General features: G+C 41.5%; 6 protein-coding genes and 2 long non-coding RNA genes across 19 annotated transcripts; 5 read left to right on the top strand and 3 right to left on the bottom strand.

Moving 5' to 3' along the window:
• Positions 1-39,128: 39,128 nt before the first annotated feature.
• Positions 39,129-346,163, bottom strand: LOC140105034 (uncharacterized). 2 transcript variants are annotated; one of them, XM_072128886.1, is made up of 6 exons: positions 345,904-346,163; positions 329,618-329,736; positions 323,384-323,431; positions 104,464-104,666; positions 104,251-104,368; positions 42,036-42,161 (listed from the first exon to the last, which is right to left on the bottom strand). In XM_072128886.1, the coding sequence occupies exons 1-5, from the start codon at positions 345,968-345,970 to the stop codon at positions 104,260-104,262; spliced, it is 546 nt and encodes a 181-aa protein (XP_071984987.1). In that variant the 5' UTR covers positions 345,971-346,163; the 3' UTR covers positions 42,036-42,161; positions 104,251-104,259. The 2 variants fall into 2 exon arrangements, with proteins under 2 accessions (XP_071984986.1, XP_071984987.1); XM_072128885.1 differs by lacking the exon at positions 104,251-104,368 and having other exon boundaries at positions 39,129-42,161; positions 345,904-346,159.
• Positions 346,163-651,748, top strand: LOC140105037 (uncharacterized). Of its 3 annotated transcripts, XR_011850482.1 has the most exons (5): positions 346,163-346,416; positions 365,845-365,924; positions 367,442-367,481; positions 518,576-518,681; positions 558,419-558,672. It is a non-coding gene; the product is annotated as an uncharacterized lncRNA (long non-coding RNA). The 3 variants fall into 3 exon arrangements; XR_011850481.1 differs by lacking the exons at positions 365,845-365,924; positions 558,419-558,672 and adding an exon at positions 651,695-651,748; XR_011850480.1 differs by lacking the exon at positions 365,845-365,924.
• Positions 651,749-704,571: 52,823 nt separating this feature from the next.
• Positions 704,572-776,633, top strand: LOC140103945 (uncharacterized). Its single transcript, XR_011850214.1, has 3 exons — positions 704,572-704,667; positions 730,533-730,589; positions 776,526-776,633. It is a non-coding gene; the product is annotated as an uncharacterized lncRNA (long non-coding RNA).
• A 125,672-nt stretch (positions 776,634-902,305) lies between these two features.
• On the top strand, positions 902,306-977,017 carry PKN2 (protein kinase N2). Its single transcript, XM_072128988.1, has 22 exons — positions 902,306-902,732; positions 946,258-946,546; positions 948,762-948,916; positions 949,759-949,879; positions 950,909-951,054; positions 955,517-955,730; positions 957,866-958,051; positions 960,877-960,986; positions 962,543-962,686; positions 962,769-962,844; positions 962,932-963,106; positions 964,703-964,835; positions 965,501-965,637; positions 965,720-965,795; positions 965,883-965,974; positions 966,711-966,887; positions 967,847-967,909; positions 969,155-969,231; positions 969,662-969,804; positions 972,117-972,224; positions 972,651-972,731; positions 973,037-977,017. Exons 1-22 carry the CDS (start codon positions 902,688-902,690, stop codon positions 973,238-973,240), a joined length of 2,952 nt encoding a protein of 983 aa, XP_071985089.1. The 5' UTR covers positions 902,306-902,687; the 3' UTR covers positions 973,241-977,017.
• A 4,286-nt stretch (positions 977,018-981,303) lies between these two features.
• Positions 981,304-994,565, bottom strand: GTF2B (general transcription factor IIB). The gene is made up of 7 exons (XM_072128884.1): positions 994,390-994,565; positions 986,624-986,724; positions 984,968-985,101; positions 984,558-984,704; positions 984,342-984,471; positions 983,173-983,454; positions 981,304-981,629 (listed from the first exon to the last, which is right to left on the bottom strand). The coding sequence occupies exons 1-7, from the start codon at positions 994,404-994,406 to the stop codon at positions 981,496-981,498; spliced, it is 945 nt and encodes a 314-aa protein (XP_071984985.1). The 5' UTR covers positions 994,407-994,565; the 3' UTR covers positions 981,304-981,495.
• Positions 994,566-996,691: 2,126 nt separating this feature from the next.
• Positions 996,692-1,026,794, bottom strand: KYAT3 (kynurenine aminotransferase 3). 7 transcript variants are annotated; one of them, XM_072127103.1, is made up of 15 exons: positions 1,026,647-1,026,794; positions 1,026,105-1,026,158; positions 1,016,134-1,016,234; positions 1,013,183-1,013,241; positions 1,010,490-1,010,634; positions 1,009,087-1,009,236; positions 1,007,599-1,007,685; positions 1,007,203-1,007,328; positions 1,006,880-1,007,000; positions 1,006,130-1,006,206; positions 1,005,520-1,005,609; positions 1,004,123-1,004,309; positions 999,934-1,000,007; positions 999,345-999,431; positions 996,692-997,021 (listed from the first exon to the last, which is right to left on the bottom strand). In XM_072127103.1, exons 3-15 carry the CDS (start codon positions 1,016,230-1,016,232, stop codon positions 996,968-996,970), a joined length of 1,356 nt encoding a protein of 451 aa, XP_071983204.1. In that variant the 5' UTR covers positions 1,016,233-1,016,234; positions 1,026,105-1,026,158; positions 1,026,647-1,026,794; the 3' UTR covers positions 996,692-996,967. The 7 variants fall into 7 exon arrangements, with proteins under 7 accessions (XP_071983204.1, XP_071983206.1, XP_071983207.1 ...); XM_072127105.1 differs by having other exon boundaries at positions 1,026,636-1,026,778; XM_072127106.1 differs by lacking the exon at positions 1,026,647-1,026,794 and adding an exon at positions 1,026,530-1,026,548.
• A 110-nt stretch (positions 1,026,795-1,026,904) lies between these two features.
• On the top strand, positions 1,026,905-1,054,702 carry LRRC8B (leucine rich repeat containing 8 VRAC subunit B). 3 transcript variants are annotated; one of them, XM_072127100.1, is made up of 4 exons: positions 1,026,905-1,027,023; positions 1,042,967-1,043,084; positions 1,045,255-1,047,374; positions 1,049,288-1,054,702. In XM_072127100.1, exons 3-4 carry the CDS (start codon positions 1,045,269-1,045,271, stop codon positions 1,049,549-1,049,551), a joined length of 2,370 nt encoding a protein of 789 aa, XP_071983201.1. In that variant the 5' UTR covers positions 1,026,905-1,027,023; positions 1,042,967-1,043,084; positions 1,045,255-1,045,268; the 3' UTR covers positions 1,049,552-1,054,702. The 3 variants fall into 3 exon arrangements, with proteins under 3 accessions (XP_071983201.1, XP_071983203.1, XP_071983202.1); XM_072127102.1 differs by lacking the exon at positions 1,026,905-1,027,023 and adding an exon at positions 1,028,866-1,028,947; XM_072127101.1 differs by lacking the exon at positions 1,026,905-1,027,023 and adding an exon at positions 1,033,720-1,033,966.
• A 29,326-nt stretch (positions 1,054,703-1,084,028) lies between these two features.
• LRRC8C (leucine rich repeat containing 8 VRAC subunit C) lies at positions 1,084,029-1,117,724 on the top strand. Its single transcript, XM_072126764.1, has 3 exons — positions 1,084,029-1,084,165; positions 1,108,751-1,108,892; positions 1,114,915-1,117,724. The coding sequence occupies exons 2-3, from the start codon at positions 1,108,755-1,108,757 to the stop codon at positions 1,117,180-1,117,182; spliced, it is 2,406 nt and encodes an 801-aa protein (XP_071982865.1). The 5' UTR covers positions 1,084,029-1,084,165; positions 1,108,751-1,108,754; the 3' UTR covers positions 1,117,183-1,117,724.
• The last annotated feature ends 20,492 nt before the right edge of the window (positions 1,117,725-1,138,216 follow it).

Below are 1,138,216 nucleotides of genomic sequence, written 5' to 3' on the forward strand. Positions count from 1 at the left end.
AGCACAATATACTGATAGCGGTTATCAGCCGCTACTCGCCACATTCTTCGGTCTCATCCTTTTTCCTTGCATTTTAGTCACCGTCTCCACTGAATCAACCACTTTACTCATATGTGACCTTAATTACCTTAGTGATGACACTTACACTTCATTATTTATGAACTTGTCTTAGTAGCCTTATGCTTAGAACCCACAATGCACAGCTTCTAGCGTCTGAATGGAGGTTTCATTACTGCAGGATTATACTGGCTTTTTTATACTGTCATTTATTTTTATTAAATCCAAAAATGCACGTTCCACCTCATACAGCCTCTACTGCTCACATTCCAACTACTTTACATATAAAGATCACCACTGACGTATTGTATAGGGACTACACACACATACAATTACGGTAGATTAATCTACAACGGTATGAAGAGGTTTTAAGATATCAACATACCATATCCTTTAGTAAAGAGGATATGTTGAACCCCGAGAAATATTTTCCCTCTGTGTATGTAGGCAGGTGTGAGTAGGAATAGCATTGCCCACACTAAGAATGCATTGATACATGGGATGGGGGTAGGTCTAGGCAATTGGTGGCACTGTGCTAAGTAGACTGGTAAACCCAGCCCAGATATATCATTAAAGGGGTTTTCCCACAAAGAAAATTCTCAAATCTCAATCCCCTCAGGATGTTTACACAATAAAGATCATTTTAACCCTTTATTTTACAATTTTATATACTGTTTTTTCTGTTTTAGCTCCTATCACTCCCTAGGCTGGTCAGTGCAAAATTCCAGGGTGTGGGCTGGGACTCTCTAAGCAGACACATTATGATCCATTTAGTTCTGTGAGCAGACAGTGTGGTTAGGTTATCAGGGTACAAGGTTTATATACACTTTCATTTAGCTTCTGAAAATTGTATCTGAATCATAGAAAGAGAGATGATACAGATCAGAGATTAGATGATGAGATTCATGAGATGCCTACTACACACTTTCATCTTTGCTACATATCTGTTCTCACAGATGTGTGCCTGCCTCCCCTTTCCCCTGATATTTTATCTGCCTGCATTTTGCAGCTTCTCTCTCCTCACGATGTGCTGTTTGCTGGCAGGACTGCAGGGGGCGGAGCTAGAGTGGAGGGAGCTGAGAGAGAGACTCAGCACCACGGCTGTGACACAGAAATCCAAGACGCTAAGGCTAAATTCACACACACGTGTGCCCTCGATACCGTATCATGGTGGGCACACATCGGTGCCAGGGAGAAGAGGAGGAGATGACAGCCACTCACCCCCGCCATACAGCGCAGTGCGCCCATTGCCGGCCGTTTATACATCCCCCAGCGGCTGTGTGAATGAGGCCTAAGTCAGATGTTACAAGGCTGTGTCTAGGGACAACTGAAATTGAGAATGTGTTATTTTGTTATCCTGAGTATATTTAAGAAACTTGTCTTCGTGGGAATACCCCTTTAAGTGAATTCTTAGCTGTATTGCTTACAGGCTTCATTCTCCGATATCACATCCAGGTACTGGTGACCTTCAAGGGGTTGTCTTTCAGAAAATAATTCATATTGTTTGATAAGTTTTACAATTTTACAATATGCTTTCTGTATCAATTCCTCACTGTTTTCTAGATCTCTGCTTGCGGTCATTCTATAGGAAGTTGCCTTTTTTACTTCCTGTAGATATAAACCGGTCCCTGGTCATGTGATGTCACAAAGGTGAACGGTCTATCATATCTCACAGCTTTGATTACTCTCTATGATACTAACAAACTGTGCACCTACCTTTGGAATTTAAGGGACGTTTATATGGAACTCAGAAACGGGTTATTTTATATTATGTATTTTATATAAGTGACAGCAGCAGGATGAGGAGTTTGTACCGGTAATGAACGGGTGGGGAAGTGAGGAGTCAAATAAATAAACCTATAAATATAGAAAACATTATTAGCAAAGAAATATATTTCTGGGCAGATTGAGGATCTTAGGTTTCTCAGTAAAACTAAAATTCTTTGTTAAGACGACTTTTCCGTTTCCCTAAAGCCTATCCAAAAACCCAAAGCAGTAAAAAGAAAAAGTGCAAATGAAACCGATATTCAAATATTTGCTTTTCTGTTTTCCTCATTTTCCTCCTTTTTATTGGTTTTCACTAGAACATTGGATTCTCATGGTGACAAATCGCGGGCGTATGTAATTTCCCTGTGAACACCAGTGACAATTAAAACTATTTAAAGCCATTTGTCATTGTGGCTTTGTCTCAATGACAAAGCTAACAGTGTGAGCATAACATAGCATAATGGAAATATACCTTAAAAGCATTGCTGGGATGTTGAATTGCTTCTACGCTATTTTATATTATTGTTACATACTGGACTAACTAGTTGTGCTACCTTACATGACTATCCCATGAGATACCATCTGTGAAATATAAAAACAGGTGATTAGTTTCATATTTCTCAGCTTGTGTACCCTGCTGTTAAGTTAGAGAAAGCATGTCATTAGAAAATGAAAATCAAAGACGCAATATATAGAAGACGTTATTACTGACATTTCATGATCTGTTTGTAAAGATGAGTGAAACTAATAAATTGCTCACAGAACAACGGTGGGTGGAAGCAAAGCTTAAAGGACCTCTACATCTACTGGAGAACGAGCTCAGACATACATTTGCACATCACACATGACTTCAGTTCAGAGCTACTTGAATTTACACAAAGGAAAATACATAATTAATAATTATATTATCTAATATTATCACAATTATCATCTTATAGAGGCCCTTTCATCACCTTCACCATCTGTAGTTCTCTACATCCTATCATCTGAGCAATCAGTGCTATTTTTTTCATATTAGAATATGCTGATTAGATCAACAGTCAGGTGGGCGTTCCTGCAACGAAGTAGACAGGATGGCACCACCCACTTGGCAGTACACAGTTAAATTAGCATATGGAGCACTAAAGCTAATTGCATTACTCAGGAATGGTGGAGGTAAGTAAACGAGTTCCAACTATGATGGAGTCTTGCAAATACCATTTAAAGAGGACCGTTCACCACCTCACACATGTGAAGATTATCATACCAACCTGTAGGGGCTGCTACACAGATTCAGGCACACTTGGAATTTTCCTTCTAGCCCCCGCGGTAGCAGAGATTTAATTCCCAATTTATGACCATTACAATCTGTGTTTGGTCAGAGAGGAGGAGCTGGGGCTGGAGATGGAGGCGTGTGTTTTGCTAATCTTCTCTCATGGTGTGGCACGCAATGTCAGAGAAGCGATTATTAATATTGATCTGTGAGTTTTTTCTATGTTCATCTAGTGGTTGTGTTCACACACATTCCGCTAATATACTGTTGACATTATGTTTACGATGTTTCGACAGTTTTGCTTGTGGTTGCATTTATGCGGTGTTTGCGCCAGTAGCGATTAACCGGCATTTGCGGCAGTAATGATTACACGGCGTTTGCCCGAGTAACGATCACGTGACGTTACGATTACGCGCCATTTTCGGCAGTTACAAGATTAGCATAAGACACGCCTCCAGCTCCTGCCCCAGCTCCTCCTCTCTGACCAAACACAGATTGTAATGGTTAGATCTCGTGACTAATAACTCTGCAACCGTGAGGGCTAGAAAGAAAATTCAAAGTACCCGTGAATCTATGTAGCAGCCCCTACAGAATGATAGTATGATAATCTCCATATAAGTGAAGTAGCGAAAAGTCCTCTTTAATAAGCAAGCAAAAAGTTACAGATGATAAAACAATTCCCAAACTATTGAAAACCTAAAAGGTTCTTTGTACTATGTTTAGCCAGTGGTTAAATAGATATAAGTTGAGAGACCTCCATTGTTGATCCTTTTATTGGTTAAAGGAAACCTACCACCACGGATCTACCTATTAAGGTAGATCCGGGGGCAGGTTCATCTAATTTATTGGATAGCCCTTGTTAGGGCTAATCCTTTAGTCCCCAAAATTTTTTATAATTTTAATTGCCCTAATATGCAAATTACTAAAGAGGCTACTCGGCATTGAGCAGCCGGAGCTGAGGCTACTCCATGCCCCAGTAGCCTCTTGCAATCCGCCTACAAATCCATTATCAGTGTGCAGTTATGAGGAGCTGTGGGTACTCTTCTGCAAAGTCGGGTTCTGCACATGCACAGAGCATAGGCCGGCTGCTGCACGGTCTTGTCTCCGAAGCCGAAGCTACTCGGCATACACAGAACCCAGCTCCACAGACGAGTAGTTGATCTATGATGATGGATTGGGGACTAAAGGATTAGCCATAACAAGGGCTATTCTACTATAGATTAGATGAACCCACCACTGGATCTAACTTAACAGGTAGATCCGTGGTGGTAGGTTTCCTTTATGATGACACTAATGATGCCAATTGCAAGTTTTCAAGACTACTCTTCATCTGACAGTGGCCCTCATTTATCAAAACTTGTACAGTTTGTACTGTGTGCAGTTTGCCTGTGAAGTGTGCAGAGTGCGACAACTGCAAAACTGCCTGTCCCCGACCACGAGATCACCTGCCGACTTTGTACCTCGATGTTGGCTGTCACTGCGGACAAGTCGCACCTGTGGAACAACCTGGTGGTACCATGCCGCAGCAAGACTATCCTGCTTTGCAGGGGGCTCTGGTGAAGACTGGGTGACACCTAGATTCTGGTCCCAGGTGTTGTCTTGTGTCATTGTCCTTGGTGGTCCAGGGGGTTCATTGACCCCAAGCCTTTACAGCAAAGGGGAGCTGTAATTGGTTGTCATGGGCAACTAAGAACATACTTACTTTTAGACAGCTTGATAAATCTGCCCCATACTGTATTTGTTATGTCTTAGGGAATTAACAAATCCTCTCCTTCCTTCAAAACTGTGTCCTAATGTATTACACCTGGCTTTGGCAGGAACACCCACTGCTGTTCTATCTGTAAAATGAGAAATGAAACACTTACACCAACACCCTTGTCTTACCCTGCTTCCTCAGAGACATGAGGGAGATAGTTTATAGCTTCAGAAACCATATGAATCTTCATCTCCCGAACAGTTTTCTGGCCTCTTCATCCTGCATGACACTTTAGACTTGTCAGGAATTAAAACAATCGGGGAGTTGGGCAAGAAGAGGGCAGGCCTGGGAGTAAACACTCGGAAAACTGGAGGAGACTACAGTAGAAAACTCTGCCAGTTCCGATATGCACTACAGGTCAGAACTGGTGGAGTTTGCACCCATATTCACTAAGAGGCTAAAGCATTTTAGTTAATACTGGCAGAGGACTACCAGAGGGGAAAATTATAAATGCCAGTCTTAATGATTCCCACCCATGGTATCTGAAAATGCACTGATTGATTATATGATTTTACAGAAATTGTTTCCAATATTGTTACTTTTACCGTGTTTAATATCATAATTTCTTGTACTTTCCATTCAAAAGAAGTTCTGCTTATTGTTCTCTCCACTTATTCCATTCACATTAATGGAAAATAACAGGTGGGGTACAGACCAGTCATTGGGGCAGATTCTTTTATAATCCAGCCATCTTACTCTACATCTTACTATTTTTTGGAGTCAGTAAGACTCACAACAGTTTTTGAAACTGGCATGTGGCCGATCTCAATGCTATAACTGAATGGATCAGTGCTCAGAACTTATCATTTTAAAGGACTACACAACTTAACCATTTAAAAGTAGAGCATGTCCTTGTCAGACTGTTTTTCACTGAGCACTCATAGACTATAGTTGCAATTCAGACTGGTACTATTCAGCTGTGAAAAAACGTCCATCAGTCTGTTATTCTAGGCCTTTTTTGCCTTTGTGTGCAGGTAGTTTCATTTTGTCATGCAAGATGTTAATGTCTGGAGTGGATTTGTACTTATAGTCACAAAAGGGCATATTTATCAGGGCCACTGCACCATGTCAGTGGCGTAGAAGCCCTTAAATAATGGCGAATGCTAGCCTTTTGCTAGCACTTGCATTTATTTACCCCAATCCGCCACCTTCACACCAGTGGGACGTGAAGGGGGGAGTTACACCTGCGCACTTGCTGCAGCCGGTGACTTTTCACATGTGGCAGGGCAGAGCCTGGCATAGAAATAAATGCTGCACAGGACCCTTCCCGTCCAGGCCATAGCCTCTTGATGTATCGCACTGTGAAAATGCAGTGTGGGGGGGCCATCATACGTTGGCACATGAGTGCCAGAGTATGATAAATATCCCCCAAAGTCTCCACTAAGTTTTTCCTGCGCCACTGAAATAAATTGACTGAAGGGAAAAGTGTAGGCGATGGAGTTTTTTGAGGGATTTTGACAACAAGGCAAATGATGTAACAGCAATTGTGGGGACATAAGTCTGAAGTTTTCGGTCAAAAAACCCTTTTTCAAAAACAATGACTTTTTTTCAGTATCCAAGTATATTGTACTATAGTTTGTGTTGTGTATATTCTTGTGTTGCATAGAGGTTTGTTGGTTGATTGAATAATTGCAAATAGTCGCCCTTGCTTTGCCCGACCAACCAACAAAGTCATTTATTTTTGTCCATCTCTAGAATCGCTGCAGCAAACATTGTCTTCATAAATCCAGGAAGACATTAACAACCTATTAAAAAAGATCAATTGTATTAGTGAAGTTATCTAATCCTCCTCATTTAGGTCGTGTGCGTTACAGGAATGAATTATAGCGGTTTGTAACATCAAACAGATTTTCCTTTAATTTGTTGCCTTTGGTTACTCATGGAAAGCGTTCTTGGTACCAGCCAGGGGTTTCAGTAGGAGTAGACACAATCCAAGCTAATTTCCATCTTATCTGTTCATCTGCTGAGGAATGTCCATTTGTTGGTTGAAATAATTGCACATTAAGTATGTAGGGTGCGGCTATTTAAAATGTGGATAATGAGGGAAAGAGTCACTGTGCTCCGGGGCAAAGCTTCAGGCATGTTTTTCTATTAATAACATTATTTATTCATTAAAGATTAACATGTTGCAGCCAGATGGACTCATAACATGTCGACTGCAGTTACTGTTAGTTCAACTATTTAATCAAAATACATTAGAATCTGTGCAAAGGTAAGTAAACACTGCATATTTCATAATTATTTTAATTATCATAGTTATTTGTATTAATAATTAATAAATCAGACAGTAAAACTGTTTAGCCATTTTATAGGCCTACAATGTCTACAAACAAGAGACGATTCCTGGAATAGTTTCCTTCATTTTATAAGAGAATTCTCTAATTAAAATGGAACCTTTAAGGGAAACTCCAACAAAGCTGTTTAGTCCCTGGTTTGTTAGATGTATGCATGATGTAAATTTTAGTGTAGCAGATCTCATTTTTATTGAATACTAAATTTGTTATTTGCTTTCTTCTGGTCCTCAGCTGCGTCATGTGACTGTTGATAAGACTCAAATGACTCGCAGCCTCATGTGTAAACAGGAAGTCAGTTTCTCTTTCTTTGATACATAGGATATACTAGTTGTTGCTCTCGCCATTGCTCGGGATAGTAAATACATTCTCTTAGCTATAACAAAATAGAATGGCTTAACAAAAAAGTCTGTCACTGACTTTCTCTGTCAGTCTCTGCCATTGACTGTCTCTGTCACAGAGTCTCTGTCATTGACTGTCTCTGTCACTGAGAGTCTGTCACAGACTGTCTGTCAGTCTCACAGTCTGTCACAGACTGTCTCTGTTTCTTTCTCTATCTCTATCCATATTACCTCACACATAAGCTATCTAATACTCATTGCCTATAGTAACCAATCAAAGCTCAAAACTTATATCAATGACCTGTGGCAAAAAAGCAACCCATCATGGCTCAGCTTCTAACTGCCACAGCAGCAGCAGACAATGGCTCCTGTATATGGTGGTTAATAAGTGGATTTTGAAAAGCATGGGGATACAATTTTGGCTCAAAAATGAGTCTATGATGTTCCCTGAGTGACAGAGAGCAACCGTGCAGATTCCTATAGGGGACATACACACACATAGATACACACACAGCTTTATATATTAGCTAACCCAGGAAAGTGGCAAAGGGGCTCACGGCTCCAGGGAATGACCTCCGGTGAAGGGGAGAGGAAAGAAACAAAACATAGGGAGGGCTCTCCTAGTTAAATACAGCAAGACATATGAAAAATGCAGGTGGACTTTCACCTTAATGCATTCAAATTAGTGTTATTTTCGGCAGGCGGTCCTAGAACTTCACTCCCTCCGTACTCCAGGTAAGCAGGTAGGAGAATTGTCGGGAGACAATGCTGATTTTATTTGTTACATAAACGGATATTGTGGTCAGCACTTGTCAGGAATTCACATTACCTGGTGTATATTAAAACATTGGGTTCTTTATTTCAAAATGGACAACGCATTTCGGTCCTGTACCTAGACCTTTTTCAAGCAATATGCATGTATACTGCCAGACGAAGGCAATGTATATTGCCTGACAACGGTCCAGGTACTGGACCGAAACGCGTTGCCCAATGTTTTTAATATACACCAGGTAATGTGAATTCCTGAAAGGTGCCAACCTCAGTATCTGTTTATGTATCGAATCAAATCAGCCTCGTCTTCCTTTGATAAATAGAGAAATTGACTTCCTGTCCACACATAAGAGTCTAGTCATGACACAGCTGGGGTCTAGAAGAAAACAGATAACTGTCAAATAAAAAAAATAATACCTCCATTACAATTTGTGAGGGGTGTATTTATATCTCCCTGAACCCAAGAACAAGTTGAAATTCCTTAGATGTGAATTTTTCTTGATCGACAAGCCCATTGACATAGCTGGTAGCATAACATAAGGAAGTCTGGTTAATGGCAGCATTCACTGTTGTGCCTTGCATTAGTAGAACCTATGATAGTGACCCTATTCATTTAAGTTTGTGAAGAATACAATAACTATTCCTGATGAAACATTTTACCATATGAGTACCCTGAGGGCAAACAATACATTTAAATATAGGTTAGAAGTTTAGATTTAGCGATACCGTAATGAAATGAGCAGAAGCAAGTGGCCATCTAACTTTCATCGTGGTACCTCCATTCTTCCCACCAACAGCAGATGAAAGAAGATTTGGGAAGACAGGTTGCTAATATGTCTTGGTGCCTTCTCTCAGCATTTCCATTGCAATATAATTGTGTGTTTTAACTTACCTGGATTTCTGACAGAGTCCTGTGCTGAGTCCCATGGTTTGCTTTGGATGCATTTGAAAAAAACCTGTGACTTGTCTTTTCTGCTCACTTACTCTTCAGCTCTCAAGAAAGTTGGGACCTGAGGAGTGAGCATCACAGACATGCTTAATGCATCCAAACCAAAACAAACCCTGGGACTCAGCACAGGATTCTGTCAGAAAAATGAACTTTTGCAATGCAGGTGTTCTTCTGCAATGGACTTCTGCAACCTGTCTTTAGTGAAAATGAGGTCCTTGATGACCGGTTTCCTTTAAGCTAGTACAAGTGCAATATAAAAATGACTCCTTCCCAAAAATAGGAGTATTCCATAAATGACTTGGTAAAAAAGAAGTATAAAATTGAATTGTTTGAAAATCAACTCCTTAAGGACGCAGCCTGTTTGTAGGTTAGGAGAAATTTGAAAAAAAAATGCCAATTTTCAAAGTTTTGAATGTTCTACTTTTTAGACAAAAAGTCACATCACAAAGTTTTTTGCGCAGAAACCCTTTGCCGATCTTCTTTTTATTTCCATAATCTGTTTTACGTTTCCATTTTTTTTACTGTTCTGAGAAGGTTTCAAGTTTTAGTAGCAACTTTTCTTGAAATTTGAAAAATGCTACATTTTGGTGACCAATTCAGTTTTGAAGTACAGAGGCTTTCGTACTATATACCCCCACGATTGACACAATTTTATGAACCTAACATTTCAACCTATTCATATCAGCATTTGAGAAGTCTGTTAAACCTTTCAATATTTTTCCGGAAGCAAACGAAAATGGATTGGAAATTTCGAAATTTCAATTTTTGAATACGATTTTTCTCATTTAGCCCTAAAATAGACACAATCAGAAGGAAGTTGTGGCAAATGTACATCCCAAAATGTTTGCCCTGCTTCTTCCGAGTACGGCCGAGTACCAGACATGTGGATGTCAATTGCTGTTTCGTCACACAGCGATGTCCAGAACAGAGTTTGTACTATTGCGTTTTTGGAAAGCCAATTTCAAATTCAAAGAATTTATCTAGGGCTGTAGTGAGCATTTTAACCCCCAAAATGCTGGTCAAAATCTAATGCAAAGTAAATGGTGCAGAGTTAAAACGTTTTTATATAAAAAATGTCTTTTTAGTGCCTAATATATTGTGCCCAGCCCATGCCACTTTAGACAAACACCCCAAAAATCATTCTGCTAATTGTCCCAAGTACGGCAAGTACGGCCAAAATTATACCATTTTGGAAACTGGACCCCTCAAAGAATTCATCTGGAGTTGTGGTGAGCATTTTAACCCCCAAGATGCTGGCCAAAATCTAATGCAAAGTAAACGGTGCAGAGTTAAAAACGTGTTTTTATCACAAAAGTGTCATTTTAGTGCCTAATATATTGTGCCCAACCCATGTCACTTTAGACAAACACCCCAAAATTTATTCTGAGGATTCTCCTGAGTATGGCAATACCATACATGTTCCAATAAATGACAGGCTGGGAATACAGCAGGGCTGAGAACGGAAAGAATTCAATTTTGATTTTTCAGCTCTGTTTTCACACACTTGGATTTCGAGTGCCATGTCAGGTTTGCAGGGCCCATGAGGTACCAGTGCAATAAAAAACCCCAAGAAATTATAACATTTTGCAAACAAGACCCCTCACAGAATTCATCTGGGGTAATGGTGAATCTGCGGGTTATTATGGGTATGGCAATACCCCATGTGTGGTAATAGTCTACAGGCTGGGGACACTGCAGGGCTGAGAAGGGACAAGCAAAATTTCGCTTTTGGAGCATCATTTTCACTAGACTGATGTTGGGATGAACCTGAGGTACAAGTGCAATAGTAGTGACCCCATTTTAGGAATGGGCACCCCCTCAAAGTATTGTTCTAGGGTTGTATGAGCATTTTAACCCCTGAGGTGCTAGTTTTCTCAAATGTGTCATTGTAGTGACAAACAAAATCAGCCCAACTCATGCCACTATGGTTGTGGGGGATATATCGGATGCTGAGCGTGAACAGGTTAAACTGAGATGAGTCAGGGTAATTTTTATTAATAATATGTATGATGATAAGCATTTTAATTTGATTAACCACAAAACCTAGATGTGGGAGTGTGGCTCAAGGATGTCTTACACAAAAATAATGTAGGTAGAGAACTTGTCATGTATGATGACTCTGCATTAAAGTCCTTGGGAGAAGACATAGCTTCTCTAGGTTAAGGTTGTTATTCCGCCATCAATCTGACTTTTAAAGCATATGCAGAAGATTTCCCATTAGAACAAACACTTCCACCTGTCAGGGCTCAGGGTCAGTGGACCCTCTGGACCACCACGAAAGATGGTACTAGAAGACATCTGGGTTCGGAATCTAAGTGGCAACTAGTCTTCACCAGAGGCCGACACAAAGCGGAATGGGCTTGTTGTGGTGGGGTGCCAAGGATACAGTACCGAATCATAGTCCAGGCTCAGGGTCAGAAGCAGGCTGGTAGTTAGGGCACGCAGCAGAGATGCAGAGTCTAAGCCCAAGTCCAGTGTCAGCAACAGGAGATCACGTAGGAGAGAATGGGAATACAGGAACACGGAAACAGGAACGCAGGAACAGGAATGCAGGAACACAGAAATATCACAGGAATTATTATTATCAGTAGAACTCCTTTCTTATTCTCCGTGGTTACGTTCATACACTGTGCTTAATTTATATACTGTATAGGAACACAATTCACGCACAGTGGGGAGTTTCTCTAAGGATGTGTTTGCAATCTAAATGCACCAATACTTTCCCTCTACCTCACCTCCCCCCTGTAAAAATATGTAAATTTGATGATGCACTCTCATTTAATGTTCATCTGCTTGCTAATTATTATAATATTCATTTGCATGTTAATCATTATAAATTTCATTCGAAAGTTAAAACTTATACTTGAATAATATCAAAACATAATTTCCCCCTTTTTGAGCACTTCACAACTTATTTGCAATTCCTTCCCCATACTATGATTCTCCAAACAACCCCCCGTGCTGTCTTATGACGCTTGTTGCATTAAGTCTCCCAGACAACGCGTTGCCTAGCTTCAGCCGTCAACTTCCGGTTTGCTCCTCCCACACTTCCGCCAACCTAGCACTTATACGCGCGACATACACTCAGCCCGCGTGTTATGTGTGTTGGCACTCTAACACTGAATGGACCCAGAGCTCAACCACTGTAAGTCATTACAATTTATTTATTTATTTATATTTCTAAAGGCTTCATAATGGTCTCAATCACTACTATGACTATCAATATCACACCGAAACAGCTATGTGCCACTAATACTTATTATGTAAACTGAAACATTTTTTTGAATAGTGCTTCATTAATTCTTACTGTCTGATTGAAACTATGCCTACGAGTTTTTTCTTCGATTATGAATCGCATGTTGGTTTTTTATGAATTATTACCCTGTATGGTCCTTTTTATCTATCTATTTAAAATTGGTCTATGAACTATTCATTTTCACAATTATATTTACTATTATAATCATATAATTACGACTAACCCCCAGTCACATGATAAGTTCCCTTGTTGCTATTATTACTATTATTATTTTATTTTTGATATTTTATATACTATATTTTATATAAATACATGTTATTTTATATATATATTTATATCTATCTACTTTTATGTATTCATTGAATGTTCTTTTAATATTGCATAGAACCCTTTTCCATATTCCGCCCGAAATGCGTTTACAGCTATTTGGAATAAATAAATCTAAAACCTACCAGAAGACTCTCTCCACAATAGCGCCATGCCAACTTTCTTCTTGGTTTTCTAACCCCACTCTGTGCATGACAATACCGGTTTAGCCTATTTGACGGGCTTACACCGGCAAGCTGATGGGCAGCTGTTGAAGTAAACTTATGCGTGATTTAAGCGCGTCAAGGTGAGCGTAATACCTGGGGGGGGGGGGGAGCGTTATCATACCCACTTCCCCAAACGTTTCCTCTTGATGTTTCTTGATATTCTCTCCAACCCCACAATAATACACGAGGCGCTGTCCTCTTGTTCTGCCTTCTTCTTTTTTTGTCTTCTCAGTATTTGTTTGTAATGATAGCAGTGGATAATTGGATAGATTGCTCCTGGGTCCAGTGCTATCCTCTTCCAGTAAGGTGCTGGGTGATACGGGCTGAGGCGCTTGCTTGATGACTCCGATAGCGGGCATAAGCATTGAGAGTGCCTAGGGCAGCATCAACACTAAATTCGGCCACGCTGGCAAGTACCCTCAGATCTATGTTAGCAGTAATCAACCCCCACATCAGGAGGAAAGGCAGGATTGTCAAATAAAGGGAGACCAGTCTACGGGAGAGTGTGTTGTTGGTTAACTGTTCATCCCACAGGGAAAGGCATTGGTGACTAGTGTAGAGAAGTGTACCAGTATTGCCTCACTTGAGGGACAACCCAGGGAGAGATCTAAGGGCTAGTGTACAGATCATAGTCTTAATGCATAATCACTGCTTGGTGAATAAGCATTTTAACCATTAAACCTCCCTAGACAGGATAGCTGCCCAGAGGTACCTTCAAAATTCCAGGAGACTTTTGCCACCTGATTATTTGGGGCAGTGAGTGTAGTAGCTGGACCAAAAAATTGAAGCATACTAAGGAGAGAGCTGTCAACTTTCTATTTATGGGCAGCACGGGGGCTCAGTGGTTAGCACTACAGCTTTGCAGCGGTGGGGGCCAGTGTTCAAGTCCCATGCAGGTTAACAACTCAAAAGATTTTTTATGTTTTCTCTGTGTTTGCATGAGTTTTCTCCGGGTCCTCCGGTTTCCTCCCACACTCCAAAAATATTTATTGATTAGATTGTGAGCCCCATGGGGACAGTGACTGATTTGGCAAGTGCTGTGTAATCTATGTGTGATATATAAATAAAGGAATTATTTTTATTTCTTTTCAACTGTAGAGAACTGCTCATCTATTGTGTTGCTTGGTCCCACCATACTGATATTGAGCGTCATTTTAGAGAAAAACACTTATTCCCTATTCTCAAGATCTGAAAATATGATTGCCTGGAGTAATAGCAGCTAAACACACAGCAATCTTGAGAATGGGGTCCCACAATTTCCCCTGACGTTCTCCCCAGGAATGCTTGACCAAAACTCCATTAACTTCTATGGGGTTGATGAAGATTGCTATCCCTGCGATCACCAGGCGGTCCCCTACTTAAGGACACCCGACTTACAGACAACCCATAGTTACAGACAGACCCCTCTGACCTCTGGTGAAGCTTTCTGAATGCTTTACTATTATCCTAGATTGCAATAATCAGCTGTAAGGTGTCTGTAATGAAGCTTTATTGATAATCCTTGGTCACATTACAGCAAAAAATATTTAAACTCCAATTGTCACTGGGGCCAAAATTTTTTTTCTGGATCTACAATTATAAAATATACAGTTTCGACTTACATACAAATTCACCTTAAGAACAAACCTCCGGACTCTATCTTGTACGTAACTCAGGGACTGCCTGTAGTAACTAAAGTACAGGTTAGGCATATTTACCAGTGTGATGTTCACATGTAGTTCCCTGTTCTCATGATCCCTGTTGGTTCTATGTATAGGAACAATCTACAATAATCCTTTTTATTAAGATTAAGATCTGGGGAGTTTCTGCATTCCCTAATGTGGAGGTGTACAAATTATTCACTGACAGCAGATATTGGGGAAAGAATGGGAAGACATTTTTAAATGTCAACGCTTCTGCTTTCATTCAGAAAAGTTGAGATGCCACCAGAGTTTACTCCCTTATTGAGAACACATGCCAGACCAAATCCACCGTGTATGTATATAGGGAATTGAGAGGGAAGCTTGGAAAGTGTATGGTCAATTTTGGATTTACGCTCTGTGGCCAATCTCCACTTCCCTGGTTAAAAAAATATGGATACTTATAAATGGACCAACATCTATTGAGTTAAAGAATTTGCTAACAGTGTAAAATGCATTGAATAAAAGCAGACAGCCCTTATAAGGACACAGACTACAGACTTTTAATTGGGCGCTATCTTCAGAATTTGGGTGTCATCTGTGAGAACGTGATTTAGACCATGAACATACTCGAGAAGTTTACAACTTATAATCAATGAAGGCTATGCCAGAAATTACAGAGAATCCCCTCAGGCTAATTATTTTCTATCCCCCTTCATTTGTTTTCATTATAGAAAAACTAATAAGATAGACAGAGTTGAACTTGTTGAATGACCGGACAAAGCAGTGTTAAAATCTCAACAGCTCTAATTACCAGCTGAGCAGTGTAAAAACTATGAATAAATGTCAAGCTAGGAGATAAGCTCTTATCTTAATCTAATGACTCTGCAGACTTAATTTGTCAGGCCAGCCTAGCTGATGAAAAACAGGTTTGTATTCTCCGGCTTTCGCAGCAACAAGCCTCCAGATCCTTGAAATAGAATTGTAATATCATCAGTGTCATCCTGCAAAAATCTTGCAAGTACGCCAAAGAAAATTCTTATTGCCCTGAGAGAATGAAGTAGTTTCTCCCTGTTGCTCCAATCATCTTGACAAAATAGATATTATATTTTCAGATGTGAATCTATAGGTGATACTTTTCTGTGTTCCCTCAGCATTATAAGGTTACAGCCAAGGTAAAATATTGATGGAAAATGAGTTTATTCAGTGAAAAATATCTTTTTAAAGGGATGTCCTTCCATATAATTTTCTAAGATTTCAATCTGATGTGTCAGAAGACAAATTTATAGCAGTCTCAGTGGAACCCTTGTCTAGAATACGTAAGGCCATGTTGTGTTTTTTAGTAGACTTTGTTAAACCTTCATGCATTGCTTGAAATCAGTTTGGGTTATAAACAAGTCAACGGTTTTAATGAACATATGAACTAGCTTGACCAAGGAATGGCAAAAATATGGCAGCAGGTGCTATATAGATCATCTCATCAAAAATAGTAAAGGGCGGACTCATTAAAATTGGTGTTCAGGACTTCAGGAGTGGGAATATATAGACAGACATCAGACTTGCTGATAAGGTTCCATAACTTTAATAACTTGTACATCAAAATGCACATCATTAAAGATTTATGAAGAAGGATCATGGGCTGAGCCCTCTTCATACATAGTGGGTGTTGCCTGCAAATGCTGCAACCACTCGCTTCTCACACCCTCGAACGGTGCTGTATGAGACTACAGGGCCGGTCATTAGCAGCTATAGATCCATAGAAAATTCTCCATATGTTGCAATTTTGTAGTATTTGTAATACCACCCTTAAAAAGTGTCAACTGCCTGCTTATTGGGTCCACCCTAAATGGTGCCCAATACCTGGTGACGTTACCTTCCTAAGCTAAGTGTGAACATGTGACAAGACAAAAAATGACATTTAGGGGATGTCAACAATACAATTAGAGTACAGAATTGAATAGACAGTAGAGTAGTTGAGGATGTAGCAAATATTCAGACACCAGGAGGAGCAAGAAAAACTGATAGATAGCAAGGTATAACACAGCTTTGCAGATTGTTTGACCAGCAAGGGAGAATAGCTGCACACAGATCTTAAATCAAAGTTTACCAGGTGAAGAAGGCAGAAATCTTTCCAGCAGTCCAGACTGCAGAGTGAAAAGCAATAGAATTAAGCACGTTCTCAGCTGAACAGCAGACAATCGAGACACAGATGTAAGAGTATTGCAGTATATGGCAGGAACGATCAGACTCACAAGGGTTAAAGTACCCTTAGGGGTTTTAAAGGGAACCTGTCATCAGGAGACCCATTTTTAGCACTCCCCCAGTCCCCACAGAGCATAGTACATACACTGCCAAAGTGTTTTTGTATAAAAAAAAATAGGTTTTACAGAAAAAAAGATATGTTATATTGTAACTTTCATTAGAATCTGCTGTGTGACTAGGCAGTTGCCAATGGGGAGGGAATGGAAAGGAGCAGACCCCCCCTACCTTTAGTGACCTTTTCAAATATATGAATAACTCCCAACACTCGGGATTGGCTGTAGAGGAGCAGGGGGCGTTGCTAAGACAAGTGATGGGTGTTTTCATATATTTGAAAAGGTCACATGGAGAATCAATTTCCCAAAGGTGGGGGGGGTCTGCTCCTTTCCAGCCCCTCCCATTTGGCAACTGCCTAGTCACACAGCAGATGCTAATGAAAGGTACAATACAACATATCTTTTTTCTGTAAAACCAATTTTTAATACAAAAACACTTTGGCAGCGTATGTACTATGCTCTGTGGGGACTGGGGGAGTGCTAAAAATGGGTCTCCTGGTGACAGGTTCCCTTTAAAAGTTGTAAAAAAAAATCATATAATTTAAATGACCTTCTATGCCTAGAACTGCTATAAAAATAAAACAAATAAAATCATAAAAGTGGCATTGCCACGTCCCAAAAGTCCTAAAACAGCTATTCCCAGCGTGGAACCCTGAATGGAAGATAGCGCCTAAATGTCTAAAATTTTACTTTAACGCCATTTTGCAACACAATTCAAAATATATAAAATTAATAAAAATGTAAAATTAAATAAAAAGTAATCAAAAGGTCAAACAGTACCCCAAATTGTAGCAATAAAAATGCTATCATATCCCACAAAAAATGATGCCTTACACAGGTCCGTACGCCAGAGTATAAAAAAAGTTAATGGTGTCAAAATGAAAAAAAAAATTATTTTGTGCAAAAAGTTTTATTTTTAAAAAAATCTATTAAAACATAATAAAGTCCATGTAAATTTGGTTTTTCTGCAATGGTACCAACTCAAGGAATAGTAGAGGTGTCATTTGGGGCATACCGTAAATGCTGTATGAGAATGACGTTCACAAGAAAATGGTGCAAATATGTTTTATTCTACAATTTCATCCCATTTGGAATTTTTCCCAGCTTCCCAGGGAATATGAAATGCTGTCACTAGTAAGTAAACTTTGTTAGAAAGAAAAAAAGCTCTACTACATCTCTGCAAATGTAAAAATAAAAAAGTTATGGATTAGTAGATGCAAAATATAAGAAACTACAATTTATCTATTATATGTTCCCTTTGTGCTCCACAACTGGTTTTGGCTTCAAGTAATGCACTTGAAAACCCAAACGTGGAAACCTCATTGAGGCCCACAGCTGCTCGCTTCTGGATTTTTGGCTTGCATCTGGCTAGTAGATCTAGATGGGTTCATAGACGCTTTAGCCATTAAGTGGTCATCTTAGATCACATGACATTACTTCAGTTTTCTGAGAACTTTATTTCCTTTGTTATTGAAGCTGGTCCTATGAGCCGTCTAGCAGTTCCGACTGGACATAGGCCTCAAAACTTGAAGTACGGGAGCCAAGCAGGAACAGATTCCTGAAAAGTAATTGTAAGCAACTAAAAAACAGGACTTCATTTCAGATTTGCCATAGAACATTCTTTTTAGATGCACTCAGTGGGTACGGAGAGTATTCATACCCCTTTAAATTGTCCACTCTTTGTTTCATTGTAGCCAATTGGTATACTCTCCACCAAATATTGACAAAAAAAAGAATGTATTGTAGATATTTTTACGAAAACTGAAATATCAAATGGTTATAAGTATTCAGACCCATTGCTGTGAAAATCATATTTGACTCACATGCTGTCCTTTTCCTTCTGATCCTCCTTGATATGGTTCTACTCTTTCATTGAAGCCCAGATGTGTTTAATTAAACTGATTGGACTTGATAGGAAAGGCACATACCTGTGTTCACAGTGCATGATCAATTATGAGGTCTAAGGAACTGCTGAAGGAGCTCATAGACAGAATTGTGGAAAGGCACAGGTCTAGCCAATGTTACAAATGAGGTTCTGTAGCACTCAAGGTTCCTAAGACCACAGTGGCCTCCATAATACTTGGAAAAAGTGTGGGATTCCCACGACTATTCCTTCACCTCATCATCCAGCCAAACTAAGCTGGAGAAGAGCCTTGGTGAAAGAAGCCAAGATCACTGTGAATGAGCTCCAGAGATGCAGTTGGAAGATGGGAGAAAGTTCCACACATCTTTTTTTCACTTGTACACTGGCACTTATTTATGGTTTCACCATGGTTATATAATCACCATGGTTTTCAGGTTTATTGATGCCTCACACTCAGGTGGATGCATATAGGTGCACCTTGGATTTTTTATGGTCGTTTATATCATCGTATAATAATAATATACTTACCTTGTGCATTTGATCATCTACTACAGATTCTAGCACTTTTTCCCGATTGTGCAGTTCATCCTATCCCCAACTAGCAGCGACCGAGGACAAGGGACCCTGTCAACTCAAAATTCTACCTGGTCCATACACCCTGTCGAAGACTCTTTACAGACGTGTGATATATCAACTTTACGCTAATGGAAGGAATTGTGAGATATGCCCAAGAATCTCCATCCACTTAGGAAGGACTTCAGAATCACCACTATGGAATCGGTCTGGGCCACAAGACTCTATCTGTGTATCAGAATGCTTTTTTGCCAGGTTTATGTATATTTTTTTGGAGCCTCGAGCTTGTCCCCTAACTCCCACTTTTTGAATGTGACTCATTCCCCAGGACTTAAATTAATGGAAACCTGTCCCCCCCTATATTCTGCACTAATTGCATTAGTCATGCTAGAATCGGATGTGGTTGCGACTGCTTTCACACTCTCCGATTTATGAAATAGTCTAATTTTCGAAAAATAATTGGTTTTGGTGCCATTGCTCCCCACTTCTTGCCCCAATCAGTGTTCGTACATATGCAGAAACCTTTACAATGGCTTTATAAAATATTGTTTTTTTGTCTCTCCTTTGGTCCCACTCTATATGCCCCTCCCCCTACCTTTAGTTTATGTTGAGGTATTTTAGTAGATTCGAATTATATATATTTTAGGTTGTGTATAGCATGATGATATAATCATCTGGTATAATCATGATGAACGTTGCACATGGATTTGGTTTGATTATAAATTAATATATAATGGTTTTTAGGAACTTTTTGGCACTTGGCACTTTAGGTGAATGTAGAGCTGTATATGGAGGGGGAGTGATCTGTAAGATCTTGGCAACACTTTATATGTTCATGTGGAAACCTTAATTTGTAACCCTCTAATTATAATTTGCGACATTTGCACATGCATTATTGTACTTACTCGGCGAGCATGCATGCTAATCTTAAATATCTTGTACCTTCTGTGATCAGTCTTGGCTGCAGCCAGACCGTAACAGTGTTTATACAGTATAGCCGCGATGTGTTGCGGTTTTTACTGAACACCTTACCGCTGCCCGTACAGTATGCGCCGCAACTGATCAAGAGGCGCGGTAGCTCCTCCGGTAGCTTATCATGTGACGCAGTAGCTCGTGCGGCCTCAGATTGAGAGGCGCGGCTACGATTTTCGGCCATGTGACTTACCTGGTGATCCGGATCACTCGCGCATGCGCATTGTTACAAGAAATATGCCGGCCTTTAGAGATGATTGGAGGTGGGACCTTCTATGTTGAGGGGATCACTTGATTCGTGAACACTGATTGGGGCGGGGAGCTTGGTGCCTTTAAAGACAAGACCTTGCATTACTTGTTCATTCACCCCTGAGGAAGTCACCCCGAGGTGACGATACGCGTGGGGTTCTCTCCCTCCCCGGCGTCCCGTCCAGACACTTGACCCAGCCTCACTGGTTCTCTGAGGATCACACCAAGGGTATTGTATGAATAGGGTAGTCTATTAGCACTTGTTCAGGATTATGATCTTTTTGTACTTTTTCCCTCCCTCACACCTTTGAATGTTATGTATTTATGGTCTTGGGCGGTGTCAGCCGGGGAGTACTGGGTCATATTACTGACCCATGAGAGTTTGACACACGGTTCTCGTGTGTGTTTTTAAATGTTTTTATACTCTTTGTGTCTTGTACTTTTTTGTTGACTTAATAAAGCAAACTTTTCATTATCCTATCCAATATACGCATCCACCTTTTTTCTTCTTGGTTATTTACATGTTGTGCTGGGATGCGTGGATACCCTTTTATACGATTTATTCACATTGGCAGTGCCTGTCCGTTGTTTTAGTTTTATCCAGAAAGTTCCACAAAGTCAACTATAACTGCAGCACTCTAGCAGTCAGGGCTTTATGGCAGAGTGTGCCAATAGAAGCCTCTCCTCTGTGCAAGACATATGACATCCTGCATGCAGTTTTCAGAAGAAAACCTGGGCTATGAGAAATAAGATTCTCTGGTCTGACGAGATGAAGACTTTTTGGTGTTAATCCTAAATGGTATTTGTGGAGAAAACCAGGAACTTCTTATCACCAGCCAAATACAATCCCAAAAGTGAAACATGGTGGTGGCAGCATCATGCTATGGAGGTGCTTTCCATCTGCAAGGACAGGATGACTGGTTTCAATATAAGAAAAAGATGAATGCGATCAAGTACAGAGATATCCTGGTTGAAAACCTCTTCCAGAGTTCTCTGGACTGCAGAATGGGCCCATGCTCCTATATGTGCCCCCGGACCCCGGCACTGTGCTTACCTCTCCGCGTTTCCACACTGGCTCTGGCGGTCTTGCCGTGAGTCCCCGCGAACACTGGCTTCCAGAGATTTGAAGGGCCAGTGTACCGATAATTGGCGCTGGCTGTATGTGAATTCTGATAAATTCTTAGCCCCTTCCTGTCTTCCCTGCTGGATCATCCTGCTTTGTGCCTTAGAGAAAGCTTTGTCCCATGCCCAGTGCTGTTTTTGTGATATCCCATTGTGACCTCGATTCCATTCCTGACTACGCTCCTCCACTGCTTGCCACAATTCTGTGACCATTCCTGACTGGCCCAGCCAGAGCCCTGACCTAAACCTAATTAAGAATCTCCGGAAAGACTTAAAATTGCTGTCTACCAAAATTCAGCATCCAATCTGAGGTATCTGGAGATGCTTGTTGCATCTTTCCCAAGAAGACTCGTGGCTGTACTAGCTCAAAAGCTGTTTCTTCTCAAGACTGAGCAAATAGTCTGAATCCTTATGTCCATGTGATATTTAATTTTTTCTTGTTTAAAAAATTAGCAAAAAATATCTACATTTCTGTTTTTTTCCATTAAGATGAGGTGTAAAGTGTACATTAATGAGCAAAAGAAGATCTTACCAATTGGCTGCAATGAAACAAAGAGGGTAAAATTTTGTGGGGTTGATACAGCCACTGTATCTTCATATAAATTCACTTTCTTAAATGCAGAGCAAAGTTTTAACTGTATAATGGAGTGTATGTGTACAAGTCTACACAGATATAAAGATATCCCTCATAAGATATGGAACATTTGAAAACATTTGACACCAACATCATTCAAATAAGTGACAATATTATATATTACTAGAATCTGCCTTGGCGACAGTATTGATAAATCTCCCAACGTTACGTGGAGCTACATTAGTTGTACATAATTAGTTGCCCACTAACCTTGCATTCATAGACATGTAAAACACATTGATGTCTTTTAACCATTTTTCTGGTTTGTATTGAATTTCCTCAGATTTACATCAATATTAAATCAGACACACTAGGGGGAATTTATTATCATGACATTTTTTTGAAGTCTGTTTCACCAGAGACTACTTTGACTTAATGATTTTCCAACATTATGGACTGTTTTATATATTTAGAGCATCTTAAGTCTATTTCAAGAGGTTACTCCAAATCTCACGGCAACACTTTACTGATATGAATGTATGAAAATTTTTGTGACTTTTAAAAATTTCACAGCAGTTAAATTTGGCTTAACATACAAATCACAACCTTTCCCACTACCTAACCATCAGCCAACCAACCATCTAAAGTGTACTGGGACGTTTTAACTCTCCCTTAGTGAAAGAAGTTGAGGAAGATAAGGATTGAGCTGTTGAGTTTTTTTATTTTAATAATTGTATAACACCATTGACCCCTTATTACATCACTACTGACAATAGATGATGTCACAGCTTATCTCCTCTTCCCCCGTACAATGACCTCTATATAGATAACACTGACCCATCATTACATCACTACTGACAATAGATGATGTCACAGCTTATCACTTCCCCTCCCTGTACAATGACTTCTATATAGATAACACTGACCCATCATTACATCACTACTGACAATAGATGATGTCACAGCTTATCTCCTCTTCCCCCTCCCTGTACAATGACCTCTACATAGATAATACTGACCCTTCATTACATCACTACTGACAATAGATGGTGTCACAGCTTATCTCCTCCCCCTCCCTGTACAATGACCTCTATATAGATAACACTGACCCATCATTACATCACTACTGACAATAGATGATGTCACATCTTATCTCCACGCCTCCTTGTACAATGACCTCTATATAGATAACACTGACCCATCATTACATCACTACTGACAATAAATGATGTCACAGATTATCTCATCCCCCTCCCTGTACAATGAGCTCTATATAGATAACACTGACCCATCATTACATCACTTCTGACAATAGATGATTTCACAGCTTATGTCATCCCCCTCCCTGTACAATGACCTCTATATAGATAACAATGAACCATCATTACATCACTACTGACAATAGATGATGTCACAGCTTATCTCCTCTTCCCCCGTACAATGACCTCTATATAGATAACACTGACCCATCATTACATCACTACTGACAACAGATGATGTCACAGATTATCTCATCCCCCTCCCTGTACAATGAGCTCTATATATATAACACTGACCCATCATTACATCACTACTGACAATAGATGTCACAGCTTATCTCTTCCCCTCCCTGTACAATGACCTCTATATAGATAACACTGACACATCATTACATCACTACTGACAATAGATGATGTCACAGCTTATCTCCTCCCCCTCCCTGTACAATGACCTCTATATAGATAACACTGACCCATCATTACATCACTACTGACAATAGATGATGTCACAGCTTATCTCCTCCCCCTCCCTGTACAATTACCTCTATATAGATAACACTGACCCATCATTACATCACTACTGACAATAGATGATGTCACAGCTTATCTCTTCCCCTCCCTGTACAATGACCTATATATAGATAACACTGACACATCATTACATCACTACTGACAATAGATGATGTCACAGCTTATCTCTTCCCCTCCCTGTACAATGACCTATATATAGATAACACTGACACATCATTACATCACTACTGACAATAGATGATGTCACAGCTTATCTCCTCTTCCCCTGTACAATGACCTCTATAAAGATACCACTGACCCATCATTACATCACTACTGACAATAGGTGATGTCACAGCTTATCACTTCCCCTCCCTGTACAATGACCTCTATATAGATAACACTGACCCATCATTACATCACTACTGACAATAGATGATGTCACAGCTTATCTCCTCCTCCAACCTGTACAATGACCTCTATATAGATAACACTGACCCATCATTACATCACTACTGACAACAGATGATGTCACAGCTTTACTCCTCTCCCTCCCTGTACAATGACCTCTATATAGATAACACTGACCCATCATTACATCACTACTGACAATAGATGACGTCACAGCTTATCTCCTCCCCCTCCTCCCTGTACAATGACCTCTATATAGATAACATTCACCCATCATTACATCACTACTGACAATAGATGATGTCACAGCTTATCTATGCCTTGTCTTGCACTGAACATGCATATAAAACCACTTTGTTGACCTCAGTGAGTCTGCTCTAGACCATTGCTGCCTAACACTGTAAGGTATATCATTAAATGCCCTTAACAATACTCAGGTTAGATGGCAGCCCCAATAATCATAGACAGGAAATTAAAAAAATATATATTTTGTACAATCTGGTAATAACGAGTCAAACATAATTGGTGATACATTCCCTTTAAGTTAGATCTACATATAAATTGCTTCATAGCAAGAATAACAATAGCCTGAAAGAATATCCAGTATCAGCATCTCCTGTAGCCACAGCCCATGTGTCAGTGGCTAATATACTGTAGTATATTATCCCAACCATATGGAAATACATTGCACTATAGGTTTGTGTGAATAGGAGCCATGCTGGGGATATGAACGATAATATCCACCTTCCCTGGCAATATGTGGCTAATGTTCTGCTTCCAGTGCTCCACATTACAGTAATTAATGCAACACATAATGGGTTAAATGAGCATAAAACTATTATTTGTACATTAAACTTCATATCATCATATATTCATGATCTGTTTTGTTAGATCAGCAACAGGAGCGGAGTCTCGAGCACTCACTATAGTTGGGAAGCCTTCCATAATATACATCCACATCTGCTGCTGAATTATCAGTTTGCTTCAAAAACCTTTAAATGATTAAAAAGGTTGTTTGTCCACAATATTAAAAATACCTTGTAATTAACATTGCATTTTAGAAATTGGAAAATTTCCCAGAAGCCCATTCTTTGCCTCCTTTCTGTTTCATTGCATTTGGTGGTAATAATACCCCAGCCCGTATGAAAAAAATCATCAACAACAAAACCTGATGGTAATGAAAATATGTAATTAATATCAGCAGTACAAAGTATGTGCATGGATGGGAGGGGGGATGTGTGGAAGGAATTACTGCTGTAGACCAAACAGTAAGTGAGAAAACATAATGGCTTTTAAATAGCTGGTGGCAGTGAGTTGTATGGGGAAAACACTACTTAACATTGCCTGGCAGACAAATGTGTCTTGTCCAAGTGGGTTTTATGAAAATAGCATCTTCTGTGTTTGTGTTATATCCCAGACATAGAAAATGAACTGAACAACAATGTAAAGTGTCTGCCTCCTTTTAGGCCATGTGTATCTTACAAAGTGGTATCTCTCCTTCCTTATCACCTCCAACCCTTTTAGTGAAAGTCAAGAACCATGTCTTGAGCATCTCTTGGCACTGGAGAACTGTAGATGCACGCATTGGAAACAATGGATGGAGAAACCAATGTAGACATTGCTGTAATGCTCTTAAAGGTTTCTTGATTCTCCAAAATTCTATTCCAGTGTCCATTGTGACTTTGCCATGAACATGAATGTTTGGGCACGGATTGCATGTTTATTCCAATGTATAAAAAGTTGTTTCTGCAGTTATAGCCCATATAAAACTGTAGATGGTGTTAGGCAGTAGCCATTGAAAGCTGTTTTACTTCTTTGTTTACGATCGTGAAATATAAACTTTTGCTATTGGACTCTCATTTATCTTGAAGCTCGCCATACACTGAGCTGATTCACTATCCTCTCTGCTCTGAGTGACAACTACCTTTTACACCTTTCACTCAGAGCATATGGAAGGGTCTATGGAGCATAGAGGACTTCAGGGTGAAAGAAGATTATCATTGCACTTGCAACCATGGATTGGCAGTTAAATTTATCAAAATATAATTCCAATAACAACATAAATCAAGGCATTATTATCTATGTGGCCAATTGTGGGGTCAAAACTGCTGTTTGTCAATAATAGGCAAATCTTCTATGGGAACAAAAGAATACTGAGCTGCAACCTTCTTCATCCCTATTTTGACCTACCATCAGCATGTCTGGCCGACATGAATCTAATGTGTATTGCTTGTATTTATGTCAAGGCTCCTACTCCTGATATAATATAGGCGGTTTGGGCGGTAGCACAAGCCTTCTAGAGGGCCCATGGTCATCCAAACCAGCCAAACCTAAGAGGTACCTTCAACCATAAATCTTCATACATCTGTTCCAGTTCTCCATACACATGTACACAAGAGTCATTCCGGACCTTTGTAGGTCCTCCAAAGGTTCTGAGATCGCAGATTGGAGAATGTGTCCCTTTGGCCTTCTTTCATTCTCCAAGAAGTGAATTCCAGACTTGTAGGGGCTAAAATATTCATACTGCCCATGGCAGTCTTAATTCGCCCCTGCCTGGCATCACTGATGCAACCGATTGCCGTAGGGGGTTACATGATCTCTGACACTTCTTTTAATGCTGGGAGAACAGGGAACATGGAGCAAGTAAAGAATTTCAATTTTTTTATTCCCAACTTTCTTAAGTTCAAATTCACATTTAATGGACATCTGAATGCTGAAGAGGGAACCTGCACCCAGATTCTTCTCTGTATCAACATCATCAACAGAGTGTGTGATCTTCTCTAGTCTAATTGCTGCCTGGGTCAGAGAGATGAGTGCTACACTCTACTCACCCATGGATGATTGGTGCCTAAACATTACAATACAGAAAGGAGACATCTCAAAGCTTTGGGGAAAAACTAAATATATCCAAATGTATTTTCCCAAATGAAATAATAGCAGCACATTACAATGTGAAAAACAGACTGTAACTTGTATTAGGAAGAGGACATAATAACGTAACATCCCATATGTTGCTTAGCGGCATCAGGCTCAGATTAGGCTCCATCCCCTCTGTTAGGCAAAAGGTGTATAGAGGACTGTGCAGCTGAAATCTGCTCATCTCCCATACAATGTAGCCATTTGGAGTCCCAGATGTAGGAAATTAACTAATCCAAGCTCATACACTCATGAAAATACCCATCTGGCATATAGAAACAGCAGGCATTAAAGCACACAAATACAACCTCACATTTGTTATGGAGTTTCATAAACAGACATTTTAGCAGTCGGCATGTCAGGACCTTGAAGACATTGAGTGACGGTGAATGGGATCGTACAATGCTTGCAACAACAGATAGGGCTGGATTAGGTTAGAAGTAATTAGATCACCCTGTCTCTCCAGCCGATCCATTTTACCCAACTAGAGATATTTGTCTCTTCTGCATGTTTTTAATATGCTTGTTATTAGTTCACTATGGCTACGTTAAGTGCATTTCAGGGTCATCACCCAAGGTTAATTAGTTGTGGTTGAGTTACAGTCCCGCACGTTTAGATGGGAACAGTCTCCAACTTCCGTCTGAGAGAAATAGTCTATATAGGAAATGGACAGGAGAGATACCCATCTAAACGTTAATTCTATTAATCCCTCGATGCCTCAAAATACCACCCATACTGAGAATTTGGCAGCCGAGGGGTTGAAAACATTTATTTGATTTTTTTCCCAGCTGCAAAACAAACAAAGAGCTCCTTGTGTTGTGTCTAGTCTCAAGCAGGCACTTCTAGTCGCCTTTACCTTCCCAGAGAACATAAAATAATAATAAAACACAGCAACAACAATATAATACATTGATCACAAAGCTAAATAGATCTGCGCATCTCACGCTTAACAACCTGGTGATGTGAAGATATTGGACGTGGTTATGTGCTTGTATGACAGTGGAACTCCTGAAGGACTTGTTTGTAGATTTATGCCCCGCTCACAATGAAAAGTGTTACAGAAAATCAATTATATCAAGCTGTAAAGCTTATTTATAAATGACGTTTATGGCGAAACTTAAGAACTCTTATAAAAATGACTTTTAAGACATGAGAAGAGTTTGCCTACAGTTTAGGTTTTACAGTTATTTAGCGGTTGGCAATTATCGAGCATTGTTGTGCTGAGCAGGTGCGAAGGAGGAAAATTAGAATAAAGCTTCATCTTCATTAAGCGGAAACATCAGATTGTGTTCTTGACTCCAAAACCACACGTGATAATATACGGCTAGGTAGTGATGAAGCTTTATGCTGCATGGGTAACGCTATGTGTATATGTAGCCTTATGAAGCATCGGAAGAACTTGGCATAGAAAAGTAACAATTGTATTTATAGACGTACGTGTCTTCTGTACAGATGCTCGGTTATGAATAATTCAATGCCAATTATGTAAAATGACGATCTAGAATATGCGCAGGATCATTGGAAGGATTCTTGATGCTACTTGCTGAGGTTTTTACAGAATTCTTTAAGTGGACATAATCTTCTTGTCTGGTAGATTAGAGGGGTTCAGACTGAGGGGTGGGAGTCACAGAAACTAGAAATGGTCTCATGGTTTGGAAAATTAAGGATATATGAGCACGTATTCTATGCATATTATTCAGTTAAAAGCAGAAGTTTACCTACACTATATAAAAACACATACACATGTTTCTCTCACCATCTGACATGAAATAAACCTTTGCCATTTTAGGTCAATTAGAATTAAAATTATTTATATTTGCCAAATGCCAGAATAAAGAGAGAATTTCAATAATTTTTTTACATTCTGCCAAGTCAAACATTTACATACTTTTCATTGCTATTTGATACCGTTGACCATTGCCCTTAACCTGTATGACTTGGGTCAAATGCTTTGGATATCCTTCTACAAGCTTATCACAATAGTTGGTAATTTGGGCCCATTCCTCCCGACAGAACTGGTGTAACTGAGCCATGTTTGTAGCAGCTTTGCTCGCACATCCCTTTTCAGCATTGCCAATAAATCTTCAATAGGATTAGGACTTTGTTATCCTTAAGCCACTTTGTAACCAGTTTGGCAGTAGCTTTCGGTCATTGTCCATTTGGAAGACACATTTGCTCCCAAGCTTTAACTTCCTGGTTGATGTCTTGAGATAATAATAATAATAGTAATAATAATAATTATTTATTTATATAGCGCACACAGATTATGCAGCGCTGCACAGAACTTGCCAAATCAGCCCCTGTCCCCAATGCGGCTCACAATCTAATCAACCTACCAGTATGTTTTGGAGTGTCGGAGGAAATCAGAGAATCCGGAGAAAACCCGTAGAGAAGTAAAGAACATACAAACTCTTTGCAGATGTTGATCCTGGGACTGGAACCCAGGTCCCCAGATGTTGCTTCAGAATTGCTACTCTTTCCACATGATGCATCTATTTTGTGAGCTGCACAACATGAGGCTGCCCTCCCCTGTGTATCACAGTTGCAGGACATTTCTCCAAAAATGAAGATCTCATAATTTCGGCATTTGGCAAATATAAATAATTTTGGTAATCCTAATTTACCTAAAATGGGAAAGGTTGATTCTGATTTCATGTCAGATGGCGAGAAAACATGAATATGTGTCTTTTTATATAGTGTATATACACTTCTGGTTTCAGCTGTGAAAATATACTCTGCATTCCAATATTATGTGTAGTAGGGCCTAGGCCATCATGAAGTCCAAAGATGGACCTTTCTCAGATACACATTGCCATATAGTAGTAAGATATAACATTAAGGTAGTCAGGTTCTGATTCTGGCATTAGTACTTGCCCAATTCCAAATATTTTCTCCCATAAGGGGATTTTTCATGAATATAGAAAGCCCCCCAGTGGGACAGGGGTCAGAGTGAGAAGAAAAAAATAACACAAACTTACCATGGTTTCCACATTTCAGATCAAAGACCAGAATTTCCACAGATGAAATGAAAGGGCCACCCATTTGTTGGAGCAGGTCTTGTAACCCACCAGGAATTTCAGCTTGTACCAGTAACATAACATTGGTGAACCAAAGTATGTGTTCATTTTTTCTCCGTATGTGAAGTAGTAAGATAACCACATAAATAAACCCAAGCATACTTATACGCGTGGCCTCTGAAAAAATAATTAATTCTTCTTTTCAACTGATCATTTTTTGTGAAAAAGGGCTCTTGAAAATAAGATAAAAATTAGCCTCAGGGGCTCCTCTTAAAAAAAGCTCTTTCGGAAGTCACTGGTTCTCTGCCAGGGGAAGGGAGGATGCTGGCAAATGTACCAAATTAAGCAGTGAATAAATAGCAGCCGGTAGAGCCAGAAGGCTCTGTGCTGTACGCAGGAGCCCCTGAGTCCATTTTCACAAAAGATAAGCAATTGAAATGTAGAATTAATTAAGGTAAATACGATTGTATTGATACTAATCTTATGTGGTTGACTTCCTTTATGTTATATAGAATTGTTTCCCCTAAATCCCTTCCTCATGCAATCCCTTCCTTGGTTGAACTTGATTAGGGCAGCTCAGTGGCTTGGTGGTTAGCATTACAGCCTTGCAGAGCTGGGGACCTGGGGTCAAGTCCCAGGGTCATCATCTGCAAAAAGTTTGTATGTTCTCTCTGTGTTTGCGTGGGTTTCCTCGGGTTTCCTCCCACACTCCAAAACATACTGGTAGGTTGATTAGATTGTGAGCCCAATTGGGAACAGGGACTGATTTGGCAAACTCTGTGCAGCGCTGCATAATCTGTGTGCAATATATAAAGGAATTATTATCATTATTATGGACATGTATCTTTTTTCAACCGTATAAACTGTAAAACTATAACTACAACCATGTGACCCTTCAAGGAGTTGGGACAAAATAGGGATATAATTTGTAAGCCTTTGGTTTCTTTTACGGATTCGCAAAAACAGATAACATACAGACAATTTTTGCGGACATAAGGCTCTAAAACTGATTACAAACGGAACAGCCTTCAACTGAAGAAGTGTTTGTATAAATTTAACCTTATTCACAAATCACTGAGAACGATGGATTGTAAAGCTGGGAACTATTTTTGTACAGGGTTAATATAGATGAGAGTTTGGTAATGAAGCCTGGGCAGTGGCTTGTTATGGGATCCTACCGTTTGCAATTAGTCCCCTGTTTCGCAGCAATATTCGCCATAATCTTGCCCATCTGGGTTGTATTCCTTTGCCTTATTACACACAGGATATAAATACAACTTTTTTTATGCAACACTGTTCATTTAATAAACTGCTTCAATTAAGGCTTATAAAAAGGTTCACAATGACCCCTGCATATTCATCTAAGCAAGATAAAACATCAGGTAGCTGCAATTGTGCTCCGTAAAACGATTCTGGCACTAGAGGCTACACAATATTTAGAGGCAATTAAGCATTATATTTGTGAGCATATTTAGCTTTTATTGCTGTTATACAAGGCATCAGAAGAAAATCTCTATACATCTGGATAATAATAACTCTTAAAGCCGGCGCTGAACCAAGATGCTTGTAATTTACCTGTCTGCGGTGTGGGATTTTGCCTCTTTCCAACGTGTCACAAAGAATGCTGTAGGGAATTATGATATACAAAGACTATTCAAGCCTACATCATTTATAACTTATCCATAGACCTTGACCCTAGTCATCCCAGGTATATAATTCATTTTTATGTGCAACTTGTTCATTTGGTCTTGTAGACATTGGCGGGCCCATACAAGGCAGGGATGTTTTTTTGCCAGTCTTGATACTCTCTTGCCCCAGTGCAGGATGTGCCTAATTTATGGTAAAGGAAATCCACCACCAGGATCAAGGATTGTAAACCCAGCACACTTACATTTTTGTGAGTCTCCCCTCTGGCAGGATATGTGCTTTCTTTAGATTTTTATTCCCTAGTTTTTTAAACATTATGCAAATGATCCAGAGAGGCTCTGACTCAATAGATGTTAATGGAACTTGGAGCCCCTGAGGCTCATTTGCATAGTATTAAAGCCCTTTTTTTTAAGCAAAAACAAGAGAAATCTTAAAGAAGAGCAGATCCTGTCAGACTGGACACACACCAACATGTAAGTGTGCTTGGTTTACAATCCTTCATTCCGATGGTAGTTCTTTAAGGCTTAGGGCTCATTTCCATAAAAGTAATTTTTTTTTTACAGACAGGGCATGGCATCACTAAATGCAATACTTTTAAATAGATCAGTGCCAGATGTCTGTTTTTTCTCTAACAACCATGTGTCCATTCCGTTAAGGAATAGAGAATGTCCTAGTGTGAACCATTTTCATCAAGATAAGCGTACAATAGAAGTCAGTGAGTAAGTGGAAAAAAAAGGGTGGTACTTGGATGCCACCCAAGTGCCATAAGTAAAAAACAGATGGTTGCTAGGATATTCTTTTGCAATTTATCCATTTTTTAAAAGGCCTGAGAAAAACAGTTGCCAAATGGATACAACTCGGTCAATAAAAACTGTCTAAGAATTGGCCTAGTTGTGGGCATTTAGCCTTTGACATACATTACCAACAATTGCCTCACCAATAAAAGAGTCATAACCATACATTTTTTGGACCCATTATTTTTATTCTGGTAGTACTCAATCATAAGCCCGCACAACCATTAGCCATTATAGAAGTAAAGTAGAAAAAGTAGTGGCACTCACCAATGAAGATGAAATCAAGAAAACCTTTGTTGAATCCACGTGGCAGTGCAGAGAGGACGCCAAAAACAACAGACAATGGGCCGTTTTATGCAGCTATGCTCTTTCTCAAGCCGCTGAGAAAGCACATAGCTGCGCAAAACAGCCCCATTACTGTAGCTGTATTTCTGTATTTGGCGTCCTCTCCACACTGCCACGTGGATTCAATAAAGGTTGTTTTTTTTTTACTTCATCTTCTTGGGTGAGTGCCACTACTTTTTCTACTTTATCTCTATATGGACTTTTGCTCTGAGGTTGAGCACCAACATGGATGATGTAGACTCATCTGTGCCATTTAGGTGAGCCTCGCTACATTGTCTTGCAGTTCCCATACGGTTACTTTTCCTACGATGACTTTTAAAACCATTCATCATAACTTAGGCACGTGGTCTCACATCATACTCTTACATACCCTCACCACATTGAATTTTTTGAAAGTGGCGAGGGTGGTGAAAATTCTCCAAAGGTTTGCGCCTATTTCTACCCAAAATAGACATGATACATGCTCCCCATTACAGGAACACTCCGATCAAAGCTAGATCATGGGATTACACCTTGTGCAGGGCGGAGCATGACTCATTTTCATTGTATTCCTAGAATATAGAGTCCTGCTCCTCCCATCAGGTTCTGCACAAGGTGTAATTCAATGAATCAGCAGTCACTGTAGTGTTCCTTTAATTGAAGTTGGACCATTGTTGATATTGTGGCCCTTAACACATTCATTGAAACCTAGCATCTGGTTTCCCTATTCCAGCAATCCCTGGGATCCAAATAGATAAATGTAAAAATATCTCTTTGAATGAAAAACCTCTGAGGGGGCCGCACTTGTTTTTTCCTTTTATTTTCTATTTTTAGTGATTGGCTTGGGACTGGAAAGCAGCAGAGAACAACAGAGACACTGCTTGAACAAGAATACCCTCCAGAGGGGTAATCATATGTTTTTATCCTAATTTTCAAACAGGTAAAGTGCCTTCAGAAGTCAAGGAAATAGGAATTAATAACAATTCCATTGAAGTAATAATTAGATTTTCTGTTACTTTAATAGCACCATCATCCTCCAATACATTGTACGGAGATTAACATACCCAAATCAAAGTAATATACTAATAGGGGCAATCTACAGTACAACAATGTACGATAAAGAGGGAAGAATACCGTGAATTCTTGCTCATTCTCATGTTCTTGACCATACTCAACTTTGGTTTTTTAGCATTGTGCACCCAAAGGGGCCAATCTGTAATTCCACATGACTAATGTAAGGCACACTTACTCACAGATTCCAACTCAATCAGAGCGACATCTACACAGAGTGTGTAAATTCCCTAAGGTTTAGTTCCATTTCTTGTAAATATTCCAATTTCCACCCACATATGAAATTACTGTCTTAGGTTAATGGATGTCCTACAACTACTGGCCATGGTGTAGGTGTATCTGCCAGAGATAAATAAGTCCCATTGGGACCAGCAAGTGATGTGAGTGACTATTTTTGTGAACTGCCCTGCAGAATTTATTGAACTGAATTAATAATACATAATACATAAATAGGAGCAATAAATCTAAGGAGAAAAACATAGGTCAGTTCTTTCAGCATGGCGTTATCAGAAGAGGCCACCCTCCTAGAAGGTAGTTCATCACATTATTCCTGGAGAGCATGCATCTGCCCAATGTACCACTGTATTGTAGTGTGGATGTATCTACTGCAGATTATCCTGACTGGTGTGGCCCAGGAACACTTGGCAAAGTTTAAGCAAATTTCAAGTTACCTTTATATTTCCAATTATCATTGCAAATTAAGTTACCTTTACAGGCCAGAAATATCCTCTACATTTTTGTCAATGCTTTATACTGCTGCAAGAGCAGGAGGAGCTGAGCCAATTGTGCCTGATAGTGTCTGATCTGCAGGCAGCATGTTATAGAGCAGGAGGAGCTAAGCAGATTGTACGAAGTGCCTGATCTGCAGGCAGCATGTTATAGAGCAGGAGGAGCTGAGCAGATTGTACAAAGTGCCTGATCTGCAGGCAGCATGTTATAGAGCAGGAGGAGCTGAGCAGATTGTACAAAGTGCCTGATCTGCAGGCTGCATGCTAGAGAGCAGGAGAGGCTGAGCAGATTGTACATAGTGCCTGATCTGCAGGCAGCATGTTATAGAGCAGGTGGCACTGAGCAGATTGTACATAGTGTCCTATCGGCAAGTAGCATATGATAGAGCAGATTGTACATAATGTCCTAACTGCAAGCAGCATATTATAGAGCAGGAGGAGCTGGACAATTGTCCGTAGAGCCTGATCTGGAGGAAGCATATTATAGAGCAGGAGGAGCTGAGACAATTGTACATAGATCCTGATCTGCAGGCAGCATATTATAGAGCAAGAGGAGCTGAGCAGATTATACATAATGTCCTATCTGCACGCAGCATGTTATAGAGCAGATTGTACATAATGTTCTTTCTGCAGGCAGCACGTTATAAAGCAGGAGGAGGTGGGAAGATTATTCACAGTGTCCTATCTGAAGCTAGCTTGATGTAGCTGAGTAGTAGATCTTACATCATGTCGTCTCTGTGGTCAGCTTGTTATAGAGCAGGAGCAGCTGAGTTTTATACAACTTTGGGGAATGATTTTGTGGTGGTCTATTTCCATATGCAGCATTGTACAGCCATTCCAAAACAGTGGTTAACTTATAATCTTTAAAGGGCACCTACCACCACAAATCTACCTATAAAGGTAGATTGGGTGGTAGGTGGATCAATGGGACGTGAGGATAGCCCTTTTAAGGGCTAATCCTCACGTCCCTGCACTTTTTTGATAACTTTAATTTGATATTTATTCAAATTTACTTATGCGGCTACCGGGGCGTGGAGTAGCCGCATATGAGATTACACGAGGAGGCTACTCCACGCCCCGGTAGCCTCTTTACCCCTCCTACTCACCCATCTTCGCGCCCTCGTCCGGCGATCCTGCCGTCTGCGCATGCGCAGAAGAGCAGGCCCGCGCCTGCGCGGTCAAAACTCCAAAACAGGCGCGGGCCTGCTCTTCTGCGCTGCGCGCCGAAGATGGGTTAGTAGGAGGGGTAAAGTGGCTACCGGGGCGTGGAGTAGCCGCCTCGTGTAATCTCATATGCGGCTACTCCACGCCCCGGTAGCCGCATAAGTAAATTTGAATAAATATCAAATTAAAGTTATCAAAAAAGTGCAGGGACGTGAGGATTAGCCCTTAAAAGGGCTATCCTCACGTCCAATTGATCCACCTACCACCCAATCTACCTTTATAGGTAGATTTGTGGTGGTAGGTTCCCTTTAATAACACTTTAATTAAGACCACCCACTGGACTCCTAAGTATAAAGAGAGCAGGGAATTAAACCAAGTAGTTTTATTTTAGTGCATTTCCAAAAATAGTGTATATCAATCTGCTCAACTCTTCCTCCTTTCTAATATGCCTTCTGCAAATCAAAATTTATATTCAATGTGAAGGTTACTTATAAAGTTGATGGCTAGAAAACCAAGAAAAGGGGCAGGGGAGGTGAATATGGGGCAGTAAAGTCTGACCTTCTGTATTCACTAATAAACAAACCCCTCATCACTAATCTCCCTCCTTTATCAGTCGAATTGACCAAATTATTTACACATCGACTACAAAAGGCCAATAGGAAATAATAGACGTTAAAACTTCCAGATAAAGACAAAATATAGGGCATGTTCTTTCTAGTTAAAACTTTGAGAATTATTTGTCTGGTGAACTCCAGGAAGTCATTTTCTCACACCATGCGTTTGTTTAACCAACTGAAATTGGTTGTAAGCATTTAATACGGCTTTTTCTCCTTGCCTTGATTTTAATGCTGTCATGCAGGGTGAAACCAACGAGATTTCCTAGTAATTCACCCTGGAGGTTCTACAATAAATGAGGGGAAAAAAAAGAGGAAAATAAACTGAGCATTTCTTTTATACTGGGGGAACAGGCAATAAAAAGCAACTTTATTAAAAAGCATTACTATTTCCTTACAACATTTTACTAGCCAGGGCAGAACATTGCTCTGGGTGACTATTTTAACAGCCATTATTGAAAACTCTGTGCAGTGGGTGTGGAAGGCCAAGCCTAGGTCACCTGAGTCAGACGGAGGATTCGGTGGGTGGTAGGGGGAAGGACTCATCAGCCAAAGGCCTTTAACAAATTTAATTCAGGAAACCATGAACACCATCCGAGCAATTTCAGGGAATCAAACAGCATTAATCTCGAACAGCGATTACAATAAAAAGGGATTTGTCTTCCTCTGACTGCGTTACGGGCGGCACTTACTGGTCAGACACGTAATGGAATAGATACAGTGATTCAGATGACAACCTTTAGATTGATTGGAAAGCGATGGTGTCATACTTTGTGAATAGGAGACACTTCTAGGGTGAATAAATTCAGGCTTAGAGGGGGGATTAAGGAAATGGGCTAGTGATTGGGAAAATTAAACCCACGTTTTTATCCATTTATCGTATAGCTTGATAGGATAGCAAGGCATAAAAACGGTTCATAAAAGTGAGTTGTCATTATTGGATTTTTGCAATTTTCTTGGGTATACAGGAAAATAACTTTTCAGCTGAATGCACTGAAATGCAACTAAACGTGGTCTATAAAAGGGCTTATGGTCTTGGTGTTTGGTGGCCAGTATGTATGAAAGTAGAATCAAATGAAGGCAACCAAACATACTGGAGGGGTAGGTGTAGGGTTTGTCCATGTCCAGTGACCAGTACCAGACAGCTGCTGCTGCTACGGCTTGTTCCAACAAATTCATTTATCAATAAAACCATTATTATAGTTATCATGGAAACCAGAGTGCATATTTCATTTTCCCCAGCAGGTTATAAAGCTTAAGCTCCGATTGGTTGCCATGATCAACTAGAACAATTTTGCTCAGACATTTCTGATAAATCTCCCCCAACTGTGCGTCTGCAGGATTTACCAGCCAAAATGCAGATGCAGTGAATGTCTGTTTCTGCAGACACACGAGAGAGAGTTTGTCGGAACAGACTTGCTTGTGTATAAATGACCTAAGGCAAATAAAATGATGGGAAATATCAACACTGAGATCAATGCCTGTGGCCTCTACGTCTAGTGGAGAGTCGGTTCTACCATCACCGTAGACCGGGATTCTTTACTGTATGAGCTGAGACACTGTGGAATTCTGTCGCAGGAGGTTAGGATTAGGCAGTTAAGGCTTATACTTTGTACATGTTTAAGAGGGGCCTGGATGCCTTTCAGGACAGCAAGCCTGTCATATTATGGGAACAAATATTTTTCTTAATGTGCTGTTGATCCGCACTCAAATGTTTTATGCCTTTCTCTGGATCATCATTATAGGATTATAGGTTGGACTTTAGTCTATTAGACTCGGGTCTATTATCTCCTATGATAAAATGGTGTGGATTTAGTTGCAGAAAATGTCCTCTTCTGTTACGTGGAAAGCAGCAGTCTCAAGTAGTAAGAAAACAGTACCCAACATCTAGGAAGATGTACTTGTGCCTTTAGTTTGCACAAGCCTGCACACAATTCTTTGCACAAGAAATTTTCAGCATTGTGCCCGATATCTGAAAATTCTCGATGTGGACTTATGGAAATTTAGCAGTTTTGGTGTAAATCGTGGTTAAAATGTGACATATAAAGTCCAGTCCGATTGGGTGTAGGAATAATTTTAGAAAGGGTGTGAAAAGAGTTTGACTATTTTGTGACTTTTTAATAAAAAGTCACAAAACCCCCACAGCTGCCTGATATATCAACCTCAAAGATGAATCAAACAAGTTCTGAAACCCCGAAAAACCACGAAGAGATACGTCCAAATGTCCCAACTCAAATGATAAATGACTCATTTTCTAAATCACACCTTTAAAAGACCGTAACATAACCACACAAAACTCTTAGCCATCATGATGTCCTTCTTGTGCTTGTTGTTGTCTTCTGTAGGGTCTAGCCTATACAAATAAGGATATTTCGAAAGTCTTTATAAACCGTAAGAAAAAAAACACGCCCCTTTTCAATTTTATAATATTTATTTTAATTTTTAAATACATAAATGAATAAAAAATAAACAAAACTTTATACATTTATTAAAAAATATCCAGTATGATACATACTTCTACATACATTTCTCACTGTTGAACTTCCAAAAATGCATTTACAAGAGATACATTTATTTACCATCAAGAATGGTTCACAAATATACACCTTTAATCTGTATGTGCAAACTTTTAGCAAAACGTCAAAAAAATACTAATTAAAAGTAGTTCCCTAAAAACAAACCTTTTAATAAATGCTTATTTGAAATGTATTACATTTACATATGCAAAAATATATGCAAAAATATGCCATCTCTGATAATTATAGTTTCAAACCAGTAGCTGTGTTGCTTAAAATGTTACTGTGCACTGGATTTAATATTCCTTGTTAAAATTAATGACTTGCAATGGAAATCATGTATAACTATACAGCATAAAAAGGCAAGAAATACTACATAAACACAGCAAATCTTCAACTTGGAAAAGAGATTTCATCAACTTTATACAATAGTAAAGGGTGGCCATAGACCAAATGGATAAATGTTAAAGTAATATAATTTAGTCTAACACCCTCCATTCACTGGTTCTCTCAATTGCAGCTTCCATTTGGCTGTTGTGGATACTGGTGATGCCCATGATTGGGTACTGAAGCAGCCGTGACACACAGAGGTCACTGAGGCAAGTGATTGCTGCAGCAGTCACATCCCTGAACGGCATGTCACATGACAGCAAAAGAACAGCGGCAGCAGCAGGAGCCACCAGCACCATGACTGAGGGGTTGGGTGAAGGTCTTTGTGTAGTAGTTGGACATCCCTTCAAAACTTTAAAAACAACAATTATGTTCACCTATTACAAATTTTTGGCCCAACAACCCGGGCCTTCTCAATTGGCTAGCCATTATATGCAATAATTACCTTGTAGGAATGATGCAAGTATATGTTTACATAAAAGCAATACAAGATACAAGAACCCGGAGAATGGGATACATAAAGATCAAAGAACAGTCTAGATGGAAGAGTCATAGCAGTGTGCTTCCTATTTGGCTAGTGTGTATTAGAGTGAATTAGATTTTAGGTAAAATTCTGATCAGTTAAGATAACATTGTTCAGGTCTCTGAACTCACCCAGGAGATTCCCAAAATAATGGAGTAGTTCCACTGGAAACTTGAAGGAAATCTACTAGCAGGATTGTAATTCAAGTACAGTTACATGGTGTGTGTGCCTCATCTGGCAGGATCTCTTCTTCTTTGAATTTCTTATGCCCTTGTCTTCCAGAAAAAAAAGGATTTAAAAATTATGCAAATGAGCCTGAGGGGCTCCATACATAGAGTCCAGAGCCCCTTAGGTTCATCTCCATAATTTCAAAGCCTATTTTTTCTTAAAAACAAATAAGCAGCTAAATGAAGAGTGGATCCTATCAGAGGGGGACATCCCACCAAGTAAGCGCCCTTAGTTTACCACCCATCATGCTCGTAGATTCCAAACAATTTCCATTTTCCAACTTATCTCTGTAAACTAAAAGATTGTGCCCAAATATGGATCTGTGACCACCAGTGCCCATCACTGACATCCATAGTGACCTCATTGGTGGTGACAGGTCATCACTTTAGCCAGTAATTGACTACAGTGGTCACCTATCAGTGTCAGGACATCATCACGGTGGGCCGTTTTACAGAAACAGATGAAGGAGCACAGTGTTGGAATGCTTGTGGCTAGAGACAAATTTAACTTTTATTAGATTGCCTTAGATATTATATTTTTACATGGCTGATCAACCCTTTGAAAATCTCTGTCATACAAGCGAGATGTGCGTGTAGTGTCTGTGCACGGAGACCCTATGGCTCTAATGTGCAGCCATATGCACTCCAAATATTACCTTATGGTGTCTCAGTATGGCACAGTATAAGGACTATATTCTCTACGAGAATCAATCCTGCTGAAACGTCTCTGTAATAGAAGTCTCTGTATAGAAGTAGTGTTCATTATGACTTCTATAAGGGGACTATTACATCTCGGCACAACTTGTATATGGATCCCCCTGTGCATGAGGCCTAATGGCTGTGCTGTTTTAAATGCAATTATCTGATATAAAAGTGTTCTACAAATACATTAAATAAAGTGGATGTTTATAAAATATTAATAAAAAGCAGCCAAAATTGATAGAGAAATAGCATGTCATGGAAATGTAATTGAATCCGTGTGCTTAGGAGGAGGGTCTTTCCACCAGGTTCCTAATAACACATTAGCACAGTGTCCCTGGGATTAGTACATTTTATAATGTTCCCTTCCTATATTTTGTCGTCTGTTTGTACTCCAGCATATGGATGGTAAATACATGTTTGAAGTCCTGTAGATTGTTATTTGGCATTTTTTTTTTAGTATACAAACACAATCACATTGCATTTCAGGGCAGTCAAATGGATATTGTGCTAACACCCACTCAGAACGTACATGGTGAGCACAAACCCATTAGCGACGGTAGATTTGAATGAGGTCCAGTTTACTGCTTAACGTGAAATTGAGGTAAATCCAATGATTTCATTTTTAATAATGTAAATGTAATTTGTTCAGTCTATATTGACACAAAAGGAAATATTTGGATGGTGAGCAGTTTTGGGGATTTCTACATATAATTATTTTAAGCTACTCAGCCTTGTGTGTGTCCTATTAATACGAAGCCAAACTGCCAGCAGGGGAGAGCTGCATCCAGTCCAGAAGCTAAATGACTCACTGAAAATCAATCTGTTTTCCCCTCTGCCTCTGGGTTTTCTTTGGGTTCTGTCCTGACTTTCCTCCAGTCATAGCGAGAGCTTAAGGCTTAGGGCGTCTTTTGGTATGACTGCCGTCTGTCTTTCTGACTCTATTCTGTTCACCACAGGCATTGAGGAATTGTGAGCCACCGGACTCTGGTATCCGGGCCTTAGACGTTCCTCCATGGATCTAGCCTTGATGGAATAAGATGACATCTTGGCTTTGCTGTATTGTTCTGAGCAGTAACAAAGAAGACACCTGGGTAAATGCAATGTAGAAACAAATATCATTAAAATGGCTATTAAAAAGGCATAAGCTGCTGGTAATGACAAGGCATAATGATAAATTAATGAGCATCTTTCATTTACAGACTTTTTAGATCAGTAACAGTCAACTTTCTCGGATTAGGGAAATTACAGGTTCTCCCAAATGCTACATGCCCAATTTACAGTAAAATCTTACAAGATATATCCCAAAATGTTAGAACCCACATTCTAGTTCTAACACTCAAATCATAAGCATCATCATATAGAGGGTTTTAGAATGTTGACCTCTACAATGGAAATAGATTGATGGAGCCAACACTACAGGACTGCCATCAATCTGCTGATTCTTGAAGCTTCCGGCTCACAGCTGGAAGTCTTATTTCATTCTCCATATTATCTGATCTTGGAAACAAACTCAGTTCCTATTTACTTGCATGGGAGTTGAGTTGCAGACTCCAGCTATGTCTATTACAAAGCTCAACTATTCGTAGGGGTCCCACCAATGAGATTGATGAATTATTCAATGAGGGTAAAGCTCTTAAAAGTGGATCTAACATTAATATTTACTGGTTTTCCAACATCGGATTCTGATCACCAATGCCCAATTAAGGGACCATTCAACCATTTAGCGTCAATGGCAGTGTATAACTTTCCCCTATAATAAACATGGAAAAGAAAACATCAGTTCTGACACCAGGCTTGCTAGGGAAGAGATTAAAATAAAATTTTTAAATATGTTTATAAAAATCCTTCTCATGAAGACACCCTAGACACAAGACCTTAATTACCGAATGGCAAATACAGCCCTCTGTGTATAGAGGAGTTGGAAGGCCCTTGATAAATCTTTATCTAAATATAAATCTTCATAGTTGATATTTTTTTATCCTAAGCAAAGTTCCATGTGCCTATGACAATGGCAGCAAGATTCATTCATCACTTAGTGAGACAGAATAATTGCAACAATTTAGAGTCCATTGTATGTAAATCAGTTTAACAATATGCTAAGGTTTGGGGAAGTTTTCACCTAAGGCAGTGGCATGACAAAATATGCATTTCATCTACTTTGTCAAACTCGGAGCGGTCACCACTACAGCCTAAGTGACCCCAAGGTGACCACAGTCTATGCACTACCACTCGATTCCTATGGCTCACGATAAAGTGCTACTTATCTTGTGCACATTTTGCCAAAAAAATAATACAGGCAAAGAGAATATACAGTTATATTATGTAGGTCCCAGAAATTAAGCCAAATGTCTCCTACAGTAAATGTTAATGTCCCAATAGAAGTGTGCCCTCTTAACTGTAGCAAGACATAGGAAGGCAGGAATATAGAACTCATAACATAGTAACATATGATACGACCTTATGGTCTCTCGCTCCAAATAAAAACACTAATACCACCAGCTAAACATTGTAGACGCCCAAGTATGGTCTTCCAGATTCTCAAGGAGGAGGATACAGAAATATATAGTACCTCCTCTATCTCTGGTCTATTGTTTTCTTTCATAACTTTCAAAAGTATGAAACTTGTGGTAAAGAAGTGAATATGGAAAGAAAAGGTTGATGTACAGGGTGTAACAAAAAGGTTGGATCAGTGGAATATCTCAAAAAATATTGAGGCAAAAACCCCCTAAAATATATCAAATCGATATCAAACTTGGTGGGGTGGGGGCAACTTTAAAATCTTAATAGGGAACCCACATTTTTTATTGCAGATTCGGATTCCCTGGTAAAAATTATATTATTTTGACCTAGGTCTTTCAATTTTGGTGACAGATGGCGCTATAATTGCCAAAAATCTAAAATGTGTAGAAAAACAGAAAAAATGGGATATTTGGATAAATGGACAACAGATCAAATAACTGAAAATATTTTTTCTAAAATGTATCCAATACTGCAATATTTTTTCTAAAAGTTATCCAATTTTACCAAATTCGAGCACTTAATCTAGAGCATTTGGTATTTGAAGATGAGAATTTTTTTCTCATTGCCTATGAAGTTTTCAGAGGGGAGAAGACTTGATAATATTGACCCTGGTCCTGTATTATAATACAGCACCCGAAGAGAACAGAAAACTACCATGTTCACCTTGTTCATCCTGAATGTGGTTTTCACATAAAATATTAGATCATCCCCCTTCACCCCTAAGGGGGGGGGGGGTGATAATACAGAGTCAACATTAATATTATTGGATACATTTTTAAGAAATTTGTCACCCATATATTTTTGTTTTTTTGATCTGATATGTATTTCTCGAGATATACCAATTTAAGGCCATTTTAATTACAGGGTATCTGTCAATGAAAATGACTTTAATTGTAGAATAAATCAATGTAATTTTTTTCTGGGGAATCAGAATTCAAATGTCAAATCCCATTTTAGACTGCAATTAAGACCCCCAGGGGGGTGGGAGCTTGGGGGCGGAGTTTTGGACCATTGGATAGATTTTTGAAAAATATTTTTAGTTTTTCAATTTGATTAATTCACAATATATTCCACCAACCTGTCTTTTTTGTTAAACCCTACTTGATGGGTCTTTTTTCAACCATATGTAACCCTATATAGAAAGTCGCACATTCTTCAGGTGGACAGTTACATTTCCAGTCCTCAAAAATACTGAGCTGAATGAGGTCTTAAAAACATAAAATAGTCTGCCACATTTCCAAGGCTCACTAGATGTTGAAGGTACAAAACATGATCCTTTGAAGATTCCTTTAAGAGAACCTGTCATCAGGTTTTCCCCATTAAACCTAAGGAAAAGGAGAATGAGGAAACAGAAGTGTTACAGACTCCATTGGTGTAAGCAGGAGACACCATTGTTTTGTTCCTACAGTTATTTAAGGCCATCAAGGTAGCTCAGATGGTGGGATGGTCAGTTAGCATTTGCTACCATTTCCCCTCGACCCAGGGAAGGCAATCTAGGGGAGTACTGGAGAAGCTTTGTTCTACAGCAAATAGTAGTACTGCGTGACGTTGGGAAGTGCTTCTCCTCCCGCACTTTTGGGGAAATGGAGAGTCTTCCTTTTAATTCTTAGTGGCTTATTGGGCCAGACGAAGACCGAAATCATCCTTTGTACTGAAATGAAGAAGTTAGAGGGGATCCTTATGGGCAGGGCCTGGAAGGGGTAGAGAAGACAGGGGAAAATTTTTTATTTTAATAACCCCCATCCAATCAAACCATGAAAAGATGCCCCCTGACCATCTCTAGAGATCAGTCTTAAGAGTCAGCAGTAGAGGGGTAAAGTTCAATCGGAACGTCTGGTTCAGATCTGACGGGAGTTGAATATCTAGGCACTTAATTGAAGCAGAGACCCAATTAAAGGCAACCCCCCCCCCACCCCCCACCCTAGTGAGAGTCTTGCTGAGCCGGGGAGATGTTTAATGGCAATGCTTCCAACTTTTGCATGCTATTTTAAAGTTTGATAGTTTCCCATAGGCGTCTAGTTCCACTAAGAGGTTTTGGATGGAGATCTATGGTCTGGAAAGGAAGAACAGCAAATCATCTTTACTCAGAGTGAGGGCAAAAATTAGAGGGGACAATGGGCACCCCTGTCGTGTCCCATTTTTGATTGTGAAGGGATCTGAATACAGTCCATTCACCTTAACTGATGCCATTGGGTTAGAGTACAATGCTCCAATCTATGGCATCGTGTGTAGCCCCAGGCCCAGATGCCTCAAGGTACCTATCAGAAACAGCCAGCCACCCTGTCAAAAGCACATGCATAATTTATTAGCAGACTGGCTGATGCAGGCCTGAGCGCCTCTGTCTCATTAGCATATGTTATATAGTATTTTTTGCGGTAAAACGTATGTTCCAGAAGATAACAAAAACGGTTCACCTAAGGTAACAAGCATTACATTGATGACAGTAAATCTGGTGGTAGATGCCCTTTTATTGATGATTGGTGGTAGATGCTTTTGTTTAATTGAAAAATAAATAAATTAACCCTTCTACAGAGACCTCTATTTGTAAAAGCATTCCTACTCCGCAGTATTTTTTTTCACACCAGCCTAAAACTTTTGCACAGTACTGTGCATCCACATTAAAATAATGATTAAGGCAATATCATACAACAATCAATCACACTAAAGTGGTAACAGGCTTGAGCCATTAGCAAAAATTTCTAATGGTCTATTTCAGAAAATTGTGATGCGCTGCACTTAACCATGAGATTCCTTAGAGAAAAAAACCTGTTTAACTGATAAAGTATTCAGTGCTTATGACATTGGCAGGAAGGTGTTTTAAGCATGTCAATGGATTACATGTTGAAACTAGCATTCGGGTGAAAAGGAAATCCATTAGTGTTTCAGTTGGCAAAGGAACATTTATTGTTACATTATTGCAATCAGATAATGCTTGTGTTTCATTTAATGTTAGCGGAACAGGTTGCAACCTGAGTCAATACTGTTAATATGACAAACATTCTTGGTTTGGTTAAGTGCTTTTCTTTTCTCCTAAAATATTATACAGGGAATACACAAGGAACACACACTAATATCATAAAAAGCTTCACAAAAGCTATAGTTGATTTACTTTCCATTATGTAGTTTGAAGGAGGATTTATAACTTAACTTAGTTCTGTGAATTTAAAGAGAAAAAAATGGAGCGCTTTTTATTTTCAACATCAAATGACGGCATTGGCCATGGTCAACTGTGCCAAAATTTAATGATCAATGACCAGTAGCAGTTCGTAATATGGGTGGTTTGGGCATTAGCCCTGGGCCCATGGCCAAACCACCCACCAAATTTTATACTACGAATGACCTTCCCCCCTGAAATACTTGTACATCTGTTCCTGCTTTCAAAATACATGTAGACAAGAGAGTCATTTCAAGCTCTTTGAAGGTTCTCCAATTGCCCTGACACCACAGATTGAAGTAGGCAGAAGGGACACATCCTCAGTTCTCCAAGAAGCTCGGCTCTAGTATCATATGCAGAAAGTGAATTTCAGACTTTTAGAGGCTATGATATTTATACAGCCCAGGGCCCATGGCGGTCTTTATCTGCCCCTGTTAATAACACTGAAATCATTTATGCATAAATATAATATGATGTACACAGATTGTTTTTCCATGACAGTGTGAACCTGTTTCAAGGAAGATTCTAACAATCAAGAATTGCCCTTACCTCTGTCTTTCCTGTGGGCCCTGGTTATCACCTTAGAACAAGGAGACCATACACCAGCTTAATGTGCCGCTGGGATAAGCACCACCCACTCTGCATTGTAAATAGATTGTGGTCTGTGGAGGTTTTGGTGAATACTCACTAGAAACCATGATATACGCTAGACCAACCAACAGAATGGGCACTAGTGCGCTCTTTGCAACTGTACCATCACCTATAGATTATGGCCAGGACATTGCATAGATGACAGTAATAAGTAAGCACACACATGCTAAACACAGGGTCCTTGGGTCAAATCCCAAGCAACATCTCAATCCATCTGGCGCTCAAGGTCTGCTGCAAATAAAAACCTGATTCAGCCAGGACCTGACCTTTATTGGAGCTCCTATTTAAAGGTTCTTCAACAACCCTAGAACATGCCATCCCTACACGTGACATGGCTCCCACATCCTTGCTGATTCCACCAGCATTGCAATTGGCAGATTGAAGGCCAGCATTAGGCTAATGTGGCCCACAGGGAAAATGAGCATGCCAGCCTTGGTTAGAAATCTACTTAATTCATGCCAAAATATCTGTGTCCAGAGGAGGAAAAGGAAAGAGGAGCAGAAGAACAAAGGTAGAAATGGGAAAAGGAGGAAAAGAAATGACAAGGATGGAGAAAGGAAGAAAAAGATTTAAAGAAAAAGGGGGAAAATAAAAATGGGGCATTGACATCTAATTTTCTTCGGGTATACTTTGTTATTTGACCAGTACAGCTTTTGTGTTAAGAGAACCTATGAAAAGAATATGGATAATCCCCCTTTATTGAAATTGGCAACCTCTTGATTCAGATCATACGAGTAGTGGGACATGAAGAAAATAGTGTGTACAGTATAAGGGTTTGTGATGTGAAGTTTATACCCTTGCAATAATGTCTTTGATTACATTAATAGTATTCACGGAGAAACACCTTAACGCAGCAAATGGCTTTACTAAACACATAGCAAAGTGAATAATTGATAGATATGCTAGGTTTAATGTAAGGTACATCATATCTTGTTTGCATCAGTGTAGACAGCTGGCTTCTAAATGAAATGACATGGAAAGCACTTGTCTGAGTATAGAATCTGAGCCAAGAACCAAACCTTTTAGTTTGTCCAATGTTGGATGCAACCACAGGACCATGTCCCTTTATAAAACACCTTTTAAATTAGCTTTCCTTAAAGGGAACCTGTCACCAGAGGGTCATATTTCACTGGGTACAGGTTCCCATACACACTAATGTGGATTGCAGACATGATTTTATAATAGTCTTCAGTTGTTCGCTTGATAAGTCAAAAACCATGGTCAGGTGTGACACTAGTTTTTGGAAGGAAGCAGCCATGTTTTTTTAACTTTCAGAAAACCCATTTAAGGGAGTGTTTCCGAGCAAATGTAGCAGTTGAGCCAACAGCTAGGAAAATATTGAAAGTTTTTCAGAATGGGATAAGAAGAACCACACCTATTTTAGCTACCTTCTAAGGCAGTTCCCTTGACATCAAGCATGACCTACAAGAGGCCTTATGACATGATGCCAAACCAGTATATCTATTCCAGAACTCCCAACAGACTCCCAACTATAGACAGCACTGTTTTGACCTAATTGGGTGTCCTTAGTACAGCGTAGGGAACTGGTTCGGCTGAGTGCGAGTCTCGTGACTAGGGTTGGGAATTAAGGCCACCGTGTAGGCGTGTGGAGTCTTATAGCCACGGATGCTCCACCTGGGCGATTCTGGAAAAATATGCAAAGATTTCCAGGATGGGATAAGGAAAACTACGCCTCTTTTAGCTAACTTTGCAGCTACCCTTGACATCATGCATGACCAAGAGGCCTTATGACATGATTCGGGATTAACAACAGCTATTCCTTTTAAGAGATTGATTGTCCAATCCCCAAATATGTATAGACTATATCATATTGGTCAGGGTCAATACCTAGCACTGCCTGCTGTCACAACCCTCAGATTGCTTCTGCATCCATCCAGCATGTGTAAGAGCTGCTGATTGCCAATGCATTAGTACTTCTAGGCAGTTGAATGGGCACAGAGCCTGAAGCAAGTCTGCACGACCACCACACAATGGAGTGACCCATCTGCTCTCAACCCAATGTGAAAGAGCACAGCTATCCATGGAGGTGGAAAACCGAGCATTAATCTCATATTAATGACCTATCCTATCAATATCCATAAACATGCTAAGGAGGAAAAACTAATTTAAAATTCAGAAAGCCAAAGAATCCCTTTCCTCCACACTTATCTCAGAAGGACCCTTTACATAAGGCTACATTCAGACCACATTTTCTTCAGTGTATATGCCAGGAAACCTCCAGGAAAGAATATTTCCATAAAATGTTTCATTTGATAATTTGCCTGAACAGTGTGGGTACATTGAACTGGTATCTGGACCTTAAATCTAGTAGCTCCCATAGACAGGGAGCTACATAAAGACAGGAGGTGCTAGCCTTTCTCATTCACAATAAAGTATCATTCTACCAGATTTGTATTTGGACTGTATGTTATTTTATAGAAATGCAATGCCAGTTTCAACATACTTACATTATTTCTGTTCACTATGTTACTCAAGAAATTCTCAGTTTAATCCGTATGATAATGGGGCAGTTAGTAAACCCAGTGCACCCTCAGAACTGCTATAGCCATCTAAATCACTTCTCATATCCCAGTTTTACCCCATGCATATCACAAGACAGATATCCTGCTTATCTGATGAAATATTGGTCCAGACAGGAATAGCTGTGCTAAGAACATGACCTTGGAGCACCAACTGCCTCATTAGCATATGGATTAAAGTGGGGATTTCTCATAAAAAGCATAATGGATAGAAATAATAAAGTTGGAAAACACAGTACAATTTCTCTACAACATACTGACAACAGATTATGATGTTGGCGGAGGTCGTAGACTCCTTCTAAAATCCCTTTAATGAAATGTGTGCACATGTAGATTGTCAATAATCAGGATTCTGATTTGATCCATAGACCTGTAAACCAAAATGAATTCCGTTCCCATGGTTGCCTTTAGAAACGGCTGCTTTTCCAGTTAGACAGTCATACACCTGTTCAAGTACCACTCTCCAGCTTTGTTTCCCACACAGTGTGTCATGTCAGTGACAAACCACTTAATAATAGAATAAATAACTTTTACTTAAAAACTGTCACACACACAGTAGCGCTCAATGAAGCTGTGGTTTATAAAACTTTTAAGAGCTGCAGACACTAAAGACTCTATTGTGATTCAGCAAAAGTCTTTATAATGTATTGTTACTTAATGGAACACTTATCCTTTATCCAATGTCGGACTTTTATTTCTTGGCAACAAAAGTAGAAGCTTACCATGTTAAATACTTATATGTATTTATTATAGCATTAGACTTCTATTTAATAAAGCTGTTAAAAAAAAGCATTTTAACAATGAAATTAAACCCATAAAGGAAATGGGTCTCAGACATAATCTGGAATTGTTCTTCCTCTAATATTCAGATTGCCGGGAACATCATTATTGAAGAGGAAATAAGTTAAAACATGAATAGTGTAGAGTTCAATAGGAAATCTGAAAGTAAACCAAAAGCGGATTTCATTTTGCATATTAGAGTGTGAGTTGTAATGTCTTATAAATTGGCTCGTTGTCAGAAATAATTCGACATTTATAAAGAACAATGGTTTTTATGGAACACTCCATTCTCTGTACCGTATCAGGGTAGTTTCACATTGGCATTGGTGCTGCGCTTCTGTTGCGTTTTCTTTGAGGTTGTCTCAGAAGGTGTAACTTTGCTTTGAAAACCTGGTTACTTAGCCTCATCAGAAAAAAAAAAGGCTACAAGGCTTCAGTTTTTTTGTGGACCCATAGACTTCTATTGCCTTCCGTGATTTTCATCCATGAAAAGAAATAGGATGTGTTTAATAATTTTTCCCATGAACAACGGAGCAGTGAAAAAATAAGCCAATTTGAAAATCTCAAATCAAATGAATGGCTTTGTGAGGCCTCCGTGGGAAATCACTGAACCACGAATGTGAAAACCGACGCCAATGTGAAAGAGCCCTAAAGGTAAGAAAAGTTCTACCAGCGTCGGACTGACCCACTGGAGGATCCATTAGAGAGTAATGATGCACAACATTCCAGAAAACAATGACCATTTTTAGGGCCAACCTCCTGCTATGCTGTTCCCATTGGATGATACATATATGACATATTACTATTGGTTATTTTACCTGCATTTCAACCACATGTTCTGCATAAATGAAAGATGATCCCTTATTTCCCCAAACGGACCCATGAAATATCAATCCGCACTGGGTTCCCTAGTTTTAATATCTTTTGATCCATGTTACATTCATGTAAGACAATAGAAAGGCTCTGGGGGGATGTACGAGAGCTCCAAGGTGTGTATTTATGACTTGTTCACAGGATAAGTAATCGATATCAGATTGGTGGAGTCTTACATTAAGGGCCCCCACTGATCAACTGATTTTCCCAGTCTCTGGCAGCATAACAATAATAATGGAAGCCCAGCTTCATTCTTTGTGTAATGGTATCTGCCTCTGGTACTACATGGTAACAATGAACCTGAATAACTATCTAGTATGGCCCAAGTTCATAAGAACAGAAACTGTTTATAGAGCAGCTCTCCATTGGTGCTCATAGAAATAGAGCTCTGTATTGCATAAACATACCTCCAACTACTACAATTCTATAAATTATTGCTACACAGACATTTTACACCTTTTTATGCTCCTTTTTTAAATTAATTTTCCCCACCGCCCTTTCTTTTAGGCTCAACCTAAGTGAAATTACACCACCACTTTGACCTATTCACCATCTCAGTGGTCATCTTGACCATCTCAGTGGTTGAATCCCTACTTGAAAACATGAAGTACAGGCAGGGTTACTTACAAGATAGGTACTTTAGGTTTGTGCTTAATTTGAATGTAAGTCGGAACTATATATTTTATAATTGTTGCTCCAGGCAAAATATTTTTTGTCACAACAATTGGATTTTCTAAATTCTACATTCCAGTAGGGGTGTAAAACAGCCGCTACAGGGTCCGCCACTCTTAGGTGCCCACACTACTCCCCTGTGAGCCCACAGCCTTCGGTGTCATGGGCTGCGCTCATGTACGCACGCCCGCCCACCTGCTGCCTCAAAACAGACAAGGAAGGGATTTATGGGAAACAATTCTATATAATATGACCATCAATGTTATGTAGGTGTAAAAAGGCATCTAATATGAAGGTTGAATAAGACGCCTTAAGTCCTATAGAAATGATTAGTTCAGTGGTCATGGTAGTCTGATCAATGTTAAACAATGGAGAGAAATAGTTTGTGATGTTTAAATTGTGCACATCCAGGCCAATGAATAAATAGAAATTGTGTATATCATCAACACAGGGAAACTGGCCCAGTTAAAACCAAATTAAAAAGCTAAAAAGCTGATGATCTTCTGCTGATGGTAGTCTTATAAATGGGGCTACTAGTGTTGACCAGAATCTTCTTTTCTAGAACTGTGGATGATGGTTTGATATAGGAAAACCCCTTGAATGTTAGTGGATCCCCTAAAATTGATGGCTTCCTCTGGTGCTTTCCAAATTCTTATCAGATATCGGGTTACAGAATCTTACAGCAGCTTTTTTCTTCTCCTCCAAGTCTGAAGTATGAACAGAAGGTCCAGCTCATGTATAGTGTTCATTACTTAAATATCACACTCAACCACCATCCACAAATGAAGGATTCAGCAGATAAACCTGGTGCAATGCTTTGTGCTTCATAATTGCACAGAAACTTACAACCATTTTAAGAGAATCTCTCACCTGTAAACCAGTTTAACCACTTCTGAGAAGGATGAAAGGCACAAGAACAATGGGGGAGCTGAATAAAGGTGGTACAAGTGTGTTTATTAAGGTCATGAAAGGAAGTTGTAAATGGTTGTGCCAAGTGAAACGAGCGGCTTCTAATTTCATCCCCTCCCCCAGTATAAACTCATTGTGTTATTTCTTGTAGGAATTATTACATGGGATTAATGTAGACTTAGTGGATTTTAAGCATTTTCATATATATGAATTAAAAGGACAATTACCATCAGATTTACTCATTGACTTCAAAAGGATCAGCATGTAAATTTGCACAAATTCAATGGCCCTGTTTTTCTGATGTAATGGAATGACTGGATACTTCTAAAAAACCCCAGTTTTTTTTAGCCTGGTCCCGCCCACCGATCTGGCGACAGCCGGTGACGACGGGAACGTTGGGTGGAACCGGGCTAAAATGAAGAGTGCAGCAGTGAACATATCTATCTTGTCAGATGGCAGAGGCAAGAAGCGTTCCAGTGACGGGGTAAAAGGTCCAGCATGTAAGTTTTGGTTAGTCTAGCAACAGTAAATATTATATTATAAAATATAATATTATTTACAATTTACTCATGGAAAATGAATGTAACTCAAACACTACAAGCTTCTGAATAGAAATGATACAGAAAAGTATTTAGACCCCTATCCAGGAAATCTATAGAAGATATGTTGTGCAATAGAACATACTAAACTCTTTGAAATCAATAGCGATTGGGTCCCCTTGGCGGCCAGCTCTTATCTTGGAATGCATTTCACATTATTTTGGAGAATTTCTGTGGAAATGTATGCCAATTCAGCTGAATGAACAATTGTGAAATCAGGCACCGATGTTGGATGGGAAACACTAGTTCAAATCATCATTCTTATTCATCTCATAGGTGTTTGACAGGCAAAGGAAGCATAGTCTGATGGAGGAGCTGTTTGGGTAATGAGGATGGTGAAGACAAACATCTGTAGACCTGTTTCAGAAGTAGAGCTAATAATACCTTAAAAAGAACTGAGGATCTCCACGTGAGCTACTGCAAATACAATATATTATTTATCTACAAGATTGGCGACCAGTGCTTCATTGGCATTTATCTAATCACTGAGGAAACTCTTATCTTACGGGACACAATTTTCCCCTTTGGATATGCCATAAATTTCTGATATCTGAGGTATTGATCCAGTGTTTTTAGGCGATACACATATATGAGGATTTTGGGGATGGAGTATTTACGTGGCAGTATCAAACTTGGCCGGTGGTTTTTGAGATTAAGGGCCCTTCAGAAGCCTTGGGTCTTGGTCACTACCCAAATTGCCCATATTATAATCCACTTGTGTACCAAACTACCTACTTGCAGCAGAGTCATTTTCTTTAATTCCTATAGAAGCGAATGTAAGTTATATAAAAAGCAGGGGCGTAACTTGAGGGGGGGCAGAAGGTGTGATTGTAACCAGGCCAAGAGGCTTTGGGGGCCCATAAGGTCTCACTTTCCCATATGATAAGATTAGTACTATAAACCAAACATTATAGTCGGGGCCCTGGCACAAACTTTGCACTGGGGCCCATCAGCTTCAAGTTACGCCACTGATAAAAAGCATAATCCGTGAGATGCAGTTTTTACGCCTTTCACTGTGCATGGTAAATGATACCTCTTCTCTATTCTCTGTGTTTGTACATTCACAGACATACCAAATTTATAGAGACATTGCTTAGGATCCCGACTGCCATACCAACTGGTTGGCGACCTCTAATGACGTTATGGGGACGTCAACCAGATCCGAGATGGTGGCAACCACATTGTGTTTACATTTAATTGCAGTCATCAAATGGCAAAGATGGCACCACTCAAGGAGATCACACCTGCAGTCTGTGTTGGCAACCCATATATATGACACCAGAGTGTTTGATGGCACCACTTAGAGAATACCCATAATCGGTCCAAGAACAATTGCGCATGTTAGCCACATAATACTCAGCCTGTCAGCCCTCAACATATTTCCTTAACTAACATATGACATACAATCATATTATATTACATTAAAGGGTTTGGCCATTTTACCTAATATTTTCTGTAATGTGTGTGCAAGTGTGGGGGGCTCTTTGCTCAGTATTGAGTAGAAGCACCTTTTGAGCTAGTACAGCCATGAGTCTTCTACGGAATTATGCGAAACATCTTCACACCTGGATTTGGGGATCCTTGGCCATTCTTCCTTGAAGATCCTCTCCATTTCCCCAAGGTTGCATGGTGGAAATTGGTGGAAGCCATTTTCAGGTCTCTCCAGAGATGCTCAATTGGGTTTAGGTCTAGCTGGGCCAGTCAAGAATGGTCACATAGTTGTTCTGAAGTCACTGTTTTGTTATTTTAACTATGTGCTTAGGGTCATTTTCTTGTTGGAAGGTAAACCTTTGGCCCAGTCCAAGGTCCAGAGCTCTGGGAGAGGTTTTCATCCAGGTTATTCCTGTCCTTGGCAAGATTCATCTTTCCTTCAATTGCCACCAGTCATTCTGTCCCTGTCCCCAAAGCATGATGCAGCCACTACCATGTGTTGGGATTGTATATGGCAGGTGAGGAGCAGTGCCTAGTTTTCTCCACATATTCTGCTTAAAATGAACACCAAAAAGTTCAATCTTTGTCTCATCAGATCAGAGAATCTTATTTCTTAGCCTGGGAGTCCTTCACATGTTTTTTTAATTTGCAATCTGTGTGACCGATCATTCAACTGCTAACTGAACAAAGCAGAACTTTTAGGTTCAACAACTGTAGGCTTATACAGCAAGTTGCACTCACATGCACAAGCAGGACCTCATGTACCAACGATAGATGCCCCCCCCCCCCCAAAAGAAAATCATGTGTACTTTGTGGCTCGCAAAGAGTACACGTTTGTGTGCATGCTGCCTAAGACCTCATAAGGCATGCTTTTTAGTCATGTGTTAGCGGTTTCAGCAAATAGAAGGTAAGGGGACCATATGCTATGTTCTCATGTATAACTACAGTGATAGCAGCCCCAGCATCTGGGGTATTGGATATGTATTTGGTATGTATATGCTGTATGTGTGTGTATTTATGTGATGTGTATGCACATATTTAATGCATATGGTTCGGTCTGTAGGTCTGTAGGTCTGTAGGTCTGTATGTCTGTATGTCTGTATGTCTGTATGTCTGTATGTCTGTATGTCTGTATGTCTGTATGTCTGTATGTCTGTATGTCTGTATGTCTGTATGTCTGTATGTCTGTATGTCTGTATGTCTGTATGTCTATTAGGTGTGTATATGCTATGTGCGTTTATAGCTCACATGTGTACAAATAGTTTTTTTTTTTTTTAAAGGGGGGGCATTTTAAAGTCTGCTATGGGGCCCAGGGTCTCCTAGTTATGCCCCTGACCCGTGTACTTGGCTGTGGTATTCCATAGGGCACAAGAAAGCGATCATGTTCCCCTGTTTGCGGCCCTCAAAGAACACACGTTTGTATCCGTGTGGCCCAACTCAAACTCTAGGAGTACCCCTCGTCTTAGAGGAGACATAGGTTACATTATGTTCCGTAAATAGTCCAGGTATATTAAGGGACATCTGTCAAAAATGAGTAGTTCCACATATCTGAGGATCTCTCACACTTCATCACTTGAGGTATGCACAATGAGAAAAAGAAAATCAATTTACGACATCTCTTAATAAATAGTTGTAAAGATTATAAGGTCAGATTTTCTTTTTACAATGTTTATGCCATACAAATACCTTTAGCCTTAGTGCATGGGCCTGAAAGAATTCAAATTAAATAGCTATCAGTATATTACCCCGAAGCAAAGACCTGACACAAGTGGAGAAGAAATGCTTGCTCCAAATAGAAGAGAGTCCATAAGCTAAAGGCTACACTTAGGTATAATAAATCAAGCAGAACAGAACATTAGATGTTGTTTTTGTCAACTCTAACAGTCGTCTACACAGCCACAAGCTGTTGACTGTCTCAAAAAATGACTGAACTTTAGCTTAGGCTATCAGTACAGTCAAACAAGCCTCACCTAACTTGTTGGCTGACATTATTTGCTCACCTGAATTTCCAAGCTACTTACTGCGAAAACAGTAATACCAGCCATCATAAGAGTATAGTTTGTGTTTTGTTCAGAAATTTCCATTATCCTTAGTGATGAGAGATTGAGAACAGAAACACCAGAAATAAATTGTTATTTTTAGATCTTCTGATCTTCTATTTAGATGTTAAGTACAGTGCTGTACACTTTAGATATCAATTTGTGCATAGTTTGAGTTTTGCCATTAGAAACAGTGTATGGAACTTGAATATTTCTTTAATCCATTCCACTATGTTACAACTCACACCGTTCATGAATGATGCAACTGTAAGAACTGTTACAAGCGATAAGTCATACACACAGTGGGGGAGCAGGGTTTATACGCATGTTTTCTTGCATATGAGCTCTGAAATAAGGACAATTACTAGTAATTGTGGTTATTCCCCCCTTCTACCATCTCCATGCCAGGTTGTTGTGGAGGGGCGTGAAGGAGGCAAGGCTGGTGGAGGCGTGGGCCAATGTGGGGTGTTCCTGCATCCCAGTACTGAAAGTTTGCAGGTTATAGCGAACTCTACACCAGGGGGTGGGGCCAACATCTTACACAGAGCACCTGCATGATGGATATCTCCGTATATATGTCGACCAAGCCAGTGGCTGACTATATATCTTGTAAGGTATCCATCAAAAGCAGATGCAGGAAAAATTGGAACAGGGAATTGATGGTTTCAACATTGTTTATGTTTATTGTCCATGAAGGTTAAACCACTGCCTGTCTACTGATTGGCCATAGCAGACTAGTGACCCAGAGAATGAAAGTGTAACAATACCACCTCCCTAACATAAGCCTAATTCTTTGTGTTTGACATTTACTGACTTCATACAGTACCAGAAACAAGCTGAGGAGGGGAAGGGGGGCTTTCTATTGCCTTTTAGTTCTTTCGTTTAAAGTCCTTTGAAAGACCTTCAAAAGTCCTCGAGAGGCTCATGTATGTGTGGAGAGCTGACACAAGTGTATGAGAAGTGCAAGACTATAGGTCATATTATCTTTATTACCTCTACAGGACAGTGTCAAACCTGGTGGGTGTTTTGAGTGGCCATGAACCCACCTTGAAACCTTGGGGTGCAGACTGCTTCCCAAACTTCCTGTATTATAATGAGCTACTGCTGATATATCTTATTGGGAAAAAAAACACTTCCATTTATCTACATCATAAAATGATCCTTCACTTCTATTGCACTGGCAATTTTAAAAGACAAGATATATTATCAGCTCACTGAGGGATCTGGTTACACACTATGCATAGAAGTGTATTTGTAGGGTGGATGGTTTTAATAAGAAGCACACTGATAAAGACAGGCTTCTGTATAGTCTGGGTAGACGTGCTGCTCAAGGTTCAAATGTGGTTCAACATGTGTCCCATTGTAAGCAGCAAAACTAAGTCTATGACTATACATTGTACTATCTGTAGTATGGCAGTATATGATAGGATCTATCAGGCAATCTAGGATTAAAGTACCCTAGGAAGTCTGAAAAATGGTAAAAAAAAAAAAAAATTATACAGGCGGTCCCCTACTTAAGAACACTCGACTTGCATACAACCCCTAGTTACAAACGGACCTCTGGATATTGGTAATTTATTGTACTTAAGTCCTAGGCTACAATAATCAGCTATAACAGTTATCACAGGTGTCTGTAATGAAGCTTTATAGTTAATCCTGGTTCTTATGACAACCCAACATTTTTAAAATCCAATTGTTACAGAGACCAAAAAAAGTTCTGGCTGGGATTACAGTGATAAAACATACAGTTCCGACTTACATACAAATTCAACTTAAGAACAAACCTACAGACCCTATCTTGTATGTAACCCGGGGACTGCCTGTAATAAAAAAAACCTAAAATTTCAAATCACCCCCCTTTCCCTAAAATCATAAACACATTCGGTATCGACGCATCCGAAAATGCCCGATCAAAATATGATAACGGTTTTTCAATGCGTTTAACCCCGTAACGAAAAATAGCGCCCAAAGTCGAAAATGGCACTTTTTTGCCATTTTGAAAAATATAAAAAAAATTCTATAAAAAGTGATCAAAATGTTGTACAGTCCTAAAAATGATATCATTGAAAATATTATAAAATTTCTCAAAAAATGACACCACCCACAGCTCCGTACACCAAAGTATAAAAAAAAGTTATTAGCGCCAGAAGTTGGCAAAATAAAAAAAATAATTTTTGTACAGGAGGTTTTAATTTTTGTAAATCTTTCCAACCAGAGATTTTTCTGGTTGGAAAGGTACTGCACCTTTTTTCCTAAATGTGGAGTGGATGAACGTAGAGGCGGAGAATTAATCAATTTTGTACTAACTTTTTAACCTGTATCCTCCTTGCGCCGTTTTTTTTCCATTCTATTTTGCTAGTAAGGGAAAACTGAATATCGTTCTTCAATTTTTGTAAATGTATGAAAACATTATAAAACCTATAAAAATTTGGTATCCCCTTAATCGTACCGACCCAAAGAATAAAGTAGACATGTCATTTGGGGTGCTCAGTGAAAGACGTAATATCCAAGCCCTCAAGAAAATGGCGCAAATGCGTTTTTTCACCATTTTCACTGCATTTGGAATTATTTTCCCGCTTCCGAGAACATGGCATGGAATATTTAATACCATCACTATGAAGTGCAATTTTTTACACAGAAAACAAGCTGTCATGCAGCTCTTTACGTGTAAGAATAAAAAAAAGTTATAGATTTTTGAACGTGGGGAGTGAAAAATGGACATGAAAAAACAGGAAAGGGCCCGGTCCTTAACCGGTTAAAAAGGAGCATAGAGAAAAACTAAATACATACATACATACATACATGACTGGAAACCTTGCTACTTATGTGCATACATACTATTTTATTCTGTAAAGTTTCCTGAAATGATAGGTATGTTTTAAAAAATTGTACCTAGCTCCTAGAGTTTTTGCATGAAATCAGAGCAATAGATTAATGTTCACATGTGTTTTTTTCCTTGTTACACAAGCCATTATATTTCTTCTGCAGTACAACAGCTACATTGGCACATACTGTACAACCAGTTGAAAAACTCAGCAGTCCTAAAGCTTTTAAGAAAAATCACAAATCAATACTGAACCTCAACAGAACAAAAAGAGCTTTTCATAACAAAATCCATACACTCTTAGCTTTTTCCTTGATACCATCATCTTCATAAACTCCTTTTCCCTTGTTTTCCTTGACTTTTTTGCCTTTTTTGGGTTTCCAAAAAAGAAAAATAATCAATGATGACTTATGGCTACAAATAGCTTTACAATTGTCCTGCATTTAAACCCTAATCAATTAAATGCCCACCTACTCAATGTGAGCTTCATTTTTTTGGTAACTACTCTCTTTTCTCAAGCTGCTTACACATTAGATAAACAATTGTGACATCTTCAGTTGACCATCATCAACATACATGTCAACAGTCATACTTTAGGGTACATGGCAGACTATCATGTGGCAAGACTAATCTACCATTTAATTTTTTGGTTGTTGTAACCTCAAACTGGATGCGTATAGTGTGTTGCCAGTGGCAGCGTAAAACCCATGGCAGCATCATTATCTGTCTGCAAAAGGCTGCTTAGAAGGCATTAATTCTCCTCAGGGTTTTGTGTGCACGAACTGTGGCTGGCATGCTGCGGTTTTGGGATGGATTGAACTGCACCTAGCTCCTTTGCAGTCAAGCCGTGTCCAGCAAGGGTTACTAAAGTGATGGACAGCCAATCCAGTCAGTTGCTGGGGGCAGCGTACAGGAACTTTTTTATATACCTGTCCTGTGACGGCAGCTTCCAGATAACACAAGTTTTCCCTCTCAACTTGTAGGGTCTCTCAGGGTCTGTTAGCGGGTTCCTTATAATGGATTCGCCCTTTTCAAGGTAGTTTATCTGCTGTAGGCAGGGACCTCATCCACAGGGGCATTACAGGGTTAGTTCGCCACCACTTACCTAGTCTGACAGCATGTGCCAAGTCAGGTTGTGGTTGCACGGTTTACTGGACAGGTATTGGTTACTTTACGCAAGTCCCTCCATTCCTAATTAAATCAATCATATGCTAAAATCTCTGTTCAGTTCTGTGTTTTAATCAAGACCGAAAAATTCTTACAGGGGTGCCAGCTTAGAGGGAAGGTTGGTGTGAGGCATAGCAGCTAGGTTTCTACTTGTAAGCTCAGATAAATGTGCAACTCAAAAATAACAGAGGAAAAAGATACTGGAAGATGAATACAAGTTTCTTCATGTACACAGAGATACCTGAAAATGAATACAAGTTTCTTCATGTACACAGGGCTATTTCAGTAGCTGGACTACTAGTAGCTTGTTGAATTACTAGCTTTGTAATATCATCATGAATGAAGAGATTATTAAAATTCGTAGTAAAACCAAGGGCCATACACTGATCATCCTGTGATTGTGGAACATGAAGTGCAATGTTACAGAGTGACCACACAGCCTGGGACCTACCTTTATATATTAGATCGATATGAAGCAGAGCCGTTACTGTAATCGTTACATTGTTGGCTTTGCATTGTTGGTGTCAGTGGGATATCAATATGCGTGGAGTTATGCCCCCAGCAGTGTGGGCAGTTTGTGACAAGTGTGTTTTAGCCTACAATTCCTAGAAGGTACCCTGGTTATTAAATGATCCCTAAATCATTGGCAAAGCTGTACCCAGGAACACAGATTGTGAGTCCCTAGTTCTGCAATCAAAAGACAATAAACTATCTCAGCAATTCCACTCAGGGACATATATGATCCCTTCAGGTATCAGACTGGGGGTCTCTTATTGTGGTTTTCTTCACTTTGGATAGTTTAACCTCTTGTCCCTTTAGACCCCATGAGGTTGTTAATAAGACCACATAACAGCCCCCATAGAGGTCTATGGCACGTGGTCACAGTGCCCCTCGGCTTTCATTTGAAAGGAGAGTGGTGAGGAGCTACAGCCCAGGTGAACATACATCCATGTGCACGAAGCCTTGAAGGGGTTGTCCACTTTAAGCGCATTCCAGCAAATGATTTACATTGTGTGTGTAATGAACAGTTATACAATTTTCCAATATACTTTCTGTACAAATTTTTCATGGTTTTCTCAATCTCTACATATTGTTTTCTTGCTTTAATGCAATAGGAAGCTTAATCATTCACTTCCTGTTGATAAACAACCGTCCATGGTCTTGCGATGTCACACAGGTGCACGGCTCCTTATAACACAGAACTCAGATTATTCTCTGTGATATAATAAGCCATGCAGCTGTATAACATCACATCACCATGGACCGGTGTTTATCTACAATAAGTGAACAATGAAGCTTCCTGTTGCATGACAGCAAGAAGACAGCAAGCAGAGATCTAGAAAACTGAATAATTGATACAGAAAGTATATTGGAAAATTGAACAACTTTAAGTACATCAAAGCAAATGCTTAATATTGTTAGTGTAACAAAGTGAACAACCCCTTTAAACAGTTTTTTTTTCTCTTAGGGCAACTGCACAAGGTGCAGAATTATATATCGTGCAGAATTCAGTTTAGCTGTTCTGGGTTCAGAAATCTGTTAGGCACATGGGACATGTTGGCAAGAAGAAACTTGCCCATGTGCAATTGACCACATATGGAAACAAGCCAAGTTTTTCATCTTTTGACACCAAGGAGAAGACTTTAAGCAATGTAGTGGGGAGATCAATGGATCCTCAGAGCACAGTACAACAGTGCGGCATGGGAAGGTTTTTTTTATAAGGCTGTAAACAAAATTATAATTGTTTAAAGCCAGAGTCCTGCTTGGGTGATTTTTTAAACAAGCGAATTCATCCATAACATTGCTATTTTTTGTGTGAGAGCTTCATTAAATGTTGGTATAAAGTTCAGACTATTTCATGGTGAATTTATAGACTACAGTGTAATTCTTCAACATGAGAAGCTGCACAGAGATTATATTACAGTAGTACTGCTTGCAATAACAAGTAATAGCATTTTTAATAAGACCCCTGGAAACCTATACAATACTGAAAATTCTCACCTATTTTATATTAAAAATGCTGGAATTTCAAGATTGTATGGTTATTATGTAGACATAGCTTCAGTAAAAGTCTTATTTGCTTGCTTCTTCTAGTTATGTAAAAATGGGTTAACCCCTTAAGGACGCAGCCTGTTTGCAGGTTAAGGCTCGCAACTTTTTTTTGAAATTTGACCTGCGTCTCTTTATATGGTTATAACTTTTGAACACTGTTACTTATCAAAGCGATTCTGATATTGTTTTTTCCCCACATGTTGTACTTCATTTTAGTGGTAAATTTTGGCTGATACGTTTTGCGTTTATTTACAAAAAAAAGAAAAAAGTGATGAATTTTTAGAAAAATTTGCCATTTTCGAAATTCAAAATCACCGCGTTTTCAGGCAGATAGATTTACCACCTAAATAACTTGCAGAATAACATTTCCCATTTGTCTACTTAACATTTTCATAATTTTTGAAATGTTTGGATAATTTATTTTGACGTCACGCGGCCTACAAATCGAATAGCGATTTTCCGTATTTTCGGAATTGACTATTTTGGGGATAAATACTGTTTGAAATCAAATTTTACATATTTAGCAACAAAACCACCTATATAACCAACCCATTTTCAAATCTGCACCCCTCAAACTATCAGAAACAGCATTTACAAAGATTGTTAACCCCTTGAGATCTTCATAGTAATTGAATCAAAATGGCGGTGAAATTTAGAATGGTCAAATTTTGTCGGTTATACGTTCATCTAGCCCTAAAATTTACACATTTCCAAAAGATAAAAAGAGAAAACTCACCATAAAATTTGTTCTACAATTTCTCCTGAGTGCAGCGACCCCCCACATGTGGACATTACTTGTGTTATGGGGGCACAGCAAGGCGCAGAAGGGAAGGAGCACCCTGCAGCTGCCAGGATTTTAGTTTCCTCGTTGCCCCCTTTTGAAGGCTATAACATTTTCGCTTTTCCGTTATTTGGGCCATGTGACGGCATTTTTTTTGCGGGACGAGATGCTTTTTCCAGTGTTACCATTTTGGGGTTGGTATCACCTATTGTTGAAAATTTTGGAACTTTTTTTGAGGTCATGAGTAGAAAAGCATCAATTCTGTACTGGATTTTTTTACTTTTTTTTTTTTTGTGTTCACCGTATAGCCTAATAATCCTGTTATCTTTATTCTATGGGTCGATACGATTACGGGGATACCAGACATGAATATTTTTTCTTATGTTTTACTAAATTTGCCAAATAAAACCCTAATGTGGGGAAAAATCTATCATTTTTGCATCGCCGTCTTCCAAGTGGCATAACATTGTTACGTTTTTGGCTACAGAGCTGGTTGATGGCTTGTTTTTTGCGGGACATGTTGTTCTTTGCAACAATATCATTCTGGAGTACATATGTTTTGTTGATCACTTTTTATTGCATTTTTAGTGGGATATAATAGGTAAAAATCATAATTTTTGGCGGGTTTTTAACGTTTTTTTTTTACGGCGTTCATCATATGGGTTCAATAGTTATTTAGTTTTATTCTATGGATTGTTACGGACGCGATGATACTATATATGTGGGGTTTGTGTTATGATTTAGACTTTTTTGAGTGTTATATGTCTCTTTATATATTTTGGGGCTTATGGGCATTTTTAGTGATTTATAAAGTAATTTTTTATTGAAAAACATTTTTTTTACATTTTTTTACATGATCCACCATGGGATATGAACAAGCAATCATCTGATTGCTTGTTCTTGATAATACTCTGCAATACTAATGTATTGCAGGGTATTATCAGTGCCAGCCTATGCAGATGCATAGGCTGACACTTTGCCTTTAAGATGACGTCACAGACGCCATCTTAAAGGTAAACCCTCCAGGCTTCTCTGGGGTCCCGATCGGACCCCAGAGGTGCCAAAACAGCAATCGGCCCCCCCGAAAACGGTGCGGGGGGGCCGATTGTGATGTAAAGACCCCCAGAAGGCATGTTAAATGCCGCGGTCGCGTTGACCGCGGCATTTAACGGGTTAAACACCCGCGATCGGAGCCCACTCCGACCGCGGGTGTTAGCCGGGGATGTCAACGGTAGATTACCGTTGAAATCCCGCGGCTAACGATGCCGGTTCGGCTGCTATACAGCGCTGAACCGGCATCGTCTCTGCGCAGTAGCTGTACTGCGCTGAGCGCTATTCGCGGGACTCAGCGCAGTACAGCTACGGCGCAGAGCGCTAAGGGGTTAAACTAGAGCATCCATTTACTATACTATTTATATTATATTTTATACTACACAGACAGTCCCCGGGTTACGTACAGCATAGGCTCTTAAGGTTTGTTCTTAAAGCGCAACCATAAATTTATGTGCCAAAAAATAGATTTAGCACAGCTGGAGATTCCAGCTATACCTATATCATGCTTCTGGCTTCTTCCTATCCTGAGATATAGAGCTAATAGATATATGAGGCACATATATATCACACACAGTGAAATCTCTCCAGAAGACCATCTCTCTGAGAAGACTCCCTCCCTGAAGGACTGTTTTTTTATTCAATCACTGATAAAAATGACAAAAAAAAAAATATATGGAAACTGCTAAATGTTAATTTTTAAGAAATCTACGGTTTTATCAGGTTTTTATCAGGTTTTATAATGGCAATTTGCATAAACTCCAGAATGTTATAAAGAGTGATCAGCTTAACAGCAATTAATTGCAAAGTCAATATTTGCCTAGAAAATTAACTTTTTCCCCCCAAAACACATTTCAACTTCATTACAGGCCTGCCTTAAAAGGAGCAGCTAACATGGTTTCAGTGATTGGATCATTAACACAGGTGTGGGTATTGAGGGCAGGGCTGGAGATCAATCTGTCATGATTAAGTAATAATCACACCACTGGGCACTTTAAAAGGAGGCTGGTGCTTGGCATCATTGTTTCTCTTCTGTAAACCATGGTTATCTATAAAGAAACATGTGCAGTCATCATTGCACTGCACAAAACTGGCTAAATAGGGAAGAGTATCGCAGCTAGAAAGATTACACCTCAGTCAACAATCTATCGCATCAAGGAATTCAAGGAGAGAGGTTCCATTGTTGCCAAAAAGGCTCCAGGGCGCCCAAGAAGGACCAGCAAGCGCTAGGAAAGTCTCTTAATAGTGTTTAAGATTCGGGATTGGGCTACCAGCAGTGCAGAGCTTCCTCAGGAATGGCGGCAGGCAGGCGTGAGTGCATCTGCATGCACTGTGAGATGGAGACTCTTGGAGCAAAAGCCTGGTGTCAAGCAGGGCAGAAAAGAAGCCACTTCTCTCCAGGAAAAACATCAGGGACAGATTTATTCTGCAAAAGGTACAGGGAGTGGACAGCTGAGGACTGGGGTAAAGTCATTTTCTCTGATGAATTCCCTTTCCGATTGTTTGTAACATCTGGAAAACAGTTTGTTTGGAGAAGACAAGGTGAGCGATACCACCAGTCTTGTCTCATGCCGACTGTAATGCATCCTGCAACCATTCATGTGTGGGGCGGCTTCTCAGCCAAGGGAATAGTCTCTCTCTACCAGAATGTTCTCCAACTTCTCCCAACCGTCCAAGAGCAGTTTAGTGATCAACAATGCCTTTTCCAGCATGATGGAGCACCTTATCATAACGCAAAGGTGATAACTAGATGGTTTCGGGAACAAAACAGAGATTTTGGGTCCATGGCCTGGAAACTCCCCAGATCTTAATCCCATTGAGAATTTGTGGTCAATTATCAAGAGACGGGTGGAAAAACAAAAAACAACAAATTGTGACAAAATGCAAGCATTGATTGTGCAAGAATGGACGGCTATCAGTCAGGATTTGGTCCAGAAGTTGAATGAGAGGAGAATTGCAGAGGTCCTGAAGAAGGGTCAACACTGCAAATATTGACTTGCTGCATTAACTCATTGTAACTGTCAATAAAAGCTTTTGTTACTCATAATATGATTGCACTTGTATTTCTGTATGTGATAAAACATCTCATAAAAACCAGAGGGTAACAGATCATGTGAAAATATAATATTTGTGTCATTCTCATTATGGCCATGATCAGGGCCGCATCTGCCATGAGGCGAGATGAAAATCTCGCCTCAGGCGGCAGAATGCGGGTCCCTGTAAAGGGCGGCGAAATTTGCCGCTCTAAAGTGGGCGATTAGGGCGTCCATTAACGCCCGAATCGCCCACCAGCTAAATAAATCGCGCCTGTCTCTTTAAGACACAGGCGCGATTTATATGCGGAGCGACGCAGCGCCTTTCCTGGCAGCTGCGCGCTCCGTCCTAAGCAGTGACACAGGCGTCATGACGTCATGCGCCTGTGTCACTGTGCGGAGCCGCGGCACACAGGAAGACCGGAGTGAAGGCCGCGTGAAGACCGGAGCCGCGCCGAGGGAGCAGCTGCCTGCAGGTGAGTATGATTTTATTATTTTTCATGTACTTTAATTAAATGTGGGGAGGTTTCATGTTATACTGGGAGGGGGGGGGGGTACTATATAGGGCTAGAAAACGTTTAATACTGGGGGAGGGGGGGGGACGCTATAGATATATTTGGGGCCATACTTATCTTATACTAGTGGGGGGGGATGCTATATGTATTATTTGGGGCCATAATTATCTTATACTAGGGGGGGGGGATGCTATATGTATTATTTGGGGCCATAATTATCTTATACTAGGGGGGGGGATGCTATATGTATTATTTGGGGCCATAATTATCTTATACTAGGGGGGGGGATGCTATATGTATTATTTGGGGCAATAATTATCTTATACTGGGGGGGGAATGCTATATGTATTATTTGGGGCCATAATTATCTTATACTAGGGGGGGGATGCTATATGTATTATTTGGGGCCATAATTATCTTATACTAGGGGGTGGGATGCTATATGTATTATTTGGGGCCATAATTATTTTATACTAGGGGGGGGGGGATCCTATATATATTATTTGGGGCCATAATTATTTTATACTAGAGGGGGGATGCTATATATATTATTTGGGGCCATAATTATTTTATACTAGGGGGGGATGCTATATATATTATTTGGGGCCATAATTATTTTATACTAGGGGGAGGGGATGCTATATTTTATTTGGGGATTTGGGGCTATAATTATTTTATACTGGGGGGATGCTATATATATTATTTGGGGCCATAATTATTTTATGTTAAGGGGGGGGATGCTATATGTATTATTTGGGGCCATAATTATTTTATACTAGGGGGGGGGATGCTATATGTATTATTTGGGGCCATAATTATTTTATACTAGGGGGAGGGGATGCTATATATATTATTTGGGGCCATAATTATTTTATACTAGGGGGGGGATGCTATATTTTATTTGGGGATTTGGGGCTATAATTATTTTATACTGGGGGGATGCTATATATATTATATGGGGCCATAATTATTTTATACTGGGGGGAATGCTATATATTATATATCACTAAGCTGGGGGGCTGTATATGGGATACAGTATATTACTAAGCTGGGGGAATGTATATGGGATACAGTATATTACTAAGCTGGGGCTGTATGTGGGATACAGTATATTACTAAGCTGGGGGCTGTATATGGGGTACAGTATATTACTAAGCTGGGGCTGTATATGGGATTCAGTATATTACTAAGCTGGGGGCTGTATATGGGATACAGTGTATTACTAAGCTGGGGCTGTATATGGGATTCAGTATATTACTAAGCTGGGGGGCTGTATATGGGGTACAGTATATTACTAAGCTGGGGCTGTATATGGAGTACAGTATATCACTAAGCTGGGGGATGTATATGGGGTACAGTATATTACTAAGCTGGAGGGCCTGTATATGGGATACAGTATATTACTAAGCTGGGGGCTGTATATGGGATACAGTATATTACTAAGCTGGGGGCTGTATATGGGATACAGTATATTACTAAGCTGGGGGGCTGTATATGGGGTACAGTATATTACTAAGCTGGGGGGATGTATATGGGATACAGTATATTACTAAGCTGGGGCTGTATATGGGGTACAGTATATTACTAAGCTGGGGGGCTGTATATGGGGTACAGTATATCACTAAGCTGGGGCTGTATATGGAGTACAGTATATCACTAAGCTGGGGGCTGTATATGGGGTACAGTATATTACTAAGCTGGGGGGCTGTATATGGGGTACAGTATATTACTAAGCTGGGGGGATGTATATGGGATACAGTATATTACTAAGCTGGGGGGCTGTATATGGGGTACAGTATATTACTAAGCTGGGGGGCTGTATATGGGGTACAGTATATTACTAAGCTGGGGGTTGTATATGCGATACTGTATATTACTAAGCTGGGGGGCTGTATATGGGATACAGTATATTACTAAGCTGGGGGGCTGTATATGGGATACAGTATATTACGAAGCTGGGGGCTGTATATGGGATACAGTATATTACTAAGCTGGGAGGGCTGTATATGGGATACAGTATATTACTAAGCTGAGAGGCTGTATATGGGGTACAGTATATTACTAAGCTGGGGGGCTGTATATGGGGTACAGTATATTACTAAGCTGGGGCTGTATATGGAGTACAGTATATCACTAAGCTGGGGGCTGTATATGGGGTACAGTATATTACTAAGCTGGGGGGCTGTATATGGGGTACAGTATATTACTAAGCTGGGGGTTGTATATGCGATACTGTATATTACTAAGCTGGGGGGCTGTATATGGGATACAGTATATTACTAAGCTGGGAGGGGACTGTATATGGGGTACAGTATATTACTAAGCTGGGGGGCTGTATATGGGGTACAGTATATTACTAAGCTGGGGGGATGTATATGGGATACAGTATATTACTAAGCTGGGGGGCTGTATATGGGGTACAGTATATTGCTAAGCTGGGAGGGGACTGTATATGGGGTACAGTATATTACTAAGCTGGGGGGATGTATATGGGGTACAGTATATTACTAAGCTGGGGGGCTGTATATGGGATACAGTATATTACTAAGCTGGGGGCTGTATATGGGGTACAGTATATTACTAAGCTGGGGGGATGTATATGGGATACAGTATATTACTAAGCTGGGGAGCTGTATATGGGATACAGTATATTACTAAGCTGGGGAGCTGTATATGGGATACAGTATATTACTAAGCTGGGGGGATGTATATGGGATACAGTATATTACTAAGCTGGGAGGCTGTATATGGGGTACAGTATATTACTAAGCTGGGAGGGTGTATATGGGGTACAGTATATTACTAAGCTGGGAGGCTGTATATGGGGTACAGTATATTACTAAGCTGGGAGGCTGTATATGGGGTACAGTATATTACTAAGCTGGGGGGATGTATATGGGGTACAGTATATTACTAAGCTGGGGGCTGTATATGGGATACAGTATATTACTAAGCTGGGGGTCTGTATATGGGATACAGTATATTACTAAGCTGGGGGGATGTATATGGGATACAGTATATTACTAAGCTGGGGGCTGTATATGGGGTGCAGTATATCACTAAGCTGGGGGCTGTATATGGGATACAGTATATTACTTAGTTGCAGGGGCTGTATATGGGATACAGTATATTACTAAGCTGCAGGGCTGTATATAGGCTACAGTATATTACTAAGCTGGGGGGCTGTATATGAGATACAGTATATTACTAAGCTGGGAGGGGGATGTATATGGGATACAGTATATTACTAAGCTGGGGGGCTGTATATGGGATACAGTATATTACTAAGCTGGGGGGCTGTATACGGGATACAGTATATTACTAAGCTGGGGGGCTATATATGGGATACAGTATATTACTAAGCTGGGGGGCTGTATATGGGATACAGTATATTACTAAGCTGGGGGGCTGTATATGGGATACAGTATATTACTAAGCTGGGGGGATGTATATGGGATACAGTATATTACTAAGCTGGGGAGATGTATATGGGATACAGTATATTACTAAGCTGGGGGGATGTATATGGGATACAGTATATTACTAAGCTGGGGGGCTGTATATGTGGGGCAAGATTTTATTTAAGCTGTAGGGGATCTGTATATGGGAGCTGTATATAATTTAATTGGGTGGTAAATAACGAGGCCTTTAAATATATGAGAGCAGGGATATTGAAGGGATGTGTTATATGTGGGGAGAGTGCGGTCAGTTGTGTTGTGAGGGGTATATATTATTTAGGAGCACAGTGTTGTTTTCCAGGAGACTTTATACTGTAAGTGACTGTGGTATTTTTAGGGACGCCGGGTGGAGATGCTGCACGGAGCTGAAGACATCCGGCCGTGAATTCAGCAGTGATACGTCATGGATTGGAGAACCCAGAATAAAGTCCTCCTGATGGAAGAGATTGTCATCTATAAGGTACTAGATGCCACTAATTACTTCCAGAACCTGTAGCCAGTCACACAGTGTCAGGGAGCTGTCTGTAGGGTTGTTAATTGTTAGTAAAGTTTAAGGATTTACTTAACAGGGAGCGGGGGGGGGGGGGGGGCAGCATTTTAATATTCGCCTCAGGCAGCAAATATGCTAGAATCGGCCCTGGCCATGATTGTATATACACTGTGCTGTGTGCAGGATCGGTTTCATTAGAATTGAAGGGGAGCCTGAGGTCTGTCTAATGGTGCATTCACACTTTCATACATACACAATTCTACAATATCAAAACTTTCAAAACACAAACAGCCCTGCTGCATATCATTCCTGGTATGTAATTGGAAGACCTGAAGCATGAGATCACTCAGGGTCCGAGAGTTTTTTTTACATGCTGCCAGTATGGATATTCTGATCAGGAGCATGCACATCTGCTAGTAACCCCTCCCAACATCCACATCCACCCACCCTCTTCTCCATCTAGATACGGATTCCCATTGCAATCAACTAACCAAAGGCAACCAGAAGGACAAGGTAAAATCCCTGCTAGCAGGCAAACAGCTGCAGATAGCTAATGAGTGTAAATTGGAGAATTGCTTATTTTAGCTTAGTGCAGAGCTAGGCAAAAGTTTACCGTGGTTGTTTGAGTTGAATTTGAATGCGGAAACTTCAGACCCTGTCCCTGTGACAATAGGATTTTACCATTTTGATATTCTTTTCTAAACATCCAAGTGCATGTGATATATTTTGTAGAATGTCAGTCAACATCAAGGGCACTGAATCTGGTGTTGTTGGACATTGAACAATTGCTGATAATTTCACTAGTCTATGACATCAGGGGACTCAAAGTCTCATTTGGCCTCTTAAATCCTTCCCCTATTTTCAATATGGATAAAAAAATATATTTTTCTATGATGGGTTATGATTTTATCATGTATTTAAATTTTGAGATGTGAATTTCACTTTCATATGAACATTTGCTTCGCATTATTAAATGTTGATATTATTTCATTATAAATTGCGATAGAAGTGGCCAAACCAAATGGACACACCTGGAAAAGTATATACAAGACTCTTGGCATATGAAGCCTTTTAAATAAAAGAATCTGTTCTTTATGGATATAAGACAACATGGGTTTACTAAAAAAAAAAAATCCTACTAAACTCAAGGGTCCTGTTAAAATAAGGGACACAACACAAAATGTTTGACATTTATACTTAATAGGTTAGAACAGTTTGATACAAACGTTCCAAAAAAAATTCTGGGATTTTATTAATTCAGAAGTGAATTGTTATTGTTCCCAGGAATTTATTCCATTTTCTGCAGCTGTTCTTCTCAGAGGCCAGAGTCATATTTTTCAAGAGAGCTCAAAATTCAGTCACATGACAACAAAGCGATAACACATTGTAGAATTTTTATCTCTGCCGCTACATTGGTTTTTTAGTGTGGGGACATTAGATTGTAATTCGGAGAAATTATTTGCAGTTAAAACCAAAAGCATTTTGAAAATAATTAGATCCATTTTCAGAATATTACATGTCACTGGAGAATATTGTTTAGGCATTTTTCATTTTTCAAGAGAAGAAAAGGTTTATAAATCCGTGCTATTAATTTTACTAAAATTACTTGGCTATGATTTGTCTGAGAAGAGTTTCAAAATAATGTGTGAAGGCCCTATCCTTGCCGGTATTGTTACTGCGTGACCCATCAGGCCCAAAGACTCTCATTTTCATAAAAATAGATTGTAGTTTCAACAGTAAAGAAGATTACTTTGAAAAAGGCACAAAAGCCTCAGGAGGATATAGGAATAATATAAATATCTGATTATAAGAATCTAAAATGGGAGGGCGGAGGTGTCAAGAACTACCGTATTCCTGTCTGCAAAGTCCATTCCCAATTTTGCTTGGGCCCACAAAGACACAAGAACATTCCACACTATCTGGACCAAGAATAGCATTTCAATGCTCCCTTATAAAAAGTGGGATGGGGACAGCCAGTGCCACCAAACACGGCAAAAGGGTTACATTTTCTCAAATATAGCCATTTTGTCTATGCTACGTTTGGCAATGAAAACGAGAGATATCTTTCAACTTAAATTGGCATTGTGTATGTAAGTGGCTAAAAGGATATACTGGAAATACTTTAATGAGTCACCTCTAAAGGGTGCCATGTAGGTGTGAGGAGACTTATAGCCATTGACGCTCCACAGGGAAATTCTGGGAAAATATGCAAATAAGTTTTCCAGGATGGGAAAAGTATATACTGGTTTGGTTTTAATCCCTCATCATGTCATTAGGCTTCCTAAAAGTCATGCTTGATGTTAAGTGTGCTGCCTTTCAATGTAGCAAAAAAGGCGGGTTTTCCTTTTCCCATCCGGGAAAACTTATTTGCATATCACCTCTAAAAGCTCATCCTCAACAGTCACCTATGAAGGGGTAGGATGAACTAGAAAGTTAAGAGATCAATGAGCAAAGCCAATGCCGACCAAGTATAGTGCATGGAACCTAAAAAGTTGCAACAGAAAATAGTAGCTGGCACTCAACAGAGTAAACAAAATATTTCAGTGTAATTTCCTGGAGGAGATTAAAAAAAAAAAATCCAATGGTCTTTATTCAAGCATATACATTAATATCAATTTTGAAACATACATTAGTATTTTCATGAATACAGCAATTACAGTGTACCTAGCCAAAAGCTGTACCTCATCACCGCCACTACACTATCCTGACACCTACCTCACCCTTTCCAATCCCCCTGAATTCACTTGCATCCACCTTCTGAGGAATTCCTCCGTCCATAGTCCTGGGCAATCCAGCCATTAACGCCATTGGTTATTAAACTTACGCTTTAGGTAAACTCCTAGTCCTATTCAAAGTGTTGGAAGAGATTAAAAAGAAGGTAGATGTGCCATGAGGGCTGTGTGGCTGAAGCATAAATGGGAGAGCAGCACTGACCGACCTTCACCTGTGCTTACTTATTTGCACTTCAGTCTCATCACTGGAAATCCAACGAAATGTTTTGTATGCTTTAATTTCGATTGCTCACAAATTAATATGACAAAATAAAAGGAAATTCAGTTTCAACTTATTTTGAGTGCCAAGTATTTGGATATATGAGGGGTGGTTCCCCAACTTTCAACAAGATTCTGAGAAAGGAGTGATGTGTATTTAACCACTGTTCCTAGAAAATAATAGGGAATCTGACCTTTAGATAGCAAGGAGATGTTCTAGTATCAAGTATGTCCTATGGAAGGTTTTCAGGGATGTCTCAAATATAATGACCTGCCAACTACTGTACCTTTACTAATGTTTACACAGCCATTACATTATTTCGACACTGCTGGAAGTCCTCTCGCAACAATATAAAGGGAAGTTAAATGATCTGGTCTAAAGATTAAGAGAAAAACAGAGTAAAAGAGTATAAAATATGGCAGATGCATTTATAATGTCTTATTTATAAGCTTGGCACTAGAAGTAACATTTATGTAAGCTCTTCCGGGAAGGGTCCTCACTCCTATCGTTCCATTTGACTGTTTGTGCTCTATAATGTTTTATTTTATTTGTATATGTCCCCTATGATTTGTAAAAGCACAATAAAATGTGATGGTGCTATATTATAATGACTATTATAATTATCTGATTATTATTATTAATTATTTCTATTTTACTTCTTATATTATTACTATAGTTGCTCCTGCTCCACGTTTCGTTCAGCACATTTTTAGCATTTAGTTTGACTTAATTTTACATTGTACAAGGCCAAGATATGCCATTTTTCCCCCTCTTATGGCACCTTGCTGAGAGGGCATGGAGGGGCCATGCAGCAGATATTCTGAAGACGCTGGATCCCCTAAGAATATCCGGCATGATGTGTAGGAAGGTTTCAAGTGATGGCGATGCATAAATCCTCCTGCTCCCATGTGCTCAAATATGTTTGGGATTAAAAAGAGATGTCTGACATTCTATACCAAACTAATATTGGTAATAGAGGAGACTTTTGTCCCTTTTAGTGCTTCCCAACATTGTAATGACGACATCTTTAATATTTAATTAATATTTAACTATTTCTATCATCTTTAAGATTGTGGACAACCAATTGCTCCACCTTTTAGTAATACTAAAAACAATGCTGCCTGTCAACAAAACGGAAAGAAAGAACAAACAGATTTTGTTGCCCACAAACCTGTTCCATCAATATGACATCTACAGTGGACAATCAGGACCAATCTCCATTGTGAAGTCTAAATACATGTCAAGCCCGATTAAAAATAAAATAAAAAAAAGAATTTGAAGAGAGAAAAAACCTTTAATGATGCCACAAAGTTGAATAAATCAATATATCTTATAAAACAAAAAGGTTTAGACAGTTCTAAGTTTCCGATAGGACAAGGAGGTTAATAGCACATTCTTTGAGAGCCTCACATAGTTCACCACCTATAAAACACATAATTCAGAAACAATGTGGACAAAAAAAAGCTCACTATGCACGTTTCATAGCATTCTTGAATACAGAATAGACGTACAATTGTACATTTCCCCACACTCTTGGAGACAAGTGTAACATTTCCAAGTAAAAAAAAATGAATTTCTATGCATATTATAGTACAAATCTGATCTACATTTCTGCAAAATGACTGCTTTAAATGTCACAGGCATGAAGCTAACTATTAAAAAAATCCCGATCATAAAAAACAGGTGTTTATCTTTCATGATTAATGATTGGCTTCAAATAATATGGTGGAGGCAAAGTAAGAATACAGTACACAATGAACATTTTAAAAAGGCCAGAGCTAGAAAACAATTTGTTGGAACGTCATTTTTTTTCTCGACTAAATCTGTACCAAATTGCAAAGGTCAAATAAGATTTGGGTGTTTTTAAATGCTGACTGGAAGCAGTTTTTTAAAGGTTAAGATGTCATGTAGCTTCAGAGTTACGGCAATAGGAAGTGGTTGTGGAGTGCTGGCTGACCTCAGGCATCTTCTTGACACAGACGTTTTGTGACGTTGGACGAGAGGCTTAAATATATATAAATCGGGTAAATCCAATTTAAAAATCTATTTTTGACTCTATTGATCATTTACATTTAAGCTCAATCGGCCCAATGTAAAGGGAAGGAGATTAATATGATTCCCGCAGGTGGAATTTATGATTCTTTTACAAACCTTTACATGTATATATAGGATAATGTATATAAATGTGTCCTGGCACAGGTCCAAAGAACTCTCATTTGTGGATCATAGATCATTGTAGATATTCCAATAGTAATTAACTTTTCTCTCATTCGTTGAGAATGGAATATCTGTGTATTTTTAACCCCTTGACTTTTTTTTTCTTTACAAGATACATGGGGGCTTGTTTTCTGCAGGACATATTGTACTTCCTAGCGGCACCAAATACAGTAGGATTAGTGTTCCAGCATTTTCTTATGAGATGTTTTAAGGCTTTCACTGTAATGTCCCTGTTATTCTTTGAGGCTTTATGATCACAGAGATACCAAATCTTTCTTGGTTTTGAATTTTTTTTTCTGTAAAAGCGGTCACTACATGGGAAAATATCTTTTATTTCAATAGATTGAGATTAATGCTCTGGAATTTCACATTTTATATAGCCCGGGGAAGATTGATTTAGATTTATATCTATATAATAAAATAACAATTAACTCATTTATAATATTTTTTATATTTTTTAATTTTTTTAACCAAAAGCCCAAGTAATGTTGGTGTGAAACAGCAGAGATCCACTCTATGAGCCCTCTCCATATAGACACACTGACATAGGAGTATTTCACATGTGAAGGAGCAAAAGGGACTCTCAGCATCCCAGTTACACATAAATTCATCATACGGTCAAGTATCAGAAGCATGCCTTTATTGAGAAAATCCATGCCTTGAAAGAGGTCCACTGCTCTCTCCCAGTTTTAAGGCCTGGGTCCTCTCACTTAGCTTCATTTGACAGTGCACTGTTACCCTACATAAATTGGGCAAGAAATGGTGCACTACAATGCTCATTTTTAATTATTTTCTGCATTCTGACGCAGGACACTTTTCCTAAAAAGCCAAATTTTTAGATTAGCTGACAGATTCAACATTTAATCAGATACCAGACAATTTTTGGGGGGGTTTATTTTTCCTTGAATTATTATTCTAGTTTTTACTTGGGCATTTGTTCTCATTGTGCATGATGTGGCCAAAAACCACTGTATTTCAATGGATGCTGTTAAATTTTCATGTGGTTTTAATCCACTTCAAAATAAACACAATTTATGGCATGTTGTGGGGCAGCTATCTTATCAATTGTGGACTTGTTTGGGCTGAAACACATGGCCTATATGGACCAAGACCATGTGATGGTCTGATTTCCAGTACTGTGCACAAGACTCCCAGCATCATAAGAAGATATAATGCAAAGAATCCCCGATTTCCCATAGACCAAAAGCGCCACATAGTAATCATGTTTTATTGTTTGGTGCGGTCGCCCAGAGGTTTTGCGGTGGCTCTTTGCACCATACACAACTATGAGTGCTTGGAGTGGAGTGTTTTAGCCCTAAAAAAGGATTCTAACAAGAAGAAAACAATCCTCCTGCTTCCCTCTACATTTTTAATGGTAGAGCGCTTTAAAACATGATTGAACCTACTCAGGATTGCACTTCAAAAGTTGTTTGTCTACCTGGAAAACTGCACCTACGTGTTTAATAACTTTTTGCAATCAGATTACAAATCAAATTTAATTTATTTCATAATGCAAATGCCTCGGAGCAATGACCTTTCTCCTTTACAAGGAAGTATGTTTAATTAGTTTGTTATATTATATTTGGCATGATATATTCCATTGTACTGCGCTGATGAGTAGGTTGGCGTTTGCAACTCTCCACATTCCCTGTACACACACCTGGCATCTCCGGCTTTGTACCGCACGCTCTGCACACACAAAGAAAAATAAAATCTGTATTGGAGCAAGACTTGCCATATGAAACAGCTTTTCTGAAAACAGCTGCACCCCAGATCTTAATTAAATAATACTCATAGCACATTGTTTAAATGAGCAAACACATTGTCCTTCTGTTCTGGAATTGAAATGGAATTATGGTTCTTTACATTTTGTAATTAACAGGTCAAATGATGGGTGCACTTTGGAGAATGATTTTGACTTTAATTTGCACCTGTGGTTTCTTATTGAAAATGTGACAAGAAATAAAATTTGTTTTTGACATAAAACCAAAGTATTTGTTTATTATTCTAAACCAGTCTGAGAAATGGTAAAAGGATTGTCACCAGGCAAAGCTGTTTAAGGCCAAATGCATACAATGCGGGTTGGCTACAGAATACACAAAATAACTCTGCTCCCATTACAGTGTGGCAATATTGGCACTTTGTACATCGTTTCCGCGCTTGATCTTTGCGTTGCAAAGGTTCGATTACACTCCCAGAAGCCACAGAAATAAATTGACGAAATAGTAGGTAGGGTTTTTAGGGGTTTGTAGGATTATAGTGGTGGCTTCCATAGAATATTAATGTGACCAGAGTACTCTGTTAAAGGGAACCCCTTTCCAGGAATAGGATTTGTAGCTGGTGACTCATTTTGGTAGTTTATAATAGTTTATTTTACATTAACAGGCTCCCTCCCGCACCAGGTGGAGTCCAAGGGGAGGGGGCGGCTGCATCCTGGGTCACGTTCCTCTTCTCCACACTCCTGCAGCTTTTTTCCCCCTTCCTGTCATGTGCAGAGAAAAGGATGTGGTTTGTGTGAGAAGGACACTCGCTCAACCAATGTTTATTTACAATTTCCAGGTCACACAGCAAATCTGGACAGGAACAGGACATGCTCTATAATTTTCGATGAGGTACAGTGCAGGGACTGTGCACAATAGACATCATAAACCAGCTGCCGCTTGTGTGGCTAGCTCACCCCCCCCCCCGAATACGGTCATGTGCATAAGGAGGTATGGTCATACAGAAGCCTTTTGTCAAGTGTCACCTGATGAAGGCTTCTGTACAAAGTGGAAAAAGTTCAGATTGCTCACTGGTGCAAGTTGCCTTTTGTAACCAAGAGTAGATATTTATAGGCAGGGGGACAATTCGACCTGCACACACTGGACTATTAAATCGCTGGATTCAGGAATGCACCTTAAGACCCTGGAGCCACTATCTGGGACAGAAGACATACGTACATGGACAACTAGCTTGAGAGACAGTAGTACAACAGCATCTGTGCCCTCAAAAACAGGCAACACGGCAGTGGCCACCAACTATCACCATTGCAATAGAAAGGCACTTTACCTTTCATGATCTTTAATCACTCGATTAGAATATACTATCATTTTTATAGAGGAACATGCAACTTTATTGCACCATGATGATAATAAATTTTATGTTCACATATTTAAAAACAGCTGTCTTATAAAAGGCGTTATAAAAAATATAACAAAAGAAGTATACAGATTTCTATTGAGTGTAACTGATTGTCTTTGTAACAGACACAACCAACGATGACGATTGTTACAAATAATCACCGAATCAGGCAAAAATAGCATGTGCTAGATAAAAAGAAATACTAAACAAATCTAAGCAAAACAGAACTCAAATTTCTATCAGCTTAATGGAATGTTTATATCAAATTCTCAACTAAATATGAATAGCTACAGGGAGAATGCTCATGTTAGGTAATATGTGTGAAGAACAGATCAAAGAGTAAGTAATTTTCCATAAACAACTTGCAGAGCCAGAAGTAAACTCTTTGATTTTAATGGAGCCTGGTGAACTTTACCATTAGTTTAGTTCATAAAATAGAAACTATGGGAATCGAGAATCCTTTTACAGTTTATGGAAGACGTGAGCAAATCTTTAAATTCCAAATGCCACATCAGATTCAATGGGCTATTTAATCAATCAATTAGCAACAACCAACACTTTCGTCATCAAATACAACAGAGTTGATAGAGTTTAGGGCGGCTTTAATTTACTGATCTCTATTTATGATAAAGTTGTTTTGCATGAAATGGAACATCTATACCTTTTAAAAAGTAGAAAAAAAAGTAGTAACATGGGAAAATATGGGATGGAAGAAGAGTGATAGTATGTAGAATTTACATGAGGTGAGAAATTCCGCAAGCAACTACTTAAATTTTATTTTAAGATTTTACACTATACTAGTCCCATTCATACAGCAAGGAAGGTAATGATGACCTTGAAAGTTCATATGGATGCCTTAAAGTCTGTGATCATCAAATTTATAACAGCCATGCCTGCCATGGCATGAGCCAAAATACAGTAATGTAGGGACTGCGGATGGTCATACATGGCAAGGACAAGAACTTTGCTATACTATTATGTGAATAACCAATGGCACATGAACAAAATGAATTTTATTGGGCTCAAGCACATGGCGGTGGTTTCCGGTCTGTTAGCCAATTGTCTAAACTTCAAAACGCATATCAAGTCCCCCCTCAGTTGATGGTTTGGACAGTCTTTACTGCTGCCATCGGTACATGAGTGGACCTCACCTGCCAGTAACACATAGGCCACAAACAGTAGACCAAGAATCCATTGTTTGCACCCCAAGAAAGAACAGATTTGTGTGTAGGCAGGCTGAATATGGAAGGTTTAGCAATGCTTTAGCCAGTTGTCTTACAACAAAACAGACCAGTATCGAGGATTGGATTGCCGAGTTCTTGAGACAAACTTCTTTCGCATATTCCTCACTTTAATAGAATTTGTTATTATTTAATAAAAATATTTTAAATATATCAAAAATCTAAATAAGAAAGATAAAGTTATCACCACCTCTTACAGAGCTTACACATGTGTGGGGAATTTCCCGAGACTCCAAGTAAATGTATGAAAAATGGCGGAGCTATCCAGCACTTCTGGAAGGTTAAAATCAGTAGTTTATGATAACTTTTGGGAACAACTCCATCAAGCACAGATGAACAATAAATGCATTGCCGCTTTCATGGCTTTAGTCCTGACTAAATGATCAATCCCCCACAGGACTAAAGCTGTTGAGGCTGAAACACATTGATGGTTCATCGTTGTTTAATATATGTTTACTAGTTATAATAAATTACCGATTTTAAACTTCCTGAAGTAGTGGTGGATTTCTGCCTTTTTTCACCAGGTATAACCTGTGTTTTATGCTGCTGGAAGGATTAAAATAGATCTTTATAACACAGCGCTAAATGAGACACCAAATGGCAGCATACATAGTGGGTCATTATCTTGTTCTACTTATAATTGGGACTTTTTTGAAAATTACAAAAAATTGGCCGCCTATTCACCCACCCAGAAAATTTTACCATGACAGTTTAGAAGCAATATGCCAGATATATCATCATAATCCAGATGTGGACAGAAGTTTTTATTTTTTTTTTTTGTGCAAATAACCTCCACTTCAAAATAGGCATAAGAAAAAGATTACCGGGCATCGCAGAAGAAGTTTTGTGCAACAGATTAAGACTGCCTTGGGCTGTATGAATATTATTGCCCCTATAAGTGTTAAATTCACTTCACTACCACATATGGTACTAGAGTCAGCTTCTTGGGGAATGGAGGAGGTGTCCCTGCTTTCAATCTGTAGTTTCAGGAGCTCTGGAGGACCTTCATGTGTATCGAGAGCAGTAGAAGTATTTCATGGTTGAAGGGCCTTCTGGGTATAAAATTTGGTGGGGCGGATTGGGTGGCCATAGGTCCCCCAGAAATCTTGTGCCCTGGACTACTGCCCAAACCACCTGTGTTTTATTCCACTATGGGTGCAGCCTCCATGCACACCACTCTCCCATGTAGGTGAGTTCTTGTTTAAATTGAAAAAAAAAAAAAATCAAATAAAGCCAAAATGTAAAAAAAAAAAGTTCTTATTTAATCACAGCAAAAATGTATTTAAAAAATATACATTGCGGTGAGATGAAGGGTCTGTTATACTTCAAATAAGCCCTATTGCCGCGACTTGAGACTACTTTTATATGTTCAGAATGTAAAGTATACCTTAGGAAAGAAAAGATCTCGTTTTAATTAAAAACAGAAGGAATGAAAAAATAAAATGAAAGTGCATCTTATAATCGGGAAGTGATCCTTAGTTTAATCTTTCCAGGGAAGAGGGAACACTGGTCTTTTATCAACAGACAAGATATTCCACTTTGTTTAATTTTTAAAAAGGTAAAAAGGAAAAAAATTAAACCTGTTCATCACGTCGTGACATCCAGATCCACTTTGTACACATTTCAGGCCTGTTGTTCGGCTCAGAAAACAGCTGCAGGTGCCGGCTAATTATATCACCATTTTCACAAACAACAACTGGCTTATTGAATTTGCTGCATTTGGTATGCATCCTCCAATAATAGCAAACTACTTTCATTACACATTTAGCAGACTTTCCAGCATTCAAACCACTCAATTAATACATTATTTACAAGTTAGGGGATATTAAAAACAGATTCTTAATTTACTAATGATTAAGCAGACCCCAGGCTTTATTTCCAATTTGTGCTTTTATTGGAAACGGAAGTCGGAACAAGGTGATAAAAATGTCACATATTCCATGGGCCTCCTGTTTCTGATGAGGACTTTACGTAGTCATTAGTTTCGGCTTCAGCGTCGGACCTGTTGCAGACCGGAGGGGAGCACAAGGTGGATAGAGAGTGGGGAGCCGAACAATTAATGTTGTGAGTTTAATTGAAATTAAATAAAGAGCCTGCTGGGAAGTAGCACTGGGCGCACATGTGTATGGTGTACTGCAGGTTATTTTCAGCTGCGGTTCTCCGCAGGTAGGTATGGCAAGACATTAGAGAAAATTGAAGGTTATTAAAATTTCAGCGGTGCTTCATTAATTTAAGTAGATAGTGTATTTTAAGTACATTTGTAAAGTGCACCTTTTTCCAGGGAGCTCTGTAGCTTTTTGTGTGTGGGATGCACTATAATAGAAAAAAAATATACATAATATACACAGGCAAATACAAAAACAACACACGTCTACCATCTGCTGTTTGTGTGGGAGTAAACGGCCCACTATATACATATAACATTAAAGATTTAACTTCTTATTAGGACCTGATTGCATATAAAGCTCATTACATTAAGTAGGTCTCGTCGGCTGCGCTCGGAGTTGCCACCTTTTGAACCGCTAAACATTTTACGCTGAATGTATTTGAACTAACAAGACAGACTTGTCGCTGATGCTTTGTGTGAAGTGTAATGCTCAAATGCAGGCACAGTGTTGGGGATGTAGTGAGTGCACAATCCATCCATTTTACTTTTCATTACTTTAGCTAAAGGTGGCAATCTAATGAAATAAAGAAAAGGAAATTAACTTTTTCATGATGCTCTTTTTTCCTGTTTTATTGGTGCCGAGAAAGGTTTAGAACTCATGCAAACTACACTTTTAGGATCCTTGATGTATAGATCTGCAAAACGGTGCCAATTGAGGTCTACAGTTTACCTCTGTTTTTACAAATTATGCAAATTATGAAAGATGGCATTCTGAAACACGTTCAGCATTAAAGGGGTATATTACCCTTGGTCACTGAACAGTACCCATCACGGCAATACATAGGGTACTTCCATACCCATTATACAAACCTGGACGTAAAACTTACTAGGGATTATATCCACAGTTAAATTCTTATACAAGACATATTACAAATTACAATTACCATACACATACACTCACCGGCCACTTTGTTAGGTACACCTGTCCAACTGCTCGTTAACACTTAATTTCTAATCAGCCAATCATTTAGGCATGTAGACATGGTCAAGACAATCTCCTGCAGTTCAAACCGAGCATCAGTATGGGGAAGAAAGGTGATTTGAGTGCCTTTGAACGTGGCTGGTCTGAGTATTTCAGAAACTGCTGATCTACTGGGATTTTCACGCACAACCATCTCTAGGGTTTACAGAGAATGGTCCGAGAAAGAAAAAACATCCAGTGAGCGGCAGTTCTGTGGGCGGAAATGCATTGTTGATGCCAGAGGTAAGAGGGGAATGGGCAGACTGGTTCGAGCTGATAGAAAGGCAACAGTGACTCAAATCGCCACCTGTTACAACCAAGGTAGGCAGAAGAGCATCTCTGAACGCACAGTACATCGAACTTTGAGGCAGATGGGCTACAGCAGCAGAAGACCACACCGGGTGCCACTCCTTTCAGCTAAGAACAGGGAACTGAGGCTACAATTTGCACAAGCTCATCGAAATTGGACAGTAGAAGATTGGAAAAACGTTGTCTGGTCTGATGAGTCTCGATTTCTGCTGTGACATTCGGATGGTAGGGTCAGAATTTGGCGTCAACAACTTGAAAGCATGGATCCATCCTGCCTTGTATCAACGGTTCAGGCTGGTGGTGGTGGTGGTGTCATGGTGTGGGGAATATTTTCTTGGCACTCTTTGGGCCCCTTGGTACCAATTGAGTTGCAACGCCACAGCCTACCTGAGTATTGTTGCTGACCATGTCCATCCCTTTATGACCACAATGTACCCAACATCTGATGGCTACTTTCAGCAGGATAATGCGCCATGTCATAAAGCTGGAATCATCTCAGACTGGTTTCTTGAACATGACAATGAGTTCATTGTACTCAAATGGCCTCCACAGTCACCAGATCTCAATCCAATAGAGCATCTTTGGGATGTGGTGGAACGGGAGATTCACATCATAGATGTGCAGCCGACAAATCTGCGGCAACTGTGTGATGCCATCATGTCAATATGGACCAAAATCTGAGGAATGCTTCCAGCACCTTGTTGAATCTATGCCACGAAGAATTGAGGCAGTTCTGAAGGGGGTCCAACCCGTTATTAGCATGGTGTACCTAATAAAGTGGCCGGTGAGTGTACATTACAACTAGGTCCCCATCCTATTCATCTATACAATTGCTTGCCTCTTCTCAGGTTCGAACATACCAACAGGTGACCGTGTTGATCCATTGGTAAGCCCCCTGAGGGGGGTCCTTGTATGAGAAGTATATAGTAGAGTACTTTTAGAGGCAAGAGCTAAGCAGCAGGTATAGGGCAAGGCTCCCAGCATTATTGCAGTCTAAGGCCCCTTCTACACATGCATCACACTCGCAATGCATGCTGCCTGGATCTCCTGGCCCAAACACTGCAAACCGGGACTGAACTCATCATGTGAGTTCAGTTTCGGTTTGCAGCGTTCGGGCCGGGAGATCCGGGCAGCATGCGCTGTGAGTGTGATGTGAGTTCATCGCATCATACTAGCAAGTGTGGAACGGGCCTAAGGCTACATGCACATGTTGGCTATGCTCTAGCAGTTTCAGTGGCTAGCACATGGCCCCATTTAATTCAATAGGCTGATAAATGTTGGCATGGGTTTCTATGACTCCACATAAGAGCAGACTCCATAAGCAGCAGATAAGAGTAGGTCTGGCTAGGCAATCTATTTCTATTGTCATTGGCACATGAGTGGACCTTGTGCTCATGACACACGGTCAGCAAACAAGAAGGCTCCATTGTTTGTTGCCCTCAATTGCAGGTTAGCCTAAGGCAAGAGATAGGAGGCAAGCTAGCACTGAAAGGAATGTTCAGCAACAATTTATACCGTTTCACTACATAAACTTAATTTTACACACTTTCCAATAATAAAGTTGTGGATCTGGGATCCTCATTCATCTCATACATCCTTGTGCCCAAAAGTTATTTCATAATATTCTGCATTGCTTTTGCAGAAATTGCATAATAAAACCACATCACAAAATTGTCGCTTTACTCCCCGATGGCAAATGCCCTGACACGGCATTCTTCAGGAAAGAGTCTAGTTTGTCTTGCAAGCCAATTTTCAAGGCAGATATTCTGCAGCGGATCTGGCAATGGCACAGAACAGCCAAAACAGTCCAGTTCATGCTGTGGCTTTGAGCCACAATTTTTACACAGCAGAGTTGGAATGTATACACATGGTTCCCTACTAAGAACACCCGACTTACAGACGACCCCTAGTTACAAACTCTGGATTTAGGCAATTTTCTGTACTTTAGCAATAGGTTACAACAAACAGCTATAACAGTTATTAAAGCTGACTGTAATTAAGATTTATTGTTAATCCTGGTTCTTATGACAACCCAACATTTTTAAATCCAATAGTCCTAGAGGCCAAAACATTTTTTGCCTGGGGTTACAATTATAAAGTATACAGTTCCGACTTACATACAAATTCAACTTAAGAACAAACCTACAGAACCCATCTTGTACGTAGCCCGGGGACTGCCTGTACTTTGTCCATGTGCTGTCCCATTTACAAGAATGTTTTTTGTGAACTGAACTTAATCTTAAGCAATTTATAAATAAGTGAGCTGTTCTGGTTTCACAAAGCTAAAAAATTAGTACAGTACTGCTATGGCAACCTGGGAGCCTAGCCCATTGACCCAACCCATAATGACTAATAATGCAAGGAGATACGTTAGCATGACCGTTATAAGTCCAGGAAATATAGTTCCATATTAATAGAGTTTCTTGGAGCAAACAAGGCAGTATGACCTATAGACCTAGAAGACTTCTTATGCATCAATGCGCCCTTTCTAAAAAGTAATGGTACCACCAATTTTCATAAATAGGGTAAGCATGTAAGCCACCGGTTTGTACGCTGATCATCATTGCTCAATGTAACATGTAGCCGTTAAGATTAATCAGATGTTTACTAGGTTAGTCTTGTACTTTATAGGCACAATATCAAGGATTCAGAATATATGGATCACTAACAGAACCGTGCTTATGGTTCCAGTATTTAGAAATCCAGATCCTTATTTTGATGCCATCTAAACAGTTCAGACTTGCTGCACCAGGAGAAAACTTTTTTTTTTTTTAAATCATATTTTCTGATGTGTTCTGCAATGTATATTATTCATCAGACAACTATGGCTCTGCATTGTAAATCAGTCACATGGAACGGCGTTAGGTTTCATTATTGTTCTTTGAGGCTGTAAAATTTCATAAATTTCACAGACTACATAGGTAGACAGCACAAACTGATTGGCTTGTCAAGTTCTGTACAGGTTCCTGCCTTTCATTGAGAACTCAATACAAAAGGATTTTAAAGAGTTAACACTACATAAACCATAAAGAATTGTTTTTGTGGAGTTTCTTTACAAAAGTAGAACAATTTTTACCCTTTCACGTCTAGATGTAGGACTAAACCAGGGAAATAACCAAGAGACTTGGATCATATGTCTTTAAAAAGTCTTCACCTGGTTGGTTTACGTTAATGTACCCCTCCATATCGCGATCCCCGATCCAGAATGTCCAACGATCATGCATTGTGCCGCAATTCACGCAGATCATGCGCCCGATTTCCTGCATGTGTCGCCTCCCCGCTCAGGTCTGCCATAGTTCAGCTTCTTCCCGGTGTATGTAAGTGCATTGTCTTAGGACCCAATTTTTAAGTTAAATTCCATGGTTTGTCTGAATCCGTTGGTTCATCCGACGGCCCGTCCTCCCATTTGTCGCATGAAAGCCAGCGCCGATGCGCCAAAATCTGATTACGTGCAACACAAACCCGTTTTATTGTGGCGCAAATCGGAAACGTCGGAATACCGGTAATTACTCACCGGTAATTGTGTTTCCTTGAACCACGACAGCACCCAACCAGAGAGAGGGATCCGCCTCCAGGGACAGGAAACCCAGACTTCAAATTGTGCGGTACGCCCCATCTCCTTCAGTGGATTACAGAGACTGTATGGGACTTAATGTTCTTGATTAATTCTGACCACCGTATCATTCAGTATCACTTTCAATGAGAGAATCTCACACCTCTGTGACACACACATAACGCTGAACACCCAAGTGTGAAAAGAATTTACAAGGGAGGGAATACCCAGGGTGCTGTCGTGGTTCAAGGAAGCACAATTACCGGTGAGTAATTACCGGTTTCCCCCTCTCACCACGACAGCACCCAACCAGAGAGAATAACATAGATGAAATCTTTAGGGAGGGATAACCGAAGAAAGAACTCTTCGCCCAAAGGAAAGTTCCTGTGCACCTACTACATTTAGCCTATAGTGCCTGTAGAAAGTGTGCGGAGAAGACCAGGTGGCAGCCTGACAAATCTGATTAACTGACACCTCCCTAAATTCTGCCCATGAGGAAGAGACTGCTCTAGTGGAATGGGCTTTTAGACCTTCTGGTATCGGCTGACTAGCTGCTACATAGGCGGAGCTAATGGCTTGCCTAATCCATCTAGCTATAACTACCGCTGAGGCCTTTTGCCCCCTATTCTTGCCACCAAAAAGAACAAAAAGACTATCAGATTTTCTCCAATCTCTAGTCCTATCCAAATAAAGCTCAATGGCCCTTTTAACATCTAATTTGTTAAACTCCCTTTCCCTATCCGTAGAAGGGTTACTACAGAAGGATGGGAGCCTGATCTCCTGGGATCTATGGAATCTAGAGACTACCTTAGGTAAAAAGGCCGGGTCTGTCATCAGAACTACCCTGTCATCCAAGATCTTGAGAAAAGGCGCTCTACAAGATAGAGACGATATCTCTCCAACCCTACGGGCTGAAGTGATTGCTACCAAAAATACAACTTTAATCGTCAACCATTTTAGTGAACAAGACTCCAGGGGCTCAAAGGGGTCTTTTATCAGATAATTTAATACCAGAGTGAGGTCCCAGGGGGGCACCGTACATCTCCTAAATGGGGTCATACGAGATGCCGCCTTTATGAACCGAGATATCCAGGGATGAGAGGCTAAAGGGGACTCAAACAGGGAGCTAAGGGCAGAAATCTGAACTTTAAGGGTGGCAGGTTTTAGGCCCTTATCTAATCCTGCTTGCAGGAAATCTAATATCTTAGCTATATTTGGATGAGCTAAGTCTATTTTATCTGGAGAACAAAAATCTGAGAATACTCTCCAGACCCTGAAATAGATCTTAGAGGTAACTACCTTTCTACTCCTCTGCAGGGTTGTAATTACCTTGTCCGAGAGGCCTTTTTCCCTCAAGATGCGCCTCTCAAATTCCAGGCCGTCAGATGGAGGTTCGCAATCTGCGGGTGGAATACTGGGCCCTGGGAGAGGAGATCGTGACTCTCTGGGAGGATCCAAGGGTCTGATATCGATAGATCTCTCAGTACTGAGAACCATGCCCTCCTGGGCCAGAAGGGGGCTATAAGAATAACTCTGGCCTGGTCTTGCCGTATTTTCTTCAGAACCCTTGTGGGACTTCAGACTAGCCTATGCATTTCCACCCCTGTCTATTCTCCCTTGATTGAGAAGGCATCCAGACTTAAGGATCGGTCTCTCGGGTCTAGGGAGCAAAAGAGCCTGACCTGTCTGTTCTTTCTTGTGGCAAATAAATCTACCTCTGGTTGACCCCAGAGTCTGGTTATCTTGGAGAACACCCTCCGATTCAGGGACCACTCTCCTTGACGTAAGAGATGACGGCTTAGGAAGTCTGCCTGCAGATTGTCCTTGCCCCTTATATGTACTGCCGATATTGATCTTAGATTGGCTTCCGCTAACTCTAGAATCTGATCCGAGAGGCTCATTAAGGACCCGCTTCTGGTACCTCCCTGGCGGTTCACGAACGCCACTGCTGTGACATTGTCCGAGGCAATCTTCAGGTCTGTCCCCCGAATCATCGGCAGAGCTTGTCTGATTGCCTGCAGGATGGCTTCTAGTTCTCTGTAATTTGAGGACTTCTTCCTGGATTCCTCGTTCCATGACCCCTGGAATAGGAGGCCCCTGACCTGGGCTCCCCAACCCGTAGAGCTCACATCCGTAATCATGGATAGGGGGTTCTCCTCTCTCCAAGGCCTGCCTGCCTGGAGGTTCTCTGCTCTTAGCCACCATCTCAGGGAATCCAGGATCTGTTGGGGAAGAGTAATCCTCTGGTCCAAGGAGGACTGGTCCCCCCTCCAGTTCTCCAACATGAAGAGCTGTAAGGGTCTTGCGTGATACATCGCCCAAGGTACCCCTGGAATTGCAGCTGTGAAGAGACCCAGAGTCCTCATAATGTCCCTTATGGTAGGGGATGGTTGTCTGTACAGTTTTTCCACCGAGGCTACTATCTTCACCACCTTGCCCTGAGGAAGGAAAGATTTCTGCTGAGTGGAATCTAATGTGATGCCGAGAAATACCTTTGATCTGGCCGGAGTAAGGGAGGACTTCTTCAGATTTACCATCCAGCCCAGGCGATGTAGAATCTTCATTACCACCCTTATCAAAATCTGTAATTTCTCTGCCGAACCTGCGATCAGCAGGAAGTCGTCTAGATATGGCACAAAGGTGCCCTGATATTTTCGTATGTAGGCTCCCACTTCCGATATTAGTTTTGTGAAAACTCTCGGTGCTATCGCCACTCCAAAGGGTAGAGCTCTGAATTGGAGATGCTCTATCTTGCCGTCCATCATCACTGCCACTCTCAGGAATCTCTGACTGTCCGGATGAATAGGGACGTGGTAATATGCATCCGCTAAGTCTATGGAAGCCATAAAACAGTCCTGAAAGAGCAGGTTTACGGTTGACCTTATCGATTCCATCTTGAATTTTTCCACTTGTAGGTAGCAGTTTAGTGGTTTTAAATTTATAATGGTCCGGAATGTGCCGTCCGGTTTTTTTATAAGGAACAGGGTTGAATAAAATCCTGTCCCTCGATCTTGCAGTGGCACCCGCCGAAGCACCTCCTTTCCCAGTAAGGATCTTACTTCGGTCTCCAGAGCCTGTTTCTCTGCTCTTCCGGCCACTGAGGTTATCTTGAAACGCTGTGGGGGAGGGGATAGAAAAGGTAATTTTAGGCCATCTTGTATGATCCCCAAAATCCACTTGCTCCCTGTAATCTTGCTCCACTCCTCCTTGAACAGGGAGAGCCTTCCCCCCACAGGACTCCTGGCGTCATTGCTGACCGGGACGTTTACTGGAATCCTGAGGCCGGGAAAACATGAATCCCTTAGACTTCCTAGAGGATCGCCACCTCTTTCTTGTCTCCGGATCTCTGAGGAGATCTAAATCGCCTTTAGGGGCGAAAAAACTTCCTCTCTTGAGGCCTTTTACTAGGAAAACCTCTCTTCCTGTCTGCTGCCTTCTCCAAGATGTTGTCTAGTGCAGACCCAAATAAGAATTCCCCCTCACAGGGTATACTACACAGATGACTCTTAGATGGAAGGTCTCCTGTCCAGTTCTTCAGCCATAAGGCCCATCTGGCAGAATTAGATAAGGCCACCGATCTAGCTGATAACCTTAAGGCGTCCACCGAAGCATCGGCTAAGAAAGCAGAGGCTTTCTGTGCAGTGGTAACTTCAGAAATAAGATGTGACCTGGACGCCCCGGTCTTAATCTTTTCCTCCAGCCGGGAAAGCCAAACAAAAAGAGACCTAGACACGCATGTAGCCACGACATTGGGCTTGAATGCGCCTGCTGCTGCTTCCCAGGAGCGCCTCAGGAAACCATCTGCTTTTTTATCCATAGGATTACCCCTGAATCCTCCACTGGAAGCGCACTCTTCCTAGAGACTTTAGAAACGGCAACATCTACTTTAGGTGCCTTGTCCCAAATCTCTGTCTCCTTCTCTGGAAAGGGATACTTCCTCTTCATTGCTTTAGGAATGAAAACCTTTCTGTCCGACTTGCGCCATTCTGCCTGGATAAGGGAGGAAATATTGTCATGGATGGGAAAAACCTTTCTCTTCCTTTCTCCTAGACCCTGGAACATAACATCTGTTACAGAGCGTTCCTCCTTTTCATCCTCCAATTCCATAGTTGATCTTACTAATTTAACCAGGTGATCAATATCTTCTATAGGAAACAGGGGTCTGCCTGACTTGTCTTCCTCCTCTGACTCCGATGACTCCCCCGAACTAGGGCTAGCATCTTCAAATTGCCTGGAAGTGCCCGGGGAATTTTCTGACCTGAGAGATCGCCTTATTTCCTGCACAGAACTACGCACCTCCTGCTGGATTAGCATACGCATGGATTCAAACAAGGTCGACTGATCTTGTGCTAACAGGCGCTGAACACACTGGTCACAGTTAGGTTTTAAATAAGAGTCAGGCAGATTATCTCCACAGATTCTACATGCACGATGCTTAGACTTTACAGTGGCTTTCCCCTTACGAGATTCTTCCCTCTAAAACAAGAATCACATAAGACATCATCAGAACCAGTTTAAAGGCATGGTAAGGCCACACTCACCAATCAGCGGACCATCCCCCTACTCAAACTTTACCGTAGCGGTGTCCACCGACTCTCTACCACCTTCATTAGAACTCATCTTATCAGTGGTGAGGGTATAGCTCCTTCCATCCACGACTGGAGCAACTCCTGTGGCTGGCTGTGGGTGCTAGAAACAACACACAGGACTCCTGTGTGGGAACTCCTTTTAAAACTCCCGCCTCTGACGTCACACTCCACGTGGACGCTGAGCGGCGCGCCACTTCCGGTCCCTACCGGAAGTGGAGTCGGCGCCATTTTCTCGAAGACCACTGCGGTGGGGGAGGAACCTGCGCTCAGCCGCCCTCCTACACGCGCCTCCCTCCAGGATCGGAGGCGCGCCGGAGCCCGTCTGCACCCACAGACTGCGCTGCACCTCGCAGCATTCACACGCGCACCCCGCCGAGTGAGCACCCTCCGGTAAGCCTCGGCGGGGGATCTTGTGCAGCCACCTGGGGGTACCTGGGACTCCCATTCCCCCCTTACCGCGACTCCTTGAGCCTCACCGAGACTCACTGGATCCCCCGTCAGGGACAGGAAACCACTGAAGGAGATGGGGCGTACCGTACAATTTGAAGTCTGGGTTTCCTGTCCCTGGAGGCGGATCCCTCTCTCTGGTTGGGTGCTGTCGTGGTGAGAGGGGGAAATCCAACTTTTGTGCAGTCCGCGTACCCTTAGTAAATCACATTCCCTTTTCTGGAGTTCAGCTACACACAATTTTTTTTAACTTATTTTTCATACATTACAGATGGGTGACCTTGTCCAGATTTTCACTGGATCCTAGTAACTTTTAATACTTTATTGTAAGAGGCATAAACTTGAAGAACCAGGTCAATATGTGTTGCTATATACAATATTTACTATACAAACATTCTACAATTTTAATTAAGTCATGGTGTTGGCATTTGGATGTAAACATTTGGGTGGGGCAACTGTACAGAAATTATATTAAAGAATATAAACTCTATAGGCATGTACTGTATAATAAATCCTTTATTCATATAGTGCACACAGATTATGCAGCGCTACACAGAGTTTTTGCCAAATCAGTACCTGTCCTCAATGGGGCTCACAATCTAATCAACCTACCAGTATGTTTTGGAGTGTGGGAGGAAACCCACGCAAACACAGATAGAACATGCAAACTCTTTGCAGATGTTGACCCTGTATGTAGAGATATGGAAGTTTCTTTGTAAAATAATAGTAACATACAATAAGCTAAAGAGCCATGTGCAAGGAAGAGCCATAGCCAGGGGCTGAAGGGTGTATTGTGATATTATGCTACAGCTGAGTTTTACAAGGTTCAGTAGTAGTGGAGATGTGTAATAAGAGGTTTTACAGCAACTGAGTGTTTTATGTTGTTTTGCAGCATCTAAAGTATGGATTATGATATTCTGTAGCAGGTGTGGGGTGTAATAACATGTTCTACACAGCTGAGTTGTGTGTTATGAGGTTCTGCAGCAGCTGTGGTGTCTATTATGATGTTCTATCGTAGCCGAGGTCTGTATTATGATGTTCTTTGGTAGCCGAGGTCTGTATTATGATATTCTGTAGTAGGTGCGGGGTGTAGTAATAATGTTCTACACAGCCGAGTTGTGTGTTATGAGGTTCTGCAGCAGCTGAGTAGTGTATTAAGAGGTTCTGCAGCAGCTGAGGTGTGCATTATGTTCTAAGCTGCTGAAGAGTGTATAAATGATATTCTGTACTTTAACACTTTTTATTAAACTTTTTATATGTTGCAAAATGGTGGGAAAGTGTGGTTGTGGACACTTGGGCGGTATTTTCCCTCATGAGGTTCAACACTGGGAATAACCGTTATTATATTTTGACAGATCAGGACTTTTTGGGAGTGGCAATGCCTAACAATATGAGTTTATTTGTTTATTTTGAAATCAGTTATATGAAAACTTATGGTAACCTTTGGTTGTCAGATTGATCCTACCATATGTGGAAAAATTACTATAGATATTTAAAATTGTGCCACTGGAACACTGTTACAAATCTGCAGCAATAACAGGTCCTTGCTGTCAGGGCAACTGATCATCCTTTCTTGATGACCTCACAGGCAGGGACGAACAAAGCCAATATGACCATGCCCATGCATCGCCAGACACATGGTCAGTCTAGCACCAATTGCGGGTGTTATTTGTGGGGGTTTGCTGCATAACAGCTTGTGAGCTCTCTTCATACTCTCGTAACAGACATGTGACATGCTAGTATGTTACACCGCCCGCCCCCCGCACAATAAAAATGCTCATCTGTATTTAATTAATGGATAGTAGTAATGGCTATGGTCAGATTTAGGGTTGAGGGGAGTTCCATTCGGAATTTTGCCCTTGGGGCCCAGTGAACTCAAGTTACACCACTGTGTATAATGGGTGAGAACATACATCATTGAGTGGTGTTACTCCTCCTCTTTTTTTACTCCACACCTGGTTTGGACATAGGATGCGTTCAGATGTTCAGTTTTTCAGATGCAGTTTCCGAAGGGCTCTTTCACACAAACACTTGCAGCCAGTGTGAACGTGCCATATGGTGGCCCAATCCCATAGGCTGCACATAGTGTAGAGGACAGGAGTCCCTGCATCATATAGGAATATAATGCAAGGATGTTCCATTTAAGTTATATAAACTGTGTTCCATCCTATACAATGCATTTATATAGTGGGTTAAAATGCTAATTAATAAAATGCTTAAATTCGAAAAACATTGGCTACAGTGACTGAGAGCCTAATCATTCCACTGTTGTATTGTATGGTGAACCATCTGCCTTTAACACAGGCTGGAATTATTCTCCAAATGTGACAAATGTTTTCCTTTTAATGTTTGATAATTTAAAAGACACGTGGGAATAGAAGAGCTTTGCTTCACCAACTTCTCACATTTTGCAATATAATTTATTTTTAAAAAAAAACACAAGAGGTACAACATGCAAATCTAACGTTATTATATCTGAACATGTTGAGCCAACAATACTTCACACTAAACAGATTTTTGCTCCACCCAAATTGTTAAAGAAAACTCAAGAGCCCATAACTGTTCTCTGAAAGCCTGTATAGTGAAGATTAGTTCTGGAGAATGAAAGGCAGCTTTTAAAGGGGTTATCTGGGATCTGAAAAACAGGACTGCTTTCTTCTACACTCTGCGCTACACTTGGCCTTGGATGGGGATGGTAGTGCAGCTCAGACGTACAGAAGTGAATGCAGCCAAGGTGCGTTGCCATACAGTACCCATGTTCAGGTGTGGCGCTGTAAAGGGAAGAAAGCAGCCAAGTAACGCAAGCAAAGAATGTGCTAGTAAACCTTGGAAGCTAGAAATGTAAGCAATGGGGAAAAAGTCAAACCTGGAAGCAACAAAGGTCATATAAAGGGTAGAAAAACCATAGTCGTCTGGGTTAACATTCAATACACAAGCTAAAACGTGATGGACCACTTTTGTGTCAACCCTAAATAAATAGCTTTGGGCATGTGGTGTATTATGTTGCTATGTGCTGTGTTAATCCTATACCTCAAGATTTTTTTGGAAAAAATACTTTGTTATGCATGTATCACATCATTGCAGTGAATAATTTGCATGTTATCCACATTAACTATACCATATATATTTGTGTATAAGCCAAGTTTTTCAGCACAAAATTCGCTTATACACAGTAACTTGGCTTATACTTGAGTCTATAAAATAAAATGAACACTGTAATCACCTTTCCAATGCCCCCCGCAGGTCCTCTTCTTGCTTTGGATGCTCTGATGCCTCATCAGCTCCCCGTGTGATGCCAGAGGTGCACAAACAATGACATCGGCAAGCAGAAGACATCATTGTGTGTGCCGGTCGTGCACGGGGACCTGAAGAGGAGTCAAAGGACCCCAAGAGGCACCAAGGCATCCAGAGCAAGAAGAGGACCTGCGGGGGGCGTTGGAAAGGTGAATATAGTACATTAAAGAGAACCCGTCATGCAAAATAACCCCCCTAAACTAAATATATTTTCATAAACTGCCATTAGAGAGCATTGCCTCTATCCCTTCATTGTCCCTCTACATGCCTGTAAACCTAAGCAATGAGGTCCTAAAGCTGTATGCAAATGACCTGTGAAGTGTCCAATGAAGCATTAGCATATTCAAGCTGTCCACTCTATTCATGAGTGGGAGGCACAGCCACACCCCCAGTGCATGACTGACAGCCTGTGTAATGGTGTGAGGCTGTATAATGATGTGCTTCCTGGTGCTGGTGGCCACGCCCCCTGCAGCCTGTGTGTGCATGTGTGTGTGTTTAGGAGAGATACAGCAGCTCCAGGCAGCCATGTTACAGCAGAACATGTCAGGTACTTGTGTAGCTGATGTCTGTGTCTCTCACCTGTATATTAGGAGGATGCAGCATGTCAGCAGATTACATACACACACTAGCCATGCTTTACTATACATTACACACAGACATGAGCAGGGGGAGGAGAGGGGAAGGGTAACAGGGGTGACATCACTGCCTCTGACCATGTGACCAGCCTCTTTTACATAATAAAGAATAGATGATTTTACAATGAATAATGTATGAAATAACTAGATAAAGGCTGGGATGGGATCCTTGTGAGCTGCTCCAACAGGTAGTAGTGACAGGACTAGTGACACAGACCTGATGACAGGTGTCCTTTAAAAGCTTGGCATACTCCGGGCAGGGCCTTCCAGGCTATATACTGGTGGGCTGGCTGGCTATATACTGGTGCGGGTAGGGGCTAGCAGGCTATATACTGGAGCAGGTAGGGGCTAGCAGGCCATATACTGGAGCAGGTAGGGGCTAGCAGGCCATATACTGGAGGGGGTAGGGACTAGAAGGTTATATATTAAAGGGGTGGGGGCTGGTCAGCTGTATACTGGGTGATGGCGGTGACCAATGTATTTCCCACCCTAGGCTTATACTCAAGTCAATAGGCTTTCCAAGTATTTTGTGTTAAAATTAGGTACCTCGGCCTATACTTTAGTGTTTACCCATAGATTCGATTTTTTAAATTGTGCATTGTCATGTCACACTGTCTAAACTTCTTGTATTTTTTATACTGTGTTTTTAAATGGGTATTTTTTATGCCTTTGGTTATGGTATTTACTGAAATTATTGAGCAGTTACCTATTGAGGGTTTGGATTTATAGGAGATAGAGATAGATATTATATATTATATATATATATATATATATATATATATATATATATATATATATATATATATATATATATATATATATATCTCTATCTATCTATCTATCTATCTATCTCTCTATGTTTCAGGCATAGCCCTGTTGTTGTATATATTAATATATACTTTAGTGGGACTATTATATTGGTTTTTAGGTTTATTATCCACATTAAATATCAAAGGGTTTGGGTTACCACAGAGTTGGACACAACATTGGAGCAATCTATGTAGCTGCACAAGGGCAGTGTAGACAAGAGAATCCCATTTTGCCAAGGTTTGACTCCCTAAACTTGTCATATCTTGATGCTTTGAAGGCCTGTATACAATAACATCTATGCTCAACCTTTATGTTGGTGCAATAAGAAAAAAAAAAAGCAACACAGAACACAATAAAACAAATCCACGGTGTTGAGTGGCTGACACAATAACAGGCTTTCATTAAATAGATCCATCAGGAAGTTTCAGACTAATTAATTTTGTGTTTATTCAGCTTTGGAAACCTCCCTCGTACGGTTTCATTTACCATGTAGCTGCTTTGCACAAGTGAATTACTTGTATAGTGACTCAAAGGCATTTAACAATGTCTTTGATATTTTAAGTACTAACTTGGAGGGATGTTTAATTTCTTCCTCATAATGAAAGAAGCTAGAAAAAAAACCTGCTGAAACATTTGCCTTTTTTTCCTGCGTGAAAATCAACAAAGAACAAGAGGGGGAATACTGAGCCTTTACTTGGCATAATGGCACAAACTCACAAAGACGTGCACAGCTCAATGCCAGGCAATCACAGGACAATAGCATTTATGGGTTTTAGTTTAATGGAGAACTAATCCAGAAAATGTGCACTCCCCTGAGCTCTCTAGTCAAGGACCCCGTTTAATTCTTCTGTGCATCTTTTCTCACATTTTAGGAAAAAATATTTTTACACTACTAGGGATTCTGTTTCACATAGAATAATTTTGATTCTAATTCAAAAGTGTGCAGATTGCTATGAATGGACTGTTATAACTCCGTTTGGTATCCTAGATATAAAACGTAAAAGCCAAGTCCCACTATTGGATTCTCTGGTACTTTAGTGGTCCATTTCAACCCTACACGGGTGTAACTTTAACTTAAGTGTGGTTTCACCCTCTGCTCTCCTTAAGAAGCCTTAGGGGCCCAAACGGTGTCCCTTTCCCATAGTAGTACTATAGAGCAGCACTCCTATAAGTATTGGGTGTGCTTCAGATTTCTAATTGTGGTCCAGAAGGATCAAGTTACCCCCACCAACCGATAGTAATGCCAAAGTAAGCACAATTTATATAAAGCGTTGTTACCTTCGCAGGATTGGTTTCTGACTATCTGTCGATAATGAGGTACATATTTCAATTTTGTGGCGCTAAGCGGATAATATTTCTGTCCCAGGCACCACAAATGTGTGCAGCAGTGGGAGAATTTGCTGAGCAAGAGCCACAACAATGGCCACTGTATTAGCCAAAGGACAGAGCCAACTTCCACTGAATTATCAGCACCCAAACTTCCACAAGTGGAGAGCCGTGACTAGGCAGAATTCCAAGTGCAGGTTTTTATTCTGGATCCCAGAAATGGACAGCACTCACAACCTACGCTCACCTAATGCTCGTGGATACAAGTAAAATCTTTCAGGTAGAAAAAAGTCCTGGCCCTCCAAGGTAGGTATGCAGCGTTTTATTATGAATTCATCATGAAAAAATAGCATCCATCCATCATCGGACACAGGGCCGCATATGCCATGAGGCGAGATGAAAATCTTGCCTCAGGCGACAGAATGCGGGTCCCTATAAAGGGCGGCGATATTTGCCGCTCTAAAGTGGGCGATTCGGCTGTCCATTAACACCCGAATCGCCCACCAGCTAAATAAATCGCGCCTGTCTCTTTAAGACACGATTTATATGCGGAGCGATTTATATGCGGGTTTCCCGGCTGCTGCGTCGCTCCGTTCTAAGCAGTGACACAGGCATCATGACGTCACGCCGCCTGTGTCACTGTGCGGAGCCGCGGCTCACAGAAGAGCCGCGTGAAGACCGGAGCCGCGCGCCGAGAGAGCAGCTGCCTGCAGGAGAGTATGTATTTTAGTATTTTTCATGTAATTTCATTAATTTTATGAGGCTAAAAAGGGGGAGTAAGGAGGCGTTGTGTTATACTGGGAGGGGGGGTACTGTATGTATTATATGGGACAAGAAAACGTTTAATACTGGGGGGGGGGGGGGCGCTATATATATCATATGGGGCCATAATTTTTTTTATACTGGGGTGGGGGTATGATGGAATGCTATGTAATTTAAGTGGGGCCATAATTATTTTATACTGGGGGGTGCTATATATATTATTTGGGGCTATAATTATTTTAAACTGGGGGGGATTCAGTATATATTATATGGGGCCATAAGCATTTTATACTGGGGGGGTGCTGTATATATTATATATCACTAAGCTGGGGGGGATGTATATGGGATATAGTATATTACTAAGCTGGGGGGGGATGTATATCGGGTACAGTATATTACTAAGTTGGGGGGCTGTATATCGGGTACAGTATATTACTTAGTTGCAGGGGCTGTATATGGGATACAGTATATTACTAAGCTGGGGGGCTGTATATGGGATACAGTATATTACTAAGCTGGGGGGCTGTATATGGGATACAGTATATTACTAAGCTGGGGGGCTGTATATGGGATACAGTATATTACTAAGCTGGGAGGCTGTATATGGGATACACTATATTACTAAGCTGGGAGGCTGTATATGGGATACACTATATTACTAAGCTGGGAGGCTGTATATGGGATACACTATATTACTAAGCTGGGAGGCTGTATATGGGATACAGTATATTACTAAGCTGGGAGGCTGTATATGGGATACAGTATATAACTAAGCTGGGAGGGGACTGTATATGTGGGGCAAGATTTTATTTAAGCTGTAGGGGATCTGTATATGGGAGCTGTATATAATTTAATTGGGGGTGAATAACAAGGCCTTTAAATATATGAGAGGAGGGCTAAATAAAAATAAATTATATATATATATATATATATATATATATATATATATATATTTATATTCATTACATTAGGGGGTGCTATATATTTGATCAGGGGAGCACTGTATGTATATTCATCTAACATAATAACAGGGTGGGATATATTAGTTATAGGATACAGATTACTTTGCATCATGTAAACCAAATGTTGGGGGGGGGGGGGTTTGTATTAATAAATTGGGGGTGTTGTATATTTATTGGTGCTTAGCATGCTATAATTCCAGTAGAATATTTATATATAAAGAAGGGATGTTTTCTATGTGGGGAGAGTGTGAGATCAGTTGTGTTGTGAGGGGTATATATTATTTATGAGCGCAGTGTTGTTATCCAGGAGACTTTATACCGTAAGTGACTGTGGTATTTTTAGGGACGCCGGGTGGAGATGCTGCAGGGAGCTGAAGATATCCGGCCGTGAATTCACCTGTGATACTTCATGGATTGGAGAACCCGGAATAAAGTCCTCCTGATGGAAGAGATTGTCATCTATAAGGTACTAGATGTCACTAATGACTCCCAGAACCTGTAGTCAGTCACACAATGTCAGTGCGCTGTCTGAAGGGTTGTTAATTGTTAGTAAAGTTTAAGGATTTACTTAACAGGCAGCGGCGGGGGGCGGGGGGTTCGGTGCAGCATTTTAATATTCGCCTCAGGCAGCAAATATGCTAGAATCGGCCCTGATCGGACATTTTCAGCTCCCCTGAGCCTTTTTCAACTGCTAATATATTTGTTACAAACTTACAGTTCTATAAAAACGCTCAAGTCTTCACTTCTAGTTGCTTGTTTATGGCTTCCGGTTGATGGGAGGATGATATGATAAAAGGGAAGTCGTCAACATGTGGCCAAAAGTGAAGACATGAGAGTATTATATAACCAACTTTGTTAGAAATTTAGTGGCAGGTTTCTATTCTGCTAGACCGATTTTTATGTAGTCACCACTGTCCAGTGCCAAAAAAACAAAAAAACAAACACATTCATTGGGGCTTATTTACCAAGGGTCACGGATCGCATTTTCATCGGACTGTTCACGGTTTTCGGGATTTGCGGAGCTTTGACAGGTATTTTATATGGGTTTGCACTGGGATTGTGTCGTACCCGATCGATTTTGGCGCAGCTACACCGGCTTTCATGCAACAGAATTCGAGGGGCATGCCCTCGGACTATCCGACTGATTCGGACTGAACACAGGATTTAACGATGAAATTGTGTCACAAGACAATGCACTTACATGCACCAGGAAGAAGAAGGTAAACTCTGTTGGACCTGAGTGGGGAAGTGACACATGCAGGATATCGGGCGCATGAACTATGGCCCTTTTCAGAGAAGAGTCAGTGGAGGCAGGATCTAATAACTGCATATTTTGTCATAGAAAAGAATATGGCAGTTTTTTTATTCTATGCCATAAGGTATTTAATGCTCATGTTTAGAAACATGAAGAAAATCAGTTGCGGCTTTCTATCACCACAGAGCAATAGCATGGTCCTTAAGATCTTTGTATAAAAATTGTATGCCTGCAATATGTATTCATACTTTATTCATACTGTATTTTCATTATGCTAGAAAAGTCTATCTTATACAAATATTACATGATGCTGAAGTACTTTGGCGGACTCTAACAGAGTGCCTCTGGGCTCTGGCTTCCCCGCTTTACCAACGCCCCTGCTGCACTTCAACTCCGATAGCGCCTTCTACAATGCTTCCCCCATTTAGCAATGTTAATGGGTGTTCTTTAAACATTTTGCCCATGCATACAAGGGATTGTACTCCAATACCCATCATCTCTCCAGTGCTCCTGTGCAGGGCTGGCACCACTACACCCGGAAGCATCCTCAGGTGCAATGGGTATAGTAGAACTTGGCTCTGAACAGGTGAACTGGAGAGACTTGGGCATCAGCAAAGATCTTGTACCAAAATCAAGTAGAGTTGTCATTGCCTGCGACAAAGCCAGGAGCATTCTCCTATTCCAGCTTGCTTTTTTCCCTCTGAAATGCTCATTTTCACATGCAGGTAGCCTTGACACTGTCTGCAAGAAATGGACCCCTGGTCTGTTTGTAGCCTATGCCATCAGCTTGTGAGGTCCACTCAAGTGCCAGAAGAGGACTGCCCAAGCCACAAACATGGGCATAAATAGGACATTCTCTCAGTTTTGTGACATGGAATTTGGCTCATACATGTGGTCACAGCTATCTATGGTGTGCTAGCCATTGAATCAATGGTTACTACATTCAAAAACAGTGGCATGTACAGGGGCTTTATGCTTATAAGCTCCAGCACTACCAGAAGGGGGACAAATCAAGACCATGAGGTGTGGGTGCTAGGCTGTACTGCCTCACATCACCGGGCCGAGTCTAGCATTAGAGGGTCCCAAGAAATTGGTTTACTTGGGACCCTCTAAATGCCAACTTTTACTGTAGTAATGAAATGTAAAATTTTATATAGACCGGCAGCATTAAAGATGTCTTTCTAAGGACAGCATTTTTTATACACTGAAACCTGGCTTTAAATTGTAGATATCTACTAATTACAGAACTAAGTATAAGAGTAAATCCTGTCCAAAAACCTCTAAAAGTTTGTGTGTTGGCAGGGTTATTCTGTGTGGGAAGGTATACAGAACTCCTTTACATCTCAAAGTCAATCTCTTACAATAAACGACTTTAGCTGCCTAATTACGTTTTTTTTTTTTAGATCAAGAAATCAACAACGATCTACTCTCCAGGGTCAGGCTGGCACAACACCAGAAAATTCTCTGCTGGGCCCAAGTTCTGGCGCAATACTGAACTCCAATTTGAGTTGTCTCCTGCTTCAGCTCTGGAGGCCGGGAGGGTCTCTTTTCTAACTGTTAATCAAGAGTGGGACTCCAGTATAATTTTATCCGATAGGACCCGGATGCCCGTCCGACTTTGCTTCCGTTTATTACCGTTTATAGCAAGACACTTGTGTTATGAATGAATTCTCATCTATCCATTGCTTTGTCTAGAATTTCTCATTACTAGAGGAAAAGAAGGTGCACAGTTTCTCTGAACACCTTTATATTTGGCTGAATAGAATATGCTTGGGTCCTAACGGTTACCAAAAAGCAAATGTACATATATGCAGAAATATCAAGGAATGTAAGTATCGTAATTTTCCATTTCTTTTAGGGGTAAGAGTAATTTTCATTGGAGCTCACACAACTTCCAGTTCCAACCATTTTGTCTAGTCATACAGTACATAAGAATCCTTTCTAAGATTCAATGGGGGAGATTTATCAGGAGTGTCGGAGGTAAAACTGTTCTACTTGCCTATGGCTCTCAGATGTACTTTTGTTGAGAGCGGAATTCTTCTAGTTGTTCAGGGCAACCAGGTACTTCTGACAAAATCTCCCCCAAGTTTTGTCCATATTGGAACTGTAAACCCAACCTAAAACCACATAAAAAATTTGTCTAATGGTCGAAGGAGTCCGATGTCCTTAAGAGAACATAATAAATATGAGCGATAGTTGTGCATGTACTTACTTGAGTAGTAGGGTTTCTGCTATAATGCCAGCACACACGGCCACTACTTTAAACACCTGAGTCGGAGCTGGATCAGTCAGTGTTTTCATGTATTGGACAGAGATCGGTGTAGCTATGATGGCCACCATTATCAAAAGACCGACGAGTAGATTTTTCCATTGACATACAAGTTTCTTCCACACACTCCCCTCCTGAAGTTGATACTGAAATGTAAGAAAAATATTGAAATATGAATAAAATAATAGATAAGAGGAGATCTTGCATTCATTCTTTGTCCCACATAACAGTGATTATTCCTGATGATTGTCACATATTATTATTATTATTATCATTATCATCATCATCAATAACATCTTTATGTAGCATCATCACACTTTATAACTCAGTGGTAGCACTTTATAATCCAGTGTTCGGGAGAAGCAGACTGTCCGATATCCCAGATGAAGTCAAATATTTTAGCAGATGTATATAGCACTATGAGATGAATCTGTTATGTCTTTCTCAGAAATTGGTGCCAGTTTATACATAATTTGAACAAACACATTAAAAATATTATATATATATATATATATATATATATATATATATATATATATATATTACACACACACATATACATACACACACACAATATCTACAAATCATTTATTGTATTTATTATTTATAAACCACTCACAATAAGGTAACATGAACATGACCATATGTGCAATACAAGTTGCATAACAGGGAAAAGAGATCACCGGTTTCCGTCCTGTTTTAGCTAGGTAGACATTGGCAGGAGAGTGTGTCCTCCCCTGCCCAACTCCATAGGAAATCGGGGCATGAATAGGATCTCCTCTATCATCTGCCACACTCAGCTCACTCATGATACAGTGAACCAATATGCATGCATCAAGCCCTATTGCACTGGGACTGGGTCCAATAGATCATATTGGGAGCCATCAATTAACTATTGGTTTTGCGGTTAGCTCAAAATATATAGGGACAACAATTCCATTAGAGCACAGAAATCTATCAAACCCTAAAAACCCTTTCCTAAAGATTGGATAAACACAAGGGTCCCAGTTACCAGAGGGATACTACCACAAGCCCCGCCTCCCCCCCCCCCCCCCCCCAACTACAACGTGCCACCTAGAGATGGGCGAATTTGTTGAAATCCGATTCGACTTTCGAAAAAATTTGATTCGACCCAACAGACTTTTGACAGTGTGTTAGCACAAAACCTTACTTTGTTGGGTTTCCTAAAAAAACGCCTCACATTCAAATATTTAAACATCACTCATGGGTGCCCACTTTAAGAAAAATGTACTCTGTATACAACTTGAAAAGTGCAAAAAAGATGTCATAGTAACTCTGAGTTGGGATTTGTAGTAAAAAAAAATCATGCAGATGAATGAATATCATTAAAAAGACAGTGGGGATAATTTATTTTTAGGACATTTGAAAGTGTCTTTTTGGTTATTACAAGGTTGATAAATCAGGCAGCGGAGTCTGGGAGGGTTTTTCAACTTTTTATTAAAAAGTTGCACAAAATTTACAAGCTCTTCTGCAACTAAAGTTTTCTTTCCCCCTGAGGAAATGAAGCTTAAGATAAATGACTCCTTATCTTTACATGTGTCTATGACTCCACTAAACCTAGAAAAGTGGCCAAACTGATCTGGCTACACCCACAGTGATTGCAGGATTTTCTGCCTATTCCTAAAATAGAACCTTTTCTGGTTTACTGACAATATATGTATTACCATAAAATATAAAAACACAGACAAGCTTTTAATTATTTATTTCCTATCTTTTTGTGGAGCTAACATATTCTATATTCAGCAGTTTACACAGTTGGACTTATTTACTAACGGTCCCGCGGCCGCATTTACGTCTGGTTTTCTGACTTTTCGGGGATTGCGCCGCCTGGACAGGGATTGAGAGGGCATTGTGTCGCATACGATTGGATTTTGGCACAATCACACTCGATTTCATGCGACACAAATCGGTGGGGGGGTGGGGGGGCAGGCCGCCGAACGATTCGGACAAACCATAGGATTTCACTTTAAAACTGTGCCGCGATTCACTTACATTGAGCATGTGTCGCTTCCCCACTCAGGTCCGCTGAGTGGGGAAGCGACACATGCTCAATGTAAGTGAATCGCGGCACAGTGCATTCTCGTCGGACACACTGGATCAGGGAGTGCGCAGGACCGGGGGTAAGTAAATGTGCCCCAGTGTATTCACTCAGGTAAATGGTTTATTACTCACAATATAAAAGGTCTACTTTTAACAATTTATTGGAGAACTTGCACAAGAAGTCTATTCGGAAATGCAAAGAGTTCCTGTGCCTCCATTTCAGAAGGCACTTCAAGCAGCAAGAACCATTGCTACCTTCAGAGTCTGAGACACTTAGGGCTCATGGTATGACAACAAAGAAGCAACATGCAATAAATTTTAATGGATGGTGCCACTGAACCATGAAATAGTAGAGGATGACCAATAGTTCATGAGTAGAGATGAGCGAACATGCTCGTCCGAGCTTGATGCTCGTTCGAGCATTAGCGTACTCGAAACTGCTCGTTGCTCGGACGAATACTTCGCCCGCTCGAGAAAATGGCAGCTCCTGCCGTTTTGCTTTTTGGCGGCCAGAAACAGAGCCAATCACAAGCCAGGAGACTCTGCACTCCACCCAGCATGACGTGGTACCCTTACACGTCGATAGCAGTGGTTGGCTGGCCAGATCAGGTGACCCTGGGATAGACTAGCCGCTGCCCGCGCTGCTCGGATCATTCTGTGTCTGGATGCCGCTAGGGAGAGAGCTGCTGCTGGTCAGGGAAAGCGTTAGGGTGTTCTATTAGCTTACTGTTAGGCAGGAGTGATTCTCCAAGAACCCAACAGCCCTTCTTAGGGCTACAATAACGTTCTACTTTTTTTTTTTTTTTATTTGCATCTAGTACCATTTTGTGAGGAATTAGCAGGGGGACTTGCTACCGTTGTGTTTAGCTCTTAGTGGCACACATATCCACCTCAAACACCAAAGTGGGAAAATTTAGTAGGGGTTGGATTTCAATTAGGCACAGTCTGCCATTTTTCCTTTTTTATTTTACGTTTATTTTGTTTAATAACTCAGTGTCATCTCATCTGGCATAGTAGTGTGCTTTCATACTTGGCTAGAAAATAGCCATAGGAGAATCCAAACGGCTTACGCCTACAGTAGCGTTATATATTTGATTTCTGGTTGATCTGCTGGTGGCTGTACTTGCTGCAGTGCATCTACTAGCCAATTGTGAGCAATTTGTAGTGAGACTTGCGACCGCTGTGTTTTGCGCTTAGTGACGCACATATCCATTGCAAAGACCGAAGTGGGAAAATTTAGTAGGGGTTGGATTTCAATTAGGCACAGTCTGCCATTTGTCCTTTTTTATTTTACGTGTATTTTGTTTAATAACTCAGTGTCATCTCATCTGGCATAGTAGTGTGCTTTCATACTTGGCTAGAAAATAGCCATAGCAATAGGATAGCATTGTTTGGTTTTAAAAACTCAAAAAAAAAAAAAAAAACACAAAAAAAAGTAAAAAAAAAATTAAAGCTATAACTCTCATTTTAAAAATGTTTAACCCGAGGGCTAGGGGTAGAGGACGAGGGCGGGGACGTGGGCGTCCAACTACTGCAGGGGTCAGAGGCCGTGGTCCTGGCCGGGGTGAGACACCACCTGCTTATGAGGGAGCAGGGGAACGCCGCAGAGCTACACTCCCTAGGTTCATGTCTGAAGTTACTGGGACTCGTGGTAGAGCACTGTTGAGGCCAGAACAGTGCGAACAGGTGATGTCGTGGATTGCTGACAATGCTTCGAGCAATTTGTCCACCAGTCAGTCTTCCACGCAGTCCACCCATGTCACCGAAATCGGCACTCCTCCAGCTCCTGCACCTCAGCCTCCTCCCCCCCAGTCTGCCCCCTCCCAGGAAAATTTGGCATTTGAACCGGCATACTCTGAGGAACTGTTTTCTGGACCCTTCCCACAGTCACAAACCACTTGTCCGGTTGCTGCTGAGCAATTTTCCGATGCCCAGGTTTTCCACCAGTCACAGTCTGTGGGTGATGATGACCTTCTTGACGTAGTGGAAGTGTGTAAAGAGGTGTCCGACGATGAGGAGACACGGTTGTCAGACAGTGGGGAAGTTGTTGTCAGGGCAGGAAGTCCGAGGGGGGAGCAGACTGAGGGATCGGAGGATGATGAGGTGACAGACCCAAGCTGGGTTGAGAGGCCGGGTGAACACAGTGCTTCTGAGACGGAGGAGAGTCCTCGACCAGAACAGGTTGGAAGAGGCAGTGGTGGGGCCAGACGGAGAGGCAGGGCCAGAGCTGGTGCATCAGCGCCAAATGTGTCAACTAGTGAAGCTCCCGTGGCGAGGGCTCTTGCGGCGAGGGCTAGATCTTCAGAAGTCTGGAGGTTCTTTAAGGAAACACCGGATGACCGACGGACTGTGGTGTGCAACATTTGCCAAACCAGGCTCAGCAGGGGTTCCACCACTACTAGCTTAACTACCACCAGTATGCGCAGGCATATGAATGCTAAACACCCCACTCAGTGGCAACAAGCCCGTTCACCTCCGGCCGTGCACACCACTGCTCCTTCCCCTGTGTCAGCTGATAGTCAGCCCCCTGCCCAGGACCCTGCCACAAAAACCCCATCGTCGCCTCCACGATCCTCCACAGCATCCACCAGCGTTCAGCTCTCCATACCCCAGACGCTGGAGCGGAAACGCAAATATAGTGCAACCCACCCGCACGCCCAAGCCCTTAATGTGCACATCTCCAGATTGCTTAGCCTGGAGATGCTGCCCTATAGGCTAGTAGAGACCGAGGCCTTTCGCAACCTCATGGCGGCGGCCGCCCCTCGGTATTCGGTCCCCAGCCGCCACTACTTTTCCCGATGTGCCGTCCCAGCCCTGCACCAGCACGTGTCAGACAACATCACCCGTGCCCTGACCAACGCCGTTTCTGACAAGGTCCACCTGACCACGGACACGTGGACGAGTGCTGCCAGGCAGGGCCACTATATATCGCTGACGGCACATTGGGTTAACTTGGTGGAGGCTGGGACCGAGTCTGACCCTGGGGCTGGTCATATACTGCCGACGCCGAGGATTGCGGGGCCTACCTCGGTCCAGGTGTTTCAGGCCTACTATGCCTGCTCCTCCTCCCACCCCTCCTCCACCTCCTCCTCCGAACTACCATCCGTGGGCACGGCGCCATCAGTCGGTAGCTCTAGGCACAGCAGCAGTGCCGTTGCTAAGCGACAGCAGGCGGTGCTCAAACTGCTGAGCCTAGGCGATAAAAGGCACACCGCCCAAGAGCTATTACAGGGCATCACGGCGCAGACTGATCTGTGGCTGGCACCGCTGAACCTGAAGCCAGGCATGGTTGTGTGTGACAACGGCCGTAACCTGGTGGCGGCTCTGCAACTCGGCAGACTGACACATGTGCCATGCCTGGCCCATGTGTTAAATCTGATAGTTCAGCGTTTCCTCAAGACGTACCCCAATCTGTCAGATTTGCTCACGAAGGTGCGCCGCATCTGTGCGCATTTCAGGAAGTCCAGCACAGATGCTGCCACTCTCAGGGCAGCGCAGCGCCGCCTCCAACTGCCCGCTCACCGACTGTTGTGCGACGTGCCCACGAGGTGGAATTCAACACTGACCATGTTATCCAGAGTTTACCAGCAGCGCCGAGCCATTGTAGACTGCCAGATGTCAACTTCCACCAGAACTGGTAGTCAGGTCAGTCAGCTTCCTCAAGTCTACAATGAGGAGTGGACGTGGATGTCTGATATCTGTCAGGTGCTGAGTAACTTTGAGGAGTCAACACAGATGGTCAGTGGCGATGCCGCCATCATCAGCCTCACCATCCCGCTGCTTGGCCTGTTGAAAAACTCTCTGATCAGCATGAAGTCGGAAGCTTTGCGCTCGTCACAAGCGACGGGGGAAGAAGATTCCCTTGTTGATAGCCAAAGCACCCTTAGGTCTGTTTCTCAGCGCATATCGGAGGAGGTGGAGGTGGAGGAGGATGAGGAGGAAGAGGAGGAGAATGTTGGCGAGACACAAGAGGGGACCATTGTTGAGTCCTTCACTGTTCAGCGTGTATGGGCAGAAGAAGAGGAGTTGGAGGAGTTGGAGGAGGAGGAAATGGACAGTCAGGCCAGTGAGGGGAGTGATTTCTTACGCGTTGGTACTCTGGCGCATATGGCAGATTTCATGCTAGGCTGCCTATCCCGTGACCCTCGCGTTCAAAGAATTTATTCCAGCACCGATTACTGGGTGTTCACTCTCCTGGACCCACGGTACAAGCAAAATCTTTCCACTCTCATCCCTGCAGAGGAAAGGAGTGTGAGAATGCATGAATACCAGCAGGCCCTGGTTCACAAGCTGAAACAGTATTTCCCTTCTGACAGCGCTAGCGGCAGAGTGCGTAGTTCTGTGGGACAAGTAGCGAGGGAGAGTAGGCGAGCAGGCAGCTTGTCCAGCACTGGCAAGGGTACGCTTTACAAGGCTTTTGCCAGCTTTATGTCACCCCAGCAAGACACTGTCACCTGTCCCCAGTCTCGGCAGAGTAGGGCTGATCTTTACAGAAAGATGGTGAGGGAGTACGTAGCTGACCATACCATCGTCCTAAATGATCACACAGCTCCCCACAACTACTGGGTTTCAAAGCTGGACATGTGGCACGAACTGGCGCTGTACGCCTTGGAGGTTCTTGCCTGCCCTGCCGCTAGCGTCTTGTCCGAGCGGGTTTTCAGTGCAGCTGGTGGCATCATCACCGATAAGCGTACACGCCTGTCGACTGACAGCGCTGACAGGCTGACGCTTATTAAGATGAATAAAGCCTGGATTTCTCATAATTTCCAATCTCCACCAGGTGAAGGAAGCTCAACCTGAATAATTGATCCACTCCTCCTCCTCCTCATTTTCCTCCTTCTCCTCCTCTTTGTACAGTAAAGCAGAGGAAACTGGCTATTTTTTGACAGGGCCCACTGGCTCTAGCTATAGTACTTTATGCATTTAATTTTTCTGGAGGGCCACCGACCCGGTCCTCTGTTTTAAACAATTTTTGGGAGTGCCACATACAGGCACTCAATCTATTCAATTTTTCTGGAGGGCCACCTACCTGCTCCTCTGGTTTGAAAACTTTTTGGGACTGCCACATACAGGCACTCAATCGATTCCATTTTTCTGGAGGGCCACCTACCTGCTCCTCTGGTTTGAAAACTTTTTGGGACTGCCACATACAGGCACTATCCAAATTAAATTGTCTCCATAGCAGCCTCCACACGTTGTCTCCATTGCTACCTCCAAAAGTCGTCCATATAGCTGCCTCCATACATCGTCCCTTTATCAAACGAGGTGTGTCAGGCAGAAATTTGGGTTGTTTTCATGGATTCCACATCAAAGTTGTTAACTTTGTCGCCACCCAGCTGTGTTATCCACAAAATATACTAATAAACTTTTATCATTTACCAATATTATTTCAGCGCTTCTTGCGCATCTGTTTACATTCCCCTCACCCGCCATATCCCAAACTTATAAGAACGCTACTACACTTGATCTTATACAAAAGGTTCTTAGAAGTGCTGTTTGGGGAGTAGCCTAGAGACAGGGGCTTGGATTGGCGAAAGCTCGCCTGGCTGCGGAGCGCCAGCTCCATCCCAAGATCCAACTAACATAGTTTTAACTGCAGCACCTTTAATCTACTACTAGTTCACTGCCTCCATACATGGTCCCCTTATCAAACGAGCTGTGTCAGGCAGAATTTTGGGTTGTTTTCATGGCTTCCATGTTAACTTTGTCGCCACCCTGCTGTGTAATCCACAAAATATACTGGCAAACTTTTATCATGTACCGATATTATTTGAGCGCTTCTTGCTCACCTCCTTTGGTTCCTCTCTGCCACCCATTGGTTTGAAGCCTGAGTCCATTTAGGGTATGTCGCCATGACACTCTCTAGCCTGCCGCTGCTGCCTCTGCATGCCGTCCCCTATAGTGTCAGGGTCAATTATTGGATGTTTTAGATGCTATCTAGCTTCATTCTGTCACTCTGTCATGGCCATGCTGTTGCCCATAATTTTGGCATAATGGTGCGATTATGCAGCCTCAGAGGCATCCATGCATGCTGCCCCTGCTGTTTCCTGTCCATTTCCGTGGTGTTTCCATCCTTTTCTGAGGTTCCCAGGTGTTTGGCCAAGCTTCCCTGTGCAGAGCCTTGGTCCCCTTGAAAAATGCTCGAGTCTCCCATTGACTTCAATGGGGTTCGTTATTCGAGACGAGCACTCGAGCATCGGGAAAAGTTCGTCTCGAATAACGAGTACCCGAGCATTTTAGTGCTCGCTCATCTCTATTCATGAGGATCTATGAAGAACATATGCCACAAGAAAGGGGTTGGTAATTGGTAACCCGTAGCCTCCTCCCTTCTAAAATTAGCTTTCAACATTATGCTAATGAGTCAGAAGGGCACTGGTGTGCAGGACCAGTGCCCCTCTATGCTGTAGCTTCACAGGCTGTTACACTGTGCAGGAGAACACCTCATATTTGCCCATACTACCTCTACCTGCTGTAATCCTGTAGCAGCAGGGAGTTTTATCACACATCAGGAGTGTTATATCCGGATTATACAGAAACAAAGATTTATCACAAGATCTTGTCATTTATAAACATTGACTGAACATTGACTATCACACTTGAACGGGCAGGAACTGAGGGAGGGATATAGTATTAATCTGTATCAGGCTGAGCCATCTGCTGTGAGATAGGAGGGTGTGGCTGAGCTGCAGGACTTGCTAGAGGTTGTAGCTAAGGATTGTTTATGAGGGGAGAGAGAAGTTGAGTGTCTGAATTTTAGACAGATTTTAGTGATAAAGGAGCAGGAGAGCTCTGCAGTGTATAGTTATCCATGCAACCCACCTGGCACAAAGTTTTGGAAATATTTAAAAGATCCCCTTTGTTAAAACGATTTAGTCTCTATTCAAGTACAATAGGGAGTATAGAATAAAAGGATTTATGCAGGTAGTGTGTATAATTTCCATTTGTCAGAAAAAGAAAAAAAAAAAAAGTATAATAAAAGGAGGGTACATCCAGTAAGACGGTAGTGGTTAGTGATCATCATCATCCATCATCATCCATCATCATCATCCATCATCATCCTCCATCATCATCCATCATCATTATTCATCATCCATCATCATTATTCATCATCCATCATCATTATTCATCATCCATCATCATTATTCATCATCCATCATCATTATTCATCATCCATCATCATTATTCATCATCCATCATCATTATCCATCATCCATCATCATTATCCATCATCCATCATCATTATCCATCATCCATCATCATTATCCATCATCCATCATCATTATCCATCATCCATCATCATTATCCATCATCCATCATCCATCATCCATCCATCATCCATCATCCATCCATCATCCATCCATCATCCATCATCCATCATCCATCATCCATCATCCATCATCCATCCATCATCCATCCATCATCCATCCATCATCCATCCATCATCCATCCATCATCCATCCATCATCCATCCATCATCCATCCATCATCCATCCATCATCCATCCATCATCCATCCATCATCCATCCATCATCCATCCATCATCCATCCATCATCCATCCATCATCCATCATCCATCCATCCATCCATCATCCATCATCCATCCATCATCCATCATCCATCCATCATCCATCATCCATCCATCATCATCATCAATTGTGTGCAGATCTGAAATCTAACACTTCTAATTCAACAAGATAGTGTCGGCTTCAATTCAGTGCCAAAATAACGAGTAGAGATGTAATTACAAAGGGCCGATTCTCAAGGAATATAAAGGACTGATAAACAGGTAACTCAATAGATGGCCTAACAGAATGTGTTATGTTGTAAAAAGTAAAACTTTTTTTTTTTTTTTAGAGTTTAAGCAAACTCTGTTGGTGTCCAAGCAGAAGGACTCAACCACTAACCTTGGAGGGTAAATTTGTCATATACCCAATTAACTTGCCCCTTTATTCCTATGAGTCAGTAGCATTCTAACGTATAAACCATACATGCAACTTTCCATAGCTTCTTCTATCCATGTACATTTCCCAATTCACAGCACGTGACCAACTCTACAGGTTGCAATGGGTGGCTGGCACAGTGAAGGTGGGTTCTCATGTTGCCTCCCAAAAAATGAATACATTGTAGCATCTTCCAAAGTAGAGCATTATTAGCTCCTCTGACCCAACACTGGATAAAATTTAAAAAGGTCTTATTCACCAAGAAATTATTGACCAATCACAATACAAAATAGGTAGAATGGGACCTCGGGTTCTAGACTTCTTGCAAATTCTTGGAAGAATTCATTTCATGCGTCTTTAGTCCTGTTAACTCTCAATGCCCAAGGTTTCACACTGAGGTCATCGCACTACCTGCCTCTTTCACTAGCCACTGGCAGAAGAGGAGATCATGGGATTGGCCATTCCCAGGAGGGAAATTTTTTTCTGGTCAAAGTCCTGGTTGCCCAGATGTGTTCAGTAGTACATTTATTGCCTTTATATACACTGCTGGTATAGATTTGTGTGTGCTATGCTTACTGCTGGTATGTATTTTTGTGTAGGTTTGGGGATAACAGTGCGGTTTTAGTCAAAATTTTTTAACATCAGTGTTGATTTCAACATTAGAGGCATGGAATCCATCAGTTTCCAGCTGTTTTTAATGGGAAGGCAACAATATTCTTGTTGTGAACACTGGAACCCAAAAGAAACAATGCTGATGCAAACAGAGCCAAAAGACATTCCATAGAAGAGATAAATTACTCCATACAGGTCATCTGGATAAATGGAAACACTATCACACCCCTTCAATAACTTTTAATTGTCAAAATAAAAATCGGAAAAATAAATTAGAAGACGCCTCTCTCGATTAATTTTCCAATATGTGAATCAGCAAATGCAAATTGACACAACCCTAAACATAATCCACTGATCAAGGACTAGTCAATATTTATTACAGTTTAATGAATCACTATCTGCTCTGATAACATGGTCAGCACTGGAACACAAAAGGGAATGTTTGGGTCAGTTACAGCCAGTGGGTCATGAATAGAATCTTCCTTAATTTGTGCCTCGTTTTTGACATGTATCATTTCCATCAATAATGCACACTTATGAAATAAAAGACTAGCAGTCTCCAGCAGTGGATGCATATCATGGCTCATTTACTCATTTTATTGCTCGCGCTGTGCTGCCTTGCCTTTGCCGAGTGCTCTTCAACATCCAACAGAACTTGCTTAGCTTTTGTTTTGATGCATGACACAAAAATGAATGTCCGTCTCACATGAATTCAATTAGACAGAGAAGCTACATTCTCGCTACCAGTTACAATTAAGTGAAATGCAGACTCCCCCAGGGACTGGAAGACTGGCTGTAGTCTAGTCAGAGCAGACTCTCAACCTATCATGAGAAACCCACTACCAAACCGTAGGCTGAAAGCAGGATACGCATTTCCAATAAAATCCTACAGTTCAATACATAGATGATTATGAGCGTCGATGAACGCTAACAACTCTAGTCTTTTAGGTTTATTTTTTTTACTAAACCCATTACAGGGCATTGGATATTATTCATGACCTGATGACCGGCCAGTTGTACTACATCTGGCTGGGTCCTCATTTGTTTTTTAATGTGGCATGACCAAAATATTGTAATGGTTATTCTATGCCAGGATACCCGCAAAGTGGCATTGTAATACTAATTTGATAAAATCTAGAAAATGTACTGATGGGCAGCATTTCAAAAGGTTTGCAGATGGTGCCAGTAGCTCTATTTATTTGATAAAGCCATGCAGAAAGAGAGCAAGAGACAGAAAAGCCTGGGGGCCGATACATGGCACAAACTGAAAACATTAATTCATATACAGTTCTCCCAACACTTTCCCAGCACGGAGAAACATCAGAACACAACTACAACCATCCAAAATCATATTAACCACCCAGTCAAAATAGCCAGAGCAACCCATCTGTTCAGAAATACTGCTAAATTCTCTTTAAACTGTTATATTGGAAAAGGCTCTAATGCCATGATTTCTTCATTACGCTAATGCTCTACTAATGCTTGGCAGCCTCCTAAGGTCATTATTTTTTAAAACACCAATTCAGATACCTGTATCCACAAGTCCATGAAGGGGTTGTGTAAGAGGCCAATGGACAAAACTTGCTTCATTTATTAATTTATATAACATGAATAGATTTCAGTAGAAGAGAAAAAGCATTGAAGACTTTGCAATTTTCGGGCTGCAAAAGATAGGTCGTGTGCCGTTGCTTGCGGGTTGTAGGACAGTGGGCTCCAAGTATCTAATGAAAATGACTGGCCACCCAGAAAGTCCACACAGGCATAAGACCTGATCTATAATTTGTGGTGTGGTGGCATGCACCGCATCATAAACATGCTGAATAAAAAAAGTCAATGTGTGCCGTGAGCTTGCCACCACTTGTGCCAATGCAAAGACTCTGACATCTGCAATTTCCTTTTCATTCTATACCACGCCTTAAAGTCGCTTTCCAATATTGAGATGTGATTATGATTTAAGAGGCCAAAAAAAAAAAAAAAAAAAAAGACACCTCAACCACACACAGCTTTGTACATTATTTAGAGATCAGACCACCCTACTACAGAACCCTAATGACAATGACAGCCTTTTCTAAGGACAAGTCATTTATACAGTTATGTAGCCCAAGTGGTTTAAGCTCTCACTACTGTGACTAGAACCCCAAAGCTACTAATGTTACTAATGCAACTAATGCTACAGTGGTCAGTAATGGTTGGATCCCACCCTAGATGAAGAGTAGCGGGTCAACATGGAGGTAGGGTGTGCAGGAACACTAGTCACTAGAGGGAAGCATGCAGTTGATGGTGCTCTAGGATATTTAACCCTATAACACCCTACACTACAAAATATAGCCCTATTTGGACCCCCACAAAACTCTACCCTTACAAGGGCAGTACCAGATACTATCCCTGTTCAGGAGATCGGTATACCCTATACTGTATGACTGTATGAGTTGCACGTTGGAACACAAGTGGAATGCATCTGCCGCAAAACAGGAAGTAGACTGTAGAGCCAGTCATATACCGGAAGTAACGCCAAGCAGTTACTTGCTGGGATCATCAGATCCAAATCAATTCCCATAAGGAGGATTTACACCCTTGATGCTTTGGACTGGTCGGTTAACAAGGGGAAAAAGCTTGGGAGAGAATAAAGACCATTATTAGCATCGGGGTGCAATAAGAGTTCTGTGGAAAGCCCCGAATTTATATTTGAAATTCAGACTGCAGGTTTACTGTTCCTTGATGTTATAATAAAATAAGGGTTTGACAGGAACCATGGAAACCATTGTTTACAGGAAACCCACAGCAACCAATGTGTTATTGAAAAGGCAGAGTGGACATCCTACAGCACTTTAGAAGGGTATACCATGGGTCAATATTTGCTTCCCAGATATATTTACTCTATTAAAAATTAGTTCAGGATACAGGCAGGTTAGCCTTTTGCTTGAAATCTCTGCCTGAGATCCCCTAACTACATTCTTTGATCAGCATGTCAAAATGTACAGAGACAAAATCGTAGAGATCCCCTTGTCCCAAAGGAACATTTAACTGAAAACAGGGAACCTTTGCGGATCATTACTACCTTTAATTTGGGCGTACAAGAGGTTCAGAACATCTTAAACACTGGGATATATTGATATATATATATGGATATAAAATGGATCCAGATATAAAAGAGGTAACAGGCCGAAGAGCACTGATGACCTACAGGAGAGGGAATCTGATCAAAGATACTAGTCCATAGTCATTTCTCTTCCTCTCCCGTCCGTACTACAAGGGATGTTTTAGATATAGTGATTGCATGGCATGTCCTACATTGACAGTAGGCAAATGCTTTACATAACAGAGTGGTAGGTCTCAAGGAATGATTTACCGGCAAGACCTCCTCCTGAGTTACGTCAAAGAATTGGGTGTCCACCTGGGGGACATAGACCATAATAGGAACACCCTGGTAAAATATCATTACTCACCATGAAGGGGATATAACTGCCATTATATTCATGGGGATTGATTTGGTTATGCCAAATGCTAGAGGGGGCCACTGGTATAGGGCCATTCTACAGAGAGAGGCACAATGGATTTTTGAATGACATGCTGCCACCCCATTTGGTCTCAATAACAATATTTTCTACAGTTGCTTTGTGCAATTTGTAAGATTCTGATTTCAGCTGCACACTGTTTAGGAATGGAGGGTTCAGGTGCTCTGGAGAGGGTCCCAACCCCGTATCGTATAGAAATTATGGAACTCCAGTCACACTGTTAAGTAATCTTTGAATTTATTTTTACACAAACTCCAATTGTGACGTTTCGGTCTGTATTAGACCTTCATCAGACTCTGTGGGTACAATAGGTGCATATTATAGTGGGTACAAAGTTTCAAAATATACAAATATATACATATATACAAAATTGTTTGGAAAACACTTCTGATATTCTCAGCACATGTGTGTAAGCATAATACTTATATTGTGGAATAACATCATCATGACAATATCATAACAAATACATGATCACCAAAATTTTTTTAAACAAGGTAGTATAGTCGTGCGGAAGGTAGATAGACATCGGCTTGCCATGGAAGGGACTACTTGGTGAGAAGCGGAAACATGTAATGGGGATCTCCAATCACAGGGTACATATATTAAATCTGGTCAGGATGACATGATCTGAAAAAAGAAAAACAGCTTACCAGTTTGTCTTATAGAAATGGGGATCAAGGTGGTGGCATATAGCCCTGGAGCACCGAGAAGCAGGAATTGCGGTCGTGGCCGCTCTGGGAAAGAGGTGCTGTGTGTCTCATGGTGCCGGCATCTTAAGAAAGCCTCCGTGGAGGAGGTGGGAGGGAACTTCCGGTTTCGGGCCGGAGTACTTCCGGTTGCCGACCGGAAGTCATGGTGTGTGCGTTCCATTGTTGGAACGCATGTGCGCGCATGCGCACAAGGGATTCGGGTCGTAATAGGCGAGGATCGGGAAGAGGAGACATCGCGGTCGCGATTTGAAGAATGGGTAAGTATCTAGGGATATAGGTGCAGTATATGTTTAGTTGATGCAGAAAAGGGGCTGGTTTGATCAACATACAGAGGAAGACAGTTAAACGACTTAGAGACTGATGACAGAGGGGTATTGGCTGTCGGAGCAGATTAGAATTAGAGAAAATAAAGTCAGATATATAGATTATAGGATGAATGAAAAGGGGAAAAGGAAAATTAAGGCATGGGGAAAAAAGGGGGGGAGAGTAGCACACGGGGGATAGGGTTGTTACCCATCCTCGGACGTGCTGCGCAGGTAGTCCCATCTTCCTTGTCTTATCGTCTCTGTGGGAAATAAGTTGGTACGATGTTATATCAATAGCATGTGTATTCAACAAAAACTCTGTATGCTATAGTCCCGGTTGAGTCCATCTGGTTGCAGAGTTTGTAATGTGTGAATCCAATAGGATTCACGCTTTTTTAGGAGGGCAACTCGATCCCCTCCTCTCCTTGGTGTCTCAATCCGATCGATAATCTGAAATGTGAGTTGGTTAATTGAGTGTCTGGCCTCTGAGAAATGAGCTGGGATGGGAAGCAATATGTTGTTCAAACGGATAGTGGATTTGTGTTTGGATATCCTGTCACGTATCTTTTGTGTTGTCTCTCCTATATAGCCAAGGCCGCATGGGCACTTGATGAGGTAGATGCAGTAGTCTGTGTCACAGGTATAGTATCCTCTTATCGGGTAGCGTTTGCCTGACAGTGGGTGCGTGAATGAATCACCTCTGTGCACGTTGGTACATTGGGCGCAGTGTCGGCATGGGAAAGTGCCTTTTTTGGGGGTTTGTAGAAAAGTTTGTCGGGGTACTTTGGTTATTGTGCCCAAGTCAGCCTTAACAAGTTTATCTCTTAGATTGTGGGGTCTCTTAAAGCATGGTAAGAATGGGTGTTGAAATTCAACTATGGATGGATGCCCTTTGTTGAGGATGGACCAGTGTTTTCTGATGGATTGGTGGATTTTATATGCACTGGGGTGGTATGAATGTACAAAGGGAATACGTGGTGGTTTATTTTGTTGCGGGCGTGGTTGTCGGGTTCTATGGATGTCTAGGGTGTTTGTGGGATAACCTCTGTTGGTAAACCTGGTTTCCATCTCTTTAAGGCGTGTATCGACTAGTTCCGGTTTGCTGACTATGCGTTCAACTCTGCTAAATTGGGAAAAGGGTAGTGAGGTTTTGGTGGATTTTGGATGATAGCTGGTAAAGTGTAGCAGGTTATTGCGATCGGTGGGTTTAGTGTATATGTCAGTCCAGAGTGTGCCATCGCTGTTTTTGTTGACCAATGTGTCCAGGAATTGTATCTTATTGGGATCGTAGTGGATGGTAAATTGTAGTTCGGGTCGGATCGAGTTGAGGTGGTGTAGGAACTCTAAGAGTGAAATTTCAGTGCCCTCCCATACACAGAATATGTCGTCTATATAACGTTTCCAAATATGGCAATGTTCTGAAAATATGTGGTTGGGATAGATGTAGGATTCCTCGAAGTCTGACATATATGTATTGGCGTAGGGGGGGGCTACGTTTGAGCCCATGGCGGTACCCTGTCTCTGTATGTAAAAGGTGTCTTGAAACATAAAGTAATTTTCGGTAAGTACTAATTGTAAAAGGTCCATGATGAAGTCTATTTCAGATTGTTGGTATTTATGTAGAGTGAGTAGTCTCTGTACAGCTGCTATGCCTCGTGAGTCGTGAGGGGGACTACGAGTCCCCCTCAGACCGACCTTTTTCAAAGATAATAAGGAATTCTGCTCAAAATTTGAACAGATCCTGAACAAGTGCTCCCTTGATTTAATGACCCTCACCGTTGAATTTCTACACAAGGAGATTGCTAATCTCCAAGAAAAAGTTTCCAGCATAGAAACTCAACTTCAGACAACAGTTCCTACTGAAGAATTTTCATCCTTACAGACCAAACTAAAGACATCCCTTGACACATTCAAGAAAGAACAGGAAACCAAGAAGCGCCAGAAGTTCTTCAGAGACGCAGACGATTACCTTAACGACAGGGTCTATAAATGGCAGGACAACTTTCAGTCATACAACTCTCGTCGACGAAGATACAGATCACCCGCCACCTCTTCAGCTTCGAGCATGGAAGGGGAATACCAAGACCAGTCAACTTTTTCTTTTTTAGGTACAAACCGGGGACGCCCACCAAGAGGAAGACGAGGAGGAGCAAGAGACATCACCCGAGATCAACCCCCAACGATGGCAACTCGATCCCAGGTAGGGACCCATCACTTCCAATTGACCAAATCCCAGATAGGAACACCTCCTTGGTAGTCAACATTTCATCCACATCCCTAAGTCCAGCAGAACTCCTCCTACTTCAGAAAGGTCTGTCTTTCTGCCCCTCCTACAGATATGACACCTTCAATCTTGACATGGACCTCCAAAAATTCTATCGAAACATAAGACTCAAAGCACACTTCTCAGAGCCATCACCAATTGACACTCCCGCTACCTCCGCCAACCCAACATGTCCCATAAACATACGGAACCTAGGTCTCAGGAACAAAAGCACATTTATGCCCCCCAAGAACTCACATGCAGTTGAAACCTTCATATCACTCATCCAAAAGGACGTCACTAACTTCAGACGCAACATCAATAACAAACAGATACACGCACCACAAAATCTCTCAAGCAGCGATAGAACCGCCCTCTCTAATCTCATGTCTAACAAAAATATCATAATTAAACCCGCTGATAAAGGGGGTGCCATAGTGATACAAGACAAAGACAAATACATTAACGAAATATTGTCTCAATTAAATGATACTACCATTTACAACAAGCTAGACAGGAACCCTACCAGCAGAATTGTTACCGAAATACAAAGAGTCTTAGACAAATACACCAATCTGGGCATCATTAACTGGGACACACGTAGATTCCTTACCAAAACTAACCCAATTATCCCAGTTATATACACATTGCCCAAGATCCACAAGAACCTTAACAATCCTCCTGGTCGCCCCATTGTTGCATCCACTGATTCGGTCCTCTCACCACTATCCATTCTATTAGAAAAAATCCTCACCCCACTGGTAAAAACCACCAAGTCCTTTCTTCTAGATACATCAGAATTCCTCCAACTCATCAGAGACATTCACAGACTACATCCTGATACCATCCTTGCCACGTTTGACGTCAATAGCCTTTACACATCCATCAGACATGACTTAGGCATAGCAGCTGTACAGAGACTACTCACTCTACATAAATACCAACAATCTGAAATAGACTTCATCATGGACCTTTTACAATTAGTACTTACCGAAAATTACTTTATGTTTCAAGACACCTTTTACATACAGAGACAGGGTACCGCCATGGGCTCAAACGTAGCCCCCCCCTACGCCAATACATATATGTCAGACTTCGAGGAATCCTACATCTATCCCAACCACATATTTTCAGAACATTGCCATATTTGGAAACGTTATATAGACGACATATTCTGTGTATGGGAGGGCACTGAAATTTCACTCTTAGAGTTCCTACACCACCTCAACTCGATCCGACCCGAACTACAATTTACCATCCACTACGATCCCAATAAGATACAATTCCTGGACACATTGGTCAACAAAAACAGCGATGGCACACTCTGGACTGACATATACACTAAACCCACCGATCGCAATAACCTGCTACACTTTACCAGCTATCATCCAAAATCCACCAAAACCTCACTACCCTTTTCCCAATTTAGCAGAGTTGAACGCATAGTCAGCAAACCGGAACTAGTCGATACACGCCTTAAAGAGATGGAAACCAGGTTTACCAACAGAGGTTATCCCACAAACACCCTAGACATCCATAGAACCCGACAACCACGCCCGCAACAAAATAAACCACCACGTATTCCCTTTGTACATTCATACCACCCCAGTGCATATAAAATCCACCAATCCATCAGAAAACACTGGTCCATCCTCAACAAAGGGCATCCATCCATAGTTGAATTTCAACACCCATTCTTACCATGCTTTAAGAGACCCCACAATCTAAGAGATAAACTTGTTAAGGCTGACTTGGGCACAATAACCAAAGTACCCCGACAAACTTTTCTACAAACCCCCAAAAAAGGCACTTTCCCATGCCGACACTGCGCCCAATGTACCAACGTGCACAGAGGTGATTCATTCACGCACCCACTGTCAGGCAAACGCTACCCGATAAGAGGATACTATACCTGTGACACAGACTACTGCATCTACCTCATCAAGTGCCCATGCGGCCTTGGCTATATAGGAGAGACAACACAAAAGATACGTGACAGGATATCCAAACACAAATCCACTATCCGTTTGAACAACATATTGCTTCCCATCCCAGCTCATTTCTCAGAGGCCAGACACTTAATTAACCAACTCACATTTCAGATTATCGATCGGATTGAGACACCAAGGAGAGGAGGGGATCGAGTTGCCCTCCTAAAAAAGCGTGAATCCTATTGGATTCACACATTACAAACTCTGCAACCAGATGGACTCAACCGGGACTATAGCATACAGAGTTTTTGTTGAATACACATGCTATTGATATAACATCGTACCAACTTATTTCCCACAGAGACGATAAGACAAGGAAGATGGGACTACCTGCGCAGCACGTCCGAGGATGGGTAACAACCCTATCCCCCGTGTGCTACTCTCCCCCCCTTTTTTCCCCATGCCTTAATTTTCCTTTTCCCCTTTTCATTCATCCTATAATCTATATATCTGACTTTATTTTCTCTAATTCTAATCTGCTCCGACAGCCAATACCCCTCTGTCATCAGTCTCTAAGTCGTTTAACTGTCTTCCTCTGTATGTTGATCAAACCAGCCCCTTTTCTGCATCAACTAAACATATACTGCACCTATATCCCTAGATACTTACCCATTCTTCAAATCACGACCGCGATGTCTCCTCTTCCCGATCCTCGCCTATTACGACCCGAATCCCTTGTGCGCATGCGCGCACATGCGTTCCAACAATGGAACGCACACACCATGACTTCCGGTCGGCAACCGGAAGTACTCCGGCCCGAAACCGGAAGTTCCCTCCCACCTCCTCCACGGAGGCTTTCTTAAGATGCCGGCACCATGAGACACACAGCACCTCTTTCCCAGAGCGGCCACGACCGCAATTCCTGCTTCTCGGTGCTCCAGGGCTATATGCCACCACCTTGATCCCCATTTCTATAAGACAAACTGGTAAGCTGTTTTTCTTTTTTCAGATCATGTCATCCTGACCAGATTTAATATATGTACCCTGTGATTGGAGATCCCCATTACATGTTTCCGCTTCTCACCAAGTAGTCCCTTCCATGGCAAGCCGATGTCTATCTACCTTCCGCACGACTATACTACCTTGTTTAAAAAAATTTTGGTGATCATGTATTTGTTATGATATTGTCATGATGATGTTATTCCACAATATAAGTATTATGCTTACACACATGTGCTGAGAATATCAGAAGTGTTTTCCAAACAATTTTGTATATATGTATATATTTGTATATTTTGAAACTTTGTACCCACTATAATATGCACCTATTGTACCCACAGAGTCTGCTTTGTGCAATTTGGCCTAGTTTTTGTTTTTAATTTTAATTTGATGTTCTTGGCATAAGGTATATTGTGCAGCGTACAAGGCTCAAGCCTCTACATCAGACAGTTCCTTGAGAGAGGTTCACAAGCTTGTACATTAGTGTGAGTGGGGCTTGAATCAAACTTTATATAGCATCATCATTACTTTGGAACCAATGTGACTATGATTGTAATTTAGCACTGGGGCATTCCACAGACCTCTTATTGCACCCAATGCAAATAACAGTCTTTATATACTCACTCTTAACCTACTATAAGGTATACTACTATACCTACACCTACTATCAGTTTATTTACACCCAAGCCATTTCCCTCGTTATAATGCCAGTGAGCACAATTTAGCAATTTAGATGCAATCGGTGCCTTTGCCAGTTTCATATAAGGAGTTAGCGCCAGCAAGCGGTACAAACCCGAACTTTGCAGGTTCTGGTTCGCTTATCACTAGTGGGAATTTTGTCTGCATTTTCTAATTGTGGGAAGTTGCTATTTTAACATTTGTATAGAAATTTTATAGGAACAAGGTATAACAAGGTTACACCTTGACCAATGAGTTTCTAGCTGTGCCCTAAAAATGTATTACATTTGAGTGCTTATTTTGATACCAAGGTTTTGAAACCCTTTCAGAACAGGACCATGGTTTAAAGGACACATTTTCTTCAACACAAAACTAGAATTCCTAATGGCACCATGCAATATTCTGTAAAATGTGCTGGAATAATAAAGTTGCTGCATATACAGATATTGTTCTATGTCATTTAAGGCAAAAGTTTGAGTACAGTATTTTACAAAGACTAAACATACAAACTTTTCTTCACTTTATAACTTTTTTTCACATTGTTCCTGCCATCCGGGCCATCAACTTCTCTGAGACAATCACTTTATACATTTTAGACACAGGGATACCTTATGTGTTTATGATTCTTTTGATTTCCTTATGTGTGTTTTTGGGAAAGGAGGGGATTTAAATTTTTATTATTGATTTATTTAATTAAATTACATCAATCCTTCTCTAGAGTCTGAACATGAGGATAACAGATTGCCTATACCATAAACTGCAACTCAACATTCGCGACCCAAACACGTCCAGCAAATTAATGAAAGGGTTTTAAAAAATTGAATCATTAAGCTGCCCTTAAGGATAGGTCATAAAACAGTAAAATTCTGTAAAACCGCTTTACCACACCCTACATGAGAAAAAAAAAAAAAAACCTACAGGCGGTCACCTACTTAAGAACACCCTACTTACAGACGGCCCCTGGTTACAAATGAAACTTTTATAACAGTTACTAAAGGTGTCTGCAAATAAGCTTTTTTGTTAATCCTGGTTCTTATGACAATCCAACATTTTAAAAAACCAATTGTCACAGAGACCAAAAAAAAATTTGTCTTGACTTACAATTATAAAATATACAGTTCCGACTTGCATACTAATTCAACTTAAGAACAAATCTACACGACCAATCTTGTACGTAACCAGAGGACCGCCTGTATCTGAATGTATTTATTGAGTAATGTGTTTGATAGCATTGCCACCTTTCTCCAATTAAATCTAGTCTTTGAAAAGCTCATGCTAGATATAGCAAAACCCCTACGTGGTTTCACTATCTTTTTAATGAGTGGCCAGAATTCATCCACAAAGGCACTCTGTTAATTTGGGGACAGCTATTCATTAATTATCCTCCATGTGGCAGGTGCCATTGAGAAATCTGCAGTGTTTAAAGTTGCATCAAACCTTAGTAAATTGCTTTCTGATAACTAGATGCATCTATCTTCATTATAAAGCTCCTCCTGTCGGAGCTTGCCTGGCTCTCTAGAATAAAAGCAATGTCACTTGGAACTGAAGAATTTAACTTTTAGCCAAACCAGTACTTGCACTTTCACTTCCTTTTTCTTCCTTGAGTAGTTCAATTTATTTTACCTTAATGACATCTTATTACTCAACATGGAGATAGAAAGAAACACTAGCTCCTCTGTAGGAACTTCAAACACTGACAAAGACAGTCATTTTCCCCCAACTGCCTATACATTTTTTATATTTTATGCCTATTATATTCTCTTCTCTTATATTCTGTTAATGTGGAGGAAGAAAAAGTGTCATCTATTAATGGAATTTTAAGAGTTTAATTAAAATGTAATGTGGCATGAGCCCTTATTGTTTAAGGGTCATCTCATGCTTCCAGAGTTTACAAAATGTCCGAAATCTAGTTTATATTTCTAGTGAACTACCTGAATTTCTTAATAGTTACAAAATGGCTCTCTACAAGGCTCCCAGGACCAAACTGCATATAGAACAAAGCCGCTAGACAATATAAAGCTATAGACGCTTGTATTGACAATCATACTGTTGAACTGTCCATCAGATCCCATAGCTAAAAGCTGACAGTAATGTAATAATGTTAAAATACAAAATCACTAGTCAGACCACACATTAAAATATTGCATTAAATTTTAGGCTTCAATATATACAAGGAGGACATGGCTGACAGAGTGGATGTTGGGAAAAGCGACCAAACTAATGAGGGTAACATTTGGATTAGAATATTTTTTATAGTTTAGAAAAAACAAGGAATGTTTTTTTTGTGCTTAAAATATTGTCAAACTATTTGTCAAACTAATGTTTTTTTCTCTTCACCGGGGTATGTGAACTGTTGATCAGGGGCATTTGGAGGTTTTTTTGTTGTCATTCTGATTTTACTTTTGATAAAATGCACGGAAGTTGGCACAAATAGGTTTGAATGGCTACAAAAGGCTTTGTAACATCCTTACCTATGGCCGGTTTGCTTGTAATCAGTGTGTGCATACAAACTGAATGAGTTTCTAGGATCCAGACAGACTATGGCATCTTTCACCCAGCTACTAGGCATTTGGCACATTTGTCTAGTCATGCCGCAAAGTATCTTGCCTACAATACTCTAAACAGCAGAGAGGCAAGACTCAAAACTTTTGTAACAAGGTCATTTGGAGTGTGGGGCCAAAAAAATTTTGGCCACAACCATAAATGCTACATTTGGAGAGTTGTCAACATGGCCTATGAAAGGTACACCATTCCTACTGTAAAGCACAGAGGTGGATCACTGGAGATGTGTGAGCTACAAAGGCACAGGAAACTTGGTCAGAGTTGAAGGAAAGATGAATTCAGCAGGTTATCAGCAAATACTAAAGGTAAAATTTGCACTCATCAGCCAGGAAGCTGCACATGGTACGTACTTGGACATTCCAACATGACAATGATTAAAAACACAGGTCCAAGTCAACCTGTCATTGGATACTGGAATGGTCATCTCAGTCTCCTGACCTCAATATCATTAAGCTAGCTCAAGGGGTATGTAAACTTGAGCACAATTGTATATGAATGAACAGTACAGACAGTCCCCGGGTTACGTACAAGATAGGGTACGGAGGTTTGTTCTTAAGTTGAATTTGTATGCAAGTCAAAACTGTATATTTTATAATTGTAGATCCAGACAAAAATTTTTTGGCCCCAGCAACAATTGGTGTTTAACCCCTTAACGCTCTGCGCCGTAGCTCTACGGCGCAGAGGTATAAGGGATGTATGAAGAGGGCTCACGGGCTGAGTCCTCTTCATACAAAGGTGGGGGTTTTTGCATAATGCATAAAACCCCCACCGCTAATAACCGCGGTCGGTGCTAGCACCGATCGCGGCTATTAACCCCCCCGTTGCCGCCGGCAAAGTCGCCGGCGGCATTTAAAAGACGGCGGGGCGCGGGCGCCACCATCTTTTTTTTGATCGCCACACCCCCGAACGTCATCGGGGGGCGGCGATCGGTTGCCATGGTAGCCTCGTGTCTTCTTTTGACACGAGGCTATCTGGCAGCTGCAGATTCGTTACAATGAGCCAGTGGCTCATTGTAATGAATGTGCTGCAAAAATGCCATATATTGCAATACAGAAGTATTGCAGTATATGGTAGGAGCGATCTGACCATCTAGGGTTAATGTACCCTAGATGGTCTAAAAGATAGTGAAAAAAAAAAAGAAAAAAAAAAAGTTTAAAAAATAAAAAAAATTAATAAAATATTAAAAATTCAAATCACCCCCCTTTCCCTAGAACTGATATAAAACATAATAAACAGTAAAAATCAAACATATTAGGTATCGCCGCGTCCCAAAATGCCCGATCTATCAAAATATAAAAACGGTTACGGCCGGCGGTGACCTCCGAGGCGGGAAATGGCGCCCAAATGTCCGAAATGCGACTTTTACACCTTTTTACATAACATAAAAAATGAAATAAAAAATGATCAAAATGCTGCACAGACCTCAAAATGGTAGCAATGAAAATGTCGCTTCATTTCGCAAAAAATTACCCCTCACACATTTCCGTGCGCCAAAGTATGAAAAAGTTATTAGCGTCAGAAGATGGCAAAAAATTTTTTTTCTTTTTTGTACACATTCGTTTAATTTTTGAAAATGTATTAAAACACAATAAAACCTATATAAATTTGGTATCACCGCGATCGCACCGAACCAAAGAATAAAGTAGGCGTGTTATTTGGAGCGAAGAGTGAAAGTCGTAAAAACTGAGCCCACAAGAACGTGACGCACGTGCAGTTTTTTTTCAATTTTTCCACATTTGGAATTTTTTTTCAGCTTCGCAGTACACGGCATGTTAAAATAAATAACATTACGGGAAAGTAAAATTTGTTACGCACAAAATAAGCCCTCACACAGGTCTGTACACGGAAAAATGAAAAAGTTAAGGATTTTTGAAGTTGGAGAGCGAGAAATGAGCCGAAAAACCCTCCGTCTTTAAGGGGTTAAACATTTTTTGCTGTAATGGGACCAAAGATTATCAATAAAGCTTCATTACAGACACCTTACAGCTGATTATTGCAGCCTGGGACTGTAGTAACATCCAGAGAGCTTCATCAGAGGTCACAGGGGTCTGTCTGTAACTATGGGTCATCTGTAAGTCGGGTGTCCTTAAGTAGGGGACCGCCTGTACATGGAAGTTTCAAATAGTCATTCTTTGCCTAAGCTCTTTTGAGGAAAGAGTATCCATTAACAGGGATTCTATGTTTCTTTAAGAGGGTTATAGACCTTGAGAGTTATTCTAGTTGCCATATTTGGAGTCAGGAAGGATTTTTTTCCCACTATGGAACCAATGGATATGAATAGAGATGAGCGAACACTAAAATGCTCGGGTACTCGTTATTCGAGACGAACTTTTCCCGATGCTCGAGTGCTCGTCTCGAATAACGAACCCCATTGAAGTCAATGGGAGACTCGAGCATTTTTCAAGGGGACCAAGGCTCTGCACAGGGAAGCTTGGCCAAACACCTGGGAACCTCAGAAAAGGATGGAAACACCACGGAAATGGACAGGAAACAGCAGGGGCAGCATGCATGGATGCCTCTGAGGCTGCTTAAACGCACCATTATGCCAAAATTATGGGCAACAGCATGGCCATGACAGAGTGACAGAATGAAGCTAGATAGTATCTAAAACATGCAATAATTGACCCTGACACTATAGGGGACGGCATGCAGAGGCAGCGGCAGCAGGCTAGAGAGTGTCATGGCGACATACCCTAAATGGACTCAGGCTTCAAACCAATGGGTGGCAGAGAGGAACCAAAGGAGGTGAGCAAGAAGTGCTCAAATAATATCGGTACATGATAAAAGTTTGCCAGTATATTTTGTGGATTACACAGCAGGGTGGCGACAAAGTTAACATGGAAGCCATGAAAACAACCCAAAATTCTGCCTGACACAGCTCGTTTGATAAGGGGACCATGTATGGAGGCAGTGAACTAGTAGTAGATTAAAGGTGCTGCAGTTAAAACTATGTTAGTTGGATCTTGGCATGGAGCTGGCGCTCCGCTGCCAGACGAGCTTTCGCCAATCCAAGCCCCTGTCTCTAGGCTACTCCCCAAACAGCACTTTTGTATAAGATCAAGTGTAGTAGCGTTCTTATAAGTTTAGGATATGGCGGGTGAGGGGAATGTAAACAGATGCGCAAGAAGCGCATGATGCGCATGGAGCTGGCGCTCCGCTGCCAGGCGAGCTTTCGCAAATCCAAGCCCCTGTCTCTAGGCTACTCCCCAAACAGCACTTTTGTATAAGATCAAGTGTAGTAGCGTTCTTATAAGTTTAGGATATGGCGGGTGAGGGGAATGTAAACAGATGCGCAAGAAGCGCTGAAATAATATCCCTAAATGGTAAAAGTTTGCAAGTATATTTTGTGGATTACACAGCAGGGTGGCGACAAAGTTAACAACTTTGATGTGGAATGCCCTGTAATAGCTCTTGGGCGGTGTGCCTTTTATCGCCTAGGCTCAGCAGTTTCAGCACCGCCTGCTGTCGCTTAGCGACGGCACTGCTGCTGTGCCTAGAGCTACCGACTGATGGCGCCATGCCCACGGATGGTAATTCGGAGGAGGAGGAGGTGGAGGAGGGTTGGGAGGAGGTATAGTAGGCCTTTGAGACCTGGACCGAGGTAGGCCCCGCAATTCTCTGCGTCGGCAGTATATGACCAGCCCCAGGGTCAGACTCGGTCCCAGCCTGCACCAAGTTAAGTGTAGTAGCGTTCTTATAAGTTTGGGATATGGCGGGTTAGGGGAATGTAAACAGATGCGCAAGAAGCGCATGATGCGCATGGAGCTGGCGTTCCGCTGCCAGGCGAGCTTTCGCCAATCCAAGCCCCTGTCTCTAGGCTACTCCCCAAACAGCACTTCTAAGAACCTTTTGTATAAGATCAAGTGTAGTAGCGTTCTTATAAGTTTAGGATATGCCGGGTGAGGGGAATGTAAACAGATGCGCAAGAAGCGCTGAAATAATATCCCTAAATGGTAAAAGTTTGCCAGTATATTTTGTGGATAACACAGCAGGGTGGCGACAAAGTTAACAACTTTGATGTGGAATCCATGAAAACAACCCAAATTTCTGCCTGACACACCTCGTTTGATAAAGGGACGATGTATGGAGGCAGCTATATGGACGACTTTTGGAGGTAGCAATGGAGACAACGTGTGGAGGCTGCTATGGAGACAATTTAATTTGGATAGTGCCTGTATGTGGCAGTCCCAAACATTTTTCAAACCAGAGGAGCAGGTAGGTGGCCCTCCAGTAAAATGGAATAGATTGAGTGCCTGTATGTGGCAGTCCCAAAAATTCTTCAAACCAGAGGAGCAGGTAGGTGGCCCTCCAGTAAAATGGAATAGATTGAGTGCCTGTATGTGGCAGTCCCAAAAATTGTTCAAACCAGAGGAGCAGGTAGGTGGCCCTCCAGTAAAATGGAATAGATTGAGTGCCTGTATGTGGCAGTCCCAAAAATTCTTCAAACCAGAGGAGCAGGTAGGTGGCCCTCCAGTAAAATGGAATAGATTGAGTGCCTGTATGTGGCAGTCCCAAAAATTCTTCAAACCAGAGGACCGGGTAGGTGGCCCTCCAGAAAAATGGAATAGATTGAGTGCCTGTATGTGGCACTCACAAAAATTGTTTCAAACAGAGGACCGGGTAGGTGGCCCTCCAGAAAAATTAAATGCATGAAGTATAGCAAGAGCCAGTGGGCCCTGTCAAAAAATAGCCATTTTCCTCTGCTTTACTGTACAAAGAGGAGGAGAAGGAGGAAAATGAGGAGGAGGAGGAGGAGTGGATCAATTATTCAGGTTGAGCTTCCTTCACCTGGTGGAGATTGGAAATTCTGAGAAATCCAGCCTTTATTCATTTTAATAAGCGTCAGCCTGTCAGCGCTGTCAGTCGACAGGCGTGTACGCTTATCGGTGATGATGCCACCAGCTGCACTGAAAACCCGCTCGGACAAGACGCTAGCGGCAGGGCAGGCAAGAACCTCAAAGGCGTACAGCGCCAGTTCGTGCCACATGTCCAGCTTTGAAACCCAGTAGTTGTAGGGAGCTGTGTGATCATTTAGGACGATGGTATGGTCAGCTACGTACTCCCTCACCATCTTTCTGTAAAGATCAGCCCTACTCTGCCGAGACTGGGGACAGGTGACAGTGTCTTGCTGGGGTGACATAAAGCTGGCAAAAGCCTTGTAAAGCGTACCCTTGCCAGTGCTGGACAAGCTGCCTGCTCGCCTACTCTCCCTCGCTACTTGTCCCGCAGAACTACGCACTCTGCCGCTAGCGCTGTCAGAAGGGAAATACTGTTTCAGCTTGTGCACCAGGGCCTGCTGGTATTCATGCATTCTCACACTCCTTTCCTCTGCAGGGATGAGAGTGGCAAGATTTTGCTTGTACCGTGGGTCCAGGAGAGTGAACACCCAGTAATCGGTGCTGGAATAAATTCTTTGAACGCGAGGGTCACGGGATAGGCAGCCTAGCATGAAATCTGCCATATGCGCCAGAGTACCAACGCGTAAGAATTCACTCCCCTCACTGGCCTGACTGTCCATTTCCTCCTCCTCCAACTCCTCCAACTCCTCTTCTTCTGCCCATACACGCTGAACAGTGAAGGACTCAACAATGGTCCCCTCTTGTGTCTCGCCAACATTCTCCTCCTCTTCCTCCTCATCCTCCTCCACCTCCACCTCCTCCGATATGCGCTGAGAAACAGACCTCAGGGTGCTTTGGCTATCAACAAGGGAATATTCTTCCCCCGTCTCTTGTGACGAGCGCAAAGCTTCCGACTTCATGCTGACCAGAGAGTTTTTCAACAGGCCAAGCAGCGGGATGGTGAGGCTGATGATGGCGGCATCGCCACTGACCATCTGTGTTGACTCCTCAAAGTTACTCAGCACCTGACAGATATCAGACATCCACGTCCACTCCTCATTGTAGACTTGAGGAAGCTGACTGACCTGACTACCAGTTCTGGTGGAAGTTGACATCTGGCAGTCTACAATCGCTCTGCGCTGCTGGTAAACTCTGGATAACATGGTCAGTGTTGAATTCCACCTCGTGGGCACGTCGCACAACAGTCGGTGAGCGGGCAGTTGGAGGCGGCGCTGCGCTGCCCTGAGAGTGGCAGCATCTGGGCTGGACTTCCTGAAATGCGCACAGATGCGGCGCACCTTCGTGAGCAAATCAGACAGATTGGGGTATGTCTTGAGGAAACGCTGCACTATCAGATTTAACACATGGGCCAGGCATGGCACATGTGTCAGTCTGCCGAGTTGCAGAGCCGCCACCAGGTTACGGCCGTTGTCACACACAACCATTCCCGGCTTGAGGTTCAGCGGTGCCAGCCACAGATCAGTCTGCGCCGTGATGCCCTGTAATAGCTCTTGGGCGGTGTGCCTTTTGTCGCCTAGGCTCAGCAGTTTGAGCACCGCCTGCTGTCGCTTAGCGACGGCACTGCTGCTGTGCCTAGAGCTACCGACTGATGGCGCCGTGCCCACGGATGGTAGTTCGGAGGAGGAGGTGGAGGAGGGGTGGGAGGAGGAGGAGGCATAGTAGGCCTGAAACACCTGGACCGAGGTAGGCCCCGCAATCCTCGGCGTCGGCAGTATATGAGCAGCCCCAGGGTCAGTCTCGGTCCCAGCCTCCACCAAGTTAACCCAATGTGCCGTCAGCGATATATAGTGGCCCTGCCCGGCAGCACTCGTCCACGTGTCCGTGGTCAGGTGGACCTTGTCAGAAACGGCGTTGGTCAGGGCACGGATGATGTTGTCTGACACGTGCTGGTGCAGGGCTGGGACGGCACATCGGGAAAAGTAGTGGCGGCTGGGGACCGAATACCGAGGGGCGGCCGCCGCCATGAGGTTGCGAAAGGCCTCGGTCTCTACTAGCCTATAGGGCAGCATCTCCAGGCTAAGCAATCTGGAGATGTGCACATTAAGGGCTTGGGCGTGCGGGTGGGTTGCACTATATTTGCGTTTCCGCTCCAGCGTCTGGGGTATGGAGAGCTGAACGCTGGTGGATGCTGTGGAGGATCGTGGAGGCGACGATGGGGTTTTTGGGCCAGGGTCCTGGGCAGGGGGCTGACTAGCAGCTGACACAGGGGAAGGAGCAGTGGTGTGCACGGCCGGAGGTGAACGGGCTTGTTGCCACTGAGTGGGGTGCTTAGCATTCATATGCCTGCGCATACTGGTGGTAGTTAAGCTAGTAGTGGTGGAACCCCTGCTGAGCCTGCTTTGGCAAATGTTGCACACCACAGTCCGTCGGTCATCCGGTGTTTCCTTAAAGAACCTCCACACTTCTGAAGATCTAGCCCTCGCCGCAAGAGCCCTCACCACGGGAGCTTCACTAGTTGACAGTGGCGCTGATGCACCAGCTCTGGCCCTGCCTCTCCGTCTGGCCCCACCACTGCCTCTTCCAACCTGTTCAGGTCGAGGACTCTCCTCCGTCTCAGAAGCACTGTGTTCACCCGGCCTCTCAACCCAGCTTGGGTCTGTCACCTCATCATCCTCCGATCCCTCAGTCTGCTCCCCCCTCGGACTTCCTGCCCTGACAACAACTTCCCCACTGTCTGACAACCGTGTCTCCTCATCGTCGGACACCTCTTTACACACTTCCACTACGTCAAGAAGGTCATCATCACCCACAGACTGTGACTGGTGGAAAACCTGGGCATCGGAAAATTGCTCAGCAGCAACCGGACAAGTGGTTTGTGACTGTGGGAAGGGTCCAGAAAACAGTTCCTCAGAGTATGCCGGTTCAAATGGCAAATTTTCCTGGGAGGGGGCAGACTGGGGGGGAGGAGGCTGAGGTGCAGGAGCTGGAGGAGTGGGGATTTCGGTGACATGGGTGGACTGCGTGGAAGACTGACTGGTGGTGGACAAATTGCTCGAAGCATTGTCAGCAATCCACGACATCACCTGTTCGCACTGTTCTGGCCTCAACAGTGCTCTACCACGAGTCCCAGTAACTTCAGACATGAACCTAGGGAGTGTAGCTCTGCGGCGTTCCCCTGCTCCCTCATCAGCAGGTGGTGTCTCACCCCGCCCAGGACCACGGCCTCTGACCCCTGCAGTAGTTGGACGCCCACGTCCCCGCCCTCGTCCTCTACCCCTAGCCCTGGGGTTAAACATTTTTAAAATGAGAGTTATAACTTTTTTTTTTTTTTTACTTTTTTTTGTTTTTTTTTGTGTTTTTTTGTGATTTTTGTTTTTTTTTGTGTTTTTTGGTTTTTTTTGAGTTTTTAGAACCAAACAATCCTATCCTATTGCTATGGCTATTTTCTAGCCAAGTATCAAAGGAAGCACACTACTATGCCAGATGAGATGACACTGAGTTAGTGCCTAATAGAAATCCAACCCCTACTGAATTTTCCCACTTCAGCCTTTGCTATGGATATGTGCGCCACTAAGCGCAGAACACAGCGGTCGCAAGTCTCACTACAAATTGCTCAGAATTGGCAAGTACATGCACTGCAGAAACTACAGCCACCAGCAGATCAACCAGAAATCAAATATATAGAACGCTACTGTAGGCTTCAAGAAGCTATTTGTATTCTCCTATGGCTATTTTCTAGCCAAGTATCAAAGGAAGCACACTACTATGCCAGATGAGATGACACTGAGTTAGTGCCTAATAGAAATCCAACCCCTACTGAATTTTGCCACTTCAGCCTTTGCTATGGATATGTGCGCCACTAAGCGCAGAACACAGCGGTCGCAAGTCTCACTACAAATTGCTCAGAATTGGCAAGTACATGCACTGCAGAAACTAAAGCCACCAGCAGATCAACCAGAAATCAAATATATAGAACGCTACTGTAGGCTTCAAGAAGCTGTTTGTATTCTCCTATGGCTATTTTCTAGCCAAGTATCAAAGGAAGCACACTACTATGCCAGATGAGATGACACTGAGTTATTGCCTAATAGAAATCCAACCCCTACTGAATTTTCCCACTTCGGTCTTTGCTATGGATATGTGTGCCACTAAGAGCTAAACACAACGGTAGCAAGTCCCCCTGCTAATTCCTCACAAAATGGTAAAAGATGCAAATTAAAATAAAAAAAGTAGAACGTTATTGTAGCCCTAAGAAGGGCTGTTGGGTTCTTTGAGAATCACTCCTGCCTAACAGTAAGCTAATAGAACACCCTAACGCTTTCCCTGACCAGCAGCAGCTCTCTCCCTAGCGGCATCCAGAGACAGAATGATCCGAGCAGCGCGGCCAGCGGCTAGTCTATCCCAGGGTCACCTGATCTGGCCAGCCAACCACTGCTATCGACGTGTAAGGGTACCACGTCATGCTGGGTGGAGTGCAGAGTCTCCTGGCTTGTGATTGGCTCTGTTTCTGGCCGCCAAAAAGCAAAACGGCGGGAGCTGCCATTTTCTCGAGCGGGCGAAGTATTCGTCCGAGTAACGAGCAGTTTCGAGTACCCTAATGCTCGACCGAGCATCAAGCTCGGACGAGCATGTTCGCTCATCTCTAGATATGAACCTTCTGGTATTTGGGTATTTATAAATATATTTTATAATTGTAGATCCAGACAAATTTGTCTCTTTGACAGTTGGATTTTAAAAATGTTGGGTTGTATCAGAACCAGAATTAAACAATAAAGCTTCATTACATACACTTTATATAACAGTTGGAGCTGTTTATTGTAGCCAAAGTACAGTAAATTACCAAAATCCAGGGGTCCGTTTGTAACTAGGGATTGTCTGTAAATCGGGTGTTCTTAAGTAGGCGACCATCTGAATCTTATTTTATATCATTCAAAAAATAAATTGTAATTTTTTCTTTTTGCTTTGACAACTTATTTCAAACATGTCATATTCTTATATGATCTTAATGGTATAAATTTTACAATTATTTTTTCTAACATAACAAGTGGTCTATTTTCTAATTACACCAATTCATATTTTTGTGCCACATTTTTGGATATTTGCCTTTTTCTCAACTAGATCAAATTGTCTAAAATCAGAACAAAATGGGGATAGGTTGACTTGAAATTCCACAAGCTACTACAATGGTGAATGCCTCAAGAGCAACATCAAAAGCAAAAAGTAAAAATTTACAAGCAGCACCTACAGGTGGCATACCCTAAACCAGGCAAGCCTTTCCAACACAGTCATTTAACTCATTAGGGTGCTGGCAGGTATATCCTGCTGTATTCATGAGCCATGGTTCAATTTTAGGCATCAGCGGTTATGATTGGTAAATCTAATGGTGTTTAAAAAGTAAGTTAACACATTCTGATGCACAGTAGGAGAGAAAATATATTAGGGGAACTGTTCATTGAAATGAGAGCCCGAGGGGGGCTGTCAAGACAACTTTCCACCAATGAATTTGCAAACTTGTGTGCTGCAATACAAGCTTTAAAGGTTGAAAAACTTTCACTGTATTGTGACTTGAGGAAGATGAAGATTCTCATTCCTCACAAGAAGTCACCCATGAAAAGAGTACAAGACAATTTCACGTAAAAGAAAAAAAATATCTTGACGTGACCAAAGAGGATTCTGCTTCTCCTGACATGTACAAAGAATTTGTAATATCTCATGTAAATGTAAGATATTTCTGGCCTTTTATGTCAAGCAGTCTGCAGTGGCCAGTTACACAAATCCGATTATAGGTTCTAACAACTGTGTGGTTAAGAGCATAAATTATGTAGACACTTCTAGACCTGTATCAGTTGCTTGTTAATAATGTTAATGAGGGACAGGCTGACTGGGGAAAAGGCCTGAGAGTAATCTATAGATTCAGATAAGTGATTAGCAGCCTTAAAACTACACACCACATACAGCACTAGAGATTTGGTAAGGTTATGTATACTATACTTATACATTTTGTTAGGTCTAATTCTTCCATTATTAAAGCTTCTTTATGAAGCACATTTCTCCAATTTATAATATTTAGGTGCTAAATCATTTATATATTTTATTTAGAAACTGCCCATATATAGAGTCTCTGTATTCTTTCACTGATGTTTAGTCGTGATCACATAGCTACAGTGGCATAACTACAGGGGTCGCAGCCCCTATGTGGCCTGCAGTGTCAGGGGGACCTAGCATCTAGGGTATTGGGTTTGTATATGCTGTATGGCTGCATATGGTATTGTAGGTTTGTGTATATGTGATATGTATGTGCTTCATGGTATTGTTTGTGTGTACTGTATGTATGGGTATGTTGTGTGCATATATGGTGTGTATATTCTGTATCTGTATGTATATGTGTATAAGGGGAAAGTGGGGCCCAATTAAAAAGTGTTCTATTTTTTTTTCTTTCTTGGCCAGCAGAGAGAATGGATAAGGTAGGGGGTTTGGGGGGGTGGATTTTAATATGTACTGTGTGTTTTGGTATTTGCACCGTGACCATGATGCACTGGAATTTTATGTATTTTTTTATTTAAATATTTCAATAAAGTATTTATAGAATAAAAAAAAAAAAAAAGTGTTCCATGACCCTGGCTCTTCTAGTTATGCCCCTGCATGGTTAACCAAAGGAGCATTGGAGGGGATTCATCAGGGCTAGTATTGACATACAAGCCCAAATAAAGTATCAAAACCTAGCGCACAGCAAAGATTTATAATTATTTCCCCCCCTTACACAACCTCCATGTCAAGTGGGCATGGAGTGGCATTGAGTGGGGCATGCTGGGTCATTACTTGCACAAGTTAAAGCACAATTCTACACCAGACAATGGACATATCAAGAGGTCGGTGCAAGTGTTTGATAAATCTCCTCTATTATTTTAGTCAGTGTTTTCCACAGATCCATGTGCAAGTCATAATGTCTGGCCTGCAAAAGTCAGAGTAGGTCCTATTACTGCCTATGTTTATGTTCACATAGAGGTCTATTGATGCCACATGGTAGGCACACAATCTTGTGACCCTTCAACGGGATGGCACCAACTGGTGATCTCATTAACCGGTCTTTCAGATGACACAGACTTTATTTGTGGACATATGGCTCTTGGTGACACCCATACTTTTGCATGAGGACAAAAACTTGTAGTTTTGGTAACTTATAATATTATAAAAGAAAGGCAACCGGGTCTTATTTTTAACTTGTTCAATAAGTTATTCATATAAGAGATTGCATAAAGTTCCATGGTCTCACAGCCATTAATTCAAAGACATGACAGCGGTAACTTCTTTAGTACAGAAGTAGAGGTTACAAAAGATTAGAATGTTGTATATCAATAACCATTATCTTATATCATTTCTGGTAGAAATGTATATACAATCACAAATTAGGACAGTCCATTGTACGAAGTCGAAAATGAACAAGAATTAAAATAAACTATGTTTTATAGTTTTTTGGAAACACAATCCACTTAGCTTCTCTTGCATTGTAATGTGATTCCTTCAGCATGCTCTTTTTGATAGGTTTAGCTTGATCATGTGTAATGATATTGCCTTCAACATGACTATAAACTATTAAAAAGTATAGTACATAAAAATGAGAAGAGGCAGATTTGCCATTGTTTGTTATGAGAGACTTTCAATATTCATCTAGTTATATGTAAAGTGTAGCTCAAAGGGGTCATAACAAGGATGATGGTTGCCCCTAATCCATCGCATGCACCTTGTCACTCCATTCAACACTATGGGGGCATCATAAATTACTGAGCACATTGCTTGGCTGTCGCTGGTACGATCATTCATTGTCAATGAGAATGTGGGAGTCAACCTGTTAAGGAGGTCGCACTGGTTTCGGACGCCATCTTGACTACTGTCTGCCATCTTGGATACAGCGGCCATGTTCCCTGACCATTGTCAAGTTAATGTCATGATTCAAACTTCATTTTATGTAACCTGTTTGCTCGCCTGTCAGCTAATACCCTTTGCCATTTAACGAGAAGCCAGTCTGTCCTCGATGCATGATATTATGATTCTGGAGCCCACTTATCTTATTCTTCTCAACAAATTAGTATAAACAATATCTGTGTACAAGGTCTCTGAGAACTGAGCACAATTAATTATTTTTTTTTTCCCCAGAATGTGCTGATGACCAATAACTTTACAGTATACTTCAATTCACACCTACTCTTCTGTCTGTGATATTATGCATTTTGAGATATTAAACGGGAGAAGATCTTTACATACACTAAGAGATTGACGTGTCTTAGTTTTGTGTTGAAGTTCCTGGTACCAGGACAATTATGAAATGGTTAATTAGGACTCACCTTACAAAAGTCAAGAGGGCTGTTGGGGCCCTGTATAAAAATCCCTATCACAACCGCTCCCAAAATATTGACTCAACTTTCTTGCTTAGTACAAGACCCCCTGTCTCATGATCATGGATAGGTGATAATAATACTTTATATTTTGATTATTTTTTATAATCCCTTTGAAAAGAATTTGAGACAAATTATACAACTGGTATTGTAACTCAACAAATGCAAGCAAAAACCTGGAAATGCCCCACCAGAGGTCCCATTCTGAGTAGAGATAATTTGCTGGACAACGCTTTTAGAGGTTCTCCTGATAATCATAAAATGGAACAGTACATGTTTGGGAAAACTGGGTCTGGTGGATTGTACCTACAATGTTACACAGGTCTCCTTTGAGCACGATTGGGGATATCAGAGTTGGATCCTATGGATATTGAATTAGTGGTGTGATAATAAAACCCTTTTTAAAAATTTGCCCTATAAAGGGTTAATATGATTCGAAAACAAATCAATCAACAAAACAATACAATGCACAGTTCAGCTGAAAACCTATGCGGTAATGAGCACATCTCTTGAGGTAAGTACTCTTTGCAGTAAGCAGGTCTCTATTAAGAGGGCCCAGCACTTTGGAATTTGTCATTGTAACATTGTGACAAAGGTTGCAATAATAGAGGTCAAATATAAAAGGTTTTTTTTCGGAGCAAAAACATAAATACTTTGGTTTTTATCTGAAGTGCCAATTGTATTATTATCTTGGTTCAAAATTGCTAATTATGTAACATACTTTACTGAATGCCATGTGGAAAATCGTACTGTACCAGGTCAAGGAAAGATTTAACAAGGTTAAACACTTTACAAAAAAAATATTAAAGAAAACGACAAATGAGATGAGATCGAGATGAAAGGAAGATCAATAAATGCCTTTTACCCTGGTGGCTGTTGTGCATTTTTTACATTTTTTTCTTCTACATTTAATCTATTCAGTTAGGTGGTAAATTTACAGATAAGAATCCAGTCTCTCAACAAACTTTTTATTTACTGATTATTCTTTTGGCAAACTGTTTTATAGAGAAAGGAAATATTCATGCCAGAGGGAAAGTAGAGCCAAGCCTCTTATTACATGTACCACTTTTCATGTATACCATGATGAAATCATATATTCTTTATCCAGTTTACGATGAATAATACCTTGTATTGTCGAAGCTATGGGCTCTTTACCAGTTAGAGATGAGGGAATTGATTTGGGCTGGAATCAAATCTGTCTAAACCAGAAGGTTGTGAAAGTCGTGACAGACTTATTGGAACAATTTAAAGCATGGTCCGGTGCCTCGTCCTGGTCACAGCAGAATATCTGCAGGCTCTCAAACAGTAACAAGGCCAGGCCAGAAAAGCTACAGTTCTCAGGGAGCTAGTAGTGTAGATTTGTACTGTGTTAGCCATGGAGAGCAGAAGAAGAGGGAAGAAATCAGGCGATACCTTTTTGAGGCTACACTGAGTATATTTGATGGTGAGCTTTTGAGAATACTAGTTCTCTTCGTCAGACATGATGTTATGCATGAAACATATAGGTTTTTAATGTTTTTATTGCCATCCTGTTGTAAATAAGATGTCCCGGTTTTTATCAATCTGTTTTAGAGTAATATCCTCGGATTATTACTGCCTAGTGTGTATACAATGCTGTGAATTTTCTGTTTCATGCATAACATGTCTGACGAAGAGAACTAGTATTCTCGAAAGCTCACCATCAAATATACTCAGTTAGCCTAAAAAAGGTATCACCTGATTTCTTCACTCTTCTTCTGTTCTCAGGGAGCTTCAGCCAGTAGGTGCACTTCATGGACTCGATACCAAAGAGTAGCCAACCCCTATAGCCATGTAAGATCTCCAGGAGTGTGGCTACTTTCCCAGAGCCTACCAGTCTTCACAAAACGTCTACCACAACCAGAAGAAGGTGCCAGGCCACGTCTTAAAGGGCTCCAGGAGGTCTGCCATAGCTTCCACAACTTCCCAGTCTTGTCACAAAGCCCTAACATTAACCCATTTTTCCATTAAAGGATCCTGAACATAGACTTTGTAAAAGAAATGGGTTAAGTTTGAGGTGTAATTCCCCAGTCACAAATAATAGGCTCTCAAAAAGTAGCTGCTCTCCTGGAACCCCAACGTGGCCTGGAGGAGGAAGGGGGGGGGGCAGGTTCTCCCATTCCCAATCCCCCAGGAAGAGCTCTGCTTGGTTAAGCTACCTCGGATCCCCAGCTCTGGTTCTTCAACACAGGGTTGACCCAGGAACCCTGGTCCCACTACTTTTAGAGAGCCTTGCAATACAAGTACAATTTTTACTATGACTAGGACAAAGTGCCAGGAAAGTGCTCCAGGAGGTTTGTCAGGTCTTCTACGACCTGATGGCTTTGGTACATTGTTTCCATGAAGCAGGAAAGTTGCATTTGTGATAAATCAAATTTTTCATGAAATTTGGATCAAATTCCACCAAGCATTATGTTAATATTTAATTTATTTACAGAGCACCATTGGTTGGGATGAGGTTTGGGCTGCTGTATTTCAACATGACATTCTTCTTTCTTCTCCCATAGTGACCACATACAAACCCAGCTGAGTGTATATTGTAGTGAGGGGGGTTTACAGGTTACTATCCATTTGCAATGGATAACTGAATTAGCTCATTTAAAACTCCAGGAACCAGCAATGTAATCTTTAGATTGTGGCAGGTTCAAATAACCTGTGCTATGCGGATTTAAAAAATGCTTTGTCATCAAATGTCACAATCATTTCAGTACTTTATAAAATAGTATCAATTACGTTCCAGCAGTGTGTGGAGTGTCCTGGGGAGGGGTAGCTTGTGTGTGCCTGTGTCTCCTCATGCATTCTTTCTCTACTCCACACCATCCCATGCACAGGAAGTGGGGAGGGAGCTGCATGAGTGTGGAGGAGAGGAGACTGACATAGGCACATACAGCCTGCAGATGCCTCTCCCCCGGGACTCACAACATGCTGCTGGCGGGGAGCCGGGTAACATGAATTAAACTTTTACAAACTACTACAGACAAAGGCGTTTTTTAAAATCTGCATAGCAGAGGCAATGGGAACCTGTCACCACATGTTCACTTTAACTGACATATTAATCAGGATTGAGCATTATTATTTCCATTTGGTTCCAGTAAAGTTAGAGTTGTAATCAGAAAAGGCTAGTACAGAAATAATAAGTAAAGGATTATGAGTGAAAGGGCATGGAAATAAGAATTGACATCTTCCAGGAAAAGTCCAGCCTCCTTGATAAAATATGTGTTCATTTGTTTTATTCGAAGTAATATTTGTTGGATTAATAACAATTGTGAGATGTTTTTAAAGAAAGTCCTTCACATAACTTCATTGCATAGTCACAGAAGACATAACATCATTTAGACACAACTCGCATGATTTAACGTGGGAATTATACTTTATAAACATCTATGGCAGATGGCAGGAAAGCCAAATACATAATTTTACATGTATATGCATTTATAGAATAAACCAATTTCCAAAATCAAAAAAGATGAATAAAGAAAACATACATGGTACATACTTGGCTCATCGGAATGATGAAAGTGCATTTAAATAGATCTGAAATACCCAAAAAATCACTTTAACATCAAAGGGTGATGTGTCATTTGTCAAAGCTATTGTTTATCAGAGCAGGACTTGAAAACTGAGAATTGTTCAATTGAAGTTTGATTAAAACAGAACTGTTTGTGAAAGCATTGGGAAAAAATACCATTTGAAGGACAAGTTGTGCTTTTTGGATAAATATGTGGATTTATTTTTATACATGAAAGTGGTAGTGTAGAATTAACAGCAGCTGTGTATATAGTTTGGTACACACACATGTACATTATAGGACAGGCTTGGCTTCACATATAATGTACAGACAAGGGTAGACATTGACTACCAACTAGAAAGGAGTTTGCAAACCTTCAGGTAAATACCACGTTTTTGGCTTTTTATTAATTGGTTTGGATTAAAAAGGAACCTGTCATCAGGAGCCCTTTTTCTAGCTCCCCTATGTTCCCATAGAAAATAGTGTACATATTGCCAAAGTTTTTATAGCAAAATTGGCTTTTTACAAAAAGAATAAATAAAGAAATAAAAAGTTAGATAAAAGTAAACCCTACATACAGAAAGGTAGTGTCCCTAGTCCCATGTGAGTGGAAATGGAGGAGTAGTTTTCCACCTCACCCTCGGGAAACTGCTCCGTCATGCATCAATTTAAAATACTTCAAAATGTCCCCCATATCGCCCCCCCCCCCCCCCCCATCTCCTCACTGGACACTCCCATAGGACTAGGGACACAGCTCTGCCTACAGGAGAGTGAACTTTGATCTAACTTAAGCTTTTTTGGTAAAAGAGAGTTTTAGTATAAAAACTCTGTATGGGGCCTGATGACAAGTTTCCTTTAAAGGGATATTCCGGGAATAGGAACATCAGATACAAAAATCTGTGATGCTACAAGTAAATGAATATAACAAAACTCAATGTCATTAGTTTCCAAATGGAGGTTAAATCGTTTGATTTTATGATTCACAAAATTTTTTGCCTCTCTAAAGTATGCGGAGGTGGCCGTCACTTAAAACTACAAATCCCAAGATCCTTTAGTTCTCAGTAACTCCTCCTTATGATCTGCTTCCAGTGATGATGTAACAGACTGTCCTGCTCTGTTACCATAGTAATGATGTGTAATTGGCATCCCTGCACATCACTACAACACTGGCCATACTGGATGCACTGCAACCAACCAACTACAGCCAAATGTAGTGGTGATCATATGCAGGCTCGGACTGACCTGCCGGGATACCGGTCAAAGCCCCGGTGGGCCCTTATCATGAGTCACCATCTCCTGTCTGTGTCTGGGAGCAGGCACTTTCAGCTGAGGCTGGAGGAGGGGGGTGGCAGGGGGGATGACGTCCTGTGGGAGAGACAGGTTCTCTGCTCTTCCCACAGCAGCGCTGGGGCAGTGAGTAAGATATTTCCTCCTCCCTGCACTGAGCATCTCAGCCCCTGAGTCACTGCAGGAGAACATGGCTCTTGAGCAGCCCAGGCAGATGCAGGACTTGTGATGTGGACATGTGACCGGCGGCAATCTTCTATCCTGTGTTTGCTCCGCGCGGACTGACTGATTAAAGGGCCAGTAGCATTTTAATTCTTCATTACAGTCTACGTCAGCAGCATTTTTCTGCTTCGGGGAGAACAATTTTAAATAACAATGAATTACATATTGGCTTATATATTAAGGACCCATTTGTAAATTAATTATGCAGATTCCTGGAATACCCCTTTAAAGCTCGGCTAGCCTACAAGGGGGGAGGAAAATGGAAGGGGCTTGAATAATTTAGATTCCGACAGAGCCAGGAGGCGCTCGGCTAGCCGAGCAGTGAGCGCATCTGAAGGAGTCCCCCATCACCCCGTAGGTAATGAGCATCTGTTTGGGGACAGTGTCTTATAGGTGCTGTTTTACCTCTGGGACCTGCAACTAGACCTAGAATTCTGTCCATGTTCAAACGAAAGAATTAGTTGACCTTAAAAATGGTTATTCTGTAGAATAAATTTAAATATCCAATGGAAGCCATCACCAAAATTTTACCCCATTAATCAACTAGCCCCCTCTGGTAGGGTATGAAATGTCCTTTCTAGAATTCCCTATTATAAATGAAATCTCATCCATTTATATATAAACTAAATCACTTTCACATTCATTTGAAAATGAACTGAGAAGAGTTATATTTTGCCTACGATGAGTCAAGTTTCAAAGCTGCATGGCAAGCTTCACTTCAGACTCTGAAGAACATGCATTTTGTATCATATTAAGGATAAGAATCTCATCTTTCAGGTGGCATCAGTTTTATGAATTTGCGAGAATAGGACATTTTTATCTCCAGCCTAATGTGATCCAAAATATGAGACTCTTTCCTAAAATTAGCTAAAAATTTGCTGGATTCATGTTAAAAGATACCATAGAACCTCTGACGTGACACATGATCGGAAAATGACCGAGCACTTATGTAATTGCTTATACAAGCAGTCCCCAGGTTACGGACAAGATAAGTTCTTTAGGTTTGTTTTTAAGTTGAACTTGTGGAACTAGTATAAAAAAAATGAATTTTCTAAATTTTGTGCTGACATGGGACCAAGGATTATCAATAAAACTTCATTACAGGCACCTTACAAATAATCATTGCATACTGGGACTAGAATAAAGCATCCAGGGAGCTTCACCAGAGGTCAGAGTGGGCAGAAAGGCCCATATAACTAGGGGTCTGTGAGTTGGGTGTCCTTTAGTCAGTGTTCAATCCTTTATTAGCAGCATATAAAAATGGACAGGGCATGGTGGACAGAAGACTAATGAGTTTCGACCATTAAGGTCTTAATCTTGGTCAAGATTAAGACTTTAAAGGTCGAACTGTGTCAGTCTTCTGTCCATCACGCCCTGTCCATCTTTTTTAATGCTACTAATAAAGGATTAAACATTTTAAAGTACAAGCCATTCCAGGAGTTTTCCTTGCCTTTTTTTTTTCTTCTTCTTCTCTGGCAAAACCTAATTCATACAAGAAATGTGGTTGGCGTTTGTATCAGCTGATGGCCACTAAAGAAGAGAGCATGTCACATGTGGATGTCGGTAATCTAGACTAATATGCAGCTATTGAGGTCATTTTCCCACTGTAATGAACAGCATTGAAAAAAATGATGCAATTGTTGATTGACAGATGGCAAGAATCATATGGACCTATTCAATGTACTTATTTATACTGCCAATCCTTGTTTGTGCTGGAGACCGATAGAAGGCTGGCTCGTATCCTCCAGCCTAATAAAAAAAAAGCCACAGGTAATTCAGTCGAAGATTAAGGATCTTTATAAAGACTTCTTCCAATTTCTCATAGCTTCATTTGCATGTTGGCCAGAAAGATCATTTTCCCTGAGATAAATTAAAATATCATTGGTTTTGGTTTTCTGTGGCCCCATTGTATGCAGTCAAAGTGCAGTGACAGTGATAATCTGAGATCAAAAGATGAAATGTTTATTTAATACCAATGAGCAGACAATGAGCTACTGATGTCAGCAAATTAGGGAAATTTTATTCTGCAATCTATTATATGCAAAATATCCATATCTTTCGGACCAACGGAAGACTGCTGATAAGTTTATTTACACACTTTAAAAGGTCTGCCAGTCTCAATTTATCAGTTGCTTTGGTGTGACAATTTATTCAGTGTTCTCGCTTACAAGCAAGGAGCTACATAGAAAGCATGATTGGTGATAACTCTTCTACTTCAATATGGTAGAACAGAGATAACGCCGTGCCCAAAAGCTCTATAGATGCCTTTTGTCTCTTTTGTCTATTTTCATTACTCTATCAGAATCTTCATTTAATGTAATCCAAAAAAAAGCAAGGTAATTGCTTCACTTATCAGTTATCATCAAACTCACATATTTATCATGTCAAAATTATTTATGTGGATAGCCAAACTCATTTTGCCTCACTTAGAAACCTTAACATTTGAATTTTTTTTTTTTTTTTGCCAGTTACAGTATGATAGATTCAGATTATAATGGTATACACAGTTTATGGCTAATAATGGTTCTTAGAAATTATTTAGTAAATAAAGGAAATTACCCTACAAAGTGTACAGCACATGTTAAGTTGCGATAAGAGATAAACAAATCATCCTAAAATCAAACTTAATAAACGCGGGCCAATGTTTTTGAAAAACTTGGTAAAGCTTGTAAAGGCCCCAGTTTTTTGTCTGACTTTGCTCATTCTTTTAAGTGCAAACTGCTTGTACGGGTATTTATAAAGTGTACACAACACATTTGTGTTGAAGCTGCACTATACAACAACAAATTTTCACAGTTAAAACTGCATTGCAAATCAGCTATCAAGTTTTAGGTGTAGTTTTGTAATTTTACCAGGTGAAAAACATTTGTGGGACTCGTTTCCCCTTAAACATCATATTTACTCAGTTTATGTCTTTCACCTGATAAATTAATAAAACTGCACCGTAAGAGCAGAGCAGGGGGTGCCATATTCATTAAGAACCTGTGCCACAATTCATGAATCTAGTACACCCTGCACACTTCACATGCAAACAGCACCTGCACCATTTTTTATAAATGTGGGCAATAAAGTTTATTGAGGTTGAGGTTGTTCTAATTGTCCTGTAAATTGATGTATAGACTCCTCTAAAACACTTTTTTACATGAAAAAGTCTTCCCTCCCTTTATTTCCCCCTTATTTGCCCCAATCCCAAAGACCTGAGATGAATGACAGCAGCTAGCCACCAGGGGTGGAATAACACTGCCACGGACCCTGGGTTGTATGAATATTATAGTCTCTATACATACATAATTAGCTTCCAATATATGGTACAGTACTAGAATCAAGCTTCTTGAGGAATTGAGGAGGCATCCCTTCAGCCTGCAGTTTCAGGAAATGGCTCTTGTAATCCATCCTATTTAACATAGGCAATATTGAATTGAAATTATAATAGAAATTGATCATACCAAAAAAAAAAAAAAAGTTGGAATTCTGCAATAATAATAAGCAACGACACTTTAAATGCAGTAGACTTTAAACTCAGGCTACAACAGGTCATGGTAGGGTGAGCACACCTAGTACACCCACACTCTTCGCACCTTGACCTGGCCAGGTGGCTGCACCGCAAAAGATAGGGAGTGTCCTGTCTACCAGACTGTGGCTGCAGCAGCTCAGCTTGAACGCACGGTTGTGTGCATGTAGCCTCAAAGTGTACTATAATAATAATAAATTGTACTCTCTGGTAACAGTTTTCCAGAACTCCTTTCTAAGAATAAAGCTGAATCAATTTTAAAGAAGTTTGTGGATCCAAAACCAGGGGGGCAGAATGACTTAAGGCGACCTGCACCATAGTACGTCAGGCTTACATCGGCGTTGTGGAGAGGAGCATGGGATGTGTGGCACCGTACTGCTCCTGTACAGGGCCGTGAGCCCATAGAAGTGTATGGGAGACTTATATACGCCATATATACGTCGACCGTATATATATACGTCGACCGTATATATATGTCCCCCATACATTCCTTTGAATGTAACCTAACTTTTCTCATGGTTTCTCTGGTTTGCAACAATCTGGCATCTGTTTTTCACAGACCCTCAAACAACGGTTTTTGTACATCAGAACAATTTTTCACAGATCCCTCAATCCTTTTGCAGATGCAAGACTCATGTTCAGAAATGACAAAAGATAATGATGGCACATAAACACCCCCAAACAACCACACGTAATACATGTGGCAGGTTAGAGGAAATGCACATCCTTAAAAGAAAAAACACAGAATAGTTATTATAGAGTTCACACCTTGAATTCAATTAAACGAAAGGAGTACCCAATAAACACTTAAATTAGTGAGAAGAAAAAATGGTATTGATCCCAACCTAATCAAAACAAAATTAGACTTTTCTGGTGACAAAGTAATTAATTGTTTAGTTAATTACTATAATTAAATCTCCTGTATTTATCTTTGTAATCTTCAACGGCCAAGAATCTCCACCTTGAATTTCCTGTTGAGTAATGTTGAGCATTACACATGCAAAAGAAAATAAATAAAAAAGTTGAGAAATCATTCCTCCATTTCTTTTACATATGCTATAGGGCGTTTCTAGAAGAGACAATTTTTCATGAAAATCCATCTGTAAAAAGTAATATAGAAAAGATGAATTATGTTGGGAAATAAGCCTCTGAATTTGCTCATCAATTACCCGGCGCACACTTTCTATGACTGTTTAAAAGAGACAAGACAACAATTTTACAAGTTATTTTTTGAATTATGGTCTGACTTCTGAAAGATCATTAGTAGCATAGGGCATTAGATTAGTAGAGTCTTATACGCTGAACTGACCACTTGCCTGACATTCAACTATGGAGAATATTGTAAAGGCCACAATTCTAGACCTCTTATATAAAAAAGGTACACAGGAAAAAAAAAAAAAAAAGATAAATCCATTATTAATCATTTCATCTGTACAGTGGGATGTTAAGGCCATTTACTATAAATTAGGAATTACCTATGAAAATTTCTCCTTACATAGACTTTTGAAGGCTTGTGGAGACTTATAAACATTGATGCTCCACTAGAAGATACTGGGAAATATGCAGATAAGTTTTCCAGGATGGGACAAAAAAAAAAAAAAAAACACAACTCTTTTTGCTACCTTGAAAGGCACTGTGTATATGGCTTCTATACAGCTTCACTGTAACAGCAATGCAGAGGTAGGGGGTTAAAGTGATTATTGAAGGATAACTATGGGAGCCTCTTGGGGACTCCTGGCTTTCATGGCAGCCAAACAACGACCACCCCAGAAAACAGAATTGGTGGGTTGCTGGTCAGGACCAATATAGCATATAGTAAATACGCCACGACTGTCTGCACTGCTTATAAGGTTAGCAATGCAATCATATTCCGAGGATCCATCTAGTGGGCCCACTTCATACAGCATCAACAATTACTTTATTAAATGATTCTACCAGCTGTTTGTTATAGAGTCTGTGGTCTCCCAGCTAACTCTAACACCTCTCCAATCCATCTTAATCTCTGCTAATCCATATCTCGCCTCTCCACTGGTTACCCATTGCATAGCAAATTCAATTTAATACACTAACCATGACCTACAAAGCCGTCCACAACCTGTCCCCTCCATATTTCTCTGAACTCTTCAGCCAATACCACCCCTCACATAATCTCTGTACCTCACATGACCGTCAGCTTTACTCTATTACCATCCGCTCTTCTCAGAACCCCATCCAGGACTTCTCCCGTTCATCTCCCATACGCTCTTCCAAAATGTGCCAGACTCTCCGCCACTTTCCAAACCTTCAAACGTAACCTGAAAACCCACCTGTTCAAGATCGCCTACAATCCACAGTAACGTGTTCCCTCAACTCAAGTCTCCATCTTCCCTCCCATATAGATTGTGGGCCCTAACAGGCAGCGTCCTCTTTACACTTGTCTCCTGATCACTGTAATTTTGTACTTGCATGTCTTGATGTAATGTATGTGAACTTCTTACTGATCGTACAGCACAATGGAATCAATGGTGCTCTATAAATAAATAATAATAAAGTTAGAAACATTTTGTGAGTAGACATTCACACAGCAGTAGTTCATCAGTATTTTGCATCAGTGTTTGACAATATACAGAGCTCTATTTTACATTTTCTCTATATAGATCCCACCTCTGGTTTTGGCTTAGAGGTGACTTCTAGTTTTGGCTTACAAATACTGATGCAAAATACTGCAGTGCGGAAGTGGTCCAATGATGGCTTCAGACAGGAGTATTAAGTCTATAAAATCTGGTCATCTATGATATTGTCAAAATTTGCCCGGTGTAGGTTTGGTCCAGTAAGACCCAATTCGTGTGAGTAATGGGTTTAAGAATCTGGGACTCTGGGTAAAGTTCAGACCAGGGAATACTCCTGACATGTGGTTAGTGTTTTATGAACAGAATAAGCACATCAGAATCTGGCATTCCCTACAAATTCATTGTAGTCCATGCTTTTACTATCCTGAGGACCTCATTGGTCAGGAAGTCAGAGCTCTCCTTACAGAGACTTTGCCAATTAAGACCGCTTTGCAGACATGTGGCGACTAGAGATGAGCGAACATACTCGTCCGAGCTTGATGCTCGATCGAGCATTAGCGTACTCGTAACTGCTCGTTGCTCGGACGAGTATTTCGCCCGCTCGAGAAAATGGCAGCTCCCGCCGTTTTGCTAGTACCATATTGTGAGGAATTAGCAGGGGGACTTGCTACCGTTGTGTTTAGCTCTTAGTGACACACATATCCACCTCAAACACCAAAGTGGGAAAATTTATTAGGGGTTTGAGTAGAATTAGGCACAGTCTGCCAGTTTCTTTTTATTTTACGTTTATTTTTTTCATAACTCAGCGTCATCTCATCTGGCATAGTAGTGTGCTGTTATACTTGGCTAGAAAATAGCCATAGGAGAATACAAACGTCTTAATTACGCCTACAGTAGCGTTATATATATTTGATTTCTGGTTGATCTGCTGGTGGCTGTACTTGCTGCAGTGCATTTACTATCAAATTGGGAGCAATTTGGAGTCAGACTTGCGACCACTGTGTTTTAGTGACGCACATATCCATCGCAAAGACCGAAGTGGGAAAATTTATTAGGGCCCGGGGTTGTATTTCAACTAGGCACAGTCTGCCATTTCCTTTTTTATTTTACGTTTATTTTTTTCATAACTCAGCGTCATCTCATCTGGCATAGTAGTGTGCTGTAATACTTGGCTAGAAAATAGCCATAGGAGAATACAAACGTCTTAATTACGCCTACAGTAGCGTTATATATATTTGATTTCTGGTTGATCTGCTGGTGGCTGTACTTGCTGCAGTGCATCTACTATCAAATTGGGAGCAATTTGGAGTCAGACTTGCGACCACTGTGTTTTAGTGACGCACATATCCATCGCAAAGACCGAAGTGGGAAAATTTATTAGGGCCCGGGGTTGTATTTCAACTAGGCACAGTCTGCCATTTCCTTTTTTATTTTACGTTTATTTTTTTCATAACTCAGCGTCATCTCATCTGGCATAGTAGTGTGCTGTAATACTTGGCTAGAAAATAGCCATAGGAGAATACAAACGTCTTAATTACGCCTACAGTAGCGTTATATATATTTGATTTCTGGTTGATCTGCTGGTGGCTGTACTTGCTGCAGTGCATCTACTATCAAATTGGGAGCAATTTGGAGTCAGACTTGCGACCACTGTGTTTTAGTGACGCACATATCCATCGCAAAGACCGAAGTGGGAAAATTTATTAGGGCCCGGGGTTGTATTTCAATTAGGCACAGTCTGCCAGTTTCTTTTTATTTTACGTTTATTTTTTTCATAACTCAGCGTCATCTCATCTGGCATAGTAGTGTGCTGTAATACTTGGCTAGAAAATAGCCATAGGAGAATACAAACGTCTTAATTACGCCTACAGTAGCGTTATATATATTTGATTTCTGGTTGATCTGCTGGTGGCTGTACTTGCTGCAGTGCATCTACTATCAAATTGGGAGCAATTTGGAGTCAGACTTGCGACCACTGTGTTTTAGTGACGCACATATCCATCGCAAAGACCGAAGTGGGAAAATTTATTAGGGCCCGGGGTTGTATTTCAACTAGGCACAGTCTGCCATTTCCTTTTTTATTTTACGTTTATTTTTTTCATAACTCAGCGTCATCTCATCTGGCATAGTAGTGTGCTGTAATACTTGGCTAGAAAATAGCCATAGGAGAATACAAACGTCTTAATTACGCCTACAGTAGCGTTATATATATTTGATTTCTGGTTGATCTGCTGGTGGCTGTACTTGCTGCAGTGCATCTACTATCAAATTGGGAGCAATTTGGAGTCAGACTTGCGACCACTGTGTTTTAGTGACGCACATATCCATCGCAAAGACCGAAGTGGGAAAATTTATTAGGGCCCGGGGTTGTATTTCAACTAGGCACAGTCTGCCATTTCCTTTTTTATTTTACGTTTATTTTTTTCATAACTCAGCGTCATCTCATCTGGCATAGTAGTGTGCTGTAATACTTGGCTAGAAAATAGCCATAGGAGAATACAAACGTCTTAATTACGCCTACAGTAGCGTTATATATATTTGATTTCTGGTTGATCTGCTGGTGGCTGTACTTGCTGCAGTGCATCTACTATCAAATTGGGAGCAATTTGGAGTCAGACTTGCGACCACTGTGTTTTAGTGACGCACATATCCATCGCAAAGACCGAAGTGGGAAAATTTATTAGGGCCCGGGGTTGTATTTCAACTAGGCACAGTCTGCCATTTCCTTTTTTATTTTACGTTTATTTTTTTCATAACTCAGCGTCATCTCATCTGGCATAGTAGTGTGCTGTAATACTTGGCTAGAAAATAGCCATAGCAATAGGATAGCATCGTTTGGTTTTAAAAACTAAAAAACAAAAAAAACAAAAAAAAAAAAAAGTTAAAAAAAAAATACAAGTTATAACTCTCATTTTCAAAATGTTTAACCCGAGGGCTAGGGGTAGAGGACGAGGGCGGGGACGTGGGCGTCCAACTACTGCAGGGGTCAGAGGCCGTGGTCCTGGGCGGGGTGAGACACCACCTGCTTATGAGGGAGCAGGGGAACGCTGCAGAGCTACACTCCCTAGGTTCATGTCTGAAGTTACTGGGACTCGTGGTAGAGCACTGTTGAGGCCAGAACAGTGCGAACAGGTGATGTCGTGGATTGCCGACAATGCTTCGAGCAATTCGTCCACCAGTCAGTCTTCCACGCAGTCCACCCATGTCACCGAAATCGGCACTCCTCCAGCTCCTGCACCTCAGCCTCCTCCCCCCCAGTCTGCCCCCTCCCAGCAAAATTTGCCATTTGAACCGGCATACTCTGAGGAACTGTTTTCTGGACCCTTCCCACAGTCACAAACCACTTGTCCGGTTGCTGATGAGCAATTTTCTGATGCCCAGGTTTTCCACCAGTCGCAGTCTGTGGGTGATGATGACCTTGTTGACGTAGTGGAAGAAGTGTGTAAAGAGGTGTCCGACGATGAGGAGACACGGTTGTCAGACAGTGGGGAAGTTGTTGTCAGGGCAGGAAGTCCGAGGGGGGAGCAGACTGAGGGATCGGAGGATGATGAGGTGACAGACCCAAGCTGGGTTGAGAGGCCGGGTGAACACAGTGCTTCTGAGACGGAGGAGAGTCCTCGACCAGAACAGGTTGGAAGAGGCAGTGGTGGGGCCAGACGGAGAGGCAGGGCCAGAGCTGGTGCATCAGCGCCAAATGTGTCAACTAGTGAAGCTCCCGTGGCGAGGGCTCCTGCGGCGAGGGCTAGATTTTCAGAAGTCTGGAGGTTCTTTAAGGAAACACCGGATGACCGACGGACTGTGGTGTGCCACATTTGCCAAACCAGGATCAGCAGGGGTTCCACCACTACTAGCTTAACTACCACCAGTATGCGCAGGCATATGAATGCTAAACACCCCACTCAGTGGCAACAAGCGCGTTCACCTCCGGCCGTGCACACCACTGCTCCTTCCCCTGTGTCAGCTGATAGTCAGCCCCCTGCCCAGGACCCTGCCACAAAAACCCCATCGTCACCTCCACGATCCTCCACAGCATCCACCAGCGTTCAGCTCTCCATACCCCAGACGCTGGAGCGGAAACGCAAATATAGTGCAACCCACCCGCACGCCCAAGCCCTTAATGTGCACATTTCCAGATTGCTAAGCCTGGAGATGCTGCCCTATAGGCTAGTAGAGACCGAGGCCTTTCGCAGCCTCATGGCGGCGGCCGCCCCTCGGTATTCGGTCCCCAGCCGCCACTACTTTTCCCGATGTGCCGTCCCAGCCCTGCACCAGCACGTGTCAGACAACATAATCCGTGCCCTGACCAACGCCGTTTCTGACAAGGTCCACCTGACCACGGACACGTGGACGAGTGCTGCCGGGCAGGGCCACTATATATCTCTGACGGCACATTGGGTTAACTTGGTGGAGGCTGGGACCGAGTGTGACCCTGCGGCTGGTCATATACTGCCGACGCCGAGGATTGCGGGGCCTACCTCGGTCCAGGTGTTTGAGGCCTACTATGCCTCCTCCTCCTCCCACCCCTCCTCCACCTCCTCCTCCGAACGACCATCCGTGGGCATGGCGCCATCAGTCGGTAGCTCTAGGCACAGCAGCAGTGCCGTCGCTAAGCGACAGCAGGCGGTGCTCAAACTGCTGAGCCTAGGCGATAAAAGGCACACCGCCCAAGAACTATTACAGGGCATCACGGCGCAGACTGATCTGTGGCTGGCACCGCTGAACCTGAAGCCAGGCATGGTTGTGTGTGACAACGGCCGTAACCTGGTGGCGGCTCTGCAACTCGGCAGACTGACACATGTGCCATGCCTGGCCCATGTGTTAAATCTGATAGTTCAGCGTTTCCTCAAGACATACCCCAATCTGTCTGATTTGCTCACGAAGGTGCGCCGCATCTGTGCGCATTTCAGGAAGTCCAGCACAGATGCTGCCACTCTCAGGGCAGCGCAGCGCCGCCTCCAACTGCCCGCTCACCGACTGTTGTGCGACGTGCCCACGAGGTGGAATTCAACACTGACCATGTTATCCAGAGTTTACCAGCAGCGCCGAGCGATTGTAGACTGCCAGATGTCAACTTCCACCAGAACTGGTAGTCAGGTCAGTCAGCTTCCTCAAGTCTACAATGAGGAGTGGACGTGGATGTCTGATATCTGTCAGGTGCTGAGTAACTTTGAGGAGTCAACACAGATGGTCAGTGGCGATGCCGCCATCATCAGCCTCACCATCCCGCTGCTTGGCCTGTTGAAAAACTCTCTGGTCAGCATGAAGTCGGAAGCTTTGCGCTCCTCACAAGAGACAGGGGAAGAAGATTCCCTTGTTGATAGCCAAAGCACCCTTAGGTCTGTTTCTCAGCGCATATCGGAGGAGGTGGAGGAGGATGAGGAGGAAGAGGAGGAGAATGTTGGCGAGACACAAGAGGGGACCATTGTTGAGTCCTACACTGTTGAGCGTGTATGGGCAGAAGAAGAGGAGTTGGAGGAGTTGGAGGAGGAGGAAATGGACAGTCAGGCCAGTGAGGGGAGTGAATTCTTACGCGTTGGTACTCTGGCGCATATGGCAGATTTCATGCTAGGCTGCCTATCCCGTGACCCTCGCGTTCAAAGAATTTATTCCAGCACCGATTACTGGGTGTTCACTCTCCTGGACCCACGGTACAAGCAAAATCTTGCCACTCTCATCCCTGCAGAGGAAAGGAGTGTGAGAATGCATGAATACCAGCAGGCCCTGGTGCACAAGCTGAAACAGTATTTCCCTTCTGACAGCGCTAGCGGCAGAGTGCGTAGTTCTGCAGGACAAGTAGCGAGGGAGAGTAGGCGAGCAGGCAGCTTGTCCAGCACTGGCAAGGGTACGCTTTACAAGGCTTTTGCCAGCTTTATGTCACCCCAGCAAGACACTGTCACCTGTCCCCAGTCTCGGCAGAGTAGGGCTGATCTTTACAGAAAGATGGTGAGGGAGTACGTAGCTGACCATACCATCGTCCTAAATGATCACACAGCTCCCTACAACTACTGGGTTTCAAAGCTGGACATGTGGCACGAACTGGCGCTCTACGCCTTGGAGGTTCTTGCCTGCCCTGCCGCTAGCGTCTTGTCAGAGCGGGTTTTCAGTGCAGCTGGTGGCATCATCACCGATAAGCGTACACGCCTGTCGACTGACAGCGCTGACAGGCTGACGCTTATCAAGATGAATAAAGCATGGATTTCTCCTAATTTCAAATCTCCAGCAGGTGAAGGAAGCTCAACCTGAATAATTTATCCACTCCTCCTCCTCCTCATTTTCCTCCTTCTCCTCCTCTTTCTACAGTAAAGCAGAGGAAACTGGCTGTTTTTTGACAGGGCCCACTGGCTCTAGGTATAGTACTTTATGCATTTAATTTTTCTGGAGGGCCACCGACACGGTCCTCTGTTTTAAACAATTTTTGGGAGTGCCACATACAGGCACTCAATCTATTCAATTTTTCTGGAGGGCCACCTTTCCGGTCCTCTGTTTTAAACAATTTTTTGGGACTGCCACATACAGGCACTCAATCTATTCCATTTTTCTGGAGGGCCACCTACCTGCTCCTCTGGTTTAAAAACTTTTTTGGACTGCCACATACAGGCACTCAATCTATTCCATTTTTCTGGAGGGCCACCTACCTGCTCCTCTGGTTTAAAAACTTTTTTGGACTGCCACATACAGGCACTCAATCTATTCCATTTTTCTGGAGGGCCACCTACCTGCTCCTCTGGTTTGAAAACTTTTTTGGACTGCCACATACAGGCACTCAATCTATTCCATTTTTCTGGAGGGCCACCTACCTGCTCCTCTGGTTTGAAAAATTTTTTGGACTGCCACATACAGGCACTCAATCTATTCCATTTTTCTGGAGGGCCACCTACCTGCTCCTCTGGTTTGAAAAATTTTTTGGACTGCCACATACAGGCACTCAATCTATTCCATTTTTCTGGAGGGCCACCTACCTGCTCCTCTGGTTTGAAAAATTTTTTGGACTGCCACATACAGGCACTATCCAAATTGAATTGTCTCCATAGCAGCCTCCACACGTTGTCTCCATTGCTACCTCCAAAAGTCGTCCATATAGCTGCCTCCATACATCGTCCCTTTATCAAACGAGGTTTGTCAGGCCGAAATTTGGGTTGTTTTCATGGATTCCACATCAAAGTTGTTAACTTTGTCGCCACCCTGCTGTGTTATCCACAAAATACACTGGCAAACTTTTACCATTTACGGATATTATTTCAGCGCTTCTTGCGCATCTGTTTACATTCCCCTCACCCGCCATATCCTAAACTTATAAGAACGCTACTACACTTGATCTTATACAAAAGGTTCTTAGAAGTGCTGTTTGGGGAGTAGCCTAGAGACAGGGGCTTGGATTGGCGAAAGCTCGCCTAGCAGCGGAGCGCCAACTCCATGCGCATCATGCGCTTCTTGCGCATCTGTTTACATTCCCCTCACCCGCCATATTCCAAACTTATAAGAACGCTACTACACTTAACTTGGTGCAGGCTGGGACCGAGTCTGACCCTGGGGCTGGTCATATACTGCCGACGCAGAGGATTGCGGGGCCTACCTCGGTCCAGGTCTCAAAGGCCTACTATACCTCCAAATCCTCCCACCCCTCCTCCACCTCCTCCTCCTCCGAATTACCATCCGTGGGCATGGCGCCATCAGTCGGTAGCTCTAGGCACAGCAGCAGTGCCGTTGCTAAGCGACAGCAGGCGGTGCTCAAACTGCTGAGCCTAGGTGATAAAAGGCACACCGCCCAAGAGCTATTGCAGGGCATTCCACATCAAACTTGTTAACTTTGTCGCCACCCTGCTGTGTAAGCCACAAAATATACTGGAAAACTTTTTTCATTTACGGATATTATTTCAGCGCTTCTTGCGCAGATGTTTACATTCCCCTCACCCGCCATATCCCAAACTTATAAGAACGCTACTACACTTGATCTTATCCGAAAGGTTCTTAGAAGTGCTGTTTGGGGAGTAGCCTAGAGACAGGGGCTTGGATTGGCGAAAGCTCGCCTGGCAGCGGAGCGCCAGCTCCATGCCAAGAACCAACTAACATAGTTTTAACTGCAGTACCTTTAATCTACTACTAGTTCACTGCCTCCATACATCGTCCCCTTATCAAACGAGCTGTGTCAGGCAGAATTTTGGATTGTTTTCATGGCTTCCATGTTAACTTTGTCGCCACCCTGCTGTGTAATCCACAAAATATACTGGCAAACTTTTATCATGTACCAATATTATTTGAGCGCTTCTTGCTCACCTTCTTTGGTTCCTCTCTGCTACCCATTGGTTTGAAGCCTGAGTCCATTTAGGGTATGTCGCCATGCCACTCTCTAGCCTTCCGCTGCTGCCGCTGCCTCTGCATGCCGTCCCCTATAGTGTCAGGGTCAATTATTGGATGTTTTAGATGCTATCTAGCTTCATTCTGTCACTCTGTCATGGCCATGCTGTTGCCCATAATTTTGGCATAATGGTGCGATTAAGCAGCCTCAGAGGCATCCATGCATGCTGCCCCTGCTGTTTCCTGTCCATTTCCGTGGTGTTTCCATCCTTTTCTGAGGTTCCCAGGTGTTTGGCCAAGCTTCCCTGTGCAGAGCCTTGGTCCCCTTGAAAAATGCTCGAGTCTCCCATTGACTTCAATGGGGCTCGTTACTCGAAACGAGCACTCGAGCATCGGGAAAAGTTCGTCTCGAATAACGAGTACCCGAGCATTTTAGTGCTCGCTCATCTCTAGTGGCGACTTATAGCCATTGATGCTCTACTGGTTGATTCTCAGAAATATGTAAATATGTTTTCCAAGAAGGGATAAGGAAAACGTTGCCTATTTTGGCTATTTGTAAGGCAGCCCCCTTAACATCAAGCATGACTTTTTCTAAACCAGTTCCCTGCACTCTACTGAATGGAAAAGAGTTGGGAATCTGTTCTTTTTGTAGCAGATATACTGGCTTCACTTTTAAGAAGCTTTATGACAGGAGATGGGATAAAAGTTATGCTTGATGTTAAGGGATCTGCCTTACAAATTCGCCAAAAGAGACAATGGGGCACATTTACTTACCAGGTCCAGTCGCGATCCAGCGGCATGTTCTCCAACGCAGATTCGGGTCTGCCGGGATTCACTAAGGTCCGTGCGCCCGTTATCCACTAGGTGTCGCTGCTGCGCCGAGGTCCGCTGGAGTTCATCTTCCGTATGCATGTGAGTGCTGATCTTGTGACACAAATTCTTTTTTAAATTCTGAATCCGTCGGGTTGTCCGACGGCCACGCCCCCCAATTTCTGTCACGTGAAAGCCAGCGCCGATGCGCCAAAATCCGATCACGTGCACCAAAATCCCAGGGGAATTTGGCGCAAATTGGAAATAGTCGGGAAACCAGACATAAGTGCGCAATTCGGAACCTGAGCCCCAATGTTTTTCTTATCCCATCCTAGAAAACAGGTTTGCAAATCTCCTAGAACCTCATTGGGTAGACTTCACTATTGACAGCCTTCTATGTATAACCACACACACTGCTCCTCTCCTGATTATTAGACAACTGAGCTGCAATACTGGCACAAACAATGGTCAAAAGAGGAGCCATTTCTCTACCTGCATAGTTGGTACATATGTTCCTTACCTTATGCTGCTGCTCTACATCTTCTATATCCTATTTATGGCTATTGCACTTGACAAGGACAAAGTTGACCGCAATATTACGCAACTGTGGAACTTTTACATTAAAATTCACAATTTTGACCTTCTGAAAGGAGTGCTTGGGCTTCTTTTCTTTATGCATATATTGAAGTTGGTACTTTATCCATACAGCACCCAGACCTGTGCAACACCAGCACAAACCACGGTCATGTGTGGAGCTGTTTTAGGAAGGACGTATTTCAACCACTAAACATCCCTTTTAACGATTGGAAAACTGGAAAACATGTCTGGAAGAACATGGGCGGTATTTTTCTCGGTTTCATTCTACAGAACAGTAAATTATTTCCTATGGCTAATCAAACACCACTTTTTTTTAGTTTTGAGAGAATAATATATCATCACTTTAAGTGCTAAGAATTTACCTAATTAAAATAAATGTTCTCTTGTTCAAACTCTGCTAAAGAAGATCAATTGAATTGTGAACAAGAACTTAATTAATATTTGTTGTGCTTCTAAAGAGGACCGCTATTATATATTGTCATGGCAACCCCTAGTAGGCCTTCACCTACCTGTTGGAAAATAGAAACAGTATAGTTGGTAACCACACCAGGCCTCTTTCTGGCCTTCAGGGAATTTGTACTAATTAGAATTAGTTGTCCTTCTACAGTCCGGCTTCTGACACAAATTGCATTCTGTTCCACATGATTTCACAGACAAAATAGCCTGTGCAAGGTTTGAAATGAATCAAGGCAATATGAAACATTTTATATAATTGGTCTGTACGTTAACATCTCAACTTATTCCTTCCCGCTTGTTTCCGAACCTTAAAATAATAGTTGTTCTTGTTATTTACCCACTTCATGAGAATTTTTTTTATTATTATTTTAATAGAAAAACGGGTGTTCTAGTGCCATTTAATCCTTTGACACAACTGCTTCAGGAACAAAATGGTGACCTTTGAAAATGATAGCTCTGAATGGACCCTGTGGTGAAATGAAACATACAAGTGGCTCTGAATGAAGACAAATCCTTAGAAAAACACAAAACAATAAGAGCTTTATTTCACATTTCTAGGGCCATAAAGAGATTTCTTCTCTAACATGCCATTACTGTAAAGATATTGTTTGACATTTTGGTTTCCATTCTAATTTACACACACCTCAATTTTTTAAATATTTTACTGACAGTCCACAGTTAAACTAATATATATTTAACATTCTATAATAACATACATACATACAAGAAACTAGTTTAGATTAAGCAAGGAAGGTGGGAAAATTTATCACTAAACAACCATGCCTTTAACTTTTATACCCATCTATAAGGGAATCTAACATTGGGGTAACTTTGTGAGCAGTGTCCCATGTCCATGTAGCTCTAAGCATTATTGATGAAGTCATATAGAAGATTATGAAGGGAAAAAGGACTATACATAAGTCACATGGGATTCAAGGCACCAGGGCCATTGCCCTGCACCCTAGTGCGCCATTTCTCTCACTTCAGACGTTCTTCACTTTTCTAATGCTCCCTATACCCAACAAACTCCCCCCAGTTTTAACCCCTTAATGACCAGGCCCTTTTTCGCTTTTGAGTTTTCATTTTTCCTGCATAACATGTGTATCATTTTTACGGTTCATTTATATTTCTATCAGTTCTAGGGAAAGGGGGTGATTTGAATTTTTTTTCATTAAATTCTTTTAACTTTTATTTATTCATTTTAACTATATTTCAGGCCCCCTAGGGCAATTTAACCCTAGGTTGTCTGATTGATCCTACCCTATACTGCCACACTACAGTATGGAAGTAAATGGGGATTTTAGACATCTATTACAATGTTCAAATCGTACATTGTAATAGAAAGCTTAAAACATGACAGCCTTGGGTCCTTGTGTGACCAGAGTCTGTCATAGCATAGCGATGATGTCACAGGGAGCAACGTTCTGAGCCAAGATGGTGACACCCTCACATCATCAGCCTGTTAATGCTGCCAGCAGCTTTTCCGCTGGCGATCAAAGGGCTAGCCAATCGCGGGTGTTAGCGACAGGTGTTTGCTCCATTGTGTAACAAACACCTGCTGAGTATGAAAAGGGCTCAGCCCGTGTACCCGCTTCATACTCCCCCCTCTGCTAGTGAACATACAGTAACGTCCAATTGCGTTAAGGGGTTCAATTTCAGTTCCAGTTCCCCCTTTCCTGAATTTAGTACCATATTTGTGCTGAACACTCATAATGCGAATGCGCAGAACTACAGTATATCACAGTCACAAGTCTTTTGCGTTCATGTTGTACAGGCACCAAACTGTGTTTACTGTGTGAATTCTATGTATGTGATGAACTTTCAGCAGCCAGCACATAACTAGTAAAAATACTAAAAGTGCAACTACTTATTTCAGGAAAGGGATGCCAAATGTGGATTCATTAAATCCAGTATAGGGGAAAACGAGATGGAATCCAGTACATAAATCCAGTTCTCGCTGATGGTTGGAGCAGCAGGCTGAGGGAACAAGATAACTGTACTTTGATCTCTAGCACTCACATAGAGTGGGTGAAGTTCGTATTTGCTCCCAGACTGATTTTGCAAGTTTTCCCCAACTACAGAGAATGGAGAGGAATCTAATTTTTATTGTAGAAAACTATCCCAGCATTGTAATAGGGGCTGGGAAGGGGGACAGTTGGGCAGAAGTAGTCAAAGAAGAGGTGCCGTGCGCCTGTAAACAAGGGCACAGTAGTGATGGACGTCAGCAGGGGAGACTGATCATTAGTTACAATAGGACTGATCATTAGTTACAATAGGATCCCCCTTCCCCAGATCTTGGGTGTGCCATTCTTGTGATTGCTGGGGATCCCTGAAGTTACACCCACGCCACATCAAACTTATTAACCTTCTAAACTAGTGACAACTCCTTTAAGAGGACATTTCATTACCTCCGTCAACCATTGTATCCTCTGAAAGCATAGGTGTCACCACAAAATCACCCATTTTGTAACCAAGTCTTAATGTTAATTTTTTTTTTTTTTAGGAATTTTTTATGCTTCTTTTCACTTCTGTTGGGGCTTTATATACACAGAAGTTACTTCAAGTACATCACAGACAAGACAGAACTAAAATAGAAGATAAAACCCCTTAAGAAAACCCATTTGGTGCCTCCACTACCGACAATAGATGATATCTACACTTCCTATATGCAAGGAGAAAGTCTAGAAAGCCATAGCAGTGGGGGTACCCAATGCCTTTTAAATAACACAACAGGAACAAAATCTCCCATTAAAACTATATGAGAACAACTTCACCTGTCTTATAAATGGCCTGGCACTGCTGACCTGAAAGTAGGAGATGAATGTATAGACATTGATTTCTCAGGAACAACTATTAAAGGGTCTAGAGTTGCAGCTGGTAAACTCATAGGAAGGTCCTAGTGAATTACTTTTACATCCCCAAATCTTGGGCCACCAATTTCCCCCATGACTGTAACATGTCCAAAACTGAAACATGAAAGTCTACCTTTAGGCAAAATCACATGAAACCAGAATCCTGGGTCACAAGTACGGGAAACTCCCATATACTATAGAATTGCCAGTAAACAAGTAGAACAGCAATGAATACGCATTTGCAAAACAAAAGTACAGACCTCTGAAAAGAAATGGTTCAACAAATTGAAAAGCAGAGGGATGTCCATCACCATTTAAAATACTATACAACATTGTATTGATTAAAGGGGTTGTCCAAATGTGTGCATTTTTCCAAAAACCGCTCCACACCTGACCATGGGTAGTGTGTGGTATTGCAACTAAACTACATTTAATTCATTTCAATACAGTGGAGATTCAATATCAGCACAAACTATGGCTGGGTGTGGTCCTATTTTTGCAAGAAAGCAGCTACATTTTGCAACTTCCAGACCACTCCTTTAAGTCACATACCCTATAATTAGTTTGTTCATCCATAAAATCTAACTGATGAATGTATGGTCAGAGCAGAGCATCTGGGCTATTAACATTGGCTACACGACTGGTCATGACACTTTTTGGAGCACGATATCACTTACTTTTAAAGGAAATTTTTGATTGGTTGTTTGGTGGGGATTGGATATCCCACACACACACACACACACACACACTTCAGGTTGCCTCCAGCATCAGGAGAATAGCTCTGTTCCATGTAGTGGCCAGGTTGAGTAACTGCAGCTCAGTGAACACAGCTCAATCACATCACAGAACAAAGCCGTTCTTTTGCTTCTACTCTCTGCATTACTTCTAGAGCAGGATCCATCAATGGTGCCGAATACCAGACCCTCAACACTCTTATAATGATGAGTGGGTCATCAATATGCCAAAAACTCCTTTAAGACGACCATAAGTGAAATGAAATGTGTAAACCTGGGATTACTACTATCGTTTTAAGGCCACACAGCCTTACGTTTTGAAGCATTGGGACAATTAAATTCCCCAAGTGACTAATGTATGATGGGGCATCATTTTGTCAAAAGACAAATTATAGCAGCTCATATTGTCAGTGTAAGATAACGCCGCTATAACTATTAATAGAGCGTTCAAAGCTAGAAAATATCAGCTTCATTTTTTTCATGGCTATGAAGGTTAAAGGGGGAAGTGTCAATCCCTTAATTGATTTTTAACTTTTTTTTTCCGACCATTACATAGCTATATACGAAGACAAAAGGAAAAAAAAGTCAATTAAGTTCATTTCTTCACTTTCCCATCTTATTCTGTTCACCTAGAGAGCAAACTGAAACAATCAGTGATGTCTTTTCCAACATTATACACCTATCCTGAACCCAAAAATGACATTTTTGTCTTAGAAACGTGTTCATTAATTCTGTATTGTCGTCGGTAGCAAGGTCTGAAAGCTAGGGCATTTTAAAAAAACAGAAAATGACTGAAAGCTTAGGATAAAGGTTCACCTTCTCATTATCAACATATGCTATTAAAAGCAGCCTCCGTTTTACCATTTTTGCTACTTAGAAAATAAAATGAAGCAACACTAGATTTCTTACGTCAAGTACATTTTACTGGTAAAAAAAAAAAAAAACACCTCTTGAACCACAGAAAAAGGGAGTGCTATTTAACATTAATTTTAGTTAAAAACCATTTAGTTAACACCTTAAAAGGGAACCTGTCATTACATTTTCAAAAAAAAAAAAAAAAAAAAAAAAAAAAAAAAAAGATAGTTCCCAACGAGCCCTATGAACGGACCTCCTTTTAGCTAAAAAATGTTTACATTACATCCCCATAAATCAACTTGATCTTATATTACCTGGCACCAGAGGGGGGGGGGGGGGGTTCTGCTCGGCCTCTACCATCTACTCCTCTCCATGTCCCATGTCTCTTCTAAGCATTAAACCCTTCATATCATGTGACCAGGGTGATCTATGGTCCTCTTAAATCTGCAATGTCTAATTCCATGTATGTAAATGATCACTACACTCAATGGAGGCATGCCGTGATTTTATGAGTCCATGGAGTCATGGAGGAGTAAAAGTTGATGGAGGCATGCTGTGATTTCAGTGCAGTAACCACATATACAGGGCCACATTGGACTCACATCAGGTGATTTGTAAATAGGTTTACAACCTGGTTCCTTTTCAAGGCTGCAATGTAAAAATAATAATTCGTGGATAAGCACAATGCTAGTTTTTTTAATGAAGTATTTATTTGGGGTGGGTTAATTTCAACTGCAGTTTTTCTTTAAGGACAAAGTCTATTTTGGCTTTTAGAAAAGAGCACATTTTTGTGGGAGTAAAAGAACTACTGGTGGAGTTCAATCCAACATTGAGAGCTCAATGGCAGCACGAGGAGGAAGAAGTCGACAGCGTAGCAGGAGAACCATATTGGTGTATAGACAGAATAACATACCAGCAACGATTTTCGTGATCTTCCTCCCAAATGCCACAAGGATTGGGAGAACCATATCGGGAGGGAGAGTAAGCATGGCCAATGTGGAACACCATGTTCAATTCTCCTCAATCTCCACCACCATACATAATACCTGTAGGCACACTTACTCACATGGCGGAAGATTATCTGTCCACACATCTCCTGTTACTGAAGGATGCGTCCTCCCCTTTCATATACAATGTGGGAAAATAGGAGGAATGTCTACAGATTCCGCTCTAATACATGCAGCAAGTCTGAGCATGCATTCAGCACCGCCTGGAGTCTCATTACCGACAAAAGGATCCGCCTGTCTGCAGCCAACGTGGACGTCCTCACATCATTAAGATGAACTAGGCATGGTTCCCACAGGACTTTGCTGTGCCAGCACTTAAGTGTCTCAAATCACCCCAACCGGTTCCATTTACCACTCTGAAAATAACTGCATTTGAACCCCCAAAACACCTTTAGTCCCACAATTTTTCAACCATCTACCCCTTACTGTCTTCATTTTACGGCATTTATGGGTGTTAAAATACAGGTCCCCATTTAATGCAATTGGGTTCATGTTCAACTTCAGCATCATGTCTGGGCACTGAACCAAATTTTTTTCACAATGTTTGGATGAACTCGACAAACCCGCTAATCACACCTTATTATATGTACTGATGTTGAACTGATGTAAAAGCCACCACTTTCAGTAATGTACATTTAAAAAAAAATCAATAATAATGATTGATACACTAGACCACTGGAATTTGGTCACCCAAATCCAATCTTTGGTCAGTACCCCTCAACTATATTAGAAAATATCAGTACTATCAATGGTACCTGCTATGACTCCCAAGGGAATCCATTTATTTTTTTGAAACATTAAATTAAACATGAAATTATTAACAATATGTTTTAAAATAAAAAAAAAAAAAACATTTTCTAAGCAGGTTTTTGTAGCATGTCCACTGTAAATTCTAAAAAAAATAGAAAATGAAATAGTTTTTCTTCTTAACATATTTTAGTGTCCCCCTAGATTGTTAGCTCTGGTGAGCAGAGCCCTCATTCCTATTGTTCCATCAGAGCATGCTATTACTTGTGCAAGGTCTTTTGTCTCTATATGTCCCCCATGATCTAGGACAGTGATGGCAAACCTTTTAGATGCTGAGTGCCCAAACTACAACTAACACCCACATATTTTTCGCAAAGTGCCGTTTCGACAATTGAAACAGTAACTTATTATTCCCTGCTCTGTTACATGTTAAATTGTATAGGCACCTGAGGACAACAATACAGTAGAAAGAAGAGAAGAAGTTTGGATTATGATTGTAGCTTCCTTCTAGGGTCCTGGGCAGTCTGGGACTGCAAGAGGCCTTGAGTCCTGTCTTGTGAACCCTGCCCTGGGGTGATGGTGCAGGTGCCCAGAGAGAGGTCTCTGAGTGCCACCTTGGGCACCCGTGCCATAGGTTCGCCACCACTGATCTAGGATGTATATTTATAGATTAATATATGTTGGTGCTTTATAAAGATCGAAGGATTAATGCCAACAAAATGACCAGAGATGTCAATGTTGTCTTGAGTTTCCTTTTTTTTTAAAAAAAAAAAAAAAAAAAAATTTGTATAATATATGAAGATTCATGTTGTATGCCATTAAAATGTTTTGTACTGCTTCAAATGTAATCCATTAACATTTCCTAAAGCCATCGTTAGAAATGGCCCCAAGTGGAAAGCCAACAGAACAGTAGCCAAGTACAGGCGGTCCCCTACTGAAGAACACCTGACTTACATACGACCCCTAGTTACAAACGGACCTCTGGATATTGGTAATTTACTGTACTTTAGCACTAGGCTACAATAATCAGCTATAACAGTTATCACTGGTGTCTACAATGAAGCTTTATTGTTAATCCTGGTTCTTATGACAATCCAACATTTTTAAAATCCAATTGTCACAGAGACAAAAAAAAAATTGGCAGGGGGTTACAATGATAAAGTATAGAGTTCAGACTTACATACAAATTCAACTTAAGAACAAACCTACAGACCCCATCTTGTATGTAACCAGGGGACTGCCTGTATATGTTAAATATACCATCTACTACATGGTGACATGGCGTCCGGCTCATACAAAATGACAGCCTACACCCAAAGTTATTGTCAAGAAATCTCTAGATTAATTGTTTCACCTCCTCCTCCAAGAACTATTCTACCATCAGATAAGAAAACAAATTATCATTCCTTTTGGGCTTCAGTTTATGCCAAGTTGAAGAAAAACAGTGTTTTCAAATACAGACAGACAATCTGGTATATTGAAGTATGACCATTATTTTTTATTTTACACATTTTTGGTCCAACGACAGTTCTGAGTAATTGATTCCCATAATGAGCCATGGTTCGTTAGTCAATTTAATTTATAATTGAATTGGATGGATGTAACTTTGTGTAAAATGTCTCTGAAGAATCTGTTTTGCTCATCTGTTCAAGATTTAAAAGTGAAGAAAGAAATTTGATTTAAAAGATGAAATAATTTCAAAAAATGAAAAAAAAAGGTTTATAGCATATGAAATGGCTTAAAAAAAATGACTGCAACTTGCACACAAATATAGAAAGATGGACTGGTGGAAAAATTGCTTTGCGGGATTAAGATCCCCACCATAATGTAACAAGACTAAAAATTGTGGTGCCAAGGACAAAGTAGATTTGCACAAGAGAAAAAAAAAAAACTCTAGTAAACATTTCTTTTTCTGTAGATCACAAATACAATGGGGGGAATCTATTAAGACTGGAGTATTGAACAGCAACTTTTTCCCCAGCGGCACTGTGTGTGCCATTTTCAGCAAGAAGTGCACTCCACTGAAGGAATGAAATCCCTGACAGTTTTTTTTTACTGCAGTCCAGCCCTCTCCCTGAAAATGGGCATGGTGGGGAAAGTGGTATTCAGATTGGAAATCAGATGACAAGGCATGATAACAGTACCCCATTGACATTTAATTTATGAAAACCATGACTAGGCTGCTGTAGGTACATTTAGAGCCAGCCCAAGATTCTTTCAAAGTTTTCATGCACCCAAACACACCTTCCACAACTGCGCTAGCTGTTTTTGCGGCTTGCTCATGAATTTCTAAGGGCTTAAACGCACAGTTGTGATTTCCTCCGGTCTCTGTATGAGCTTGGTGCCCCTGAAAACCTCAGAGCAGGTCATATTTGTAGCTCTGCACTCTCATAAAATATATGGGAATGTGAAAAACAGATGCAACACAATTGATCAGTTTTAGGTAACACAATCATGTGCTAATCCAAGATTGGGACAAGATACTGATATCATTTGCCTACTTTCTGTTTTTTGTGCAAACACAAAACGGGTGACATACGGCTCAGAACATTAAACATCAGAAGGGAGCGGCTGCATTTAGAAGAAATAAAAACGGTGTTAAAATATTCAAATGAGCCCAAGTTGCTGTGCAGAGTACCTCAGTGCTTGTCCGTCTTAATTTATTTACTACTCTCGTCTTGCCTCCCACCTTTACTCCATGCAGAGAGTCGATGACGGCATCTGACTCTCTGCACACGGGATACAATGTTCCTTTACAGTCAGCTGATTAGAACTGCGGCTGTGCAAACAACATTGCATATGCAAAATTTGCAGAAAGCCAGGTGACTGCACGGAGTGTGGGTGGACCGACGTGGAGGGCAAGAGGTAAGCAGTGGATAAATTAAAAGACTGACAAGCTTGGAGGTGCCCTGCAGTGCTCATTTGAATATTTTAAAAACTTTTTTTCATCTAAATGCAGCTGTTCCTATCTATACTGATACCACATTACTGCACAGAGGGAAGGGATGGGGAGGGGAGTAATCGCCTACCATCAAGGAATCTGATGAACATGTCCTTTAAGACGCACTGACTGCAAAAATGGACAAGAGTTCAGCCGTTTACTGGAATAGTAAAAAAAAAACCCTAGTGTGCAGGTAATCAAAGCCAATATACTTTTATATAATTTTGTAGGGTTATTAGGGAAAAAATAAAAATAACAGTAACCAACACCAGCAACTTTTCAATGTATTGCTTAATTTAGCAGATACCTTATTATTATGCCTAATTTCTCTCTCTCCCTTTACTATATAGCAATGGCCATTTAAATGTTAAAAAAAGGCATGACAAGGAATATCGCAGCCTTTTAGTTAGGTAAAGTACACTTATATTTATAGACAAACCTGATGACAGAAGGCACAGCTATCATAGTTTGCGATCCTATATAAGTTAAGTGTCTAGGAAATCATTTGGTTCAGTCAAGAATAATGAATGAGGCTAGCTTCTGACTAGCATGGTAATGACTGGCTATTAGTAGAGACAGAAAGCTATATATCCATTCTAGGGATGTGAAGTTTAAATGACATTTAGGAGAGATAGTTTACGCCACTTTGCATATGTTTTTCAATGTAAAAGGCTTACATTTTTCAAGAATCATGGCAAAGCCATCAGCTAAGCCAGCATCTGCGTTTGATGGTTTACATTGGCTAATAAATAGGTTAAAGAGAAGAACCCGGAGTGAAACACACTTGTCAGTTATTGCACTACAAGGGGTTTTTTATCATAAAACAAGCTAGGCCAATGGATAGGGCCCAATTTGCTGATCAGCGGTGGCCTCAGTGAGATCAGGGGTACATCAAAACCCTTTTCGTTCCACGAGATGAGTGGAGCAGCAAGTCGCACATGGCAGAGTTGCCCAGTTCATCTTTATGGAGCTGCAGAGATTGGCCAGCGCTGTACTTGGCAATCTTCACTAGTTCCACAGAGTTGGGCCGTTTGAAATTGCTCTCAGGACTAGGATTCTTATCGGGTCTACAAAGAATCTTCCCCACATACAAGACCAGTGAGAGAAGACCGATAATATAGATGGAGGACGCTTACAGATTTTACATTGGGGTTGAGCAGATTTAAAAAATAAAGCTCCGTGTGGCATACCATTTTCAGAAGTGTTAAATATTGGTTTAGAAACACTACTTAAAGTGGTATTCCGACAAATACTAAGTTTCCTAAATATACTCAGGATAACAAAATAACACATTCTCCAATTCACAGTTTTAAACAAAAATACAGCTTACAGATATAATTCCAACCTCTCTATCAGTCTTGGTGTACACAATTTCAGTTGCCCCTGGTTTTCGACCCTGTATCTTAGTTAGGGTCAGGGAAGCCATCTTGCTTTTCTGTCCGGTGGTGCATGAGCTGACATTCTCTGCTCCCTGCCTCTAGCGCCCTCCCCCCTGCATTCCAAGATGAGCTTACAGACACTGACTTCCTGCCGGCAAACACATCACATTGTAAGGTGAGAAAAGCTGCAAGCTACGGTCAGGTAAGTTCTTTATCCAGGGAGTGGGAGAGAGGCACATCAGATCTCATAGTGTGAGAACAGATATTACACAGTTAGCTATGCAATATATGGATCTCATCTCTCTTTCTATGTGTCAGATACTAATACAATGTTCAGAACGTAAATAAAAGTGCATATAAACCTTGTACATGATAATCTAACCACATTGTCAGCTCACAGAACTAGATGGATCATGAAGTGTCTGCTTAGAGAGTCCTGTCCATACTCTGGAATCTTACACTGACTATCACTGAGTGATAGGAGCTAAAACTGCAATAAAACTAAAATAATAAAATAAAAAATAAAATTGTAAAGTCAGGGGTTAAAAATGGTCTTTATTGTGTAAACAGCAGGCAACAATTTATGGAAATATATTGTCCAGACAAAAAAATATTGTTTGTCAACAATTGTCTAGAAATGGTTCTACATCGATCGCATTTTTACTTTCACATTTGTAATTACTAGATCCCTATCCATAAGTGATGGCCATGAGATGGGATGGAATAATAATATATATTTAAATCTAAACCCTAAAGCGGCATCAATCATCTCAACATAAAACAGAACGTGCAATGAGGGCAAATTTAAGGTTTAGATAAGAGATGTCACCGTAACTTATGTTCTCAGGCAGTGGTATCTGTTGTGATCAATCACTTTGTAGCCATCAAAAGTTACATAGTCACTGACGACTTGAAATTCCTTTCAAAGAGAAAAAGTCCTAGCCAGTATTTTTTTTTAAATGTTGGAAATACGAGTACCGCAAATGTTACATTAATCAAGCATCAAAAAGGAACAGACAGAATTGTCAGACAATTGGGTTTAAAAAAAAAAGGTAAACCGGAGAAAGTATACAAAAACTGTTATTTTGTAAGAAAAATCAAATGTTTTATTGGGTCCTCTTTGAGCTTGGTGTTCATCAGGAATCTTTGGAAGCCACATTATAAAGCATTTTGAAGGGAACCGGTCACCTGGTTATAGACCCCAAGTAAATTTCGTGTCCATATGCTGCTGGGGTTTGCTGAACTCGAGAACCAGTAGAAAATTATGGAGTAAAGGGAGTTCCAAACCTGGTTCGAACAGTGGCGTAACTAGGAAAGACAGGGCCCCATATAGAACTTCTGTATGGGGCCCCACATACGCTTTAAAAAAAGTATAGATATAGTGTATGCACACCATATACACAAACATATAATACTATATACACACATGCATCATATACACAGGCATACAGCTTGTACATATCACAAATACACACACAGCAAATTCATATACAATAACCCAGATGCCAGGGAACCTTGACACTGTGGGCCCCATAGCATCTACTATGGCTCCTACCCCTGCAGTTACACCCCTGAGTCTAAACTAGACTATAACCTACTTCCCTGACACATCTTACATTCCCTGATTACATCTTGCATTCCCAATCTTTTATTCTATGACTCCACTGTACCTCCACTCCCATATATTATGGCACCCTTGTGCCCTCCAATGAACCTTCAGTCTACAGAAGTGTGCACAACCCCTTTTCTATGTTCCTGTACATTATAACACTCCTTTGCGCCTACTCCTAAAGCCTTTCTGGGAAACCTTGCCTTAGTTTTTGATGCGTTCAATCTGTGGCAGTAATCTGGTCAAGTATAACATGACTAAAGAACTTCGGGAAATTATGCTCCTGAGGATGCCCCTACTTAAAATGGACACCCTAGACACAAGCCCTTAAGTGCCTAATGGCAAATATGGCCCTGATGTCAATGTGCCAAGTTCACGATAATCACATCAGCGAGTGAAAGTAAAGGAATGAGTGTGTCAAAATATCAACTTCCTACTGGCTTTGTGTCTCCTTTGTTGGCTCACAGTGTGGTTTACATTTAGATTACTGCCCAGGTCACAAGAAAACATTTACAGATTTATGAAAACTGGGCTTTAGTCCAAAGCATTCTGTAAGTGCTGCAATTTTGCAGTTCTAGTGAAGCAACAGCTAGATATTATTTTCTATAGGAAACATCGGCTTCTTTCATTGTATCAAGTTAACATAAGCGTCCCAAGTTGTTCAGAAGAAGAAAATAAACTATGCAAATTTTTACACCAAGTCACTTACCCATCAGAATATATGGAAGCTTACTTCTATGACAGCATGTATAAATCTACATCAATTTTGACCCGGCTAGGATATAAAAGCATCTTAACAATTTACATTAAGACGCATAAACTCACATTTTACAACATTTTACAAAAAACCTCCTATTGCCATTCCCGGCAAATTATCTCCATTATGGTCTACACTGTTTATTTGTAAATATCTGTGGAAAGACGCAGGATTGATTTCCGAGAGCTTGGCAAATGCAAATACAACCAATTTGTGACAAATTGGAAGAATTCCTCTCCCTGCTCTTTCAGTGTAATGAAGAATGCTCATTTCTACTTAAAAATGCTGCCGAGAATTATGGCTAGAGACAGCAGTTGAAAAGTGGCCATAAAAAAAGATTTTTTTTATTAGTGGGGAAAATGGTAATGTAAATAAGAACTTGAAGGCATCTTAGGATGTTTGTACGACATCCTTAGAAGACATTTTCTCTATGTGGTTTAAAATGCATATAAAATAGTAAAAAAAAAGAAAATGGTGTGTAAAAACAAATAAAATGTAATTACTGTATTCTGATGTGACACTGGTAATGCCTTGCTGTTAGGGCAGGTGGGCTGTTCGGCACTTTTCAGCACACCATAAAAATAGTGACACTTCCTACTCCTCCCCAAACTAATAAGGTGGTCCTTAATTGTTGTAAGAAGAAGAACTTACAAAGAAAGAGCTGGCCCTGGGGGTATACGTGACACATTTGGCCACACAGTGTGATTTAACCCTACATAGTTTGGGAGAAGTTGTGACCCAATATATCGACTGTCTAATAGAAGATATAACTGTAGCTATATCAATGTGACTCATATTATAGGTAGGAAAGTACATACAGTAAGTGAGCACATCTGAATAAGGAGAGCTGCATACAATTTGGAGAAGAAGCATAAAAAAAGAGCAGAGAATCCACACACATTAGTGCATAATTTCCCATGCTGGAGGCTTGAAAATTTAAATCTGAATAACTGTATTGCATTAAACGAAATCCAGATTATATTCACTGAATAAAAAAATTAGGGCTGTGAATCAGATTTTTACAATTCACATTTACTCCTTGATCATGCAGTGAATTTACAGCATGAAAATCAAAAAAAAAAAAAAAAAACACTCCACTTCTCACACGCATTGCATGTAGCTGACCTAAATGCAGGAATGCTTGTAAGTTTATTACTGTTCTGCAGTTATCCTTCCGTTGCTTAATATTGTTTTGTAATGATTGTTATTTATAATTCAATTACGGTATTATGCAACATTTAATTATGAAAATTATCTTTTGTATTTTTATTTTTAGTATTTTGATTAGTTGGGTATATTGTAATTTACAAATAAAATGATATTTTTAATACAGGCTGTCCCCTACTTAAGAACACTCGACTTACATACGGACCACTGGATATTGGTAATTTATTGTACTTTAGTCCTAGGCAACAATGATCAGCTGTAACAGTTATCAAATGTGTCTGTAATGAAGCTTTATTATTAATACTGATTCTTATGACAACCCAACATTTTTAAAATCCAATTGTCACAGAGACCAAAAAAGTTCTGCCTGGGATTACAATGATAAAATATACAGTTCCGACTTGAGCTAGATGGACCTCTCAATAATTAAATACTGTATTTAAAAATAAAGTAAAATATTTAATCCTAATTCTCACAATGTTAGCCACTTTTGTACACAAATAGGGAATAGGAAATTGAAATATTAATAGTAAATAGAATTACATATGATAAAGTTGACATTTTGGTTGGGTAGAGAAACTCTGGCTAGCACCAACACATCCTATTGCATTGTTATGGGTCCCGCCGGTATTCCTACTTTGAATCTTAACACCTATGGACTTTAGAAGAGATATTTGGCATAAATGTCGGATCCATTTTAATTTGGCATGACACAGCCTCACAGAGACTTTGTTTAGCTTCTGGAAACCGCAAAATGTTTTACAGATTAAGGATCTGGCTCATCCTACATCTAAAGCCCCTTCCACACTGGCGTTTTTCACGCGTGAATTCTGCGCGTGCATTTGACGCGCAGAACTTGCATTGCACTCTGTCCCATTGTATTCAATGGGTCTTTCTTCATTAGCGTTGGTTTTCACGCGCGTGCTTGCGTTCGTTTTCACGCGCGTCAAAATCGCAGCATGATCTACTTTTGTTTTTCACGCCCCATTCAAGTCTATGGAGATGCATCAAGAACGCATTGCACTCGCAATCATTGCAAGTGCAATGCGAGTGCAATGCGTTTTAAACGTAAGGGTTGCTAGGTGACCAGAATAACAGTATTTCCCCTGCTCGCGATCGAGCATTTAATTAAAAAAACACAATGAAGAACAGTGAAGAATAGAATAAAACCAGTGAACACAGTGAAAACAGTGACCACAGGATCATTTAAGAGAAAAACACAGTGCAGAACACAGTGCAGAATAGATTACAGATGTTCGGCACATCTGCTTACTTGTCGGGAGATACGCGCGGAACGGTGCGTCCAAAATAGCATGTGAAGAACAATATATATGTGTGAAGAACACATTGCAGATGTATTTAAACATCTGCAATGTGTTCTTCACACACATATATATTGTTCTTCACATGCTATTTTGGGCGCACCGTTCCGCGCATACCTCCCGACAAGTAAGCAGATGTGCCGAACATCTGTAATCTATTCTGTACTGTGTTCTGCACTGTGTTTTTCTCTTAAATGATCCTGTGTTCACTGTGTTCAATGTTTTTATTCTATTCTTCACTGTTCTTCACATCTGCTAACTTGTCGGGAGATAATATACACGGGGAACAGTGAAGAATAGATCGCAGATGTTTGCAACTTATCAGAAGACATTATTTTTCAATTAAATAACACATTTTAATCCCAAACCATGGTCCCTTTGAAAAATGCTCGAGTCTCCCATTGAATCGCGTGTGAAAAACACGCCGAAAACGCAAAAAAACGCTAACAACACGCGCGTGAAAAACGCAAAAACGCTAATTACTCCAAGGAAAAATCGAACAAAAACGCAGCCAAAAACGTCAGTTTTTCACGCATTGCACCCTGACGTGAAATGCAACGCTAGTGTGGAAGGGGCCTAAGAGTCTTCGTACTTCAGCATCTGAACACTTTGCACCAGCTGCCACTACTTATCTCCAAATATATCAATGTCCGTCAGCCCTCCGGACATTCCAACTCTCAGACTATTGGGGAGATTTATCATCAGTCTCTCAGAGCAGAACTGTTCTAGTTGCCCATGGTAACTAATCAGAGCTCAGCTTACATTTTCCTACAGCTGTTTATAAAAGTAAAGCTGAGCTCTCATTGGTTTCCATGGGCAACTAGAACAGTTTTACCTCAGAAACCTATGATAAATCTATGATATCTATGATATCTGAGTGATATTATCACTGAGAATTTATAAGCTTTAGAGGTTTAACCTCTAAGGGTCTCATCTAAGATCTATATGGACTTCTGATGTCAAAATGGGAGAGTTTGCTGGGGAAAAGTATTCTTATGTCCATTTGAAAGACACATATGGAACAGGGCCCCCAAAGGATTGCTGTCCGTATTAAAGAGAATCCATATAAAATTTTGATGCACTGGTATCATACTTCTGAGTTACTGCACAGCCTAAACCCTAGTGTTTCCAATGTCTGCTGAAAGTATGATACCACAGCTGCATCTCTGTATCATATTTTCCAGGAAGATGGGAGCCTTTTCAGGATCGTATTTGACCATGCTTAAAACATCTATAGATAAGGAGCCAGTGGGACTACCACCACTGGGAAAAACATGATCTAAATTGTAAATTCATATTTTACGTGCAGTAATGACCCTGATTTTCTTGTCCTGGAAGCAATCTGTCCCCCTTCACCCCGAGACCTATATTTGCGTATTCAACATATGCGTATGATGGAATATATGACAGCCTCTTTCCACAAAATACAGATCAGTTTATTAAAGTATGTTCTCCCAATAGTAGACAGTCTACCTTATTCTTAAATTTTTTTTTCTATTTTCCCTGGTTTTACAGACCTTTCTATTAATGTCACTTAGATCAGTGAGATGTACAATTTGTATTGTGTTCTTGCTTCATTGATTCTTGACAAGTATTTTTTTTCTGAAAATGACAATATTCTTCTGCTATCCATAGGCTTAAATTTGTTATAACCATTATATATCTTCCTTAAGGGTCCTACGCGACCCGTTTTCCGTTATCTGGGCTGCATGCTCTTTACGGTCTTACTAGCATTGTTTTTGAAAAAAAAAAACACTAAAAATTTAAGTTGAAATAAAAAATTTGCTCAAAGTAGTAACAAGGACTTCACTGTATCCAATATATTAATATTCATTTGATGGTTTGCCGCTAAAGAAAAACATCACCCAATATTACTGTCTAAGCTCTGTAGATAAGAAGGATGTTACAGGTAGCAATGATTTCTAAAGGGAAACTATAGTTTGAAAATCTAAGCGAAAAAGTAATAAAAGAGGCTGCTCTCCATTATCATGGCTGTCAAAGCTCAACAAGTTTGTCGTTCACAATAAACAAAATTGCCACCTTGTAGCAAGAAATAGAGAGGGCTCATATACTTTTGACGTGTAGCATTTCCATTCGAGGCATTCAACTCATACCAGGCTCTGCAGGAATATATCTATTAGCCTAACCTGCAGTTAGCCCATCAAGTATACAATATCAAACCTTTTAGGATGAAAAGACCAATCAGAATTATATGATCTTTTGTCTACAAAATATGATATAGTTCAAACAGGACGGAGTATTATTCATACAAATTATAGGTACCAGCTCAGAAATAAAAGTCTCTTTCCTAGAAGAAGGATCGCAAGTCACAATGTAGTCTTTAATACCAAAGCTATTGTACTAATAATAAGCAAGTTTCTACATTTCTGCATGGGAAATATTCTAATTAAATTGAAAAATGTTTTTTGGCTGCACTAAAAGGAAGCCTTATAGTAGGTCATCTTTAAGTGAACTGGTCAAGATGACCCACAAACCTCTGACCCATGATAGTGACAGGATTACGATGATATCCTACTATATTCTGCCAGGTTTAACATTAAAGGCTTTTGAACACTACTTTAAGATGACTTGAAAGGAGTCACAAAGGTGGAGAAGAGTCAAAATGACTTGTCTACTCCTTGCTTGAGTAATGTTCCATAAGCAGCTGCTACCTACCTTGTGATGATGTATCTAGCCTATAGTGCGATGCTGTACAAGCCAGCATAGGCGAGCCAGTTCTGCATCACTAACTTTCTCTAGGTTGGTTTTATACATTTTTTTAATGGAATATCCACAGGATCACTGGGTAATGCATGCATCCTTTCATCTACAAAAACAAAATCTGTTCAAATCACTATGCAAACTATGGACTTTGTGTAAAGGCAAATTTCCTACAGGATAACCTATTAGGATATAAAAAGTGATCGGAATGGAAAATCCTGGTTTATGTAAGCCAATAGAAAAGGCATTAGCTCTTTACGATATGGTCTATGGGCAAAGCACCTATCTTGATCAAAGGTATTACATGTCATATTGTTGCATTCTACATATCTGTGGGATAATGAAAAGAGTTGAGTGCTGTAGCTAGCTTCTTTAGTATAGAGTGAATGGGTGCAGGTGTGGAACACACAGGAATGGTGGGTAGCTTAGGACCCCTATTTTAGAAATTAGCAAGGGTCACCCATATTTTTCATGGAATAAACCCTCGAATTTGGCTAAAATTACAGACATAATGCAGCTTGACATTTTTGAAATATGAAGAGGTAAGCAAACCAAATGATCGGGTTCAGCGTTGGGTTTCGGCTGCATGACCTGGGCAGGTTGCCGGATTTGCACAGGAACAGCCAATCCGGCAAACTGAAAACTTAGCAACTAGCCATGGCTAGGATTGGCCAGGGGTATGAATTTGATGTTTGGCCACCAACCTGGCAATATGTTCGGATCAGACAGCTGAACCCAGACATCACCTAACCATCGGGTCTGCTCATCTCCAATTATGAATTTAGGCAGTCTACCAAGTGAAAAACTTGTAAAGATCGACCTCTGAAAGCCTTAATTCACTATACATTAACCCAAGGCAGCAATAGTCAATTGTAAGAGTTATCAGAAGTCTGACCATTGGATTTTGAAATTAACAAATAAAGTTTACTGCAAAGAGTAAAAAAAATAGCTAAAATACACTTACAAAATATACCTGTTCAAACTTGCATTCAACCATGAAAAAAAACAAATAATTTGTTCTCCGTGGCTAGATTTGAAAACTCATGTGCAGGTACCCTTATTTCTTAAAATTTTCCATTACAATTTATTTTTTTTACATTTTTATCCATTTTATTATTTTATTAATTAGTCCCATGTGGGGCCATGAACTTTCAGTCATTTGATTTCTTGTATAATACAGGTAGTCCACATGTTATGTACAATTTAGGTTCTATTGGTTTGTTCTTAAATTAAATTTGTATGCAATTCAGAACTGGACTATTTTGTATAACTCCAGTCGAAATATTATTTTCATTCCAGCGACAAAAGGATTGTCAATTTTGGGTTGTATGGGGAACAATGGGGATCAATAAAGCTTCATTGCTGACACCTTTCATAACTCTTATGATGCCCATTGCTGTCCGGAGCCAAAGATCATAAAATTACCAGAATCCAGAGGCCTTCATCAGAGATGTCCTTTTGTAACTAGGGGTCTACTGTAAGTTGAGCATTTTTTTAGGTTTGGGACTGCCAGTATACTGCACTATTCATGTTCTCATTACTCTGTGTCCTTATAGCCCCCGGCTGTCTTGCTAAAAAAGCGGATACCCTGCCTTTTCACTCAGAATCTAAGGAGTTACCCAATGCCTTTACTCTACCACTTGCTGAATGTAGTGTGCAGAGCAGCAGGGGATTTCCAGATATATCATTCTCTACCTTCTCATGTCTTTTTTGGTTGTGGGATAATAAATAGATTAAGAAAAGGTGGCACGGTGACAAGAATCGGTTAACAAAAATATTTTTCCGCTCTTATAAAGTTCTACTCTATGACCTATTGCTAAACATGTACAATCATCTATAAACCCAACCAATTAATTACTGCAAACCACTCACACATGAAACACGGGGACAGCATGGACATGGAGATATACTCAACTACACATTAACAATATTGCAAACAACAAATGTAATGTATTACTCCAACGTGTGCACTGTAGCACCAGTGATAATCTCCTGTAAGGTTAACTCTTTGGAAACCACAGGGATGACATCCGAGCATGTATATAGAACCTATGGTAATCAAGCTGTCATCTTCCATTATGCCCTAGCACCCAGCTGCCGGCTAGTGCTGACAGATTATGCTCCTGTCTCCACTGACAGCAAGGGCCTTAAATTAAATGTAAATTAGTGTCAAGGGTATAGACTGAATTACTACCTAATTTACTGTACTAGGATAACAAAGTATTTTACAGGTCTGCCTAAAAAAAAGTAGGCTTGATGCTGGAGATTAACAGCTACATGTTTATTTGCTTGGAGAGTTTAGGCTGTGTAGACCTGTCTCATTACTCCAAGCAAAATTATTGGCAGAACAGATTCCCTGCTAGTTATGGGACCCCAGACACTTAGTGCAAGGCTTCCTTAAGGTGCGATGTTGAAAGCATATCATTCAGGGCAAATGAAAACAACATTACCTTAGAAAATGGGGAAGCAGCATTCCTGGAAGCACGCTTAACAGATGTAAACATTCATACAGCCAGATAAAGAAAAAAACACAACCTGGATTATTCTGTCACGTCAAGAAATATTTCTTCCCACGTTTCGGGCTTTAATTTTCTATTTTTTTTTTTTTTTTTTTAGAAAAGGTGAAAAAAAAAATATGCAAAAATGCAATTTGGCTTATTCAAAAGTTTAAATATACAGACGGTTTCTACTGCAGCGATTTCTGCTGAAGTTTTCATAGAGGTAATTCATTTTAGGGAATACACTGAATAACATCATTAATGAGGACTGAAAGAACATCAAAATTTATCAGATTTCTATAGGTTGAATAAACTCCTACAGACTAATTGGGCATTAAAAAGACCTATTTTTTAACTACATTTTTAAGGTAAATTTAAATAGTTTTTTTTTTTTTTAAGAGTATATTTTTATTTAAATCACCAATTTACAAAGCTGAACAAATCCTACTATTTCAGTAACTTCATTTACATCAGAAAGACAGGATTACTATAGATATCATCAATACATCTGGTGATAATAGATGATGTCACAGCTTTATTTACATCTCGTATTAGTGATGCCTCGTATTTGTACAATGACCTATCATCACTACTGACAATAGATGTCAAAATTTATCTCCTCCTCCTTCCTGTACAATGACCTCTATATAAATAACACGGACCCATCACTACATCTTTACTGACAATAGATGATGTCACAGCTTATCTCCTCCCCCTCCCTGTACAATGACCTCTATATAGATAATACTGACCCATCATTACATCACTACTGACAATAGATGATGTCACAGCTTATCTTCTCCTCCCTGTATTATTACCTGTATATTGAAAACACTGACCCATCATTACATCACTACTGACAATAGATGATGTCACAGCTTTACTCCTCCCCCTCCCTGTACAATGACCTCTATATAGATATCTATGACCCATTATTACATCACTACTTACTAGGATCATTTCACCCCTTATCTTCAACCTCTCCCTATATAATGACCTTTTTATAGATAACACCAATGACCCATCGTTACATAAAGGGGGCAGACCCCATTACAAGTCTGCTGCCCACAGTACTTGGATCCTACCTACAATTCTGCAATTAAAAGTTACTCCCCGGTTTGGCATACCATCACAGTGACCATTTAGCAGTAAGTGATGATAGGGAACTTCAGAGCACCACACCTTACCTCCAGGATGTCCAAATATGCATGCAGTATAATAACCAATAAAAACTAACAAAGAATCTCTGCACAGTGAAAGAACAACAATATACAGCCCCCATAACAAACCATACAATTATCTACGGCCTGTGGAGCTAGAAGGCAAGTAAGCTTTTCATACCTGTAAATTGTATATAACACCTCAAGAGTTAACAGAGTCTCCTGAGCCGTTCAATGTTACACTTCACTGATTCTTCTCTTCTACCCCTGTTCCTGACATGTTTACAACCCCATGGGATACTGATGACACCAATAGTCTAAATACAGCCTTGTTCATGGGTAATGATTGTGATGGGTGATCTGTAATCCCAATGAAAAGATGAATGCACACCCTGCCGCACCTGTGTACTTGTTACTGTTCTCCGGGGAGGACTTAAACTGTTCCTGTCATTTTCATCTTCAGAAAATAAGCTTCATTTTTAAAACACTGAATGAATATCATTTGCCGGCCCTTACACATTGGATCATTCTGTGCATTGCTATATATCGATATCATACACATGTATATACATGTTTAGCTTACTGCCCAACTTTTAAAAAGGAGGGAGGAATTATTTTCATTTTTTTTTTAAATAAAACATCTCATAGAGACCACTCATACTGGTGAAATGACAAGTCTTTTTGACCTTCTGTAATAATAATAATAACAACTTATTATTTATATAGCACCATCAAATTCTGTAGCACTTTACAGATTCTGGGAACATATATAAATAAAATAAGACATTGCAGAGTAAGAACAGACCTGTACCTAATGTGCCTTTTATCATATTATGCACACATAAAACCTATCTGTAACCCCTATTCTGCTTAATGTTCAATACATTGTGGCCAATAAATAGTTGGTTGCCTTCCTCCATTTTTCACCAAAAATTAGGCCTTTGCTAAATATAAGCCCCAGAATGATTATTCAGCCTTTATTGTGTAGGGCTGTAACTAGAGCTCATTTTTGGGATGTTGAGTTTATACCTTCTGAATTATGGGATCTAGGAGTCACAGTTCTGGTGTCATTTTAAAAAGGAGATTCTCCGCTTTAAGATCTCCTGTTATGTTGCACCTAGATGTCAGGAGTATGATTTTCATATAGAGCTCCCATTGCTTACGGTAATTTTGAATGTTGATATCTCAATCATTCTGCAATTATAAAAAGGAGAATTGCCAGTTTAAAATGGCACCAGCACTGCATTATTAGGTTTTAGAAGATTTTGTTGTTTGAAGTGTGCCCCCCCCTACAGGATGTCAGCAGAAGGCAGCAAGTAGGAGTAGTAGTAAGAGGAAGGAGCTGACAGGCATAAGGAGGAGCTGGCAAAAGTATTATAAGACCCCATTGTAAAAGCAACGTAATGTATTGGGGTTCTGTATGCGAGTCCACTTTCGCCTTGCTCTTTGTTATGGACCTAAATAAGCTTCCTGTGGCCTTCTTTAGCCCCCTTTAGGGGGTAATGCCCTCCTTACTATAATTTATAACATTGTCTGAAGTAACAAAGGGAGTGGATTATTTAAAATTCCTACTCCAAAAAAAAGTATGACATATATACACTAGAAATACATTGTTCTCCAAAAAGTGATCTTAATGATTAAATGTAATCTTCATTGATCAACATTGGAAGGTTTTATTGTAAGGGCTACACCTTGCCCCTGGAACACTGTTTTATAAAATAACCAAAGCAGAAAGCAACATAAAACCTTTATCATAACTGGAGAAGAGCAATTACTGTAGCACACAGAAAGAAACTAAACTTTCTACATTTTCTGAAGGTCCCACCAGTCACCAATCAGTAGAAGGTGCACAGGTCTTTGCTGTGAATTACTTCAGCACATCTGCAGCCCCAGGACATCACTAGCCTATCACACGGCTCTGGTGGGATTTTGGTCCATTCTTCTTTCACAGTTCTGAGACTGTTGTGGGTTTCTTGGTCATAACTTTTTCACCAACTATTTGTAAGACTTTTTCTATTTGGTTTAGAGCAGGACTCGGGGCCAGCGCTTTTATTGTTTTAATGTTTTCTGTTTCAAGGAGCTGCTTTAGCAGTTTTGTGACAGGGGCCATTGTCCTGTGAAAAATTGGCTGATTGAGTTTTGAACACAAGGAAGGTACCAGATACCCCTGTATATACACTCTACTGTGTGTGCAGGATCTGATAACCGTTCATTAGAACTGATGGGGAGCCGGAGCTCTGGCGTTATTTGTGAACTTTCATACATTCACATTTCTATTATATTAAAATTTCAAAGATATTATACTTTACAGTTGTAATTTACAGGCCAAGAAAGGTACTGGACGGCTTCTATGGGGCCTTGGCCGGGGAGCACGGTATTGCCTTCAGGGCAAGTAAAACCTTATCCTGAACAATTACCAATACTTGCGTATAAATATTATACTAATATATATATATATTAGTATGTGTGTGTGTGACCCTGATCACAAGTTGTTGCCTTTCTCTATAGACTACTACAGAAGAATAATCACTCTGTATCACTAAGACATTGTATCAAATGCTACAAATACTGTGAAGTATGATACTTTATCATTGTTAATGAAACTTGGGGAACAGTATTATATTTACCCTTCTATGCAGTATACTAGCACAGCAAAATACTCAAAATAGACAATACATACAGTAAGCTACATATTATATATGACTGTTACTCATAACAGTGAATTGCCTTGCTGTATAAAGGCAGCACAATTTGTTATATAGGCATTTCCTCCGGTCAGCTTTGCTCTTTTTTGGGAGTCTCAGGTTTCAAGTTTCAACTAATTAAAAAGAAAAGCAGAGCCATGTAAAGGTTATTTTCATTATATTTCCAGCATTCACACCATCTTATTAAAGTTAACACTGGTTTATGACAACAGTTATAGGAACAGGAAAGTCTCCTTATAGCTATTAAAAGGCTACAGCAGGATCAGAGGTGGGAGCTTGGCATCTCATGTAAACTGTGATACGGCATACAATATATACCACAGATGTATCATTACATGACCCCAGTTCATATCACACCTGGGATGTCATAAGCCATTGAAGACACCAGTATAGCAGTCAAAACATGTAGGGAAGGGGGAACGGAATATTCACTAGTTCTAGGTTGATACATTTTTACAAAAACACACATTTTTCATGTGCTGTAACTCACTCAGTAGATAGAAACTACTACTAGTGACCCGTGTATTGGGAGTCACTTACTCTGAACCAGTACTGTCATTATCTCTTAAAGATGGTACGATTCACTGTTGTGTTAAACTGCTAGTCTAATCTTGTTAGATACAATGGGGCAGATTTACTTACTGTCAGGATCCCCGATCCGGAATTTATGACAAGGATGAAGTCTGCCACGATTCACTACGAGCGTGCGCCCGATATCCTGCATGTGTTGATCAAGTCCGCCGGAGTTCACCTTCTTCTTTCTGGTGTATGTAAGTGCTCCCCTCCCCAATTTGTATTGCGTGAAAGCGAGTGCGACACAAACCGATCGCATTTTCGCGGCTTTAGTAAATAAGCCCCAATGGGTCTCTGCAGTAGACCAATTTATTAAGCATCTCATGGATAGATGTAAACTAATTGTTTTTAGATCCACCCTAACATGTTTTGACTGCTCAGTGCATCTTTAGGGGTAACCAAGGACCTGGAGGTGCCTCTACTGTAGAGACCCATTATATCCAACAAGATTAGCCCACCATCTCAGCACAATATAGTAAAGTGCCTAGTACCAGCTTAAAGAGATAGTGACATTAATATATAGTCTACTTGTGATGTCGTTTGGAACCAGACACCACACCTTTAAAGTCTTTAAAGGCCTCCATTGATCAGACAGGATTCTCGTATATGCTCAAAGGAACAGAGACCTGGGGAATTTGAAGGACAGAGTCAACCAACACATTAAATCCCTTATGTTCCACAAAGTTTTGTCCTCCTGTCCTCGAACTGCTGCCACCCTGCTGACTCACGGCCAAAGTAGTGACTTGCTGCCTGTTCCACTGATTTGACACGTATTTCTTGCTCACAACTTTAGCAACAAAGAAAACTATTGAAATTTGCATTATACGGATGCCTCAAAACGGACACCCTGGGAGAGGTGCAGAAATCACTACAGAAGCTGTGTGGATCCGACACCGATTTCTACCTATTCACTGCTATTTGGGGTATACAGATGCCCCTAGATCCACACCCTGGGAGAGGAGCAGAAATCACTACAGCACAGAACAGTAAAAGCAGCTAGATGCTACAGATAGCACATGCAGTGTGAAATGCCAAGATTGCAAATGGCTGACTGTTTTTATAGGACTGTGTGACATCACATAAGCCTTCCGGTCGCTGATTGGCTTACAGGTCTGCAGCTGTCATCAAGGGTGTTCCTTTCTCCTTCCCAGAGTTCTGTGCCCCATGTAACACATTTTGCTCCCACCCATTTAGCTAAAAATTAGGAAAAAAAAACGAATCAAATTTTGTATTCGTATTGACTTAAACTTTGTTCAAATCGCTTCACCCACCTCTATTTGAAACACGTTGCAAATGTGTCAGGAACAAAAAAAGAATCAGTAGCAACATGTGTTTTGCCATATTAAAAAAAAAAAAAACATGTTATCTGATGGAGGCATTTAGGTCCCATATTGTGGCCTCTCATCTCCTCCTCATGGTGTGGGCCTCCATCATCTCCACTTTATATTGTGCCCACTACTTCTCCTTTCCTTTTTTTTTTAACTGACGCAGAGGTAAAGAGGCAGAGATATGATGGCGCTGACGCAGAGGTAAAGAGGCAGAGATATGATGGCGCTGACGCAGAGCTAAAGAGGCAGAGATATGATGGCGCTCACAATCATCATCTTACACAACTTTATCTGCATCCAGAGGACACAGATAGAGCTGAAGTTACACCTTAATAGGGAACAAGGGTAGGTGTCAAAATCACCTATGAACATGTCCATAGCAGATCTGATCCTCTAGTTACAGGGAGTATATAGCCAACATCTATTTAGTTTACAGCTTATAAATTTAACAGATTTAGTACTTTGGTAACTTTAAAATGTAAACCCAGATAATCAAGCCCATCTGCATTAGGAACTGGATTTGGCATTGTTTATTATGTTGGATGGCTAAGTTAATAAAAACGGGTGGAAAATTAAATGAGTATTATGATAAATAGGTTATGGATTAACCCCTTAATGTGTATCCTAGTCTATTTTTTTAACTAATCATGTATCTCTGTAGAGGTTATAAAGACAGTTTCCACTGACTTTGCAGGAGTCTTGCAGACTGGTCAAGATTATTATATGCTAAAGACTTCTCAGCAGTTTCACCATTTTCGGGTTTTTAGTAATTCATCTTGCTGGTTGGCCCTCACAGTGCGGATTTAAGCCAGGATGGAAACCTTCACCTCATTTACATTTCCGCTTTCATTGAGGTTTGGCATTGAGGAGCATAGTCATGCTGTGCATTTTATACTTTCTCCAGGACAAGACAAATGGTTTCTGTAAACGCTATACTTCACTCTTCTACACATACCATTAACTTTCAGTTAGTGCCTGGTTTGTTAGTTAACGTTTTCTCATTTCTGTTCTCTAATAACTCCTACAGCTTAAATGTAATTAATCCTTCCAGCCCATGGCCCAATTACAAATAAAATGAATAGCAAAATGAATAGACAGATTCCTGCAGGGTTCTTTAAGTGCGGATAGACAATACCGAACATTACAATTTTCAGACACTCTTTAGCGCTCCTCTGTTGGAGACGTTCATATCCTATTTCTATGGTCGAGATGAAACATAAAAGAAATACAATAAACATTAATACATTCCAATTCAACTCTGGGTTTCATTATGTTTGCTTCCAAATCAGCTGCTTATTTCCCAGAAGCTACAGATATGACAAAGCTGAATTTGTCTTTCACCCCTTGGATTCTGCATAGTTTGTGCTTTGTGAAGTTAAGATAATGGAATACGTAACCTCGTGTAATGAATGATATTACAATGGATAGTGTCAAACGACAAACAGTCTTAGCTCTTCAACATTGTGAAAGCCTGAATCAAATAAAAAAAAATAATAATAATAATTATATGTTGCATAATATAATTATATATAATATTATATATATAGTTCTGATTTCCTATTAGCAATTATATATAGCAGTGCATAACCATCAGTTCTGGTCATGATCCCATTATTCTTTAAACCTAAAGTATATTTGTGGTTGTAAGAGGAATAATTGTGTTATTTTATTGGCGACTATTATCCATCAGTACATAGACAAAAAACTGTCCCACTGTTTTTCCGACTTTGCACCGAAAAGAACGTTTTAATTGCTTGCACATGTATTTAATGAAGTGTCTGCAACAGTTTTGTGTCGCTGCTGCACTGTGTCCGACAAGACAGGAAAAAATGTGTACCTAAAGTGGCGTGTTATCGCTTAGTCGGAGTTTGCGTCACATTACTGACATTTTGTCTGTGCCACAACTCTGCAGCATTGAAAAGTGCACCAAGAAAAAAAAAAAAAGCAGTGCAGGGGGCCCTAGATTCATGAAGACCGTGTACCAGTTTTGATTAATCTGCCGCACTCTGCACCTCCACAGGAAAACTGCACATAGACTAGACTGCACTAGTTTTGATAAATGTGGGTCAGTATTACTAGATTAAAGTTCTTGGGCTCAGTTTACAGCTATGTTTATATACTATTGTCCAATTTCTATATTCCCAATCATCACTTATGTACAACTTAACCTGTGATCTGGGTTACTTTTCTATTGACTTAAATAGAAAGTATTTTCTAAATACTTCATCCTGAAATGATTTTATATCTGTCCTGCCCACGTTGAACTTTAACCTGCTCCATGACTGAGCTTTAAGTTCTCCTGCCCTCAACTTGTTCCTCCCAATTCTCTGCTTAGTCCTGTCATCTTTTGACCCCTTTGTGTCAGTTGCTATCTACACTTTGCAACAAGGTCATGAGGTCTCTACCTCTTGTTGTAGTTAGACCCCCCGATATAGGTAGGTTCAGGAATGAAAACCTCTCAGCTTTGGGCAATTTCAAGGGTGTCAAATGGTTATGTGACCCACTGTATCAAATTTTGCCAACATGCCCTTGCATTACCTATATATTTGCATAGATGAAACCTTAGACCTTCACCAAGCTCAACTACTACTCAATTAATTTGCAAAATAACTACAAATTGGAAAATGTAAATTTTACAAAGAAATATTCTTAGGCACGGTATAAATTATGTACTGATCCTCTCAGCCCATAATCCAATGACTTAAAGTATAAAAACTTTTGCCCAACTGTGCCCTAAGAAAAAATAAGCAATTCTATAATTTACTATAATTAGCTATCTGCAGCAGTTTAGCAGCTAGCAGAGGTTTTACCTTTCCCCCAGGCTAATCTCCATGCTTTCTGGTTGCTATGGGACTCATCACATGCTCCAGATTGGCCAATTACAAAGATGCTGTCCTGTTCTGGCTTTATTGCCCTGAGCTGATGTCACAACCAGGAATATCTGAATCTAAAGTTACAAAAAGAAAGTCCAAGCAGCACAAACCTTCAGAGACAGAGGTCGTCTGAACTTAATCTCAGACAGTTCCAATTACGTAACAAAAGTACATTCATTCCTGACATTGAAATGCCACATATTGAGGCTTTTGCTTCTGCTGTTCAAATGGATATAGTAACACTACGTGACACCACCAAAGACATGCCACTGAGTCACCCAAATTTAACCAGTGGTGAGGTCTCTGCTATGTGTGAGCTGGCCCGTGACGGCGACATCACCGTCAAATCGGCTGATAAGGGCGGTGCTGTCGTCGTCATGGATACCAGCTCGTATGTAGCGGAGATCAACCGACAACTGGCTGACTCCAAAGTATACCAAAAAATTTCATGTGATCCCAAATTCTCTCTCATAAGGAAACTCAGATCCATTTTAGATGAAGCATTAGCACATCAGATTATTGATGATGATATGCATAGATTTCTGCTTATTGAAAACCCTGTCACACCGGTGTTATATACATTACCAAAAATTCATAAAGATCTATTACATCCACCGGGTAGACCAATTGTCTCCGGCACCAATTCTATTTTCTCTAATATTGCAACTTTTTTGGACAGGGCACTCAATGACCTATCAACCTCAGGCGCTTCATTCATACGAGACACCACTGATTTTATCAATAAGCTGAATAATGTTGATATTACTTCTTTTGATAACATCCTACTTGTTTCCTTTGATGTGGTATCTCTATATACTTCTATTGATCATCAGAGAGGTTTGAATGCAGTTGACAAATTATTGAAGACTAAGATGTTTACCCCTAACGCGCAAGATTTTGTTCTCAGATTGTTGGAATTTGTCCTTACTAACAATTATTTTCTCTTTGGAGATGATTTTTTTGTACAACGCATGGGGGTTGCCATGGGTGCCAACATGGCACCCACCTATGCGAACATTGTAATGAGGGTACTGGAGGAAGATGTCGTCTATGCCTCCCCACTTTTTCGGTTTTGCCTAAGGTGGTGGAGGTACATAGACGACGTCTTCCTCCTGTGGACAGGCACTAAACAACAACTAGAATTGTTTCATGATTTTGTGAACACCATTGATGAGTCAATTAAATTCACGGTAGTTTCCTCTGAAACGCAACTACAGTTCTTGGATGTTACAGTATCCATCAGTAATAACACACTCGAGACTGATATATTCACGAAGCCAACGGACAGGAATACTCTGGTCCGCTACGAGAGTAGCCATCCCCGCAAAACTATCAACTCGTTGCCCTATAGTCAATTGTTAAGAGTAATAAGAATTACCAGTGAACCACAAAAACTTCAGACAAACTTACAGACAATGACTGACAAATTCAGGAAACGAGGTTACCCTAAGCACATCATTGAGATGAACCTACATAAAGCAAACACCAAGAATAGGGGGGAGCTACTTTCTACAAATAGCACACAAAAACGACAAGACAGAATACCTTTTGTCACCACCTATAATGCCCAGAGCCATAACATCGCTAGAATAATCAACAAACATTGGTCTAAACTAACAGGTTGCAATAAAATTGCGCCTGAATTCCAAGTTCCACCATTAATGTCCTACAGGAATGCTCAAAAGGTCAAGGATAGAATAGTTAGAGCAGACATTGGTCCACGCAGAAGCAGCATACAACCAGGCATACTGGGCAAACTCAAGAAGGGTTGTTTTCCATGTTGCAAGTGTATTAATTGCAAATATATGACTAAAGGTTCCTTTTTCGAACATAAAGGCAAACGTTATGACATTAAACATTACCTGACATGTGATAGCTCTTTTGTGATCTATATTTTAAGTTGCCCATGTGGGCTATTATATGTGGGAGAAACGACACTTGAATTTAAGACGCGCCTCAACCAACACAGATACACGATACGATCCAACCGCAAAGATCTCCCGGTACCGAAACACTTTTCAGAAGCTGGACATCTAGAGAAACATCTCAGTTTCCGTCTCATTGATCACGTGCCACTTCCTAGACGTGGTGGTGATAGAGTAGCTATTCTAAAAAAGCGTGAGTTACATTGGATCTATACCCTTGACACACTGAGACCACAGGGTCTCAATGTGGATTTTAAACTTTGGTCCCTATGATCCTGTTGATCCAGCTGTAGTTCCTTTTCTATAGTCCATCATCAGAGTAGCAATGAGTAACTTTCTGTGATATAACAATTTTGACATTATATGTCTTTTTTTTCTTCTTTTAGAATATGAGCCTATCCCAGATGTCTCCTCGTGGAAGCCTCCCTACACAACTCCTAAAACATTCTTTTGTTATTTGGTGCTTCAAGAGCGCAAATCGATGCGCCGTTTATGCAATTGTCAAGTGCTATGGTAAACGTATTTCCATCCATTTCCCTATATTTTGTACATTGTTGTTCTTTCATAGGTTACGGTTGGTGTGTCTAGCCAGGGACCACACTGTCTTTTATACAAGTACAGTCAAAAACCTAGGGGATTGATGATGCCGTCTGCCCCGTTTATTATTAGGGGTATATTCAGCAAGGTCGTCCCTTATATTTGCGAGTTATACAATCGTTGGTGAATCAATATCAACGTGCATCCAACATGGTTGTTATCACAGCCAATTGGTCCTGATTTATGGCTGACACATCGTGGACTTTTCCTTTATGTAAATTGCATGAATATTGCATTCCAGAATCATCTATGTTTTATCTGATAATTTTTCATTTTTAGTTTCCATAGCACCAGACGTTCTTGCTGGGGCATAATACACATGCGCAGAACCAGGCGCATAGTGTGCGTTCCACCGTGCGACATATTTTTTATGCGCACAATTTGGCGCTCAGCTTGCGTTCCATGGAGCATTTTTCTTCCTTTTTTCTTCCTTTTTTCAAAAAAATTTTTTTTCTTTTTTTCAAAAAAATTTTTTTCTACATGTATCGGAGAACATTGTTGCTGATCAGGGAAGGTCGACACGTGGAAACAACTGGGAAGCATTGCTGTCAACACAGAAGCACTTGAGCACCTTTACACAGACAAGACCAATGGCTGGACTAATCTGTGTCACTAATAAAGCTGTTTGTTATATATAACACAATTTTAACGTCTATCACATACATATACATGTATTTTACATTGTGCACTATGTTTAATGTTCACGATATGTAATTTGACTATGTAATAAGCATTATATCACAGTTATACAAAAATGGTGGGAGTATCCCAATTTGTCATGTGATCACCTGTTGTATTTAAATATGGCCACCATTTCACTGTTTGAATGGCTTGAGAAAGGCTCTTGCAGAGCCGAAACGTCGCTGTCACAGTTGCTCACTATGGAATAAAGACACTTTTTTACTTTTATCTACAACGGAGTGCTGCCCGCTTTCTTTATACTGAATCTAAAGTTAAATATACCAGATATATCTCAGGATAGGAAGAAGACAGAAATATGATATAGGCATCATTAGGAGAAGGTCATTAGGAGAGGGTTTGAGTAGTTAACTGTACAGTTATGCTTTAAGATCTTGGACAACAGGGACATGGAGAAGCAGAAGCCAATTCAGTGGTCCACCAAATTTTGGAATACATTCATTTATAAAAGCAAGGATGGTAGAAACCAAAACAGAAGAATGATGAATTTTGGACATGTACATAGTAGGGCAAATTAGAAAATTCGAGGCAAGTGTGTAAACTTTAGCTTATATAATGTCTTCCTAATTACAGGACAATTGTAAAAGCATGTTTAATTTTAGACACTCTACTCCATACTATTGTAGCCCTCCACATTTATGAGGTCTCACCTCTTTTCCACAATATTAACCTATGGCAAAAATAAACGCTTATGAGATTAAAACAACTCTCAATGGAGAATAGCCATGACGCCTCCAATACCTTATAAGTTCCCCATACATTGACAGGTACTTCACCACAAACTCTAGCATCAAACCTCCGATTCATCTACAGTAGTGGATTATAATATAATATAGGTGGTTTGGGTGGGGCCTATTGCCAACAAAACCACCCACCAAATTTTATACCGAATAGGACCTTCACCCATGAAACCCTTTTCATCTGTTCCTGCTCTCAATACACATAAAGGTCCTGAAACCACAGGTTGAAAGCAGGCAGAAGGGACACAACCTCCATTCCTCACAAAGCTGATTCTAGTAGCATATGTAGGAAGTGAATACCAGAATTGCAGGGGCTATAATATTCATAAAGCCCAGGGCCCATGGTTGTCTTAACACACCATTGTTCATCTCCTCACATATTTCCAGCATGTTCATATAGTGACTAGGGGTCATCTGTAAGTCTGTTTCCTTAAGTTGGGTACCGCCTTGTATGCATATGGGTGCAAAGAAAGGTCAGAGCAAAATGCACATGTGTGGGCCCCAAACATTGCTATCATAATGTGACAAGATGGTAGAGAAAATGGTTTCTAGGGACATAGTTGATATTGAGACTGACAGGGAGCCCAAACCACCTCTTACTAGCTATGCTTCTAAATGGATCTATAAGGTCTCATTGTAAAATAATACCTTGCAGTAATATGGTACCGTAGTATGGTAGCTAACTACCGTTTCACTGCAGAGAGGTGGCTTGCATTCATCTGTGCTCCGGCCTTGTTGCATGCATCTGCTGCTCACCAGGCTCTGCTAGGTAGTTCCCTGGCTATCCTAGGCCGTGGTATCGTCATATCTAGGGACGATTCTGAATTTGAGGCATTCATCCATATTCCCACAGATGGTAGCTTTGCCCAATTGGCTCCTTAGCCAAACAATTGCTAGCCAACTATAAAATAACTAAATTTTTCATAAATATTTTTTTAGTTGCATAAAAGGTGTACATGTACCACTCAATTGCCACCCTCATGGCCTCCATTGGTTAAATGAAACCTTATGGATAGGCCTAGTATGCAAATTGAGAGCATCTGAGCATACAGTATTCTCTGCATTATGTTGCCAGATTATTTTTGGTTGTAAACACACAAACTTTATCGCCTACATAACACACAAAAAATATTAAAGAGATTTATGTGTACGTCCTTATTTTTTGCATAAATTGTAACAAAAGAAAGAAAAGCGCAAAAAACAAAAAACCGGTAATTACTCACCGGTAATTGTGTTTCCTTGAACCACGACAGCACCCAACCAGAGAGAGGGATCCGCCTCCAGGGACAGGAAACCCAGACTTCAAATTCTGCGGTACGCCCCACCTCCTTCAGTGGATTACAGAGACTGTATGGGACTTAATGTTCTCGATTAATTCTGACCACCGTGTCATTCAGTATCACTTTCAATGAGAGTATCTCACACCTCTGTGACACACACATAACACTGAACACCCAAGTGTGAAAAAGAATTTACAAGGGAGGGAATACCCAGGGTGCTGTCGTGGTTCAAGGAAACACAATTACCGGTGAGTAATTACCGGTTTCCCCCTCTCACCACGACAGCACCCAACCAGAGAGAATAACATAGATGAAATCCTTAGGGAGGGATAACCGAAGAAAGAACCCTTCGCCCAAAGGAAAGTTCCTGTGCACCTGCTACATTCAGCCTATAGTGCCTATAGAAAGTATGTGGAGAAGACCAGGTGGCAGCCTGACAAATCTGATTAACCGACACCTCTCTAAATTCTGCCCATGAGGAAGAAACTGCTCTAGTGGAATGGGCTTTTAGACCTTCTGGTATCGGCTGACCGGCTGCTACATAAGCGGAGCTAATGGCTTGCCTAATCCATCTAGCTATGACTACCGCTGAGGCCTTCTGCCCCCTATTCTTGCCACCAAAAAGAACAAAAAGACTATCAGATTTTCTCCAATCTTTAGTCCTATCCAAATATAGCTCAATGGCCCTTTTAACATCTAATTTGTTAAACTCCCTTTCCCTATCCGTAGAAGGGTTGCTACAGAAGGATGGGAGCCTGATCTCCTGGGATCTATGGAATCTAGAGACTACCTTTGGTAAAAAGGCCGGGTCTGTCACCAGAACTACCCTGTCATCCAAGATCTTGAGAAAAGGCGCTCTACATGATAGAGAAGATATCTCTCCAACCCTACGGGCTGAAGTGATTGCTACCAAAAATACAACTTTAATGGTCAACCACTTTAGTGAACAAGATTCCAGGGGCTCAAAGGGATCTCTTATCAGATAATTTAATACCAGAGTGAGGTCCCAGGGGGGCACCGTACATCTCCTAAAGGGGGTCATACGAGATGCCGCCTTTATGAACCGAGATATCCAGGGATGAGAGGCTAAAGGGGACTCAAACAGGGAGCTAAGGGCAGAGATCTGAACCTTAAGGGTGGCAGGTTTTAGGCCCTTATCTAATCCTGCTTGCAGGAAATCTAATATCTTAGCTATATTTGGATGAGCTAAGTCTATCTTATCTGGAGAACAAAAATCTGAGAATACTCTCCAGACCCTAAAATAGATCCTAGAGGTAACTACCTTTCTGCTCTTCTGCAGGGTTGTAATTACCTTGTCCGAGAGGCCTTTTTCCCTCAAGATGCGCCTCTCAAATTCCAGGCCGTCAGATGGAGGTTCGCAATCTGCGGGTGGAATACTGGGCCCTGGGAGAGGAGATCGTGACTCTCTGGGAGGATCCAAGGGTCTGATATCGATAGATCTCTCAGTACCGAGAACCATGCCCTCCTGGGCCAGAAGGGGGCTATAAGAATAACTCTGGCCTGGTCTTGTCGTATCTTCTTCAGAACCCTCGGGAGAATAGACAGGGGTGGAAATGCATAGGCTAGGCTGAAGTTCCACTTGATTGAGAAGGCATCCAAACTTAAGGATTGGTCTCTCGGGTCTAGGGAGCAGAAGAGCCTGACCTGTCTGTTCTTTCTTGTGGCGAATAAATCCACCTCTGGTTGACCCCAGAGTCTGGTTATCTTGGAGAACACCCTCCGATTCAGGGACCACTCTCCCTGACGTAAGAGATGACGGCTTAGGAAGTCTGCCTGCAGATTGTCCTTGCCCCTTATGTGTACCGCCGATATTGATCTTAGATTGGCTTCCGCCAGGTCTAGAATTTGATGCGAGAGGTTCATTAAGGACCCGCTTCGGGTACCCCCCTGGCGATTCACGAACGCCACTGCTGTGACATTGTCCGAGGCAACCTTCAGGTCTGACCCCCGAATCATCGGCAGAGCCCGTCTGATTGCCTGCAGGATGGCTTCTAGTTCTCTGTAATTTGAGGACTTTTTTCTGGATTCCTCGTTCCATGCGCCCTGGAACAAGAGTCCCTTGACCTGAGCTCCCCAACCCGTAGAGCTCGCATCCGTAATCATGGATAGGGGATTCTCCTCTCTCCAAGGCCTGCCTGCCTGGAGGTTCTCTTCTCTTAGCCACCACCTCAGGGAATCCAGGATCTGTTGGGGAAGTGTAATCCTCTGGTCCAAGGAGGACTGGTCCCCCCTCCAGTTTCCCAACATGAAGAGCTGCAAGGGCCTTGCGTGATACATCGCCCAGAGCACCGCTGGAATTGCCGCTGTAAAGAGACCTAGAGTCCTCATAATGTCCCTTATGGTAGGGGATGGCTGTCTGTACAGCTTCTCCACTGAGGCTACAATCTTCACCACCTTGTCCTGAGGAAGGAAAGATTTCTGCTGAGTGGAATCTAATGTGATGCCGAGAAATATCTTTGATCTGGCCGGAGTAAGGGAGGACTTCTTCAAATTTATCATCCAGCCCAGGCGATGTAGGATCTTCATCACCATCCTTATGAAGGTCTGTAACTTCTCTGCTGAACCCGCGATCAACAGGAAGTCGTCTAGATATGGCACAAAGGTGCCCTGATATCTTCGTATGTAGGCTCCCACTTCTGATATTAGTTTTGTGAAAACTCTCGGTGCTATCGCCACTCCAAAGGGTAGAGCCCTGAATTGGAGGTGCTCTATCTTGCCCTCCATCATCACCGCCACTCTCAGGAATCTCTGACTGTCCGGATGAATAGGGACGTGGTAATATGCATCCGCTAAGTCTATGGAGGCCATAAAACAATCCTGAAAGAGCAGGTTCACGGTTGACTTTATCGATTCCATCTTGAATTTTTCCACCTGTAGGTAGCAGTTTAGTGGTCTTAAATTTATAATGGTCCGGAATGTGCCATCCGGTTTCTTTATAAGGAACAGGGTTGAATAAAATCCTGTCCCTCGATCCTGCAGTGGCACCCGCCGTAGCACCTCCTTTCTCAGTAAGGATCTTACTTCGGTCTCCAGAGCCTGTCTTTCTGCTCTTCCGGCCACTGAGGTTATCTTGAAACGCTGTGGGGGAGGGGATAGAAAAGGTAATTTTAGGCCATCTTGTATGATCCCCAAAATCCACTTGCTCCCTGAAATCTTGCTCCACTCCTCCTTGAACAGGGAGAGCCTTCCCCCCACAGGACCCCTGGCGTCATTGCTGACCGGGACGTTTACTGGAATCCTGAGGCCGGGAAAACATGAATCCCTTAGACCTCCTAGAGGGTCGCCACCCCTCTTTCTTGTCTCCGGATCTCTGAGGAGATCTAAATCGCCTTGAGGGGCGAAAAAACTTCCTCTCTTGAGGCCTTGTACTAGGAAAACCTCTCTTCCTGTCAGCTGCCTTTTCCAAGATGTTGTCTAGTGCAGATCCAAACAAGAATTCCCCCTCACAGGGAATACTACACAGATGACTTTTAGATGGAAGGTCACCTGTCCAGTTTTTCAGCCATAAGGCCCTTCTGGCAGAATTAGATAAGGCTACCGATCTTGCTGATAACCTTAAGGCGTCCACCGAGGCATCGGCTAAGAAGGCAGAGGCTTTTTGTGCAGTGGTAACCTCCGAGATAAGATGTGACCTGGATGCACCAGCCTTAATCTTCTCCTCCAGCTGAGAAAGCCAAACAAAAAGAGACCTAGATACACAAGTAGCCGCGACGTTAGGTTTGAATGCGCCTGCTGCTGCCTCCCAGGAACGCCTTAAGAAGCCATCCGCCTTTTTATCCATAGGGTCTTTAAGCACACCTGAATCCTCAACTGGAAGCGCACTCTTTCTAGACACTTTAGAAACGGCAACATCTACCTTCGGCGCCTTGTCCCAAATCTCTGTCTCCTTCTCAGGAAAGGGGTACTTCCGCTTCATAGCTCTGGGGATAAAAACCTTTTTGTCCGCCTTGCGCCATTCTGCCTGGATAAGGGAGGAAATATTCTCATGGATAGGAAAAACCTTTCTCTTCTTTTCTCCTAGACCCTGAAACATAACGTCTGTTACAGAGCGTTCTTCCTTTTCATCTTCTAACTCCATAGTTGATCTTACTAATTTCACCAGATGATCAATATCCTCTATAGGAAACAGTGGTCTGCCTGACCTGTCCTCCTCTTCTGACTCAGATGATTCTCCCGAACTAGGGCCAGAATCTTCAAGCTGCCTGGAAGTGCCTGGGGAATTCTCTGACCTGAGGGATCTCCTTATTTCTTGCACAGAACTACGTACTTCCTGCTGGATTAGCATACGCATGGATTCAAACAAGGTCGACTGCTCTTGTGCTAACAGGCGCTGAACACACTGGTCACAGTTAGGTTTTAAATAAGCGTCAGGCAGATTATCTCCACAGATTCTACATGCATGATGCTTAGACTTTACAGTGGCTTTCCCCTTACGAGATTCTTCCTTCTAAAATAAGAATCACATAAGACATCATCAGAACCAGTTTAAAGGCATGGTAAGGCCACACTCACCAATCAGCGGACTATCCCCCTACTCAAACTTTACCGTAGCGGTGTCCACCGACTCTCTACCACCTTCATTAGAACTCATCTTATTCAGTGGTGAGGATACAGCTCCTGTTTCATCCACGACTGGAGCAACTCCTGTGGCTGGCTGTGGGTGCTAGAAACAACACACAGGACTCCTGTGTGGGATCTCCTTTTTAAAATTCCCGCCTCTGACGTCATCTCCCATGTGGCGCTGGGCGGCGCGTCACTTCCGGTCGCCACCGGAAGTGGAGTCGGCGCCATTTTGGAGAAGACCACCGCGGGGAGGAAGAAGCCAGCGCTCAGCCGCCCTTCCACTCACATGCCTCCACTCCGGATCGGAGGCGTGCCGGAGTCCGCCCGCACCCACAGACTGCGCTGCACCTCGCAGCATTCACCTCTCCACCGCCGCCGAGTAACCACCCTCCGGTAAGTCTCGGCGGGGGACCTGTGCAGCCACCTGGGGGTACCTGGGACTCCCATTCCCCCCTTTACCGCGACTCCTGAGCCTCACCGAGACTCACTGGATCCCCCGTCAGGGACAGGAAACCACTGAAGGAGGTGGGGCGTACCGCAGAATTTGAAGTCTGGGTTTCCTGTCCCTGGAGGCGGATCCCTCTCTCTGGTTGGGTGCTGTCGTGGTGAGAGGGGGAAAATACTATTGTCTTGTAAACAGCAAACCTACATTATCACATGAAATATTCAGATGCCATTATAGATACGTTAATACTATTCAAGTAACAGCTGACCTATTTACACCTCCACAAAAAAGTAAAATCTGGAGGAATGGAGGATAATTTAGGAATGCAATTCCCATTAAACTATGCAAGTATGCATGAACTGTAAAGAGTGGATTTTGTACATTTGTGCTTAGCCCTCAGCAGTTAGCAGGTGTGAATCAGTCAATTGTACAATTCATTTGTCTACCTAATTGCACTGAAGATAGGCTTTTACGTTGCCTATAACATCACACTAATGAGTATGCCTTTTTTCCCTTCACTCGATCCAACTAATTTATTCCCGTTAACTTCCTTTGCAGAGCTGTTCTTCTCACTTAACCGGTGACAACACCCCTAGTAAGTAGCACTGCACGGTTTAGTCTCAACTAGATTATTTCTTTTCATGAAAAAAAAAAAAAAGGTTGTAATTGTTTGCCGGTCCCTTCCCAACAGTCATTAAAAACCTTTGGCTTGCATATTGAATAACAGCAATTTCCTGAATCCGACGGCCTGTTCCCTGTGAAGGGAGGGGAGAATGCTAATAATTTGGCTAGCTGAATTATCTTCCTCATTCAGTGCTGTGTGCCATTCTTTTGCAGCAGAAATTGCAGTTAGGTGGTGAAACTGGTTCTCTCGTAGGCCCCCTACCTCCACCCTGAGTGAAAACAATAAGAAACAAGCCAACCATTGCCTGCTACTGTGATTACAACATCCTTAAAAGTGATTATATGGCTGCTGTAATCAAATGCAATGAAAGCTGCCTGTTAGAGCTTCAATAATTACTCATTTCTGCTAACAGCTTGCTTTCTACGTAGCTCTCTGGGACGGGGAGGGGGAGGTAAGGGGGGGCATTATCTTTTCCAATGAAGGAATCAGTTAAAGTTTGTGCTGGTAATAATGAGGTTTGTTGTTGGTTAAAAGAAAAGGGGCTTTAAATGTTGTAGACCCAGCTATTTCTTCCTCCTTTATTGTGCATGTAATAGAGTAAAGGTTCATCTAGGGTTCACATTGATACAAAACAACATTATAGGCTGAGGTGAAACTTCTAGGCCTCAGTATATGTTCCACCATCAGCGACAAATAGGATCTTATACCGTATATTATCCATACACTAAACATTCATTTTTATATTGAGAGTCTAATCTGGGATATAGTTTTGTAATGTGCATTGTATAATTTTGATGTTATCTCCTATTTAGTTTTCCCTTCATGGAATAGGTGATCACCAGATTAGGTCTGAGCAGTGGAGAATGGTGTGAGGGTAATGGTGGATACAAGTCCCTGTAACTTGAGGCTACACGATCGCTGCATTATAGGTAGATTTCACATAGGGGTTCGGGAGCTTCAGTTCAAAATGGGAGCACAGGCCCTTGGGCAGAACTTGAAGTCATACAATGAACCATTCAAAGACTATGGGACTGATGGAAATAGTCTAACACTGCAGTTATCTACCTCAGGCCTATGGACCTTTAATATTAAGGTAGTCCACTTCTGACTTTTTTTTTACATTGGGGGGGGGGGGGGGCAACATGTCATACTGTACAATGAGTGGGGTATGGCGTTTGTCAGCTATCCTACAGTAATCTACAGGGGCATAATTTGAGGGGGTGCAGAGGGTGCGGTCACAACCGGGCCCAAGAGGCTTTGGGGGCCCATAAGGTCTCACTTTCCCATATGATAAGATTAGTACTTTAAATCATACATTATAGTCAGGGCCCTGGCACAGTCTTTGCACTGGGGCCCATCAGCTTCAAGTTACGCCACTGGAAATCTACACAAATTTCTAACTACTAGAATTGTGCGGGGAAAACCTGAACAAAGTATGGATTGTCATGAGGAAAATTTCCGTTAAAATATGAACGAATAACCTCCAATGTTGACAAGTATTGAGGGGAGAAGGAAGACTACTTAGCAGTAGTGATGATGGGGGTTACTAGCATCAGTATCTCTTAATACTTGGGCAGTTAAAGGGGCACAGCATAACAACTTCACAAATAGTACAAAAGTCAGTGCACTCAAGACCTGCTGAGCAGCACCCCATGACTGTATTGATGGTCTCCACCTTACCATGAAAAGCTTCACCTGCACCCTGGGAGCGTAATCAGCTGCCAAGTGCTCTGTCAGCAGTAATAAACACCATGAAATAATTTCATTAATCAGATATCGCAGTACCGCTGTCAAATGTGTAAAATTAATGATATACAGAACTACCAGATGTAACCCTCACAACCATCTGAATGCGTTCTATATATGTACACCGCATACTAGAAGACCTTCGCTCTCCTGAAAAAGGGAGTGCCTCGGAGAGCATTTTCCTGTCACTCTAGGCCTTTTCCCTTTCACGGTCTGTTAAATTTAGATGTTTGCTTGCTAGAAATTATTAAAATCTACTGTTAAATAACTCGGTGTGAGTACTAACGAGCCTTACTAGTTCCGCATCACTGGCTGCAGTGTTAGAGGTGCATGTACAGTATGACATGAAGCTGCTTGGGAAAATGCGCTCCTATACAAATTGAATGTCCTGGTGGTATTTTCATGAATCTCTTTGTGAAAGACATGCCCCTACAGGTTTTATTCCGGGAAAGAGAATTTTTTTTTGTTCCACCTCATACAGGCCCCCACTATATGACTGAGGCGTGTATGGAGGGGCATATACTCTTTCATACACAACACATTTCAAAAGGTTTTATTGTAAAAATGTCTTTGTAATATGCTGGCATTTCTGACAACAAATTATTTGTGTCACTGTATGAAATCAGGAAAGTCAAGGCACAATGTGAGTCATTATGTAAAACACATTCCCCATAGGATGAGTTTATTTTCAGTCCTTTTTTACCCCTTAACATACATCTCTATGCCAGGCTCATCGACAAGTCAAAAGATCTGGGGCATTGGCCCCAGACCCAGATGTGTCCAGCTGTCTGAACACGACTAAGAAAAGAGAGGTTAGAATAATTGATATTGGGGGGCAGTGGCCCAGGATATTTATTCCTGAGCGCGGAGTTAGACCAACCTCTTTGGACTGCTCCGCGCTGAAGAGATAACCAACCACCCTCCATAAGATTTTTGTATTCACCTTTTGTGCCCCCTTTTTTGTAATTCTAATTGTGGGTTATTGTTTTATGCTCTGTTTTTTTAAATGCTATGTTGTCGTAGTCACAGCTTGGCCTGTGGTGGAATCTTGACCCTCTCGGCTTTTAGTCCAAATCACCTGATTGACCAACTAGGGCATGCCCCCATGGAGGCGGGGCCTGGCATGCAAGGTGAAATTTAAGGAAAGGGTCTAGGTTCCTCACAGGTCTAGTATATTATATATATTGTTAGCAATAAAGCGGTGGCCGACCCCTAGCTTTTCTTCCAAACAAAGTCATGTGTTGGTTTAAGGGACGGGTGTGTTTAGAGTTTTGGGGTTTAAATCATTAGTACAGCCAGTCCCCTCCTCCTGGTCCCTCAGTACTTCCTCCCTCCATCTGTCTGCCAGGCTGTAGCACAGCCCTCCGGTCCCCATACCAAGCACCGTGACACTAGCGTGCCTATGCCGCAACCGCCAGCCACTCCGACATTCCGGGCCCTGGCTGTCTCCAGGCCAAATGAAAAGGCAAGGCCCCGGTGGGGGATGTTGCATGGGTCTATTATTGGGTGGTAACTACAAAGTGTAGTGCCATACCATTTATACCAATTGCAGACATTAGAAAGTCTGGGACCCACATTCACAACTACTATACAGTGCAGGAATCATAAAGAGGGCATTTTACAGTGTAGGGCCTACAATGATGGGTTTACAACTTGTTATACTAGGAAGCATTATTTGCATGGTTCTTGTGTAATAGGCCACTGGACGGGTCCCATAAGAACTTTGCACACTGGTAACGCCCCCAAGATGTAGGTAAAGTATGGCCAACCTAACGTTGCACTCAGTGGGTACCTCCTTAAATTGCTTTTAAATAACTAATTCATTGCCTTTAAGGTTGTATGTTTTTGTATGCTTTTCATGTGTATGCCACCTACTGACTGCAGAGGGCAATGCCGTCTGTCACAAGGTCCCTGCTTGGATGTCTGAACTCTCTAGCCACATGAAGCCGTATATAAACTTCACCTGTAGGGAATAGAGAGAGATCAGAAAGGAATTGCAGATCTTACTTAGATTGATTCTGAGAGTCCTTGTTACAGGACCCATCCCCTGCAGACTTCAGGCCTCCTGCAGCTCTGATCCCCAGGATTGCTGCCAAAGCTACTGAAACTGGGCTGTGAGCATATTTGCCAGACATTATCCAGACAGATTGGACTCGGCCAGTTGCCTTTGCTTTGTTCATATTCTTGAATAAAATGAACTGTCTATATGCCCCTAAGATCACAGGCCTCCACTCTACCATCTTCCGGGGAACCCCAACACACACACTTCCACCTACTGTGGCTTCTCCCTCACCTTGCAACCTGCCTGCCAGATCTGCCCAGCTTGGATGAGGCTAGTTCCACTTGGACCAGGCAACCTTGACCAAGTCAGTGCTAGGCCACAGTAAAGCCAGCCCCTCAGGTACCACTGGAATTCGGCTACCACCAAGCCATTAGGTCAGGTCCCGGGGGGGGGGGGGGGCAATGTGGCACTTGTATTTCAGTACTCTGTATAGCACTATTGCAATATATGGGTGTAGTGTGTTCGGGGTAGCAGAGGGATAGCACTGTTAGGGAATCAAGATGAAGGGGACAATAGGAATGTGAAGAAAATAAGATGTCTGGTGGCATGCGCAGGAGCAAACTGAGAATTCCATACATATAACTCCCATGTCTTTTACTCCTTAAGTTTCTTTAAGTCCCACTCTCCTCTTATCACTCTATGCCCTCTCCTCTATGCTGCCCAATCTGCAAATCTAGGCATCAGCGGGGGAAAAGTTCCAGGAGCAGGATCCATCAGCTCCCGGCTCCTATGTTATCATAGCCATTTGGGTGGAGCTAAAAGCTATTGAGGGATATAAGAACAGCTGTCAGGAGCTGTATACATCAGTATAATTTATCTCCATTCAAAGAGTTCACCCTTCAACTGGCCAGAACAAAAACAACTATAGAACAATGTGCACAAATTTTAAACACCATCTCAGGTAAAAACTTTGTGTGAAATGTCAAAAAGGTTTCCTCTTGCGCATCACAATGGCCTTATTAACATGTCAAGCAATTCCTACTTCACAACCATTTCCACAACAATAACAGAAGGCAAAAGTTGATATTGGATGATAAAAAAAAAAAAAAGCACTGACATGTGTAAAAGAGGACTGAATACACATTTTGTTGTTGTTCCGTTTGAGTAAATTGCTCTGATTTAGGAAACATTTGCCAAATTCCTGTTTTTTGAGCAGCAGACCTTTCTGTGCTCTGTGTCTTTTGTATACACCAGACAAAAACCACAAAAGACATTCCCAGCTAACTAAACATCTTATTTAATTGCAAACTTGTCAAACACGAGGACTTCAAATACAGTGTGGAAGACCTCCACTAAGCTCCACTGCAGTTTGCCTGAAGTTATGGAGCTGTAGCTGTTTGCAAATCTCTCTGGTTTCATACAAACCTCATTTGTGTACAAAATAATAAAAGAAAGGCAAAAAAAATATTTTAAAAATCCAGAACTATATGTGAATTCACAGCTGTTTCACAAGTGTTCATTGATAATGACCTCTCTGGGGTACGCCCGGCAGTTTGCCTCAATTTACTTGCTCGTTTTCCTACTTGATAATAATGCCTTATGGCTCCTCCTCCTTTTCATCATGACAGCTTGGGAACATCTTTGTGAGGTTCAACACAAGATGTTTCGAGCCGATGGCCATGTTTTCTAATAGCTGGCAGGGTTTGCCTTTTTTGTGTGCGACGTGCTAAAAGTTGAACCACATGGTGAGCAACAGACGCCTCAGAAAGCCTTATCACAATGCGATGAAAAACAACAACAGGCCGAAGCTAAATAAGTGCAGGTTGCCTCGAATACAATTTGTTTGGCCAAGTTGGAAGGCATTACTGCGCCTAAATGAACAAGCATGTTGCTGATGAAGAATGCTATAATCCATGTAGACATGTTTTGCCTTTATAGAAGCTGATCTATATTATACGGAGCTTCTTGAAATGAACACCACATGGCTCAGCGTTTAGAAGTTGCAGGCTCTGAATATAATAAAAGGCCATTAGCCCCTTATCAATTAAACCTATTGAAATATATACAGTTATGAAAAAGTCCATAATATTGAATTTTTTGTCTAGGCATCGGGGAAGAAAAGTTTATCAGGTCCACCAAAGCTTGACTAGGCTTGAATAGAATTGTGTGGCAGAGCTTTCTGATCCATCAGGGGCAGGGCTTATATCTGGTTAGGAATAGTGTTGAATGTACCTTAACCTCAAACACTCCAAGATGTGTGCGTGCGGGCATCAGCATGCCTCCATTGCTGGGCAACGCCATACTGGAAAATGATAGTTGCTCCCTGATGATTTTGAGAGCAACAATCCTTGCAAACATGGCAGCATGCAAACTATACATTGATTTAAATGCTGCCAGTGCCATTTAAAGAGTTAACATCAGTAATCGATGCCAGCATCATTTGCAGGTGTGGGGTTTTGAGTCTGGGATCGGCACCTGGACCTAAACAGAATTTTAAAGTTATGTCCGGTCTTCACTAGCTAGTCCGATGTGTAGGAAAGACTACATTAACATAGCATTTGAGCCCTCCATTGTACAAATATGGGTCCAGTACTAACTTATGTGAATGCAGCCTTACTTACACATTGCATTTTAGGGGGGCTTGGATGCATCTCACTGTATGTTTATAACACGTTGTTGCTCTCTGCACTCCTCTTGAATTGCAGGAGGGCTCATCATGAGCAGGCACCAATTGGCTGCTGCCAATAATCATATGCATGAGCAAACGTTCAGCAGATGCAAGGGATGGATCCAATACTGTTGCACCCATCTCACATCGGCTACTATGGCCTTTGTTGAGCATATACAGCAGGAGGGAGGAGGATGGAAAGACATAGCTTAATGCTTTTTTCCATCCATGTTTAATGCAGGATACGGTTTATATTGTTATATATACACACAAAAAAAAAAAAGTATGCAAGATGGCTACTGTTGCTTCCTGCTATATACTATACTGCCATATGGGGGCTATTACACAAGGGGTGAAGGGGAACCAGCCGTTAAATCAAGTGTTAAGCTTAGGGGTGTTCTATCCCAGGTATAGATAGTCCAAACTAAAACATGAAAGTAAAAGTCACATGCGAAACGACCGTTGCTTGTTACCGCTGCATCACTCCCTTCCCCTGAAAAGGTTTGGAATGTTACAATAAAAGCAATCCCGTGAAGCCGGATTCTTTCACGTTAACGTTCATAGTTTACTGTGTATATTGCACAGACAGAGGCAAAAATTATACCTCCGCCTGCCAGTATACATCAGTGAATACACTCAGCCTGGAGCTTTCCTTGTTATATACACTGAACAAATCCATAAACCTAACTAGGAAGCTTCAGGTTACCAGCGTGCCGCCATATTGTGCGCTGGTTAGAAATCTTACTATGAAGAGTATTACCACAAAATAAAAAGTGTAGGTGAATGCACACTCTTCTCATATATCCATATAAGCCAATGGAGTGCCCTCATAAATACTTATTTTTATGGGATTATTATCTACTTTCTACTAATAATATGTTTAATATTGTTTTGAATGCTGTGTTTTGCATGTTCCATCAGTAGGTTATTACATCTTTTCGGAGTTTTAAAACATTTATAACTTGAAAAGGTACTTTCTGAGAAGCCTTGTACCCTGATAATCTAACCACATTGTCACCCCACAATACTAGATTGATCATAATGTGTCTGCTTAGAGAGGCCCCGCCCACGCCCTGAGATTTTGCACTGAGCCACATAGAGAGTGATAGGAGCTAAAACAGCAATAAAACTGACTAAAATTGTAAAGTAAAGGGTTAAAATGATATTTATTGTGTTATCACCACTAGGGGATTGAAATGTGAGAATTTTCTTTAGTCTGAAAACCCCCTTTAAAACCCAAATGCTTGGGGATGAAATCATTCTTTTACCCCCCATTTCTATCAAGGATAAGTCAGGACAACCCCATGCACAGTTATCAGTTGGTATTCCAGAAATTTTGTGGTATTAGCCCTCATTATTCTAATGTGTATTGCTACCTTAACATAACACTGTACTACACATCACTTGGAGTCTTACATATGGACATACGTCAGTGAGCTAGCAACTTTAGGGACAAAATAATAATACCACACCTCCCCATCTACAAGATGCAGCCTAGCAAATGAGCTGGTCTAAGCTATACTTGAGAAGAAATTTCAGGAAAGCTCCTGGCAATCCCCAAATGTTTTATTAAACTCCAATAATTCAGCTGGATGCATTTCAACCAGTCCCAGGCTTTGCAACTCTCCAGTTAAAAAATGCATCTAGCAATGATATGTGAATTCCAAGAGCTTGAAGATTTATTGGAAATTTATACGAGGGATTCCTTGTCTTTTCCACATACACCACAAACATGGAGCACTTTGAAGGGATATATACGTATAATTCTTCTGAACTACAACTTCTGGGAACAATTGGCTTTTTGACTAGACAGAAGAAGATGGTGACGATGGTTAGTTGCAGAATGAGGATTGAAGCCACAGTTGTGTAGGCAGAGTTTTGCTGACAGACAATCAGATTCACTATAATATGGACCAGGAACTGGCAAAAATGTATCCAACAAATTATCACTTGCTCATAGGTAGCACAGAATTCCATTTCTAGCTAAGAATATATGTTTCTTAATAATTCTGATGCATCTCAAGTTAGCAGAAGAAAGATCTGTTAAACCCACATTTATTTCAAACCCAAGTAGTAGATATGTCAATCGGTTCTGGAGAAGGGTTCCAACAGTGTCTGATGTTTAGGTTAGGCATTGCATTTTAGCCCTCCATTGTACAGATATGGGTCCAGCAGTGACTGATGTGAACGTAACCTTACCTACACATTGCATTTTAGGAGGGCTCGGGTGTATCTCACTGTATGCTTATGAAATGGGATACATCATGCTGTTCTTCTCCCCACCACTCTGGAATAAGAGGAGTGCTCATTAGCAGGCAGAGATTGGCTGCTGCCAATATTCAGGGAATGGCCCCAGTGATGCAAGTGTCCTTATAGAAACCACTAATATGGATCACTGAGACCTCCTAGAGAATATGCACAGCAGAAGTAAGGGATAGATTCACTACTGTTCCACCCACATAGGCTATTATGGCCTTTGGGCAGAACAGTGGCTCAGTGGCTTGCAGTGGCTTGCAGTAAAGCTTTGCAGTGATGGGTTCCTGGGTTCAAGTCCAATCCAGGTCAACATCTGCAAAGAGTTTGTATGTTCTATCCATGTTTGTGTGGGTTTCCTTCGCGTCCTCCGGTTTGCGCCCACACTCCGAAACATACTGGGGGGGTTGATTAGATTATGAGCCCCATGGGGACAGTGCTCTGTGCAGATGGGTGGGTATACGTTCGCTGTGATGGAGAGAAGGAGGGTTGACCCCTCCCCTCTCCACAGCGCTGTAACATGGGGAAAAGATGGGACAGGTCCTATCTTTTCCCTGTGTATGAAGCGGTATGGTGCCACACCATAATGCTACGTGCGGCCATTGCCGGCCTATAGGGGATGTATTTAGGGCAGAAAACTTGCGGCCATATATACATCCCCCAATGGTCATGTGAATGCAGCCTTAAGCCAAGAACGGAGCAACTCGAATCACTGTACAGCTGCTCTAGGCTTCTGAAAAGTTATCCAATTTTTTTTTTATTTTTATAGCTGCCTTTTATTATTTAATAGTTTAAACTTTATATTTTACACTTTAAAATGCTCAACCACATGAAATGCAGATGGGTAACAAAAAAAAATATATTTATATCTGTTTATTAACAGATTTTAATAAAGGCTTCAATTTAACTAAAGCTTGGATTCTCACGGGTTAAATTTCTTAAAGCTTTCCTTTATTGTTCTCGAAATAATGAAAAACCCACAGAAATAATTATAAGGTCTCAGAGAGCATGATGAAACCATATTAAAATTGGTCTAATACGACTGTGGCCCCATCAGAAATTTGAAGTTCCCTACACGACACAGGAGATAATTATGGTGATGTGGGAGTAGACAACATTATGCGTAAATTTGGAATTAAAGCAGACTCCCTTTTCAATTACTTTTTGCACAGACTTCTGTGCTCAATACGTTTCTGCCCCTATAGTATATCAATATCACCTTACCACCATCCGATCACAGCTTTCAAATTCCCCTCGTCTCTGGTTGGAGTATAATTGACATTGGCAGGCAGATGGCAATGTTAGAAACAGAGGCTTTTCCTAAGAGAGGACCATAAAATGTTATGGGAATTGGGTATTAATCTTGAGATTTCCATAGGGTAAAAAAGGAATTGTAGCCTTTTTGTTATGCACCTGTAATCTCTCCCTTGGGTTAAAGCAAGGTTCTATTGTGAACTACTAACAAATAATCTCTTACACCGTGACGGCAATCACCATAGAACCTGGATGGTGCACAGCAATCCTAGGAAATGTCGCCGTGAAACATATGGAGCTCTACTACAATTTGTTCATACAGGATTTCAAAAGTTCTTCAAAAAAAAAAAAAAGTCAGGCTTTTAAACTTTGTAATGTAACATAAAACATTTTACTCAAGTGTTAGAGCAATTTATTTCAGTCTAAACAAAAGAAATATGCTTGGCTTTAATTCAAAACATTTTTAAAAGCACATTAGCGTTCCTAACAATCTGCTGCTATTGAATCAGTCACTAGACTCGCTGACTTCTCCATATTTATTCTAGGCTTTAGTGCTGATGGCCCACAAAAAGGTAGATGTATCTGGGGGTTAGAAGTCTTTATGAAGATTTCTAGATTTGCTTTTCACCTTTTTAATGTGTATGATTCTTATACTGTATTTGTCCGGGAGTTCAAGGAAAACATATGAAATTATCATATTCACAGCTGTTTTATCTAATGGTCAATTTTGTTAATTGAATATAAAATAGTGGTAACTACCTTATGTAGAATAAAATCAGGGGTTTTTCCCCCTCTCACCACGACAGCACCCAACCAGAGAGAGGGATCCGCCTCCAGGGACAGGAAACCCAGACTTCAAATTCTGCGGTACGCCCCACCTCCTTCAGTGGTTTCCTGTCCCTGACGGGGGATCCAGTGAGTCTCGGTGAGGCTCAGGAGTCGCGGTGAAAGGGGGGAATGGGAGTCCCAGGTACCCCCAGGTGGCTGCACAGGTCCCCCGCCGAGACTTACCGGAGGGTGGTTACTCGGCGGCGGTGGAGAGGTGAATGCTGCGAGGTGCAGCGCAGTCTGTGGGTGCGGGCGGACTCCGGCACGCCTCCGATCCGGAGTGGAGGCGTGTGAGTGGAAGGGCGGCTGAGCGCTGGCTTCTTCCTCCCCGCGGTGGTCTTCTCCAAAATGGCGCCGACTCCACTTCCGGTGGCGACCGGAAGTGACGCGCCGCCCAGCGCCACATGGGAGATGACGTCAGAGGCGGGAATTTTAAAAAGGAGATCCCACACAGGAGTCCTGTGTGTTGTTTCTAGCACCCACAGCCAGCCACAGGAGTTGCTCCAGTCGTGGATGAAACAGGAGCTGTATCCTCACCACTGAATAAGATGAGTTCTAATGAAGGTGGTAGAGAGTCGGTGGACACCGCTACGGTAAAGTTTGAGTAGGGGGATAGTCCGCTGATTGGTGAGTGTGGCCTTACCATGCCTTTAAACTGGTTCTGATGATGTCTTATGTGATTCTTATTTTAGAGGGAAGAATCTCGTAAGGGGAAAGCCACTGTAAAGTCTAAGCATCATGCATGTAGAATCTGTGGAGATAATCTGCCTGACGCTTATTTAAAACCTAACTGTGACCAGTGTGTTCAGCGCCTGTTAGCACAAGAGCAGTCGACCTTGTTTGAATCCATGCGTATGCTAATCCAGCAGGAAGTACGTAGTTCTGTGCAAGAAATAAGGAGATCCCTCAGGTCAGAGAATTCCCCAGGCACTTCCAGGCAGCTTGAAGATTCTGGCCCTAGTTCGGGAGAATCATCTGAGTCAGAAGAGGAGGACAGGTCAGGCAGACCACTGTTTCCTATAGAGGATATTGATCATCTGGTGAAATTAGTAAGATCAACTATGGAGTTAGAAGATGAGAAGGAAGAACGCTCTGTAACAGACGTTATGTTCCAGGGTCTAGGAGAAAAGAAGAGAAAGGTTTTTCCTATCCATGAGAATATTTCCTCCCTTATCCAGGCAGAATGGCGCAAGGCGGACAAAAAGGTTTTTATCCCCAGAGCTATGAAGCGGAAGTACCCCTTTCCTGAGAAGGAGACAGAGATTTGGGACAAGGCGCCGAAGGTAGATGTGGCCGTTTCTAAAGTGTCTAGAAAGAGTGCGCTTCCAGTTGAGGATTCAGGTGTGCTTAAAGACCCTATGGATAAAAAGGCGGATGGCTTCTTAAGGCGTTCCTGGGAGGCAGCAGCAGGCGCATTCAAACCTAACGTCGCGGCTACTTGTGTATCTAGGTCTCTTTTTGTTTGGCTTTCCCAGCTGGAGGAGAAGATTAAGGCTGGTGCATCCAGGTCACATCTTATCTCGGAGGTTACCACTGCACAAAAAGCCTCTGCCTTCTTAGCCGATGCCTCGGTGGACGCCTTAAGGTTATCAGCAAGATCGGTAGCCTTATCTAATTCTGCCAGAAGGGCCTTATGGCTGAAAAACTGGACAGGTGACCTTCCATCTAAAAGTCATCTGTGTAGTATTCCCTGTGAGGGGGAATTCTTGTTTGGATCTGCACTAGACAACATCTTGGAAAAGGCAGCTGACAGGAAGAGAGGTTTTCCTAGTACAAGGCCTCAAGAGAGGAAGTTTTTTCGCCCCTCAAGGCGATTTAGATCTCCTCAGAGATCCGGAGACAAGAAAGAGGGGTGGCGACCCTCTAGGAGGTCTAAGGGATTCATGTTTTCCCGGCCTCAGGATTCCAGTAAACGTCCCGGTCAGCAATGACGCCAGGGGTCCTGTGGGGGGAAGGCTCTCCCTGTTCAAGGAGGAGTGGAGCAAGATTTCAGGGAGCAAGTGGATTTTGGGGATCATACAAGATGGCCTAAAATTACCTTTTCTATCCCCTCCCCCACAGCGTTTCAAGATAACCTCAGTGGCCGGAAGAGCAGAAAGACAGGCTCTGGAGACCGAAGTAAGATCCTTACTGAGAAAGGAGGTGCTACGGCGGGTGCCACTGCAGGATCGAGGGACAGGATTTTATTCAACCCTGTTCCTTATAAAGAAACCGGATGGCACATTCCGGACCATTATAAATTTAAGACCACTAAACTGCTACCTACAGGTGGAAAAATTCAAGATGGAATCGATAAAGTCAACCGTAAACCTGCTCTTTCAGGATTGTTTTATGGCCTCCATAGACTTAGCGGATGCATATTACCACGTCCCTATTCATCCGGACAGTCAGAGATTCCTGAGAGTGGCGGTGATGATGGAGGGCAAGATAGAGCACCTCCAATTCAGGGCTCTACCCTTTGGAGTGGCGATAGCACCGAGAGTTTTCACAAAACTAATATCAGAAGTGGGAGCCTACATACGAAGATATCAGGGCACTTTTGTGCCATATCTAGACGACTTCCTGTTGATCGCGGGTTCAGCAGAGAAGTTACAGACCTTCATAAGGATGGTGATGAAGATCCTACATCGCCTGGGCTGGATGATAAATTTGAAGAAGTCCTCCCTTACTCCGGCCAGATCAAAGATATTTCTCGGCATCACATTAGATTCCACTCAGCAGAAATCTTTCCTTCCTCAGGACAAGGTGGTGAAGATTGTAGCCTCAGTGGAGAAGCTGTACAGACAGCCATCCCCTACCATAAGGGACATTATGAGGACTCTAGGTCTCTTTACAGCGGCAATTCCAGCGGTGCTCTGGGCGATGTATCACGCAAGGCCCTTGCAGCTCTTCATGTTGGAAAACTGGAGGGGGGACCAGTCCTCCTTGGACCAGAGGATTACACTTCCCCAACAGATCCTGGATTCCCTGAGGTGGTGGCTAAGAGAAGAGAACCTCCAGGCAGGCAGGCCTTGGAGAGAGGAGAATCCCCTATCCATGATTACGGATGCGAGCTCTACGGGTTGGGGAGCTCAGGTCAAGGGACTCTTGTTCCAGGGCGCATGGAACGAGGAATCCAGAAAAAAGTCCTCAAATTACAGAGAACTAGAAGCCATCCTGCAGGCAATCAGACGGGCTCTGCCGATGATTCGGGGGTCAGACCTGAAGGTTGCCTCGGACAATGTCACAGCAGTGGCGTTCGTGAATCGCCAGGGGGGTACCCGAAGCGGGTCCTTAATGAACCTCTCGCATCAAATTCTAGACCTGGCGGAAGCCAATCTAAGATCAATATCGGTGGTACACATAAGGGGCAAGGACAATCTGCAGGCAGACTTCCTAAGCCGTCATCTCTTACGTCAGGGAGAGTGGTCCCTGAATCGAAGGGTGTTCTCCAAGATAACCAGACTCTGGGGTCAACCAGAGGTGGATTTATTCGCCACAAGAAAGAACAGACAGACCAGGCTCTTCTGCTCCCTAGACCCGAGAGACCAATCCTTAAGTTTGGATGCCTTCTCAATCAAGTGGAACTTCAGCCTAGCCTATGCATTTCCACCCCTGTCTATTCTCCCGAGGGTTCTGAAGAAGATACGACAAGACCAGGCCAGAGTTATTCTTATAGCCCCCTTCTGGCCCAGGAGGGCATGGTTCTCGGTACTGAGAGATCTATCGATATCAGACCCTTGGATCCTCCCAGAGAGTCACGATCTCCTCTCCCAGGGCCCAGTATTCCACCCGCAGATTGCGAACCTCCATCTGACGGCCTGGAATTTGAGAGGCGCATCTTGAGGGAAAAAGGCCTCTCGGACAAGGTAATTACAACCCTGCAGAAGAGCAGAAAGGTAGTTACCTCTAGGATCTATTTTAGGGTCTGGAGAGTATTCTCAGATTTTTGTTCTCCAGATAAGATAGACTTAGCTCATCCAAATATAGCTAAGATATTAGATTTCCTGCAAGCAGGATTAGATAAGGGCCTAAAACCTGCCACCCTTAAAGTTCAGATCTCTGCCCTTAGCTCCCTGTTTGAGTCCCCTTTAGCCTCTCATCCCTGGATATCTCGGTTCATAAAGGCGGCATCTCGTATGACCCCCTTTAGGAGATGTACGGTGCCCCCCTGGGACCTCACTCTGGTATTAAATTATCTGATAAGAGATCCCTTTGAGCCCCTGGAATCTTGTTCACTAAAGTGGTTGACCATTAAAGTTGTATTTTTGGTAGCAATCACTTCAGCCCGTAGGGTTGGAGAGATATCTTCTCTATCATGTAGAGCGCCTTTTCTCAAGATCTTGGATGACAGGGTAGTTCTGGTGACAGACCCGGCCTTTTTACCAAAGGTAGTCTCTAGATTCCATAGATCCCAGGAGATCAGGCTCCCATCCTTCTGTAGCAACCCTTCTACGGATAGGGAAAGGGAGTTTAACAAATTAGATGTTAAAAGGGCCATTGAGCTATATTTGGATAGGACTAAAGATTGGAGAAAATCTGATAGTCTTTTTGTTCTTTTTGGTGGCAAGAATAGGGGGCAGAAGGCCTCAGCGGTAGTCATAGCTAGATGGATTAGGCAAGCCATTAGCTCCGCTTATGTAGCAGCCGGTCAGCCGATACCAGAAGGTCTAAAAGCCCATTCCACTAGAGCAGTTTCTTCCTCTTGGGCAGAATTTAGAGAGGTGTCGGTTAATCAGATTTGTCAGGCTGCCACCTGGTCTTCTCCACATACTTTCTATAGGCACTATAGGCTAAATGTAGCAGGTGCACAGGAACTTTCCTTTGGGCGAAGGGTTCTTTCTTCGGTTATCCCTCCCTAAGGATTTCATCTATGTTATTCTCTCTGGTTGGGTGCTGTCGTGGTGAGAGGGGGAAACCGGTAATTACTCACCGGTAATTGTGTTTCCTTGAACCACGACAGCACCCTGGGTATTCCCTCCCTTGTAAATTCTTTTTCACACTTGGGTGTTCAGTGTTATGTGTGTGTCACAGAGGTGTGAGATACTCTCATTGAAAGTGATACTGAATGACACGGTGGTCAGAATTAATCGAGAACATTAAGTCCCATACAGTCTCTGTAATCCACTGAAGGAGGTGGGGCGTACCGCAGAATTTGAAGTCTGGGTTTCCTGTCCCTGGAGGCGGATCCCTCTCTCTGGTTGGGTGCTGTCGTGGTTCAAGGAAACACAATTACCGGTGAGTAATTACCGGTTTTTTGCTAGTCTCCTAAAATCACATATCTTAGACCATTTTATCAAATCTATTTCTGGTCATCCAATATGGGACATCATGGGACATTGAAAGTTTAAGTGAGTGTTCCCCAACCACAGCTCCACATTACAATGTCAGGTCAGGGATCATTTAGTCTCGGGAAGCTGGAGGAGGATGAAGCAGGAGTCGCAGCTTATTGATGGTGTGCTGGTGCCATGAAAGGTGTGGAGCATAAGATTCGCCACAAGACACGTCCATACCACCTGTATCTTATTTTCATATGATTTTTTTCAATTCTTTTTGCATGTTTTTAATTTTTTGGGACCTTTTATTTTTGCGGCTACGCTACGGTCTTAAGAAGGTAGCCAGTGGGTGTGTCTGTTGCAATGTTCCTAAATCTATATTTCCTAGACAGGTTTTTTTAGAGCAAGTTAGAGAAATCAAAAGACTTCCAAAAGCAGGAGACAAAGATGTGTCACATGTGTCAACGTCAAATCTATAAATATGCATAGCACTGCTAAAGTATCCCAACTTCAGTCAACTTTGAAAAGTTGCAAAAGAAAACAAAGTGATTTGTGTGTCCCTTAGAGTCAGTGGCCACTCCTGCAGTGGGATGTGAGTAGAAACACTGCCCCTGCACCCCCCCCCCCTTTCACCTAGGGGCCAGAGTGCAAGAGGGGCCAGAGCGCAAGAAAGGACAAACACAAAAAACAAAGACAGAAAGGCAAACATAGAAAAAGAGGAAGAGATTGATTTATTGGATGTTTTGCATCTTAAAATAAAGGTTGAGTCCATGACAATGAATCTTGCATTTAACCAGTGTCTCAGCACAGCCTGCACAAATAGATAGCGTGTCACAAGATATCTCTTTTACAATTAGTTTTATCCTAAGGATTTAGTCATTCTGGTTATCTTTCTAATTATTTCTTGGTAAGCGTTCACTGAGCAAAAGGTCAAGTGGGACACATCTAAAAGTTACCTCTCTGCAGACTGGAAGTTGGAAGCACCCTTACTGGATATGTTATCAGAGGGATTTGTGGAGCCTGTCTACTAGGATACACACAAGATGAGCAATTACATCTGCTATCACTATTTTGTTAACACTATACTTTAGATACCAGGAGACTAGAGATGAGCGAACACTAAAATGCTCGGGTACTCGTTATTCGAGACGAACTTTTCCCGATGCTCGAGTGCTCGTCTCGAATAACGAACCCCATTGAAGTCAATGGGAGACTCGAGCATTTTTCAAGGGGACCAAGGCTCTGCACAGGGAAGCTTGGCCAAACACCTGGGAACCTCAGAAAAGGATGGAAACACCACGGAAATGGACAGGAAACAGCAGGGGCAGCATGCATGGATGCCTCTGAGGCTGCCTAATCGCACCATTATGCCAAAATTATGGGCAACAGCATGGCCATGACAGAGTGACAGAATGAAGCTAGATAGCATCTAAAACATCCAATAATTGACCCTGACACTATAGGGGACGGCATGCAGAGGCAGCGGCAGCAGGCTAGAGAGTGTCATGGCGACATACCCTAAATGGACTCAGGCTTCAAACCAATGGGTGGCAGAGAGGAACCAAAGGAGGTGAGCAAGAAGCGCTCAAATAATATCGGTACATGATAAAAGTTTGCCAGTATATTTTGTGGATTACACAGCAGGGTGGCGACAAAGTTAACATGGAAGCCATGAAAACAACCCAAAATTCTGCCTGACACAGCTCGTTTGATAAGGGGACCATGTATGGAGGCAGTGAACTAGTAGTAGATTAAAGGTGCTGCAGTTAAAACTATGTTAGTTGGATCTTGGCATGGAGCTGGCGCTCCGCTGCCAGGCGAGCTTTCGCCAATCCAAGCCCCTGTCTATAGGCTACTCCCCAAACAGCACTTCTAAGAACCTTTTGTATAAGATCAAGTGTAGTAGCGTTCTTATAAGTTTAGGATATGGCGGGTGAGGGGAATGTAAACAGATGCGCAAGAAGCGCTGAAATAATATCCCTAAATGGTAAAAGTTTGCAAGTATATTTTGTGGATTACACAGCAGGGTGGCGACAAAGTTAACAACTTTGATGTGGAATGCCCTGTAATAGCTCTTGGGCGGTGTGCCTTTTATCGCCTAGGCTCAGCAGTTTCAGCACCGCCTGCTGTCGCTTAGCGACGGCACTGCTGCTGTGCCTAGAGCTACCGACTGATGGCGCCATGCCCACGGATGGTAATTCGGAGGAGGAGGAGGTGGAGGAGGGGTGGGAGGAGGTATAGTAGGCCTTTGAGACCTGGACCGAGGTAGGCCCCGCAATTCTCTGCGTCGGCAGTATATGACCAGCCCCAGGGTCAGACTCGGTCCCAGCCTGCACCAAGTTAAGTGTAGTAGCGTTCTTATAAGTTTGGGATATGGCGGGTGAGGGGAATGTAAACAGATGCGCAAGAAGCGCATGATGCGCATGGAGCTGGCGTTCCGCTGCCAGGCGAGCTTTCGCCAATCCAAGCCCCTGTCTCTAGGCTACTCCCCAAACAGCACTTCTAAGAACCTTTTGTATAAGATCAAGTGTAGTAGCGTTCTTATAAGTTTAGGATATGCCGGGTGAGGGGAATGTAAACAGATGCGCAAGAAGCGCTGAAATAATATCCCTAAATGGTAAAAGTTTGCCAGTATATTTTGTGGATAACACAGCAGGGTGGCGACAAAGTTAACAACTTTGATGTGGAATCCATGAAAACAACCCAAATTTCTGCCTGACACACCTCGTTTGATAAAGGGACGATGTATGGAGGCAGCTATATGGACGACTTTTGGAGGTAGCAATGGAGACAACGTGTGGAGGCTGCTATGGAGACAATTTAATTTGGATAGTGCCTGTATGTGGCAGTCCCAAACATTTTTCAAACCAGAGGAGCAGGTAGGTGGCCCTCCAGTAAAATGGGATAGATTGAGTGCCTGTATGTGGCAGTCCCAAAAATGTTTCAAACCAGAGGAGCAGGTAGGTGGCCCTCCAGTAAAATGGAATAGATTGAGTGCCTGTATGTGGCAGTCCCAAAAATTCTTCAAACCAGAGGAGCAGGTAGGTGGCCCTGCAGTAAAATGGAATAGATTGAGTGCCTGTATGTGGCAGTCCCAAAAATGTTTCAAACCAGAGGAGCAGGTAGGTGGCCCTCCAGTAAAATGGAATAGATTGAGTGCCTGTATGTGGCAGTCCCAAAAATTGTTCAAACCAGAGGAGCAGGTAGGTGGCCCTGCAGTAAAATGGAATAGATTGAGTGCCTGTATGTGGCAGTCCCAAAAATGTTTCAAACCAGAGGAGCAGGTAGGTGGCCCTCCAGTAAAATGGAATAGATTGAGTGCCTGTATGTGGCAGTCCCAAAAATTGTTCAAACCAGAGGAGCAGGTAGGTGGCCCTGCAGTAAAATGGAATAGATTGAGTGCCTGTATGTGGCAGTCCCAAAAATTGTTCAAACCAGAGGAGCAGGTAGGTGGCCCTGCAGTAAAATGGAATAGATTGAGTGCCTGTATGTGGCAGTCCCAAAAATGTTTCAAACCAGAGGAGCAGGTAGGTGGCCCTCCAGTAAAATGGAATAGATTGAGTGCCTGTATGTGGCAGTCCCAAAAATTGTTCAAACCAGAGGAGCAGGTAGGTGGCCCTGCAGTAAAATGGAATAGATTGAGTGCCTGTATGTGGCAGTCCCAAAAATGTTTCAAACCAGAGGAGCAGGTAGGTGGCCCTCCAGTAAAATGGGATAGATTGAGTGCCTGTATGTGGCAGTCCCAAAAATGTTTCAAACCAGAGGAGCAGGTAGGTGGCCCTCCAGTAAAATGGAATAGATTGAGTGCCTGTATGTGGCAGTCCCAAAAATTCTTCAAACCAGAGGAGCAGGTAGGTGGCCCTCCAGTAAAATGGAATAGATTGAGTGCCTGTATGTGGCAGTCCCAAAAATTGTTCAAACCAGAGGAGCAGGTAGGTGGCCCTGCAGTAAAATGGAATAGATTGAGTGCCTGTATGTGGCAGTCCCAAAAATTGTTCAAACCAGAGGAGCAGGTAGGTGGCCCTGCAGTAAAATGGAATAGATTGAGTGCCTGTATGTGGCAGTCCCAAAAATGTTTCAAACCAGAGGAGCAGGTAGGTGGCCCTCCAGTAAAATGGAATAGATTGAGTGCCTGTATGTGGCAGTCCCAAAAATTGTTCAAACCAGAGGAGCAGGTAGGTGGCCCTGCAGTAAAATGGAATAGATTGAGTGCCTGTATGTGGCAGTCCCAAAAACTGTTCAAACCAGAGGAGCAGGTAGGTGGCCCTGCAGTAAAATGGAATAGATTGAGTGCCTGTATGTGGCAGTCCCAAAAATGTTTCAAACCAGAGGAGCAGGTAGGTGGCCCTCCAGTAAAATGGAATAGATTGAGTGCCTGTATGTGGCAGTCCCAAAAATTTTTTAAAACAGAGGACCGGGTAGGTGGCCCTCCAGAAAAATGGAATAGATTGAGTGCCTGTATGTGGCACTCACAAAAATTGTTTCAAACAGAGGACCGGGTAGGTGGCCCTCCAGAAAAATTAAATGCATGAAGTACTATAGCAAGAGCCAGTGGGCCCTGTCAAAAAATAGCCATTTTCCTCTGCTTTACTGTACAAAGAGGAGGAGAAGGAGGAAAATGAGGAGGAGGAGGAGGAGTGGATCAATTATTCAGGTTGAGCTTCCTTCACCTGGTGGAGATTGGAAATTCTGAGAAATCCAGCCTTTATTCATTTTAATAAGCGTCAGCCTGTCAGCGCTGTCAGTCGACAGGCGTGTACGCTTATCGGTGATGATGCCACCAGCTGCACTGAAAACCCGCTCGGACAAGACGCTAGCGGCAGGGCAGGCAAGAACCTCCAAGGCGTACAGCGCCAGTTCGTGCCACATGTCCAGCTTTGAAACCCAGTAGTTGTAGGGAGCTGTGTGATCATTTAGGACGATGGTATGGTCAGCTACGTACTCCCTCACCATCTTTCTGTAAAGATCAGCCCTACTCTGCCGAGACTGGGGACAGGTGACAGTGTCTTGCTGGGGTGACATAAAGCTGGCAAAAGCCTTGTAAAGCGTACCCTTGCCAGTGCTGGACAAGCTGCCTGCTCGCCTACTCTCCCTCGCTACTTGTCCCGCAGAACTACGCACTCTGCCGCTAGCGCTGTCAGAAGGGAAATACTGTTTCAGCTTGTGCACCAGGGCCTGCTGGTATTCATGCATTCTCACACTCCTTTCCTCTCCAGGGATGAGAGTGGGAAGATTTTGCTTGTACCGTGGGTCCAGGAGAGTGAACACCCAGTAATTGGTGCTGGAATAAATTCTTTGAACGCGAGGGTCACGGGATAGGCAGCCTAGCATGAAATCTGCCATATGCGCCAGAGTACCAACGCGTAAGAATTCACTCCCCTCACTGGCCTGACTGTCCATTTCCTCCTCCTCCAACTCCTCCAACTCCTCTTCTTCTGCCCATACACGCTCAACAGTGAAGGACTCAACAATGGTCCCCTCTTGTGTCTCGCCAACATTCTCCTCCTCTTCCTCCTCATCCTCCTCCACCTCCACCTCCTCCGATATGCGCTGAGAAACAGACCTCAGGGTGCTTTGGCTATCAACAAGGGAATATTCTTCCCCCGTCTCTTGTGACGAGTGCAAAGCTTCCGACTTCATGCTGACCAGAGAGTTTTTCAACAGGCCAAGCAGCGGGATGGTGAGGCTGATGATGGCGGCATCGCCACTGACCATCTGTGTTGACTCCTCAAAGTTACTCAGCACCTGACAGATATCAGACATCCACTCCTCATTGTAGACTTGAGGAAGCTGACTGACCTGACTACCAGTTCTGGTGGAAGGTGACATCTGGCAGTCTACAATCGCTCTGCGCTGCTGGTAAACTCTGGATAACATGGTCAGTGTTGAATTCCACCTCGTGGGCACGTCGCACAACAGTCGGTGAGCGGGCAGTTGGAGGCGGCGCTGCGCTGCCCTGAGAGTGGCAGCATCTGGGCTGGACTTCCTGAAATGCGCACAGATGCGGCGCACCTTCGTGAGCAAATCTGACAGATTGGGGTATGTCTTGAGGAAACGCTGCACTATCAGATTTAACACATGGGCCAGGCATGGCACATGTGTCAGTCTGCCGAGTTGCAGAGCCGCCACCAGGTTACGGCCGTTGTCACACACAACCATTCCCGGCTTGAGGTTCAGCGGTGCCAGCCACAGATCAGTCTGCGCCGTGATGCCCTGTAATAGCTCTTGGGCGGTGTGCCTTTTGTCGCCTAGGCTCAGCAGTTTGAGCACCGCCTGCTGTCGCTTAGCGACGGCACTGCTGCTGTGCCTAGAGCTACCGACTGATGGCGCCGTGCCCACGGATGGTAGTTCGGAGGAGGAGGTGGAGGAGGGGTGGGAGGAGGAGGAGGCATAGTAGGCCTGAAACACCTGGACCGAGGTAGGCCCCGCAATCCTCGGCGTCGGCAGTATATGAGCAGCCCCAGGGTCAGACTCGGTCCCAGCCTCCACCAAGTTAACCCAATGTGCCGTCAGTATATATAGTGGCCCTGCCCGGCAGCACTCGTCCACGTGTCCGTGGTCAGGTGGACCTTGTCAGAAACGGCGTTGGTCAGGGCACGGATGATGTTGTCTGACACGTGCTGGTGCAGGGCTGGGACGGCACATCGGGAAAAGTAGTGGCGGCTGGGGACCGAATACCGAGGGGCGGCCGCCGCCATGAGGTTGCGAAAGGCCTCGGTCTCTACTAGCCTATAGGGCAGCATCTCCAGGCTAAGCAATCTGGAGATGTGCACATTAAGGGCTTGGGCGTGCGGGTGGGTTGCACTATATTTGCGTTTCCGCTCCAGCGTCTGGGGTATGGAGAGCTGAACGCTGGTGGATGCTGTGGAGGATCGTGGAGGCGACGATGGGGTTTTTGTGCCAGGGTCCTGGGCAGGGGGCTGACTAGCAGCTGACACAGGGGAAGGAGCAGTGGTGTGCACGGCCGGAGGTGAACGGGCTTGTTGCCACTGAGTGGGGTGCTTAGCATTCATATGCCTGCGCATACTGGTGGTAGTTAAGCTAGTAGTGGTGGAACCCCTGCTGAGCCTGGTTTGGCAAATGTTGCACACCACAGTCCGTCGGTCATCCGGTGTTTCCTTAAAGAACCTCCACACTTCTGAAGATCTAGCCCTCGCCGCAAGAGCCCTCACCACGGGAGCTTCACTAGTTGACAGTGGCGCTGATGCACCAGCTCTGGCCCTGCCTCTCCGTCTGGCCCCACCACTGCCTCTTCCAACCTGTTCAGGTCGAGGACTCTCCTCCGTCTCAGAAGCACTGTGTTCACCCGGCCTCTCAACCCAGCTTGGGTCTGTCACCTCATCATCCTCCGATCCCTCAGTCTGCTCCCCCCTCGGACTTCCTGCCCTGACAACAACTTCCCCACTGTCTGACAACCGTGTCTCCTCATCGTCGGACACCTCTTTACACACTTCCACTACGTCAAGAAGGTCATCATCACCCACAGACTGTGACTGGTGGAAAACCTGGGCATCGGAAAATTGCTCAGCAGCAACCGGACAAGTGGTTTGTGACTGTGGGAAGGGTCCAGAAAACAGTTCCTCAGAGTATGCCGGTTCAAATGCCAAATTTTCCTGGGAGGGGGCAGACTGGGGGAGGAGGCTGAGGTGCAGGAGCTGGAGGAGTGGGGATTTCGGTGACATGGGTGGACTGCGTGGAAGACTGACTGGTGGTGGACAAATTGCTCGAAGCATTGCCAGCAATCCACGACATCACCTGTTCGCACTGTTCTGGCCTCAACAGTGCTCTACCACGAGTCCCAGTAACTTCAGACATGAACCTAGGGAGTGTAGCTCTGCGGCGTTCCCCTGCTCCCTCATCAGCAGGTGGTGTCTCACCCCGCCCAGGACCACGGCCTCTGACCCCTGCAGTAGTTGGACGCCCACGTCCCCGCCCTCGTCCTCTACCCCTAGCCCTCGGGTTAAACATTTTTAAAATGAGAGTTATAACTTTTTTTTTTTTTTTACTTCTTTTTGTTTTTTTTTGTGTTTTTTTGTGTTTTTTGTTTTTTTTTGAGTTTTTAAAACCAAACAATCCTATCCTATTGCTATGGCTATTTTCTAGCCAAGTATCAAAGGAAGCACACTACTATGCCAGATGAGATGACACTGAGTTATTGCCTAATAGAAATCCAACCCCTACTGAATTTTGCCACTTCGGCCTTTGCTATGGATATGTGCGCCACTAAGCGCAGAACACAGCGGTCGCAAGTCTCACTACAAATTGCTCAGAATTGGCAAGTACATGCACTGCAGAAACTACAGCCACCAGCAGATCAACCAGAAATCAAATATATAGAACGCTACTGTAGGCTTCAAGAAGCTGTTTGTATTCTCCTATGGCTATTTTCTAGCCAAGTATCAAAGGAAGCACACTACTATGCCAGATGAGATGACACTGAGTTATTGCCTAATAGAAATCCAACCCCTACTGAATTTTCCCACTTCGGTCTTTGCTATGGATATGTGTGCCACTAAGAGCTAAACACAACGGTAGCAAGTCCCCCTGCTAATTCCTCACAAAATGGTAAAAGATGCAAATTAAAATAAAAAAAGTAGAACGTTATTGTAGCCCTAAGAAGGGCTGTTGGGTTCTTTGAGAATCACTCCTGCCTAACAGTAAGCTAATAGAACACCCTAACGCTTTCCCTGACCAGCAGCAGCTCTCTCCCTAGCGGCATCCAGAGACAGAATGATCCGAGCAGCGCGGCCAGCGGCTAGTCTATCCCAGGGTCACCTGATCTGGCCAGCCAACCACTGCTATCGACGTGTAAGGGTACCACGTCATGCTGGGTGGAGTGCAGAGTCTCCTGGCTTGTGATTGGCTCTGTTTCTGGCCGCCAAAAAGCAAAACGGCGGGAGCTGCCATTTTCTCGAGCGGGCGAAGTATTCGTCCGAGTAACGAGCAGTTTCGAGTACCCTAATGCTCGACCGAGCATCAAGCTCGGACGAGCATGTTCGCTCATCTCTACAGGAGACATGAAAGTTTTATTATATGGCTTTCCGAATGCATCTATAAAGGGAACACAGGAAACAACTTTCCATTTTTATCGTATTACTGGGGATCTTCCATCCTTATATGTGTTGGCATTGTCGTTTAGGTCATGGTCATTAACATTTCTACTTTTACCATTTTTTCCAGGTTTGTATCATATTTCATATATTAATTGTCCAACCTGGTGTCAGATTTTTATTAAATTAGAAATCCGGAAAAGAGCACTATATCTACACACACTCCCTCATATACATTGTATCCTACAATGCAGCTTTCCTATGGATTACAGCTTTGGAAAACAACTAAAACATTTCTGGCATACCAAACCGAAACCGACACCACGCAGATTTCAACCTGTGCATTGCAAAGTCCAAACTAAAAATCTGCAACACAGACATTCTGGAGTTTACCCAAGCAATATGTTCCTTTGATTTAATAAAACTCAATATTATGCAAATGTAAAATTGTCATGGGTTGGCCATCAAGGAATTTATTGTAATACCCTATGTCGATCATATCTTGTGTATTCCTGCTCCGTGAGGCAAAATCTCTAGATAGTCTTTTTTAATGGAAGCTGTGTCCATACTGGTATGTTGTAGTCCCAACCTATATCACTCCCATTAATCAGGGTTTTCTTTGGCAGGCAGGCATTTACATTTTTAAAACTTTAATTTTATATCTGAGAAGAGGTTTGGTTTTTTCCTTTTGTAGGTTATAGGAACACCAGGTTGATAGGTTTCCTTCAAGTACAACATTGTAGATTGTCTAAAAAGAGCAAGTCAAAAGTAATTCTCAATAATGCAAAAGTTGGTTTCAACTAAAAATGGAATATAATGAACTTGAATACCATAAAACCCAAATTTATATTCTAGTCACCACACCCTCACATATTACCTAAGCAAATGGCAAACATAATACATAAAAAGGTATTTTTTACAATACAAATTATTTTTACAATGGCTCGTGTCTACTTTCACATGTTTTTCCACTTGAAATTATTAAGAGCTGGATTTATTTTTGCCCCGTCAATTATTTAATAACCTTTTCTCTACAGATCCAACAGAACTACTGGCACAGCACAAAGGTGACCAAACCCTGCTGAGGAGTAACATTCCCCTGGAAAGGCAGTCCAAGTTCCATTACCATCTCAAATACAGAATATGTGGTTTATTAACATTTAAGAGTTATATTTTTGAATGCACTAACAAGGTCAGCATTGCATCTGGTTTCGAAAATTCTTCTTGGCAGATTCAAGAGTTCACGCCTTAAAGCCTTTTCATAACACCCAAGGGAGAAGCGTTTGAACAAACTACCTTTTGTATTCCGAAAGTTAACGTTTTAAATTAATGCTTCTTCCCAAATTATGGAGTCAGCAGCACACTGCCCTTTCTAGTCCATTACATTTAACTAGAATTTGAAAATAATTAACATAACATTCTTCAGTGTGGACTTTGCATAACAAAGATGCAAAATGATAAAAATTAGCTTTGTGACACGTGAGGTCCTCACAGATTTATCCTGAAGTCTTCAAACACAAAAAAATATTACAAAAGAAAAGGCAATTAAAATCAATATCAGATAGTAAAGGGGGGGGGGGGGGGTCTAACTTCTGGCACTCCAGCCAATCAGCTGGGTCTGCAGTTTTAATTCCAGTAAATAGAATAAGTCTACATCACTGTCCTGCCACAACGAAAGGCTATTGGCTAATGTCTATAGTCGGTTTCTGAATCCCATAATGAACACAGTGCAGAGAACGGGACTCCAAACAAGTGATACATGATACAAAGACTCACCAGCACCAAGCTTGATTAGTCTAGTGGTAGTGTTCCTCAGAGAAGTGGTGACTCCTTGCATCGTTTATCACTAGAAGGTTTAAAATCCAATCCTTGACATGGTGTTTAGTCTGGGCACAGTTCATGGACTTGCCACAGGTGTGTTTTTTTTAGGCCCAAATAGAACTTTAATAAACTTAAGCTACTTCAAACGACTAACCAATTGGAAGGTCAAAAATTGGACTCCGATCCATCGGGCTTATCCTTAAAACCAGCAATAATATCTTGATCCCATTAAACCCTTGTAAATTAATAAAAGGTCCTCATTAAGCAATGTTTTTCTCAAATATATTCTGCAGCGACAGGTTTTGTTGGTGTGGAAGAAACTAGATCTTGATGCGGAAGGCAAAAGACAAAAACAGAATGCTAGTTAAAAATGTGCAGACTACTCTACACCAGGCAGAGATTCTTTAAATAGCTCCATAAATTGGGAATCAATGGTGTATAAAGTAGAAGTTATAAGACTGCATTTGTTTTCTTTTGATGCGTAGGGGGAAAAAAAAAAAAAAAAGTACAGAAAATAATACTCCTTTTTAATACTTTATTTTAGTCTTGCGATAAGCTACAGAAATTGAGGTTTTTCTATGCCTTCCCTATTCCTCATGCCTTGTATTAAATGTATATCTCTATTCATTTTACAGACCAATAATATAGAACCTAGAGGCATGTATGAACTCCCACAAGACCTCCATATTCCTCCAATGTTTCATAGGAATGCTCACTACTTTTCCCAATGCATCATTTTGGTATTCAGAGCATGTCCCATAACTTGTAAGGTAGAATATACCATCCTATGAAGTCACTCAAGGTACTCTGCTGGAACTGTACACAAAAATCAGTACACATGACTAGTGATGAGTAGAGGTGTTAAAACTCGTTAGGTGTTAGAAATCGTTTGGTACAAAATCTGTGGCTGCATACCACCCTTTTAGGGAGGGTCAGTGACTGCTGAGGAGATCATCGGGGGAATGAGAATCCGCCTCAAAATGGCTACCAGAACCATTCATGGCCATTAATGGCAGGGAGTTTGAGCCAAATCAGACGCAAACTTCTAATAAATTTCAGCATCAGGTCTTGAGGATTTAAACCTGCAAAATTCAGTGCAAACTTTACGGTTCAGGTCTGCTCAACAATGCACATGACTTTTCCCTGTTTAGAAGGATTAAGCCTTCAAAAGGAGAGCTAGATAATCTACATCCACTTTATAAAATATTTTTATAAAAAATTCTCATAGGAGAACTCGTGAGAATTCATTGACTGAACAAGCCAGTGCAAAACAAATGTGTTCACGACTGGCAGTATAGCATTGAGTGGGTCAAACAATGGGGATTTCTGGCCCTGGTTGACATCGGATGTTATTGTAATATGAAAATTATAGTGTCAGTATTTGCATACCGGGCATAAATTTTGGATGCACAGTAAGATTTGAAGTCCTTAAATTTTAATACTGTCTAGTAGGCCCTTCAAGGAGTAATTTTAAGATTTATGTGAAGTTTTGTTTTGTTATTTGATAAAATGAACTGTTTCATGTTCAGCTTAAAGTTCAGAACCTAAAAGTTCTATTCAGGTTTGAACGCTCATTCCCACTGTAACATATGTGATTAGTTACGACCACCGTTTTACCTAGGTTTGTTGCTCCCGATGAGCAACAAACCTTGAGTTGGTGCGCAAAACCGTGAGAAAATGGTGACGAGGCATTTAAAGAGTTAACACCCGTGATTGGTGCCAGTGAATGGTGGAGGGGGGGGGGGGGTGTCGATGAAGAAGAGCCGAACCTGAACTTCTGGCACTATTCTGCGGAAACTGGCATTGCAGTTTTGGTCTGCTCAACAATAGTTATTAGGAATGATGGCTTACTGTAACAAAACCTTGTAGGTTTATGGTCTGGGTGGTTCACTTTAAGCCATATCTTACATCAAGGATGTTCCAAATGTAAATTATTAACTTTTACATAAAATTCACAATTTGTAAGAAATCAGTTTGAATAATTTACCTTTTGTGCACTCATTTATTGGTGCAGAATTGCATAGTTTTTCCTTAAACATAATCAGAGTCTATTACAGTTCTTTTCTGTTTATGTAGACTTTTTGTATGATGCAGCTGGCTCAGAATCTGGTCTCGATCATCTAATTTTAATGCAGCATATGATAAATGAAACCAATGAAGACACCACCTATGGGAAGGGAGGACAGTCCACATAGGGCTCGACACCTCCTGTCTGAACACTTGTCTGAATGTGAGCTCAATTCTCAAGAGATAAGACAAACATGACTTCATTTCCTAGAAATTCATAATACAATTGTAAATTGTATAAAAGTACTTTTTAGCGTGATTATCATCATCATAATGTCAATGACTAAACACAGAAAAATGCTGTAAACATGACATATCTTTTCAATTAGTTATCATATTCTTGTTATTTTTTTTGGATGAACACCTTATCCTAGCCCTTAACTACATGTATGCACCTCAAGGAATTTATCAAGAGGTGTAAGTGAGCATTTTGCCCCAAAGGTGCTTACGAAGACAAGATCCTTAAATATACGCAGGATAACAATATGATACACATTCTCAAATTCCATATTATTAACAAAAATATTGTATTTCTCAGATATAATTCCAACCTGTCTCGATCAGTCCTGGTGTATGCAATCTTGGTTGCTCTTGGATCTGACCGCAAGTGTTTTATATTCTATTGTCGGACATGGCATATTCTTCTCATGAATAGGTTCTCCGGTCTGTTTCTCCTCTGTGCCACCAGCCCCATCCCCTCCATTACAAGACCAGCTCACACACAGACACTTCCTGTCGCCAAGCTGCATCATGCAGAGACATGCTCTATAGGCTATAGAGTGCCTATAGGAGGGGCACCCTGTCAGGGTACAGGTTTATCTACACCTTTATTTAGCTTCTGAACATTCTACTAGTATCTGACATGTAGAAAAAGATTAGGCAGATCATAGATTAGATGAGATGCATATAACGCACAAACACACACAGTCAGCTCTGCTAAATCTAAACTATAACACACAATCACACAGCATCTCACAGCACTAGAGGGATCATAAAGTGTCTGCTTAGAGCATCCCTGCCCACACACTGATTGTTTTATTGCTGTTTTAGCTCCTACCCAAAGTAAAATGGTAAAGTAAGGGGGTTAAAATTATCTTTGTTGTGCAAACATCACTAGGGGATTCAAAACTTTCTTTTATGGGCAAACCCCTTTAAGTTGTCAGTTATGATAACCAAAGGATGGCTTATTTTTTGCAGGCTTACCATATTTTTGGGACCAGGGGATGCACTTTTTAGCAATAGAAAGTCTTGTTTAAAAGTTCTTGCGTCTTACAGTGCAAAATCAGGATCCATCACAGTCAGACCCTTCGAACAGCTGTCCTAAAGATTGGGATAAAATGCTCAACATTATCACAGAGAGCAGAGCCCCTTTACTGCTCTCATTCTCCATGCCTCCTCCATGCATCATGAACAAAGGTTAAGGATCTTCGTGATGCAAGAAGCATCACTCAACAGATCACAAAATACCTTCTCAATGCTACCTCTCTCAACAATAAAATAATAGCAGTCTGCTGCGAGTGGCTGATCAATGTAGGGATGGGTAGGATAGGCTAACCAATGGAGGATAGGCTAACCAATGGATAAAGATATTATGTACTAGATATCACAAGAACTTTGCTCCTTCATTTTTAATGGAAAGATTTGAAGCCATTAACATATTTGAAATGTTAAAAGGACATCCACGACCAAATTACCGGTGGCAGACTGTCCTCTTGTGCATGTTCGTTACCTCTAGGAGATGATGGCACAAACTCCAGATAAATTCAGATTTCCCATATTGCAGACAAAAGGACTAAAAAGATGTAAATTAGCCTGAGGCCCTCAGGCTCATGTCACCAGAGTGCCTCAAGGCTCCACCACGCCATAATTATGTACACCCCCTGGCCGTTTAGTATTTACCCCTCAATCTCGTGCAGCTGCACTAGTAACCTGCAAAATATGCAAGGAAAAAGTTCTCACACATGCGTCATCACCAGCTTTCTGAGGATAGCGGACAGATTGAGGAGTTAAAGGGGTTATCCGGCTGTTAAAAATTACTGAGGGCCGGGCTGGGCTAGTTAAACATAAACATGTACTTACCTCCTCCGGCGCTGCCGATGTCCCGCGCCGTGGTCCGTTTGATCCATGCCCCTATTTGTTTACAGGGGCACAGAAGCCGCGCACATGAAACTTCCGGTCCATGATGTGGCCGGCTCCTCCCATCCGTCCCCATCTCTCAGCGTTATAAGCACTGGGAGATGGTGTCGGATGGGAGCTTCCGGCCGGAAGCTCCCCGTGCGCCCATGTATACAAACCGCCACACAGAGCAGACTGACCGCTGTGCAGGACATCGGCAGCACCGGACGAGGTAAGTACATGTTTATTATGTTTAATTAGCCCACCCCAGCCCTTAGTATTTTTTAACATCCGGATAACCCCTTTAAGGAGGCGTGTTGCATACACAATTATGGAGAGGCAGAGCCATAAAGCCAATTTACATATTTTTTTAAAGTCCTTTTCTCTACAGTACGGGAGCACTGAATTAACTGGAAATGGAGCTATGTGAAGTGGACAATGAAGCTTCCTATTGGACAGCAAGCAGAGATCTACAAAACTGAGGAATTAAAACAAACTATGTTGGAATTATTATTTGCTGAAAGCAGACAACCCCTTTAAGACTGCAAGGAGGAGGGAGGTCAGCATCTTGCTTCTTTGCAGTTTCCCCAACTGACTGTTTTCTTCTGGTCTTTGAATGGACTGGAAGAACTGACTCCATCTGACCCCCAATGTCTGAGGCCAGATGCCATTGAAAGGGTTGTATTCTAGATAAAATCAGTCAGGGCGGGTTATCCCAGCATATTAGTAATCACTGCAATGTAGACATCTGCAGTATAGGTCTGGCAACCAATTTCTAAGGTGGATACACTAACTTGGATTAAGAATTCACCAATATAGTCATATGGCATTTCAGTCCCTGCAAATCACTAATAAAGCTTGTACTCTCCCAACTTCCAGCATGAGCTCCTGTGATGCATTTCTATCATGTCTCAGGTAGCATGACAAATGAATCCGTTTGCTCCACCTAGTCAATTAATTTTACAATTACTCCCAAAGCCGATTCATACAGAGACGTCTATTGAGAGAAAGCCAATTCAGAGGACTGTAATATTTCTCATTTCTACCTGTTTGTTCATTGTCGCAGGACCCAGCATTCTAACAAAAAATTATTTGATGGAATGTTGAGACCACTAGATTACCGTTCATGTGTCTTCAAAATCAAAGGGTCAAGTGGTACTTTGCAGCCCTGCAAGATCAGGAAAATGTGTCATTGCAGCAGACAGCTGGGTGCCTATGCTGCGGTAATGCTGCAGGTATATGCTCTTCTTTAATAAGCACTGACCTTGGGTTCTTCTACCCCCCTGATAATAGTTTCCAGTAGAAGTGGACAAGCTTCAAATAGATTGGAATGGTCTCCTGTTTTCATTCAGATGTGTACAAATTACCCCTACATGCCCTTTTTTTCTGGAAACGGTAAGGTCTGAAAGAAACTCTTGTTATATTGTTGCCACTTAGGTTTCACCGAGCCGGCATTATCTGCTCACAGCTTTTAATGACTTCCTGCTGAGAGAGGCTCTGTAGAAGTCTTGGCAGCCAGGCTAAGAATAGCATTAAATGCAAGGTTATCTAGGCATTACACTCACTGTAACATGCAATTAACTCTCCTCTTCCATTTTCATTACACAATTATTCATTAATGTCAATTTAATTTTATGCATTGTTCTACATGACCGAAGGCTGATTATGGGCCTTTTCACTCCAATATCCCAAGTTAACTGGTGCCAGCCTCACTCAGGGCTGCCTAATTGCAATTTAGCCCAGACAATTCCTCCCATTTGTGCCCTCTGGTAATAGAACAGATCTTGGCCAGGTAAAAAAAAATTAAAATAAAAGTCAAAGTAGGAAAAAGCTCAGCAAGATCATTTTGTGATTTAAAAAGGCGAATATGAAAATGTACCCTGAGCGCTCGCTGCTGGTTTTATAAATTGTCCTCCTTATCCCACAGGGATTTGATGAATTATGTAATACCATTACGGCATATCCCAAATATCCTACACAGTATTGTCGGAGTTAATTTGTGTGACAATACTCAGCACACTTCTAACATGATATGCAATGTTGGCATGGTTCCCACAGCCGTCCCAGTCTATGCACACTTCCTATCGGAATTACTTTATAACTTATTTAATAAAATTTATGGAGCTGCAGACGTGGTAACTGGGTTAAAAACGGAAACACAGTCCCCTATGATAGATGAACGATCACCAAACCTGTAAAAAATGCTAATGCTAGTACAATCATCTGGTTATCCGAAATATGAGTAATCTGAGTTTTATTTTACACTTTAGGCTCTGTTCACACTAAAGTCAGAAAAAGCGTGCAAGTTTGAACTTCTGGGATATTTTTTTTTGTGGAAAACACATATACCCATATAGTTAATCCGCACAAAAATGCTGTAAATTGAGAAAAAAAAAAAAAATGATGGGCTGAGAGTGTACGGCTAATAATTTACACATCAAAAATATGTTACACCTGTTTAACTTTGACCAACAGAGGTCCACATTAGACCAGTCAGGTTTGTGTCCTTTTTAGTTATAAGGGGATACATTTTGGTTAGTGTGAGACACAACAAACAGAACATGATGGACGTGTATAGCATGTACGTTGAGGGCTCTCCTTGAATATGCAGAGACCAAAAACATGGAAAATAGCCAAAGATTCAGTTTGTTCTGGCCAAGCAATTTAAAGTAGAAGAGAAAATCTTTGGCACCCTCCTGGGGCTCCAAATGCACATGTTCCATCAGCCATATCCTTGCTCTAGAAATCTCCCTTGCCACCCTTTTCATTTTTGAGTTTCCATTTTTTGTTCAGTTTATCTAAAAATCTATAACTTTGTAAGGGCAGTATAGAATTGTCTATGCAGTGTACTGGAAAACAAGTTTTTGCACAATTTTCTTGTGCGTCTTATTTTAACAGCTTTCACTCTATACACCAAATGACACCTTCCATTTATTTTTTTTCAGTCGGTGAAAATACAGGAATACCAAATTTATATAGGTTTAAAAGAAACTAAAACCTTTTTGTATGAAAAAAAAATTCTTTAATTCTGACGCTATTATTCTTTTTCATAATTTGGCACATGGAACTATGCAAGGTCAGGTTTTTGCAGGATGTGATGCCGATCACTTTTTATTTAAATTTTTATAAGTTGCAAAATGACAAAAGAAGGATTTCAGACTTTCGAGCGCTATTTTCCCCTTTACAGGGTTCAAAGCCGGGAATAACCGATTTTATATGTTGATAGATCATAACTTTTGGGAAGCAGCGATTATAAAAATTATAAACATGTTGGGTATTTATTTTTATATCAGTTCTAGGGAAAGAGGGGGAACTTATTTTCTTTAACTTTTTAAAAAAATGTTTCACTTTTTTTAGACCCCTAGGGTACTTTAACCCGTCCGTCCATATACTGCCAGACAACCGAATAGCAGTACAGTATATGGCATTTTTGCACATGGTCTGCTACAACGTGCCACCAGCAAATTTTAACCTAAATGACAATGTCTGATTCTGACACAGACTCCAGGCTGTCATGGTGATGGATCACTCCTCATTGATTATGTTGTGGGGAGAATTAATCTCAGTGTTAAGGGTGGGTGTTTGCTGCACTATGCACCAGACACCCGGTCTGTATAGAGAGGCCTCATGGTCTGACGGTCTGTGGAGGTCGACATACTTTTACGTCAGTTTGCGGCAAGAGTTTAGAAAAAATTTCTTTGATTCTAGGTCTATTAGAATATAAAGGTCTTTTTAAAAAGGCATAAATAAAACTTAACTTTTACTCGATAACTATCAAAATCTCAACTTTAGTAAATATTTAGAAAAAGCAAGAAACAAAAAATGGTTGCACTGAACAAACAACTGAACAACTGTTTCCAAATGCATGGGTGGACCAACTAATCCAAGGTACAGGTAGCTTACAAACTGCATTGTAAAAATAAATAGTTGGATTTTACCCACTAATAATATATCAGGAGCTGCAAAGAAGAGTCCGTTGGGTGGAGCAAAGGTGCAGTTTAAAACCAGAATCTGTTACCCTATTAAACTCTAATGGATAAACTAGACCCCAGATAACGAGCCCTCAATAGCTCCCAACCTTGCAAAAGAAGTCCCTTAGCATCTGGATATCCCTGGTAAGCCCCTAAAGTGCATCCCGATGCATTTCCAGAGCTGACATAAAGCAGCTATTTTCTTTGGGGGATACCCATGTAGTCTGCTGCTTCAGGTGAAGTTCTAAGTAGCTTGTATTGCAATTGTATCTTGTCTATGTCTATTAAAGTTAGTGGTGGAAGTGAAAATTGCAGGTATATTTATATATTTCTATATATATTTTTAACCCTATTTTTAGCAACCCTGGATTTCTAGACTCTTGGGAATTTATGCTAATTCTTACAAAGACTTGAATGTCGAGAAGCATCAGATATATAATTAATAATAAATGACCATATATTTCAGACTAAGACTTCCCTTACTATAAGAAACACCCCAGACTTAGTCACCCAAAAAAAGGAAAAATATTTTTGACACCATTCCAAATTAGTCCCATATTTAACGACCTCATAGCCCTGCTACATCCATTTTTTCACAGGAATACATTCAGCACTGCCACACACACACAGATCAACTTCTACATAACCAACCCAAACCTCTTCTCTGGACCCATCTCCTGGCAGCATAAAAGGGGTGAAGAACCTTGCAGTTATACAGGAAGCATCTGATCAGTCGCATGCTTCTGACATCACTCTAGGTCCTGCAATGATACTTATGTCTGAACAAGCATAGAGAGGGGGGAGTAGTGCACATGTTCTGCTCCCTCAGAGATCTTATCAGCATCTCACCCAATCTCCAAGACAGCGGTCAGGAGGGTCTGGCAGTACTGGAACCTCCTGACCTTCGGACTTTTACATGCATGCAATTTTTGGAAGATTTATTTTCTTGCTAAAAAGTAAGTCTTATAGTCTGGAAAATACTGTGTCTGTAGTCTTTCTCCCAAGTTTATATGATGTATTTGTTGACTAGAGATGAGCGAGCACTAAAATGCTCGGGTACTCATTATTCGAGACAAACTTTTCCCGATGCTCGAGTGCTCGTCTCGAATAACGAGCCCCATTGAAGTCAATGGGAGACTCGAGCATTTTTCAAGGGGACCAAGGATCTGCACAGGGAAGCTTGGCCAAGCTCCTGGGAACCTCAGAAAATGATGTAAACACCACGGAAATGGACAGGAAACAGCAGGGGCAGCATGCATGGATGCCTGTGAGGCTGCTTAGTCGCACCATTATGCCAAAATTATGGGCAACAGCATGGCAATGACAGAGTGACCAAATGAGGCTAGATAGCATCTAAAACATCCAATAATTGACCCTGACACTATAGGGGACGGCACGCAGAGGCAGCGGCAGCAGTGGCAGGCTAGAGAGTGTCATGGCGACATACCCTAAATGGACTCAGGCTTCAAACCAATGGGTGGCAGAGAGGAACCAAAGGAGGTGAGCAAGAAGCGCTGAAATGATTTCCTATGTGAACAAAAGGTTGACGGTATATTTAGTCGATAACACAGCATGGTGTCGACATAGTGACCAAGTTCCATGACACAGCTCTTTTGATAAGGGGACGACATGTGGAGGCAGCCATGGAGACGACTTCCATGATTAAGAGCGACAGTATGGGGCATTCATATTGCGCTGCTATGATTGCAACTTCAGGTCTCCAGCATGGCGGCGACAGATGGGCCGAGTTCCACTATGTATCTGGTGAAACACCTGAAAATTCTGCCTGACACAGCTCGTTTGATAAGGGGACGATGTATGGAGGCAGTGAACTAGTAGTAGATTAAAGGTGCTGCAGTTAAAACTATGTTAGTTGGATCTTGAGATGGAGCTGGCGCTCTGCTGCCAGGCAAGCTTTCGCCAATCCAAGCCCCTGTCTCTAGGCTACTCCCCAAACAGCACTTCTAAGAACCTTTTGTATAAGATCAAGTGTAGTAGCGTTCTTATAAGTTTGGGATATGGCGGGTGAGGGGAATGTAAACAGATGCGCAAGAAGCGCATGATGCGCATGGAGCTGGCGTTCCGCTGCCAGGCGAGCTTTCGCCAATCCAAGCCCCTGTCTCTAGGCTACTCCCCAAACAGCACTTCTAAGAACCTTTTGTATAAGATCAAGTGTAGTAGCGTTCTTATAAGTTTGGGATATGGCGGGTGAGGGGAATGTAAACAGATGCGCAAAAAGCGCTGAAATAATATCGGTAAATGATAAAAGTTTGCCAGTATAGTTTGCCAGTATATTTTGTGGATTACACAGCAGGGTGGCGACAAAGTTAACAAGTTTGATGTGGAAGCCATGAAAACAACCCAAAATTCTGCCTGACACAGTTCGTTTGATAAGGAGACCATGTATGGAGGCAGCTATATGGACGACTTTTGGAGCTTCTATGGCGATGACGTGTGGAGGTAGCAATGGAGACAACGTGTGGAGCCAGCTAAAAAGACGACATGTGGAGGCTGCTATGGAGACAATTTAATTTGGATAGTGCCTGTATGTGGCAGTCCAAAAAAAGTTTTCAAACCAGAGGAGCAGGTAGGTGGTCCTCCAGAAAAATTAAATACATAGAGTACTATAGCTAGAGCCAGTTGGCCCTGGTAAAAAATAGCCAGTTTCCTCTGCTTTAGTGTACAAAGAGGAGGAGAATGAGGACAATGAGGAGGAGTGCATACATTATTCAGGTTGAGCTTCTTTCACCTGGTAGAGAATGAAAATCCGGAGAAATCCAGGCTTTATTCATCTTGATAAGCGTCAGCCTGTCAGTCGACAGGCGAGTACGCTTATCGGTGATGATGCCACCAGCTGCACTGAAAACCCGCTCGGACAAGACGCTAGCGGCAGGGCAGGCAAGAACCTCCAAGGCGTACAGCGCCAATTCGTGCCACATGTCCAGCTTTGAAACCCAGTAGTTGTAGGGAGCTGTGTGATCATTTAGGACGATGGTATGGTCAGCTACGTACTCCCTCACCATCTTTCTGTAAAGATCAGCCCTACTCTGCCGAGACTGGGGACAGGTGACAGTGTCTTGCTGGGGTGACCTAAAACTGGCAAAGGCCTTGTAAAGCGTACCCCTGCCAGTGCTGGACAAGCTGCCTGCTCGCCTACTCTCCCTCGCTACTTGTCCCGCAGAACTACGCACTCTGCCGCTAGCGCTGATGGTGAGGCTGATGATGGCGGCATCGCCACTGACCATCTGTGTTGACTCCTCAAAGTTACTCAGCACCTGACAGATATCAGACATCCACGTCCACTCCTCATTGTAGACTTGAGGAAGCTGACTGACCTGACTACCAGTTCTGGTGGAAGTTGACATCTGGCAGTCTACAATCGCTCTGCGCTGCTGGTAAACTCTGGATAACATGGTTAATGTTGAATTCCACCTCGTGGGCATGTCGCACAACAGTTGGTGAGCGGGCAGTTGGAGGCGGCGCTGCGCTGCCCTGAGAGTGACAGCATCTGTGCTGGACTTCCTGAAATGCGCACAGATGCGGCGCACCTTCGTGAGCAAATCAGACAGATTGGGGTATGTCTTGAGGAAACGCTGAACTATCAGATTTAACACATGGGCCAGGCATGGCACATGTGTCAGTCTGCCGAGTTGCAGAGCCGCCACCAAGTTACGGCCGTTGTCACACACAACCATGCCTGGCTTCAGGTTCAGCGGTGCCAGCCACAGATCAGTCTGCGCCGTGATGCCCTGTAATAACTCTTGGGCGGTGTGCCTTTTATCGCCTAGGCTCAGCAGTTTGAGCACCGCCTGCTGTCGCTTAGCGATGGCACTGCTGCTGTGCCTAGAGCTACTGACTGATGGCGCCATGCCCACGGATGGTAATTCGGAGGAGGAGGTGGAGGAGGAGGCATAGTAGGCCTTTGAGACCTGGACCGAGGTAGGCCCTGCAATCCTCGGCGTCAGCAGTATATGACCAGCCCCAGGGGCAGACTCGGTCCCAGCTTCCACCAAGTTAACCCAATGTGCCGTCAGCGATATATAGTGGCCCTGCCCGGCAGCACTCGTCCACGTGTCTGTGGTCAGGTGGACCTTATCAGAAACGGCGTTGGTCAGGGCACGGATGATGTTCTCTGACACGTGCTTGTGCAGGGCTGGGACGGCACATCGGGAAAAGTAGTGTAGAATACCGAGGGGCGGCCGCCGCCATGAGGTTTCGAAAGGCCTCGGTCTCTACCAGCCTATAGGGCAGCATCTCCAGGCTAAGCAACTTGGAGATGTGGACGTTAAGGGCTTGGGCGTGTGGGTGGGTTGCTCTATACCTCCTTTTGCGCTCCAGCGTCTGGGGTATGGAGAGCTGAACGCTGGTGGATGCTGTGGAGGATCGTGGAGGTGAAGATGGGGTTTTCGCACGGGAGGTGTTTGGGCCGGGGTCCTGGGCAGGGGGCTGACTAGCAGATGACACAGGGGAAGGAGCAGTGGTGTGCCCGGCCGGAGGTGAACGGGCTTGGTGCCATTGAGTGGGGTGTTTAGCATTCATATGCCTGCGCATACTGGTGGTAGTTAAGCTAGTAGTGGTGGAACCCCTGCTGATCCTGGTTTGGCACAGGTTGCACACCACAGTCTGTCGGTCATCCGGTGTTTCTTTAAAGAACCTCCAGACTTCTGAAAATCTAGCCCTCGCCACGGGAGCTTGACTACGGGCAACATTTGGCGCTGATGCACCAGCTCTGGCCCTGCCTCTCCGTCTGGCCCCACCACTGCCTCTTCCAACCTGTTCTGCTATAGGACTCGCCTCCGTCTCAGAAGCACTGTGTTCACGCGGCCTATCAACCCAGCTTGGGTCTGTCACCTCACCATCCTCCGATCCCTCAGTCTGCTCCCCCCTCGGACTTCCTGCCCTGACAATAACTTCACCTCTATCTGACAATCGTGTCTCCTCATCGTCCGACACCTCTTTACACACTTCTTCCACTACGTCAATAATGTCTTCATCACCCACAGACTGCAACCGGGGGAAAACCTGGGCATCGGAAAATAGCTCAGCAGCAGCCGGACAAGTGGTTTGTGACTGTGGGAAGGGTCCAGAAAACTGTTCCTCATAGTATGCTGGTACAAATGCCAAATTTTGGTGGGAGGGGGCAGACTGGGAGGAAGGAGGCTGAGGTGGAGGAGCTGGAGGAGTGCCGATTTCGGTGACATGGGTGGACAGTGCGACATCACCTCTTCACACTGTTCTGGCCTCAACAGTGCTCTACCACGAGTCCCAGTAACTTGAGACATGATGAACCTAGGGAGTGTAGCTCTGCGGCGTTCCCCTGCTCCCCCATCAGCAGGTGGTGTCTCAACCCGCCCAGGACCACGGCCTCTGACCCCTGCAGTAGTTGGACGCCTACGTCCACGCCCTCGTCCTCTACCCCTAGCCCTCGGGTTAAACATTTTCCAAATTAAAGTGTAAACTTTTAATTTTTTTTTTTTTTGTGTTTTTTTTTTTTATTTTTTTTTTAACAAAACGATGCTATCCTATTGCTATGGCTAGTTTCTAACCTACACTGACAGCACACAACTGGATTTTGTGCTGTGCTTGATGACTTTGAGCTATAAAATGAAATAAAGGTAAAAAAAAAAAATAAATCAGCAGACTCTGCCTAATTGTAATCAAACCCCTAATAAATTGTCCCACTTTGGTGTTTGAGGTGGATATGCGTGTCACTAAGAGCTAAACACAACGGTAGCTAGTCCCCCTGCAAATTCCTCACAATATGGTACTAGCTGCACTACTAGCCCAGCCCAGCCACAAGCAAATAAAAAAAAAAATGTATAATGTTATTGTAGCCCTAAGAAGGGCTGTTGGGTTCTTGTAGAATCACTTCTGCCTAACACTATTCTAATAGAACACCCTAACGCTTTCCCTGACCAGCAGCAGCTCTCTCCCTAGCGGCATCCAGACACAGAATGATCCGAGCAGCGCGGCCAGCGGCTAGTCTATCCCAGGGTCACCTGATCTGGCCAGCCAACCACTGCTATCGACGTGTAAGGGTACCACGTCATGCTGGGTGGAGTGCAGAGTCTCCTGGCTTGTGATTGGCTCTGTTTCTGGCCGCCAAAAAGCAAAACGGCGGGAGCTGCCATTTTCTCGAGCGGGCGAAGTATTCGTCCGAGCAACGAGCAGTTTCGAGTACGCTAATGCTCGAACGAGCATCAAGCTTGGACGAGTATGTTCGCTCATCTCTATTGTTGACTTATTTTAATGTCAACACTTTTGTGCACAATGTGTCATTTTCAAATATTACCTTTTCCCAGAAAGTCATGCCTCCGGGTTGTAGATTTTAGTTTCTAAAAGAACCACAAAACAATGAGTTGGAATGTGATGGGCTGACCCGGATAGAGAGTCTACTTTTCTTTTGTACGACTTTGCAGATACCAGAAAAAAAAAAAAGGAAACCTTAGAAAAGAAAGTATTGTCATTGGGACATAAAAGCAGAGACAGCTTTTGGTTTCCCAACCTGTTTAATGAATATTCCTGGGCATCAGACGCTCTTAATCATTCCCCATAGACTGTACACAGCAGCCCAGACTATTGACAAGTCTTCTTGAATGTGAGAGGTCTCAGACACGTTTCACACAAGAGCATTTGTAAATGTGCATAATATGGCCATTTTATGGATCACATTACATTGTAAGTTAGCAGGTTTTTTTTATCAGGACTGCAGATATTCATATACCAGATCTAGGTCTTTAATAGGAGAATAGAACTTATGTTTTAATGGAAACTAAATGACCGACACAGATTTCATAGCTTCAGGATTTATTGGTTTTCAAAATGAGTAGCTATTACGACAATAGGAAAGTTTGAACCCGATCATCACCAGTTTTTTGTTTGCGTTTATATGCAGCATTCATTGTTGTGGTACAGACATTCTTATTCACAGAGCTAAGCTTAATTAAAGTCGGTCAGGTGATTATTAGCACCTACAAATGGGAACATTATCACAAAAAAAAATAATTCCATTAAAGCATACCTCATCTTTCAACAAAGTTTGCAAAAATTAGTACCCTACAGGTGTACAATGTAATACATTGTAAGCTCCGTTTCTGGATAATATGTGGAAGGCCAGGCGCCAGCACCCGGCATACCAGGGCAAGTGCCAAGACTCAGAGCTGCAGGTTGGGCCCACTTTTGGGTAAATTTCAGTAGCCTGGTAGTGCCGGGTGTTGGATCCGTAAAGCAGAGCTCCATGCACTGCAGGAAGCCGGCACAAAGCCATGTGCGGCTGCTGGCAAGAGGAGAAAGATTGCAGAGCAAAAACTCGACCTCTGAATGAGGGAAGAGGGGGGCTGTATATAAAGAATCTATGGGGGATGAAGAGGCTGTATATAAGAATCCATGGCACTATGTGAGTTCACTGCAAAGGGGCCCAAGTGAGGCTCTAATCTCCATTTTACTTCCTCTAACTTAGATATCTACTGTCTGCATTTGAAACTTGCAATTGTCTTTGAACTGTCGGCTGTAGACTTCACTTACGTGACTTATTACTCTATCATCCCTCACAGAGCTTCTTTGTAATCTGACAATTCAGTGAGTTTATGTCTTTCTAGTTAGCAAGACAGAATTCAGCAAAGATTTGAAAGGCAATGGGGAGGATAAGAAAAGCCAAAGTATGTGGCGGAAGTAGCGACTGGTGGAAGAAGCTGGATACAAGGTTTCGATATATTTATTCATTATAGCAAAGCTCAAGACATTACAAGTCAAATAGTGGCAGGGGTTAATGTGGCTCTTCCAGGCAGGAATTCTGGAAAAAAACTTCATGATGGGGCAGGGCAGGGGTGCCAGAAAAAAAAAAAAAATAGTGTACTTGCCCTGCTACAGCAACTAGTTCTTAAGCACTTCATCGCCTCTCCACGATTATAGAAACTGCTTCAGCCACTTGGTGGTCTTCTTGGACCATTGAATGTCACAAGTGCCGTCCTGTAACTAATTATATAAAAGGTGTTTAAAGAGTCCATCAAGTCTGCAGTGCCTACCAATGTTGTACATCTAACCATCGTGGATAACAGGTTGGTAGGAGTTACTGGTCCTAAATCCTTACGACGGGTTCACATTAATCCTAAATTGGGGGGGGGTTAAAATTTTAAAACAATTGTTTTTTTTTTTTTATATCTTATTTGTTTTATTTTCTATTTTCTTAAAGCAAAATGCCAAACCTGTGCGCTAGTTATACACTAACAATGTAGAAGCTGCTTAGTTTGAGCAGAATTATTTCTCTTCAGTTAAAGCCAGGGGTGAAAGCCCATTAAAAACATTTAGGAAATAACTAGGCATCCTGCCTTAATGAGTTACTATTTTCATTTCAAAGGAGGGTCTGTGCTTGGTTCTCGACACACACCTGGTAACAGAAACACGAGTCAGGCACAGGCTTTTATATACTGTCCAATGCCCGGGGCCGAGTACAAACTCTTCTTTTCAAGTATGGATTCACAAACTAATAGCCATGTTTTCACGTAAATGAGCTCAGCAAATATATTCAGGTCTGGTACAGTGTACACACATTGCATGAGCTAGATTTAAGCGACATTTAGGGTTTAGTCTTTAATTTATATGATTCTAATAGTTTACGGCTTTCTAAAGTCTTCTTGATTCATGCTCTATTTGCTTTCCCTCTATGAGGTTTATGGCCATGGGACCTAATTTGCTGGTTTCATTATGTATGTTAGACAAAATCTGTATTGCTAACAGGGCTCATTTTGAGTCTGAAAACTTTATGCATCAAATTAGGTCACTGCTGTAAAACAAATGGTCACTCAGGAGACTGGAGTAGTCAAATTAAAAACAAAAAAAAAATTATTTCATATACATGCTTGTGGATGTTAACCATTTTATATGATTGTAATAAATTGGGAATTCGAAGTTTTGGAGGCTAATACACATGTGGCATACATAACAAGCATACACTAGTTTAATTTGTATGTACAGGAAGACACAGTCTACACTAAAATACATTAGTAGTATATAACTAAAACCTTATTAAGAACAATTGATATGCCTTTCTTCAAGGAGATATTTCAGGTTACTAAAGGTGTAAATACATACCATAATATACCTCCAAGATTGGATTGATGTTGTCATAATAGAATTGTATTAAAGTATCTCTAAAACACTGGCACTACACAAATCTATCATGGATCATCTAAAGTAAACATATCAACATGCGTTCTTTTTATGGATCATCTATATATCAACATGGGTTCTTTTAGGAATTTAACCTCTTTCTGACCGGGCCTTAAGACATTAATGACCGGGGCATTCTTGGCAAATTCTCATATTTATTGGTCGAACTTAGATTTTTTTTTTTTTGTGCAATACCTTTTTGAGACATTTATTTTGTGGCACATGGGTATAGTTAAACTATAATTTAAAAAAATTAAAAAAATATATAAAAAAGGACCCAAAATTTTCATTTTTGGGGGGTTTAAATTTACAAAAAATGTAAATGTTTTTGCAATTCATAGTATATTTTTTCAGTTTCCAATTTAACTAAAAATGACCATAATAAATTCGTCCCTTAATGTGTGACGGTTAGAGATGAGCGAACATGCTCGTCCGAGCTTGATGCTCGTTCGAGCATTAGCGTACTCGAAACTGCTCGTTGCTCGGACGAATACTTCGCCCGCTCGAGAAAATGGCAGCTCCCGCCGTTTTGCTTTTTGGCGGCCAGAAACAGAGCCAATCACAAGCCAGGAGACTCTGCACTCCACCCAGCATGACGTGGTACCCTTACACGTCGATAGCAGTGGTTGGCTGGCCAGATCAGGTGACCCTGGGATAGACTAGCCGCTGCCCACGCTGCTCGGATCATTCTGTGTCTGGATGCCGCTAGGGAGAGAGCTGCTGCTGGTCAGGGAAACGTTAGGGTGTTCTATTAGCTTACTGTTAGGCAGGAGTGATTCTCCAAGAACCCAACAGCCCTTCTTAGGGCTACAATAACGTTCTACTTTTTTTTTTTTTATTTGCATCTAGTACCATTTTGTGAGGAATTAGCAGGGGGACTTGCTACCGTTGTGTTTAGCTCTTAGTGGCACACATATCCACCTCAAACACCAAAGTGGGAAAATTTAGTAGGGGTTGGATTTCAATTAGGCACAGTCTGCCATTTTTCCTTTTTTATTTTACGTTTATTTTGTTTAATAACTCAGTGTCATCTCATCTGGCATAGTAGTGTGCTTTCATACTTGGCTAGAAAATAGCCATAGGAGAATCCAAACGGCTTACGCCTACAGTAGCGTTATATATTTGATTTCTGGTTGATCTGCTGGTGGCTGTACTTGCTGCAGTGCATCTACTAGCCAATTGTGAGCAATTTGTAGTGAGACTTGCGACCGCTGTGTTTTGCGCTTAGTGACGCACATATCCATTGCAAAGACCGAAGTGGGAAAATTTAGTAGGGGTTGGATTTCAATTAGGCACAGTCTGCCATTTGTCCTTTTTTATTTTACGTTTATTTTGTTTAATAACTCAGCGTCATCTCATCTGGCATAGTAGTGTGCTTTCATACTTGGCTAGAAAATAGCCATAGGAGAATCCAAACGGCTTACGCCTACAGTAGCGTTATATATTTGATTTCTGGTTGATCTGCTGGTGGCTGTACTTGCTGCAGTGCATCTACTAGCCAATTGTGAGCAATTTGTAGTGAGACTTGCGACCGCTGTGTTTTGCGCTTAGTGACGCACATATCCATTGCAAAGACCGAAGTGGGAAAATTTAGTAGGGGTTGGATTTCAATTAGGCACAGTCTGCCATTTGTCCTTTTTTATTTTACGTTTATTTTGTTTAATAACTCAGTGTCATCTCATCTGGCATAGTAGTGTGCTTTCATACTTGGCTAGAAAATAGCCATAGCAATAGGATAGCATTGTTTGGTTTTAAAAACTCAAACACAAAAAAAAGTAAAAAAAAAATTAAAGCTATAACTCTCATTTTAAAAATGTTTAACCCGAGGGCTAGGGGTAGAGGACGAGGGCGGGGACGTGGGCGTCCAACTACTGCAGGGGTCAGAGGCCGTGGTCCTGGCCGGGGTGAGACACCACCTGCTTATGAGGGAGCAGGGGAACGCCGCAGAGCTACACTCCCTAGGTTCATGTCTGAAGTTACTGGGACTCGTGGTAGAGCACTGTTGAGGCCAGAACAGTGCGAACAGGTGATGTCGTGGATTGCTGACAATTAGAGATGAGCGAACATGCTCGTCCGAGCTTGATGCTCGGTCGAGCATTAGGGTACTCGAAACTGCTCGTTGCTCGGACGAATACTTTGCCCGCTCGAGAAAATGGCAGCTCCCGCCGTTTTGCTTTTTGGCGGCCAGAAACAGAGCCAATCACAAGCCAGGAGACTCTGCACTCCACCCAGCATGACGTGGTACCCTTACACGTCGATAGCAGTGGTTGGCTGGCCAGATCAGGTGACCCTGGGATAGACTAGCCGCTGGCCGCGCTGCTCGGATCATTCTGTCTCTGGATGCCGCTAGGGAGAGAGCTGCTGCTGGTCAGGGAAAGCGTTAGGGTGTTCTATTAGCTTACTGTTAGGCAGGAGTGATTCTCAAAGAACCCAACAGCCCTTCTTAGGGCTACAATAACGTTCTACTTTTTTTATTTTAATTTGCATCTTTTACCATTTTGTGAGGAATTAGCAGGGGGACTTGCTACCGTTGTGTTTAGCTCTTAGTGGCACACATATCCATAGCAAAGGCTGAAGTGGCAAAATTCAGTAGGGGTTGGATTTCTATTAGGCAATAACTCAGTGTCATCTCATCTGGCATAGTAGTGTGCTTCCTTTGATACTTGGCTAGAAAATAGCCATAGGAGAATACAAATAGCTTCTTGAAGCCTACAGTAGCGTTCTATATATTTGATTTCTGGTTGATCTGCTGGTGGCTGTAGTTTCTGCAGTGCATGTACTTGCCAATTCTGAGCAATTTGTAGTGAGACTTGCGACCGCTGTGTTCTGCGCTTAGTGGCGCACATATCCATAGCAAAGGCTGAAGTGGCAAAATTCAGTAGGGGTTGGATTTCTATTAGGCAATAACTCAGTGTCATCTCATCTGGCATAGTAGTGTGCTTCCTTTGATACTTGGCTAGAAAATAGCCATAGCAATAGGATAGGATTGTTTGGTTCTAAAAACTCAAAAAAAAACAAAAAACACAAAAAAAAACAAAAAACACAAAAAAACACACAAAAAAAAAAAAAAAAGTAAAAAAAAAAAAAAAGTTATAACTCTCATTTTAAAAATGTTTAACCCCAGGGCTAGGGGTAGAGGACGAGGGCGGGGACGTGGGCGTCCAACTACTGCAGGGGTCAGAGGCCGTGGTCCTGGGCGGGGTGAGACACCACCTGCTGATGAGGGAGCAGGGGAACGCCGCAGAGCTACACTCCCTAGGTTCATGTCTGAAGTTACTGGGACTCGTGGTAGAGCACTGTTGAGGCCAGAACAGTGCGAACAGGTGATGTCGTGGATTGCTGACAATGCTTCGAGCAATTTGTCCACCACCAGTCAGTCTTCCACGCAGTCCACCCATGTCACCGAAATCCCCACTCCTCCAGCTCCTGCACCTCAGCCTCCTCCCCCCCAGTCTGCCCCCTCCCAGGAAAATTTGGCATTTGAACCGGCATACTCTGAGGAACTGTTTTCTGGACCCTTCCCACAGTCACAAACCACTTGTCCGGTTGCTGCTGAGCAATTTTCCGATGCCCAGGTTTTCCACCAGTCACAGTCTGTGGGTGATGATGACCTTCTTGACGTAGTGGAAGTGTGTAAAGAGGTGTCCGACGATGAGGAGACACGGTTGTCAGACAGTGGGGAAGTTGTTGTCAGGGCAGGAAGTCCGAGGGGGGAGCAGACTGAGGGATCGGAGGATGATGAGGTGACAGACCCAAGCTGGGTTGAGAGGCCGGGTGAACACAGTGCTTCTGAGACGGAGGAGAGTCCTCGACCTGAACAGGTTGGAAGAGGCAGTGGTGGGGCCAGACGGAGAGGCAGGGCCAGAGCTGGTGCATCAGCGCCACTGTCAACTAGTGAAGCTCCCGTGGTGAGGGCTCTTGCGGCGAGGGCTAGATCTTCAGAAGTGTGGAGGTTCTTTAAGGAAACACCGGATGACCGACGGACTGTGGTGTGCAACATTTGCCAAACCAGGCTCAGCAGGGGTTCCACCACTACTAGCTTAACTACCACCAGTATGCGCAGGCATATGAATGCTAAGCACCCCACTCAGTGGCAACAAGCCCGTTCACCTCCGGCCGTGCACACCACTGCTCCTTCCCCTGTGTCAGCTGCTAGTCAGCCCCCTGCCCAGGACCCTGGCACAAAAACCCCATCGTCGCCTCCACGATCCTCCACAGCATCCACCAGCGTTCAGCTCTCCATACCCCAGACGCTGGAGCGGAAACGCAAATATAGTGCAACCCACCCGCACGCCCAAGCCCTTAATGTGCACATCTCCAGATTGCTTAGCCTGGAGATGCTGCCCTATAGGCTAGTAGAGACCGAGGCCTTTCGCAACCTCATGGCGGCGGCCGCCCCTCGGTATTCGGTCCCCAGCCGCCACTACTTTTCCCGATGTGCCGTCCCAGCCCTGCACCAGCAAGTGTCAGACAACATCACCCGTGCCCTGACCAACGCCGTTTCTGACAAGGTCCACCTGACCACGGACACGTGGACGAGTGCTGCCGGGCAGGGCCACTATATATCGCTGACGGCACATTGGGTTAACTTGGTGGAGGCTGGGACCGAGTCTGACCCTGGGGCTGGTCATATACTGCCGACGCCGAGGATTGCGGGGCCTACCTCGGTCCAGGTGTTTCAGGCCTACTATGCCTCCTCCTCCTCCCACCCCTCCTCCACCTCCTCCTCCGAACTACCATCCGTGGGCACGGCGCCATCAGTCGGTAGCTCTAGGCACAGCAGCAGTGCCGTTGCTAAGCGACAGCAGGCGGTGCTCAAACTGCTGAGCCTAGGCGATAAAAGGCACACCGCCCAAGAGCTATTACAGGGCATCACGGCGCAGACTGATCTGTGGCTGGCACCGCTGAACCTGAAGCCAGGCATGGTTGTGTGTGACAACGGCCGTAACCTGGTGGCGGCTCTGCAACTCGGCAGACTGACACATGTGCCATGCCTGGCCCATGTGTTAAATCTGATAGTTCAGCGTTTCCTCAAGACATACCCCAATCTGTCTGATTTGCTCACGAAGGTGCGCCGCATCTGTGCGCATTTCAGGAAGTCCAGCACAGATGCTGCCACTCTCAGGGCAGCGCAGCGCCGCCTCCAACTGCTCGCTCACCGACTGTTGTGCGACGTGCCCACGAGGTGGAATTCAACACTGACCATGTTATCCAGAGTTTACCAGCAGCGCCGAGCCATTGTAGACTGCCAGATGTCAACTTCCACCAGAACTGGTAGTCAGGTCAGTCAGCTTCCTCAAGTCTACAATGAGGAGTGGACGTGGATGTCTGATATCTGTCAGGTGCTGAGTAACTTTGAGGAGTCAACACAGATGGTCAGTGGCGATGCCGCCATCATCAGCCTCACCATCCCGCTGCTTGGCCTGTTGAAAAACTCTCTGATCAGCATGAAGTCGGAAGCTTTGCGCTCGTCACAAGAGACGGGGGAAGAAGATTCCCTTGTTGATAGCCAAAGCACACTTAGGTCTGTTTCTCAGCGCATATCGGAGGAGGTGGAGGTGGAGGAGGATGAGGAGGAAGAGGAGGAGAATGTTGGCGAGACACAAGAGGGGACCATTGTTGAGTCCTTCACTGTTCAGCGTGTATGGGCAGAAGAAGAGGAGTTGGAGGAGTTGGAGGAGGAGGAAATGGACAGTCAGGCCAGTGAGGGGAGTGAATTCTTACGCGTTGGTACTCTGGCCCATATGGCAGATTTCATGCTAGGCTGCCTATCCCGTGACCCTCGCGTTCAAAGAATTTATTCCAGCACCGATTACTGGGTGTTCACTCTCCTGGACCCACGGTACAAGCAAAATCTTTCCACTCTCATCCCTGCAGAGGAAAGGAGTGTGAGAATGCATGAATACCAGCAGGCCCTGGTTCACAAGCTGAAACAGTATTTCCCTTCTGACAGCGCTAGCGGCAGAGTGCGTAGTTCTGCGGGACAAGTAGCGAGGGAGAGTAGGCGAGCAGGCAGCTTGTCCAGCACTGGCAAGGGTACGCTTTACAAGGCTTTTGCCAGCTTTATGTCACCCCAGCAAGACACTGTCACCTGTCCCCAGTCTCGGCAGAGTAGGGCTGATCTTTACAGAAAGATGGTGAGGGAGTACGTAGCTGACCATACCATCGTCCTAAATGATCACACAGCTCCCTACAACTACTGGGTTTCAAAGCTGGACATGTGGCACGAACTGGCGCTGTACGCCTTGGAGGTTCTTGCCTGCCCTGCCGCTAGCGTCTTGTCCGAGCGGGTTTTCAGTGCAGCTGGTGGCATCATCACCGATAAGCGTACACGCCTGTCGACTGACAGCGCTGACGCTTATTAAGATGAATAAAGCCTGGATTTCTCATAATTTCCAATCTCCACCAGGTGAAGGAAGCTCAACCTGAATAATTGATCCACTCCTCCTCCTCCTCCTCATTTTCCTCCTTCTCCTCCTCTTTGTACAGTAAAGCAGAGGAAACTGGCTATTTTTTGACAGGGCCCACTGGCTCTAGCTATAGTACTTTATGCATTTAATTTTTCTGGAGGGCCACCTACCCGGTCCTCTGTTTTAAACAATTTTTGGGAGTGCCACATACAGGCACACAATCTATTAAATTTTTCTGGAGGGCCACCTACCTGCTCCTCTGGTTTGAAAACTTTTTGGGACTGCCACATACAGGCACTCAATCTATTCTATTTTTCTGGAGGGCCACCTACCTGCTCCTCTGGTTTGAAAACTTTTTGGGACTGCCACATACAGGCACTCAATCTATTCTATTTTTCTGGAGGGCCACCTACCTGCTCCTCTGGTTTGAAAACTTTTTGGGACTGCCACATACAGGCACTCAATCTATTCTATTTTTCTGGAGGGCCACCTACCTGCTCCTCTGGTTTGAAAACTTTTTGGAACTGCCACATACAGGCACTCAATCTATTCTATTTTTCTGGAGGGCCACCTACCTGCTCCTCTGGTTTGAAAAATTTTTGGGACTGCCACATACAGGCACTATCCAAATTAAATTGTCTCCATAGCAGCCTCCACACGTTGTCTCCATTGCTACCTCCAAAAGTCGTCCATATAGCTGCCTCCATACATCGTCCCTTTATCAAACGAGGTGTGTCAGGCAGAAATTTGGGTTGTTTTCATGGATTCCACATCAAAGTTGTTAACTTTGTCGCCACCCAGCTGTGTTATCCACAAAATATACTAATAAACTGTTATCATTTACAAATATTATTTCAGCGCTTCTTGCGTATCTGTTTACATTCCCCTCACCCGCCATATCCCAAACTTATAAGAACGCTACTACACTTGATCTTATACAAAAGGTTCTTAGAAGTGCTGTTTGGGGAGTAGCCTAGAGACAGGGGCTTGGATTGGCGAAAGCTCGCCTGGCTGCGGAGCGCCAGCTCCATCCCAAGATCCAACTAACATAGTTTTAACTGCAGCACCTTTAATCTACTACTAGTTCACTGCCTCCATAATAATAATAATAATCTTTATTTATATAGCGCCATCATATTCCGTAGCGCTTTACAAATCATAGGAAACAAATACAAATGTAATGTAACAGAGCACAACATTTGTATGGAACAACAGGAGTGAGGTCCCTGCTCGCCAGAGCTTACGGTTTATGAAGATGATGGGGTAACACGAGGTAAAAGAATATTTAATGGTCAAGCCATTCTTCTTAGGGAATAGAACAAAATATAATAAATGGAATTGCTGTCGCTTGAACCACTCAGCCGTCATCTTATATACCAGGTCCAGGGTGAATGGGACTGTAGAGAAGTCTGGTGCCTGTTGGTTGCTGGATAACAGATGGGAGGACGACACAGGACGGGTTAGTAGAAGAGTTAAAACTTCATGCAGTTAATGAGTGTTATAGGCTTGCCTAAAGAAATGGGTTTTAAGAGCACGTTTGAAACTTTGGAGGTTAGGTATTAGTCTGATAGTCCAGGGCAGAGCATTCCATAGAATTGGTGCAGCTCTAGAGAAGTCTTGGAGACGCGAGTGGGAGGTCCGCACTAGGGTAGAGGTTAATCTAAGATCACTGGCGGATCTAAGAGCACGGGTTGGGCGATAGACTGAGATAGGAGAGGAGAGGTAGGGGGGTGCAGCATTATACAGAGCTTTATGGATGAGGGTTATTATTTTAAACTATTCGAAAGGAGACTGGCAGCCAGTGCAGCTACTGGCATGAACTGTAAGCATACATGGTCCCCTTATCAAACGAGCTGTGTCAGGCAGAATTTTGGGTTGTTTTCATGGCTTCCACAACAAACTTGTTAACTTTGTCGCCACCCTGCTGTGTAATCCACAAAAAATACTGGCAAACTTTTATCATTTACCGATATTATTTCAGCGCTTCTTGCGCATCTGTTTACATTCCCCTCACCCGCCATATCCTAAACTTATAAGAACGCTACTACACTTGATCTTATACAAAAGTGCTGTTTGGGGAGTAGCCTAGAGACAGGGGCTTGGATTGGCGAAAGTTCGCCTGGCAGCGGAGCGCCAGCTCCATGCCAAGATCCAACTAACATAGTTTTAACTGCAGCACCTTTAATCTACTACTAGTTCACTGCCTCCATACATGGTCCCCTTATCAAACGAGCTGTGTCAGGCAGAATTTTGGGTTGTTTTCATGGCTTCCATGTTAACTTTGTCGCCACCCTGCTGTGTAATCCACAAAATATACTGGCAAACTTTTATCATGTACCGATATTATTTGAGCGCTTCTTGCTCACCTCCTTTGGTTCCTCTCTGCCACCCATTGGTTTGAAGCCTGAGTCCATTTAGGGTATGTCGCCATGACACTCTCTAGCCTGCCGCTGCTGCCTCTGCATGCCGTCCCCTATAGTGTCAGGGTCAATTATTGGATGTTTTAGATGCTATCTAGCTTCATTCTGTCACTCTGTCATGGCCATGCTGTTGCCCATAATTTTGGCATAATGGTGCGATTATGCAGCCTCAGAGGCATCCATGCATGCTGCCCCTGCTGTTTCCTGTCCATTTCCGTGGTGTTTCCATCCTTTTCTGAGGTTCCCAGGTGTTTGGCCAAGCTTCCCTGTGCAGAGCCTTGGTCCCCTTGAAAAATGCTCGAGTCTCCCATTGACTTCAATGGGGTTCGTTATTCGACACGAGCACTCGAGCATCGGGAAAAGTTCGTCTCGAATAACGAGTACCCGAGCATTTTAGTGCTCGCTCATCTCTAGTGACGGTATATATATGTCACAGGCAAAAGGGGCGACTATGACAAATTTTTCTTTGTTCTAGCAGGGAAGGTTTTTTTAATATTTAACCAGGAAATACTAATGTTTATTTTTTAAAACCTATCAATATTTTGTGTGTTTTACTATAATGTTCTAAAAGACCATTGTAGGACTTTTCCACTGTTTTTTTTTTCCTCACCTTCTAGTTTTCACCTGTAACTGGGTCATCTATAAGAGCCCCAGGTACAGAGCTAAAGGACCCCCTGTGTAGAGAATGCAAATAAGTTTTCCAAGGTGTTAAATGGAAAACAATACCTCCTTTTGCTACCTTGAAAGGCAGCCCCCTTAACAGCCAAACCAGTTCCCTACACTGTACTGAGGGGACCCAACCAGGTTGAAACAGTGCTGTCTACAGTTGGGAGTCTGTTCCTTATGGAATAGATATACTGGTTTGGCTTAATCCCACACCATGTTTTTAGACTTCTTGTAGGTCATACTTGGTGTTAAGGGGCTGCCTTTCAAGGTAGCAAAAGGAGGTATTGTTTTCCATTTAACACCTTGAAAAACTTATTTGCATTCTTCACAGAATTCCCTAGTGGAACATCTATGGCTTTAAGTCTCCACACGCCTTTAAGGTGGCCTTAACTGGCAATCTCTCCTTAAGGAGAACACCTACTGTCCGACCACTGTGTAGAGGGCAGAGCAGATCTGATTAATCCTTGCAGACCTGCTCTTTACATGAGCACCTGGCCTGTAGTGCCGGCAGCAGTTCCAGTTCCTGCATTCACTGCATAGTGCAGATTCAGTAATAAACCACTTTTGCCTTCTGCAGTATTAGCGCAGGAGCAGAAGAAACTGCAGCAATGTGTTCCGTCAGTGTGCGGTTGAGATAAAGTTAAAGGGGTTGTCTACTTTCAGCAAATAATTGATATTGTTTGTATAATGAAAAGTTATTCAATTCTCCAATATACTTTCTGTATCAATTACTCAGGGTTTTCTATATATCTGCTTGATGCCCTGCTATGGAAAGCTTCTAGTTTTACTTCCATTTGCAACGTCCTTGCCAATGCTCATGGCAGAGGAATTGCGAATAAGCCCTTTTTCCTATACAATGCATATAGAGGTAATTGAGCAGCTGGAGATTCTGCCCCATATCCCCTCTATAGAAATAAAAGGCTTCATTTGCATGCATTCAGTTATGTCCTCACCAAATACTAGACCATTTCTCCTCATCAGGTTTACTGCCTGGTGTATAAACTTGAAAATACAAAGTAACACGAACTTCTCCTGGAAGTCAGGAGGTATACAGTTACAGCATAGGCACTTAAGTCAATTATTCTGTGTGGTTTTGTGTGTTAAGAATAGGAAATTATCCTTTTAAAAGTAGCACTACCAGAAGATTAGATAAGTATGTAAGCAAGTAGCACTTTTGTTGTCCATTAGGAAAATGACACAGTGAACCTTGAAATTTACAGGGGAGAGGAGACATTACTCTAACACACAGTAATGCTATGCCTGATAGAAAAGGTGACCCAACAACAACTCTTCATACAAAGTGACAAAAAAAAAAAAAAAAAAAGTTCTATGGAATGCACTTTTTTTTTTTATACATTATATTTTTTGAAATGACTACGCCCTAGATTCATGAAATGGGCATTTCAGCAAATAAGGTTGACCTTTAGCGCTAGGAGCTGCTATCTCACATGCAACAGTGTTACACTGCTAGATTTATCAGAATCCTCCAATAAAGCTAGCAGACACTGTTGCGAAGTACAACAGGAATTCCGGACCACTCTCAAAGCGGTCCGGCGTATTCATGAGGGGGCAGGACTAGGAAGCGGTGACTGCCGCATGAAGCTCAGCAGTCATCGCCGGCCTATGGAGTGGGTGGGGCAGTCCGAGGCACGGCCTCTTCCCCAGACCACCCCACCCACTCCATAGGCCGGCGGTGACTGAGCTTTGAGCAAAGTCCGCCATTCCTGTTGTACTACGCAGCAGTGTCTGCTAGCTTTATCGTAGGGTTCCGATAAAACTAGCACAGTAACACTGCTGCATCTGAGATAGCACTAGGAGATGCTTATTTTAGTAAGCAGCTCCTAGTGCTCTTTTTGGGAGACCGGTCCTCTTTAAGCTTACTGAGAACTTCTGTCCCTACCTACTTGCACAGCTTGCACCAAACCACAGGCCACAACTGGATGACAGTCCCTACTCCAAGTATGAGCACATAAAAAAGATAACAAACAGGCAGGCACAAGTGTAGCAAAAATCTGAAAGTCAGGTCAAAGCCAAGATGGTTGCGAGGGCCACAACTGTGAGATAAGGTTTAGTTCATTAAGCAAGGTTCATCATACAAAGAAAGGAACAAAACATAGAAAGTAGTATTACAAGTAACAAGAGCCTAGCATTAGCTAGAAAAGTGAGTATATGTTGAGTTGCTGTACTCCAACCCCACTGCTTAATGGTTTGTCTGTCCATCACTCAAACACACATTTAGCTTAGCAACAATTGCAATGCTTTCAGGGGTGATCCAGCCAAAAATGGATGAAAACAGTACATGTTCTGACAACCACCTTCTGTGATGCTCATTGTGAAATTGCCCACTGCATGTAAATGGAGAGTCTCACCCAGCGGCATTATTGAGCCAAACTGTCATCCAATCAGCTACAAAGCCACATCTATTTCAGTAGCAACCAATGATGGTTTAGAAAGTGCATCTATTACCATTTATCATCTCTAAAATCGTTTACACAATACAAGACAGTCGGGGACTTCACATATTTGTTGTAAAATATATGAAGTGAAGGTTGAAGTGTCTAAACCCAAAACCTTGCATGGCACCTCAATTCTCCTAGTGTGGAGCTTAGAAGGAGTAGGTATGACCGTCCCCGGTTATTCTTATAGTAAAACAATACTTATTGCAGAGCCTTTCGCCTTTCCAGGAAGCTGGTGGCAAGGATTAAAGGGGTATTCCGGGAATATGAACGTCTGACACAAAAACCCATGATGATATAAATAAATTAATACAACAATACTCAATGTCATTAGTCACAAAACGGAGCTTAAATAATTTGATTTTATGATTTACAAAATTTATGGCCTCTCTAAAGTAGGTGGAGTTATCACTAAAATGGCCGCCACTGGAAACCACAGGTTCCATGATCCTTTAGTTCTCAGTAACTCCTCCTCCCTCTTATGCTCTGCTCCCAGTCATGATCTAACAGGTTTTCTTGCTCTGTTACCATAGTAATGATGTGTAACTGCCATCACCACAACACTGGCCATACTGGATGCACTGCAACCAACCGACTACAGCCAAACGTAGTGCTGATCACATGACCTGCCAGGCAGGTGCAGGACATGTGATGTGGACATGTGACCAGCAGCCATCTTCTGTCCTGCAACGGACCGTGCAGAGGAAATTAACGGACTGATTAAAGGGCCAGTAGCATTTTAATTCTTCATTACAGTCTATGTCACCAGTATTTTCTGCTAAGGGGAGCTAAATTTTAAATAACAACTAATTACACATTAGCTTATATTTTGAGGGCCCACTTGTATATGAATTATGCCGATTCCTGGAAAACCCCTCTAAAGAGGAGTGCTTGGAAATTAAGACAACTATTAAATGACTTGGACGACTAAACTTGTATACAGTTCATTTTACTCAATCCTCTTATCTCTCTTATGTATGTCACTGTATAAATGCACTGATATTTTTGTCAGGGCCTTTACCCATCTCCATAAAACACATCCAAAATCTCATTCTCCGCATGAATTCTAAAGTAATCTGACTGCAGAGCATGTGTAATCTCTTAATACAGCACATTCAGATTGATTGATGTGTCATTAATTCTTTAATTGGCAACAGGTGCAGCTGATTGTTGGATTTTTTTTAGCTAAAATTTCTGAAATTAAAACAGAAGGCTAAGTTAAATTAATAAACCATTGTATTCTAAACTATTGTGGCTGTGAACAAAATTAGCTCTTTCGAGGTTATTGCTTTACTAAGCACATGCGAATCTGCTATTTAATTGAAGAAAACCTTTAGAACTTTACTACTTAGAAAAATATACAGGCGGTCCCTGGGTTACGTACAGGATTGGTTCTGTATGTTTGTTCTTAAGTTGAATTTGTAATAAAGTGGGAACTGTATATTTTATAATTGTAACACCAGACAGAATATTTTTGGTCTCTGTGACAATTGGATTTTAAAAATTGTTGGAATGTTATAAGAACCAGAATTAACAATTAATCTTAATTACAGACACCAGTGATAACTGTTACAGCAGATCATTGTAGCCTGGGACTAAAGTATTGTAAATTACCAACATCCAGAGCACCGTTTGTAACTAGGGGTCTTCTGTAAGACCCCATGGTATTGGACCAACAGATGGGTCTGTTTCCATGGATTGAATATATTCATCTGAAGATGGCCTTACTGTCTCAGATACTATGTGCATGGGGGCAATATAAAATAACAGTAGTAGCTTGGGCTTTACATTATAAACAGGGGTAAAGGGTAATCGTCTATAAGAGTGGGGGCACAAGGGGTTTATTCCATAGTTATGGAGGTTAAGGAAAGGCTAAGGTTATGGGAGGTAAACACAAGATTCACAAAATGTGAAGATTCACGTCAAATTATAAAGCTTGGACACTGGATGATCATCTTAAAGGAAACAAATCAGAAATCGGTCTAATAAAGCACTACCAGTGTGCCGCTAAACGGCTGAGCAGATTCTAACATATTTGTTTCATGGACTGGTGTGGTGGCATAATCCAGAAAATCAACTATGAAGTGAAATGTTACTTTGTTTTATGAAGTCAAGGAGGCTGAGAGTTAAACATTAAAGTCAAGCTCTCCCCGATTTAGAATGCCCCTTCACTGTAACTGAGGGTCTTGCATTCAAGGACAATATTGATCAGATGTCCTGAAGTCTGGCGCAGGATGCAAATCATAGGTGAAGGTGTTCTGAGGCAGGGAGAGCTTGACTCCAGTGTTGGGCTCTCCTCCTCCTCGACTTTAAAATGAGATGTTAATTGGCTGTATAAAGTTGATTTTCTGGATGATGCCACCACACTGGGCCATGAAACAAACATGATCTAGAAGCTGTTCAGCTGCTTGAAACATAATGGTAGTGGTTTTTTAGGCCCATTTCTGAAGACCTGTTCCCTTTAATGAATGTATAATCATTAGGAGGATTAGCATAAAGCCATAGGGGCAAATTTCTCAAGCTGTCTGAAAGTCAGAATATTCCTAGTTGCCCATGGCAACCAATCACAGCTTAGCTTTCATTTTACCAGTGGTCATGAATATTTTAAAGGGGAGCTGTGATTGGTTGATATGGGCAACTAGAAATATTCTGACTTCGACAGCTTGATAAATCTGCCCCAAAAGAGTTTGAATGGGAGATTTATCAACAGTCTCTTATAGCAGAACTGTTCTAGTTGCCCATGGCAACCAATTAGAGCTCCACTTTCATTTTCCTGCAGCTATTTATAAAATGAAAGCTGAGCTCTGATTGTTCTAGTTGCCCATGGAAACCAGTTTTACATCAGAAACTTGATGATAAATAATCCCCTTAGTCTATTTAAATAAGCCTTTAAGTCTGGGCATATTAAGGTCTGCTGATGCCAAAAATTGGCTCAATGATCACATGCATCGTGAAATTAAAGTCATCACTTTAGGAACTAGAGCAGCCTACATATAGATTTGTTACATTTACCAATAAGCTCTTGTCTACCCAATTTTAAAAGAATATGGTGTTATTATTCAGGAGTATTGTAGACTGTATAACACCTGTACATATCACAGATTATACAATGTCACCAGTCGGGGGGTACCAGAGGTCTGCTCTTAAACTAAGAAAGTAGATGGTAACTCCAATTTGTCCATTTAACAATTATTTTCCTAGAAACATATCAAAGGAACAGCTATAGGAGATTATAAATATAAAAAAAATTGTTCCAGGGAATTTCAATAATTTACAGATATATCAGGAAAGCACAAATGAATGACTTCTATTATGGTATAGACTAGTCACTTCCAGGATATTTGAACCAACCAATGAGTGAACAATGTAATTTAATGGGTTGAACATACTGGAGTTATGTCTTGTCTCAGTCTAAATATGTAACGTGTAAGACACAGCTTTTTGGATTTTCTAAATGTCAAAGTTCAGACTTAAAAGAACATCTCAAAATATGCTTCATACCTTCAATTACAAAATAAAATGGTCTCAGGCAAATATCAAATTAGGTAAAATTTTCTTGCACTTCACTAAATTTAGAGGTTGGCATTCATCAAATATAATTAGACATCAGAAATACACCCATGCTACAATATAATGAAATTATCGCATTCAGAATCCTATTCAAGTGGATCTGAAAATGAAAATCAGCTGGTGTTTCTTTACCTGAATGTACAAATGTACAATTAACAGCTTTAGGGATTCTTCACGTTTGTTTCTTTTACACTTTTTTTTTAATTAAAAAAGAGAAAAAAATAAATGTTTTCAACGGACTGTTTTCAGTAGCTGATATAAAGGGAACCTGCCAGCGGAACTTGACCTAATAAACCACTACCAGTATGTTGTCAAGCAGCTGAACACCTTTGAGATCATGTTTCTTCCATGATCCAGTATAGTGGCCTCATCCAGAAAATCAACTTTGTACAACCATTTCACATGTCACTTCAAAGTCAAGAAGGAGAGTTTAAGTCTTAAATCAAGCTCTCCCAGCCTCAGAACACCCCTTCACTATAACTAATGGTACTACATCCAGAGACATCACTAACCCGATCTCCTGAAGTCCAGTGCATGATTTCAATCACAGTGTAGGAGGCATTCTGAGGTGGAAAAATCTTAACTTCAGGACTAAACACTCTACCTCCATGACTTTATGCAACCATTTTACATCTCACTTCAAAAATTATTTTTTGGATGGTGCCACCACACTGGGCCATAAAAGAAACATGATCTCAAAGCTGTTAAACTGACCTCAAACTGGTATAGGTTTATTAGGTCTCTTTCTGATGACCAGTTCCCTTGTTCCCAGAGTTGGCCTGGCACCCATGGACCTCAAATCAATAACAATGCGATCACTTTCTATTGGGCAAGGACTTTGTATCTAGGCACAGAATCTGAATCGCCTAAGAAAATGCATCACTAAAACCATGCACTTGATATCTGGGGATATGTTGGCGTGAAATTAAAGTTATCACTTTAGGAACTAGAGCAGCCTCCATATAGATGTGTTCCATTTACCAATAAGCTCTTATAAAACTTTACCACAAGGGACACGGTGAATCATCATAGGTCTGCTTCAAACGAGCAAGTTTGTTCATTTATTTATCCATTGTCAATGTGGAAGGATGAATGCTGAGAAACTGAATTCAGCAATTCAGTGGAGTTCAGGACGGTCATTCAGGCAAGCACAAACAGCTATTTTGCCTTACATTTAGCCAAAAATAGTCTGTGGAGGCTTTAGACATACAAGTTCATAGACTTTCCCAGGGTACAAACTAGATGTAGAGCCTAGATGTGGCTTAAAAAAGGAGCAACCACAATCTCTTGTGATAGCTACGATGAAGTAAAAGTATCTACCACAGTGAAAGTAAAAAGTTATGAGATTACGAGAATGATGGCCACAGATTTTTTTTTTTTTTTTAAAAAGATGAGGAAAACAAAACTACTTTTTTATAACAAATTTTAGAACAGAATTTTAAAAGTCAACATGTTTGGTTATATTCATCTCTTCAGATGTCCACTTAAAGTGTGCAGATGACAGCTCCACGTTAAAAGCATTTATAAAAGTGATCTACTGGCGGCTCCCCCCCACTTAGAAATATGTGTTTGTCAGCAGTAGTCAAGTATTTCTACAAAACTACTTGACTTGTTATTTAAAAAGTGTAAATGTCTCTGAAAATAACATCAAATTAAAAACAGGTCAAAAGACAAGTGTACACCAAAATGTAGAAATCTCTGTCAGATTTATGGTTTTTTTTTCTCATTTGCCTCTGAAAGTGGCGCTTTGATTGTCCATTAGAGAGTTGTTTACATTACTCCAAAAGCTCCATTTAGTTTTCTTGACAAGGAGGAATAAGTGACTGGCTGTGATGGATAGAGGCACCTGTCCTAATGGCTGCTCACACTGTGCCCACTAGTGCACGTTACATTGATAAATTGACAACAGTTGGGACATGCTCTGCTAGCAGCAAGAATGAGGCTAGTAGGACAAACACAGGCGGTTAGGCAGTCTGTTTTAATATTCCTTGGAAAGGTATATGAGTTTCTAATCTCACGACAGAACATCTGCAATCAGAAATTAACATTCAGGCACAATTTTCTTTGTTAACTAGAACAATTTGTTTATTACCGGCCATCCCATTCGCCAAAGCTTCTGTCCCAGTGTTCATATGTACTGGAACAGCTTCTGGTCATATTTCTTCGGTCGTAATTAGGTATATATAGCAATAATCTGCTCGTTTTTTGTTTTTTTTTTCACTTTGCCTTTCCAACTATCACATTTTCATTTTTTTTCTCTCTAGGGTTGTTAGAATGAAATTCCCGGCTCTCTGTTCTAGATGAATTAACACTGGAATGCAAGATCAAGATTTATGATGAATGCGCCAATTATACTAATTGTGAGTTTTAAACAAGATCTTAACTTCATCAGTTCTGCCTTGCTTTGATCTGATAAAAGATGTGTGTTGAGATTTGATTTCCAATAACTCATCTGCTCCCTCCCACTTTCCCCATTACTAATTTATTGCAATTTTTATAATTAACGTCTTCGACACTGATATCTTAGATGAAGAAAAGGACAGAGCAGCATGATCAGATTTGAGATCTAATGGTGAAGAGGTTTCCCTTTAACGTGTAAAATGAGATTATGAAAAAAAGATCTAGTCTATCTCTTTGATAGTCCATTGCATTTAATTATGTCACAGGTATGGGGCAGTAGCATTATGTCAAAACGGCAAGATTATGAAGATGCAGATCAAAGAGGAGGACATTTAAATTCATTTACACAGCAAGGTCTTCTGGGAAATGGAAACGTTGTTTGAACACATGCTTTGAACACATTTAATGTTCTACCATCAATACTTAAAGTGAAGGTCAACCATTGGCGCCATCGTATATTAAGAATTTGCAATTTACAAGCACAAACATTGAAGTTCTCAGTTAATAGTAGGGCATGTACAACAATTAACCATATAACCAGGCATAAGATAAAAAGTATAATTCAAAGAAGGTATACTTTATAAAAATATCTGGTCCTTAGAAGATCTGAAAATACGGTGACTTCAATTTCAGACCTTTGCATCATTATTTAAAGTCATGTGTCAAAACAAAATGAAAAGCTCAAGAACACATTGGGCGGAATTTATTAAGCATGGCACTTTTGAACTGGCTCTGGCCTTTTAGTGGCTCCAGACATAATCTCCGCCAGGTTGGATCTGTTTGGACAAAGAAACTTGACCAGGTGGAGATTTCAGCTATAACCAAGGGAGACTATAATAAATATGGTAAGACAGGGCTTTTCATTTTTTCAAATTTTTTCCAATTTGGAAGCAAGGTCACTGAGTTCCTTTGGCAATTTTTTGTCTTTTGATTAAAAAAAAGATCTCCAAAACTTTACTTGTACCATCCATATGTCCTGGTATCACGTCACAAGATTTTATCAGGACTAGGCTAGAGACATTCATTAATTGCTAGAAGAAAAAAGGTTGATCCTCTTAGTAGTATGGGTGATGGCTGGGCCTATAGAAAGTGTATGGCTCAGTTCTCCTCAGAGCAGTACACAGACGCTTTCCCTCTTTGCTGTGGGTCTGTGTGCCAAGGCCACATCATCCATTAAATCAAAAAGTCAGACTTAACTGGGTCAGTGTGCTGTATCAAAAAAAGATAGTTTAAAGAGAAATGTCAAAGACTTGTTTGATCACTCAGTGTTCCAATATATGATGGTTACAGTTGGTCTACAGTAATGCTTTCGCCAAACAAAGTTTCCTCAACCTAGTCAAACTCAACAAAACTGATAATAATTAGCATCAACCACAACCAAAGCAAATGAAGCAACAATTAACTACCAAAACAGAAATATTCAGTGAACCGCTACAGCTCTGAAGAAGTACATCCCAGAGACTGAAGATTTATTTAAAAGGTCAAAAGCCTTATCCCAGTGACCATTAAAAAATAATCTTCTTTAAAACCTTAAGAATATGGATCTGCTGCTTGACAACCCCATCCATCGGTGATTAAGTTAGCTCCACTACAATGGAATATGTTGTGGGTTCAAAGTTCAATAAAATATATACTGAAAGGGGAATGAAAAGCATTTTTTACTCTATCCCTGGACAGTCGATATGCTCTAGGTACACTCACAGATCTTTAAAAGCCAATTTACACAAGTGTTGGTGTCTTGACCCTACACCTAGACCAGGCAGCAAGCCATCTATCGCAGCTGAACGAGACAAGAGATGGACATCTGAACATTTTCTTCATTAATCATTTGCCTAAACCTCTCAAGACCACAATACAATGGCTAAATAGGGGACCATCCCTGGATCATCTGTAAATGGATTTCTAAAGACCTAGGCAGATGGCCAACTTATTGGTCTCTAATCAAGCTTTAAGCATAGGATTGCATTACTTTAAAATGTCCTTTGGCTGCAAGGATACAATGATACAGACAGTCAATTAGACAAAAGGTCCAGTATTGGCGATTTCTTTTTAGAAAAGAATAAATTTCAGCAAGCCCCTAGACTATGCAGTAGTATATAGCGTCTATTCTGCCATTTTACATCCACTAAATGATTCAATTCCAAGGCCAATATCCTAACATACTAACTAACAGAACACAAGTTACTGCCTAGTCAGGAGCTGAAAAATAAAATAATAAGGTTATGTGCACTCATACTTATATGGGACCGCAAGCTAGTCTCTAATTGTTGCTAGATTACAGCCCTGGTAGATATTAGATAGTGAGCATGGGCTCAGTACAGTGAGCACACTATCTCAACACCATGACAAAGCTGGCACACTTTCCCCATGGCTTCCTGATATATTTTCTGAGCGAAAAGACAACCTAAGGCAAAGCTAAGATCCAACACTTTACCTCTGATACAGGGCTTGCTGAAAATCTAAGATAGTCAGATTGGTGGAGGGAGAAAACCGCATCCTTAACCAATTGGTCACAGTCTGGTGAGCGGAGATCAGTGGGAAAGGGAGGAGCTGGATCACATAGGTGGGGGCCAAGAGCTGAGCAGTCTGCAGCACAGACAAACATGTTTTTTTTTAAATGCATACAAACCAAATCCCAACCCCTAGGACTAAACAGACTCTGTCAGGGTGCAAAGTTAGTTATAACACACAATTATACTGTAATGCAAATGCTTAGAGAAAGCATAAAGGCAGATGTGCAATGCAGCTGTAATGGACTTTTGTATCCAGTCTTTAGTGAAAATGAGGTCCCTGGTGACAGGTTCCCTTAGAAGACTGGTGAACTATACACCAGCCCCAATACAGGGGAATAACTTCCAAGAATCCGAATATTTGCTTTAAAAAGGTCCAATGGAGAGAGAAAACAGAGCTGAAGGTTTGAACATTAAAGTAGTTATGAAAAATATTAAAAGTACTGGGGGTCAAGATTGGAAGATGTGCCTAGAATTAGTACAGCATTAAAGTGAACCTGTCAGCAGAAATTCACCTAATGAATCACTACCATAATATTGTCAGCTTTAAACCCCCTAACATCATGTTTCTTTCATGTCCCGCCGTGGCATTACATAGGCAGAGAGCTCAGCTTTGCAGTCAAGCATAAGCCACCTTAGAATACCATCTGTACTGTAATTGACTCTCCTGCACCTAAGGATCAATGCGGAGCTCTCCAACCCCAGTTTACAGACTTTATAAAACCACTTTACATCACACTTTAAAGTTGATTTTCTGGATGATCTGGAACAAAAGTCAATTTCTGCTGACAGGTTTCCTTTAAGTTCACATTTTTGTCAGGATTTAAATGAAGCAGATAAAAAAAACTGAAAAAAGCCATAAAATGATGATGTCGGTAGTACCCAAAAAAAGACTACAATTGGGTCCTGTGCATTTCTGTTGCAGATACTTATATTTGCAGCAAAAAAAAAAAATTATAATTCATGCAGTTTTTATTTATTTGGGACTTGAGAAATTGGTGACAGAGGTTTCTCTAGCACAGATATGAAACTAGCCATAGATAGGTAAACAGCTTTGTACTCTACTATATATAGGTGTTCAATCACGCAAGAGGATATTATGAGCAAATGCAGAGATTCTTTCTACAGATCATTAGCGGTCTTCGTTTTAGTGTCATTTTATGGAAAGAGTTTATTTCTATTAATACCCTTTTCATTTATAGTTAGGAGAAAAAAACTTCTAGAGAATCTACCATTTAAATCAAGTATGGTGAAACATGGACACTTACTCATAGATCCAGTCACCGTGATTGTGGTAATCTACTTATATTTATTATTACGTGGACCCCTTCCTGCTAAAATCAACTTTTAAAATTATAAGCCCGAAAGGCTCCTGGGGGTGTTGGCCTGTAAATCTTCAGCACAAAGGGCCTTTGATGTTACACTGTGCAAGGAGCAGCCCAACCACCTCCCCCCGCCCCCCCCCCCCTTTGACGGTCCACCTTGCTAATCAATATATATTTTTCTACAAATCTTGAAAAGTGCACCCAGAAGGCTCAAGAGTCTTTGTTTTAGCCAGAATGAGGTTTTGTTCATGGAATAAACAATTTTTCAGCATCGCTCCCCTTTAAATGCACATCTTTTCAAAAACACGTTAAATATTAAAACTCATCTTCGGCATAGAAGAAAAGCATATATTTCCATTTAATAACACATCAACCTGGAGCCAAATCGCTTAAACAAAAATAAATAAAAAAAATAAAATAAAGTGAAAAAACATTAAAAAACAGGAATTGCTGGATGGTTATGTTCCGAGGGCAGTGATAAATATATACACTGATCTCTTTCTGGCTGGGAGGGGGTGGATTAAAATCACTTGTGTGAAATCAAACTCACACAATGGAGTATATTGACATTATTTATGCATTTAATTCCTTTATATGGAGAAAAGCTACTATGAGGTAACATCTAATTTGCACTTGCTGAGCAATCTGATCTTCAAAGGGCAATAATTTTACAAATGCAGTATAATGTTTAGACTTGTCTTATCATAAACACAGAGCATACTGTGTGCGGACAGTCAGCCTGACTTATGGTTCCTTGACTCAGCCTGCGCAAGATAACCAAGAGTAATGGTTTTTGATAATCACGCCGCAATATTAATATAACATGAACCACAAAAGGCTTTTGTGATGTAGGTTTAGTTAAGCTTGCAAACCTCATTGAAATATAAAACTCGCTATTGTTTGCAAGAGATCTCTAAAAATTTCATAAACAACTCTATAGATTATTGTCTTGAAAGACAATTTGGAATTTCCAAGGAACAGAAAGGGCATAGAAACTTCAATTTTAAGCCATGGATGTTACAGAAAGAAAGAAAATAACACACACACACACACACACACACACACACACACACACACACCTTACTGACTTTTGATATTAGTCACTATAGTGGTAGGAGTTATTTATCACTTTAGATCTGCAGAATATCATCCATATACTTGTTTCAGTTATTTTATGTTTGTTATGTTTTTATATTTTCTTTTATGGTTTGTTTCGAAGGTGCCCTACAACACTGAAACATCAATGATTATGTAATTCACCAGCCTATGTACCCATGGTGAGGTTTGTAACCTCTAGTACTCTAGAGAATGTGTGGCCTGGTTGACCAGGATGTGCATCTGTGGTCAGGGTAGATAACACGAGTTTTGAAGTAGAATAAGTAGTTGCCAGTGTTCGTGCAAGCCCAAAAGCATCCCAATGGCTACTTACATCTAGGTGTGTTGTATAGCTAAAGCACCACACTTCTGATCAAAAAGGGAGATATTCGGAAGGTAGTAAAGCCAGCGTCAGTAGTGTAACATTAGTTGGATTTAGTATAAGCTAATCAGATGGTGCACCAGTGTATGATATTAACCTTGCCCACGTCAGATAAATCCATAAACTCCAGCCTCCTGATATCTGGCAGACAGCTTTGCAGGTCATGCCCGGTGTAGAATTGTACTACAGCTTGGGCCAGGTACTCCACTCCACCGCTAAGCATGGTCTTCTCTTGACAGAGGGGGAGTTAGGGACTAAATAGTCACAATTCCTGGTCGTGCAACTATTTCAGGGCTTGTGCCAGTTTTCTGGTGTTCAAGTTCTGATCGTTTCAAAATTGCATGGGGGAATTTAACAGTTCTTCTTACAGAGTTTGCTACAAAAAAAAAAAAAAAAAAAAAAAAAAAGGGTCACCTTTTAACCATGTAGACTCTTACAGCCCCTCTGCTAGGGGATTCTAGGAAATTCTCCCACGTCATGCCATATTGATAGTCATGTTTGATGTTAAGGGAGCTGCCTTACAAGGTAGCAAGAAGAGTCAATGTTTTCATTGTCGTTTTCCATAGCGCTTTAGGGAGAGTTGATAAGAATTGAGAAGTACATTAAAGGGGTTGGCCACTTTACCACACATTTTTTGTAATGTATGTAAGCATGGGAGGCAAGATATTAGGCAATTTACAAATATACACATCTATTAAAAATTCTGCACCATTTTCTTGATATGTAAAAGTGAAGCCTCCTATCTTTTACCTCATCAGCCAGACATTTCTCTCCATAAAATGGCCGCAGATGGAGGGTCATGTGATCTCTAACGGGCGATTGTTCATGGACGGATATGATCACGTGACCCTCCATCTGAAGCCATTTTGTGGGCACGAATGTCTTGCTGATGATGTAAAAGACAGGAGGCCTCACTTAAATATCAAGAAAGCGGTACAGAACTTTTAATAGATGTAAATTGATAAATCACCTAAATATCCTGCCCCCCGCACTTACACACACAATGGTTTACATAAGGTAAAGTGGCCAACCCCTTTAAGCAGCAATACTCAATATCAAGCTTCAGCTACAAAAACAAGTTATATGTATCAGAAAGAGACAACTTTCATGATACTGATGTAATATGGTACACAATTTCTTCTTTCCAAATACTGCACAAAAAAAGCAGGTGATGTTCATGGATAAAAGGCAATATTGACTCCCCTATAGTGTTCCTCACCAAAGTAGTCAAACCATAAAATTCATTAGTCCTACATGTACTGATGTAGTACTACATCAGTATTTAGAAATGGAAACCGTTTGAGGATCTACATCCCAATAGGTCCTTAAGGGCCATTGGTTAAGATCTCAAATATAAGATGACAAAACATTTATATTTTCATATATGTACACATTCCTACATTGAAACTGAAATACATATTGCCAGTAACAGTTGTTGGAAGTAAACTTTATACTTTGACACCTGCCCGAGGTCAAATTATGGAATATTATAGGCTTGTGCAGAAAATAAATACAACCTCGGCACAAATCCGCAAATTCAGGAAGCGTGGCTCAATATAAAAACCTTCTTTATTTGAAAATCGTGCATAAAAAGCAAATCATAGGCATAGGTATCCAAGAGAGCAGCCCACAGACCTACAGGTTTCAGCTCTTAAGCCTTATTCACGGTCGGAAAGACCGGTATTATAGACTGGTGGTTGTATCCCAAATATACAGAAGATTACATAAAAAGAAAAGGCCAATTATTCTAAAAACAGATGATATCAGAGGTTTAACTACAGTGGTAGTAGCCATAGCAGCTGCTATGGGGACCGCAGTGTCAGGGGGCCCCAGCATCTGACCTGGCACACTAAAGAATGGTGAATGTGCACATGGTACAGCATATTGGGGGTCATTTACTAAGGGCCCGATTCGCGTTTTCCCGACGTGTTACCCGAATATTTCCGATTTGCGCCGGTTGTACCTGAATTGCCCCGGGATTTTGGCGCACGCGATGGGATTGTGGCGCATCGGCGCTGGCATGCACGCGACGGAAATCGGGAGGCGTGGCCGAACGAAAACCCGCCGCATTTAAGAAAAAAAAATGTGTCGCGAAAATTACACTTACCTTCACCAGGTATAGGGCGGTGAATTTCAGGGCATTCCAGCGCACCTCCGGGGAACTTCAGCGCAGCAGCGCCACCTGGTGGTCGGCGGAGGAACTACCTTAGTGAATCCCGGCCGGACCCGAATCCACCGCAGAGAACGCGCCGCTGGATCGCGAACGGACCGGGTAAGTAAATCTGCCCCATGATGTTTACAACATGTGAAATATTCCGCACTACATTGCTGAGTCGGGAACTCTGGTAACAAATGTCAGGAGATGGGACAGGGCTAGTAATCTCTAATCTCAAGATCTCAAGATAATCCTTAATAGGTTTGCTAGTCACTGTTCTGTATCCATCACTACATTGTTCTAAACATCCAGGGGGAGATTTATCAGAAGTGTCTGAGAGCAGGGCTGTTTTACTCGCCAATGGCAACCAATCAGGGTTCAGCTTTAGAGATGAGCGAGCACTAAAATGCTCGGGTACTCGTTATTCGAGACGAACTTTTCCCGATGCTCGAGTGCTCGTCTCGAATAACGAACCCCATTGAAGTCAATGGGAGACTCGAGCATTTTTCAAGGGGACCAAGGCTCTGCACAGGGAAGCTTGGCCAAACACCTGGGAACCTCAGAAAAGGATGGAAACACCACGGAAATGGACAGGAAACAGCAGGGGCAGCATGCATGGATGCCTCTGAGGCTGCATAATCGCACCATTATGCCAAAATTATGGGCAACAGCATGGCCATGACAGAGTGACAGAATGAAGCTAGATAGCATCTAAAACATCCAATAATTGACCCTGACACTATAGGGGACGGCATGCAGAGGCAGCAGCGGCAGGCTAGAGAGTCATGGCGACATACCCTAAATGGACTCAGGCTTCAAACCAATGGGTGGCAGAGAGGAACCAAAGGAGGTGAGCAAGAAGCGCTCAAATAATATCGGTACATGATAAAAGTTTGCCAGTATATTTTGTGGATTACACAGCAGGGTGGCGACAAAGTTAACATGGAAGCCATGAAAACAACCCAAAATTCTGCCTGACACAGCTCGTTTGATAAGGGGACCATGTATGGAGGCAGTGAACTAGTAGTAGATTAAAGCTGCTGCAGTTAAAACTATGTTAGTTGGATCTTGGCATGGAGCTGGCGCTCCGCTGCCAGGCGAGCTTTCGCCAATCCAAGCCCCTGTCTCTAGGCTACTCCCCAAACAGCACTTCTAAGAACCTTTTGTATAAGATCAAGTGTAGTAGCGTTCTTATAAGTTTAGGATATGGCGGGTGAGGGGAATGTAAACAGATGCGCAAGAAGCGCTGAAATAATATCGGTAAATGATAAAAGTTTGCCAGTATTTTTTGTGGATTACACAGCAGGGTGGCGACAAAGTTAACAAGTTTGTTGTGGAAGCCATGAAAACAACCCAAAATTCTGCCTGACACAGCTCGTTTGATAAGGGGACCATGTATGCTTACAGTTCATGCCAGTCGCTGCACTGGCTGCCAGTCTCCTTTCGAATAGTTTAAAATAATAACCCTCATCCATAAAGCTCTGTATAATGCTGCACCCCCCTACCTCTCCTCTCTTATCTCAGTCTATCGCCCAACCCGTGCTCTTAGATCCGCCAGTGATCTTAGATTAACCTCTACCCTAGTGCGGACCTCCCACTCGCGTCTCCAAGACTTCTCTAGAGCTGCACCAATTCTATGGAATGCTCTGCCCCGGACTATCAGACTAATACCTAACCTCCAAAGTTTCAAACGTGCTCTTAAAACCCATTTCTTTAGGCAAGCCTATAACACTCATTAACTGCATGAAGTTTTAACTCTTCTACTAACCCGTCCTGTGTCGTCCTCCCATCTGTTATCCAGCAACCAACAGGCACCAGACTTCTCTACAGTCCCATTCACCCTGGACCTGGTATATAAGATGACGGCTGAGTGGTTCAAGCGACAGCAATTCCATTTATTATATTTTGTTCTATTCCCTAAGAAGAATGGCTTGACCATTAAATATTCTTTTACCTCGTGTTACCCCATCATCTTCATAAACCGTAAGCTCTGGCGAGCAGGGACCTCACTCCTGTTGTTCCATACAAATGTTGTGCTCTGTTACATTACATTTGTATTTGTTTCCTATGATTTGTAAAGCGCTACGGAATATGATGGCGCTATATAAATAAAGATTATTATTATTATTATGGAGGCAGTGAACTAGTAGTAGATTAAAGGTGCTGCAGTTAAAACCATGTTAGTTGGATCTTGGGATGGAGCTGGCGCTCCGCAGCCAGGCGAGCTTTCGCCAATCCAAGCCCCTGTCTCTAGGCTACTCCCCAAACAGCACTTCTAAGAACCTTTTGTATAAGATCAAGTGTAGTAGCGTTCTTATAAGTTTGGGATATGGCGGGTGAGGGGAATGTAAACAGATGCGCAAGAAGCGCTGAAATAATATTGGTAAATGATAAAAGTTTATTAGTATATTTTGTGGATAACACAGCTGGGTGGCGACAAAGTTAACAACTTTGATGTGGAATCCATGAAAACAACCCAAATTTCTGCCTGACACACCTCGTTTGATAAAGGGACGATGTATGGAGGCAGCTATATGGACGACTTTTGGAGGTAGCAATGGAGACAACGTGTGGAGGCTGCTATGGAGACAATTTAATTTGGATAGTGCCTGTATGTGGCAGTCCCAAAAATTTTTCAAACCAGAGGAGCAGGTAGGTGGCCCTCCAGAAAAATAGAATAGATTGAGTGCCTGTATGTGGCACTCCCAAAAATTGTTTAAAACAGAGGACCGGGTCGGTGGCCCTCCAGAAAAATTAAATGCATAAAGTACTATAGCTAGAGCCAGTGGGCCCTGTCAAAAAATAGCCAGTTTCCTCTGCTTTACTGTACAAAGAGGAGGAGAAGGAGGAAAATGAGGAGGAGGAGGAGTGGATCAATTATTCAGGTTGAGCTTCCTTCACCTGGTGGAGATTGGAAATTATGAGAAATCCAGGCTTTATTCATCTTAATAAGCGTCAGCCTGTCAGCGCTGTCAGTCGACAGGCGTGTATGCTTATCGGTGATGATGCCACCAGCTGCACTGAAAACCCGCTCGGACTAGACGCTAGCGGCAGGGCAGGCAAGAACCTCCAAGGCGTACAGCGCCAGTTCGTGCCACATGTCCAGCTTTGAAACCCAGTAGTTGTAGGGAGCTGTGTGATCATTTAGGACGATGGTATGGTCAGCTACGTACTCCCTCACCATCTTTCTGTAAAGATCAGCCCTACTCTGCCGAGACTGGGGACAGGTGACAGTGTATTGCTGGGGTGACATAAAGCTGGCAAAAGCCTTGTAAAGCGTACCCTTGCCAGTGCTGGACAAGCTGCCTGCTCACCTACTCTCCCTCGCTACTTGTCCCGCAGAACTACGCACTCTGCCGCTAGCGCTGTCAGAAGGGAAATACTGTTTCAGCTTGTGAACCAGGGCCTGCTGGTATTCATGCATTCTCACACTCCTTTCCTCTGCAGGGATGAGAGTGGAAAGATTTTGCTTGTACCGTGGGTCCAGGAGAGTGAACACCCAGTAATTGGTGCTGGAATAAATTCTTTGAACGCGAGGGTCACGGGATAGGCAGCCTAGCATGAAATCTGCCATATGCACCAGAGTACCAACGCGTAAGAATTCACTCCCCTCACTGGCCTGACTGTCCATTTCCTCCTCTTCCAACTCCTCTTCTTCTGCCCATACACGCTGAACAGTGAAGGACTCAACAATGGTCCCCTCTTGTGTCTCGCCAACATTCTCCTCCTCTTCCTCCTCATCCTCCTCCACCTCCTCCGATATGCGCTGAGAAACAGACCTAAGGGTGCTTTGGCTATCAACAAGGGAATCTTCTTCCCCCGTCTCTTGTGACGAGCGCAAAGCTTCCGACTTCATGCTGATCAGAGAGTTTTTCAACAGGCCAAGCAGCGGGATGGTGAGGCTGATGATGGCGGCATCGCCACTGACCATCTGTGTTGACTCCTCAAAGTTACTCAGCACCTGACAGATATCAGACATCCACGTCCACTCCTCATTGTAGACTTGAGGAAGCTGACTGACCTGACTACCAGTTCTGGTGGAAGTTGACATCTGGCAGTCTACAATGGCTCGGCGCTGCTGGTAAACTCTGGATAACATGGTCAGTGTTGAATTCCACCTCGTGGGCACGTCGCACAACAGTCGGTGAGTGGGCAGTTGGAGGCGGCGCTGCGCTGCCCTGAGAGTGGCAGCATCTGTGCTGGACTTCCTGAAATGCGCACAGATGCGGCGCACCTTCGTGAGCAAATCTGACAGATTGGGGTATGTCTTGAGGAAACGCTGAACTATCAGATTTAACACATGGGCCAGGCATGGCACATGTGTCAGTCTGCCGAGTTGCAGAGCCGCCACCAGGTTACGGCCGTTGTCACACACAACCATGCCTGGCTTCAGGTTCAGCGGTGCCAGCCACAGATCAGTCTGCGCCGTGATACCCTGTAATAGCTCTTGGGCGGTGTGCCTTTTATCGCCTAGGCTCAGCAGTTTGAGCACCGCCTGCTGTCGCTTAGCAACGGCACTGCTGCTGTGCCTAGAGCTACCGACTGATGGCGCCGTGCCCACGGATGGTAGTTCGGAGGAGGAGGTGGAGGAGGGGTGGGAGGAGGAGGAGGCATAGTAGGCCTGAAACACCTGGACCGAGGTAGGCCCCGCAATCCTCGGCGTCGGCAGTATATGACCAGCCCCAGGGTCAGTCTCGGTCCCAGCCTCCACCAAGTTAACCCAATGTGCCGTCAGCGATATATAGTGGCCCTGCCCGGCAGCACTCGTCCACGTGTCCGTGGTCAGGTGGACCTTGTCAGAAACGGCGTTGGTCAGGGCACGGGTGATGTTGTCTGACACGTGCTGGTGCAGGGCTGGGACGGCACATCGGGAAAAGTAGTGGCGGCTGGGGACCGAATACCGAGGGGCGGCCGCCGCCATGAGGTTGCGAAAGGCCTCGGTCTCTACTAGCCTATAGGGCAGCATCTCCAGGCTAAGCAATCTGGAGATGTGCACATTAAGGGCTTGGGCGTGCGGGTGGGTTGCACTATATTTGCGATTCCGCTCCAGCGTCTGGGGTATGGAGAGCTGAACGCTGGTGGATGCTGTGGAGGATCGTGGAGGCGACGATGGGGTTTTTGTGGCAGGGTCCTGGGCAGGGGGCTGACTATCAGCTGACACAGGGGAAGGAGCAGTGGTGTGCACGGCCGGAGGTGAACGGGCTTGTTGCCACTGAGTGGGGTGTTTAGCATTCATATGCCTGCGCATACTGGTGGTAGTTAAGCTAGTAGTGGTGGAACCCCTGCTGAGCCTGGTTTGGCAAATGTTGCACACCACAGTCCGTCGGTCATCCGGTGTTTCCTTAAAGAACCTCCAGACTTCTGAAGATCTAGCCCTCGCCACGGGAGCTTCACTAGTTGACACATTTGGCGCTGATGCACCAGCTCTGGCCCTGCCTCTCCGTCTGGCCCCACCACTGCCTCTTCCAACCTGTTCTGGTCGAGGACTCTCCTCCGTCTCAGAAGCACTGTGTTCACCCGGCCTCTCAACCCAGCTTGGGTCTGTCACCTCATCATCCTCCGATCCCTCAGTCTGCTCCCCCCTCGGACTTCCTGCCCTGACAACAACTTCCCCACTGTCTGACAACCGTGTCTCCTCATCGTCGGACACCTCTTTACACACTTCCACTACGTCAAGAAGGTCATCATCACCCACAGACTGTGACTGGTGGAAAACCTGGGCATCGGAAAATTGCTCAGCAGCAACCGGACAAGTGGTTTGTGACTGTGGGAAGGGTCCAGAAAACAGTTCCTCAGAGTATGCCGGTTCAAATGCCAAATTTTCCTGGGAGGGGGCAGACTGGGGGGGAGGAGGCTGAGGTGCAGGAGCTGGAGGAGTGGCGATTTCGGTGACATGGGTGGACTGCGTGGAAGACTGACTGGTGGACAAATTGCTCGAAGCATTGTCAGCAATCCACGACATCACCTGTTCGCACTGTTCTGGCCTCAACAGTGCTCTACCACGAGTCCCAGTAACTTCAGACATGAACCTAGGGAGTGTAGCTCTGCGGCGTTCCCCTGCTCCCTCATAAGCAGGTGGTGTCTCACCCCGGCCAGGACCACGGCCTCTGACCCCTGCAGTAGTTGGACGCCCACGTCCCCGCCCTCGTCCTCTACCCCTAGCCCTCGGGTTAAACATTTTTAAAATGAGAGTTATAGCTTTAATTTTTTTTTTACTTTTTTTTGTGTTTTTGAGTTTTTAAAACCAAACAATGCTATCCTATTGCTATGGCTATTTTCTAGCCAAGTATGAAAGCACACTACTATGCCAGATGAGATGACACCGAGTTATTAAACAAAATAAACGTAAAATAAAAAAGGACAAATGGCAGACTGTGCCTAATTGAAATCCAACCCCTACTAAATTTTCCCACTTCGGTCTTTGCAATGGATATGTGCGTCACTAAGCGCAAAACACAGCGGTCGCAAGTCTCACTACAAATTGCTCACAATTGGCTAGTAGATGCACTGCAGCAAGTACAGCCACCAGCAGATCAACCAGAAATCAAATATATAACGCTACTGTAGGCGTAAGCCGTTTGGATTCTCCTATGGCTATTTTCTAGCCAAGTATGAAAGCACACTACTATGCCAGATGAGATGACGCTGAGTTATTAAACAAAATAAACGTAAAATAAAAAAGGAAAAATGGCAGACTGTGCCTAATTGAAATCCAACCCCTACTAAATTTTCCCACTTTGGTGTTTGAGGTGGATATGTGTGCCACTAAGAGCTAAACACAACGGTAGCAAGTCCCCCTGCTAATTCCTCACAAAATGGTACTAGATGCAAATAAAAAAAAAAAAAGTAGAACGTTATTGTAGCCCTAAGAAGGGCTGTTGGGTTCTTGGAGAATCACTCCTGCCTAACAGTAAGCTAATAGAACACCCTAACGCTTTCCCTGACCAGCAGCAGCTCTCTCCCTAGCGGCATCCAGACACAGAATGATCCGAGCAGCGCGGGCAGCGGCTAGTCTATCCCAGGGTCACCTGATCTGGCCAGCCAACCACTGCTATCGACGTGTAAGGGTACCACGTCATGCTGGGTGGAGTGCAGAGTCTCCTGGCTTGTGATTGGCTCTGTTTCTGGCCGCCAAAAAGCAAAACGGCGGGAGCTGCCATTTTCTCGAGCGGGCGAAGTATTCGTCCGAGCAACGAGCAGTTTCGAGTACGCTAATGCTCGAACGAGCATCAAGCTCGGACGAGCATGTTCGCTCATCTCTATTCAGCTTTCATTTTACCACACAGTCTTTTCTAAAATTAAAGCTGAACTCAGATTATTTTCCATGGCCAACGAAAACAGTTTTACCTCAGATCTGATAAATCTCCCCTTAGAGTCGGTTTTACCTATGGAATAGTTGTGACGCAGCCCACCTGTGACACTCCTCCAGGTGAGCTGCCCACAGAACAATAGCGGCGCACAGATGGCTGGCCTGTGACTCCTTAACCGTAAAGTCATGCCTGGGAGGCAGAGAGAACACTTGTGAATACAGTTCGGGAACAACGTACAAATTAATTTCCGCTTCGAACAAGAAAATTATTTTCCTGAGCAAAACTAATGCACTTTTTTTCATATTGACCTTTATGAAAAAAAAAATAAAAATCTGTGACAAACTGCCGAAAATTTAAATTTTTCTCCCCACATTTCAGGAGATAGTTCTGCACTAATTGCCTTTGACAGCAAGAACACGATAAAACTAATTAGAAAGGAAATATTTAAAGTATTCAGATTTCCCACACTGACCGCACACTTGTAAACGCATTTCTATTATTTTCTGCCGCCTGCTATAGTCATTAGCTCAGCTGCTGGGCTCCGGTTTTGTAGAAACATTGTCATTTCATAACAGAAAGGATCTTTCACGTGGTCGTTCAATATACAGACTCACATTGATCAAAGACCATTTGTAAAATACTGCAAATTGTGTGGTACTGTGGTTCTGTAAACTGCAAAAAAAAAAAAAAAAAAAAGTCTTGTCCAGCAAAATGATTACACAAGGACTTTAAAGAAGACTTGTCACCAAGCACAAAAGGTTTAATCACAAACCATATCGTATGCCTGTCTACCCATCCAAAAGATATTGCCACCAGATGTTGTGCATTTGCCCATGCATCTCTTTATTGTATTCAACACAGAAAGACTCCAGAGGAAAAAAAAAAAGATCACTGCCCACTTGACTAGCAAGAGGTAATTTAGTGTCACTACACTAAGACCCATCCCCCTTCCCCCCCAGGTCCACCAACAGTACCATTTTATGCAATATTTACATCCCTTTGAGGGTTTTTTTTAGCATATTTCTAGGTTGAAACATGAACAATCAGCTTTAATTCTTTTGAACAATGCAATCTGGCCTGCCCTCCCGCCCCCCACAGTAAGGCCCAATCCCGCAGTAAGGCGCGCACGCCCACCACCCACAGTCAAGCAGCTCATGCACCTATCCCCCGTCATGCACCTATCCCCAATAGCCTGAATGCGGCCATATCCTTATTGTATAAATTAACATGCTACATCATGCCCACCATTGCACTTCTACCACACTTGCTGCCTCTTCCAGTAGCCCCTGCTGAGGAAGTTACTGCTGAAGTGCCATCTTATACTTGCAGTGACTGCCGCTTTGCACAGCTGCAGTGACTAACATCTACCAAATATAAAGCAGAATGTGTGCATGTATGTGAATGTATGTCCGCTAAAGGAATCTGCACCGTCACCAAATTACAATCACCAAATTTTGCACAGCCGCTCCCTGTGACTCAGGAAACGTCAGAGTTTTGAGCCGAATTATTTAAAATACATCCATTAACCAATATATTCAGGAGCCAATGTCTGCTGCTGTGGCAGTTAAAAGATGAGCTGTTATTGGTTGCCATTTTGCCACAGGTCTTTAATAGGAGCTCTGATTGGTTACTATAGATGATAAGTATAAGACAGCTTATGTGTGAGGCAATATGGTTATAGGGTTACAGAGATAGGGGGAGATTTATCTGAAGTGTCTAGAGGTATAAACTGTTCCAGTTGTGCATGGACACCAATCAGAACTCGGCTTTAATTTTATAAACTTATATAAACTTTATAAAATGAAACTCGAGCTCCGATTTTTTGCCATGTGTAACTAGAACAGTTCTGCTCAGACAAAGTGACAGTAGAGACAAAGACAGAGACAGTCAGAGACTGCCAGGAGCTACAGCTAGTATTTTATAAAATCCAGCTTTGCCTTACCATCAATTAACTAAAAGGTTTTTTTTTTTTTTTTTTTTTTTTTAAGATCTCAATTTGGCATCTCCAAATCACTGTTAAAAAGGGCATTCACTTTTATACCTTTTGTTGCTTCAAATAGCTACCAACTCCATCCCTTTAAGCGAGTGAACTCCATGTGGACTTTCAAAGATTGGAATAAGCCTCATCTGATCCTCACTTGAATATCAGAAGGTCAATATTTCCAACCTTTTTACCTCCCAAATCATCTGTTTGAGTATAGTGGACAGTGAAATGAGAACAGTCATGTCTCCCCTATACACAAAGTTTCATTAAATATTTTAAGGTTGGCCATTTCTACCCTTAGTTTGCCACCTTTAGAGTGAATCACAAAGGGAAGCCTTTCAGTTTCTGCAACTCCCATAGACATCATTGTCTTTAGTATAAAGACCATTTGTGTTGAACCATCAATCACATCTACACTCAGTTTATGAAGAGTATAGATACTGTGCACACACAAACAACCCATTGTAGATCAACAAATAGCAGAATCTGCTTGTCACGGTGCAAGGAGGGAAGGAGTTAATATTAATATTTCTGTCTATAGTATTTATAGTAGCAATTGGCTTTTGCAGCTATATTTTAGGAAAATTGTAGAAATCAAAACCCACACTCTACTTGTAATTTTAATTTAGAGATGAACGCATAAACACATTTATGTTATCTGTAGTTATGAGAAGCACTTGCAAGGGAAATTACACTTCGCTTTGTTGGAATGCATGATTATCAAGTACCATATACAAAATTACACCAAATAACTGCAAATCTTTTCACCTGTGAATTACTCCCCGCAGGCACTTTATAAGGACGCCGTATCAAATGAAAGGGCGTAAGAGGCGCAACTAATTATATTAAAGCAAATCTCATTTGTGACCTTCCTGTAGAGCAGCCAGGTAAATCATTTCTACCCTTAATATTTTTATCTTCTAATTTAGAAATGACTAGTGTGATACAATAAGTTAATCAGTTCTGGGAAGTCTTATCCTTCTTACTCAGCTGGAAGATTTTTCAGCTTTCATATAAAAAAAACCCACAACAGCAGTTATCTTGTATAGGTTTAAAAAAGAAGTTATGCCATATAAACCCATGATCCATGTCTTAGCTTGTGGCAACATGCATTCCGTTATGTACTCTTATAGAGTTTCGATGTTCCAGCCTGACCCAGTGCAAACAAACAATGCATAAAATCAAGCACAGGATTGAGCAATATCCAGAGACACACACAACCATGTCAGGGAATTTAAGGATAGTTCTGGACACAACATGGAGCATGATCGCAAGGGTAGAGAATGGGACTATATAAAAAATAAATAATAGCTTGGACTTCCACCCCTTATAGCACATTTTAGATCAAATTGAAAACCTACCAGAAATTTAGATCTTGCCTAACCCAATATCTAAATGGGCTATAGTTTCCACAAACATCAAGAGTGGAAGACATTCACAAGAGCAGAGCCATCTCTAAGCACCACAAGCATTTTCCCATTAATGGCATGGTTATGTAAAAAAGGGATGTCCAAAATACTTTTATACAGGTGTCAAAGCCAGCAGACATGAGTCAGGAAAGCCAATTTGGATATCAGAAAAATGTCTGCAATTAAGGTACAGGGCCTCAGTCCAGGTGATATGGGGAGGACTTTTAAACCTTTATCAGGATGGTAAAATGGCTTCTTTAAGTTATAAACAGTGGTGTAACCTGAAAATGCCTGGTCCCTGTGCAAAATGTGTGCCAGGCTCCCCAATTATAGTGTATGGCTTCTAGTACTATTCTAATATATAGGTAAGGTACACTATATGTGCCCCCTTGGCATCTTGGGCCCAGTTGCGACCACATCCCATACACCTCCTCAAGTTACACACTGGTTATAAACACAGTGCAACATAGGTTAAATAGATCTTGTTTTAGTAGCTTATCTAACTGCTCATAGTTTGCTATTAGTAGCTAAAAGCATTATTAGGTATGGAAGAACACATTCAGGGGTGATGGTCAAGTGTCCACATTGTTTTGTAGGTTAGGTGTATATTATATTAATTACCCTTGGTGTGTTGTACATCAGTAATTTCCAGTTCACCTACTTCTTAGCTAGATACCAAAGTCAAACTCAATTATTTAAACCTTTTTTTATATTGTATTTATAGAACTTCCTGTAGTTGCTACTCTGCATTAGATTTAGAATTACCGCTATAAACTGGTTTGGCCTTGCAAACAATCTCCGTAGCAAAGGTTTCCAATTAGAGTAATTTTGTAGCACAGACTTGTTGTATTTTTGCCTTCAACATGAACTGCAGACCAATTTTCATCTGTTGTTTAAATGTTCCAACCTATGTTCCTGAAATACTTTAACTTTGATTGGACTACAGAGAAATGAGCAAGCTGTTGTGACATGTTCGTTTATAGTTTAGCAAGATGGCTGCCTGCCAAAATACAGACTCTTGTCTAAATTGTATGCTATGTATGTCCTAAAAAAAAGTTTCACTAAGTGCATGTAATGGATTGTAAATGTGATTAGAAGAGAGGACTTGCTTCACCCAAGTGTTTATATTGCATTCATGTGGAGAAAAGTCCCAAATCTATTGTGACAATGGAAATAGAGAGAGATTCCAGGTGGGAATTCAGAACTTTATTAAATTTTGTATAGAGCCATAGCAATCATCTGGAAATTAGACCTAAAATTATGACCAAATTTCGGCCAATTAACAAAGCCTAATTGAAAATTAAAATCAGAATAAGGGTAGTTTCTTATAGGAATGAAGTAGGGCTAATTATAGTATCCAGAAAAGCCAGCCGCTTTTTTCTTCTACATAGTTGTAGAGTAAGCCATCTTGTACTATTACAGGAGTAGCAGTAGTTTTTTTGTTGATATTATATAAAAGGCATAGGGGGTTATTTATCATGCGTCAGCATATAATAGCTCTGTCGTTGTTATGGCGCAGCTTGTTTGTACACCATGGCCCTCAACCACTTGAGTGGCATCTTAAATCGTAGGGGGAAATAGGTTTATCAACAGGACCCAATTCATTCATTCACCCAAGATGGCAACCTCTTATCAACCTGAAGTAGTAAAGAAGTTCTATGGGATTCACACAATTCATTTTTCTGAACAATGCACACAAAAAATTAACTTTAAGTGTTGTTGCACTTCAGCTGGGAAAACACTTGTAGTTTCCCAACCCAATGGTTGCGTTACAGAATGTTCATTAATGTTACATTAATTTGATTCAAATTTGTAAAACAATTAAAATGATGCTCCATACGGAAAATGTGGGAATTTCAACAATTGAACAATTGGGAAAGAGAATTCAGAATGGAAAACGCAAAAAGGACGATAATGATGTAAGAATTATTTGCACACTACATACTTGCATACTACACATATGGTGATATGACTTGAATTCAACTAAAGCCATTTTCAATTAAAGTCAATTCAGGGGAGATTTACTATGCATTTAAATTTTCCCACCCCCTGGCAGTTTGCTTTTCCATTCTGCATGTCGCTTTGGGCACGTCCGGGAGTGGACCATAGCAGAAATATTCACCAAGTCAGAATTTGTTTAAATAGGTCCGACCTGGCTGATATTGCCCATCAGATGTACTAAAAGGTCGGAGCCTCTTAACTTTTGATGGCTGGGGGGGCTAAATTTAAGACGGTTGTGTAATACACCAGTCTTAATACATTCCCCCTTTATGTCCAATTAAGGAGTGGAAACCAGCCTTTCACATTGGCGTTTATGTTCAGCTTCATTAGCTCATCTGTTGCTTTTTGTCTCTGTGGGGTCTCCATTTTTCTTCTGGTTTTGTCTTCATGATACATCTGCTTTGTCCACAAAAAAAAAAAAAAAAAAAAAAAAAAAAAAAATACACCTTAGCCTCGTCAGAAAAAAAAAATTTCACCTTTTTTGTGGACCCACAGATTTCTATTGCCTTCCATGATCCACTTCTGTATAAAAATGGACATGTTTCATAATTTAGTCCGCAGACAACGACTCACGACAAAACCAACACCAATGTGAAAGAACCATTCGAAGGTAAGAACTTGGATTATCCGCCAACTCTGACAAGACCACCTTATATTCATGGGGCCATTGGGTCTCATTATTTTCCACCAAGTCTGGTAATTTTATTACCAGGAGTATGCACTGCATAGAAGTGAACACACACATACACTCTGCTGTTAGGTAATGGAGGCAGGGATTGCAAAGAGGATTTCATCTTAAGAGAAATTAAACACAATGAACACATATGTACTCCAACATATATACAGACACACGCGCGCGCGCGCACACACACACACACACACACATTGCCCCTTCCTCCTAGCAAGTCTAACTGAGGAAAAACACATCTACACAAAACACCTTTGTCCAATTCCTCTAGAATTGGTCAGTTTGACCCACATACATCATAATATAGATTGGTAGTTTTAATATTTCACATGTACACAACATAGAAAACTTTGTAAATATTCTTTAACGTTTTAAATGTTACTCTAGAGCTAGAATAAAAGTACTGAAAAACGGTAATGTATTATACCACATGTTACCCCAAGAGCCAGCTAAAAACTGAATTTTTACTTCCATTAAACAATCTTAGAAGTCATCTCAAGTTCGAGGCAATTTACAAAAAGAATAGAAGAGATCGGCAAACAAATCAGAAGCCTCTGTGGGCAAATTCATTCTAGCCTTAGAGGGCATGGATCTTACAGGGAAACAGAATGCAAGCTCTCAATGTATGTTTTAACTGATGATCCAAGTATTAAAATATGGAGTGATTTGTGAAGGTCTTAAACAGAGATAAGTGTATGTACTACACTTAGCTATGCACAGCTGATGGTCTCTCTAGACTATGGCTAACTGTCTTGAAACTATGTTTATTTAAACAGTAAGTACTACCAAGTGGCTGGCTAAGAGCACAATGCTTGTGTAATAGCGGTCTTGCCAAAGTAAATGAAAAACACAGTGATGATAAGCGACATATCTCCAACAACGTAGCCCCAGTGTCGTGTCATTAGCACAATTATGTCAGCACAGTCAATCAGCACACTGTTTTGACTTAAAAGCCCGAGCCCGAATGCCTGCTTTTAAAGTTGGAGGGCGATTCATTGAATTTTAAACAGTGATATAAGTGTAGACTTAAAGGGCTTTTAGGACAACACAATTATACATCTACCGAGTGCCTTATTTCTTAAGGACTACATGTAAAACAGGATTTTTTTTTTAGAATTAATTTCAAACATTTTATATAAAACATTGAGTTACATTGTTAGGCATTTCTATTTCTGCACCCAAATCCATGGGTACTGACACATCTAGTTTCTTCATGCGGACCTCTGTTTAGAAACGGAAGTTGGGGGAAAAAAATGCCATAAAAAAGTAAAGAACGTCTTCTGGAAGTATATTATTTGGGATCAAAGAAAGGAAGATCAGAAGGTAAATTCTCCACAAATGTAAGTATTAATTACTGAAATTTGGTTGAGCTGCTGTACCAGATACTGTACATAATGAATACAGCAACATTAGCCTATGTCAGCATTCCAGCAATAATTATGGTTACATGGCTTTACAAAAGAGTGTGCTCCCATAATCACATTTTGGTACTTTTCTTAAAAGCTATAAAGTGACAGATAACCAAGTTGGAAATTAAGTGGTGTCCTCTTGGGGGGCTGGAAATTAGTTTCTCACTTCCTTTATTTATGCATACCAAGTGTCACGATATCTAGTTTGTATATTCCGCCTAAAGAAGACCTGCCTCTTATCCGAACAAGTATCCAAATATACACAATAGTTGTGTACAAAATAGAACAGCTTGCTAACAATAGAACAAAATATCCACAGGCTACCCTATAGATAAGACACCCACAAAATCTTCGCTAGTCATATATAACTTATCACACACACACGTTTAGGGATGCATACAACAGGGTTGGACTGGCCCACCAGCAGTAATTCAGTGGCCTCCATCCTTCAAGAAAGAAATGGTCTTGAAGCCTGTAATTGTTATTGTGCTTGATGCGGCCTGAAACGGCCACTCGAGTACTATTACTGTAGCTGGAGTGTGAAACAATGGAAGACAAAACCAGCACACATTGCACTTTGAACCAGGATGCATGGAAACGTGATGAAGTCAACACACGGCCATGCACTTTTTCTTGTACGGCAGCAGCAAGAAGACTCATATAGCATGAGACCAGTATATTAAATAATGCACGGGGGAGGGGACAGTATATGAAATATATGAGATCAGTATATAAAAAATTCATGTGGGTGGCAGATTGTAACATGCAGGGGGCCCTATATTGAAAGTATAAGAGAGGTGCAGAGTGAAAAACCTGGTCACAAGCTTCATAGCTTCTAAACCAACAAACATACCTTTTTTGTGCGGTTAACTGTTTTTTTAGCCAGGTCTTTATTTTTTCAGATAAAAAGGCAACACTCACAATTGGGGTTCAGGGAAGAGCAGTTAAGCAGGCAGCCACCCTCAAGGCTGTCTTTTTAGGTAACCCTCATGTCTTTCCCACCATGGAGGCGATTCAGTCGCTGCCCCTGATCTTTGGTGCCTCTCAGTCAGCATTTTTAAATAGTGCAAATGCGCAGCGCATATGTAGGTAGAAACCGCTTGCAAGTGACTTCAGCAGCACATACCTAGTAGCCAGCCGCGCTGCCACCTGCACGTCATCAAAGCAGATTGGTCGGCTAGCATCAGGTCCATCAAGCTCCTGCTTGTTTCTTCCTCCAGATATGCGCAGGGCAGGAGGGTAGAGGACACTGAGCATGTGTGCAAAATGACCAAGGGAGGATGGGGAGGCAATGAAGGCAGTGATCAGTTCCACAAAGGGAATGAGGCAGGGGTTACCTAAGAAGGCAGCCTTGAGGGTGGCTGCCTGCTAGACTGCCGATCCCTGAACTCCACCCCCCTGACTGGTGGCTATCAAAGGATATAACTATTTTTTCCAGATAAAGGCAACGCTAGCAATTTCTAAAGACATGGCTAGAAAACAGGTAACGGCACGTACATGTTTGCTGGTTTAGAAGCAATGAGGCTGATGACAGGTTGACTTTAAGAAGGGTGCCCCGAGATACCAGGACCCCTATGTAAAAACCCAGAGCCAGGCACTAGTGAAGAGGAAAGGAGAATGGGATCATTTCATTTTTGATATCCCAGCCCATTCACCAGTGCCTAAAAATTCCCAGATTCTGGATTCTCATGATATGTAGCAATAGGTAGTCCCTAAAAGTCTATTTTACTGGTGGGCCCAAGGCACTTGAGATGAGCGAACATACTCGTCATTCGAGCATTAGCGTACTCGCAACTGCTCGTTGCTCGGACGAATATTTCGCCAGCTCGAGAAAATGGCATCTCCCGCAGTTTTGATTTTTGGCGGCCAGAAACAGAGCCAATCACAAGCCAGGAGACTCTGCAGTACACCCAGCATCACGTGGTACACTTACATGTTGATAGCAGTGGTTGGCTGGCCTCATCAGGTGACCCTGGAATTTACTAGCCACTGCCCGCGCTGCTCAGGTCATTCTCTGTCTGGATGCCGTTAGGGATAGAGCTGCTGCTGGTCAGGGATAGCGTTAGGGTGTTCTATTAGATTAATGTTAGGCAGGAGTGATTCTACAAGAACCCAACAGCCCTCGTTAGGGCTACAATAGCGTTATTTTAGTTTTGTTTGCTTGTGGCTGGGTTTGCTGGCACTAGTAGTGCAGCTACTACCATATTGTGACGAATTTGCAGAGAGACTTGCGAACATTATTTTTGGCTCTTCGTGACACACATATCCATTTCAAACAGCTAAGTGGGACAATTTATTGGGGGTTTGATTGAATTAGGCACAGTCTGCCGATTTTTTTTCAAAAGTGAAAGTTACAGCACAAACTCCTTTTTTGTGGTCTCAGTGGTGCAAAAGCAATTTCATCTAGCTTAGTCTGCCTGCTACTGTTTAGCAAGCTAGTCTCCAGAAATCCCAATCCACATGCTCTCTGCCGGTGAAGCGTACTGTACGTCACGCGTGTGGCATAATCTAATACGTTTTTTTGTTCACATTAGTGTCATGGCCATGCTGTTGCCCATAATTTTGGCATAATGGTGCGATTAAGCAGCCTCAGAGGCATCCATGCATGCTGCCCCTGCTGTTTCCTGTCCATTTCCGTGGTGTTTCCATCATTTTCTGAGGTTCCCAGGTTTTTGGCCAAGCTTCCCTGTGCAGAGACTTGGTCCCCTTGAAAAATGCTTCAACTCGAATAACGAGCACTCAAGCATTTTAGTGCTCGCTCATCTCTACAAGGCACCCATCCAACAACATGCAAAAACCCCACTGCTATGCTCCCTAACCTTGCATCTCCATCTTGTGAACATTCATGGACCTCTTTCCACTTGTTTCAGATATTTGTATTTTGCATTTTATCTTGTCGTTACGTATGTGAACCCTTCACTGAATGCACAGCACCATGGCAATAAGGGTGCTCTATAATACTAGATAGGGTATTTTTGTATCCAGAAGTGTCATGCTTTTTTTCTCCCTGAAATGTGTTCCACTTACCAAAACCTTTTGTTCTTTGAAATAGGCAGCTGCTAAAGGAGATTTTTCATCACTTTTCTCCCCTCTTCGCATTCAGAATATACATACGTGCTTGGAGAAGGTCAAGTATGCATGAGTATAGGTTAAAATAGGAAGTCAGGAGAGATAGTGGATGGTCTAAATGAGCAAACCTCTAAAAGTCTATGGCTTGCCTTTGGGGTCATCTCACTTATTGTTCCTAGCAACCCGACGATGAACGCTTTGAATCTACTAGCTATGTCACCTGTAATTGGTAGAATGCCAACTTTTGGTCCGAGTGGCGCTAATAAGCCCATAGATTGGATTGTAATTGCAGATATGTAGACATACATTTGTGAAATATGGTTTCAAAGAAAGTAGGATTCATTTATGGATGAGATTTAAAGGAAAAAAAAAAAAAAATCATCTTTGTCTTTAATGTTGCAACTATATACCATTGCTATCAACTACTGGAACGTGTAAATACATTTCTTTGATTTACTACAAACTGGTATATAATGCACTAGGAGTAAGAAACACCTGTCCTATATGTTCTGAGGCATTCCAGACTCGTACATGATGACAAGCCATTACTAATTTCAATGTACACTTCTACGCTCCAGGGGGTTAACTTCCCATAATTTACGGCTCTGTAATCAAATACAAAACTAATAAGTAAAATATGCTTCTCTTAATAAATTTCCAGCACCTGGACAAGCATTTGACAAAGAAAGGGTGAATTCTGACACAGCCATTACACCAATGCTCATTCAACAGAAGGAGGATTCTTTTGTTTCGGAGAACATTTTAATATTGTAACAGAGTTGATGTTATCACTAGTGAAATTATTCTTCATGAATTAAAGTTCTCTAGTATATTGGGCGGCAATGAAAACTCTAGCCTTAAATTGTCCACCCCATCAGCACATTTACCAAATTTATCCAAAATGGTAGTACACCGCTCGGTTTTACCAGGGTTAGACCAAGAGTTAGACCAAGTCGAACCTGGTCTAAAATTCAAATGAATTCTCTAACAAAGACGACTAACAACCTCAACCTTTTGGCTCTATGCCCAAAGCAGTATGTGTATCATCATAGTATATAAGGCTGGAAGGAGACGCAAGTCCATCAAGTCCAACCTTTAAGAATTAAATAAATGTTTTATCCCCATAACCCGTGATATTTTTTCTCTCCAGAAACGCATCCAGGCCTCTCTTGAACATGTACATAGAGTCCGCCATAACAACCTCCTGCGGCAGAGAGTTCCATAGTCTCACTGCTCTTACAGTAAAGAACCTTTGTCTATGTTGATGGTAGAATCGCCTCTCCTCTAAGCGTAGAGGATGCCCCCTTGTCCTGGTCACAGGCCGAGGTATAAAAAGATCTTTGGAGAGATCCTTGTACTGTCCGTTCAGGTATTTGTACATTGTAATGAGGTCTCCCCTCAGTCGTCTTTTTTCTAAACTGAATAATCCCAAATTTTTTAATCTGTCAGTGTATTCTAGTTCCCCCATTCCCCTAATAATCCTGGTTGCTCTCCTCTGCACCCGTTCCAGCTCTACTATATCTTTTTTATACACTGGTGCCCAAAACTGTACACAATATTCCATGTGTGGTCTGACCAGGGATTTGTATAAGGGCAAAACTATGTCTTTATCATGAGAATCTATTCCTCTCTTGATACATCCCATTATTTTATTTGCTTTAGCAGCAGCCGCCTGGCTCTGGTCACTAAAATTAAGTTTACCATCCACCAATACCCCCAAGTCCTTTTCAGCTTCAGTTTTACTAAGTAATTGACCGTTTAGAACATAATTATACTTTTTGTTTCCATGGCCCAAGTGCATAACTTTACATTTATCTACATTAAACCTCATCAACCATTTCTCTGCCCATCCCTCAAGCTTCCACAAATCCCTCTGTAATGCTAAACTATCGACCTCAGTATTTATTACTTTACACAGCTTAGTATCATCTGCAAATATTGAAACTTGACTGTGTAAACCCACTACAAGGTCATTAATAAAAATATTAAAAAGAAGTGGCCCCAATACTGACCCCTGTGGCACTCCACTGGTAACATCAACCCAATCTGAGAATGTGCCATTAATGACCACCCTCTGTTTTCTATCACTAAGCCAATTACTTACCCAGATACACAGATTTTCTCCTATTCCCAGCAGTCTCATTTTATATACCAACCTTTTATGTGGCACGGTGTCAAATGCCTTTGAAAAGTCCAGATATACAACATCCACAGCGTCCCCCAGATCCAGTCTTGAACTTACCTCCTCGTAGAAACCAATCAGATTAGTCTGACAGGACCGATCTCTCATAAACCCATGCTGACGCTGGGTTATAAGGTTGTGCACAGTGAGATACTCCAGGATAGCATCTCTAATAAACCCCTCAAATATTTTCCCCACCACAGCAGTTAGACTCACAGGTCTGTAGTTTCCAGGATCGCTATTTGATCCTTTTTTGTATATTGGTACCACATTTGCTATGCGCCAGTCCTGTGGAACATAACCAGTCCTCAGTGGGTCACAAATAGATAAAAATCAATTGAAAATGATTTTTACAAGCCTGATGGATAAGATTTAGAAAATCTTGCCCATCAGGTTTTGTCATTTGGAAATATATTTTGTGGGTGTTGGTGCAGCAGAGGGCATTTTCTCCCTTTTTTAATTCTTATTGAAGCTCCAGGGATATATCAAATATACACACATCACAAGACTGGACCCTCAAAAACTTTAAAATTATTAACCTGCAAACACAAAATATAAAAAAAAAATACACTTGCCAAAAATAATCTTTCAATAAATTTTAATATAGTAAAACAAATGAAAACACTTTCTACATCTAGGCAAAAGTAAAGACTTGAAATGTTTTTGTGGGAGAAAATAAAACATGAAGATATAGCTTTAGTAAGAAACAAAGACTGAGCTGTCTATATATATTAAAATGTCTTGCCATCCACGCAATCCTTTCTCTGAAGTAGATTAAAATCATAAAAGCTAATGAAGATTACTCTGTAATACACATCTCTTGGTTACCAGTTGGGACTTGAAGTGACAACATCACAGAAACACCCTGCAGGCCTTTATTTAAATAGCTGCGTATAAAACAATGTCCTCTTGTCAGTCATCACTAATTCAGAAGAAGACAAAATATAAATCTGTCCAAAGGCCGTCATAGTACTTAACTTGGCACATCGCTTGGAAAATTAGGAATGCAAGTTTATTACAAATCAGGCTTAACCCGTTTGGAGTTGAAGGAAGCTGCAAATATTTGCAATGTAATGATTTGCACTCCTTTCAATGAGCTGTGGAGTTTTTCCCCTCTTAACGTCTAGCAAAAGATATTACGATTTTTGCTTATGGCAACCATGTCTAATGTGGATTGGTATTTTCATTATAACACACCCCACAGCATTTCCCGGTAACATCTCAGGTTTCTAAATTGGACAATAAATTTCAACACTTTCTGACACAATACAAAGTATAACAGCTGACATTTTACTACTAAATCTTAGCATGCCTTAACATACTTCTGGTCAAAGAGGAATTATAAAACAGAAAGCAAACTGACACTGTACGAGTGAATAAGCAGGTTATGAAAGGACTCGAGACCCGTAGTCTCATGCGCCATTCCAAGTAAAGGAGACAATTAACGTAATTTATGGCAACTTCATTAAAAGAAACATTATTGTCCAATTATTTTTTTTAAGAATCAGATTAACACCATAAGGTCATTTCATTAATGAATCAAAAGTAAAGTCAGTTACATTAAAAATAAATACAAAATTTCACCAGGAAAGCCCATTCTGCAAGGCTGCCTGGAAGTAGTAATATAGCAATGGAATATTACTACAGTTACTAGAGTGACATGATGAGAGTTTATGGTAGTCTCTGTGTGCTAGGGCCTATACAGGAGAAGTCAAAATCTACAAGCTCCAACCTCTGCCCAGCAGATGGATAGATTTTAATAGAATAAAGATCTCTACTACATATTGGAAGACTGAAGTTCCTTTCCTTTGATAGTGCCATTTCTGCAGTGTTTGCTTTTGCCTCATACTACTTATAAACAGAGGCACAGCTCCTGCCACAGTGGGAGTGCTTTGGGAAGCTGTGGACTTGCTAGCCAGTACGCCATACATGTGAAGGGAACTAGAGTACAGCACTCATTCAAATTGAGTTGGAGCTGTGCGGTGGTTATTCAACATGACCGCAAGCCATCAGCTTCTGGTTAATTCCTACATACAAGTTGCAGAGAATGGTGGAGTCCATGGATCAATGGAGCATTCAGCAGTACTTTTTTTTCTGTGAAGGGAGTTTAGGCCTACATCTCTAATAATTCATGACAATTATCAATTTCCAGTTGAGTTCAACGTGACTTTCAATCGAAATATAGTGCCTCAAGTCCATGAAGTATTATCATTCACCTGCTATTTACAGGTATTGATTTATACTGAACACTTTACTGAGTGACAACAAAGATGGTGTTCGAGCAAACTCACCCAAAAAAATTAACCGAGCAGTCAGGGATACACATAGCGATAAAGCAGCCCTCTACTTCCCAGTGATTTTATAAGTGTGGATAAGTGACATGTCACTTATTACCCTACATTATTGTGTGAAAAATCAATGTTTTGACATGAAAGGGTTGAGCTCAGCCTGCTGATACAGCAAATTTGCAGCATTATACATTTTAGAAATGGCTCTCTGCTGGGGTAAATACAGCAGCCATTTTGCAATGTATGAAGTTCCGCTAAAAGTCAACATCAAGCAGAGGCGTCAGATCTGTTCTAAAGCCTAAGCCATCCTGGTTGCAAAGTATTTGCAATTGTTTTATCATAAAGGGCATTTAATTTTTTTGGGTGAAAACAAAAAAAGAAAAAAAAAAAAAAAACAACAACACAACATCTGGTCAGTGGAACCCAACTATCCAACTATCCAATAATTGTCATTGAAAATGTGGACTTCTGAAACAATCTTAAAAGGTCTGAAAATGGATAGATTAAGAGAAAAAGTGTTCCATTGTACAACATTGCTTACCACAGGGAGTTCTTTCTGAAAGGTTACTTTATCACAATGTTTGTAAAATACTCAGTTATGATTGATTATTAGACAGATTAACAAGATGAATTTATACTTGTCAGATGGTATAAATAACAAAGACAACAGAAAAATGAAATCAAATATTTTTATAACTTATGAAAAATGGAACACCCTGGGTGAGAGACTTGACGGCTGCACACTGGAGGCACTTTATCAGACAAACAGATTTTGCAAATTGTGACATAAATGGTTAGTTTTCTTATCAAAATGACAACAACTTAGGACCAATTTTTCTTTAAAGGCTTATAAAAACGGATAAAATGACCTCTAAACAAAATTATCTTTTCAAAGAAAACTGGCCTACAATAAATCATTTTTAAGGGTGAAAAAATGTATACATTTAAAACAACACGATACACATGAAAATTAAATTATAAAAATGAAAGAAAGCTATAATTAATAATCCTCTGTTTGAAGGCTTCAGATACCTTTAGATTTTTATTTTTTTTTAAACATGTCTTTCTCGAATTATGATATAAAGGACTTACTCATATTTCTAGAGGTCCAATTAATGGCTACCCACTGATCACTTGCTTGAAGACCCTTTGGCTCCTTGGTCTTTGCAGTTCAGTCCAGTCCATAATGGTCATTGATCGCATGGCTATGCTGCAAATTAGTCCCATTCAAATAAATGGATTGACCATCACCCAAAGTATAACCATAATACAATGTAGGATATCGTGCCTGGTAGACAGGAAAGAGGTGGTAGCATCCCATGTCACCAAGGCTACCATCGTCCTATACTCTCTTAAAATGGAATATATATGGTTTATTCTGATGTGCCACCTTTATTTGCTTTACTGTTGAGAACAGTGTAGGACTTTTGACCCCACTACAATATTCTACAGTCATGGCCATAAGTTTTGAGAATGATACAAAATGTTGATTTTTCTAAAGTCTACTGCATCAGGTTTTATAATAGCAATTTGCATATACTCCAGAATGTTATAAAGAGTGATCAGCTTAACAGCAATTAATTGCAAAGTCAATATTTGCCTAGAAAATGACCTTTTCCCCCAAAAAACACATTTCAACTTCATAGCAGACCTGCCTTAAAAGGAGCAGCTAACATCGTTTCAGTGATTGCTCCAGTAACACAAGTGTGGGTGTTGATGAGGACAGGGCTGGAGATCAATCTGTCATGATTAAGAATCACACCCCTGGACACTTTAAAATGAGGCTGGTGCTTGGCATCATCGTCTCTCTTCTGTTAACCATGGTTATCTCTAAAGAAACAAATGCAATCATCATTGCACCACACAAACCTGGCCGAACAGGGAAGAATATCACAGCTAGAAAGATTGCACCTCAGTCAACAATCTATCGCATCATCAATGAATTCAAGGAGAGAGGTTCCATTGTTGCCAAAAAGGCTACAGGGTGCCCAAGAAGGACCAGCAAGCGCCAGGACCGCCAGCAGTGCAGAGCTTGCTCAGGAATGGCAGCAGGCAGCTGTGAGTGTATCTGCATGCACTGTGAGGCAGAGACTCTTGGAGCAAGGCCTGGTGTCAAGGAGGGGAGCAAAGAAGCCACTTCTCTCCAGAAAAAACATCAGGGACAGACTGATATTCTGCAAAAGGTACAGGGAGTGGACTGCTGAGTACTGGGGTAAAGTCATTTTTTTCTGACGAATCCCCTTTCCAATTGTTTGGAACATCTGGAAAACAGCTTGTTCGGAGAAGACAAGGTGAGCGATACCACCAGTCTTGTCTCATGCCAACTGTAAAGCATCCTGCAACCATTCATGTGTGGGGTTGCTTCTCATCCAAGGGAATCGGCTCTCACAGTCTTGCCTAAAAACACATCCATGAATAAAGAATGGTACCAGGATGTTCTCCAAGAGCAACTTCACCCAACCGTCCAAGAGCAGTTTGGTGATAACAATGCCTTTTCCAGCATGATGGAGCACCTTGCCATGAAGCAAAGGTGATAACTAAATGGCTCAGAGAACAAAACAGAGATTTTGGGCCCATGGCCTGGAACCTCCCAGATCTTAATCCCATTGAGAACTTGTGGTCAATTATCATGCATTAACTCATTCTAACTGTCATTAAAAGCTTTTGTTACTCATAATATGATTGCACTTGTATTTCTGTATGTGATAAAAATATCTGACAAACACACATAAAAACCAGAGGGCAACAGATCATGTGAAAATATAATATTGCCATGACTGTAGTTGCAGAGCACCAGGAAAGGAGGAGAACTTATACAGTGCCTGTGAAGAAGCAGTAGTAGTATGATCCGGGAAATTTCTACTGTTGAGATCTGCGTTTGACTCTTAACTCTTTTATAGGAGCACTCAGGGAAGATGAAGACCCATACTGTAGCAGTATGCTTAAAATAACTAACTTTATTCCAACAAATGTAACATTACCAAAAAAAATTAGTACCAAACTTAAAAGCTAGGTGGTTTGTGCCAAAGTTGAGTACATAGCTTGGAAGTTCCTCAATTTCTTAAAAGGGCATCAACTACCAGGATGAAGGACTGGATGAAAATGAACCTGAGGGGCTCCAGGCTTCATATGAGTTAATGGAGCCTGGTGCCTCTCAGGCTCATTGGCATACAGTCCATCTTGGTGGTAGATGACCTTTAAAAGGCACAAAGATTGGAGATTTTAACCATTGAACTGTATACCACTGTACTCTGGGATATGTAGGGGACAGATAATAGGGTTGCAATTTGAAAATTTTAAGAGAAACTCATATATTTCTTCCCTGGTTAGTGGGTCTATTCCATACAAATGACATGTTGGGCATAATATATTATGGTCCTTTTCTGAGGACACAATCTTCCAATTTATATATTTCAATATGTCCAATATTTTATATATACAAGTTCAAAAAGCCATGATTCTGGCCGTAATATTTTTCAGAAGACAAATAGAAACTTACCAGCACAATAGAAGTAATAATTGCATACAATAATGCATGAAAAAAAATTGTGTGTGCAACCTGGGCACAATTTTCTATACGTTTTAACTTGCCTTTATCATAGCATTAAAAAAAAAACAAAAAAACCACAACTCTAACCTTAAATTTACCTTTTGGACGCATCTACCAATGACTCATTTAGGGTCGTGCCCTAGTTTAACCTGCAGCAATAATTACTCTCTGCCTTTTAGACAGACTGGCTATTAATCACACATGCCTTTGGGATTTTTGTGTTAAAATATTCAGTAATTGCTTCATAACTGGGAAAAAAACCCTCAGTGACATTGATTACCTGCTACTGCCATCTTCAGAAAAGCCAATATTATCCAAAATAGATAGCTCTGATCCTCATAAGAGCATTTATTTACATTAGAGACAATTGTGTATTTTTGGACTCCATTGTTTCTAAAATGGAACCTTTTCGGTACCCATCAAGATCATATATAAAAATATATATGCTTTAAAGTGCATGGTAAGGCAATTTTAGAAAGAGTGATCTTCTGTGCATCGTTTCTTCCGATACTGATCTCTAAATTCATATATGACTCCACTAGGGGAGTTTATGAGCTTCTAGTCTAATCTGGAAAATGAAGACAAACCTTTTATTTCATAAAGTTTTAAAGGGAACCTACCACCACGAATCTACCTATAAAAGGTAGATCGGGTGGTAGGTGGATGTATGGGACGTGAGGATAGCCCTTTTTAGAGCTAATCCTCACGTCCCTGCTAGCGTAGTATAAACTTTATTGCCCTAATATGTTAATTTAATTAAGCGGCTACCGGGGCGTGGAGTAGCCGGACACGAGGCTACACGGCGCGGCTACTCCACGCCCCAGTAGCTGCTTTCCCCCGCCTACCCTGTGATCTTCGGCGCGCCCTGGTCCGAGAAGCCGGAGTTCTGCGCATGCGCAGTAACTCCGGCCTCGTTCCCGAGATCGTGCATCTTGACGGGAGTTACTGCGCATGCGCAGAACTCCGGCTTCTCGGACGAGGGCGCGCAGCTGCCAGGAGCTGCGCGCCGAAGATCACAGGGTAGGCGGGGGAAAGCAGCTACTGGGGCGTGGAGTAGCCGCGCCGTGTAGCCTCGTGTCCGGCTACTCCACGCCCCGGTAGCCGCTTAATTAAATTAACATATTAGGGCAATAAAGTTTATACTACGCTAGCGGGGACGTGAGGATTAGCTCTAAAAAGGGCTATCCTCACGTCCCATACATCCACCTACCACCCGATCTACCTTTATAGGTAGATTTGTGGTGGTAGGTGCCCTTTAAGCAAAGCATTTCCTTCCCTAACCTCATAGCAGTAGGAGTTGGTGTGGTCACAATTGTGAAAAGGCTCCTTCTTTGTCAGGCCCGTGGATGTACATTTTGGTGCTCAAGCTAAAGACACAGCCTGCTGGAATCTGGCCTATTGCCTACAAGCGAGTTTGATGCGTCCAATTTGCATCATATTCTTGTAGGGATCAGTTCTGGTTGCTGACATTCCGGGCTGGACGTTCCAGCAAACACATGAGAGTTGGATGCATCAAATTCACTCGTGGGCAATAGGCCTATACTTTTAACTACCACTAAAGCACTGCAAAGGAGGACGCTATGGGTGGGTTATGGCAGCTGGTAGCTCTGTGAAAGTTTCCAGATTGTGGTCTAAAATTACTGTTGTAGCAGGGCTAACTAGTAAGACTGATATTTTTATACTTTAGTAGGGCACTTTTGTGTACATGATCCAGTGATGGCAGCAGCAAACTACAAGGGAGAAGGAAGAATAGTTTTAAAAATTATAAAGAATTCAACCTCCCCCCACCCCCCAAGAAAAAAAGAAAAGTTATTGAAAAGTTAGTTAATGATTGAAGAGAACACATATAAAAAGTATTTATCCCGTTTTGTAATAGAAAGAAAATAGAATTAAAACCCCCAAACATTGTTGCTTAGAGCCAACTAAAGAAAATAAAAGTGATCCAAGTACAGCCACTAAAATCTACATCAATAAAACACTACAGCTTGCAGCAGCAGATACAGAAGTGAAAATTGAAAGGTAAAATAAATCAAAATTTCCTAAAGATACTACATAAATGTGTTACTGGTCTGATTGCACTGACATAACTTATATCACCAAGTTATAATATAGGCGCCCAGTCCTCCTAAGGGGCCCATGGCCACACAGACCAACCACCAGATTTAATACCGAAACTTTCACACATGAGCATGTGTTCATGCCCTCAATGCACATGTACAAAAGAGCCATTTCAGTACCTTTAAAAGGCAGAAGGGAGGCATCTTCCATTCCCCAAAAAGCTTAATTCTAGTACCATAATTTCAGACTTTTATGGGCTATGGTGTCTATACAGCCCAGGGTCTTCACTAACCAACAGTGAACATCAAAACCAAAACTCAGTAAAACAAAAAAAGATTTTGGGTTGTGTGCCCCCGATCTTTTAAAGTTATAGTATGAGACTGCTGGTGATGCATAAAGGAGTCACCCAAGAGACAGCTCTATATATGAATCTATATATGCAGTATGTAGGTTGGTAGGGTCCTTAATTTGAACTTTTGCGTCAGTGTCCATGAGGCTGTAGCTATGCCTCTGACTTTACTGAAACAATAGAAAAAAAAAAAAGTTCCTTTTTTTAATGCCAGAGATTTACAAACCCCATGATAACACAATTCAAATATTTGAGCTGCTTTGATAACTTTCATTATTCCCCGCAGGGCTGTATCTATGCAAATGCAGCAATTACAGGGAGAAAAAAAAAAAAAAAAAAAAAAAAAAAATCAATTCTCACCTACAACCCTGCATCTTGTCACTACACTTGTTTATATTGACATCCTCATGGCCCAGCGTCCCTTATATCTTGTCTCCATTGTCAAGTGACCTGCAAGACCTATCTTGCTATATGGAGTCAGTGGGGAAACTGAAACCTGGGACAGAATAAATATAGAAGTATATCTGGGGTAACTGTTCCATGTGCATTTCCAATTCATCTTTATCAGGACAACATTTTTTTCTCCAGGCATTAAATATATTTTTCATTGATGAAAAAAAAAAAATAAAAAAAAATAAATAAAATAATAATAATAATAATAATAATAATAATAATAATAATAATAATAATAATAATAATAATAATAATAATAATAATAATAATAATAATAATAATAATAATAATAATAATAGATATGCGAATATGTGGGTTTCATCTTTTTTTTTTCCTACTTAATGGTGGAGCATCACAAAATATCAATTTAAAAGTAAAAAATAAAGAGGGACTGGCCATCTACACCTCAGTTGATAAACTGATTGTAGCAGCCACAGCACTGCATATCTATGTATCTGTGTCATGACTAAACTGTACGAAAGTGGGTCGGCTAGGCTAGACAAGGATTGAGAAAGGGCCGTCCGACCCGAAGGATACATTATTTTATCATTTTACCTTTGCAGTTTTTTATAACTACCTTATATACTCGAGTATAAGCCTAGTTTGGGTTTTTCAGCACATTTTTTGTGCTGAAAAACTAGGCTTATACTCGAGTATATAAGGTAGTTATAAAAACTGCAAACTCGGCTTATACTCGAGTCAAAAAAATGAATACCCCTGCATATCTTCTGTGCGATCTGTCCGCCAGTTGTGGCAGGCTATATACACTGGGGCAGGGTCTGGCAGGCTATATACACTGGGGCAGGGTCTGGCAGGCTATATACACTGGGGCAGGGTCTGGCAGGCTATATACACTGGGGCAGGGTCTGGCAGGCTATATACACTGGGGCAGGGTCTGGCAGGCTATATACACTGGGGCAGGGTCTGGCAGGCTATATACACTGGGGCAGGCTGGCTATATACTGGGGAGGCTGTGACCAATGCATTTCCCACCCTCGGCTTATACTTGAGTCAATAGGCTTTCCCTGTATTTTGTGTTAAAATTAGGGGCCTCGGCTTATACTCGAGTTTATACGGTATTTCTTATTAATAAATGCATATTTAACTATTTTAGAGTTTAGTCAGTGATCACTGTCGCTGATACTCCCTACCGGTGGTCAGCGCCTGTATAGTCTACCCGACCCACTTTTGTACACGGTATACTGCCGATTCCCCTCCTTGGAATTAGCGTTCTCTGTTTTTTGGCTAGAGGATCAGCAGACCGTGACTGTGTTGGATTCTCCACTACCCTGCAATAGGGTTTGATGCATTCTAGCCAAGGTGGCTGATGGTGAGCACCCCATTGGGGATTGTTTAACCTTTTAGCCTTTATCTTATGTCACTACCTGAGGCACTGCCCTCCGCTGTTGTTTTTTGTCTTCATGACTAAACCCATCAATCAACTGATCAGTAGGGATGCAGGCAGGTAGAGCTCAAGAAGTTTAGGGTGCATTCACACAAACGTATTAAAGTGGCTGTATATACGGGTGGAATACAACCCCATTCATTTCATAGGGTAATTTGGACATCCATTTACGCGGCCGTATTGCCCACCATTCCGTACTGTACCATAAGTTAGCCCTATAAAAATTATAGAGCACGTCCTGTTTAGAAGTCAAATGGGAACATATTAAATATGGGCTAAATATTAGCCATATATATGTGCAGTATCCAGAACCATTGGGGGGGGGGGTCATTCCGTCAACAAGCCATCCATCATTTATGAGCCCACGTATTTTATACTGATATGGCGACATACAGTCCTAGATTTATATTTTACAAAATTTTAATAAAGGGTATGATTTAAAAAAAAAAAAAAAAAAAAAAAAAAAAAGGAATTAAAATGTTCATATAGGAGTAAGGACTTGCTAGTTGGTCAGAAGTACAGAAATTAATTACTGTACTATTTGTCACTAGTACTTGTATATTGGGAACATGAAGTAAGATCTGAAAGTACAAAGACAACTACAGCAAATTTCTCAAAAATTTGATTCAAAGCTGTTCGCCAAAATAATTTGATGTGGGTCCAAATTAAGTTGGTCCACACTGGGAGTTTGTGTTAGTCCTATCTGGCCTTCAGGAGCATGTTCTGGCTAAGCATTTAACTTGGTCTTAGTTTTGGCAGAATTTCTTCCTTGACCGGGTCGATCTTAAATAGAAGCTGCCACGCTGTATTCAGCTCTCCTCAGGGTAATGAGGGACCAGAAATGAAGCTCCCAGGTCCTGGTTCCCACAAGCCAAGACTCCAGGTGGGTGGCAGTTTTTTGAAAGCCTCTCAAACTTCTCATTTTTCCAGAGCACTGACTTGGCATAATGCGGCAAGTTTGGGGAAGTCCTATCTGACCATGGAGAGCCCTTTCCAGCATGGCAAGGCACCTTGTCCCAGTAATTCCAGAGTTTTTACCAAAACTGGAAGGCTCTCAGAAAAAGTAGCTGTCCTCCAGAAACCCTGACCTGGCCTGGACCCACCTGCTCCCAGACTTTCAGAAAGAGTCCTGTCTTTTGAACTGAAGTTCTGGTTCACCTCTGGGAGGACTCACTCCCACAGTCAGAGTCAAGGCTCCAGGCGGATGACTGCTTTTTGAGAGACTCTGGGTCTTGGCAGAAATTCTGAAGGGACAAGGATGAAGCACTAGGCCAGTTCCAGAACTTTAAACAGAAATTGACAGTTTTTCATGAAATTTGGATCAAGTTCGTCCACTACAAATTTATTCATCTCTAGTAACTATTTTTATAGTTTATTATAAAGTATGCTTTTCGGGCCAAGATTGACTTATTTTGGGGTTAGGAGAAGACATTATAATTGATAGGACTAGGGCATAATAGTATTGGTGGAACCATTAAGATACTTGCAACTACCAACATCCTCTACCAGCTGGTTGTTGTAGTCTCAAAAGGAAAAACATGACAATTATTTCTGCTTCTGATAAAGCATATCTGGAGAAATCAAAGTGAATAGTGGGTAAGATATTACGCTTAATGACAAAAGCTATAAAGAACAGACAGGATTTAGGAAGGAGAGCAGCACTTTCAAAAGAGAACCTGTAAAATGTTCATTAGCAGGAAATTAACTGGCAGGGAACACTTAGATTATGAACTTTCTTAAAGCCATAAATATAAAGGGCAATTTAATGCCGCTATGAGAATTTGAAATCTTCTTAGTACACGCAGTTTATCTCTTGTGTTTGGTGATAAAAGCATGTCTTAAGACAAGGCATGAAGGAAAAGTCACTTTCCCTACCAGGGGGGCAGTGAATTAAAGTACACTTAGCAGCACTTCCAACAGTTCTGACAAGAATTCAGTCAGTTAAGAACTAGTTAAGTAGTTCTTTTCTTTTAATACCATTTTAGTCAATGTCTTATCAGGAGTTACACAAATAGAGGCACAGAGTGGCCAAGGTGCAGATTTTAATTGAAATTACAGATCCAAAACTGCTTATTAAAAGGGGCATCCAACAACATGCAAGCATACTGTAAAGTTTTAAATTGGAGGGGGGCACTAAATGACCGCACCAGGCCCGGCGTTAGCACCCAGCTGACCCGGGCAAGGTTCGCAGCTAATTGCAGAGGTGGGCGCAGAGGCAGTGGGACAGGCCCTCCCGTCCCTTTACCTCCCCTGACTGCTGCTGAAGATACTTAGCAGCCCCGCCCACCTCGCATGCTACCGTCCCACCCTGCGCTCCCCAACCCACCCTGCGCTCCCCAACCCGCGCGCCTTCTGTCTGACCCGACCGAGCACCTCACATACAGCCCGTCCTGCCACCTCATGCCCGACCCGGCAGAGCACCTCGCATACAGCCCGTCCTGCTGCCTCATGCCCGACCCGGCAGAGCACCTCGTGTCAGGCCCGGCCTGCCACCTCATGCCAGACCCGGCCTGCCACCTCATGCCAGACCCGGCAGAGCGCCTTGCTTCCGACCTGGCCTGCGCGCCTGATTTCCGACCCGACCGCCCTCTCCTAAGCGGTCCACTTCACCTGCCACCAAGTCCTGACGAGTGACATCCAGCTGGGGTGAGTAGATTTCTACATATGTAAATGCATGTATAGGTGTGTGTATATATGCTGTATATCTGTGCAGATGGGCGTGTATATATGCTGTATATCTGTGCGGATGTGCTGTATATATTGGATGTGTGTATATATGCTGTATATCTGTGCGGATGTGCTGTATATATTGGATGTGTGTATATATGCTGTATATACTGGATGTGTGTGTATATATGCTGTATATCTGTGTGTATGTGTTGTATATACTGGATGTGTGTATATGTGTTGTACAGCTGTGCGTATGTGTTTTGGTATTTTAAATTTCAGTTTTTTTTAATGTCGCTACATAAGTTCATTGTTAAGGGGCCCACTGAGGCTCTATCGCCCAGGGGCCCACTGAAACCTGGAGCCGGCCCTGGACCGCACCCCCGTTTTTCTTTTAAAGTGGTTTCAGGTACCCACTGTAGTTACTAGTTAGCCTTTCCTAGCACCATAGAAAACCGTAGGAGAGGCTATGAATTAGTTGGGTAACCTCTCATCTCAGGAGGTTGAATGCAGCAGGTAATGGAGCAAAAGTGGAGTGGAAATCAGTAACTATTGATGGTTGGACCCGAATCACAATATTTTTCTGTGACAAATATTGCAGGTTTGGATCCCTGGACACTAAACTTCAGCACCAATCACAGGTGTTAGCCACCATATAATTGACGTCACAAGGAACAACAAGATCCAGGGCAAAATGTAGGTGCATTCCTGTGGCTTGTAAAGTTTAACACTAGAGATGAGCGAACACACTCGTCCGAGCTTGATGCTCGTTCGAGCATTAGCGTACTCGTAACTGCTCGTTGCTCGGACGAATACTTCGCCAGCTCGAGAAAATGGCATCTCCCGCCGTTTTGCTTTTTGGCGGCCAGAAACAGAGCCAATCACAAGCCAGGAGACTCTGCACTCCACCCAGCATGACGTGGTACCCTTACACGTCGATAGCAGTGGTTGACTGGCTTGATCAGGTGACCCTGGAATAGACTAGCCACTGCCCGCGCTGCTCGCATCATTCTCTGTCTGGATGCCGTTAGGGAGAGAGTTGCTGCTGCTGTAGGGATAGCGTTAGGGTGTTATATTAGCTTACTGTTAGGCAGGAGTGAGTCTACAAGAACCCAACAGCCCTTGTTAGGGCTAAAATAGCGTTATATATATATATTTTTTTTGTTTGCTTGTGGCTGGGCTTGCTGGCACTAGTAGTGCAGCTAGTACCATACTGTGAGGAATTTGCAGGGAGACTTGCTACCGTTGTGTTTAGCTCTAAGTGACACACATATCCATCTCAAACACCTAAGTGAGACAATTTATTAGGGGTTTGATTGAATTAGGCACAGTTTGCCTTTTCTTTTTTTTCAAAACTAAAAGTCATCAGGCACAGCACAAAATCTTGTTGTGTGCTGTCAGTGTAGGTTAGAAACTAGCCATAGCAACAGGATAGCATTGTTTTCTTAAAAAAAACTAAAAAAATTTACAGTTTACACTTTAATTTTGAAAATGTTGAACACGAGGGTGTTTGGGTATAGAGGACGAGGGCGTGGGCGTCCCACTACAGCAGGGGTCAGAGACCGTGGTCCTTGGCGGGGTGAGACACCACCTGCTGATGAGGGAGCAGGGGAACGCCGCAGAGCTACACTCCCTAGGTTCATCATGTCTCAAGTTACTGAGACCCATGGTAGAGCACTGTTGAGGCCAGGACAGTGCGAAGAGGTGATGTCGTGGATTGCGGACAATGCTTCTAGCCATTTGTCCACCAGTCAGTCTTCCACGCAGTCCACCCATGTCACCGAAATCGGCACTCCTCCAGCTCCTCCACCTCAGCCTCCTTCCCCCCAGTCTGCCCCCTCCCAGGAAAATTTGGAATTTGAACCGGCATACTCTGGGAAGAGTCCAGAAAACAGTTCCTCAGAGTCACAAACCACTTGTCCGGTTGCTGCTGAGCTCTTTTCCGATGCCCAGGTTTTCCACCAGTCGCAGTCTGTGGGTGATGATGACATTATTGACGTAGTGGAAGAAGTGTGTAAAGAGGTGTCGGACGATGAGGAGACACGGTTGTCAGACAGTGGTGAAGTTGTTGTCAGGGCAGGAAGTCCGAGGGGGGAGCAGACTGAGGGATCGGAGGATGATGAGGTGACAGACCCAAGCTGGGTTGATAGGCCGGGTGAACACAGTGCTTCTGAGACGGAGGAGAGTCCTCGACGAGAACAGGATGGAAGAGGCAGTGGTGGGGCCAGACGGAGGCAGGGCCAGAGCTGGTGCATCAGCGCCAAATGTTTCACGTAGTGTAGCTCCCGTGGCGAGGGCTAGATTTTCAGAAGTCTGGAGGTTCTTTAAAGAAACACCGGATGACCGACGGACTGTGGTGTGCAACCTGTGCCACACCAGGATCAGCAGGGGTTCCACCACTACCAGCTTAACCACCACCAGTATGAGAGGCAGGCATATGAATGCTAAACACCCCACTCAATGGCACCAAGGCCGTTCACCTCTGGCCGGGCACACCGCTGCTCCTTCCCCTGTGTCATCTGCTGCCTCTGCTAGTCAGCCCCCTGCCCAGGACCCCGGCCCAAACACATCCAGTGCGAAAACCACACCTTTGCCACCACGATCCTCCACAGCATCCACCAATGTCTCCATGCACATCGTTCAGCTCTCCATACCCCAGATGCTGGAGTGCAAGAGGAAATACAGTGCAACCCATCCACACGCCAAAGCCATCAATGTCCACATCTCCAAACTACTTAGGCTGGAGAGGCTGCCCTATAGGCTGGTAGAGACCGAGGCCTTTCGCAACCTCATGGTGGCGGCTGCCCCTCAGTATTCGGTCCCCAGCCGCCACTACTTTTCCCAATGTGCCATCCAAGCCCTGCACCAGCACGTGTCAGACAACATCATCCGTGCCCTGACCAACGCCATTTCTGACAAGGTCCACCTCACCACGGGCACGTGGACGAGTGCTGCCGGGCAGGGCCACTATATATCGCTGACGGCACATTGGGTTAACTTGGTGGAGGCTGGGACCGAGTCTGACCCTGGGGCTGGTCATATACTGCCGACGCCGAGGATTGCGGGGCCTACCTCTGTCCAGGTCTCTCAGGCCTACTAACGCCTCCTCCTCCTCCCACCCCTCCTCCACCTCCTCCTTCGAATTACCATCTGTAGGCATGACGCCATCAGTCGGTAGCTCTAGGCAAAGCGACAGCAGGCGGTGCTAAAACTGCTGAGCCTAGGCGATAAAAGGCACACTGCCCAAGAGCTATTACAGGGCATCACGGCGCAGGCTGATGTGTGGCTGGCACCGCTGAACCTGAAGCAAGGCATGGTTGTGTGTGACAACGGCCGTAACTTGGTGGCGGCTCTGCAACTTGGCCGACTGACACATGTGCCATGCCTGGCCCAGGTGTTAAATCTGATAGTTCAGCGGTTCCTCAAGACATACCCCAATCTGTCTGATTTGCTCACGAAGGTGCGCCACATCTGTGTGCATTTCAGGAAGTCCAGCACAGATGCTGCCACTCAGGGCAGCGCAGCGCCACCTCCAACTGCCCGCTCACCGACTGTTGTGCGAAGTGCCCAAGAGGTGGAATTCAACACTAACCAGGTTATCCAGAGTTTACCAGCAGCGCACAGTGACTGTAGACTGTCAGATGTCAGAACTGGTAGTCAGGTCAGTCAGCTTCCTCAAGTCTACAATGAGGAGTGGACGTGGATGTCTGATATCTGTCAGGTACTGAGTAACTTTGAGGAGTCAACACAGATGGTCAGTGGCGATGCCGCCTCATCAGCCTCACCATCCCACTGCTTGGCCTGTTGAAAAACTCTCAGCATGAAGTCAGAAGCTTTGCGCTCGTCACAAAAGAGGGGGGGGGGAGAAGATTCCCTTGTTGATAGCCAAAGCACCCTTAGGTCTGTTTCTCAGCGCATATCGGAGAAGGTGGAGGAGGATGAAGGGGAAGAGGAGGAGAATGTTGGCGAGACAGAAGAGGGGAGCATTGTTCAGTCCTTCACTGTTCAGTGTGTATGGGCAGAAAAAGAGGAGTTGGAGGAGGAGGAAATGAACAGTCAGGCCAGTGAGGGGAGTGAATTGTTGCGCGTTGGGACTCTGGCGCATATTTCAGATTTCATGCTAGGCTGCCTATCCCGTGACCCTCGCGTTCAAAGAATTTATTCCAGCACCGATTACTGGGTATTCACTCTCCTGGACCCACGGTACAAGCTAAATATTTCCACTCTCATCCCTGGAGAGGAAAGGAGTGCGAGAATGCATGAATACCAGCAGGCCCTGGTGCACAAGCTGAAACAGTATTTCCCTTCTGACAGTGCTAGCGGCAGAGGGCGTACTTCTGCGGGACAAATAGCGAGGGAGAGTAGGCGAGCAGGCAGCTTGTCCAGTACTGGCAGGGGTACGCTTTACAAGGCCTTTGCCAGTTTTATGTCACCCCAGCAAAGCACTGTCACCTGTCCCCAGTCTCGGCAGATTAGGGCTGATATTTACAGAAAGATGGTGAGGAAGTACGTAGCTGACCATTCCATCGTCCTAAATGATCACACAGCTCCCTACAACTACTGGGTTTCAAAGCTGGACATGTGGCACGAACTGGCGCTGTACGCCTTGGAGGTTCTTGCCTGCCCTGCCGCTAGCGTCTTGTCCGAGCGGGTTTTCAGTGCAGCTGGTGGCATCATCACCGATAAGCGTACACGCCTGTCGACACAGCGCTGACAGGCTGACGCTTATCAAGATGAATAAAGCCTGGATTTCTCCGGATTTCCATTCTCCACCAGGTGAAAGAAGCTCAACCTGAATAATGTATGCACTCCTCCTCCTCCTCCTCCTCTTTGTACACGAAAGCAGAGGAAACTGGCTATTTTTTTGCCAGGGCCAACTCGCTCTAGCTATAGTACTCTATGTATTTAATTTTTTTGGAGGGCCACATACAGGCACTATCCAAATTTAATTGTCTCCATAGCACCCTCCACACGTAGTCTTTATAGCTGCCTCCACACATCTCCATAGCCGCCTCCCAAAGTCATCCATATAGCTGGGTTGTTTTCATGGCTTCCACATCAAACTTGTTAACTTTTTCGCCACCCTGCTGTGTTATCCACAAAATATACTGGCAAACTTTTATCATTTACCGATATTATTTCAGCGCTTCTTGTGCATCTGTTTACATTCCCCTCACCCGGCATAACCCAATCTTATAAGAACACTACTACACTTGATCGTATACAAAAGGTTCTTAGAAGTGCTGTTTGGGGAGTAGCCTAGAGACAGGGGCTTGGATTGGTGAAAGCTTGCCTGGCAGCGGAGCGCCAGCTCCATCTCAAGATCCAACTAACATAGTTTTAACTGCAGCACCTTTAATCTACTACTAGTTCACTGCCTCCATACATCGTCCCCTTATCAAACGAGCTGTGTCAGGCTCATTTTTTGGGTGTTTCACCAGATATGTTATGGAACTTGGTCACCATATCGCCACCATGCTGTGTTATCGACTAAATATACTATCAACCTTTTGTTCATATAGGAAATCATTTCAGTGCTGCTTACTCACCTCCTTTGGTTCCTCTCTGCCACCCATTGGTTTGAAGCCCCAGTCCATTTAGGGTATGTCGCCATGACTCTCTAGCCTGCCACTGCTGCCTTTGCATGCCGTCTTCTCTAGTGTCAGGGTCAATTATAGGATGTTTTAGATGCTATCTAGCCTCATTCGGTCACTCTGTCATGGCCATGCTGTTGCCCATAATTTTGGCATAATGGTGCGATTAAGCAGCCTCACAGGCATCCATGCATGATGCACCTGCTGTTTCCTGTCCATTTCCATGGTGTTTCCATCATTTTCCGAGGTTTCCAGGTCTTTGGCCAAGCTTCCCTGTGCAGACCCTTGGTCCCCTTGAAAAATGCTCGAGTCTCCCATTGACTTTAATGGGGTTCGTTATTCGAGTCGAGCACTCGGGAAAAGTTTGTCTCGAATAACGAGCACCCGAGCATTTTAGTGCTCGCTCATCTCTATTTAACACCCATAATCCATAATATGTATCAGCAACAGGTGTTCATTCCATGATCATGGGTGTTAATGAATGGACCCAATTGAAATGCTGCAGTGGGTTTGCTGGTGGCATTTAAAGGGTTAATACCCATGATCGGGACAAGAAACCGCCAGGGTCTTCTCATTACTAGTTGACCAATTCTGTTTCTACTTGCAAGACAGAAGATGCCGGCCCACTGGCTGATTACATGTATTAGCTTGGAGTTACTCCTGTGGGTGTTATATAAATGTTTTCTTGGCATTTAAGAAAAAAGGAGGATTTATGATCATGGAACGTGAAAAGTGACCACACTGCCAGGGACGGAACTCCTTGTACACTACAGACCAAAAGTTTGGACACAACTTCTTATTCAAAGAGTTTTCTGTATTTTCATGACTATAAAAATTGTAAATTCACACTGAAGGCATTGAAACTATGAATTAAGACTGGAATTATATAGTTAAAGTGTGAAACAACTGAAAATACGTCTTATATTCTAGGTTCTTCAAAGTAGCCCCTTTTGCTTTGAACACTCTTGGCATGCTCTTGATGAGCTTCAAGAGGTAGTCACCAGAAAAGGTTTTCACGTCACAAGTGCCCTGTCATGGGTAATAAATGGGATCAATGGGTAATAAATGAATGTTGTGCAGAAGTCAGGTGGATATACAGCTGACAGCCCTACTGAATAGATTGTTAGAATTTGTATTATGGCTAGAAGAAAAAAAACAGCTAAGAAAAACAAGTGGCCATCATTACTTTAAGAAATTAAGGTCAGTAGTCCAAAAAAAATAAAAAGGGGAAAAAACTTTGAAAGTGACCCCCAAGTGCAGTTGCAAAAACCATCAATTGCTACAAAGGAACTCGCTCACATGAGGAATGCCACAGGAAAGGAAGACCAAAAGTCACCTGTTTTGGAGGATAATTTCCTCCGAGTCACCAGCCTCAGAATTCGCAGGTTAACAGCAGCTCAGAGCCACACAGAGTTCTAGCAGCAGGCACATCTCTACAACAACTGTCAAGAGAAGACTGTGTGCAGCAGCCTTCATGGAAAAATAGCTGCACCTTGAAGTGGGATGCTATTACATCCGGTGTGTGGTTAGTTGAACCATCATTTATTGTTCAACAGGACAATGACCCCAAACAAACCTCCAGGCTGTGTAAGCTATTTGACCAAGAAGGAGAGTGATGGGGTGCCAAACCAGATCACCTAGCCTCCACAGTCACCAGACCTGAACCCAATCGAGATGGTTTGGGGCGAGCTGGACCACAGAGTGAAGGCAAAAGAGCCAACAAATGCTAAGCATTCTCTGGGAACTCCAAGTTGCAAGACCATTCCAGGTGACTACCTCTTGAGGATCATCAGAAATCAAATCAAAAAGCTGGCTACTTTGAGGAACCTAGAATATAAGGTATATTTTCAGTTGTTTCACACTTATGTGCAATTATATACTTAACAAGTGTTTATTCATAGTTTTAAAGTCTTCAATGTGAATCTACAATTTTTATAGTCATGAAAATACAGAAAACTCATTGAATGAGAAGGAGTGTCCAAACTTTTGGTTTGTAATGTTTCATACAGATATATGATGCAGGAAGTTCCTGCTTCTCTGATATACAGCAGGGCTGAAACTAATCATAATCCAGCATGATACAAAGGGGCACTCAGCATTGGCGGTGCATGCAAAGTTTGTAAATAAACAATTTAAAGCACTCAGGTTATCCCTTTTAAATTAATTTGATTTATTGTCATATGTTCATGATTTTTAGACAGCATGGTAATCAAATATAGTGTAGTACAGTATTTTATATTAAATGTAAGAAAGTGAGAGGTGTCATTTGGGAGAAGCGCCATCTGTCCTACAGGCAGATAAAAGGTACTGATAAAATCCCTGGATATGACTGCAGTAACCCAAGGGTTAATGCAGACATGTGGTAAGCAGGAGTAGTCAGTTTGATCTATGTTGGCATAGCTAGCATAGACACCTTTGTAATGTCCGTACTGGGCCTGCTTAGTTTGGAGTAGGGGTAGGCTGGTAGGGATTCCTACTCCATCTGGGCTTCGGTCCTGGGTTTCTGAATAGCCCACAGATGCGGGTCACAGACCTCGTTAGAGACGGATTTAGACTGCAGACCAGAAGCAGGAGGTGAGGCACTACCTGAAGATCAGAAGGCTGGTCTGAGTTCACACAGCAAAGGTAACCGAGTGCCTCCTGATATTCTCCTGGCCCAGAGGCAGGCAGTGCCCAGATGGGCAGGGTTTTATTTTGTATGTACCCAAGCCAAGACTGGATTTGTGTTTTGGACAAAGTAGTGTGAATAGAACACATGATTTGGAATTTAACTCTGCATGTGTCCCTTCTTCCTGCACTACTACAAGATGTCTACCAGAGCAATTGAACACTTTGTATATAGCATTGCATCAATTTATAAAGCAATGAACATTTTGCGGATGTCTAGCCCACCTTTAAATTCTTTCCTATTATAACATGTGACTGAACTTTTTTCATACTGCAGAACTATATGAACACTTTAGAAAGTGCTCCAATTGGGACTGAACAGAGCACCGTGGCTAATCCACTCAATCACAGCACTAGGCCTGAGTAATAAGAGTTGCTTTATGACAGAGGAGTTTGGAGTTTCATGCGGATGTCCTTTGCATCATGCTTTGGTATTTAACCTCCACTTCTTTCCCACATACAGGAATCTTTACCATGCTGCCAGGAACCCCTTGGTTACTACCTCCAGTCATCTCAGTTTAACTTAGGGGTTGCTCCCTTTAAGCACATTTTAACATATAATGGATATTGTTTGCATAATGAAGAGTTATAAACTTTCACAATATTCTTTCTCTATCAATTCTTTACAGTTTTTCTAAATCTCTGCTTGCTGTCATGCAACAGGAAGCTGCATTCTTCGTGTAGATTAACACCGGCCCATTGTCATGTGATGTCATACAGGTACACTTCTCACTATAATACACAGCTCTGATTACTCTCTGTGATATAACAAGATGTGAACCTGTGTGACATCACATGACCATGGATCATGGTTTATCTACAGGAAGTAAAGAATGAAGCTTCATGTTGCATGATAGCAAGCAGATAAAAACCATAAGTAATTGACACAGAAAGTATAGACATTTGTATAACTTTTCATAAACAATTATTTGCTGGAATGTGCTTAAAGTGGACAACACCTTTAAGTGTATGGAGACAATGATGCTCGCCACTGAAGGGACAATATCAAGTGCAAAGTCTATAACCATGCGGAGGACAGGGTAGTTACTTCAAAACAATCATTTTAGTAGAGGTCAGAACATGAGGAATATATTTCTATATAGTTATACAAAATAGTGTCAAACGAGCAAGCAAACCAAGCTGTACAACACACAGCTGCAAATGTACTAGTGTTTGGATCCACTTAAAGAAAAGAAGCCAAGATTATTATTATAATAAGCAAAGACACACAGACACACACACACACACACACACACACACCCCGTGAACTGTTTTTCATTAGCAACAACATTTTTTTGAGGATTTATTTAAATGAACTAAATATCTGTTGCAGATACCATATGCTCACCAAAGGACCACACAAAACCAAGTTCCATTCGTATTTTCTAGCTAGATTTCCAATTGTTGATCAAAGCCAAACCTTAACAAGATGGACAAGATGGCGGTATTAAAAGTAGAGCAGAGTAAATCACTAACCACCAAAGTGTGAACCTACTTTTGTATAGGATCTTGTTTGTCCCATCTGGCATCAGACATTGAGTGTGTAGTTACACCTTTCCACATGTACTGTACATGGGTTAATAAATAGGATCAGTCTTCCATACGCACTTTAAAAGGCTTTGACAGCAGTGGCCCTATAAGAGATGTGGTTTCTATTCCCCATATACGATATTAAAAGAAAAAACAAATTGCTGTTGTGCAGCTAATCTAAAACAAGTGTCCTCTGTTAATTATGAGAATTCTAGTAACTTTGAAAAGTTTTTCTTTCTCATAATTATGTAGTTTTCACATTTAAGCCTTCTGTTATATACAATGATGCATAAACTCCTAGCTGAGTCACAGAGCAAACAGATGGGATGGTGTGCATCATTTCAATGTTTTTAATAAGGTTACTGAAAGATTACACTACAAATTCATATAATAGAGGCTTTCAGGGCCGGGAGAATATGCCTGTTAGTTTTCTGTTTATAAGTACAGCAGACACTTCATGTTGCCAGAAAATATTCAGCTTTTATAATAAATACAAAAATGTAGAAATACATTTCTAAATGGAACTATGAAAACAGACATTGTGCACCAGTAGATGCGGAATGTGCTGAGCGTAGGGACACTGAGCATCTGTTATAGATATGATAGGTGCACTCTTGACTCTCCCAGAAAACTGTATATATATTGGGTCACCCTCCATTCTGCCATCCAGGTCTCTGTAGATCTTAAGATAGAGACAGTACTGTGAATGCTCAACTTCCCCAAAATGTTTGTAGTAAACTTAAAACATAGTATATAACATCTTATGAAATAGAAGTATTGAATAAAATATGGTATAACAACGTTAGGCCATGTTCACACCTGTACCATTATACATTTCATCGTTAATAGCAGAGAAAAAAAAAAAAAAGGCAGCTGCCAACATCTTTTTTCCACCTTGCCGAAGGTAAATTGACGTCTATAGGGAAAGTAGGTGAACAAATGGCCTTCTGTTCACCTTTTATTTTTAGTTTGTTAAACTCTAAAAAACAGACGGCAAAACTGAAAGACTAGACACAAGAGTAATATCTGATGGAGAATGCGGAGGTGTAGGCTGCTGTGATTTCATGTGATCAGATAAATACATTAAGTAGATGTTGCAGATGTAACGGGACCTTACATGACATCATCCTGGCCATATGACTAAGTGCCCAATGATATAAAAGAGCTCTGTCGATGTTCCATACAACAGCATATCATAGTACTGAGACCTGTCAGGAGCTTAGGAGGCAGGGCAATGCAGTAACCACTGAATATGCATGGCCACAGACTCACATCAGGGGAGTTGCATCTAAGTTTACAAACTGATTTTTTAAGTAATGAAAAGGAACCATATATGGATAAGGGCAATGATAGGTTCTCTTTAACTTACCAAACCTGCCAATATAAGCGGGACTTCTAATTGTGGGGCTTCACACAGAAAATTGCCACAATGGGAATGTTCCTTAAGATTCAAACATTTGACCTTTTGTCCATCGTGCTGAACACAGAGCTGAAGGTGCAGAAACCAATAGCTGTGATTGCATGTTGAATTTGTGGATAACTTTTGAAATCACAAAGGATATTGACAATATGGTGGCTTTCAAGATGGTGTTCATGTTCCAGCCATTGAATTAATTACTTGTTTGGATATTTTATTTTCTTCATGAAATAAAGGGTGTTGTGATGAACAATGGAGATCTACATGCCAGTTTGTCTTGTTCATCAAGCCACCCATATCCCTTACTTCCCTCAGCCTCCGCTTGATAAGCCTAATTGAGCTAGCAAGGGTACTCACCATCACTCCAGGAGGGGTAGCTTTGAAAGATTACTGCAGCCACATCGACTCCATGCATCTCTCCAGGAGACAAATGAGCCATAAAACTTTTGGACCAATATTTTGGTTATGGAGTTATGGTCCATTATAGCCCAAGGGGAACTACATTTTTGGATTGTTATTGTCAGGGGGTCACAGTGCCCCAATTCCCAAGGCTCTAGCACCCTTGGGTCCAGAGATATACATATATCAGGATGGGACCATAGCAAATGGGTCAGGTTTGGAATCAATGTGATCCAGGGATTCACCCGAATCCAATGATACTAGATCCCTGACCCTATGACTTCTCCAAGGTTCTGGACTTAATACCAGGAAGAAGGAACTTTTGAGCCCTCCTGGAGGTGTGCAGAGGCATGTCTGCACCTAATATAATCAGAACATCCCTGATGCTTTTGTCTGGGAAACCATTTACCATCAAATGCAGAGGAAAGATCTTAAGGTGTGGACTATCAGGTTCCATTAGGCCCACACAAGGTACCGTATATACTCGTGTACAAGTCGAATTTTTCAGCACAAAAAAATGTGCTGAAAAACGTCCCCTCGGCTTACAAGAGCCTATTAGGGGAAAAAAAATTACCCACTTAAAAAAAATAAACTTAAACGCGTCCATGCCGGAAGAAAGAAGAGGAGCTGCGGAGAAGAAAGAAGATGGGACGCGCTGACATCGGTAAGCCGCGCCGACATCGGGGAGCTGCGCGGACATCAGAGGGTGAGTATTTAAGTTTATTTTTTTAAGGGCCGTGGGGGCAGGCTGCTGTATACTACTAGGGGCTGCTGTATACTACTAGGGGCTTGCTGTATTCCCACCCTCGGCTTATACTCAAGTCAGTAGTTTTTCTCAGTTTTTGGTGGTAAAATTAGGGGTCGCGGCTTATACTCCAGTATATACGGTAACTGACATACAGATTGCTGATAATTAGTTCTACCTGTGTATTTGTACTCTGCTTAACACACACACTTAAATAATTACATTATATATCTATTGTGTGTACTTGTTGTCTAGGGTGTCCTTAAGGCAATCAAAAATAAAATTTAAATTGTGTTGCTCTTTTATCTCGATCCACAAACCAACGTCAGTGTCTCGATTATATACATGCTAATGGGCTGGTTCCTCACCTTATATAATCCCGTTACAAACTGGGCTTATATTAAAGGAGAACTGGTGGCAGTTTAATTGGGTTGATAAGGCTCTGTTTCACTGAGGCAAGTGAAAGGGGTCTTCTAGCCATTTATGGGTGCAATTTATTGTTGTGCCATGTCTGGCAGATGTGCGGACAATTTTAAATCACTTCCTGTGCCTCTCAGAACCTGTGCATTCTGAGAGTGTCTAAAAAAAAGGATAACTTAGTGACCTTGCATACCATTCAGGGGTCCCGAAATGTCAGTTTCCTTCAAAGCCATCCTCGGACTCTTTATATGTCATTTAACTTACTCAGTATATGCATATATTGGGGCACATTTAGTTAGAAATTTGGAAAATGCACCAAGTGTGCCATTTTCCGCGTAGAATGCTGCGTCCGACGATTCACCAAGATCACACGGCAGAAATCATGAATCTGTCACTTCCCTGCACTGGCCCGACAGAGTTTTCATTTTTGTGGTGTACCTTTAACATACGGCGTGACACAATTTCCAAATGAAATATGGCACTTGGTCCGAATCAGTCGGACCAACCGACTAAACGCCCCCAATTTGTGTCGCATGGAAGAAAGCGCAGCTGCGCCACAATAGGGTTGCATGACACAATAGCAGTGCAGACATTTCTTAAATATCTGTGCAAGCTATTTCAGCCTAGAACAACTTGAACAGTCCAGCAAAAGCATGGGGCAAAGCCCTTAGTAAATAGTCCCCATTAAATCCAACTAAACTTCAATTACATAATAACATGCTGTTGGTCTTGTGACGGCTATCCTTAAAGGTTTTGGCCACTTTACCTCATTTATTTTGTAGTGTGTGTAAGTGTGGGGGACAGGATGTTAAGTAATGTACCAATATACATATATAAATCGTTCTGCTCCACTTGATATGTAAAGTGAAGCCTCCTGTCTTAACACTTACCATATATACTTGTGTATAAGCAGAGTTTTTCAGCACAAAATATGTGCTGAAAAACATCCCCTCTGCTTATACACGAGTCACAGGTCACTTAAAAAAATACTTTAAAAAAAAATAAACTTATATACTCATCCTCCGGTGGCTCCGATGTGCAGCGCTGCTCCCCCCATGTCCGCGCGGGTCCTCTTCTGGCTTCGGCGCCAGTCTTCTAACTTCTGTACATTGCGCTGGGCGCCGCCATTGCTCTCTCCCGTGCGGCGCCTAGTATGACGTCAGCAGCCCGGGAGAGAGCAATGGTGGCGCCCAGCGCGATGTACAGAAGATAGAAGACGGGCGCGGAAGCCAGAAGAGGACCCGCGCTGACATCGGGGGAGCAGCGCTGCACATCGGGGCCCCCGGAGGGAGAGTATATAAGTTTATTGTTTTTTTAATGCTGGACTGTGCTGTATACTACTGGGGGCTGGCTGGGCTGTGCTGTATACTACTGGGGGCAGGCTGGGGTGGCTGTATACTACTGGCGGCAGGCTGTATACTATAGGGGGCTGGGGGGTCTGTGACCAATCCATTTCCCACCCTCGGCTTATATATAGTCAATAGGTTTTCCCAGTTTTTGGTGGTAAAATTAGGGGTCTCGGCTTATACTGGGGTATATACGGTAATTCCTGTGGAGGGTCATGTGATCTCCAAATGTTCTTGAGCAAGTGCCCTGCCAGGACCTAATGACCATATTCATGAATATAAGATTAAAAGTCTTGGCAAGGACACACCAAGATGACATCATCAAAAACCATGCAGGTAATATAGAGAAAAACAGCACTTTCATCCAAATTCCTACCACTCAATTGTTAGCTTACTTTGAGCCAATCTTTCACATCTAAAACATTTAGTAAAAATGGTCACTGTTTACACAACATAGTGAGCATCAATTTACAAACCATGATTTCCAACCATGGGAGTTGGAACACATAGAACAGGTGCAAATCTTACTATTATACCTTACTTGTGTATAAGTGCTGAAAGACTTGAAGCTCTTCTGTGTGCTTGGCCACACCTGGTTAGGGCTCACAATAACTGAAGGAAAGAACTAAAGACATGGCACATATGTAGTCCAAGCACACCTACATGCAGTTTAAGGTTTTTAATAGGATACACGGCCAATATTCATGTTAACGATTTTTTGGCTGGTGTAGCAGCTTTTATCAAACACACAGGGCGACAAGGTAATGTGTAAATTCTGTATAGTGGCGCCTAGGAATGGTGTGGCAGTACTCCCGGGATATTGACAGAGATGTGAATATGACTTAAACAAAGTTCCTTGTCTAGTGATTGGGGGGGGGGGGGGGAATCCAAAGTTCGAAACAAAGCTGAACCCATAGGAACCAGTTTTTTTATGCAAATTGAGCCAATGTTATACAAGGAAAAAACAAGCACCAAGCCATGGAATTACATGCGAAATAACTACAAGCTGCAGCTTTAAATTAATTTAGCAGATACACTCATTTTGTGATGGACAAAAATAAAAAAAAAGTTTGCCTTCTTTGGAAATCCACCATGGTAACCTTTAGCTAGAAAATACATTTGACCTTTATAAAGCAAATGTCTTCTATGGGGGCAGGTTGTAAAGACACAAACCCCCTCAAGGAGAGTATCATTTAAGGCAGAGCTGCCAATAATGTGTTGGTTAGAAGAAACAAAAGATATAAAACTTTAAAACTCATTAACAAAGAGTTTACAAACAAGAGCGAAAAAACCCATCAGACCCATAAACTTCTATTTTTAAGATCATGCTGTATCAAGTTTAGCATTTCCAGTAGAAAATTTATATACTGTAACTTAAAGAGAGACAAGAGGATTGAAAAAACTAAATTGCTATTTTTATTATAATGTGCCCTTTTGGGGCTACGCAATAAACTTCACATCACTGACACTAATTATTTTGGCATCTTATTGGAAGTCAAGATTGAAAAAAGTAAAAGCAGAACTCCAAGAGCAAAGCAAGTTCTTGGCAGAGTTTTCTCTCCCTGCATAGTAGAGTTTATTTACAGCTAAATTAAAAGCTTGATGTCAGATCTGGGTCCTTCAGAACAAAATCTTAATAATTAACTGGCAAAACTGAACATGATCGTTTCTGACACACCTACACTGGTAATTATTGCTTTCAGGCCATTTGCTAATGAAATTAATGTATTCATTGCCCTAACACATTAACATGACTCTTCCACAGTGTCCCACATTTCATGAAAAATAAATAAAAACTACAGAAAAAAAAATGGCAATAAGTTACCTTATGATGGAAAAGAAATGTACAACATTAATGAGAAAGAATAATTTGCCTTGAGAAGACTAAATGGGTTAGTATTTATATATTGTGTGATATTGCTATGACACTTATTGTTTTAATTGGCTGTAATATATTACCGCTTCCATATTCCTTATGGCAGAATGTGGCATTTATAGAAAGCAATTAATAGAAAACTAAAGAGCAACTGCAAAGCATGTAGAAGTATTAGCTTGCCATCTAAAATCATTGGGTGCCAGTTATCTGGATCATATTTACATTGCCCATTCTCTTCTTCCAATTCTACAAATGATGAGTACACCATGAAAGGTGTGCACCTCTTCGGAAATCAGAAATTTTTGAAATTATTGCAGAAATGATTAGAGCGGCATAGAGTAAAATATGAAACTTACTTCCTTAAAAAGGGGGTTTTCCACAGGATAGTTGCTTATCGGTAGGGGTCTCTTTGATGAGACCGCCACAGATCACGAGAACAGGACATCTGATGTACCTCTGTCCGACCCCTTGTCACTCCCTGAGAGGAGCAGAGTAGATGGCGGTGCAGACCATGAATAAGGTTTTAGCCGAAAAGCGTAGGTAGTTTCCGGTTTTTCATTATCGAATGTAATATCATAATATGCGTATGGGAGAAGAAGATTTCATTGCACCCTCCTTGGCTGCATTTCGTGCTGGTATTTTTCTTCTATTGTGTGTGCCTCCGGACTTTATTGTGGATCAACGTGCACCTACAGTAAACTGCGGTGTGAGCTGGACTTTTTCTGTTTTTATTCAAGCGGTCGCACATGTCCGTTCTGCTCTATTCATCACTATGGAGCATACAGTGATGGCCAAGTGTGGTACAACCACCATCAGCTCATGGGAAAACCCCTTTACGGAAGCTTCTTGACTTGGTTATACCATTACCCACTCCTGATTTCAGTTTACAAACTCACAAAACACTGGATAACTGAACATAAATAAAGCTGAAATGTAATCTAAATGCTCAAAGTCCCATGAAGCCAGCACTCAACATCTGACTTGCACCATAGAGAAGCAACAACTCCTTCTCTGGTGTCTTTGGAAACTGAAGTGGTTTTTCCTTGCCTCATACCACTGTGTAATGCACACTATAAACTATATGCAATTCATAATGTAAAATAATCGGAATACGTGATTATTATTGAAACAGAAGGGATTACTGGAAAATTCTGTATAATAAAGGTCCAGCAACTTAACACAATTTATGATCCTATAATAGATTAGCCCATCCTGAACAGAATTTCACATCACGGATTAAAAAAACTGGACGCTTTCTACCATAAAAACTTCTACCACTTGAAGGCTCAAATCTCACTAATCTGCTGTCCACTACCAGTTGTCATAGAATGTCAAAATAAAATATATTAACTAGGTGGGTTGAACCCTGGACACAAGCACCGCTCCCAGCAGCAACTTCGCCGGCAGTCATCCGTGCTTGGGCGTCAGGACCTCTGGGCTGGTTGAGAGGTTTTAACTATTATAGAAGTCTTCTCTGCATTGTGCTCAGCTCTTTACATCTAATTCCAAGGAAATTTATAATGCCTCATCCACCAGTTTTCTGGCTACCAAAGCTGTTGTGAGGCATTTACAATCCCATTCATGTGTATATATATATATACACACACACACACACACACACACACAAACAATACACACATACTGGGAAGTGATGGGGACTTTTCCACCTGAGTAGTGTTTGTTGTAATCTTATCCATAGATGGTGAACTGTGGGAACCCTGAATGAGATCTTATAATAGAGATGCAAGATGTTACATTTTTGAAGTTATCTGTAACCCAAAGAATTTTCCCAAAGGCTGTAGTTGCAGAGTTTTCATCTCCCCACATGTGCCATTCCCCCTTTTAAGGAGGTGCCTTCCACATCAAACTATGGAGGTTTTGGGAATACCAATTTATTTAATTTTTGAGCAAGTTTGGCTGGCAAAAACTGTACTCCATATCAGCACCTTGTATTCATTTATTCATCTTCTGTGCATGGAGAATTGATGTAACCAATACTAATTATTATACACCATTTGTTATGGTTGGTTTCTCACATTTGAACTATTATAAAGTTGTGTACATGTGATAAACTCTCCCAACATTGACATATGGGAGATTTGTTTACTGTACTTGGTATAACTAAGAGACAGGAAAACCAGGACCAGTAGCCGGGCGATCCATTACTGCACTGATAAATGCTGCCAATCCAACAACAGCCAGATCTCCCATTATAAGCCACCAGAGGTTAAATATATCACATTGCCCTATGCAAGCAGGAGGTAGAACCTCAGTAAACATATACAAAGTCTTAGAAAACAGGATCTTTCTGCTTACCTTAGCCGTGCATGCACTACATTGTTGTCGATTTTCATTACCGGATCCCTGTTAAAGAAAACATCTTGTTAAGATATAAAATTATTTTTTCTAGGGAGAGGAAGAATACAAAAATATCCATTTTTCTGGCAGTGCAGGAGAAGCAGCTCGCCAGAGAAATAATGAGAAATGAATGTTTTATTATTTCAAAATCTGGTTCACATTTGACAGTTGGCACCTTTATTACATTTTTTTTGCATTTTTCTAAAATTGGTCTAGAACTCGTCCTTGAGTACACATGGCTATGTATTCATAACTGACCAATATTAACAAGAGGTCATGAGTGAATAGATCTAATGCTACAATAAGTTCTCGTCTGCGGCATGGAACAAAATTATGTGTTTAAAATCTTAAGGTAAATGCAGGTGAATAATACACAGTATTAGAAAAGCACACTGAACAGCTTGTGGATCAACAGAATAAGAATGGTAGGAACAAAAGTAAAGTTACCTCAGCTATGAAAAAATAGATGCATTCTCTTGTTTTTCACAGGAGGTACTCTACTTTTAAAAAGATTGGTCACACAGTCCTTTAAAATAAAGTGTGCCATTAATTTTTTGAATGGACAAATTTTCATGGTTACATTCGTATTATAACTTATGTTATGGAGATTCCTCCAAATAAAGTGTGCTTTAAAAGTGTGATAGCTTTATTATAAAGTACCTTCTTGCATTAGAAAGCTATAAGCAGTGACCCAAAATGATGTGTGAGCACATACAAAGACCAGCTGATCATCAGGTTTAAGCACAGCCATTCATGGCATATCAGGCCAGAAACCAACTCTGGTAGCGTACACTTAGATCAATATGTTGATTTTTGTCTCGGGATAAAAAGAGCAGCCCAAGTTAAATTGACACACACCTTTTAGATATACAACTACTGACGGTACAACAAGTTACAGGTTTCCTCCAGAAGAATGTTTGGCATAAAACACAAAACAAAGACCCAGATGTGACCTGAGATTTTTACCCTTTTTCGGACACTCCCTGCCTTCCAATGATGAAGATGCTTGGCTCTTTCTGAACCACAGTCAGATACAAATGTCTCAGCTTAAAGTCATAGAGCAGCAGTGTCACTGGACCCGACTGATCCCTTAGCACATTTGGAAACCAAACAAGCTTCCATTGGGAGTCCTGCATCTCCCCATTCTAGGGTTGGGAATATATGCGGATGTACCGTAACTTCTTTATGAAATCACATCTAGGAGAATTCCTTTGCAGCAGAACTTTGTGCTTTAGAAAAACAAAAAACATCCAACTAGTCAGCCAATGGTAAGAAGAAGTAGAAGACTAAAATACTAAATACAATACTATAAACTTGAATTTTCACTTATTGCAGAACAATAACATTTTAAACTTGTACTATTCTTAACCATTAAAATAGGCACCTCAGAAAATCCCTTTAACACTAGTAACTAGTAGGTTAGTAACTAGAGATGAGCGAGTATACTCGTCCGAGCTTGATGCTCGTTCGAGTATTAAGGTACTCGAAACGGCTCGTTGCTCGGACGAGTATTTCCCCTGCTCGAGATCGAGCATGTAATTAAAAAAACACAGTGAAGAACAATGAAGAATAGAATAAAAACAGTGAACACAGTGAACACAGGATCATTTAAGTGAAAAACACAGTGAAGAATAGATTACAGATGTTCGGCACATCTGCTTACTTGTCGGAAGATACGCGCGGAACGGCAGCAGGGAGACATCGGGCAGCACGGGGGAGACATCGGGCAGCACGGGGGAGACATCAGTGGAAGAAGAGGAGCGGATCCCGGGACAGCGTATCACCCCGACAAGTAAGCAGATGTGCCGAACATCTGTAATCTATTCTTCACTGTGTTTTTCACTGCGTTTTTCACTTAAATGATCCTGTGTTCACTGTTTTTATTCTATTCTTCACTGTTCTTCACATCTGATAACTTGTCGGGAGATAATATACGCGCGGAACAGTGAAGAATAGATTGCAGATGTTTGCATACATCTGCTAACTTATCAGAAGACTTTTTCAATTAAATAACACATTTTATTCCTGAACCATGGTCCCTTTGAAAAATGCTCGGGTATCCCATTGACTTCAATGGGGCTCGTTATTCGAGACGAGCACTCGAGCATCTGGAAAAGTTTGTCTCGAATAACGAGCACCCGAGCATTTTAGTGCTCGCTCATCTCTATTAGTAACCCTACATATAAAGAGAAACAATTTGTCCCTCGGTCCTTCACGAAGACAATAAACTGGGACCGTATTTCGCAGCACTACCTCGGACTTCTCAGACACTCAGTATCTGTGTCCAGTCCATAGTGTTGACTCAGTTTTGTGAAACATGGATCCTCCACATCTACTAGTTCAGGATGTGTGAAATGTAGTGGCATAGCAGCCACAAGGACAAATCTAGGTGTAGCACAGTATTTAGGGATTTGCACCACCCAGTGTAGGGTGTACAAGTAGGGCAAGAAGTTAACACAGAGATCAAGCGGAGGATAAGCTAATGCCCATAGTAACATTGGGAGAGCCTAACTCAAGTAAAACCACAGGGGCACAGTTAGGGTACCAGCACCAGTTCGAGAACTGTTCAGGTATAGTAGAGCCCCAAAGAATAACAGCCATTTGTTAGGGCACAACAGTCTACAACATACTGGAGAGAAGGTCCAATTCGAAAATCATAAAACTACACAATGCCACTACACTGCATTTTGTGATGGACCACTTTATCTTTATCAACACAAATAGAAAACCCCAACCCATAAAGAAGCAGTAGTTTCCTTCTGAAAAATCTCTTTGGTTAAAGGAAACCAAAACATACTATTTTCCAGTTCATAAATACAAAATGTGTCTTTCATTTCAGTTAATTTAAAAAGCGCTGTATTGTAACTGTTCCCTGGTGGCATTTGAAGAGCACTTGCCCAGAAACATTATTGAATTTCATTGCTAGTTATGTACACAAAATGTGGTTAGACCAAAATGGAAGAAAAATAGCAAAGACAAAAAAAAAAAAAAAAAATTGTGACACTTGACAAATTTAAAGCTTTCAGATATCATCATTCATTCTTCAAATAGGCACATATTGTACATTTACAATAGACCAAAATGTCCAGAATCTTAACCACAAGGAAACTGGCAATAATTATTTTCTTCCAAAGAGGCACACACAGAAAAATATTCATGTGTCAATGAGGCTCAAACAGATTACGATAAGGACGGGGAAAGTATACCATCCTCTTACACCCTACATCTTGTGTTCTAGGCATTTCTTAAGATCTTTAAGGATTTAAGAGTTTTTTCCGCCTTCCGAAAAGTTACAACTTTATATTTTATTTTACAGCACAGCATGGAGGGCTTCTTTTTTGTTGTACAAATTGTACTTCCTAGTGGTACCAGTTAATATTCCACCTCACTCAGCGCCATTCACTTGAATGGGATGAGATAAGGCAACCGTACAATTTATGGGTAAGTTTTTGAGACTGTAGAATCCACACAGTACTCATCCAAAATTGAGGGTACATGTGCAAGAACTGCAGCCTTTTTCCAGCATCTCTCTAACTTGGCTGACAGTGGTCCAGATTGCAGATTTAGGGAATTTTATTAATGGTATGGATTTTTATATGGAAGTTTTGAACATGTGTCATAGGATCACCCTTTCAATCAGAATTGGTTTGAGAAAAGCAAAAATTGATAACAATGCTTTCAAAAATGTGACTTTCAGGCTTCACATTTCACAATCTACGTTAGCTTTAAAAATGTGAGATTACCATTATTTTCTCAAGAAAAGAAAGATCATAGATGGAGGACTCTCCAAACTACATCATGTGGGTACCAGGACAGTTGGAAGAATATGAAATGAAGTCTGTCCATCCAATTCAAAGTGAAGAGGTTGGATCATCACAAAGTCCAGTTCTGGCGCAAGAAACCAAGCTAGGTTGTATGCTTCCTAAATTGTCAGATCCCAGACATCTATGCAAGCACCGCGCGATGGCCATTACTGAAGTCTGGAATGATGCGCCCCCCCAAAAAAAAATTAAAAATAAAAGGGTGGATGAGCCTCAACTTCAAAATTGTTGCATCACCTTAAGTTTGCAAAAAAAGTACAAAAAGCAGAAAATAGAAGATTTTGGTGATTTGAGGCGATGAGACAAAATGTCAAGAGGGGGCTCTGAAAGAATCAAGGGAAAAGGGAGGTTATGGATTGAGTAATTTAAGGAACTTGCATAAGATGCATGCGCTTATCCTATATGATGATTAGTCTAGTAGACACGGGGGGTCCTGCCAGCACCCAGTCTCCTAGGGCATGCACGGCGTCTTCAGGAGATTTAAAGGGCCAGCACACCGCTGAATGGTGCACTGGTTAAACACTTCCCCTTTAAAAGTCCAGCGCCTTCCTTCCTGCTTTGCCGGATCTTTGTGCCTCTCAACCTCAGCGAAAGCTCCATAGCGGTTACCCTGCATTCCAGTGCTACCCGATTCCTTGTGCCTGGACCTGACCACGAGATTGTCTGCCGTTTCTGTACCTCGACCTTGGCCGCCACTGCAGACAAGTCATGCCTGTGGAACGACCTGGTGGTACCACGCCGCAGCTAGTCCAGCCCGCTTTGCAGTGGTTTCTGGTGAAAACCAGGTACCACTTAGACTCTGGTCCCAGGTAGTGGCTTGTGTCTATTTTTTTTTTTTTTTTTTGCACCTATGGACTTCCATGATCAGCATCCAGCCGATGTGAAAACAATGACGTTGCGAGGCGTCTGTGGAAATCACTGAACCACGGATGTGAAAAACAACGCCAGAGCCCTGATAAATTAGATTGCAGGACTTCATGGGCGCTATGGCACATCTGTGGGAGTTTGGTTGATAAGTTTATTTTTAACATTTAAATCTTTTTTTAATAAGAGTTTCCATTGATGCATGAAGTTAGAAAGCCAACTTAACACAAATAAAATTTCATGAACTTCTTGCAATGTACTAGAAAAAAAATATTTTTTTTTAAGTGAATACACAAGTGCAGAATCTTCTGTGAAAGGACATAAAGAGGTCCTACAAAGGATTTACTTGTGAGAGGAAGATGTAAATCATTTTTATTAATGGTTTGGGTTTCTAACATTCACTAAAAATAACTTGTGAACATTTTTCATATAATGTAAAAGCAGCAAACCATTAAAATGCCCAATTTACAGGTTTAATAAAGTTTAACCTATAAAACGTATTGGTTTATCCAATGTTTGTTATTTTACCTCAAACAAATTGATTTCTAGTATGAAGGAGAACTATAATTTGATATGGGGTCCAAAGACCAAGACTCAACTTCATTAATCAGTCCTGTGACTTTGTCCGTGTAGAGCAGACACAGATGGAGACTGGTTACATGCAGGGTCGGCGCCAGCACTGGGCATACCTGGGCAAGTGCCAAGGCCCATAGCTGATAGTGAAACCTGGAGCCGACCGACCCTGGTTACATGTCCACATCACATGTTCTGCACCGGGATGGGCAGCCCACCTCAGCCCACTTTAGAAAGCCCAACATTTTGTGAATCATAAAAGTAAACTATTAAATCTCTGTTTTGTGATTAATGACACTAAGTTTTGTTGTATTCATTTATTTTTTTATTTTCTTATGGGTTTTTGTATCAGACCATCATATTCCTGGAATACCCCTTTAATTAAAGCTTTTAATATTTTTTGGTAGAAATCAATGAATCTGTAGACTCGGTACAATTCTTCATAAAATGTTTGATAAAGGAAAAAAAAGGCATTTTGCACCGGATGACCATTTCAAAATGGCAGATGTCATTCAACGAAATTGGAGCATTTTATGAAGAAAATGAATGAATGAATGAATGAATGAATGAATGTAATGTAATGTAATGTAATGTAATGTAATGTATGTAATGTATGTATGTATATGAGTACTTTATGTGCACAATATGGCTCATTTAGTAGCATTTAGTAGCCATTTAATTATTGCAATATTTGGCAGGACCCAGCAGGACCCATTGATGAGAATTTTATGACATATCATAAAACACCTTTATTGGCAAAACCCCATCAAGATCTGGGGATCAATTAACTCATACATTGTGTTTATAGTTTAACCATTATGAGGGCTTGTGAATTTAAGAGATATTTGTAAAATCTGTATCTTGTAAACCCATAAAAATAGACTTCTAGAGCATTTATCCATCTGTAGCCCAATGACATGAACCAACAGCTCACCTTCTGTATCCATGTCAGCAAGCACTGGTGGTGTCCAGCCAAGTCTGTGCAATCGCAAAAGTGAAGCAGCTGCTCTTGGCCTTTCTTCGCAGTTTCCCGACATATAAAACATTCTCCCTCTGTTAAAAAAATGAAATAGGAGAAAGCTCAACTTCATCTGTTTCTTACTAAAGAGTAACCATTAGATTCTTATTAAATTAATAAGTTATCTCCCCCTTTATGTGTTATCTGCCCATGTAGAATACTGGAGCAATTTGCGTTTGAAATACCAAGCGCCACCTTTATTGAAGTTTTCAGACAAATTTCACCTCATCCGGTCTAGCCTGTGCGCCAGAAAATTCAATACTGTGGCACAGCAAACAAGACCAACTATTAGGAGGTGCAGAGCAAGACTCACCAGTCTTATACTGCACTAGATTAATCATCAACACAAAAAAAAAGAAAAAACTTAAATACCAGAATAAAAATGGACCTTTTACCAGTTTTGAATTTCAAATTTGTGATTTTTTTTTCTGTGTAGTTGGAACAATATAGTGGATCAAATGCACCCAAAAATGATAAAAACAAAAAAACTATGACAAGTTAACCATACAGTGGCTTATTGAGTAGGCACATGGTTGTTGTTTTAAAGAATTGACTCCGCCACTCTTTCCATGGCCCAGACTCATCACAAGTACCCCAAGCTGTATTCCTGTGTGGGATCTCTTTGCTGAGCACAGCACAGAATCTCCCTTATGCTCTGGGTAAGAGCAGTAACATGCTTTTGGTTAAATGCTACTGCAGAGGGGAACAAGGGGAGAAGTTTGTATGCAAAGATCTAAGAAAATAGAAGTGACAACATGTTTACAGTGCTACAAGTCCAGCTACAACTCTGTAATGTAAACCCTTCTTTCACAGGCCTAATGTGACTAATGCATGCAAAAGGTATGATTCATAGTATCATAGTATATAAGGCCGGAAGGAGACTCAAGTCCATCAAGTCCAACCTTCAAGAATTAAATAAATGTTTTATCCCCATAACCCGTGATATTTTTTCTCTCCAGAAAGTCATCCAGGCCTCTCTTGAACATGTACATAGAGTCGGCCATAACAACCTCCTGCGGCAGAGAGTTCCATAGTCTCACTGCTCTTACAGTAAAGAACCTTTGTCTATGGTGATGGTAGAATCGCCTCTCCTCTAGGCGTAGAGGATGCCCCCTTGTCCTGGTCACAGGCCTAGGTATAAAAAGATCTTTGGAGAGATCCTTGTACTGTCCGTTCAGGTATTTGTACATTGTAATGAGGTCTCCCCTCAGTCGTCTTTTTTCTAAACTGAATAATCCCAAATTTTGTAATCTGTCATTGTATTCTAATCCCCCCATTCCCCTAATAATCCTGGTTGCTCTCCTCTGCACCCGTTCCAGCTCTACTATATCCTTTTTATACACTGGTGCCCAAAACTGTACACAATATTCCATGTGTGGTCTGACCAGGGATTTGTATAAGGGCAGAACTATGTCTTTATCATGAGAATCAAATCCTCTCTTGATACATCCCATTATTTTATTTGCTTTAGCAGCAGCCGCCTGGCTCTGGTCACTAAAATTAAGTTTACCATCCACCAATACGCCCAAGTCCTTTTCAGCTTCAGTTTTACTAAGTAATTGACCGTTTAGAACATAATTATACTTTTTGTTTCCATGGCCCAAGTGCATAACTTTACATTTATCTACATTAAACCTCATCAACCATTTTTCTGCCCATCCCTCAAGCTTCCACAAATCCCTCTGTAATGCTAGACTATCGACCTCAGTATTTATTACTTTACACAGCTTAGTATCATCTGCAAATATTGAAACTTGACTGTGTAAACCCACTACAAGGTCATTAATAAAAATATTAAAAAGAAGTGGCCCCAATACTGACCCCTGTGGCACTCCACTGGTAACATCAACCCAATCTGAGAATGTGCCATTAATGACCACCCTCTGTTTTCTATCACTAAGCCAATTACTTACCCAGATACACAGATTTTCTCCTATTCCCAGCAGTCTCATTTTATATACCAACCTTTTATGTGGCACAGTGTCAAATGCCTTTGAAAAGTCCAGATATACAACATCCACAGCGTCCCCCAGATCCAGTCTTGAACTTACCTCCTCGTAGAAACCAATCAGATTAGTCTGACAGGACCGATCTCTCATAAACCCATGCTGACGCTGGGTTATAAGGTTGTGCACAGTGAGATACTCCAGGATAGCATCTCTAATAAACCCCTCAAATATTTTCCCCACCACAGCAGTTAGACTTACGGGTCTGTAGTTTCCAGGATCGCTATTTGATCCTTTTTTGTATATTGGTACCACATTTGCTATGCGCCATTCCTGTGGAACATAACCAGTCCTCAGTGAATCTTCAAATATTAAAAATAACGGTCTGTCTATCACCGTACATAATTCATGCAGAACCCGGGGGTGTATGCCATCTGGCCCAGGTGATTTATCTATCTTAGTGGTTGCGAGGCGGCGCCGTAACTCTTCCTGGGTTAAACTGTTGACATTATAAAAAGAATTTACATTATTCCTCATTGTGTCTTCCACCAGGGGATTTTCCTGGGTAAAGACAGTTGAGAAGGCGACATTCAGTAGATTGGCCCTTTCCTCATCTCCTTCCACCATGACCCCCATGTTATTTCTAAGGGGACCCACACTCTCTGTTTTTAGTTTCTTATCATTTATATACTTGAAAAATAATTTGGGATTATTTTTGCTCTCCCTGGCAATATTTCTCTCAGTCTCTATTTTTGCGTCCTTTATCTGCTTTTTACAGGATTTATTTTTCTCTCTATAATCCTGTAATGCCTCATCACTACCTTCACGTTTTAGCACCTTAAACGCTTTATCTTTCTCGCTTATTGCTTTCCTTACAAGACTAGTTAGCCACATAGGCTTTTTCTTGTTCCTTTTATGCTTTTTCCCATAAGGTATGTGTTTCTCACAGGACTTTTTCAGAATATATGAGAAAAAGTCCCATTTTTGAGGGGGGCTTTTGTCTTTGAGAGCATTATCCCAGTCTATGCCTTTAAGGTCTTCCCTTAGTTGATGAAAATTTGCCCTCCTGAAGTTTAGAGTGTTGGTTGCCCCTTCACTAACGTGCTTAGTAAAGCGTAATACAAAATCAATGATATTATGATCACTATTCCCCAGGTTCCCCCCAACCTGTAGTTTTGATACCCTATCAGGTCTGTTGGTAAGGATAAGGTCCAGCAGTGCCCCCCCTCTTGTTGGCTCCAGGACTAGTTGCGACAGGTAATTGTCTTTTGTTGTTGACAAGAACCTGCTACCTTTGAAGGACCTGCAGGTTTCTGCCCCCCAGTCAATATCTGGGTAATTGAAGTCCCCCATGATAAGTACTTCACCATGCTTTGAAGCCGCATCCATTTCACTTATCAGCATTTCCTCTGCTGCCTCCATTATATTTGGAGCCTTATAACAAACCCCTAGTAATATTTTATTTTTATTTTTCCCTCCTCTTATCTCCACCCACAGGGACTCCACATTTGCGTTACTGATGTCATCTCGCAAGACGGGCTTGAGGCAAGAATTCACATATAAAATCACCCCTCCCCCTTTTTTATTTATACGATCCTTTCTAAAAAGACTATAACCATCTATAGCAACAGCCCAGTCATAGCTACTGTTCAGCCATGTCTCGCTGATACCCACTATATCATATTTCCGTTCCAACATCAAGAGTTCCAGTTCCTCCATTTTGTTTGTGAGGCTTCTGGCATTTGTGTACATACACTTTATATGGTTTTCCCTGTCCGTATTCCTTTTGTCCTTATTCCCCAATCTCATTCCAGCCCCCCTTCCTCCCCCTTGGACTATGACTCTTCCCAGCTCTCTATGTACACTGTCTATTTGCCCTGCACAAGTGTAGTTGCCCTCCCCCCAGGTCTCTAGTTTAAACACTCCTCCAACCTTCTAGCCATTTTTTCCCCTAAAACAGCGGCCCCCTCCTCATTGAGGTGCAGCCCATCCCTACTGTAGAGCCTGTAGCCGACAGAAAAGTCAGCCCAGTTCTCCATGAACCCAAACCCCTCCTTCCTACACCAACTTTTGAGCCACTTATTTACCTCCTTGATCTCCCGCTGCCTTTCTGGTGTGGCACGTGGTACAGGCAGTATTTCTGAGAAAATTACCTTTGAGGTCCTTGCCCTGAGCTTATGGCCTAAATCTCTGAAATCATTTTTAAGGACCTTCCACCTACCTTCACGACCAAAGTCTAGGGTTAATCGCCCGTGCGGCAGTAAGCACAAAACCAACCAGTGGGAATTTAGCTTTAGCAATGGGCAGGAGAAGAACAGAGAGCAAGAAAGTGGACTGAGTTTTCAACCTAGAGATTGGCGAGATCCTTGATGAGCAAGATAACCTGTTGCCCAAAAGGGATGTAACCAAGAGGCACCCCCACCAAACATAGGTCATGGAGCTACCTGGAGCCCTTTATCTCCAGCAAACATCTGGTGAGTTGGGGGAAGAGAAGATGCAACAGATGCACAAGCGAGTCAGGATCTTAAAGTTAGTTTCTTGCACTTTAGCCGAGATTGAGCGCTTATAACAAAAACAAAAGACCTGGGACCAATCTTTCTCACCAAGAGCAACTGCCAGATCCCTTTCCTGACTTTGTAAATAGGTTCGCTTGAACCAAGCAAAAGAGCAGAAAGCACGGAAATGGCACGTGTAGGAAGGCGAGCGCTGATACAGAGGTTTTCAAACAGGAGCAGGGCCCTATGTAAGTGGAGCTTGGTTTTGTTCAGTGTGTACAAGTGGGTAAGCAGAGCATGTTCCCAAGCAGAGTTTGCCTTGGGTGTCACCCCTCAAACGCTGCAGTGTACATTTTAATACCGTTGGCCTCTATGAAAAAGTGAAAAATGTCAACCAGCCATTAGTCCAAAGGGGCTTAAAAATATCTGGCAGAGCATCTAGGAGGGAACTCTGGGTTGTTTGTCACTGGTGTCATAGGGCTGTCATGTTGGGTCAGTAAAGTGCTACAAAAGAATGTACAGGTCTTCAAAACCTGACCTGACACTAGCTGGAGTTTTACAATCTGATGGTTACTGTGTAAGTGCAGAGGAGACCAGGGGAGGGACTCAAGAGAACATGGAGCCAGACTCACCCTAAGTCCCACCCAGAGCTTCCCCCAGCATTATGAAGCCAGACCAATATTCTGGCCAGGGATGCGGCTATATAATAGCCTTCAAAGTCTGGAAGCCCGAGAAATGGTCTAGAAGAGATACAGAAGACGAGGCAGGACAGTCATCTTGATACAAGTAGCTTGCCCTAGCCAGGACAACTCCTTACGCTACCAAGCTAAAAGTTCATTTTCAGAGAAGTCAAAGGGCAAATAGATCTACCACAAGCGTGTCCTCCAAGGCTGCCAGGATGTTTGTGCAAAGATCCAAGATACTTTAGAGACTCATCTTTCAAAGTAAAAGGGAAAACGCAGTTTCAGAAATCTTACTAGACAAGGGTATAGGCCTACATTCAAAGCAACGATCTTGCCAATGTTTACTTTATAATTGCTAAAATAAATTGGAGTCTCCATCAATGCTGACAGGCATAAAAGAGGGTCTAATGTAGAGTAAAACATCATCAAAAGCTGAGGTCAGTATTAGCTTGTATGACAGCCAACAGGTGTTCAGGACATGCTCTATATCTTATGACTTACTCACGGTACATTGGATAATACGGCCAGTAAAATGGATGACCATATTGGCAATTGAAATTAATGTGGACATATGCTACCCATATGAAAAAAACAGTATGGTATGGGTAGAATACGATCATTTTCTTCATGTGAAAGAGGCCTTAGATTCATGTGGTTTTCTTTAGAGCAGTTATCTTTTGTATATACATCTATGATGTACATGAGCTTAATAACATATCACACATACATACATACCCACACAACTTATATGGGGCTTATTTATCAGGGCTTCTACACCAAAACACTGGAATAAAAGCCCTAAAATAATCACAAATTCTAGCGTATTGCGGCACACTTGCTGCAACCAACATGTGAAAAGTTGGCGGCTTTGTATGCCAGACAGGACCTAGCTTCAAAATAGAACATGGTGCAGGCACAGAGATGCAGTGGTGCCAACATAATTAACCAACAAAAAGTATATACATACGCACAGTTTGTACACATGCATATGGCAGAAGTGCGGGAGACCCAGGCTAAGTAAAATTAGTAAAACTCCTCTCTGGCTGGACCCTGTGATGAAGTTGCGCTGGAACGCATGAGCAATTTAGATTTGCTCATGGTAAGGGCATCACAGGCCCCTGGACTTTGAAGGTAGTGGCTGTAATGGCTATAGTTATGCCCCTGAAGGCAGCACAGTATGATGCAAATAGCACCAGGACTGATATAGTACACAACCAGTCTTACTACTATGTGCATTCTAAATAACTAGCTCACACTACCAGTCTATTAGAACATGCAGGTCTTCAGAGTGACCTAAAAAAAGGCAATTATTTCAGATTTCTACTGGTCTCAGCAGCCTTCTCAACCTACTCAAGTGCCCTGAAAATTCTCTCCCTAGCTCTGTCTCCTCTCCGAAATGGTGCCGAGACATGTGACCCTTGCAGAAGGGTCACATGTCCTGCCTAGCCAATCTCAGCCACGCCAATAAAGGACATTGTTGTGGATGTTAGGGCTTCTCATCAGCCAATCAACTAGCTCACTGTGTTTTCTGAACATAGTTGTGGGTGCCAAGATGGCCACATTTGGTACTTTGCAATTCAGGTCCAATCCACACTAGAAATAAGGGATTAAAAAACTGACATGAGTTGTGTCCCAGGGTGAGTCTATCAGCAAGATATCATCTAATTCACTATGCACATGAGGTCAGCAATGGATCACCTGTATAGCACCAGAATTTAGCAGCCACTGCACCATTATTTTTATAAATGTGTGTAATAAAAATTGGTGAGAAAACTGGTACTTATTGAAAGAGAGGGGGTTTGAGTGTAGCATACAGTTTTCACCTCTTGCCAACATAATTGTTATGGCCTACTTTCTACCCAATAATTGGTGCCAGAATAGTGGCACAATCCATTAAGAAATCTGGTGTAAACCACTTATCTAAACACTTTTCAGAACTGAAAAAAAAAAAAAAAAAAAAAAAAAAAGGAAGAAGAAGAAAATAACTAAAATACACAATATTTGCTACAAATTAGCCTGTAACTCTCACCTAAGGTTTTGACAAATTACTGCCTTTTTTAGTATAAGCAGTGAAGTTATGTCTTATACAATATGCCATTACAGTAAATGCTGCAATTTAATACAAATATTATATAGACTTTATATCTTAGACGGTATACATACATAGATTTTGGATATGACCTGCAGTATATATTGTAAAAAGGTGTGAAACCAGCAAAATGAAACACCTATGTAAAGCTCCACAATCAACCTCACAAATTCGGGGCTGAGATTTCTAAAACTAGCAACCACTGGAATGGCAGAAACACCAAGTTGTAATCCAAAAACACATTTGGAATTGGTACGGTCTTAAATCAGCTTCACAAATTGTATTCCTGGGGGTAAACATAAACATAAAGAGTCATTCATTTATATTGTGCACATTACATGTAAAAATATCTTAATGTATCAAAACCCAGACTCAGAGTGTAAACGTCTTCTGATTTATTCATCTTGTCAGTAAGGAAATCGACTATGTGCTATTATAGAAAGCATTTTACTTTCTTTATGCATAAAAAGACATTTTATAATGTAAATGTAGCCGACAGCCGATGCTGAAATCTTGATGCAGATCTGAATTTGTCCTCAAGGTCACAAAATTGGATCATTGTTGTATATGTCGAGAACAATTTAATCTGGACATTTTTCCTTTTAATACATATTGTCTTTTCCATTAGCTTTCACCATTTTTATTTTTAGGTCCCCCCCCCCCTTCATGATGAGTGAAGTCATAATCTCCTATATTCTTACAGCGGCAATATAGGTTTACATAAGCCAGAGCAGGTTTTAAAATGTGCCATTAAGAAAACTTACAAAAAAGGAGTTCAATCCTCAAATGCATGAAAGCTGAACTCATCGGGGGGGGGGGGGGGGGGCAATTTATCATTAGGCATCTCCTTACGACAGTTTATGTTTGTCTTTGAATCTCAGCTGCAGTCATATTTATTAAAGTGGCTTTGGCCCTTGATAAATCTGTTTGCAGTATTTTTAGGTGTGTGGGTTGTTTGGGACCATCAAAAGTGGCAAAATAAACCAGGGTGGGCACTAGTGTAAATTTGCGCCAAATCAGAAATCATGAATTCATTCATATTGTGACTACTAGTCTATGCATATAATGGATTGGTGGGTAGCAGAGTCCATGTCAAAGTAACTTTGCACTGACATATGTTTATTTGGTGCAATGGAAAGCCATAAAAGAGCACCAATAGCATCTTTAAATCAGTGGTCCCCAATCTTTTTGTATCCGGGGACTGGCTGTACCCAAAATTTTTATTCCAGGGACCAGATCTGGTGACCCACCTTCCCACTGTTCCTGGGTAAAAAGCAAAAAAATAAATAAATAAAAATTGGAGGGCCCTGTCACTGCGAGAACAAGGCTTAAACAGTACAGAAAAGAACTGGCTCAACAAGGTTATCCGAAGAACCCAGAGCACTATTGGGTAGATGTTGCATCCCATAGAGGAAGTCTGGCAAATTATAAGCCTTTGTAAATTTGGCCCCATTGCGAAAAATGCCATCACCCCTTACACGACACACTAATGCAGCAACATAAGTCATTGCTACCATCAGGGGTGTTGCCATACCATGAGGTTCCACTACTCCTTCATCGCAAAGGCAATAAAACCATTTAACAATACAGTGGTGAAAGAGAAGGACTAAGTCACACCCTCAGCCCCCCCAAAAACAAATTAAAGTAGTAATTGTAATGCTATTTGTGTTTATTATGTGAATCACTGTTCATGCCTTGCCTAATGTAATAATGCACAAAACTATTTCCCAATGGGATTAAAAAGTTTTATTCTATTCAATATTCCGGCAGCATTTAAACAGTTATTACCGGCAATGTTACTGGTGGGGATAGATTTTTCAAGGTTGGGTGCAGCCAATGCAAAGTTGCACAGGTCCACTCATCAATAGTTTAACCCATTCCCGCACTTTGATGTAACTGTACATCATGAGGTGCGGGTAGTTACTTCACCATGACGTACAGCCAAGTCATAGCGACCGCTAGGGGCTAAGGAGCTCCCACTGATTGCTGGTTCAAGTACAATACACTGCACTGTAATACTAATGTATTTTAGTGCGGTGTAAATGTTCTGAGCATGCAGAAGCACGCACAGATAGTTTACAGTTAGACACAGAAGGAAATTGGCTGCTGAAGGCATCGGGCATGCGTCTCGGGTTCCTCCAGTTTCGAACTAGAAAACACAAGTCTTTTGCTGTGCCATATTTATCACGGTGATGAAAAATTCTGGTGCAGTTTATGTCTAAAGTAGTAACCAACAGCCTTAGTTTTCCTTTGTCTAAGCTGTGGACCAGAATTTTGTTGGCGCATGAACGATTTTTCACAGACCACACCTCTTTCTCAAGAAGCAAACACTCCTCAGTCAAGTTGGAAAAATGGCAAAAAAGTCTAAAAGCCTTGATAAATGTTGTGCTGATAAATCCCCCATATTGTGTTCTTAGTCCTAAGTTGTGTGCATGTATCCATTTTGACCAGAAACTGCATTATTGCCCATAACATATTAAAGGACACCTGTCATCAGGTCTGTGTCACTTGTCCTGTCACTACTACCTGTTGGAGCAGCTCACAAGGATCCCATCCCAGCCTTTATCTAGTTATTTCATACATTAATCATTATAAAATCATCTATTTTTTATCATGTAAATGAGGCTGGTCACATGGTCAGAGGCAGTGATGTCACCCCTGTTACCCCTCCCCTCTCCTCCCCCTGCTCATGTCTGTGTGTAATGTATAGTAAATCATGGCTAGTGTGTGTATGTCATCTGCTGACATGCTGCATCCTCCTAATACACAGAGACACAGACATCAGCTACACATGAATCTGACATGTTCTGCTGTAACATGGCTGCCTGGAGCTGCTGTATCTCTCCAAACACACACACATGCAGACACAGGCTGCAGGGGGCGTGGCCACCAGCAAGCACATCATTATACAGCCTCACATCATTATACAGGCTGTCAGTCATGCACTGGGGGTGTGGCTGTGCCTCCCACTCATGAATAGAGTGGACAGCTTGAATATGCTAATGCTTCATTGGACATTTCACAGGTCATTTGCATACAGCTTTAGGACCTCATTGCTTAGGTTTACAGGCATGTAGAGGGACAATGAAGGGATAGAGGCAATGCTCTCTAATGGCAGTTTATGAAAATATATTTAGTTTAGGGGGGTTATTTTGCATGACGGGTTCTCTTTAAATGTTCCTTGTGAATATATGTGCAGGAAGAATGCCTACATTTGTAAATATCCTGCATGTTCCACAGATTCTCCCATCTGAACGAGCCATCATAAATTCTCAGCCATCACTGAGCAGAAGTCTCATAACCAGAGAAAAAAGGAGATCCCTTTTCTCAATATATATGTACACACACACACACACACACACACACACACACACACACACTTTTCCTACAATAAAAGTCATAGGGCACATGTATCTCAGTTTTGGCTTTGCCCCCTGGGTTCTTTTAATTTTCTGCTAGTTAGGAATTTTGCCTTTTTAATATATCCCAGTTCAGTGAATTTGCGACTTTTTCCCACAAAGATTTGCAAACAGTTCTCAGCCATTTCAAAAACTTATTTGCTCCAAATTTGACTATTTTGTGACTTACACATCTGTAATAGAGTACTAACTCAGAGAATACTTCAATAAACTAGACCATGGTGAACACATGCACCACAAGATGTAGCAAAAACAAAAAGAAAATGTGCCTTATGAAGCTCCAAATGTTGTGGGAAAAGCATCATTACACTACAATGTGCAATCAACTTTACACATATACATTAAACACTACCACATTCATTTACACTGTTGACACACATTATACCAGTAAAACATTGCCAGGTATTTGGATGAGGTTTTTCCCTTTAATCTGGATAAAGCATACGACCATTACTTGCTAAATACAAGAACAAGTCACTCCAAATAAATATATATTAGAAAGCCAAAAACAGAGGGGTACAGTGACCAAAATATAACTTATTACTCTGATTACACCACCATATACACACACACACACACACACGTGACTAGGACTGACACATTAGGGATGGTCATGGAATTGCCCTTGTGAGGGCAGGAGCTTATTTTGGGACAAATTAACAACCAAGTGTACTGATAGTGTGCCCCAGCCTGAACTGTGCATGAACTCTCGGTAAGGACAGTGTTTTATTACATTACCAGCTGGAGGTGACCTATCAGAAATGGCAATATATCCAACTGAGGATTTTAAGTAAGGGTTAGGCTAAAGATAAACCTATCTGACTGGATAACAAGCCAGTTGGATAACAGTAGTCACTTGTGTGTGTATGGTGTAGTTTTTAATTTCTTAACTGTAATTACCACAGGAGAGGGCAGAGAAAAGGCAAGAATGATAAGTCTTCTCCAGGGATCAGACTTCTGGGGACAGCCAATGTACATGTCATCAGCAGTGGACTATATGGGAAAGCCGAAAAGTGAAGCAGCCACCTGAACCACTTACAGAACTACCATGGCCTCTTACGGAACAACTGATTTATGGTACAGGTCTGGGGTAGAATAAACAGAGCAGGCCACTTTGTGAGCAGCCCATCAGGAATATGCCCCACTGGGCAGACTGGCAGCCGAGGCATGGAAATAATACCATTTGTTGAAATTTTACACCCCAATTAATATGTATTCATCATTTGGGGAACATGTGCATATGCACTAAAGAGCACCCTGCATTTTTCTTAAGATCTACTGTTTTCAGTCCGTGCTTTCCTCTTGGATAAAGTGAATATCCTTGGAAGAAAGCCAGCATAAGCTCTTTAGAACTCATACACTGCCAGAATCCTAAAGTTACACAAGTGTTAAAAGCAAATATTGGAGTCAGAGGAGTCCTCTATCTCGGCTTTGCATTTGTAGCTTTTACATTTATGAAAAAAAGGCTTTTAAATGAACTGTATCTGATGTGCTTAAAACAAGGGTAGAGGAGATAAAAGGAATCTGAGAAGGTAAAACCCTCCTTATATACTGAAGATTTATGTCAATTAATTCACTGCTTACAAATTCAGGTAATTTTAACATCTGGAAAGGACTTACTGTAAGCACTAACTGAATAACCCATTAGAACATTTGGAGATAGATTTGTCTTAAATTACTTTATTGGATTTTGCATTAGTATTTTTGTTACATGTTGGCTGCATTTAAATATGTGTTAAAAATCTAAGTGCTTATATTAAAGAACAAACTTTTGCCAAAAAAGAAATGGTTGGAATTTGACAGAAATATTGCATGAAGATTGAAGATTTAGAAGTGCTAAGATATTTGCCAAGCATTAAACAGAGGAAACACATGAGTGAAGAGGAAGAATCTATAATTTAGTAAAGACTATTACATCAAAGTATACCAAATTGTATCATACACTAATAAAACATTTGTTAACAATGGCAAATACGAATATTTAGTTTCTCCCCTTTATTCGTGTTCAGGCACTGAAATTTCATCAGATCAAATATGAAATCTAGCAAAATCGAACCTACGCCAAATAGAGCCTTTTCCTACAAGATCTTCTATTCTTATTTGTGCAAATGTGAAATCTACCATCACAATTCAGCATGGATAAACAAGGATAGATAGATAAAGGTACTGTGACTGTGGCAATTTTCTTTGCAATCCATGGCCTCCTTCCTTCTAACATCAACTTTTAGGCCGCGGCCACACGTACCGCTAGACGTCCGTTCATAACGCGACGCTAGCGCATAGGGAAGGTCCTCGGCCCGAACGCACATGAGTTTTCAGAGAAACGCATGCGATCGGCTTAACAATCGCATGAGTTTCCCTGGAAATGCATGTGCGTTTGGGCCGAGGACCTACCCCTGTGCGCTAGCGTCGCGTTATGACGGACGCCTAGCGGTACGTGTGACCGCGGCCTTATAGTTATTCTAATGGGTGAAGGGCATTTGCACAGCCCCTCAGTGCTGTAGCTTCACAGGCTGTTACAATGAGTAGAGCAGGTCTCCCCTCCCCCTGCACTCCCTACTACTAGACTACACAAACAAAGAGGTGGTGAGAGCCAGTGAAATGGGCATGACATGTTCTGCTCATTGTAACAGCCTGTGAATTGGTAGCACTTAGAGGCTCTGGTTACAACCCCAGAGCCATTCAGGCCTGTTAGCATATTTTTACAAGGTGATTTGAGCAGGAAGGATCCCTACATACAGCTATGGATTGATTCAACAGTATGGGCTCATACACAATGCTGTGGTTTTCATAGTGTGTGATCCCACCGCCCTGGTCTCGGTTTGACTATGGTTTTCCAGTCTCATTTGAAAGTCTTGCCGGCAAAAATGAAAAGGAACCCTCAGTGAGTCTTTATGGCAAGACGCCCTTATAATATTAATAAATTTATATAGTCTACACAGATTACGTAGCGCTGCACAGAGCTTGCCAGATCAGTTCCTGTCCCCAAAGGGGCTCACAATCTAGTCAACCTGCCACTATGTTTTGGAGAGTGGGAGGAAACCAGAGAACATAGAAACTCTTTGTAGATGTTGACCCTGGGACTTGAACCCAGGACCCCAGCACTGCAAGGCTGTAATGCTAATCACTAAGCCACCGTGCTGCCCTTAAAGTGTTATAGTTCCATTCTATAGTGTACAATCGCTATCGCCAGTGATGTTGCGAAGGACTCACATGCTCAAGCAAAATTTGAATGGTTCCACCTACAGAAAGTCAGTTTATACCTCTAAGGCCCTTTGGTAATTGAGCTGATTTATTGTAACAAACTTGCTCTGGGCATGTGTGGGATTTACCAGCAAGCACTTTACATTCGGCCGGTAACACGGATGAAGTTTGCGCAAATAAACTTGTACATGGACAAGGGGCCTAATCTACATCATATGACCCACCCATAAAGCTCTAACTGCCAGGTACAGGTTTGAACTTCTCTGAGGGTGAAGACACACATGGCGTTTTTGGGCCGTTTTTACTAAGTGCGTTTTCAGATCGTTAAAAACGCATGCGTTTTTGTCCGTTTTTCATTGCGCAATTTCGGAAAAAACGCATGCGTTTTTAACGATCTGAAAACGCACTTAGTAAAAAGCGTGTGGCACTAGCCTAAGGCCGGCGCCACACGTGGCGCTTTTGTCTGCGCTTGCAAACGCAGACAAAGTCGCGCCCACCGCGGTGGGCCACGGCCCGATCGCATCGGCGTTTCTATGGAAACGCCTGCGATCGGGAACGAGCCGCCGGTGTTTTGCGTTAATTTAACACGAAACACTGGCGTCTCGTTCCCGATCGCAGGCGTTTCCATAGAAACGCCGATGCGATCGGGCCGAGGCCCGCCCCGGTGGGCGCGACTTTGTCTGCGTTTGCAAGCGCAGACAAAAGCGCCACGTGTGGCGCCGGCCTAAGGGCACTGTCCCACGCTGCGTTTTGGCTGCGTTTGCAAACCAAACTGCACTCACTGGGGCGGGCCGAGGCCCTATCGCATCAGCCTTTCTATGGAAATGCCTGCGATCTGGAACAAGCTGCCTGTGTTTTGCATTAAAGTAAAGCATAGACGTGATCCCAGGCCCTTTCATTGCATTTCTAAACGTATTACAAGAGCTGTACGTGACACTTCCTATTAGCGACTGGCATTAACCATTTAATAACCATATCCCCAGGAAGCCTCAAATATTATGCTCTTTAAAAAAAATATTCCAAATGTCTCAAGTGCCAATTTTGAACCATCCATAAAAATTTAAAAACTCATATCAATGAAAAAAAAAAAATGTAACAGTTACATACCTGAAAGCTTTAATAATTTGGTCTAACTCTTTTTTTAAGGTATCAAAACTAATACCTGTGAACACATATGGGATCGGCCCGAGTCCCGCCCCCTGTGCGCTAGCGCCGCGTTATGAACGTGACGCTAGCGGAACATGTGAACGCACCCTTACAGTAGCTTCCTGTCGACATCACAGCAAGCTATAATCCCTGGAGAAAATGCAGCCTCGGTCTGATAATAACTTCATTTCCAATTAAGTGATATATTTTAAAGGACGCGTTCACACAATGCATTTAGTTTTATATTTTTTTTTTATCCCTTTTAAAAGCATGTGTTTGCGGCCCTCCTGTCTCCATGTTGTGTTTTTTTTTAAAAAAAGCACACAAACCGCGATTAAAAAGTTCCAACTTCAATGCATTTTTCAAGGGTGCAGAAGGCAATTGCTTTCATCCAATTAGGATTATAAAATGCAGTAGCAAACGGGTCTTTTGCTGTGCCAAAAATGCAACGCATCATGTGAACACAGCCTCAGGGCCAATTCACACGATGCGTTGAGTTTTTGACACAATCCACTGGCTTTAACCTTGATTACATGCTAAGGTTACATTGGGTTTTAGCAGATGCAGTGGAAATGCAATGTAATCTTAGCATGTAATCAAGGCTGAAGCAAGTGGAATGCGTCAAAAACGCAACACATTGTTGCGTTTTGACCTGCGTTTTCATTGCGTTTGAAGCGCATATACAACAGCTGAGGAGGGGTGATTTGCCTAATGACATCACTGTTAACATTTCCGTTTACAAAACGCATCGTAAATGCGATGTTAACGCATGCGTTAACAACGCGTTTACAAACATAAACGGTAATGTAATTAGGCAAATCACCGCTCATCAGCTGTTGTATATGCGTTTCAAACGCAATGAAAACGCGACCAAAACGCAACGTGTGAACGCGCCCTCAGGCTGCGTCTTCACATTCAGTTTTCCAGATGCAGTTTTCAAAGCCAAAAGCAGGTGTGGATGAGAATGGGTGAGCACCTACCAGTGAGAGAAGCTCCTCCTCCTTTTTTCACTCCACTCCTGGTTTGGACATCGAAAACTGCATCTGTAAAAACTAAAAGTGGGAATGCACCCTCAATGTGCAGATTTCTCACCAACATTTATGCTGCATTTAGATTTGGATCGATGTAAACTAGAGACTTATTGAACAATGAAGAAGGCCTCTAAGTAAAAGCAGCAATATCCAAAGGAAAATGAAAGTTATCACTTGGATAACGTTTACCTGTAAATTCTATGGGAGCAGCATCCAAGTTGGCGGTCACCACAATAGAAACAGAATCAATGTCCATTTCCCTTTGGGAGAACTTAGATTTCTCTAGAAACTTCCTCAGAAGGCACAAGCAAGGTTTGCCTCAGTGTTTGTGTCTGACAGGAGTTGTGTTTCAGACATAAATTCCCCTCAGCTCTGTATATTACGCTCCATACATCCTGAGGATTCAGTGCTTTGTCTTGTCACTGTCTTCTTGCTTTCCTATCAGCTGATCTTTGTTATGAAGGAAGTTTAAATAATTGTCATTACTCAGCCCAATCATAGGGAGGGGCCGAGCAGCTGAACGAAAGTGAAAGAAAAAGAAGAGAAGACTCCTTCCACTTGTAAACATGGCTGAAGTCAGAACAAGTGAGCCCTGACCCACAATTACTACTGATATCTTCAGAAAGAATATCTGTGGACAGCACATTTCTTGCAGTGGGACATGTTGTGTGATGCTGTAGATTTGGCGCAAATTGCTAAAAGGTAGACGTAGCATTACTATACGCCAGATGAAGATTAGCAGTAATAACTGTACCTTGTTTTACTACCTCTTTCCTGCAGTGTCTTCCATGGTATAGGCAGGGGTTTCTTGCAGTTCTGTTGTGTTTCGAAATGCAAGAAAATCCCCTTTTACAAATGTAATTTTTTTTCCCCACACAGATTTTACAGGCGAAACAGACATATCAAAAATGCTGTCACAAACTCATCAAAATTATATTATTATTTTTTTAAGCGTGTTATTTTTTTGTATTAAAAGTTAAGCAAATCTGCAAAAATACTCCACAGTGTGAACGCAGGTTTGAATGGTTTACAAGGGTGATATTACCTGACTTGTACATGACGTTCAATGTGGCTCTGGGTGACATGGTTGGATATTTACTCTGTCATCTCTAGATGACCCCCACAGGGGGTGGGGCTTGGGCCAATTGCATATGTGTTTCCCGGGAAACGCATGCGATTGATAACCCGATCTCATGCATTTCTCTGAAAACGCATATGCGATCACCACGATCTCAAACACGTGTTAACATCATGTTTACATTGCAGTTTGTAAATGCAAATGTTAACAGTAGTGTAATTAGGCAAATCACCTCTCCTCAGCTGTTGTATTGTGTTTCAAAACGCAATGAAAACGCAACCAAAAAGCACCGTGTAACCGTGTCCTCAGGACGCGTTCACACGTTGCGTTTTGACCTGCGTTTTCATTGCGTTTGAAACGCATATACAACAGCTGAGGAGAGGTGATTTGCCTAATTACATCACTGTTAACATTTCCGTTTACAAAACGCATCGTAAACGTGATGTTAACACATGCGTTAACAACACATTAACGCATGCGTTTTGTTAACACATGCGTTAACATTGCATTTACAAACGTAAACGGTAATGTAATTAGGCAAATCACCTCTCATCAGTTGTTGTATATGCGTTTCAAACGCAATGAACACGCAACATGTGAACGCGCCCTGAGGGCGCGTTCACACGTTGCGTTTTGACCTGCGTTTTCATTGCGTTTGAAACGCATATACAACAGCTGAGGAGAGGTGATTTGCCTAATTTCATCACTGTTAACGCATGCGTTAACAAAACGCATCGTAAACGCGATGTTAACGCATGCGTTAACAACGTGTTAACGCATGCGTTTTGTTAACGCATGCGTTAACATTGCGTTTACAAACGTAAACGGTAATGTAATTAGGCAAATTACCTCACATCAGCTGTTGTATATGCGTTCCAAACGCAATGAAAACGCAACCAAAACGCAACGTGTGAACGCGCCCTCAGGCTGGTGACACGTGTGATTTTACTTTTGTGTCTTTCTAATGTTTGCTTGCGTTTGTGTTTTGAAAAACGCAATGCTTGATGCGCCTTAATTGGTGGCAGTGTCTCATGGAATGTGTAAAAACATGGTGATCTTTTCCCTGCTGTTTTTGCATGTAATTACATGCGATTTGAAAGACTACAAACGCATGCGTTTTCAAAAATGCACCTTAAAAAACGCCAAGTTAACAGACTTAGCAGTCCGTCAAAAAACGCATGCGTTAAAAAACGCATGCTTTTTTTGAAAACGCATCCGTTTTTGACAGCTTTTGACTGCTTGAAAACAGGGCAAAAGCGCGTTCAAACATTCCACTAGTGCATAGGGGCCGTGGCTCGGGCCGATTGCATATGCGTTTTCTGGGAAACAGATGCGATTGATAACCCGATCGCATGCGTTTCTCTGGAACCGCATATGCGATCAGCCCGAGCCCCGCCCCTTGTGCCCTAGCATGTGCCGAGGGTGCTGTCAAACGCATGAAAATCATGCGAACGGTAACAAGAGGAACTGGTTACCGATCGCATGTATTTCCATAGAAACACATATGAAATCAGAGTGTGGTACGCCCCGGTGTGTTAAAATGTGAATTTGGTGTCAACATTACATTAACATTTGCATTGTTTCAGTGGAAACACATCTGCAAGAAACTTTTTTTCCAGTTGCAACATTTTTTGCAAACAGAAATCACTGGTACATAAACCATTGTGTACAACACTTCCCTGTCACCTTTCCCAAATAGCTAAGCATTAGCGGGGTTGTCCAGGATGAAATAACAAAATGAAAAATGCTTGGTGCCTTATGAAAGCGGGGGTCAAAGCTGCCCATAGGTTGAGTGTGGTATTGAAACAGTGTTCTATCCACATCAAAAGAGCCCATGTGCACTACCAAACACAACCAATGGACAGAGGTGGCGCTGTCATTTGAAAGAAAGAATGCGGCTTATTTACTTAGGGTCGCAGATCGCAATTTAGTTAGACTGGTTCATAGTTTTCGGGATTTGAGACAGAAATCTGGGGGGCATGCCGTCAGATGATTCGACGGATTCGGACTGAGCGTGGGATTTAACTTTCAATTTGTGTCGCAAGACAATGCACCAGGGAGAAGAAGGTGAACTCTGTCGGACCTGAGCGGGGAAGCGACACATGCAGGATATCAGGCACACAATCTTAATAAATCGAGCCAGGGTGCATGATCGTCGGAACAATGCACTCTGGATGAACAGGTTAGGGTGGTGGGACACCGTGCCGTTTTGGGTGCGTTTGCAAACGCAGTCCAAACCGCACCCACCGGGGCGGCCCAGAAACGCCTGCGATCGCGAACGAGCCGCCGGTGTTTTGCATTGAATTAAAAACACCGGCGGCTCTTTCCCGATCGCAGTCGTTACCATAAAAACGGCAAAGTGGCCTGCCCTGGTGGGTGCGGTTTGGTCTGCGTTTGCAAACACAGCCAAAACGGCACATGTGCCACTGTGTTTTTTTTTAAAATAAAACCAGAGAATTCCTTTAGGGCACAGTCACACGCAGTGCTAGCGCATTGAGTACGGAGCTAGCACAGGGGGCCGCGCGAAGCATCGGGGCCACCGGAGGGTGAGTATATAAGTTTTTTGGGTTTTTTTGTATAAGCTGAGGTGAGGTTTTTCAGCACATCTTTTGGGCTGAAAAACTCGGCTTATACACGTATATGCGGTATGTGAATCCTTGCCAGAAATAAATTTTCACATGCTCCATAATTTGCTAGGTTATAGTAAGGAAATTTGATTGCAATTCCATGTGTGCAGGAATAATTTTTGGATTATTGTAAAATTTTTGATGCTACAATAAGCAAGTTTGTTCTAAGAGGTTTGGATGTGCGGACCTTCCACAGATTTTGTGCTGCAATTGAGGGTGGCCCTCTGAGGGTGGGTTCACACGTTGCATTTAAATTGCATTTTGAAATGTGTTACTACAGCCGAGGAGAAGTGTTTTGCCTAATTACATAACTGTTAACATTTATATTTACAAATCGCAACCTTTAACACAATGTGAACATGCGTTAACAATATGTTAACAAAATGTGTATGTTAAAACATTGTAACACATCACGTTTTGAAAACGCAAATGTTAACAGTAATGTAGTAATGCATATCGCCTATCCTCAGCTGTTATAATGCATTTCATAACGCAATGTAAAAACAACCAAAAGGCTGAGTGTGAATGCGGCCTGACGGTGCTCTCATTCATGTGAGCGAGCCTTTACAATTTTCAGTAATCATTAATTTTTGGCCAATTCTTGCAATGCCAACGTAACCCTAGGACGGAGTATGATAAGATACTATTTATGGATGGGATTTGAACTAATACCATCTATAATTCTACAGCAATACCTGTACACTAATGTCTCCATTGTTTTCACACATACTGTATCTCCTTCCTCTTTACACATCTGGTGTCCCCATATCCCTGTATACTTAAATGTATACTTCCTCGCACACTCAATGCCGCCCTTCACTGTGTCCCCTCTTTTTCACATAGCTTCACCCCCTTGTCTTCTGTATTCTCTCTCACACAGTATTGGCCATTTTTTGGCCCATGTGTCAACAGTATTTCCCGGTGTTTCCACCATATGGCCGCAAAAGCAGGCGTATGTCACCTGTATGTTATCCGTATTTGCATATCCACAAAAAAACAACCTACCGCAAATACGAATGACACGGTGATAAAACACCATGGTAGCCCCATAAGTTTCTATGGAAGAGCAGAGCCCCAAACACAGTCAAGAGTAGGAATTTTTCTGACTTTTTTTTCCTCAGAGGCACTAGGCTAAGACACGGGGCTAAATTAGCGTTTGTGTGCATGAGGCCTTACAGACGGTACCCAATGTCCCTTTCCTGTTCATACAGGCTGCACCCAATAGCCCCCTCTTCATCTAACCTGATCCCTGTGTCCTCTTCTTTCTTTAGTCTGTGCCACCATCTTTCTAAAAAACACTACCCCTAATCTTTCTCCTCCTCACAAATTGCTCCTCCCCCTCTTCATTCTCTTGATACATGTATATTAAATTAACTGCTGAACCTACAAGAACAAGAATGTTGTGTGTGATCACATGATTGCAAGTCCAGTAGATCCAATATTAAATTGTGTCTACGTATAGATGCTCTTCCCCCTGTCTTGAAAGACCTTGGTTGATGTCATACCAGCTCATTCTGCCACTGATAGAGGCTATTTGATGCAAAAACTGCTCCTTTCCTTCTGCCCTGGCAGATGCCTACCTAAACTTTTGAGCCTCTTAAACTTTCTTCTATAGTTTGACTTTAGTTTCTCCTGGTCTTATACTGCTGCATACAGTTTACTGTGGATTGCTTGGATTTTTAGCGTAGATTTATCCAAATTCCTTTGTATAGATACAATTTTCTAGTACGTCTGATGTTCTAGTCTCGGACAGAATACAGACATATTAGTCTATATGCTAATTCATTACATTTTTCGCGAGGCACTGGGTGCATGACATAAGAAGGATTGCACTGAATACTTGTTTGTTGTGCATGTAATGTCTTACAGTTGGGCCATTACTAAATCTGGTCCCTAGAATTTCTGCCCAAGGAGTCTACCCCCTTACCTTCCCCAAATTACCCTAATTCAGGTAATGAGGCCCCTTTTGCATAGTAAATCGCTTAGCTAGGCTGCATGGTACAACACTATCTACTATCAATTAGGAGCTGAATATCGCAACAGCCAGCCAATCTACGGCCCTGCTTGCCCTCCAATGGAAAACATTTTACCCTTTTTTTTTTTTTTTCCTGCTTTTGTAAGCTTTCCAAAAAAGGAGCAGGGCTAGTCACATGCCCCGGGGAGAAACCTTGTCTCCAACCACCATCTCATCCTTCCTTCCTTCTTGTTACTTGTTGCTGACCCAGGCTACCATAACACCTGCAGCCGCCATACAGGCAGCCACCTCGGTACGTGCCCTGAAATAAAATGCAATTCCTGGTGCACAAAAATTGTGAATATTACCCCTGGGGAAAGAGGGCAGAATTCCATACCAGGTCCTGGATAAATTAGGAGGTATCAGCCACCTGATATATCCATAGCAGCAGAGGAGCGCCAGCGTCTGATATATATTTCCCCCATGTATCAGAATTCGCCATCCCCAAATCATTAGAGCGGAACTGTCTTTTTATTATTATTTTATACCTAACACCTCATTACAGCAATTAGTGAAGACAGATTTGCTGTTCAATTAATTAGACTATGTCCAGTGCTAGTACCAAACCATTACCAATAAGAAACTGGATAGTTCCACAAAGCATAATGGGAAACTCCATGTATATGTTTTATTTGCAGAATATAGCAATTGAGCATTAAAACTAATTTATTTAGTATCCACAACAGTATTTCTGATCTAAAAGTGGAAGATTTTTTGTAATTCTCAAATTTCATCTGTACAATTAAAGGAAGTTACAATACTTCCTGCCCACAAACTGCCATGATTTGCTTAAAAGATTTCACATTATCATCACTATTTATTATATGTGAACAGGGCCCTCACTCCTATTGTTCCATATGACTGTTTGTTTATTTTAAGAGAGTCGGCCGACAGCTCAAGTATTCTTGCTCTGGATGGAATTGGACAGATATGTGGAAATTAAGCAGCTTTTCTGTAAACCGCTAGTTGTTACAGTGAATACGGAAAGTATTCAGACCACTTAAAATGTTTCACTCTTTGCTTTATTGCAGCCAATTTTGTAAGATCAAAAAAAGTTCAATCTGTACACCCCATCAGAAAAAATACAGACATTCTTGCTAATTTATTAAACAAAAAAAACCTGGAATATCACATGGTGATTCAGCACCTTTGCTCAGTCTTGAGTAGAAGCAGCTTTGGAGCTAGTACAGCCATGAGTCTTCTTGGGAATGATGCTACAAGATTTTCACACCTAGATTTGGGGATCCTCTGCCATTCTTCCTTGCAGATCCTCTCCAGTTTCCTCAGGTTGGGTGGTGAACATTGGTGGAAGCCATTTTCAGGTCTCTCCAGAGATGCGAAATTGGGTTTAGGTCAGGGCTCTGGCTGGGCCAGTCAGGAATGGTCACAGAGTTGTTATTGCTATGTTATTTTAGTTGTGTGCTTAGGGTCATTGTCTTGTTGGAAGGGGAACCTTCATTCCAGTCTGAGGTCCAGAGCTATCTGGAAGAGGTTGTCATCCAGGATATCTCTGTACTTTACCCCATTCATCTTTCCGTCAATTGCAACCGAATGTTCTGTCCCTTCCGCCCCCACTATAGCATAATTCTGCCACCCAAGCTCAGGTTGATTTTAAAACATTTGTGTAGGTTCTGAGATGTGGAGGTGCATTATAGCTACTAATATGACTCCATATCGCTTGTAGCTGTATCAGAGGTCCATAAACAGAAATAATGCATCAAGAGGGTTAAATATAAAAATTATTTAGGAAAGTTTAAACGGGTAAGTGGCTGATCCTAAATAGGTCAAGTATATTATACTTTCCTTAGATCCACTAGGAGGCTCTAGGAGCTGCAGGTCACATGATTTTGACAACCAACTAGGCAGGGACTTCTTTTTAAGTCTGCCCCAAGTACAACCCCAGCCCCTTTCTACCAGCACATAATGATGGCACAGCCCATCCATTTGCTGGAAGCCAGCAGGATATTCTGCAAATTCTGCTGGCAAGTGCCCACAGCTCCCAGACGGTTCCAGCGGCATCAAGGAAGGTTTTACAAAGTACGTATAATATTGGTGACTGTATTGGGGTCACCCACTTACCCCATAGACTTTGCCAAAGGCAGCCAACCCCTTTATACTGTTATCAGGATGGTCATTTGTACGTTATGATAGGTTCCAATAGCCTCTGCCATGCTGATATTAAAAATGCATTTGTCAGCATTCTGACTACAGCCAATTATTTGGCTGGTTGAGAGATCCATGCACAGTAGCTCTAGAATCGGTGCTGACAGGACTATTCGCATGTGTATCAACAATGGTTCTGTAGCTACTGCACCTGCGCAGAGCAGTGGACAGTGGGGGCAGTGTGAAGAGCACACCATGAATATGTAGGTAGGGAGGGATCGCAGAGGCTACTGGGGTGTGGAGTAGCCTTTGCTCCCACTGCCCGGAGAAGCTACTCCATGCCTCAGTACCCTTTCCGATATATTTACATATTGGATAGATAAAGTTTAGAAAACATAATAGGGTTAGATAAAGATAGATTAGGGATTAGATTAATAGGAACCTATCATCAGGTTTCCTTTTAATAATTTGATAATATCTTTAAAGGAAAAATTCAATCTAATTATTTTTTTTTTTAAATTCTTCTAAACTGGAGAAGTTCAAACATGATAATATCTCACCCTAAGGAGTGCTGGGATTTGCATTCAAATGTGGTATAATAATGTCTTCTGCTGCCAAAGAGTGAGCCGCATATTATCATAAGCAACTAGGAAAAACTTGGGTACATTACATCCATGATCATAATAAATTATTCAGAATTTCGTCAGTGTAGGGTGCATATTGTATAGAAAAAAAATAGAAAGTAGAATTTTATTATACAGTACTGCAATATTTGCTTAATTGGAATCTTATAGAGGGTGTTATCAGAGGCATAGCTAATGGGGATGCAAGTGAGTGGTGGCTTAGGGGCCCTGGACTTTAAGGGGCCCACTGAGGAGCCGAGTGCTCTGTCCCTCCTAAGGAAAAAGATAGCGTTGTATGCAGGGAGAAGTGGAGTCCTGCTCTAGACTCTATGGTAATACATTGGTGGCGCTCCAACACACAAGCATTACTATTTACCTTTCCGACCTGTGATATTACCTGTTGGCAGGTCCTGTTTGTGCACCGCACATGTGTGAGGTAAGTATGTGTTTTCTGTGTGTGTATGTCCGCCTGTTAGTATATACAGAAACAGCAAACACACAACTCTACAACAACTACCCTACACTACACTTTGGCTCAGCAGTACTACACAGTACTTCTATCCTGTATGCATGGATACAGTACAGCATATTTGGGCTCAGTACTTCTACTCCCATCCTGTGCAACTTCTCCCACCGGGGCCTAGCCTTTTCTCGGTGGCCTGAAGGCAGCCGGTGGCCAGAATACCAGAGTTGCTGGCTGGGCACGGTGTGGTCACGGTGCATGGTATGGGGACCGAAGGGCTCACCTACAGCCTGGCAGGTCTCCAGCAGGTGGTGTGTGCAAGAAACATGGAGGGAGAGGCTGATGCAGTGGTTACTCCCTGTGGCAACCCCTGAGGTGTCTGTAGGATGAATCCCTGGGTGATGGATGGGAAAGCCCATGGTGGTAAACAGCCTGGATCCAGGGATCAGACGGAGGCAACATTGTGCAAATCAACCTATAGTTCTTTATTTAACAGCAGGCAACGGCCAAACGATTAACAGCAGATTCTTAAGCTGGAAGAGTCCTGGAGAGCCGGTTGACAGGAAGGTAACACACAACCTGGTAGTAGGTTCAGGCTGGGCTGGTACAGATGGAACTGATGTATAGGCACAGAACAGTACTACTACCCCTAACCTGTAAATATGGGCAAAGCTCAGTACTTCTACCCCTATTCTATATATATGGGCACAGCTCAGTACTAGTAAAACCCTTCTGTAGCACAGTGATAATGAGGACATCTTGCCTAAGAGGCACCAGGTAGAAACTTTGCTGGTTCTACCTCCTCCTGCCTTTCTGTTGTGTTTTTGTTAAGAACTGTCAATTAAGATAGTTCATAAAACTAGTAACGCTCAGGTAGTCACAGCCATTCGTCTGCTTCTCCGGCTCTGTAGCGACCATTGGTGGTCCTGGCGTCTGTACTGCTGCATGAATGTGCCTTAATGTTGGTATGCCTCTGATGATGTAGAAACGCGTAAGGCATGGAAACATGTAGATGGGCAATTCATTGGCTTGCTTTAACCCTTAGCAGCCAGATATAAGACCTGGATGCTATTCAGACATACTTAGTGCTGAGGTTGGCATACTCTAGTCCAGTGTGTGATCCCAGAACCCTTGGTGGCTCTCAGCACCTAATCACAACAGAGGCTAAAGGATAGTCACACTGGTGAGCCTGAGTCCAGTAAAGATACGGCTATTTAGTAGCCCGAGGTTTTAATAACATTGATACAATAAAGTTTTTTGTTTTTAAACCTTCTATTCAGGCAGTACAGTAGTAGTGCAGGATACTGATACACCACAGATACACACTGCACAAGATAAATCATCCTGGATGATCTTCCAGGTGCACTATAAGACTGTGGAGTTGGACTTTGGACCAGCTATTAGGCTTCTTTCACACTAATGAACAAACAGCCACGCGCTGGAGAGCGGAGGAGTGAGCAGCGTGCGAGATGGTCATACTTCTAGGAAATATGGAACAAGCTTTAACTTTTTCTTGTGTATGATATGGTGGGCAATACATCCATTCAAATGCATTCAAATGGATGTATTGTCTATTGAAATGCATGTGGCTCTATGCTACTTGTACCGAACTGGTATGATACAGATTGCAAACAAACAGAGAAAAATGTTTGTGTGAAACTGGCCTAAGTTGAAGTATTTCCCCCTCTGTATCACTGATCAGATCCCCTAGGGTTCAAGTACCCTAGGGAAGTCTAAAATATATTATGGACATCTTGGACACCTTTGTAAAAGAGAAAAAAAAACACAAACTACCTGTAGTAAAACAAGATGCACTTAGTTGTATTTTGCACTGAGGTGTTCTTATTTATTGCCAAATAAGTGTTTCGTAATTGTAGCCTCTTTTACATTTACAGCTTTGGCTGTGGGGTGTTCCCTAACACTGGTCACATGTTACTTTCTCCGGCACCAAATCTCTTTTACCTGGAGCTGTGACCAGACCTGTGATGGGAGTACTACTGGTTCTTTTTTTTTTTCCTTCCAGAAAACGTTTATTTGCACTTGGAATCATAGAGCAAGACAATTAAAATGACATATGTCATACAATAACATACAGTGACAATGTAATATATACAATATAAATGTACAAATTATTACATTTCCCCCAACATGAAAAACTCTCCCCCCCCCACAGCCCTCCCCCATAGGTCTGAACTACTCTCTTAATTAACATATTTATGTATTCTCACATACCCAATCTGCAAAGATTGAAAGAACATAGTCCTGCTAACTCCTTAATTCCTCTGTCAATTGTTGATATGGCTTAAGCACTTCATCTGTACAATTGGTATAGGTATCCAATTCCCTGCCTTCTACAGCTTTGCATATTCTCCAGCATGTATACCTCTCCCAAATACGGGTTGTCCCACAAGGGTGTAAACTTAGTCCAAGGGCCCACTTCCAGCAAATGTTTATACGTGTCCCATATCTTTTGCATGAGTTTAAAAGTCCAACAATTACGCACTCCTCCGGCCAAACATCCTACTTCTAATGCTGCTATGGGTTCCTGAGTCCCCAAAAAATGACGTATCCCCCGTCAGGTCCCATCCTCCAAAGTGTTGGCATTGAGCAGCCAAGTAATAAACCCAAGCATTAGGAAGTGCCAAATCCCTCTCTTCCACACTAAATCTCTAAAAATGCTGTGAAACCTACAGAACCAGTATTGAGGGATCCATACTGGGGCATTGTGTAGGGCATATAATAGCTGAGGTATCAAGACCATTTCACTAAATTAGCACAACCTAACGCAGACAGAGGCAATTTATTCCAAACCCCTATACATGCCTGCATCTCTTGTAAGAGGGGCAGCAGATTCAGCTCAATGAAGTCTTTAACTGTTCGAGTAATGTGCAACCCAATATATGTGAATTTATCCACCACTGGAACTTCTCCTCCCTGTACTTGTGAATGATCAATAGAAGTTAGGGGCATCACCCCATATTTCGCCCAGTTGATACGCAGTCCTGAATAGTCCCCAAACCTGGAGAAAATGTTCTCTACCATCGGTATTGACTGTCTTGCATCTGAGAGAAACAACAACACTTCATCCGCATATAATGCTATGCGTTCCCTCCATTACATTGAAATATGTTTATATCCCGTTGTTGTCGCACCATACAAGTTAACGGCTTTATTGCAAGTGCGAATAGCAATGGTAAGAGTAGGCACCCCTGCCTTGTGCCCCGCTGCAAATAGAACTTATCTGACCACTTCCCATTCACTTTAAGCCTGGCTGATGGTGTCACATTCATCAACTGCACCCATTTAATAAAATTAGGGCCAAACCCAAGCTTCTTAAGCACAGCCCCATTCTACGCAATCAAAAGCTTTTGCAGTGACTAATGAGACCACTGACAATTTCTCCCGATCTGTTGATGCATCTTGGAGGTTAAGATATAATCTTATTAGATTAAGGGCTGTGGATATAGATGGGGTGAACCCAGACTGGTCACTGTTTACTAGGGAACCTACCACTGAGCTCAGCCTAGTCACCAATCCACTAGTACTTTTTTGATGGTTGCCCTGGCTCTTTTTTGTCTTTTACTTATATATATATATATATATATTTTTTTTTATATTGGCTTAGACAGCTTGATGGTGTGTTTTAGCTTTGGCACATGAGGTGTTAATGTCTGGAAAAGTTGTACCCAAGTTCTACGATTTTTCTGTGCATTTTTTTGCAACATATTGAAAAGTAACACTTCTGCTGCATCTGGATTTACAAGATGAAAGAAAAGTTGCCTGAAGTGAAAATCGGAGTGAATTGGCAAAGTCACCAATGTGGTGAAAATCGGCAAATGTGACCATTTTGAACATTTTGAAGACCGAAAACTGTTGACTTCAACAATAAGTGATACCTCATTGTTGGGGGTTTATCTAAACACTCTTTTTGCTTATGACAACTGAATCCTGTTGACAGCAGACAAAGCAAGATCGCTACCCAAATAATCAAGGACAAAATGTACAAAAACCATACAAATCTAAACATAATAAAAACATTAGCATTTTTTTTTAGAATCTCTTTTAAAGAGTCTGAAAAGCTTTATTGTATTCTAGCATTGTACTCAAGCTTTCTTTTCTATATTATTTAGGTAGTACCACCCATACCACGAGTTAAATATTCTCAATGCAATTTCTATTTTGTTGACAAGTAATGTAACATGTATTACAAGTGACATAAGAGGAGGCATGTAGAATGTGCCATTTTATGTCCTGGAATGAGCACCTCCCTAGGGTTTTTCATTAGCATCTATTTAATGCCAGTACTAGTCGTATGAAAAGTCAACTTCCTCATTCCAATGTTACGTTTGCCATTGACCTTAAGCATTTTGTAATACGTACATAACCTATACTTTCTTGCCTCTCAGCGCCTCTTGCATTTAGTTTGGGAAAATTTCAAATTAAAAACTGTAACTGTGAAATTGCTGTCATCTGCCAAAATAATTTTAAGATTCTAGAGAACACTGTTATCTAATTAAGCAATGCAACTTGACAAAACAGTCACCACTCTCCATTACCTGAGGCACATCCAAAATGGCCACTGCAAAGTAGGAGATGCTAAAATGTCAGCTACACAATGATAACCCTAAAATTAAAAATATTTTTCCAACTAATTCAGTGTTTTAATTGATACTTGGTGCCTCTTTATTTTATGCCAACCGTTGTGCCTCAAAAATGTCATAAATTTGAATGTACAATTTTTTTCACTGGTTTCAGAAGCCAGAAGAAATGCATAGTGAGGATGAGGCCTTGAGTTGCCCTTTACATCTCTTGTTGCAGATTATTATTATTAACCCTCTAGGAGATAAATTTCTAATTAACCCAGAGATGCCAGAGATATTGTATGAAAATGGACAACACTTACATCTGATGGCAATAAAAGTATTTTTCAAAATCGACAGAAACCATTAAAAATGTGAGGAACTTGTTTTTTTTATTTTTTTATTTATGGAACGGGTTTATTCCAGGATTGAGGTGAAGGTATTGTTTAAAGGGGTATTCCCATGAAGACAAGTTTCTTATGTACTCAGGATAACAAAATAACACATTGGGGCACATTTACTTTACCGTCCTGTTGACGCCACCGATCTGGAATGTCCGACGAGGTTTCGGAGCTGCCACTAAGATCATGCATCCAATTTCCTGCATGTGACGCTTCCCCCGCTGAGGTCTGCCGGAGTTCACCACCTTCTTCCCGGTGTGAGTACTGATCTTGTGACACAATTTGGTTTTTAAATTCCGCGGTTTGTCCGAATCAGTCGGGTTGTCTGATTTCCATGCCCCCCGATTTGTGTCACATGCAAGCTGACGACACAATCCGAGCACGTGTGCCAAAAACCCAGGGCAATTCAGCCAAAACAGAAAAATTTGCAAAACCCAACGGAAATTCGGCCGCAGGACCCTTAGTAAATGTGCCTCATTTTCTAATTCAATGTTAACAAAAATATAAAATATGAGTCCAACCTGTCTCTATCACTCCTGCTGTACACTATTTCAGTTGCACCTAGACACAATTGTGTCCGCCACCTTGGATTCATGTGTGTACAAACTACACACAGCTAAGTTGTTTGTCTGGGGAGACACAGGAGGAAGCCAGGCACAGAATACCTAGTGCGTTGTGGAATTGCAGAGATGTAGTAGGAGAGCTGACGGTGTGTAATAGGCATCTATTGGATCTCATCATCTCTGATCTATCTCATCTCTTTCATGTAGCTTCTGAACATTGTACTAGTATCCGACACATAGAGAGTGTATGTAAACTACATTGTCACCCACAGAATTTAGATGGATTATAATGTGTCTGCTTAGAGAGGCCCTGCCCACACCCTGGAACTCTGTAATGACCAGCCTAGGCAGTAATAGGAGCTTAAACAGCAATGAAACTGAGTAACATTGTGAAGTAAAGGATTAAAAATGATCTTTATTGTGTTAACATCACTAGGGTATTGCTATTTGAGAATTTTCTTTTATGGGAAAACTCCTTTAAACATTACAATAGTTAAAATGTTTACATTCTCTGGTGCCCTTTTGGAGAGATTTCAGTTTTCATACTTTCCACAACAGCAGACATGATGTGGAACGAGCAAATTATCATGGCTTGTATGCCACCCTCATGTACCTGTGTGAAGAAGATTTCCTATAATGTAGCCTTGGTGTAAACAAGATAGCTGTCTTTGGAGACAACCACCTCTGTGCTCAGAGGTGGCTATGCATGAGCATTCGATGCAACTGACCACCTGATTTCAGTGTTTAACATATGACAGCTGTGGGACATGCAGTAACTCCTGGTCATTTCATATGAGAAAACAATTGGTTTCGTAACAGCAATCTCTCCAGCAGTGGTGGTATCCAAGGACAATAATCTCTTTTCTAAGGAACCATATGTCTACATTTATGAGAAATTGTCTTCACACAAGTACATAATAAAATTTGTTATTAAATAAAAACAAAAGGATGAACTTGACTTCAGCTCTGCACTTTTGGACTACATGACTTTATTCAGCTAATTTACGTTTCAAGTCAGAGTTGACTTTCTGGATAGCACCACCAAGCTAGGCCATAAAAGAAGCATTTTACGAAAGCTGGTAATCCGCCTGGCAATCAGTGGTTTATTTTCATTGACAGGTTCACCTTTAAAAAAAAAATCAGCTTTTCTATAGATTCTCATAGTACAGTAGTGGACTTCCTATAAAAACAACCATATTGTAGCGTGCCCTAGTGATAGAAAAACATTTGTATCCCCCAAAAAGTTTTGCAGTTCAGCTAAAAATCTGTAGATATATAGTTAATAATTGTATGTCCTTATACATTTTATCCTAACATTCTATATAGTTAGCAGAAAACACTTTTTTGAATATTATATAATTTATGTCTCAAAATGTTGTACCCCGCAATCCTAAAATATACCATTATAAGGCATTAGCATCATAAAATAACACTACGGAAGAGGAACTGGGCTCTGTATTTATCATCCAGAAAATGAAATGGTGATTAAAAAGCATGTATTAGCTTAAATAGTGCATTATATTCATCGTGACCATAAAAGCCTTCTATTTATGTTAAAACCTTGAAATCTCCAGGCCAATGTTATTTCCTCTATTTTTTTTAATAAATTGTTGCAAGTAGAAATTTATATAAATACAAACATTAGGAGGAGATTTGTACAGTGACATTGAGAAAAGCGGTGCGAAAGTAATTGTTTTCCTGTTGCTTGCCCCTGCGTCGTACTGTGACTGTAGCATAATTGTATAACACATTGCTGACCTGGCACAGGAGGGCACATCTCAAACCCATTATGTAGGGTAGAACATCAGCCATTTAAGAGTTTAACTGATAAGTGGTACATCAGGCAGGGTTCCTAGTATTTCTAGTCCAGGAACATGAGGACTGGAAAGAGACTTAAGAATATCTGTGTCATTGGAAACGCAGAATCACAAATTCCATTAGTAGTAAAACAATACTAATTGCAATTATAATAATACAATTAATAGCACCATTTTAATATAGATAGTGTCTGGATGTTATATGGGTTGGAAATATGGCACTCACACCTGTACTTTACTTCTATTTGACAGTCATGTCCGCAGGCTTCTGGAAGGTCTGACATTGATGTAGATAGAGCTGCTTTTATTAATGGTAGCACCGTAGGCATATTTCTTGCCTCTGATATAATGGGTGTGATTCATTATGCCTTCTCCACCATTTTTCTGGTAGGGAATATCCCCCTCCCCGCCAGTTTTTGGCGCTCTCAACACACTTCCCACTATGGGCCTAGTGGGGCAGGGGGTAAACTATATACCTCTGCTGGAAAACCAACAGATATCATAGCAAAAGATATGCCAGTTCCGATCTGGTCTAGAGGTCAGAATTGGTGGAGTTTGTGCCTCTTAGTGAATACGATCGCAACTTTAAGACTGGGGTACAAAATTTGAGTCTTAATGAATTTCCCCCAATGCTTGGGTTTTTTCCATCCCAGATTCCTGTTGATTCTTAAAAAAATGTGATATTAATATTCTGAAGTTATTTTGTTTTTGTTCTAAATGTCCATAACACCACTGCTAAATAATACAGATGAGCATGGAGGAAACAGAACTTTAGCTATTCTGAGCCCGCAGAACTTTTAAAAGAGGTATTCTAAATATCTTTTAAAAAAAAGTATGGTCTCAGGGATTCTGGCCTCTCTTGCTCTTGATGGGATGATGACTAATAATGTGTGGACCTGAACAATGAGGTACGAAACATTGCATGTTTGGGTCCCCTCAACCTGAACATGACCTTCAGTTAGAAGTTTAGGTTGGGGTTTGGTTGTGCTCACCCCTTTAGCTGTTAATGGACATGACAAATGCTGTGAACAATGTGCTGGGACATTTATGCTGGCAGCGCTGTCGCCATTTTGGGGAGCAATCTGTAACGACTTCATGGGGAGCAATGACTGTTAACATCATGCGAGCAGTGCTGACATTAATGAGGGGTTCTGGATCCAAACAGATTTTTCAAGTTCAGTGTCAGGTCTGCTAGGGAAATTGCTGGGACTTCTGGTTGTGCCAGCAGCGTTCTCCGAACCCCAGCGCGTATCCGCGCAAACTCCACCTCTCGTCCCGGGCAGCGGCTGCGAAGATCTCGCGCTGTCTAGGAGTTGTGTTCGGAACTGCTGGGACTTGTGCTACCTATGCTTGGTGCCTGGTTGTTCTGCACCATGAGGGGTTAATTCCCAGAAGCTGTCCAGCTCCTATCAGGTTCTGGAGGTGGAGTTCTGGCTGCATAAATTGCAGCTTCACTAGTCACCTGTGCCAGTGTTTGAAATCCCTTCTCCACTCGCTCAGCATTAGGTTTGACTTGCTCTGTATTTGTATCTGTATCGTTGTGATCTCGGCTCGTTTTTTGACATTGACTCTTTGCCTACTGATTTTGCTATTGACGTACCCTCTCGTTGTGAATCCGGCTAGTTTACTATTCTTTTGTGTTTTATGTTTGTCAGTCTGTTTGTGTTTCCCTTCCACACTTATCAGTGTATTTCGAGTCTTTAAGTAGCCGCCCCACGGTTTAGCGTGGGGGGGCTATAGGAAGGGACAGAGGTTGGGGCAAGCTCAGGGCACACTATCCCCTGTCTTTTGTGTTACCCAATCCTAACATTCAGATTCTCGAACTCGGCTGAACTTTAACGTGTTTAGTCACCGCGGGTGATGACACATCCTTCATTTATGTGACTTCTATTTCAGCTAATGGCCCCAGTGGTCAGGTTCTGTCTTTTTTACAGGTGACACTAAGGCTAGTGATAAGCTTGTGACACAAAATGTCGACAAGTGAATATGGTGATGCTCTCATTGGGGTATTATGAGAACATACTGTAATAACTAGTTATGTCAGATAGGTACTTGCTTGCTTATCTCCTTGAACTCCTTATGGTATTTATGAAAAACATTTGGGTTCTGCTGGATGTGCTAGACTGGAAACATATTATGAAAGAACACAGATGTACGCTATATGACCAAAGATATACAATTTTATTGATAATGCAAAAAAGAGCACAGCAAGAACAAACAGCAATAAAAACCATTAAAAAGTGTGCAAAGCACACAAATTCACCCCTGAGGAAGCTAGGCGACTAGCGATACGCGTGGGGTCTTCTCCCCAGCTCTTCCCCTCCCCCCACCGCATTCCATCACAGGACTTTGCCATCTTAACAGGTAAAACCGAGCGTGGACCCTGGGCTTGCGCCCACCACACTTTTTTCTAGTATTTTGGACTTTTTTCCCTCAGACTTTGTATATTTGTACACCTAGTCTAACCGCACCTTGGTTTTGGGACATAGCAAGGTTTTCCAACTGATTTATTATCTTACATTGTCTCACACTTGTGCAGAGGAAGGGGTTCTCTGCAGGCAGGGGGAGCTGGTGGTGTGCAGAGCAACCAGCACTATCATATGCACTACCACATTTTAATGGTTTTTATTGCTGTTTGTTCTTGTTGTGCTCTTTTTTGCATTATCAATAAAATTGTATATCTTTGGTCATATAGCGTACATCTGTGTTCTTTCATAATTTGAGTAGTTTTTGGTATAGCTTTAGCCGTCATTATATACTCTAGTGGTGCCAATCCCATTCTCTAAGTTCTCTAGACTGGAAACAGGACTCTTGAGGATTCAAAGTGATCTATCTTTACTGGCAGTATTGATAAAGTGTCGCCAAAATGGCATTGGGAGGGGTACTACAGTGAACAATGATCTTAATCTGGTATAGTTAATAAAAACAATATATTTGAGGCCCCTTTCATACAAACATATGATTTCTCCAGCCCTGTATTTCATTGCTGTATGAAGCCATATATATGTGATGTTTTTCATTCATATGTGCATGTATGCCACTGTATCCGCATAAAATACGGAGGGCTGGTCGATGGGTGGCTGACCATAGGCTGGCTGGTAGAATGCACCTCCCGGTGGTTTTCGTCTCCCTGTTTACCGCACATATAGACAGCAGCATACGGTGTACAACCATACGCAGCACATGTGCAACCTGTATTTAAATATTCCCGTAGACTTCTATAGGGCATACGGAATGGAAATAATGGAGAACATAGGACAGTGGTACATTAAATGGATGGCCATAGTGCCCATTGAAATGAATCTGGCCATATGATACAGTACAGGTAGCATACGGCCCTTTTCATTCGTTCCTGTGAAAGAGGCCTAAGAATGGCTGCAGATAAATATACAAGTGGGTGAAACTAGTAACAGATAAAAATCAATGCGTAATAAGTGACAACTGGTGAAATAATGATAGTCATGTGTGAGTGATAACATGCATTGAGTTATCTATTTTGGTTTGTGAGCTCGGAATACTATTCGCTGTTATAAGATTTTTGCATAACAGATAGTGTCAAATGAGAATGAGATCCCTAATCTTTATTGAAAGAACAGCTCCCATCCCAACCACTGCTGCTTGCTTGCTACACATTAAAACTGATGCTGTAGCAGGGTGGCAGTGGTCGTGATGGGAGCACTGCCGTGATGGACAGTCCAGCAGGAGAACGGGAACACCAGAGGAGGTGTGTATAAGGTTTTTTCTTTATTTGTATAGCTCCTCCCCCCTAAGCCTTATATACATTTGGTTTAAAATAAGTGGAATGATTATAAAAGCTCTCAGAAATATTTTACTATTTTTTGCAATGGACTTCGATTTCAGACACCTACAGAGGTCAATGAGGGCCACAAAACACAGCTCTGGTGGAATTTCCCCCAAGGCATCACTTCAGAACAGATTAGGTAAGTAGAATGTATTTGGGTGGAAACAATTAGTGAGGATAATTAGAAAAAAACTATAAGAATTTAATTCCGGCTGGTAAATACACAGCTTGCAGAGGGTAAGTTGCTCTCATAGGACTGTTACTAACATTATAGAGCATCCATATATCTGTCTATGACAGAATTATGTCGTCATTTGTACAAAAAAAAAAACTGCCCCACATTTATAAAGGGTATCATAGTATCATAGTTTATATGGTTGAAAAAAGACACTTGTCCATCAAGTTCAACCAAGGAAGGGGATTGCATGAGGAAGGGATTTAGGGGAAATGATTCTATATAACTTAACCATCAATGTTATTTAGGTGTAAAAAGGAATCTAGACCCTTCTTGAAGCTCTCTGCTGTCCCTGCTGTGACCAGCGCCTGAGGCAGGCTATTCCACAGATTGAAAGTTCTCATAGTAAAAAAGCCTTGTCGCCTCCGGTGATTAAACTCATTAAATTGATTTCTCCCAACGGAGACAGTGCCCCCTCATCTTTTGATTTGATTTAATCTGACACAATTTACCACCATATTTTTTGTATGGACCATTCATATATTTATATAAATTAATCATGTCCCCTCATAGTCGTCTCTTTTCCAGACTAAATAAATCTAGTTGTTTTAATCTTTCCTCATAACTGAGACCCTCCATACCCCTTATCATTTTTGTGGCTCTACGTTGAACCCTCTCCAGCTCCAGGGCATCCTTTTTATGGACCGGTGCCCAGAACTGGACAGCATATTCCAGGGTTTTAGACTATTTTCTGGCTCTCCTACGAAAAGCATGTGACCTGTGAAAAGGGGGGCGTGATAATGCACCAGAAAGGTCTGTGCTCCAAGAATACTGCTGAACCAACAGAATTTTTCCCAATTTCTTGCATAGCGTAACCCAACTAGTATGATGTGCAGAGTACCACTAGACAGTCTTATGCTGCACCAGATCATCATCATTCAGCATCAGACACTTATATGAATCTGGTGCAGAATAATACTGTTTGGTCTAACTCTGCGTTGTCTGACCTTAGGACACTTTTCATAAATCTGCCCCATTATTTTCTTCAACCATTGGTGTTAATACTTTTCATTACACAAACAATATCAATTATTTTTTGAAAGTGGACAACCCCATTAAGGTAATGACTCTATAGTCTGACCCACATATTGCTACATGTGCATGTGCTGACTTACGTGTTTATCTGCAGTATTGACACAAATTATGTCATATATCCCTTTGAATCCTGATGACTCTTGTCTCCAGTCTTGCTCGGCCAGCAGAACACTTCCAAGACCAATGATCGGCTGAGGAGTCATGTGCAAAATGGATGTCTTGTTACCACTTCTAGTCTAATCTGGACCAGACGCATTCTGATCCAGACCACGAAGCTCTAGAATGAGAAGGTTTTTTTAGCAGTTGAGGCCTAAATTGACAGATTTGTGTCTTTTTTTTTTGTCCTACATCAAGAGCTTGAATTTGTGTTTTCTCCTTTTCCTTAGGTTAATTTGCACATTTTGAAGGATGACCCTGGACTTGAGAGTAAGTATATGCCTATCACGGCTAAGCCCTTCAAATGTCCTTAGAGTATCTGTGCCTGCAACAATTACACTAGACCCATTAATGTGTTTAGCTGGCTTTAATGCACTTTGTAGAGTAGAAACCACTGTCAAGGCGCTCTCCGATGGCTGCCAGATGAACCAGATTAAATGATATTTGGCTTCTCTTGCTTTGGGATATCTACTCTTACTCTTAGCTGAAAGGCTAGATCTCTAACCCCACAAGATTAAATTGTCACTGCATATTGAAATGATTCAAATTTAGGAATCATTTCCAAAGCCTCAAAGTGGTGTTGCTGAATTAAGTAAGTACATCAAATGCATTCCTGGCCTATTAAAAATTAATGTTTTAACCAAAATGCAATTTACTTGTACTGCTATTGTAGACAGGTCTTTGCCTTTGATGAAAGGGATGTTTTAAGGGACAAAATGTTGAAGTGCAGCTCCAAGCCTGGTGTCGTAAGAGACTTCTACAAATCACATTATGTCAAGTACTGACTATCTAGTGTAAAGGCAAATGTCTAATGTGTGAATGGAAGTGTTATTGGCTCTTCAAATACATTTTCCTTCACTGCTATATATTTCCATGTGGTATAAATAATGTCACTTTAATGGCACTTTAGATTGCCCTGTTGCACCTACTCTGCTACTTTGCTATAGTTTACAATACACTTATAAATATCTTTCAGTTCCTTTAGCACAGGGGTGCACAGCCCGCGGCCTGCAGAGTCTCAGCTTGTAGCTCCTGCCCTGTCTGCAGCTCACAGTGCATCATCAGGGCTGCAATTTTATAACGTTTTTGCCGCGATTTGTTAAAAATACAATAAAATATGTGTGTAATAAGAACACAGTGCTGCAGGACCTACCCTGCACAGCTGGGCAGCTCAAAGACCTGTGATGATGTCCTCCTTTATGCAGCAGCCAGGGAACTGCTGACAGTAAGGACAGGCAACTAGACCTTGGGACAGGGGGTACAAACTGAGTGCAAGGGGGGGGGGGCTAACTGGGGGCAGGAGGGGGCTAGCTGGTGGCAAAGGTGGGGTGCTAGACCTGGGGCAGGAGAGGGGACTAGACCTGGCGGGACTTGTTTTGTGAGACCTGGAGGAGTTTACTGTGTGAGAAGAGGGTAGCAGACATTGAGGGGGGCTTCCTGAGTGAGAAGAGAGACAAGGCCTGGTGGGGGCTGTCTTATAGTAGTTATATTCCTGTACATAGGGAGCAGTATTATAGTAGTTATATTCTTGCACATAGAGGGGCAGTATTATAGTAGTTATATTCTTGTACATAGGGGGCAGTATTGTAGTAGTTATATTCTTGCACATAGGGGGCAGTATTATAGTAGTTATATTCTTGCACATAGGGGGCAGTATTATAGTAGTTATATTCTTGCACATAGGAGGCAGTATTATAGTAGTTATATTCTTGTACATAGGGGGCAGTATTATAGTAGTTATATTCTTGCACATAGGAGGCAGTATTATAGTAGTTATATTCTTGTACATAGGGAGCAGTATCATAGTAGTTATATTCTTGTACATAAGGGGCTCTACTATAATAGTTATATTCTTGTACAAAGGGGGCTGTATTATAGTAGTTTTATTCTTGTACATAGGGAGATAGTATTATAGTAGTTATATTCTTTTCACCTCCGGCAGCAAATAGGAAAGAATCGTCCCTGTGCTGTGAATTTTCTGTTCATGCATAACATAATGGGGCACATTTACTTACCCGGTCCAGTCGCGATCCAGCGGCGCGTTCTCTGCACTGGATTCGGGTCCGGCCGGGATTTAATAAGGTAGTTCCTCCGCCGTCCACCAGGTGGCGCTGCTGCGCTGAAAAGCATTTTAACGCGCCGGAATTCACAGAGGCCATCTGAGTGAAGGTAAGCGGGTCCCGAGCGACACATTTTCGGTTCTTAAATGCGGCGGTTTTTCCGAATACGTCGGTGTGAGGAACCTGCAGGTATTGTCTTGGTCATCAAGCCCCCCCCCCATCCCCCAGCCTCAGTAAATTTACCTAAATGAGCCAGTTTGTTGACAAAACCAGCATGTGGCCAGGCTTCAAAGACCTATACAGACAAACCGACTCCAGGCATCACCCCCACTCGTCAAACAAAGAGCCATTAAAACTTTTGAATCACCAGGTTGAATAGAGACCGTTATGAAGTTATGGTCCATCTCACCAGAACACCAAATACATTTTTGGATTGGTTATTCTCCGTACATCATAACAACCCATTGTTCATTGCTCTAGGATACTCAGATCCCGAGATATCAATATCTCTGGATAGGACCATAGAAAATGGGTCAGGTTTGGTATCAATGCGATCCTAGGATTCACCCGGATCCAATGATACCAGAACCATGACCCTAGGACTTCCCCTGGGGTAGCTGTGGCTTCTCCAGGGCTCTGGATGTAATATCAGGTAGGAGTGACCATTGACCACACCTTTAGGGTGGACAGAGGTGTGTCCACACCTGATATAATCGGGCACCATTGAAGGGGCCAGTGGTCTTTTGCCCTGGGGGAAACTAACATCAACTAAGCGCAGGGAGGATCTAAAAGTGTGGACTATCCATCCCCATTAGGCCACACACAAAGGTAACTAACTAACTAACCAACTGCTTAGACTTGTGGTGCTACCCTTGTAATTTGTACTCTGTTTACTGTATATATCTATTGTGTGTACTGTATTGTCTAGTGTGCCCTTAAGGCAATTAAATATAAAATCTAATCTGTGTTGCTCTTTTATCTCGATCACGAATCTTACGTCCGGGTTTCTCGCTTTTATCCATGCTACCGGGTTGGTTCCTCACCCTATATAATCCCGTTACGGACCGGGCTTATATTAAAGGAGAACTGGTGGCAGCATAAGGCTGATAATATTCTGTCTCACTGCGGCTAGTGAGAGGGATCTTATAGCCATTCAGGGATTTGATTTAGGGTTGTGCCATATCCGGAAGTTGTGTGGACAACTTTAAATCACTTCCTGCGCCTCTCAGAACCCGTGCGTTCTGGGAGTGTCTGTAAAAGGATAACTGAGTGACCTTACGTACCCTTCAGGGGTCCGGAACGTTGCGGTTTCCTTCACATTGGTGGCAAGCGGTGGGATAATCGAGATAATAGTGTTTGATTGTGTAATCCATACTCTCAAATACTAAAGATTGCCAACAGCAGCGTTTGTGTTGGGATCTTAAGACCAATTCAGCACTAGACACAAGCAGAGTGCAATTACAGTAAGGTGTGAGGTACATCAAGTTGCAGTTCTTTGTTAGTTACCAACAGCTGTGATAATGGCCGGTAGGAACAAAGGCAGGAAGAATGCTGCCAGTGCTGTGGACATTACAGAGGACGATGCAGTACCGCAGTTGGACCAGGAGGAGGTGGGGGGCGCTATTGTTCAAGGCGAGGGGGAGCTCTGCCCAGACTCCCCAAGGAGCCAGTCGCCAGTGGTCAGTCCCACATTGGACCGCCCACTGCCCGCCCACCCACATGGTCTGATGGGCTCGGCGGCCATCTTTCAAGCTGCCTTGTCCAGTTTACAGGCGGGGAACCATGCTGCGTACGAGACCCTCATGGCTGCTGCAGAGCGGCGAGAGCGAATGGAAGCAGAGGCGGCAGAGCGACGAGAGCAAGCCCAAGCTGCAGAAAGGCAACGGGAGCGTGAACACCAGCTGCAGATGCTCCAGCTACAACAGTCTGCTTCTGCTAGTCCAGTGTTGCCGGAGAACCATGTCCCAAAGCTGCGGACTGAGGACTTTCCCCTGCTGGATAAGGGTACTGACTTGGACACTTTTTTGCTGGCTTTTGAAAAAACTTGCCAACAGTACCATGTGCCTGTGGACCAATGGGTTCGGTACCTTACCCCTCGTCTCAGAGGGAAGGCCCTTGAGATATTTGGCTATTTGTCCAGTGAGACCACCCTGACCTATGATGATATCAAGCAGGCTCTGGTCCGTCAGTACAACCTGACCCCTGAGACTTACCGGAAGAAGCTCCGGAGTTTGCAGCGGGGGTCTGCTGACAGCTGGACTGATCACATGAGGGCTCTTCTCCGAGCAGTGGACCAGTGGACCTCAGGACTGGGACTTACCACCTTCCAGCAGCTGAAGCAGCTAATCGCCATCGAGCAGTTTTTGTGGAATTGCCCGGAGGAATTACAGCAGCACCTTCGTGACCGGAAACCCAAAGATGCTTTGGAAACAGCTGGCCTGGCAGATGAATACAGCAACAACCGGACGCTGGAGACCAGGAGACCTGCTGGCTGGAGAGGGGGTAAGACGAACACCATCCCTCTTACCCCTGCCCCTGCACCCAAGGGGGCACCTGCCCATGCTCCCCTCTTCACATCAGTGGGCGAAAACCATCTGTGTCATTTCTGCAGACAACCAGGACACTTCAAGGCCATGTGTCCACAGCGCCAGAGAGGCCCAGGACCGTCCCTGACACCATCTCCTGTTTTGTTTGTGGGTGGGGGTGGTGGGAGGTCCCCTGATAATTTGCAGCCCGTCACCATAGGCCAGGCTAGGGCCATGGGACTGAGAGACACTGGTGCTGGGTTGACCCTCGTACGGCCTGAACTGGTGTCCCCACAGGATTTGATACCTGGGAAAACACTCACGGTTTCTGGAATTGGAGGAACAGAACCAGCACTGCCCATTGCCAAGGTGTATTTGGACTGGGGTGCGGGGAGGGGCATGAGGGAGGTGGGCGTGTCACCTGACCTTCCTGTGAGTGTTCTGCTGGGAACAGACTTGGGCCGACTAGTGTCACAGTATGTGACCCCAGAATCATCAGGGACTGATCGCTCAGACAGCAATATGCAGCCGGCCGCTGTAACTGTTATTGAGATTGATTGTTATGACTCTGATGTTGATATTGTCAATGATAATACTGATGTGTGTGACCTACCTACTGCCAGGAATGTGGGGGTGGGTAGGGTCATGGGTCCCACTTTGCCCTTGGGGGAGGGGACCATCCAAGCAGAGGGTCAGGCTACTATGGGGAGTGGCCTGTCATTCTCTGGATACCTGTTGTCCTCTGACACTCCTAGAGTAGGGAGAGACAGGGGGCTAACAGCTGCGGGGAAAAAGCTTGCAGGGGAGGACGGGAAAATACCGGGACTAGTGAAGTGCCCAGGTAAGGACTCTGTGCAGAGCTTATCCCCAACCGGACTGTCTCAGGACCGGGCCTGTCCGTCTGCCTTGGCGACTGGGTCAGAGGTGGAGAGGAAGTGGACGCTACCTGCGGTCACAGCAACCATTGCTGCTGGGACATGCGGTTGTAGCGTTGTAGCCCCTCGGGGGCTCGCAGACTTCCTCCCTTCTGATCAAGTGGCTGCCAGGTCAGATGGAGGCCAGGAGACAGATCCGGGGGAACTGGCAGAAGACGTGGGGGTTTCTTCTACTCTCACCACGTCGAGTCAGTGGTCTCAGGAAGGAGGGCCTGTCAGCGAGGACGGGAAAGTGCCGGGAGAGGTAGGTCTTCACGGCAAAGACTCGCTACAAGGCCCATCCCCAACCGGACTGTCTCAGGACAGGGCCCATCCGTCTGCCCTGGCGACTGGGTCAGAGGTGGAGAGGAAGCGGACGCTACCTGCGGTCACAGCGACCATTGCCGCTGGGACACGCAGTCGGAGCCTTGTAGCCCCTCAGGGGCTCGCCGACTTCCTCCCTTCTGATCAAGTGGCTGCCAGGTCAGATGGAGGCCAGGAGACAGATCCTGGGAAGCTGGCAGAAGATGTGGGGGTTTCTTCTACTCTCCCCACATCGAGTCAGTGGTCTCAGGAAGGAGGGCCTGTCAGCGAGGACGGGAAAGTGCCGGTAGAGGTAGGTATTCACGGCAAGGACTCGCTACATGGCCCATCCCCAACTGAACTGTCTCAGGACAGGGCCCACCTGTCTGCCCTGGCGACTGGGTCAGAGGCAGTGAGGAATCGGACGCTACCTGCGGTCACAGCGACCATCGCCGCTGGGCCGCGCAGCTGGAGCGTTGAAGCCCCTCGGGGGCTCGCCGACTTCCTCCCTTCTGATCAAGTGGCTGCCAGGTCAGATGGAGGCCAGGAGACAGATCCGGAGGAACTGGCAGAAGGCGTGGGGGTTTCTTCTACTCTCACCACGTCGAGTCAGTGGTCTCAGGAGGGAGGGCCTGTCAGCGAGGACGGGAAAGTGCCGGTAGAGGTAGGTCTTCACGGCAAGGACTCGCTACATGTCCCATCCCCAACTGGAATGTCACAGCACCAGGTCAGTCTGTCTGCCTTGGAGACTGGGTTGGAAGCTGAGAGGAAGCAGACACTACCTGCGGTCACGGCGACCATCGCCGCGGTGACGTGCAGGCGTAGCGTCGAGGCCCTTTGGGGGTCCACTGCCTTCCTCCCTTCCGACCAATTGGCTGCCAAGTCAGACAGAGGCCAGGAGAACGATCCTGGGAAGCCAGCAGAAGATGGGGCAGTTGCACCAATTCTTGCCACGTCCAGCCAGGAGTTTACGGTAGCGTTAGACACTGACGCTTGCCTGAAAATTAAGGAGAAGCAGGTGGTAGAGTCTCCCTTGGACTCCGACCCCAAGCGGGCCTGGGACCAAGGGCGACTGTACCAGAGGACAATTCAGCAGGGTACACCAGAGGTATGGCCCAGTGACCCACATGCAATGGTACCCTGTCCAGTTTGGGCAGAGGAACCCATTGCGGATGTAGAGGCTTGCCAGCAGCTCCGGACGGACCAAAGGTCCCAGCTGTGGGCAACCCTTCACCCCTTCCGGGAGTTGCTCAGCAACCAACCTGGGAGGAACCCGTTGGCAGTCCATCACATGGACCCCGGGGACCAAACCCCATCCCAGTTTTCAGCATACCGGGTCCCTCCTGAGGTGCAACAGCGCCACAGCTGGGTGACTGACGTGATGCTGAAGCTGGGTATCTCTCAGGCATAGAGAGGTAGTGAGTGGGCGCATGGGGAAACACAAAGGTATTACCCCTTAGCGCCCTCTATAGGAGGGAGTTGTGAGGAACCTGCAGGTATTGTCTTGGTCATCAAGCCCCCCCCCATCCCCCAGCCTCAGTAAATTTACCTAAATGAGCCAGTTTGTTGACAAAACCAGCATGTGGCCAGGCTTCAAAGACCTATACAGACAAACCGACTCCAGGCATCACCCCCACTCGTCAAACAAAGAGCCATTAAAACTTTTGAATCACCAGGTTGAATAGAGACCGTTATGAAGTTATGGTCCATCTCACCAGAACACCAAATACATTTTTGGATTGGTTATTCTCCGTACATCATAACAACCCATTGTTCATTGCTCTAGGATACTCAGATCCCGAGATATCAATATCTCTGGATAGGACCATAGAAAATGGGTCAGGTTTGGTATCAATGCGATCCTAGGATTCACCCGGATCCAATGATACCAGAACCATGACCCTAGGACTTCCCCTGGGGTAGCTGTGGCTTCTCCAGGGCTCTGGATGTAATATCAGGTAGGAGTGACCATTGACCACACCTTTAGGGTGGACAGAGGTGTGTCCACACCTGATATAATCGGGCACCATTGAAGGGGCCAGTGGTCTTTTGCCCTGGGGGAAACTAACATCAACTAAGCGCAGGGAGGATCTAAAAGTGTGGACTATCCATCCCCATTAGGCCACACACAAAGGTAACTAACTAACTAACCAACTGCTTAGACTTGTGGTGCTACCCTTGTAATTTGTACTCTGTTTACTGTATATATCTATTGTGTGTACTGTATTGTCTAGTGTGCCCTTAAGGCAATTAAATATAAAATCTAATCTGTGTTGCTCTTTTATCTCGATCACGAATCTTACGTCCGGGTTTCTCGCTTTTATCCATGCTACCGGGTTGGTTCCTCACCCTATATAATCCCGTTACGGACCGGGCTTATATTAAAGGAGAACTGGTGGCAGCATAAGGCTGATAATATTCTGTCTCACTGCGGCTAGTGAGAGGGATCTTATAGCCATTCAGGGATTTGATTTAGGGTTGTGCCATATCCGGAAGTTGTGTGGACAACTTTAAATCACTTCCTGCGCCTCTCAGAACCCGTGCGTTCTGGGAGTGTCTGTAAAAGGATAACTGAGTGACCTTACGTACCCTTCAGGGGTCCGGAACGTTGCGGTTTCCTTCACAGTCGGGTTTTCGTTCGGCCACCCCCCCCGATTTCCGTCGCGCGCATGTCGGCGCCGATGCGCCACAATCCGATCGCGTGCGCCAAAATCCCGGGGCAATTCAGGTACAATCGGCGCAAATCGGAAATATTCGGGTAACACGTCGGGAAAACGCGAATCGGGCCCTTAGTAAATGACCCCCAATGTCTGACGAAGAGAACTAGTATTCTCAAAAGCTCACCGTCAAATATGCTCAGTTAACCTCAAAAAGGTATCGCCTGATTTCTTCACTCTTCTTCAGCAGATAAGTATGAATACCTGGCTGGCTGCTGGTAGGGCACAGTACTGGGTCTAGAAGACCCCCTGCGTGCAGCCAGTTATTCATAGTTACCAGCTGCATGGGTTCATGCAATTTCCACCATTATTATTGTCTTGTTTGTGCGCTGTATTAAAGTCTGCTCTTGGTTCTATGTTACTTTTTATACATATCAGTATTACTCACTAGTGCTTTCTAGGGAAAATTTGGGCTGTGCTGTGGTTTTTGGAGTATCTCGGATTTTGGTTAATAGTGCGGCCCCCTGAAGGGTAGCGGTATGACAATGCGGCCCTCAGTTAAAAAAACGTTGTACACCCCTATTTTAGCATGTAGTTTCTCTGACTGTAGACTGTTGTGATTATACAAGGAATTAGATTTGCATTATATGTTGACATACTAAAACATTTTTTTCTTGCAAACCATAAACTATGAAGAAAATTTTAGCCAAGCTTGAGTCTCCTCTGAAAGGAAGAAATACTTTTTCCTTTTGGGGAAATCTAAACTTTTTTTCCACCAATAAAGCAATTACAGCTCCTTATGAGCCTGTGGCTTAGGGGCCCAAATCAACCTTTTTTTTTTAGCTAGAGGTGAGTCTGATGAGGCACATTGGACTCGCATTAGGAGATTATGCGCCGGCGCCTAATCTCGCTATGAGGGAAGTGAAATGTGGACCGCATCCCGGCTTCATTGTGCATGTGCCATACCTTCGACACTTGCGCAGTGAAGCCAGGGTGTAATGCTCCACTTGCCAGAATTTACGGTCACCGAGGGACCGAAGCAACTATAAAGTAATTTTTTTTTGTAACCCCAATGCTTAAGAATTGTACAGGGTGATTTGGGACACTAAACAACCAGTGACTAACCACTGGGTGGTTTAATGTCCCAAATCGCCCTGACATGTTCCCTTTAACCAGGCGATTTACCTTTTTTTGTGTTTCCATTTTTCACTCCCCGTATTTAAAAATTCATAACTTTTTATTTTTCTGTTTTTCTGAGCTTGTTTTATGTGTAACAAATAGTACTTCCTAGTGACAGCATTTCATTTTCCATGGCGGTTAATGGGAAGATAGAAAAAAATTCAGAATTCAATAAACTTGTAAAAAAAAAAACATTTGAATCATTTCCTGGAGACACCGTTTTTACAGCTTTCACTGTTTACTCCAAATGACACCTCTACTTTATTCCTTGGGTTAGTAATATTGTGGAAATACCAAATTTAGAAGGTTTAATTTTGTTTTTATAGGTTTTTTTTTTTTTAAACCTTTTGTTATAACAAAATTACTTCATTTTGCCCTATTCTAAAGCCAATAACTTTGTCATAGTTTGGTGTACAGATCTATTTAAGGTGTCATTCTTTTGTGGGACATGTTTTTATTTCTACCATTCTGGGGAGTGTACAACTTTTTGATCACTTTTTATTTTTAAAAAAAATGCGTTGTAAAATGCTGAAATGCTTGAGTGTTATTTCTGTTATGGGGTTCACCGCCGGGAATGTGGCAATGCCGAACACGTTTATGATTTTTTAATGATTTTATGCATTTTATACTACATGGTGGTACGTTGTATGCATTTTATACTACATGGGGGAGGGATGCTGTATGTATTTTATACTACATGGCGGTATGCTGTATCTATCTTATTCTACATGGCGGCATGCTGTATGCATTTTATACTACATCGCAGCACGCTATATGAATTTTATACTGCATGGTGGCACACTGTATGTATTTAATACTACATGGTGGTATGCTGTATGCATTTGATACTACATGGCGGAACGCTGTATGCATTTTGTATTGCTTTATTTTCACACCAAACCAATATGATGGATCTGGTCCTTGGGGGGGGGGGGGGATCGTCTCTCTATGGCTCGCCTCAGGCAGCAGACAAGCTTGGTATACCCCTGAGTGCAGCTGCAACACATTTGTGGTGCAGACACTTCTTAAATACCTTTTCAAGCAGTTTGCACCTAAAAGACATAGTCCAACAGAAAACTGGCACAAGGGCCCCAATATGTTAGGGTAAAGGGGAGGTGTTAACCCTTTGGGTGCTGCTGTTTGTAAATAACACATTGACACTGATAAGAAAATACGATATACGTAAGTTACTCTGCACTAAACTAAAACTTGAACTGTGAAGGGCTTTACAAAACCCCCAGCTTTGTTACATTAGGACATATATAATAAACTAATTATATTGTTATCCACTGTACCTGCTCATTCACTCCCTAAACAGCAGCTTCTGGCAATTCTCCTGACCAGGCCCAGCCTTTTCTGCTCTTGCTGGGCTGAGCCTGTGCTGCTTGTGGATTTCTCCTCAACCTGGCCCGGACCAGTGCAGGAGACAGCTCTTCCATATTGCAAAGCCCCGATATCTACTTTTACCCAGGTTCCTGCTCCTGAGATATTTTGAGACAGTTTGATAGAGGAGCTTTTCTTTCTGCAGAGGAGGAGATCAGCTCTAAATGAAGTAACACTGTATGGAACGGCCTAACCACTATGGTGCAATATATTGCCAGTACGCCCCTGGTGATGCTCCCAGTAGCCCTTGCAGTAAATTTACATTTTATGAAAGATCAATTTTGGGGACTAAGGAAGCCATACAGGGAATTCTGAAAACACAACTTCAGGTTATACTTATCTGGGAAATCTGCTATTAGATCTACTCTGATAGTTATCTGCCAGAAAATACACTCACCGGCCACTTTATTAGGTACACCTGTCCAACTGCTCGTTAACACTTTTCTAATTTCTAATCAGCCAATCACATGGCGGCAACTCGAGCTGATAGAAAGGCAACAGTGACTCAAATCGCCACCCATTACAACCAAGGTAGGCAGTGTGTGTGAGCTTGTCTTGGAAAGCAGGGTGGTGGCAGAGGCAGGAAGCAGAGAATATCTCATGCAGCATCAGACAGAAAAGCAAGATGGCATCCCCGACCCCATATCAGAAGATACAGGGTCCACCAGGACTGATAGAAACAGGTTGGAATTACATCTGTGAAATGCTGTTAATAACAGTGAATTAGAGTATGTGTTATTTTGTTATTCTGAGTATATTTAAGAAACTTGTCTTTGTAAAAACACCCGTTTAAAGGTTGTACTTGATGGACTTGCTTCTTTTTACAGCCTTATATACTATGATACTCTGATTTTATGGGCTGGACACTGACTTTCAAGCTAGCTACTATGCTGTGGGACTATGACAGTTCTATCATGAATGTTTAATGCAAATGGTTTTGCAATTGTGTTAAAATGTGTTGACTGGTATTGACACCTCTGTAGTCTTTTTTGCTAAATTCAAGTTTCAGTTCACAACTGTCAGGCTCCAGGGGTAGGGGACCCACCGGACCACCGCGGACAATTACGTAAGCCTACTCCTGAGACCGGAATCTAAGTGGTACCCGATTTTCACCAGGGCCTGCCGCAAGGTTCGTTGGACTTGCTGTGGTGTAGTTCCACCAGGTCGCACCAGGTGCGACTTTGTCCGTGGTGGCAGCCAAGGCGAAGTATAAAGACGTTGAGCAGAATCGTAGTCAGGGACAGGCAGGAAGTGAGGATGGGCATTACGGGATCAGAGTCTGGGACTTATCAATATGTAGTGGAGGAGCATAGTCAGGAACGGAACTGGGGTCACAACGGAAAATCACAACAACAGCACAGGGCATGGAACAAAGCTTTCTCTAGGGCATCTGGCATGAAGATCCGTCAGGGGATACAGGGGCTGGAATTTAAACGGAACAGGTGGACGGCCAGCACTAGTTATCGGCCAGACCCAGAGCAGGATCGAGGAGAGGTGAGTGAGGCAGCGGGGGTACTGGGGAGCATGGAGGGGCATGGGTGCGCCTGCGACCAGGCACATGGGTCGCAGGAGCACCTGTGACAACAACTCCTTTAAGTCTTTATTTATTTTGCATCTGTTATTATGAGCCAAAAGCAGATGTGGTCAAACACAAAAAACAGGTAAATATCTTTCAATTATCACTTGCCTATTTGTGATGTGATATGATGTGATGTGATCTTGGCTTAACTTAACCATGGAGCTAACTTGAGGTGTTCCTCACAGATCTCACATAATATATGGGCTCTTACCATAAATCCTACAAACTTAATGTGCATGACTGATTCAATCTCCAGCCTTACATTCACTTATTGAAGCCTGTGAGTATAATGGAAGGCCCACACAAAGCAATTACCTCTTCTTAATGAGAAAAAACAATTATGACACAGTGCAACAGTGTTTCATCATAAGAAGTTTACACAGTCAAACCAATAAGAATATCCGATATAAGATGACTAAATCTGCTTTAATCAGCTGGGGATTCTAATGGGGCTGTTTTTATTCTAACTGTGAGCTCAAACTGACTCAGGTTTTCAATTAAAATGTAATCTCAAAAGAAAATTCCCCAATGGCCAATCTCTATGAAGAAATAAGAGTGAACGTAATAAAATGCTTGCATCAGCTGTAGGCAGGATCTTCATCTGCTTGTATGGCCCAGAGAATTTACTTCTACAGTTGATGGCTATTACTAGCCTTATTCAATACTAGATTTACATCTCTAGAGCCTATAGACATGCCAAATATCCACAACCCAGGCGCAGGTGGCACGATTTTTACACATTCCTGTCTCTTATAACTAAACTGTAAGTGCAGGATATTCTAAAACCACATGGGCCACCTCCGTTGGCATGGCTTCCATATGGAATTTCCTAACAATATCTTGCAACGGTAAATTGGCCACACCAGCTGATTTATCGCCAATCTAGAATTTATGGGACCAGTTGGCCTGGCAGTGTTCGTTAACTATGAGTTTAACAGGTCTAGCTACAAATACTGTGAACAAATGCATAACAGGTCCCCCTACAAAACCTGTATGCTACCAAGTCCAACCATACTCAACAATCTCTATTTCTCAGTACTTGGCCTGGTGGGTGGAGACTAGCTGTTATGGACACCTGTCAGGTCAATAAAACAATCTAGCTGCACACACTAAAGGAAGCAGCTCCCTAGCCCTCCCCCAGTTATTGCATTGATAAATTTCTAGCTTTATCAGAGCACAAGAAAAAGCTATGAAACCCTGAGGTAAGTAGTAGTCTATTTGACAGACCTAGCTTCTGATGGTCCGTCGCATTCATGAGGGAGCAGTCCAGGCACCCCCCCCCCCCTACCTCTTCAGCTTTTCTGATGGGCCGCCACTCCCACAGCAGATACCAGCAGTGACTATCAGGCTTAATGCTGCAGTCAGACCCCCCCTCAGACCACCCCCTCAGACCACCCCCTCATGAATACGCCGGGCTGTCGGAAGCCAGGTCTGTCAATTGGACCGTTACGTACCTCGGCGTTTCTTGGCTTTTCCGTATGCTCCTATAAATCAAGAAATTTAACAATGCCTTTTCTTTCTGACACACTCATAAGCAGCAGTAGCACCATGTAGGACATTACAGAGACGCAATGAGCAGTATTACTAAGTGAAAATAATAGTAGCAGGTCTGTATCTGTTTCTTTCTCACTCTGCCCTTACTCCCTCCTCATCCTCCATGGATTAGCTATATTAGTCTTTGGAGAGGGATGCAGCAGACATTTTTAAATGAGTGCTGAATTAAAAGGGGTAAACCAATTTTTGGAAAAAAAGAACACACGCCTATATATTATACAATGATTTATTGTTACTAGCCTAAATTAATAAATCTAATCTCCAGGTTCTTTGTTACATTTTCAAATAAATCTGCTAACCACTTCAAGGAGACCTTGTACTAATGGGTCCTTATATTAATAGGTGCTATATCACATGGTCTCTACCAGTATGTGAATCCGCCAAACAGCCACACAAAATCTTATCTCCTATAGCTATTAGCCCCACAAGCAGGGCATCATAACAACAAATGTGTTAACCGGTCTTAAATGCTCACCATTCCATATAGTCTCTGAAAACTGGCCCTTGATCATTCAGATATATTGACAATAGATTAATGAACAACCTGTTGATAAGTGCAGGTACTTTTTTTTAACGGGTTAGACACGTGATAACACGTGAAAGAGGCATTTTTCCTGATACAATATTTCTTATTTCCCCTTGTACTATTGACTTATGCAAAGTTTATTTAATAGCTAGCCACCTAAGTAACAGATATAACTTGTTCAAGAGTTCCAGAGTCCAGACTAAGCTCCAGAGATTGTTTCCTGTCTTCCCTGGAATTCTGCACCTGAGAGCTGTACCGGATCTCCTTTATCTACTGTAGTGTGTGTACCTGGCTTAAAGCTCCTCACAAGCCATATACACCAGGAATGCCCCAGAGAGAACCTTGTAAACACGCCAGCTCTGATGGGCGTGGAAGAAGCCCAAAACCAGCAAATTGTCACAGTGACATCCATTATGCAGGCACTAATCTCCCAGGAGTAACAACTGCCCCCAAATATTATCATTCCCTGGTGTGGTATGCTGCAAAGTCATTGTCAGACACCATTAGTAGCAACTATTTCATATTTTTCTTTCATGTAGAAACCTGTTTTAATGCCACTAGGGCTCATTGAGAGTCCTATTTTCCACAGGCCAATATGGATTGACACCTCTTCCTGTACAAAGACTGTTAATCATAAAAGTCAAAATGCCACTTATTTAAACAAAGGTCTGCTACCTAACATTGTCTTCAGCCAGAAAGTAAGAGTTCTCCTTACGGAGACAGCCAATTAAGGATGCCGTATAATCATGTGGACTCTTATAGCCATGGATGCTCCACTAGGGGATTCTGGAAAGGAAAACAACTTCTCTTTGAGCTTTAGCTACCTTGTAAGGCAGCTCCCTTGAGAACTCTTACTTCCCGACCCTAGCCACAAGCCTCTCACTAGCCACAAACCAGTTCTCTGTGCTGTACTGAAGAGACCCAACCAGATGGAAACAGTGCTCAGTCTATACTGGTTTGGTTTTAATCTAGCATTACGTCATAAGGCTTCCTGAAGATTATGCATGATGTCAAGGAAGCAGCATTACAAGATAGCTAAAAGAGGTGTGGTTTTCCTTATCCCATCCTGGAAAACGTTGCATATTTTCCCAGAATCCCCTAGTGGAGCGTTCTTGGCTATAAGACTCCACACACCTAAACAGCGGCCTCAATTGGCAGTCTCCGTAAGGAGAACTTTTACTTCCCGACCCTAGTCACAAGCCTCTCACTCAGCCAAACCAGTTCCCTACGCTGTACTGAGGAGACCCAACCAGGTTGAAACAGTGCTGTCTACAGTTGGGAGTATTTTCCTTCTGGTATAGATATACTGGGTTGGTTTTATTCCTTCATCATGTCATAAGGCTTCCTGAAGGTCATGCTTGATGTCAAGGGAGCTGCATTACAAGGTAGCAAAAAGAGGCATGGTTTTCCTTATCACATCCTGGAAAACTTTTCATATTTTCTTTTCCCATTGCCTTCAGCTTTGTATGCTAAAATAACTGGCAGAGGTTATTACTCTGCTTTCGCAAGAAAAAAAAAAAAAAAACTACCCAGGAAGCCAGGAAGGATATCCAAGTAGACATTTTCAATAGGTAATCAGGGTCCCAGGTAAGAACTTAATTTCTGATCGTCAGAAATATTCCTTTCTGGGAATATTTCATAAGTCTTATATATTTATTGCATATAATATAGATACTGAATGGTTTTTTTATTGTTATGAAATTAAAAATGTAACACTCCTCATAATGAAACATACTCGTAAGAATCCCAGAATTACAAGCTTGCTTTAATGCGACATTGCTCAGTACTTACTTGTTCCCACTATACTGCAATTTTCCTCATATCCAAATCTCTCATATTCTGTTCGTTTTATCCTGTGTCATTATTTTGCAGGTAAAATCTACTTACAAAGTCAGAGGCTTTATAATCATCCTGCCTTCCATTTATATAATCATCTGCATTTATACTTTCTGCAAACAGCTGCCGCGCATTAGTGTCACTATTACAGATAGAGTTGAAAAACTTTCTGTTAAAGCACAGGCCTTATAAATTGCTGAAAATCAAATATTCCACTTTCTGTGCACCAAAATATGTCATGTTAAATTGAACCTGCGCGGCTCGCGCCGTCATATCTGCATGCAGGGATTTTTATGTGTGTGGTTTTTTTTTTTTAATCTTCTTCCAATGTCAACGGCAACATCTTCCTTCATCTCTTAATTTTTAAACATCACAGAATCCGGGTTTGTAGACGACATTGTTTGCTTATTGTGCTTTGGCGCAAAGAACAACAAATGATTCCGATGGAAAAGACCTCTTCAAAAGGAATCCTGTATCTGCATGTGATTCTGACAGAGGGGAGCCCAATTTTGCTTGTTTGTTTCTACATTATTTAAAGCCTGTAGAAATATTTTGCATCAATCTCGATTGTCTACCTTGTTTCCCCAGGATTAAAACGACTTCTTTCTTGTGCTGTTTGGAACACAGAAGAGACAGCGTTGGCACTCTGCTCCTAGTGATATAACCTTGTTAGTGCTTCCTATAAGTGCATGTAACCACTCAGCATGACATTCTTTTCCATTTCCCTTTATGAATAATTTTGTTATACCTCATCCATTTTCAAGTGCTCTTTATTACAACATGCTCCTACTACACTTATTAGAGCTCCCATCAGAGAATTTGTATCCTTGTTATCCATAATAGTGCCATGTACTGCCCTCTTTTGACTGTAAACCTGGCACGGATCAAAGAACGTTATTAGTTTATAACCTTTCTATTCTGCCTCGATGCCAAGAACTTTGCTACTTGAAATGCCACCTATGTCATAAACAGATCTCCAAGAAAAGAAATTTGTATGAAATAATGCTCAGCATATTAATGCCTTGGTGAGTTTTTCTCTCGCCTGGCAAACTAGAAATAATATATTTCGTTCAGTCAATAACATTATTGTTCTCAGTTATATTGTTATTTTGGTTATATCATAATGAAGGAATAATTATGAAAATTATTTTGCTTTGTTCTTTCTCTGTGTAAAGAGAAGCTGAACAAAACTTAGACTGAGTCCATTTCCAAAAAAAGTGCTGGAATTGGTCTGCTCTGATCTAACACATGTGAAGAGTTCTCTGTGTTGTCTTTTATCAATACCATGATGCATCAGCACAGCATCTCAGTACTAGCAGCTAGAGCCAGCTCGATTTCTGCCTGCTGGGGGACAATGTAATTATCAATCTCGCTCTATTGTACTAAAGAAACTAAGAGACTGTAAGTATACAGTCAGCAAGTTTTGGGTCCAGTTCACACTAGTGTGGAGCTTCTTATTATGCCCACTAACAATGCCAAGGGCTCTTGGTCTTCAAAGGTCTTGATTTGGATCTTCAGTACATGTGTATTGTGAACAGGAACAGATGTAGAAGGATTTTCATGGGCAAAGGTCCTTTTCAGTATAAAATTTTGGGGGTGTTCTGGGTGGTCATGGGCTATTACTGCTATAAACTGCATTTTAATCCTCTAATACACGTCACTCAACTAAAAAGAAAGATCCACAGAACTTTACAATACAAGAACTAACTAACTAAATAAGTTTATACTGGCTGGAATATAATATTACACACATAGTAGCCATTTTCAAGTCTCTCCGAATTGGGTGTAGGTCTGGGTTCTGGCTGGACCAGTCACGAATGGTCACAGAGTTGTTCTGAAGCCACTACTTTGTTATTTTAGCTGTGTGCTTACGGTCATTGTCTTGTTGGAAGATGAACATTCGGCCCAGTCTGAGGTCCAGAGCTCTCTGGAAGAGGTTTTAATCCAGGATATCTCTGTACTTTGCCGCATTCATCTTTGCTTCAGTTGCAACCAGTCATTCTGTCCCTGCCCCCACTGCATGATGCTGCCTATACCATGTGTCACTGTTGGGATTGTATTTGGCAGGTGATTAGCAGTGCCTGGTTTTCTCCACACATACCACATACAATTTACACCAAAGAGTTTAGTCTGCGTCTCATCAGACCACAGATTCTTATTTCTCATAGATTGGGAGTTTTCATGTGTTTTCATTTTTTGCAAACTGCATGCGGCTTTCATATGTCTCGCACTGAGGAGAAGTTTCTGTCGGCACACTCTGCCATAAAGCCATGACTAGTGGAGGGCTGAAAGGATAGTTTACTTTGTGGAACTTTCTCCCATCACTCTACTGCATATCTGGATCTCAGCCATAGTCATCTTGGGGTTCTTCTCTACCTTTCTCACCAATGCTCTTTTCTTCTCAGTTTGGCTGCATAGTCGAGGAAGAGTTGTTTCATTTAAGGATTATGGGGGCCACTGTGGTCATGAGTGTTGAGTGAAACCTTGAGTGTTGCAGAAATTGATCTGCGACCTTGGCCAGATTTGTGCCTTGCCACAATTCTGACTCTGAGCTCATTGGGATTCATAGACCTAATGATTCTCATGTGCTCTCACATGCACTGTGAGCTGTGAGGTCTTAGTTAGAAAGGTGTGTGCCCAGTCTGTTTATTTCAGCACAGCTGGACTCCGATGAAGAGGAACCATCTCATGGAGCTTCAGAAGGAAAGAGACAACATGTGATTTAAATATGAGTGTCACAGTAAAGGGTCTGAATACTTATGACCATGTGATATTTCAGTTTTTCTTGTGCAGAGTGTACACTGATGAGATAAAAAATTGGATTGCACCAATTGGCTTCAATGAAACAAAGAGTTTAAAAAAAAAATTAAAGGGGTCTGAATACTTTCCATACCTTTTGTGTGTATACAGAAAGAATCAAAAAATTGCTGCAGTGTTTGTTTAAATCCTATCCATATTAAAAATTCCCATGAATCAGCTTCCAGCAAATTCCCAGTAGCTGAGGCTAATCTGCAGCAGATGAAACTGTAAATCTGCAGCAAAAATCAGATTTCCCCCAAAATAGACACTGAATTTTTCCAGGATTGGTGATACATTACGTCCTAGTCAATGGTTGTTTACATTTTCTCATGTAAAAAGATGTGAAAAACTGTCTTAAGCGATTTACACCGGATCACGGCATTGATCAGCTGTTCGGCACTACCTAAATAGAACATAAGGAACCAGAATCAGTTTGCTTAGTGTCCCTGTAGGGATCGGAAGACAACCCTATAGGAATTGTTCCCATTCACTCCCATTCAAGGCTTCAGGATTGCCAGTTGTCAACCCACCCCCCCAAATTATTGATCGACTATCCAGTATTTATTTCTGGAAAACTGCTGATTGATTTACAGCTTTTTCCATTGTGAGTCGTTATGCAGGAGATATGTCTCATGGACAGGTTTTATCTAGGAGGTCAGGTAGCATATGATCAGCATATTACATAAAAATACAGAATTTTTATGTAATACAGATGGTAAAATCTATATATTCTGGAGCCGAGTGTCTCTTCTTTGTCCTCATTTTTTGTCCGGGACTGGCCTAGTAGAGTACTAGAGGTCTTTTGGGCTAGACCTTATAGATCTTACTGGTGACATGTTCTGCATGGTCAACGATAATAACAATGATTATGATATAACTAATATAAAATTATCATGTATAGATTGCATACATAATTTGACTCTTACAGTCATTCCCTTTGGTATGATCCAAGAGGCTAGACTGGTTTTGGACATGGAAAAACCTGCTGGGTCTTCTGATACTTAAACTTTACATGAGCTAGTTGTAATAGATCAGTAGGCTAACTGTAGAGGTCACAACGGTCAAGGTGGTGCACATTAGCCTCCGTGTAACAGTTTTATATGATGATGACCCAAGGACTTGGATGCCCCCATGGCCCAGTGCAGTTTGCTTGCACTGAACCAGTTATACTTTTAAATATTTGAAAAGTGAGTTAAACTAGCAGATTTTGAACCTGTCGAGTAAAAATGTGAAATCCTTATGACAGGTTCTCTTTAAAAGTGAAAACTGATAATTGTCACAACTAATAGGAGGCATATATTTTTTTTAACAGCCTCATAATCTTCATGATACAAACATACCAAAGTGATATGTAAAATGCTAAGAAGGCACAATTTATATTGAAACTCTCTTTTTATATGCAGCAAAGCTATGCATTTATCTCTTGCTGTGAGAAATCATGTTTCATTAAGTTCTTGATCTCTCGGGTCTTATGGCTAATGAGGGAATGTGTAGGCTACATAAGTCAAGAACAAGAAGATACAGCAAATTATTTTGTTTCATGCTGAAAGCATTTCATAAGGCGTTTCTGATCAGCAGAAATAAATTACTGAAATCTTTAGTATTTTCTACTTCTGAGTATAACATTCTATTGTTGTGCCCCATTCTGTCAATATTAGAAAATGATGTTAAGAAAAAAATCTTTAAAAATTTTTGTCCTTGATTTGACTCTACTTAAATATTTGGATTTGTTGATGTCAAATTTACCATTAATATAAAATTATAAATTGCCAGACCCTTATAATTGCTTATCCTTAGGTGGGGTTTGACATTGGTGAGGTCTGACTCCTTGCACCACGATGATCAAAAGGGGAAAGCGGTGGTACCTCCTCAATGTGCATCCATGTCATGTACCTGCTGTCATACTACATCTTTTATTTAAGGGAATTGTACAGAACTGTATATAGTACAAGGAACAACTTCTACAGAGTTTTTGGAGCCACGCCTTGAGCTTTTATTTTATTACTCTGTGAATTCATATATCTGTGTAGTCTATATTTAGCCTTTTATGTGAGATAAAAGCATTCAGTGGCATTTATTTCCCAATTAGTGACAACATATATGGTAATGAACATGCTGTGAGGGCAGGGCTGTGAAATATGTAAGCCAAACTACTGACTCCAACTCTGAGCTCCTCTACTTAGTATGCACATAAATCACATGGTCATCTCAACTAATAGACTACAAGATATGGCACAAGCCACACCAACAAGCTACATGCAGCCTGTCAAGCCATTAGTTGCGGTCCACACCCTGCTTACAGTCAGAGTCCAAAGAAGACTTCCACAACTGATGGAAGCATTTATTGGTGCGGAAAGCCGGGTAGGGGTGAGTACAGCTGCAAAGTTTTCACTCCTCCTGGGTCCTCTCCTGTTATCCACTCTAAGGGCCCATGCTTGCGACATATAGACGTCCCCAAATTTATGGCCGCATATATGTTCCCCATAGTCTCACCATACCGTGCTGTGGCTGCATAAAAGATAGAGCCTGCGCTATCTTTTGGCCGTAAGCATGGTGTGCATCCCAATTCTCTATGGAGAATGGAGAGGCGAGCAGGGCTCACTTCTCCTCCTCTCCCTCGCGTCCTATGCGTGCCTGCCCGACTGTAGAAGTGTGGGCACACGTTCCTGTGCATGCACCCTTAGTCCTGACTCCTGATTCTGGTTGTATGCGCCGGTTTCGGAAGCCAAAGCAGAGCAGCCCCAGGAGCAGAAGAGGACATTTCAGCTGTACTGTAATGCTCCCAGAAGCTGCAATGTGGTGCAGGGAGTAGAAGGAAAGGAGAGAAAGAGGGTTTATTCATTTTATTATGTTCTCTGGGGGTCTCCAATATTATTTTCCAATAATATAATATTATTAGTGCTTTACTCCACAAGCGGTACCTACTGCTATTCTCTTTACCCAGTGCCAGATTGCTACACGCAAACCCTCTTTTCCTGTACCTCCTTACAATCTGAGTCTGATGAAAGTCAATTGTCTGACAGTAACGTCACAACTTTGGATGTTTGCTTGAAATAAAATAAACTTAATTTGCAACACAAGTGTGACTGGAGTTTACAAAATTCTTTATGCCTTAAGGAATTGTGACCCTCTCCAGAGCACCTGTGCAACTCACTCCTTATAGTGTGCAGCAGAAATCCTTTCTTTACGCCAATATTATTATTGTCTGCTCTTTAGTCTTTAGTATTATTTTCAGCTTTAGGGGTCTGAAGTATTATTTGTCTGATCTGCAAGTCTCCAGTATTATTATTGTCTACTCTAGGAGTCTCTCCATTATTATCTTGGACTGCTCTGGGGTCTCCAGTATTATTTATCTGTTTTGAATGCAGTATTTGGTTGCTGGGGTGGTATTTATTGCTGTACTGTGGTGTTTTATAGCTTCTGGGGTGCCATTATGTGCTGCACTGTAATTGTTGCTGTATCTAGGATGCTGGTTACAGATGTGGCGCCTTAAAGTTGAGCTGTATTACAGTATGACCCTTGGACCAATAAATGTAGTACACCCCTGGCCTGAATCCTTATAATAGGAGTAGAACAGATATTTAAAGGAAATGACATAATTTTTACAAATTATTATATGTTTAAGGAGTTGGAGACATTCCATTTTATCACAACTCGGACACCAAAATTGTCAATGACTCTGACTCCACGACTCCAATTCCACAGCCCTGAGTGAGGGTATACAGTATCACGAGACCTATGTCAACAAACTGGTTTGACCTAGTGATTCCATAGTTTTCACTTTTCTAACCCCATACAGGGATCTGAACATTAATTGTGTGTTGCCATTTCTTTGAGTAAACATGGTGTTGGTAAGGATCTGTGGGTGGTGTAGTGTCCCAGATCGCCCTGATGGGTCCTCTTTAATCTTTGTATGGAAATCAATTACATGCCCCAGTCGGCTTCGAAATTGCATGCCCCAGTCGGCTACAATTGATTTCCTCACCGATTTGTTGGTGTTACTGGTTGGTGAGTGGACAAATTTAACGGGTCAACCTCTGTGATCGTTGCAAGCATATGGGTCATCTCATCCCTACCAAAGGAAGTAAATAACAAAGCTTCCTCTTTAATGTTGTCAAACAGATCTAGAAAACTGTTAAAAATTGATACAGATAGTACATAGGAAAATTGTACAATGTTTCACTATGCTTCTAAGCAATTTTTTTTTTTTGTTATAATTGTACTGTATGCTTAATAAAATTTTATTTATGTGGATATGCCACTTTTACTCTCTGCAATTTTAGGGAAAATATTTCACCTTGTTACAGGCAGTACATCTATAGGGCAAAGTTTTGACCATACAAGTTTTTTTTTTTTTTTTTTTTTATAGCCAAGGCAAAAGCCCAAATACTAACCAGTTTAACCAGAATTTATGTCCCCCCCCCCCCTAAGTTACACCAATATGAAAAGAGACTCTAGCTTGGGTCCCCAATACTAGGTCCCAACTGGTAAAGAATTGTGCTTCAAACCTGTCAAGGAAACCTGTCACATTTTTCTCAAATCCAACTAGTGGCAGGTTCCCTTAGAGCCATATTTACTTACTTACACATCTCTTTTAACTAAAGATTGTTATCCTTAGATCCCCATAAATTCAAGTTTACAACATTGCCTTGCCCAGGGATATATTGGGCGAGTAAGGGGGTGGGGAGAGCAGCCTCCTTGGCCTAAATCCAGCAGCCCCTCCCCATGCCTTCTCATCATTCAACTAGTAATATCATGTGACCAGGATGACATCATCACCAGTCATCACCAGCAACCAGTCATTTTGTCCCTGCATGATGCTGCTGGGATTGTTTTTGACAGTTATGAGCAGTGCCAGGTTTTATCCTGGCTTTCTGCAGGCTTTCATATGTCTTGCACTGCGGAGAGGCTTCTGTCGGCACACTCTGCCATAAACCATGACTGGTGGAGGGCTGCAATGATGGGTGACTTTGTGGAACTTTCTCCCATCTCCCTAGTGCATCTCTGGAGATCTTGGGGTTCTTATTTAACTTTCTCTCCATGGCTCTTCTTCGGCTTAATTTGGATGGATGGACAGGTCAAGGAAGAGTTGTGGTCATCCCAAACTTTTTCCATTTAGGAATTATGAAGGCCACTGTGCTCTTAGGGATCTTGAGTGCTGAAGAAAGTCTTTTGTAATCTTGACCAAATATGTGCTTTGACACAATTCTGCATCTGAGCTTCATTGGCCGTTCCTTAGACCTCATGATTCTCATGTGTTTTGATATGCACTGTGAGCTGTTACATCTTATATAGAGCGGTGTGTGTCTTTCCTAATCAAGTCCGATCAGTTTAATTAAACACAGCTGGACTACTTTAAAGAGTTGAACCAATTCAAGTAGGAGCAGAAGGAAAAGGACATTATGTAAGTTAAATATGACTGTGAGGGCAAAAGATTTAAATATTTATGACCATGCAATTTTTTTCTTTTTTTTCTTTAATAAATTAGCAAAAATATCTACATTTTTGTTTTTTGTGTCAAGATGGGGTGCAGAGTATACAATAATAACCTTTTTTGATCTTGCTGATTGGCTGCAATGAAACAAAGAGTGGAAAATTAAATACTGTTTGTATTCACTGAATCCTATTACAGCATGCCTCTGTGGATTAATACTCCTCCATGCAGGCATGCTGTGATTTCATGTAATAAGATACATACATGGGGTACAGTTTGCTAATTTTAGGAAGCTAAAGGACCTTAGATTATGTCACCCTGGTCACATGACATTACTACCTGAATGCTGAGAAGGCATGGTGAGGAGCTACAACCCATTTTACTCACTCTATATATCCCTGGATAATATGCAAGATTATAAATTTAATTATATGGGGATCTGAAGGAAAAAATATTTTTAGCTACAAGAAGGGTTCTATGGGTGCCGGTTACTAGCTGTATTTGTAAAAAATGTGGTGACCGGTTCACTTTTACTTGCTCCCGGATCTGAGGAAAGACATCCCGATCCCACTCAACGCCTCGAGGCAAGTACAAACCAAAGTTTTATTTGCTGACCAACTACGGTTGGTGTCTATAGACACATATAATAAATAATAAGGGTTGGCATTCACTGACCAATGCCATATAATAGCTCTTCAACTCTTTTAATGGGCCTATAAAATACATTATTAGTGCTGTAATTTTATTTCTTAATAATTTAATTAAAAGAATAAGGACAATATTTTTCAAATTAGCAAATAATGGTAATAAAACCTCCTCTAAAGACTGTAAACCCTTGTCATAATCTGAAGGAAGAGTTCCAAATGTACAATACCTATTTTTCAAGCCATAGCTGCTACAATCCTTTTACGTTGGAGGAGCAATTTACATTATAATGCAAGCTCTTTAATTCAGGTCATTCATTTCCTTTACTATTGTTGAAAGGTACTGAGAATATCGCACATTGAATTGATTTAGGAACATGGTACAAAGCTTAATCATATGTTGTAATGTATAAAATGCAATCATATTTCACTTTTAAGTACATTATAGGTCTAGTAATGAATGCTCACATTTGATTTGGTGCCATGGTTTATATTGGGAAAATGTACTGGTTCTATATGTGTGTGTTTTGTATTGGTGTTATAGCTTTGTGTATGAATGTAGCAATGCTACAGTAAGATTGTAATTTAGCTGACCCTAATGGTTCAGTATCATAGATGATCTATATAGTGCCATATGGTCTTCCATACATCATTATGGACCTAGATGGGTTGTTTCTTGGTACAATAGCTCCAAATCTGGCATCTGGGAGACCTTGCATAACTCCACATGCAACATATGTCTTTGATGGAGTAAATTTGGGAGAGCCCCTTGCTGAGAAGGACCTGGGTGACTAGAAGATCATAGATTAACAGCATGCAATGATAATCGGCAGCCTCTAAAGCCATCTTGTCATGTATCAAAAGTGGTATGGATTCTCCGGATAGGGATGTAATATTACCACTGTACAAGGCATTGGCTCTGCCTCATCTGGAACATGCCGTCCAGTTCTGGGCACCAGTCCATAAAAAGGATGCCCTGGAGCTGGAGAGGGTTCAACGAAGAGCCACAAGTATGATAAGCCGAATGGAGGGTCTCAGTTATGAGGAAAGATTAAAACAACTAGATTTATTTAGTTTGGAAAAGAGACGACTACGAGGGGACATGATTAATTTTTTATAAATATGTGAATGGTACATACAAAAAATATGCTGGAAAGTTGTTTCAGGTTAAATCAAGGTATAATATCTAGAGCTGACGGGACTGAACTGTCAATCTGTGGAATAGCCTGCCTCAAGCGCTGGTCACAGCAGGGACAGCAGAGAGCTTTAAGAAGGCTCTAGATGCCTTTTTTACACATAAATAAGATTCACAGTTATGTTATACAGAATTGTTTCCCCTAAATCCCTTCCCTAGTTGAACTTGATAGGAATGTTCTTCTAAACATATGAAGTTGTAGGCATTGAGAAATCTATTTTACTTGGTGAAGATAAATAATTGGAAGTTGGAGTTGGCTCTGAATGCTCTGCTGTAACCATGTTGCACTATTACAGCTAATCTGCCATTCATTCAAATATGAGCTGAGCTGCAATACAACCACTGAGCCACTACACAGTGTATGGAGCCATCGGCTTCAACTCTTTATAATATCTTATAGCATCACAAGTATCACATTTAGTTGAGGATGGAATAAACGGGATAGATTGGTCCATAGCCACTACACTAAACCTCCCCAACCCACCACATGGCTCAATAGGGAAATTAAAGGCTGTTTCTGTTTTAGTAGTTGTGTAGCTTGTAGAGTGTTTACGAGCGCTAAGACTTTCACAAATTGTGTATGTTGTCCCAGTGACACTATCTGTAGATTCATTAATTGTCACTCAAAAGGGGTTACCAGGCCCTTTGCATATGCGGTAAGCAATATTTGGGCAAGACATTCCTGGAATTTTGCCACAGCATCGGTGATCATCTGCCCGACATACGGAAACGATATGACAAGCCGCTTGCTAGACATATCTCTGAAGAACATGATGGCATTGCCAGTGGCCTGAGGTTTATAGGTGTTGACTTGATTGACCCCCCAGTCCGACGAGGCGACTAAGATCGTCTGTTGTTGTAAAAGGAGGCATAGTGGATCCACTGCCTAAAAATGGTGGCTCCACTGGGTTTTCTTGAACAACGTAGCTATGCATGTTTTATTTGATCCCCAAGGCTCGGTTATCTCAATGCACAAAATTTGCTTGCATGTTCTACTTGATCCTCCTGGCTCTTATGCGGCCATCAGACTTTGAATATTAGCCATATAATGAGATTTTAGGTAATCAATACACCAGATTATTTTTGGGGGCAATATTGCCCTTTTCAAACCCACCGGAGGGCTTAATATGGCTCTATATTTTGGCCCCTCCCTCTTGGCTCTGTTTCCGCCCCTTTCCCGGGCTTTGGACTCCCCTCCCTGTTGGGTGTGGTTGCCTTTTGCCTGGCCAATGCCTTGACTTGCTATGCACTGCTATTTTGCAAATCCTGTCATTCCAGGCTGGGAAGCTCTCGGGCATCTGCACATGCGCACATGGATGCCATTTTGTTGTAACCTATCTAGTCTCTGAATCCATGACTTCTGTGGGAGGCAGGCACATTAGGCAGAGGTGACTCCACTGCTGTCACTTTTTGTATAGTGGTAAAAGTTTTTCTTTGGAAATATTTTGTTGATTGGATCTCGATGGCATGAGCTTGATATTTGTCCATTTGTTTGTTTAATAGGTCACTAACTATACCCCTGATGATCCTGTGCTGACAAGTGAAACTTGGCATGTAGGGTTCTCTTATCATTATCTTATACTCTTAATAATCCCTTAATAATCTCTTAATAATCCTCTGATCATATCGCCATCACTGTCTCTGTGCTTGGTTTAATCTAGGGACAGTGCACCCGGGATAGGGACAGGTTCCAGTCGGGGAGGCAGCCAGTTAGGGCTGCAGCTCCAGGGTGAAAATATTAGGGCAACCTAGGTCCCTACCACATACTTGGGGTTTGATTAGGTTTTGCCCATTACTATTTTGTTGTCCTCTCGACATCTGACTATCCTGTCCTACACATCTTATCATCTTTTTCTATTTTCCAAAATTCATTCTTCATTCTGCCAGTGAAAATCCTACATACTTGTCCTCAATAGTCCTTTGGACACCTACCTACTACTTGGGACAGATCTCTACAAACAAGGTATGTGGATCCATGGGCAGTTTATCTGTGCGGCAATAATCTGTTTGTGCTGATTGCCAGTCGTACATATATATTGTATATATTACATTGTGAACATTAGACAAAACAGCACATACTTATAATTGAAAAAAAAAATAGTTAATCTTAAAAAAAAAAATCTATCTTGCTTTTTATACAGCATAGTAACAAAGTTTTGCTAAGTTTAAGTCTGAAGTGAAAAAACTCATCTTTCATTTTTTACATCACTTCTCTAAAACAATAATGAAGAAACTTCTCAGTGAAGAGATTACACTCATCTGCAACATATAAAGGGCAGATCCATAAATAACACAGGCTGACTCTTTTCTCAATGTCCGAGATGAGGAGAACAGATTGTATCATGAACTACTCTCCCTTTGACTAATTAAATAGCAGTCTCACTTACCATAAAGCATATTCTTAATAAAACAAGTATGGAAAGTGACTCTTCTGGATGAATTATGCTCCAGTAAGTGCCATAAAGCCCATTGTGTTGCTTATTTTAGAAGAGGGTCTGATCCAATCAGACAATCAAGGAATTTCTCTGGGATTATTGTAGATTAGAAAACCAAGAAAAGAAAAAGAATTCCGGTAGACATATTTGTGACTATATATACAAATGCATGTGGGAGAAGGAAGAAAAAAAAACTGTTCCTAAAGGAGTTGTACCAAATTTATAATTTCTCACATCCGCAGAGAATAAGTGTCGGATTGGTTATGAAGTTGATAAATACTTGGTTTCTCTTTGCCAGTTCCATAGAGAAGAAATAATCGGCCTTTTTGCACACAACATTTTTAATAAAAAGTGGCACTTGTTTTCATCACAGCATTTAAGAAGAAAAGAATCTGAATATTGCGAAGAAATACATTTCTTTGATACTCGATAAGAAAACATGTGACCAAATGCTCATTTGCAAATTAACACATGCAGGATTATCTACATTCAAGCTATGGATTTTCTCAAGCAGTGAGAAAGGCACTGCTTCGGAACGTTGACTAGAAAGAAATATGAGGGCGGTTCAATAAATACCTGTGTTTGACGACAGAGGGTGTTCTTGAGGGAAGTTGCTGTTATCATCATGTGCTGCCATCTATCAAATGACGGCAAAACAAATTGCAGACTGATTGATAGGTTAGGTTGGATTTGGCAGCCATTTAGAGCAAGACGTGTTTTGTGATTTTTGCTAAGATGGAAAAAGAGCAGTATCGTTCGGTAATTCGCTTTTTGTTTTTGGATAGGAAAAAATGCGAGGAGATAAAAGCAAAATTGGATGCTGTTTATGGGGACACTTCACCATCTAATACCTCAGTTAGATATTGGTTCGACGAATTTAAACATGGGTGAACATCCGTTTTTGATGAGTAGCGACCAGGACACCCAGCAGACGTGGTTACCGAGGAAATTATTTAAAAAGTCCAGGACATGATACTCGCTGATCAATGTACGAAAGTGCGTGAAGTAGCAGAGGCCGTAGGTGTGTGAGCCGGAATTACAAATAATATTTTACTTGATAATTGGCAATGAAATAATTGACGGCCCGATGTGTGCCACGATTGCTCAAGGTGGACAACAAGTGGATGTGGCTGTTAACTTCGAAGCAGTGTTTGGAGCAATTTAAGAAAGATCCAAAGGAGTTTTTGCATCGAGTTGTTACCGTTGATGAAACCTGGATTCATCATTACAAACCAGAAACTAAGCAACAAACAAAACAACGGATTTCTCCCAGTGAATCTGTCCCATCAGCCAGATGGGTCATGGCAACGATTTTTTGGGATACAAACTGCGTAATCCTCGTGGATGTTTTAGAAAAAGGAAAAATGATCACTGGACAATACTACAGTGAGTTATTGGACTGCTTAGACAAAAAATTGAAGGATACGCGGCCGCATTTGACGAAAAAGAAAGTGCTGTTTTACCATGATAATGCACCAGCACATTCATCCGGAGTTGTCACCGCCAAACTGCATGAATTGCGTTATGACTGACCCGATCTGGCTCCCTGCAACTTTTTCTTGTTCCCTAACATGAAGAAATGGCTCACGGAGAAAAAAGTTGCTTAAACAAGGAAGTCATCGCCGAGACAGAGGCGTATTTTGGAGAGTTCGACAAATCCTATTTTTTGGAGGGGTTAAAAAAATGGCAAGAACGTTGGGAGAAGTGTATCTTTCTAAAAGGGGACTATGTTGAAAAATATAGTGGATTGTTTCTCCAAGATAGACGATTTCATCTCCTTGTCTGGCTTACCATCTGCCTCTCGCCTTGCCAAATGATTTACTTCTCACTTTTGGAGAGTTCTATGTAACCTGCTAGACATGGAACTAAATTTTTACCCTGCCTATCATCCTTGGTCTAATGCAGGGGTAGGGAACCTATGGCTCGGGAGCCAGATATGGCTCTCAGGCAGATCTTTAGGATGATCACTGGACACAGGCAGCGATGTTACCACTGCCTACGACCTTTGTACGACCCAGGCGCCATCGCCACCATCGTCTAAGCCTGGGTCAAAGAGAAGATTGTGGGAGCGATGAGGAGCTGGCTGCAGAGAGCGCTGGTAAATGAATATTAATTTATTTATTTTTTTTTTGATACCCATCTACTTGGGAGTATGTGCTGGGGCTACCTATCTACCGGGAGACATGTGGTGGGTGTCAGGGTTTGGAGTAGTGAACCCCCTGGACCACTGCGGACAATAATGTAAGCAGACACCTGGTAATCTAAGTGGCACCCGGTCTTCACCAGAGCCCGCCGCAAAGCAGCATGGTCTTGCTGCAGCGTGGTACCACCAGGTCGTTCCACAGGCGCAACTTGTCCACCGTGGAAACCAAGGTCGAGGTACAGGAGCACTAAGCAGTCTCGTGGTCAGGAACAGGCAGATGGTCAAGGCAGGCAGCAATGATGTGAGGTCAGGGGCGGAACAAGAGATCAGGGCTGGCAGTCAAGGAGCAGAATCGGGAATGGGTCCGGGGTCACAACGGGAGGTCAACATTTGGGAAGGAAACATTGTGGAAAGGTTCCTCATAGACATGCAGCACTAAGATCCGGCGGGGAAATCTGTGAGCCGCCGGTCTTTATAGGAACCTGGGAAGTGGGCAGCGCCAATCAGTGGTGCACTGGCCCTTTAAATTTGCAAGGCAGCCGGGACGGGAACCAGAAAGTGGTGAGTTGACTGAGCTCAGAAAGGGGCGCCACCACGGAGAGGGGCACGGGTGTGCCTGCTAGACTACTTCTCTATTGGGGGCATGTGCATTTGGTACGGCTCTTTTACGGAATAACATTTTAAAATATGTGGCGTTCATGGCTCTCTCAGCCAAAAAGGTTCCTGACCCCTGGTCTAATGGACAGTTTGAGCCAATGAATAATGTTGTGGAAAAATACCTGAGACACTCAGCTCATTAGGGTGACTGGGTACATCGTCTTGCTTGGCCTAAGTTCTCCTTCAATGAAGTTAATCCTTTGTTCCTCCCCACCATCTCCTCATTGTCAAAATAGACAACAACCATGTAACCTGGTACCAACATATTTTCGCTAAAAGGAATCTGTAAATAAGAAACAAATGTTTCTTTTAAGTTACCAGCAGGAAACATTGTCTACAGAAACTTAATTTAAATATGGCAAGATACCAATTCTACTCTGATAAAAGCTTCCAACTGTATGAAGAGCAGTGCTGGCGTCAACCTCCTCTGGCTTTTTCTAGTTGTCCTCCAGAAACATATCCTTGTGCAAACCACTGGTCTTCAATCGGTACTTCAGGACTTCTGTTTCTGCCCCTGAAGAGAGGTCCTGGAGCTTGCAAAAAATATCCATCCACAAATGCTCCATCCTGATCTTGGATCATAGACACAGCTGATGTGTTCCCCAAAAAGCATTGCACACCTTTGGTGATAAAAGACATCCATACCCATTAGGAGGTGTGTTGTTTGTCTTTGATCGTAGGAAAGGTGTGTTGACTTGCTGTGTTTTGGATTCCCTGTGTATTGGATTCCCTTTGTGTGACCTTTCTTGCTCTGTTAAAGGTCCCAGTTTGACCTTACTCTGATCTATATTTGCCTGCTCTGACCTCTGGTTTTCTGGACTTTGCAGCCTGTCTCTGACCTTTGGACTTGTCAGTTGGATTTACCTGGATTAGCGCCTGCCCTGAAATTCGAACTGTCCACTTAGGCTGTCCACGGTGCACCAATGTTGCCTGACCCAGATAGGCCAGCTACCAACCACACCTAGAAAGAGAAGTCCAGATTCCTGTATAGGGGTGAAAAAGTAAAAACTTGAGTGTTCCTAGGACCCTAGTGGTAGCCCAAAGTCAAATGGGCTGGATAGCACAGTCGATCCTCAACCAGCTGTTAGTGTGGATAGTAGGATAGTGTGATGTCTCGTGACAGCATACAGTAATGGCTTCCAGCATCAGACACCCAAATCTGGTTACCATATCATGATGCCTGGCTGCCCAGCTCAGATATTTCTGCATATTTCCATCACCTGTTGTGATGTCACAAGCATAATGGACAGCACCTGCTTTTCCTATGATAATCAAGTTACCATGGTAAAAAGGTAGTTTTTTTCTGTTCCTGGGGTTTTAGTCACATGCCAACCATTAATCACCAATTATAGCTGTAATTCATATATGTAAATGGATAAAAAGCTTGGATTCATGACAGGAAAATTATTTTAGCTACTTAAATATTTTCCAGTCTAATTATTTTGTTTTTGAGTTAGATTATATATAGTTTGCTCCATTCTATGGTATGGGGGCTAGTAGAGTTATGTTTTTTTAGCATGGAAACTTTATTTCTTTTTGCTGAATAAAACCCTGCTTTACTGACCCAAAACTTTATTTGTATCAATGTGGACTCACAATGCAATGGTACAAATAATTCTTTCCATAACTGACTGGCCCAATATAAACATGTATTATTTAAATTTTACTCCCAAATGCTGTCATGTAATATAATAGAGAGTACTTACCTCTATAACTCCATGCCATCCAATGCTTCATATCTATGACTTCTTTAATCAATCAAGGTCCAAGCAGTCATGTGCCATAAACAGGCTTCATTCAGTCACTTATTTGGTAAAACTATCAGCCATGTTGGACGTGTAGTTCTGGATTCCCGGGAAAACATTTAGGAGTTTTAAAATTCTAAAAATATCTCACTTGGACATAGCCGTCATCTTTCCTACTGGTTTGAGAGATATTAAGATTGGAGATCTTGGAGATCAGGTTGTTCAAATTTCAGGTTTTGTCACAAAATCCGGAAAATTGGTAACTGGATTTTAACACCCAAATATGTCTGTAAAATGGGGGTACTGAGCTGAAAAATGATGGTAATGACAGGACAGTTGTCTTGCTCACAATGGGCTTCTGAAAGTACTTGAAATAATAGGATAACATTTTTTTTTTAAAAAAAAGGAATTTGTGCATGAAATAGGCAAAACTTTAGTTTTCTCTCCGTGATTTGGAGTATGGATTGCTTAACAGGGGTGTGGACAGGCTTGGTGTTAGTGCTGCTGGTGGTGGCATCACATCCTCCCTTTGTGGTGTGACAGGCTGGGCCAACTGAAGCAGCATGGGAAGCTTTAGGATTTTCCAGGCATTTTTAGCATCTCAGCCAATACAAGTTCCTGGTCATACATGAGGTGCTCAGATTGTTAAAGCTTTGGCCATGCTTTATGGACTGGTGGCACAGTGTGCAAATCCCATGTGTTCTGTCTTCTGCATTATGTGAGAAAAATGTCAGACACCGTGTAGGATAGTCTTTCTTTCCTGGGTATGAGCAATAGGAGTTAATGACGTTGCACCTTGACCATCTTTTGCTTGTTCTGCCAACTGCTTGTAGCTTCCTGGTCACCACCTCTTCCTCTGTTGTATCACTGCCTTCCACCCATGTTGGGTCTAGGACATCATTACACGTCACTGTGTTTACCACAAGACTTCACCACTGCCTTCCTTCTCTGCCTGCGCATCATAGAAAGGTATAATGATATTTATGATTTATAGTTGAATACTGTACAGAGACAGGACATTCAAGATCTTGCTGGATGATGCAGTAAATGTTAATATTTCAGTCTGGACTTTCCTAGTATTGCTGTATAATCCTCTATAATAAGTAAGAATATTCCTGCACTATAGAAGCCTTTGAGTAGTCTAATGCAGACCTGTCCATAATAACAGAAGCCTCCTACCTGTATCTAAGTGCCCTGTAAAGGGCAACTGCTGGTTTTACAAAAGTCTCACTTATCTGACTGACCCTATGACAACAAGCAACCTCTGCCTAGCTGTCCCTTCAGTGTAATAGCATCTGGAAAGTAACCCTGCTCTTATACTGCAAAGTCACATGTCCAGCCCGACCAATCATAGACATGCCTACAAAGGACATGTCGGTAGTTTTCTAAGGGGCTGTAAGCTGCTTGATTGGCTTCTTCTGCTTCTTTTAGCTTCTTTTTGGCTTCAATAAAGCAGCTTGTCACTTTTTGTCTGAACCTAGACTTGGATCGTGAACATCAGCACTTGTTTGGTCTCCAGGTTTGTGGGTGCCGAATCTGCCAAGTTCAGTACGGATTGTGTGGTTTGGGTTCGCTCATCACTAGTTAAGATGAATATCATGAGACTAGCTTTGACTTTTCGTACAAGTCAATCGATTATACTCTGTTGGGTCACCTGTAGCTTAGATAAGATAGGGTTGAGGGTAGAGCATACAGGTTCTATATGATATCCTATGGCACATTTTCCCATAGATGTAGAAGCTAGGCCTACAGATCCTGGTCATTTATAGGTTGTCAAATCTGGCATTGCAGTTGGTTCCATAGATTCTTTATAAACTATAAATCTGGCAACCGGTTGTTCAAGGAATCCAGTGAAGACATTCCAGGGGATAATTCCATTGATAACTGCCTACAATATCCTGTTCCTGTATCAAGTGGTATTGCAGAGAATTTCTGTTTGCCATATACTATCTGACTGCTCACTTCTTCCATTTCTGGCAATCTGGAACTAGTCTTCTGAATCCAGGACGACAAAATTGTCTGTAACGGAACATAATTCCTATGTGATTTTTTTTTTTTTTTTTTTTTGCAGCGGTAGCAATTCACTCCACACTATTCCACAAACATTGAAAGAGTTTCAGAACTAAAGCTCTTGAGTCTTTGATGTTGACACAGCACTATTTTATTTAATAGATCAATGGCAAAATAATAATTACATAGACATATGACCATAGATCTATTACTTGTTTAGTACCGTTGCTTTCTACAGAAGGAAAAGTTTTAATGGGTACGACTTCAGTTTCTAACCTCTAAATCTTCCAGAACCTGTCAGCAACATTAGAAATCAAGCTAAAAATATTACAAGCGCTCACAGGCCCGCTCTTACACATTATACCAAGCCACAGTTTTACAAAATGTTATTTAAAGTGAGATCATATTATCTGAGAAGGTTTTGTTCAAACACAAAGTAATGTAAAAAAGAAAAAACATTCCGTTTGTAAAGATAACTGGATATGGAATGTGAACAGGTTTTTAAGCCTCTATTGTGTACAGTCATTATCCTTGGGGCACCATTTTGAAGATTTTAAGACATTTATGTGCCCTGCGAGATGAAAAGGAAACTGCACTGCCAAGTTCAAGGAAAATATGCTGACAATGAACAGGTGTTTACATCTCTAACATGCTATGTGTCTATTCAAACAAAGTTTTGTATGATCCCGGCTTTAAATAACAGCTGCCTGTCCACAGAGCGAGCGCTAAAAACACTAATGTGGGATAAATCAACAAGCAAGTTTTGAGATTTCTCTTTAAAGTGGTCTTTTGGCTTGTTAGGGCTCATTCAGATCGGCATTGTGTATATGTTTCCGAATAATGGAAGGTTCAAGAGACGGGATATGGCTCAGACATTGGGATTATTGTCTCTGATGTTCATCATCAGCGTTCTTAAAACATAAATCTGAAGGGTTTATAATAGAAACCAAGAGTTGTTGGGGTTCTATCATCTGGAAGATTATTTTATACAAAAATTAAAAAATGCTATCAAATAAATTAAAATATACATAATTTACCAGTATCCACCCAGTAAGTTACCCTGTTGTCACTGGTATCTGCATTCTTGCCATGAAATTGTCTTGCTTAGGTCACTAGGATGGACTTTATTAGAGCCGGCTCATTCTCGTTACTGGCTCTAGTATTAAATGGGGAAATATAACTGTCCATTAGTGACCAGGATCAGCTCTTCTTTCAGCTTCTTATGCCCTTGTTCTCCAGAATAGATTCCAAGTTACACAGTATCCTCCTCTCAGCTACCACTTGCACCATTGTAAGAGCACCCCCCGGGGGAGAGCTGGCTTTCCTAATCAGTTTATCCACTCTGCTCCTATCCCTATTAGGACACCCAACAAGAAGCATGGAGCCCCTGTACACCTAAACATTTCTGATTTCCAGCAAGGCAAACTGAGTACAATATTTGGGTTCTTCATCATTTTTAATTAAAAAAAAAAAAAGTGTGATTATGTCCTTTTGAATGCATCAGAAGGCATCATTGGGGATCTTGCATTGTGTCTGCAATTGTTATGGGACATTCTGGGTTACACCACTGATTTATCCGTTTTTCAATCACTTTTACGGAACAATAATGCCTTCCATCAGTTTTGAATTTGGTTGCGCTGCCGGATATATGATGTAGCACCTTCCAAAATGGAGCACCTTGTGGAAATCAAACTGTTCTTACATCAATGTCAAAATGTTATTTAAAAATAGTTGTAGGTGTGATCGCTATATAAAGAAAAGCATCAATCACAGGGAAGTAAACATGTCACTGCTTCTGGTTCACTTTGGTTCTAGATGGGAATTCACCATTAAACTAATGCATAGACATAACTACTTGTTGTCATGGGTACTAAAATCGCCCTTCACAAGAGGAAAAGAACCATATAAAGCTGCCAGAGTAATAAATCGACTTCAGCAAATTGAAAGTGTTTGTGAATTGTGTGAAGTGATGATGAAGAGCCTTTAGGAACCACAACGAATACATTTCAGCACAGTATAAAACAGTAGCCAGGAAATCCACGTGTAACGGGCACATACTGAAGTGTCTGCAGTCTGTATGAGCTACTCACAAGCAGCCTCCAATGTGTGGATCACTTTCCATCGCAACAAGCGGACGTCTTCCCGGACAAATGGAAATAAATAAATGTACATCTTACGTCCAAAGAGAGCATAAACTAATTATAGTAATGCACTTAGTTATGGAGATTTGGAAAATGTATAAATCAAGTGTGTTTAAATAGAAGAGTGAGATTTTCTCCTACTTCAGGAAATCCATTACACTTAGTAAACACTAGGAGAATTCCATTAAATCGGCTGTGAAAGTTAAAACAACAGATCAAATATCCTTGAAACTACACAAATTATAGAAGCTTTTTTCTATGTGTTGGTCGTAGCCAGAAAATACAAATGATCCTGGTTCGCCTACATTCTCGAGGCCTAAAACTGCTTGTGATTTTAGGGAATTCTTTTTCGGATTGCTTATTGTTTTTGTCACAGGACCCTGTTACATTAACAGAGAAATAATCACAAATGGACAATACTAGAAAAGTTCATTCTCCATAACTGCCCTCTTGCTATAATCATTTTTTCTAAGCCAATCCCATTATTGAACCCTACAGAAAATATAATTAAAGATCTATAATTCAGTTCCTTTTTTATTTTTAACATATTTTTTATTTGTTTTAACAATTTACAAGTGAGAGGCAAATATACAAAGAGAGAGAGAAAAAAATAAAGGCCTTATATAGTATTGTACTATTTTCACCTATGGTGTATCAGTAGCCTGTATGGTATGCAAATATACATTACAAAGATTACAAAGATACAAATATACATTACAAAGATTGGATTGGTAAAGAAGGGTAATTAGTACAACAAATAACATAACATTATTCCACAGAATGTAACCTCAATAATATTTTGGGAGATTTGCAGGTGGGGGGGGGGGATGCAATAATTTATATTTGTAGTATAGAGAGGATGCAGGATATATATATTTTAGATTCTCAGGAGCGAGGGGGGCAGAAGTTTCAAGCTTGCAAGGTGCATGCATTGTTATAGTAGTGCACTAGGTCAATATCTCCTGATGGGTTCCCTTCAATAGGACAAATAAGGCCCCTGCAGGTTGATCACACCCTCTGCTCCACTTTAATTATATTCCTGGCCTTCACTTTCAGTGATATGTTGATAACCTGTTAGAGTAAAATAGGTATAACAGCAGCATCTGAAAACCATGTAAGTTTATGCCCACGCATGCCCCCCATATGTCCACAATTGCCCCCCATAACAAGGATTAGATGAGAATGTGCTGGAAGGTTTGAAGTACAGCAGGGGGTGTTGCTATTGTTGTGGGGCTGGATCCCTAATGTCAGGGTTCGGGGTCAGTGGACCCCCCTGGACCACCGTGGGAGATGGTACTAGCCGACACCTGGGACTGGAATCTAAGTGGCACCTGGTCTTCACCAGAGCCCCCCCCCAAAGCGGGTTGGTCTTACTGCGGCGAGGTGCCACCAGGTGGTTCCACAGGTGAAACTTGCCCGTGGTGGCAGCCGAGGTTGTGGTACAGAATAGGAATCCAGGCTCGAGGTCAGGAACAGGCACAAAGTCAGGGCAGGCGGCTGAGATGCAGAGGTCAGCGGTCTGGTCTGGGAACAGCAATGGGAGATCAAGGCAGGCAGGTACAGGAACGCAGGGAACAACACAAGGGAGCTTTCTTTTAGGCAATAGAGCTCCTGGGAACACCCGGCCTTTAAGGAAACCAGTGAGTGCCAGCCCCCATCAGCGGTGGGCTGGCCCTTTAAATCCTAGAGTGCCAGGGCACGCATGCCCTAGGGAGCTGGGACGAGTGCGCAGACAAGACCGAATGGTAGCAGAAGCGTGAGTTTGACGCCAGGTCGGGGGTAGCGCCACAACGCAGAGGGGCATGGGTGTGCCTGCGATCTGAGACATGGAATGCAGGGGGCACCGTGACACTCGAAGTGCTATACTATCTCCCCCTAAAGCACTTCAGCCTCATTCTCATATTTATAAAACTAACATTCAGCATCGAAGGAGCAGCTGAAAATTAGTCCTACGTAATATAGCTATGAAAACTCCATCCACTGAAAATAAGGTAAATCATGAATTTAGCAGTTTCTGTCTTGCGGACAGATCTGTTTTGGGGGCTTCGTTGGGAGTCTCCATAGTAAAATCTGTTTAATATTTCAGGCAAAAAAGTCTTAAGCACAAGCATTTTTGACCGGCAAAATGACGAATGACATTAATAACATGGATATTCTCTCCCAATCTGCTGTGCTCTGTATTATAATGAATCAGGGTTAATGTTTTTTTCCTGTTCTTAAAACAGGACTGGAAATATGGAAAACCAACATAGATGAGGCCTGGCCCTTTCACAATACAATACATTCTGGTCATATGTTTCCCCCTCAGTTTCCCTTTTAATTAACTTGCAATTAATGAAATAATTGATGTTAACAGACCAGGTCTAGACCAGAGAATAGCAGATCCCCGCTGACAGGAAAGGTTGACATTTGTCAACATATTAATTTAATGTTACAGTTTTAAGCGCCTTCTACTAGAAGAATATTAAATATATGAATCTGCTTTTAGTCTACATATATTCCAATATAGTATTTGTTAATTGGCCCAGATAATGCACAGCTAAAAAGTTTAATCAGCCAGATGTACATACCATACATGGCTGAGTAAAATTTTGTTTTTTGGAATAATTTCTGATGCACTCAATTTCATGGATATGAAGAAAAACATGGCTATTTTTTAAATTTTGTCTCTACGGATAGGTTTTAAGTGGGTTTAATTGTGGGCCTGAAACAATGAAAATGTAGTTTACTCTATAGGCAGCATGTTATAGAGCAGGATGACCTAAGTAATTAGTGCATAGAGCAAAATAAGCTGAGAAGATTGTACATAATGGGGCTCATTTACTTACCCGGTCCAGTCAGTGCATTGTCCTATGATTGTCTGCCGCGATTCACTAAAATCATGTGCCGGAGTGCACCTTCTTCTTCCTGGTGCATATATGTGCATTGACTTGCGATACAATTTGAAAGTTAAATCCCAGGCTCAGTCCAAATCAGTTGGATCGTCCGATGGCAAGCCCCCCATGTGTCACATGGAAGCCAGCGCAGCCGCGCCAAAAAACAATAGTGTGCGACACAATTCAAGCGCAGACACCAATTAAATATCTGTCAAAGCTGTGTAAATCCCCCAAAAAATGGCAAACATTCTGACAAAAGTGAGTAGCGCGATCCTTGGTAAATGAGCCCTAATGTCCGAAAAGCAGGAATTGTATAATTTCCTATTTGCAGGCAGCATTTTATAAAGCAGGAGGTGCACATAGGAAACTGCTTGCTTAGCTCCTCCTGGTCCATAACATGCTGTCTATAGATACCGCACTTTGTACCATCTGCTCTGCTTCTTCTGCTCTATAATATCCAACCTGCAAACACAATGTAAGTCCTGCTTAACTTCTCCTGCTCTATAAGATGCTGCAGGCAGATTGTACATAATGGGGCACATTTACTTACCCGTCCCGTAGGTGTGTTGTCCGTCGAGGATTTGGAGCTGCCACGATTCACTAAGATTGTGCGTCCAATTTCCTGCATGTGTTGCTTCCCCGCTCAGGTCCGCTGGAGTTCACCATCTTCTTCCCAGTGCATGTAAGTTTGCGACACAAGCTTGCGACACAATTTTGAATGCTAAATCCCCCGCTTAATCTGAATCAGTTGGGTTGTCCGACGACCACGCCCCCGATTTGTGTAGCATGAAAGTCGGCGCAATTGCATCAAAATCTGATTGCATGCGCCAAAAACCCCAGTTTAATGCGGCGTAAAGCGGAAAAGGTTGGGAAACCCGACGAAAATGCTGTGTACAATGTACAATTTGCCCAGCTCATCCTGCTCTATAAAATTCTTCCAGCAGTTAGGACTCTGTCGCAGGTTGCACTTTCGTCAGACTAAGCACCTTTTCATGGCTTTGACAGGTATTTAACAAGTGTCTGCGCTGGAATCCATGCGACACAAATTGGGGGCCGTGCCAACAGACAATCCAACTGATTCGGACTGAGCGCGGGATTTAACTTTCAAATTGTTTAGCAAAACAATGCACTCACATGCACCAGGAAGAAGAAGGTGAACTCTGTCGGACCTGAGCGGGGAAGCGACACATGCAGGATATCGGGCGCACGATCGTAGTGAATCACGGTACACTGCATTATTGTTGGACAATGCACTTTCGGTGAACTCCACGGACCGGGTAAGTAAATGAGCCCTTCTATGTTAAATCTTCTCAGCTTCTCCTGCTCTATAACATGCGGTCTGCAGATATAACTCTATGTTGTGTTTCAAAGAGATCAAACTTTAACATAATTTTGTATTGAACATTTATTTAAACAATTACCGTATATTCTCTAGTATAAGCCGACCCGAGTATAAGCCGAGACCCCTAATTTTACCATCAAAAACTGGGAAAAACTACTGACTCGAGTATAAGCCGAGGGTGGGAAATGCATTGGTCAACCCCCCCCCCCAGTATATAGCCAGCAAGCCCCCAGTAGTATAAAGTCAGCCAGCTCCCAGTAGTATACAGCCTGACAGCTCCCAGTAGTATACAGCCTGACAGCCCCCAGTAGTATACAGCCACCAGCCCCCAGTAGTATACAGCCAGCCAGCCCCCATGTAGTATACAGCATCCCCTAGTGGTATGCTGCCTTCCCCCATGTAGTATACAGCATCCCCTAGTAGTATACAGCCTGCCCCCATGTAGTATATAGCATCCCCTAGTAGTATACAGCCTGCCCCCATGTAGTATACAGCAGCCCCTAGTAGTATACTGCCTGCCCCCATGTAGTATACAGCAGCCCCTAGTAGTATACAACCTGCCCCCATGTAGTATACAGCAGCCCCTAGTAGTATACAGCCTGCCCCCATGTAGTATACAGCAGCCCCTAGTAGTATGCAGCCTGCCCCCACAGCTCTTTAAAAAAATAAACTTCTATACTCACCCTCTGATGTCGGCGCGGCTCCCCGATGTCAGCGTGTTTCGTCTTCTTTCTTCTCCGCGGCTCCTCTTCTTTATTCTTGCTTCTTTCATGTATGCGGCCTCTGCTGACGTCATAGTATGCGCGGCCAGGAAGAAAACATGGACGCATCCATGACAGAAGCAAGAAGAAAGAAGAGGAGCCACGGAGAAGAAAGAAGACGGGACGCGCTGACATCGGGGACATCGTGGACATTGGGGAACCGCGCCGACATCGGAGGGTGAGTATATACGTTTTTTTTTTTTTTTAAAGTGGGAAATTTTTTTTTAATAGACTCGTGTATAAGCCGAGGGGATGTTTTTCAGCACATTTTTTGTGCTGAAAAACTCGGCTTATACACGAGTATATACAGGGTAACTATTTTTATGTTTTCCCCATATAAATTGATGATCTTGTGTCGGTGATATTAGTATATTTCATACAGTATCGTTGTATATTTGACGTTGTGCAGCTATACACATATAAGAGCAGCTTGAAGCATATACTAAAGTCATTTTTTTTTTCAGGCAAAAATATATAGTGAGAATATTTAGCCTATTTATCATGGAACATGTCTGGAGCATAAAGTTAATATAGTCCCAGTAGATTATGCACTTTTATCAATCATACTTTACCTGTTTAGCTGTTTTTACGCTTATTATATAGTGCTAGATAAATATACTTTTATGAAGCTCTGCTTACTACATTACGCTTACACTTGTATTAATTATTTATGAAGAACATAAAAGATTACAGTTTTGATGAGGGTTGTTATTTATAGCTGCTCAGGATGTTCATCCTAACTCTTCCAGGGGGAAAAAAAGACCTCTTCAATCTCAAATCTAGAGGTCTGCAAAGAGTTGCAGATCCTCCTGCTGGGAACCAAGCAAGTGGACAGTGTGGGATCTGCTTAACTTCTAAATATTGGTGGCATTTGCTTAGTAAATCTGACCAAATGAAACAGACTATTCCCGGAGGAAATATTACTTTTTAGAAAATTAAAGGGAACTTGTCACCGCTGATTGAAAAAATTCAGTTGCGGGCAAGTTCACATAGAGCCCTTATAGCATAAGGGAAAGCTTTCTTCAGGTAATAAAATCTCTGCTCCGAAAAGAGCAAAATTGAACATTTATTCTCTGCCTGGCGGATACATACATGTGAATCCTGCGGCTTGCTCACACCTCCTTGCTCTACGTCATCCGGCTGTCGGCTGAATTATAACACAAATGCCTACAGTGCATGCGCGGCTCTACTACTTAGCTTCCTGCTTCCGTGCATGCGCCATAGGCATATGTGTTATAATTCATCCGACAGCCGGATGACGTGGGGCAAGGAGGTATGAGCAAGCCGCGGGACTCGCATGTATGTAGACACTCTAGACTCTCTGCCTGGTTAATAAATGTTAATTTTTCCCTTTTTGGAGCAGCGATTTTATTACCTGAAGAATGCTTTCCCTTATGCTAGAAGGGCTCTATGGGAACCTGCCCACAACTGAATTTTTTCAAACAGCGGTGACAGGTTCCCTTTAAGCTTAAAATGTGCTGAGAGCAAGCGCCACATATATCAAGCATGCGGATGAAGACAGTTCTGTTGTGGAGCTAATACTTGGGAACAGTTTAACACTTGCTTTGTTACCTGTAGGTGTCTCTGTCTTTCTACTCATATTATCCATCACTCATTTCCCTGTCACTACATAGTGCTGTCTTCCAATGAAACACTCATAACCTGTGCGGAAAGAAATGATCTATTGGCCTAGGCTCGCAGATGAAGACTTCCTCATGACTCAAACCGCAAGGCTCCAACTTGATACGGGACCAATTACAATGCCATTATCCTTAACTATTTCTTGGCCCGGATCACAACTTTCTGCAGTAACGTAAAATCTAAGCAGTGGAAATATCCATATTCCACAGTGATTATAGATAAAAAGTTACCAAAACATGATATACTGTGTATGAAGCGTCTTACCGAAATATAGAAGTATTATCATATACAGCATTTTCTAGTGAATTTCATTTAATCCAGGAGCAGGAGAGTAAATTTAAAACATTGTAAATAACTTTCAAGTATTTTATTTTGCCGATTCAGAGCAACAGTTTCTTTTCCTCCATTCACATCTAAAGCTAAAGGCTTTTTAGACAAAATTACATTAAAAATCATGTTAAAGGGAACCTATCATCAGGAACTCTTTTTCTGGCTCCCCCATGTTCCCATAGAGAATAGTGTGCAAATTGCCCAAGAGTTTTTAAAATAAATCTGTTTTCCATAAAAAGAAACGTTAGATGAAATGTTACCTTTCTATCTGCAGAGCAATGTCCCGTGGGAGTGACCAATGAGAAGAGGTTTCCCCCCCCCACCCTCGGGAAACCGCTCCCTCATGTGTCTATTTCAAATAGGAGGGAGATGGGGGTGTTTTCTAAATTTTAAATTAATGCATGACGGAGCAATTTCCCAAGGATGAGGGGGAAAACGCTTAACACTAGCCACTCCCATGGGACACTGCTCTGCAGAGAGAAAGGTACACTTTCATTTGTTTCTTTTTACCGTAAATAGACAGTTTTATTATAATAACTCTTTGGCAAGTTGCACACTATTCTCAATGGGGACATGGGGGAGCCAGAAACATACCTCCAGATGACAGGTTGCCTTTAATTTGCTTTATTGTATAGTCAATCAATATAGAGACAAAAGTTTTAAAGTTCATATATATGACATTATTATGATATGTTGCAGCATGGAAACTGTTTCTTTTTTGCCAAATATTACAGTGAATCAGTGAAGTATTATATTAATACAGTGTAAAGGTATAATTTAGGTATTGTATATCTGTGCTCACCACTGTGTCACCTACCGTACCCAACTTGTTGTTGTCACCATTTCTCAGGATGCTCCTCAGCTTCTTTTGGCTTGCTTCCACCTGTTGACTCTAGGTCATAGGCACACGTCAGTTCTTGATGTTTATAGGGTCAATGTGATCACATCTAAACTGTCCCCTAACAATCACACCAGGAGGTGCCTGAGCATTGAGATTCCTCCTGTCAAAGGTGTGCTTAACGCTCGGTGCTTGACCAAAGCTCCACCCTTTTTACTTTGCAATCTTATCCATATGTGCCTGTTCCGACCTCTGACTTGTACCTAGGACTTTGCCAGCAGCTAAAATAAAGCTTGTTTTGTGATTCTGCTGGGTTTTCCTTGGCTTTGATACATGGACTGTGTTTGACTATGCTACCTGGTTCCTGGTGCTTTGCACCCATGGTTCCCTGGCCCATATGGTCAGTTAGTATCCACACTGGGAGCACCACTAGTGAAATCTCCTCCAGAGGGAAGCTCAGATTTTTTTTTGGTCAGATTACTTTGGTGGAAGGTGAAAAATGGAAAGGTTAAACTGGCTTGGATAGCATGGTGGATCCAAAACCCGCAGTTGTTATAGTATGACAGTGTGATTTGATCTTCATTGTTTTCTATAGCATTGTATAAATGCTAATATAAGATTGTTTGTAGCACCATTTAGTTCAACACCCCATACATGACAGATGTCAGCTGTTTTACCAATTAGGTGCCGCAGACCTATACAGCAACACATGGATTCACCTTTTTGGCTGATGATTGGAAACCTCCGCTTAACTTCATCAGAGGATGGTGAACAATTGCCTTGAGAGCCTGTAAGAAGTTCCTATCCTTTCATTCTGCAGTCTCTATTACAGTCTGCCTGAGACAGACTGTAATGGAGAATCAGTATAGTAACAATAAACTACAATATAGTTTTCCTAAAATTATAAACATCTTAGATAACCTTGCATCTAAAAAATGTCCACTCTATCAACTATCAACTAAAAACAATTATAACATGCTGTGAATGCTATAACATAAAATATAAATAAAATTTCCAAATGTACAAGTTGTACAGTTGTCAAAATGGTATCCAACAAAATATAATTTCATATCATCAAAAATCACACCTTGCCCAGTGTCATACACAAAATAAGTTACAGGTGTCACAATTGGGAGACACAAGACTTTTGTTGTTTTTTTTAAGTCTTTGAACTTTTGGGTATATAAATTAGGGTTATGAATGGGATCTTACTGACCTAAAGAAAAAAGAGGGTCTGTGAACTGGAATGCACAGTGAAATCTGGAAAAACTAAACCAATAACAAAATAGTGCAACTGCATTTTTTTGCCAGGTCCACCCCATTTGGAATTTTTCCTTTTTTCCAGTAGTCGGCATAGAATATTAAATGGTGCCACTAGAAAGTACAATTTGTCTTGCAGATAACAGGGGGTGTGAAAAACGTAAAAAAAAACTGGTCTTGAAGGGTTTAGAGTGACCGTTTCAATGAGCAATAAAGAAGATGAGCCAAGATATTTAAGAATATCAATTTACAGGTAGTGAGCAGCAAAATTTGTGTGGCTTTGAATTCATATTTTTACAAATTTATAAACCAAAACGGAGTCCACCACTCTGGGGTGACCTCCATCACCTTTCTGAAAGTGATTGAAGTGTATTACTGAGAAGTATTTCAGATGATTTGCAATCTCAGAATAATTTGCAGAATCATATTTTTTGGAAGTAACTTTTAATAAGTCGATATCCCATAACTCCATTTAAAATTCCAAAGACTTCCAATTTACAGATAAAACCCAGATTATAGAAATGGACAGTATAGATTAAGCCGGGACTTTGTGCTATCTTGTGACAGGTTGGTGATTAATTTAGATGAGTTTGGCTTGGGATACTAAAGTTAATTTCGAAGTACTCAATCTGCAGGAGCAATGTCATCTGTCTCGGAGTCCGTCTATACAGTAATTACTTTCTAGCACTGACATATTATTGTTATCAGGCAATTCATTGAATAGTATATTGATTGTAATACTAGACAAAGGGAGGAAATGGTTAGAGTATAGTGTGAATATCTAAGGGAGATTGACCATCAGTTAGATGTTGTAGATATCTAAGTAGGGATTGACTTTTGCTTAGATATTCTCGATAAGGCCACTAAATGCACCTATGTACAGAATATTTCATGCTATTAATCTGTGAATTATAGTTAAACTAAAGTCTCGTTGATGGATGCAGTCGCCTTAAAAACTACCATAGTTCTGTGTTTCTGCTGATAGAACAAAGCCAATGCAACCAAGATAAATGACCATTCCTGTCTACTCTTCAATATACATTGTTTTTCCCAATATTGACACTTCTTACTTTACTTTTCTTTTGTGAAGTTCTTCCAGAACTCACCCACGAGAAGGACCCAATTAGCGCTAATACTTAACTCTGGTACGTAAAGCACAGCTTCTTATATCTGCATCTATATATTGACATTACTACTAACACAATACTGTAGAGGAACAGAATGCAGATTACAACCTATCAGTTCATTAACAACAAATTGTAGATGGAAACTTTCATAGTTAAGGTGAACAGTTTACCTAAACTTTCATATCCTGGAGCAGCCTGAACTTATGCCTTTCTTGGAGTATTGTGTACTGCCAATGGAAGGAAAATTGTCTATCAATAGAGTGGTCAGCATAAAATGGCTAAGATCAGCAATAGTAAAGCAGTGATACAAGGAAGTCTTCCTTTTCATTGTGAACATTATTGTCTAGACTGAAATAATATGGAAACATTATGTTACCTTAACAATTGAGTGTTTTATAGTGACTAGTAAATATAAAAATGTCCTACTCTTTATGACAGGCAGTTTGCATGTACTGCTAAACAAACTGATTCAAATAATCAACTTCTTCTCTATCCACATGCACAAGGCACAGCTACCAGCTCCATCAAACCTTGAAGCTCAGCCACACTCATCTCATCTCTCAGTAAACGGATGCAGTAGAATGAGAATAAATGGACACAGACACAAAACCAAAATAGGTTTTTTAAAACAAAGCCTCTCCAAACATATCACACAGGTACATGGAGGCGACTTTAGCTGCATAAGAGTTACCCCGATCGAGGAAATATCAGAAAAAGTCCCCGATCGAATCAAAATGCTCAATCGAAGAGAGTCATATTGGATATACAAACTTGAGACCTTAAGCCCACACGGACTCAACAAAGTTATTGAATCCATCTAAGATCTTCAACACACTCCCCCCCCCCCTCCCCTCCTTTCAGCTCCCCATCCTTAATAATCATTTTTTCCACCAGGAGATACGTGATCATTGTGCGTATCTATTTACTGAGTTGACTAACATCCGTTGACTATCTGTGGCTTGCCTTTGTAAAAGATCAAGACCCATCCTTTCTAGTTTAAGTTCAAATTAACTATCTCTAGATGTGTCACAATCCCACATACCCTTCCTTGATACATCACTTGTCCGAGTCCTGTTCCGGGCCGACTTTTGCTTCTTCTAAAATTGTCCTCTGCCGCTTTCCGTAGTCCCTGTTTCCATAGCACCCACACTCAGCCGTTACCACATAGATCCATGTGTTTCCTTGTTGTTCCATTGTTCCTACACCGATGCTTTTTTTTATAATGTATTGGCTTTCAAACCTTGTTTTTAAACTCTATTTATTATACCTTGCGAAGTAAGCTATGTATATATGCTACAGATTCGCACAGATAAATGTACCTTTTATCAACAGAACAAAAGGGTCCCGTACATGAACGGAAAAACCCCAAACTTTGACCCCCGGTAAGTCACGTGACCACGATCACTTCCGGGTCGTTCTCCCTAACAGGGCAAGATATAAGACCGTTTGATGTCACCCCACACCATGCCTGATGAAAGCCCCAGATCGGGGCTGAAACGCGTCGCATTTTATTTCATTTTATTTTATTACGTTTGTATACTTTTATTTTATCACCTACTTTTAAAGTAGAAATAAAAAAGAGATTCCTTCAAGCCCTGGAACTCTGTGTTTGCTGATTGCACCAAGCGCCTTCCTAAATGTCTCTTCGGGCTCTCTTCTCATCTCTCAGTAAACGGCTCAGTTGTGCCCACTCCCATCGAACATAAGACGGCTCAGTGTAATACAGCTTTATCCTGCTGCCTAACTCCCTCAGCTATGACCCTACCATCTCACAGCACACAGCTTAGTACTACACAGCAAGTTCTCCTGCTCCCTACCTGAGCCCTGCCCCCCTTGCTCTCCATATGTAACACTCACTCACTGCTCAGTCTATTGTTTCCCATGTGTAGCAGTGTCAATAGATAAGGAGATCACAAGAAATAAAAAAGTCTTTTTTCAGCTCACCAGACATCAGAGAGGCCGATTGGGGATCAGACGCACTGAGTAAGGAAGTCGGGCCGCTCCGAGACAATAATGCAAAAAATGTGGAAAGAAACTCCAGAGAAGATTCAAAAAATATAGAAAAAATATATAAGGAGAGTTTATGCTATGTAGCATGGAGATGGGAGTAGAATGGAGTATGAATGGAGACTGGAGAGGGGAGTAGATAAGGAGATGTACTGGGTTAGGTTCAATACAACAGATGGCAGATAACTGATTTTGATTAGTACAGGGGAACATCCCACAGTCAAACTAACAAATAACCATATGAAAAATGTTTTTGACCAAATTTATAAGTAGATCCAACATTTTGCCTGCCTTTTATCTTTCTCCTTTTTTCTGAACACTTGTATAGCACACTTTCTTCTACTATGCTCACTCATTCTCTCACATTAATATTGCTTGAGAACTACCTATTTCTTTCTTTATAACCTCTCCATAATTGTCTGTTTTGTTCCTTAAAGGGACTGGCCACCTTCAGCAAATAATTCATATGGTTTGTGTTAGGAAAAGTCATACAATTGTCCAATATTCTTTCTGTATCAATTCCTCACCATTTCAAGATCTCTGCTTGTTGTCCTGCTATCGAAAGCTTCTATGTTTACTTTCGGTGGATTGAAATATGCCCATGGTCTTGTGATGGACACGCAGGTGCACGGCTCATTATATCACATGACTGTAATTTCTCTCTGTGATAATAACGACTCGTGCACCTGTGTGACATCACATGACCATAGATGGATTTCTATCCACAAGTAATCATAGATGCTTTCCATAGAAAGACCGCAAGCAGAGATTTAGAAAACTATGTGGAATTGATAGAGTAAATATATTGAAAAATTGTATAATTTTTCCTTACACTTTCAATATCAATTATTTGCTGAAAGGGGACAACACCTTTTAATAACCAAGCCAAATTCCCAAATTGTTTTGTTTAGTCTTCATTGATTATATTTTTTTTACAATTTTTATTTTTGTACAATTAAAAAACATGCTTTCCATTGATTTCCCTGGTTATGTGCACTCTTGGGTGTCTACCACTGTCCTTTATGTCAGGCTAAGATGAAGAACTTTGAAACTTGGCTGAGTTTCTTGTTCCAGTCTGTGCCAGTCTGTCTGGTGAAGCTGTAGACAGCACACTTATAAAGTTAGGCCTCGACCACCCCAACATACTTCTCCCCAACAAACTTGATCTGAGTTGAGATATTGCAAGCCAGGAGCAAAAATCTCAGAATGCAAAAAAAAAAAAAAAAATCAAACAAGAAACAAATGGATAAAAAATAATCGTAATGTACTATTATTATCCTTTTGTTTCCGTGGAACAGTTTTTATGACTATATCCAAGCAGCGTTAGTGACAACTTTATAGAACCAATGTTTCTATTCTTCATGTTTTCATTTTATTTGGTAAATTATAAGTCATTCTCATTTCCACCATATTTCTTGTTGAAGTAATTGACAAGATAAAAGATTCAAAGTCTCGCAAATTTATTTTATGCCTGTTGAAAATAAGCATTGATGTATAAATCATACTTGCCATATGTAGCTGTCCTGAATCATTAGGATCTGGCATCTTCATTTCCCATGGTGAAAGCTGCACAAGTTTGCAGCCAGATCAATGGATTAAAAATAATAAAAAGAAAGTGATAAAAAAAAAGGACAGTCTTGTAGAAAATGGAATTTGCACGTCTGCATGTATTGCAATTTCCTAGCAGTCAGATGCACCACTATGGGACAGATGTGCTACATGTTGTAATGTGTCTTCATAGAAACACAATCATTTGTTTTCATATTCCTGTACATAGAAAAACTATACATTTTTACATGAAGAGTATCAGATAGATTTCAACCCAATTGCTATGGATAGCCTATGCTGTATTTTGGTTATACATATAACTAATACTTTTTAACTGAACCCACTTACCTTATTAAAAATGCCAGGCAACTCTATTAAATGTGTATTTCAGGACTTTGTTTTAATTATCTATTCCCAAGAATTTGGTGCTAGTAAGGTGCTGAAATGGCTAACCAGTGCACCATGTAGGAGCAGTGGATTGGTGAGGTGTATATAATGTACATACTCAAGTAGAAGTCGACCGGAGTATAAGCTAAAGCCCCTAATTTTGCCACAAATAACTGAAAAACTTATTGACTCAAGTATAAACCTAGGGTGGGAAATGCATTAGTCACAGCCTCCCCAAGTAATGTAATGCCTAGTAGCCTCCCTGGTAATGAAATGCCCAACAGCCTCACCCAGCAATGTAATGGCCAGCAGCCTTCCCCAGTTAAGAAATGCCCTGCAGCAGACCCCCAAGTAATTAAATGCCCAAAGCAGCCCCCCTAAATAATGAAATCTCCTGCAACCCCCCCAAGAAATACCCTGCAGCCTGCCCCTCCCTACTGATGATATTACCTGCAGCCAGCCCCCTCTACTTATGAATGCCTTGCAGCCAGCCCCCATATTGCTGAAATACCCTGTAGTCAGCTCCCTATTGATGAAATGCCCTGCAACCTTTGAGTGTCTAAAAAATAAACTTACATACTCACCTTCCGGCGCTCCCCAATGCTGTGCACGGCTACTCTTCCTTCTTCTCTTCATGTGTAATAAAGCAGGCAGAGATGTGTCTATGCACACTCACTGCCGGCGCACCACCGCACCATAGTATGTGCATGGATGCATTTCTGCCAGCTTTGTTACACATGAAGAGAAGAAGGAAGAGGAGCCAGGAAAAGCATTGAGGAGCACCAGAAGGTGAGTATGTAAGTTTATTACTTTATTACTTCATTACTTTTTATACACTCGTGTCTAAGCCAAGGTGGGATTTTTCTGCACATTTTTTGTGATGAGAAACTCACCTTATACACAAGTATATATTGTATGTAGGAACCTACACTAGTCTAATAATGATGGTCTACCTTGTAGAGCAGGGGTGTCAAACTAATTTTCCCTTGGGGGCCACATCAGCCTCGTGGTTGCCGTAAAGGGGCTGAATGTAATTTTATTACTGTATAAATGTACCTACTTGAACTACTAGTTACATTTATACAGCATAACAATTACAATCTGACTTTTGAGGGCAACCACAAAGTTAAGCTTATTGTTAAATAACAAGAGACACAGGCCCGACCAGTATGTTCCCCAATACAGTGGCCAATAGTTAGAGGGCCCCAACAGCAGCAGCCAATAGTCCAAGTACCCCCAAGCAGCAAGGGTGCTGTCACAGCAACAACCAAAGTGCCCCCTACAGCAGCTTCTGCCCCTCCACTAATGTATGTCCTGCTGTGAAAAAAATTCAAACACATTTACCTACTTTTCCCCTCTGCCCCAAAGTGACAGCATTCTTTGTCCTAACTCCTGTGTGTGGTGGCCGAATGCACCAGCTCTGAAGTCCGCATCATCACATCTGCCAGATTCAGGGCCGACGCAAACAAAGGATTGAAGAAGAAGACAACTGTACCTTGGGGGAGCATCGAAAGGTGAGTATCTCTCCCCTATGCTGTGCTCCCAATTGGTGCAGCATGGGGGGAGGGAGCCAGAGTCTAGTGGTCCTTCTGGCAATGGAAATTATATAAAGAATTTAGCGTTTCCTTCCAGCTCCATCCTGTGTGTAACAGGGACTACAGCTCAGTTCCCATTTTAGTAAATCTTTCTGCTACTTTATTATGTGTATAGGATCTGGTGCCAATAGAGTGCTGGAACAGATGATCCCTGTGATCTCAGTTAATCTGATTGGTTCAGGGTATGGGTGTAGCAACTTACTCCAATCTGATACACATGGCCTGTCCTGTGATGGATAGCTTTTCAGAGACTGTTGATTGGTGCAACTAAGGACTGTTTCACATTATTCCATGATCAGTCCGTAATCACAGCCATGATGGGTGCAGTACCATGGACTTATCACTATGATGGGGTTGGAAGTCTGTGCATTATTTTGATATATGATGCACAAAGTTCTTTTTCCCGATATGCAGCAGAGCAAACCGTCGGGGGCAATATGTTTGACATCATTCCATGAATCATATCATGATAGTTGTAAATCACTGACTAGGACCCCACCCCACTGGTTAAAATAAGCATTTAAATAGGTAAAAGTTGTACTACCGTAAATCTTCTTCAATAGCGCAGTCAATTCTATATTATTAGATAGATACATAGATATTAGTTAGCATTAATATGTTTTATTTTGATATAGGTAATATAAAAATAATAAAAATTATGATAGCTTTAGTTATTTAATGTACAGATATTTAAAGAATGAACTTCCTATGCATCTTTCAATATCATGCTGAGAGCATTTTGCCCCTAGTGGAAAAAATTGAAGCAATAGATTTCCTTTGATGATATTACAAAGTAATGTGTGCATATAGATAATGGAGAATATCTATAAAATTATAGGATTTATGTTGAATAGATAAAATACAGTAGTCATGGTGAATTACTTATGTAAGTAGTTTTCAGCAGACCACTTAAAATTCAAATTATAAGGTGAAATTTGAAAAACAATTTGAAAAATATGTTTGGGTCCCAAATCTCAGAAACAACTGTATTCCCTGCCAAGACTTTGTATTTCAGTAGCATTTAAATTAATGAAGTGTGAACAGATATCGGGAGTGACAATCCACCCCCAGCACCCATTGAGGGCTTTACTGGCAAAGAGGGGGTTGGAGCCAAACTTGGACCTGAACAACTAATGAGGTTCACGAAACGAATGATCAGCTGTAAGGTGTCTGTAATGAAGCTGTATTGATATTCCTTGGTACCATTACAGCACAAAATTTTGAAGCTACAATTGTCACTGGGGCAAAAAGAAAATTTTGTCTGGGTCTATAATTATAAAATATACAGTTCCGACTTACATACAAATTTAACTTAAGAACAAACCTATGGAACCTATCTTGTATGTACCCCAGGAACTGCCTGTAGATGGCTGATGCTCCAGTTAGTTTGGACAAAGTACCCCAGTTTTCTTGTTTGGAGAGCCTCCATTTGGACTTTTAGCAGTCATGTACTTAGCATCTTTTGTGGATGACAAGTATCCATCCTTGCATTGACCATGATGTATCATAGCATGTAATCAAATTAATTAAAGGATTTAGGTAAATATAAATAATAATAATTCATAATGGTAGATAAACATACAGAATGACACGCAGCGGTCTCGTAAGCCTTGGGTGACAGCTGTCCACTACTCTTTCTTAATATTTTGTGTACTTCTATTTACAATGATATCTACTACGGGTTTATATTCAGTAAGAAATTGTGTTCATCTCTGTAGCACACACCGTAGCCATAGACATCAGTAGTAATATGGTATAAAGATGTCCATATTGATAAGTCACCGGAAACAATCAGTCCTCCTGGATCACATCTGGGCGGTCCAATATACGGTACATAATATATTTTGCTCGTTTGCTATGCGCCTTATGGGAGCAGGTTCAAAAGTCTTATTTTTGGCCATTCAGTTTTCATTCATTTCGTTTCTCATGAACACTTTGAAGTGTAGATTTTCGCTATGAATTATTCTTTTTTGTGTACTCTGCTGGGATGTAAAATAATTTTTTTTAAAGGAAACTACATGCAAATCGTGTTCTCTTTTGACCATCTAAAAATGTATAAAGCAAACATGTATACTGTGATAAACATTCATATACTCTTCATAACTTTGATACCCATATATGAAACCATTGATCTCACTTAGAGAAGATATTTTCTTTAAAAGAATTCCAAATGTATTCATTGTAGGACTTTGAAGGTTTTGTTTCATTTTCTTCCACACATTTGGATATTTGGCACAGTAGAATTTATAGAAATGAAACCTTTGACAAGTTAATATGTGACCTGGTTGTATGGTTTAATTTAATAACAGATAAAATATCAGTTGCTGAACCTAAAAGATTAGTAAAATTTATAACCGGGCACTGTCAACTGTCTACTTACAGTTTTGAAATGCTGGATGCCCTATGCTATCCGTCTGGGGATGGGGGGGGGGTTGTATTTAGACCTCTATATCATGACCTTGTTTGTTATAGGTTATTGTTTACCTTCCATATACTACTGAATCTTTCTGGATTATCCTCTTGCCTATAGTTTGGCATTATCTAGGCTCTACTAGGCTGTCTCTGGCTCATAAACTGATTATTTCTATGCTTGTAGTTTGAGTTTATCTGTGATCTTTTTGACCTTCCTGGCATAGTGTCCTCTTCTACCAGTCCTGGGTTTTTCTGTCCTGGTCAGACATCTTTAGTTTCAGAGGCTTTCTGTGTTCCTTACAGCTAGCACCAACCATTTTTGTGATTGGCAATGTCAAACGCCAAAGAGTAGCCATAGACTCTGTGAAACGGATTTGTTGTTGAACCTGTCACATATTTTTCACAAATACAGCCAGGTCCCCATATTAATTGAATGCAAAATTAATGTTTTCTTACTTCACATCAGAGGGGGCATTTCCTGCATAGCGGACCCACCCATCTACCCCTCCCCATGTCCTGTGCCTTCTTACCATTCAATACTTAATATCAAGTGACCAGAGTTATGTCATCTAAGGTCCTTTACACAGTAACATTAACAACTACCTCATCTATGTATCTGATCATGTAAAATGAAAGAATGCATTCATGTATTTTTACTCCTCCCCATGCCTCCATGGAGGCATGCTGCAATTTACAGTCATCAGATACATACCTAATGTAGATGTTAATGTTACTATGTAAAGCAAATGTCATTGGGTAAAGGTTGTTAGAATACATCATCCTGGTCATATGACATGAATTGCTCAGTGATGTAACAGAGCTCTCTCTCAATGTTCCAGCAAGGTTGCTAATAAGTAAACAGAGCTATATATGTCTGTAATTGAATATTGGGTGATAGTACCTAAGGACTAGTTCCATTAAGCAGCATTTCCTAGCAGTCAGATCTGTCAATCGGGAAGAAGGCAGGGCAATGTTTTTGCAGGACTCCATTAATATCATTGGACTCACCTCAAGTGAGTTGCATATAAGTTTACAGACTGACTTTTGAACATTGTAGCCATGTAATATTATATTTGTATATGTCCCCTATGATTTGTAAATCACTACGGATTTGGAAGGTGCTATATAAATAAAGATTAATATTATTATTTAGAGATAAGGGCAATGCTTTTGAATCATAGTTTTTTTAATGAAGTATTCATTTTGGGTGGCTTAATTTAAATGACAGGTTCCCTTTAAATTACAATGCCACCAAATATAACATGTTGATTATTTGACATAGTAATATTTATGAAATGAAAACAGTTTGATTTACATGGGTGTTATAACTAGTGATCAGTCATTTTACGTGTTCCATTATAAAGGTTTTCCTAAAACAAGAAAGGTTTTATAGATCTACCTATTTCATTATAGATCTATCTATTTCTGAGACTAAACCAATCAATTACAATGATCTAAATGTGGTTGTTTTGGAAGCAAACACGTGGCCGAATAACTCCTTCAGATGAGTGGGACAGTCAGAGACATTTCTTCAGAAATCAGATATGTTTAAACGCACCAATGATCACCGTTTACAGTACCCTCAATAATCAAGCATTAACATTTTTTCCCCACTGATCAAGCAGGCGATTGATATCTTGGCTCCGATGGCTATCCATAGGCCTTTCTTTCTTGCCAGTGATGTACAGTACATAGCACCTCCATTAAAAAGAAGGCTGCAACAATGGAGATGTCCGTTTACTGACCTGGCCGATTTCACTTGACCATTGGTTACATTTGTAATATGCACTACATAAATTTGCAAAAACATAGTATTTTAACTAAAACATCTAATATCTGAAACATTTGACCTTTTATGATCAAATGTTTAGTAAAGCTTTTAGCTTTTGAAGAATGCAGCCAAATATGATTAAGATATCCAGAATCTGAGCCATCTGTCAAATATGTGTTTTATCCATCTTCATTTTTGACAGGTTCCTAAGATCGGATTTTGCCCTGAGCCAGCATTCTTAATAGAGCTGTAGCCATTTGTAATCCGCTTCTTCCGACAAGAATCCTAAATAAAAAGTAGATGATGAAAGAAAGGGGTAATTGTTTCTTAATTACTTGGATGACACAAGGTCTTCTATTCGCTGTGCATTGTGTCAGCCCTATTAAAATAAAGTAAATTACTTTCATTCTTTGTTTTAATGAAAAGTCTTTTTACATAAATTTTTTTTGGTAAGTCTTGACCTATCTTTTTCTATTAGAAGCAATCTGCCATTTCCAGAGTACAATAGAATATAAAATGTAGTGAAATTAAAATATAGACAAAATACAAAGCAAGTTTAGGAATGAAACTCAAGAGAACCAGGACTCAAGCCAAACTGATATGTGGGTAAAGAATTTACAATAATATATACCAAGCAGCAGAACTTTAATGACCACTCAATGGTTATTTCATCAGGTACCCCTACTCATTATTCCAAAACCCAAGCAAGCAATCTGGAGAAAAAAAACTTTCAAATCCAAAAAAGACAATTGGCTTGATCATTGACAAAGGTGGTTTGAGTATCTAATGAACTTCAGGATGCCAACTATACAGCACTGGCACTATTACTTGGAAACACTATGGAAATCCATACAACAGCATAGTTAAGAAAACCAAAGTGGCACTGTGTAGTTTATTTTGCAGACAAAACCATGGCAATTTTGTTTTGCACAATGTCTCCTTTGCGCTGATACCACTAATTAAAGTCTCTGAAATCACCACACAGGGATATGAATATTAAAGGACGTCTCTTGCCAATGGTCTTCGAACAAACAGAAAGAAGTGCAGGACACAACCATTAACCATCTTAAAGAAAAGTGTGACAAAGATATTTATATTCATACACAAAAGGGGCAATGTGAATATAAGTGGATGAGTAGATGGCCATGAATGGACAATAGTCAAATTAAAAGGTAAAAGGTTTACATTTCCTCCTTCCTTTTTGACCTTCTAGGGATAAGCAAATCCCATTGTGATCACTGAATGGGCTGAATATAATAGTTTTTCCTAGAGAGCTGTGATGATTTGTGGGTTATGATGCACCCACCCACCCCGGCTCAAACCACCTTGGCTACAAGAGAAAGTAATTAGCACCTTGTCCCCTGGCCAATAGTTTCCTCCCCCCCCCCCCCCCCGCTATGTGTCCTCTGTCCCATGATTAGCAAATGTTAATAGGTGCAGTCTTTCCATCACCAAATGCCATGCATGTAATTGATATCTGTAAAATGTCTGATTAGGAGCATGTTGTGGTGTATAGTGTCAGTTATTCTGAGGAGTGTGGTTTCCCTGACCGAATTGGGTGTTGGGGCTAGGAGAGTAAAATGTAGTGTAAAAACACCATCTTGGAGGCTCTCTGGTGCAAACACACCCCATAATGTAACTGGAGAGTGGAAGGTTCATCACAAGAGCTTTGAGGTAACTCTGATTTTGTAAATATCTTTTTAACTGAAGTTTTAACAGTCAGGAGTCTTTAGTTTAACTGGGAATGAAACTGTAAAAATGAAAGAATGCTTTCTATAACTTGTATTATCTTTTATCAGCTTTCTTAAGCTTGACATCTGGAAACTCAACACCAACAGTAGTTTATTTACCGCTGTCTACTTTCCCAGTTGAAGTTAAACCGCTAACACCCATGATTGGTGCCCACACCAATTATAGGTGTTACTGGTTGGGGTCTGGGTTCGGTATCTAAACCAGAACAGGATTTTATACACTGTGCAAGACAAAGACCATGGATGGAGAGTGGTTGTGTGTCTGTGGCCTGTTGTTATTTGCAAGCTCACATGACACTGAATACAATGTAAGTTTCAAGTGAGGTTTCTGATACAGTTTAGACATGTATACTCAATATATCTGTTATCTATCCACCTCTCACCAATGCTCTGTAGGCAATCACCCCAATATGAGCCACGGCTGGGATGGATGGGATGTACAAAATTATACAGAAGGTGAAAAGTGAGTTCTTGAAGTTGATGTATTGGCAGCAGGAAATGTAGGCAAGAATAAACAACTCGGTCCATGTCAGTACCTGTCCAGCAACCGTGCAACCACAACCAGGATTGGCACTAGCTGTCAGACTAGGTAGGTGTTGGCAAACTCACCCTGTGATGTCCCTGCGGGCTAAGGCCCTGCCTAGAGCAGATAAACCACTAGTGAACCCACTATCAGGAACCTAACTGATGGACCCTGAGCGACCCTACAAGATGACAGGAAAGCCTACTTCGTCTGGCAGCTGCTGAATGGTGGATCGGACAGGTAACCAGAATACAGATATAGGTCAGTGTTCACACCGGTAACAGAAACCAACACAAGACAGTCAGGAAGGTGGGGTCACACTAGGAGATGAACGATACTGAGGGACAAACAACAGATACAGACAGACAAGCACAGACAAGGTACAGATTCGTATAGCAAGTAGAATGGTCAGTAGGCAAAGCAGAAGTCAATGCACAGAATAGCAAGAAACGCAATGGCAAGAGCACTAGATACACAGACTGCAATAACCAGCACCAAATTAAGGACTGGGCAGAATACAAGGCAGTAATGGACATTCATAGTCAATCACAGGAGGCTCTGGGTGTGGTTTTCCAGCAAGAAGCTTGAAACCTGATCCCATCAGAACAATTTGCGAGTTCTGACACTCTGGCAATAAAAAGGGCTAAATTGTGATGGTTGGACAACTTGCTAAGACATTGGGGCAGATTTACGTACACGGTCCTGTCGCGATCCCGCGGTGTGTTGTCCAACGAGGTCTGGTCTGCCGCGATTCCCTAAGATCGTGTGCCCGAGTTCCTGCATCCGTCGCTTCTGCGTCGATGTTAGCCAGAGTTCACCTGCTTCTTCCCACATTTCCAAATGTTAAATCCCGCGCATAGTCCGAATACATCGGGTTGTCCGATGCCCACCCCACCATTTCTGTCACGTGCAAGCTGGCGCCAATGCACCAAAATCCGATCGCATGCGCCAAAATCCCAGGGCAATTCGGTGCAAAATGGAAATCATCGGGAAACCCGGCGAAAATGCGCTCTGCGGACCCCTAGTAAATGAGCCCCAATATCCAAAAAAAGTTGGTGATCTACGTGTCTCCATAGTTCAGTCATATACAATGTGCTATAATGCATCACAGTTTACCATGTTTCAGGGCTGCATGGCTCTGTATTACACAAAATTAGCAAAGTGTTGTCAATTTTACAATCAAAGTATATGATCACTCTTATTTGTAGAAAACATCAGTCAAGGTAATATTTGATCACAATCCCTCATCTGTTTCCTTTGTCTCATTGACTTTAATAGAGTGTGGCCTTCTCTTAAGGACACTGAATACAATGTGAGTTTTAAGTGAGGTTATTGCTTTAGCATGGACATCTATCATAGGATATTCTTGACTTTTTGCAGTAAAAAAAGTTTTTTGAGAGTTTTTTTTAGTAGTTTTTATAACATTGAACCACTGCTAGTATAACGAGTGTAAAGCCAAATTTATGATTTTATAAAAATAATTGCAACAAAATCGCAAGGTCATGCGCCTCCTGGTGGATGTTCTCCTGCAATTATTTTACCCCTCTCGTGATTATTTTGCGAAGAGATTTAGTAAAGGGCCAACAGAGATAAGGGATATACAGGCGGTCCCCTACTTAAGAACACCCGACTTACAGACGACCCCTAGTTACAAACGGACCTCTGGATTTTGGTAATTTAGTGTACTTTAATCCTAGGCTACAATAAACAGCTAAAACAGTTATAAATGATGTCTGCAATGAAGCTTTAGTGTTACTCCTGGTTCTTATGACAACCCAACATTTTTAAAATACAATTGTGGCAAAGACCCAAAAAATTTTGGCTGGGTTGTTTACAGTTAAAGTATACAGTTCCGGCTTACATACAAATTCAACTTAAGAACAAACCTACAGACCCTATCTTGTATGTAACCCAGGGACTGCCTGTATATTGACGGACTGTGGAGCTCCAAAGGCAGATATAGAACTAATTGCAAGGAGCTGCCTAATGATAAACAACCCCTCTATAATCTGTCTGTCCATGTGTATGCCTTTCTGTCTGTCTTTCATTCTGTCTGCCTGTCTGTCTGCCCTCTCCTTGTCTGGCTGTCTGTCTGTCTGTCTGCCTGTCTGTCTGTCTGGCTGCCTGTCTGGCTGCCTGTCTTTCTGTCTTTCTTTCTATCTGTCTTCCTTTCCATCTTTCTTTCTGTCTGTCTGTTCATCTATCAACCATCTGTGTATCTTTTTCCTTGTTTATAAGACATTTCAAATTTTAAAATACAAAAACGTTCCTTGCTCCTTCTCAATAATCAGAAATATAAAAAAAATCAACAATGAAACAAAAGACGTGCAAAACTGACCATAGGAGCTTACAGTCTGAAGACAAACCTTCAGGGCTTAGTATCCCCACACTATATTATGTCATTGTGTTACAATAAAGCTCAATGTCATATTATCTATACATGAAAGGAATCTACCATTGAGATTTCTAAGCAAAAAATAAAATATTGCCCACTAAGACTTTAAAGAAAAAAAAAAATCAAGTATTTTTCATTCCTGCTTTTATCTCTATCGAGGGTAATTGTAAGCAATTGCATTTTAAGAAATGACTTTAAATGAAGGGGGGGGGGCTTCATTAAAAGCAGACAGTTTCTGTAACCTTTTAGCAGAACTTGTTATCTGATGACGTGAATTAACGTTCTCTCAAATGACTAATAATCATATCAAGGTTGCCATGTCAGCTTGTAGATTTGAATAAGAGGGTCTGAAAACATTTGCATGCCTCAATGTGCCGGTGCTTAGAAGCTAATGCTATAGCGCTGTCATAAAGCACCGCAAAGACATGACTTAATGTAATCTGTCATGTCATATGCTAATCTTCAGCCATTACTTGAGTGCTGTAAGTAAGTAGAAAGCATTTGGGAAAATCCTTTTCAATTTCTCTGAGTACCACTTCTGCTGTTGGTCAGCTCAAATGGGTTTTGTGCATTTAATGCAGAGCTCAAGTCAAGTTGGCTTAGGTCACACTTAATTAACTATCACATTGATGGGTTTTGTTGGTACAGCTTTATGGAAAATGTGTATTCCTGATTTCACCCAACTGCTAAATATTTCATGTGCTTCAGGATAAAAAGAAGCCTTACTGATTCATAGAAGCCAAAACCATGGCCGGAGGAAAAAAAAAAATCAGTTTTCGATATGCTTTTTTCTATGCATTAATGACCCTGATGCTTTTGTCATCTGTATGAACCTAAAAGTAGACACAATTAATTTCTCACATATAAGCACCGGTATAATAATGAGAACGACTGAAACTAATTGCATTGTAGGGGGTGTAGCAGAGAGGTTATTCACTCAACTGTGATAATGGTGATTGGGGCACATTACTGCAGAATGTACTATTGACTTAATTAATCTCGACTGATAATAACAAATTAATAATTAACCCCTGCATTCGGCATCATGAGGAAGCATTAACATCAGTTTAGCCATGGGAGAATGTGGAGCAATTATTTAGAATGAAAGTGGCTTAGGCCGGTAGGTGGTATGCAGCACATTCATCTCATTTAGACCTTCTTTGTTAAGCTATTTAGTAATTGTGCGTTTCTATCTCATTGTACAAAAAGATAAAAATATATATTTTTTCAAATGACAAATAAATGGGATAGCGACACATTGAACCTGCATCGGAATTCGAGAGTTGGAATGAGAATACATATACACATGGAACATAATAGATTTGTCACATAATATAATAATAATAGTTATAATTAGTTCATAATAAGCCAGATTGTTCCATAAGTCTGAATAATCTAAAAATATGCAACAGACACTAGAATAAACAAGTACATACTGTATTATGACCAGATTGCAGAACAAAAAAATCCATCATGACATGAAAAACATAAAGCTCAACTGGTAACCAACATCATCTCGTTAATGTCTTGTTTATTTTTTACCAATATTTCTTGTTTTTAACTCTTTGCCACATGATTGTATACAATACCTTGCGTTAAGACACCATGGCACACGTACATAATGAATATCATATAAACACAGAAGTCCTGCCTGTGTAATGAACTCTGAGCTCCTACTGTAGGGACCAAGACCAGATATGTAGGGACCAAGACAATCCTGGCTATATACCCTCACCATTCCATGATTTATAACATCCAGGGTGTCTTGGCCCTTTGATAGAAGGATGTGCCTTTCTCTGTCAGGTCACTGGTTCTCAATAGTGGATTATAATATAGGGGGTTTAGGTGGCTACCCAGACCCAATGGTCATCCACCATTTTAATACTGCACTGGAGAGATAAGTAAGGAAAGGACCTCCAGTCTTGCAACCCTTTTATATGTGTGCTAACACCTGACACTTGTGTATACTGAAGCTCTTTCAGGACCTGCAACATGTTCCGAAGGTTCATGAACTGTAACACTAAAAGCTAACATAATTTTCAGTGAAGCTAAGATACCCAGTTCAGGCAATAATAAAAAAGAAAAAAGGAAAATCTAGCTCTTTGTAGGCAGTAAGTGTCGAAAATAAGACAGGTGGGCCGCACAATACTCAAACACCTCTAGGTCTATGAACATCTTAATTTCATTATTGCTGAAAATGTTTGGGTGCAATTTTATCATTTTTGACTGGTTATCGTAACAATAAGAACCTGAGTGGACGTTCTTCAGCGATTCATATTTTGTGTCCATAACCAGGGCCGGCAGTAGCGGGTGGCAAACTGGGCATTTGCTCAGGGCCCTCTGTCCTAACGGGTTCTCTTGCATGTGGACTTTTGTGGGCAGAGAAGGTATTGCTCCTTTAATTCCCCTTGGTTGAATACCCGGGTGAAGATGCTTATCATCTATCTGTCTAGTTATCTATCTCCTATAATTTGTCTATTTCCTATCTATATATCTAACCATTTATCCATCTAGCTTTCTGTCTATCTATCTATCTATCTATCTATCTATCTATCCATCTATCTAGACAAAGGAAAAAGAGGCAGCATGCCGGATTGTAGTGAAAAAATACCTTACTGGATTTATTCCATGTGAAAGAGCAACGTTTCGGCTCCAAACAGTGAGCCTATCTATCTATCTATCTATCTATCTATCTATCTATCTATCTATCTATCTATCTATCTATCTATCTATCGATCTTCTATCTTCTACTATATCTATATCTATCGATATATAATTAACTTTATATTTATGCCTCTTTAAATCTATGATCTATCTATTAATCTATATAATCTTTCATAATTATCTTCTATGAACAATCCACATATCATCTGTCTATGTCCTATAACCTGTTCCTACAGCCCCATATTACAGATACTTACCTTATTACTGTTTGTAAACTACAAAGCGTGATTACTGTGCATGGGTAAAGGAGCCTCTTACTGACTGTAACTGTTCATAAAATAGTTTTATTTTGGGCCCCCATTTTTAGTTTTGCCCAGTGCCTCACTTTGTCTAAGACTGTCCTCCCCCCCCCCCCCAAAAAAAAAGAAACCTTTAAACTTGAATAGCCCTTGTACTGGTCAGAATAACTAGATTTCAGAGTGATGCTTAATTACAAGATGAATAGTTATAATAAAAATAACAGAACCTAAAAATCCAAAAGGCCAGAAATTCTGTAACAGACACAGGCAATTAGAGAGTGTATCTGTATTCAGGGAGTGCAAGGTTCTGGCATGAGATTGTCCTAGTTCCATTAGAGCGTATCTAGACAATAATGGACCTCGACAACAATAGAGAAGTAAGGATGAAGGTGCACATAAATCCTAAATTTTTAAACTAGCTGATCATATTTAATAGAACATGTGCATCCTAACTTTCAGTACATTTAATATGTTTGAGCCCAGAACAAAAATGACCTTTTATTTCCAAGGCTCCCAGGAATATATTATATATTACCTGGGATTTTGGATGTATATTATTGGTGGCACTCTGTTGCAATGGCTAGATTCAGAAATATTCTTCATTGATGCAATGTTCATGTTCAAATGCAACTGTGCCGTCTAGCTGGTTAGACAGAGGGATCCATAGGGGGGGCGTGGCCTGATGCCGGACTGAGGAGACGTGCGCCGCGGAGCTCCCGGGACCCGACACCCCATCTCCCTCCTAAGGCAGCCATCCCTCACCTATACTTGTCCCCTTCAGCTCCGGGGTGCCCCACAAGCTTGCCGCTGTCCTCCGGTCCCGATTTGGAGGCGGCTACGGACTCTGCGCCGCTCCTCCGTACCTCGCCGCGGCCGACCACGTGACCCGCGCGGCGGTCCGTTCTTAGCCGCCCGGTGCTGCTGCACCGACCGCCGGGGAGATTCTCCTGCCTCTGGCTGCCTGGACGCCGCTCCCACCGCCGAGGGCACTGAGGCAGCGCTCCAGCCAGCCCTTCATCCTGCTGGAGGCGCCATCCTGCGGACTCCCCTGCGCTGCCTGAGGCCTAGGCGCGCAGGGTTAACCCTGACACTGCTGGACTGATCCAGGACCAGGTAGGGAAGAAATTCCCCTGCTGCTGCCCACCTCTGCCCTGGGGACCCCAAGCTATACAGCCCAGCACTGAGTCCTCCATACTCTCAGTGATCCCCTGCCCGGGTTCTGTTTTATATTAACCCTTGCAGTGCCGCTGCAATACTCCACGTGGGTTTGGACTGTATCTCTGCTAACTACTGGACACTAGGCTCCTTGATTGTTTATCACTGGCCCCCCCTGCCCAGACGCCATGGGTAACCGGAGGAGGACGGCTAAAATGCTCAAAACAGCGTCCGGGGTGTCTGCGCCTCCATCGGATGATGAATCCGTCCATGAAGATCCTCCATTCCAGTCCCTGGAACCCCTGGATGCGCAGGATTGCTCCACATCCCAAGCCGTTCTAGCACAGATTCAGTCGAACGCTGCCAAAAAGTTAGGGAGATTCTCCCGCACACAACCCTGCTCTCCTCAGGGGTCCCCAAACTCCTCTCCCTCCCTCTTTGAAGGCTCCCAGAGCCCGCCGCAGCTTGTAAGCTATGAGGAGGGTGCTGATCTGCCTGACGCGGCTACGGAGTTGGATCGGAAATTTGCAGAGGTGCTGGCGGCCATTAACGGATGCCAATCCAAACTGGTTACCAAGGTGGATGAGCTGCGACAGGACTTTGTTCTTTTAAGACACGATGTCCACAAAGCTAAAGAGCGAATTACTGAAACTGAACGCAGAATATCTGAGGTGGAGGACGTCCAGAGGCCTATGCCGACACAGATCAGAGAGCTTCAGCGCCAAATGTCTGCATCCATCGACAGAGCTGATGACCTCGAAAACCGCCTGAGACGGAACAACGTCAGAGTGGTCGGCCTCCCCGAAAAAGTGGAGGGGTCTGACCCTGTATCCTTTTTTGAAAATTGGCTCAAAAATATGCTTCCTGCAGATACCTTCTCCCCGTTCTTCACAGTAGAAAGGGCCCATCGTGTGCCATCCCGCCCTGGCCCTCCAGGGGGCAATCCAAGACCCTTCCTGGCCCGGCTGCTGCACTTTAGGGACAGGGACTCTATCCTCAGGGCTGTCCGTACCAAGGGAGAAATTCTCTATGCCAACAGCAGAGTGTCCTTCTACCCTGATTTCTCTGCATCCGTCAGGAAACAGCGAGCACAATTCACCGAGGTCCGTGCCCGTCTCCGTGACAAGGGGTATAAATACTCCATGATGTACCCTTCCAAGCTCCGAATTGTGGATGGTCAGAAGACTCGATTCTTCACTTGCCCAACCGAAGCACTTCACTGGGCTGATGCAGCTCCACGGGCTCCAGCTGCAAGGCCCGCACCTCCTGAGTGACTGGACTCACATATCCTTTTATTTGATGTGCTATGACAATGCTGGACTTAGTCCTGAATAGTTATCCAGGGGTCCCAAATCACTGTTACAGTTTTCTAATATTTGCTTATACTTTACGTGCCTCACAAATGTACCCTGTGATTGATTTGCGCTTTCTTCTTGGTCATCTTGACCAGTGCGCCATTTATGGCACTCCATTCTCTCCCCACCTCCCCCCCTCCCCGCCTCCCCCTACCATTACCTCCTTGCGTCTTCCTTCTTCCCCCCCCCCTCCCCTATTTCCTCTTGGTTCTCTCTAAATATGGCTGCCTAATAACCTCCTGATCATCTATTCATTAAGGGTTGAAGGTCCCGGGACAAATGGTGTAGGTTTGTCTTGAGTTAGGGACCACTGTTCTAATATTTGACTGTTATTGGGTCTAGGTCTACACTACTGCTGTTAGGGTGTTAGACAGGGGGTTTGTATTCTTGGGATTGTTAGTTCAGTTCTGTTATATTTGTTATGCTCACTGTTGTCTGTCTGTCTATGTCTTTGTGGTATGAAAGGTTGAATGCTTGGTTGCTCATGTCTCCTTCCCCACACCCCTTTCCCTTCCGCTAATATGTCTTCACTTAAGGTAATGAGCTGGAACGTGAGGGGACTTAACTCCAAATTCAAGAGGGCCCTGATGTTAGATGTCATTAAGCGTCAGGCCCCCCATATTGTATGTATCCAAGAGACACACCTTACGGGTCAGAAGATCCTCTCCCTGAAGCGGGCCTGGGTGGCTAGAGGTTACCATTCCTCCTACTCTGTATACGCTAGGGGAGTATCCATACTCATATCCAAAGCGCTTCCCATAGAGGTCATACAGGTAGCACCGGATCACTTTGGCCGTTATGTGATCATACATTGTGCCTTGTGGGGCTTTACCTTTACTATTGCGTCTATTTATGTCCCCCCTCCCTTTGATCCAGCTGTATTGCACCTAATATCCAGTAAGCTGGCTGCTATGCCTCCAAGTCCGATACTCTGTATTGGTGACTTCAATGCAGTCCCTAACCCCTCCTTGGATCGTACAAGTGGTCTTGACACAGGCTCGGCCCGTCTGAACGAGTGGCTCACCTCTCTAGACCTCGCCGATGTCTGGCGTAGTAAACACCCTCAAGAGAGAGAATATTCATTCTATTCCTCTGTTCATAAGAGCTTCTCTCGGATTGACCTGGCCTTTGTCTCCCCTGATATGATGCAGCACGTTGACCAGGTATCCTATTGCCCGCGCAGTGCGTCAGATCACTCCGCCTTGCTCATCAGTTTCCTTATAGGCCCCCCCAGCGACTCCCGCTTATGGCGCCTGCACCCGGCTTGGCTCCTATCCCCAGCGGTCCAGAGTACTGTTAGGGCAGCGCACAGCGAGTTCTGGGATGTACACTCAACCCATCCTGATCCTCTTCTAGTCTGGGACTCGTACAAGTCCTCGGTGCGGGGGGCATTCATGTCGGGGGTAGCTGGCCATAGGAAGTCCTTAAATGCCCAGGAGGAAAGGCTGACGGCTGTACTGGTGACTGCAGAAAAGGATTATCTAGAGAAACCTACTCCGGGGAATAAAAAGACTTGGGCTCAGGCGCAGAGGAACCATCTAGCTGTAGTGAAGGAGCGCACCAGCAAACGCCTGCTAGCCAGGGAAGCGTCCATCTTTGAATTTGGAGATAAAAACGGGAAGCTGCTTGCGTATTTATCGCGGGCTGAACGCCCCTGTGCTTCCGTTCCCTCTATTATTGATGGTAACGGAGCATTGATCACAGAACCCCGGGCCATTAACATGGTATTTCATGAATACTATTCATCTCTTTACAGCTCCAGATTGTCCGCCTCTTCCGTTGAGATCTCCGGATTCCTTGACAGTCTTCCACTTTGGAGGCTCACACAGGCACAGTCATCGGAGCTTGATGCTCCGCTCTCGGCAGAGGAGGTGGAACTGGCCATCCAATCGTTGCCCCCCGGTAAGACACCTGGACTTGATGGGCTGGGAGGTGAGTGGTATAGGGATAACTGTGAGACTCTGGTCCCCCTTCTCCTCAGCCTGTACTCCGATGCGCTTGATAGCGGTTCCCTCCCTGACTCCATGCGAGAGGCCCTTATTGTAGTTCTTCCTAAGCCTGGCAAGGATCCCCTGCTTCCTGACTCATACCGCCCAATTTCCCTCCTAAATTCAGATGTTAAAATACTAGCAAAAATTCTGGCAACAAGGCTTAACAAAGTAATACTATCATTGGTTCACCCGGACCAGACAGGCTTTATGCCTGGGAGGGGAACTGACATAAATATACAAAGACTACACCTGAACATTGCAGAGGCAGAGCGGTCTCCAGACCCTGGGTTTATATTATCCTTAGACAATTGTAAGGCATTTGATTCTGTGGAGTGGCCTTATTTGTGGACCCTTTTGCCTAGAATGGGTTTTGGCCCTCGATTTACAGCATTGGTTAAGCTACTGTATAACGATCCCAAGGCTAGGGTGCGGACTAATCTTAACATCTCACCTACTCTCCCTATGGCTAGGGGCACTAGACAGGGTTGCCCACTATCTCCCCTCCTCTTCGCACTTGCCATTGAGCCCCTTGCTGTGGCGATCCGCCACTCTGAGGGCATTAAGGGCATAACTAGAGGTACTATTATTGAAAAGGTATCTCTCTATGCTGATGATACACTTGTATACCTTGGGGATGTGGGCCCCTCTCTGGAATCCCTTCTGTCCCTGATAGAACGTTATGGGGGGTTCTCAGGCCTTCGGGTTAACTGGGACAAATCGGCCCTCTTTCCCTTATCTGATGTAGGGGTACACTCCCTCCCCGTCCCAGTCCGGGTGGTGTCCACCTTTAAATATCTGGGAGTCCAGGTGTCACGCAAGGTCCAGGCATTTACGGAGTTAAACATTACACCCCTGATAGCTGCAACGGAATCGCGCCTAAAAGCCTGGTCCACTCTCCCCTTGTCTTTGTACGGGCGTATTAATATATTTAAAATGATTTTTCTTCCAAAATTTCTATATCTTTTCCATGCCTGCCCTATACTACTTCCTAAGAGTCTGTTTAAACGCTTGGACGGCATTCTCAGGTCCTTCTACTGGCAGAGTAGTGCTCCGCGATTCAGTCTAGCGCTGCTTCAGGCTCCCAAGTCTAGGGGTGGACTGGCTGCCCCGGATCTGTACCTTTATTACCTGGCTTCCCAGCTAGTATATGCCCAGTGGTGGATAGATATAGACATGGGTAATGCAGCTACTGCACTGGCTGGTGCCCTGGTAGGTTCCTACGAGGCCCTTACAAACCTGCTGTACAGGTATAAGTCCCCATCTGATACCCCACTTCCCCTACGTACGGTAGCGGTGTGCTGGCGTAGGGCACAATCCCTGGTAGAACCGAGCTGCTCTCCCCCTCTCTCGCCTAGGACTCCATTGTGGCTCAATCCGTGGCTCTCTCACTTCCTCTCCCTCCCAGGCTGGACAATGTGGGGGGCGGCGGGGGTGAAATTTGTAGTTCAGCTCTTATCCCCGGAAGCAGAATTACTCAGCTTTAACGAGATAAGGGAGAGACATACGGTACCCAATACGGCTAGCTTCCATTACACGCAACTGCGACACGCATTCAAAGCCCAATTCGGCTCCTTCAGCCTGACAGTGAAATTCTCCAAACTAGAGACTCTGATGAGTACCCCGGACCTCCCTAAGCCACTCACTCAGTGCTATGCTCTCCTACAAGAGCAAAAGTCCAGACCGTTTGATAGAGCCTGTGAACGCTGGAGACAGGATATCCCTGACCTGTCAGATGATGACTGGAGGGAGGTCGAACTGTCCTACTTCACATCTGTAGTGAGTGCGAGGGACTTCCTGATCCAATCTAAATTCCTCCATCGAGTATATTTCACCCCTGCTAGACTATTCCGTATGGGAGCAATGCCCAACGACCTTTGCTTTCGCTGTCAGGCTGAAGTCGGATCCTTCCTGCACTGTGTCTGGTCCTGCCCTAGGGTTCATGCCTTCTGGTCCGAAGTGCTGGAGTTCCTTAATCTACACTTTGATTTCCCACGCTTACTGTCTCCCTCTGTGTGTCTCCTCGGCATCATAAACGAAGTTGTCAATGGCCACTATGACAAAATTTTCTTTAGGTTTGTCTTATATTACGCCCGAAAAGTGGTGGTGATGACCTGGAAGGACCAGGAGCCCCCTCCATTAAAAAGATGGATACTACTCATTAATAGTGTCATTCCCCACTACCGGTCTCTGTATACCAACAGGAAGTGTCCCCAGAAGTTTGATCGCATCTGGTCCAGATGGTGCGCGACTCCCCATACAGCCTTATAATCACATGTGATTTATACTCCTCTCCATGATGAAGGAGACTGAGCGTGCTGGTATGTGTGTGTGTGTGTGACTGATTGTCTATGTGTCAATAGTTATTTGTGTTGTATCAAGATGTCTGGCTGCAGTATCTGCTGTTATCTACTATGTAATATCCCTCAGGTAGTTTTGAAACGCAGTAAGAACCTGACTGTTACCATGGCTGTTGTATAATAATCCTGTATTGGGGGGAAGGAAATATGTGACAGACAATCTTGTTTTCTGGTTTTGTTTATTATGTTCAAAAAAAAATTCAAAAAACTGCAAAAATAAATACTTTTAAAAAAAAAGACAGAGGGATCCATCAAACACCCCCTTGACGATCTGTCTATGCAAGATTGTACAAACCACCCGCACAGAAAAGATCTACTTTACTGTAGAACCTCTGTGTTTTCTTTTATTTACATTTATTTAAGCGAACCTGTCATCAGGATCACACTTTTTGCGCCCAATGACAGGTTCCCATAGTCTGTTTGATATTAAAGGTAATCTACCATGAAAATCCATCATGATAAATCAGGGACATTTACTTATAGATCCAGACACTGTGACTGTGGTAATATACTTATATTTGTTATCCATGGCCTCCTTCCTTCTAAAATCAACTTTTAAAATTATGGTAATGAGCCAGAAGGGCTACCATACCCAAGACTGGTGTTAGGGAGTGGCAAGCAGAGCATTTGCCCAGGGCCCCCTATCCTAAAGGCCCCCCCCCCCGAATGTGGTCTTTTGTGGGCATATGATGTATCGCTCCTTTAATACCCCTTGGTTGAATGCCCAGGTGAAAATGATTATCTATCTCCTGTCTATATATCTATCTTCTGTGTTGTTATTTATCTCCTATAATTTGTCTCTTTCCTATTTACATATGTCTATGTAGCATTTTGTCTATCTATATATCTTATATCAACTTATCTATCTCCTATCTATTCATCTATTAACCAATCTTCTTTCATATCTATAGATTATCTACTGTATCTATCTCTCATATCATCTATATATAATCTACTTTATATTTATGCATCTATAAATCTATCATCTACCTATAAAATTAAATCATCTATTGTATTTATTTTCTATCATGAATCTATCTGTCTCATATAACATTCCCCTACAGCCCCATATTACAGATACTTACTGTACTCTGTGTAGCTACAAAGTGTTATTATTGTACAGGGCTAAAGCAGCCTCTTACTGACTGTGACTGTGCTCATAAAATACTTTTATTTTGAGATCCCACTTTTAGTTTTGCCCAGGGTCCAACTGGCCCTGACCCCAGTCAGTCTATGATTTAGCTTAATAGACTGTTACACTGTCTGAACCTTCCCCTGCTTCCTCAGCAGTGAGAGGAAGCAGTGAGAAACAGCATAACAGCCTGTAAAGCCAAATCACAGAGAGGCTAGGATAGTCCTTCTGGCTCATTAGCATCATTTTAAAAGTTGATTTTAGAATAAGGGAGGCCATGGATAACAAATTTAAGAAGATTTCTACAGTGAGGGTGCCTGGATCTATGAGTAAATGTCCCTGGTTTATCATGATGGATTTTGATGGTAGATTTCCTTTCATTCACAATCTATTTTTCTAATCAACATTACTATTTCTGCTAGTTTTTAAAAGTTTTTAAAAGCATCAAGTTAGCAGAACAGATGGGAGATATATCGATGATAATGATGACACGGGAACTCGGACGCCCCCATGACAATAATTTAAAGTTTAAAAGCAGACCTAAAATTTCACTTTACAGGAGATCAAGCATGGATAAACCAGAGATACTTACTTATATATCCAGGCACTGTGACTGTGGTAATCTTCTTCTTCTCCTTCTAAAATAAACTTTAAAAATTATGCTATTGAGCCCGAAAGGCTACTGGTGGCTCAAAGAATCCCTCAATGCTGTAGCTTCACAGGGTATTATACTGTCTCAACCTGCCTCTCTGCTCCTGCTCGACACCACCCCTCTCTCTGCCTCATGTAATCTCACTGCAGCACTGGCAATTTCAGCACAAAGTGGAAGGCGGAGGTTCTCCTTGTACACTGTAACAGCCTGTGAATCTGTAATATAGAGAAGCTTTGGAAACTGCCCCAGTAGAGCTTCAGGCTCATTAGGATCATTTTAAAAGTTAGTTTTAGAAGGAAGGCGGACATGAACAACAAATATAAGAATATTACCACAGCCACAGTGCCTGGATCTACGAGTAAGTGTCCCTGATTTATCATGTTAGATTTTGATGGTAGATTTCCTTTAAATGTTTAAGAAGTTGAACTGCTTTCTGAAACTCAACAATTTTTGCTGCAGTTTTCAAACATTAAAGATAAGGGGGAAATAAGTGCAGTAACTTTCTATTATTAAAATCTCGGGGAAGTAATGTAGAAAGGTAGAAATATTTGCTGTCAGCGCTGTTTCTTATGGAAACATCAAGTCAAAATATTGTAAAACATTGGACTTGAAAATATATAATCAGGGCTTTGGAGACTGCAAAATTATTTAAAAAGCTGCATTTTACATTACTAACTGAATCTGGTATCAATCTACCATGGCGAAAAACTGCCTGTTCTAAAGTATGAAAATATTAAAAATGAACCAAACATTAAATTCCATCTGGCTACAAAAGACATTTCCTTGAACTCTTGTTTATTACTTTTCTCTTCAACCGACCCTTAATAACTATTATTGACAAGCTTAATATTTCTTTTTCCTGCGCTGCGGAGATCCAAGTCCAGTTATTGTAACTTCAATATACAACGGAATGTTTGTTCTAAGGATATTAAAATATAAATATGGTGGAAAATCAAATCAAGAAGCAAACCAGATTAATGTGACATCCTGAATCGGGACATATTGATGGCTAACGCAATGCAATTTTACGTCAGTTATGTTACTTTGCAGCACTAATCTCTTTATGCAATTTGCTGCCAAATTATGTTAGATTTTGAGAAATGTTATGAGTGGTCATAAACCTTTTCTTTTTTGGCTAATTCTATCAGAGCAGATGAATGTATACTGGCATCATGTGGAGCAATACATTGAGCTCCTATTTTCCCTCTTCATGGGCTATATACACATATTTTTTGCATTACTGTGACCCCATCAGTATGGCAGTCAGATCCTGAGACCTCCACCAAACTGAGTAGAATGAGCTAATCTTTGAATATGTTACATTCTAAGTCTATTTGTCGGAAACATTCCACTTTTTGTTTGTTAAGTGGGAAATCCTTCTATGATATGCTCTTGAGTCAAAATTCCTTGAAGGTATATTACTTGAAGAGAGTTAAATCAAAAACTTAATTTCATGCATGAATTTACAAATTGGTTTAAAAGTCTGCCAATTGGGCCATATTTATCAATATGGCTGTAAGAAGCCGAAAACAATGGGGCAGATTTACTTACCCGGTCCCACCCCGATTCCACTAAGATCGTGTGTCCGAGTTCCTTCCTGTGACGCTGTTGCGCCGAGGTCCGCCAGAGTTCACCTGCTTCTTCCTGGTGCATGTGAGTGCTGATCTTGTGACACAAAACCTTTTTTAAATTCCACGGTTTGTCCGAATCCGTCGGGTTGTCCGATGGCCACACCCACCGATTTCTGTTGCGTGCAAGCCGGCGCCGATGCCCAAAAATCCAATCGTGTGCACCAAAATCCCAGGGCAATTTGGCTCAAAATGGAAATATTTGGGAAATATTTGGCTTTAAGCTAATCTCAAGATGTCAAGTGTACCTGTCAGTTTTCATCCTATGACCACTGTACAGGATTCTAGACTTTCCTTTAACATTTACGCAAGGTCGTTACCATCACAAAGTATTTCAAGTGTAGTCAACAACTGGCCCTAGTAACTCAGAGCATAGTTTTATAAAGAACTAAGTGTCAGGAGGAGAAAAGCCAAAAACATTCTGGGGTCGGGCAAGTATGCAATTAATTACAATCCAATGTACATGCTAGAAGTTAAAGGGGTTTTCCCACAAACTAAAGTTAGGCCCTATCCAAAGTGCTGAGACTCCCACAGATTGCAAAAACATTGGACCCCTCATCACTCCTAAGACGCCCGTACTTGACTGTTCTGCTCTATGGAGCTGGCGAAAATTGCTTACTGATCTCCTTCAGCTCCATAGATATTTATGGACTAGAACGGTCATGCACGGCCGCCTGCTCCATTAGTCTTAGGAGGGACAAGATGTTCTACAGACCCCTCATTTTAGTGATCTGTGGGGGTCTCAGCACTGAGACCCCCACTAATCAGCAAGTTAGGCCCTATTCCATGGATAGGGCCTAACTTTAGTTTATAGGAAAACCCCCTTTAAGACAAACCAATACAGATCAGGGCCAGTGCGTAAGCATGGCCTCCTCCCGGCATTCAGCTTCTTCACACTCCCCTTGCTGTACATGCTTCACTGTCTGCTTCATTATGTTTGCAGTCTACTTTGATCAAGTCACAGGAGACTCAGTGGAGTTGGAGTCCTGCACATGTGCTAAGATTTGAAGAAAAGAGGTGGAAAGAGAAGAGATGAAGGCCGTGACAAACGAAACTATGTATACCCAATTGTGACGTCAGTAGGGAAATTAGCATATGAAACAAAATAGCTGTTTCTATTCAGAATGTGCCATGATTGGATGAGCACCATGGCACCTGGTAGTCAGCAAAAGGATGAGCAGCAGAACGGGCGTGGAGGTCACTTTCCATGGATGTTACAATGGCACACTAGCGCTTCACTCCTACGGTGGTCCGCCGCCATCCCAATCCCCCTATGCTCCAAATACTGCTATAGATAACCCTTTACAGTGTATCAAGAGCAAACGGTGTCAGAAGATCTGAAATAACCCGAAACATCACTTATTTGTTTGCTGTGACATTCGCAAATAAAAAAGTAGCCTATATTTATCAGTGTGAGCGGGTCTACGTTTTAAAATGTCACACTAACAAATTTGCTGCAATTTAGGTTATTCTTCTGTTTTATGCCACTCCAGATCTTGTGTAAATACGCATACATTTTCAGCTTATCTACTTTATTATTGTGGTGCAATTTGCAAAATTTGCTCTGTATTTTTGCACGTAATTATTTTTATTTTTATTGTATTTTTTCACTTAATTATTATAGATAGCGTTTTTATTAGTGAAAATGAAAGCAATGTTGACATTTTTGTTTATTATGTTCAAACTTTTTTTGACAGAATGAAAACTTTTGGCTTTTTTTTAATTACAAGATCGTATAATGTTTTTTAGATATTAAATACTGTGAAATGTAACATGCTCTGAGAGTCATTGCTTATAAAAACAAAAAATAGACTCCGCCTATGGTAGATGCGAAAGATAGTAAATTGTGAAAACAGAATAATATGAATAGTCTCCAAGGGTATACTAATTGGTGACAAACGTGTGAATAATGTGACAGAGGAAAGCAATGTCGGAGTCCTTCTTCGATCTGGTCAGGACTCTTGATCATCATTCCTGTCATGGAGCTGTCACTCTCTGCTTTATCCTCCGTAATTAGACCCTGACTCTGAAGTGATCCTGAATCGTCATTAGTATATTATTATTATTTTCACAGAAGACGGGCTAAAGAAATGTTTTACTATAATTATTGATAGCACATCAAAACTCATTGCTTTGCCTTTTCAATCTTCTTAACTAAATACCCTTCAGATGCGGATATTACCCAGGACCGTTAGAATCACTCCAGGTCAAGTGTTGAACAGAAATTTTCATTACTGAAGTCTTGTAAACTACACGTTAAGGAGTTAATAATGCCTATTCTTAAGATGAAAACAAGACTGTGAATACTGAATGGGGAAACTGGTTGGGAAGGCCTAAATGTACCGGTAGCCTCATCACAAGATCCAATACTGAATGCTATAACATTATGTCTATCATTTTAAAGTGAGGCTGTATAATCCATTCTTCATTGCTAATTTTGTTCTCCTCTTTTGTATTGTTTTATATCCATTTTAACAGTAGCAAAAGCCATAAGAAGAATTACCACCACACAGTGCGCATTAAGCTGAAATTTAGCAGCAAAAATCCACAGTGTATGGCTAGATGCAAATGTACTTTGTTATGTGTATTTTAACCCCTTGCCACAAACCGATGCAAACCCTTGCCTCTCCTTTCAGACTCGGTGTTTGCTCCACATTGCAGCAAACATTCAACGTTAACGCCTGTGATCGGTGCAGGCACCGATCATGGGTGTTAACTGTTTACAAGATGCCGGTAAAGCGTGACATCAGAGAGGAGCGATGATCACTTGCCTTGACAGCTTGGAGTTTGTATGAGACTCTACGCATTATCATTTCTGGAGATCTGTTACTTAGTGCCACCAGCATATTGCAACATATCATGTGCAAAAATGCCATATACTGCTAGTATGACAGTATATGATGGGATAACTCTGAGTCCCCAGGCTCAAAGTACCATAGGGTCTAAAAATATTTTCAAAAATTAAAAAAAAAACCACAAAAAAACTAAGAGTTGAAATCCTCCCCCTTTCCATAGAACTGATTGTAATATCATAAACGTGTTAGGTATAACCACAACCCAAAAGTTCCAATCCATCAATATATAAAAACATCTATTCCCGGCAGTGAACCCCAGAAATAACCTAGGAAAATAGCACCAAATTGTCTGAAACGCCACTTTTTTTGTGATTTTGCATCTCATGAAAATTGAACTATGAAGCGATCAAAAAGTCATACAGTCCCTCAAAAGGTATCAATGTAAATGTCATCATGTCCTGCAAAAAATTACATAGCTCAGAGCTCTATATAACAAAGTTGGAAAAAGTTATTAGTATCAAAATATGACAAAATGAAGCCTTTTTCTTTCGTACAAAAGATGCCTCTGTTTGTTTACCAAGGCAAGCAATGCCATTAGATTAACTGTGGCAGTGGAATAATAGGTGTTCCTGCATCTGTAAAAAAACAGTGGCACAGTACAGACGGACGGTAGTACAGGATAGCGGGAATGATGGAGAAGGTAAGCATACATTTGTTTATTTTTACAGCTCCACCCCCCTCCAGCCAGATATATTTTTTGTTCAGGGTTGCACAAACCCCTTACGAAATACCTCTACTGGTGAGTTGGGTTACACTTTGCATGAAATTCCAGAAATAAAGTCCAGCAAGCCACGTCTTTTCTTCCATAAAGAACACAATCATAATAAAATATTACCATCCATATCTTAAAGGGTTTTGCACAACTTTCAATCCCTTAGTAATGTTTACACTATAAAGATTCATTTGTAATCCCTTACTTTACAATATTACTCAGCATTTTTACTGTTTTAGCTCCTATTACTCAGTGATGGCTAGTGTAACATCCCAGAGTGTGGACGGGGACTCTCTAATCAGATACTTCATGATTCCTCTGTGCTATGATATTTTGTGAGCTGACAATGTGCTTAGATTATCACACGCAGAGAGAGATGAGATAGATCAGAGATAAGAGATGATGAGATGTATATTACACACAATAACAGTCAGTCAGCGCTGCTACATCTCTGCTCTATCAAATCAGATGTTATGTGCCTCCCACCCCTTCCCTGGATAGAAAACTTATCTGCCTGTAGCTTGTAGCTTTTCTCTCGCTGCTGCTGATGTTTTAAGGCAGGAAGTCAGTATGTATCATTGTGAGCTCCATCCTGGAATGCAGGGGGAGGGGCTGCCGCAGAGAATAAAGAAGAGTTCAACTCCACAGTGTCAGGCAAGATGGCTGCCAACCCTAAATTCAGACACTACAGGGTCAGAAACCAGGGAGAACTGAAATTGTGTACACCAGGACTGATAGAGACAGGTTGGACTAATACCTGTGAAATGCTGTATTTTTGTTAATAATAGTGAATTAGAGAATATGTTATTTTGTTATTTTGAGTACATTGAAGAAACTTGTCTTTGTGGGAATACCCCTTTAAATGCCATTGGGTAAGGAATGTCCTTCTATTCACCTTCATTTTTTAGAAACAGGTGTTATCTGGGCCTTACCTGTATGTCAAGTACATGGAAGCGATGTTATAGAGACAACAAAGGTTTCCGCTGTGGCTAAATAGACAGCAGGTCATCTATAAATTTAATAAATATACCTAAGCAAGATCTGGGAAGATGTAGAGCATAATCGGACTAAAAAGATATTTTTTGTTTTTCTTTTAGCTCAAAACTTTACTATAGTAAGTTACATATTGAATATCCAGGATACAAAATTTTAATAAGTCATGAGGGTTAAGTTGCTTAACAGTTTCCATCTGTTTTAACAAAAACAGTGAGAAGAATTTATGATACATTCTCTGGGACAGTATAAAAATAATCAAAGCATGTTTATAAAAGGATGTTTTGTAGTAGCAGACAGGGAACAAACGTGTAACAAAGGCAGAATCACACTTTCATTTTGTCTAAAAACATATACAATTTCTATTTCCTAGCTATATGTCAGCCTAACAATGCAAAATGCTAACATACATAAAGATAATAAATTTACACATCACATCTGAGTCCCTGAAACATTCAATAAAAATTAAACATGATGGAATATGATCACAAAAAGCTTCAAATGGTATAAATAATGATTGAAAGCCTTTTTATTTTGAAGTGTATACTCTTACTCTAAGTGCTCCAGCAGACTGTCTAGAAAATTCAATTGTTTCATTTGAGGAAAAAAAAAGTTTGAGGCCCAAAATAATATGAAATCTTAATGTCTCAATAGAAGCATGCGGTATTACATTTCTTACTGGGCGCCAAATGCCAAAAAAATCTAATTTAACTAAAGCACTTCCTAATATTGTCTAGAAAAGGAAAGCAAATAAAAAATGATACAAATTTCCATCACCGTTTTCCGTTGCAGCACAGTGACAGAAAGCAAGTAAATATTGACCATGTAGTGTCATCAAAACAAAATCACCCATCAAGTCGAAATAATTCTCCTTTTTGCAGAATATTATTGATACCAACTCGAATAGAGGTTTAAAGCACAACCAAATATGACACATAATAGTCTGGATAATTCGATTCAATCTATATAGAAAAAAAGAGAAAAATATAATAATGTTATAAACTTGTTAAGAAATGCTAAAAATGTATAGTGAATCATTTAAATAATTAAAAACATCACTTAGGGCACCTGTAGATGGATAGTACAGTAGATGTTCTATAGTCAGAAATTGTGTCTAATATTTCCAGTGGGTTTTTTTGCTTCCTGCGATTTGGCAGGATCTTCTGATTGTGGGGATCGCAACGTAACCAGGTCCTCTTTTAGCTCAAGTGCTCCACTGCTCTCCATCACACAGACCGCCAGCATGCGGCCTGTGGAATAAAGGAAATGTGATGCAGACAACATAAGATGACGCTCCTGCCTACACTGGGTCTGCAGAGACCTATGACCTGGCATCTGATCTGGTGAAGGCAGACGCACCATCAATTGCCACCTGTGATTGAGATGAGAGGCATAAATAAGCCAAGTATTCAATTTCTTTTCCCTTAATCTATGTCAGCCCTGTTACTATTGGGGACCAGGATCATGGACTTATGGCTACGGTGGGGATAGATGTGATTAATACTTCTATGGGGGGTAATGTGAATAACAGGTACTGTGGGAGGGGGCAATATGAATAATATCTACTGTATGGGCACTATGATGTAGCTACTTTGGGGGTGCAATGTGGTTTGACCACTGTGGGAAGGCACTGTGACTTGGCGACTGTGAGAGGGTGCTCTTACTTGGATACTGTAGGGGGGATTTTGATTTGGCTATTGTAGAAGGAACATTGACTGTTTTCTGCTTTGGGGGAACAAAAACTATATTGCTGGAAATAAGCTCCATTGAGGAGCTCAAACGTTTCACCTTTACTTTGGGTGAATAAATGGTTTTGCTTCTGCAAAATTTCTTTCTGAGTTTATGTACTTACCTGTGAGTCAGGTTTGCTGAGGCATGCAACCTAATCGGGTTATAAACCCTACACCGCTGTGCTACTCCAACATTTTTAAGACTATACTGGACACTGTGGGGCTCCTGTTAAAATATTAGTTACTGTCTGAACCCTGTGAACATATTGCTGCTGCTGAGGCACTGTACATACACTCACCGGCCACTTTATTAGGTACACCATGCTAGTAACGGGTTGGACCCCCTTTTGCCTTCAGAACTGCCTCAATCCTTCGTGGCATAGATTCAACAAGGTGCTGGAAGCATTCCTCAGAGATTTTGGTCCATATTGACATGATGGCATCACACAGTTGCCACAGATTTGTCGGCTGCACATCCATGATGCGAATCTCCCGTTCCACCACATCCCAAAGATGCTCTATAGGATTGAGATCTGGTGACTGCGGAGGCCATTTGAGTACAGTGAACTCATTGTCATGTTCAAGAAACCAGTCTGAGATGATTCCAGCTTTATGACATGGTGCATTATCCTGCTGAAAGTAGCCATCAGGGGTAGGGGGAATTGTGGTCATAAAGGGATGGACATGGTCAGCAACAATACTCAGGTAGGTTGTGGCGTTGCAACGATGCACAATTGGTACCAAGGGGCCCAAAGAGTGCCAAGAAAATATTCCCCACACCATGACACCACCACCACCAGCCTGAACCGTTGATACAAGGCAGGATGGATCCATGCTTTCATGTTGTTGACTTCAAATTCTGACCTTACCATCCGAATGTCGCAGCAGAAATCGAGACTCGTCAGACCAGGCAACATTTTTCCAATCTTCTACTGTCCAATTTCGATGAGCTTGTGCAAATTGTAGCCTCAGTTTCCTGTTCTTAGCTGAAAGGAGTGGCACCCGGTGTGGACTTCTGCTGCTGTAGCCCATCTGCCTCAAAGTTTGACGTACTGTGTGTTCAGAGATGCTCTTCTGCCTACCTTGGTTGTAACGGGTGGCGATTTGAGTCACTGTTGCCTTCCTATCAGCTCAAACCAATCTGCCCATTCTCCTCTGACGTCTGGCATCAACAAAGCATTTCCTTCCACAGAACTGCCGCTCACTGGATGTTTTTTCTTTTTCGGACCATTCTCTGTAAACCCTAGAGATGGTTGTGCGTGAAAATCCCAGTAGATCAGCAGTTTCTGAAATACTTAGACCAGCCCTTCTGGCACCAACAACCATGCCACGTTCAAAGGCACTCAAATCACCTTTCTTCCCCATACTGATGCTCGGTATGAACTGCAGGAGATTGTCTTGACCATGTCTACATGCCTAAATGCACTGAGTTGCCGCCATGTGATTGGCTGATTAGAAATTAAGTGTTAACGAGCAGTTGGACAGGTGTACCTAATAAAGTGGCCGGTGTATAATGGCTACTGTGGGGGCACTGTAATCATATTAGTTACTGTAACTACGTTGCATACTGGGAGGCCCATGTTACTATATTGGCTATTTTTGGGGCATCATTCCTATAATGGCTACTGCTAGTAGAACTGCATAAAGTTTCTGTTATTAAGTCATTGGTCGGAGGCCAAGTTGGCATATTACCACGCCTGACATGGATTTTATATGGAAGTTTCGAAATTATTTTTTATATACTCCTGCAAATTCTTTTATAGTTGGACTTTTTCCTATTTTTGTATTTTGATTGCTCATAATCGAGGTTGTCCATGCTCAAGTCTTGGTTTGGAGCCCTATGATTCAGTGTCTAGGTAAGTGGATCTATATTTTTTTTGCATACAAATTCAACTTAAGAACAAACCTTCTAAACCTATCCTGGATGTAACACGGGGACTGCCTGTACTCCAGAATTGTGTCAGAATTTAGAGGTTGAGTCTGACATTCCGGGGTGAATTGGTGTACACAATTTCAGTTGCCCCTAGACACAACCCTGAACCTTCTGACTTTAGGGTCGGGCTGGCATCTTGGATTTGTGTGTGACAGCCATGATTGCTGAGATTTCTGTGTCCCTCTGCTGTGAGCCTGTAGCCACGCCCCTTGCACAGAGCTTACAGACAAATACACTGATCACTTCCTCCCAGTACATTGTGAGGAGAGAGAAACTACAAACTACAACGAGGTAAGAGATCCTGGGTGAAGGAGGCAGGCACATATCTGTGAGGACACAGATGTAGCAAAGCTAAAAGTGTACCAGTGTAAAAGTCTGTCAGCCTGTGTCTGTCATGCCTGGGTCTGTCAGCCTCTGTGTATTCTCATGAATCCCTGATCTGTCTCATCTCTCTTTCTATGTGTCAGTGTGTTAGTACAATGTCAGGAGCCAGATGAAGTGTATATACACATTTGTACTCTGATATCCTAACCACATTGTCACCCCACAGAACTAGATAAATCATAATGTGTCTGCTTAAAAAGTACCTGCCCACACCCTGGGATTTTGCCTAGAGCAGCCTAGGGAGTGATAGGAGCTAAAACAGCAATAGCACTGAGTAAAATTGTAAAGTAAAGGGTTCAAATGATCTTCATTTTCTTTTGTGGAAAACCCATTTAAGGAAGAGAATAATCTAAGATCACTGACAGGCAAAGAGCACGGGTTGGGCAATAGAAATGTGCAGCATTGTGTATGCTTTGTGGATGTGGGCGATTGTTTTAAACTGTATTCACCATGGTGGTTATGCAATTATGAAATGGACTTCTTCATATCAGGAATTTTGAGTGCAATCTTATAAATATGTTTGTAATTATCAATGACATTTTTTGTTTTGAAAGTCTTTTGGCATCTAAACAAGTGTTCTATTTTATTTTACCCCCCTTTTTCACTCATATTTAATGCAATCTCTTACCATTATGCAGCAATCTACAGGTCACATCCATCTCATAGAACCAAAGTTTCAGATTTTCAGCTCAGAAATGTTTGATCTCTACTCAGGCGATTATTTACAAATCAAAACACTTAAATCACAAAAGAAATATAAACATATCTAATGTATTGTTCAAGGCTGAGTTGCAGAATTATTCCCTCTGTATAGATGGTTCTGAATAGTGGTTCACAGAGGGTCACATGAAACGAAATAATAAATACTTTTTTTTCAAAGAAAGAACACAATGTCCCTCACTCTGTGCCACATTGTAATGGAGAGAAACAAATACAAAGTAAAACTGATGTCATTTTGGCCACATATACCACATCCATTAAAGGACCAAAGGTGAACTGAATAACTGATGCAAGGACCTGAAAATGTCCTACTGTTTATATGCAGGTTGTTATTTGTACAACTAATCTATACAGCCATTTCTGAGAATGTTACAACGATTGGGATTTTTAGGTAATATCAGTATTTCCCTAAAAATGCAAAGGTACTATTCAAGACCCATGCTACAGAGACGAGTCTCACACAGATCCACTTTAAACATCAATCAACTTGTCTTTACTGGATCAGTTTAGTAGAGTTTCGTGTTACAAACTTAATGCGGGTAATTCTCTAATTTTGAGGATGTACAGATAACATAGTGGAGCAAATCAAATCAAAATATCTGCATCAATGGGCTTCAGAATCCATTCCAATCCATTGGGCATCTTGCTTTCCCGACAAAAAAGCTCTTTTGAACTCAACTATACTCCTGTCCTTACAAGATCTCCTATACTCCTGTCCTTACAAGATCTTACAAGATCTATGCCAAAGCCCATATTTCATGGGTAGGCAGGGTAGCTGCAATAAAAATAACTTCTTTGGAAATGTCCCCATCCCGGTAACAAATAGTTTCCTCCAGAAATCTGGTGAAAAACTGGTGAATAAATATGTCTGTCTCAAAGGCAGGCCTCGGGTAGCCACTAACATTTTATATAGTTCATAGCTGGAAGGAATCTTGGCTCTACCTTGATTAAGCACTTACTATAGTGCAGCTATATTAGAACAGGGAAAACAGTGGTTTTTACAGTTACAAATCTGGATACGAATAGAAAATTAAGCCTTTGGGCAAGACCGGTGGCAGTGCAATTTTGGGTAATAACCTTTGGTCTCCAAATTAGCACCCCAACTGCTTACAATACAAGTGGGTTTAAACAAGTGGCAATGTTACTCCACTGATAACCCACTTTAATATTTAAAGCTGAGGGACTTTCCATGCAAATGAATTTGTCATTTTGTTAAAGATTTAGATCTAAATTATTGGATGTCTGTGGGTATTTCCCCTACTTTAGAGATTTGGCATAAGGATCATCCATTGGCATTTTCAGAGATTTGCTCAAGATACTCGATGCTCAAACATGGCTAAGACATGATGCTTGTATGATTTTTTTGGCATCAATCAAATAAAAAATTAAGACTGCTCCCTAATCATGAACATAACATTAGGGATGAGTAACATCAGTTCTGTCCCATTCTTTATCTTGTAACCAGACCATGAACTTGAATAGGACGGTAGCTGCAGTTCCAAATTAGTCACTGCACAGGGAATGCTGCTGGTCTTCAGCTCCATTCATCTTGTTATTCCATTATCAGATAGTGCAGGAGTCCTAAGTATCAAAAATATTGCAAATATTGTAGTATGTCTAACCAAACTTTCCATAAGTCAGCAACTCCAGACACCTCTCCTTCTGTTATAAACTGGGATTTTATCCAATATATATTTTTTTTTAATTTTTCAAACCTTTTCATACCTTTCTAGAACATTTTCTGAACATTCTCCTATTTACTTAAAGGGCTTCCCCTAAATATCTAAATGTTCCTATTTGTTTATGTTATCAACCCAATGAATGAGCTAATTAAAACAATCATAATTTACAATTAAAAACAAAGACAGTCACATTTTCAAAGACTTTCACTATCTTTTCTTAATCTTTTCCCAGACTCAGAATATGCATTTTTAGATTAAAGCTTTAAAGTTGCTAATTATGTTCTCAGAATTAACAATTATTTCTCTACCCTTTTACTACCTTCTTCTGGCAACAAAAATGTCAGCACTGATTTAATTTTTTGTTATTATAGGATTAAAAGAAGTTTTGAAAATGCAATTAAATGTGCCCTATAGCTATAGTAACTTTCCTTGCTAGATCCCAATTTCTTTGCTAACACAACAGTATAAAATGAAATTATATACACTTTCTGGAGCAAGTTTTATAATCAGTCGTTACATCTGTGTTCTTAAAAACAAGCTATGGTTAGTAATCAGAATAATGTTATTTCAATATCAATGCAGGATTATAGTTAGAACTTATGGAACCTTCAACTGAAAAGGTAAATGATTATGGGGTCAATTGTGTTTTCTATTTATGTTTTGTGCATTTTGGATAAAGCACATATGGTTAATGAGATTGAGTAAATTGCTAAAACTTTAAGATTTAATGTGTTAGAACTTCAAGGTTAGAATTTTCGGTTTTGAAAGAAAAAGTAGTTAAATGTATATTGTGTATAATTTACCTTTAGGCGTAATTTTGCTTGAAAAATCCAAGCAATAGTCTATAATTCCCATGGAGACAGATGTGTATTTTACCAAACTCCTTGTACTTTGTAGTGTTGATGAAAACAACAAATATTTTTCTTAAAGGGAACCTGTCATCATGAGCGCTTTTTCTGGCTCTCCCATGTCTCCAAAGAGTTTTTTTTATAGTTAAACTTGCTTTCCCCAAAGTAAAGATAAGTTAAATCAAAGTTTTCCTTTCTTTATGCAGAGCAGTGCTCCTAGATCATTGGGAGATGCCAGGTCCCCAACCCCTCCCCCCATCCTCGGGAAATCACTCTGTCATGCATCAAATTCAAAAACCCTCCCATGTCCCCTATATCCCCCCTGTCGCTTGCCCCCTAAGGACATCATACATGTCTGCCCCACATCTCACTGGCCACTCCCATGGGACAAGCGACACATATTTGCATAAAAAAGTAAACTTTGATCGAATTTTTTTTTTTTTTCAGAAAAAGCCAAAATGTGTACACTATTCTCTATAAGGACAAGCCAGAAAAAAGGCTCCTGATGACAGGTTCCCTTTAAATATCTACAGTTCATACTGTTTCTTAAAATTCACTTGCTCTTTGCACCCTGTTGATTACTATTATGACCACTCTCCTTGTGACTAATATAAGGTTGAATTCTATGGTCACTATGGGGATTCTGTTTCAAATCTACTGCTGTAAATCTCTTGGGTACCTTGATACGGATTAAGCATAAACATTTGAAGAGGTAGTATCGCAGTACCATGAATCACTATGTAAAATGGTGTGCCGCAAAATGAATTATTGCGGCACAACATAATTAATGTCCCCATAGTTTTGCATACAAATCACTGGTAAGACCACACATGAAATATTGTGCACATATTTTGGTATCAGTGTATAAAAAATACAGAATAGGCCCAGTGGAGAGCAACCAAGATTATAAGGGGAATGGGGGGACTAGAATATATTTAATGTGATATCATGCTTACATATACATTTGGAACCAAACCAAGGAAATGTATACATCCAGTATGCAAACCAATTCTTCAGCACAGATATAGTACAAGGACCAAAATTACTACAAAGGTACTAGAAGAGAGCCACACTTACTACATAAATACAGGACCAGGTCTACTACATAGATATGGTACCTAGAATCCACATTACTATATAGATAGGGTACCAGAACCAATATTATTACATAGATAAGTTACCAGAAGCAAGCCTACTACAAAGACACATAACCAGAAGCAGGATTACTACATCGATAAAATCCCAAAACCTATATTACTGCATAGATACAGTACAAGAACCAAGATTGCAACACAGAAATGGTTCCAAAACCAAGCTTACTACAAAGACTTATGACCAGAACAAAGATTAATATGGTACCAAAACCATGCTTACTACATAAATATAGTACCAGAACCAACCTTACTACAAATACGTTATACCAGAACCAAAACTACTGCAGAGATACAATACAAGAACCAATATTTATACATAGATAAGTTGCCAAAATCAAGCTTGCTACAAAGACACATTACTAAAACCAAGATTACTACATAGATACATTATCAAGCTTACTACATGCTGATACATTATCAGAACCAAGCTTAATATGTGTACAATACCAAAATCAGGATTACTATATATATACAATATCAGAACCAAGCTTACTGCATAACGTACAAGAATAAAGCTTACATTCCTCATTTGCTGGTGGCCAGAATGTGACCACTGTGTCAGAAGTAATCAAAAACCAGGGACCAACTTGGGACCCTTGCACCATTTTTTTAATCCTATATCTTGGGCTTGACTTTGGACCTGCATCTTTTCAAATTTTATCCATTATGACTTTTTTTTAATTAAAACTCCATATTCAATTATTAGAAAAAAAATCAATAAAATGCAACCAATGTGACATCAATAGGTGGCATGTACGGTATTTTGGTTCTCTCTTGGCTGATATGTTTTATTTGTAAAATATATAATTTTTGTTGAAACTACTGTATATACTCATGTATACTTGACTTATATGCGAATCAATTAAAAATAATGATCTCACATACTCACCCTCCGGCGCCCCTATGCTTGTGGCTCCTGATCCACGTTGCGACTCCTGGCGGCTCCTCTTTGGTCTTCTCTCTACTCGATTAGCCGGCAGAGATGCTTCCTTGAGATCTGCCGGCTGGCGCACATTCTCATCAGGAGCTGCAACGAGCATCGGCGGCCAGAGGGTGAGTTTGTAAGTTGGCTGTATACTACATGGGGCTGGCTGCATACTACATGGGGGCTCGCTGGCTGCACACTACTTGGGGCTGGCTGGCTGTATACTACTTGGGGCTGGCTGGCTGTATACTACAAGGGGCTGTCTGGCTATATACTACTGGGGGCTGTCTGGCTATATAATACAGGTGGCTTGCTTCCTATATACTACAGGGGGCTGGCTGGCTATATACTGGGAGACTGTGACCTATGTATTTCTCACCCTCAGCTTATACCAGAGTCAATAGGTTTTCCCAGTTTTTGGTGGTAAAATTAGAGGTCTCGGCTTATATTCGGGTCCACTTATACTCGAGCATATTAATATCTCCTACTACAATAATGAAAACAGAATAATTTGTATTTAGTCTACTTTAGATGCTGTCAAATTCCAAAATATTTTTAATTTGTTTCCCTAATATTCTTTGACGAGCAATTTATTCTACTCTAAATAGGAGTTTCAAATTTTATATTTACGAAAATGAACTTGCAGAGTATTATATATATATTGTGACTATATATAATATTGTGACTGTAATTATGCAACTATGTGCACAGCCCTCTTTTAATTAAAAAAATGAAAAGCAGATCTTGTTTGCCAGTTAGATGTAATCTTTGCAGCCATGTCTTCTAATATTGTATTAACATAAAAATTACCACTTTAAATCAAGATTATTATGCGTGTAAACAGAAATTAAAAATAGTATATGCCAAAAATGTGTAAAATAGAATATTGTGTTCTACTATTTGTTTCTGTGTTTCTGTCTTAACCTTACATGGATTGGTTGAGGGTAAATTGAAAAGGTTTCACACACTTTTTCAAAGTGATTGAGTGGTTATTTTTTAGGGCACTTATGAAGGGAATCATTTTCCCTGAAGGCTCCTCATGTCAGATGTCAGAGAATCTAAGCAATTAAACCCATCTTCTATAGACAAGCCACCCACTGTGTCACTGAAAAATATGTAATAAACATTGAGGGGTAGAAAGAAAAATCCTACAATCTACATAAAACACATTTGTTACTTTCAGGTGTATTATTTTGTTTTATTTTGTTCTAAATGTTTTTTTTTTTTTTTTTTTTTTTTTTGGGGGGGGGGGGGGTAATCGCTAACGTCCGCCGGTGTAATTGCTTGGCTTGCGACACAATTTTAAAAGTTAAATCCTGTTAAAACTTTGTTTTCATTTTTGATATTTTTTTTTTATTCATGTTAATACTGTTTGGCTCTGTATTCCATAAATTTGGGCATGTCACATATATGTTTTATGGTATTTAGATTCTATTTAGGTGAAGTTATTGAGAGAAAATGCAGTTTTTTTAGGCTCATTTCTAATGCATTTGTTATTATTTTATTCTCTATTGTTATGTTTTGTACTTAAAAGTTAAAAATAGGCCTATGGGAATTTTATTTACATTTTTTTTTATATTTAACTCCACTGTCATAGTGACAACGGCTACTATTTGGGCTGTGCTAGGTCTAGTCAGATCTAGCAGACTCTTGGAACAGGCATCCCAGCGAATAGGGATGAATAGAGGCAACAGATCTGCAGATCTATTCTTTGCACAATACTGTAGGAGAGAAAAGACAGAATCAGTAAATAGCACCTCTGTCTTCCCTATAGGGTCCCCTGCAGCTGCCGGTAGCGGTGGTACCCAAAATTCGGCTGCCAGATTGCTCAGGAAACCTTTTAAAGACATGTCTCGAGTTGCATTCAGACCACCAAACATTCAGACCACCATTCAGACCACCAGCGCTCCCTTGGATTATTGGAGATTGGAAAATATTTCCCCCGGTATTTCTCTTTGGAAAACTTTTTTATAATGTTTATTCTACGGAGGAAGTATAGAAGTACATAACGTAGCCTGTCTGAAGAATAATACATTTAATGTTGCTCTTTATACTCACAAACATATGCATATCTAGAAGTTGCATATGCATATCTAGAAGTTCCACGAGGACGCCAATATTCCGTGCCCGTGCCCTAGGAAAATCAAGTTGGATTGGATTTTTCATGGAGATACTTTACAAATCTGACCAAAGCTTTTCTTAAGCAATGAAATTCTTGTTTAAACTTTTATATTATTCTGTGTAAGGACTTGTAGATCGGTCCTGGAGTGTGTGTAGCTCTTATAATCCAATTACTGCAATAACATTTGAGAAGGTTTTTACTTTTATAAATCTGATTCAGTATTAGAGTGTCTAGGATATGTCACTTTTTTAGAACCCCTAGGTTACAAGAACCTTAGGGGGTCTGATGATCCAAGCCACAATGTTAGCAAATATGTTCTGCCACCATTTTAATGTCATGGCTGGTTTGTTATGCATCATTTAGATGGTTTACTCCTGAAATCGATGCCTACCCGTGAGCCCTCTCATCACCCCCTTAACAACACCATGATGGAATAGTATGCCATGGGTCATTGGGGCGACTAAGGAGTCTTTAAAAACTGGATTTCAAGACTTAAAATATTAAAAGTCACATACAATACACTAACCCAAGAAGTCTCAAATAATTTATCGATAGGAGGAGGGTAAACAATATAGTATCAGAGCATACAGTATATGTCACTTGATCCAGTATAAATGCTCTGATATTATATTGTTTCCCCCCTCTTATCAATTGCTAAGTTCTATTTAAAACTTTATTTTCATTTATTTAATTATTTATTTATTTACATGCAGGTTATCTGCCGGTTGTGTTACTTGTCTTTTTTGGTCTGAAGAAGGTTTTTATAACCGAAACTCGTTACCTAGACATAAAAATTTTATCATTGTTTTTTAATATTATGCTATCCCTGTTTATTACTTTATCTTAATAAGACAATTTTGTTCATTGAATCATCCTATTTTGGAGTAATTTTAGCTACTTACCATTATTGTAGATACCAATTGGCTTATTAGCACCCCACATTAGCTTCTCCACCCTTTTTTCCTCATTTCACTCACTGACAAAATACATCATCAGATGCAGGTCTGGAATCTGCAGCAACATTAGCATTGCTGCAGTTTCTTCTGCTCCAGTGCTAATCGCGAGAGCAGGACTAGATCTCTCTCTGTAAGAGACAGTCAGAGACACTAGGAAAAAGGTAGAAGCAGTTTATTACAGCTTCTGCCCTCTCCTATTTTTTTTTTCTTTGCAGTGAATAGCAGAGTCAGCTCTATGGACAAGGCGGTCATATGATCGCCAGGTCTACAGGGGTTAATCAGAGCTTCTTGGTCTGATCAGACTCAGTACAGCTCTGTTTAGACATCAGCCCCAGTTACAGTAGAAAAAAGTTGTAAGTGAAAAAAAATGAAACTGTGCCCTTGGGGTCTTTTATGACCTCATGGGGGATATATAAAGTAAAAACACAAAATAGTAATAAATAATTAGAAATACACATTAATACCCCCCCCCTGCAGATTGTTTGAGGTATTAACTAGAGATGAGCGAACATGCTCGTCCGAGCTTGATGCTCGGTCGAGCATTAGGGTACTCGAAACTGCTCGTTACTCGGACGAATACTTCGCCCGCTCGAGAAAATGGCAGCTCCCGCCGTTTTGCTTTTTGGCGGCCAGAAACAGAGCCAATCACAAGCCAGGAGACTCTGCACTCCACCCAGCATGACGTGGTACCCTTACACGTCGATAGCAGTGGTTGGCTGGCCAGATCAGGTGACCCTGGGATAGACTAGCCGCTGGCCGCGCTGCTCGGATCATTCTGTCTCTGGATGCCGCTAGGGAGAGAGCTGCTGCTGCTCAGGGAAAGCGTTAGGGTGTTCTATTAGCTTACTGTTAGGCAGGAGTGATTCTCAAAGAACCCAACAGCCCTTCTTAGGGCTACAATAACGTTCTACTTTTTTTATTTTAATTTGCATCTTTTACCATTTTGTGAGGAATTAGCAGGGGGACTTGCTACCGTTGTGTTTAGCTCTTAGTGGCACACATATCCATAGCAAAGACCGAAGTGGGAAAATTCAGTAGGGGTTGGATTTCTATTAGGCAATAACTCAGTGTCATCTCATCTGGCATAGTACTGTGCTTCCTTTGATACTTGGCTAGAAAATAGCCATAGGAGAATACAAACAGCTTCTTGAAGCCTACAGTAGCGTTCTATATATTTGATTTCTGGTTGATCTGCTGGTGGCTGTAGTTTCTGCAGTGCATGTACTTGCCAATTCTGAGCAATTTGTAGTGAGACTTGCGACCGCTGTGTTCTGCGCTTAGTGGCGCACATATCCATAGCAAAGGCTGAAGTGGCAAAATTCAGTAGGGGTTGGATTTCTATTAGGCAATAACTCAGTGTCATCTCATCTGGCATAGTACTGTGCTTCCTTTGATACTTGGCTAGAAAATAGCCATAGGAGAATACAAACAGCTTCTTGATCTTGAAGCCTACAGTAGCGTTCTATATATTTGATTTCTGGTTGATCTGCTGGTGGCTGTAGTTTCTGCAGTGCATGTACTTGCCAATTCTGAGCAATTTGTAGTGGGACTTGCGACCGCTGTGTTCTGCGCTTAGTGGCGCACATATCCATAGCAAAGGCCGAAGTGGCAAAATTCAGTAGGGGTTGGATTTCTATTAGGCAATAACTCAGTGTCATCTCATCCGGCATAGTACTGTGCTTCCTTTGATACTTGGCTAGAAAATAGCCATAGGAGAATACAAACAGCTTCTTGAAGCCTACAGTAGCGTTCTATATATTTGATTTCTGGTTGATCTGCTGGTGGCTGTAGTTTCTGCAGTGCATGTACTTGCCAATTCTGAGCAATTTGTAGTGAGACTTGCGACCGCTGTGTTCTGCGCTTAGTGACGCACATATCCATAGCAAAGGCCGAAGTGGCAAAATTCAGTAGGGGTTGGATTTCTATTAGGCAATAACTCAGTGTCATCTCATCCGGCATAGTACTGTGCTTCCTTTGATACTTGGCTAGAAAATAGCCATAGGAGAATACAAACAGCTTCTTGAAGCCTACAGTAGCGTTCTATATATTTGATTTCTGGTTGATCTGCTGGTGGCTGTAGTTTCTGCAGTGCATGTACTTGCCAATTCTGAGCAATTTGTAGTGAGACTTGCGACCGCTGTGTTCTGCGCTTAGTGGCGCACATATCCATAGCAAAGGCTGAAGTGGCAAAATTCAGTAGGGGTTGGATTTCTATTAGGCAATAACTCAGTGTCATCTCATCCGGCATAGTACTGTGCTTCCTTTGATACTTGGCTAGAAAATAGCCATAGGAGAATACAAACAGCTTCTTGATCTTGAAGCCTACAGTAGCGTTCTATATATTTGATTTCTGGTTGATCTGCTGGTGGCTGTAGTTTCTGCAGTGCATGTACTTGCCAATTCTGAGCAATTTGTAGTGGGACTTGCGACCGCTGTGTTCTGCACTTAGTGGCGCACATATCCATAGCAAAGGCCGAAGTGGCAAAATTCAGTAGGGGTTGGATTTCTATTAGGCAATAACTCAGTGTCATCTCATCCGGCATAGTACTGTGCTTCCTTTGATACTTGGCTAGAAAATAGCCATAGGAGAATACAAACAGCTTCTTGATCTTGAAGCCTACAGTAGCGTTCTATATATTTGATTTCTGGTTGATCTGCTGGTGGCTGTAGTTTCTGCAGTGCATGTACTTGCCAATTCTGAGCAATTTGTAGTGGGACTTGCGACCGCTGTGTTCTGCGCTTAGTGGCGCACATATCCATAGCAAAGGCCGAAGTGGCAAAATTCAGTAGGGGTTGGATTTCTATTAGGCAATAACTCAGTGTCATCTCATCTGGCATAGTACTGTGCTTCCTTTGATACTTGGCTAGAAAATAGCCATAGCAATAGGATAGCATTGTTTGGTTTTAAAAACTCAAAAAAAAAAAAAAAACACAAAAAAAAAAAAAAAAACACAAAAAAAAAAAAAAAAAAGTAAAAAAAAAAATAAAGTTATAACTCTCATTTTAAAAATGTTTAACCCGAGGGCTAGGGGTAGAGGACGAGGGCGGGGACGTGGGCGTCCAACTACTGCAGGGGTCAGAGGCCGTGGTCCTGGGCGGGGTGAGACACCACCTGCTGATGAGGGAGCAGGGGAACGCCGCAGAGCTACACTCCCTAGGTTCATGTCTGAAGTTACTGGGACTCGTGGTAGAGCACTGTTGAGGCCAGAACAGTCCGAACAGGTGATGTCGTGGATTGCTGACAATGCTTCGAGCAATTTGTCCACCACCAGTCAGTCTTCCACGCAGTCCACCCATGTCACCGAAATCGCCACTCCTCCAGCTCCTGCACCTCAGCCTCCTCCCCCCCAGTCTGCCCCCTCCCAGGAAAATTTGGCATTTGAACCGGCATACTCTGAGGAACTGTTTTCTGGACCCTTCCCACAGTCACAAACCACTTGTCCGGTTGCTGCTGAGCAATTTTCCGATGCCCAGGTTTTCCACCAGTCACAGTCTGTGGGTGATGATGACCTTCTTGACGTAGTGGAAGTGTGTAAAGAGGTGTCCGACGATGAGGAGACACGGTTGTCAGACAGTGGGGAAGTTGTTGTCAGGGCAGGAAGTCCGAGGGGGGAGCAGACTGAGGGATCGGAGGATGATGAGGTGACAGACCCAAGCTGGGTTGAGAGGCCGGGTGAACACAGTGCTTCTGAGACGGAGGAGAGTCCTTGACCTGAACAGGTTGGAAGAGGCAGTGGTGGGGCCAGACGGAGAGGCAGGGCCAGAGCTGGTGCATCAGCGCCACTGTCAACTAGTGAAGCTCCCGTGGTGAGGGCTCTTGCGGCGAGGGCTAGATCTTCAGAAGTGTGGAGGTTCTTTAAGGAAACACCGGATGACCGACGGACTGTGGTGTGCAACATTTGCCAAACCAGGCTCAGCAGGGGTTCCACCACTACTAGCTTAACTACCACCAGTATGCGCAGGCATATGAATGCTAAGCACCCCACTCAGTGGCAACAAGCCCGTTCACCTCCGGCCGTGCACACCACTGCTCCTTCCCCTGTGTCAGCTGCTAGTCAGCCCCCTGCCCAGGACCCTGGCACAAAAACCCCATCGTCGCCTCCACGATCCTCCACAGCATCCACCAGCGTTCAGCTCTCCATACCCCAGACGCTGGAGCGGAAACGCAAATATAGTGCAACCCACCCGCACGCCCAAGCCCTTAATGTGCACATCTCCAGATTGCTTAGCCTGGAGATGCTGCCCTATAGGCTAGTAGAGACCGAGGCCTTTCGCAACCTCATGGCGGCGGCCGCCCCTCGGTATTCGGTCCCCAGCCGCCACTACTTTTCCCGATGTGCCGTCCCAGCCCTGCACCAGCACGTGTCAGACAACATCATCCGTGCCCTGACCAACGCCGTTTCTGACAAGGTCCACCTGACCACGGACACGTGGACGAGTGCTGCCGGGCAGGGCCACTATATATCGCTGACGGCACATTGGGTTAACTTGGTGGAGGCTGGGACCGAGTCTGACCCTGGGGCTGCTCATATACTGCCGACGCCGAGGATTGCGGGGCCTACCTCGGTCCAGGTGTTTCAGGCCTACTATGCCTCCTCCTCCTCCCACCCCTCCTCCACCTCCTCCTCCGAACTACCATCCGTGGGCACGGCGCCATCAGTCGGTAGCTCTAGGCACAGCAGCAGTGCCGTCGCTAAGCGACAGCAGGCGGTGCTCAAACTGCTGAGCCTAGGCGACAAAAGGCACACCGCCCAAGAGCTATTACAGGGCATCACGGCGCAGACTGATCTGTGGCTGGCACCGCTGAACCTCAAGCCGGGAATGGTTGTGTGTGACAACGGCCGTAACCTGGTGGCGGCTCTGCAACTCGGCAGACTGACACATGTGCCATGCCTGGCCCATGTGTTAAATCTTAATTTCCTCAAGACATACCCCAATCTGTCTGATTTGCTCACGAAGGTGCGCCGCATCTGTGCGCATTTCAGGAAGTCCAGCCCAGATGCTGCCACTCTCAGGGCAGCGCAGCGCCGCCTCCAACTGCCCGCTCACCGACTGTTGTGCGACGTGCCCACGAGGTGGAATTCAACACTGACCATGTTATCCAGAGTTTACCAGCAGCGCAGAGCGATTGTAGACTGCCAGATGTCAACTTCCACCAGAACTGGTAGTCAGGTCAGTCAGCTTCCTCAAGTCTACAATGAGGAGTGGACGTGGATGTCTGATATCTGTCAGGTGCTGAGTAACTTTGAGGAGTCAACACAGATGGTCAGTGGCGATGCCGCCATCATCAGCCTCACCATCCCGCTGCTTGGCCTGTTGAAAAACTCTCTGGTCAGCATGAAGTCGGAAGCTTTGCGCTCGTCACAAGAGACGGGGGAAGAATATTCCCTTGTTGATAGCCAAAGCACCCTGAGGTCTGTTTCTCAGCGCATATCGGAGGAGGTGGAGGTGGAGGAGGATGAGGAGGAAGAGGAGGAGAATGTTGGCGAGACACAAGAGGGGACCATTGTTGAGTCCTTCACTGTTCAGCGTGTATGGGCAGAAGAAGAGGAGTTGGAGGAGTTGGAGGAGGAGGAAATGGACAGTCAGGCCAGTGAGGGGAGTGAATTCTTACGCGTTGGTACTCTGGCGCATATGGCAGATTTCATGCTAGGCTGCCTATCCCGTGACCCTCGCGTTCAAAGAATTTATTCCAGCACCGATTACTGGGTGTTCACTCTCCTGGACCCACGGTACAAGCAAAATCTTCCCACTCTCATCCCTGGAGAGGAAAGGAGTGTGAGAATGCATGAATACCAGCAGGCCCTGGTGCACAAGCTGAAACAGTATTTCCCTTCTGACAGCGCTAGCGGCAGAGTGCGTAGTTCTGCGGGACAAGTAGCGAGGGAGAGTAGGCGAGCAGGCAGCTTGTCCAGCACTGGCAAGGGTACGCTTTACAAGGCTTTTGCCAGCTTTATGTCACCCCAGCAAGACACTGTCACCTGTCCCCAGTCTCGGCAGAGTAGGGCTGATCTTTACAGAAAGATGGTGAGGGAGTACGTAGCTGACCATACCATCGTCCTAAATGATCACACAGCTCCCTACAACTACTGGGTTTCAAAGCTGGACATGTGGCACGAACTGGCGCTGTACGCCTTGGAGGTTCTTGCCTGCCCTGCCGCTAGCGTCTTGTCCGAGCGGGTTTTCAGTGCAGCTGGTGGCATCATCACCAGGCTGGATAAAGGCTGGATTTCTCAGAATTTCCAATCTCCACCAGGTGAAGGAAGCTCAACCTGAATAATTGATCCACTCCTCCTCCTCCTCCTCATTTTCCTCCTTCTCCTCCTCTTTGTACAGTAAAGTAGAGGAAAATGGCTATTTTTTGACAGGGCCCACTGGCTCTTGCTATAGTACTTCATGCATTTAATTTTTCTGGAGGGCCACCTACCCGGTCCTCTGTTTGAAACAATTTTTGTGAGTGCCACATACAGGCACTCAATCTATTCCATTTTTCTGGAGGGCCACCTACCCGGTCCTCTGTTTTAAAAAATTTTTGGGACTGCCACATACAGGCACTCAATCTATTCCATTTTACTGCAGGGCCACCTACCTGCTCCTTTGGTTTGAACAATTTTTGGGACTGCCACATACAGGCACTCAATCTATTCCATTTTACTGGAGGGCCACCTACCTGCTCCTCTGGTTTGAAACATTTTTGGGACTGCCACATACAGGCACTCAATCTATTCCATTTTACTGCAGGGCCACCTACCTGCTCCTCTGGTTTGAACAATTTTTGGGACTGCCACATACAGGCACTCAATCTATTCCATTTTACTGCAGGGCCACCTACCTGCTCCTCTGGTTTGAACAATTTTTGGGACTGCCACATACAGGCACTCAATCTATTCCATTTTACTGCAGGGCCACCTACCTGCTCCTCTGGTTTGAACAATTTTTGGGACTGCCACATACAGGCACTCAATCTATTCCATTTTACTGGAGGGCCACCTACCTGCTCCTCTGGTTTGAAACATTTTTGGGACTGCCACATACAGGCACTCAATCTATCCCATTTTACTGGAGGGCCACCTACCTGCTCCTCTGGTTTGAAAAATGTTTGGGACTGCCACATACAGGCACTATCCAAATTAAATTGTCTCCATAGCAGCCTCCACACGTTGTCTCCATTGCTACCTCCAAAAGTCGTCCATATAGCTGCCTCCATACATCGTCCCTTTATCAAACGAGGTGTGTCAGGCAGAAATTTGGGTTGTTTTCATGGATTCCACATTCCACATCAAAGTTGTCGCCACCCTGCTGTGTAATCCCCAAAATATACTGGCAAACTTTTACCATTTAGGGATATTATTTCAGCGCTTCTTGCGCATCTGTTTACATTCCCCTCACCCGGCATATCCTAAACTTATAAGAACGCTACTACACTTGATCTTATACAAAAGGTTCTTAGAAGTGCTGTTTGGGGAGTAGCCTAGAGACAGGGGCTTGGATTGGCGAAAGCTCGCCTGGCAGCGGAACGCCAGCTCCATGCGCATCATGCGCTTCTTGCGCATCTGTTTACATTCCCCTCACCCGCCATATCCCAAACTTATAAGAACGCTACTACACTTAACTTGGTGCAGGCTGGGACCGAGTCTGACCCTGGGGCTGGTCATATACTGCCGACGCAGAGAATTGCGGGGCCTACCTCGGTCCAGGTCTCAAAGGCCTACTATACCTCCTCCCACCCCTCCTCCACCTCCTCCTCCTCCGAATTACCATCCGTGGGCATGGCGCCATCAGTCGGTAGCTCTAGGCACAGCAGCAGTGCCGTCGCTAAGCGACAGCAGGCGGTGCTGAAACTGCTGAGCCTAGGCGATAAAAGGCACACCGCCCAAGAGCTATTACAGGGCATTCCACATCAAAGTTGTTAACTTTGTCGCCACCCTGCTGTGTAATCCCCAAAATATACTTGCAAACTTTTACCATTTAGGGATATTATTTCAGCGCTTCTTGCGCATCTGTTTACATTCCCCTCACCCGGCATATCCTAAACTTATAAGAACGCTACTACACTTGATCTTATACAAAAGGTTCTTAGAAGTGCTGTTTGGGGAGTAGCCTAGAGACAGGGGCTTGGATTGGCGAAAGCTCGCCTGGCAGCGGAGCGCCAGCTCCATGCCAAGATCCAACTAACATAGTTTTAACTGCAGCACCTTTAATCTACTACTAGTTCACTGCCTCCATACATGGTCCCCTTATCAAACGAGCTGTGTCAGGCAGAATTTTGGGTTGTTTTCATGGCTTCCATGTTAACTTTGTCGCCACCCTGCTGTGTAATCCACAAAATATACTGGCAAACTTTTATCATGTACCGATATTATTTGAGCGCTTCTTGCTCACCTCCTTTGGTTCCTCTCTGCCACCCATTGGTTTGAAGCCTGAGTCCATTTAGGGTATGTCGCCATGCCACTCTCTAGCCTGCTGCCGCTGCCTCTGCATGCCGTCCCCTATAGTGTCAGGGTCAATTATTGGATGTTTTAGATGCTATCTAGCTTCATTCTGTCACTCTGTCATGGCCATGCTGTTGCCCATAATTTTGGCATAATGGTGCGATTATGCAGCCTCAGAGGCATCCATGCATGCTGCCCCTGCTGTTTCCTGTCCATTTCCGTGGTGTTTCCATCCTTTTCTGAGGTTCCCAGGTGTTTGGCCAAGCTTCCCTGTGCAGAGCCTTGGTCCCCTTGAAAAATGCTCGAGTCTCCCATTGACTTCAATGGGGTTCGTTATTCGAGACGAGCACTCGAGCATCGGGAAAAGTTCGTCTCGAATAACGAGTACCCGAGCATTTTAGTGTTCGCTCATCTCTAGTATTAACCCTACACATTTGTGTAAACAATTACTGTATGTTGTTAGTAGTTACATGACAAAAACATGTAATGTTATAAACCAGGTCTGCAGCTCTTGAAGGGGTTTGGGATGGGTCTTTCATCTGAAGAGCTTTCTGCTCTCTGCAATGCACTACTCCACAGAGTAGGATCTGCATCAGGGTTTTGGTTGGATTCATTACAGTTTATCATGGGCAAAACCGATTATGTATTCTATTAAACTAAGGGTAATAATTATTATAATTTGCATTAAAAAATCATGTCAACCATTTCCATGAAGATCATACTATATAGTAACGTGTCACTAACACATATTTTGATTATATTATGGTCTGTCTCTTAGTTTTATGCAATAATATTCCATTTTTATTAGCTATGAGACATTATAGTTCATTACTTTATTAAGTGAATATTCTAATGGTATAAGATAGGAAAAAAGTTGCTGAAACCAACTTCTTTGCCACTCACATGTATTACATTAGATGATTCAATATTGGCTTTCAGCCCAGAACATTACAAAATTGTGGAAAAAAAAGAATACAAAAATGATTTGTCTTCATTTTGACAAATGTATGTTTTATAGAATATATTGAGTTAAAAATCTTCTATGAATGTTATACATTTTGTAAGCATTTTCTGCAAATCACTTTGCCATACCTGCATTTCAGTTTATCTAATTGTCTATTTATATGTTCAAGTGTAAGAGAGAAAAGTATCATATTCTTGCCAAAAAAGCTGAGAATAACATGAACCATCGCCTTTGTCCTCCTTTAGCTTTATTTCAAAGTGATACTTTTATAGAGTTATTTTTGTCAATTTTATGTATTACATAGATGAGAAAACTTGGTACACAATAAGTAAAGGAGCAAACAATGCAATATTTCAGGCCATACTAGAACTTGTCTTCCCTGGATAGACAATAGAGCTTTAAGAGAACTTGGTAAACTATAAGTGGTAAAAACATAGAGAAAGCTTTGCATGGTAGCGTTAAAACTAAATTTCAGGACATAGACCTGCATACGATTATGATTAGATGGTAGTATTGTTCCCAATATACGGAACGTGAGCATTTGCACATTACTCCACTACCAGTAAGGTTGGATTTTTATGTTTTAAATAACTTGCAGGACATAGAACTTCATTCACTACTCCAATATGGTTGGATGCAGTTTTGTACCTTCAGTGTGTGCATGCTCCTGCAGTTTAGAATTAGGAATCTGATGGTTTTTCTTGATTGCTACCATTCGTCTAGGACTCAGACTTCCTTAAACCTTTCTGCATTTGATTGTGATTTCTTCCTGCTATCTTTATACTATATTTGGGAACTTCTGCCTATGTCATCTGTTGCAGAGACTACTCAAGGGGTAGAGATCTTATGATTCCTTGGTAGAAGGTCTATTTCTCTTTGTGGGTTGAAGGCAACAATGTGCTTCAGTAGATTGCAAAAGGTTCCCCCAGGTTCCTTAGTATTCTCTAATGATGATTTAGTGGATCTCTTGTTATATCACAACCCTTCTAGGGAGCAGGTCCCTGTTGGACCAATGAAGGCCTCAGGAATGGTCTACACACAAGGCACTGGAGATCACTGATGAAGGCCTGTGATTGGGTTAAGGTTGACCTGTCATCAGACGGCACATGACTACACAAAAAAAACCACCCAATCTGCAATGGAAAATACCAAGGACCTGCAGGAGTATGAATATAGAGAAGGCTATCTTTTTATGTAAATCCATTGCTGCTTCAATGCTTGAGTATTAAAACTGATACTTTAGATATTATATAATAATTTACAGCATATTAATGTTACTTTAAAGGTATTACCAATAACCAGTGATCCCTATGCCTAAAAAAATATATAGGGATCCAGGTAGTTGCAAAAATGTAATACTGTGTTTGTAAAGCTCTCATGGTATGCATTTAATACAGAGGTAACTAAGGGCTGATTGTAAGTCTGTACTTAATCCTTATATTGTGATTCACTGTCTTGCTCCTTTGCTATTGAAGTTCAAGCTCATAAAATCCAGACCATTGCAATGGTTTATCTCTAAATCAAGCCCTTGCTCGACCAGCTTTAATACTATCCATTCTAAATGCAAACAGCATATAAGAAATATTCATGCTGATGTTAAGTCTACAACTACCACTAAGACTCTGAGTTGAGCTCTACCTGGGAGTCGCAGATAAAAGCCAAATGTATGTTGATATAATGTGCATGTTGTAAAGCCATGTTACTTTGCTTCAATCCATTGGTATTGCTCATTTTGCTTGTTTTACTATTAAGCCGTGTATAATAAAGCCATGTATCCCATTTCCTTACTGATCTATGAAGTTATCGCTGGCTTTACTTTCAGAAGATGAATCTTTAAGCGTCATCAGTTTTGAAGGATTATTTCAAAAATTCTTTAAAATCTTTCCAGTGTGAGAGACTCTTTATTAAAACTGAAAATGTATTTCTGTGATATAAGAAGATAGATGATGACTTACCGTATGTACTTGAGTATAAGCCGACCCGAGTATAAGCCGAGTCCCCTAATTTTACCACAAAATACTGGCAAAAACCTATTGACTCGAGTATAAGCCGAGGGTGGGAAATGCATTGGTCACAGCCTCCCCAGTATATAGCCAGCCAGCCCCTGCCCCAGTGTATATAGCCAGCCAGCCCCTGCCCCAGTGTATATAGCCTGCCAGCCCCTGCCCCAGTGTATATAGCCTGCCAGCCCCTGCCCCAGTGTATATAGCCTGCCAGCCCCTGCCCCAGTGTATATAGCCTGCCAGCCCCTGCCCCAGTGTATATAGCCTGCCAGACCCTGCCCCAGTGTATATAGCCTGCCAGACCCTGCCCCAGTGTATATAGCCTGCCAGACCCTGCCCCAGTGTATATAGCCTGCCAGACCCTGCCCCAGTGTATATAGCCTGCCAGACCCTGCCCCAGTGTTTTTAGCCTGCCGCCCTGCCGGACAGATCGCACAGAAGATATACAGGGGTCGCCAGAAAGGTGAGTTTAGATATATTTATTTTTTTGACTCGAGTATAAGCCGAGTTTGGGTTTTTCAGCACATTTTTTGTGCTGAAAAACTAGGCTTATACTCGAGTATATAAGGTATTATTGTATAATAATAAGTAGTAAAAGTAATAGCAATAGCTTCTTTGTGTATGTTTTGCTCTTCCTTCTGCAGCAGGCTGTGAAAGCACTGATAGAAGAAAACTTACTCTTTCCATACCTTAAACTTATTTCCCTTGCTGATTCACCTCTCTCTGGAGAGTATCCAGAGACTTTCTGTAAAACGTAAAGTCATTAAACACTTTATCTGGGTCCTTTATCTCACAGCTGTCGTTGGATACAGGAAAGAAAGCTGATTCACACAAACTACTTAAATAAAGAACAAAAAAGTAAAATTAATTTGAAAAAGAAGAGCACAAGAACTTATTTCTTTAAAAAAGTATATAACATGTAACATCTTTGTCAGAGTCTTCCTGAGTTTGTACAGTCAGGCTGCAGAGATGCTGAATTATTTTAGTTTAGTTTAGTCAGCAGTCTGAACAGTGCTCTACTGGCAGGGCTGATGAGTGAATCTACCACACCTGGCTCTTTGCGAGCTTTGCTCTGGTCCAGCACAATAGTATGTGAAGAACAATATGTGTGAAGAACACATTGCAGATGTTTCCCACCATGCCCTCGCTTACCTCTCCTGGCTTCTGTCTGTGCTCCGGCTCCCGGCATGTAGGCCGCACGCTCCTTCCCTGCAGTCATGCGCTCCCGCCACTACGGGGCACACGCGCAGACTTCTCAAGCCTTAAAGGGCCAGCGTCCTCCTGATTGGCTCCTGCTAATCCGGCTTGCCCTTATAATCCGGCACCTCCCTTCACTCCTGGCCGGATCTTCTCCTAGGATCTTCTATGGTTTCCATACCAGGCTTCCCTAAGCCGTTCCTGTGGAAGAGAAAGCCCAATAGCATTTCCAGGCACTTTCCTGTGTTCTTGTGTGTCTCCAGCGTTTCCATACCCTCCTGGTGTGTCCTGTCTTCCAGCGTTTCCAGACACCTCCGTGTCTCCTGTCTCCAGCGTTCCCATATGCTCCTGGTGTTCCTTTCTCCAGCGTTACCAGGGTACCTCCGTGTGCTCCTGCCATCCGGTCTCAAGTCTTCAGTCTGCCTCCGTGCTTCCTGCTGTGCCTCCCAGGGTTCCAGTCCAGCGGTGTCTGCAGTCTGTGCCAGCGTTACCAGTGTTCCTCTGTGTTGCTGCTGACATCCCAGGCTTGGACTGTTTCCTGCACATCCTTGTACCTTGGCTGCCACCGTGGGCCTCATACCATCACCCGCGGTGGTCCAGAGGGTCCACTGGTCCACAGACTCCTCCCTCCGGACTCTTCCCATAGAGACTTTTAGTTCCATTGTCTGTGTGACCCGTTACACCAGGCACTAAGCCAAAAGGTCAGAGACAGGCAGCCAACCAACAGAAACCACAAAACAAGCCAGATGTCAGAACAGGCAGATACTGATCAGAGTCAGGTCAAACCAAAGTCTTCAATAGAGCAAAATATGGGTGCACAGAGCAGAAACTGAGTCAGGAGACAGGGATTCAAACAAAGGAAATCCAATACACAGCAGAACAGCACATCATAACTTGGATTAGAGAATCACATAGCTCAGACACCTCCCAGACACAGACACGGTTAGACTCTAGATGTGGTAGTTCCAAAACCAGAAATTTCCCCAGTATCATCTAGTATCCTAGTATCCATCTATTATCAGTATCCTAGGTAGATAAAGTGTTTGAGAATCGTTAAAATTCTCTAAAACACCAAATTTTCATGAAAATCTTGTTTTGTTAATCTTTCACAATTATTTTCTGCCCAACCCCTTCCCTATGCTCTAGTATAAATGTTAGCAGTACTACCATTGTACAAGATGTGACTGAAGCAAATCAGACAAAATTTGGATTCCTATAGTTGCCTGAAAAATGCCAGATTAATAATAATAATAATTCTTTATTTATATAGCGCACACAGATTACACAAAGCCTTCAAATTGGTCCCTGTCCCCATGGGGCTCACAATCTAAACAACCTAACAGTATGTTTTTGGAGTGTAGGAGGAAACCAGAGTACCCGGGGGAAACCCACGCAAACACGGAGAGAACATACAAACTCTTTGCAGATGTTGACCTGGGTGGGATTCGAACCCAGGACTCCAGTACTGCAAGGCAGAAGTGCTACTCACTCAGCCACCGTGCTGCCCCATTTCTACCAAATCTATGAACCAACCTATAGATTTCTTAACCCCTTACCGACACAGTAGTATGTCACGCATCGGCTGCGGGTGAATGGAGAGGGCTGAACAAACTTTCAGTTGTATACCATATGCAGAGATCTTTGCTGACACATAAGCACTTTTGAGACTCTATGAACTCTGCAGAAGTAGTACATATGATCTTAAAGTTTTGCTTGTATCTCCATCTTATTTATTATCTCTTTTTTCATTCTTGCGTGTAAGAAGTATCTGTGCATTTTTCATTCTGATGGAAATATGGGATGGATACACATTTACACATAAAGTATAATAATCGAATTCTAGCAAGTATCCAAAATCGGGGTATAAGGTTTTATCAAGGTAATAGTGGGTCCCTCCAGATAACACTCTCTATTATGCCTATTATGTCTCTAAGTGCTGGAGATGTTGTTTATAAGGATGACCCATGTTCCCAATTTTTTGAAAAGTTGAAAACTTCCATTTTGCCAAAAAAAAAGTGGTATTTTTTCCACTCAACTACAGGTAACCAAATATATTAATAAAAGGTGGCAGATTTGTAAGACTATTTAACACTGGGGACTGTAGCAGATTCCAGAGAAAGTGTTGCATGTGTGTAAAAAAACTGTTTATGTTGAACATAAAAACCTATCCAATCACAGCTTTCACTTTTTGAGAGCTAAGATAAGTGTATGATTTTTGTTTCAACAGCTTTGACTCTCACCAAACACCTAGATCTCCAAGGTTTTCTACTAGATATACCTGGATTCTCTTTAACACTTTCAAAGAAATCAAAGAAGATCACTATATTTAGGTGTAGACTTAGAACCTTGTTATTGTGAGCACAGGAGGTACCAGTAGTTGAAACCCAAATGATTTTCTATTCTATGAATATAAGGTCTGTAAAGTAACAAAAGAATTCACTGGTCAATAAAAATAAACATATTTTTCATTTACATGGATCCAAGGGGTTGTTCGGTTTCGATCAATCTTTTACTATGGGCTGAAAATCTTAAAAAATGTAATACTTGCTATGGTCTATGTCTCCTGTCTAGAAAAGGCAACTCTATATTACACATGATGCTGTCGTGATAAGAGGCCCAGGGGTGATGTTGGGCACAGTAATACAGGCCTAGTGTGTGCTGTCAATGTGACCCCCAACACGGAACATGTGACATCAACGCTGAAACGGAGGTACAGACCAAGCAAAGTATAGTTCTTTATTATTTTTAGATCACCTGGGGCCCTTAGTATAAAAACAAATATACAACTCCTTTTAGTGCTTGCTGATTTAAAGGTAGGGTTCCTGTAATATCTCTATCATCATCATCCTCTGTCTAAGGAAAGTACAGTAGCTGAGGAAGTGATAATCAATAGATAACCTGCTGTGATTGACAGCTTCACATTCTACTCACATTACTCTCTTGCTCTCTGTATTTTCCAGATCTCTGTGTTCTGGCCCAATCAGGGCTCAGAGATCACGTAAGAGTTCTTCCCACCCTTGACAAGATATGTCCAGACTACTGTCTTGTGATTTTATACTGCATTTACCCTTTATGTTGTAGCTTGGCTTTGGAAATTATTCTTATTTGTTGATTGTCTTTTCTTCATATGCGTGTTCTGCGATTTGGTGTAAGAAGGAATTAGGGTATGATGTTAAGGTTTTCCAAGCAATACTATAACGATAATATAGGAATCCTTAGTGGGCTAAGGATTTGGGGCCAATGTCTTTGTTTTTTCCCAGAGTGTGCATTATAATTCTAGTGTAGGTTGTATAGAAACAAAAGGGATAGTCCTTATTTATGCAAATGATTGGTGTAATTGGGGGGGGAAAAATAACATTAGTTTTCCTAAATAAAGAACCTTGATTTGTTATTATACAAACAAAAATTGGACATGGGCCAATTAATTTATGCTATTTTCAGAAATTGAAGTAAGTATTAGAGTATTCTGCATGGCATCATTGGTGGTGAGAACATTCAGTGATTGTGGTTACATATGCAAGAAAATGACAATTATACAAGCAGCTGCAATGTGCAATAAAAGATTATTAGAAGAATAAATGTTTAAGTAGCTAAGAAAGGACTGGGTATTGTAAATTCTGCTGGAGCATTATTTCTAGTAGCCCAAAATGAACAAATGATACTATCCCAATCATCAGCGCTGGAGAAATAACAAATCATAAGCATTAACCAAGATACTTTCTCATTGTATTACCTAATAGTCCTACTAAATTGGTCCAGGATTAAAACATAAAAGGGTCACTGAGAACTAAAAAATATGTTTATCTGGTATGTAATACCAAGAGTGGAAGGCCTAAGGGGCTCTGGGATCAATTAACAGCTAGAGCCCCTCAGACTCATTTGAATAATTCTTTCTTTTGTAAAAACAAGGCCATATGAAGCTAAAAGTAAAGCAAATCCTGCCAGAGGGGCACACACCAGCATGTAAGTGTGCTTGGTTTACAATCCTTCATCCTGTCGGTAGATTTCCTTTAAGTGACAATTACAGACTACTTCCTGTTATAGCTGCCCCTATATCCTGTTGGCAGCTGTAATGTAAAAACATGACACCTGACCCATTTCACTTACTGCACATTACTGGCAGCCTGACATTTGATTCCCTTTTGTGGCGCAAGTGTGCGGGCTTCCATGCGACAAAAATTAGGGGGCATACCATCGCATAGTCCGGCTGATTCCGACTGAGTGCGGGATTTAACTTTAAAATTGTGTCGCAAGCCCAAGCACTTACATACACCGGTAAGAAGAAGGTGAACTCTGTCAGACCTGAGCGGTGAAGCGACACATTGATGATATCGGGCGCACAATCTATAATCGCCACAGGGTGCATTATAGTCGGACAATGCACTTTCTGTGAACTCCAGTGACCATGTAGTAACTGTGCCCCATTATCTAAAATCTCTAAATGACATGCCAGCAAATGATTAATATGAAGAGAAAATATTTCCAGTGAAATCCTGCTGTAGATTTTAACGATACATATAAATTTTCAACATTGGCAAATTATATTGAAAAAAAAATCTGTTCCCTTCGCATTAGTTAAGGAAATAAATATGAAGTAATTATAAAATATGTACGTTACGCAAAGCGTTTGTGTGATTTTTAAATACCTGTTATGGATGTGAAGATAATAGCATGTGTGATTATTATATCATTAGTGTTTATTGCTCACTTTATGGCTGTGTTGTATTTATTCATTTAATATCACCGTGAAGGATTTTACACTACAGAGCAGAATGGCTTTACACCGCAGTCGCACTGTGATCGGTAAATTGAACCTGTGTTGCTACGGGGCTTAATGCAGAATCATTGACAGCGAAAGATTGTAGAAAGAATTTAACTTTTTGTTACCGTTGATTCGTTTGCCATCCAATCAAGAAAAGCAATGTCCATGGCACTAAAATGGCCTCCAGCCCTCGGATGTTCTCTACTTATATCAGGGTTAAACATCTATGTGTAGATGTGACAGCACACCTTATAAAAGATATTATTGAGTAGTATAGACTTTCTGTAATAACCAAACAGTAAAGAATATAGCTTTTTTAAAGGTCTTCCCATGGCGGATCTCATGACTCAAAGATGAGACTTGTGCTGCAAGCTAAGTAATAAAATGTAGTGGATACTCTAGGCTAGCTTGTGACAAATCATATCACACTATTATTAAAGAAGGAACTGGAGACCCAGGACTATTATTGATTCTTGACAGAATTTCTTATAAATAAAGAATTGCAATCAGTTCCAGGACTTTTGAAGGTCCAGGTAGAATTGTACTTACTGTTGGGAAGACGGAAAAATAGCAACATTGTATTATAGGAAAGGTGAGAACTGAGATAAAGCTGCATATTCGGTGTCACGTAGGTCAATGTGAACAATCAACAAGTAAGATATAAAAATATAAGGGCCCTGGAAAGGTGCAGATACAGATTACTATTTAAAATGGGCAAAGCTGTTTCCTGGCTTCAAGCTATTTGTGCTGTGAGCACGTTAGGAGAATGAATCTGTGACCCTTTAGAGCTCTAAGGACACACCTCCATTAGTGTCCGTATTCCAGCATCGAAGAGGCTGGTACAGTCAACTAAAATGACAGCGTGATAAATATAAAACCACTATCATCACCCAGACTTGAATGTAAAAGCACTTAGTTTTATCCTAAGTAACTCACGGAAAGTTAGGTTTCAAGAACCGACGCATCATCCATCAGTACTTTACCTTCTGTTGACAAAGTAATTGTACGATATCTAAAATGGAGGTTCAATATGAACTGACATTTTTGAAAGGAGGAATTGTGTGCTGCACTTACTCATTAAATGTATTTTTCACCCTGGATGTTTTGCTGGGATTTTTTCGCTATTTTTTATTGCACATATGAATAACTTTATCTAGCGTTCCCTTGACATATTGACTCTGCATAGAATCGCACCTGTATTCATTAATATGGAAAATGTATCATTTTACACTTGAAAACCATTTTGTACAATTATATGTTCCCTAGGAGAATTATGTTTAGATCAAACAAGGGTAAAAGGTTTCGTCAAATAAAAGATAGTAATGCTCGGAAGACACAGATAATTACTGTTATATCGTGTACTGGATGAAGTTGAAGTTTCGAGACTGCAACTTTTAAAAGTAAAAATAAAAATCTTAGATTTCTTAGACACAAGCATGTTGAATGGGATCAATACTTGCTTCACAGAAGCAAACAAAGTAAGTGAATATGTGTATATATACGTGTTATTATAACAAGGCAACGAAGAAGTCGTCATCGCAACACTTTGAACACAACTTTCATGATTGACAATGTTTTGACTTTATTTTATTATTTTTATTCCACTTTATTTTTATTTTCAACAACTCCCACAACCACCCATGGCACATACAATTTCTATTTTCTTTAGCCTTCCCAGCATACGAAAGCCTCCGGGGTGAGATAAATTAATTAAAGCCAAAATCCCGTTGTGAGTTTGGTTGGATGTTATGATTTTATTTGAGTTATCATGGCAAGTTTCCAAGTTCACTCACCGCTGGGGAATGCAGTGTAGCAGAAAAAAAGCATAAAATTATCCATACAGAAAAAAGAAATAAAAAAGAAATCCCCACCCTGTGTATTTTGAGGATAATTTGTGGGTGCTTAAAGCTTGTGTATTGTAAAGCTTAGCAGGTGTTTAAAATTTCTTCCGAATATAGAAGAAACCCCAAGTATGTTATTATTATTTGTAGATGTCTACTGAATATTTTCAGGTTTAACAGTTACTTAGACAATAGCCGTTACAGCAGTTAACCTGTCCTACGTGTTCCTAAACAGCTACTTGCTAAATCCTTTGCTGTACATATACTTTTATAGCTGATCTTAAAGGTGATTGTACACATTAGTCAAATGTCTCATGAACTTCATTAGGTCCAGTTGTCCATTTTATGTGTATAAAGGTGTTCCATATGTTTTTTTTATGACACATATTGTGGGAATAAGAGTCAATTGAGTAGAATTTCAGCATACCTGAAATGAAATGTTCTACTAGAGACTTTTGGATACATGAACAACCAATCTGGGGGTGTGTTACACAGGTCAATAGGCATGCAGGAGTGCTTTACCAATATGCTTCAAGCAGAGTCAGACTGGCCCATCGGTGAATTCACTGGTGGGCCCCTGTCCCCTTGAGGAATGTCAGGGGCCTCTGTCCATACCCACAGGAGGCCCCTGCAAGTGGTTTTAATAGTTCTTGATGCGACTGGAACAAGCCGTTTGAGTAATATGAGTGCAGCTGACTCGTACTATAACATTGGCATGTTTAAGACACCAATGTCATTGACCCTGCAAGTGTGACACAGCCGGGAGCCACCCCTTGCTCACATCGCGCTCTGACCCTGCAAGCGCAGCTGCGTTATGACTTGATCACAAGGCCATGCATCCATTTCCTGCCTGGCTAAGCAGCAAGAGGAGGACGGGGTAGGACAAACAAATGTGGGGCCCAGAGTTTACAATTATTGAGGAGGGGGCTCAGTGTGTACAGTTAATGAGGAGGGGTCCCAGTATGTACAGTAAATGAGGAGGGAACCCAGTGTGTACAGTTAATGAGGAGGAGGGGCAGTTTGTACAGTTCATGAGGTGGAGGTCCAGTATATACAGTTAATGAGGAGGGGGCTCAGTGTGTACAGTTAATGAGAAAGGGGCCCAGTGTGTACAGTTAATGAGGAGGGGGTCCAGTGTGTACAGTTCATGAGGTGGAGGTCCAGTATATACAGCTAATGAGGTAGGGGCCAGTTTGTAAAGTTAATGAGGAGGGGGCTAGGTGTGTACAGTTAATGTGGAGGGGCCCAGTGGGTACAGTTATTGGGGAGGGTGCCCATGGTGCACAGATAATGAGTAGGGGGCTCAGTGTGTACAGTTAATGAGGAAGGGGCCCAGTGTGTACAGTTAATGTGGAGGAGCCCAGTGGGTACAGTTATTGGGGAGGGGGCCCATGTGCACAGATAATGAATAGGGGGCTCAGTGTGTACAGTTAATGAGGAAGGGGCCCAGTGTGTACAGTTAATGTGGAGGAGCCCAGTGGGTACAGTTATTGGGGAGGGGGCCCATGTGCACAGATAATGAGTAGGGGGCTCAGTGTGTACAGTTAATGAGGAGGATGCCTAGTGTGTACAGTTAATGAGGAGGGGGCCTAATGTGTACAGTTAATGAGGAGGTAGCCCAGTGCCTAGATTGGAAAATCGAAAAATTGAAAAATCAAAAGGGATGTCACAGTATATAAAATGTTTGAAGGCAGTATACAGAAATAAATCAATTTTAAAGGGAACCAGTCAACAGGGAGTATGGCACACAATGGCACTCGGCATATGTTACATGCCTGAAACATCAGGAAATCCGGACAGTATTGAACATTAAAAAATGCAGGGCAGTTTGAAGGTAGAGACGTCAATCACAATGGAGGGGTGAGCTGAGCTTGACTTTTGGCAACTCCTGCCTCCCTATGTGAAGCTCCTTATGGATTAAAAGAATTTTTTTCCGCACTAGAACAGCACTCAGCAAGAGGTTATAAGGAAACTGTTTGCTTTATATGATACAATCAAAAAATATCACAATGTGTAAATATATATTTTAAAGAGTGTTTTATAAATATTAATAATTTTAAGGGGATTATATGTATAATAATGTATAATAAGTGTTTTGTATAAAATAGTTGATTAGGTGGCACTGTAAATAAAGAATAAGAATGGGCATTAAAAAATAGGTACAGTGATTTATTAAAGGGGCCATATATAAAACAATTCAAAGTGGAACCGTATATTTTGTAATTATTGGGCACCACATTTAATTTTTTTAGAGGTACAGAATTATCTATTCAGGGATTGTAATATAGTAATGCATTAGGGGTCAAAAATTTATTTTTGATGTAAGCAGGGTGCACAGAGTGGTTTTGTTAGGGGGGTACATTGGGGAGGGGGAAGCCAATTTGGACTAGTGGAGGAAATTTATGTTATCCAGGTGACAATTTACTGTAAGTAACACTGATATTTTTAGGGACTCAGTGTGGGGAATGTGCTGCTGGGAGCTGAGGACATCTGCCAAAAAATTCTGTAGACGGATTTTACGATGATTCTGGCCGTGAAGGAGAAGACATGTCACTTGTGAGGTACTAGATCCTAGGTCTTCCTGTGTCATATCAGTATTGTATTCACTGAGTAACCTTCTAGTGTGAGACAGCTCTCAGCTTATGTACTGTCATATCCTGAGGGTCAGTGAGCCAAGTGTGACTTGACTATGTGGTGCAGGGACCCCAGGGTGTGGGGTTTTTGACACCAGTTCTTATAAAGGTTTTAATTATTTCCTTATTGGTAGGTAAGTGTGGAGTGCTAACACTTACATCCCTAACCACAGCCCAGCCACCAGCATAAATCCTGGGAAGCCAGAGGTAACTCTTAAACCATTCCTAACATTAAGTATCTGACATAATGACCCCTATAAACAAACTAAGAGGTATGCACTTGCAGAGAGGGGAGGAGAAAGGGATAACTTTATTCTTTATTTCATTGCTTCCCCTGCTAGCGTCTATAAATTCCCTGATTCAAGAATACTTCTATTTAGCAGTAGGTGGGCTCCAAAATCAATTTCTCTGGTGGGCCACAGGTACTCCAGTCCAACACTGGATTCAATGGTAGACTTTGGGCATTTGTCCTTATTCCTTGCATGACAATCTTGGCTCATCCTGCATACATTCTGCTATTTATTTCTGGTTATTATGATATTGGCCTGTAATTTTGACTGTTCTTTTGCCTCTCAATTGTACCTCACAATCATCTAGGTTTTGTTATGAGCTGATTTCTGTCTACTTTATTGTCTGTGCATCTATCTAGTGTAGGAACCACCACCCAGTTGTTGCTTGTACCTTATCATAAGGCCTGCAAGGATAAGGATAGAGGTTGTGGGAGAGTTCTGGGTCCACTCTTCAGCCCCCATCCAGCAAAGCATAAAAATTTATACGGAGGGGATTGGGAAGTTGTTTGCGTAGGTTGATAGTTATCAATAGTTTTTGATCAACATAAGTTTTGAATTGTATACTGTAGATTGTATGCCGTTTGTATGTCATGTGTTTTGTTTTGAGCCACAAAACTTAAGGAAGCCCATTCCATTTAGAGGTAAGGAGCAGTGAGTGGCAATTGTGGATGATGGGTGTAGACGGTAGAAAGGACTTCACAAATTTAAAATGAATCATATAATATTTAGAAACTATTTTAAATGTAATACATGTTTTAAGAGTTTTGCAGAAGGGAAAAAAAATATACAAATTAAATAAGACATAACAGATTAAAAGCTTAGTAATATAAAACAATAGGAATGAGAAACCTGCTCACAGCAGCTTAACCTCTAACTGACACGTAACGTAGTTGTACGACACGCATCGTCTGCAGATGATTGGAAAGGGCTCATTGGCTAAGCCTCTCCATAGCCAGTGAGTGTTCACTGCATATTGCAGCAAACACCTAACATGGTGTTAAGCCATTGATCGTCATGTTAGATAAGATCGTCGCTCCCCGTGACATAAAGGTGGAGCTGCGGGCTGTTGCTATGGCAGCCTCGGGTCACACAAAGCCCCGAGGATGTCTCTGTTTACACCATGTATTACTATGTGCGATTTTTTTACATTGTAATTAAGGATGTATAAAATCCCCATATACTGCCATACTGTAGAAATGGCAGTATATTGTAGGATAAATCAGTCAACCTAGGGTTAATGTATCCTGGGTTGCCTGAAAAATAGTAAAAAAAAAAATTTTAAGTTATAAAATTAAATTAAAAAAGTAAAAATTCAAATCATTCCCTTTCCTAATACAAATAAACAGTAAAAATCATAAACATGTTAGGTATCGCCGCATCCCAAAATGTCCAATCTACCAAAATATAATTAGATAATTAATACTGGCATTAAACCCTGTAACGCAAAATAGCGCCTAAAGTTGAAATTGCCACCATTTTGCAATATATAAAAAATTTGATAAAAAGTGATCAAAGTGCTGTACATTCCTCAAAATGGTAGCATTGAAAAAGTCATCAAAAGTTGCAAGAATTTTTTTGAGCAGGAGGTTTCTATTTTTGTAAATATATGAAAACATATACAAAACCTTTATAAATTTGGTAGCCCCATGATCATATTGACTCAAACAATAAAGTAAATATGCCATTTGTGGCACTCACTTAAAGCAGTAAAATCGAAGCCCACTAGAAAACAGTGCAAATGTATTTTTTCACCAATTTCACTACATTCCGAATTTTTTCCCACTTCCCAGTACACGGCATGGAATATTAAATGTGGTCACTATGAAGTGCAATTTGTTATGCAGAAAACAAGCCCTCATACAGCTCTTTTCAAGGAAAAATAAAATAGCTATGGATTTTTGAAGGTGGGAGTGAAAAATCAAAAAAAGAAGTTTGTAATTTGTGTGTGCTCACCCTTCCAAAGGGACGTCTAGGTACATGGCCGTGCTGGATGAAATTTCCGCTTGGTCCGGGTCCAAGGTACAAGACAGTAAGGAAAATGAAAAAATAAAAAAGTTGTATCCGCACTGGCAACTGTTAAAAGTTAAGGAGTTTTTCCAATTTTATTAGCATCTAATTTAAAAGTGACATCACAAAAAAAGAAAAAAGAGAAGGAAAGGTCTGGTAACGCGTTTCGGACAAAGAAAGTCCTTAATCATACCCATTGACACAGAACTCCAGAGTGCTTTAAATAATGGAGGAGGACGCCACCGGAAGCCAGGAGGTGGGTGTGTCTCCTGGCTTCCGGTGGCGTCCTCCTCCATTATTTAAAGCACTCTGGAGTTCTGTGTCAATGGGTATGATTAAGGACTTTCTTTGTCCGAAACGCGTTACCAGACCTTTCCTTCTCTTTTTTCTTTTTTTGGGAGTGAAAAATGCAAAAACCAAAAGGGTGACAAAACAGGTATAAGCCCTTGTATAATGGTCCAGCCAAGTGGACCAAGTGATTTACAGAATCAAATATTAATGGGAAGAGAAGCCTGTAGCTCGGTATTTACTAGATAAAATGACGGGAGGAGTACACAGGATGGAGTAGTAAAATGAGAGCTGATGTTTCATGCAGTTAGGGAATGTGAAAGGCTTATCTAAAGAGATGGATTTTAAGAGCAAGTTTGAAGTTTTGGATGTTTGGGTATTAGTTGAATGTCCAGGGTAGGGCATTCAAGAGAATCTGTGCAGCTTCGGTGATGTCCTGGAGACGTTAGTGGGAGGTTTGTATTAAAGAAAAAAATCTAAGATCACAGGCAGCTCAACGAGCACGGGTTGGGTAATAGACCGAGAGAGAGGATAAGTGGAGGGGAGCCGTACTGTGCAGAGCTTTGTGGATCAGCGTTGAGGCAACCAGTGTAGTAATTGGCATAAACTGGAGGTATCTGTGCAGCATTTGGGCTGAAAGATAAGCCTGGCTGCTGCATTAAGCATAGACTGTAGAGAAGAGCGTTTGGCGACTACTAGGTAGTTACAATAGTCTTAACGAGAGTGAATCATAGTGACAATCATTTTTTTCAATTATAAGAGATCGGCAGATTCTTTTGAGATGCATGTGGCAAAAATGTGAAAGTGCAGCACAAATGGAGACAGAAATGGATAGATCAGGCATGGGTCGATTAGTCCAGCCTTTGGGTACATTCACACAGCGGTACGGGCGGGCATGTCACTGTGCCCTGGAGAGGAGGAGGGGTGACCCCTTCCCTTTCCATAGAGAACAGCGTTGTCAGAACACACACTTGGGGAAAGATAGAGCATGCTCTATTTTTTTCTGTGTGTACGACGCAAAATGGTGCCACGCGTGTGGCACCATACAGCTACCAGGCCCCTGTTGCTGTCTACGGGGATGTATATGTGGCCATACCTCCAGACGGGCATGTGAATGTACCCTTACAAAGTTTAAGTTTCAAAAATTGAGAAGACATGGTGTAAGAGACAGCAGAGAGACAATCACTGGTGTTATGCAAAAAGGCAGGGGTGATGTTGTCTGCTGATGATTTGTCCAACAGGCGCAGTGTAGAGGGAAAAGAGAAGTGAGCCCTGGGGAACCCCAACAGTAAGAGGACACACAAGTTATCCAGAAAAGGAGAAACTGAAAGTGTAGTCAGAGAGATGGGAATAGAACCAAGAGTGTCCTTGGCCTTGCCAAGACCTACATTGGACTTTTATATATTTACATAGAGAGATATATATGTATTTATGCATGAAATTTTTTTTAAATCATTGAAAATTAATAAAATTGCAGTTAATTTTTTCTTTATGCTTTCTCTATGCATGGTTGAATTTTTTTTATTTTGTTAAAAATATATATTTAAATATATTTATTTTTTTTGGTAGTTAGAGGCCTTGAGTACAGTGTACCATAATCTTTGATGAACTATGTTACCAAAAAGAAAAACAAATCAAAGAAAAGCAGACTCTGGACCGACAGGAGATTAACAATTACACCTGGTGAGCTCTTTGTTGTCCATGTTTGATTTACAAAAAACAGCAGAGAACTGCCCCAGAGACAACTGGCACACATTACAAAAAGAGCGCACACATGAAATCAAATCCTCTTATTCCTCTGCCAAAATAATTGTCTGTATTTGTATTAAGGACTTTAAACTCATTGAAGAAATGTAATTGTATACGGCAATATCAGAATGACTGAAATTTCCTGCTGTATATTTGCACAGTTGTCTCCCAGCTATTCCAGTTTTGCATGGGTCCTGTCTGTATGACAGCACAGAATACATGCCTTTGGCTGGGATCTTTTTTATACATGTTATTTATTAGGGCTATAGGCGTTAGGAGGAAACATCCTAGTACAGATGAACAAGCTGATAGGACTTCACCGCTAGTAATTTGAGTATGTGGGATAAATTAATATGTTATACTATTATTATTTATGTTTTTGCTTATAGCTACATACGTGATGGCAGAATATAGGTGCTAGAGGGTTTCTGGAAATGCTGGAATAATTGGTCTTTTCTCTTATTTACTCATAGAAAATACATGAGAAAATATTGAAACCCCCTAAACTAAATATATTTTCATAAACTGCCATTAGAAAGCATTGCCTGTATCTCTTCATAGTGCCTCTACATGGCTGTAAACTTAAGCAATGAGGTCCTAAAGCTGTATGCAAATGACCAGTGAGATGTCCAATGAGTCATTATCATATTCAAGCTGTCAAGCTTATTCATAAGTGGGAGGCACAGCCACACCCCCAGTGCTTGACTGACAGCTTGTATAATGGTGTGAGGTATAATGGTGTAATGGCTCCTTTATGTGCTTCCTGGTGCTGGTGCCCCCTGCAGCCTGTGTGAGTATGAGATATTCCTGTACACATGACTGACAGCCTGTATAATGATGCGAGGTATAAAGGTGTAATGGCTCCTCCATGTGCTTCCTGGTGCTGGTGGCCATGCCCCCTGTAGCCTGTGTGTGTGTATAGGAGAGATACAACAGCTCCAGGCAGCCATGTTATAGCAGAACATGTTAGGTACTTGTGTAGCTGATGTCTGTGTCTCACAAATGTGTATAAGAGGGAGAGCATGTCAGCAGGTAAAGCAAAGACACTAGCAATGCTTTACTATTCATTGCACACAGACATTACCAGGGGGGAAGAGAGGGGAGGGGGAGCAGGGGTGACATCACTGCCTCTGACCATGTGACCAGCCTCATTTACATAATAACGATTTTATAATGATTAATTTATGAATTGACTAGAAAAAGGCTAAGATGGAATCCTTGTGAGCTGCTCCAACAAGTAGTGGTGACAGCATTAGCTGAAGAGACTTGATGACAGGTGTCCTTTAGGGAATACATTGTGGGGAATTTGATTTGGTAGTAGTTTCTGTCCTATTTCTAGGCTAAGGGGTGACTGGAATCGGTGAAAATTTACTCCAATTCAGTTCAGTATTGTAAAAACTAGTCTACGCAAATGAATTTGACTGAATAATGAATTTAGGGCAAGCAGGGTCTATTATAAAGTGACTTTGCAATGTCCTATGTTCATTTGGCACAATGTAAAGTCGCAAAACAGCATTTGTACCACAGCTGTCCCAAAATTACTCCAAGCATAGACAAAAAAAACAATAATAAATTCACCCATTAAGTTATTCAAAAAGTATATATTCTCCGACAATTGCGATTGTGTAATGCTACTGATAGAAGACATACAGCCAAGGGGAAAAGTAAGGGAGGACACAGATTGTGAGCCCTAATAGTTAACCCACCCAGCTGTCCCTACCTACTTGCCAAAGTGAGACAAAAACAGGACAAAACATAACATAGTAGTAAGATTGTATGAAAATATGTGAAAGCAAAAAGGACTAGAACAGGTAAATAATCAAATGGAAGAGAGTCAGTGAGAAAAGATGAGAAAAACTTATAGTGTAACTTAGAGAGTAACTTATAGCAAGCACTAGGAAAAGGGACGTCGGATTCCCGGTCAAGGCATGATTGGGATCAGCCCTCGTGACCAAAACCCAAAAGGAAACAGACCAACAGGGGAAGAATGTGAATGGAGAACGCCAACTGTTCATCACAACCAGCTTAACTGTCTACAGCCCAGAACAAAATTAGCAGGACACAGACTGGTGAAGTGTAATTCAATTAATGCAGCCAGGAGTGAAATACAGGCAGTCCCCGGGTTACGTAAAAGATAGGGTCCATAGGTTTGTTCTTAAGTTGAATTTGTATGCAAGTCGAAACTGTATATTTTATAATTGTAACTACAGACATTTTTTTTTTTTTTTGCCACAGTGTCAATTGGAGTTTCAATATTTTTGCTTTAATGGGTCCAAGGATTATCAATAAAGCTTCATTACAGACACCTGCAGTCTGGGACTATAGTAAAGCATCCAGAAAGCTTCACCAGAGGTCATAGGGGGCAGAGGGGTTAGTCTTTTACTAGGGGTCGTCTGTAAGTCGGGTGTCCTTAAATAGGTGACTGCCTGTACTGCAGTATTCAGCCTAGTGCAAGACATAGGGGCTTATTCACTAATGGTCCGCAGATCGCATTTCCGGCAGACTTCCTGATGTTTTCGGTATTTATGCCACTGGGACAGTTATTTAAGAGGGGGTTGTGTTGCACGCGATCGGATTTTGGCGCAGCTGAAACAGAGATCGGGGGGTGGGCCATTGGATGATCCGACTTATTCGGACTGAGCATGGGATTTAACTTTAAAATTGTGTCGCAAGGCCAAGCACTTACATACACCGTGAAGAAGATGTTGAACTCCATAGGACCTAAGTGGGGAAGCGACTCCTGCAGGATATCGAGCGCACGATCTTGGTGAATCGCGGGAGAGTGCATTATTGTCAAAACGATGCACTTTGGGTGAACTCCTCGGACAGGTAAGTAAATGTAAAATAAGTACAAAATCATCTGCAGTACTTTATGGACGGCACTGAAGCCCAAAAGGGCACCAATGTTTTATATTGTCAAGGACTTTTGAATTGAAAACTGTCCAATTCAATGTAACATTGCAACATGCAAACCCATGACAGGCTGTAAACCTCATCACAACCACAAGGAGGCCACACAAAGACATATACACTGTAGCATTGAAACCAAGCATAGACAGGGCAATGCAAAATAATGTTTAATTATACATATTTTATATATTACCAAGAGGAAACATAAGTTATGACACATCTTAATATTTTATTATGAAGTATACATCTATAGCTATACACCCTCTATTGTATTTATTTCCTTGTCTATTTACTTACTTGCAAACATCTGAACTTGAGCTTGAGAAGAGAATACAATAACCCTGTCAGTGTAATAGGTGTAACACGTATAATGACTTTAAGCCCTTCTGTGTCACGGCATGTGAAAGTCTTTAATTAGTTCTATTGTTCCCTGGAGTCAGGCAATCAGGTGACTGCACACAAGCAGAATAGAAGGGCAGGAATGGAGAAGGGGGTGACACACAATAAGAGCCAAATTAACCAGCTACAAATCCTGGTCACAGCGCACAAAGGAAAGGCTCTGTAGAAGACAATTGGAAATGCTGTCACAGCCTGGTCTGAATGCATCAGCCTACAGTGTTAGGATTGATGACAGGCAGTCAGGCATGGACACCTATTAGCATTGCTGTTTAGATATTACTACACAAGGCACCTTAATTTAAAGAAAACCTTTACATTTCATCAAAGTCTTCGAATGATACCTTAAAATGTACTTCTATCCATGAACATTTATTTTCATTGTTTTAATATATGTGTAAATTCACATAATTTAAATAGTTTTCTCAACCCCTGCTTCTTCTTCTATAGAGATAAACCATTATGGCTTTAATAAAAAATTGAAATGTTGCAAATTCCTGGTGCAAAATGTACTTGTGATTTGAGACATATTTGGAGTTTGCACCCACTGTGGACATTGATCCATTTATCGCTGTGCCACTCAACACCTTTTTGTATTCGGATCTGCATTTGGGTCATGTGGCCCAAATGTCTACATTCTACCTACAGCTTCCAATGCCATATTCAAACAGTCTACTTGTACTTACTTCCTCTGCTTCAGATCACTACATAAAGTGTCTTCCTCTCCCTGACATATGTTAAATCTTGTGTGGAGTGAGTTCTCGAGTCAATCTCCTTCCCCCCATTGGAAGCTATACTCAACATAGTCTTCGGGAACTTTTTTGAGGCAGCCTACTTTACATTCTGGCAGATGTGGTAGCTGCAGTCTTCTGGAGGTTCCCTAGTCAGCCTACTTTGCCTTCTGGCAGCTTTAGTAAATAAAGTCCTTAACTGGATTAATAGTCAGTCAAGTAACTGTCCGTGTGCTATTAGGATACATACATAGCCCTATCACTCTGCGTGCTAACACATTTTCTTTGCTATCCAAGCTCTTTTTAGTGATGCATCTTCAAGTATGTTTGTCAACCTAAACTAGGAGTTGAAAAAGCATAGTGATTAACAGTGTTTTTTTGACGTGCTCTTACTTTTGCAATTTACAATAATTCCAAAGCACTAAAGGTGCGAATACACAGTGTGGCTATGATGCGGAAGGAATTGTGACAATTATTCATAACAAAACTATTATTTAGTAATGGTTCATGCTAACAGTACATTAAACAGTCACTAAATAATAATTTTGTTTACATTTATCCTCACAATTGATGTGGCCGGTTGCATCACGACTTCAGCACGGCAGCATCTTGGCTACACCATCTATTCGCACCCTAACTTGTGAGTTGGATTTAGCGAATAATCCAAGCCTCTATTCATTGAACCTTCATCATGTCCTGGATATTGGAATATAATTCCATCTAGCCCTTTCAAACATGGCAAGTGAGAAAAGTTTCTAACTCATTTCATAAATCTTTAGCATTTTTTTGTATTCCCCCTCCCTAAGCTTTGGGATATATTATTGCACTAATCCGTCTTTTTTAAAAGATGCTTCCGAAAAAGAAATATTAATATTCACATTGGTGCCTGATATATGGCAGATTCATACCAAATGTCAAATGTACAAACCAATGAGAAGGTTAGGTCATTTCTACTTGTGAGTAAAGCCTTAGGCTTCATGCACATGACGAAGATAACTTTTGGTATTTATAAACAGACATTTTTTTAGTGCAGAGTGGTTGTCCTAGTGGCATATATTTTCAATATGATCTAAGAATGATGAATAAAAAACATGATTATATGATGTTATGCAGATATTAGAAGTCCTAAACCACCATGGGACACAAGCGCATACTTATTTTCTTTTTTTACTATGGCAGTTTTGTAGTTTCAGAACTGCAGATTGCAGGGGGTACATACTCCCTGACATGACATACAGGCGGTCCCCTACTTAAGAACACCCGACTTACAGATGACCCCTAGTTACAAAGTGACCTCTGAATGTTGGTAATTTACTGTACCTTATCCTTAGGATACAATGAAGAGCTATAAATAGCTATAGCTATAAATCACAGGTGTCTGCAATGGCGCTTAATAGTTAATCCTGGTTCTTATGACAACACAACATTTTTAAAATCTAATTGTCACAGAGACCATTGGATGGGGTTACAATGATAAAATATACAGTTTTGACTTACATAAAAATTCAACTTAAGAACGAATCTACAGAACTTAACTTGTACGTAACCCGGGGACTGTCTGTATTTCCTTTTTTCACTGTACTTGTTATCTTTTAGATAAACATTTTTAATTGCCCATAATGAAGATTCAGTTTGCTGTCCTCTACCATATATCTAAAGACCCTGGACAAGGCAGATTGGGCAGTTGGCACCATACCTAACATCTAATACCTGATTCTCCTTGTAGCTTAGTCTTATCTCTAAGTATCTTTAGTTTTCATTTACTTGGTTGAGTTTATTAATTTAAGCCATGAAAGGTTTTGTTTTATAAGAAAAAAGTTAAACACTGCAAAATGCTCTCGAGACAAAGGAGTGGAAAATTGCAATGCAATTTAAAAGTATCGACCATGACAATTTTGCAAATGAGGAAATCACAAGTTATAGGTTGTCAAACTATCTGTAATCTGCAAGAAAAGGTTTCCTCAGCTCCTTCACACTGTACTGTACTTGATAGATTGTCATTGCAACAGGAAAGAAATCCCCTTGTTTTATTTTAATAAAAGGTTCTCTATAATATAATCTCAAGTAACTTCCAATGTGTAACCAATCTCCAGGATCTTAGAATGTGCGCAGCTTAAGACCTTTTGTTCTAAAAAAAATGGCAAGACCTAAAAGGAATAAATATGACCTTGACTAATAAGATAACTGTCAGACTGAAATCTTTTAATATTAAGTTATTCAACATTGTTCTGTGTCTGCCAAGAGATTATCTATGCATGCATTTAATTTGTGTATTTGACTCGATGCTTCAGAACACGTTATCTTCCTTAGGGTGTGACTTTGGCTTGAAGCAACTTGTTGAATTTGGCAGCTACTCGGGTGAGTATGAATTAAAGGGAACCTGTCAACAGTTTTTATACACCCAAAGGATCAGCACCTGCACATAGACTATGAAATAACCTTTCTAGCATTCAATCTTTTATGTAAGTTATTGCCTATTTGCCTGTTTTACATCAGTTTCTACCTTACTTTTAGAGGCTGGAGTGGGAGCCCCAACTTTAAGTTTAATAGCAGCTGCTCATGAGGACAGAACATCCCTACTTCTTTCTGTAACTACCATATTTGTGGTTATATGACATACAGCACCACAGGTCATGTGAAAGATGAGATTTTCCTCTTTAATATAATACCTTGGCTGCTATAGGGCTTGCATTTGAAATATATGGTATTTTTGTTTCCATAAAAGGGGGCTTTAAGGGGGAAGGAAAGTGATTGAGCCTCTGAAGTGAATGCTCCAAACTCTTAAGAGACAATCTACACTGCTGTGACTGATATTAACTATTCCCCCCTTATATTCAGTATTATGATGGGGGGAGGGCGGTCACTAAATATTGATCCCTTTAGGACGCAGCCAGATTAAAGCTTATAATATCCGATTACTGATGGTAGACTGTAATCACACACAAGCTCGTTACCTCTAAGGGTTGCAAGCACCACTTTTCCTTATTTTCAGCAGATCAGTATTGCAAAAAAAATTATAAATATTTATAAAAATATGTAAATTAGCCTGACATGGTCAAGTGCCGTCTCCTGAGCACTTCATGGCTCCGCTGTCCAGGAAAATATTCATGCCCCACCTACCTCTCGTTCCCTCTCACTCTTTGTAGACTGCCGGCAGGTTAGTACTGTGGCTACACAAGGAAAGACTTCTCTTGCATACGTAAGATTTTCTGACCACCAGCTAACGTCACCAGCTGTCTGCAAAGGGTGGGATATAATGAGGGGTAAATATAGAGTAGGTGGGGGCGTAAACATTGCGATGCTGGATGGCGGAGCCATGAGGCTCATTTACGTATTTTTATAAACTTAATTTCTAGGAAATAATGATCTGCAGAAAATAAGGAAAAGTGGCACCAGCAACCCCTAGAGGTAACAAGTGTGCATGTGAGAACACGCTTCCATCAATAAACTGATGTAGAAGTCTTTTAAGGCTCAGCCCTTTTTTTATGTATTCTCACATGCGTTGCTTTATATGGTTATAAGGATGTTACCTGGATTGCACACCCACAGGAGGGTGTGGCTCAGGTGTCTTGTGCCCTTTATTTTAGAATAAATTATAGGTCTTAACATTTAGTATTATTCATGATTAAGGACGCAGCAAGTGTCTGAAATGCGTTGGTCTCTATTTCGATTACTTTTGTTATGAATAAAGCAAACAAGTTTTAACCAAATGCCACGTTTTGATGGATTACAGCTGGAATTTGTTTGTATATGTCTGAACTGGTATTGGCTCTATATGTACTATTACGACGTGGTGTGCTATTAGCTCCAAAGTGGTGCGCCAAGTCAATGATCTTGTTTATTATTCAAATTATACATAAAATGCATATGTTATTGTTAGGCATGAGACAGGAAAAACCCTTTGGGGTGTGACAGGTGCTGAGTAGATAGAATAGATGCACTTACCTTGCTTCTTACGGGGTGACCCCCTAGCTTATCAAGCACCTCCAGTTTGGCCAGAAATATTGGCCAGTGTGACGGTTAAGATCACCAACTAGGTTTAGGTGGCCTCTGTCGTCACATGATGGAAATATGTGAAATTAAAAGGTGACAAGACTGTTTTTCCTGGTGACAAATTCTAATTCAATGTTTAGGTCCTCCCTAGATATATGTGTTATGTTATTCAGAAAGAGTGCTGATCTGGCTGTGCCCTATCAACATTTGTGATGCAAATTTGGCCATATACACAAAATGGCTGCCAGAAAAACACTCAGCTGTAGTATTCTTGCCGAAAAATTAGGCATGGTGAAATCAAACACATTGGCGCCATCATTCTCACACATTTTCTGCTTGCAGACATTTTCAGGTATCAATATAAATATATCTCTCAGCAGGTGCACTATTTACAATGTTAGGCAGAAATGTGGCAGTAATAAGTATTAATAGAGATATCAAGATACATATTATTTAGGTATTTTCAATATATACAGTACAGACACACCTTCTCACCTTTTCCGTATTTTCCTGACTATAAAAATTCTTGATGGTACCAGCATGGTTACCACAGAATTTGCACTTGGACCATCATTTATTTTTCAACAGGACAATGACCCCAATCACACCTCCAGGCTGTGTAAGGGCTATTTGACCAAGAAGGAGAGTGATGGGGTGCTATGCCGGATGACCTGACCTCTACAGTCACCAGACCTGAACCCAATTGAGATGGTTTGGGGTGAGCTGGACTGTAAAGTGAAGGCAAAGGGGTCAACAAGTGCTAAGTATCTCTGGGAACTCCTTCAAGACTGTTGGGAGACCATTTCAGGTTACTAACTCTTGAAGCTCATGAAGAGAATGCCAAGAGTTTGTAAAGCAGTAATCAAAGCAAAAAGTGGCTTCTTTGAAGAACCTAGAATATAAGATATATTTTCAGTTGTTTCACAGTTTTTTAAGTATATAATTCCACATGTGTTAATTGTTAGTTTTGATGCCTTCAGTGTGAATCTACAATTTTTATAGTCATGAAAATACAGGAAACTCTTTGAATGAGAAAGTGTCCAAACTTTTGGTCTGTACTGTACTTTCTAGAAATACTTCTGTCCAGCAAATTTTGAGATTTCTACCCATGTGACTGTTCAACCAATCATTAGCCTCAGTATTCTCATTCATATTTATCTTACATAACTGGTAAGGCCAGTGACATGGGTGGACAAAATGTAAGCAGCTCCATAGAAGTAAACAGCTACCAGCCCAAACTACTTTAGTGGTAGAAGAGTAGCATAGTGGTACATTTCACTCTTTAAACAATATTTTTTCAAGACTTAGAGCATAACTACTCAAATGTTACATTTTTGCACTGACATTCTTTTTGCACACTGGAAACCTCAGGAAAAACTGGGTTTTCTATAAACATGTCACACATTTCTGGTAGTTAAATATTTCTATCAAAACATAAGTGATTGACAGAATCTAAGTATGTACCTATACAATGTCACATCTGTCACATCCCATTTAAATATTTTTTTTCTAAATCTCAGTAAGCATAGTTAAACAGAATGTATAATACATGTGTCATATGTGCATGCACATATACGTTCCTAATCACCATCTCTTCGTCGTAAATATATTTAGCATAAATAAATATATTCTTATTTGTATGATTACTTCTAATAATAAAATAAAGCAACGGTATCCAAAACCTCTAATAAAGATGGAATAATACCAGTATTTATACCCGATGCTTCCGTCTATTCCCATAAGTTCACTGCACTCATTAGAATCCCTAATATAAATACATTGATTAATTAATATACATCAACGCAACTGAATTTAAATGCAAATAGAGATAAATTGCAAACGGAATCTAATTCTTTCTGTTGAATAATATTTTGTTCCAAAGTTCCCCGGAATGCCATTAAAAGACAATAGCAGCAGAGGGGTTAAGCATGATTGTAATCAGATTGCAGTATGCATGATCATGTGGTTAATAGTACATTTTCCATGATTAACTGTCCCTGTTTGTTACAAGCTCCTATTAACATTAACGCTCTCTGTGTTGGCTGTGGAGACACACCACGGACCAGTGGAAGATTAATGAATGCAGGTTCGCATGCTGATTAGAATGTGGCAGTTTAATAAACTCTTCTTCCATTAAATTATTTAATGCATTCATACTCATGCAGACTTTTCTGTGGTCAGCTTGACCACCTATGTGTTAATATTGGGAATTGGAATGCAGAGGATAGAATAGATCTAGCGGTATATGAGGTAATTAGCTCTTGTGCCTGATAAATGGGGCAATGCCTATGTGTATACATGTTTTAGAACATCACAAACGCTTTCTTCATTATCCAGAATATTCTTTGAAATAAAATAGACCTTTTTTTTAATCTCTCCCTCTATCTGGTTTCAGGCATCCACTGGCTGAACATTCCCTGCAAATGTTAGAGGTTACCATAAAAAAATGAGATGTAATGTTTAAAGGAGATTATGGACATTCTTCCAATGTGGATGCATCCTAATAACAAATATTTTAGTCTCCGGGGTGATCAAATTATTGGAAAAAAAAAGAAAAAAGTGCAGCGGCAGAACACAAATTAGAGATATGCCAGGATTTTACAACGTTCCTCCGGATCTATTTGCCAGAGATTTATTCTGTATTATAACTCGTGAAAGGTGAGTTAATTACAGAGCAGAAGTGAGAGGAGGCGAGTGGGATGAAGTAAACGCAGGGATCTTGATAATTGAGGAATGGAGGTGTTTGTTAATCCACACATTCTTATTGTGCATTTTAGACAAACGCACTTAAATTATCAGGTGGAGCCTCGTAATTAATTGCAGGAGATTGTCCTATTCTCTTCTATGTGAAATAGATAATGAAATTCATTAACAGCCTTTCCCTGAGCCTGATTTACATTCATGTTTTGCATCAATATCTAGCAATCTTTTTAGGGGGGAGGGGGGTTGAAAAGGGTGTCTTGCCAAAAAAGTAATCAGTATAATATAGTAGTAGAAAGGGCTGTACAACCATGAAACTGTGTATTTGTTTCCTCAATATAATTGTGAGATCCCAAAGGTTTATTATAATATAAGATATTATATTCCTGACTGACATCTACTGTAGGTGTTCACATGCTCCTTGCAAATGTGCTATACAATATAACATAATATATGTTATAGATTGCCATACACAGTGCTATTCGAGACATTCAAGTTTATATGCACTGAAAAATACCAGATATGTTTGGCAATATATTTTAAAAAGTCTTAGGCTACCTGAAAAAAAATGTTGCAAAAAATCGTCCATGAATGGTTTTTCACAACCAATGGGAATCATCCGTTTAGGTGATAAGTGATAAAACTACTGCAGCCACTTTCAATTTGATACAAATATGATTTGCATGTAGCTTTATTCTCATTTCCAAGTTCTAAGGTGGGCATATGTAAAGAATTTGCATGCCTTTTACAAAGGGTTGTATGGGTTGAGATGCAACATTGTAGAACAGAATTTTGTGAAATTGGTGCACATTGTCCCATCTTAACTCACAACCCCCTTTTTTGAAAATCCATTTTTCATGTAGCCATTTTCTGGGACCTAGCTAGCCAACTAAAAAAAGTTTGGATCAAGTTAATCTGCCCCAATATTCTATTTCTTGTAGAAGGAACATGTAGAAGGAATATGTAAAAGTATGTACATGGTTTCTAGTAGGAAAGGATTGCTTGAATAACTTCTCATTCCATGTCCTGTACCTGTTTCTTATAGTTTCAGGAAAGAAAATGATACAACAAACTGTAAAAATAAGATGATAAAATTGATGTAATATTTTAAATAAAATATAATAGAAAAATGATAATAGAAAAAAGTTTTTATATTCTATTAATGTTAACTGTTCAATGTATCTCTTATATGCAGAAGACTAGGACTCCTTATGCTCCTAATAAAGCATCATGAGGTCAGCATATGATAATTTATTTTGCCTCAGAATATGGTCCCATTCCCTCATCAATTTCTTCTTCAGTATGTTATCCGTGATTTCCACATAAAACATATTGAACCTTTATTATCTATGCGGCCATTAACATGTAATTATCACATGTAATTATTTTTCCATGTACCCACAGCCCTCTGAAAACAAGTTGAAGCATGCTCTATGTTTTTTTACAATTGTCGACCACAGACATCAAAAGTCAATGGATCCAAAAAAACTGACAGTACCTGGATGTTATCTGTCCATTTTAAAAGAAAGGAAATACGGCACCATATAAATTTGCGTCTTTATTCACATAGGAGCAAGGTAAATGGGAGGTGCGATAGGCCGTTTCATGTGGTATGCGCTTCCTTAAGCCTGTGACATCATGAATAAGGCGGAGTTCCATCTAATGTGTGTTTTGGCAGTATCACCATGGGGATTATAAACAAAACTAGTGTGCATACTTCATGATAAAAACATAGCAATACAAGATCAATTTAAACATATTAGTTAACAAAGACAGATCTTCAAAAGTGCATCTGTATGACATCACTATGGGGATTGTTTTTTCAGACTATGCTGGGGAATCTCGTGTTTTGCCATCAAAATTTAGTAAACCCTCAGTTTTCTCTTTGTGGTCCTGAAAAAGAAAACAAGATCAAAAGATGCCATAAAGATATTTAAGAAAATGTATGCAGATAGAATAATGACACAAAATGAACTAAAAATAGGATACACTTTTTTATGGATGTGCAACAAACATGCCCGTACTGTATGAATGAGTCCTTTAAAAGTCAAAACCAGAGGTGCACAAGAAAAAACCTGGATGAGTAAGAAGTGCTCTTATGGCAACTCCTATTTTAACTTTTGTTCAGAAGAGTCAGTATATAGGGACTCTCACCTGATTAAAGTATGTTCTTTTATGGACCTCCCCTTGGCGGCTTCTGGTGGAATCCCTTTTACTTCTGAAATTGTGAAGAGTCTGTGAAGGTAGTGTCAGATCCACTGGAAGGAACACAGTGTTCATTGGTCCTTCCACCCTCCGTGCTGACAATGCTAGCGGTCTTCCCCAAGTTTCTGCACATCTCCGCACTAGCTCCACCTCCTGTCTTCAGCGAGTTATCCCTGCTGCACGCTAGGGGCAGCGGGCATCCAGGACATGTGCGCTTTAGGGAATTTGATGCTGTCTGTCTTCTGAATCAGCCTGGGTTCCTGCTCCTATGGGATTCTGGGGGTGGATCTCAGGCTGCATGAATTGGATATGGTCCTTCCACTTGTGCCAGTGTTTGTCCTTTTGGAACTCACAGTCTAGCTGGATTCCTGGTCTCCTGTTCTCCCCTAGCGTTGTTGCTTTCTCCCCGGTATTGTATTTTGCCAGTTAGTTTACTAATCCTTGACTAGCGTTTTTGACTTTGACTTACTCTCTAGTGGTGACCCAGCAGTTATGCTCACTCTTCTATGTTCTTTGTCTGTTCGTCTTCAGTTCTCTTTTCTTGCACTTTTTTTATTTTCTTTACTGTCTTGAATCCCGTTTGTGTCATTATTGTTTGTCCTGTTTTTTCCCTCTGCCTGAATACTGTCCTAATCCTTACACTTCAATTTTCTGTCCGCACCACCTCATAGCGGCTGACAGACCTATTTGGGATCCTCTTACCTCCAAGGGCCTTGCAGGGTAGATTAGAGGTTCCTGCAGCAGAGGCTCCCTACCTTCAAGGGGGTTTCTGCCTTGTTACGGTGTAGTCTGTAGATCAGCGCAAGGTAAGTCCGCCCAACCTCTCCATTCTGTCAGCCTGAACCACGTTCTTTTTTGTGAACAGTATTCCCAGTCGTGAGTTATACTAACAGGTACCATGCTCTTCAAGGAGTCAACAGTCCATCATTGATTAAAATATATGAATGTTTTAATCTTATGAATGCACAAAGCCATGAGTTCTAGGGAGGTCAACCAACTTCTTCCGGCCCACCCTTAGTAAGTACAACCTATAGAGATAAAGTATATATGCTTCTTTTAAATGTTTGGGGCTCATTAATGGTTTTGGCTTAGAAATACTGATGTAAAGCAGATGGAACAAATAGTGACCATATAAAAGTAGTCTTAGTCTTTTATGTAAAACCATTATGAGTCGATAAAGAATGAAGCAAAAATTCTGTATATATCAAATAGATTTGCAAAGACTAGATTACCCTCAAAACAATCTATTTAATAGAATATACTATGGAGATTAAAATTGGAGAACAAAGTATGATCGGTTGCTTTTTTAAGAAATATTGTAATCTCCATTGATCAACAAACAATTTTTTGTAAGGGGTACAACATGCCATTAGAACAGTGTTTTACCAAACGACCCAAGGATATTAACATAAAACCTTTATTTTGCTAAATATGTGATCATAATTAGAGAACAGAGATGACTGTAGCACAGAGAAAGATTAACATTACATTTTCTGAAGGTTCCACCAGTCACCAATCAGTAAGGAGTGCATAGGCCTTTGCTTTGACTCCAGCACATTTGTGGCCACAGGACATCACTAGTCTCTTGAACTGCTCTGGTGGGATTTTGGTCAAATCTTCTGTGGTCAAATCTTTCTGTGACTATAGTGGGTTTCTCTGCCATTACTTTGTCACAAAGGATTTTGCAGAGGTTTTCTTTTGGGGCTAGCTCAGTACTCTGGGCTAGCTATTTAATTGTTTCAATGTTTTCCATTTCAAGGAACTGCTTTTCCCATTTTGCTGTGTTATGAAGGACATAGTCCTGCATGAAAATTGTTGGCTGATTGACTGAAGAATTCAAGTATTGCTGAAGATAGTACTGATACACAAATGCATTTACTCTGCCATGTAGCAGCATGAGAATCAATGCATGAGAGGCATTAAACATTCTCTAAACCATGACTCTTCCTCCAACACCTTGCACTAATTTATTTAAACATTTTGAGTTCACTTTGGTTCTTTCCCAAGTTTGTCAACAGACATACTGGGGGTCATTTACTAAGGGCCCGATTCGTGTTTTCCCGACTTGTTACCCGAATATTTCAGATTTGCGCCGATTTCCCCTGAATTGCCCTGGGATTTTGGCGCACGCGATCGGATTGTGGCGCATCGGCGAAAAAGTGTTGCGAAGCTTGCACTTACCTTCACCAGGAATAGGCCGGTGTGCTTGAGTTCGGAGGAACTACCTTAGTGAATCCCGGCCGGACACGAATCCACCGCAGAGAACGCGCCGCTGGATCGCGGATGGACCGGGTAAGTAAATCTGCCCCAATGTTTCCCGTCACATATAATTAAATTAAACTTGTTTTCATCACTAAAATGAACTGTGGACCACTTCTTCTGTGTACACACAAGTGTCCTCTGTTAAGGTGAGTCTAACTTTCTGCTAATAAGAGCTCTGCTCACTGCAAAACACCATTTTTGCAAAGTCAGGGAAAACTTTAAAGAAAAGCTGCCAGGTGAATAGGTTTTGTCAGATAATTAAGAAAATTAGCACCGGTTGCCAGATTACCAGCAATAACTTGCATGTATCTAGAAGTGTTCTATAACGTTGATCGGTGTTCTTTTACAATTATCTCATTTACATTTTTATTCTGCGCTTTAGAATATATATAATGTATGAAATGAGTTTAAAATACTGCAATTTTACTGATGGTAGGTATTTTCCTAATGTGTGGCCACATTTAGGAAATTCTCTAATTTGGATCTCCTATGTTTACACAGAGGGTAGAAGCGAAACAGTATCATTGCCAATAGTTTGTAGTCTGCTACTTCAAAAGTAAAAAAAAAATGATCTTCTAATAAAATCCCAGCATGTTGAAAATATATAAAATATAGCACAAAGACATTATTTTCATCTCTTGCTATTCCATTCTGGAGACGAAGACTTGACAGGAAATATTTCTTTTTTCCTTTGGTATCCTTCTTGGATTTTAGGATAAAAAATACACACATATTTGCATTTCATATATAAAGTACCTACTGAGTGATTGGGCAAATAGACAAAATGATACATAAATGTACCTAAATACATCTCTCTGATTCATAACAGAGTTTGATTAATTTTTTTGTTGTGTCTTAGGTTCTGACGTGTCACTGAAAATTCCATGACCAATAACTTCACCCTCCTGAATTTCAGCCTCTAACAGTAATTATACAGCAATGAAAAAGTGCTAAACTTGAGATAGCAAGACTCTGCAGATCAATCTTTTTCAATTGAATCTGAACTTGTTTACATAAACCATAATTCAAGTTTTTAAAAATGTCACCGGGAAGAAACTGATTTATTCTTGTCATCTCCTTAAAAAAGTTTGCACAAAATGTAATTTTAAATAGTGTCTAAATACATAAAGATTGCATAGCATGTCACAGTGCAGCGGGGGGAAAAACACATATTAAATCTCCAAAATTATATTTTATTGTAAATCAAATTGTAATGCAATCCAATTAAACCCTTATCCTATTTGAGTTCCTATTTAAATATAGCTGATTTATTCACTGCATTATGCCAGTTTACCTTCTAAAAATGAAGATACAATTTACCTGCAGATGCCATCTGCGATGTATTATGTAAAGATGCTATTTTTCCCCCCAAGAATCATTACTTTCACCAAAATTTGCATGTTGTTTATATCAATGGAGAATTTTTTTATGGGGATGTAATAGTATTTATATATAGTATTGAACTATATTAGTATTAATAGTTAAATATAGTTAATATAAATAATATGGTTGTCATAAGATTTACCAATATTAACCCCTAATGTGGAAAAACATAAAATGTGTTCAAGTTCTTTTTGATATAAAGGAAGAAAGGGGGAGGGAAATGGAGGGGGTGGGTAAAAGTTCGGAATATAGAGTTGAGGTTCAAAAGGAAACCAGGGGAAATGGGGGTCAGAGGGGAGAAGAGGAAGAACCAGCTATACTCAAAATACTCATGTACTTTTGGTCCTCAACTTTGTACATATACTCTTATATTATTTTCCTTCTTCATCTTTAACACCCTTCCGCTGATGCACTTTTTTGTTTTTGAGTTTCCATTTTTTTCAGTTGGCCGCAGCAATAACGAACATCTTTAGGATTTTTATTGTTTATTTTTTTATCAGATCTAGGTAAAGGTGGTTGATTTGACCTTTTAATAACCCTTTTTAATTTATAATTTTCTCCAATCTTCAGACCTGGCCAAGCTCTCCTGTGAAACAAACAGACGTAAAAACAGACGTTTATGTCTGTTTTTTATTTCCAATTTGCTTCTTTCTGACATCTGTTTTTCATGGATCCTCATGGAGCCTATGAGTGATCCGTGAATAATGGTAATGGCTAGGATTTGCTCTACTTTTTATCAACCATGGACATTGATCCATTAAATGTATTGCTATTGGTGCATCTGTGTACAAAACATGGACAGCTTTTGGCTGTTTTTGTAAAGGTTGACAACTCCTTGGTGACCTTTAGACTCCAGTATGTTGGCATATAGCACTGTTGAGCTGAAGGCTTATGGGATGTTACAAATAGCTATGTTCAGTAATTAAAGTAAATCTGCCATCAAAATCAAGCATTATAAACAACTTTAAAATTATGGTAATGAACAAGTAGGACTCTGGGGTGTTTCCAGAGCCCTTCTATTCTGCATCTTCTAATACAGTTACACTGTGTTTTAGCACTTCCCCCTCCAACTGTGTAATATCAAAACAGGCAGAGGGAGGGGGAGACCTAAGGGTACAGGCAATGTAACAGTCAGAGAAGCTACAGCATAGGGGGATTCTGGTAACGCCGCCCCGGGGCCTTCAGGCTCACTAGCATAATTGTAAAAGTTTATTTTTAGAAAGAAGGAGGCCATGGATCTATGTGTTATTGTCCTGGTTTATCCATGATTGTTTGCGATGGTAGCTTTCCTTTAAGATTTACTTCAATACACTTTTTGTTTCTCATTTTTCTGTTCTTTCTGATAAGTCTTTGCAGCTGGCAGCATTCTGGCTTCTGTCTGTTGTATCTTCCTAGAGCTCCATCTGATCAAAATGGTTCCTGTGGAAGTTCCCCAATTACTTGTGTGAGGTATATCACATTATATGACCACAGATCTCAAGTATTTTTCTAACCATAAAACTTTCAGGACAACATGTGTTATAAAATTCACAGTATAGATATATTTTACAGTCTACCTATTTTTTCATGTTTAGGTAACATAAAGGCGTGTATTTTTATAAGCTATAATCTAGACTTGATTTCATTCACGATAGAGTGACAAGCCGTTTCAGTGTAAATTAATTTGTTGCCAAGCAAACCATATAGAAATAATTAAGCAAAAAATTCTTACTATACATCGGTGTAAAAACATAATATAGCGTAACACATCACAGGAAATAGTACAACAACGTGCTGCATTAATTTCTACATACAAGAATGAGTTGCATAGGATTTTTCCGGAACAGATGGAAGAGGGAAGGGATTGATATTTATGAAAATGATTTATTAATTAAATCATTTATTAATATGCTTGTGGGTAGTTTATGAATCAAGATGAGATGCTGAAGCTGTTCCAATGGCGTAGATGCAACTGTTCATTTTAAGCAAAGCATCGTGCCATCTGCCGTAGCAGTGTGTAGCACAAAGTCAACGAAGAAGTCTTGTAGGTCTGGCCAATCAAACAACTAATTAGCTCTATACAGATCACTCTAATCTGATAGGCAATTGGAGGTTCTTTTGTTCTCAGCCAAGACAAAGAGAGGAATTTGTCATGTCAACAAGTTTGTAAAATCCATTTTCCATTTTTAATCTGACAGTAAATACTTTAATCTGTTCTTAAATCTACTGCTTTTATTATACATTTGACTTATTCAATGCGGCAATTCAAATTACAGGTTATAAAGAACAATGTTTTGTCTAATAAGGAAAGAATGACTGGAATGTGTGATTACAAATATCGTTTTATAAAGAGCATGTTCCAACTCCAAATCACTCCAAAAGTAAATACAACTTGTTCAGGACACTTTAAAAGATGTACAGGCCAACCATTCTTTTTTCTCAGTGTTGCATTTTAAGGAAAATTCTGTTGCCATCTTTATGCGTATGCACATCTTAATGCACCGAAGGTGGGGCTACAGCTGATGGGGCACCGGTTGTCTTATTTCTATGGTACATGTTTAAAAGGAGTCTTACAAGTAAAAACAAAAATACAAGTTGCAATTTCAGATCACCCACCCGCGATCTTCAAGTAGTGGACTGCTTGTTGAATGTTCATAGGAGAAGGAGAGGAAAATGGGTTGGTTCCAGAGTGGCAAATCCAAGGAAAAGAGGAATTTCTCCAGAACTCAAAAATGAATAAAATCCCATAAACTTTATTTTTTACATTATTTGAAACCTCCTCCAACGTCCTGATCAGTTTGTACATTGGAACTGTCCCTTTTTTTTCTCTGGAAGCTCTATACTCGACACATCTAAGCTGCCCATATGAATCTATCACCATTTTCATAGTGCAGTAGATATTGGGGCTCATTTACTAAGGGTCCGCAGAGTGCATTTTCATCTGTTTTGCGCCAAATTGCCCCTGGATTTTGGTGCACCTGATTGGATTTTGGCACATCGGCGCCGGCTTGCATGCGACAGAAATCGGGGGGCAGGCCGTCAGACAGCCTGACGAATTCGGACAACGCGCAGGATTTAACATTTTAGAATTGTGTCGCAAGACACGCATTTACAAGCACCGGGAAGAAGAAGGTGAACTCCGGCGGACCTTGGCGCGGAAGCGATGGATGCCGGAATTCGGGCGCACAATCTTAGTGAATCGCGGCAGACCTGAATACTCGTCAGACGATGCACCGCGGGATCGTGACAGGATCGGGTAAGTAAATCTGCCCCATTATCTCTAAACACTAGCTTTATGCATAGGCAAGACCACTAATAGTACCAACATATGCAAAACTGTTATGTTTAAATAGTGGAGTAAGAAAGACAAAAGAGCTGCCACACTTACACATCCAATCTCCCCATAGACCAAAATTCCCTTTGGCAGTCGACCAGATCCAGAATAAGTGCTATACTGGTCATTTTAAAAGGATCTCTCAATAATGTACTTATCTGCCACCCTTTGGTGAATGAACTTTAACAATAAGCAAACACATGCTCACATGTATTGTATCTATATGATCTCAATGATCTCTATAAGTGTAACTGAGGAGCTGTTCCTATTGCACCTATTGACTTCCTGGAAGATGGTTGTAACTGAGAGCTTCCCTCAGCAACTGTTATATAGGCAATAAATCATTTTTTTAATCTGTGATGCAGTGGTAAAAGATAACAAATACAGGCAGTCCCCTACTTAAGGACATAAATGAATGATAAAAAGTACAAAATCTGCTCACCGAGTGTTGCATGTAGATGTCTTTTCCGTGCTGAAAATCCCCTCCTGGACCAGGAGGATTTGCTGCATGCTTTTTAGTAGACTTGGATCCAGCTACAGGATTTGGACATCAATGCTTGAAAGTTTAAAACTTCATGCTTTTATTAACGGACGTTGGTCACGAATACAAAAAGAATCTCTTTCAGCGTAACAGTTTAAAAGGTATATACATCTGCTGATGTATATACCTTTTAAACTGTTACGCTGAAAGAGATTCTTTTTGTATTCGTGACCAAGGTCCGTTAATAAAAGCATGAAGTTTTGTTTTTTTTTGTTTTTTTTTTTTTTTTAAATGCTTTAATATTCCATATAATGATACAAGACATCGTTTGCAACAGAAACCATATACCATTTAAAACATTACATGTAAAATTGTTAATAACCTCCTATGCATTTACTCCATCTACAAAGATCATCCATCCTATTGCAAAACACAAAATGTCCCAGTCTTGATCCCCCCCCCCAAGCCCCCCTCCCTCCCCACCCTCTACCGATGCCGGAGACGCTGAATGGACACAATCTATACACCATGGGTTACAGAGAACCCTCTATAACCTCCACTGATTCCATACCTCATTAAGTCTGTTGCCTTTCTTATATCGTTTCTCGAACGCACATTCATATGCTTTTATACGCTTAACTAAGTTGCTCCATTCATTCACATCTGGAGGCTTTTCGTCAAGCCAGTGTCTAACTAATACTAATCTTGCGAGAAACATGGTCTTCAGGGCCAGATCCCTTTTTAATCTGTCATCTAAGAAGATCGGTATCAAGCCCAGGAGCCCAAAGGTGGGGACTCGCGGGAAAGAGCATTGGAACTGGGCCTCTAATCTCATAAATATCTCCTCCCAATAGGGGTTGATCTTAGGACAATCCCATAGAACATGTAAAATATCTGCTTGTGAACAATTACACCTCCTACAGTTCGCATTTTCCCTTAAACCAATTTTAAACATTAAATCTGGTGAAAAATAAATTCTATATAAAATGTATAATTGTGTGCATCTGTGATTTAGATTAATTGTTGCTCTTACCACATTCCTATAAATATCACGCCACTGAGCCCCAGTGATAAACCCGACCTGATTTGCCCATTTCAATTGAGATACGTGACTAAACTTCTGATCTATAGTATACCTAAGAAGCCTATAAATATTTGCTAAATTAATTCGAGTTACATCTAAATCTAATAAATCTATAAATTTACCCCCTATGTGCGTCCTAAACCTATCGTGCTGTGTCTCTTTCCTATACGCATGTTCAATTTGACGGTACCTCAGAAAATCCCTTTCCTCAAGCATGTCCCTCATACACCAGTCCTGAAAGGAGGGCAAGGTCCCATCTTCCTCCAACTGTCCCAAGGACGTAATTCCCTTTCTTTCCCAGAACCCGACATCGTCCATCTTAGCTAGTTCCGCAAAGTTGAGATTACTCCACAACGGAGTAAATTTAAAACCTCCAGTAATACCAAATAACCTCCTAAGATCTCTCCAAGTATACAACAATAGCCGAGCCAAAGGGAATCTCTTAGCGTTCAAACGCTTCAGTTGGCCTGACTCTAATAGTACCAGCATTGAATCAAATCTACGTTCCACCAACGAGGTGAGCGCCAAAAATATATTGGATTGTCTGTTTTCCAAAATGAACTGGGTCTGGGCTGCCAAGAAATAGTGATAGAAAGAGGGAAGCGACAGCCCACCCCTTTCCTTATTCAGCATTAGAGTTTCTTGCTTGATGCGGACCCTTTTCCTCCCCCACAGTAACTTGTTTATAATAGCACGGATAAACCCGAACCATTTCTTGCCTATCCAACATGGAGCATTAGCTATAACATATAAAATTTGGGGCAGCAGAACGCTCTTTATAAGTATTACTCTCTCAGCCCGATTTAATGGTAGCGTATTCCAAGTGTTCACCTTATTTTTAATTTTTATTAATAAGGGCACTAGATTCAAGGAGATGTAGTCGTCAACCTTGGCAGTGATCTTTAAGCCAAGATATTCACAAGCAGTGGAGATCTTAAGTCCAAACAACAAATAGTTAGGATGGGAGTCCTCATCCAGAGGCACCATGATTGACTTATGGGTATTTATCTCAAAACCGGAAAACCTACCATACTCCTGAATAACCTTTAGGGCCCTTGGAGCCGATGTATCAGAGTCCTTGAGGAAGAGAAGGACATCATCAGCATATAACATTATCTTGTCCTCAACACCAGCTATTCCTCCCCCTTCTATCACACTGTCTGCCCTCAGTTTTATTGCTAGGGGCTCTATAAAGAACGCAAATAAGAGCGGGGACAGGGGACAACCCTGCCTTGTCCCTCTAGACAGTGTAAAGAAAGGGGAGAAATCACTATTAACCCTGACGCAGACCTTCGGGGATTTATAAAAGAGTTTAACCCAGCTCAAAAACCGGTCGCCCAACCCGAATCTAGACAATACCTCCCAGAGGAAGTCCCACTCCACCCTGTCAAAGGCCTTAGAGGCATCCAAAGACAGGATGGAGCGAGACCCCCCCCGACCCATCTGGAGACCCGCAAAGAGCCTTCTTATATTGGTCTTACTCTGTCGCCCAGTCAAGAAGCCACATTGGTCTTCATGTATCAATAATGGGGCGCGCTCTTTGAGTCTATTTGAAATTAACTTGGCCATCAGCTTGGCGTCTGCGTTAATAAGCGAAATCGGCCTATAAGATTCCGCCTCCAAAGGATCTTTATTTTTTTTCCGAATCAAGACTATGCTGGCTTCATACCACGAGTCAGGTAGCCTACCCTCCCTTTGCGAAAATTCCCAGGTCTCCATCAAAACGGGTAAAAGAATGGCACCAAATCTACTATAAATTTCTAAAGGGAGCCCATCCAAACCAGGGGCGGATTTACGTCTAGAGGAAGCAAGAGCCTCCTCCAGCTCTTCGATCGTTATCGGGCGCGATAGCGCCTCTACCCCTTCCCTCGAAATCGCGGGAATTTGAACCTTACCTAAAAAGGATCTTATATCATCTAATGAGACCTCCAAATCTGAGGTATATATACCCTGAAAAAATTGTAAAAAGGTATCCCTAATCTCCTCAGCGTTAGTAGTTGTTTCCCCAAAGTTGTTTTTTATGGCTGTTATTCTATTATCCTCTTGTTGTTTTTTAACTTTCTGCAGGAGCCCCTTTGACGGCATACCACTCTCACAATGTGCCCTTTGGTCCAAAAAGAATAGTTTCTGTGTCGCCTTCTCTGCCATGAATCTATTATATTCCTCTTGTGCCCCAATAAAACTATTACGCCGCTCCCTCGAACCACTCTCCAAATAGGCCCTTTCTTTTTCTTTCAGCTCTTTGTTTAAGAGCCTCTCCTTACTGGCCCATTGCTTACGCAAATAAATGATTTCTGAATTTAGTATCCCTCTAATAAAGGATTTCAGGGCATCCCACATTAGCCCCTGGTTAACCCCGGCTCTGTTTGACACAATAAATCTATGAAGCTCTCCCTTGATTTTATCCTCATCTGACAATAACACTAACCAATGCGCATTGAGCTTCCAGAACTTGACAGGCGGGTTCCTTGATCCCAACAACTCGAGAACCATTGGGGAATGATCGGAGATAGAACGGTTATCATACCGCATTTTCCCTACCCAATCAATGGCCAAATCATTAGCCAAAGCTAGGTCAATCCGGGAAAAAGTGTTATGGGAACGGTTGTAGCATGAGAAAATCTGAAGTTCCCCCTTTAAACTTCTCCAGACATCTCTCCAGCCCACTTCCTGGCAGAACCTAGCAAAGGGGGTATCTCCATTCTCTATCCTTCCCAGGTTTTTTTTCCCACCTGTACGATCTTTCTCCTCAGACATTACAGCGTTAAAATCGCCCATAATCAAGACCGGGCAATCCCCCACCCTTTCAATAAACCGCAGTAGCTTTATCAGGACCTGATATCTAAAAGGGGGAGGTATATAGACTCCTGCAAAAACGCATTTATTGCCATCTAGTATACCTGACAGGAATACGTATCTTCCTTCTGGGTCACAACTTATATCTGAGGCTTGGAAGGCAACGGATCTGTGAATCAAGATAGAGACTCCTCTAGAGAATGATGAAAAGACAGAATTGTATATCTGACTGGCCCACCTCCTTTCTACCAGAGCCAAAGATTCCCTATCAAGATGTGTCTCCAATAAGATAACAATCGCAGGGAGTTGTTTAACTATGTAGTCAAAGATAATGCAGCGTTTCAGACGATCTTTAAGCCCTCTTATATTCCATACTATAAACCTAGTACCCATCTATTATATCTAGACAAAAAACACCAAAGGGCACAGCAGCATGCTCTAACCAGACAGCATCCCCAGCATCGGCTTTTCCCACCCCCCCAAATCCCACCACCTGTTCTACCATAGTACAACTCTTCCTGCTTCAGCCACTTTCCCGCCCCCCCTTCCCACCTACCCCCCATTGCTGACCCAAAATAAATGTAATGGCCTAAATATTCATATTCAAAGACCTTTTTGATCCAACCAATCTGAAACTTGTTCTGGGGTATTGAAAAACTGGGACTGGCCTTGAAAAATAATTTTTAATTTGGCCGGAAACATTAACGAATAAATAATACCCTTGTCTCTCAACCTTTTTTTTACCTCCAAAAAACTCTTCCTCCTCTGAAGAGTGTCCTTAGAAAAGTCCGGGTATATTGCTACTTTAGCCCCTTGTATTGTAAGGTCTTTTAGATCACGTGCTCGTTTCAGTATCATATCCCGATCTCTCGAGAGTAATGTTTTGCATATAAGGGTACGGGGAGTATTCCCCGGAATATAGGGGCCTGCCGGAATTCTATGGGCCCGCTCAATATCAAAATGCGGGGAAAGATGCTCCTTCCCTACTTCCTTCAAAAACCATTCTTTAATGTAGCTTACGGGATTATCCCCCTCAGCTTTTTCTGGGACCCCTATTAATCTTAGATTCGCTCTTCTTGAGCGGTCCTCCATATCCGCTATTTTCCCTTTCAGGGCCTTGTTCTCTACCTCCAGACGCGAGGTGACTTTTTTGAGGGTACAGACCTCTTTCTCAATATTAGTAATTTTATCTTCTGCCATTTTTTGCTTATCTCTTAGCCGGTTCAGCTCTTCCCTCATAATGGAGACATCTCCTCTCAAGGCCCCGACCTGGTCTGTCAGCCCCAGTATTGCTGAATTACAGGATTTTATGGAGTCTAAGATCTCTTTTAGCATTTCGTTTTCACCTCCCATGTTTGCCTCGCCCCCGTCCCGATCCTCCTCCTCTACCGGGCCCGACCTCGAGCCCTGCGGTTTGGGATCTACAGTTTCATTTTCCAAGTTTTTCTGACTCGATAATCCTGTCCTAGTTTTAACTGGGGGAGATTTCCATAATTTGTCCAACTTTGCGGAGTTCTCTCCTTTAGCCCCTCCTTTCTCTTTTTCTTTGGGGGATGCTGTCCCCAAGGACTTCCTTGCAGCATTTTTAGGAGGCATCTCTGCTACGGTAAATATACCCCAAAGCACAGTGTTACACAGCTAGGAAAAAATACATATACCCAAATTGAGGCGCCTATAAACCGGACCAGGTGTGCTAACCCACTTGACAATAGCAATTGACAATGAGTAATATTAAGTTATTACAATACACAAATCACTTAAACAATAGGAGGAAAGATCGGAGATTGACACAGAAAACCGCAAACTATTCAGTAAGCCGGACGGGCTGATACTAAAACCGACACATAGGCAGAACCGGAACCAATTACCCTAGGGGAGGTAAGACAGTTTTAAGTCCAGAGATAGTCTATTACGTATATTCCGTTGTAGCTCTCCTATAATCCTGTGGATATGATGCCCCCGAGGACACCGAGTAATAAAATTCCAACTTGCTCTGACAAAATTCAAATAGTTACATAGTAAGTGTAGATATTTGAGATCGAACGATCAGATCAGAAACAAATAGCAAGCAGATGTCCAACAGATATTAGTGTCATTAGCAACAGAGCAGAGTTAGTAGCATATGCAAGCCAATGTCAAGCCAATGTTAGCACGATTAGCAATAAGTCAGAGTTATCACCATATACAGATGAATTAGTACACGGGTAAGGAAGATTGAGGCCAGGTACATCTCACCCATCTTGACGAACCGCTACGCGTAGCAGGGGAATCAATCCAAGTACAGGCACATCTCACCCGTCCACGGGAATTGTATCAGCACGGATTCGTCACCAGCTTGCCACCCAGGGACCAAACACGATGAACTGCTTACAGCCTTTATCTCCGGTCGCGCCGTCATCCAGGGAAACTCTCCAACCCCGCCGCCTCGGCAGCGGTCTCAGAATGCACCCCTCCAGGTCAGCGCGTTTCCGGGACCGGGAGTCTTCGTATCGTCTGTCCCTCGGTCGTCTTCATCTTGGAGCCATCTAGGAGCCAGCACACCCCAGGACCATAGGCTTTTCGGCGCTTGGGTTTTCGGCGTTTTGGGCGCCCGTGCGCCACACCTGCGCCACACTCGCGCACAGCTGCGCCCGCATCGGCCGGCCTCCCTCCACAGCACGCGGGGGACCGCTGCAGCCACCGACTATGGCGCCCGGACCTGCGCCCGAGTCCTCCGCTCTCTCTCCTTGGGCCAGGACCGGGACCCGGAGCTTGAGTCAGGTCAGCGTGGGGAGCGGGGGTAGGGAGAACGGCGGTGCAGCGCGACGTGCTACGTGCTACGTCATGCCGTTACGCTCCCCCTGATGTATATACCTTTTAAACTGTTACGCTGAAAGAGATTCTTTTTGTATTCGTGACCAAGGTCCGTTAATAAAAGCATGAAGTTTTAAACTTTCAAGCATTGATGTCCAAATCCTGTAGCTGGATCCAAGTCTACTAAAAACCCTACTTAAGGACACCCAACTTACAATCGACCCCTAGTTAAAGACGGACCCCTCTGCACACTGTGACCTCTGGTGAAGCTCTCTGGATGCTTTACTTTAGTCCTAGGCTGTAATGATCAGGTGTCTGTAATAAAGCTTTATTGATAATCCTCGGTCCCATTACAGCTAAAAATTTTGAAACTCCAATTGTCACTGGGGCAAAAAAAAATGTGTCTAGAACTACAATTATAAAATATACAGTTCCGAATTATGTACAAATTCAACTTAAGAACAAACCTATGGACTGCCTGTATGTACACTGGAGAACACAATTCGAGAACAATGTGTGATCACTTGATTTTTTTCAGAAATATGTGATCTACATTTATCAACATTTGAAGGATTTTATTTATGTATTAAAACCTTTATTTAGCAAAATGCATGATGATCATAATTAGAGAACAGCAATGACTGTAGCACAGAGAAATATTATAATTACAATTTCTGAAGGCTCCACCAGTCACCAATCAGCAGGGAGTGTGCAGGCCTCTGCTTTCAATGACTTCAGCACATCTGCAGCCACAGGATATCACTATTCTATCACACGGCTCTGGTGGGATTTTGGTCCACTCTTCTCCCTGTCTCTCCTACAATTCAGTGATTATTGACACTTTTCAAGTGTTTTTCAAGACACAGTTGTTCCCGTTTTTCTGTGTGACAGGGGGCATTGTCCTGCATGAAAATTGCTGGCTGATTGATGAATGCAACAAAGGAACCACATGTTATTGAAGAAGGCTCTAGTACAAACTTGCATTCACTTTGCCAATTAGCTGTATAAGAGGTCAACCTCCTGCTGGAGAAAAATTCCCCAAACCATGGACTTCCTCCACCATCTTTCACTGATTTCTTTACACACTTTGGTTTCATTCTATCCCCAGTTTTTCAACGAACATAATGGGGGTCATTTACGAATCGCTCTTTTTCGTCGGGTTTCCAGAAAATTACCGTTTTTGGTGCACGCGATCGGATTGTTGCGCATCAGCGCCGGCATGCATGCGACGGAAATCAGGGGTATGGCCATCGGAAAAACCCAACAAATTCGGAAAACCCACAGAATTAAAAAAAAAAATTGTGTCGCTTGACACGCGCTTACCTGCACCAGGAATAGGATGGTGAACTCCAGCAAACTCCGGTGGACTTCAGCGCAGCAGCAAGACCTGGTGGACATCAGGCGTACTACCTTAGTGAATCGCCGGAAGACCCGAATCTACAACGGAGAACGCGCCGCTGGATCGCGACAGGACATGGTAAGTAAATATTCCCCGATGTCTCCCATCAGACCAAAGAAGTTTAACTTGTTTTCATCACTAATATGAACTATGTACTAATCCTTCTCTGTCAACACAAAATGCTCCACAGCAAAGGTGAGTCTATACTTTTGATTCTTTCTGCTAATCAGCGGTTTGGTCACCGCAGAGTGGGATTGCATTCCAAATTCTCTTAAACATTGTGGCAGTGTATAACCAGACATGGAGATTCTCCGCATTATCTTGTCTTCTCTTGCATTTGTTGTCCTACGAGGGCAACCTTCTTGGGGGTCTTGAATGAGCTTGCTATGTTGTAAAGGTACAATATTCTAGAAATCACAGACTTGGAATGACCAACTCTTGATATGGTTCATAGGGTCACTCCTTTGGCCTGCAAATGGACAACCTGCTGCTGTAGGGTTTCAGCTGCACACCATTTTTGCAAACTCAGTGAAAACTGGAAAGTTAGGCTACTCGTTTAGTTCATTGCTATTTCAGTTGACTCCTCAACACACAGTCAACACTTATTGGGGCTTATTTACTAAGAGTCCACTGATCGCATTTCCATCGTAATTCTGAACTTGCGCCACTGAGACAGGTATTTTGAAGGGGATTGTGTCATACGCGATCAGATTTTGGTGCAGTGGCGCAGGCATTCATGCGACAGAAATTGTGGGTCAGGCCATCGGATGAACTGATTTATTCGGACTGAGCACGGAATTTAAGATGAAAATTGTGTCACAAGCAATACCCTTACATACACTGGGAAGAAGATGGTGAACTCCGGCAGAGCTGAGTGGGGAAGCGACACATGCAGAATATCGGGCGCACGATGTTAGGGAATCACTGCACAGTGCGTTGTTGTTGGACAATGCACTTTCGGAAACTCCTCCAGACCAGTAAGTAAATGTGCCCCATTTTCTCTTTTGCACTACCTTTGAGTATAGCCGGTTATTACTGTATCCAGTATCTTATCTGTGCTGGATCTTACATAAATGTACATACTTTTATTTAAACCCTGCACGTTCTGGGCTTAGGAGTACAGCAGGAAATGTCACTCAAAGATTTCTGTCAATCATTATCAAGTCCACCCACTGGACTCCTACGCATAGAAAGATTTTGCCAATTCGAAATTACAAGTTATACCAGATCTTTACTTTTTAAACTTTTATCATTGTGCTCAGCTGTCCTTACTCTATACCATCCTGCCATCAAAATGGACCATTTTTTCCAATATTACAGGTTCCCTTTAATTTCTTCAAATGAACATAAATGTACATTGTATTTTCGCAATCCTTATATAAGGTTCATTTGATTTAGCCTTTGTTACACATGCTTTTAGGTATTTTTTAAACCCACACATATTACAAAGTGTTCACTTTATTGGCTCAGTTAGAAAAAACACAAGATTTCAGAACTATTTATGTCATCATACTTGAAGAAGAGACCTAAGTAGTTCTGAAAGCTTGCAATTCCCCTCCAAGTGTTCAAATGTAATTTCAATTATATGTTGCTCTAATAAAAGGTATCATACAATCTCCTCCATCTCCTGCACTTTCATTTAACTCACGTCAATAAATGTGCCAGCCTTACTCCACTTTTGTTATTTTTTTCCCATAAAAGTATTTTCTTGCTGTATTTGCTAAAAACTATATTTTCAGTAAAACTGTTAGCAAACTTATATTCCAGAAAGGAAGCTTTTTACTTATTTCTCTAAAAGCCCTCCAAAAGGTCCAGCAATAAGTTTACTTCTCCTTTTTTTATCCTTAGCACAAATCCCACAAAATGCTTGCGGATCTCAGTCCTTATCACTATTAAGAGAAAGGCCTTTCCTTGAAATATAGAGATGCAATAGCACTTTGCTTTGATCTTCTTTTTATTTCTGTCTTTATGTTCTAGACCTTGGGTTTAGAAGCTCCATTGTTATTGGTAATGGAGAATTTTCAGTATCTTATCTGTCTTTTATCTCTGCACTCACAACTTTTGCATTTACCGTTGCTAAAGCCAAAAAGTGCAAATGGATAGGATCATTGTCAAATTTCTTCTTGGACATATTCTTTTTATTATTGGGGTAATGGTGGCATATTCCTGGTAAGAAGAAGTTGGATCCTAAGCTACTAAAAGTAATAGTGAGAATGGGAAAATCCAAGATGTACTGTGTGTTATGATATACTGAAAAGAGGTGAGTAATTTAGGATTGTTTGCCAAGGGCAGCCTGCCAGAAGCATGTCCTTATGGGTGATTTATATAATTGTCCTAAATATTTACCTATAGCAATCATATTTGCCCCGGGTTTTTTCATTTCAGAAAATAAATGTTGTCTTTGTTTAACAAAATGTTATACAATTTCTGTATAAATGCCTCACAGTTTTCTAGATCTCTGCTTGCTGTCATCCTATAGAAAGTTTACTTCCAGTGAACAGAAATCTATCCATGGTCACACGGGTGCGTGGCTCATTAGTATCACAGAGAGTAATCAGAGCTGTGTGATATAATGAGCACCTGTGTGACCATGGTCAGATTTCTATCTACTGGAGGTAAACATTGAAGCTTCCTATAAAATGACAGCAATACGGCTGTCTGCTGCCGGGTCCATAGACTCGGTGGTCACATGACTAAAGGGGTTAAACAGAGCTCCTGGGTCAAATTAGACACATTACAGTCCGATCAGAATCCCCAGTGACAGGTGGTCATTTCCCCTGTAACTGAGGCTATTATAGATGCCATTATTGCCATTCCTTTGAGGAGGAATAATGGTCTCAGTCTAGCAGGGATACCAGAATTGCTCCTTGATGATGTTAAAGTTTCAAGTCTGGAAATCCTGCGGCACCATCTACTTTGGCCCAAGTCAAGTAATGCCATCCAATCCTTGGTCTTACTGTATCCCAGATAAATTGTAGTAGGACTGTCCACAATGTATGAAAAAAATAGGTGTGGGCATAATGGGGACCCTTGATAAACATCGGGAAATCCAGTTAAGACATCCATTTTTACAACATTAATCAGGCGAAACCATGACAGGTTTTTTTTTATCATAGGCGGATAGATTTTTGAGTGCGTTGAGAAGCAGTAAGTAGTCCAGGGCTTAAAGGTTGGAATTGTCAAGTGGGACCTGGATCCCAAGCTATTTAATCACTGTAGATTTCCACTGGAGCAGGAAAGCATCTTTAAGAAGCTGTACTTTACTGGGGGAAGGAAATGTTAAAGGCCTCAGATTTATTATAGTAGATCTTAAGATTGCTAAGATGGCCAATTCTCAAAACAGAGATGGGAGGATGATGCGAGGTTGGGATATGTATAGAAGGAGGTCATCTGCATATAGCATGGCTTTATACTGACACACACCCATCTGGGGATAAAGAGCATCCCTTGCAAGTGCCATTTCGTATTTCAATTGGTTTGCAGAGGTATGTGTACATATATGAATATAATTACTTATGACACATCATGTATTCTATGTAAAATGCAATATAATATACATCTAAGATGACTTTTTAGAACACAAAATAAAAAAAATATAATTAGCAGAAATCAATAGTAAAATTTGTATAAAATACTTCTTTCAACTTTGCTTCTCCCATGATCTCAATTGCTGAAAAGATTTGTACGTTACTTTCTCTCTAAAATCTATGCTGAATACCACTCTGCTTTCCGGATGGATAGAAAGCCACAGAGGTACCAGATTGCATAGATGTTCTATACAAAGAGATGGGAAGTAATGAATCACAGTGTCATAACTTCTTCATGCACTACATGCAGTTTGAATTCTCTGGGCTGTGAACCCCACACGGGTACATGCTCTGCAGAGGGATGCTTGATTGACAGAAGTCAGAAGCCTCTCTCAGCTGTGTATGTGTGTACAGATGGTCCTATGAGTGTACCACTAAGCTTCTGGGGTGTTGCATACATTTCTCATTTACCTATATACATATGCCTGTAAGACAAATTTTCTTGCTCTGGTTAACTTTACACTCTACATTTCTTTGCTGTGTTTCTGACCCCTGGCTTGTACTTTTTGACTTTACGTGGCCTTATGATTTTGTACCTTGCCCCCACTTTTTTATTTATTTGAGGGTTTATTTTATCTATTGAGATTTATATATTTATTTATCTATTGAGGGTTTTGTCTTTCTTTTCTGTGCAGAGACCCAGGCAGGAACCATCAACCAGTTGTCACCTGCAAATACACAGTGAAACAGGTTGTAGAAAGTGCAGGGCTCACACTTCTTTGCTGTCTTGACACCCACCAGGTAAGTCCCAACTAACCAGCTTAGAAATGACTGCAAATTGTAGATAGAAACCCTAGAAGCGTATCTATTCTGGGTACGGCTCGCCAAGTTCATTAAAATCTTAAACTGAAAGTTTGGTTAGAATATCTGAGGCGGACATGTTTTTTTTTAAGTCATCTGTTTGTGCTATTAACATAATGCTCAAAAATAAAGAAAACAATTACAGAAATTTGTGAGTAATATCTATATAAGAATAGAGAAAGCTAAGACTGAATTCAATGTATTTTCAACATAGTTTAGCTAGCAATAAAACAAATATGGCCATGTATTATTCCCTCTATATTGGTAGCTCGAGCAGAAGACAATATATTTCTATCTGCATGGTTCAATTTTGACTTTCTTAGACAGACGGCTGCCTGTTATTTCCAGCCCCATAGTTCACAGTAAATTCCTTTTTGTCAGCATTTCAAAGATTATTAGTTCACTTTGAGAATCACACATTAACTCAGATCTCATAAACACCAGCAGTTGGTTCATAGAAGGGTCAGCTGAACTCCCTAAATTTCATACATCTTATATCGATTCATAAGTGGGCCACATAGAACATTATTGGAATATATATTTTTATAACAGGGAAACAATATTAGACAGTCTCTTCAGATTTACCTGCAGACAAAGAGGCTTCTTAACAATGAAGAGTAGTTTTTAAATAATTTCAGCAGTAAACGCCAACGTCCTTGATTCATTTTTCATTGTTTTATATTAGTCAGTTTGCGCTTGTGTTATATTGATTTTCTTTTTTTAACATCTATAAAAATGTATTGTACTGTAATGTATATTGCCAACATTTATTCACACGAAAAGCAAATTTAGTGAGCACCTAATACTTACTGGCGCTGGTATAGCATATTTGCAATATAAGGGACTACACAGGAGGCCTGCAGGAAGAGGGTCCTGCTGCTACCTCATGATTTTACTAATTTCCTTTCTCATTTACAGATATTCCTAAACTTATTTCAAGATGCATTCTTAATATGAGAAAAATATCCCCCTTTAAATATATCCTACTTTAAGTAAATGTCTATTAAGAAATCAATTTAAACTCCAAATTTACATATTCATATTTTACTTCTCCTTAACATAAATAATTTAATAATTGTGTCCATATGCGACAAGTTTTTTTTCAATGTTTTTATTTTTATTTGTCAGGGAGTCAACCAGTGTTTAAAGAACCAAACTCAAAATTGTGTAGGCCATTTAAAATCAATTAAGTCATCAGCATATAAAATTTACAAAATTTGCAATGAAGTGATGCCCCATTCCCACAGATTTTTACATGTTATATGCTGATGACTCAAAATAAAATAAAGAATAAAATGTTTACAATGGATGCAGGATTTTTTCAATGTTTCTTTGTTGTTTGCAATTTTCCATTGCCCCGTGGTTGTATGCTTTCTGTTGGAAATTTGGGGAAGAGCCCTCAATTGGTGCTTGCTTTTTCTACTGATATATTCTTGGTTTTGGGCATAGCAGCTGGTGCTTCCTTTTTTCTCCTCCTACTACTTATTTCTGTAAGGGATAAAAAATAATTGCATAAATGACTGGTGCTGGATGACATAGATAGAATAAAATAGGTTTTACAACAAGTATGGCCCCCAACCCTGGTGCATGGGAAGCTCATTTGCATAAACATAACAGAATTTTTGTTGGAAGATATCTCGGACACAGGAAGATATACCTAAAATTCCCTACACAAAGCTGTTTTTCTTGTGAACAAGTTTGGAAATGAATGATTCCCTTTAATTTGTTTTGTTCCTGGGAATTTGGAACACTCATTTACAAGAATGTCCTTATAGACTGCAAAACTGAACTCTTGAATTGTGTAGAATTTGACCATTCTGTTCTCATTCCAGGGTTAATGCTTTCCCCTTTTTGAAGTTTTTGGTACACAGGAACAGTAATGTCTCTGTCTCCTTTTTGGAATAAACACCATCCTGTAGTTATGTTTCAACATTATCTCACAAACAATAATGCTAATTGAAATGGAGACAATTTCTATCTGAATATTTCTTACTGAACAATCAACAATGTTTCTTTGATTACGTAGCAATTATTCTTAAACATGCAATTCATGTTTCCCTTGGTAGGAAATATAGCCTTTGATGTACAGTGAAATGTGCTCTTCCAAACACAATATGAAAGATCATTTGCTTGCATAACACTCCAGGGGAATATTTAGGGTGTGATTGAAAGTTCTAAAAAGTAAACCTTAAAAAGCTAAAACCCGAAGACTTCATCATCACCTTATAGGCTCCACAGGAAATTTATAGTCAAAAATTAGAGGGAGACTGAGTAAAAGCTCTTTTGACTATGATATAAGTATATGTATATTTCAGTTATAATATACCGTTTATACTCGCATTTAAGCCGACCAGAGTATAAGCTGAGGCCCCTAATTTTACCACCAGAAACTGGGAAAACCTTTTAACTCGAGTATAAGCCAAGGGTGGGAAATGCATTGGTCACAGCCTCCCAGTATATAGCCAGCCAGCCCCCAGTAGTATATAGCCAGACATCCTCCAGTTGAATACAGCAAGCCTGACCAATGTAGTATACAGCCAGCCTGCCCCATGTAGTATACAGCCAGCCCCCTCTAGTATACAGCCATCCCAGCCTGCCCCCAGTAGTATACAGCCAGCCCAGCCTGCCCCCAGTGGTATACAGCCAGCCCAGCCTGCCCCAGTAGTATACAGCCAGCCCAGCCTGCCCCCAGTAGTATACAGCCAGTCCAGCTTGCCCCCAGTAGTATACAGCTAGCCCAGCCTGCCCCTAGTAGTATACAGCCAGCCCAGCCTGCCTCCAGTAGTATATAGCCAGCCCAGCCTGCCCCCTGTAGTATACAGCCAGCCCACCTTTATAATAAAAAAATAAACTTGTATACTCACCCCCCGGCGACCCCGATGTTCGGCTGGGCTCCCCGATGTCCGCGCGGCTCTGCTTCTTTCTTCCTCGTGGCTCCTTTTCAATCTTCTTTAAAAGCCTGCAGGGGACGGACATGTTTTCTCCCGGTCGGCGGGCGCATACTATGACGTGGCCGCTGCTGACTCATTTATAAGCCAACTCGTGTATAAGCCGAGGTGAGGTTTTTCAGCACATTTTTTGTGCTGAAAAACTCGGCTTATACACTGGTATATACGGTAGATTTTGGTGATTATATGAACTAATAAACACCAAAACATCCTGTTATCTACAGTGGGGTTTGCTAGGCTTCTGTGTCTGTGATTTTTTTTTGGTGTAAAATTTCTACCCCTTAACAACTTGGTCCTTTTTCATTTTTGTGTTTCCATTTTTTGCTCCCCACCTTCAATAATCCATATTTTTTTTATTTTTCATCTATAGAACTGTATATGCGCTGTGTAACAAATTGCACTTTCCAATTAGAGTATTTAATATTCCATGTTGTGTACCGGGAAGGGGGGAAAAAATTGTGTTGAAAACGTGTTGACACGGGTGTCATGGCGTAGGATCGTCGGTCCCTGATGACATCATGGGGAGCAATAATCACATTCAAGATGGTGTCGCCCATGCACCGCCTTCTGTTACATACTGTTGGCATTTAAAGGTTGAACACCAATGACAGGTGTTAACAGTGGGTGTTTTCTTCAATATGCAGCAAACACCCACCGTGTATGGAGAGAGCTCTTAGCCCGTGAGCGCTCTGCATATATCCAATGCTGCACCATAATAATATTGGCTAAATACACATATTGTAAATGTATGTCATTGTTCATAAGCGGATATGCGGAGAAGGCTCCAATGCCCATACATTTCTATATGGCTCTGTAAATGAAAAAATAAAAAGTTATGGTTTTTGTAATGTGGGAAGTGAAAAATCTAAATGCAGAAACTTAAAGAGGGGTCTGGTCCTGACGGGATTGTTGGAGCCTTGAGTGCAAATGTGAACTTATCACTATTGTGTTGTATTACATTACATTTATAATAGTGTATAAATTGTAGCTATCATATATGGCTATACTTGTTTCGTTACTATGACGCCGATCCCGGAAGTTTGACCCCAGAGCGCATGCGCACAGGGGCATGGAGAGAGTGCGTGTCACAGCGTTTGTCATGTGGATTCTCCAAATCAAGCAGGTTATTAATGGATCGGAGAGTACAGCAGTTCGGGGAGACACCTGAGGTCCCTACACGGTGGCTTGGTCAGTACACTGGAGCACTTTATGCACTTTATGCACGTTTTTGTACAACCTGTATTCGCAATGCATGTACCCATGTATATAGGGGAATGAGACATGCAGTTTGCCATAATTTTTATACATTTTCACTTGATACATTATTGTATGCATACCAGTATTATGAATTGTTGATGCTTAGTATGAATTGTATATATTTTTGTATATTTTTACCACAAATATGTAAATCTGGTGGGTGGGGAATTGTGGGTCATGTGACCATCTGCATGTGTATTTATATCCACCATGTTCACTTCAAAAACGGCTTGAAAAAGGCTCTCTTGAGCCGAAACGTTGCTGTTATTACTCATTATGGAATAAAATAGAATCACGTTTTTTCACACATCCGGAGTGCTGCTCATTTTTTGGATTTTTTGGCTATACTTATATATACTTATAATCTTACACTCCTCTCATTATTGTATTGTATTGCCTTTATAGTGTTGTATATAGATTGTAGTTATCATATATGGCTATACTTATATATACTTATAATCTTATACTCCTCTGTAATTTTTACATATGAATTGTCATATACTTTCAGATATTTGCAGAGATTTCATTGACTTTATTCTACTATAACGTTATGGGAATTACAAACCCCACATTTGTGGTATATTGCAGAGATCATAATGGTTTCTTTTAGCCTAGAGTACATCTGTTTAATATAAAGTAATCTAAAGTATTAAATAGAAATAGCGATGACCTCTCTTTAATATCTGACACTGTAACATATTGCTTTTTATATTAAGACACATCCAAAACTTTTCCAGTGCGTGATCATGTTCCTCCTTATTAAAGTAATAATGATATGAAAACTTTTAAAATAGGGGACAGACTTCAAAGCTATATGTAGGCTAAACTAATTTTGCTTGGCTTTAGAAATTGTGCTTAGCTTCAGAAATTGTACATTTTAATTTTCAAAGACATCTAGAGTGACATTGCTCTCTTCTTTTTTTTAATGCCTACATTTTACAAAACGTGGTTTTTAAATTAAAAAACATAGTTATTCTTGTTAGGTGTTAAATGGAGTCCAACGTCTTCTGAATCATTATGAAGAGAACTTTTTCAGCTTTCTAGAAATATCTTTCCTTTAACCCAATGATCTCTCATTTCAGAAACAAAATAGTTTTAATATATTTGTACAAATTAGCTCTTTAGTACACCAGGGGTGTGGCCATGCCTCATGGTTCACCCAATTTCAATTTTCTGCTTCCCTCAGCTGTACCTAGAACCAACCCTATACACAATTATTTGTCACGGGTGTCCCTGTGATCCACGTGCCCCTCTCCATTGCGGCACCCTCCCCAGCCCTCACTTACCTCTGCACTCTCCTACTTCCTCCTCGTCCGGTCGGCGAATGTGTCCCCCCTCCCTAGGGTGTGCATGCGCTGGCTCTCAAAGATTTAAAGGGCCAGCACACCGCTGATTGGAGCACTGGCCTTTCGGGTTTTCTACATAAGCCAGCTGCTCCTAACAACCCCCACTGGATCTTTGAGCTTCATGCTATTGAGAAAGCTTCCTGAGATTGTTCCTGTTCTGACCTCCCCTTGTGACCCCAGACCTGACCTTGACTCTGCACCTCTGCTGCCTGCCTTGAACATCTGCCTGCTTCTGACCATGAGATTGTCTGCCGTTCCTGTACCTTGACCTTGGCCACCACCGCGGGCTAGTCGCACATGTGGAATGACCTGGTGGTACCACGCCACAGCAGGACCATCCTGCTTTGTGGCGGGCTCTGGTGAAGACCGGATGCCACTTAGATTCCGATCCAAGGTGTCGGCTATTGTCATTGTCCACGGTGGTTTGTCCACGGTGGTCACTAACCCCGAGCCCTGACATTATTGACATCACCAATAATTAGAATAAAGAGTGATCTGTGATCTAATGTTTTTAGCGCTTCATTTTTATTATCCAGGACGTTAACATCCTTAGAATAGGACATTGATATGACATCACTGGATGACCGATGTCCTTGCCGATCATTTGCTTTGTCCACACACTAGGCTTTGGGACTGTTAAGTTTTACTCAAATTTTCAGTTACCGATCCTTGCCGCAATTATGTCCCATTCAAATAAATTAGATTAAGCTGCATTACCAGGCATAGCTCCTACACAATGATTAGTGTTGTACCTAATATACAGTGAAGAAGTTGAAAGGTCATCAGTATTAGATTTCCAGAAAATCACGTTATCGTCTCACAGTGCAATAACATAGGCAGAAAAAGTTTTTGAGATGAACCTTTCACATGTTGTTGTGTTTAAAAAACTTTTTTCAGTCTTACATTTGCAGATGAAATTCAACTTTTGCAAATATACGTGTACAACGCTCTAAAAAGTAAAAAGTTTCCACTGCATGAAAGCATTCTCTGCAGTCTATCTCTCACAGTTTAGAAGAACACTTTTTTTTTCTTTTTGTTTGTGTCTTTTTGATATTTTAATTTTTGTTTTTCTTCCTTTCCCGAAGTTTGGCATCTATATGAAAAGACCTCACATTCATGTAGTGCACATCATTACAACTATGTCAGGAGAAAAAATTTTGAATCCTTGTTTATTGCTACAAATGTTCTTTTCACATCAGAATTTCATTTCTTGTCAAAGTTGACTACGTGTCGCTGCGATAGATGTAGTCTGTAATTTAGATAACTGTGACTGTCTGTCAATATGTGCTGTGTCTCGTTTTTTGTTCTTGTAAATGCTCACTGTGAAGAAATAATCATACTGTTTGAAACAAAAGGTTAAAGTGATTTAAGTTAACAAACCAGTGCAGAGAATACCAAACCAAAATTACATTGTAGATGAGCTCCTTTAATGTCCTTTCTTATTTTGATTAATGGGTACTAGAAGAAAACCTTTTAATTGGGTCTGTCACATAAAGGGTAAAAAAAGTATATAGATAGTAAGTTCATGACATTTCACAATATGTCATTAACCTAGAAAGACCAATAGGGTGCAAACCTATCAGTGATGCCAACGAATGGTGGAAGGTCCCTACTGATTGATGAGCTTGTAACCTCTCCTCCAATTATTGTGTAACTGGTATACATGACACATAAAGTATCATAACAAACAATGAGTAGTTCTTTGCAGTTAAGATATATTAAAGCATTTCGATTCTCACTACATTACTCAAATGTTATGTGTTCTATTTCCTTTGGTTGTAAAGGGTCTGCCTAGGAGACCAAGTCACTGCCTCTAAAAATGAGGGGAGTGCCCCCAAGAAGTTGGTACTGTCCCTATCAATGAAGTAAACTCATGGATATAGAGGCATAAGATATTAGATACATGTCAGTGTAATTTTTTACAGGATTAGATGATTATGTAAAGTGTATTGATTTACATGTCTTTCACAGGACAGGTGGCTTGAGATAAGCACTTTTTACTTTGGCCAGGACTCCCAGTCCTGAAGATGCAGCCATATGGTCAGTGGGCTAACCAGGGTTTGTACTCATGTTCTCTTCAAAACAACACAACTGACAGAGGTCATATTAGGTGGATAGACAGAAATTTTATATACATTTGCAGGAATGCCTGGTACTTTTGTGCTCAAGCATCTTCTTATGCACTGTAAAGGACATCTACTACCTGGATCAAGGATTGTAAACCATGTACACTGACATACTGGTGTGTGCCCACTATGGTCGGATCTGCTCTTCATTAAGCTTCCCATGCCCTTGTTTTTGAGAAAATAAGGCTTTAGAATTATGCAAATTTGCCTAAGGAGCTCCAGGCTCCATTAACATATATGGGACCTGGAGCCCCTCAGGCTTGTTTGCATAATTTTAAAAGCCTTTAAAAAAAAAAAAAAAACAGGGCTAAGAAGCTAAAAGAAGAGCAGATACTGTCAGAGGGGGTGCACATCAGCATGTAAGTGTTCTTGGTTTGCAATCATTGATCCTGGTGGTAAATGTCCTTTAAATAAACCAGGAAAGCTTTGGATTGACTGCCCCGAATTGCAAAGAAAAGTTATTCCAGCACCAACAGTGCCAGTCACGGAGGAAAGCCATTGACATGTAAGGTAAAATAAATGCTGGAACTGATGCCTTACTCCACAGAAAGATAGGACATTCCTTATCTTTTTACTGGGTACGGAGTGTTATGGTGCCCCACGTGTGCTGCACCGTACAGCTCCTGTCGGGTGCCGCGCACCCATTGCCTTCTATGGGGGATATCGGCTGTATATATACGTCCCCCATACGGCAGTGTAAATGTTGTGTAATTTAGTACAATGATTTGTACCACTTTACAAGAAAGGCAAGTTATACAACTGCCTTGATTAGAGAGATTTCTTTTATTTATTTGGTTTTATTATAAATGTTATTCTTTTATTTACCATAGAATAATATGAGTGCTTTCATCTTGCCTATTCATGACATCCTTTACAGCAGCCTCATGGCCATAGTTATCAATATTCTTGGGTTGATATATTGATGTCTGTGGAGAATTTCCAAGCTATGGTCTGTTCATTTAGGAGGTGAAAGTAATCTTTAGCTAGTAGTGGAATGTGATGACAATGTTTTCCATAGCTGTTACAAAGAACCCCCCCCCTACAGAATTTGCAAATGTTAGGGGACCTTTGCCAAGTTTGGTCCATGAACTACAGACCAGTCAAGTTCCTGCTTCATGCACCAAGCCCACTCCTGGGGATGGGTCACCAAACACCATATTGATAAGTGATGCACAGAGTTCCTGGGTTTGGTCTGTGAAGCAGGACACTGCACTGTTCATGGTTCATAGACCAAAGTTGTGAAGTTGCCCTTAGTCTATTATTATTATTATTATCTAGTCAGAATATTTTAATAGCTTGATGCCCTGATGCCCTGCCCATGCAAATTAACAGTCTGGGAACAGTCCATGCAAAAAACGTTAGATCACAGCTGCCTCTTTATTCTGTGACAAAAAAACTTGATATTGAAAGATATTTAAAAGCTGGATTAACCCCTTAACGCTCTGCGCCGTAGCTCTACGGCGCAGAGGTATAAGGAATGTATGAAGAGGGCTCACGGGCTGAGTCCTCTTCATACAAAGGTGGGGTTTTTTGCATAATGCATAAAACCCCCACCGCTAATAACCACGGTCGGTGCTAGCACCGATCGCGGCTATTAACCCCCCGTTGCCGCCGGCAAAGTCGCCGGCGGCATTTAAAAGACGCCGGCGCGTGGGCGCCGCCATATTTTTTTCGATCGCCACGCCCCCCAACGTCATCGGGTGGCAGCGATCGGTTGCCATGGTAGCCTCATGTCTTCTTTTGACACGAGGCTATCTGGCAGCTGCAGATTCGTTACAGTGGCTCATTGTAATGAATGTGCTGCAAAAATGCCATATATTGCAATACAGAAGTATTGCAGTATATGGTAGCAGCGATCTGACCATCTAGGTTTAATGTACCCTAGATGGTCTAAAAGATAGTGAAAAAAAAAAGAAAAAAAAAAGTTGAAAAAATTTAAAAAATTAATAAAATATTAAAAATTCAAATCACCCCCCTTTCCCTAGAACGGTTATAAAACATAAAAAACAGTAAAAATCACAAACATATTAGGTATCGCTACGTCCCAAAATGCCCGATTTATCAAAATATAAAAACGGTTACGGGCGGCGGTGACCTCCGAGGCGGGAAATGGCGCCCAAATGTCCGAAATGCGACTTTTACACCTTTTTACATAACATAAAAAATGAAATAAAAAATGATCAAAATGTCGCACAGACCTCAAAATGATAGCAATGAAAACGTCGCCTCATTTCGCAAAAAATGACCCCTCACACATCTCCGTGCGCCAAAGTATGAAAAAGGTATTAGCATCAGAAGATGGCAAAAAAATTTTTTTCTTTTTTGTACACATTCGTTTAATTTTTGAAAATGTATTAAAACACAATAAAACCTAGATAAGTTTGGTATCACCGCGATCGCACCAAACCAAAGAATAAAGTAGGCGTGTTATTTGGAGTGAAGAGTGAAAGTCGTAAAAACTGAGCCCACAAGAACGTGACGCACGTGCGTTTTTTTTCAATTTTTCCACATTTGGAATTTTTTTTCAGCTTCACAGTACATGGCATGTTAAAATAAATAACATTACGGGAAAGTAAATTTTTTTACGCACAAAATAAGCCCTCACACAGGTCTGTACACGGAAAAATGAAAAAGTTATGGATTTTTGAAGTTGGAGAGCGAGAAATGAGCCGAAAAACCCTCCGTCCTTAAGGGGTTAAGAGCTTTGTAGAGCAATAAGAGCTCTAACCCCTGCAAAAATAAATCAGAGGAATCACCAGAATTATTGTTGATGTCAATAATGTCAGGGCTCAGGGTTAGTGAACCCCCTGGACCACCGCAGACAATGACACTAGTCGATACCTGGGACCAGAATCTAAGTCGCTATCGGTCTTCACCAGAGCTACCTTGACAATTCAAAGGCTCCCATAGCTGTCATGCAACCTTCTATATAACAGTCTTCTAAATATAGACTGTAATATAGAAGCATTGTATTCACAATATTCTGCAATAAAATTTTATTGCAATATATTGTATAAGTGATCAGACCCCATAGGGTCCAAGTACCCTAGGGGGCTTAAAATAATAGTACAAAACAAATTAAAAAGTTTTAAAATATATTTAAAGAAATTTGAAATTAAAATATTAAAATTTGTATTCACCCCCCCCCCTTTCCTTAGAAGGCATATAAAAATAAATATAAACATCATAAACCTGTTATCCCTGCATTTCAAAATGTCCGATCAATCAAAATATAGATCTATCAGAAAACATTCCCTGCTGTGAACGCTGTAATGGAAAAAAAGCATTCAAATGTCCAAATTTACACTTCTTCGTCATTTTGCCTCCCATAAAACTTTTTGTAAAAAGTAATCAGAAGGACACACAGTTTTCCAAATTGTATAATTTAAAATGTCATCCAATCCCTCAAACAATAGCATTTTAACCAGCTCCATACCTAAGTATAAAAAAGTTATGGTGGCAGAATATGGCAGGAGATTTTTTTAATGCAATGTTTTAAAAAAATTTGTGAAAGTTGAAAAAACAAAGCCCTTTAAAAAACAGTGCAGCTGATTTTTATGCCAATTCCACCACATTTGAACTTTTTTCCAGCTTTCCAGTACATGGCAATCCAGTACAATTTAGTAATATTTCTAGTACAATTTGTCCTGCAGCTAAAAGCTTTCATACAGCTCTGTATATGGAAAAGTCAAAAACAATATGGTTTTTGGAAGGAGGGAGGAATCAAAAGCCACCCCCCCCCAAATTGATTAAAATAGCAGCATAATGTGTGTTTTTTCAATCAAATATGTGACATTCCAAAGAATCTCTAAATATAAAAACTTGCCAAAAACAAGTAGGCAAATTTCTGCTGAAACCTTCCTTTTTATTGGATGGTAAAAAGGAAATTAGAATGCAGGGGGGGGGGGGGGGAGCAGTAGGAGGGGTTGAATTGGGCACAGAATATGAAAAAATCATGAAATAAATTATAGGTTTAATTCATGAAATAAATATTAAATGTAATATTATTAAACACATTTCTACTGAATATGCATTGGTTTTTGTGAAACATAAAGAATATTTCACTTTAAATCCATGATGGTCAATGAAGCCACTAGTAATTGCACAGAAATAATTGGAGCTTGATAAATAGAGATGCGGGAAATTATTACACAGCATTACTTATATATTAACTTCTCAAGGAATAAAAATCTGCAGCCGTTAAACATGAACAGTAAATAAAAGTTAATAGATAATGTTCCTCTAGGAAAGACTGAAATATAGTACATACATTTCTGCTAAAGAGTGCTGAAGTTACAGAAATAAAGCAACATTAACTGTAGCAAAAATGTTATGATTCCATTTTGCTGTTCTGAAAATATTTATGCTGTAGAAGTCGTGGTTAATCTGTTCACTATCGCCGTAGAGTGGTACCTTCCTCGCCTCTTCCTTGGCAACAACATAAAGGTTAAATGTGGAGGTCCTGCAGCTGCAAAGACAACATCATAAGTATATAATATAAATAAATCAAACACAATAAAACTGCTTTTACTTCACTTTACTAGCAGGATGTGTGCACTTAGTGAACTACTGTTATCAAATATGCTCTGAGGAAATTAGCAGAGCGCGTAACCTGTTAGATTCAGACTTTCTAGAAAAAGAAAAGGTACAACTTGATGCTTCTAGGCCCCATGCAAAATCACTTTTATGTGACATTTTTAATGGGCAAAAGGAATTCTTTCACCGCCACTTTCCAACTAATTACACAACCTTTTACAGAACCATACTCTTAAATGCTTAAAAAATTGCATATCTGTCGCAGAATCCTGTCCTTCATCTTGCAGACAGCTACCATGGAAGGCAATAGTTAAGTGGGTGTAAGATGTTATCCAATTGGAGAGGTGCTACCACCTGACCAGGGGGAGTATAAAACCTCTGTGCAGGGGGAGCACATGGTCTTCAGACTCTTTGCCTGTCAGCAGTCTGACCTCATGGTTCAGACTGAACAGAGAGTCAGCGTGTAGCACACCTTCAATGCATTCACAGAAAACAATCCCAGGAACTGAGTCAGGAGTCTCTAACCCAGAGCTGGAGCTTCCACAGTTTGGACAAAGCTCCATCTCCGTTATCCCAGCCTGCATCTACTACCAGACTGGTGCACTATTCCTCCAGACAACTCTCCACAACCACTCCAGTACCAGAATCTTAATCTGCTGTTTGACAGCCTAGGCCCGTTGTTCAATAAAGATTCAAATCACCAGCCACCCCAGTATTCTGGGCCCTGGCTGCCTCCAGGCCCCAAGAAAAGGCTGAGCCCTGGTGGGGGTTGTTGCACATGTACAATTAGCCAAGGTCGTAATCACGCTGGCAAGGCTGCAAACTGCAGATGCATGATATTTGCACCCTGGGTGTGATGATGTCAGAACCGTGGGAGTGATCAGCCGTATGAAGAACTAATTAAATCTTGTGGACCGTATGAAGGGAAAATTCAATATTGTGGAGGAGCAAACTAGACCAAGTATACTACTATCAGACTATATCGGACTATAAGGCACACTAAAAATCCTTTGATTTTCTCAGAAATCAAAAGTGTGCCTTATAGTCCAGTGCACCTTATATATGAACTGTTGCCTTGAACTGTGCACAGGTCTGCCACCTGCTGGTCATTCATCCTTATAATCAGGTGCGCCTTATACTCTAGTGCGCCTTATATATGAACCTAGACGTTTTTAGCAGGCATTTATTGATGGTGCGCCTTATACTCCGGTGCGCCTTATAGTCCGAAAAATACTGTAATAGGATGTGCAAAGTATGATGCACCAGATAAATGATTCAGAAACTATGAATAATCTGGAGCAGCAGAGAACTGTGTAGTTCTACTCAGCACTAGACTTCCAATGTATACCAACAGAGACCGATGGTGACAATAGGCACAGAGCTGGACCAGAGCATAGGAGAGAGTTAAGTATGAGTTTTCTATTAGTTTTACACCACCCAAGGACTGTACCAAAACGCTTACAACTCAGACACCCTCTTTAACTGCCAAACAACTCCTAATGAATTTTCCAGTTTACAATAGATAAGTAGCATTGGGGCTAAATATGGCCATAAAATAGGAGCCTTTCATATGAAACAAACCCTGCTGTATTGCTTTATGAGTTAAATGTTTGCAATATGACAGCTAAGGTATAACCTCAGTGAAACAGGTAACAGGCTAAGGTATAACCTCAATAAAAATCTAAAACCAATACCCCCATTATCATACTATGTGCATATCTTTTATTTATATATTTACTCTTTTTGATCCTCCTATGCTCCAGGGTCCAAGTGTAACCTCTGTTTCAGGTAAATAGTTATATAGAATATATAGTAATAACAATACTAGTGCCATCAACAGAACAAATCCAAAGCTATCCTATTCTCATTATATGAGGTTTTGTAGTCAAAAACATTAGATATTGATGATATTTATAATTTAGTTCTATTAATATAAACTCCAATAGGGTGAAACATATAGGGTAGGCATGTGGTGCCTCTTTCTGTCACTTTTTTAATTTAAAAATGACGTGATTTGCTGTCTGTGCTGGAATATTCTAGTGAGAAAAAAAAATAATAACCATACTATTTCTTCCCATCCTTTCTGGCACTGACTCATATAACCTAAGTCTCACAGGGCTTGATTTTCTCATATGATATCAGACGATCCTCCCTAACTGCAGTAATTAGCAGTTGGAATCTATTATCTGTCATTTATATGTTTGAGACGTCCATCACGTTCTAACTTATCAGCTGCCAGTTGGAAAGTAACTTGGTTGTTCAACAGTATCGAGTGACAGAACAAACTCATTATTGTGGGATATTTCAGATTCTCTTGCGAAACCGCAGGCCCATTCTATTTAGATATTCGGTTATTAGATACAGTCATCATTTAGACACTGTGTAATATTCGGAAAACCGTCAGGTTATAAAAAATTATGTGTACAGATTTGGATCATGTTTATTAAAGGGATTTCTGTGTACAGCTAATTTTACATGCTGTTTTATTTATATATGCTCAGCGTATACGCCTGGAAAGCTCCCAAAGTTTACAATGAGTGTGAACATAGACATATAATGGCGGATGGAGGCATACACAATGCAAAGTATACCGTGCAGAAAACAGGATGGATGGACGTTGTCCGCTGCATCCCATCCTGTTCCCTTCTGCCCAGTTGAAGTCTTTGGGGGGAGATGCAGCAGTAATGCATTATTCACTGCCCTCAATTGAGCGAATGCTCAGGACAAAGCTTTTTTAAGGACAGTGATATCACTGGGGAACAGCCTAAACATCAGCAGCAGCAGCCAATCAGTGGCTGCTGCCGAAAGTGGCGTAACTTGAAGCTAATGGGCCCCAGTGCAAAATCTGTGCAAGGCCCCTCACTATGATGTATGGTATATAGCACTTGTCCTCTCATATGGGAAATTGACACCTTATGGGCCCCCCAAACCTCTTAGGCCCAATTACACTCTGCACCCCCTCAAGTTACGCCCCTGGCTACCGATGTACACTACTCCCCCTTAAATGCAGAGAGGGGAACGGAGGACAGATCCCACTGTATTAAAATTCATTTGAATACGTCCTAGTCATCTGTTATGAGGACATATGACAAAAACACCATGTTAAAGTAGCCCATAAATATGTATGTGTTGTGTACTGTACATATTTTTCAGTTCTGCTGGATATGGACATGGTCTCTTCATGGTCTTCTGCAATGTCAATTGTATGTTACAGTGGGGAAATGCTAGACTAGACTGGCCCAGGAGGAGCTTCGTGAAGAAGGATGGTGGTGAGGTTATACCCTGTGTCAACACATTGATACAAAGGAGGCAGAGGATAACCTATTCAGGGTGGTAGTTTGAAGCCTTTGGAGACACCATGGGTGATCTGTGGGAGCTTTTAGGACTTTTAATGAGGTGTAAAATGATAACCGGTGATCTGTTTAAATAAAGGAGAAGGGACTGTTATAGAGAGATGTTAACTGAAGTTATAAGATGTAATATGGGCTTGTGTAAAGAGTGAGAAAGTCTCTTAAATGGTTGCAGAATGACTTCTTTGCCAGATGAGAACTGTGATTAAACAAATCAGATGAGGAAGTGTCTCTGTTTTAGGGGGCCAGAAATCTTTGAGGGTTAGGAATAGTTCCCAAAAGCCGGGCCACAGAATAAGAGAGGAAGAGTTAACTAAATACTGTCCATGGTGGAAATAAAAGCTTAAAGGAAATCTACCACTAACTGATAGACATATTAAACTAAAAATACTTATCTATGCTCCTCTTGAAGTTGATCCTGGCGGTGTCCTTCTCTAAGCTTGAAATGCCTGGATCACCTAGAAAAGAAACTTATAATTAGCAGCCCGGAGTGTGGGGAACTCTGTTCCTCGCACTCTGCTAATTCTAACTTTCTAGGTGTGTGAAGCTTAGAGAAGTACACCACCAGGATCAACATTAAGAGGAGTAGGGGCAAGCAATTGTAGTTTAATATGTCTACAAGCTAGTAGTAGATTTCCTTTAATATGAGACTGTTTGGAGGTTGTCTTGGATGTGGTCTCTGTAGCATAGACCGGGATCTGTAAAGTTGGTGAACCGTTTTTAGTGTGCCATTTATTTGGTTACTTTAAAAAATTCTACCATTTGATTTGATGCAGTATGAAGCAAACCTACCTTGAGACTGCTGTAGCTACACTGATGCAGAATCATATCTTGTTTAATCCCTGAGTTGAGAGGTTCTGCTGATAAAACAATAAAATTATGGTAAGTAAGCTGTCTCACTTATGTGGCTGGCTCAGCGCTTCATCTAGTATATTAGTTATTCACCGCTTCAGAGGATTATGTAATCCCTTGGTTGTGCATGAAGGCAGAATAATCAATTGATGCACCATCCCCCAGCTGCTGTGTATGAGTCAGCTCAGGTTGATTAGTCATGTCTTGACTAAGCTCCATGTGTAATGACAAGCTCCCTGTGTAATGTGTTTATGTAGACAGCCAGTCTTACACAGTTTTCCCAAGATCCTGAATGTTAAAATAGTTTTTTCAGCAAAACCACTCAACTCAGGGATGAACTAAGATATGATCCTGCATCAGTGTAGCTACAGTATTCTCAAGGTATGTTTGTTCATAATACATCAAATCAAATGGTAGGTTTCCTTTTACAGTAACCCCTTCCTGACACGCTCCATAATAGTATGGCACATGTCACAGGTGCTTGGAGTGGGCTCATGGGCTGAGTCCTCTCCATAGCTGGTAAGTCTTTGCAGCATATTGCATAAAGCGCTTACTGTGGCACCGATCGTTGTTGTTAATTGTCCATCGAGGTGAGAATCGTTGCTCCCCGTGCTGTCATCGGGGGCGACGATCGGTTGACATGACAGCCTCAGGTCTTCTGAAGACCCAAGGCTGTCTAGTTTTAACCTATTCACACATTGTAATGAATGAGGAGGAAAATCCCCATATACTGCCATACTGTAGTATGGCAGTATATGAAAATCAAAAATATAGAAAACAGGAAAAAGGGGGAGATGCCAAAAAAGGTGAGTATGTGTAAGTGGTTAAGTGGTTAATGTGGCAAATATTCAATGTATACTGGCATCTCTATGTTAGTGAGCGCACCAAATCTAGTGCTTCCAAATCTGATAAAAACGATAAAACATGATAGTCTAAAAACACTTGTTACCCCGAATAAGGTGCTTTAGAGGTATGCAGTACAGTGGTGGTGGCACAGAGAGAAAGGCTGTCAACCCAGACAAAATTGGAGGAAATACAGGTAATAACAGTTTACAAACACTGATGGCAAGTTAAAACAGATGAAGCATAATAAAGTAGCATGTATGTAGTATGGAAGAGAAAACAACTTGGCCCTATACTAAACCATATGTGGTCAACCAATATACTGATTGTGAAACCTTACCGGTGAAGAAAGTGAAGTACTCCACTGTCCGCGATGACGGCAGCCCAGAAGCCAGTTTTGGCTCGGATTTTTGTAAAAGTATGAAAAGATTAGAAAACCTATACAAATTTGTTATCCCCATGATCCCACCAACCCAAAGAATAAAGTAGACAAGTCCTTTGGGGCGCACAGTGAAAGCTGTGAAATCCAAGCCCACAAGAAAACGGTGCAAATGGGTTTTTTCACCAATTCACTGCATTTGGAAGTGTTTCCTACTTCCCAGTACACTGCATGGAATTTAAAATGTCATCCCTATGAAGTGCAATTTGTTACACAGAAAATAAGCTGTCACACAGCTCTTTACATGTAAAAATAAAAAAAGTTATAGATTTTTGATGGTAGGGAGTGAAAAATGGAAATAAAAAACAAAAAAGGGCCAGGTTGTTAAGGGGTTAAGAGATTTTTTACTTTTTGTTTACATAGTTTGTATTATAAAACTGTTACACATATTGTCCATAAAGTATTGTGGATGTCTTTTCATGGTGATACCTTCAGGTGCAATTTAAAGTTATGAAATGCAAAGTTAGCTTTATATTATTTTGTAAGGAACTTACAATATGGTAAAATACTAGAGCTGCTGAGATTTTTTCAGCTCTCTCCTGGTCTCTACACACACATGTAATTGTTGCACTACTCCTTTTTGCATGTCTTCTTTCTGGCTTTGTATCAATTCTGGGCTTTAGGCGCATTTGATACCTTTATTATCTGTAGCAATATGTTATATGCTATCCTGGCCTCTAGGGGTCTCACTACTTGTGTGTGTGTGTACAGTAAAGCAGGTAGCAACTTGTTGGTAGACAGACATGAGTATGTGACATGTGTAATGGCAGCTTGTTGAATAAAGAGCCTGAGACCAACCACAGTGTGTGAAGCCAATATAGGAGAGACAACCAACAGAACATGGTGGCAGCTGGGCACAGAACCTGTGTATAACAAGTCTGCATCTCCTGAGAACCTGTGTGAGTCACAGCAACTGTAAGTACAGAGTCCCTGATAAGACTGCACAATGGAGAGTGGCCTGAAACCCCCTCAGACACTGGATGTCACTTCTTCCAATCTGTCACAGACCTGGAGACACTGGAAGGAAGAGTTCACCCTGTATGTGGATCTGACAGTGGCCCAAAGGGATGAGAAGAGGAAAGTAAAGCTTTTTTACTACCTTATTGGGGAAAAGGGGAGAGAAATAGCCAAGACCCTAATCCCAGAAATCTCTGACAGTCTGGTGCTAGAGGACATTGTGCAGGCATTTGACAAACACTGTGACCCCAAAAAGAATGAGACTGTGGAGAGATACAAGTTCTTCTCAAGGGATCAGGAGGTTGGGGAGAATGTGGACAGATATGTGACAGAACTGAGGAGACTGGCGGCAACATGTGGCTTTGGAGAAATAAGAGACTCTCTCATCAGAGACAGGATAGTGTGTGGCATCAGAGACTCTCACCTCAGAGAAAGATTACTGAGGGAGGAAGAGCTGACATTAGTGAGATGCCTGCAGATCTGCAGGGCGGCTGAGCTGACAAAGGACAGCCTGAAGATGATGGAAGCCAACAGGGATGAGGCAGTACATGCGGTATATGGGAGAGCCAAAGCAAGGCCCAGGCTCCCTGAAAGCACCATCCAGTGCACATATTGTGGGAAAAGACATGAGAGAGACAAAGAGAAGTGTCCTGCATATGGTGAAACCTGCAGGATTTGTGGGAAGAGGAACCATTTCTCAGCTCTGTGCAGACTAAAACCCAGCAAACAGCACAGACAAGTCCACACAATGACACAGGACACAGACAGTGATGAGGATATTACATGGCTACAGCTGCAGCCTGCAACAGAGAATGTCCATGTGCTCAAGCAGCAAGTAGCAAAGGAGATGAAACAGTTATTTGCAACCTTTTTGTTGGATGAGCAGCCTATTAGATTTCAGCTGGATTGTGGAGCAAGCTGCAATGTAATTCCATGTGCGCTGCTGAAAAAGCAGGTTTCCATTGAGCCCACGGACAAGGTCCTGGTGATGTACAACAAAAGTGTTTTGAAACCAATGGGGACCTGCAAGCTTAAATTAAGGAACCCATGTAACAAAAAGAGTTACAAGGTGGAATTTACAGTGCTGCCTGGTAGTGATCATGTACCATTACTGGGTGTAAAAGCAGTTCAGGCGATGGACTTAATAAAGGTGCAGACCCACAACATAATGGCTGTTGAAGTGTCCCAGAATATACAAAATTCAAAACCAAAAATACTCGATCTTCAGACTATAAAAACAGAATATGCTGATTTATTTGAAGGTGATGGGTGCCTAGAAGGTAAATATAAACTAGAAATTGATCACACGGTGCCACCTACTAGATTACCGGCAAGAAGGGTGCCTGTAGCTTTAATGCAACCACTAAAAGAGGAGCTACAGGATCTACGGGAGCGAGGAATGATAGCACCAGTCCTGAAGAGCACAGACTGGATCAGCAGTTTGGTCATAGTCAAGAAACCATCTGGTAAATTAAGAATATGCATTGATCCTAAGCCACTGAATAAAGCACTGAAAAGAAATCACTATCCAATGCCTACAATAGAAGATATTCTACCAGATTTATCAAAGGCTAAAATATTTTCAGTATGTGATGTAAAAAATGGATTCTGGCATGTAGAACTGGATGAAAAATCAAGTTCACTGACTACATTTTCATCCCCTTTTGGACGCTTTAAATGGCTAAGAATGCCCATGGGACTAAGTCCTGCTCCAGAGGTGTTCCAGCAGAAATTGATGCAAGCCTTGGAAGGACTCCCTGGAGTCAAAACAATAGCAGATGATATACTTATAGTGGGAGAAGGGGAAGACATGGAATCTGCCATCAGGGATCATGACCAGAAAATGATACAATTTCTGGAGCGATGTAGAGCAAAGCAAATAAAGTTAAACAAGGAGAAATTCAAACTGAAAATGACAGAAGTCCCATATATCGGACATCTTCTTACCTCAAATGGTGTAAAACTTGACCCGGAAAAGGTAAGGGCAGTACAAGACATGCCTACCCCAAAAGATGTTTGTGGAGTTCAGCGATTTCTGGGGATGGTAAATTACCTATCAAAGTTTTGCAAGCATCTAGCAGACATGTGTGAGCCACTGAGACAGCTTACACACAAAGATGTCCTCTGGGAATGGACAGAATCACAGGAAAGTGCTTTCCAGGCAGTGAAGAAGGCAATTGCAGATGCAACAATCCTAAGGTATTTTGATCCAGATAAAGAGGTGGTGGTACAATGTGATGCTTCAGAAAAAGGCCTTGGAGCAACACTGATGCAGGTGCAACAGCCAGTTACATTTGCAAGCAGGGCACTAACACCAACAGAACAGGGATATGCACAGATTGAGAAGGAATTACTGGCCGTGGTATTTGGGCTGGAGAGGTTCCACCAGTACACTTATGGTCGCCGAGTGACTGTGCAGTCTGATCACAAGCCTTTGGAGAGTATTACCAAAAAACCGCTACTAAATGCCCCAAAGAGACTGCAGCGCATGCTCTTACGACTTCAAAAATATGAGTTTGACATTTGCTTCTGTCCGGGGAAAGACTTACTGATTGCAGATACTCTAAGTAGAGCTTACCTACCCATCACAAAGAATGAAGAAAAAGAAATGGAAAGCATCAATATGGCTGACTACCTAGCAGTGTCAAAGGAAAAACTGAAACAAATTCAGACATTTACAGAGAAAGATAAAACTCTCCAGATTCTCAAAACGGTCATTGTGCAAGGCTGGCCAAAGTACAAGCAGCAAGCACCAAAGGAAGTCTCTCCATTCTTTCACACCAGAGATGAGCTTTCAGTTCATCAAGGAATCATCTTTAAGGGAGATAGAGCTGTGATACCAGAATCGCTCAGAAGAGACATACTAAAAAACTTGCACTCTACTCATCTAGGCATTGAAGGCTGTCTACGCCGTGCACGGGAATCTGTCTATTGGCCAGGTATGAATGACCACATTAAAAATTACATAGCACAATGTGAAATATGTGCGTCACATAGTGATAAGCAACCGAAGGAGACATTGCAACCACATGCAATTCCAAAGAGGCCATGGTCAAAGATAGGCACGGACCTCTTCACATGGAATGACAAAGAATATCTGATCACAGTGGATTATTTCTCCAACTTCTGGGAAGTGGACTATCTGCAGGATACAAGGGCAAGAACGGTGATTAAAAAACTCAAGGCCCATTTTGCCAGGTATGGCATTCCTGACACTGTGTTCTCTGACAATGCTGCTCAATTTACCTCTGAAGAATTTAAAAGGTTTAGCACGACGTGGGAATTTGACCATCAGACATCATCTCCAGGATATCCCCAAAGTAATGGGAAAGCAGAGTCAGCAGTAAAAACAGCTAAAAGACTAATGCAAAAAGCAAAGCAGGCAGGTTCAGATGTATACCTGTCTATACTGGATCACAGAAACACCCCCACACAAGGCCTCCACAGTAGCCCAGCTCAGAGGCTCATGAGTAGACGGACCAGGACACTCTTACCAACTGCTAGTCATTTACTTAAGCCAAAGCTTATGAAACAAGTTGATGATCAATTGAGGAAAAATCAAGAGAGGCAAGCTTTCTACTATAACAAATCGGCAAAAGATCTGCCTGAACTTCAGAGAAATGATAATGTGCGGATCCAGCCCAGCAGCAAATATGACAAGCACTGGCTAAAGGCAAAGGTCGTCCAGAAACTGGGGCCTCGCACTTATGAAGTTGAAACAGAGGAGGGAAGGAGACTAAGGAGAAATCGCAGACATCTGAGAAAAACGCATGAACACTATGATGCTTGGCCATTTGAACGTTATCCAGATATCCAAGACAATGAGACGGCAAGCACAAGCCAGGAGACAACAGGGGCAGCTGAGAATGAAGCTGCGAGGAGTGAGGACAGTAACCAGAGAGAAGACAGTGTGACAGAACCAGAAGAACACTCAGATGTTTGTGGCAAAACATCTTATGTTACACGAGCTGGAAGGATGATACAAAGGCCAGCTCACCTCAAGGATTACACCTAAATAGACTTATTATGTTTTTTTTATTATTGTTTCATGTTTAACAGTTTTCTTATATTTAATTGTTCCATTTAAAAGAGAAAGGATGTAGCAATATGTTATATGCTATCCTGGCCTCTAGGGGTCTCACTACTTGTGTGTGTGTGTACAGTAAAGCAGGTAGCAACTTGTTGGTAGACAGACATGAGTATGTGACATGTGTAATGGCAGCTTGTTGAATAAAGAGCCTGAGACCAACCACAGTGTGTGAAGCCAATATAGGAGAGACAACCAACAGAACATTATCTGCATATGAATTGTGACATGAATGTACAAATCATGCATAAGCAGTTCTACATGGGTGTTAGATGTCACTTCTCCTGTTTAATATGTGCACATCCATCTGCAGCTATACATAATACAGCATACATCTTCTTATACAGTACTTTGAATTGAATGAATCAATCTAATGTCCAAATTCAAAATATACTGTCTGCATTTTACATCCTTTTTCAATCTATTTTCTTCCGAAATTTGAAGAAACCTTAAGTTTCCATTATTGAGTTATTTAGGACTTATCCATTTATTAAAAGTGAATGCTGTTGTGTATTGTTTTTTTGTTTTTTTTAATTGGCAAACTATTGTAAAAGATAATTGTAAATCTGATTAGTTTGTAAACATAGCACTCACTAATGGTAAGCTTTTTTAGAATTATACTAGAAGGCCTCATGTGCCTGGAAAGGCTATTGCAGATGATTGTATCCAATTTAGAGATACAAACAGAACTGTGGTCGGTTGTTTTCTGACCGTGTGTCATCGGGATGTAAGGTCTGCTGACACTTACCTCACAGATTTAGGATGATGCAGGCACAGATATAACATAGACTTTGAATGTATGGGTGCAGATATGCTGACAACGGACAATGGCCCCCATTTACTAAGGCCCTTGAGACAGTTTTCTGCCTGATTTTGCACATTCTTTCATAACTGCTCACATGTATTTAAGAAGTGTCAGAGACACATACGTGTCACACGCTTCTCATTTGTGTTTTTGTGGATGCACCATACCCAACGCGACACAAATTTCTGCACATAAAGGGGCATTCCGGTGTACATTCGGACTGCGTGCCGTATTTATCATGCAAGGTCTGACAGAAGTGTGTTGCACGCCCCATGTTAAAAGTGCACCAAAAAAAGTCTGAGCAGTGCAGGGGCCACCAGATTCTTGATGAAGTGACGCCACAAATCCTGACCTGGTGCCCTTGGCACTATACCCAGGCAAACTGCACATAGTGGGGCAAATTTACTTACCTGGTCCTGTCGCTATCCCCAATTCGGATGGTCCAACGAAGATGAAGTCTAGCGCAATTCACGTAGCTTGTGCCCCCGAGTTCCTGCATCCGTTGCTTCCACGCTGAGGCCAACCAGAGTTCACCTTCTTCTTCCCGGTGCTTGTAAGTGTGTGTCTTGCAAAATGGTAAATTCTGCGCGTAGTCCGAATCCGTTGGGTTGTCCATCGGCCCGCTCCCCGATTTGTGTCGCGTGCAAGGCGGCGCCGATGCGCCAAAATTCCAATCGCGTGTGCCAAAATCACCTGCTAAATGTGGCGCAAAACGGAAATAGTCAGGAAACCCGTCGAAAATGCGCTCCGCGGACCCTTAGTAAGTGAACCCCAGTGTTTTTGATAAATGTGTTCATGATCATCAACAGCCCCTAGGTGATCATATATTTATTCAGTGGATTGGTGAAAAAGTTTGATAAGCCGACCGGAATTTTGCAATTAGATTATGCATTAGATTATTGATATTCAATAAAGGGGTTGGCCACTTTTCAATACATTTTTGTTCCATTAGACATGTCTCTGCATGTATATGTACCTATATATTTGCCTTCTTTGAGAGATTCAGTCTTTCCCTGTTCTAACCATGCTGCCCTCATTCACAACTTTCTGGGAAAGCAGGATTCAGCCCCTCCAATACATCAGTGTTCAGACGTGTAAACAAAGATCCACATAGAGTTTGTGGACAGCACTAAAGTAAGTAGCAGGACTCCTGAATAACTTGGTGAACATTCAGGGATTTCTATTAAGGCAGTAAAGGCACATGAGCAACTTATATAAAAGAGCAGCCATCTCTTTTAAGGGCATATCCCCATGATGCATCAACTGCCTTTGACCAAAGCCTTAACACCTCATGATGCCCCACAGCCACATGATATTGCAAAATTGTAAGGCCAGGGATAGCAGTGAATGGACACACTATTGGCTGCATGCAATTGCCACATAAATATTATCCTTATATTTAGAGTATCTATTAAAAATTACCAAAAAAAAGTGGAAAACGAGGCAGCACTCCTGGATAATCAAGGTGTTTTATTCACCCTTCGTGGCAGGTGCGACGTTGCAGCCCCTCAATGGAGCTATTTTCAAGCATACCAGTGAATGTTACAAACGGAGTATAAATACACTCCCAGGAAGTGACAAAGGCAATTAGTGACATAGTTTGTTACAGGTGTGCATGGCATACCTGATGATGCGTACTTAACTCCATGTAAGCCGACTGAGGGTACCCGCAGGTAGTTGAGGATCAGTCCATTATGTGCTCAAATATATCTATTGTTCACTTCTGTGCACTATGCAATGAACCGTTTCATTGTCACTAATTGCCCATGTCACTTCCTGGGAGTGTATTTAAACTCTGTTTATAACATTCACCTGTATTCTTTAAAAATAGCTCCAATGAGGGGCTGAATCGTTGCACCTGCCACAATGGGGAAATAAAACACCTTGATTATCCATGAGTGCTGCCTCGCTTTCTGCTTTTTTGGATTATCCTTGTCTACCCTAGAGTCGGGTTTCCGGGGGCTTGCAACCACACCGGAATTATTTTCAACACAGTGCTGCTCTACTCTACATGTACAATACTGACTCAAAACTATACTATGTACAAATGAAATCTAATGTTTTATCATTTTGGAGTCTCATTTTTGAAAATGAAATTAGTAATAGATTTCTAAAATAGCATAGACAAAGACAGAACAATGAGAAAATGTACTGTATTGTGCATGGATCCATAACTATTAATGGCATAATGAGATCTGATAGAATTAATTTTTATGCCACTGTTCATTGGGAAACTTTCTTGTTCTAGTACATTGTTAAAATTTAACACTATAAATTTAATCAGAGTAAATTAATAGTTTTGTTTTGCAAATTAATATAGATATTAAAAATTATGTTTTCAACCAGATCTTTTACTCCAATTAAATATTAACTCTACGATCTTTTTTTTTAAAGTAGAATTTAGTCTTTGAAGTGTTCCTATTAATCTCCATGATTCAAAGATGCTTAAAATTCCATGAAAGTCCATTCTGCTACCATTCCTGTGCATCACTTACAGTAATTTATTTTCAGAACATAAATCTATTTATAAATGAAAATCCTATTAAGAGAAGACAAGAAAAATTAGTCCAATGTTTTGCATTGGTAGAGTAGAAACAAAATGAGTGGCCTAACCTGAAGTGACATCTACAAATTACCTGTTAATTTAAACTGGGTTGAAGGATGACAGAGTTTAGTTGGACTGACAAGAACTACCAATGGAATGACAGTCAGACCTGCTCTGGTCATAAAGCCCTTGCGGTTAACACATTTATCTAACATTTCTGAAAGGAATTAGAAAAGGTCTTTCTTTTAATATTGCACATTTTTGAAAAAATACTTTCAAAAATTCAAGTAAAAATTAAAGTTCATGGTCTTGTAATGAAATCTGTGTTTAAAGAAAGAGGAAACTCAAAATGTAAAGAGATTATAAATGTAACATAACACCTGCCGTAGTGGAAAGTACATCTGTAGTCTGGGAAACTAATGTACGCAGCTGAATAGCATTAACACCTAAAAGATGACACAGCATAAATCCTTCGGGCTTTCTGAGAAGTGGCTCATGCAGAAGTATGCCCAATTATACCAGAAGCAATGCTAAGAATCCAGTGTTTAAAGTATATCCAACCTCTCAAGAAACTTTGCAGAATTCAGCAGTGCAATGTGTATAAATTGAGGAGCAATACTATTTCTGTTCATTGAACAACTTCAATGTCACATAGAAGAAAGTTAAAACATTACAGTCACATGATGGAGATAAGGTTCAGGTGCGTGTCCAAACAACAAAAAGTTCAGCAATTAAAAAAATCAAGCCAATTCACTACCTCAAATTCAGAAGATCGGCAAATACCTTGTGACCTTTTTAGAAGTGAAAAATGTCCATAAAAGAGCCAAAAGATCGTCAATCCCACTTCTTCACAAAGACTATTAGAGGTATGTACACAACGGCTAGGAATCACCCTTGCATTTTTCCTGTCAGCGTTTATAACTCCCCTATAATGACTGAATATAGTGGGACAAATCCATGGTGCAGATGATTATCATTGGAAGAGGATGTGTTGGATCGCCTACACTTTTATCTGCAGCAATATTATGGACGAAGGAGAAGATGTCAAGCAAATTTGAGGGTAACACAAAAAACAGGGGTGTGGTCTTCCAAGAAGATAAGTGTTCAGGCTTGCTTTGAGTTGTAAGGCGTGGCCCACTTATAGTTCATGTCGGTGCACCTAATGGGTTTCCTCGCTGGTCTTGTATGACAAGCAATTCATCGGAGATGTTTATAGAGTCTAGGAGACCAAAGAGTGGACAACCTGAAATAGAAAGCACATTCTGCTATGATCTCTGCTATTTTTCTTAGCTCTTCTTACTGCCTAAAGGTAATTCCATTTAGTTAGCTCACTAACTAAGCTGACTCTTGTCAGACGGCACTATGGAGTCCTCGCATGTCCAGAGCACTTCCCTACTGGGCAGGTTATTCCCCATGGTTCTCTCTACAGAGACTAGGTATCTAGTGAGAATATCATTTCATACACTTTTTTATAATTCTTCTATTACAGCTGTGCTTTCTATAGTTTAATAGCTTGCATGATATTTTGTGTAGGAAGCTAGTCATCTAAGACATGGCCTGCTACAATGCTGTGGGGGGAAATGCTAGGGATGTGACTCAATACCTAAAATCATCATCCTTTTACAGTATAAGCACCTCTGAGGACGTATCCCAATACAAATAAGGGGATGCAGAAACGCGTTAGGTGTACTAACAATGTTTATTTGAATTAGGTCACTGCTAAACACCAGCACCTTCACACAGGCCTATCATAGCCATCAAAATAAGCACTTTATGATAGACCACTTGTGGCTCGCAAAACCGGGACAGTGCAATACAATTCCCTAAACAGGGCTGTCTTGGGGATAGGGCCACTGCACTAGTCCGTCAATGCTGGCCAATGCCTGAAAAGTATTAGTGTGTACTTGATAGGACTAGTCCCATCCGTTTTTAATAGTAATTAATAAAATTTATATCGTCTTTTAAACGTTTCTAGTCAGGCAGAAATTTTGTACGTAGTCATCTAAGACATGGAGCCAGGAAAGATGTACCTTGCAGATTTGGTTGGACTTTAACTCAAGACTAAAGTGCTGACCACTGAAATACAATGTTGCTATGTCAAAAAATATTATCATTTTGTTCCATGAAATAGAACCTTAGTGTCTCAAATATAAGTATGCACTAAGGCTGCTGATCAATATTTATTAGACTAGTCATTAATTTTCCCAATTTAGAAATCTATTATCATATGACCTATTAATGTATCCTGAGCTAATAGAGGAGGTGTCTGAAAAGTATCTTGTCTGGTGGTCGGAAAACCTCTGAAAAACAGGCATTCTCGGGGTTACGTACAAGGTTCTGTAGGTTTGGTCTTAAGTTGAGTTTGTATGTAAGTCGGAACTGTATATTTTATGATTGTAACTCCAGACAGATTTTCTTTGTTCTCTTTGACAATTGGATTTAAAAAATGTTGGATAGTCATAAGAACCAGGATTAATAATAAAGCTTCATTACAGACACCTGTGATAACTGTTATAGCTGTTTATTGTAGCCTAGGGCTAATGTACAGTAAATTAATTACAAATTACCAGAGGTCCGTCTGGTAGGGGTCGTCTATAAGTCGGGTGTTCTTAAGTAGGGGACTGTCTGTACTGTATTATACAGACAATTGATGGATTTGTAGACAATCCAAAACTTTGAATTGGCAGTGGCTAATGTTACCTTTCACCATTGGTGGCACTGAAGTGTAACTAACACAAAGTATCCCTGCTCACAAACATTGGGGATAATCTATCATACCACACCATGTAGGCGTGAAGGGGACTTAAAAGGGCATGGTGGCAGCCTGAGTGGGCAGACATGTTGGACCTGGGGTAGTTTTGCCCATCAGCCACACCACAGGCGATCAAGCACTGGTATATAATTTATCTCCCACATTGCTTTTGTCTGTGTACTGTTCATTAATTCAACTGATAGCACAGGGTAAAATTCATTTCAATGGGCATACACACATGTCTGTAGTTTCTGAGGCTCAGGGTGTTATCTGACTGGCCAAGCTGCCTTTTCTACTGTCATCGGTGCATGAGCACCCACATGCCGATGACATATTGGCCACTAACAATGGACTCAAGGTCTGTTGTTTATGTAGTTTCAAACAGGAGGGCAATTTGCACAGCTAAAATTTCAGATTTATATAAAATGGGGAACCCTTTTAGATGTTTTTTTTCTTGTTTCTGCCATTGGACATTTTTACTTTTCTCAAGTCTGGTAGGTAGAGTTCCCTCAATAGAGAGAGGTTGAAAAAGTTAGGAGCAAAGTAAATAAACATACCAAGAACTCAGGGGTGTAACTTGGAGAGACTGGACCCCAAAGCAGTATTCTGAATGTGGCACCCCTTCTCACTTAAAAAAATATACATATTGTCACACATGTGAGTTACAATCACACGTTTATATAGAGCATATACACATACAGTGGATGCACACTTCATACACCGTATACACATACAGCATTTATACATCACATACATGTTATAAACATACTATTCTGTATAATGTGTAGCATAATATGAATATAATGGTGAACATCCTCCATTCTTTAGTGCCAGGTTGGATGCCTCTTGACACTGCAGGTTGCTACCACTGTAATTACGCCCCGGCAAGGACTGTAAGAAGTCCCTATCATTCATATCAGAAGGTCATCAAGATAGAATCCATGGTAGACCTTTTCTATCACCTCTAACCTTAGATAATCCAATCCAGGCATTAATACCATGCACAGACCCTACCAACCAAGCTATTAAGAAGATGTACGGAGCTGTAATTACCCCATTTGGAAATTATAATTAAAATAGTAATGAGATTGTTGGGTTGGCATTTTAAATGAAACATTTAACAACTTGGAATAATGTGATAAATATTTTCCCAGAAATTGATTTGATGCACTTCAATTACCCTGTATGACAGTACAAGTTTAATTAAAATATAGAATTCTCAACCTGGGAAACTTTATCTTTTCTCCCAACATTTGACAGCATTAGAAAGGAAAATATGCTGTTTCCTTTCACAGAAGATTGATGTAATGCCCCCTCGGTAATGTGAAATGTCGTGGATTTCTATTGCTAATAAGTATCCATTCATCTGACAGTGGTGAAGAATTCTTCAAAGAGATAAAAGTTCTCCGAATTCTTCAGACAAACAGGTATTGAACTAATCGCACTGGGGATGATGTTGGAGATGCTATTAAGAGCTTAAAACAGCAAAGGCCTCTGGTGAAAAGAGGTTTCTCAAATATATCAAAATATTATAAGATCCTGATTTACTGCATTGTGTTTATATAAGGCAGAGATATATGTGCTATTTTGATAATTGAATTGACTATATTTTCTTCTGTAAATATAATGTATTGTATTATATCTCTTTATTCAAATGTATTGAACTCTTTTTTTATTAGGTACTCATGTTTTAGACTTTAATATTATTATTCTATTCTAAGGCATTTCAGTTCGTCTACAGCATATTTTCTAGTACATAGTTAGATTTCCAATGAATTCAAGGGGTTATCCAGGATTCCTGTATAAATTTCTGGGGGGCTGTATACTTGTAACATATTTGAGGCTGTAACAGCCACATGGCTGTGGTGGGGACGGCACGGTCCATAAGGCAATGGCGTACAGCCATTAGTGGAATATATTATGGGAAGTTTGGGTGGTAGCCCAGGGCACAAGCCTTCTATGGGGCCCATGGCTACCCAAAACACCCACCAAATTTGAGGACCTTGTACATCTGTTCCTGCTCTCAATACTCATGTATACAAGAGTCATTTCAGGGCATTTGAAGGTCCGCTAAAGGTCCTGAAACCACAGATTGAAGGGAAAAATCCTCCATTTCCAAAAAGATTGATTCTGGTACCATATTTAGGGAATTCCAGACTTGTAGGGGCCATAATATTCATACAGCACAAAACCACAGGTAAATGAGAACTTAGGTGAGTACAACATGTTTACAGTTTTGATGCCTATATACAGCTTTTATTTTAATCCAGGACAATTCTTTCAAGTGCTCTTTTTAGGGTTACATTTTCCAAAGGGGATTTCTAGCAATCTAGCAAACCTTTATCAATTCTTGGATATCTTTCCTAACCTAGTTTTTTTGTTCCTTTCCTTTGTTATTCCTTCTCAAGATGAGTGAATAAATGGACATTACCATTCCCTTGTGAAGGGGAGTGTCTGTCAAAATCTGTAACTGTAAGAATTTAAAGATTACTTGAGGGTAGATGACTATTGTGTACCCTCCCATCCACATGTGTCCCAAGCTTCATTTCTTATATCTTTGCATGGCAGCATTTCTGTAAAAAAAAAATCAATTTATAATATATGCAAAATAGCCTATGGTGCTCTGCAGAACACCTTCAGGCTCCACTGTAATATAGTTTATGCACGCCCTGTGCCAGACATAATCCACAGAGATTTGAAAAGAGAGCCAATGACATGACCGGCTCTCAGAACGCAAATGGTGGATCCCAATGATACTCCACAGAGCACCACAGGCTAATTTGCATATCTTATAAACTTATTTTTTACAGAAATGCGGCCATGCAAAGATATAAGAAATTAAGCTTGGGACACACGGGGATGGGACAGGAAGGAATGTAATAGTTATCTATCGTCAGGTAATCTGATGGTGGATGTCCTTTAAGAAAAAGGGAACAGATAGAATAATTTTTTTTCTTGCACTGCACTGTTTTACTGCTAGCCTATTTTATTGTTGCACTCTTTGGTGCATTTAGACTTACCTGTCTATATTGAGGTTTATGGTGCATTTTCCTGAGTATAAGACATGCAGATGCTTTATAAAAGCCTTTTTGACCATATTGGCCAATAAAGTATTACATAAAAAACAATAAAAACGTTTAAACGCCTCGTATGCCTGCAAAATGGAACCTCATGCTATTGCTCCTAGAGCGATCATGTTGCAAACTAAGAAGCGAGCTAAGGTGCCATCATTATGGAAATCATCCTGTATTATGCCAGTTGAGCTGAATGATTTCTGTCCCATCGCATTTACATTCAGCGTTTTGAAAGGATAGTCCTACAATATCTGTTTGTGGGCATTCATCAACACACGGGCCCCTTGCAATTTGCATATAAAAGGGGTATTGGGGTTGAGGATGCCTGAGGATCCACATGCTATATTAGGTCTATAGTCATCTGGAAGGACCCAACTCTATGGTATGAATAACAATTTTTGATCTAAGCCTTTAATACACTTGATCCGAGCACCTTGGAATTGAGGCATTGATGAACATGGACATTTTGATAATAAAATGGATCATGAACTAACAGAGAGACCCCAGAGGGTCTACATAGGCAGTGTTGTGTCAGACAAGGTCCTGTGTAATGTTAGTGTTCCTCAGGGCACTGTCCTGGCTCCATTTATATTTGGCATCTATATAGCTAATATAACACAGGACACTTATTCTTATTTTATTCGGAAATTTTTCGATGACACTGGTGTTTGATATATAAGGGACGATGATGATTCTGTCTATCAAGCAACCGTTTACTGTTATGCAGAGTGGTGTAATACAAATGGACTGAAGGGTAATGTAGCAATAACAAACAAGCTTATCATTGATTTCAGAAAAACTGGGAGAAAATGTAGGGAACCATTGTCAATAAATGGAGTATGTATGGGAGTACAATTATTTAAGAGTTTATGTAGATCATAGGCTGGACTGATACTACCATATTGATAAACAAATTAAAAAAGGGGCAAATTCTTTATTTTTTTTAAGATCTTTGTGGTCTTTTAATATTTGCAGTAGGTTGCTACAGAGGTTTTTACAAGGTGGAAGTAACAAGTGTTTTATTTGTTGCTGCTACATCATGGGCCACTGCAATTAAAGCCTCAAAAAGATTGACAAGTTTATACAAAGAGCAAGTTCAATCATTGGTCTTAGGCTAGATTCTTGGGAAAGTGTTGGAGACATAGCAGCAGTTTCTCGCTTTCAGGAAATTGTGGCTAATTATAATCCCCCTATGTATAGTACCAGGGATATAAAAGGTCGATCAGCTATAAGCAAGATTAACTTGTCCACATAGAACAATCCTAGTAGTCCCACAGTAGCAACAATACCAGGCACCCTGATAGTAATTGCTACATGTCATCCAGAACATGGCCATTAGAGATGAGCGAGTATACTCGTCCGAGCTTGAAAAACAGTGAAGAATAGAATAAAAACAGTGAACACAGTGACCACAGGATCATTTAAGTGAAAAACACAGTGAAAAACACAGTGAAGAATAGATTACAGATGTTCGGCACATCTGCTTACCTGTCGGAAGATACGCGCGGAACAAAATAGTATGTGAAGAACAATATATATGTGTGAAAAACACATTGAAGAACACGGGCAGCAGCAGCATGGAGACATCGGGGGACCGGGCAGCAGCATGGAGAGATCGGGGGACCGGGCAGCAGCATGGAGACATCGGGGGACCGGGCAGCAGCATGGGGACATCGGGGGACCGGGCAGCAGCACGGAGACATCGGGGGACCGGGCAGCAGCACGGAGACATCGGGGGACCGGGCAGCAGCACGGAGACATCGGGGGACCGGGCAGCAGCACGGAGACATCGGGGGACTGGGCAGCAGCAGCATGGAGACATCGGGGGAACGGGCAGCAGCAGCATGGAGACATCGGGGGACCGGGCAGCAGCATGGAGACATCGGGGGACCGGGCAGCAGCACGGAGACATCGGGGGACCAGGCAGCAGCACGGAGACATCGGGGGACCAGGCAGCAGCACGGAGACATCAGGGGACCGGGCAGCAGCATGGAGACATCGGGGGACCGGGCAGCAGCAGCATGGAGACATCGGGGGACCAGGCAGCAGCAGCATGGAGACATCGGGGGACCGGGCAGCAGCAGCATGGAGACATCGGGGGACCAGGCAGCAGCAGCATGGAGACATCGGGGGACCGGGCAGCAGCAGCATGGAGACATCGGGGGACCGGGCAGCAGCAGCATGGAGTCATCGGGGGAACGGGCAGCAGCAGCATGGAGACATCGGGGGAACGGGCAGCAGCAGCATGGAGACATCGGGGAGCGGCAGCACGGATCCCGACAAGTAAGCAGATGTGCCGAACATCTGCAATCTATTCTTCACTGTGTTTTTCACAGCGTTTTTCATTTAAATGATCCTGTGTTCACTGTTTTTATTCTATTCTTCACTGTTCTTCACATCTGCTAACTTGTCGGGAGATAATATACGCGTGGAACAGTGAAGAATAGATTGCAGATGTTTGCATACATCTGATAACTTATGAGAAGACATTCTTTTTCAATTAAATAACACATTTTATTCCCGAACCATGGTCCCTTTGAAAAATGCTCGAGTCTCCCATTGACTTCAATGGGGCTCGTTATTCGAGACGAGCACTCGAGCATCAGGAAAAGTTTGTCTCGAATAACGAGCACTCGAGCATTTTAGTGCTCGCTCATCTCTAATGGCCATCAATCATCTCTTTCCTTTCTTATTTGATAATCTCTGTAGTTTATTGGTTGCCACTACTGTGGTAACAGAGCAGGACTATCTGTACACTGGGAGCAGAGCATGAGAGGGAGGAGCTGTTACTGAGAACTGAGCGTTAATGGGAGTTGTAGTATCCGGTGTCTGCCTATTTTAAAAAAAACCTTTTGTGAAGCATGAAAGAAAACAATTTAAGCTTCATTTTGTGAAGGTTTTTTGTATTGAAGGTTAATATTTCCAATTTAGCTTTAGCTTCTATTAAAGGTCAATAGTTATAGAAAGAGTGTAGCCAGACAAGCTTATCAGTGACTATGGAAACTGGGAAAAGAGATGTGCTACTTCCATAACTCCTACTTACTTCATAGGGAGTTACAAAATTAGTGGAGAGCTTGGCTTTTTTGTACTCCTCCCCCTACTCCACCACCATTTCAATTTTTCAATTGGTATAGAGCAGGATTCTTCTATCAAAAGCTTTTCTACTTTACAATCTTTGGGCGACACAACTACAGTACACTTTACATGACATAAAAGAGACGACCATGTTCATATCTGACTGGTCTTGATCTTTAAACTAGCTACTTTGACCTTTTGAGAAATCCAGTTATAGAGTTAATGAAATCTCAGAAAATGAACAATCTCAGATTGTTCATCTGCTTGGCACAGACAAAAGTATTTCATTGCTATAAACCGTATACTGTGCAAGGATTACTGAAAGCATCAGAGCAGCAATTTGCCCATAAGTCAAAAAAACTGCCTTCCTGACACTGTGTTTAAGTCACAACATTAACAATTGCTTATTTTAGATCATCTGAGCCGTGGATGAGACACATTTTAAAAACTTGAATTATGACAGCAGACAAGCCATTATGATAAATATCTGTCAGCAGATACTCCAAACTTTCATCAAAATATTAATTACACACACAAGATTGTTAAATATCTGCAGAATAATTTACAGACTAGGACTAAATGCTTACATTTTATATCATGCAGGCATCAAACTGAATCATTTTTAATTTGCAACTCTACTTATAAACAAAATATGTAGGATTGCAAGAAGGTAATAGATGGAAAAGCAGCCCGATGGATATCTAACAGAAAATGCAGAGAAAATTCATCTGGATATTGTTAATTGTTTTCATGATTTTGTGTAGAATGATAATGATGTATATTCTTCTAAAATACTTTAGCCCACATTAGCTTATCACTATAATGTTTATATATCCTGGTTACAAATAGCCTATATGACATCTATAAATTTGGGAGTCAGATAAAGATACAGTCATAAGTAAAAATGTCATATACAGATCCTACTTTCGACTGTACCTTTAAGTGAATCTCTGCTTATGTAGCACCTAGAATCATGATCCTGGTGTGTTTTTAAAGATCCACGTTTATGGCAAGAAATATTTTATATAGTCTCAGCTACGTGGCACTTAAAGGTCTTTTCTATCTAATAATTTGTTAGCATATCAAAAGAATAAACTGTCATATACAAGTTGGATGGTTTCCAAATAAAGGGACCTGCAGTGAGTGTGATAATAAAAGGACTATTGTGCTAGTTTAGAGCTGGTTCTTATCAGACTAGAGGGTGGCTCATCATTCTCAGGATAAGCAAGAATCTAAGCAGTCAGACCCCACACCGATTGGCAAATGATCACACATCCTGACACAATGCAATGGCATTATGCGATGCAGAGACCCTTTTAGACTTTCTAAAATAGTTATCAGACCAAAAACAGTCCTTTAAGGAAATAAACCATCAGAATCAATCTTTGATAAACCAGGGAAACTTACTCATAGATCCAGGCAGCGTGACTTTGGTAATCTTCTTATATCTGTTATCCATGGCCTCCTTCCTAATAACATAAAATTTTAAAATTATGCTAGTGAGCCTGAGGGGTGTTTCCAGAGCCCTTCAGTGCTGCTGATTCCCAGGCTGAACAGATGAGCAGAACATGTCTCACCTTACCCCTAATTTCACCCAGACTTTCTCTGCTCATTGTAACAACAGGTGAAAAGACATCACCAGTTAGCATTAGCATAATTTTAGTTGATTTTAGAAGGAAGGAGGCAATGGGTAATAAATATAACAATATTACCACAGTCACAGTGCCGGGATCTAAGAGTAAGTGTCCCTGGTTTATCATGACACAGAGATATGGGAACATTTATCATATGCTGGCACTTGTGTCGGATATATCAGGCCCTTCTCCACCCCTCTGATCTGGAAGGCTACTGCAACAGACAATTCTACACTAGGTGTTGCCGGCCATGGCTAGTGTACAGGCACAGGGCAGAAATGCTCCCCGCTGGTTCACTTTGCCGTCAGCCGCACTTCCTTCACATGTAATGGGGGAAGTAATTGAATTTATTTCTTATATGTGTCGGGATCAGTGGTAGTGGATTCTCTGTACCACCATGGACAATGATGTAAGCCGACACCTGGGACCGGAGTCTAAGTGGTACCCGATTTTCACCAGAGGCCACAGCAAAGCAGGTTGGACTTGTTGCGGCGTGGTACCACCCGTTCATTCCACAGGTGTGACTTTATCCTCGGTGGGGCCAAGACGAAGTACAGAATCGTAAGGCAAGGTCGTGGTCGAAGACAGGCAGGAGGTCGAGACAGGTATGTATCGGAAGGTCAGGACAGGCAGCACAGGAGTAAGGTCAGGATCAGAATCAAGGTCACAACGGGAAATCAGAATAATCGCACAGGGCATCAGACAAGCTTTCTCTAAGGTTATGAGGCACAAAGATCCGTCAGGGGACACAGAAAGGGGCTGGGAATTTATCAGGGAAGGCGGCCAGCCAGTGCCTAACAGCATGCTGGCCCTTTAAAACTTACAGAGCCGCGGAAGACGCTGCCAGAGCCCAGCGAGGTGAGTGAGGCAGCGGCTGCAGTGTGGAACATGCAGGTACACGGGTGCGCCTACGACCCAAGACAAGGGTACAAGAAATCTGGTGTACAAGAAGAAATCTGGTGTGCAAGTTCTAATAAATCTACCCCACTTAAGGATACCTCTTGATGTTCAGATCTCATTTTTGGACAGGTTCAGTGCATAAGCCAGGAACAAGTCCATAGTCCTATACTGGCAGACGAGGTATCTTATTTTGCCTCTGCCTACTCAGTATATGTTGTGTCCAGCAGAAAGCACTGGAGCAGCAAAGCACAGCTGTGTGCTGGAAAGAGCAGTATACATTCAACGGAGGCCATTAGAGGCTATGGGGGATAGATGCAAATGTATTGCATCCATCCCTGGCCATCGCTGAGTGAGTTTGTGGATGTTTTCCACCATTCAAATATGGACAGTGATGTCACTCAATGGCAGTAGTAAATCTCTAATGCCAATATTAGCTCCGGCTCTGACTTTCAGATGGGAGGAGCTAAACCTGAGAATGTATCCCACTGTATAAGCATTTAGTGGGATATAATGCTTTACCCTGATGTAAGGATGTGTCAGGAATAGAGATGAGCGAGCACTAAAATGCTCGAGTGCTCGTTATTCGAGACGAACTTTTCCAGATGCTCGAGTGCTCGTCTCGAATAACGAGCCCCATTGAAGTCAATGGGAGACTCGAGCATTTTTCAAAGGGACCATGGTTCGGGAATAAAATGTGTTAAATAATTGAAAAAGAATGTCTTCTGATAAGTTAGCAGATGTATGCAAACATCTGCAATCTATTCTTCACTGTTCCGTGCGTATATTATCTCCCGACAAGTTAGCAGATGTGAAGAACAGTGAAGAATAGAATAAAAACAGTGAACACAGGATCATTTAAGTGAAAAACACAGTGAAGAATAGATTGCAGATGTTCGGCACATCTGCTTACTTGTTGGGAGATACGCTGTCCCGGGATCCGCTGCTCTTCTTCCACTGATGTCTTCCCGATGTCTCCGTGCTGCTCCCCGATGTCTCTGTGACGCTGCCCGATGTCTCCGTGCCGCTCCCCGATGTCTCCGTGTCGCTCCCCGATGTCTCGGTGCCGCCCCCCAATGTCTCTTCATTGTTCTTCACTGTGTTTTTTTAATTAAATGCTCGATTTCGAGCAGGGGAAATACTCGTCCGAGCAACGAGCCGTTTCGAGTACCTTAATACTCGAACGAGCATCAAGCTCAGACGAGTATACTCGCTCATCTCTAGTCAGGAATCCTCTCGAGGTATCCTTACAATGGACAGCAAAAACAAGGTATGAATGTAGCCATACTTGGACATGTCCAGTTAAGAGGAAAGGTTAAGGAGAACCAATAGGGTTTCTACTGCACTTTTAATATTCACTCATAGGAGCACATTTACTTACCCGTCCCGTTGCAATCCCTGAGGTGCATTGTCCGACGAGGATTCAGAGCTGCCGCAATTCACTAAGACGCTTCCCCGCTCAGGTCTGCCGGAGTTCACCATCTTCTTCCCGTTACATGTAAAGTGCATAGCTTGCGACTACAATTTTGAATGTTAAATCCCACTCGTTGTCCGAATCCGTCGGATTGTCTGCTGGTCTGCCCTCCATTTGTGTCGCGTGAAAGCCGGCACCGATGCGCCAAAATCCGACCGCATGCGACAAAAAGCCCTTCTAAATGCAGCGCATATCGTAAACCGTCGGATATTCCAACTATAGTGCGGTCCACGGACCCTTACTAAATGAGCCCCATAGTTTTTAACATGTCAATTGGGTGGCAATATATACTATTGGTTTTAGAAGCATAAGTTAGTTAGTATCGCAGTCCAGGCAGACAGCCATGAGATGGTTCGCAGCACAATGTTGTGGACATGACATGAGCTCCTCTTTGTTGCTTACCAACAATGCTGACACCTTGTGGTATATGTTCAGTGCATCCTTCTTAGCTGAAACGTGAAAGAACAAAAAAAAAAAACACTGAATAGATAATAACCTAGTAGTTTTGGAAACAGAAATTCTAAATGTACTTGATCATACTGATCATAGCTCCTATTGATAAAATGTAATGTAGATTATTGCATATTTTGTAGTATTTCATACAACTTGAATGAACAATTGATAGCCTTCCAACAAAAATATTCATGACCTAGAATGAAAAGCTTATTATTTTTTTGCAGGGATAGCAGCAAAAACATGAATAAACACCTAAGGCTACATTTACACCACGTTGTGGCCCTGTGGCTTATAAGGATATGTTGAGCGGATTCGTGGAGGAAAAAAGGATGATCCCACCTGCCTGGACGGGCGGTCCCCGGGTTATGTACTAGATAGATTCTTTAGGTTTGTTCTTAATTTGAATTTGTATGTAAGTCGGAACTGTATATTTGTATTGTATTGTAGCTCCATTTTTGTCCGAGTGACAACTAGATTTTCCGATTTTTTTTTTTTTTTTTTTTCCTGTAATTAGAACAAGGATTATCAATAAAGCTTTATTACAGACACCATAGAGCTGCTCATTGCAGCCTGGGATTAATTATAGCATCCAGAGAGCTTAATTAGAGGTCAACTCTGGCATAGAGGTCCATCTGTAGCTAGGGGTCTTCTTTAAGTCGGGTGTCCTTAAATAGGGGACCGTCTGTATATGTCTATGGATATACTCAGAGCATATTCCAGGAGCTTTTTTGCCATTTAAGACGAATGTATCTGTGAACCGAAATGTGCATGTAGCCTAATCCATATGTGTCATTCCATATGTGTCATTCCATATGTCTCATTCCTTAACGTTCATTACGTGGGAAAATTTATAAATGCAAATGTCAAAAATTAGCCTTGTTCTCCTTTGACTTCCACGAAACTTCCAGCTTGGTAACTTGTGGTGCTCTGTTCTGTGGATCATGGGAGGTTCTAGTAGTCAGACCTCCTACATCAGAAATTTACTCAAGGCTTGTGTTAAGCAGACACGAACCGCAAAGTTGGAAGAAGCAGTGGACCAACCTCAGAAGTTTAAGTCTGGTTTTGACTGAAACCTGCCCCTGTGTTAACTCTTTAAATTCCAAAGTCATATTTAAATAGTCGTGCCGGCATTTGCTGGCACTAGCACCTCATTTTGGGGAAGATCCGCATTCCTGGATGGCATCATCTAGCCGCACTAGTTTACATTTGAAATTTAAATGGGTGGGGGTTCGGTACCAGGACTAGAACATATTTCTAAAATTTGAATTTGAACAAGTCCACTCATCGCTAATTATGAGAAAACTTCCATAAGTAATAATTTTATGTCCTTAATAGAGATGAGCGAACACTAAAATGCTCGGGTACTCGTTATTCGAGACGAACTTTTCCCGATGCTCGAGTGCTCGTCTCGAATAACGAACCCCATTGAAGTCAATGGGAGACTCGAGCATTTTTCAAGGGGACCAAGGCTCTGCACAGGGAAGCTTGGCCAAACACCTGGGAACCTCAGAAAAGGATGGAAACCCCACGGAAATGGACAGGAAACAGCAGGGGCAGCATGCATGGATGCCTCTGAGGCTGCTTAATCGCACCATTATGCCGAAATTATGGGCAACAGCATGGCCATGACAGAGTGACAGAATGAAGCTAGATAGCATGTAAAACATCCAATAATTGACCCTGACACTATAGGGGACGGCATGCAGAGGCAGAGGCAGCGGCAGCAGGCTAGAGAGTGGCATGGCGACATACCCTAATTGGACTCAGGCTTCAAACCAATGGGTGTCAGAGAGGAACCAAAGGAGGTGAGCAAGAAGCGCTCAAATAATATCGGTACATGATAAAAGTTTGCCAGTATATTTTGTGGATTACACAGCAGGGTGGCGACAAAGTTAACATGGAAGCCATGAAAACAACCCAAAATTCTGCCTGACACAGCTAGTTTGATAAGGGGACCATGTATGCTTACAGTTCATGCCAGTCGCTGCACTGGCTGCCAGTCTCCTTTCGAATACAGTTTAAAATAATAATAACCCTCATCCATAAAGCTCTGTATAATTCTGCACCCCCCTACCTCTCCTCTCTTATCTCAGTCTATCGCCCAACCCGTGCTCTTAGATCCGCCAGTGATCTTAGATTAACCTCTACCCTAGTGCGGACCTCCCACTCGCGTCTCCAAGACTTCTCTAGAGCTGCACCAATTCTATGGAATGCTCTGCCCTGGACTATCAGACTAATACCTAACCTCCAAAGTTTCAAACGTGCTCTTAAAACCCATTTCTTTAGGCAAGCCTATAACACTCATTAACTGCATGAAGTTTTAACTCTTCTACTAACCCGTCCTGTGTCGTCCTCCCATCTGTTATCCAGCAACCAACAGGCACCAGACTTCTCTGCAGTCCCATTCACCCTGGACCTGGTATATAAGATGACGGCTGAGTGGTTCAAGCGACAGCAATTCCATTTATTATATTTTTTTCTATTCCCTAAGAAGAATGGCTTGACCATTAAATATTCTTTTACCTCGTGTTACCCCATCATCTTCATAAACCGTAAGCTCTGGCGAGCAGGGACCTCACTCCTGTTGTTCCATACAAATGTTGTGCTCTGTTACATTACATTTGTATTTGTTTCCTATGATTTGTAAAGCGCTACAGAATATGATGACGCTATATAAATAAAGATTATTATTATTATTATTATGGAGGCAGTGAACTAGTAGTAGATTAAAGGTGCTGCAACTATGTTAGTTGGATCTTGGGATGGAGCTGGCGCTCTGCAGCCAGGCGAGCTTTTGCCAATCCAAGCCCCTGTCTCTAGGCTACTCCCCAAACAGCACTTCTAAGAACCTTTTGTATAAGATCAAGTGTAGTAGCGTTCTTATAAGTTTAGGATATGGCGGGTGAGGGGAATGTAAACAGATGCGCAAGAAGCGCTGAAATAATATCCCTAAATGGTAAAAGTTTGCAAGTATATTTTGTGGATTACACAGCAGGGTGGCGACAAAGTTAACAACTTTGATGTGGAATGCCCTGTAATAGCTCTTGGGCGGTGTGCCTTTTATCGCCTAGGCTCAGCAGTTTCAGCACCGCCTGCTGTCGCTTAGCGACGGCACTGCTGCTGTGCCTAGAGCTACCGACTGATGGCGCCATGCCCACGGATGGTAATTCGGAGGAGGAGGAGGTGGAGGAGGGGTGGGAGGAGGTATAGTAGGCCTTTGAGACCTGGACCGAGGTAGGCCCCGCAATTCTCTGCGTCGGCAGTATATGACCAGCCCCAGGGTCAGACTCGGTCCCAGCCTGCACCAAGTTAAGTGTAGTAGCGTTCTTATAAGTTTGGGATATGGCGGGTGAGGGGAATGTAAACAGATGCGCAAGAAGCGCATGATGCGCATGGAGCTGGCGCTCCGCTGCCAGGCGAGCTTTCGCCAATTCAAGCCCCTGTCTCTAGGCTACTCCCCAAACAGCACTTCTAAGAACCTTTTGTATAAGATCAAGTGTAGTAGCGTTCTTATAAGTTTAGGATATGCCGGGTGAGGGGAATGTAAACAGATGCGCAAGAAGCGCATGATGCGCATGGAGCTGGCGCTCCGCTGCCAGGCGAGCTTTCGCCAATTCAAGCCCCTGTCTCTAGGCTACTCCCCAAACAGCACTTCTAAGAACCTTTTGTATAAGATCAAGTGTAGTAGCGTTCTTATAAGTTTAGGATATGCCGGGTGAGGGGAATGTAAACAGATGCGCAAGAAGCGCTGAAATAATATCCCTAAATGGTAAAAGTTTGCCAGTATATTTTGTGGATAACACAGCAGGGTGGCGACAAAGTTAACAACTTTGATGTGGAATCCATGAAAACAACCCAAATTTCTGCCTGACACACCTCGTTTGATAAAGGGACGATGTATGGAGGCAGCTATATGGACGACTTTTGGAGGTAGCAATGGAGACAACGTGTGGAGGCTGCTATGGAGACAATTTAATTTGGATAGTGCCTGTATGTGGCAGTCCCAAACATTTTTCAAACCAGAGGAGCAGGTAGGTGGCCCTGCAGTAAAATGGAATAGATTGAGTGCCTGTATGTGGCAGTCCCAAAAATGTTTCAAACCAGAGGAGCAGGTAGGTGGCCCTGCAGTAAAATGGAATAGATTGAGTGCCTGTATGTGGCAGTCCCAAAAATTTTTCAAACCAGAGGAGCAGGTAGGTGGCCCTCCAGTAAAATGGAATAGATTGAGTGCCTGTATGTGGCAGTCCCAAAAATGTTTCAAACCAGAGGAGCAGGTAGGTGGCCCTGCAGTAAAATGGAATAGATTGAGTGCCTGTATGTGGCACTCACAAAAATTGTTTCAAACAGAGGACCGGGTAGGTGGCCCTCCAGAAAAATTAAATGCATGAAGTACTATAGCAAGAGCCAGTGGGCCCTGTCAAAAAATAGCCATTTTCCTCTGCTTTACTGTACAAAGAGGAGGAGAAGGAGGAAAATGAGGAGGAGGAGGAGTGGATCAATTATTCAGGTTGAGCTTCCTTCACCTGGTGGAGATTGGAAATTCTGAGAAATCCAGCCTTTATTCATTTTAATAAGCGTCAGCCTGTCAGCGCTGTCAGTCGACAGGCGTGTACGCTTATCGGTGATGATGCCACCAGCTGCACTGAAAACCCGCTCGGACAAGACGCTAGCGGCAGGGCAGGCAAGAACCTCCAAGGCGTACAGCGCCAGTTCGTGCCACATGTCCAGCTTTGAAACCCAGTAGTTGTAGGGAGCTGTGTGATCATTTAGGACGATGGTATGGTCAGCTACGTACTCCCTCACCATCTTTCTGTAAAGATCAGCCCTACTCTGCCGAGACTGGGGACAGGTGACAGTGTCTTGCTGGGGTGACATAAAGCTGGCAAAAGCCTTGTAAAGCGTACCCTTGCCAGTGCTGGACAAGCTGCCTGCTCGCCTACTCTCCCTCGCTACTTGTCCCGCAGAACTACGCACTCTGCCGCTAGCGCTGTCAGAAGGGAAATACTGTTTCAGCTTGTGCACCAGGGCCTGCTGGTATTAATGCATTCTCACACTCCTTTCCTCTGCAGGGATGAGAGTGGAAAGATTTTGCTTGTACCGTGGGTCCAGGAGAGTGAACACCCAGTAATCGGTGCTGGAATAAATTCTTTGAACGTGAGGGTCACGGGATAGGCAGCCTAGCATGAAATCTGCCATATGCGCCAGAGTACCAACGCGTAAGAATTCACTCCCCTCACTGGCCTGACTGTCCATTTCCTCCTCCTCCAACTCCTCCAACTCCTCTTCTTCTGCCCATACACGCTGAACAGTAAAGGACTCAACAATGGTCCCCTCTTGTGTCTCACCAACATTCTCCTCCTCTTCCTCCTCATCCTCCTCCACCTCCACCTCCTCCGATATGCGCTGAGAAACAGACCTGAGGGTGCTTTGGCTATCAACAAGGGAATATTCTTCCCCTGTCTCTTGTGACGAGCGCAAAGCTTCCGACTTCATGCTGACCAGAGAGTTTTTCAACAGGCCAAGCAGCGGGATGGTGAGGCTGATGATGGCGGCATCGCCACTGACCATCTGTGTTGACTCCTCAAAGTTACTCAGCACCTGACAGATATCAGACATCCACGTCCACTCCTCATTGTAGACTTGAGGAAGCTGACTGACCTGACTACCAGTTCTGGTGGAAGTTGACATCTGGCAGTCTACAATCGCTCTGCGCTGCTGGTAAACTCTGGATAACATGGTCAGTGTTGAATTCCACCTCGTGGGCACGTCGCACAACAGTCGGTGAGCGGGCAGTTGGAGGCGGCGCTGCGCTGCCCTGAGAGTGGCAGCATCTGGGCTGGACTTCCTGAAATGCGCACAGATGCGGCGCACCTTCGTGAGCAAATCAGACAGATTGGGGTATGTCTTGAGGAAACGCTGAACTATCAGATTTAACACATGGGCCAGGCATGGCACATGTGTCAGTCTGCCGAGTTGCAGAGCCGCCACCAGGTTACGGCCGTTGTCACACACAACCATTCCCGGCTTGAGGTTCAGCGGTGCCAGCCACAGATCAGTCTGCGCCGTGATGCCCTGTAATAGCTCTTGGGCGGTGTGCCTTTTGTCGCCTAGGCTCAGCAGTTTGAGCACCGCCTGCTGTCGCTTAGCGACGGCACTGCTGCTGTGCCTAGAGCTACCGACTGATGGCGCCGTGCCCACGGATGGTAGTTCGGAGGAGGAGGTGGAGGAGGGGTGGGAGGAGGAGGAGGCATAGTAGGCCTGAAACACCTGGACCGAGGTAGGCCCCGCAATCCTCGGCGTCGGCAGTATATGAGCAGCCCCAGTGTCAGACTCGGTCCCAGCCTCCACCAAGTTAACCCAATGTGCCGTCAGCGATATATAGTGGCCCTGCCCGGCAGCACTCGTCCACGTGTCCGTGGTCAGGTGGACCTTGTCAGAAACGGCGTTGGTCAGGGCACGGATGATGTTGTCTGACACGTGCTGGTGCAGGGCTGGGACGGCACATCGGGAAAAGTAGTGGCGGCTGGGGACCGAATACCGAGGGGCGGCCGCCGCCATGAGGTTGCGAAAGGCCTCGGTCTCTACTAGCCTATAGGGCAGCATCTCCAGGCTAAGCAATCTGGAGATGTGCACATTAAGGGCTTGGGCGTGCGGGTGGGTTGCACTATATTTGCGTTTCCGCTCCAGCGTCTGGGGTATGGAGAGCTGAACGCTGGTGGATGCTGTGGAGGATCGTGGAGGCGACGATGGGGTTTTTGTGGCAGGGTCCTGGGCAGGGGGCTGACTAGCAGCTGACACAGGGGAAGGAGCAGTGGTGTGCACGGCCGGAGGTGAACGGGCTTGTTGCCACTGAGTGGGGTGTTTAGCATTCATATGCCTGCGCATACTGGTGGTAGTTAAGCTAGTAGTGGTGGAACCCCTGCTGAGCCTGGTTTGGCAAATGTTGCACACCACAGTCCGTCGGTCATCCGGTGTTTCCTTAAAGAACCTCCAGACTTCTGAAGATCTAGCCCTCGCCGCAGGAGCCCTCGCCACGGGAGCTTCACTAGTTGACACATTTGGCGCTGATGCACCAGCTCTGGCCCTGCCTCTCCGTCTGGCCCCACCACTGCCTCTTCCAACCTGTTCTGGTCGAGGACTCTCCTCCGTCTCAGAAGCACTGTGTTCACCCGGCCTCTCAACCCAGCTTGGGTCTGTCACCTCATCATCCTCCGATCCCTCAGTCTGCTCCCCCCTCGGACTTCCTGCCCTGACAACAACTTCCCCACTGTCTGACAACCGTGTCTCCTCATCGTCGGACACCTCTTTACACACTTCCACTACGTCAAGAAGGTCATCATCACCCACAGACTGTGACTGTTGGAAAACCTGGGCATCGGAAAATTGCTCAGCAGCAACCGGACAAGTGGTTTGTGACTGTGGGAAGGGTCCAGAAAACAGTTCCTCAGAGTATGCCGGTTCAAATGCCAAATTTTCCTGGGAGGGGGCAGACTGGGGGGGAGGAGGCTGAGGTGCAGGAGCTGGAGGAGTGGCGATTTCGGTGACATGGGTGGACTGCGTGGAAGACTGACTGGTGGTGGACAAATTGCTCGAAGCATTGTCAGCAATCCACGACATCACCTGTTCGCACTGTTCTGGCCTCAACAGTGCTCTACCACGAGTCCCAGTAACTTCAGACATGAACCTAGGGAGTGTAGCTCTGCGGCGTTCCCCTGCTCCCTCATCAGCAGGTGGTGTCTCACCCCGCCCAGGACCACGGCCTCTGACCCCTGCAGTAGTTGGACGCCCACGTCCCCGCCCTCGTCCTCTACCCCTAGCCCTCGGGTTAAACATTTTTAAAATGAGAGTTATAACTTTATTTTTTTTTTTACTTTTTTTTGTTTTTTTTGTGTTTTTTTTTTTTTTTTGTGTTTTTTGTTTTTTTTTGAGTTTTTAAAACCAAACAATGCTATCCTATTGCTATGGCTATTTTCTAGCCAAGTATCAAAGCACACTACTATGCCAGATGAGATGACACTGAGTTAGTGTCTAATTGAAATCCAACCCCTACTAAATTTTCCCACTTCGGTCTTTGCTATGGATATGTGCGTCACTAAGCGCAGAACACAGCGGTCGCAAGTCTCACTACAAATTGCTCAGAATTGGCTAGTACATGCACTGCAGAAAGTACAGCCACCAGCAGATCAACCAGAAATCAAATATATAGAACGCTACTGTATGCGTAAGTAAGCTCTTTGTATTCTCCTATGGCTATTTTCTAGCCAAGTATCAAAGCACACTACTATGCCAGATGAGATGACACTGAGTTAGTGCCTAATTGAAATCCAACCCCTACTAAATTTTCCCACTTCGGTCTTTGCTATGGATATGTGCGTCACTAAGCGCAGAACACAGCGGTCGCAAGTCTCACTACAAATTGCTCAGAATTGGCTAGTACATGCACTGCAGAAAGTACAGCCACCAGCAGATCAACCAGAAATCAAATATATAGAACGCTACTGTATGCGTAAGTAAGCTCTTTGTATTCTCCTATGGCTATTTTCTAGCCAAGTATCAAAGCACACTACTATGCCAGATGAGATGACACTGAGTTAGTGCCTAATTGAAATCCAACCCCTACTAAATTTTCCCACTTCGGTCTTTGCTATGGATATGTGCGTCACTAAGCGCAGAACACAGCGGTCGCAAGTCTCACTACAAATTGCTCAGAATTGGCTAGTACATGCACTGCAGAAAGTACAGCCACCAGCAGATCAACCAGAAATCAAATATATAGAACGCTACTGTATGCGTAAGTAAGCTCTTTGTATTCTCCTATGGCTATTTTCTAGCCAAGTATCAAAGCACACTACTATGCCAGATGAGATGACACTGAGTTAGTGCCTAATTGAAATCCAACCCCTACTAAATTTTCCCACTTCGGTCTTTGCTATGGATATGTGCGTCACTAAGCGCAGAACACAGCGGTCGCAAGTCTCACTACAAATTGCTCAGAATTGGCTAGTACATGCACTGCAGAAAGTACAGCCACCAGCAGATCAACCAGAAATCAAATATATAGAACGCTACTGTATGCGTAAGTAAGCTCTTTGTATTCTCCTATGGCTATTTTCTAGCCAAGTATCAAAGCACACTACTATGCCAGATGAGATGACACTGAGTTAGTGCCTAATTGAAATCCAACCCCTACTAAATTTTCCCACTTCGGTCTTTGCTATGGATATGTGTGCCACTAAGAGCTAAACACAACGGTAGCAAGTCCCCCTGCTAATTCCTCACAAAATGGTACTAGATGCAAATTAAAATAAAAAAAGTAGAACATTATTGTAGCCCTAAGAAGGGCTGTTGGGTTCTTTGAGAATCACTCCTGCCTAACAGTAAGCTAATAGAACACCCTAACGCTTTCCCTGACCAGCAGCAGCTCTCTCCCTAGCGGCATCCAGACACAGAATGATCCGAGCAGCGCGGCCAGCGGCTAGTCTATCCCAGGGTCACCTGATCTGGCCAGCCAACCACTGCTATCGACGTGTAAGGGTACCACGTCATGCTGGGTGGAGTGCAGAGTCTCCTGGCTTGTGATTGGCTCTGTTTCTGGCCGCCAAAAAGCAAAACGGCGGGAGCTGCCATTTTCTCGAGCGGGCGAAGTATTCGTCCGAGCAACGAGCAGTTTCGAGTACCCTAATGCTCGACCGAGCATGTTCGCTCATCTCTAGTCCTTAACCAAATTTGAGGTAAATGAAAAATAGACACGTGCATAGTGCAGTACAGCATAAACATTACCAAGCAACAAAATGTTATTTATATATTGTTTATTATTATATTATACAATAATTTAAAAAAAAAAAAATTTATTTATACTTGTATAGCAATATACAGTCAGTCCGGGGTTACATACAGGATGGGTTCTGAAGGTTTGTTCTTAAGTTGAATTTGTTTGTAAGTCAAAACTGTATATTTTATAATTGTAGATCCAGACAATTTTTTTTTTGCCCCAGTAACAATTGCAGTTTAACATTTTTTTTTCTGTAATGGGACCAAGGACTATCAATAAAGTTTCATTACAGGCACCTTACAGCTGATCATTACAGCCTGAGACTATAGCAAAGTATTCAGAGAGCTTCACCACAGGGGGGCAGAGAGGTCCGTCTGTAACTAGGGGTCATCTGTAAGACAGGTGTTCTTAAGTAGGGGGCTGCCTGTACTGCATAACGTTTACAAAAAAAAAAAGACATTAAATGATTAGTTTAATGGGTAAAAGAAAGTGACAAAGTAGTGACCCTAAGGGATGAAGGATGCTGATGCCGATCACTAACATACCAGGACCTGAAGAAGGAAGCAGTGCGCTACCGAATCACATTGAATATATACTACCTGTACGAATAAACAGTGCACTCCAACCATTTTTTACTCCAAATCACATGACACTCCGGTTCCAGTATTAACACCCGGCAATCAGGAACGATTGTGTATGCCACACAATTTGCATAACTTTATTATACAGCTTGTGCTGTGTAGGTATATATGTACATATGTACATATACTGTAAATATTTTCTGTGAATATATTGCCACTAACATACATGTAAGAAGAAAGCAAGTGAAGGCTCCAACTTTTTTCCCCCAGTAGGGCATATTTATCTTATGATTGCCCCGCCACTGCATTTTCGCAGCGGGATACATCAAGAGGCTTCCACCTCTTAATGTATCAGGGCAGGCGGCTGGGCAGCATTTATTCTACGCCAGGCCTGGCGTGGCGCTGAGGTCCTGATAATTATGCCCCATAGTCCTCTTATCAATACGTTTACAGTAGGATATGTTCACATGGCAGATGATTTAAAAATCCACATCAAAATCCGCTGTCATTCTGTGCAGATTTAAACTGACATGTTTTATAGTTTTAGCTTTTCTCTATTGCGTTTTCACATTTCTATATTAATGTCCGGGTAACACCTAAAATGTGATTGAAAGAATCACAACAGGAAGAAATCAATATAAATCTCCTTAAAGGGAACCTGTCATCAGATTTTACCCCATTATACTAGCCCCCTTAGTTGTAAATGTGAGCTGCAAATAAAAATACCAATTTTTAATTGTCTCTATCTCTAGCTGTATCTGGTTCTGTATTTCCTGTTCTGTAGCTGACAGAATCACAAGCCTGATGTCATCTGAAAGATGAGTTTCTTATTTTTAATATGACACCAAAAGCATCTCTCATCCCTATAGAGCCATAGTGAGGGTTGTGTGAATTGACAGTCAACCTGCAGCCTCTAAACTAGACGTTTCTCTGCTCATTTTCACGTGTCTTTGGAGGGCAAACTGGCAACATTTTACATAAAAAGAAAGGAAATTATATACCCAATAAGGGGCTAATTGTTTAACGGGGTAAAATCTGTTGACAGGTTCCCTTTAAAAATAAGAAGTTGCCTTAGAATTCATAGCCAGATTCCCTTTAGATCCAATCATATGTATGGCATCGTCAGCTATCACTTGCAGCACAGAAATATACACGTAAACATGTATCCAGAATTTCACGACTGGCTGTTCCAAGTTATTTAACTATGCAACAGATATTATCTATACAGTAAACAGGTAACATAATCCCCATCATAAATAAATTATAGAATATGCTAATGAAATGATTCCTGGAAAATGGATGTTGGCAAATTTTGATAAATGACTCGGCTTGGGTCAATTTACTGTCTTAATTATTTTCTGGTAATGTGCTGTGAGTTGATCCAGGTAAGTCATTTATATTTATACACACCTAGATACATTATGCCTTTTAATTTAGTATTTTTTTCATTGAGCTTTTATAGGTTATCTCAGATATCTCTCCCTCTTGAATTTAATAAGACATTTTTAATATACAGGACTCCCAGTGGTGCAATTATAATGAAGCGAATATTAACGACAACATGTTTTAAAGGCCAAGAACAGAATAAAAGGGGTTGTCCTTGATTTAAAAAAAGCTATATGTGACTTGGGTGGGAGGCTATAAAAACAATAAGCATCTTTTACTCCCCTCTTTCCCCACTCCTGTTCACCCTCGGCATCGTACTGTTTGTTTACAGAGGTCGGCAGTGTGGTCAGGACGGCACCACCGGCGTACAGTGACGTACAATGCCGTGGGTAAACAGGAGCACTGAAAAAGGTGAGCGTAAGATGTTTTTTTTTTAATAGCCCCCCCAACCCAAGAAAGGCAACCCCTATCATAAAAGTGATTACACAAAGGGTACATTTTCTAAAATACTATATATACCAGAATTCTTACCTTATTTACACTTAAAACCTGAATGGACCTACCTTCCACAAAAGGCTAGTTCACATATCTGTTAGGTCTTCAGTTATTTGCATCAGTTATGGTGATAAAAAAAACAGGGGTGGTTGGGAACCCAGAACAGCTGCGAGTCTATCTATCATACTTTATCTCTGTATAGTCACTGGAAAGACATAAGGGGGGCAATCATTATGGTCTTTCAAACAGATAACTTTTGATTTCTTTTTTTCTCTCTACACCTCTTGCTCCTGAATTTATGAATTGTCGGCGCCATAATATTGGTGTTTTCCCACATGACTTGTTCTTTTTTTGAGCACAAGATTGTGGCGCAAAAACAGCCCAGCTGAAAGCTGGTCTAGGGAGTTCTACACATTCCAGTTTATGTGCCAATTCATGAATCCCTTGTTCCACAAACTTACATCCCACTGAAAAATATAGCATGGACTGTAGCAAAGTTAATAAATGCTCCTCAAAGACTTTCACCTGTTTTGTGTTCTAAACCACTACTGGTTTTGTCTCACAATAATTGTAGGCCTAATGGACATATGAACTGGACCTGAGTGTTTTAGACATGTCCTGCTCATTGACAACTTAGAAGCCAAGTTTTAGGGAAAAAAACTTGTTTCACAGATGCACTAACATTGAGCTTGGGTCCTGTGCTAATGACAATAAAAGAGAACTCTCCAATCCATAACCATAGTTGAGTATAAGACCTTCTCCATAATTTGCAACCCGGCAGTCTGCTCACACTGAGGGCCATAGAAACTAGGACCATGTGAGGAGTTTATCTTTGTGGTTCCATCAGTTTTCTGCCATAGAACCCACTCTACTTTAAACTTTAGCCCACTTACACCAAAAACATCAAATGACTTCAGATGCGTTTTCAAAACAGCAGATTTATGCACAAATTCACTCCAGCCCTGCTTAATGATAAATCCCCCCCTCATTAGAAATACATGGGTCAGTTTGCTAGCTGTTGAAACTATGGCTAGCATGCAACCAAAATGCATGTTCATGTGTATAATGTTTATGCACTGTTTATATTAGTAATTATGCGTCATGTTTTATGTTTTATCTGTGAATTCAATTAGAAATGCATTAATTCTTATAGAGATTAGCAAATGGATTAGTTGATTTGTAGATTTGGTACGAATATGCATTTTTTTCTGCACCAAAAATAATGCAAACTATCTATTTCCCTGAGGAAATTATGCTTGTATATGAGGCCTAATAATTCTTGTTCAGCAGAACTGAACCCTCAATGTTGGGGCCCTTGCCTAACTTTGTGGGTCCAGATCCTGAACCTAAATTTCAGTCAGAAGTTCAGGTCTGGTGTTTTTCTCTTTAATTGCTGATGACAAGGCGCCGCCATTTACTATGGGATTCTTGCTTCCTGATGACATCACTGGGAGCAACAGTCCATGGCAAAATTAAGGTTTTAATGGGTAACAACCATGATTTGTGGTGGTGTTTGGGTCCAGTCAGTCCCACTAATAATCATTGCTCCATGGGGAAGAAATATGCAAATTCGGAGAAAATATGCATCACTAGAGCCATCTATATAGCTGTCTACAAAATAGTATCTGGTTTAGCTAATGTCCCTATTCATATTTTAAGACACTTCTGGGTCAATGGTTTATCATGAGGTATCTACCATACCTTCAGCTAATTTGCTGAAGGTTCACTTAAGGGTTATTTTTTCTAATGTTGAGCACTGATAAACTATATTGATACAATATTATTTCAGATTTGAGGTCATGAGCTTCAAAATATGAGATCTTTTACTTTTGCTCTTTTTTAGAAATATAAAAAGTTTAACATATATCCAAAAATTCCTTGTGATTTATTAATTTATCTTAATGATAAAAAGCCATTCATTTGGTGTATAGCTCATTATTCTATACATCACATTGTATAATAACATGTCTTCCACATGTTATCATTAGAAAATACTCTAGAAAAATCACCCTTCGAAAAACTGCCGGAAAAGCCCACGGATCAGTCCCGTTGGACGTGTGTGCTCTTTTACTTGCTGTCACGTCTAAGTATTTCTTTGCATCACATCAACAATTGACTTGCAAATGAACTCCAGATAAATCGAGACAAACTGTTTCAAATAAATAGATGAAGGCATACTAGTGTCCGGAAAATTGATGGTGTGCAGTTATTCCTGAGTAATGTAAGTATGATGATAAATTACTTATTTTACTTCTGCATATACCACCTAATGATCGTTGCCATCATCTGAGATAAATTCTGGAGGGTAGAATGGACAGTGCTCTTAAACAATGTATGTGCCTGATAATGGAAACAGATTTAGGTTTATTTAAGCCTTTCCTCTGATAAATGTCAGGTCCCTTTGGCACAGATAGGTGAGGGCAAATCAATATCTCTATTGTCTATTTCCATAATAATCTTTAGAGATTTGTTTTTCATGAAAAGAACTTTATTTTTATTACTGTGCCAACAGTTGTAAGCAAATAAAAATATTTTTTTTCCAAAAAGAACTGTAATTGTTTTAGTTTTATATTTTAGTTTTATGACAATATCAAAAGTAAATAAGCAACCGAGAAATCTGAAAATTGTGTGTATATATGTCCGCTAAAGAAATCTGTCCCATTGCGTTTACAATCACCAAATTTTGCACAGTTGCTCCCTGTAACTCTTATTTGTATAGCGCCTACAGATTACTCAGCGCTGCACAAATCTTGCCAAATCGGTCCGTTTTGAGACAAAATTTTCACCCCACACTTTACAAAATACACTTATTAACCACCATATACAGGAGCCATTGTCTGCTTCTGTGGTAGTTGGAAGCTGAGCTATAATTGGTTGCTATTTTGCCACAGGTCATTAATATGAGCTCTGAGCTTTGATTGATTATTATAGAAGTAAAAGACGCTTATGTGTGAGGTACGGTGGATAGAGATACAGAGATAGGGGGAGATTTATCAAAAATGTCTGAGCTAAAACTGTTCCAGTTGCCCATGGAAACCAATCAGAGATCAGCTGTAATTTTATAAACAGCTGTGGGAAAATGAAACTTGAGCTCTGATTGGTTGCCATGGGCTTAGACACTTCTAATAAATCTGACAGTCACTGGAATGAGAGTCTCAGAGACAGACAATTACTGGAATGAGTATGTCAGAGACAGACAGTCACTGGAATCATTATGTCAGAGACAGACAGTCACTGGAATGAGACTGCCAGAGACAGTCAGTGGAATGAGACTGCCAGAGACAGACAGTCACTGGAATGAGAGTGTCAGAAACAGAGACAGTCACTGGAATGAGACTGCCAGAGACAGTCAGTGGAATGACACTGCCAGACACAGACAGTCACTGGAATGAGAGTGTCAGAGAGAGGCAGTCAATGGAATGAGACTGCCAGAAACAGACAATCACTGGAATGAGTATGTCAGAGACAGACAGTCACTGGAATCATTATGTCAGAGACAGACAGTCACTGGAATGAGACTGCTAGAGACAGTCAGTGGAATGAGACTGCCAGAGACAGACAGTCACTGGAATGAGAGTGTCAAAAACAGTCACCGGAATGAGAGTGTCAGAGATAGACAGTCACTGGAATGAGAGTGTCAGAGAGAGGCAGTCAATGGAATGAGACTGCCGGAGACAGACAGTCACAGGAATGAGAGTTTCAGAGACAGACAGTTACTGGAATGAGAATGTCAGACAGAGAGAGACAGTCACTGGAATGAGACTGCCAGAAACAGACAGTCACTGGAATGAGAGTATCAGAGGAAGACAGTCACTGGAAGAGACTGTCAAAAAGTTTATAAAAAAAGGTATTCTCATTGACAGTCTGACACAGTATATAGATATATATAAAATATTTTTTTTTAACCTATTCTGTTTTGTTGTAGCTAAGAGTGGTTATTTACTGTCCTTGGCAAGCCGGGAGCTACAGCTAGCACATACATAAATACAAGTAATAATTACAGAATATAAATTCATTTTCATTATACATTGTTGACTTTATATACAATGGATCATACAATTACTACATTGAATTATCCCATACATTACCATGAGCTTAAATTTGCTTTATATTCACATTAATTTCATGGCTTCCATCATTAGTGCTCTGACAGGTAAGACAGATATGTTGTCTAATGCATCCCATTAACTTAAATATTGGGTTCCTTCTTTTGTTTTGATTAGATGAAAAGAAAAACACTACAGATTTTACATGTAACAAAAAACTGCAGAAAATATTAAAGTTTATATTTATTTATAGCCCAAACCTACTATAATATTCAGATAACACCATATTGTGAAAGAGCAATAAAGAATAGAATATTTGATTTCAATATTGGGGTAAAACTCTCAAATCAATGTGTGTTTGTTTTCTTACTTGCCTCACAATATTTGAACCTATACAATGTAACCTTCCCTTCCGCCATTATGAGACTAAACTACATGTATAAACCTCTCTTCATAATGATGTGACTTGATCTGCTTGTTTCAGTATTGACTTTCCGTTATGCCTTCTTGTCTCATGAGCTGTGGTCAATAAGATGCTTGGATTAAGGACAACAATGGCTTGCTGATGTGTTTTTGTTGGATCAGCCATTTAGCTTATTAGCCCTTAATGTTCCCTCTTTTAATTCATTAGTATGAAACACAAGTATTGAAAACTTGATTAAGAAAAACAGACTAACATGGACCAAAGCAAATGGCTATAAAAAATAAAACTGGATATTATATGTATTATTCTACTTGAATGCTGCCATGAATATTTACTTACTGTCATTTATAAGGATGTTGATCCTTTGTGTTTACTTTGGTTTGGTGCTGATTTAGCAGGTCAATATACAAGTAATGACAATGTATAGACAATGATAAAACAGAGGATTTCTGAAACTGGACACGTATATGCTGTTGGGTCCTTATCTTGGGGTCAAATGTCAGTAGGAAGTTGGTGAATATTGTGACAGGGAATAAGTGTTAAATGGTGTCTATGTTTCCCCTAGGTTTCTGTCCTACAGTTTCTAGGAAGCCAAAACCTGGTCTGGAGGACGTGGCTTCTGTAGTTTGGAGAGTTGGGCTTGGTTCCTGATCCACTTACCCACTCCTGGTGTTTGGGGCTCCAGGGTTATACCTCACTTTATGGTTACCGTTTCTGTAATCAGCATTGATATTCAACTATACAGAAAGTGGCGTAACATGAACCTGATGGACCCAAGTGCAAAGTCTGTGCCAGAACACCCTCTTTCCCCACTTATAATGAAAGGTTTATAGCACTAGTCTTCTCATATGGGAAAGTGAACCCTTAAGAGCCCCCTAAGACTCTTGGGCCCGGTTGGGACAAAGGAAGTGCGTTCTGAAACACTACAAAGGAGAAAGGGGTTTACTTGGTGACTGCCTATGAGAAGAGGGGCACTGAATTATTTAGATGTGTGGATCCAAATATGAAGCCCTGAGGTTTATATCTACCTATGCACTTCTCAAAGTTATTGCAAACTTTAACAGAGTAAGTATGAGACCCTAGTAGTTAACCATACAATACTTACTCTGTAATTTTGCTGGGAGTCATGGGTCATGGGACCCCCAGGTAGCAGAACTTGAGACAGTTTGATGTATCTGGGTACCCATACCCTTAGTCAGATATGACCAAACAGCTCACTCCAGCCACTGAAAGCCAACAGAGCATAGGACATCACAGTAACAAACCTACTGACTGGGGTGACTTGACACATGGGTCCCGTCAAACTTTAACACCGCGAGTATAATATGCATTACCCTATCAGGGTCTTTTCATTGTTAAAGTGTCTTATGCTTGTTATACCTGTTAAAGGGGTTGGCCCATATGTTGACTTTTAAGTTTCAAAGCTGTAATCAATATCTGAGTGCATATTAAATGATATTTTTCTAACTTGACCAAATATGGTGCAGTCCTATTTTTCTGATTAAATGAACAAGATGGCTATTCTTGGATGTCTTATCACTCAACAATGTATCTCTGGTAAATAACAGCTTAGCCATTTGTTTAAGCCACCTGCAACTCTGTTTTACAGTTTGTCTCCCACATTGTGCAAAATAACCTTGATTTGTTGAAAATATTGTTGGCCATCTTTTGCAAAAAATGAGCATATTATTGTTTTTAGCTCATTCTGTTCTATTTCCTGGTTTCCATTCTGCTTAATGTGGGTGTGATAGTGAATCTGCCAGCTAGTTAGCATGGAGGAAGCATGGATAATACATTTTGACAGATTTTGTTTGGAATATTTCTCCAGTTTGTGGCCATTTTCACTAAGAATCCATCATATCTGGTAAATATTAGTTGCTGAAATGGGGCCATGGAAGCTGACCAACATGAATGTGTACAAAAGGGTCCCACAAATTAGAACAAATGGTATAACACAACAGCTTTTTAAAATGCTGTTCACTAATGCCCTAGGTCAAACCTAATAAATCATTCCAGGAATGCTTTCTGTGGCATCTGGAGTAGTCTATAATTTCCCACTACTACATACAAATTAACAAGTAATGTGACTTTTCTATTACATTCAAGTTGGTGGAAGATTAGAGATCTATAGAAGAAAAAAATACTTGCTTGATTGTTTGACATAATTTTGCTTTACAAATATTACTAAAAATGAAAAAAAAAATCTTTAGACTGTATTGCTAATAAAAATGAAAAAAATTCTCATATACATGGAGGGGGGTATTAAGGGTATAATATTGTCTTCAATTTGCAGCAATACTTTTTTAGCATAAGGCTATTTAGATGGGCTTCATGCACCTTGGTATTGAAATGTAATTTTCAAGTAACATTGTAATGCTGCTATAGGGAATGGTCTGGATGGACTGAAATGACAGACAAGGACAGTGAACCCCAAGAATATACCCCTCCCCACCCTACGTGGTAGGAAACAACTGGTGAATGTTCTCTTCCTGCGCAAACATGGAGACAAAGACTATGCAATACAAACATAGAAAAATATGGGTCAGAACCAAGAGGAGAATGCTGTACAGAGAGTCAGGCAAAGGGTCAAGATACCAGTTTACAGGAGATGCTAGATGCTAGAGCCCTGATCCAGTAGCAATGAGAGTGGGAAGAGGTTCTTTCCATAACAGCATATTAAGAAACAGATGGGAAGAGCAGAGTTCACAATCAATAGATGGGTGTGGTAGAAGTCAATGAATGCTATCTGGAAAGAAATATACCAGTGCTGCTGCCTATATACTGGGGACATGGGGCTACTGGCTATATACTAGGGGCAGGGTCTGGCTATATACTGGGGGGCAGCTGGCTATGTACTGGGAAGGCTGTGACCTCGATGCAATTGGATTCCCTAGTTCTGTGTGTAAAAATTAGGTGCCTCGGGTTATACTCGCGTATATACAGTGGTGCAGATTTATCAAGCAGTCTGAAAGTCAGAATATTTCCAGTTGCCCATGGCAACCAATCACAGCTCAGCTTTCATTTCACCAGTGCTCATGAATATTTTAAAGGGGAGCTGTGATTGGTTGCCATGGGCAACTGGAAATATTCTGACTTTCAGACTGCTTGATAAATCTGCCCCAGTATGTATGTATTTTGCATTGATAATGGCAATCGGGGCTTTTTGGCCTACCTGGCTTATCTGTGTAGTCACACAGTCTAACAGGTTATAAAGCTCCGCTCACACACTGTAGTAACAAAATCATGATAACCTCATGATTTTCTTGAGAGTTCTTGCCTTCCCTACCTTAACATACTATAGAACATAGTGTTTGCTAGGAAATATAGATAAAATATACATAAGTGCAATAAAATTGAATTAACATAAATAACATACTCAAATACAGAATGACTAATGTTTTTTAAACTAATATCTGACTGGTAAATACATTTAATTTCTATAATTCTTGGCTGGAAATAAGCAATATTATGCCCTGACAAATATAGCAATGAAAAAAAAAATAAAATCAGATTTATTTGTACAATTTAAGCTTTCCTTGTTGGCTAGAAATGTTAATGTTATTTTGAACTGCCGTTACAAATAAAATGCCATATGCTGTTTATTTTTTATAATTGTACAATTAGTACTTTCTGTGGTTATTCATGCATATGCAAATTATATTTTTACACTGGTCGTAATTTTTTTGTCATTTCTAAACCATTATCTCAAGCACAAGTAGATGATTTTCAAAGTACAATATAAAATTAGCGGTTATCAATATTCTCTTGCATTTTAACAATCCAAACAGCGAGAGGTCATGGTATAGCAAATGCTCTGGGTGGGATTCAGTCACAATTATCTGCGTTGCTTTTGATTGCCCTGTAATATGTTACTAGATATGTTAGTTAAAGCTAATCTTTGTGCTTTTGAAAACCAATGGAGAATATGAAAATAGCAATTTCTTTGCATCTAGGGCTGGAATCAAACTTAGAGTTTTTGCAATGTGCCACAACCACGACTTTAAAGGTATTTTGTCATCTAAGCAATTTATAACATAGGATTAGACAAGTGACCACACCTATGTGCTACTCTCCATTAAAGTCGGTTTCAGAGCTTTTCTACTTTTGGCTCTCCTATAGAATTGAATGGAGAGTGGAGCTTATGCCTCTGCCAAGCTGTGAGACTCAGTTTTGGAGATAGAGGTGGGTCTAGAAGAAGGTTGTATCTACATCGTTTGAGTAATTATAACATATGCTGGAGGTGTTATGGGAAAATATGCAAAGTTTTCCATAATGGGATAAGGAAAACCAAGCCTCTTTTAGCTACATTGTAAAGCAGCTCCCTGGAATACTAGCATGACCTTAAAGGAAACCTACCACTTCCGATAGGGCTTCTAAGCAGCAAATGCCGTGCACCAGCTCAGGGTGAGCTGCTGCCGGAGCATATCTTCGTTATGTTCTTAAACGGTTTTAAAGCATTTAAACACTTTATTAATCTTTAAATCCGAAGTAGCTTCACCGCACCGTGGTACATACTTGCCGCACCATGCACATGACCACTTCCTATTCAGGCTCACGCTTGGTCAAGTGCATGGTGCGCCGAGCGCAGACCACGGGGCAGTGGACCTAGTGAGGAACATAGTGAGGAACACTACCGCCATACAGTAAGGGACACTACGCCATACAGTGAGGTTAATCCGCCCCGAAACGCGTCGTCCAAACCCATTGTTGATACCTTAAACTATACTGTTCTTATATGCAATAAATGTCTTGTAATATGAATCATCTGTTTCTAAACATATACTGAACTAAAACTATATAAAATCTTGGTATAAGCAGTGTGACCAACTACGGGTGACCTACCCTACAACTCAATGTATGGGGGTAGTGTTCCTCACTGTATGGGGGTAGTGTTCCTCACTGTATGGCGGTAGTGTTCCTCACTGTATGGCGGTTATGGCCCTCACTGTATGATGGTAGTGTCCCTCACTGTATGGCAGTAGAGTTCCTCACTGTATGGGGGTAGTGTCCCTCATTGTATGGCGGTAGGTAGTGTTCCTCACTGTTTTGCGGTAGGGATACCAAATTTGTATAGGTTTTATGTTTAACTTTTGCCATATTTAAATTTTGCCATCTTCTGACGCTAATAACTTTTTGTACTTTGTTGTATGGAGCTATGGGTGGTGTCATTTTTTTGCAACTTTTGATGATGTTTTAATTACTTCTTTACTTCTTCATTTCAAAGACTGTACGACGCTTTGTTTACTTTTTATTGAATTTTTAATATTTTTCAAAATCGCAAAAAAGTGCCATTTTCTACTTTGGGCGCTATTTTCCGACACGGCAATAGCTAATGGGGGTCATTTACTAAGGGCCCGATTCGCGTTTTCCCGACGTGTTACCGAATATTTCCGATTTGCGCCGATTTCCCCCGGGATTTTGGCGCACGCGATCGGATTGTGGTGTAACGGCGGTGGCATGCACGCAACGGAAATCGGGGGGGGTGGCGGAACGAAAACCTGATGGATTCGGAAAAACCGCCGCATTTTTTTAAAAAAAATGTGTCGAGGAGCTTGCACTTACCTTCACTCAGCCCGGCTCGGTGTATTCCAGTGCGTTCCAGGGAACTTAAGGGAGGAACTACCTTAATAAATCCCGGCCGGACCCGAATCCAGCGCAGAGAACGCGCCGCTGGATCGCGAATGGACCGGGTAAATAAATCTGCCCCATTGTGTTTATGTTTTTTGCTGTTTATTTATTTTTATATCGGCTCTAGGGAAAGGGGATTGAATTGAATTTTTAGGATTTTTTTTAATCATTTTTTTTAACTTTTTTTTTCATTGTTCTTTTTACTATTTTTCAGACTCCCTAGGGTACTGTAACCCTAGCTTGCGTGATCAATCCTATCATATACTGCCATGCTACAGTATGGCGATATATGGGGATTTCCCTCATTCATTACAATGTGCTGATTGCATATTGTAATGAAGGGGGTTAAAATGAGGCTGTCATGACGACAGATCGCTGCTCCCCATGCACACCGCTATCTTTTTGAAGTCGGTGGCCATCGGAGTGAAAACACCAGTGATAGGTGCTAGCAATATGAAGCAAAGACTTACCAGCTATGGAGAGGGCTAAGTTCGTGAGCCCTCTCCAAACACCCGCACCCAGCATGTGACGTACCGTTACGTCACATGCCGTGATTCGAATCGATTTGGTTAAAATCTAATTTTCTCTGAAAATTCGGCTAACCGGGTCGAATAGGATTTTGATTCATTTTCCCATCTCTAATGCAGGCCCTAAGCTATCCCACGACCCCTGTCTCTTCCTACTTGCACACACAGCACTAACTAAATGACAGTCTCTACTCTAAGTATATTTTTTAGAACAGTTCACACAGCACAATATTAAAAGTTAAAAAGCTGTCAAAAATATTGGTTCTGTTCGAGATAAAAAAAAGGGAGCTATTTGGTTACAGGTGAATAGTGTGAAGGCAAAAAACCCCACTGATGGCTGACATGTATATTAAAGAAAAAGAAAGAACACCTACTTAGCACTCAGCAATTGTGCCAATGGCACGGCTCCAGCAACCTCCACTTCCAATCCCTTTATAGAAGTTACCTTTGGACCAACAAAAGGCTAAAAGCTTGTGAGTTTAACTTCAATAGATAAAAACTGTAATGAGAGGTTGTGTAAACTTGTATGATTATTATAAACTAGCATGGTTTTGTGAAAAGGAGATTGGGATCTTTAAACTAAATTACCTTATTTTCTCTGGAAGCTGTGAGCAGAAACTTGGACAAGGGGCAACGAGTACACTTCATGTACTTATTTTCTCAAAAGCCTTACATTTTTGAAGATACAATACATTGTTGCAGATACAGTAAAAGATAAACAACAGAACCTGGATAAACTGTCAGCAAAATCACTTACTGTATGTGATTCAATGTTTAAGTGAACCTGTCAACAGGAATGTCATTTTAGCTGATGTCAGGTTCCAATAGCCTATGTTTAAAAAAAAAACCATTGTCTGAATTATTTCAGCACATTATAAAACTTCATATTATCTGGCTCCTGTCAGGCTTCTAGGGTAGTGGACCCACTGGACCACCACGGACAATGACGCAAGCCAACAACTGGGACCGGAATCTAAGTGGCACCCGGCTCTCACCAGAGCCTGCCGTAGAGCGGGTTGAACTTGCTGTGACGTGGTACCTCCAGGTCGTTCCTGGGGTGCGATATTGTCCAGAGTGGCAGCCAGGCAAGGTACAAAGCAAAATTGTGGTCGGGGACAGGCAGGAGGTTAGGACGGGCAGCACGGGATCAGATTCGGGGATGTAGCAAGAGGTCAAGGCAAGCAGTGGAGAAGCGTAATCAGGAACAGAACCGGGGTCACAACAGGAAATCACAATAACAGCAAAGGGCATGGAATACAGCTTTAGGGCACAAGGCACAAAGCTCTGGTAGGGGACACAGGAAGGGACTGGAATTTAAATAGAATGGGCGGCAGGCGAGCGCCAATTATCGGCGCACTAGCCCTTTAAATTTCAAGGGGTCCAAGGGGTCAGCGCTGGATCGTGGCGAGGTAAGTGAGTAGCAGGGGGAATGGAGCAGTAGAAAGGGGTACGGGTACGCCTGCGGCCTGGGAGGTGAGTCGCAGGAGCACCCAAGACAGCTCCCTTCAAGCAGCACATGGTGAGTCCCAAGGCAGGGGAGAAGGGAGAGTACCTGTGTGCCTCACTATCGTTTCCACACTTATCCATGTGCATTGACCAGGTCAGGGAGGGAGGGGGATGGTGTGGAGTAGAGGGAAAGAGAGAGAGAAAGCATGAGAAGGTTGTTGAGGACTTCGGGTGATGTCTCATAACATGTTGCAGGTTGTCCACTAACAAACATTCTGTCTTGATTCATATACATACTTCAATGCTTTGGCTTCAATGGTCTAAGCTGATGTCACAACCCGGAATTGCCCACCCACAACAGGAACAGCTGAGTGGATTTTACAGATAGCCTCGTATATCTATTTACACTTATATCTCATGCTAGGAAAATGCCAGCAGCATGATACAGGTATTGTTGGGATTGTTGTCAAGTGCTCTCCCCAGCTGTGCTAAAAGTATTTTTTGTCCGTAACTTTGTAGTTATGTTTTAATTACAAGGGTATTCATTTTACATACAAAAAAGCTAGTTATACCCTGATTGGATCCTTATTTGATGAGTTTGGAGAATGATTTATGAACTGAATTATAGCAATCCCATTCAGTTGCATCAAAAGCCAACAATTATTATTGTGTAAAATGAAACACATGACTTCCCACTGGTAGGACTTATCTTTAGGGTGCAGTCTAGTCTTTGCTATCATATTTTTCCCTTTAAACCTTCCATATTAAACTGGGTCTCTGCTATTAACAATATAGTTTTTTGCATTCCTTTGGATCGCATTATGTTTTTAAGTGTATGGCCATGAACATCTGCATTTACAGGCTTTAAACAATGGGCCTTTGCCCATTGTTCGGGGCCCCTGTGTCATTGGTGTGTGAGGTCTTCTTACTGGCCAATGACAGAAGAAAAATGCCTAATGACTACCTAAGCCACAAACACAAGCAGGAATAGAACATGCTCCAAAAGCTGCAGCTCAGGTAGTAGGCTCATAGACCCCAAAACCACCACTGTGTGTATGAGTCCATAAAGAAACATGGAGACATTTACAAGCTGTAAAAAAAAAATGGGTAACAGGTGTACAAATACAACTTTCCTGTGTTAAACTGTTGAATTTAAGGGACTTTAGGGATAAGAAGTTATGCAATTTTCAAAATATACTTTACATTTCAATTCCTTACCATTTGCAGTATATTTGTTTTCTGTAAGTCAATGAGGACACCGCTGTTTACATGCAGAGGCTAAAAGCCTGTCTATACCTAATCCTGCTCTCAGCTGAGAAGTGGATACAATTGTATTCAGTAAAGACAATCGCTACATGATTTCAATATTATCCAGCACTTTCTCATCCTTTTAGTGAAATTTCTTTATTGGACTCTCAACATATAAAAGATATGATTCACTAATCATTGCTTTTATACGCCGGACATCAATAACATTCAAGGGACAAGAATGCTGGATATTTTTTGAAGTCATGTTCAAAGCTCTGGAAGCTGCTCAGTTTATACAGTGCAGCAGGAACAAAACTTGCATAAAATGTCTGTCTCTGAATTGGATGAGCAACTGGGTTCACTCTCAAAATACAATAAACAAAATGAGTGGTCTACTCATCAATTCAGTTACAGAAAACAGATCTAGTTCCGAAGGTTGATATTCCATTCACTTCACTATGGTCAAGAATAGAGGAAGTTCCAGGATCCTTCCTGCAGTCAAACCCCAAAATAATAGCTCCACAACAGGTGCCTGATGCTGGCAATGTTTCCTAAATGAATTTGGCTAGATTCATGCCATAGATAACCAGAGTATGAGTTTAAAAGTTTTTACTGAAATATTCACAAGAGCATAGTTTTAAAGGGCCAGTGCGCTGTTAATTGGCGCTGGCCATTTTCAGAATAGCATATAAGCATGCCTCTTCCTGCACACCCTGCCGGATCTTCGTGCCTTGTGCCTTAGAGAAAGCTTTGTCTGATGCCATGTGCTATTATTGTGATTTCCCATTGTGACCCCGGTCCGTTCCTGACTACTCTCCTCAACTGCCTGCCTTGACCTATTGCTACGTTCCCGACTCTGATACCAAGCTGCCCGTCCTGACCTCCTGCCTGTCCCCAACTACGAGATTGCCTGCCGTTCCTGTACCTCGACCTTGGCTGCCACCCCGGACAAGTCACGCCTCTGGAACGTCCTGGTGGTACCGCACCGCAGCAAGACAATCCTGCCATCCAGTGAAGACTGGGTGCCACTTAGACTCCGGTCCCAGGTGTTGGCTAAAATTAGGAGCAGGGCATGAAACCCATATTCTTAGGCACAGGTTCAGGTTATGGTGGTAAGAACCTCAGCAATCAGATATGTATCACCTACCCTGTAGACAGTTTAGATGTTTTATTGGTACAACCCATTTACTGTAGGTATTGAAGTAATACATACCAAATTTTCATTTTGTCCCTGTCTTATCACTTATTACTGAATACATGCTCAGTTTAAGGGAAACTGTCACCAGGAGACCCATTTTAGCACCCCCAGTCCCTATGAAGCTTAGTACATACACTGCCAAAGAGTTTTTCTGTAAAATAGGTTTTACAGAAAAAAAGATATGCTATATAGCAGTGATGGCTAACCTATGGCCCTTTCTGTGGCCACTCAGGCCATCACCAGAGATGACTCCAGGTATCTTCCTGCAGTCCCAGACAGCCCAGGACTTGCTGTGCACAAAGCTATTTTAAAGTGACAGCTGTACCTGGGACTATTTTCTGATTTTCTGCTATACCAGAGTGCTGGTATAAATGAAAACTGTGACAGAGAAGGGAGTATAAATCGCAAATTACATTTTTGTGTTGGCACTTTGCGATAAATAAGCGGGTCTTTGTTGTACTTTGGGCACTCTTCTCTAAAAGGTTTGCCATCACTGCTATATAGTATCTTTGAATGCCATGTGCTCTGTGACTAGGCACTTGTCCCCTGGGAGTGGCTATAGGGGAGCAGCCCCCCCTTCCCTTGGGAAACCACACCTCCCTGTTTCCTTTTCAAACATGTAAACCACCCATCACCTGGCTTAGCGATGCCCCCTGCTCCTCTATAGCCACTCCCAGGGGACACGTGCTTGTCACAGAGCACATGGAATGGAAAGATACTATATAACATATCTTTTTTTCTGTAACATCTATTTTTTTTATATAAAAACTATGTACTATGCTCTATGGGGACTGGAGGAGTGCTTAAAATGGGTCTCCTGGTGACAGCTTCCCTTTAAAGGCATTGTTTCATCATTCTAGTGCTATTGGCATGTCATTCACTTCCTGGAATCTTCCTGTTTTTCTCCATTTTGCTGGTACAGTATGCAGAAGTAATGATGTGTGATTTTCAACTCTGGAGGGATCATGAAGGATTCTATTAAGGAGCTTCTTAGCCTTTGTCTCCCCAAGATAAGAATAAGTAAATTTCTATAGTGTCTTGTTACAAATAAGTCCCTATGGTGTGCAGTAATAAAAACATTTTGGGAATTGAACACTATTTGGTACCCATTTGGATACATTTTTCCAAACTGTAGGATTTACCAGTCTACAAATTATTTATCTATTAATTACACAGCAATTATAATGTAATTTTACCCAATCCACAGAATTCTGTTTTCTACTGTTTCATTAAAATTCCTCCTAAAGTCACAAAATGGAAACATTGGGGCAGATTTATCAAGCTGCCTAAATGAAAGAATGTTCTTAGTTGCACATGGCAACCAATTACAGCTAAGCTTTCAATTTACCAGCTCTCATAAATATTTTAAAGGGGAGCCACAATTGGTTGCCATGAGCAACTATTAACATTCTTACTTTTAGACAGCTTGATAAATCTTCCCCATGGTTTTATATGTGCCATATGGTTGGTGAGGATCCCTATGAATACAACCATAATGTAACTTTCATCGTAGCAGAAAAGAAAAACTAACAGCAACATCTTTCTTTTATGACATCACTGGGTCAGGGAGTAATATTTCTCCTTATGAAGACTTTGCCAATTAAGGCCGCCTTGCAGGTGGGTGGAGACTTACAGCCATTAATGCTCAACTAGGGAATTCTGGGAAATATGCAAATAAGTTTTCCTGGATTGGACAAGAAAAACCATACCTCTGTTGGGTATAATTTACTATGTGTATTATCTCTATACCTTGACATCACTGTGTATTATCTCTGTACTATGACATCACTGTGTGTAAAATCCCTGTTCAGTGATATTACTATGTCTTTTATCACTATACTGTAACATCACTGTGTGTATTATTACTGAACTATGACATCATTGTGCGCATTTTCTTTTTAGTAATGAGACCAAAATATTTTGGGGCACATTTACAGTTTTCTGTCAGACTTTGCTCATTCTTTTTAGTGCACACTGCTTGCACCGGTATTTAAGAAGTGCCTGCGCCACATTTGTGACCCTTTTGTGGCACAACTGCACTAGTCTTCATGCGACACAAATAAGGGGGCGTTTTGGTGCCAAGTCAGACTGTACACCAGATTTAACATGCAAAGTCTGACAGAATTGTGTTGCGTGCCCTATGTTGCAACAAAAGATGCAATTGGTGCAGTCTGTTGGAGCTGGGCAGGGGGCGCCGGATTCATGAAGAATGAGTGCCAGAAATCCTGAATCTGGCGCCCCCTGCACTATACACGGGAAAACTGCAGTTTGTACTGTTGTTAGTAAATGTGTCCATTTATGTTTTGTATTTGTTGTTGATGTGTCTATAGTATTGTTGGAACTCATTCCAACTTTAGTAGGGAGTCCTAGAGTTGCTGCTTAAAACCTCTTAAAACCTCTGTTAAAGCCTCTAAGAGATTGTGCTTTAGGGCCCAGAATTTAAGTCTTTGGCATACTTGCCAAGTATTCATAAACCAAATCTCATCTGAGAATATTTGCAATAACCATTTGTTAATATTTTATTAAACACGCCATCAGTACACAACACTAGAAGGAACATCCACACCACCCGACTTTAAGAAACCAATCAAGTCGTGGTCAGTCAGAAAGCCTGTGCTAATTTTAATTAGCTTCTTTCCCAAGCTTTCAGATGTAATTAAATGAGCTTAGTTGTGCTCAGTGATGCAAACCACCTTGTTTAATCACTAACATTATTTCCCTGAACTTCTAATGATTTCCAAAATGCTTGTTTATGCAGAATTAGAAGAGTAATTAGCTTTGCAGTTAATTCTGTACCTTTACATTTCACACCTAGCTCCAACGTCATTCACTCACTCACCCTTTCTGTCAAAACAATGGAGCTCCTGTTCTAAATGAGCTACCGGGAGCCAAATTGAAAGCCAAATTTTTTTGGAACACTAATAAAGTAGCTCCCAGTGAAACAGGTGTATTCATTTAGACTCTTCCTGTCTACTTCTTGCACATATATTCGGAGCATTTTCTTTATTGGTTCCAAAATGGTGTGCAAAATAAGCCATTTAACTCTTGACTTGAAGCTTTAATTTCGGCTGGAGCCGTAAAGAAAAAAAAAAAGGAGTTTAATTTTAACTAGCGGCTACGTGTGAATTCAAATTAATAATCCAGAAAATTGAAACTGTTTTGCTGCTGTTACTGAGTATTGGCTGTTCTTCACATGCCCTTACACTCACAGTTCTAGCTCTCACTGCTTTGTCTGGGAGGGTTTTTTCTTTATTATTATTATTTTTATTATTATTATGGCCTATTTTATGTACAGCACAGTGTACTATAGAAGATCGGTCTCAGCCGGCTGCATTCTCCCGATGCTCAACATTGAAGGAGTGATAAATCTGTATTAATTTGGTTTGGAAAAAAAAAAAAAACTATAATTGGTGCATTCATTATATCTACTTTAGGTATATTTCAAGTGGGCTGATTTTATGCATGTTTTTCATGCACTCTACCAAGAGTTTATTGCCTGATTCTAGAAAGCTCTTTTCTACTTTTGACTTATTACTATAACCCTCCCTGATTTCCTTTTTATAACAGGCAGATGATTTAGCGGCTGAAGCTTGTTAGAGGGAATTTGGAATATACTTATTAAAAATTATGGCAGCCATTTTTTACAGTCGCTGACTAATGCAGATATAATCAAAATAATTTGGAAAAAAAATTATACTGGTTAATGTTTCTTTTTTTTTTCCTCTGGATGATTAATGCAAAAAGCACAAGAGAAAAACACAGTGATTAACCAAGAAAAGCAAATGTGATTTTCTTTCCCCAAACTATTATATAGCATGAGCATAAAACCTATTAACTGCATAATTTGGTAATGTTCTATAGGCAGAGTTTGTATCGTGGGCAGTAAAGGATATGGATAATTGCTCAGAACAGGGTATATGCTTAGATGAAAGGAAAGTGAATTATGTCTCTTGGACCTGGATTTAAAGCAGCTTTAACATATAATGACACATATATTTTTGAGTAGATTTAGTAAAACACCAAGAAATGAAGCATCAAGTTTATCAACTGCAAACAATACATTAAATGACACATATATGAAATGCTATAGCTGACAGCTCTGTATGAAGAACACTTAGGTAAAGACAATATACATACATTAAGGTTTATTATGAATTTAACCATTTAGTGGCCATTCTACACCAATTATGTCCTGTGTGTTTTCTCTCGGATTGCGCAAATTCTGCCTTGGCAAAGAAAATCCACAAAATGGTTAATTCTCCAAGTACATATCCTTGTACTTTTAAATTTTATATGGAACTAAATCCTAAAGTAGAAATAGAAATAATACTTATTAAAACAATAAATCTTTCATATTTAGTAAATGGACCCAATAAGATTAAAAACAAATTAAAATTTGAGTCACGCTCAAACTCCTTACATTTTGGCAGAAAACAGGTAAAGCAAAAGGCAAAATGTCTGTAAAACTCAATACTCCATCCACATCATGAACAGTGAAAGGACAAGTTTGTTAAACGAGTAGAGTTAAAAATTACTTCTAAGACTAAAACCATAAGGTAATACTAATTCAAATAGGCCTATAGAGTGGTGTTTTAACATAACACTGTATGATGTGGAACTGCAAATTATACTAAGACTGCTGCTTGAACTGCATGGGGCAGGAACTGCAAAATGTATAGAGACCAAGCCTTGAGCATATTACTTGATGATGCTGGAACTGAAAACTATACTGAGACTATGCATTTAAGATATTGCTGGATGATTCAGGAACTACAAACTTTACTGAGACACATTTAAATTATTATGGATGATCATAGTATACAGGCAGTCCCCGGGTTACATACAAGATAGGGTCTGTAGGTTTGTTCTTAAGTTGAGTTTGTATGTAAGTCGGAACTCTATATTTTATTATTGTAATCCCAGCCAGAACTTTTTTGGTCTCTGTGACAATTGGATTTTAAAAATGTTTGGTTTTCATAAGAACCAGGAATAACACTAAAGCTTCATTACAGACACATTTGATAGGTGTTTCAGCTGATTATTGTAGCCTAGGACTAAAATACAATAAATTACCAATATCCAGAGGTCCGTTTGTAACTAGGGGTCGTATGTAAGTCGAGTGTTCTTAAGTAGGGGACCGCCTGTAATAGTAAAAAAGGTTAGAAAAACACATTGGTCCATCAAGTCCTACCTATACATTATATTGTGTTTATCCAGAAGAAGGCAAAAACCCTGCAAGGCTGATACCAATGAGCCCAAAGCAGGGAAGAATTCCTTCTTGATCTCTAATATGGTGGCCAGAATGAGAAACAGAAACTGCTAACAAAAGGTTTTATTCCAATACGATGTGATATTATTGCTCTCCAGAAAGGCACCTAGGCCCCTATTGAACATTTTCAAATGATCAGCCATTACAAAATCTTGTAGCAGAGAGTTCCATAGACTCACTGATCTTACAGTAAAAACCCTTTGTCTTAGGCGCAGAGGATGCCCCCTTGTCCTGGTCACAGGCCTAGGTATAAACAGATCTTTGGAGAGATCTCTGTACTTCCCATTCAAGTATTTGTACATTTTAATGAGGTCTCCCCTCAGTCATCTTTTTTCTAAACTGAATAATCCCACATTTTGTAATCTGTCCTTGTATTTGAGTTCCCTATTTCCCTAATAATATTGGTTGCTCTTCTCTGCACTCATTCCAGTCCTACTATGTCCTTTTTATACACTGGTACCGAAAACTGTACACATTTTTCCATTTGTGGTCCGACCAGTGATTTGTATAAGGGTAAAACTATGTTCTTATCGTGAGAATTTATTCCTTTCGTGATACAGCCCTTAATGTTATTTGTTTAAGCAGCAGACGCCTCGCTCTGATCACTTAAATTGAGTTTACTATCCACCAATTTCCCCAAGTCTTTTCTCCATCTGTTTTACCAAGAAATTTATTGCTTAATACATAACTATAGTTTTTCTTCGAACCAAATGAATGACTTTACATTTATCTACATTAAACCTCATCTGCCATTTGTCCAGGCCTCCAGTTTCACAACTCTCTCTGTAATGTTATACTATTCTGCTCTGCATTAATAACTTTTCAGAGCTTAGTATCATCTGCAAATATTGAAACTCTACTTTGTAAACCCTCTATGAGGTCATTAATAAAAATATTATATATATAAAGAAGTGGCCCCTATACTGACCCCTGTGGCACCCCACTGGTAACATCAACCCAATCTTACAATGTCCCATTAAGGACTATCCTTTGTTTTCTATCGCTAAGCCATTTGCTTACACAAATGCACAGATTTTCTCCTACTCTCAGTGGTCTCATTTTATGTATCAACCTTTTATGTGGCATTGTAACAATTATGCTACATAATAACTGTATTTGAGCTATTATTTCCGAGTCAAAAAAATTGGGGGGTCAAAATATATAATTGTTTTATTATTTTTATTTTAAGGAAGTTTGCAATTTACAAATGTGTTCAGCCCTTGGATATGTGTAAGGTGTTTAAGTCCATGGGATCAGATCAGCATACAAGTCCGTTTTTATGGGCTGAAATCATACTTCTGTAGCAGACCTCAGAATATATTTGCTGTACAGAAGTGTTATTATTTTCTTGTCGTCCTCTCACCTACATACACTCTTAGACTACATTCACACGATGTATGCCCGCAATACCGTAGTACGGTGGGCATACATCGACGCCGTGGAGAGGAGCAGGGGATGAGTGCCCCTCTCCATAGGAATACACTCCCGCCCCTTTCCATAGGAATACACAGGCGCCCTATTACGGCGGCGTATTCCGTAGAAAGATAGGACATGTCCTATCTTTCTACAGGCTGTGGAATGGTACGTACATCCCGTACGGTGCTGTGAGGCCATAGCAGTGTATGGGGGGATGTATATAAGTCAGCCGTATATATATGTCCTCCATACGTTCCTGTGAATGTAGCCGATGGACAGAATAATTAATAGAAATGCTGTATTTCTATTGTTACAACAGGTGTGTCAAGGTTTTGAAATCATATATAGCTCCCCATGAATAAAGGAGATTTTCAGTTCAAAGGTACCAATCTAAGGGCAAGTTATTAATAGCAGTTTGGCAGTGTCTAAAATTCCCAATTCAAGTCACCTATGCAGGAATGATGCCAAAGCTACATTCTTTGCGTTAGAGATGGTGGTTGTGGCTGCTGTGAACAGATGATCATTAGAGGAGGCAAAGTTTATGATCCCCACATATCTCACATTGATGACCAAGCCCACGGGTATTGCATCACTATCTTCAACCCACAAAACATCTCTATGTTGATGTTAAATAGCAGTTTGTATCACAGCTAGAAATGAGCAGACCTAAAGTGTACATGTTTAGGACTAAAAATCCAGGATTCTATCCTATCTCATCTAGAATTCCAGTGATGGATAGGTTCCAAGAGCTAGTAGAAAAAGATTTAACTGAGAAATTTGGTAGAGGTCATACCCTCAGTTCCGGGTATTGGCAGCTTGGGCAGGAGGTTGGGGGAATGGGTAGAACACTAACTACAACCTTTGATGAGAATTTCTCCAGGCTTCATACAGGATACTAAATATCTGCTACAAAAAATATTGAGTGGAAAGGGAACTATTGCTGGGCGACTTAAGATGTTACAGCCCTATACTCTTCCATACCCCATCATGTGGGCGTTCAATTCCTGGGTAAACACTTAGACAAATATAGTACCTACAGTGCACAGTTGAAAGAATTTATTCTCATGGCCACTGAATTTTTACTTAAAAACAACTTTTTTCATTTTGATGGTGTCTTCTATTTGCAAGTAGAGGGTTGGATGCTAAGTTTTCACCCTCTCTTGTCAATATATATATATATATATATATATATATATAGTTACATAGATGACCTGGTGTGAATTTAGGGGCATACCAAGTGTGACACCCGTGTCCCTCTCCATGGCACTGCCCCGGCCCGAACTCACCTCTCCAGGCTCCTGATGTTATCCTGCCTAGGCACTCGAAGATTTAAAGGGCCAGCACACCGCTGATTAGCACAAGTCACTTTTGGGTTTCCATAAAGACCTTTAAAGTTCTTCCATAAAGATATTTGAGCTCTATAGCGACAAGAGAAAGCTTCCGATGTTCCTGTTTCCCGTTCCCGCTCCTGTATGATTTCCAGTTGTGATCTCTGTTGCCTGCCCTGACTACCCACTTGTGACCTGACCATGAGCCTGGACTTCGATTCTGTGCTTCAACCTTGGCTGCTACCACAGGCTAGCTGCACCTGTGGAACGACCTGGTGGCACTCCATCCTGACTTCTTCAGTGTCTCCAAAATCTATGGAGGGTCTGCCAGTTTGCTACCGGATTTTTGCTGACTTTGCCACCACACCATCCCTATGATTGTCCTGTGGATCTCCCACCAGGTGCCTCTCCACCCAGAGGTTGTGTCTACCCTCTTTCTGTTCCTTAGACGGCTGCCATGTCTAAGTACATCAAGGAGAACCTGCAAAGAGGTTTCATACGCACTGCTGTACTCCTGTGTTGTGGTTTACCTCTGAGAAATCTTGGTCATCTCTCCAGACCTCCAGACCCATCAGTCACACGTACGGCAAGTTCTTGGCTGCCTCCAGGCCAACCATCTTTAGGCTAAGCTGGAGAAATGTCAGTTTCAGCAATGCAGCCTTCCAATACTCGGCTACATAATTTCTGACCGAGGCCTCCATATGGATCCTGCTAAACTGTCTGCAGTTCTACAGTGGCCACGCCCAGAAGGTCTACGAGCCATAGAGAGGTTCCTGGGTTTTGCAAACTATTATAGGTAGTTTGTTCTGCATTTTTCCACTCTGGTGTCTCCCATCGTGGCACTTACCAAGAAAGGTGCCCATCCCCATGCCTGGCCCCCTGAGGTTGATGAAGCATTCTCCAGGTTGAAATATGCTTTTGCCTGCTTTTCTCACTAGGCCAGACACAGAAAAGCCCCCAGAAAGGGCCTAAGGGCCGAACCTGCTTCTTTTCAAAGACTTTTTCTTCCGCAGAGAGAAATTATTCTATTGGTGACAGAGAACTGTTAGCCATCAAACTTGCTCTGGAGGAATGGCACTATCTACTGGAGGGAGCTCTCCATCCCATTTGTGTGTACACTAACCACAAGAACCTTTTGTATCTCCAGACAGCCCAGCGCCTAAATCCCGGGCAAGCTCAATGGTCTATGTTTTTCTCATGTTTCAACCCGCTGATTAATTTTCGTCCTGCAGACAACAATGTCAAGGCTGATGCCCTGTCTTGTGCTTCCGATTTTGGAGAAGAGCCAGTTCCTTGGCATATCATCTCTCCCGAACAGCTTGTTGTTGCAGCTCGGTGGATCTTCGGCAGCTACCTCCTGGCAAATTGTATATTAGGCCAGCTCTCCAGAAGAGGATTCTGTCTTAGGGGCATTCGTTGTGAGTGTCTGTGCACCCAGGGGTGTAACGTTCCATGTCCCTCATCATCCGCTACTACTGGTGGCCAAACCTGGTCAAGGATGTTCAGGATTTTGTGGGATCCTGCTCCTCGTGTGCCCATAACTAAGCCTCTCGTCTCAAACCGGTTGAACCGGGCTAGTCGACCTGTGGAACGAGCTGGTGGCACCCCGCCACAGCAAGACCATCCCGCTTTGCGGCAGGCTCTGGTGAAGACCAGGTTCCACAATATTATTTTTTTTTTTTTTACTTATCTAAACCAAAACTATATGAATTTGAAGTTTACACATGTGTTTGGAAGTGATAGGAAACTGTTCTTGGATGTACAACTCTTTGGTTGAATTGACAATATCATGTCATCACCTTATAGAAAGGAGACAGCAGGCAACACAGTCCTTATGGGGAGATGATTTGCTTGAGATGTAACTGCACTGTGATTTTATTGTACATAAAGAGGAACTTACAAACAGACTCAGACAGAGAAAATGTCAAATACAGAGAAAAAGCTATTACAAATGCAGAATCTTGGATCAAAGATATGTCTCAATCCTCTCCATTGGATGGAGAAAAGGTGGTAGGGGAATCCAGCATGAAGGGCCAAATTACCTTTTTGGTAATGGAGGCTAATAGTAAAAACAATTAAAACAATATGCATAGAAAATATAAAATTATGTTCACATTCCAAAAATATGATAAAGTTCTGCAAATATAGAAAGGTATGCTTTATGGATGGAATACTAACTCCCATTGTCTACCTATAGATGTTCCGATGGTCTGAACATATATATGTGGGAAAAGGCTCCATTATGTGAGAAAGTTCCGATCTGTAAGAAAGTTCCGCTGGTATAAGAGTTCCAATGGCAAAGGAATAAATCTTATTCTCAAGACTTCCTGTTTTTGAAAAACTGTATATCTTTTTATGGAATATGAAGTAGATTCCTACTTACAGTAGATTTTCTATCCCTAAGTAGATGAAGGTTCTTCTCCGGCATCCCGGAGGTCCGTTGCCTTAGGATCCAGATATTAGCAGGAAAGCGCGCTTGCCTGTATCCACAGATTTGCACATGTGGGGTAGATGTTCTTGGCACACCACAATTACAAGATAAAGAAGACCTGGTTCCTGTATGGAGGCTGGTAAGTGTAGCGTTTCATTAATTAAGGTATCCGATAGTGTGGTCTTCAGTAGTGGAAAGGCCGATCCTGATTTCTTTTATATAACGAAATGGTGCTTTCGGTTAATGAATGCTGCAATTTCTAAAAATTTCTAAATTTCTGATCACAGCAGATCTGCTTGAGCATCAGCCCCACTGTCACTGTGTGGCCCATCCTTCCATTCATTGCAGAAATTTGCATGGTAACTCATCTATACTTGTCAACAGGGTTGTAGAAATCTCCTTCCAATGTAGGGATATGTCTTCTGGTTTTTAAATCAAACAAATATTGTGTAAACCCAATAAATATTTAATGACTTCATCAATTAAAGAGATTTTACATAGACTTCTGTTAGGGTTAAAGATTATTTTGCATTTGAGCTTGTTCCTTTCAGCAAAATAAGATATATTCGGCATTCAGTTAACATCCATATTCTGAAACTCTTCAGGCAAAATCCCAGAGCACAACACATTTACCTTATGTTATGGCACAGTTTTTTGATATAGTTTATTTAATATGTGGTGAATAATGCTTTAATTAGATCCCACAGAAATGAAACTAGTAAGCCATTAGTAAACACAACTGTAATATCCCAGTCACTCTGTGTGCAGAACAAAATTAGTTCTATGAGGAATGGCTTGCTTCACAGAGGATTGTGTTTTAGAACTGCAAACTGATATTTTATTTATACCCGGTACTCCTCATCTCTTGATGTTTGGTCAGGCCTGTTAGAATAACTGGAACATGTTTGTCCAAATGCAAGTCATTTACATAATGCCTCACAAGACTAATTTTGCAAAACAATATATTTATATATACTACAGCAAGAACTAATTCAGGATCTCAGATACCTTCTAAGTGACTATTTTACATGACAGTAGGAGCAAAAAAGAGAAGATAGACAGTGTTGTGACAATAAACAGAAATTAGTTTATACCAAAAAGTGAATCCATTGGAGTAACACCACAAAAGGATTCATGATTTCTTGTTTACCACCATGTTCTGCACTGGACCCTTCTTAGAAGATTGTAACAGATGAGTAGCAGAAGTCCAAAACAATAATTTTATAAATTCTTAGGGGGCTTGTCGGTTATTGCACAACCAATAGAATGTGGACAACCAGCACATAGGCAAGGGCTTTACTTTTGTTTTTGAGACCACTCTCAATTGGGAAAACAGTGGTTCCTGGAAGTGGACAGATGTTTGTGATGTTATGATGTTTGATGTCTAAGAAGCTTGTGCATGGCCATTATAAGATAAGAGTTGTTTTGCCAGAATTAGGGATGGTACACTATGTAATGCAATACACTTTCACAGTTTTTTGTGTTTTCTTCAAGACCCTAGGGTGTCTTTTAATGAAGTTCAGCAGGTTATAAGAGATATTCCTAAATGACAGACTTGAGAATCTCTGAGATTCCCAGCTTATTGACACCACCTGTGTTTTGCTCTTTAGGTGCCATGATCAAATTCAGGCAACCAAAGTGGCAGCTAACAGCAGGTGCCTGCTGTATTATACAGCAAACATTATCTCATTACATAGCCCTCTAAATGCATCCTTTAAATATATCTCTAAGAACTCCAAGATTTACACGTTATATCACGGTGCTGCAAAAGGTTAGAGTCCTATTTTTTTCAACCACGTTACCGTTGTCTTGTCTCATTTTGATATGATACTGTATGTGCCATATTTATCATGGGAGTTCTAAAGTACCGAAAGTATATTGTAAATAAAAAGCGATGCCAATGAATAATGTTCAAAGGCAGTAATTGAAATTATGGAAGATACAGACAAAGTGAATGATAGTGAGAAGATCCACTTTTAATAAACCATGTGAGTCCTCCTGGAATAGCTCTTTAGACAAGACCATATACAATCAGCTAGTACAGACATGTGACAATAACAAGGCAATGTCCTGTGAATCTTGGCAATACAGGAGGTGTACTTTACCTAAGATTTTTTATTGACTTGTAACCCCAAGAGACTGGACAGAGGAGCAGCAATTACATGACTTATCCTGTGTTAATAAATCACCTCTATCAATAAGAACTTAAAAGAACTGATTCTTAACAAAATTTTGTTGTTTTTTATCTCTTTCCTTATTTTCCTTCTTAAGGAGTTATGTGCCTGAGGGACCGGGAAATGAAATTGGAAAAAATAAATAACAAATCAAAAATTAGAATTGATTAGATAAATAATTTCCCTTAGTTGGTTTCTTAATAAGTGATTGATCCAGGAATCAATATTCATTATTTCCTAGGCTCCACCAAACTGTTTATTGAACAAATGAACAGCTAAAACTATAGTGACATGAAATAAAAAAGTGGACCAATTTCTTTAATAACTTGGGCTGAATAGATCATCCTGTTTTACCTGGTTGTTCCACACCAATGAACTTGTCATTGAATCCATTTGTGTGATAGAGAAGCCAGGAATCTTGGTAATAGAATGTAATATGCCATAAATGATTTTCCATAGGACTGTACCTTGTATTTGTTTAACGTCGCATGTGTACGCCTCATTTGTTACTCTGCATTTGGTATGCATGTCTGCATGTACATGCTCGGAATTGTTATACCACACTTAAGATTATGATTTCATAAAATGAAAACCCCTAAAGTCCATTTTGCATTCATTATTGCAAGTATTTGTGTAGCATTTTTATATTACTAGCTGGTTAAGTTGTTGCTTATCTTATAATGAGATGAACAAAGCCTCTTCTGGAATCATAATTTCTTGCAGAGGATAAGACAAACATATGAACATGAGCATCAGCTGCCATCTCAACTAGATTATTAGACAAATATTAATAAATTCTTTGTTTAGATTTTTTTGTAGTTGACATGCTGATTGCAGGGGAGTCCCACTATTGTAGAGACCTCCTCCACGATCACATATTTATCTTTTATCCTGAGGGTAGGAGATTAATATTATTAATGACACAAACCCTTTAATGCACATACCTCAAGAAATGCCTCAAGAAAACTGCATTGATGAAGAAAGATCAGTTAGACTTTTTTATACCTAAAGAGAACCTGTCACCACATTTTACATATACAGCTATTGATAGATTCTTAAAGAGTCCTGCTAACTGTCACCCTTTTTTTTTAGCTAACAATTGTTTCGCTAACAGCCACATAAATCAACTTTATGTTATATTACCTAGCATCAGAGAAGGATTGTCCTGCTTGGCCGGATCCTCCCAATGGCCCATGGCTCTTATCAGCATGTTGTGTGACCAGGGTGAAATCATCACAGGTCCTTTAGTCTCCCAACATTAGAAAACTATACACCATGCATATATCTGATCACATGAAATCACAGCAGCCAACATGGACTCCTCCCCATCCTCTATGGATTTCTTATACTCCCTATCCTTCATTGAGGCTGCTATGATTTCATGTTGTCAGATGCATACACGAAGTCTTTAGTTTTGGTTTGGTTTTTTGCCTACTATAGCCAACTTTTTTCAAACAAAATATTAACCGACCATCGGGTTTCCCACTCACGAAATCCCCAGAAATATTTTGTAATCTGTGGGGAACCACACCAAAAAGTGCTCAATGTTCTATGTATTCTCCACTGTAGAAGTATTATAATTGAAATCAATGGTTGTCCTGCTAATGCTAAGATATGACAGGTGAGAGGGAGAGACAATCAAGCTCATTTATCAAAACTGTGTAACAATAAGATTTTTAAGTTTTTATTGCACATAGAAATCATTCTTAGTTCAGGTTTCATGTTTCCAGAAATGGTAATTAAAGCTCAGCTTTTATTGGTTCCTGGGGGGAAATGTTTCGAAGTGGGCCAGTGGTAAATGGCCTTGTAGAAGAAATATAGTTGTGTCATTTTCTAGAGCCATTTTCTTTACAGCTTTTACTGTGTCCACCAAATGACCCTTGCCTTTTATTTTTTGGATCAGTATGAACACAGATTTTAAATGCAAATAACTTTATTATGTTATTGTCACAGGCGGCAGAAGCTGCGGGTGTTGGCTGTATATTATAGCCTACACCCACTACTAACACCCGCGATCGGAGTTTCCTCCGATTGCCGGCTTTAACTCCTTACTTGCCGCAGTCATGCCAGCGGCATGCAAAGGTCTTTTATAATAGATCGGAGACCATGGCCCTTGGCTCTGATCGCAGCCCCGGGGTCTGCCAGTGCCCCAGGGCAGACCGGCTTCTTCCGGGAGCTGGGTCCAGGCTCCTAGCAGGACCCATCTGTAACACACTGAGCAAACTGTATTACACTGTGTTATGGGAATAAGATCTTGAACAAGAAAGCGATCAGAGCATCGCTTGTTCAAGCCAACCTGTAAAACTTAAAAAAAAAAGTTAAAAACACTTTTCAATAAAAAGAATTAGTTAAATAAAGTGAAAGTCCCCTTAACACCAACATTCCCCTCCCTTTACGTACCTAATAAAATACAAAAAACACAAAATCATGAAAAAACCCCACATATTTAGTATCACCGCATCCATAGCAATCCGTGCAATAAATCAGTAACATTATTGTACCCACTTGGTGAATGCTGTAAAAACAAAACCGGAAAAACTTGCCAAAAATTTATTTTTTTCAGAAAATCCATTTACAAAAATGTTCCAAAAAGTGATCAAAAAAAGTTATGTGCACCAAAATGGTATCACTGCAAGGACAACTCAATACATAAAAAATAAGCCCTAAGCCAGCTCTGTCAACCAAAAAATATAAAAGTTATGTCTCTGAAAATGTGGAAATACGAAAATAAATGAGATTCTCTCTGTAATATTCTTCAGTAAAATTGTAAAAATATATAAAAAACTATATAAATGAGGTATCACCGTAATTGTAGTGATCCGTAGAATAAAGATAATATGTTATTTTTATGGTATGGTGTACGGCCCCCAAAAATACAAGAAGAAAGGAAACCAGAATTTATGATTTTCTTTCGCTACATATATTTAAGAGTTAATAAAATCATATCAATAAGCCAACAAACAACTAAAATGAAGTATTTGTAAAGTGCATCTCATGTTGCTGAAAATAAGCCCTTATATGTCCAAATTGACAAAAAGATTGTATAGCCGTATAAAGGGAAAATGCATAATCTGCTCTGAATGGCGCAGCTTTCCTTCAATCCCCCGGCGTGTGCCCATGTAGCAGGTTACCACCACATATGGGGTATTGTTATACTCGGGAGAGTTTGGGTATCAAAGTTTCTGGAGCATTTTAGTATTTTATCCTCTGAAAATGTGTACATTTTTTGAAAAACACATTCATTTAGCCAAACAAATGAAAATTTCCAAATTGCACACGATTTTGTTTTATCCCCTGTCATACAATTAAAGGGTTAGCAAACTTCATGAAAGTTGTTTTACATACGTTAAGGGGTGTAGTTTCTATAATGGGGTAAATTATGGGGTTTTACTTTTATTTAGGCCTGAGCAGGTCCCACAATAGCGTGATTTTGTGTTTTTTATGAAAATGTGAAAAATTGCACCTAAAGTTCAAAGTCCCATAATATGATAAATATGATAAAGATGAGGATGCAAAAAATACCTTGTCAACATAAACCAGACATTCAGTTTATGTTACACTCACCGGCCACTTTATTAGGTACACCTGTCCAACTGCTCGTTAACACTTAATTTCTAATCAGCCAATCACATGGCGGCAACTCAGTGCATTTAGGCATGTAGACATGGTCAAGACAATCTCCTGCAGTTCAAACCGAGCATCAGTATGGGGAAGAAAGGTGATTTGAGTGCCTTTGAACGTGGCATGGTTGTTGGTGCCAGAAGGGCTGGTCTGAGTATTTCAGAAACTGCTGATCTACTGGGATTTTCACGCACAACCATCTCTAGGGTTTATAGAGAATGGTCCGAAAAAGAAAAAACATCCAGTGAGCGGCAGTTCTGTGGGCGGAAATGCCTTGTTGATGCCAGAGGTCAGAGGAGTATGGGCAGACTGGTTTGAGCTGATAGAAAGGCAACAGTGACTCAAATCGCCAACCGTTACAACCAAGGTAGGCAGAAGAGCATCTCTGAACGCACAGTACGTTGAACTTTGAGGCAGATGGGCTACAGCAGCAGAAGACCACACCGGGTGCCACTCCTTTCAGCTAAGAACAGGAAACTGAGGCTACAATTTGCACAAGCTCATCGAAATTGGACAGTAGATGATTGGAAAAACGTTGCCTGGTCTGATGAGTCTCAATTTCTGCTGCGACATTCGGATGGTAGGGTCAGAATTTGGCGTCAACAACATGAAAGCATGGATCCATCCTGCCTTGTATAAACGGTTCAGGCTGGTGGTGGTGTCATGGTGTGGGGAATATTTTCTTGGCACTCTTTGGGCCCCTTGGTACCAATTGAGCATCGATGCAACACCACAGCCTACCTGAGTATTGTTGCTGACCATGTCCATCCCTTTATGACCACATTGTACCCAACATCTGATGGCTTCTTTCAGTAGGATAATGCGCCATGTCATAAAGCTGGAATCATCTCAGACTGGTTTCTTGAACATGACAATGAGGTCACTGTACTCAAATGGCCTCCACAGTCACCAGATCTCAATCCAATAGAGCATCTTTGGGATGTGGTGGAACGGGAGATTCGCATCATGGATGTGCAGCCGACAAATCTGCGGCAACTGTGTGATGCCATCATGTCAATATGGACCAAAATCTCTGAGGAATGCTTCCGGCACCTTGTTGAATCTATGCCACGAAGAATTGAGGCAGTTTTGAAGGCAAAAGGGGGTCCAACCCGTTACTAGCATGGTGTACCTAATAAAGTGGCCGGTGAGTGTAGTTATCAAGTTTTTCTGCTGTTATAATTATGTATGGAAAAATTAGAACATTTTGAATTTCGAAAATTGAGAATTTTTCAGAATTTTCACCAGATATTAGTTTTGTCACAAATAAATGCAAAACATACCACCAAAATTTTTCAACTGACATGAAGTATAAAGTGCCATGAGAAAACACATTTTGGACTTTTGTCCATTTTTGTTTTGATGTCCACAGGGATAATTACTTCAAATTTCAATTGATCAGCAGTTTTGAATATTGGGGATACCTAATAGAGGAGATATATTAATGTGTCGGTCTTTAGACCAGTGCCGAGTAGAACTAGACTCTTTTCTTCCGTGCCAGATTAATCCCTGTGCTTGATGCTGGATGATTAATCTGGTGTAGTTGAAGTCTGGGGAGTTCTACTGTGTACCTCTTATTAGTTGGTCTAGTTTGCTGAACCACAATATTGAATTTACTGGTGTACAGACTGACTTTTCTGGTGCACAGCCTATTTTATGTCTGTTCACGCCCCCTATTCACCAGGGACATGCCCCTTTTTGGGACAAGTTGTAAAACCGCCTTTAAATAGTCTAAAACCTTCAATAAATGTGGTACATGGAATTTGAGGTACAAATTACTTCAGCTTTCTGGCAAAGGCAGATTTTTACTGGGGGAACATTGATTATTGGCTACTGGGGGCTACATTACTATTGGTTACTGAAAGCTCCATGACTATTGGTTACTAGCGCACTTTCACTAACCTCCAAGGCTACTGAAAATCATCATAATGCAAGTGCTAAACAATTCTTTTGACTAGACCAGTAGCAGCTGTAACTGGCACAGTCAATCATACTAATAGTTAACTTTCCCCTATAAACAACGAAGGACATGTGTATGATGTGTTCTAGAGCCCATCCCATCTCTTGGTTCACGCAATTTCTTCACATTGCTAATTGGCAGGGTCCTAAAGGTCAGAATTCAACCAATCAAATATTGATGGTCTAGCCTGGGGACGTCTTTATAATACAGTAGTCCTGGAAAATCCATTTAACATATGTGCCCTAGTGTATTTGAATGTTTTTTTCTTTATAGATATTGCAGTATTGCACCAAATATAGAAGTCGAATACAAAGAATTTAAACCTTCCAAGACAATTTTCTTGCAGATTTTGAGGTAGTCAGTCAAGGATAGATTACTTTTTAGAGATTAGATGAGTTGTTGTCATAGTGTAGTATAAACATGTTTCCTCTGTGTAGTATATAGGTAATCTATATTATCACAAACAAACAAATGTAATTTAATCCCTTGTGCATCCGAAGAAAATAAAAAAAATTCTGACATCCAGAAATACGGAGATAAAAACCCCCATTTTGCAGAGCCATTATTGTCTAAAATGTTAATGGCGTTTACTTTTTTTAAACTTGATCGATAGCTTAGTGGAAAGTACTCATAAATTACTAAAGGCAAAATACCATTCTATTAGCACTCAGAGCTTTTCACGACATTTGTCAGTCTGCATTTTCCTGAAAGAAGAAAAAAATTAATTTGCTGAAAGCCTGTTTTTTTTTTCCCTCTGCCTTTTTCAGAAACACTTTTATCGTGAGTCATTTAGGAAATGCAATTCTGAAGTATTCATAATGTAAGTCTCACTTTACAATGTACCTCTCTCCGACAATCTTAAAGTTGCATGTTTTATGAAATCACCACCTTTTGTCATTTTTCTATTATGACACTATTAGGAAATAAAGAGATCTATGTAAATGTAGTTGGAGGGGGGATAAAAAAGCTTAATGGCAGTTACCATGAGCAACATCTGTGCACGATCGTGAGAGCTTATACTAATTTTCTAAAGATTGTTCCATTCATTACAGGGTATTGTTGCTTGCAATGGTTAAGCCCTATTTCCATGTATTTAAGACATGAAACTGAGTGGGTAAATGTAAGTCTAATCAATACCACTTTTCATTCTGCTCCTAATGTGCCGCCTTCCCTTTTCTTTACCTCCTGCACGAAATCCTAAAAGATCTTGACTTTAGAGTCATAAAATGTAATTCTTCTGCAGAAACACAGACAATAATGCTCCCCCGTATGCAGGCGTATTGCATATTCTAATGGCATTTGGCTAAATTGAGTATGGATTTAACATCAAAGGCTTCATGAATTTTTCAAATGAGATATTAAAGTCAATATTTCAAGCGAAAGATATTTCAATTTAGTTGCATACACAACAATAAAAAGACTTTGAGAAAGGGAATGGCTACTACAAGTTTCTCTGGCGTACTTGTGAAATTATTAGCTTCTAATAAAATCAGACATGATGCAATAATGACAGGGAATAACATACCCTGCCCAATAAAGGACTGACGTGTTATGGATTCTCAATACATTTGTCAATACTCTTTATATGGTGCTGGCTTTGCTGTTACAGTATCTGCATAAAGATTTGCTCTGTATTATCATTAATCTGATTATTTCCAACAGTAAAAGATAGAATACATAGTAAATCAATACAAGGAAGCATTGTTCATTCTCAGTAGTGTCATAAATATTCCCTATAAAAATGGGGCCAATGACAATGATTACTTTGTGGTTTGTTTGTGTGTAAAAAGAATTATGTTATTAGTTAGGACAATCATTATTCCATCGTTTTCTATATAGTAATATTTGTGTCAGCGTCATCCTCAGTTCGTGCTGTGCAACTAAGGGGACGCTGATTTTATCTCTGTATTCCATTTTTACTTTACTTTTTGTGTGAACACAGGCTTAGGTTGCTTACTGTTTGGAGTTGATTACACCACACCCTTCTACTCAAGTAGTCTTTACAGATGTAGCAAAAGTTAACAGTTAATAATTCCTTTATTTATATAGCAAACACAGATTCATCAGCACTACACAGACCTTACCAAATCAGTCCCTTTTCCCAATGGACCTCACAGTAATCAGCCTACCTGCATTTTTTTTTAGCAAAAAACAGTGTGGGCACAAGTTAGAATAGTGTCGTGGAAACCTGTTGTTGTTATAAATCTGGATCCTTTTAAATACAATATTCTGAATAAAAAGCCTCATATGATTACTGATTACCATATATACTCGTGTATAAGCCGAGTTTTTCAGCACAAAAAATGTGCTGAAAAACCTCATCTCGGCTTATACACGAGTCAATAATAATAATAAAAAAAAAAAATGAATACTCACCCTCCGGCTCTCGGAACCTCGGCGGCGGCTCCCGGTCCTCGGCGGCGGCTCCCAGTCCTCGGTGGCGGCTCCTGGTCCTTGGCGGCAGCTCCCGGTCCTCTGCGGCGGCTTCTCTCTTCTATCTTCACGTGCCGGCAGTTGCGTCTATGCGCCTTGCTGGCGGGCGCACAATATGATGTAGCGGTGTCGCCGCTGATGACGGCATCAACGGCGACACCGCCGCATCGCACTGTGCGTCCGTCGGCAGGTCGCATGGACGTATACTTTTTGGGGCAGGCTGTATACTTTTTGGGGCAGGCTGTATACTTTTTGGGGCAGGCTGTATACTTCTTGGGGCAGGCTGTATAATACATGGGGGCAGGCTGTATACTTCATGGGGGAAGGCTGATTGTATACTACTTGGGACAGGCTGTATACTACAGGGGGCTAGCTGGCAGTATAGTACACCCTCGGCTTATACTCGAGTCAATAGGTTTTCCCATTTTTGTGGTAAAATTAGGGGTCTCGGCTTATACTCGGGTCGGCTTATACTCGAGTATATACGGTAACTTGATGTTTGTTTAATTAATCCTTTAAGGACACAGAACATTTTCACCTTCGGGATATAGCCTTATTTTTTATATCTGCCACGTGTCACTAAATGGAACGCTTTTACTTAGAGATGGGATTTTCAGTTTCTTCATATCATGTTGTACTTCACTTCAACATGTTTTGGTTCAAATGTTTTGTACTTTTTTATTAAAAAAAATAGATTTTTTAAAAAAATAAAACTGCACCCTTCAAATTATTCCAAACAAACTTTGTTTGTTAACCCTTTGAACATCTCACATGAATTAAAAAAAAATATGGAGGTTCCATGTGGAATTTTTACATTTTGACAAACTTCACAAGCTCATATCCGATAAAAGAGAAAAAAATCACAGATTTTGTTGTCCAGTTTATAATGAGTATGGTGATACCTTGTATGTGGATGTAAAACAATTTATAGGCCCATAAGATGGCACATAAGGGAAGGAGGGCTATAAGGCTGGGGAGTGCATTTTTTGGTGATGTTGTTCTCATGTTCCATTACACATTTTAAAAGCTCCCAAGATACCAAAAATATTGAATCCTCCCACAAATAACTATATTTATAAAGTTTTAATACTCAGAGATTTTACCTGTGGTATATTGAACATTATACCACCAAAGATGTTTCATAGAAAGTATTAGTACTAGCTTGTATGAGTGAATTATTTTACAAAAAACATTGCTTTGGTCCCCAAACTGTTACATTTAAAAGAGTTAAAGAAAAAATTTTTGTTACCCAGTTTCTTTGGAATGCAGTCATGGTCACATGTCACAAACTGCTGTAGGGGCACTCTGCTGGTCTTGGTGTGGAAAGAGCGCCATTCAACTTTTGGAGGGCAGTTTTTGCTGGAACAGATTTAAGGTTCTATATTATATTTGCTTGGCCCCTAGGTAGCACATTAAAAATCCCCAAGAAGTGACCCCATATTGAAAACTTAACCCCTCAATTAATACATGTACACTATTCTTTAGGCCGTAATACCCCATGGATTAAATTTTATTATTTATTATTACTTTTTTTTTAGGTGGGGTTGTATAAAAAAACTATCTATTCTATTTTAACTTTAAATTTATTTTACATACTGTACATTGAATTGCATGTATAACATGTTACTTATTATCTATGGTTCAGTAATAAGGCTGGTATCCCAATTATATAGCATTTTATGTCATTTTGCAGAATAAAACTCATTTAGAGAGAAAAATCACTTGTTAATGAATCTTCATTTTCATACAGGCCTAACATTTTTATTTTTAATTGATTGAGCAGTTTTAGGCATATCTTTTTATTGTGCAATATATTATTTATTGGCATTATGTGACTTTTGCATCACTTTGCATTGTGTTTTTTTGTCTTCTAAGAACTGCAAAAAAATAAATTTTGAATAGTTTTTCATATAATTTTTCATGGTGTTCAGCATACAGATTCAGTGATTACCGTATATACTCGAGTATAAGCCGAGTTTTTCAGCACAAAATAGTCGAGTCAAAAAGCCGACTAAAAAAAAAAAATCTAAACTCACCTTTCTGGCGGCCCGCGCGAGTCTTCTATGCGATCCCTCTGGCTGCGGCGCCAGGTCAGTGCGATGTCACAGTCACTGACTTCAGCCGCCACCACCGCGATCATATTGAGTTGGTGAGTTTAGATTTTTTTTTTTTAAATCAACTGTCCGGGGATCCGACTCTATAACAGGCCGGGGATCCAGCTCTTTGAGAGGGCACAGGGGCTGACTGGCCACATATTGGGGCAGGGGCTGACAGGCTACAAATTGGGGCAGGGGCTGACAGGTTACATATTGGGGCAGGGGCTGACAGACTATGTACTACTGGGGGCTGGATGGCGGCTATATACTACAGGGGGCTGCTGGCTATATACTACTGGGGGCTGCTGGCTATATACTACTGGGGCTTGGTGGCTATATACTGGGGGGGCTGTGACCAATGCATTTCCCACCCTCGGCTTATACTCGAGTCAATAGGTCTTCCCAGTTGTTTGTGGTAGAATTAGGGACCTCGGCTTATACTCGGGTCGGCTTATCCTCAAGTATATATGGTATTCTATTTATTACGGGTTGGTATAGACACGATGATGCATAATATGTAGGTTTTGAGTGGTGATTTTCCCTTTTTTTTTATACAGGCAGTCCCCGGGTTACATACAGGATAGGGTCTGTAGGTTTGTTCTTAAGTTGAATTTGTATATAAGTCGGAACTATATATTTTATCATTGTAATCCCAGCCAGAACTTTTTTGGTCTTTGTGACAATTGGATTTAAAAAATGTTGGATTGTCATCAGAACCAGGATTAACAATAAAGCTTCATTACAGACACCTGTGATAACTGTTATAGCTGATTATTGTAGCCTAGGACTAAAGTACAATAAATTACCAATATCCAGAGGTCCGTTTGTAACTAGGGGTCGTATGTAAGTCAAGTGTTCTTAAGTAGGGGACTGCCTGTATTGTTAGGGGGTTTATAATATGTTAGGAAATTTAGGGGACATTTGTTTATTTTCTTTATTTGTAAACATTGTTGTATGGCAGTGTATTAGAACAAGCAGCCTATACATAAGCACTAACTATAGAACTGCTTGGTGCTACCCCTGGTTGTAACACCTGGCAGCTCTGGGGACATTTGGGTTGCCATGTCAGATACAGCCGAGCTCCCTCAGCGAGTGCACAGGCTCTGCTTCTCAGCCTGTATGGTACATACTGGGAGGTCCTAGGGGGTAAGTTGTTAAAATCTGTGCACCCATGTAAAATATATGGCCCCCAGAAACATTAATGAGTGAAATGGAGGCGGGGTTTCTACTTTTGGGAGGTCTGTCTGTAAGTTGTATAAGAAATAAAAGATATTTCCCCCTTGACTAATATGAGGATGATAACTTTCAGAGCCACAAAAAAACCGAATTGAACACCAATTGTGACAGACAAATTAGGTAAGTCATTCAGTATTTTAATGACAAGTCATCTCTGAATGAAAGAGCTTTGCACTTTTACCACAAATGACATGCCACAGAATACAACAATAGTCCACCAGAGCAAACAACATAAAGAGTACAAAATAATGGAAAGCTAATAAAACGTAACTTTTCATAATTAGAGATAAAAGGAGGAAAAACTCACAATATAAAATGTTATTAACCAAACTTGTGGTATTAGTAAAAAGTTCACTGACAACGTAAAAGTAAAGGTAGCCGCTGGGTTACATACAAGATAGGGTCCGGAGGTTTGTTCTTAAGTTGAATTTGTATGTAAGTCGAAACTGTATATTTTATAATTGTAGTACTAGAAAAAAAAATTTGGCCACAGTGACAATTGGATTTTCAAATTTTTTGGCTGTAATGGGACCAAGGATTATCAATAAAGCTTCATTAGAGACACTTTACAGCTGATTATTTCAATCTAGGAATATAGTAAAGCGACCAGAGAGCTTCACCAGAGCTCATTTGGGGGCAAAGGGGTCCATCTTTAACTAGGGGTCATCTGTAAGTCAGGTGTACTTAAGTAGGGGGCCGCCTGTAGTACTATTTAGAAGCTCCAAAAAATAGGGTCCTTATAAGAGATTAGAGATGTGACATGCAATTGGAAACATCCTATGTTCAAGACCATACTAAAAGAGTCATAAGGCCCCCATTATTGCATATCATAACCTCCGGTATTCGAACAAGGATCAAAATAATTTTTTTTTACTCAAAAAGAATTAAGTGTAACTCCCATGTCTGTTGAAAAGACAACTTGGGCCAGAGTCCATAGGAGGTGTGTGGTCCAAAGACAGCTGCAGTTGGTTAGTATTGTTAAGGTCTCAGAAAGGAGCATAGAAATTGGTAAGGTGTGAAAAGAAACATAGAGAACAACAGTATAAGAATAGGGAAGAAAGGGAATGTATGTAATTTATCACACAAAAGATTTTATTAAAGGGGTATTCCAGGAATCAGCATAATTCATATACAAATGGGTCCTTAAAATATAAGCTAATATGTAATTAGTTGTTATTTAAAATGTTGCTCCTGTTAGCAGAAAAATGCTGCTGACATAGACTGTAATGACGATTTAAAATGTTACTGCCCCTTTAATCAGTCCGTTAATTTCCTCCGCACGGTCCGTTGCAGAGCTGACACAGGACAGAAGATGGCCGCTGGTCACATGTCCACATCACGTGTCCTGCAGCTGCCTGGGCAGGTCATGTGATCACCACTATGTTTGGCTGTAGTTGGTTGGTTGCAGTGCATCCAGTATGGCCAGTGTTTTGGTGATGGCAGTTACACATCATTACTATGGTAACAGAGCAAGAAAACCTGTTAGATCATCACTGGGAGCAGAGCATAAGAGGTAGGAGGAGTTATTGAGAACTTAAGGATCTTGGGACTTGTAGTTTTCAGTGGCAGCCATCTTGGACATAACTTTAGAGACGCCATAAAATTCTGTGAATCATAAATTCAAACTATTTAAGCTCCATTTTGTGACCAATGACATTGAGTTTTGTTACATTCATTTATAGCATCATGGCCCCATGTGGAGGCTGAAGGAAACTCAGAGTAGGTCTTCTTATGTTTGCCACTCGTATCTTCCCATAACAGCTATGGACACATTAAAAGTGTCATCTGCTTGTGATCTGTATTTGCAGATCACTTACTTCATAACACATGGACCCTACAAGAAGTTGGGACATTGGTCAGCCTTCCATTATATGTGGATGACATACCAAAGACGCAGACCATTTTTGCAGACAAACGGGTTGACAACACACACACAACGGGTTGATGACATACTGATGAAAAAAAAAAAACTATAGATCTGATGAAGCCTTAGAACCTCCCACGTTCAGTAGCCTTAGGCTGTGCCAACAAGTCAGCAGATGACAATTAATGTTCCATTATTATGTGGCATTATTTAGTATATCTATCACAGACCGCATGGTTCTTCTTAAAACACATATATACAGGCACCTGCTGTAACCGTGGTTACCAGAATAAAAACATTCCTTGCTGATTGAATTCAAAGAAAAGGAAACAAAGGACGTTTAAAAAAGTTTTTTTTTTCTTTTTTAAATATTCCAATAGTTTTTTTCTTGCCAATGCCCAAATGAAACTTTAGCTTTAGGAAAATGTCATGCCCCCTGTGCCCCACCAGCGCAGTGCCCACGTCACTCACCTGTCCTTGTTCCTATCCCATCTCCGGTGGCTGTGTGCATGCTTCCCTGACTCCTAGGGTGCGTGCCTGCCGGATCAACAAAATTTAAAGGGCCAGCACACCGCTGATTGGTGCTGGCCATTTCCAGGAAATTGTTAAAAGCTGGCCTCTCCCAGCATTCCCTGCCAGATCTTTGTGCTATATGCTTCTGAGAAAGCTTGTATTGTTGCCCTGTGCCTGTTTATTGATTTCCCATTGTGACCCCGGACCTGTTCCCGTTTGCGCCCCTTCGCTGCCAGCCCCGACCTTCTGCTCTGCCTCTGACATTGATCCCGTGCCGCCTGCCTTTACCTCCTGCCTGTCCCCCACCACTAACCTGCCTTTCATTTTTGTACCTCGCCTTGGCTGCCACCGCAGACAGGTAACAGCTGTGGAACTACCTGGTGGCACCACGCCACAACAAGTCCAACCCTTTTTGCGGTGGGCTCTGGGGAAAACGGGGTGCCACTTTGATTCTGGTCCCAGGTGTTGGCTTACATCATCGTCTGCGGTGGTCCAGTGAGTCCACTACCCCTGGAGCCTGGCAATGTGTATGTAGTGTTTCACTGCATTGAATAGTAGTTTTCAAGTATAAAATAAGAATAAGTATGTGTTTAGTTTATCAGCATTATTTCTGTGTATTACATCGGAGTATCATTTTATCGTACAGTATATAAATAATTTGTATGGTAACATGCATATATTAAATAGAGATGAGAGAATCTATTTGATGGTTCGTAGACTTGGTACTAGTGATGAGTAAACCCATTAAAGTTAAGATTCGGCCCACCAATCCTGGGTTTTAACTGTTTATATACCACTGGCAAAGTAACCAATGGCATTTAATTAGCTGCAGCTGAGTGTGCCGGCACTAACATGCTAACAGCACTGAGCGCCGCCACTTTGAGGAGGGCTATTGCTCCCGAGCCTGCTCAAAATGTTGGCTTACTGTGATGTAAATGCTGCTGGTGACTTTACCAACACCGTTAAAAGAGTTAACACCCATGAATAATGTCAGAATTAAGGCCCGGGGGGAGGAGGGGGGCACTATAAAAACTTATTGTAACTATGGTTAAAGATCCCAAACTATTGATTTTGATTAAAATGACATAACCACCGTAGTATACTCGTCTCTCAATACATTTTTAGCATTATATTGCCCTTCGTTTTAACATCTTCATAGTATAGAAGTAACATTTTTTCCTATACAATTTGTTTGAACATTATGGAATTTTTGTATGAGAGAGACTGGTAATGTTTAAAAGTTAATGTCAATTCAAATAATTTACATATTTCCATATAAATGTAAAAGTACCATTGTTACAATTCATTTTTATGCACATTACTATTACTAAGAAAATTATATGGATAGATGGAATAGTGGGATATTTGTACCGTGTCATTTCATTCAATAACTTCTATCATATAAACTTATGTTCTTAAAGAAATGACTATGTATGTGTGAAGAATTGGTCTTGTTGGGCAATACTAGGATACTTCCAGGCTCGGATAAATGTATTGGATAGGACCCACTGTATACGGTAAATATTTGGAATCCCTTTTGTTTCTTAATCTGCTTGTTTGTCAACCTATACGGTATTATTTTAATAATGATTATATTGTCGCCTTGATGGTGACCATATTATTGGGAGTGTAGTGGCAAGAAGTCCCTTATTTAGCTTAAAAATACCCATTTTATATTTATTTTCTGTATAATGTTGAGAATATGAAGTACATGTTCTGGCAGTCCCTGATAGGTTCTGTAGGTTTGTTCTTTAGTTGAATTTGTATATAAGTTGGAACTGTATATTTTATAATTGTAACCCCAGACAAATTTTTTTTGGTCTCTGTGACAATAGGCTTTTAAAAATGTTGGATTTTCATAAAAACCAGAATTAACAATACAGCTTAGTTTCAGACATCTTTAATATCTGTTATAGCTGATCATTGTATCCTGGGACTAAAGAACAGTAAATTACCAACATCCAGAAGTCCGTTTGTAACTAGATGTTGTCTGTAAGTCGGGTGTTCTTAAGTAGGGGACCGTCTGTATAAGTAGAACCGGCTTTAAAGATAAGATGGTTCTTAGATGCCTTAATACAGGTTCTTTGTAGAAAAGCCTATTGCATCTGTATCAACAGAATAAAGAAAAAAAACACCTTGGGTTAAAATATAAAAAAAAAATATCAAGTTGCTTCATCCTAACATATTTGAAATGCCTTTGTGTTAAAATGCATGAGAGAAATGCATTACTTAAAGTTTTACAGTTGCTGAATTCTCTCCACAGTGCTCCAGCCTTTATAAGATACAGTAAGAAGGAACATCTGGCTTCTGCAATTGAATTTCTTTCCCTTGAGGTGCATGTATGTGTTATGAGGGAATGTAAAGAGGAGAAATTACTTTCCTGTTCCCACAGTTAAAGATTCTAAAAATCAGAGCACAAGAACTTCCGTCCCAATATTTCCTCTTGGGGATCATTGAGATCTCAACTGACAAGAATGGTTTAGGTTGGTAATATAGTAGTGGAAAGATAGACTTGCATGACTTTAAATAAGTGTTATCAAATATGCAAGTGTTTGCTGAAAGCATTAGGAATCACCCTGAAGAGTTTCTTACAATGCATGATGTGAAGACTCCATTAATTGGTGATTATGTTCTGTGAACCACATAACAATTTGTGTGCAGATGTTGCTGACATTAAGATGAATGACGCATACACTGCAGGCAAAAGAGGAAAAATGTAGTGGCAGGTAAGTAACTTCACAGATTACCATTTTTGCGCCTGAACACTATACTAACTCCGAGACAACTTCAACTTTCAGATCCCAGATTTACGTCTGACAGTCATAATGAACTGATATCCATCCCTCCATCCGTGTTATTTTGGTGAAAGATTGTTCTGAAATACAATTATATTTCTACAGAATGAAAACCAAAAGGCTGGAACCCGTAGCCTGGATTATCTGATTTGGCCTCTCAGAACAATTGCTGGAGTGTGTAATGAGACCATTACGAAACATTACAACATATTTAGCTCAGAAGGAAACCAATGTTATTGCCCCTCAAAGGAATTTAATTTTAAAGAATCTGAGTTATAGTTCCCTGCTCACAATCTCTTGTGAAATCTCAAATAAAACAACCGGAGAACTCTAAAAGAGACATGCCAAAATCACAAAGGGTGCTGCTGTAAAACCATGAAAAAATAACATTAATGAAAAGAAAATTCATTAAAACCTGTAAATGGAATTACACCATGTTAGTGGTTTCATCTTGCTCCCGGACTCGATAAATACGCCGCAAAGTGAATTGTAACCTTTGCTGGCAGGAGTGAATGCTATATGTTAGAATTCCAGTTGTTTTGTAAATATTCAATTTAGCAATGTACCTCCAGTACAAAAGAGCTATGGAAATAATTAAGGTCTACAGCTTGGCAAGTGGCCAAGGAATGAGAAGTATCTCGGTTGAAGGACAGGGGATGTATTATGTTAAACATAAAACAATAAAAGACAAAGTAGCTGAAGATAATTTGAGACTCTCGAAGAGGAAACTTGTCTCAGAACCCAAACTACTAAATTACACATGTTATATATTTCCACTAAACGGTGCAAGACAACTTTTTTTTTCTTTTAATATCATTGAGGTAGATGAATGACTGTTTTATATGGTATTAAATTAAGTCAAACTTGGGGAGATATATTTCCTTCCAGATAACTTAACTGGCACAGCTTACTACAGCTTTTCCATATGGCGTGGACAATGGAGACCCCAAGCCGTAATAAGAAATGTTTAGTCCTCATGCTAAAAGTAATTTATATATTGCCCATTCTGCTACCAGCATTTATCCAAAGAATGGAATATAGGTTTCAAACAAAAACAGTACCTTTAAGGTATTTTTTGCATGCCCTAGAAGAAGCCGAACGAGGCAAAACTCGAGTCGGGCAGGAGTGTTGAGGATGTGACTCCTTGCAAAGATTGATTTTGGAATTTTATTGATTATTCAAGGCCTTTTTAATAGCTTGTTTGTGAGTACAGTAAACCTATTTTAAAAAGGTTTATTTTGGCAGTATTGCACTATTGCGACCTTGTTCCCTAACAGACTGGACCAATAGATTAGCAGCCACTTCCAATGGGATCAAAGGTTCCTGAAGACACCTTTTGTTGGGTGCACATGAATTTGGACCAAGGAAGTGGAGTTTGGCGTTCTGACACTGCTTACAAGATCAGGGAACCTTACTGGGAAAATACCTGGGAGGTATTGTTTTTGTCTGAAACTTGTATAGATGTGGGACTGGCATCTCTATTTTTTCTGGTTTGTAATCTGTCCCTTTTGTTTGGATTTTACTGCGGACTCTTGAGATCTGTGTATCTCAAGAGTCATACATTTTGCTAAAAGGTCAAATTTCCATCTACCATTATCAAGGTGTCATCAATGGTATGCCCAGTCAGTGCCACTGTTTTTGAACAAAGGTCACAAAAATGTCCCCAAAAAGTCAGACTTCCTACATCTGAGCAGAGCAGGTATGGATTTGCAACTTTGAAGCTACCTGCACACAACCATGCATGCACATCGCCATTTTGGAAAGGATCATCACTCCTCTTGACGTCATAGGGCAGCGCCGATGCTTTCCCAATATGGTGGCTGGTAAGAGCCATCGTACATCATGCCCCACGATAATTTAAATGCTACTGGCAGCTTTGCAAGCAACATTTAAATAGATAATGGGAGTTATTACCGGTGGTGTTAAGCTAGATTGCTGAAATGAACTGGGTGAAGTCTGTTTCCAGGTTAGGAGCCTGAACTTATAAAGTTCCGTATGGACCCGAACATTGTGGTTCGGGCTTGCGCAACATTACTTATGAGTATGGGGTGGGTCTTTAAAATAGATAGTGTTAACATGCACCAGATTTATCATGGCGGCTTCTGTTGTATAATAATCCTGGTTATGGTTTAATCTGATGCCAAAATTCTGGTCCACATTTCAACCCATTCCCAATTAGTCAATTTTCTTCTCTGAAAAATCATAAAAATGTCTTAATGCCTGAAACTTGTAGGGCACGTTATGTAGATTAGTTTTGTGGTTTCAAAAACAACTGAATTGTTATTTATTTAGTTACGTAAATTTTCTCTAAAATTCCTACAAAATGTACATGTAAAATACAGTGCATTACATGAAATAATGAAATTCATTTTTTTTAACTAGATTTATTGCAGACATTAAAATATCTGTCTAAAATATGTGTATAAGAATTTTTGCTGATGTGACTTTATGCTAATTCTGTACCCAAAAAGGGTAAGACAATATGTCCTTTGCTACAAAAGATAAAAACTAAAGTGACACTAGATAGTTAAGATGAAAAAGCAACCATAATAAACATTTTATATACTTTTATCTATACAAAGAGGAAAATTCTGTATACTGTTTAAGGTTACGCAGTAACAGTTTGATAAACTATATTCACGATGAACATGATTTATTGGTGCAAATAATCTTCCTGCCATAGAATATCTCGAGAAATACTACTGAACCACTTAACATTATAGAAAAGGTAAAAAGGAAATTTAGTTTCAATTTCTGAAATACAAATTCTAACTGTGTTCTCTTCCGCCTCTCGACCTTCTTCTATCAAACATGCCTCTAATCTATTGTATCTGCACTGTGCTCTGACTGTACATAATTTTCCATATTTAACTCACACTGCCTTATTTTCCAAGAATATTCTAAGTTCTCGGAGCCACGGCATTCGCCTATACTTTTCAGAATGTCATAAAATAAGAGAAAACTTCCATCCAGCTTTGTCTTAAATTTAAAGTAACCCTGTCACATTAAGACTGCAGCCCGATCTGCAGACAGAATGTTAAAGAGCTGAGCAGATTTATATATGCAGTTATATAGGAAAAGTTAAAGAACAAAGTAAAGTTTTTTGTTTTTCACAAATCAATAGCTCTTGGGATGTAGAGCAACTTTGCCTGTTATCTTTGTTGCTTTCTATCCAGCAGTTTCTTTGCTACGTCCCTCAGATTATTTACATGCTGAAGTAGCTCCTTCCTCTGCCTGTGCTGACAAGTCCTGGAGTCTGTCCTATAAACAAACTGTATGGATTCATGGGAGGGGCTGTTGCTTCCTGCCCACAGAGGAGGTCATGTGACAGAGCTCTCTGTGTATGTAGCAGAGATGAGTGTGTTCAGGACTGTAGATACAAATATATCAGAATAATGAGGTACAAGATCTCCCTGTTCCCTCCATCAGTCTCTCCATCCCAGTCTGGGATTCTATAGAAGTTTTGATGTCACCCTGCTCTCCTCATGCTGCAGCCCTTCCTCCACTTTGTACTTGGCAGGGTAAGCACTGTGCTGATAAGCTATTAACCCTTAGTGCTCAATCAGCACAACTATACACTTTGTGTACTAATGATTTTTACCACTTGTTACATGTTCCCTGCTCGTCTATGTGATAGAAGCTGCCAGGCTGGTCCCCATAAACATCCTAAATGTACACTTTGTAGTGTTTAGTGGATTTACTTGTAGGAATCTCACAGGATTTTCTGCTAAATTACTTTAAGAGAGAACACAGGGCATCATGGGATCTTTTGGAAAACTAATTGGATTAAGTGTGAGGGCAGACGCATTAAGATCTTTTTGTCAAACACTTTCAGAACCGAAAATGTCATAACTTTGGAAAGCAAGGGGAAAATAACAGAATATAGGCATTGTTCTGTTTGTTTTTAAAGGGGGGATTACATATGAGAATTTGGTAAAATAATTGTACGTGTACAGTTACACTTTACATCTCTGCTCAATCTAAGACAATCTAGGAGCGTTCTACTTAGTGATTGATAGCACCCCTGTATAACTATGCATACAGTGATAACTGTCAATCCCTGAGAAGGACTGCCCAATGGAGTAATAAGCCTATAGCAGAAATTATTTTAGATGGACAAACTAATGGGTCAATTAATTTGTGATAAGGAGGCATTGCAGGGGCAGTGCATAGAAATTGCTTGAAAAAATAATTCTTAAAGGAAACCTTCGGCCAGCATGAAGGATTTTAAGCCAAGCACACCGACATACTGGTTTGTGCCCCTTCTAGCAGGATCTACTCTTCTTTTATCTTCTTATGCTCAGTGTTTTTTTTACAAAAAAGGCAGGCTTTTTAAATTATGCAAATGAGCCTGAGGGGCTTGAGGCTCTATATATGTTAATGGAGCCCCTTAGGCTCATTTGCATAATTTAAAATATTTTTTTTCCTTAAAAACCAGGGTATAGGAAGATTAAAGAAGAGTCGATCCTGCCAGAGGGGGCACACATCAGTATATCAGTGTGCTTGGTTTACACTACTGTATCCTAGTGGTATATGTCCTTTAACAGGCAATAAATAAGGCAAATGAATCAAACATTGTGCACCATTTGCTACAATAGATGAATATTAGCTGAATCCAATGATTTTCTAATCTGGTAGTATACAGTTTATAGGGGAGTCACGATTTATGTATTCTCAACCAGGCACGCATGTGTATGGGGAAAACCATTAAAGCTATTTTAAATGCATGGCTAACTAAGACTGGCAGTACAGCATGGACAGTGAGCTGCCTAGATTCTAAGGAACCGATCAAAGTGAACTGTAATCATGATTACAGTTTGGTGCAGCTGTTTTGTGTTATAAAAGATACTCCTTACATGATATATAAGTATTATGCTTGGAGTCCTATCCTCAACACTCTGGTTGATGTGTGAAATCCAGCCAACAGACCAACCACAGTCATGTGCTGCTGGGAGTAAGGTGAAAGGCTGGGTAAATGGGTCTTCAGGTGCCTTCCTCTATACAAGTATCATATTTCCATGCTATAAAAATTTATGGTGGCAGTTGTACAGTTTTTTGGGTAAGAAGGGGCTATGGGGTTATCCTGTATAAATTATTGATGTCCCTCTTGGGACACCCATATAGTACTTGCAATAATAAACATCACTCTTCTGGCTATTAGAGCTGCAGGACACACCAACAACAGCTTTTGAGACTTCTGGTGGGTCAGGACAAAGACATCTGCATTTCCATCTAGGCACTGACCTCAGAGTGGTGCAATCACTTTGCTCACCGTTCCTGTTCAGGATTTGATTTCATGTTCAGGAAAAAAGCACCAGCTGCTTGATTGTCTGCTGAAGCAGCCAATCAAGCAGTTTTCAGGAGCTTAGCAACCACTGGCATGTCCTTTGTAGGCATGCATGTGATTGGCTGGGCTAGACATGCAACTCTGCAGTATAAGAGAAGGGTCAAATGTTGAGATGCCTTTATACATAGCAGATAGAGCTAAGGAGAGCTTCTGCTTATCAAAGGATCAGCCAGCTAAGCAGGGACTTCTAAAAAAAAAGGAATTGCCTTTTTCAGGGCACTTAGGTAAAATCACACAACTTGTCATCAATTATACCCCACACTAATAATTGGATCATAAAAGTACTGTTGTATGTGAATAGCACACACTAATACCTTGATTCCTTGATTGTAACAGGGCTGTTGTCAGCAAATACGTAGATAATAAAAGTGCTTTTGCCTGTAAAGAGTGTACACTAATACGTAGATTAAATGTTGCTGTTGTCTGTAAATAGTGCATACTAATACATAGATCATAAAAATGCTGTTGTCAGTGATTAGAGAACACTAAAACTCTGATTCCTTGATTATAAAAGTGCTGTTGTTAGTGAATAACACACAAAGACATTGATCATAAAAGTGCTGGTGTCTGTGAATAGTGCACACTAATACGTAGATCATAAAAGTGCTGTTGTCTGTGAATAGAGCACATTAATACATTTATCATAGCAGTGCTGCTGTCTGTGAATAGTGCACACTAATACATAGATTATAAAAGTGCTGTTGTCAGTAAATAGAGCACACACCTGTGGCTCTATCGGGCAGAAGAGTAAAGTTTACCAGGGGAAGTACAATATGAGTCACCCTATTACAGTATTGTACTTATCCTGATGAAATTTCTAATTCATGCCCAGTCCGCTTTAAGGGGATCTATTAGTAAGTTGAACATTTAGTATAAAATATAATAGTTAGTTGAACTATTTTAAATAATGTTTCTATCAACCCCTTTAATGGCTGAATCTCAGGAGCTCTAACTCGTAATTTAAAATAACGAGCACTTACCAAAGGATAGAACTTCCTTTTTATATCACTATTAAATTAAATAGTACAAATAAGGACCAAACCTCAGAACATATACCTATAAATCCAGGCAATAGATTTAGTTCAGGTTCACAGAAAACAACATTATTTGTAGCAAGAAATAAATTAATCCACATTCCCATCCAGGTTAAACGACAGGATACCTGCAGGGCTTTTGGAAAAGCCCCTGCTGATAATCTTACGTTAATTGTAGCTGCGAATGAAAGCCGGACTCACAGAGGAATAAAAATATACAGCTGCTCATGGCCACAAAGAAAGAATAAAAAAGCAATCTGTCATTTTATATGATGGCCAATTTATAAGTAATAATTTAGTAAATAATGCCAAAGTGAAACTCTTATGAACTGGACCACTACAAACAGCGATGAAGCAATTATAAGCCATTAGTACAGGCCTTACATGTTACTTTCCAGCCGCACTAACCTCTCTTAAATGGAGCCTATGTCAAGCTGACCTTTACCTTTCACAAATACAACTTAATTTGAGGACAGTGAAGGATAAAATACAATGCAGTAGAACACAACACAAAGAATAATTTCAATGTGAAGTTACAATGGACTTTTTAAATACTTTTCTTTATTCATTGTCCTGCTGACAAAAATATTGAAGTATCCTATGCCCATGAAATACATCAAATGTCCTCGATGTTTTCAGGACAAAAAAGCAACATAATGCAACTGGAAACAGAGTAAAACATATTTTAGGCACGTTATTGGATAGGATTTATGTGAACCTATTGTTCAAGTCCAAATTTTGGTGGAGGAGGAGACTTTCTAAAATATTGATGCCACGGAAATCCAGGATTCTTGATCAGTCTTATTTTCCATGTAATTACCAAAAGTAAAGGCTGGGGTTATAGAATAGTATAATCCTAAGAAATATCAGGTTTGAAAGAGTTGATGGTAAAAGAAGATGATAAAAAGCAACATTCCAGAAATCATGAACAAAAAGAATGGCGGACATTTATAAGAAATATAGTGACCTAAGGAGATGGGGGTCATGCATGTTATATTCTATGTAACACAAAATATCATTGTGATATGTCACTTGTAGCATACCTCGTAGCAACACATCAACATAAACCACAGGTTGTACAAAAAGTAAGCACTATCCACTGTGAAGGATGTAAGTATTGCAACATGAAGCAAAAATGCATAAGAATATCTTTAGTAAATTGATGTATTGGCCAGAAAGAAGCCTGTGATGTTTGACCAACCTTGTATTCTGTAAACATCTTGGGTGGGAAATATCGCTCCTGTGCCAGTAAATGACGGATTTGCCCCAATAAGATGCCTTCCAACACATTAATGAAGGCTTTTAGGCCGTCTTTTGATCTTTTTCCAACTTGTCTGACAAAGGTGAGTGGACTTGTGAAAGGGGTGTGGCCATATTAAAATTAGTCTGTTTGCCAAAAATTTAAGAGGAGCGCGCCAAATTGCAGGTCTATAAGTAGAACTTGACAGTCTTATACTGTGATGGATTCATTCATTAATGCAATGATGAACAGAGCCTGCAACACATTACTGAATTTTCCCCCTTGAGTCAATTTGGGGAAAAATCTGTGGCCAAATTCTTTTTTTTATGTTTATGTTTCTCTTCTTGAACCATGTATACAAGCAAGACTCTACCCAGCACACTTGGTTTAAGAAATTAAATTGAACGGTTACATCTTTATACAAAATGGTTTGAAGGTATGATGTAACAATTAACGCGTTTCAAGTGTAACAAACACTCTTACTCATGATTTGAATAAAACCTGTAATTCTGCTATCTGGTGAAAACATTTCAGATATGTTTTCTTCCTGATCCCTCTTTAATGCGGTGATCCCTAACTTTCAGAAAATGACTACTAATGACCTGTACTATCGATAGATCATACATAAATCATGTGCCCAGAATACTATTTAACGCACAACTGTAAAGTTTATAACATTTTTCCTTTAGCTGCAATAGCTGTAAACTAAATTTTTTCCAAAATGCATTCATTACCTTATTTCAGCTGTTTCTCTGCTAATTCTCTACCATCCTGTCTGAGCCCTCTACCATCAGCTTGGCATTCTGGTTGCTAAGAAGGATTCATATAGTGAAAGAGGAGGGAACTAGATATGCAGTCTACCGATTGAGAGGTCACAGAAGAATGAGGGCTAGGGCTATGCACTATGCTAGTTGTGGTCTCTGCTCAGTAATTACAGGAAGCAAAAGCAGCTCCATCATGTCTGCTCTGTCTACACTCTGCTCACATGTTCCCACACACTGTCCACCTTGTTCTGCTCAGTTTAATAAAAAAAATCTATCATCATCAATAAGCCTTCCCTGGATGCCACCAACTTCTTTCTAAGCTCTGTCAAGGCTATAGTTTGGTCAGTGAAAAGAATGGATATGATCAGTACAGAAATATGATAATTATGATGAAGACTAGTTACTTTTGTTTGCTATGTGTCCTCCATTCTCCCCATCTCATGGAAGACACATTAATCATAGCAAGTTGTGTATTTAGTAGTTATAAGGCTGCATTAGATTATAGTCATTTCTTTGTAACAGAGGACAGGTGTATATGTGTGCATAATAATCTGTGTGCTAGAAATTTTGGTGGTAAAGAGTAGAGCTAAGCTTTGTGGGAAGTGAGAGAAACTGCTCTGGTCTCAGTGCCCTTAATTGATGTTACAACAAGGAAATGCCCATTTCAGGATAAGCTAAAGATGATTTTATAAGCAGTGCTGATAGATATACCAGGATGGTTGTCAGGCTAGGAATAAGCTAGGAGAAGGATATAGGTATCTTTGGAAAGGCTTTCTACAGCTATAATAAAACTTTTTTTGGAAAGTTCAGGAAACTTCGGAGTTATACTTTAAATATAAAAATAATGACTAAACTTCCAAACGAAGTCTTAATAAGTTATTAATTTTTAAATAGATTATTAAAAATTATTGAGATCCTGTAATATTGGTTCAGTTAGGTTTCCTGATGACAAAAAGGAGTTTTTCATGGCAACCTGCAACCTTTAGGATCTATTTTTTGTATTCTTAGGCTACCCGCACAACTAGTTTGTTGATGCATTGTGTAGACCTTTTAAACAATTCAAACCAATTTTTAATATCTTTGTTTTATATGGACATTTTTACACCAAACACAAAATAAAATAATCCCACAAAGAGCACTCTGCATTTTCTAGGCAATTTGGGAAAAACTTCACCATGATATCCTTAAAGGTTAGATTGAATATTTTAACAAACTATCCATAAAGTGATAACATTCAGGAAATCTGACGAAAAAATGATTATCTTATCTGAACATGGAAATAAAAATGACTGAACAAGATGGAAACAGAAGAAGATACTGCTTCCATACACAAGGCAGAAAATCACTTTAATTCTGGGCACTTGGGAACTCGGTAATAATATGATAGTGAAATTGGATTTGCGTAATTTAAATGTGCAGGATATTTAACACCTCTGTCTAAATTATTTTTCCTAATTTAATGAGGGTGCATAAACGGCAGCAGGGGAGTCAAGAAATACAGCTTTAAGAGGCTTGACAAATCTCAGATTCTAAACCAGGAAATAATTTAAAAAAAAATATTAGTATGAAAGAGTGAATTAAAAACAATGTCATAAATCAACCAAAGTAAATCTAAACATCAACCAAGCTTATATACTTTCCTACTATAAAAACATTAATTTCTGTCTTGGAATTCCTACATGACTTTTTCATGAGTTCACTTGATAGAGGTGCTCACATTTTGCAAATTCCTGAACAGCAGCCAAAAAATGTTAATGTGTATGACCTCATTATGTTAAGATACTTTTTCAAAATGAAAATCTTAGTGTATTAAGTATTTCACACTAAGTATTTCACCCTTTTAACATCAAATATGCAAAAAAAAAAAGTTAGAGGCACTTATTGGTATAAGCATAATAACACATCATAAATGGTTGTCCCATTGGAACATTTTCATTTAAAAAAAAGAGGCAGAATGGGTTAAAAATAAAAGAAGCATAAATACTGCAACAATCAATTACTTAGGTGAGCTGTTGTTACAGACAAAGATTGGATGGAAGATCATATACTGTGCAGAGAACAGTAAGTGATATAAAGTGCCCCAACTTCTACCCACCTCCCCCTACTCTTTCCAAAGACTATAGTTAAAGGGGAAGGGTGTGGTGCTAGGTGCAGCTTAGGTGCAATGAAACCATTCCCGTGCTACAGGTTTGGGTAAGCATATCAAATTTTTCCAATCATTTAAAAGGATAGTAACAAGTTACATAGGATAGAGGATAACAAGTTGATTGAGTGTAGGACCACCGATTACGAGAACAGCACTGCCATTAATTTCTTGGTGAGTGTCAGACATAGCTATGTTCAAAACTTCTAAACCATTCAAAGAAGCAGTGGGATGCATGCCCAACCTTCTGATCCATCCATTAGTGAGAAGGGGACCCTCGAACTCCAGATTGCTGGGGCCCCATTCTCTTGATTAATGGAGGCCCCAGTAGTCAGACTATCACCAATCAGCTTTTTATCCCCCTATCCTTTGGATACAGTACAGGCCATCCCCTACTTAAGAACACCCGACTTACAGACAACTCCTAGTTACAAACGGACCTCTGGACATTGGTAATTTACTATACTTTAGCCTTAGGCTACAATAAACAGCTATAACAGTTATGAAAGGTGTCTGTAATGAAGCTTTATTGTTAATCCTGGTTTTTATGATAACCCAACAATTTTAAAATATAATTGTCACAGGGACCAAAAAAAATTTGGTTGGGGTTACAATGATAAAATATACAGTTCAGTCTTACATACAAATTCAACTTAAGGACAAACCTGCAGACCCTATCTTGGACGTAACCCAGGTTATACTTTCTGTATACATGCTGAACCCTTTCCAGATGTTTTTTGTTAATAACATTTTCTTTTAAACTATCTTACAAAGTTTACATATACATTTTATGAACTAATATAGCTTATGTTCTCATGGTCTCCTTATCAGCCTTCTCTTAATATACATGAAAAGTCCTACAATTAGCAAGTTCATCAAGTTATTACCTGGATTTAGAGGAAATAAGATGGTGACAAATTAAAACTGTGATTGTAAGCATTGAAGATGAAGAAGCTTCACAAAATGATCACATTTATAATCCACAGATGTACGATTTGAGATACAGCTTTGAAATGAATGAAGTTCTAATGCACAGAAAAAGTACTTCATAAGCATATCTGCACTAAATACTTTTAGGCGATTTTTTCAAAGTTTCTTTCAGTAAACAAATGCTCAAAATGTAGCTTTGCCCGTCGTAATGGTAATTTCACAGCTTCCAAAATCATATGTAACTGGGCCCTGTTGTAATGCAGGTGGTGTGGACCTGACATGTTACTAAAAGGTTCTGAATTGGAGCTGCTCCCCTGGTTTCACTCTTTTACCCTGTTACCTGGTTCTGGACTGCAGGGGACCACAGGGTTTTTGCACATTTTGGGATATTCTCTATGCAGTGGCACATGTCAAGTTAAGAGATACTTGCTTATAGAACCAGATTGTCACGGGCACCCCCGCGATCCATACCACGGATCGTAGGTGCACCCGTGCCCCTCTCCGCTGCCCCGGCCCCCACTCCCATGCACTCACCTCCCCAGGCTCCTGCCCCGTCCAGACAGGGTCCCGCGCGTGGCCCCGCCCCCTAGGGCGCGCGCGCGCCAGTGCCTCCAGATTTAAAGGGCCAAATTTGAACAGATAGAAAGACAGATGTTATAGGGAAAATATGAATTTTATTTATTGAATACTTACCTCACTTGTGTCAAGTGACCCTGTTTGTGTCCAATATTTATTGTACATGCACTTTGATATATTTTATTTGCTGATAAATTGTGCATTGATTCTTCATTTTTGTAATATAGTTTGTGTCTATAATGTGTCTATATATTTGATTAATTATTTGATTATGTGATGAATTATTTGAATTTAGTTTGTGTCTACAAATAGTTGATGAATTATTTGATTTATTCATTGATTTGATTTATTTAGTACAAGTTTGTTATTCTTCATAAATTATTACGGATATATGCTATTTATCATATTGATTCAGCATCATACTTTCTATACCTCCTACAAGCATCCATGTTGATGTGTTTGATAGGGGGGTATCGCGTTAATACTCATCACTGTGACTTTCCCATAGAATTCTGGCAGTCCCTATTTCATTTTTTTGTGACACGCACATGTGACCATTTGGAACGCATGATGCGTTCCACTCAGCGCACGATGCGTTCCACTTACTTCACTTCCGGTTTTCAAACCGGAAGTGGGCGTTCTTCCTCTACCCACGTATTCCTGTGTTCCTGTCTGTTTCTGCGTTCCTGTGCTTCCTGCGTTACCTGAGTCCCTCTGTGTTGCCGTGTTACCTGAGTCCCTCCGTGTTGTTGTGTTCCTGTGTCCCGTGTGCCTGTCCTCCAATTCCCTCCTGCCTGGACCTCCCGTTACTGATCCCGGATTTGGACTTGACTTTGCATCTCTGCCGCCTGCCCTGACCTACTGCTTGGACCTGACCATGAGACTGTCTTCCGCTAAGGTACCTCGACCTCGGCTGCCACCGTGGGCTAGTCGCACCTGTGGTATGACCTGGTGGTATCCTGCCGCAGCAAGTCCATGGGTTCTGGTGAAAACCAGGTGCCACTTAGACTCCGGTCCCAGGTGTCGGCTAGTACCACCGCCCGCGGTGGTCCAGAGGATCCACTGACCCTGACACAGATAGAGTTGCAAATCATGGGAAAGCATCAGGTCAGGTTGAGTTTGGTAATTCAGGAGGGAGCAAGGGCAGTCAATGCAGTGTTAATATGACAATTCAATAGTCAGGCAGAGGTCAGGACAGATATAGAGTTTGGTAATAAATGCAGAAGTTTAAATATCAGAGGTTAAACCAGAAGAGTCAAAAACAGAAAATATGGCATTAACTACTCCAGATATCTTTTCAGGGCTCTAGAGACTTGATCATTATTTTTAAAACATGTGTTGGCCTAAGTGCTTCTGTCTTTCGTGTATTTAAGCTGTTGTCTGGCATATGAAAAAATTAGACCTTAATATGATCCAATAAAAAGCAATTCTAACCCAATAAACCACTTACCACTTCCATAGTTTTCACCCATCTTCTTAAAAATGATACGTCCTACATCGCCACCCTTATGGCCAACCATTGCTCTTATTGATTAACTGCAGCAAACATAAATATGCTGAACACCATGAAATTGCTATAGCAAGTGAAATGAGATTGGATAGGTGCATCAAAGCAGTAGTGAGGAATTTACCACATTTATTTTATTTTCCCCGTTTTAGAAAGAAAATGTAAAATGAAATGTGCAGTGTGCATGGCGAACACTTGGTTCAGTCATACTGCAGGGAGGAGATCAGGGGTCCTGTGGGTATGTCATAAATGGTCTAAGTGGGGAAACCCCTTTTATCTACAAATTACAACATTGTTGCACCAATATTAATGCTAGAAAGTTCTTTTTTTCTCAATCTGCATGAATCCAATGCAGAGAGCATATTTTATGTGATTACTTGACACTGATTAAAAGCATTATCTACAAGAGGAAAAGTATTCTTAAGCAGCCCGATAATAATCAGACAGGTTGGGAATCCTGAAATAGCATTTTAACTAATATCTCTATGGATATTTCAAAGAAATCATGGGTTTTAAAAAAATCCTAAAATGCATGAAAATGTACCCACAAAGACATCTGTGTATTTTAGCAATTGTGATAAAAAAAATTATTGAATTAAGGCCATCTGGTCAGGAGCTTAGGTCAGGATTTCATGTTATCGATTATCGTACAAAACTTTTACATTTAATTTTGCAGGCTTTTGAGATTTTATAAAACCAAAATATTTGAAGTTGGTACAAATCATGCTTTAAAGGAAACCAATACAAACATAAAAACCCCTATTAATACTCACCCCAGCTCATTTTCTTCTTGATCCCAGTGCTGCCCATTGACAGGCCAAGATCACCTAGAAAACAAAGTTATAATTAGCAGCAAGGATTAAGGGGAAAAGATGTCCGGCACTCAGGGCTGCTAATTATGCACATCCCTGCCATCTCCCTCACCCTTGCTGTCAAAATTAGCAACGGACAGCGCTGGGATCAAGATAAGGAGGAGCGGGGGTGAGTATTAATAGGTCTTTTAGGTAGTTGGTTTACTCTTAGGAAGGGGGAAGATGTGCAAAGCAAGATTCATCAGTTCTGATTTATCTTTATTAAACTGTATTCCTGAAAACTTAGACAAAACTGACCACCTATCCTGAAATTTAGACAAAACTAAAAGCCTATTGTACAGAATAAAATGCTATCTTTAAACAACATAACATTTTCACAAGCTAAGCCATTTAAAAAAAACTCCTCAATGTTATCCAGTTTATGATATTGGTGAATGTTTCAATAGCCAAGGAAAAACAAAAGTTACAGTCCTGTTGGATACCTCTACCTAATTTTTTTTTAAAAATTGTCTAACATTATGCAAAACTGGAGCTCCGAGAGACGTATAAAGTTACCTGACCCAAGTAATAAATTTTCCCATCAGAGCCACATGTTTTATTCTTAGACATATTGGGGCAGATTTATCAAGTGGCTGAAAGTCAGAATATTTCCAGTTGTCCATGGCAACCAATCATAGCTCAGCTTTCATTCTACCAGTGCTTATGAATAGTTTAAAGGGGAGCTGTGATTGGTTGCCATGGGCAACTAGAAATATTCTGACATTCAGACACTTGCAATGTAAAATGAGCATCAAGTTGTAACTTTAGAGTGAAATTAAATTTTGACAGGCCTATTTAATCCAAGTAAATTTTAATATTACCAACATTATCCATATGTTTGGAGCCATACTGTTGTCAGAGGTAAGACCTGATAAGATATGAGCAGATCTATACATGGGTTCGTAGATTTGGTAGAAATCTGCCATTTTTCAGTTACTAAGGGGAAGTGAATCTAAAAATGGTGGCTAACTAGCCCTAAACTCTAAAATGGCAGCTATCTAATACTGTCATTATTCCCAGAGCTTAGGTGGGGGGGGGGTGAGCGAATTTTGGATGATTTGCTAATCTCTAGACCTGATTCTATAGCAGAAAGCAGACAGCAATGCAAAACACATTGGGGCAGATTTACTTACCCGGCTGCTGCGTTGAAAATCATCTCAACGCGCCGGAATGCACCACCTCGGACAAGGTGAAGGTAAGCGCTTCCCAAGCGACACTTTTTCGGTTTTTCGGTTTTTCCGAATACGTCGGGTTTTCGTTAGGCCACGCCCCCCGATTTCCGTTGCGCGCAAGCCGGCGCCGATGCGCCACAATCCAATCGCGTGCGCCACAATCCCAGGGCAATTCAGGTACAATCGGCGCAAATCGGAAATATTTGGGTAACACGTCGGGAAAACGCGAATCGGGCCCTTAGTAAATGACCCCCATTGTGAAACAAAGTGGCTTTATTCACCCATGCAGCTACATTGCCTGTAGACCTGATTCTACTGATTATATAATTAATCATAATAAACTAATACTAATAAAAGACTACCTTACTTATAAAGAATATGCTATAGGTTATAGTTACTTTTTTGCTACTTGCTATGCTGTTCCCCGAAAATCCTTGGTTGTATATTTAGGGTCCTTGTCCTGCTACAGATTAACAAAAACGGTTAACACTTCTATTTTTGAAAGCATTTTAACTTTGCACTAATTTTTTAATACCTGCCTGTGATTTTAACATTTTACATTATACTTAATGGAAGTCTTAAAGGAATACCATCAAAATCCAGCATGATAAACCAGGGACACTTACTCATAGATCCAGGCATCGTGACTGTGGTAATCTTCTCATATTTTTTTATCCAGGATCTCTTCCCTTCTAAAATCATTTTAAAATTATGTTGATAAACAATAAAGACCTATGGAGGGCATAAGCAGAGCCCCCTAGGTGCTGCAGCTTCACAGGCTGTAACATTGTACAGAAGTGATTTCCCACTGAGTGAGATTATAGCATGCAGAGGGAGAGGGAAATGCAGAGGGAGTAGGGGGAGACATACTTCCATATAGCATAAAGCTACAGCTAGGAGTGTCTCTTGTAACAGCCCCCATTAGCATAATTATAAAAGTTGATTTAGAAGGCAGGAGGCCATGGATAACAAATATAAGAAGATTACCATTGTCACTTGAGTAAGTGCCTTTGGTTTATCATGATGAATTTTGATGGTAGATTTCCTTTAAGTCTATATATTTTGCCATTTTACTGTTGTTTCAGGTCCAAACACTGAAAAATAAAATTTCAGGACGGAATTGTATTAAATGCTGAAAATTCCCCATAAAAGGAGTTGCATTTTAAGCATCTTTTGATCCGACTATAAGAAATTTCACAAAGCTTTCCTATTACACACAGAATGTACTGGCCATAGGATTGATAATAAAAGCTGACAATGCAGACATGACAGAGCATGTATGGTTACACGGATCTACAAATACTAAAATCTAAATAATGAAGTCTTTGCGACCATGTGATTGAAACTAATTGATTTCCATTTGCTACAGAACGCATACTATGTGCAATCTCAAACTATGTCTCCAATAATCATGTAGAAATGATTAATGTCTTCCAGAAAATCATATTTGAGGTAAGCATGATAGATTTTTTCCTTTTAAGGTGAAAATTAATTTTTTCACATATTCAGTCATTCATATAGACATCAATTAATTGGAATGTAAAGTAAACCACTCATTGTTTGGATAGAGACAGTCTACCAATCGACCATTGGTTTTAATGACATGTGTCAAACAGATATAACTCCTTATGGGGTTACTCTAACGTTTTATTATAAACCCACATAAAATTTCATTGTCATCTTAAAAATATCAAATAAAAATCTGACTCGCTGACTGTAGCAAAATAGAGATTGATAATTACTTGACTATTCTTCTTTTGAAGGCAGCATTAAGGCTTATGTATCCTAAGGCAATAGTCCAATTACTGGACTTCCATATTTTGTAAGGATACTAAGGTCAGATTAATAAAACCATTTATGCTATAGATAGTCTTGCTACAAATGACTAATGGCCAGTAAAGTGCACATATTACAATGCTATGTTAGAGTCTAGGAAAAATGCAAATATGTTTTCCAGGATGGGAAAAAGAAAACACTGGGGCTCATTTACTAAGTGCCCGATTCGCGTTTTCCCGACGTGTTACCCGAATATTTCCGATTTGCGCCGATTGTACCTGAATTGCCCCGGAATTATTGCCCCGGGATTTTGGCGCACGCGATCGGATTGTGGCGCATCGGCGCCGGCATGCGTGCGACGGAAATGGGGGGCGTGGCCAAACGAAAACCCAACGTATTCGGACAAACCGACGCATTTAAAAACCGAAAAAGTGTCACTTCGGAAGCGCTTACCTTCACCTGGTCCAGCTCGATGCATTCCGGCGCGTTGAGATGATTTTCAGCGCAGCAGCGCCACCTGGTGGACGGCGGAAGAACTACCTTCATAAATCCCGTCCGGATCCCAATCCTGTGCAGAGAAGGCGCCGCTGGATCGCGAACGGACCGGGTAAGTAAATCTGCCCCACTGTCTATTTTTGGTACCTTGAAAGGCAGCCCCCTAAACACCGTGCATGACCTACAAGAAGCCTAATGACATGATGTGGGATTAAAGCCAGAAGGAACAGATTCCAATATGGAAAGTTTGCCAATTAAAGAGGTTTGCCCATGAAAGAAAATTCTCACATTTCAATCCTCTAGTGATGTTTAAACAATAAAGAACAAAACTATTTTACTCACTTATTGCTGTTTTAGCTCCTATTATTCAGTGATGGTCAGTGTAAAATTCTAGAGTGTGGGCGGAGATTCTCTAAGCAGACACTACATGATTGTTCTGTGCTATGAATGCTGTGTGCTGAGATTATCAGGGTTCAAGGTTTATCTACACTTTTATTTTTCTTCTGAACATTCACTAGTTTCTGACACATAGAAAGAAAGAAAGAAGAGACAAATCAGAGATGAGAGATGGTGAGATCAATTAGATGCATATTACACATGACATTTTCAGTTCTACTATCACAGCCATAACATACACAGCTCTGCCTGCCTCCCCCCTCCCTGGATAAAGATCTTATGCACTTATAGCTTTACTCTTCTCACAATGTTGTTGTTTGCCAGCAGGAAGCTTCTCTAGAATTAGAGAGCAGCTCAGTACTGCGTCAGACAGGAGAGCAATATGTCTTCTGATCCTAAACTCAGAGAATCCAGTCAGGTTCAGGGGCAACCAAAATTGTGTACACCTAGACTGATAGAGACAGGTTGGAATTATATCTGTGAAATGCTGTATTTTTGTTAATAACAATGAATTAGAAAATGTGTGATGTTGTTATTTTGAGTACATTTAAGAAACTTGTCTTCTTGGGAATACCCATTTAAGGCTGCCTTATAGGCGTGTAGAGACTTATAGTCATTGATGATGCACCAGGGGATTCTGGGAAATATGCAGAATGGGTGGGAAAGGGGAAAACAATGCCTCTTTTTGCTAGCTTGAAATGCAGCCCCCTTTAACACAAAGCGTGACTTACAAAATTCCTAATGAAAGGCAGCCCCCTTTAACACAAAGCGTGACTTACAAAATTCCTAATGACATGATGTGGGATTAAGCCAAACCTTTTCCCACCCTGGAAAAAATATTTGCACATTTCTCAGAATCCCCTATTGGGGCATCAATGGCTATAAGCCTCCACACGGGACTTGATTGGCACATTCTCCATAAGAAGAACTCTTGCTTCCTGATGTTAGAGTCAGTGGTGCACCATAGGTAGTAAAAAATGATTAGTAGGTTGTCCTGTAATATGAACAAGTCTTTTGTATCTATAAAGCGATATATTGATTCTATCCCTCTAATGTATTGCATGTATAGGCAATTGTGGGAAGAAAGGAAATATCTAAGACAGTCAAATTCCAGAATAGATGATGCATTTTGACAAATTTTTGTTAGACTTTGCATTACAGAGTAATGTAGAGATTAACCCAGTCTTTAGATCACATGTGAAAACACAATATTTATAGGAATGTCACGGGAAGTGGTCATCCAATAAATTGAGTCAGGAATTGCTGATCCCAGAATATGTAAAAAGCAGCTGTCCTTCAATCAAATGAGACAGAATGTGATTATCACTTTACATGTGACAGTAAGTGATCATGCAATCACATGTGATAGGAAGTGGTCGTCCAAGAAAATGAGACAGGACATGGTCATTACATGGGCCAGGAAGTAGTCCAATTAAATAAAAGAGAAAGTGGTAAACCTATAGCTTGAGACATACTGTATAAAGGTTAGACAATCACAGGTATGAGAGGAATAGGAAAAACATCAAATTGTGAGAACTTCTGAAAGAGCTAGCTCTACAGGTTAAGTTCTTCTGGCTGAACACCACATCTGGGTGTTGGTAGATTGACTGGACAGGGAATTTTTGTGAAAAATCGGCTTATCTTTTTGGCTTCTTGATAATATTTTCCTGTTTTTTGTTTGAATTCTTCTGCTTTAAAATTAAGTATCTCACCAGCATTTTGTATTTGACCCATTTGTCTGTCTGCCCTGTTATCGCCTCCTGTTGAAAGCAGGGCAGGACTCGCGAGTAAGCAGGGACAGAGGTTGTCTTAGATGCAGGGCTCGCACTTCTTGGCCAAAATATTATAGGAAGTTAAAAAAAGAACATGGATCTATAGAAAAACATACATAATTAGTTATCATGCATGGTAAGAGTTTGAGATACTTTTATTACATGGATATGTGCTAATGTTTTCATTGAAGCATTGTGGGTGTAAAAGTTGCAAATTATGGAGAAATTACGCTAAAAAGTTGCAAAAAAATAGAGGGAAAAAAACTGATAAAGTTTGATAGGTGTCCCTCATTGACTGTAAAACAATACAAATATTTAAAAACTCAATCTTTTGCATTGAAAAGTACATGACATGAATTCTCCTGTGTCAATTTTTAGAAACTTTGGGGCACATTTACTCACCCCTCCCGTTGCGTCAGCCAATCCAGAATGTCCATCAAGGATTCGAAGCTGCCGCAATTCACTTACAGCGTGCGCCCGATTTCTTGAATGTGTTACTTCCCTGCTCAGGTCCACATGTGAGTGCTTAACTTGCAACACAATTTGAGTTTTAAATTCCGCAGTTTGTCCGAATCAGTTGGGTTGTCTGACGGCCTCGCCCCCCTATTTGTGTCGCATGAAAGCCAATCGCTTGCGACAAAAACCCCTGTGGGATTCAGAGCAAATAAAAAATATTCGGGAAACCCAGCAGAAATGCGTCCGACGGACCCCTAGTAAATGTGCCCCTATGAGATAGGATACAATATTGTCATCCAAAAGTCAGGACATGAGTAAGGATGTAATATTGACATTTGAGCATGTAAGTTGGATACCAGGAGAATTCATGCCATGCATTTTTTAATGTAAATGATAATGTTCTGTGTGCACCTGCAGTGAGTTTGCTCTATAAATTATCTATTCTTCTGTATTATAATTTATTTTATCTATTTATCCATCTATCCATCCATACATAGCAGTCTATCTAGTTTTTAGCTATCTTTCCACTCATCTCTATCTATCTACCATATTATCTCATCGTCGCAGTCATCATTGCAGTCTTACAGTTCTGCCATATTTTTTCCAATGCCGAAAAGGCTTGTCTTTTAATGAGTTGTAATAAGTAAATTAATGTTAATTTCTTCAGTGCTTTATAAGTTAATTGGTGCTTCTAGCACTGTCTCATTTGTTGTAAGATCTGTCAGCATATACCTTTGAAAACAGGCAGTACAGCTCTGCCTTTTCTTCTCCTCTCCATTTTAAGGGAATGAGTGTAACCTAGTAATTGTCCTTTATGATTATTACAGCTGCTAGAGCCCAGGGATTATCAGAATGACATTACCTGAAGTATATAAATCTAAAATTATAATTATGTCTAAATGTGTGATGCAATTGATACATAATTTCCCATTACAAACAGATAAAAAAATGTCATTACATACAAGGTTTTAAAATGTAATCTCACATGTTTCCCGATTTGGTTGGCATTTATAATGTGTATGTAGGTGAAGAAACCAATACTGTTATACTATATTGGTGATATAGAGGCTAGTCATTTAACATCTAAATGATGAGCACCTTAATGGCTCAGCCTTAAAGGGTTTGGCCACTTTACCTCATGTTTGCTAATGTATGTGAAAGTGTTGGGGGCAGCAGGATATTAGGTAATTTCCCAATATACCTCTATTAGAAGTTCTGCACCACTTTCTTGATATGTAAAGTGAAGCCTCCTGTCTTTTACCTCATTACCCAGACATTTCTGTCCTTAAAATGGCTGCAGACGGAAGGTCATGTGATTTTGATCTTTCCTTTACCAAGCTCCCTGTCATGACCTTAATCTTATATGCATAAATACTATCACAAGGTCCTGGCAGGGCCATTACTTATGGAAAGTTCGAGATCACATGACTCTCCATCTGCAGCCATTTTGTGGCTAAGATTCTGTTGTTGATGAGGCAAAAGAACAGGAGGCTTCCATTTACCTTGTATACAATTATCTTATATCCTTCCCTCCTATAAATTATCCTTCCTACACACATTATATAAAACATGAGACAGAGTGACCAACCCCTCAAAGGCTGTAAGGAGAGGATATAATACAGAAGACACCCGCCACTAACACTTGTGACTGGTGCATTGATCACAGTTGTTTATATTTTTAGAGCAATGGTCATTCAAGGCAGCAGAACTTACTTGATCGTGGCACATACACTCACGGGCCACTTTATTAGGTACACCATGCTAGTAACGGGTTGGACCCCCTTTTGCCTTCAGAACTGCCTCAATTCTTCGTGGCGTAGATTCAACAAGGTGCTGGAAGCATTCCTCAGAGATTTTGGTCCATATTGACATGATGGCATCACACAGTTGCCGCAGATTTGTCGGCTGCACATCCATGATGCGAATCTCCCGTTCCACCACATCCCAAAGATGCTCTATTGGATTGAGATCTGGTGACTGTGGAGGCCATTTGAGTACAGTGAACTCATTGTCATGTTCAAGAAACCAGTCTGAGATGATTCCAGCTTTATGACATGGCGCATTATCCTGCTGAAAGTAGCCATCAGATGTTGGGTACATTGTGGTCATAAAGGGATGGACATGGTCAGCAACAATACTCAGGTAGGCTGTGGCATTGCAACGATGCTCAATTGGTACCAAGGGGCCCAAAGAGTGCCAAGAAAATATTCCCCACACCATGACACCACCACCACCAGCCTGAACCGTTGATACAAGGCAGGATGGATCCATGCTTTCATGTTGTTGACGCCAAATTCTGACCCTACCATCCGAATGTCGCAGCAGAAATCGAGACTCATCAGACCAGGCAACATTTTTCCAATCTTCTACTGTCCAATTTCGATGAGCTTGTGCAAATTGTAGCCTCAGTTTCCTGTTCTTAGCTGAAAGGAGTGGCACCCGGTGCGGTCTTCTGCTGCTGTAGCCCATCTGCCTCAAAGTTCGACGTGCTGGGCATTCAGAGATGCTCTTCTGCCTACCTTGGTTGTAACGGGTGGTGATTTGAGTCACTGTTGCCTTTCTATCAGCTCGAACCAGTCAGCCCATTCTTCTCTGACCTCTGGCATCAACAAGGCATTTCCGCCCACAGAACTGCCGCTCACTGGATGTTTTTTCTTTTTCACACCATTCTCTGTAAACCCTAGAGATGGTTGTGCGTAAAAATCCCAGTAGATCAGCAGTTTCTAAAATACTCAGACCAGCCCTTCTGGCACCAACAACCATGCCATGTTCAAAGGCACTCAAATCACCTTTCTTCCCCATACTGATGCTCGGTTTGAACTGCAGGAGATTGTCTTGACCATGTCTACATGCCAAAATGCACTGAGTTGCCCCCATGTGATTGGCTGATTAGAAATTAAGTGTTAACGAGCAGTTGGACAGGTGAACCTAATAAAGTGGCCAGTGAGTGTACGTGACACCATCATTTTTTAGATTGCCACACCCGCAATGACCTTATGGGGGGCCTCTATGTGACATTTTATAAAGACATTTTATAAAGTTCCCTACGCTGAATTTTGAGAAAGTTCTTGGTGTCATAATATGAGAAATTTGTTTTCCATAACATCATCAGCAGTGACTGTGAAAAAAGTTTGTGACTCATGTGCATGTGTTATCAATGGGGAGAAGAGTGTAAGATGCTTTTAGACACCTCTGGTGGTCACTTATCTTCCCTACAAAAAACAAGCAGAGAACTGCAGCAAGCCCTTCCTGTTAATGGGTCGGGACTTCAATATAAACTAGTCAACTAGTCATGGGGAATTAGAGATTTCATCTGGTGTGTTCCTGCTGTGAATGGTAGCCTTCTTCTTAAGCTGGCGTTATTGTCAAAGTATTTTCAATCTGACTTGGTAAAAAACTGTGCAAAAAAAAATCATGGTGCAGTCAACCATAACGGAGAAGTTTCCAACTTCTCACTACTCAATAAATCTCTCATCAGGTCATAACTGGACTCAATAAACCATCACCCCCTCAGTAATAAGAACGTGCTGCTGATTTATACTTAATATTTGGCTTACGGATTTATCAGAACTCTTCACTGCGCCATTTCAAAATTATAATTCCATTAGTGTTACCTTCATGCGTCGCCCCTCCAAAATCCTTGCAAAGTCTAGACACTGAAGTAAAACTTCCCGATGCGGGTTATTTACATTTATTTAAGGCTCCTCTTAAGATGTAAGAAAAATTATTCTTCATTCTGCAAAGTGCTGACTTAACGAGAAGGGAAAAGTTTGCTTGCTTCAGTCTCATATAACACCTGTCTCGTCAGCAGGACCACTCGAAAGGGAAGGGCCTCCAGGCGCCCGTGTCCCTGGATTCTCTATGCCTCATTCTTCATCCACGCTGCTAGTAATGTACCATCACTGGCACAGTTACACCTGAACACTCTGGTGATGCCAAACACCTGGCTTGATTTTCCACTGTCCAAATGAAAAATAAGCATAATCTGCTTTGTGAGGAAACAGCAAATGAGGGAGTTTATGACAAATTATGTTGGTTTATGCAGAAAAGTGATAATAACATACCAACTGCTTTTTCTTAACTTAATGAATCATGTTTCAGAAGACGCGATGCCCTTTAATTAGACACTACTAGAAACATAAAATATTAATTTGCTTCTAATTCTGTTCTCCAGACATATTAGGATGTTTATCCCCCCCCCCAAATAACTTATTTTTTTCTTTCACTATTGTATTCAGATGATCATTTTATTCTCAATGATAGGGTGCTTTATAATGATTAACGGTGCATGGCGAAACTATGGTGACAGTCGAAAATTATTCACACTGATGCAAAATTACTTGATGGAACTGATGGGAAAATTAACTCTGTAAAGCTCAGTTTATGTGATCAAGACTGTCTGAGTCTAAATGACTATAAAACAACGGGAAACAAATTAAACCGTTTCTATCGTTGTCCGGGAGTGACTCTGAAAAATACAGGAAAATTGAAGAGAAAAAAAAAAAGCAAATGCTGAAGGGACAGGTATTATTGATTTGCATGCTAATTCTCCAACTGTTACTAATTTTCTTGATTCCTAATTTTGAAGTTGTGTTCCCAACATCCATCATAGCTGTACACTAGAGGGTATGAGCATCTTTTCCAATAAATTACAGGAACGATGACTAATTATAGTGATATTAGCTATGCAAAATACTGTGTAGCATTAAGTGAACACATTTACCATTTGCAATAACGCAATCCAGCCCCTACCACAAATGCTTCTCTATATTTCTAATTGAATGTACAGATTGATGGAACAATGTATGGCACTTATTGTTTGTACCCAAATGTTAAATATTTTATTGCTGTAAGGTAAATAATAGCCGCTTTGTTAATTATTCTCTGGGATTTTTATGTCCTGTCATACGCATGTTGATATATAATGATTGTATGAAGGAATTACTTAGAATCTAAAACTGTACGAGTCAATTATAATAAAATATATCATCATGCCGCATACAATTAGAATAATATTTATTTACATGGTTGAAATATATCGTTCAGGGCTTTAAATGTGGGGAAACAATGAATATTATGACAAGAAATTAAACAATGAAACAAAAGAAAGATTTCACTAGGCACTCGAGGTTCTGTGCCAAGGGTCTCAAGTTACTGAAGGGCACATTGGAAATTTTAATCTCCCCTGGACAGATTTACTGACTCATAGGCCCAAATTTATCAAAAACAGGGCAAACTGAACTATGTGCAGTTTGACTGTGAAGTGTGCAGAGTGCGGCAGATTTATAAATTGTGATGCATGTACTTCAAGAATCTGGTGCCCCCTGCACTGCTGTGGAAGTGTGCACCATTTTTTTTGTGCACTTTGTTCATGCTGCACCACACTCAGTAATAAGTGTGGCGCAAAGTCCGACTTAACGCTAACACGCTCCTTTAGGTGCACATTTTTTCTGTCTTGTCGGACACGGTGCAGCCGCGGCACAAAACTGGTGCAGACACTTTATAAATACATTTGTAAGCAGTTTGCACGTTCTTTCTAGTGCAAAGTCAAACAGAAAACGGATGCAAACACTTTAATAATTGTGGGCCATGGTGTGTTCTAAACTATAGAAGCAGTGGCACATGGGGGTCATAGTATGTAGAAGTATAGGCATAGAGGCTGAAGTTAATAGCAACAGATAGTAAATAGTAGATAATAATGGTAGCACAGGCAGTAAAAGTCTACAGACAGGGCAGGTGAATGTATATGGGAGATCATGGTAATTGTCAAAGTATATAGAAGTTGGACACAGGCTCATAGAACATAGGAGTACAGATAATACAAAAGTGAGGAGTAGTATATAAGAGGGGGTTCTGAAGGATTGTGTACACATGGCTGAATCAGCACGTTTCAGATTTTTTTTCCAATCACCAGGAGAAGGGTGGTGTTATCATTATGGTGTTATCATTTATTTCAGTGTTATCCAAACCAACACCCTAATGTAAATGTGTAGACAAGAGTCAATATCTGTATAGAAGAGTCATGTTTTCTCCAGGCTGCCAGAAGCTGTCTCCTTCTTTTGATTGACAGCTCTGTGTCTCTTCCACTTTAATATGACTCTTCTCACTTCATTTTTATATATGAATGAGTCAAGTGAAGTAGTTAGACTAGAAGAAATGGGGGATAAAAGAGACAGAGGGGCGCTCCTGTGGTGTATTACCTTTGTGATAAATGGTCAAAATGTGATACTTCAGGCTACTAACCTTGTGTGGTTGTGCATCCAGGGCACAACTCCCAAATGATGATTCCTTAGATGGACCTTTATCTCCGCTGCCGCGTTCATGGTCTTGCTTACTCCCCCTTGACGTGGATAGGCAGTTCCAAACGGATATCTTTATCTCCAAGATTGGAGTGGGTTTTTCTCTCGAGCGCTGAAAGAATGGCGCTTGCTGGTCCCGTAAAAGATTTATTTCATTGAACGTAAAATAAAGTAAAATAATAAAAATAGAACAACGCCTTTTAAGGGGGCATGCTGTCGGACGGTCTGACTTATTCGGACTGACCACCGTATTTAACTTGCAAATTGTGTTGCACTCCCTATGTTAAAGGTGCACCACAAAAAAGATGGTGAACGCTGACGGCCCAGTGCAGGGAAGCGCTAGATTCATGATTTCTGGCGAACGATATTAGTGAATGTGTCGCACCCAGCATTATACACAGAAATAGCATTTTTAATGCATTTTCCGACTTTCTAAGTAAATGTGCCCCATAGTGTCCTATCTTCAGGTTTAAATTCATAGAGCAGGAGGAGCCAAGCAGATTGTATAGGGAATGCATTCAGTATAAATTGTATTTTATAATCTTAAATATTAGTCTGATCAGTGATTTGCTGCCCTCCAAATATATATATATATATATATATATATATATATATATATATATATATATATATATATAGTCAATCATTGATAGCTCTACGCCTCTCAATTCACACCAAATAAGGCTTAGTTTAGACCAAAAATGGTGGCTAACTTACACATTTTTATTTTTAAACTTAGGCCACACCCTCTCTGACACCACCATTTGGTACAGAATCGGTAGGCAGTTATTCAGGTCAATGAATCTTGAATGATTTTATCATCTCTACAGTACTTTTCACATTAATGCAAGTTTCAAGAACCTTACTACGGAGGCCTGGAGGGTAAGTGTGATAACATTTTAAAGAAGGCAGAGTTAACGGATCATGGGTCAGAACCAGATGGCAGATGAATGGAAAACAGAGAGCGGAGGCACCAGGCAGGACAGTGACAGCAGGCAGATCCGTGGCTCATTAAAGCGCCATTCCAGCTGCACTAGTCAGAGCACTAATCCATTTGCCCAGTGTTACTTTAAGAAAAATTAGCAGTTAAGACAATGCAGACACAAAATAATGTTTTTCGTTTCTTGTAGTCTACACACCTTATATATCAGGTTTTAGCTTATTATGCTGTTATAATCCTCTTTATGTATTGCAACAATATGCAGGCTCTCTAAATTACTTATATTGACAGGTAGCGTTCTTCACTCTAGCATTCAAAATAGCATCCAGTAAATGGTTTTTAGGATATAAAAAAAAACAAAGAAATGACATTTTTTCGGTTCTTATTTCTGTCTATTTGCTAGCTGTCTGATTAATGACCTCTAAGTATTTGCTTGGCTCTCTATGCCTTCATATTTTTTTATTTTTCTAATATTTTTGCTATTTATTTTCTTTTTCTGCACTACTTGATAACATTTAATGGAATATTCATCACGCGACAGGAGAAGCCACTTTCTTTCCCCCCTTCGCATCTAGAAATCATAAAAAATATACTGTATTTCAAATTAAACAATTCTCTCTGCTGTTAAGGCAGGCAATTTCCACCCAACATATAGAAAAATGACAAAATGCCCCATATCACTTGGAACACTGAAGCAATATAAATATTAAGCATTTATATTTGGAATCATGGTATGTGATTAAGGCTCTATAATGAGGTAAAACAAAACCACTATGTTAGGATGCAACAGTCCATGAAATGCTTAGAAAGGAAATAGGGATCCGTAGTGCATAAATAATACCGTAAGTATTACCGAAAACAGAAAGCAAACAGAAAAGGGTATTTTATAAGCTAAAAATTGAGCTGACTACTTAAGGAATGGGGGATTTGCATACTGCAGGGCTCCATCTGCTGTGGAAAGTATTAGTTGCAAGAATGATTTAATATTTAATAGAAACTGTGGCCGTTGTTAATTATAATTTGCACATTTACAAATCAGCACTGATAGCAATACAAATTATGAAATATAAGGGTGTTATACTGGATACCCAGCAAAATAAGATGACAGACAAAGTTAATGGACTATTTCTAACAACAGCTCTGTCAGAACACATCAAAGAACTAATTCAGCTACAAAGAGCCGCAATGGAAAATCTATTTAAAATATTAAAATAGTGTTTGGTAAAAGCTTTTTCATAGTGCATTTTACTTAAACAGTTGCTTATTTCCATGGCTCATTAGCTAAACAGCCAGATGCATTCAGCAAAGCTGCCTTTGAATACTAGAAACTAAATAGGAGATATATTCCGCCTCGTGTTTAATAGAATCTCGAAATAAATACAGATTTGCGCACACAAGGGGATGTTATGGGAAGGCGTCATTAGGTGGTAGGATCCGCATTCATTGATACATAAATGAGTCGCGTGACCTTTTAGGGTAATGTACTCTGCAATGCACTTATTGTATTGTTCTTGTGTGTTGATGATGACTTTAGTGAGAATATACATTATTGAGGGTTTTTTCTAATAAACAGGTTAGTAAAGAGAAGAGAGGTCATATGACATGTACAGCAATTACTATAAACATCTAGTAATGAAGGCAATAACTACAGAATATTACAATATACTCAGGTGTTACATATAGGGTTGTGAAAAAGGTGAATGTTTTTACAGGAAAAAAACTTCTATTGTCGATGGATTGAGCTATAGAAATAAATGGGATACAAAATATATTCTATAGGGAAGTGTGGGTGTAAGCTGACAGCACATTTCAACTATTTCTCCTGGTCTGCATAGCCATGTCCACATTCAATGTGGCCATCTATTGTAAGTACATGTCTGAATTTGAAGAGCGGAGAAGGTTTTTGGTAACGTACTTGAGCATGTTGAATTCCAACTGCCTGGTCCTTCTCTCATCACTGATGATGTCAGGAGAAATGGTCCGCATACTGTACGTAGTATGACCTCTGAAACCAGTCTGTCTAGCTAAATTTTTTCTAATTTGTTTGGCCAGCTTAAACCTAAAACAACATAGCATATACTCTGTTGGCACCTACACCTAGGTGTTCAGTCTAGTGAATGAAGTGGGTAGTCAAGTATGCAGTCATCTACCTGTTCCTGTCCTCCTACTGAACATCTCCACTTGATTTGATTTGCAGAGTTCGCCGAATTATCTGACAAAATTTGTTTTGACCCAAATGGAATCATGATGAATCACATTAAAAAACAGGTATATCCTGGCTGCAGAGAGCCTGTAGGGCGTTGTAGAATGTTGTGCCATGCTCAAATATGCATAGGTAGCATGGTTTGGTCTTCAAACAATGCTGTGTTTTAGTATGACACACACATGACAGGCGCCGCTCTTAGAATCCCTCTTCAATTCCATGGGCACTTACATAGGCCAACTTGACCAAATAAGCGAAGCAGGAACACAGCCTGACAAGGTAATGTCTGTGCCAGCTCGAACGGACTGAGCTGAAGGCCAAGACCCACTAGAGTGCACTCTTTACACTGACGTCAGATGATTCCATAGATTAGGACAGAACGCTGATACATCTAGAAACCCCCCAAAAGAGTGGAGAGGATGTCGGCAGTATTTCTGCATTGACATCACTGATCATTTTGCCCTTCATTTCATCCATCAGTGTCTGCTTTCAATTGGTTAATAATCCATCAGTATTGCTAAAACCAAAAACAAACAGGAGATGACAGAGATGACCAGTAAATGGAATATTTGCATGTCCTTTGCAGTGTTCCTCACTGTATGGGGGTAGTGTCCCTCACTGTATAGCAGTAGTGTTTCTCACTGTATGGGGGTAGTGTCCCTCACTGTATGTGGGTAGTGTCTCTCACTGTATGGCGGTAGTGTCTCTCACTGTATGGCGGTAGTGTCTCTCACTGTATGGCGGTAGTGTCCCTCACTGTATGTGGGTAGTGTCTCTCACCGTATGACAGTAGTGATCCCAATAGTATGGCAATAGTGTTCCTCACTGTGTGTCGGTAGTATTCCTCACTGTATTTGCTCCTGCTTAGTGATATAATTGGTGATGTTGGTCTTTCTATGGTGGTCTGTTAATAATCAGTATGGTGGTATTTATGTTGTTGTACTGGTAATGGTCATTATACTGCAGTTTTTTATGTACCTTATAGAGGGGGATTATCACTAATTTTAGGCAAAATAGCCATGTTGGCACTTTGTGATGATAACATAGACTTTGGTTTGCATTTCGCCATCACTGACCTAGTAGATCTCTGGCTGAGGGAAATGAACAGGGCAGTGGCTGGTTGAGGACAGATGAGGGCCACTGACCTGCTCCTGGACCATGCCAACTAAGGGTTGTATCTCAGGAACCCACTCTTGGCTGCGGTTGTCAGATGTAATTTGGGAGGAAGTGGATGGCCTAGTCAACCAATCGAGAACCTTTGGGTTGTTCATCAACACACTGCATCTAGATGACACCGGCAGTTCTGGCCTCACAGAGTTACCCCTGCTACTACATCCCCTTACTGTGCAGTGACCTGTGCCTGCTCCACCTGCCACCTCTGAGTCTGACATATTGATTAATCAACTTTGTTGATCTGACACAGATTTCTTGATATCTACTTTAGCAACAAGAAAGAATTGAAATTTGGAGAATACAGAAGCCCAAAAACGGACACCCTGGACTTTGAGCAAAAATCACTCCACCAACTATGTGGATTTGACACGGATTTCTTGATATCAACTTTAGCAACAAAAAAAGAATTGAAATTTGGGGTATACAGATCCCCCAAAACGGACACCCTGGACTTTGAGCAAAAATCACTCCATCAGCTACGGAGTACAAGCAGCTAGACGCTAGAGACAGCACATGCAGTGTGAAATGACTGAATTGAAAATGGCCATCTGTTTTCATAGGGCTGTGATATCACATAAGCCTGCCGGTCGCTGATTGGCTTACATGTCTGCACATGTGATTGAGGGTGTTCCTTTCTTCTTCCCAGAGTTCTCTGCCTCATGTAATACGTGCTCTTGGCCATTTTGCAAATAAAAGGGGAAAAAATTTGATCCCACAAATCACCGTAAACTTCAGATTTGTGCTGAATCGATGTTTTCCTGAAATTTGGAATGATTTCTGATTAGTTAGAATCGATTTGCCCATCTCTAATCTCCACCAATAACAATTGGTACAACATGGTCCATTCTCACTATGCATATTGCTAGATTAGGCATATAATATCCATGTGAATTATTTTTTTTAAGAAACCATTAGAAACTACATTCAGAATTCATATCATTGCTTGGTTGAACTTGATGGACAAGTGTCTTTTTTCAACCATATAAACTATGAAACTATGAAATATAAACCAAAATCTAGCGGACCCCCTGCACGCATGTAACATTGTTATGTCTTGTGAAGCATCAAGAGGCTCACCATTCCTGCTTTTTGACTGGCTGCAATGAGTCCTGTCCAATGTCAACCATAAGGCCAGTTGAGCCTTTGACCTCAGGTTGCAGTGTTCAGTGAATCAAAGAGTGAGACATAAGAAGTTTACTGTAGTGTTAGTTTCTCTAACTTGTGCTGTTGCCTCAAATCTGTATCTACCAGTCCTGACCTCTGATTAAAGTATTAATCCTGAGTTTTTTAGTATGTCTTTTACACTAGAACTGCACAGACTTCGGCCAGAATATGGCTCCGTCTCAACCCCTTGGTGAATTTTCCATCGGATCCTTTTTAAGATTAAAATAAGACATGATAAACCTGGCACACTTACTCATAGATCCAAGCATTGTGTCAATATTCTTATTGTTATCCATTGCCTCCTTCCACCTAAAAGCAACTTTTAAAATTATGCTAATTAATCTCGAGGGGCTCTGGGGGCATTACCAGAGTGCTTCGGTACTGTAGCTTCACAGGCTTTTAGAATGAGCCAACCATTTCTCACCCAACCTGTTGCTGTCTCCCTCCTCCCTCTGCCGATGTAATATAGCAGGAGCAGGGCATGAGCAGAAACCTCCTCTGCTCATTGTAACAGCCTGGGAATCTACAGCACTGTGGGCTTTGAAAACACCCACCAGAGCCCTTCAAACTAATCAACACAATTTTGAAATTGGATAAAAAAATATAAGAAGATTACCCCAATCAAGATGTCTGGATCTGAGTAAGAGGCCCTGGCTTATGTTGATGTATTTTGATGTTACATTTCCTTTAAGAGTATGTCCTTCATTGCAGCACCAAGCCTAATCTGTTAAGTGACAAAGTAAGTCCACATCAGCTTCATTACAAGAGTATGGTGAGATTGTGGTACATAACGGCACAGTTGCTCATAAATTTAAGTGCTTATTTCACTCCTAACAGACTTTATTAAACCACAAAGCACAACTTCTACCACAGAGACACCTTTGTACTTTTGTCACAGATATCACCAAAAAGGGCTCTGCCACCCTGTTTAGATGTGACATTTATAGTAAAATTAAATTCCTGTAATGCATGGTGCAGAATGAGAACAAAAAAATTAGTTTATACATTTAAATGGCTGCTATAAATCTTGGTGCAGTGAAAGGACATGGAATCCGAATAATAGTAATGTATCAAGAACCAGTGTCACGAAAATGATTTGTTTCACTCTTTAATCTTTAGCATATCTAAAGTGACTATAATAAATGAATAATTACATTGTATACCGCACAGTTAATTGAAAAGCCGCTTGAAGTTGAAAACCCAGAAATCATAACATTGAATACAAGGTTTAGTCATTGTTTGAGAACTTATCTTTGTCAATATTTCTTAAAATGTAATGTAAATGATACTGTTCACTATAATATATCATTGGACATTACTTTAGAAAGCCATGAATTATTCTGACTTGTCATGAATATTAATAGTGTCTGGTTTCATAATATTTCACTGCTGTGAAGTCTAATGTCATTCACCAGATGAAATGTTTGGCTTTAGAAAACAAATAACCGCTGTTTATTTTGGGGGAGCGATATGAAATATGACTGGTGTGTCCATTTCAGTTTAAGTAAATTTGGTGGAGGCTTATAATGGCCCTTTTGGGATATCATGTATTGGCAGAGATTCAATCAAGTCCAGAATAAGCAACTCAAGTGTTTGATATATTAAAGGAGAACACTAATAAAAATAAACATTCAGTAGGTACCAAACTTTTTTTCACTGAGAAAATATCTCGTCCATTAAAAAGGGTTGAGCGGTCTAAAGATTGTCCTGCCTTCACAATCTTTATAGATCTAAATACCTTGCCCAAAAGTGTCTGCCACAATGGCTCACCTCCAGGGATCTGTAGTTGGCTATACTGGCTCAGTGGTTAGCACTACAGCCTTCAGCACTGAACCCACTGGGGTCCTGGGTTCAAGTCCCATCCAGGTCAACATCTGCAAAGAGTTTGTATGTTCTCCCCGTGTTTGCGTGGGTCTCCTCCGGGTCACTTGGTTTCTTCCCACACTCCAAAATATGCTGATTAGATTGTGAGACCCATTGGGGACTGATTTGGCAAGCTCTGTGCAACCCTACTGAATCTCTGTTCACTATATTATTGAAGGTATTATTATTATTTATTTATTATCTCCAGCACTGCTCAATTTAGGAGGAGGTACATGGAACCCTTTTTCTTGTGATTGGTGAAGGTCCCAGTATTTGGACCCTCCATTTTCTAAGACTAATTCCTAATCATTTGAAATGGTGAATGCCCATTTTGAATAGGCCAGAATTGTGAAGGACACGTTATAATATTTCCATACATTCCTTTCCTGTTTTGAAACAATCTGTCATCCCATGGAAAATAGGAGACATTTGGAGTACTGTGTACCAAGAAAAATGTGTGTACCACATTTATCAAGGGTTTTAGATACTTTTCCGACTAAGCAGTGTAGCCTTCAGAAAGCGGAGATGGGTGAGCGTTGTGGACATGCATTGTGTAATTTTTTAAAAAGAAACAGCCATTCTTTTCTAAACCTTCAAGCACATACTAGATGCTGTTTTTGCAGCCAGTTCACATCCCCGTATGGGTTCATACTCACAGTTGTGGTTTCCTCAACAAAATGTTTGAGCTGAGTGCCTCTGAGAAAAAACTAAGGGCATGTCCTATTCTTGGCCGAGTTTGTGGCACGGGTCTTCCCATATTATATGTCTATGGGGATTTGAAAATTACTGATGCAACATGGATGCTAGAAAAAACAATCATATGAGAATGATTGTGGTCAGTGTGTGGTTTACACTTAGATGGGGGAACTCAAATTGACCAAGCTTAACTCACACTACTGAGGTTTCCTTATAATTTATAATCCTAGAAAACCTTCTTTGGAATGAATATTCATTGACCCTTCACTATTTGTCAAGTGTTGAAGTTTTGTGTATTTATGAGAAAACAAAAAGTTAAAAGGGCAATTCTGACCTTTTATATCACCCTTCCTTACAATGGACAATCAATAGCAGAATAGTAGGGTCTGACCAGCCACTTGGAGGAGTCTTTTCGTCAATCAAGCACAATGATTATCTACAAACTGATCTGCTTCTCTAATTCTATAAAGGGGTGGCCCAACGTAAGAAGTTCAATGGTGAGGGCCTGACTTCTGGGACACCCCCCCACCCCCCGCAAATCAGTGCTCCACCCATTTTTGAGAATAGGATCCCTGGATTGCTGGGGGTCTCATTCCTGTGACCTTTGTAGGTCCCAACAGTTTGACCCTCTGCCATGTGCCATGGGCTGTATGAATATTATATTTCCTACAAGTCTGTAATTCACTCCTTAGATATGGTATTAGAATTAAGCTTCTTGGGGAATAGAGGATGCATCCCTTCTACCTGCTATCAATCTGTGGTTTCAGGACCATTAGAGGACCTTCAAAGGTCATGAAATGGCTCTTGTGTACATGTGTATCGAGAGAAGGAACAGATATATGAGCAATTCATGGTCCTTGATTTGGTGGGTGGTTTGGGTGGCCATGGACCCCCCAGAAAGCTTGGGCCAGGGGCTACTGCCCAAATCACTTATATTAGAATGCAATACTGAATCAGACAACCCCTTTAGGCTATCACTTACTAATGTGAATCATAAAATATTTTTTCTTAGAGGGATCAGTGTAGTTACAGATAATCCAAAACCAAAACTTATTTTCTCAAGTCGCCCACCACAACAATATTTATGTACAATTTGAGGTTTCCACAAAAATATATTCCCTAATTTTCTCGAGTGTTTGCTACATATTTGTTGAATTTAGAAGTGTATATCCCTTGGTTACAATCCAAAATATTGGAAGCAATGATTTTGCACTTATCTCATTTTGACCTTATTTTCCAAATGTATTTATTCCACTTGACAGTCTGCAAGGCACATCTCTTTGAAATAAGGCCCATTAACTACAAAATATACAGTAGCTGCATAAATTACAATCCATTTTATTGTCTATATAATTTGCATTTTATGGAAATAGTAATTCCTCCAGGTACTTTAAAGCTTATCAGTTCATTATCTTTTTTTCCCGTTTTGCAAAAACAACCTTAAAAAAAGGAAGGAGAGAAAGAGAAACATTAGTATTTTATTAAACTTTGAAAGAAGTCGTATTTTAAAGCGCTTTGGAGTTCAGGCAGAAATTTTTTTATTATTTTAATCATTTGTTTGTTTATTTTTTATTTATTGTGTTCCAAAACAAAATATTATGTGTTGATTTTCTGGAATACTTTACATGACATGACATTTGGAATGGACTAATTACAAAAGCTAATCCCACTATTTCCTCCTGAGCCCTTCACTCTGGGTGGTCTATGCCAAATTTGCATCTCATTTTTGCTGTTTTGCACGGTCTTCACTTCTAGACTATTAAAAGGTTTCGTAATTTTCCAAAAAAAAAGGATCTTTATTACCACCTTTCTTCACAAAATATATTGAACTTGTCTCAAGAAAGGATTTTGTTTACTAATTATTAAAGAAAAATCACATTACAAATATAAAAAAAATGCAATAGATCATCATCTTTACATTTTACAAAATGTGGATTCAGGAAGTGAATGTTATTGTTTATATAATCAATTTTCCAATATAGGGGAACACTGATCATTGACTCCAGCTTCTGGGCAAAGCAGAAAGCTGGAGTCAACAATTGTTGTTCCCTATGTCTTGTATTACACTGGATCCGACTCGGATCTTTGAGCACCGGCACTTTATTTGGCTTTGAAGAGGTGAGCTGAACAAATATTCTTAATTTTAATATAATTTTCCAATATGCTTTCTATATCAATTCCTCATAGTCTTCTAGATCTCTGCTTGATTTCATTAATAGGTTGTTTCCATTGGATGGGTCTCTCTTTGGTCATGTACTGTTTGTTACTAGACATTACTCTGATTGCTGGCCTGGCAAAAGATCTTCATCCGTTGTGCTCTCTATGTGGCGGTTGAAGCAATTCGCTGCAGATCAGATTCCATTGAAATGAATTAAATCTGATGGTATTTGGCGAAGCTGAGAGTTGAACCCCAACTATTTTATATTGATGACCCTTTCTATATGATAAATTATCCACATTTTTAGTGCAGAAAAAGACTTTTAATACATGAATCGCTCCATAGGCCTCATCTACAAGACCGTTATTCTTGTACTAAGCTGTAAACACAACATCAACATAGGTGCATGAGACATGATAAATAATGGACTAACTAATTTACATCTCTATATCTCTATATGGAGAGACTTATAAAGATGTTTAGCTACCTACCTATAGCACTCAGCAACTCTTGATATAGTAACTCCCTCTGGCCTCGTCAATGTGCCAATTACCAGCTTCTTGCATGTTACTCTAATCCTTTTTTATCTAAATCTGTTGTTATTATTAAGTGTTATTAATTTTATACCTCTCTCCTTTCTCATTTCTTTGACATATAGGTGACATATCCAACTAGATTTGAGCTCCATACCTATTGCTCTAAACAAAGCAAGGTAAGTCCCTCTGGACTATTCTATGCGCCCTACGAATGTACAGGTAATATTTCCATGAAGCATTTGGTGGGCCCCCTGAATCAATTTACTAGTGGGCCTTACACCTCCCAGTCCGACACTCTAACATGATAAGTCCCTTTGTCAAAGTACAGATTCCTAAGTATTTTGTTTATTGTATTTATTTCCTTGTTTTCATGTTTTTTTTTTCTTTTCTTTCACACCTCGGTCTTTTATTATAGCATGTTAATTATTAAACACAATAAAACTGCAAGCCACAGGCATAAAGACTGATTAATACTGGGAATATAAACATCAACTCTACCTGTAAGGGGTTGTTCAATAGAGAGTTTAGATCTTACATGTCCAACATTGCTTACTTCTATAGAAGGCGTTAATGAGGCCTCTGCAGGCCTCCCAGACATCCCAATTGCTGTTGAACAGCGCTGTTTTGCAGACCAAGGCTGGAATTTTAATGACTAGTTGACAGTGCATAAATACTGTAAGACAGGGGCACTATTTAGGCTTGTCAGGGAGAGGTATTGACAAGTCTAAACTTTTCTTTTGTCAATGTTAGAAGTTGTGGCCTTTGTTCTTCTTGTTGGTTACAAGTCTCACTATGACAATAAAAATACAATGAAGGATTTGCTTATTTCTTTTGCTAAAGAAAGATCTGCAAAATCTGGAAGACACTACATTTCATGATTTATGAAATCTCAATACATGCATTTAAGGTGACTATAATACAAAACTTTACCAGGGTTAGTGTAAGACCATCGTTGGGTGGCTCATATCATACTTGCCCTGCTTGAGTTTGTCAGTAGCTGTGGGATACATGACCGGCGACAACAGAACTGTAGACTTCATATGCCAACCCATAGTGGATGTAGTCATTATTATATGCATGCTCCCTCCACGTTCACCACATCATATCAGTGTAAGCAGTGGTGTGCTGACATGGGAGTGCTTATCACAAAGGGGGCATACATACAGTAATGAATGCCCAGCCGCCTCCATCCACCAGAAGTCATCGAGACACGAAACTTCACAGGAAGCCCAGAGACCTGCTGCCAGTGGATCATGTGACCCATGGCTCCCAGCAGTTACCCACAAACTGCCACATTTTTCTATAAATGACCATCACCTTTAAGCATTCTGTCCAATGCTTTCCAGCTCCCTCGGAAATTAAGAAAGAGATGACAGTTAGAAGATCTACAGCCGCTAGACCAGGTAATTTCAATAAGATGTGTTTTGAAATTTCATTTGTGATGTAAGCAGAGTATAAAAAATTATTACCATTGCAATTCCCATCTTCATGATTTTTTTGTAGGTTCTTAAAAAATAAAATAGACAGAACACCCATATGTCTAGGTCACTGCAGAGCAACGATCCCTTTAAGGGGTTCAGGAGTAGGAAAACACGCTAGCAGCAAAATTCATTTTAGAAACCATATTTACCTCTACCTTTTGCTGACTTTTATCATACTTAATTCTAACCATTTAGCCATTCCAAAAAATCACCAATTTCATTCTAAAATATGAGATTAGCCATAATGTATAACAATGGCTTACATCTAGTGGCACTACAGCTATTAGAAAACTTGCAATGTCAGGGCCGCTGCACACTTTCCGAGATCGGTCTGTAAACCACAGACCATCCAGGGTCTTTCTTTGCATCCCAAACTTCTTCCTACTTCTCTGATATGCAGAAGAGCATCATAAGTCAATATGGTGTTCAGGGTCTCATCCACAGGAGTGAGTTCGGCCTGTGAAGTAAGACCTTGCATGGTCTATGGGTTACAGACTTGCTTACAAATCTGTCAACAAACTTGTCTACTGTTAACACAGCATAGTATCATAGTATATAAGGCTGGAAAAAGATGCAAGTCCATCAATCGAACCTTTTAAGAATTAAACAAATGTTTTTTTCCCCATAACCCTTGATATTTTTGCTCTCCAGAAGAGCATCCAGGCCTCTCTTGAACATGTACATAGAGTCCGCCATAACAACCTCCTGCGGCAGAGAGTTCCATAGTCTCACTGCTCCTACAGTAAAGAACCTTTGTCTATGTTGATGGTAAAATCGCCTCTCCTCTAGGCGCAGAGGATGCCCCCTTGTCCTGGCCACAGGCCTAGGTATAAAAAGATCTTTGGAGAGATCCTTGTACTGGCCGTTCAGGTATTTGTACATTGTAATGAGGTCTCCCCTCAGTTGTCTTTATTCTAAACTGAATAATTCAAAATGTTGTATTCTGTCATTATATTCCAGCCCCCCCCCCCCCATTCCCCTAATAATCTTGGTTGCTCTCCTCTGCACCCGTTCCAGTTCTATTATGTCCTTTTTATACACTGGTGTCCAAAACTGTACACAATATTCTATGTGTGGTCTGACCAGGGATTTGTATAAGGACAAAAGTATATCCTTATCATGATATACTATTCCTCACTGGATACATTGCATAATTTTATTTGCTTTAGCAGCAGCTGCCTGGCTCCAGTCACTAAAATGAAGTTTACCATCCATCAATACCCCAAAGTCTTTTTCAGTTCCAGTTTTACCAAGTAATTGACTGTTTAGAACAGTGATGGGCAACCTTTTGAGCTTGGTGTGTCAAAATTCGCCAAAAAACCGAGCATAACTCGAGTGGTGTGTCACCTTGACAAAAAAACATATTTTTGTGATATTTATAGTTTAAATAACAAATATGTATACTATTTAACTTCTAGGGTACTTTAACCGTGGATTGTCTGATTGATCCTACCATGAAAGTTCACAGGTTATAGCGAGGGCGCAGGCACCGCTGTCCGCATTTCCTTCATGCCCTCTTGGCATGGAGAAGGTGTGAGGAGCAAAATAATCGCAATGTCTGGTGATTTGCAAGGCGTTGCGATTATTTCAGGGCTTGTACGTCACAAAACTGACACACAAGCCCTGATGACTGTCTTCTATCATACAGTGCACTGACCTTACTCACTGTATGATGGGAGTGGTTGTCCTCCCTCATCCCTGCTCTGGATCTGGTCAGTGTAGAGGTGGCAGCTGCTGGGACATCACACAAGGCAGCAGCAATGTGGCCTCTGACTGTGTTGCCATTGTACCCCCACCACAACTATCAGGAGCTGCAGAGGAGCCTCCTGGGTGTATGGCCGGGTCACCTGTCCTGCTGTGCCCTGTGCTGATACCTGTGCTGACTGGAGACACTAGGCACAGCTCACACATGGAGAGTGGCCGGCCCGGGGGGAGGAGGAGGGGGGAGTGCTGGAAGCTCAGTGCAATCTCTCAGCCTCCCAGCTACTGCGCCTGATCATGTAGGATGAAACTTAACTCTCAGTAAAATATTAAAAATACTATACTGACCCCTGTGTCACTCCACTGGTATCATCAACCCAATCTCAGAGTATACCATTAAAGATGACTCTCTGTTTTCTATCACTAAGCCAATGCTTACCCAAATATACAGATTTTCACCTCGTTCCAGCAGTCTTATTTTATGTACCAACCTTCTATGTGGCACCATGTCAAAAGTCTAGATATACGATATCCAGAGCCTCCACCAGACTGGAACTTACTTCCTCTTAGAAGCCAATCAGATTAGTCTGACAGGATCAATCTCTCATAAGCCCATGCTGATGCTGGGTTATAAGGTTATGTACAGTGAGATCTGTAAGAAACCCCTCAAATATTTTCCCAACAACAGAAGTTAGAAGTTACAGGTCTGTAGTTTACAGGATCACTTTTTGATCCTGTTTTGTATATTGGTACCACATTTGCTATGTGCCAGTCCTGTAGAACAGAACTAGTCCTAAATTTTCAAATATTAAAAATAATGGTCTGTCTATCACGATACTTAGTTTATATGTGTGTTTATATAGTGTATAAAATCTTAACCCGGTGATTTGTCTATATTCGTGGTTGTGAGGTAGCACCTGAGGTAGTACCTCTTCCTGGGTTGAGATTCCAAATAGAAATTAAATTATTCCTCATCATATCTTGCCCCAGTGGATTTTTCTGGCTAAAGAAGTCTAGTAGGCAACATTCAGTAGATTGGCTCTTTCCTCATCTCCTTCCACCATGACCCCCAGGTTATTACTCAGAGGGCCCATACTCTCCGTTTTTAGTTTCTTATCATTTATATATATATATTTGGCATTATTTTCTCCTTGGCAATATTTCTCTGTCTCTATTTTTGCGGCCTTTATCTGCTTTTTACAGAATTTATTTTTCTCTCTATAATCCTGTAACGCCTCATTGCTACCTTTTAGCTCCTTAAACGCCTTGTCTGTCTCACTTATTGCTCTCCTTACAAGACTGACCATATTGGCTTTTTCTTGTTCCTCTTATGCTTTTTCCCATATGGTATGTGTTTCTCCCAGATCTTTTTTAACATATTTGTGAAAAAGTCTAATTTTTTGAGGTGCTTTTGTCTTTGAGAAAATTGTCCAAGTTTATGCCTATAAGGTCCTCCCTTAGCTGATGAAAATTTGCCCTCCTGAAGTTTAGAGTGTTTGTTGCCTCTCCACTAATGCTCTTAGTAAAGTGTAATACAAAATCAATGATATTATGATCACTTTCACCCAGGTTCCCCCCAACATGTAATTTTGATACCCTGTCAGGTCTGTTTGTTAGGATAAGGTCCAGAAGTGCCCCCACTCTTGTTGGCTCCAGGACTAGTTGCGACAGGTAATTGTCTTTCGGTGTAGACAAAAACCTGCTACCTTTGAAGGACCTGCAGGTTTCTACCCAAAGTCAACATGGACAGATTTGTAAGGGAAGAAATTGTTACTTCCTAAAAGTCTGGAGATCATGAGTCTGGAATTTCCTTACAGTTTCTGGGAGTAAAGATTTCTATGAAATATCCAAGCACATTGAAGAATGTTCATAACAGTGGGTATCTCCATTAGTGTATTGATATACTCTTCTAAACCAGATTGGATATGCATAAAAACATAATATAGTGTAAATGATGCATAATAAATTATAAAATAATAAATATAACCTTAACATATACATCATTTTATGTTGTTACTATTTTTTTTTTGCAAAAGGAAATTATTTTTATGTAGAAAAAACATATTTTACTTTTTAATTTGCACTTTTTTGAGCTTTTCAAAACTTTTTTCAGTATGAATAATTAATGCTAAAGTTATTTGGTCACTTAGGCCCCTTTCACACTTGCGTTTTTCAAGCGCGTTTTCTGTGCGTGCTTTTGAAGCGCAGAACTTGCATTGCACTCTGACCCATTGTAATCAATGGTCTTTTCAGACTTGCGTTTTTTTTTACGCACACACGCGCATTTTTTTAACACGCCTTTAAATCTCGACATGCTCTACTTTTGCAAGTCACGCGCGTGAAAAACGCACCATACAAGTCTATGGAGATGCATCAAAAACGCATTGCACTCTGAGACACTTACAAGTGCAATGCAAGTGCAATGCGTTTTTCACGCATCAATTGCCATAGAAAAGATAGAGCTCAGTCCTGAGTCCTTTTCACACGCATTTTCTGCACCTGAAAAACGCATTGAAATTGCATCAAAAACGCTCGTGAAAAACTGAGACACTGAACAAACTCTGTCTGAAAACTGATTGCACTCTGATGCAAAATGTGCGTTTTTCACTGACCAAACACTGATCGCACCCTGATCAGACTCTGATGTGATCTGCAACGCAATTGTGGAAGGGGCCTTAGTTGTTAACTGACCCTATTAGGTCTGCTCCACTGTCAAACTTTATATGTGCCATGATCGCTTATCAATTACAGAATAAGTGGAGTTCAATGGTCAGGAGTATAGTGTTGTCCTTAAATCCCTGTAATTGAGGTGTGATGTTAGCTGTGTATTACAGATGTATTATTATGATTATTATTATTACTGATATGATAGAAAGGGCTGGAGAAGGTAATGCAATCTTCACATCTGTATAATCAATGCCTCTGATTGAGGAATAATGAACACTACCATGATTGTTACTCTCTCTCGCAGTTTGCATCAGCCAGTAATAAAAGAACAATGAAATCAAAGAAGCTAGCAAAAAAAGTGACTTTATAAACCTGCATCACTCACTTGTAGACCTGAGAAGCAAGATTCCAACAATGGGGGTCATTTACTAAGGGCCCGATTCGCGTTTTCCCGACGTGTTACCCGAACATTTCTGATTTGTGCCGATTTTTCCTGAATTGCCCTGGGACTTTGGCGCACGCGATCGGATTGTGGCGCATGGGCGCCGGCATGCACACGGCGGAAATGGGGGGGGGGCGTGGCCGAGAAAAACCCCGACGGATTCGGAAAAACCGCCGCATTTTTTTAAAAAAAAGTGTCGCTCGACACGTGCTTACCTTCACCCACGATAGGACGGTGAACTTCAGTGCATTCCGATGGTCTTCAGTGCAGCAGCGACACCTGGTGGACGTCTGCCCCACTGTCCCCATCTTGTGGTTTTATGCACTCTTTCCCTTATAAAAGATGTTTTAAAAATGTGTGCATGAGGCAGAAGGTCTTCTGAGGGCGTTACTAGAGCCCTTCCAGATTTTGGCTTCACTGGCTAATACACACATCATTTTTAACACGCCTCCTTCCTGCTCCTGCTGCTGGTAAGGTCACCCGTCTCTCTGCATGAGCTCTATCATCCCCATTGCCCCTTTCCTGCTACTTAGTGCAGCTGTGCAACCTAACCCCTAAGGCCCCTTTCACATGAACGGTGTGAACAGTGTTTTTTTCAGTGCTGTATTGAATTTCTGTGAAATATGCATTGTGTGTCATATTAAAGATAAGGATCTCATCTTCCAGATCTTCTCATTAGGCTCATGGCTTTTTGAGCTACAGAACCAGAGATACAGTCAGCTAAAATCTAGTTTCCACCTATTTTATCTGCCTGTATGTCCAGTCCTGTGTCTTCACAAAACCAGGACAGTCTGGGATCTGAGATTCTTATCTTTAATATGACACAAAAAGGATGTTTAGGTACTATATGCATAAATATATGGGTCTCTTAAGTGGTACTTATCCTGCAACCATTAAGCTTGTCTAATCTCATGTGAAACATCTGAAAAAGAGTCATGTGAAAAAAGAGTCATCTTTGCCTGACTTTGGGGGAGACTTTTTGTAGGTAGATGTGTGAGATTTCACATATGTTCTAGGACGTTTCATACTCAACCTGGTCACAGGTGCCCTTTAAATAGAAAAATATAAAATTTCCAATTACCTATGTTTTACATTTTCAGTAAAAATTGACCCCCCCAAAAATAAGTATTACTATTTTAACAATAACGGCCTTATTAAAGTATAAGTATATTGCAACTTCACCTCAGAGATAAATTAACATGTTACGTATTACTTCAAATGGAGTTGATAGAAACTAAAACTTAAACTTCTAAAACAAAAAAGAGAGACCCTACAAAGCTTCAAACATCACCATGCCTGCTGTCAGGACCTGATGAAATGTTTTAAAAAAACATTTGCACACTTTAATTCATGAAATATTATATTCAGGCGAATCTTTAAATTAATTTGTATTATAATAATAATAATTATTATTATTATTTAATGCATTAATCTTTAGCATTGCAGTTTCCTTCAAGGTCTCTCACTTAAGAAGTCTTCACACGTATTGTGAAAAAAATTATGACCCTCTGCCACAATGTCAAATAGTAACTACCTTTAGCTGTGATCAAAGGGTTAATCAGATGAATATTAGACCTCAAAATTGAGCCCATATATTAGCGCTCAGACCAAAGCATTAACCCACACATCAATCACAAGGGAAAATGGAAAAAGAACGGCACTTTAATGTCATCATTCCACATAAAGACGTATATTTCCAATGCACATTTATTCAAAAATGAAAAAGCCTCAGTTTTTAATGTATTTGTCTGACAATAATAAACAACATACAGTATGGCTGAGATACAGTAAGCAGAGCATTAAATCTATAAGGGCACATTCATGAGAGCTGAATATTTGTAATGCTCGCCACTTGGATGGTCATTAACCAGCTATCGCGCCTTTGTGATTCTGTCCCCTAGAATCCTATTTGATAGATGTGAACAATTTCTGTGTCTGCACAAAGACAGATTGAATACCTCTTTCATTGCATATATATTATAAGCATAAGAGGTAAATAGGCTGGGATCAAGGTCAATATTGTCCTGGACCTATTTACAACCAACTCAGAAAATTCCTTTTACAATTTTCCATTGGAGCCAAAGTGAAGGCTACACATACAAATGCCTTTCAATTGTCAAACATATTTTAATGTTTTCTAAGATGCTAAAACGGGCGAAAGAATAGAAGATGAAAGGTCCTTTCTGTATCTATGGAATTGCTTTTTTTGTCTTCCCTTATGTGAAGGTTTGAGAACTTAATATGTGTAGGAATTTCATGGTTATAATAAGCTGAAAAATTCCCTTTTTACAGAAATATGATCAATAAAATTAACTGACCTATGACATATTCCCATTTTACTCTATTACTATCCTTCATATTCTTCTTGAATTTAAAGGGAACCTGTCTGGTGCTGGTTCCACAACATATTAACATCAGCATGAAGCATATCGTGACCCTCAATCATTTGGAAAGTGAAGTTTTAGGCTTTCAAACCTTAGCTCTGCATATGCACATTTACCTTAAAGGGGTTTTCTCACAAAACAAGTTAGGCCCTTTCCACAATAATGATTTTCTATCTTTCGTTAAAGGGGTATTCTCGTCTGAGCATTCACATTCAGTTTGATAAATCTGCCATATATATACATTTCTTCAATTAGATGTTATTAAAAAAAATGTTCCTGTGTGAAGATAATTTCTCATAAATGTAATCATATGGTCCCTTAGAAACAAGACTGTGTCCCTGGATACGACCACCTCTGCTGAAATGATTGCACAAATAAACTAAAAAAATTTTGTATATGAAATGTCCAGGAGTTACTGCATGTCCTACAGCTGTCCTGTGGTAATGAACACTGAAGCCAGGAGGTCAGGCAGGACTCATAGCGCATGTCGGGCCACTGCTGCCAGAGTGTGAGGTGGTCGTAACCGAGGAAGCTATCTTGTTTCTAAGGGACAACATGGGAAATGTTGTGGGAAATTATCTTCACCCAGGTACATTTTTTTTTAATAACACCAATTGAAGAAATGTTTATATATGGCAGATTAATGAAATTGAATGTGAGTGCCCAGATGGGAATACCCCTTTAATATCCTCCTTAGGATCAGGCTACAGTTCAATTATGATATTTGCCATAAATGGGAGCTCACAACTCACATTGATCTAAACTTAGTCCATTGGGTTACAATGTTTTATCTGGAAGCCTAGCACTGAATAGTATGATACTTCAAATCAAATATTGTAAGGCCCAGTTCACACCTCTGCTAGGTCTTCAGTTATTTGAATCAGTCATTTTAAGCCAAAGTCAGATATGGTGGGACACACAGAACAGATGCAAGGCTTTCCCCTTTTTCACTCTTTGTTTCATTGCAGCCAATTGGTAAGATCAAACAGTTAATTTTTGCTAATTTATTAAACAAGAAAAACTGAAATATCACATGGTTCTAAGTATTCAGACTCAGTATTTGCTCAGTATTAGGTAGAAGCACCTCTTGATCTAGTAGAGACATGAGTCTTCTTGGGAATTATGCAACAAGTTTTTCACTAGTAGATTTGTCATTCTTCCTTGCAGATCCTCTCCAGTTCCCTCAGGTTGGATGGTGAACGTTGGTCGAAGCCATTTTCAAGTCTCTCTAGAGATGCTCCATTGGATCTTTGGCTCTTGGCTGGGCCAGTCAACAATAGTCACAGAGTTGTTCTGAGGCCTCTGCTTATTTTAGCTGTGCTCTTAGGGTCATTGTCTTGTTGTAAGGTGAACCTTCAGACCAGACTGAGGTCCAGAGAACTCTGGAAGAGGTTTCTATCCGGGATATATTTGTAATTGGCCACATTCATCTTTCCTTCAATTGCAACCAGTTGTCCTGTCCCTGCCCCCATAGCATGATGCAGCCACCACCATGTGCCACTGTTGGGATTGTATTCAGGAGGTGGTGACTAGTGCCTGGTTTTCTCCACACATACCACTTAGAATTAACACCAAAAAGTTAAATTTGCGTCTCATCAGACCAGAGAATCTTATTTCTCGTAGCCCGGGAGTCTCTCATGTGGTTTTTTTGCACACTGTATGCAGCTTTTATATGTCATGCACTAATGGAGGCTTCTGTTGGCACACTCTGCCATAAATCCCCGATTGGTGGAGGCTGCAGTGACTTTGTGGAACTTTCTCCAATCTCTTGGGGTTCTTCTTTTTTTCTCTCACCGAGGCTCTTCTCCCATGATGGCTTAGTTTGGCTAAATGACGAGGTGAAGGAAGAGTTGTCGTGGTCCCAAACTTCTTCCATTCCATTCTCATGTGCTTTGGCATGCACTGTGAACTATGAGGTCTTATATAGACAGGTGTATGTCTTTCCTAATCAAGTCCAATCAGTTTAATTAAACACAGCTGAATTCCAATGAAGGAGCATCAGGAGGAAATGGATAGCATGTAAGTTACTTGTTACTTTTAAGTGTCACAGCAAAGGGTCTGAATACCTATAACCTTGTGATATTTCAGTTTTTCTTGTTTAATAAATAACTTTTTTGATCTTACCAATTGGCTGCGATAAAACAAAGAATGAAAAACTGAAAGGGTCTGAATACGTTCTTTTCCCACCGTACGTCTTTACCAGAGAAGAGCAGTCCTGCGTGACCCAGAAATATTGCTGAATTGGTGCCTGTGCAGCAAATTCTGAAAATTGATGCCCATAGCTCATAGCCATGGGGTGTCCCCCTAGCCGATCACAGCCATCAATTTTCTGGATTGGCCGAATGGCCCCCAATCCAACAATATTTCTGAGTTGCGTGGGGTTCACCTCAACCCGCACCGCTCATCTCTAGTCTTTACATTGGAAACTAGACAGACAAAATTCCAAAAGAAAATAACAGTTCTATATAAATCACCACCACTGACATTAAATAGAGGCACAGCTAAATTACATTCCCTGTGCATGGCTGTACATGTACTGGTATATGGGGAATACAGGTGAATTGTATAGCAGGTCCAACTCGTCATATAATTTTGCTAGATCCTGCGGCAGGATCCTGGTGCAAGCTGTAGAAAAACTTCCAGACCCTCCAATTCCCCTCTACACCCATTTTGCTTTAAAAAATGCCCTAAAAAGTGATAAAAATAAAATGTTATGCACTCTAAAATAACAACATATGAAAAGATCGTGATGCTAAAATGAACAAGATTTTCACTAAATTAGTTTTTATTCAGTAAAATTGAATAGAATACACAAAACCCCCACATATTTGGTATCTGTGCGTCCGTGAAAATCTGTATAATAAAACAGAATAATTGCGGGACCTGCACAGTGAACCCTTTTAAAAAAAACGCTCTGAAAATTTTTTTTTTAATTAATACCCTTTAAAAAATGCTACATTTTCAGCAAATTATTTTTCAATCAGTAAAATTGGAAAAAATTTTTTAAAAAATTGGGTATTTTTGTAATTGTGTCAATCCATAGAATAAAAATAATATACCGGTATTATTTTTATGGCATGGTAAACAGCATAAAAAAATCTTCCTGAAAATTGATGATTTTCATTTCCTCCACCAATAAAGAGTTACTAAAATCTCCCCAATTAGCTATATATGCCCCAAAATATGTACCAGAAAACTGCATCTCATGTGACAAAAAAATAAGCCCCTATAGGTCCACGTTAAGAAAAATTATAGCCTGTACAATTTGACAAACTGTGTGGAGCTTTTTTTTATTTAATCCATTGCAAATGTTTAATTTTCCACCCAAAATGAATGTAATGTCAATAAATATTAAATTTTGTAGACCACACCTCCATTTTCTTTAAGCCTCTATAAAACACCGAAAGGGTTAACAAACTTTTCAAAAGTGCTTTTTCATACTTTGAGGGTGTAATTTCCATAATGGTGTAATTTACTAGTATTGCTATTATTTAGGCCTCTCACAGTCATTTGAAAGTGGAGCAGGTCCATCTAAATACAGGTTTTGGTGATTTTCTAAAAAATGTGAAAAATGGCCCCCAAATTCTGAACCTCATAACATTTTAGTAATATATGTGGAATCTTAAAAAAAACATGCCAACATAAAGCAGACATTTGGGAAATGTAAGGTATAAATTAATTTGGTGCTACTACTATCTGCTTCAAAAGTAGAGAATTTAGAACTTTGAAAATAAAGAATTTTTCAAAATTTTGGCCAAATTTCCATTTTTTTCATAACTAAACACATAAGATATCATCTAAATTTTAAACTAATTTAAAGTACAGTGTGTCACAAGAAAAGATTCTAAAATTCCACTGGATATTTTATAGCGTTCCAAAGCTATAAACACTTATAGTGACAAAGGGCAGATTTGAAAAATGGGGCTGCGTCCTAGAGGCCAAAATAGGCTGATTCCTGAAGGGGTTAAGGACCCTGGATACTGGATGTCATCACTTGTGTCCAGCTCCAGCATAAAAACTACTAGTTTGCGGCAACTGATACATATGAATGCACCTTCAATAATAAGCATACTATATAAGGTATTTTTGGTTGAAATCCAGTAAAATATTTCTATATTTTGCCCTATTAGATTTACACGCCGGCTGCAATGTAATCCCTAGGATTCCAATTACAATGTCTCCTTTTTGGATGTGAAGTAACATTGTGGCTACGAAGATTTTATGCTATTTCAGTGAATGATGAAAGGATGAAAACTTGATATAATATTATACTAATCATTACAAGATTGGTTACGGAACATTATACTTTTGTATTCTGCAAAAAAAAATGCTCAGTCCATATAAAATACATGATTATCTAATGCATGTTTAAGTATTTTTGCAAACATAAACTCTCCAATGACATTTTCGCGAGCAATTAATGAGTAAGAACAGCATCCAGTCCTGTGAAGTGTTATACACAGTGGTGTCTGGATAGGATGATTTACATTGTACTTGAAATGATAAAGGGAACAATAGAATTACACTCTACACTTTTCATTTAAAGAGTCTCAGCTATCCATCAGAAGACTAATGTGCAACAACTCCAATTATTATTAATTGGATGTCCTGGGGATTATTGTCTCCACAGATCCAATTCTTGTTTAATAACGAGACCATATTTATGTCTCCTGCATCTTTATTTTTAATAATGGAAACTTCTTGATATTTTGTTAATAAGGGCAGCTCCGTTTATTAATTACCAGATTTCTGTACACAATAAGAGGGGAGGGATCTGTGGGCATAAGAGAGAAAACAAGGCTCACACATGGCTGGATTAACCTTGAGTGTTGAGATCTACATGGAAGATACAGTATTTGACCCTTCTTTCAAGCTTTGAGCTTGTAACATAATTTTACACTATGGACAAAGTAATTCTACTAAGTTTTATGACAAAACTTTATCAGGGCAGTACTCGAGGGTCTGTAGGAAAACAAAAGTTGAAACCGAGTACCGTAATAAAGTCCAAAATGTCTATATTGAAAATCATTTAATATCACGTTCAAAGGAATATTTCAAGCAAAATCGCTCTTAGTCATGGCATGTGGACCCCAACCTAGGGCGTTCAGTTATGGAGGGAGTGTCCTCTAGAACAGGAATGTTTGAATTTTGTTTTTAATTTTTACATTTTGTTTAAATTTCATCCTAGGCCAGAATGCCACAAACTGACAAGTTAAAGAGAAATAGTCACCAATTTTTACAACACTAAAATACAAGCACCCTCCACAGTATGTATGCTAATAAGGCTTTGACCTCCTCATAAATACAGAAATGTCCCCCACCAGTAGACTAGGTCTGACCCGGTGGTGCTTTTGGCAATTGTTCACACCCCTGCCCAGTCTACTGCCCACCGCATCATGCCCAAAGTAGCATGTGGGTCAGAATTGGACCTGTTGGAAAAGGGGCATATTACAGGTCCTGTCCACCAGGTTCTATCCACATGTACATCCCTCCACTGTGTATACATTCCACATAATAGAAGAATCTTTATAACTACCAAATAAGTTTAGTTTCTCTTTAAAATCTCATAGTACAGACCCTGTTTATAACCACATATCTATTGCAGTCCACCTGCAGCTTGTAGCACAAAAAAATCAAACAGTGGTTAAATGACACCACAAAGCACACAACAATAAAAGCTAACAGGTAACAAGTAGACTTCTCCACTGAAGAATAAGCATAGAAACAGATACTTTACCACTGCAAAGGGAGGTCAAAAGACCTTGCAAAGCACCTGCCGTATGTTTCGACCTATTCTCCTTAGTTGACATCTGTGTAAGGATTGAAAGGGCATTCATGACCAGGGCAAAAACAAAATCACTTTCTCTTATGAAAGGTAGAAAGTTCTATCCCTATCGCCTTACTTTTAGATATCTTAGGCCAGTAAGTCGTGGAGTTACGGCTACAGGTAGGCATTATGTTCCCATTTGCGCAGCTGATGTTTGTTATCAATATCTAGTAGAATAGAATGCATTAGTGCTATACAATTGCTCCAAATATGTTGCAATGAGAAGTCTTTCCAAGGATATCAATTACAGTAATGACTCTTCCAGAGCTCTATTATGCTACTCTGCAAGCCTTTCAGTTGTCAGAGAAGTAGTTAATAGTTATTATATACTTCCCCATCAATGCAGTGCAAATGCCTTAATTTCCATGTAGAAAGCAGCGGAGGAAGTTTGTGAACGTTACTTTATTAGGCTGAAAAACACTGAATATGACAGATGGGAGCTAATACTCTTTTAGGTTCCCAGGTAGGAGCATACTGGAAGAATAATGATGAGACATGTCAAAATTTTTTATTTCTGTAGCTAAGGAAATACCATTTCACTTATAGGTAATTCTAATGTCAAGTTATACAGAGCAAAGATTGACTATGTGTTGTATGTCGTGAGAAGACCTGAAAATGAGCACTAATACAAAAATGTTTCTTTCGCTGCTCATACAGGTCTTGCATTTTCAGAACCCTAAAATGAACATTCTGTAGAATATGAATGAAAAGTGCCTTGATGGGTAATCTCCATGTAAATGTAAGGAAAAGCAAAGTTTGTATTTATTCATACAGTAGACTTTGACTTTAAAAAGGCTTTATGGGCCAAAAATCTTGATGACATGATCCTAAGAATGCCTCCGTTTGTCTATGTTTCTGCTTGTATGCTGCCTGCCTCAACTCTAGACTGACTCTGATCTCCCGCTCTGCCTGATCCCTTGGTACCACATACCGGTGTCTCTGTGCCCACTGGTCCAGCTGCTATCCACACTGGGACAACCACAAGAGGTAGCGGCTTTGCGATCCCTCTGCAGCGATGTCCAGATCCTTGTATATGGGTAAAGGGTGGATACCAGAGAGGTCCAGGGATAACGCCCCTAGTGTGTGGCCCCAAGCCAACCTAGTTGGATAGCACAGTGGATCACAACCTGCTGCTTGTCACAGTCACTACTGCTAAGCTCTCAATAAGATGAATCAGATGTGCAGTAACTTGATCAGACCCCTATGTAGTATTGTCTGGTTCCTTTTACATTTTCTGTGTTACAAATAGTTAGAATATAGAGGAGGCGTGTGTTGGACGAGGACATTATCTCATATTAAGGGCCTATTCTATGAATTTTATATGAATTCATCAGCCCAGAAATTCCCTTTATGTCACTATTTACTATATAGACAATTGCCTTAATAATAATAATTTCTTTATATAAAATATCCTTCATAGTATATCTTTATATTTATATCTTGATAATATAAGGTGCCAATTAAAGGAAATAGTGAGAACCATACTGTCAGCACCCGTCCAGAAAACACGTAACCACAACCAGGCTTGGCGCTAGCTGTCAGACTAGGTAAGTGGTGGAGAACTCACCCTGCGACGTCCCTGGCGGTCCCTGAACGACCCTACAAGATGACAGGGAAAACTTACTTCATCTGGCAGCTGTTGGATGGTGGAGAGGACAGGTAACCGAAATACAGGAATAGACCAGTGTTCACACTGGTGCACAGAATACTAACACAGGTCTGAGACAGGGAAAGCAGGATAACCCTAGGAGGTAAACGATACTGAGGGACAAATAACATTATATATAGGTCTTCAGGCGGGATAAACACAGGTCAGGTCAAAATCAAGCGGGTTATATACAGGTCAGGTCAAGATCAAGTGAGTAATAACAGGTCAGGTACAGATACAGGCAGACAAGCGGAGACAAACAAACCGGGTCAAAACCAAGATTGCTGAAAGGGTACAAAATCGGATACAAAACACAGAATACCAAACAAAATAGCAAGAGCACTAGATACTAGACTAAAAATAACCAGCCAGGTATCATGGGAATAGGCAGGTATATAAGGCCGTTCCCGGACCCGCCTCCAGCAGCACACTGAGGGAACTGTCCATCAGGCTAGTAACCCTTGCTGGGCAGGACTGAAATACAAGGAGCAGGGTGTGGCTCAATTAATCCAAACACAAGCAAAAAGCCACAATTCACAAACAAATAAACACCATCTATTCCTCAAACTGCGGATAATGCGACGTTTAGGCACGGACGTTACACATACTCTGCTTTTATCTGAGCTTTTAGGAGACAGTTATTATATTGTATTAACACAACTGCTGGAAAGGAAAATAAATAATATAATAGTATGACTTAGTTATACAACATAACAGTCTGACCATTGGGTTCATCTAAAAAAAAATATGTTGTGCCCATTAAAAAGATAAGGGGAAATATGATGAAGATATTTACATCATGAATACAAATGAATACATGTAAACAGGGAGAGAAAAATAAGAAAACATAATGATATTAAATAATAAGAAAACAACAAGCAATCAAAATCACAGGTATATACAGTATATTATATTATGTATGCTGTAGGCACTGTCTGTAGAGCTGAGCTCACTGCGATTAACTATTAGATGTGGTCCTGCACTAATGCACTAAGTGAAAATACAAAGTAAATATTAAAGTCGTGAAGAGTTGTCCCCCGGCAGTAAATACAGATTGCTATGTTATGCTGGAAACTGTCCTGGATGAATAGACTGAAGTCCCTGCTGCCCTGGTGCTGAGACAGTATAGGACTGCGGGGCCATCAGATCAAATGATTATGGGGGCCCATGTTTTATCATTCCCTAGCGTTTAGACTTTACCAGCTTCCAAATGTGGTTGTTTTCTTCTATATGGTTCAGTATCAGGTTAGAGCCCGGCCCACTAATAGATCTTGTGAGATGATCAGTGAGATAAAACTTGAGTCCAGTGAGACAGAGAAGAGACCATACACTCACCGGCCACTTTATTAGGTACACCTGTCCAACTGCTCGTTAACACTTAATTTCTAATCAGCGAATCACATGGCGGCAACTCAGTGCATTTAGGCATGTAGACATGGTCAAGACAATCTCCTGCAGTTCAAACCGAGCATCAGTATGGGGAAGAAAGGTGATTTTAGTGCCTTTGAACGTGGCATGGTTGTTGGTGCCAGAAGGGCTAGTCTGAGTATTTCAGAAACTGCTGATCTACTGGGATTTTCACGCACAACTGTCACTAGGGTTTACAGAGAATGGTCCGAAAAAGAAAAAACATCCAGTGAGCGGCAGTTCTGTGGGCGGAAATGCCTTGTTGATGCCAGAGGTCAGAGGAGAATGGGCAGGCTGGTTTGAGCTGATAGAAAGGCAACAGTGACTCAAATCGCCACCCGTTACAACCAAGGTAGGCAGAAAAGCATCTCTGAACGCACAGTACATCGAACTTTGAGGCAGATGGGCTACAGCAGCAGAAGACCACACCGGGTGCCACTGCTTTCAGCTAAGAACAGGAAACTGAGGCTACAATTTGCACAAGCTCATCGAAATTGGACAGTAGAAGATTGGAAAAACGTTGCTTGGTCTGATGAGTCTCGATTTCTGCTGCGACATTCGGATGGTAGGGTCAGAATTTGGCGTCAACAACATGAAAGCATGGATCCATCCTGCCTTGTATCAACGGTTCAGGCTCGTGGTGGTGGTGGTGTCATGGTGTGGGGAATATTTTCTCGGCACTCTTTGGGCCCCTTGGTACGAACGCCACAGCGTACCTGAGTATTGTTGCTGCCCATGTCCATTCCTTTATGACCACAATGTACCCTGTAACATCTGATGGCTACTTTCAGCAGGATAATGCGCCATGTCATAAAGCTGGAATCATCTCAGACTGGTTTCTTGAACATGACAATGAGTTCACTGTACTCAAATGGCCTCCACAGTCACCAGATCTCAATCCAATAGAGCATCTTTGGGATGTGGTGGAACGGGAGATTCGCATCATGGATGTGCAGCCGACAAATCTGCAGCAACTGTGTGATGCCATCATGTCAATATGGACCAAAATCTCTGAGGAATGCACCTTGTTGAATCTATGCCACGAAGAATTGAGGCAGTTCTGAAGGCAAAAGGGGGTCCAACCCGTTACTAGCATGGTGTACCTAATAAAGTGGCCGGTGAGTGTATATAGCCTACAGGACGAGGGGCAACATTTGATTGCAAATAGTGTAAACATAAGTGTTACACTGTGACAGTGACTAGAAAATGTGTAGCCTAAACTTAGGGGATAACAGGTAATTAGGGTCAAAACTGTTTGGACTTTCGCTGTCGTGTCCGAAGTCAGAACAAAAATGGACTGTATTGTAGATACTATATTCTGTACAAGGACTGCTCTTTTTCTGCAAATGACTGGGAAAGAAGCAAGGTTTTTTGAATGAGAACTGAGAGGCAGAACCATGGCACCACCCTTATGTAATGGATCACATTTACTTCCCTCTCCATTCACTGTGTATTTCAGTGCCCCGGAATAGTCAGAATAGCTGATCAGTGCAGACTCAAGGTGTCAGGACCCCACCAATCCCATAGTGGCTACCAGGTATCCAGCTGCTGTATCCCCAAGTGATATCTCTGTGCTTTTCATGGCTGGTGGTTGTCTTATAAAGCTAAAGAATTGGTGACATTTTCATAGTAACACAGCTCCATAGAACTTTTTAAAAAACACTGTAATGTTTGTATGGGATGTCCCAATGCTCCCCCGTTGGGGAATTGGCATGCTGTATTTCGACATACTAGATACTTGTGTTCTTATAGGGGACATGTCACTAGATTTCACCCCATTAAACTACTAGCATGTCATAATTTGAAGCTGATGGGTCCCAGTGCCATGATTGTGCCAGGTTTCAGACAGTAATGTATGGTTTATCATACTAGCCTGGGAAAGTGACACTTTATGTGCCCGATTGCCACCACACCATCTGCAGCCCAGCCAGTTACGCCTTGCTGCATGCCGATAAAGTCCCTTAGATGCCATCTCTCTTGTTACCAGATTTTACTCCAGTAAACCATTACCATAACTTTAAAAGTTGATTTAAAAAAAGGAGGCCATCAATAACAAATATAAGATAACCACAGTCACATTGGATCTATGACCATAATTGGTTCATCTGCATGCAGACCATCTCCCAAAACCCATAGCTTTGATTTCCTTGGCTATCTGACATTGGCATCCTCAGCTTCTTTAGCCGATGGGGAAAACTTTATGGCAACTCATCTCAGTCTATTGCCCAACCCGTGCTCTTCGATCTGCCACTGATCTTAAATTAACCTTTACCTTAATTCGAACCTTTCACTCCCGTCTCCAGGACATCTCCTGATCTGCACGAATTCTCTGGACTCAAAATAACATCCAAGCTCCAAAGCTCACATTACAGCCACTGAAAGAAATTACTTAGGGATAAGAGCAATGATTTTTTTCATGAAGTATTTATTTTGGGTGGGTTAATTTGCATAACAGGTTCTCTTTAAGAAATACTGTAGTATTTGGTAACTAGTATAGACCTCATCTAAGATAAATAATAGGGTTTATACATCTTGTTTGATTTTAAAGCCATATGATCACTGATGCCCTACATATATAGTAGTTTACGTTATACTTAACTTTATCAGGAAGAGAAAGCCTACCTTGTCACTTAGTATTACTATCTGCGGCACAATACAACTGTCTGTGGCACTCAGGGTTCTATGGATGTTTGATCACATTGATGGAAGGATGAACAATCAATCTCTTACTAAGACAGTGAGCTGTATTGGCCGTAACACATTATTCTGTCAAGGATTTGGCATTTCAATCGATGGGAAATGATGTGTGATCATTTTAATTTATTATATTTCATTTTCCATCAATCAGCAAAGTGAGGCTTTTGACATAAGAAGCAGTTACAGCCACTGCCAATCATTCTTGGTCAGGCTGTGTATCCCCTTACGACGTCTCTTTACACATCCTCAGGTATTTCTTTACAAATGACTTTATGTACTAAATCACAGGACTGAGTGGATATTGATAGAAAGTAATTCAAACTTTATTCAGGCAAGAGTTTGATTTTTTATGTAGTGTGAATGCTGACCGGGATGTATTGGCTAGTTGTAGATAAAGGTAAAGCTCTCACAGAATTTTTAGAAAACTCTGTCTTACCTGAACTCCAAGTTTATTAATTTCCAGGCTGAGTGAGTGTCTACATACACATATTTTCTATCTTTTTGTCATAGATAAATGGAAAGATAATACAGGGCAGCACGGTGGCTTAGTGGTTAGCATTAGAGCCTTGAAGCACTTGGGACCTGGTTCAAGTTCCAGGATCAACATCTGCAAAGAGTTTGTATGTTCTCTCCGTGTTTGCGTGGGTTTTCCCCGAGTCCTCCGGTTTCCTCCCACACTCCAAAACATACTGGTTGATTAGATTGTGAGCCCAATGGGGACAGGGATCAATTTGGCAAACTCTGTGCAGCGCTGCGTCATCTGTGTGCGCTATATATTATTGTTATTATTATAATTATTATTAGTAATAAGCAGCTTTCATGAAAAAGAAGGGATCATTTATTCTCCTGTAGTGCAATGGTGTTTCTGCAGTGTAGGAAGATCATGCAATCAGGGGCATAACTTGAGGGGGTGCAGAGGGTGCAGTTGCATCCAGGCCTAAGTGGCCCATGGGGCCTATATGATGTACTTTTCCTATGTGAGAAGACTATTACTACGAACAATACATTTTGCACTGGGGTCCAGCAATTTCAAGATTGCTAATGGACCTAAGGATCCATTGTAAAGTTATGGGTGTGGCTATGGAGTTCCTCAGGGGTTGGGCTAATGGCTCACTTTGTCTTGATGAGTATATTAGGATGCAAGACAAAAACAGTCATCTTTAAATAAAACAATGCTATACACTGGTTGATAACAATTGCAAGTGATGAAGTGTTTTATTACTTCTACGGTGTCATCGGTGTTCTTAGAGTCATTCACATCCCCCTTGACCTGCACTACATATAACACAGAATATGTGTTTCTTGTGAAGCACAGAAGTAGTAAGATATCAGGTAGGCAAATGCTATATAGATAACACCCTGAATTAACTCTAAAGTGATCAATCAATGACAAGTCTCAGCCATATAGTAGTATGTATGGAGGCATCCGGAGATATTTGCCTAGTATTTGTGCCTGAAGTATAATGTTCGACACAGTGTAACTTACAAATGGTGTTATTAAACAACCAAAAGCAAACACAGCACTGGAATGTAAAGGATAACTGTTAACCACATAAAATCCGCTCAGTTAATAGGCAGGCGGTTTTATTTTGTTGTGAGAAACCACATGTACAAATACAGACATGATGTCATTAGATCCATTTGTGATGTTTTTGTACAAGAGTTATCTTGCTCCATGAAACTAATTATAAAGGGACTCCATCGCTGGCTTTATTACTTCAGTAAAACACTTCTTGGGTGGCTGAACAACACAGGCCCCTTTGGCACATATTTATTAACTATAAAATAAGTCTGTTGTGTCCTATAGAAAAAAGTTAGAAAGGTTCCCATCAGTGGAGCCCTATTAAAATATACAAATATAAGCTGGATCCACAGTACAAACCCCTAGGGCCAAATTAGACATGCCTAATCCTTTACCTCTGACCTTGGCAGCCACAGCACATTTCAAGAGCTGAAACGGATTGCGGAACAACAATGATAGTCTGTTATTCCTAAGCCAGAAACTACTGGACGGATATTATCAGATACATTTATATGAAATACAAAAAATACATATTTCAAGGAACTGACACTAATGACAGAATGGTAAAAGAAACTGGATTAGGGAGTAAATGAGAACAGTATATTATGGGCCATAGCTACAGATGAGAGATTTAAAGGGAAAAGAGGCTGAATGAAAACACCATTTGAATGTAGATATTGTAGAAGTTTCTTCTATAGGATGTTATAATAGAAAACTGAAGGCGAATTAAATCAAGGGTTGCCAATGATTATCTATAGTAAACTACCCATTTGACATGGCATGGTTATGGGCTAAGCGGTTTTCCAGAATACTGTTATTACAGTGTCAGAGAGATCACATAGCACAGTACAATACCTAGTGCTCACTTCTCCACTTTTCATCCATTGCAAAACTTCTATGCTACCTCTTATGGTTAAAGGGGATTTAAGACACTTTGAACAATTCTTAATGCATTAAAATATCAAAAAGTAAGACCTCCACAATTTTGTTAACATCCAATCACAGGTAGTATTAATGACATGATGACACTACATGAACACTAATTTTGTATGGACGGGTCTATGTTTAGAATAAGTGATGAGACACCCAGATTCAATTAGTACACTGGACACTACAATAACTGCCATGGTCAGGTGTCCATGTGCTATATCAATTCCGGAGCCGACCCACTGGAGATCTGTCAGATATGTGCATCCTTGGATTGGTAAACTGAATGATTTTTTAATTCATTCATGGGCTGCTCAACAGGTTCAAGAATTCTAAGGGGCCGTGTATATAAGACTTTTTGATAAGCCAGAACATGGATGTCTAGTTGTCTATATGGATATTCCAGCCAACATGCCAAACTAAACTGGTAGATCATACACTAATGTAAAAAGAATATTTTCAGATGACCACAGCTGAACCTGACAGATCAAATTTTAGGAAGACTGGAGTCTTGTTTCTGTCCATGCAGGGGCGTTGCTAGGGTGGTAAAAGATCCGGGCACGGGCCCCAATGCATTTGTATCAGACTTTCAGTAATGCCCCCTCCTGTACATAACCCCCTCACATGTTGCTGTGCCAAAAACAACTTTACTGAGGGTATATACAGCTACATAAACCACAGGAGAAATCCTGACTTACATCCAGTGACTGCAGGTGACATGTCCACTTCACTATTAGGGTGGTGGCACACGTGACGTTTTGAACCCGCTGTTGGTCCGTTTTTAGTCATGCGTTTTCAGTCCATTAAAGAAACGCATCAGTTTTTGTCCGGTTTTCCCAATTATCGTAATTAAAAACTAACAAAAATGGATGTGTTTTCTAAAAACGGGTTCAAACCGCCAACCACCCTTAGACCCGGCATCACCATGTCTCCTTTCTGTGGAGTTCACCACACAGACATCTTATGTCCTTCATAGTCCCGAAATCTTGGTTCTCCGAAGTTGCGTTCACATGTTGCAGTTTCAAATGCATTGCAATCAGTTTTGAGGTGGTTTTAGGTGCAGTTTTGTTATTTTAATAAGTGAAAGACATTTGTGGAACAGGTTTCCCCTTCAAACTTAAATTCACCAGTTCATGTCTTTCACTTGTTAAATTAACAAAACTGCACCTAAAACCATCTCAAAACTGATTGTGATGCAGTTGTAACTGCAACGTGTGACTACACCCTGACAGTGTTGTCCTGCTGCTGCCCCTAACACTGTCCCAAAATACTGTAAGGGTGAAGTCACACGTGGCGTTTTGAACACGCTTTGGTCCCGCTTTAAGTAGCCTGTCAAAAACGTTTTTAAGTTTTTGACCAGTTTGAATTTATATAATTGATCAAACCTGTTAAAAAATGGATGCATTTTCAAAAGCGGACAGCTTAAAAACGGGCCAAAAACACGCTCAAAACACCACGTGTTCCATCACCCTAAGGATGGTGGCACACGTGCCGTTTGTCTGCCTTTGTGTTTGCAACGCCTGCGATCGGGAAGGAGCCGCCGGTGTTTTGTGTTTGCAACGCCTGCGATCGGGAAGGAGCCGCTGGTGTTTTGCATTTAATTTTTTTTAATGCATGCGTTTTTTACGATCTGAAAATGCACTAAAAACTAAGCCCAAAAACGACCTAAAAACGCCACGTGTGTCTTCACCCTAAGGTTGCGCTCACACGATTGCATTTAAACAAATACAAGACACCAGGCGCTCGTTATCCATCAAATGCATTTCACTGGAAACTCATGTGAGATCAAACCTAGGCTCTTCCTACTGCCACATGTGAACACGCCCCAAGGAATGTCGTCACAGCCCCCAGTAACGTCTCCCACACAACCCTCCCAGTAATGTGCCCCACACAGATCCCCCTGTCATGTGCCCCACACAGATGCCCCTGGCATGTGCCCCACACAGATCCCCCTGTCATGTGCCCCACACAGATCCCCCTGTCATGTGCCCCACACAGATCGCTCTGTCATGTGCCCCACACAGATTCCTCTGTCATGTGCCCCACACAGATCCTCCTGTCATGTGCACCACACAGATCCCCCTGTCATGTGCCCCACACAGATCCCCCTTTCATGTGCCCCACACAGAACCCCCTGTCATGTGCCCCACATAGATCCCCCTGTCATGTGCCCCATACAGATCCCCTGTCATGTGACCATATAGATCCCCCTGTCATGTGCCCATATAGATCCCCCTGTCATGTGCCCATATAGATCCCCCTGTCATGTGCCCCATATAGATCCCCCTGTTATGTGCCCCATATAGATCCCCCTGTTATGTGCCCCATATAGATCCCCCTGTTATGTGCCCCACACAGATCCCCCTGTCATGTGCCCATATAGATCCCCCTGTTATGTGGCCCATATAGATCCCCCTGTTATGTGCTCCATATAGATCCCCTGTTATGTGCTCCATATAGATCCCCTGTTATGTGCCCCATATAGATCCCCCTGTTATGTGCCCCATATAGATCCCCCTGTCATGTGCCCATATAGATCCCCCTGTTATGTGCCCCATACAGATCCCCTGTCATTTGCCCATATAGATCCCCCTGTCATGTGCCCATATAGCCCCCAGTAACGTCTCCCACACAACCCTCCCAGTAATGTGCCCCACACAGATCCCCCTGTCATGTGCCCCACACAGATGCCCCTGGCATGTGCCCCACACAGATCCCCCTGTCATGTGCCCCACACAGATCCCCCTGTCATGTGCCCCACACAGATCCCCCTGTCATGTGCCCCACACAGATTCCTCTGTCATGTGCCCCACACAGATCCTCCTGTCATGTGCACCACACAGATCCCCCTGTCATGTGCCCCACACAGATCCCCCTTTCATGTGCCCCACACAGAACCCCCTGTCATGTGCCCCACATAGATCCCCCTGTCATGTGCCCCATACAGATCCCCTGTCATGTGACCATATAGATCCCCCTGTCATGTGCCCATATAGATCCCCCTGTCATGTGCCCATATAGATCCCCCTGTCATGTGCCCCATATAGATCCCCCTGTTATGTGCCCCATATAGATCCCCCTGTTATGTGCCCCATATAGATCCCCCTGTTATGTGCCCCACACAGATCCCCCTGTCATGTGCCCATATAGATCCCCCTGTTATGTGGCCCATATAGATCCCCCTGTTATGTGCTCCATATAGATCCCCTGTTATGTGCTCCATATAGATCCCCTGTTATGTGCCCCATATAGATCCCCCTGTTATGTGCCCCATATAGATCCCCCTGTCATGTGCCCATATAGATCCCCCTGTTATGTGCCCCATACAGATCCCCTGTCATTTGCCCATATAGATCCCCCTGTCATGTGCCCATATAGATCCCCCTGTTATGTGCCCCACACAGATCCCTCTGTCATTTGCCCATATAGATCCCCCTGTTATGTGCCCCATATAGATCCCCCTGTTATGTGCCCCATACAGATCCCCCTGTTATGTGCCCATATAGATCCCCCTGTTATGTGCCCCATACAGATCCCCCTGTTATGTGCCCCATACCCAGGGAGATTCGGATCTTTTGACCCAGCGACGCCCCTGCGTCCATGTAAACAATCATTAGAATCTTTTTCGAGGCTATCCATGATTCATAGCAGTGAAAGTAAACTATTTATATTCTGCTTCTGACACTACTAGCTTTTGTTTTCCCAAAATGGGAATAAGGAGAAGAGAGTTTATTGTTATCCCAGTGGCAGTCGGATAGCCCTGATGTGCAGCCTGCATCTTATGGGTGTGCCCAGGGGAGGAAGGGGGACATGATAAGGCCCACCAAAAAACAACACCTCCCTACCCAGCCCCAAATCCTAAGTCTGTCAAATAAAAAAAATGATTACAGATAAAAGAGGTGACCAAAGAGTATGCAAGGTTACAGCATACAATATATGAGACAAAGGCAATGAGTATAATTACCAGGCAGGCCGGACAAATGGGGAAGGCTCTTGTTCTCCCTGACTTATAGTTTACTCCAACTATGAGTGGTTGAAGGAGAATTACCACCCAGTTCATTGGAACAAAGTCCTCAAAAGTAGCTCAAAGACAAACTGGTTAGGTTTTTAGGTCTGTAATACAAGATACACAGAGCTTCAGCATCAGAAATCTCATCAGCTACTTCAATTCATGAACACTGTCGCTGTTAGCCTGGATTCCATGGCTGGTCCCAAGGCAATCTTCTATAGTTCAGCTTCTTCTTTGATTAACCAAATTGAACCTAATCTGCTACTTCTGCTCTCATGCTATGTAAGAGTCATCTGAAATCGGGACACTTTGTCATAAGTTCTCTCAACTACCCACAGTGTTTTGCTAGAAGAATGACACCCTTTCAATTGTTTTCTCCGAAGGCCTAGTGGCATTAAAGATGGGTTCGTTTGGAGAGATATTGCCACAAATCTGGAAGCCAACATAACCATTCCTAAACATTTGGCGTTGCTCAGTAGAGGACAAAGAATGACACTGGAGACGTGACAGCGTCCTGTGTCAAATCCATCAAGATACTTGATGAAAATAGGAAACTTTCAGAAAACTGGGATGATTAAGAAATAAAGACCTTTTAGACAAGTTTGGACAATAACCACATCTCTGGTGTTCGACTCTGGAGCAATGATTAACTTTTCACCTATTAGGAACAATGGCTTTAGATTGCGAGATTCTTATTTTTCTCAGTAATTTTGTTCATATACAGAGTTTATTTGCCGATCGTGATTTGTGAGGTATTTCGCTGGTTGTTTGCAAATGTTCAAGGTACAACGTGAAAAGAAGATAATAAGGAAGTCTGATTACTCACATTAAATGCATTGTACAGCCTGGCCGATAACACCAGCTGTGGTCTCATTCAGACACTGAAAATTTAGATCAAATAAGAGTCGTCAAGTAGTGTAATTCTGGACCTGAGGTTAACTGTATCAGCTATTAATTTCCTGGTTTCTCAAAGCACTTTTGCAGAGTCATCCTCATAGGCTTGGTTCATTTATTACTAATGTTAAGTAATATGTTTGCCCGCTGTCCCGTCCATGAAGAGATCAGACTGAGAACATTGGGTCTGCTGCGAATCAGTTAGGACATAATAAGTGATTGATAGCAGAGAATAAACAGGTTTTCTGTTAATTTTCCTAATAATTGCATTGCAGCTTTATTCCGGTTATCACTGGGTGATATTGACACTAGCTAGGTTAATACTTTATTATCAAGTCAGAGATATTTTTCTTCACTTTGCAAACAACAGAACACATGATTTATTGCAGGAAGTACAACATTGAATCTATAGGGGTAGTGTTTGTTTTATCATGTAGACATTACTCTTAAGGGGACCTAATTAAAGCTACTAATAGATAAAAACATACAAAGGCTTATGCAAGCTTAGACATCTATCATGGGCTTATTTGACACAGTTTGGTGGATCAGTACAGTCTAATGTATTGCTTATTAACTCTACATAGACCCTATTCACAATTGTCTTGAATTGGAATCAGCTGCTATGGGCCAACAAGCTTCATGGATAAATGATCTAATAATTATTCAGTATCTAGTCATTCATCCATAACTTATTTTTTTTACTACAACCTGAATAATTTTCCAGCTCCAGTGAAAGCGCTAATAATGACGCTTTGCATTAGCACATTTTAATGAATTTCAAATAGGACAAGACTTACCACAGTACTTTATAAGGTCTTTTTAACAATATTGGAAAGCTAAGATATGAACATAAAGCTGTTCTTAAAACAATGACCCACCACTGTTCATAGAAAAGTGTATTCAGTATTCTCAGATCCTCATGGGTGTTACCATTCCTCTAGGGCAGTGGTGGAGAACCTATGGCATGGGTGCCAGAGTTGGCACTTAGAGCCTTTTCGCTGGGTACCCAGGCCATCGCCCCAGCACACAGAATTCACCAGCCAGAAGGAATCCTTGTGCAGTCCCAGGCCATTGCCCCAGCGACTTAAGAGATGCTGCTCTCAAAGCATTTTAAAGCAACACATTCTTGGCTGCTTGAGACTGGAGGAAGAGTAAGGTGTGAACAGGGCTGAATTATCTTTTGAGGTCCTCCCACTGGCCCTAGAAATCTTCCTGTACAGAGGGTCCCTGGATAGAAGCAAATAAAATAGTCCAAATTTGCCTTTGTTCTTTAAACTTTGTTGGCATCCTCACAAGGTCAATATGATTGAAAGCAGGGAAGAGCAGGGATAAATAAATTACTGCTTAAAGGGATATTCACACAAAGACACGATTCTTAAATGTACACAGGATAACAAAATAACACATTCTATAATTCCCAAAACTTAAACAAAAATATAGCATTCCACAGATATAATTCCATAACTCTACCAGTCCTGGAGTACACTATTTTGGTTGCCCCTGGATGTGACCGTTAAACTTCTGACTTTAGGGTGGGCAGACATTGGGGGTCATTTATTAAGTGCTCGATTCGCGTTTTCCCGACGTGTTACCCGAATATTTCCGATTTGCGCAGATTTTCCCTGAATTGGCCCGGGTTTTTGGCGCACGCGATCGAATTGTGGCGCATCGGCGCCGGCATGCACGCAACAGAAATCGGGGGGCGTGGCCGAACAAAAACCCGACACATTCGGAAAAACCGCCGCATTTTTTAAAAAAAATCTATCGCTCGGCACGTGCTTACCTTCGCTCAGCCCGGCTCGGTGTACTCTAGTGCGTTCCGATGCTCTTCAGCGCAGCAGCGCCACCTGGTGGACGTCGGAGGAACTGCCTTAATGAATCCCGGCCGGACCCGAATCCGCGATCCAGCGGCTCGTTCTCTGCGGTGAATGGGCCGGGTAAGTAAATCTGCCCCATTGTGTTCTTTCATCTGATGCTGCGATGAGCATCTCTCTGTTCTATGCGTCTAGCCCCCACCCTTGCATTCCAGGACGAGCTCACACAGACACACACTGACTTCCTGCCAGCAGCTCGTGAGGAGAGTAAAGCTAGAAGATACAGGCAGATAAGATCTTTAATTAGGGGAAAGGGAGGGAGGTATATTGTAGAGCTGACAGTCTGTAATGGCTGTAATAGAGGAGAGAATGTCATGTGTAATATGCATCTCATGGATCTCATCATCTCTCAACTCTGATCTGTCTCATCTCTCTTTCCAAGTTTCAGATACCAGCAGAATGCTCAGAAGCTAAATGAAAGTCATTTTACAGCATCTCATAGCACGGAGGGATCATGAAGTGTCTACTCAGCTATAGTGCCCACCTAAACTCTTTAAACTTTACTTTACACATTACACTGACCATCACTGAGTGATAGGAGCTAAAACAACAAATTAGTAAACAGCAAAAAGAGTAAAATTATATAGTAAAGGGTTAATAGGATCTTTATTGTGTAAAAATCACTAGAGGATTGAGATTTGAGATATTTCTTTCATGGTAAAACCCCTTTAAATTGCTTTGTTGGCACTTTGCGATAAATAAGTGGGTTCTGGTCAGGGCTAGGACGAGGCATTTTGGTGCCCTAGGCCAGTGATTTTCAACCAGTGTGCCGTGGCACACTAGTGTGCCGTGACACATGGTCAGGTGTGCCGCAGGGAAAGTTCCCCAAACTATGGTGCCCCCTGTGTTTTGTTTCCTGCAATGCTTACAATGTAGGAGACGTGTACAATAACACATGCGCAAGCTTTGAACCTCGCGCGACAAAATGACGTCACCGAGGCCGGCGCATCATCCTGAGAGCGGAGAGACTCTCGCATTTGCCCACCACCAAGGTAATGCCCGCCAATAATGCTGACTATATGAGCTTTTGCCTGAGTATATGAACTGTTGGCAGAATACTCAGCATATGAGCTGGTACTTTTAGTACTCCAGCAGTATACTGCATATAACAATGAGAAATGTAAAATGAGAAATACTATAGTCATGGGGCTGGAGTACTAAAAGTACCAGCTCATATGCTGAGTATATGAGCTGGCACTTGTACTCTGGCCTCATGGCCATAGTACTTCTCATTGTACCCCTTTATTTTGCAGTATATGAGCCACATAATAATCAGCACCATATACTAAAAACAGGGAGAAACTGAGAACTGTTGAGGAAGAGCTTTGTGTGTGTCTTTCCACCATTCCTGCCAGGATATCCCTTTTGTGTTTATCGAAACAGGCCCAGGTTTCACAATGAGTGAATAAAATAAATTTAGAATCTATATTATTAACTATATGTATAATATGACTGTTTTAGTGTTATTTTGTGCCATTTTGGTTGGTGGTGTGCCCCAGGATTTTCTAAGTATAGAAAGTGTGCCGCAGCTCAAAAAAGGTTGAAAATCACTGCTCTAGGCAGACAAGCAAAATTGTGCCTCCCCCCCCAACGCAGCCGAATAAGGGCCGATCCTAACAGGAAAAATGAAATGCCCCCCCCCCCATTAAAAATGATAAGAAGGGCCAACTGGTATGGAAACATCTACAATAAGTCCTACCAGCCATGAATATAGTGTAAAATAGAAAAATATGTCCCTCCAGTGAAAATACGTGCGATGCTTACACCAAAAAGAATGTAGCAAACACATAAATATATTATTACAGCAATGAATATACCAAACACATAGATACCAATGACCGGGCCACACATATAAATATTCACCAGCAATGAATAAACAGCACATAATATTATCCTGCACTAATATAAAATAAAATTATTTACTACACACATCAATATACTGTATACCAGCATTACATATACTACATACATCAATATATACCAGCATTACATGAACTGCACATCTGGGTTGCACTCAGGCACAGACATCATTTACTGTTAGGCCGGCATTGTCTCCTTCTATGTCTGTGTTGGTCTGATCCATCCCACTCTTCTTCCTGTAGTCTCCTCATTGCTGCCAATCCTTCTCTATCAGCTACAGAATATCATGGAAACTTCTCCCAGTCATGTCTTATCTCTGCAGAATTTGTCACCTTGGTGACTGTTGCCTCTGGACACTCTGCCCCTAAAAACATCACAGTCAATATACTGTCCCCTAGATAACAGCTAAGTACCCTCTGCATATACAGATAATACATTGTGACCCATCAATATACTATATTATATACTACCATATAATTTCCCCCTCATTATTCAAGTAGCCCCTGCACACGTCCACAGTATATAGGTAGCCCATGTCCTCAGTATATAGCCACCAAGTATATAGCCACTCAGTCTATAGCCAGTCCCCTCCTCCACAGTATATAGCTAGCATGCTTCCCAGTACTATATAGCCTGCCCCCCTGCAGTACATATCCAGTCCCATGTAGTACATAGCCATCCTGCCCCATGTAGTACATAGCCATCCTGTCCCCATAGAATATATAGCTATCATGCCCCATGTAGAATATAGCCATCCTGCCCCCATGTAGTATATAGCCATGCTGTCCCCTGTAGTAGATAGCCATCCTGCCCGATTCAGTATATAGCCATCCTGCCCTTATTTAGTATATAGCCATTTTGCCCCTGTAGCATATAGTGATCCCGCCCCCTGTAATATATAGCCAGCCCTATGTAGTATATAGCCATCCTGCCCCATGTAGTATATAGCCATCCTGCCCCATGTAGCATATAGCCATCCTTACCCCATGTAGTATATAGCTATCCTGTCCCAGGTAGTATATAGCCATCCCGCCCCATATAGTATTAAGCTATCCTGCTCCATTTAGTATATATATCCAGCTAGTCCCCTGTAGTATATAGCCATCCAGTCCCCATGTAATATATAGCCATCCTGCCCCATGTAGTATATAGCCATACAGCCCCCTGCAGCATATAGCCATCCTGCTACCTGTAGTATATAGCCAGCCCCATGCAGTATATAGCCATTCTGCCCCTGTAGTATATAGCCATACTGCCCCCTGTAGTATGTAGCCAGATAATCCTATGTAGTATATAGCCATCCAGCCCCATGTAGTATATAAACATCCTGCCCACATGTAGTATATAGCCATCTTGCTCCCATGTAGTATATAGCTATCCTGCCCCATGTAGAATAGAGCCATCCTGCCCCCATGTAGTACATAGCCATCCTGCCCCATGTAGTATATAGCCATCCTGCCCCCATGTAGTAAATAGCCATCCTGCCCCCTGTAGTATATAGCCATCCTGCCTCCTGTAGTATTTAGGCATACTGTCCCCTGTAGTATATAGCCAGCCCCATGTAGTATATAGCAAGCCTGCCCCCTGTAGTATATAGCCAGTCAGCCCCCAGTAGAATAAAGTCAGCCCCCCAGAAGTATATAGCCAGCCTGCTCCCTCTAGTATATGGCCAGCCCCCTGTAGTATATAGCCATTCTGCCTCCTGTAGTATTTAGGCATCCTGCCCCCTGTAGTGTATAGCCAGCCCCATGTAGTATATTGCCAACCTGCCCTGTAGTATATAGCCAGCCCCCAGTAGAATATAGCCAGCCCCCCTGAAGTATATTGCCAGCCTGCCCTCTCTAGTATATAGCCAGCCCCAATGTAAAAACCTAGAAACAGAACATTAAGCCAATTTAAACAAAATGAGAAATAATTGATTTTAAAGGAAGGTCACGTAATCAAAATACAAGAAAGTATTTATGTGCAAGAAGCGGCATTAAAGTGCAAAGTGCTACAGTACCAATCTACTGATAATCGTGCTGCCTTCAATGCACAAAGTAATATAACTGTACAGGTTTAATGACGTGACAACATACCCGTGATGATGATGTAACACCTGTCCACAATGAACAAAAAGTTCCCCCAATGTAGTATATAGCCCCCCTGAAGTATATAGCTAGACTACCCCCTATAGTATATAGCCAGCCACCCTGAAGTATATAGCCAGCCCCCCTGAAGAATATAGCTAGCCATCCCCCTGAAGTATATAGCCAGATAGCTTCCTGTAGCATATAGCCAGCCCTCCGGAAGTATAAAGCCAACCTGTGCCCTGTAGTATATAGCCAGCCTCCCCTGAAGTAAATAGCCAGCCTGCCCCCTGTAGCATATAGCCAGCCCCCTGAAGTATATAGCCAGCCTGCCCCAGTAGTATCTAGCCAGCCCCATGTAGTATATAGCCATTCTGCCCCTGTAGTATATAGCCTGCCCCCTTGTTGTATGCAGTCAGCCTGCCCCATGTAGTATATAGCCATCCAGCCCCCTGTAGTATATAGCCAGGTCCTAGTAGTATATAGCCATCCTTTCCCCTGAAGTAGATAGCCAGCCCCATGTAGTATATAGCCAGCCCCCAGTAGTATATAGCCATCTGGCCTCTGTAGTATATAGCCTGCCCCCTCTCCCATTGTATACAGTCAGCCTGCCCCCCTGTAGTATATAGCCATGCCCCCCAAAAAATTAAAATAATACTCACCTACCTGTGCTCCCTGGAACCGCATGGTCCATCCCGTGTCACCGGCCACTCTAGGACACAGTCGCGCAGCTGCCGGCGTTATTGCTTAGGTGCCGGAGCCACCTGGAGGGCACTGGCTGCGCACAGCAACCAGCAATATGTGTATCTTAAGGATACACAAATTGCTGGTTGTTACGGGAGCGGGATGCCCAGTTGTCAAGTAATTCATTGGTTTTCAAGAAACAATGCTTCTTGATTTGCCATGCTAATGCCAAATGCAAAAATTTGAAAAAAAAGAAGATCTAGTAATAAATTACTGTGTCATTGTATTTGAGCTGCACAGACTTGATGATGTTGAGTTTTGGGGAGCACAGTGGCTCATTGGTTAGCACTACAGCCTTGCAGCACTGGGGTCCTGGATTCAAGTCCCACCCAGGTTAACATCTGCAAAGAGTTTGTATGTTCTCTCAGTGTTTGAGTGAGTTTCCTTCAGTTTCCTTCCACACTCCAAAACATACTGGTAGGTTGATTAGAGGACATGAGGACAGGGGCTGATTTGGCAAATCTCTGTGCAGCGCTGTGTAATCTGTGTGCGCTATATAAATAAAGGAATTATTTTTATTATTATTATCAAGGTTCGGTGGGACCTTTGTCATCACTTTCAGGATCCCTTGTTCTTCTTGATACTGAAAAAAGTTCTTTATTACATTGGTTGTACGTTGGGTCATGGGGGCGTTGAAACTTCTATTTTCGAATACATTGTTACTATGCAGAATTTTTACTTCTGTTGAGTGATGTGCTTAGTGTACCTCATGATTAGTATGGCACATTTTACTTACCTGTAGTTTAGTGTCCCAAATCATTTTGTGGCCTTATGAATCCGATTGATACCGCCATCTAAAACACTGGTGTATCTGTGTTATGTAGTAAATAAATAAACCATGTAACAGTACGTTCTGTGATATGGAACATCTTTATTAAACATTATGAACAAATGGGCAGAAATTCATCCTTCAGATGGCGGTAATTAAGCCTAATACACCGTTACTTACCATGGCTGGACTATAAAGGGACATGAGAACATTAGTACCAGTGTATTTTTAAATAACATTGCTTCGGAAACATAATGCAAGTTCAAGAGCTCTGTTTTCCTTTTAATGAAAGAGCTTCGGAAAATGTCAACTCCATTACTTTTCTGGGTAGACAGAACACAATAAAATCAGCCTGGAGTTTATGCGGTGTAGTGTAGGCAGTCTCAGCTACCAGCACTAGTTATTCTATACTATATCACTGATCAGGCATGACCCGGCTATCCGCAGCTCCTGGCGTCCGCCTGGATGGCAGGTAGGATACCTAAAAGCATTGTGTAGCCTGGCTTGGATTGCAAGGCTTTGTTGTTATCTTTTATTTTCTCTTCTTTGCTAATTACCGGTAGACGGAATCAGTAACAAGAAGGTTAACATAATAAAAGTGAAATCTAAAGGAACAGAGAGCTGCGTGTAATGACACCACACATAAAAAATGTGCCTTCCTTAGAGCAAGCAACGGGCCCATCTACTGGTGGACATGTATATTACACCGCGTTCCTGCTGAAACCGCTCTTCCGTAGCGAAATATAAAATACGCAGTAAATAAGATGAAAGGATACAGACTCTCCGGCACAGTCGTTTCTTTCTTCCTCGTCACAATAATAAGTGACACATTCATAAATGACTCGTATAGGGCTCCTAAAGGCACAGGACTGAAAATACAATCAGATTAGAAGCAACAAAATAAAGAAAAAAAAGTATTCTGCACAAGGATGCGCTGTCGTGTTGTAAAGAAAAGGCCGTCCGGCCAATGAGAGGTTAACAAATGTGTGATCATGAATTGCCCAACCTTCCCTGTCCTTTTTTGAAATGAAGCTCAATTTCATGGGACACAAAGCAATTTAAGGCTAGCAGTAAACTACAATCTAGAATTTAGTACAGTCAGTTATGAAATGCGAACAATAACTTTTCTAAATGTGAATGTTACAGGAGACAGCGATGAACACAGAAGTGTTGTAGAAGGTAATGGGGATCTTTCTACCTGACTAGAATTTCCTGTCACACATTGCTAGGGTTTCTTAGACCTTAAAACCCCTTGAGATGTTGTGTAGGGCTCATGAGGCCAACTTGCTGGAGTATTTTCATGATTGTTGGATATAAAATGCAATAAAGTCCGATGGCTTTCTGCTTCTGTGTAGCGGCCGGAGACAGGAAGTATTTGTAGCCTATGTTAAGCTTCTTTGCGGAATGGGAAAACATTCTTAAAGCGTATGTGCAGTATATACAGCAAGGCATATGGGACTTGTTGTCTCACAACCTTCACTATCTCTTGCAGGACGAGCAGTATAGCAGTTGTTGGGACTGTATGGCTTGCGTGGTGGTGCTGAAATAAGATTTCAAGCTCTATTATGGCAGTCTGTGATTGGTTGCCAGGGAAGGGATGCCTGCTTCCTAGTTACCACCCAACTAGGAAAATCTACAACTATAGAGCCACTTTTTCGATGCATGATGTTGCATCTTAACCTTTGAAGCATTTTTATTTACTTCATAAATGGTGAAAAAAGTGAACTTTGTAATATACATAATTGAGTAAAGCTGCTTCTCTGTGCCTTTTTCTGCTTTTTCTCCTGTGGTGAGCAGTTAATCTGAAAACCTTAGGTTAGTTCACTTCATACTGAAAAGGAAGCTAATAATCTATTTTTTTCCATACATAAAGAATATCTCTATTGATGATTCCGCTCTCTGAGGGGATTAAACTAGACAGGGTCTGTAAAGTCATTAGACATTTTAAACGTTTCTATAATGTCTCAGCTGTCAGTAGATTATCTAACAAAATAGAACATAGGAAGAATAAGTTAAAAAAGGCAGTAGAAACAGGAACAGGAACATACTTCTTTACTAGAGTATATTACAAAGCTCACTATAATCATCTGCACTATTTTATCAATTTTATCAAAAGTTTAGTTGTGCTCCAAGTCATAATGTATCGCAAAACATGTTAGACAGTTTTTTTTCTTGCAAATTACACAAGAACTCTGATGCATTTTGCTTATTAGATGAAATCAATAAAACAATAAATAAATCCAAATTCAGAAGGGTGGCCCCAAAATGTTATCACATGGCAGATTCTAAATTATATAATTTGTGCCAATGAATGCAAAAAAGTATAACTATATTTTAACCTCCATTCTACATCTAAAATCTCATTTCAGTTTTAAGGACATTATAATTATAAAATAAATTGTTCATTGCCGCAGACTCAGAAGCAGCCATCAGTTGGAGGTCAATATAATTGATTGCATTTCTAAGATGCTGTGTATACGGACTGTATCACAGCAGTAACCATATGTTGTTATATTTGGCCGCTGAATCTTTCCTGATGATTTCCATAGTCCCCAAGATGCACATATTCTACATTATGGAAGTTCATTGTAAATCATTCTAGCTCCAGTTTACAGCTGGACTGAGACAAGTTATGCTCCAGTTACAGAAGGCCCTGTCACTGCACCTTTATGTAGACAAGAGGTTTACATTACATATTCAGTGTAAAATGCATACAAATATATTAAATTATTATATCCATATTTATTAGACATGAATTGCAATCCATGCAAATTGGAAATTTCGTATATACATTACTTTCAGATGGTAGAACCTGAATATTACAGTCATGAAAAGGAAGTCCAGGTTGTATCAAGACATAACTAAAAACATCTGGAACTTGGATTCAGTTGAGCCACGAATGGGCTAGGACAGTAATGGTGAATTTTCTAGACAGCGGGTCTCCAAACTACAACCAAAACCCACAGTGCTCACACAGCAATTTAAGCAGTACCTGCCACAGCTTTCAATTCTGAGAACACAAATTCTGCTAGTCCAAAATTCTTCTCCTTCTTTTATCATGGAAGCTTCTCTCCGAAGACCCTAATATAGAAGAATCAACGCTAATCCAGTCCTATTTGAATATCCATGCTCCTCCTCCAATCAGGGTCAGTTTTAGACTAAGTAGGGGCCTTGGGCAGAATAATTAGTGGGGCCCTAAATTCTCATTTTAGAAGGGTATGTACCATGAACTGCAGTAATAATATCTAGCACTTTCAAGGGTGTTTCTAGGGACCAATAAAAACAGAGAAATCTGCTACAACTTCAACCAAAAAAAATCAAAAGATTATAGCAATCTTAGCAATGATTGCTGCATGGGCTGGCTGGCTGGGACAGCAGGCAAAGGCCTTTAGGCCTGTCTGGTCAACATTGTACTGGGACAATAGTCTGGGTGCCAACTCTTGCACCTATGCCATAGGTTTGCAATGACCAACCTAGAACTTGCAGAATAAAATAGTTTTAAAAACTTTATTAGTTTGCAGTGGTGTAAACGGAAGTTGATGGGTCCCAGTGCAAAGTCTGTGCCAGGCGTTCAACTATAATGTATGTTTTATATTATGAGTCTTCTCCTATTTGGCCCCCTAAGCCTTGGGCCCAGTTGTGATAGCACTATCTGCACCCCCTCAAGTTATCCCCTTTTAGTTTCCCTAGAGGACTTCAACAGCCGCTGTCATGATTGGTGGCAAAACATCCTGTGGTAAGCAGTATTAAAGAATCCCTACAATATAATAATAATCTTTATTTATGCAGCACCATCATATTCGGTAGTGCTTTACAACTCATAGATGGGAGGAGGACACAGGATGGGTTAGTAAAGAGAGTTGAAACTCCATGTAGTTATCGAGTGTTATCAGCTTGCCTAAAGAGATGGGTTTTAAGAGCATGTTTGGAACTTTGGAGGTTGACTTTTAAGTTGATAATCCAGGGCAGGGCATTCTATAGAATAGGTGCAGCTCTGGAGAAGTCTTTGAGAAGTGAGTAAGAGGTTTGAATTAAGATAGAGATTAATCTAAGATCACTGGAGGAGCTAAGAGCACGGGTTGGGAAACTAAGATGAGAGAGGAGAGGTAGAAAGATGCAGCATTATGCAGAGCTTTGTGGATAAGGGTTATGAAATTGTATATTAAACTATATTCGGAAGGAGAGTGGCAGTGATTAGCACAAACTATAGATATCTGTGAAACATTTGGTCTAAAAAAACAAGCCTGGCAGCTGCATTAAGAATAGATTGTAGAGGAGAGAGTTTAGTGAGTGGAAGACCGATTAGTAGAGAGTTACAGTAGACAAGACAAGAGTGAATCAGAGCAACAGTTAGCATTTTACAGGTTTCTATTGTGAGAAATGGGTGGATTCTTGAGATGTTTCTGAGATGCATGCATCAGTAACGAGCAAGTGATTGAATATGTGGTGCAAAAGAATGCAGGCCTGCTGCTTCAGGGTGATGGCAACCCCACAGGCCGAGATGGAGAGGTTAGGATAGACTCTGTAAGTAGTTGTTGGAAAGACAAGAAGTTCAGTCTTAGAAAGATTATGTTTCAAGAAGAAAGAGGACATGATGGTAGAGACACCCAAGAGACAATCACTTGTGTTCTGAATTAGGAATTAGGCCAGGGGTGATGGTACGTGCCGTATCATCAGCATAAAGATGATAGATACTGGAAACCAAATCTGCTAATGGTTTGTCTGATGGGGGCAGTGTAGAGGGAAAAGAGAAGAAGACCTAGGACTGAGCCCCGACAGTGAGAGGAAAAGAAGAAGAGAGAGATCCAGAAAAGGAGACGCTGAAAGTGCTGTCAGAGAGTTAGGAAGAAAAACAAGAAAGTGCAGTGTCCTTTAGGCCAATGGAGCAAATCATCCTGAGGAGGATCTGGTGATCCACAGTATCAAACGCTACCAAGAGATTCAGAAGAATGAGGATAGAATAGTCACCTTTGGATTTAGCAGTGAGGAGATCATTGGAGACTTTAGTAACAGCAGTTTTAGTAGAGTGCATAGAGCGGAAACTAGATTGTAGGGGATCAAGGAGGGAGTTAGCCGAGAGAAATCGGGAACTTAAGTATAGACCGGGTGTTCCAGGAGTTTGGAGATGAAAGTGAGATTAGAAACTGGTCGATATATAGCAGCAATGGATGGGTCCAAAGATGAGAGAAAGACACCAAAAAAGAGAGATTAAAGATTTTAGTGAAGAAGTGACTGCTGGAAAGAGAGACTGTACGAGATGGGAGGGGATAGGGTCACTGAATCAGGTGGTGGGGTGAGCAGAGGAAATTAGCCTGGACACTTCTTCCTCTGAGACTGCCTCAAAGGAAGAGAGTAAACAGGGCAAGGTACAGGAAGGAAGGGAATTAATGGAGTAAGTACATTGAGAAATTATTTCCTGGTGAATGCAGTCAATTTTATCTTTAAAGTAGGTGGCCAGATCTTCAGCCCCAAGGTCTGTGACTGATGTTGGAAAAGAGAGTATGGAAGAGTATTTTAGGATTGTTAGAGAGAGAGGACATTAAATTAGTAAAATAGACCTGTTTAGCAAGGTGAAGGGCAGAGTTTGGATTTGAGCATAAATTTGAAGTGAAGACAGTCAGCAGAAGTGCACAATTTTCTCCACAGACGTTCTGCACTCTTGGAGCACTGCTGAAGGAAACAGGTTTGTAGCGTGTGCCAAGGTTGCCGATATCTGTGTCAAAGGCTCGAACTGTGGGCGGTGGCAGCTCATCCACTGGACTTTTGAGAACATGATTATGCTGGTTATTAGGGCAGGTTGGGACAGTAGAGCGAGCAGATGGAGGTCAGTGATGACTGTACAGTTTCTGCAAGATGGCAGTAGTGTTGGGATATCACAAGATAGAAAGTAAGGGAGCCAACAAGCAAAGTGGTTAAGGAACTGGCAGGGTGAGCCAGGATGATGGGATAGTACAACCACATAAAGAGAAAATGGGCGGAAAAGTCTGAGGGTGTGGACCTCAAAAGATGGGAAAGTAAGAGAGGGGACAGGAGGAATGACCTGCAAAGTGCACCATGGAGAGAATAGTATACATATCCTTCCTCCCTGCCTATTTTCATGTCTGGAGGAGTGAGAGAAGTTAAAACCATCATAGCACAATGCAGGGGGCAATGCAGTGTCATCCTGCTGAATCCATGTTTCAGTGATGTCCAGCAGGTCGAAGGACTTCGAAAGAAACAGATTAGAGATGAGCGAGCACTAAAATGCTCGAGTGGTCGTTATTCGAGACAAACCTTTGCCGATGCTCGTTTCGAATAATAATGAGCCCCATTGAAGTCGATGGGAGACTCGAGAAATAATGTCTTCTAATAAGTTAGCAGATGTGTGGACACTGATGAGATAGATGGGCGAAAGGAGAGGAGAAAAACAGGTAACATTAGTACAGAGGTTGACAGAAATGCTTGATGCGTGAAAGTGGGGATTTGTTTGTATTTCTTTGCAAGCTTACCTTTCTCTTATTCTTTCTAATTGTTGCTTTTATCATCACCAATATCAAAATATTGCATGACACTTTAGCTATAGGATGCTCTTCAGCCTTACGCTTGGAAGCCTAGAGGAAACTAACTTTAAGGAAAAGGGGCAGAGCCAAACTCACCCTCAAACAATTGCCTTTGGACCGCCCATAGTTGGAAATTGATCAATACTGCGCTATTAATCATCATTAGTAATACTTAGCGGCAGTTTACTCCTACTTTCCAACTGTTAAGTAACTATTGATCCCAGCATTTAAAGGGTTAAATCTATGAGATAAGTGTCTTCAATTCTGAAAGCTATAAAACAGTACAGTTGGGACCCACCAAGGTGGATAAGCTTTCATCTGCCAGACATGTGTGCCAGATATTGACCTTTTAAAACTTCAATAAGGTGTAGCTCTTTGCATTATCTAACAGTTTCCGTTCCACAGATTTCCAAACATAACTTTTTCTTTAGCCCTCGGTGTTTGGGTTGGGGCAGACAGCCTGAGCATATACATCTGTTTGTTTAATTCACTTTGTCATAGTTTAATTGTAACAGCATATTTAGTACACATTTAGTTGGTGGTCAATTGGTAAATTACATTTAAATATTCAGTTTTTTACCTTGAGTAGGCATCACTTGGTTGTTTAAAGGGAGGGTATTGGGGCACATTTGCTAAGGGCTTTGCACCGCTTTTTTGCCAGACTGTGCACGTTCTTCTAGGCTAAAACGTCTTGCACAGGTATTTAAGAACTGTCAGCGTTGCTATTGTGGCTCACTCAACCTTTCTGTGGCGCAGCTGCGCTGGCCTCCATGCGACACAAATTGGGGGACGTGCCTTTGGTCGGTCCGACTGATTCGGACCGAGCGCTGTATTTAACTTTCATATTGTGTTGATCGCCCTACGCTAAAGGTGCCCCACAAAAAAGATGGTTAACTCTCTCTGGTCAGTGCGGGGAAGCGACAGATTCATGATTTCTGGTGCATGATCTTAGTTGAATCGGTCTCACCAAGCATTAAACATGTACAATCCACTTTTATTGAACACTCGACTTTGTAAGTAAATGTGCCCCATTGTCTCAAATCAATTAAACAATATTATTAACAGGGTTGTACAGGATTAAAGAGGCTGAATCTACTTATTGCCGATCCATAGAATAGGTCATTAAAAGGAGTTAGGTTGGGGCTTGACACCTGGCACCGCAGCTGATCAAATGGGTGCAGCAATGTGTAAGGTGATGGAACAGGAAAGAGACAGCTCTGTCCATATATGTGGTACTCATCCAAGCTCACAGCAGATGCTTCTTTTATTGAAAGTGAAAAAGAGCAAAATGTTATTTTATAGTTCAATTTGCCCCATAGATCTAAAATATAAAACTTGATCTGAAAACAGAACCACTTACTGGTTCTATAAGCTAACTTTACTATGTCTACCTCCATAAATGAGTCAGGGTTGCAGACTGCAGAATCTTTTGTCATTTAATGTAGAGTTACTCCAAAAGCACTTGCTCAGCATCTCCTCTGACAAGTAGCCAACTCACCGCACATGGGTCCCACCATATACTTACCACGTTTACCTTAGAACACAGTAAAAACCGTTCATAGAAACAGCAGGTGATGCTATTCTAAAATGAATCCTAAAATACCTGAGAAATAAAAGAAAATAAAAAAATGTACAAATATGTTTATAATAAAAGGGAAACTGTTATCAGGATTTCACATTTTCACCTAATGACAAATTCCCTTAGGCTTTTTTATACTTTTTCCCAATCTGCCTTAATCATTTACATGACTGGCACCACTCACTTGAGTGATAAAAGTATGTCTGGCTCCCCGCCAGTAAACAGCATTGAGACATAGGGGTTTCTGTGTCATCATTATTGGGTACTCACAGCTTTCCCACCACAAAAGATTCTATATTGGTCAGAATTTACACAGTATAACCCCTTCTAGTCTTCTTCATTTTTCATTTTTTTATAATAAAAAGGTTCTATCTAACCGCAAAGTTCAGGTCCGTGCCAAATCCGATTGCAGGTGTTATCATGGGGGTTCGGATGGAAATTTTCATGCTCCGGTTTGGCCGAACCCAAACTTTATGGGGTCCGCTCATCACCAGTCCTTTCTTGTTTCATTCATTTTCTGTCATTTTTTTCCATTAGGGTTAACCCTAACGCTAACCCTTATGCAAACATTAGTAGGAGATGAATAAAATAGAAAAAGCTTTTTAGAAAAACAAAACATGTGCAGTTTGCCTGTGTATAGTGCAGGGGGCGCCAGATTCATGGTTTCTGGCGCCCGTTCTTCATGAATCTGGCGCTCCCTGAATTGCTCTGATAGATTGCACCACTTTTTTTGGTGCACCTTTAATATGGGGCATGCAACACAATTCTGTCAGACTTTGCATGATTAATCTGGAGCGAGGTCCGTCTGAGCACTGGACAATGACGAATTTCAATGAGGAAATTTGTGTTGCATGAAGTATAGTGCAGCTGCACCACAATTGGGCAAGCGTGCGCCGCATATATTTCTTAAATGCATGTGCAAGCAGTTTGTGCTGAAAAGAACCTTCGTAAATGTGCCCCTCTATGTTAGAAAGGGTTATTTAGCAATTCCCAGGTTTGTCTGAAGTAAAAATCCGGAAAATTGGGATTGGATTTGGTGCTGGAAAATTGTCAGATTATGACTTAACAAAACAATTTGCTCCTCTCTAATTGTTACTATACTTGTTACATCCTTTATATTAGTGTTCTCACCTGCTTCTTTTAGGGCATGAATATCTTCACCTCCCAAATATTTTCAGGAACAACTAACACCTTGGTATGTCAGATACAAATTTATAATGCGGAACATACAAACACATTTCTTTCCAGTTGCATTTGAGTCTCTGCATTTTACTTCTGTTCTTATTAGTTTTGGGAATGTGACTGAGAGGCTGAAAGCGTCGGCCAGTAGCATTCGGGATACATGAAATTTTTAGTAGCAGGGGTCAGGCAGCTAGGAGAAATTTACAATAGTTAAATCAAGACAATAATTTAGCGAATCAAGAGATTTGTGGCAATTTATCACAAGTGGTTTGGTATTATTGTAACATCCACCTTTCACGCAGAGCGGCTATTCAGTCTATCCGCTGCTTCCTTACTGGACAAGGGCGACAGTTATTGTTCCTTTCCTCAGTAATTCTGAGGAGACAAATGATTTTTCCTGAAATTGAAGAGAATTGAATAACACGGTACAGAGAATAACAGTGTGCCATAATCCAATGTAACCAATCAGGTATCAGCATATTGTATCCTTCATAATGCTTGGCTTGTCACAATGATACTGGATTGGCTGCTATGGATTGCAGTGTATAGTCTCTGTACTATACTATTGATGACTGAACTGCTAAGGAACTTGGTGCTGTATATGTATCATAGACCTGACAGAATTGGAAACTCTAAAATGCACAATAGAGTCTTATAAAATTTGCTTAAAATTCACTATAATTTACAACAATAAAAGATAATTGAATTTTGGTGTATTGGGGCCAATTGTAAGAGTCTGGTACCACCATATAATGCTCAGTGATGTCACAGTAGTAGAATAATGTGTGCCATGACATCACAGTTCAGGGATTATCCACACACACTGATATAACAGAAGGAATAAAAAGGTGCACGGTGACATCACAGCAGTCACAGAAGTAGAATAATGTGTATGGTGATATCACTGAACAGGATCCAAACATATTGCTGTTATAGTTGTAGAACAGCTTGCACAGTAACATCACAGTTCAGGGATTATACATACACACAGTGATATCACAGTAGAATGAGAAGATACACAACAGTGATGTCACAGCAGTAGAATAATGGAACAGATTTACTTACCCGGTCCTGAGGTGCCTTCTCAGATGAAGATGAAGTCCGGCGCAATTCTTCAAGATCGTGCGTCCATTTTCCTGCATCTGTCGCTTCCTCGCTGAGGTCCACCGGAGTTCACCTTCTTCTTCCTGGTGTAAGTAAGTGCATTACGTCACAAATGCGTCAAAGATCAGAAATAGCTGGGAAACCCGACGAAAAAGCGCCCTGCGGATCCTTAGTAAATGTGCCCCGATGTGTATAGTGACATTACCCAAAATGTGCACAGTGACATCACAGTTCAGGGATTATGCATATACAGTGACATCACAGTTCAGGGATTATACATATACAGTGACATCACACTTCAGGGATTATACATATACAGTGACATCACAGTTCTTAGGGAATCCAGTTACCGGCGTGACTTCTGGAGTAGAAAGGTTTTTTCTCCTTTGAGAGAGCCAGACTACAGAGTCAAAGTATGCACGAGTAAAGGGGTTTATAATAAATTGCTGCAGGCTCACAAGGGTCATAATGGGGCAGATTTATCAAGCTGTCTGAAAGTCAGAATATTCCTAGTTGCGCATGGCAACCAATTACAGCTTAGCTTTCATTTTACTAGTGCTCATGAATGTTTTAAAGGGGAGCTGTGATTGGTTGCCATGGACAACTAGAAATATTCTGACTTTCAGACGGCTTGATAAATTTGCCCCAATGTATAAGATTGAAGACATTCAAGTGAAAAGAGTGATAAAAGAGTGGGACAAAAGTGGTAGGTTAACAGAAGTGGGTGCGTGGTGTGGCCCACAGTGTCAGGGGGCATAGCTCCCAACCGTCCCGATTTTGCCGGGAAAGTCCCGTTTTTCTTACCTCTGCCCCGCGTCATGGGCAGCTATGAGATTGTCACGGATTTTCTCCCCAGGTCCCGCTGTGTCCTTTTCAGAGAAGTGTCGGGTTAGCGGAGAGAGCAGGGCCCACTTCATCAGGTTCAGATCTCTATCCATTTATGGTCACTGCATCTCCTAGGGTCCCCCAGAGCAAACATCGGGCAGGGAATCCTTTTCAGAGAAGTGTCGGGTTAGCGGAGAGAGCAGGGACCACGTCATCAGGTCAGATCACCATCTATCCATATATGGGTCTCCAGGGCTTCCCCAGACACAAGCTCTTTATTTAATTAAATTAAATAAAGTTTTGCCCAGGCTGAGATTCAAACCTGGGACCCTCTGCACTGTAGACAGGAGCCTTGACCAACTGAGCTATAAGCCCAGTGATAAATAGCAGAGGATTTCTGGTAACTAAAAAGTGTTATTTGCCACTGTTATATGTGACACAGACTAATGCACTGATATATAGAGAGGGATCTTCTCAGAGGTTATTATTGTAATTATTGAGACTATTATTATTATTATAAATATTATTATTTTTATTATTATGGAGATGATTATTAACCCCTTAAGGACGCAGCCATTTTGTAGCTTAAGGCTCAGCCTGATTTTTTGGATTCTGACCTGCGTCGCTTTATATGGTTATAACTTTTGAACACTGTTACTTATCAAAATGATTCTGAGATTGTTTTTTCCCCACATGTTGTACTTCATTTTAGTGGTAAATTTTGGCTGATAAGTTTTGCGTTTATTTACAAAAAAAAAGAAAATATGATAAATTTTTTGAAAAATTTGCCATTTTCGAAATTCAAAATCATTGCGTTTTCAGGCAGATAGATTTACCACCTAAATAAGTTGCTGAATAACATTTCCCATTTGTCTACTTTACATTTTCATAATTTCTGAAATGTCTGGATAATTTATTTTGATGTCGCGCGGCTTACAAATCGAATAGCGCTTTTCCAGATTTTCAGAATTGACTATTTTGGGGATAAATACAGTTTTGAATGAAATTTTACATATTTAGCATCAAAACCCCCTATATAACCAACCCATTTTCAAATCTGCACCCCTCAAGCTATCAGAAACCGCTTTTACGAAGATTGTTAACCCCTTGAGATCTTCATAGTAATTGAATCAAAATGGAGGTGAAATTTAGAATGGTCAAATTGTTCCCTTATACGTTCATTTAGAACTAAAATTTACACATTTCCAAAATATAAAAAGAGAAAACCCACCATACAATTTGTTCTGCAATTTCTCCTGAGTACAAAGACCCCCCACATGTGGCCGTGACTTGTGTTATGGGGGCACAGCGAGGCGCAGAAGGGAAGGGGCTTCCTGCAGCTGCCAGGATTTTAGTTTCCTCATTGGCCCCTTTTGAAGGCTATAAAATTTTCGCTTTTTCGTTATTTGGGCCATGTGATGCCATTTTTTTTGCGCGATGAGATGCTTTTTCCATTGTTACCATTTTGGGGTTGGTATCACCTATTGTTGAAAATTTAGGAACTTTTTTTGAGGGCAGGAGTAGAAAAGCATCAATTCTGTACTGGATTTTTTACTCTTTTTTTTTTTGGTGTTCACCGTATAGACTAATAATCCTGTTATCTTTATTCTATGGGTCGATACGATTACGGGGATACCAGACTTGAATATATTTTCTTACGTTTTACTAAATTTGTCAAACAAAACCCTAATGTGGGGAAAAATCTATCATTTATGTATTGCCGTCTTCCAAGTGGCATAACATTGTTACTTTTTTGGCTACGGAGCTGGTTGATGGCTTGTTTTTTGCGGGACATGTTGTACTTTGCACCAGTATCATGTCTGAGTACATATGGTTTTTTGATCACATTTTATAGCATTTTTTGTGGGATTGAATAGCTAAAAATCATAATTTTTGGAAGGTTTATAGCAGTTTTTTTTTTACGGCGTTTATCGTGGGGGTTCAATAATGATTTACTTTTATTCTACGGGTTGTTACGGACGCGGTGATACTATATATGTGGGGTTTGTGTTATGATTTAGACTTTTTTTTTAGTTATATGTCTCTTTATATGTTTTGGGGGTTTTGGGCATTTTTAGTGATTTATGACTTTATTTTTTTATTGAATAACATTTTTTTTTTTACTTTTTCACTTTTATACCATGGGACATGAAGAAGCAATCTTCTGATTGCTTCTTCATGATAATATTCTGCAATACTCATGTATTGCAGAGTATTATCAGTGTCAGCCTATACACTTGCATAGGCTGGCACTGTGCCAGTAAGATGACGTCACAGACGCCATCTTACCGGCAATTCTTGCAGGTAACTCTGGGGTCCAGATCGGACCCCAGAGTTGCTATAGCAACGATCGGCGCCCCCCGAAAACGGTTCGGGGGGGCCGATCGTGGGGGAAAGACCCCCCAGAGGCATGTTAGATGCCGCGGTCGCGCTGACTGCGGCATTTAACGGGTTAAGCACCCGCGATCGGAGTCAACTCCGATCGCGGGTGTTACACTGGGGTGCCGGCTATCAGTCACAGCCGGCACCCCGTGTTTCCCGATGCCGGTTCGGCTCAGATCTTGAGCTGAACCGGCATGGGCTCAGCGTCCGATATATCGGACGCTGAGCGCTAAGTCATTGAGCTCAGCGTCCGATATATCGGACGCTGAGCGTTAAGGGGTTAATAATAGTAAAAATAATAATAATCATCTCAATAATAATAATAATCTCCATAATAATAATAATAGTCTCAATAATTACAATAACCGCTGAGAAGATCCCTCCCTATATACCAAGGCATTAAATCTGTGTCGCAGTGTAACAATAGTCAATAGTTCTTAGTTACCAAAATTCTATACCTTGTTAATCACTGAGATTATAGCTCAGTTGGTTGGGGCACTGTGACATTATTGTACATGGACACTGCAGGTTCTGGGTTCAATCCCAATGAGGATAATTTTTTTTTTTTTTTTAGATGATTTTTATTATTATAATATGGCTAAAATTTGGGGCGTGGCCAGGGAGTGATTGGGGGTGTGGCTTAGGGGGATCGCCACGGTGGGAGGTATGTCAGGGGGCCACAGCATCAGACCTGACACACTAAAAAAATGGAGGATGTGCACCATTATATACATACTATCCTGCACATTGTACATGTGTGTATATAAATGTGTGTGTACAAGATTGTATAAATGTGAGTGAAGAACTATGTGTGTATATATGGCTGTATAAATGTGTGTGATTGTAACTCACATGTGTGAGGATACAAATATATACAGTATATGTTGAGTGGAGGTGGGCCCCGTTCAAGTCTGCTATGGGGCCCTGCCTCTCCTAGGTACTCCCCTAGTTGGGGCACAAGGGAATTTAAGCCTCCATGAATGGATGTACATGTGGTAATATACTTTAGGAATGGGGTGTTATCTATATGCTTATAGTTGATGTAGTATAATGAGCAAATTGTGCTAATTGTGACAGCACATTATAAGAATAATACATAGACAGTAATATTACAGTTGGAAAATAGGGTCAATGGGTACATTACAGAACAAGTACTATTTGCCCATTAAGATCACAGTATAGGTATTATACACAGTAAGCAAGGTCACAGCAGAAGAGTACTGTACATACTGACATCATAGTACAAGGACTATGAACACACAGTCATATCACAGTACAATAATAGGCTGCAAAGTTACACCAAAGAACAAGGACTTAAAACAGTGATGCCGTAGTACCCTGTTTCCCCAAAAATAAGTGTCTTATATACATTTTTGCTCCTAAAGAGGCACTAGGTCTTATTTTCAGGGGATTCTTATTTTTCCATGAACAAGAATTTACATTTATTGGTGAACAAAAAAATATATTTCTCTAACATCCTTATAACTCTCCAAACTCTGAATTTCATGGTGTATTTCTTAGAATCATTGGGGCACATTTACTTACCCGGTCCAGTCGCGATCCAGCGGCGGGTTCTCTGCACTGGATTCGGGTCCGGCCGGGATTTAATAAGGAAGTTCCTCCGCCGTCCACCAGGTGGCGCTGCTGCGCTGAAAAGCATTTTAACGCGCCGGAATTCACCGAGGCCGTCTGAGTGAAGGTAAGCGGGTCCCGAGCGACACATATTCGGTTCTTAAATGCGGCGGTTTTTCCGAATACGTCGGGTTTTCGTTCGGCCACGCCCCCCGATTTCCGTCGCGCGCATGCCGGCGCCGATGCGCCACAATCCCGGGGCAATTCAGGTACAATCGGCGCAAATCGGAAATATTCGGGTAACACGTCGGGAAAACGCGAATCGGGCCCTTAGTAAATGACCCCCATTGTATTTATTAGATTCATTGGCCCCAATCTCTCATATTTAGTAAAAGCACTTTCCGTAAATGATCCCTCCTTATCCTGGTAGCTGCTGGGATCACATTTGCAGCACAACAACCAGTGATTTACTTCCATGAATTATCCCCATGTCACAACCTTCTGCAGCATCTAACAGATTTCCTAATACTCATGTATGGCGCGGGGGAGGGGGCTGTAGCAATGACTGCCGCTAGGTCTTATTTTCAGGGGAGGCCTTATATTTTTAAGCCTGAACAAAATTGTACTAGGTCTTATTTTCGGGGGATGTCTTATTTTAGGGGAAACAGGGTAGTAGTAGTAGCGCACAGTGATATCACAGACCAAGGACCAGTGGCTTAACTAGAAGCTGATGGGCCAAGTGCAAAGTCTGTGCCAGGACCCCGACTACAATATATGGTTTATAGTAATAGTCTTCTCATATGGGAAAGTGACACCATAAGGGCCCTCTAAACCTCTTGAGCCCGGGTGCGACCCCGGGTGCACCCCCTAAAGTTACGCCCCTGCCAAGGACTAAACACAGTGATGTCACATCAGTAGAATAATGTGAAATGTGATAACAGGGATTATACACACGCAGTGACATAACAGTAGAATAATAAGGTGCACAGTAATATCACATCATATATGTGACATATATGTCACAATAATGACATATCCCTACAACACCATAGTGCTATTAGTATTAGTATATCATAGCATGGGTCATTGGTACATAGTGAAGTCACAGTAGTAGAAGGACTGCACAATGACACCAAAATACAGTTATAAAACATACAATGATGTTGAAGTAGTAGATTAATGTGCAAAGTGACATAACAGTACAAGGATCAAACTATTGATGCACAAGGATCATGAACACAGGGATATCACAGTACAGCCAGTATCCATTACATAGTGATTTCATAGTGGTAAAACAATACAGTACATGTACAGTGGGAAAACATCACAGTACAGGGACTACACGTACAGTGACATCACAGTGCAGGGACTACACTTACAGTGACATCACAGTGCAGGAACTACACATCCAGTGACATCACAGTACAGAGACTACACTTACAGTAACATCACAGTATAGAGACTACACTTACAGTAACATCACAGTATAGAGACTACACTTACAGTAACATCACAGTACATGGACTACACGTACAGTGACATCACAGTACATGGACTACACATGCAATGACATCACAGTACAGGGGCTACATGTACAATGACATCACAGTACAGGGGCTACATGTACAATGACATCACAGTACAGGGACTACACTTACAGGGACTACACATGCAGTGACATAACAGTACAAGGAGAAAACTATTGATGCACAAGGTTCATATCACAGTACAGCCGGTATCCATTACATAGTGATTTTATAGTGGTAAAACAATGTGCACATTACAGGGACTACACATACAGGGACATCACAGTACAGGGACTACACTTACAGTGACATCACAGTACAGGGACTACACTTACAGCGACATCACAGTGCAGGGACTACACTTACAGTGACATCACAGTACAGGGACTACACCTACAGGGACTACACATACAGTGACATCACAGTACCGGGACTACACTTACAGTGACATCACAGTACAGGGACTACACTTACAGTGACATCACAGTGCAGGGACTACACTTACAGTGACATCACAGTACAGGGACTACATGTCCAGTGACATCGCGGTACAGGGGCTACACTTACAGTGACATCACAGTACAGGAACTACACTTACAGGGACATCACAGTACAGGGACTACAACTACAGGGACTACATAGACAGTGACATCACAGTACAGGCACTACACATCCAGTGACATCTCAGTACAGGGACTACAGGAACAGTGACATCACAGTACAGGGACTACACTTAAAGTGACATCACAGTTCAGGGACTGCACGTACAAGGACTACACATCCAGTGACATCACAGTACAGGGACTACACGTACAGGGACTACACATGCAATGACATGATAGTACAGGGAATACACTAACAGTGACATCACACTACAAGGACTACACAAACAGTGACTTTACAATACAGGGACTGCAGTGACATCACAGTACAGGGACTACACTTACAGTGACATCACAGTACAGGGACTACACTTACAATGACATCACAGTTCAGGGACTGCACATACAAGGACTACACATCCAGTGACATCACAGTACAGAGACTACACGTCCAATGACATCACAGTACAGGGATTACACAAACAGTGACATCACAATATAGGGACTAAACGTACGGTGAAAATACACTAAAGGAACTGCACAAACAGCGACATCACAGTACAGGGACTATACGTACAGTGACATCACAGTACAGGGACTATACGTACAGTGACATCACAGTACAGGGACTACGCGTTTGTGTTACAGTTGAATTGTGTCCAACACTTTAAAAGGCTGTGCACTGTGCTAAAGGAGTGTGGTAGTGCTTTGTCGCAGATTGCGGCCCATTTATTACTGCACAATTGTGTTCCAACAGTATGAAAAAAAGTGCACCAAGAAAATAAAAGTGCAATTGTGTCACATCCTGAAGACCGAATTAAAAAAGAGCGCGTGACATCGGATTATCTGGCGCATTAGTGAGGTAAACTGCAACAGTTTTCATATATTTTGGCCAATGTCCCTGTGTAATAATGTACAGTGCAGATATTCTTTACATAGTGATGTCATAGTAGTAGAACAATGTGCACAGTGATGTCACAGTACAGGGATTAAACAGCAATAATACACACAGGAGGGATATAACAGTGCCGGATTATACACACAATGATCTCAGTGTAGTTAAATAATAAGTGTTACCCTGTACAAGATGTGCAAAAATATATTAAAGCAGTGCCAAATTTTTGTAAAATATTGCATAGTAATACCGCAATAATGGCAGTAGCTCTTCTTTTTTATTGCAGCACTTCCTCACTATCACAGTACTGTATAGGCGGGAGCCATTAATTAGAGTCTAAAGAATTCCCATCCGAATAATTGCTCTCAAACTCAACTTTTTCATCTTTCTTGCCCGAATGTCCTTTAAATAACTGCTTTTGTGACTTTATAGTAGATTTTTCCATACATTATTATAAGGACAGAAATGTGCTATTCCAATTTCTTTTTTTTTTTTCCTACCGAGAAAGCTCTGTGCCATTGAGCTCAGTGGTAGCATAAAATACAGAGAAACCGGCATTTTGATCTATCTTGGTAAAGTCAATTAATCTCCTAACCTTAGTCATAATTAGGCAGGTTTAACTTCATCAATCTAGTGTTATAAGAATAAATGAGAATCTCAACCTTTCCACTTTTCATCATTCTGTAGCCTCTCACTAAATGTGTTCTCAGATAGTGTGCGAAACTAATTTGAGATCTTCCACCTTAATCTCTTGTTGATACTGTTCCCCTGGCAAGGAAAGTTATTACAAATCAGAGACTTGTTAAACAGAAGAGGGCATGTGTTAACTATAGCTAAAAAATGCTACAAGGGTGACATTGATAGCAGCAAAATCAAACAATACTGTCAACACATTAGTAATGTCTGGGAAAATTTACATCGTCAAATGTCTTTGATACGTGATGTATGTATTGTGCGCATTCTGTGCATCCAAGTGATAAAGACTAGTGACAGCGACAGATTTTTAGAGAATGGTGATAACTTCTATGATTGTTACACATTGTTGAGGAACTGACTAAGGTTTCTCCTGTTTTTTTTTCTGCCATATGTTGTACCAAAAATCTTTGGAAGATAAATCTACTAATGGCAAGGGTGTAATTACGGAGGTAGCAGCCATAGTAGCTCCTATGGGATCTGTAGTGCCAGGGGGCCCCGGCGTGTGGGGTATTGGGTGTGCAAATGCTGGATGTGTGTATATGTATGTACCGTATATACCGGCGTATAAGACAACTTTTGAAGACAGAAAAATCTTCTGTCTTTTCTGGGGTCGTCTTATACGTCGGTAATCGTCTTATACGGCGGTGGTCCCGGTGCATGGAGAGGGCTCACGGGCTGAGCCCTCTCCATAGCCGGTAAGTCTTTGCTGCATATTGCAGCAAAGGCTTACCGGTAACACCCGCGATCGGTGCTAGCACCGATCGCGGGTGTTTGCACAGCGATGGCTGCCGGCAGCCTCACAAAGCTGCCGGCAGCCTCAAAAAGACATCGGGGGGAAAATACTCACCCTCCGTTGGCCCCGATGTCCGCGCTGTGCTGTCTACAGTCTTCCGCGCCGTCTTCTTTCTTCTGCTGGGCGCCGCCATGTCTTTCCCCGGGTCGGCGCCTAGTATGACGTCAGCAGCGGCGCGTCATACTAGGCGCCTGCCGGGGAAGATCAATGGCGGCGCCCAGCAGAAGAAAGAAGACGGCGCGGACATCGGGGGAGCAGCGCCGCACATCGGGGCCACCGAAGGGTGAGTATATAAGTTGTTTTTTTTTTTTTAATGCTGGGCAGTGCTGTATACTACTGGGGGCAGTGCTGTATACTACTGGGGGCAGTGCTGTATACTACTGGGGGCTGTGCTGTATACTACTGGGGGCTGTGCTGTATACTACTGGGGGCAGTGCTGTATACTACTGGGGGCTGTGCTGTATACTACTGGGGGCTGTGCTGTATACTACTGGGGGCAGTGCTGTATACTACTGGGGGCAGTGCTGTATACTACTGGGGGCTGTGCTGTATACTACTGGGGGCTGTGCTGTATACTACTGGGGGCAGTGCTGTATACTACTGGGGGCTGTGCTGTATACTACTGGGGGCAGTGCTGTATACTACTGGGGGCTGTGCTGTATACTACTGGGGGCTGTGCTGTAATGGTAATGTTGTTGTTGTATGCCTTATGTTTATGAGCGACAGTTTTCCTGCTATATACCTGCATGTCATAAGAATTTACATTAAAAAAAGGACCATGTTAAATTCAAATCTGTTTTTTTTTAAATTTTTACCGGTGTTTTGTATGCGTTGGAAAAGGGGTAGTCTTATACGGCGAATATATCTTAAACTCTATATTTTAAACAGGAAAGTAGGGGGGTCATCTTATATACCAGGTCGTCTTATACGCCGGAATATACGGTATATGCTGTATGTCTGTGTATATGCTGCATGGATGTGTATGGTACTGTTTGTATGTGTGTATATGCTGTATGTATATATGGTGGGTATATATTAGAACAAATTTAACAGCTGTACCACTTAAGTAAGCTTAGTGTGGGTGCTTGGCCTCCTGAGTAGTTTGACTCTCCACTTCTTAATACAAAAATACCAAAACACTTGGGTGAATAAAGTACCAACTTTCTTTTTATACTTTGGTATGTGTGTATATGTTGTATGTCTGTGTATATGATGCATGGATGTGTATGGTACTGTTTGTATATGTGTAAATGCTGAATGTATGTATATATGGTGGGTATATACTATATGTATGTTTATGCTGTATGTGTGTATATGCTTTATGTCTGTTTAAATGATGCATGGATGTGTATGGTACTGTTTGTATGTGTGTATATGCTGAAAGCATGTATATATGGTGGGTATATACTATATGTATGTTTATGCTGTATGTGTGTATATGCTTTATGTATGTGTATATGATGCATGGATGTGTATGGTACTGCTTGTATGCGTGTATATGCTGTATCTATATACACTCACCGGCCACTTTATTAGGTACACCTGTCCAACTGCTCGTTAACACTTAATTTCTAATCAGCCAATCACATGGCGGCAACATGCATTTAGGCATGTAGACATGGTCAAGACAATCTCCTGCAGTTAAAACCGAGCATCAGTATGGGGAAGAAAGGTGATTTAAGTCCTTTGAACGTGGCATGGTTGTTGGTTCCAGAAGGGCTGGTCTGAGTGTTTCAGAAACTGCTGATCTACTGGGATTTTCACGCACAACCATCTCTAGGGTTTACAGATAATGGTCCGAAAAAGAAAAAACATCCAGTGAGCTGCAGTTCTGTGGGCGGAAATGCCTTGTTGATGCCAGAGGTCAGAGGAGAATGGGCAGTCTGGTTCGAGCTGATAGAAAGGCAACAGTGACTCAAATCGCCACCCATTACAACCACGGTAGGCAGAAGAGCATCTCTGAACGCACAGTACGTCGAACTTTGAGGCAGATGGGCTACAGCAGCAGAAGACCACACCGGGTGCCACTCCTTTCAGCTAAGAACAGGAAACTGAGGCTACAATTTGCACAAGCTCATCGAAATTGGACAGTAGAAGATTGGACAAACGTTGCCTGGTCTGATGAGTCTCGATTTCTGCTGCGACATTCGGATGGTAGGGTCAGAATTTGGCGTCAACAACATGAAAGCATGGATCCATCCTGCCTTGTATCAACGGTTCTGGCTAGTGGTGGTGGTGTCATGGTGTGGGGAATATTTTATTGGCACTCTTTGGGCCCCTTGGTACCAACACCACAGCCTACCTGAGTATTGTCGCTGACCATGTCCATCCCTTTATGACCACAATGTACCCAACATCTGATGGCTACTTTCAGCAGGATAATGCGCCATGTCATAAAGCTGGAATCATCTCAGACTGGTTTCTTGAACATGACAATGAGGTCACTGGACTCAAATGGCCTCCACAGTCACCAGATCTCAATCCTATAGAGCATCTTTGGGATGTGGTGGAACGGGAGATATGCATCATGGATGTGCAGCCGACAAATCTGCGGCAACTGTGTGATGCCATGATGTCAATATGGACCAAAATCTCTGAGGAATGCTTCCAGCACCTTGTTGAATCTATACCACGAAGAATTGAGGCAGTTCTGAAGGCAAAAGGGGGTTAAACCCGTGACTAGCATGGTGTACCTAATTAAGTGGCCGGTGAGTGTATATGGTAGGTATAAACTACATGTATGTTTATGCTGTATGTGTGTATATGCTGTATTTATATAGTATATAAATATGTGTATATATTGTTATATAATTGTGCTTGAATTCATCTCACATGTGTGAGTATACATAGATATAACCCTGACTAATAGTATGAAGCATTATTGATACTCTACATGTCTGCATGTTCTGACTGCACTGATGTCCGTTCAGAACACTGTACTATTATTTTTGCACTGTAAAACTGTTTTATTTCTGCACTTTAGTGCTCTATTTTGTAAAGGCTCTTTTCTGGTATTCTTTGGGCACTATTTGCCAAAATTATTCAATACAATTGAGCATAACAGTAATCCATGAAACACTGGCCTGGTTCACAACCTGGTATGTAGCTAGGAAAGACCTCACCAAGGTGGTGATATCAAACAAAAATAAGCAGAACAATAAGTGGAGGAAAGGAGTTGATATAAGAACTGAGCATAAGGACTTAATATAGGGACAAGTAGAAGTGTAACAGGGTGGCTTCTCACTTTTAGTTACTTGGCATTATACTTATCAATCGCCAGGTCAATCACTAGATAAGGAAACTACAGGCCCTGTGATTCATCTAGGTGCGGAAGCCCCGCACAGTCTCCTACAAATAGACTAATAGAGATAGGAAAATCCAAAATAAAGACGATGATTCCACAATATAAGTAAGAATCTTTATTGTCACAATGCATTTCGATCCTGGACCTGGATCTTTATCAGATGCATCCAGACCAATGTCCAGGTCCTGGTTTAAAATGCATTGTGCCAATAAAGCGATCAGCACTTGTCACTTGGATCGCTGTGCTATCTATGCTGGTTTAGAAGCTGAATGAAATTATGTTTCAGCTTAAAACTAAACTTTTTGAAGCACAGATGGCTATTAGGTGGGCAGTTTAGATTTAAATCAAATACTAAAAGAAGGGTAAAAGTAAAACAACTTTTATTTTTGCAATAAACCTTAAAGGGGTATTCTCATCTGGGCACTCACATTCAGTTTCATTAATCTGCCATATATATATATATATATATATATATATATATATATTTCTTCAATTAGATGTTTTAAAGGGAACCTACCACCACGAATCTACCTATAAAGGTAGATCAGGTGGTAGGTGGATCAATAGGATGTGAGGATAGTCCCCGCAATGTTTTGAAAAGTTTTATTGCCCCAATATTCAAATTTCCTTATGCGGCTACTGGGGCGTGAAGTAGCCGCATCTGAGGTTACACGGGGCGGCTACTCCACACCCCGGTAGCCTCTTTTTTCCTCCTACCAAAAATCTTCCTCGTAGCTGCGCGCCCTCGTTCAACGAGTCTGCTGTCTGTCTGTGCTGAGGAAGAGGAGGGGGAGGGGAGAAAGTGTAACAGCCTGTGAAGCTACAGCATGGAGGGGCTCGTGTAATGCCCTCCACAACCCTCCTAAAGCATTAGCATAATTATAAAACTAGATTTTACAAGCAAAGGGTCCATGGATAACAAATATAAGAATATTACCACAATCACAGTGCCTGGTTTATGATTACGTGTCCCTGGTATACAGGGGCGTAATTAGTAATCTTCAGAATTGGGCCCCTAACCCCTTAAAAAATATATATATTTTTCACACACATGTGAGCTGCAATCACACACAGTATATACTCATACAAACAGCATATACACACATACATTACCATATAGGCGGTGTGCTGTTCAGACATACAGCATATACACATCCCACATACGCACACATACAGCAAATACAGTCTTGACTAAAAGTTTTGAGAATGACACAAATATTATATTTTCACATGATCTGTTGCCCTCTGGTTTTTATGTGTGTTTGTCAGATGTTTTTATCACATACAGAAATACAAGTGCAATCATATTATGAGTAACAAAAGCTTTTATTGACAGTTACAATGAGTTGATGCAGCAAGTGAATATTTGCAGTGCTGACCCTTCTTCTTCAGGACCTCTGCAATTCTCCCTGGCAGCTCTCAATCAACTTCTAGACCAAATCCTGACTGATGGCAGTCCATTCTTGCACAATCAATGCTTGTATTTTGTCACAATTTGTTGGTTTTGTTTGTCCACCTTCTCTTGATGATTGACCACAAGTTCTCAATGGGATTAAGATCTGGGGAGTTTCCAGGCCATGGACCCAAAATCTCTGTGTTTTGTTCCCTGAGCCATTTAGTTATCACCTTTGCTTTATGGCAAGGTGCTCTATCATGCTGGAAAAGGCATTGTTGATCACCAAACTGCTCTTGGACGGTTGGGAGAAGTTGCTTTTGGAGGACATTCTGGTACCATTCTTTATTCATGGATGTGTTTTTAGGCAAGACTGGGAGAGAGCCGATTCCCTTGGCTGAGAATCAACCCCACACATGAATGGTTGCAGGAGGCTTTACAGCTGGCATGAGACAAGACTGGTGGTATCGCTCACCTTGTCTTCTCCGAACAAGCTGTTTTTCAGATGTTCCAAACAATCGGAAAGGTGATTCATCAGAGAACTTTACCCAAGTTCTCAGCAGCCCACTCCCTGTACCATTTGCAGATTATCAGTCTGTCCCTGATGTTTTTTTCTGGAGAGAAGTGGCTTCTTTGCTGCCCTCCTTGACACCAGGCCTTGCTCCAAGATTCTCCGCCTCACAGTGCGTGCAGATGCACTCACACCTGCCTGCTGCCATTCCTGAGCAAGCTCTGCACTGCTGGTAGCGCGATCCCAAAGCTGAAACACTTTTAAGAGATGGTCCTGGCGCTTACTGATCCTTCTTGGGTGCCCTGGAGCTTTTTTGGCAACAATGGAACCTCTCTCCTTGAATTCCTTGATGATGCGATAGATTATTGACTGAGGTGCAATCTTTCTAGCTGCGATACTCTTCCCTGTTATGACAGTTTTGTGCAGTTCAATGATGACTGCACATGTTTCTTTAGAGATAACCATGGTTAACTGAAGAGAAACAATGATGCCAAGCACCAGCCTCCTTTTAAAGTGTCCAGTGGTGTGATTCTTACTTAATCATGACAGATTACTCCAGTAACACAGGTGTGGGTGTTGATGAGGACAGGGCTGGAGATCAATCACTGAAACCATGTTAGCTTCTCCTTTTAAAGCAGGTCTGCAATGAAGTTGAAATGTGTTTTGGGGGAAAAAGTTCTAGTCAATATTTGCATAGTTAGGTCCCACACAAGATACTTGGTTAGGATATATATGCCACCTAAACCTTTTTTTAATAATAAAGTTATTCTATTAAGGAAGGTTTCAATGCTTACCTAATGGAACTTACATTTTTTTAGTCATATTATTGGTTCTTCTAAACCAATATTAAGTTTATTCTATAAGAAGACTTGAATATCTTTCTAGATTTTTTTCATACCGATCCTTACATGTCCTCATCCAATGTAGTAATCTCTTCTACAAAACCAATGCCATCTAATATACTTATGGATAATTCATGGTGATCTTGTTTCCTATGGGGAAACAGCACATATTGAACTGTAGAGAGAGAATATTACCTGGCATTTGGCTATTGGTCATGAGACCCCTTTTCCTAAAAAAAATTAGGTAGATCATAGTGTCTTAATTAAGATGGAGATATCCCTTTAAGAAACACTACCATACATGTCTCAGTAATACATCTATGACCTGCAACTGTACATCCCACTCGCCTCTCTCTAAATTAATACAGCACCTCATCCCATTTAATCTTTAGGGCCTGAAGCTTCTACTTTTATAAAAGATCAAAGCATTTGGATGATACACTCCACCAATTACAGATCACTCTATAGAGACATTCCTTTTCTTATATTTAACATAGACACATAATTGAGATGTAAGTTTTCATTATTTGTCCGGCAAGCCTTTTAGGAGGAAGATGGTTTAACCAGTAGAGGATGAATCAGCGGCAGTGAATCATATCATATATTATAAAATATGCAAACCTATTAGAGGCTGTTGTACTTCTATCTGTTTTGTGCAGTGATTAGGATCTGCATAATTGACTGTTCATGAAAAAGCTGTGACAGGGTAATTATAGGTGCCGTCTTCTTAAGATAATGTAAATGTTATTGGATATGTCTTACCTATGGTCTTTATATATTTATTCAAAGATAATGTAGCTAAAGAAAATCTTCTATTCACTATTTTAAATATGAAAATGTGTAATTATTTTAATAGGAAAGGCTACATTCATCAAATATAAAACATGAGGTTTTTAACTCGGCTAATTTTCTATTGAGGGAAAAATGAGCATTGAGCATGTTATCTTGTAAATCTTCCCCATAGACCATGTCTGTGTACGGACCATCACTTTGTCCAGTGCACATTTCCAAATGGTCAAAATTTTCATTTTGACCATTTTTAGTGGTGGTCATTTATCATGCCAGTCTTAATATCACCGGGCTTTGACATAAATTGGCTACAATTGACTCCAGCAAGGAAAGCACCAGAAAACTTTGCTTGCCATAACCCTATGACTATCCAAATTGGACTGTAAAGTTTTTTTATAGGGTGGTGCTCTTAAACAGGATTGAAAAGTCCAAGTCCAAGAAAGGGCATTAGATCACGGGGTTCTGTGTGTCAATACAAAGCCCCAAAAGGCAAAAGGTACTGCCTTTGCATACCCCTTATATACAAGTCGTCTTAGCTAGTCCTGCCACTCCCCCGCACATTACAATCATATAGCCTTGTCCCAGCATTTCTAATATGCTTATTAGAGATGAGCGACCCGAACTTCCCATTCCGGTTTGGATGCGCACTGCGTGACCCTGACATTTTGACGCTTCATCTGCAGAATAGCCAATACAGCATAATAATCTCCCTAGCAACTAGCCATGGCTTTAATTGGCCAGGAGTGGCCCCTTGGCCAATCACAGCCATGGATGGTACCTAGGGGCGTTTGGCAGCCAATCTACCAATATGTCCAGGTTGTGTGTGGCGCACCCAAACCTGAACAGGAAGTTAAGGTCCAGTCATCTCTGATGCTTATTAATATAGGGGAAGTGATGGAAGTGATAGTATATTTTTAGATGGATAAAAGGAAAAACATTATTCACAATTTGTTCAGTCATGTTGGGACAGCTGTGAAAGAATTTCGCTATACAGTTTAACATATAAAACACAATTTCCTGTAAATACTCTAAATGTTAAACTGTGAAACTGTGTTTCTCCTAGCAGAAGCCAGGAGAGTCCTGATGTAGAAATCAATGATGTATTCACTGATATATGAATATACTAAAATCCTTCCTCTTTATTATTCCCCCAGTTTCACACAGATTTTCCATTAGTATGAACAATATAACTGAAATGACTATTTCCTATAGTAGCCAGAATGAATTAATAAGATCTCATTAGCACCAGGATACTTGCAATGTATGGAAAAAGATACATAAAAATAGAATAATTGGCTATATATGATTCAGAAAGGTATAGAACATCACTATCACATAATGAAGTAAAGGTAGAATTTACAACTTACATATGAATATAAATGTCAGCGATAGCTGTCAGTGCCAAACAAATATAATGAAAAATTACCATTTTAGAAATGATTAAAATCATATGTACGGTAATTGGTATGAAAAAAGCCCATGTTCTCTAATCCCTTATATGTATACAGAAAAGAAGATGGTATAAGATGCTGCAAATATCCCCCCCCCCCTTGCATAACCAATGGGTGCCATTCATTTGTACATGAACAGTGTTTTTCTCAAATATGTAATTTCAGTGGGTCTGTGGAGGGGATTTATCAGCACTTTCTTCTACTACTTAAGAAGAATTTTTTGTCTCAGTTGAGACTTTTTTCACTCAACTAAAACAAAAATGTCTCAACTGAGAGGGAAAAAGTCTCAAAAAGTAGAAGAAATTAGACAATGAGGCACATTAACTTACCCGGTCCTGTCGCGATCCAGCGGTACGTTCTCCGTCGAGGATTCAGGTCTTCCGACGATTCACTAAGGCAGTATGCCCGATGTCCACCAGTTGTCGCTGCTGCGCCGAGGGTGCAGGTAAGCGCGCGTCAAGCGACACATTTTTTAAAAAAATATTGCGGTTTTTCCGAATCCCTCGGGTTTTCAGATGGCCACGCCCCCGATTTCCATCGCATGCATGCCGGCGCCTATGCGCCACAATCCAATCGCGCGCACCAAAAACCTGGGGCAATTCAGGGAAAAACGGCACAAATCAGTAATATTTGGGAAATCCAATGAAAAATAGCGATTAAATGACCCCAATGTGTTCACAAATCCCCTGTGTTCTCAATTTTATGGTGGTCCTAATTTTATATTCAACCTGAATCCCAGAACTATTAAATTGGTGGGTCTGTGTTCCCTTCTTGTGTTTTGGCCTATATTTAACAAATGTACATTACATGTATCTCTTACAACTGATGTACAATTGTATCCATCACTATGTTGTAAAAATAAATATACATTTGACACACAATGATTTTCCACGAGTGTAATAAAGCATCTCCTGCTTATGTACTTTTAAGTCCATCAGAACTTCTCTATGTGATTAATTTTCCTCTTGTTTGCACATTATAGTGAAATAGGGCTCGTAAAATTGGCCAACTGCAAACATACTGAAGCTACTATAGGGGGTCTGCCTTACTATTCTTTCCAAAAAGAAAATCTGCATAGACGCACGGCTCTCCTGCTAGCTACACACATAGATCATCACATGACCATCCCCTCTCTTTTGAGTAAACAGGGAGCAGCCACTCCAGCAGCTACAATCTGTCTAATTAATACACAGGCAACACTGCCAGGGGTGACAGCAACTGCAGGGACAGACTAAACTGAGGAGAATAGCAAGGAAACTGATTTATTGAGGTAATAAAAGTAACAGGCAAATTGTCCTACATCACATAAGCTTCAGATTTGTAAAAACAGAGACAGAGGGGGATATTTTATATTTATATGTTTTAATAAAGGAAAATTGTATCATATATTGTACGTGTTTCCCTACAAAGTTTCACCAAAGAGGGTAAGTTTATCATTAATCATTCTGAATATAATTGATGATTTAGTGATGTCATCCGGTTACAGATACCTTTGAGCTGTGACTAAATGTCAAAATGTGTTGGGTCTTCCAGTCATTTAGCTTTTGCATCTTACATTAAGGTTAACTCATCCTACAGTGTCAGTGACAGCACTATCATAATTTATTCAACAGCTTTCAGATTATGATATTAGACCAGATCCATTAAGTTCACAAGAAATGAGCTCAGGTCAATGTTATTTCCTAATCCTAAAAACAACCATTTTAATTAATCCCATAGAATAATTTTGTCTTTTCCTTCTTGATACTTTATACCCTTGGATTGGTTATATAAGGCAATGATTGTGACCCCCCTATTATCAGAACTCTCATTATCTTAAATCCACAATGGCGGATGAAGTTACAGGGAATGACACAGTTGAAACACCGCACCGTCAAGTTTTGACTCTATTCTCACTTAATTTTGACAGTGGTTTTGATGGTGAGTTGTTGACCTTGATAAATGTGTACAAGAACATCAATATCTGTCTACAAAATGCAGGATAATGTATTCATATTTCAATGAATATGCCTACTTTATTTCACTAACACTTTTAACAGATAACATCCATCCTTTTGGATGATCATTATTTATTCATGCATAGGAAGGATTTATAGTTATAGTTCACAGCTGAGTTTACTTAAAGTACAAAAAAAAAACCTGTCGCAAAATAGAATTGAGTTATTTTCTTAAGTAAAGTCTTAATACTTGTTGTTTTTTCTACCACCACAATTGGCAATAGACAGTTCATGTTCTGTTCATACCTTCATTTTATTTCTACTGCTCCAATGCATCTAAATAGGAAAGATTTGTTGACCAAAATGAAGTGTTCTCCACCTTTCTGCCCTAGTGTGTGGAGATAATGGACATAACTACTATTATAGCAGCAGAGTGGACCATAGAGCTCAGAGAATAGTCGACATAGAACAATGATGCACGAAGGTTGGGCGGTGTTACTGTCTTTCCCCACAAATCCAGCAAAACGTCAGGAAGACAATATTGTAGTAACATCATGTATCCCTTTGCAAGTAAATGTATATGAATTACCAGAGCTTGGAAATTCTGACAATTCTAATGCATTTCCTTACTATTAGGATGAATGTTAATGAGCAGAATCAGGGCACAGACAAGAAACTTACACAACTGATAGAGATCAAGCAGCTGCGACCCAGTACCCAACGCAAAAAGCTTCTGTAGCTCATGAGCTTATTACCTGTTAACAAAAGATGGAACATGTCCTATCCCTACCCATCTTTGTAAGTTGGGTGCAGCAACAACACCCCTACCACCCAACTTACTTGATCCTAACCGGTGTGGCTACTGAGTTCTAAGGATCGGGCAGCACCATACAGTACCCTATCTACACCTTCAACTAGTGTTGTACCTGGCATTTGCACAACTCTTTACAGTGAGCCTCACTCGAATCACCCCACCTAAATATGTGCACCTGTCTTTTGCAAAATACTATTCTATGTCTCTCCTTTTCCACCTTTCCTATGCACTACCTATCCTTGTGGCATGGGCAGTCTTTGTCAATTGTTACCGGCATGTGAGTGGTGCTCACACACAATTAACAGACAGGCTACAAACAAGGGATCATGCTTTGCTTTTTGTTGCCCGCAAACAACACATGTTGGTGTGCATGCAGTATAACACTAATGTGTTTAGACGCCTTACAGTAACTGTTATTTCACATAATGTTGAATATTTTTTGGGGTTGGAGTGCTATGAACATTTTTCTAATATACTTAATTAGGAAATTCTGCTTAGTTTGTAAAGACTAACTGTTAGAGATTTTTATCTAGGGCTTAACCGCCCTTCATGTTGTACAGGTGACTTTCAAATTAACCCTTTCATGGTTGTCCCAGTACCGGAACTTGAACATAAAACCAAGACACACGTCAGTCTCTTAGTGTAAAGATCTTCTCCCCGTTTATTTCACAACCACAGCCGTATTTCAAAAAAGGACAGAAGAGTCATCAAAGAGGCGTGAATAGAATACTGAAATGCTATTGGCACATTCTGTAAAAAAATTAACAGGCCTCAGACATGTTTATCCACAGAATGTACAGAGAATGTCTCTAGAACCCAAACATTTATGATAAGAAGAACAACATATTGAAGGTCAATCATCTCTCACATGTGCCAAGGAAAAACTTTTACAAGCATGTTACACAAAAATGGCTGAATCATGACATTTAACTGGACAGAGGTCAGGTAAAATGTTTGCTTGATCTAACATGGCTGACAGTACACAAGATGTCGTCCGCAACCAGTGCGATCTCCTTTACAAAACCGTCTGCAAAGTGCCCCATAGTAACTGTTTGTTTACACTCTGACCGGTAAGTGTTAATACTTTCTGCTCTCTCCCTGTCTGGAGTATGATATGAGCATTATTTTCAAATATCAAGCTTAGAATAATGGTGGGTTTGAGCCTCACTGTTCAGACATGTTTAAACAAAGATAGGGAGATTAGATTTCATCCTTCAAACTGGAATATGGATCTCTACAAGGGGGAGAATCGCAGCCTGTTTGTGTACAAACTAGGCAGAATTTTTTAATTAAGGAGGCAGCATCATGAGTGCTGTAAAAATAAAAGATTACCGCCCCTTTGGATAGTATGAACTAATTCATATGAAAACTTCCAGTGAATGTTTAGTTTGAACACCACCATGGATTCCAATTTTTTGACAGGCCCTGCTCGAATCACAGATAATTTAAAATAGTAAAAAGATCATTGTGTCTCCTATTGGAGGCAGGAAAAATAAGTATATCATTCTAACACAGAAATACACATTCCTCCCCCCCCCCCAAATTAAGGGTCAGATTCAGGGATGTGAAGTATTCAACATTCACATTACTCATTTGCATACTCGGATGAAATTTGTTGAACCATCAAGCCTTTGTCATTTTATAGGAGGAAAATATCTTAACAAAAAAAGTCTTTGGAAATAAAAAGAAAATACAGAGCTACTATTATAATAAATGAGCCATAATCATATTCATCATTATATAAATGTCAGGCTTAGCAGTGATACCATGGAAAAACTAATGGCAAGAGCAATTTCGATTTCTCGGGGCAGTATTATTATAGCTCATTGTTGTTTTGTACTTGTACTGTAGCTTTTTGCAGAATTTGTCGGTAGAATTGTTCAGGTGCATAGTCTCTACTCAATCAGCATTGCAATCTATTTTCTAATAACTAGAACACAACTACACAAACTGATTTGTCCGGGTCATAAGAAAATGACATTTTGCTTTAACATGGAATTTCCTGTATGTCGTGTGGTTTTACTGAAGTTTTCATTTAAAGGCTTACAACAATAGTTTCATGGATTGTATTACCTAAATAACTACAAAAGACACACAGGTTCCAAAAAGTTTAGCGGCTTCGCTTATCAGTGTCAACTGAAAAATTGGCAAATTCTTAGGCATTTTTCATTATAAAAACTATGTGTAAAATTACATATTTAAGAATGAATTCTAATGCATTTAATCAACAAAAGAATCAAAACTCTTGTATCTGGTAAAATTAAAAACATACCCCTTTATAGAAAGAAATCAAGAAGACAACAGTTTTATTTTTTAGAAGAAGCTACATGTACCCTACTACTTTCTCTGCAGCTGCTTTTTAGGTGAAATATAGTATGTAATGTCAACCATTCAGATGATTGGCCGCAATTTTGCAGCAGGAAACACCTCTTTTTGATAGCCCATTTGTATAATAGGTCACTTACTCTGGCCTTATTGAGTTGCGTACCCTCTGGGTTGCTCCAGAGTTGGTATTTGCTTTGGAAGGAATGTTGAATTCTCCCCCATAACCTGTGCATTGAGTTACAAGCTTTAAACCCCTAACTTGCTTCACATGGTAGTTTGTTATCAATGGCTACCATGTAGGCAACCAGTACAGCTTTTTATTGTGCCTGAATAGGTAGTTGGTCAGTAGTAGTAGTAGTAGTAGGTAGTTGGTCAAAAGAAGATTTAGGCAGGTAAGGTATGTAATTTTGTGGTTATATTGTATATTGATATCACTGAGAAGTCCCTGCTGAGGTTTAGCTGGTATATTAAGGTTGATGGGTGAAAAATCTGGAGGGGGCCCCCACAGGGCTGCCAACCCCCACCCTATCCAAGCACACATCACAAATATAAGTTAAAGACAGTGATGGTCACCCCAATAATCTAAAGTTTGTAGATGATCAGACAATTAATACATAAAAGCAGTAATTTAAGTAGTGGTAACTAGTTGTACACAAACAACTAGTTACCAAACTAAACACATTACATAAGGAGAATTCCAAAACCAAGATTACTACATAGATATGTATCGAGTATCAAGTTTACCACATAGATATAGTACAAGAACCTATATAATTACAAAGATACAGCAACAGTACAAAGCTTACCTACATAGATACAGTACCAGAACCAAGAATACTACAAAGATATGTTACCAGAACCCAGATTACTACAAAGAAGCAATAATGAAACCAAGATTACTACATAGATATGGTGCCAGAATCAATCATAATATAATAATAATATTAATAATAATAATCTTCTAATACATCAATAGAGGACTACAATTGAGAATACTACAAAGAATACTACAAAGAACCAAATTACAACATAGAGACAGGAACAGAACCAATATTACTACATGTATAAAAGACCAGGAGCAAGTGTATACATTGGGAGATTTCCTGGCATATGAGCTGAGTTTATAAAAAAAATGGTGTGAACCTAGCCTTAAATGAAATGGGCAAATAAAGTTAAGATGACAATGGATGAAGATGACAGAAATAGTAGCTGGGCTGTAGCTCTCTGGGGGGCACAATCTATGGGTGGCATGGAGATAAGGGGGTACAGCAGGTGGGCTGAAGGAGTAGGTGGGAGATACTGGGAAGTCTAAAGATTTAATCTCCTTTCCTCCTCTTTGTGCTCATACATGTTGCGGACTGTCTTTGGCCCTAGCTAGAAGTAGTAATAATAACCCAGCAGCTGCAACCTCATCCCTTAAAACTCTATAATGATCCATTCTGTTCTGCTGTATTAGGGCCAATTCAGGCTCAGGTCTCTGGATGCTGCAGGTTCGGCAGGCTGGTAAGTCCGAACCTGAAGCTGTGTTGGAGGTTCCTGCATTCAGTTAAGCGGTGGGGGCCATCATTTTCACAACCCATGTTCCCTCTCTATTGTCCAGCCCTGTTTACTTGTGACCATAAAAGAGATGTGGTGCAACCTTGACTTGGGCTTTTGGCTGCATCTTAGAACCTAGAAACAAGGTGGGTTGTCCTTTATGGGATATTAAGGAGAATATCAATAAATTAGTGATGGGTTTGGGCGGCTTTTTAGAAAAAATAAACGTGTGCTCACCTCCTCCGTCGCTCATGATGTCCCCCGCCTTGGTCCGCCTGTGTTTGGGAGCTTCTGGCAAGCAAAGGTCTGGCCACTCCCATCCATCCCTATCTCTCAGCATTGTAAGCAATGAAATATGCTGACGGATGAGAGTGACCAGCCAGCTGGAAGCTCTCCAAGTGTAGCTTCCATGCCTCTATAAACAAACAGGATCAGATGGACCACGGAGCGGGACATCAGGAGCGACGGAGGAGGTGAGTACACTTTTTAAAAAAAAAGCTTGTCCCAGCCGATTCCTAATTTATTGATACTCTCGGATAAGCCCTTGGCAAAGGGAAGCAATCAATCCCATATTTCTTGTGAGAGCAATATCTCCCCTTTTTCCATTTTAACAATATACATGTTACACTTCTCCTGTAAGGAGAAATAAATATGTAATTTATTTTATTTTGCTTAAATATAGTACATGTTTTCCCTATTTGTTATAATTGTGCAGCACCTACTCTTATAGTCTATTAAACTTTAGTTATGCATTTTTCTACCCATGCTGGCCAGGATAGGCATGTAATACACTTTTAAAATCAAATCTAAAATTTTAAAATTAATATTAAAAGTTATATGTGATAATTTTGTAAATACCAATCTCTGACTTAGTTTATAGAAAAGTAGTGGTCACAACAACTGTTATGGTGTTAAATTTGCTTTCATATGTATGTGATTTTTTTGTGCTCATCTGCCATGCAAATTGTAATTTTGTAGATTAAGCAAGAAAAAATTTACATGATCGATAATTTGCATGCAACAATTTACATGATCAATAATTTGCAATGAGACTTTTTTGCATTCATGCAATACCAACTATAGAACTACTTGATTCCTGAAATCAAATACATAAATAGTTATACATTTCCAATGTAAATCTTCCCACCTGCTTTTGAGATGCACTTTTGATTTTATTACTCAAATAATATATTGGAGTCAAAATCTTGATGAAATGGATTAGCATTGGCCTAGACAAAGACATGTCTAGGATAGTCACTGTTTAGGAAAGTATTCAGTGTAAGGGGGGACAACATTTAATGGGGCCCCTAAACTAGTACAGTTACAGTTTAGGGTCCCAAATCTTTATACCTAGAGATTCCAAAGATGACAGTAACTGCTACACTGCGCATAGAGAAGCCATGGTCAGTACAACTCAATTACCTTTGCTTGCAACAGATATTGAGAGGTCCCACTGCCTTTACATCAGGTATCTTTGAAATGCCACTAGCGTCACAGGTAAGATATAAAGGTTTGGTACCGTAAACCTCAGCTGCATGAATGCAAACTGGTGGTTTAAGACCTAAACCTACTGACAAGTTCCCTTTAAGCATTTGATCTCACTAAAAGAAAGTATGGTAAATATATAATTTTTAAGGATAGAAACTAGAATGTAAATTCTGAGCCCCATTCCAAGAGCTATGCAAGTGAGCAAATTAGTTACAAAAACTTTGAATAGTAGAGAGCATTCACTAAATACAACTAACTCTGGAACATAGTGTGCTGGATCCCAGTATTTTTAGTTATAAGAGTACATTTACAGGGTACGGGTTTGATGCAGTTGCGATCTAGTCAAGATGCAGTTGTGATTGGGTCATGTTTCAATTGCAAATGAAAAATGAACTCAATATTCACACTAGGAACCACTTTCTCCAGCCTCTAACTAGAATGATGGCTAGAGAAAATGCTTCTAAGCATGATCATCGCTTCATCCAAATTTCGACGTCCTGCTGTACTGTTGTGATATACTGAGAAAAGGAGACACATTGGTGAGTGCAACTGTTCTATCTGTCTAATCACCCCTTGGTCAACTGAGCACCTCCAGCTCTGCTGAAAAGCCTCCAATCCATCTTAATTTCCTTTGCAAGCCACGTGCACAATCGGGCAGTGCCAGAATATTCCTTTCAATTTGTAATATCAACATAAAACATTCCATAAACAATACGTTTGTTATGAATGATTGAAATACTATTTTCGGGTGCACCATGACCGGATCAAGACTGTGGGGGTCATTTACTAAGGGCCCGAATCGCTCTTTTTCGTCGGATTTCCTGAATATTTCCATTTTGGCCGTCTTTTCCTGAATTGCCCCGGGTTTTTGGCGCACACGATCGGCGCCAGAATGCATGCGACGGAAATCGGGGAAATAGGATAGTAAACTTCGGAGAACTGGTGGACATCAGGCTCACTACCATAGTAGTGACCCGAATCCGCGACTGAGAACGCGCCTCTGGATCGCGACAGGACCGGGTAAGTAAATGTGCCCCTGTATCTCAGCCGTATTACAACAACATCGAGAACACATCACAACTGCTACATATATGTTAACTTATCCAAATAATCCTAGTCCCCATACCACTGACCTTTTATGAGCTGTTCTTCAGCTCACTATTTTCAGCTTGTTGGAGGAATGGGTCGTTGCAGAAGAAGGCAACATTAAATCCTACTAAATACATAATATAAAAATAAAGCCTTCTTCCACTTAGGGCAGTGATGGCAAACGTTTTAGAGCCCAAGTGCTCAAACATTAACCAAAAGCCACTTATTTATCACAAAGTGCCAGAACAGCAATTTAAACAGTAATTTATTCTTCTCTGTCCTTTTACAACTTTCAATCATATCAGGCTCCTGAGGACACAAACGCAGTAGAAATGAGGTGGACAGAGTCCTGTAAGATGGTCCTGTCTGGTGATGGCCTGGGTACCCACAGAGAGGGCTTCGAGTGCCGCCTCTGGTGCGTGTGCCATAGGTTCGCCACCACTGACCTAGGGCAAAGATTCAGCTGCATTGCTGTATTTATGTACTCCGGCAGAGTGGTTGGTTGACATACTTACTGGAATCAAGCAACCAGGACACAGAGGCCACCAGCCCCACCTGGATATAACACTGTCCTGTGCCATCTGAGTTTTTATGATGCAGTTACATCCTTGTTACATCCATGTTTATTTGGTGCATATATTAGCTGGAGCCATGAAAGGAAGAGTCAAAAGTCAAGATTTACACAGCCAGAAGAACAATATCTATGCACTTAAGCACTAATACGATCACCCTAATAGTGTCTGGGATGGTCTTCAACATGTCTCATTGATTAATTGACTAGGCATTACCCAGTGAATGCGCTGTCAGACATCTGAGCCTTTCAGTTAAACTCCTCTCAGACTTACAAGCCAATCTAAAGTTTAGGACAAAATCAGTATATTTTCTCCAATTAAAAATATTAAAATATATTGCATATTGGTCTCTGGATGTTTTCATCACACACAGGAGAAAAGTAAATTTGGGTTTGTCAATTGTTTGCTCATTTGCGTCCACCATCCATCACCACTAATTTGTGTTCAATTACTGCGTCAAGTAAAGAAAGGGAAGTAGCATTGGACATGATTTGATAAAATAAGCTTAAATGACATTGATGAGACATCTACCTTGAGCTCTCAATTTCTGAAGACAATGTCAAGTTGCATATTAAAATAAACACATGGGAAGAATGTAAATGGATTACAGATACATTAACATAATATGAAATTAGAGAGCGTATGACAGATGGGGATTTAGGTAGAAAATAAATTATTATTGCACATGCATAGAAGACAGTCTGTGAACAGAACATTGCTTTCAATGATAACAAGATGGCTAGGATTTCACAAAAAGTGACAGCTTATTAGGTTTTCGCTGCCACTTTAAGCAGTATTGTAATAATGTCTACACTTAGCTCATCCAAATCGAACATCACACCATATTACACATATACCATCAGAAAAAAAAAAGACATGGAGTGACAAAATGTAAAGTATTTTTTAATAATTAGGCAGATTCAATATTTCTGACTCAATTTAAATCAATAATTTGGTTGTATAGTTTTATACCGACTGTCCCAGTCACTGAGAGCCGGAAAAGCTGTAGAACTCTAAGACATATTTTAAATGGGTTGAACCAAGTTTGATTTTTACCCTCTATTCATAGGATTACAGATAAAAACCTAATCCATTGAGATCCAATAACAAGGATAGCTTCCTACCAAACACAAGAACTGAGGTCCCATTCTCACTAATTGATGAAGGGTTAGGTGAAGCATGGGAGCGTCAAAAATTGCGATGAGCACTGCTCTCCCCTTCGTTGTCTATGTGAGTCCCAAAGATAATCAATGGAGCAGCAGGACACATTCTCGTCCTGCCACTCCATTAATAAGTGAGAGATAGATCCCCACAGATTGCAGCAGACAGACCCCCACCAATCAGATTGGTATGACTCATCCTTTGATAAGCGATAATAATCTGTTTTGATGAGAACCCTTAAATAACATTTTGGGAAAACATACCTCAATCAAAATAAATCCATTTCTGGACAGAAGCTGCTTAATCGAGTAACTTTTAACCACCAAGATGCCCCAAAAGAAAAGTATGGTAGGGTGACATCAGATAATCACTGTGACCAATGTATATTAGAATTTTGGAACAGCAAGAGCACCATCAGGAATGGCCATGTCCTTGGTGCTCAGAGAAGCTACTATTTTTTATTATAAAGAGATGGACCAAATGTCGCGGCAGGGATTTTTACTTGAAAGAATACAATACTGCTATTGGCAGACAAAGATACCCATATCCGGACAAAAAATATATTATTAACACATGATAAAACTTAGCGTTTATTAGTCTCAGAATTAAGAGAATATGTTGTTTAGTAGCGTTGCTAGCGTTGCTACCAAGTGCTCAAAAGGACGGTGTGTTAAAAACTGTAGCAACGCTACTAAACAACATATTCTCTTAATTCTGAGACTAATAAACGCTAAGTTTTATAATGTGTTAATAATATTTTTTGTCCGGATATGGGTATCTTTGTCTGCCAATAGCAGTATTGAATTCTTTCAGAGAAGCTACTATGCATAAAATATATCACTGTGAAACATGGGAAATATAGATCTGTAAAGCTTATAAACAGTCATACACAATGCTGTGGGTTGGTTTGGGATATGGTAGAGCACTTTAAAGGGATTTTCCCATCCAAACTATTTATGGCATACCCATAGGACAGTGATGGCTAACCTATGGCACTGGTGCCAGAGGTGGCACTCTGAGCCCTTTCTGTGGGCACTCAGGCCATCACCAGAGATTACTCCAAGTAACTTCCTGCAGTCCCAGACAGCCCAGGACTTGCTGTGCACAGAGGTATTTTAAAGTGACCGCTCTACCTGGGACTATTTTATGCTTTATTGGTGCCTCAGGGTGCGGGTATCAATGAAAACTGTGACAGAGAAGGGAGTATAAATCACAAATTACATTTCTGTGTTGGCACTTTGCGATAAATAAGCCGGTCTTTGTTGTAGTTTGGGCACTCGGCCTCTAAAAGGTTCGCCATCACTGCCATAGGATATGTCATAAATAGATGATAAATGCACATCCCACCTCCGAAACCTACTGTGCATGTGTGGAAAGGGATGGACAGTGAACTCTCCATCCTGAGAAGGATGTAGGTCACATAGATCTATAGGCCCTTTTAAGTTTCCTTTTAAAACAGAACCTGTCACCAGAATTCATCCCATTAAACTACTAGCACCCTGGTTAGGTATGAAAGTCTGTCAATGTGCAATGAAGAGTCCCAATTTACCTGAGATGAGTCAAGATTAGAAGTTGGAGGTGGAGAGTCACAGCAGATATCGTTGGTTCTATTGTACCTACGAAAAACATGCTTTGTTTGTGATGTATTAAAGATAAGAATCCTATAGTTTCAAATCACATGGTGGTTCTGTGATCTATGGAACCGAAGATACAGACAGTTAAAGACATTTGGAAAAGGGATCTGCAGAAAAAAATGAAATTCTCTCTTGCTTTTTAACTGTCTGTATGTTACGTTCTGTATTGTATTGCAAAATACATAAAGAAATGTTACTTTCTTGTGAAAATGGAAGGTTATCGACAGTAAAAGATGTTTATTTTTGTCCAGGTATATACATCCCATTATATTTTACAATATCTGTTTCTAGTTCATCTGTAACTTTCTCTCTGTTCGGTGAGGATTGCGCACCACAGTAAATAAGATAAAGTGTACTCAATTTGTGCTTGTAATTAGCTGTGCTCCAGTGCAATTTACAATCCTTGATTATTTCCTTCTTTTGTGACCCTACCCCCAATGAGCTACTGTGAATTCAATGCGCCCTTCCAATCTTCCCTTCATATCAAGCTCACTTGATTCTGCTTCAAGGCAAAGTACTGGGAAAACATTATACACTAATTAGATCTCTTTTGCGCTCTCTCTCTTTGTCTATTTTGTTCCAAGATGGACTAATTTATCCTTGTACATAATATATGGACACCACATGAATAAAAGATTCATGTTTTTATTTGTTCCTCCCCTAATTGTATAAACAAATTGTTAAAAGGGAGTAAAAATGAAGCCAAAAAAACCCCCCAATTTAATGAAATTGTTAAACCTATCTCCGTCGTATAGATGCATCTTAATGCACCGTGAAGAAACTATGGATCGGTGAACTTCATGACTATGCAAGAAATAGTTAAATTGTGTTGTAGTTTTTTTTTTTCTTGAGGCAAAAGCTACTGTTTTCCCCCAATGGATATAATTATGCCTTGAATTTCAGATGCAGAGAACAAACAAATACAATGCAAGTCTCACACAGAACCTGTTCCTCTGTTCCAATTGACAGCAGGTGCACCGAGTACATGTTTCTAAGAACATATTGACAATTATAGCTCTATGATAATGAAAGTGGATTTGAAGAGTAAAGAATAAGTACATTCGTCTTTTTTTAGACACCTCAGGCTATGCAAGGAAACTTATCAAAAGAACCAAATGCACCCTCCTGTTCGAAACAGATTATGAAATCCTGAGAATGTGAAATTCCGAACTCATGTTCAGATGTTATTGCAATATTGCTCTATTATTTCTTAACTGTACATTTTAATTTGAGTTTACTAGCCCTGTGTGTAGAATATGTATCTCTGCTATAGCTGTGGGCTTATTTTCCTGGTCTTCAAGTGAACCTGTCAGGTGATATCTGCTGCCCTATCTGAGGATAGGCTATGATACATAAAGAGGAGCTGAGCTCTTTGATATGTAGTGTTATATGATTTGTAACAGGATTTCGGAATGAAAAACAGCAGAGTATGAGTTAAGACTCATAGTGATACATTGGGAGTCCCGATTACCCAGCCCACATTCACATTCAGGGCCATTAGGGCAGGAGGTTAAAAAATAACAAAACAGTTTATTCATTCTTTTGATTATATCACTCTGTTCATCACCACCTCGGTTTGGATACCCCTTTCCACAGGCCATATATGTAAAACACCGTAATCCAGACACCCCCTTTAAGGCGAGCACACAGCCCACTAGGGCTCTATACAACCTCAACCTCTAATTTAATCAGCATACTAATGTTTTTAGTCTGCAATGTCCACAAAAAATAAATGCAGATAAAACATGCAGTATGATGTGGACCTCACCTAACATCTTTGGGCTAACCCCAACAACTTTATCCAAGTTTCCCAATCGTTATCCATCTTTTCACCAATGTACAGGAATCTGGACTTTGTTGTGAAAAGGACACAACTTGTCTACTTCTTGCAGTAGTCCAAGGAGTATAGGTCGGAGCTGGTCCATGTCAGTCAGACCACAAGAATGCAAAACAATGTGGGGAGAATTTATAAAGCTTAGGCAGACAAAGTGTTTGCAAAGCCCCATCTTCACTGATTTTAGTGGCTATTTACTAAAGTAGCTGAGGTCTAAACAGCTCCAACCTTCCAAAAGTCCTTTCTGGACCTATAATGAGGCACCAGCGGGGTAAGGGGATATTGAGACTGGAATGCAAAATGCCTATATGAATAAATTGCCCCCTGTGAGTCAACTAGAACATAATCAGAGGCAGTCCAAGTTCAAAGCAGACAGCTGTCAGGCAGTGGGCTTTAGCCCAACCACTGTATCATGTTTTTAACGAATGGAGAATAAAGTTTTATATGTTATAAGAGGATGAGCTGAGATTTTCCTTACCTCTATTGAAGTGATTGATGACCACACCTATAGTGTAGACAGGGTTGCTTGTGCATTCCCATGTGTGCTGGAACACATGGTAATCGACCTTATGAACCATTAGTAAACTGGGACTCGAAATCAATGCAAAGCTGAGCTCCAAGAACCTTCTTTTTCTTTACAAGCTGTCAGGCAGTATCCAAGGTACTTGTCAAACCTCCAGGACTGGCAGATGCAAATCAAAGGAACACACTCAATTCCTTGATACCACTAGTGTGATGATCAATGTGCGGGTTAGATTCTGTAAAAAAACATAATTGAAGTAGAAAACATCTAATACTGTAACCAACAGATATGAAAATGCCAATTTTGAACACATTGGGTGATAGGGTAGTTGTCACTGCGATGCACACAGGTAGTCAAAAGTGATTCGGAGAGTTCTTCACAACAAAACTGTTTATTGGTGTCTCGGTTGTGTTGTGAAGAACTCTCCGAATCACTTTTGACTACCAGTGTGCATCGCAGTGACAACTACCCTATCACCCAATGCACTTGATCCAGACAGGTGTGGCTACTGCGTTCTGACGATCCTGTCAACGGGCAGCACCAAATTGGTACTTCATTCAAGTTTCCCACTAGTGTTGTACCTATAGTATTATCACAACTCTGTCCAGTGAGCCTTATTCTAACCACCTCACCCAAACTTGTCTACTTTCTACAAAATACTACTCTATGAGCGCTCTCTGGTCTCTCCTTGTCCGCCTTTTCTATACATTTTGAACACATGCATAACTAATCTAAATGTAAACAGCTGGAAAAGACAAGGGGGTCACCTCATTAGCAGACATCTGGTCAGAAGGGGGTTTATGCCCATTTGAACTTAAAAGAGAGAAGTTTCATATCCCCTCATCAGAATTTCCGGCATATGCAAAACTGAAATCTTTTTTAAGAACCATCAGAAGTTCTATTTGTACAAATAGTAAAGAGTCAAACCCTTCAATCTGTTTTAGATTCTTAATATAGAAAGTTAAATTTAGAGGTTGGATCTCTATAGACTATTCAGAGTTCCTGGACTCCCCCAGTAAGGGGAAACTCGGTTATATGATCAAATGTATTTTGTACTAACTATAATGAGATCTTATTTAAGATACATTCAAGATGGTATAATTTAAATATGTTAACTGATTATTCTGATTTATGTTGTAGACATTGTGGAGATAAAGATTCAAGATTCTTATTCATTTGACTGATACAACCTGAATTGTGAGTATGGGAGGTTGGAGCATCGGCCAAAGAACATAATAATTCTTGAGCAACAATAAGAGTTGTCTTTTAACGAACACCACAAAGTGTTTGTTTTGGCCCCGTAGGAGGGTTATTTTTCTACTGTTTCTAACATAAGTCATCACTTTTTTTTATAAGAACTTATTACCTTAGACACGGTTTTGACTGTGTTGATAGGAACATAGTCAAATTTCGACCTAGCGAGCTATGTAACTAACTTTGTACTGTTTGTTACTAAGCCCAGGCAAAACATTTTACATGCCTCCAAAATTTTAGTCTGTCAATGTATGACAAACATCACATAATGGATAAAACATTCATTACCTGCTCCATCAGCAGGAAAGTTCCAGCCATGAATGATGATATCACATCAAAGGACAAGCTGGCAATTAGATAGCCCTACAACTATTCCATGCATTTCCATTAGAAATATGATTATGCTAAATCTTTCGGTGTACAGTAGCTAAGCATATTTGAAAATGTTTCTACATTTATTTTTCATTCATCAGATAGAGAGAAATATAGATTAGCTAAATCAATAACTAGCTTAATTTTCCTTTCTAAATCAGATTGGAAATGTTTACTCAAGTTAGTATGTATATTGGAAAATGTATGTCCTGTAATGGTTCAGTTGGCCTATGCTCCGAATTGCATTAGCTCTGTAAGAAACACAAAGTACAAATACATTAGAAAACTAAGTGATATGTCTTGGAATCCAGTATCTATTCTATTTTAAAGCGTAATGCTTTGATGTAGTGCCGATAACAGCTACTGTGAGCAGATCTTAGAGCTTAGTATATATAATGGCCGCTGTACCATTTATTTATGTTGTTCCATGCAGTGAGCACTTTGAGCGGAGTAAGTAAAAAGAAGAATAAATCTCGTGGCTTTGTGGAGGATGTTGCACAACATTAATGTCTGCTAAGGTTGTGGGTTTTTTTTTTCTTAACCAAAAGCAAAGGTAGAAAAGCAATATTGCATCTGAGTTAAGATCCCTAGAACTCTAAAATGTGGAAATACATAATGTCGTGTCTCTATGATATTTAAGGTATTCTCCAATTTTGTAAATAGTTGATGCATCCATTTTTATGTTGAATAAAGTGTTATGCTTTTAATGAGAGGATAATGTAGCAATATACTGGATTATCAGCACAGTTACTGTACTTATCACTTCTTCTACCTGGTTCACTGGTCCTTAAGTATGTGCTAATGACATCAACTCATAGATTATTTAGATCTACATCTTCTCCGGCACTAATGCTGTAGCATTCATGTAGAAGAGCTAAAGCCGGTTAACGAGCCATTCAATGTGATCCCACCATACACATCCATGTTCACTTTGGTAAAGAATGCATGTCTTGTTGGTTGCTGGCTTATCTAGCGGTGAGCCTGATGAAGGGCTCTCAGCTCTCCCGAAAGCTTGCTTGTAACATTTAATATTTCATTTTATATTTCAGTTAGCCATTAAAAGGTATCACGATCTCAAGAAGATTACTTTATTTGACCTTTCAAAGGGAACAGGGTTCACATGGATTGGATGATGCTGATTCACTTCTACTAAAATTGGACTTCATTTCAATATTTAGAGGGAACCTGTCACCAGGAGACCCATTTTTAGCACTCCCCCCGTCCCCACAGAGCATAGTACATACACTGCCAAAGTGTTTTTGTATTAAAAATTGGTTTTACAGAAAAAAAGATTTGTTATATTGTACCTTTCATTAGCATGTGCTGTGTGACTAGGCAGTTGCCAAATGGGAGGGGCTGGAAAGGAGCAGTCCCCCCCCACCCTTGGGAAACAGCTCCTCCATGTGACCTTTTCAAATATATGAAAACACCCATCACTTGGCTTAGCGACGCCCCCTGCTCCTCTACACCAATCCCGAGTGTGGGGAGTTATTCATATATTTGAAAAGGTCACATGTTTCCTAAGGGTGCTCCTTTCCAGCCCCTCCCAATTGGCAACTGCCTAGTCACACAGCAGATGCTAATGAAAGGTACAATATAACATATCTTTTTTTCTGTAAAACCTATTTTTTATACAAAAACACTTTGGCAGTGTATGTACTATGCTCTGTGGGGACTGAGGGAGTGCCTACAAATGGGTCTCCTGGTGAGGAGATTTAAGGGATTTACAAAGTTTCCAAAATCATCACCAGGCTACAATTTTGAGGTAGAAAAAAAATCTACCTCAAAAAACTTTTTTTCATTCTATGTCCTAAGCCTAAAGCCTGTCCACATTTTAAAACATGGAAAACATCAAGGTAGTCGGGAACTGTGGAAACAGATATTCCGAACCCCCATAGAGTCGATTGCAGTGGCAGAGAAGCCAATGAATAGTAATTTCTGGAAGACCCTTTTAACAGAGATGTGAACTAAATTTTGAGTTTTTATGCTAAATCGCAGTAAAGTGGATGGATTCTTTCTTTTTCTCCTTTGCCCATATATGTTATCAGATCAGGCAGTATTAGATTGTGTAGGAACATATCCCACTGAAATGAGGAAAAGTAACTAATACTACACCTGGGCCAAGACCCGGATATAGCACATGTTCAGCTGGAGAGGCGGAGGGATGAGCGCTACTTACCCCTCCCCTCTCCATAGGGAAGCCTTGCGCCGGGGTAAAATAGAACATGCTCGATCAGCTGGTTGCCTTAGGCATCTTTGGGGGCGTATATCCGGCCGCAAATTGTGCAACTGGGTATATGTCCCCATAACGTTCTTGCGCAAGGCGTCTTATTCACTGCTTTCCAGTGACATAAAAGTGACATAAAATATGAAAGGCCCAAACTGCATTCTAAGAAAAAAATTATCCCGAATTGGTATTCAACGGGAAACTGTTCACTAAAAGTGACTTATCAGGAATAGGGTAACATGTTCAGTAAAAATTGCATTGGGAAATCAAGGTAAGTTAACACCAATACAGATATTTAGAAAAAACTGAGAAATACACCTTCAATGGTTCAAAAGACTGTACATAGCACTGACATATATTATTAATCAGCCTTACGGAGCTCCCACTGTTCACCTGCATTCTACTAAGTTAACAATGTTAGAAATCAATCATGTGCTAATGCCCCCCAAAATGGACCTGACTATTTTACTTGTCCATTGCAATCAAATTTAATCCTCTTGACTGATGGCAAGGAAGTAATATAGTATTCATACTACAGAACAATGTGCCCAAATTAACTACTCCACTGCTGAATCAGCCCCATCCTGTGGCACTGTTGGAACTAAGAGGTTCACTTTAATGAACCCTAATGCATGTCTTCATAATTACTGGCACAGTCTTATTCTTATATGCAAGTTATTTGGCTGTTGTGACAATACAGGGCATCTAGTTTTAGCTATGTATTGATATTCTAGGTGGTTAGGTATTATTTTTATGCAACTTTTTACTTTTCTTCTCCAAGTTTGAATATTCATTCTGATTCTTAATAAATTTATAAAGTTACTGTAATGACAAGTAGACCCCCTCCAGGACACAGTATGATATGTTTCCTTAACAAAAGGAATAATGAGAAGAGATTTTCCCAACACCAGGCTGCTGCTTTTCTGTTTCCCCCTGCCTTAGACACACCAATTTGGTCTTTGGATGCATTGTTAATGACCCTACCCAGTATATTTTGGTGGATAATTGTAGGGTTGGTTGGGAGGTAGTTTGAATGACAAATCTACCGATACTGAATACAGACCAGGTTTTCGTTGGTAGCAAACTGGACAACAGGGAACCCCAGGAGTCACTGAAAAGCATGTGATATTATTTGGGAATTTGTACTTTTAAAAGTATATTATTTAGATAGTATATGTTATTAGTAGTATGTTGGCTGAAATTACATCTTGGGATATGGAGGTGTGTGTGTGTATCAAAAATTTAGGATACCATAGGTCAATATTACATAAATGCTCAAGATGCTTTTAAATTTCCATGCTGCGAATAGACTCTCGGTGGATTTGCTGAAATTTAACTGTTAGGCAGTATGCAAGTTTAGTTCTATAGGACGCCTAATACAATACAATGGCAAGTGTACAGGTGTTGCAACTGTTTGTCATCCAGATGTTTGGGGGTTACTAAAAGTATCACAGTAGATAAAGTTTGAAAAAGACGCAGGTCCATCAAGCTCAAACTATAATGGAAGACTATGAGAAGGTACACATGGCAACCATAATTTTACCAAAGTCCTCCCTGGATGAAAGAAAGCTGTATAACAAAGGTATGAAAAATAGCATATGAATAGCATAAAGGGAAATCCAGCATCTGTCATGTTATATCTTTTCATTAAAATCCATACTCAAGTTTTTTGGGATATAGTACAGCATCAAACAGGGGAGAAAGGATTTTTACAAAATAGGCGACACATTTCAAACCAAACTGCATCTTTGTTTTCAGCCAAACTCATGATTATTGTTCTCTGGAAATCCGACAACTGAAATGGGATGGAGGACTAGATTGGCCACCAATATTTCAGCTTTTAGTTTTCAGTGTACTACATTTCCATTCAATCTCTATGAGACAGAGCGACATTGCAAAATTAAATGAAGGACTATACTACTTAGTTCCATAGACTTTGGAACAGCAGAGATGGGGCACCTTCACATCTGTGATCAACAGTGGTAACTATCTGGTAAGGCTGCATGAGGTCATGATGGATGGGACCTCCAGTAATCAGACACCTTTCATCTATTTTATCGATAGGTGATAGGATGATAATGTAGGACAATCCCTTTGTTAATACAATTATGTTAATTTGTATTTAATAATATATCACATATTAGGTAAAACTAGCATACTTAAAGGGGTTGGCAAATTTACCTTTGCAATGTCTGTTGGGACAATATATGAGTTAATTTTACCAATATACATCTATTAAAAGTTCTGCACCACTTTCTTCATTATGTAAAGTGAAACCTCCTCATCAGCCAGACATACCTGACCATAAAATGGTGGAAGATGGAGGGTCATGTGATCTCTATCTGTCCATGAACAATCACCCTGTCAGGATCTTAGTATTGTATTCATAAATATAAAAACAAGGTCCAGGCAGGGCAATTGTTCATGGACAGTTGGAGATCACATGACATTCTCCATCTGCAGCCATTTTATGGTCAGGAATGTCTGGATGATGAGGTAAGAAAGAAGGCTTCACTTTACATATCAGGAGCTTCAAATAGACATATATTGGTAGATCATCTAAACATAAGGAAAAGTGGCCAATCTCTTTAAGCTACTCTTTCCGCTAATAATAAAAAGTCTTAGTTTGCAATTTTCTCTCCAGCATAAGTAATAGAACAATCTCATATAATCCAATCCAGACAACCATCTCAACCAAAAATTGCTTTTATGAGACAGTTTCCTACTCCGGTAGGAGAGCTTATTTGCATAGTTATTACCTAAAGAATAGCCAAATGAAAGTTAAATTCCTAGCAAAATAAATTCAATGGTAATCCCCAAATTCTCCCATTTCCAACATGTTTAGTTCAAAATTTTGACTATATTAGAATATGTTATGTCTATTAACAAATTATATGCTAAAGAGTTTTAATAGCCTCCGTACAATTGAATCTTGCGTTTCACAGCATGAGACAACCGTTATAGTAAAATAAACATTCTTCTCAATGGTGTAGAAGGGAATTACATGATTGGCTGAATAGAACATGGCTGGCAGCCCTCCAAATGCAAGAATGGTGATGGTGATGAGACCGAAATGATGTAATCAGCCTCCCATCCTATATTTACACACTCTGATATTCCCCTTGTACAACTAATGTGATCATTCATTCAAATGTTTTTGCTCTGAAATGGAACATTTAAATATGGAGGATGCTTGACAGCAGCAAAAACAAACCACGGAATATATAATTGCAAGTACTCAGAAAATGATTTAAATATATTCCACTCCGGCTGAGTGAACGTGTAGTGATTGAGTTCTATCTCATTACTTCAAAAAGAAAAAAAAAATCTGCTGCACAATCGTCAAAGCCCCCGAAAACATGGACATGGCTCCAGGTCATGGAGGCTTCTGTAACACAAAGGCAATTATACTGCAAGAAAAATGTCGTCCACTAATCAGCGAGCAATCAATTACTAAAAAGAGAAGATAACCCTATCCTCACTCCGGCTCTCCAGTATTAATAGTGCCATCATGTAATTACATTGGTCCCGAGCAGGTGCAGCACAGGACAGGCTCTATAGCATGCTGCATCCAAGATTAATGAGTTCTGTCAATTTGCCCAGCAGACATCTGATTCTTTAGCTTTATGTAGTTACTACTTTACTCCCTCCTCGGGGCTTTGTGGAGGAGGGGGGGGGTTCTGCTATAAATATATCGTAAATTAGGTAGTAATAAATGATATGTTGAAAATGATTACAAATTTAGGAATAGAGGAATGTTTTAAGTACAAGATCCGAAGGCCTGAGATTGCTATGTTAGACTAAGTTGTGAAGTTTTTAGTAAACTTTTTAAAGAAAATGGACACAACACAAGTCCCTTCTCTTGAAAATTTAGGGAATCAGCATATTTTGTAAAAGATTGGAGAAAGAACAGTTCTGTTGCTGAGTGACCCAGTATTTTGAATGATACAGCTGGAACATGTTTTCAGATGTATATTAGAAAGGATCTCATTAGCTGATGGTGATAGCGGGATTTTAAAATAGGATTTATAAAAGACGAGTCCTAAATCAGAAACTAGATTTATAAGCTTTATATTTGCTTTTTAATTTAAGCTCAAGGGCTCCTTGACTCACATTATTTAGTTAGAGTTTAGACATGTCTTTTTAAAACATTAGGGGGTCATTTATCTTTATTTTTCTTCCTGTTTTTTAGTCTTTTTTGAGACATTTTCTGGCGCATTGCAATTTTTTCTCCTTTTTGGGGCCATTTTGAAATGTCCACCAGAATTTGCAACAGACTTAATCAAAACTTAGAAAATGGGAAGAAGTGACTTGAGATATTTGTGCAACATTTTTGAGACATTTGTAAAAAAAAATCTCAAAAAGAGATCTAAAAAACCTTTAACACAAGGAAAAAGTTAGATTGATAAATTACCAAAGAAGCAGATGCAAAAACCAGACAAGACAAATAAAGATCAGATAAATGACCCCCATTGAGCGGGTAGTCCCACTCCCCGGGGCTCGAAGGCGCAGCGCCAGCTCCACTCACCTCTCCCTGTTCCGGATCCTCGGCCCAGCACTGAGGAGATGTGTCCACATCTCCTAGGGCGCACGTGCTGCGTCTTCTGGAGATTTAAAGGGCCTACGCACTGCTGATTGATGTGCTGGTTAAACACATCCCCTTTAAATGTTCAGCACCTTCCTTCCTGCTTTGCCATATCTTTGTGCCTCACAGCCTCAGAGAAAGCTCCATAGCGATTACCCTGCGTTCCAGTGTCTCCTGTGTTCCAGTGTCTCCTGTGTTCCAGTGTCTCCTGCGTTCCTGTGCTACCCGAGTCCCTCCGTGCTCCTATGTTACCAGTGTTCCTCCGTGCTGCTGTGTCCTATGTGCTCGTGTTCCCGTACCCATCTGCTTGGACCTCCCGTTGCTGACCCCGGATTGGACTCTGACATTGCATCTCTGACCTTGTGCCTGGATCTGACCACGAGATTGTCTGCTTTTTCGACCTTGGCAGCCACGCCTGTAGAATAACCTGGTGGTACCACGCCGCAGCTAGTCCGACCTGCTTTGCGGCGGGCTCTGGTGAAAACCGGGTACCACTTAGACTCCGGTCCCAGATGGCTTGTGTCCTTGTCTGCAGTGGTCCAGAGGATCCACAACCCCTGAACCTGACAATAAATATATTTGAATATTTTGTTTTGCGCTGCTGAAAAAGCAGAAAAAAAAACCAAAAAGTGCAAAAAAAATCTATAATCCTCAGCGTATCACAGTGCAAGAAAGCAATTTAACTTAATCTAAAACAAAACAAACAAATAAATATCCACTTTTTCATCAATGGGAGCTTTCAGAACTTGAAAGAAAATTGGACATTTCTGATATTTTTTCTGTGGATCTCCAGGATGACACTACAGATTTTAGACTATACAAAATCCACATTATCTGCATTAAGTAGCATTCAATTACTGTAATTTAAACAAATCCAGCCCAAAGAAGGTCTGTATATTTGAAACTTTCATTATCATAATGTGATATCTGTTTTATCAGCAAAACCACTCAGCACAGGGATTAACCAAGATATGATCCTGCATCAGTGTAGCTACAGCATTCGCAATGTATGTTTGCATGCAAATCAAATGGTAGGTTTCCTTTAAATATACCTACTCTAAAGTATTCTACTTCAATTTCATACTGGAGTTCCTAGAATCAACAAGTAAAATTTATTCTGGGGGACTACTATACCGGTAGTAGCCTGCAGACTGGCCCTTGTCCCTGAGCTTTTACTTTTTGATCCTTGGCCTTGGTCTGTGGTCCTGGTTCTTGGCTTGGACTAGATCCCTGAAAGCTCCAGCATCACCAGGTAGCAGTGCCAACAGTATCAGAGAAAAAACATCAAGTCTAACCTATAAATCATACCGTATTTATCAAGAAGAAGGAATATAAATACCTCTAAGGCTGCTGACAATTGACTCAAAGTATGGAGAAATTCCTTCCCGACCCCAACTGTGATTCATTGTTAATCCATTAGTAAGGGTCTATTCACACTATTACATTATGGTGAAGTACACTAAGATGTTACAAATACACCAAGAATTGTGAGAACTTTAACTTCAATACATATTTTACCTTAAAGGTTCAGCTTTGAAAACCTTATGGATTCCAACTTTGAATGCAGTCATTTCCTAACATCAGGAGCTCTGAATAGACTCCATTAAAATGTTCTTTCGTTGCAATCACACAAAGCCTTATGGACTAGCTACATTATAGATATTTATTGTATTGTAAATTGAACAGCAAAACAGATGTACATTTTTCTAATAATGGAAAAAAAGAAAAGATCAGAAATGTGTTAATCAAAATTCCGTGATGTTATTGTGGTTTTCGACGTAAATTAAAATACAGTCTTACTAACAAAGGGAGCATAAGGAATAGTGGAGACTGAAGTATATGTTGGAATGTAATGAATGTAGCTTAGCAAGGCTCTCTAATGCATCCTGCTTCTACAGAACAAGAACAAAATACAATTATATGATTCAAGGTTCTTTTCTTTCTGTTTTGAATTCACTTGAATAAATTCATTTTTGCCAGATGTCTCGGAAGCCAAACGGAGTTTTTCTAATTGATGCGATTTGTTTACAAATACACAAAAAACAATAAATATCACAAGCAACATCTGCCGAAAGACTACAATGATTGCATATATTCTCGTGATATAGATTACATCGAAGAGCCCTCCCTCTAATTTTCACATTTGTTTAATGGCCCTGTTTATTTCTTTCTACTACATAGACTCTCCTCTGGATGTGTTGTAGTTTTTTTTAACCTTTCCACTTTATAATTGCTTGATAGGATCACTGAATCCAGAACTGAATGATAAATGGAAGTCATTGTATTTCTATATGACACAAACAGTCTTGTAGAAATCTTGCAGAGAACACATGGGATCATCTCCTGTTGATCTGCTCCTCTTCCATTGGAGACTGACTTAGCCAATGGTGGCAGTGCCAAAACAAAAGGGCACAACAGAGAACCTCCTGCTCCAGCCAGTTGTCATCAAACAGGAATTGACATTTGATTAATCTGGTTTCAAGAACTCAAACTTATAGTTATTGTGCTAACAGTGACCATTGCTTATACTCCCACCATAAAGGGGTAAATTGGCTTATCCAATATTAAGATAGAAGTAACCTGCCTATGAAAGCTCACGCTCCTTCGATAATACATCCTGGTCCTAACTTTACCTCCGGTAAGCTCACCACACTCACAACTCGAAGGTGACGACAAACTCATAATAATACTGACAACAATCTTTTAATTAAATATACTACACAATGTAATTGCACATTTTCTCTAGAGATGCTCTCACCAAACTATTTATCCAGCTAATTTTATCGGATCCTTGTCCATCTTACTTTAACTTCCAGGAGATGAACTTAGTCTTCACTAAATACTTAATATATCCTACCACTTGACATCTGCCATTATAAGCAGATATAGATGTTATCTACTTATTCATATGTTTTTGACTATTATTTTTACCGCAGGGGGTTTGGGATTGAAATGTTTTCCCTATTTCAAATTTACTAACATTAATTTTAAAATGTTTACGGTATATACTCGAGTATAAGCCAAGTTTTTCAACAAAATTTTGTGCTGAAAATTCTCTACTCGACTTTTGCTCGGGTGTATAAAAAAAAAGAAAGTGAGTACTCACCTTTCCGACACCCCAGGCAGGTCGTCTTCTTACTTTATGTGAGCCGGCACCAGCTCTATGTCAGCGACAGGTCAGTGTGCTATAATAGCTGGGGACTGGCTGGCTATATACTACAGGGGGGGCTGGCTAAATACTACAAATGCTAGCCATATACTACAGGGAGCTGGCTATATACTGCAGGGGGCTGTCTATATACTACAGGGAACTGGCTATATACTACAGGGGGCTGGCTATATACTACAGGGGGCTGGCTATATACTACTGGGGGACAGATGGCTATATACTACTGGGGGATGGCTGGCTATATACTACTGGGGCCTGGCTAGCTATATACTACTGGAGGCTGGCTGGCTATATACTTCTCGGGGCTTACTGTCTATATACTACAGGGGGCTGGCTGGCTATATACTACTAGGGGATTACTGTCTATATACTGGGGAGGCTGTGACCAATGTCTTTCCCACCCTAGGCTTATACTCTACTTCAGCTACCTCTGCCAGTTACAGTATGTGTGTTTGTATCCCTCTCTGTGTATCAATATATACTATTTATTTTAAAAACTAATTGACTAACCCAAATCTGTTTATTTGAAGCATAAATCTAGGCAAAATATAACTAGATTTGCTCAATAATTGTTTCAGAAAATTACAGATATCATTGATAGATTTGTAATGACTTGTTTTGTTTCGGTTGTCTTTTTGATATGCCAGAGAACAAAAGAAAGGGAATTAAGTTTGATTTGAGATTTTTTTTTATCCTGTATTTCAATAGTCTACTTTCAAGGAGATTACATTATGCGCTACAAGCTAAATGTATGTTTTTGTTTCTCTCTTTCAAAATGCATTACACAAATACTGCGAGACAACACACAGAAAGGAAATCTGTTATCGAATAGGAACAAAGGAGTAATGCGCTCATTTAAGGAAGAAATTTAAGTGGAGAATTGAAATGAAAAGGTTGAGTAAAATGCAATTAAATGATCAAAAATAAAGATATAATTGCGTCTGTCCATTCCCCACAGACACATATTAGGACTCCTTCACTGTCTCTTGACTGAGTCTCTGTGATTCGGCAGTATAGTTAGAATGTTCTAGCTTGTGAATACTACGCACTATACTAGATAGATCTCACAACATGTCTACACTGCAGGTAAGCAGTCTATTAGATGAAGGTTATTGACTTTATTTGTTTCTTCTTGGAAATTCTAATATTTTATCCAGTCTTACCCAATTATTTGAGAATTTCACTTTAGTATACTGGAAATGGCCACTTGTTTTTTTTTTTTTTACTTTTTGGAAAAAGGACAAACTTCAGAAGGTCATAAATCTTGGTGTTTTGTATAGATGTTACTTGGAAATATTTACAAAATACAACAATAGATGTTTTGTCTTAGGGTAGGTCATCGATAGTAATGAACAGGGGGTCTGGTGGGTTTGGCTGAACCCTTAAAAATCAGCTGACAGACTCGCCAGCGGCTTTTAAAATGGGTATGCCTATTAACACCAGTGATTGGTGCTGGCATCATTCATGGGTTTTATCCTTTACATGCCACAGAAAAAACACTAGCAGCAAAGAGTTTTTGTGAGGCCCCCTACACCGAGGTAGCTTTACTATATTGGTCTGTATATCTACAATTTGTTAATAATTTACATATAGTGCTATTTTGTGAAGATACTCGGGGGGTGTTGTTTATCACACGCCGGTGTATGAAAGCCGCTGTTCCGGAGCAGCCGGAAACATCAAGATGCTCCGGCCTATTGATGCATCTGGCGGGGGCCTGCACAGCAAATAATTCTAATTTTAAGTGCAAGTACACAGGGTTTTTTTAGCTAGCATTTGTAGTTATTTCAGGGCTTCTATGTCACTGGGAGGGGGCAGAAGCCCTGATAAATACCCCCCTGTGCATTTATTGTTGTGTTATTCGTTTGTATTCTGTCGTGAATTGCTGCATATTGTTTTCCATGTGTTATTATTTTATGGGACATATTCAGGTTTTAATGCTATGTATACATGTACTTTAAATGTGTCTGTTGTTTGTGGACTTATATCAAAAATCATTTATATTTTTTATGTAAAAAATAACTTGTATTTAAAATAATTTTTGAAATACACAATTTTTTTCCCCTGTGATGTTGTTGAAGTCCATGTTAGTTTCCGGGGACCTAAACCTGCAATATTTGTCAAGGAATATTGTGGTTTGGTTCCACTCATCACTATTCATTAATATTTAATAAAAATAAAAATTAATAAATAAAATCATAATAATAATTAATAATAAACCCCTTTTATTATACCAGCATATTATATGGGTTGCCAAATATAACACAGCTGTTGAAGTTGAGCAATCAATTTTATTAAACATATAGGTGATTAGTGGGGGTCCCACCGTAGCATAATGATATTATCCACCATATAAGGTCCATCCTAAGCAAGCTGTGTCCAAGTTACTTCAGCTCACAGTCTATACTGAGAGTCTCTGAATGGTGACTCTCTAACACACCCTGTCCTGACTGTATGCAAAACACAATATTGAACAAATAACTGGGTATCAGAATTAGAGATGCCCAAATCTATTTGTAAATTCATAGATTTGGTACAAATCTTCAGATTTTCCTGCACCAAATTGGATCAGAATTTTTGAACTTCAGATAAATAAGAGGTGCTCAAATTGTCATGGAAATAGGTATAAAGCCCTTTAGGGTGCCCTAAAACATTGATATTTTTATAAGTTACTGACCTCTCCTTCTTTATGATTTTAATCAACTCATTTGTATTTTAATTTAAGTTTATTTTCTTAAAGATAATGCCAACATGCTGGGCCATGAAATAAAGATCTGTTTATTTTAACGATTAAGTACCGGTAGTGTTTTTTTATGTTGTCACAAGCCCACAATGCCACAAAGCACTATTTAGTATAATAACAACATTTCCACTTCCTACTAAATGACACCCATAAAACTGTTTCCAACGGTCCTTCTCTGTAAATAAACCCTTCTCTCTGGAGATGATCAACCATATTACAGAACAATAGACTGTTTTCCGCCCTGCCACTTTTTTCAAGCAGGATGGGTGTGGGAGTGAGCACTCCAGCCCGCCATTTTTACTATAGCCTTCTCCTTTCCGACACATGTACTGAACTCTGGATTTACTAAGCGGAATAACTCCAGCAGTGGAAATATTCAGACTGGTGGAGTTAGCGCCAGTCTTAATTCATTCCCTCTTAAAGGTGAAAAGGTGGAAACCCCGGCAGGGATATCAATAAACAAGCACAATAATCTTACAATCCATATCATACAGCAAAGGTATTGAGTATGCTTCCGCTATGATGTCTGAGCTCCACGCATGTGTCACTTTGTCATCTGACACTGGGCAATTTCATTCATGTTCTGTGTTGTCACACTGCAAGCAAAGACATCACAACACACGCAATGTGATGACATTGCACTCAGAAATCCTTGCGCATTATCAACATGATAAGACAAGATCCTAAAAAATTGCATGACAAGCTGATGGGTGATATGTCTGAAATTAGAACAACTGTAGAAAGAAAGACTTTAGTCAGTGTAAAGCAATGCCATATGCCATTGCAGAAATTATTGTCATACTATACTTTATGTGTAGAGTTCAATTTAGAGGTAATAATTGACTTACATTCCCATTATGCCTATAAATACATATGGACTGGTAAAAAAAACAATAACAATCTAAAAGTATGCTATTGTCTGCTATGCAAAAAAATCCCTCACATGACTCAATAATAATAAAAAAATAGGGTCTTAAAATGTGGTCCGAGTTTTGAGCGGACTTGGGTTTGTAACAAACTTTGCTGGTTCAAGTCCCCCGCACTTGACCCTGAACTTAATTAGACGTTCAGGGTCGGATCCAGCCTCAGATCAACCCCCGCCAGCAACGATGCTAATGGTTCTAGAACTGATTGTGGGCATTAACTCTTTGAATTCAACAGGCATTGGAATTCCATACAATACAACATGAGCACTAGGATAGTAGTGACGCAGGGCGCCAACATTTTGATACGGACCATCTCTTGGTGTTGGTATAGAGTAAAATGCTTTTGAAAAAGTTACCAGCAGAAGCACTATGCACGCAAAACAGTCTGTCACCTTTTGACACCGGCGTTTGAGTTTCTGTCTGATGTTGCCACAAGAATAAAGATTTTTTGGATCAGAAGATGTGAAGCTGCCTGTGATCCTTCTATTTTCAAGCATGTAAATCTATGCCTCTGGTATGCTTGCAGTGCAGGGAGCTGGCAATTTTGGGTGGATTGTCGCTCCTGCATAGTACTGCTGGCATGTTAGTGCTGGTATGCTTGCATTACATATATTTAAATGCCTTTGCCAGATGCATTTGAATAGTTGACACCCAAGCATTAGCGGTGAATGGGGTTTGGTACCCAAACCCAGACCTGAACAGATTTTTTTCAATTCTTTAAAATGTTTTACATTTTTATCATCACTTAATGTGGTAATGGAAACAGTTTTAAAAAGTCATAAAAATGTCATTCCCTGGCAAAAATGCAATAGTGATAAAAATTTGGTATCAAAATGGAAACTACAGTTCATTTATTACAATATAAGGTACAGGTATGTCAAAATAAAAAAGAGAAAAAGGCTTAGGATCCTGAAATATAGAATCACAAGAGTGTTTTATGTTGAAAAATTTGTAAAACATTTAAATGAACTCTATAAAAGTATGTTGTAATTGTATCAATCCAAAGCGTATGCACACAGTAAAACCCCCAAAAATCCTTTTTTATCTACTCTCCATGAAAACTCTCAAAATACAAACATATAAAGGAAACCTATTATCAAGGATCTACCTTATTAGGTAAATCCCATGAAAGGTTTCTGCCATAACATCAATCCCTATTATTTTTAGTTAATTATTTAATAAAGTCTAACCTCTTAGATTAATAATCTTCATCATTATGCAAATTAGCGCCAGAGGCACAACTCTGTGGAGTGGGGGTACGGGCCACTACATGCTCCAGTAGTCTGTGTCTATGCTTCCTACCAACTCCTCTTCAGCTCGCTTCCTCTGGCCCCTGTGCACACTCGTCGTGAAGCCAGAGATCTGGGCATGTGCAGAAGCTATGGCTTCAGAGCTTATCTAGTCAGAACAGCCTGGCCTTGAATGCGGGGTGGACGAGTGTGCGCAGGGACTAGGGTAAGACCTCTGAAGAGGAGCTGGTAGGCAGCATCGACACAGGTTACAATCCCCTGGTTAACAGTAATCCAAATAAGGAAATCAGGACAGTATACAGAGTGGTGTCCATTCAACATAAATAACAAGGTTCTAACATTAGCGACACTGTCTGTATTGATACTGGTCCTTGCTTTGACAGACTGGTGATGACACTTCATTCACCTGATGCTGCAATCCTGAGCCTGGGAACAGCGCTATTGGCTGACTAGGTATGAGCCCTCTCTCTTCAGAACGCCCACTCAATTCCTATTGGCCGGCGGTCTTGGGTGGTGATTGGCTGCCGTGCCTCTGGGTGGGCGGGGCGTTTTGCTTATACCCCGCGCGTGCACTGGCGCGCGCATGGCATCTATCAGTGCCGAGACTCTGCCGGCGGGTGCACACAAAAAATATGTGATGTGCGCCCGCACTGAATAATACACCTTCTATGCATCCATATGCCTCTGATGACACAGTTCCATACTAGAGGGGCTGCAGAAACGCGTCAGGCATAGGGTATATTAGGCAGAATAGACAGGTTAATGGTCCACAATATGATTTAAACCATCACCTGGTCATGTTTCTGTTCTCATCCTAGAGTGTAGTGCCGATCAAGGTATTAGGGCGAGAACCTGTTGAATTGCTTACAACTAAATATCGCCGATCGTTGCACACACTATGAACAGAACACCATGCACATCAGCACTTTAGTCCAGTGAGGGGGTGATACCGTGATTTAGTGGGATCCTACTGGTCTCATATCCCCCATACACACTGGAAGCCTGATTTGACTATTTATTTGGCTGAAGAGTGGCCGCATTTTATGAATATCGAATAAAGTTTAATTTTTTAAGTGTTCTATTTCAGGCAGTTATTCTACTTATTCACCTGAACACAAACTTGGTATCTATTTTCAATCCACTTATTAGTTTCTATTCTATTGGGGCGAGAGGTAGCCTGTACACCCACTCCAAAGCCTGGCTACTCCACACCCCAGTAGCCTCAGGCGCTAATTTGCATTAAGATAACTGATCTAAGGGGTTAACTAAAAAAAACAATGGGGATGGATGTTATGGCAGAAAAATACCATGGGATCTACCTGGTTAGGTCTGATGGTAAGTTTCTTTTAAACAGTTACATCAGCAGAGAAATTAGTTATAGTTCTTGGAAGGAGGAAGCGAAAAAACAAAAATAGGCAAAATTATCTATGATGGTACGGCAGATTTGCTTTGTATTTATACCACATTGTTATTGTATTGAATATCATATTTGTACTGAATTTGTTACGAAAACCATTACATATTAAGTAAAAAAAAAATTATAGGAAGGGCAGTAGGGAATGCACATGTGACAGGGCCTATGATGTGTCATTTATAGTAATGACATCATGTGGATATGTCATTAATAGTCTAGATGGGAAGAATCGCATTTTTTTATGTTACACCAAAACCCCTTTAAGTCCTTGATAAACAGTGTGATATTATTTTTTCCTTAGAGGGATTTTCCACAAATACTTCCAGAGGGGGTTAAGTATGTGTTTTTTCTTTCCTACTCTGACTCGCTGAAAACCCCAAACATAGAAAGATTCTGGATTCTGGAAACCCTAAAGCCTGTTAAGATTCTGAATTCATAACAATGTATACACAATTTAACCTTGATGAATTGTCAGTCTTATTATTATACATAGCCTAAGAATGAAGGAGCAATTTCTTACTTGCCAATCTTCAATAGTCAGTAGGGTCTGAATATATTTTGAATCAAATGGTAAAGAGTAAAGAAAAATTCTATCTGTGCTGGAATGAGTAGAGATCGTGTCTCTGTACATCACTGTACATCATAGTGATATACTATGCAAGGAGTTTGTGCTTCCCAAATAAAGTTAAAGGGAATCTGTCACCACAATCACAAATACAGCTAGCGGTAGGTTCCCATAGAGCCCTATTAACTAACTGACACCCTTCTTATAGCCAAAAATAGTTTCCTTCACATCCCCATAAAATCAGAGTTATAAACTTCCCTGGTATAAAGGGATATCTAGAGAGAGCTGGCGGGCATGGTCTCATGTAATGTGACCAAGGTGACATTTTTTTAGCCTCCTAACATCCGTAAAGTGCACACCATGCACATATCTGACCACATAAAATCAAAACATGCCTGCATGCACTTTTCATCCTTTCCATGCAGGCTGCTGTGACTTCATGTGCTGGGATATGCGCATGGTGTACAATATGGTAATCTTAGGAGGCTAAAGGACTTGCAATGATGTCACCCTGGTCACATATATTGATGGGAATTACGGCTCTTATTAGTGAGCTGGATCATTAGGCTCCAATCATTAAGAAGAGCCAGTTCTTCTGGCTCATCAATGGCTCCCTATTAAATATATAATAGGGAGCCTCAGGCCATTCAGTCCTCCCATAGCCACTCCATTTTTAACCCGGGTTATCGGGTTAAAGGGAGCGTGGTGAGCCGATTAAATGCAGGGTTAAGTGAGCTATCGGCTCACTGAAGGGAGCCAACTGTCTTTGTTCAGGCGAAAGAGCCTGCTTTTTGTGCCGGCTCGTTCGCGAACGACCCATCCCTAGTCACATGACATACCTGCTACATGTTGAAAACATGGGGATGACCTCCTCAATTCAGAACAAGGAGACCACACCCACCTCGACTCGCTATAGATATCCTTGGATACAAGGTAAAATTATAAAGTTGTATATATGGGGATATAAATGTAACAATTTTTAGCTAAAAGAATTATGTCATTTAGTTACTAGGGCTATATGGGAACCTGCCACTGGCTGTATATGTGAATATATGTGGTGACAGGTTCCCTTGAAGCAGTCAATAACTATAATCATGATTACAGCAAGGAAGAATGGACTCCTTACATTATGCATGGACAATCATCTGTTTTAGCCCTAGGGCAGATATTTGGTAGACAATGCTTCTTTGGCCAACTGCTGTTATTTCCAAAACCTTCATACAGCTACATGTGTTGAGCTTGGTTTACCATTCCCAGTAAGCAAGTAAGAGGAAATACCCAGTTCTGCCATGTGGGGAGGGGGCTGTTAATTAGGACAACCCCATACCATCACTTTTACTAGGGTATTGAAGACAAATTACATAAAATCATATTTAAAAACCAATGCTATTCGAGCAATAAAGAAAAGAGATACTAATGGAATCCATATCTTCTGATCAGTGCTGTGAGCATTTCCTGCTCAATCTCTGACTCAAGGGATTTTTTTCTAGTCAGCAGTCCGCTCTGTCTTTCAAAAAAAAAGGAGAGATAGAGAGAGACTCTTGAATGTCATGTTTTAAATCATTAAATTGTTCTTTGTTGTCTAAGATTTATTTATCTGAACTCAAACCTACTTATGCCACTGGATATCAGCTCTTTCCTACCAGAGCTAATTACTTCCATGTCAGGATGCTTCCTACTAATTAATTACTGAGCTGCGAGGAGGATGTGGAGAAATGTTAGTTTTTACAACTTGTAATTACTTGCACTTTCTAGAAAAAAACCTGTCTCAAATGTGCTGGTGGTATTTATACTAATAACTTTTGCACTGTGGTTTCTAATTAGGAAACTGTTTCACTTTTGCAAACTTAACCTTGTTTTGGGTGACTTTTTTTGCAAAAGATAAAATAAAATCTTTTTTAAAAACAAATATTGTATTTTCCGCAAACTTGTATATTTTTTTATCCATTTAGCAATGAATCTCTTACTAGAGTTGTTTTTACACTATGTGCCAAAATCCTCTCACTGCAAAATGTCATAGACCCATGGGGGCACATTTACTAAGACTTTGCGCCGTTTTGCTGAACACTTTTTTTGGAATGCGCCTCATCTCCAATGGAAAAAGGGCTTGCACAGGTATTTAAGCAGTGGGAGCGTTGCGATTGTGTCGCACGCGACCCCTTTTTTGGCGCAGCTGCGCTGGCTTCCATGCGACACAGTTTAGGGGGCGTGCCGTCAGACAATCCAACTAATTCGGACTAAGCGCGGAATTTAACTTTCAAATTGAGTCGCAAGCCCTAGCATGCATCACTAAAAAGTTGGTGAACTATGTCGTACCTGTCGTTCCTCCTCGCATACCAATCAGCCCCTTCAGGGTTACTTTATACACAGCCCCCCTCACCCCCCATTATGTACAGCCTTATGTGTGCCCCCCCAGAAGCTCTGGGCCCTGACACTTGCCCAGTCATGCCCAGTGCTGGCGCCAGGCCCTGTATGAGAGCATAGTGGGAAATATAACTTACAGTATGGTACCCATTAAGACATCACAGACTCAATAGCATATGCTTAGTCAATATTGAGGAGTTCTGACCACCTGCAATTTGCTCATTACAATTTAGAGCTTTTTAGATTTTATAGTGGCACAGTCTGATATTGCAGCTAAACACTTCATTTTCATATGAATTAGCTACCCTAAGCTACAGTACCAATCACAGTAATTCCACAACTTTGCAATGTAAGCATGGGACACCAATGTTATAGTTTCAGAAAAAGCCCATTAACTCTCACTTCATGATCTGAAATTTGTAAAGTTTAGGAATTCCAATCATCACTCTCCATTAAGCAAGACATATAAGAGCACCAAGGTAATAAAACAGAAGTTTTCAGTTAGTTAAACCATTTCTTCACTACAGCTTTTGTGTATTCATTAGGATTGAGAGACAATAAAGTGGGACTGTCAAAGGGTATGCACCTGGCAGACTTTCGATACTTCCAGATTCCCAAACATGGTTCATCTGCTTAGCATACAAATGTGGATCTAAATCCCAAAAGCTATTGTATTTAGAACCTATTAAGTCAGATTTTGCAGAAAAGGTTCATTGTCAAAGAGTACAATCACTTAGGAGAACGCCCGCTGCATAGTAGTATTCGCTTTTGCACCTAAGTTTAATATTTTTTAACATCTCCAACATAAACTGGTTCCAGTCTGTATTCTGAACATTTAAATGAAGTTAAAGCAGGTTTCACATCAGTTACGCTGTATACTTCCGTCTTTGGAAAAGATATTGTACATAAAGTATCCCTACAGATGTTTGCTCCACTGGGGCACATTAAATTTCATTTATATGCCAAGATAGAAAAAAACCCAAAACAATGTGACTCTTAACATAAAAAAAGCTGATGAAGAATTTGATGAGAAAATGGCAAGAATTCCTGTGGCACTTGGGTAACAATTTCATGTCTTCGTTTTAATAGAATAAACAGTATCATATTTCATTCAAGTCAAGCAATAAGATGAGCTGTGGGTATTACATTGATATAAACCAATAAAGAATTTGCAAATTTGAGGCACTAATTAACTGACACAATATTAAATGAAAAAAGTTGGCTCCAGGGGCAAATATATTTTGAAGACTTGAAAGTTTCATTAAGTGAGCATTTTTAAAGGATTATTTCTATGGATTGCAATTTGCAAATTTGTAAACCTAGAGAAAGCCTAGAAAAAGTTACACCATTAGTTGCAATATCTAGGACTAGATCATAAAGAAAGTTTCCTAAATATGCAAGTGGGCCTATGTAGTGCTTGGTTAGGGGTGGCCCCAATGCTATGCTGGGTCCGCCAGTCACCTTCGAGGTTTCACCATGAGTTGCTGCTCTCTGGGGATGGTAAGGCATGGTGCACCCCAAAGGGGGTCCAGAGATCTAGGGTCTGCTGTGAACAGTTTCCTTCTTTACTCAAGAATTCTGGTGCAAACAATATGAGCAAGTGAAATGGTTAACTTCTTCAATCTCCTCCCTGGCAGAAGAAGGGTAAATGTGGAGGAATGGCCAGGGTCTATTGCCAAGTTCCCCGTCTCAGCTTCTTCTGGTTTCTTAGGTAGACTGGCAGTCTTCTTTAAGCTCTGTTTCCTAACTGCAGACATGTTCCCTAGCTGTAAGCTCACGACTGAAAATATTCTCCTTATATACTTTCAAACAGGGGAGAAGTTCTTACATTTTAGCAAAAAAACAATGACAACCCACCTTGAAGACTACTAAGACCTACTTCCTAGAAGTTGATTGAGAGTGAGCCCAAAGGGCTGGAGGGTTAAAGGAACCCCAGTTGAACACTGATCTAAGAGTTTGAAGAGGATAGGTAGTTAGAAGAAGACAGAAGAGGTAAGACTAGGTGTCACGGGTGCTCCCACGATCCATGTCGCTGATCACAGGCACACCCGTACCCCTCTTGGTGGCGTGGTCCCTGCTGCCGTAGTCCTCACTGCCCCGGTCCCAGGCCTATACTCACCACTCCACGCTCCTGCTACGGATTTGACTAGTACTCTTCCGTACTTAAAGAGCCAGTGTCCTCCTGATTGGCGCTGGCTAATCCAGCTCAGCCTTATAATCCGACTCCTCCCTTCCTTCTGGGCCGAAATTTCCAAGGTTTCCAGACCTCGCTTCCCACAGCGGTTCCTGTTGAAGAGAAAGCCCTTCCAGCGTTTCCAGACACTCCTGTGTCTCCTATGTCTCCAGCATTTCCAGACGCTCCTGTGTCTCCTGTGTCTCCAGCGTTCCCAGACACTCCTGTGTGTCTTCAGCGTTCCAGACACTTCTGTGTGTCTCCAGCGTTTCCTGATGCTCCTGTGTGTCTCCAGCGTTCCCATATGCTTCCAAGTCTCCAGCATTCCTCCATGGGCCTGTCCGTTCCTGTCTGCCTATGCCGTGTGCCAGCTCCTGCTTGCCTGTTCCAAGCTGTTCTCCTGCTGTCACCCCAGGCTTGGACTGTGTCCCGCATTTCCTCCTATCCCTGCTACCTTGGCAGCCACCGCGGGCCTAGTCGCACCCGTGGAATGACCCGGTGGCACCCTGCTGCAGCAAGACCATCCCACTTTGCGGTGGGCTCTGGTGAAGACCAGGAGCCACTAAGATGGTCTCACTTAATGGTCCAGAGGATCCACAAATTCTTGGTCCTGATACTCCCTAGTACCCTCCGTGACCCCGACAGTCGTTTCTACGAGCTGTGTCTCATTGTGACACTAGGTAAGCACCTCCTTTTTTCCAAGTTGTCTATGCAACCGTACGTTATGCACTATACACACTATAAACCCACCCAGACAATAAGTTTTTCCAGTTTCTCAATGTAAGGGCATTTTCTTATTTTAAATTGCCCCTTTACTGATGCGCCTGTATATATTTTGTCTAGAAATACGCTTCAAGCAATCACAACAGATTACAAAATGGCCAGCTATGATAGGACGCATCATGAGGTAGCATATGTAGCTGTATAATTGCTTTCCTATGAATAATTTCAAGCACACAAAAGTGCTTGTCTACATGAATATTTTAAATTCATAGAATCTCAGCAGCACTGAACAGACATTGGAAGATGGCGAATTTGAAGGAATGAAAATCATCATCAAAACAGTAGTTTCAAAATATATTATCGGAGACAATATATAGATAGGTTTACTCTTGTAAGAAAAGCGTTCACTGTATTTGCATTAAAAAAATGAATTCAAATTTTCTAATATTAAAATTGCCATTTTGAGGAAAGTCATCTATTATTTCACAGTGTATACAGGAAAGGGCTCCTTTCCGATGTGGCTAACATCTGCCATTGCCATGCAGCTGACGTGGTCTTCATTCTTTTCATTCACGTTAAGATTGGAAGCCCACAATGCAAGACATTGGGGCTCATTTAATAAGGGTCAAGGATCGCACTTTTGTCGGACTGTTCACCGTTTTCGGTATTAACAGGTGTCTGTACTGGGATATCAGGCATACGATCTTAGTGAATAACGGCACAGTACTATCGGTGAACTCCTGCGGCTGTGTAAGTAAATAAGCCCCATTGTGCTTTTAATGTGCAAATATTTCTTATTAATGGCTTAGTCAATAGTAATTCCTTCATGCTGCAATTTTGACCAGTGTGTCCCCAGCCTAAATGTCAAAGTTTTAGGGGTTTTGATAGCTCCATAATGATAGTGAAGGTTGTCTGCTCAAAAGACTACTCATAGTGAAATTAAAAATCCAGGATTGTCTGATTGGTGTGGGTGCCAAATGTTGAATCCTGGTCGACCTAAAATAAACCCCTTCCTTCAAAAATAACCTTAAACTTATGCTAATGAGCCAGTAGTGGCATAGGAACCACTCCATGCTCTGGCTTCACAGGCTGTTACACTTCTCCCCCGCCCCCTTCTACCCTTCTCCCCTCCCCCTGCTCTCTTGGTACTTACCCTCTCACTCTGCCTGCTGTATTCTCATGATAGCAGGGAGTTCTAGCATACAATGGGAAGGAAGAAGTGTAACAGCCAATGAAGTTACAGCACTGGTAATACCCCCATAGCACTTGTGGCTAATTAGCAGTATCATTTCTATATAATAATAATATTAATACATTAATATTAAGCCCACCTTGAACACTGTACTATATAAGAGGCAGGTAGACATGAAACTATGGACTTACCTTATAAAATCTTAAAGTTTCTGCAACTTTCTGCAGGTTATTTAAATGTGATGTCTTATTGCATAAATCTAGCATATGGTAAGTCTCTCCCGTCTCCACTAGCAGTTCCCTGTGTGGTCGAGAAACGTAGTGTCTGAAATATTCATTGTTCTTGTGAAACATAAACAACAAAGTTTTAAAAAACAAAAGAAATCTAGATATTCCATAGACTCACGCTGCTGCCATAAGTGATTTTAATGCAAAAGGGCAATATCAATTGCTATATAGATACAATGTTTTGAAATGTAGAATATAACAATTGAGAACCAAGTCACAAGAAAATAGTTAAGCCTAATAATATCTATTTACTGATACATCAGGCTCTTGCTGAATACATTTCACTTGTTTGTGAAACAGATGGCTACCGAGGGAAGTGTAATGCTCTGATACAAACCAAATTGTAAGGCAAAAAGTATGAAAAAATAGAAATATCTTGCAGTACATTAAGGATGATAAGGTTGATACCTTGCTGTGAGTTTATTAGGAAGTAATGTAGCTGTGACTTATTATTGGCACATCCTTACTCTATAAGACAATGTATACTCTGTACATAAATTGAAAACTATAATAATTAATAATAATAATTCTTTATTTTATATAGCGCACACAGATTACGCAGCGCTGCACAAGCACATCAAATTGGTATAATCATTTATATTCATTTTATTTTATATATTATATTACAGTAATAGTAAGGATCATATTCGCTATGCTTTGCTTAAATTCATCTTCACATTTCATCTTTGTGTTCAGTCGTGGTGAGCAAATTTTTTGTGTTGTTGAACTACTATTGATTTTTTGGGATAAGAAACATTTTTACAAAAGTGCTGAAACATTACAGTTAAATTGTATTATTTATCTTATTCATATTGAATTTTTCATACTCCCCACTAAGTACCAGGTATTATTTTCATATAGTGTTTTGGCTATAAGAGAAAAAATCTATAAGGGCACATGCAGATGGGCATTTTTCATAGTATCATAGTTTATACGGTTGAAAAAAGACAGTTGTCCATCAAGTTCAACCAAGGAATGGAAGGGATTGGATGAGGAAGGGATTTAGGGGAAACAATTCTATATAACATAATCATCAATGTTATTTAGGTGTAAAAAGGCATCTAGACCCTTCTTGAAGCTCTCTGCTGTCCCTGCTGTGACCAGAGCCTGAGGCAGGCTATTCCACAGATTGACCGTTCTCATAGTAAAAAAGCCCTGTCGCCTCCGGTGATTAAACCTTGATTTCTCCAGACAGAGACAGTGTCCCCTCATCTTTTGATTTGATTTCATCTGAAACAACTTACCACCATATTTTTTGTATGGACCATTCATATATTTAAATAAATTAATCATGTCCCCTCGTAGTCGTCTCTTTTCCAGACTAAACAAATCTAGTTGTTTTTTATCTTTCCTCATAACTAAGACCCTCCATACCCCTTATCATTTTTGTGGCTCTACGTTGAACCCTCTCCAGCTCCAGGGCCTCCTTTTTATGGACCGGTGTCCAGAACTGGACAGCATATTCCAGGTGTGACCGAACCAATGCCTTGTACAATGGTAATATTACATCTCTATCCCGAGAGTCCATTCCACTTTTGATACATGACAAGAACTTACTTGCTTTAGAGGCAGCTGATTGACATTGCACGCTGTTATTCCATTTTGCTTTGGAGCCAGCTGATTGACATTGCATGCTGTTATTCAATTTATGATCTACTAGTACCCCTAGGTCCTTCTCAACAAGGGACTCTCCCAGATTTACTCCCACAAGGACATATTTTACCTTTGGATTATTGGCCCCCCAGGTGCATAACCTTACATTTATCCACATTAAACCTCAGTTGCCAAGTGTATGACCAAACATTCAGTTTGTCCAAGTCACCCTGCAGCCTATGAACATGCTCCATAGACTGTACTACACTACACAGTTTGTTGTCATCTGCAAAAATAGACACAGTGCTATTAATTCCTACCTCTATATCATTAATAAATATATTAAATAGTAGTGGGCCAAGCACAGAACCCTGGGGTACACCACTCATAACTGGTGACCATTCTGAGTAGGATTTTACCCATCAGGCGTCTATGAGGGACAGTGTCAAATGCCTTTGCAAAGTCCAAGAACACAATATCCGCAGCTGCTCCTCCATCCAAGCACCTGCTCACCTCTTCATAGAAGAAGATAAGGTTAGATTGACAACTTCTATTCTTAGTAAACCCATGCTTGCTGTCACTTATTATACTATTTGATGTCACATACTCCAATGTATAGTCTTTTACTAACCCTTCCAGTATTTTCCCCATAATGGAAGTTAAGCTTACAGGCCTGTAATTGCCTGGCGAAGTTCTAGAGCCCTTTTTATATATTGGCACCACATTTGCCTTGCACCAGTCACTTGGCACCACACCAGACATTACGGAATCCCTGAAGATTTTAGACAGTGGTACAGCAATAACAGAACTGAGTTCTTTAAGAACTCTGGGGTGTAACCCATCTGGTCCAGGAGCCTTGTACACATTGAATTTATTGAGCTTAGATTGGATAATGTCTACATTTAGCCATTCTAGTATATTACAGGGTGCATGATCCGCACTGGCACCACCCACGTCAGAAGTTCTTTCTTCTATCATATAAATGAAGCTAAAAAACCATTAAGTATCTCCGCCTTCTCTTGGTCTCCAGACACCGATGCCCCATTTTCAGAATAAAGGGGTCCAACCTGTTCTGACCCTTTTTTTGCATTGATATACTTAAAAACTTTCTTAGGATTTGTTTTGCTATCTTTAGCCACATGTCTTTCATTTTGTATTTTGGCTGATTTGATTTCCTTTTTACAGATTTTGGTAAGTTTTTTGTAAGTATTGAAAGCCTTAGGTGACCCGTCAGATTTATATTTTTTAAATGCCCTCTTTTTCTCATTAATTGCCCTTTTAACTGTAGCTGTAAGCCACGGAGGGTGTAATCTAGCCCGTCTACCTATTGGAATAAATTTAGAAGTATAAAAACCCAGGATATATTAGAATGTCTCCCATTTAACATTAGTATCATCATTTGACAGAATCTGATCCCAGTCTATATCCTGTATTGCAGCCCTGAAATTTTGGAAATAAGCCCTCTTAAAATTCAAAGTTTTCGATTTTCCCACCTGTTTCTGCTTTTTAAAGTTTAAGAGGAAAATAATTAAACTTTAATTATTTTTGAGGTCAGTTTGCTATCAGTTTTATTTCTGGCATACTGAGCCATTGATTCCTATGGGTCTGTTCACACATCTGTTTTTTTTACAATGTGCTGACATCAAGAAAAAAATTGCAGCATGCACTATGGCCCATCTTTAACTAACTGGTAGGGCAAAAAGTCGACTGGAAACAGTAAATAATAATAATAATTCTTTATTTATACAGCACCTACAGATTAGGCAGCGCTGCACAAAGTATGTCAAATTGTTCCCTGTCCCCATTGGGTTCACAATCTAAACAACCTAGCAGTATGTTTTGGAGATTTAAAGATTAAAAAAGATAAAGGAGACTTAAGGATTAGCCCTTAAAAGGGCTATACTTACATACATTAGAGGCAACTACCACCGGATCTACCTTAATAGGTAGATCCAGGGTCGGACTGGGGTACCTGGGGCCCACCAGAGAAATTTATTCTAAGGGCCCAATATACTGCTACCTGGAAATATTCCATATTTCACAGGAGTTAATAGTGGCTGCATTGATGAATTTATGCCAAGGCATAAACATTAGGGATGTAATCGTCCGTGCTCAGCACTAACTTACCAATAAGAATAACCCTTCATCTTTCCCGTATCCTCGCTGCACCACATAAAGAAGACTAGGCACTGACACTAAGGAAATAGTCTAGATCAGTGGTGGCGAACCTATGGCACAGGTGCCAGAGGTGGCACTCGGAGTCCTCTCTGTGGGCACCCAGGCCATCACCAAGGTATCTTCATGGATTCCCAGACAGCCCAGGACTTTCAGCGCTCAGTGTTATCTTAAAGCGACAGCACTGCCTGAGACTACAGTAGGAATGGGAAGGGGTCGGCAGATCTGCATTATCATTGTAGCTTCTGCTCCAGGCCTGACAATTCTTCCTATTCAGGGTAACCTGAATTTGTCACCCTTTCTTTCTACTGTATTGGTGTTCTTAGGATTCTGATACATTTGAAAGCAATGACAGAGAAGGTAGCAAGAAGTTCCTGCTTAAATTGCACTTAAATGTTGGCACTTTGGGATAAATAAGCGGGACTTGGTTGTAGTGTGGGCACTCAGTCTTTAAAAGATTCACCATCACTGGTCTAGATAGTTAGTCAGTAATTACAGTCATTAGACTAAGAAGTGGGATTCAGTACCTCACATGTCACACATCTTCTTCTTTGGGTACTGAACTGCAGGACAACTTCTCCCTGTTTTTACTTGTCTTCAGATATCTTCAGCTCCGTATGGTACATCTCCACACTGTGCAACAAAAAGTATCACAGTCACTACAATATAAAGTCACCTGGATAACAACTGTGCTCCTAAATGATATTTACTAGAGATGAGCGAGCACTAAAATGCTCGGGTACTCGTTATTCGAGACGAACTTTTCCCGATGCTCGAGTGCTCGTCTCGAATAACAAACCCCATTGAAGTCAATGGGAGACTCGAGCATTTTTCAAGGGGACCAAGGCTCTGCACAGGGAAGCTTGGCCAAACACCTGGGAACCTCAGAAAAGGATGGAAACACCACGGAAATGGACAGGAAACAGCAGGGGCAGCATGCATGGATGCCTCTGAGGCTGCATAATCGCACCATTATGCCAAAATTATGGGCAACAGCATGGCCATGACAGAGTGACAGAATGAAGCTAGATAGCATCTAAAACATCCAATAATTGACCCTGACACTATAGGGGACGGCATGCAGAGGCAGCAGCGGCAGGCTAGAGAGTGTCATGGCGACATACCCTAAATGGACTCAGGCTTCAAACCAATGGGTGGCAGAGAGGAACCAAAGGAGGTGAGCAAGAAGCGCTCAAATAATATCGGTACATGATAAAAGTTTGCCAGTATATTTTGTGGATTACACAGCAGGGTGGTGACAAAGTTAACATGGAAGCCATGAAAACAACCCAAAATTCTGCCTGACACAGCTCGTTTGATAAGGGGACCATGTATGGAGGCAGTGAACTAGTAGTAGATTAAAGGTGCTGCAGTTAAAACTATGTTAGTTGGATCTTGGCATGGAGCTGGCGCTCCGCTGCCAGGCGAGCTTTCGCCAATCCAAGCCCCTGTCTCTAGGCTACTCCCCAAACAGCACTTCTAAGAACCTTTTGTATAAGATCAAGTGTAGTAGCGTTCTTATAAGTTTAGGATATGGCGGGTGAGGGGAATGTAAACAGATGCGCAAGAAGCGCTGAAATAATATTGGTAAATGATAAAAGTTTGCCAGTATTTTTTGTGGATTACACAGCAGGGTGGCGACAAAGTTAACAAGTTTGTTGTGGAAGCCATGAAAACAACCCAAAATTCTGCCTGACACAGCTCGTTTGATAAGGGGACCATGTATGCTTACAGTTCATGCCAGTAGGTGCACTGGCTGCCAGTCTCCTTTCGAATAGTTTAAAATAATAACCCTCATCCATAAAGCTCTGTATAATGCTGCACCCCCCTACCTCTCCTCTCTTATCTCAGTCTATCGCCCAACCCGTGCTCTTAGATCCGCCAGTGATCTTAGATTAACCTCTACCCTAGTGCGGACCTCCCACTCGCGTCTCCAAGACTTCTCTAGAGCTGCACCAATTCTATGGAATGCTCTGCCCTGGACTATCAGACTAATACCTAACCTCCAAAGTTTCAAACGTGCTCTTAAAACCCATTTCTTTAGGCAAGCCTATAACACTCATTAACTGCATGAAGTTTTAACTCTTCTACTAACCCGTCCTGTGTCGTCCTCCCATCTGTTATCCAGCAACCAACAGGCACCAGACTTCTCTACAGTCCCATTCACCCTGGACCTGGTATATAAGATGACGGCTGAGTGGTTCAAGCGACAGCAATTCCATTTATTATATTTTGTTCTATTCCCTAAGAAGAATGGCTTGACCATTAAATATTCTTTTACCTCGTGTTACCCCATCATCTTCATAAACCGTAAGCTCTGGCGAGCAGGGACCTCACTCCTGTTGTTCCATACAAATGTTGTGCTCTGTTACATTACATTTGTATTTGTTTCCTATGATTTGTAAAGCGCTACGGAATATGATGGCGCTATATAAATAAAGGTTATTATTATTATTATGGAGGCAGTGAACTAGTAGTACATTAAAGGTGCTGCAGTTAAAACTATGTTAGTTGGATCTTGGGATGGAGCTGGCGCTCCGCAGCCAGGCGAGCTTTCGCCAATCCAAGCCCCTGTCTCTAGGCTACTCCCCAAACAGCACTTCTAAGAACCTTTTGTATAAGATCAAGTGTAGTAGCGTTCTTATAAGTTTGGGATATGGTGGGTGAGGGGAATGTAAACAGATGTGCAAGAAGCGCTGAAATAATATTGGTAAATGATAAAAGTTTATTAGTATATTTTGTGGATAACACAGCTGGGTGGCGACAAAGTTAACAACTTTGATGTGGAATCCATGAAAACAACCCAAATTTCTGCCTGACACACCTCGTTTGATAAAGGGACGATGTATGGAGGCAGCTATATGGACGACTTTTGGAGGTAGCAATGGAGACAACGTGTGGAGGCTGCTATGGAGACAATTTAATTTGGATAGTGCCTGTATGTGGCAGTCCCAAAAATTTTTCAAACCAGAGGAGCAGGTAGGTGGCCCTCCAGAAAAATAGAATAGATTGAGTGCCTGTATGTGGCAGTCCCAAAAAGTTTTCAAACCAGAGGAGCAGGTAGGTGGCCCTCCAGACAAATTGAATCGATTGAGTGCCTGTATGTGGCAGTCCCAAAAAGTTTTCAAACCAGAGGAGCAGGTAGGTGGCCCTCCAGAAAAATTGAATAGATTGAGTGCCTGTATGTGGCACTCCCAAAAATTGTTTAAAACAGAGGACCGGGTCGGTGGCCCTCCAGAAAAATTAAATGCATAAAGTACTATAGCTAGAGCCAGTGGGCCCTGTCAAAAAATAGCCAGTTTCCTCTGCTTTACTGTACAAAGAGGAGGAGAAGGAGGAAAATGAGGAGGAGGAGGAGTGGATCAATTATTCAGGTTGAGCTTCCTTCACCTGGTGGAGATTGGAAATTATGAGAAATCCAGGCTTTATTCATCTTAATAAGCGTCAGCCTGTCAGCGCTGTCAGTCGACAGGCGTGTACGCTTATCGGTGATGATGCCACCAGCTGCACTGAAAACCCGCTCGGACAAGACGCTAGCGGCAGGGCAGGCAAGAACCTCCAAGGCGTACAGCGCCAGTTCGTGCCACATGTCCAGCTTTGAAACCCAGTAGTTGTAGGGAGCTGTGTGATCATTTAGGACGATGGTATGGTCAGCTACGTACTCCCTCACCATCTTTCTGTAAAGATCAGCCCTACTCTGCCGAGACTGGGGACAGGTGACAGTGTCTTGCTGGGGTGACATAAAGCTGGCAAAAGCCTTGTAAAGCGTACTCTTGCCAGTGCTGGACAAGCTGCCTGCTCGCCTACTCTCCCTCGCTACTTGTCCCGCAGAACTACGCACTCTGCCGCTAGCGCTGTCAGAAGGGAAATACTGTTTCAGCTTGTGAACCAGGGCCTGCTGGTATTCATGCATTCTCACACTCCTTTCCTCTGCAGGGATGAGAGTGGAAAGATTTTGCTTGTACCGTGGGTCCAGGAGAGTGAACACCCAGTAATCGGTGCTGGAATAAATTCTTTGAACGCGAGGGTCACGGGATAGGCAGCCTAGCATGAAATCTGCCATATGCGCCAGAGTACCAACGCGTAAGAATTCCCTCCCCTCACTGGCCTGACTGTCCATTTCCTCCTCCTCCAACTCCTCCAACTCCTCTTCTTCTGCCCATACACGCTGAACAGTGAAGGACTCAACAATGGTCCCCTCTTGTGTCTCGCCAACATTCTCCTCCTCTTCCTCCTCATCCTCCTCCACCTCCACCTCCTCCGATATGCGCTGAGAAACAGACCTAAGGGTGCTTTGGCTATCAACAAGGGAATCTTCTTCCCCCGTCTCTTGTGACGAGCGCAAAGCTTCCGACTTCATGCTGATCAGAGAGTTTTTCAACAGGCCAAGCAGCGGGATGGTGAGGCTGATGATGGCGGCATCGCCACTGACCATCTGTGTTGACTCCTCAAAGTTACTCAGCACCTGACAGATATCAGACATCCACGTCCACTCCTCATTGTAGACTTGAGGAAGCTGACTGACCTGACTACCAGTTCTGGTGGAAGTTGACATCTGGCAGTCTACAATGGCTCGGCGCTGCTGGTAAACTCTGGATAACATGGTCAGTGTTGAATTCCACCTCGTGGGCACGTCGCACAACAGTCGGTGAGCGGGCAGTTGGAGGCGGCGCTGCGCTGCCCTGAGAGTGGCAGCATCTGTGCTGGACTTCCTGAAATGCGCACAGATGCGGCGCACCTTCGTGAGCAAATCTGACAGATTGGGGTATGTCTTGAGGAAACGCTGAACTATCAGATTTAACACATGGGCCAGGCATGGCACATGTGTCAGTCTGCCGAGTTGCAGAGCCGCCACCAGGTTACGGCCGTTGTCACACACAACCATGCCTGGCTTCAGGTTCAGCGGTGCCAGCCACAGATCAGTCTGCGCCGTGATGCCCTGTAATAGCTCTTGGGCGGTGTGCCTTTTATCGCCTAGGCTCAGCAGTTTGAGCACCGCCTGCTGTCGCTTAGCAACGGCACTGCTGCTGTGCCTAGAGCTACCGACTGATGGCGCCGTGCCCACGGATGGTAGTTCGGAGGAGGAGGTGGAGGAGGGGTGGGAGGAGGAGGAGGCATAGTAGGCCTGAAACACCTGGACCGAGGTAGGCCCCACAATCCTCGGCGTCGGCAGTATATGACCAGCCCCAGGGTCAGACTCGGTCCCAGCCTCCACCAAGTTAACCCAATGTGCCGTCAGCGACATATAGTGGCCCTGCCCGGCAGCACTCGTCCACGTGTCCGTGGTCAGGTGGACCTTGTCAGAAACGGCGTTGGTCAGGGCACGGGTGATGTTGTCTGACACGTGCTGGTGCAGGGCTGGGACGGCACATCGGGAAAAGTAGTGGCGGCTGGGGACCGAATACCGAGGGGCGGCCGCCGCCATGAGGTTGCGAAAGGCCTCGGTCTCTACTAGCCTATAGGGCAGCATCTCCAGGCTAAGCAATCTGGAGATGTGCACATTAAGGGCTTGGGCGTGCGGGTGGGTTGCACTATATTTGCGTTTCCGCTCCAGCGTCTGGGGTATGGAGAGCTGAACGCTGGTGGATGCTGTGGAGGATCGTGGAGGCGACGATGGGGTTTTTGTGGCAGGGTCCTGGGCAGGGGGCTGACTAGCAGCTGACACAGGGGAAGGAGCAGTGGTGTGCACGGCCGGAGGTGAACGGGCTTGTTGCCACTGAGTGGGGTGTTTAGCATTCATATGCCTGCGCATACTGGTGGTAGTTAAGCTAGTAGTGGTGGAACCCCTGCTGAGCCTGGTTTGGCAAATGTTGCACACCACAGTCCGTCGGTCATCCGGTGTTTCCTTAAAGAACCTCCAGACTTCTGAAGATCTAGCCCTCGCCGCAAGAGCCCTCGCCACGGGAGCTTCACTAGTTGACACATTTGGCGCTGATGCACCAGCTCTGGCCCTGCCTCTCCGTCTGGCCCCACCACTGCCTCTTCCAACCTGTTCTGGTCGAGGACTCTCCTCCGTCTCAGAAGCACTGTGTTCACCCGGCCTCTCAACCCAGCTTGGGTCTGTCACCTCATCATCCTCCGATCCCTCAGTCTGCTCCCCCCTCGGACTTCCTGCCCTGACAACAACTTCCCCACTGTCTGACAACCATGTCTCCTCATCGTCGGACACCTCTTTACACACTTCCACTACGTCAAGAAGGTCATCATCACCCACAGACTGTGACTGGTGGAAAACCTGGGCATCGGAAAATTGCTCAGCAGCAACCGGACAAGTGGTTTGTGACTGTGGGAAGGGTCCAGAAAACAGTTCCTCAGAGTATGCCGGTTCAAATGCCAAATTTTCCTGGGAGGGGGCAGACTGGGGGGGAGGAGGCTGAGGTGCAGGAGCTGGAGGAGTGGCGATTTCGGTGACATGGGTGGACTGCGTAAAAGACTGACTGGTGGACAAATTGCTCGAAGCATTGTCAGCAATCCACGACATCACCTGTTCGCACTGTTCTGGCCTCAACAGTGCTCTACCACGAGTCCCAGTAACTTCAGACATGAACCTAGGGAGTGTAGCTCTGCGGCGTTCCCCTGCTCCCTCATAAGCAGGTGGTGTCTCACCCCAGCCAGGACCACGGCCTCTGACCCCTGCAGTAGTTGGACGCCCACGTCCCCGCCCTCGTCCTCTACCCCTAGCCCTCGGGTTAAACATTTTTAAAATAAGAGTTATAGCTTTAATTTTTTTTTAACTTTTTTTTGTGTTTTTTTTTTTTTTTGTGTTTTTGAGTTTTTAAAACCAAACAATGCTATCCTATTGCTATGGCTATTTTCTAGCCAAGTATGAAAGCACACTACTATGCCAGATGAGATGACACTGAGTTATTAAACAAAATAAACGTAAAATAAAAAAGGACAAATGGCAGACTGTGCCTAATTGAAATCCAACCCCTACTAAATTTTCCCACTTCGGTCTTTGCAATGGATATGTGCGTCACTAAGCGCAAAACACAGCGGTCGCAAGTCTCACTACAAATTGCTCACAATTGGCTAGTAGATGCACTGCAGCAAGTACAGCCACCAGCAGATCAACCAGAAATCAAATATATAACGCTACTGTAGGCGTAAGCCGTTTGGATTCTCCTATGGCTATTTTCTAGCCAAGTATGAAAGCACACTACTATGCCAGATGAGATGACGCTGAGTTATTAAACAAAATAAACGTAAAATAAAAAAGGACAAATGGCAGACTGTGCCTAATTGAAATCCAACCCCTACTAAATTTTCCCACTTCGGTCTTTGCAATGGATATGTGCGTCACTAAGCGCAAAACACAGCGGTCGCAAGTCTCACTACAAATTGCTCACAATTGGCTAGTAGATGCACTGCAGCAAGTACAGCCACCAGCAGATCAACCAGAAATCAAATATATAACGCTACTGTAGGCGTAAGCCGTTTGGATTCTCCTATGGCTATTTTCTAGCCAAGTATGAAAGCACACTACTATGCCAGATGAGATGACGCTGAGTTATTAAACAAAATAAACGTAAAATAAAAAAGGACAAATGGCAGACTGTGCCTAATTGAAATCCAACCCCTACTAAATTTTCCCACTTCGGTCTTTGCAATGGATATGTGCGTCACTAAGCGCAAAACACAGCGGTCGCAAGTCTCACTACAAATTGCTCACAATTGGCTAGTAGATGCACTGCAGCAAGTACAGCCACCAGCAGATCAACCAGAAATCAAATATATAACGCTACTGTAGGCGTAAGCCGTTTGGATTCTCCTATGGCTATTTTCTAGCCAAGTATGAAAGCACACTACTATGCCAGATGAGATGACACTGAGTTATTAAACAAAATAAACGTAAAATAAAAAAGGAAAAATGGCAGACTGTGCCTAATTGAAATCCAACCCCTACAAAATTTTCCCACTTTGGTGTTTGAGGTGGATATGTGTGCCACTAAGAGCTAAACACAACGGTAGCAAGTCCCCCTGCTAATTCCTCACTAGATGCAAATAAAAAAAAAAAAAAGTTGAACGTTATTGTAGCCCTAAGAAGGGCTGTTGGGTTCTTGGAGAATCACTCCTGCCTAACAGTAAGCTAATAGAACACCCTAACGCTTTCCCTGACCAGCAGCAGCTCTCTCCCTAGCGGCATCCAGACACAGAATGATCCGAGCAGCGCGGGCAGCGGCTAGTCTATCCCAGGGTCACCTGATCTGGCCAGCCAACCACTGCTATCGACGTGTAAGGGTACCACGTCATGCTGGGTGGAGTGCAGAGTCTCCTGGCTTGTGATTGGCTCTGTTTCTGGCCGCCAAAAAGCAAAACGGCGGGAGCTGCCATTTTCTCGAGCGGGCGAAGTATTCGTCTGAGCAACGAGCAGTTTCGAGTACGCTAATGCTCGAACGAGCATCAAGCTCGGACGAGCATGTTCGCTCATCTCTAATATTTACCCATCACAACACAACTGACCACACGGTGCCCCCCACAAATATCAAATATACCCCCATAACAAAACCATACTGCCCCCTCTCCATAAATCAAATATTACATTGCAACTTCTCAGTATATTACAATACACACTATAGCCCTTGAGTAAATAATACTGTACACCTAATAAATTAAATTGGACATCACTCCCATAAATAATGACATAATATATCATTTCCAATTAATCATTTATACAGTCTTATAGGGTTCCTACTTATTATGTTTTATATAATGCTCTCCTTAGTTATTCTTCTTCTATTGTGTTCTTCTTGAAATATTTTATATAAAAGTCCTAATAATTGTAATACTCCTATTCTGTATTTATGGGACCAGCGCAGTACTACTGCCCCTATCCTATATATATATCATTATAGTAGACTACTACTCCTATCCTGTATATATGAGACCAGTACAGTACTACTACTCCTATCCTGTTAATATCGGTACAGTACACTACTACTATTCCTAGCCTGTATATATTGGTACAGTACATACTACTATTCCTATCCTGTACATATGGGCACAGCACAGTACTACTACTACTCCTATCCTGTATATATGAGACCAGCACAGTACTACTACTCCTATCCTGTATATATGAGGCAAGCACAGTACTACTACTCCTATCCTGTTTATATCAGACCTACACAATACTACTCCCATCCTGTTAATATCGGTACAGTACACTACTACTACTCCTATGCTGTATATATTGGTACAGTACATACTACTTCTCCTATCCTGTATATATCGACACAACACAGTACTACTACTCCTATCTTGTATATATGGACACAACACAGTACTACTACTCCTATCCTGTAAATATGGGCACAGTACTACTACTCCTATCCTGTATATATGGGCACAGCACAGTACTGATACTCCTATCCTGTATATATAGACACAGCACAGGATTTCTACTCCTATCCTGTATATATGGGCACATCACGGAACTATTACTACTATCCTGTATATATGGGCACAGCACAGTACTACTTCTCCTATCCTGTTGGTGGAATTTGAAGATGCAGCATATAGCACACAAACCCAAGAATATTCCTGAACTGAAGGACCAGTTTCCATGATTAACTGACTATGATTTCCCATATACATTAAAAGTTGCAAGATGGGTTAGGGTTATATTGTTGCTCTTATTTTGTTTGGTTAGCTTTATAAAATGTTCTGATAAACAAAATTTGCAATAGGGGGTAAATTATTTTGATTGTAAATGTATTAGGTATATGCCACACAGTACAATGGAGCTCTCTGATCACAGTTGGAAATCTAGTACAAGCCCCTGATTGCCTAAAATAAACACCATTAGTCATGACATATTTGCCAGCTAGTTCATGTAGTTGAGTTATTATAAATTATTGCTATGAACCAATTGAAAACCACATCTGCAAAGGAAGATCATCAGGCTTCTTAGTGAGCTGCTTCCCTCATGTATTTGTTAGCAAGTTGTACTTGTAAAGTAAAGAAGAAAATATAGACTTCCCTTTACCTATTCACTACAAGGAAGATATTCTCAGTTTATTCATTAAGGGCCCCTTGGACCGACTTTCGTTGGACATCCTGACGATTTCAGTTTTGCGTTGCTGGGACAAGGATTTAAAAGGGGTTTTTGCTGCACAAGATCTGATTTTCGGCTTTCATGCAACACAAATCGGAGCCAGAGCATAGGACAATCCGACGGACAAACAGTGGGATTTAATTTAAAAATTGTGTCGCAAGCCAAGTGCTTACATACACAAGGAAGAAGAAGGTGAACTCCTGCCGACCTGAGCGGGAAGCGACACATGCAGGATATCCGGCGCACGATCTTCATGAATCGCGCCAGAGTTCATCCTCGCCGGACAGTCCGGATCGGGATCACGCAGGGACCAGGTAAGTAAATGAGTTTACAACTACCTCAAACACTGAACTGTACCACTGCTAGGAAATCCAAGAGAGAGATTCCAGCACTGCAAACAAGATTTCTTCATAACCACCTCAAAAGTATGATCCTCTTTCAGGGGTATAATAAAATACTTACATCGCCCCTTAGTATGACATAGACTGAGCCACCTATAATAAGGACATTATAATCATGTGCTGGTAATCTGCACTGTTGGCTGGATATCAGTTGTATATCTATAATCCATAGGTAGGCTACTATCATGCAAATCTATGAAAGCCTTGATATAATGTTATGGTTTTTTGTTGTCATTACTTCATGTACCAGAATTTTTCAGACTATAAGACACACACTTGTTAGCTAGATTAAATCATGATATAAAGTGAATGTATCTTATTATATCTTATATAATATATATCTTATATGCATCTGAAAGGCAGGTGGACCCAGCACTGTCAGGCCGCTGTCCTGGAGCTTAGGTGAAGTGCTGACAAAGCATTTCACACAGTCTCCTCACTCTTCTCCAGGCCGTCCCAACATGAGTATTACTGCAGAACCTGGAGTGAAGTCAGAAGCCTGGGAATGATCACATGCTTCCTGCATAACTGCAAGGTCCTTAAACCTTTACATTCTTTTAGAGGATGGGATCAGAGACCAAGTTATGGCTGGACTGGGTGTGAAGAAGAGCTGTGTGTGTGTCTGTGTATTGATGTAGCAATGCTGAGTGTGTTCATTTGAGTGAATGTAGGAGAGCTGTGTGTGCTGTTCTTTTTTGAGACCAACAAAGACATTTAATTAATGTTGTATATATTTTTCCTTTTTTGGATGACTAAGTCTGGGGTGTGTCTTATAGTCTGAAAAATATGGTATATATTAAAGGGATATAAAAGGAAATGCAGTGGATTCCCTTCTCTTAATAAATATATGTATTGGATAAGGGGTAGTTATGTAGTTAGTCTGTAGTTCATATAAGGGGCATCCAAAGCAGAATCACATTAGGTTGACTAGCAAGAGGCATATGTTGTACCAGTGAAGCCATAGAAGCAATGCTTATAGTTCTAGAAGAACACAGTTGCTAAGAAAAACTAGCTGCTTATAGGAACGTTGTTAACAATGAAGTTTGGTAATTAACACACAGCCCCAAAAACTGTAAGAGTGGTGTTTTCCGTGGTATTTATCATCAAAGGGCACCTCATCCTTAACAGTGGCCTCAGTATGTTCCATCAAGAGGACCAGAGTCATACAATCCCTGTTTCGCCATCACAGTGAATAGAGAAGTGGCTGCAGAAATGTGGTCTTCTCCATTCACTGCAAGAGAGTTGCACATGTGTTACCCATAAATAAGATGTTATCGACCTTTTCAGGAAAACCCTTTGCCACTACTTTTGTGTCTGTTTTAGTAAATGTATGTACTCCACAATTGATAATACATTGACAGAGTGTTATCATTTCTTTTGCCAATAGGGAGTTAACCTACAGAACTGGCACTCATTCAATGGTGTTGGATTGTGCAGAAATACCCAATTGTCAATGGGGCACATTTACTAAGTGTCTGTCAGACGCATTTCTGTCGGGTTTCCTGAATTTTTCCGTTTTGAGCTGAATTGGCGCATGCGATCGGATTGTGGCGCATCGGCGCCGGCTTTCATGCGAGACAAATCGGGGGAGCATGGCCGTCGGACAACCCAATTGATTCGGACAAACTGCGGAATATAAAAATCAAATTGTGCCGCAAGATCAGCACTCACATGCACCGGGAAGAAGAAGGTGAACTCCGGCGGACCTCAGTGGGGAAGCGACACATGCAGGAAATTGGACACACAATCTTAGTGAATCGCGACAGCTCCGAATCCTCGTTGGACATTCTGCCGTCAACGGGACGGGTAAGTATATGTGCCCCAATATTTTCAAAGATTTCTAGAAGGGATTTAAGGGGAGTGGCACATTGTAGATTTCTGTTGGAAGATGGCACTGATGCATAAGAACCCAAAGTACCCAAAGACCAAACCAATAAGAGCATCACATGTCCTTGGATCTGAACCGCATATTACCAGAATTTTTTTAAGGTTTTTTTTCATACATATTTTTTTTAAAGCAAGACAGACTCAGTAATGGAATCATACCTCTACTTTTTACCTTTCAGCCCTCACTGAAAATGAACATTTTTCTCTATTTTGGATCGACAGCTTCAATTGTCACCTAAAGCTTTCAGCTATTAAAAGTGATTTTTCAAAGGATCATCTCTTTGATTTTCTCCATGTTCTTTTGCAGATAATTTCTCATTGCATTTTCAATAAAGGGAATCTGGCTAAAATTGTACTATATGACCTTTGGATTAATAGCCCTGCCATTTGTCTGTCAAACTAATAGAGAGTTTGGGGAATTCTAGAGACTCATCTGGTTGCGATAGAATTTCCGCCTTTGTCTCCCTTCTCAGGACACTAATGGCTTTTTGTCAGCCCTCTTCACTCAGTGTATGAAATGTAGCCATTTGATTTTAGTTGTCTATTAACTTCTAGCATTATGACAAGAACAATGCAGCCCCTAAAGAAGAGAAGTTCAACCAGACAGATTAAATTTCTGCAACTGCTTTACTAAGAAAGTGCTGTTTTTAATTGTCAGCAATGTTTCTCAGAGTGAAAAGTATCAATTACTAATTAAAACCGTCTACCTTGGCAATTGTGGAGTTCATAGAGCATGTAGATCAACATATTAATGATTGTGCTCATTGTGTTACTTTCTTTGCTTATTCATGTCCTTCTAATACATCTTTACTGTGGGCTCATTTATATTTATATGCTTCTTGCACAAATGTTATAATCCTTGTAGACCCGGTGAATGAGATAGGCAACTGTGGTCCCTGTACAGAAACTACCGTGAAAATACAAGTTATTCCTGTTTGTTTCCCTCTGCTGGGGGAGGCAGACTTTCTTTGTTTCTTTCTACAATGTACTCATGAGTAGCAGAGTATATTGCGCTATATTCTTTGTATTTTTACATACCTGTTTATTAATCTTTCAGCTATACTGGAAATATGAATGACTGATTTCAGCCATACGATTTGGATAGTATTGCACTGTACAAAAAGGAACATATGTATAAGATGGTCAAGCAACACAAGACAAGACAGAAATATTTTCCCACACCTCATTAGTAGAAACAATATAGACTGATTATTCTTCAGCCAAAAGCAGCCAAACTATGGGATACCTTGCTGCTGTAAATGTAGAAATATTATTCCTAGCATACTGTGGCAGGTAAATAAATGTACAGTATATCTGGATATTTGTGTCATACAGGCAGTCCCCGGGTTACATACAAGATAGGTTCTGTAGGTAAAATACAATAAATTACCAATATCCAGAGGTCCGTTTGTAACTAGGGGTCGTATGTAAGTCGAGTGTTCTTAAGTAGGGGACCGCCTGTATTAGGTTTAATTAATTAAAATAATTGTATGTGTCTTATGTATTAACGCATCATATTGCAGGTAGTGGACCCCCTGTGCCACCAGACCAGTAGGGCTTTGGACTAATCCAAAGGGTGTTTCTGAACTGACCCTTGTTCTTTTCACTCTTTTATACCCAAATGTGTCGTACAGCAGTAAGTGGAGTATGGAGAGGGCTCACGGACAGTATTACATAGCTGAAACCTGCAAATAAGGTGCCTGTTGGTTGAAGCTAACAGTGGCACCTAACACTCATTCCTATGGGAGCCGCCATCTGATAGATGATTTACACCCTCCGTAACATCATCGGAGGACGTTGAGTGATGCCATGACTTCTTAAAGCTGTCATTCATCGATTTGCATTACATTTTGTCAGAGACAGACTCTAATACAGAAGCAGTATACCGTATAAGTGATTAGACACTCTAGGGTAAAATTACCCTAGGAGGTCTGAAATAATTTAAAAAATGTGTTAAAAAAATATGAAAAAATTCAAATCACCCCCTTTCCCTAGAACACATATAAAAATAAATAATTAAAATCATAATCATGTTAGATATCCCTCTCAAAATGTCCAATCTATCATAAAATGAAAACGACTATGCCCGGCGGTGAACCGCTTAACAGAAAAAGGATACCCAAATGCCTAAATCGACACATAAAAATAAAAAGTGATCAAAAGGCAGTAAAGTCCCCAAAATCAATGAAAACGTCAACTTGTCCCGCAAAAATATACACCTTATACAACCCTGTACAGCATCGCATGAAAAAAGTTATTGCTGTCAGAATATGGCAGAACTAAGAATTTATTTTTTCACAAAAGATTTTAAAAAAAATTATACAGTAAAACCTATATAAATTTGGTATCACTGTGTTCGTACCAACCCAATGATTAAAGGTGAGGTGTTATTTGGACTGCACAGGAAACGATGTAAAAAAAAGCCCGGAGGAATACGGTGCACCTGTGTTTTTTTACCAATACTTCCACATTTGGAATTTTTTTCCAGCTTCCCTGTACAATGAAAATTTTAAATGATGCCGCTAGAAAATACAATGTATCCCACAGATAACAAGCCCTCCTATGTCTATGTAAATGGAAAAACAAAAAAGATATGGCTTGTGGATAGAATGAAGTGAAAAACGGAAATGAAAAATTGGAAAATTGCCTGGTAATGAAATGGCAAAGATGTAAGTGTATCCACGTCTATAGGAGTATAAATAGTTATGAAATGGTCTAAGAGCAGTTTTCAGATAACTTTTTAATTGTCATTTACTTCGAAAATGCCGAACTACTTATATCCTGAGATATAAACTACAAGTGGGTCACAACCATAACCAATGTCAAAAATATATATAAGCTCCAATCTAACTGTTCACCCCAATACACTTAAAGGGGTTTGACTTTAATGGCCTAATGTTGACATCCATTGCTTCCAAAGAGCATCACATACTTCAATTGAGATGGATCCAGATTGAAAGGATTCTTTCTGTATGATCAATCTAAAAGCCATGTTTTCTCTCAACAAAAGTCAACACATACACTCACCGGCCACTTTATTAGGTACACCTGTCCAACTGTTCGTTAACACTTAATTTCTAATCAGCCAATCACATGGCGGCAACTCAGTGCATTTAGGCATGTAGACATGGTCAAGACAATCTCCTGCAGTTTAAACCGAGCATCAGTATGGGGAAGAAAGGTGATATGAGTGCCTTTGAACGTGGCATGGTTGTTGGTGCCAGAAGGGCTGCTCTAAGTCTTTCAGAAACTGCTGATCTACTGGGATTTTCACGCACAACCATCTCTAGGGTTTACAGAGAATGGTCCGAAAAAGAAAAAACATCCAGTGAGCGGCAGTTCTGTGGGCGGAAATGCCTTGTTGATGCCAGAGGTCAGAGGAGAATGGGCAGACTGGTTCGAGCTGATAGAAAGGCAACAGTGACTCAAATCGCCACCCGTTACAACCAAGGTAGGCAAAAGAGCATGTCTGAACGCACAGTACGTCGAACTTTGAGGCAGATGGGCTACAGCAGCAGAAGACCACACCGGGTGCCAATCCTTTCAGCTAAGAACAGGAAACTGAGGCTACAATTTGCACAAGCTCATCGAAATTGGACAGTAGAAGATTGGAAAAACGTTGCCTGGTCTGATGAGTCTCGATTTCTGCTGCGACATTCGGATGGTAGGGTCAGAATTTGGCGTCAACAACATGAAAGCATGGATCCATCCTGCCTTGTATCAATAGTTCAGGCTGGTGGTGGTGGTGTCATGGTGTGGGGAATATTTTCTTGGCACTCTTTGGGCCCCTTGGTACCAATTGAGCATCGTTGCAATGCCACAGCCTACCTGAGTATTGTTGCTGACCATGTCCATCCCTTTATGACCACAATGTACCCAACATCTGATGGCTACTTTCAGCAGGATAATGCGCCATGTCATAAAGCTGGAATCATCTCAAACTGGTTTCTTGAACATGACAATGAGTTCGATGTATTCAAATGGCCTCCACAGTCACCAGATCTCAATCCAATAGAGCATCTTTGGGATGTGGTGGAACGGGAGATTCGCATCATGGATGTGCAGCTGACAAATCTGCGGCAACTGTGTGATGCCATCATGTCAATATGGACCAAAATCTCTGAGGAATGCTTCCAACACCTTGTTGAATCTATGCCACGAAGAATTGAGGCAGTTCTGAAGGCAAAAGGGGTTCAAACCCGTTACTAGCATGGTGTACCTAATAAAGTGGCCGGTGAGTGTATATACAGATTGCTGTGGAAGCCTTCTAAAGATGCAACCAGAATCCAATCCACTTGACACTTGGAATACATAGAATTTCTGTAAAGAATATGTAGGGTCTATTGTCAAAGCCAGTCTATTATTTTACACCACTGAACTGAAAATAAAGTTAAAAGTACTGCCAAGTGTCACATGGATTACATTCTGGCAGTGCCTCCAGAGACCCTATCTTTCCACAGCAGATGGAATACTTATTATATGGCCATGGATTGCAATGTCTGTAGGGGTAAGATAGATAATCTTCATCTTATATAATATACTTGGCAGTCAAGATACAAAATATTGCTCGTAATGTTGTTGGATTTAATTAATGCAATCCACAAATACACAGTTGGCTGATGTTTGGGTCTTTAATGAGACCTTCTTCAGATATGGATTGCCTGAGTATGAGGGTAAGGGGAAAATGACTGTCATTGATTAAGGAGTGTTCTCCTATTGTCACCTTTCTTATTGACACTGTGGCTCCTTGCTAGATGACTTGCCCTACAGTAATCTGCCCTTTACCATCATACTGAGGCAATCCTTATCTAAAGAAGGTCTGACTTTATACTGAAATGTCAGTCGACTGTGTATTCATGGAAGACATTAATAAAAGATTACAAGCCTACATACTGTATACAGTCTACCTTGAGGTGAGCACAATTTGAAATCCAACAACTCGTTTCTGTTACAATGAATTATGTACGAATTGTCATAAGTGGTGGTCCTAGCTTGCCACTGTGCACCTCAGACACTGCTCTCCTGCTGATACATCTTCCTCTTTGTTGCTGTGCTTTTGGTGGATCTTCTGATGCTGGTCAGTGGCTCCTAGATCCAAGGCAAGTGAGCTAATGTGTTCATATCAAAATTGGTGTACATGTGAAGTAAAATAAACCAAACAAATTGGTGATAAATCCCCCTCTGTGTATGACCCCCGCCCCATCCCCCCCCCCCTCCCCCCCGCTCTGTCCCTTGACTTTGATTCTTATTCAGCATTTTGTTCCACAGGCCAGTTTCCACATGATCCGTATCTGCCTGCCCCAACCTGTGGCTTATCCCCTGCACTCCCTGGCCCTGACCTTTGGCTATTACCGGCTTTCTACTAGATTGCCACCTGCCCTGTAACTTGACTACCCAGGTCTGGATTATAGGGAAGGCTCTTGGTGGATACACCCCAGGGCCCCCACCACATTACTCAAAGGTGGGCCAGTACCAGCAATGTCTGACAGTCAGCTCACAGCTGTGAGCTGATTGTCTCTGGGAGTGATGTGCAATAGCGGTGCCAGCACACCACACGTGCACCTACCTAAAAGTGGTGACAGTGGCTCTGTCAGTGACATAGGGCCCATCCAACAGTAGTCAATTGCATTCATATGCTGTGCTCTTACAGGAGCTGTATTTCATGCAGAACGACACCTGTACCCCCCCCCCCCACCCTATGTTAGTACCTAACACTATTTAGCTGAACTTGTTGCCAGCCAAGTCCTAGACAATCAATGTTAAGTTTATTTTCTCACAGATCACTTGGCCCGAGAGAGGAGGAGAGAGAAGCAGAAGTGTGTGGGAATGGCATGGCAACTAGGACTAGTAGTCAGTACTACAGCCACTGCCACAATGCCAGCCAGGCCAACATGTAAGTAGGAGAACTTTTAGAATATTAATGATAATTTAGAAGAGTTATGTGTACCCTACCTTAAACCACCACTGGGACTGCCCCTAAAAACATTCTACCTGTCCGCTAGTGCTTTGCACCTGTGTCCCCTGGCCCATTTGGCCCAGCTATTATCCATACCAGCACCGCCACAAGAGGTAGCGATCGTGCAATCTCTTCACAGAAAAGTCTATATTCCTGTGTAAGGATGAAAGGATAAGAAACAGCGATAACCAGCAATGGTCCAAAGTAAAACTAGATGGATAGCACATTGGGTCCACAACATGCTGTTCATTACAATTGTTACAGCACCATACCATATAGTGGATATGAATGCACTCTCCCGTCTCCATATAGTGATTTTGTGTAGTACCATATTCTCGACTTCTCGAAGAAAACACGTTTATCATATAATATCCGATGGAGCATGTTATAATTTTTTGCACACATTTTTTATGAAATGGTAGGCAAGAAAAGCAGAGGTACACTATATTGCCATATTAATAATCTCTACATCATAGATCTGCAATAGCCACATTCATGAGCCCCAAGCAAGTAAGAAACAAATAGTCCACATCGCTCAAGGCATCCTTGTTTATTCAACAGTCACAAAATAAAGGAATTTTACATATTATATTTTCAAGCTGCATAAAAATGTGAAAAGATGTGCAAAAGACAATAGACAAAGGAAAATAAAATATAAAAGTCATTTACATTGGACGAAAATGATTTATCCGGGGTACAATAACGGTTCATTGAATATTATATAACTTACCCCCTTTTGATTCTTCCAAAAAAATAGCAGGAAATATGACAAAACCTAGGCGCAATGCATTAAAGATTACCTTCCCAGTAACATCTGGTGGTGCTAATAACACCTGTTTAATTACTTGAGAGTAAAAGAAAGCTGTTCATTAAGCCTTTTCCTAGTCATTAAACTTGAGTTATTCGAGCTGGCGAAAGGTATAAGAAATTACTGATGGTTTTCTTAAGGCAGCACGCTTCACATGTTGGAAGTCAAACAAAGTTTTATACAGGAACTTAAAGTGTTTTTGTGTCCTCTTCTAAAAGTCTCTTTTACAATACATCTTTTCACCGTTTTAAACCGAGAGTAATCTGATCCTCCATCAAAACCACTTAGTACAGAATGCTCCACTTACACATGCTGCTAGTTTTTACTATTGAATTCACTTGTAACAAGTAAAAGGAGCAATTTATTTTTTTATGCTTTTAGGCAATGCCAATAAATGCAACCTAGGTTTTTGCAAGTCCAACACGAATGAGCACGGGTATTAGGTCCCTTGCCCACAAACAATTGTTTTGTACAAGTGCTGTTAGAGTCTACATTGTACCACATTTAGACAGAACTCTGAGTTATGTATGAAATACCCACTGAAGTCAATCGGGCAATCGGACGCATCAATCGGGCACATCATATGCTGGTGCTAAGTGTGCCAGTGTATGATAGTGCCCTTGCCCCGTGATATTCAGTGGATCTATCAGGAGGCACCAGTCTCCCAAAAAAACTATGGCGGGCAGCTGTGAGGAATCGGTGGGGCACTTCTATACACCAGGTCTGACCCTCACCTGCACTTGCACAGCCTGGCACCATCCCCTCCCCACCCAACTGGCATAGAGGGCGGAGTAGTTGCAATTCTGAGCTTTGCACCAGGAACCTCTGTACCAGTTTATACTCCAAATGTACAATCCATGATTATTCCCCCCAATGGGTGCGTGAAAAAATACTGCGGCACTAAGATGCAGTGCAGTCAGCTTTTCCTGCACTTCAAGATAGTAGCTCAGATCTCTGAATATATGAAACTATTATGGCGACAGTATGACTATAAAAACAGATGGTTGGATAGCACTAGGACTGAAATCTGACCAAAATTGTACAATTTCCACTGACCAAAATCATCTTATATTTGTCACTCACATGATCAATTGACCTTATAACCAGGTTAATCAAGTATAGCTGACCTGGAGCCCAGCAGCTAAAAAACCCAAGTCTACAAAAATGTATGGTGCAGGTAGAAGGGACAGATGGGTATTTAAAGGAATTGACCATGCAGCGTATGTGCTAATACAGCAAGTTGAACATTTTTCATTTCAATATCAACATGCCTTGGTCAAAATAAAAACTGACTTCATACCTGTTCTCTGAAACTCCAACTTATAGTCTGCGCAAAATATAGTCTCATTGCAGAGAGATCCTTCTCCTTTATGTTGTCAGGGTTATGTTTGATGACCAATTCTAGAAGAATCTGGAAAATAGTGGTGGTAACTTGGTGAAAAAGAAACACCCTACCAAAAAGTGTCAGATAGGCCACCACTTTTCAAACCTTCAAATAAACCTAAAATCCCATATGTTTAGAATTGCCTGCGAATGCGATATCTAAAAACTGCACTGCTATGCTCTGGCACCTAGAGTCACCATCTGCCCTCAAATGTAGATTGGGAGGCCCCACAAGCCGGGTTTCCCTTATACTTGTGCATGTTTGGTGTAATTTTGGGACTTTTATTCCTATTTGTTCTTACAGGTAATGTATGTGTATCCCTTATCGAATGTCAGGGATACTGGAATTCATGATGTTCTGTAACTTAATAAATAATAGTGATAATGATAAAATTAATAAAAGTATGGTCATGTCACAAGTAAGTATCTAGATGGATAGATTTTATTAAAAGACAATCCATTTTTTTACCTTCTTCAGGTCAAAAGAACAGATAACCTTCAGTTGATCTGTTATTGAACTGAGCCTGACACCCGGCCCTCATTTGTCAATGACAATGAAACAGGGGAGAGGAGTTTGCTGTCAGGTGAATTTGAATCAGAACCAGATGTCTAGCTGAGCTGTAGTTAAAGATACCAGAACTGCAAGACCTGTTGTGGAACTGGGTCGTTTTATTAATTTACTAAGTAATCAATGTCATCTGGTTATGTAAAAAATGAAGTAGATTCTATATTGGTTTCCTTCATTTCTAATTTAAAATCCAGAATGTATCTAGAGGAATAAATACATTATTCAAATTCATATTTTTTATATAAACCGTATTATGCGCTTGTAACGTTAATTTAAAAAGTAGGTTAAAGTAACAGTTGCACATGTTATAATTTGGCATTATCCGCACGTTCACAAATAGCTCACATTGATGAACTTAAATCATGCTTAAGCTTAATGCATCACACAATTGGAATTAAGGGAAGCCCAGCATGTGTTTATGGAGATTATGTCAGCTGTAGGGACCTCTTTAACAAATTAATGCAGGAAACACAGCAGTGGACATGACAAGTGGCTGCAATATTCACAGTGAATCACACAAAAATAGCACAAGTAGAAATTAACCAGTGGTACCAGGGTTCATTAGGTAGGCTTTCCTGGTTGGGGAAGAGTAACAAAGAGGAAATTGTGTCTCTTATTTCTTTATTTAGCTTTTTTTCTTTTTAGTTTGTTCATTTTTGCTTCATGAAAGTTGTTTTTTATGGAGTAAATATTTTTACAAATAGCTAGGAATTGATTAACCCACGTTCTTAATTTCCCAGGAAATGTCATCTCTCTTTGATACACAGGAAATACTATTCAGCTAATGGCTGACCTCAGGGTGTCGTGCCTAAGTCAGTGTTATGCGAGTGATGGGCATTTCCTGCAAGTCCATGGGGCTCATGAAGTAGAGACCAGAAGTGTTGAAAAACAAGGGATGGTAAACTTTTATGCCATTTTGAGCTATTTGTAAAAATGTTTCACTGTCCAAAAGGGATTGTGCCAGTTTTTAGATTATAGAGTTCATAGTATCATTGCAAAAAAGGTTAGAAAACCTTTCAGTCCATCGAGTCCAACCTATACATTATATTGTGTTGATCCAGAGGAAGGCAAAAACCCTGTCTAATGCCAATTGGCCTGTCTAATGCCTGTCTAATGCCAATTGGCCCAAAGCAGAGAAAAAATTCCTTCCCCACGCTTAATATGGTGGTCAGAATAACTCCCTGGATCAACAGAAACTACTTACAAAAAGTTTTATTTCCATTTAATGTGATATTATTGCTCTCCAGAAAGGCATCCAGGCCTCTCTTGAACATGTACATAGAGTCCACCATAACAACCTCCTGTGGCAGAGAGTTCCACAGTCTCACTGCTCTTACAGTAAAGAACCTTTGTCTATGTTAATGGTAGAACGGCCTCTCCTCTAGGCGCAGAGGATGTCTCCTTGTCCTGGTCACAGGCCTAGGTATAAAAAAATCTTTGGAGAGATCCTTGTATTGCCCGTTCAGGTACTTGTACAGTGTAATGAGGTCTCCCCTCAGCCGTATTTTTTGTTAGTAAATGTTCCACATTATGTGGCAATGCTGAAGCAACATCTTAAGACATCAGCCAGGAGGTTAAAGCTTGGGAGCAAATGGGTCTTCCAAATGAATATTGACCCGAAAATACTGCCAAACTGGTTACAAAGTGGCTTAAGGAAAACAAAATCAATGTTTTGGAATGGCCATCACAAAGTCTTGATCTCATTCTAATTGAAATTTAATGGGGAATTCTGAAAAGAAAGGTTGCGAGCAAGACGGCTACAAACATGACTGAGTTGCTCAGTTCTGTCAGGAGGAGTGGACCCACATTCCTACCAACTATTGTGAAAAGCTTGTGGAGGAATTTCCAAAACGTTTGACCCAAGTCGTACATTTTAAAGGGAAATATATATAATTTTGGTAATTATTATTGATCTAAAATGGGAAAGGTTTTGTGTCAGATAGCAGGCATTCAGTTATGGTCATGATGTTACCAGTGACCTTTATGTAATGAACATGGATGTGACCCAAAGGAGCAGTGTGGAGGGGGTCCGGCGCTCAAACAAAACAATTCCCGATAACTATAGGCAATTATGATTCTTCGGGTTTATTGTGATTTAAAAGGCGACGCGTTTCGGCTCAGTACATGAGCCTTCATCAGGCCTGATGTTGCCTGATGTTTCCATGATCCTGCATCTGGAACACGATACTCCGACATCTCGGGAGGCTGCCGGCTGCCACATTGCTTACTACTACAAGGCGATCATAGCAGTGCTATAAGGTGAGGAATATTGTCACATAGCTGCTAGTTTTTTGCTGAAAATATTACACGAGGCCAGCGCTTCTTTGTCTCATTATTTTTCATGTACCTCCTGGTCCCCGGAAAATTCCTTCCACAACTAGAGGCACATCCAGCCCTTTACTCTGGGTAATGAAGCTTCTACAGACAGAAGGGGAAGATTTACCTGAGTAAGTATAATATGAAATCCTATTGGGTCTATTATCTTATTGACCCTATTGTCTTACCATAATAAACTTTCTTATTAGTGGGCAACCTCTTTAAGGTAAAGTTCATACCAAGTATGTAATGCATGCACAATATATATAAAAATATACAAAATTAGCAGCAGCACCACCACCAGTGAGCAAGAGCTATTACATGTTGCCCATTGATACTTCAAGGTTGTACATATAATATATGAACTTTCTGTGTCCTCCATAGACAGCAGAGCTCATTTTCAGTGTTTAATAATTGGGCTCTATACATGATACTTCTCCTTTTATCCTGTTTCTAGCAGTGTTTTAGGAAGGAACATACTGAATGTATATGAAGAACTCATAGGTTACATAGCCTTCTATATTTTCTCCTAGGAACCGAGTGACAGGCTTGTGTGGTTCCTCTAGCACTAGGCTAAGGGAAATCTGCATTTCTTTTCTAGGTACTGCTCTCCCTCTGTTGGGCAGATAACAGATATACAGCATGTGCAGACATTTCTACACAGTGTACAGGGAAGGCTGTGAAAGATCCCAATATCTACAATGTCTAATATAAAATAGTGATTTTCCCTGCAGGAGATTGTACGGAAGTTAATTGATAGTATCATGAAATACAGAAAAAGATCATAAACTGTTAACCAGTAACAGTTATGTCCAGCTCCTCTCACATGCATGAACAACACACGAATTTCCAAAATAAAGATTCTGTTTACCGTATATACTCGTGTATAAGCCGAGTTTTTCAGCACAAAAAATGTGCTGAAAAACGTCCCCTCGGCTTATACACGAGTCAATACTTGTAAAAAATAATAACTTATTTACTCACCCTCTGGTGGCCCCGATGCGCAGCGCTGCTCCCCCGATGTCATCGCGGCTCCTCTTCTGGCTTCCCAGCTCCTGTTCTTGCTTCCGCGCCGTCTTCTGTCTTCTTTAACATCGTGCTGGGCACCGCCATTGTTCTTCTCCCTGGCAGCGCCTAGTATGGCGTCAGGCGTCGCACAGGAGAGAACAGTGGCGGCGCCCAACACGATGTTAAAGAAGACAGAAGACGGCGCAGAAGCAAGAAGAGGAGCCAGGAAGCCAGAAGAGGAGCCGCGATGACATCGGGGGAGCAGCGCTGCGCATTGGGGCCACCGGAGGGTGAGTAAATACGGCTGACTGTATACTACTGGGGGCACGCTGTGACTGTATACTACTGGGGGGCATGCTGTATACTACTGGGGGCACGCTGTGTACTACTGGGGGCACGCTGTGTACTACTGGGGGCATGCTGTATACTACTGGGGGGCAGGCTGTATACTACTGGGGGCACGCTGTATACTATTGGGGGCATGCTGTATACTACTGGGGGGCAGGCTGGGGTGGCTGTATACTACTGGGGGCAGGCTGGGGTGGCTGTATACTACTGGGGGCAGGCTGGGGGGGCTGTATACTACTGGGGGCAGGCTGGACTGGCTGTATACTACTGGGGGCAGGCTGGGGTGGCTGTATACTACTGGGGCAGGCTGTATACTACTGGGGGCAGGCTGTATACTACTGGGGGCAGGCTGTATACTACTGGGGACAAGCTGTATATTATAGGGGGCTGGCTATATACTTGGCTGGGTCTGTGACCAATGCATTTCCCACCCTCGGCTTATACTCAAGTCAATATGTTTTCCCAGTTTTTGGTGGTAAAATTAGGGGTCTCGGCTTATACTCGGGTCGGCTTATACTCGAGTATATATACGGTACATTAATTTTTATTTGTGGATTATAGGATTTTAATAAAGTAACTTTGGTGCAAACAGAATTGAGAGGTAACACTGTGTAACTATAAGGGATGCTTTAATGATTCTGCTCATGGGATTGTCGAAAACTAAGAAATGAATGGCCATTAGCAGCGGGTGCCGAAAAAACAACAAAAGAAACCTACCTATACTCTTACCTCTGCACCTCGCTCTGATCCAGCGCTGCACTATCCATCAACGCTGATAACTGTTTGTATAGAAAAGTTGCAGAAGCGACATCACATCAATACTGAATGACCACCGCTGACTAATACTGTGTTACAATCATGTCCACTAACATGTAATGGGACCATTTGCTAGCCGTTTTTTAACACAAGTCCCCATTCCTTTCTATGAGTTTTCACCTGCAGCAGATGCATGCACCGTGCCAATGGAGAAGTGAATGCCCATCCCGCGCCAAAGTCTAACAGGCCGCAAACAAAGGGATCACATTCCCCTGCTTGCCCCATAGAAGGGGCACATGTTTGTGTGCATATGGCCTTAACACTGTCTAAGCCTGAGATAGGATGCAGAGGTCCTACACTGTAGAAGTGATGTCCTTACTGTCCCAACAATCTTAATGGACTCCCAATTACCAATTATCTTGCAGTAATTGCCAGTGTGTTAGTTAGTTTATGTATCACTGGCTCACAAGCCTAAAAGATCCCTAGTGCAAAGAAAGAACCAGTCAACAGGGTGCTGACAGGGACTGCATAAAACAAAAATATATCGAAATAATGGTAACACACACTCAACAGCAATATCTCCAGAGCTTTGTGATAGGGTTATCACATCATATAGCAATTACTTTGTTCAAAACTATACCAACACAAGGAGAGGAAGATCTGGACCGCACATCTGCACATTATACAATGATCTATAGTTGCTCGGTTACAATAACAAATCAAGCTCAAGGTTCTAATTTACATTTTGATAAAATTGCATAAGCCCACTGACTTCTTTGCGGTGACCTCGTTTTAGTTTTGGGTACAGCATCATGTGGCATCCACTGCAACAAAGCCATCTGAGTGCTGGTACACGGAAAACACAAAATGACGGAACCACAAAACTATTCCAAGATTTGGTGAGAAAGATGTAAAGTGTAGCTCCACACATTATACAATTGGCGTCGGGCTAAATTCATGCATATGAAATTGAGGCTCTTAGTTACAGCACACACAAATGACTCAACAATTATCCCTCCACCATAATATGATCCTCTATTATGGAGAAAGATCCCATTATGGACCACAAAGTCGATAAGATTGATCATTCTTTTTCTTCAATGCATTTTAATTTGCCTTTTATGAAGCATTCACAGAAGACTACTACTGAGAAGCTTACAAACTGGCTCATGTAACATTTACATGTAACTATACAGACAGGGGTGCAGTAACCATGGAGTGAGTTGAGCATCTTGCCTCAGGCAGCACTACTAGCAGGAAGATGGGGGCAGCATTTATGTCAGCATGGAAATGAGACACCGAATTACTAAAAAAAATAACCTGATATATTTCTACTGGATGGTGTGGAGGGGACACAATTCTATAGCTCTGTATAAAGTGTACCCCAGAATAAATTATAGTGGTGGGCCCTAAGATAAACAATTTGACCCTGGCCTCCATTGCCATTTTGGTTCTGTATTATGGTAGCTATGCATTTAACCTCCTACATCTGTATTGTCACATCCTATAAGACGTTGCTACCACATCCTACAGTACAATGCAGTTTAGTTAACTTAACCTGTATTCCAGTATAATGTTAACTGCAACTCACATAGACATAGATTACTTACATATATACATAGACAGAAGGACAGCATTGGTTCAGATGTAACTGATTGAATTGCAAGTGCTTACATTGAATGGTGTAATAATACATTGGATACATGTACTTAATTGGAACATCCAAGTGTCCTAGTCTACACAATGTACGAAATAAAGTAATATCTTCAGTGATATCAAGTACAATGAGCGGCTCCACAATGAATCTCACAGTCATCAAGATGCCATTCTTGTTACAATGATTATGTTAACTAATTTATCTACCAGGAATAGGTTCCTATGACCTACCCACACGTTTCCACCTACACCCGCCATGAATAAATAGCCTTGTTGATTGTATTCAATCAACTCATTAGTCTGATAGGTCAAGGTTGCGTCTAAACACACAGGCAGAATACTCATTAATGGAAGCTCTCCATACATTAATGTATTAAATGGGAGCACGGCAGGCTTGTTGAATATATAATAGATTACCAGTTTCTAATTACTGCCCCTCTAGTGTTAAATTCTATTTGTCGACAGATGAGAATTTTCTTTTGCGTTGCTTTTTAATCATTATTTACCGGAATGCAACGTGGTACTGAATCCTAGATGCATGTTTTATAAATGGAAGCCTTAACTAAAAAGGGCAAATCTGATTTATGCCGCTTGGTGTAGTGTTGGGGTCTTTAAATAAAGGACTAAAATAAATAGCACCCATTAAAGCGATCATAGTGTTGTAACACAAATTGTGTTTATTATGCTAATGGAACATGAAATTAAGAAAAAGACCTTTATGCCGGTGGAATTAATTAATGAGTTTTATGAAGGCATTGGGATGTAATTTATTTCTAGATAAGTAAGTGTAATTTGCAGTTCCACGGGTCTCTGCAATGCTGATTGTAATAGTTATTTCTGCAGATGTGTTACTCACAGCGTGTCTTTCCATTAGAACTGAGCACCTCATTATATAAACCGCACCTAATTAAACATAATACAATGTTGACTCCATACAAGCCCTTCCAAAGCCAGACACCTTAATAACAACAGTCCATATAGGGCAGTATAGATAATATACTGTATTATACTCCTATTTATTATTGCTAAAATTCCAACTATAAGATATGTATGTCTCGTTTATGTTAACAATTAAATGTTAATTAACTAGTATTTTACCCCATGCCTGGCCTCACATTCCAAGGCTTAAAATAGCAGAACTCTTAATCATACATTAAGCCATGCAATGTTATCAAGTTATTTCAAGCGAATCTGTCAGTAGTTTTGACCATACAACACTGCAGGAAGTGTTGGGTACTAGCCATGAAGAGATGTGTAAGCCGACAAGGGCCAGCATATGGCATACTTGAGCAAGTTCCAAGGCCCAGAGCTGCTGGGGGCCCACATGAGGCGTTACATAAGGAATTCATGGGGGGTAAAGGGGGCTGTATATAAAATAACCATGAGGGGGCTGTATAAAAAATACCATGAGAGGGCTGTATATAAAATAACCATGAGGGGGCTGTTTGGTAAGTTCACTGCAAAGGGACCCTCTGAGGCTCTGTCACCCAGGGACCTACTGAAACCTTGAGCCGACCCTGAAGCAGGCCTTTATGTTTGGTGTTAGTAGCAGCAGAACAGTGAAAAATACATTTATATTCCAGGATTGTAGATGTATTTGGAGCAATCTACAGCACTCTTCGGTTCATAGCCTCTCCTCCCTTGCTGTAACAGGTTTATGTATATTACAGCAGAGATGTCACACCAGTGCTGCAGAGTGATTTTACATATATATACTGATTGGTCAGTATTTATCATACGGCCTCTTTCACTTGTGAGAAGTCACTGGCTTCAGCAACAGAAACATAGAAGTCCTGGCAAAGAGGTCCTGTTAACAATAGTGGATCATAATATAGGTGTTTATAGCCTTCTAGACGGCCCATGGCCACCCAAACCACCCTACAAATTTTATAATGAGAAGGACCTTCACTCATGAAATCCTTGTACATCTGTTTCTGCTCTCTAAACACATGTACACTTGAGGTATTTCAGGATCTTTGAAGGTCCTCCAAAGGTCCTGAAACCACAGATTGAAAGCAGGCAGAAGGGATGCATCCTCCATTCCCCAAGAAGCTTGGTTCTAGTGCCATATCTAGGAAGTGATTCCAGACTAGTAGGAGCTATAATACTCATACAGCCCTGAGCCCATGATGGTCTTAATCTGCCCCTGGCCTGTTCATGGAATATCACAGTGCAACCACTGATTGATTGAGACATTGGGGTACATTTACTAAGGGTCCGAATGCTGCATTTTCGTTGGGTTTGAGCTGATTTTGTCTTTAATTTATAAGGTACTGCCAATATTTATAAGGTATAAGGTACTGCCAATATTTTACTCAGACGCTAAATAATAATAATAATAATAATAATAAAAATAATACTACCATAATATTACTAGAAACAGTTGCTTAGGATTCAAAAAACATGGCTACTTTTTTAAAAAATTGCAAACACTAATTGTGTGTGGGATTACTGCTTACTTTGATTCACAAATATTCAAATTAAGTAGCAGATATATTCAAATGTGGAGACAAAAGAAAATACCTACGGTCACTTGGTGATCCAGGATTGTGATGCATCCCGACTCTTATCGTTTTCTGCCACCAGCTTCCTCAGTGGCTTCAGATTGCTAAAATACAACATTGTAGAGCCCAAAAGTTGTATTATTTGTGTAAAAAATAATTGATTTTACTGAGCTACTAAGCAAATGCTATGGTCAGGGTTGTCTTCTTCCAAATATTAGGTACAGTGCATGCACAGGGAAGCCGGGATACTGTCCCGAATTCCCTTCTCGCAACGCGAGAGGAGGCGCCAGCGTGGAATTTGCTCATGTGCCTCATCATACTCACAGTCATTTTATTGAGGCTACCCAAAGCTTATATACAGATCGATTTGGGACCCTAAACTACAGGTTTGTACGTACCTGTAGTTCGTTCATTGTCCCAAATTGACATACGAGCTTGGAGTCACGTCTACAAGTTCAATCTTCGGCCACAGCATGGTCCAGGATACACGGACTGAGCATGGCCATGTTTTTCTACCCTTACAATCCCTTTATTTAGCAAAGCCCACCTACTATATCAGAGCCTGGATGCTTATATTTACTTAATAAACTTGATGAATATTTAGTTTTTAGATTTTTTTAACAAAATTCATGTTTTACGCAAACTTTTCTGCACAAAACAGGATGTTTGACATGTTTTTGCTTTTGATATAAAACTGAACCTGGGAAAAACAGCATCTTATTTTTATGCAGTGGCATATTTAAATTGTGTGCCTGTTTTCCTGTGGTTTATGAAATCTGGTGTACAGTATGCTGAGGAAACTATGCCAGATAATTAGAAAATAACAGTTACTAGGATGCCAGGGAAGAAAGATCGAAATCTCATTTCCAAATGTTCTAGAAGTAGTTGCTCATAAAATTTTAGGTTTAACCTTATAATCATTAAATGTTTTAAGTAGGTGACTTGTATTAGTACACAACATTATAAGATCATTTTATGGTTCACTTTCAAACTTTCTATGTCCAAAGATTTTGGTAGATACATGGCCAATTTTTTGAGTAGGGAAATGTTTGAAATCATTTTTGTTAAGGAAATCTACCATCAAAATGAAGCATGATAGTCTCATAGATCTCCTTCCTTTTGAAATCAACTTTTAATATTACGCTAATGAGTCAGAAGGGCTCTGGAGGGTGTTTCCAGAGCCCCTTTATGTTGTAGCTTCACACGCTGCTACACTGTGCAAGGAAAACTTTCCCCTCCTACTCTGTACCAAAACGTCCTCTGCTGAAGTGAGATTATAGCAGGCAGAGGGAGGAGGAAGTGCTGAGGGAGCAGGGGGGAGGGTGAAGACATAGCTAATTACCATAATTTTAAAAGTTAATTTTAAAAGGAAGCATTACCACAGTCACGGTGCTTAGATCTATGAGTAAGTGGTTTATCATGCTTGATTTTGATCCTTTTAGGCTTCATCAGACCTAGGGCTTATAGGACATATATCACCAGACCAAGGATTGTAAACCAAACATACAGACATACTGGTATGTGCCCCCTCTGGCCGGGATCTGCTGGTCTTTTCACTTCTTATGCCCTTGTTTTTTTTTTGTTTTTTTTTAAAAAGGGCTTTAAAAATTATGCACGTTCTGGTCTGAACCACTTTCAAGTGTAAATATCTCTATTTGAAGTCAATGGAAAACACAGATGCCACTTGGATACTACAGGCGGTCCCCTACTTAAGAACACTCGACTTACATACGACCCCTAGTTACAAACGGACCACTGGATATTGGTAATTTATTGTGCTTTAGTCCCAGGCTACAATAATCAGCTGTAACAGTTATCAAATGTGTCTGTAATGAAGCTTTAATGTTAATCCTGATTCTTATGACAACCCAACATTTTAAAAATCCAATTGTCACAGAGACCAAAAAAGTTCTGGCTGGGATTACAATGATAAAATATACAGTTCCGACTTACATACAAATTCAACTTAAGAACAAACCTACAGACCCTATCTTGTATGTAACCCGGGGACTGCCTGTATTAGTGAAAACAGGTAGTTGAACTATAAAATTCATCTTTTTTTTTTTTTTTTTGGCAGATAAATGCAACTCTTCTATGAAAAACAGGCAAACGCATATAAACGGATGAAAATCGATTGCAAAATATATTTTATACCACCGAGAATCAACTTGGTTATGGGCATTTGGTAAATATGATTTTCCCATATATGTTTTGGAAAATGAATAAATCAGAGAGAAAATATGTATCTAGATGTACAACTGCAAAGATGTGGTAGTAATGATCTATGCCTGTGCATGCAGGATGGGAGCAGTTGTAGGAAAGTGCTATGTGTATCTATGCAGGGTAGGAGTAGTAGTAATGTGCTATGCTCATATATGCAGAATAGGAAAAGTCATAATATGATGTGCCCTAACATGCAGGATAGAAATAGTAGTCATGTGCTGTGGCCATATACGCAGGAAAGGAGTAGTAGTAATATACCCTCCCCATATATGAAGCTGGAAAGAAGTAGAAGTAATATTCTTTGTCTATACATGCAGAGAAGAAGTAGTAGTACTGTGCTATGCTCATATATGCATTAAGATAACAGTATTTGTAATGTTCCCTGCATAAAGAGGGGAGTTCAGACTAGAGATACAGAATGCAAAGGAGAGAGCTGTATAAGGGGAATCCTAATTTATGCACAGGTTGAAAGGTCAAACATGCTTCAATAATACATTACATTGCCATTATCTAGTAAAAACATTTCATTATGATAGTCTATGGTCTGTTTCCAGTTAGTGGACAGATCCTCTTTTGCTTTATTTGATTTGTAATAAGCATTATTTTATCATAGGATATATAACACATCTTCATGTCACTGCTACATGTTCAGTGTCATCAGTTTGTATGGAGTCTTAATCATCTAAATAGTCAGCATAATATAAAGTCATAACAAACAATGTACCAGAACTTCATGGGAAATACAAGTCAGGAGAGCTGACAAGTCTTCTTCTATAGCGAGAACATATACCAGATTGTAATGGGCCAGTATTGTGTATAACCAGGGCCAGGTTCATCATGTGAACAGAAGGTAATTTTCTGTCTCAGGATGTGAACCAAATATTCTCGCCAAACTTACCTGCTTTCTCTGTGGGAATGTAGTGCTGAAAATAACCAAATTCTAGAAAATATGTACATGCAAATAGCTTAGCACATGTGTCAAAACTAAAAAAAGAATCTATGCAAATATTTCATATTCTGCATATATGACAGTAAGGGATTATACACACTACTGAATTGCGGATCTGAGTTTTGAAGATACATATCTTCACATCCATATGTCCACATGACAGTTCATGTTCATATCCAAAGATATTTGCCTTCTTATGGAATTTGTAGGAAGAAAATAATGCAATCATTTGAATTAGAATGCTATCCTCCCGCATAGTGATAGAATGGTTATAGCTTCTAGACAGCATTATGGTGTCTAATGGATTATATTATCTATTAAGGAAACATACAAAGTTCTTGTTACATACGAAAAACTATAACAATCAAAAAGATTACCACATAAACCACATAAAATGTAGAGATAGTTCTTGAATGCTGTATATTCTAGTAACCAAAGTCAATCTAGCTCGCTGGGCTTCCTATGGTGACAATGATACTAGAAAACTAAAAACACAAAAGTGGTTGATCTGTGAATCACAGCCCCAATGCCAAGGGAAGGACTTCATGCATCAAAAAAATATGAGCCCCTTCTTCCCCCTCTGTAATTATGGTTATAGTTGGGGCACTACTGAAGAAGTGACTCCTTGCACCTTGATGCAACTATGATGCTTGGAGTCTCATCCTACGCACCGTGGTCTGTTTGTGAAATCCGTGATGATCACATTCCCCGAGCCAAAATACTTTGGCTCTGTAGATGGCTTGGAAGAGTTCAACTTCCACAGCTCCAAAACCACCTTCCAACTGTTCTTAGTATTACCTTTAGTAGCCCTAAGGCATAGGTAATGGCAACAAGCTTCCAGTAGTCCTAGTGCAGTCACACAACTTTCCAAAACTGGAATCAGACTTCCCATAATGCCCTGGCGTACTATGTCCATGTGGATCACACAACTCACACCCATTACTTTCATTTGGAGGATTGTGCTCATTTCCCATTAAAGGGGTTGTCCAAAACTTCTTAAAAAAAACAAAAAGGGGCCAGGAGGAGGCTGCTTAAAAAAATAAAGATGTACTTACCTTCCGGCGCCCTCTGTGTGTCCCACGCTGCTGTTGCTTCTGGTCCAAGCAGTGCTGGACTCAGCTTCCGGCTGGCCGTGGCCAGCCACGCCCACCCATCCCAATTCACAGCATTTTATATGCGGGGTGGATGGTTGTCAGTACGGCTAGAAGCTGAATCCAGCAGTGCTTCTGACCTGAGCGACAGCAGCACAAGACACTTGGAGGGTGCCGAAGGATAAGAACATCTATTTTTTTAAGCAGCCCCCTCCCAGCCACCTTTTGTTTTTTTAAGAAGTCACAGACAACTCCTTTAATTTTCAAGGTAATCCAAAAAAACTGAAAATACGAAGCACATCCAGTAAAATCAAAGGACTTTATTCTTCTTACATTAAAAGGTGCATAAGATGTGTTTGTAGGTGGGTTACCTACAAACACATCTCACGCACCTTATAATGTAAGAAGAATTAAGTCCATTGATTTTACTGGATGTGCTACGTATTTTCACATTTTTGGATTCCCTTGCATAAGAAAGCCAGTTACAAGTATGCACTCCGAAGGAAGCCTCCACTACCTCAGGAAATACTTGCATTTCATTTCCCTTTAATTTTCAGTATGACTTCTAAAAAATACAAAGTACAAAAAGATAGAAATGTAAATAGCAGAATCTCAGACTATTTGGGTATGACATTTGTAAGACTTCTCTTGATGAGAATGAACACAGATATTTCTACTTTGCAGGTATGAAAGGCTATTAAACCAATTTTATATATATACAATATAGAGTATTAACACTGGTAAAATATGACAATTGTATGTGATAAGGAACGGAGTTAAAAGACAAATAATATGGATCCACGTATCTGTGCCATCAACTTGATACTTCGCTCACAAAATCTAAATGAGAAGATAATGACACCTCAGAGTATGCCATTTGTTTCACTATCATTGGATTGTTACTCCCATAACGATTATACTGTTCGCCATCATAAAGGCAATATGGCCTAACATAAATTGTTGACATTTTGCTGCTAAGTTCATTTGCTAACAAACAGCAACTGTTACAGTCCTGCTGTAATGTTTTATGCCTTCTGAATGTAAATTGAAAATGCTCATTGACTTGCCCAATTGCTGATAAAATGGCCAAGAAATGACCGATTCTGGATAAATCAAAAGGATATCATGTTAAAGAGGAGCTAGAAGAGTTAGAAAAATAAAAGAAGATTTGATGAGTTAATTGGAGAAAAAACATGAGCTGTATGCTAAAGATAGGGTGATGAATGTATTGATATATACATCTATCTAAATATATACAAAGTGAATGCAATGCTCTGACTGAACAATGGTGTATAGAACCACATGTGACATTGGTTTGACTTCGGTCTAGATTAACCAAGTGACTTAACAAGATATTGGTGTTGATACATTTATGTCATAAGGTTTCTACATCTTGAAGAAGTCAATAATAAAGAACAAGGGGTGTCAGGCAGAAAACGCTGAGGAACAACCCAAGGTCTGAGTAGAAGAATTTTTGGCAGAGTGAGCTACAGGCTGTCAGGGTGTTAAGCATAAACTCAAGGCCTGATCAAGCTATGGCCACCAAGGGATTGGGAGATTAGACTATCATGACCTCAAAAAGAGTAAGAGGTTAGCAGTCATTAGATTCTGCATCGCGGTTTTAACACTTTTTAAAGTTTATAGCTGAAGCTGCTTCGGCGCTGCGCACGACCATGCGCGCGTGCCGAAGCAGCTACAGCTATAAACTTTAAAAAGTGCTAAAACCGCGATGCAGCGGTTTATAACACTAGCGAAAGTAAGCACCAGTTCACCCTGAGCTGGTGCTCGGTATTTACAGCTTACCCCTACCATTTGAAATGAGGTTTCCTTTAAGGCATCAGTTCCCTTATGATGTGGGAGAGGTAAATTTACAGTTGCATAGCTTTTTATGTTGTCAGATCCCTCATATAAGTTGCTGGTAGTGTTGCACTGTAAAATCCGTATAGCTGCAAATGGGTACCTCTGATAAACCACAAGGTCATCAGTTATGTCTGATATAGAACTGCTGGCTGGGCATAAGTAATTCATATGAACCCACCACCAGTACAGTCTTACCTGTCTCTAATGTTTTTGAACGAAGTGCTCTTTTTTAACATTAATACTTCAGTAAAGTTGGCCATAAACTTTAGACCCCCTACCCCTATACTCATTTCTGTTATTCATTGTTACTAAGAAGAATGGAATATATTCCCGCCAGACACCTTTGATGGCAGCTTACCTCTGATGTGAGGAAAATAGGCACCTGGTATGATGAAATCCTGCACGCGCGGCCCTTCTCTGCCCCATAATCTACCATTGGGAAAAATTTGTAAATACCCATATACATTAGTTGTCACGGGTGCTCCCGTGAACTTTGTTTCCGATCGCGGGCGCACCCGTGCCCCTCAGCGTCCCTCCGGAGCTCCGCTCTGCTCACCTTCCCTGGCTCCAGCAATGTCCTCTACTGCTCCCACGGCTCAGCGCACGCATCCCTGTCTCCGAGGAAGCGCGCGCCAGCTCACTCGGGTTTAAAGGGCCAGCACGCCGGTAATTGGCGCTGGCCTGTTATAAGTTTCTACCTCTTCCTGTGACTCTTGCCGGATCTTCAAGTCTTCCCCATGAAGTGAAAGCTCTCCTGTGATTCCTGCGATCCTGCGTTCCTGTGTGCCAGTCCGTTTCTGTTGTCCTGCGTTCCTGTCTGTCCCTGTGGTCCTGCGTTCCTGTGTGCCAGCTCCTGCGATTCCTGACATGAGTCCTGATGTCTCCTGTATTACTACCTTGGCAGCCACCGCGGGCTAGTCACACCTGTGGAACGACCTGGTGGTATCCCGCCGCAGCAAGTCCATCCCGCTTTGTGGTGGGCTCTGGTGAACACCGGGTTACACTTATACTCCGATCCCAGGTCGCCTAGTACCACCTCCCGCGGTGGTCCAGAGGGTCCACAGACTCCCTGTCCTGACAGTAAGATCCGGCCATGGATCCCACCAAGGAGCCAAGTCAGATACTGGCTGATTTTTCCAGTGTTGTCGCCCGGCAGTCACAGCAGATTGCTGCCCAAGGAGAACTTTTAGGGCAAGTCGCTTCCACTCTCCAACAGCTGCTTGACTCTCGACCTGTTCTGTCATTCTGGCTAGTTCATCGGCACCAGAGCCTAGGCTGAAACTCTCTATGCCTAATAAATACAATGGCGACCCCAAACAGTGCAGAGGATTCATCACCCTGTGTTCGCTCCATATGGAGTTAATGGGGCAGATTTACTTACCCGGCCCATTCGCAATCCAGCGGCGCGTTCTGTGCGGTGGATTCGGGTCTTCCGGCGATTCACTAAGGCAGTTCCTCCGACGTCCACCAGGTGTCGCTGCTGCGCTGAAGTCCGCCGAGACCCACTGAGACCCGCCGGAATGCACCATCCTATACCTGGTGAAGGTAAGTGCAAGTCCCGTAACACTTTTTTTTTAAATGCAGCGTTTTTTCCAAATCCGTCGGGTTATCGTTGGGCCACGCCCCACGATTTCCATCGCGTGCATGCCGGCGCCGATGCGCCACAATCCGAACACATGTGCCAAAAACTCGGGGCTATACAGGGAAAATCGGCACAAATCGGAAATATTCGGGTAACACGTCGGGAAAACGCGAATTGGGCCCTTAGTAAATGACCCCCAATGTCTTCTCAGTTGGTCAGTGAGCGCTCCAAGGTGGCGTTCATCATCAGCCTCCTAACCGCGAAGGCTCTGGCCTGGGCTACTCCTCTGTGGGACAGGAATGATCCAGTTACAGCTACCCATACCAACTTCCTGGCAGAGTTCCGGTCGGTGTTTGAGGAACCAGCACAAGCCTCCTCAGCGGAAACAGCGCTACTGAACCTACACCAAGGAGACTCAACTGTCCGTGACTTGCCGGCAACTCTGAGTGGTCTTATCACCTTGGTCACCCGGATTGACGTGCGTTTTTTGGAACGAGCTGAAGCGTTGCGGCACTAGCGATCTCTTGTCCGGCTTCCCCGTCTGCCTTGGTTGGCCCCGGTCTTCCAGAATCCGTTCCAGCCTCTGGTTGCACAGTCTGCAGGGGAGCCTATGCAGGTTGACAGAGCTCGACTTTCGCCTGCAGAACGATCCAGACGTTTCCAAGAAAACCTTTGTCTGTACTGTGCCAGCCCCAAACATCACATCGGGGTTTGTCCAGTCTATCCTAAACGTCCGGGAAACGCCAGCACCTAGGGCTTCTGGGAGAGGCGTCCCTAGGTGTGAATTCAGCTTCTCCATGCCTGACTGTTCCCGTGCTCCTCCATTTCGGTACCTGTCCTCCCGTGCAAGTCTCAGCATTCCTGGACTCTACTTTGTGTGTGGATGCTGCTCTGGTCTCTGGGCACCACATTCCAGTGGTTCCCCTCAGGTCTCCACTAGTCATTTCCTCTGTAAGCGGACAGCTTCTTTCCGATCCGGTCCGTTACCGCACGGAAGCCATCCATCTTCAAGTTGGAGTCCTTCACCAAGAAAGTCTGGTCTTCTATGACCTACCTCGCTCCACATGAGCTATTCTTCTGGGTCTTCCTTGGCTTCCACTCCATGCTCCGGTCCTCAATTGGAAAACTGGTGAGATCCTGCGTTGGGGCCCGGAATGCCAATCTTGATTCATGGTGGCACTACTCCAGGTCCTGACTTCTTCTGCATCTTCCACAACCCTGAAGGGTCTTCCAGCTTGTTGATGTGTTCTATAAGAAACAAGCGGAGACCCTGCCACCACATCGTCCCTATGATTGTCTAGTGGATCTCCTTCCAGGTGCCACTCCTCCCAGAGGTCGGGTCTATCCGCTTTCCCTGCCTGAGACGGCTGCCATGTTGTAATACATCAAGGAGAACCTGCAGAGAGGTTTCATACGCAGGTCCTCCTCTCCGGCTGGTGCAGGTTTCTTCTTTGGCTCCTTACGTCCCTGTATCGACTATCGAGGGCTGAATAAGATCACGGTTAAAAACTGCTACCCTCTACCGCTGATTACGGAACTCTTTGATCGCCTACGCAGTTCCAGGGTATTCTCCAAGTTTTATCTTCGGGGTGCTTATAATCTCATCCGGATCCGCAAAGTTGACGAGTGGAAGATGGCATTTAATACTCGTGACGGGCATTTTGAATATCTAGTAATGCCTTTTGGACTGTATAATGCCCCTGCTGTCTTTCAGGTATTTGTCAATGACATTTTCCGGGACCTCCTCTATATGTGTGTCGTGGTCTACCTGGACGACATCTTGGTTTACTCTCCAGACCTTGAATCCCACCAGACACACATACGTCAAGTTCTTGGAAGACTTCGTGCCAATCATCTCTACACCAAACTGGAGAAATGCCAGTTTCACCAGCACAGTCTTCCATTCCGCGGGTACATAATTTCTGACAGAGGCCTTGAGATGGATCCAGCGAAACTGTCTGTTGTTCTTCAGTGGCCTCGTCCAGAAGGTCTCCTAGCCATACAGTGGTTCCTGGGGTTTGCGAATTACTAAAGACAGTTTATTCCCAATTTCTCCACTGTCATGGCCCCCATCGTGGCACTCACTAAGAAGGGTACCAATCCATGGGCTTGGTCTCCCACAGCTGAAGAGGTCTTCTCCAAGTTGAAGTCCGCTTTTGTCTCGGCACCAGTCCTCTCTAGGCCTGATACCAACAAACCTTTTCATCTTGAGGTGGGCTGGAGCGGTGCTCTCCCAGAGAGGGCCCAAGGGTCGAACTTCCACATGCGGCTTCTTTTCCAAGACCTTTTCCCCAGCTGAGAGAAATTACTCTATTGGAGACAGAGAGGTGTTGGCCATCAAGCTTGTGCTAGAAGAATGGCTGTATCTTCTGGAAGGTGCTCTCCATCCCGTGAGTGTGTATACTGACCACAAAAACTTGTTATACCTCCAGACAGCCCAGTGTCTGAACCCCAGGCAAGCTCGGTGGTCATTGTTCTTCTCCCGATTCGATCTGCTTATCCATTTTCGTCCGGCTGACAAGAATGTCAAGGCTGATGCCCTGTCCCGGGCTTCAAATGTGGTTGGAGAAGACCAGCTTGTTGTTGCAGCTCCAGTTGATCTTCGGCAGCTACCTCCTGGCAAGACATATGTTAGACCTGCTCTCCGGAAGAGGATATTATCTTGGGGACATTCTTCTCGTGTGGCTGGGCATCCTGGGGTGCAGCGCACTGTGGCCCTTATCTCCCGCTACTACTGGTGGACAGACCTGGTCAAAGATGTTCAGGAGTTTGTGGGATCCTGCTCTTCCTGTGCCCGCAAAAAAGCCTCTCGCCTCAAACCGGCTGGACTGTTACTGCCATTGCCGATACCCAGTCGCACATGGTCCCACGTGGCGATGGACTTTGTCACCGATCTGCCTGTCTCCTCGGGCTGTACTGTCATCTGGGTGGTGACGGACCGGTTTTCAAAGATGTCCCATTTTGTTTCCCTTCCATGTCTTCCCCACAGCTTGCCAGTCTATTCTTCAGACACATCTTCCGGCTGCATGGTCTTCCGCTTCACATCGTTTCCGATCGAGGAGTCCAGTTCGTGTCAAGATTCTGGCGTTCTTTGTGTAACCAGCTGCGGGTCACCCTAGACTTTTCCTCTGCATACCACCCGCAGTCTAATGGTCAAGTGGAGAGGGTGAACCAGACTTTTGGCTTCTACCTTCGTCACTTTGTCTCAGCCCGTCAGGACAACTGGGCTGACCTACTATCTTGGGCTGAGTTCTCCTATAATTCCCTGGATTCGGGGTCTACTGGCTTGGCTCCGTTCTTTGTGGTTTATGGACGTATTCCTCGCCCGCCTCTCCCACTGTCTACTTCCTCTGATGTCCCTGCAGTAGAGGATTTGGTGCTGGACCTCAAGTCTATTTGGGACCAGACCCGCCAGTCCCTTCTACGAGCTACAAACCGTGCCAAAACCCAGGCTGATAAGAAACATCGTGCTCCTCCTGTCTTCTCTCCTGGTGACAAAGTATGGTTGTCCTGCAAATAAATCTGGCTTAAGATACCCAGTTACAAACTTGGTCCCTGATTTCTCGGTCCCTTTGAGGTAATCAAGCGCATCAATCAAGTGGCCTACAAGCTCCACCTTCCACCATCTATGCGCATCACAAACTCCTTCCATGTCTCCCTCCTGAAGCCAGTCATCTTGAACCGCTTTTCCCAGCAATCCCCGCCTCCTGCTCCTGTGGCGGATTCCCCAGATGTCTACGAAGTTAAGGAGGTTCTGGACATGAAGATCGTGAGGGGTAAGCGGTTCTTTCTTGTAGATTGGAAGGGGTTCGGGCCTGAGGAAAGATCCTGGGAGCCTGAAGAAAACATCTTGGATCGGACTCTCCTCCAGAGGTTTCTTGGGACCAAGAAGAAGATGGGGAGCCCGAAAGAGGGGGGGTGCTGTCACAGGTGCTCTCGCGATCTCTGTTTCCCTCAGCGTCCCTCTGTAGATCCGCTCTGTTACCTCCCCTGGCTCCAGTGATGTCCTCTCCTGCTCCCGCGGCTCGGCACGCGCGTCCCTGTCTCCTAGGTTCTCCGCGGCTCAGCGCCCCAGCTCGCTCAGGTTTAAAGGGCCAGCGCGCCAGTAATTGGCGCTGGCCTGTTATAAGTTTCTGCCTCTTTCTGTGACCCTTGCCAGATCTACAAGTCTTCCCCATGAAGAGAAAGCTTTCCTGTGATTCCTGCGTTCCTGTGTGCCAGTCCGTTCCTGTTGTCCTGCGTTCCTGTGTGCCAGTCCGTTCCTGTGGTCCTGCGTTCCTGTGGTCCTGCGTTCCTGTGTGCCAGTCCGTTCCTGTGGTCCTGCGTGCCAGTCTTTCCCTGTGGTCCTGCGTTCCTGTGTGCCAGCTCCTGCGATTCCTGACGTGAGTCCTGGTGTCTCCTGTATTACTACCTTGGCAGCCACCGCGGGCTAGTCGCACCTGTGGAACGACCTGGTGGTATCCACATCGGGTTCCACTTAGACTCCGGTCCCAGTTCGGCTAGTACCACTTCCCACGGTGGTCCAGAGGGTCCACAGACTCCATGTCCTGACATTAGTTAGCCAGCATCCCCTTTTCACCCAATGTGTCTCCATCATTAAAGGGGTATTCTGGGTTTTATTGTGCCACTTTTGCGATACTAGATTACCCCTTATTATCATATCTGTATTGCCAAAAATTCAGAAGAAAGTAATCATGTTTAGAGAAGAGCGGTGCCAAACTTTGCCGCTCCGGGTTTCCCAGACCCGACCACCGGACTTCATCAGAAGTCAGGGACCAGCTTAAACCCCCTGCCATGCTGGCACAGATTGCAGACTTTAACTGTTTTAAATGCATCCTGCAAAGGCTACATTAGAATTGATCTAACAAACTATAAGGTCATCAAATTGTGAATGTAAAATTAAATTGATTTACATGCCGGCAACAATGTATTCCTACATTTTGGGGAGGATTGGCGCTCCCGAATGATGTCATGTATCATAGTGCGCTGCGGCCAGCAGAGCACATGGCCGCATTTGTGCCGACTTTTACAGCAGACAGAAGAGGAGCCACAGGGACCGGAGCCTCCCGGAGAAGACAGAAGAGGAGCTGCACGGAACATCGGGACCACCCGATGTAAGTTTATTTTTTTTAAGTGCTGGGCCAACAGGGGGCAGCTACTAAAGAGGGCTGGCTGGCTGTATACTACAGGGGGATGGCTCTATACTAAAGGGGGCTGGCAGTATACTACTGGGGGCTGGCTAGCTGGCTATATACTACTTGGGGCTGGCTGGATATATACTAAATGGGCCTTGCTGGTTATACTAAAGGGGGCTAGCTAAATACTACCAGGGGCTGCCTGGCTATATACTGGGGGAGCTGTGACCAATATACTGGGGGAGCTGTCCCACAATCGGCTTATACTTGAGTCAATACATTTCCCAGTTTTTGGTGGTAAAATTTGGGGCCTCGGCTTATATTCGGGTCAACTTATACTCGAGTATATACGTTAATATGTAATGTTAATTCACTTACATTTGGGGATTGTGGCGCACGCAATCGGATTTCATGAGACACAAATCGGGGGCGGGCCGTCGGATGATCTGATGGATTCAGACTGAGCGCGGGACTTAACATTTGAATTTGTGTCGCAAGCCAAGCACCTACTTACACCGGGAAGAAGATGGTGAACTCCGGCGGACCTGAGCGGAAAAGCGACACAAGCAGGAAATCGGGCACACGTTCTTAGTGAATCGCACTGGAGTCCATGATCGTCGGACAACGCACAGTGGGGATCGCGCAAGGGATGGGTAAGTAAATGTGCCCCAATATTTTATAGGACTCTACAAGTACTTCACTACAACCCAGAGAAGAGGACGAGTAGTCTCTTAATAACATGGCAAACAACCTAGCACACAGTACACTGATAAGTGACAAAGTCAGTGCCATGGCATTAGAAGATAACTGAACAGTTACAATGTAATAATCCAGCAATAATTCAGTTTATTGTATATCTTTAATGCACTTGTAAGGGAAAAACTAATTATGCATTCATTTAAAGAAAGATTAAAAGTATTTAATCTATCACAGCATCCATAATTCTCTCAATGGATACATAAGTAGCAATAATGAATTGGAATGATAATAGGCACCGCTGAGTTAGATGCTATTTGTCCAGGACTTTTCTTTATGCAGAATATTGCATTCTTCTATCAGTCTCCTCATCTACTAGAAATTGGCATTCTTCATGTGCTCTTTCACTGTCCAATCTTTTGGAATAAAAAAAAAATTATAATGAAAAAAAAAGAAAAGAGATTAATTTATCATTAAGACTCTCCTTAATTGAAGTCAATTCCGAACAAACTTGAATTCAATTTCTGCTCATTAAATTGAATGTGCTCTGCTATTCTTTCTGCCTAGCTTTGAGCAAGCAGCTGAGAACAAGGGGACTAACATCAAAATTATTAAATTGAGGAGATTTTTATTTGGTCTTCATATCATGCCAGAGTTGCTTTGATGGGGGGGGGGGAGCTGCTGCAGATTTTTTTTTTTTTTGGCACAGAACAGGAAGAAGAGCAGCTGGAGGAAAAAAAATCAAATGAAGCTGAGCCTTGAAAATTGAAGAAAACGCAAGCTTAATAATATTTAATAATTAAATTTCCACAAACAATGGTAGCAAATGAAGTAATCTGCAAAGTCTGTGAACTCATTTGCATAATTGATGCCAGTCCCCTGTAAATGAATAATGAAGATAATAAAAGATGTTGCTAAAATGAGTACAATAACATGAAATTTCATCAAGCTGAGCTCCCTGATTAATCTGCTCTTGCAAATCAGTACTGAGAGGGGAGAGCGTGATTAACCACACCGAGGACTGCAGCGGTAGTCAGGAGGCCCTTTTTTTGGTCTCTAAGCACCCCCTGCTTTCTTCCCTCTTACTACTCGCCCCCCAGGTGTGCAGCCCTCCTCCTCTTGGTTCCTTCTGAACTCTTAGCTGTGTTTCCTTCCCATCTTTCTTCTATTGTTTTTACCCTATCCCATAGCTGTCACTTCTGCCTTCTCCAGTCTTGGTGACAGCTGCTGCTGCAGGCGCTGTCTCTAACTGAGTTGTGGGGCCCAGAAGGAAATGACTAAACTTAAGCAGCAATTAATGTTGTCATTAACCACTTCTTCCCTGAACATTTTCTTAACTTTTCACAGCAGGAAAATGGCTGATTGGCTTAAAAAAAAAAGTCAATGCCCTGGCTGATATTTTCTTGGAGTGGGTAGTGCTGGTCCAAATGACAAGGCAGCCATTAAAGTCTAACCCACTTGGGTTTTTGGAAAACAAGAGATCAAGCAGCAGAGTCACGGAATATGTTAATATTTACAAATGTGACATTGCTTTTTAAATCCGCTATGCCTGAGAAGGTTTTCTGGCATGGTTCTACATGATCCATGATTACTATAATGAGCTTTTCTAAGCCTTAATGTTGCTCTAATTGGGAAGGAGCAATAGTTGTTTTACCATTGGCCAGTGTCATATAAGAGGAATTTAACCTCCACATTCATGAGTCACAGCGTTCATATACAACGGATCAGATATTTAATAGAAATAATACAACCTCATTTCACTCCAAATGTTTTACACTATAGTGTGTTAATTGACCTAAGACTTATAGCTAAGACAGGTTAAATTTTAGAACTGATGGATATTTCAAATTTCTATGGAACACAACAGCCTAAACCAGTTGCAGACTACAGGTCATAACTACTAGAATTCCGGTGATGGGTCATTTTCCAAAAGTTTATTCCATATTTGGAAATGGGAAGCAAACTAAATGGATGTATATCTCATACCATGGGACCGATTTATTAGTTTAAATGGAAGTGAGCGCTGCCATAGGGAGGCGTGCTGCTGGGCTGTTATTATGGCAATCTTTTCTCCGGTATAGGGACCTACAGTTGCCATATGATAGTTTATGTTCATACAGATAGTATATGGCCACAATACGTGGTCGTGTGCAAGGACCTTAATGTGCAGATGTGCCACTGGATTAAAAGAATCCACTCACTCTACTTATTTTGGCGCATTTCGGTTTGTATGTCGAGACTCAAAATCCCCAGTTAAGGGCTATGTGAGCTTTCTGATGCAAATAATTTTAAATTGCCTGGGGCCCACATGCCCAGCAAGGTACAGTATTTTTCGGACTATAGGGCGCACCAGAGTATAAGGCGCACCATCAATAAATGCCTGCTAAAACGTCATATAAAAGGCACACCAGATTATAAGGCGCACCTGATTATAAGGATGAATGACTAGCAGGTGGCAGACCTGTGCACAGTTCAAGGCAGCTGTTGTCTGTAAGTACGGTTCATATATGAGGCGCACTGAACTATAAGGCGCACCTTTGATTTCTGAGAAAATCAAAGGATTTTATTGTGCCTTATAGTCCGAAAAATGCAGCAATGAAATTAAAGCATAACTTTTACTAAGTCTCCACCAATAAAATACCCAACGCACAGAACAAGCAGTGCACACAAATGACACCAGATCTAGTTATAGATGGGGAAGATCAGGAAAGGTCTTAGCGGATAATTGGCATCCAAGTCAAAGTATTGATTAGTCCAAAACCTTGCAGGAGCCATAGTTGCAATTCACCAAAGTAGAAGCAGAAAAGTCCCTAGTAAACAATTAAACCTCTCTAACCCCCAGTATTGACTCCTGTCCTGACAATGATAGTACCTTTAAGTTGACCCTTTATTATATTAATATTCCATGTGCCTTCCATGTTTCCTTCAGCACGACTCATCAGAGGGCCAGTAAATAGTGGAACAAAACATATGCCTAACCTTAGCAGGTTTGGCAGTAATCGAGGAATACACAAAAAAGGGAGGGCTACTGGTTTTCTTGGAGCCCATCAAATCCATTCTTAGGGCCCAAAGCTTTCTCCCTATCCCTTGCTATTATTCTAGAGCCCCTGTTGACAGTAACCTGTTGACTGGTGATTGGATTTGACTTAGGCTGCATTTACACAGCCATTGAGGGAATGTATATCCAGCCGCAAACTTACATCCCCATAGATGGCTATGGTGACCCAACACCAGTACGGTGCCACACACCTGAGCATACTCTGTCTTTTCCCATATGTACGTCTGGGCAGTACTATTTCCTATGGAAAGCACGTCAATAGAGAGCGTTTCAATGTGTGCTCGCTTGGGATATGGCCAGGTGAATGCAGCCGTAGTTCCTCATAGCTCTGTGACTCGTGAATACATGCCCACACAGGAGCAGGACTTGAAAGTAAGATGTGACTAAGTAATTGTGGCCCCACAGTGTAAGGTGTGCCACAAGGAGGAATGCTGTTGGTTTGCCCCACACTACATATGATTGTCACCCCATCTAATGCATCAATAAATCATGGATGACTGTGATACCATATGCAAAATTTTTGTGTATAGGTTGTATATAATCCCCTAATCCCCGAAAATTGCAACTTTTTTTTATGCCTTGTTTGCCAGAAAACTGCATTGTAAAATTTGAAAAATGGGCCCTTCATTTGTTATAATAAAAGTCTTCTTAAGGAGACAATAACTAATTTACATACATACGTCAGCTTTGTGCACATCATGTGCAAATATTGACAGAAGGACACTTGAAACGGACCTTCGGGTTTAAAGACTCAAAAGCAGCAGGAATGTGAGAGGCTTTATAAGAAATCGAAATGACTTCTATTATAATGAGGAAAAGAAAGTTAAGATGTATATCATGGATAAGAGATCTCACGTCAAAAGAAAATTGAAAGGTTAACAAGAAAACTACATGTATTTCTCATATTTCTCAAAGAATTTATGGTTTACAAAAGAAGTCAAATGGGTTACATGGACATTCTGAAGAGGGGCTCTCAAGCCGAAGCATGAAAGATGCTGAAGGCTACGGTAAGGAGTGGAGAGTCAAGTGTAAATGTTGTTACACTATAAGATCCTGTCTCTTTATTTTCCTATTTTTCTTTATTATAAAAGTTCTATTTAATCTCAAATATGGTTTCTTCTAGAGAGCCTTGAGGTTCCTATGATGCTTTCAGCACCTGATTTTCAAAAACTAACGCCCACGAGTGTGTAGGCAGAAGCGAGTAAACATTTTTCTCCATATGTCAAGTGTAATATTAACATTTTATAACGAAATTAATTCCGTACCAAAAACATGCTTTACACGTTAAATTATTAACACTTATGTGTGTGTTTTAATAATGATGCTTTACATTATTTTAATGTAAACTAGTAATTAAGCACACTGTATGCTTGGCAGACAGCTCCACACACATGCTAATATTTCCATGAACACTTTCAGGAATTTATCCTGCAGAGTTTATCCAATATGATGAGATCTTTTACAATATCAACAAGTAGAAGGACAAATATACTAGTGTTTGTAGCAGAAGTAGCATTTTGCTATTTCTATTTCTTTATTTCCAAAGTATTTTTACTTCAATATTAAGGCAGAAGTTAGAAGACAACAAAATAAAATAATTATTGTCTCCAACCCATTGTTCCACATAGTGCTCCGTCCTTGACCATGACCAAGCATTGTGCTCCACTCATTGCAGTACATGTGGTAAAATGTTCTGTGGGTTGTTAGAAGAAGGCAGGCTTTGCATTTTGCATGGAAACTGACCCGTATTTTCGCACAATCCCATGGATTACACACATTGCACTGGACAGGAGTCAAGTAGAAATATGATGCAAAGATTCCCTTTCTGCTGGCCAAACTGCAGTGCCGGAAGCGTAAGCCTGTACCGGAACTCTGGATGATGTGGGAAATCCCATCTAGTGCAATTTGTTCATTCTATGGGAGGGAATACCATACAGATACAATGGGGCACATTTACTAAAGGTCCGAATCACGTTTTTCAGCCGGGTTTTCCCAATTTTACCATTTTGAGCCGAATTTCCTCGGGTTTTTGGCGCACACGATCGGATTGTGTCGCATCGGGGCCAGCTTGCATGCGATGAAAAATGGGGCCGTGGCCGTCAGAAAACCCGGATTCGAAAAAATTGCGCTATTAAAAAAAAAAAAGGGGTAACTTGACACACGCTTACATGCACCAGGAATAGGATGGTGAACTCCGGCGGACCTCGGCACAGCAGCGAGACCTGGTGGACATCGGGCGCACAACCTTAGTGAATCACCGGAAGACCTAAATCCTCGTCGGAGAATGCGCCGCTGGAGCGCGACTGGATTGCCCCGATAACTTCTGGGGTTTAGTACACTGCTACACCCAAATTACAATGTTCAATTGGCTCTCTTCCTAGTAACCTCCTGAACTAATGAATAACTTCCAGAGATTTGTCGTGCAGCTGTGTATGTCCATTGTTTTGCTCTGTGACTAAATAATCATCATAGACACCATGTTTTAAATACACTTGTTAACCACCATATACAGGAGCCATTGTCTGCTGCTGCTGTGGCTGTTAGAAGCTGAGCAGTGATTGATTGCTATTTTGCCACAGGTCATTAATATGAGCTCTAAACTTTGATTGGTTACTATGGGCAATGAATATAAGACAGCTTATGTGTGAGGTAATATGAATAGAGAGGAACAGATATAGGCGGAAATTTATCAGAAATGTCTGAGGTAAAACCGTTCCTGTTGCCCATGGAAACCAATGAGAGAATAGCTGTGGGAAATTAACCTTGAGCTCTGATTGGTTGCCATGGGCAACTAGTAGATTTCTGCTCTCAGAAACTTCTGATAACTCTCCCCATAGACAAAGTGACAGTCAGACACATAGACAGAGACAGCCGGAGACAGGCAGAGACATATACAGAGACAGTCAGAGACAGTCACAGTCAGAGAAAGACAGACATTATGAGACAGACAGAGAAAAACAGCAAGAGTCGAAGACAGACTGACACATACAGAGACACTCAGAGACAGAAATGGCCAGAGACAAAGATAGTCAGAGACAGTTAAAGATAGAGATAGTCAGAGACAGTCAGAGACACTCAGAGACAGAAACAGTCAGAGACAGACACAGTCAGGGACAGTTAGATACAGAGATAGTCAGAGACAGACAGAAACAGGTGCACTCAGAGACAGAAACAATAAGAGACAGTCAGAGACAGAGACGGTCAGAGACAGAGAGGGTCAGAGACAGACACTGAAAGACATGGTCAGTAACAGAGATTGTCGGAGACAGACACTGATAGAGACCATCAGTGACAGAGACAGTCAGAGACAGACACTAATAGAGCCACACAAAGACAGTCAGAGAGAGATACAGTCAGAGAGAGAGATAGATACATATAAAATATTTTTTGGTAACCATTCTATTTTGTTATAGCTAAGAGCAGTTATTTACTGAAAAGGACAATGCCAAGAGCTACAGCTAGTTTTATATATTTCCCCTATAGAATTTAAGAAATAGAATAGGTAGGCTTAATGCAGTCCTGATGTCTAGTAGTATGCTGTTCCTGTTCTTTGTGTTCTGAGACCTGTTGCAGCAAGTTCTAGTGTGAAGTGGCTTTTTGTGCCTGTTTTTATATTTATTGGTTTGTTAAATCCTGCTCCTGGTGTCTAGTAGTGTCCTGCCAATAGTCCCTGATGTCTATAAGTGTAATGTTTCTGTTTATGGTCTCCAGTTGTTTGTTAACTCAACCCCAAAGCAATCCAGCAAAGCATATCTTTAGGCTATATGACTATGTGTCAGGATCCTCTGGACCACTGCGGACAATGACGTAAGCCAACACCTGGGACCAGAGTCTAAGTGGCACCCAGTTTTCACCAGAGCCTGCAGTGGGTTGGACTTGCTGCGACGTGGTACCACCAGGTCATTCCAAAGGTGCGACTTTGTCCGCGGTTGCGGCCAAGGCGAAGTACAGAAGCAAGGCAAGCTCGTGGTCGGGGACAAGCAGGAGGTTGTCAGGAACAGAATCGAGGTCACAACGGGAAATCAGGATAACCGCAAAGGGGGCGCACACATAGCCCACGACCCGAGATATGGGTTGCAGGAGCACCTGTGACAGTACCCCCCCCCCTTCGGCCTCCCCCTCTTCTTGTATGAAGCACCCGTGACACTATGCATTCAATCCTAAAATTACAGAATTAAAAAGCTGTCAATATGGCCAATTAGGAAATCCATTATTAGCCCACACCATAATTTTATGCAATTCATATGTGGCTTGATGTCGGTGGCAGGCCTAGCATATTTGTGATGAGACCATAGTTTTTTACCTTATACAAGTGGTCTCCATACATTTTCATGGCCAGGGATTCGCTGGACAATGAAAATTTTTATCGGACACCTGTGGAGGTAGGGTGTGTCAAAAATTTAAGTTTCCAAGTTCCACCACCCTGTACTTTTCCCCACTCCTTTGTGTTCTACATACAACTCCCTCAATGGTGCCAACACTATATAATGCTCCTCTAAGTGGCCCAAAATAGTTTAATGCTGACTTCCATTCTTAACTTAGCAGGGTCCTTTTTCTATTATAACCTTTTCTGTAGCCCTTCAACACTTATATCCTTCTTTATGCAGCCTGTACTTATAATTCTCCAACCAGATTTATGCCCCTTCTACTATAGTACCCTATAATTTCTCCTTTTGCCACCCACATACTTTTTGAAAAAATAATAAAAGAAATAAAATATTAACCTTGTCTCATTCCCCTGCAGCAGTCCTTTTCTCTGCCATGCTATGCCCAGCTCTGAAACTGGCAGCCATTGTGTGATGACATCATTACCCCTGCCAGCTTCAGAGCCTGCAGTCGAATGAGGAAAGGTGAGCATTTAAGAAGTTATTTCTTCCACAAAGATCTTTGGTTTCGGCGCAGGTGTTACATGACACATTCTTGTGCTGCACCATGCCAGTTGGGGACTGCTGGCTTTTTTAGGCTTTTTTAGGGGGGGGGAGGGGGGCAATTGAGCTGTTTACATGCTCTACCATACCATAGTTCTTTTGATAAGTTATTATTCTAAGTACTATTATTAGTATGTCTTATTACTATAATATTGGACATGAATATGGAATTTTTATTTTCATATAGTGGGCTTAGAAATTTTAATTATAATTTTATATTGATGGAAAACTCATTTAAAAGAAAGTCCAACAAAAATTTGGATATAACTATAAAAATGACCCAAATGTGTCTATAAAATAAAAGTACATTCTCTTGCCAAAACTTTTAAGCAGATAAGAATCCAGTATTTTATCTTTGATTATGTTTTTTCACTGAATAACAATGACTACTAATTAAATGGGGAAATTAGGCTTCACTTTAATTATTGAGTTGGATGAAACATTCTTGTGTAAGACTGTGAGGATTATTTGATGGTATCTTCCATAATAGCCACTTAGATTTAAAATAGAACACCTGTCTAGAGAAAAGCAACATACTGATGACCATTTGTCTAGACATGGCTTCATTTTCTATATAAATGTAACAGATTTTTACAATTCTTTTTTCTAGTGAAAATAAAAGAAAGTTTACAAGGATGTATTACATCTGTATTTTATATATATAATAAAAAATATACAGTAATATAGATAGAATGTATTTACTCTTATGTTAACGAACATATAGGCCAAAAAACATCAGGTTTACTCTGTAAAGATATTTATACCTGTCAGGACTCAGGGTGGACCCTCTGCACCACCACGGGAGATGGTACTGGCCAATACCTGGGACCGTAATCTAAGTGGCACCTTGTCTTCAACAGATCCAGGGATGATCTTGCTGTGGCAGGGTGCCACCAAGTCATTCCGCAGGAGCGACTAGCCCACAGTGGTGGCAAAGGTTGCAGTACAGAATCGTAGTCAAGGCTCGTGGTCAGAAGCAGGCCCGTTGTCAGGGCAGGCGGCAGAGATGCAGAGGTCAAAGGTCAGGTCCGTTGTCACAACCGGAGATCAACGCAGAAGGGAACAGGAAGGTCACAGGAACATTGCAGGGAAGTTTTCTCTATGGCTAGGTAGCTCAAAGATCCGGCGTGGAATGATGGGAGCCCCCGGTCTTTATGGAAACCTGGAAGTGGCCTGCGCCAATCAGTGGTGCGCTGACCCTTTAAATGCTCAAGTGGCAGCACGCGTGAGCCGTAGGGAGCGGGGATGCGCTCATGGCCTAGTCTGGACGGGAGCTGGATCGTAGAGAGGTAAGTGAGGGGCAGGGAGCGCCAGGAGCACAAGTGTGTCCGCGATCCGTGACATGGATTGCAAGGGCACCCATAACAATACCCATTCCACCTTTTGCGAAAGAATTCCTCCACCTCATGTTCCATGTTCAGCCCATGGAAATAGAAGTGCTGTTCCGATCCCATGGACTGAACAAATTGAACAGGACAGGAGTCATTGTATCATACAGAAATTATTCCCAAAGGGAACCTGCACAGATGGCCATAAAGGTTCAACAAACAGTATAGTAATATGAGACAATTCACATAAAAGAAGTTCTTTAAAGGGAACCTGTCATCAGGAATGTCATTTTACATGATGGCAGGATCCAATAGTTTCTGCAATGTTGATTTAAAAAAAGTATTAATCATGCTTCTTAATCATTCCACTGATATCTTTTTATTGTATCTTTAACATTACCTAGCTCCCTGCCAGTAGTGTGTGGTCAGTCCTGGAGGGTGGAGCTCTTTCAATTAGCACAAGTCGTTTTCCTCTCAATGCTTCCTCCTCACTCATCACACTCCCTCAGCCTCTCCCCTCCTCCCTCGTCCGCTTACAGCAGCTCACCGCAGCAAGCAATTCTCATTTGAACTACCCCAGTACTCACCACACACTGCATACAGGGAGCCAGGTAATGTTAAAGAAACTACTTTAAAAGCACTGGAACTCTTTAAATGCAAGACAAAAGCAGGAGCTTTCTGATGACAGGTTCTCTTTAAAGCTAAAGGATTACTGAACTGCTCTTTTCCTGCTTTAAGTCTTTTTCTTTTTAAATCCATAATCACATATAAAAATGTTGCCTGTTTTTAAAGTTAATTTCTAAACAAACTAACACTGTAAGAGTTTTCCATATTGCCAGGGTCATTTAATAGGACTTTATTTGACTACAGTTTTAAGCACACAAATGACTGAAACAATTACTTGGTTTATTGTTCCATTTAATGCTCATAATATTGCTGGTAAACTCAAAATTATTGCTGTTCATTTATCAAGTAGTGTAAAGACATTTTTGCAGATGTGACAAATAAATTAGTTCATTAATGGCCTGAAAATATATGAAAATATTCCAAAAGTACAAGTCACCTGATTGAAAAGAAGTAAATTGTATGAGAAGTGCAACTGTTGGCTATACTTAGACTATCACATGTGATGCAGAGGATGTCACACTCTGGGGTCTGAGGGGACCAGTCATTTGCCAAAGCTGAACTTTTAGTCAGACACAGGTGCTGAAGACTGTAAGTACCCCAACTACTAAAAACCCGCAGCTCGAAACTGGAAGTAGAAATCAGAGCAGGGTAAGTATGAATTCTATGGTTTTTTTAGCAGCCTCTTCATCCTCACTTTCCGACTGGTTCTTCAAGAATTCCTGAAAAGAACCCTTTATATCGGCAACTATACATTTAAAAAACTGACTTAGTACTGCTGGAGAATTTTGGAACTATCAATAAATTTTGGAAGTTTTAAAATGTATCTAATAGTATTTACAAATGAATACTAGAGTTTCCCTTTAAAGAGGACCTGTCACCACCCCAGACTTCCCAAACTAAACATACCGGCATGTAGGCGCTAGTATCATGATTCTGGGGCACTTGGAATTTTCGTTCTAGCCCCCTCCGTTCCCGAGATATGCCCCCCATGATCTGACGATTCCGAGGTTTGTATCGTCAGAAAGGAGGAGCTGCAGCACGGGTGGAGGGGTGTGAGTATGCTAAAATATTCTGACACCATCCAATCAGCGTCGGATGGTGTCAGCTAAGAGACTCAGCTAAGGGTGAGGGCGCGCTGAGCAGCGGCTGCGCGCTCCCGGCATCATGTGTCTGCAGTGCCGAGTGCACGCAGCCGCTTGTACCTGGCAGCACACGGAATACAGCGTGATCTTGCGAGATCTCACCCTTAGCTGAGTCTCTTAGCTGACACCATCCGACGCTGATTGGATGGTGTCAGAATATTTTAGCATACTCACACCCCCCCACCCGTGCTGCAGCTCCTCCTTTCTGACGATACAGACCTCGGAATCGTCAGATCACGGGGGGCATATCTTGGGAACAGAGGGGGCTAGAACGAAAATTCCAAGTGCCCCAGAATCATGAAACTAGCGCCTACATGCTGGTATGTTTAGTTTGGGAAGTCTGGGGTGGTGACAGGTCCTCTTTAACTAGCTTAAAACTCATGATGGCAGACCTGGAAATCAGTTTTAGTACATTACAAAGGGGCCTGGTTAACTTAATTTTACATTTAAATACTTTCCTCCTGTTTTATGACTGGTACAGTGTTGTGAACCCTGAATGCGACTTTCTGTTTACTTAAATGAAGCATTTAGAAGCAATGATTGTTCCTCATTTCCAGGCGCAGCCTTCTTTATTGCATCATCGTGACTGCTCTGTCAGAGAAGGTTTCTTTGTATTTTGTTTGAAAATGTCGTTAAGCATTTGATGGAAAGCAAAGTAGTCTTCCCGAGCAGAAAGCACAAACACTCCTGTAATAGAATGGAAACAAATGTGTTCATTTAATAACAATGACACAAGCAGATATTGTCAACTCTGCTCTAAGAAGCTTTTGTTGGGAATATTTCTTAGATGTTTTGTTTCACTTTGTACTTCACGGAACAGTCAGAAAATATGATCTGGACAACAAACTTTTAGTATTTATTATGTTCACATGGTGCTTGAAATATATATTTGCCTATACTCAAACCTCATATAGCAGTCATCAGGTTAACACACATAATATAAGAGTACGCTACATCACATCTCATCACATCATTTCTGTGCAATTCCAATTTCATCCACACACAAGCAATATATATATATATTTTATATATATATATATATATATATATATATATATATATATATATATATATATATACAGTATATATACACAGATCTCTCATCACTGTAAGCCTGATACATCACTATAGACTCATTCCCAACAGTACTGTAAAAATAGCATGACTCTACAATTAGCAAAGAGTAGTGATGAGCAGACCCTTTAAAACTCGGATTCAGTTGAGTTCAGTCAAACTAGAATTTTAGGGAGGGTCGGCAGGTTAGTGCCAGCTCGGCTGCAGCCATTTTAGGGAGGATCGGCAGGTTAGTGCCAGCTCGGCTGCAGCCATTTTGGTTGCGGTCCCTGTTTCAGAACACCCACCAGTGACAGTTTAAACGCATTTAAATTACTTGGCACAACGCGTGCCGACACTGTTATTCCAGCTGCACTGTGCACCACCATTTTAGGGAGGATTGTTGCTCCCGATGACTGATGCTACTGATGTGCATGATGTTTAGCAATTAAAATGCTACTAGTGACTTTGCCAGCACCGAGGCATTAGGGGTGGGGGGGTTTGACCTGGTCATGCCAAATGCCAGATAGACCCTTAAAGGAAGGAGAGTGTGTGTTTAACCCATTTGTGTCCAAGCCATTTTAGACCTTTAGGACCAGGCCTAATTTTTAAAATTTGCCCTGTATCATTATAGGAGGTTCTAACTTTTTGACGCTTTAACATATCCAGGGGATTTTGGGATTATTTTCCCGTCACACATTGTACTTCAAAGTAATAGAGACATTTTAATGATATCTTTTGTGTTCAGTCATGAAAAAAAATTGAAATTTGGCAAAAATTTCTAAAAATTATCCATTATTCAAGTTCAAAATTTTCTGCTTTTCAGGGAGATAGTCATAGCACCCAAGTAACTTTATAACTAATATTTCCGGAATGTCTGCTTTATATCGGCACAGGGTTTTATGCATCCTCTCTCTTTTCTAGGTTGTTAGGAGGTTCAGAATTTTGGGTGGAATTTTTCTCATTTTTATGAAAATCACCAAAACCCTTATTTAGAGGCACATACTCAGGTCTAAGTGACTTTGAGAGGCCTAAATAACAGTAAAACCACATCCATCACGCCATTATAGAAGCTACACACCTCAATATGTAAAAAAATCGACTTTAAGAAGTGTGTTAACCCTTTAGTTGCTACACAGGGGTTAAAACAAAAGGGAGGTGTAATTCACAAGCTGTAATTTTTTTTAGACAATACAGGCGGTCCCCTACTTAAGGACACCCGACTTACAGACAACCCATAGTTACAGACGAACCCCTCTGCCCACTGTGACCTCTGGTGAAGCTCTCTGGATGCTTTACTTTAGTCCCAGACTGTAATAATCAGCTGTAAGGTGTCTGTAATGAAGCTTTATTGATAATCCTTGGTCCAATTACAGCAAAAATTTTGAAACTCCAATTGTCAATGGGGCAAAAAAAAAAAAATTGTCTAGAACTTCAATTATAAAATATACAGTTTCGACTTACATACAAATTCAACTTAAGAACAAACCCCCAGTCCCTATCTTGTACGTAACCCGGGGACTGCCTGTATAGTAATCTTGGCCAAAATTAAACCATTACGAAGTATTAAATGACAAAAAACTCCACAAAATTTGATACCCAATTTCTCCCGAGTAGGAGGATGCCCTATATGTGGTGGTGACTGCTGCACGGGCGCACGGCCGGGCATAGAAGGGAAGGAGGCGCCATTCAGAGCAGATCTGCAATGTCACATTTTACAGGCTATAAAATGTTTATTTTTTGTAATTTGGACATATGGGGGATAATTTTTTTTTGTAGGCGAGATCCACTTTTCAGGTACATCATTTATGGGGGGTTTTAATTGCTAATAATCAGATTTTTATTTTATTTTTTTTCCCTGGATGTTCACCGTACCACAAAAATAATTTATCTCTTTTCTATGGGTCATCACAATTACGGAGATACCCCATTTATATTGCTTATTTATGGTTAACTTGTTTTGCAGAATATACGACTCATTTTGTGAGAAATTTTCTCTCATAGCCAAGTAACAATGGGAAGAACATTTATATTTTTTTATTTACAGAACTAGTTTAGAGCTTATTTTTTGCGGGACAAGCTGTAATTTCTCTTGGTATCATGTTGGGGTAAATTTGACTTTTTTATCACTTTTTATGCGGTCAAAATGTGAAAATTTCATAATTTTTGTGTTTTTTTGTGTTTTTTTTTACGGTGTTTACTGTTTAGTGACAATTTACGGATGTTTTGATACCCAATATGTTGTGTTTTTTTGGTGATTTTCACTTTTTTTATGTTTTATTTGATTACTGCATTGGACAGGACTTCAGGGGACTTTTATTCTTTTTTAATAATTTTTTTTAATTTCACTTTTAGTTTTAAACATTTTTTTTTTACTGTTTTATTTTGTCCCAGGGTGGGACATGAACAAGTGATCATTTGATCAAAAAATAAGCTTTCTCTAGGGCTCTAGTGCACAAAGATCCGGCAGAGATCACAGGAAGAGGCAGGATTAAAGTTGCACTTGCGGCGCGCAGGCGAGGGGAGAGAGGCACAGGTGAGCCCACGATCTGCGATATGGATCGCAGGATCACCCGTGACACTAACATTGTGAATCTATTGGCTAAATGCACATTTCACAATTTAATACACATACCCCAGAGGACAGCAGAGTGGTACAGTAAGCTGTCTTGCAGTTTTTATGATAAAAAGCAACTTATCCTCTCAATTCAACTCTACCCCAGTAATCCACTAAACACCAACCAATGAAATAAAATAAAATAATAATAATAATAATCTTTATATAGCGGCATCAAATTCCGCAGCACTTTACAAACGAAATTTGTAATCTGATATTGCCTTTATTTCTTCATGTTCTTCTTTGTTTTTATATCAGGAAAGATATATTGATCCCAACCTATTAAAAACTGTAAAAAAATGAAACATTTGCATAAACTGCTAGGAGTCAAGTGATGTCACTTAAATGATTGAAAATCTAAGATTGTACAATTGTAATAAAATTACATAACCTCTAGAATTTTGTTCTAATTGTTCCATACGAGATAGCCCGTAACCAAACACTCGCAGAATCTCCCAACGGAGCTGAGGCTTCCTTTTTATTAATAGACAACTAGAGAGCAAACAGAAAATTACACTTTTTATTAAATGTGTGTACTGAGTTGTGAATTAACATATTTAATATTAACATTACCTGAAAACCTATTTTTGGGCATCTTTCAAATTACCTTCTGAAAAGAAAAATTTCCTCTTAAGCCATTTCATTGAAAAACAAACAATGGAAGTGATTGTAAAATATTGGAACAAAATTTATTGCCGGAAAAAATGTTTGCAATGTAATTACTTTGTCTGTTGGAGAATTCAATATTATGTTTCATTAAAAAGGAAGAGTTAACACCTTAATAGCCAGTACTTTCTACAATTCATAGGCAAGGAACTATGAAACCCATTTCACCTTGTCTTGGAGTATCCTGGACCCTGAGCTAAAATCCTTTGTACTATTCATATAATTGCCCACAATGTTCACACCATCATATGCACCATGTGAATAGGATTGTATATAGTGTAGGTCAGGGGCGTTGGAATGTCAAAAGAAGCGGGACCTGTGCCCTTGATCTTTTGGCCTGTTCCCCAGATGTCCCCATCTCAGCAGAACTATTGTCACGCTGCATTTGCAAACTCACCTCTATTTGCGTCCTCCAGAGCTGGGAGATACGTGCTCCACTACATAGAGCATGAGACATGGTGATGCCATTGTACTGCTCCTCCTGCTCGTAGCAGCTGACTACAGTGTCTGGAACAGGAGGTGCGGCATGATGACAAAACCAAGGAGAAGAGGAGATGAGAGAGGAAGAAAGGTGAGTGTTGCTGTTTATTTTTTTAATTATACACTGTGAAGGGCTGTGGGGTATTTACTGGGGGGCTGTAGGGGACATCACTAGGGAGGGCTTTGGGGACATTAATGGGGATATGGAGGACTTTAACTGAAGGCGGTGGAGATCATTACTGGGGGAACATTACTGGAGACTGTAGGGGACATAACTGGGGGTTGTGGGGCACTTAACTGGAAGCTGTGGGGATATTACTGGGGGTGATGTGAGGGATTTTACTGGGGGCTGTAGGAGACTTAACTGGAGGGCTTTGGGGGACTTTACTGGGGAGCTATGGGGAGGCTGTGGCTGTGGGGGCATTACTTGGGTGCTGTGGGCTGCTCAGTTGGAGCTGTTTTCACCTGCCTTTTAGTGTCAGTTCCTTTGGGAAAATTGGGTAGTTCATTTAGAGCTCAGGGTGTGTCCCCCACTTAAATGGGTTTAAATGGGTTTTCCCACAAAATAAAATTCTCACATCTCAATCCCCTAGTGATGTTTACACAATAAAGATCATTTTAACCCCTTACTTTACAGTTTTACTCAGGGTTATTGTTGTTTTATCTCCAATCACCCCAAAGGCTGCTCAGTGCAAAATCCCAGGGTGTGGGTGGGGACTCTGTAAGCAGACACATTATGATCCATGTAGTTCTGTGGTGTGACATTGGGGTCAGATTATCAGGTTATTGGTGTAAATATACTTTCATCTGGCTTCTGACATTGTACTAACACACTGACACATAGAAAGAGAGATGAGAAAGATCAGAGATGATGAGATGTCTACTACACAGAGGCTGACAGACAGAGGCTAAAAGACTTTTACACTCTTACACTGTGAGCTCTGTTACATCTCACAGATATGTGCCTGCCTCCCCCTTTTCCCGGATCACCTATCTCCTTTGCAGCCACTCTCTCTGCTCAGATCTCCTGCTAGGATGTGAATCAGTCTGAGCTCTGTGCAGGGGACATGGCTACAGGCACACAGCGTAGACATACTGAAATCTCATCTGGATGCTGTAACACACAAATCCAAGATGACGTCACCCGAACCTAAATCAGAAGTTACAGGGTCATGTCTAGGGGTAACTGAAATTGTATAAAGTAGGACTAATAGAAACGGGTTGGACTTATATCTGTGACATGCTGCATTTTTGTTAATAACAGTGAATTGGAGAATGTGTTATTTTGTTATCCTGAGTATATATAAAGGAATACCCCTTTAAGTGATGGACAGCTGAACCAGTCATCACTGGGGGCACCTATTCAGAGCAAGGATCACCTTCTAGTTTTCCTCTGTGGCTGCTTGACAAAGATCACAATACGATCGAAATGTTGTATTTGGGTGGAATAAACTCTTTTTGAGTTTAGCCATCCCTGTGCTGTGCTGCGGTTTTCTTTGCTATTAATGTCCTCTGTGGCTAGCACAGCTTGGGTAATCAGGTAGGGACCGGGGTTATGGGTGAGCTTATGGCATGCACCCTTTTCTTTATCGTGACAGCAACATTACAGTATGTAGGTGGGACTTCTTGAATGTAGGTACTGGAGATATGAGACTTGTATCCAATGCTTCAATTCTCAGTGATGTTAGATGTACGCTGGGTTACAAATATTACAAATATTAAAAACTTGTAATTTACCACAAATGAAGCATGTAATATATAGAATTACTATATTCATTCTCTGAAGGGCAGAGATAGGTTTAAAAATATCATCATATAAGCACAGATGGGTCTGTCGGAGTGACTGATTGAGCTTATGCAGGGAGTATCCACAGGACATGCTGGGGGTTGTTGAGTTGGCAACCTTGGAGCATTAATTAGGGGAGTGCAAACTGAGAGCAATAGCCTAACAGTCAGCCAATGTGGTGCAAATCATCAATTTTCCTCTATTTTTGTGTCAGATGATCCTGTATAAACCGAAGCCGACTTTGTTTCTTCTCCAATTAACTCCTAACACAAAGCGCCTTCTCATCATTAAGTTATGGATCCTTGTACAAACTAACATAATCCCTATAACTGATATTCTCTCCATCTCCCCATAGAGTCAAATAATATAAATTCTGAAACAAAGTTATAATAAAATCTACTTGACGATTGATTGATTTAAACCTTGAAAGCATCAGATATTCTTTATGTCGTTGCTGGAAAGAAATTACAATAACAAATCCAAAGTGTTAAAGAAAAAACTCCAAAAATGTATAATAATTCTGAAAACTCTACGATGACTGAGCAGACAAGCCCCCAAAAATGATTATGATTTTGGAAATTCCCTCGTGCATATGGGTTCCTCTAATCAAGAACTTGGAAGATTACATAGCTGTTAATCATGGAAAATGTACATATCACCACACTGTTTATCATAATGTGGCTTATGAAAGTTTGAACAAGTAAAATTAGTTACTATCCCACATCTGCTCTGCCTGTTCATCATAAATGTGGCACAGACTTTATAGATTTATTCTGAACGATGCAGTCTCAACTTGTGTTGGAATTCACAAGTTTAATAGGAAATAAGTGCAGGAACTACGGAAAACTTAGAAAAGACACTGCAGAGAGCTATGAGCTCTCTAATGGCGTAGACTTATGGTATTTGGAGACCATAGCAAGGATCTTGGACAGGCAGTGCTTCCTTGGGAACACCAGAGGAAATGTATCAGAAACAAAGAAAAAATTGTGGACGCCTGTGGCTCAAGCTGAAGGAATCATCCAGCTTCTTGGACATGGGTGTCAAACACAAGGCCCGTAAGCCAAATCCAGCCCGTGGCTTTGTGTTATCCGGCCCTGCTCCTGTGTCCCTGCCTGTATGTTTAGCTCATCGATAGTTAAGATACTCACCTTTCCTTACTCCCACAAAGCAGTGCCGCCAGCTGTACGTGCTGGCTCTAAAGCCGGCACACATGATAATGTCATCACGTGTATTGGTTTAAGAGCCGCCATTTAAAGCGGTGAACACTGAAGCGAGACTATGGCTGTTGGCACTGTGGGAGAGTGGAAAGGCTACTGGGGGCAATGTTGGGGCTCTGGCTGCTGAAGGGCACTGTGGCTAACGAGGGGGAACTGTGACTAAAGGGGGCACTGTGGTTGATGGGGAGCAGTGTGGGGGCTCTGGCTACTGGGAGACACTGTGGCTGTTGGGGCAGTGTGGGGGCTCTGGCTGCTGGGAGGGCACTGGTTGTTGGGGTACAGTGGAGGGGCTCTGGCTTCTGGGGGAAGTGTGGCTGCTGGGGGCACTGTGGCTGCTAGAGGGGGCATTGTGGATATTGGGAGGGGTTATTCTTTCTGCTGGGGGAGGCTGTGGCTGCTGTGGGCTTTGCTTTGTGTTTGCCCTTAAATGGCTGACTGCAATGGTAATGCTGTATGAATGTAACTTCTAAACAGCTTGAGTACTGGTCACTTATACAGTAATAAAATGACATTCAGCCCCTTTAAGGCAATCACAAGGCTGATCAAACAACCCCCACCTGTGAAAATGAGTTTGACACTGCTGTTCTAGGAAATCCACATCTTGATAAAACAATATTCTTTATTTTATGATTGTCGTGGTGGTCAATCCTTCTTCATCGAGTGCCTTCCAGGAGCTGCCTCTCCAGGATCAGCACTTGGCAAAAATAACTCTTTTCCAGTAGTACAGAAGAGGGGTCCACACTGTTCGACTCACCTTGGCGCTGTTCCCCGGCAGTGACCGCGTCCTCACAGCCAGATCCATCCACAAAGATGGCGGCACCCGTCACACCTGAAGTCACACGGCAGCAAGGAAGGGCCACTCCAAGACCACTCTCGGCTCATACAATGTGGGCTATCCACAGTGCCTGGCTCCAGTACAAGCAGCCAATACAGCCACCAAGGTGTGGTCTGCTCTTGACACATGGACACAAGTCCCCATCTGTGCAGCAGGGAGACATAGCTTCTGGAGGCACTTATAATGACCTTCAGCAGTGCCCACTTCCCTGCCAGCCACGCAGGGCTTATTATTCAGTGTCAGATGCTGCCCTAAGGTGTCCACAGTTGCTCACTCCCCCTGAACAAACCCCCCGGAATGACACGCTTCCACATACGCTCGGGGGACATACTCTCAGAACACCCTCTGAGATATGTGTTGGAGCAGGTTGGAGCCCAGAATGTCGCTTGCTTTGGCAGCCCATCCACACTACCCTTTCAGCCACAGGTGATGATGGTGCATCTCTTGTGCTCCCCGTGCTTCTGCATTTCTTCAATAAAGCCGGAGCACTAGAGCTTAATTGTGCAAACGCAGTATCTACGGTAGTATGTCAGGTTTACTGCCTGACTGTGTTGGAGTGGGAAGTATAAAGGTTTTTTATTTTAATAGCATGCACATAGGGACTTGTTAAAGGGCGTTTTGGGACACTAAACAAACAGTCCATTAAGACATGGTTTAGTGTTCCAAATCGCCCTTACAGGTCCTCTTTGATTTATTTTCTACCAAATTTTCTATTAGGGTTAACGCTAGTGTCAGGATAAGGGTAATCATTAACCCCTACGGGACGCAGCCTCTTTTGGCCTTAAGGACGCGGCCCCATTCTTCAAATCTGACCTGTGTCACTATAAGTGGTTATAGCGTGGGAACGCTATGAGATATCCAGGGGATTTTGAGATTGTTTTCTCGTGACACATTGTACTTCAAATTAGTTTAAAAATTTGGATGAAATCTTTTGTGTTTAGTTATGAAAAAAAACAAAATTTGGCAAAAATTTGGAAAAATTCTTTATTTTCAACGTTCTAAATTCTCTACTTTTGATGCAGATAGTCATAGCTCCCAAATAAATTCATAACTTACATTTCCCAAGTGTCTGCTTTATGCTGGCATGGTTTTTTAAGATTCCACATATTTTACTAGAATGTTCTGAGGCTCAGAATTTAGGTATCATTTTTCACATTTTTTGTAAAATCACCAAAACCTGTATTTAGATGGACCTGCTCAACTTCTAATTGTCACTGAGAGGCCTAAATAATAGTGAGACTCGTAAATTACCCCATTGTGGAAACTACACACCTCAACGTATGAGAAACCACTTTTAAGAAGTTTGTTAACGCTTTACGTGTTTTATAGGGGTTAAAACAAAATGGAGGTGCAATCTCCAAATTGTAATATTTTTTCACAATACACCCATTTTGGGTGGAAAATTAAACATTTACAATGGATTAAATGAATAAAGGCTCCACAAAGTTTGTTACCCAATCTCTCCCGAGTACACGGATACCCCATATGTGGTGGTAACCTGCTGTATGGGCGCACGGACTGGCATAGAAGGGAAGGAGGCGCCATCCACATCAGATTTGCTATGTCACATTGTACAGGCTATAATTTTTTTCTTTTTTTTATTGTGGACCTATAGGGGCTTATTTCTTTTGCCACATGAGATGCACTTTTCTGGTACGTAATTTGGGGGAATCTATAGGCTAATTGGTGAGATTTTATTAACTCTTTGTTGGTGGAGGAAATGAAAATCATCACTTTTCAGGAAGATTTTTATGGGGTTTTTTTTTGGCTGTTTACCATACCATAAAAATAGTATATTATTTTTATTCTATGGGTCGCCACGATTACAAAAAGACCTCATCTATATAGATTTTTTATTTTTTTCCCATTTTTATTGCATAAAAAGTAATTTGGCAAAATTGTTGTTAATTTTAGCATCACTGTCTTTCATATGTATAACTTTTTTATTTTTCACCTCACAAATCTGTTTAAGGGCTTATTTTATGCGAGAATGATTGCTCTTTTTAGTGGTCTTATTTTAGATTGCGTAACTTTTTTAAATCACTTTTTTTAGAGCATTTTTGAAGGACATTAATAAAAAATCATCTTTTTCAGAGAGAGTTTTTTTAGGTTGTTTTTTACGGGGTTCACTTTGCGGATCTAATAACGATTCTGTTTTATTATACAGATTGTTACGGACGCAGGGATACCAAATATGTGGGGGTTTTGTGTATTTTATTCAATTGTACTGAATAAAAACTAATTTGGAGAAAATCTTATTCATTTTAGCATCACCATCTTTTTATATGCATAACTTTTTTATTTTTTGGCTGACAAATCTTGTTAGGGGCTTATTTTTTGCGAGAACAGTTGTTCTTTTTAGTGGGCTTATTTTAGAGTGCATACAATTTTTTAAATCACTTTTTAGAGCATTTTTTATAGGGTATTAATTAAAAATTATCTTTTTTCGGAACGTTTTTTGCGGTTTTTTCCTCCGGCGTTTACCGTGCGGGTCCAGTAACAATTCTGTTTTATTATGCAGATTGTTACGGACGCGGCAATACCAAATATGCGGGGTTTTTTTGTGTTTTTATGTTTTTTATACTTTATTAAGTGTTTTTATGGGAAAGTGACATTTTAGGGGCTTATATTTTTATGTATTTATTTTTTATTTATTATAATGTGTAGTGTTAAGTGTTTTTGCATTTTTTTACTTATACATACTTGAACTTAAACCAGTGATGCTCTGATCACTGGTTTAAGTTCAATACACTGCTCTACAATACCATTTTATTGTAGAGCAGTGTAAACTGTCTGAGCAAGCTTGCGCATGCTCAGACAGTTTGCAGTCAGACCCGGAAGGGATCTGGCTGCCATGGAGACCGGGCAGCTCCGGGGCACATGCCAGTCCTCGGAGCTGCCCGGAAGAGGATTGGATCCCCCGGTAAGCGGCACGGGGGATCCGATCCACAGCAGGAACACCCTTACACGCCGCGGTCATGCTTGACCGCGGTGTGTAAGGGGTTAACACCCGCGATCGGAGCCGGCTCCGATCGCGGGTGTTAGCGCAGGCTGTCAGCTGTACTAGACAGCTGACAGCCGCTGCTTCTGGTACCGGCTCCGTTCGTGAGCCGGTCCCAGAAGCTGGACGTTATACTACGTCCCGGTGCGCTAAGTATCTAGCCCCGGGGACGTAGTATAACGTCGTGGTGCGCCTAGGGGTTAAGGGTATGTTTAGTCTAACCCTTAACACTTACCCACAACCTACCCTAACCTACCAATGGAACGAGATGAATGAGAATGAAACCTTTTTTTTTTTTAATCTGTTTTTTAGAGGACTAGAGCGGGTTTTACAGATGACCCCCAACGTAAGAACACTTGACTCTAGTTACACATGGACCTCTATGCCCACTGTGACCTCTGGTGAAGCTCTCTGGAATGCTTTACTTTAGTCCCAGGCTGCAATGATCATCTATAAGGTGTCTGTAGAATGAAGCATCATTGCTAATCGTTGTTCCCATTTGTCACAGGGACAAAAAAAAAATTTTGTCCAGCGTTAAAATGATAAAATATACAGTTCTGACTTACCTATAAGTTCAACTTAAGTAAAAACTGAAAGAACCTATCGTGTCTGTAACTTGGGGACTGCCAATATACCAGTTCCGGGACAATTGGAGCAACATTGGTTCTTCCAATGCTCTTTACCCTCATGGCTTCTGTGACCATGTAAGAAATGGAGGAAATATTGACACATATAAGATGTAAGCTTATCACCATGTTTTCTAAAATATTAACTTCACTTTTTTTGGTAAAGCAATTGATAACCACTTGATTTTTGCATGAAAAACTAAATCAAATTAAATGATGTAAAGGCTTGACAAATTACCTACGTAATCCCCCACCCTTTGCTTTTAAACACATTGTATAACATAAGTGTACCCAAGTGACACATGCCGTTCATATGGCTTGTAGGAAGCAACATTAAAACAACTTTGGCAGATCATCAGTAATAAAAGAACATTTTGGTAAATCCAGAATTCATTAACATTTTAAGATATGCTAAAATTAATTAATATAGACTTCTGACTATTATTTATGCATGCATCCCATTGTAACAATTAATCATAACAATTAATCATGCAGAAAAGCACTTTATGAAATAATAACAAATGGGCAGAAAATGTTAGGTTTATACTTGGCACATGTCACTGTTCCTTGTGACGGATCCATGTGGAGTCCTATTGTTTCCTGTTTACACACCCATATTTTTAATCTTGTAATTATTTTTGTAATTTTTGTAGACTGTGAAGTACACCTTAGGTAGCTCAATGCATGTAGTAATATGGACAACAGCAGAACCAACTGTTTAATTTTACCACAAGGATAGGCAAAGCAGGCAGGGAAAGCTGGAAAAGGGGTTTAGTTTTTGGCCCCGATGTGTCACCTGTCGGTTCCCAGATTCTGCATTTTAGTCCACCTATGTAGTCCGCTTGTACAAAACTTTTTTAACCAGTACTTGTACTTGATGGATTTGAGAAGTGTTTAAGATGTCTTCACATGTCTACCCTCTATGGAAGCTATAAAAGTATACATTGCATGTATACATTGACCTAGCTTTCCCAAAAAACAACAACTTTTAAGCCATTTTATTATATTTGCGTGGATTTTCAATGACCTAGTATGTTAAGTTGCAGTGTTTATGTGTATGGATGTTCCCATTGCCATTTTATCCCTCGAGATGTATCCTACAATATATATATATCCATTTAGAGTAGTTAGTTTGCTGACCACACATGATGGAACATCCCAATCATGAAGAATTGTGCTAAGGTCAAGGGACAGTCATCTAATGGCCTAGTTTCTGTTCTGCATGCTGTTTAGTCATTGCTAGTGTATATTTAGTTGGAGGATATGACCATGATAAATGTTTAGAAAATAACACTAATATAAGCATTTTTATTACTCTGAGCACTAAAAGGACTCATGATTCACTTTGTTCTATTAAGTACTGTGAAATTCCTATAGTCTGGGATTAACAGGATTAGCTTGGTATCAGTCCTTAAAATCAGTATATCAAAGGATATATAATATACCTGGAAATGGGGAGATCCAGTTTGAAAATAGCCCAAAACAAAGAGTTTGCCTAACATTTACTGCTATCATAACAGTCTGGCTCATGGTTTAACTCAATATTTTACTTTCTTTCTTTGTAATCGAGTGATGTCTGATATCTGCAAAAACTCAGCAAAAAATAAAGGGGCTTATTTACTAAGGGTCCGAGGCTGCACTTTCGTCAGTTCTTCCGACGTTTAGGGGATTTGCACTGCTGGGACATGTATTTAACTGGGGATTGTGTCGCATGCAATGGGATTGTGGCGCGGTTGCACCGGGCGCATGATCTTAGTGAATCGCGGCACAGTGCATGAGCATCACTTTCGTGAACTCTGCAGGACCGGGTAATCAAATGTGCCCCAAAGACTTTACAGGAAAGACAGAGACTTTGCTTTAAAAACTCAGAAACAGGAAAGAACACAAAACAAACTCATTGCAACAACTAAACACAAATCATTTACTAAGGGCCCGATTAGCGTTTTCCCGACGTGTTACCCGAATATTTCCGTTTTGCGCCGATTTTCCCTGTATTGCTGCGGGTTTTGGGGCGCATGTGATCGGATTGTGGCGCATTCGCGCTGGCATGCACGCGACAGAAATCGGGGGGCGTGGCCGTACGAAAACCCGATGGATTCGGAAAAACCGCCGCATTTTTTTTTAAAAAGTGTCGCGGGACACGAACTTACCTTCACCAAGTATAGGATCGTGACCTCGGCGGACATCAGCGCAGCAGCGACACCTGGTGGATGTCGGAGGAACTGCCTTAGTGAATCGCCGGAAGACCCGAATCCACCGAAGAGAACGCGCCGCTGGATCGCGAATGGACCGGGTAAGTAAATCTGCCCCACTGTGTTTCGCACCATCTTCATAAGCCACAGTCAAGCTCCATGTAGTCTAAGAAGGATCCTTCCATGAAATTGTAAGCTCTTTGGGCCAGGGAGTGTTTTACACTTTAACCATTTAGTTTACTCCATGAGCAATTTCATTGACTCATTGTCATGACTACAAACACATTTTTAACATATTTACTTTTTACCGAAATTGCACTAATTTGAGTTGTTTTGTAGATGCAACATCCTCCCACTAGTGACGTGCATGCAGCTGCAGGATTTAACAATGCTGATGCTTAACTATGAAATTGTAATAGGCTGTTAGCTCTTTGGCACAGGGTAGTCGATATCAAAAGGAATCGAGTGGTTACTCATATTATACTATTCCCATCTAAGACTGGTAGTTTAAGCCTCACCATGTGCTGGTTTTTTGGGTTACACTGTCTCTCACCCTGCTCTTTCAGCACTTACCTCCTCCCTCTTCTTGCTGTAATCACATGGCAACAGAGGAAGTTTCAGCACACAGTGGGAGTGGGGAAGTGCACCTGTGAGGTGCGCCTGTGAAGCTACAGCAATGAGGGGCTCTGAAAAAACACACCAGAGGCCATCCGGCTTAAATGCATAATTTTGAAAGTTGATTTTAGGGGGAAGAAGGCCATCGATAACAAATATAAGAACATTACCACAGTCACTGGGGCACATTTATTTACCCGTCCCTTGCGCGATCCCCGCTGTGCGTTGTCCGACGATCATGGACTCCAGCGCAATTTACTAAGATTGTGCTCCCGATATCCTACATGTGTCTAACCCCGCTCAAGTCCGCCGGAGTTCACCTTCTTCTTCCTGATGCATGTAAATGCTTGATCTTGCGACACAAATCCTTTTTTAAATTCCGTGGTTTGTCTGAATCCATCGGGTTGTCCGACGGCCACGCCCCCCGATTTCTGTCGCGTGCATGTCGGCGCTGATGCGCCAAAATCTGATCAACAGACCCTAAGCAAATGAGCCCCACTGTGGTGAAAAGAAGGTTAAGATTTTGGGGTCAATATCATCATACCGCAATAAAGGATTTATAATCCTGGAAACTATTTAATCAAACAAAAGTACAGAGGTATAACATCAGCCATTGTAACATATCAGTGGCCACGTACCATGTTTCCATGTAGTTTCCACTTCGTAAAGTTTCCACTTTATTAAGTTGTATAATAAACGTACTGGTTCCGTACTGGTTCCCCTACATTTATAACATACATGATCCCCACGCTGAATTATTAAGTTGTATAATAAACGTACTGGTTCCGTACTGGTTCCCCTACATTTATAACATACATGATCCCCACGCTGAATTATTATATCATATACAGTGCTATAATCCCATAGCACATGAAATAGTTTTAGTTTCCACAGTGCCGCCCACTGATTTATGTACAGCATCTTCTGGGATTATATAGTGGGCAAATAATTAATTTATATACAGCTCCACCTAATTTACATAGGGCAGCACGTTAAGTAATTCATAACATATGACATATATATTCATATATTCTATATTTATCAATTTAGATCGCCCTTGAACTTCGGACACTTTCTGTTCCCATTATTTTTTTCACATTGACTCCTTATTCTTCCTCCGATTGGTTTCTACTTACGTCAGCCATTGCCTGTGGAAGTCCCTCTAGAAGCGCTGACCTCCATTCATGACAACCCAAAGGACCCACAATCCCGGTAGGCCTTGTGTCATTACAGAGCACATTACCATATCTGATTTTTGTTTGTTTCCTCGGATATATATGCATGACATAGGGATGATTCATTAGTTTTGCACATCTGATTCATATTCATTTGTGTATTTATATACACACATACAAGTAGGACATTTGTTTTGCTACTATCTACATATTTGTGGAGTTTGGAAATCTACTTGCTTATTTATACATATGACCTGTTGTACAGTTGGGGTGCCCAGTTTAGCCCAGGAAGCTCCGAAATAATATGAAATGCACATGTTATGTGAGTTCATTAAAAAAAAAAGGTCAAAGTTCGGGAAAGGTGACAGTAGCATGTTTTCTAATATTGACACAGTCTGAATAAATAATGCGTTAGGGAGTCTGGATTTCAATAAAATGATACCCTTCTTGAGTCATATTCCTGCTCCGCGTAATCCTCTCTCTTTATTAAACATTATCTCTGCCATCTGCTCAGGGTGAACACTCAGAAGAAATTGGTACTGATTGACTATATGAGAAACATGACCAGGTTTGGCTCACTCGTAGTATGCATTACCCAAAGGACAAAGCGGATAACCGATCCATTAATTAAATTAGACACTGTGTAAATCATATGGTGAAACTGTGAGCATCTGAAAGCTCAGAGAAAATAGGCCGTATATATCATTACTAAATACACGAGATTTCAAATTCTCCAACATGACTGGTGGCCATAGAGGGAAAATACAGGTAATCTTTGTTATACAGGCAGATAGCGATACTGGACAATACATGGGTAACCCCCAAGGATTACTTCCATGATCCATTTTCAAACCCTTTACAGCAAATTTTACCTTTTATATGACTTTTCAGGATAAGATGCCATATGTGGCAACTTAAAGCAAATCTGCCATTCGCTTTTAGGCATTATGAAGCAAACGTACATTGAGAATGCTGTAGCTACACTGATGCAGACACATGTCTTGTTTAATCACTGATCCGAGTTGTTTTGCTGAAAAAACAATTATAATGATGAGTCTCTGTCGCTCCTGTGGCTGCCCTGGCGCTTCTTCTCACCCTAATTATTCACTGTTCCATCCTTGTCCTGCCCAGCATAAGCCGAGAATACATCATCACTGTGTTCTCCCTGACAGGCAGAAGTAATCAATCACTGCACCACTCATCACCTGTTGTGCATGAGCCATCCAGCTCAAGTTGATTAGTCCTGTCTGGACAGTTCAGGAAGCTGCATGTGTAATGTGTAGAAAGCCTGCATGCAACCCAGCTTTCCCAAGGTCCTGAATTTTATAATTGTTTTTTGAGCAAAACCAATCAGTTCCGGGATAAAACAAGATATGTTTCTGCATCAGTGTAGTTACAGCATTCTGAAGGTATGTTTGGTTCACACTGCATAAAAGCAAAATGGTAGATTTCCTTTAAGTATAGCTTAACTTTCCCAAAAAATGTTTACACTGCAAATGACAATAGTAAACTTTGTTATATACTTTACTGAAGAAATATACTCCCGTGTCCTTATTTTTCCTTTGCTCCCTATTTAAGGTAGTTTGTGTATAGGAGCTTTGTGTCCTGTATCCACTGACAGCTGAGAGAACCCGATAAAGTGTCTGAAGACTTAACAGGGTTGTCCACTTTCAGCAAATAATTGATATGCTTTTTGTAAGGAAATGTTATACAATTTTCCAATATACATCCTGTATCAATTCTTCATGATGCTATAGATCTATGCTTATATCACACAGCTCTGATTACTTTGTGAGATAATAACAGCTTGTGTACCTGCATGTCCATCACAAGATCATTGACATATGTCTATGCACTGGAAGTAAACATAGAAGTTTTCTATACAATGACAGCAAAAAGAGATCTGGAAAATGGTCAGGAATTGCTACAGAAAGTATATTGGAAAATTGCATAACTTTTCATTACACCAACAATATACATTAGTTGCTGAAAGTGGACAGTCCTTTTTGACTCTTTACAGTCCCTGGATAGTGTAATCTCCACAGAGAATTGAGTCATTGCAGGAAGTATTTTCCAGGTATGGAAAGTGTAAGGCATTAGCCTTGTTATCTGCCTGTAGTGGTCAGAGCGCTGAATGCTTTCAGATACACTGCTCACTACAGGAGAAAGAACAGAAACAAGCCACATAGAAGCTGCTTTACTAAATAAAGTTTACTGTTTTTCTCAAACACGGACCAGGATCCTGAACTAAACCAGATTTTGTATGGACCTGAAAATAACTACTCTTGAGGTAATGCTAATATAGCAATTACATAGCAGCATCATTCCCACTTACTTTATGATCACAGCACAGCTCCGTACAATGTGCTTCTTCTGTGCCATCTGATTGGAGAAACCATGTGCCAGCCCTCACCATCACTACTTGGCTATAATTCAACAAACTTTAGCCAAAAGTCTCTACTTTATTTACTGTGAGACACTGAAGGGGTTAACTGTGGATGGGCGGTATGTTTCCCCTAGGTTTTGCTTCTATGCAAGGCCTTAGTGCTGAGGTGGGTTTGTCCAGCACCTTGGACACAGGTGATGGGTGCAGACTAGAGATGAGCGAACATGCTCGTCCGAGCTTGATGCTCGTTCGAGCATTAGCGTACTCGAAACTGCTCGTTGCTCGGACGAATACTTCGCCCGCTCGAGAAAATGGCAGCTCCCGCCGTTTTGCTTTTTGGCGGCCAGAAACAGAGCCAATCACAAGCCAGGAGACTCTGCACTCCACCCAGCATGACGTGGTACCCTTACACGTCGATAGCAGTGGTTGGCTGGCCAGATCAGGTGACCCTGGGATAGACTAGCCGCTGCCCGCGCTGCTCGGATCATTCTGTGTCTGGATGCCGCTAGGGAGAGAGCTGCTGCTGGTCAGGGAAAGCGTTAGGGTGTTCTATTAGCTTACTGTTAGGCAGGAGTGATTCTCCAAGAACCCAACAGCCCTTCTTAGGGCTACAATAACGTTCTACTTTTTTTTTTTTTTATTTGCATCTAGTACCATTTTGTGAGGAATTAGCAGGGGGACTTGCTACCGTTGTGTTTAGCTCTTAGTGGCACACATATCCACCTCAAACACCAAAGTGGGAAAATTTAGTAGGGGTTGGATTTCAATTAGGCACAGTCTGCCATTTTTCCTTTTTTATTTTACGTTTATTTTGTTTAAAAACTCAGCGTCATCTCATCTGGCATAGTAGTGTGCTTTCATACTTGGCTAGAAAATAGCCATAGGAGAATCCAAACGGCTTACGCCTACAGTAGCGTTATATATTTGATTTCTGGTTGATCTGCTGGTGGCTGTACTTGCTGCAGTGCATCTACTAGCCAATTGTCAGCAATTTGTAGTGAGACTTGCGACCGCTGTGTTTTGCGCTTAGTGACGCACATATCCATTGCAAAGACCGAAGTGGGAAAATTTAGTAGGGGTTGGATTTCAATTAGGCACAGTCTGCCATTTGTCCTTTTTTATTTTACGTTTATTTTGTTTAATAACTCGGTGTCATCTCATCTGGCATAGTAGTGTGCTTTCATACTTGGCTAGAAAATAGCCATAGCAATAGGATAGCATTGTTTGGTTTTAAAAACTCAAAAACACAAAAAAAAACACAAAAAAAAGTTAAAAAAAAATTAAAGCTTTAACTCTCATTTTAAAAATGTTTAACCCGAGGGCTAGGGGTAGAGGACGAGGGCGGGGACGTGGGCGTCCAACTACTGCAGGGGTCAGAGGCCGTGGTCCTGGCCGGGGTGAGACACCACCTGCTTATGAGGGAGCAGGGGAACGCCGCAGAGCTACACTCCCTAGGTTCATGTCTGAAGTTACTGGGACTCGTGGTAGAGCACTGTTGAGGCCAGAACAGTGCGAACAGGTGATGTCGTGGATTGCTGACAATGCTTCGAGCAATTTGTCCACCAGTCAGTCTTCCACGCAGTCCACCCATGTCACCGAAATCGCCACTCCTCCAGCTCCTGCACCTCAGCCTCCTCCCCCCCAGTCTGCCCCCTCCCAGGAAAATTTGGCATTTGAACCGGCATACTCTGAGGAACTGTTTTCTGGACCCTTCCCACAGTCACAAACCACTTGTCCGGTTGCTGCTGAGCAATTTTCCGATGCCCAGGTTTTCCACCAGTCACAGTCTGTGGGTGATGATGACCTTCTTGACGTAGTGGAAGTGTGTAAAGAGGTGTCCGACGATGAGGAGACACGGTTGTCAGACAGTGGGGAAGTTGTTGTCAGGGCAGGAAGTCCGAGGGGGGAGCAGACTGAGGGATCGGAGGATGATGAGGTGACAGACCCAAGCTGGGTTGAGAGGCCGGGTGAACACAGTGCTTCTGAGACGGAGGAGAGTCCTCGACCAGAACAGGTTGGAAGAGGCAGTGGTGGGGCCAGACGGAGAGGCAGGGCCAGAGCTGGTGCATCAGCGCCAAATGTGTCAACTAGTGAAGCTCCCGTGGCGAGGGCTCTTGCGGCGAGGGCTAGATCTTCAGAAGTCTGGAGGTTCTTTAAGGAAACACCGGATGACCGACGGACTGTGGTGTGCAACATTTGCCAAACCAGGCTCAGCAGGGGTTCCACCACTACTAGCTTAACTACCACCAGTATGCGCAGGCATATGAATGCTAAACACCCCACTCAGTGGCAACAAGCCCGTTCACCTCCGGCCGTGCACACCACTGCTCCTTCCCCTGTGTCAGCTGATAGTCAGCCCCCTGCCCAGGACCCTGCCACAAAAACCCCTCCACTCGTCGCCTCCACGATCCTCCACAGCATCCACCAGCGTTCAGCTCTCCATACCCCAGACGCTGGAGCGGAAACGCAAATATAGTGCAACCCACCCGCACGCCCAAGCCCTTAATGTGCACATCTCCAGATTGCTTAGCCTGGAGATGCTGCCCTATAGGCTAGTAGAGACCGAGGCCTTTCGCAACCTCATGGCGGCGGCCGCCCCTCGGTATTCGGTCCCCAGCCGCCACTACTTTTCCCGATGTGCCGTCCCAGCCCTGCACCAGCACGTGTTAGACAACATCACCCGTGCCCTGACCAACGCCGTTTCTGACAAGGTCCACCTGACCACGGACACGTGGACGAGTGCTGCCGGGCAGGGCCACTATATATCGCTGACGGCACATTGGGTTAACTTGGTGGAGGCTGGGACCGAGTCTGACCCTGGGGCTGGTCATATACTGCCGACGCCGAGGATTGCGGGGCCTACCTCGGTCCAGGTGTTTCAGGCCTACTATGCCTCCTCCTCCTCCCACCCCTCCTCCACCTCCTCCTCCGAACTACCATCCGTGGGCACGGCGCCATCAGTCGGTAGCTCTAGGCACAGCAGCAGTGCCGTTGCTAAGCGACAGCAGGCGGTGCTCAAACTGCTGAGCCTAGGCGATAAAAGGCACACCGCCCAAGAGCTATTACAGGGCATCACGGCGCAGACTGATCTGTGGCTGGCACCGCTGAACCTGAAGCCAGGCATGGTTGTGTGTGACAACGGCCGTAACCTGGTGGCGGCTCTGCAACTCGGCAGACTGACACATGTGCCATGCCTGGCCCATGTGTTAAATCTGATAGTTCAGCGTTTCCTCAAGACATACCCCAATCTGTCTGATTTGCTCACGAAGGTGCGCCGCATCTGTGCGCATTTCAGGAAGTCCAGCACAGATGCTGCCACTCTCAGGGCAGCGCAGCGCCGCCTCCAACTGCCCGCTCACCGACTGTTGTGCGACGTGCCCACGAGGTGGAATTCAACACTGACCATGTTATCCAGAGTTTACCAGCAGCGCCGAGCCATTGTAGACTGCCAGATGTCAACTTCCACCAGAACTGGTAGTCAGGTCAGTCAGCTTCCTCAAGTCTACAATGAGGAGTGGACGTGGATGTCTGATATCTGTCAGGTGCTGAGTAACTTTGAGGAGTCAACACAGATGGTCAGTGGCGATGCCGCCATCATCAGCCTCACCATCCCGCTGCTTGGCCTGTTGAAAAACTCTCTGATCAGCATGAAGTCGGAAGCTTTGCGCTCGTCACAAGAGACGGGGGAAGAAGATTCCCTTGTTGATAGCCAAAGCACCCTTAGGTCTGTTTCTCAGCGCATATCGGAGGAGGTGGAGGTGGAGGAGGATGAGGAGGAAGAGGAGGAGAATGTTGGCGAGACACAAGAGGGGACCATTGTTGAGTCCTTCACTGTTCAGCGTGTATGGGCAGAAGAAGAGGAGTTGGAGGAGTTGGAGGAGGAGGAAATGGACAGTCAGGCCAGTGAGGGGAGTGAATTCTTACGCGTTGGTACTCTGGCGCATATGGCAGATTTCATGCTAGGCTGCCTATCCCGTGACCCTCGCGTTCAAAGAATTTATTCCAGCACCGATTACTGGGTGTTCACTCTCCTGGACCCACGGTACAAGCAAAATCTTTCCACTCTCATCCCTGCAGAGGAAAGGAGTGTGAGAATGCATGAATACCAGCAGGCCCTGGTTCACAAGCTGAAACAGTATTTCCCTTCTGACAGCGCTAGCGGCAGAGTGCGTAGTTCTGCGGGACAAGTAGCGAGGGAGAGTAGGCGAGCAGGCAGCTTGTCCAGCACTGGCAAGGGTACGCTTTACAAGGCTTTTGCCAGCTTTATGTCACCCCAGCAAGACACTGTCACCTGTCCCCAGTCTCGGCAGAGTAGGGCTGATCTTTACAGAAAGATGGTGAGGGAGTACGTAGCTGACCATACCATCGTCCTAAATGATCACACAGCTCCCTACAACTACTGGGTTTCAAAGCTGGACATGTGGCACGAACTGGCGCTGTACGCCTTGGAGGTTCTTGCCTGCCCTGCCGCTAGCGTCTTGTCCGAGCGGGTTTTCAGTGCAGCTGGTGGCATCATCACCGATAAGCGTACACGCCTGTCGACTGACAGCGCTGACAGGCTGACGCTTATTAAGATGAATAAAGCCTGGATTTCTCATAATTTCCAATCTCCACCAGGTGAAGGAAGCTCAACCTGAATAATTGATCCACTCCTCCTCCTCCTCATTTTCCTCCTTCTCCTCCTCTTTGTACAGTAAAGCAGAGGAAACTGGCTATTTTTTGACAGGGCCCACTGGCTCTAGCTATAGTACTTTATGCATTTAATTTTTCTGGAGGGCCACCGACCCGGTCCTCTGTTTTAAACAATTTTTGGGAGTGCCACATACAGGCACTCAATCTATTCAATTTTTCTGGAGGGCCACCTACCTGCTCCTCTGGTTTGAAAACTTTTTGGGACTGCCACATACAGGCACTCAATCGATTCAATTTTTCTGGAGGGCCACCTACCTGCTCCTCTGGTTTGAAAACTTTTTGGGACTGCCACATACAGGCACTCAATCTATTCTATTTTTCTGGAGGGCCACCTACCTGCTCCTCTGGTTTGAAAACTTTTTGGGACTGCCACATACAGGCACTCAATCGATTCCATTTTTCTGGAGGGCCACCTACCTGCTCCTCTGGTTTGAAAACTTTTTGGGACTGCCACATACAGGCACTCAATCTATTCTATTTTTCTGGAGGGCCACCTACCTGCTCCTCTGGTTTGAAAACTTTTTGGGACTGCCACATACAGGCACTCAATCTATTCTATTTTTCTGGAGGGCCACCTACCTGCTCCTCTGGTTTGAAAACTTTTTGGGACTGCCACATACAGGCACTCAATCTATTCTATTTTTCTGGAGGGCCACCTACCTGCTCCTCTGGTTTGAAAACTTTTTGGGACTGCCACATACAGGCACTCAATCTATTCTATTTTTCTGGAGGGCCACCTACCTGCTCCTCTGGTTTGAAAAATTTTTGGGACTGCCACATACAGGCACTATCCAAATTAAATTGTCTCCATAGCAGCCTCCACACGTTGTCTCCATTGCTACCTCCAAAAGTCGTCCATATAGCTGCCTCCATACATCGTCCCTTTATCAAACGAGGTGTGTCAGGCAGAAATTTGGGTTGTTTTCATGGATTCCACATCAAAGTTGTTAACTTTGTCGCCACCCAGCTGTGTTATCCACAAAATATACTAATAAACCTTTATCATTTACCAATATTATTTCAGCGCTTCTTGCGCATCTGTTTACATTCCCCTCACCCGCCATATCCCAAACTTATAAGAACGCTACTACACTTGATCTTATACAAAAGGTTCTTAGAAGTGCTGGTTGGGGAGTAGCCTAGAGACAGGGGCTTGGATTGGCGAAAGCTCGCCTGGCTGCGGAGCGCCAGCTCCATCCCAAGATCCAACTAACATAGTTTTAACTGCAGCACCTTTAATCTACTACTAGTTCACTGCCTCCATAATAATAATAATAATCTTTATTTATATAGCGCCATCATATTCCGTAGCGCTTTACAAATCATAGGAAACAAATACAAATGTAATGTAACAGAGCACAACATTTGTATGGAACAACAGGAGTGAGGTCCCTGCTCGCCAGAGCTTACGGTTTATGAAGATGATGGGGTAACACGAGGTAAAAGAATATTTAATGGTCAAGCCATTCTTCTTAGGGAATAGAACAAAATATAATAAATGGAATTACTGTCGCTTGAACCACTCAGCCGTCATCTTATATACCAGGTCCAGGGTGAATGGGACTGTAGAGAAGTCTGGTGCCTGTTGGTTGCTGGATAACAGATGGGAGGACGACACAGGACGGGTTAGTAGAAGAGTTAAAACTTCATGCAGTTAATGAGTGTTATAGGCTTGCCTAAAGAAATGGGTTTTAAGAGCACGTTTGAAACTTTGGAGGTTAGGTATTAGTCTGATAGTCCAGGGCAGAGCATTCCATAGAATTGGTGCAGCTCTAGAGAAGTCTTGGAGACGCGAGTGGGAGGTCCGCACTAGGGTAGAGGTTAATCTAAGATCACTGGCGGATCTAAGAGCACGGGTTGGGCGATAGACTGAGATAAGAGAGGAGAGGTAGGGGGGTGCAGCATTATACAGAGCTTTATGGATGAGGGTTATTATTTTAAACTATTCGAAAGGAGACTGGCAGCCAGTGCAGCTACTGGCATGAACTGTAAGCATACATGGTCCCCTTATCAAACGAGCTGTGTCAGGCAGAATTTTGGGTTGTTTTCATGGCTTCCACAACAAACTTGTTAAGTTTGTCGCCACCCTGCTGTGTAATCCACAAAAAATACTGGCAAACTTTTATCATTTACCGATATTATTTCAGCGCTTCTTGCGCATCTGTTTACATTCCCCTCACCCGCCATATCCTAAACTTATAAGAACGCTACTACACTTGATCTTATACAAAAGGTTCTTAGAAGTGCTGTTTGGGGAGTAGCCTAGAGACAGGGGCTTGGATTGGCGAAAGCTCGCCTGGCAGCGGAGCGCCAGCTCCATGCCAAGATCCAACTAACATAGTTTTAACTGCAGCACCTTTAATCTACTACTAGTTCACTGCCTCCATACATGGTCCCCTTATCAAACGAGCTGTGTCAGGCAGAATTTTGGGTTGTTTTCATGGCTTCCATGTTAACTTTGTCGCCACCCTGCTGTGTAATCCACAAAATATACTGGCAAACTTTTATCATGTACCGATATTATTTGAGCGCTTCTTGCTCACCTCCTTTGGTTCCTCTCTGCCACCCATTGGTTTGAAGCCTGAGTCCATTTAGGGTATGTCGCCATGACACTCTCTAGCCTGCCGCTGCTGCCTCTGCATGCCGTCCCCTATAGTGTCAGGGTCAATTATTGGATGTTTTAGATGCTATCTAGCTTCATTCTGTCACTCTGTCATGGCCATGCTGTTGCCCATAATTTTGGCATAATGGTGCGATTATGCAGCCTCAGAGGCATCCATGCATGCTGCCCCTGCTGTTTCCTGTCCATTTCCGTGGTGTTTCCATCCTTTTCTGAGGTTCCCAGGTGTTTGGCCAAGCTTCCCTGTGCAGAGCCTTGGTCCCCTTGAAAAATGCTCGAGTCTCCCATTGACTTCAATGGGGTTCGTTATTCGAGACGAGCACTCGAGCATCGGGAAAAGTTTGTCTCGAATAACGAGTACCCGAGCATTTTAGTGCTCGCTCATCTCTAGTGCAGACTAATGAGGCTGCATAAAATGACTCAGCAGAGTGGAGTGTGTTGTCTCTCTGTGGAAGGAGGCTGAGAGGACACAGCCCTGACCTCTGTGTCTGGAGCAGCCACGTGATCTCTGTATAGTGTGAGGTAGTGGACTACTTGTATAGTTAGTACCCTGACGGGTAGGTTTTTTGTTTGTTTATTTAAATACCTGAATGTAAAGGCTGGTTTATTTTGCTGCAATAAACGCAGGCAAGACCTGTTTGGACTGTATCCTGGTGTCACTGTCTTGAACTGCATCACAGCACCCCGCTACCACGGTCTCTACCGGGCCAAATCTTCCACATATGGTGCTTCGGATTGCGGGCAGTTCAAAAAGACATACACCTGAAGGGCTTGCTACATCCTGCAACATTGCATGGCCTGGGTGAAAGTGCAGGATAAAGCCAAGATGGAGGACTTTATTAAATACCTGCAAGAGGAGGCCAGAGCTAATCAGCAGCAGCAGGAAGAGTCCCTGGCTAATCGGCAGCTGCAGCAAGCCATGCTCCAGCAGCAGGAGGAGAGGTCCCGCCAGCAGCAAGCCATGTTCCAGCTGCAGGAGGAGAGGTCCCGCCAGCAGCAGGAAGAGTCCCGAGCCATGTTCCAGCTGATGATGGAGAAGTTTTCTGGCATTATGGCAGCACAGCAAGCGACGACTACTGAGGGGTCCCATACTGGTCTACAAGGGTACCCGGTTGTCCAGCGTTCCGCACGGGCTGCAGTACAAGAGGCTTTACAAAAAATGGCGACGACCGACGACGTGGAGGCGTATCTCACAGTGTTCGAGCGAGTAGTTGAGCGAGAGGAGTTACCGGCTGAGCAGTGGGCAGATGTCCTGGCACCGTTCCTGACCGGTGAGTCGCAGAAGGCTTACTACGACCTGAGTGAAACGGAGGCCCGTAAGTACCCCCAGCTAAAGGCGGAGATTCTGGCTCGTCTTGGGGTCACCATTCAAGTTCGCTCCAGCCGGGTCCACCAGTGGGCTTACTCAGAAAAATTACCCCCACGCTCCCAAATGCATGACCTGATCCATCTTGTCCGGAAGTGGCTACAACCAGAGGACTGCACCCCAGCACAGATGGTAGAGAGAGTGGTCCTCGACAAATTCACCCGTTCTCTGCCCTCTCGGCTCCAGCGGTGGGTTGGACAGGCCGGTCCCACAAAAGCTGAGGAGCTTGTGTCCCTAGTAGAGAGGTATCGGGCTACGGAGGACCTTCTACTTACCTCTCCGACACGAAGCAGTGCCAGTGACAGGGTCACCAAACCAGCTGGTAAGACTGCTACTGTGGAAAAGGGGAGACATGTCAGGTTGGGAGGGGGTTCATTGGGGGGCGTGGATACCCAGAAACCCAGTGAGGCTCGTGACAGAGGTCATATCCAGTGCTGGCGGTGCCATGAAATGGGCCATATTGCTGCCAACTGTCCACTGTCAGTGGAGCCAATGGACTGCAACCAGACCCGGCGAGTGTCACTGTTTGCCCGGCCAGTTCTGGCGGCTGAGTCAGTCACGGATGCAGAACCCCAAGTATGCATGGTCACAATCGGTGGTCACACAGTGGAAGCCTTGCTAGACTCGGGGAGTCTGGTCACCCTGGTGCGGGGAACTTTGGTTGATCCGGGACTATACAGTGGGCGGAGAGTGGGAGTGTTGTGTATACATGGGGACACTCGCGAATATACCACTGCTGTCATCAACCTACATACCCCTTGTGGTACTGTTACCCATGAAGTGGGGGTGGTGGGGACCCTTTTTCATGAGGCTATTATCGGCAGAGACTTACCGGTGTTTTGGGATCTCTGGAGACGAAGACCCACCTCAGGTGCTGTTGCAGATAATGGACATCAGGTATGTCCGGCCTTGGCCCCTGAACCCTTTGAGGCCGATGTACCCACACCAGCAGTAGGGGTGACCCCATGTGATGAATTCTCTCCCCTAGAGGTCCTAGCTGGTGAGGTCGAGGGCCACGAGGAGGTGGCCGACATGCTGGACCTTGAGATTTCCCGTGAAAATTTTGGGGCTGCACAGCTACAGGACCCTACCTTGGTTAAGGCACGGGAGAATGTTAAGGTGATAAATGGGGTACTCCAAATACCAGGGGCTGATAAAATATACCCCCGAATGGTGATTATTGGGGAACTGTTGTACAGGGTCGACCAGATACGGGGTGAGGAGGTTGAGCAACTGGTAGTACCCCAATCTCACCGTAGGCTGGTGCTAGAGTTGGCACACAAACATGTGCTGGGAGGGCACTTAGGTGCTGAGAAGACCCGAGAGAGGATCCTGCAGCGATTTTTCTGGCCCGGGGTGTGGGAGGAGGTAAACCGGTATTGTAGCTCCTGCCCTGAGTGTCAACTTACTGCCCCGGTCTCCCACTTCAGGAGTCTTTTGGTCCCCCTACCAATCATAGAAGTGCCCTTTGAACGGATTGCAATGGATCTGGTTGGCCCCATAGTCAAATCCTCCAGGGGGCACCAATACATCCTAGTTATCCTGGACTACGCTACGCGGTATCCCGAGGCGATTCCATTAGGGAACACCTCCTCCAAAAATATTGCTAGGGAGCTGTTCCAGGTGTTCTCCCGCACAGGCCTCCCCAAGGAAATCTTGACTGACCAGGGTACCCCATTCATGTCTAGGGTAATGAAGGAGATGTGCAAGTTACTCCAGGTAAAACAGCTCCGCACCTCTGTGTATCATCCTCAGACAGATGGCCTGGTCGAGAGGTTTAATAAGACCTTGAAGGGGATGCTTAAGAGGGTGGTCAGCAAAGATGGGAAGGACTGGGATTGTTTGTTGCCCTATTTGATGTTTGCCATTTGAGCTGTTATATGGCCGTTCCCCACGTGGGCTTTTGGATGTAGCCAAGGAGACCTGGGAACAGGAGAGGACTCCCCACCGTAGTGTGATAGAACACGTCTCCCTTATGCAGGACCGCATAGCGGCGGTAATGCCCCTTGTAAAGGAGCACATGACAAGGGCACAAGAGGCCCAGTCTAGGGTCTACAATAGGTCAGCCAGACTCAGGACCTTTAACCCAGGCGACAGAGTGCTAGTTCTGGTGCCCACCGTGGAGAGCAAGTTCCTGGCCAAATGGCAAGGACCATATGAGGTCATGGAGAGAGTGAGGAAGGTAACCTACAGGGTATCTCAGCCGGGGAGGAGGAAACCCGAACAGATATACCACGTGAACCTCCTAAAGCCATGGAGGGAAAGAGAGTCCCTGGTGGCCATGGGAGTAGAGAAGGCGTCTGTCTCCAAGAAGGGGACACCGGAGGTAGGTGTACCCGATGCCAAGGTGCCTGAAGTACGGATCTCGGAGTCCCTCTCCAGGGCCCAGATTCAGGAAGCGAAGGAGTTTGTGCTCCGAAATGTGGATGTGTTCTCTAAGTTACCGGGACGTACTTCAGTCATCAAGCATGACATCATAACCGAACCCCACATCCGGGTACACCAAAAACCCTACCGGGTCCCTGAAGCGCGCCGGCTTGCCATATCCGAAGAAGTCAGGCAGATGTTAGACCTGGGGGTTATCGAGGAATCTAAAAGTGACTGGTCGAGTCCTATTGTGTTGATTCCCAAACCTGATGGTTCCCTACGGTTCTGCAATGATTTTAGGAAGTTGAACGAGGTGTCCAAATTTGATTCTTATCCCATGCCCAGGGTTGACGAGTTGATAGAACGACTTGGACAGGCTAGGTTCTTCTCCACCCTTGACCTGACGAAAGGGTATTGGCAGGTACCCCTGACTGACAGGGCTAAAGAGAAGACCGCTTTTGTTACCCCTGATGGGCTTTTTCAGTACGTGGTACTCCCCTTTGGGCTACATGGGGCTCCCGCCACATTCCAGAGGTTAATGGATCTTGTGCTAAAACCTCACCGGAGTTATGCCTCGGCCTACTTGGATGACATCATAGTCTATAGTAACGACTGGGAGAGTCATCTAGCCAAAGTACAAGCAGTGGTAGACTCCCTGAGGGCAGCAGGGCTGACAGCGAACCCCCAAAAGTGTGCACTGGGTCTGGAAGAGGCCCGTTACCTGGGGTACCGTATTGGGCGAGGGGTCATCAAACCCCAAGTAAATAAAGTAGAGGCGATCCAGCAGTGGCCACGACCTTTGAGCAAGAAGCAAGTGAGGGCCTTTCTGGGCATAGTGGGCTATTATCGCCGATTTATCCCCGATTTTGCGACAATAGCGGCACCCCTGACTGACCTGACTAAGGGTAGCAGGGCGGTGATGGTAAAGTGGAGTGAAGAGGCTGAGGGGGCGTTTCAGCGACTTAAGACGGTTTTGTGTGAGGGACCGGTACTGATCACCCCTAACTTCACCAAGACCTTTATTGTACAGACTGACGCTTCTGACGTGGGCTTGGGGGCTGTCCTGTCCCAAGTAGTGGGGGGTGAGGAACATCCTGTAACATTCCTGAGCCGCAAGCTCACACCTCCTGAAAAGAACTACAGTATAGTTGAGAGGGAGTGCTTGGCGATCAAATGGGCTCTGGAATCCCTGAGGTATTATTTGGTAGGGCGGCAGTTTACACTAGTGACTGATCACTCTCCCCTAACCTGGATGAGTCAGGCCAAGGAGAGGAACGCCAGGGTCACAAGGTGGTTCCTCATGCTCCAGAATTTTAAATTCACAGTGGAACATCGAGCAGGAAAGCTGCATGGGAATGCCGATGCCCTGTCTCGTACCCACTGTCTGATGGCCAAAAGTGTTCGTCCCCACAGGGTCAAACAGAGGGGGAGGGTATGTGAGACACTGAAGGGGTTAACTGTGGATGGGCGGTATGTTTCCCCTAGGTTTTGCTTCTATGCAAGGCCTTAGTGCTGAGGTGGGTTTGTCCAGCACCTTGGACACAGGTGATGGGTGCAGACTAATGAGGCTGCATAAAATGACTCAGCAGAGTGGAGTGTGTTGTCTCTCTGTGGAAGGAGGCTGAGAGGACACAGCCCTGACCTCTGTGTCTGGAGCAGCCACGTGATCTCTGTATAGTGTGAGGTAGTGGACTACTTGTATAGTTAGTACCCTGACGGGTAGGTTTTTTGTTTGTTTATTCAAATACCTGAATGTAAAGGCTGGTTTATTTTGCTGCAATAAACGCAGGCAAGACCTGTTTGGACTGTATCCTGGTGTCACTGTCTTGAACTGCATCACAGCACCCCGCTACCACGGTCTCTACCAGGCCAAATCTTCCACACTACAGACAATAGCTGTATTATGTATAAACATAACTCCAACAAATACGTTGCTTAAGGGGCCAGAGGCTTCCAAACAAAGTGCTTATTGTACGGTTCACGTACAAAACCCACTACAGTAAGAAGATGAAATACAGACTCCAAAAATGAATAAAATATTGATTTCATTACAACTTTTAGGGCTTTTTAATTCAGAAACATTGTATATGTTTGCATATTTTTCTTCGTATTTGCATACATGTTTGCATATATCCTGAGAAGATGAGCATTAATTAGACTTTAAAATCAATTTCAAAATGATACTAAGGATGTTTCCTGCATTTTAACAAGGTAACGAAGACTTATTCTTTTGTATGCTATCTGAGAGAAAAAAAAACAGACATGAAATCAACAGTATTATGAGCAGATTAAAAAGAAAATAATCTGTCTTTACTGCCTATTAGGAAGACGACACACGGCAGGATTTCTTCTTAGGTGCTTAACTCTTTCCATGCTACTCTATTTCTGTTGAAATATGCCAATATTCTATATGATGCAAGTCTACAGAAAATTAATAAGCTGTTTTAAAGTGTGGCTGACAAAGCAATTATTTGTGCGGGAGCCGGCGCTTGGCCTGTACAATGATCGGCTACTATTCCCATTATAAGCAGAGACTATAGAGCCGGAAACTCTTCGATCTGGAAGCTGCAACTAAAACCACAGGTCTCCTAGAAGTGAGTGGGAGCTGCAGCTATACTTACAGCTACATAACAGCTGACTGGTGTGGGGCCCCGTAGGGTCTCCCCACACACACACACAATCAGATATTAACCCCTTACTATCATTAGACGTAGTTCTACATCACGGACGGCAAGGACTTGCCGCATCTTGACGTAGCATTATGTCCAGCTTCTGGCACCGGCTGCCAGAAGCTGTGGGTGTCGGCTGTATATTATAGCTTTCCTCCGATCGGACCGCCGCCCCCCACCCCCCCATGCACGGTGCTCACTTGAGGGGTCCATAGTGCTGATGGCAGCCCCAGGGTATGCCAGTGCCCGGGGCTGCGCGATCCTCTTCCTGGAGCTGGGCCCTGCCTCCTAGTAAAGAAACTAAAGATAGTAAAGAAAGGGAATAAAATTATGTATGAAAAAGATATAGTTGGGGAATATAAATCAATAAATTATTTAATAGTTAAAGGTCTCTATTGCAGAACGAGTCGATTGTATATATATAATGGGATAGTTTGTTATGGAATTTATTGTAATGTTATAAAATAAATCAAATTGTATAAAAGAGGACAGAAACGTTACGCCAGCAACACCCCGGGAGAAGCCATGTTGGCGAAACCCAGGGTCGGGCGGACATGTGAGACTGGCGTCCTGCTTAGATTTGATATGCTCAATTTTTTAGATACCTTGTGAGTATATTTATTCTAATAAATTTTAAGTGTATGGAATATACTACGCTATATCCAAAAAAGAAGGAGTTAAAAAACGTGAAAGTGGTGGTCTGAATGGTGACCTATTCTTGTGGGTGGATCTGTGGATAAATGCGAAGTCCTGTGAAAAATAACTAATTAATAAACAACGGATCTGCTATACACTGGATCGTGAGGAGCGATTTAGGAACTTTGGAGCTCTGGTCAGAGTAAAATATATATATATATATATATATATATATATATATATATATATATATATATATATATTCCCATCTTTTTTTAGGTCCCTCAATAGCGTGTTTTTTATGAAAATGTGAAAAATCGCACCTAAAGTTCAAAGCCCCATAACATCTTACAAAAATGTGAGGATGCAAAAAAAGCCATGTCCACATAAAGTGGACATTCAGTAAATGCTAGTTATCAAGTTGTTTTGCTGTTATGACTATGTATGGAAAAAGTAGAACATTTTGAATTTTGAAAATCGAGAATTTTAAATATCCGTTTTTTTTCATAAATAAACGCAAAACATACCATCAAAATTTTTCAACCAACACAAAGTACAAAGTGTCACGAGAAAACAATTTCAAAATCACTTGTTAAAGCGTTCCGAAGTTATAACCACTTATAGTAACACAGAGAAGATTGGAAAAAATGGGCCGTGTCAGGAAAGTGAAAAGTGGCTTTAGGTGGAAAACTGATTTACTGAACTGCTGATACTTGTAGTGCTACCTTTGTATTTTGTACTCTGTTTAATTGTATATATCTCTATTGTATTTATTGTTTTGTCTAGTTTCCCTTTAAAGGCAATTAAATATAAAATTTTACCTGGGTTGCTCTTTTATCTCGATCCACGAATCCCACGTTTGTGTTTCTCGGTTATATATAATGCTACAAGGTAGGTTCCTCACCCTATATAATTCCATTAGGAACAGGAATTATATTAAAGGAGAACTGGTGGCAACATAAATTGGGTTGATAAGGTTCTGTTTCACTGAGGCTAGTGATAGGGGTCTTATAGCCATTCATGCCTGTGATTTATTGCTGTGCCATATTCGGAAGTTGTGTGGACAACTTTAAATCACTTCCTGTACCTCTCAGCACCTGTGCGTTCTAGGAGTGTCTAAAAATATAACTAAGGGATCATGCGTACCCTTCAGGGGTCCAAAGCATCATGATTTCTTTCACATACACCAAGACTGCAAACCAACCACCAGCTACTGTCAGGATCAGGGGTAGTGTACCACTGTACCACCACGAGCGATGACGTAAGCCGACACTAGTGAGCGGAGTCTAAGTGGCACTCAGTTTCCACTAGACCCCGCCACAAAGCGGGTTGGACTTGCTGCGGCGGGATACCACCAGGTGGCTCCACAGGCGTGACTTTGCTCGTGGTGGCGGCCATGGTGAGGTTCAGAGTCAGCAGGCAAAATTGGAGTCGTGTTCAGGCAGAAGGTCAGGACAGGTGGCACATAATCGGAGTCGGGGACGTTGCAGAAGATCAGGTCAGGCGGCTGAGAATCAAGGTCAGGAACGGAGCAGGAGGTCACAACAAAGAGTATACAGACAAGTTTGGAATGCTTTCTCAGAGGCATAAGAGCACAAAGATCCGGCAGGGGTGACGGGGAGAGGCAGGCCATTCATTAGATCAGCGCATGGCCAGCGCCAATTAGCGACATGCTGGCCCTTTAAATTTCAGATAGCTGGCGAGCACACGCCCTAGGAGGTGGAGACGCACACTGGAACACAGGTAGCATCACAGGGCAGAGGCAGATAAGTCTGTCTGCCACGACCATACTGGGTCACAGGAAGGTACACGGGTGCATCTACGAACAGGCAAATGGGTCGCAGGAGCACGCGTGACAGCTACCTTGTGGAACCTGAAAGGAAGGACCTATTACCTCAGCCTGTTGCTGTGTTTGAAGTCTGTGGACTAAAGAGAATGTGAGTGCCCCAGGGGAAACCATCAGTACATTGGAACCTCCCCTCTTCTTGCATCCCCTCACTTGTCCTGCCTGGCATGGAAGAAGTCTGTTCACCTGGACCATACTACCCATGACACAACTAGCACTAGGCCGTTGTATAAAACCCCAAGCCAAGGAAGATTGACAGTTATCTTGTGTTTCTTCCATTACGCTTACTGCTACAGTTATTTTGAGGAAATGTACCCTTCACAATCTAATTGGGACCATGTATTACCAGTTGGTTGCATTAGAGATTTGAATATTAGGGATAGGTTCCTGTCGGGGTGGTAGTCTTTTAGGAAATAGGCCCCGAATTGAGGCTAACAGGGTGGTTTCCTGTTCCTTGGACAGCGCAACAGTAGGGACAAGTACCCTGGTCCTGGTGGTCACTGCACTCTTTGTCTGTTGCAAGTTAACAACCTACTATACCTCATACCACCCACCCCAAATCTAAAGATAACACACTTCACTGTAGGCCTTACATATCTATAATAAGAAGGATTCTGTAGAACTTGCTTTCCAACTTCAGTCTGACACCACTCCAAGCATTAGATGAGGGTATGCAACCTTAACATTTGTTTATTTATTTAAACGCAAATTTGGAGCCATTACTCACGAACGGCAAGAGAGTGGTTGACTGTTCATGTTTGTTATGATCACAGCTCTAGGATTGTAATCACTATTGTAAACTTTGGCTTTGTCATTATTTTAATATAATATATTCATTAAAAGTTACTTTTTATTGTATAAGGTCCACCATTTGGAGTTTAGATTTATTTGCAAGGTAGGGTTATTAATTTTGGGAATTTTTACCGGCCCAAACACTATTTGCACTATTTTCTTCAAAATTCTGCCAAATTATCTTGCCTTCTCGCCAAGCTGTTTACCTATTTTTGGTAGCCCAACTCCAGCTTTATGCAGGTCTACAATTTTGTCCTGGTGACAACTCTTTGGTCTTCTTCATGGTGGAGAGGTTGGAGTGTGATTGGACCGTTGTCTTTTATAGAGCTAAAAAGACAATTAACACAGATAATGGGGCTCATTTACTAAGGGTCTGCGGAGCGCATTTTCCTCGGGTTTCCTGATGATTTCCGTTTTGCGCCGAATTTGGCGCTCTCGATCATATTTACATGCAACGTGAAGAAGAAGGTGAACTACGGCTGACCTCGGCGCAGAAGCGATGGATGCAGGAACTCGGGCACACGATTTTAGTGAATTGCGGCAGACCCGAATCCTCATCGAGTAATGCACCACGGGATCGCGACAGGACCAGGTAAGTAAATCCGCCCCAATGAGTGGAAAGTTCAAACAGAAGCTATTTCTTATATTGTCTCTCATTGTTGAAGGTTACCTATGATAAAAATTAGAGAGCTCTCCATTCTTTGTACCATATTTTTCGGACTATAAGGGGCACAAAAAATCATTTGATTTTCTCAGAAATCAAAGGTGTGCCTTATAGTCCAGTGCACCTTATATATGAACCATACTTACACAACAGCTATCTTGAACTGTGCACCGGTCTGCCACCTGCTGGTCATTCATCATTATAATCAGGTGCGCCTTATAGTCCGAAAAATACGGTAAGTGCAAAATCGTCAAATCATCACTTATTTCCCCCACTGTATACTGTATGTGATGTTTTCACTACTTTACTAGGAAACCTGTTTACCACAGAAAAAAAATCTTCTATAATGCAGTTAACTGCCACTAAAGCATATTTTGTGCATGATGAATTACTGATTCCCTAATTGTCTTGCCATTTATGGAAAATTGAAGGACATTGAAGCAGAGAAAGTATCTATTTATTGTTTTGGACTTTTTCCTTCTTTTCTTTTATGCCTTCTTTGGTCGAGGTAACTGGTGCACTTTAAAACTACTTTCAGCCTTCATAGAGTTATGACAAATGTGACGGAAAGCACTTTCTGGAGCAAATTACACCAGAAGTCTGGAAAATTTGCCTTAATAAATCTCCCCCAGTGTCTTGTAAGGACTGTAAGGAGAGTGCCCGAGACAGACAGTCATTGTAAGGAGAGTACTGGAGACAGACTGTCACTGGAATGAGAGTGCACGAGACCGACAGTCACTGGAATGAGAGTGCCAGAGACAGACAGTAACTGGAATGAGAGTGCCCGAGATCAACAGTCAATGAAAGAGTCTGCCAGAGACAGTCACTGAAAGAGACTGCCAGAGACAGTGTCAGTGACATAGAAGGCCAGTGACAGAGAAAGTCAGAGACAATCTATAGATACATATAAAATATTTTTTGTTAACCCATTCTATTTTGTTATAGCTAATAGCAGTTATTCACTATCCCGGGCAACGCCGGAAGCTAGAGCTAGTATATATGTATATATATATATATATATATATATATATATATAGAGTATAATAATAATAAACATATAACATAAGAACTTGTAACTTGCTAATGTTTTAGCATATAGTTTTCAAAAATCCTGAAAGCACTGAAAACAACAATAGTGTTATGTTAAATCTAAATATCTAAACATATTTTTTTTAAGTTTTCTAAGCCTTGCAAAACATATTCACAAAGTCCGTCATCTAGAGCTGAATTGCACTAACTTTGGTGTTACAAATAGCATAAAGAACCTCTTCCATTCTCACACATAATGGCTGCAACACTTAGGAGAGGATAGACTTTTCCAAAGGGATTTCAAGCGTCTGCATTATGCATCTTTGCAGCAATAAAAGTAAAACACAAATACTAAAAAATATAAGGCCCTAGCAGAAAACATCAATGATAATCATAACGCTTAAGACAGGGAGCAGACGCTGAACATGTGTACGATTTGCTGATCCTGCAATGTTTTTGTTATGATAGATTCAAGTCATTTGCTCTTCAATGTGTTACAATACGTTACTTTACTTATCCAATGCCGTAAGAGACTTCTCCAAACAGAAGGTATTTACATTTCTGTTGCCAGTTTATATAAAGAAACCACTGAAAGCAATATTGATTGGTACACTCTCTAGAAATAGGTATGAGAATCTGAAGACAAACATTGTTGGAAAGCAAACTTTCCCAAAATCGGGAAACTGGTTATGTTATAGCGAGATAATAGGAATATAACAGAACCAACACAACGAGAGATGTATTTCTGATTCATGGCATGTTCAGACATCGCAAATTAACTTTTGGCTTTCTGAGCAGATTCTAGAACCGAGTGCAATACACACAATTATGATAGATTTTTCAAACCTTATTCATAACAAGCAGATATTCAAGATTTTAGATTTGAAGCCATGTTACAGATTTCTAAAACTTTTGTTACAGATTTGAAGCTCTGCAAACCAATATACCCATAGTGCACGTTATGGTGAATATGTATGCAACACATGCAGATATAACTACACCTTCAAAACTATCTGTACATTTTTGGGGTGTTTTTTTTTCAAAACTACTTTAGAAAGTATCCCACTGAGGTTATTACAAGAAATAATATCTTTTATGGTATCTGTATTCGTAGATTGTGTTTGAAGGTAAATAATAGGTATTGTCATCTTAAATTAGTTGCGTTGTGATGAGGTCAAAGAGTTTATGTTTAGTGATAACAAGTTAGAATTTCGAAACCCTTTTGGGGTCAGGGTTCATTTTAACTGTTTACATGCCGCTGGCAAAGTCACCAGCAACATTTGAATGGCTGTGGCCTTAAGCACGTGGGCACTAGCATACCTGAGGTCCTGCCATTGAGTTGTCACTCCTGATGACATCATCAGATAGGGAAGATCCTCCCCAAAATGGCAGTGCCCTGCATTGTAGTGCATGCCAGTGTCAGTGCACGCATTTAAATGCCGCTAGCAACCTTGACAACAGTATTTAAAGAGTTAATGCCTGTGATCGGTGCTGTTAACAGCCAGGGGTTGAAGTGAACACAAACCCGGACCCGTTCTAATGAAGTCCAGTGGGAACCAAACCCACAAAGATCAATACGAACCTGTACTCTGCAGTTCGGATCAGCTCAAAACTATTTATGTTAATATCATCTGTTCTATGGGTATAAACTGAAATAAATGAACCAGTCACAGTAAGTGTTGCTTTTAGCTAATACATGTCAAATACAAGACCCGCTGGCTGAATCTGGCACACCACCTCATTTTATGTGGCCCTCGAGGTCCCCTACATAAAAACCTGATTCAGGTCAATCAATGCAATGCCATAACAGCCATGGCCAGATCTTTATTGAAGCTCCCATTGATGTTTTTTCAACAAGCCGAAGTGTCCTTAAAACATATGGCAAAGAACGACATGTGAACCCAGTCATATCTGCCTGCTCTGACCTTTGTCCTGCCTTTATTTTGGAATCTGCCTACCCTAAGCTACTTGCATTCTGCAATCTGTTTGACTATGGCCCGCTCCAAATTTGCACTGCCTCTGAATACTCTGAGAAGTAGTGACCTTGTGTCCTCATCACAACAAAGTCCAGATCCCTGTATACGGGTTCAAGTGTAAAAACCAATGGGGACACTTAGATAATGCTCTTGGGAAAGCCAAATTGGCTAGCTGTTACAGTTATAAACCACTGTGTTATACTTCTAGACTATGTTCATTTTGATCATGTTCATTTTGATTATGTCACTGTGTCTTTATTTTAAGTTATGTTGTCTTTTATGATTTCACACTACACTTTGGGGGTTATTTATCATTAGACCTGCTCTTTGCGTCAGTTCTATGGGGGATATTTATCAGGACCTCTGCGCACCGCCAGTGGCCTGAAATAATCGCAAATGCTAGCTTATTGCTAGATTTTGCGATTATTTGCCCCGATCCGCCACCTTCACGCCAGTGAAGTGGGTAGTGGGCTGGCGCGGGGCGTTACTGTCCCCGCGCCTGCGCACTTGCTGCTGCCGGCGACTTTTCATATGTGAAAAGTCGTCCGCTGCATCCTTTTCCACGGCAGGCCCTGCCTGGCATAGGATAAATGCTGCGCTGCAATCAGCCCCGATACATCAAGAGGCAGAAGCCTCTTGATGTATCGGGCTGCGAATTTGCAGCGGCGGGGCTATGATAAATATCCCTCTATGTCTATTTTTGAGGCTCCAGTGGCCATCAGATTCATTAAAGTGGCTTTAGCCTTTTAATAAATGTTCTTATGGTCTATTTTCTGTCTGGGATTTTTTTTTCAAAAAGTCACAAAATGTATAAAAAGTCTCAACACATAGACCAGTAGGGGACAAGAGTGACTGTGAGACTTTTTATGAGACTTTTAGCAAAAATCTGAAGTCATGAATCTGGCTTTGCACGGTGTTGCACTAGTTCTTTCCTTAGGCCAGATTAATGAAGAGGTTTATGTAGTCCTGTGAGACTTTTTAGTAGTGAAAAGTCTCAAAAAGCCTCAATGCAGCTACTTTGAGACTTTTTTTACGCCAGGAAAACCGCTTTCGTACTTTTTTCCTCATCTGTGATCTTTTGGGAGAGAGTAACAGTGTTCTATTTCTTTATCTATAAGCATAGTTTATTATCTTGATGTATCCCATTAATGCCTGCCTTTAGTCTTTGTGTTTTTTAATGGCATCTCATAATAATAGGAAAAATAAGTAAAGTATAGTTATAATAAGGGTTTATTATACACAACTGCAGAATCATATAACCTCCAAATCTATGTTATTTGTTCAAGCCCTGTGCACATCATTCCTCCGTGTTCAGAAAACTTTATTGTTACCCTATTCATGTACAAATTATAACCTTCAAGTTTTTTTCCATCGCATTGTTAAAAAAATGACACTTTATTGTCACTGGAATGCACACAATTGAAACTCTCCTGAGTCATTAGTACTAAGTATTGCATCAAATCACCATTGTAAAGCCATAGCCAACAGATATTTTATGTGAAAATGCAATTAGCAAACAAAAGCGAGTGACTTCATACCGAGCGAGATCTACTTAATTGTCAGGCCACAATATCGATCTTTCAGAATAACACAAAGCGGCGAGAATGGCATATGAGATCACATGCTTTAGAGATGAAGCAACTGGCTGCGTCTCAGCATTTTCTTTGAAACTATCCGTTTTAATGGACGGCCACTAAACAGTCTTGATTCTACTCAGTTGGTATTTAAATTTATACTTACTGCAATTGCTACCAATTATGCCTCCCTAGTCTTTTACACTTATTCTCTTTATAGCATTCAATCTCAAGCTTGAATATCCATTCAGTGGGAAGCCACCATGAGGACAATTACCCACAATTGTACTGTGATTCCATTTTAATTAAATCATCTTGATGATATAGAATGTAATTGTATTTGTCTGTTGCCACATGCTTTTCTCTAATCTAGAAGGGGGGGAAACAAGAGAAGGTATGTCTATTTCAATCAGCTTTTCATAAATTGATTTTTTTTTGGAGAATAGGAAAATATAGTTAATGAACAGAAGACAAAATAAAAGGAATCAACCTGTCTGTTTCTAACATTGGAAAAGCTGCAGGTTATGATATTTCGTGACAAGGGTTAATCCAGTGCTGTACAAACTGAAAGCTCTCTATTTGTATTTTCCATTTATAGATACCGTATATACTCGAGTATAAGCCGACCCGAGTATAAGCCGAGGCCCCTAATTTTACCCCAAAAATTGGGAAAACCTATTGACTTGAGTATAAGCCGACCCGACTATAAGCCGAGGCCCCTAATTTTACCACAAAAAACTGGGAAAACCTATTGACTTGAGTATAAGCCGAGGGTGGGAAATGCATTGGTCACAGCCACCCCCCCCCAGTATAAAGCCACCAAGCCCCCAGTAGTATATAGACAGCAGCCCCCTGTAGTATATAGCTGCCAGCCCCCAGTAGTACATAGCCTGCCAGCCGCTGCCCCAGTATAGTCTGCCAGCCCCTGCCCCAATATGTAGCCTGTCAGCCCCTGCCCCAATTTGTAGCCTGTCAGCCCCTGCCCCCAATATGTAGCCTGTCAGCCCCTGCCCCAATATGTAGCCTGTCAGCCCCTGCCCCAATATGTAGCCTGTCAGCCCCTGCCCCAATATGTAGACTGTCAGCCCCTGCCCCAATTTGTAGCCTTTAACCCCCTGTCCAAGTATTTAGCCACCAGCCCCTGTGCCCTCTTAAAGAGCCGGATCCCCGGCCCGTTACGGAGCCGGGTCCCCGGCCCGGGTCGCGGTGGCGGCTGAAGTCAGTGACTCTGACATTGCACTGACCTGGTGCCGCAGCCAGAGGGATCGCATAGAAGACTCGCGTGGCCGCTGGACAGGTGAGTTTAGATTTTTTTTTTCTAGTCTTTTTTTTTTTAGCTTTTTGACTCAAGTATAAGCCGAGTTAGTGTTTTTCAGCACATTTTTTGTGCTGAAAAACTCGGCTTATACTCAAGTATATACGGTATATAGATGTGGCAATAACAATCTATACCAATCTTCCATCCCCCATAGACCGCACATCCACACATCATACAATGATCTATTGCTATGCATTGTAGCTTGGCATCTGTTGTTTTGGTGCTGTGGTGCTGGTGGGCACCCAGGGCCTGGAGGGGCTATGGCTGCCAGTATGGGCGCTGGGGGGAAACTGGTCCCTGCTGGTGCTGTGCTGCAGCAGCGGTGGTGGACGCCATGTGATGCTGCACACAATAACGTAGGAACCTGCTACAATGAGGTCACCATGAAGTGGTTAGTGAGCTTATGCACTTTGATCAAAATGTAACCAAGAACCTCGAGTTCGTTATAGCGGCAGTAGATCATTGAATGATGTGAGGATGTGCGGTCCAGTCCTTTTTTTCTCTCCCCATGTTGGTCTTTAACACTATGTTGCTATTCAATTTTAATGAAAATTTCACATTAAACTTTACCATTAAACATCTTACAGTTTCAATTAAAGGATACAAACTTGTGGTACTTGTTTAACCTACAAAATCTAAAAAGAGAAATGTAAATTACAAAAGTTCAAGATGTATAAGTTTATGCAATGGGGGTAATATATCATCAGGCGGCTCCTTATCACAGTTCTATGTCAGTCTTTGGAGCTCTGCTGCCATCAGATCCATTAAAATGGCTTTGGCCCTTGATAAATCTGCTGTTTCTTATGCTATGGGGGTTGATTGCGAAAGTTGCAGCACATAGATCAGGTTGGGGACTGGAGTCAATCTGCGCCAAAACTTGCACCTAAATGTGGGTGTCTCCGCATTCATGGCACATCCCTTACTGACCTCAGCCATAAAGTAGCACTTGTATAGAGGTCACTGCTAATTTATTTAATTGTATGCAACAGAGACCAGCCCCAAATGGCACCTCATCTGACAAAAGCCCAAAGGGAGCAGGCACCCGGCTGTTAATAATGTGCGAACAAGTCTATCTTACTTCATATAAAGAAGCTTTGGGTTTTTTAGACAACCCTTTTAAAAAGGAGGTCTCATTAGAGAACCCACTGAGATTTCCTGTCATTCCACCTAACGTAGGAAACACATATTACATGGCAGCTATTATAACACAAGGATGGCTCAAGCCCGCCAGAAGTCTCCTGAGTGGTGCCCTTTAATACACAAGGATTGATTTCAATAAACTACACTTATAACTGGCAATTCCCTAACATGTTATTTAAAAAGTGGGCTCGTTAAACCAGACAATCCCTATTGATATCCTGAGGTTTTGTAAAACATAAAGGGATAAAGACAAAACACAAAATATTTTGATGTATAAGTAAATACGAAAACTGCATGAATTAAAAGTTAAAGTTATGCATAAATAATAAATAAATACATCCATAGAGTCATTTTTTTTCTAAGCATTCTTTAAGAGATGAAAAAATTCAGGTCCATACAGTCCATTTTTATATAATATATATTATTTGTATAAATTATCAAGATATCCAAAGGTGTAATTAAACAAAATATCATTTAATAATACAGTGAGTAGACTTATAAACCCCACAGCTTGGGCTCTCTAAGTAGGTAGATGATTTTTTTCCTCTACTTTATGGACAGCCGTGGTGCTGAATAATTCATGCTCTATCAGTATGCTACATGTTTGCATGCAAAATACAAAACCAAAAGCCACAATATGTGAGATTCTCCCTCTTGCTTTAAATGTGTCTATTAAGTTCTTTTATACTTTTAATATTTTTTATGTATGCATCGATACAGCACCGTTGTCGCAAATCATGAAGGAAACCTAAAATTCATGAGAAGATCGTGTCTGGAATGTTATTTTTTGGGAAAAAATGTGTAAAACTTCGAGGACTGGGGAATGGGGTGAGGTAGATGTGAAGATCATTTGGGTTCACATATTTAAAAACCTAGAAGAACAAGAACTTTTAGTCATTATTATTCAGACATATTCTGCAATTAATTGATTAAATAAAGTTAGTTCTGTTACTTTTCAGTTTTTTGCAGTTTTAGAAAATATTATTTGGAAGCAACTGAGTATAGAGTGATACATTGGGCTTAAAGCTAGAATGAGCAGCCACTCAATTGGACTATTGTGCAGCACTGAGTGGAAGGTCACATTACAGACTTCTTATTACTCTTGTCAAATCTGTGAATAAATTATATTATTGCAATATCTATATAGATAGGAGACATTTTGGGCAAATACTCTTTAAAGGGGTGTTCTGGTGTTACCATAAATATCCTAGGGACTGGGCTGGGGTGTGGAGAAAAAGGTGTACATACCTTGCTAAAGACCAGACCAATCGCTTAAGATTAAACATTAAAGATTAAACATGTAGGCGGACAATAATCAGTGGCCTCACCGTTCACACAACCAAGAACCACTTTAGCTTAACTGTTGAATATAACTGGTCCTGCTTCTGTGGCTGATGAGGCCACTGATTGGACATTTTTATCACGTGACTGTATTTTCAAGCTAAATTCCTTCTTTATGGAATTGAATAATCTGGTGGTTAGACTGTGTAGTACATCATTTGTACAATACATAAGGGGAACACATAGATAATTCCACAAACTTGGCTAATTTTAACCAACTTATTTTAAGCAGTTAACATTACAGTAAAGCATGAAGGGAGTAGAATTGTTCATGAATGTGTTGTTTTTTAATATGTGTAGTATTTCTAGCACATACTGTAAGTTACTGATTTACTTATTTGAATCTATAAAGCTAGTATCATGGGTGCTCCTGCGACCCAAATCTCGGGTCATGGGCTCACCCGTGCCCCTCTGAAAACGCTAGCTTGGCGCTTGCGCTTCTTACTGGTTCCAGCTCCTGATCCCAGTCTTTGGGCCTTGCACGCGCCTCCCTGTCTCCTATGGTGCACCAGCTTCAGAAAATGTAAAGGGCCAGTGCACCGTTAATTTAGCTTCTTCCTGCACACCCTGCTGGATCTTCTTGCCCTGACCTTTTGCTACATCGCCAACTCTGATTCCATGCTGCCCGTCCTGACCTCCTGCCTGTCCCCGACTACGATTCGGCTCAACGCAAGTCCAACCCGCTTTGCGGCGGGCTCTGAATGAAAACCAGGTACCACTAAGATTCCGGTCCCAGGTGTCGGCTTACGTCATTGTCTACGGTGGTCTAGTGAGTTCACTACCCCTGAAGCCTGACAGCAACAAGTGAACTAAAATATTTCATACACATGTACAAAACATGGTATTATTTAACCCCTTAAGGACGGAGGGTTTTTCGCCTCATTTCTCGCTCTCCAACTTCAAAAATCCATAACTTTTTCATTTTTCCGTGTACAGACCTGTGTGAGGGCTTATTTTGTGCGTAACAAATTTTACTTTCCCGTAATGTTATTTATTTTAACATGCCGTGTACTGCGAAGCTGAAAAAAAATTCCAAATGTGGAAAAATTGAAAAAAAACCGCACGTGCGTCACGTTCTTGTGGGCTCAGTTTTTACGACTTTCACTCTTCGCTCCAAATAACATGCCTACTTTATTCTTTGGTTCGGTGCGATCGCGGTGATACCAAATTTATATAGGTTTTATTGTGTTTTAATACATTTTCAAAAATTAAACAAATGTGTACAAAAAAGGAAAAAAATTTTTTGCCATCTTCTGATGCTAATAACTTTTTCATACTTTGGCGCACGGAGATGTGTGAGGGGTCATTTTTTGCGAAATGAGGCGACGTTTTCATTGCTACCATTTTGAGGTCTGTGCGACATTTTGATCATTTTTTATTTCATTTTTTATGTTATGTAAAAAGGTGTAAAAGTCGCATTTCAGACATTTGGGCGCCATTTCCCGCCTCGGAGGTCACCGCCGGCCGTAACCGTTTTTATATTTTGATAGATCGGGCATTTTGGGACGCGGCGATACCTAATATGTCTGTGATTTTTACTGTTTGTTATGTTTTATATCCAGGGCCGATTCTAGCATATTTGCTGCCTGAGGCGAATATTAAAATGCTGCCCCCCCCCCCACTCCCTGTTAAGTAAATCCTTAAACTTTACTAACAAGTAACAACCCTACAGACAGCTCCCTGACACTGTGTGACTGACTACAGGATCTGAGAGGCATTAGTGGCATCTAGTACCTTATAGATGACAATCTCTTCCATCAGGAGGACTTTATTCCGGGTTCTCCAATCCATGACGTATCACTGCTGAATTCACGGCCGGATATCTTCAGCTCCGTGCAGCATCTCCACCCGGCGTCCCTAAAAATACCACAGTCACTTACAGTATAAAGTCACCTGGAAAACAACACTGCACTCCTTAATAATATATACCCCTCATAACACAACTGACCGCACGCTACCCCACATATAACACATCCCTTCTTTATATAGGGATAAAATCTTGCCCCACATATACAGTCCCCTCCCAGCTTAGTAATATACTGTATCCCATATACAGCCCCTGCAGCTAAGTAATATACTGTACCCGATATACAGCCCCCCCCAGCTTAATAATATACTGTATCCCATATACAGCCCCCCAGCTTAGTAATATACTGTATCCCATATACAGCCCCCCAGCTTAGTAATATACTGTATCCCATATACAGCCCCCCAGCTTAGTAATATACTGTATCCCATATACAGCCTCCCCAGCTTAGTAATATACTGTACCCGATATACAGCCCCCCCAGCTTAGTAATATACTGTACCCCATATACAGCCCCCCAGCTTAGTAATATACTGTACCCCATATACAGCCCCCCAGCTTAGTAATATACTGTATCCCATATACAGCCCCTGCAGCTTAGTAATATACTGTATCCCATATACAACCCCCAGGCTTAGTAATATACTGTACCCCATATACAGCCCCCCAGCTTAGTAATATACTGTATCCCATATACAGCCCCTGCAGCTTAGTAATATACTGTATCCCATATACAACCCCCAGGCTTAGTAATATACTGTACCCCATATACAGCCCCCCAGCTTAGTAATATACTGTATCCCATATACAGCCCCTGCAGCTTAGTAATATACTGTATCCCATAAACAACCCCCAGGCTTAGTAATATACTGTATCCCATATACAGCCCCTGCAGCTTAGTAATATACTGTGTCCCATATACAGCCCCTGCAGCTTAGTAATATACTGTATCCCATATACAACCCCCAGGCTTAGTAATATACTGTATCCCATATACATCCTCCCAGCTTAGTAATATACTGTATCCCATATATATCCCCCCAGCTTAGTAATATACTGTATCCCATATACAGCCCCTGCAGCTTAGTAATATACTGTATCCCATATACAACCCCTGCAGCTTAGTAATATACTGTATCCCATATACAACCCCCAGGCTTAGTAATATACTGTATCCCATATACAGCCCCTGCAGCTTAGTAATATACTGTATCCCATATACAACCCCCAGGCTTAGTAATATACTGTATCCCATATACAGCCCCTGCAGCTTAGTAATATACTGTATCCCATATACAGCCCCTGCAGCTTAGTAATATACTGTATCCCATATACAACCCCCAGGCTTAGTAATATACTGTATCCCATATACAGCCCCTGCAGCTTAGTAATATACTGTATCCCATATACAGCCCCTGCAGCTTAGTAATATACTGTACCCCATATACAGCCCCTGCAGCTAAGTAATATACTGTATCCCATATACATCCTCCCAGCTTAGTAATATACTGTATCCCATATACATCCCCCCAGCTTAGCAATATACTGTATCCCATATACAGCCCCCAGCTTAGTAATATACTGTACCCCATATACATCCCCCAGATTAGTAATATACTGTATCCCATATACAGCCCCCCCAGCTTAGTAATATACTGTACCCGATATACAGCCCCCCAGCTTAGTAATATACTGTACCCCATATACATCCCCCAGATTAGTAATATACTGTATCCCATATACAGCCCCACAGTTTAGTAATATACTGTATCCCATATACAGCCCCCGCAGCTTAGTAATATACTGTACCCGATATACAGCCCCCCCAGCTTAGTAATATACTTAGTAATATACTGTATATATAATATATACAGCACCCCCCAGTATAAAATGATTCTGGGCCCATATAATATATACTGAATCCCCCCCAGTATAAAATAATTATAGCCCCAAATAATATATATATAGCATCCCCCCCAGTATAAAATAATTATAGCCCCAAATAATATCTATAGCATCCCCCCAGTATAAAATAATTATAGCCCCAAATAATATCTATAGCATCCCCCCCCCCAGTATAAAATAATTATAGCCCCAAATAATATCTATAGCATCCCCCCCAGTATAAAATAATTATAGCCCCAAATAATATCTATAGCATCCCCCCCAGTATAAAATAATTATAGTCCCAAATAATATCTATAGCAACCCCCCCCCCCCAGTATAAAATAATTATAGCCCCAAATAATATATATAGCGCCCCCCCCCCAGTATAAAATAATTATAGCCCCAAATAAAATATACAGAACCCCCCCCCCCTAGTATAAAATAATTCTGGCCCCATATAATATCTATAGCATCCCCCCAGTATAAAACAATCATAGCCCCATATAATATCTATAGCATTCCCCCCAGTATAAAACAATCATAGCCCCATATAATATCTATAGCAGGGGTCCCCAAACTACGGCCCGCGGGCCACTTGCGGCCCGCGGACCGTTTCTATCCGGCCCCCGTCCCATCCAGCGCCGAGCCCCGGGATCCGGATTTGTTATTTCGGGGCCCCCGGGCTGGCGCTCCAGTACGGCAGTCAGGCAGGGGCCTCCGTCCATCCGGACAGGAAGCTCCTGCCCGTCACTGAATAGTGCTCGATGCGGCCGGAAACGGCCGCTCGAGCACTATTACTGCAGGTGGAGCGATGTGGCCGGAAGACAACCCCGGCGCACATCGCTCCTTGAACCTGGATGCGCGGCCGCGTGATTACGTCATCACGCGGCCGCGCACCGCTTCCTGTCCGGCAGCAGCCCGAAGAAAGAAGATGCAGGAGCCAGAGGTAAGTACAGGGCTTTTATTATTTTTTTTAAAACAGCAGTAGAAACATTGTGGCTGCCCTAATATATGAAATTATGGATTATGGGGCAATTATAGAAAATAATAATGGAGGGGCAGCATAGGGAATAGTTATGAGGAGCAGGATAGGAAATAATTAATTATGAGGGGGCAGCATAGGGAATAATTAATTATTTCCTATGCTGCCCCTCATAATTAATTATTTCCTATCCTGCTCCTCATAATTAATTATTTCCTATTCTGACCCTCATAATTAATTATTTCCTCATAAGGGGTAGCATAGGAAATAATAAATTATAAGGGGCAGCATAGGAAATAATAAATTATAAGGGGCAGCATAGGAAATAATAAATTATGAGGGGCAGCATAGGAAATAATTAATTATGAGGGGCAGCATAGGAAATAATTAATTATGAGGGGCAGCATAGGAAATAATTAATTATGAGGGGCAGCATAGGAAATAATTAATTATGAGGGGCAGTATAGGAAATAATTAATTATGAGGGGCAGCATAGGAAATAATTAATTATGAGGGGCAGTATAGGAAATAATTAATTATGAGGGGCAGCATAGGAAATAATTAATTATGAGGGGCAGCATAGGAAATAATTAATTATGAGGGGCAGTGTAGGAAATAATTAATTATGAGGGGCAGCGTAGGAAATAATTAATTATGAGGGGCAGTATAGGAAATAATTAATTATGAGGGGCAGCATAGGAAATAATTAATTATCAGGGGCAGTATAGGAAATAATTAATTATGAGGGGCAGCATAGGAAATAATTAATTATGAGGGGCAGTATAGGAAATAATTAATTATGAGGGGCAGCATAGGAAATAATTAATTATCAGGGGCAGTATAGGAAATAATTAATTAATTAATATTTTTTTTATTTTTAAACTTCAGTCCGGCCCTCCAACGGTCTGAGAGGGACAGTGATCGGCCCCCTATGTAAAAAGTTTGGGGACCCCTGATCTATAGCATTCCCCCCAGTATAAAATAATTATAGCCCCAAATAAAATACATAGCATTCCATGATCATTCCCCACCCCAAAATAATTCTGGCCCCATATGATATATATAGCGCCCCCCCCCCCCCCCCCCGCAGTATTAATTATTAGCCACAATTAATTAAATACATGAAAAATAATAAAAATCATACTCACCTGCAGGCAGCTGCTCCCTCGGCGCGGCTCCGGTCTTCACGCGGCTCTCCTGTGAGCCGCAGCTCCGCACAGTGACACAGGCGGCGTGACGTCATGACGCCTGTGTCACTGCTTAGAACGGAGCGACGCAGCTGCCGGAAAGGCGCTGCGTCACTCCGCATATAAATCGCGCCTGTGTCTTAAAGAGACAGGCGCGATTTATTTAGCTGGTGGGCGATTCGGGCGTTAATGGACGCCCGAATCGCCCACTTTAGAGCGGCGAATTTCGCCGCCCTTTACAGGGACCCGCATTCTGCCGCCTGAAGCGAGATTTTCATCTCGCCTCATGGCAGATGCGGCCCTGTTTATATCCGTTCTAGGGAAAGGGGGGTGATTTGAACTTTTAATATTTTATTAATTTTTTTTATTTTTTAAACTTTTTTTTTCTTTTTTTTTTCACTATCTTTTAGACCATCTAGGGTACATTAACCCTAGATGGTCAGATCGCTGCTACCATATACTGCAATACTTCTGTATTGCAATATATGGCATTTTTGCAGCACATTCATTACAATGAGCCACTGGCTCATTGTAACGAATATGCAGCTGCCAGATAGCCTCGTGTCAAAAGAAGACACGAGGCTACCATGGCAACCGATCGCCGCCCCCCCATGACGTTCGGGGGCGTGGCGATCGAAAAAAAGATGGCGGCGCCCGCGCGCCGCCGTCTTTTAAACGCCGCCGGCGACTTTGCCGGCGGCGTTTAGGAGGTTAATAGCCGCGATCGGTGCAAGCACCGACCGCGGTTATTAGCGGTGGGGGTTTTGTGCAAAATGCAAAAACCCCCACCTCTGTATGAAGAGGACTCAGCCCGTGAGCCCTCTTCATACATCCCTTATACCTCTGCGCCGTAGAGCTACGGCGCAGAGCGTTAAGGGGTTAAAGATTTTACATGTATTTCATACTAATTATTCTTCAAAATATATCATGTGATAAGAGACCTCTGGTTAAAAACATTCATCCTTCATTAAAGGGGTTACCCATTTTCAGCAAAAAACACAAGTCTGCGGCTAAAAATTGTAGGATATTTTTATATAATTTCCATGTATTTTGGTGTGTTGAAAATGAAAAAATATAGAAAAAAAATCCTAGATGTGGGGACTTATCACAAACCTATAGATATACTATATACCAGGGGTCCCCAAACTACGGCCCGCGGGCCACTTGCGGCCCGCGGACCGTTTCTATCCGGCCCCCGTCCCATCCAGCGCCGAGCCCCGGGATCCGGATTTGTTATTTCGGGGCCCCCGGGCTGGCGCTCCAGTACGGCAGTCAGGCAGGGGCCTCCGTCCATCCGGACAGGAAGCTCCTGCCCGTCACTGAATAGTGCTCGATGCGGCCGGAAACGGCCGCTCGAGCACTATTACTGCAGGTGGAGCGATGTGGCCGGAAGACAACCCCGGCGCACATCGCTCCTTGAACCTGGATGCGCGGCCGCGTGATTACGTCATCACGCGGCCGCGCACCGCTTCCTGTCCGGCAGCAGCCCGAAGAAAGAAGATGCAGGAGCCAGAGGTAAGTACAGGGCTTTTATTATTTTTTTTAAAACAGCAGTAGAAACATTGTGGCTGCCCTAATATATGAAATTATGGATTATGGGGCAATTATAGAAAATAATAATGGAGGGGCAGCATAGGGAATAGTTATGAGGAGCAGGATAGGAAATAATTAATTATGAGGGGGCAGCATAGGGAATAATTAATTATTTCCTATGCTGCCCCTCATAATTAATTATTTCCTATCCTGCTCCTCATAATTAATTATTTCCTATTCTGACCCTCATAATTAATTATTTCCTCATAAGGGGTAGCATAGGAAATAATAAATTATAAGGGGCAGCATAGGAAATAATAAATTATAAGGGGCAGCATAGGAAATAATAAATTATGAGGGGCAGCATAGGAAATAATTAATTATGAGGGGCAGCATAGGAAATAATTAATTATGAGGGGCAGCATAGGAAATAATTAATTATGAGGGGCAGCATAGGAAATAATTAATTATGAGGGGCAGTATAGGAAATAATTAATTATGAGGGGCAGCATAGGAAATAATTAATTATGAGGGGCAGTATAGGAAATAATTAATTATGAGGGGCAGCATAGGAAATAATTAATTATGAGGGGCAGCATAGGAAATAATTAATTATGAGGGGCAGTGTAGGAAATAATTAATTATGAGGGGCAGCGTAGGAAATAATTAATTATGAGGGGCAGTATAGGAAATAATTAATTATGAGGGGCAGCATAGGAAATAATTAATTATCAGGGGCAGTATAGGAAATAATTAATTATGAGGGGCAGCATAGGAAATAATTAATTATGAGGGGCAGTATAGGAAATAATTAATTATGAGGGGCAGCATAGGAAATAATTAATTATCAGGGGCAGTATAGGAAATAATTAATTAATTAATATTTTTTTTATTTTTAAACTTCAGTCCGGCCCTCCAACGGTCTGAGAGGGACAGTGATCGGCCCCCTATGTAAAAAGTTTGGGGACCCCTGCTATATACTATAGGTACACAGTACATTGCATACTTCAGACTAATACTTGGAGATCAAGATATAGTTTGGGTGCCTCATAAAGTGTGCAGACAGTTTGTTAAAAACCTCCGAAATTAGTTCAACGGTAAGAAAAAAGCTTTCCTGTATGAGATTCCTATGGTATGGCGGGAACAAAAGAACAATTGTTACGTTTGCTCATGCAATGTTAAACGGTATAATTCCAAATGGAAGCATTCCATTTCATAACCCAATCTTCACTTAGCAATTCGTCCCGATTAATTTATTTCTTACAAATTTAAAAAACAGTTAACTGTTTTTTGTTTTTTAAATTTGTAAGAAATTAATTCATCGCTCTGAATGAGCTAACTCCATTGGATCCGTGAGGATTTTCTGAGCGCCTATACTCCTGTCCTCCCTTGGGTTTTGCACAATGGAGATCTGGCCCGGGTACTGTCGATCCGCATGAGACCACTGGCTGCTGGAATTGCATCCTACATGTGCTAATTGCATATGTGAATAGGTGTGTGACCTATCCACCCATACCCTTTCCCCCGTGGCATTACTTTCTTCACAAGGTAGCGCTGTTTCTTCTCTTCTCTCCCACCACCATGCACTAATCGGTCATTCTCCGACAACAAGTGTGAAACCCCTCCAGCTCCAAGCACCAGGACATAAAAGAAATGGAAAGAAGATACCAGGGTAAGTGGAGCATTACAATGATGGCAGACTACTGCTGGATGCTTCAGAGTGATATTCAAGTTGCTACTCAGAAGTGTAAAAGTACTAAGAGGAGCCTCACATGGGAAATTAATTGTTTTTAGTGAATGTTAGTGAGCTCATTTGAGTTCAAAAATGATCTTTATGAAAAATTGCTAATAAAAAAATAATTTTTATAAAAACGATTTTCATTTATTTGGCGGTATTTACTTACTTAACATAGTTACCTAAATTGTCAGGAAACATGATGGCCTATGACAAAACAGAGGTCATTTTAGGATTCAGCACACCAAAAAAATATAAGTGTTGTGGAATAACCAACACAGCTCTTGAAGTTTTTTTTGCAGACCTGTATAATTGATTTTGTTAAAGTAATGAAAAGTTCTATAGGAAACTTCATTGTCTTCATTGTTTACATCATATGGATAAAAAACTGGACCATGGTCACGTGATGTCAGGTGCTTGGCCAATGACAGGTGCTTGGCTTTTTAAAATCAGAGCTGTGTCTTGTAAATGGGCCGTGCACCTGTGTGACATCATTGACCAAGTTTTTGTCCACAGGAAGTAACCAATGAAGCTTCCTGTTGAATGGCAGCAAGCAAAGATCTAGAAAACTATGAGGAATTATTACAGAAAGTATATTGGAAAATTGTACAACCTTACAAAAGCAATATCAATTATTTGCTGAAAGTGAACAACCCATTTAAAGGGGTTTTGTATTGGATACATTTTAAAGGAGGCAATACACATGAATGTTCGTTGAACACACCGATTTTATGAATTCGGCAAACCATTTAGTTTGTTTTGACATGACTTGATGGCAGCTGTTATTTAATGAATTCAGCATGCTGATCATTTCTCCATATGGGTATGACCCATCTCTAGAGTTGAGTTTTGTTATTCCTTTCTCTCTACTGAGAACATCTACATATTTGGAAGGGAAGAGGGACTAGTATTAATACTACTAGTAGGTTTAAGAAACATTCAGACCCACTTTTGATTTAAAAAAAAGATGGACGTGAGTCTAAAACCAATGGGGGATGCTTCTCTATAGATTGCAATATGATGAGTTGATAGGTGGGTGGACTAATCTACAGAAAGTGATACATGTTTGAGATCATTAGAAACAACCAGATTGCACATGAGAGGCTAATACACTTGGTTTACCTAGATTGGATGGAGTCAGACTTGTTAACATGAAATAACTTTTTTCTAAGTAGACTGTAGTATCCATCATATGAACATCTAGGCCACAAATTAGATTCCATAAGACACCTAGTTCATGAGTGACCAAGTAAAGGTGTTTGTATAGCTGGTCCATTTACCTGCTTTAATCATATACAAATCTCACCCTCCTGCCATGACCTCCATCCAGATGACATACCTATCAAAAGGGTTCTCAACTGAATTACTTTTTACCCCAATTACAATAATACACCTTGACCCCAGCCTAGTTTATTATTTAGTGCCATGTTATTGTCTTAATAAATTAAGACTATTCATGGGGTAACAACCTTGTAGTTCCCTGCAATCCAGATTCCTTTAAGGGGGTTAAAGGGTTAGTACCAAGGCACTACTTAGACAACTAACAGATCATTAAGAATCCAGGAGATATGGCAACACTGACGTCTACGGCAAACACCTGCAGCTGAATACTAAGAGTAAGTGTCGTAAGTAAAAAGTCCTAAAAACTCCCATACATCATGCAGACAGCCACTTTCTAAAAATCTCAGTTAAGTTGTAGTTTGTTTACTTCAGAAATAGATTGCCTTTCTGGAGTTCAATATACTCTCAAGATTCCATTTCTTCATAAAAGCACTAAGCAGCCGATTCTATACACTCCATAAAACACCAATTTATCCAAGTACTGGACACTGAGCTTGAAAATTGGACTTCTCAGCCTTAATTTGCTTGTATAAAACTTCTTTATAGTTGTCTAACAGCAATATGTATAGGATCACTGAAGATGAAGAATAACAAGGCAGTAAAGAAGGTGATCAGTCCTACAGCCATCAGCCACGCAATGCAAGCAATACAGTAATTACAGAGGCCATTGTCCCTAGTAATGACCAAGCCACCAGTGCTTGAAATATGAAATACTGGTTATTTTCTACAATAGGAAATGTACAGTATTAACTCTTTGTCAACAATTTAGCTGCAGTTTTCCTAAATTGCTTCAATTGATTTCTTTAGTTTCTCAAATTTACAACCTTGAGTCTCTTATTTGATCAGATGCATGAGAACAATAGATTAACCCCTTAACTGTGTGTTACGTATTACTACGTCACGCACCGGCTGCATGTGTTTGGAGAGAACTCAAGGGCTGAGCTGGTGAGTTTTTGCTGCATATTGCAGGAAACACCAACCAGTAACACCACCAATCACGAGTTCTAACCCTTTGATTGCATTAAAAAGCTGGTGGCACGAGGGCACTGCAAAGTTGATTCTACATCATGACTCTACATCATGTGACTAATGGACAGGGAGGGACTTAGGAGGGGCTAGGCACATGGTTGTAAAGAGATGGGTTAGGGATGGCACGGAAAGCAGGGCTGAAGGCAGAGAAAGAGATAGTCATGTGATGAGCAGTTCCTCCTAGTACCTGGAAGTTTACCAGGGGTAGAATTGGGCTCACTAAATGAGGAAATATAGCTTGAAAAATCAGACTGCAGAAATAGAGCACCTCTTTTCAGCCTTTCTTAAAGGGGTTTGCCCATGAAAGAGAGTTCTCAAGTTATAACATTTATTGATTACACAATAAAGATAATCTTTAATCCGTTACTTTACAATTTTACTCAGTTTTATTGCTGTTTTAGCTCCTATCACTCAGTGATGGTCAGTGTAAAAACCCAGAGTGTGGGTGTTGACTCTCTAAGCATACACTTCATGATCTCTCTAGTTCTGTGAGATGCTGTGTGCTAACAATGTGGTTAGTTTATCAGGGAGCAAGGTTTATCTTCACTTTTATTAAGCTTCTGAAAATTCACTAATATCTGACACAGAAAAAGAGAGGTGAGACAGATGAGAGATGGGAAATAATGAAATCCATGAAATGGATATAACACACAACGACACTCTGCTAACTCACCTATAACACATGCTTTCAGCTATACTTTATCTCAGCTATAACACATACTGTCAGCTATACTATATCTCAGCTATCCCACACACTGCCAGCCCTGCTACATACCTCCTTCTCCTGCTATAAAGACCTTACCTTGCCTGTAGTTTGTATAGTAAGTTGGTGCACACTGCAGCAGGAAGTGTCTGTGTGTGAGCTCATCTTGTAATGGACGGGGGATGCGCAGAGAGCACACTGCATGCTGCAGACAGGAGAAGCTATTCATGAGAAGAATCTCCCCTACCCGACTATAGATGTACGGTCGGACCCTGGGGCAACCAAAATTGTATACATCTAAACGGATGGAGACAGGTTGGAATTATGTCTGAAAAATGTTGGATTTTTTTTTTAATAACAGTGAATTAGAGAATGTGTTATTTTGTTATCGTGAGTATATTTAAGAATCTTGTCTTAGTGGCAATACCCCTTTAAAGCAAGGGGGAGTGCTTGTGTTTTGCCAGTCCTTGGGTTATCCCACTTAATATTCATATTAATAGCAGCTCGTGAATAGCAGGGGCTGCAGAAAAAAAATTGAACTGAATCAGTACCACTAGCAGAATCAGCACCTATTAAAGGATGCAAATACTTGGACTAGGTCCTCTTTAATAATAGAACACACCAATATTCTAATAAAATATGGGATAAAAGCAATCTTTTAGCAAGTTTATGAAAGCAGCACCCCATTCTGCCTTCTCTTTTAATATGTATTAAGAATCAAACAATTCTATGTATCGTAAAAGAAAATGATAATTTGGTGTATAGAAAAGAATGCTCTAAATTGTGAGCCTACTGTACAATTGATGAGATATCATAAAGTAGAATATTAACACTACATGCCAGTAATGAATGCATTAAAACCACTTCATTGTTTCATGTAAGAAATGCAGGATCAGATGAATGATACGGCCATTAAAATCCTCATTGAAGAAAAGCGTTCCGTCAAAATAAAGTCAGCCTCAAAATAGAGTATCATAAAGTATTAGCACTAAAATATATTAGAAATTCACCAAATCAAACTGGAATATGTGTTTCCATTATAGCAAATATTCCCTGGATAAAGATCATTCAAATTGGAAACCCGCTCTCAGACATACATGGAAACAGTAGCACTACGAAATTTTATTATAGAGAAAACTAATTCAATATACATTGTCAGATAATTATAAGTGTCTTTATAAAGAGGAAGGATTACTTTGCTGCCAGAGCAGAAGACATAAAAGAATTCTCTGAGGATATAAACTCCATTTATTCAAGGAACCAAAAAAAGTTACTTCCATCTTCATTGGGGATTTAAGTAAGGCTCTGCTCACACACTATTAATGTTACCCAACACCCAGACAACAACATCTCACTAGCAGCCTCCATTCTTCTCCAGGTGACTGCCGCTGCTCTGGGGTAATGAGGAAAGGTAAGTATAAATCTTTTTCTGATTAGACTTAAAAATGGAGGGAAGGGAGGGGATAAAGAAAATTGGGTAACACTTTGGTGGGTAGCTACCAAAAGATGGGGTGGGAGACAACAGAAAAACAAGACAACCATCACCAGTTACTAGAACAAGAATACAGAACAATGAGATTTGTGCTGTAAGGAGTGGACTAGAAACAGAAAGACTGTGAGCCCTGAAAGTGAACCCTCCAGACTGTCCATACCTATTTTCTTGAAACCAACCTAGTCGATTGCCTGTAACTGGGTTACAGTTCCTGCTGAATTCTAAGTCATCACAACAGACTAGGACAAGGCAAACAATCAAAAAGAAATGGCGCTAGAGATGAGTCAGAGACCTAGACAAAGTACCAAATCAAAAGACAAAAAAGATAACCAGGAAGGCAAGCCAAGGGGTCAAAAAATAGCAGATATACAGTATGTAGACAGAATTAACAATATTTGGATACAGCTCGTAGAGGGATTAAAATCCTTTTATTGAAACTAGTGTGGCATCCAAAGCATAGTATAGGTAACCAGGTACAAGTCAACTCATTTCAAGCACTTTTGGGCACAAAACTTTGGGCAGTGCAAACTGCACTAAATGTAGCAAGCAGGGGAGCGTTCTTCATGAATCTGGCGCTCCCTTCACTGCTTTGACAGAGTGCTCCACTTTGGTGCACTTTAACATAGGGTTTGTGACACACTTCTGTTGGACTGAGCACCGGAACACCACCTAATTTGTGTCGCATGATGACCAGTACAGCTGCGCCAAAAAAATGATCGTGTGCGACAAAATTTTGGTGCCGGAACTTCTTAAACTGTGCAAGCAGTTTGATGGAAAGCTGGTGCATAGGCCTTAGTCAATGTGCCCCTTTATGTGCTCTTATTCATCACTGAGAACAGTGTGAGTTGAACACGGTGATTTATACACATGGGACCAACTAGGGACCATCCCCTCACATTGACATCAGTAGGAATAACGCAATTGGAATTCAATCCCAATAGAAACAAATAAAAACATTTAAATTCAACAATCATTTTTCTGCAAAACAGTATAAGATTTATATTACCAAATGTAATATATGACTTTCACACAATCTAAACAAAAATGCTCACGTCGTCATGATGACGTGGAACAATCCCTATTATAGGTCACATGACCATCATGTGAGGGGACAGTCCATTGTCAACCTTCAAGGTCCTTCTCATACAAGCTGTAACAGCAGCCAACATAGGTTCCATCCTAGAACAATCCCCGCGGCAACTTCTGCCATTGTCCGGTAGGACATCCCGGGATGTCTGTGGATGGAGCCACGTTGTTCCATTGTGAAATAATAAAGTAAATGAGAATTAAAATCAAGGTAGCAACATATACAGCTAATATAGAAAGGGCCAAAGATTCATGGTGAGATGAATAATTGCATGAAACCATTAATAATGATGCATGAACTCACTTTTGTAATTCCTGCCTTTGGGGAAAATAGTATTCAAGTCATATTGCCAATATGCTTCCCTATTTTATAGTAAAGCAGTCACATCCCCTCCTCTCCTTGGAGTATGAACTTTCTCAAATGCAAAGGCTCTCAACGTGTTTATTTTTCCACCATGCACATTCAAAAAAAGGGTTGATATCCCTAAATAATTTATTCCTTTAGGGTTTGCTATGTCTTTAAGATGTTCTAAAAATCTTCCTCCATTGTTTGCCATGTATTGTAGATAGCGCTTATCACACAATATGGTATAGATTATGTTTGTGGAGTTACAGTCTGTATCGAGAGCACCTCGAAATGGTCAGTCTAAGATAGAATCTTCCTAAATAGTTTCAGGACAGATATTTCTTTTTTTGGAGGCAATTTTCATATTGAACTGGGTTCTGTCATAGTAGCCATCATATTGCCAAAACAAAAAAACTACTTTAATAAAAACAACAAAACAACTTAAATAAAAAAGTTACCAAATCTCTGCATAGGAGGGAACAATTTACATAAACCTTGTTAACTGTGGTCAGAAATGGAAATGTACATGCATAGTCCATTAAATGAAACTTACAGGTTGCAGCAACCAGGCAGAGGTGGCTTTTTAATTTCTGATATCTATTAAAATGACCTGTTCTTCACCTGTTCCTGTTTAGAAAGAACCCAAGGTCAACCAGATAAATCTAAAAAAATGGTCCCAATACAAGATGACCAACAAGGGCAAAATCAGTAGCTGGCTACATTGTAGCACCTGCACTCTGCCTGCTGCAAAGCCTTTTTTGGGGGACCACTGCCAATTTATCTAAATGTGTATCACCAATTTTGAGTAACTCAGCAACTCTATGCATGATGTGTTCTCCACCTGATTTCTCTTCCACCAAGCTAGAGCATAAAAGCCATCCCACTCAAAATGGATCACCACATCATCATGATTGTATACAGTTGCCATAACATATCACACTGTGCTATAAATAGACACATGACATAATAATATCAACAAAACAACAATATTCCTATAGGGGAACTCCCATCACCGTTTCTTAGGATTGCCCAAAATAAAGAAACTATTTAAACATAAAGCATAACTGTAATGTTACTGACAAAAATAGGAAAGAGCCCGTGACAACAATTCCAACAATACCTGTATTATGCTGCGGGCTTCTTTCTATCCTGACATATAACCTGGTATATGTATCATCCTTTCTTATAAAATCATATTCAGCTATTCCTGAAGTGGGTTGCACTCCCTGATTGTGACATCAGTTAAGGGCAGTGAGGCCAGAGCACTGAGGGCAATGAATCAGGACAGGATGTGTGCAATTGGATGACCTGAAGCATTTAATGAGTGACATGCTTGTGACATGACTCCAGGTCCTATTTTCTTGCACTCTTCTTTTTTGGCACTTCCCAAAAGTCCTCCTGGTCTCTAGCTTTTCTACATGGTTTCCCATGGTTACCAGAAAACAGGACAAAAGGAGGGTAGCCCTGGGGGTGTTTAGCAGCTAAACACCTGATCATAGCTAATCAAAGTAAATTAGAGAATTGCCTATTTTTGCGCACTGCAGAGTTAGGCAAAAGTGTTGTCACGGTTGGTCTCCCTTGCCCCTCGCTCCCCGCAGACGCAGCACCCGCGCCACATACATCTCCCCGCTACTGAGTCCCGGCCTCACTCTGTTTCCTAGGGCGCGTGCACGCCAGCCTCAGGAGATTTGAAGGGCCAGCGCACCATTCATTGGCGCTGCCCATTTTCCCATAAGGCTATTTAAACCTGCCTCTCCCATCACACCCTGCCGGATCTTTGTGCCTTGAGCTATGGAGAAAGCTGTTTTGATGCCTTGTGCTGTTTCTGAGTATTCTTTTGCGACCCTGGTTCCGTTTCTGACTTCCCTACTTTGCCACCTGCCCTGACCTGTTGCTACAACTCCGATCCTGTGCTGCCGTCTTGACCTCCTGCCTGTCCCCGACTTCGAGATTGCCTGCCGTTTCTGTACCTCAACCTTGGCTGCTACTGTGGACAAGTCACGCCTGTGGAACGACCTGGTGGTACCACGCCGCAGCAAGTCCAACCCGCTTTGCGGTGGGCTCTGGTGAAAACCGGGTGCCACTTAGACTCCAGTCCCAGGTAGTGGCTTGTGTCATCGTCCGCAGTGGTTCAGAGGATCCACAAACTCTAAGCCTGACAGTTTACTTTTTTCACCAAAATGACTGAAAAGAACAGAATCTATATTTAATATACTGCTTATTTCTGATTATATGACATTACTACTGGCATACAATTAAAACAGATCCAAAATCACCATTTTCCCCACGGGCTAAGAGCACCGTTACAAATCGCCCATTAAAAGGTCAGTGTTTTGAGGTTGTCTCCTTAGAAATCCAATGTCTGCAATTTAAAAATAGACAAGCTAAATAAATTCTAAAACATGAAAAACGATGGTTGATTTAAATGTCCTAAGTGGAAGTCATGCAATCTAAATGAGAAATTATTCTGTGAGCACTTAAAATATCATTAACCTCATTAACTAGCATCTGCTGTACGATTACTTATTGCTGTAAGCCCCTGCAACCATATGTGAAATTTTCGATTTTATATACACTGGAAACCACACATGAAAGCAATAAACACCATAAACATTGCATTATGCAAATGCAGCTTGTGAATTGGGCCTTTTTCTATCTATTTAGTGTGCACCCAGTCATTAGGACCACACATCTCCACAGGCCACCCAGACTTCAATCTCAAGAAGATGAAGACATTCTGAAAAATGAGTGATGTCTAGTAACCTTTTGTTACCTTTTGTGAAAATCTTGCTGTTTTAGGTTACTGTGTGTTATGCTTTCTACTGAAGAGTTTCTCTCATCTAGTCAATTCTTTTTATTATCAACCTAAGGCTTTGTTCACACTGCAATAGGTGGTTCCTAAGCCTCAGTCAGCAGATTAGATGGAAATAGAATTGGTACAAGCAGAGCTTCCCATCAGAATAATGGAAAAGAATCCCATGGACCACATATATCAATGTCAGGCTTGACATGCGCCATTGTGTATAAGATCCAGCAGAGTGTTGTGGCTTCCATTGTAAAAAATGGTAGTGTGAATGCAGCCTGACTTTGAGACTGTAAACCTTAAGTGGTTTTGCTCAGATGCCTCTAAATCTTCTCATAATAATAATTCTTTATTTATATAGTACACACAGATTACGCAGCGCTGCACAGAGCTTGTCACATCAGTACCTGTCCCCAACGGGGCTCACAATCTAATCAACCTACCAGTATGTTTTTGGATTGTGGAAGGGAACCGGAGGACCCGGAGGAAACCCAAGTAAACAGGGACAGAACATACAAACTCTTTGCAGAAGACAAGTATAAAATTTCACTGAGACTGGATCTTACTGCCAAATAATTGGCTCACCTACCTGAGTGTGAATACTCTATGATCTGGTCTCTGTATCCTGACTTCCCCCTGTATTTTTGATTTTGTACTTCACTGGCATTTATTTTTGACTATGGTTTGGGCTTTGATTATTTTTTGGTTTGTGATTTTACCCTCACACATCATTCTAGTTCTGACTTGATTTGCCAACTTTGGTTTTGTCTCCCTTTTTCCCCATTCTTCCCATTATTCAGTTACGGAAACTCCAACTAGATGGGACCATCATAATAATAATCATCATCATCATAACAATCTTTATTTATATAGCATCAACAAAGTCTGCAGCGCTTTACAAATCTTTACAAATCATTTACGGTGGTTAACATTTAGGATGGCACAGTTGGGGGTAGATTAGCATCGGGGTCATCGTCCTTTACCTTGCTATCTGTTCATTTAATGAGGGATTGTTTTGTGCACTATCTCGCCTAGCTTTTAGACTCTGTGTACACTATGCTGTTTAACGGACGTGTTACATCCTTATTTTATACAGCAGACTCAAGCTTTGTGGTTATTCAATGTATGCTGCACACTGGCGGTTTCTTTTATAGGTCCTTATCTAGGTATCACGTCCACAATGGGGTTTTTTTAAGCAGGTCCAATTCCTGTCCATATTCGTGGCCAGTGCCTTCCCATAGAAGCTTATCAAACTGTGAAAATATACCACAAAGGGGTGATCCGCATGCCATCAGTATTTGCGGATTGGCTGCTAGGTGACACAAAATCAAGAAGCCAATTTCATCATTTGCCAGCCTTTCGTATTTCATATGGACCATTAATATGTTGGACATACAGGTGACACACAGACATAAAAATTCTGTCCATATGGGGGAGAAATTAAATAAAAACAGGACACACACACACGGAGGACAAATGCAGACAACTTATCCATTGTTTCAGACTATGTGCTGTGTGCATGCAGCCTTAGAAGGTGGTGGAAGATGTTAGTATCAGGAAACACACAGACCATTTCTAGAAATTTAGCGGAAAAAAAACATTTGGTGCAACAGTACACATAGGCCCTCATTTACTAAGGGTCCGTAGACCGCACAAACGTCGGATGTTCTGACGATTGCTGATTTGCGCCGCATTTAAAAGGCTATTGTGGTGCACGCGATCGGATTGGGCGCAGCTGTGCAGGCTTTCATGCGACACAAATCGGGGGACAGGATTTAAGCCTCAAATTGTGTCACAAGACAATGCACTTACAGACACGTGCAAATGTGCAAGTGTCTGCGGCAATTTTGTGTAGCGGATGCACTGTGTGGCAAGTTTGCGCCACATTTATTACTGACGTGCGCCACAATTCTGCCATTGTGGTGAACGCTTCAAAGTGAAGTGAAAATCTGGGCTAAGTATGACATTTTGTAAGCAAAGAGATTACACAAGTGACACATAAACCATTATACAGGACAGATGAATGCCGCAATTAGGATTGAGGGACTTACAGAGCCATCTTTACCCGCTTCCTACTGTTTTTCACCACTTCACTTTTTATAAAATTCTGCATAATGTGAGAGGATGGGTCACTATGAAAACAAAATACTTATTAAATAAGTATTTATTATACATTTATTGTAATCACAGCAAATCTCCCCCATCATGCATAGCTCCAGTACTGGACTGTTTAGTGGATATAACCCAGTGATAAAGTAAACACTACTTACACTGACCCTTGCGGTCTTAGAGCCAATCTACAATGCAGTGGTCATCTAATACAAAATGATCAAATGACGCAAATGTTGATTTGTTGATATGCCAGGGACCATTTAGGTAATGTCTGATAATTACACTAGGTGGCGACAAAGTCTAACCTTTATATTGTACAGATAAGGATTATTGTTTTACATTTTTTTGCAACTTTTAGATACCATGACAATGTTTTGACCTTCATCAAGGTTACCAGCTTAGTATAAGCAAAAATATATACAACTTACATGTATATAGTACATATAATATAATAGCAGACATGCTCTACAAATCAGAAACTTACTTGTGCACAGAAATCATGTCCAAACACTTACTAGAAACACATGTGCATGCACTTACTATATAGAATACATTCAGATGATGCGCAGAATCACTTGAGGACACTGAAAATAGAGGGCTCCTGCACTGTATCAGCATATGGGCTCATTGTTATTTCATATCTTAACATTAAACAATCCTTAAAGAAAATCTACCATCAAACTCAAGCATGGATAAACCAGGGATCAGGTAATCGTCTTATATTTGTTAACCATGGCCTCCTACCTTCTAAAATCAACTTTTAAAATCAAGCTAATTAGCCTGAAGGGCTCCTGTAGGTGTTACTAGAGCCCCTACCTGCTGTGGCTTCACAGGCTGTTGCACTAACCCTCCCCTGCTTCTCCTTTAGCACTATACCCCTCTTTCTGTAAGGTGTAATCTCTCTGCAGCAGTGGAAGTCTCAGCACACAGTGGGTGGAGGGGAAGTGATCCTTGTACACTGTAACAGTCTGTGAATCTGGTAACACCTCCAGAGCCCTTCTGGCTCATTAGCATAATTGTAAAAAATTTTTTAGAATTACCACAGTCATGGTGCCTGGATCTATGAGAAAGTGTCCCTGGTCAGGTAAGCCCTTGTGACTTCATAGCTGTGCTTCTGTCAGGCATATTCTTGTGACATCACATCTGTGCTTTTGTCAGACAAGCTCTTATGACATCATATCTGTGCTTCTGTCAGGCAAGCTCTTGTGACATCATATCTGTGCTTTTGTCAGACAAGCTCTTATGACATCATATCTGTGCTTCTGTCAGACAAGCTCTTGAGACATCATATCTGTGCTTCTGTCAGGCAAGCCCTTGTGACATCATATATGTGCTTCTGTCAGGCAAGCCCTTGTGACATCATATCTGTGCTTCTGCCAGGTAAGATCTTGTGACAACATATCTGTGCTTCTGTCAGGTAAGATCTTGTGACATCATATCTGTGCTTTAGTATACACAAAAGGAAAAGGCCAGCAGTGGGGGCCATCCACCACGGGCACAATACATAGAACACCAAATGCTTGATCAAACAGTAACAATCAACAAGTTCATATAGCAAATTTATATTTTACTAGTAACAAAATTTAATGACAAAAATTAGAGACATAAAATATCAGTAATGAGTGGACCAAAAATAAATAAATAAAAGTGGCTGTGCAAAGTAAGTAGCCAAACAAGGCTTAGGAGTAGGTTATACAATTCAAGTTAAATGCATTTGGAACACAAGTAAAACATGAGAGACATAGTGAACATAAACCAATGTGAGACCTTTAAACGGGTTGTAATTATACCATACCACAGAAGGGGCACACGCCACAACTTGGATTGTATAACCTACTCCTAAGCCTTGTTTGGCTACTTACTTTGCACAGCCACTTTTATTTATTTATTTTTGGTCCACTCATTACTGATATTTTATGTATCTAATTTTTGTCATTAAATTTTGTTACTAATAAAATATAAATTTGCTATATGAACTTGTTGATTGTTACTGTTTGATCAAGCATTTGGTGTTCTATCATATCTGTGCTTGTGTCAGGTAAGCTCTTGTGACATCATATCTGTGCTTCTGTCAGGTAAGCTCTTGTGACATCATATCTGTGCTTGTGTCAGGTAAGCTCTTGTGACATCATATCTGTGCTTCTGTCAGGTAAGCTCTTGTGACATATCTGTGCTTCTGTCAGGTAAGCTCTTGTGACATCATATCTGTGCTTCTGTCAGGTAAGCTCTTGTGACATCATATCTGTGCTTGTGTCAGGTAAGCTCTTGTGACATCATATCTGTGCTTGTGTCAGGTAAGCTCTTGTGACATCATATCTGTGCTTGTGTCAGGTAAGCTCTTGTGACATCATATCTGTGCTTCTGTCAGGTAAGCTCTTGTGACATATCTGTGCTTCTGTCAGGTAAGCTCTTGTGACATCATATCTCTGCTTCTGTCAGGCAAGCTCTTGTGACATCATATCTGTGCTTCTGTCAGGTAAGCTCTTGTGACATCATATCTCTGCTTCTGTCAGGCAAGCTCTTGTGACATCATATCTCTGCTTCTGTCAGGCAAGCCCTTGTGACATCATATCTGTGCTTCTGTCAGGTAAGATCTTGTGACAACAAACCTGTGTTTCTGTCATGTGAGTTCTTCAATCATCACACAGGTGTTTCTGTCAGGTATACTCTTATGATGTCACAACTGTGACTGATATGCAGATAAAAGATCACAAAATAGTTTCTGGCAGGCGAGGTGTTGGGTTGTAGTCTGCCACTATGTCTTTCGGCTTTTGGTCACTAAATTCCCTTAAATGGTGTCACATTAGTTTTTACATACTTAGTTGGAAATGTGAGCTGCAGACAAAAATCCTATTTCTTTAATTGCCTGTATCTCTGGTTCTGTAGCTCATAGAGCCACAAAACCTGGTGTGATCTAAAAGATGAGATTTTTATCTTTAATATGACAACATCAGAATGTTCCTAGCCTCTAAAAGTGACTCACATGAGGCGAAGTATAACTCTTATCTGCCTATTTTCAAATTGCTTTGAAAGAGATTTTTTAATAAGTAAATGGGAAATTTCATGTAAAAAAGGGAATTCTAGAAAGGACATTTCATATCCTACCTCAGGGGGCAGCCATTTTTAGTTACTTTCACAAATTTGCTAAGTCACAGGTCTGAGATCACAACTTCTGACAGGATACCTTACAATGGCTTAGAGGACATCCACCACCAGGATGAGGGCTTGTAAACCAAGCACACTTGCATGCTAGTGTGTGCCATTTCTGACAGGATCTTTCATTTTATTAACCTCGGGCTCATTTGCACAATTTGTAAAGCCTTTTTTTTCTTAAAACCAGGGCATAAAAAGCTTAAAAATGAGCAGATCCTGCCAGAGGTGCACACCCAGGAATGTAATTGTGGTGGTAGATGTCATTTGAATAAATGCTAATGATATATCTAACAATTGAAAAAAAATATATTAAATGTAGCGCTTAATATGTACACTAGATGGCAGCAACTCATCGAGCTTTACAGGACCACAATCATTTTTGTATGGCTAAAAGTCAATAAAGTTTACAAGTCTTAAACTTGCTTGGACTCCCCCTGATCCAGAGAATGACACCACTCCAGAACCACCTCAGACCCACCACCTTTAATCTCTGGTTCTCTACATGGTCATACTTAATAATTTGGCGTTCATCCCACTGATTTATTTCTGCTGATTCTTCTTCTTCCTTTTTTACTTACAAAAATATATCTGCTGATTGTGTTTGAAGCAAAACTGGACAGGGCTCACAGAAGTATGACATCCTATGAAAGTCTATAGTGAGGGTATAGTAGTGGCGGAGTAAGAGATAAGAAAAATATAGACACAAGCTGCGGCTTTTCAACCCGAACTGCTTTCTACACATCATTTTGTACTTAATAATCTATTTGACCTTGCTTCTGAGAAAGACAAAAAAAGCAGCAGCACTGTGATCATTACATGATTTCATTGCCATATTTAGTATTGATGCTGTGGGCCGGATGTCACTCCTGTATCTCTATATACATACAGACACAGCGCTGGACCGGAACCTGGACCAGCGGGGGGTAAGTACAACGGCTTTCTTGTGTTCATAGCCTCCCCACTTCACTGGTAAAAAAAAAAAAAAAAAACCTGGTGATTACATTTTGTCTTGATTAACAGTTAATAGCCTGTACCACCATCATGAAGCTTTGTGACAAATTCTTTAAAAAATTGCATTGAAAATGCAATGAAAACATACATTTTTACATAAGACTCACATGAAAGCGTAAGTTTACATACATAAATAATAATAATAAGTCAAAGTGAATACATTTGTATATACCTCAACATACAACACCAACAAGAATTTACACTCCCAAAAATGCTAAAACAAAAAGTATTCAATATTTGGCTGCAATCCAAAAATGTACTTAAAATATATTATGCACAAAGTAAAAAGTTCTATTTTGTCGGTATAGAAAAATAAACTTTTATTTATAAAAATAAAATTAATTAATACATACAACCACCTCCCTGCCGACAACCTAGGGTTAAAGTACCCTAGGGGGTCTGAAAAACAGTAAAAATAAAAAGTAGAAAAAGTTTTTAAAAAATTATATTAAAAAAAACTAAAAATTTAATTAATCCCCCCCCTTTCCCTAGAAGTCATAAAAATATAAATAAACAGTAAAAATCCTAAACACATTAGGTATCGAAATGCCCGATCTTTCAAAATATAATAGTGGTTTTTCACTCTGTTTAACCCCGTCATGGAAAATAGTGCTTGAAGTTGAAAAGGGCACTTTTTTTCCATTTTGAAAAAATTTTAAAAATTCAATAAAAGTGATCAAAAGGTTGTACAGTACAAAAAATAGAAGCACTGAAAACTAAAACAAAAGTCGCACAAAATGACACCACCCACAGCTCCGTACACCGAAGCATGAAAAAGTTTTTGGCATTAGATGATGTGAAAATTTAAAAAAAAAATTTATACAGGTTTTAATTTTTGTAAATGTATGAAAACATTATAAAACCTATACAAATTTGTTATCCCTGTGCTTGCACCGACCCAAAGAATAAAGTAGAAAAATAAAAAAGTTAGAGAAAAATGGAAATGAAAAAACAAAAAAGTGCCAGGTTGTTAGGGGGTTAAAGCAAAAGGATGTGTGCTTACCTATGAGTAAATGGGACAAGAAGGAACAGGATTTTGCTGTACACCATTGGTTATAGACCTCAGGATTCAAACCCAGTTCAACATCCGCAAAGAGTTTGGATGTTCCCTCCGTGTTTGTGTGGGTTTCCTCCAGGTCCTCTGGTTTCCTCCCACACTCCAAAACATACTGGTAGGTTGTTTAGATTGTGAGCCCCTTGGGGACAGGGACCAATTTGACATGCTTTGTGCAGTGCTCCATAATCTGTAGGTGCTGTATAAATAAAGAATTATTATTAACATGGCATGTCGCACAGCAAAGCAGCTAAAGCAGCTCCTTGATAAAGAAAACATTGAAACAGTAAAGTGGCCACAGCCCAGAGTCCTGGTCTAAACCCAGTAGAAAACCTCTGGAAAATCCCTGGTGGCAAAATTATGACCAAGAAACCCACAACAGTCACAGAACTGCGGCAGAAGAGTGGACAAAAATCCCAGCCGAGCCGTTTGAGAGACTAGTGATGTCCTGCGGCCGAGGATGTGCTGAAATCATTCACAGCAAAGACCTGAGCACTTCATACTGATTGGTGACTGGTGGAAGATGTCATTATAATCTTTCATTGCTGTTCTCTAGTTATGATCATCAGGGTTTTTGCCAAGTAAAGGTTTAATGTTGATATTCTTTGGTAATTGTGTAAAACACTGTTCTAGGGATCATACATTGTGCTCTAACTCTCCAGTGTATATTAAACAGCTTCTTATATTTACTTGTACTATGGCTTTGGTGGTTGAAATGAATATATGAAAAGATATATATATATATATATATATATATATATATATATATATATATATATAGCTATAGGTTTCTGTGATCTCACTGTCTAATACATGTAAGGGCAAGGACCATGCACGGACGGTAACAGTCACTTCTGCTTTAGTCCTTTACATGCTATAAAAAATACTCACACTCCATATCTTACATCCTATTTCGGATCAAATGTGCCCTTGACCTTAATTGGAATACCCGGGCTGTCTTAAGAGCACAAGAAACAATTCCAGCAATGGACTTTCAGGAAACCATGATTCAACAGGAAGCCCAGTGTCGGCAGTGGCAGGACTTGCTGAAATACTAAGCGGGTCCTTTTTAAAACTGATGCTGTCCCAGACAGCCAAGCGAGTTACATGTTTTGACCAGTTCAATAAGTGCCAACATTTCCTGCATTACTTCAATTAGACAATGTGGCTGTGTTTTTAGTGAGTGTAATAATTATATGACTCGCTTTACAGAATAAATCAATAGCAGAAATTCACAGAATACACATGTAAAACAGCCTCTATACCGTAGGGATGATTTTTTATCAGTATGCATAGCACCAACATATTCCCCAGTGCTGTATGCATATTAGTATCCTTGTCTGTTGGCTCAGAAGTTAAAGGAAATCTACCATGAAGCATGAATAAACCAGGGGCACTTACTCATAGATCCAGGCACTGGCACTGTAATCTTCTTATATTTGTTATGGCCTCCTTCCTTCTGAAATCAACTTTTACAGTTTTGCTAAGCCTGAAGAGCTTCTGAAGGTGTTACTAGAGCCCCTCCATGCTGCTGTAGATTCACAGGTTGTTACACTGTGCCAGAGCACTTCCCCCTCCCACTTACAGCAAACAGAAGGTGAGGAATAGGATGAGGGAGGAGGGTGAGATGTGATCCTGCACATTGTAACAGCCTGTGAAGCTACAAAATGGAGGGGTTCTGATGACACGTCCCAAAACCCTTACGTCTCGCTGGCATAATTTTAAAAGTTGATTTAGAAGGAAGGAGGCTGTGGATAGATGGTAGATTTAATTAAAATCCTTATTTATCCTACAGTATCTGTATTTTTGTAGTGTAGAAAGAAACCAAGGTACAGGCGGTCCCCTACTTAAGAACACTCGACTTACATACGACCCCTAGTTACAAACGGACCACTGGATATTGGTAATTTATTGTACTTTAGTCCTAGGCTACAATAATCAGCTGCAACAGTTGTCACAGGTGTCTGCAATAAAGCTTTATTGTTTTTTTTTTTGTTTTTTTTTTAAATATTTTTTTATTGAATTTTTCACAACTTGACAAAGGAAAGACATAACGGGTTATGACCCGAAGGCCATCTTACAATCATGACAACAAATGATCACAGTCGTATTACATCTAGATATACAAATCACACTTATGACAACCCAACATTTTTAAAATCCAATTGTCACAGAGACCAAAAAAATTCTGGATGGGGGTTAATGATAAAGTATACAGTTCCGACTTACATACAAATTCAACTTAAGAACAAACCTTCAGACCCTATCTTGTATGTAACCCGGGGACTGCCTGTACATGATAGCAGCAAATGAAGAAGACAGAGCTGCAGGGACTGGGAGAAGAAGCAGGAAGGTGAGTACAGATTTTTTTATCCTCATAAAGGGCCTGGGAATGGGGGGTTTAGTGGGTACTGTGAGCCCCTCGGGCCCCCCTTTTGATAGTAAAACGAGGGGCTCTTGAACACAGTCCCACTAGACCCCCCATGATGGCGGCCCTGGATGTGACATATTGGCCCAGATTTAATAAAGCCCCTGCACCAGTTTTCTGTCAGACTTTGCACATTCTTTTAAATGCAAACTCCTGCATATCTAAGAAATTTCTGCGACACACATGTGTTGTGGCTGCACCATTTGCGACACCACACAAATTTGTGCACTGAAAGGGGTGTTCCGGTGCACAGTGGAACCGTGTGCCACATTTATCATGCAAAGTCTAACAGAAATGTGACACAAAAAAAAGTTGGTGCACTCTGTCGAGGCAGAGCGGGGGCGACAGACTCATGAAGAATATGCACTACAATTCATGAATCTGGCGCCCCCTACACACTACAGAGGCAAACTGCACATAGTAAAAGTAAAGATAATCCTTTATTAGTCCCACAGTGGGGAAATTCCCCATTGTGGGACATTGTGATAGTTATTGTAAGTTCTTTATTCCATTAAGCATGAATAGTTATTCCGGCACTTATAAAAGAAACGGAGGGAGTTGCAATGTGTCTTCCTCATGATCTAAAGGCAGTGGCTCCCGAATATAATGTATGGTTTATACTACTAGTCTTCTCATAAGGGAAAGTTGCACCTTAAGGGCCCCTAAGCCTCTTGGGCCCGGTTGCATCCGTACCTTCTACCTCAAGTTACACCCCCACCTAAAGGTGCTATCACCATTATACACACGTGTTGTTGTAGAAATGCCCATAATGGACCTAAATCATTCTGGTCTATTTGAGGTCAACTCCGCACACAAGACCTACTTTATTCCAATGGTTTTCTTGGGCACACCATCTCAGTGTGTTAATGCTACTTAAGAGCCATAAATCTGTTTTGCATATATAGCCTCTTAATTATTAGAAGTGCATTTAATGGAAAGCTTTTAAGTTAAATAGAAAATTGTGCATTATACCAGGGTTAATGGACAACCGCAGAAAAGGCTTAGAAAGCTTCCTAGAAGAATTAACCACCATACAAAATGCAATAAAAAGCTATTTATTATACATGAATGGTGTCAGTTCTTCCACAAACAACTGTGAACTAAATGATTTCAGGACCAGTAGAGCATCACTAGTCACACTATGTAGTATGTACAGTGTTTGGGGTGCCTGCAGCCTAATTCTGGGGGCCTACCCTTCTAGACCATAATAGAAAAATTAATGTTGTGTTATGTCAGGGCAGTTAGAAGAATTACCACTGGTTTCCTGGGTTTCTCCTGGATGGGTTTGGTTAGGACCAATGTTACCTCACAGGTGTTCTAAGGGGTCTTCTACTTCGGGTCCAAAAGCGCTGTGGCTTATGGCTGCAGAATTTTGTCATAGGCTCCCAGCAGCACATCCTCTACACTGGGTAACTAAGAATAACAAAGTCACTTACAGTATAATGTCCCCTAGATAATAGAAATGTCCCACACTGTGCTCCTAAAAGGCACTAATGCTCTTATGCATACTATACTATAACAAAAACCCCTTGTGCCCCCTGCATATATCATAAATTACATTCCAACCCCTCTATATATTACTATTCTGCAATCCCTGAATAAATAATATACAGTATGTGGTGCCCCCCAATTAATTTCTAATTAATATATATTTCCCCTATTATTATGGCATTAAATATTTTTTATGGCATCCTCGGATTAATAAAATTACCAATTTAACGCTCTCTCTAATTATTTTTATATAGTGTCCCTACTAAAGAAATATGTTTTATATATTGCTCTCCAGTGTCACCTTTTCAATTACCGTATATTCCGGCGTATAAGACGACTTTTGAAGACAGAAAAATCTTCTGTCTTCTCTGGGGTCGTCTTATACGTCGGTAATCCCGACCGCCCGCCGCATATTCACGGCGGCGGTCGGGTCCCGGTGCATGGAGAGGGCTCACGCGCTGAGCCCTCTCCATAGCCGGTAAGTCTTTGCTGCATATTGCAGCAAAGGCTTACCGGTAACACCCGCGATCGGTGCTAGCAAAGCTGCCGGCAGCCTCAAAAAGATAGCGGCCATCTTACCTGGGACCGCCGCTCCCCGTGACGTCATCAGGGGCGGCGATCCGCCTCCATGGTAGCCTCGGGTCTTCGGAAGACCCGAGGCTATTTCGTTTTAACCCCTTCATTACAATGTGCTGATAGCACATTGTAATGAATGAGGAAAATCCCCATACACTGCCATACTGTAGTATGGCAGTATATGGTAGGATCGATCAGACAACCTAGGATTAAAGTACCCTAGGGAGTCTGAAAAATAGTATAAAAAAAATTTAAAAAAAGTTAAAAAAAAATAATAATAATAAAAAACCTAAAATTTCAAATCACGCCCCTTTCCCTATAACTGACATAAATATAAATAAACAGTAAAAATCATAAACACATTAGGTATCGACGCGTCCGAAAATGCCCGATCAAAATATGATAATGGTTTTTCAATGCGTTTAACCCCGTAACGGAAAATAGCGCCCAAAGTCGAAAATGGCACTTTTTTGCCATTTTGAAAAATATTTAAAAAACTATAAAAAGTGATCAAAAGGTCGTACAGTCCTAAAAATGATATCATTGAAAATATTATCAAATTTCGCAAAAAAATGACACACCCATAGCTCCGTACACCAAAGTATAAAAAAGTTATTAGCGCCAGAAGTTGGCAAAATCAAAAAAATTATTTTTGTACAGGAGGTTTTCATTTTTGTAAATGTATAAAAACATTATAAAACCTATACAAATTTGGTATCCCCTTAATCGTACCGACCCAAAGAATAAAGTAGACATGTCATTTGGGGCTCTCAGTGAAAGACGTAATATCCAAGCCCACAAGAAAATGGCGCAAATGCGTTTTTTCACCATTTTCATTGCATTTGGAATTTTTTTCCCGCTTCTGAGTACATGGCATGGAATATTTAATAAAATAAAAATTTAAGGTACAGTATGGTAACATTTACAGTAAAATGGACGATGGTAATGTTGTTGTTGTATGCCTTATGTTTATGAGCAACAGTTTTCCTGCTATATACCTGCATGTCATAAGAATTTAAATTAAAAAAAGGACCATGTTAAATTCAAATCTGTTTTTTTTTTTTTTTTTTACCGGTGTTTTGTATGCGTTGGAAAAGGGGTAGTCTTATACGGCGAATATATCTTAAACTCTATATTTTAAACAGGAAAGTAGGGGGGTCGTCTTATACACCAGGTCGTCTTATACGCCGGAATATACGGTATTTTATACAAAATCTCCTAATAAATTTTTAAACCTTGTCCTGATTATTACCATACATATAATCCCATTCAAATTATTAATGTGCATATAATACTCCTAAAATTATAAATGTATATGACGTGCCTCCTATTTATTAATTTACACATAGTTTTCTCAAATTCTGTTATTATACAGAGCCCCCTAACTTATTAAAGGGATCTTGTTCAGCATTTTATCTCCTTTCCTTATATCTGCTTTGTGTGATTTTTCCAAAAAATTTAATTTCAATTTGTGTGATAAGGATGTGCCAGGAGGAGCCAGGCAGCTGTTGTGGCAAGACGTCAGGCTGGAGAGGCTTTTGAAAAAGCGGGGCCTGCAGTTGCAGAGACTCAAACAGCAGTTGAAGAGTAGAGGCAATGCTGCCAAGTTGTTCTCCCTGAATAAAAATCAGTTGAGACCGCTGGGCAACCTCGCTGGAAAAATTCGGCCAGTAGCTGAAGTGGATCCTTGGCAAAGTCCATGAGCTTGGCTGGGCCCATGGCCGGATCTTTCTGTCATACTCCAGGGAGTGTGGAGAGTCTCTTTGGAAAGAGTCTGTGGACCCTCTGGACCGACGCGGGGGTTGGTATGAGACCCACGGTGGCAGCCAAGGTAACAAATACAGGAAAGAGTCAGAGCCTGGGAAGACAGCAGCAACACAGAGGAACACTGGTAACGCTGGTACGGACTGAAGACATCCCTGGGCTGGAACCCTGGAAGGCACAGAAGGAGCACAGGATGGCAGGAGTACAGGATGGCTGGAAGTCACCGCTGGGCTGGAACCCTGGAAGGCACAGCAGAAGCACAGGATGGCCAGAGCACAGGAGCACGGGCCACAGTAACGGACCACAGGAACAGACACCAGAATACACAGGAACGGACGACAGGATACACAGGAACGGACCACAGAATACACAGGAACAGACCTCAGGATACGGACCTAAGGATACACGACCTGGAACACAGGGAACACGCTGGAGACACACAGGAGGCTTTTACTTCAGGAGGAATGACTTGGGTATGCTGGAAGCCGGCGGATTATATAGCAGAGCCGGAAATGCCAGCACCAATCAGGAGGACGCTGGCACTTTAAATCCTGAAGAGCCAGAGCGCGCGCCCTAGAGAGCAGGGACGCGCACGACTTGCAGAATCGGGAAGCAGGCTCGTGGACAGGTGAGTCCGGGGACAGAGCAGCCGCGCCGCCACGGCTGTGCACCTGTGACTGGGGCAAAATGCTACAGTGAAGATCAGCATCCCCCTCCATCGTGATTGGCATCTATACTTTAAAATTGTCCAGATTTCCTCATGATTTGCGTGTGTGCCATGTAAGCAGGATGTGTAGACGTAAATCATAATAGTGGGGTGGGGGGCTGAGTCTTTAGCTCAACCATTTCTTGTGAGGAAAACACCAGGCAGGGTCGTTTCTTGCATCAGGCGAGGCGGGCAACTGCCCGCAGTGTCCCCTTGCTGCAGCAAGTGGAGGGGCATCAGAAAAAAAATTATATACTCAGTACTTACCATCAGGTGCTCCCCACAGATCCTATTCTCGCAGGGATTCTTTAGAAATAGCTTCAGCACAGCCAGGTCCATGCAATGTGCCCGCACACACACTATGACACGGCGGTGCTGCTGCTGCCTGTCCTGGCTATCTATATACTGGGGAGCAGTGTGCTGGCTATCTATATATTCGGGGGCAGTGTGCTGGATACCTATATACTGAGGGGAGGTGTACTGAGAGCAGTCTTCTGGGGCTACCTATATACTGAGAGGCATGAATCCAGTAAGGGGAGTCCAGCAGTAACATGGACAGAATCAGGAAATTCATGAGAAAGGTTAATTTTTGTTGCATTTGGGACCTGTTGGGACATATTAGGGGGATGTATTTTCCCCTTAAAAACCTCCACAAGAGTTTTCTGAACCATTTTTGAGCAATCAATTGGGTGATAAAGGGGTTGGCCACTATCACTTAAATATATATAGTATATACAGAACCCTGGTATAGATTGTGTAAAGCCACCAGGACTGGTTTTACTCATGTAATCCTTTGGCAGTAGAATAGTGGAAAACACCAGTGGAAAATAGTGGAAAACATCCCTTCAACTAAATGGCAGTTCTATACTGGTTCCATAAATTGAATACAGGGATATGGGAGCTATGTAAACAGGGCAATTTTTATGAGTTACAAAAACAATGTAGTTGACAATACTGTGCTTTTTCTATGACACATATTTACCTTTATGGGAGTTAAAGAGACAGCGCAGAGCAGCCTTGCTCAGGGGTGTCCACATTTTGCAGAAATCTCATTAGGAGTTGGGTTTAGGAAATTGAGATCTGATTTCTTGGTGACAAGTTAACATTTAACAAATTCCTCTGTTTAATTCTAGTAAAAAAATGAAATATATAAATTGTTAAAACAGTTCTGAGTGTATGTCTTTATTAATGGGTTCTCTGCACTCCAAAAACTAATCCAAAGATTAAATCATATAAATTTCACGGCTATTAGGTTTTCCTTTAACTTCCAAATATTTATAGAGACCCTTCAGTGATTACATTTTTCACTGGCACATTATAACACAAAGCAGTAAATGAATTGTGATTACAGTGTAGCACATGTAAGAGGATTTAGCCCAATAACTCACTATATTCGGTACATTAGTCCTTCAATAATCCACCTACCTTTAACCCACACCAAAATCCCAACCAGGGTCACACACTAAATTTTTATGCGGAACATTTTTAAAACAATGGAGTACATTTACTAGAACGGTCTAAAAATTAGAGCAAAGTTAGACTAGACAGTCTAAATTTTGCCATATTTATCACAGTCTGTCGGATGATAAAGCTGTCGCTTTATGTGAGTGTCTAGTCTAACTTACACCTCATATTATTTGGCCAAGTTTATGCAAGTAAAATATGCAATGTTTTTTATGGCATACATCTTCACAACCTACACCATTCCCACTTCCATACAAGCTGTAAAAGTGTCTAAAACTAGTAAGGCGCAGGCTCCCGCAGTTGTACTTATATGGCATGGAGCCAATGCCGGTTCAGCTCTGCACCGACATTTTGAAGCGCGGGATGTCAGTGGTAATCTACCCTTGACATCCCCGTGTATCGCCCGCGGTCAGAGTGAGCTCTGATCACGGGTGTTAACCCTTTAAATGAGCGTTCAACCGTTCTAAATTTCACCTCCATTTTGATTTAATTACAATGAAGATCTCAAGGGGTTAACAATCGTCCTAAAAGCTGTTTCTGATAGTTTGAGAAGTGCAGATTTGAAAACAGGTTTATATATAGGAGTTTTCTAATATAATTTATTTCAAATTTCATTAAAAACAATAATAATCCCCCAAAAAATCAATTCTGAAATCTCCTTGAAAATACTTAAAACCGACGTTTGATTTGTAAGCCGCGTGATATCAGAATACATTTTCCAGACATGTCAAAAATTATGAAAACGTAAAGCAGACATAGGGGAAATGTTATTCAGCAACTAATTTAGGTGGTAAAACTATCTGCCTGAAAACAAGATCATTTTCGAATTTTAAAATGGCAAATTTAAAAAAAAAAATCATGGATTTTTTTTTTTTTTTAAATTTAAAAACACAAAACTTATCAGAACTTATCACCGCTAAAATGAAGTGCAATCTCAGAATCGCTTTGATAAGTAAAAGTGTTCAAAAGTGATAACCGTATAAAGCAAAGCATGCCAAAATATAAAACATGGGGCTGAGCCGTAAGCTATAAACCGGCTGCGTCCTGATGGGATTAAAGTGTCGCTTTACTATATAAGAAGACCAGGGGCGTAACTAGGAGACACGGGGCCCCATAGTAGACTTCTGAATAGGGTCCACTTTGCCCTTTCTATTTCTACTATAGAAGCATGCAGTTTCTTTGCAACAGTAATTTAGCATGCTACAGAGTACTGAGCTGAGTAGATTATATATCTGCAAGCAGCATGTTATAGAGCAGGAGAAGCTAAAAAAACTGACCTAAGGTCTGACCTAAGCCTTTTGATGTATCTGGCAGGTAGGGGGTGGCCGTGGGCTCTACGAAACTCCGGCTCTCCCTATAGTGTCCTATCTGCAGGTAGAATGTTATAGAGCAGGAGAAGATGAGAAGATTGTACAAAGCGTTCTATATGCAGGCAGCATGTTATAGAGTAGATTAGAGACATTCTATAACATGATGCCTGCAGATTACACTGCGAGTCACATTTATAATTGGCCTACCTTGATCTAATTCTGTCTTTGACTACTCAGTCAGCGGTTTTAGAAACTAGGAGTTACAGAAAGAGCAAAAGATAAAACTTAGCCATTTCCTGCAAATTAACGTACTATTACTGCTCACTGGCTCCATAATGCAGCAAACACTCAATGTTAACACTAGCGATTGGAACTGGCAGCAATCACATGCATAAATCTTTAAAAGGAGATGTACTGTGGGATTCATACCTTATAAAGCAGCCACACGGACAGAATGCTCTGTTTTCCCTACAAATTATGTCTTTAAAACTATGTTAGTGAGCTTCAAGTGTCAAGGGGCATGTTATTCCCTTTGTAGCAGGAGCCTAGAGGGGCTCTGGTAATACAGCCTTGAGCACTTTCAGGTAATTAGCATATTTTTAAAACATGCTCTATACCTCATTACCTCATAACGGTAAATAGTGGTCAAAATTTTGAGTCACCACTTGCCATTTCACTACTCAAATAAAAAGTGATAAAAAATGTTGTACAGTCACAAAAATGGCAACAATGAAAATGTCAGCTCGACCCACAAAATTTTACACTATGAAAAATTTACTGGCCACAAAATCTTGCAAAACTGAAAAAACATTCAGAAAGATTTAGATTTTTGAAAATCATTTAAAGTATGATAAAACCGAAATCTGGCACCCACTCTATTGTACTGACCCAAAGAATAAAGGGGAAGAGTATTTGGAGCTAACAGTTCAATGGTCCAACAAGAAAATGATGCAAATGTGGGTTTTTTTTTGTCAATTTCACCGCAGCTTCCCAGTAGATCCAGTATTGCATGTACATGCAATTGATATAATAAATTCTGAAACTAGGAAGTACAATTTGTCACACGGAAAACAGGAGCTCATACTGCTCTTTACACGTAAAATAAAAAAGTTTGGGATTTTTAAAGGAGTGGAATAAAATCGAATCATAAAAACTAAAAAGGGCTTAGAAGGCAAGGGGTTAATGAAACCTTTCAATGTTTTCAGGATCTGATGCATATAGGGAGTCACCTCAATCTATTACAATGGCAGATGCGATAAAGAATCAGACTTAGGCCCCTTGCACGCGACTGTACTCACGCAGACCGGATCTTGGGTGTAGCACACACCCAGGCGGAGGAGGGACGAGGCCGTTGACGCCGCTGATCCGGAATGTCCAACGGGGATTCAGAGCTACCGCGAAACACTAAGATCGTGCGTCCAATTTCCTGCATGTGCCGCTTCCCTGCTGAGGTCAGGCGGAGACCACCTTCTTCCTGGTGCATGTAAGTGCTGATCTTGCGACACAATTTTGAAAGTTAAATTCTGCAGTTTGTCCGAATCAGTAGGGTTGCCCGACGGCCACACCCCCGATTTGTGTCGCATGCAAGCCGTCGCCAATGTGCCACAATCCGATCGAGTGCGCCAAAAACCTGGGCAATTCAGGGCATCGGAAACATTCGCAAAACCCGATGGAAATGCCTCCAACGGACCCTTAGTAAATGTACCCCACTAAGTTCTCACTGCCCCGGTGCCATAGACTTCTATAGGGTCCATGATCCAGCCGAAAAATGTGTGACCTGATGACGTGCCCCCATACAGTCGAGTGCATGAGGCCTTTGCATTTATTTGTATTCAATGTAGCCTACAAATTTATTTGTTTTAGCCTCACAAACCATGCTACTATTGCACAAAAAAAATCGATAAAAAAATTTGTGGTCGCGCGCAGCGCCGAAGCCTCTTCTGCTCTAAAGTTTAAAAAGTGTTAAAACCGCGATATCGCGGTTTATAACACTAACGAAAGTAAGTACCGGCACCAGCTCACCCTGAGCTGGTGCTCGGTACTTACAGCTTACCTCTGCCATTCTAAATGGTAGGTTTCCTTTAAAAACCAGAATTGGAAAAGAATGTTTAAAAACTGACAAAAAATTCCCTTTTTTACTCATCTTTTCAGTATACAAAAACTACATCAAAAATTGTGTGCAATTCCAGTTTTACTAAACAATTTTTTTATACATTATAAATTCTAGTTTTGTACAATCTGCCATTCATATGTGTCCAAGAGGCCATAGAAAACATGTGACTAGCTCTGGTTTCATATTTACCAGACGGCAATAATGTAGTAAGTGCAGATAAGAAAGGAATGTAGACATCACACAGTTGACTTGTAATATTTTATTTTTACTTACCAGGATATATCTGTGCCTCATACATTACATAATAGGTTCAGTGACTGTGATGTAACTGTCCATTCATTTGTTATACAGGCAGTCCCCAGGTTACGTACAAGACAGGTTCTGTAGGTTTGTTCTTAAATTGAATTTGTATGCAAGTCGGAATTGTATATTTTATAATTGTAACCCCAGCCAAATTTTTTTGGTCTGTACAATTGGAATTTTAATATTTTGGGTTTCATAAGATCCAATTAAGACATCCAATTGAAGAATTGTATGTATTGGACAGATTCATTAAATGAATCGTCAATGCCCAGATGAGATTACCCCTTTAACTTAAAGAAAACATATAAGTTAAAAAAGCAGAGCTAAAAACTGTGAAGAGGCAGAGATAGTATGTTAGTTTAATTACTGTGATTTAGGATAGGTTGTCAATATCAAAAAAAGGGAAGCTGTCATCATATTCACTCATTTCCACCTAATGACAGGTTCCCATAGCCTTTAAAATAAAAAACCCAATCTGCTTTTATAATTAACATTAATGCTTTCACTCACAAATGGGGTCCCAACAGTTGGTATAGGGGATAACAGTGGTAGTTGTACTGTACAACATCTTTAATAGCCTCCATCTGTTCATGAACAATCACCCTACCAGGACCTTATGACAGTATTCATGAATATAAGATCAAGGTCCTGGCAGGGCAATTCTTCACTGTCAGGATTTGGGATGTGTGGATCTACTGGACCACCGCGGGAGATGGTACTAGCCAACACCTGGGACCGGAGTCTAAGTGGAACCTGGTCTTCACCAGAGCCCGCCGCAAAGTGGGATGGTCTTGCTGCGGCAGGATACCACCAGGTCGTTCTACAGGTGTGACTACCCCCTGGTGGCTGCTGAGGTTGAGGTACCTTAGCAGGAGACAGTCTAGTGGTCAGGTTCAGGCATGGGGTCAGGGCAGGCGGCGGAGATGCAAGGTCAAGTCCAATCTGGGGTCAGCAACGGGAGGTCCAGGCACATGGGAACGGGAACACAGGCACAAGAGTCACAAGAACGCAGGAACACAGCATCGCAGGAACACAGGACTCAGGAGCAGGAACACACAGGAACGCAGGAATAATCAGAAAGGTCGCAGGGAAGCTTTTTCAATGGCGTAGGCACAAAGATCCAGCAGGGTTTGCAGGAAGAGGCAGGCTTACATGGAATTAGTGAAATGAGCAGCGCCAATTAATGGCCTGCTGGTCCTTTAAATTTAGAGAAGGCAGAGCGCACGCAAGCTCACAGCGGATGGGACCGAGACAAGAGCACGGCGATGCGCTGGAGGGGCACAGGTACAGGTGCCATATCGGGTGGTCCCATATCGCGGGACCACCCGTGACATTTAGAGATCCAATGACACTCCATCTGGGGCCATCTTATGGACAGGAATGTCTGGCTGATGAGGTAAAAGACAGGAGGCTTCACTTTACATATGAATTATGCAGAGCAGCAGCACTTTTTATAGATGTATATAAGTAAATTACTGAATATCCTGCCCCCACACTTACACACACATTACAAAAAACATGAGGTAAAATGTCCAACCCCTTTTGCCAGCTAATAATATTGGTGACCTATCCTCAGGACCTCGGCCAATCTGATTAAGGATCTATTGTATGTATTATGTTATGAATATATTTAGCCCAGAAGACCCCTTTAACATTTCCATCCCTTTTTATGTTTACCTTGTTGTGATCCTTAGGTCTCTATGGGATTTCCTCATTACCAGTAAATGGATTATACTATTACATAGATGACTACAAGTTTACTCAGTGATTGTTGGATTGCGCTCAGCAGGACAATAACCCAGTAAGGAACCTAATATGCTGCATCCAGCGTTTGTTTTGCTTTGCTGATTCTTCAGAAAGGTTTTAGACTGTGTAATAATAAGAGAAGTATTTCCTCTATTGATTGACAAACACAGCAAAGCGTGTCCAGCGATACAGCCTGAGAGCCGAGCATTACTGCCATCTGCAATTAAAGTATCATTACCGTGTAAACAAGTTCACCGTCCATTACGTTATGCATAATGGAAGAGATTATATTCTTGTTTTTAAACTGCAGGGATTTTATCTTGTCCTGTACTAATGTCGTTTCTTAACTTCATGGGCTGCATCCCTAAAATGCATCTAGAAAACAACTACTGTACATTCAGGCCATTTCCCAATGCACTCCAAACAGATATATACCCCAAATATCCTATAGAAATGCCATATAGCGCTCCTTAAAGGAAATCTACCACCAGGATGAAGGATTGTAAACCAAGCACACTGACATACTGCTGTACCATTTTATATTCTGCATCACGTACTGAGAAGCTGCAAAAAAAAAAAATCCAAATTTGGTGAAACTGGCACAATTGCACCATATTCTGATTTATTTAAACGGCTTTTAATGTGCATTCAAAATGACACCTCTCCTTTATTTGTTGGATGAGACCAATTGCAGAGATACTAAATTTATATAGTTTAGTTATGCCTTAATACCTGCACAAGTATAGGGGGAAGTGGGGGGCAGTTCTCACTATTTGAATTGAGAGGCAGAATGCAAGTTTGACCTGCCTCCTTATTCAATTAGTGATTGGCTGCTGCCAATGTTCAGGGTGTTACCCCCAGTGATGTCATTGTCCTCATGTGGACATTGATATCTCTGTTGACGTATGAGAGTGTACACTCAGCAGAGGTCAGGGGAGGGATGCAATATGTTGCATCCATCCCCCATCTCCTCCAATAAGCATATATGTAATTTATCAAAAGGGAGCAGGATGGAAAAACACAGCTTCATCTTTCCATCCTGTGCTTCCTGCAATAATGATGTATATTGTGCACATGGAGGCATGACTATCCCTTCACCACATTTACAAAATGCAAGCATTAACATAGAGTCACCAAATGCAAGCGTTAATGCATGTGTTTGGAAACTGAATGATGGCAGCAATGTAATCTGGCAAATTTCCTCTTCTCAGCTGCTGCGTGTAAATGCCAAGTCTGAACACACCCTGAAAGCAGAACTATTCTATTTGCAACTAGCAACCAATCAGAGATCAGCTTTCATTTTCCAACAGCTGTTTTTAAAATCAAACTGTGAGCTCTAATTGGTTGCCTTGGGCAACATCAGAAACTTCTGATAAATCTCCCCCAATATGTCAATGTAAAAGTCAATGTATATGAGCAATGTAAAAGCTGGGATCTTTCCTGGCGTATACAACAAACGAGTTTGAATGTAGCCAAAGGTGTTGGAGTGTAGCATAAGGAGGCCCCTTAAATGCCAAGTCTGCCTCAGCTCTCGGACATCATATCTTACTTGAGGATCAACTGCACAACCCCTTTAAGTTTACAAATGTATTTATTTTAAAGCCATCCATATGAAACCAAATATATCCCCAGCTCTTGAACAGTAGGCATTTGTCTGCATGTACTGAAGTGTAAGAGGATTTGCTTTAAGAATGTATTAAGAACAATCAATCATAAATGGGCTCTTTATAGGAACACATGTTAAGCGCATATTTTTGCTGATGATGACATCACATTTTTACATTGTGTGTAATTGTCTTGTAAATTTAACTTACTCAAACTTACTAAAGGGTGTTCCCAATTATTCATACATTGAATGGCTGGAAATACCTGTTAGTAGGTGTGAATATGAATCTATGCATGTGTCATCATAAGAACCTGTGCAGAATAACGAAAACATTGACTAAATGATCTGCGGATTACGACCTGAAAGTGTATTTTATTCTTCTCTATCACACTATTTAATCTACAGCTCTGATTGTCATCTTTAGCCTGCAAATGTACAGGCAGTCCCCTACTTAAGGACACCCAACTTACAGGCGACCCCTACTTACAAACGGACCCCTCTGTCCACTGTGTCCTCTGGTAAAGGTCTCCGGATGCTCTACTTTAGTCCCAGACTGTAATGATCGGCTGTAAGGTGTCTGTACTGAAGCTTTATTGATAATCCTTGGTCCCATTACAGCAAAAAATTTGGAAACTCCAATTGTCACTGGGGCAAAAAAAGAAATTTGTCTAGAACTTCAATTATAAAATGTACAGTTTCGACTTACATACAAATTCAAGAACAAATCTTGTACATAACGAGGGGACTGCCTGTACTTACTGTTTATTGTACATGGGATTTATGCACTTTATACATAGATTTCTATAGCCTTTGATGTGGTTGAAGTAATGGACACATCCCCTGTTGTTGAATAAATTGCTTATGTACAGTATAGATACAGAAGATATCTTGGGAACTATGGATAGAGCATGTTAAAGTTCACTATGCCCAATCCTTGTGCTTTGTGAGTCATAAACCATTGTCAGAGCCAAGTATTCCAGTTTCTATTGACAAGTGGGTCTATATCTGAATAGTAAAAGCTGACAATATGTAGTCTGGGGGAAGGGAGTGGGATTTAGTAAAGCTGATACTGCCTCCCCCCTTTCGCCGCCTTGACGTCAGTTACGTTGGTTGTTAGGTCTATGGCGCTGGCTAGAACAGGGCATGGGCACCTGACTTCTGTGCATTAGCTATAGTCAGGTAGAGGGAACATCAAGTACTGGGGCATATTGCATCTCACTTGATAAATTCCATCCTGTATTTCAAAAATAAATTGTAACCCCCAACCCAATATATAGAGTTCCCCTATCCATCCCATAAAAGCAAATAATGTTTAATTGAGGCATCAGTGCCACAGAATGGGAATAATTTACCAAGGTAAAAGTCTCACAATGGATTTTTAATCCCATTTGGTTATATATGTGTCTCCCCTCTTGTTTTTTTTTACCTAAATTAGAATTATTCACAAAATCTGATTTTGCTTCCTGATCCTTTGCCATATACCTATACATTCAATTTATCCTTTATATCCCCTGTTAGGAAAATGCAACCTTTTATTCTACTGATCTCTGTCATATTAATGATGATAAAATGGAAATTTTGTAAAAAACTACATGTAGTTTTATGTACAGTACATAAAAAAAATGTAAGAAAATAATGTGTAAAGTTAGTGCTATTTCAATGTTTGAACTACTAGAGGGACAATGTAGTAGTTTGAGTGAATGTTGTATTGAGCTGAGTTGTATTTCGACAGATTTACAGTGACATGTAACTTGTGATGTGCCCCTCAATGTCTTCACAAATGGACTGTTTGTTTCCTATTTTAAGGTAAGGCTACATTCATAACATGTTTTTTCACTCTGTTGTAAGAATATGATTCCTGACGTATCACTACAATGGAGGGCTACAATGTATCCCACTGTATGATATGATATGAATATGGCAGGGAGGGAACGGAGACAGTGTAATAGCATATGAAGCTACAGTACTGAGGGGCTCTGGTAACGCCTCTCATTACAATCATTTTAAATTTTGATTAAATATAAGAAGCTTAACACTGTGAACTCCAGCGGACGGGTAAATAAGTGTTAGATGAGTAAGTGTCCCTGGTTTATCCATCCTTGATTTTAATGGCAGATTTCCTTTCATGGAAAGGAAGAGCCCTCTGAAAAGAAATGTCCACAGCAGAGCCCACCTTTAATGAAATGTCCAGATGGCTGCCCATACCATCTATATGAAGATCCACCATTGGATACCAGTCACTCTCCAGAATTATGCACATGAATCACCTGAATGATCATAATAAGAACAATTTCTACTTATAATCGTGGTCTTAACCCAAAACACGGAGCCTTCATTGTGCTCAGATATCCTTTGATAGAATTAGTAAGATTACATTTTCTTTGTATTTGTATCGCCAACATGGTGATGACTCTGCTATGTTAACATCCATTTATAGAACACGTATAGAACAATTTATTTTCAATGCCCCAGGAATTAATTAGTTAATTAAAACTGCATGAGAGACTTGTAGTTGTGAATGTAGAGTCTGTACAGCAGGAAATACATGTACTGTATTCCCTGCCCTAGAGGAGTCATCTGCAAAGTACATTGCCTCAAGTCTACTCTAAAAGGAATCTCAAAAAGGAACTCTATTAAAATGTGTTAAAAGGTGTAATAACAATCCGCTGGCACTATGCAGGAGATAAAACCCTGCCAGGAGCCCTTGGGGCCCATCAGAGGTGTTATAATCATAACCAAGACCCACGTGCAGATATTGTATTGGGATCCAGCAACTACAAGTTACATCCAGATTTATTTGCTTCACAAATAATAGTAAATGCACCTTCTGCAGTAGCTCCCAGCATGGCAAGGCCAGAACACTACTTAGAAGTGCCCTACAGAACCCAAAGCTTTGTGTTGTAGGGGTACTCATGTTCTACGACACACTGGTGGGTAGATTTTTTTTTTTGGGGGGGGGGGGGTTCTGATGTGACAGGTTTCCTGCAACTGGGTGGCAGGAAAAAGGACCTAGCGATATTTGGCACAAAAAAAAAAATCCGACGATAAATGTCCCTTATGGTTCTGTCAAAAAGAAAAAAAAAGACAAAAAAAAAAATCGAATAACTAAAACAGTAATGACAAAAGAATGAAAAATTAATGATCTGATTTATTTAACTGATTATGCTGTGGAACCAGCTGTCATGTTCAACCTTCATTTTAATTTTTTTTTGCAGACATGAAAAAAAAAAAAAATAATGGACATAAAGGTAAAAAAAGGATGCAGGCAAAAGTTGGGAACAAAACTAAATGGACAAGCAACTGAGACACCAGTGTGAATCCGCCCTTAGGGGGACAATTTTAAGCCCGTTTTTAAGTAGTCTGTCAAAAAAACGCATGCGTTTTTGACCAGTTTGAATTGAGATAATTGGTTAAACCTGTCAAAAACGGATGCGTTTTAAAAACCACATGCGGTTTTTGATGGGCTGCTTAAAAACGGGCCAAAAACTTGTTCGAAACGCCACGTAAGCTGCATTTACAGGATGGATCTTATTGTCGCACATGCCATTAAACCTAAACGCATGTGATCAGGAACAAACAAGCGCTTTGCCTTTAACTGGTAAAACATGTCGCTAGCTCCCGGCCACAAGCGTTTAGGTTTTATATGTAGATGTAACGCCTCTTAAATTACATTTCTTAACCCAATTCAAATACACTGTGTGAACATGGTCTTACAGTAGATGTACAGGCAATGTTTGAGTTGCGTTTTAATACACAGCCCAAGTGCTGCGAGGGAGGGGCTAGCCTGAGTGCAGATTTTTTTTTACATTGAAATGCTTGTGTATATCAGTAGAAACACGTCCTCGATCGGGCAAGCTCCTCCCTTGCAGCACTTGCACTATGTTTCAAACAGCAACAAAAAATGCTGTGTGTGAATGCTGCACCTGATGTGCAACGAAATTGGGCTATAGAAATCTGTTATGAATTAGAATGTAATACTTAAAAAAACGCTACAAAAAAAACACTATGTGAATTAGCCCTGAGGAACGAGAAATCCGTTGAAGAAAATCTAGTGCATTTGCGCCCCCTATAACCCGAGCTGATAATTGCCCCTGTGTATGCAGCACAGCTGGGGCAGTCACTGATAACCAGCGGCGGGCTGCCGGTCTTGTAGCAGGCAGCGTGCTTGCGCTTCCCGGGGCGGCCGCTAGAGTGCGCTGCGGTAGAGGCGGCACTTGGCATACCCTCTTCGGGTCGTTGTGTACTACCCTGTCCGAAGATCACGTGACGGTCGCAAAACGTCGTCCAGTGCGACAGCGTGACACGCAAACCGCGCGACAGTGGCGGCGTACGGGCGGCGGTAGTGAGAGGGGTCTGGGAGAGCGAGGGCTGGGGCAGGGTGAGGGCGGAGGAGGCGGCGCTGCCATTCCCTGCTGGTTTCCTGTATCCCCGCTTCCTCTCGGTTTCCCAGCGCTCTCTCTCTGTCTCTTCATGTGAGGAGGGGGGGAACAGGGCGACTTCTTTCCCTCCCCCTGAGTGCTCGGAGCCTCCTCCATTCCCCCAGGTGCTCGGACCAGAGCAGCCGGAACCGCAATGGCGTCCAACACGGACAGGGAGATCATCCTGACCGACTACCAGGTGAGGGGCCCGGGGCTGGGGCGGGATCCGGACAGGGACCTGTTGTGGAGGCTCCGGAGGAGGAGGGAGCCCGGGTCCTGCCTGCTCCAAACTTTCCTGCAGACTTGTGTCCTGCACTCCTCAATGAATGACAGTCCCAGGCCTGCGGCTGCACCTCCTCTGTGTGTGTGTGTGACCTGTGCACAGGGACATGGCTGGGATCTGTCATGGCTATTGGGACCCTACAATGTGATCGCAGCCATGGCTTGCCATCCTATTGATCAAGAAGGATTGTAGAATGTTCTTCCATAGTTACATTGTGTCCTTAAAGTTATTACAAGTGTCTTATCCGGATGTTATAGTGTCAGGGACCCCACAACTTTCACCGCAAAGGATCATTGGTGGATGGCTATCTTCAGAGAATGCGGTATTCCCTGTCCCCTGGATACAGGATAACGGGAAGGCTTGAGATCTGAAGAATTGGGGTCCAGGATGTTTGATTTCGGACTGACTTAGCTGGCTCAGTGCTATCCAGAACAATCCCATGGTTTTGATGTTTGTGAAGTCCTCAGGATTCACGTGGTGCCATCAGATGGGTGCACTAGTATTTTACCTGCTATAAGTGTATCTAATATCCACCTCCTTGAATTCAGATCATCGTGACTGCGGTTTTGGGTCTTATAACCTTAATATAGATCCTAAAAAAACATCCATCACAATTGCATTTAATAACGCAGCCAATATTCTAAAGCTGTCACAAGTCGGCGTCTTCTCCAGTCCTTATATATAGATGTTCTTTTCTACTCGCGTCTAGATAGGGTTTGATTTATGGCTGATTTTCTTTTATTTGATAATTTATGGGGGATTGTGTGGTGCATTGTGTATACACTCATCCTGTGTATTATGTGATCAGGTAGATACAGTATATACATATCAATGTTTTTGTGTGATTTGTGGTGACATTGGTATAAGAGTAAAAAGATAGGTTTGTACTAATCTGGAAAGGGTTAAGTAGTGTCTCAGTAGTGGTAGTGTTCTTTGTGTCAGTATCGATTCCAGCTTTGGATATGTCTACTTCTCATTGATTGGTTTATAGTGGATAATTTTTCACTTATGGGCTGCACATGTTGTGGCTATATAATCCCCCAGAAAACAGAGGTGTAATAACCTTTTATATTACGCCGTGCTCATAGGACGCTAACTACACGTTACAATGGATGAGTAATTGTATTAACTCCTTTATGATTTTGGTGTTGCAGTTTTGCTCTGTTTACAGCGGGTGACGGTGGGTAGACTCGTCCAGGATAACTGATTCATTCTGGCTTTCACTTGCGATTTACAGGAGCTTTTGACTTCCTTGTTCTTCAAGGAATCTGAAAGGAGATGTCGTTGAAGCAGGTGTTTTTTCTTTTATGTTTGAAGATGTCACAAGAAGTAAATCATCTTATGTTTCCTGGTACCGTGGTCCACGAGGTGTAAAGTTTATGTGGCCGGAGTCGGCTCACATGTTCCTGTATCTGCCCTCAGTGTTTTTAAGGTGTTTCTTTGTGTGACTCCCTTGCTTTTAGAAAATGATAATCTGCTCAGAAAGAGGAAGCCAATCACAGCACCAAATTCAATTAAAGGATGAGACTAAAGCTGGTTGTTCTGTCTGGCAGGTACCTGGATATTGTAGAAGGAGCAGAACTTCTTATGCAAGTCTGGCTGTACAGTATACAGCACTGAGATTTTAAAGGCGGTATCCAGGAAGGGTCCTTTTTTTTTTTTTTTTTTTTTTTTTTCTTTTCCTGATCTTTTGACTTGGGTTCCGCTAGTGGGCACATGCACCCCTGTTCTCTAATCATGCTCACATCATTACAGGGGGCTGTATTCTACACCGGTGCTTGTGCCCCTCTAGTCCACTGAATACACGTGTAGGATCGCCCTTTTGATGTATTTGGTGGTCGGATGCATGGTGGACAATTCTAAGCCAGGTTGCTTGGTGAAGAATTGCACATTTACATGTGAACATTCAGGCCTGATAGAATGCACTGATGTGGGGCAGGAACACCCCGTGCCAGCCCCCTCTGCTACCGACCGCAACCCTTTCATGCCACTCTGTCATCTTGGTGGGACAATTACTGGTGGTTTGGTAGTTATTTCATGGCTTGTACACCAGAAAACTGAAATACAAGTTCTGATAAATGTTCGACGAAAGTGTAGCAAAAACTTGTAATTCTTTCTCCAAGAATGATGACCTTCGCATGCCCTGTATGCTTGAAAATGGAGTACAAAGCATGATATTTCTACCCGATTGGCTCAGAGCTCTGTCCGAGTGTCAGATATAGGCAAAGACTGTACTCGTACAAGAAAATAGTTTGTGGGCTGTCTAGGTGTCAGACATGTGACCCAATCTTGGAGGAAGTTGTGGCTTCATTGACATCAGGTCCCTAAGTCTTTAATCTCCCCTGAAAAAACCCAGTTGTGAATTCAGCGGCAGATCTGCAGAATTTTCCAATGAAATCCACTCCAGAAAATGTACCTTTTGATGGGTTTATTTGTGCTGGGAATTTCTAGCCTGTATGTTTTAGATTTTGTTGGCTACTCCATTTCCGTCGTGAAGTTTCTGCGCCTTATGGATGGAGCAGGGCCCTGTATGGATGGAGCGTTTTGCCGTGGCGTTCCTTACAATGCAGCAGAAGTTTTGTGTCGCCTAAACCTGCAGTAAAGTCTATGGCAGTGATGGCTAACCTTTCAAAGGCTGAGTGCCCAAGCGTAAACCAAAAGCCACTTATTTATTGCAAAGTAATGTATTTCTCCTTGTTCTTTGTCAACTTTTAATCTTTCAGCCTTCTAAGAACACCAACACAGTTGAAAGGTTTAGGGCAAATGTACCTAACATTATAGGAAGATTCTGTCTGAACTTCATGCTGAGGCCATGTACCGGGTGCCCACAGAAAAGGCTCCGAGTGCCACCTCTGGTTCGCCATAGTGGGAAGCCCCATATCGGTGGGTTTGAGCTTTTATGTAATGTGTATGTAGCTCGTAAGGCCTTGTTCATATCAAGCTTTTATGTATACCAGTTGTTTTTTTTTTTTTTCCCGACATCAATGGAAGGAAAAACTTTAGGATTAGGTTCTTGTACAAAGAACAATTTACTAAACCACTGATAATCTGTGGATTAGGACGTCAGTCCTGAGGCTCTGATGGTCAATCTCTATGTGCATTGCTATGAGCAGGGCCTAGCATTCATATGGTACAGCTATGATGGACAATGTGCAGCGGATTCTTTCTATTACATTCTCTTCAGCCATCTTAAAGATGACTGTGAATCGGTTCCACCTTCTTATATAAAATCAGTGTCTGGTTATCTAGTCTTATGGAATGAACGCCCTTTAAAGTATCCTTGCTTTCTTATGCTAAATTCAGGGTAAATTGTAGTTTTTGTTTCTCCTGTCTTCCAGGATATTTACATTCTTGGTGGACGAGGCTTCCTGTTTATTTACGCCATGCTTTATGATTTCCTTGCTGTAGGCCTGTCAGTCTTACTTAGTTTTGTATGGGTGACCATGGTACTAGAATATTGTTGCATTTGTTGTATCATTTTATTTGCAGTGATACTTTTGGGATTGTCTTGGTGACGCATCACTATGTTATGCTACTATTGTTAGCTGCACAGGTGGCTGTAGTTTTATAGTTTAGTTTGTACATACTGTGATAAAACCCCGCTGGGAGCCTATGGCAATGGATATTCTGCGTCTCTCTCTGGTGATCAGCAGAGGTTACAGCGTATACATTTCATGGGCAATGGGAGTTGTAGGAGATTGCTCAGCCTAGGGTCACACATTCAGAATTGTTAGCAGTTTCATGATTTCTAAGCCTCAAACTGAAATCTGCTTTGGCTTTTTTACCTGGGGAGATAATTTCTACCCTCCACCAGTCACAATAAAAACCGTAGTCTTGTTTTATGTAGTTTTAGCTGCGTTATTTGATCACTGCACTTACTGAACTCCATTTTGATGCAGGTTTTATAATAATAATCTTTATTTATATAGCGCCATCATATTACGTAGCGCTTTACAAATCATAGGAAACAAATACAAATGTAATGTAACAGAGCACAACATTTGTATGGAACAACAGGAGTGAGGTCCCTGCTCGCCAGAGCTTACGGTTTATGAAGATGATGGGGTAACACGAGGTAAAAGAATATTTAATGGTCAAGCCATTCTTCTTAGGGAAGAGAAAAAATATAATAAATGGAATTGCTGTCGCTTGAACCACTCAGCCGTTTTGATTTGCAGGATTATTTGCAGGATCTCATTTGATTGCAAGGGTTGAGCTCCGCACCTCCCAGCCAGGCACTGGGTCCTTCTAATCAACTTTTTTAAAATTATGCTAATGAGCCCCAAGAGCTCTGGGGGTGTTACCAGAGTCCCTCTGTGCTGCAGGGAGTGGGAGAAACAGTGTAAAAAGGAAGGAGAACATGGATAACAAATATAAAAAGATAGTCACGGTGCCTGGATCAGTAAGTGTTGCTGGATTTTGATAAAAGTGTGTTTGTCACATCTAAGAAGATGTTTTGTTACTGGAGACTGAATAATCTTGTTACCAAGAAAAATCCTGTCAGATGTAGTGTGGGTTTTTTTTTTTTTTTTTAATCTTTGCTTCAGGATATTAGAAGTCTTTGATGGAGGGTCAAGTTTTTTGCCCAATTGTTCTATCAGGATGAGAACAGCTTTGAGGGTTTGTCTTACAAATGACACATATCCTCTGTCCAATGATAAAACACTTGGGAAGATATCATATAATGATCATTTGTTGGAAACTCCCCCCAGGTCGATGGTCAGAACATTTTTTGGAAACTGGTAACTTTGTTGTGTCTGATAACTGCCTGTGTACAGGAGCCAGTGATCGGCCAACTAAGAAAAATCATAATTTTTTTTTACAGATTGCATCTTTTATGTTGCCCCATATCTTTGTTTTTAGCTCTTCGTCTTGTGTGAATCGTGCATGCGCCTCTGTGAAGGATTTGGTGTTTGCTGTATCTTCCTAGGTTCCTCCATTCTAAACCATTGTCTCGCTTTCCTTTCCTTATAAACGACCGTATTGCGTTCTCCCTCTTAAAGTAATATGCAGCTTTCTGGTGACAATATTGTTTGTACCGCCATCACTTTCCAAGTATTTATACCAAAGGGGCCTGGGTTCTCCATTCAGGAGGTAAATTGGATGATATGTAAGGATCTGATCTGGTTTAATGTGCGGACAACAAGCGCCATTATTATTCATTAATGATAATAATGACACGGTTGTGGCAACAGTTGTCTGCTTCATGACATACAAAGGATTCTGTTTCAGGGAATTTAAAGGTAACCATGGTTAAAGGGAATCTGATGACATATGGAGAACAAAGCAGAGGATTTTCTGTACATGTTCTATGCAGAGCATATAACGCTTTATGAAGAGAGCTTGCAGGGTGAGCCCTCGTCATACAGAGATGGGGTTTGCTGCATATTTCAGCAAATGCCCACTGCTAATACTCTCGATCGGTGCTAGCACCGATGGTGAGTATTAACCCCTTGATTGACTTAAAAGACGCACCGCCATGACGTCATCAGGGAGCGCGGATCGGTTGTCTCGGGTCTCAGATCCGAAGCTACATGGCTTCTGCAGATTTTTTACAAGTGACGCAAATGCATTTTTTTGCCAACATTTGGAATTGTACATGTTTTGGAATAATAAATAACATCACTGAAAGGTAAAAATTTGTTACGTGGAAAATAAGCCCTCACACAGCAAAAAATTTACCAAAAACTCTGCATCCTTAAGGGGTTAAGCCCTGGCACCTAGAGACACACTTAGTGTTATATTAAAGGGTAGACTCTAAATTGTGCTTCCAAATCAGAACGGGAGATTTCTACTGTTAAAGTTACAGTAAATTTTTTATTATTTTTTTTTAGTTAGAGAACTTGAGTCCCGACTAACTTTTAAGAGTGGATATCACTGGTTCTGTTTCATATGGAAACACAATCCTGCCATTATATTAATTTGGAGATTCTTCTCTCTAATACGACTCCAGTGTGTTTCTAGGTGCCTAGGTTCAGGAGATGTGGCCATTTGAAGTGAGCAGCCTCCAGCTTGGCAGCTGAAGGAAGAGAGCAGACTGAGTTGCCGAAGACACTTTGCAAATGTACATGGGGGTGGCCTGGGCTCTCCAGAGCATCTCTGCGATGCTCTGGTCCCCACGGTTCCTCTTCTGTCTGCTATGACAGCAGGAAGAGCACATGACCGCGGCCCTGCCAGCTTTTACAGAAGAGAAGCCGCGACACTATCTTTCCGAGGATTGTCGCTCCCCGTGACGTCATCAGTGAACGGTGATCCGTCGCCATGGCAGCCTCGGGTCTTCAGAAGACCCTAGGCTGCTTCGGGTTAACTTATTCATTACAATGTTCATTAGTATGGAAGTATATGATAGGATCGTACAGACAACCTAGGGTTAAAGTACCCTAGGGAGTCTGAAAAATAGTAAAAATAAAAAAAAAAAAAGATAATGAAAAACCTAAAAACTCAAATCACCCCCCTTTCCCTAGAACTGATATAAATAAACAGTAAAAATCATAAACGTGTTAGGTATTGATGCGTCCGAAAATGCCCGATCTATCAAAATCTAATAACGGTATTTCACTGTGTTTAACCCCGTAACGGAAAATCGTGCCCAAAGTTGAAAATGGCACTTTTTTTCCATTTTAAAAAAAATAAATAAAAAAAATCTATAAAAAGTGATCAAAAGGTTGTACAGTCCTTAAAATTATAACATTGTTAACATCATCAAAAGCCACAAAAAACGACACCGTCCAGAGCTCCGTATACCAAAGTATAAAAAAGTTATTAGCGCCAGAAGATGGCAAAATCCCCCTCCAAATTTTTTTTGTACAGGAGGTTTTAATTTTTGTAAATGTATGAAAACATTATAAAACCTATACAAATGGGCTTGCACCGACCCAAAGAATAAAGTAGACATGTCATTTGGGGCATTCAGTAAAATCCAAGCCCACAAGAATGCAGCGGGTTTTTTTTTTACCAATTTCACTGCAGTTGGAATTTTTTTCCCGCTTCCCAGTACACGGCATGGAATATTAAATGCCACCATTTTTAAGTGTAATTTGTTATGCAGAAAATAAGCCATCACACAGCTCTGTACATGAAAAAAATACATATTTTGAAGGTGGGGAGTGAAAAATGCAAAAACGAAATTTAAAAGAATGTTCCACAATAGACTTTTATCCCCTATGGACAGGATCAATACATGTGCCTGATACCTGTAGCCCCACCGCAAGGACCTTTATTGAACTTTGAGTATAATATATCAAGGCACCTATAGCTCCTTATTGGAGTGAGGGTCAGTTGTATGAATATGTTTTGGTTTTTGTAGCATTGCAGTTCTATTTTTGGGAGAAACATACATGGCAGATGGACAAGACTTTGGTGTGACCGCTAGCTACAATTCCTGCCCCCTTCCGTATGGATGCTTTGGCTAGACCATCTCTAGAGAACCGAAGGATCAGCTATGGTAATATCCAGCATGTCAGATCCTTTCCTCCTCTGACGGAGAAGTCAGGAAATCACAATACACGTTACATGATAACGTTCCCTAGAACTGTGACTCCCGGGTAATGGATGAATATTTCATTCATAAAGTGTCGCTGTTTGTGTCTTATGATTGTCACCAGCTAGTGGATAATTCTACCATGTACACCACAAATCCTCCTGGACGATGACCCATGGAGAGATCACTTGTATCGTGTTCACATTCCTGAGCAGATGCCTTCTACTAGAGGGAAGGACACAAGTGGCAACAACATTGTTAGTGTCCGATTTGGTAATTTTGTTTTGGAGGTTTTCGGTTTCTGACAAATACTTGTACAATGAATGCATTGTATCATCTTCTCCTATCTGTGGTCATTTTCCTCCTGAAGCCAATAAGACAGATGACCCCAACAGCTGACTGCACAACATATGTCACCTTATCATCTGCTTAGTCCTCCCAGTATGGAAGAGAATCTATAGATAGGACAATGCAGTGACAGCGACTCAACGACTTCATGATCCGAGCTGTTTAGGGTTACGTTCCCCCAATGTTCACCGTGACGGGTGTAAAATGCATGGATACTTTTACATATATTTTAGATCTATGCAAACAAAAACGGTGAGTGGTACCTACGAAAGTAAGATTTCTCCATCTTCAATGCTTTGTATGGAGTTCTGTCCTTTTTGCTGATGTTGTAAATACTCGGAAGTGGAAATTTTGGATTTGTAGAGTAAATAAACGCCTTATTACAAATACTTTTTGGGAGAAGGACAAACCTGCTAACAGAAAGGTGACGTGAGCAGAATCTGCAAAAGTACAAGTCATGTCTATCAAAATCCACCATTTAAACATACCCTTAGGATGAGTTTAAAGGGAACCTACCACCACGGATCTACCTGTAAAGGAAAAACGTGTGGTAGGTGCATGTATAGGACGAGAGGATAGCCCTTTTTAGAGCTATTCCTCACGTCCCCGCTATCTTTTTAAAATCTTTATTGCCCTAATATGTACATTTTACAAAGCAGCTACTGGGGCATGGAGTAGCCAGACATGAAGCTACACATCGCTGCTACTCCACACCCCAGTAATCTTTTTTTCTTCCTACCTTGACCCTCATCCGAGAAGCTGGAGTTCTGCGCATGTGCAGTGATCCGGCTTCGGAGCAGTGGCCGCGCAGCCACGGGCCTGCGTTCTGCGCATGTGCAGAACGCCGGCTTCCCAGATGAGGGCACACAGCTGTGAGGAGCTGTGCGCCGAAGATGTCAGGGTAGGAGGAGCAAAGACTACTGGGGTGTGGAGTAGCCGCGACGTGTAGCCTCATGTCTGGCTACTCCATGCCCCAGTAGCCGCTTTAGAAAATTTACGTATTGGGGCAATAAAGATTTTAAAAAGATAGCCGGGACGTGAGGATAAGCTCTAAATAGGGCTATCCTCTCGTCCTATACATGCACCTACCACCCGTTCTATCTTTTATAGGTAGATTCATGGTGGTAGTTTCCCTTTAAAGTTCTCTGGTCATCATGAAAGTGCTGTCTAGTCTGTAGATAGCATGTTATTGAACACTGGGGCTATGACAACTTTGATTGTTATCCCCCTATGCATAGAATAGGCAAAAACCACCTGATCGCTGGGCGCTGTCTGCTGGGACCACCTCTGTTCACGAGAACAGGTGTCTTGTCACATATTGGACCAGATTGTATATAGTGTCCTAAATGCAGGCATATAAAACTGGAGGAGCTGAGCAGATTGTGGGGGGGGGAGGGGGGGAGTCTGTTTTCGAAGGTCTGTGGGGATCCCATTAGTCAGACGTCCACCAATAAGATTGTTATCCCCTGTCATATGGATAGTGGGTAACGATCAATGTAGGATCAACCCTTTTAACTGGACGGTCGGGGGATCTCAGTCGTTATGCAGGTTTTTTTTGCCTTTTACCTCCTGAATTGTGATTCATAGCATGTTATCCATCTGCTGGGGAGCCCAGAATTCAACCTTTGCAAAGGTTGATGATTCCCCCCCCCCCCCAATCTGGGGCAAAATGACACCAGGAAAATGTGGTTATCGAATGCTTGTGGAATTACCGCCGGGGTCGACTCCACAGCCAATCTGTCTCCATGTTTATCAGTTCAGCTTTGGGTAGTTCCTGTTATTGGGTAATGTTATAAGCACATAGGGGGCATAGCTATCTAAAAGGTCCTGCGGTCTTATGTATGAAAAATTTGGGGTCTGGGTTTAGAAACCATTTTTAAGTAAATGCGCCCCTCTGTGTATTGTGGCTGTGCTGGAAGGGTCAGCAAGTAAATTGATCTCCTTAAAGGGAAGAAGTCCGAGGAATTTGGCGGGATTATCATTTAAAATCACTTGTTACATTGAAGCTCTTGGTCCACCAGTCTTACAGCATGACGAAATGTTGGAGAATTCCTGGGGTGTTAGTCACTGCAGCCAGAGACCGTTCTCTACAGATGACTTGGAGAAAGAGGAAAGTACGAGTATGAGCTAATCCCAGGCTTTTGGCAGATGGCACTTGTGCTCGGCTCTGCAGCAGTTGTAAATTCTCCCAGACTAATCTACAGGATCTCCAAGTATACGGGGCCTCCAGAGGATTCCTGCACATTGTCCATAGCCTGCAGTCACTGTACTCTGGGAGGATTGTCACGTTACAAGTCTACACTGACGCTTCTGGGCTGGATGTAGTAGTATGTACCTATGAAGAGGTCATGCGTAATGATGCATTTCTAGGGGCACAATTCTAATTCTGCATTGGACCTGGCAAATGTTTTTACATCGTGACAATTCCCAAATATACCTTCTGTATCCTTTCCTAGATTTGAAGATCTCTGCTTGCAGGCAGCGAGTGGGAACCTTCATTGACTACATCCAGTGACTAGGACACTGCCCTGATTATGTGAAGGGTATACAAATGTGCGGCCTTTTACTTTAGAGACTTTTTACCACTGGAAGTAAATGGTGAGGGTTTCTATTTAATCGCAGCAAGCAGAGACTGTAACTAATCGCTATAGAAACTTTTATCATAAAAAAAAAAGTTATAAGCTACAGTATAAATTCTTTGTCTCAAAGCTTTATCAATCTTCTTAGCTCCTTGTGCTCTATAAGATGCTGCCTGCCAATGGGATGATATATAGAATCTGCTCAGCTCTTCCTGCACTATAACATGCTGCCTGCAGATGGAATAATGTGTAGGAACTGCTCAGTTCCTTCTGCTCTATAACATGCTGCATGTAGCTGGGATAAGATGTAGAATCTGCTCAGCTCCACCTGCTCCATAACATGCTGCCTTCGGGCCAGTACTTCTTGGTGATCTGTTACACGGCTTTGCCGGTGAGGCCAGGGAAGTTTTGTATCATTTCCCTCCCTATTGGACGGCTGGGCCCTCTGTTCTGTGGGAGTCTCTGGCTGATATTTAATTTGGTCTCAGCAGAACAAATATTGGCTTGCCTTAGCAGCTCGGCATATTCAGAAGAAAGCGATTCCATATGCAGCCTGGCGTCTATCCAGTGGGTTCTCTACACCATGAATGAGACACCAAGGGTTTCCAGCCTTTCTCATCTCCAATAATAAGATGAGCTTATATAAATGTATGGATTTCGTATAATAAAAAACACAAGCGCCAGCTCCGACCTGCTATTGGCGAGTGCCATTGTGTTATCTGGTTCTGATATCAGACAGAAATCGAAAAACTGACCATTTTGGAAACATTCCCTTTTTTCAGTGACTACTGGATCGAATTATATCAAATCAATGTGAATGTACTGGTTTGTGGTCCATTATATGCGGTTTGCTGGCGGATGATGCTATATATCAGCAGGATAAGGATTATATGGAGAATAATTCCTTGGAATGGTCATTTCCAATAATAGGGTTGTCCGCGTGACCTCTGAACTAAACACTGTAGCTTATTTGATGATCTTTATTGAAAGTTCTATAAGCCGTATACTTTAATGTGACCGTAAACATTCATATACATTTATTAGGGGTTAACTAGGGTTACTAGCCCACAGCTGCAATGCCCTGGAGTAGCCCTCAGTGACTCGATCAGAAAGTTGTTTTTACAAGGCACCTGCTTTGAGACAGGTGCCCTTAAAGGAGCCTTGTCATCCTGGGGTAACCTGATGGGTATTATTGTACTGTCAGCTGTCCTCCTGTGTCTTATATGTCTGCGGGGGGATGGAAGGCGCCCCTGTTTGTAGCCCTTTCTAGCCTGATTTTATCTTATTGTAAAGGCATTGTAACCTCTCCAAACAGGGTAAAGTGGACTGTAAGTGTGGATTACCAGCTCTAGCCAAAAAGCAGATGGCCATCAGAAAACTGCAGCAGGACAATATTGCAGTCGGACTCTTGACCTTTTTGGAAAATTGTGGACCCCCCTCATGAATGATATGTGACACGCGTGTCGGTGAAGGGCTCCTATGGTTTGTATTTAGACTGTCTGTCCTTTTTGACCATGTCATAGAGTTTCTTATATATTGACTTCTTGACTTATGCACAGACCAGGTCATCCACATGAGGTGTATATTTTAAGGAACACTCCATCACAAGAAAAGTTTTGTACCGTGTTAAAGAAATTCCTGTTGCTTTTCATAGGTCAAATAAAGTCACCTTCTTGAGGTAAAAAGGCATCAGTCTCAAGCAGGTCACTTTATTTGACCTTTTAAAAGCAACAGAAGGAACCCTCCAGTCACAGCTAATACATTGATTATACCTTGTGCTGGGCCGGAAGGGAGGAGCATGACTCTACATCATTGGTGACAAACCTACAGCATGGGTTCTGGATGCACTCGGAGGCATCTCTTTGGCACCCAGGCCATTGCCCCAGCACAGAGGTTGCCAGACAGTGCCGAGTGACCCAAGGCCTCATGGCTGGCCCAGGATGTACTGCGTTCAGCACTATTGTAAAGCAACACTTCCTCTGCTTCCTGGGTCTGCATGTGCAGCAAGCAGTTGTGGACAGGGCTGTATTGTCATTGGAGCTCCTGCCCCATTATTATTACTGTTCAAGGGGGCCCCCCGAGGGAAGCTACAATGGTAATCCAAATTTCCCCTCTTTCCTTTAATGGCATTTGGTGTCCTCGGGATTCTTTTTTTTACAATTGAAAGCTGTTGCAGAGCAGGGAGAAGTAAGTTGCTGATCAAAATGTGCCGACACAGCAATTTAAAAAGTGGGTTTTTGGCTGTTGTTTGGGCACATGGCCTCTCACAGTTCACCATCTCTGCTCTAGGTTTCAGGAAAATAAGGAAAATGATTCCCGCTCCTCCAGTCAGGCCTTGCAAGATTCATTATTCAACAAATTAGCTTAGACTGGAGTGTCTGCAGACCACTATGATGCATGTTCTTTAATGAATATTTTGACCTTGGGATATGCCTCATGTCCTGCGTGTCTGTGCTCCAGAGATTCATGTTCAGCATGTATTGTCGTTATTTCCTAATTTTGTTTTTGCATATTGTTTTGTGGGCTTTATGACGGTTTATATAGCACGTACATCATCTCCCGCCAATTGCTATAAGGACGTAGTCAATGTACCAGGTTTACAATAAAGATCTGCAAGGTCAGTACTATACAACTGTATGGGATTCATTAAAAAAAAAAAAAAATTCAAACCTAAAACTATGTAATGGGATCATATCAGACATTCGGCTGGTCTCCTGTTGATGCAGACTTTCTCCTGATATTAACCGCTTAAGCAAAGTTGTTTTTTTTTTTGCTTCCCACCTTTAAAAACCTTGGTTTTTGCAACTTTCACAGTGCGCTCAAAATAACACATCTACTTTGTTTGGCTTGGAACAATCACTGGGATGCTAAAATTTTTATACACGTTTTATTGTGTTTTAATACATTTAAAAAAAATTAAAACCTTGTGTATGTAAAAAAAAAAAAATATATATATTTATTTTAGCCATCTTCTGTAAGATGAGCTGACATTTTCATTGCTATCACTTTTTAAAGATTATACAACCTTTTTTGATCACTTTTTATGACATTTTTTTTTTTTTTATTTGTTGCAAAATGGCGAAAAAGTGGCATTTGGGACATTTGGGTGCTATTTCCAATATGGGGTTCAACGGCAAGAATAACCTTTTTTATATTTTGATAGACCAAAGGTTTTGGGATGCGGCGATACCTAACCATACCTTGGGGGGGGGGGGGGGGATTTTTCAGAACACTTGGGGTACTGTAACACTAGGTTGTCTGATATCCTACCATATACAGGCGGTCCCCTACTTAAGGACACCCGACTTACAGACAACCCATAGTTACAGACGGACCACTCTGCCCGCTGTGACCTCTGGTGAAGCTCTCTGGATGTTACTATAGTCCCAGGCTGCAATAATCAGCTGTTAGGTGTCTGTAATGAAGCTTTATTGATAATCCTTGGTCCCATTACAGCAAAAAATGTTTAAACTCCAACTGTCACTGGGGCAAAATAAAAAAAATTGTCTACAACTTCAATTATAAAATATACAGTTTCGACTTGCATACAAATTCAACTTAAGAACAAACCTCCGGACCCTATCTTGTATGTAACCCGGGGACTGCCTGTACTGTCATAATATGGTATGGCAGTATATGGGGTTTTTCCACATCTAATACTATGTGCACATCACATATTGTAATAGATCAGCTAAAACAAGACAGCCTTGGGTCTTTGTATAACTCGGGGCTGTCATGGGAACAGATCGCCACTCCCCAATGACAACATTGGGAGTGACTACCACAACAAAGATGGCTCTATGACGTACAAGGCTGCGATCACATGTACACAATACAACAGCTGAGGAGATTTGCTAATTACATTGCTTTAAACATCCGTATTTACAAAGCGCAACTGTGAATATAGTGTTAACATTATATAAACAAAATGCTTGCATTTTATGAACGCAAATATTAACAGTAGATTAGTTAGGAAAATCTTCTCTCTTCAGCAGTTTTGCGTTTCGAAACGCACACGTTAACGCCACGTTTGACCGCAGACTAAGAAGTCGTTGAACAGTCAGTGTTATTGCACGTCACGTGCGGAGTCTTCTTGTGGGGTGTCATCTTTTCGGCTGCCATTTAGTTTGTTTGGGGCAGTGTTTTGGTCTTGGGGCTCATTCACACGGCCGTTCATGGAAACATACATGTGGCCGCAAATATTTTTTTTTTTTTGCACCAATGGCGGGACGGCACCGATCTGCGCCGTACCCTGCGAAAAGATAGAGCATGCTCTATCTTTTTGCGAGTGTGCGGTAATGCGCCTATGTTCCCTATGGAGGGAGGAGGGCATAACACGTGTGAATGTACCCTTATCCAAAGGATCTTTCTTAGCGGATATTAAGTTGTTCCACGGTCTTCAAATACACCCCCGGATAATCGGCAAAGAGTAGAGGTCGAGTCTCCATCTTCAAGCAGGGATTTGTATATGTCTTGGATCATACGAGAGGCTTATTCATGAATACCCGACCCTGTTTCTCTACTAGTCGTTGTTGCTACATCTATGAAACATCCCCATGTATTTCTATGGGCTCATTCGCACAGCTCTGTGTATGAACTGAGCGCCAGAGCCACAAATTACAGCAAAGGTCTGATTCCTGCCCGTATTTGTGGCCACAGCAGGATTTACAGGGACCTTCTCCCATCACAATACATAAGGGGCGTGTATCCACTTGGCGAGTTCTGACTATCACAATAGCTGGTGATTTGGGGGGTTGTAGTAGTGGATACGCTCGGGGTATGTTTTGACTCTTGCTCATGAATTACAGTAAGTTGCTGGTTCTGGGTTTGCTCACGCTGCATTTTAGATCTCTCTCGCACTCCTACAATGAAACAGATCAGAGAACGTAGAAACCTTTGCATATTTTGTGAGCTGACATAACCCTTTAACTGCTGATGTGTTACATGTCTTGTAGTTTACGATCTGCAGTCGTAGGTTTGACTAATTGTCTTTACCAGATGATGACTTTCATGGGATCTTTTCCTCCTCCTTATCCCATTGTCATGTGCAGAAGAGGAGGATATTAGTCTGTGTAGGTAGGAGTTAATGGACTGCCAAGGAGGAGGCAAGAAACTTGCTGACTGGGCAGGATTTTACTTGGTTACTGGCCTTGCAATTCCCATCTGGCTTTTAGGAATTGGACTAGTGAAATTGCATCTATAATTGCTTCAAAGGAAGGAGTCTGCCCTGTCAATATTTAGCTCTTAGCCGCTCATGGTAAGCATGTCCTCCTCTGCGCACCACTCAGGGCTTATACTCCAGGGTCCTGTCTGTGCTGCTTTTGTTCTTCGGCTTTTCTTCAAGGGCAACTATAAGTGGAAAGAGCCGGTTAAAAGCCATAAAATGACTGAAAATAATTGCACAAAACCAGCAATTCATAGAGCGTTTTGTTAAAATCTTAATGAGCTTAAATTCTGGCAGACATTGTGGTGATCGGCGGTTAGCTCCGCACTTTATGCTTCAGATTTGACCTTTGACATGGAGAACCCTTTCTTAAAATATGTATGTTTTTCTGGGCCTGACTGGTAGCCTTTGTATTAAACTTATGTCTGTGAGCTAAATAACCTGGAATTGTGTCGGCTTCCTATACCTGGAGTATTGATTATTGAGGTTCGTTGACTTTAAAAGCCGTGATCTCTAGTGGCCAGGAAGCGACCCTTTGATGTACAATGCTCTGGCATTTCTCTACCTGCTTCCAAGCCCCTCCCCTCCGCTCTTAATGACCTCTGTTGTGTCCAATCACCGCCTAGATCTGTCAATCGGCACAGCGTAATTTAACTTAGTTTACGCTCTCCCCACTTTTATAAAAAAAAAAAAAAAAAAAAGTCCCACCGGTGTCATATTAAGTTGCAATACATGGGGGGCCTATTTTTTTGTAATGAGGTCTGCGTCTACACAGATCATTCGCTGCTATTAACTAATGAAGGCAGTGAGAGTAGATTTTGTTGAAAAAAATTGTATTTAAAGGGTTGTCCGAGTTTTAAAAGAAAAATATATGTGGCCGGGAGAGGGCTGCCTAAAACAATAAAGCTGTACTTACCTTCCGGTGCCCTCCGGTATCCAGCGCTGCTGTCGCTCCGGTCCGGGCGCCATGTAAACAAACATGGCTGCCGGAGCAGCGCTGCATTCAACTTCCGGCCGGACACGACAACCTTCCGGCCCCCATACACAATGCTGTGTATAGGGACGGATAGGCGTACCTGGCCACGGCCGGCCGGAAGCTGAATGCAGCGCTGCTCCGGCGGCCATGTTTGTTTACATGCGCCCGGACCGGAGCGACAGCAGCGCTGGATACCGGAGGGCACCGGAGGTAAGTACATCTTTATTATTTTAGGCAGCCCGCTCCCGGACACATATAGTTTATTTTTTTTTTTTTAAACTCGGACAACCCCTTTAATATATTATTCCCTCTTGTGTATGATATCTGTTAATGTCCTGTGACCTCCATGTTACCGGCTCCGTTTTGTTATGCCGCCTCTGTTTTACTTTCCGTGGGATGTGAAAAGTTTGAGATGAAGCTGCACATAAGTGCCCTTGTGTCAGCATTATGTGCTAGACTCCTGTAATGTGAGGCTCCCTGGGAAGGTGATGTTTGGCCCGCTGCCCACGGAGGTTGTATTTCTGCTCACACAGAGCACCTGCTACATAACGTAACCTGTACATTTACATAGCCTATGTCTCGTGGTCTGGAGGCGATGCACTGATCGATGAGCAAATGGGCGTTGCTCCCTCGTGACATAGTGGAGCCTTTAGGGCTGTGTTCACACTAAGGATTTACCCATGGCATTTGACATGTGTTATAGAAATTGGCTGCAAAGGAGCCCCCTTGTTGTTCAGTAGTGCTAGTACCGGCATATGACTTTTCCCATACATACATATGTAAATAACATTGATTTTAAGACTATGACACTCAGCAGCTTCTTTCGTATTTACATTTAGTATGCATTTAATATGCTAATAAGACTCCCTACTGTCAAGTGGGTGGTACCAGGCAGATCTAATCTGATATATTGATTCAGTCTGGTGGGGGCTAGAGGAAATGTACCTGTAGTCTCGAAATCAATGGTGCAGCACCTATTACAGGATACCAAGAATTGTAAATAGGGAAAAGTCAACTTTTAAGGGATTGTCCCACGTTAAATATTTATGACCTCTTCAGGGGCCACATTATTGGCCCCCTCACTGATCACCGGTATAGGGGTTCTGAGTGGCTGCCTAGTGATCAAATGGAGTCCCATTAATCAGATATTTGTCCTTTCTGTGAATAGTTGCAATATGTTGACAACTGCTTTCAGATCTATGGAGAAAAATCATATCTAGATTGTGTAAAAAAAAAAATAAATAAATCAACCAAAATTTAGTAATGAAGTCCTATTGATGAACAACAAACCTCTAGTTTTTCATGTTAAACCAGGGACACTTATTCACAGATCCAGGCACTATGTCTGCGGTTATCTTCTTATATTTGTTATCCATGGCCTCCTCCCTGGTAAAAATCATCTATTAGAATTATGCTAATGAGACTGATGGCTCTGTCTCTGTGGGGGGATTTATGTACATGATGGTTTGTAGATGGGTCTGTAAGGCAGTAATCTGTTCTGTACCGTATACCCCGGGCCGGACTCTGTTTTGAAGGTGAAGATTTATGACTGCCCTTGTAGGAGAAAATCCCTTGGGTTTAATCTCTGCCATTGTGGTGTACGGCGCTCCATAAAATGTGAGCTTCTGACTAACCTCAAAGAGAAGTCGTAGTTTTGTTGTGGCTTAGCAGGGGGGTGAATGAAAGTTTATGTTGTGCACTTGGTTTCTCGCATTGTTGCGCTGCAGCGTTTTATTTCCAAGTACATTGTATTGATACTATCTCCTGTTCATTTACAGAAGGGGGAAATGTTATTTTAATGTGTTTTCCTCTCGGACATTTTTATGCCCATAGTCTACTTATATTTTAGTTTGATATTTCGCCGTTACTTTCCTTGTGAGTGCAGCTACGAGGGTTCATTATTTGGCCTGTCCTAGAGCTTTTTGGCCATCTTTCAATTCTCACCGACGGCAGGAATAGGAATCTGGCTCCAGGGTTATAGAAGGGTGAAGACACAGATACAAAAGAATTGCTGCTACCAAAATAATGATGCCTTGCCCTGCAAAAAACAAATCCTCATTCTACTCCATATAGGAAGATCTAACAGAATATTCACACGCAAAGCAGCGGGAATGCTGTGTGGTGGGGCGCAAAGAAAACGAAAGGGTGATCTAAAGATAGGATGAAAAATAAATACAATGGAATGAACATGTGTTCTAACCCTAAGGGGTTAATATGACCGGCAATCACAATTGAAGGAAAGATCACAAACTGCTCTGCCTACTTCTGCACGACCTGTCGCCTCTTTTATTACATTCTCACAGCCCCATCGAATAGCAATTATTCTGGATTATCTTTTCTCAGAATATTTCTGTTGTTCCTCCTGGAAATGTGTGAATACATTGACCATTGTGTCAGTTCTGATGGTGGCAGTGGATGAAGGGGCACATCCTATAGTGCACAAGTGTTTCCTAAAATGGACTAGTCAGGTGGTGACTGGTAGGAAACCTTTGTAAAATGTTGAGTTTTTGGATTCCCCTGTAATACAGGACCATGGGGAGGGCAATGTACCTCCTGAGCAGGGTTTGTGGAGCTTGTATTTGGTGCATCTCAGTAATGGGGTCACTTTCTCGCCTTATGATTGCACAGAGCTATAAAAGCCCTTGCTGCATTGAAGACGATTGTTTTTTTTTTTTGGGTTATTTTACACCCAGTTTCATTCAAGGTTTGATCAAGCAGAGTTATTTCTCGCTTTCGAGTGACTTAAAGGATGGATAATTAAGAAATATTCCATGTTATTGGTGTTAATGTGGGTTTGTTTTTATTTTTCTGGCGTTTACCGCTGAGGCCAGTGATGAGTTACTACTGAACCAACACATAGTTCACACATCTTCTATCACTGGCCTCAGTGGTTACTCCAAGAATATGAGGGCTCCAGTGGTGACCCCCTCACAGTGTGTATGAATGACTGGTGGTGATGTGAGAATAGGGCATCACTGATGAGGCCAGTGAATAGTCCAGCCGTTATTTTCTCACCGGAGCTACAGAAGTGCAGTGTTTTATCGCTGATTTCAATAGGAACCATATTGGTTTGAAAGGCATTTTGGACCTTTTGAAAGTAGTTTCCGAAATTGGCTGCAACCCTTCTCCTTTCCTTTAGTTTTGCCCCTTATTAGATCATGTTAAAGGTGTTATGTATTTTATTATGTGTTACTTTTTTGTTAGCTTACAGTATTTTTCGGACGATAAGGCGCACCATCAACAAATGCCTGCTAAAACATCTAGGTTCATATATAAGGCGCACCAGACTATAAGGCGCATCTGATTATAAGGATGAATGACCAGCAGGTGGCAGACCTGTGTACAGTTAGAGGCAGCTGTTGTCTTGTCGGTATGGTTCATATATAAGGTGCACTGGACTATAAGGCGCACCTTTGATTCCTGAGTAAATCAAAGGATTTTTTGTGCACCTTCTAGTCTGAAAAATACGGTAGTTGTATTGAGGATATAATAATATTTCATTCAGATCTCTGGGGAAACTCCTTTACTGCTATGTTTATACCTACATTCATGCAGTAAAGAGTCCATTTTACAGATAAAAGTCCCATCTGAAAACCCAAAATGACAACACCACCGTAGAAATATATGGTTCTGAAAGTTTGGGTTTAGGATTTTCGGCTTTCAAGAGCTGGCGTGTAGTACTACACATAACACTTGGGTGTGTGACGTACTTTCTCCAAGAAGGGGCCATTTTTTCTAATCCTGAACAAATCTCTGAAGACCGGGTAGTCCTATAAGTGTTAAAAATAATTTCCATCTTCCTTCATCTTCATAGGTGATATTTTCTGGTCTTTGAATAGACTGACCTTCTATATTAACCCCTTTTTTACACAATGGTAGAGATCACAGGTTCTCTTAAAGGGGTTGTCCAATTTTTAATTTTTTCAATTTGAGAGGGGGGGGGGTCCATTGGTAACCTGTGTGAGGAAATAACCCTTACAGTTGCCTTGTGACCTTGCTGCACCTCAGTCCTATTCAACTTTCAAGAAAGCAAAGTGTTCATTGAGTCCCAGACACCTCCTTCATCAGAAAGTGAAACAGTAGAGATTTGTGTCCTACCCTCCTGGGCTGCTGTGTGAGCAGAGCTGGGATATACTTTCTCCCAAGAACTCAATCTGTGTCCCTCTGAACCAGTCCGACCTGTTCTCATTCATTGTAGTGAATGATAAGTGAAACTGTACTTTGTCCAACTTAGAGGCCGAGTAAATCTTACCCCTCGGTGAACCGTCCAGCTCTAGAAATCCCTACTCAAGATTATACGTACATACATCCCTGGGTTAATAAAAACCCTGGAACTGGAAAAACCTTTTGGCCAGTGTATCTCTGTAGGTAAGTGCTGTGTTCACACTTGCATGTTCCTTTCTGCCAGGTTTGGGGTTCTGTACACCATGTCTGCAGTGGACATTTGCTGTGTATTCCAGGAGTATATAATCAACTGATCCATAGGGCATGCGAATGCTCAGGTACCATGTAATTGGGCAGCAAACTACAAAGTTGTGGAATTTTGCTGCACAGTTTTTATATTTTTTTTCAAAGCAAATCTGCCATCAAACATAAACCAGGGACGCTTATTCATAGGCACCGTGACTGTAATTGTCTTATATTTGTTATCCACTGCCTCCTTCCTTCTAATATTAACATTTAAAATTTATCCTAATGAGCCTGAAGGGCTCTGGGTTGCGTTCACCAGAACCTCTTTGTGCTTTGGCTTCACAGGCTGTTACACTGTACAGGAGCACTTCCTCTTCTCTCTGTGTGAGATTACATCCGGCAGGGAGAAGTGCTAAGAGAGCTGGGGGAGGGGGGCATGTGAAGCTTCAGCACGGAGTGGCTCTGGTAACATTCCCCAGAGCCCTACTGGCTTACTAGCATCATTTTAAATGTTGATTTTAGAAGGGCTCTGGGAAAATTACCAGAGCCCCTCAGAGCTCTAGCCTGTTACATTTTTTTTTTAAGCTACTCAGACAGTGTAGGTCCAACTCACCAAATTTGTCGTCACCAGGACCAAAGGACCAAACCTCTTTGCATAGACATAACGGTCCCAAACGAACAAAGAGATCCAGCTCTCTTGCTTCAAAAGAACACCCCCAAAGCTCTTGTGGCTCAATAGCATAACTTCGGGAAAAAAAAAAAGAGCAGGGTCTACTGTGTGTCCCATTGTTTCAGCCTGTAAGACAACTGGCTACAGGAACCTCCCAATCCTCTCTCTCTCCCTTGTCTGTAGGGAAAAGCTCTCCAAGCCTCGCCCTTTCTAGCTGACTCCTTTTCAGATCTCCCTATTTATGGACACCTCTAATGTCCCCACAGACTTTGCCATTGAAGAAATATTTCTGCTTGTATAAAGGTTGTGTTGCCAGAGGTGACTGGTGACTTGGTCCCTGATCTATTGATCAGCCTGTGCACATACAGGGTTATGGTCGGCACCTTGGCCTCTGCACATGTCCCCTAGCAGCCGATCCCTGTTTTCAGGGATGACCTCTTAACCTATGGCTAATTACCAAGTGATGTGAGTGGAGAGGTCGTTGCCGAGGACAGTGATTGTTGTTTTAACTTTCCCTACGCAACCTGCACTAAAACGGCTAGTGCTGGAAAGGAGAGTTAACTGCGTTTGAGCTGGAGAATCATCTTCAATTCAGATTGATAAGATTAGTAACACTTCAGTCCCTCCTCTGGCAGTGAAGTATTGTGTTGATTTCCTATTAGCCCTGATAATAATTAACCCAGGTGTGTTTAAGAGAAACCAAAACTTGGTAAAATGGAGGTGTCCTCGTAGTGTCGCTGGACAATAGTTTAGAGGTCAGATACTGCTGGGCTATCCTCCAGGCTGACCTGCAGTGCTGGGCCGGGTGGCCTCCTTGCTCCGGCTCTGTGCTAAATATAGAGGCTACACCCATCCCAACCAGTTATTCTCTGCCGAGCCGAGCACAGCCCTGCTGTTGAAATCGTGTGAGAACAAACAGAAGTTGAAAGGCAGATTTTCATTCATGTCTTAATATTTCGGCTACAAGGAGGTCGTGTTAGTCTTCATACATGGAACATCCTCAAAGCTCCGGCTGCTGTACTACTTGTATATGTACTTTAGAGAATATTGCCTTAAAAGAGTTGCACAACTTGTAAAAAAAATATATATACTCTTTTCTATTGCCTTGATCTTTTATAGACCTTATAGTCCCTTCTGTGGGTCAACCCATAAGGATGGAAAACTGTAAACAATGGGATATTTAGAAGGTTTTTTTTTGTTGGAGAAAAAGTAAAAAGCGCCATAGATATGCTTAGTCTATGTATAACCCATCCACAGAATTGCTTCTCAATATTTGATCCGTGACTGGCACTCCAAGTGTTAAAAAAACAAGAATATAATAGGGAGTAGGTTGCTCCAGCATAGTGGTCAAACGATGTTACTGCACATCAACTCCCATTCATATTGGCTAAGCTGCAGTGACTGCTCATCTATTGTGTAGAATGACCCATCCCAAGTATCCCAGGTAAACCTGTTCAGCTTTGTGGATCTCCACCGTGTCTAGGCGGCCCCAAAAGTAGTCTATGTGACCTCACCCCCCAATATAAGCATCCCTTTAAGGCAATTCCAGTGTATTATTTTTCAGCAGCCTCTGTTGTGTGCCTAGCACAATATTGTTCTTCACCTCAAGCTTCGTCTCCATCAGACAGACTCCTAATAGCCTGTTAATTACGACAAAATAGATTCTGGAACAGAAGGCACATCCTTTAAATAACTTGTCAGCGTTGGCCAAGAATCTAGTAAGTGCTAAGCAATGCTGCGTGTCTGCCAGACCGGAGCCGCTGACTTTCTCCTTTAAATGATACATTTCTTGAAATTTAGTTGCGATTTGTATAGAATGATGCATCAGTGTATCCATCCCTGCTCACGGAAACGTTAGTCTTCCTCGGATCCCATAAGTCTTTAACTTGCGCTATAGCATTCTTGAATAGCTGCCCAGTGTTACGAGTGCTTGTCATGCCCTTTAATGGACACATGGTCTCTGTAATACTGAAGGCTCCAGCTCATCACTTTACAGTAGTTTGCAAGTCATTTGTCCGCCGGCTGGTACTGCCGAAATGTGCTTCGTGTTTTCCAATTCCTCTGTATTACTCCGGGTATAGTCAAGCAATGTCAGCAGCAAAGCGTGCAGTAATCTAAATAAAATGGAGCAGGTGCACAGTCCGCGGGGCCGTACCGTGTCTGCTCACCAGACGTGACCGATGACCTGGCAGCACAGAATAACCAGTTTGTGGCCCCCAAACATCAACCTTGTATAGCCGCCCTCAAATATTATAGTAGAACATTCAACGCAAATTCACGTAAAAAGGGAACCGATCAGTTTCCGGCAACCAGTTCCAGTGCAGGAGGGGCTGAACATATTCCTATATTGCTCTGTGTAGAAAATATGCAGTTTAACTCAAAAGTTTTTCTTCTAAATATCAGCTCTTTCTTTGCAAGGGTGTCCAGTGGGCAGATCTGCTGCTTGTCTCCAGAGTACAGAAAGATCTTTGGCTTTGCAGTAAGAATTGTACTAAATATTTACCTGTCAATCTGCTCAGCTCCTCCTGCTCTATAACATGCTGCCTGAAGATAGGACACTATGTACATTCTGCTCAGCTCCTCCTGCTCTATAAGATGTAATCCTGATGGTTATATTGGGTTTTACATGCTATGAGCTCAATTTAAAGCATAACTGGTTTAAAATTTAAAGTAAACTCAAATTCAAGCATGATAAACCAGGGAGATTTACTCATAGATCGAGGCACAGTGACTGTGGTAATCTTCTTACATTTGTTATCCATGGCTTCTTTCCTTCTAAAATCAACTTTTAGAATTATGCTAATCAGAGATCGCATTAACGCCTCACCAAGCGTCATAGACGCATGATGAGGCGCCATTACTCCCCAGAATAATTGCCATGCGTAGAAGTACGCTTGGCAATTATCCCTGGCTGTAGTGTGTGAGCTGAGCGGTCCGGAGCGCACAGCAATGGTGTGCAGGACATTACACTGGCAGCGCGCGGGCCGGCACTGCTCAGCACACACTACAGCGCTGGTAGCCTCTAGAATGGAGCTGCTCCGGGTAGCCGTGATGTCACGGGAGGGGGCGGAGCCTCCGGGAAAGGGGCGTGGCTTACCACACAGTCTCCTCACAGGAAGTCGAGCTGTAATGGCTGCCTGCAAGTACAGGTACTGTGTGCATACATGTGTATGGAGGTGAGGGGGCCTGACAGGAGTGGATGTGATAAGGTCAGGGAAGACCTGTATGTTACATGGGACTGCATGTCTTGCAGGTGCTGAGTTGGCATGAGGTGTATTTTACATAGGTCTGCATGTCTGGCAGGTGTGTGTTACGTAGGACTGCGTGTCTGGCGGGTGTTGAGGTGGCATGAGGTTTATGTTACGTAGGACTTCATGTCTGGTGCTGAGGTGGCATGAGGTATATGTTACATGGGACTGTGTGTCTGGTCCTGAGGTGGCATTAGGTATATGTTACGTGGGACTGTGTGTCTGGTCCTGAGGTGGCATTAGGTATATGTTACGTGGGACTGTGTGTCTGGCGGGTGCTGAGGTGGCAGGTGTGTGTTACGTGGGACTGCATGTCTGGTGCTGAAGTGGCATGAGGTATATGTTACATGGGACTGTGTGTCTGGTCCTGAGGTGGCATTAGGTATATGTTACGTGGGACTGCGTGGCTGGCGAGTGCTGAGGTGGCAGGTGTATGTTACATGGGACTGCATGTCTGGTGCTGAAGTGGCATGAGGTATATGTTACGTGGGACTGCGTGTCTGGTGCTGAAGTGGCATGAGGTATATGTTACGTGGGACTGCGTGTCTGGCGAGTGCTGAGGTGGCAGGTGTATGTGAAACAGGACTGCATAAACAGTAAAAACATGTAAAAAATGACAGACACAAATTCAATTAATAAAAAAACCTAAAAAAACGTCTCCCCCCCCCCAACACAGACACCAAAAAAAATAAACCAAAATTTCTTTAAAAAAAAAAAAAACATTTTACAAAGCAACGATCATGGATTTGCAGTGTCGTCTGGTCACATGGGGAGGGGGATACATTGTGCGTTAGCCGCAGTGTGGTGGTGGGAGGTCTCGGCGGCCGCAGTGTGGTGGTGGGAGGTCTCGGCGGCCGCAGTGTGGTGGTGGGAGGTCTCGGCGGCCGCAGTGTGGTGGTGGGAGGTCTCGGCGGCCGCAGTGTGGTGGTGGGAGGTCTCGGCGGCCGCAGCGTGGTGGTGGGAGGTCTCGGCGGCCGCAGCGTGGTGGTGGGAGGTCTCGGCGGCCGCAGCGTGGTGGTGGGAGGTCTCGGCGGCCGCAGCGTGGTGGTGGGAGGTTTCGGCGGGCCGCAGCGTGGTGGCGGGGGGTTTCGGCGGGCCGCAGCGTGGTGGCGGGGGGTTTCGGCGGGCCGCAGCGTGGTGGCGGGGGGTCCCGGCGGGCCGCAGCGTGGTGGTGGGAGGTCCCGGCGGGCCGCAGTGTGGTGGTGGGAGGTCCCGGCGGGCCGCAGTGTGGTGGTGGGAGTTTTTCGGTGACTGTGGTTGGGGGGTTGGTGGTGTCAGTCTGGGCAATGCATGATATAACATCACTACAACTGCCTCCATTTGCTATTTAAACACAGAAGATACTGACACATGATTTCTTATATAAATAGCGTCTATCAACATTATATACAGCCATGAGTTATATACTTGTATTACTGAAAATTTCATACTCCTTCCCGGCTAAAAATACTCCTCAAAAATAGTAAGAGGAGTATTATTACCCTTCTAGAAATATGTTAGTGCAACCTCTGATGCTAATGAGCCTGAGGGGCTCATGGGGTGTTAACAGAGCCCCTCCATGCTGTAGTTTCACAGCTTCAAGTTGCTCCCTCAGCACTCGGCTTAATATACTCACTACAGCAGATGAATTTTCACCACACATTGGAGGGGGGAACTGATCCTTGCACAGTGTAACAGCTTATGAAGCTGCTGCACGGAGGGGCCCTGCAAACTCCCCGTAGAGATCTTCTGACATCATTAGCATAATTTAAAAAGGTGAAGTTGGAAGGAAGCAAGCCAAGGATAACTTTATATAAGTAAGTGCCCCTGGTTTATCATGGTAGATTTCCTTTACGGATAATTACTAATTGTGGTCTAACATAAAATGTTCTCTTTATTGGAAGGCTACCCAGTTACGTCGCAGTTGATGCAGAGTTTCCTGTGACAGGAGCACTACAGTGGGGAGGTTTTTGGAGTGGTGTCACTGTGATGGGATGCAGTTTCCCTGCTAAGTCCTCTTTGTGTTGAGATCTTCTTACAAACAACTTTGCTAGTTCTATCCATACACCTGCCATGGAGAGCCTTTCATTTAAATTACCATCCATTTACGTGGCATTTACGTGGCCTCGATTCAGAAGGCAAGCTGCAGCATCCGACGGCATCCCATTACAGCGGATTAGAGTGTAAGCTTGTTTGTATTAGCCAAGGGGGTCGAGGTTTGCCTCCTGCTTTCAATAATCTAGCACACTCTTTATTGATTGTTTTTTTTTTTTTTTTTTTTTTTGTGCTATGTAAATACACATTATTAATATTACTATCTGTATTGCTACCAAGTCTCCGGGCTATGTTGTGTGCAGAGTCACCCCGTGCTGTCAGAGATCCCCTATATAGCCCAGACGCTATTTGTTTCTGTAGATCTTGGTCATACGAGTGTCGGCACCCCTGGAGCCACATCTCTTAGGACACTGCTGCTTCTGTTGCACTTGGGGCTCTCCTTCCATTGAGCAGCACTTGTTTCTGTACAGATCTTGGTTAGTATTATAAAGGCCAGAAATGCGTTGGCACCGGCTACATGTGCAGTGACTAGCGAGGAACATAAAGTTCTGGAAAAGAAGGAAAAAGGTAGCGAGCCGGGCTGAGCGGTGAAAAGCTACAGCAGCAACGTGCAACCTTGAGTCATCTTGTGAGAAACTTGGCTGCCTCGGCTTTCCAGTATTTGTGTTTGTTTTTGCTGAACAGGTCTTGATGCCATGTAGCTGGAGAGGGGCAGAGATAAGAGGGTGGGATATCTCCAGCCTGGAATGTGTGGGGGGCCGGCTGTTCACTGTAAGGAAATGGGTGCTACATTGTATCCCTGGGTTACAAAGCTAAACACATTGAGGTTTTGCTGTTGTGGTTTTTGGTTTTTTTCCCCCCTTTATTTTATAGTTTAGGTAAAGCCAGCAGGTATTGGTGAGCAGGGCACCTGGTGAGTTTATGCTGTATAGGCTGTGGCATTAGGTAGGGTAACAGGGCACAGGGGATGTGTTATCAGAATGGTCTCTGCTACTTTTTTTTTTTTTTTTTTTTTTAAGGAAACTAAGCATACATGCATGCCAACTGGATCCATTCTTCATTCAGCTGTTTTAAAAAATACTTTTTAAAAAAAAAAATGAAAAATCGGCCTCAGGGGCTTCCACGTATGTCACAAAAGCGCTTATGGCACCATCGGCTGCTAATTATTCACATATTTGCCTCTTATACCTGCCTCCTCTCCCCCTGCCAGAATGTTGTGACAGCCGTTGAAGGCAGAAGGAGCTTCTGTGATGTACACAGGAACCCCTGAGGCACATTTACATATTTATAAAAGTCCTTCAACACGGAACATAAGCCATTAACCGCTAAATAAAGAACAGATCATGTTACAGGGGGCACATGGCAGCATGTAAGTGCGCCTGGTTTAAAACTACTAAATCCATGTGGTTCATTTCCTTCATTCCTAAAACGTTGTAATTTTTTATTTTTTTTTTGGTCCGTGTTGCTGTGCGAGAGGTTGTTTTTATGCAGGCCAGACAGCATTTTTCAGTGGAAGAATAGTTGAGTTACATATTTGTGTTACCGTTTAGTAAACCTTTTCTGTGATATAATGGGGAAAAACAATCTGGCCGGGGTTTTTTTTTTTTTTGAGTTTTAAATACTATGTAATTTATCAGGTGGCATGAATAACATATCATTATACTACATGTCGCTATGATGATAGTGATATTATCATATACTCGAGTATAAGCCAAGGCACCTAATTTTACCACATAAACTGGGAAAACGATTTGACTTGTGTATAAGCCTAAGAGTGCCCCCCACAGACGTGCCCCCCACAGAGGTGCCCTCCAGCCGAGTGCCCCCGATACCATGATGTTCACATGAAGCTTGATGTGACGACTTTGTCATCTCAGGAAAGTTGCGCAGTGTGTTGATTATATAAAATTGCGTAGCTACCGATTCTAAAATATATATATACCACATGTGCATTGGTGAGGCACAGCTTCCTTTGGATTTTGGAGAACAGGAAACTTTGAGTATGAATAAGACCCACCATGAAAAAATACTTTGCTTTTAGCAGACGATGGAGGCCACGTTTCCGATCCTGACTTTAGTAGAGTCATTCTGAGCTAGAGGAAAGGCATTACGAATTCAGTCAATAAAGCACAGGAACTGGTTGTATTTTTATGTGCTATCTTCTCCAGGAGCCAGAGAGTTTTGTTTTGTTGACAGAAGAAATTATTAATAGGTCCCTGGGGTTTGTCCAGTCTTGTAGTGGCGCTGACCTTTTCCAGACACATCATCTTGACCAGACCAGTCCTTTGTTGCCCAGAGAGTTCTGAGGGTGAAGCTGTTATAGAGCAAGTTCACACACAGCAGGTTAGTTACTGAAAATCAGGATGGAAAGAAGTCAGAATATAATTCGTGCACGTGGTGGTTTCTGCAGTTTTCATGTGGATTTCTGTCACCAACAAGTTCTCCAATGATTAGGCTAGAAGGGCATCCCCTAACTTCAATGTACCAGAGCCCATGAGGGTGTACGTCATGTAAAGCTGAAGGCTATTCTCCTATCACCCACCAACAACATGCACGAAGTGGCCGTCAGGGGTGTGCATTAGGAGATGTAGGCTGCTTCTGAAGTTGGTAAAAGAAGGATAAGGGGAGGCCTAACGTGCTTGACAGCAAAGGTTGGATAAAGTCAAATGAGAGCCAGGACTCCTCCCAATACATAATCGGCTAATTCCACCATATTTGATTGATTTGTTCAGCATTCACATGTTTCTATACTTATTATATTAAGGGTGGGCTTGAGGCCATATTGATCCTGGCTTTCACACACAAGTGCAACAAAATTGGGCATGTCAGTTTTGGAGACCGAAGCATATGGAGGAAAAGTGTATGCTTTGTAGATGAAATGGTCTTGTAGAGGGAGTGGAATCATTATGTTCTGTAGGGAGTCTACCTTCAGAGCTGGAGACCGTGTTGGGTATTGACACTGGAGATCTGTGTAAGCAAACCTTTGCAAGCAGCGAGATTTGCAGGGAGGGCTCCAGGTGCGCGGGCCCAGGGGTCCCCATTGTGTGACAGTCGGCTCTGGGGTCTCAGCTGACAGTCTCTGGGATCAATGGGCAGCAGCGGTTTCACCCCTCCACCACTATATAACACTGGTTGCCAGCCAAATCCTAGCCCAAGTGTTTGCTTTACTGGGCCCGATCTGTGAGAGAAGGGGAGAGAACTGTCAGGGAATCGGTGACTGGGACTAGTCAGTGCTACTACCACTGTGTCAGCTAGGCCAGCATGTAGTATAACATGTAAGCAGGAGAAAATTTATAATAATGATAATTTAGGCGTGTACCACTGTCTGGGCAACATTCATTGGCGGCCCGGCAAAATTTTGTTCCCGGGGGCCTCCATCTCCATTAATAACGACTGCCAAAAAATGCAGATAGATGCATGTAGATTTGGAGAGCTGTGGTGTACTAGTGTGTGGCATCTCCTAGTACAGACCCTCCTCTTCTTTGTGACAGGCTTCTGGTTAAGTATTACAGAACAGGGGAGGGGCTGGGGAGGAGATTGAATTCAGAGATGTGAGGATCTCCAGGACCTGTCTGCAGCTTTGTAAAATGAAAACTTGTGGAAGTCCTGCTGGTGTTCAGGGGAGGAAGCGCTCCACACGCTCCACTCCTTGGGAATAATTTGGAGAAGTGGTTTGTCCATGATTTTATTTGTGTGTTTTTTCCTTATGAATTATTTACCATTGGAGTATTTAGTCTGCTTGCTTCAGAGTTTACACAAAGCCATGTTTTATTTAGATGACTATTTAACCTGCGGAGAGAATGATCCAGAATAATAGCCTGGAAACCAGGGAGTTCTTCTTGTTATGTGCATTTTAATTATTTCCCACTGACATCCATTACTGATATAAATAAATCTGCTAATGGCTCTGAGGTGTTCCTGCGCTGTCTGCCGGCTGCTCCCAGCGTAGCCATCTATATAGCTTTTACAATTATTTATGTGTGTTTATTTCAGGGCCGGTTTATATTGGGCATTTTTTCCTACGCTGAAGGGAAAAAATCTGCATATAGGATGAGTATATAGAATTTGCTACTGTAAAGCGGTACTAAGGCTTGTGAATGGGGTTTGCATCATAAAACTTCTGACCACGTTTCCCAAACAAGGATCGTTCTGATTATGAGGCTATTGCATGTGCAACTGTAAATGCAATACACAGACGTACAGCAGATCTATGGCAAGTATCTGAGCGTCACCAGATGTCTACCATTAAACTCCTAATAAACCAGGGGCACTTACTCATAGATCCAGGCACCGTGATGGTGGCAATCTTCTTTGTTATCCATGTATCCTTCCTTCTAAAAGCAACTTTTCAAATTATGCTAATGAGACAGAAGGGATACTGGGGCAGTTCCCAGAGCCCCCTCCATACTGCAGATTCACAGGCTGTTACACAGTCTCTCCCTTCTCTCACTGCATCATAGGAAGTTTCAGCACACAGTGCAGAGGGAATTGTTTCTGAAGACTGTAACAGCCTGAGATGCCTCAGCACTGAAGGGCTCTGGGTCATTAACATAATTGTAAAAGCTAATTTTAGAAGGGAGGAGGCCATGTTTCCTCCTTTGTTTTGGACACATTTAGGATATTCTGTACATCAGTAAGGAGTCTTGTGAAGCGATGGCACTTGCTCCAAAGGGAAACAATTATCCTGTACACATGACTTTTTCCCTTGACATCCTGTTCTAATGCCATTGAGAGAAGGCAGGAAGTAGCTTGGAGATGATCAATATCTATAGACAATGTTACCCAAGAAACTGAACCTTTAAAGTTTCCATTAAAGTTTTTACAAATCTCTCTTGAAATTATTTTAAACAACTAGACCACATGTTGTAATCTGCCGGCTGCATGTTGTAGACAGAGAAATGAACTATTGTTTAAAATCTAGAATAATTTTTTTTGCGTTCTGCAATTTCCAAGATATTCCCAGCTTAATCCATATGCTAATGAGGCAGAAAGTGCACCCGTTGCATGTCCTCAGCGTTCGGTCAATATCATTCATCTTTTCCCATGGTCACTTCCTCCTCCCATTGTCGTGTAATGCTCCCACAGGACATAACTCCTTATTGGGCAGAGAAAAGATGCTTCGGACGTAGCGGTATCCCAAGTTATAAGGATACGGCTCAATAAATTCTTTATTATTTCTATTATTTTTTTGGACTGTGGGAGGAAACCGGAGTATCCGGAGGAAACCCACGCAAACACGGAGTGAACATACAAACTATTTGCAGATGTTGACCTAGGTGGGACTAGAACCCAGGACTCCAGTGCTGCAAGGCAGAAGTGCTACCTACTCAGCCACCATGCTGCCCAGTAGGTTTGATAATTATGATAATTATTCATATACCGCCTACAGATTACACAGCACTGTACAGAACCTGCCATAATTGGTCCCTATCCCATGGGGCTCACAATCTAATCAACCGTGCAGTATGTTTTGGAGTGCGGGAGCAAACCGGAGGATACCCATGCAAACACTGAGAGAACATACAAACTCTTTGCAGATGTTGGCCTGGGTGGGATTTGAACCCAGGACAGCACTGCAAGGCAGAAGTGCTACCCACTTAGCCACCGTGTTTGATAGGGTTTAGGGCCTAAGATCTAGTAAAATCGTGTGCGTGTGAACTTGGCCTCATGTAGCATTGTGGGTTAGGTGCGGCTGCTTCTGCTTGCTCTGGAGCTATGTTCACACTCACTTGGCTTGTGTGCACCAGTATTGACATGAGATTCATGTAACCTACTTAATCCGCACCTAGGATATTACTTGTCACAAGGCAGTGACGGGAGATGACAGATTTTATTAGAGGATGGCCAGTTCTCCCCATTTGATACCTTTTCTTCCATCTCGGGTTAACCTGCACATCTGTAGATTCGTGTTTCTTGTAGTTGTGGAGCACATGGAAATTTCTCATCCACCAGAAAATGTCCCATTCTGCAATGGAGAAATGAGAACAAACCACAATCGCCTGAAATCGCTCGATTTGCCTGAACATTTTGCATTTGACATCTATTCCTGAATTCCGTACTTGGCAATAGTACTGCTCTTAGTGTCCACACAGTGACCTTACATGTCCTTGCGTCCATCTACTGTACCCGAGGTCCTCGAGATTAGGACATTCTGAGGCTTTTATAAATGTTATGGCGTTATTCATGCTAAACGTTGAAAGATCAGTGGGGGTCCAGGGTCTGGAGCCTTTTTATGTTGTCCATATTTTTCACATTCACACAGACTTCTTCTTTGTAAAGGCCCAAGCCAAACACATGAAAATCAAGTGGGGGAGGCAATAGTAGTGGTGCTGCCCAACCAGACCTTACACCGCCCAAATCTTTCAGGCCCATTTCATTGTTGTGCAATGATGTCAAGGTCATAGTCAAAGTTTAACAGATGACCAAAAGGGCTTTTTATGCCAGGTAAGTCCAGAGCAATAACAATAAGCAGATTATTTCTAAATCTACAGATGCAGTATGGGTGATTCTCTCCTTGAGACCGTTAAGTTTTTGTAAAATTTTAAACTTTTTATTTTTTTTTAATGAAAAAAAAAAAAAAACGGATTAAAGAAAAAAAAAAAAGTTGCGTCGGGGGTGCCATAAGCAAAAAACGTATAGCACCAGGATGAAAACTATGCTGATGTGTATGAGGGCTTACTGTGCAGAAATTGGGCCATGTGATCAATGAGCACAATCCAGGCCTGTGGCTTATCCATATCCTAATCTCTAGCATTCCATGGCTTCCTCGTCTCACATTCTTCAGTGAGTTTCCCAAAACATTGGCTGAATGTATCATCACTATAGTACTGGCGGCTGCTCGGTTCAGGCTGGCGGCTCTGCTTCTTGGGGTTGATGGACCCATTATTTTTCTTCAACTATGAAAGACAATTTGTTTTAGATGAAAGTGTTTCGGGATAGTTCTGTTCCCTGGTGAGAGGTGAGCGCTCGGCATGGGCTGAATAATAAATAATAATAATTCCTTTATATAGCGCACACAGATTACACAGCGCTGCACAGAGTTTGCCAAATTGGTCCCTGTCCCCAATGGGGCTCATAATCTAATCAACCTGCCAGTATGTTTTGTAGTGTGGGAGGAAACCGGAGGAAAGCAATGCAAACACGAAGAGAACATAAAAACTCTTTGCAGATGATGACCCTGGGACTTGAATCCAGGTCCCTAGCCCTGCAAGGCTGTAATACTAACCACTAAGCCACAATGCTGCCCCTAAAAGTAGCTTTTAGTATGAATTCCCTGGTATGTCCATGTTATTTTATGCCTGAAGTCATCTTGGTGGAGAGCTGTTTAAATACACGGAGGCTCACGAAGCACTACGCTGTTTGCTAAAATAATGTTGCTGGATTTAATGAGGATGATCATTTTTGGCAGCTTGTTTTAAGCACATCAGAAAAGTGATTTTTGTCTTATCTTTTCCATTTTATTTTCTAAAGTCATTTTTAAAGGAAATCAAGCATGGATAAACGATATTCGTTACCCATGGCCTCCTACCTTCTAAAATCAACTTGTGAAGAGTGTGTATCTGAAGAGCTACTTGAGGTGTTACCAGAACCCCTCCATGCTGCAGATTTACAGGCTCTTGCTACTAGTTCGTCAAGCAATCTACTGGTTGTGACCTTCTCAATATGACCAATAAAGTCCTCTTAATCGGGAACCTCTTAAAGTGCTGTCCCCTGATGCCTCCATAGGCTCTTGGTTAATTGTTCTGACACACTATTAATAGGGGCATCCTTTATGGCCAAAAGGTCCTTTCCCTAAATCTCTGATTATTTGTCCGGATATCAGAATCCCCGCTCTTTGATATGAGAGGCTTTTATACAGGGTGTTGCTTTTTTAAATCCCTTTGTGTTATACTTTCTATAACCTTATTAAAACATTTTATGGATCACTTGGATAGACAGCTCTGCTGCTTTCCGCCAGGACCTGCTGAGCATGCATGTCTATTCCTCTAGGACCGCGGGATAATTGCTTTCCAGACACCCCGGGGTGCACCTTATCACCCCGAGGAACAAATCCACCCCAGACTCCCTAGACATGAGACTATTGATAACTGAGGTACGTTTTCATTGATTTGCCAAGATTAAGGGCATGGGCAATCTGCAGAATATTTTTTTTTTTATAGGTTTTTCAGATAGCACATGTCTAATCTTTCAGGTCTAACCTTATTCCTTTCGCACATTCTGTGTATTTGGTAAATCTTTACTACTGTACAGATCGGCCGACTCTGCCCCCTGTGCACGTAATCCATCGGGAGGGTAGATCTGATCTATTAATCTTCCTGACCTGGTTATCGCTAGATGATCTATTCTGGAGGATTTGTCATTTAGCTTTATGGAAGGAGATGTGTTCTCCAGGACAATATTTAATAAGGTAAGCTGGACATGTGCTGTAAGGAGCTTTCATAGGGAAGCTCTGCAGGGGAGCAGTGGATCAGCAGCTGGCGGTGTCTTCTAAGTGATTCCCTTATTATAAGACCACGGCACATTGTGTGTGGTGACAGGTGGCCGCGGGGAGCCGCATTGTCTGCCCAGCATATGCACAAGACGGGCTCACACACTACATACAGATTTATGGGTTTGCACTTTAACCTAATGGTTGAGAATACAGCCCAGGATTTTCTGTACATTTTACTATAAGTACTAACACGTTGATATTCCTTAGGCTTAGGGCCCTGGTTGTGGAAATGACACCGTCCCCCAAATCAGCTTTACTTTTGGGGATCTGGCATTGCTACCTTACAAAGTATACGCTGCTCACACTAGTGGTCACTCCAGAGGTTGCACTAACATCTTTCCAGAAGGGTTATAATACTCATCTTTTTAGCTGAGGAGGAGTCTGACATTTTCAGTTATATGAATATATAACTCGTAACTGTATATAGCTATTTATACAAGAAAATTATCTCCATCAGTATCTTCTGTGCTTAACCCCTTAACGACTTGGCCTTTTTTAGTTTTTTCACTTCCATTTTTCACTCACCAACTTCAAAAATCTATAACTTTTTTAGTTTTTCACATAAAGAGCTGTGTGATGGCTTATTTTCTGCGTAACAAATTGCACTTCATAGTGACGGTATTTAATATTCCATGGCGTGTACTGGGAAGCGGGAACAAAATTCTAAATGCAGTGAAAATGGTGAAAAATCACATTTGCGACGTTTTCTTGTGGGCTTGGATTTTACAGCTTTCACTCTGCGTCCAAAATGACAGGTCTACTTTATTCTTTGGGTCGGTACGATCACGTGGATACCAAATTTGTATAGGTTTTATAATGTTTTTATACATTTAAAAAAAAATAAAACCTCCTGTACAAAATATATATATTTTTTTTATTTTGCCATCTTCTGGCACCAATAACTTTTTCATACTTTGGTGTACGTTGCTGTGGGTAGCGTCATTTTTTGCGAATTTTGATGGCGTTTTCATTGCTATAATTTTTGGGACTGTGCGACCTTTTGATCACTTTTTATTAATTTTTTTTATATTTTTCAAAATGGCAAAAAAATGGACGCTATTTTACGTTACGGGGTTAAACGCCATGAAAAACCGTTATTATATTTTGATCGGGCATTTTCGGACGTGGCGATACCTAATGTGTTTATGATTTTTACTGTTTATTTATATTTATATCCGTTCTCGGGAAAGGGGGGTGATTAGAATTTTTAGGTTTTTTTATTATAATTTTTTTAAACTTTTTTTTACTTTTACTATTTTTCAGACTCCCTAGGGTACTTTAACCCTAGGTTGTCAGATTCATCCTATCATATACTGCCATACCACTGTATGGCAGTATATGTGGATTTTATTCCCCATTCATTACAATGTGCAATTAGCACATTGTAATGCATGGGTTAACACGAAGTAGCCTCGGGTATGCGGAAACACCCGAGGCTACCATGGCGACGGATCGCCGCTCCCCGTGACGTCATCGAGGAGCGACGATCTGCGACAAGATGGCGGCAATATGCAGCAAAGACTTACCGGCTATGGAGAGAGCTCGGCCTGCGAGCCCTCTCCATGCACCACCGTGCGTCGGGAAGGGGTTAAAGGACATGTGTGTCGTTCACCTCCCTGTCCTGAACGCATTTCCAACATGCATCTTTTACTATATCCTAGGTTGGCCCATTTTCGTCAAAATTATAGTTTTAGAAATATACAAAGCACCTCGAGTCACTGCTGCAAACTAAATTTTGCACCCGCATGTGGACCGCTGACATCACCAGCTCTGTCTCAAAATCTGATGGTCGATGTCCTCTAAATAGCAAACTGAGGCAGTTCTGGTAATCTTACATCACGCATAAAACAGACAAGACTGTGTCTGACGCTGCCACATCTGTAGATTGTCAATCTAATTGTCTGTAGTTTGCATATTGGTCACAATCCTTTCAGATTTAGGGGTGGAATCCTACTTCTGTGCAATCTTCTTACATTTTATAAATAAGACATTCTTTTCTCTCTACTAAAATGCAAATATTGCAATTCTTCTTCAAGATTAAATAAAAAAATCTAAACTCTTTAAGTCATATGCAAACAAGCAGAGAAGAGTCAGATTTGCCTGAGATGAGGCAAGTTCAGAGGTTGCAAGGGTGGTGTCAATTCGGGTTAAACCATCTCCAGTTCTATAAAGGTTAGAAACCTGCTTTTGGTGTCATATTAAAGATAAGAATCTCATCTTCCTTAACATAGCAAGTGTGATTGTGAATCATAGAGCTAAAGGATTGAAGATTCAGACTGTTGGGAAAGCAAAAAAAGGCAAGTATTTGATTCTTATTGTTGCTCACATTTCAGCATTTGTCTTAATTGGCTATGGAACCACAGGTCTGATGAGATTGTTCTTGTTAATATGACTCTAGCATGTTTCTAGGTACTATAGAACTGATGTGCGATTAGAACATGGTAATGAATGAGGAGGAAAATCCCCATATGCTGCTATCCCCATATAGGGTTAAAGTACCATAGGGGCTCTGAAAAATAGTAAAAAAGTTAAAGAAAAAAAATTATAATTACAAAACCTAAAAATTCAAATCACCCCTCTTTCTCTAGAACTGATATAAATATACAGTAAAAATCATAAACACATTTGGTATCGCTGCGTCCGAAAATTCCCGTTCTATCAAAATTTAATAATGGGTTTTCACTGTGTTTAACCCTGTAATGGAAATTATGGGCCACAGTCTGAAATGGCACTTTTGAATTCAATAAAAAGTGATCAAAAGGTTGTACAGTCCTAAAATGGTAGCATTGAAAACGTCATAAAAAGTCGCAAAAAAGCTCCGTACACCAAAGTATCAAAAAGTTATTGGCACCAGAAGATGGCAAAATTAAAAAAAAAACAAAAAAACTTTTGTACAGGAGGTTTTCATTTTTGTAAATATATGAAAAAAAAAACTATACAAATTTGGTTTCCCTGTCTTTTCACCAATTTTACTGCATTTGGAATTTTTCTCACTTCCCAGTACACGGCATGGAATATTAGTCACTATGAAGCGCAGTTTGTTACACAGAAAACAAGCCGTCACACAGCTCTTTACATGGAAAAATAAAAAAGTTATAGATTTTTGAAGGTGGGGGGCTGCGGCGAGAAGGGGTTAAAATTGACTCATTTCTGCTCAAAGTGCCTCATCTTTACTTGCTCGTTTTCACATGACTGGATTTTTAAATATGTCAATGGGTGAGATTTCACATAAGAGGGAATTTTTGATAGATTATGTTGCACCCTACCTGATGGGGTAAAATCTGGGGGCAGGTTCCCTGAACCTATGAGGTGCGTTCATACATTCCCCTGCACGGTAGCTGGTCCCGGTGTGCGCCATCCCCCTGCAGCAGTACACTACAAGGTCAGCGGTGCGCAGACAAGCACAGGACGCTCCTTATAATTATCACTTTGTTCTGGGGTTTGGTCCTGGCCTGGAGAAGCCGAGAACAAATAGCTGGCAGCAGGAATCCCAGACTAATAGACTGACATGAGTCTGCCACTACCAAGCCACAATCCTGGGATTTAACGTAAATCTGAATCACAGCCCGGGTCTTTATACAGCAAAGCTTTTCCCGTAAGTGCAGATCACGACGCTGTGGTCACCTACATTTCTGAATGTCAATTCTGCTTCTTTAACCCGGTACATAGCAGAACGCTTATTACTCAGCCGGGAAATATGCAGGTTCCATATAACAGCCCTGGCCCATTGTCTGGGTAGTAGACTCATTATTCCAGCCTTTTCTCTCTCTCTCTCTCTCTCTCTCTCTCTCTCTCTCTCATGTATGTATGTATGTATGTATGTATGTATGTATAAAGTATAAGCAGATTTCAGTGAATATGCCCCAAGACGCGTCAGGCATGGCGAGGCCCTGTACTACTATGGCCGAGTCATAACGCCAAAAGAAGGGCTCTGGCTGAACCATGACTTGGCAGCTGTACCCTTTTTGACTGCTGGGGTTGGTAACTAACTCTGATAGGAATGTACAGGGTCCGTTCATACGGCAGCATCACAGCCCCGGTCACAGTGCGGTGAGCAAATACTGCTGGGCGGCTGCGACGCGAAACATGTCCTATATTTTACTTTTTGGCCACTTGGCTTTCAGTGTATAGGGGAGGGGTGAGGAGCGCTCCCCCCTCCTCTCTCCTGCACACGCTCTATGCTCTGGGTAAGCATACATCTATGTGCACAGGCCTTTAGGTTGTTTTTTCGCACTGTGTGGATTTTCCATGTGTGAAATCTGCACTTGGATCTAATAAACGCAGTTTTGTTGTGGGTTTTTATGCAGGTTTGTGTTGTGTAGTTTCTTTGACATGGATTTACAGTGTTACATTGTTTTTCACCTTTTTTTTTGCCCCTCTTTTTTTCTTTTCTCATAATTTCATGTGAAATCGGTTTCATGATGCAGATTTGAGTATTTTCACTACCCCGCAGTCTGTGCTATATGCGCCGATGGCCTTAGGACCTGAGAAAGGCGGCCAACCAATATCACAAGGACAATAAACTACACGGTGTTTTGCCCATTGAGAAGATTGTGGAAAAGAAATCTGAATTGCTTTACTTTTTGATGACGAGGTTTTTGAGCTTCGGTTCTTAAATGTTTATTTTGTGTCCTAAAATTGTTGCAGATTATTCAACAAAGAAGCATAATCTGTGTTTGTCAATTTTGAATATGGATTAAAAAAAAAAGAATGGTCTCCTTTTGCAATGCAAAGAGCCTAATGGTTTGGCTGTGTACTGTGAGCCTGCAGACCCTCCTGAGGTCCCCAGGATAATAACGTATTACCCAGCAGTCTGCATTGTGCTGCGCCTCTGTGGTTCCTCCTGGAATTGCATGAAGCTACAGCTGAATATCATCCGCTCACTCAGTGTGATGGACACCTAGAAATGTTTTTGGATTGGAATGTGACTTGGGGAAAACCAACTTTTTTGGTTGAGTTCTATATTCTGCATACCCCATGTGCACCTATGTAATTGATCTTAAGTTGACCCAGGAAAGGAGTGAGGGAAGCGATCCAGTGACGGCCGTGGTGCTGCTTCCCAAGATAAAAAACACTTTCCTGATTGGTTTCCTAAAAGAGATTACACGGTAACGGGCAAGGAAATGATGTTGTGGTGTGGACACCTCCTAATGAGACTTGCATCCTCATGTTACTGCACTTACATGGAAGAGCCGCAGTCCTAATGCTTCTTACTCCTTTATCATATAACGTAGAAGGACACGGACTACAGCCATGTGACGCTAGGATGCCCGCCGAGTGTGAACACTCCCCACGTGGACTGCAACCGGTCACTCAAACAAAGGCAAAAAACACTTTTTAAAAAAATGTTTTTACCACCAATTCTTCTCATTAAAGAGACTGTGGTCATCAGTTTTGACCATGACAAAGAGCAGATGATGATGGGCAGCAGTGGAGAGCTATATACCTTGGAGTATATAGTTAGTGGCGATAATGCACACATGCTTTTCACCGGCCTGTGGTCTGCTTTTTGTGGAACGTGTGCCATCTGTGTGTGAGGTCCGCTCATAGTACCAATATGGTACAAAAAGACTCCCCCCAGTTGAAAAACACAAGCAGGATTGCTCAATACTTTGCTATGGGGCCATGAAAACTACAAATGTGTGCATGAGCCCATAGGAATACATCGGACTGTGTTGCCAGCACAGAACCAACATACGTGCCTGTGTAGTGTGTAAGGCTACATTTACATGAATGTAGCATAACGTATGACCATACAGCTGCAGCCGTGCGGACATATGGGAGTCGCGCTGGGGATGAGCACTTCTCACCCCTCCCCTCTCCATAGAAAATTGTGCTGCCCGCATCCCAGTGGTACAGTACTAGGGTAGAGCCTACATGTGAATATATTGGTATTACTGGTGTATTCTGCAGGTTCAGATGCTTCCCTTGGATTGTTTACATCCTTGTTTACTACACTCAGGCTGACTAATGTTCTGATATCACGCTGTGTACAGAAAGATAAAACACTGCAGCCGTATCTATAGAGCTGTATCCAGTCATTAGTCTGCTTGTGATCGCTGTTGTCGATTTTCTGTTTTGCTGTTCCCCATTTTACAAAAATCCTACCGTAATTTGGTTAACAAGAAAAATTGTCTATTCTAGCATTATATGAGCCTTGTGCTGTCCTATATACGAGTGGGTTGGATTGCAGGCACAATTCTAGAAGGAATTATTCTCCTTATCCGAGGTTCCACTGTACATATTCAACATGGTGGGGTTCATTACCAAAACACACCTTTTCTTTTTTTTTTTTTTTTTCTTCGATTTCTTTGCATGGTACTACTACTTCTACTACTCTGCACACTGATTGGACAATATCTGACTGTGTGGGAACAGGCCTCCAACTAATAATGTCCAATTGGCAGGAGGAATAATATGGGAATGTAACACAGAGGTGTAAGATTCTGTGGAATTGTATTTTCTAATTATTCATTCTAATTGTTTTTTCAGAGGGTGATGTATGCCCATGGACAGTGATGTCTAATGAGGTTATTTATTTTTTTTACAATTTTATTTTTTACTACTATTTATTTTAACAATTTTATTTTTGATTTCATGATTTGGGAATGCCCCTGCGTTGTAAGGAGAAAATGTATTGAGGGTCTGTAACGCTTAATTTTGTTCCGTGGCGACCAAAACCAAGTCCAAATTGTTTTAGTGCTCAGAAATCTTCCTTTGACCATGTTGTCACTGTAATAAGCAGATGTAGGTATTTGTTCTGTGCGGTGTCTCATCATTCATCTACCATATACAGACGTACAGCAACATTGTAAAGCATTCTGAGAGCTTCACTAGAGGTTATAGGGGCAGAGGGTGCGTCTGTAACTATGGGTTGTCTGTAAGTCGGGTGTCCTTAAGTAGGGGACCGCCTGTATCTGTACATTGCCACGTTCCCCTATCATCTACCTGTTCTTTGTGTAACATGTGTTGCTCCTCCAGAGCTTATTGTTGATCCAGTCCTGGTCACTCTTGCGTTATCTTGTATGGGAGGCACTATGACTGGCAGTGCCCGGGCACCTGGTGGGTTGTGGTAGATGTGACTATTTTTAGCACCTTCTCTACATAAACTTCATAAATTGCTTCTCCAGAATAGGCCGTGTGTGTGTTTATGTTTTTTTGCTCCTTCCCCCACCTGTACAACATGCATCCTTGTGTTCTCTGGAAGAAATCGGTAACCAGACCCCTCTGTCGGAGGATTGTGTTCCGTACGGAAGCACTGGGTTTGCTGAAATCCGGCAGCCAGTTTATTATTTGGCGTTCCCATTTGGCTTTGTACAGTACTAGAGTCCGGGGTGTATATGGATCCTAACTTGGAAGCTGCTGGGAATTTGTAAACCCCCAGGAGGAGTTTTACCATAGATTTATTTCATGATCACATATACAGAGTCCTGTCAAATTGGTTGGTACTTGGCACTTTAAAACTTCTGAATTCCTGTTTTTGCTTGTAATAAGTATGGCGGAGCGATGTATCTTTGTAAAGAACGATCACCCTACCACTTGTAGATGTTTTCTATGCGCCGGGTAGCGAGCGTGCGCTGAAATGTGACGCCCGGCATACGAGATCCTCAGCTATTAAATATTCATTGAAGGTTTCACCAGCTGTTCCCTGCATGAGAAGAGGCCATTCTTCTGAAATAATTATAATCCATTTGTGGACGGAGCCACCGGACATTGTCATTGTATGAGCTCATTGGATTACAGCTCAGTGGGGGAATGAAGGGTTGTACATGCCTACACCCAAAGCTTATGCAATGCTATGAGACTTGTCTGTACTGGTTACTCTACCCAATGCCACCTTTATATAGGGGTTGGCTTTGTACATGGAGAAAAACCGTGGTCACCCACCTGGGACGTCTAAAGTGGCTTTATATTGGATGAATTGTGATATAACAGGGTTTCACCGATATTGTGTGTGATTTAAAATAAATTGTATATAATCGGTCTACATCCCATCTCTGAATTTCTCTCTAACCTACTTGATTTTCCTCTGATTTTCTAGGACACTAGAAGCCACATAGCTCCCGAACCCATGGGTATTAATCAGAAACTAGACTATTCCGATCAGCCAAATTTGGATGAAATTAAAGATCAAATCAAGCGCGAAATTAGGAAAGAACTGAAAATTAAAGAAGGAGCCGAAAACCTACGCAAGGTCACAACGGATAAGAAGAATTTGGCTTATGTGGATAATATATTAAAAAAGTCCAACAAAAAACTAGAAGAACTGCACAACAGCTTGCAAGAAATAAACGCTCACATTGTGGTGCGGGAAGCCGAGGATCTGCCAGGTAACATGCACTATTATCACTGAGCACATGAGGGATGGGGCTGGTGTATATGGGCTTGTTGTCAACCAATCAGCAGTCGCTTGGCTTAATTGTATTCATTTAGTTAATGGGTGCACATCCATGGGTTGTACCTCATAAAAGAACATTAGTTAACCTTGTATTCTTTCCACCAGTATGGAAGACTCTGAGAACTGGTGTGAATGTTTCTTATGTAGTGTTAAAGGGGTTGTCACCTGTCAACAGGATAACAATGACTGCCTGATAATGGTCTGACTGCTGGACCCCCTGCTTTCTGGAGAATGGGGATCCGCTTCTCACTTTGGCTATCATCTGACCTTGCCTACATTAACCAGCACCCTGTAACTGGAGGAGGCATCTTTTGGGCAAAGGTCACAGCCTGTCAGCAGTTTCTCTGGAGGCTTCTTATTTGCTTTCCTTATACAATCCACTGTTCCCTTCTCTGGCACTGGGCAGATCTCTGCAACCTGGTGAAATTTTCAGAAAAACCTTTTTGCATCTAAAGTTCTTCTGGATAATCTCATAGACGAGGGCAATGTCCAGTACCTGCGCCATACTGCTGTGTGCCAGTCATAGAGTTAACCCCAGTCTGCACCATCAACATAGGTTGTGGATTTGGTGGCAGACCTCAGGCTATACCAGCAGCACAGTATGTGGACATTTTTAAGGAATCCTCATAATTGCAAAGTTCTGCATCTGATTGACCTTTCCATATTCCTTCCAGTTGTCTCCAGCCTGTCATCAAGGCCTAGCTCTTAGCTTTCTTCTGAAGAAGGCTCCCAGTTACCAGTGCCTTTTTAAAAGTTATGTCTGTGTAGGCTGACTGATCTTATGTCTTTGGGCACAATCTTACTAGCAGATGATGTAGAGGAAAGGGAGATTCAGACATATTAAATTTCTATGTTTTGCAAGGCTAGAGGAGTATGACAGCAAAGTGCTCCCTTCTACCCAGTGAGAACGCAGGTGCTTGTATGAGGTGATGGGTCAGTATGGGTCAGCTGTCTGCTATATGAGCATTAGGGAGCTGACAGCTATGTGCCATGCACATGTATTATGCACAGTGACTGTATCTCTACACCCAGAAGCCGTTAGTATAGAGAAACTTTCTATATTGCCGGCTTCATGCTGAGGTTACTTGTGTATACAATGTGATGAGCCTTGGATGAAGCCATCTGTACACAAGTCATGTGGTGTTCACATCTGACCTGTCCTTCAGTGTAAGAGCAAATCAATGAGTGGATTCTTAAGAATTGGCTTTCTATTCTGGGATTTCAGGGCAAACTTTTTTTCTTTACTGATTTTCTTTTTATTAGTAATGCAGCCTACAACGATCAGTCGTGGGATTATGACGTGAAAGTGACTCTCCTAGCATAGGGTGCGGTACCTACGATAAAATTGATGCTTACATATTGATTGTACTGAATGAGGCATTGGCTGAGGCTATCAGGTCCTGGTCCGAGTCTTGTCTCTCAGGAAGAACACACTTTCCTCCACTACCAAATCACAGTTTAGGATTTAGAAGTCTCATTGCATTGATAAAAAAATATACATTTAATATGCTTCAGAAATTAAATCTCCATCAAATGTTACATTATTATGGAGCACTTTCCAATCATCTGGTGGAGTAACGGTGGCTGCTCCGATGCCTCACCCCCCTATACACATGTATTATCAGTTCAGGTGAGTGTCCTTGGAAGCTGTGGTAAGTGAATACAAACACTACCGTGGCAGGTGATTACATGAGGTGCTGGCATCTGATGGCAGCACTTGCACTGGTTACCACAATTTGACAAAAATTGTCACAAAAATGCCAAAAAATAACCCCAGTCTTGGTTTCTATCAGCCCAGAAGGTGACCTTTCACTTACCAGTCTAGCAGGGTGACGCGTCCCTGTATGGTGAGCCGGTCGACTGCACCTGCTCCTCTTCCTCTCCATGGCCTCGGGCACTTGCCTGTCTCTTGTATGATTTAAGCCGTCCTTCTAGAGTACATTGTTTCTTGAACTGTGAATCTTAACAGGTCTTTGAGCAAGTTTATTTTGTTAATAGCTGTTTTCTCGCTCTTTTTTTTTTGTTGTTTTTGTTTCCCTTGCTTGACACTTTTTTATTAAGCTCTTTCACTATAATGACTAATGTAAGCTCTGTAATGTATAAGACTAAAAAAACCTAATGACCATTTTCTTGTGTGGCCCTTGCAGACTGTCCCAAAACACCAGACACTCCAAAAAGTGACTCCGGCTCCTCTGCAAGCAATGGGAGGCTGAGTGCTTTACAGAAGCAGCTAGACATTGAGCTGAAAGTGAAGCAGGGAGCAGAAAATATGATCCAGACATATTCAAATGGTCCTTCAAAAGTAAGTGCACCTCCATCTCATAATATTCTCCCAGGCGTCGACATGATGGGTCATATACCAGGGAAACGGATGTACAGGGCATTGTGAAGGGATGGTTTGACATGTGCATGCCAGGTATCTTTGCATTAGACCTACTAGTAATGTTTTCTGTGTCCTATCTGGGTTCGGGAAGTCGCAGTTCTCCTTACAGAGACTGCCAATGCAGGCCGCTTGTAGGTGGGTGTAGACTTATAGCTATGGATGCTCCACTAGGGCATTCTAGGAAAATATGAAAATAAGTTTTCCAGGATGGGATAAGGAAATCCACACCTCTTTTAGCTACCATGCAAGGCAGCTCCTTTTGACATCAAACATGACCCATCCTGGAAAGCTTATCTGCAAATTTTTCCAGAGTCCATGGCTATAAGACTCCACATGCCAACACGGCGGCCTTAATTGGCAGTCTCCAGGAGGAGAACTCTTACTTTCCAACCCTAGTCACCAGCCTCTAACACAGTCAAACCAGTTCCCTATGCTGCAGTGAAGAGACCCAACCAGGTGGAAATAGCGCTGTCTATGGTTGGGAATCTGTTCCTTCTTGATTAGATGTACTGGTTTGGGTTTAATCCTTCATCATGTCATAAGGCCTCATGCTTGATGTCAAGGGAGCTGCCTTACCAGGTAGCTAAGAGGCAACGGTTTTCCTTATCCCATCCTGGAAAACTTATTTGTATATTTTCCTAATTTATCTGGCACATATGTAGCAAGAATCTTCTCCTGTGAGTGAGTTCACATGTTCCATCATGTAAGGTGTAAGATTCTCTGTACTATATGTCAGTACCACGTGTACCTTGTCTCTTCAGGACAGAAAGCTGCTTGGCACTGCCCAACAAATGCTTCAAGACAGCAAAACAAAAATAGAAGTCATCCGCATGCAGATCCTCCAGGCCATGCAGCAGACCCATGAGATGTCCTTTGATAATGGTAAGGTCTCAGATACATGGATATCCCATAAGTGATACTTGAGTCTATAGAAGTGTCTCATGTCTGACCTGCTTTAGATTGTTCACATAATGAAAAATTATGCAGTTTTTCCAATTTACTTTTTGTATTCTTCTAGGTTTTCTAGATCTCTGCTGTGATTCTATACGAAGCTTCATTGTTTACTTCCTGTGGATAGAAATGTGTCCCTGGTCATGTGATGTCACACAGGTGCACGGCTCGTGTTATATCCCTGGTCATGTGATGTCACACAGGTGCACGGCTTGTGTTATATCCCTGGTCATGTGAGGTCACACTGGTGCACGGCTCGTGTTATATCCCTGGTCATGTGATGTCACACAGGTGCATGACGCATTATTTTATCTGATTTCTCTCTGATATAAAGAGCTGTGCACCTGTGTGACATCACACGACCAGGGACATATCTCTACCCACTGGAACTAAACAATAAAGCTTCCTATAGAATGACAGCAAGCAGAGATTTTCCCAATATACTTTCTGTAGCAATTCCTCATGGTTTTCTAGATCATTATTAAAAACCTTTATTTGTGAAAATGGGAACACCTCTGCATATATATACGTTCTCCATCCTATATGGCTCTTCGGCCCAAACAAATCAGTTTTGCAGGTTGAGTATAAGCCACAGAGTAAGAAATTCCCATCACTGGCTGCGTACAAGCAAAGTAACTTCCTACTAACCTTTGCTCTCACCTCTGGTCCTAATCCGTGGCGACTCTGGTGATATAACCTTGTTGGCGCACACAAGCTGTCAACATGGCATCTATGCCCAGCCTCTGTAGAACTGGGACTGTGCCGCTAGGTTAGGGTGGAGGTAGGTATAGTTCTGTGTGTGTGTGTGTGGTTTTTTTGGTTTTTTTTTTTTTTTTTTTTTACAGCACCCGCAGCCAGTAATTTCTCCCAGACAAGCCCCTTCAATGTTCTCACATATATAGTGTGTAACATATATACAGTCGCTTATTATTTGACAAACATTTGTTGTGTTGCTTTCAGCAAAACCTGTCATCAGTCCACTCGAGCTCCGAATGGAAGAATTGCGGCATCATTTTAGGATAGAATTTGCAGTAGCAGAAGGAGCCAAAAACGTTATGAAGCTGCTAGGATCTGGGAAGGTTACGGATAGGAAAGCCCTCACTGAAGTAAGTCCAGTTGTTTTTTAAGTAAATGTTTTATGTTGAATAAATTGTGTAGCCTGCGGGCAGAGTATTGTTTAGAAGGATTGCAGCTGAATACATTGCCCTAAGGCCACTTACCCAGAGAATATAGCTCTGTGTGGTGGAGGGATTTCCCGGGCAGAACCTCATGCAGGCGCATGTCCTTGTCAGGACATTATTCACATACATAGATAGAAGTTGAGATGTTATTCCACTCCATCCCATATCAATAAAATCAAGAGCGTAATCCTTTCTGCCCTGCACCGGAAGGAGCCCTGGTTGGGGTGCACACTATGGATCCTCTCCACCTTATTTGGCACCTACAGGGACCCGCAGACGAGGAGTAGAATAACACAGGAGTTGCTCTACTGCTGTTTGTGCGGACCCCTTACCAAGCTACATAAGGAACAGGGATGTGGCTCTACTATCGCTCGTATTTCACTCAAGTACAGCGCAATACGTGCCAACACTGGAATTGTGATTTCTTACTTGGTTTTCATTCTCCTGATCACAACCTTTTCATTATTCATGAAAGTATGGATAACGGTTGTTAAGATGGCGTCAATATTTGATATCCAAGATTCAGAATGTTTTTCTGCAGATAGCCCAAGGGTGATGCCACGCATGGCGTTTTTGGTCCGTTTTTAAGCATGTGTTTTCACTTAGTTTAAAAACGCATCCGTTTTTTACAGTTTACCATGCTTTTGGCTGCTTGCAACCTGTTTATCAAGATAATTGGGAAAAACGGTAAAAAACAGATGAGTTTTAAAAACGCATGCTTAAAAACAGACCAAAAACGCCATGCGTGGCATCACTCTTAGGCTTCTATTTTATAGTCCTCCTTCTAGGTTTAGCAGCCCAGTAGGGTTTTTTACGACCCTTAACGACCTGGCCCTTTTTGGGTTTCGCATTTTCATTTTTCAATCCCCACCTTCAAAAATCTATAAGAGTGAAGACACACATGGCGTTTTTGGGCCGTTTTTACTAAGTGCGTTTTCAGATCGTTAAAAACGCATGCGTTAAAAAACGCATCCGTTTTTTAAAAACGCATCCGTTTTTTGAAAATGCATGCGTTTTTGTCCGGGTTTCCGAAATTGCGCAATGAAAAACTGACAAAAACGCATGCGTTTTCAAAAAACGGATGCGTTTTTTAACGCATGCGTTTTTAACGATCTGAAAACGCACTTAGTAAAAACGGCCCAAAAACGCCATGTGTGTCTTCACCCTAACTTTTTTTATTTTTCCATGTAAAGAGCTCTGTGATGGCTTGTTTTCTGCATAACAAATTGCACTTCATAGTGACGATATTTAATGTTCCATGCCATGTACTGGGAAGCGGGGAAAATTAATTTCTAATGTAGTGAAATCGGTGAAAAACTGCATTTGCGGCGTTTTCTTGTGGGCTTGGATTTTACTGCTTTCACTATGCGCACCAAATGACATCCTGGGCAATTTTGTATAGGTTTTATAATATTTTCATACATTTACACAAATTAAAACCTGTACAAAAAAAATTCTTTATTTTGCCATCTTCTGGTGCTAATAACTTTTTCATACCTCAGTATACTGAGCTGTGGGTGGTGTCATTTTTTTGCAACTTTTGATGACATTTTCAATGCTACCATTTTAAGCACTGTACGGTCGTTTGATCAGTGCCATTTTTTTTACTTTGGTCCGCTATTTTCCATTATCGGGTTAAACACCGGGAATAAGTGCTATTATGTTTTGATCGGATATTTTGGGACTCGGCGATATCTTACATGTTTATGATTTTTACAGTTTATTTATATTTATATCAGTTCTAGGGACAGTGGGGGTGGCAACCGACGGGTTAACCCCTGTGATCTGTGCTAGCACTGATCCCAGGTGTTACCAGTAAGTGTTTGCAGCAATATGCAGCAAATACTCACCACCTATGGAAAGAGCTCAGCCCGTGAGACCTCACCAATCACCCACAGCCGACGCATGGCGTCCTGCATCGGTAAGGGGTTAAATGATTGACTGCATTGACCGTTGTCTGTCACCTTTGTTGAAGTAAAGAATGGAGGTTTAACGTCTGACTTAGCAGAGGGGGTAACATGGTAACCCAGCAGCACTCCTGATTGCCCTGATCTGGTTATAGGCCTTAGATCACGGCACTAGTCGGAATGGTTTAGTCACGGTTAATACATGATGCATCAGAATCTGACAGCTCATGTGAGTTTGGGTTTGGCTTCTTTCTTGGGTGGAGTAGTGTTTGATTTTTGGAGTTTATTCTAGGTGAGGTCCCTCCCACCTCTTGCTATATGATAAAACACCTTTACAGCAGGAGGCTTTAATAATGCATTGAATGGAGATCACTGTGTGCCGCATGAAAAGCTTTTAAAGGTTTTACGCCTGTGTATTTAGTTGAGCCTTTATCCTTTAGGTAAATAGGACATTCGCTCTACTTCTAGGCCGTGTGGCCATGGCCTCCTGGGTGGTGGCTGGTGGTCACATATTTATTGTTAAAATATGCTGGTGGTAATTTTTTTCCTTGAATTGTTTGCATTAAGCCGGGGGCCTGTAAATGTAACGTGTTGTCCGCCTTGTGCATTGCTTTCATCTCCACTGAAGACCTGATGCAATTACTCGAGGAAATGTAGACGTCTTACATTAGGATTCACATTCCTCAGCATTTCTGGAAGTCATGCACATAAGACTTTACGTTCTGTCCTTCTAGTAAAGCTACTATTTATAGTTGTATCGCCGCACATCGGAGGCTCTGCATCGCTCATCTGCCAGTCACCCGCTCCGTGCACCTTACTATTAGTCAGCTCCTCGGGCGCGGCCATTCACTTCTCTACATCTGTCCACATTGTATGTGTCATTATTCCAGGCTGCTGTTCATGTATAAGAAGTATCTGGTTTAGTTTTCATGTCTGCAATTAGGACATGTATATGCCGCAAGTTAAATTAACTTTGTGTTCACTGCTCCCCCAGTTTCAGTGCATAGAGAAGTAGTGGTAGAGCAGGAGCAGCTAAGTACATTGTGCAAAGAGTCCTGTCTGCAGGCAGCATGTTATAGAGCAGGAGGAGCTGAGCAGATTATACATCTCTATGTATTAATTGCAGAACATGTTGGAGCTTGAAGAGCTGATCAGATTGTTTGCAGTGTCTTATGTGCAATCCGCATTATATTGAACAGGAGGAGCTGAACAGATTTCTGCAGGTAGCATGTTATAGAGCAAGAGGAGCTGAGCAAATTTTATATCTGTATTTATTACAGAACATGATGAATCTTGAAGAGCTGAGCATATTGTATATAGTGTCCTAATTGTAGTCAGCAGGTTGTACAGCAGAAGGAGCTGAGCAGATTGATTTGAAAAAATCTTTTTTTAACAATATTTGTAATATTTTATGCTAAATTCTTGCTTCAACCTCCCACTGGACCCCTAAGCATAGATGAACAAGCTTAAATCAATCCATAAATTACTTAAAGGGAACCTGTCAACAAATTTTTCACAAATAAAGCTAGTGGCGGGTTCCCATGGATTCATAGTAACTAACTGAGACCATTCTTTTTGCAAAACATTGTTCCCCTTAGATTCCCATATATTGGACACCAGATAAAATTATAAAGTTCAAGGATGTCTATAGCGAGTTGAGGTGGGCGTGGCCTCCGTGGGCCGAATCCAGCAGCTCCTCCCCGTGTAGTTTGTATTTTGCATGCAGCAGTAATTTCATGTGACCATCATGATATCACTGCTCCTTAATCCTTCTAACATTAGCAAACTTTACACCAAGCATATATTTCATATCGTATATGATATCAGAGCAGCTTGCATGGAGAGTAGTAGAAATCCTGCTGCTGTGATTTTTTTTTTTATGTGGTCAGATATGAGCATGTGGTACAGTTTGCCAATGCAAACCTGATGGTTTGCCAATGGTCAGAGGCTAGAGGACCTGTCATGTCACCCTAGTCGCATGACATTAGGCCACGCCCCTCTACCCGCTCTATGGATTCCTAGATACCAGGCAAGTTTATAACTCTGATTTTATGGGGATGTGAGAGAAACAATTTTTAGCTAAAAGAAGGGGGTCAGTCAGTCACTAGGGCTCTATAGGAACCTGCCACTGGCTGTAGTTGTGAAAAATGTGGTGCCGGGTTGTAACTGCCTACACAGCAGATAGGACAGTTGAGGGGCTCTCCATGGGACAGGTACTGAGACACGATTGCTGTGAGAGACTTGCACCCTGCTGCACTGAGCGGTAACTTGTTGTGGGTCGGAGGACTCCATTAAGCATCTGGTTGAAGCTACCGGCTGGCAATTATTCTCACTGCAAAAGGAATCTAGAATTTCACAAATCTTCCAGAATAATCACATTGTGGGATCGTTCAACTCAAGGACGGCCCGATTCTTCATCTTACACACTATACTGATAATGTATATTTCTGAATCGTAATGGCTTTTTTCTTGATTTTCAGGCTCAGTCCCGATTTAATGAGTCTAGTCAGAAGTTAGACCTCCTTAAATACTCCCTAGAACAAAGACTCAGTGAACTGCCAAAAAATCACCCGAAAAGCAATATCATCATAGAAGAGCTGTCCATGGTGGCATCTCCAACACTAAGCCCGCGACAAAGTATGATCTCTACACAGAACCAGTACAGTACACTATCCAAGCCCGCTGCTCTCACAGGTAAGTCATATGCATGGACGATTATACACTGGGTCACTTTAGACTGCAATAACCTCTGCCCAGGGGATATGTGCCGGATCACGAGAATGAGGGTCCTGTGCCCCCATTTCAGTATAGCATTGACACTGTCAATGTCACCAAACTTTACACCATTGAACTACTAGCCCTCACATGTATTCCCTCTTTAATGCAAAAACTCATCCATTTATCTATTTAAAAAAAAAAATCTCCATGTCATGTGAAAATGAGCAGAGAAGAGTAAGAATATTTGCCTGAGATGAGTCAAGCTTAGAGGCTGCAGGAAAAGTCTTATCTTGGATTCTATAGTACCTACAAACATGTCATATCAAAGATAAGAATATCATCTTCACATCAGGCTTGTGGTTCAGGGACCTAAAGAACCAGATACCGGCAGTTCCAATTTCTACATTTTTTTTTTTTTTTTTTAATTTTTGGATCTGTAGCTCACAGAACCACAAACTTGATGCAGTCTTAAAGAATTCTCATTCTCATCTTTAATACGACACCAAAAGCTGTTGCTATGTACCATAAAACGGACGATGGGAAGTCTTAAGAGACCCTCCAGCCTCCTAGCTTGACTCATCTCAGGCAAAATACGACTCTTCTCTACTTGTTTTCACTTGACTTGGAGGCGTTGTTTTATAGGTAAACAGGCAAGATTTATCATAAAAGAAGGAATTCTAGAAAGGACATTTCGTACCCCACCTGACGGGGCAGTTGGGGCTAATTAGTGGGCCCACCACAGATCAGAAGCCTATATATTGTCTTATGGGTGAAGGGGGAAATCTTGGCTTTTGCCATTGGTCTTCAGGTACATTTTTCCCAACTACTTTTAAAAATGACCTCCAGATACGTGCAGAGGTCTTTTATGACCTCAATTACGTTGCTTCTCTATAATCCAATATTTTTCTCCCTTAATAGTTTGTTTGCATTTGTAAAAGAAGTGATACGTGTTGTCTGCTCTCCCATGTAGTTAGCTTCTTGTTTCTAATGTATTTTGACCCATATCAGGATTTGTAGACTTTGCTGGAGAAACTGCATGAAGCTGCTTTATATCTCACAAGGCAGATAAGCCGCTAGAATCACGCTGGGCCCAGGGCGATATTATCCTCCGTGTCTTGTACATTCACACAATATGTAGGTTAATTGGCTTCTAATTGGCGTCTGACTAAATGAGTCCACGTGCCTGTGGGTGGCGGGGATTGGGATCTCCACGGGACCCCGAGCTCGGATTCTATGGGGAGAAATTTACCCTCTATTAGACGCACTGAAAACCTATGGTCCATGTACATTCAGGAGGCTCTACGCTCCTTGTTAGGCCCCATTCACACGGACCTCTGCAGGCGATGATTGGAATATATGGAATATATATCACCCACTGCTTCACTGTACTGAGATGTAGTAGTGATTGTTACAGTGCAGATCCTCCATCCCCATGTAGTGTTCACCATCCTGCAGGTCAGCACATGTAGAGATTCCGGATATGAATGTATAATGTTGTCTTGTCATGCGCTGCATGTTCCATTCATCATCTTCCCACTTATACCTCCTGGTTATTTTCCTTTTGTGTCCTCATCTCTGGAGCCTGGTGTGATCATGGGTATACATAATGGTGAGACCTATTATCCTGTTAATAAAATTTAGTTAGTCTCGCTCTCCTTGCACAGTGTCACAGCCTGTGAAGCCAGAGCATGGAGAGGCATTATCCCAACACCCAAAATGTGGTTCATTAGAATAATTTTTAAAGTCGACTTTAGAAGGAAGGAGGCCATAGATAACAGATATAAGAAGATTACCACAGTCACGGTTGGATCTATGAGCAAGAGTTCCTGCTTTATCATGCTGGATTTTGATGGTAGATTTCCTTTAAAATCATTGTCTGCTTTTGCATTTCTTTAATTTTTTTTTTTTAATATTTGGCAAAGTACCCAGCGACAGAGTCGTAAAAACACAAGTGGCAAGACTCAAATGGCAGGTTTATCACCATCTAAGACAAGCCACACAAGTCCAAACACCCCACCCCACTGTCTCCAGGAGTGACATGTATATAACTTGGCCTAGCGACTGATCCTGTGTCCTGAGAACCGATCATCTCGTTTTTTTGTCTCCTTCAGGTACCCTTGAAGTCCGGCTCATGGGCTGCCAGGACATTCTGGAGAACGTCCCCGGCAGGTCGAAAGCGGCGACCACTACCCTTCCGGGCTGGAGTCCGAGCGAAGCGCGATCCTCCTTCATGAGCAGGACCAGTAGAAGTAAAAGCGGCAGCAGTCGCAATCTCCTGAAGACAGATGACTTTTCCAGTTCAGTAACTTTGTGTTTGTTATGGTCTCCTTCCATTTACATGGTGTTGGCTCAGTAATGTCTCATGATCGCTGCGTTTATGGAAAATCGGGTTTCCAGCAGTAAGCTGTCAAGTTTCCATGTTCTTTAGTATAACTTAACCTTGAAATGTGTGAGGAGGATTTGGGCAGGTTTCCCTTCTGTAGCTGCCACATGGACTATAGAACTGTTATAGGGCCATCATATTATGGCTTTAACAGTGTCCTATTTACAGGCAATGGGGGAAATTTAACAATGTGTCTCAGGTACCACGAGTCAATGCCTTAAAAAACCCTCTATTTTATCACCACTTGTGTGTATAAAACAATCGGTTACTAGTTTCTGGTGCACAGTTTAGACCAACTAGTTTTAGTTTGGTCTCAATTGTGCTCCAGAATTTTTGGCACATGACCTATGCTCATTGGCCATGGGCCTTTCCTCTGATGCCACACCCATTTTCCAAAAGCCGTGCCCCCTTAGTCGGACAAGTCAGAGAGGGGACAAAAAAGAAGTCTAAAAGCCTGGATAATGTGGCAGACTGTTTTTCTATATTGTCCTATCTACAGGTGGTATGTTATAGAGCAGAAGAAGCTGAGGACATCAGATTGTGTACATGGTGTCCTAGGTGCAGGTAGCATATTATGGAGCTGAGGAGGTAGTGTATATAGTGTCCTATCTGTAGGTAGCATATTATGGAACAGGAGAAGCTGGGCATTGTGGACTAAAATCTGGTCTGCTCCTCCTGCTCTATAACATAGTGCCTGCAGATTGTTGTCTATAGCGTCCAAGGTTGGTCGAGGTTTTTCTCTTTCATTTCATCCCTTTTGGAAATGGTCGTTATTGCACTCCATAAGCAAAGCAATTTTTGATGACAGTCTGGATGTCAGAATTGCTTTTGACCGCTGTACCATAACACAGCGGCGCCGGGAAGAGGCGAAAGTCACCAGCAGCTTCTTCTATATTCTGCCATCAGCTGACCGGCTGGAGAGGGCACACTTTAAACGCCTATATCTCCTGAACCCTTTCACGTAGAAACACAATTCTCGTGTCATATTAAATGTGCTCTTTAACCCTTTCACGACCCGTGACGTAATAGCACGTCACGGGTCGGCCGCGGGTGCATGGAGAGGGCTCACGCGCTGAGCCCTCTCCATAGCCGGTAAGTCTTTGCTGCATATTGCAGCAAAGGCTTACCGGTAACACCCGCGATCGGTGCTAGCACCGATCGCGGGTGTTTTCACCTTGATCGCCGCCGGCTTCAAAAGGATGGCGGCGCGTGGGCGCCGCCATCTTTTCGAGGATCGCCGCTCCCCGTGACGTCATCGGGGAGTGGCGATCCGTCGCCATGGTAACCTCGGGTCTCACGAAGACCCGAGGCTACTTCGGGTTAACCCATGCATTACAATGTGCTATCAGCACATTGTAATGTATGAGGAGTAAAATCCCCATATACTGCCATACTGTAGTATGGCAGTATATGATAGGATCGTGCAGACACCCTAGGGTTAAAGTACCCTAGGGAGTCTGAAAAGTACTAAAAATAAAAATAAAAAAAAGTTAAAAAAAAAAATTATAATAAAAAACCCTAAAAACTTAAATCACCCCCCTTTCCCTAGAACTGATATAAATATAATTAAACAGTAAAAATCATAAGCACATTAGGTATCGCCGCGTCCGAAAATGCCCGATCTATCAAAATATGATAACGTTTTTTCACTGCGTTTAATCCTGTAACGGAAAATCGCGCTCAAAGTCGAAAATGGCACTTTTTTTGTCATTTAAAAAAATTAAAAAATTCTATAAAAAGTGATCACAAGGTCGAACAGTCCTAAAATTGATAACATTGTAAATGTCATCAAAATCCGCAAAAAACGACACCACCCACAGCTCAGTACACCAAAGTATAAAAAAGTTATTAGCGCCAGAAGATGGCAAAATCCCCCAAAAAATTTTGTACAGGAGGTTTTAATTTTTTTAAATGTATGAAAACATTATAAAACCTATACAAATTTGGTATCCATGTAATCGCACAGACCCAAAGAATAAAGTAGTCCTGTCATTTGGGGCGCACAGTGAAATCCGTAAGATCCAAGCCCACAAGAAGACGGCACAAATGCGGTTTTTTACCAATTTCACTGCATTTGGAATTTTTTTCCCGCTTCCTAGTACACGGCATGGAATATTCAATACCATCTCTATGAAGTGCAATTTGTTATGCAGAAAATAAGCCGTCACACAGCTCTGTACATGGAAAAATAAAAAAGTTATGGATTTTTGATCATGGGGAGTAAAAAATGAAAAAACAAAAAAGGGCAAGGTCCTGAAAGGGTTAATATGTTGATATGGATTGTCCATGGATGCTTAAGAGAACTGGAGCTATCCATTCTTAAGCTTACAATTGGGAATTGAAAGCCGTACAAAAAAAAAAAAATCATTTTTTTTTTAGTACAATTTTAAGGGTGAATATTCCAGTATATTTCTATGTGCCATAGTTCAGGAGATCTGGCCTTTTGAAGTTGGACACGGCGTTAATAGACGTCCTTTCTGCAGGGGGCATGTGCAAATAGGAGGTATATAGCCGTATTGCAGTGGTGAAGGGGTTAACCTGCCCTACAAATGGCCTGGAAGCCCCGGTCTCTCTGGAAGCTATTGGTCTGTTCATACATTGGGCTCTTTACACAAGAAAAACTAAATCTCTAATCTTTCCTAAAGCAGATATTTTGTTGTGGGGGGTTTAACAGTGGAGCTTTTTGTTTTGTGCAATCCTCTTAGCCTTCTAAGCTGAGTTGGTGTAATTTCCTTACAGATGAGGTCTGTGCTGTGCTGAAGCTGGACAATACCGTGGTCGGTCAGACCAACTGGAAACCGATTTCCAACCAGTCATGGGACCAGAAGTTTACACTAGAGCTGGACAGAGTATGTACAGTACCCCAGGCTCTGGCACTATGGGGGCACATAAGATTGTATACATTTGCTTTAGAAATCATTTAGCTCACACAACTTCCAAATAAAGTTGCCAGTATTCCCTCCATAGCTCACCATGAAGAATGAAAATGTAAAATACTATGCTACTGCCCATCTCTACATTCGAGGTTAAATACCACATCTTCATTTTGCTACATAATAGGACCGGGCATCTAGCCCTCCACCTACAAAATACGGAACTACTCCCAAATATCATAAATGCCACAAGAAGAAAAGGTGCTACTCAGTTCTCAAAATAAAATTACACAGAAAATGTATTTAATTGTAATAAAAGACAAATTAAATTTACATTAAATTACAATTACATTTTCTGTGTAATTTTATATTGAGAACCGAGTAGCTCCTTTTTTTTTCTAGTGGTATTTATCTACATTTGAGGTTGCTGGTTCCCTCTCCATGTGAATGATTGACGTATGTTGTATACTCCAGTGTTCATGCGTTACTGCACTACTAACCAGCAGTAGTTAGTTTTGCCCAGTTGAACAACTAACCCTAAGGGTAGGTATTGAAATGTCCTTTCTAGAATTCCCTCTCTAATGTGAAATCTCAGTTATTTACCTATTTAAAAAAAAAAAAATCCTCCAAATGAGCAGAGAAGGGTCATATTTTGCCTGAGATGAGTCAAGTTTAGAGGCAGCAGGGGAGGGTCACTTTAGATCCCCCTATTTTTGGTTTTAGTTTCACATCTCATCTTTCAGATTGCATCAGGTTTGTGGTTCTGTGATCTACAGATCTGGGCAAAAAAGTATAGGAGCAACTCAATTTAACTGCAGCTTGGATTATCAGCTATGTCTTTAACTGTCTGTCTGGTTCTGTAGCTCACAGAACCCCAAGCCCTGTGCGCTCTAAAAGATTATAACATTTTTATTTTTAATATAAGACCAGAAGTGTTTCACTACTATACAACTTAAGATAAGGGGATCTGTAGTACCTAAATAATGGTTCTGGTGTCATATTAAAGATAAGAATTTCTTCTCTTAGTTCATAGTGTCTTTTAATGACCTAGATGGAAATGTGAGATATTGTTAAAGAAATATTGATGAAGTGGCTCTTTATCTGCCTGTATCTCCTAATATGTAGAAAGATTAATTTTTTTATATATATAACACCAGCAGCATGTTTCTAGTTACTACAGAACCAAAGATAGGGGCGTCTGAAGTGACTCCCCCTGCAATTTTTAATTGTGACATTTTTTTTTTTATTTTTGTTTACCGGTTAGGTGGTTGACATTTTTATATAAAATAGGGAATTCTAGTAAGGACATTTTATACCTACCAGAGGGGACTGGTATGTTAGTGGTGTTAAATCTGATGACAGGTTCCCTTGAGCTAATATACCATTGCATAATAGAATAGATAAGGAGAAAATGGGCACGAGTAAAGATTTCTTTTTATGAAGAATTGAAACTCTATGCAACTCGATCATAACAATGACATGCTATGACAAAGTGGATTTTATTAAATATATTTTATTATTATTATTCTTAGTCGAGAGAACTTGAGATTTCCGTGTTTTGGAGAGACTGGAGATCCCTGTGCGCAGTAAAGTTTCTGAGGTTAGAAGATTTCCTGGACAATCAGCGGCATGGCATGTGCCTGTACCTGGAGCCGCAGGGCACACTCTTTGCAGAGGTCAGTACAATCAGTGTTCAGTAGTGACGACTCGTGAGTTTCACATCAGTTTTCTTGACTGTTCTGGTTTTCTCTGTTTCAGGTAACATTTTTCAATCCAGTTATTGAAAGAAGACCAAAACTTCAGAGGCAAAAGAAGATCTTTTCCAAACAACAAGGTATAATGACCATTGCATTGCAGTTGGGTTATAACGTCTGTTCCTTGTCTTTCCTACGTTCTTATAATTTGCTTGTGTTGGTTGCAGGCAAAACATTCCTCAGAGCTCCTCAGATGAACATTAACATTGCCACTTGGGGGCGACTAGTGAGAAGAGCCATCCCAACAGTGAATCACTCGGGCACCTATAGCCCCCAGGTATCTGTTCCTGCCTCTGTTCCAGTGGTGGACACGAGAAACGTAGAATTATCTCCGGGTGTCGGGTAAGGCTGCGTTGCACATCCAGTGCACAAATTATTGTACTTTTGCTACATTTACATCTTACATTTTATAGATTTGTTCAGTGTATATCCTATTCAGTGTCCATCCTATTCCTTCCTGCTGCATATCCGCTCAGCAGAGGCAACAACATACTATAGAGTATGGATTCAAAGTATTGCATCCATCCCCAGCCTCTGATAAACATCTGCTCCAGTGATTTCACTGTTCATATAAGTAAAGTGACATCACTGGGGAAATCGCCCTGAATATCTGCGGAAGCCAATCACTGACTGCTGCGATGTTCACTACATCTTTCGGGAGGGGGAGAGGGGGTGGATGGGACATTGTATCTCACTGTATGTGCATGCAGTGGGATATGTCTTGGTTTCACAACTTACCCTTACAATGGGAGACTGAGATGTGATTAAAGCCTAAAACACTATTTAAAATTATTTTATATTGGTTACCTCCCCCCCCCCCCCCCCTTCCCTAAATGTGATTTATCCTCTGTACACAGTACAGGACATAAGAGTGTGATCACCAATGTCCAACCACTGCTCAAGGACCTTCATTCTCTGGTTCCAGATGTGTTCATGTGTCTCCACTAAGGATAAGCACACCCGATGGTCCTTCAAATTGACTCCCCTAACAACTAGCCATGGCTGTGATTGGCTGGGGGAAACCCCCTGGCTAATAATATCTATGGATAGTTGCTAGCAGTGTCAAGTTTCCAGATTTGGCTGTTTAGTTTCCAAACTGGCAATGTGTCTTAAGTCCAATGGCCAAACCCAAACCCACCATCGGGTTTGCCCATCCCCTAGTCTCCACTGCTCTGTTGACTTCTATGTGACTGACAAAACCACCAATGCACCAATCCAATAGACCAATCCACCAATAGAAGGCTGTGGACTGGGGAACCTCTGTTTATGTGATATTCAAGGCTCACAGCAACTGTGTAAAAGCATACCTGTAATTGGTGGCAAACCCCTTTAAATGGTGACTTTTATTCAAGATTAAAAAAGTGAATATAAGAAACTGATAAGATATATTAGAAAGTGCTTCTTTCTACACCAGCTTGTCTTACATGCTCCCTTTTTTCCTAATAAAATGAAGACTGGCAGAACTTGTACATTTTAGATCATATAGATGTCTACAGAGAGGAAGGTGGGGAGAAGGGAGTCGCGGCAGCTAGGTATCAGAATCAGGCTGCAGAGGAAAAGGTCCAAGATACAAGTCACAGAATAGTCCAAAATAAGTAAACGGGCGATGAAAAGGAAATGCGTACAAAGCTTTTCTGAGACTGATTTATATGTTTATCTCAAATTAGGAGTAAATCCTATGATAAACTGGGAATATAATTTATATAATCTTAAACATTGAACTTGTGATGGAATAGCCTTGGATTTTGCAGCCATTTGGGACAAACCCTCTGACCTGCAAAAAATAAAAACTTCAAATCCTGCCTATATCGTGCTGTTGCAGAGGTTTAATGTCTCCCCCTTGTGGTCATGGGTTCCTATGCACGTGGTAAAGTTTTCAGTTATTTCAATGATTGTGTGACTTTATAACTCACATGTACAATGTCATTTTTATTGCAGTGAGTCTCCTATAGGAAAATTAAACTTTGAAATAGAACCAGAGCCACCTACAGCTCCACCTCGGGCATCGTCTTTAGACCTGGAGCTATATCCATCGTCATCGGATATTAAGACCCCAAGCACGCCAGCCCAGGTAATACATACCTTTACATATACACACCACAAGTTTGTAAACCTTTGTCAAGATCTATACAGATAACAGGAAGAGATTACCGTGACCCTTCACATCTTCATGCTTTGTCTTCCATTATTACTTAATAATATAAGTATATTGAGCAGCAGTTTTCCTTTTCTGGGTGGAGACTAGTTGCTATCTTGTCTCCCATAGGCTGATAACAGATACAGGAGGGAATGTGCTGCTCCAATCTCTCCCGGATCACAGCACTGACCTGTATAGAGCAAAGTACTTGGGATGAGATGGAGACTGCCGTAGCTCTGTCTGTCCTTCTGTCATGAACTCCTGCTTCCTTCTCCACTGCCCTCTCTATAGACTTCCATAGGCATTTGTCATATGAGCAGGAAAAAAACAAAAGTGTGATCCCCAGATGTGAGATACTTTTTAAAAGATATGGCTTATTAAATTGAGAGTGAACAAAATAGCTGCTTACCGATCAGTTTATCCCTTAAAGACACAGTGTATCTAGACACGGCGTTGTATCCGATGTGATTTTGTGTGTTAACCATTTGAGTGCCTTGGTCTTAACATGACTTGTTAGCAAAAGATTGCTGTAGTGTTTAGTAGTTTCTGTTCTATTTCTATGTCTCTCTGTAATATTTTTTTCTCTTCTCTCCCTGCAGGACTCCGGACCAAACTATGAGTTCTCTAATAACCGGAACAGTGTAGCGTCATTACCTTCAGCAGAGCTGACACACGAAGGGCAGATCACCGTGTCAGATCTGGATTATAGTGCGATGCAGGAGGCGGAGGACAGGCGGTGAGCCACATTCTCTATCACATGTCTTATTCCTCCCCTATGTCTGGTATATATTTATGGGGTCATCATCCTCTCTCTGCAGGGTGCAGCCGCGATTTCAGTTCAGTCTCCAGGACTTTCGATGCTGCGCGGTGTTGGGCAGAGGACATTTTGGAAAAGTGAGTTAAAGTTGTATATTTTTATATTTCTGATATATATTATACACATACACACACAGGACTTATTCACATTTTTCTGTATTTCAGGTTCTTCTGGCAGAGTACAAGAACACTAATGAGATGTTTGCCATCAAAGCCTTAAAGAAAGGAGACATTGTAGCACGTGATGAAGTGGACAGGTATTTACTGTACCCCATATATTGGGGGAGATTTATCGTACACCAGTGCTCCCATCTCCTGTCTGGTCGGATACATAAAGCAGCTTAGGCCTCCGGATGTACCTGCTGGGGCAGCATATATATTTCTACATTTGTTCCTACCTGGCAGCCTACGAACTTTCATTTGTAAAAACTAGTGCTGGCTGCAGTTTTCTGATAAATGCCCCCCTTTGTCTGTATGAGACAGGTGACAGATCTGAGTGTATGGTGGAAGGGAGGCATACTGCCCCCTTGTGGACATATATTAAAATGGACCTGGACTACAGTAATCACTAGTTACAGGGACTTGTAAACTGAAATTTGCCTTTTCAAAGGTTTTTAGTTAGATGTGAAATCATTGCCCAGCCGTGAGATGAAAGCTTGGGCTTACTATAGGAAATATAATAGGAAATTTATCTCTATGCATCATATTCCAAGACTGATTTCTCCATCTTAGATTTCTAAAATCTGTTTAGTTTGAAATATCTTGAAGCCATTGATGACTTCTGTACTAACCACCTCTGCAGCCCCCACCCATCACAAGTACTGAATGCACGGAGCGGTAGTGGCACAGGTCTCCAACCTTATTTGGCTCTAGGGGACCCTCACAGATTGCAGAGTGTTTGTAGAGTGGGTTGTGGTTACAGCTCTCTTTGTATGGTTCTTTTCTTGCTCTAGTCAATCTACCTTCATTCTGTGTTTTCTTCCTTTCTCGTAGCCTTATGTGTGAGAAACGCATTTTTGAAACTGTGAATAGCGTACGGCACCCGTTCCTGGTAAATCTATTTGCCTGCTTCCAAACAAAAGATCACGTCTGTTTTGTCATGGAGTATGCAGCCGGAGGAGATCTGATGATGCACATCCACACCGACGTCTTCTCAGAACCTAGAGCTGTGTAAGTCCCTGTTTAGTTCATTGCCTGGATAAGTACATCACCTTATGCAAGTGCTCATAGCAAGTGCTGAGCCATGTGAATGGTCCCCTGCTTGTTTAGCTTTATTTATTATTTCAGAACGTAGAACAAGTAGTTTGTTTTAACCCTTTCATTACCGATGGTCATTGGTGCCAGAAAGGCCAGGTCAATTTTTGACGTTCTGCTATGCACTTCTTTAAATGACAATATCTCTGGAAAAGCTTTACATATTGGGGAAAAAAAACAAAGTTAAATTTGTTACAAGACATGTGAGACTTTATCTTAATACCATAGTTTTAATAACTACATATTAAAATTTGCCAAACATATGAATGTGAATTAATAAGATTTTTTTTTTTGTTATTTAACAAAAGTAACTTTTACGTTACTATGTTATAAATGTGTACAGCATTATTCCATCACACTTTGCCAGGTTCAGCTACAGATGCAGAGGGTGCATGTACTTCTGCATTAATGAAAAGTGAAAGTGTTTCCTGCAGCTCCTTTTATATTCTGCCTTCTGCTGACCGTCTGGAGGGGGGCACACTTCAAATGCCTTTATCTCCTGAAAATTCTTGTGTCATATTAAACAGGAGGGTTTAATTTGATATATGCATTGTGTATGGATGCTCAACAGAACTGTAACTAAATTTGTCTGTGGAGGTTTCAGCTGCTCAACCAAAGTCATTTAGTTCTAATGTAAATGCCTGATGAAGGCCTGGCTGCCAGGCCAAAACGTGTTACATCTTTAATAAAGCCACACATTGTCATCTACCACCTGGCTACATCCGCTATGTTGAGCCCCGGGCACCACCATAAATCTGTTTGAGGGTACATCCATATAGATGGCTGATTAGATCTGCTGAATATATATTTTTGCACACTGAGTTTTTCGGGTGAATTTCTATTTCTAATACATTGCCTTGTTTCCTCATCCACAGGTTTTATGCAGCGTGTGTAGTTCTCGGCCTTCAGTATTTACATGAGCACAAGATAGTTTACAGGTAAGTTACTCGCAGGTTACGTGGAGGCTATATTATCATAAAGTGCACACATACAAAGAAGATATCCATGTGAGTCTGTTCTGCACACGCTCATATTCCTGGTAACTACAGACTTGTACAAAGTCTTAAAGGGGTTGTCCACTTTCAGCAAATATTTGATATTGTTTATGGAATGTAAAGTTATACAGTTTTCCAATATACTGTCTGTATCCATTCCTCAGTTTTCTAGATCTCTGCTTGCTGTCCTTCTGTAGAAATCTTCTGTGTTTGCTTCCAGTAAACAGAAATCTGTCCATGGTGCACGACTCGTGTTTATCACAGAGAATAATCAGATCTGATACTAATGGCTAACAAGACCATGAACAGATTTCTATCCACTGAAAGTAAACATAGAAGCTTCTATATCAGGACAACAAGCAGAGATCTAGAAAACTATGAGGAATTGATACAGAAAGTATGTAAGAAAATTGAGTAACTTTTACTTAAACACAATATCAATTATTTTCTGAAAGAGGACAACCCCTTTAATTCAATGCCCATAGACTCCTGTGTGGCCGTATTGTGGCACCACATGCCGCCATTGTGCCGTATTCCATTGGTTGTTGTATTACCGAGGTCTTCTCCCCCATATGGTCTCTTTCCATAATATGGTGACCCGTGAAATTCCCATAACCCCACAACACATAACCAGCCACACGTGACTCTAAGTCTATTAGTATTACAGCAATACCAGAATTATGAGTGTCATATGATATCTGAAAAAGTATCACAATGTTCAATACAGTTACAGTGCTTTTTACAAATTACCAGGGCTTTATGCAAACTCTCTTCACTTTTTGGTACCACTTTTTTAACATTTTTGGATCCTTTTTTTTTTTCTTTTTTAATGGAGCTCACTAAACAGATTCATTAATGAATTATATTTATAGATGCCGTGATACCAAACTTGAGGGGATCTTAGTAAATGGTTTAATTTTTTTGTATCATAATAAAAAGCATTTTGTCCCTTTTTAAAAAGCCAAAAAGCTACTGACATTTTACACAGCATTGCACAAGGCATCACACATGGTTTGCTGTATGAAGCCTTCTAGGCATATATAATCTCCAAAACCTGAGATCTGTTACTTTTCATATGACATATATTTCCTTCCAAAATCAATAAACCAATATATAACTGGTCTGTGTTTAACACTGCAAGTACTGTTACCTCCATTTTTTCTATACCTCTTTTCTTTGTCAATATAGAGACCTGAAGTTGGATAACCTGCTGTTGGATACGGAAGGATTCGTGAAAATTGCTGACTTCGGTCTTTGCAAAGAAGGTAAAAACAAACATGGTAATGAATGAAGAACACAGGGGCGCCCTCTAGTGGTGGCTTAATGCATCTAGTGAGCCGGAGATGAGGAGTGGGAGCAGGAATGAATAAGTACTAAACAATTAGTACAGGGTTTGTTGGCCTGTAAAGGTCCTGTTCTTGAAAACTGAGTCAAAATGGCTCAGAATTGCTTTTTAAATTGCTGGAGGCGCAATTCTATCTATATCTATCTTCTGAAGAACCGCTTTTATTGTTTTGGTTATATGTTGTAGAAGTCTTACAAGGGGAAACTCTCTTTTGTTTAGTTAGATTGGGGTACAGGCACCCCGGATGCTTGGTCTGTATAATTTATTACTTACATGATACTTGTCTACTAACAATGTAAAGGGGAGCGGAGGCTGCTTACAAAGAATTCAGCTTTTTTCTCTCTCTTTAGGAATGGGATTTGGGGATAGAACAAGCACTTTTTGTGGAACACCAGAGTTCCTGGCCCCTGAGGTCCTCACAGAAACATCGTACACCAGAGCGGTGGATTGGTGGGGGCTTGGCGTCCTGATCTATGAGATGCTAGTTGGGGAGGTAAGTACTTGTATATCAATATGATCTCTATAACTATCCCAAAGATGGTCTCAATGGACAGCTTCCTTACCCTACCTCTCTGTACTTGAGAAAGATCTGGATTGAGCAGGTGTAACCTAACAGATCTTTATCTGTCGGGAGGCTGGCATTTTCATTCATTGGTCTTCTTTTTTAGTTCTCAGGCCTTAAAGGGAACCTGTCACCACATTTTTTTTTTTTTTTTTACAAATACAGCTAGTAAGCCCTATAAAATAACTGACGTCTTTCTTTTAGCTAAAAATAACTTTATAATCGTGCCTGGTATCCAGGGATAGCTAGAACAAGTGAGGCGGACATGGCCTCCTCAGGCCGAATCCCCTAGCTCTGCCTTTTCAGAATTCAGCCATAATGTCATATGACCAGGGTGACATCATATAAGGTCCTTAAGGCTCCTTCATAAAAATAAAAAAAACTGTACCATGTGCATGTATCTGATCACATGAAATCACAGCATGCCTCCATACTGTGATTTCATGTGATCAGCAATATACATGGGGTAGCAGTGAAGCTAACTTTGGTCGGGAGGAACACTGTCCATTGTTGCTTAGGTGACATTTTGCTGGCGTATTAAGCTGCCTGGCTGACAGCCCGAGCCACTGGATACAGCGTAACCCCTCACTCTCTGTGCCGATACACTGTGGGGTGCGGGGAGGGTTCTGGTACCAGAACTTAAATTGTGGTGTCAGGATCAGGTGCAATGTCCAGCCATAGTACCGGCGGTCTGGTGCACCTGATATCATAAGCAGGCTGAGGGTCCCTGGGAATCTTGGCGGGTGTATTAGGGAAGGAAAGTAGGGAAAAAGAGGGCATAAAAGGGGGGGGGGGGGAGTGCTGGAGCACGGCATACAGGCAGCCACCTATTGCGGCACCATCTTGAATTACAAAGTTGATTTATGGGGATCTGATGGAGAGAGAAAAAATGTTAACTCATTTTTGGCAGAGGTTTCTGGGGCATGGTAGCAAAGAATACTTCACGCCCCCTTGGCCAATCATTTGCTTCCTTTAAAAGATTAGATGGGGATACCATCAGATCTATCTTAGTAGGGAAAATCCCTGATTGTAGGTTTCCTTTAACCCCTTCTGGACCCAAGTCCTAATAGTATAGCGTGCGCCGAGAGCGGTTGGACAGAGGAGGCTTACGGGTATGAGCCCTCTCTGTACCAGGTGGGTGTTTGCTGCATATTGCAGCAAGCACCCACCAGTAATACCTGTAGTTGGGTCCGTGTCTACTATGACAGCCAGGAGTCTTTTCTAGACTCTCAGGCCTGTAATTCAGCCTGATCCCTCAAGTGTCTGGATGCTTTGAGATCACTAGGAAAGCTTCCATGTACTGCAATATTGCAGAATATGGTAGGAGCAATCTGGCACCCAAGGCTTGTAGTACCCTTGGAGGTCTAAAGAAATTGAGGTTTATGTGTATATATATATTTTTTTTTTACAAAGTTCAAATCGCCCCCCTTTTACCTAGAAATGATCTAAAAATAAACCAAAAAAAATCATAAACATCCCATTATGCCCAATCCATCAAAATATAAAAAGCTGTATTCCCCATGTCGTACTCTGTAACATGCCCTAATGTCTGAACCACTACTTTTTAGCTATTTCTATAACTCTTTATAAAAAGTGATCAAAAGGTTGTACAGTCCCAAAAATAGTGGCAATAAAAACAGTCTCATCCCAGAAAAAATATGGCCATATGCAGATCTATGCGCTGTAATTTTAAAAAGTTATTAGCACCAGAAGATGGCAAATTTAAGAAATTATTTTTCGTACCTTGATGGTACCTACACAAGGAATAAAGTGGAGGTTGTCCATTGGAATAAAAAATGAAAGGCATAAATACAGAGCTTTCAAGAAAGTGGCCCCAACCTGTTTTTTATCGCCAATTTCACCACATTTGGAATTTTTTCCTTGCTTCCCAGTACATAGCATGGAATATTAGATACCATCACTGGAAAGTACAAATTGTTACACAGAAAACAAGCCCTCACACAGCTCTGTACATGGAAGAATAAATGGAATTTTGACGGTGGGGAGCAAAAAACGGAGACACAAAAATGGAAAAGGGCCTGGTCTTTAAGGTTTGATTGTTATTAAACAATCTGGTCCATTGAAGGGCCGACTGCTAGAACCTTCTCTTATCATGGGACCACTAACAATCATCAGTTATTGGCTTTTGTTTGCCTTCCTAAGGGACCTTGCGATTACCTCAGTAAAGCGCAACTTTTATGCTCGTGTTTCCTGAGCCTGTTCTCCCCATTTTTTCTGTTTAGTCCCCCTTCCCTGGAGATGATGAAGAGGAAGTGTTTGACAGTATAGTTAATGATGAAGTCCGATATCCGCGGTTCCTGTCTACAGAAGCCATTTCCATTATGAGAAGGGTAAGTGACCACTGTCCTGGTATTTCTGGACGACCGTGAACCAAGTGCCACTACACATCTGGAAAGGGTGGCGATCAGATCCCACGGATCGAGCACAGGGCAGTGGATTGGAATCCTTGCATCATACATAAATATGACTATGATCTGGGTTGTGCTCCATTCTTAGGATCCGAGCAGCACCCGGACCAAGCATGTTAGTGTGCAGGCGACTTCACTGGGAAAATTTGGCTTTGTTTACATGATACTTGATGAGGCTTATTTCCATCCAGACGTTGTAACCATTTTGTCAAGAAGGACCCGTTACCTTTATCAGAAGTCTCTGAGAGCAGAACTGTCCTAGTCTAGACATTTCTCATAAGCTCCCCCGTAGTCTTTTGTTTCTATTTTAACCCTTTTGAGCTCTGAATAAGAAATCTCTTCTTGCAGCTATTAAGAAGAAATCCAGAACGCAGGCTGGGAGCCAGTGAAAAGGATGCGGAGGATGTGAAGAAGCATGCGTTCTTTAGGGTAAGGTTTTGTATTCTGTCCTACACAAGTATCTGAGAGCAGCACAGTGATCCTAGTACAGGGGCCGGGGGAGACTCCTGTACCCACCAGTTGTCTTGCGCTGTGGAAGAGGAACTTGGCTGATCTCTTGAGGCTCACACAATTTGTTTCTTTATACATTTATCTAAGAAGGAAGTGCAAGGATTGAATATTGTTTATATATTTTTTTTACCTGCCACATCCGCTCTTCTCATAGATGCTTAGTAGAGGTAAGTAGAGCCCCCTCCGTTACCTCTATGTTGTAACACTGGTTTCCTCTTCTGCAGCATATAGACTGGCAAGCATTGTTGGCAAAGAAAGTGAAGCCTCCGTTTGTACCCACAATCAAAGGACGGGAAGACGTGAGCAATTTTGACGATGAATTTACCTCAGAAGCCCCCATTCTGACCCCTCCCCGGGAGCCCAGGTTACTGACAGAGGGGGAGCAGGAAGCCTTCAGAGATTTTGACTATATAGCAGATTGGTGTTGAGGAGGGGAGGACACTGTGAAACTGGAGAGAACTGGCCCACAAGATGACGACCCAAAAGCAAGAGCCGTCTTCACCGCTTTGTGCCATCTTCAGTTCCCGATTTTATTTTATTTTTTAAAACACATGAAGATTCTTTTAAAATACTTTCCATTTTAAATATATATATATGTATGTATGTGAACTCCACAGAAGAGCGGCCGCTTCCATCATACGCCCCTATTATTTTTATAACTGAGCACTGGAACGCAGCTTTACACCTGCTCATCGAACACATCAAGGATTCGGGGCCTGTGGTCTGTCCTCCCTCGGCGGATAACGGAAACACAAAACGATGCTTTACCGATTCTCCCGGCTCCAGTTTTTCCAATAAGAGATTTTTATTTTATTTTTTTCCTGAGAAATAGAACACTGTTTAATATTTTTACTTTGCTTTTCAAGCAGAACTTTATGTCTGTATGATTAGGAATGTAGAACACTAATACTCATCAAATCACGGGAGGGGAATCTGAGGATCTCGGTGGCCCTTTTACTATTTATATCCAATCTTCTAGAACAGGGTGAAACCTGGTGCAATACGATTGTGTCTGCTGTTAAGGTCTTGTTTTCTAAGATCGGCATTAAGCGTCCTGTCCACCTTTAGCTGTCGGCCTTCTATCACCATATTACTGCTGCCTTCATAAGTCGCTGATCAGTGCGTCTTTGTAGAGGGCCGTTGGCGGGTCTATCTGTGCTGTGTCGGCCATTTTGGTGATAATAATTCTTGGACGTCCTGTATGTATTGTACTTTTGATAAAACTTTGGATCCCTAAGCGGATCTTTTTATATAATCTCCGTTACATCCGTCACTACTTGGGCTGCGGCTGCCTCTTCTCCAGTCAGGTCCAGCTTATTAACACTACGCGTCATTTCATCACCCGTCGTCCATTACCATCACACTGTCCTGTCCTAGCAATGCCTTAACTATTTCCGTAAGCCACTGTGAACTTCCAGCTGATGATCATATCGTGCATAACCAAAGTCACTTGCCAAATACTTTGCCTTGCCGCATCTCCATTAAAGATACCATGGAGGGCACCAATGTGGGCATTCTGGCTCCTGTGCCCATGACTACATTCATTGAGAGAGGCTGAGGCTTCAGGACCTGGAGAGGGAAGCTGCATGTCCATGGAGCCTTGTAGAGGGGGGAGCAGAAAGTTATTTACCCCTATACAAGATAATGTAGGCTAAATATCAGAAGTTGCCCTTGATTTATAAAAAGTTGCACCATGGAGGAGGTAGTGGTATAAATATGGTGAAAAAATGTAAAGGTTTTTTCCCTTTTTTTTTTTTTTTTTCTTTGCTGATCCTGCAGCCAGTGTCCCCTTTATAAGTCATGTGACTGCTGCAGCCAATTGTCACATCTCATTAATGCAAGTCGGAGGCGCTGGAGCAGAAGGGGATTTGGGGGGTCAAGTTATTATTTGTTTTTTGGTCTTGGGCGACTTTCGGAAATCCCTGATCCCTATATCGGCTACTATTGTCTTGTATATGGGGAACTCAACCCCTGTTATGGGAAACCACAACATAAGGTCCATAAGGTCTAACATGTTCTAGACTGGAAGTCTTTCTGATGGACCTTTAGATTTGACTTGTATGGTTCATGTAATGGGTCACACAGATGCCTTATAATAAGATGGAGAGGTGCGCGGTAACCCCGTCAGCTTCCTGCGTTCTACCAATGCCCCTTTAAGAGGCCACTACAAGCAGGTTTTTGTATAGGAGAGACTAGTGGGCAGGAGCACGTACAGAGGATTCCTGTCTGGATTACGAATTTTACTCTACACGATTTTCCCCTTTGACCTCTTGAATGACAGTGTTCCTTAAAGATACCATGAATGAAGTGTTTTCTAGAGCAGCCCGTGCCGGGAATACACTGACCTCCATGTTCTTCTGATGCACGCCCTTCATATGTATTTATGGGACTTCTCTCATGTGGGCACCTTGAACTGACCACGTGAGCGACACTAACATGCGGGCCACTGGATTTCTGAACCTTGTGCATCTGAGGATGAATGCAATATGGTGTAACAGAATGTAAAAATATTTTTGATAATATTGTATATTTTATAATCATTATGGTAACACTAATTGTAGCTGTACCTCAGATTCTGAAAAGTTAAAAAAAAAAAAAAAAAAAAAAAAACAACCTGTTTTCCGGCCTTTTTCCTGTCTGGAAGACTCTGCTCATGGATTGTCAGGTCCTCCAGCAGGAAAATTCTATGTAGTTTTGTTTGTTACAAGATCAAAGACTAGTAAATACGTTTTGTGTGTGACCGAGGTCCTTGCTTGTATTTCCTAAAATGTATGTGGACTGCCCAAAAAGTAGGCGCAGAGCACAGTTAGTACCTCACACTGAGCGGCTCATTGTTACATTAGTAACTTTGCTGCAACCAATAACGTTTGTGTGTCCATTATTCTCTTATAGGGTAACCTCACCAGGACAGGCTCCAGTAGGGTCAGGCTTCTAGTAGCCTTTCACAGCTGAACCAGGTGGGCACAGTTACACCCTGTAGTCATGGGGTCCCCATAGCCTTTGTGCCCCCATTACATTATGCTAATGTTTAGTGAACTCCTAAAACATTACGAAGACATATTTATAGGCAGGTAATTAAAATATTTGAGGGAGAAAACACCAAGTGCATCTAAAATTAAGCAATTTCGACTTTGACCTTTTAAACAAAAAAAAGTGTCACCATGGTAACAGACTACAACCTAACCCTACGTAGTCTGTCATATACTCTTACATCTTAAATGACCAATGCAAAGCCAAGTCATTGAATAATGCATGGTGCAGGACCTGTTCAATAAATCCTCTGTGAGTGGAGTGTTCCTTTAGACATTCAATAATAGTTATCATGTAGTAGAGAACTTACAAACGTGAGTATGATTGCAAGACTGACTACACATGGTTTCTTTGTAGTCTGTTACCATGGAGATGCATCAGATTTCATAGTTGCAATCAAGACACTTTTTTTTTCTTCATTATCCCAGTAGAAATAAAGCTGTGTTACCCACAATCCTGTTCAGTAGCTGTGCCTCCTGTCCTGGTGACCACATCCAAGGAAGCAGCGCATGACAATCCACCATAGACCTGTCATCACATAGTCGTGACGTCCTTCAGGCCTCTGTGAGGTCGCCGGTCACTAGATATATCTTTATCCATTATCTGGCTAGAGAACTGCATGATGGGTAAATCGCCTTCTATGCAGGGAATGGCCTCCATCATGTGCATGGGAAATACGAGCAGGAATCTTGTACTGTGTGTAATATAGTGTCCTTTTTGCTTTTGAGGTGCATTTTTTGATAGTTTTCTGTAGTCAGAGGGCGGCAGCGGCTTTTCTTATCATAACGGACCGATTATCAAGCTAAACCACATCATGTACAGAACCGCTAGAATCACTAGACATTGTAGGCCAGGGTATGGCACCCACGTAAGCTGAAGAGAAGCACTAATTTTAGAATTGTTTTTTTTTTTCTCTGTTGTGTTTTTTGTTTGTTTTTTTACAAATTTCAACAATTTTTAGGCAAATTTATGATTTTAAACTCCTAGATTGTAAATATATTTTGCTATAGCTGTAAGTGGCTGCTAAAGCACTTTGTAAGGATATTAGAGTATTTTTAGGATGGTACACTATGCATCGATATTACATGTGCCTTTAAGAAATGTCATTCTACAACAGAGTGTTTTTTGCAGTCATTAAGTCATATGAATGCACAGATTAAAACCTTTCAAATAGATTTTATTGTGTACGAGTCATTTCCTTAGATACCCCGGACGTCTTGAAGAAGACTGTAGAAAGTATTTAAGATACAGAACCAACCATGTACGAGGGCGGTTCAATAAATACCTGTGTTTGACGGCAGGGCGTTCCTGAGGGAAGTCGGTGTTATCATCGTGTGCTGCCATCTATCAAACGACGGCAAAACAATTTGCAGACTGATAGGTTAGGTTGGATTTGGCAGCCATTTGAGTAAGACGTGTTTCGTGATTTTCACCAACATGGAAAAAGAACAGTATCGTTCGGTAATTTGCTTTTATCTCCTCACATTTTTTTCCCATTCAAAAACAAAAAGCGAAGTTGGATGCTGTTTATTGGGACACTTCACCATCTATGACCACAGTTGGATATTGGTTCAATGTATTTAAACGTGGATCAACATCCGTTTTTGATGAGCAGCGACCAGGACACCCGGCAGACGTGGTTACCGAGGAAATCATTTGAAAATTCCACGACGTGATACTCGCTGATCAACGAACGAAAGTGCGCAAAGTAGCAGAGGCCGTAGGTGTGTCGACCGGAATGACAAATAATATTTTACATGATAAGTTGACTGTTAACTTCTTAGCAGTGTTTGGAGCAATTTAAGCAAGATCCGAAGGAGTTTTTGTGTCACGTTGTCACCGTTGATGAAATCTGGATTCATCTTACACACCAGAAACTAAGCAACAATCAATACAATGGATTTCTCCTGGAGAATCTGCTCCAAAGAAGGCGAAGACTGTCTCTTCGGCCAGCAAGGTCATGGCAATGGTTTTTTGGGATACGAACGGCGTCATCCTCATGGATTTTTTTTAGAAAAAGGGAGAATGATCGCTGGACAATACTGCAGTGAGTTATTGGACCGCTTAGACAAAAATTGAAGGATACACGGCCGCATCAGGTGAAAAAGGTGCTGTTTCATCACAATAACGCAGCAGAACATTCATCCGGAGTTGTCGTCGCGAAATTGCATGAATTGTGTTGTGAATTTCAGCCGCACCCCCCGTATTCACACGATCTGTCTCCCTGCGCCTTTTTCTTGTTCCCTGACATGAAGAAATGGCTCGCGGGAAAAAAATTTGCTCAAACAACGAAGTCATCACCAAGAAATAGGATTTGTGAAACCCTCCAAAATATGCCTATTTTTTTTTTTTTTTTTGAGTTAAAAATAATGACAGGAACTTTGGGAGGAGTGGATCTTTCTAAAAGGGGACTATGTTAAAAAAAAAAAAAAAAAAATTTTGAAAAAATGGTGTCTTCCTTTCTAACACGGGTACTTATTGAATGGCCCTCGTAGTGATGATTTCCTCCCGGCTCTCCATCCAGCGCTCAGCAGTCATTTCTTATGTCCGTGCTTAAAGAGTTTGACCATTTTCTCATGTTTTTTGTAATCTGTATGTAAATGTGGGGGGAAAGATATTAGGTAATTTCCCAATATACATCTATTAGAAGTTCTGCACCACTTTCTTGATATGTAAATTGAATCCATGTCTTTTACCTCATCAACCAGACATTCATGGCTACAGATGGAGGGTCATGTGATTTTTATCTGTCGATGAACAATTTACCTTCCAGAATCTCTTATGATAGTATTCATGAATATAAGGTCCTGGCAGGGAGATTGCTCATGGACAGATAGAAATCACATGACCCTCCATCTGCAGCCATTTTATGGACAGGAATGCCTGGCTGATGAGGTAAAAGACAGGAGACTTCACTTTAGAAGTTCTACTCCAACTTATTAATAGATAAAGGATGTGTGAGGAAATAGGCCATAAATAGTAAACAATTGATAACCTCTGATTATTGCAATATCCAGCAATTCCTAATCCTAAATACTACCAACTTCACTTTGCCTCCCCTTTGCTGCTGTGTTTCCAGGTCTGCTCTAGATTAACCAGGTAAGTGTTCTGTTCCTAATTGTTCCATGTGATGCAAGTAGTGATAACCTGGAGTGTATAGTACATACTGGGTGATTGAAAGTGGAACTAAACTTTGTCATCTACTTTATTAGAGAAATATGTTCCTGTGTCCTTTTTCCACTGCTTTACTTTAGTGTTTTGTGTAAATCTGCCTTCTACCCGGTATTTATTGGACACTTTATCCACCAACAGCTGAGAGATAAAGGGGCGTTGACAGTAATTAATCTGCTATTAAAAAAAAAAATGTCCCTCTAAGAAGATATTTTCCATAAATGGTTCCATGTTGTCCCTTAGAAACTAGATTAAGATAGCTGTCCTTGGATACGACCATGATCAGATTAATTTAATTTTGTGCGATTGTCTAGTTGGTAATAAGAGTTTCCAGTGAATGTAAAAAAAAAAAAAATCAACCAGAGCTAAATTTTCTTTATCATGCATAAAGGACTTCAGCTAGACTGCTTAAAAACAGTACAAAATGCCATGTCTGCCGTCACCCTTAGTGTCAGACAATTTTAGGTGATATGGGGAAGACTTAACACTTTACCAGCAAACTTCAGGTTACTCTGTTCCTCCATGTGGCTGGACTTGGCAAAGTTCTGTTATCTGACTGTTACAGCACGATTGCTGCATATTGCTCTGCCCGAACACCCACCTTGTATAGAGAGGACTCAGCCGGACTATTTTACTTTGTTTTTCATGTCATGTGAGACTTATTTTATGACATTAGCAGCTAGATGACAAATGTGAAACATTTTATTTTCAACTTTTAATTAAAAACTACCTTTTACCAAAAAATGTTTTATAAATATGTACAGCATAAATCAGCCTTCCCCCAGGTTCAGTACAGATGCAGAGGGGGTAATCTGTTGGCTTATTCTTTCCTGCGGCTCCTATATTCTGCCTGCACTGCATTATGATGCACAGCGACCAGTCCGTGGCTCTCGTCACAGAATAATGTGCACCAGGACTTACATTTTCACTCTCCATTGGTAACTCTTAGCTACGCAGGTTCTCCACACAAATGGAAGGAAAGACCTGCAGGTGTGTGACCAGCGCTGTCCGATCTGCACCAACATTTTATCCTTTCACCTGTGATTCCATATAAAGGGAGAGAAATGGGAAGCTCCCTACACAAGTCATTGGTGCCTTCTGTCCTACTCTAAGGAATAATCTTTACTTTGTTTACATGACTTGTGAAACGAAACTTAACAATTTTATTACGTGACAAATATTGCACACGGACTGGGTTTGCAGGTATCACAGAACCAGAGATCCGTTACAGTCCAGAATGGAGCTGTGTATATATAGTTACTTTTTACAGTGCCGTCTCCATTTGCAATTCAGAATATATGGCCATTTGTGCCGGGCTATGGGCACCATGTCTATACAGGTGCTACCTGTTTGGGGTGCATGTATTTAGGATGGATGTAGCCATATGGAAGTCATGAAGAGGCTACGGGTCCTGTTCCCTTGTCTAAATAAGAAAGTAATTGTAATGTTCCCTAATGAATACAGAAACATGGCCATCTGTCTACACCAGAATCCTGGAATTTGAACCTGAAATGATACACTATACTAGAGGGGATTTAGACCATTTTCAGGTACTTGTCAAAAAAAGGGCACATCCAGCCCAAGCACCAGGAAATCCTGACAAACTGGTTGCTCTAAATTACCCCAGATAAATCATTTGGCATTATCCATCTGGTACAGAATACAATGTATGGAACACAGAACCAGGCAATGGACCACTTATTGACTTACCCCGAGGCCATGTTCAGACACTTACAATTAGTAAACAGACAAAAAGCGCAATTTTGTAAGGCATGTGTTGTCTGTGTAAATGCAACTGTGTGAATGGAGCCTAAGGATAGACCATTGTCTGTCCACTGCCAAACCTACTCTTCACTCCAAAAATGACCCCTTTATGGAAGCCAGAAGTGGATCCATCACTACTGCTTGTGGTTACCTACCTGTCCTCCCCAGCAGGATTAGGCTACAGCGGGGAAGGGCTGTGCACACATATACAAGCGCTGGTATCAGGGGTCTTAGACTCTAAAGTGATGTGCATCTGGCCTAGTGCAGGAAGTGATTGAGTCCATTGAAATATAACAGTAATCGGTTACCCTCAGCTTATAGCCATTACTGACCAGGAGGTGCTGAAGAGGACCCAGAAAATCACAGTAGGCCATATAATTACAGAAAAGTATATATTAAATAGAAAACTCGTTCATGAAAACAACATGTCCACTGTTACAATGTACAGTATAAAGAGCTGACCGTCACCATGGACGGGCCAGGACCGGGAGAAGTGTCTGCCCCCTAAAAAGATGACCAGGAAGAATTTCTGGAAAGTATTTATTAGCAGTCCATATACAATGTATGCAAAACAAAAACACGCTGCTCTTCAAATCTTAAATATGGAACCCATCAGGATATATACACATAGAAAAAGCCTGGAATGTTTTCTCACACCTGCTGCATGTGACATCTCTGCATCACTCCCAAATAAAACTCAAAATCAGACACAAGGCTCTTATAACTGTGGCAACTTGTCTACGGGGGTGTCAAACTTGAAGTCGGCCGGGAACAAGTCCGGAGCCCGCGGGTAGATAAGTCTGTAGGACTGTCTGATGGTTACATCAGCTACGCCCGCTATGTCTCCGATTTCTGTGGAAAGGAAATGGAGTTTGGTTAGAAAACTGGATGTTACACACACAAAGAAATCCATGTATAGTGTCGGCGATGCCGTTTGGTCTGTAGACAGACTTTTTGTATCATATTGCTCCCATCTGGGGATTGGACCACCACACAGGTCCGTTTCCATGTACTGAGAACATTCATGTGCAGTGGGCATTGGACCACAAGCACATGAACGTTGGGTTTGAACGTGTGCGTGTCGGTATTTGTATGGGGCTCACACACACAGCAGTGATTTTCAGAGCTCTGTGTTTGAGCAGCTCCTATTCCCACCAGTGTGACACACAGGACACAAACATACCTGTGATATGTATACGCATGCAGGTACCTTAACCCCTTCACGCTCCGTGACGGATATATCCGCCATGGAGCTGTGAAGGTTGTATGAAGGCGGCTCACGGGCTGAGCCCTCTTCATACAGAGATGGGCTTTGCTGCATATCGCAGCAAAGACCCATTGCTATCACCCGCGGTCGGTGCTTGTGGGATGTATTTTCCTGACCAAACCCTGGACACACAACACCAGTCATTTCTAATTGTATGAGACACGATAGTGACTGGTACAAAACCAAAGACCCCCAGGACTTGCATAATAGATGATCATGTCTGGGACCCAGTGTTTAGACATGTAACTACAGCGTGCGTGCGTGCCCTAAGTCCAGTCATTCTTACATCTCCCACCCCAGAAAATGCCAATTTGAGCACACCAAGGTCCTGCAAATCCACTGTGGCCATCCCCATCAATCTACTCAACTACCGAACTTACACACTAACTCTGCATATGGGACACTTTATTCTTAAATTACTTACTTATTATATAGTAAGAAACTCAATATGAATGAATGAGGTCTAATGCTGACCTATACTGCAGGTTATCAGACGCCTGCTTGGGTGCACTCATCTCGTGCTCGTTTTGAGCTTGAAACCTTTCCAGGATGCATCATAGTTCTATACTTTTACCAGATCTGTGGTAGATTCCCACATTCGGGTTTTCAATATTTTTACCCTAAGGCTTTAAGAACTGCTGGGTCTGTAAGGTGCCAAATGTCTAAGTAACATTAATGTTGTAAATAACCTTTTTGCAAAAGGACTTAAACCAGAAAAAAAACACTAAACACTAAACTTTCCACATGTTCACAACAGCGTCCTCTGGTGGCTTGTTATGAATATGATTATATTGCTGGTCAAATGAACAGATTTCTTGCCGAGATATCAGGGCAGGGGGGGTTGAAAAAATCCATGTCTCCCCTCTGAAGCCAACCACATACAGACAAATGGAATGGATTTTGCAAGAAGTTTCTGCAACAAAACCTGTGTGTAAATATCACTTTACTGTACACTAAAGGCTTCTTGTGGATGCCCCCTGTGTATTCTGTATTACAGTCAGTATAAGTGGCACTAGACACCACCGTAGATCTATACTCATGGCCAGGATTCTCCGTCTTGTATACATAACCCACAAGGGAGAATTCCTCCGAGCAGCTGATGGGTCATCCTAGCAGTATTTTACTAACCTTTCTGCGTTCTCTTTTCGGCAGATGCTTGTGAAGCCATGTAAATGGCAGCAGCTGCCACAGATATGGGACTTCTTCCAGGAACCAAGTCCAGCTCCACCGCCTTGCGAGCAATGTAAGTAGCCGCCATCTGCACTTGTTTGGTGAGACCCAAGTTTGAACAGAACCTGGACATAAAGTCGCCCGTCGTAATCAAATCCACATTGGTCTCCAAAGCTTTCAAGATCAGCTTAAAACATCTGCCAATTTCTTTCTTTGAGATCCTTGAGACGGCACAGATTTCTACAAAGTAAACAGCAGTTGTCAGACTCTGGGTAGTCAGTCCAGAGGAGCAAGTGGGGGGGATTAATAAAATGGCAAATAATATTCTGCAGCAGATGTGTCCGGTGGGAGCACAGGGCTGATACACAACAGGGGTCCTCATGGAAACGAATGACAACACAGCAGAGGACACGGGCACTGAACATGGAGGGCTCCATCAGAGGAGCTCGAGGAGAAAGAAGAAGAAAACTGCCACGTAAAACCTGTGTAACATTACATCATCAATTATACAGTTAAAAAAAAACTTCTCACCTTTATCCTATTTTAAAAGGGTTCACAGTCAATAAAATATAACAAGATTCCAAATTATTGCAAAGCTACATTGCACATATTCTAAATATTGGGAGGAAGTTATTTTTATTAAGCTAAATAGCTGATCCAGGGTTAGTATGGACTATCCTAATACAGTAAATACCACGGCAGATCAAAATCTTTACTAAAATAGTGATGACAAAGCTAGGAATTCAATAGAAACCCACAAATACCTTACCCTTATTAGAATAGGTGCTGCAGGAGTGACAAGCTTCCTCGGGCATCCTCCTAGGAAGCTTGTCATACACAAAACGGGGGTCGGGAGCCTGCAGCACCTATTCTAATATGGGTAAGGTATTTGCCCATATTATCAATATGTGGTTATATTGAATATTTAGCTTAGTTATTTCTTCACAATGTTTAGTCTATGTGCAATAATTTGGAATCTTTTTTTTTATTGTAATGATGTTTGTGACTTTTCTTATGGGGACCAACAATAGGGATCCAGTGAAAGAAAACTTTTAAACTTTTAAATTGAGTACATTTAAAGGAATAAAAATCTGGCATTTCAGATGCTGTGATAGCGTGGAGTTTACCTTTAAATGTCCTGGGAACACCTTCTTGTCTACATGCGATGTACAGACAAGCAGATGCGATGGCATCATTACTTCTACCCTTCAGGCTTTTCTGTTCATATACTTGCTTAAATAAATTATTAGTCCGATCCTTTAAAAAAAAAAAAAAAAATGTAAACATTTTGGAGAAGTCAGATTTGTGGCTTTCACCCTAAGCATTCATCGATAAGGACTTACAACTATATTACGTGGGAGGTTTATTCTGTCGGCCATTGTTGAAATTTCTTTAAACGCGTTCATCATGGCTCTGTCCGAGCTGCTCATTGTCCTACGGTTCTGGTATTTGTTGTTCCCAAACTCATCAAAACTTGCGGCTCCTGTTCCCTGTGATATAAATACAGTATTATAATTATACTGTGGTTTGCCAAATGCTGCAAAACTGAAATCTATTGCAGGTCTGACCGGCAGCATTGCGCCAGATTTGATAATTGGCCAGAACCTCTAAATATGCCCACCGCCTGCAAGCCAGGTTTTCTAAGTCTGCAGCACTTAATAAATTCCCTGCAATGGCTACATATGGAATGACTGTACACACACACACACACACAACAAAACAGTATGTCCATTGCATGTTCCATCAGAAATACCTTTCCAATCATTGTCGTCAGGTCTCCACCACTGAGAAGCGGGTTCTGGGCATCTCCAACTCGAGATGGGTCTTTAGCAGCTTTGTCATTGCTAAATGTTCTCCACTCAGAGCCAACATCTATAACACGATCACCTAAAAGTTACAAACATCAGCTCACTAAGGAGATCATTCAGAATTAGCAGAAACGTTTAAGGGTTGGCCAAATGTTACTAATGACGGCTATTCTGCAGGTATCTAGAATGCGGACTCTAGAACTATCTGCATCAGACCTGGTGCCAAGGTCCTGGTGGTGGCCAAAAGTTGTAATTACAGACACAGTTTCCATTTACTTTCAGGGTATAGGATTGGGATGTACCAAGACCAGTATTTGGAATTCGATACCGAATACCTGGTTTAGTATCACAACATTTGATACCAAAATGATAGGTTGCACTGAGTAGGGGAATGACTGTCAGATCCACCCAAGCAATGATGCCGATGCATAAAACGCATTGATTTTTGCATTGCAAAGGTCCATATTCATAGGAATAATTGTTATGTCCCTTATTTGCTATGGATAAAACATCCACCGTGATAGGGTGATTCTACAATGTGTGTAGGGGATTGTCATTCACCCAACACGTTACACTGCACTGGATTTTGCTGTGGATCGGCTACGTGGAAATGCCGTGTGGCAAATCCACTCATAATACACAAATGGTCACAATTTCTTTGCAGGGACTTTGCGTGTTTTGTGAGGCCTTTGTTTTTACAGTTTATCCTTATTTTAATTTTTAAAAAGGACAATTTGGTGATACATCTCTATATACCAGTGCATTATACTCAGGTCACAATTGACTATTGAAGCTCTTTGTTAGATAATCCCCATCCATTGGCAGTAAATAAGTGAATAGAGTAGTGGTCAAAGGGAACCCGTCACCAGAGCAGCGTCTCCACTGCTATCTGCGCTTGGCTGCGCATGAAACACTCACATGATGCAGGGAGGAGAGGAAAAGGAGTGATAGACAAAACACAGGAAGACTAGCAGTTTGTGGAAGAGGCTTCGATACTGGTCAAGGTGAACACCCCCCGGGACACAGGACAGACCAGGCAGGGAGTTTTATATAAACATTATTGCTTGAAAGAAAAAAAGGCAGAATTGAGATAAAATTGTTTGAGTATATGCTTGTTATTGACCGTGGGAACACTGCTCTGGTGACGGGTTCCCTTGTGTCGGGGGCAGCCCTCACAGATGTAGAAAGACCATATATAGGTGACAGGATTTCCCCGATGACATAGGCTGCTGCTTTGCGGTCACCCGTATTTCCCTTGTGCTAGTATATGCATGCGTTACCCATTACCTGCGGAGTTGCCACATAGTAAATCCTTAGCGTAACGCACATGCATTGCAGTTTATGGGATTGATGTCTGTCCAGTACAGTTTACACGTCGTGGATAAAATCCACAGAGGAAATGCCTGACTGCTGCAAGTGACATGGAGTCTAAGCTCAATAAGCAGGTCCCTCCCATCCATCTTTGTTCCAACCCTTTAAATTTTAGATTTCCCTGTGGGGCAATGCTACTAGTCTATGGCAAACATAACCTGATCCGTCCGATTCACTCAAATGCCGTAGCTTCATAAGATAAGTCACCTATAAGGACCGTGTAATCTTACCTACAACTAATCCGCATTCTGAGCAGATCATGTCCCCCGCTCTGTAATCTTCTACCAAAACGGCATCGGGATGATTCGGACAAGTCACTTTCGGTTCCACACTAAAAGGGAATATGGGAAAAAAGAATGAAAAATTAACACATGGCAGATTTTTGTATGTAAACCCCCGGCAGATGACAGAATGAGTGACATGACGACTCTACATGTTAGTCCATTGCGGTAATCGTCTCCTTGCCGTACATCGTGTATGGACCACCATCTGGTACTGTACACCCGGCTCAAATAGCCTCTTATTCTGGAATATATAATGTGTCAACAAACGTTGAATCCGCCCCAATCCCTGAAATACCTACATCTAATAATATCTCACCTCGTGCCGGCATCCAATTACATGACAGAAGTGGAAGAATGCGTTTCTTCTTACCTGTCAAGTCAAACAAAGCTGACCCTAGGGGACACGCCCTGACACTTAACATTGCGGACTACGCCCTTTGACTTTGGCTGCTATCCCCAGTGCATTGCAGGGTCATGTAGTCATCATGCGAGCGGCCGCTGAGGTCACAGGATTTCCCTGTGTGTAAGCGTGTAACCTTTCACCGTACATTACATTCATACAAGGGGGTATTTGTTAAGCCACTGGGAGTTATACGGCTCCTGTCATACAATACAGCTACTAACCCCAAGCTGGTGGGAGGCACGGGACTAGCACCATGAATGAACACATTTACCACTGCAAGTCTGAGAATACAACAGTCACAGCCAGCGTGTTAAGGGGTACCCCTGATCCAAGCTACGTCCAGGAAAGTTTTACCCCTCAGCAAACAAGGAGACAGGCAGCTAAGGAGACAGGCAGGGTGATATGAGCCTGAGCATGGCCTCCAAGTCACCTACCGAAGCCTATTAGGCCCAGCAAGAGGCTGGATTTAATAGGCTTAATGCTGGCGTAATACACTGCAGTATAGAAGTATAGTATTGTATTATAGAAACGACTATTATAGAAAGGGACTATTAAGTTTTATAAAATACAAAAAAAAAAAACTAGGATACTAGGTTATCATACTAAGGGTGCATTCACACGGCCATCTGGGGGATGTATATGCGGCCACAAACTTGCAGCTGCATATACGTCCCCATAGGTGGCAATGGCAGCCCGGTGCCACACACGTGGCACTGTTCTGCACCGTACACGGGGAAATCATAGAGCATGCTCTATCTTTTCACGAGTGTGCGGCCTTGTGCGGCTGTTCTCTATGGAGGGGTCACCAACACCTCCTCTCGGCAAGCATACCTGTGTGCAAAATGTCCCCTAATACTGTGAAGGCCATCTGAGAAAAAAAAAAGGGGGGGGGGGATATGGCAATTCCCATATTAGTGTTTTCTGCCACCTCCCAAAACAGAAATAGGAAGAGATACAAAACAAAATATTGTCCAAAGAAAAAAAACACAGATCTGCTCTAACCCCAGGGTCTCGACTCCAGGAGACGCCCTCCACTCTCCAGTGCACAGGTAACAGAAGGAAATAGGGTCGGGGCTCACTTGTTCCTATGCACATGGAATGTTCTTTCAGCCATGATAAAAAGCACAAAAAATTACAGCCATGAGAATAAGCGATAAATCTATTGACGTCCTTAGTCAGAGGTCTAGGGTCGGGCAGGACAGATTTTTCTCAGGAATAGATTCTCCTGTCCCACACTGCAGCGTCTCTACATCACCCCCTGCATCCTAAGAAGAGTTTACACACAGACACTTCCTAGCGGCAAACAGCAGCAGTGTGAGGAGAATCAATCTACAAGCTACAGGCAAGATAACTTCTTTATATTAGGGGAAGGAGATACAACAGAACTGACTTGTAGCAGAGCTGTAGAGTGTCATTGTATATAATATGCATCTCATGGAACTCATTTCTTATCAGCGTCATCTCACTTTTTCTGTGTATGTTCAGAAGCTGAATAAAAGTGTAGCTAAACCTGGACCCTGATAATGTAACCTTGATATTATGTTTGTGTAGACATCACTAGGGGTTCACATTTGAGAACTCTCTTTTATGGGCAAACCGATTTAAAGAAAACCTACCATTTGATGCATTATGAAGCAAATATACTTTGAGAATGCTGTAGCTACACTGATGCAGGATCATATCTTGGTTAACCCCTGAGCTGAGAGGTTTCGTATTGAAAAAAAAAAAAAAAAAAAAACTTAAAACATTCAGGACCTTGGGAAAGCTGGGTCAGGCTGGCTGCCTAGATAAACACATTACGCAGATCTTGTAATTACAAATTGAGGTTAGTCAAGACATGACTAATCAACCTGGGCTGGATCACTCATACACAGCAAATGGAGGATGGTGCAGCCATTGATTATTCTGCCTTCAGGCACAACCATTACATCGTCCTCTCCTGCAGTGAATAACTCAGGTGCTAGGACAAGCTCTGAAGCAGCCATAGAAGCAATAAAGCTTAATTAGCATACCGTTATATCTGTTTTATCAGCAAAACCACACAGCACAGGGATTAACCAAGATATGATCCTGCAACAGTGTAGCTACAGCATTCGCAATGTATGTTTGCTTCAAAATGCCTCAAATGGTAGATTTAAATTACACTAAAATCTGAATTTTTGTATTTTTTTTTATACTGTAGACCATGTAAACATCTGGCAATGCCGAGAGGCCCTCATGTGACATAAGCCTGAGCCAGGGCTGGCTCCAGGTTTTAGTGGGCCCCCCCTGTATACACACTTACATGGGTCCGTACACCGAAATATGAAAAAGTTATCGGGGGTCAAAATGAAGAAAAAATCTTCTGGTACAAAAAGGTTTTTGTTATTTTTTAAAATGTATGAAAACATAAAACCTATATGAATTTGGTATTCCCATGATCGTACCAAGGAATTAATAAGGGGTGTCATTTAGAGCTTACACATCTGTTAAAAAAAAAAAAGTTACAGATATTTAGACTCGGGTGAAAACTGTCAACATAAAAACTGACTGCTTAAATATGAAGCCATTGGAAAATACAACTGACTGCAAAAAGCAAGCCCTCACATGCCTATTAAAAAAAACAAAAAAAAAAAACAAAGCTGGAAGTAGAGCAAAATCCCTAAGAGAGGAAGTGTCCTCAAGATGTTAATGGGGTCAGTCAGGGCTTGACACCAAAATAAATTCCTCTTCACACAGAATAAAGCTGAACCCAAAACCTCTAGTGCTGCGTGACACTGCAGAGCAAGAAGTGCAATACTGCGGATTCCTGTGCAGCAGGTGGATGGGCTTTGTTCAGTGCTAAACCTAGGTAAGTGATAAAGTCCTGACGGGTTACTTCCATGTAACCAGATATGACCCTGCTCCTATGTTCCCTGTAGTGTTGTAGATGCTTTATATATCTGCACAGCACAGGCAGCGCTGGGAATACTGACAGCTCCATACATAGCGTCCAGAGCTACACCGCTGTATGCCCCACAATGTCTCCATCGCACAACGCAGTCTGTGACAGAGGCTGCATATACTGGGAGACTCGACACGGCATTGTCCATCACAAACTTTACATTGTAGATTTAGCCAGAGGGAAATGCGACCAAGCGAGACTGCAAGAGAGAAAACTGCACAGTTCTGGTCACTCACAATGTTGGTCTTTGGCCAGATTCCACTTCGAAAAGTAAACTACAAAGTACAATGCAAAGGATTCAGATGCCAAATCACACATGGCAGATCTGAGGGAAGACAATGGATTTCACTTTTTTTTTTGCAAATCATAAGGGGCCACATCAGCCTTGTGGTTGCCTTAAATGGGTTGAATGTAATGCATCTACTCCTTAACAGGTAAGCAAGCTGCTTACTAGCTACAGTGTTACCATTACAATCAGTCCAAGAAACTGCATATAGTTAAATAACCTGGGACAACACCATAGCCAATAGTCACAGTGCCCCATAACAGCAGCCAATAGTCACAGTACCTAGTCACAGTCTGGTATATGAGTACCTAGGGGCAAAGAAAAGGAAAGGGGCCACAAGCCAGATTTGTCCAGTGGCCTAGTGTTTGACACCCGTGACCATGTTCGTGGGACCACTGATAGCAATCCGAGTTAAAAGGTCAAACATTGCTGAGAAGGGAATGCGTTTCTCTTTTTGCTGAGGGTCAATCCCAAATGAACTGTGAAAGACAGGAATGGGAGAAACCCTTGAACACCTCAATTATGATTTAAGATCTGCTATCCGGTCACACATACATCAAGTGACCGCACACATTGCATGGGGAAACTGCTCCCAAATCTTTCATGTGATCCTTATCCCTGTGGAAGTACAAACACTCCTCCCAGTCAAAAATGTTGTGTCAACGTCCACAGCCTCCTTCAGACTGACACGTGACAGACATCACCTCTGGGCCGCTTCACAGGAGAGGTCACCCAGCTTGACTAATGTCAGAGACCTCCTCTGGATTGCCAGTTACATAAGACAATTTATACTGAATTGAAGTACCTTATATACTCGAGTATAAGCCTAGTTTTTCAGCACAAAAAATGTGCTGAAAACCCCAAACTCGGCTTATACTCGAGTCAAAAAAATAAATAAATCAAAACTCGCTTTTCTGGCGGCACCCGTAGATCTTCTGTGCGATCAATCCGGTATTGTTGTGCTGCACAACGGGGAAGGGGGAGGCTATATACACTGGGGCAGGGTCTGGCAGGCTATATACACTGGGGCAGGGTCTGGCAGGCTATATACACTGGGGCAGGGTCTGGCAGGCTATATACACTGGGGCAGGGTCTGGCAGGCTATATACACTGGGGCAGGGTCTGGCAGGCTATATACACTGGGGCAGGGTCTGGCAGGCTATATACACTGGGGCAGGGTCTGGCAGGCTATATACACTGGGGCAGGGTCTGGCAGGCTATATACACTGGGGCAGGGTCTGGCAGGCTATATACACTGGGGCAGGGTCTGGCAGGCTATATACACTGGGGCAGGGTCTGGCAGGCTATATACACTGGGGCAGGGTCTGGCAGGCTATATACACTGGGGCAGGGTCTGGCAGGCTATATACACTGGGGCAGGGTCTGGCAGGCTATATACACTGGGGCAGGGTCTGGCAGGCTATATACACTGGGGCAGGGTCTGGCAGGCTATATACACTGGGGCAGGGTCTGGCAGGCTATATACACTGGGGCAGGGTCTGGCAGGCTATATACACTGGGGCAGGGTCTGGCAGGCTATATACACTGGGGCAGGGTCTGGCAGGCTATATACACTGGGGCAGGGTCTGGCAGGCTATATACACTGGGGCAGGGTCTGGCAGGCTATATACACTGGGGCAGGGGCTGGCAGGCTATATACACTGGGGCAGGGGCTGGCAAGCTATATACACTGGGGCAGGGGCTGGCAAGCTATATACACTGGGGCAGGGGCTGGCAAGCTATATACACTGGGGCAGGGGCTGGCTGGCTACATACTGGAGAGGCTGTGACCAATGCATTTCCCACCCTCGCGTTATACTCGAGTCAATAGGTTTTCACAGTTTTTTGTGGTAAAATTAGGGGCCTCGGCTTATACTCGGGTCGGCTTATACTCGAGTATATACGGTATTTACTGTTGTGTTCTAAGAATCAAGTGAAACAACTATCCAAATCAGAGCTGGGCATTGTACGGCCTGAGGGCAACACCCTGCCCTCTAGCTGTCAAAGAACGGCTCACGCGAGATCATTGAAATATTTGAGATGTGCTACCAATCATTAAATAAATGATGCTCCATATTTTCATTGTATCATTTGGGAGGTTTTAGTAACTATTTTTATATAAGGATAGGTCATATACCAAATACAGCATAAGGGTATAGGGCAGTGATGGCAAACCTTTTAGAGGCCGAGTGCCCAAACTACGACAAAGACCCGCTTATTTATCGCAAAGTGCCAACACAGAAATGTAATTTGTGATTTATACTCCCTGCTGTGTCACAGTTTTTATTGATACCAGCACCCTGAGGACACCAATAAAGCAGAAAATAGTCCCAGGTAGATACCTGGAGTCATCTCTGGTGATGGCCTGAGTGCCCACAGAAAGGGCTCAGAGTGCCACCTCTGGCACCAGTGCCATAGGTTAGCCATCACTGGTATAGGGTAAGTATATTAGTCCAGGCTTCTAATACCATTCCAAGGCATGTGACCCTTGAGAAAAATTATTGCCCACCCCTGCTATAAATTGTGCTACAACAGCATCACTCATCTTCGTGGACATAAGTTTTGGGGAAGATCTTTAATACAGGAGCTAACGAAGAGATCATAATCTGTCCATTAAAAGCTACGAGGACGAGGGGTTATTCTCCATAGATTGGTTGGGAACACACTCTTACTATTGCTCTATATCATGGCTTACAAACAATTGTGGCCCTTGGGTCAATGGTTTGGGAGATGCACTCACATGTCAATGACAGCAGACGATGGGGTGTGTGTGGTATCTGGTGATACAACAAAGCTCACAGACGACAAAACCATGTGTGTGCACGATGCTTACACTCACTATTACACATCATGAATACTGCAAACCCTTCTATGTGCACAACCTGCCGCACAGATCTTGAGGGATCCCACAACACTGTATAATACACAACACAGGTCCTATAGGAACATACAAACGTTTATTGTATTGACAATAAGGAAGTTGCGTCATAAAAAAAAAAAAACACCTGCAACAAATTTTCAGCAAACCCAGAAGTGCCGTGTGCTTGTCACCAGAAACAAAAAGGCAAAAGATTTCCCTTTACTCGCTGAAAAGGATAAAATCTGCATCAGACTCTGAAGGGGTTTCAACGCTTGTGAATACGAAGGTGGAGCTGGGACAAAGGTTCTCACCTCTCCTATACTTGGATCTAGAGATCCCCTTTAAAGATCAGGCTACACCCGGCTGTCTCAGCTACACATGTTCTGCAGATGTAGATGTCGCCCGTCTCCATCACACGAGGTACAAGGTGACCACTTACCCTCCATGTAATGAATACAGGGACATCCTGTGATCTCAGTCCTGCAGCTGAACATACACACAATCTCCATCGCAGGTGAACAAAGCCCCGAAAGAGAACACAATGAACAATAACATGAAATCCTAGAAGAGGAGCTGAGAAGAAGGAATTTGTATTTTTTGTGAAAATTAAAAGATTCAGTAACATTCGGCTACTGGTGGAAATGCTCTTCCTGTATTCAGGAGTCCAGTGGGCGGTCCTAATCAATATAATAGCAATCACTAAGTGGCAGTAATGCTGAGAATAAGCACCAGGCATGAACACAGCCCTATACACCCAGATTGGGATCCGCACCCAGCTTTTCCAGGCACCTGCTCAGCTTTGTAATACACGAGATGCAGACTGGGGCGATACAGGACAATGTTGATTAGATATGAGCCCCTGGGAAAGAGTATGAGCCCCTTTATCATATACTAGTAGAAAACCCAGCTTTCCCAGGTACAGAGACTAAGTAGGACAGTCCGCTAGGGGCAGCACAGAGGTCTGGAGGAATGTATATACTCAGACACTGTATATATGTATATATTAACTGCTTTAGGCTATCTGCCGGGGGGCTCCTGGAGGATCTTGTGGTGACAGACAGCCTATAACGAGGACTCCCCGAGCTGGAGGCTACACACGTACAGCCATGTCACCCACTACAGCCCGACAGCTGGCCGGCCGAGGAATAACGGGCAGCCGTAAAGTGAGCCCTCGCACCCGGCAATCTAGAACACAACTACACAGCTCCGGGTAACAGTCCGACCAGCCGAGATCACTCACCGACTCGTTGACGCCATTGTTAGAGGCGTCCGTTCTAGCCGACACAAGAACACCACAGCGGCAGACTCTGTGCGCTCCGCCTTTTATAGAGCTCGGTCACGTGGTGAGGGCAGACGCGCACGACCACGAACGACGGCTCATTGTTACCGCCCGCGCGTGCGCAAACTGAAACCTCGGCGCGTGTGGAGCTCCAGCGCGCATGTCCGCTGTCTGAGAGCGGCGACACCCGAGCCCGTCTGCCGTGCGCATGCGCGGTGCGTGTGTCTTGCGCTTTCGCTCTGCACGTGGTTTCATTTGTGAACCGCTGCGGTCCGAGTAATGTGGTCACAGCCTTAACTCTAGCATGCGCCATACAAGCGCTAGTGACTACAGGGCCGCCTTCACACGTTGCATTTTGAATGCATATTCAGTCCATTTCGGCGAAAACCAATATGCTTTTATGGGATGCGTTTTGCCTGATGCGTTTGAAATGTGTTTCAAAAACTACAATAAAAAAGAAACATGTGATTAACCCCTTAAGGACCTGGCTCTTTTTTGTTGTTCCATTTCAGTTTTTTTTACACATAAAGAGCTTTTTCATACTTTAGTGTAGGAGCTGTGAGTGGTGTCATTTATTGTGACTTTTCAATGCTACCATTTTTAGGGCTGTACAACCTTCTGATCACTTTTTATAGAATTTTTTTATATTTTTCAAAATGGCAAAAAAGTGCCATTTTCAAATGTGGGCGCTATTTTACATAACAGGGTTAAACGCAGTGAAAAACCATTATTATATTTTGCATTTTTGTATTTAGTTTTAAAGTTTCCATTTGAAAGTGGATGAATAACCAAAATGTTGTTTTCCAATTCATTTCAGTGGACCTGCAATGGTGTCCCTTAGTATCAGTTTTTACAGCTGCAATTATGTTAGCAGACAGTTGCAGCCTGTAACATCTGTAATATCCCATCTACTATATTCTACAAAATAAGAAGCCTGAAGTATACAAACTGAGGCCAGAGACTTGGACCAGAGCTCTTCAGGATCTTTAGCATCATTTAAGTTAGCATCAAAAGTTGGTTTTAGAAGGAAGGAGGCCATATATGAAAGATTATCACAGTACATGGATCTATGAGTAAGTGTCCCTGGTTTATCGTGATGGATTTTGATTTAGGACACTTAGAAACGGTTGAGAACTGTGTCCTAATACAAGTCATGTAATCAGTTTAGACTGAAAAACACTTGAAGGCCTTAGTAGTGGCTGCCAGACTACAGCAATATCCTCAAAAAAAATTGTCTGTGTCCCCCCATCAGCACAGGCTCTGGACAGTATCTGAACACATCCATAGACAGCAGCACCAAGCCCACGGCCAAACACCCACTAAGATTTCAGAGACTACAATGTCGTACCTCTACCAGAGCCTACGAATACCGGGACACCAAATGGATAATCGGAACCAGACTTTGGGTGGTGGCACACGTGGGGTTTTGAACCAGTTTTTAGGCCGTTTTTAAGCAGTCCGTTAAAAAACGCATGCGTTTTTGAAAACATATGCGTTTTTTGAAAATACATCTGTTTTTTGACAGTTCTTCAATTATCTTAATTAAGATAATTGGAAAAAATGAACAAAAACACACGCGTTTTCTAAATAAGCATCCATTGTAACAGACTTCTTAAAAACAGGTTTAAAACGCATTGTGTGCAACCACCCTTTGGGTCACCCAACTGGGTGCAACAGAGACCCGGTACCAAGCAGCCAAGGGCACCAGTAACGGGGCGTCAACTGAGCGCTGATAGGCAACTTGACCCCTGCAAATGCAGACTACAGTACATCGGCACTGGGCAGGTCGAACGTAGCATCAAGCGATTCCGGAGGCAACAGTATAAACTACACTGGCTTTCCCTCCTGCCCCATTCTTAGCTGGACCGTAACTGTGTATGAAGTCTGTGTCTTATTGTAAGTAGCTGTCACCCATTACCTTATCCCCCAACTATATGTAGCCCATAAGATTGTTTTGTGTACGCAAACCTGTATTACGCAATAAAATTCATGTAGAATTTATCACTGCAGTTTTCTGGTGTAAAAACAGTTAAATAATTGCACTATTATTATTATAATGCACGGTGGGCACGGAGGGGGCACAGCCATCGGTGGACTGGGCACTTATGTAATTGCCGGGCTGCCATAATATAAAGAGGGTGTGGTGCAGGCATAAGATAAATCTCCCCCATAGATTTGCTGTTTCTAGTGGGAGGGCTTAAAATACACACACAGAAAATATATCTAAAAGCAAATTAGTCAGTACAAAACACAGTCCTATAGATCTGTTTTTACTCAGCGTTTTATTTTTTAATTTATTGTAAATAATTGTATTGTTTTTTACTACAACATTTAAAAAAAATGTTGCATTGTTTGTTTTTATTTCATCTATAGGGATTAAAATGACTTTTCCAATCCCAGAAAGTTTAATAGAAACGGTTTTCATGAGTAGAAGTCTTTCTTGGTGTGATGTCCTCCAGTGGGAAGAGGCCAGAATCATTCTACAAGTCATTACATTCATGTATAATTACTAAAACTAAGAATCTACATTTCTGCCATTTCAATTATTCCAGTTTTTCAGGATCTTCTCCGCTGCGTCTAATGTTTCCTCTTGCTGTAAGGAACCAAACATAAATGAAGATGTTAATGTTTATAGAGTAATTAATGTTCTAAATCAATATACCGTATATACTTGAGTATAAGCTGACCCGAGTATAAGCCGATACCCCTAATTTTACCACAGAAAACTGAGAAAACCTATTGACTCGAGTATAAGCCGAGGGTGTAGTATACAGCCAGCCTGCCCCCGTCTAGCGTGCAGCCTGCCTGCCCCCGTCTAGCGTGCAGCCTGCCTGCCCCCGTCTAGCGTGCAGCCTGCCTGCCCCCGTCTAGCGTGCAGCCTGCCTGCCCCCGTCTAGCGTGCAGCCTGCCTGCCCCCGTCTAGCGTGCAGCCTGCCTGCCCCCGTCTAGCGTGCAGCCTGCCTGCCCCCGTCTAGCGTGCAGCCTGCCTGCCCCCGTCTAGCGTGCAGCCTGCCTGCCCCCGTCTAGCGTGCAGCCTGCCTGCCCCCGTCTAGCGTGCAGCCTGCCTGCCCCCGTCTAGCATACAGATAAAAAAATAAACATAATACTCACCCTCTGGTGTCCCCGATGTTCGTCGTGGCTCCCGGCGGCTTCTTCACTCTTCTATCTTCTCTAGCTGGCAGAGTGGCGTCCATGCGATCTGCCGGCCGTCGCAAACTGTGATGTGCCGCTGCAGCACAGTGTGCGACAGCGCTGCATCACAGTGTGCGACGGCCGGCAGATCGCATGGACGCGACTCTGCCGGATAGAGAAGATAGAAGACAGAAGCGGAGACACAGGGAGCCGCGAGAGGGACCGGGAGCCGCGAGGAACATCGGGGACACAGGAGGGTGAGTATTAAATTTTTTTTATCATTGACTCCTGTATAAGCGAGGTGAGGTTTTTCAGCACATTTTTTGTGCAGAAAAACTCGGCTTATACATGAGTATATACAGTAAATCAGATTTTAGATGATGCGATATTTATTTTGGTAATGGATGTGGGTTTCTGCAGTCCAATATCCCTACAGATCAGTAAGTGATGTAATGTCCTTGTGATATGCCATCATTTGCATTCAATAGAGACGACTGACTATCTGCATAGTTTATAGGTGTTTGTCCAGGTTTTTATTAATATATGGGTGAGGGGTGGGGCTAGAGCATATACTTCCCTCTCTACCTGTTACCGTTCAGTTGCAGCGCCGGTGTCCTGCCTTAAACCAATGCCATAGGAGGCACACGGCTGTGGTTGGGACGGCACTGCCAGCCACTGAAAATAATCAGAGATTCAGCAGTGACAGGAGCAGGGAGAGTGGGTAGTAAATGCTCTTTATTATTTTTGAAGCCCTCCTCAGCCATACATTAAAAAAATAAAAACCTGGCCAATCCCTTTAGCGATGTGTCGTTAGGATTGGCTGCCATATCTGCATGCCTTCTGATTTCAGTTTATTACAGAAGTGATGAGGGCATCGCTAATCTAATACCCACAGTCGGACAAAAGGAAGAAAAAGAAGAAAAGAGAAACTTCCCTCAATGCACAGAAACTTGTGTACAATAATATTGCACCCTGGGTTTTTGACGGTGGAAAAAAGAACAATCACTATATATATGGTGGGAGCTCAGTCGCCTGCCCTTGCCTTACTAATCTTAGAAGAGTCTTCTCGACTGCACTGCCATACTACTCAAGAGGCTTTGCTCCTTTCCTGGCATACAGGGCAAGCAGTTATTTGTATTGGATGCTGCACTGTAAATAGAAAATCTCTATGCAGCACAGGGGCTCAGTGGTTAGCACTACAGCCTTGCAGCAGTGGGGTCCTGGGTTCAAGTCCCATCCAGGTCACGATCTGCAAAGATTTTGTATGTTTTCTCTGTGTTTGCGTGGGTTTCCTCCGGGTCCTCCGGTTTCCTCCCACACTCCAAAAAACATACTGGTAGGTTGATTAGAGCCCCATGGGGATAGGGACTGATTTGGCAAGTGCTGTGTAATCTGTGAGTGCTATATAAATAAAGGTAATAATAATAATAATAATAATAATAATAATGTGGAGCAGGTGTATGAGTATCCACCAGTACTCATATCAGAAGGGAGACATGTACATTGCCTTAGGCCCGTTCCACACTTGCGAGTGTGATGCGATGAACTCGCATCACACTCGCAACGCAAGCTGCCGGGAACGCACGGCCCGAACGCTGCACACCGGGAGTGAACTCAGCATGTCAGTTCACTCCCGCGGTGCAGCGTTCAGGCCGTGTGTTCCCGGCAGCTTGCGTTGAGAGTGTGATGCGAGTTCATCGCATCACACTCGCAAGTGTGGAACGGGCCTTACACTTTTAATACCAATTGGAACTAAACTAACATTTAAATACTTCTTGTCTTACCTTGATGAAGCAAAATCGTATGTACTTTTCAAACTGGTTTCTAGTTTCTGGTCCACAAAATGCGGTTATTGGGATAGCAGCTAGCTTCTACAACAGATAACACAGATACAAGGTAACCATTTGCTTGTTAAGATTACAGACTCCATTTCTATATATTGAAGTGAAAATGGGAAGTGAGTAACAAACGCCCCAAGGAAATGAAACTTTGGTGATTCGGAATTAGCTTGTAACACGTTCTGTCAGACATCTGTTATGTCTGAGCAAAATCTGGTCCTAGCAATCGCTGGAGGCCATAATAAAACAAGTATCTAACTAGTCACTATGCAAATTAATTGTTTCGAGCAGCGGACATCCGAGACATTGCTCCTGCCTAATCCAGGTACCATCACGTTTGCATTGCAAATTCTAACATCGACTGTAAGGGATGAATTTACATACATTAGTTGAGTACAGAAGCCATTGCTATTATGCCAGGCTCAGCAGGTATTTGTGGAAATGCTCTTTTCAGTTAAACAGAACCAGTAGTTTTCATGGGCTTTCATACAAAACGAAAGATCTCCACAATATGAATGATTGAAGTTTTTCTTACCTTTGTTTTTATCATCCACTTGACAAATTTGTAATCGTAAGGTTCTTCGCTTTTCATATCAGAAAGATCCACACCTTCAACAGAATGTAAAGTAATACATTGAACATGTGCAAAAGAACTATCAGATCATGAAATCCCCCATGACCCTTATGGTGACTAAGGCCCCTTCTCCACTGGCGTTTTTCACGCGCGAGTTCTGCGCGTGCATTTGACGCTCAGAACTCGCATTGCACTCTGTCCCATTGTATTCAATGGGTCTTTCTCCATTAGCGTGGTTTTGAACGCGCGTGCTTGCGTTCGTTTGCACGCGCGTCAAAATCGCAGCATGCTCTATTTTTGCGAGTCACGCGCAATTTTCACGCCCCATTCAAGTCTATGGAGATGCATCAAGAACGCATTGCACTCGCAATCATTGCAAGTGCAATGCGAGTGCAATGCGTTTTAAACGTAAGGGTTGCTAGGTGACCAGAATAACATTATTTCCCCTGCTCGCGAACGATCATTTAATTAATAAAACACAGTGAAGAACAGTGAAGAATAGAATAAAAACAGTGAACACAGTGAACACAGTGACCACAGGATCATTTAAGATAAAAACACAGTGCAGAACACAGTGCAGAATAGATTACAGATGTTCGGCACATCTGCTTACTTGTCGGGAGATACGCGCGGAACGGCGCGAACAAAATAGCATGTGAAGAACAATATATATGTGTGAAGAATACATTGCAGATGTATTTAAACATCTGCAATGTGTTCTTCACACACATATATATTGTTCTTCACATGCTATTTTGTTCGCGGCGTTCCGCGCGTATCTCCCGACAAGTAAGCAGATGTGCCGAACATCTGTAATCTATTCTGCACTGTGTTTTGCACTGTGTTTTTATCTTAAATGATCCTGTGTTCACTGTGTTCACTGTGTACAATGATTTTATTCTATTCTTCACTGTTCTTCACATCTGCTAAATTGTCGGGAGATAATATACGCGCGGAACAGTGAAGAATAGATCGCAGATGTTTGCAAATTATCAGAAGACATTATTTTTCAATTAAATAACACATTTTAATCCCAAACCATGGTCCCGTTGAAAACTGCTCGAGTCTCCCATTGAAACGCGCGTCAAAAATGCGCCGAAAACGCAAAAACAACGCTAACAACACGCGCGTGAAAAACGCAAAAACGCAAATTACTCCAAGGAAAAATGGAACAAAAACGCAGCCAAAACGTCAGTTTTTCACGCATTGCACCCTGACGTGAAACGCAACGCTAGTGTGCAAGAGGCCTTACATATAACCTAATGTCTGGACCCAAAATGCTAAGTATAAGGCCCCTTCCACACTTGCGTTGCAGATCACGTCAGAGTCTGATCAGGGTGCGATCAGGGTTTGGTCAGTGAAAAACTGACATTTTTCATCAGAGATCAATCAGTTTTCAGTCAGAGTTTGTTCAGTGTCTCGTGAAAGGACTCAGGACTGAGCTCTATCTTTTCTATGGCAATTGATGCGTGAAAAACACATTGGGGGTCATTTACTAAGGGCCCGATTCGCGTTTTCCCGACGTGTTACCCGAATATTTCCGATTTGCGCCGATTGTACCTGAATTGCCCAGGGATTGTGGCGCACGCGATCGGATTGTGGCGCATCGGCGCCGGCATGCGCGCGACGGAAAGCGGGGGGCGTGGCCGTACGAAAACCCGACGTATTCGGAAAAACCGCCGCATTTAAAAACCGAAAAAGTGTCGCTTGGGGAGCGCTTACCTTCACCTGGTCCGAGGTGGTGCATTCCGGTGCGATGAGATGACTTTCAGCGCAGCAGCGCCACCTGGTGGACGGCGGAGGAACTACCTTCTTAAATCCCGGCCGGACCCGAATCCAGAGCAGAGAACGCGCCGCTGGATCGCGAATGGGCCGGGTAAGTAAATTTGCCCCATTGCGTGTGTTTCAGAGTGCAATGCATCTCCATAGAATTGTATGGTGCGTTTTTCATGCACGTGACTTGCAAAAGTAAAGCATGCTGAGATTTCAACACGCGTTAAAAAAAAAAACGTGCATGTGCGCGTGAAAAAAATGCAAGTCTGAAAAGACCCATTGGGACAGATTTACTTACCCGGTCCATTTGCAATCCAGCGGCGCATTCTGTGTGGAAGATTCGGGTCTTCCAGCGATTCACTAAGGTAGTTCCCCCAATGTCCACTAGGTGTCGCTGCTGCGCTGAATTCCATCAGAGTGCACTAAAGTTTACCAAGCCTGGCCGGGTGCAGGTAAGCGCTTGTCAAGCGACACATTTTTTTTTTTAAATGCGGCGGTTTCTACGAATCCGTTGGGTTTTCGTACGGCCACGCCTCCCCTCCCCCGATTTCCATCGCGTGCATGCCGGCGCCGATGCGCCACAATCCGATCGCGTGCGCCAAAAACCCGGGGCAATTCAGGGAAAATTGGGTAACCCGCCAGAAAAACACGATTTGGGCCCTTAGTAAATGGTCAGAGTGCAATGCAGGTTCTGCACGTCAAAAGCACGCACAGAAAACACGCGTGAAAAGGGGCCTAAATAGTGCCTTGCCTTGCAGCGCTGGGGACCTGGGTTCATGTCCCAGGGTCAACATCTGCAAAGAGTTTGTATGTTCTCTCCGCATTTGCGTGGGTTTCATCCAGGTCCTCCAGTTTCCTCCCACACCCCAAAAAGTGCTGGCAGGTTGATTAGAGTGTGAGCCCGATTGGGGACAGGGACCGACTTGGCAAGTTATGTGCAGCGCTGCGTAATCTGTGTGCGCTATATAAATAAAATAATTATTATTATAAATTAATACAATGCACCAACTACATCTGCATCTACTAAAAAGTCCAGTAGGTGGCAGCAGATTATAATGTGATAGATTTCTGTTATCTTTACCTCAATCCCATTGTATTTCATTATTACCATGAAGTGAAGTGCCATCAAGATTAGAATGAGACAAAAATAATGAAGGACCAATCCCACTGACCCAGTGGGTCCACTTGAACCGGTTCTCTGGCATCAAGTAAATCAAGCATTTGAAAAGAGAGATCTGCAAGATGCACCATATTCATCAGAAACCATTGATGAATATGGTGCTTCTAGGTTGGCTACGGGGGTTACACTGCCTATAGCCAGGCATACCAGGCATGGCATGTTTGCATACCCCTGCCGTCATAGCCACCCCCATATCAGTGGTGTGAGGATAGTATGGGAGTGGTTATGACATAGGGGGTATGCAAACAGTAATGTCTGCACAGCCCTCTCCATTCGCCAGAAGGCAGCAGGATGTCACAGGAAGTCCCAAGTCCCACTGCCCGGGGTACATGTGACCTGCAGCTCCTGGGAAACCTTATCAAGTATAACAAGGATGACCCTATTAGGGCCTTATACTTACCCTGTTAAAGTTTTCTGTAAGTTAGCTAAAATAGCTTCTGTAAGCTATTTTGCCAGTACTTCTACTCTGCTCCATCATAGCATTTAGTGACATGCAACAGAGTGACCTCAAGGCCATAGACTATTATAGACCTGGGCCAAATCATTGAATTCTTTTCTACACTCTTCCTGTGCAAGGACTGGGAGCAGAAAAGCTGTGACTAGAGATGAGCTTACAGTTCAGGTCAGGGAGGGTTCTCGCAAATTGACACCCCTGGTTACTAGCCATGGCTGTGATTGGGGGTCCCCAAGACCAATCACTGCTGTGGCTAGTAGCTAGAGACGTCAATTTGTCGGATTGGCTGCATGGCCACCAATGCGACAATGTGTCGGGTCTCACCAGACACATCCGAACTTAAAGGACATCTACCACCAGGATGAAGGATTGTAAACCAAGCACACAGACATTTGTCTTGGTCCTCAGTTTGAGAAAGCACATACTGTGCAAAACACTCCGTCAACTATTTAAAGTTCGGGTCTGCTCATCTCTAGCTGTGACATCATTTGTCAGTAGCTGATGTAAAACAAGCCCATACTGTCTGTTATGTGTTGGGTGCTTAATAGTTTTCTAACAATAAGTTACATTTTATTTTGGTCTCCTATAACTTTTGGTCGATGTGTTGCCCTCATGAAACGTTACTAGTGTGGGAGATGTGGCCTCTTAAATGGCAGAGTGGTTCAACTTCTTCAAGCTTCTTTCCTATCATTATCACAGAAGAAGCAGTGGATAATTTATATGTTCTAGAAAACACTGAATACCTAGTCCTGAAACATCTGCAATTATGAAATAGCCTCCATCGGGAATGATCGGCTTCAGTCCAGCAGCCTGAAGAAGGCGAGCCATGCGGTCTCGTTTCACTTCCAGCTCCCGAGGTAGTTCACTGAAGTAACATTCAGGTTCATCCATCCTTTTCAAGTCCTTGAACAGAGCATGGGCCAAGGCTTCCTGCACACAACATGAAAAAGTGGAGGGACATTGGTCTTCGATTTACAATTCTTTAACCTAAATCCTCTATTTTGAACACTTATCTACTGATTAGGGAAGATCCATGAGGATCAATGAGGATCCAAGCAATCCCGAGAACAGGAGTCCTCCATAGGAATGGAGGATTAGTGAGGATCATCGACTAGCGATACACTTATTTTAATGGGTCTTCCAGAAAAATCTCCTGCAGCCCAATATGATCACTACTGGCCCATAGATGTGGGGCACTTGTGATCAGACACTATCCTAGATGTCAAGATGTCCTACTATGTCAACATGTATTTTAGAATTATTATGAAGTTTAACATCTCATTATTATAAGAGCTTTTATGGCATACATCATATTTTGTGGAATATACCATAAAGCTTTAATTATTAACAGATCTGGAGAAAGGAGAGAGTAGAACAATGAAAAACAAACGTCTACTTCAGATGACCAACCACTTTGACCATAGTGTACAATAGTAATAGCGAGAAGGAACTGAGACCATTGCAACTGTCCCTCCACTTTCTGTACAATTCAATTGAAAGCAAAGAATCTTATAAGACAACGTCCGACTTAAGGCCTTGACACAAAGTTTGAAAATAACCCGAACCAGACACTTATCTACAATCACAGATTCAGCACATCGCTGCTGCTTGGGGGGTCTGGTTAGGTGTAAAGGTGAATAATTGGGATTTACATAACTTTGGGATTTATAATAACTTACATCACATTTCATATACTGGGGCTTATTTACTAAGGGGCCGCGGATGGCATTTCCGTTGGGGTTTCCGACATTTTCACCACTGGGACAGGTATTTAGAAGGGGATTTTGGCACACACGATCGGTTTTCGGGGCAGCGGCGCCACCTTTCATGCGACACACATCTCGAAGGTGGACGATCCGACTGATTCGGACTAAGCGCTGGATTTAACTTTAAAATTGTGTCGCAAGACAAGCACTTACATACACCGGGGGGAAGATGGTGAACTCCGGCGGACCTGATCGGGGAAGCAACACATTCAGGACGCATGATCTTATTTAATCACGACACAATGCATTGTTGTTGGACAATGCACTTTTGGGAACTCCGAGTGACTGGGTAAGTAAATGTGCCCCACATTGATCACATTATGGAACAGTAATATCAGTAGGCAACAACTCTATATCCAGCACATAATACTCACTTGTAATGGTGTAGGACAGGTATATAGAGAGTTCTGATGGGCAGTTTGCAAATGTTTGATGAGATGTGCAGGACCAATGGACCAACCGAGCTGAGGGAAAAAGTTAATAGTGACTCTGTGATTACAGAAATCTAATCAAAACTTTGGTTCTCTGCAGTTGGAATTTCATGTATAAATAGTGTTTTGTTTTTCTTTTCCTCCCCATCTAGGCAACTACAGTATTACATGAGATCTACAATGTTGCAGTCAATGGCAAAAATGTATTATTATACAGGCAGTCGCCGAGATACGTACAAGACTGGTTCTTTGGGTTTGTACTTAGGTTGAATTTGTATGTAAGTTGGAACATAAGTTATAATATCTGAAAACTTGTCCAAGTGACAATTGGATTGTTAAAATGTTGCGCTCTCATGGTAACAAGGGTTAACAACTTCATAACAGACACCTTACAGCTGATCATGGCAGCCATGAAGTAAAGTAACATCCAGAGAGCTTCACCAGAGATCACAGTGGGCAGAGAGGTCCGTCTGTAACTAGGGGTTGTCTGTAAGTCGGTTGTCCTTCATTCTGGGACTGGCTGTACATTTATATACATTTATGCATTGCTTACCTTCCATCCAGTTACACTGTATGTTTTCCCTGCACTTCCAATTGTTATCGTTCTATCCCACATTCCTGGTAGTGTAGCTAAAAGAAAAAAAAATAGAATAAAAGTTTCTACATGTTATGACTGTAACATATACATAGATCGTATGAACTCAAGGGATTTCTATACATGCACTTCTTAGTAACCATGTAATAATACTAGAATGAGATAAATTATACGAGGCCATTCACAATACAATCATTTGTCATGTCCATACGCGGCCTAATGCAAAAGGTAAGCAAAAGGTTCAGCACTCGGAAGAAGCCACCAGGATAAATAAAATGTAGTTTCGCTTCATTTCACTCTCAGGAACATAACAGCTTTAGTGCATACGATCTTCAGAGTGCCGAACCTTTTGAATTTCGTGGATCCTATGGCGTGGATGTGGTAGCGTGCACCGAGGCCGAGACCAGGGAAGCTGGGATTGTCTCTTTTTGGGTGAACTGGACTTTTCACCCTGTTCTTCATACGTGGCCTATGGTTACATGGCTTAGGGTGATCTCATAATACATGGCAGTTAATATAGAGAAGTAATGCTCAGCACATAACCATGATATGTGCCGGTATCCAGATCTCACAGACTGTCCCAATAGTCATTAGTAAACCATTAGTATTAGTAAACCATTTCAGGATATTATACTCTGCAGTGCTGATAGATCTGATGTTATATCCCAACACGGCGGCATTTTACATCCCTACACATGAATACACTACCTATTTTTATGTGCTTGTTTCCAGCATAGATCAGCCATTCATAAACTTCATCGCTGATACAGAGTATGTCGTGTTTTATACATAGGTCAGCAATAGTTTGCAGTTCTTCCTTTGAGTAAACCTAGAAGAAGCAGCGGCATGGAAATTATATTCAGATTTTATAGGATTCATTTTGACAATAGTTTTAAACCAACAGACAGCTATTGACCTGAGACTATGAACCAGGTTATTAGGAAAAAGCTGCCTGACCATGACAAAAGCCATATTATCAGCAACTAGTTAGAGAAACTCTTATTAACGTAGTAATGCAGATTTATTCTTACCTTTCCTATGGGGTTGTTTGGAGTATTTAAGATTATAGCTTTAGTTTTAGGACCGAATTTGCTGGCCAGTTCTTCAGGATCTAGACTCCAGTCACAACTTGATGCAAATGCTTTGCCACTTTCCTTCTGTAAGTCACAATGTTGATAACATTTGTCTTAGAATATGAAATTTAGAAGGTTTTACAGGACAAATAACATTGATACACAGGATGCATAGGACTTCCAACAAAATCATACAGTATCAAATACACAGTCTGATAAATGTTACCAGTGTGATCTCCTGGACGAGTATGTTCATCCTGACATGCTACTTCCCCACTTATCAGAATGAGCAGACTCGTCCTATGTCACTAAGCATTTAAGGATATGATGCGTGCCATACAGCCTGCTACTCACATATCTCAGTGGGATGTAGACAGGAGTGGCTCCAGCCATCTTTACCATGGGTTCATAGCAGTCATAAAATGGTTCGATTATTATCACCTGTTGAAAATGAACAAAGAAAAGTGCAAAAAGCAGTCCAGTACACAACCAGTGGGAATATCATATTCATATCTGTTTATCACGTTGTACTTACAGCTTTAGGGCTCATTCACACGGCCGTTCATGGGGACAATCATGCGGCCGCATATACGTTCCCATAGATGGCAATGGCGGCACGCAGCATGCTCTATCTTTCTGCGAGTGTGCGGCCTCACCTCCAGCACACGGCGGGCATACCGCGTGTGAATGAACCCTTACTACAACATGTTGTGACCATTATAAATAATTCATGTATTAAAGGACATCTACTATCAGTTTTACTTATGGTAGATGTGTCGCATTTACATGTGCATTTGGTTATGCACTAAGTGTTTTTAGTCAATAAAGAAAAAGTTTTAAAAAATCTGTAAATTAGCTGGAGCCGCTCAGGGTGACTAAACTTGAGAGATATTTGGCATCACTGGTTTTTAATTTATTCACACCCCAACTCTGTAATAGTAACAACTGCTCCTGCCCAAGGAGCTAGGAGCCAGCCAGCCAGAGCAACAAGGTGGGAGCTCTCTCCTAGCTCCTTGGGCGGGAGCAGGCGGGACTATTACAGTGGGGGTGTGAATAAATTAAAAGCTGGCAATGCCAAGAAGCTCTCAGGTGATGTCAGCCCGAGCACCCCCAGCTAATTTACATATTTTTAAAAACTTTGTCTTGGTAACTGTGCCGCTTCTAAGAACAGTTCCACTGCAAAAAAGAAACGTGCATGTAAGCGCTGGACATCTACCATCTGTGAAACTGATGTTAGATGTGCTTTAAGCAGGGGCGGCATATAATATTTTTACATATACCTGTATAACTGTTTTTGACCCCCACAACCCCCCTTACCACACGTATACAGGTCACATGACTAATCCCAATAAATACATACAAGTTGCAGATAGGTCACTACCAATGGTGCCCAAAATACAATGGATTCTGTAAATATACCACACTGTTATACTACCTTCCACTGCCTGTACACGAAAGAGGCAAACATAAGAAGATAATAACAGGCGATATTGTACGTTTTTCATGCTCGATTTGCGTCAGTTTAGCATTTTTTTTCACAGGTCCTCATAAAACTATATGTCCATGAGAAATCTGTGAAAAACAGTGATGACTATGACATGCTCTACTTTTTAATGGATATGTCGCTCAGTCTGAAAAAATAATGACTGTGGGCACTAAAACGTACTACCCTTAGAGCAGCCGAGTGCCTTCCATTCTAAAAATGCTCAAGAATTATCCAGACATCCTGTAACTGTACAACATCCAATACCAGAGATTATGTAAAGGTTCCATATTACAAGGGTAGAAATACAGAAAATGTTTACTGGAATAGACAAAATTTATTATGGATACATCCCTCACCTCATCGCCCTCTTCTACCAGGCCCTGGATAGCATTGAAGAGGGATCCATATGCTCCCACTGTAACAAGGATATCTTTGGTTGGATTTATCTGCCTTCCTGTGACTTTACCATAAACCTGGGAAAGAGCATCTACCAGCGGCGGGTGACCCTAAAAAATATATTATTATTATTTTTTTTTTTAATAAAGAATTTTCAGATGTCCATTACAATTTGTAGCATGTGCAGTATCTACAGTACACTGCCAAGGTACATGACACAGATGCAGCATAACTGCAGATTGCCGATTGAGCATTTCTGTGAAAATATAGGTACAAAGACAGAAAACGTCAGCGATTATAATTCTGCTTAATGGAGGTAAGAAAAAGGTAATCCCGTTGTGCTACATTTTTTGTAAAGGGGATTTATGGGTTCAGTTTTTAACCTCGGGTCTATTGCAGCATCCCTGTTGGTCTCTGTTAATCTAAAGAGGATAAGAAATGGTGCAAAATAAAAAAAACATACCATATAGAGAGATAAGTGAGCCGGGCACCTGAAATGTGTGCACTAATATCAACTAGCTGCTTTTATTAATAACATACGCCGATCATATTGAGTATATTGACTATCTTTTATTATTATCATCATTTGTCTTAAAAAGTTTATTTTTTTAATAATTGTCCATATGTAATTTTTATTTGTATAGTTGCAGGCCTGTATTTTGGCCTGATGAAGACGCCACTCCGGCATTGAAAAACATTGTCCTATTCAGTTAATAAAATCCTTCATTGCGCCCCATTTTCTTTTCCTTCTCTCCTTTGATGTTGAGCATGTCTCATTGTAACCCCATTTTTTCCTGCAATCCCCTCGTAGTCTGGAGAGGCTCAGCCATGACACACACACACACACAGACAGGGTGCACACTTACAGTTTCATATAGGCCACAGAATGGAGTTATAGTGGGAGCGTGGAAGGCCACTCTATATACCAACAGAGAAAGGCCATGATGGGGCAGTATAGTATATATAGTAAGTATAGGTTCTTTATTACTTTTATATAAATCTGAACCCATAGTAAAAAAAAAAAAACTGTTATGAACCCTTTAAAGAATAGAGTTAAAGGCATGGGCAGTGCCGATTTGTACCTTATTGTACAATGTACCTCAAATTTAACATAATATATTCCGAGCATGGACTGGAAGGTCAGCCTTCACCTAATGAAATATCTGTACCCCGTGGTTAAGCCAGTACCCACCTAGGTGGACAGTTCTAAATCCAAAGCAGTACAGGAACCGAGGGGCCTCATTTTCTAATACGATGAGATCTACATCTATAGATATGAGAAGATACCTGATATATGTGAACAATGTGCGTTGAATAGTCAATCACTCACCAAGACATTGTAAATTGCTAATGTTTTACTCACAAAGCCTCGGGTGTACTGATTCAGTCTGTCAACAGACGCTGCCTTAGCAAGACCTTCTTTTACGTAGGAAGGAGGAGATATGTCCGGGAATCCCTGACCAAGGTTGACTACAGAGGGATCTGCAGCCAGTTTTGTGAATTCCACCCTGTAGATGAGCATACATGGTAATAGTTAGTGGTGAATATACATGGAATTCTACTATACAACACAACGTAGGATGAACAATGGTGAAAGGGTGAGTGGCAGCACCTGGGGCTCTCAGGTATTATGTGCAAATTATATACAAGGGGCACAAGGCACAATCATGTACAAACCACTAAGTAAACATATGTTTGAGAAACCCAAGTGAAGTACTGTACATTATAGGATAATCAAAAAAAAATTACCATATATATTCGTGTATAAGGAGAGTTTTTCAGTACAATTTCTGCACTGAAAAAAACTACTCGGCTTATACACGAGTATATAAAAATGATAAACTTATATACTTACTCACTGAGCTCCTCCTCTCCTACAGGCAGTGCAGAGCCTCGTCTATGTCCTTTGGCCGAGCACTGCCAGGAGAAGCCGTAAGGAGAAGAGGAGCTGGGGGGAGCACCAGAGGGCAAGTATACAAGTCCACAATGGGACATTTTATTATTAAGGGAGACCATTGCTGGACATGTTATTAGTGAAGGGAGGCCACTGCTGGGGCATTTTCTTATAAAGGGAGTCCGCTGCTGGGCATTTCATGAGGTGCTGATTTAATTAAAAAGTGAGGCTGCTGCTGGGGCACTTCATTATTAAGGGAGGCCACTGCTGGGCATTTTATTAGAGAAGGAAGGCCGCTTCTGGACATTGTATTAGTGGAGGGGAGGCCGATGCTGGGCATTTTATTAGTAAAGGGAGATCACTGCTGGGTGTGTAATTAGTGAGGGGAGGCTGATGCTGGGCATTTTATTAGAGAAAGGAAGCCACTGCTGGGTATTTTATTAGAGAAGGGAGACCGCTGCTGGATTCTTTAAAGCCCACAAGATAAAATGCCATTATTACTTATCTGTGGACCAGCACTGTTCCTCTGTCCATCCTCCTAGTTCCTGTATACATACAACATGTGACCAGCCAGTGGTCATGTGCCATATTACTGATCATGGCTCCTATCACAGACCAAGTGCATCTCAATGCCAGAAGTACAGACTGATGAACAGTCTGGAAAGAACAGAGAGAAAAGAGGCAGCACTGGATTCTCAGAGGTATGGACAGATAAGTAGGTATAATCCTTTTTATTACAGGCCATTTTCAGGGGGTTTTTAAAAGCCTATATTTTTTAAAATTAAAAAAAAAAAGTTTCTCTATAATAGAACTATTTTTCTCTGTACCAGCAGGTGGCAATATTGAGTTAAAATAAAAAAACTATATTTTAGTTCATACAATAACATGTCATGGAAGACCTCACAAATGTAGAGAAACAATGCACAATGTTACAGTCAATGGGAAGGCAGCATTGAATGCCTCTTCTTCCCAAAACCCACACCAAGGTCAGTGTCTTATACAGTAAAAATAGTAGCAGACTGGAGTTTAGCTTGACTTAAAGAGAACCCGTCATGCAAAATAACCCCCCTAAACTAAATATATTTTCATAAACTGCCATTAGAGTGCATTACCTCTATCCCTTCATTGTCCCTCTACATGCCTGTAAACCTAAGTAATGAGGTCCTAAAGCTGTATGCAAATGACCTGTGAAATGTCCAATGAAGCATTAGCATGTTCAAGCTATCCAGCTTATTCATGAGGGGGAGGCACAGCCACGTGAGGCTGTATAATGATGTGCTTCCTGGTGCTGGTGGCCACGCCCCCTGCAGCCTGTGTGTGCATGTGTGTGTGTTTAGGAGAGATACAGCAGCTCCAGGCAGCCATGTTACAGCAGAACATGTCAGATTCATGTGTAGCTGCTGTCTGTGTCTGTGTATTAGGAGGATGCAGCATGTCAGCAGATGCAGCACACACACTAGCAATGCTTTACTATGCATTACACACAGACATGAGCCGGGGGAGGAGAGGGGAGGGGTAACAGGGGTGACATCACTGCCTCTGACCATGTGACCAGCCTCATTTACATGATAAAAAATATGTGATTTTACAATGAATAATGTATGAAATAACTAGATAAAGGCTGGGATGGGACCCTTGAGAGCTGCTCCAACAGGTAGAGGTGACAGGACAAGTGACACAGACCTGATGACAGGTGTCCTTTAAAGGGCTTTTCCACTTCAAACAGATAAATGTTATTGTTTGTATAATGAAAAGTTATACAATTTTCCAATGTACTTTCTGTAACAATTCATTTTGGATTCCTAGATCTCTTCTTGCTATCGTTGTATAAGAAGCTTTTCATTGCTTGCTTCCAGTGGATCTGTCCCAGGTCATGTGATGTCACACAGGTGCACTCTTCATTATACCACACAGCTCTTATCACTTTCTCTGATATAATGAGCTGTGCATCTGTGTGACATCACATGACGATAGACGGGTTTGTATTCACTGGAAGAAAGCAGTGAAACCTCTTACAATATAAACAGCAAGCCAAGGTCTCGAAAACTGAGAAAAAAAGTATATTGAAAAACTACCAATTATTAAACTAATAATAACATTTGTTTGCTTACACTGGACAACTCCTTTAATAAATGCCTGTACACTTCCAAGCAGCGTCTTACCATACATTGCTGTCAATCCCCTCAATACGTTTCGCATTTTTGTGCTTAAAAGGCATAATCTGGATGAAAAAAAAAAAATAGAAACAAAAGTAATTACATCAAACTCAATTAGCTTATCCACAATTTACCTTGAGATTAATAATAACTGGACCTTTATTTTGGGGGTCAACCAACAACGTATTTTAAAGGTAGTCATTCACCTTTGCAAAGATCCAGCTGGAAAAGTATGCACACTAGCTCTCCTCTAAGTCTGCGTTCACATGATGCGTTTCAGTTGTGTTTTGAAAAGCACTGCAAACGCATTACCCCACACATATGTGTTTTGTAAGTTAGAACATAGGGGGACATTTATCATACGCGGGTGTTTCCGCACCGGCATATGACAAAGTGCCCATCCCTCTGGCACAGCCGGATACATCAACAGGTTCTCGCCTCGTGATGTATCCTGCAGTCGGCACCGAATGTATTTGCCACGGTTTAGTTTGAACACTTGCTAATTGTGCAGAGTGTGGAGCCCAATCCGTTGCCAGCTGTGCCCCCTTGCATGTGGCGTTAGGGTGGAAATTGTCGCAATTGCTGGCAGTTTCGCTATCAACTGCGATTATTTCAGGACTTCAATGCCAGTTTTGCGGCATAGAAGCCCTAATAAAGTTCCCCCATGGTGTGTGACCCATATGCACAGTCTGTCTTGTTAGGTTTTTAGGTCTATTTTTGCACCTGCAGATTTGATTTGGAAGACGTAATCTAGAAAACACCAAATAAAACACAAAAAAAATCTCCAAAACACATCTATTTATGTTAATGAGATGCAAAATAATTTAACAAAAGACAACATAAACGGATCGACACGTTATGAGATGATCAAAGTTTTATAGCAAGAGTGGATAGGAGGGTGTCCAGCAATGAGATTAAGGGAAACAAATCACAAAATCTATAACCACATCATTCACAAGACCCAAGACAATCACCAAGGTGTCAAAATGCAATAACAGCACCGGGAGGTAAGAAAAATACAAGAAATAAATCAGGTACCGGTATGTTAGTAAACAGGAGAATTAATAGGGATATCACTATAAAAAGACTAGAGTCTGAAGATGTGACCTACAACCAGGAATGTAAGGGAGGACACAACAGTTCCCCACACACCTCATACATCTGATATGACCTGATGTATTAGCGATTGATTGCCAGTGTAATTTTAAAGAATTAAATGATTTTTGCAATATCCCTTTAAGGGGAAATAGTCACCAGCTTTTACACTAATGTACTACTAATATACTGTCCTTTCTAGAATTCTCTTTTCTGCAAAATCTCAACAGTTTATCTATATAAAAAAGTAATGTAATTTAGCAGAAAAGAGTCATATTATGCCATTTGCTACTTTTAGAGGCTGGAGGTGGAGAGTCACTTCACATCTTGGTTCTGGTATCATATCAAAGAGAAGAATCTCATCATTGAAATCACAATATGATTGAGGTTCTGTGCCCTAGAGAATCAGAGATACAGGGAGTTTAAGGCATATAGGCGGTCCCCTACACCTGACTTACAGACAACCCCTAGTTACAAACGAACTAGATGTTGGTAATTTACTGTACTTTAGCTTGAGGCTACAATGAACAGCTGTAACAGTCACCAAAGGGGTATTTAATGAAGCTTTATTGTTAATCCTGGTTCTTATGACAATCCAACATTTTAAAGAATTCCGGCTGTGGTTACAATTATAAAGTATACAGTTCTAACTTACATACAAATTCAACTTAAAAACAAACCTACAGAACCTATCTTGAATGTAACCCGGGGACTGCTTGTATTTGTGAGCTGCAGATAAAAACCCAATTCCTGCATTTCTCTATAACCGTCTGCATCTTCATTTCTGTAGATCACAGAACCACAAGCCTGGTGTCATTGAAAAGATGTAATTCTTATCTTTAATATAATGCCAGAACAATGGATTCTATTATACAGCCCAAGATAGGGACACCTGAAGCTCATGATCCTACATCAGCCTCTAAAAATGACTCAGGCCAAAAGGCAACTACTTTTTGCTCATTTACATGGGACTTTGGAGGAAAATTTGTATAAGCAAATGGACAAGATTTAACAAAAAAAGAGGGAATTCTAGAAAGGATATTTCAAATTCCCCTACCTGAGGAGAATAGTAGTTTAATGGTGTAACTCTGGGGACAGGTCCCCTTTAAATAAGTTACATTCTGCGTATGAGCCCTTTAAGAATATGTCAGGATTAGACCTACACCTCCATGAGGCTATTATGCACCTGTGATATGTCGTAAAGATTTAGAGGGAGATTTATCAGAAGTGTCTGAGAGCAAGACTGTTCTAGTTGCTCATGGCAACCAATCAGAGCTCAGCTTTCATTTACTCATTGCAGTTCACAAAATGAAAGCTGAGCTCTGATTGGTTACCATGAGTAACTAGAACAGTCTTGCTCTCAGACACTTCTGATAAATCTCCCCCACAGCCCTTATCTGCTCCCATGATTGCAGTCATATCCGAATTTCCTGATATTTATCCAGTATTTTCTAAACCAACAATGCCTGACAACATTCCAGTTTATTAGGTCAAATGATTAAGTTTGAGCTAAAACATGTTTCACAGATTTGGCCATGGCCTCTGCCGGTCGTGTATATTTAGATTAAAATAAACATCTATTTATGCTAATCAACAAATAATAAATTCCGCTAACTTCCCCACGGCAATCCGGACAATGCTGGTCTGAACCAAATATTATCATGGATAGGTCAAAATAATGGAAAAAACATACTGCAAAAACAACTACAAAATATCTCAGAGCAAAAGAAACAAATAGGAAATTTATGCTTATTGAAGATACATTTGTGCTTCCAAAAATAACCTCCCAGTATAATGCGGCACCGGCGGAGCCAAAATCAATCCAGAAGAGAGTCCATTGGAATGTGAGAAGCCATACATACTCCTGTGGTGGAAAACCTGAGGAACTGACAGGAATGAACTGTCTTCAGCAATTGAGAGCCATTCCCAAGGCGGCAGACAGCACGGAAAGCAATCAACATGCCTGCAGGACGGGTCAATGAGAGAGGCACAGAATTAGGCATCGAGCAATTAAGATAATGCGATTTTAACGTCATTATATTCATGCAAATATTTGATATAAATTATAATAATAAGGCAGTATGTTATGGAGCAGGAGGAACTGAATGCTTGAGTATATAATTATGTGGAAATTTGTATCACTAATAACTTGATCAAAATTCAAGGCTTGGGAGTCCAGTGGGCAGTCCTCTCCCGCCTTTCTTGTACAGAGTTGTCCATCACTGAGAAGAACCGCCCAAGGACTTCAGCTCCAACTGCTCTATAACATTCTGTCTGCAAACAAAGATTTCAATTTCAACGTAACAGATTACATGTACTATACAACGTGGTGAAAGCCCAATATCATTGTGGTTGTGTCCCCCTTTTCCACAACTATTGCTTACTGGTTGGGATTTGTTATCAGAGCTGCAGAGTACGGAGAGTATTCAGACCACTTTACATTTACACTCTTTGTTCATTGCAGCCAATTAGTAAGATCAATAAAGTTTTTTTTAAAACTCATTAATGTACACTCTGCACTCCATCTTCACAGAAACAACCCAGAAGTGTAGATGTTCCCTCGGAATTGGATGGTGAACGTTGATGGAAGCCATTTTCAAGTCTCTCCAGAGAGGCTCAATTGGGTTTAGGTCGGGGCTCTGGCTGGGCCAGTCAGGAATGGTCACAGGGTTGTTCTGAAGCCTCTGCTTTGTTATTTTAGCTGTGTATTTTGGGTCATTGTCTTGGAATATGAACCTTTGGCCCAGTCTGAGGTCCAGGGCACTTTGGAAGAGATTTTCATCCAGGATATCTCTGACCTGAGTGAAGTTGTCCCCCCACCTTGTTCAAATCTAACAAAGGTGTCAAAGGTTTGTGCTACGTTTGTGCTGGTTTATGCAGCAGAAATTTTTGTTTGTGCAGCTATAGTTTTTAAGATATTAATAAAAGTTTCCAGAGGTCAACCAGCCCCCCACATTATCCAAATCAAACAAAACTGGAGCCAATCAATCCTGCTACGTTTGTGCTGCTTTTGTTTTGAAGATATTAACTAATTTGTAAAGTTCAAAAGGTCAACCAGCCCCCCCAAATTAACCGAATCAAACAAAAGTGGTGTCAAACATTTGTGCTACGTTTGTGCAGCAAAAATTTTAAGGTATGTTTAGGTGTTTATATAAGTTAAGGTGTTTAGGATGAACTGCTAAAATGCCTTGCACCATAGTTATCAAGGCTTCTACACCTTTTTTTGGCGTGACCTTCGGGAGATGAGCGTGGCTTGTGGGAAATCTTACGTTCGCCCAAAATTTGGGTGCACAGTTAAGACCACCTAAAAGTAGGTCTCACGTAGGAACCGACAGTCTTATACTACACCAGTATTTATCACAGATTTAGCCAACTAGAAAGTGGCGGAACCTGAGACACATTGGTAAATCCCCCTCATTGTACTCTGGAAGGAATTAACTCGGTTGACCTCTGAAGAAAATGATCAATACATTAAAAACTTTAGTTTCACAAACAAAAAATTTTTCTGCACAAACAAGCACAAAAGTTTCACAACACTTTTGTTTGATTCGGTTAATGTGTGTGTGGGGGGGTCTGGTTGACCTTTTGAACTTAACAAATTAGTTAATATCTTCAAAACAAAAGCAGTACAAACGTAGCATAATTGATTGGAACCATTATTGTTTGATTTGGGTAATGTGTGTGTGTGGGGGGGGGGGGGCTGGTTGACCTCTGATGACCTCTTTTAGTAATATGTTAAAAACGATAGCAGCGCATAAATTGCTTTGGTTTATATTAAATCCATTTGGAATGCTTTGACTTTTGTTAATTGCTAATTTCAATAAAGTTTAATTGAACAGAAAAACGATAGCAGCACAAACAAACACATATTAGACACCAATTCTATTAGATGTGAACAAGGTGGGGGGGCAACTTCACTCAGGTATATCTCTGTACTTGGCTACATTCATCTTTCCTTCAATTGCAGCCAGTCGGCTAGTCCCTGCCGATTCTGCCACTACCAGGTTTCATTGTTGGGATTGTATTTGGCAGGTGATGAGCAGTTCCTGGTTTTCTCCACACACACTGCTTAGGAGTAACACCAAAAAATTTAATCTTCATGTTATCAGACCAGAGAATCTTATTTCTCGTGTTCTGGGAGTCCTTCATGTGTTTTTTGCAAACTGTATGAGGCTTCCATCGGCACACTTCGCCATAAAAGCCCAGACTGGTGGAGGCTGCAGTGATAGATGACTTTGTGGAACTTTCTCCAATCTCCCTACTGCATCTCTGGATCTCAGCCACCGTCATCTTGGGGTTCTTCTTTCCCTCTCTCAGCATGGATCTTCTCCTACGATTGCTTAGTTTGGCCAGGTCAAGGAAGAGTTGTGGTTGTTCCAAACTTCAAGTTTAATTAAACACAGCTGGACTCCAATGAATGAGTATAACCATCTTAATTTCTTTCGGACAGCCCGCTGCCTTCAGATGTCAGAGGTCTGGTGTTTAAAGACGTCGCTGCAGTTTTCTGCTGCTCGCGCCCTAATCGTGGGAGCAGGACCAGGTCTCCGGGTGTTAGAGGCGCCCGGAGACTCTAAGGAGAAGGGAGATGCGGTTAGTTACCGCTTCTCCCTTCTCCGATCCTCCGTGCACCGCGCTGAATGAGCTCGATGCATAGAGGAGTCGAGCGTGGCCGCCGGCTCCGTGGACTCGGTGGTCACGTGACCTCCGTTTCTTAAGCGGTTAATCATAGCTGCTGGGTCTAATTAGAGCCAGTACAGCTCTGATCACAGGTGATCATTTCCCTGTAACTGAGGCTCTTATAGATGCCTCAGGTACAGGAAAAAACTTGTAAAAGCAAAAAGAAAAAAAATTTATAACGCGAGCGCTACTTGCATTTTGAACGTCACCCTGTCGCGAGACATGGTGACACCTCGGTGGGAGATGTCGGCATGGCCACCAGACACCCATCCGATGACATCACAGGACCAATATGATTGGTCTCGTTACGTCGATTGTCGCCATTGGCCAGTCAATACAGACTGGCCAATGACAGCGATCTGTGACAATTTTGAGGCAGAACTTACTAGCCCAACGTTCTCCAACATAGTTATTTTGTGATTGATCATGTTGGAGAGAGTTGTGCAGGTGATCTGTCCCTTTACTGTACCCAAAAACACCGATCCCCCTCCCATGTCGGTTTTCCCTATCCCCCACAACCGCACTTTTAAGAGTGATCTGATAGGTGTAGGAGTAATGTTGAGCAGTAGTAGTAGCGTGGGGGAGTAGGAGTAGCGCAGAGGAGTAGGCGTAGCGCGGAGTAGCAGATGTAGCGTGGAGCAGTAGGCGTAGCATGGCGGAGTAAGCGTTCCGTGGAGGAGCAGGCGTTGCTTGGAGCAGTAGGCGTAGCGTGGAGCAGTAGGCGTAGCGTGGAGCAGTAGGCGTAGCGTGGTGGAGTAAGCGTTCCGTGGAGGAGCAGGCGTTGCTTGGAGCAGTAGGTGTTGCGTGGAGCAGTAGGTGTTCCGTGGTGGAGTAAGCGTTCCGTGGAGGAGCAGGCGTTGTGTGGAGGAGCAGTACAGAAGCCCCCAAGCCGGACTCTTTTTTGGATTATAATAGGTACATGGGAGGGGTGGACTTGTTGGACCAGGTGCTTCAGCCATATAACACCTTGCGGACGTCGATGGTGTGGTACAAGAAGCTGCCGTGCACATCATGCAGATGGCATTGTATAATGCTTACATATTACATCGATGTGCAGGACAGAGGGGAACTTTCCTGGAATTTCAAGAGGTGGGAGTCAAGCAGTTAATTTTAGAGACCAGGAAGGGGGGAGTACGTCTGGAAGCGAGGCCCCTTCACCTATTGTATCAGGGCAGCACTTTCCAGGAGAAGTTCCCCAAACTGGCAGCAAGGTAAGGACACAGAAGAGGTGCAGGGAGTGCTCCAAAAGGGGCATAAAAAAAAACAAAAAACATATACCAGTGTGACACGTCCCCCGAGAAATCAGGGTTATGCATGAAAGATTGTGTATATTATTGCCACATATTGCCATACCCGGGAGAACCTGCATCATGTTTTTTGGGTTCTTTGTCTACATTTGAGCCAGGATCTTATGGGTTAAAATGCTCATACAACCCTAAATAAATTGAGGGTTGCCCTTTCTTAAAAACTACTCGGGGGTTTCTATCGTACTGGTACCTCAGGGGCTCCCCAACACCAGTCTAGTGAAAAGGGTGCTCCAAAATCTAAATGTTGCTTGTCCCTTTTCAGGCCTGCCTTGTCCCCAGCCTGTAGACTACTCCTACACCTGGGTTATTGCCATACCCGTAATAACCAGCAGAATGATTTTTGGGGTGTTTATCCACAGTGACATGAGTTGGGCTGAATACATTTCTTCCTACTATGACACATTTGAGAAAACAGGTACATTTCAAAAATTTCAATCCATTTTTGTTTGCTTCCAGAGAAAGAATTAAATGGTTAACAGATGGTTCTCATATTTTGAGATGTTAGGTTTATAAAATGGTGCTACTTGTGGGGGTATATAGTACATAAGCCTTTATAGGGCACTTCCAAACTGAATTGGTCACCAAAAATCTTTTCAATATCTTGAAAATCTGAGAAGTTGGTACAAAAAATTGAAACCTTCTCACATCCGTAAAAAGAGCAATGGCAAAAGGTTTCTACAAAAAATGATTTGTGGTTTGACTTTTTGTCTAAAAAGTAGAACATTTGAAACTTTGAAAATTGTAATTATTTTAAAATTTAAAAAAAAAAAAAAAAAAAAAGAAACTGATTACCGAAATGATACTACTAACATAAACTCATAACTACAATGTCTCATGAGAAAACTGTCTCAAAATCACAGGGATATCTTAAAGTGTTGAAAAGCTACTATCACAGGAAGATACACTGGTCAATTTTTTAAAGTAGGATCTTTAAAGGGAACCTGTCACCAGGAGACCCATTTTTAGCACTCCCCCAGTCCCCACAGAGCATAGTTCATACACTGCCAAAGTGTTTTTGTATTAAAAATTGGTTTTACAGAAAAAAAAGATATGTTATATTGTACCTTTCATTAGCATCTGCTGTGTGACTAGGCAGTTGCCTTTTGGGAGGAGCTGGAAAGGAGCAGTTCCCCCCCACCCTTGGGGAACAGCTTCTCCATGTGACCTTTTCAAATATATGAATCCTCTACAGCCAATCCCGAGTGTGGGGAGTTATTCATATATTTGAAAAGGTCACATGTTTCTCAAGGGTGGGGGGGGGGGCTGCTCCTTTCCCGCCCCTCCCAATTGGCAACTGCCTAGTCACACAGCAGATGCTAATGAAAGGTACAATATAACATATCTTTTTTTCTGTAAAACCTATTTTTTTATACAAAAACACTTTGGCAGTGTATGTACTATGATCTGTGGGGACTGGGTCTCCTGGTGACAGGTTCCCTTTAACTTACAATGAATACAATGAGATATTTCAGTTTTTCTTGGGTAATAAATTAGCAAAAACATCTATGTTTCAGTTTTTCTGTAAAGATGGGGTGCAGAGTGTGCATAAATGAGCAAAAAAAGAACTTTTTTGATCTTACCAATTGGCTGCAATGAAACCAATTGGCTTTCTATATCCACTGTATGTTGGCGCTATATACATAAAGATTATTATTACTATGGTTGTACAGAAGCAGCATGCTTAGCACTGCGGTAAATGCCATCACAACTACTACAGGTATCTTCACCCTTATAAGGGTGCTGTTTTTAACCCTTTCCCATCCAAAGCACAACACTAAAAGGGGAACAATGAAAATTAGTCCTTTGTTGGTTTTATGAGACTGCAGAAGGGGGTCCTTGGGTAAACAATAAAATAATGCCCATACTGAATAGCAGGACCCTTAAGAAGGACCCTTGACATGACCATATACATCCAAGACTGCTAATCCCAATGGTTGTCACGCCACTAGCCATTTCTCCTGACTTCCCACTGACAAGAAGTCATGCATTACTGTATGGGTAGGGAGAGAGGAGTCATTGATATACACCGCTAGAAGCAGCTAAAACTTTTTTGATATCGATGACCTTTTCATAGAATAAGTAAATCATTTCCTGCCTCACACTTGGAAAACCCATCAATCACCTGATTTTATCCTCCTTCAGATCCAATGGGCCTCCCTTAGGCCAAAATCAATCAATCCAAAATCAGTGGTCCCAAATATAGGACGCCCATTGATCTAATCTAGATGAAAAGGTGTGGTTACCAGGAAAATTACCATATATTCTCTCTCCTACAAGGGTCAATTATCACAAATAAAGTGCAATTTGAATTAAAAGTGCTCAATCATTAGAGTGAAATTGGATTTCACCAAACAAGATGGTGGTGTAGGTAATTCTTCATTAGCACCATCATTGACCCAGAAGTTTTTGGTTCCACTTTCTTGTACAAGATGATGGCTCACACAAGGCGGTTTATAGTTTTAAGTCTGTAACCATGGAGTCACTGCATGAGCCTGCATAGATGCTGTGAACACACAACTATACAAGATTTACCAAAACACTTACATTTAGGAGAAGCATGCTTAATATGTAGCAGATTTTTGTATAATATTACTCCTTGAAATGTTGTATGTATAATTTGTTACAAATTCACAGTAAGTGATGTGCCAAGAAGCCACATGCAGCACAAAAATTACACCATGTGATGGACACCCCCTCCCATCTATGACATACTCTGTGGAGGCACCTTAAAGTAAATCTGGCACTGGGATGAAGGATTGTAAACCAAGCACACTTACATGCAGGTGCGTGCCCCCTGCTCTTCATTTAGCTTCCTATGCTGTTATTTTTACAAAACAAGCCTTTAAAGAATTATGTAAAAGAGGCCCAAGGGGCTCCAGGCTGTTTATTGAGCCCAGAGCCATTCAGGCTCAATTGCAAGATTTAAGTATTTTTGCAAAAAAAATGCTTTATCTAGAAATGGGTTCAATCAGATGCACTGTACATCTCTGGAGCTCCTAGTGCCTGCGTAGTAGTTGAATAAAGTCGGAGCAGTACACCCCGGCTTCATTGCCCAAGCGCCATACCCACAATGCAGCAGTGCAGCCGGGGAGTAGTACGATGGCTTCACTGTGCGACTCTGCAGCCGTGGGGAGCTTCAGGACAAGGCAAGTATGAAAGATTGTTTTATTTTAATTGTGGGCACAGAGGGACTACCTAAAGGGTGATTTGGGACACTAAACCACCAGTCCATAACGAACTGTGAGTGGTTTATAGTTGGCCCGGATAGGTTTCCTTTAAATGTGAATATCCATGTCACAAGCTGAATATCCATTTCATTTCAGCTCTTTGCATCTGACATTAAACCTGGAATTATTTCATCAGCTTTCATCAGTACAGATGGTTTTAGCACATTATATTCTCCAAACCATGACTTCCCACTTGACAATAGAGAGTCTGGTACCACCCACCTGACAGTATAGAGTCCAATTATTATATTGACTGCTAAATCTATTACTCAGGAACAGTAGGAGCTAAAGAAACAACTCAACCTGTGCCGGAATCAGTGGAAGAGAGATACAAAAGTTGGAGTAGATGGAGGTGGTAAGAATTCCTTTATAAACTCAGAAGCTAGAATTTTCCTGATGCCTTATTTGACAATTGTTTTCCACATGTGTTAAGAGGGTGCATTTATACATTCATGGTAAAATAAACAAGTTTACATCATTAAAGGGGTTGTACCAGATTTAACTGTCCACAGCCTGCCACTGTAATCAATTAACAAGAATTTATTCATATTTCCATCTCTGCACTGTGGATAGGGTTAATGGGTCACACATTTATTGCAGTGGCATGGGCAGTGTGGGCCGCAAAGACCCCTGCATGTTTTTTTCCGCTAGCACGTGAACTATTCAAGGTGACTAAACAAGACAGGAGATATTCCTAGAAGAAACATGAGACTTATGTGATCACATGACTGTAAACATATGCAGCTATACACCATCAATAATGTCCCACAGTCCTGGAAGAGCGGGCTGCAGCACTGCAGATGTCTCATGGGCGGCAGCACCTCCAACCTGCCTGGAAGTGCCAGGTGCACCAGACCCTATTTGGTCCTTCAGTGATGTCCAGAATGTCATGTGTGACTCCTCTGTGCGCCACAAGGCGACCAATACCTGTAAAACCCATTAAAGCAATGTATAGCATATTTAGCTATATGTAAAGTAATATAATCACAGAAACTCTTGGTTTTTCAGGTCTTGTCAGGGTCACAACAAACTTAAAAAGCAATCTGTCAGAAAATTTACCATACAGAGCTGCATAGAGTGTTAAGAATTGGCTCTGGGGATCTGCATATCCATTGGGTGTTTTGTTAGTAGCAGTAAGATTGTGGAAACTGCCTTTATATGTCAGGATTGTAGCTGGACTTGGAGTACTGGTGTGTGAGTAAGGCTACTTTCACACAGCTGGGTGAGCATACAGCTGAGATTAGGGCTGCTCACCCCTTCCCTATCCATAGCAAGGCAGGGCCCCCGGTGATAAACATTGGAAAAGATAGTGCACACATGTGTGTGCATTGTACCACGGCCAGGTGCCATAGCCGGAGCGTGAATGGGGCCTAACTGTGAAATTATTGTAGTATTCAAACAGATGCCTGACGCAGCAGTGACTCATAGCTGAGGGGCTGTGTTGGAATTTACTATTTTTCCTAGACAAAAACCATTAGAAAAGAACAGTGTGAACATACAGTTTTCCTTGATAGCAGCAGTTACCCTTTATCCTATGGAAGTAGGGCAGATACAACGCTCCATCATTTTCATAGACAAGGATCCTGTGGGTTCCATTCACACAGGGGATTCACATTTTCACACTCAGCAGTCAGATCTGGTGTCTAACATATCACTGATACAAGTCTTGTCACCTGCTGCTGAGTAATATTTGTACACTAGCTTGATAGCTTGTGGATATGTAGCTTCTCAATGTCATCCAGTCCTGCTGCTGTTCACGTTGGGAGCCTGAAGCTATAATAACCATAGGAGATGTATTGTACAAACATACATGACCGGCATGTCTAATAGAGGCTGAAGCGCACAACTAAATATACAAACCAGACATGTGAGGGTAAACCACTATAGTACTGAAGCGTACAGACGTCATGTAAGGCTATGGAGAGCTTCTGTACATCAGTATGGAGGTGAGCAAGCGGTGTACATGGTAAAATCCAGCAGAACAACAATGACTCGCTGTAATTCTGGTAGCAAAGTCCTCTGCTATTACAACCCTACTACACTACTGACAAGCGCAATTATGCCATATTGACGGCGGCCAATCATTAGTCAGCACAGCAGCTCTGAAAACTAAGGATTTCAGTTGTTAGAAAATTCTGCTATTGTATTCTGAGGGTCACAAGCAGAATTAAAAGGAGGTTTCCATTTAAATAAAATACTAAGAGAAATACTTCTAGTGATCAGTGATTGCACCACCAGTGGTTGAATCCGAATGATCAGACACGGTGCTATATTTGAGTGAGGGGATGGATGCCTTCAGTTGGACAACAAGACTCAAACCAGTTTTACGGCTGATATTCTTCTGTCCGACTATGAGTGACCCACGAAAAATGGTTCGAAATCCAGATCATTTTTTATGTACTGACCACGGCCATAAAGTCTCTGCATATACAGGGGGGTCCACATGGAAATTCACCCAAAATATTAAGGGGATTTAGCACATAATACAGATTCAAGGTAAATTTTCATGTGAATTCTGCGGTACACTTACAAATGCTTCCTCTGCCCCCATTCAGGCTCCACAGCAGAGAATTAAAGGAAATCTAGCACTCAGTTAGGAATATATGAACTATGAGCACGTACTTCTGGCCCTTTTCTTCAGTGTTCCGAAACTTCTTTTCAGTATTCTTGAAACACCTGTAAAAAAAATAAAACACAACTTTATAGAAGATGCTAATCAGCGCCAGTCAGTGTTCAGAGTTCAAATAGCGTCTAACCAAGTGATGGATTTTCTGTAACATGTTGTCGCATGAGAAATACTCTGCATGGCGATGGTAGCATTGTAATCCCATTGACTTCAGAGCTGCAGTACCCTGCAAGGAGTCCATGAGGAAAGCAAAGTTCACATTATCCCATTATTTTGCCCCTGAGATAATGATGAGATACTCACCACCCGCACTGCTAATGGGCTATACAAGTGCATATTCCTGCAACAAATCTGCAGTGTGTGAACACAACCATAGAGCAGATAGAGAGTTTTATGTAACCAATGGCACAGGTTTCATTACCTATCAGCTATAGTGCCACAGTGTATGGCACAGCTGCTGCAGCACCTCTTTTTTGCCACCTGCAACTATATTAGAGGACTAAAACACAGGCTGTATTTACAATTACCTGTCACTTACCGGCTGCGTCCTTCTATCCAGTGAAGTTCACAAGCATGGGAGGAAAGGGAGGGCGGGGAGAGGCGGGGCTACCAGTGACACCAGGTTACGGCACAACACATAGAGGGGACAGGAGGATGACATGATTGACAGGCGCATCAGCCAATAGCACAGCTCTGCCCTTAGTACCGCCCCTTCCATCGGTGGTCCTTCGCTCTCCCTTAGTAGAGGAAGATGCGCGTTGATTGATAGCCTGAGGAGCCAATAGGAAGAAGTGTTTGTCTGCAGATGAGATTCTATTGGCTCATGTGCACAGCAATACACCGCTGCTGTGAGGGAGTAGGAAGAAGCCAGTGACAGAGGCCATAGGCAGATGGGATAGATGGGAGCTGAGCCATGTAAGTGAGAGCGGCTAGGTGTGTCTGTCTGTCATTGTTACCACATCCCACATAATGATAGCCGAGCGGGTTATTACACGGCGGGTGCATAATGTTTGTGTTTATGGGAGTTACATTGACCCTGGAGACTATAATAGTATTTGGCTGTAATAGTATTAGATAATATAATGTTCCGCAGATGAGGAGCTATTTTACATATGTTCAACATTTTATATATGATTCATATAGCCTTGCAGCCAATCACATGTCAGCTTTCATTTTTGTAACATGGGGGTTTGAAAACAAAGAAGTGATCTGATTGGGTGTTTTTGGGGATACGCTCCTGTCTTGAATTTCTGACAGTTTTTTATGGTTTCAGTGAATAATTTCTCACAGGAATGGCAAAAATGTGTTTTATCCTAAAAATGGAGTAGTTGTAAGACGTTATAGGTTATCTGCATGTTTGGTTTTTATATTGTGACCAGCACCCTCAGCAATCTTTATGTCTTTGTATGACCTCACCGGTCACATGACTTACAGGCGCAGGTGATTCGACTAGAACATCCCCTCGCAGTCATGTGACTGGGATTATCTGATACTGGGAGGAGTAAATCAAGTCCCTCCCGGTCTCATGGTCACATGATGTGAGCACTTGATAGCATCCAGTACTGCGATGCATCACATAACTATATATTAGTACCGATCCGATATTGTTTACCGGTGCTGCAGCCAAAGTAACTAACATGTTCTCTAAAAGTCTCCACTTTTAGGATCTTGTTACAGTACATTGAACATCACAAAGTGTCTCTTTGTTGGGACCCTCAGCGATCCCAGGCTATGCCAGGCTAATCCGTGGGGAAATTGTAGAAAATCGTAATCAACAATCAAATTGTATGGCTTGTCTGTGTAAGGCCTCAGGGCCGGCTCCAGCACTGGGCATACCTATGCAATTGCCGGGTACAGAGCTGCTGACGGGGCCCACATAAGGCTGTACATAAGGAATCCCTGGTGGTGAGGGGGCTGTATCTAATGAATCCATGAGGGGGCTGTTTGGGGTTATAAACTAGGGAATATTTTCGGGAACAGGACACTGTTTTAGTTTCTGAATTTTTAATGCCGCATGTGAGTTCACTGCACAGGGGCCCACTGAAACTTGGGGACGACCCTGGGGAATATGAGCTGTAACAGTGGTGCTCAATCTGGTCTCTTGAGACAGGTGGTGGTCCAAGGGGCATCACTCCCACAATTCTCATATTGTGTATGTATTGGATATATTGTCATAACTATGTTTCCCTCAATACCAAATGAAGTGGCTTTTCAATAGATGTTAATGGAATTGTCTTTACCGTTACTGAGTCTTACAGCTCAATTCAGATCTTTGCATCTTCATTGTAACTTTTCAACTTTTAAAATGATGCTAATGAGCTAGAAGGGCTCCTGAGGGCGTTCCCAGTTATAGTACATAGTGCAGGAGCACTAACAGCCTGTGAAGATACAGCAGGGAGAGGCCCTAATAACATCCTCAGGACCCTTTCAGACTTATTAGCATAATTCTAAGAAAGAAGCAGGCCATATATAGGATTACTACAGTCATGGTGCCTGGATCAATGAGAAAGTGTCCCTGCTTTATGATGATGGATTTTGATTGTAAATTTCCTTTAATAAAGACCTACTGCAAAGTTACTTTATTACATGCTGTAACAATTTGGTTGTGATAGTGTATACATAGAATACATACATGTGGGCATTGCTTAGGTCTGCAATACCATGTTCTACTTTATTTCTCCAAGAGAGATGGGAAATATTCAACACAGCGCTCAAATCTTTTATTTTCCTCTTGGCTTTTGATGCAGAGAATCCATCTGAATCTTCTCGAAGTGCGATACAAAGACAGGGAACAGGGTGAAATGGCACAACATGGCTCAGGAAAGATACAGTGGCAGAGGTATAGCCTGGGCGCATAGACGTACAGTATGCCTTTACTCTGTATTGAAAAACATGCAAGTCAACAGATTTATTGAAGAAACCACTTCTGTTTTTCCAGTTTTGCAACTAACCTCAATACCATACTGGTGCGCCTTGTCAGGAGCTTTAGGCACATAAACCACTCATACAAGTTTGTGAGGCGCCTTAGTTGGGCACATGAAAGCAAGTGTAATAGTTACATAAGTTATGCTTTTCACAAGTCGATTTTCTTCTCTGTATTTTAATCTAGAAACCAGTAAAATATAGAAATATGTTTCAGAACTGCCCTAAGAGTGCAGTGAAAAGTGCCAGAGGTTTTCACCTTTACAGCCCCAATTTGATAGCTATAGGATATGCCACAGAAAGAGTGTACAATTTGTAGCTAAAAAAAAACTCATAAACCCTGATGCAAAAGTTTATCTTCCTGCGCCCACCTTAGAAGACCAGGAGTCTGGGTAGTAACTTGATGGGACTAGTAGAAAGTCCCTGGACCCTGATAAAAGATCAAAGTAGTAGGACTCTTATTGACTACTAAATTCAGGGCAATATTCAGCAGTACATGTTATCACAGGGCAATAAACATGTTTTTATGACCAGATAAGTAACCATAAAACACGCAGTGCTTATGATGAGAAGTATGAGACAGACTTGTAGACTCTAGTCAGTATTCTTTATTGTTAACCTGGGGACTAGTTTTGGGCAGTGCACAGGAAACATTGTATAAAGTAATGTTGGACCACATAAGGCTTTGGTCACATCTCGTCTTTTGGACACTTAAGCCAGTGGATGGCACTAGAGGCTATGAAGGCAGATGCCACTGTATGACATCCATCTCGGCCACCGCTGAACGTACACTGTCCGTATATGGAGAAACCCTGAACATCAGCAGCTGCAAATCATTGGCTGCTGCCACTGTTGCTGCTTTCAGGGGAGAGGAGCTGAACCAGGAGATGTATAATCTTGTATGAGAATCCAGCATGAGCATACAGTGGGATAGGCTGCTGGGGTCCTCCTGAAGTATCCTTTCAATGGAGGGTGTAAACAGGGTAGGATCATAGCCTAATAGTACACAATGCTACATTTGCAGTGTGAGGCCAGATACACACAAATGTGTTCAGCCCACGGAAATGCTGAACAGCAGAACCAGCACTGTAAAAGTTGTTACAGACAGAACTCCTTGCATCCTATTCCTGTAAGAAGGCGGACACCTCTCCTGTGCAATGTGTCTGTGGGATTGGACCAACATAAGGGACCGTTTCTATGGGCTAAACTTGTTCTTGTACAGCCGGCCTAAGTTCGTTTTCAGAAAACTCTATAGTTTGTACCCAATGTAATCATAGGCTTCATTCACCCAGTGCACCCAATGTAATCGTAGGCTTCATTCAGCCAGTGCACCCAATGTAATCGTAGGCTTCATTTAGCCAGTGCACCCAATGTAATCGTAGGCTTCATTCAGCCAGTGCACCCAATGTAATCGTAGGCTTCATTCAGCCAGTGCACCCAATGTAATCGTAGGCTTCATTCAGCCAGTGCACCCAATGTAATCGTAGGCTTCATTCAGCCAGTGCACCCAATGTAATCGTAGGCTTCATTCAGCCAGTGCACCCAATGTAATCGTAGGCTTCATTCAGCCAGTGCACCCAATGTAATCGTAGGCTTCATTCACCCAGTGCGCCCAATGTAATCGTAGGCTTCATTCACCCAGTGCGCCCAATGTAATCGTAGGCTTCATTCACCCAGTGCGCCCAATGTAATCGTAGGCTTCATTCACCCAGTGCACCACGTACATCCACAGAAGTCAATGGATCTGCAAAATGGACGCCATATGCACAGTGTAATTTCTTCAAATGTTGGTAGGAAACCAACTGGGCGGGGCAAGAAGTAGATTAGAAACCCATCAGCTATTTGCATATGTGATAATAACTGACACGATATGGACTAATCGCAGATATCACGTCCACATTTTTTGCGGATGAGCAGCGGAAACGGCCATCTGAATGAGCCCTTATTTTTTGTCTTATACATTTTTATTTATTTAATTTAACTGTATTATATACCTAAAATATTATAATCATAATAATAATCATCATCTCCATAATAATAATCATCATCATATATACCACCGCATGGAGCCTGTGTCACAGTGTAACAGTGAAGCTCTTAGTTACCTAAATTCCTCCCACAGACAATCACCAATCTCATAGTCTAGTGCTGTGATGGCGAACCTTTTAGAGATCAAGTGCCCAAAATGAGACCCAAAAAACACTAGCTTTTCCCAAAGTGCCAAAACAGCAATTTAGGCAGTAACAAACTTATTGCTACCAGAATCTTTGAGCTCCAATCCGACCCTGTCCACACCTTCTCACTCTTCGGAAAGGACCAATCAGCACAGGATGGGTCACTTTAAAATAGCAGGGCACTACTTGGACTGCCTGAGACTGCAGGAAGATGCCATGTCAGGCAAACTTTGTGCCTGGGGGACAGCCCACGTGCCGACAGAGAGGCCTCCGAGAGCCATCTCTGGCACCAGTGCCATAGGTTCGCCACCACTGGTCTAGTGGATAGAGGTGGAGTGTGGAGGTTGTGGGTTCAAATCCCAGGTTGGTTGAAAAATTATTTAATTGCATAATTTAGAGTCTTGTGTCTGGGGAAGCCCTGGGAGATGTAGACTCCATATATGGACAGTTCTGATATCTCCCTGATGACGTGGTCCCTGCTCTGCCGCTAACCCGACACATCTCCATGCCCGATGTCTGCTCTGCAGACAGATACAAGGAGTCTGTAGAGTCTGTGGAAGTCATTCAGACCTCAAGTAACAGAAACCCGGTATTAAATCATTCTGGCTTTGAAAGTATTGTACAAATACCGAGATTTCGATGCATCGTGCAACCCTACAAGCCATTTTAGATTCCTGTCCTAAACAGATTGATAAATCTGCCACCATGTTGGACAACGTGCATTAGGAAAGCTCCTGGTCCATACAATCAGTCCATCCATAAAGCCCAACATAAAACATCTTATAATAATAATTCCTTTATTTATATAGCACACACAGAACTTGCCAAATCAGTCCCTGTCCCCAATGCGGCTCACAATCTAATCAACAAGTATGGTTTTGGAGTGTTGGAGGAAACCCACGCAAACACGGAGAGAACATACAAATTCTTTGCAGATGTTGAGCCTGGGACTGGAACCCAGGTCCCCAGGGCTGCAAGGCTGTAATGCTAACCACTGAGCCACCCTGCTGTCGGTTGAGTACTGTTTTTATGATCCTCTTCAATTGCTATTTATTAGAGCTCTTACAATCTGTTTTATGATCTTACTTATGTTTCGGATCTGACACTGCAATCAGGTTTCGCGAACAAGTGAGCTGAAGGGGATCTTCATATGGGGTTCCTGGAATTGCTCTGGAGATGCTGGAAAATTAGATGATTTATGTGTTCCTTGGATAATTTCTCCAAATGTTTTATGGTATTTATAATATGCTGTTGGTTATATATCTGGTAATTTACTATATTACTTGCTGCTAAGTATAAGTAATATATACAATCCCAGCATCTCCAGGCTCCTGAAGATTAGTAGATGGTTATTCTCTGAACCTGCACGTTGTACAGTCTAATGCATTACAACCATTATGTATAGTTCAGATATTATACAAAACCAGAATGTGAATCATCCCAAATAAGGAGTCCAGACGGCACATCCCAGAAAAGTATAGAGGAGATGGTTGTCAGACCTGGAAAATATCTGCTCTCCATGGAATGTAACCTGATGGTTGCCGGTACCCTAACAAGGACATCAGGTCTACAATGAGCACTGTCCATCTATATGCAGGATTCAGAGCAGGGGCCAGAAAATCCCTATAAAGAGACAATAGTACAGTCACATATTGCTTAGTTTTATGTGCGGGGGATGCCTAAAAGAATATTTCAGGTGTTAAACTAAAACTAGGCACTGCAGTGAAGATCCTGACACCCTGGCACCATGCCCTGAATTTATTTGTAGCTCCATATCTGTATACTGTAACTCTTACATAATTCTGTGCTCCCTACAATAATAGGCGATCATCACTCTTTTCTGACCTGTCCTGTTTTATTGTTACTTTATTGTAGTCATCATAAAGTAACCGCTCTGTAACATCTGTGCCATTCTCTGTTATTCCACTAGTCATTTTTGAATTATTAACCACCTGGGTATTACTAATTTGGGCTGCAGATTTTTGGTTCCTTTGCAGTTTCAAGAACCTATATATAACATTCCTACTAAACAAAGAATGGCCTCCTACATGTGCACAGACACCGCAACTTTATAGGGAACCTGTCATCAGGAGCCCATTGTCGGCTCTCTATGTCCCTATAGACCAGTGATTTTCAACCAGTGTGCCGTGGCACACTAGTGTGCCGCGACACATGGTCAGGTGTGCCGCGGGCAAAGTTCCCCAAACTATGGTGCCCCCTGTGTTTTGTTTCCCGGCAATGCTTACAATGTAGGAGACGTGTACAATAACACATGCGCAAGCTTTGAACCTCGCGCAACAAAATGATGTCACCAAGGCCGGCGCATCATCCTGAGAGCGGAGACACTCTCGCATTTGGCCACCGCCAAGGTAATGCCCACCAATAATGCTGACTATATGAGCTTTTGCCTGAGTATATGAACTGTTGGCAGAATACTCAGCATATGAGATGGTACTTTTAGTACTCCAGCAGTATACTGCATATAACAATGAGAAATACTATAGTCATGAGGCTGGAGTACTACAAGTACCAGCTCATATGCTGAGTATATGAGCTGGCACTTGTACTCTGGCCTCATGGCCATAGTACTTCTCATTGTACCCCTTTATTTTGCAGTATATGAGCCACATAATAATCAGCACCATATACTAAAAACGGAGAAACTGAGAACTATTGAGGAAGAGCTTTGTGTGTGTCTTTCAACCATTCCTGCCAGGATATCCCTTTTGTGTTTATCGAAACAGGCCCAGGTTTCACAATGAGTGAGTAAAATAAATTTAGAATCTATATTATTAACTATATGTATAATATGACTGTTTTAGTGTCATTTTGTGCTATTTTGGTTGGTGGTTTGCCCCAGGATTTTCTAAGTATAAAAAGTGTGCCGCGGCTCAAAAAAGGTTGAAAATCACTGCTATAGAGAATAGTGTGCACATTGCCAAAGTGTCTTTATAGTAAATCTGTCTTTTTCTGAAAAAAAGATAAGTTAGATGAAAGTTTACCTTTCTGTATGCAGAGCCGTGTCCCTAGTCCCGTGGGAGTGGCCAGTAAGAGTGGGGAAGACATGTATGACGTTCTGAGGGGGAAGGGAGGGGGCGAGGAGATATGGGGGACATGGGAGGCCTTTTTTTATTTGAAATTGATGCCTACCGGAGCAGTTCCCTAAAGGTGGGCCACTCCCATGGGATTAGAGACACAGCTCTGCATATAGAAAGGTAAACTTTCACCTAACTTTCTGAAAAAGACAGTTTTACTATAAGAACTCTTTGACAATGTGGAGACCATTCTCTATGGGGAGATGGGGAGCCAGAAAAAGGGCACCTTATGAGAGGTTCCCTTTAATAAAAGAGTGGGTAAAACATCAATTACTATGCACTATGAGACAGTTAATGGGAACCTGTCATCAGAAATTGGTCTAATAAACGATTACCAGTATGTTGCCTAGCAGCTGAACGCCTTCCAGATCATGTTTCTTTCATGGCCCAGGGTGGTGACATCACCCAGAAAATCTAATTTGAAGTAAGATGTAAATTGGTTGTATAAAGTCAAGCAGGTCGGAGAGTTTAACATGGAAGTCAAGCTCTCCCTGCCTAAGAACGCTTCCTCCTCTGTGATGGATATCATGCATCAGGAGATCTGATTAGTGATGTCGCTGGATGCAGGATCATCAATTACAAAGAAGGGAAGAGAGAGCTGGACTGCAGTGTTAAACTCTCTGCCGCCATGACTTTATACAACCAATTTATATCTCACTTCAAAGTTGATTTTCTGGATGAGGCCACCACCCTGGACCATGGAAGAAACATGATCTGGAATGTGTTCAGCTGCTTGGCAACATACTGGTACTGGTTTATTAAAGGAAACCTACCACTTAAAAGTGGTAGTTTTTCACACAGATACATGGCACCAGCTCAGGGTGAGCTAGTGCCGGAACATATTTTCATTAGCAGAATAAAGCCAGTATAAAAGATTTAAATGTTAATATAACTTATATCTCGGCGCACCGCACTAGGGCACGGCGCACCATACGTGCGCTTGTGTGTGCGCCGGATTCTGAAGTGCTGGAGAGCCGTGACGTCACCGAGCTCTCGGCACACTCGCGTCTGCGCAACTTTGCACGGGGAAACAGGCCGTGCTAAATTGTGCAGGCACGAGTCTGCCGGAGAGCTTGGTGACGTCACCGGCTCTCCAGCACTTCAGAATCCGGCACGCGCATGGTGCAACTTTTACATGACATAAAAAATATAATAAAAAGTGATCAAAATGTTGCACAGTCCTAAAAATGGTAGCAATGAAAACGTTGGCTCATTTAGCAAAAAATGACATGCATCTCCGTACAAGTTATTAGCGTTAGAAGATGGCAATTTTTTCTTTCTTTTTCGTACACATTTGTTTAAAACGCAATAAAACCTGTATACATTTGGTATAAATTTTGGAGCCCACATGCATTTTTTTTTTCCACATTTTTTTCCTGCATCCCGGTACAAGGCATGGAATAATAAATAACATTACAGGAAAGTAACATTTGTTGAGCACAAAATAAGCCCTCACACAGCTCTGTACACATAAAAATTATGTTATGGATTTTTGAAGGTGGAGAGCGAGAAATGAGCGAAAAAACCCTGCGTCCTTAAGGGGTTAAGAAAGCTGTAATGACTCTGCCTTTCCTACCATGAACCTGATAGCCCGTACTGTCATCCAGGGGAAACCCAGACCCAATTCCAATGTACAACTGAGTTCAGCAGAACCCTGGCTACACTGATACACGTGCATGCAGCCCTGCGAGAGCCTCAGATGACACGGCATAAACATGGAATATTACACATTCCGCGCCTCAGCGATGACCTCCACACACTGCTGAGGAAAGGGCACCACAAGGTAGAAGAAGGCGCTCAAAGGGCAATTGTCTACATTTCTTATAAAGAGGCCAGACTCTGACCTTCTGCTTTGTGCTTAATATCAGATTATCAAGCTGCATCTTGTGCTGATGCAGTCATTTTGGATCCCAGAACGGGCTGACCAGATATAGATGCTAGAGGTAAACAACCCGAGATCAGCCCGAGCTGCAATGCCAACGTCTTTTATAGATGCAAATTTATTATACTATCCAGTTTTATAAGTATATGAGGTAGGATTTACCCCTTCATCAGGTGTATTACCATAGGTTGCACACTGGAAAATTGCTAAATCATAGATTTTAGTCCAAAGTAGACTTTGGGGCTTATTTACTAAGCCGGATTAATGACTTGTGAATTTGTAAAATAATCACCAAAAAAATAGCAAGGTCACTGTACTCCCCTCCCGCTTTATGTGCGGCTTTGATTATTTTACCCCTTTTGCAATTATATAAAATAAAGATCACAGATGTTTATGAAATGATGAAACAACCCTCCATGACTTTACCTTGACAGTGTGGCTTGGGAAAATCTCTATTTTTTTTTTTTTTTTTACTTGTAGCACTGCGATAGGTTTTAATTGGACAACCCCTATAAATACCCAGAGATGGGATTTTATGAAGTCAGAGGTGTGTATGTCCCACTTCTATGTCAGTGATGACTAGGCTTGACCTGACTTTGATCCGTTAATAGTCGGCCTGACCACTGCCTGCCCTGACCTAGCACTGCTTCTGTCTATTCTCTGTCGGACCCCCCAGCTTTGCAGCCACAACCTCTAACCCCCCTTGTCCAGATGCCACCAGTACCAGGACTACTTCTAGATCGTGTTGTATCAGAATCCCGATCCTCTTTGAGGGTTCATAGGTTGGGAACCATAAGGATTCCTTGGATAAACCGGTCTGAAGGCACCAGGGTCCAGAGAACAGTTTAGCTGATCCGGTGCTCAGACAGGTCACCACTGTCCAAGGAGATAAACCTTATCTGAGAGTTGTGAAGTCTACAAAATCACCTGCAGAGTTTTATTCTGTGCACCCATTACATAACCTGGGTTATTATGATGGACTCAGCCCATGCTGGTATTGTTGTGTTGTTGTGTTTCAAGTATTTTTGGAGGGAACTGTGGGAACTTGTACCGGAAACATCCTTCTTCCTACAGACAGATGATATGTTCATTATCTGGTAATTCAACACAGGACCATCCCTTTAAAAAGAACCAGATGCTGCCCGATCTTAAGACATGTAGTGTTTATCTTAGATATCCATTTTTGTCTGGATTTATTTTCAAAATTCTTTTGGATTTACTTCATGTTGCAATCAGCCTTCAGAGAAGAGCGATATCACAGGGAAGGAGTGTGCATGAGAGGTTAACCTTCATAGGACCATCCATTACCTGTCATGTCTTCTGAGTAGGTGCCCTCCGTTCTTGTCATCTATTCTGCATATTGTGACCTGTGATCCTCTGTCACATAGTGACCATTGGCATCTTCAGGGATGTTGTCTGTAAGTCACATGTGTCTCCTGTCTACCACCACTGGTACTGGATGTCAGCATCATCAGCGCTGGTCCATCCTGTGCTAGTGGTGGGGGCCAAGGCCATGTCACTGACTTACACATATCCTGTGTCATCTTTCAATGGAGACCTGGATCTATGGGATGAGGACACTGCAGATAGAACTGAGGGTTATTGATGGTTACAATTTAGGGTCTTGTGATGCTTTTTCCATCACAACTGAACCCACCTTAAAATCTGCATGTACTTCATTAAAACAATAAAAAGAATGATCAAAAAAAAAAAAATATTCATGCATACAGTTTTAAAGGGCAGCTGAAGGAGCCTTGGAGTCGTGTTCTTCATAGTTGTAAGCCGATCCTGGATGATGAAGGTTGTTTTGATGGCTCTCATCCGATGGCCTGTGCCAGAGGAATCTTCATTAAAGTCATTGACCCGTTACACCATCTATTTGCCAGGACACATTTACCAAATCAGAGAAATGACATCAGAGAAGTTATGATGACCGTGCATACAGTAATGACTGCACAGCCCTCTCCATCTGCCGGAAGCCAGCAAAATGGCAAGGTCCTTACATGAAGACCCGAATCTTGCTGCATGGGGGGGGGGGGGGCGGGGGGGTTGGTGTTATGTTCGCCTACACAGAAATTTTACCATGGTAACTTTTTTGTTATACTTAATTTCAGCTATTTCCGCGCTTTAGCTCCTGCTTATTCTGTTCTACAGTGATTTCCAATTAAAGGGGTTGTATTATGTTTTATCATTATCCCCTATACACAGGATAGGGGCTGATAATCTGATCAGCGGGGGTGTGATGAGAACCATGCAGATGGATAGGAGCCTAGTCTGCAGTTGGGGCATACAGCACTGTGTCATTGGGTTTTTGCTGGCCAGAAATATGGGTGCGACTAAAAAAAAATCTCTATCACCTCTTCCAATCCTATCCAGCACAGACACATTGGCTATCCCTGCCAATCTCTGTTTACAAGCTGCCAACATGATCTGCGACCACAGGCCACACCACTGGCATCACTACTCTGAAAACACTATGATATTTATACACATGTGCTTAGTTTTTCAGCAATATGCGAGCGAGGGATGGATGACAGTAAGTACAGAGATCAGGGAGGGAATCTGTAGCAGGACTTCCAGCCGTGCTGCAGGACACTGCATTGGTTTTCACTAAACATCCATGTCTTTCCGGTGGGATTGTTTCAATTGTTCCCATGTTGGAGCTCTTCTCAGAGCTGCTTGTCTCACATAAATCTGAAATATCTGGTGGTATCCAGGACTGGGCACTTTCTTGCTAACTCTTTGCAGTGTTCACTTATTAATTACTAGGACTAAATTATAGACTGTACTGTAGTAGTAACTAGCACAACCAGGGCCGATTCTAGCACATTTGCTGCCTGAGGCGAAAATTAAAATGCTGGCAGATATCTTCAGCTCCGTGCAGCATCTCCACCCAGCGTCCCTAAAAATACCATAGTCATTTACAGTATAAAGTCTCCTGGATAACAACACTGCGCTCCTAAATATTATATACCCCTCCCAACACAACTGACCTCACTCTCCCACACATATAAAACATCCCTTCATTATATACTGTAAATATATATAAATAGTACTGGAATTATAATATGCACAGCACCCCAATAACATATATATAGAACCCCTTAGTGTGGTTCAAACTATTGTATCCCATCCTGTCCCAGGTCCCTAATCATTTTATATACAGTGTCCCCCTGACCAATCAATATATACAGCACCCCTTAATAAATACTTCCCATAATTTTCTCTAAACAGCCCCCCTTTAACCCCTTAAGGACGGAGGGTTTTCCGGCTCATTTCTCGCTCTCCAACTTCAAAAATCCATAACTTTTTCATTTTTCCGTGTACAGACCTGTGTGAGGGCTTATTTTGTGCGTAACAAATTTTACTTTCCCGTAATGTTATTTATTTTAACATGCCGTGTACTGCGAAGCTGAAAAAAAATTCCAAATGTGGAAAAATTGAAAAAAAACCGCACGTGCGTCACGTTCTTGTGGGCTCAGTTTTTACGACTTTCACTCTTCGCTCCAAATAACACGCCTACTTTATTCTTTGGTTCGGTGCGATCGCGGTGATACCAAATTTATATAGGTTTTATTGTGTTTTAATACATTTTCAAAAATTAAACGAATGTGTACAAAAAAGAAAAAAAATTTTTTGCCATCTTCTGACGCTAATAACTTTTTCATACTTTGGCGCACGGAAATGTGTGAGGGGTCATTTTTTGCGAAATGAGGCGACGTTTTCATTGCTACCATTTTGAGGTCTGTGTGACATTTTGATCATTTTTTATTTCATTTTTTATGTTATGTAAAAAGGTGTAAAAGTCGCATTTCGGACATTTGGGCGCCATTTCCCGCCTCGGAGGTCACCGCCGGCCGTAACCGTTTTTATATTTTGATAGATCGGGCATTTTGGGACGCGGCGATACCTAATATGTCTGTGATTTTTACTGTTTGTTATGTTTTATATCCGTTCTAGGGAAAGGGGGGTGATTTGAACTTTTAATATTTTATTAATTTTTTTTATTTTTTAAACTTTTTTTTTTTCTTTTTTTTTTCACTATTTTTTAGACCATCTAGGGTACAATAACCCTAGATGATCAGATCGCTCCTACCATATACTGCAATACTACAGTATTGCAATATATGGCGTTTTTGCAGGTCTTACATTACAATGAGCCACTGGCTCATTGTAACGAACCTGCATAAACCATGTAGCCTCGTGTCAAGAGAAGACCCGAGGCTACCATGGTAACCGATCGCCGCCCCCCGATGACGTTGGGGGGCGTGGCGATCGAAAAAAAGATGGCGGCGCCCGCGCGCCGCCGTCTTTTAAACGCCGCCCGCGACTTTGCGGGCGGCGTTTAGAGGGTTAATAGCCGCGATCGGTGCAAGCACCGACCGCGGTTATTAGCGGTGGGGGTTTTGTGCAAAATGCAAAAACCCCCACCTCTGTATGAAGAGGACTCAGCCCGTGAGCCCTCTTCATACTTCCCTTATACCTCTGCGCCGTAGAGCTACGGCGCAGAGCGTTAAGGGGTTAATGTATTTAAAGGCTTGAATATACAACACCCCCTCTATTAAATTATACACAGCTCACAAATACAGATCTCCTCCATCTTATATAAAATCTGGCCCCACATACACAGCCCTCCCAGGTTAGTTACCTTATATACTCGAGTATAAGCCTAGTTTTTCAACACAAAATTTGTGCTCAAAAACCCTAATTCGGCTTATACTCGAGTCAACTAAAAAATAAAGTCAAAACTCACCTTTCTGACATCACCTGTAGGTCCTCTTCTGTCTGAGACAGTCTGAGACAGAAGAGGACCTATGGGGGACGTCGGAAAAATGAGTACAGTGTTATTTTTTTTCCTACTACAGGGGCTGGGCAGGCTGTATGCTACGGGGACTGGGCAGGCTGTATGCTACAGGGACTGGGCAGGCTGTATGCTACAGGGGCTGGCAGACTATATACTGGGAGGCTGTAACCAATGCATTTCCCACCCTCGGCTTATACTCGAGTCAATAGGTTTTCCCAGTTTTTTGTGTTGAAATTAGGGGTTTCGGCTTATACTCGGGTCGGCTTATACTCGAGTATATACGGTATATACTGCAGCCCAAATACAGCTGACCACTAGTTTTATTAAAATCCAGCTCCTGAATATAGTCCACCAGCCTGTTGAATTACTTTCTGGTCCCAATATATAGCCGATCCCCTCAGTTAAATTATATACAGCCTCCCATATAGTGCCCCAAAGTTCAATTACTACCAGGCCCCAAAATATTAATTGCCCCAAATCAGTTTTATTAAACTTGACAGACTGGACACTGTGGGGGGGGGGGGGACATACAGACACTGGGGGGGGGGGGGGGACATACAGACACTGGGGGGGGGGGGACATATAGGCACTGGGGGGGGCACATATAGGCACTGGGGGGGCACATATAGGCACTGGGGGGGGCACATATAGGCACTGGGGGGGCACATACAGACACTGGAGGGGGGCACATACAGACAATGGGCACATACAGACACTGGAGGGGGGGGCACATACAGACAATGGGCACATACAGACACTGGAGGGGGGCACATACAGACAATGGGCACATATAGGCACTGGGGGGGCACATACAGATACTGGGCACATATAGGCACTGGGGGGGCACATACAGACACTGGAGGGGGGCACATATAGGCACTGGGGGCACATATAGGCACTGGGGGCACATATAGGCACTGGGGGCACATATAGGCACTGGGGGGGGCACATATAGGCACTGGGGGGGGGCACATATAGGCACTGGGGGGGCACATACAGACGCCGAGGGGGAGGGGGTACATACAGACGCTGGGGACACGTGTATATGCCCTATAGAGCTGCTCTGACCTCCATCTTCTCTCCGGGCCGCAGCAGTAGATCTCTCTCCTGACAGACCGAGAGTAGCGCTGGTCCTCCTGGAGCCTCTGGGTCTCCTCTCTGCTGGTTTCTCCGGGTCTCCAGCTCCATGGTCCCCGGCGGCTCAAACAGCTTAGGAGAGGACGTGGAGAGTGGCTGGTGAGGATCCAGTGTGTTACACCCCCAGGGCTCCAGGCAGCTTAATCTTCCCGCCGCCTGTAACGCTGCACTGTACGGAGCGACGCCAGCAGCCGGAAAGGCGCTGCGTCGCTCCGCATGTAAATCGCACCTGTTTCTTAAAGAGACAGGTGCAATTTATTTATCTAGTGGGCGATTCGGGCGACAACAGGCGCCCGAATCGCCCACGTTAGAGTGGCAAATTTCGCGGCCCTTTAAAGGGCTCTGCATTCTGCCGCCTGAGGCGAGATTTTCATCTCGCCACATGGCAGATGCGGCCCTGAGCACAACCGATATGCACAATGTTATTCCAGGACTCATTCCTAACACACAGATTTGTGCCAAATTTTTGGCTTTTCTGTCAAAATATTCCAAATCCACTCTTTTTTTTTTTTCTCCCTTCATTTGTAATACCTTTGGATACATTGTATATTGTATACCATGAAAAGATTCCTGACCTGTACATAGAACAGAAGGCTGCAAATCATCCCACTGTATATGCACAAACACATCTTGTACAGCCCCTACCCTCTAACAGAAACCAAACATCATCATTAGGCAATGCTGACTTAAAGAGGACCTGTCACCCTCAAAAACGGCACTAGGAGCTGCTTAGTAAAGTAATATATAATACTATAATAAATATATTATTTTCTATTTGCATTAACCTTATTGTTCATATAAAGATGCCGCAAGCATTTATTATGCATTGTTTTTCTTCTTCCAGGAGGATTAAGATGGCGTTGAGCTATGATCCAGAATGAAAGCAGAAATGAAGAGATTGAGACTGTGCAAAAGATGCAGACCACCTGACTGACAATTTTTTTAAAGACTGCCCTTGTGAGGTAAGACAGATGGCTTAAAGAGCATGCCCACTGTACACGTATGTATCCAAGCGTTCACTCTGTAACTGTAGTAAAAAGTATGAGGAACATTTTCAAATTTTCTTACACAAAAAAAACTTGCAGGCAGCAGACTAAATCTTTTAGTCTCACTCCTGTATACATGGAGGACGCCTTGGATAGGGATTGGTTTTTCAAGAAAAGCAAAACCTAATTTTCCACATTAAGGGTGTGGTTACATTGCAATAATTCATATCTGAAATATCTGCAGGGTAATAAGTATCAGTATATCTATTCCAAAAGGAAGAGACTCCCAACTGTGGACAGGGCTATTTCTGTGTTTTTGCATCTCATCAGTATAATATAGGGAACTAAGCAAGCAAAACAAGTCCCCTTCATTGTGATGATGAGATACAACAACTACAAAACCGGGTTGTCCACAGTTTGGAGAATGTTCCTTTTGGAATACATATACTGGTTAGGCTATTATCCCACATGTCATTAGACTTCCTGAAAGTCATAATTGATGTTAAAGGCGTTGGCCACTAATAAGAAATTTTACCAGGATACATAAAAGACCAATAGTGTCACCAATATTGTATTTGTCCCAGTAAGGTTCCTCTGTTGCTGATGGGAGCTACGGATTACCTGACCCACCTGCAGCAGGACTTCTTGTGACTTCCCGTGTTCTGCTGGCTTTTAGCATTTTGAGGGGGCTGGTAGTCATTATTATATACATTCCCTCTCCATGATCACCAATCCCATATCAAGGGATGGAGGGGCGCGCAGATGTCCTTGACACACATTGAAGAATGGACAATATCTGTTTGTTCATACCTGGAGGCATAACAGGGGAACTGCACAAAGCAAACTACTTGGAAAATATGCTCCAGAATTGGCTACAGATCCTCATTAAAATGAATTATTAAAACAGACAGATCAGGAGATCTGGCGTCACTGTGTGATAACGCTTTAGTAGAATTATAGCTGCACGTTGGAAGTTAATTTCGGCTGAAAGCTTGTGCCACAAAAATAGACATATATAGGGAGAATCCTCAATTCCATACCCCAGAGACTCAGGTTAGGTAAGGACAATTTCATCTGCTTTGTAGCAGATATAGAAAAAGGACAGTAGGATCCATGCTGAAGCTTGTTAAAGGGGTTGTCCAGTTCAAACATCAAACTTCTTTGCCATTTGAGGCAGGTCATTAATGCACTGGCCTCTGCCAGTCACTGACTTTCCTCTGCAGTGACCTACTGAGTGTGATCACTGCTTAGGCCAGTGACTGGCTGCGGTGGTGACCTGCCCCAAACAGGATTTATTTGGAGCCAGCCATGGTCCCCTGGTGCTGAAATGAATGGGGACAGATAACTTCTTTTTAATTTTAAAGGGCACCTACCACCACAAATCTACCTATAAAGGTAGATTGGGTGGTAGGTGGATCAATGGGACATGAGGATTAGCCCTTTTAAGGGCTAATCCTGACGTCCCCACACTTTTTTTGATAACTTTTATTCCACATATATTCAAATTTACTTATGCGGCTACTGGGGCGTGAAGTAGCCGCATCTGAGGTTACACGAGGCGGCTACTCCACGCCCCGGTAGCCACTTTACCCCTCCTACTCACCCATCTTCGGCGCGTAGCTGCGCGCCCTCGTCCGGCGATCCTGCCGTCTGCGCATGCGCAGAAGAGCAGGCCTGCGCCTGCGCGGTCACTGCTCCGAAACAGGCGCGAGCCTGCTCTTCTGCGCATGCGCAGACGGCAGGATCGCCGGACGAGGGCGCGCAGCTACGCGGAGCTGCGCGCCGAAGATGGGTGAGTAGGAGGGTTAAAGTGGCTACCGGGGCGTGGAGTAGCCGCCTCGTGTAACCTCAGATGCGGCTACTCCACGCCCCAGTAGCCGCATAAGTAAATTTGAATATATGTGGAATAAAAGTTATCAAAAAAGTGTGGGGACGTGAGGATTAGCCCTTAAAAGGGCTATCCTCACGTCCCATTGATCCACCTACCACCCAATCTACCTTTATAGGTAGATTTGTGGTGGTAGGTTTCCTTTAATCCATTGCTGTTTTAAAGCAGCTTTAAGTTCCTTGGTGAAAGGATTGTTTGCATCACACTTTTATTCTTTGACAGAGATTATATTAAAATTTTCCCTTTTTTCTCTCACAGCTTCCAGCGACATCATGATCACTGTAACAGAACTCAAAGTTTTAGCCGATGCCCAGTCTTCTTATCACATATTGAAGCCATGGTGGGACGTGTTTTGGTATTACATCACAATGGTGATGCTGATGATCGCTGTCCTGGCCGGTGCTCTGCAACTAACACAAAGCCGAATGCTCTGCCTTCCTTGTAAGGCAGAAGTAGGCGATCACTGTACACATCCTCTGGATCAAGTCAGTGTAAAGATCAATTTCTCCACCAATCCATTTGGAAAAATAGGTCCCTCACGAGGAATCCAGACTGACTTGCACCGCCAACAATATGCCTACATAGACGCCGTTTGCTATGAGAAACAACTGCATTGGTTTACTAAGTTTTTCCCCTATCTGGTGTTTTTGCATACCATAGTATTTGCCGTGTGCAGCAATTTCTGGCTTCATTACCCCAGCACTAGTTCCAGATTGGAGCATTTTGTTGCGATTCTGTATAAATGTTTTGATTCACCATGGACAACGCGAGCTTTATCCGAGACGGTTGCTGAGCAGACCATGAGGAACTGGGCGAACAAGCCATCGCGACGGCTGACTTGCGAAGACACGGATGCAAGGAGACAATCCGTACAACATGGTGTCGAGGCCACAGCGGTGGAGGATGATGCTTCAAGTGTTCTGGACAAGAAAGAAGGTGAACAGGCCAAGGCCCTTTTTGAAAAAGTCCGCAAGTTCCGTCTTCATGTTGAGCAGAAGGACATAATTTATAGACTATATCTGAAGCAGATAGTAGTGAAGGTTATTGCTTTACTTGTCATTATTACATACGTGTCTTATTTCTTGATGCACATAACATTTGAAATTGACTGTAAAGTTGACATTCAAGCATTCACAGGGTACAAGAGATACCAATGTGTCTACTCTCTTGCTGCAATTTTTAAGGTTTTGGCTACATTTTACGTGCTCCTTGTATTTTTGTATGGCTTTGCTTGTTTTTACAGCCTGTGGTGGATGTTGAGAAGTTCTCTGAAACAATATTCATTTGAAGCCGTCAGAGAAAAGAGTCACTACAGTGATATCCCCGATGTCCAAAATGACTTTGCCTTCATCCTTCATTTAGCGGACCAATATGATCCACTCTACTCCAAACGTTTCTCTATATTTCTGTCTGAAGTCAGTGAGAACAGACTCAAACAGATTAATCTCAACAATGAATGGACAGTGGAAATGTTACGGAATAAACTGATCCGAAATTCCAAGGACAAGACAGAACTTCATCTTTTTATGCTCAGTGGGGTGCCGGACAATGTCTTTGAACTCAATGAGATTGAAGTTATGAAATTGGAACTTATACCAGATGCCAAGATCACCCCTATGATAACGCAGCTGGTCAACCTTAAGGAACTCCATATCTACCACTCAACGCTGACAGTGGATCTTCAAGCTCTGAGCTTTTTAGCTGACAACCTTGAAATTCTATATCTTAAATTTACTTCAGTTGAAAAGATTCCATCTTGGATTTTCCTCTTGAAGAACTTGAAGGAATTGTATTTAGCGGGATGTATTGACAACTACAGCTTTGCACACATTGAGGGCCTTCAGGACTTGAAGAACTTGACGACCCTATACTTGAAGACCAGCATTCCCAGGATCCCACCTGTGGTTACAGATATGTTACCGTTTCTTCAGAAACTTAGCGTTAATAATGAAGGAAATAGGCTCTTAATCTTAATTAGCTTGAAGAAAATGATCAATCTTACCAGCCTAGAATTAATAAACTGTGATTTAGAACGAATTCCACATTCCATTTTCAGTCTGGCCGAACTAAGAGAGATTGACTTCAAAGGAAATAATTTTAAGACCGTTGAAGAAATTATAAGTTTTCAGCATCTGTCCAAACTGACCTGCCTGAAACTGTGGCACAACTCTATTGCCTACATACCACTACAGATCGGTGCTTTGGCCAACCTAGAGCAGCTCTATCTCAATCATAACAATATAGAAATGATGCCACTACAGCTGTTCCTCTGCAACAAGTTGCGGGTATTGGACCTCGGTCATAATAATTTGACCTACATCCCAGACGAGATCCAGCTTTTGAAAAATCTGCAGTATTTTTCAGTGACAAACAATAGTGTAAGTATGATTGTGTTCCAATGAGGAAAGCAGTTCAGCCAATCCCACCAAATACATTTTGGAGTAGCTTATGACCAGTTCATGTGACGTATGGAGAAAAAAGGATTCAGAAATTGGTTTTATTGGATGTGTATTTGGGTCTTTGGGTATTGAAAATGTACAAGCAGATTTACTCCATTCAGAATATAATCTGTTGGCAGTATATGCTGTAGAGAAATGCACTGGGATACTATGTCCTACTTTGAGATGCTATGTTTATACACCTATAAATATCTTTTTTTTATTTCTGTCCATTATTCCATGTCCGAGAAATTCCTATTTTGATCTATATGCTAATGTGACAGTGGGTGCACCCGGGGGATGTCCTTAGAACCTGGAGCCCTGGACAATTACCCTTTGTCTTGTCTTGGTGACAATGGGAAGAGAGGGAAAGGATTCAGCAAAGAGAATAGCAATGCTCAGAGTGCTGAAGACATGACCTTGGTTTACTGACTGCCTCATTAGCATATGGATTAAACTGGGAATTCCTTAGAAACAGCATGTTGGACAGAAATAATATGTAAGAAACCACACTATGGGGCAGATTTACTTACCCAGCCCATTCGCGATCCAGCGGCGCGTTCTCTGCGGTGGATTCGGGTCTTCCGGCAATTCACTAAGGTAGTTCCTCCGCCGTCCACCAGATGTCGCTGCTGCGCTGAAGTTCCCCGAGGCCGCTGGAATGCCCTGAAATTCACCGGCCTATACCTGGTGAAGGCAAGTGCAAGTTTCGCAAAACATTTTTTTTTTTTAATGCGGCGGTTTTTCCGAATCCGTCGGGTTTTCGTTCGGCCACGCCCCCCGTCAGGCCCCCCCCCGATTTCCGTCACGTGCATGCCGGCGCCGATGCGCCAAAATCCGATCGCGTGAGCCAAAATCCCGGGGCAATTCAGGGAAAATCGGCGCAAATCGGAAATATTTGGGTAACACGCCCTTAGTAAATGACCCTTTATATTTCTCTACAACATGCTGCATGTTGATTTATAATGCCCTTTAAAGCTAAAAGTGACTAGAAGCCAGAAGAGTTGTACATTTAGCTCCTTATAATGCCCTATTATTCATTTTCATACTTCTGCCACAAAATGTGTGATTTCACTCTTTGCATTCAGTTTATATAAAGCCAGGACTTTTATCATGTGGAGACAGATGTTGATGGCAATGTAGCGGATATGCTTCCTCTGTGTACTTGAAGACTTTTTTAGCATCCTGTCTGAGCAGCTGTATTTTTTCAGCTGTTGCTTTTAAAATGGACTTTTATGGACTTATTGGTTTCACCATCTATTTTATAGGGTGACTGCATTGCTTTTTAATGGAGCAGAGAGTCTGCAACATCCTTCACCAATTATAAGAGAATCAGTGTTCATGCATTTAGTAAAAGAGGGCCTGTCACCCATAATACTTGTATTCCCTATAAAATAACAACTTTCTCTTCTATCTTACCTGGGTAGAGCTGACTTGCTGATTTGGGCATGCTCTTCGTCTTGTGCAGGGATCTTTAGCTGAGCTGTTTTTAGTGAGCATTATTCATGATGTGATCCTGTGTTATCTGCTTCCAGCTTTACCTTTATTTTTTATTTTATTTTTTTTAGTAATCCTTATTGGTATGAGTACTTGCCAAACTACAACAGAAATAAGTTTTTTGTGAGTGAGTTGTGGGCGTTCTCTGTGTTATATGCAATAATTATTGTGCAGGGAAAGGGAGTTATGCTACCATTGTCAATAGTGTGATCCTGTGTTATCTTTAACAAGTGATCCTGCCCTGTACAAGCCCAGCTCAAGTTTAGAAAATGTAAAAGCCAGATGCACGTCTTCTATTTATTTCCATAATGTCTGATTTATTGCATTTCTAAAATTTTTGTCTTTTTATTCTACAGATTGAGTTTTTACCAGATGAACTTTTTAAGTGCAGCAAACTACAGTGTCTACTACTGGGAAAAAACAGCTTGACCTGTCTGTCGCCACTCGTCGGGGAACTGACAAACCTTATAAAGATCGAGCTGATCGGAAACCAGATTGAATCTCTTCCTCCCGAGCTGGAGTCGTGTCAATCACTAAAGCCAAACTGTATCATTGTAGAAACCAATGTGCTCCATACACTGCCATCATACGCTAAAGATCACAAGTCGGCAAACAGATAGGTGGTCTGCCGTAGGAAGGTGCAGCTTTTTATTTAATTTGTTGAGTTTCTGATAACTACGGCTGACAGGGTTGCCTTTTTCCTTTTATGAGCCAGTATTCTTGGATTTTACATATACAAAGATGAATCCCTTGCGTCTTATTATTAGCATTTATAATAGTTTTTTTTTGTGCAATTCTTTGTTTGAATGTTTGAAAAACTAGCCGTTTATGAGCTGCCACCAAAAAATCTAAAAATGATTTTTAGTACTCATTTTTGATTAAAGCACAAAAATGTAAGCGCTGTATATAAAAGAAATGCCCCTTAGACACTGAATGGAACGGCGGGAAACGATGGTGACCACCGCTTCATTTAGACTCCTCCTACCAATGGTCATGTGTTGAAGAGGAGAAGGGGCTTGGGACCACTTTTCTAGTGATTGCTTGGGGCTCCAGCAATCAGACACTGGTAACTTATGTGTCTCTTGTGGGACAACCCAATTTAGGGACCAAATTGGGGGCTAAATGAGCTTGGATCGATGAGAGACCCAGGTATTGGCCACCAGCATCATAAAAATGGAAATGTGCTAAACTACTGTAGATGTGTTAGCTGTGTAGTAAGGAAGTACGGATCACAGTCATTGTAAAGCAATGACACTAAGAAGGTATCTTGGAGGAAAAGCTGTGAATCAGAAGTGCTGTAGATATAATGCGCTCTTGTTTCATTGGGATGAAACCTACTATAGCAATGGTGTGTATGGTGGAGCGTCCAGCAGGATCTTGGATGCTCTACCAAAAGCATTGTTACCCAAGCATTTTATTTTCAGTGTGAAATCCCTTGTGTATGTGATATTGAAATTTTTCGATATGTCTTAGGCTATATTCACACGAACGTATGGGGGACGTATATACGGCCGCCGTATATACGGCCGATATACGTCCCCCATACACTTCTATGGGCGCACGGCGCCCTACGGGAGCGGTACGGTGCCGCACACCCTGTCCTATCTTTTCCCGTAATACGGCGCCGTGCGCCATAGGTTGCTATGGAGAGGGGCGGGGGTGAGCTGCGCTCTCCTCCTCCTCTCCCCGTACACTGACTTGTAGTTTGGCAGTTCACATTCTTGTATAAGAGGGGGTTACATTATCTGTAGTAGGATTGGTTAGATATTGCAGTGGATTCCTACAGGTAAGTGAAATTTCAGGTGACAGAAGAACTGTATAAAACCTCCCAGGGTCAGAATATTCCTGCGTTGGTGAAAAAGCTGGTTAATTGTTGATTGAGGGTGTTTGATATAGTTTTTGAGTGTAATTTTGATTGTCCTTTTAGTACTTCAAGTCCAGAGCTGTAGGATTTACTTTGTATATTTTTTACTGCTTAGCCATAGTGTCTCATCTCCAGCATTACTTTTTACTATGCAACTGAGGGGTTTTGGCCATTGTGAAACTAAAGGTGATATCTTATCCGATGTCCTATAGTTATATGTGTTTAAAAAAGGGGTTGTCCGGTGGTAAAAAAAAAAAAAAACATGGCTGCTTTCTTTGAAAAGCAGCACCACACCTGAACATGGTCTGTGCTGGTATTTCCGCTCAGCTGTATAGAGATGAATGGAGTTTAGTTGCAATACCACTCATGGTCAGGGGAGGAGCTGTTTTTGGATGACAGCAGCCATGATTTCCAACCTGTATAAGCCTGGGAGTGGTGATGCTGTGAGCTGTATTGTGCTGTGCTACTGTGTGCTGTATTTACTTTCTACACTTTCATATGTCAAAGGACATAAAGAGGGGGGATTTACCATACACCGCGTCGTGACATAGTCCTCTTAATGGATCCGTCATATATAGCGGCTGAATTTATCATACATTGGTGCTCTTGCGCGGTGTATAACAGCCACCTCCCCGACTCCCCATCCCCCCATCATTGGGAATAGTCCTCTTGATGTATCTGTCAGGCAGCTGTGCCCCCTGGGCAAATCTACGTGGGCTTTTAAAAGGTAAGCAGGCACGGGGCAGGCCCCTCCACTGGCGCAAAAATAATCACCATTTCTTGCACTTGCGATTATTTTAGTGCTTCTAGGCAACATACTGGCATAGAAGCACTGATCAATGATAATAATGGAAGTCTAATTAAAATGTCCAATTAGTGGAAAATTGGGGTGAAGCTGCAGCACAATTTTTTTCCCTTTCAAATAACTAAAGTGGTGCTAATGGAAACAAACGAAATACATTAAATGTACATTGTGATCAGTGGACATTTTACCAGATTTCTTAGACTTCGTCATTAACAGGAGGTCAAGACACAGGTCAGAACTGGGCCTTGGAGGTTTTCTGCTTCTACATTTTACATCTGGTTAGTAGCGGTTAAAGGGGTTGTCCTATATGTAAGATAACTCCATTAATAAACACCTCTATCACCACTATTGCTCACTCATTTATAGCAGCATAAGCAGAAGATAATATTGTATAGTAAAAGCGGACAGTTTTGGTTAAATATTCCATTAGCGCTATTATGCTAGGAGTCATATTGTGACTGTGAATAGTCTTGGACACTGAAGGAGCCATAGATTTGTGTAGCGGATAAGGGGATCTTCCTGTAGCGGGGATCTTGCAGTCCCCTTTGCTTATATTCCCTACAGCCAAGTCCAGTTTTGTGATCCATGTATAAGAGGGGAAGTGAATGACACTGATCATCAGCAATGAGTGTATTTTTGCTATGACCAGCGGTGGATGTAAACCTTTACTATCTCACCTCCCCTTTAAATTCTCTCCTGATGAATGAGCAGATCTGTGCTGATGTCATTTGTAATAAGAACCACTGCAAGACATAGAAAACGCTCTGAACATGTTGACTACTATGGAGGAATCCAATATTTCCATATGTAAGATGTATCTTCAGGAGTATAACCCATAATCCATTATATGTAGTAGTAGGTAATACAGTGTTGTCTTGTCATTTACGATATGTATGCACACCATGATGCAATCTATACACTGCCATCAATTCAATGTATATATTATTACTGCAGTTATAACCTATGTGTTTACAGTATCTATAACCTGTATCCAACTTGAGAAATGAAGAACTAGATTCCTTGTTTCATTCTTAATGAGGTTTTGCCACTAATGACGTGTATATTGTATCCATAGAATATGGACTCATCGGTGGTCCCACCACAGCAGTCACAAGAATGGGAGTCCAAATTTGTCAACAGCAAATGGATTGGTGGTGCACATGCTTGACCACTGCCTATAGTGACATCTGTATATGTCCATAAAATTGAAAGGAGCAGTGGCAGAGCGTGCATGTGCCCAGCATTCACATGTTTATCCACAGGGATCAAACTCTTATTTCCTACCCTAAGGATTAGGGAAAACATGTCACCTGTGGAACAACCCCTTTAAGTAGCACTGAGTAGGAATGCTTCAACGACTACTACTAGGATAAGTTCATACAGTATATTAAGCGATGGGTCCTCCGACCTATTGAGCTACCCATAAAAAAGCACACAAAGTAAATGTACTGTCGATCATCGCTCCGGCTTGTAGAATGAATTATTTGCCCGTCTTGGGCAAACGGATAGACACAAAAGTGCTGATAACTACTGATATGTCAGGGATTGTCCGGGATCCTCAGAAACATAGCTTTAGTATAAAATACAACTGCTGCTCCTACCGCGGTTATGTCATGTACATCACTCAGCCAACCACATTGAGTCCAGAGATTGGATGTAGTAGAAGATGTATGTGATGGCATTGCAGGGCAAGTAATGGTCATTGTCTGTACTGGTTGGTGCTGCGCAATATACGGTGACTGCTGGATCGGTACCAGTATACAGAGACATGTAAGTTTATAGCTGACCACTGTCTCACCTGTAGAGTTATCAGACATGAGGCCACCAAGAAGGTCCACCACATTTCTTTATCTACATTAAGCAGACCATATACATGACATTGTTGTCTCCCTGGACACTAATTTGGGATTGCCATGTATATGGAGAACCTGTTCCCTTCTCACTATGCGTCTGATACTTGTATTCTCATGAAATAATGTATAGAAAGGTCAGGAGATCTGATGGTATAGTCACACCTTGGACAGTAGCTCTTCCCCATGATAAATAGTTGAGCACGTCGATAAGGGAACACTTTGCTCCTAAACATATTTCTGTTTTTGTGCCTAAGTTAAATCTACCATAAAAGTCCATGATAAACCAGGGGCACTTAATTATAAATCCAGGCACTGTGACTGTGGTATTCTTGTATGCATTACCCATGGCCTCCTTTTTTCTAAAATAAACTTTAAAATTATGCTCATGAGTGTGAAGGGCGTTCTCAGAGCCCCTCCATGCTTTATCTTCACAAGCTGTTACACTGTCCCCCTGCTCCCTTAACATTTCCCCTCCTTCTGCCTGCTTTAATCTCCCACAGTGGGAGAAGTGCTCCTGCACAGTGTAACAGACTGTGAAGATACAGCATGGGGGCTTCTGGTAACGCCCCCTGAGCCCTTCACACTCATTGCCATAATTTTAAAAGTTGATTTTAGAAGGAAGGAAGCCATGCATAACAAATATAGGAAGATTACCACAGTCACGGTGCCTGGATCTATGAGTAAGTGACCCTGGTTTATCATGATGGACTTTTAATGGTAGATTTTCTTAGTACTTTTTTTAAAGTTGATTTTTGGAGAGAATGCTCTCCAGATTCTTGTACTGGGTGGTGTTCAGCACCTGCATAGCAAAGCCTGCGTAAACCTTAGATATAACACATTTGGTTGCCTGGATGTAATGTGAGAATTAGAAAACTTGTTTGGTTTCTCTACATTCCATAATTTGTTCTATTTCTGTTCTTTTTTATATATTCTTTTGAACAAATGTGACCTGATATTGCTGAGGGTTTATGCACCTACAACCCATGGAAACCATTCTCCATCATTGTCTGTCCCGTGATGGTCAGAATCCGTGTGATTATTTAGCGGTGAAAAGTGCCAAATTCTACCAGGAGACAGTATTTCTTGTGTGTATGAGCCCCAGTGGAAGAAAGGGCATTTTGGGAAAACTTTTTCTAGTTGACATGAAGGAGATTGCTATTTCTGAATGTAAGTGTACGCTGGATTACCATTGCATTGTACAGAGGTTGAAATGTGCATTTACTTCTAATAAACTTTTTTTTTTCTTGGACTTTTTCTTGGACTATTTAATGGTGTAAACAGAATGAGTGCTGAGCCTTTCCCTCAGCGGGTTTAGATCTCATCATGTCCCTCATGTCCCCCGCGCAGAAACATTTGGACATTTGTAGGTTAGTTCTTCGTATTGTTTATCTAATAAATGTCTCATCATTTTATGGCTCTGAGTAATAAAGGAAGTCCAGAGTAAAGTTTAAAGTGGACAGTAATTTAATAACTCTTTTTAAATATAAAAAAAACTAGGACAGTATCACATGACATTGCTACGGAGTGTTTCGTTTAGGGATTGAGAGAGGGCAAATCATCATAGGACAGAACCCATCTGTGAGCTGGATATTATATAAGAGAAGTGATATATTTATATTCTGTGGGGCAGGATTTCTAAGTAAGGAATCATGACAGGACTCCTAGACAATAGGAGTCCTGATTACCCCACCCACGCACAGTGATTGACAGTGAGAGTGCTGATTACTCCGTCCACACAGTGATTGACAGCGAGAGTCCTGATTACCTAACCCACACACAGTGATTGACAGCGAGAGTCCTTATTACTCCTCCCACACACACAGTGATTGACAGTGAGAGTCCTGATTACCCAGCTCATACACAGTGATTGACAGTGAGAGTCCTGATTACCTAACCCATACAAAGTGATTGACAGTGAGAGTCCCGACTACTCCGTCCACACACAGTGATTGATAGGGAGTGTTCTGTTTACTCCACACATAGAGATTGATAGCAAGCGGTCAGATTACCCCTCCCACACAGAGATTGCTCAACCCAGATTCAGTGATTGATAGTGAGCGATCAATTCCACCGCCCACACACAGTGATTGACAGCGAGTGATAGCGAGTGGGTGGGGTCAGCAGGACACCTGCTGTATCTCCTAGGAGTCCACTGCTTTATAGTTAGAAACCCTGCTCCAAAAACTTATAAACCCATGTATCGCAGACCTCAGTGTTCTCCCCCCCCCCCCCTTATCTTATATGGCTCTCGGATAGAGAAGCAGCAATGACCTTACGTTTAAGGAGATGTTTTGACATATCAACCAAATGACATGTTCCTATAGCTTGTTACACCCAGAACCTAGACCTATTTTTCTAATAAAGTAAAATTCTAAAGTCTAAAGTTTGTAAATGGAACTGGTTCCGTGCAAGAGAATCCGCCGAGTAATTGGATCGGTTCACCTCTCAGGTAATGGGGTCATCCTACATTTGTGTAATGAATTTGGATAGAAAACTTGTAGCAAAAAGACACAACAAAATTCAGACTACATGGACACAAGAATAGAACATTAGTTACATATCTTGAAATGGATCCAGGGTCCAAGAAGTGAATTCCTCTATCATCAAAAGTACAACGTTTCAACCTACACTTCAAGCAACGTAATCTACAAAGTCCCCTGTCTTGGGGGGTGGGGGAGGGGTACATTGAGTATTCAATGATGGTGGTTTAAGAACTTTTTTTTTTCCCATGTTTTGACACCCAGGTGGGTGATCCCTTTTTTTTGTTAAATATTGACATTCAGGAGTCAGCTACAAAGTCAAGATCTGTTACCAGAATGAAGAACATAAACCAAAGCGCTCCGATTGCCCCAAAAAGGTAGCAAGATCTTAAAGGAAATGTCTTTCCCCAGGTAGTGAATGGGGGATCAGACATGGAGAATATAACATTTCAGGACAAGGACAAAATTAACCATTTATTTGCTTCAGCAGAGCATGAAGAACACAAGGTTACAATATATAACTTTGAATATTGTATTCATGACCTGTCATTAAGATTGAGAAGCCGCTACCAATGGTGCAGTTATTCCTCATCTGAACTTTACGTTGGTTTTTGTAGATTATTAGATAACTCGGCGAGTACATGTCTTCCCTACAGCACAACATGTCCTGAACTTGAGGTATTTTTATTTACACATAATCTCTATATATAGTTCTCCATAATTGTTCACAGACCTCATCCACAGACTGTGATGTCCTAAGACTAGCTGCATTTATTGGAATACTGTGAACATGACATAAATCTGGAATGTGAGAAGAATATTTTAATTGAGGATTACATCCCTTATCTGAAACCAGTTGTTTATGGTTTGTGTATTATTTTCCCAGGGTCCTGAATAGCTAGAATAGTTCTATTACTGTTTCCATTCACATGTATCTATTGATTTACAGACAACCCCACTTACAGACAACCCCTAGTTACAAACGGACCTCTGGATGTTATTAATTTACTGGACTTTAGTCCCAGGCTACAATAAAGAGCTATAATAGTTATTAAAGCTGTCTGCAATTAATCTTTATTGTTGATCCTGGTTCTTATGACAACCCAACATTTTTAAAATCCAATTGTCACAGAGACCGAAAAAAATTTGGCTGGGGTTACAATGATAAAGTATAGAGACTTACATACAAATTCACCTTAAGAACAAACCTACAGAACCTATCTTGTACATAATCCGGGGACTGCCTGTAATTGCTCTCTTTAATACATACTGACTTTTAAATGTATGTAGCGCCCGCTCTGTAAGAAATGTAGTGCCTCTTCTTTAAAGGGGAACCTGTCACCAGGGAGCTCAGGTTGCAGAAGCCCATTACAGCTGCAGTGCAAGTATGCCGTTCTGCCTTCTCTAAGCATTTGCATTACAATATAATTGTGTGTTATAACTTACCTTGCACCCTGACAGTATCCTCTGAGAAAACGCATGACTTGCCTGTGCTGCAGACAGCTCAGCTCTTGGCCCCCACCTTTGTGCTCATGTAAAGCTCCTCCCTCCCCCACACATGACTTGCCTGTGCTGCAGACCGCTCAGCTCTTGGCCCACACCTTTGTGCTCCTGTACACCTCCTCCACTGATGTCAGCTCACCAGGCTGTGAGCTGTGTGAAGGAGCAGGAGGGAGGAGCTGTACAGGAGCACAAAGGTGGGGACCAAAAGCTGAGCATGTTATCTTTTTGAAATGCATGCAAACCAAAGCCCAACCCCTGGGACTAACCCGAGGATTCTGTCAGGGTGCAAGGTAATTTATAACACATGATTATATTGTAAAGCAAATGCTTAGAGAAAGCATAGAAGGAAATGTGCCATGCAGGTGTAACCTGTCTTTACAGGCTCCTGTAACCTGTCTTTAGTGAAAATAAGGTCCCTTTAATATATGCAGCACCACCCTCTACTATGTATAGACCATCATCTAAAGAGCCTAAGGGAATCGAATCCAATTTATGCTGCACTGTTTGTATGTCATTTGGAACTATATATATATTTTTTTTTTTAATTTAATTTGTTTTAGTGGTAGCAAGAGTACAAACAGGAACAGGAACACAGTCCTTATAACATTACAAACAACAAGCCAAGTATAAGCCATAAGTGATAATAAGATTTACAGTTGAGAAACCAGTGGTATACTTCTTTATGTACACGCTCCTGACCCCCTTGCACCCTCACCATTTTATGGGGTTAAGAAACGAAACTACTAGGGAATCCCTAGACTCACTGAAGTGCCTACAAGGGGCTCCCTAAAGAAACATAAGGAACTGTATATTTTATGATTGTAACCCCAGCCAAAATTTTTTGCTCTATCTTTCCCCATGTGTGTGGTTGTGCAGTGCTGTTTTCTATGGAGAGGGGAGGGGTGAGCATTGCTCTTCTCCAGCGCGCCGCCGTATGGCTACCTGGCTACGGCCAGGCATACGTCTGTGTGAATGTACCCTAAGGGTGTGGATATACAGGGCGGCCTGGACACAGCAGAGATGGGGCTGTGATGGAGCCGGCTGCATCAGTTAGGTGACTGTGCCAAATTACAGTTTCATGTTAACAAGACTAAATAATTTTTGTTAAGAATTATCTGCACAAACCTTTGATGCATCTGGGCACATCACACCCTAAGAGTACCAGCACACATTGCAGATTCTGTGCAGATTTTACATGCAGATTTTGGTGTAGAAAATCTGCAGCATAATATGGTAGCAGTAAAGAGAATAAGTAATGTAGATGCTCAGCATGGAAAATAATATAATGATCATGTTACTTTTCTTGTGCAATCTTTTTGCATGCGTTTTTCTGAGTGAAGATCTGCTTCAAATCTGCAACAAATCTTCATCCATTCCACACCATGATCTGGATTTGATGTAGATTTTTGCTTGTAATTATGCCAGATCAGGTGAAACAAAACAGGTAAAAAAATGCATGTTGAAAATCTGCATTAAAAAAAACCATACAAAATACGCAACACTGAATAGACAAATAGTTGAAATCAATAATGTTGTGGGGAGCTGTCAGTGCCATCAACACCATTGTGCCTCTGCTGACAAGGTCATTTTTAAAATCCACTCAGTATAGGCTATTAGACCCTGTCACCAGCTGCATAAAATACCAGTCTAAAAACATACAAATAAATATAGGCAGTGTGACATGATTATGCACAAAAAAGAATCAGATCTATATGTACACACAATGTAACATCATATAAATGCCTCTATATCAAAAAGTAAGTGGTCAGATATAACAATTAGTGTGAATAGACACTGATAAATAAATACCAAAAATAAAGTGCGAGAGCAAGAAAGAATTCATTGGGGCACATTTACTAAGGGTTCCATGGTGCTCTTTAGTCAGACTGTGCACGCTCTTCTAGGCTAAAACGTCTTGCACAGATATAAGAATTGTATGTGCTGCGATTGTAGCGCAAGGGACCCTTTTATGGCACAGCTGCGCTGGCCTCCATGCGACACAAATTAGGGGGCATGCCGGCAGTCGGTCCGACTGATTCAGATTGAGCACCGTATTTAAAATTCAAATTGTGTCACAAGCCCTATGTTAAAGATGCACCACAAAAAAGATGGTGAACTCTGACGGACCTGAGCAGGGAAGCGACACCTTCATGATTTCTGGTGCACGATTTAAGTTACATCCGGCATTCTGCATGAGCAGCAACACTGACCCAGTTCTGTGGTTTTTCACTTACAACACTAAAAGTAAAAGATGGCCGTATAAATATAGTTGAAACCAGAAGTTTACTTACACTATATAAAAGACACATATCCATGGTTTTCTCACTATCTGACATGAAATAAGAAAAAAACCTTTGCTGTTTTAGGTCATTTAAGTATTTTTATTACTTTATGCAAAGTCAAAAGTTTACATACACTAAGATTACTATGCCTTTTGATTTGAGAAAGCCCATATGGAAGCTTCTGGTTTATTTAAAGACACATCCGTGGATGCATTTGAAGTCACACCTGAAACACATTCCTTCTTTTTATAACATATTGGGAAAGTCTAAGGTAATTGGCCAAGATATCAAGAAGAGATTTGTGGACTTGCACAAGTCTGGGTTATCCTTGGGTGCGATTTCTAAACAAGAAGAGTATGTCCAGCCATCATACAGCTAGGGAAGGAGATGGGTTATGTGGTGTACCAGAGGTGATATTTTGGTCCAAAATGTTCATATCAGCACAAGAACAAAAGCAAAAGACTGTGTGAAGATTCTGGCTGAAGCTGATAAATGTGTCGTTATCTATCCTAAAATGAGTCCTGTGAGCTGAAAGAGCACTCTGCCAGGAAGAAACCACTACTAAAAGACAGATAAATGTTTTCAGATGCACACAGGAATACCATCCCAACTGTGTCACCTGGCAGGGCAGCAGCATCACGCTGTGGGGGGACTGGTGCACTTCGCAAAATAGATGAGGAAAGAACATTTTGTGGCAATACTAAATATGTCAAGACATCAGCCAGGAAGTTAAAGTTTTGGCATAAATTTTGGTAATCCCAAATTACATAAAATGGGAAAGCTTTATTCTGAATTCATGTTAGATGAAAAACAAGAGAAAAACATGAATATGTGCCTTTTTGTATGGTGTATAGAAACTTCTGGTGTAAACTGTATACAGTAAACTGTAGGAACTGACCACCAATTGTCACCAAGAGCTATGTATTAATATATCAAATCTGCCTTTTTAAGGCTTTGATCATTTTATTATCTATAGTTTGTGTTTTGTGGCTAATTTGAATATGTAAATAGCTGTAGAATGTCACACGGAATCCCATGAGGTCACATTACTTTATGACATCACGTTGTCACCGGCTTTATGGAAATAGAATGCAAAAACCATTTGTGTTTCTTCACCGAATACTGGGAAGAAGCGATTTTGCTGTGTTCATAGCAAATATGAAGCGTGCGATAAAAATAAACCGCGAGATGTGGAAGGATATTAGGAGTGAGGAGTTACCCGCACCTCGCAGGACCAAGGCTCCAGTGACAACCACAGAGAGTGTTGATGGGATTACTGAGCCCCCCACAACATCGGCTGAGCCCCAGAAAGAACAGACCCGTAAGCCCCTGAAGAGGAGGAGGGTGGAGGAGTCCGTGGATGACCACCCAGTGGCCAAAAGACCACGACTGAGCCTCAGCCAGGATAGCAGTGGCCGGGATAAGAACCGGAAGAACCGGAAGAGGAGGAGAGAGGAGGATCCTGGGAGTGAACACCCAGTGGCCAAAAAACCAAGGTTAAGCCAAAACCTAGAAGCCGAGAGCGTTTGCCTGGATAAAACTACTCACAAGAACCTGAAGAGGAGGAGAGCAGAGGATCCTGAGTCAAATCATCCAGTGGCCAAGAGACAGAGACTAACCTAGACCTAGAAGCAGGTAGGAGAAGCCAGGATAGATATATAAGTACAAGTGATGGCTACAAAGCCTCCAGAACTGTCACTGGTTGAGTCCAGTATTGCCGCTCAGCTTTGTTGAAGTGAATGTGGCTGAGTTGCAATACCATACACAACCTTTACATCACAGTGTTGCTGATCTGTTATCATATTAAGATGATAAAGACGATCTTAAAGCAAAACTGTCTTGGCTACCCAAAGTTTTAACTTCTTAGGAAATATTAAAGTGAGGTCTGATTGGTTGCTATGGTGCAACTAGGGGAATTTTATTTGATGAAAGTTCTGTTATATCTGGTCCTGCATAAATGTTGCCCCTAGCAACCAATCACAGGGCAGCTCTCATAATTAATGAGTTAAAGCTGTAATGTAATGGTTCACTAAGGAAAACTAGAGACTCTTCAACCCATTTTACCGCAATGAGACATTGAGCTGTCAGATAGTCAGTAGGATCACACGAAAGCTTTGCTCCTGCACATACACTTCCTATATTAAGGACTATCCTATACTAATCCTCCATGTCATGTCTATGTCTTCTCTTAGACTGAAGCAGACAGACACACTGTCCCTCTACCTGATGTTGTCTACAGAGGCAAGAAAATCACCAATACCATCAGGAGGATAAACTATAACTATTCAAGGGCTTCAGGCACAGCCTAGAAGAACTCCAAAACAAGAAGAACAATCTAACCCCAGCCGACTGGTTCATTCTATGACCTAGAGAGGCTTAGGCACTGGAGAAACTGTCCTTAATAAGTTCTCCACTTACCACCAGAGACCCAACATCTACCATCACCTCAAGCCCAGACTGGGAATGGAACATAAGAGACCGATCCACAGGAGATGATCAGACATGAAGAGAGAGAGAGGAATATCTATATCATGCAACAAAGGACAGACACATCATACAGGAGAAAAGAAGAAACAAGGGGTACGATGAACCTTATTTAGGGGCACTAACCCATTATCTATTACAACTAAATATCATCACACCCTGGAAATAAATTTTCTTTCTCCTTATATCATATTGTGTTTTTTTTTATATATCTTCTCCTTCTGTTAAAGAGAGATTTGAAGTAGGTTTAGGAGTCACCATCTTGGCTTCCAGGCTAATTTCAGCGTTCCCTGATCAGACATGACTCTTGTTACATTTGTGTCAGAGTTTTCCGCAGTTCATATGGTCAGGTTAAGAAGACACTGAGTTCTCCTGGTTTATACTATACACAAGAGGTGGACCAGCACTGCCCAACAGTAACCACTGATCACAACATGCCAGAATATATAATCAAAAGCCACAAAAAGAACAGAGGCATGAAAAATAGATCAAGCAAATAATATCTTTATTAATAGAAAAATACACCACTAAACATGCTTAAAAACCTTTAAAAATTGTGAACGAAGTCACAAATGAATGACATCCTCGGGAAAGTGCTCAACACATGATAATGTGCACTGTTCCCGGAACTCCAGCCCCCCCTACTGGCCACAATATAGTATACAACAATGTACAGAAATAAATATTATCAATGGTGAGCTAATCAAATCTTTAGACAAGTCCATACAAATGCAGGATAACAACAAAAAGAGGGGTGAACACACAATAATAGATGGACACACAATTCAAGGATCAGCACAGAACCTGAGGAAGCTACCACTAGGTAGTGATACGCGTGGGGCATCTATCCCCAGCACCCCGCTTTCATGGCCTGAGCATTTAGGTATACAACTTTCTTATTTGTACATGGTTCTGTGCTGATCCTTGAATTGTGTGTCTATCTATTATTGTGTTTCACCCCTCTTTTTGTTGTTATCCTGCATTTGTATGGACTTGTCTAAAGATTTGATTAGCTCACCATTGATAATATTTATTTCTGTACATTGTTGTAAACTATATTGTGGCCAGTAGGGGGAGCTGGAGTTTTGGGAACAGTGCACATTATCATGTGTTGAGCACTTTCCCGAGGATGTCATTCATTTGTGACTTCGTTCACAATTTTTAAAGGTTTTTATACATGTTTTGTGGTGTATTTTTCTATTAATAAAGATATTATTTGCTTGATCTATTTTTCATGCCTCTGTTCTTTTTGTGGTTTTTGAGTTCTCCTGGTTTGCTTCAATCGGCAAAAACAGTGCTCTAGTGGCTGGGCTGCTGATTGAATATACCCCACCCGGCCCTCTGAGAGCGTTTCCCTCGTCCAGCAAGGGTTAACCTTCTCAGAGTTCTGCTCATTTTACCTGAAACAGACATCATATGCTGATAAATGCTCTGTGTGTGCTATACTCTTTGCTAGTTATATTCTCTTGCTAGCTCTATTGCCCGCACTTCATTGCTCTGTCTTCTGTTTTTTTATATTTGGCTCTCATTCTAGACTATTCTTTGTTAATGTGATATTGTTACTTATATCTTACCTGTGACCTGAATTGTTTACCACTCTTGTTGTGTTTATGTGTCTTGTTTCATGTCTGCACTTTCGCCTACAATATGCAGAGACAAGCAGGCAGCGCTGTTCGGGGCTGACGTTTTAGGTTGCACTCTCGTATCTGTCATCCCTGAGACCAGTGTCCCCATTAAATTATATCCAGACAACTGAACACCTTTTTGCTATGGATGTGCAAAGTACATCCGATAAAGTACAAGTCGATAAAATCCAACCCGTTTCAGGTGTAAAATACAGCAATTAACGCTATGTGCTGCACACCTCTCTCGTGGAGCTACAAACAGTCTAAAACATAGAAAATAAGTTCTGACTGGAGCTCCCAATTCTCTTGCTTCCGTGTGTCCTTCTTCTTCCAATATGTCACCCACAAAATAGAGTAGTCCACTCTCCTCCAGCACAAATTCCTGAATCCTCCGATAAGAATATACCGCTATTCAGAAGTGTTGGTCTGAATAGCGGTATATTCTTATTGGTGGATTCAGGAATTTGTGCTGGAGGAGTGTGAACTACTCTATTTTGTGAGTGACATATTGGAAGAAGAAGGACACACGGAAGCAAGAGAATCGGGAGCTCCGGTCAGAACTTATTTTCTACGTTTCAGGTGGAAGAGGAGGCCATGCATAACAATTATAAGAAGGTTACCACAGTCACAGTGCCTTTATCCATGAGTAAGTGTTCTTGGTTGATCATGCTTGATTATAATGGCAGATTTCCTCTAATGTATAAAGCTTCAATGCTTAATCATTTTTAATAATGCTTAATAAGAAAACAAACAACTTTTTATTGTACAAACGTGCATGGGCAGAGCACCAGTCCATAAAAACCAACGTGTTTCACGTGAATGAACCACCGGTAATCATGGCTAGAGCGAGGAAGAAGAGATAGAGGGCGCTTTTCATGGGCGTGAACCTGCTCTGCGAAGTTCTAAACAGTGTGACCTAAGCCTTGCAATTGATTACCAATCACCTCCATGCAAGGCTTAGTTCACACTGTGCAGAATCCTACAGACTAGGTTCAAGCACAGTAACAGCGCCCTCCCTCTGGCCATGATAATGGGTGGTTCTCCCACCTGGAACGCATTGGTTTTTATGGACTTGCACATTCACGTTTGTACAATCCACAATAAAAGGTTGTTTGTTTTCTTAGGAATTATTAAGTATTGTAGCTTCATACATTAAATGAAATCTGCCATCAAGCATGATCAACCAGGGACATTTACTCATAGAACCAGGCACTGTAAAATTCTTATATTTGTTATCCTTCAAATTTTAGAATTATGATAATTCTACCCCCTGGGGGTGTTACCAGAGCTGCTCCGTGCTGCAGATTCGTAGCATGTAGGGCCCACTTCCCCCTTCCACTGTGTGAGATTACAGCAGGCAGAGGAAGGAGAAAAGTAGGGGAGCCGAGTAATACAGTAATATTGTGTGGATTATATGTGGAGTATGATTAGTGCTCAATTTCTAGCTAAGGGACATGTGTGAGATCTAAATACACTGAAAGAGAAATAATTAATACAACCTGCCTAAGATGGCATTACACTGTGTATCCTACCCGTTTTATTTCAATTCCAGCATTACCTTTTTCAGCAATTTGGGGTGGATTATGACAGATAGGTTTCCCTCCCTTTGACCCCTTTAGTCCTCCTTTAGACCCCATGTGATAGACTGTAACTACTCTCTACCAAGAACGCTCCACAAGGCCCTGCTGTTTTGGAGAAGTTTTGATCAATTGAAATCTGTTCAATTTACATAGATCCTTAATGTTGCCATTCACTGCTCAAAGAACGGACTGCCCAATATATTTACCCCCCCCCCCCCCATGAGATAATCAGTGTTATTATACTTTACCTGTCAATGGTTGTAATGTTGTGCCTGATACTTTTGTTCCTTTCTTTCACTAGTATATACGGTGATAATAAATAAACAGAAAATAGAGCAATAAAGTAAAATGTTAGTGTTTGTCCAACCTAAGGGAACCATTGAATTGTTGTCCTTTCGATGTTGAGGAACATATGAAAGATTTCCTCAATATTTCCTCATATGAAAGATTTGTGCCACCAGGTGGCGCATTGTGATGTAACTGATAGATGTGAAGTTATCTCTCTGGATAAGAGTTGTGTATGAGATTGTTGTGACATGTAAGTTTTACTACAATATCATAACTTGTGTAGAACATACAAATGTATTTCTTTTGTCCACAGTAATATGAAGTCCTTTGTGCAAACCAATGTATTACTAAATTTCATGGTAAAAGGTCAAAAAATTCATCCAAACGATCATGTGTTTATATATTTTTTAGGAGGACATTAAAGGCCTCATGCACACAAACAGATCTGCTCCCAGGCTCCACATTCAGCCCGATACCGGAGAGAGAAGAGGGTTGAGCGGTCCTCACCTCTCTCTATAGAAAGACTTGCGGCCATTGTCTTAAAATGTACAATATTTTCTATATTTTTCTATGGATGGACACGGTGCAGTAAGACAGAATGTGGTCACTGCACTGTGACCGGTTAAAAAGATGTCTATGGGGACCGTGATCCGGTTACACAAAGTCCCCATTGCCTTTGTGTGCTTAAGTCAGTGATGGCAAACCTTTTAAACAATGAGTGCCCAAACTACAACCAAAACCTGCATATTTTTCGCAAAGTGCCAATGCGACAATTTAAGCCGAAACATATTACTACTCCCTGCTCTTTCACAGGTGAAAATTGTATAAGCACCTGAGGACACCAATACAGTAAAAAGGAGGAGAACAAGTTTGGATTATCATTGTAGCTTTCTTCTAGGAACCTGGGCTGCCTGGGGCTACAAGAGGCCTTGAGTCGTGTTTGTCAAACTCTACCCTGGTGTGATGGCAAGGGTGCCCATATAGAGGGCTCTGAGTGCCACCTCTGGCACCCGTGCCTTAGGTTCGCCACCACTGTCCTAAGTATTTGCTTATGATCTGAGTAACCAAAACTTTGTAAAGTTCTTAAAATATTTTGGCTATTTAAAATATTTTGATTCACTCCAAAAAACTATTATGATTATTATGTATTGCAATTATGAATCAACTGAAAATCATTTGGATGATTTAAAGAGGACTTGTCACCCTCTAAAATGGCTGAAGTAAGCAGCTCCTAGTGCTAAACCAGACCCAGCAGTGTTACACTGCTAGCGTTATCGGAAACCTCCAACAGCGCTAGCAGACACTTCTGCGCTGTACACTAGAAACGCCGGATGGCTGCCTCTTCCCCGGAGCACCCCGCCAACTCCATAGGCCAGCGGTGACTGCCACCGCCCCTAAACTTTTTGAGCGCGGTCAGGTGTTTCCAGTGTACAGCACGGCGGTGTTTGTTAGTGTTATCGGAGGTTTCCGATAGCGCTAGCAGTGTAATACTGCTGCGTCTGTTTTAGCACTTAGTGCCATTTTTAAGGGTGACAGGTCCTCTTTAAAGCATTTCTATGTATTTATATATCTTACTTGTTTCTCAGCGATCTTTCAGTTTAGAGAAAATGTATATCTTTTTATTGATGTAGAACATTCATTCATATTGTTTTATCTGAAAATGTTATTGCCCTGTAGTTTCTTATTTTATATGTGTGTGTGTACCACATGATCCATAAAGCGCTAGAGAACATGATATTCTGCAAATGAGCTTTATGATGCACATCTCAGATATAACATGAAGTTGCCAATTTGGAGAATGGATACAATAGGGCACAGCACTTTAGCACATACATCAGCTAAAGGGGTCAAACAAAAAATGTCAGCATAAATACACATGTAATCATAATGTATATCACAGCCAAATCCAAGGGGACCTCAGAGACACGATAGGAGCAGGACAAAAGGAATGGAACACTGCTATCTCTGCAATGTTACACTTGCTATTGTCTCAAAGTTACTTGATTACTGTATTTTCTGGCTTAAAAAACAACCCCCAACTTTTCCAGTTAAAATCTTGAGATTGGGAGATACTCGCCATATCAGACTACCCCTCTTCCAATGCACACATGGTATATTGATCACTTGGCTATTGATCACATGGCACACATGGCTATTGATCACTTTTCACAAAATTTTTATATGTTGCAAAATGGTGGAAAAGCTGCATTTTGGGTGCTATATTTAAACGCCAGGAATAACTGTTATTACTTTTTGATACATCAGGCATTTTGGCACGTGGAGATATATAACATCTTTATGCGTGCCACCCACAGTAGTCACAGTGCCCCCTACAGTAGTCACAGTGCCCCCACAGTAGCCAGTGTTCCCCCCTCAGCTGTTAGAGTGCATAGTAGTCACAGAATCCTCCGTAACAGCCACAGTGTCCCCATAGTAGTCACAGTGTCATCATGTTTGCTGGCTTCAGAGCTGACATTTACAGCATTAGGCTACATTCACACTGCCGTATGGAGGACGTATATACGGCCGACGTATATACGACCGATATACGTCCTCCATAGACGGCAATGGGCACACAGCGCCCTACGGCACCGTACCGCTCCGTACCCGGGAAAAAGATAGGACCTGTCCTATCTTTAACCGTAGTACGGCGCCGTGCGCCATTACTTCCTAAGGAGAGGGGCGGGGTAAGCTGCGCTCACCTCCTCCTCCTCTCCCCGTGCACTGCCGTTGCCCGCTACGGTACGGTACGGGCGGGCAACGGCAGTGTGAATATAGCCTTAAATAAGATGATGTGCACTGCTTTGGGGGAGTGGGAAAAGGTGAGTCACCCACATGCCACTGGCAAAGCTGCAGCTAAGCTGATGGCAATGAAAGAGTTCACACCTGCAGGTGTTACACTTGGTTGTTTGCTGCAGGGTGCAGAATATTTAATCTCTCTTCAATAAGGTGCCTCCCCATAACCCGGCATATTAGACAACCCCCGACTTTTGAAGAGATTTTCGGGGGTTAAAAGGTCATCTTATACGTCAGAAAATATGGTGTATATATAAGACTACAGTGAACTAACTCATTATTCTTTTGGGGTTTTTTCAACCTTTCAAAAAAGTGGTAGAGGTTGAAAAACAAAAGACAAATTTCCACTTCATGTGTATCCCGGGTAAAGTGACAAAGGTTTTTTCTGCAGGTGTTTTTTTACCCCATGGTAAATAGTGTCAGGGATATCTGGCACCTTTCCCATCTCAGCAAACAACTGAAGTTGTTACATCTGTGTCAGCGTCTTCCTCGGTTCGTACCGTCAGGCTGCGGAGAGGTTCTCTAGTTTAATTCGGTCAGCAGTCTGGACCACACCCTGCAATATCATAGAAAAAATGATATAATTAGGAAAACTGCTAACAGTGTGCCATGTGTTAGCTCCGAGCAGCCGCATTGTGAGATAACCTTATAGAGCGTTATGCGTCACATCCTTGTCACTAAACTAAGATTGTGTGACAGAGAGCTGCATTGTTCCTGGACATCCACACACATGGTGGATAACTAATATGTCCTGTGATGTTAAGCAGAGATGTTATGGATGTTACTCATGATTATAAAATGCTCACTACTAATAAGCTGTGTGCAAGATATTATGAAAAATAAGAATTATTCAATACTTTAAGACAACTCCAAATTGGAGCCTTATTACGGAATTAAGTTACAATCGGCTTCAAAATAAAATGTTATTAGCAGAATTGCTTCCGTTCAGACTGATCCCGATGATAACGATACAGGGCTGCAGGGAATTACATCTGGAGACAGAAGAATATATCAGATGTTTATGTCTTCATGTATTCTCTTATTGATGTGTTAAGTAAATTTGTTAGAGAATGCAATGATAACCAAACAAGTGTATAGTCCGCTTCATAAGATACATAGATACATATTTCCTTGTATGGAGAAGCCCACCCTAACATAGAGAAGGACTAAGTCCTGCTGTCGCCACCAATTTCAGACCTGTTTTAAGGGAACCTGTCGGCAGAATTTCACATATCAGGCTAATGGCAGCTGCTGCAGGTCACATTTTACACAACACAAACATATATTTGTCGAAATTTTCTGCTGCTTTCTTTTTGATAAATTACATTTTGGAAAGATAACTTTCTCTATACATATGGGCGTGTTTTGGTGACTCCATGACGGATACCACTTCTGACACCCACATCACTTAGGCTACAGAAGCTGAATAGCGATGCTACAAATTTCTACAAAATTCCTAGACAAATACATGTTTGTTGTGTATAATCTGACCTGCCATTAACCTGATATGTGAAATCCTACTACACAATCCCTTTAAAAGCGGTCTTTCTGGCATCCAGACCTATGTTGACTATAGATTCCCTCCTTATAGATGACAGCTATTACATTCAGCATGGTGCCCTTTATATATGCTCAAACTCAATCTACTTAGTTTAAGTATCTATAGAGAAGAGAATATCGAAAGCACGCCCAATTTCTGAGCAAAAAAAAGCAAAATTGTGCCTGTATCCTTGTGCAACATCCCCCACCGGGCCTAGCCTTTTCTTGGGGCCTGGAGGCAGCCGGAGCCCAGAATATCGGAGTGGCCCGGTTGCGGCCTAGGGCGTGCTGATATCACGGTGCTTCGTATAGGGACCGGAGGGCTGTCCTACAGCCTGGCAGATCTCCAGCAGGGGCTGTGTGCAATAAATATGAAGGGAGAGGCTGATGTACTGGTTCTTCCTGGGGCAACCAGGTAGGTGTCTGTAAGGTAGGTCCCTGGGTAATGGATGGGGAAGCCCGTGGTGGTAAACAGCCATATCCAGGGATCAGACGGAGGCAGCGTTGTGCAAATTAACTCACGGTTCTTTATTGAACAGGTAGCAGACAACAGGCCTAAATGGTCAACAGCAGATTTTGGTACTGGAATGGTCGTGGAGAGGGAAAAAAACACCAGTTTGTCAGTAGATGCATGCTGGGATAGTTGAGATTGAACTGTGTCCAAACTGAGGAAGCTGCAGCTCTGGTTAGAGTCTCCTGACTCTGGTCCTGGTATTGGGTTCTGTGTCAGCACTGAAGGTGTACTGAACACTGTCTCTCCCTTCACTCTGACCATGTGGTCTGGACTGCTGGCAGACTCTAAAAGAGCAGGCTCCTGAGAAGGAGCATTAGGTCTTGACCATGTGGCCGAATCTACAGATGCTATTACACAATGACCAGGTTCTAGCCTAGAGAAGGCGCTATTAGCAACTACCAGCCTGCCTATGTATTGGCAGGGTGTTACACTTGTATGACGTAATATCATGGGGCACTTTTACTTACCCGGTCCCTCGAGGTTACAGAAAGTGCATTGTCTGCCTATAATGCTGTATGCTGCGATTCACTAAGATTGTGCACCTGAAATTATGAATGTGTTGCTTCCCCGCTCAGGTCCGACAGAGTTCACCATCTTTTTAGTGGTGCATCCTTAACATATGGCGTGTGACACAATTTGAATGTTAAATACCTCACTCAGTCCGATTCAGTTGGACCATCCCACGGCAAGCCTCCTAATTTGTGTGGCATGGAGGCCAGCTCAGCTGCGCCACAAAAGCATTCCCGTGCGCCACAATCGCAGCACAGACACTTCTTAAATACATGTGCAAGAAGTTTTAGCCATGAAAAAGGTTCAAAGTCTGACTAAAAAGCATTGCAAAGCCCTTAGTAAATGTGCCCCCATGTGTTGTGTTACTCTGTTTTGTGAGCTTGGAAATGTCACCCTGCATTACCTTCCTGCACCTTCTCTCTGTAGAGCATTCCTTGTGCTTTCATATGACATATGGGTTTCACATTTTCAGGAGTCATTTATTAACCTTTACATCCTGTAACCAACCAGTAGCCAACTTTACTTTGTAGTGCGGAGTTAATGTATAGTCTAACTATACTCATGTCTTAAATGTTTAAATGGTCACTAACTTTTTGCATAATGAATAGTACAAGACAATACAAGAAACCTTTGCAATATATCCCAGTGTGTCTTTCTCTATTTACTATGGTTCTTATCATCCTTCCTCCATCCCTCCTAATTTTCCTTCTACACTTAGGGAGGCTTCACACTTGCTGAGTCTGGTCCATGACTTTACACGGCCCTACTTCATGGATCTGAGTATGCCCATCAGGGTCGGCTCCAGGTTTCAGTAGGCCTCTGGGTGACAGAGCCTCAGTAGGCCCCTTTGCAGTGACCTCACGTGGTGGCATTAAAAATTCAGAAAATAAAACAGTCTCCTGTTCACTAAAATATTCCCTAGTTTATCATCCCAAACAGCCCCCTCATGGTTATTTTATATAAGCTCCCTCACACCCTATGGATTCATCAGATACAGCCCCCCTCACGCCCATGTACAGTCTTATGTGGACCCCACCCCCAGCAGCTCTGAACCCTGGCACCTGCCCAGGTTTGCCCAGTGCTGGTGCCAACCCTGATGCCCATATTGGGGCTTTGCCCGTGTCTCAGTCTCCTCTTCCAAAACTCATAGAGCTACCTCCCCCCTCCACACTTCCAGTTATGTGTATTGAGCAGGCAGCAGAGGGATGGTATGGAGTAGAGGAATAATGCATGAGGAGACTGAGACACAGACACACAGGCTACTGCAGCAACCCCATCCTCACACACTTCTGGCAGGGAGCCAGGGAATGTGAAAAAAAGTTTTAAAAAGTACTGAAATGATTCAGAATGCTAAAAAATGCATTTCTAAAATCAGCTTAGCATAGGCTTTTGGAACCTGTCACCAGCTAAAATGACATTCCTTATGGCAGGTTTGCCTTAAGTACATGTGTCAGACACCACAGCTGTAGCACAATACTAGGATGCTGGAGGAGATTACACAGAAAATCAGAATGATGTAAGAAGTGTTATTCATGAACTCAGTCCATGAATCATTACAATAACCTGGGATTAACATGCAGCCCCGATCTCGACTCAAGGCTTACTACTGCGTTATCACTAAATAAATGGACTGGTTATTCTAACCCTTGCTCTGGAATAGCGGAAAATATAAATATAACAGTAGCCTCAATAACAACCATCATTACATCCATCAACAAGCTGCTGTTGTTGGAGCGGATATTACTATAACTAAATAGTTCAAATCCCAGTAGTATAGTAAAAATAGGATTGCGCACAAGCATATTTGCATTCTCCTTTCAAGTTTAGTTTCTATGATTTGGTTTCCTGTATCTTCATGTGGGGCCCATTTACTAAGAACAGTGCAGTCTGTGCTATGTGCAGTTTGCCTGTGGAGAGTGCAGAGGGCGCCAGATTCAGGATTTCTGGCTCCCAGTCTTCATGAATCTGGCGCTCCCTGCTTAGCTCTGACAGAAAGCGCAAACTTTTTTTTGGTGCACCTTTAACATGGGAGTGTAACACAATTCTGTTGGTCTTTGCATGATAAATCCAGCACATGGTCTGACTGGGGACTGGAACGCCCCCTTATTTGTGTCACATAAAACCACAAAAAGGTCACGTGCGACACAAATGTGGTGCAGGCACTTCCTAAATACCCGTGCAAGCAGTTTGCACTAAAAAGAATGTGCACCGTCCAACAGACGCAGGCCCTTAGTAACTGGCGCAGGCCCTTAGTAAATGTGACCCTGGTGTTTATGTTATCTCTAATAGAGCAACTAGAGAACTAGAGAACAACTAGAGAGGGATTTGATTTGGGAGGTTCATTTGGAGAAGGCACATGGAAAAAGGGGCGGTTTGCATAGATGCTCATCCACTTTCACGGGAAACTCTGTTTAAGGAGTCTTAAAGCTTATTTTTTTTCAATGTGAATATAAAAAATCTATACATTTTTTATAAAAAATATAAAAAAGCTAACACTAGACTGCAAATAAAATCTACAACAGACATTGATAATATATCCTAAATATGACAGCAGAGACCTTAGTGACCATTTAATCTCTGTTCCATCATGTTCCATTCAACCTTTCTATGCAACCTATCAAACATATGAGATTCTAATCTTCTATAATGGGATTTGAGCAGGTTGACTGTACTAAGTATATACAGAATCCATCTTGCAAGTGTTAACATCTCCCTAGACCAGAGTTTGCGGCTTTGTACTGTGCATTGAATCCTGAAGAAAGGCCCAATCTTTCCTTTACCTTTAGCCCTTTCCAAGACTTTCCTTTACCTTTAGCTCAGATTCTGTTTGTTGCCCAAACCCTGTGCCAAAATATGCTGGGCAAGATGCTTGGCACCAAATATGCCCCCAAACTTGGTTTCTGAAAGCATTGTAATTGCCTAATCGCCTCTTACTTTGACCATCGATTCAGGTTTAAATCTCGGATCAGTCTACTTTTATATCTCTTTATATGAACCATTGTTCAGCCGCACCCAGGCCATTCAGAAATTGAGTTTATCTCAGAACATGAGATAGCAGGAAAATATATTCAATTTACTATAACCCACAATTGAATTTCATTCCTGCAGATTGCGCCGCCTGGTCTGCGCTCCCAAATGATTGTTAGTCTTTTCATAACATGGCAGAAATCTTGGTGTGTCTGGAGGATACTACTGTGGAAACATAAAAATCTGAATAATTTGGACATTTTGTTCCCACATAGATTGATTCATTAATGTGAACACTTTGTATGGAGAAATCTCACCCAGAAACATAATAACATTTTAAAGCTTCATGTCATGAAGAATTAATATGACTCTGTTGACAGCATTAATCCAGCATCTAATATAATGCAAGTGTGTTTTCTTCAAGGATAAGAGGGTTATAAGTAGGAATAAGTGTCCAGCGGATCTATATCATACAGATGTATACATCTTATACAGCTATATGTGATTAACTCAAGCCAAAACAATAACATAAAGATATCTGGAAATGTAAACATACTGTGGCTCCAAATATTCCCAGTGTCTACTAAAAAAGGATTATTGTGACATAAATCTTGAGTAAAATGATAATCTATGCAAGAAGGCTATAAATGCTATAAGTCAAATATAATACTATAGTCTTAGGCTACATTTACACAATGTATGCCCACCGTACCATAGTACAGCGGGCATACATCGACGACAGGGGGAGCGCCAATATATGGCAGCGGCGCCTTATTACAGGGAAAGATAGGACATGTCCTATCTTTCTTCCGGCTACAGAACAGTACGGTTTTTACTGAAACGGGGTGGCCCAAGACTGAATGTGGATCATATGGGGGTAGGGGATAACATATTGCTAATGGCAACTCCACCAATCATGAGAAGGATGGTTATCCAAATGAAGGGATCAGCAGTTCAGACATTATCCCTGCTGCTTTGTTTTTTCCAGTTATCCCTGGCTGTCCCATAGACTCTGCAACCAACAGGGAGCAGTCCAATGCCAGGCCGTGGACCAATTAGTTCAGGTCTACAAGAGAAGGATAAGGAAGGAGCATCTGCTGATTGAAGATGTGGAGGTGCCTGGGCTGGGAGCCTCTGACCTTAACATGCCCTGGGAACTGTACCTTTGCTGCGGGCAGTGGGATGTGTGAAGAGCAGGAGCACTGTGGCAGGGGTCCTCAACCACCCCTTCAGTCCGCAGCCACTTTTGTCCCATATCTCTGGAGAAGCTCCATTATCCCTCTTCCTCAACCCCTTCCTACAAAAGCCCATCAACCTCCTCCAATCAATTTATCAGTCCCTCCTTCAAAAAGGATATGGACCACTACCATAGGCAGTAAAATGCACGACATCTTGCTCCATTCATTCGCAGAAGCCTTTGTGGTCCCAGTGGTCAAACTTCCAGTAGCAACTTATTCCCCTTATTTGGGGAATGAACTACACTTCAGGTCAGTAAATGGCTGGACTGTCACTTACACAATGTATGTGATGTCACCTCTTCTGATCTGACAAGACCGGAAGCTCTGGAGGCTAGAGGTCCAATACTGGAACCAGGGAGGGTGTTCCTTTTCTTTAACACAAAATCTGCCTCCTGGGGGATTTTTCTGATGGAGGAAAACCCCTTTCAGGACTTTCCTGGCCTACACGTCATTATACTTTCTCTTAGGGATCTGATATCACTACTGTATCTGTACTATTTGGAGGGATCATACGGCAACAGCACCTTCCCGAGTGAATTGGCATCAGTTTATGGGAAATGCTCCGAGCAGATAAGAACCACATTCAGGGCACTTTATGTTTTGTTATGACCTTCATAATAAAACAAGATTTTGTTACTTACAATGCTCAATCTGTGTTTAGCAAAGTTCTCCAACACTGCAAGGAATGTAAGCAAGAAGTGCAGCTGTAAATTAATAATTAGCGGATCGCTATAATTTATCACAAATTACCCAAACATTTGACATAGTTCCTCAAATATTTTCATTTGTGGCGCACTGTTATTATTTGTCATATACCTAAGCAATGCTCTAATATGCCAAAACTGCACTTAAACTAAAGCTTTGTCTTGAAGATACCTCTAAGACATGAAACTTTAAGGACATTGGGATCGTCATGCTTTTTTCCAAATAACTTATTCTGGCAGATCCCTGGCAAGTTCTAGATTTACAGAGAAATTGTTTTAGGAAATAATACCAAGGAGGAATTGTTGATTTTAAGTAGCTCCAGTTTTGATTTGAAAGCAATTTATCAAGAACATTTGGTAATTGGATTACATGCAGTAATAAGAGAATACAAAACTAAAGTTTATGGCTCCTGGTGAAAGGTTTTGTTATAAGAATCCCAAATTTACATGGTAGTTCTCTACCACTGTATTTGGTAGAGAAATAGGCAAGCTAAGCTAGACTGCAACCTCTGCACCTCTTATACTACCTAAAAATGCACACAGTGATGTCACTGCCCGGGAATAGCCCTTGCAGTTGTCACACAACATCAATAATGTATACATTACTACAGATAATAAACATGGGAATGTGACAGTACAGCAGTGGCGGATTAAATGTCTCATGGGCCCCGAGCTGTTCACACGACTAGGCCCCCCAGCGTGAAAACCAACAAGTCCCCGGATGTTAGAACTTAATTATTACTCTATATGTACTGTACATCCTCAATATCCTTAATCTTATACTGTTCATAAAGTTAAATGATCACCTTCAATCATGCTCTAATAACCCATCTATATAGGAAAGCCAATCCCAATCCCTATCCCCCAGAGAGTATAGGAGATATGGCTGCTACTCCTGTCTCGGCCTCTGTGCTCTGCAGTTGAACTCCCCCTTTATCTGCAGCTGAAATCCCCCTCACCTATAAGCCGAGTCTTCTAATTTTACCACCAAAAAAAAAAAAAACTGCAAAAAGTTATTGAATGCAGTATAAGCCCCAGGATAGGAAATGCATACGCTACTCCGCTGAAATGGTGTGCGTCCCCTCTGGCAGGATCTGCTCTTCTTTAAGCTTCCTTTGACCTTGTTTTTTTTTTTTTTAAAAGGCTTTAAAATTATTCAAATGAGGCTGAGGGTCTTCAGACACCATTAATTCATATGGTGCCAGGAGCCCCTCAGGCTCATTTGTATAATATTGAAAGCCTTGTTTTATAAAAACAAGGTCAAAGAAAGCTTAAAGAAGAGCAGATCCTGGCAGGGGTGCACACATCAATATGTCAGTGTACTTGGTTTACAATCCACCACAGATGGCTCCATTTAATGAAATGTCCACCCCAGATGTATCCTTTTAATAAAATGTCCACGTTAAATGGCCCCCTTTAATGTATTGCCCACAGCAAAGTCCTCTTGAAAGAAAAAATCTATACTCACCTTCCAACTTCTCCACTACTCCAAGTTCTCCACGGGGTTCCATCTTCTCCTTGCGCCTCTGTCTTCTCCTCATTTGGCACGGGCGCATCACTATGACACAGCGGTGTTGAGGCCGCGTGATAGTCATAGTGTAAGGGCCTGCACAGCACATAAACTATTACATCACATGGCCCCACCACCACCACCACGCCATAGTGATGCGCCCAGGAGATGGAGCTACGGGTCGGGGAGAAGAAGCCGGAAGGTGAATATAGTTTTTTCTTTTAGACTGATGGCGGATCTTCATACAGGGCCCATACCGCCTGTATGAAGATCCTCTATTATAGTACAGGCATAGTAAATGCAAGCTCTAAGGCGCCGGGTAAGGCTGCTGTTCTCAGGCAATATACAATGTATGTGTGTTTCTGTTTCTTGTGGTCCATGTGTCATCAGTGAATATTCCATTGCCGAGACTTATGTCTGCAAAAACGGTCCATGTGTCAACTATATATCACTCGTTTTTGAAGATCTGCAAATACGAAAGGGACACAGTCTATGCCTTCCCATACACTTTTACGGGAAGGCCCAGGACACAGACCACATTCATGTTCATTGATGGAAGCCTTTCATCAGTGTAAGACAAGCCGTATACAGTTGGCAAATAGTCCCATGAAAGACTCCCAGACTATGAGAAATAAGATTTTCTGGTCTGGTGAGATGCAGTTTGATATTTTTGGTATTAATTCTAAGCGGTATATGTATATATGTATAGAAAGCCAGGCACTGCTCATCACCTGCCAAATACAATACCAACAGTGACACTTGGTGGTGGCAGCACCATGCTATGGGGGCAGAAACAGGACGACTTGCTTCAATTGAAAGAAAGGTAAGTGTGGCAAAGTACAGAGATATGCTGGATGAAAACCTCTTCCAGAGAGCTCTGGAGCTCAGACTGGGCTGAAAGTGTCTGGCTTCAGGGGTAGTGGACCCACTGAATCACAACAGACAATGATGTAAGCTGACACCTGGGACCGGAATCTAAGTGGTACCTGGTTTTCACCAGAGCCTGCCACAAAGTGGGATGGACTTGCTGCGGCGTGGTACCACCAGGTTGTTCCACAGGTGCGACTTTGTCTGCGGTGGCAGCCAAGGCGAGGTACACAGACATCAGGCAGGATCATAGCCGGGGACAGGCAGGAGGTCAGGGTGGGCAGCACAGAAACAGAGCCGGGAACAAAGAAGGAGGTCAGGGCAAGCAGAACAGGATCAAAGTCAAGTACAGAACCGGGGTCACAACAGGAAATCACACAAAGAACGCAGGGCATCAGGGAACAAGCTTTTACTACGGCACAAGACATGAAGATCCAGCAGGGAATGCTGGGAGAGGCCGGCTTTTACTATTTCCTGGAATGGCCAGCACCAATCAGCGGGCCTTTAATCCCTGAGCGCAGTGACTTAATGCCTCCCCTATGACTTCATCTTAAATGCATGTGCATAGGTTGACACAGCTAATACCCTGCAATGCAATATATCAGTATTGCAGAGTATTATCATGAACAAGCAATCAGGTTCATGTCCCATGGTGAAAGCAATAAAAAAGTGTTTAAAAAATTTTATTCAATAAAAAAATAAATGAATAAATAAAAATGCCAATAAGCATCATAACATACAAAGAGACATTTACAGGTAATGCACAAAAAAGTCTAAATCATAACACATATATAGTATCTCCACGTTTGTAACAACACATAGAATAAAAGTAATTGGTTATTGAAACCGCATGATGATTGCCGTTATGGGGATACCAAATTTGTATAGGTTTTATAATGTTTCATACATTAACAAAAGTTTCAAAATGGCAAAAAAGTGCTATTTTTGACTTCAGGCGCTATTCTCCGTTACGGGGCTAAACGCAGTGAAAAAACTTTATATTTTGATAGATCGGGCATTTTTTCCAATGCAGCGATACCTTATGTATTTATGATATTTACTGTTTATAAATATTTATATCAGTTCTAGGGAGAGGGGGGTGATTTGAATTTTAAGGTTTTTTTATTATAATTTAAAAAAAAAATATTTTTTTTTTACTTTCACTATTTTTCAGACTCCCTAGGATACTTTGACCCTAGGTAGTCTGATTGATCCTGTCATTTACTGCCATACATTTTCCTCCTCATTCAAACCTATCAGCCAACATTTACCACTAAAATGAAGTACAACATGTGGGGAAAAACTGTCTCCGAATCTCTTTGATAAGTAACAGAGTTCAAAAGTTACAACCATATAAAGCAACGCAAGTCAGAATACAAAAAATGGGACTGAGCCTTAAGCTACAAAATGTCTGCGTCCTTATAGGGTTAAATCTTCGTGAGTCAGGGCGTGCGCGCCGTAGGAGTCGGTCATGTGGACACACAGACGCAGGAGCTGGGAACATGTGAGTGGCGAGGGTTCTGGGGGCAAGGGGAGCACAGGGGAGCCCGCAACCCGCAATATCGGTCGTGGGAGCACCCGTGACAGAAGGTTCACCTTCCAACAAGACAATGGAGCACATTTACTTACAGGGTCACCGGAGTTCACTGAAAGTGCATTGTCCGCCTATAATGCAGCGTGTAGCGATTCACTAACATTGTGCCCCTGAAGTCATGCATGCGTTGCTTCCCTGCTCAGGTCCAACAGTTTACCATCTTTTAAGTGGTGCGTTTTTGTGCTTGGGCTTGCGACATAATTTAAAAGTTAAATCCCGCATTCAGTCCAAATCAGTCGAACTATCCAACGGCATGCACCCTAATTTGTGTCGCAAGGAAGCCAGCGCAGCTGCACCACAAAAGGGTCGCATGCACACTTATTCAATACCTGTACAAGCCGTTTTAGCCCCGGAAATGGTGCACAGTCCGACAAAAGTGACCCTAAGCACACAGCTAAAATAACAAAGCAGTGGCTTCAGAACAACCCTGCGACTATTCTTGACTGTCCCAGCCAGAGCCCTGACGTAAACCCAATTAAGTATCTCTGGAGAGATTTGAAAATGGCTTTCACCAACATTCATCCAACCTGAGGGAATTGGAAAGGATCTGCAAGGAAGATTGACAGAGGATCCCCTAATCCAGGTGTGAAAAAGCATCCTTCTCAAGAAGACTCCTGGCTCTACTAGATCAAAAGCTGCTTCTACTCAACACTGAGCAAAGGGTCTGAATACTTATCACCATGTGATGTCTCAGTTTTTCTTGTTTAATAAACCAGGAAAAAAAAACTACATTTATGTTTTTTCTGTCAAAGTGGGGTGCAGGGTGTACATTAATGAGAAAAAAACCAGTTGGCTGCAGGATAAGATAAGTAGTAATGTGCAGTGACCATACATACAGAAGAGTAGTAATAGTAATTCTGTGTGTGCATATATGCAGGATATTATAAGCATCATAGAGGAGTGTAGGGTTGAAGACACTTTTCCTTATTATCGCTAAGTATGGTGAATATGGTAAATGGTTTTGGTAGCCAGGAGACTATGGGCATCTGTGGATTCTGGCAGCTATCTAAGGGCTTATTCACACCTCAGTATTTTTTTCAGTATTCTTTCCATGATTTCCGTGGACAGCACACTGACCCTTTTAGTCACTCCATTTTATGCCAGTTTTGTATATGCCTCTGCATCTGAAAAAAATGATGGTTTACATTATTTAGGACACCTGGTTCTCCAGGAACATCTGAGAAAAAAACTGACTGCACATGAAAGCCATCAGGATTTTTTGCAGACCCAAGATTTATTATTGGTTTTCCAACATTTTGTTAGCAGACTTTTTTCCTTGCTGTGCTTGCACATCATATTTATGAAGTGTCAGCGCCCCAATATAGCTCCTTAACTGACTTTTTTGGGAAGTAGCTTAGGAATCCCAACACTTTTTTTGCACTTATCAGTTCCCACTTTTTTGGTACAATTTTAAGCTCACATTTTGAGTTCTAAGTACTATTGAGTACTAAGTTCTATTTCACCTTTATGAACGTGGAGCCTTTTCAGATCCTTTACAGTCATGGCCAAGCCCTTGCGCCAAATACTAATATCCCAAATTACTGCACAATTTGTGGGCCACAATAATGGACCCGTAAGACAATGAATTAATACCCCCATTGACTTCTATTGGATTCTAAGGTACGTAAATTTGGAGAAAAAATAGGGCAAATATCTTTCCATGGACTGATTGAAAGAAAATGGAAATGTGAATACTCAGGGGAAGATTTATCAGAACTGTTCTGCTCTCAGACATTTTTGATAAATCTCCCTCATAGAGCAAAAAGGGTCTACACAGAGGGGGATATTTATCATACGCTGGCGCTCGTGCGCCGGCGTATGATAGCCGCGCCGCTGCAAATTCGCAGCCCGATACATGAAGAGGCTTCTGCCTCTTGATGTATCGGGCTGCCAGTTGCGCAGCGTCTTTCCTACGCCAGGCAGGGCCTGGCGTAGAAAAGACCGCAACCGGCGACTTTTCACGTATGAAAAGTCGCCGGAAGCAGCGAGTGCGCAGGCACGGGGACAGTAACGCCCCGCGCCGGCCCACTCCCTTCCGGCCGCGCCCCCCGCTCGGCCGGCTGCGCCCCCCTTCACGCCCCACTGGCGTGAAGGTGGCAGATTGGGGGAAAAAATAATCGCAAAAGCTAGCAATAAGCTAGCATTTGCGATTATTTCAGGGCCTCTGCGCCACTGGCGGTGCGCAGAGGTCCTGATAAATATCCCCCAGAGAGCATAAGTCAATTCAGTCTGCAAACCTCACTCCATGCACTTTTCCTGGATTGTACGGACAATCCCGGACCTCTATAGACATATATCCTAACGAATACTGCCATCTGTAAGTACAAACTTATAAAAAATGTATATGCCTTCAGCTCCTTCATGGAACAAGCGGAACCTATGTGAGTTCTATAAAACATCATTTTAAATAACAGGAGGCTTTAAATTGACTGATATTCTATTGAACTAATATCAGCGTCCAACCTCACTGTCTGGCATATACTAACTTTGCATTTTGTATGGTTTTCAAATAATATTGAATATCATTTATGTACATCAGATAAATCATTATTTGAGAAGTTCAAATCTATACAGCTCTGTCCATCCTTGGTACAGACATAGCATACATTATTTACAGCTGATTGTACATGATTTTTTATTAAATATATTCAGTGATAAAGTGATATTTGACAGTTTTCGCTACTTGTGCCGGCTAAATATACATTTACTATTGCATTATATGTCCTCTACTATAAGGTATCATCCTATTGCTGAGCACAGTAGAGAAATTGGAACTGTCAGGTATTTACAAGTAATATAGGAATAATCACTGTGGTGTTTTATGGCATATTATGTGGGGTGCCATTCTTTCTCCTATTCCTTTTCCTGGACTGTTCCTAGAATCAGTAGTGTCATTTGTAGCTGATGGGTCCCAGTGCAAAGTCTGTGCCTGGCCCCCCGACTATAATGTATGGCTTATAGTACTAGTTTATAAAGTGACACTTTATGGGCCCCTAAGACTCTTGGGCCCAGTTGCGACCGCACCCTCTGTATACCCTCAAGTTATGCCCCTGTCTAGAATCACTGGACTAAACACAGTGGGGCGCATTTACTAAGGGTCCGCGGACCACACAAAAGTCGGATATTCCGACAATTACCATTTTGCACCACATTTAAAAGGGGATTCTGGCACACGCGATCGGATTTTGGCGCACACGCATCAACTTTCATCGGGGGGCAGCCGTCGGACGATCGTGGACGAGCGTGGGATTTAACATTTGAATTTGTGTCGCAAGCCATGCACCGGGAAGAAGATGGTGAACTCCGGTGGACCTGAGCGGGGAAGCGACACAAGCACGAAATCGGGCACACGATTTTTCAATATACTTTCTGTATCAATTCCTCGCTGTTTTCCACATCTCTGCTTGCTGTCAAGCTATAGAAAGCTTCTATGTTTACTTCCAGCGGACACACACTGGTGCACAGATGGTTGGTAGCTTATAGAGTAACCAGAGCTGTGTATTATAAGGAGCTGTGCACCCGTGTGACCATGGTCACAGATTTCTGTCCACTGGAAGTAAACAATGAAGCTTTCTATAAAGTGCCAGCAAGCAGAGATCTAGAAAGCGGTGAGGAATTAATTTACAGAGTATATTGAAAAATTGTATAACTTTTCATTATACAAACAACAACATTTATTTGCTGAAATGGGAATAGCCCTTTAAATGTTATTTTGTATCCTGTGGATTAGGGGATACATTTCTAGTGATGCATCTCGTTAAGCATTACGTGTTGAATATTTGTATGAATATGTGTATATAGTGTATGTGGCATCCCACAGTCTGTATCTAGTAGGCAGACAGGTCAGGGGTGGTGAGGATGGGCAGTGCCCTGCAGTGACCCCTTGCTGCTCCTCATGTCTCCCCCAGGCTGGTGCAGGGTAACCCCCTGAGGTTGGCAGCGATAGATCTGTATAAATAGTCCTCCTTCCTCATATTGTTATCTATTTTTACCAGCTGCCTCCACCCTCCGCACACAGCCATGAGGGCACGGGGTGTTTTGGGATGCTGGCGGGGGGCAGCAGCCTCTCCCCCCGCCCCTTCTCCTTGTATAGAGGGGGAGTCTGTGCGTCACTGCGGGGTTGGGCAGCTGCGGCGGCGGCGGGGGGCGTCCCCAGCACAGAGGAGAGACAGGCAGCGGGCACCACGGACATGAAGACACCCTGAGTGCCCGGGCACCAGCTTCAGCCGAGGTGAGTCTACAAACTTCACCAAATGTGGGTGCGGGGGAGGAGGGCGCTGCTGTATATGTGACCGGAGGTGAAGAGGAGGGTCATGGGGATGCCCCATGCCAGGCTGTGGGGTACACACCACTAGGCTATCCTCAGTCATCCGACCATGTGGTCGTACAGGATGATCGCTGATAAGATTGATTGCACACACATCGTTCATGCATAGGAATGATCTCAAAGGATATTACTCTGGGGACATGTGGAGGTCCCATACATTACAAGCAGAATTTAGCAAGTTGTAATGGGAATAGTGTGGATAAGTTGGCATTATCAGGAGTTGGGAGTTCTTTACAGATTGTTGTTAAAGTGGAAAATTGTAAAGATTCTGTTAAATTGGTATCAGTGACCTAATTTAGAATTATGTTTGTGATGGAAGTGATAGTTTGTGTATGTGTAGGTTTATACCAAGAGATATCTGTCCAATTACTGGCCAATCACACTACGGTCAGAAGCACAGGACAGAGGAAGGCTTGTGAATCAGTTTGGTGATGTTGTATTTCGGGGATGTAAGGGCACATTACATATCACTATGATGCTCGGTGTCTAGTCTTTGGCACTGTGGTCTGTCCGTAATATCCGGCAACTGGTGCTTGTAGCCTAATGCCTTAAAATGCTGTGTGTAAATTGCTAATTCATCTAACAGACATCTTCCAAAAAAATCTGATCTGTTGTGAGTTAATATCTGTCTACCAATCACAATTGTCTGTAAGATATCTGAAAGATTACTCTGTAATGATGGATTTTAGGAGGATCACAAAGTGAGATGAGAAGTGATTCTTTTGTGTGGGTGTGACAGTAGTGTCAGACCGATTTCATCATCTGGAATCAGTCTGATTGGTCAGAAATCTGTGTAAGTCTAGCTTTTTTATTCTTCATGATGTAACCTCTATCTGTTTTCGTTAGCTCAGCAAGTCACGCTGTTCTATGCATGTTTATTGCAGAACCCACATTTTTCAAATCTAAATTTCATGTTCCAAACCAGTTGTGATGTATCCCGTTATCTGATAGTGGGGTCCATTAGGGTTCTGAAAAATATAGTTCTGTATGATGACAGAATCTGCAATGTAGACATAGGAGGCTTCCATACACCTGCGCATGCCCCTTCGGATATCCACAACTCTTACAACTTTTGCTTTTTCAAAAGTTCCCCATACAAATTAGATGGTTGGTCCAATCATATTAAATTGGTGGATTTAGTTGATTTGCATCTGATGTATTCCTATGGGATTTCAGTTATTGCAGTGCCTATATGTGTATTGTGAAGATGGCTGGCAGAGGCCACTGGCTGGGGCTTATTATGCTGGAATCTGATTGCTTGATCCTTATCTTCCACATTATCCTTATGCTTGATCCTTATCTCTACACATTAGATGACACAAAGTTAGTTATCCGACCAAAATTACCTTGGAATCTTATGTTTGAGATCTCACAAACATGGGCAGATGTATTATTGTATATATATGCGCCAAAAAAGTGTTGGAAACTCACTTTTTTGGCGCGAAAGTGTTGCGGATCATTGTGTTTGCACCAGAAAGAACAGATGTTTCCGACTATCCCGACTGCTTTGTCTTTTTTTTTGCGCAAGTGGGCGTGGCCTATATTTTCCACTTCATCCGCCACAATTATGTTGAGTTTGTCGGCTTTTTTAGGTACAATTTTTGTCGCAGAACAGACCAGGAAAAAAATGTTCTGAAATCAAAAGAACAACAGTCGCAGTCCATGTAAGATTTTGGTGCACATCTCATTTATATTGGCTTTTTTATACACTTTAATACATCGGGCTATGTTTTCCGTTGTCGGATCTCAGATGCCGACTGTCGAGGTTGCGACAGAATTAATAAATCCCCCCCATGTTGTTACATATTCAGCTCTGCTACATTATATTATACAAACGTTACACTACAACCATAATCCAACACTAATATTTCCAGCTTTCATATTATCGCTGGTCAGGTGCTAGGCCAAGGTATAATATTCATGCTTGGAATAGAGAATGTGATGTAGTCCATGTTGTGACCGCCGTTGTATATTGTGTTGTCATGAAAACTACAGAAGATAACCCGGCGGAGGCCGCTTCCTCTGGTTACGAGGCGTATTAAGTAAATTACAGTGTCATTTCATGCCGAGTGCCAGAAGACATTTAATCTGATCTTGTGCTGCTTCTTGAGCTGGAATATATATTATAGGAGAAATGTCACTGGCCGCAACTGGAAATGTGTGTGGTAAATCTCCTATACATACAGGGTATAGTGGAATAGAGGGGTGTAAATCTCCTATATATACAGGGTATAGTGGAATGGAGGGGTGTAAATCTCCTATATACAGGGTATAGTGGAATGGAGGGGTGTAAATCTCCTATATATACAGGGTATAGTGGAATGGAGGGGTGTAAATCTCCTATATATACAGGGTATAGTGGAATGGAGGGGTGTAAATCTCCTATATATACAGGGTATAGTGGAATGGAGGGGTGTAAATCTCCTATATATACAGGGTATAGTGGAATGGAGGGGTGTAAATCTCCTATATATACAGGGTATAGTGAAATGGAGGGGTGTAAATCTCCTATTTATACAGGGTATAGTGGAATGGAGGGGTGTAAATCTCCTATTTATACAGGGTATAGTGGAATGGAGGGGTGTAAATCTCCTATATATACAGGGTATAGTGGAATGGAGGGGTGTAAATCTCCTATATACAGGGTATAGTGGAATGGAGGGGTGTAAATCTCTTATATATACAGGATATAGTGGAATGGAGGGGTGTAAATCTCCTATATATACAGGGTATAGTGGAATGGAGGGGTGTAAATCTCCTATATACAGGGTATAGTGGAATGGAGGGGTGTAAATCTCCTATATATACAGGGTATAGTGGAATGGAGGGGTGTAAATCTCCTATATATACAGGGTATAGTGGAATGGAGGGGTGTAAATCTCCTATTTATACAGGGTATAGTGGAATGGAGGGGTGTAAATCTCCTATATATACAGGGTATAGTGGAATGGAGGGGTGTAAATCTCTTATATATACAGGGTATAGTGGAATGGAGGGGTGTAAATCTCCTATATATACAGGGTATAGTGGAATGGAGGGGTGTAAATCTCCTATATATACAGGGTATAGTGGAATGGAGGGGTGTAAATCTCTTATATATACAGGGTATAGTGGAATGGAGGGGTGTAAATCTCCTATATATACAGGGTATAGTGGAATGGAGGGGTGTAAATCTCCTATATATACAGGGTATAGTGGAATGGAGGGGTGTAAATCTCCTATATACAGGGTATAGTGGAATGGAGGGGTGTAAATCTCTTATATATACAGGATATAGTGGAATGGAGGGGTGTTTTCTTATCCGTGCATCCCATGTTAGGTACAGAATTTGCACTTCCATATTACCACATGCTCACTTTCCTTTACACTTCGATTTTCCCACTCATATGCCATGAACTGAATCACCACATGTTACTGCCTATGTATAGCTATGGTTTTGTGGGTATCATGCATGGGTAATGCTGTTTGAACTACAAATCCCTGTATGGAAAATCGTACTTACAGATTGCTTATAAACTTAAAAATAAACTGTAAAATAAAGGAAAGGCTAGAAACAAACAAACATAGTTGGTCTGTGAATCACAGGTTATGTATTGATTTCTCAGAGGGACCACAGTGCTAACAATGGGACTCATCGCTGTAAGCAGGGACTATGAAGTGTGGAGTCCAGTTCTCTGCACAGCATTTGCTCTGTGAAATCCCGAAGGTTCTTGATTCACGGACCGACCACCGTTGTTTGAAACTAAGTCTATGGACAACCTCAATGCCCTCTCTTTATCATCATACTAATAGTAAACCCTAGTTACTACCTGAAAAGCCATGGGGCCATTTTAGGGATTTTCCGGTTTTCAAAGAGAATTCTCCTTATGGCTCCTCGGTTTTCTACCTCAGATAAAAGGGACTCCATTAGGCTACCAAAAACACATGGATTCATGTGATGACAATCTGCCCAATTACAAGCAGGAAACGTAGCCGAGATATTATTCAGAATGTTCCCGCCAAAACCTAGGTTGACATAGAAGGGATCTTCTGAGGTGATCTGCAGCTTAAATTCCAAATGGAAGCCTTTGGTTTTGTCCTCCTGACACAGCATGTAGTATCCTGAACAGTGATGTCCTCCTGATATATGTGTTAGGTAGTTTACTAAAAGGGTGAATTCACATGTGAACGTTTTGTGACAGAACTTTCTGTGGCTGCAGCTTGTATCCAGTGATACTTGCAGCCGTTCATGTCGGTGCTACAGAAACACTAAATTCACTTGTACGGGAAAAGATTTTTAATCAATTCTTGGCTTGCGTGAATATAACCTTATACTGTTTCAGACATTTATTCCGTCCTATTAGGAACAAAAATGGCAGGACCTGATCATTGAGAGCTGTATATAAAAAATTCCCATTGACCTGGTGGAAGGCTTTCATTGTCTTTTGATACAAATAAATGAAAGACTCCATTCATTCGCTTTCCTTTTGACAATTCATGGTTATATTTACCTGGACAAAGAGAAGAAGCTTTGTAACCTAACCAGTTATTGAGCCAATTTTGCACTAAATGTATCAAATGTCACACATTTTAGTGCCTATTACATATGTCCTGAGAAGTTACTCTACTTTTAAAGCTAGTTTGGGTCAATTTCTGCTATTTCTCTCACATGCTTCTTAAAAAGTTGAAAAAACGGTTGCGCAAATAAGCAAAACGCTATTTTGCAATTTTTTGATAAAGTAATTTTGGAGGATGTTCAAGATACACTTGAAATACATGCATGCTGCAATTATATAGTTTGATGTCATTTTGTTAGTTCCTTCCAGGCTTTTATTTTTATCCTATTATTGAGAAATATAGTGTGATATTTTTTGCTTATGGGGGAATATTTGGGCTGCACAATAGCATTGTTCCCATGCTTTCCTCAGGATGCAGATGTGGGCTGCCTCATGACATTGCCTAATGTAGGCGAACAAAACATTCCCGATACAGTCCAGGGCCTATCTTCATCTTTCTGGAGCCAAATAGTTACATAAGAGTATGGTGCTCCATTAATAGGATGAGAATTACATAATGTGCACTGAGGAACACGTAGAGCGGACAATAAGATGGTGTAATACACATCCCAGCCGCAGTGTACTAAGGCAAGGCATCCCCTATCCTGTGAAAAAGCTGGTCACCGAGGGTCCGACTGATGGGACCCCCCCATCCTGAGAACTATCAATTTGCTGGAGATAGCCTGTTTCTGACACTATGGGGCACATTTACTAAGGTCCATGCGCCAGTTTTGGGGCGGAGTTTGCACATTCTTTCATGTGTAAACCGCTTGCACATGTATTTAGAAGGTGTCCGGGCCACATATGTGATGCACATGACCCTTTTCTGGCACTGCTGCGCTATTCTTCACGCCACACAAATTTCTACACTAAAATGGGTGTTCCGGTGCTCAGTCTGACCATGGGACAGATTTATCATGCAATGTTTGATAAAAATGTGTCACACGGCCCATGTTAAAGGTGCACCAAAAAAAAGTTGGTGCGCTTTGTTGGTGCGGTGCAGGGGGGGCCAGATTCATGATGACTGGGCGCCACAATTCATGAATCTGGCATGCTCTGCACACTACACAGGCAAACTGCACATAGACCACTTTTGGGCATCCCATTCTTGTAAACGGTGAGGGTTGGGGGAGCAGTGGACCCCCGCTGATCAGCTTTTTACCACTTTTACTGTGGATAACGTGCAAGCCCTTTCATATTATATAAAGAGTTATTCCAGTTATTTCAAGTTATACCCTTACCACAATTTGGTGGGGCCTTTATCCTTATATGAAGAATAGAACAGACATTTAAAGGAAATTATACATTTTTTAAAAGTTTGTGGAGTCGGAGTCAGTCCATGTTGTCACAACTCCATAGAGATTCTCTCTACAACTCTGTAAAATTTATACTTTTGATGATGTATTGGGCCACTTGTACGCATCTTTCTTTTTTGTTTTTATTTTTTGTACCTGATACAAGAATGGGGTTGTCTTGTTGCACTAAATGAATGGACAGACAGGTCAAGCATACACAACCGCTTTATTCTCTAAAGATTGGCGATTACAACACTTGGCAATCTCAGAGAATATATCAGATGAGAGTTGTGTGCTCCATTGTTGTGTACAGTGGGGCACAAGTATGAAACTTTTTGTTTGCCTTTTTCTTTAATTTTTGAGATTTTTCATGGCGCATGTTCTCATTTGTAACTCTTTTTTAACCTAAGACAGATTCCCTTAAAAGTCGCCATAGTTTTCTGCAGTGTTCTCTGAGATATCACCTGAAACCAGATGTGAAAGTAGCAAGTTATTTAAAAAGTCTTAAAAATTTACAAAATTTGGCGCAAATCTAAGGCTTCCCCTGACTAGACGTAGATATTAGCTTAGAGCTGATTGCGACTTTTGGAGACTTTAAAACGTCACAAATGCACTAAAGACCAAACGCCATATGTATCAATAAGGAAAAACTGCTAAGATACATCTGACCAACAAAAAAGGCACAAAAATCCAGCCCCAGTGGATCCCAGCAGACAGAAAATTATCGCAGATGATCGCTGTACAATACCATGTCTAAAAGTCTCATAAAAGTGAATGAATCAACCTTGTGTATATGACTAGGCGCTCCATCACTAGGGTGTACTAGGGACACCAATTCTGGCGATCAGTTAGACCCCAGCAGTAAGACTCCTACCAATCACCATTGCTGTACCAAGCAGCCTCTGGCAGTCAAAAAAATAACTTGCAGCCATTCATTCATTTCAGTGGGGTTTTCCGTAGTCAAGGCCTTACCAGTTGGCAAGTAATTATTTGCATATAAGACGTACAAGAGAATACAAGTATTTACACACAGTTGTTGTGTTCAGAAAGGTGAGAGGTTCTCTTAAAGTAGAACTTTTCAGGACACATGATGTTGTACTAAGGTAAATCCTCATTCTTTTTTACATGCCACTACATTTCCCACTCCTTTCATTCAGAATCGTGAGGATGAGCACATCCTTTTAGTTACGGCCTTCGGGACTCCCCATCCCCCTCCCCAGACATCGGTGATAGGCCGTTGTGCCTTGTTTATGCCTTAGACAGAAGTTTAATTTGGATTTAGAACCCGGATGAAGTGAAGTCTCCTAATGAGGAACATGAGATTCCTTTGTGGTGCCGCCTTTAGAAGTTTTTAGTTAAAGTAAACAATACGTCTAGTTTATTTTGCATCTTATATACATCATTGTCTTTCCAACAATCTCCTTGCAGGAATGAAGAGCAGATATACCCCGGGGAGATCCTATTACTTTACTGCAGCGGCTTGTATTAGGGGAAGTGTTACATCTGCAGCGCATGCAGTATTCTTTATGTCATTCCAATACTTGTGTAGCCTGCCAACATTTAACGTCACGTGGACTCTTGCAATTTATAAACGAGTTGGCAGATTTAGACAATGTACGGCAAGTCGTTATTAAGATGGGTCTGTTACTTATATTTTCATTGCTAGAAAATAATACCCATTGACATAGTGGGGGAGGGGATCTTTCTGGAGTATGGCCTCCATCTTTAAAGACTGTATATTGCATCAAAGGCAAGGGTTTCCAATGGGAAATTGATCATGTAGTATCAAAGAAGAATTGTCTGAGAAATTGATTGCCACAATTAGATTTACAATATCTGATTCTACGCAGATTCTCATGCACATTCATAATGATTGGATCCACTGTCTTAGCTCTTTGTTTAGCACCAGGGACAACACATGAAATATCTGTGCATGTAATGTTCCTGTTTATTCTTTGCTCATTTATTTGTTGATAACTGTTGAACCATAAAAAATATTGCAAATCTGATTCTGGGAGTTGATTTATGAAACAATCCCTTCTTGTTTGATAAACTACATGACAACCTTCCTTAAAAAACGCACCCTTAGACCACTATGGGTCTGTTCCAAAAATAACCTTAAAGACAGATCCCTCATCAATTGCTTGCTGGGATATCAGCATATGATTTCCCCTTTCATTTCTGAAATAAAAGGCCTTTCTTTTGACCTACATAAGACCTTATACTCTCAACATCTTCCATTGCTCAGTACCATTGGTTTTTTTGGTCTACGAGTGTAAAGTGCTGTATCATTTGCTTAAAGGGGTTTTCCAAAATCTGATCAGTGAAGAAACCTCTGCAATCAGAGCCCTGTCGTCTTTTCACTTTCCACCTAGAATAGCTCCCTACATTATACAACAGCTTTCCTTGGAATTGCATGGCAGTTACATTGACTTCAATGAATGGTGACGTCCCTGACCTGTGATGCGAGGGCACATACTAATAAGTAACATATCACACAGTCTATATCTTTGTATGCGTATGTAAGGGATGACTAAGGAAGGGCACCACCATATAGCCTGGGATGTTTGTCACTTTACCCCTGGACCTTTACCTACGTTGACCCCTAGTCTATGAAAAGTCTGAAGTGCATTGAGCAGCAGAATGTAATTACTTTTGCATGTTCTTAGACTATTACATTCCCTTTGATGCAGTGTTTTCTGTTACCATTTCAGTCTATTTGGTAAAAATAATCATTTTCTTTTCATGGCCATGATGTGCTGCCAACATCAGCAGGTTTTAATTTAAAATTGGAAACTGTGGTCTGTAATGTTTGGGTGAAATCTAGTGACTTTGGGATTGTGTTTCACCAAAGAACATCTTACAGCTGTTCCCTCACACATAGCCGCAGCCATACAAACAAGTCCTACAATGATATTACAGTGGCACTTGTTACAGGGAACCTGTCAGCATTGACAGTGCTAGGTATTGTCCCCGGAGAGCTGTGTAACCAAACCTTTATAAATGTTCTTAGTAGCAGCAGAACTGTGAAAAAATAGAGCTCCTTCTGTGTCCTTGCACTACTGTGCTCTCAAACTCTTTTCACTTAACTGCACAACAGCACCTCTGTGCCAGTTATAGCTTTTATGTAGGTAGGAGCAGTTTAATGTGAAGGTCTAAAAGCACAGCAGTGCTTGCTCCTCGGGACTTGGAGAAACTTTAACCCATGAAAATTATTCAATTTTTCATAGTCCTGCTGCTACTATCAATGCGTACAACGGTCTAAATTTTCTGCTTGGGGTCGAACCTCCTTTTCACTGTAGCCATCTAATACCATTGAAAAACACATATTTCCGCTGATGTACAGTGGTTTGCAGGGAGGGCTTAAGATTGGTGAAAAAAATAAGATCATGACGCATTCACATTCTGCTGAAAAGCAATTAAAAGACAGTGGGGAGGAGTGGAGGTGAGTTTACGATTACAATTCATAAAAGTAGCATTATTACAATTATGAAGTAGCCACGAAAATGATTTTATGACCACCACAAATTGAGGAATTGTATTAAAGGGTCACGGCACTAGGAATGTTGAGAACCACTGGTCTAAATAAACTAGGTCCCTACTTAAAGAGGACCTGTCAGAGTGATTTGGGCCACTAAACCACCCACAGGTCTTTATGGACCAGTAAGTTCATGTCCCAAATAGTCCATTACAAAGTCCCTCTGTGGCTGTGATGAAAAATATAAATACTTTATTCTTACCTAGAGATGAGTCCGATGAGGCGCATCAGACTCATCTCTTGTTCTCCTCACGCTGTCACAGTTCTTGAGTGAAGCCGGAGCTCTACACCGCAGAAACTATGGCGTGTGTGTAGTGAAGCCACAGTGTAGTACCCTGGCTTCATTGAAGAACTTAATAGCGGCCACAAAGGGAGGGACACTTAATAAATGGCAATTTGGGACACTAAACCACAGGTCCATAATGGTTTAGTTTCCCAAGTCCCCCTGACAGGTCCTCTTTAAGGTTTGAAACTGTTATTTTCACTTATATTTTCATTTATAATGTTACTCTAATAATTTGAGCTTTTATAACCCTGTGAGAAGATTATTATTTTGTACATTGATGATACGTAAGATCAAGTCTGACTTTCCTTGCTGCCGGAGGCAAAAATTAAAATGACGCCCCTAAACCCACACCCTCTATACCCTGATCCCCTGCTATATTTGGCTCACTGAATTTACATACCAAAAAACAGTTACATCTTTTACTCTGTACATCATTTGCATTGGTGTCTTAAAGGCACCAAAGCAATTACATTTTTCTGCTAGTACGGAATTGCCAGCTTTTAGCAAGCCCATACTTCAGGCAATCTGCCGCCCCCTCTTGGCTCCGGACAACTGCATCCTGAGGCAGGAACTTTATTCTGCCTTATGGCAGATGCGGCCCTGCGTGAGATATTTCTCCAGGGTCTATAAGCTATCGTCATATGTTGGGTCCATACACTCCATTTCCTCATTCCCCTAAATCACTTATGTTGTGGATTTCCCAAATCTTTAGAATTTTCACAAATTGCGATATTCTTACATCAAAATAAATATAATTTCCCAGAACTGGTTATTGTTTCAGGGCTGTTACCACTACATTTCACTCTCCCGCTGCAGCAGCTGATGTTGGAAGTCGTGTTTATAGACAGCGGTTTATAGTTATGACATGATTTCCCATCTGCCATATACTTGGCCCTCACTTCTCCTCTTACTTAATGTAGCACAACAGCCAGCATCAGTGACTTCATCATACAAGCCTTCTCTCAAGTATTGTGAGGCTAAGAGGTCATACTGAAGATTTTTCTGTTAACATTTTTAAGTAGTATTTTTAGTCAATTTGAAGTGGTGGTCAGGGTAAAGAAAATATGATTTAAAATAATGATTTGGTTGTTGAGCAAGGGAAAATTAATTAAAGGGACACTGTCACTGGATTATACCCCACTAAACTAATAATCCCATCAGGTAGGGTATGAAATTTTCTTTCTAAAATTCCATCTTTTGTATGAAATCTCACTTGTTTATCTAAAAAAAATTTCTCTTCTGAAGTCATATGAAAATTAGTATAGAAGAGTCATATTTTGCTTAAGATGAGTCAAGTTTAGAGACTGCATGGGGTGTGTCTATTCTGACAGCCCCGTCTTTGGTTCTGTAGTACTTAGAAACTTGCTTTTCAGATTAAAGATGAGAATCTCATCTTTCAAATTGGTTTGTGGTTCTTTGAGCTACAGGAAGTTAAAGACATAAAATATATTTGGATCTTTATTTGCAGCTTCTATTCCCAATTACGACTTTACCTGCCTACATCTCCAGTTCTATAAAACAGAAAACAACAACACCTTAAGCATGAATCATGGTTGCCTTGTTGCCATAGACGCTCCCCTCCAGTCTCTCATCCTGACTCATCTCTGTCAAAAATTGACAGGTTTCTGCTCATTCTCAAATGACTTTGGAGGAGATTTTTTGTAAGCTAACGGTTGAGATTTCACATAAAATGTGAATTCTAGAAAGGACATTTCATACCCTACCTATTGGGGCTAGTAGTTTTGTGGGGTAAAGGTAGGTGACAGGTTCTCTTTCAAGTTATAAAAGTTGCCAATACAGTGAATGGAAGATCAGGGCTGTGCTAGAACAATACAGCAAGGGATATTTTGGGCCTTCAAAAAAAGGTGTCTGGAATCGGATCAGTGAGCATCTATCTCTGATGATGTATGCTATGAAGTTCATATAATTGAGGGTAGATGGGTGACAAAGGTGCACCCAAAAATGTGCCCAAAATAATTATTTTTTATTAAAACTCCATTACCATCCACCTTCAAAAATCCTGGTATTACCCTTAGACGTCCATCATTGCCTTTTACTGCTGGAACATAACACAGGCATGGCTGCAGAGCATCTTGAATTCCCTTTCCCTTAAAAACCCAGCAGAGACGAGCTGTTTTTAAGTAGCCTTTATACTGTGGACATGGACGGATTATTGGCTGTCATAAAGTGATCCTCACGCCAGGCAGGGGAGGAGTACACAGGCCTGCATCTTGTGTTACTGGAATGTTACAGGGAGAAGATCCCAGGATAATACCACATAAGGGAAACCTATACAACATAATAATGTATACACACATAGTACTCCGTATGGATCACGGCTTTACTTCCTGCGACAGTGGGCTTCACTAAATAAGGCTTCTAACCTCCTCCTTCCAAAGGGGCTAGTGTAACAATTATGGATTTCTGCACTGCCAAATAATCAGTGTTGTGGTCAGCTCAAATAAATGGAATATCTGTGTGTCCATCACATGGCCATGGACAGAGCTCTATCCACTAGAAGTAAACATAAAAGCTTTCCATAGAAGGACAGCAAGCAGAGATCTAGAAAACCATGAGAAATTGATACATGAGAAATTTATTACACAAACCATATCAATTATTTGCTGAACGTGGACAACCCCTTTAAGGATAAGAATCACATGAGGTGGTTCTGTGTTTGATACAATTAGAGATACAGGCAGTTAATAACATAGATGGGAATGTGAACTTCAGATATAGATCCAATTTGAGCCTTGTGTTTTTACCTACCTGTATCTTTGCATCTGTAGATCACAAAACCCCAAGCCAGATGCGATCTAAAAAGATTCTTATTTTCAATTTAGTTCATAAACGTGTTCCTGGCTATTATAGAGCCGAAGATACAAGTGTCTAAAGTGAAACTACCCCTCCAGCCTCTAAAAGTGACTCTTTTGCATATGGCTTTGGAGTGGATTTGGTTTTAAAGGTAAATGGGAAAGATTTGAAATAAAAGAGGGAATTCTAAAGGAAAAAAAATCATACCTTACCTGAGCGGGCTTGTAGTTTAGTGGTGTAATTTCTGGTAATAGTCTCTTTAGTGGGAACCTGTCATCAAGAACAGACACAATAAACCTTACGCTCCCCACCACTGTGCCTTTGTTGAAAAGTGCAGCACACGGCATCCCAACTTAAATCTGCCTCTTCGTGTCATTAAATTAATTCCCTAAACTTTTCCTGACTTTGTCTAAATTGGCCAACCCCCCACCATCATTTGGGTAAAATGGTGAGAAGATCTGCAGTTTCTTGCTCACCACATTCAGTGAGAGGGACAGCATTCTGGTAAGGACAGGGAGAGGACGTCTTATCTGCTCAGGCCAAGATTTGAAGAGACACAGAGCTGTCTGTCAAAAGAAGGGGGCGGGGAAAATACTTCACTCTTCTCTTCAGAAGTTGACTCCCTCTCTACTCATTTGCATATCCAAATTTCTATAAATAATTTTACGTGTTATGGGGAGGACTTTTATCCCTTTATAAGCAGGTATTAATGGTGTGAGGGGTAAAATTCAGGTGACAGGTCCTCTTAAAAAAATATATATACATGGACATCCTTTTTAATACTGGGACATTGTAAGATTAATCTCCAGTACAGTGTGCACCTGTTTCATCATCATCATAGAACAACCTAGACTACAAAACAACCTGACTTTTCCAAAAAGAAGTGTCAAAAAAAGAGAAAAGTTTGAAAAAGAATTGCAATTGATGGAACTTTGAAGCTGCTCCCCCTTTCCCTGACATTTGCCAGTATCATAAGTATGTCTGCCCCAAGCTACATAGCTTAAGGCCAAAAGAAAAAATGATGCACTTGTAAATCCGTGTTAGCCTGAAAGTACTAACTTCCACGGAAGACACTTGACATTTTTTAAGATCAGCACCTCAGTGGATTTTGGATGATTTTACCTTTGTGTCGGGTGATACATCTGAGGTTCTGTGAATCATAGAAGGATTTCTGTGACTGTATTTTTAATCACACTGTCTAGAATTTCCAGCAGAGGAACTTGACGTTATGTCTGTGACTGCCAAAAATAGACCCTGTACCTTATCATTTTTGTAAACAAGAGCTTCATGTACGGATATAGATGTATTCTTTACAGCTTGAAAGTGTCCCAAAATTAGTCTAAGTCACACCGGGGGCAGCAGAACGCGCCTATTCACACCCACAGGAAAGATCTAGCATCCTGTGTAGAAGAATTCAGCCAGTGTGCGGACTGGGAAGCCGTGTTTACCTGGTAAATGAAGAGCTGGCCCATCTGAAAGAGTCGTTTTACTCTAACGCACAGGATTACTACATCTCACTTTTTATTGGTCTACAGTTTTTTTTAAATCCTTTTTTGGAACTTGGAACATGTCCTCAAAATATTGACTAGTTGGATACATTCTACATCTTTAATTATGTAACATGAATGGATATGTGTACTTTTACAGCAAACATTGTTCATTAGAAAAACACATAAAAAATATATTTTTGTGTATAAAGCTTCTACGAACACGTGTGTCTCCATGGTTACAGACTACAGAGAAACCAAATTGGTAGTCTCATTCTGCAGACTTTTTTCAATCATTGACTAGTCTGAAGATTAGTGATAGTAAAACTTCTATAACATGCAGGTTGCAAAAATATCCATATTTTTTCAATGATTTTCCCCGTCTATCACAACGGGAACCTGAAACCCCCTTCGTGAGTGATTGTCATTGGTGCCTGAAGGTAAAATTTTGCAGTTATGTTATTTGCTTCTTTAAATGACGATATCTTTGGAAATGCTTGACATATCAAAACAACTCTACTTAGTTTTTTTCATGGCATGTGAGACTTTAACGTGATAGGATAGTTTTATTAATTACATATTTTATACTTTATAAGTTTAGCCGATAAATGGCTAGTTTTTAGTAAAACTGAATACATTTTTACCAAAATATGTTATAAATATGTACAGCATCATTCCTTCACCCTTTCAGCTACAAATGCAGAGGGTGCATGTACTTCTGCAATTCTGCAATCTGTAAGCTTATTCTTTCCTGCAGCTCCTTCTATATTCTGCCTTCAGCTGAAAGGCTGGCGTGGGGCACATTTCAAACATCTATATCTCTTGAACCCTGGCACCTATAAACACAATATTATGTTAAATTAAACAGGGGAATCTCCCATTTAATATGATATAAGGATTGCATATGGATGCTTCACAGAACCGAAGATAAAGTTACAATCGGACATCTGGGGAACAGAAAGCTGTATATAAAAATCACATTTTTTTTACCACAACTTTAAGAGTGGATATCACCGGTTCTATGAAGCATCCAGACACAATCCAGATATCATATTACAGGGACGATTCTCCTATTTAATGTGACAAAATTTAATATCACAAAATTTTGTTAAACGTGTTATTGATGCTTATAAAGTCTTCTGTGCAAGGGGCATTTGCAAATAGGATGTATATAGTCGTATGGCAGTCGTGAGGGGGTTAAACTACCAGTTCCCTCAGGTAGGGTACGAAATGTCCTTTCAAGAATTCCCATTTTTATGTTAACCTATAAAAAATCCCCTCCAAAGTCATATGCAAATGAGCGGCGGAGAGTCACTTTTTACTTGACATGAGATCGGATGGGGAGCATCACTTGCCCCTTTCTTGTGCCCTTTAGCAGATAGAACTTTGCTTTTGTTATTGTAGTAAAGGTGAGAATTTTAGAGATAAGAATTGTGGATTGTGGTTCTGTGAGGTATAGAACCAGAGATACTGGCAGAAAAAGACATACTTGGGAATGCGAACTGCAGATAAAGATCCAATTCTCATTATTCTGTTAACTGCCAGTTTCTCCGGTACACATTGCACCTTCAACTATACACAAGCTATATCTGCATCCTTAAATAATTAAAGGGGTTGTCCAGCCACTGACACGGAAAATCTAGTTTCCTCCTATCCACATGATAGGTGATAACATGCTCATCAGTGGGGGTCCATTGTACCCCAAATGAACAGAGCAGAGGTGGTGGAGAGGTAGCGTGGTGGAGATAGCCGAGCGCTGTATCAGTTCCATAGACAGCGAATGGAGCCGCAGCGAGCATGTCCGATCTGACGCTTCATTCTTTTTGGGGTATAATCTGGGTACAAAAGATCAGCATTTTCATCAGCTACAGACAGTGGTGAGTAGTGGGTAGTGGTCAGCGAAGGTTACTGGGTGGTGTGTGTAAAGTATCAGACTTTGTAGGGGAAAGGTACCACCCAGTTGTCATTATATTTATACAATTCTAAAAAGGATAGCAGAGGAAGGGCATCGCACAAAGTTACAAGAAATGCTGGTAATGCTCTAGAATAGCTGCTTTATGGGGAATACATGCATATACAACAACAAAAAACGTCAGAGAAAGGACAAGTCATTTTACATTTCAAATTTAGTCTCCAAGGGAAACCGCACAAATGGACGTTGCAGGAAATCTGTCTGAGTCACTTGTCTTTTTGTCTGTCCTGGCTTTCCTTACTATTTATGACTAATATAAATGTTTATGTGCTGCAGAAAGATTATTTACTCAGTAAGTAAGCAGCAGGGTTTTTCCTCAGGTCCTTTTTGAAGGCTATTGTATCTTAGTTTCCCCGTTTTTGGGAAGAGTCAAAGTTTTCTTACATTATATTTGCTCCAGTGTCTGTATTTCTTCTATGAGAAGTAACCAGCAGAGGGGGCTGTTGGTTAACCACTTATAGTCACCCTGTATCAAAGATGTTACTTATCCCAGATACTACCCTGGCAGGGCCTAACGGAAGGTGAAGTTACCCATTGCATGTGCACAGAGATACAGAATTAGGACACTGTGTGATTGTAGAAAACATCTATTTCTGGTACCATTAAATGATTAATAATATATGATGGTCTCATATATCGATGCAGCATGGTTCTGCATCTGTACAATTACTGAATTATTACATTATTACTTTTAGTAAAAGTTGCATGTTTACAGCTACCAGGATATGCAAAAAGGAAATGATACATTGTACTGTAGGCTTCATGTTACAGTCTCTCTGAATTATATGCACTTACCGTATATACTCGAGTATAAGCCAACCTGAGTATAAGTCGAGACCCCTAATTTTACCATCAAAAACTGGGAAAACCTATTGACTCGAGTATAAGCCGAGGCTGGGAAATGCATTGGTCACAGACCCCCCCAGGTATATAGCCAGCAAGCCCCCAGTAGTATACAGCTTGCCCCCAGTAGTTTACAGCTTGCCCCAGTAGTATACAGCTTGCCCCAGTAGTATACATCCTGCCCCCAGTAGTATACAGCTTGCCCCAGTAGTATATAGCTTGCTCCCAGTAGTATATAGCTTGCTCCCAGTAGTATACAGCTTGCCCCCAGTTATATACAGCCTGCCCCCAGTAATATACAGCCTGCCCCAGTAGTATACAGCTTGCCCCAGTAGTATACAGCTTGCCCCCAGTTATATACAGCCTGCCCCCAGTAGTATACAGCCCAGCCCAGCATTAAAAAATAAAAAAAACTTATATACTCACCCTCCGGTGGCCCCGATGCGTAGCGCTGCTCCCCCGATGTCCGCGCGGGTCCTCTTCTGGCTTCCGAGCCGTCTTCTTTCTTCTGCAGGGCGCCGCCATTGTTTTTCTCCCAGGCGGTGCCTAGTATGACGCGCCGCTGCTGACGTCATACTAGGCGCCACCTGGGAGAAAAACAATGGCGGCGTCAGCAGAAGAAAGAAGACAGGCGCAGAAGCCAGAAGAGGACCCGCGCAGACATGGGGGTAGCAGCGCTTCACGTCGGGGCCACCGGAGGGTGAGTATATAGGTTTATTATTTTTTAAATATTTCTTAAGTATGCACGTTATGTATTGACTCGTGTATAAGCCGAGGGGACGTTTTTCAGCACATTTTTTGTGCTGAAAAACTTGGCTTATACACGAGTATATACGGTATATTACTGCGTCTAAGAGTAGACTCACAGTATATTGATTTGTGGTAGAAATTTTTACATTTAAGGGGTCTCAAACACAAAGATTTTATTTTTCATGTGTTAAAATGAGTAACATAAACATTTTAGTCCTGCCATTCTAGTCCCTAAGTCATTGGTGGCGAACCTATGGCACTGGTGCCAGAGGTGGCACTCAGAGCCCTTTCTGTGGGCACCCAGGCCTTCATGCCAACAGACAGTTTCCCGACAGGACTCAAAGCTTCCTCCTGTGGTCCAAGACACCCCCGGAGGTGCCATACTCAGCACCATTTTAAAGCAATATCCTTGGCTGCCTACACTATAGGAGGAGCAAGAAGGTGTGGATAGATTTGGGTTATCTTTGGGGCTCCTGCTCTGGGTCCCCTGGAGGGAAGCTACAATCCAAATTTCTCCATCATCTTTCTATTGTATTGGTGAACTCAGGACACCAATACAATTGAAACCTGTGATACAGCAGGGATCAATAAATTACTACTTAAATTGTCATGTTTTTTACTTTATGACATGTAAATGAGTACTGGTTGTAGTTTGGGCACTCTGTCTCCAAAAGGTTCGCCATCACTGCCCTAAGTGTCTGTTTTAGTTTTGATCATAGTTGTCATCAAATACTTTAAACTATCATGAGGATTTAGGCCCACAAACCACTACCAACCTGTTATCCAGGACTGTGACAGGTTCACAATGATGTCTATTTTCTGGTTATTTATAATTTGCTGAAAAATAACTTTCAATGCTGTATATAAATCACTTACCAGAAGCAGCAGCAAATTTTATCTTCCTCTTTTATACATTTAGAAGCAGCAACAGCATAGAGGACATAAAGTCATAAAGTAGTAATATTGAGCAGTGTTACTTTATGTCAATCATCGGTTTACACAGTAAAATTAGAATTAAAGGGGTTTTCCCAAGAACTAAAGTTAGGCCCTATCCACGGGATTGGGCCTAACTTACTGATCAGTAGCGGTCTCAGTGCTGAGATCCCCAGAGGTTGTGAAAACGAGGGGTCCGATGGGGTCCCACATACCTCCATCGGACCCCTCGTTGCTCCATCAGACTAATGGAGCAGATGACCGCGCATGACTGTTCTGCTCCGTCAATCTCTGATGGACATTGCTGAACGCCGCTCTCACTGATCTCCGTCAGCTCCATAGAGATTAATGGGGCAAAACAGTCCACGGAGATTAGGGGAGCAGAACGGCCGCCTACTCCATTAGTCTGACAGAGCAACGAGACCCCTGCTGATCAGCAAGTTTGGCCCTATTCCATGAATAGGGCCTAACTTTAGTTCGTGGGAAAACCCCTTTAAAAGCAAGTGTGTTTCTGTCGGCAGTTGCTCCATCTTCTCACTATCCTTTCCAATAAACTTGGGTGTAAAGCTGTAACCTGATCCCTCAGTAAATCAAGTGAAAACAAACTTTTATCTGCTTATTATCAGCTGAAAAAAAACCTGTTTATTATCTTATTATCACACTATTTATTTGACAGCAATTATTCATTTGTTTATGCTTTTTAGAATATTTTATTTTAATAAAAGTTGCATGATGTACAGTATATTTAGAAAGTCAGGGCTTGGCTGTATTACCTAACCACATCTGGAATGAGCTGTGTAACATAAATCAGATGGATATTGTAGTATGAGAACCAGCTGTTGAGTTCAGACGCACCTAGCAACTTATTTCATGATAAATATCCCAAGGCCTATGAGCAAATGCACTTCAATATGAAGGCGAGTACGTTTTATATATACCAGGGGAGAGATCATGTATTGGCTCTTAGTCACTAGTGTTGAGTAATGACAATAAACCCAATACACATCTTTTCCTCTCCATGTTCTAGCTCTTGACGTCTTTGAAACTCTATCAACTGTATTAGACACAATGAGGCACATTTACTTACCCGGTGCTGTCGCGATCCCGCGGTGCGTTGTCCGACGAGGATTCTGGTTCGGCGCAATTCACTAAGCTTGTGCGCCCGAGTTCCTGCATCCGTTGCTTCTGCCCCGAGGTCCGCCAGAGTTCACCTGCTTCTTCCTGGTGCATGTGAGTGCTTGATCTTGCGACACAAATCCTTTTTTAAATTCCACGGTTCGTCCGAATCCGTCGGGTTGTCCGATGGCCCGCCCCCCGATTTATATTGCGTGCAAGCCGGTGCCGATGCGCCACAATCCGATCGCGTGTGCCAAAATCCCCAGGCAAATCGGCGGGAAACCCGACGAAAATGCGTCCGACGGACCCTTAGTAAATGAGCCCCATTCAGTAGGAGAAATGTATTATAAGTCTCTTAGAGTCTAGTTGCCCATTGGAACCAATCAGAGCTCAGCTTTCATTTTCCCACAGAAGTTTTACCTCAGAAACTTGATGATAAATCTCCCCCAGTATCTTTATTGAAGTGTCCTAATGTCCTAGAATAGAAAAATAGACTGTGCCATGAGCAGAATACAGGCGTCTCTTATGGCTTCTTACATTAAAGGGTTTGGATGGGGTAAAGTGGTATTCTCATGAGCTGTATTTATGACATATCACAGGATATCTACCCCTTGGACCCCACATCTTGAGGATGGGGATCCTATGCCCCCATCCCATGTATATACAAGGACAGATCTCTTTTTAGCCTGTTCTTGAGAAAGTTGGGACTCACATTTTAGAGTGAGGTGGGTCATGTTTTGTGCCCTTGATTCACTCACGATGGCACTGCCGGTGATGGCTGAGCTCTTTCCATAGATCAGGTACATAATGAATGGAGCACCTGCATTCCATGCTGCTCCATTCTTTTCAGGGAACAGCACAATAATCGTGTTATTGTGTGTGAATTATTTTGTGGATAGAGTATTACTATCAATTTTGGATAATACTTGTCAGGTGCCCTGATGTCCTGTTTTGCCCTCCAGTCACCTACACGTGACGCACAGGAAAGCGCCCTCTTCCCTCGTGGTGGTGGATACTTGCTGGAAGGTGTTGTCTCTCTCGTGCTTCTTTGTATCAGACACAGTAAAAAGAACATTGGAGCAGCTTTCACCAATTTTCACATAATGTCCATATAACAAATACAAGTTTAGATTGCTAATAGTCCACCCCAAATACACTGGGGAAGTGACAATTTTAATTCCCTTTTACCAGACCCTTATGTTCTTATTGCTTATTATAAAGATTTTTATATTGGAAGACACAAATGATAGAAACACCATGGCGTTCACTTTGCCCTAAACTCAGTGTTATGGGTAATGAAACTATTACTGAAAACTTCTCTCTTCTGCTATCATTCATGTAACTGTAGCGCCACCTGCTGGTTGTAGCACGTTGGCCTGCAGGGTCCATAAATGGCTTTAGTGCTTCCTCTTGGCCATCGCATTAGGTAGAGTGAAATATAAAGCCTCTTTATGTAACTTTATTATTATGTGGAAGATTGTCTAAATAGGAGGAAATGTCTTTTTCCATAGAATCCTCACCGGAGTTAATTTGTGTGTGAGATCCCGGCCTTGTGGAGCCTTATATGTGATTAGACTCTGTCTGCGCTCATTCACATGCAGCATTATCTAATAGGGGACTATAATACTATGCCAGTAATGCCTTTTACATTGTTCATTACATATACTTCCGACACCTCGGACGTAATTGAAGTATTGCTCTATGTACTCTGCCCTCATTAGAAACAATGTGATTGACCAACTATATTAAAAATTTAGTATTATAAAGTAGTGGCAAGAGTGCAGAATAATGCACATCGCATCCTTCAAGTGACTATGAATCACTTCTGACTACATTTGCTTCTATATTGGAGGTTCCTTTAGGTCTCATCAGGTCAGTACTTTACCAAATTTACCTACAGTGTGAGACTCAATAGCACCAATAGCACCTTTATGCACCAACAACTACAGTACAGCACAAAATGCCACCCCAGAAATTATAAATACCACAGTACATACATAGATACCAGATGATAGTAATAGTAGACAGTAGACAGTAATAATACTGGAGATCTCCAGAGCAGGCAAATTATACTGGAGACCCAATAGCAGACTAACAATTCTGCAGGATCCCAGAGCACAAAACTACTAATAATGGAGACCCCAGAGCAGGCAAAAAAAGATAAATCATCTCCTTTCCTTATTCTGCTCCCTGCACCACACTGCAGCCTCTTCTCCCACTGGTTGTATGCACGGCCTCCATCAGTTATGGAAGTGCTGATTGGGCTCTGACTGTCAGATCCAGGCTTGATGGGCTCAACGGCCACAGGTTGTGCAACCCTGTTCTATCTGTGCTGCACTTCATGCAAAGGAAAACGGCACTAGGAAGGAGTGTCCACTCTCATTTGAGAACTGCTGGAGTGATCAGGAATACAGGGCTGTATTCCACCAGTGGCCATTTTGGTGGAATTGGAGTCATGTGCCATGTGCTGGGTAAGCGCACCTCATCCCTCACTTATCTACTGGAAGTCGGATGGCCATTTGTGGACAATTCAAATGGACAAGCATTTTGCCCATTGATGTGAATGTTCTAAATGTTGCTCACTCCTGGCCTAAATTCATAGATCAGGAATAGAACTGACATTTACAGGAAAGTTCAAAACTGTTATTATATATTTTACATTTGCGCAGATGGAGTCGGTCCATTTAATCATGTCTCCGACTCCACCAAAATAGTCACCGGCTCCACGACTACACAGCCCTGGTTATTGTAGGCGAGAGACCAGGAATTTTTATTCATGTATGAGAGGAAAATAGATGATAGTATGAATCCCGTTACTACAAGTATTTATACAGCAGGTAGAAATGTCTCTTATGCTTCTAGTAGAGATATATTTTTAAGTGTCTCTATACAAGGACTGTGGGTTTGAAGTATGTGGTACTTTCATAATGCAAGTTCATATTTTACAATCTGCTCCTAAACTTTACTATATATTCTGATATTGGAAGCTCAGGGACTCACTGTCGTTCTCTTAGTGACTTTTAGAGATCATTTTTAGCGAAGGAATATCTACATAATGCCCCAAAGACATTTTCTTTTTACTGATTGTCTTGCATGTTCCCAGGAATTGAGGTCAGCCAAGTTTACTCAAAGTCACAGTGACATACAGGAAAACATTTCTAGAACATTTAAAAAAAATGTTGAAAACATTGTAGAAGAACATCCAAAAAACTTCTGGCCTTGTCTAAGCATCAGATGTCAGTATCAGAGTGTTGGAATCTCCTTTCTATGATTAGCCTGGAAACACCCTTTAAGTGGGTTATAAAGTACTAAAAACTATTTTAAAAAAACATGCAATCCTATTTAATCCCCCTATAGGTCTCTATTAACATGTTTATGGCACTGACATGCCAGTATAGTTGGCATATGTGAATTGTGAATAGCAGCAGCATTTACATGTCGGAACGCCAGTTGATAGCTTCTTCAAAGTAAACAGAGACCAAGCGCACCTACTGCCTATGCACCACAACAAGCACGCTGACTATACTTCTAGCATCTACTAGGGGGCTACATACACTCTCCAGTAACAGCATTGCCATCTCCATGTGCGGCAGCTGTTTGTACCCATCCATTTTGTAGTCTACAAGACAAAAAATAAAAATGGTTTCATTCATGTATATTATATAAATGTTTTTTCACCAAAATGTAATGTCTCCTATCATGACTCCATCAACGATAGCTTATTGCATATTTAATAGAATATACACATGGCTGCGGTACGCAGGATACATAATAACCCCAGTGGATGCAATGATTGAATTATACTAGAAGAAACTACCGGCACTTATAGCCAATTAGAATAAAATGTATCATGTCAGATGTTTAATTCTGTTAAAAACATTGTATAACATTGTGTTATGTATTCCAGTAGTAGATTCACTACTAAGGAGATCATAGACTAAATAACTAAAATAGATTTATGGGATTGGGATGTGAATTCCTACATTGTTTAGTTTAGTCTTACCAATGCAAGTCAGTTCTGGGTATGAATTCATAGTAAGGCTGCCCAGTGGTTAAAAAAGTGTAAAAGAGACTATAGGCCTAAAAGTAGCATGGAAGATAGGCCATCAGTAGAGATGAGCAAATCGAATTGGACAGCAATTTGTAGTAACTGTAGTTCCAAAATTGAGAGGTTGTGAAAGGTGTGGAAGCTGTGACCGACATCCTGGAGCCTTTTTCGGCATGGCCTGACACCTCACCCTGGTTGTGGCAGAATATCTGAGAGGCTATCAAAAAGGACCTGTCCTCCTGGAGCCCTAACTCATCCTGGGTGGCTTCCAGGAAGGACACATCGTGGCGGACGCTCCCTGGGAGCTGCTTTTTTGGTTCTCCACAGCCGGGAGGACCCAGTCCTTCCAGAGACAGGGCTTCAGGACGGTGACTACCTTTTGAGAGCCTCCCAGGCCATGCTGGAAATAGTTTCAGGGCTTCCACCACCTCCCAGTTCAGATTGAGTCACATTTGATAGGACAATAAAGTTCTGATGATGGTAGCACTATGCATGCCCTGCTCATAGATGAGTCTATCAGAATACACTGGGAAATTCTCTTGTATCCATCTGTGACTGTGAATAGCATTTGCATTATGTCCCTAGAATCTACCTAAAGTGCCTGTAATTTCTCCTTCTATAAGTATGCAATAATACTGAACTGAAATGATGATACTTTCTCATGTAAGATTTATTATTTGGGAAAGAAAACTCTATTAAGTTTAATGTATAAATATAATGTAAAACCATGATGATGAGCTTAAAGTAAGTAATCCATCAAAAATGACTAGACATGATGAAGCTGTGCGACACGGAGAGGTCACTGATCCTTCTTGTCTTGCTTTCCCTCGCCATGACAGTCAATGAGTTACAGTGCTCTCTGTGTCTTACAGGACAATGATTCCAGTTACCGAATTCCGTCAGTTCTCGGAGCAGCAGCCAGCATTCCGAGTCCTCAAACCATGGTGGGACGTGTTTACGGATTATCTGTCAGTGGCCATGCTTATGATTGGAGTGTTTGGCTGTACATTACAGGTAATCACTATATTACTAACATTCTCCCAGAACCCCTTCACCTCAGTTTTGTGATCCAGCCGTAATACACATAGTAAATGCTCAAGCAGCACATCACATAAAAATAATCAGTAAGGTTGAAAAAAAGGGAATCCATTTAGTTTTAGTCTAAAATCCATGGAAAATATAGAATTTATTGTACTTCACCAAGGAATAGTTACAGTACCAGAGACCTTTATTTCAGGTTTTACAACATTGCAATTGGTGTATATATATAATTTTTTTTTTTTTTTTACAATACATTTTCCGTTTATCCATCACATTTCCTCAGGTTCATATACAGATGCAGAGGGTGCATGTACTTCTCCAAAGAGAATTCTCCAAGAGAATGTCCAATTTAATAAGATTTATTTCTAGGTACCGCAGAACTGGAGATATTCACTGTTAGGCTAAATTCACACTGCCGTGAGCCCGCCGGCGGGCACACGGCAGCGCGGGGAGAGGAGGAGGAGGTGAGCGCCGCTCACCCCCGCCCCTCTCCATAGAAATTAATGTCGCACGGCGCCGTAATACGGGGAAAGATAGGACATGTCCTATCTTTCCCCGGGCTACGGAGCGGTATGGTGCCGCACGTGTGGGGCCGTGAGCCCATAGAAGTGTATGGGGGACGTATATCGGCCATATATACGTCGGCCGTATATACGCCCCCCATATTGTAGTGTGAATGTAGCCTTAAAGCTGCAGTTGGTAATGGGAAACTGTATATATATAAAAAAAATCATATTTTGAGTGCAAATTTAACAGTGGATGTATCCGGTTCTGTGGCATCTATAAAATCAATCCTGGTGTGATATTAAAGTGGTGATTCTCCTCTGACCCCAGTATTGTGTTTTTTTGTCTTAAGCAATCAAAAACAGAGGGTCAATTAATGGCACATTTTCAGATTGGGTTGACGTTACCTGTTGGGTGCCACAGAGGTCAATATTGGGGCCACTTCTTTTTAATATGTTTATTAATGACCTTGTAGTGGGTTTACAAGGTCAAGTTTCAATGTTTGCACATGATACTAAGCTGTGTAAAGTCATTAATACAGAGGAGGATAGTAACATTACAGAGGGATTTGTGGAAGCTGGAGGTATGGGCAGAGAAATGGTTTATGAGGTTTAGTGTAGATAAATGTAAAGTTATGCACTTGGGCCATGAAAACAAAAAGTACAATTATCGTCTAAACAGTCAGTTACTTGGTAAAACTGCAGATGAAAAAGACTTGGGGGTATTGGTGGATGGTAAACTTAATTTTAGTGACCAGAGCCAGACGGCTGCTGCTGATATGGGATGTATCAAGAGAGGAATTGATTCTCATGATAAGGATATAGTTTTGCCGTTAGAACTGAGAGGAGAGCAATCAAGATTATTAGAGGAATGGGGGGGGGGACTAGAATATAATGACAGATTACAAAATTTGGGATTATTCAGTTTAGAAAAAAATCTGCTGAGGGGAGACCTCATTACAATGTACAAATACCTGAACGTATGTTTTAATCTTAGGGAAGAGGGAAAGTGTAGGAGAAGTGGCAGTAAAATGTAACTTTTATTAATTATAATTAAAATTAAAAGTAGAAAATAGTTGTGAACGAATTTTAACAAATAGGGAAAGTTCAAGGGATGTTTTCCCCTTCCATGCAGAGACTGACCCCTATAAATTGACCTGCATGGATTCCCTTAAATTGAGGGATTTATTTGAGGGTATCGTGATCCAACTTCCACACTGGATATCACACCATTAATAATATCTTCGAAGTTGGATCACGATACCCTCAAATAAATCCCTCAATTTAAGGGAATCCATGCAAGTCAATTTATAGGGGTCAGTCTCTGCATGGAAGGGGAAAACATCCCTTGAACTTTCCCTATTTGTTAAAATTCGTTCACAACTATTTTCTACTTTTAATTATAATTAATAAAAGTTACATTTTACTGCCACTTCTCCTACACTTTCCCTCTCCCCTAAGATTAAAACATACGTAACTTTGGTGGTGCACACCTGGCAGGAGATATATAATTAGAAGGAAAGAAAGAAACAACATTCATAAACTAATATTCTTCTGATATATCGGTCAAATACCTGAACGGACAGTACAAGGATCTCTCCAAAGGTCTTTTTATACCTAGGCCTGTGACCAGGACAAGGGGGCATCCTCTACGCCTAGAGGAGAGGCGATTTTACCATCACCATAGACAAAGGTTCTTTACTGTAAGAGCAGTGAGACTATGGAACTCTCTGCCGCAGGAGGTTGTTATGGCCGACTCTATGTACATGTTCAAGAGAGGCCTGGATGCCTTTCTGGAGGGCAAAAATATCACGGGTTATGGGGAAAAACATTAGTTTAATTCTTAAAGGACTTGATGGACTTGGGTCTTTTTCACACCATATACACCATGATTTTGAACCTGTGAAGGTGGTAAAGACCACAATTATCTCTTAGATCTTAGCTGTTATTTGATTTAGCCACTATATAGGGGTATATTGTGCTGCTGGATAGTAACTTTGTAGTGCAGATGATTATTACAACCTTTTCATATATTTTTCTCAATAGCAGAGGTTAGCAAATAGAGCAAACAAATTGTTTTACATACTTATAACTGCTTTACAGGAAACATTCTTACTGCAGGTTTAGCAACCAAAAAGAAAATTTTTTTAGCAAAAGAAAACTTCTATCAACTGCAACTCTTTGCATCCACTTATGGATGTTGATCCTCTGATTCCGACATGGTTGGAATTTGCTCTCTAGCCAGTCAGTTACATTCATTTCTGATCTTTACGGTCAGATGGGTGGAGCCTGGTTGTCTGCGCCGCACATCTGACCGTATAGAGACTACGGTAATTAGCGTATTGGGTACTAAAACTACACTAAAAACTATGCTATTTAGTCTCTCTACTGTCAGGTGGGTGGTTCTGGGTTGAAACAGTCAACATGACTCCACCTATCTGGTAGTATAGAGAAGTATAGAATAGAAGTGTCCTTATTGATGTTGGATCTGTTCCCATTTTTTGTACAGCAACAAACTTCAAACAGATCATTGAAGATCATTACTGAACAAAAACATCTCCCCGCTACATATGTGTGGCAAATATATCCATAAGTATGATCTCCTCTGATAAATGCTTCATTAAACATTAGTTTCCATCTGAATTTAATTATTATTCCATTAAAATTTGCCTCAGCAAGTGAATAATTTAAGGAAATTCCACTGTGACTTCACATCTGAGATTGTAATTAGTTTGTTTATTTCGTAAGGCCTTTCCCTTGTTGTCTTAGAAACCGCAGTGGAAATTGTTCACCTGGTTTGTTCCGTTTATATTCATTTTCTTTGTACCAGAACAAACAATCCAAATGATAATTATATTACAAGACATTTCCTCTAAGATAGTATCTGTAAACTATTTGGATCCAGACGTGTGCATATTCTTGTGTACTAGGGGTTGGTAGAAACAAATGTTTATCAGGTTTTAATGAAACTTTATTACACCCAGACACCGTGGGACAAACTAAGCTATACCCCAGCATCTATGGAGTCTGGAGATTAAAGGAAACCTACCACTTGAAATGGCAGGTTTAAGAAGAAAACACCGAGCACCAGCTCAGGGTGAGCTGGTGCCGGAGCTTACCATTTCAAGTGGTAGGTTTCCTTTAAGGGTGTTATCCACTGAAAAAAGAATCTTGGTAAAGTCACCCAATCATCTTTGTACAAATAAAAAGAATATTCCTCTGCCACTCCACTCCGAAGCCTGACTGATCCCTTATCTTTCCCTTCCTGGTGTGCATATCCTTAAACTGGCCTGACACCATTGTGTAACATTGACCTGTAACAGTTATTGTCAGGGCAATAGAGTCAGTGAGCCAAACCTTCGACTCCGACTCCTCAATTTTCTGCACTTAGACTCTGACTCCAGCACCACCAAAATGGTCACCGAATCCACAACTCAGACTCCACAGTCCTGTTTGCCTGGTCACTCTAGCAGTGCATGAGATAAATGCAGGAATTCCTTCCCAGTGACTTATTTTTCTAATCTATAGCAGAGAATCTTCACTACTAAGCATGTACATAATTTATTCCAACTTAAAGGAGATCGGGGACACACAAGCCACGCGAGAGGCCGCATGCACACTGTAAAGCCAGGACCCCTGCCACAGTCAGAGTCCAATGAGCACTTCCATAACTTCATTGGTGCAGGGAGGAGAAGAAGAGACAGAAAAGGAGAGGATTTATTATTTTTTGTCTGCTGTGGGGTCTCCAGAAATTATTAGTTATATGCACTGGGGGTCTCCGGTATTATCTTCTATGGGGTTTCCAATATTATTGTGTGCTCTGGGGGTCTTCCGTATTAGTATTTGTCTGATATAGGGTCTTCTGTATTGTTAGTCTGCTCTGGGGTCTCCAATATTATTGGTTTTATAGTTCAGGGGTCTTCAATATAATCTTCTATGGGGTCCCCAGTATTTGTTTATTTTTTTTGTCTGCTCTGGGGTCTTCAGTATTATTAGTTATATGCACTGGGGTTCTCCAGTATTATCTTCTATGGGGTTTCCAATATTATTATGTGCTCTGGGGGTCTAAACTATTAGTAATTGTCTGATATGGGGTCTTCTGTATTGTTAGTCTGCTCTGGGGTCTCCAAAATTATTCGATTTTTTTATACTCCAGGGGTCTTCAGTATTATCTTCTATGGGGTCTTTTGTATTTGTCTGCTCTCATGGGTCTCCAGTATTAGTAGTTTTATGTTTTGGGGGTCTCCAGTATTTTAAGCCTGCTATGTATCAATTACTATTATTATCTGCTATGGTGTCTGCGCTATTATTGTCTGCTCTAAATGCAGCATTTGGTTGCTGGGTTTGTATTTATTGGTGTGCTGTGATATTTATAATTTTTGGCATGGCATTTTGTGCTGCAATGTGATTGTGGGTGCATATAGGGTGCTGGTTACTGATGTGGCCCCTTAAAGCTGAGCAGTGTGACAATATGGCCCATGGAACAATAAATGTCGCTCACTCATGGCATAAATTCTTCGATCAGGAATAAAACAGACACTTAAAGGAAATGTCAACATTTTTATGATTTATTATATGTTTGTGAAGATGGAGTTAGTCCACTTTAACATGACTCCAACTCCATTGAAAATTGTCACCAACACCACGACTCCCCCTCCACAGCCCTGGTAATTGTAGGCAGGAGACCAGGATCGGGAACAGAGATGCAGGAAACGTGGAGGTCAAAAACCCACCGATAGCACAATTTATGGAATGAGACATGGTCTGGGAAGTTCGGACTTAGTTGGCAACGATTATTACAGCCTTTTTACAGCTCACATAGGATGCTTCATGTTATTAAAGTACTTTGCATGCTTGAAACCCCTTTGCAGGTAGAATTCACACTGGAGGTTTGGAAACTAAAAAATAATTATTTTGAATATTTTGAATACAATAAAGAGAACCTTTAATCAACTCCAACTCTTTGCATCCACTTATAGATTCCACTCTAATGATTCTGGCATAGTAACCTCCTCTCACACTTGTAGATACAGTGACAACTACTGGTATCAATTACTGAGTTAGACCCCTTACAGGACACAGAATAAGCAGATATTTAGATAAATAAAGGTTATTCCATTTAAAATATTTTTGTATGCTCAGTTTTCTCTGCTCATGCAGAACATTTTTAACTTTCTAAAAAGGGTTTTTACCACTAGTTTACTAGGGTAAGTAAAGTAAGGGGAAAACCCTAGCAGTAAGTGCTGTTCATGGAGAGGGCACTCATACAGTAACATGTGACTCATAGCTCCCTCTACAGAGAAAGATTACTGGGGTAAGTACATTATGGGTGACCCCAATATGGTTCTGTACCTGCTAAGAAAACTTTTGTATTAGCAGCTAATCCCTTTAACCCCATATATTGATATCAAATAAGAACTTGTGGTCAACATCCTAAAATACCTTCTAAAAATAATTATTATAATTACTTTTTCCTTATTCTTTATACTCAGGTAATGCAAGACAAGATCATCTGTTTGCCAAAGAGAATACACCCAACACAGAACTCCTCCGTTTATAATGCATCTGGTGCAGTGGTCACAAATATGCCTCCTCCGGCTCCAAAACCAACATCTCCTTCTGGGACTGTGGAAATGAGGGGATTAAAGACAGACTTGGATCTTCAACAGTACAGCTTTATTAACCAGATGTGCTATGAGCGAGCCCTTCATTGGTATGCAAAGTATTTCCCTTACCTGGTTCTCATCCACACTTTAATTTTTATGGTGTGTAGCAACTTTTGGTTTAAATTTCCGGGATCAAGTTCGAAAATTGAGCATTTTATTTCCATACTTGGGAAGTGTTTTGACTCCCCCTGGACAACCAGGGCCTTGTCTGAAGTATCTGGTGAAGAGCCAGAGGAGAAGGACAATCGAAAGAATACTCTGAACAAAACCATTGCCGGCCCATCTGCTGTGGAGAGTCCACTCGTGAAGACCCAGTCACTAAAATCCATTCCTGAGAAGTTTGTGGTAGATAAGACTACAGCAGGAGCCCTGGATAAAAAGGAAGGGGAACAAGCTAAAGCCTTATTTGAGAAAGTAAAGAAATTTCGCCTTCACGTTGAGGAAGGAGATCTTCTTTATGCCATGTATGTGCGTCAAACTATACTGAAAGTCCTTAAATTCCTCATTATTATCTGCTACAATAGTGCACTTGTTTCCAAAGTGCAGTTTACTGTGGACTGTAATGTTGACATACAAGATATGACTGGGTATAAGAACTTTTCCTGTAATCACACAATGGCACACTTGTTTTCTAAACTATCCTTTTGTTACTTGTGTTTTGTCGGAGTCTATGGACTGACGTGCCTTTATACTCTCTACTGGCTGTTCTACCGCTCCTTAAAGGAATACTCCTTTGAATATGTTCGTCAAGAAACAGGGATCGACGATATCCCAGATGTGAAAAATGACTTTGCCTTCATGTTTCACATGATCGACCAATATGACCCACTGTACTCAAAAAGATTTGCCGTTTTCCTGTCTGAAGTCAGTGAAAATAAACTGAAACAATTAAACTTAAACAATGAGTGGACGGCTGATAAGCTACGACAAAGGTTACTAACTAATGCCAACAACCGCTTGGAAATACAATTATTTATGCTCTCTGGTCTTCCAGATACGGTTTTTGAGATAACAGAGCTGCAATCTTTGAAGCTAGAAATCATCAATAATGTCATGATACCGGCAACGATTGCTCAGTTAGATAACCTTCAAGAATTGTCCTTGTATCAGTGCTCTGTAAAAATTCATACAGCAGCCTTGGCTTTTTTAAAAGAGAATCTAAAAATACTGAGAGTAAAGTTTGACGATATCCGAGAACTTCCACCATGGATGTACAGTTTGAGAAATCTAGAGGAACTGTACTTGATTGGTTCCTTAAGCCCTGATATATCCAAAAATATCACTCTTGAGTCTTTCCGGGAGCTGAAGAGCCTTAAGATATTATTTATCAAGAGTAATTTATCTAAGATCCCTCAAGGAGCAGTTGATGTTTCGGGTCATCTTCAGAAGCTATCTCTCCATAACGATGGAACCAAGCTGGTAATGCTTAACAATCTGAAGAAAATGATCAACTTGACAGAGCTGGAGCTTATCCACTGTGACCTAGAACGCATACCTCATGCCATATTCAGCCTTCTAGCTCTTCAAGAACTGGATCTGAAAGAAAACAATCTAAAATCCATTGAAGAAATACTTAGTTTCCAACATTTGCGTAAACTCACAATCTTAAAGCTGTGGTACAACAGCATTACCTACATCCCGGAACATATAAAGAAACTTAGCAGTTTGGAAAGACTATATTTTAGCCACAACAAGATAGAGGTGCTTCCCTCTCACTTGTTCCTATGCCATAAACTTCGATACTTAGATTTATCATATAATGACATTAGATTTATTCCTCCTGAGATTGGAGTTCTTCAAAGTTTACAATATTTCTCCATTTCTTGCAACAAAGTGGAAAGCGTTCCAGATGAACTGTATTTCTGCAAGAAATTGAAGACCTTAAAAATCGGGAAGAATAACTTGAGCACTCTTTCGCCAAAGATTGGGAATTTGGTGTTCCTGTCTTACCTGGACATTAAAGGTAATCACTTTGAAACTTTGCCACCAGAACTTGGAGATTGTAGGGCCTTGAAGAGAACTGGACTTGTTGTAGAAGACACTTTATTTGAGACACTTCCATCCGATATTAGAGAACAAATGAAATCTGAGTAGGACAAAACATCCTGATGTCAGGATCTACTGTGGGACTGAAAGGGATGACAAAACCAGTACTGTTGTCGAAGCAAGGGAATGACTATTACTGAACCTTATTCTTTTTTGTCTTACCACGGCCCAAGTATACTGGGCATTATGTCATTGTACATATTGTTGGCCTCTATTTTCAGCACTGTAGTGTTGGCTCTTTGAAACTGATCTTATACAATATGGCATTAAATCATTCTATTGCAGGACAATATAACTCTTTGTGGAACCTTTGTAAACATATTATTTTTGGGTTTTAAAATGCTCAGGTACTGTCTGAGAATGGGAAACATGTATGTATTGTTACATAGTGATCATGTTGTCGGTTATTTTTGTTTCAATTACAGGGACCAAGATATCATGAATTAGCTCATCTGTTATGAATGGATAACTTAAAGTATTTCAAGAATGTTAGTTTGTGCCTTATTTTATCAGAATTTGAAAAAAGGAACTTGTTTTGGTCTTTTTTATTCTAGTATTCCATGCACTATAAAACTTATTCTGAACATTGATGAGTTACTTTTAATTTCTATAGACTTTTGTATTGGGATAAATTATTGAAACATAAGAATGAGCACCACAAAGTCTTATAAAATAGATAAAACATCTTCAGTTATTTACTTAACCCTTTTAGAATTCTACTTAGGTTGACCATATGCATTAGATTTGTTGGCTAAAGCAGCTTACAGCATGGAAGTGTTCCAATATATGTCAGGTGAGAGAAGGTAAGTGTCTTTCTAACCTATGATCCTTAAAGGAAACCTACCACTACAGATCTACCTATTGATGTGGTGGTAGGTGCATCTAACGTATGTAAGGATAGCCCTTTTTAGGGCTAATCCTTTACTCCCCTCTATCTTTTCTAATCTTTAATCAGGGTAATATGCACATTTTGTAAAAAAAAAGCTATGGGGCATGGAGTAGCCGGAGCTGATGTCCTACCCAGACATCTTCAGTCTGTGAAGTCTGAGTTATGCTACAGGGAGCTGTGCGCTGAAGTTGAAGGAGTGTTTTTAACTAGTGGCCACAGTGGCTTTCTCCACATAACTCTTAAGCCGACTGCAGCCTCATATTTTTGTGGGCTAGGGGCACTAGGGATGTCATGCTAGGTAGACACTAAGGTGACCGGCTGTTTACACCAATGTAAGATGCCAAATCAATTACTCTTACAATACAATAACGCATCCCTTTAATTGTAGCTCAGTTCTTGTCTTATTACAGAGCAGCCTGGGACCTTCAGTGTAAGTGGTAAGCATAACTGGCACAGTTTTAGATGTGTAGTAAACCGGTGGAGAGGGTTTTCTTTTTAAGGTTTGCTCTACACCAACTAGTTGATCTGTCGGCAGATTTCTGGTGTTTGTTATATTACGTTGATTGGCCAACCACACAAGTGTAGCAGAAAAAGAAAAAAAATATTTGCTCAAACATCCCGTGCACCAATATTTCCTCTTTTGTCATGATTAATCAACCACAATAAATATGTCCATTTATTGGACAGAGGGGAAACAAAGACCCAGGGCCTAAAAATACTCTTACAGTAAAAGCTTTATATTTCTTGTTTTTGACAAAGAGAACTTTAGGGAACTATCTAAAATATTTGGCAAGGCTTCGTAGCTATGTATTATCCATAAAGATACTCTGGTATTGATAATCGCTTTAATTTTTGTCTGGTTGTCTACATTTTTACAATTCAATAGCGATAATCCTGTACTGTATATGATATGATAATACTGTAAAGTCTAAGTACTGGGACCTCCATCGATCATGAGGACAGGGGGCTCATTCTTCCATGGAGCGTCAGCCTGAACATGTGTCCAGTCACACCATTCAGTACTAAAAATTGCTGAAGACAGCACTTGATTATTCAGTATCCATCTCTCAATGGCAGTAAATGGAAGTGTCTGAGATAACTGAGCCCTGTGTTCAGCAACTTTCAGTGCTCACAAAGTATTGAGGATAGATCTTTGATCTTCAAATCGACCAATTAGTGAGAATGGGACCCCTGTTCTTGTGTAACAATGGTGTTTACAGCATTGTAGGGGATAACAATTAAACTTGGTACAACCCCTTTACTGTTTACCAGAATACAAAATAATTCCTTAGAAAGCCAAGATATTGTACACAGTTTAATTATAACGATTCTATCGCTTCCTATTTCCGAGAGGCTGGTACTGAATTTATAGCATAACAGAAATGCCATAGATCCAGTGTCATTATTTTGCAGTACAGAATCTGTCTCTTCTCTCTAGTCTCTGGTTATTGGAAAAAGTTAGTTCCCTTTGAAAAGTTTCTTAACTATATGAATCTTAAAAATCAAATGCTGCTATATTATAATGTTCTAAAGGACACTGTCACAAGATTTTAGTCTCTTGGCTCAATCCTTGGATCAGTTTTTATTAGCTGACAAAAATTGGTACATGTGAACATACAAGAATTTTTTTAAATGATAGTAGAACATCTACTTCTTGTAGCTACTAATCGATACCATTCTACCCGTAAAGATTACTTCACTTTTCATAAAGATATTTGTTTCTATAAAATCACACAGTAAAGTATAGCAAGGAATGTCTTGCATATAATTTCCAAGTTATTCTCCCAAAATGTGCCTGCCGTTATGAGAGCATTTGGTAAAAATAAGCACTATTGATAGATAACACAATGTAAACAGTTGATTTATATGCACTATAACCATCTCCAGGACTGTAAAATTAGGAATGATCATACATGCCATATGTTAAGAAAAGTAGGACCTGGAAGCAATTTTAAGTTTGTAACATTGACTTGATTTATACTACATCCTTTAACCAGCTGTGCCTGTAACATACATGGGAGCATCTAAGTATTATACATGTTACAAAGTAACTGTGGTGTATACAGATATACAAAATGTACAATAAAACTTTATTTGAAAATCATTCTAAAAATGTGTAAGATTCTTATCCCTTCCTTTTCTACATTGCCCTCAGATCCCCAAGTGCTGTCATTTTCTAGAGACTTTCCCTTTAAAATTTGGATGCTTGTGCCGCAAATCGCTCATTTCTTTGAAATCACTAACAAAAAATGATCACATCAGGTTACTTATACATCATAAAAGTGTTCTTGTTCCCCTCTTACAGAAAGATAGAGCAGGGCTGCTTTCTTCCTCTACTGACAAACAGAGAGTGTGTAATTTCCTATAACCTTTAAATAGTGAATTATATTTAATCTAAATTATACTATTTAAAAGAATTCACAGATTTACAGTTGCTATGGGGTCCACAGCGTCAGGGGGCCCTGGTATCCAACCCCACACTAAATAATGGAGGATGTGCACCATTATATAGATATTATGGTGCACATTGTACTGTATAATATGTATATAACAATGTACATCTTCCACAGTACACAGCATGATTCGCTAGCTCAGATAAGAAATTTTGGGGAGAGGCGGGGACAGCAGAACAACAGGACGATAGATCTCTCATCTCTATTCCTGCCGTGTACTTCCCCCATGTGGTCAGCAACTACTGGGACCCATCAGTTAAAGGGAACCTACCACCACGATTCTAACTGTAAAGGTAGATCGGGTGGTAGGTGGATGAATGGGACATGAGGATAGCCCTTTTTTTTCTTTTAGTAAACTTTAATAAGTGGGTATGTAAATTTTTTTTAAGCGGCTACTGGGGTGTGGAGTAGCCGGACATGACGCTACATGTCGCGGCTACTCCATGCCCCAGTAGCCTCTTTTCTCTGCCTACCATTTCATCTTCGGCGCGCAGCTACCAAGTATGGGCGAGTATGCGCATGCACAGTAGCGCCGGCCTCGGAGCTATGGCCGCGCAACCGCAGGCCTGCGTTCTGCGCATGCACAGAACGGCGGGTACACGGACGAGGGCTCCTCGTAACTGCGCGCCGAAGATAATATGGTAGGCAGAGAAAAGAGGCTAATGGGGCGTGGAGTAGCCGTGACGTGTAGCCTCATGTCCGGCTACTCCACGCCCCAGTAGCCACTTAAAAAAATGTACATACCTGCTTATTAAAGTTTACTAAAAGATAGCCGGAACGTGAGGATTACCCCAAAAAAGGGCTATCCTCACGTTCCAATCATCCACCTACCACCCGATCTACCTTTATAGGTAGAATCGTGGTGGTAGGTTCCCTTTAAGTGTATATCAGTGCATAAATGTTTGTGCATCAGTGTATATTGCGTGAGTATACAAATATGTATATTTTCTGAGTGGGCCCCATTCAGAGGTATGCTATGGGGCCCTCCCTCTTCTTGTTACGCCCCTTTATGCAGACTACATCAATCTCATAATAATATTTTTTTGTACTTGTTCACAAGAACAGGTTTATTCTTAAGATTTATTCTATTTGGTTACACTTGTTTTCACTGCTTATCTAATAACTCCCAGACCACAGGAGTTTGCAGACGTCCCTACTGATATTATTAGAGGTAGTGATGTTATACAGACAAGTAAGAAACCATAGTCCAGCTATTAGCTAGTGGCATTTGGTCTTTTTCTGTAAAGGAAGGGTCACAGTCATGAATGTGAAGAAATCAAGAATGACAGCTGTTCCCAGAGCGAGGCCTATATTATGGGGAGGATACAATGGGCTCCTGTAATGCCAAGTGGCACTTGTCCAAAGCACCAGAAGAACACCCAGGGCACACACGTAGCCTAAATTTTCAAGGACCGGTATGTGCACCCTACAATCCAGTCCCACCAATCTCCATTCAACTAGGATTATTTAGTTTCAACTAAATTTTATTGAAGAAAAACAGAATGGTGCCTTACAATAGGTCACGGCAAAACACATACCCCTTGCAGGGGGAATTCACAGAGTTTGGTATGCTACATAGCCAGCTACTGTATCATTTAAAACAACTAGGATTATTTAAAGCAAATCTTCTATCACGATTAACCAGGGACACCCTATTTGTAGATTAAGGCACCGTGACTGTGGTAATCTTTTATATTTGTTATTCATGGCCTCCTTCCTTCTAAAATTAAGTTATACTAATGAGACTGAGGAGCTCTGGGGGGTGTTACCAGAGCCCCTGCATGCTACAGATCCACAGGCTCTAACACATTGCGTAGCAGGAGTGCAGCACCTCCCCCTCCCACGTGTAACACATGGTGAAATGTCAAACGTTGTGTGTGCTGAAACATCAAATGTTGATTTTAGAAGGAAAGAGGCCATGGATTACAAATATAAGAAGATCACCGTAGTCATAGGGTCTGGATATTTAAGTGCCCCTGATTCTGATGGTAAATTTCCTTTAAGAAGCCTTCCTCCATGATAAGGTGCCAGAGCAATAAGGTTCCTAGGTCACTAATGTTGTCCAAATGTCGATTTTTGTCCTATTTGTAACTTTTTACCTGATAGAGAGCAGTATCGTCACTTACCAGGGAGCAGAATTGCTTAATTTGTATATAAGTGTCACTAGCTTTCCACTTTTGGATTTCTCCTGGGATACTGATGAGTAGTACCCAAGACTGAACAGGGACTACAGAAGACCTGTAGGAAAAATGTTACCACATGGATGTGAAGGGGTTGTCCAATTTCCACAAATAAATTATTGTGTTTTTGTTTGTATAGTGAAAAGTTATACAATTTTCTAAAATACTTTCTGTCAGCGTTATTGTTTAAAAACCAGTCCCTGATCATGTGATGTCACACAAGTGCATGGCTCGTTATATCACAGAGTAATCAGCTATCTCCCTCGTCTGCTAATTATTCATGCCTCCATTCATTTCAGCACACCTCCTCAGTAATCTCCCACATTGGAATCCTACCTCTCTAATACTGGAAGCCCCCCGAATTTGTTATCCTTTGCTCCCAGCTACTCCAAGAATATAGTGTAATACCTGCAGTACCTTATGCCTATCCCAATAGGGTTACTCTGTGATGTGTTAATATAAATATTGCAACAATATAATATTTCTCACAGCATCTAGGCTGCTCATTGGTTGGTGCTCTGGAAATCCCCAGTTCTGAGAGCTTAGAAAGTCTTCCTGTAAGGCACAGCAAACCAATACAGCAGCCTTCTGTGTTCCTGCAGAAAGAGAAGTGCACAGCCTGTTAGATGCTGCGGTTGGACAGGGTGCCATTAAAGAGAATATGGCCCACATTTACTGAAGTGCTTAAAGGGGACCTACCACCACGATTCTCCCTCTAAAGGTAGAACGGGTGGTAGGTGGATGAATTAGCCCCTTTTTGGGCTAATCCTTACGTCCCGGCTATCCTTTTGTAAACTTTAATCAGTTGATATGTTAATTTAATTAAGCGGCTACTGGGGCGTGGAGTAGGCGGACATGAGGCTACTAGTCGCGGCTACTCCACGCCCCAGTAGCCTTGTTCCTCCGCCTACCATGTAATCTTCGGCGCGCAGCACCTCGTAGCTGCGCGCCCTCGTCCGAGCACCCGGCGTCTGCGCATGCGCAGTAGCGCCGGCCTCGGAGCTACGGCCGCGCACCCGTAGGCCTGCGTCCTGCGCATGCGCAGAACGCAGGATATTCGCACGAGGGCGCGCAGCTACGAGGAGCTGCGCGCCGAAGATTACCAGGTAGGCGGAGGAACAAGGCTACTGGGGCGTGGAGTAGCCGCGACTAGTAGCCTCATGTCCGGCTACTCCACGCCCCAGTAGCCGCTTAATTAAATTAACATATCAACTGATTAAAGTTTACAAAAGGATAGCCGGGACGTAAGGATTAGCCCAAAAAGGGCTATCCTTATGTCCCATTCATCCACCTACCACCCGTTCTACCTTTATAGGTAGAATCGTGGTGGTAGGTCCCCTTTAAGCCAGTTTTCTGGCAGACTTTGCACTGGTTTTAGTAACTGTGGGCCTATGAGTTTGTGTTCAAGATTTCTGTCTCCAAGTGTGATCCCCGGCCTGCCACTAACACTCCAGGACTCCGCTTCATCATCTGCCCGGGGATCTATTACTACACACCGGGATTGCCTCGGGGGAGACTTTCACTATACTGCGGCCTCCCCTCTTATTGCATCTCTACGCTGACCTTGACAGGCGTGGATGAGACCTGTTCTCGTGGTCCAGGCCACCGTGACATATCTCTGGAGCTAGGATGCAACTAAAAACCAATCTCTCCAGTCCATGGGAATCCAGCTGCCCCCGCACTGTAGTCTGGACCCACACTGGGGTAATGTTGCACACACACTACTAGTGGCACAGACTCAATGTAACAAGGAGAGATGGCGGCTCCCAGCATTACCAGAAATACAGAATTGTCCTGCTGGGATTGAGATAGTTGGGAAGTAGTGTGGCCGGGAACATACATTCATTCTGAGGGCAGTTTTAGGAAATACTGATGCTATGATTGTTGATCGGAGATTATGGCTCCAATGGCTGATCTTCCAAGATACGTAACCTACTATGATAATAGGGAACAATAGAGGATCATAATTTTATAGGAGCACTGATGGGAGAGTCAAGAGGTCCTCCTTTATACACCTCATTTACAGTGTTGTGTTTTATTACTACTAATTTTTTACTTCTAGACAAAGTTCTTTTTAGTTTATAGTGAAATATTAGAATTCTTACAGTGACATGTGTAAAGGAGATTTATTACTACTTTGTCCACTTTTCCTTTTGTCTTAAGGCAGACAAAACTCTACAGAGTCCTCTACCACCCTTCCTTTTAGGATTCCCCAGGAGACTGGAAGATAATGTGAAGGCCAATGGCACAAAGACACATATTTCCTGTCTAAGAAAGACAGGACGAGAGAAGGACATGAGTTCAAGTTCATTTGATGTATCATGCAGGCATTATAGTATATTATTATTATTATTAGTGTATTAATATAGTGTATAGTGTATTACTTTATTACCATTTCTGATGGTATCTTACATTCTGGATCCAATATTCAGGCTATAGATGGCAAGATCTTATGTTAGTAGGATTAAAGGACATCTACCACCAGGGTAAAGGATTGTAAACCACTGGGGTGTGCCCCTCTGGCTACTTATGCGTTTGTTTTTAAGTAAAAAATGCATTACAATTATGCAAATGAGCCTAAAAAGCTCAAGGCCAAGGGTCCCCAAACTATGGCCCACGGACCGTTTCTATGCGGCCCCCGTTGTATCTAGCCACGGCCTCCGGTAGTCAGGCAGCTGTCTCCGTCCGTCCGGCCAGGAAGCCCCATGCCCGCCACAGTATAGTGCTCGATGCACTGGAAACGGGCGCTCAAACACTATTATTGCAGGTGGAGCGATGTGGCTGGAAATAACCCCGGCGCACATCGCTCTTTGAACCTGCATGCTCGGCCGCGTGATGACGTCATCACGCGGCCGCGCACCTTTTCCTGTCCTACAGCCGCAAGAAGAAAGAAGACGCGGGAGCCAGAGGTGAGTATGGGATTTTAAATTCTTTTTTAAACAGCAGTAAAAACATTGTGCCAGCGGGGGGCTCTAATATATGAAACAATTCATTATGGGAGCATCATATAAAATAACTAATGGTGGGGGTGGGACATATAAAAAAAAGAATAACTAATGGTGGGGGGGACATATAAAATAACTAATGGTGGGGGGTTATATAAAATAACTAATGGTGGGGGGGACATATGAAATAACTAATGGTGGGGGGTTATATAAAATAACTAATGGTGGGGGGACATATAAAATAACTAATGGTGGGGGTGGGACATATAAAAAAAAGAATAACTAATGGTGGGGGGGACATATAAAATAACTAATGGTGGGGGGTTATATAAAATAACTAATGGTGGGGGGGACATATGAAATAACTAATGGTGGGGGGTTATATAAAATAACTAATGGTGGGGGGACATATAAAATAACTAATGGTGGGGGGTTTTATAAAATAACTAATGGTGGGGGGGTTATTTAAAATAACTAATGGTGGGGGGGACATATAAAATAACTAAATTTAACAATGTGTCTCACATTCCGCTAGTATCTAGCTGGAAAACACTCGTCTTTTGCTGCACCAGATTTATCACTGTGATGAATCCCAGTGCAGTATAAGATTGTTGGTTCCTACTTTAGACCTACTTTTAGTTGGTCTAAACTGTGCGGCAGAATTTTGGGCGCACAGATGATTTCCCACAAACCACGACCTTTTCTTGTAGTGCCAGGCTCCTCTCCCGAAGGCCACTCCCCTTAATCGGGTAAGTGCCAAAAGAAGGTCTAAAAGCCTTGATAACTGTTGTGCAAGGTATTTTAGACAGTGTTTTTGGTGCAAAACCACTAGAAATGTGGCGCAAGTGCGTTTATAAATCCCTCTCCAATGTTTTTCACTAATTTCAGACTGATCCCACAATCTATTCTACTCTCCCCTGTTACAAGATCAGGCCAGTGTGTTTGTCTCATTCATAGTTACAAAATTTTACCATCTGATTTACTCAAATTACCTTTTTAAAAACACCTTTTTTTATCGGTTTTAGTGACGGATTGTTTGCATTTTCCTTCCCAACTCACCAGTTATATACCAACTATAGTTATATGTGAGATACTGGCTCCCCCTGGTGGCTAAAATATATAATACAGCCTTCTCTGTTTATTCATCTTGTAGGCCTGTATTGTATAGGAATTCAACATTGTAATGATCATTTTTATTAAACTATTAAAATTACAGATTTGTAAATAGTGAAAGCAATATCAATCAATATCTATAATCTCCTACAGTACAAACCAAAAGTTTGGACTATAAAATTGTAGATTCACACTGAAGGCATCAAAACTATGAATTTACACGTGGAATTATATACTTAACAAAAAAAGTGTGAAACAACTGAAAATATGTCTTATATTCTAGGTTCCTTTTGCTTTGATTACATCTTTGTACACTTTTCAACCATCAAGCTCTACAAAGAACCTGGCTCATATGAGGACCGCCCCAGGAAAGGAAGACCTCTACCTCTGCTGCGGAGGATAAGTTCATCTGAGTAACCAGCCTCAGAAATCGCAGGTTAACAGCAGCTCAGATTAGAGACCAGGTCACTGCCACACAGAGGTCTAGCAGCAGACACATCTCTACAACAACTGCTAAGAGGAGACTGTGTGCAGCAGCCTTCATGGTAAAATAGCTGCTAGGAAACCACTGCTAAGGACAGGCAACAAGCAGAAGAGACTTGTTTGGGCTAAAGAACACAAGGAATGGACATTAGACCAGTGGAAATCTGTGCTTTGGTCTGATGAGTCAAAATTTGAGACCTTTGGTTCCAACCACCGTGTTTTAATTTTCACCTAGTGAATGAGAGTACGAGAGACAGCGCTGTGCTCAGCAATCTCTGACACACGTACATAGGGCACATGCATGAGCTGCAGTTCCAGCCATCAGTGAGTACAGGATGTCCACTATTGAAATTGGTGGGGGTCCCAACAGTTGGACCCTCACTGATCAACTTGTTGATTTGTAAAATGCTACGGAACATGATGGCGACATACAAATAAAGATTATTACCTCCTATCCTAATAAGGGATAACTTGATAGCTTGGCACAACCCCTTTGTTGGCTTCCTCTATTGCCTACAAATACATACGCACCCATTCGGGGCCGGCGGGGGTGGTGGGAGTAAATCAGAATTATTTTTTATATATATAGCTGTGGGGAAATGAAAGCTGAGCTCTGGTTGGTTGCCATGTTAAATGTGCATTACAGACTTACAGAAATTTCATATTTTTCAATTCAAGAAACTTAAGGATTTTCTGAAGGGGTATAGTGGGAGGTCCAATTCCAGTTGTAAACCTTGTAAACCTGAATTTTTCCACTCCCTAAGCTTGTGTTGCTCTAAGGTTGTTTATTAACTCTTGGCTTGAGGGAACTCAAAAACACCACATTTTTCATTTATATTGAAACATTTTAAATTTTTTTACCATTCACTATAAAGCAGTACCTAATTATAGTTTTTTTCACTAATATATTTATATTTCTGTCATCTAAGCTGTCTTAAACATGTGCCATATTGTTAGAAATCCAAACAATACAAACCTGTCCAGTATATTTATTTTTTGCACCCACAGGATTTGGACACCATGAGGCCAATTGTGAATTTGAAAGAGGGGGGGGGGGGGGGGCATGTGTACTGAACCAGAGGTCATTACTAAATTGGAATAAGCAGTGCACTGTTATTTAATGTAATGTTATCTGTCCCTATGGTGTAATTCTGCCCCCTATTGGCTGTTTGTTAGTATTACAGCCTGTGCTGAGAGCTGGGGGACTTGGGTACCACACACATTCTAATGGGCTGAGCAACCAGATGTATCTACAAAAGCGGAGGCACTACATCTAACACTAAATACCAACTGTCAGATGAGAAGATGGGTGTGGTAGTCTGGCGTGTGAGGAGATGGAGGAGAGATCGAGGGAGTGAGAGAGGTCCTATGAGAGGAGAGGTATAGCTTGAAGTCAGAGGAGTAGTAGTGAATTAAGTGGCAAGGATATGGCATGAGGACATGGCAAGGGAAGACCCTTACCGAATTATAAAACTGCTGTATCCCCACACCACTACATCACGTATCCTCTCCAGCACCAGAGCCTATTTAAAATAGAGTGCCCTTGGCAAATTTCTATTACCAACACCATCATCCTACACTACTGTGGTCCCTCAGGACGCAGCCACTAGCCTCCCTGTCACTACAACCACCATCATCTCATCATCTCATCCTTCATAACATCCACCATCTGGGCTGCTTTGAGATATGCTACACATGGAGATGCAGGATGGAGAAAGAGAACATGTGTGTGTACAAGATAGAGAAATATGGGGACATGGCTTAAAGGCTGGAGAAAGGGGAAGAAAATGGGGCACTGAAGGGATAAACAAGGATTTGTGAGTGCATTCTGGAGAAAGTGGGGTCTAAAAGGTCCAGGATAAAAAGGGGACATGGAGTGAACATTGGAATAGGAGGCGGACATGGGAATGAAGCCTAGAGAACAATGGTCCTCTCACTGAACCCATTGCTGATCAATGAGGACCCTGAATGCCAATATGAAGGCATGAAACGCAGGCATCACCAATCAATTCAGTTATCTGGAACTGATGAAGGTTGCTAATCTGGTTGTTCTATAGAAAGAGGTTGACCAGAATTAGAGAAACATGACCTTTTTTTAATATAACAAAACTTAACAGGATTGGGGCTGAAATGGGTGTAGACTGGAGTGTTGTCAGTTTTGCAGATCCTGGAGAATCCCTTTCCGTCAGTTCCTAGTGGTATAATATGGCAAATTTAGATCTTGTCATTTGTTTCTATAAGTAACTCTACACAATTATTATTTTTTTAAATGCTACCACTTTTAACTTACAGAAGCAGGGAAAGAAGAACCATGGTGCCAACCAGGTGACAACTCGGTTAAATGAATGTTTTTGGTGGAGTCATCTGTTGCAGCTCCGCACAATACTTGGAAAGGAAAGTGACTTTTTCCTCACTGTTGGAACAGAGATGATCATCTTCTCCTGACAGGACAGGGACGTCAAAATCTTTGACTTTGGCAAGATGCCTGGACACCACTCATTTCTTTTGATAAGATACTGAATATGTCAACAGTCCAAGCTGAAGGCAGATATTTTAAAGGAAATCAACCAGTGAAATCAACCCTACAAATACTCACCTCTGCCCTTATTTGTCTTGATCCTGGCGCTGTCCATTTCTAGACTTGACACGCCGGGACACGCATTTGCTGTATCTAGTACAAATATCAAGGTTAGAATGAAGGACAGGCAGAGTAGGCAGCTGTCTATGGCATGGGTGTGGTAAAAAATACATTTCATAGATACTGGGATCACCTAGAAAAGAAAGGTAGATTTAGCGGCACAGAGGGTGGGGACAAGATGTCCAGCGCTCCGAGCTGCTAATTATGTACGCCCGCAACTCCCTCTCCCATGCTGGGAGCATAGGAGCGTGAGGTGACGTCACGTGATTGGCGTGAATTAACACAGTTGATTTTGCTGTAGCAAAGGCGGAGCCTTTGTCTCCCCGGCCTTGAAGCGAACTTGTCATCACAAATTAGCCTAATAAACCTCTACCAGTAGGTTTTACAGCAGTTGAACAGCTTCTATATCATGTTTCTTTCATGGCCCAGCTTGGTGGCATCATCCAGAAAATCAACTTTGAAGTGAGATGTAAGTTAAATATATAAAGTCAGGGAGCAGAGAGTTTAACAATGAAGTCAAGCTCTCCCTGCCTCTGAACTCCTCTTTCCATGTGATTGACATCATGTACTGGACTTCAGGACATCTGATCAATTACTGTAGGTCCCTGGATGCAGGACCAATAATTACAGTGAAGGGGGAACTTTAAGTCAGGGAAAGCTTGACTTCATTGTTAAACTCTCCTCCTCCTTGACTTCATAAAACCAATTTACATCTCACTTCAAAGTTTATTTTTTTCTGTATGTTGTCCCCACAATAGACCATGAAACAAACATCATCTAAAAGCAGCTCTGCTGCGTGACAACATATTGCTAGTGGTTTATGAGGTCAATTTCTGATGACAGGTTCCCTTTAAAGAAGAATGTGCACTAACACTGTATACCAAACTGTTGTGAATCTTCTTTAAGAGGTAGTTTAAAAATTCTGCAGCAATAATCTGCTCCTTACACAGGTGCAAAGCCCTTTTTTTATCATTTTGTGCATATATTCTAAAAATTTCACTTTCAACTCTAAAATGCACATTCAGCTTCACTGTTGTCATGGCATGCAGCTGCTTCATCTATGACCCAGTAGAAGATAATAGATTGTCCAGAACAGTCCTCTTTAGACAAATTGAACCCTGGGGATGTGTAGATCTCCATAACTCTAGACTAAGCTAAACTTTATGTTTTTGCCTAGAATTAGTCATTATGGCTAGCTATATGAAACACAATAACACAATTTTACACATTTTATATACACAGTCTGGGTATCCTGGTTATATATATATATATATATATATATATATATATATTAACGTGATTAGCTCAGAAATCGCCGTCTCTTGGGATAGACGAGCACTTTTTGACACATCACAGTCATAGTCCACTCCAGACAAGTTGGCTGCAACCAGTTTTATTTGCTTCTTTGAAGCAGGAACAATGGCAAAACAAAACAATACAGAAATAAAGTCCTAGGCCGTCTGGCCACTAACTATACAATACAGTAGTTTCCTCACTACCAAGAAACTGCACCTACTGTACAGCTTCCCAACCACAACATACAGCAATTGGCAACTCACAGGAGCAGAGGTAGCCATCCTCTTGTGCACCTTCTGACTTTTTAAAGCAACACCTCAGATCTGCTGGTGATTAGCCCCAATCACCTCAATCACCCGGAGTGGCTGAGCGGATCAGGAGCCAAGCCCAACTCTCCAAACTACAGAAGCCACGTCCTCCAGACCAGGTTTTGGCTTCCTAGAAAGTGTGGGATAGAAGCCTTGGAGAAACATAGACACCATTTAACACTTTTCCCCTGATCCTGTCACATATCCTCCCCCTCTGTTTCGACCACGGGCCTGAACACTCTGTGCCATTGAGCAAAAGACCCTTGAAAGTACATCTGCATTACCCATCTACCGTCCAGGTCTGTGTTCCAGTATAAAACTAAAGTTCTGTAGAGACATAAACCACCATGTTACTCACCTGTTCTTCTCACGGTTTTGACGCATCCACTTGAGTGGGGCATGGTCAGTGACAAGTTTAAATGTCCTACCTATCAAGTAGTACATGAGCACTTCTAATGCCCATTTAATTGCCAAGCATTCTTTCTCTACAATGGCATACTTCCTTTCATGGTCATTCAATTTCCTACTCAGGTAGTCCACGGGATGTTCTTCATCTCCTCTAACTTGTGACAACACAGCACCTACACCAACATCAGAAGCGTCTGCTTGCACAACAAATTCTTTGGTAAAGTCTGATGTTATTAACACTGGATGGGCACAAAGAGCTTGTTTTAGGCTGGTATTTTGGGGGCCCACCAGCAAAAAATTATTCTAGAGTTCCAATCTCCTTAAACTGTGTGGAAATAGACTCTTCTAGCCTCTAAATTGGGGTGGAGTATTGAGTCTGGACCTAATGGAGGATCCTCTGATTGGCCAGTCCAACACTGATAAAAACCTAACACTTATATGCTATACACTATGGGGGAATTCATTCAAGAGTTTTAAGCACAACTCTCAAAATTCCCTCTGCTGGCACTTTGGCACCTGGATCTTCAAAAAGGTTCCGGCTTATTAACAGATTGGTGCAAACTTTGCCAGTTCGGAACTAAGAGAAGGCATGAACTGGCAGAGTTTTTTTGCTATAGTAAATTTGGCGGCCCAAGCATTAAAGCCCCTGCCCCAAACACGCCCAAAGTGGTTTTGCCGGGTCAGAGTAGCCGGGAAACTGTTGGGGAGGGGGAGATTTGCGCACCTTCTAAACCAAAATACTCTCTATATCTTTGTACAACTGATGTCTTCAGAAATGTAGGGTTCGGAGTTATTCCCTGTAGTGAAGCACAATAGAATGTCAATGATTAACTGTCCATTGAAATTATTATTAGGAAACTTAACTTTAAGTTCCAATATTTTCCTTGAATATTTTCCTTGGACATCTTGGAACCTCCTTACCCCTGTAAATCCCCATGCATTGACTTGCTGGTATTTATAGAGCAGCCAAACCGGGTAACCGAGTAAGTCCATATCATAGCACTATTTTTTAGGCTACCTATTGGACATGCTCTTGTATATAATGTCAGGCTCACTGGGCGATGTAAGGTCAGGGGCCAACAATAAAAAGTTTGCGATTCCCCCAAACTCCATTTCTGTCCTACTTTGCTGACATATTTTTATTATAGCTCTTTATATCCTTTAGTGGAGCAAATAAAGGAAAAAAAAACATTAATGGTAAACTTTCCATATTCCATTTTCTAGGCAATTGTTTCTCGGTTTCTTTTCATGTAGTTGGCACTGCTAACATCTTTTAGTAAATTCTTTAGCAATCTGTCTTTGGAATTTCTACACTGGGAAAGAATTTGGTGTGTCTGTTACAAGATAGCACAGGAATTAGACTAAATCTATTGTTTTGCCAAGTTCACACAGACTACAATTCACATTAGGGATGAGATGGTGACATGCTCACTGACTTATACACTGGGAATGCTAATTTTCCAATTAGTTGAATTATCACTTAATACTGTGAGGTTAACCAAATCTACTGGCAATTCAAGAGAAGAATATAAGCAATTTAACCCCTTCACGCCACGGATCTATGAAGGATTGTATAAAGAGGGCTCACGGGCTGACCACAGCAAAGACCCATCGCTAACACCCGCGGTCAGTGCTTGCACCGAGCGTGGGTGTTAACCTTTTCTTTGCTGCCGGTGCCGCCATCTAACTAGGGTTAATGTACCCTAGATGGTCTAAGAAATAGTGAAAAAAAAAGTTTAAAAAATGTAAAAAAGTAATAAAATATTAAAAGTTCAAATCACCCCCATTCCCTAGAACTGATATAAAACCTAATAAACAGTAAAAATCACAGACACATTAGGTATCGCCGCGTCCCAAAATGCCCGATCTATCAAAATATAAAAACGATTATAACCAGCCATGACCTCAGAGACGGGAAATGGCGCCCAAATGTCCGAAACGTGACTTTTACACCTTTTTACATGACATAAAAAATGTACTAAAAAATTATCAAAATGTCGCACAGTCCTCAAAATGTTAGCAATGAAAACGTACACCAAAGTATGAAAAAGTTATTAGCATCAGACAACATTTTTTTGGTTTTTTTTGTACACATGCGTTTCATTTTTGAAAATGTATTAAAACACAATAAAACCTATATAAATTTGGTATCACCGCGATCGTACCGAACCAAAGAATAAAGTAGAGGTGTTATTTGGAGTCGTAAAAACTGAGCCAACAAGAACGTGACGCACACACATTTTTTAAAAAAAGTTTTCCACATTTGGAATTTTTTCCGGCTTCCCACATGGCATGTTATAATAAATAACATCAGGGGAAAGAAAAATTTCCTACGCACAAAATAAGCCATCACACAGCTCTGTACACGGAAAAATGAAAAAGTTATGGATTTTTGAAGATGGAGAGCGAGAAATGAGCAAAAATACCCTGCGTCCTTAAGGGGTTAATTTAATATTTTTACCAGGCTTGATCAGGGAGAGAGGAGGAAGAAAGGTACCAATGTTGTTCTCATTCATTTACTGAAGACTGGACCATCTGGCACAGTCAGGTATGTTAACAATAGAGGTAAGAATAAAAATTGAGCTTAGGACAGCACTTCTCCTCTTCTCTAACCAAATCTACTTCACCTGTTTTATAACTATGGTGTCAAAATTTTTTTATCATGCAGCCATACTACTACTTCCACCTCTGTCTCAGGGGCAGTGGTAGCAGTAATAGTAGCTGTTAAGGGGCCCACATTGTCAGGGGGCCTGGCACGAGATCTGACACACTAAAGAATGGAGAATGTGCACCATTATATACATATTATCCTGCACATTGTACAGTCTGATAAGAAAGCTCATCTCAGATAAGAAATGTCAGGGGAAGGACAGCAGCACCAGGAAACTTTCATCTGTACTTCTTGCCTCTGGTGTGATAAAGTCAGATTTAAGTAGGCTCGAGGTGGGGGACAGGCAGATAGTCAGGACAGGCGGCAATGGTGTGGAAACAGGAATGGTGCAGGATGTCAGGGCTGGCAGCAAAGGAGCGATGTCAGGGTCAGGCCCGGGGTCACAACAGGAGGTCAGGAAACGAGAATCACACAGGAGTAGTTTTTTTTCAATGGCAGGGGTTGCTGGGAGAAGCCGGCTTCTAAAGAAACCCGGATGTGGCCAGCACTAATCAGCGGCTCACTGGCCCTTTAAATCTGCAAGTACTGGCGTGCGCTGGCCAGGCGGGATGGGAACACAGAGAGGTAAGTGAGTCGGGAACCTGGGTGCCGCCATGAAGAGGGACACGGGTGTGTCTGCGATCCGAGATGTGGATCGCATTGGCACCCGTGACAATCAGATCCCTTCACTGCACAGAGTTTACTGGCTGTAACTGCTTGTGGGCAGGTAAGTAACAGACTGATGCCTGCTCTTGCTTTTAAAGCATGTCATTTGGCCTGCTGCACATAGATGTATGAGGAGACAGACACAGGCACACCGGCTGCAGATGCCTTCCCTGGAACTCACCACACGCTGCTGACAGGGAGCCAGGTAATGTGAATTAAACTTATATAAAGTACTGCGATGATTCAAAATTCTGACAAGGGCATTTTAAAATCAGCATACAATAGGCTATTGGAACCTGTCGCCAGCTAAAAATTACATTCCTGGTGACAGTTTCGCTTTACGCGGACCTTAGTTGTGTATGAGTGCAATAAACATTGTTCACAGATACACAGTTATATATTTTCCTATTTCTCTGTCTTATACACTCTAGCTCCAAGTGTCCTTGCAACAGCAAGTCCCAGCGGCTTGAAATGTCCACCTCTGCCAAGAAAACCCAATAAGAAAATCCCAAGACTGCTGTTTCTAATGAGTCAAGTCCACACAGCAGGCAGCCCCAGTCCAGGAATCCCAGCACCATCTGCTTCAGATAATAATCCAAGGATAAATCTTCAGACTCTGGTGCATTTACTGATCTATAAAGTAATCAAGGTTCTCAATTGCAGATTATAATGCAAAAAGTGATGTGAGAACAGAGAGCGGTAGAATTTTCAATAAGATTTTTCCATCTGTTCTGTAAATATCTATATGGCCCCATGAAACTAGGGTATCCTAGAAAGGTTGTCCTTTACCCATCCTGGTATATGTCACATTGAATAGCTTAGATGACTATTCTATTTCATATAGAGGTATACATTATAATATACAATTTTTACTCTAAGGTATCAGATGAGTAACAAATGGGACTGCAGGCTTACACAATGACATACATCGAACCATTCATCATATGTTAATACTGTAGCTGCAATGGAAAGCTTATCCGAAGTGTGAACAGAGCCTTATCCCTTATGCACACTACAGTTACAAACAAAAAATGTCCATAGATTTTATTTTTCATTGACTGTCAAGTGTACAATAGTAGGGGAAGCCCCTTGGATGAGAGCCCCAGCTCTAGAAGTGGGTGGCCTCCTATGGGTGAGTAAAAGAGTAAATTATATGTGATCAGCGTTACCAATGAGTGGGAGCTTTTGGGTTAATTGCGATTACTCTTGCGACTCGATCGCTGGTTGAATGGGCGTTCCTGAGCCGCACCTGCACATTTCAGATCTTCAGTCTGCAAACATTCAGGGCTCTTCAGGGATAGTTTTGGCCGCCAGCACAGCACGGCTGGCAGATACATCAGAAGTTCTAAGCCCATATGAGTGTGTGATTTATCAGACCGAACCTAGAATTATAGAGTGAAGTGACCTGCCGAGTTCAGTTCAGAAGTTAATCCCACATATACACGTAGAGGATTCGTTGGATCAAACTCACTCGTGGGTAACCAGCCTAAATGTGTTATTTCCAGTCTACAGGTTCTTATGGTCTATGCCAGTGATGGCGAACCTATGGCACGGGTGCCGGAGGTGGCACTCAGAGTCTTTTTTGTGGGCACCCAGGCCTATAGCCCAGCACAGAGTTTGCCAGACAGGACTCAAGGCTTCCTCCTGTGGTCCAATACAGCCCAGGACGTGCCATGCTCAGCACCATTTTAAAGCAACATCCTTGGTCGCCAGGACTACAGGAGGAACAAGAAGGTGTGGATAGTGATAGATTAGTGTTGAAGCTCCTGCTCTGGGAACCCTGATTCTTCGTTTTCAGGGGACCCTGGAAGGAAGCTACAATCCAAATTTCTCCATCATATTTCTATTATATTGGTGAACTCGCCATTACGATTGAAACCTGTGTTACAGCAGGGATCAATAAGTTACTGCTTATGTCATGTTGGCACTTTGCAATATATAGTTGGGTTTTGGTTGAAGTTTGGGTACTCTGTCTCCAAAAGGTTCGCCTTCACTGGTATATGAGATGCCTGTAAACCAAACCTCTGAATCAGCAACTCAATCAATAAAAATGGAGCTGTATCAGTATCTGGTCGTAGTATATACCCAGTACATACCCAGTATATACTAAAAATAACTGAAATTAGTGGGGAAAATATCAGAAAATAGCTAGGAAAAATAATATAAAAAAGGCAAAGCAGGTGAGGCAGCAACTAAGCATTTACGTCATTACCGAAGTGAGGGCACAGTAATAGCACCATGTCCTTGTTACCAGTACAAAGAGGCGCAGCATGGCTGGCATGGCATGTAGGAATATCAGCAGGTAATTGGCAGCTAGGTGACTGAACAATGGCAGATGCAGCACATCCATTAAGGAGTCCAATTAAGTTGTTAGCTGAAGTCGTTTTACATCTTCAAAGGGTTCCATTATTTATTTCCCATAGAAATTATGACATATACACTAATGCGTCCATTTTGTACAAATGAATCATTATTATACATTTGTGTTGACCCAAGTCTTATGCATTATCTTGCTTCTATAAAAAGCAGGTTTACAATGATTACTGGAAATTCCCTACTAATACATAGAAGTGTCACTTATGGAGTGGACTGCGGTGCTGTAGTAAATCCATCTGCACAGGTTCAGCAGTAGGATAGGAAATGAGATGAAGACTCTTGGGGGTCCAACTGATGAGACCCCTGTCAGTCATGACAATGGCCACCTAAATGGAGTAGTCACTACACAGGTGTGCTGCTGTTTGGCTTACTCTAGTAGTACCACAGATTAGAAAGGGGTGGTAATGTAAGTACTCACATGAGGGAGGTCCACAAATCTACAGAATATATCTGATTCTATGATTAGGGGATATGTTGTTAATCCATTTACATTTCTCTAAGATATGTCATAAAATTCCATTACTGTTCTTACATGGGATATAACCAAGCTATTCATTCCATTTCATATGTTATGAACATATCCATAGGCTGTAATGGGACCAAATATTCCAAAGGTACATCAGTTGGCATATTCTGCAATACAATATGGATGGTGGAGAACCAGGGTGTTATAGATG

The sequence above is a fragment of the Engystomops pustulosus genome, chromosome 10, assembly GCF_040894005.1.
Source record: "Engystomops pustulosus chromosome 10, aEngPut4.maternal, whole genome shotgun sequence".
In the NCBI taxonomy this organism is placed as follows: domain Eukaryota; kingdom Metazoa; phylum Chordata; class Amphibia; order Anura; family Leptodactylidae; genus Engystomops; species Engystomops pustulosus.

Coding starts and splice junctions, on each gene's coding strand:
- KYAT3 (XM_072127103.1), bottom strand. CDS start 1,016,232: ATGTTGATTGCTTTCCGTGCTGTCTGCCGCCTTGGGAATGGCTCTCAA. Junction 1,009,237..1,010,489: donor ATCAGTACACCCGAGGCTTT/GTGAGTAAAACA, acceptor TATATTTTTTAG/GGTCACCCGCCGCTGGTAGA. Junction 999,432..999,933: donor AGTGGATGATAAAAACAAAG/GTAAGAAAAACT, acceptor TATCTGTTGTAG/AAGCTAGCTGCTATCCCAAT.
- LOC140105034 (XM_072128885.1), bottom strand. CDS start 345,970: ATGGACATTGATTCTGTTTCTATTGTGGTGACCGCCAACTTGGATGCT. Junction 329,737..345,903: donor TGCTCCCATAGAATTTACAG/GTAAACGTTATC, acceptor TTTTTTTAACAG/AGGGAGAATGTTTTATATGT. Junction 42,162..104,463: donor GCAGAAACCCTACTACTCAA/GTAAGTACATGC, acceptor GCATTTACCCAG/GTGTCTTCTTTGTTACTGCT.
- LRRC8C (XM_072126764.1), top strand. CDS start 1,108,755: ATGATTCCAGTTACCGAATTCCGTCAGTTCTCGGAGCAGCAGCCAGCA. Junction 1,108,893..1,114,914: donor TGTTTGGCTGTACATTACAG/GTAATCACTATA, acceptor CTTTATACTCAG/GTAATGCAAGACAAGATCAT.
- GTF2B (XM_072128884.1), bottom strand. Junction 984,472..984,557: donor ACCTCCCACGTAATATAGTT/GTAAGTCCTTAT, acceptor TTTTTTTTAAAG/GATCGGACTAATAATTTATT. Junction 981,630..983,172: donor CGAAAAGAGAACGCAGAAAG/GTTAGTAAAATA, acceptor TCCTTTCCACAG/AAATCGGAGACATAGCGGGC.
- PKN2 (XM_072128988.1), top strand. CDS start 902,688: ATGGCGTCCAACACGGACAGGGAGATCATCCTGACCGACTACCAG. Junction 948,917..949,758: donor ATTCAAATGGTCCTTCAAAA/GTAAGTGCACCT, acceptor TTGTCTCTTCAG/GACAGAAAGCTGCTTGGCAC. Junction 969,805..972,116: donor ATGAGATGCTAGTTGGGGAG/GTAAGTACTTGT, acceptor TTTTCTGTTTAG/TCCCCCTTCCCTGGAGATGA.
- LRRC8B (XM_072127100.1), top strand. CDS start 1,045,269: ATGATCACTGTAACAGAACTCAAAGTTTTAGCCGATGCCCAGTCTTCT. Junction 1,047,375..1,049,287: donor TTTCAGTGACAAACAATAGT/GTAAGTATGATT, acceptor TTTATTCTACAG/ATTGAGTTTTTACCAGATGA.